The following is a 1,111,383-nucleotide window of genomic DNA, read 5'->3' as shown; positions in this document are numbered from 1 at the left end:
AATCACGCAAGAAAAGTGATCAAACTGTTTTTAGAACTATTAGAGAACACACTGATTTATTTTTGTAATGGGCTTTGAAAATAGATTGGAAAAACCCAATAGCTTATCATTGATCTCTGCTCATAGAGAATAGAATCATTTCCTATCTTAAAGTAGGCTTATTGCCTTAGATTCCTGAGCAACGCAGCAAGTGCTAAATAATCCAGTCAGCTCTGATGTTTATCTTAAAATTTGTGGAGACTTGTTTACCTGTGTTTGTCTCTACAGGTCATCGTGTGACTAGCTGAGGGCAGAGTGTGTGCTGTCAGTGTAGATGGACGTGAGCACATTGCCAGGGGCCTGTGCCCTCTTTAGGAAGGTTTGCTTAACATGGCTTTATAATTCAGTCTGCACAGGATTCTTGTTTTTTTTCATTTCATGTTCTGGCAAGCACCATTCAGTTATGAGAACTTTACCAAAAAGAATAGACTGATCCAAAAGCATATGCAGAGAGTTACCACTTGGCTCAGCCATTTATTTGGAAATACTGATGTTTTCATTTCATGGCCTCCCAGGAAAGGGAACCAGCAACCCAGTTTTCAACAACCCAGACGTAATTCTTCTTCCATATCTATTTTCCATGAGTGCTTTCATTTGTTCTTTTAAATGGAACTTAAAAATTCAGTTAAATGTTTAATTCTCTTGTTATGCCTTTACTTCCTATGAAGTAATCAGTAGATGCCAAGGCTCAGAAGTGGAGGGAATGTTGGAGGTTTCTTTAAGTGACCAATCTAATCACAATCACACGTTCAATATCGTTGTTCAGCCACGTCCAGGTCCAGGCACTTTTTCACATGGATCAAGGCCTTTGGCTCAGACGGGGAATCTACATTTTAGCAAAACTCACTAAGAATTATCCAGCAAGAATGGGAGTCAAATATAGACACTTCTTGGTGCTTTCCCATTTCTACTTGTCATCAATATCTCCTCTTACACTTTAGCCTTCAAGAAATTGTTTCAAAAAAAAAAAAAAAGAAATTGTTTCAAAAATCTTTTCCTCACTATATTTATGCGTGTGACAGAAATGTTTTCAGACCGTGGATTGTTGCTGATATTCTATCTGTGGTTAATCCTTCTCTCAGTTCAGTCTGACCTGATTAGAGTCAGCTAAGCCATTTCAGAGGCTGTGAAGTGTCAGAAGACACGGGGTTTTGTTCTGTCTCTGCCTATAGCTATCTATGGTGGTTCATAATTTAATAAATACTAATTGAGCATCTACTTTCTGAAAGACATGTGTTAACTTCAGTGTCTTCACTGATAAAATAAAGAGGTTGACTAGTTGAGCTGGAAGTTCTTCCTGCCACCGAAAGCTTGGGTTTACAATGCAGTACTCGCTATGTCACACACATCTTCCTTGAATGGATGGTAGCAATAGAGCTTAAAAACATTGCAAGTATAGCTATTCATAAACCAAAGGAAAAAGCATCCTACTCTTCAGTGTTTATGAGTGAGTATGGCATCCTCCATGGTTTAAGTAGTATTTCTATCTTATTGGAAACCCATTAAAAAAGTACCATGAAAAGAAGTTTTTGACACTTCTGGAGTGTGTGTTGACGCCATGAATGAGACACACCTGTTCTAAATAATGAATTAAGTCTTGGTGCCTGAGTTACTATGGTTTCTTCCAGTCATTTTTTGTTCTAGTAGCATAAAGTTAAAGATTCAAAATGAGACAAGGGATGACGTTATTTTTTACTAAATTTTATCAAAAATTTGAAAGCAAAATTATATAATAGAAGTGAGGCAATGTGTGCCTGCCCTATCCTGGTCATAGTGTCTTTCAATAAAGAAAACTTTTCTTTCATTGGTAGATTGAAATGAAATTCTTAATTTAGTTTTTTCTAGAAAGGTATCAACCAAAACCTCTAGCAATGCCCAGTTGTACTTCTCAGTCTTCTTCTATCCTGATGTCTGTTTGTTACCTTTCTTCATTTAAATTGATGCCCACTTGTTACAGATTAAATCCCACAATGGCCAAAAAAAAATTCTCTAAATAATATTTTATCTTTAAGAACAATTGACATGACAAAATTACAACACAATGAAAGAGTTTGAGCAGTAGTTATTTCTCGGTGACCTTGTAACCATCATTTTCTACCATATTGAGCAAATATTATGGTTTAAATGGGAAAATGTTTAGTCCCCCAAAGTAAAGGAAGATTACTTTTCAAGGGGTTGAAGTAGGGGTTGAAATAAATGAGTTAATATTTTAATTAATAAAAATTTACACGAAATAGTTGGAAAATTGAGTGATTATTTCATAATTTGTTAGGTACTAGTATCTATATAGTTACTATATAAACTTTTTATAAATGTCTTGATATTAAAGTGGCATTAATGAGAAGTGAAATTATATTTATAATGCCATTTCCTAAATCATGCCTCTTACTTTTCCTCTCTCTTTCTCTTCCTCTCTCTTTCTCTTCCAACCACCCTCCCACCCCCATTCCTACATATGAGACACACACACACAGTTAGTTAAAAATGAATTTTTTTTCAGTAACTGTTCTCTTGAATTCAAATTCAGGGACTGCTGATGTCGATATAGTATTTTCAAAGTTTTTTGTTGTAACCTGTGTAAATAATATGCAATTTACAGGATTTGGGGTTGTAGAATTTAAACTGGAAGATTGAACTCCCCAGATCTCAGGACTACAATATTCCAGATCAATTTTGACACTTACCTAGCTATATATTAACTGATGATCATTTATTCATTAAGCTAAGATTTTTTTACCTTAACATTTCTGAAAAAAATAAAATAAAACCTTTTTGCCCATTTATTATTTTCATAGACAATCATATGTGTATAATACTATTATCAGTCTGGCTTATAAAAATTTTTTATATAATTTCATTATTCAGTTTAGTCTTTCACTTTTCTCTGTGCTAGCAAGTAAGAAATGTCTGGATATTGACTTGGTTGTATCAAGGCTGGGTTAAAAAATAGTTTTGCACACCTGATGTGGAAGATTGAATATGAGATTAAATACGATACCTTGGGTAAGTCTGACTTCTCTGTATATCTTTTTTCCCTTGAGAATTGTATTTTAATGTAGTTTATAGGTGCTTAAATGATCCCCTTTTCCTAAAAACCAAGCTTTCCCTTCGGCTTTCCACAGTAGTTTCTGTAAATGTTTTAGTTGAGAACTGAATGCTTGTACAGTCGATGGCAATTTTGAAAATATATATTATATATGTATATGGAAAAACTTTAAAGATGCTTTTAATTTATTTAATGACTGTTGCCTTCCTATCTACAATGGTAATAATTTTCATACTTAGATGGTAAGAAAAAGTTCTTTTTACTACAATTATTACATGCAAAATGACATTTGGTTCTTCAGTACATTTGCTGAAGGGGCGTATTGCAGTGAAACTGTGAAGGACGCTTCACTACTGATGTGTAAGCTTTGCTGGCTTTGTATCACTTTCCTCCAGTAATGGAGAGCTTTTCACTATACAGTTTGGAAATAAAATTGCTTAACTGAACGCCTCCCCATTCTCCTCTACTTATCATTGGGAAAGACTGCATTTTCAAAACTTGAAAAAGTTGAAAAACTGTGCTGCATTTGAAAAGAGATAATAAAGTTTGGGCAGAGTTGAACATTTTCAAATGGTATCATGAATGGAGTATCATAACCTACAAACAACATAACATGAAACATAATTAACACTGTGAAACAATATTGAAATATACCCATAAGAAGAAAACTCTTATGTCTTCCAAACTTGAGAAACTCAATTTGAATTGTTTCATATTTTCCTTCTCTTTCTCTCTCTCCCTCTCTCTCTCGGCATTTCTGGTTTAACCACAAACTCCACTTAGAAAAATTTTTTCTGGATGCCTGTTATTTGACAGTAACTTTATTTCATCTGTCATTGTTACCATGTCCTGTCCATTTTAGGATGATAAGCATCTAATTTAATTAATCTGATCATTGTGATATTTCACCATTTTTGTTTAGGCTATACCTTTCTCTTTAAGAAGAAAAATGACCTGAGGTTAAGAAACAAAATATACTTTCATATTATTTTCACTCATTTAATCTATCTCTGTTACATTTATTCAGACTGTGTTGTTTAATTAAAAACCATAGCATTTTGTAACTACTAGGCACTCTAAAGATCATGTTGAACAAGTTCCTTAATCTCTCCATGCCTCACTTATCTAAAATAAACTTCTTGCCGTATAGGATTGTTACAAGGTTTAAAGAGATTATACACGTAAATTATGTTGCCAAGCTCCTGAAGCAGAATTAAGATTTAGTTACCATCAATTATTATTATTATCTAATCCAGTCGTCTCATTTTCCAAATAAGGAAATGTAGACATGCTGTGGTTTACACCTATTTGGTTGTCTACTCATCATGCCCTCTTCTGAAAACTGGCTCCCACCAACAGACATGGGTTCCTTGACACTAACAAAGACGGGCATCTGACAGTTCAGAGAGAGAAGAATGAATCTGGCGCAGATAGAACACTGAGCCTTACAGAGTAAGGAGCATAGCTGCCTTGTTCCTGATGATATTCCAGTTCTGCTCCTGTCTCTCAGAAACTGCACTTTCTGTCCTTGGATGACATGAGATATCCCTGCAGACTCAGTAACGTGTTCACTCTTACATAAGCAGGTTTGAGCCCATGTCTGCAAATTGCAGCCAAAGGAATCTTTTTTTTTTTTTTTTTAATGATAGGGATCCCTATCTTTTTTTTTCCTTTTTTTTAAAGACACCAATTGTACTTGAACATTTGTTACTTTATTTATTTATTTATTTATTTATTTATTTATTTATTTATGGCTGTGTTGGTCTTCATTTCGGTGCGAGGGCTTTCTCTAGTTGTGGCAAGTGGGGGCCACTTTTCATCGCGGTGCGCGGGCCTCTTACTATCGTGGCCTCTCTTGTTGCGGAGCACAGGCTCCAGACGCGCAGGCTCAGTAATTGTGGCTCACGGGCCCAGTTGCTCCGCGGCATGTGGGATCTTCCCAGACCAGGGCTCGAACCCGCATCCCCTGAATTAGCAGGCAGGTTTTCAACCACTGTGCCACCAGGGAAGCCCCAAAAGAATCTTGACTACGCTGTATCGAGTTGTTGAGTATGCTGAGTGTCATCTGACAAACTACTGGGAAAACTGGTATTAGAACCCTTTGTAACATCATGAATGAGAGAGAGCATCATGAGAGAGCAATGACTTTGAGGTCAAAAAAGCTTTACATTAGAATCCTGGCACTGCCAATTACTACCAGGGTGACATGTGCCCTTGAGGAATAATAACCAGGTCATCATGCCATCAGGGTGGTCAGTTCTGTGACTCATGAAGACTTCCAAAAGAGTCGCTGCTGTAATTCATTGACTCAGTTCTCATGCCAGAGGAATTGCCTTGAAATATCTCTTAGGATAAGACTTTGTAGCTATCAGCAGAAGATATGGTGGAGGTAACTAAGGGTTGAGAATAAGACCTCTGAGTACAAATCCATATCATCCTATAAATCACTCAGTACAGGCACACCTCAGAGATGGGGTCAGTTCCAGAGCACCACGATAAAGCAAATACTGCAATAAAGTGAGTCATACAAATTTTTTGGCGTTCCAGTACATATAAAAGTTATGTTTACATTCTACTGTAGTCTATTAAGTGTGCACTGGTATTATTTCTAAAAAAAATGTACAGACCTTAATTAAAAAATACTTTATTGCTAAAAAATGCTAACCATCATCTGAGCCTTCAGCAAATCGTGATCTTTTTGCAGTAGTAACATCAAAGTTGACTGATCACGGATCACTGTAACAAACATAATAAGAATGAAAAACTTTGAAATATTGTTAGAATCACCAAAATGTGACACAGAGACACAGAGTAAACAGAAGCTATTGGGAAAATGGTGCTGACAGACTTTCTTGGTACGGTTGCACAAAATTTCAATTTGTAATAAAACACAGTATCTGCGAAGCGAAAAGACATGGGATGTTTGTATTCCTAAAGACTATTCAGCTTGTACAAAACCCTATCTTAAGCCGCATGAGCTGTTTTTAAATTCTGGAGACTAATCCCTTGGGTGGCAGCCTGGATGGGAGGGGAGTTTGAGGGAGAATGGATACACGTATATGTAGGGCTGAGTTGCTTTGCTGTGCAGCTGAAACTATCACAACATTGTTAATCGGCTATACTCCAATATAAAATAAAAAGTTTTTTAAAAAGGGGGTCACGGAAGAGAAAGAATCAAGTCCACGTGTGGACAACTGCCACACCCAGGGAGGGGCAGTAACACCAGATTACACCTGTGCCAAACGAGAGAGACCTTTCCTTGGCCTTCTTATCTCTTTTTCCTTCCCTTTACCTGACTTTGGAGAGGCCAGAAACGGTCAGTGCAGAAGGAGGCGAAGCAAAACCAGAGCTGAATTGTCCATGCTCCTCCAACTCCCCGATGTAGGTTTTTGAGCCTGGCACAAACCCAAGCTCGGGGAGGGGAGAAATTAGATATTGAATGAGGGTTTGAAACTTTAATATTAGACTGGACTGGGGCTTTCAAAATCTTGAAGTGGTGGGAAAAGCTACAAGAACTCTCTGGGATTTTATCCAGCGACAGAGAAGACTGATTCTTCAGCGTTAGGTTTAAAGGGACCGTGGTGAGTTGGAATAAAGTTACTGTTGGCTTGCTTGCTGCCAAGTCACAAAACCAGTTACCTTTGAAATGTTGCAGGAATCAAACAAGCTAATGGGTGGGAGAGCTCTTTGAACATTGTAAAATGTTATACATATTTGGCAATATTGCTTATTCATTTATATGCATATAGATATAACTGAAAAAATAAAACAGAAAACACCTAGTAAGCATTTATTCAGTGCGAAGAAGGTCCTATGCCAGATGCTTAGAGGATGCAAAAATAAATATGACATTGTCCCTGCAAAAACAAACAAACAAACAACAACAACAAAAAAACCCCTATCTTAGTTAGCAGAGATGTGCTTGATGACATAGAACATCAATGTCTAAGTTGTCCACAGTCTCAGAACTGGAAATTAGGTATATGTAACTATTATCAAATGAATATCAACAAGTAATGCTAAAACATTTCACAGTGGGAAAAACCACAATGCCACAGGGTTATACATTTAGATCCACAACACAAAATTTAAGGATCCACAGGTCTTCTCTTCATGCACTTATGTTCACAAAAAAAGGATCTTCTCATGGTATGAGTTTTCACACTTAAATTGGGTTATAATATTCATTTTTTTAAGTTGTATTTGGTGTAACCCTGGATTCTGGCCCTGGCATTGCTAAGCTCTGGGCTTGTGTGCTTTGTTAGGTTCCTTCACCTCCTGGTGGCCTTAATTTTCTCTTCAATGGTCTTTAAAATCCCCTCCTTCTCAAGTGTACCAGATTCGACGGTCCAGACAGTCTTACTAAGTCACAACTCCCAAGCATTTTTGTCCTGATCATGTCTTAGGAAGAAACAGCCAAAGTACTGATGAAAGGGAGAGTGGGAAGCAGGTGAGAAAGGACTAGGAAAGGGGGTCAACCTGCCCTCAACTTAGGTGATCAGAGATTCTATCGCACTTCTATCATATGATGGTGCTTTTGAGATGCCTCTACCTTTCATGCCTGTATTTAACTTAAAGCACTCATTCTCTCATTTTAATGGGAAAATAATTTTTTAAAACTAGATTCATCTGTCATTAATTAGAGAGGATAGCATGGGAGTTAGGGGCTCAGGCTTGGAGCCAGACTATTTGCATTAGAATCCCAACTCTGTCTCTTATTAGCTGTGTGACCTGGGGCAAGTTATTAACCCTCTCTGTGCTTCATGTCCTCATGTGTAAAACAAGAACAAAACACAGAACCTACCTCACAGAGTTGTGAGGATTACTTTAGTTATTACACATGCAACACTTAGAAATGTTTACAGCACAAAGTAAATGTTCTGGAATATCAGCTTTTTGATTTATTAAATGAATTTTATACGTTTCCATGAATGAGTCTTCATTTGATCCTGAGATGTAGGATTGCAGGGATTATCCTCATTTTACTGACCAAGGAGAATCACTGGTTTAACTGAAGTCAGAACCATGGTAGCTTCAGAGCTGAGATTCAAGCAGTGGTTGACTCACCCTGTCCTTTTCTTTTCTACTTTGCTTCAGATGCTTCTACTTTAAAAAAGCCATCAGAATATGTATTCCCTTGGAGTTCTGACAAATTGGGGGGAAATAAGGGGATTGGGTAGGGAGCAAAAAATAAGTTTTGCTTGACGAGTGTTTGGATCTGAGGCCTTTCCCCTGGAGCTGAACTTCCCTGCCGAACTCCGAGTGGTGTAGAGACTGTCCCATGAGCTGAGATCCTGGAACATGGAAAAATGTGTATTTCGAACAGATAATTCTGAAAAGGGGAAAGTCAGAGAGGGGCTGGACTGTGTACTTTCAGTTTCCATTTCTTCACAACATCAATCAGATCAGTTGCTCCCTTTAAAAAGAAAAGATGGAGACAGGAACTAAAAAGGATGCTCTGACACTGTTCCCTCACAGAGAGGACAAAGGACCCGTCACTCCCTGTGTGGGACACAAGAGGGAGGTGGGGTGTTACTCAGAGCCTCCTTCTCCAATCCCTGTAACGCGGTCACATGGGAAGTGAGACACTTCCTTACACCCCATTCAGCTCAGAGAGCCCAAGAGAACAAGAGCACAGGTGACTGGAATCTTTAATCTTAACATGTCCCCACTGAGAAATAGGGACCAATTGGCGAATGGCCGGTTCTGACTCTGTCACCACTAGGATCGTGGCTCCTCTTCCCCTGGGGAAGACGCTCCTCCCCAGGACGTGTCTTCTGCTATGTTCCCTCTTGCCAAGTGCGGTAGAAGTAAAGCCCCATTTATGGAAAGGTGAGGAATGGGGTAAAGTGCCTCCTCTAACATACATTGTGATCCGAACTGTCTTCTATCACTTTTTAAATGATAATGAACATTTGTCATCAACCTAAAAGGAGTAAACACAATATACAGCAATCATTTCAGGTAGCTGTTAGGATTTGCTGTTTAAGAATTCCCCTGGGGACTTCCCTGGTGGCGCAGTAGTTAAGAATCCGCCTGCCAATACAGGGGACACGGGTTCCAGCCCTGGTCTGGGAAGATCCCACATGCCGCGGAGCAACTAAGCCCGTGCGCCACAATTACTGAGCCTGCCCTCTAGGGCCCGCGTGCCACAACTACTGAGCCTGCGTGCTGCAACTACTGAAGCCCATGTGCCTAGAACCCGTGCTCCGCAACAAGAGAAGCCACCGCAATGAGAAGCCCGCGCACCACAATGAAGAGTAGACGCCGCAACTAGAGAAAGCCGTGCGCAGCAACAAAGACCCAACGCAGCAAAAAAAAAAAAAAAAAAAAAGAATTCCCCTATCCTGTTTATTATGCCGATTTTTTCCAGGCCCATCAGGGAATGTGAAAAGAAAACCCATCTTTGATTTGCCTCAAGGCCAAGGTTGTCTGAGTATTTGAGCTCTAGCCTGTATGGAGAGAGACGTCTGTCCTGTGAGACAATTGGAGGCTGCTGATAATTAACAAGGTGAGAATATGAAGCATACTCCTGCCCCCATCCTTAAGGGTATCAATTTTAGTTTGTGACAACTTGGTTTTCATTTTGTCCTCATTTCCATCTGGAGCATTGAAACACTGCTGTGAGGGCAATAAGAAATCCAGTCCCACAGAAAGTTAAATTGGAGAGTAGCAGGTGTTTTTCCTCCCCCCCATTCCCTTCATCCCAGCCCCTTGCCCAGTATCTTTTGCTCTCACACACACACACACACACACACACACACACACACACACACACAGATGCTAGCTCCACTGCAATGTCGCTGAAGCAGGGAGGGAGGTATGGTTATATTCCAACCCCTTGACTCAAAATGTTAGCCAACTGCATTTTCAGGCTCAAAACACAGGCAAACTGTCATCAGGTTCCAGTCAAAAGCAAGCCCCACCTCATGGGGGCTCAGGCCAGATGTGAATGCAGCAGTTCAGAGGTGAGGCAGTTATGTGCAAGAACCATGTGACAGAGCTTTTCCCCAAATGGACTTACTTAAGAGAAACATTTTGGTGTTTATAGGACTTCAGCTCTCCTTTCTGGAGATTTTTCATCACTATAAACACTGACATACATACATATGAACATGCATGGACTTTTAAAATTGGGTCCAGCATTTGTAATTTCATTAAGACATCTTATTTGTTAGAAATGGGAGAAATTAATGACACAATATCAAAACTTTGGCAGTCGAAAACAGTCACATAGACAAACACTATATGGAAACTGGAGCCCATACTCTGGTGTCAATAACATGCGTTGGGAAACTTGGAGCTGTTGGTAGTGTTTGGAGGAGTTTACAGTGCAGAGGTGGCTAGCCTGCCTGGTGAGGGAACATGCATCAGGAGATAACTGAGCCCTTTGGAGCTGTGCTTTCTGCTTCCTTTGATCTGAAGCTCACTTTGCAACACTTCCAAGGGACAACAACAAATATTACGAAGTTTAAGATTTGATAGATTGGGCTGAGAGCACTTTGAAGTTGCTAAAGTCATCAGTAGTTCCCATTTCTGCTAGCAGAGTGGTATAGGAGTTGTTTTTTGTTTGTTGGTTTGGTTTTTTGTTTTTGTTTTTATTGAAGTGTAGTTGATTTACAATGTTGTGTCAATTTCTGCTGTACAGCAAAGTGATTCAGTTATACATACATATACATTCTTTTTTATATTCTTTTCCATTATGGCTTACCCCAGGATATTGAGTATAGTTCCTTGTGCAGCACAGTACGACTTTGTTGTTTATCCATTCTATATTAGAAGTTTGGGATTAGCAGATGCAAACTATTATGTATAGGAGTTGTTTTAAAATTCTATCCCACTCCAACTAGTTACAGAATTAAGGTCTAGAACTCATCATCGAGATGAGATATTTCCGCCTTGTAGAAGGCAGACCCCTCTACTACATTCTGCTTTGAACTACCTATTAGACATGTAAGAAAATGACCCCATGGTTTGAGAACAAGGGAGAAATCACCCAAACATGAGTATATTAATTTAAATTAAAACGTTGTATTTTATTTATATTTTTAAAAATCTTAAAGAATATTGGACTGTGTTATTATCCTTTCTTAGGTCACTTGCAGCTTTCTGGAATAAAATCTGAATTTGTGAGAAGGCTCAATAGCTCCAAGAACTGTTATCAGGCACATATAGATGATGGTCTACAAACCTGAATTAGGATACACGGAAAAAAATAAGTGCAAAATAGAATGATTGAATCTACACATTCAATATTTACTGATTGAAAGGATTTTGTTTTACGTTTATTGAATTTCTGGGAAAATGACAGCATCAAGTCCTAGACATTTATGACTGATGAAAAATAATTATTTTGCTTATAAAGCCTCTTACTCAAAAAAAGAAAATAAAAATGTCTGTTTTGAACCACTGGGAATTTGAAGAGTGTTACATGACCAATGACAAGCAGTCTTGAGTAGTAATGTATTCATTAATCCATATAAATAGTAGTGGTTGAAAGTGGAGGGACCCTAAATAAGATGCTCTTCAGTAGTTTGAATGATAGGAAACTTAAATTTTAGTTTTGGCTCAGGTTTTAAAGGTCTAGCATCTGATACTAAACCATTCAGAAAAATTCCCTCAGTGGACCAAAGAGTTAGGAGAGCTTGAATCTAAGGCTGCACAAATACGGTGGTCACTAGCCATACAGGGCTGTTTAACTTCAAGTTAATTAAAACTAAATAAAATTAAAAATTCAGTTCCTCAGTCCAACAAACCACATTTCAAGTGCCCAACAGCCACATGTGATTAGTGGCTACTTTATTGAACAGCACAGATACAGAACATTTTCATCATCACAGAGAGTTCTCTTGGATAGCGCTAATGTAAGGGATAAACAGGAAGCAGTTTCACTTTGACTCTTCCGAAAAATGTTGTCTGTTTTATGTCTCTCATTTGGACAAAGTGCACTATCAAAGACAGAGATCCTCGGCCAATATGCAGGCTCTGAAATGCAGTAAAAGATGCAGGGCCCTCCTGGCTAACTAACATTAAAAAACAAAAAACAAAAAACAATTACAATGTGTAGTTTATAACCCGTACTTATTTAAGATTCTATGTTAATCACCCTCTAACCTAAAATCTGCCTCAGGTCATTTCTCCTGGCACTGGATCCAGTTTTTACTCACGTGCTATTTATGATACAGATGTTAATTACCAAACCCAGCTGTGCTACTCTTTCCGGCCTTACACTACTTCCCACAGAAAGCTCCCAATGCCTTTCCCTTCATTCTAAACTTCGTAAGATAACATTAGATCTGTCCCCAGTTATTCAGTCCACTTTTGTGAGAAATTGGTCTTTAGCCCTTTCTGAACATTTGGAATATGTGTGGGTGATAGGTGAATAGATATGTTAAATACTGTTAAATCATTTCACCCTGTTTTTCATCAACAGTTATCTCAATTCCTTTTTGATAGTAACTCTGCTCATTAATTTTTCTCCAAGCAAATGATTTGACAACCATGTAAAATGTTATAGAAAAAAAATCACAGTATTGTTAAAATTATATATTTATATCTTATAAAAAGGTGAAATGGTTCTCCAAATTTCTTGTCTGTCCTCCTTCCTTTGAGACAGATTGATTGCTATTAAAATAAGTAATAAATATTTAAAAATAATTATGTCCTAAAGGTAGCCATTTTCCAGGCTAAAATAGAAAGTTGTGGGTATAAACTAGACAAAAGCAGTCAGTTTCAGACTTGCCAGTTTCTTTTCTGTGTGATGCTGGGTCTTTGCCCAGAGAAGCTGAGGGGAAATCTTCAGTCTCCATAACCCAGAGAGAATATACTTGCTTTCTGTTTTCTGAAAGACTTATGTCCCTCTAAAACCCTTTAAAAATTGTTTTTAACTTTCCAGGGTACACAAGCCTGTGTCAACTGACAGCAAGTGTTAATGTTTCTGGACTGAGAATGGGATAATGTGTGTAAAATATATCTTAGTTATGTTCTCAAAATGTGTGGGTAGCTCTAGGATTTTTTTCTCAGTATCCCATCTACAGAGATGAATGGATAAATGAAAATGAGCACGGAATTTTTTCATTCTTGCTTACAAGTCAGTTTAGAGAAAAAGTTCATAACTGAAGTAAGATTTTTGAAGTGGAAGCTGAGCAATGATAGGTAATCAAGATGATAATATAATAACATGTGGATATAAAGTGTTAAGGTTGAGAAGTGTTCATCAATTCTGATTGAGAAATCCATAAATTAGTATACTTATTTACTTACAAAGCTAAGTAGATTTAAATGAGAGTTTTAGAAAGACTGGAGAGGAAAGAACTTGCTTTGAAATTCTTCCATGGCTCAGAACAAATTTGTTATGCTTCTCTTTATCATAGTCTTTCTCTCATTTCATGCAGGAAGAGCTCTTCCCCTGCCGTTATTCTTTCTCTTTTGTGGTGTGTAGACAGAGTGTGTTTATGCACGCATACGCACCCACACACATACAGTTACAAAAAGTGTTTTTCCAACTACTCTCCCCCACTCAACAAATCTACATTAAACTCTCTCCCGTCTCTCTGATGCACCTGCATTCTGATTTTCTGGCTAGGAAAGAGAGAGTGGAAACTTTCGGAAACTATCAAACGCCTCTTAAATCAGCCAGGTAAATGAGTTACACATGGCTTTTAGTGTTCATGGGAACTCCCAAATAATATGGAGAGGAATAAATGCAATCCACAGTAATTCATGGAAACCTATCAACAGCCCATAGTTTATTCCAGCGTTGTGAATCCTTTTGTTGTGGAATACTTTGTGCACCATAAAATACAATATAACTTTTAGTGGTTATTGGTTTCTATGCATTGTATCTATCAATTCATTCTCAATTCCCAATAACCTAAACCTAATAAATCTTCCTGACTTTCTAAGTGTGAATAAGAATGTTAAGAATACTCTTTTATTTTACAGGTGCTATGTAGATAATAGAAACAAAAGTCACAAAATTCTAAGATCCTCAGGATGAATAATAATATTCATAGTATCTTTCATTTTTTAAGCAATGGACAATACTAATTTCTTTTCATAACATCTAGTTTAATCTTTACAACAGCAGAACCCAAGACTTGGAAAAGGTAAGTAAATGTTAAAGATCTTACAGTTAGGAAAAGGTAGATAGATTCCATTTGAACTCTGATTGAAATCTGAATGCAAAGCTAACAGCATAGCCATTACGACTGACAGACTTGCTCTATTAATAGTGCTTCCAACTTATGACAACTGACAAAGAGGATGCCATTCTGTGAGATATGATTACTCCAATTCTATAAATATTAAAAATGAGACTCAAAGATAATATTTTCTAAATGTATATGGCAAGTTACGGTACTCTTTCCACCTTTTATTTTTTGATTCTCTTACTTTGTAATTATTTCATTATTACCATATTTATTTCTCCATTCCACAGTTATTCAGTGAGCATTGTGCCAGGCACTGTGTCAAAGTTGGGAACACAAGCTTAAACAAGATTATCTTGGTGCTTGCTCTCAAAGTGCTCACAGTCTAGTGGACAGGTGATTCAGCCGGCAAAGCAGAAGGACACGCCAGGATGCCAAGAAGACCAGGTGGTGTCCTACCCCCTCAAAAACTCCCAGCGCATCATATGGAGAGCAGCAGTCAGCAGCCTCTATTCTTGACCTGACAGGCAGTAGAGATGATAGTTGCTGCCTCAGGCCGGCCATCACAGTACAATTATCCAACTGCTAGAAAGCTGGGCTTACAGCCAGGAACCACCCAGAAAATGCAGGAGCCATTTCCTGGCATCTGAGACTAATTGTTCCGGGGCATCTGGTCATAAATTCAATAAACATTTATTGAGCATGTACAATATGCTAGGCACCAGGGATGAAGAGTCACATAATACATCACGGGGACACTGACGTGCAAGCAAATGATAGGAATGCGGCATCCGTGCACCATAGACGTGGACTCAGGGCACCATCGGATTCTCCCAACCCACGTCCCATAAGGAAACCATCCAGATTCGGTGCTGATAATAAAACACCAGCCATTGTGAACGCTGTACAGTTCGAGGGAATCAAATTAAGAACCTTATAACCAGAATGATCATCCATCTTAATTTGCCCAGGTCAGTTCCCAAATTACATCTTGCGTTGGCTTAATTAAGCACCTCCTTTTACTCTCATAAATTATATGGTTGCCCACCTTATGTCTAATGGGGGTTAGTACTTGTTTCATTTTAATACACAGTGAATGGCTTAATTTTCATTTCTGGAACACTGATTATGTGCAATCATAGTTCTTGCAGCTATCTCCACCTAACCCATCACAAGAATTAGATGCAGTGGTATTACCCCTGCTCTCCAGATGAGGAAACTAAAATTTTGGAGAGTTCAGTTACTTGCCCAAGCATCACATAGATATTAAATGGTAATGCCAGGATTTAAACACAAGTGCTGTTGGGCTCATTGTAGCAGCCGATGGAGTAAGTTTGACAACAATATTACGGACTAAAGAGGAAGACTGTATCAGAGAAGCTTAGGTGGGAGACCATCAGGACCTGGCCCATAAGTATAGAGACAGGATGGTCACCACTGCGGTCACCAGTGAGCCCAGGAAAGGCCTGTATCCTCAGTCATCCCCACCACCCTCTTGTCTATGCTCATCTCTCACTGGCCATTTCTTCAGCTCTGACACCTGATTCTGACCACAGCACACACATCACCACGTGGGGGGATGACTGCGGGCAGAAGGGATGTGTCCTGACCATGCAAGCTCTTTGTTACCCTGCCTCCTTCAGAGACCGTCTTTCTGTCTTTGCAAGTTTCCTTTTTACCTCCTTCCATATGGAGCCTTAATATCGTGCCTAAGGGATATGAGAAGAGAGAATTTTTTACCAGTGAAATGGAACTTTTATGGTCTGTGAAAGATACATCTCTCTTGTTAGTTCCTTTATTTAGCTCTGTAGTGCAATAAATTGGAGCAGGAAATTATACATTCAGATTAGGAAACACTGTGGAAGGCGTAGTTAGAGATTTTTGTGGACATTTGCCCCAGTTGCTCAGGCTTTATTCCCATCTTCAATAAAAGTTGCTTAATCTATCTGATAATAGAAGTAATTTATCATACTTGTGAGAAATACAGACAACAGAGAAAGGTATAAAAAGAAAGTGAAGATTGTCTGTAATTTCACCACCAAGCGACAACTACTAGTAGCGTTTTAATTTATATCTTGCTGGATATTTTTCCATGGTAATTCATGTGCATACACAATTCACTATTTTAATAAAATTGTGACATACATATATTCTTTTGTAAGCTAGATGCCCTTAACGTATTATAAATATTTTGTGTTATAAATGTAGATCTATAAAAATTTTCATTATAGTATAACAGTTTAATATGTGGCTCTATCCCAATTATTTAACCATTCCTAAATAGCAAAATATTTAGGGTTGGTTGCTTGTTGCTGGTTCTTTTCTATTTCCTTTGCTATTATACAAAATGCTACAACAAAGATTATTAGAAATACATTTCTGTGTAGCTGTCCATCCAGTTGTTTCTTTTAGATATACTAAAAGTGGAATCTTTTCCTTCTTGATTCATATTGTCAGGCTTTATCCAGATAGATTAGAATACACACTTCCATCATCACTCTATGAAAGCATATTTTCTCCATGGCCCATTCAGTACTAGTGATTACTCTGCTGCTCTAACAAGAATTTTAAAATTTATTGTTATTAATAGTTAACTTTAGTTAACTGCATAATTAAATAGTAATTAAAGCTAATTTCATTACTTATAAGTTGATTTAATTTATCTATTTGCTTGGTAAGCTTAAATGTATTTTTAACGGATTTTTGACTATCTGTAGTTCTTTTCTGAGAATGACCTGTTTATGTACTTTGCTACTCTTGTCTCTAAGGAGGTTTTATTTTTATTGTTATTCATTGGTAAAAATTCTTCATACATTAATGATATAAAATTTGTATCTGTTGTTCATGTTCCAAATGTTTTCCCTGAGTGGTCATCTGTCTTTGGCTGATTGTGAATTTTTAAAATCTACTGTGAGGTATGTGTGTATATATTTATATGTGTATATATTTACATATGTATACACACACACAGAATAGACATGGACAAGGATATAGCCAAGGACAGTCACAGACACAGATGCAGGTTAATATTCATAGCACCTCCTCATTCCTACACCTATGAGTAATTATCTAACCCTCAGACATCTACATGGAACTCTCTTGTGGCCTTCTGCTATGGAATTTATTACCTTCTAGAACGTACTTTCGATATTTACTTTAAACACTTATCTCTTTCTTGAACTTTAAAATTTTTGAGTCCCACAAAGCACTCAGCAGAGGATCTGGCCGGTACTAAATAGACGAGTGGAGAAAAGCTGTGCGTCTCACGCTGTCACCCTAGACTTGCAGAATCTGCCCCACGCACACGGTCTCCTACCTGCAAAAGGAGGGGAGCAGAATGTCTGACACAGAGGCCTAAGGCTTTGTGCTTTGTTGTTGCTGTTGTTTTATTGGGTCATGACAGCCCCCCTCGGACAACAGCAGCAAGTCAGATCTCAAGATCAGGACTTGTCTGCTTGCTTCGGTGTAGTCTCTATCTGGAAGCAGCTAGATCCCGGTTTGTCATTATGACCACTAGATGGAGTCCAGTTATTAGTCTGAACGAGACAACACTGCATGTTGAAGGGCATCCCAGCTTCCATGGTCATCCAGAAGGTGACCCGCCACTGTGCAGAAGACTCTGTGACAGCCCTTGCTTCCGAAAGGGACAATTCGAGATAAGTCTGGAGATCGAAGTGTTTTGTCTTTCTCTTTGTTGTGAATTAATTATCCTTTTGTGAGGCTCTTCAGCAGAATTTCGAGTTTGCATTTAAATGTTCCTAGACTCCCACTTCCTCTCCCTCTCCTCCTCCCTGTCTCTCCTTTATTTTTTATTGTTTTTAAAGAAGAAGAGTATTCTGTGTATCCCTCAGGCAGATATCTGTCCTCTGTCAGATATTTATGCTCCCAAAGCATTCTGAGTTATTAGATTTGCCTGGTGAGAGAATATTACTGCACTGAAAGAAGAAAAAAAAAAATCGAGAAATAGTTTCACCCCTTCATGTAATCTAAAGGATTAAATGCCAAATGATCTGGAATGGAATTCCTCTTGAGCACATGTTCAATTACAACTTTTTCAGGAAATGATACTTAGGAGTGCCTTTTGTCACATTATCGTTTGATCAGTTTTCAGAGAGGACATGGCAAATTTTGCAATTGCCATCCTTTTCTAAGCTTTGAATACTGCTTAAATTTGCAGAATTTTTAACAGCCACCTGCATTTCCCTGACCTATCAAATATAAACACAAATCAGACGTGGCTGAAAGTAGGGCAAACAAAACCCCAAGTGGCAGTTCTAACCCTGAGCGCTCGTGCTTTTTAAAATTCAAAATCATTCCGCTTCATTTGTATAAAAACGGATTGCCCCAGCTTCCCTAGGAGGCTTACCATCAGTTAACTTAATCCTCATTTAGAAATAGAGAAAATAACTTCTTACAGTTTTATACTAATATGTCTAATATTGTTCCCCTCTAAACAGCTCAAGCTGGGTAACAAATGTGACAGAGCCCCCCCCCACCCCCGCATCAACCTTCACATTACTTACCTAGAAAATGATTGAGACATTTAAAAGAGGCTTGGGAAAATAATCAACCATTTAACCAGACAGTAATAAAGCACCATAAGTATGACTTACAAGACAGAGGAAGATTTCAGGTTAAAACAAAACTCCCTGGTATATTTTTGATACTTTAAAAAATATATATTATTTCCTATCTCTGTAGGTTTTCTCTTAATGTACAATATACCGTTCAGGCAGAAAAGTAATCTAATATCTATTTTCTCTCTTCCTAGTTCTCTGACAAACACTAACATTCTCAAGCAAAAATGTATGAGGCTGGATTGGGTCTTGCAGCTTGATGTGAAGGTCAGAATGTTGGATAATGTTGATGGTCCATAAAAATTTAAAGATGACATCCCCCAAATTTACTGTAAATGTTGGCATTTCTGGATAATGTATCAACATCTCATTGCATTCATAAAAATAGAATTTGGCATATTTGTGCAACTTGGTCTAATGTGCTCTTTTATTTAACATACTAATCTGAACATTTTAGGGCCTGTGTTAGGTTATAGCTTTGATTTTTTTAAAAAAGCAGTTAAATTCTAAAAAGAAAACATTTGTGAAATCAACAGATTCAAGTCATGCTTTAAATTCTGAGATTTTTGTGAATGAAAACAAACCCTATTCATTTGGAAGTATTTAAAGGTAACAGACAACCAAACAAATTCAAATTTAATTCAGTATATGAATATCATAGTGGTAAAAGAGTATACTGGAAAAATATATTGGATTAGGGAATCAGAAGACTGAGGCACTAGTAGTTTTGCTAACACCAGTGAAGTTACATAAATCTTCTGGGCTCAGTTACCTCACCCACAATTCATTCATTCATTCATTCATCCAAGAAATGCCTACATATGCCAAACACTATTCTAGACACCAGATAGAGCACAGTCTTCATAAAGTTTATATTCTACTGGAGGAAAAGAGAAAATCAGCAAAATACATAGGTAACTATATTAAATGTAGATTATATTAGAGGATCGTAAGTGCTGTGGAACAAAGTAACAAGAGGAATAGGGATAAAGAGTAGCAAGGCATTTGCAATGCTAAGTAGGGTCATCAAGAAAAAACACACTGAAAGGTGAGATTTGAGTCAAAATCAAAGAAGGCAAATGTGGCGGGGGTTGGGGGGGGTGGGTGGGGGGGGGGCGGGGGGGCGGGGGGAGACATTCCCGGCAGAGGGAGGAGCCAGTGCAAACAGCGCGAGGTGGGAGTGGAACTGCCATGTCTGAGGAAGAGCAAGAAGGCTGGTGGGACTGGAGTGGAGTGAGTGGGAGAAAGAAGTGGGGTAGGAAGTCAGGGAGATTGCAGAGATGGAGGTGGAGTGAGTTAGACTATAGGAAATGAGTGATTTGGGTTCTTCCTCTGAATGTGATGAGAAGTCATCATGGGGTTTTGTAGAGAGAAGTGATATTGTCTGGCTTATATTTGACTGGATCGCTTGGGCTGCCATATTGGGAATTAATAAAATGGGGGCAGAAGTAGAAGCTGTGAGACCAGCAAGGTGACGATTTCAATAATCTATGTAAAAGACAATGGTGGCTTGAAAGGGGAGGGCAGCAGTACCTGCGCTATCGGCATCTCAAATCAAAGTTAATAATTCAGATGACAATGATTTGGAAGTTGTAAATGTCTTCACAAATACATGATAGTAATCATGTTCTTGTTTTTAAAGTTTTTGACTCTTCTTTTTCATATACTATTCCAGATCAACTTCAGAAACATTTTGTCAAGTTCATTAGAAATATATATAGCTTCTTTTACAAAGAGATTTTTCCAAATTTGATCTAAATTTTATCTTTATAAAATGATTTATCAGTATGATTAAATATATTTCCATCAATCTATTTATCTTATAAATTCCATTAATGCATTTCCAAATAGTTAAGAGTTAAACTCTACCTGGTTACAGTGAATGAATCTTGTGATATAGTTTTGGATTTGATTTGCTGATGTTTAAGACTTGGCAACTATTTTTATAAATAGGATTGGTGCACTTTTTTTGTTGTTGTTATATAGTATTGATAGAATTGGATATCATGGTTTTACTAGCTAAGAGAATGAATTTGGAAGTACTTTTCTTTCTTTGTACAGAAAGAGTTTAAGTATCAAAAGAATGGTCTGAACGCTAGTAAAGGATCTGGGCTGATTGCTTTGTGGGCATAGGGAGTTATTTCATTTTGATCAATTCAGATATTATACCTCTACATGAGTTGATTTTTAGTGATTTACATGCTCTTGGAAATTATCCTTTTATCTACATTTGTAATTTATTTTATCATTTAAATTAATCCACATCTGTAGTTTTTCCTTTTCTTATTCCTACCATCATTTATTTATGTTTTCTCTCTTTCCCCCATGTTGATCTTACATATTTTCCCTATTATAATGATCTTTTTAAAAAAAATCAGCTTTTTTCCCCTTTCATTAGGTAGTGTTTTTGTTGTTGTTGTTGTTGTTGTTTTAAATTTTTATTTATTTATGGCTGTGTTGGGTCTTCGTTCCTGTGCAAGGGCTTTCTCTAGTTGTGGCAAGCGGGGGCCACTCTTCATCACGGTGCGCGGGCCTCTCACTATCGCGGCCTCTCTTGTTGCGGACCACAGGCTCCAGATGTGCAGGCTCAGTAATTGTGGCTCATGGGCCCAGTTGCTCCGCGGTATGTGGGAATCTTCCCAGACCAGGGCTCGAACCCGTGTCCCCTGCATTGGCAGGCAGATTCTCAACCACTGCGCCACCAGGGAAGCCCTAGGTAGTGTTTTAATCAACAAGATATTTTCTTCTAATTTCCTTGGATTTATTTATTCATTTTTCTGCCCTCTTATGGGGAATATGGAGTTTACTTATTTTCAATTCTTACAGTGGTTTAGGAAGCTCACATAAGAATAAACATTTTCCTCTGAGTACTATTTAACTATATCTCACAAGTTTTTGAAATGTATTGCTCATGTTCTTATTAATTTCTACCTTGAAATTTTATATTTTAAAGTCACCTTTAAAAGAGTCATTTGGAAAAAAAGTAATTTCCTACTCAATAGTTGTTTGGGAGCTATCCTATTATTGGTTCTAGTTTTATTGCCTTGCATGCTTGGTTGTTTTTTCCAATCTACTTTTGAACACAATAAGTACATCTTTGTTAAATCTAAAGACCCTTTATCTAAAATTTAATTTAACATATAACAATTTTAATTTGGATGAAGTGTTTTTAAGAAAAATGAATTTAGACAAAGTAATTTTCTGTCATTAAATTTGTGCCTTGGAAAAAAATACTCTAACAGAAGTACAAATGGTTACCGATACAGATGTAGAGTGGAAGCAAGGAGAACAATCCTAAAGAGTTCAAATAATCTCAGCAAGAGATGCTGTTAGGCTGAACAGAGATGAGGGATGTAGAATGAGGAGTTATGTTTTGAACTGACTGTGTGATAGCTAGAAAATTTAGGGGATACGATCAGAGTCCTGTTGGCCTGCAGCTCAGCTGTAAGGTCTGGTCTGGAGGTAGGAAATTGGAGTTACAGTTACACAGGTAATAGTAAAAATAAAGTAGGAGGTGGAGCCATTTGTAAGGAGTGATGGGCCAAAGGAATTGAGAAAAGTGTTGAAGGTTTGATTTGATAGAGAGCAGTTGTGAGGAATGAAGAGAAAGTGAATACCAGAGTCCTGAATAGAGGATTAAGTCCAAAGTATTGAATTGATAGTTGTATCTTTATATAGGCTAGTTGGCCTGTATAGGCCACGGAGGCCGAGTTTGACAGCTCTTTGACCCTCTCTTGAGAGATGTGGGAAGAAGAGCAGGATTTGGGGGATGAAAGAAGAGGAATTGTGTTTTAGATATGTTCAGCAACCAGTGCAAAAACTTCTAATATAGTAAATAAATGTCCAGAGTTTGACTAAAGAGTAGAAGTAGCAGTGAGCTTTAATTCAGGTAGTAAAAAAAATTTAAAGATGAATAAAACCTGGCAAGTGGAAGAGGAAGGTGTGGATAGGGTTGTATGACCCAATATTTAGCAAGCATATTAGAACTTTACTCCATGCCTAAAGACATTTCCTTGGGAGGCTACACACTCCAAAAATTTTGGCAATCCCCTGGGTTACAAGAAAGTACATTTCTTCTCTTGATAGCAACACATTATTTTGAACCAAAATGGTATTGCTTATCATTCCTATTAGTCTATATTTTTACACTTGGCTGGCATGGATTTCTGATATGTTTCTGTATATCTTTAGGTTGCCCTTTCCATCTAGAGAGAAGTTGGAGTAAAGGATAAATTGATTCATAGCATGATTCTATAGGTGACTTCCCTGAGTAGCCAAGAATCTTTTGAATATATACTTCTTCCCACTAAAAATAATCTTGTTCCTTATTTTCATACTTGCGTATCATGAATGCAAGTCATAGAAGCAAAAAAAAAAAAAAAAAAAAAAAAATCAAGTCTTATGTGAAAGCTAGAAGATAAATTTGATGGGACAACCCTGCTAGGAATAACCAGAATTGAGCTTGAGTTGGAAAAAAATTAGAAAACTAACCAAGGAGAACTAAGAAAGCTGCATTGGAGTCTGTGGATTGGATCTATTCCATAGAAGAGAGGAATGTAGACTCCTACAAAAGAAAGAAGTGATGAATCCAAGAAGTGAAGAGGATTGTTAGAGCAGCTGGAATCCCAACTCTGCTTCTTTCCAAGAAAAACTAAAAAGATAGTAGAAATTGAACTTAGCATGAAGAGGGATAAAAAGCTAAAACACTCCACCATCTAAAACCACTACAACATTACTTGTATATAATATACATATTTTGACTGACACCCTGGAACAGCATATGCTTGATAGTATTTTTGAGCACTACTGTTATGTCTGGTTTAAATTAGTACATGAAAGGCAAGTCTTTCATTTTAACTAGTTTTGCACCCAGAAAATATACCACACAATGAGTAGGATTTAAGACCTTTTTTTCCCCCTAGTAAATGGTCATAGTAATGGGAATGCTGTTATTTATCCATACTGACCTTCAACTATGAATAAAATGCACACAGAAGTTTCTTTAAAATGTTGGTTGAATACATGTTTGAAGTGTGTAAGTTTCTTTTCCCTCCAGGGTAAAATTTCCTCGTCTATTAAGTAGTAGAAAGTATTACTTCATAAAGTTGAGGCATAAAGTTCAACTGAGATAAAATTTATAATGGACTTAGCACACTGCCTGTCACATAAGTGCTTAAAATGTTAATCTCTTTCCTTTTTTTTTTTTTAACTTGAACAATGTAATCACCAATATCTGGCAACACTACTTGAAAAATAACTGAGACCACAAATGGTTCTTAGAAGAAGAAAGAATATTTTTTTAAAAATTACATATACATATACACATATACTTACATATACATATATACACACATATAGATATATCTGTATACATATATTTACTCACCTGGAGTCTTGAATATCCCAAGAATCATTCTTGTTGCTTCTTCTCGTTATCTCATTCTTTGCATCCAGTCCTTTCACCTGTCACCTCTTTCCAAAACACCACCTCAATATCACTCCTTGTATGTGACCCATTTGATGTTCTAGTCTGAACCAGTTCCCATTAGTTTTCCCCTGAATTAAACACTTCAACTGCCTGCTAACTGATCTGCCTGCTTCCTTTACTCCCCCATCTACGCTCCTTCATAGCACAGTCACTAGTGATCTTTTGAAAACATAGATCAGCTCAAGTCACTCTCTTGCTCTATAGAAAAAAAAAAAAAAAAAAAAGAAGGCTTCACATTTCTCTTGGGATAAAACACTTGCCTGTGGTCCATGAGGTTCTCCTAATCTGGCCCTGCCTACCTTTCTGAGCTGTCACTATTCTGGAAACTTACAATACTTCTGTTTCTCCAACATGCCAAATTCATTAATACCTCCAACAGCTTTTGCATTTAATTTCTTTGCCTGCAACACTTTTTCCTAGACAGTCTCAAGGTTGTTTCCTTTTTACCATTCAAATCTCATCTCAAATGTCACTTACTCAGGAAAGCATTTCCTTACCACTTATTCAAAGCCATTCTCACCTCTCTTCAGCCTCACTCTGTCACATTAACCTACTTAATTGTATTAATAGAGTTTATTGCTATGATGAAAATTTCTTGTTTATTTATTTTTACAAAGAGGGAATAATTCTACTTTTGAATTATTAATGTGATCTTGTTTTTGCCTTCCTGAGAATACATCTTGGTTCTTTTCTAGAATCATCCACCTGCCGATTAGGATTAGTTCCAGTAGAGTAGAACTGAGAAAGTCTTAGGTGACATTATGCTTTTGGAATTCAAGAGCCAAGCTTTGGTCCTGAGAAAGGATTATCTAAATTCCTCTCTCTCCTTTAGCTTATAAAGGATCAGGCTTTGTGGAAGAGACCAGAGAATTTTATGCATGTAAGGCAAGTCCAGACAGAATAGAAAGAGGAGGAAGCCTGCCCTTTTCTAGCCTCAGGGAACTGTGGAAGGAAAGAGGGAGGAGAGGAAGGCACTCCTTCTCATGTTTGGGGCTCATGACAGGCTGCTCTGGAATAAACGTCAGCATAGTAACTTTGGGGACACAGTGTAGCCTGCAGTACGAGACTCTGAGCTATTTCATCCTAAGTCCCCTAGGCTTCTGCATTGTAAAAACAGGACCTATAATTCTGAAGATCTGCTAGGTTGCTCATCAGAGGACATCATCTTAGTAGAGAGTAGGTGGCTTTGCAGTGAGCAGGTCTCAGCTAGAGCTGGAAGGGACCACAGTCAATCCCCAAAGATCTTTAGTGCCAGTAGTAACAACGGGGAAGCTGAGTCATCGAGGGAGGGCTTGGGCCCTGTCTCAGCCCAGAGAGGACAAATGACGAGCTTCTCCAGCCATAAACTTCTGCCAGGAACATCAGTCAAACACACAGCAACCAAGTAGATATCTGGCCTTAGATCTTTGACTCATCCTTCATCTCGCTCAGGGACGTAATTCGATTCTCTCTAAAGGAGAATCTGAGAAATTTTGTCTAAGAGAGACTGAACCTTTCGTATAGCAATGGTTCTCAAACTCTGTGGTTTATCAGAACCTCCTGGGGAGCTTATAAAGCCCACAGTGACCCAGGCTCCTTGAAGTGGAGTGGGGCCCAGGCCTTCATACTTGTATTAGTCCCCATCAAAAGTTGATATCTACCAAAATTTGAGAACTACTGCCCTAAAAGGACTGTTTAAATTATTTCATTGGATTAACTTTAAACTAGATGAGACTTTTCATGTCTCTCCCTCTAACCAGTAGGTGGAAGCCCAAAGGAGATGAGATAAACTACAGATAATTTTTTAAGTTATATTTTATCTATGCACATCCAGATTTTATGTTGAGTTAAATTTTTTAATGCCCTCCATTTGTTTAACAATTTACTGTCATCCTCTTGCAATTAGAATATATGTTTCACGATGGAAGGGGTCTTGTCTATGTTGTTCACTGCTAAACACCAGGTCTGGTACAGAGCAGTCACACAAATATTTGTGGAGGGAATCGATCAATCAGTTGGTTAATTAGCTAGTTAATGAATTTATGCATATGCATGTAGTGGAGAGAATTTGGTGTCAGAAGATACTCTGCCTAGGGATGATGGAGAAGATGGGGAACAAGGCATAGGAGATCTGGCGGAAGCAGAACTAGATATTTTTCAAAAACAGCTAAAAACACCCAGTGAAGTAAATCACCTGTTGCTAACAAGTGAAAGCCTTAATTTGCATCTGTGGAAATAGGTCAGAATTTAGAGGTAAGGAACAAAGAGTCTGTAAAAGTTTGATGCAAAGATTTAAGTAAATAAGAGCTTAATGCTGGAGAGACCTGAGAGGGTATGTCTGTCACCTGCCTTTAAAGTGATTTGATATAGTGAAATCTGTACTTGATGTTCCCCAGTCCTTCTTTTTTTTCCAATAATTTTTCTGGTATCTATCCTATCTCTCTGATGCAAGTATATGTTTTAAAGTGAATGTTCTTTATTATAAGATATAAGTTCAATGTATAAAACTTAGAGATAGAAGAAAATATCCATGATCACACCACCTGGAGATCTCATCACTTAGTCATCCAATAAGTATGAATATATATTAGGACTGTGGTTTTTGTCCTTCTGCTGTATCCTCAGCACTTAGAAGAGTGCCTGGAACAGCGCTCAATTAATAATTGTTGAATGAATCTACTAAGACATGCATTAAATATTTTTCTTCACATTCACTATTCCTTAGGATGATTCCACTTACCCCCTTTGATAAAGAAAAAATATATATATTTTAATATTTTTACTAGCCTTTTTTTACTTTCTTTGGCCTTGACTCATGGATCGAATTTTTAAGTATTTCTAGGCATACCTTAATATTTTAACTCTCCTTGCCCCATTTGCTCCACTTGGTTTCCAGGATTGAGGCATTGCTGGTATTCTTCCTTGATCTCATCATATTTTCTTCTGCTTTTTATTTTCCCAATGCATGTCCACTTGGTTTTTCCTCACTGAGGAAGTTTATAATTGTCAAAACAAATTTCATGTTACTTTTTATTACACCAATTTAAATTTATAACAAACATTAAATAAACAAAAATATCTTGGTTTTGTACTTTCCAAAACTAAAAATGCTCGAGCTCTAACTCAATTTAGAGCTTGCCTGTAGATCACCTGAGACAAATCGATATTGCTGGTTTCAGTTGAGTAATGTGGCCTGTGCTCTATGTGCACTTTGATAAGTGAAAGTGGGTAGAAAGACAGGAAGCAAATCTCATTAGTTAAAAATTCTAAATAAATTACACAAAAATAATGACATATATAGGTTTGAAATTGAGTGACTTGGTACTGTGTCAATTCAGCTAAGCCAGACATATGTTCCCAGATTTTTCTTCTCTGTGTGGTTCTGAGTTTGGCTTTGCCACAAGAGAAATCTGCATAAGACCTGAAATGCCAAAGTGAATAGCAGCCATATTTATACTCCAGACGCCGGCACAAGACCAAGCACAGTTGGAGCTCATGCACATTTTTGTTGATTTGCTGCCTCACCTTGGTGGTGAAGGGCAGCATTCAGGCTTGTGGTTCCTTTAGCTCCAGCCAGATTGCTACTCTGGCATCTGCACATCCCGAACCAGGTACATGTAAAAGGTGTCAGCTTATCCTGCAAGCCACCCATATGGCCAAGGTTGGCAACCATGAAAGACAGACACAGATTCAAAAGTTTGTCTTCTTGGGTTCTGGCTTGCCAGTTTGTTCTCTTGTGTCCATTTGGTTCTTGTTTCCCTTACTTCATGTCCGTCTTTCCTTCCCAACCTAGTAATCTAATTCAACACGCATTTCTTATCTTACAGTTTCTGCAGGTCAGGAATCTGGGAGTTGTTTATCTGGCTCCTCTGGCTCATGGATTCTCACCGGGCTTTGACGAAGTATTGGCTAAGGTTACAGTCTCATCTGGAGGCTCAAGTGAAGGAGGATATACTTCCAAGCTCACTCCTGCGGTTGTTGGCAGGATTCAGTTCATCACAGGTTGTGGGACTGGGGGCCTCATTTCCTCATTGGCTGTTGGCCAGAGGTTTCTTTAGTTATTTGCCACATGAGCCTCTCCATAGAGAAGTTCACATCATGGCAGCTGGCTTCTATCAGAGCAAGCAAATGAGAGAGCAAGAGAAGGTGAACAGGACAGAAGCAGATTCACTTTGTAACATAATCTCAGAAGTGACTTCCCATCACTTTTATTATATTCTATTTGTTAGAAGGAAGTCACTAGATTCAGTCAACACTCAAGAGGAGAGGATTATAAAAGGGCATGGACACCATAAGCAAGGATCATTGGAAGGCATCTTTGAAACTGACTACCAGAGCCTTTCAAAAGGTAAAAGACCTTCCAAGCATCTTAAGCATGTGCTGTACACACCCTCTCTTTTAAGAAAATAAAACTTCTAAGAATCATTATTTCCACAGCATCTTCACAGAAAAGATTTGTGAGTGTAGCGTTTGCCTAATGGAGTGGATCATGAATTCATACATTGGAAATTCACAAAGTTTATAAAAGAAATGTATCAGCTTGCAATGGAGAGAGAGACAAATTTTAAAAAGGCATCTCTACCACCAAACATTTACAGGAAACAGGCTAAGAAGTCTACTCAGTTGCAAATATCAGCCATATCTTATAGAAAAAACAAACAAAAAGGCTAACTCAGAGGCAGAACCCAGATTCTACATGGTGGAGCCAAGAGCTGCAGAGAACAACTCACAGGGAGTAGGACTGAGCCGTAAGCAGTGAAATGGTAACACGCGTCATACCAAATTTCAGAATTCTATGGACCAGTGCTGCTTTGTGTCTCTCATCTTCTCCATCTCAGAATGCAAGAATCCGTTGTGGTTATCCACTGGTCGTCTCGCCATTCAGTGTTGTGAGTGTGGTGATAGATGACTTGTTAACTAAGTTTACAGGCTTTCTGACCTAAAAGAATGTATCCAAGGAATTACACCTGAGGAGTCTTTATCCACACCTGAATTGAACTTAGATGACAAGATCCCGGACCTTGACCCTGAGTCTGATGTAATGAGATGATATTTTTAGGGAGACTCTTGAGAGGGAATGAATTTATTTTGCATATGGCAGTAACATAAGTAGTCTGTGGCCAGAAAGTGGGTTGTGGCAGTTTTAAAACTTGCTTGCAAATTCTTTGAAACTCTCTGCATTAAGAAATGGAGCCTATGTTCCCTCCCCACGAATCTGGGTGGGCTTGTGCTTCCACCCATAGAGTATGGCAGAAGCGAAGTGATGTGATTCCAAGGCTGGTTCATAAAGTTTAGTGCAGCTTCTCCCTGTTGGCTGGAATACTTGCTCTTGAAGTCCCAAGCCACCATGAAAGGAGTCTACTTTAAGGATGCCATAATGTGAGGAATTCAAACCATGTTGAGAATGTGTGTGGGCACACTGAACAGCAGTCCTAATCTTTGAGTTGTCCCAGCCCAGGCTGGGATACATGAGTGAACAAGGCTTCAGGTGATTCTAGCTCCCAGCCATTGAGTCACCCCAGTCTTTGAATCTTCCCACCTGATGCCTCAGATTCTGTGGTGCAGAGACAAGCCATCTTTGCCATGTGCTGCCTGAATTCCTGAGCCACAGAATCCAGAAGAATAAAATGGTGTTCCAAGCAACTAAGTTGTGGGTTAATTTGTTATATTGTTATAGCAACTAGATCTAAGCTATGTAAAACCATCACAGCTAAATTGAGAATGAAAGGCATATTTGAGGCCAATATTTAGCTTTGAAGGCAGTCAATAGTCAGTGTGTTTATAATTATTTTAGAATCTTGTGTGTATGAGATAATGGATGTAAATACTCTTAGTACAATACCTGGCAATAAAAAAAACAAGGATTTATTATTATACCAAAAAAGAAATAGACGTATTTCCAAATGGTTATTATCAATGACCTACAAGTAATAATATTCTGGCTCAGTGTTCCAAAGCTTTATCTGTACCATCTCTAAGTTATAGGTGAATAAAGATGTGGTTTGTTACTCAATATCACACAAACCTGGACAGAGCAAGAATTCAAACCCATAATTGTTGACTCCAAATCTTACATTTCACCACTACATTCTCCTCCCTCCAGACATTTTAATATTTAGAGAACATATTAGGAAACTACCATTGTGAAAAGTTGGCACCACAGAGAAGAGGCTCAAGAATGAAAAATTAACTTTGCACCCAGAAAAGACAGATTAGGAATGACTTAATGATTAGGAATATGATGGGTCTGTACATAGGGGGAAAATTTTCTGTATTTTCTAAGAATATATATATGTACATATACATATACACATATATCCTTAATTTATAAAAAGTTAAAACTTAGAAACTTAGGTGAGCAGTGAACTCTTAATAAAGCACTTCATTTTGGTGAGGGTTAACTCTTCACCACATGCACTAAAATTTGATTAACCATCTTTACTTCATGATTTAAAAGAAAAAGAAAAGATTGATACTGGATTTAACTGGTACAATTGTGCATACAGATACCAATGATACATAAGGTCCAGGACTAAATGGTTATTAAGGCCCCTTTAATTCTAATAGAGATAGTAACAGTAGCTCCCGTCTATGCAGCATTGATTATTTCATTGAAATTGGCAAAGGACTGTCTAGGTATCAATTTACTCCCCAAAACAGGCGCCTAAAGTAGGTATTATTTTACTGTGCTTTTGTCTACAGGTGAGAAAGCTAGTACTCAAAAAAGTGAAGTCATTTTCCCAAAGTCGCCCAGCTACAAAATAGAAATGGGATTGCATTAATGGTTCAGTCTCTCATTTCTCCATCTTTATAAAGTACTCCAAAGGAAACACAATAAAATCACATGTGGAGATTATATATTGACATGGCCAGTCATAGCCAAAATAAACTTGTAGTACCCTAAGTTGGTTTTTATTTGTATATATGTAAGTCTTTTTTGCATTACAACTATTGATCACCTTTGAGAATATCATTGCTAGTATAACTGTACAGTTCTAATATCCACCCAATACATAAATTTCCTACATTTATAGGTGGGTAATTTAAAAATATATACAAGGAAAAACATACAGTGCTTACAAACCAAATGCAAATAAAAATCTTTTAAAAATCTTAGAAATTCATTAAGCGGGTTATGTCGATCCTATTAAAAATGGTTCTTCTATGTACAATACATAAACTTTAAAAATACTACTACAGGAAACAAAAATTCTTTGGTTCAGCAAAAGGATTCTAAATGTGGAAATTTAATTTGTTAAGGATGCACCTTCCTGGGTTGGGCCTCACTTATCTGGTTTAACACTTCAGAAGCAGATAGATGACTCTCTGAATGCTGAAAATATGGGTGGATGTGAATAGCGGATGCTTTTCCTACAGAACATTAGCATATGAAAGTATAGCCAGAAGCTTGAATAATGCAGGAACTTCAACGTTATTTTTACTCTGCCAGATCAAAAAGACAGAGAGAAAATCTGTTTCCCATCCATTTGGGAAGGAGGGTGGGAGAATGATCATGATCGATACATAAAAACATTCTACTAGTAAAGTTCTTAGGTTACTGGTGTCCAATGCTATTGAAACAAATCTATTCATTATTTGGAAGACTGCAGGGAGGAGCCAGGAGGGGGACAGATGCTGGATGTCCCTTTTACTGTCCCATCACTTCTCTAGCGGCTTGCCTGCCTTAACAATCTAAAATTATAAACACTCCCATGACTCAAATGTCTCCTTAAAAAGTTATTAATGCAGCAGTGATTAGGCATGCATCAATATTTGCCAATGGGGTTTCCATTAAAAATTAACTGTGGTTATTTCTATACTCTTGGTTTATTAATAGCAACAATCACGGAACTGGCCAAAATATCTCAGAGTTTCAAAGAGTCAGCATTTATACCTTTTAGAATTTTTTCTCCTCCATATGTAATGGGAAGGAAAAGCCTTCACAATGTAGTTCCTGCGTGTTTTCTAATTTGATTGTGAAAATATTTAATATATAAGATAAAACCTTTCCAAAGGCCCATCAATTAACCACACATTATAACCACCTTTAACAAGACTTTTGAAAAGTCTCTGAGGTATCACAGCTGGTCACAGGAGAATAAAAATATTTTTTGCTTTGTTTATTTTTTCTAAGTTCCCCAATAGAATATAATTACCTGGCTGGATTAATTAACTCATCTATGTTAGAAAGTGATACCAATGACTAATACTCAAATTTGCCTTTCCCCAGACTAGGTTCAGAAGCATATCAATATATTTCTAGGTTGAACACAGGTGAAAATCAAGAACTTCTGTTGACTACCAAGTTTACTGCAAGCCATGACTTCAAGATGCCATAATGCTTACGTGGGATTGTTGAGAACAGGGGAAATCTTCCAAAATTCACCCTTGTTCTTCCTTCTATTTGAATGACTTAGTTGCTCAAGGGCAAGACACTTTTTAAACGTTAAAAGGACTCAAAAGAGACAAATACAATTGGGACGGAGCAACAGATTGCAGAGAAAATGATGTCCCTTTGACAAAAATGGTTCTGACTTTGGAGAGGGGAATAGGATAGCCTTCAACATTGGAGAAAAGCAAAGAACAGAACACATGAATAATTCACAGCAGCTAAATGAGACATTATAATTCAGAACCACCTCCGCACCCACTATTTCCCACCCCCAGCTCATGGGCAGGGATTTCTTTTCTCTAATGGTCTTCTAAAAGATAGTATAATACTCTGAAGAGAAATAATCAGTGTTGGATTGTTGGTCCTTAGAGTCTTCTTGTGTATGTAGGGCAGTAATCATCTTTTCTTCTGTCAGAAGTCTTTATCCCAGCCTGACAGCTCATCAGGAGGCACCCCCTTCTCGGGAGGATACTTGTCAAAGTAGCTGTGATCTGTGGGTCCACTTAGCTAGGAGAAAAAGGATTAAACCAAAGGTGAGGATAATGTTGACGAAGCATGCTAGAACATATGGGGAATGCTTTCTGTACCTGAACACTGATTTTCTACTGCAACCACTTGTAATGTACATATAAGGAAAAGATAACCAGTTATCATTTTTGAGTCACACTCTCAGCCTCATGAGATCTCCCCTTTAGAACAAATGGATTGGGTCCCAGAATTACATTCAGTAGGAGCTACCTGGCTTAAGGAGTTATTTCTGAAAGAAAAGGTGACAGAAATGATGTCTCTTTTTTTTTTTTTTCAAATTGGAAAATATTTTAAAAGGAAATATTTTAAAAAATCAAAATTTGCCAGAATCCTTCTTCCACTTTATAATAAAGTTTCTCACTGATCTTGAATTTTTATAGGGTTAATAGACCCATATAAATTCTCCAGAATGTCAAACAAAGGGACAATTCAAAATATTAGTGACCTTGTTGAAAGAGTGAAATGACTCTGGTATTAAATTACTTTGCAAATCAAGTGGTTTCTGATTCTTTGCTTTCAAACAATCTTCATTAGTACCTAATTGAATTATCAGCTGATAGATCACTAAAAATACTATTTATGATCCATCATAATGAGTTTTTTGGGGGCATAAGGAGACTACTCAGAGGTGCTCAAAGTGACATTGCTATTATAAAATCCTCCACTCTCATTTACTTATTTATGTGAACACAACTCTTAGCACTTTCATCTATAGAAAAATAATTTTAAAAAGAAATAGAATTGATGTGGAATCTGATCCCATTTTTTAATAAATAACACTCATTCACAAGTACATTAAATAATTTCTTTTCAAAACATTTTTGTTTAATAATTATTTTAAAATTTATAATATATGTGTGTTGTTTGATACTGCATGCTACAAAAATGTAATTATAACTGAATCCAGAAGAAATATTTGTGTTGCCAACGAAATTTTTATTCTCACAAAAATTTTTAATTTTATAAAACTAAAATTGAAAGGCACTTAAAGAATGATTAATAGAAGACCATCCAGTATAAAAATCTTTTACATTAGGATGAAATTTTATAGAGAAAATCTAATGGAAATATGAAAATAGGAGTTTAGAGAGAATAAGTAATCGTAATATTTCTGTCTATTTTTTAAATGGCTGATGGGTTTCATATCTCAATGGCATTTAGATTACACTGGATATATTTAAAGGGGCAAAGTAAGAGTAATGTTTTACTGTAAAATGTCAATATTTACAATATACTAGAAATTACATTCTCCACAATGACTTAGACGTGTAATGAAAAACTTCAGATGTCAATCTAAAAAGGTACAAAGAAAAAGATCCTCAAAATTCCTCTACAGAGAACACAACATAACATTTGTAGGGTGTTGACTAGATTATTCCTGAGCCATCCCCCTCCCTCCCCAATTTAGCAGATGTTCTGCTTTCTCTGGAGCTGTGCTGTCCAACGCAATGCATGGGGACTGAGTACTGAAAATGTAGCTAGTTGGAACTGAGATGGCTCAAAGTGGAAAATCCACTTGGGATTTTTGAAAATTTAGTATGAAAAAAATAAATGTAACATCTTTATTAATATATTAATATTTTGTGTTTGTTACATGTTGAAATAATATTTTAATGTATTATGATAATTAAAATTAATTTCACCCATTTCTTTTTACCTTTTTTAATACGGCTACTGGAAAATTTTAAATTACATATAGGTTCATATTATATTTTTAGAACCATCTCTCAGCCTGACCAACACTGGCTACCTTGGGACTTAGATTTACATGTAATCCATTCTTAAGAGCTGAGCTAAGGTCCACTGAATACGTAATACTATTTAGACCATATAGTCACAATCGCAAAGACATTTTCACTTAAATTTAAAAATTGTTAAAAATTTTTTTAATCTATTCTACACACACACACACACACACACCTAAAATCTGTTTACAAAAACAAATACTTAGAAAAAAATCAAGAGAGTAATATAGTAGATACCATACCTCTCTTTGTAAAGGTGATGGAAGGTTCCGTGCTTTCAGTCCTTCCCAATTAAAACCATTTAACCACCTGAGAAATCAGAAAAGTACAGAGAAATATTACTTATCTGATAAACTATTAGCATGTCAAGTTATCTGTCCACCCATTTTGTTGCCTGCTCCCTGCCTGCAACAGTACAGCTGCAAGTGATCAGAGGAAAATACTCAACCATGCCCACACATGTGTCTCTCACATTAAATCCATGCCCACTACCCTCAGGGGGGCCTTTAATGCTGCCCAGCAGTCAGTCTAGATTTCCCCGTTGTTCCCCTCGTCACACTCCCTTAGACTCATAATCCATACTTCGTCCTCTCTCCTCAAACTTTCAGACCTCCTATCCATCTTCCCTCCCAAATGATGGCCTGACTTCCTATTTCACTAAGAAACCAGGAGCAGAAAAGAGAACTTCTACAATTTTCCACCAGCAAACCTGCCTGTGTACCCACATCTGTGTGTTTCCTTTCTCTCCTGTACCATGAATGAACTGCCCTTGCTTCTCGCAAAGGTCAGCTCCTCTGCTGTGTATTTGATCTTGTAGACATTCTCTATTCAGACCTGCTCCTTAAATTCTCCTCTCCCCTGAATCTTTACCATCGTCTCTCCTGGGGCATTCGAATCAGTATGGAAACATTTAAATTCTTCCAACCACAAAGCAATCTCCCTTGACCTGAACTCCCCTCCAACTCTCACTTCATTTCTCTCTTCCCATTGGAGGAAAACTTGAAAGAGTAATCTAATCACCGTATCAACTGCGGACAAAAAACTGTTGCCTGCCATTCTGGTAAACACTAAATGTTGCCTGCCCTGAAGCCGTCAGCCATTGCAGCCACCTGATGGGGAATTCAGGATGGAGAAAAACTGAATACGGGCCCTAGATAGTTAAGATGCGTATCTAAGGGATAATTTCAAGGAGCCCAAACTCTTGCATCTTCCCATATATAGAAAAGCAGTAAAATTGTTGACTTGAGATGTCTTTTATTTGTGATTAGCGGTAAATATTTTTTTCTTTTCCTTTTTAAAATTGAAGTACAGTTGCTGTACAGCAGTATGTAAGTTACAGGTGTACAATATAGTGATGCACAATTTTTAAAACTTACACTCCATTTACAGTTATTACAATATATTGGCTATATTTCCTGTGTTGTATAATATATCCTCATAGCTCATTCTACACCTAATAGTTTGTACCTCTTACTCCCCTACCCCTATATGGCCCCTCCCCGCTTCAGCAGTAATCTCCTGATGTTCTACTACATGTTTTTGTTTTTAAAGCAAAAACTCTTATATATCCTGATTCCTCCTTTACCTCTTTGCAGCAGTTCCTCAGAGCTGAGAGGTTGTCTCCTGGGCTATAGTCCTCAGTAAGGTCTCCGAATAAAACATAACTTGCAACTTTTAGGTTGTGTGTTTTTCTTCAGTCAACACTACCCATTTTCTCCTGGGCACACTGCAATCAGGCTTCACCCTCTCCACTCCAGCGAATTCCCTCAATTCTCAGTTTTCAACTTACTCTTAGCACAGTTCATCACTCACACTTCCCGAAATACTTTCTTCACTTGGCTCCAGAGACATGCCCTTGTCCTGGCTTTCTTCCTACCATCTTGGGTGCTTTCTCTCATTTTCCATTGCTATTTCCATAGGAAGTTGGCAAGCTCTGGGGCTCAGTCCTTGGACCTCTTCTTCTTCCAACTACTCCCACTTTCTAAGAAATCTCATTCATTCTTGTGGCTTTAAATAGCATCTATAAACTGATTACTCCCAAACTGCTATTTCCACCACCACCCCGCCCCCCTCCACACACACACACATAAACAGACACACACACACACTGCTTAACAGGCTGCTAGCTACAAGTGCTATTCACCATCTCCCCACTGGATGTCTAACGGGCATCTAGCTGTATCAGGTCCACATTGAAGCTCCAAATTTTCCCCAACGAACTTCCCTCAACTCTTCCAGTTGCTCAAGCCAAAGACTTTGGAGTTATCCTTTCCCTCACATCCTATCTCAGTCCATATGTAAATCTAGTCTGTTATATTCAAAATATGTTGGTATTCAGAACCTGGCCAATACTCAACACCTCCACTCTACCAGCATGGGCCAAGCCACAGTTATTTCTTGCCTGCATTAGTATAATAACATCCTAACAGGTCCTCCTGCTTTTGTCCATGGGAAACAGCCCAGCAGCAAGGGTGATCATTTAAAATGTAAGTCATTTGGAGGAAATGTTTCCTCCAACATTTTAAGTTTGGAGAAAAACTTAAAAGAGTAATCTAATCGCTGTATCAACTGCGGACAAAAAAAACTGTTGCCTGCCATTCCAGTAAACACTAAATGTCGCCTGCCTGAAGCCATCAGCCATTGCAGCCTTTGTTCACATCATGCCTTTGTTCAAAACTGTCCAATGCTTCCAATTTCACTCAGTGTAAAAGGCGAAGTCATTACCATGTCTTTATTAAAACCCACAGGTCTTATCACCCTTTCCACCACCACCCTTCCCCCACCCTGCCACTGCCCTACTTTTCTCTTTCTCTCTCCCTTGCTCCTTTGTCTCCTCAACATTCTTCCAACAAGCTTGGGATGTTCCCACTTCAAGACCTTTGCACTTGAGCCCCTGTAGCTGAATTGTCCTTTCCCCAGATTTCCACATGGTTTGTTTCCTCAACACCATCAGGTATTTTCTCGAAGGTCATCTTCTTAGAGAGGCCTTCGTTGGCCATCCAGTCTAACATGGCAACCCCTCCCCATCCCCATCCCCACGTACTTCCCATCCTCATTCCATACTTTATTTTCTCTCCTTATAACTTACTGCTTTCTAATATACCTACTATACACTTGACTTAATTATTTTCTTCATTTTCTGTCTCCCCAACTAGAATGCAATCTCCATTAGGGGAGGGGTTTTTGTCTGTTTCCTTTCCTTCTGTGTCCCTAACACTTGCAACAGTACTTGACACAAAACAAGGGCTCCAATAAATGTCTGTTGAATAACTGAATGACTCTACAAGAGAACACCCTTACATAGGACCTCTAACTATCGTGTCTTACAGTATCACACTGCCATGGTGGTGATGCTCTTGGTGAAATGTATATAAGAAGCTCCAAGATAAAAAGTATTTTAATGAGTTATCTGTAATGAGATGAGGCTGATGGCCAGATGAAGTTCTTTCATTTATTGCTTCCAAACTATTAATCTAAAAGGAAGAACTGATCTGGTCTTTAGGATACGTATCAGGCTTGGTGAACTGGAAATGCAGCACCAGAAGTGAGGAGGACTTGCTCCTCTCAGACAGAAACAATGTACTCTGTGTCTCAGAATCTTATAAAGAACATGGAATAATACTGTTTAAATCCACTGATCTTTTCTCTTGGGACACTGAGGTCAGGTCAGCCAGCCAACAAAAATTTATGGAAAGTCAACTTGGTCCCAGGCAACAAAAACAACAAAGACCCTGCTTTTAAGATATTTTTATTTTGGCGGGAGGTGACAAGTAATCAAACAAAAAAGTAAAGAATACGAACATTTACATTAACTTCATATACTAATAAGTACTAGGAAGATAAAAGAATAAAATGGTGAATGATGACTGGGATAGGGGTGGGTTGGGAGGTGCTGCTTTTAGCTAGGGTGCTATCTGAAGAAGTGATATTTGAATTGAGGCCAGAAGGAAGAGAAGGGAGAAGCCATGGGGAGATTTGTGGCAATGACCTTCTGAATGGAAGAAAGTGATAGGAATGAGCTGAAGTGTGGTGAGTGGAGGGGAAACGAGAGAAAAATATGATGTCTGAGAACCAGCCAGAGGCCAGATCCTATAGGGTCTTGTAGAACACAACAAGGAATCAAGATTTTATGCTTATCGGGAAGCCAGTAGAAAGTTGTAAGGAAGTGATGCAATCTAAATATGTCTTCAGAAGACGATTCTGGCTGCTATGTGAAGAATAACCGCAGGGGGGCTTGATAGGTCAGGGTGGTGGTGGGAGGTATGAGAATGAAGGCTGGGAGATTTTAGGAGACCCTCGTATTCATCGGTCTGTCAACCGTATCCAAAGTTACCCTTTTCTACCTTTTTCAATCTCCTGCCTCTCGTGGAGTTGGTTTTGGGTCACTCCTTGACTGGATTTCCCATTCCAAGTCTAAGCTTAGCAAGAGAAAAAGTACTAAAAACAGAGAGGGCGGGCTTTTAGTACATTCCATTTCAGATGCCATTCTTAACCCGAAGTACCATTTTGGTCTACACTGTTGAGTCTTTAAGCAAAGAGTGAGAGTCAGACAGCAATCCTAGATGTATGACTTCCCTTGTCCTTGCTGCAAAACCACAGAAGTCCTCTCCTTGATCCACCCATCACCTTCTTTGCACAGACCGAGGCTCCATTTTTAGGGATTTCTAGGCACACAGTTCTGTGGATTCTTTTCTTTTGCCACCGATGACTGACACAATTCCTTTTCACATATTTTACAATGCTCTCTATCCAGATGCTACTCCATCAATATTAATAAAAATCATTACTGTTACTCTACTGAATCAAAGAGCCTATGCGTTTCTTGCTGAGTACTTGTTACAATTTGACTTATGGCAATATTTACTTAACATGAGTGGTTATTCACTTAACACCTGGCCTTTTTGACACTAACCACATTTTAAGTAATCCAAGTGCCAGCATGCAGCCGTGTGTGAAAAATATTCACTAAAGAAATACTAGCAGCAACTGTACATAAATTGCTTCTTCATTTTTAGAAGAGTAGTAGCTATTCTTGAGAGTAAAATTCTAGAGACTGGAAATACTAAAGGTAACATTAAGAGACCTGAAACAAATTACTCCTCTACCTAGCAGGAAAGATTTAATTGTACCCTACAAATATATTATCCCTCTTTTCAGAGAGGTGTCGGGAGACATGATTGGTACCTAGTTTATAAGTTAACTTATAAATAGGAGAGGGAGGAACTCTATTTTTAAGAAATATGATTTAACACAGACTGGACACACATATAACAATATGCCACGTTTAACTGTATTGTTTTTAAATACAAAATTGAAGTAAATGGTTCTCCAAGGAAAAAAGATGTTTTACTTTAGAGAGGAGTGGGAAAATCTGATGGCAAATTTTAGAAAGAATTTTTTTTTAAAAAAACATTACAAGAATATACTGGGTAGTGAAGCTATATATGCCTTGGAGACTTATGGAAGGTTATAGAACACTCCTATTTGAAAGCAAAGAGAGTTCTATTTTTCAGACCCCCATGCCCCATCTTTGTATGTTAAGAAGCACTATGAAAATCAGATGAAATAATGTTTTTGATCTCCCTGGGCTCACCGGAAGGCACTGTGTAAATTTGGTACATCTTATTAGTGAACTCTGCCCTACACACAGCAGCTTCAGCTGTATGCTTCAGCTACTTGGCAAAGAACACCCTGTCTGTTAAGAAGAGTGGGCAAATTCATCCCTATGGGGAAGGAAATTCAAAATTCTTCATTACCATGCTGAAGTGAGAAAATCCTTTAACATGAATTTGCATGTACATCTAATCACAATTTGACAGCTATATTTAAATAAGCCTCAGGTAAATAAGAAGTAAGAGATAAAACGGGAACCTGTTAACAATTATATCACTTCTATTTCCCAACTACCCCAGAGCAAACATGAAGACGCTTCTTTAATGAGATAAAAGAGGAAATACATTGGAAGGGGGACTTTAATTGACTGGGCACTTGTTTGTTCAATATGAATGGTGTGTTTATGTGTCATTTTATCATGAGAAAAGAAACTGTGATAACAGCACGTAGGAAGAGAGATAAATTGGAATCTAAGGCAAATAATGAGCTTTACACTAATGACAATCCAAAAGATGATAAAGAACAATAAAATACGTATTTTGGTGTCTATAAAATCCACAGATGTGTCTGTCTGTCTCCATCTCTTCCTCCCTCCCTGCTTCCCCATCCCCATCCTGATATATCCTTATGGCAGAGCCCGATATGAATTTACAATGTTGAATACATGGCTTTATTTCAAGAAAGTTCATGAATAGATAGAGCAGGGCTGGCAGCTTGGGGATTTTTTTTTTTCTTTTTTTTTTTGAGCTGCACCACTACTGTTCAGAAAAACGAATAGTGTTTCTATTCAGCAGCATTTCTCCCTTTATTTTCACACTGTGTTGACGTGCCCCTAATTCTTCAGTAAAAACATCCAGAGAGGAATAAAATGTTGAGAGGTGTTTTTCTTTCTGAACGTGAACACAGCAGTGTGCTCAAAGGTTTTCAGTAATGAAATTCTCAAATTTATTTTTTGTACTATCAGTAGGTGATGTTTCACTTCTGTAAATCATAAGCAAAATCAAAACATCTCAAGGGTTGCAGGATTTAGCTAGGCATAGATTTAAAAAAAAAAAAACAACTCCAAGGCCTGAACTTCCACATATGGAACCAAATCAGAGAGTTTATATTATGGAAGTTATTGATGGTTTTAAAGACCAGCTTTAGAAATTCACAGACCTGAAAAAGGTGCTTGTTAGATTATTACATAAGGATAAAACACTGTTTGAGGTTTTGTGGAAATCAATGTACTTTACCCCAGAAGTAAAATACGATAGGAAGCTTCAAAATATGGAGAGCTGGTCAAAGGAAAATTATATTTAAAATAAATATATAATATTAATTAAAACTGAAATAGAATACTATTTAACAGTTGGTTTAGCTGACCCATTCTCTAGAATATTGAGAAAAATAACTATCCTACTTTAATTGTAAATCAAACGTCAACATTAGAACTTGATTCCTTTATAGAATCCAACTTAATATTAAAAAATAATAATGGAGATTGCAGCAGATAAAAAGCTAAGTTGCTATAACTTGAATATGTGATTTTGTAATTTGTTTTATAACTTCATCGCAGCTAGTAAAACACAAATTAAAAATAAAGCACCAAAAAGGAAAACTTGAGCATCTGTGAAGGGATCTTTACAGACTGAGAGAAGCTTCAAGATTACCACACTTTAAAAAATAAATTTCTAGATTTTTCTGGGCAGAGAAGTAACTATGTACCTGTGTTTCTTAATGTCATTGATTCCATTCTTCAGATTTCCTAGTCTTTCTGTTGGATTTTGCCTAAAATAAAAATTTTAAGTCAATTTATAATAATTATGTTTGAGTGAATTTTACATTAAAATTTAACAATTTTTCTTTATTCGTTCATTCATTTTGTCAACAATAGTCATAGACCAGGCACATCTGAGCATAAGGAGATGGAAAACACATGCCCTCTCTGGGGGAGCTACAGTCAAATTACAGTCAGGAATATGAATATATGTATTCAATATCTATATATCCCAGTTCATAGATATAGGTATATACATATGGATATATAGATATAGGTATCTCCCAGTGCTTTAAATGAGCTATGAATAAATGCTTAAAAGAACAGGAGGATGCCACCTTACCAAGTCTGCTAAGGAAACCAGGGAAAGCTTTAGAGAATCATTTATAACAGAGCTGAAATTTTAGAAGCATGCAGAAATTTCTGTGGGCAACTCACAGCCAGGTTTCATGTTCTAAATTTACTAAATTTTAAAGCTTTTTAAAAAGTTCAAGTGTGCAAGAAAACTGTGACAAAATGAAGCTTAAACAAAATTCTAGAAGTCTTCTGTTCTCCAATAAATTATTTTTAGTGGTAAGTAGAAATTTGGAGTAATTTAAAAAAGGAGTACTTTTTTTTTAATGAAGATTGAAAGAGGACATACAGTAACACTTTATCATCGCCATTAATTTTCTCTCAAAATAACAAGGCTGTGAACTACTCCTTTATTAAGCTAAGTTTTGTGGTTCTATTTTCCTCTAACAGACAAAGATGATTCTTAAAGATAACCTGAACAATCTGCATCTCTTTTAAACTATAAGTAGGTACTGTGTATTACATGAAGGAAACTCAAACTTCTAGCACAGAGAGCAAAATAGAAAATGATTTTCATTAAATATAATTTAACTACATAGAAAAGTACAAAAAGTAAATATACACCTAACTTTAAAATGTGTGGCAGCAGAAATGAGAAGCCTTCACATCTTCCCCCAAGAACAAGGGGTTTTTAATAGTCATTCTCACCTGCAAAGCCTCCGAATCAAATCCTCAGGTCGTCTGGTTATCTTTCTGGGAAAATCCATTTTTTCAATTCCTTTGAGAATCAAATTGTAGGTCATCATTTGGTCAATCCCAGAAAAGGGTGGGCTAGAGAAAAGCCAAAATAGGACACTAGGACCAGCATCTGAGACACATTTACAACTAGATTCCTTTTCTTTTTTTCCCTCCCTCCCTCCCTCTCATGAGTTGTTTTATAGCAAATCTGGATATATGCTAGAAAATAATTTCATATCATTTAACAAAATACACACACACACACACACACACATACACACAGTGGTAATCTGTCCAGTGGTGATAATCACTAAAAAGAAAAATAAAGGGGAGGACAGAGAGTGAGAGAGAGGAGGTGTGTTTTTTTTAGACACAGTGGATAGGAAAAGCATCTCTCATATGTTGACAGTTGAGCAGAGGTGGGAGTGAATGAGCCACACAGGCAAGGGATTCCAAGACAGCAAGTACAAAGGCCAGGAGTCAGGAGTGGACATGGGTTGTTCTTGGAACAGAAAGGAGGGCAGTGCTGCTGGTGGAGTGAGTAAGCAGGAGAGAGTATAAGAGGTGAGGGCAGAATGGTCATCTCGATCTAGCGGGCTATAGGAAGGACCTGGGGATACGCTCAGGTCAGGTGATCTAATTTACAGAAGCCAGACTAAGCTTTTTAAAAATGTGTTGAAAATAAACTGTGATGGTACTAGCGGTGGGGGGAAGGCAGGCCTGGTAACCTGGACTCGAACGGTAGTGGTGAAGGTGGTGAGAAATGGTGGGATTCTGGATTATTTCGATGGCATAAAGTCAACAGGATTTGCTACTGGGGTGAATGTGGTACGCAGGAGAAAGAAAAGATTCAGGAATGATGCTGAAGTGTTTTGACCTATGGAACGGAACTACTGTTTACTAAGACTGGTGTGGAGATTAGGCTGGGAGTGCGCAGGTTCAGAGCAGGTTCTGAGGAAGAGAATCGAGTTGCATCTTGAACATCCAAATAGAGATGTTAAGCAGACAGTTGCATTTATGAGTCTGACATTCAGGGAGGAGGTTAGGGCTGGAGGTATGATTCCGGGGAGTCATCAGACAGTATCTACGGGCCTCAGGGCTTGATGTTATCACCCAAGGAGTGAGTGGGTAGGAAAGAGGTCAAGGACTGAAGTGGCCCGATGACCACTGAAGAAGGTCAGGATGACAAGAAGAATCCAGCAACAGACGCTGAGCTGGAGCCTCTAGCATGGGAAGTGAAATGAGAGAAAGGGAGGTCCTAGAAACCACAAAGAGAGAATTTCAAGGCAACTGTTGCTAAGATGAGTAAGAAAGTACTGGAAACTAACCACTGGATTTGGATAACATGTTCATGCATGAACTCTGCTTTTAAAAACACTTTCATACCTATTCTATTGTGTCATTTAATTTTTGAAAATTAAAGATGATTTTCATGAATGAGTCTGTTCTATCTTGGTCACTCTTGAGACCTTTGGATACCGAGAGTTCCCACTCTTGGTAATGAACCTGAAACAAGTTCGGTGCACCAACTTTTCAATAATCTATGTTTCACTTGAAAAGAAAATGAGGTAGAAAACAGAAACCATTGCCACAATTCCTTCAACTTATTTATATATTTACAAGTTGGCTGTGTTTTGTTTTGGTTTGGTTTTTTAGTTCTTTTGTTTTACCTCCTGACTTTAGGGCATTTAAAATGAACTCTTCTCACGCCCTACCCCGAAAGCCTTTAAAACAGCAATTTCGCACCTTCTTCATGACAACTCAAGGCCACTTCAGCAACTACAAGTTATTGAGGATCTTTTTCCCCTTCCTTATTCCCTCACTTTATTTCCCTACTTCTTGTGACAATTTATTCCAGCTGACGAAGTCTGAAATGCATATTCTCCAGTTACCTACAAGAGCCATCATGAATCTCTTAGAAATGCAGCTGACAAATTTTCCAGGGATGAGGAAACAAACTCTTGAAATAGAAATCCTTGTGTCCTGAGACCTTAAGCAACTTTATCTCTGAATGACTACCTGGAAATTTTTCTCTTTTTCACTTCAAAATCTTAAGCAATGAATATTTGAAAATGATTACAGATAATATCAAATAATCTTTCATGTGGACAAGGAAAAAGAATGGAGCCATGGGTAACCCAACTTTGAAATCTGCAGTGTAAAAAGTTCAAGAAGATTCTACAAAGCTCTCCTTTTGTAAAGCAGGTGTTGAGACTGGAATCCCCGTCACTGGGCTTATTCCAGCATTTTTTATGCCATTTCAAATGCAAATCCTCCCTGACATCAAGACTGAGAATATTTGGTTGTAAAGGCTTAAAAGAATGACCAAATCCGTTAATGAGAAATGGAGGTAGAAAACTGGAAAGAAAACTACCTGATCTGAATATTGTGTGTACAGCCATGCATTATATTAAAAACTCTTATGTATAAGGCACACGTGTTTAATGAAAAGTGTGTCATATTTAGAGTCAGAAGACCTGAGATTAAATCCTTGATCTTAGGCAAGTAGCTCTCTGACCCAGTTTTCTAATCTATAAGATTTAAATCATAAAATAATCATAATACAAATGTATATCATAAGATAATAAACAATTCCTGCTTTAACTTCCATACAAGCTTGTGAAAACGAAATTAGATAATACACATGTAAGTGCTTTGTAAGCTGTCAAGGGCTTTACAGATGTGAGGTAATATGTGTGTGTGCATGTGTGTGTATAAGTGTGTATGGGTGTGCAGGCAGGTTGAATATTTGGGATCCTGTATTCATTAATACAGCCCTTTAATCGCTTCAGGAATGGCAATCCAATTTTAACTTGTAAAACCCCTGCTGTGTCTTGTCTCTGTTCATTAGCACCTCTAGAAAGCAGTTGACAAGGGGATTAAAATTTAAATCCAGCAATGTTGCCTTCTTTCAGCATTTCTGGTTAATGATTTATTGGGAAGATGGAAGAACACGGCTAAATTTAATTGATCAATGGATTTAATGGAACTATGATTGCTATTTTCTCGACTACAAAAAAAAATATGAGGAAATAATAACAGCCCACAACTTCAATTTCCTTTCTTATTTTTATGATGGATTCCCTAAACCTTCACACACTTGATATATTATCTATAATAACAGACCTTGCCATTCTAGGTAAACCATAGCAATTTTGTACTCCTTTCCTGCACCTTCCTGAATCTTTTCACCATGTTACAAGCTAGCAAGCATGTTATAGATGACATAATGTGAAGAGGAAAAGGTATCATGCTTAATCAAAAACACTTTCAAAATGTTAAATTCTTAAATCATATATTTTTTTATCATGAGTAAGTTATTTTTGCTCTTCTCTAAAGAAGAGACTAAACACAAGGTACTTACTTGCCTGTGAGGAGCTCATACACTAGAATTCCCAGGGACCAAAAATCCACACTGAAGTCATGTCCTTTGTTGAGAATGACTTCAGGAGCTACGTACTCGGGAGTTCCACAGAACGTCCATGTTTTCTGTCCAGATCCTATTTTCTTAGCAAATCCAAAGTCAACCTGGAAAAGAAGATCACAGAAATTTTCAGAAACCATAAAACTCACGTTCTTCTTTAAGTCTTCCTCTAACTTCTTCAATCTTCCTTCAACACCTCCACCCTCCCCTTCACACCACACACACACACACACACGCTCCACTGACCCTCTCATTTATTCTTTTGCAGGGCCAAGTGTAAATCTCATTACATTGGAGAAAATTTCATCCACACACCTCTACGCCCACGACCCTTAGAGGACGAGAGGGATGGTTTAGCAAGGAGAGACCATTACAACCAAGGTGAAGCTCAGGGCAAGCAGACAAGTAACTTGCAAATCAATAGTGGTATTCATTGGCCAGAAGAGAGAAGGGGGAAGTGATAGAGAAGGGGGAAGTGATAGAGAAGCGGGAAGTGATAGACCCTTGTGCCCTTTGAGCTTCTTCGCTACAGATACAGTGTTGACTAGGAGAAGCTCAGAGTACTGGGAATACTTAAACAGATGTGATTAAAAAACTGCCATGTGAGACAGGATATAGTAGAAGATTATGCAAAGTATAAACTCAAAGAGCCAAAAGACATAGACTTCTGGAACATTAGGGAGAAGATGGTGGGGAAAGACGTCATTAAGAAGTGACATCTGAGCTCAGCACTGACTGAGGATTAGGAACCCTCCCAGCTGATGAATAGATGATACCCTCTTCTGTCTTTTCAGGATAGGCCCTTCCACTTCTCTGAGACTCTATTCAATGAACTCTGTGCACTGAATAAAGACAGGAAAGAAAGCTGGAGCAACAGAAGACCCGCTCATTAAATCGAGGCAGTGTATATGACTGAAGTCCTGCCCTGCAAAACAAACAGTTGGTTTCCTTCCACAAGGGTGATTTAGCATGTACTTTTCATCTCCAATACATAAAGATATTATTTTAGTGAAACCACCCTCCACCTCCCTCAAGTAAACAGACACATAAATTATAGCTGGGCTTCAACATGCACATTTTAATAGATTCATTAAACATGGACTATCTCAATAATATGGCAATAATCCTGGCTAAAAAAATTAAATAAATCAGGTTAACACATCAAAATAGGCCCTCACTTAAAAAAATATGAATCAGTGAACTATAAAATCCAGCCCTCATTTATTTATTCAAATATTAATATTTAAAATATTTGTCATACATTTAAAAATCTCTTGGAAATTTACCTTTTTACTAAGGCTTTTTGGTATTTATCACATAACAGCAAGGATATCCTTATTAGAAAAAAGGGAATTTAAACAATCTAATTTGAAGCGGGCTTTTACTCTTTTCTTTTATCTACACAGAATGACTCGCAAAGATTGTACCTAAGAGATGGCTGGGAATATTATGAAATTAAAATTTGTAACTAGCTGAAATTAGCATATCTACTTATTCCTCAGATAAAGAACCAATATGAAAATCTTAGCTAATTTTATAAAGACTGAAATTTAAGAGACAAGAAAGCAATGCTTATAACTGCATTTGCATCCATGCACGTATGGAAATATTATATTTTGTTGTTCTGTAACAGCCTTTCAACTCATTTTTTTTTTAAAGAGCTCCTGACTTATTTATTTATTTATTTATTTATTTATTTGGCTGTGTTGGGTCTTCGTTTCTGGCAAGCGGGGGCCACTCTTCATCGCGGTGCGCGGGCCTCTCACTATCGCGGCCTCTCTTGCTGCGGAGCACAGGCTCCAGATGCGCAGGCTCAGTAGTTGTGGTTCACGGGCCCAGCCGCTCCGCGGCATGTGGGGTCCTCCCAGACCAGGGCTCGAACCCGTGTCCCCTGCATTGACAGGCAGATTCCCAACCACTGCGCCACCAGGGAAGCCCCCTCAACTCATTTTTTAAACTGCACTTAAGTTTTCCATGTAAGGATGACTGGAAGTTCATTAGATGTTTAGCAGAGCTTTTCTAGTTCTGAAAGTAAGAAATTTTAATTTGAGTACCTGATTTTGCTTTTGTATTTACATATTGACCCAAAGAGATGGCAATAATTATATTAAGATTTTAAGATTTATGAAAACTTACTACTTCCTTTATCTCCTTTGATCTTATCAACTTTAGTCTAATCCATTTGGTTGGAGGAAATTGATGCTCAGACCTATTCAAAGTCATGTGCCAAATATAGAAGGTCCCAGATCTTCTGATGTGAAGTTCTGTGTATTTTCTATAAAAATTCACACTACCTCTCTCTTGTACCAGCATGGATACCATCATGAAGCCTCAATCTTTTCTTTAACCCTTTATCTTCTAGTCAATAGAAATGTAAGTTCTTTCCTTTGTTCATTCAATGAATATTTATTGAAAACAATTATGTACCAAGCACCAGGATACAGACAAAGCCCCCAGTCTTCTTAGAGCTTACATTTAAGAGAAAGAGGAGAACATGCATAAAAAATATAATATCATATAACCAACAAGGACCTACTGTGTAGCACAGGGAACTATACTCGATATTTTGTAATAACCCATAGGGGAAAAGAATCTGAAAAAGAATGTATATATATGTGTGTGTGTGTGTATATATACATGTATACCTATGTATATATATAACTGAATGACTTTGTTGTACACCTGAAAGTAACACAACATTGTAAATCAACTATACTTCAATAAAAAAATCAAAAAATATATCATAGCATATGTAATATTGCCAGATAGTGATATATGCAATGGAGAAACATACAGCAGTTAGGTACTGAGATCAATAGGAATTATACTTTAAATGGGGTGATCAGAAAAGTCTCTCTGAGGAGGTAGCATTTGAGCAGACTGGAGCAGAAATCTGCATGAAATAAGAATGAGAGCTTTGTAAAAATCTGAGCAAGGATGATTCTGACAGATAAAGAGCTAGCACAAAGGCCCTAACATTTGGGAACATGCGAGGTGAAGATCAAGGATTGGCAAGAAGGCCACTGTGTCTGGGCCATAGTGCGTGAGGGGAAGTGGCAGGAAGTGACGGCAGATTGTGGAGTGGTCTAGTAAACCACAGAAAGAGTTTCAGATTTGTTTTCTAGGAGGCCACTGGAGGATGAAGAGAAGGGGTATGCATGGCCTGACTAATGTTTCAAAGGGCTCATTCTAGAAGATAAGAAAATAGACACCTTCCTTTAAAAATGTTTTTTTCCTAGCAGAACTGAGCTTTCAAGGAGAATCTCTGGAGAAGCTGCACACAGGTTTTCCTTTGTCTCTATTAAATTCCCATTATGAAAGACAGCTTACACTATGCTGAAAGCTTAAAAACATTGTCTCCAAAGATTTTAACAAACCAGAAGGTTATAAGATGCTTCTATATCTGAAGCAATGATTGGTTCATTCAGAAAGAAAAATTAGCACTGTGGCTTGCTGGAGCTGGTATCCAGTAAGTATTAGTTTTTTCCCAGAAGTTTCTCTCTGGGTCAGTAAATTTGTCAGCTACTGGTTCTCTTGGTCACATAAAAAAAGGATACAAAATGACCAGTCTAATTAAGCCAGATGATTCACGGAGACATAACATTTCCAAAAAAAAATATTTATGTGGCATTTTTAGGGCCCTTACTTTGCCCAAGTCTAGACAAAGGTAAAGTGGAATCTATTTATCCTATCCACTAACAACTAAGGAGGATTTCATGTCCCTGTGATACTAAGGTCCATCTAGTAAAATGGACAACTGTGGATGGCTTCCACTGGAGGCAAGAGCAAGTGAGAGAGGCAAAGGTATGGGACGGACGAGGCCTTCACAGCCACACCCCATTCTTTAGGTGACTGTGGTGACTCACCTGAAATACTTAGAGTGTTTAGTGGAAAGTGGGAACGATGATGGGGAGCTTTGCGTACACGAGAGCAAACAAAAAAAATCAGATCGTCGGGGGCTCAACTCACAGGCCACCGCCTCCTTGAAGCCTCCCTTGAATTTACAGAACCAATTCCTTTCTCTTATGAGGTTCTTTAACAGTTTCTATTCCACAATGGCCTCCCCTACGGCAGCACTGTCTAGTTGTGTGTGAATAAATCCAGCTCCTGGAGGAGAGGCATTACATCCTATTCATTTTGTACCCCCTACAGCATTTGTAGCACAGCAGATGGTCAACATGTGTTTAATGAAATAATCTGAATGAAGACATAACTGTTAACATCCGTTTCAAGAAGATGTATATGTATAATCTTCACAACAACTTTATGAGTTAGGGACTATATCTCAATGTTAAAGATGACAAAATTAAAGTCTAGCAAGGTCATGGAGACTTAAGATGAGACTGAAACCAGGTTCCAAAGGAACCTTCGCATTATAGGTAAATTCATTGGTAAGTAGATTTTTAAGGGAAAAGGAGCAACAGAAAAAGCATGTTAGGGGGAAAAGTTTAATTGTCACTTAATAAGTACAGCTAATAACGGTCTGTCAAAAAGAATATAGTTAGAGTCAATGATTACTTTTATTTTTCAAGTTAAGAAATACTTGACACATATAAAATAATGTGACATACATGCAAGTTATAAAGTATGAGAATAAAAACACCCCAGTATCCACCACCAGTTTAATAATTAGAACAGAACCAATGCAGAAGCCCTCTGTGCTCCTTCCACACTGTCCTTCTACCCCTTGCCAAGAGGTCACCATTACCCTGACGTTTTGTGTTTATCATTCGCTTGCCTTCATTTCTAATTTTCCCACATATCTAATATCCTTAAATGATATATAGTTCTTTTTTAAATTTTTTAGATAAATCTTATCTATTCTTGGGCAAATTGCCTTTTTTCACTTAAAATCGTATTTTTGAATTTAATCCATTTTGCAGTACATTTACATTGCTGTATCATACACCACTGAAAGAACATGCTGTAATTGGTGTAAAGTTTTTGTCCATTACGCCATTGATGGAAATTTGTCTTATATCCAATAGCGTGTTATCACACAAAAAGCTTCTTTTAACATCATTTCCCATCTTGCCTACTGGACATGTGTAAGAAGGTAGAATTTCTGGGTCAAAGACATGGTATGTTCAACTTCACTGCTTATTGTCAAATTATTTTCCTTAGGTCCTATATCACCAACAGCAGTGGTAAAGAGTTCCTATTGTTCTACATCCTCACCATCCTTTAGTGACATCAACTTTTATTTTTTGCCATCTATAAGTATTAAATCACTGTGGTTTTAATTTGCAACCTCCCATTGGCAATTATTTTGAGCTATAGCATTATAATTAGTTCTGATATCTGAGAGAGTTCCCTCCCATGTTCTTGTTTGCCGTCAGAAATGTCTTGGCTATTCTTGGCCTTTGGTCAGTCTGTATAAACTTTATAATCAGCTTGCCAAGCTTCACGGAAAGATCTGCTGGAATTCCACTGGAAGTGGATCAAATCTGCAGATCATTTTGCAAAGTATCGATACCTTTAGGATGTTGAGTCTTCCTATTTTTAAGCCTAATACATTTTTCTGAGTTAATTAGAGTAATGCTAGATGCTGCAACAAAGATATCCAAGAAAGTATAGAAGTTTACACTCTCCATTAATTTACTTCTTCCTCACATAATGGGTTTTCCCAAGCAGCAGGGAAATCTCCTCCAAGCAGTGGTTCAGGGACGCAGGATCCTTCCATCTTAGGGTTCTGCCGACTTCAAATCGGCTGTGTTCATCGGCCACAAGCCAGAAAGACTGCATAGAAATCAGCTGCACAGATCACCATCAGCCCAGGTCTGACAGTGGTGCAAAGCATGTCACCTCACATTTCACGAGCTAGAACTGTGTCACATGGTCACAACTAGCCACAAAGAAGGCTGGGGTAAGTTTGCTGGCTCTGTGCCCAAAAGAAATGAGAATGAACCTACTAATTTAGGTCTTTTTAATGTCTTTCTATAAATTTGTATAAGTTTCTCAATAAAGCTTTCACATATTTTTGTCAGATTTATTCCTAGATACAATATATTTATATTATATAAATATATAGATTATATTTTTAGGCTTTTTGTAAATAGCAGTTGTATTCCTATTTATCAACTATGTTTCTGGTATTTAACCTTACATCCAGCAACCATACTGAACTCTCTAGTAAATTCTAATAATTTGCTGTTACATTCTGGATTTCTATAGAGTTAATCATATCACATGGGAAAATAGGTTTTGTTGTTTATATTCCAATGTTTCTTTTAATTTTATCTATATCTTTCTGCATTGGGTAGAACCTCCTATAAAATACTGAACCTCCTGCAAACCAGGAAGAGAGCTCTCACCCAAGCCCAACCATTTATATATATAATATACTATATACTACATTATATATAGTAATAGAGTTGCCCAAATACTTTCTAATCATGTAACTCTCTACTGTAGCTGTAGTTGTGTTCACTCATTATAGCATTTATCTGTACTGCTTCTCTTTTTCTTTTGATCAATATTTTCACAGTTTGTTAGCTTTATTAGTTTTTCAAAACATCCTGACTTCATATCCTTTTATATTTTATTAATTCATGTTCTTAACTTTATTTTTTCCTTCTTTTTCTTTGTTTTTTCCCCCTTTTCCATATTCTTAAGTTGAATACTTATTAATTTTTGGCCTTCTTTATTTCCTAGTTGAAACATTAAAAGCTATAAACATTATTCTATCATTTTAGTTGCAACCCACATGTGTTGGTATGTAGTATTCTCTACTGTGCAACTCTGTTTTATAATATTCATTAAAATTTCTTCTTCGTTGATCCTTGAGTTATTGTGAAATATCCTTTAAATTCCAATGAGATGAATTCAAAAATTTTTAGTGATTTCTTCCTGTTTTTTATTTATTTATTTTTTATTTTAAATATTTGAAATTTTATTATGGTAAGAACACTTAACATGAGATCTAGCCTTTTAAATTTTGAAGCAATTTTTAAGTCAGCCGTACTGTTTTTTTTTTTTTTTTTAACATCTTTATTGGAGTCCTGTTTTTTAAATTTTGTTATTGATTTCTACCTTACATACTTTGATGTCACTGAACAAAACCTTTATGTTCCTAAATATTTTGGGAGTGAAGAGGAAGTGACCTCAATGACTTTTTTTTTTTTTAACAAATTGTTTATTCAGTCATTTTATATTTTTTATTTATTTATTTTTTGGCTGTGCTGTGCAGCATATGGGATCTTAGGTCCCCGACCAAGGATCGAACCCGCACCCCCTGCATTGGGGGCACAAAGTTTTATCCACTGGACCACCAGGGAAGTCCCCTCATCGACCTTTCATTCATTCTTCTGTGCTAAGCAGTGTGTTACGTCCAGCAGTAAATACCATAGCACAGTTGCCGCCATTATGGGGCTATCAGCACAGAAGGGCACAGAGATCATAAAGAAGCAGGCAATAATATCAACATTTAATGTATTTTCGTATACAATACTCAATGTAAGATTAAGGTGTTCTGTTATCACATGAGGTGTATTGCTCACATGAATTAATAGCACAGTCATATAGAACATTTATTGATGAGTGACAGCTGAGATTTACTGGATTACAACCAAGTTTTCTCCTGTGCAACCCCAAGAAGGCTAGCTACTATATAAATTCTGCTTGGGTTGAGAACAAGGTCAGTTTTTAACTCTTTAAGTACTGTCCTACATCTTAATATCACCCCAGATTCATTCATGACAACCAGAAGGAGGACTCATAACCATGACTGCCTTCATCAGCTCTCCCTGGCCTTGAAAGTGAAGAAAAATTTAGGAAATTATTGGATGGGCAGATGAGAGATGGTAATGTGAGAATATCCATCATCCTTTAGTAGTATCTGCTAATGCTTCATCTCCACCTAATATGTTTCCTGATGGAGACGGCTTAGACCAGCTGGGCTCCACGTGGGACTGAACCAGTCTGGCACTCTCGATCATGAATCGGGAAAGAAGAGTAGAATCAAGTCTTCATCCCTCACTACAAAAGCATCTTCTGTAATTATCACTAAAGAGCAAACCTCTATAGCCTCTAGAGAGACACTTTCCAAATGCAGACCTTTCTCCTCCTTAGGTCTTTTTTCCAGGCTTTTGCTGGTTATTCTTTGCTGAGGGGAAAAAAGCCTTTCCTTATTGTTGTCCTTAGATATCTGACCTCTCACTGATATTGCCAAGAAATGATAAAGGAAGATGAAAACACCACTTATGAAAATTTGAAGAATGAGACCAAGGTCATCCTTTCAAGGAGTCTTTCATCGTCAAGGACATTCATGTCCAAGTCTGGACCGCCCAGTGTCCATCACCCAGATGTGCACTCCTGATGTGCTGGACCAGGCATCCTCACTGCCCTCACTTCTACTGTGACCCCCTCAGGAACCTTCAAAGGCAGGAGCACTGTTAGGCTGCCAGCTGCCAGGCCAATTCCTATTTTTTTTATATTTGCTGAAACTTGCTTAATGACCTAGTATATGATCAAATTTTGTTCGTGTGCATTCTCTAAATATTGGGAATATCCTACATGCCAATTATAGCAAGTTTATAAATTGTGTTGTACACATCTTCTAAAGTTTTAGTGATTTTTGGTCAGAATGTTCTATCAATTTCTGCAAGAGGTGTATTACAATTTCCAACAGTTGTCCATTTCTCCTTACTAGTTCTGTCAAATTCTGCTTCTTATTTTTGAAGCATTTTGGTAGGTAAATAAAAGATCAGGATTGTTACATTATCTTGGTAAAATGAACCTTCCATCGTCATATAGTAACCCTCTCTATCTTTAGTAATACTTCTTCCCTGATACCAACATAATGAAACCTGCATTTCAATTTGCTGAATATTTCCCAGACACATTCTTTTCTACCCTTTTAATTTCAACCTTTCTGCATCCCCATGTTTTAGGTCTGTCTCTTGTAAACACCATTTTTATTTTCGAAATCTATTTGACAGTGTTTGGCTTTTATCTGAAGAGTTAAGCCTGTTTACATATGTTAAATTTCTCTCTACTTTCAATTTGTGTTTTCTCTTTGATTTTTTTTCTAGGTTTCCTGTTCTCCTCTGCTGCCTTCTTTTAAAATGATTGACATCTTCTTCCACTTTTATTCCAATTACACCTACTCTCAGTTTACCTGCTGCTGTTGTTCAGTTATTTAGCATTTTCTCACTTTTAATACTACATAGTAGAGTGAGAATTATTACTTTATACCATAATTTTGAAAGATTTAACCACATGTTTACCATTTTTCTATAGTCACCACTCCCTGTTGCATCTCAAACCCTTCATCAGGGATTTTTCATCTCCCTTAAGCACATCCTTTTGTAGGTGGTTAACACTCTTTATCTTTGTTTAAAAATGCTTTTATTTCACCCTTCTTGAAAGATAATTTCTCTGCATTTGATTTATAATTCAAGTTTGTTGTTATTTTCTCTCGGAATTTTAAAGCTATTATTCCACTGAATTCTGGTTTCTATGGTTCTGTTGAGATGTCAACTGAAAGCCTAATTTTTACTCCTTTATATGTAAATTGTCCTTTCTCTTTGGTAGCTTTTAAGACTTTGCTTTTGTTCTGCACTTTTGCCACTACAGTAGCCAACATCCAAGAGAGCCTCAATGATTCCCTTGTCCTGGTATTCGGAGGTGTCCTCTCTCAAATCAGGGCTGGCCCCGTTTGGCCGACAGAGTACAGTGGAAGCGCCAGTGTGGGACTCTGAGAGTAAGTCTTAGAAGGCAGTGTAGCTATTCCTCCGTCTCTTGAATGACTCATTCTGAGGGAAGCAGATTATACACATGTAACCACAACCACCATATATAGTCAAGAGACAGATACTTGCATTATCTCAGAAAGTTCCCTCATGCCCCTTTCCAGTCGAATGTTCCTCCCAGAGGCAACCGTTGCATTAATTTCTACCATCTATTCTACAATAGATGTAATCGTAAAGAGGGATAGTCTTCTGTGTCTGTCTTCCTTTTGCTCCACATAGTTTTTAAACTTCATTCATGTTGTTGCCTGTAGTAATTCATTGTTTTATACTGTTGAGGAGAGTTCCATTGATGAATATACTACTATATGTTTATACATTGAATTGATGATGGGTATTTGGGCTCTTTCTGATTTCGGGGCTTTCAGGAAAAAGTTGTTATGAAGATTCTTGTCCAAGAATTTTGAAAACATGTTTTCAATTTTCCTGGATAAATAACAAGGAGTGGAATTTCTACTAAGGAGTGGAATTTCTTGTTGTAGAATAGGGGTATGTTTGACTCTATGAGAAACTGACAAATTATTCTTCAAACAGTTTACAATTTTGCTTTCCCACTCGAAATTTAGGAAAATTTCCTCACCAACACTTGGTATTGCCAATCTTTTAAATTATAGTCACTCTAGTGGGCGTGAAATGTCACACCTTTGTGGTTTTTATTTGTGTTTCCTAATGACTACTGATATTGTCTATTGATCATGCCTATGACTTCTCTTGCACAGTGATTTTTCAAGATCTTTGATCATTTTTGAAAACCGGGTTGTTTGTCTTTTATTATTGAGTTCTTTATATATTTCTGGACACAAGTCCTTTGTCATGTAATGATATATTGCAAATATTTTCTACCAGTTTATGGCATGGCTATTCATTTTCTTAACAGTATATTTTGATGATGAGAATGTTTTAATTTTGATGAAGTCCAATTATTGTGGACTTCATGTTTGTATCTCCCCTCCCCAAATTTATATGTTGAAACCGAAATTCCAGTGTGATGGAATTTGGAGGAAAAGCCTTTGGGAGATAATTAGGTCATGAGGGTGAAACCTCCATGATAGAATTAGTACCCTTATAAGAAGAGATAGTTGAGAGCCCTCTCTGTGTGTGTGTCTCTCTCTGTGTCTCTCTCCCATGTGAAGAAAAGAGGAGACAGCTCTCTATAAGCCAGGAAGTTGGCCCTGACCAGACACCAGATCAGCCAGCACCTTGACCTTGAACTTTCCAGCTTCTAGAACTAAATAAATTGTTGTTTAAGCCACCCAGTCTATAGTATTTTTGCTATAGTAGCCTGAACTTTTCAAGCTTACTACTACTTGTGTTCTAAGAAATCTCTGCCTAGCCCATGTTGTGAAGATATTACTCTATGCTTACTCCTGGGTGCTTTATAGGTCCATGATCCATCTTGAATTAATTTTTTTATATGGTGTGGGGTGGGAGTCATGTTCCTTTTTTTGGCCACATATATCCAATTGTTTCAGCAATACCTGTTGAGAAGACTAGCCTTTCCATTTTTTCTAAAAATCAGTTGACTGTGTATGTCTATTTCTGGACTTTATTCTGTTAGATTAAGTAATTTGTCCTTACACCATTATCACACTGCCTTGATTACTGTAGCTTTATAGTGAGTCTGACATCAGATATTGTAAATTCCTCAATTTTGTTCTTCTTTTTTCAAAGTGGTTATTGACTCTTCTAAACTGCATTTCTGTGTTTATTTTAGAATAAACATCTCAGTTTTTAAAAATGGCTGCTCCAATTTTTATTGCAATGGCCTTAAATCTGTAGATCAACTGGACAAGACTGAACATCTTATGAAATACTGAGTTATATGATTTATGAACATAGTGTATTTTACCATTTAGTCATTTTTCTGTCAACAAAACTTTGTAGTTTTCAAGGTGGAGGTCTTACACATTTTTATACATTTAATTTATTTTATGTTTTGATATTACAAATGGCATTTTAATTTCATTTATAAATATTTACTGCTAGTATATAAAAATTAAAATTTTATTTGTATATTGACTTTGTACCTGTAATCGTGCTTAATTTACTTTTTCTTTCCAGAACTTGTTGGTAGATTCTTCATGCTTTTCTATATAAGCAATCATGTTGTCTGCAAATACAGACAGGTAGCTTCTTCCTTTCTAATCTTTGGTCTTTCATTGCTTTTTTGTGTTCTATTTCTTTTGCTAAGACCTCTGTTACGATGTTGGAAAAAAGTAGTGAAAGAAAATAATCTTGTTCATAATCTAAATGGAAAATATTCAATATTTCACTGTCAGGTATGATGTTAACTAAAGTTTATTCTTCATACCTTCTACAATAAAGAGTGCTTTGAAATGAACAGCTGTATTAAAATGGATTTCACCCAGTGTGGTTCCCTATTTTCAAGGTTTGAATGTCTATTTCTTGTTGCTCTCCAACGCTTTCACACATTTTTATACATATATTATAATTAACCTCAGCAAGATTAGTCCAGTGCAAGCTACTCCACCATTAATGAAAACGTCCATTGAATATTTAATTTCAATTATTATATTCTTAATTTCTTAATAGAAGTTTTATTTTTTTTCTAAACATGTTATATCCTTTTTGAGAGTCTCTGTTCCTTACTCATTTGTTAGTCCCTCTCTTACTTTTAAAAGACTTAGATGTATTTATTTTACATTTTGTATCTGATTACTGCAATATATGAGACTTTTATGTGCCTGCCAAATAATGCTCCTGGCACCTTTTTTCCTCATGCCTATAAACATTATTTTTTAATGTGAGCTTATATTCCCTGGAAGTGTATCTCTGGGAGTTCTCTATATCCTCAGTTGAGAGAACATTCTTCCAGAGAGAATATACATTGATTGGTGGAAACTTGGGCATGCTACCAACATGGATCCATTTTCATTTAAATTTTTTCTTGGGGTTTTCCATCCTTGAAGACTGGGCACCCAAAACCCCATGAAGACCAGCCTGTGGCCAAGTATTCTTAGACTCTTTTGTTCCTCTACCAAGAGCCCAATAATGAGAAAAGCATGTTTTCTTGCATGTACTCTGCCTTTAGACATTAGATTTTTCCCCTGTTTTCTATTTCTCTGTATGATTCCTGGCTCTTGACAATGTTCTCTGATTCAACTTTCCACACTGCCCAGGTCCAAAACTTGGTCTCCGGTTCCCAGAGGGTACAGCAATTAAAATAAAACCTCTAGGCCACCTAGGATTGCTGGGTGCCCACAAGACAGCAGCTTCAATGTTTGAGTTCCACCCTTCACTACTGCCCAAGTTTGGTTCTCGGCCTCAGGGGGCTCCCAATGCTGTCTTATAAAGTCAGCCAGGCATATAATACTGCTTTTCATGTTTCCTCCAGTACTTGAGACATTTTTTAGTAAGAGAATTTCAATATATCTGGTTTGATATATAGCTAGAAATGGAAATACTCAACATTTACTTTTTAATTTCTAAAGGCTTTAGTTATTACTCTTCATTTAGCTGGTTGTCAAATGAGTTAGCTGATGGATAACAATGGCTAACAGAAGAGATGGTTATGGATGTCTATGCCTATAAATACTGAATATACTCCCTGATTTCTTAAAAATAGGTACGAAAAGAGAAAAACAAATATCGTACATTAATGCATATATGTGGAATCTAGACAAATGGTACAGATGAACTTATTTGCAGGGCAGGTATAGAGATGCAGAAGTAGAGAACAGACATATGGACACAGTGGGAAGAGGAGGGTGGGACGAATTGGGAGATTAGGATTGACATATATACACTACCATATGTGAAACAGATAGCTAGTGGAAACCTGCTGTATAGCACAGGGAGCTCAGCTCGGTGCTCTGTGATGACCTAGATGGGTGGGATGGGGGTGGGGTGGGAGGGAGGTCCAAGAGGGAGGGGATATATGTATATATATAGCTGATTCACTTCATTATACAGCAGAAACTAACACAACATTGTAAAGCAACTATACTCCAATAAAAAAAAATAATTGAATAGAAAAAAAAGAATGCATTTAATGGATAATCTACATCCTTCATGATGATTTTACTTTTAGAATATTCTAAAAGGTTTTTCTAAAGAGCTGTAAGAGGCATAGCCAATGAAGGAATTGTGAAGAAGGCAAATGATTAAGGCCTTGTGTTAGTACCTCACCAGTTCCCAAAGCTGTCTTTCATGGATAAAATAAAGCTTGAATGGATCAAAATGTTTCTTGGAAGTTAGCCAGATTTCACATGAAAGGACTTACTTTACTCCTTCACTATGGAGAGAAATCACCTAGCAATTACACACTGTGAATTTAATTCCTAAGGTTAAATTGAACACTATAACATGTGGATGATAAAACCCATCTCATCAATTGTTAAATATATTAACAGCAAAATGTTTATTTAGCACAACTTTACACTTTAAATGGTAGCTATTATTATTTCCATATAAAAAAAGTTCTGTTATTAGAAACTTCTAATACCTTTGTAAATGTTAAGTTCAGAGATGGTTTAATGTCCTTGAGCTCCTGACAAAATGGACTTGGGGAAAATTCATCCTGGGTTCCCCATCCTGATGAGGTTCCCTCCTGAGATCCAAAATGCCCGCTTTCTACTATTATGACTGCCCAGTTCTCTTATAGTTTTGCACCAAAAGCAGTTTACATGACTGGTAGCATTTTTTTCTGTTGTGTGACATGCAAGGGGATTCACGTTAGATATTCTATCCATTACAAAGATGCATGGCAAGGAAAGTCTCTGTCCTCAAGGAAACTACAGTCTTGTGTTCTGATTCTCAACCCTGGTTGTACCTTAGAATCACTCACAAATATTTTTTTTAAACTACCAACATTCATACATGTATCTTTTCCCCCTCTACAGACAGTGGCTGTCTTGGGATAGAAGCCGTACTATCTTCTTTCCTTATTCCTCATAGTTAATCCCTATCTGTAGCAGGAATTTATTAAAACCCACCTGAAATTATACAAAAATGCTAACAAAATCCAATTTTAAAGGCATTCTATTATTTGAATCCTTAGTAGGAGTCACAAATATGGTTGAAACCTTCAATGCCTAGGCCAAAAAGAATGTACTTGTCGCATCGCTCCCTGTGTTTAGTGTGCTGATTTCAAAGGCCATATCTCCCAGAGTGAAAATAACAAATGTACCAAAATTAAAAGAGAATTGCAACTATAACACAGCTTTGTGTTTAGAAATATCTCATACGATACTGTAAGCTGCAGAATTTGTCTTACCAATTTAAGATAGCCCTCAGCATCTAGAATTAAGTTTTCTGGTTTCAGGTCTCTGTAGACAATACCTAGTCGATGCAGGTAATCGAATGCTTCTGTCACACAAGCAACGCAGAACTTGGAGGTGGGTTCATCAAAGCTGCCTCTGCAATGAAATCATTTTCCCTCTTAATACTCTGGACACACATCCTTGTTGTAGATTCTAGGTGTCAATTATTATATAGTAAATTTATGCAATATAAACGTTTTGTACAGCATTAGCACTAAAAAATACTTCATGCTGCCAATGAATTAGACCACTGATTATAAAGAAATTTAGGGGGATACTTAATGCAAACAAGAACCACTTCACTAAAATTAAAGTGTCTACATCCAAACAATTGTTTCTGGCAATCATATATGAACATATAAAATGGAAAGACAAAAAAATAAGACTTTTCAAAGACATCTCTGGCAAACTCTGGGGAAAATGCAACTATTTCAATGAAGCGCTTGAACCAGACTTCTGCAATTGATTGCTTGACTAAAAATGACTCAAGTGATCATTTTCATTTCCTGTTTGTATAGCTCGTAACAATAACCCATGTAGAAACGGGGTCATAACTCTTTCCTATTTAGTGCACCTTGATGATATTAGAGTTGCCCTGTGTCAGCACTGTGTGTAGGTTTACATACTGAATTATTAAAATGTGGTGGTGATTTGCTGCATGGTATAATAGAAGGCTGTGGCTTTGGAACGAGAGATACTGGCTTTGACTCCTGCTTTTCCACTTACTGCGTCCTTAGGCAAGTTGTTTGGCTGTTCTGAGCCTCAGATTCATATCTGTAAAATGGGTTTACTACTGACTTAATAAGGCTGTTTTATGGATCAGGCAAAGCGCCTAACACTAGAGTAGGAACTCCCACCTCTAAATAGATTTATATTTTCTAAAAACATTTGCCTATGGAAGCAAAGATGAAAGACGCAAATGCTTCTGCAGGTATCATACAAGTTTCCTCAACCCTTCCAGGTTTTCCCCATTCAGATCCATCCAACAATATGTCCTTAGTACAACACATGAATCTCTACTCAGATGCTCAAAAGTCTCTTATTACCTAGGTCAGTGATTCTTGACCATGAATGCACATTAGAATTGCCTGAAAGGCAGTTAAAAATCATTTTCTAGACCCATTGCAGCTGAACCAAACCAAAGCCTTTGGCATTAGGGCCCAGCATTTTTACTTTGTAAAAGCTCCCTGTGAGACTGTGACGTGAAGCCAGGGCTGAGAACCACTAAGCCAGGGAATGCTGTCTAAATGTTTGGCCTGGCATTAACGTCCACAGCCTAATGTAAAACCACCTTCCCATCTCCTTTTCTGCTGCCCTTGTCCTCTATTTAAATTCTGCCCTTACTCAGCAAGTAAGACACTTAATCCTATCCTAACTTTCCTGCGGTTTACCTTCCTCTCTGCCTTTCCAAATTTTGTCTGTAGAGTTTAGCTCAAGTCCTTCCTTGACCGTCACATTTTTCTATCTTTCCTCTTCTCCAAGCTCACTATCCACAACACTCACTGGACATTTAGTTACAAACTGCCAACTTCTTTGTCATATTTGGTGTTCACGTTAAATAATGAAATGTTTTAGAATTGCACATTACATTATCTCCCAAAATACAATCTAAACTCATTGGAGGAAAACGTTATACGTTGAGGGGTTAGAAGAGTTTACGTTGTTTAGAAAACTCCCACACTGTCAACTATGGAACCTTGTACGTAGGTGGAGCTTAGTAAATACCTGTGGTTTTGACTGTGTGGAAATCACCCCTTTTGTAAAACTGAATCTTTGCAGACATTTCACTCTGCCTTTCAGTCCAGGCTGCACCACTCTCCACCCCTTTCATCATCTCTCTTCTCAAGATTCAGAATCGGTAACATCTGGGTTTATACTTACTCCGCCTCATACTAACCATGTGACATGGATGGTTCACACTCTAAGCCTGGGCTTCTTTAATCCCTAATATGAGAATGACAATAACTGCTTTACAGGGTGCCTATTACATGATTATAATGTTAGTTCAGAAAATATCACTATTACTACTTGTTTATCAAGTGATAATATGTTCTTAGACTCATTTCTTAATGACTTTCTTCATGCCTCTTTAAATGATCATGAACATAGCATCTTTTAGATGAGACAGGAGGAGACAAAAGTTATTGTTTATTATTCTTTTTCATTACCTGTCTCTTAATATACTCCATAGCTCCCCACCTAAGCAGGCCTCCAGAAGCATGTATACATACTTATTGTCCTTGAAAGTGCGATATAATCTGTGAAGGTAAAGAAAAGCACAGTTATTATTAGAAACCCAGTTTTAAAACGTCTTCCAAGTTGCTTAAGAGCATCATCAATAACACCTTGGAAGATGGTCCTCATCTCCTTCCAAACATCCTCTGGCTACAGCGGGCTGCTCCCTGAACACTCTGAGCTTTCTTCCTCCCTTACTTATGCCCCTGTTGACCCCTTTACTTGGACTCCTCTCCCACTACCCACAGACTGAATTCTTAATCTCAGTTTCACTGTAAAAGTGTTATCCATTCCTCAAGGTCAAGCTCAGGGTCCTCCTTCCTGATAAAGCTGTTCATTAACCCACCTACAAGATACGGCCCTTCCTTCCTCCCCAGACAAAGAGACCTCTGCATAGTCCCCTTTAAGATCTGCCTTGCGTAACACTTATTCATGCCCATGTCTTATGTCCTCTAGTTGGTCTCAGGAAATAGACTCTGAGACAGAAATCTGTAAGCAGTAAGTTTAGTGGGGAATGCTCTTGGGACCAACACCCATGGGGGAGGAAGGAAGCAGACTTGGGCAGAGGGAGAGTTGGGCTATAACCTAATTTTACAAAAGCCTCAGCTTCAAGGAGCTCTGCCGTCACTGGGTGCAGGATGTACCTGGAGAAACAGTATGGTCTTGGGCCATGTGGTTCTCTTCACCTTAGATCAATGGCTGGAGAGGGAATGAGCTAGAGTCCCCAGCTGGCAAGGCCCCCAGAAGCCGGAGGAATGAAAGCTTCAGTGCGGATGTGGGATCTGGGCAGGGTACCATACTTCAACGTTGGATGAAAGCAGTTTCTGCGTCTTACTCAAGAGATGTCCTCATCTCCCTAGCACCACGCCCAGGCTAATGCAGACAGCAGAGCAGTCATATCACATACAGACAGCAGAAGTAATCTAGTAAGTGGTTCAGTATGGGCTCTGGATCCAAGCTGCCTGGGCTTGAATCCCTGATTGGCCGTCTATTAGCTAAGCAACCTCAGTTTTCTCATTGTTTTTGTTCAATGAGGACAATCATAACATTTACCTGTTTTATTATGAGGATCATAACAGATACATATATTCATTTGATTGCATGTTGATTACATATTATTGATTATATGTATTAATTTAATATATTTTATATACAATATAAATATTATAATATAAAATAAATATAAATTATAATATAAATATAAATACAACATATTTTAAATAAATATATTATATTATATATAATATATATAAGATATTTTTAAGTTTTTGCTTAGAAAACTGCCTGGCACATGTTACTTTCTCAACAATAAGTGCTGCCATTAATGTTTATTCTTAATATTATTATTGCCCTACTCTATGCCAGATACTTTGCAAAGAGCTGGAAATGAGAAAATGAATAAAACCTAATCCATGCCCTGAAGCTGCTCATGATAGTTTTTAATGAATTACTGATTAAAAAGTGGGGGGAGGGGCACAAAGTCAGACAAAGATAATTGGATGACTCTATTGCCAGCACTGCCTGGGTTCAGACACTTTTTATCTTGAAAACAAATGGGTCTGAGAATATGGATAGGCAGAAAGACTCTCTCAAGGCATTTTGATCAAAAAGCATAGATTCTACTCATTATAGAGGCACTTTACCTCACCCAGAAATCTCTAAAGCTACACTCCAGGAGCGTTAAGACAGGTAAGAAAAATATATGCCTTAACTGGCCTACACCACTAACCCAGGAATTCACAAGAGAGCCATGGCCTAGAATAATGCATTTCTCTTGCAAACTCTGGTGACAGCTAAAGAAAGAACACTGACTGTAAGGTGGTGGACCTTTTGGCATCTAGGCGCTGCTAGGACCAGCTCCTCAACAGCCTAAATATGTCCAGATGCCACTTCGTGTCGAAATTCAACAGCAGCACATCCCCTGAGGGGTTCGGAATGAATTCTTGCTTCCCAAATTCTGCATTGGGTCTGAATTAAATAAGCAGTTCAAATTATTGCCACAGTAATTTTATATTCACGCACACACACACACACACACACACACACACACACACATACACCCCACACGCTTTCCTGAGATTTATCCAAGAATAAAAAAATCTGAACTCTTGACTTCAGATCTCAAACTCCTAACATTTTAAGTATCATCGCTGTGACTGGGCTGGAGAATTCAGAGCGGGGCTTCCTCTTCCTCCTCTGTCCTCTTGCATGGAAACACTCCAAAGGAGAGCCTAAGATGCTAAGTTCTGGGAGCGAAACGCTCGCTTACTTCACGACGAAGGGGGAGCACAGCTCTTCCAGGATCCTCTTTTCTGCGTAGACGTGCTCCTGCTGCTTCGTGTCAACTATGTGCCTTTTCTTTATACACTTCATTGCAAAAGCAACATTCTCATTTTTTACCTTAACCTAGGGAAGAAGAGAACAAGCCCTCAAAATGAACTTACTAGGAAAGATTTGCAATATCTAGGTAAAACATGTTAACTTATGAGAGTTCGAATTCTTTCATATTTAAATAGCATGTAAGCTTTTAACCACTTATCCCTCCGGGAACTGAATTTTATCCAGGTGTACACACTTCCTTTTCATTGTAATTTCCAAAAGAGTTCATGTATCTGGAACATGGCTCTAGAATGCTTGTATTGAAACAAGAAAAATACTCTAGTTAGAAGATTGAATGTTTAGAAATCTCTTCAGTTTTGAGTATGTGACATGAAAAACTTTGGCCAGAATTGCCAAAAATTGTTCTTTCTTAATAGTCACTTCTTTGAGTTTCAAAACAAAACATATTAAATCAAGATTCATATCTGCACGATCCAATATAATAGCCACTAGTCGCATAAGGTTATTTAATTTTAAATGGATTAAAATTAAAAATTCAGTTCCTCAGTTCCGTGATCCAAAAGCTCTCCAGCCACATATAGCCAGTGGCTACCCTACTGGACACGCAGATACTGAACATTTCCATCAGCACAGAAAGCTCTATTGGAGACCATGCTCTAGGTGGACCAACAGGATTTTCCCTTAAAGGGAAATTTTTAAAATTTAATAAACATTTATTCAAATAGACTTTTAAAACTCCATTAGCAGACTATATTTGACAAGTAATAAAACTGTGCAGAAATGGTTGCATCCCACATTTTGCTCACAGTTGCCATTAGTGCTGCCTATGACTTTTAAATCAATGGTGGAATTATTGTTTCAATTATTATTATCTAACTATATAAAAAAGAAACCTCAGCATTGTTAATTCAATCCTTTTGCCAAGATTTTGATGAAAAATACGGCAGATGGATCTTTCCCTTATCTCTCCATATGGCAGAAGAAACACTACAAATACTCTTTGGCCTATTAAGAAATCGCTTCTTCCCCCCTTACCCAAGCATTGACTGGGTGTAAAGTGTACTATCCAGAGTCTCCTGGCAGCATTTCAGATCTGCTCACACCCAGGCCACCCAGCAGACGGAAGTGCTAGCATAGCTCCCAAGGTTAATGTACAGTGAATTGTTACAAATCTGCTGGACAAAGAAGGGCTTGGTAATTGCCAAGGGTTCAGAGCCATCTCTACCCAGTAGGGTCACAGATCTCCATTCTACCGTTTCCTCAGAGCACTTGATTTGACAGCACAGCTCTGCTACTCTTTGGAAGCTGATTATAAAGCTCAGAGAGGTGGTGATATGGAAGATGCAGCCGAAATCAGACCATAAGTTCCCAGCTGTCCTGACCAGCACTACAGAAGGCTGCTCTTCAAACACCCCCTTGCATTCAGCTTTTTTTTTTTTTGATAGAAAATTTGGCAACCCAAAAATAGAATAATGAAAGCCAAATACAGACATGGCAGGGGAGTTGTTTAAGAAAGGGAGCTATGATATTATTTCATTTCTATGACACTTTCACTGGACACATTCTTCTTTGCTTTAGCATATAGTTAACGCATCGTGAACGTATGTATACATACATTTTGCTGTTAGGAAACACATTTTATGTTTTGTAGCCTTTGGGTATGGTTACTAGTACATTCTCCAATAACTGTCCTCAAGAAAAAAAAAATCATAAAAGGATGTGATGTAAGAGGCTTGAAATAGCAGCTATATTACTATAAGTTACTAGCACAGACCTGCTATTACACAACATAAAGAGTGAAAAGTGTACTTTCTCAATTTCTGTTCAAAGCAACGTTAAGATAGCAATTGACAATGTATATATTCCTCCGACATACACTGGAATACAAAACAAAAAAAAGTCAAAAGGCTTCTCGCAGATGCTTGAAACGTAAACCCCTTACAAGCTCAACTCTTCCGAACCCACCAACGCCCAGTGTTGCGATAATCTCAAGGTTCTGGAATGGGGATGATGAGGAAAATTTGGCCACTTTCTCCTTCAGCTGAATCATCTCCAAAGAGAGTGCTTTGGACAGCTTCCAGCTAGACATGGATCTCCTGTAGGAGATAAGAGAAATTTTACATACGCTCCCTTGGGCAAGCAGGGGTCATGCCACACATAAATTCCACCCTTACAACAGTCTTATTTCTGCCAGTAATTACTGCCCATAGTTACCATAGAGCTTATCTCAACTTTTATAGGATCAGATTCAGTTACATCTGGGGAGAAAAACAATAGACTATACAAATAAAAAAACAGATATACTCACACACAATAAAAAATAGACAAAAGTCAAACTGAATCAATGAGAGGTAAAAACAGGTGAATTGTGTGGTATTTGAAATACATCTCAATAAAGCTGTTTAAAAAACAAAGAATCAGTGAGAGGAAATAAAACCAGAAAAGAGAGCCATTTCCTTTGCTGCACATACAGGAGGATTCCACACTGAGAATCTTTGCCATATTTTGCTATTTTTGTCAGATCTTGAAGATTTCTCTGGCTGAACCAGAATAACTGCTTTGTGAAACATGAAAAATACAGTTCATATTTTATGTCTAAGGTTGTTACTTGGAAATACTCAATTCTCTTTTAATTAGAGTTTACTGCTCTGGGTTACATATTCATAAATTGTTCTCACTACAAAAGGCCTTTGGCATAAGAATTGCAAGTATACTCCCTGCAAGAAAAAACAAAAAACAAAAAAAACTTATGCAGTCCTGATTGAATGCTCTAATTTAACTCAAAGGTCAGTCTTCTAGATCTTTTGACTCTTCAATTTTAATGGTACTATCTGGTGAATATATGCTTAAGTATTCATTCTACAAAATGTTTTAGCAAAGGATTTTCAAATAATTTTAATTTTACAAAGTATTGTTCCTATTAAACAAAAAACCATTTTCATCAGTATTACTACGTTTAGAACCCAACACACAAGACCATGGGCAATAATAGCTCCCTTATATTTTGAAATAACCCAGACTCTAGCCCTAGCTCTTTACCTGGAATCAGAATGAATGGGCTATGCTATGCCTTGGTATTCCTGTTTGATTTCCCTGGGCAAGAGAGCCTTCCTTTCTGAATTGATGTCCTTTTGAACTAAGTCACCAGTCAATGTAAAGAATCCCTTTCCCAAGGTTCCCTATCAGGAAATTTCTTCCTAACATTACTACTAATCACTGAAAATAAGAAACTATTTATTGACAAAATAATAGCCATACTATTATTATCCTGGTAGAGGATACCAGGCAAATGGTATCCTCTTTGTGGAAGAACAATTAAAAGAACTCCCCTAAATTTTCTAATGGCAACACACTAAAAGTTACACCACAGCAAATCACACCCTTCAGTCCTCTTCTTTATCAACTGCCAGAAGTCACATCCGGCTTAGGAAAATATTCCCCCACTTACTTCGCATGTCTTTTTTCATCATCACGGTTCAGGTTTGCCACATACCCTTCAAGGTATTTTTGGAGTTCTTCAAAAGTCCCGACTGTTTGGTTGAATGTTCTAAATGAATAAAATAAGATAAAATAAAAAGCTCAGCGCTGAGAGTTACCATTGCAACTTGCCATTCTTCTTAAGCTCATAAAAGACTATTTGTATGGTTATTCACAGCTTTGCAAATTGTTTTTCAATAACTTACATTACATTAAAATTGCTGTCACCTGTAGAATAGTTATTGGAAGCTATATAATTGATCCTTTGAGTTTCTGAAAGCAAAGAGGCTATCAATGAGAAGAGACACCATTTCTGTAATTTTCCTCCTTGTGGTTCAGGTTTACCAATATTGTTCTTTTTTTTTTTTTTTTTAAAGAAGACAGTGAAAAGGAAATAGGCTACATGATCTGTTTACTGAATCAACAGGTTACATGGGTTCCAGATTTTTCTAACTTTGCTTAACCAAATTAATTAAGCTATTTATTTTTAAAGTCAAGGATACAATTTATCTCTTCTTTGTCCCTAGATAATACTACTCATTTCACATTCCTTCATAATTAAATCCAAATTGTTTACCTTAACTTAGTAGCTCCCTGTCTGAGGCTCAGCCAGCATCTTCCCCTGACCTCCCTCACCCTCATGGATCACAGGTTTGTTACGTGTCCCATCCAATCTGCCTGTCCCCGGTCCCTTGTCTCTGGGAATTCTTACATAGGGCACTGCCCATGAGAAAAAAATAATCCCCTTCCTCACCAAACAAACCTATTTTCTGGATTATCTTTCCAGTGCTTTCCGCACCCCACACTTGACAATCTACCTGGATTCGTGATTTTCAGGGTAGTTCTCTTCCCTACTACAAAACAGTATCCTTCTAGAAACCATGCTTTAATCACCTCAGTAAATCTTAAGCTCCTGGACACAAAAAAATGAAAGGAATGAAAATTTACCTCAAAACACCTAAAACTAATAAACCAGAGTTCACCTCATTAGTGTACTGTTGCCACTTACTGCCTGCCTAGCCCTGAAGACCTCTACCTACATTTAACTGACCACCAACCTACACTTACATTATTAAGTATATCTTATGCACTGTGCTGGGTATTTTCCATTTCCCCCTTCAGATCTACTCTGCACTCTTCTCTGCCCTGCTCTGTGGACCGTCCTTTGCTTACTGTACAGTAGTGAGAAACAAAAGAGTATTGCCACGCAATTTCAAATTCCCAATGGTTGAAATTTTCAAGTAAAAGGAAATACTTCTTGTACTTTGCTTTTTTTTTTTTTTTGGTCTCTTTCATTTTTTTGTGTTTATTTATTTATTTTTGAACATCTTTCTTGGAGTATAATTGCTTTACAATGTTGTGTTAGTTGCTGCTGTATAACAAAGTGAATCAGCTATACGTATACCTATACCCCCATATCCCCTCCCTCTTGCGTCTCCCTCCCACCCTCCCTATCCCGTTGATTTTATTTATTCTACATGTCACCATTATCTTGCTTGCCATGCAACTAATTGAAGTATTGTTGTAAACAAATTTTATTTTTTAAATGTGACACTGGTGTCACAGGTCTATAGAAATTCTCCACAAACTAAAGTTCAAATGGCTACAGCATTCTAGCTGTAACATTCAAGTATGCATTTTTTAAAATGATGAATTAGGAAAGAAGAAATAAGGAGCCATAGGCTTTCAGCCACTATATTTCATTGCAAGGATGGTGCCCTTTATTCAGCCAACATCTGGGCCGCTTCCTGTATGCCAAGGACTACGTCAAACGCTGGCACCGCAACAGCAGCGAACAAAGTGAATGTTTCTGTCCTCATGAAGAAACAGAAGAGTGGGAAGACAGATGTTAAATAAAGCAATCAAATAAAGTGTGAACAATGATGTAAGGGTACTACGGGAGAATTATTACGGGATCTTAATCTAGCTTTATAAGTGATAGCTACGATGATCATATAATTTATCATTCAAACTGAATGTTGTCCAGAGTGAAGGGGAGTGCCAATCATAAACATGTTGGAATAACCAGAACTGTCGCAGGAAATCCAGGATGTAGGTCAACCCAGTCATACCTGATACTCAGTTTCTCTTATGCACAGAATAAATTCATGTAACGTTTAATGTCTCGTTGTGTCTAACAGGACGGTATTCTCTATGTTATAAGAATCTCAACTATGCACATGTAAATTAAGCATTTTAAAATTATAAACTTCCAAATAATTTATAAACTCTATAAAAACCATTGCATCCTTTACATGGATTATGAATACATGAGATATTGTATAAATATTTGGTTATGTGATTATAATAAAGGAAAGGGGGAGGAGTTCTTCCTTTCTATCCTGTTTTTAGTCCTTGCATTTTGGAGCAATTTATAAGATTTTACCACACCGCTAATGCTATTTAGTGCATGCATATATTTTTAAGGAACTCATATACAAAACAATGCATTGTCAGGGCAATACCATATCAATATATTTTCCATTTGAGAGCTGCCACCAAAGATTACCTTCATCTGAACATGCTTTGCACTTCCTAGCCCTATGCCTTTGTTTTTAAGGTTTACTTCACCTGGAGAGACTTCCACATTTCCTCTTTGCCTAGAAAACTCCTGTGAATTTTAAGCCCCATTTCCACACTTAAAAAATAAAGTACAACTTTTCCCACTTCACAGTACTGTGATTGCTTCCCTTCTGAACACATGCTATGGGAACCAAATGGCATGGTGGAAAGACTGCTGAAAGGCACTGGAAGACCTGGGCAGGAGCCCCTGTACCATCACAGATGACACTGTTGGGGCAATTCTTTAACTGACCTGGACTTACTTTTTTTAATCTGTAAGGGAAAGATTAAAGTAACTCAAAGTGATACTAAGAATTATTGTCCTATGTGTGGTGATGGATGCTAACGAGACTTATTGTAGTGATCATTTAGCAATGCATACATATATTGGGTCATTATGTTGTACACCTGACACTAATATAATGTTATGTGTCAATTATGCCTCAATTAAAAAATAACAAAGAAAGAAAGAATTGGTAAGTTTTTAGGCATGTTATGTTATTGTGGTCATGTATTATACATAATACTTAGCTTTTAGAGATGCTACTAAAATTCATAGATGAAATAATTTTATGTTTGGAATTTGCTTGAAAATAGTGTGTAGAAGGCAGGGAGAGGATGGCGAAGTGGTATAGATAAGGCCAATTCTTGATAATTCTTGAGCTTGCATGATGAGGTCCATAATATCATCCTATTTTTTAATATGTTTGAAATTTTCCATAATAAAAAGATTTTGTAAAATATTCCAAAGTCCTTTCCAGCTTTAAATCTCTATGGTTCTATGTTCAATAAATGTTGTATTCAATTAGCAATCATCTACATACTCTTGTGATACCTATTGTCATTTTACTGTTTTTTGTTAATATTTCACACGAGTATGCCCTATTTCTTTTGACTATATGTGGCTTTTGTCAGACAATGGCCTAGTTTTGGTATATTTGAATTTCCTTTTTTATATCTAGATAGTCAATAAATATTCAACTGATTAATGAGAGATCCAAGGAGTCAGATTCAAATTTGATGTGAAGTGAGTTAAGGACACAAAATGAAATATTCTGAAAAATAACCTCAGACATTTAGAGATTAATATTGACACACATCTTTTGCAAACTACTACAAACATTAAATTAAAACTTCTCTGGATATACATCTAGCTAATGAACATTTTACATTTTGAGAGAGAGAGGTTCTCGACGGCTTAGAGCATTTTAGCAAATAAATTATGAAATTGTTCACTACATTGTATGTGGAAAAATCCATGAGGGTACTAATAAGCTTATTTCTCTGTAAGATGCAGAATTTAAAACAGTCTATTGCTGATATTTATGTACAAACTCTGCACACAAAATATTTAGCCTGCCAGCATCTGCCACTGCCACAGACAGATTCAGATCAGAAGGCCCAGTTCCTTCCCATGAATTTTAATAGAATGTACTCGCAGCTGAGGATTGGCCAGCGTTTCCAAGTGGTGATGAAAGGGAAGACAGATGGGCCCTTGTAGTAACAGAAGGCCAAGTCTTCAAAGGTGGCAGTAGCCTGCATTCTCCGACAACATCAGTATACTCACTCACGATCCATAACCAGGCACGCAACATCATTTTCTTCAGCAATAATGTTAGCTGATCTGACATCTTCACTGCAGACAAAAACAGGAAAGTCAATTTTCTAGTGAGAAATTAAATATCCATTTTTATTAGGGAAATCTGCTACTGGTATGAAACACCTTCACTTAAACCTTCCAAAGATTATGCTTTTTTTAAAAAATCATAATTTATACTCTACCCCTTCCCCAAAAAAGGATTTGAAATGTGTCCTAATAAAGGGCATGCACACAAGGAATCCAGAGGACAAGAAGCTAAATGCACTGAGAATGTAAAGGAATCAGTGAGTGCAACTGTGTATGGAATTTCATTCTGCGCTCTGTGTCAGCCCAAATATGATAGCCCTACTCTGATCAAACAGGAATTGCTAATTAATAAGCAGCCAAAATTGAAATGAACTGATCAAGGAAATATACAAGAAAAACATTGAAGTAATTAACTTCTAACAAACCAGTCAGGAATAAAACCTAAAGAAAATGTTTTTAGTGTCATATCACCCAGTGAATTAAAGAAATAGTAAAATCTTTCATTTCATAGTCTAAGATGTACATTTTCCATTAAAATCTCTGAAATCAGAGCATGCCTTACAATTGACGATGAGTCATAGTGTAATTAATAGCACCGTCTTTCTTTCTCAGGGGTACATAATATAATAGTGCATCTTACAATAATCCCCTTAGATACAATGAATTACGGCATATGATCTAATGATGGTAAATTTAATTACCTAATGAATACCAATGGGTCAAGCACCAGGTAAAGTATTTCTTTAGTGACCTTTATTTATGTTAGTTGTCTCCCTCTATTAGTTACAAACTAAAAACCCTGAAAAAAAGGTACATCCAGATGGTACTCAGTGCTCTGAGATTTATTTAAGGTAACTTGGAGCAGCAATCATATTAAGACTGCTCTAAGCAACTTCATCAGAAACAGTATCACAAAAAGTATAGTTCTTTCATCTTCCTTTAGCGATGGGACAGGGAAAACCCTGGCAGCCCATCTCTCATTCCAGAGAGGTCCCCCATCCACACAGCTGGCATCCAGAAACCTTCTAACATAACCCACAGTCCCTCCCAAGTTTACAGGATCCTTGCTAGAAGACACTGGTGAAACATTTCAGCTTGATATGCTTTTGAGTTGGGAGCTGGGTAGTTTACACTCAACTTGTATGTGTGTAGATATCTATATGATATGATCTTGGATATGGGTAAGCTATTTGCTTTGTTAGTTCAAAAAAAAGAGAGGTATGGCATCCCTTTCACTTGTCAGTGTCATGATTTTGACTAGGAATATTCTCTGCAAACAGTGCACAAGTATTAGATGTTTACAAATACACATCTGTTTCTTTCATAATAACTGTGTAAGTGCCATGGATTTATTTTTGCACATAAAATTATGAAAGAACTCCTGGGACTATTTAATGGAAACACATGGAAAATACACAGAATATAAGGAACATTGAGTCACAGTCAGTGGCCCTAAAAAGTGATAGCATAAAAATGCACAAAAATGTAAAAATATTTGTATCCAACTCTCCTCCTCATTGATTTTAGCTTTACATTTTAAATGCTTTGGGGAGTTGTGTCTTTATCAAATATAAATTCCCATGTTTCTCATGGGAAAACACTGTAATTGGCTGGTTGCAACAGAGAGCACAAATTATTTCAGATCCAGCATAACCAGACAGCATATTTCCTTTCCAGAGCTATTTTGAGTCTATAGTGCATTTATAAATAATTCCTCTGCACTTTCAAACTTTAATAGTTTTGCTTGAAGGTATGAGAAAAATAATGTGTTAATGTTAAGAACAAATACATTAAAGTCTTGAATAATGGTATTACATGATTGCATTACATGAACAAATTCATATTCTGTCACAAATAAGCAAACAAAAGAGGACAATTTCCCTGTTATTGAAACAAGTTCATTACCAGCTAGAAAATGGGAAATAAAAATTCAACTTGTCTTTAAATTCAATTTTTATTAAATTGTTTACAAAATAGCTATAACTTAACTTACTAGGATTAAGTAGTTTAATTTTAAGTATTTCTTTAAAAATAAGAGCTTTATGATTTTTAAGGAATCAAATTTGTCTTCAGGTAATATATGAACACTTTTTCTTTGCTCTGTACTTAATGTAATCCTGACATGTAAATCAGCAGAACTAGGGCTTCACAGACAAAAATTAAAAAGGAAGAAAAATGAGCAGACACACTACTCATTTTTATAAGCATAAATATGAAATAAAAAGCATTTAGTAATAACATAAATTTTAAGTGCTTTCTTAATTAATTTCAAGTATTCATTTAAAAACATAATGTAACTCCAAAAAAGAGTGTTGCTCAAAATTCTAACTTGAATTTTTATAAAGTTATTTATATTTAAGAAAAATTTTTTTCAGACTTGAGGTTGTTTTCTGAGTTCCAGGAAGCACATAGTGTCTCCTGAGCAATTTGATTGATCTTTACAAATGTTTCTTCCATAACTTAGATCAACAGTAAATAAACTCATATCTCAAAAGGCCTAAGGTTCAGGCAGAAATGTCAAATACACTATTTTGAGTTGTTTCTAAAGCTTGCAAAATGAGCCAATAAAAATTCTTAAGAAAATATTACCTTTGGCATAATGATTTAAATACACAAATAATACGTAAAGTCATTATTTGATCATTTCTTAAAGGGTAAAACAGGACAATATTTCAAACCTTGAAAATATAAAAACTCACTCTTATGGGAAAATTAAAAATTTCATGTCTTTAATTTCTTTCTCTTTTAAACTAAAAATTCTAAGAGAACACCAATTTTATTTTCACCAACAGACTTAAGACTTTCTAAATTATTTCCTGGGCAAAATTAGTATACTTATTTCCTGCTTAACAATGAATTTTTTAGAATTCAGTTTAAAAATTTTGTTTACTTCCTGGATAATGGCTGCCATTAATTTGGTAGCTCAGTTTGACAACTCTCAATGGGTAGGTGCACATGCAAAACAACCAAAGAATTATTTAAGTATGGAATATAAATTCATGGATTCACCTGATAAGAGCTTTTTCTCCAAAATATTCTCCTTTCTGCAGAGTTTTTATCAGTTGTGGTTGATCATGGCCCTCAGTACTCTGGGTGACTTTTACCTAAATGATGTCAAATAATTTAAGAAAAGAGAGAAAGAGAAGAAAATAAGGAAAATCTGAACACATACCCATTCAACCAGACCCTCCCATTCTGTATAAACTTGACTCAACAAGGAAAAATTAAAGCCTTTGCTTTAACTTTGCAGTAGTTATGACAATCCAACTATAGTCACCTCATTTGGATGGACTAGAAAATCCTGTGATTTAACACAATCCACCTTTTATAAGAGGAAGCTTCTCCATCCAAACCTCACCACTCAAGGTTATAATTTTTTACGTGAATCCAGTTATTCCTTCCTAAGTATGCTCAAAACAAATAATAACGGTCCTGTAGGAACTTTATTTTTTCAAAAAGCCAAATGGAGTTGACAAATCAATCAAGAATAAGACTATCAAGAGTTCTAAATCTCATGTCCATGACTGACTTGTTGATTCCTGTGTACCCTCTAAAACTGAATGCAAAATGTGGATATGGAGGAGGGTCCACAACTTTCATGAGAGTCCCAATGCGATCCACAGCCCAGGAAGGTTCAAGAACCCCCAGAGCAGAGCCAAACACAAACTTCAATATTCCTTTTTGTGGCTAGAATTATTCCAGTTCAACATGGTAAGAAGGACTGCATCATTCTGATTAGAAATTCTGGTTAGCACTTATGGAAATCACAATAAATTTAAAAATTTTTAAATCATAAATGCAATTTGTTTATTAACCAGAATTCTTTCAAAGCATGAGGTCCAGGTTGAGGAGAAATGATAAAAAGTGGTCTGAGTGCTGAAGAGTTTCTGAAACTATTATGTTAAAAAAATTTTTTCCATCACTGGGGGCCCAGTTCAAAGTTCAACCACAAACCAGTTTACAAAGGGCAGTGTCTGATTCTCTGATGATAAACTCTTCCATGGAAGAAAGAGCATTTGTAAAAATCTGACAGTTTACAGACACAGGTGCTCAAGATTTTATCCTTTCCATCAATATTCCACAAATGCTTTTTGTCTCTGAGGAACACTGTAAAGTGTCAAGCTGGGAATAACCGGCAACATGTTATCCACTCAACATCTAGGTAAAAAAAAAAAGATCTGTTGTCTATATTAGCGTAAAATTTTCATCAGCATCTAAATCAACTTGAGCAATTGTGTACGAATTGAAGTTCTGAGCCATATTGTTCTACAGCTTGATGCCTGATCATTCTGTCCTCAATTGTCTAGTTCATTCTCTTCCACCTGTTGTTTGTCCTATCAGTGGGGTGGGGAAATGTTCCAGCCCTTGATCTTAGACCCTTGGGCTGAGAATCACACAGTCATTGGATTATTAGAAATAATCCAGTCATTTTATACACAATGAAACGACATCCAAAGAAAGCCAAGTGACCTGACTAAGGTCACTAAGAAATTACTAAATCAGCTGGAACCCATGACAAGTCTCCTGTGGGCCCAAAGCCAGTGCTCAGACCGCCCCCGCCGCTTCCCCAGGACTCTTCTGAACAGAAGGTCCTTTAACTGCTCACTGCAGACAGAGGACTTAAGCTGCAATGCAGAACACTGCTGCATTTATGGCCAACAGATTTGATACGATTCTTTGATTTACTTTAAGTAAGCTTTAACTAATAGTTACCTTTCCTTTTGCTAAAATGAAAAAGGTACTTCCTTCCTCGCCCTCTCTAATGATGTAATCTCCTTTGTCATAGTATTCCTGTGGGGATGAGAGAAAAAGAAAAAGTTAGATGCAGCGGAGATGTTCGGATGACACAAATGAAATAGAACTCCTGGTGTCTTAGAAATGAGCGTTCCACACCTGTTTCTGTTATTTTTTGCTTATTGTAATTGTAATCTTCTTAAACATTGTAGTCTTAAACCATGAAAAAGTAAGGAGACTTTTGCTTGTTTATCTGCATTTATGTTTATCTTTCATGGCAAAAAAGAATTCACCTGGAATAATGAATTTCAAGCATGGACACTGAAGACACAAAGGGAAACGAGAGCAAGGTAATTATCACCGATCCACAGGTGGGCTTCACCCAAATAATCTAAATATAAACTGTTCAGTGACCTGCATCAGTCTGAAACTGGCGCTAGAGTTTAGAAAAAGGACAAACATTATCTAATAAATTGAAAATATCATCCTCAATGGATATGAGGAATATCAGCCTCAATTCCTAATTTCTTTCAGAGCAATGGTTGGGAAAATTCTACATACACAGTAAGGAGCTCTTTCGTATGGATTCTTTCCAAAGATTTATCATCATGAAAGGTTGACATTAGAATTTTTACATGTAAATTCTGTTTTTCAACAAAGTTTAACCTCATGAAATCCTAAACTGTCACTTATTTCTTCATTTCCCTCATATAGTAGGTGTGTGTAATCAGAGAATTCTTGGCAGGGAGAAGTAATTCATCCATCTGCCAGACCAAAAAAGCAATTCAGTCTCTTAGAAAATAAAAGATGGATTAAACTTTCCATCCCTACTTTGCTTTAATTTGATATTGCCACAAAGTCATAGAACTAAAATGGATCTCTTAATTATTTATACAAACAAAAATGGGCTTGTTTAATTTTCGTAAAAGGCATAAAGAACAACACAATAGCTCTCTCTTATTTTTATTTTAGACTTGAAAATAAAATCCAAACAAAACTACTTTTGTGTCTGCTGTAGTTCAGTATCTTTTTTGGTCATTTACTCTTAAAACATATTTACATTTATGGAATAAACATTACTCCTAATACTAATAAACTTACCTTTTATTTACATAGCACTATGTACATTTTACAAGGCATTCAACATCTCATGGAAGGAAGCAGACTATCTCAGGGGAAAAAGCACTTTGAAACCATAGAAATCTAGATTCAAATCTCAGTTCTGCTTTGAATTTCACTTTCATCAATCCAGAAAATTCAAATAAGGACATTTACACTCAAAGATTGAGAGAAGATAAGCACATTAGTTTTCTATTGCTGCTGTAACAAATAACCACACACACTTAGTGGCTTGAAAGTACCCTCATTTATTATCTGAGTTTCTGTGGGTCAGAGAGTCCAGGCACGGCGTGGTTCACCTGAATTTCTCTGTTCAGGGTCTCTCAAGGCTGAAGTCAAGGTGTCAGTAGGGCTGTGTTCCTTTCTGGAGGCTCCGGGGAAAAAATTGCTTTCAAGTGTAATCAGGTTGTTGGCAGAATTCAGCTCCTTGCGGTTGTAGGATAAGGTCCCATTTCCCTGATGGCTGTGAGCTGGGGGCTGCCCCCTTAGCTCCCAGAGACTTCTCTCCTGTCCTTGCACGGAGCTCCCAATATTTCAGAATCAGTAAGGGCACATGGAATTCTTCATACACTTGGAATCTCTCTGACTTCCACTTCTGCTGCATCTCTCTGATTCCAGCCAGAGAAAATTCTCTGCTTTTAAGGGCCCATGTAATAATACTTGACCCACCTAGATAGTCCAAGATAATCTCCCTTATTTTAAGGTCCCAAACCTTAATTACATCTGCAAAGTTCCTTTTGCCATGTAACATAACGCATTTATGCATTCCAGGATTTAGGATGTGGATACTTTGGAGGGGGTCCATTTTTGCCTATCACCATAAGTCAATTAAAGGCAGTTAATTTTTGATGCATTAAAAGCACCTGAAATGTAGTAAATACTCAGTTAATGACTGCCCTGTTAAGGGGGAGGATGAGAACGGTTTGCTTAGATGTTACTTAAATCTTCTGGACCTCGGTTTCCTATTCTGTAAAATTAAGATGGTATGACCGACCACACCTAACGATGTGTGAGGACTAGGTGAGACAGTCACCTGCTGACTGCTAATTCCTGTGAAAGAGTCTGTGAGCTGGTCAATGTCTTCCACAGGTAAAGTGCATTCCCCAGCCTCCCTGCTGTTAGCTGTGGCCATGTGGTTAACTTCTAGCTAAAAGAGTCTGAGCAGAAGCCATGTATGCCACTTCCATGCCAGGCCCATGAACCATTCCAGACACGTGCCTTCATACTTGTGCCCCAACTGTAACGGCATGTCCCAGAGAAATCTTGGGAGAGGGACCATGTGGAAGATGGCAGAGTAGCCATCAGCTTGGGTTCCTGAAGGTTTCTGAGTAGCCACCTAGGACCATCCTCCCTGGACTGTTATGTGAGCAAAAAAACATGCTTCTGTTCTACTTGGAAAATAATATTTTGAGTTTTTATATCACAAGCTGCTTACTCCAACTCTCTATTTTTTCTCATTATCGCTCTATCACAAACCTTCACTCGATTCAAGTGCGATTTTACCATTGAGATGACTGTGACCCGCAAAGGTTAAGTGAGTGACCGTGACACCGCAGTCCAGGGGTCTTCATGATACAGTTAATGTTCAATTTTCTTTACTAGAACTGCTAGGGTCACGGTAGACGTTCCTGTTTCAGGCGGTCTGCCCCTCAGGCTCTCCTGTTCCTATCTCAATCTCAGTCCCCATTACCCAGACGAAGCAGAAGGAATCTGGAGAATTCTTGGACTGCTTATAGGCTGTTCTTCAGTTATTATACAGCCTCTGGTCTGTGCAGATGTGCAGCTTTAATTTCTGTCGGTCGAATAAGCCAAAAGGCAGAAGCTGGAAAGGGAACACTGAGAAAGAGCTTTGTTGTTTCTTAAGGGTCAAGCTTCCTAGTGGTATTTTTCCCAGGGATGAGTCTTTGTCGCCCAAAACCATGGGAGGAAGATAAATAATACCTCCCAGTGTGTTGACGGTAACTTCATAGATCAGAAAAGGCTGTGGATGTAGATCAGACCAAAAATATATAGTGGTAAGTACTGGTTACGATGCCAGACTAGCCAGTGTTTGTCAGCTGGGGAGTGCAGCCAGTCTAGCCAGGGTGGTCATCAAGACCAAAAAGAGAACTGCAAACAGTGTGGTTTACTGTCCTGTGGTTACATTGCAAAGGGGTCCCTTAGAGGACCAAGAAGCCATAGACCCTACCCTGTGAAGCGATGGTTTTCAAGCAGATTTTACCCTGACCTACAGTAAGAAATATATTTTACATATACACCCACATACACACATGTGAGCGTGCACACACACATTTGTATAAAACTGAAACATATCTGAACAATATTTATGCTTACTACTCTGATATTTTTTTAAAGTGTTCCTCTAAATTGATTTCATGACCTACTAATGAGTTGTGTCCCACAGACTGAAAAAGAAGACATCTAGAAACACTGAGAGTAGGTACTTAGTATGTGGCAAAAAGGAAAGTTAGGAAATCAATTCCAGGGCAGACTGAGAGACAGAGGTTAAAAGTAAACCATACACTGGATAAAAAAGAAGAAGAAGAAAACCATACATCAGCAACTGCTAAAGATGGAAAGAGTTTTTCATGTAAAGAAAATGCTCATTCTGTGATAGCTAGCAAAATGATAGATAGAGCCTGAGTGCTTGTAAATAGAATATATGAAACCAGAATTAAAATCTAAGGTGACGGAGGACAAAGACAAAGAAGCAAGCCTATGATTTCCTTAGTTTCTTTAGTGTGCAGCTAGAAATCTTCATCACAAAGAAGAATTGATGAAACACAGTCAGATGTATGATCACACACACACACACACACACACACACAAACCCTGCATCATGTGACCATGTCCCTAAGTTGATTGTTTAAAAAACTGTATACATTTATTGGGGTTTGTTACCAGCTATTTTTGTTTGTCCAAGTACAGTAGTTAAAACACCTTAGAAATTTTAAAGCAAACACACCTGGATCAGGCGGACCCTATCAACCATTCCGGCATAATTTAGTATCTGATTGCTTATTTCTAAGGAACCGGAGCCTACAAAATGAAAATCAACAGAGATTCCTCCATTTGGGTGAGCCAACTGTATAGAATTTTGTAACTGAAACACTGAGACAGCCCGTAGAGATGTGAGCCAGCACCCTCTTATTTTATAGATGAGATGATGCTCCCCACAATTAACTGACAGCTGCGAGGGACAGAGGCTTGACCATAAACCTTAATCTCCAGACTTTGGACTAGCTAACTTTCTAGGACACCTAGCTGCCACCCCTTTAATGAACAGGTCCATAAACTGGCAAAATCGACAATTATCTCAACTTTTTTATGGTTCTAGATGTAACCATTAAAATGAGAAAAACCCTCTGGCTTCTGCAAGTGTTAGCAGGAACTATAAGAAAGGAAGACTAGACTTTCAAAAAATGATGAAAAATGGAAAACTTGTGACTAAAGAGGCAGACTATGGCAAACCCTAAATATATGTATTCAATTCATAACTTTAAACTTTAAGAATCGTATTGTTAAAATGTTAAAATGTGGATTTCCGGGTCCCTACCCCAGAGTTTCTGATTCAGTAAGTGTGAGGTAGTACCTGGGAATCTGCCTTTTAAGCAGCATCACTGGTGATCTGATTAAGGACAAGGGCATTTCACATTCCCCACCCCAGCCCCACTCCCACTAGAGCTCCAGTTTCATGAACGATGCCATGTCAGAGTGGCAGTGCAGAGGGTCACTGGGTCAAATACCAAATCTTTGTAACAAAGAGTTCGGTAACTTTTCTATCCACCACACAGTCAAATCCCAGGCTTCCCGGATCTCTCACTGAGAGTGGAAACAGAAACTCTTCCCACTCTTGTCTTCCGTACTACACAACTGCCAGGTACAGAAGTCACATTGTCATTTTCACTATCATTAATAGTCACACTGCATTTGGAATCTGTGTCATGCTTCAGGGTGTTCATTAGTTAACTCTTAAAGTGCACCAGTGAATATGTTTCTACTTTTCCCACCCTCTTTTTCCCATTAGACCACGAGAAGAGGTTTAAAGGCAATGTCTGCCTCCAGAACTGAACACTTTGGGTGATTTATGCTAAAGCAAGAAATGCTGTTGGAACACTGCACATTCGGGCCATGTGGTCTAGGACTTCAACAAACAAGTCTTAACAAACACATCAGACCACCTGCTTGGTGATGGGAAATTCTGATACTCCCTCCCCGCCCCCTGCACAAAAACTTAAAACCACCCAAAATCAACTCCTAAATAGCATGCCAGATTCAGCCTGTTTTTCTCAAAGATTAAGGAGCCAGTTTGTGGGACAGCTGGCCCTGGAGCTCAGCAGGTGCTCTGTCATAACTCCAATGCATTAGTGATTGGCTGTGGTCAGGACCCGGTTGATGGGTCATTAGTCCAAGCTATGCTGGTAAATTATGTGCTTTTCTTAGGCGCTAAATAGATCCCATTACTCCCTTGTTAATCACTTTCGAATTTGTGAATTTTCACACATTACAGAGACACATTTGTTTGCCAGGTATGAATAAAGAGCCCTTTATAAACCACGCTGCTGTCTGCAAATGCTAATATATAATAAAGCCTTCTAGGGTGTTTTAAAAGATGAGACTTTCAAATTCGAATTGTGCGTTAGTTAATACTAGGTTGGAGCCCCCATCTATATATTCTGTAGCTATTGCCTGTGGGTACTATAAATATGTCTAATTTACCATTTATTTTTAATGATACTAAATTTTAATATTTTCTGTCAGCATGGAATTCCCCTCTGGTGAGTCTACTCTATTAGTGTTATATTAAAAACAGATTTCCTCGGTTAACAAAAAAATATAGGGCCTCTCCAGCTTTAAAAAAAACACTCAGAAATTAGGATGAATTATTAATTTGTAACATCTGTGATTGGGTTATGTTACACTGAGAAAATCCCAAGAGATGCAGGGCAAGCAGTCCTCTTGAAAATGACTTCATATCTGAACGCTCTGGAGACACAAGGCCAGGCACTGTGTCATCATGGCCTGTCCTTGATAAACTGCTGGATGGGTTCCAAGAATTGTAAATGGAAACATTACTGGTGTCACTTACACTTAAGGATAAAATGGTTGGTGCTCCCTTCTCAACAGGTATTAGTTTACATTGTATATTGAGATTGACAGAGGCATGAATCTGTCAACAATCAGTCTTGCAGGGTATTTTTTGTCTCCCACTGAGAATAGCTTTACAAAATCTTAAAGTCTACATCTGACTCCTTTACTATTCCTTACCTCCTTTAAGTTCCCGAAAAGCAATTTGGTTTCAATGAAATTGACCCACACACACCAAAAAAAAGTTAGACAGAGGTTATTTACTTTGAATATTAATCTCTGAAGAGGTTTTCGTATAATGCATATTATTAGAATCCAAGGTACATGTCATAAAAGCATTATTCACAAAAAGACTTGACTAGTCTTGGACAAGAACCAACCATCTGCATGATGCCTAATATGAATTTTTGAACACGTTCCAATACGCCATTTCCCCCTAGATGTTAAAATAGGTAAAGTGCTTCTTAAGTACAGGGTTTTTTTTGTTTGTTTGTTTGTTTTAATGTCTTTTCATAGCCTAGAATTTTCAAGTATGGAGTGTTTCATAGCTTGATTCAGAAGCCTGTTCACGAAAGTCCCAATATACCCTTTCTCTACTCCATTACCTAATTATGCATCACTGACTCCTTCATACTACGAAAACTCTGTAAGGGATTGTGATGTTAATTGCAGAAAATCAAATGCCTCTTGAGTGAGGCAGATTAGTTTTATAAAATATACTAAAACGATTAAAATATGTAAATCAAATGTCACTTTACACATGCAAATCCGATTTTCTTTTATATATTTCAGAAGAGTGCCCGAACCCCACCCCAGCCCCTTAATTCAGTGTGAGTTTTCACAATAGAAAAAGGCTCCCGGTCTCTGTGGACTGGTGATCACCATCTTTTCCTTTTTAATCATTTACAGTGCTAATAATGACTAGATTATATAATCTTTTAATGAAATATAGTTTTTACTTTAAAATTTCTTACCACTTCCAAGCAGTCAATGATCTTGGTTAATTTATCTTCAGGTAAATTCTTCAGCAAGGATACGCTGCAAAATTAAAAAGAAACCTTTATTTAATTATCATCCTGAATTAAACTATAAATATACACCTCTACATAGATTTATGCATGCATTTAAAAAATATAATGCACTTTAATTTTTCCAAAGTAAACCTCCAAATATATCACACATAAATAACTGAATTTCAGATACAATGAAATTATATAATCACATATAACAGCAGACATTTATCACAGGTAAATAAATACAAATAGTAAGACCCCATGAAAGGAAAAAAATCAAATTTTGTTTCTTTGGAGAAAAAAAAATTACATTTGTTGTTGGCTTTCGAAGTGAATCACATCCAGAAATGTGTTCCACATCTCAATATCTCTTTTATTAGCATGGATGAGGACCTCTGCTTCCAGAGGAGAATCAGATTTTCATCTAAATCCTTGTAATTAAGTAAAGACTGAATCCAGGAGGGAATGTAAGAATTAGCATGGAAATGATCTTGATTATTAGTCATATTGTACTGTCTTTTAAAATTAATGGTAGCCAGAGGCACGTAATAGGAACATTTTTACAGACAATAATAATATACAGAGAATGATAGAATACTGAAATTGTTTGAAAAAAATCAAAAAATTCCACTCAGTATGATTAACCCATCAGTATGATTAAATTGTTCTTTTAGAGAAATTTCTGCTTTACCCATTTTCACTCAGGACTGTTGAAATAATTTCTATAAGATAGATACTTCTTTCTTACCATCTAAAATCTGACACCCCTAAGGTAAAGATGATGCTCTTCCATAAATACATGATTGGATCTGAGTTTTGAAAAGAGAGCTCTAGACTCATTCTTGAACACATGCACCAGGAGGCATGTAGCCAGGAGCTGGGTCTAAGAATGTCTGCATCTGAATCATTTGTAATTGCAAAACACTGGAACATGCCCAATGGGAGAGCAGATAAATGAACTGTGGTCGAGTCAGATAACAGAACTCTACAACAGGAGAAATGACTGCACTAACCAAGTAGATGAACCTTAAAAAATGTATTGAGTGAAAAAACTGACTTGCAAAAATAACACCAATTTTGTAAAGTTCAAAAATAGGCTAAACCAAGCTACAGGCAAAATAATAAAGAGTAGCAAGGTTACGATTACCAAACTTCAGAATACAGACTACTCCAAGGAGAGGAGGTACCCCAAGGAAGGCTAGAAAATGACATAGGGGAGCAAATGAGAATGGCAACAACATTGTTAACTTTCTACTTAGGCTGGGCCATAGCTTGATGGGGCTCACTTTGTTATTATGTTATTATAATTTACATATGTACTATGTATCATTTGATACATGTCAGATACTTCATGATAAAAAGATGTAAATGGAAAAGAGCTTACTGTATATTATGAAACAAAGAGAAATGTATTTCTCTAATATGTCTCCTTATGGATGAAAAGGTAAAAGGGTTAACCAGAACTTTTTTCTATATAGTGGCACACAGAAGAAAAGGGAATACTTGTTATTCCTTTGGTTTAATTGACTAACACATGCCCTTCATGAAAGTTCTACTTCGGGTCCAAACTGGGCGCTGTAGCGTTAGTGAAAATTCTCTCCTGTAAGCCTATCATCTTTGGGGATTGGTGAGGAAATTGATATGAGAAAAAATCTTTTTTCTGTCTCCCCTCTATGAAGGCAGAGATCAGGTTTATCTTGTTCACCACTGAATCCACAATGTTTATGCCTGGCAATAAGTACTCATTGAACGAATGCATGAATGAGATAACAAAAAGAAGAAAAGGAGGGAAGGAACCTGTACTAGTAAATTCTTTGAGCTCCCTCCACTAAGGCAGAACACACTAGACTCCAAGGGAAAACCTAGTGGCTCAGGTTTTATCTCAGACATGATGCAACCCATGGGCACCTGTTTATTTATGCATCCTTTTTTGGCCCTTGCATAAGTGCAGTTTATTAGCTTTAAATACTGACCTGCATAGCTCAGTTGCTGGATTTTGAGATTACCTATACTCAGGTAGACCCCACAACATGATGGCTAAGGCACTGATTGTCATATAGGTAAGGCACCTTCTTGTCATTACTGCAGCTCTCTTCCAGGAGTCATTATTGTTTCCGGGAAAGTAAATCAGCAAGAGTCCATATGAAAAACCTCAATGCCTGCAATGTTCTACTGATTAACAATACCTTCATTCAATATTCACTGAGTCCTCACTATATGCTAGGCACGGCACAGCCCTAAAATCATTGACTTTGCAGGCTAGTTATGCAAGATAAAGTCACTATACTTAAAAAGAACTTAGAATTTATTTTTGGAAACCACAGGATATTTTATTGTTATTACCACTTATCAAAGGTTACATTTCATTACAGTATGTATTGCAGTTTCAGAGACTGTCAAATCTCCCACAAAAGACACAGAAATAGTTTAAATAAGGAACTTATACTTTCCAAAAAAAATGTTTTTAATGTGTAGCTGACCTTTTCAGTTACATAGGTACTTGTTTCTCTGTAATTTGATGCGTCCAAGTTGTTGGGGGTTCAGAACAGTTGACAAAATGTGTATGTTCCAAGGATCCATGTCATGATAGCAAGCATAATAACATTTTTGGCAAGTTAATTTGCTGCAAATAATAGTAATTTGGAAGATTGTGTGGCTATGCCAATGAGAAAAAATGTCTCAGGTAAAGCAAGTAAAGATAGTAAAATAATTTATTTTAATATTATTCTAAGCAAAGCATTATTATCTTTTGTTATCTACTTCCAAATTATAGGACATCTTTCAAAGTCAACTGAGCCACCCAAGTGAATATTTTAGGATTTTATGCACATTATTCTATACTATGTGTAATGACTCCATCAACACAAGGGCAAAATTAGCAAAAGAAATAAATCAGTGAACAAGGCTAATGGGAATGAAACATAATTCTTCATATATATAGTGGCATTTACTGCAAGAGAATACTTTTGTTCCTTTGGCTTAATCATATGGAAAATGTTTAAGTAAGAAAGACTGTAGTAAAATAATTACTCTGATAAAACCAACATATCCACAATATGGCTACACCACCTTCTGCTCTTTCTGCCACCAACGTGTTATTCTTACCTTCTGAGGAAGTTTCTGTACTGTTCATCTCTAGCTTGAGCTGTCCTTCTCATTATATTCTGGAACACCTCTCGATCTAGTGCCCATGTTTTAACATTGGTAATAGCTTTAGAAAAATCAAGAAAATAATAAAATATCATTTAGCTCTTAGATTAAGAAAACATTCCAACATGTTAATCAATAAATTTTTCATGTACTCTCATAAAATGATATTTCTTGGACAATGCATTATTTAAGCATGCAAATGGAAGGAAGTAGTGATGTAAAGAGTAGGTAATTTTACAAAATCATTTTTGGCTTTGAAATAAATGATGATTTGAAAGTGAGCAGCAAAAGATTTCCATTCTAATTATGTTTTGCTTAGGATGATATTAAAATTAGTTTGCAATCCCTAATTACACACTACATCATCAGGAGGTATTTTAGATTTGTGCTGTGATACAAAAGAAAGCCAGCCAGCCTGTAGCTAATCCAGAGAGTGAAGAATTCACAAGCAGATAATTGAAAGTTAAAGATCTCTGCATGTGAGTCTGTTTTTATGTCTTTTTATGTTGTTTAGACACTGTTGCTAACGGGAGCCAATATATTTTAAGAATCTCTATGGTTACTTTTACATAAAATATATAAAATCATTTTCAAAGAGATTATGCAAGACAGTTTTTGGGACAACCTTTTCATAGGAAAGACATTAAAATCAAGAATAAAATCTAAAAAGGAAGAAGAACAGAAGTAGCAGCTCTAAAAAATCTGTATGAAATTATGGTAGTAAGATATTTTTTAAAGGAGTGATGAGAGCCTACAGAAGAGATCAAAATCAAAATCTCTGGTTTACTAAACTTTAGAGTGAATTAGAATTATTTTGACATTCTTGTTAAAAATAGAGATCCCTGGGCCCCATTGTCAGAGATTATTTGGAGTGGAGCCTCAGAATCTGCATTTTTATCAAATACTGCAACAATGCTGACACACATAACCTCGTCCCAAACTCTGAGAAACACCACATCTAAGTAATTCAGAAGAAAACCCGATATTACCATGAATAAAGTCGATAAAAACAAGAACCCTAAGGAGAAGCAATTGAACTAATCCCAAAAGTCACTCATGAAAACTCTCATTAATTAATTCATATCCTTTTTGATATTTATACACTTTTATTGGTTTAATTAAATTTTCTGGTTTGTAATATGGTCAGAACCTCATGGAGAATAGAAAGCAAACATGCTGGATGAGCCAAAGGCAAATGTCTACATAATAAAAAATTGAAGTGGCAACGACAGCAAATACTGGAATCAATTCTGTTTAAAGCCATATTCATATTTTATATACAGGTATCTGACGGAAAGGTCTTTTTAAGCTTGAATCATTTAGACAAGGGCTTCAATATAAATCCTTTTATAAGCATAGCCTTTCTATTAATAAGAGCATATGGGGCACAATGGCAGACAAAAAGACTCAGGATGCAAGAGTGTCTTAGGTTATCTTTAACGTTATGTAACAATTTAAAAAATACAGCATTTCATCTCCTGTTACCTTTCACAGAGGCAGTTCTTGTACAGTTGTATAAAATGGCTAGTTCCCCAAACGTCGTCCACATAGGAATGGATGATAGCCATTTCTCCCCTTGGAACACCTCTAGTCGACCCTCTATCAAGTAGAATGTAAGAAAACACAAGTAATCAAAATCCACCTGGATTCCATAAGTTAAAAAAAACAATCAGAAGGTATACAAAGCATACAGGTAAGATATCTTATGATTCTCATTACAATAAAGTGGTTAAGAATGCAGACTGAAGCCCACTCTCTATTAGCTGATTAGCCTGAAGAGTTACCCACTCAGCCTGGGTTCCTCATCAATAATGGGGATAATATTAATAATATTTACTTCATACAGTTGTGAGAAGTAAATAAGTTACTATAGGTAAGGATCACAGATCCATGGCTAGCACATAGTAGATGCCATGTAAGTGTTAGCTGTTGGGACTTCCCTGGCGGTCCAGTGATTAGGATTCTGTGCTTCCACCGCAGGCGGGCACAGGTTCTATCCCTGGTCGGGGAACTAACATCCCGCCTGCTGTGCAGTGCAGCCAAAAAAACCCCACAAAAAACAAAAACAAAGTCCCATATTATTATTATTATGATTGTTACAAAGCTCTTTCCTGAAGCAGTGGATGGCAAGTGTTTCATTTAAAATTCATTCTACCCCATGAAAAATGTAGCACATGAAACTACTTCTCTTGCACAAGGAACACAACAATCGCTGTATGTCTTGAAAACACAGCACAGGTGTTCACACTGGCGGAAGGACTAACTCGTCATAACTGAGAAGTATGCTGGCCCCGGAGTCAGGCTGCCTGGCTCTGACTAGTCTTTGGCCATGTGACTTTGTGTACGTTACTTCACCATGCCTTGCTTGTTGCCTAACCCCTCATTCATTGAAATGCATTAATAAATGAAGTCACTAAGAAGAGAATTAAAAGACAAGCCACAGACTGAGAGAAAATATTTTTGCAAAAGACACATCTGATAAAGAACCGTTTTACAAAATACACAAAGAGCTCTTAAAGCTCATCAGTAAGAAAACAACCTAATTAAAAAATGGCCAAAGACTTTAACAGAGGCTCACCAAAGAAGATATACAGATGGCAAATAAGCATGTGAAAAGATGCTCCACATCACATTTATTAGGGAAATGCAAATTAGAACAACGAGATACTACTACACACCTAACAGTATGACCAAAATCTGGAACACTGACAACACCACATGGTGGAGAGGATGTGGAGTAACAGGAATCTCATACATTGCTGGTGGGAATGCTAAATGGTACAGCCAATTTGGAACAGTTTGGTGGTTTCTTACAAAATTAAACATACCCTTACCATACAATCCAGCAATTGTGCTCTTTAGTATTTATCCAAAGGTGCTGAAAACTTAGGTCTACACAAAAACCTGCACACAGATGTTTATAGCAGCTTTATTCATAATTGTCAAAACTTGGAAATTACCAAGATGTCCTTCAGTGGGTAAATGGATAAACTGTGATACAACCAGACCATGAAATACTACTCAGTGCTAAAAAGAAATGAGATACTAAGCCATGAAAAGACATGGAGGAATCTTAAATACATATTACTAAGTGAAAGAAGCCAATCTGGAAAGGCTAAATACTATATGATTCCAAGTATGTAACATTCTGGAAAAGGGAAAACGACGGAGAAAATTAAAAGATTAGTGGTTGCCAGCAGTTGGGGAGGAGATGAACAGGCAGAGCACAGAGGATTTTTAGGGCAGTGAAAATACTCTGCTTGATATTATAATGATGGATATATGTCATTATACACTTGTCACAACCTAGAGACTGTACAATACCAAGTATGGACATTGAGTGATTACGATGTGTCAATGTAGGTTCATCCTTGGTTTAAAAACAACTGTACCTTGCTGGTGAGTAACGCTGATAACAGGAGAGGCTGTGGATGTGGGGGGGCAGGGGTATATGGGAAATCTTTGTTCCGCCCTACCAATTTTGCTGTAAACCTAAAACTGCTCTAAAAATTAAAGTCATAGAAAAGAAAAAGATGAGTGCTTGACACCAATCTTTGGCTAAGCAGAGTTTGGGGGAAGGGAGAGGCAACTTCCTCACCATGCTTCTGCCCTGGCAATTCTCTTCTCTTTTTCCTTCAAACTAATGCAAATAAAACCTTAGCTAATCAAAAGCATTTGCAAAAAAGACCTATTCTTAGAGGAAGAAAATGGTGGGGTTATTTCTCTTTCCCTTGAAGAACTGGTCTTTCCTTCTCCTAATTCACCACTAAGTAGCTCTGGGTCATCTCTGTCCACCCACTCATTCAATGCATCTGATATGAATACCTATGCCGTGCCAGGAACTAGCCCAGGTGAAAGAGAGACAGGGTAGACAAAACAGAAAAGATATTTATCCTGTTAGAACTTATATTCTAGTAAGAAAGAAATTCTGTTTTGGGTCCGAATCTTATATATTAGTTATGCAATTTAATAATTTCTCATTATAACTAAATTCTATTCCATCAAATCTACTTAGCTGCACTGTTGAGTTAGTATCATGGAATTTTATGCATTTCAAGTTTTTTTCTAGTTCGTTATGGCACATGGGACTTGAGCAACACTGAACAATTATATGGAACACCAAAAGTCTAAGCTAAATATGCTTTTACTATTTGCTATTCTTGCTATATTCTATAAAGGGGAGATTTTGAATTAACAAACTAATTTGCTCGATCAATTAAATCACACAATTCAATTCTTAGATAACATCATAATTAATTCAAATAAGAAAGCATCCAATTTTCATTTCCATGTGTGCTATAGCCCTGACTTCAATAACTATATTGATACTGACTTGTGTTCAAACCCTTCTCTCCCCAAGCCTTTCATCAGAGTTGCTGGCAAAGAACAAGATGAGCTGATATGAGTTTCTCATCCTTCCTTGCAGGTTTCCTAAATATTGGTTGACTTAATGCCCTATCTTCTTCTCTTGACAGAATGTTCTAGTGTTGCTAAAGTAGAAGTGAAAGAGCCAAGAGAAAAGTTGAAAGAGAGGGAAATTGCTCTGGGTCACCTGTCCCTAAAACTTGAAGGCTGGCTAAATTAAGACTGTAATTCACTTCTTGGGGAGAATAATTACTTGAGGATGACTATAGTTTTAAGGCCGTCTACAAAGACGTACATGGCAAATAATACACTAATAATTATGCAACTGGCATGTTTAAAGAATCAAAATAGAGAAAACAATCTTTTATACACTGTCAATAGATGTGTATTAATTTGTTTGGATAGGCAACTTCTGCTCCACACCTAAGGCCTCAAGGAAATGAGAATAATAAAAGCATTGCTTAACTTTGTCTCTTGGTTTCTGTGATTCTTTTTACCCCTCCTTTCTATACAAGGATTTGTCTAAAGTTGCAGGCCACTTAGCAGAATATAACCTCCCACGGGAATCATGTCTTATTCACTTGTGTCTCTCTCAGAACTCAGCACTGGGCTTTGACCATAGTTGGCCATCAATAAAAAATTATAAAGTTTATAAAGCATTACTTAGATCGTCAGGACCTACAGTGCAAAACAAAAGGCCACAGCACATCCCAGGTTACCACTACCTCTGGGCAAGCCAGTTAACTTTTTTCCCTAAAACTCAAAAATTTGGGGCAATTCAGAATTTGACAGGGCATTCAATAACCGTAAGCCCTGTTCAGATAATTTCTTGCTTCTATATCTAAAAAAAAATTGTTGAATTCCAGTATAAGATTTATGCGTTTGATAAGCATTTGAGAAATAAATCCTTTTCCTATCTAACCATTATAATCTACCCAGCATGGAAGCATGTTCAAGTGATCATGTATGGAGGAAGCCATTTAAATGGTTCTAAAAACACCAGCTTTAACCTTAAGGCATTCCATTTGACTTATCTGTTGGTTAATTGTACCTAAATTGTCTTTTGAAATCATTGGTATATAACGAAAATATTTTACAAAGTCACAAAAATAATTGTTTTCTTTTCCATGGTACAACAATGTGAAAAGGTCAACACAAGCAGCAGTGTTTTGAATACTCTGAAACACCTTCTTGTATATGTTGAGTGAGTGGCACTGTGATTAAAAGTATGGACTCTCTAATCAGACTGTTTAAATTTGCATTCTACTTCCACCACTAATGAGCTGTGTGGCCTTGGGTAAGTTACTTAACCTCTCTGTGACACAGTCCACATAGTAACATGAAGACAGTAGCACTTGCCTAACAGAGTCGGTGAGTCGAAATGAGATCTTTCTATTAAGTACTCAGTAGGATGCTGGACATATAGAAAGCATTCTGTAAATATTAAGTATTAGCAACATGATGATTAGATCAACAAGGTTACTATTTCATGAGCTCAATCTGTTATGTCTTCTACAAATAGAGCAACCAATTTTGCATTTTTATAAATGTTTGCAAAAAATCGTTAAACTATAGGCAAATATTTATTATATGGTGACTGGAAAAATCTGTGAAGCCCACCTGCCAGTACAAAGATATGGTTTCCTGGTTCTCCTTGCTTAATAATGTAACTCCCTTGCTGGTAGTTTCTCCCATACATGCATTCCACCATGTCTTTGATCTGCTGAGGATCCAGTCTCTTCAGAAATTGATTTTTATTAAGGGCATCTGTAATGAGCTTCTTCTCACTGGTATAATGGAAGGAAGATGTTAGTTACAATTAGTGAAAACCATGATTCGCTCTTTCGAGTCACTTCATTTTTATTCTTGATATGACTACCTATGTATTTACAACTTTTCCAGCAAGGAAAAAATTTTTTTCTAGCCCCACCAACACCTGACCCTTAGAACTACCCTACTTTACTTAGAAATCCTTTGAAAACATTTTTGAATATTTTTTTCTGGTAATCATTATTAAATCAATTTTATCATCACTCCTAATTGCCATCATCACAAAGGTAGCATCCTTCAAGGTCCCTAGATGCAATACTAATGGACGTATGATTTTTAGATGGGAAGCCAGTCTGGTTGGTAGGTAGAAGGTGTATCTAAGGGACTGTAACACAGTATTCATTCACTGATGTATACACGCGTGCCTAATTTCTACGGTGCTAGTCATTTTATATCTTATTTAATCCTCACTACTATCCTGTGAGATAATGACTATTCCGACTTTATAGATAAGTAGACTAAAAGCTAAGAAGCAACTTATTCTCCCCTAGGATTTAAATCTAAGTCTGTGAGTCCGAAGTCTGTGCTGCTACCATTCCAACTGTTGCTTCTTCTGACGTGGAGAAGTCGGCTCCCTTGGGACTCATAAGGTTTGATCAGACATAGAGGGTGATGGTGATAGTTCAGGTTTGCCTATGTTTTGACTCTTAGTATGTCTAGACTAGACAGAACCTACATTTCCAATCTCTCAGCTTATTCATTCCCCAAATCAGAAATCCACTTGTTGGTAATCCTAGAACACTTCAGTTTCTTTTGGAAAAGAAGTAGCTCAAAATAATGGCCTAATCTGCATCACCTTAAATTTCTAATGTTCTAATTAGCATACTTTATATGTAGATATCATAGAATTACGAGCTGGAAGAAAAGTTGCCTAAGTCAGAATCTTTGCGCAATATATTTGCTTTCACTCAAATTCAGTGTGATTCTTTTAAAATATGGGTATTTTCCTATATTTTTCATTCAAACTCTCTCCCGTACACAGCTTTGCTGTTTAAAAACTTGTGATCTTTTCTACACAGAAAGTGTTCAAGGGAATTCCCTGGTGGTCCAGTGGTTAGGACTCAGTACTCGGCGCTTTCACTGTTGGGGTCTGGGTTCGACCTCTGGTCAGGGAACTGAGATCCCACAAGCCAGGTGGCGCGGCTAAATTAAAAAAAAAAAAAAAGTTCTCAAACACAAGGTAAAAGTTCACGGAATTAGATACTTTATGATCCTATCTATCAAATCATTAGGCTGCATGAAGGAAACAAAACAAAGTCTTGTACAGAAATTCTTTCTTCCCTACTCCGTCAACCTCAGAGCCATCTGAACTCTCCGGGTTCCTTGAGAACTTCCTTCCTCCTTCATTTAATCTATCACTATGTCTTGTCAATTCTCTTTACAAAATATCACTGTTATCCATTTTAGTTTCCATTTTCAAGGGTCACCACATCCAAGAAAAAATCTTAGGTCTGGATAATTTTAACAGCTTCCTTTTTGGTTTTTCAGCTTCTAGCCTCTTCCCCCTGCAGTCCATCCTATACCACACTATCAGATTCATATTGGTAAATTCATCTTGACTTCACCCTGATCTCATTCTTCCTTCATCCACCAAAACCAACAATTCATTCAATTAAGATATACCAAAAAAATACTTTTGCAAGATATTCTTCTCAAGGGTAGAACTGTGAACAATATCATAAAAGTTCCAGATTTCACGAGTCTTTCATGCTAGTGTAACATTCCAGCAAGAGTTTCCTCAATGCCCACATGTCCCAATTTCCCAAAATATGTTCCAAGAATCACTGTTCCTTTATAATCAAAAGTTTGCTGAGTTTAAACAATTTTGGAAATTCACCATGCACAGTTTAAAAGTTCAAAGAAATCTTGCAGTAAACAAATCTGTTTAAACCAATGTTTCCCAAACCTCAGTGTCTTCTTTATTTATTTCTTTTTTTTGGCTTAATTTCTATTAACATTCCATGGAAGTATTATGAAAACTCTTTTGCCATAGAAGACAATCAACTTCCCACAATCTGGTATTCCCCATTTCCCACCACATGCCTCCACTCTATCCATCTAGCACTTACTCCCTAACACAAATCCTTTGTTACAGATAGACTGGTCTCCTCACTGTCTCCTATGCTTGCCAGCTTTACCTTCAGGCTTGGCACATGTTTTCTCCTTGAATTTAGCTTCTTCTCCCCTCAACCTACCCAAACATTAGACATCTACCAAGAAACCCCTTATGACCTCCTCAACCCTACCTGGATACTGTAGCTCACACAATCCTTCTGTTCTACCCTAAACTCCTAGAGTACTCGTTTTCATGTCCATCCAATTCACCAAATTTATCAAGCAAATACTTAAGACATAAAAATTAGTAAAGCATGGCCCATAGCCTCAAAGAGTTCCCAGATCCTCTTAACTTAGTTTAGTCCATAAACACATTGTAATATTCTATTAGAAAAGAGTTCTTGGTACTTCCCTGGTGGCATAGTGGTTAAGAATCCACCTGCCAGTGCAGGGGACACGGGTTCGAGCCCTGGTCTGGGAAGATCCCACATGCCGTGGAACAACTAAGCCCGTGCACCACAACTACTGAGCCCGCACTCTAGAGCCTGCGAGCCACAACTACTGAGCCCATGAGCCACAACTACTGAGCCCACGTGCCACAACTACTGAAGCCCACGTGCCTAGAGTCTCTCTGCAACAAGAGAAGCCACCACAATGAGAAGCCCGCACACCACAACGACACTTGCCACAACTAGAGAAAAGTTTGTGTGCAGCAATGAAGACCCAACTCAGCCAAATAAATAAATAAATAAATTTATTTTTAAAAAAAAGAAAAGAGTTCTATCTATGAGGTTTTCTCCAAACTAAATCATAAATACTTAGAGGAGTGGTTCTTGTCTGGAATTTTCTGTTTACAAAGCCACATACAGCAGTGATTAAGAGTATGAAGTTTGCAACTTCTCCTATAACTATGATATAGGCCAGCTATTATAAGCACAACTCTCCCTGCTCACACAAAACAAGTACAAAAGTTGATTAAAGTATATATTTACAAATCTGTTTGACAGCATTGGAGACCTATCAACTTAGCAACAGGTTGATGAATGATGATCAACAAGAGAACATGAATTTGACATTCACCTCTGCTTTTTCCTTCAAGGTATTTATTGATTTGTAGGCAGCCTTAAGCAGAGTTTTGGCAGTCTCAAAGGGTTGGGAAGACACAAGTCAGTGTTCAAGACACACCATGAAAGAGGATCCTGGTAAACATCCAGAATTTCAGATGGGACATCTAAAGGGCTGTAAACTAGAAGTAAAGACTAACAAAAAACAGGCAAAAAGAGCCCCAAACCAACTTTGAAACTATTCCTATTTTGGCTAAAATTATTTGCCTCTGCTTAACTGCCTGTGAGAAGCAAAGGTGAATCTTTTCTGTAGGATGTTCACAAAATCTAGGACTCAAATTTTCTCTATAATTTTTCCATAAGGAGTATCTGGCATGATATCAAAAACTACCAGGCATACCAGGAGAAAAGATCAAATGACTGAAGACCAAGAGGAAAAAAAACAATAGAAGCAGACCCACAGTAGATTAAAAAAATTGTATGTATCAAGCACAAACTTTAGTACAACTATAATAGGTTTAAGAAAATCAAGGATAAAATGGAAAATGTCAACAGAGAACATGAACCTTTTTAAAAATCAAGTAGATATTCTAGAATTGAAACATACAATATCTGAAGCTTGGACCTCAACAGATGGGTTTAAAATCTGATAAGACACAGCTGAAAATGATTACAAACTGAATATGGGCAGGTAGAATATATCCAGATAGAAGACTGGAGAAAATCTAGGATAGAAAATAGAACAATAAAAACAAAATCAAAACATAGGAGACATATATGGCATGATAGAGAAGTTGAGCATATATGTAATCTGGACCCCCAAAGAAAGGGAAAGAATTGGCCTGAAACAATACATGAAGGTATCATATTCAAGAATTTTCTTAAATCAATGAAAATGTATCAAGCCATAGACAATAAACTCCAAACAAAATATATACATAAAAAAAAATTTAGTCCCATGATAGTCAAATTATTGAAAACCAAATACAAAAAGAAAAATCTATGAAGCAGCTGGAGAAAACAGACATATTACCTTCAAATGACCAACAACAGGACTGACTTACTCTTCAACAGAAATAATGGAAACCAGAAGACAGTGGAATATCTTCAAAGTGCTTCAGAGTGCCTATTTCAATATCTTTACCCAGTGAAAACAGCCTTCAAAAATGAAAGCAAAATGAATATATTTTCAAAATATTATTCCATTGGCAACAGACTTAACAGAGAAGGAAAATGATCCTGGATGGAAACTAGCAGATGTTGGAAGAAAGGAAGAATGGGAAAAGTAAATATGTGGGTGACTAAAGGAAGCTCATCTTTATAAAAGAGTAATAATAATACCTTGTAGAGTTTGAAATATGTGATAAACAAAATGTATGAAAACAAACAGCCAAAACTGCATGGTCAGTAAATGGAGTTAGTTAACATAATTTAATCTATATTGGAAATTGAACGAGTTAAGGATGCATGTTACAATTTAGGGGAACCCCTACAAGATTAGACAAAGAATGTTTAACTAGAAGAGAAAATGGAATAATAATATGTACTTAATTAATTCAAGAAAATGGAAAGAAAATAGAGAAAAAGAAACCAAAGAAGTGAAACAAATAAGAAACAAATAGTAAGATGTTAACGTTAAACCCAAATATTTTGTATTTACATTAAATATAAATGTAATAAATACCCCAATTAAAAGACCAGATTGTCAGACTGATAAAATAAATAAATAAAAAAGAAAATACCAAGTATATGTTGCTTATAAAAGATATGCCTTAAAGATAATGATATAGAAAAGTTCAAAGTAAAAAGGCAGAAAAAGATATACTATGTAAACAGCAATTACAGCATACCTCAGAGATATTTTGGGTTCAGTTCCAGATCCCAACAATACAGCAAATATTATAATAAAGTGAGTCACACAAATATTTTGGTTTCTCAGAGGCATATAAAAGTTATGTTTACACTATACTGTAGACTATTAAGTGTGCAATAGCATTATGTCTAAAAAGCAATGTACACACCTTAATTAAAAAACACTTTTTTGTTAAAAAATGCTAACCATCGTCTGAGCCTCCAGCAAGTCATAGTAGTAACATCAAAGATCACTGATCACAGATCACCATAACAAATACAGTAAAAGTGGAAAATGTTTAAAATATTGTGAGAATTACAAAAACATGACACAAAGACATGAAGTGAGCAAATGCTGTCAGAAAAATGGGGTACCTATAGGTCTGCTGGACATAGGGTTGCCACAAACCTTCAATTTGTAAAAAATGCAATATCTTAAAGTGCAATAAAGTGAAGCACAATAAAACAAGGTATGCCTGTATAAAGAAAATTTTCCTTGATACAAGAAAGTAGCCTTTAAAGAAAGACATTATTTCTAGAAATGAAGAGGAATATTTTATATTGATATGTTCAGGAAAATACATATATTCTAAATGTGTATCCATCTAGTTAGATACCATCAACTTGACAAAAAAACAACTGACAAAATTAAAAGAAGAAATAGACAAATCCACAATCACTTTGAGAGATTTAAAACATCTAAGAAATAATAGAATAAGCAGACAAAAATTAGTTAGAAGATAGAAGATCTAAACTCTTGATTATCAAACTTTACTTAATCTCTTGACCTAATAGCTATTTTAAAGGTTGTATTCAACCAATTCGGAATACACATTCTTTTCAAGTACACGAAAAACCTTCACGAAAACTGACCTTATGGGGACTGTAAATCAAACCTAACAAATTTCACAGGATTGCATAATACAGAGTATATTCTTTGAAAACAATAGAAGCTAAAAATTTAAGCTAGAAATCAATAACAAAATCAGTAACAAAAATAATCAGAAAATCCTCAAATGTTTGAGAACTGAGTAATATATTTCTGAACAGCTCATTGATCAAAGGACAATTAAATCATAGGGAAGTCAGATAATATTTTGAAATAAATGATAAAAATGTGATTATCAAAACTTGTGGGATGCAGTTAAATCAATACTAAGAGGAAAACTTACAGTATTAAATAGATACATCACAAAAGAAAACAGATTAAAAATGAATGACTAAGTGTCTATCTCAAAGAGCTAGAAAAAGAAAAGCAATTGAGCTCAAAATAGGGAAAAGGAAATAACAAAATAGAAACAGATAATACAGAAAGAAAAAAGTGCAATGAAGAGGATCAAGAGAGCCCAAAATAGGTTATTTGAAAAGTCAAATAGAACTGAAAAATTCATGGCAAATGGGGGGGTGGGGAGAAAGAATAACTACCAATGTTGGAAATGAGAAAAGGGACATCACTATGGATATTACAGATAGGAAAAATGAGTGGACAGTATGAATAACTATTTTAAAAATTTAGATTAAATGAAAATTTCCTAGAAAAATATAGCATACCAAATCTTATATAAGAAAAAAATAGAAAATCGGATTAGCAATAAAGAAATAAAAAATAAAAACTATCCCACAAATAAAATTCTAGACCCAGGTGACATTACCATTAAGTTTTCCAGACATTTAAGGAAAAAAATTATTAATCTTACATAATCTTTTCCAGAAAATAGGAAAAAGAAATTTTTCCCAACTTATTTTATAGTGTCAGAATAGCCTAATAACAAAAACCCATATTACAAGAAAGAAAAATTAAAGGTTAATATTCCTAATGAAGATAGGTACAAAAGTCAAAAATGAACAAGTCTAGACCAGATTGAAAATTAATGTAATTAACCTCATGAAAAGAATAAAGGAGAAAAATACATAGTATGAGGAAAAAGTATTTGATAAAATTAAACACCTGTATATGAGTTTTAAATTTAAAAAAAAACTTAGTAAATTAGAAATAGAAGGGAATTTCCTTAATCTGATAAAAAAAATCTATAAAACAAAACAAAAACAGAAAGTATCATATCACATGTGAAATATTGAAAGCTTTCCTCCAGATATCAGAAATGGGACACTTCAATTCCACCCTGAATAAAAAGTCTGAGCAAACTTAATAAATTGAGAAAAAAAGAAACAAAAGGGAAAAAATATATCAAAGATATAAACACAGTAAAAAAAGAAATAAAATTGTCATGCTTTCCAAAAGACATGGTTATGTAAATTGAAAACTCCAAAGAATGCACAGGGTAAAACCATCAAAATTAATAGGTGATTTCAATAATCTCACTGGATTCAAGGTCAGTAAGCAAATTCAATTGTATTTCTATATCTCAGTATCAAAATGAAAGTGCTAATTTTTAAATGACATCATTTTAAAATGATCAAAAATATCAACTATATAAGATTATATATAACAAAAATGTGTAAAACCTCTATAAACAATATTACAAAATATTAAGAGAAATGAAAGAATAGCTAAATAAATGGAGGCATATAGCAGAGTCATGAATGAGAAGACAATTTTTTAATGATGTCAATTCTATTCAAATTGATCAGGTTCAATGAAGTCTCAATCGACATTCTAAAAAATTTTTTATGAAAATTGACAAGCTAATTCTAAAATTCTTATAATCATAAGAAGGCCCAAGAATAGCCATCACAACACTGAAGAACAATAACAAAACTAGAAGACTTAAGGTAATGGATATCAAGAATTATTATTGGGAATTCCCCGGCGGTCCAGTGGTTAGGAGTCTGTGCTTTCACTGCTGAGGGCCTGGGTTCGATCCCTGGTTGGGGAACTAAGATCCCACAAGCCACACGGCATGGCCCAAAAAAAAAATCATTATTAATCAAAATAATTTAGAGACTATACTCTTGGCACAAGGATGCACAAAAATGACCTTTGGACCTGAACAGAAAGAACTAAAACCCACCTAAACATATATAGATACTTGATTTATGACAACGGTTGTACTACAGAGCTACAGAGGGAAAGCAGACATCAATGGAAAACACATAAATTAAAAAGTGTTCACCCTTGTTAATTATCAAGGAAAAGAAAGTCAAAACCACTATGAGATACCACAACATAAACATACCCACCAGAATGGCTAAAATGAAAACGACTGACAATGCTAAATGCTGGTGAGGATGGAGAGTAGCAATACTCAGACACTGATGGTGGGGGGTATATATTTGTCCAGCCATTTTGGAAAACTATTTGGCAATCTATATTAAATGTGAACTTAGGGACTTCCCTGGTGGCACAGTGGTTGGGAATCTGCCTGCCAATGCAGGGGACATGGGTTCAATCCCTGGTCTGGGAAGATCCCACATGCCTCGGAGCAACTAAGCCCATGCGCCCCAACTATTGAGCCTGTGCTCTAGAGCCCGTGAGCCACAACTACTGAGCCCACGTGCCACAACTACTGAGGCCCACGCGCATAGAGGCCGTGCTCCACAACAAGAGAAGCCACCTCAGTGAGAAGCCCGCTCACCGCAACAAAGAGTAGCCCCCGCTCGCCACAACTAGAGAAAGCCTGTGCGCAGCAACGAAGACCCAACACAGCCAAAAATAAATAAATAAAAAACAAATAAATTTATAGAACAAAAATGTGAACTTAGATAAAATGTACCACCCAGCAATTCCATTCCTAGTTATATACCTATCATAAATCATATATAAATCAAAAGTGCAAAAATGTTCATGGCAGCATTATTCAAAATTGCTAAACACCAGAATCAACCAAATGTCCATCAACAGTAGAACTGATAAGTTGTAGCATAGTCACAACAGACACTATAGAGCAACGATAATTAATGAACCATCGCTACACACAATATCATAAATGACTCTCACCATATAAACTAAAGGAGCCAGAGTCTGTAGAGTCCATACTCTATAATTCCACTATCATAAAGTTCAAAAATAGGCATAGTAATCTATGATAATACTAGTGCAGATAGTGGCTACCTTCGAAGTAGATAATGGATAGGGATTGGAAGGGAGCACAAGGGGCTTCTGAGGTGCTGGTGAGGTTCTATTTCCTGATCTGTTTGGTGGTTACATGGGCGTGTTCACGTTATGATTTGTGCACGTCAATAAAAAATTCATTTAAAAAATAAAATGTGTACATAGCTTTGGAGGCAGAAGATCCTAGGTTCAAATCCCAGCTCTGCCACTTCCTAGCTGTGTGACCTTAACCTTTCTGAACCTCAGATTTCTTCTTTGCGAATAGAGCTTAGTAATCATACCTGCGTCATAAGGATACCATGCACGTGAATTCAGATAAGGTGCTAATAATATGCCTAATAAATGGCAGTGATAGTAGTAGTTGGCAACAGTAGTGGTTATGGTATGCTTCTTGTGGGGAAGGGTGGGATATGAAAAGTTCTGGAAACCACGATGAAAGAAAGAGGCACTGCCAAGACTCTCTGCTCAGTTCAAAGTTCCTCCAGTAGGGCTGGATCTCGAATTTATGTGCCTTAGTGGTAGTGTGCTATAATCCTTTTACACCCCCTACTTACATAATCAGTATTCTTTGAAGCAATAAATTCCTGTCCTCTAAGTTGCTTCAGGAAGTTTAATTTGTCAAAGTCCACTGACAGTTCTTGTTAAGCTGGGCCCTCAATCTTCCTTCTCTGGCCCTGTTTACTAGAAGCCTGTGTTCTCACTGTTTGTTTTTGTCAGGTCAGACAAAGCATGTGTCTTGCAAACTTCTTTGCACAAGGCTCAGTGCCAAGCAGGGACCAGGGGCCTCCACCTACTTTCTTATCTGTCAAGAATTTCTTGTGAGCACAAAGGCCGAGGCAACTTTACGTGTGTGGCATATCATAGCTTAATTATATATACAAATAGAAAGTATATTCGAAGGCATATTTGTCGAGGGCCCAAGATCTAAAGCTGGAATGCCAGGGTCTGATTCCTAATTCTGCCACTTACGAATGGTGGAACTCTGGGCAAGTCACTTAATCTCAAGTTTTCTCAGCTATAAAATGACAATAAACACAGTCCACAGGTCATAGGATTTCTATGAGAATTAAGTTAGTTAACAATACTGAGCACTGAGAACATGGCCTAGCACATAAAATATATTACAGAGGAACAGCTGTACTATTATATGTCAGCAAATTACCAGCAACTTTAAAACCTTCGAGTTAAAATAGCTCTAAAAACTCTATACTTGCGAACCGCCACTATTTATTAAGGAAGACTCCTTCACAATGTGAGTAAAACTCCTGACGATCCAGGTCCCCCGCCTGGCCAGCCTCCCCGTACTCGGGGTACCCCAGGCCCACTGAACTGCTTGCAGGTCCCCAAATGTGCCAGGCCGCTTTGTCTCCCAGCCATCCATTCCTCCTCAAAACCCAGCTCAACGTCAGCTTATCTGTGGAGGTGTCCCTGATCCCACCAAGCCCAGGATGTTCCCTCCCTCCTTTATACACCCATCTCTTAGAATATCAATCACACAAGACTGCAATACATTTTAATTTCCCCAAAGAGGCCGAGATCTTCAAGGGTGACAACACTTTCTTCATCCTCTTACCTAAAATCAGAATTGCACCTGGCACGAAGCAGGGACTCAACAAAATTAATACTAAAGGACATTCAAGTTCCTTCTCCTAGCTTAAAAATCCTGGGTACAGAGACAAGAGTGGAGGTGGGAAATGTCCATCACCCACTAAATAGGCACAGAAAATAAGCAAGATAAACACCTATTTACTTCTCCCCCCAATTTTTTGAGTAATAAACCAGCAAGAAAAAAATAGCTAATAAATGCACACGTTTATAATTTGAGAAAGCAGCACGAAGAGATGAGGTCATTCCATGAATAATCAGAAAATGAGCATGACTTTGTCCTGTCTCTTACCCTATTGCCCACGTAATTAAGTACAGTTGTAACTGAATCATGTTTACTGTTACTTCATGCTTACAACAAACATTTCTCTCTCCCTTTCTTAAATGTGTGCAGATGATCCAATTCCCGGGAGCATCAAAGAACAGAGTTTAATAATGAAATGTTGAAAACCAAAACATATAAGGAAGTTATAAATTTATTTATTTTAATCTGACACACTCAGTGACATGCATAATCATCATTGCGCTGCATGGTAATTAGATAGAAATGGTAAATAGTTCTCTTAGATGTCTGTAATGAGCATTGCTCTTAGAGTGTCAAACTGAATATTTCTAGAGTCAGCTGCAGGGAAGCCTGTTCCTATAACAAAATGGTTCTCAATTGTCACTGCACATTAGAATCATCAAGGGACCTTCTGTAAATCCTGATACCCAGGGCCTTTACCTCAAACCAATTTAATCAGACTCCCTCGGGGTCGTACCAGGACATCAATATTTTTTAATACTTCCCTGGTGATTACAATGTGCACTTAAGCTTAAGAATTACAGCTGTAAACAAGAAAACACAAGGGAGTTTGAAGTTGTTCTTTCCCTCTATTTTCCCACAGCACTGGGAACAAGCCTCCATTGAAGGCTCAACAAGCAATCAATCAATTACTATTAAGTAATTAATGGCTGATTAATTAACAATAATCAATTGATGTTCGTTTGTCACAAGACTTTGCTGTATCTTATTCTCCTTTACAAGATAACCAATAAGAGGAAAAAAACTAAGAAAAGAGAAAATCATCACTCTACCTCCTCCCAGCATCCTATATGGAAACTGAAACAGCCTGGCACTTATAGGCATGCTGTCAAATCAGCCCCAGGACTTTTTTTTTCAATTGTGGTAAAATGCACACCATAAACTGTACCATCTTAACTACTGTTAAGTGTACAGCTCAGTGGCATTAGGTATATTGCCATTATTTTGCACCTATCGCCACCACCCATCTCCAGAACTTTTCTAATCTTCCCAAACTAAAACTCTGTCCCCATTAAACAATAATTCCCCATTCCCTGCTCCTCCCAGCCCCTGGAAACTTCCATTCTACTTGATGTGTCTGGAAATTGGACTGCTCTAGGTACGTAATATAAAGTGGAATAATTTGAGTCTGACTTATTTCACTTAGCATAAAGTCATCAAGATTCATTCACATTGTAGCATGAAAAAGGAAGGGCTTTCCCTCCTTTTTAAGTCTGAATAGTATCTCATTGTATGTATATACTGCATTTTATTTACCCATTCATCCATCAGTGAGTATTTGCGTCTTGTGAATATGCTATGAATATACATGTACAAGACTCTGGGCTTTTTATATATGGCTTTACATGGCTTTTTATATATGGCTTTAGAATGGCCAGATTCTTAGTCAGAGAATCTCATACCAGAGATGCAAAGGGGCCGGTATGGTGTGCAGAATTCTAAGATGGCCCCACTGTCTCTACCCATCTGGTGTCAGGCTCTTATACAATCCCCTCCCCCTGAGTGGAGATGGAACTTGGGACTTGCTCCTTGACAACAGAATATAGCAACTGTGATGGGAGGGTCACCCAGCATATGTTATATAAGACTTCATCTTAGCCAACAGTAAAGAGATTCTCCAGCTGGCCCTGAAGCAGTAAGCAGCCATGTTGTGAGAGGGCCCCTGTCATATGAGGGGGACATATGACAGGGAACTCTGGGCAGACCTCTAGGAGCTGAGAGCAGCCCCTGGCTGACAGTCAGCAAGAAAATGGGGACTTCAGCCCTACCACCACAAGGAACTGAATTCTGCCAACAATCACTTGAGCTTAGAGGAGGACCTCTTCCACTAGAAAGCTCTAGAAAGGAACACAGCTGGGACACCTTGACTGCAGCCTGCTGAAACCCTGAGCCGATGACCTAAATAGCCTCACCCAGACTCCTGACCCACAGAAATGCCGAGATAACAAATATGCATGGTTTCAAGCTGCTAAGTTTGTGGTAACTTGTTATCCAACAATAGAAAACTAACACACCTGGGTTTCCCTGAGTTTCTAGTTCCAAGGACTATCAAGTAGTATCTTCTCCTGCTCACTTTTTACCTCCCTTTTTCTCACCTCATCTGGAGAGAAGAGACTGGAAGCTACAGATCTTTCTTTCCTTCATATTTCTCAGAGCTTGATTTCTAAACCCCAAAAAGACCACGAAAGTTGATGCTTGGAATTTACTAATTCAAATTAATTTGTCATGACAAACAAACCCTCCTGGAAGGATTCAAAGGAAATTGGGGATTCTTGGCCATAGATCTCAAAAACAAAAACAAAAACCTGTCAAACAAGACTGCACTGAAAAATCTACAACTCACCAATGTTTCTAAGGAAAGTCTGCATGGAGGAGAGCAAATTATCTTAAAATGAGACTTTAAAGAACGAAAACAGGTTTAGTTAAAGGATCATTACAACAAATATACCTTTCACACAGAAGGTACTTCCAGCGTCTAAAAACTGAAAAGCTTTTCCTTGGCTTTAGATTTTTTTTCCCCCTCCTTGAGAAGCAGGTTAAACCCTAGAAAAAGTCAGGTGATGAGCTGAGATGCTCAGGCTTTGCAAAGAAAGGGGAGGCCCCCTGGAAACTGACCGCACTGGCAGAGGTCAGGGATGATGCTTCCCTCTGATTGGACAAGCAAGGAGAAAAGGTCGCTGTCTTCTCAACCATACTATTTCTATTACACTCTTTCCTGGGAATCTAGCAAGGAAATGGGCAGCGTCCAGAATGGCATGAAATGTGTGTGAGGGAAAAAATGGGTCAGGAAAGAGTAATCCATTTCAGAGGACACTTAAAAGCCATAAGTAAGGAGAGCTGGAGGCTCTGCCCAGACTCCCAGGTCAGCTGTTCAAAGCCAGCCCTGCTATATTCACCTGGAGTAACTTACTCAGAGGCAAGCAGATCCACAAACTGCTATAAATATCCCATAAAGTAGTAAGAGAGCAGGCAAAATATAATAAGTGTAGGTTTCAGAGTTGTTCCGATTAAGTGGCAGCTGTCTTGGTATCTAGGTGAGGTTGCCCAGCTTTAGGCACTACTGAGGACCACCATGGGCTAGTTACTTACTCTTGGTAAGCCTCATACGATAATATTCACCCGGTAGGTTTGTTATGAAAATAAATGAGATAACTCAGTGTGTCTGGCCTATACTAGGTACTAGAAATTGGTACTGATGGCCCTTGACTAGTCTGATGCTGAGAGAGGAGGAAAATTAGGAGCAAACAAAATAAACATATAAGTGAAAGAAATGGGGGAGAGGAGACAGAAAGAACTACAGACAAGAAAGGAAAGAAAACAAAATTAAAGAATTTAATATTCGATAAACATTTGTTGAACTGAATGCGTTCATCTGAAGGCGTAAAGGGAATGTTTCTAGCCAAGGCTATGGGGTCAAAAATGGCTGTGGTCATTGTGCAGTAGCATAAAAACATCACAGAACATGCGGTAACTCAGGAACGCCGACCACCAGGCAAGGGAAGGGTGGTTCCGAGTCGGCTGGGAACTTAAAATAAGCACTTTGATTTTTGATTTTCACAACGATTAGTCCTTGAGTCCTGAGCGTTTCCGGAGGCTTAATTACACATTTTTCCTAACACCTAGCAACTCACAGACTGGAAGATGTGAGGATACAGTGAGAAGGAACAGAGGGCGACTATAAACCAAGCAGAGAGTAATTTGAGAGGTTGAGAGAGGGCTTAGGTGGGGTGCAGAGTGAAGAGAGCCCAGGCCCTTTGACTTCTAGAAAGAAAGAAGAAAAGGCAGGGGCAGGAAGTCACGGGCGCTGGGTGCCAGGACTCGGAAAATCTGCCAAAATCTATCTCACTTCTCTGAGGCGTCAAGGCAGCTGCCACTGAATTCTAGGCAGGTTCTTCAACTCCTCCGCGCTCCTAACCTCTCCTTTTTCTGAAGTTTAACAGCACTGCCTATCCCCTCCACACCCCTCTCCAACCCCAAGGGGAGACATTCACTTTGCAGGCTGCCCCGGCTCTAAGAGTCGTGCACACAACAGACGTCTAGCAGTTGCCCAAACACTTGGTTTTCTCACCCCATCCCTGAGTAGCCAGCTCTGATCTGGATATCTAAATGCACATTATTGCTATAAAACATTCTGATTTCAAACATCCTGACAACAATAGCAGGGAGCTGTTTGTAACCATAGCAAAAAAAAATTAGAAACGTTATCTATTTCTAATTATTTATTTAATGATTTACAAGGCTTCCCAACTAAAATATGAAGAATCCTCCTCTAATTTTCATTTTGGTATAGTGGGATATTGCAGTTGTTACAACAGACTTTTATTGACGTATACTTGGTTTAAACATTGTGTTAGTTTCAGGTATACAGCAAAGTGATTCAGTTATATATATGTATTCTTTTTCAGATTATTTTCCATTATAGGTTATTACAAGATAATGAATACAGTTCCCTGTGCTATACAGTCAGTCCTTATTTAGAACAGACTTTAGATAGCAGATTTCTTGGTTTTGAATCCCGGTTCCAATATTAAAAGCTGTGTAACCTTAGGCAAAGTTATTTAATTCTGTAAGCCTCAGTTTCTTCATATATAAAATGATACATAATCACATCTGTTATGATTGTGATAGTAATATCTATTTCATGTGTTTGTTGTGAGGATTAAATAATTCAATATTTGTGAGGCACTCAGAGTGGTGCCTGGCAAATCATTAGCGATGTATAAATGTCATTATTCCTATTATCATTATCATTCCAAGCAAACACTTCTGCTCAGTAAAAGAGCCGTATTTCTATAATGCACATTCAAATGCTCGGCACTGCTCTCGAAAGGAAGAACAAATAATAACAAACATACTCTTTCTTCCTGGCTGTTCTTCCACATCTTGTTTAAATAGGTTACTCACTAGCATTTTCCACTTTTACCTATTCTGCTCCTGGGGTGGGAGTGACAAATGAGACTCATTGCCCTTCCTAAAACTAGAGTCAACATCCGAAGTCAGATGGCAAGTCTTTGTTTTACCTCTCCTTTTCAAAGAAGAACAATAGTTTCAGATGATAGTTAAAGCGTTCTCAGTGAAAGGAAGTCATACCAGCGACTTGCCAGATGTCTCTGATTAATTTGCCTGTGTTCCACCAGACATTCTGCACGAGCTCATAATTTTGTTCTGCTGGTGCTGAAGTTTGCTAAACAATGTCTACATCAACAGAAAATTTAATTTCAGTAAAAGGTCTGACCTCTGCAGGCATGGTTGTCTTGGTGCTCAAGGCAGGTCAGACATGGACAGAAATGCAATCTGAGCTCTTTCTCGCCCACCTTTGCCACTGATATTCAGTTCTCAGCCCTGAGAAGCACTGTACTTGTTTCAGAACCCATTCGTGCCCCTCCATATATATCACTCTGTACCATCAGATGGATCAAATCCATTCTCTGTGTCCTTTTCACAGAGGCCTGAGCTCTGAAGATCTAGCACTTGGTGAATATTAATGAAATGGGTAAGCTCTGCTCAACTCTGCTTGGAAGAAGCCAGGAAGCAGCATTGTTTTTCCTACCAATCAATACAGTGTAACAAAATAAAGCAGACTGGTGCCCAAACTAACCTGACTTGAGCCCTTTGATCTTTGTGGGTTAAGAACACTAGTATAGGTAGATAGGGTTGGGGACCCCCAGAGGAAGAGAACCAGACATATCTTTCTTGACGTAAGAGAAGCCATTTTAGGCCTAAGCCATTTTGTGATCTAAGTCTGGCCACAATGCTTGCTCTTGATCAGGCCAGAAAATAACCATATTGGAGACAATAAATCAGTTGTAAAGACTCCCAGTTCTGTTTCAAAGATAAAGATCAGTCTGAAGCACATTCTTGAGCTATTCTGCAGGATCCAAAACCCCCTCAAGCACTCAACCACCACACTAACTGGAACCTAAGGAATGATCATGCTGACCTTTATTGATTTCAATCAACTAGAGCCAGGACTCTGTCAGTCTTTGTCCCATTTCTACACTGAATTCTCCCCCATGAATATGCATACACTGCCCAAGCTCCTTCATAAATATGCATGCACCCTTAGCTTAAAACTTTCCCAATTTTGCTGTTCAGGGACGTACTGTTTTGGGAAATATCTTCGGTATTCTCTTTACTTGCTGCAAGAAATAAATCCTTCCTTCTCCTGCTCTTTGGTTTGGTAGTGTCTTTTGGCTTGATACCTACCCAGAGGCAAATCCAGACTTTGGGCAACCGTTTTTGGGATTGTAGAGGGAAAGAACTGGTTTCAAAGTCAATCTTGGGTTCTAATCTTAGCTCTGCCACTTACCATGGCCTATTCTGCAACTCCCCTGAACCTGTTTCCTCACTTCTCCAATAGGGGAGAAGCCTGAAACAATCTCTAAGGTTCTTCCAGCTCTAAAGTCTTCTGATAGTTACTGTAATAGATTTAAATCAGAGATCAGAGCATTTGATATGCTGGAATGCTCTGACTCATCATGATTTATGATACTTCAGAAAGGCTGAGTACCTATAATAAAACGGGCTACATGCCCACATGGTTGTATGCTTCTGAAGATCTAAAACGGTCAGTGGGCATAAAGCCAAGTCCCTACAAAAGGCTATGATAGGCTGCAGGTTTCATTCAGCTGAAGAGGGATTCCACATTTTGCCCACCTCAATCTGACAGGCTCATTTTCATTTTCTGTGACATTGTCCTAGTACCGAACACAGGTCTTATTTTGTCTGTAAGTTCTCTCAAACTTCACTACGGTCACAATTCCCACCTCAAAAGATAGCGGTTACAGTCAAAATCACATAATCTAGAACTGCAGTATCCAATACAGTGGCCATTAGACACATGTGGCTATTTAATTTAAAAATAACTTGAAATTAAAAATTCAATTCCTCAGTGGCACTAGCCACATTTCCAGGGCTCAACAGCTACATTCTGCTGTTGGCTACCATATCAGACAACACAGATTACAGAACATTTCCATCATTGCAGAAAATTCTCTTGAACAGCACTGAGTTATTCTAGAACCTGGTCTTAAAATGTAGCCCCTTGAATTTGGCAAGAGACAAATTAGAAGAGTTCTCCAATGCCATCAGAGTATATGAGCGCCTCCAAATAAAGCAGGGAGGTGCAACTATACTATTTAAGCTCCCCCTTCCTACCTTACAAGTACACTTGCTGGGTACAAGACAACAAAGATGGCATGAGTGGGCGGCCTGGCAGTTGCTGAGGTTCACTTGCCATTTACAACACATTTGAGCACAGGGGCCTCAGCAAACTCCCAGACCGCGGTGGCATGCGTTTGAGAGTCTCTCATCAATTACCGAATCTGAATCCTCAAATTCGAAATCTATCATCCCCCCCAAATGTTATTCTCTGGCTTCTCTCAGTACTTCATATCTCCCCCACACTGTTGATTGCAGGAGGGCTGGAATCTCCCCCCACTTTCTTGCTCATTGTTAAGTAATCATCAGAGACATCCTGTTCAACAAAAAGACTAAAAAACCATTCAATGACTTTCTGATCCAGTGTGGAGGGGGAACCTGAAACCAAATGTGGTTGACATGTATTAGTAAAAACAAATTTATTCATAAAGTCAGCCAGGAAACTTTATAAAGTTCAACAAATAAATCATGAGAACCTAAAACTAAATGAAGGAGCCATTTGGACTGCTACCTTAAATTCTTTAATATCTAACAGGAACTGCTTGGAAAAGTAGCCAAACCAATGGACATTGTCCATCATCCTTTTATCAGTGAATGGTGCTCTCATCTTTTCTAATGTTCTAACTTCCAGAAAGTTTTTTCTTACAAAAGTTTTGATAGACTGTGTAAAGGATAAATTTGGATAAATTATCCAAACTTTACTTACAGACTTTCTCTAAAACTGGAACTATTTGCCAATGGAAAATGAATTGTAATATTGAGCACTTTCAAAGAACTGGACATTTTTAAATCTCTGAATTTATGTTAGCTCTCTGCGTTTAGCCACTTATTCCAGACTTAAGGGGAAAGACATTTTGTAAGGGAAATTGCAGGGAAAATTCAGGTACAAATGTCTGCAAGGGGAAATAAGACATACACCAGTCAATGAAAAAAGAGTGGTTCCCATATTCTAATTAATTTTTCAATTTAGAACCAAAAGGCTCTATGAAAGCATAAAGGGATTATGAAGGCATAAATAATCTAATTTGGTCTCTTTAGGATTTAATCATTAAGGAATCAGTTATCCCATTTCTTCATCGTATCCTCAACACAAACTTGTACCCACTGGGCCTGCCTTTATGATGAATGAGGGGGAATCATTGCTCATCCTTATTCATCCATCCTTATAAGGGCTATAATGTCTTTCCTCTCCTGTGTCCCACTCACTACAGACAGGTGGTTTGGCCCAAAAACTAACTGTGCTTAGCTATTGATTTCCTTTACCTCATTATAATAGAGCTAATAAAAAATACAGAAGAATGTACTTATCTTGGATTGTTCTGTTACCTAACACCAGGAGAATAGTGTTTTGCCTCAAGATGGGCATAAGTCTTTGGAAAAAATAATTGAAAATACTCTTCATTCAAGAGGAGAAATCTGGTGGAATATGTAGGAAGAGGGTCAAAGAAGATGAATTACTATTAAATTCTCTTGCACTTCTCCTAGATACATAAACACATTGTTATTTGAAAGAAATTTTGTGGGTAAATAATATATTGTCTTACGTATACATATATAGTATGTATAACATATGTATGTGTATAGTACGTATATAGAGAGAATGCATAATATAATTATTAGATGTGCATCTATCTCTTATACATCAAAAGAGAACACTATGATGTTCAATTTTTGAAAAACAAGTGTAAGTTTGTAAGCAACATTTATAATTTCTGAATTCACACCATTAAAAATAAATAATTAGGGCTTCCCTGGTGGTGCAGTGGTTGAGAGTCTGCCTGCTAATGCAGGGGACACGGGTTCGAGCCCTGGTCTGGGAAGATCCCACATGCCACAGAGCAACTGGGCCCATGAGCCACAATTACTGAGCCTGCGCGTCTGGAGCCTGTGCTCTGCAACAAGAGAGGCCGCCATAGCGAGAGGCCCGCGCACCGCGATGAAGAGTGGTCCCCACTTGCCACAACTAGAGAAAGCCCTCACACAGAAATGAAGACCAACACAGCCATAAATAAATAAATAAATAATTTAAATTAAAAAAAAAAGAGTAGTTTGAACAGTACTTTAAAAAAAATAATAAAATAAAATAAATAAATAAATAAATAATTATTATTTTTGCAATGGGAATAGATAAGACCTTTCTAAGCCAACTAATAAATAAACTCTTGGCTTAAAAAAAGTCTTCTGAACTCTAATGTCAATCAGATTCTTTCAACCACAAAGTACTATGCGTTTATAATCCAGCATGACTTGTTTCCTTAACAAACATTTATTGCTCATTCACTATGTGCCAAGCACTGTCAACAAATTGATGAATTAAACCTCCCTTTATAATCCTGTTATCAAAATTAATCATTTATTAAAAATATTAATCATTTATTTAAGTCAGATGTTTTATCTTGATTTATATTATTTATGTGTGTGAATAAATTAAAGTTGTTTTAATTTCACAAATCTTGGATTTTGCAAGAAGGATCCAGGCTCAGCCAAGACATTATCAAGGCAAAAGATCTAATTTCAACTAATAAATATTTACTCATTTAAAAATAGCACAGAAAGGAGACCCTAACTCATAATGTTTCTAATCGATCTTTCCTGGTTAGGAAATTCAAACTTGAGCCAGAAAAGAAACGTACCCATACACACACACACACACACACACACACACACAAGAATACTGTGGGAAATATTTACACGTTCTTTTAAAAATCCTTATTTTTAAAATTAATTCTAGCTTTTAATTGTTCCCTCTGCCTGAAGTAAGTGTCCTTTCTACCTGGTCTGTCCTCCTTTTTCTCCTTTGGGTCTCAGTTAAAGGTCACCTCCTCAACCAGGTCTCCATGACAATCCCAATTCTGTTCCCTCCTTGACCTTCTCTCCCCCTTAATTCCCAGACACCACCCACTATACTGTCAGTTTCATCACACCATTCATCTTAATTAATAATTACACAATGTTTACTTGTTCCTGTGTATACTATTTTCCCACAGGAAATGCTCTGTGTCTATTTATTCACTGATATATACTTAGCATCTAACACAGTGGCTGGGAGAAGGCAGTGCTTAACTAAAACTGTGGGATGAATGAATGAATGCACCCCCCTCTGAGGCATCAGCTGATCCCTTTTTCATGACACTTGCAGACTAAGTGCTGAGAAGTGGCTTTTGCTATACATATTCATAATTCAGTGTGATTTGTGTACACCGTTAAGTCTACTTCTTTGGAAGAGAGAAGGGCAGACTTCCTAAAGCCACCTCTTCACTCCCCTAGGGTTTTCAAGATAACAGAAATGACTTTTGTAAACTCGGCTCCTCAGTTATACAAATCACAAATCAAAGTCCAGGTAAAGCACGAGTCCTCCTTTAAAGAGAAGCTCTACTTAAAGGGAGATCCTGTTGCAAAACAAAACCCTTTTAGAAGGCTCTCTATCCCCAAATCTGAAAGGGTTAATACGCGCTTCTCCATTGAGGAAACTCAATAAATAGCGTTCTAATGTTTCATAATATTTAAGGCCACCTGAGTCCAAAAGCGGGTGGGAACTTACCTGGAGTCCTTTCTGACTCTCGCTTTCTCAAAGGAAAATTCAGGGGGTTTGTTGAGGTCATAGGTTCGGGTGGTGGGCTCAGCAGACACACCAGCCTTCGCTCCCCTCCTGCTATGGAGGGAGACCAATCCCGAGGTCTTGCGGTGGACCTCAAGAGGCACTTTATCTGGAGACGCCTGTGGCGGGCTTCCCCCCTGCATGTGTACCACATCCTGAAGCTTGTTCAGCTGGATGCACTTGTTCTGGAGCTCCTCCGTGAGCTCTGCAATGGCCACAGTCTGCTTGGACAGCTGCTCCCGTAGCTCCTTCAAATGGTACTCCCGCTCCTGGATCTCGGCATCCTTCCTCCTCAGCTCTCTCTCCAGCTCTGTCACCTTGCTCCGGAGGGCGCTGGTAGTGAGGTTCCCGGAGTGGCCATCTGGATTCTTGGAATGTTTGGGTTTCACGGAACCATTTCCCATGTTGCTCAAGGACCTGAGAGAGGGCAGAGAATTGGGGATTCCCTAGTGGAGTTTCACTTCCCAACCGCCACCGCCGCTCCTCTCAATCCGCTCTGTTCCATAAAGAGAAACACAGCGCTCATCGCTGTTTGGTAAGCAATCAATTCCCCCACGCTTCCAGAAGGAAAGCTACGCATTGATTCCCTTTGTCCCTCCATGCGGAGGAGCTGGCACTTGGCTTCGTTCTTCCCCATCCCTTTGCTGGCCCAAGCATCCCACCTAATAAGCGTTTTGCACAAACGGCCTGCGTTACCTGCTCTTCTCCTTGGTCGGTTCCCTCCGGACAGCTGTCAAAAGCATCACAACAAAACTGTGATTCGGATGTCAGCATGGCAAAGATAAAAAACGCCAACGAGCAGCTACCGCAGCAGAGGCTTGTTAATGTCACAACTCTCACAGCTCCCTGAGTGGCTACACTAAGAAACCTCCCCCTGGTTTAGAAAATGACACATCTGCACTTCGGGAGCCTCGAGGAGGCACAGTTGGTGTTGCTGTATTGGCACTTTTCTCCAGCCGTGTGTGCCTGTTAAGTTTGGCTTTTCTGACAACGCTTGCTGTTACAAACTTCTGGATGGCAGTTACCAGAAGGTAAAACAGAGGCATGGGAGTTCTTCTATATCCTTTACTTTATATCCTAAAGCCAAGATTGTCCAAAAAATGACAACCTATGGTACAATGCTGTATTATTTTCCTGTAAAGAATATCCTCAGTGTAGGTCCCAAAGTAGTTACTAATCCAGTGAGTCTCAGGATGTAATAGGCAGACTGGGGATTATGAGGCATGATTTTAGTTGATTCAAAAATGTTTTTTAGGGATTTCCCTGGCGCAGTGGTTAAGAATCTGCCTGCCAATGCAGGGGACACGGGTTTGAGCCCTGGTCTGGGAAGATCCCACATGCCGCGGAGCAACTAAGCCCGTGCGCCACAGCTACTGAGCCTGCACTCTAGAGCCCGCGAGCCACAACTACTGAAGCCTGCGCGCCTAGAGCCCGTGCTCTGCAAGGAGAAGCCACCGCAGTGAGAAGCCCGCGCACCACAATGAAGAGTCGCCCCCCACTCGCCGCAACTAGAGAAGGCCCGCACGCAGCAACAAAGACCCAACGCAGCCAAAAATAAATAAATAAAATTTATTTTTTTAAAAAATGGTTTTTAGTTCAATAGCTACGTATTTATTAACATTCATTAGAAATATAAATAATTGGCACCACAAAATTTTGAGGTTCAGTAAGATAGTTAGATTTACTGAGTCAATTCAGTGAAAATAGAAAAGAAATCATCTGCAGTTAATAAGCACATACGAGCAAAATCAAAAAGAACTTGAAAGGCTGAAGTTTGGAAAATACTGTTTTGATTAATTTTCATAAGGTTTAAGTCTTTTTAAGCTAGCTACTTAAATTTCATACCTTTGCACGTGTAATTTTTTGACAGCCATAACCCAAGAAACTTGTAAACTAAGTTTGAATGACCACTTATTATCTAATAAGAGATAGATGGAAGTTTGAAGTTATAAATCTCACACATTCTTGGCCCTCTCTCTCTCCAAATTTCAAACTCAGAGAGAAATAAAAGCTTAGACTGATTTCACTAGCTCTACCGGAATCATCATGAACGTTTACAACAAAGACAAAGACATAAACAGCCTCTAAGTTTCAAACAGATGCAACCAAATAATCAATGCAGGTCACCTAAGATGGATGGTAGAAACAGAAAATAAATGCACTTATAAAAGTAATCTAGCAATACCCAGACATTCTTCGTAGAATTCAGGTTCAAAGTAGTCATTAATAAACATTAGCCTCCAGGGAACTGCCGTAATATGTTGCAGAGATGTGGCAGGTCTAACCTTTAAGTTTCTGTTGACTCAGCAGCATTTACTATTCTTTTTTTTTTTTTTTTTTTTTTATAGCTTACTTTATTTATTTATTTATTTATTTTTGGCTGTGTTGGGTCTTCAGTTCTTGCGAGGGCTTTCTCTAGTTACGGCAAGCGGGGGCCACTCTTCATCGCGGTGCATGGACCGCTCTTCATCGCGGTGCGCGGGCCTCTCACTATCGCGGCCCCTCCCGTTGCGGGGCACAGGCTCCAGACGCGCAGGCTCAGTAGTTGTGGCTCACGGGCCCAGATGCTCCGTGGCATGTGGGATCTTCCCAGACCAGGGCTCGAACCCGTGTCCCCTGCATTAGCAGGCAGATTCTCAACCACTGCGCCACCAGGGAAGCCCTTACTATTCTTATATATTAGGAATATATAAAAAGGTTAAGGAGACTAGAATTCAAAGAAGTGGCCCAGGACACCGTGGTAACCTGAATAAGCAATTCAGAAGATCTTAGATTGGGACCTGAGAATAAACTTGAATGAGATTCTGAATGACAGGCATGAGAAGGGTACCCCCAAAGGGATCTTAAATTAATGTGTGCACAAGTTTTTAACATGCAGCAATGAGACATCTCCTAGATGTGCTTTTTTGGTTCATGGACAAGCATTCCTAATCCAAGGCAGGATAGAGGGAGGGGAATGGGTGGAAGAAAAGAAATTGCCTTATAAAGAACAAAAGTAAGCACAAACATTTTTAAATCTAATATTAAACTAGCAACTCATTCTTTATTCATAGAACAATTGTTTACTAAGACCAAACTAAGTGTCATGTACTATACCAGGGGCATAGCTCCATGAATTTGCAGTCAAATTCGACACAGAGAAGAGTTCTAGCATTCTAAATATGAAAAGGCTTAGAATCATTTTTGCTCTATGTATGGTAGTCAAAACATTCTGTACCAATCCAATAATTTTACAAACCTGAAACACAATTAGGCAGAGGTGGTTAAATTCTCCCAAAACACCAGCTATTCTCTGGCTTTAATGAAGTCAGTTTGGAAGCTGAATAAATCTTTCGAGCTATTTAGAATTCTAAAGAGGGATGAAATGAGAGTAACCAACCCATCTTTCAAGTCACTAATTTAAGACATGTAAGGACTACTGTATGACTCAATACCTAAGTCTGATTTCTTACTTCGTTCACCCCTTTCAATTCTGGTGTCCCTCAAGCCAAGGCTTCGAGTGTCTGGCTTCATAAAACCTAATTAGACTCCCTCTGTTTCCTGTCTGCATCAGTCACTAAGAGAGACAAGTTATTTCTCAAATACGTATTTCTAGTCACAACTGAACCACAGGATTTTGTTCAATCAATCTAGCAACTATAGGTTCTTAGAATCATTCTTGTAATCAGAGAACAGCATGCAAAGTAATAAGAAATGAGCTTGGAGATAAAGATCAGGGTATTTTTCCTTCCAGTTGTATTGAAATATAATTGACATATAGCACTGTATAAGTTTCAGGTGTACAGCAAAATAATTTGATGTATACACATCATGAAACGATTACAAGTTAGTGAACGTTCATCATCTCATATAGATACAAAATTTAAGAAATAGAAAAAAAATTGTTCCTTGTGATGAGAGCTCAGGATTTACTCTCTTAACAGCTTTCATATATAACACACAGCAGTGTTAATTATATGTATCATATTGTACTTGACATCCCTAATATTTATCTTATAACTGGATATCTGTGCCTTTTGACTGCCTGTATCCAATCCCCCACCACCACCACCTCTGGTAACCACAAATCTGACCTCTTTTTCTATGAGTTTGTTTGTTTGTTTTCAAAGTATAGTGAAGTAATAAGAAATGAGCATGGAGACGAAGGTCAGGATTTGACATAAGCAATGAAGTCAAGCCAGCCAGGGTAGAAAAACAATCTGCCTTTTCCCAGCTGTGTAACCTTCTATAAATTACTTAGAATCCTCGGTTTTCTAATCTAGAAAGTGGATATAATTGTGCCCATCTCATAGATTTATTATGAAGATTATGTTTGTAAGGTATCCTGTGCATTGTCAGGCATGTAGTACACACCAAGTAGCGCTTATAGTATGTGACTAGCAAGGCACTAAGTGACTTGGTATGAGGAAATGCCCAGAGGGCATCATTACTGGGTGGGGAAGAAGTCTAGTAGACTGGATGTCTTCCAGACAAGAGGTCTTTAAAGATGAAAATTATTGGGGGCGGGGGAGAGGGGTATCCTTACTCTGTCTTCATGAAGACAAAAAGTCATTCTGGAACAAACAACCTGGGAAACCCTCCCAGTTAAGGGAAGCCCCACCAAAAGATGAAGACCAGAAAGTTTCATTAAGCAACCCAGCCCAGGTTCCAGGACTGCAAGGACTCCTCCTTTGTAATTCCCTCACGTAGCCTCTATCTATTTACACATATTACACTGAAATCCTTAAACCAAAAGGGCCCACCTAATTATCTTCAAAGGCAACCAAAAAACATGGTTCACTTTGAAGGGGATATTCTTCTGCAGCCAGGGACAGGAGCAAGGAATACAATGAGCAATGGCATCTAGCAAAAGAGAGGAAGATTATATAAAATTATAATTTATTATTACATTAATTTAATCACAATTTAGGAAATGTCATATACAAGAGGTAACTAGAAAAGACACAGGAAAAGCAAAACTGACTGTGGACGCTCTTGCAGGCAGATTAACACCTGACAGCCAATGTGGGAGGAATTAGCCTTTGTTGTCTGTTTTTCCTCCAGCTCTCAAGTAGTTTGAAACCAAAATCTTGGCTCTGATCTAGATAGTATCTATTTTTCTCTCTACCCATCTGGATTCTGATATATATATCTATAAATACAGGAGATGGTATAGTGCTGGCTAATGTTATAGAGCCAGAGTCCCCATCCAAGCACTTTCACTTAGTATTTATAAGCCCTAGGCCTTGACATTGGGCGTGAATGTGAATAATAGAAGAGGTGGATAGACACATAGATAGATTGACAGATAGATAAAATAATGTTGCATATCATTTAGAACTGTTAGGGGGTTAAATGAAATAAACAATGATAAGCATTTAGCACAGGGCTTGACGTATAGTATGTGTTCAATAAATATTAAATATTATTGTTATTACTGTTAACATTATTTAGCCAATAAAACAACTCATTTTAGTGGAAAAACCTATTGATCAAAAAATATGTACTAAAGCAACAGGACATTATAGGAGAAAAAAGTTAGAGTGCTGATACTACCAGACTTCAAGACTTACCATAAAGCTTCAACAATCAAGAAAATGTGGTATTGGTGAAAGTATAGACAAATAGATCAATGGTACAGAATAGAGAGACCAAAAACAGACCAACAAAAATTTAGTCAACTGATCTTTTACAAAGGAGCAAAGACAATTCAATGGGGAAAAGATAGCCTTTTTAATAAATTTTATTGGAACAACTGGAAATCCATATGCAAAGAAAAAAAAAAAGAATCTAGAAACAGACTTTACATCTTTCACAAAAATTAGTTCAAAATGAATCAAAGTCCTAAATGTAAAACACAAACTATAAAACTGCTAGTAGATGATATAGGAAAAAATGGAAGTGATCTTGAGTTTGGTGATGACTTTTTAGATAAAACACTGAAAGCACAATCCATGAAGGGAAAAACTGATGTCAGACTTCAATAAAACTAAAAACTTCTGCTCTGTAAAAGACACTGTTAAGAAAATGAAACAACAAGCCACAGACTGGGAGAAAGAATTTGCAAAACACATGTCTAATAAAGGACTACTATCCAAAATATACAAGGAACTCTTTAATATTCGACAACAAGAAAAAGAACAATCCAGCTGCAAAATGGGCAAAAGATCTAAACAACCACCTCACCAAAAAGATACACACATGGCATATAAGGATATGAAATGATGCTTAATATCCTATGTCATTAGAGAATCTCAAATTAAAACAATGAGATACCATGCTCCTTGGTATTTATCCAACTGATATGAAAACACAGGCCCACACAGAGGTTTACAGCAGTTTTACTCATAATTGCCAACACTTGGAAGCAACTAAGACATCCTTCAGTGGATGGCTGGATAAACAAACTGTGACACATCCAGACAATGGAATATTATTTGGTGATGAGAAGTAATAACTATCAAGACCTGAAAAGACATGGAGGAACTTTAAATGTATATTGCGAAGTGAAAGAAGCCAATCTGTAAAACCTACATCCTTTATGATTCCAACTATATGACATTCTGGAAAAGACAAAACTAGGAGACAGTAAAAAGGTTAGTGGTTTCCAGGAGATTGGGGAGAGGGAGAAAGGAATGAATAGGTGGAGTACAGGGGAATTTGGGGGCAGTGAAGCTATGCTGTATAATACTGTTATGGTGGATACATGTCATTATATATTTGTCCAAGCCCATAGAACTGAACAACAAAAAAAATGATCGCTAATGTAAGCTATGGACTTCAGTTAATAATTTTTTCCGTATTGGCCCATCAATGTATCACATTGATGCAAGATGTTAAGAATAGGGAAGGGGAGGGGAGACTATGGAACCTCTCCATACTTTTCACCTTATTTTTCTGTAAACCTAAAACTGCTCTGAAAAAGAAATTCTATGAATTAAAAACAAAACAAAACATGCACTAGGAGTGAATGCAAGAAAGCTGATGGCATATTTAAGGAACAGGCTGAAATGCATGATGGGTGAAGGAGAGTGATGAGAAGTGAAGCTAAAAAAGTAAGACACTAGAATGAGATACTGAAAAATTTCATTTGCCATTTACAGTATCTGGATTTTAGTGTAGGTCAAGTTTATTTCAAGTTATATGGTCAGATTTGTCCTTTAGAAAAATAAACAACTTTTTTTGGCAATAAATATGGAACGGAGTGAAAAGAGCTTAGAGGAAGAAAGACAAAATAAGAGGCTATAAGAGGCTACTGCACCAATCCAAGTAAGAGAGGATGAGGACAGAGTTAACATCAGAAAGCGTCCCAACCCTATTCTAATATCTTGAACTCAAGAAAAAATGAACCATCTCCATGGTAGCCAAAAGAGAAAAACACTATCATAGGGGATCTGGCAAAAGCTATGGCTATAGGCAACTCTGCAATTTCCTTCCCTTCAATAAATCATGAAAAGTAGAATAGATTCTTTTTCATGATATGGGCAGGTTAGCCTGAAGTCAAATGAATTACACAGCCTTCTCGAGATAGTTTTCTAAGTACACATGAAACCGATGCATCTGGTGTTACTCTTAACTTTGTCTCACCAAATGTCTTTTAGAAAATAATTAACCATCACTGAGTATATAAACCCCTGCTGCTCCTCCCGGAAGCAACCACAAAGAGTTGTCCTTGTGAGAAACAGCTCAATTTCATATTGATTCCACAATTAAAAGCATCTGTCCATCTGACCTTGTGACTGTTGACCTCGGGCTCAGTTTTGAATCTACTGCTTGTTTTCTCTGTCTATGGCATTTTCACTTGTGGAGTAATTCTCTCTTGTCAGGCAGTCATATGAGCTTTTATTGTACCAGAGTTTCAGCTACTCCTGAGGCTATCTCCCTGCAATGGCGCCCTAACACACACACCCCGCAGAATGTTTACAGTGAGTCTTATATCCCATATGTTCACTGCCAAATGTAGTGGCATTCCATTCAGCTATTCTGCGGTGCCACAGTAGCAGATAAGGAGGCAAACACACACAAATGTAATTATGTAGGTGCAGGTCCAGAGATGGTAGCTGATGGAATTTGAGTGACGTTAAGAAGAAAGATAAAGATCTGGAAGTTTCCATTGTGGCAACTGGGTAAGAGAAGATGTCATTAACCAAACTGAGGAGCAGAGTTGAGGGATATGACAGTGAGTTTAATTTTTGGACAGTTTGAGGAAACTGTGGAAAGTTTAAGGTCAAGAAGTTCAGTAGGCAGTAAGAAACAAGGGACTAGAAAATCGAAAAGGGGGAGCTGAAAATACCTAGCAATCATAAGTAAAGGTTGAAGCTGAAGAAGTAGATAAAAGTGCCCAGTAGATTGGCAATGAAGAGAAGAAAAGTGTTTAGGTCTATATGAAGTTTGAGAGAAAAACTAGAGACGGTAAGAAGAAGCTATCGTGTTAGAGAAAGGACGTGGAGGGATTAATTGTATAAGACAAGATGTAATACTGCATGAGGGAGAATCTCTAAATGTGGTAATTAAATGGGTGCACACAAAAGGGGAGTCAAAAAAGATTCCAATGTTTTGATCTTGGCAGGCGGGGAGGAAGGCAGTACTGTGAACTCATTCATTCATTAAAAATGAATAGAGCACCATCGTTGGGTTAGGCACTGTGACACTGACCACAGTCAAGAGGATAAGCAAGCTTTATGGAAAAAGTGATGAGCCTGGATTTATATTTGTTGAGTTTGAGGTGCCTATGAGTCATCAAGGTGGAAATGTCTAACACGTGGTAGCAAAGAAGAAAGGTCAAGGCAAGAGAACACTTCATAGGTAAGAACTGAAGTCCCACTAGTAGATGAGATCACTGAGGGAAAAAAGAAAGGAATGCCTCTATCTCTATGTTTACGTATGTACATTTAGATGGTACCTGTGGATATTATTTATAGGAGAAGAGGAGGAGGAGATGCAAATAACAAAAGCAGAGAAGGAACAGTTGTACAATAAGAGATCTAGAAATACATTGGAAGCCATAAAGATAAGATTTTCAAGAGGTGAGCAAGCTGCAGTTCATCCCAGAGACATATCAAAGCACATGAGGGAAATATATTGAATTTAGCCTTTCACAGAAGAGTTGGGATAGAAACCGGATTACAAAGGATGGTGGGAAGAGCTGACACTGAGAGCAGGGACTTCAACATGGTACCATGGTTCATGCAGTGGATTTTTAGAATAGTGAAAACTTGGGAGTATTTGTAAGCCCAAAATACTGAATCAGTGAATATAGAGAAAATGAAAACATAGGAGAAGAGGGGATAATTGATAGGAAAATAGCCTAGAGGAAGCAAGACAATATGGGCTCAAAAGACTTGGGCAGCAATCCAGGCAACATACGCCTTCACTGTGAGGTGAATTAGCCCTCACTTGTAAGGATTTCAGAGGACTGAAATGGAGCATTTCAGGTAAAAGAGAAAGATCTCTGTGTACCATCTTTTTATGTCGTTTATTCTTAGTTACACAATGTTCCAATGGAGAAGATGGCCTCTAATGCTCCAAAGATAATTCTCCACCATATTAGCGCCTACCCTCCTGCGTAAAACTGAGCAGTAGTACTGGCAACACCTACTGTATGTTATGTAGGTAATCGCCTTCTCCAAGAGTTAAATGGAAACTTGCAAAGAAAAGAGACAATTTCTAAGGCACTGTTCGGGGTGGGGAGCGCAGGCAGGTGTATGTTGCTCTCTGCCTTTATAGAGAAGCCCCTGGGAACTTCAGCGACGAGAGGAAGACCAGAGCGTCACCCTTTCTACCTGTTCATCCTGCCTGCGTTGTGTCTTTGCAGGGTCTCAACTGCTATGCATCCGTACCCTAGTTCTTCTCAAACTTGAACCCCTTGCTTTTTCTCTCATCCCCAAAGTGACGGATTCGTTTTTGTTTGTTTGTTTACTCTTGCTTCTTCACCAGGAAAAACAGAGCGAGAAATGTGAAAGCGCCTCACGGTGCCGAGAGTGACACAGGACACCCACACAAGTTTACAAGTCCTCGTCTCCTAGCAGCTCCCCGGAGCTCGGCGAAGCGAAGCCGGGAGCGCACGCCCTGAGAGCACTGCCAAGCCCCCAGCCCGGAGCAGCAGTCTCCCCGGCGGCCGGGGCTAAAGGAATGAGAACCTGACGTCTCCCCACCCGGGCTGAGCTCGCCCCTCCCGCCCCGAGCCGAGCTTCTGGAAATCCAGTAGCCTCCCCCTGCCTCCCGGAGCTCCCGGCTGGCTGCCACCCCGAGCGAACGCACCGCGTGCACACGTCCACACGCCAGCAGCACGGGCACGAGAGCGGCTGGGTGTGGAAAGGAGGCGCACCGCACGCCCAGCCGACACCAGCGCGGACCCCGGCCGCGGCCCCCCGGCGCCCCTCGGTGCCCGAGCCCCCAGCCCGCGAGTCTCACCAGAGAGCCGGTAACTTTCCAGGTACGCAGCTCGTCCCCTCGGCGCCGCCGCCCCTGCGTCTCCGCGTCCGCTTTCTCGCCGTCCTCCCTCCCCAGCCGCCCGCGGCGCCCCAGCCGGGCGCAGGTCAGTTTAGCGAGGCCGGGCGCGGGGCGCGGGGCGCGTAGCGCGGGCCCGGGGCTGCCGGCGCCGCCGCTCGGGCTACGTGGGACTGTGGGGCACGGGCGAGGGCGTTGCGCGCAGAGGCTGCGGCGGCTCCGGTGCTGCCGCCTGGCTCCTCCGCGGGGGCCGGTGCAGAGGAGACGCGCTGGGAGAGAGGGAGAGAGGCAGGGAGGGAGGGGGGAAGGAGGGAGGATAGGCGAGGACGAAAGGGAGGGGGGCGGGGGTCAGTCGGGGCGATGGCGTGGAAGAACAGGGAGCCGGCTTCCCTAAAGGTGGGGTCACCCGCCCTCGCACCCACACCGGCCCCAGCCTTTACTCCCGAGACACGCGAGCGGCGACAGCATCCCCCGGAGTGAGACAACTTAAGTAGGGAGATAGCGTCGTGGTTGTAAGATTTTTTTTTTTTTCATGTTATTGTTTCTATTTCAAGTGTGTGGGACGAGGCTAGAGGAAAGTTCAGGGAGGTGTTCGTCTTTTCCTTCCCCTCCTTCTCTCCCCCCGCCCCCGCCCCCAGGTCCGTTTTCACAGCAAGCTCTCTCCCACCTCGCCTTCACTCCCAGAGCGCAAACAGGCGCACGTACCCTGGACGTGCTCTCCTCTGTCACACCGGTGCCCTTCTAGAAGACATGTGACCCTGGAGCAGCTTGGCGACGCGCTCTTCCCGGACTCTGGAGCCATAACTTGCATCGAGTTTGCCAGTTCACATGATGCTGGGGGCAGTGGTTTGAACCGAGTTTCAAGGGACCTTCGGAATCTGTAGGTCTTCTGGCAGGGAGCTTTCTTGATCACCCAAGTTGGTAATCCTCTCCCCGTCGCCTTTTGATTACATGTTTTTCCCTGAGGCTCGCATTATGGTTTTCTAAATATATATATACCCCACCGCATTATTTGCTATGCCCTGGAGTTGTGAGATCTCCGTGTGGCTTGTCCCCTTTTCTCCTGCCTCCAGAGGAATTTCACTGGTAAATCCTCGGAAGACAAGGGCAGTTTCTGTGCGGAGGATTGGGAACTACAGTGAGGGTCTATTCACTGTGCCTCTAGAGAATGTTAGAACCCAGCTCCCTTGGGTTTTAAACCACAGGGTGGCAGTGGGACTCATGTAACGCCGGTCTGCACTAGTACATATATAAACTTACATAGAAGTTAGGCCCACGTAAAATATGTTAAATAGGCCCGTTAAATTTCAAAGAAGGGAAAATGTAGTCCTGGTTTTTGTGTGTGTGTGCTAACTGGAAAAAAATCAGCAAAAGTACAAAGTACTTTTTCATGAACACATGAGAGAGTCTTTCCATTTTACGCAGGCCTTCGAAATAACCCAACTAGAGGAGATGGGGATGGAGAAGAATTCCACAGGAAAAGGGAAAATAATTAAGTCATTGTTAAGTCACTGTAATAATGGACATTTAAGTCAATGGCCTGCATTTTTATGAACAGTTAAACAACAAGAAAAAGAGAAAATCAGAGATTTTCAAAGTCCTTACATTTAATTTAGTACATGGGGGTGGTGCTGTGGGTAGCTAATTAATGGGTCCAAAAATTGATGTATTGGGCCAGAACTTGCATTTTTTAAATGAAATAGAATAGGTTAAAAATATCAGAGATATTACACATAGTACAAGTAAATATGCTCTATAAACCTTTCTCTTCGGCTAAATACGTACTGGGTCAACCGTGTAATATGTATTTTCTTACTGTTCCTTGAGGTAAAACTCGAAAGGCACTGATGTAGTGCAGGCTGCTGCCCAGAGTCAGAGTTTGAGGGAGAACTTAGGTTCCTTCCTAGGGATCCTGTGCTCTGTCAACAGTGCAGAGTTATAGAGAACAAGGAGGAGGGTGAGGAAGAGGAGGAGAAAAGTGACCATGTTTGAGCTCTTTATTCATTCTTCCCACAAATGTGCTTGAGCAGCTTCTATGCCTTAGGCCCGGTGCTAAAATCTGGGAATTTAACTGGTGAGCAAAGTCAACATGTGATCTTGGCACTTTAGAATCCCATGGGGGAAACAGAAAGCAATCAAATAAACACAAAAGTAACTATATATGTGATAAATGCTATGAAGGAAAATACGATATGAGAGCAAAAATGATGACGTCATAATTTAGATGAGGGAGGCTACAATTAATAAGTAACCCAATTTAAAATGTCTTCCATGATAAGGAAATTTATTGTTTCATATGGCAAGAAGTCCCAAGGTCAAGAGGCTCTGTCTGGTGAATTCAGCAGCTCAGTGCTGTCAAGGAAGGCCCAGGGCCGGTTCCGTTATTCCCCCTGCCATCTCCAGCATGCCAGCATGGTACTGGGTCTGCCCCACCCATGGTCCCAGGAAGGCGGAGCAGCTCCCGCTAGGACAGACAATCCTGACAGTGCCCCATGGTAGCAGAGTATGTCCTTTTTCCAGAGTGGGAAAATCTTTCTCAGAAGCTTCTAGCAGACTTCTCACCCGTCATCAATCCAAACTAAGTCACATACCCACGCACGTCTAAATGCTGGGAATGGGGGCGGCGGCCGCGGGGAGTTGAGGATTACCGTAATTGGTCAAGGCTCTTCAGGATTTGCCCTTGAACTTTTCAGGATTGCATTCTTTGAGGAGTCGATACCTAAACAGAAAGGAGAAGGTGGCAATGGATGCTGGGTAGCCAATCCAGAGTCTGCTTCAGGAGCTCAGGGATGACGCCTCTGAAAAAAATGACATTTAAACTTAAGATGAGTAACAGTCAGCAAGGAGTGAGGAGGACGCACCTTCAGGCAGAGGGTTTGTGGTCTGACTGTGCCGCCTGTGAAAGGTGTACCTGCAATTCCTCATTTACTACGTCGACCCAAAAAGGTAAGTGTACCTGAGGACGCAAGCTCAAAGGGTTAAATAACATGATCCAGTTTACAGAGCTTATAAGTCACAGAGCCAATCAATCTAATTCCAGAGCCTAAAATCTTGGCTTCTGCCTCTATGGAGATGGTGAGAAGCCAGAATTCACTGGCCTTTCCCGGCCGCTGACTGAGGAACAGAGCGCCACCTCCAGCCCCCTCTGCAAGGTTTCTCTGGGCCCACTGGTAGTGCAGGACCCGTGTTCATGAATAAATCCTCTAGTACTGGGTGTACCTCTGCTCCACTGGGTGTCATGGTCCCCACCAAGCACTGTCACCAGAGCGCTAGCGCTCTCATGGTGTCAAAGCTCAGAGATGGCTTGTGGAGATGTGGAGAGTAAAATGCCCATCTTTGTGTTAACACGCCTAGAAGTTCTTAAGCAGCCTTGGTGTTTTAGAGAAATCTGTTTCTCGTACTTTCTTTCTCACATGGGCATGCATCTAAGGGACTAAGCTGGGAACAGGTTACTTCCCCTGAACTCAGACTCCCAAGGCCCTGCATAACTGAGTTCTGGTTCACGTTCATCTAGATGCAATACTATTCTCCTGGGATAAATGCCCTCACAGGAGACTCTGTAGTTGCCCTTGCACTTGGCCACCCCGTTAGATGAGCCTTTGTGCTCATGACGTTTGAGCCCAGCTCAGAGCACCCCGGGGTGCAAGCTGAGCTCTCTTCTATGTGTCAGCAGAAGAAGCTCTTCTGAGGACACGAGAGGGGCACAGCCACCGTCCTGGTTCCCATTTGTTTCTCCCTGTCTCTTTGGTTCTGCTCCCTTCTTCTTGTCTTCTTTCATTTGTCTGCATGCTTATTTATCTGACCTCGTGAGAAGCCATTTCAATTTCTAAAGCCAGAACCTTAGGTCACTGTGCCCTCCTTTCACTTCAGCTTCGCCAAACCTTAACCCAGGAGAAATACTACCATTTGCTGTTGGCATTCCTGCCGTCCCGGGGCCGGCATCCTCAATATGCTTATGAAACGGGACCAACTGATTCCACCACCGTGTTCCTGCTGTCTAACCTCCCTGCAGCCCACCATCCCTTTCTTCACTTCAAAGCCATTTATTCCTTCCATGAAGTCTCCCTGATTCTGCGGAGTGGTGGTTCTGTGACCCCACAGGAGCGTGCTACCCCAAGTCTCAAAGGCTCATCAGCTTGTCTCCGTCCTTTATTGGACATCAGAGCAGGGACGTTGTTGTCTTAACCCTTATATCTTCAGAACATACATAGCTGAAGTCTTTTCATAATGCGAAAAACAACGCCCCCCAATTCCACTCTTTAATCTACTGTCTCTGTTTTCTTAAAAAACAAACAAAAAGCACAAAAACTATTTGCCAAGATACTAGAGACTTGAGAAAGAAACCTATGGGAGCCCATTACACACATCACACAATCTTCTGGGCATAGTGCTGAGTTCTCCATTCCACTTTTGTCTCTCCAAGGGGACAATGGCTTCTCATTTGCCAGATCCCTCCCTGCTGATTCCTGGTGGGCAGGAGGGTGAGCCCTGTGTGCATTAACTCACAGCTCATTAGGGTAGCCTCCTGGCCCTTCCAGGCAGCAGCTGGAGCCTACAAGTGCCTCCCATTCTGAATTGACCAGTCTCTTGCCCACGTTCTCCTTGAAAGACCTTCCTCCTCTACCCCGCTCCCACTCATTCTAAATTTTCCCAGGATTCTGTCCTTAGCCCCTTCCTTCCTCCTTTCCTCCCTCCCTTACTTTCCTCCCTCTCTCTCTCTCTCTCTCCCCCCCCCCACCACTGCCCCTCTCCTCATAGCTTCAATTATCACTTCTCAGTGTACTTCCTTTTTTCAGAGCTGCACTTTATCTCAGCCCTTCTGGTGGTATTTATCACATTCTACTTTGTATTATTGTTATCTATCTACATTGCTTATCTCCTCTACTTGACCGTAAATACCTGGAGGGCATGGTTCACGTCTGATTCATCTCTGCTGTGTCTCTCACAGCACCCACTGAAGGTCCAAATCCTAGGGATAGAGAGAGTTATGACTTACTACCTAGAAGAATTGTATTTAAGTTTCTGAAATTCTATAGAAAGAATTTGAAATATGTTCTTGATTTTCCTTCTGGAATAAAGACAATTGTTTGGAATAATGACACAATTTAGAAATTAATAATCTGCCTAATTAGCAAGCAGGTAATAGTAAATTTTACTACAAAAAGACCAACATACAAATACATTTTATGTTCTGTTTCTATCCGCACATACTGAGTTTTAGTCCCTAGTGCACTGACGTTCCTAAATAGTGATTTTTTTTTTCTAGTTATGGGTGTAGCCAGTGTGCACTGACTATGCACTAGGCTCACAGGCCCACATCCTGTACTATTTCAAACTCCATGTGGACCATCCATCCAGCACTTTGGCCTCTCAACTCCTTAGACCTTGTATCCAATAATCTTCGTGTCCGCTCAGCTTCAGGCATTCACTGCCACAGTTAGACCTGGAATCTCCTCTAAAATCATGGAGGCTTGTGCACCCCAGAACAGCTTGGCCCTGCCTGCCCCCAAGGCTCTAGCCCTTTGCTTTTCTTCTTAGGCACAGTGGTCTCAGCAGGGCCTCATGCCTTTCCCGTGGTTGTAAAGCCCTGGTGAACGCTGTCACCGACCTCAGCCTCCTCTGGAGTCAGGACCAGACCAGCATGGCCTCCATAACACCCACCAGAGAGGGAACCTCAGTGGTTCCAGCTGCCAGGTCTGACCTGACGGGACCCACAGAAGTTCTGGCTTCCCTAGCTGCTGCCTGGTGGGGCCCAAAACTCACCCTAGAGATGTAGTGGAATCAATGTGCTGTGGAGCTGACTCTGACCATTGAGAACAACAGCCAGGAGGAAGCCAGCAGGTAATTGCTCACCCTTCCTGCCCATCCAGGAGCTGTTCAGAGATGCAATGGTTCTGTACTTCTGGCTACTCAAGCATGACTCAGCAACCAGCTTTATTTTCTAGAGAAGCTGTGACAGATTGGTAATGCAACACCTTGAATCTGCTTTCTCTCCTCTCCATCATTTTCTCTTTCTCCCTCACTCCTGTTTCCTTAGGATAACACCCCCTCATTAAGAATTAGCACGTGAGCTTTGCTTCAGGCTCTGTTTCCTAGAGAACCTAGGCTAAGATAAGCCCTCATACTCTGCGACCACAACTTTCCATCCTTCAAACTTATTTGCTCAGTTATTTTCTCTTCATGTGTGTTTGACCTTAAAGTGACCTCTAGTTCTTTGACCCTCTATTTTCTCCTCCCTGTCTTTACCCTGCTTCTTACTCAGTTTAGTATGCAGTCCATTATTTCACACTCTTGGTATTTCTCCGCAACGATGTATTCTGCAACAGCCAGATGAAGCCCCCATCCTGGAGGAATCCCACTTCTCACCTTCTTTTTCTTCTTCTTTTTTTTTTTTTAATCTTCTTTTTCTTATACTTGGACAGTGAGTGCTACTGGAACAAGGTAAATATAAGCCCTGTTCTCATGGAACTTAAGTTCTGGGTCAGTGGTAGTATATTAGACTGGTAAAGCCATTCTGGAGAGCCATCTTTACTCAAATTAAGATTAGGTACAGCTCACTTGCAATTCTGCTTCTGAGTATACTATATAGCCCAGAAAAATTCTCACACAGGTCCCTATAGGGACACGTACAAGGATGTTTATTGAAGCTTCTTTTGTGTTATTGTGGTTAGGGAAGGTACTTAGGTATCCACCTCCAGGAGAATGGATATGTAAATTGTTCATGGAGATATGCCGTAGAATATTATACAGTACTTAGAACAACAGATTTGATATTCACAAGGAAAAAATGATATACCTTAAATATATAGTATCTAATAGAAAAATGAAAGAAATATGAGATATGTATATATATAACACAATACTCTTTGCATAAATCAAAAATATGCATAAAATAATTTGCAGAAACACATACAAATGAAAAGATACAAAATTAGTACATTGGAACGTTTGCCTCTGTGGGAGAAGGGGAATGGGAGTAGAATATTTGAACAAAGGAAAGAATAAGGCATAAAGAAAAAACTCTGGAGAAGGAGAGATGATAGAATAGAAACAGAGAATTAAGAGACCTATTTTCCAATATTGACAAGTGTTATAAAGACTATAAAACAGAACGTAGGTTGGATTTGGAAGACGACTTCCAAGAGGTGGTGAGAGGAGACATCCCCGAAGAGGGAGCATTTGAGTGAAGCCTAAGTGATGAGATAAAACCTACCGTAGGCTGCTCCAGGGGAAGTGCATGCAGGGCAGAGGGGAGAGCAAGAGCAAAGGCCAGGAGGCCACAAGGAGCTTGGTGAGGTGCAGGGGCAGGAAGAAGGCCACGGTGGCTGGAACACGTGAGCTTGGAGGAGTATGATGCAGGGTGAGTCAGTGGGGGAAAGCTTGGAGTCAGATTACATAGGGCCCTGGAGGCACTAATAAAAAGTTAGGGGTTTTGGCCACTGTAAATTCTTGATACCAACCCCTTCTGGTTGCTAAAGACTACCTAGCAATCCTGCTGAATTTACTTGGTCAGCTCTTTCTCTCTATTATAATAAAAATGGCCAACTTTTTCCTCTTTCTTTAAACCTTCTTCTCACCACTCTTACTCATGGCGGGTGGCCTCACTGACTCTTAGCAGAGAAAAGAGTAATAATAATTGTCATGAAATAAATTGTGTCGTTCCCACCCCCCCCACCCCGCTCCAAATTCATATGTTGAAGTCCTAACTCCCAGTACCTCAGAACATGACCTTATTTGTAAATAGGGTCATTGTAGATGTGGTTAATTAATATGAGGTCTACAGTGTGGGTCCTAATGCAATACGACTGATGTCTTTATAAAAAGGGGAAATTTGGACACAGAGACAGACACACATACAGGGAAGATGATGTAAAGTGACCCAGGGAGATGGCCATCTACAAACCAAAGACAGAAGCCTGAAACAGACCCTTCCCTCACAGCCCTCAGAAGGAACGAACCCTGCCAACACCTTGGTTTCAAATTTCCAGCCTCCAGAACTGGGAGACAGTAAAGCTCCTGGGTGGTTGTTAAGCTACCCGGTTTGTGGTGCTTTGTTAACAGCAGCCCTAGAAAAACGAATATAATAATAATAACTAACAGGTGTGGAACCCATACAATGCATATGAGCACTGCACTTGACGTGTGCTAAGACAGTTAATCCTCATGAAGACCCCGTGAGATACTATTATTATCATTATTACTTATTATTATTATTTTAAATAAGGAAACTGAGGCACGGAGAGAATAAGTACAACTCATCAGTAAGACGCTACCTCAGTATTCCCACATCAACTTTAGAAACCCATCTGCACCAGGATGTATCCTTTCCTCCCTCACTTCCTCTTAAGATGATGTGTCCTTCATCCCCCCCCGTGCTCTTTATCCCTCCCTGCCCCTCTTTGTTCCTCAACCTCGTGATTCTACTTCTGAATCTTTCATCTTCCTGTTCGTCCTGATATCTTTCCATTAGTGTATATATATATATATGCTAATTTATATACATTAGGAATTGAAGTCTCTCTCACCTTGTGGCTTATAAGTTTCTCCCACCTTAAGCAAAGGCTTCTTCTGTTATATCTTACACAGCTCCTCCTCAAATTTCCCAGCGTCCACACTCACTGTCTTCATTTCCTCCGTCTTTCCTTTGACCTTCAGTGTATCAGTTTCTTAACACTGCTGTAACAAACTACCACAAACTTAGTGGCTTAAACCAAGCAACAACACACACTTATTTTCTTACAGTTCTTGAGTTCGGAACTCTGAAATGGGTCTCACTGGGCTAAAATCAAGGTGTCGTCAGGGCCGTGTTCCTTCTGGAGGCCGTGGAAGGGAATCTGTTGCCTGGCCTCTTGCGGCTTCTGGAAGTTTATGTTCCTTGGCTCGTGGTCCCCTCCATCTTCAAGGCCGGCATCTTAGCATCTTCAAAGCTCTCTCTGACTCTGACCCTCCTGGCTCCCTCTTTCACTTATAAGGACCCTTGTCATTACATTCGGCCCACCCAGATAATCCAGGATAATCTCCTCATCTCAAGATCCCTACCTTAATCACATCTGCAGAGTCCTTTTCTGCAAGTGTAATATCTTCACAGGTTCTAGAGATTAGGGCGTGGACTTTGGGGGAGCTGTCCTTTTGCCTACCGCACTCAGTAATCTGGCTTCCCACCACCCTACCGAAGATACTTTCCCAGAGGTCACCAATTTCTAGTTTCCTTAGAAATACGTGTGTCTTAGTTGACCTCTCAGCAGCATTGAATGCAGGTACTTCTCACGGGAGTGGCCTCAGTGACCATGTGTTCTCCCAAGTTTCTTTCCTTCTTCACAACAGTGGACTCGGCCTTCCCAGTCTCCCTTGCCAATGACTCTGTCTCTAACCATAAATGTTGAAGTCCTTGCTCCCCTAAGCAAGGTTGTCTTTCTTCTTTGTCAGTGACCAACCTCTTAAAAGTAGCGCCCCCTTTCAGTTCTGCAGTAAAGACGGAGAAGCGTAGAGAACCCCTCGTTTCCATCCCTATTTGCGTGCTGGTGACTCCCGCATCTCCATTTCCACGTGGCACTTCTCTTCCGTGATCCAGAACAGATTGTTCAGCTACCTTTGTGATATTTCCACTCAGGGACCAAGGTACAAGTCACTCGATATCAACATGTCCAAAAGTAAAGGAACATCTTGTCCCCAAGAACTAATGACTCCTTCAGTATCTCTTATACGAATAAGCTGTTTTCCAGTTAGATTTCTTAGTTTGGAATTTAGGGAGTCATCCCTGTCTCCTTCTCTCCCTCACTCCCCATAAGAAATGTGTCCCAAGGTCCTGAAAATTCTGCCACAATCATCTCTCTAATATTCAGGAGATTCTCTCCGTCACCACCATCAACATCTTCTCTTGCCTGAGCTGCCAGGAGAGTCACCTCATCGTTTCTCAGTGGCCACTCCTGCTCCCACACCAAGCCCTAGCCCATTCCCTACATGCTGTCAAAGTGATCTTTTTAGAACATAAAGCAGACTTTGTCACTCCTCTGCTCAAAGCCCATTAATCTAATGGGCATATAGCCACAGTGCTTAGAGCCATATTTTAGCAAGGACCTGTGGAATTATATGGGACCTGGAAAAAAATCATTGCCCCCCGTGCTACAAAAGAGAAAAATACAAAGTGTTGAATTAAATATCTACAAAGGATGACATTATGCTAACTAGCAATTCAAGTGTACGTGTGAGTATATGTGTATATTTGTATGTATATGCATATATATAATCAATTTTAAAGCAGAAAACAAAAGGAATAATTTAGCCATATAAAAACACAACTTTAAAAGTTATTAATTTTTTTTATTTTTTTCAAAAAAAAAATACGTCTGCATTTTCGTGATGCCAATATATTTGCTTAATATGCTGTGGAAGCGGAGCCTCCAAAAGTCAGCGTGCATAGGGCCTGTAAAAATCCCCAAACATTTCTACCTCCAAGGCCTTCCCACTGCGCTTACTCTAAAGTCTCAAATCTGTAATGTGGCTTTCCAGCACGTCAGGCTGGATTTTGTAGCTTGCCTTGGGAGGTGTCCATATTGAAGGAATACACTGGCCTCCTAGGCAGCCCTAGACCAGTGCACCTGATCACCCAAGGAGTTTGTTCAAATGCAGGTGCCGACTCGGTAGGTCTGGGAGGAGGCTGGGACACTGCGTTGCATTTTTCATAAGCTCCCAGGTGACACCACTGCTACTGGTCCACGAGTCACACTTAGAGTGGAAAGACCCCCGAGGGCAGCCTTGCCTCCTTCTGCTGGCCACTCCAGTCATGCTAAGAGCTCCACAGGGTCTCAACTGGTCCGGAGGTTCAAGGGCTAGGACATGCTTGTCACCTGATGGAAAATTTTTGGGGAAGAAGAAGATGATTTTAAGGATTAGAAGCTGAGAGACCACAACGCTTTCCTGTATGCAGTATTGCAGCTGAATGTGAGGGGAGAGACAGCAGGAGAAGCAAATACACTTACCTTTGTGTGCGCTTGTGCTCTGGGCGCTCACACAGCCCTGGGCCTGCCCCTAAGCCTGTTTCCCTAATGCTAGGATCTGGCTGAGGCTTTGCCTGTGTCACAGCTTCTATCAAGCAGTTTTATAATCCTATGTTTATGTACCGGTTTTAGGATTAAACTGTAAACTCCTCTGCAGCCCAGATGAGTTCTTCTTCGAGGTAATCATTCAGTAGAAGTCCATTAATAAAAGAAGGACGTTAAATCCCCACTCAAGTATAACTTCCAGCCAGAAGGCAACATTGTTCTGGAATGCTAGGAAATAATTCCATCCCACAGGACAACCTTGGGTATGGTAACTAGAGATGTGTTGGCTGTTTTGACATTCAGTTGCCAAATGCCCAACAAATGGAAATAGCACTTAGCAACAGCGCTATAAATGGCAGCCCTAGCTATAAATTTAAAAACAACACCCATGCCTATCTAGTAATATCTAGTGAAATGGAGCAGGACCCTGTGGTCTATGCCCCCCATGTCCCCAGCCTGCCTTTTGTCTGTGGAAAAACTGTAGCCAAAGAATAAGTTTAATCAGAGAAGTGAAAAAATAGAGAAACAAAGGAAAACAGTCAAAGAAGACCAAATAATAATAGTTTAGTCATTAAACGTAGTCAAGGACCTTTAGTTCCTCCTTAAGAGATACAGGTAATATTCTGAGCCATCTCCTGTGAGCTGTCTTAAAGATGCTGAAGCCCGCACCAGGTGGAAGGACTTAACTACATGATGAGCAGGCTGTAGCCATGACATAAGCTGCCACAACTCCGAGAACTGGCCTCAAAGAGATGGAAACAAACCGACCTGAAGATGAACCGTACCTGAAGCCATCAAGATGATGCTGGTCAGACCACCAGTGACCAATTTCAAGATGACTGTCAGAGCCGACTGTGCTGTTTCTGCATACAGCCCCCTCCCTCCGTCTATAAAAGCTCTTGCCCACTGGTTGTAGGAAGTGGGGAGTCGGCCTTTGGACAGGCGTCCACCCTCCCCCCTACCCCCAGGCTGCCGGCATCCAAAATAAAGCAAACTTTCCTTTCCACCAACCTTGCCTCTCTATTGGCTTTTGAGTGACAAGCAGCCAGACCGCACTTTCAGTTACACTGGGATATCATAAACTGTTTGTTAATAGTAGCTGAGTTTTGTTATTGGTGTGTTTCATTTGTTGTTTATGTCGTTGTTATTAATACGTTCATTGTATTAGACATAGTGACAACTTCCAAAGTAATGAAAGATAGATAAAGACAGCTTGAGTGTTATTATTGTTTTTCATTTGGCTCTTTTAGAGTATTGTGCCATGTGGATATGGGCTATTATTTGCTCACCCCGTCGTTTAAACAGCAAAAACCTGGCTTGAACTATATTTATCTTTCCATGTAACTATTCAAGAGGAACTAAAGCCATTAGGACCTCAGTGGAGATTTAAAGTTGTCCTATTTCTCAAACCCAGACTGTCTGTAACTGATGCTTCCTCTCAGAAAGTCCTCCAGACACAAAAGGTTTCATTTAATCAGCCAGCAACAACATTTCCCTGAAAGAAGGGTAACTGAAATCCCTGTTCAGTTTCAGTACTTCAGAGGGTCAAGTTGTTTTTCAGATTTTGCTCAGTCTGTGTAAACAGTGTGCCGCTAAGTGAGCTCATTGGACGCCATAATGCCAGGCAGAATCATCTGCTCAAAGAAAGCAAATAATAAATCATCTCCAGGCCTGTATCAAGCCGGCATGTTGCGTGAAGAAGCCGGTAAAACAAGACTACGTAGTCTTCTGTCTTAGCACACTGTCAGATGTCACTGTTTATTTCATGATCTGGCCAATCGGGATCACCACAGATTAACCTAAGCTACGTGACCCTCTCCTTTTCTCTGACCATGCTCTTCTTTGTTACCGACTTGGCAATTTACATGTCCAGCTTCCCTTTGGAGACCCGAATTGGGAGTAAACCACCAATTTAATTGTCAGTGTGGTCCATTTAAAACAGGTTCCTTCATTTGTTCTGATCTCTATTTCATTTTATAAAGGCCAAGTTTCCATAACTATTTATCAGGGGCTGGCCATAGGATACACAGTATCTTCTCAGCCAGGTATTTGCAAACATTCCCAGTGTCCCTAACACAGAATGGGTGGTCCATCATTATTTCTTGAGTGGATGTATACATGTTGCTAGGCTCCTTCCTGTAAGACCAGAGGAGAACACGACTTTGTTTTCTGGCAATTTAATCAAAGTGAAAATGCTTGAGGATCAATTTCTTTTTTAATTATAGATTTTTATTAGAAATTCTGCAACTGTGATTAAGAGTTATTTTATTTTTCCCCATCACTGAATGGCTCCTTTATTGAGAGAACATTTCAGAAAGTACATAATTAGCATGCTCTCCAGGAGCTGATTGTAATGATTCGCCCCTGAACAGATTTTCTGTAGGAGTTGAGGCTCCCTGGTGCTGGAAGAAGATGGCTTTGAGGGACTTGCAGTAGGGAGAATGGACGTCAGAGTTTGGCCTCAGACCAGGGAGTAAATATCTGGTTCCAGTTGCAGATCCCTGGCGAAGCAGAAATAGCATTGCCCTTGTGGAGAGAGTAGGTTCAGAGGAATGAAGTAGTGAAGGGGGTGGGTGTCCAGATCCTTGTAAATGATTCACCTTCTGCCTTCACACCCCACCTACACACCAGCTAGAAGGAAGCACTCTCTAGGCAATGCTTCCTGAGAGGGCAGTGGGTCTGAAACGTCTTATGAGTCCATGTTTGTCTAAGTCAGTGGTTCTCACATTTTTGGACTCAGATGAGTTTTACAGTCTTAAAATTATCAAGGACCCCAACATACTTTTGTTTATGTGGGTTACATCTATCAACATTTATCATGTTCAAAAGTAAAACTGAGAAAATGTTTGTATTTATCTTAAAATAACTGCTATGCACCATTAAATATTAACATAAATGACATCATTTTATGAGAAATAACTGTTTCCAAAAAACAGTGAAGAGAAGCATTGTCTTATGGTTTTGCAAAGCTTTTTAATGTTTGACTTAATAGAAGATAGCTAGATTTGCATATTGATGTCTACATTCAGTCTGGTGTTATACCGCCTACCATGTAGTGCCTGGGAAAGTCCACTGAATGGGAATTAAAAAGGCAGATAAGAGCTCGGTATTGTCCTAATAATTCTGATCTGTAACTCCCTGAAAAGCTCTTGGGGACTCCCATGGGTCTCCAGGCCACACTTTGAGAACCACTGTTCTAATTTATAAGCCCCATACTCCTGTATATGTCATGGATGGTCCCAAAGGCATCTTACCACAGTGGCTGTCTTTGGGATTCAACCCAATTGGCTTCCCAAGCTCAGGCTTCCAACAATTGGAAAAAAAAAAAAAGAAGGCGGCTGTGAATTACTCAGCTCTCGGGTGCTTTTTCAATTCCCAAGTGTAAGTGAGTAAGTGAATGAATGAATAAATGAATAAAATATGAAACTGTTTCTCAATTTTAGTACTTTCATTTTCTTGATCTTAAAATCAGATTGTAGTCCCCATCATGAAGCTGGATTAGCTGCATTCAATCAGAGATTAGACAAATTTTTGCCTTTTTGTATGATCTTTTATCACTTGCTCCTAAATCTTTTTTTTTTTAAATATTTATTTATTTATTTATTTTTGGCTGCTTTGGGTCTTCATTGCTGTGCGTGGGCTTTCTCTAGCTGTGGCGAGCGGGGGCTACTCTTGGCTGTGATGGCTTCTCTTGTTATGGAGCACGGGCTTCTAGGCGTGCGGGCTTCAGTAGTTGTGGCGTACGGGCTCAGTTGCTCCATGGCATGTGGGATCTTCCTGGACCAGGACTTGAACCCGTGTCCCCTGCGTTGGCAGGCGGATTCTTAACCACTGCACCACCAGGGAAGTCCTGCTCCTAAATCTTATAAAGCACGGAGGGAAAACTGCCACATGCTGGGCTTCTAGTCAGCTATAACCATTCATTCAGCCAAATCATTCATTCTGCCAACAGACTTTTATTCAACTTTGAGGATTCAAAATTTAAAAAGGCAAGGTCTCTGTCTTCTAGAAGTTCACAGTCAAATAGAAGATGCTGTGACTTTATAATCCATGTGTGCATTTATTCAGCATGCTCTAATCCATTCAGCAAATATTTGGGGGGGGGGCATCTGTTATGAGCCATGATTAAAGCAGGTGGGCAAAAAGCCATTTCTTGTCTTGTGGAATTCAACCAACTGGGGCTACAAACACAAATAAGTAATTAAAATATAAACTATTGTGACTTATCACAATAAAAGTAAGTACAAAACTCTCCAGGAACTTGGAGGAGAAAGTGAATATTTGGCTAGGAAAGTTAAGGAAGATTTCTGGCTTGGCAAGAGGCTGAGAAACAGGAACATTGATTCTGTGATCTGAAAGAGCCAAGTTCCAATGCCACCTCCTCGTCACTTCAGCCTCTCTCAGTCTAAATCACAAGGTTGTGAATACGAATGGGATCATGTCTGTGTAGTACCCAGGACAGTGCTGATTATCATAATTAGCGAAGTGATGTCATTCTTTAGTTGGAAATGAATCAGGCATATGTTCTAGGTGAGGAAAATGACACATGCAAAAGCCAGGAGATGTAAAAAAAAGCATAGAGTATCCTGAAAACAAATGAAATAGAACAAAATTGATAAAGTTGGTCAAGTAAAATACAAGGTCCTTATTGAGGTAAGGTCAGGATTTCATTGCTTTTGCTCAAAAATCACTCCCTACACCACCTACAAAGAAAATAAGATATAAAAGCCTTTGATAAAGTAAATCACAATGCTGAAAAAAAGACAAATAGGAGTAGCTTTCTGAGTATAAGCCTAGGTAATATTTTACAGTTTTTATCAAAAAGTGAGTCTGCATGGAAATGGGCTTTCCAGGGAGCAAGAGGCAAAGATATGATTAAGAGATTACTGACGCTCACTGTCTTTTCCCCCCTTGGATGAAGTTGTGGCTTTGTCAACGTTGAATCTGGATCAGGAACCAGTAGAACGCCACATTTGTAAACACTCTCTTGAATAGAAGGCCAGAGTTTGTAAATTCTTCAGGGTTGGTGCTGTAAGTTTACACATAAAAGTGCAGTGGTGGCACTTTTTCCAGATCCAAGGCACCTCTGCCATTCAGGGACAGTGCCGCCAGAGCAGCTGTGCCCACCAGAAATGCTAGAGGCTGAGAGAAGCTAGGCTTTGTGGCCACTCTGCATCCTGTGAAATCTCGTATCTATATTAGCTCCCCAGGGCTGCCTACAAACACTACCACAAACCAGGTCCTTAAAACAACAGAAATATATCATCCCACAGTTTTGGAGACTAGAAGTCTGACACCAAGATGCTGGCAGTCCCATGCTCGCTCTGAAACTGGAAGGGGAGAATCCTTCTTTGCCTCTTTGGTGGCCATCAATCCTTGGCATTCCTCGTCTTGTAGCTACAGGCCCTCCATCATCGCGTAGCATTCTCCCTTTGCGACTGTTGTCCAAACTTCCCCTTTTCATAAGGACATCGGTTATATTGGATTAGAGCCCACCCTAATGGCCTCATCTTAACTTGATCCCATCTGCAAAGACCAGTTTCCACATAGGGTCACATTCCTAGGTACCAGGGATTAGGACTTCAAACATATATTTTCAGTGTAATATAATTCAACCCATAACAGTATCTTTGGTGAATTAATTTTGGAACTGAATCTAACAGTGTGTGTGTGTGTGTGTGTGTGTGTGTGTCCGTGGTGGTGGAGTGAGACAGAGCCCCTCTTTCACCTGTCCAACACCTACCTGAAATAATACAGAGTCATAAAACTAATATATCAAGTGCCTTGACTCACAATGTTTAAAGTCAATTTAGGTATCATTTGTGAAGTGAGGAATAATTTTCTATGTCTAGAAAATAAGTCTGGGCCAAATTATGAGATAACAAGGTATTTGTACATAACCATTTAGGAATTGAGTAGCTATTGATGTTTCTAAGTAGCAAAGTGATATGAGTAGACTTGGTTGCAGAAAGGTTGCTCTGGCAATAGTGTGAGTAATGAGTAATTTTCCAGGGCAAATCTTAGAGGCAGAAATAGCAATTAGAAAATCACTGCGAGAGTCTGGAGAAAGAAACTGACTGGGAAGAGCTGGGGATATAGGTGTATATGGCAGTGGGCACGTATGCTGGACCAAACAGTGACCAGAAAGAGGAGAGGAGGGGAGTGATTAGGAACATTCTGAGTGACATGTTGGATGTGACTAGTAAGAAAGACAGAAGAATTGAGATCAACTCTGAGGTGATGAGCTTGGCTAAGTGGGGAGAATATGTCACCATTAACGGGGATGGAAAGCACAGGAGAAAATGCAGATTTTCTAAAAAGTGAAGTGAATAACAATGCAATATAGAGGGTGCTCTACAGGGATAACAAAGGCATGAATGTTATTAAAAGTATTTGTGAAAAACTGCCTTTGTCTGGGCAGTTATGCAAGGACACTGAGGTGCAGTGTCCTCTACTCTGAAGGTCCGCAGTTACCCCACACTCAAAATGACCCAAAGGATTGATTTGTCCCCTTTACTATCAACTTGCCCCACTCCCCCACAAACAGTCCTGTATTCCCTACCTTGGTAGGTAGCACCATCATTTACCTGTCTCTTAAGCCATGAGTCTGTTACCTTCCTCCATGCCTCCCTCTCCCCAGATCCTCATATCTAGTCATCAAGTCTTGCATCATCTTACACATCTCTTGAATTGACCTGGCCTCTTCATTTCCATGGCCTCTGCTTCACTGAAGGTTCTAGTCCTCTCACATCTGCTTCATTGTCACAGCACCTTACCAAGTCAACCCACCGGTGCACTTGAACTCACTCCAATGACACAGCTGGAGGGCTCTTTGCAGAATGCGAGTCTGATCCTATTGCTGTGAGACTTAGCAATCTCATATTACTGAGACGCAGCTTATCCACACTAAGACCTTTCCCTGCCCCCCTGCCTCACAGCCTGCCAAGCAAGGTCCAAACTCCATAACATGACCTACAAAGCCTTGGATGTTTTTGTTCCTGCTTATCTCTAGACTTTGTCTCCTTCTATATGTGCCACCTTCAGCACATTTTAGCCCATTTAAGAATTGTGGAACTTTATAATCTCTGAATATTTCTTGCTTCTGCTTTGCATGGTGTTTCCTCCACCTGGGTGTCCTTCCCCCGCTGCTCTGCTGGAATCCCCTCCCCTTTCATACTCTCCCTGACACTTACGTGCATAACTCATCTTACTCTCTTCCTCTCTTCTACTTCTGTATCATGACATGCTTCCCCTGTTCCACTTACAACAGCACTGTGTCATTTTTGATGCAGCTGACTCCACAGGTCACCCACAATCTCCCTGAGGGCAGGGCTGTCCAAATTCCATTCCACAAGCAGACTGTGCATCTGTTTTGTTTCATACACTGTCCTTTTGCTCAGGATACAAAGATGAATGGGTTCCTCACTTCAAGTTTCTGAAACCTGTGGACCAAAGAATTGGATAAGTCAAACATTGAAAAGGAGCTTATCGCCTAATAGGAGAGTCAAGGAAAATAAAAATGTAGAAAGAAAAAATAAGTTGGTACAGTCAAAAGTGAATCATTACAGGTCAGAATTTTAATGGGTTTGGTTAAAAGCCACTGCAAGACATACAGGCCAGGGTAGCTACAGTATTATCTTTAAGGCAAACCATACAGATCAAGACAGAACAAAGTGAGAGTGAATTTCCAAGTATAAAAATGATGACATTTTTCAATTCTTTTGAAGAAGAAGTCACTAGACCGATACCTTGCCTCTGACATTTTATTCACACCAACTAAAGTAACTCTCAACTCTGCTTTGCTCCACTCAAAACAGAGAAATGGTATACAAACAAGTGTATTTTAAAAAATAGTAGAGTAGCTAAGGTATTCATTTTCTGATCAGAACTGGCCTCCGGAATTATCTGACCTGACTTTTGACTGACAGAAAACTTTTCCACCACTGCCATCAGCACCTGTAATCTAGCCACACCCATTTCTCCTTGGGGTCAGTGCAGTCAGGTCCAGTCTGAACTCCCCTGCGCCTCCCTTGCTCTCTAATAGCCTTCTTTGTTCTTTTTCCCCCCTTCTAACCAGATTTATTAAACATAACAAAATTCTCTCTACAAAGTGACCTATACCTTCAGAACATGCTAATACCGTACGCTAACACATATATATGGAACCAAAAAAAAAAAATGGTTCTGAAGAACCTAGGGGCAGGACAGGAATAAAGACGCAGACCTACTAGAGAATGGACTTGAGGACACAGGGAGGGGGAAGGGTAAGCCGGGACAAAGTGTGGCATGGACATGTATACACTACCAAATGTAAAATCGATAGCTAGTGGGAAGCAGCCGCATAGCACAGGGAGATCAGCTCGGTGCTTTGTGACCACCTAGAGGGGCGGGATAGGGAGGGTGGGAGGGAGGGAGACGCAAGAGGGAAGAGATATGGGGATATATGTATATGTATAACTGATTCACTTTGTTATAAAGCAGAAACTAACACACCACTGTAAAGCAATTATACTCCAATAAAGATGTTAAAAAAAAAAAAAAAGAAAAGAACAAAGAGAGGGTTTTAGATTTAGAAAGAAATTTCCAAACTCTCATTCATTGGCTGGAGAAATGAAGAGACATAACCAAGGTCATACATGGCTTATTGGTAGCCGTGTGGGACAAGAGCCAAGAATCTCTGATCTCCAGCTCATTGGACCAAAAAAAAAAAAAAAAATGCTATTTTCTTAACTAGTATTTTGCTAAGTCAATCCATAGAATGTCCAAAAGCAGCTTATTCTAAAATTAATGGAAAAGTCTCCAATGCACATTCCTTGACTGGCCTAACTACTGGAACTCTCCTAGTTCTATAAGATAATTAACACAAGGTATGATTGAGTCCCTGTGACAGGCTGCTGGGGAACGGATACGAAATGTCAAGAGACCGTTTTGTGCGCTGCCGTTGTAATGCCATCGTGTTTCTAGATCATGATAATGTTCCCTGATTCTAGACACACCATAGGAATATCAGTGGGGGCCGAGGTCAGCTTAGCTGCTTGCTGGGCTGGAACAAATATCGCCCCAGCATGCTCATCTGACAGGGTTCTGCAGCAGCCCAGATCGAGTGCTTGTGAACCTGTGCACAGGACTCCAACAGTGGATGGATTCTTCACTGTGTCCTCCAGGCACTGCTTCAAGGTCTCCTCCATCCCGCTGTCCGCCCCCGGGCAGGACCCCGAGGTGCGTCACCTTCTCTTTCTTAGTTCTGAAGTTCCAGTTCCCAGTTTAGCTTGCAGGTCACTGCATGGTCTGCAGATCCATCAATAGGAGGCAGCCTACTTTCAGTCAAAAACACTCCAGACACTTTCCCTTCTCAGGGCCTTTGTTACAGGCTAGATTAAACAAAAAGGCTCAGCAGACCTAGATCAGCAAAACTGTCTTGAAATTATTCAATATTTGAAATTTCAAAAGTGAAAACACTAACCTAGTCGTGGTGGAAAAACTGTGAATCAGGTGGAACTTGTTTCCACCTATTTTGTGGTTTAGTCCTGTTTCGCTTTTGAATTACATCGCTATTACATGTGTCTTGGGGAAGAGGAAAACAATAGTCTTTTCAGAATTTAAGTCTTCTTTAGGTCTTAATTTAATCCTGCTTTCACTGTGTGAATGAAGGCGTCTTCTTACCTTCCAGCCGTGGGTCTCACCTTCCATTAACCTTACTTAGGGAAGCCTTCTTGACCCTCCTACTCTACCTCACTCCTGTTAAAATGCCACTTGGTCCTCTATTCCTCCCTTCCGTGGCCCTGGTCTGGGCTGCCATCATCCTTTACCTAGACTACTGTAGCAGCTGCATCACTGGTCTCACTACTCTAACTTCTAATCCTTTCAATCCATTCTCCACACAGCAGCAGACTATTAGAATAGGTCAGATCACTCTCTGCTTAAAATCCTTCAGCAGAGGATTAGAATAAAATCCCACTTCATTAGAATAAAATCATTAGAATAAAATCCCCACTTCTCTCTCTGTCCCATGGAAGCCCCATGATCTGGCTCCTGCCACCCACCCCCCAGCCCCCGACAGCTCTGGTCATTGGATTTCCATAAGGTTCCTGCTCCGGTCATGATCTTTCACCCTCAAGACTTGGCACTTCCTGTTTCCTCTGCCTGGAAATTTTCTACCTCTTCCTAAAATGACAGCTTCTTTCATCTTCAGATCTCAGCTTAAGTATCACCTTCTCTATGGAAATCTTATCAGCTCACAGCCTCTAAAGATGGCCTCACTTTTGTCCCTTTCTTTGTTCGTTTGCTTTCCCATAACGTTTATCACAAGTTATTGTTGCGTCTTTGTTTATTTGTAATTAATTAACTTATTGGTCTTTGGGGCTGAAAGTGAGCTCCATTAAAAAAAAGAGGTGTCTCTGACTCGTTCACATTGGTATTCCCGGTGCCTAGCACATTAACTGGCTCATAATAAGCCACTCAATACATATTTATTGAATGAGTAATCCTTTATTACACACTTTGTGTATATTTATATAAAATTTTACAATTTTAATTGTTTGTATGTGTTCTTTTATTGACTTAATGTCTTCTTCTACTTTACTAAAGTTCTACAAGTCTACTTTGTTCACTGATGTGTTACTGGGACCTTGCAAGTAATAAGGCCCTTGCCGTTATTTATTTCATAAGTAAATGCATTAAATAATTATCAATCAATGGAAGACACTTAAAAAGGTAATACTGAAGAGTCCAGATAGGCCATTGGGTTATAAAACAAAGCAGATGAACTCTGCTTTCAAAAACCTAAACTGGGGAAAGGCAGGTTTCAGCAAGTAATGACTTCCTATAACCCCTTTAATTGCTTAATTCTATCTATAAAAATTAAGATCTAATAATCAGCCTGTTGGACAGAGGTTTAATTTTATTTTTAAATCAGGGATCCAGTCTTGTATTTAGTATCTACTTGAAACGAACTTGGTTTATGGGGATAGGATGTACTTAAAAACATCTATGATGTTTAACAACCTAGTCCTTATTTTTTGGATATTGGTCTCAATATAATCTTGACGGAAAGTTCTGTTCAAGAGGTTTCCAGAATTGATATTGGAGCATAATGTTGGCCTACACTTCTGATCTGTGGGAAAGCTTTTGGGCCATAATGTCAAATGGCTATTGTGGTAAATGGCAAAAATGACAACGAGACCCTGTACCTCCTTCCACCAAGAAGCGGAGTCCATTTCCTAACTGTTGAATCTGTGCTGGCCCTAGAGCTTATTTTGCTCAATAGAATACAGCAAGAGTGATAGTGTGCCAGTTCTAAGTCTCCGTTTCAAAAGGCCTTATAGCTTCATTCTTACTCTCTGAGAAACTTGCAAATGCCATGTGAACAAACTTGGCTAGCCTGCTGGAGAGTGAGAACACAGTGAGAGAGACCCCAGTTCTTTCAGACACCTCAGCGGAAGCCATCCTGGCCAATCCACCAGCTGCCTGCAGATGCATAAGAAAGCCCAGCTGTATTAGTCTGCTAGGACTTATACACACACACACACACACACACACACACACACACAATGGAATATAACTCAGCCATAAAGAAAGAATGAAATCTTGCCATTTGCAACAACAGGAATGGACCTGGAGGGTTTATGTTAAGTAAGTCAGACAGAGAAACACAAATACTGTGTAATTTCACTTATATGTGGAATCTAAAAAAAATGAAACAAACAAAACAGAAACAGATTCATAGATGCAGGGAACAAATTAGTAGTTGCCAGAGGGGACGGAGGTAGGGGGGTTAGGTAAAAATAGGTGAAGGGGATTGAGAGGTACAAATTTCCATTTATAAAATAAATGAATCTTGGGGATATAATATGCAGCAAAAGGAAAATAGTCAATAATATTGTAATAACTCTGTATGGGATTAGACTTGACTTATCATGGTGATCACTTTGTAATGTATTTAAGTGTCAAATCACTACGTTGTACACATGAAACTACCATAATATTGTACATCAACTCTGCTTCAATTTTTTTCTTAAATGCAAAGTACCACAGACTGGGTGGCTTAAACAACAGAAATTTATTTTCTCAAAGTCCTGGAGGCTAAAGGTCTGAGGTCGAAGTTAGCAGGGTTGGTTCCTTTCAAGGGCTCTGAGGGAAGAATCTGTCCCAGGCCTCTCCCCCTGGCTTGTAGACAGCTGTTTTCACGTTGACATAGTGTTCTCCCTGTATCTTCACATCATCTTCCCTCTGTATGCATCCCTGTCCAAATTTTCTCTTCTTACAAGGACACCAGTCATATGCAAATATGCATTTGAGTGGCCACATGGGGGGAATCACACAATTCAGCTTGTAACACTAGCCAAGATTGGTAAAGCAAGGAGAACTGCCCAGCTCAGCCTAGCCCAAACGGTTGACATACAAAATAGAGAGCCAAATAAATAGCTGTTATTTTAAGTTGCTAAATTTTAGAGTAGTTTGTTACCCAGCACAGGTTAACTGACACAGCCATATTTAATTGAATTTCAGTGCATTTACTACTTGTTTTTAAGACTGTAGACTATAGCAGTCTGTTTGAGCTGCTATAACAAAAGACGGGTGGCGTAAACAACAAACATTTATTTCTCATATTTCTGGAGGCTAGGAAGTCCAAGATCAAGGCACTGGCAGTTTTGGTGTCTGATAAGAGCTGTCTTCCTGGTTCATAAGATGGCCATCTTCTCCCTGTATCTTCACATGGAAAAGGGTGAGGGAGCTCTCTAGGGTCTCTTTTATAAAAGAACTGATCCTATTCCTGAGAGCTCCACTCTCTGACCTAATCACCTTCCAAAGGTCCCTCCTCCTGATGCCATCACTTGGGGATTAGGTTTCAACATGTGGATTTGGAGGGAACACAAACATTCAGTCTATGGCAGTTGACTTTCCAGCTATCGCTAAGTGAGTTACAAGAGCTGTGCTGGTTACATGGAAAATTTACTGTGATAAACATTCACTGAAAACATACTTAATCCCTCTAGTACTCCAAGGATGAGCTAGCTGTAATTTACCACAACTAGTTAATTTTTTCTTTCAGGTTATCCTTTGTGAGCTCCAACGGCAGTGATCACTTCAAACTCAGATTTAGTACTTTCCTATCGGTATCTCTGCCAAAAGTATGTTCTTCAAGGTATGTTCTTAACCAAGTTTAACAAGGCCTATTTTCTAAAAAAATCAAATCATCACACCTCATAGCACCCTTACATAGATAGAAAGCATGGTTTATTTATTTTTATGTGTAATGTTCATCTCTAAATACCAATATTTTCACCAAACTTAGTCTTGAGAAGTTAAATTTCATGCATGTAAGAAATGTTTCCCCAACTGAGTAAATATTAAAATGAGCAATTCTCCTTTTTGACAGACAGTGTTAAATGTGTTTGGTCATCAAATTTGACTTAGTATTCCACAGGGTATCCTAATGTTTTTGGCAATATCTCAGAGCTCTTATGAATCTCCCAACCAACTGTTGCTTTGAAGGGCAGTTTCTTCACCTAGCAGGAAGTTTTTCTAGTTTATTCACCTTTACTTAGAGTTCCATATTTTCCTCTTTTAATATTTCCTACATATTTAAGCACAGCTAAAAATGTGACCAAAAAATGTTTTAAAAGTTTTACTTGGTTACGAAGCTTTACTTTTCTCATGCTGGGAAACTGATAATTTGTGATTCTAATTTTAACTGGATTAATCTCACTCAAAAACCCTTCCATGCCTATTGCACATGTTATTGTCCAACTTCATGAAGAATTTAGCAACTACTCTATGTGGAAAATGCTGAGAATTGAGGTGTTTTTGCTGTTGAAGGAACATTACTCATGCTCTAAAATGCAATTTAAACCTAAGTCAATGTTATACGCAAGTTAATTTTTATTTTGAAAATACTTTTGTAAAAGCTTAGTTTCTTTAGGATTCTTGACCAAAAATCATAGACACTCCTACTCTCAAAAGTGCCACTATGTTCCCACCACCACAGTTTCTCACTCTATTGTGGGCTAGCTACCATTCAGCTTCAAAGTGTCAACATTTTCCCCTTGTGGCTATCTGGGGACATGGCTAGGTTTTGCCATTCCTTGAGGGTTACACTGCTTTCCTTTTTGCATTGGCTTTAACTGGGTATCTGCCATTTCCTATGTTCCAGGAAGTCTGCTACTTTCTACCTGGCTCTAATTCAGTTTGTTAGTATACAGCATTTACCTGGCTTATGGACATAGAGTAAAATCCTAGATAATTTCATCTATGCTTGCCAATTGACTATACCAGATAAGAGCCTTACCATCTACATTAGGCTGCCCAGAAATTCTTTTGTGCTTTGACCTTTCATTTTAATAGTCTGTAGCTGGACAGTGTTGGTCTGGCATATAATCATCATTTCTTCGGCTGGGGCCCTCTTTCTGTCTTTCACCTCTGGTAGTGTAATAACCGCTCTACCGTCTTTTTTCTTTTTTAAATTTTCTTTTTATCTTTGCATATTGGAGGGCATGAGAGTTCTCCAATTTTGCTTTGCTTTCTTCCTTACTCTGGAAATGCTCTAGCTCCTTCAGGAGTCTTGATTTTGCCAGAATCAACAAGGAAGCATTTCTTGGTGTCGTCCTTCCTGAGCAGAAAGTCTATGTGCCAGACCATATTAGACAATTTTTTTCTCCAGAACTTTCTAAGTTGAAGTGACATTGGTGTCTGTATTCTTGCAAAAGTCGCCATTGGAATCCCCCTCTTCAAGACTTCCAGCAGCTCCCCCTGTTCAGAAAATACTTCTTTCCCACTCAACAAATTTTCCAGAGATCTGGAGAGAAATGTTTCTCTGTCCAGGAATATCAGTTCGTCTAAAAACAGACAAACAAATAAAATGTGTATCCAGTAACAGCAGCCAGAACTGTACCTTTACCTTCCCCTGATTTACCATTTGAGAAATAGATTTCTGAGTCTGTGGTCACTAGGACTCCAGGGGCCGGGACATAGAACATTAATCTAAATAAATGATTCTGACAGTTTTAATGATAAATATAACTCATGTCAGCTAAACTAATCAGTCATTGTGAGGGTCAGAATAATCTTAAGGCAGGTTTTGTCCTGGGGTCACCCTTTGGGGCATCAGATACCACCTGGGACTGCCTGTATCGCTAGATACACGAAGATCACTAAATATTTGAAAATGGCTTGAAAAGCTTTTTAGGCATCAGATATCCTCAGAAATTCAGATAAATTGGTGGGCTTTGGTTTTCTTTTAAAAAAAAATAGAAGGTAAAAATGCTTAGATAACTGGAATGCATACCAAAAGAAGCAAAAGTGGAAGGAATCAATATTTATTACTCATTTACCCTAGGTGAGACATGTTGCAAAATGATCTCTGTATTCCTCATAATAAACCTTTAAGTAAATTTTACATCTCTATTTTATAAATGAGAAAAGTAAGACTAGAGATGTTAAGCTACCTGCCTGAGGTCATGGGGCACCCTGGCTAGTATGCTGATGTGCTGAAGCCAGGACTGTGACCCCCTTCCAAAGGCCATGCTTATTCCGCTACACTTGTCTGGATTCCTGAGAAGCAGAAGCAAAAAAGAAAAGGCAAGGAGATAGGATTGATTTATTTTGATCATATTTCATACATGATTTATTTTCCATGTATGCTAGAACTTAGGCAAATGATAAGTATGTTGTGTAAGATAGCATCTCGGGATTGAACATGGAGACCTTGAATGTATATGTTTTCTGCAGAGTAAATGATGACTTGAAAAGAATGACAACAAAATTGAAGTTATATTGCTTAGGAGCGAGTAATGTGAATCAAGTAGTCTATGTCCATGCTTTTACTTCCACAGACCATCAGAGAGGCACAGTGTCGTGGTTAAGAACTTGGGCCTCTGGAGCCAGACTGCATGTTCAAGGACCTCTTCTTCCTCTCACCAGCTGTGCAGCTCTGGGCAAGTTACTTAGCCTCTTTTTTTTTTTTTTTTAAACATTCTATTAATTAATTAATTTATTTATTTTTAGCTGTGTTGGGTCTTCATTTCTGTGCGAGGGCTTTCTCTAGTTGCGGCAAGTGGGGGCCACTCTTCATCGCGGTGTGCGGGCCTCTCACTATCGCGGCCTCTCTTGTTGCGGAGCACAGGCTCCAGACGCGCAGGCTCAGTAGTTGTGGCTCACGGGCCTAGTTGTTCCGCGGCATGTGGGATCTTCCCAGACCAGGGCTCGAACCCGTGTCCCCTGCATTGACAGGCAGATTCTCAACCACTGTGCCACCAGGGAAGCCCTACTTAGCCTCTTTTTGCTGCAGTTTCCTCCTTTGTAAAATGGGGATGGCCTTAAAGAACAGCTTACATTGTTGGGTTAAAAGGATTAAATGAGCAATACATAAACATTATTTAGAGCTGTGTCTGGCTTACAGTAAGTACTTAAAGCACGCTGCCTCATTATCTTCTGCTCTGAATCTCAAAAATCCTGTGAATATCTATCTGTTACAAACATAAGTCATAAGAACCTATTGGTAGTATCATTAGACGGTTTCTGGAGTTCTTAAAATAGTTCACAGAGTTCTTGGGAACACAATGTGTATCGTAAGTAGCTGGTAGAGAGGCCTAGACAGCAGGCCATCAAGACCAGTGGTTGAATCCTGATTCTACCACCTATTAGAAATAGAACCAGGGTATCCCAGCTAAGTATTTTTCCATATCTGTAAAATGGGAGAATAGTACCTCAGAGGATTATAGAGGAGATTAATAAAATCATGTTTTGAACAGTATCTAGAGGCTCTCAAGGAATTATTCATGTGTGTATGTATATTTTATATATATATATATATATCATATTATATCATATCAGTTCAGTGCTTTCAAGGCCAGAATATGAATTTCTTTGCTTGGTGTCTTTTGAGCTTACCTACTTAGACCTTATATTGATAATGTCTTAAATCCGTGTGGTATATTTCAGCTTACTCAGTGCTTTACATCCATCATCTCATTTAATCCAGAAAATAACTTTGTGAGACAGGTATCATTATTCTTAGAATGTAGACTCAGGATCACAAAGTTGCTAAGTAATTGAGCTGGAACTTGAACCCAGACCTTCTGAGTAAAGGCGTCTAATGATAGTTTTTCATGTTTCTCTACTTTCTTCTGAATGTTCTCAGGAAAAAAATTTTTAAGAGTATGTAGACCAGGAGTTATACATGTCTCCACCATATATGTTACATTGGCCAAAGTGAAACCAAGAAAGAAAGTCTTTCCTGAAAGCAAGTAGATAGTCTCAGAGTAGAGAAAAGGAGAAAGAAACACAATGATATGCTTCATCTTTTGCAAATATCTTTCCTTTGCAGTTCTCAAGTCAGTAAGAATCATGTGACAGATTAGTTTACAGAGTTCCCATTGAAATCTGTGAACCCAAAAAAGGTAGGCAGGAAAATAAACTGGACAGACAATCAAACTTTTTATATTTTATGTTTTCACTTATTTTTTAAAATATATTCTGTTTTCATACACACACAAATATGAACATTGAGAAACCATTTTAAAACCCGGGAGAAGTATTATTAAATTACAAAAAAGACATAGTTGATAGGGATGTGTAGATAATTACTATGATTTTTTTCCCCATAATCCACTGTCAATAACTTATTCCAGTGGTATAAGCTGACATTTACTTTCTTACCTTTTTTAAACTCCTGGGTTTCGGCTAAAGTTCAGTTTCCAGGAAATCTCTCCCCATTTGGGGTGACTGTGTACCACAGCCTCAAATTCCTCCCAAGTCCCTTGCCCATGTACACAGTCACACAACTCACCGTCTGTTCAGGCTGGTTTGGTCGACAGCGCCCATGTGACAAAATTATATCCCTCGGAAAGGAACTGGAATGAAAGAGAACAGATGTTACCCACTCAAAGACGGGTTTAGTAGGAAACCATGGACGCTGGCTGGCCATGATCACAAGCTTTGCCAGCAGGCTCTGATTTTTGAATTTTGGTCCCTTGTATCTGTCATGCTTCTTTTTAAAGAGTGCTGAGATGAAGAAAATATAAAACCAAGTCTTTTTTATCCAGGAAGGCAGCCCTGCTGATTTTCACACTGAGAAGTTTAAACAGAGAGGTAGAAGATCAGGATATTATAATAACCACTTTCTCCTTGATGGAGAAAAAAACACGGGGGTGTTACAAGTCGAATATAAATATCGATACCTTGACAAGCCAAGAAGGACTAAAGAAATAAGATTGTGAATCAAGCTGTGCTGTGATTCACTTTCGGTTAATGAAACTAACGGACTGACTAAATTTTTTTTGGCCCAAGTGATGCATTTAAATGCCTGGTTATTTGCTATTTCATTCAATATCACACATTCCTTCTCCCACACTGAAGAGAACACTGTCACTTAGAATATCGGGGCTTTCTGTTGTTCCCTGTGACTGTTCTGTGAGCTTGTTTATCAGCTACACAGATGTGCTACAAGGCCTTTAGTTGGTTTGGGACCGCAAGTGAGTGTGTGGTGCAGAAAAGACCTCACCTCACCGTGCAATTTAACAGATCCCAAAAAAAGGAACAAAAATCCTGAGAGAAGGCATTCATAACAGTAAAAATTACGGTTGGTGAAACTTGGCTGAATTGGCTGAGGAATTCTTCATCCTTCTAAAAAGATTTGCCTCATGTATTGGGGTTAAGTTCAGTCCTGAAAGGACCTATTTGAAATGCTGTTCTAGCATGTGGCGGAGGACATACTACCCCAAATTAACCACACACAAATGCCATTTTTAGTCTTTCAACATTTGATTAAAACAAGGGTTCACATCCTTTGAAGCACAATTCTTTATGGTTGCAGTATAGTCGGTAAGCGTTGACCTACATATTATATTCTGATTAAGTGAATATTCTGGTAAGATAAGATGTTACCCATAATCAATTTTTATTTCAATGTTTATTTTTTGAGAATCATGCTAACGTGTTAGACTAGTGTTCTCTGCTTTGAAACTCATAGTATATGGAATATAATTGAATTATTTCTTTAAAAATGGTAACCTAAAAACAGAGTAAGATATTAAATATCTTAAAAAGTAGCCTTTTGAATTTGTAATCACTATGAATGTAGGGCCTTGGAAATAGAACATAAAAAAGGAAATATCTGAATAAGGAATCTGGCCTCCAGAACAATGCTTTTGATACCTTTAAGTATCTTGGCATGCTTTTAGTTTCCCATTATGATTATTAATGTATATATTTTAAGTGATGTTGAAGAAGATGACGACTTGTACCAAGCTAAGGCTATATTCTAAAAGAGCTATTTGTAAAAATTCCATGATTTATGAACACAGCAGTATGATTCATAATAGCTGGAATATGGGAGCAAACCAAGTATCTATTGACAGATAATTGGATAAACAAAATGTGATATATACATACAATGGAATATTATTCACCTTATTCATACAATGGAATATTATCTAGCCTTAAAAAGGAAGGAAATTCTGTCACATGCTGCAATATGGATGAACCATGGGGACATTATCTAAGTAAAATAAGCCAGTCACAAAAAGGCAAATACTGTGTGATTCTACTTACATGAGATACTGAGAGTACATAGTCAATTTTATAGAAAGAGAAAGTAGAATGATGATTGCCAAGAGTAGGGGTAGGGGGTGATGGGGAATTGCTGTTTGATTGGTACAGAGTTTCAGTTTTTTTGTTTTTCCCACATAAAAACACTTTATTACCATATTAAATAACAAGTTTATCTTTCTTTTTCTTTTATCCCAACACCCCCCCACCCTCCCACTTCCCCCCTTGGTGTCCATACGTTTGTTCTCTACATCTGTGTCTCTATTTCTGCCTTGAAAACCAGTTCATCTGCACCATTTTTCTAGATTCCACATATACGCGTTAATATACGATATTTGTTTTTCTCTTTCTGACTTACTTCACTCTGTATAACAGTCTCTAGGTCCATCCACTTCTCTGCAAATGACCCAGTTTCGTTCCTTTTTATGGCTGAGTAATATTCTGTTGTATATATGTACCACTTCTTCTTTATCCATTCATCTGTCGATGGGCATTTAGGTTGCTTCCATGACCTGGCTATTGTAAATAGTGCTGCAATGAACATTGGGGTGCATGTGTCTTTTTGAATTATGGTTTTCTCTGGGTATATGCCCAGTAGCTGGGTCATATGGTTGTTCTATTTTTAGTTTTTTAAAGAACCTCCATACTGTTCTCCATAGTGGCTGTATCAATTTACATTCCCACCAACAGTGCAAGAGGGTTCCCTTTTCTCCACACCCTCTCCAGCATTTGTTGTTTGTAGATTTTCTGATGCTGCCCATTCTAACCAGTATGAGATGATACCTTGTTGTAGTTTTGATTTGCATTTCTCTAATAATTAGTGATGTTGAGCAGCTTTTCATGTGCCTCTTGGCCATCTGTATGTATTCTTTGCAGAAATGTCTATTTAGGTCTTCTGCCCATTTTTTGATTGGGTTGTTTGTTTTTTTGATATTGAGCTGCATGTGCTGTGTATATATTTTGGAGATTAATCATTTGTCCGTTTATTTGTTTGCAAATGTTTTCTCCCATTCTGAGGGTTGTCTTTTCATTTTGTTTATAGTTTCCTTTGCTGTGCAAAAGCTTTTAAGTTTCATTAGGTCCCATTTGTTTATTTTTGTTTTTATTTCCACTACCCTACGAGGTGGGTAAAAAAGATCTTGCTGTGATTTATGTCAAAGAGTGTTCTTCCTATGTTTTCCTCTAAGAGTTTTATAGTGTCCAGTCTTACATTTAGGTCTGTAATCCATTTTGAGTTTATTTTTGTGTATGGTGTTTAGGGAGTGTTCTAATTTCATTCTTTTACATGTAGCTGTCCAGTTTTCTCAGCACCACTTATTGAAGAGACTGTCTTTTCTCCATTGTATATCCTTGCTTCCTTTGTCATAGATTAGTTGACATAGGTACGTGGGTTTACCTCTGGGCTTTCTATCCTGTCACATCGACCTATACTTCTGTTTTTGTGCCAGTACCGCATTGTCTTGATTACTGTAGCTTGGTAGCATAGTCTGAACTCAGGGAGTCTGATTCCTCCAGCTCCGTTTTTCCTTCTCAGTATTGCTTTGGCTATTCGGGGTCTTTGATGTCTCCAAACAAATTTTAATATTTTTTGTTCTAGTTCTGTAAAAATGCCATTGATAATTTGACAGGGATTGCATTGAATCTGTAGATTGCTTTGAGTAGTATTGTCATTTTCACAATATTGATTCTTCCAATCCAAGAACATGGTATTTCTCTCCATCTGTTTGTGTCATCTTTGATTTCTTTCATCAGTGTCTTATAGTTTTCTGAGTACAGGTCTTTTACCTCCTTAGGTAGGTTTATTCCTAGGTATTTTCTACTTTTTGTTGCAATGGTGAATGGGATTGTTTCCTTAATTTCTCTTGCTGATCTTTCATTGTTAGCATATAGGAATGCAAGAGATTTCTATGCATTAATTTTGTATCCTGCAACTTTACCAGATTCATTGATTAGCTCTAGTAGTTTTCTGGTGGCATCTTTAGGATTCTCTATGTATAGCATCATGTCATCTGCAAACAGGGGCAGTTTTACTTCATCTTTTCCAATTTATATTCCTTTTATTTCTTTTGATTCTCTGATTGCCCTGGCTAGGACTTCCAAAACTATGTTGAATAATAGTGGCGAGAGTGGATATCCTTGTCTTGTTTCTGATCTTAGAGTAAATGCTTTCAGTTTTTCACCATTGAGAATGATGTTTGCTGTGGGTTTGTCATATATGGCCTTTATTATGTTGAGGTAGGTTCCCTCTGTGCCCACTTTCCAGAGAGTTTTTATCATAAATGGGTGTTGAATTTTGTCAAAAGCTTTTTCTGCATCTATTGAGATGATCATATGGTTTTTATTCTTCAGTTTGTCAATATGGTGTATCACATTGATTGATTTGCATATATTGAAGAATCCTTGCATCCCTGGGATAAATCCCACTTGATGATGGTGTATGATCCTTTTAATGTTGTTGAATTCTGTTTGCTAGTATTTTGTTGAGGATTTTTGCGTCTATATTCATCAGTGATATTGGTCAGTATTTTTCTTTTTTTGTAGTATCTTTGTCTGGTTTTCATGTCAGGGTGATGGTGGCCTCGTAGAATGAGTTTGGGAGTGTTCCTTCCTCTACAATTTTTCAGAAGAGTTTGAGAAGGATGGGTGTTAGCTCTTCTCTAAATGTTTGATAGAATTCACCTGTGAAGCCATCTGGTCCTGAACTTTTGTTTGTTGGAAGATTTTTAATCATAGTTTCAATTTCATTACTTGTGATTGGTCTGTTCATATTTTCTATCTCTTCCTGGTTCAGTCTTGGAAGCTTATACCTTTCTAAGAATTTGTCCATTTCTTCCAGGTTGTCCATTTTATTGGCATGGAGTGGCTTGTAGTAGTCTCTTATGATGCTTTGTATTTCTGCTGTGTCCCTTGTAACTTCTCCTTTTTCATTTCTAATTTTATTGATTTGAGGCCTCTCCCTCTTTCTCTTGATGAGTTTGGCTAATGGTTTATCAATTTTGTTTATCTTCTCAAAGAACCAGCTTTTAGTTTTATTGAGCTTTGCTATTATTTTCTTTGTTTCTATTTCATTTATTTCTGCTCTGATCTTTATGATTTCTTTCCTTCTACTAACTCTGGGTTTTATTTGTTCTTCTTTCTCTAGTTCCTTTAGGTGTAAGGTTAGAGTGTTTATTTGAGACTTTTCTTGTTTCTTGAGGTAGGCTTGTATTGCTATAAGCTTCCCTCTTAGAAGTGCTTTTGCTGCATCCCATAGGTTTTGGATCATCGTGTTTTCATTGTCATTTGTCTCTAGGTATTTTTTGATTTCCTCTTTGACTTCTCCAGTGATCTCTTGATTATTTAGTAAGATACTGTTTAGCCTCCATGTGTTTGTGTTTTTTTTTTTTTCCACACACACACACTGTATTTTATTTTTACAAGAGATAGATAGACTGACACCAAGCATTGTACATGGATGACCACAACAAAAGCAACAATGATTGCAATTACCAAACATGAAACACACTTATACTATGTCATAATATTGACATTCAGTCCAGTAATCCTCCACTGTAACAGCTCCTTTACTTTGCAGTGAAAATTGATTTGTATATTCTTTTCCTCTGAGTCCTTGTGGGATTTTTTTTTTTTAATTCAGACAGAAAGTCACAAAAATTATACTCATCCTCATCAGTTCACTCAGTCCCATGTAATTTCTTTTTTTTCATCTTGATCTTTTGTTAGCACTTTTATGAGTTCATCAGTTTTTCATTAGAGTTCTGAAAATGCTTATTCATTCAGTTCAGCAGTACAGTCAGTTACCAGAAACCTGTACTTGTCAGAGTCTTTTCCATGAATTTCTTGAAGATGAAACTCTTTTATAGGAACATATTTGCAAAATCATCAGAGTACACCCAGAACTGTCTGTAAATGACAAAAGACTTAAAAATGACCATGGTTAAAGATTTGATGAAAGTTCATAATAATGCAGTTGACAAGAAAATTAGTTATTTCTGAGATATACATTTTAAAGTAATAACTAGGATTATTACTTATAACATTATACCAGAACATATAAGATTTTTAGACGTTTCCTGTAATGTCTGAAACATTTATATTAACATATTTCCATACATATTTCCATACAAATACAAATATAAGATTTTTAGAAATTTCATGTAATGTCTGAAACATTTATATTAACATATTTCCATACATATTTCCATACAAATACAAATATAAGATTTTTAGAAATTTCATGTAATGTCTGAAACATTTATATTAACATATTTCCATACATATTTCCATACAAATACAAATATAAGATTTTTAGAAATTTCATGTAATGTCTGAAACATTTATATTAACATATTTCCATACATATTTCCATACAAATACAAATATAAGATTTTTAGAAATTTCATGTAATGTCTGAAACATTTATATTAAAATATTTCCATACAAATAACCCAATGAAAGTTTAGTATTAGTTGTTTTGTTTGTTTTTTTATACTGCAGGTTCTTATTAGGCATCAGTTTTATACACATCCGTGTATACATGTCAATCCCAATCGCCCAATTCAGCACATCACCATCCCCACCTCATCGCAGTTTTCCCCCCTTGGTGTCCATATGTCCATTCTCTACATCTGTGTCTCAACTTCTGCCCTGCAAACTGGCTCATCTGTACCATTTTTCTACGTTCCACATACATGCATTAACATACGATATTTGTTTTTCTCTTTCTGACTTACTTCACTCTGTATGACAGTCTCTAGATCCATCCACTTCTCAACAAATGACTCAATTTCGTTCCTTTTTATGGCTGAATAATATTCCATCGTATATATGTACCACAACTTCTTTATCCATTCGTCTGTTGATGGGCATTTAGGTTGCTTCCATGACCTGGCTATTGTAAATAGTGCTGCAATGAACATTCGGGTGCACGTGTCTTTTTGAATTACGGTTTTCTCTGGGTATATGCCCAGTAGTGGGATTGCTGGGTCATATGGTAATTCTATTTTTAGTTTTTTAAGGAACCTCCATATTGTTCTCCATAGTGGCTGTATCAATTTACAATCCCACCAACAGTGCAAGAGGGTTCCCTTTTCTCCACACCCTCTCCAGCATTTGTTGTTTGTAGATTTTCTGATGATGCCCATTCTAACAGGAGTGAGGTGATACCTCATTGTAGTTTTGATTTGCATTTCTCTAATAATTAGTGATGTTGAGCATCTTTTCATGTGCTTCGTGGCCGTCTGTATGTCTTCTTTGGAGAAATGTCTATTTAGGTCTTCTACCCATTTTTGGATTGGGGTGTTTGTTTCTTTGATATTGAGCTGAATGAGCTGTTTATATATTTTGGAGATTAATCCTTTGTCCGTTGATTCATTTGCAAATATTTTCTCCCATTCTGAGGGTTGTCTTTTCGTCTTGTTTATGGTTTCCTTTGCTGTGCAAAAGCTTTGAAGTTTCATTAGGTCCCACTTGTTTATTTTTGTTTTTATTTCCATTACTCTAGGAGGTGGATCGAAAAAGATCTTGCTGTGATTTATGTCAAAGAGTGTTCTTCCTATGTTTTCCTCTAAGAGTTTTATAGTGTCCAGTCTTATATTTAGGTCTCTAATCCATTTTGAGTTTATTTTTGTGTATGGTGTTAGGGAGTATTCTAATTTCATTCTTTTACATGTGGCTGTCCAGTTTTCCCAGCACCACTTATTGAAGAGACTGTCTTTTCTCCATTGTATATCTTTGCCTCCTTTGTCATAGATTAGTTGACCATAGGTGCGTGGGTTAATCTCTGGGCTTTCTATCTTGTTCCATTGATCTATGTTTCTGTTTTTGTGCCAGTACCATATTGTCTTGATTACTGTAGCTTTGTAGTATAGTCTGAAGTCAGGGAGTCTGATTCCTCCAGCTCCATTTTTTTGCCTCAAGACTGCTTTGGCTATTCGGGGTCTTTTGTGTCTCCATACAAATTTTAAGATGATTTGTTCTAGCTCCGTAAAAAATGCCATTGGTAATTTGATAGGGATTGCATTGAATCTGTAGATTGCTTTGGGTAGTATACTCATTTTCAAAATGTTGATTCTTCCAATCCAAGAACATGGTATATCTCTCCATCTGTTGGTATCATCTTTAATTTCTTTCATCAGTGTCTTATAGTTTTCTGCATACAGGTCTTTTGTCTCCTTAGGTAGGTTTATTCCTAGGTATTTTATTCTTTTTGTTGCAATGGTAAATGGGAGTGTTTCCATAATTTCTCTTTCAGATTTTTCATCATTAGTGTATAGGAATGCAAGAGATTTCTGTGCATTAATTTTGTAACCTGCAACTTTACCATATTCATTAATTAGCTCTAGCAGTTTTCTGGTGGCAGTTTTAGGATTCTCTATGTATAGTATCATGTCATCCGCAAACAGTGACAGTTTTACTTCTTCTTTTCCAATTTGTATTCCTTTTATTTCTTTTTCTTCTCTGATTGCCGTGGCTAGGACTTCCAGAACTATGTTGAATAATAGTGGTGAGAGTGGACATCCTTGTCTCGTTCCTGATCTTAGAGGAAATGCTTTCAGTTTTTCACCATTGAGAATGATGTTTGCTGTGGGTTTGTCATATATGGCCTTTATTATGTTGAGGTAGGTTCCCTCTATGCCCACTTTCTGGAGAGTTTTTATCATAAATGGGTGTTGAATTTTGTCAAAAGCTTTTTCTGCATCTATTGAGATGATCATATGGTTTTTATTCTTCAATTTGTTAATATGGTGTATCACATTGATTGATTTGCGTATATTGAAGAATCCTTGCATCCCTGGGATAAATCCCACTTGATCGTGGTGTATGATCCTTTTAATGTGTTGTTGGATTCTGTTTGCTAGTATTTTGTTGAGGATTTTTGCATCTATATTCATCAGTGATATTGGTCTGTAATTTTCTTTTTTTGTAGTGTCTTTGTCTGGTTTTGGTATCAGGGTGATGGTGGCCTCATAGAATGAGTTTAGGAGAGTTCCTTCCTCTGCAATTTTTTGGAAGAGTTTGAGAAGGATGGGTGTTAGCTCTTCTCTAAATGTTTGATAGAATTCACCTGTGAAGCCATCTGGTCCTGGACTTTTGTTTGTTGGAAGATTTTTAATCACAGTTTCAATTTCATTACTTGTGATTGGTCTGTTGATATTTTCTGTTTCTTCCTGATTCAGTCTTGGAAGGTTATACCTTTCTAAGAATTTGTCCATTTCTTCCAGGTTGTCCATTTTATTGGCATAAAGTTGCTTGTAGTAGTCTCTTAGGATGTTTTGTATTTCTGCGGTGTCTGTTGTAACTTTTCCTTTTTCATTTCTGATTTTATTGATTTGAGTCCTCTCCCTCTTTTTCTTGATGAGTCTGGCTAATGGCTTATCAATTTTGTTTATCTTCTCAAAGAACCAACTTTTAGTTTTATTGATCTTTGCTATTGTTTTCTTTGTTTCTATTTCGTTTATTTCTGCTCTGATCTTTATGATTTCTTTCCTTCTGCTAACTTTGGGTTTTGTTTGTTCTTCTTTCTCTAGTTTCTTTAGGTGTAAGGTTAGATTGTTTACTTGAGATTTTTCTTGTTTCTTTAGGTAGGCTTGTATAGCTATAAACTTCCCTCTTAGAACCGCTTTTGCTGCATCCCATAGGTTTTGGGTCGTCGTGTTTTCATTGTCATTTGTCTCTAGGTATTTTTTTATTTCCTGTTTGATTTCTTCAGTGATCTCTTGGTTATTTAGTAACGTATTGTTTAGCCTCCATGTGTTTGTCTTTTTTACGTTTTTTTCCCTGTAATTCATTTCTAATCTCATAGCGTTGTGGTCAGAAAAGATGCTTGACATGATTTCAATTTTCTTAAATTTACTGAGGCTTGATTTGTGACCCAAGATGTGATCTATCCTGGAGAATGTTCCGTGTGCACTTGAGAAGAACGTGTAATCTGCCGTTTTTGGATGGAATGTCCTATATATATCAATTAAATCTATCTGGTCTATTGTGTCATTTAAAGCTTCTGTTTCCTTATTTATTTTCATTTTGGATGATCTGTCCATTGGTGTAAGTGAGGTGTTAAAGTCCCCCACTATTATTGTGTTACTGTCGATTTCCTCTTTTATAGCTGTTAGCAGTTGCCTTATGTATTGAGGTGCTCCTATGTTGGGTGCATATATATTTATAATTGTTATATCTTCTTCTTGGATTGATCCCTGGATCATTATGTAGTGCCCTTCCTTGTCTCTTGTAACATTCTTTATTTTAAAGTCTATTTTATCTGATATGAGTATAGCTACTCCAGCTTTCTTTTGATTTCCATTTGCATGGAATATCTTTTTCCATCCCCTCACTTTCAGTCTGTATGTGTCCCTAGGTCTGAAGTGGGTCTCTTGTAGACAGCATATATATGGGTCTTGTTTTTGTATCCATTCAGCCAGTCTATGTCTTTTGGTTGGGGCATTTAATCCATTCACGTTTAAGGTAATTATCGATATGTATGTTCCTATGACCATTTTCTTAATTGTTTTGGGTTTGTTTTTGTAGGTCCTTTTCTTCTCTTGTGTTTCCCAGTTAGAGAAGTTCCTTTAGCATTTGTTGTAGAGCTGGTTTGGTGGTGCTGAATTCTCTTAGCTTTTGCTTGTCTGTAAAGCTTTTGATTTCTCCATCAAATCTAAATGAGATCCTTGCTGGGTAGAGTAATCTTGGTTGTAGGTTCTTCCCTTTCATCACTTTAAGTATTTCATGCCACTCCCTTCTGGCTTGCAGAGTTTCTGCTGAGAAATCAGCTGTTAACCTTATGGGGGTTCCCTTGTATGTTATTTGTCGTTTTTCCCTTGCTGCTTTCAATAATTTTTCTTTGTCTTTAATTTTTGCCACTTTGATTACTATGTGTCTCGGCGTGTTTCTCCTTGGGTTTATTCTGTATGGGACTCTCTGCGCTTCCTGGACTTGGGTGGCTATTTCCTTTCCCATGTTAGGGAAGTTTTCGATTATAATCTCTTCAAATATTTTCTCTGGTCCTTTCTCTCTCTCTTCTCCTTCTGGGACCCCTATAATGCGAATGTTGTTGCGTTTAATGTTGTCCCAGTGGTCTCTTAGGCTGTCTTCATTTCTTTTTATTCTTTTTTCTTTAGTCTGTTCCGCAGCAGTGAATTCCACCATTCTGTCTTCCAGGTCACTTATCCGTTCTTCTGCCTCAGTTATTCTGCTATTGATTCCTTCTAGTGTAGTTTTCATTTCAGTTATTGTATTGGTCATCTCTGTTTGTTTGTTCTTTAATTCTTCTAGGTCTTTGTTAATCATTTCTTGCATCTTCTCAATCTTTGCCTCCATTCTTATTCCGAGGTCCTGGATCATCTTCACTATCATTATTCTGAATTCTTTTTCTGGAAGGTTGCCTATCTCCACCTCATTTAGTTGTTTTTCTGGGGTTTTTTCTTGTTCCTTCATCTGGTACATAGCCCTCTGCCTTTTCATCTTCTCTGTCTTTCTGTAACTGTGGTTTTTGGTCCACAGGCTGCAGGATTGTAGTTTTTCTTGCTTCTGTTGTCTGCCCTCTGGTGGTTGAGGCTATCTAAGAGGCTTGATGGGAGGCTCTGGTGGTGGGTAGAGATGACTGTTGCTGTGGCGGTCAGAGCTCAGTAAAACCTTAATCCACTTGACTGTTGATGGGTGGGGCTGGGTTCCCTCCCTGTTGCTGTGGCGATCAGAGCCCAGTAAAACCTTAATCCACTTGACTGTTGATGGGTGGGGCTGGGTTCCCTCCCTGTTGGTTGTTTTGCCTGAGGCAACCCAACACTGGAGCCTACCCGTGCTCTTTGGTGGGGTTAATGGCAGACTCTGGGAGGGCTCACGCCAAGGAGAACTTCCCAGGACCTCTGCTGCCAGTGTCCTTATCCCCACGGTGAAACAGAGCCACCACTCGCCTCTGCAGGAGACCCCCCAACACCAGCAGGTACGTCTGGTTCAGTCTCCCCCAGGGTCACTGCTCCTTCCCCTGGGTCCCGATGCACACATTACTTTGTGTGTGCCCTCCAAGAGTGGGGTCTCTGTTTCCCCCAGTCCTGTCACAGTCCTGCAATCAATTCCCACTAGACTTCAAAGTCTGATTCTCTAGGAATTCCTCCTCCCTTTGCCGGACCCCCAGGTTGGGAAGCCTGAGGTGGGGCTCAGAACCTTCACTCCAGTGGGTGGACTTCTGTGGTATAAGTGTTCGCCAGTCTGTGAGTCACCCACCCAGCAGTTATGGGATTTGATTTTACTCTGATTGCGCCCCTCCTACCGTCTCACTGTGGCTTCTCCTCTGTCCTTGGACGTGGGGTGTCCTCCTTGGTGAAGTCCAGGGTCTTCCTGTCAATGATTGTCCAGCAGCCAGTTGTGATTCTGGTGCTCTCGCAAGAGGGAGTGAGAGCACGTCCTTCTACTCCGCCATCTTGGTTAATCTCGTGTTTGTGTTTTTTACGTTTTTTTCCCTGTAATTTATTTCTAATCTCAGAGCGTTGTGATTGGAAAAGATGCTTGATATGATTTCAATTTTCTTAAATTTACCGAGGCTTGATTTGTGACCCAAGATGTGGTCTATCCTGGAGAATGTTCCATGTGCACTTGAGAAGAAAGTGTAATCTGCTGTTTTAGGATGGAATGTCCTATAAATATCAATTAAATCTATCTGGTTTATTGTGTCATTTAAAGCTTGTGTTTCCTTATTAATTTTCTGTCTGGATGATTTGTTCATTGGTGTAAGTGAGATGTTAAAGTCCCCCAATATTATAGTGTTACTGTTGATTTCCTCTTGTATACTTACCTCAATACATAAGCATTTGCCTTATGTACTGAGGTGCTCAGATGTTGGGTGCATATATATTTATAATTGTTATATCTTCCTCTTGGATTTATCCCTTGATCATTATGTAGTGTCCTTCCTTGTCTCTTGTAACATTCTTTATTTTAAAGTCTATTTTATCTAATATGAGTATTGCTACTCCAGCTTTCTTTTGATTTCCATTTGCATGGAATATCTTTTTCCATCCCCTCACTTTCAGTCTGTATGTGTCCCTAGGTATGAAGTGGTTCTCTTGTAGACAGCATATATATGGATCTTGTTTTTGTATCCATTCAGCAAGCCTGTGTCTTTTGGTTGGAGCATTTAATCCATTCATGTTTAAGGTAATTATCAATATGTATGTTCCTATGACCATTTTCTTAATTGTTTTGGGTTTGTTTTTGTAGGTCCTTTTCTTCTCTTGTGTTTCCCACTTAGAGAAGTTCCTTTAGCATTTATTGTAGAGCTAGTTTGGTGGTGCTGAATCCTCTTAGCTTTTGCTTGTCTGTAAAGCTTTTGATTTCTCCATCAAATCTGAATGAGATCCTTGCTGGGTAGAGTAATCTTGGTTGTAGGTTCTTCCCTTTCATCACTTTAAATATATCGTGCAAAACCCTTTTGGCTTGTAGAGTTTCTGCTGAGAAATCAGCTGTAAACCTTATGGGAGTTCCCTTTTATGTTATGTGTTGTTTTTCCCTTGTTGCTTTTAATAATTTTTCTTTGTCTTTAATTTTTGTCAACTTGATTATTATGTGTCTCAGTGTGTTTCTCCTTGAGTTTATCCTGCCTGGGACTCTCTGTGCTTCCTGGACTTGGGTGGCTCTTTCCTTTCCCATGTTAGGGAAGTTTTCGACTATAATCTCTTCAAATATTTTCTCGGGTCCTTTCTCTCTTCTCCTTCTGGGACCCCTGTAATGCAAATGTTGGAGCATTTAATGTTGTCCCCGAGGTCTCTTAGGTTGTCTTCATTTCTTTTCATTCTTTTTTCTTTATTATGTTCCGCAGCAGTGAATTCCACCATTCTGTCTTCCAATTCACTTATCCGTTCTTCTGCCTCAGTTATTCTGCTATTGATTCCTTCTAGTGTATTTTCATTTCAGTTATTGTATTGTTCATCTCTGTTTGTTTGTTCTTTAATTCTTCTAAGTGTTTGTTCTTTAACTCTTCTAGGTCTTTGTTAAACATTTCTTGCATCTTCTCGATCTTTGCCTCCATTCTTTTTCCAAAGTCCTGGATCATCTTCACTGTCATTATTCTGAATTCTTGTTCTGGAAGGTTGCCTATCTCCACTTCATTTAGTTGTTTTCTGGGGTTTTATATTGTTCCTTCATCTGGTACATAGTCCTCTGCCTTTTCATTTTGTCTCTCTTTCTGTGAATGTGGTTTTCGTTCCACAAGCTGCAGAAATGTAATTCTTCTTGCTTCTGCTGTCTGCCCTCTGGTGGATGAGGCTATCCAAGAGGCTTGTGCAAGCTTCCTGATGCAAGGGACTGATGGTGGGTAGAGCTGGGTGTTGCTCTGGTGGGCAGAGCTCAGTAAAACTTTAATCCACTTGTCTGCTGATTGGTGGGGCTGGGTTCCCTCCCTATTGGTTGTTTGACCTGAGGCGACCCAGCACTGGAGCTCTTTGGTCGGGCTAATGGCGGACTCTGGGAGGGCTGACCCCAAGGACTACTTCCCAGAACTTCTGCTCCCAGTGTCCTTTTCCCCATGGTGAGCCACAGCTACCCCCCACCCCTGCAACACCAGGAAGTAGGTCTGGTACAGTCTTCCATGGGGTCACTACTTCTTCCCCTGGGTCCTGATGTGCACACTACTTTGTGTGTGCCTTCCAAGAGTGGAGTCTCTGTTTCTCCCAGTCTTGCTGAAGTCCTGCAATCAAATCCCGCTAGGCTTCAAAGTCTGATTCTCTGGGAATTCCTCCTCCCGTTGCTGGACCCTCAGGTCAGGAAGCCTGAGGTGGGGCTCAGAACCCTCACTCCAGTGGGTGGACTTTTGTGGTATGATTGTTCTCCAGTTTGTGAGTCACCCACCCAGTGGCTATGGGATTTGATTTTATTGTGATTGCACCCCTTCTACTGTCTCACTGCAGCTTCTCCTTTGTCTTTGGATGTGGGGTATCTGTTTTGGTGAGTTCCAGTGTCTTCCTGTTGATAATTGTTCAGCAGTTAGTTGTGATTCCGGTGCTCTTGCAAGAGGGAGTCAGCACATGTCCTCCTACTCTGCCATCTTGAACCAATCCCCCAGAGTTTCAGTTTTGCGACATGAAAAATAATGGAGATTGATTGCACAACAATGTAAATGTACTTAACACTATCGAACCATATGTACACCAAAAATGGTCAAGACTGTAAATTTTGCTGTGTATTTTACCACAATTAACTTTTTTAAAGATAAAATGTTCCATGATTTAAGTTTGTAGCCTTGTCATTTTCTCCTCTTATAAATTCATATGTAGAAAAAAATGTAGTTTGAGGAAAGGATGGAATTAAGATTTTTCTATACAGAAAGCTTGAGGAACCACAAGGACTTAGTACAATAGCCTTGGTCTCCATTTTATAGCAGATAGTGATGACAGGAAATACATTCTTTCCAGGAAATTAAGGAAGACTGTTCTCCTAAAACTTTCTTGTTCTCTAACGTTTTCTTATTCCATTAATTATCTCCCCTGTCATTTGTTTCTTTCATTTCTCCATCCCCACTGGCTCTTTTCATGCAGTCTACCCAACATGCTTGGGACTCCTAAATCCATTAACCTAATTTTCCTCAGTCTACCTCTTATCTTTCCTAGTTCTTAATATGTATAATGTGGGCTTTATATACAAATTGGAGCTGACTGGGAAGTAGTTGATAAGAGAGGGAGGAAATTTAAAATGCTAGGTAGGTACTCTAAACTATTGAATCAGGATTTAAGATTCAAGCCGGAGCTGAGAAAGTAGGCAGTGGCACAAGTGATGGAGAAATGGCTGGAGAAGGAGCCAAAGGAAAAGAGAGACCAAAGTAGAGACCAGGTCTTCAGCTAGGGGCACAAAGAGACCCAGCATAAGGCCAGATATGGAGGTGATATAGGATATAGGATCAGTGCTTCCAAAGCTTGTTAAAATTTGAACACAGCCTGTGTTCCAGCCATCTATCTTCATTATGGCCCTATTAAACTATTTGCTCTTCCAAGTTTCCATGATTTTATTCATCCTATTCTCAGTCTAGTTAGAGTACCGTCCAATAGAACTTTTTCTGTTGGCAAAGTGTTCTATATCTGCATGGACTAGTACAGTAGCTACTAGCCACATGTGACTAAAGGCTGATATATTGAATAGCACAGGTCTAGAATGTTCTTCCCTATTTCCAAACCTGTTGAAACTCTACATTTTTCCTTTGAATGTCTAACACAATAGTGTTAGACATTCAATAGTGTTGCTTCTAATAGCCTGTACTTATGACTCTTAAGAGGATAGTCCTGAAATTACCAGAGAGATTGTGCACAAAGGGGAAGAGGTCGGAGAGCTTGGGAGTTTATGCCCTACCTCACCTCCTATCCCCCACTCTCAGGGCATCACTCTGGCTCTCACTGACGAGTCCAGGAGCATGAAAACCCAGCTGTCTGACTCAGGCCAACTCTGAGATAAAACACACTCCTGAGCACCCTGCAGTGTCAAGTTGAAGCTACATTCTGCCAGACTTTGCCTGAAATCTTGCCCTTGTGCTTGGCTTCTTTCTCTCCTTGTCCTGCTTCCCTAGATTCCTTACTAGTTTCTCCTGGGAGCACCTCCTTAATAAACCACTTGCACATAAATCCTCATGCTAAGATATCAGGGTCTTGTCTAGGGAATTCTAAGGCAAACTAAAATGCTAATTCCTCTGTGAAACTTCCCCCAGTCCCCAATCAGTATTAATCTCTAATTCCTCTAAGCAGCCATAGCACTTTATTTATTTGTATCTATAGTACAGCACCAAGTAAGTGTTAGATAATTACATTCATGACTGGGTCCCCAACTAGAATGTGAGCTGTTTGTGAGTAGGGGTCATGTTATATTTATCCTTGTATCCTCTTGCTCAATGTCTGTGTATTATAGATTCTATAAAATATTTGTTGAATTTATTCCAATATAAAGGAAAAGGTGGATACAATGTTTATCATTTTTACTAAAAATATTTAATGATTTAAGCTTATTTAAATTGTACAGAGAGAGTTTTTGCCATTAGGTATTTATTTATTGAACTATAGATTCTTTCCATAGTCAGTGATGATGGCTAGCAGTTCTATAAATTGAAAAACGATTAACATAAAAAAATGGTTCATAACTCACAGAGACAATGACAATAATTCCTGATTTTTAAGGAGTTCTTCAAATTTTAGAGTCTTTAGAAATTCAACTGTGTATGATTCAGATACATTAATTAGGTGAATCAGGGCAGCACACACAGTAGAAAGAAAAGAAGCCATACCTTTCCCATCTTTTGTGGATCATAGTAAAACACGGACAATATTGAATTTCTTGTAGCTCTTTAAAAACATATAATTGAGACAGTAAATCCTTATCAGATGAACAAGTGAATAATGTTTAATGTCAAGGAAAAAATAGATCACAAAGTAGTACATATTTTAAAAACCAAAATATACATAGGAAATAAAAAGAAGAAAAAATTATACCAGAATGATAGAAATGGCTGGCTCTGAATAGTGCCATTTTGGGTGATTTCTACTTTCTTGCTCATGCTTTGTTGAATTTTCCACATTTTCTACGGTGAATATGTACACTTTTTGAAACTAGAAAACAAGTATATTTTTAAAAATTTCTAGCCACATCCACATCTTTTCAGGACTGCCTACTCCAAAAATCAGCAACAATAATCAAACAAAAACTCAAGTCAGCTTTACAAAGAGCAAAATAAAAATAAAAATAACAGAGTTGTTTTACTCATTGAGAAATCATTCACAATTCAATCAATTGTAGAGTAAAGCTTGGTGCTATGAGTCAGGCAGACCCAAGCAATGACTTGTTATGATAGAGATGTAACCCAACACAAACCACAGGGAGCCAATTCAATTGTACGATTCAATTCTTTCCTTACATACTCTCATGTATGTATGTATTTTACACACAAAGCCCATGTCATTGTGCCAAAATGCATTAATTCAACTATTTGAACATTTAGTTAGCAATTCAAATTCATCATTCTTACTTTGAATGATTATGTTAGAAGCTAACAAATTAATTTGGCTAAAAGAACTGAACTATGCCTTATACTGTCATGTAAAGACTTTTTTAATGGACTAAAATTATTAAATTGGAAATAAATCACTCAGAGAATTCCTATTGACCAAACTGTTCAGATTCTTTAAGGAAATATCCTAGGAATCGCCTGGCAGTCCAGTAGTTAGGACTCTGCTCTTCCATTGCAGGGGGCCCGGGATTCAATCCCTGGTCAGGGAACTAAGACCCGCAAGCCACCCGGCAAGGCCAAAAAAAAAAATCCAAATATCCTAACTTCTTTCCCTTTGAAATTCACCTTTGCAATAAAATTGTAAAAAAAGAAACCTGATCTCAACCTCATTGTATGGAGAGGGAAATGGTCTATAAGGCACAAAGTTTTTAGGTAAGCTTAATATTAGATTCCTATCTAAGGAAAACTTTTGTTAAGTGCATAGAAGTATTTCTTTTAAAAATGCGTTCATCTTTATTTCCACATCTTAGGCATATAATAGCACTGAAAACTTCCAAGAACTTCTCCAGAGTGCTTAGCAGAAGTGTTCCACCCCTCTGTGCCAGATGGGGCAACTCAGCACCGCTCACACCACAGCCCTGCACTGTCCGCCGTCTGGGTGGTCTTTAGCGGAAACCCTCAGAGGAGTACTGATTAGGACCAGAATTGCCTTGCCACGCACAGTTTCTAGTGTCAGAACCCAGCCAGCTAAAGCGTAGTAGCTATCCTAAAATAATAAAAACAAATTAATAGAATTGCCGCAAGGGGAAATCAAATTCTACTTATAGACCTAGCGACAGAACAGCTGTTAAAATTCATTAAATTGGAAGTTCCTGTAGTAGCTTCTTGAGGATGTTTTTCAAAGTCTTTGGGCCACTACTATAAAAAACCTGGTTAAACATATTTCATCAGAAAGTATTTTTGCTGGGAGGACATGGAGCGTATTTTGAAATCTTCATAGGATGTAAGACTGTGGCTTGACCATAGGCAAAGTTTACATTACAGTAGGTTTTGACAGATGGGCTCATTGTAGTTTTAAAATTTAAGAAGGGGAGATCAATGGCTGCATTAAAAACCCCAAAAACCTTTCCACTGAGCATGATTTTCTTTATCAAAAAAACTTCTATGTTTATAGATTTTCACAAGTCTGGCTACAAATTCTATAATAAAATTCTTAGCTAATGACAAGAGCAACCTAAAGCCTATGTTACTTTAATTTTTTTTAAGTGCGTTTATCTACCTTTTTCTTCCAAGGATATTTCCATGCTGTTACAATTAGGACTGTGCTATTATATAGATGAAATATTTCAGGAAGAATCCTTATAATGCTAATAAGAAGGGAATGTGTCTGATGAGAAAAGAAATGAGTTTAGCTGTTCTCTGTCCTTCAAATTCTTCATCTCTTAAAAAAAAAAAAAAGATTGAATAAGCTGATCTCTGAGGACTTCTCTGGCTTTTGAGTTCTAGGAAACTAGAATTCCAAGAGTCACCTCTAAATACAGAGTTTAATGCATGCATTCAGCAAGAATTTGGGGATTGTTGACACTGCAAAACAGTGTTCATATGTGTATCATTTACGGTCTTTGATTATAAATACCAGAACTCAACTCTGGCTAATTGCAGGTGAAAGGGAAATCATGATGAGGTCAGGGTGGGGCTCACAGGGGAAACCTGAAGAAGCAGAAGCCTGAAAGGACAAGAAGTAGGGCTTTGGGGAGATCTAAGTGGCAGATCTCCAGGACCCTGCACTGGTTCCAACCGTTTTTCTTCTGTCCTTCAGTCACTAGGCTCAAGAGTCCACATGTGGAGAAGAGTCCATTGCTCACATGATGGATTGATGCTCTCTATTCTCATTTTGCCCTATTCCAGGATCCCTTCACTTATGGTAAAGGCTAGAAAGCTAAAAACCATATTCCCCAGTCTCCCTTGCAGCCAGTGTTCTGGAAGAGAATTATTATTCAGCTAGTCACGTGCATTTCTGTGAGATTGGAAAGGCAGAAGTGAGGTATAGACCACACTCATGCTGCTTCTGCAATTTCAACTCCAGAGCGTGGATATCAAGATGTTTGATTTTTCTGCAACATCTCTAGCCAAGGTTCCAATACCCAGCCACTAGCTTAATAAGTGTTGAGAGGCATGGCATAGCTCCTGCATATTGTTGGTACAGTACCAGCAGATGTCATGGCTCTGGAACCACCAATTCTGGCAGTGAATTCTAACCCCAGGTCACAGGTAAGGTGGCATATTCCTGGAGCCCACGGTTGCAGAGGGCACCAGAAGTTGGCATGGTGGCTTCCTAATTCCTCAGCTTCCTGATGGGAGTCATTCTCTTTGCACACCAATCTTGTACTGCCAGTAATTCCTGGAAGCCTTGTTCTCTGTAATAAATCCCCTTCTGCTTAAATAGCTAGAGAGAGTTCCATTAGAGTCTACTTGGCCATCGTGGTTCATATAGCCACCTTGCAACTAGAGGAAGGCAGGACATGTTCTTTTGGGGAAAAGATCACAAACACGATGGAAGAGAGATAATTCTCCCCCAAAGTAAATAAGGCACCATTAGCAAAAAAAAGAGGAGGTGATGGATTGTGAGTGGCAGAAAACAATAAACAACTATCCTGCAAATGAATACAAAGATAATTCAATCAGTGTTGTTTCAAAAGTGTGTTGCAGGTCCATTACACAAGCCAAAGTTTTCTGAAGTTTTACAGTGTTGCAGTGCATTGTGTAAGCTTAACTATCCTAATGGAAGGAGTTAGAGAAGGCTTCATAATGTGATATCTGATCCAGTAGATATGAAGGGCTTTCAGAGTAGTGGAAAATTAGTAACTTAATTTATAGTGTGTGTGTGAAGTATCTAAATGTAGATTGAAGGGTTGATTAAATAGTAAAAAGAAAAGTTTCATTTTGATTTTTTTCTCAAATAGGTGTAAATTTCATAATTGGAAGGAACCCTAAAAAGGCAACTCAAACAATTGAGACACTATAGACCCCTGTCAGCTAGCAGAAGATTCCAAGGGCCCAACCTCAGTACTTCCAAGCCCTACCCAGAGGGCACATAGAAGCAGGCAGCTTCCTATCTCTGCCCCTTTAATTGCCCTGTGCATCCTAGCTTCCTTAGATAGAAAATGGATTTAATTCCTGAATGCGTCCAAATGCTAAGATTCGTTATCTATGGACTCCCATATCACCTGATTTTTTATGACTTCTCAACATTTTTCCCTAGGCTTAGTTTGCCTCTCAGAGTCATGGTCACTAGCTCATGGATGGCCCCTAGGGATGTAAGATAGTCCTGCTTCCCCCAAGGGAAACTAGACCCCTATTATTTCCTTCTCAACTCCAGCTAAGGCTGCAGTTTTATTTCTATCATGATCCGTACTGCTGTTTTTCTCACTCAGCCATTTCACACATTGAGTTCAACTTTTACCTGCATTGGAAATGCTGCTGAGATAATATTGTCACAATGATGCTTTGACCCAAACTCACGCAATGTGTTTTATGTGCCACCTGGTAGCATCGTCAACAGCAGGAAGGGAAGGAAAACTAATACTAATTGAATTTCCATTATGCATCAGGTATGCATCTAAGACTTCTCCCATGTGTTATTCGTTGAATATAATTTATACAGCGGTTTGCATCCCCAAATACATCCTTCAGCCTGTGTCAGCACTTCCCAGGGACTGGCTATGAGAGAATTCGATTTCGTTAAATATCTCCCTCCCAGCAGTGCCCTTTCTTCCACTCATCCTGCCTATTAATCCAGGTGAACCTCAAGCCCATCTCACCTGCCCTTGCCTTCACCACTGCCGTCCTCCAGAGGTCCTCTCTCTCTTCTTTCTTATTCTTTCCTGACTCTAATCTTTCTACATGCAGCTCTGATCTCATCCCCAAATTCAAGTCAGTTCTAAGTCAAATGCATCCAGTACCTCAGATGCTGATACTGACCACACAGAGAGGGAGAAATTGTGATAAGAACCAACTTTCTAACATTCCTACCATTTTTCTACAACTGTGTCCATCTGTTTCAAATCAGTGGCATACATTAAGTGAATGTGATTCTCCCAACAGGATAAAAATGAGTGGATGTTACGTATCACACGGTTTCTCAAAGCTTTTCTTCTTTACTTGACCTTCCACATTTTCTTTCCAAGTGGCAAGAGGACTACTAAAAGAGAAGTTTCTGAAATATGATAGAGTGTTCCCCAAAAGATTAGAGAGTAAAGATAAAAATCATAGATCAAAACAGTGAATGAACAGTAATACAAGCAGCCCTGAGGAGACTTCTGTGAGCTGCTAAAAAGAGGAAAGTCCTGATTCCTCTATGTACAAGCTTGCACACACACACACACACACACACACACACCCTCACCATTTACTATTCTATCGTAGTGTTTAAAAATCTGTGTTGCATTGCCTCCATTTTTTCACACATTGAGTTTCCAAGCATAAAAGCTGTAAAAAAAACCCCACTATTTTTACAATCAGATTCCTGGTATTAGGTGCTGGATGAGACTTTGGTTTTTTAAACAATTATGGCCCTGGCTGAGAAAAAAGGTGCTAAATTTCTAAGAGAACTATGAGAAGCTGCGTCCAACCACTTCTCCAAGGCTTGAGGTGTCAGGACAAGGCATTTCTATTCCCCCTCTTCTCACCCCTCAACAATATAAGAGGAGAAATGGGAGCCAGAAAGACTTCATCTTTTAGGGGAGCACAGTGTGTGATGAAAAGTAACTATTTCCTCCCTTCAGCTCCCCCTGCTGGGACGAGAGGACTTTTCCTCCCTGAATCCAAAGGAGGGCAGCCCCACAAGAAGTCTGATGATGTTTACGGTGACTGGGAAGTGGAGATGGATGATTCATTTTTTGGTTACATATCTGATTAGGAACTGAGCTGACTCATCTTTGAAATGCCATTCAAGCAAGGAAAATGGGACACTGGAAATCTTGCTGGGAACCCCTGCAGCACAGGGGCAGAGAACTGAGTGGACGAATGACAGCTGATGTTACCAGCTGCACGTCAGAGTGCGGTAAGGACTGAGATATTTCAGCATTTTTGCATCTTACGTCTCAGACTAGGAAGTAATAAAACGTGTATGTGCTTCGTAAACATTTCTCTGGAACTGGTTTCAAGAAGAGGCTTCAAAACTAATTTGAGCAATGACAGCTAAACAGAACAAAATGCATCATTTTTCCTAGTAGGAATTTTGAAAGGAAACACATTTAGATCTCTCTATTTTGTTGTGCTTGTTCAAAAGAACTACTCAGCCCTAATAGTCTCAGTTTACATGGGTTGTTGTATAACTGAAGTAGCTGTAATATTCCCACCATCATGAAGACTTCCAGTGGTGGATTTTTATGATTCACCTTTGTCCTCCTGCTTTCATTTGTGGACCATTAGCCAAGATGCATTGAGAAATGTTTAACAATTGGGCCTCCTGTGGTGGGGAGAGAGGGGAGATATGACTGATTTTTAAAGGTATAATCACACCTGACTCGCCACCGTGGTTAATATCAGGCTACCAACGTGACACCACTAAATGTGGGGTTGGGAAGAGAGGAGCAAGGTCGCTCTCAGAAGCCAGTATAAGCATCTCCAGGACACCACTGAAGTGGTAAGTGTGATAGTAAGAGCCATACAATCTGCACCATGGGTCCAATTAAAATGCTATTGTACTGTTACTTCCTATTTTATATTAAATGTCCTTCCTCCAACAGTTCCAAATTGCATAGAAGGAATAGTTATAGTACTCAAGTACAAGCAAGAATGGGAATGAAAAGGAAATATAGGACATAAAAAGTATCAGCTATTCAGAGAAACCTTCCTAGATGAAGGAGCTAATCGTTCGTAGCATGGTATGTACCAATCCTGTTTTTAAGAAGACCAAACAATAGTCCCACTGGTTTTAGATTCTTGCCATAATGGCCCCTACTGCAGCACATCTTAAAGCACGGGTCTTTTGGTGGATTTGCTGCTGTTGTGTGTAAAGTACCTCAACACTGTGGGGTACTAGCTCGTCAGCCACACTTGGAGGCACAGCTCCTTGTCCTCTGCAAAGGAGAAAAGACCAGAGTCGAAAAGTTAGTAGAGTTCATTTTCTAAAAAAGGAGTTGTTTCCCCCAAGCTGATGGAGGGGTGTCCTAGCAACAAGCCACAGAAGCCCAGGGATTCTTTAGAGCCAGTAATTTCAAAAACAAGATTTCTACCAGGACCTCTGAAGTTGTAGTCTGCGTCCATTCAGATTCTCAGCTGTAGCCCAAGTGGAGATGAAGATGACCATGGCCCAGTTAAGGTGCTCTCTCAGAAAATGAAATCAAAAGATTATGGCTCGCACCACTCTTTCTTAGAAGAAAACACCAAAAAGTCATACTGTTTTCAATCAAAAGCAAGAGAATTAACAGCATGACCTCAATTTCACATCTGCACTAACAATTCAAGGAGAACAATTTTGCAATCATCTGTGAGTAGAAGATTCTATCACTGGCCTGATTCAATTACATGTTGAACCGAGGAGGCCAAGTCTATAAAAAAAAAAAGCATAGCAAAGTGTTTCTGAATTTTCACACAGAACTTTTATAGAAGACTCACTTTGATTTTGAGGTGCTACATTTACACATTACTATTATGCCCTTATAAAGTTCAGTGAGCAGCGTGAGGTCAACCCAATTAAATGGCAACATGAAGACCTTCTTTCACTTCCTGGTCCATCCCTGCCCAATACCAGTCATCCCATTTTATAATAACTGGAAGCTTAGCATGGAGCTGAACTTTAAAGGTCTTACTATTTACCTGCTTTTTTTAATTCGAAGAAAGGGCTGGTGTAATGGTTTCATTTAAAACCCAATCTAGGAATATATAGTATAATTTAGTCCCTCATCACCAAAGGAATAGGTCAGAGGTTCTGGACCATATTTATTTGCATTTTGCCACTTGTCATAATCCATTCTCCTCTTCTTCATAGAAAGATAGGTAGAGAAAGAAAGAAGAGAGACAGAGAGAGAAAGAGAGAGAGAGAGAAAGAGATAAATAAAGCAGATCAAGATAGGCTAAACTGTCTCAGAGGAATATACTCATATTTTAAAGCGTTTCTTCAGTCATGCAAAGGTGGAAGCAATCTCCAAAATGTGTCAGGAAGTTGTCAATCCAATATTGCACAGATTGACAAAGAAGAAACCTGAACAGCCAAGGCTAAGCCCTTTGAGATGGCAGCAGGCAGAGTGTGACTTGAAAGACTAAAGCCCAACTCTGAACGTTTTGAGAGTCGTACCTACCTCAGAAGCCACTTGTTTGAGCATTTCCAGTGGAATTCCCTGTGAACTTATGGACCAGGAAATGGCCTGCCAGGGACTCCAACAATAGAGTGACATTTATCTTGGCATAGCTTTATGAAACTGACCCCATGTGGGAAACAGATGACCACCAGACACTCAAGGAACTTTCATAATTGTGAGTGAAAGTAGGGCAGCCACAAGCAGGATGGGACAAGAGGACTATTTTAAGGATTCCTTGAAGCACAGCTTCAAATGATGAGGCCCAGCTTTGTCACATTGGTCTGATGGGAAAGTAATTTTAAAGACCTTAGGCTGACACATGAAACTCAGAGCGGGCAAAAGGCTCAGATTCTGCAAATAGCAGATGCAACTGCACTTCCAGGAACAGAATGGGTCCTTTCAGCCATTCTGATTCAAACTATCAGTCTCTGTCACTGTCGTCTTGGAACTGAAAAGTCAATGCCTGCAAGTGGTCTGGCCTGCATAGAGAAATTAATTTGGAACAATTTGCCCCAGCAACATAAATGGCAAGCAAAGTGTCAAAATATAAAGAACTGTCACTGATCAACAGGAAAAGAAAAGATGCCCCAATGTTTTGAACTGGGGAAAGAATATGAAAGAACAATTTTTAAAAGTAGAACTACAGTCATCAGTAAACATATTTTTAAAAGTTCAAACTAAACATTGATCAAAGACATAAAAGACACCATCAACAAGATATCAGTTTTTACTTATTTGAAGATTTTTTTCTTAATGATAGTGATAGGTAGATGGCAGGAAAATGGAGACTCATATGCATTAATTTATGTGTTAAAAATTTATTGAACACATTACACATGCCAAGCACTATTGCAGGTGCCAGAAATATAGTAAAGTAACAATCAAATCAAGCAAAATCTTTGTCCTCATGGAGCTTACACTCTGTGAGAAGAAGGAAATTAATAAATTATTAAAATACTTTCAGACGGTGATAATCCTATAGAGCATAAAACAGAATAATTGGATAAGCAGTGACAGGAGAGAGGTCTACTTTAGACTGGTTAGGGAAGGCCTCTCAGAGGCGATGACATTTGAGTCATGATGGCAGTGTGAGCACAATTCTATCTCTAAAAATATATGTTAAGGAAACTATGAATGTCTAAAATATTTAATTGTAAAGATGTTCATTGCAGTCTATTTTATAATTACAGAAAATTGGAAACAACATAGAAGGCACCGAAATGTTCTGCCTTTTCTTTGTCTGTCTTGGATCACTGGTTACGGAGGAAGCCAGATGCCATGTTGTGAGCTGTCCTATGGAAAGGTCCACATGGCAAGAAACTGAGGCCTCCAGCCAACAGCCAAATGCCTAGGCTTGGGAGGGATCCTGTAGCCCCAGTCAAGGCTTCAAATGACAGCAACCTTGTGACTACAATCTTATGAGACCCTGAGCTGTTCACAGGTTCTTGAACCATGTGTTGTTTTAAGATGCTAATTTCCTTACGACAATTTGTTACACAGTAACAGCCAACTAATATACCCGGCCAGAAGGATGCTTTTAGAAATTTGAATTTAAATGCTTTTGGATTGGGAAAATATCTCCCAATTTGCCACAGACTCTCTCTCTACCCACCTCAGGCTTTCACCCAGTTCATAGAGACATCTGAGCTGAAAATACCTGTATGACTTTCATCAGATATTCAGTGGAAGTTGCATATTTCAAAGAATTGACCCAGGCCATATGTTTTTCTAATTCAAGCCAAAAAAAAAAAAAGTTTGGCTATAAAAAAATGTTTGGGAAAGGCAGACATGAGCTAATTCCTACTCCTATTGCATCCTGACATCTTAAAGTCTATAGGGTGTGCTTCATGAAAGAACTCTGTTTAACTTTCTTTAGTCTAATTTTTCGTCTAATCTTGGTCTAATTTTTCCCCAAATTTAGTTAGTTTCTTTCTTTGTTTCTCTCATCCTTCATTGCATGATAGCTCTCACCATACCAGGGAACACTTCAAGAAATGCTGTGCCACTGGCATATCAGAGCTCCTAACATTGTGAGGTTTGCAACATCACCCGTGGTGGACTAACAGAGACATGAATTAGAGTCTTAGCGTTTTTGTCCTAAGTGAATAGCTAGTGCAAAGTGAATAGCTAGAGTCCTGCCTGACCTGGTGTCCTAGGAATTTGCCTTGCCTGCTTTTTTATTATAATCCATTGCCAAACACAGGTGCATAGGGGAGTCATTCTTTAAGCATTAAATTGCTACCATATTTTAAAATCTTGCCTCACTTCCCTCCACTATCTAGCTGACACCTAAAACAGGAATGCATGTTTATTTAGAGGTTAGCTTTAAGAAAACAAAACAAAACAAAAATTAAAATCAAAACAAGAAAATAAGAATGGATATAAACCTGATGTTGTGTTACTGACTACTTGGATGTCGGTAACATAGTTCTTTCCCCATTAATAAGGATTATGGCAAACATAATCAGTTTCCTAAAAGCTTTTATCTGATGGAGATTTCTGAGAATTACCAGAAGGCCTAAAAACTCTACTAAACGTTGTAAATATAGCCCACCTACGAGGACAGGAGAACATCTTGGCCACAATGCAGAGCCATGTCACAATCAAAAAGTCATTCCGTCTAGTGTGGCCTGGCATAAGGATTGACAGCAACAGAACAGATAGACCTGGAGGGGCTAAGGCCTGAAAAGCCCACTGGTGCAGGGTCAGCACTTGGTTACTGGGAGGTTCTGGTCCAATTTTAAATCCTGTAGTGCAATTCGATGAGGCAGCAAGAATCCATTATCTCAAGAGTGCTACGACCACAACCTACTGGTGGAATCTAGGCCAGCAGCTGATGTGAGAAACAACATAGTTCAATGCCTTGCTGCTCAAAGTGTGGCGCCTGGCCTATCAGCATCAGCATCTCCTGGGAGATTGATGGAAATGCAGAATGGCAGGCCCTTTGTGAATGTTATTTGTTAGCTGGCCTATAAAACATATAATAGTGGTCATTCATAAAGATGAGCTAAACTGGGGAATATCTAAACACACACGCACACACATGCACATTTGTTCTCATGGCAACATAAATCCTGTACATCCTGCCTAGTGCCTGCCTGTCACTCAAGGAAGCAGAAACTGGCACTTGGAGTAGATCACCCAGATGGTAGCAGGAACAGGGGCAGCCAGGTGTGGCTTTCCTGGTTGGTGGCAAGGCAGGCAACCTGAAGCATACCTCAGCCGACTAACCACAGAAGGAAGAAGTTGAATGACACCAGAGACCATCAGTCCTTTTTTTCCAATGGGAGAGACTTAGAAGGGCTGCTATAGCTTAGAAGAATTGTGAATGGTATTAATTTGCTCCCATCTGTATCCATAGGTGGCCTTTGTGGAGAGAAAGAAGGAAATGTATGGACATGCCATTTTCCATCTTCTGACAAAGAGTGTCCTCTTCTTCTCCAAGTACTTTGCTGGGTTGAGTTGTCTTAGTTTGGATTCCTCCTGAGGCCGACCCTGAGACAAGAGTCCAGTGTAAGTAGTTTAGCTAGGAGGTGGTGCCAGGAAACCCTGTAGAGCGCAGAGAAGAGAACAAGAGGGAAAAGGAAGCCAGTGAAGAGGAAAGATCAAGCCAGTTACCACCGCAAGCAAGTGGCACTTATCCCCACTGGGAGCTCTAAGAGTCAGTGAGGACTCAGCTCAGAGATTTCCCTGCAGGGAGCTGGGCATTTTGTCCACAAACTCCCATGAGTGATTGGAGGGAAATAACTCCCCTTTCTGAGGGGCAATAATTCCCCTTTACTTCCAGCCTCTCCTGGCAGTCAGAGAGCCTGCAGGCAAGGACCAATGGTGCCAAGAGTTAGAAGTCAGGCCTGGGTGCATGGAAATGGTAAATTGTCTACTACAAAAGTCAATTTCTGTCTTTCCTGATGGCTTCCTCTTTCACTTTCATTTATGCCTGGGCTCTTTCCCTAATCCCTCTAGTTCTTCTAAGTCACTGAGTGCCTCTTTCTAGAAGAGCCAAGGCTCACCTGTCTACCTGATCTTTCAGGCGAACTTACCTGCACTGCTGCGAAGGTCTGGTCAGTCTCCTCCGTGTCCTTTTCTACCCCCGTTGGACTCTGTTAGGAGTCTGGGATGCAATTAGATATCACATGGAGGATAGTTAATAGAAATCTAGTTTCTTCACAAGCATGCATATTTTAATAACTTTTGGTAGCAACCAACCACTTGGAAAACTTGACCGTTGCTAACTGTTGCCCTGATAAGCTATTCAATTTAATTCACTTGGTTGTAGTAACCATTTGGCAATTAATCAAAGAGGAAAAATATTTGAACCACTTAAGTATGTGCAAACATTTTCTCTTCATATTGACTTTAATCACAAATCACTTTCTTTCTGTTAAACATCAGGTAAGCAAATTTTCCAAGTCTGATATGTAAAACCTCTGAATTCCCATTTCTTCATAGTTGACTAAAAGTTGAGACTGTTGCTTCAAATCTTGCTGGGGTTTTTTTTGTTTTTTGTTTTTTTGCTGATGAGATAAATGATTTTATGTGTCCTATGACTTTAGAAAGATCACACTGTTTATTCACATTAACTATTACATTTTGGTTACTAGTTAAAGTAAAAATGTCCACCCAACCTTTCCTCCCTCCAAGACTTTGTTGGGGTTCAAGGCAGGCCACCCCCAAATGCACCTCAATGGCACAGTGATTATTTTGAATTAAAGGAACTTAAGAAATGGCCAACACAAGAGGGACACCTTGACCCTCCTTTCTATCGCCCTGAAACAAGAATTAAATCTCTCATGTGAAAGGTACACTCTTTGCATCTGGAGGTAGAAGGGCACCCTTAATTGCCAGAGACAGGGAATTCAGGCCAAGAAGCTTATATAAACAAACACTGTTACTTCTTTAATCTACTACCTCAAGCCCAAACTCTGTTTAGATTCTTCACTAACTGAGCACTCAAAACCTACCTTTCTTTGTGCTGTCAATTTCTCACAAATTTATATTTTGTCTATCTAAAAAGGATAAAAGCTGCCTGCTTTGGCCACTTCTTAGGTCCCATTTCTATGAGACCTTCATGTGCATGAATTAAAATTTGTTTCTTTTTCCACTGTTACTCAGTCTTGTGTCAATTTTATTATTACTCAAGAGGGAAATTTTCCCCTTCCCAACAACTTCTTCCAGGGAAATGTTAATCAATGAAAACTAAATATGTCTTCCTAGGGAAAGAAACAATTTATGCCTTTTCAGTACCTAAAGGGCATAAAGTTATCTATTGCTTCACTCTGAAATGTCAAGGTGGGGACGGGGGGAAGAGAGAGGGAGAGAGACAGAGCAATAAAACTCTAGCATCCTTGAAGGAGAGAAGAGTTGCCAGTTTAATGACGTAGGCTCAAAGGCCTAAACACAAACATTACTGGAGGCATTTATCTGGAAATTACTGAGAGGGTTTTGAGTTGTTTTTGTTGTATCTTTCGAAGTACTCTAGAAAAATATTGAAAGGAAAACAGTCCAAGATGTCTAATTTACATCTTAAAAAGAAAGTAATTTTTTGACAGTTACTTCTAAAGCACATCAGTTTAAAAAAAATCTCACTGTGTTTTGCTATAATAACCTCAATGCTGCTTCTAAATGTATCCAACAGCCCAGGGAGCAGTTTGCACATTCTGAGATCCCTACTGACTCGAAAAGGAATATTGTAGTTCTCAGATAAAGGGGAGAAAATAACATATAAAGTAAAGGTTGTGTGTTTTCTCCTTTCTGACTCAAATGTTAGGAAGTGAAAAGTCCAGAATACAATGTTAACTCATCTGTTCCTCTGCAATTTGATTTGGACAATGATTGAATTTTCATCTTCAATAAAGCAAACTTGGAGCCTCTGTGACATTACTATGACAATAACCATTGAGCTCAGATTTCTTAAGGCCTATTAGTTTTGAAGTTGCAAGCTTGATATTTTACCAGCATAGTATCTCTCACTCTATTTTTTTTAAAGACTTTAAAGCTAGATTACATACTGTCCTTGGGAGTAGCAAAAGAAAGTACTTTGTTTTCCCCTCCTCACCCCAAATTCTCCCCAACACCTGTATTTAAGATGAGGCCTACCCTCTGGGTTATATCACTTACATGTTTCTGAGTATTTTACATATATTTACTCACTTAATCCTCATGAAGATCCATGAGGTATGCACTATCATCATCTCCAATTTATAGTTGAAGAAACAAAGGCACAGAGAAGGTAAGTAATTTTTCCAGGTAGCACAGTAAGTAAGAGATGGAGCATGGATTTGAACCCATGCCACCTGGTTCTGGAATTCAAGATTCCTAGGAGTTGGCCTTCCCTAGGTTCATCAAGCATCCTAGAAACAACTGTGAAGGAGGCAGGGTGGATTTGTTTTTGTTTTGCTTTGTTTGTTTTGTTCCGAGGGTTTCTTCATTGTTTGGGAAGCACTGATCTCAGTGTCTCCTTACCTTTTCAGGACTCCCTTACCTAGAGTCTAAAGTCTCCTGATTCTTTGTAAGAGTCCTGGTCATTTTCTAACCAATGTTATTAAAATGTTTACCTGCCTCCCTCCCCAAGCACACTCTCTTATTCGTCTTTGCAGTTCTCACAGAATCTAGCACCCTGATTTGTATATAGGTTATCTTATTTATATATTGATATGTGGTTTTATAGTATACTTATATTTAGTTATATAATGCATATACATGCATGTAAATGTATATATGTATATATGTCCATAGAGAGAGTATCTACCATAGCTTAATTCAGTTCAACAACACAATGATCTGACTCTGCTCACTCTGCATGAGAAAACCAAGCTATTTCTCATGCTTGAGTTTGACCATACGGCCACATAAATATGACAGCACCCTCAGTTTATCACACACTGGAAAATCTTTAGACTCTCCGAAGTTCTCATGCTATTTATCAAAACCCAATACTAAATTTAAGTCTTTCACGTACATGTGTTTTCTAATATATCTGCCCCATTTTTGAAACATCTCAGCTGTTGGACATCACATGCCACTTAGAAATAGGAAATGATTCCAATATGTTTTAAAAAGTATGATATGCAGATACATTGTCATATTTCTAGAGTCTTCAAAAACAAATGGTGACAACTCACCAATTCCTGCTGAAGATACATGCATAGGCACACATGATTTTCTCCCCCACGATAATCACCAAATCTAGTTAGTACGAGTAGATTCTTCCAGGCTAGTGAGAGAGGGAAACGAAGTTTCACGATTTCACGAAAAGAATGTAAAGCAAAATAGTTATGATGAAGGAATGGAACTAGTAAATAAAAACTTAAGACTCTCAGGAACATTCTTTGAATCCCCCAAATTATAACTCTTTTCTAAAACTATAAGTTTATAAGAAAAAAAACTGAATATGGCAATTTACAGACATCATGTCCACACGGTTCTTAGGAAATCAAGGAAAGGCAACTTCTTATACTCTTTTAAGAATACGTATGGATCTCAAACCCTTTCATCGGAAATGTTTCAGGTATCGCTGGTGGAAGAATGTTTTACTGGGCAGAGAAAGAACATGGAGGTGTATTCCGAAAATAATCTAAACCTAGAAAGGGGTGATATTGGTGAGAAGCTTGATACAACATGGTGAAACCTGGCCCCTCGTTCTAGTCGAGGTTCTGCTGGGTATGGGCTCTTATCTTTTTACCTTCCTTCTGTAATAATTGTTTCAGCCACCAAAAAGAGGTTGAGCTGGAAGATCTCTTAAGCTCCTTTTCTTCAGGGTTGTTTCAAAAGAATCTGAACTTTGCAGCCCATATTCCAAAAGTGCCTTTAACAATCACAATTTATATGTTTGACTCAAGTGAGATAATAAATAGTACAGTCATGACGACATGTATGTGATCCCAAAAATGAATTTGACTACTCTGATTTTTTCTCATTATATTGGCTAGCTATTTCCCTAAATTGACTAAAACTTGTCTGTTGTTTAGAAAATCATGTAGACATAGTAGTAGTAGTCATGTAGTTATGCAGAGTAGGGGAAGACACCTTTGAGGTGAAGATGGCTTTAGTAAGTTAAAGCCAGGGATCAACAATATTCTTTTTCCTCCTAACATTGCTGGTTTAATGACATTTTATTTTGACTAAATTATAAAGCCAAGGATATGGTGGTATTTAACAACATGATATTAAAAGTTAGCTTGGAATATTATTGTTTTATGCTCAATGAAGGAAATTAGTTTACCTGAAAATGATGATCTGTATCCTAGAGCTAATAGTAGAGTAGATTTGTCTCATCATTTTAGGGACCTTCTAAATTGTTAATGAGATTTTCTGATGACACAATAATAACAGTAGCATTCAGGCTCCCAAAGCTGGCTTTAAACATCTGCTTTTGCTGTTAAAGTTATTGTTCCTTTCATCTTAAAATAGGAATAATACAACACTCAGCTTTTCCAGAAATAGATCTATCACTCGTAAAACAATAAGTGAGAACACTATTCTATAGATAAAGAAAATTTATATTTAACTATTCAATAAATAGAACCCAGTCTTAAGATAAATCACAAAGATAGACCCTACTATGGGCTGAATTCTGGCCACCCAAAATTCATACGTTGAAGCTCAAGCCCTCAATGAAACTGTATTTGGAGATAGGACCTTTATTACTAAAATAATTAAGATTGAATGAGGTCATAAGGGATTTTAGGATTAGAGTCCTTATAAGAAGAGGAAGAGAGACCAGATCTCTCTCTCTCTCTTTGCCATGTGAAGATATAGCAAGAATGTAAGCCAGGAAGAGAGTCCTCACCAGGAACTGAATCAGCCAGCACCTTGATCTTGGACTTCCCAGCCTCCAGAACTGTGAGGTTATTGTTTAAGCCACCCTGTCTATGGTATTTTGTTATGGCAGCCTGAGCTGACTAATGTAGACCCTATCATGGGTGAAGAAAATCAACGTTTTTAAGTTAGGATAAGTAGTAGGTGAATGTGCTTTTTAATGTCTTCTTGCCATTATTGTTCACTTGTTTGTTTTTCAGAAGTGGAGCTCCCCAATATGGCCCGAGAATAGACTATTCAATGAAAGGCAAGAAGCTAGTGTGTAACTGACATACAATTTACAAGATCTCCTGTGTTCTTGAGGAACCCAACCTAAGCTTCTGACCTCTAGATTAGCAGCTAGGCTTATGCCTTTTCTTCACATTATCCAGTGACACCTGTCCTTGTTTCCTTGACCTGGCTCGAATTGCTGTCTATCTCTTTCCAATTTGCCCGCAGGACCTGTTGAAGAAGCTAAGAGTACTATAAATTTACAGATCTCATGAGATTGGTAAATATAAGAAAAATAAGTCCATGTGAACACTGCTGTTGTTTGAGCCCTGATGTCAGATTCATTTTTATCTGCCCAAGTGGGAATACAATAAAAATGTTCCAGAAAAAAAAAGTAGTGTTTGTTTCTTCTCATAAGAGTCATAGCAGACAAAATAGCTGAGTGAGAACTGAAAGAGTCATAGCAGAATTGCAAAGATAGAAATAGATTAAGTAACAAACATATGCTGTGGATAAGATTTCTGGAACACACACTATGTAATGCGCACTCTGGGGGCATAAAGAAGTAGAATCTGACCCTGCATGTGGTGTAAGATGATGTCATGAAACAACACAGAACAAAATCAATCAACTTGTATTTACTCAACCCCAACTATGCTCAAGGCGTCATACTTGATGCTATGGCATATACTCAATTTTTCTATATGCAAGTGCATACATATGCATGCTAGCAATAAAAAATAACAGTAAATTGACTGGAAATTTGTTATACTTACATGGAGACAATAATTCTTCCCTCACAGCCTTTTAGGGGTTAGGGAGTGAGGATTAAATGGAAAGCAAAATACTTAAGTGCTCCAGACAAAGTTGGGTTTGATTCGTTGCTCTGCTGCTTATGAGATAATCTTAGGCAGGTAATTCACCTTTTATTAAGCCTCAATATCCTCATCTGGTAAGAAGGGATAATAATAGTAGCTTCAAATGATTGGTGAGAGGGTTAAATAAGATGATCTGTATAAAAGTGTTTAGCACAATGCCTGGCATTTAGTAAGCACTCAATAAATATTAGCTAATTCATTATATGCATTTAAAGTGCCCAGCACAAGGCCTGATTTATATAGTTGTTAAACACATGTTATGTCTTATTGTTTTTTCCCTAAGTGTCAAAGGAAGAAGATTATTAACAAGAAATAACATGCACAACTGTTATATATAGAGTGGATAAACAGCAAAGTCCTACTGTACAGCCGAGGGAACTATATTCAATATCCTGTGATAAACCATAATGGGAAAGAACATGAAAAAGAATGTATATATATCTATAACTGAATCACTTTGCTGTACAGCAGAAATTAATACAACATTGTAAATCAACTATACTTTAATAAAATCTTTGAAAAAGAAAGAGCATGCACAACAAATGTTTAATTAGAAATAGATGAAGAAGGAGAGAGCAAAGGAATGGGGCTATAGTCTTACCTAATCTGATCTACTGACAGACATACCCAAAGCCAAACAGCACTAGAGGAGTGGTCCCAAAGGATTCCACTCAGGAGTCCTGCAGGGTCTGATGTAATCAAATCCATAGGAAATCCTGTTGGCAGTAACTTCAGAATAGCTCTCACCACTGTCACTGCTACTAGCAGGTCCAGGCCACCTCATCCTGTACCGGATTATCAGAGCAGTCTCCTGACTGCTCTTTCAGCCCCTCTTCTCTCCCGCTTATACTCTATCCCCACGTAGCCAGGGCGATTCTTTTAAAACATAAATCAGACCGTGTCACGCCCCTTTTTAAAACCCTACTGTGGATTCCAATTTCACTCACAGTAAGCGCCCCAATCCTTGTAATATCCTATGGGGCACTCATGATCAGCTTTCCCACTCTGCACCCATTGTTTTTTGGTTCTTGACCTCATCTTCTTTTACTCTCCCCAGGCCCCTCTGTGCCAGCTGCGGTAGCCTCTTTGCTGTTTGTTGAACAGTCCAACTAGCTCTTTGCCTTATGGCCTTCGCACTGGCTGGTCTTACCACCTGGATCTATTGTCCCCCAGGTATTCCCTCTTCTCCTTCAAGACTTGCTCACACTCAACTTTGCGGTGATTCTTGCCTCATTTAAAATTGCCTCTTTCCCCTCAGCATTACTGATTTCCCTTGTCTTGCTCTACTTTTCATTTTTCCGTGGCAGTCATCAACTATTTAATTTACTTATTTATTATGGTTATTGTTCATTTTTTTCCCCCAGTAGAATGGAAACTTCTGCCTTCACAAGGATTCGTGTCTGTTTTGTTAAGTTTGTTTACAGATCTCAAAGAATGTCTGACAAATGAGTATTCAAAAATTATTTACTGAATGACTAATCTATTACTAATATTTATATTTATAGTTTATATATTACTACTGTTTATATTAGTAATAGATTAGTCTTTCAGTAAATATAATATATTCAGTAAAATATATACATTATACATATTTTTTATATTAGTAATATATTACTAATAATTCTAATATGCCTGCTACCTTTAATTCTAACATACTATTTAAAGTTATTAATAATATTAGTAATTACTAAAATTACTAATAATATAGAAGTACTAGTAATTCTTATATGCTATTAATATAAAATGGACAAGTAAGGGTTTGCAGTATCACAGCCCCTTGAGTCTGTTGGACTGTGTATCACTGAAAGAGAGAATCAATCCTTGGACGGCCTGGCTAGAGCGCTTAGAGGTACCAGTAGAAGGAAGCAAAGAAAGGGGAAGGGGTCTCCCTAGCTGTCTCTATGGAGACTACTAATGAAGCCATTTAGGGATGCAGTGGTTATATCTTAATCGTCTGGCTCTTTGAATAGGATTTTTAGGTAGACGACTTAAATCAGGATCATCTAGCAAGTCATTGAAAAATAAATCCATTGATCTGACAGATTATGTGATGGATCATTAATGTCTGGATGTAAACTTTCCAGAAATTTAGCGGCAAATGCACACAGAAATGCTGCATTTACTGAACTCACCAAGAAGCACAGCTCATGGAGTCAACATATCCATCATCATTATGTGTGTCAGTAAATGTCTTTAGAGAGAGATCCAAGGAATGCATCTGACCCTGTGTGCCCATCTTACCCCTCTTACTAAGGGAATTCCTTTGTTTTTGTACTTCCCTCCCCCTACCCCCAATCTGTGGCGTGGACATGCATCCCCTTCTTACTGAAGCAGCAATATCTTTCCCACTTCTTCCCCACACACATTGTTTACCATGTTCACCTTCTACCTAAAGTGTGGAATGTATATTTTCCTCATACAAAGGCCAGGTCCTGTTCCCAACAATTTGTTTCAGCAGGCCACAGGGGAAAATAGGTGTTTTTTCACATAACTAGATGTGGAATATGGAGTTTTTCTTTTGACAGTTTACTGAGTGATATATTTTTTCTCTCCCTCTTCTTTGTTTTTTCTTGTTTCAAATCTCTTATGGTGACCCAAAATCTTGTGAGCAAAGTAAAACGTCTAGAACTTGGCAATGGAATGTACTTGCAGGAAACCTCTTTCTGAATTCTAATACATATATATTTTTTAAATTTCAGTCAAATAGAACACTGAATTCTATTCAGTTTTCTTTGTGTGGTGGAGGATCTCTTTATTTAAACAGAGGAAAGTAATACATTTTCTTTACTATACTCTGGACTAAGTACTATATGAATGTAAATTGGAAAGGCCTGTTTTCTAATAGAAACCATGTCTAAAATAAGAAGAATTTAAAGGAAAGTTCTGAATGCAAAACAACCACAAAGCATTTCAGACTCTGTTAGGGGGATAGTGACTTCTCTGTTTAAAAGTTTTATGTTACTGGGGACTTCCCTGGTTGTCCAGTGGTCAGGACGCCGCGCTTTCACTTCAGGGGGCCCAGGTTCGATCCCTGGTCGGGGAGCTAGGATCCTGCATGCCTTTTATGTTACTGTAGGAGGGTAGCTTATTGAGAAGGACTTCTCATTGGTTTCGGTTGCTACTTAGTGACTAGGAGCATTGTCACCTTGTTCTGTTATTCCAGAATGACGTTCGTTGCAGCACGTACGCCTACATTATTAAAAAAAAAAAAAAAACAAAACTGTGGCCTTTTCCTGAGTTGAGGTGAAGGCAAGCTCTATCAGTTTGGAAAAAAAGGACTATTGCCCATTCCTTTCAGCAGAAGCCACCTTTATAGGGATCTAGAGCATTGCAAAATCATCTCAAAAAACATTTTGTATTAGATGGCATATAAATAATCAATACATTGTTATCAAAAACACCAGGCAGGATGGCTAGCTATGTAACGCAGCACCGGGCTATGGGCAGAACAAGTGAGAAGGAAGAGTCCGGAGAAGTTAAATAGAAACGATGCCTCTTTAGATCACTGAGAACGGGCTGTGAGGCGCTCTCACACCTGGTCTATGAAACGGCCACCAGCCGCTGTGTGGCATGGCTAAATCACACGGGAAAGACGTACGGTCGCACGTGGTGTCAGAGGATCCCATACATAACAGCTGACAAAGCGTTTTGGGCCCCCTGGTTTTGTCGCTGTGCCCAGAGAAGCAGATGCCAAAAGGAATGAACTGTCAACAGCTTAAAGAGCAGAGGGCCCCTTGTCGAAGGGCACACGCAGTAGCAGTCTTCAAAGACCCACAGGTGTTCGAGCCACAGAATCTTGAGTTTGTTCCGATCCCATGCACCTTATAGATTTGCTTTAACTTCTAACAGTGAAATGGATCAAATCATAGATCTTTTTTCACTGACTCTAGAGTTGAAGAAAATGATGCATTTCTTCCAGATTTGGTCTGAGGAAACTTCTTTGAATAAGAGATGAAGTGAGGGAGGTTTCCATTTCACCTTGACAGTAGCTTGGGTTGATTTGTTTACTTTTAAAGGGCTCTGTCAGAGCACGGCTTTGACTATTTCACATCCTACTGCCCTGTATGGTATCGCATACTTGCTTTTAGGCCTGGGATGGGAGGAGACGAGAATCAGCCCTGTTGTTTCACAGGTGCATCCCCCCAAATGCTGGAAGATAGTGACATGTGACCCCAACATTAACAAATAATAGGGAAAATATGCTTCTGTCACCAAGAACAGTATTGCCAGATGGTTGGCACAGGAGGAAAACGCCAAAGAATCATTTTCCTAGTTTGTAATGAAACCTTGTTTTTGAAAAAGAATCTTAAAGGTGAAGGAAACCTTAATGAAAAGGGTTGAGATTGAAGATTTTATTTGCCCTACTTGCTCTACAAATTCACTTTAACTTAAGTCATCCTTAGATCTAACCCCACATCCACCCCAAACACTATAATACTTTGTTATAATGAGTGCCAGAAACAAGTCTCCAGTACGTGCTTTGGTTCCAGTAATAAACATCATCTGTGGAAAGAGAAAATATGGATGGTAATCAATGGCAGAGTCTACATTACACCCAGAATCCTCTCTGAGATAGTAAATAAAGCCTGTCTGACCCGATATGGCTTGCCTTCATGACTTGATTCAGAGTTATTAATTTCACCCTATTAATAGTATGAGGCAGAGAAACAAAGTCACTGGCCTATTCAGTTCATCGCCTATACCAACTTGACTTTAGTTAAAGGACAAAGATCCCCACCTAGGTAGATGAGGGACTGTATCGGGTGTCTGGGAGACTCAGGAGCGTTAAGCCTAGCTGAAGAAAAACTTCCACGGTGGCATTTTGGATCTGCAAGCCCTAGAGCTGTTGCTACGCCAGGTTCAAGTCTATAAAACTCACACCACTTTCCACCTGCTTCATTCCATCCTTCTTCAGTCCTTACTTCTTTCCTTTTAAGTAACGTCCAAAGGCCTCAGGGAGTGTAATGTAAACTCTACTTATATCATGAGCCTGATCTGGCTGGCTGGACTTCCATTCCTAGAACGCTTTCTGCCTATGCAATTCATCTGGCACAGGAACCCTGCAGTGCGGCCTTGCTTTACCATTTAATTGCAACCTATTTATCCATTACCTTCTTCAATAAGTCTGAGAGCCTGTATGGAGCAGATCGTAGACTATGTTAGTACTTTTCCCCTCTTCTTCATCACCCCTCCCACAGTGCCTTATCCTGTGTACAATTTAAGTGAATTGCTTTGAAATAAATCACTTTACTGAGTAAGACCATATTCCTTTATAGGGAAAAATGCCTTACGACAAACTGGTTCTGTGACACTGGAAGTTTATATTCTAGCCCCTTGGGCAAATTTTCCAAAAAAGTTTCCAACTGTAACAAACATTTCTCCTGAGGAGCAATTAAAAACCAAATCTGAATGGACACAACTGTCTTACTAATGGGCTAAAGAAAATAGTGATGTCTTAAAAATTATTTGATTTGGGAATAATATTACTATTTTAGAACTGAACTACTTCATTTTCCACTTCTAATTTTTTGAAGTTTATATCCTCACGTTGGAAAGAGTTGATGAAATGTTTAATAAGTAAAGACTAATTGTAAAAGAGGTTTGCTGGCTCAACTCTGTGTAAACATAGGACCTTAAAAGAAAAGGAATTGTATTTATGAAAGACCCTCTGAGACTGTCCTTTGTACAAGAAAACAATTTGTAAATTGAGCTTACACTACAAACTCTCTGTCTTCTTAGTCTAACGTGCGGTGCCAAGCTTAGCAATCTGTAGACTAGAAAGGCACGCATCACGGCTGGATAGTAATAGCGACACCAAGGTTCTGTTGGTCTGGAAGGCGAGCATTTCATTTTTCTGCCTCACAAGCAAGCGAGTGTTCTATCACAGGATCAAGTATATTTCCCAAACAAGGAGGAAAAGCAAGACAGCATATCTATTCTATGTTGTCTAGAAGTCCTGACTACAGCTGTTAAGGCTCACCTTTTTAAGGATGGAGATAAACTTCATTGCTGCTGTCATACGTACTCTGGCAGCCAGAAACTAGAAGGATGTAATGACAGCAATCCTCCTGTTCTCTAGGGCAGGGTCCCAAGTTCCTAAACAGTCTCCCAGACCTGAAGAAGTGAGTTAATGCAGAGCAGTTACATTCTCATGGTCAACATTGTGATCTTGCTCTAGTTCTCCCCATATTTATAAACCTTTAAACCCAGAGTCCTGATAAACACTCCACCCCCTCCACACACACACACACACCAACCTCTTCCACTACCTACCCTCACACACTGCCCAGCATTTTCTTTTCTCTTGGGAACCAACAGAATCAAGCATACAGAGTCTTGGGGTTGTCTTTTGAAGCAGATCTTCCCTTTATGAAGAGAATTATTAAAATGCATGGATGCTATTTTATGGCATGTTGCCCCAGAGTTCTTCACATTTAGTTGGCATGATTATGTCCAGCAGTTGCAGCTTTCAAAAGTTACCAGCAAGTGTAAAATTTCTGCTAAAATCATTGATACTAAATTCCCTACCATTTCCCATATGAAAGTCCTCCTACAGGCAGGTATAGAAAGCTTTACCAACTGAATGATATGCATTGATTATTGAATGAAACCTCTTGCCATGTTGTATCACGTTATATGAACTAGCGTCAATTGAGCTTATTCTATATGCTAGGTACTATGCCAGCTGCCTTTGCATGTTATTTTATTTAATCCTCCCAACAGTCCTAGGATTTACATATTACTCCAATTTTTGCCAATGAAAAGTAAAGGCTACAGAGGTAATTAGTAGTAATATGAATTCAAAATCAGGTTTTCTAAACCTAACGCCAGATTCTTTTCAACGATATCAAGATGCCTCTCATTTATTTAACTTCTCAAGCTCTGAAACAAAATACCAGCAAATTCAAAGTTAAGAATCATTCAGTAAAGGACCAGGCTCTCTAGACTGAAAAGACAATATGTTTACTTCATCAGTTAAAATCCCAGTATGCCCTCTTTGCTTGGAACCAAAGTTAAATTGGAGTGTATTCAAGTTGTATGCTTAAAATACACAACAATATTGGTGTTCAGTAATTTTTTTTAGAAAAAGAGTTAAACTAATAACTCACTCTCACTGTAAAACGAATGGGAAATGTTCTACTCATTTCCTGTCCTCATTTTATCCTATTTCCCATGACTCAGATAGAGGTCAGGAGAAAAGCATTTCCTTGTGTCCTGCACAAACATCCAGCTCATGCGAGGACACTAGGATCCACTAAGATAGAAACCTGAGGCTGCTACGGGAAGCTGAAAGGAAGGAATTATGCCTTCACTGCGTTTCCCTACAGCAAGCCCTAATCCCACTGCCTCTGAAGAGCAGGTGTTACTTATTAAATCATTTACTTTATATCTCAGTTTTTAATCTTTCACTAATAAGAACACTGGACAAAGTTCATCAAGATTTATTGGGCTGTCCAAATGTTTAGTCAACAGGTCGTATGATGTTACAGTCATCCAGAGTAGCCTGTTTCCATAGATAAAGATAATAAAAATTTATGACCATGCATGCTTTTAGCAAAAGGAAATTGAATTGCATCCTCAAGTCCAAACAAAAGCACTTCTATGTAATTGAATAAAGTAATATGACAGTTAATTATTTTGTTATGATAACTCATTCTTGTCTAAGTATCATCTTCTCTGGGTTATTTTATTGAAACCAATCAGTGCGTCTTACCTATAGACAGAGATTTCTGGTGTTCTTACCTTCACCATCTCCTCGGAAAGCCAACCTTCAGAGATCAGCATGAGAGCCATGGAAAAGGGCATGAGGCTGCTGAAATTTTCAATAATTGTTCAGAGGAAAAGCAAATGAAGAAAGCTTCAATAAGCAACAAAATCTATGAAACCTTTGGAGAAGAATGTTTATATTTGTTCTTTCTTATGACATATAGTGCAACACAAGGAATTTTATTTAGATCAGTGATGCTCAAACTTTGGAAGGCAAAATGAGCCCATGGGGAGCTCGTTCATAATTCAGATACCTGCTCCTCAAACCGTTGAATATTCTGATTCAGTAGATTGGGGTAGAGCCTATAATTTCAATCCCCGTTTCCAGCTCTCCCTGTGACCTTCCCTGCTTTACCTTTCTTCCCAGTACTTATCACCTTCTAAGATCCTAGATAAGTAAATTACCTAGTGTATATATCCTTTCTTTGTCAGTTTCCTCCTACGTGTTTTGTTCACCAGAACAGTTTCTGGTACAGAGTGGTGCTCCAAGGTAAAGAAGGAAGGCAGACAGGGCTATCAGCTATGTGGTCTTCTCAGAGCTCTTTTAGTCTATTGTTAGAACCAGATGGCAATCTCAAGATTGAAATGTCCATTTAAATTCCTAATAAACTGTGTGCCAGGCCTGGCACAGGCTATTGATGATTCCTTTGAGAACTGGCACACACCAACCCCACTCTCCTCACTCTTATCTCCTGGCCAACTCCCCTGCCTCTCACTACTGCTCTTCAGACTATGTCAAATGTCAGGAGAACCAGGAAAAGCTAATGGAAATATTGTCAAGGACTAAGACAGGTTCCTTCTCATCTAAACATGAAGGAAGGAAGGAAGTGTGAAAGAAGGAAATAAGGGATTAAAAAGAGAGAGAGAGAGAGAGATAATTTTCTAGATTGATCCTGGAGCCAATTGAGTGGGACTTTGCCCAGAAACTGCCTAGTTAGTTACAAGTGCTAATCAACTTTCACATAAGAAGCCTTAATAAACTCTACAGAGCATATCGTTTTGGATTCACGAAAAGCCAAATCTGAATCATCTTAGAGCTCTCCTTTCTATAGAGTTTGATATGCATTACATTTAAGGGGAAAATTATGAGAAACTTAGATACACTTGGGCATTAATGAGCTGGGAACTTGGTCGAGGCTCACATGAGACTTAACATCTTGAACTCACTCCACCAGGCTAATTAAAGGGAGTCAGAAAAAAACAAAAGTGGGCTAAACTGGGAAAATCTTAGGTTATACTTTAGGCTGTGTCATTTAACTATTTGAATGCCTGTCTTATTTAAAAGAGATCTAATAATGTGATAAGTATGAAAATCGTGTAATGGATATTTGTTATTGTTTTTTTATAGGCATTGTGTTATTTATAGAACAGATGGGCTCAATTGACTTAGATCATAGAGTAAGTTTCTATAAGGAAAATTTCCCTTACTGACTTCTATTACAAATTGGAGGATTCCCAGAGAAAAATAATAGTATAATACTGAGGACTGCAGCTTCTTTCAAAACTCTATAACCCAAGAAGTGCTTACAACTGTCTTTCTCCTATCCTATAGATCATGTTTGGGTTTTCTGACATATTTGCAACATGTAGTGAACAAATAAAAATTAGTCTGGAGAAAACAAGTTATTTTTTAAAAAGCTATTCTCTGGATAGGTTAATCTTACCACTTAGTCATTCAATAAATAATTTTTATAAAGCCCAATAACACTAAGCACTGGAGGGAATTAAATAAATTTGGTCCCTGACAAGCTCTATATAGTAAATACACTGTAGAATGTCAAACAGACAATATCTATTACATATATAACATAAACTCAGCATTATTCTATAGCTGGGAAGGGTCTAGAGAAATAAAAGATGATTCAGTCCTTAGGTTATGAAATTAACAAACGCCAATACCATGCTGTATTCGTCTATGAGGCTCTGATTTGCAGCTTGAAGAATCCCATCAAGTGCCCAAACAAAATGAATGAAAAGCAAAGAGCGTAACATTAAATAAAAAGGTAAATTTAAGACTGAATATATATGTCATATCAATGAACAAATGGTTAGAAGTCACCTATAATAAGAAAAAGATTCTTAGACTGGATATAGACTACAATCCAATAAATGTTGATATGATACATTTAAAACAAAGTAATTTGGAAACTCATTTCAGAAAACTTAAAAATGCAGTTCTTAAAATTAAAAAAAATAGTAATAACATGGTTGGATGATAAAGTCAAGAAATTCTCTTGTAACAAAACTAAAGGAAAATGAAAGGTGTAATGAATGGTCAGCCCTTTAAATTGAAAATAAACACACAAAGGAATATTATTTTGAAATTTTAGAATGTTAGGAATAAAGAGGAGATCCAAAAACTTCCAGAGAGGAAAAGATCAAACACAAAGGTAAAAGAAAGCAGACATCCCAATAGCAACATGGGCTACTAGACAACAAAGGCGAAGTGTCTTCAAAATTCCAAGAGAAATAATTTCAACATCAAATTCTAGAATCAAATGCAAATCGAGGTGGTTTGTGGAATTTTAAGTGCTCACTGTAGTAAATCTTTGTTTTGTAGATTTGAAGGGACATAGGTTTTCAAGTTTATGAAATCATCATTAGTTATAAATATTAAGTAAAATGAAGTCAATATAAATGATTATTCTCTATTTGAAAAAAAATTTAAGTGAAAATTATTTAATCATTTTGGGGCAGAAAAATACAATATAAGATTGGTATCTTGGTGTCTGAAATCATTTTATGGTATGCATTTTAAGAATATTGTTTCTTATATTGCATGTTGGTCAAAGGGTACAAACTTGCAACTACAAGATGAATGAGTTCTGGAGATCTAGTGCATAGCATGAAGGTTATAGTCAGCAAGACTATGTTGTATACTTCAAAGTTGCTAAGAGACTGGATCGCAAAATGTCCTCACCAAATAAAAATGATAATTATGTGAGGATGGAGGTGTTAGCTAACACCACAGTGGTAACCATATTGTAATACATAAATGTATCAAATCAACAAGTTGTACACCGTAAACTTATACAATCTTATAGGTCAATTATATCTCAATTAAAAATCATTCTGTCGTACATCTTAAATTTAAAATACATTGTTTCTAACTATGAAAATAACCACCAGAAGAAACAGTTAAGAGTTAAAAGCAGTTGCCATGTAGAGTAGGACTGTATCCAATTGGTTTTGTGGTTTTTTTTTTTTTTCCTTTATAAAGCTTCCCCAGATGATTCATTTTTTAAACTCTCATATATATTTAGTCTATTTTAAATGTTTAATAAAATAAAAGATATTTATTACGAAATAAATGAACAACAAACAAATCAACATCTTCTGAGCTCACCATTACTTAAAACACTGACCCCAGCCAATTTTATCCCATAAAGGTACTTTTGCTAGTGTCCAAAGTGTAAATACTCCCACTATGATTGGTTTCAAGCTACCAGCATGACATCACTGAGTGTGGAGTTGGGAAGAGAGGCAAAGCAATTTACCATTATCTAATATTTCTACCATACAGATATCAGAAATTTAAATAACCTTAACAACACAGATAATACTGAAATGTAGTAAAATTATTAGGAAATGACGAGTTTTGAGTACTTATTTACTTTATTTGTAATTCACTGCACTGTAGATTTATATAATTTAATATTTTTTTAAATAGCTGTTTTTATAACATGCAAATTCCTGGAAATTTAACAATTGTCACTCACAAGCCTCTGTGAGCCAGATTCAGCACACAGCTGACAGATGACATTAACATGCCATCACACTCTTGTGAAGTTCAATGAATGTTAGATGGATGGATGGATGGATGGATGGATGGATGAATAGATGGATCAAAACATAACTAACTGAAAACACTAGCCATTCAAGAGGAAATTCTCAAAGATGGGTTTTCTCTTTTGTAATTAACATTTTGAAAATTGAAGGTAATGCATCCACAATGACAGTCATTCTGTGTGGTGGTATAGTCATCTATACAAGCACTGCTGGTTGTTCTTTTATTTAAAGCATCATTGGTTATTTTCTGACAGTTTTGGCTACATTCGTAAAAAATTGGAATGTTTCATCAGGAAGCACTATCTTGAAATCTAAAGAAACTACCAATAGTCATCAGAAACCATAAACCAGGAACCAGAGAGGATATTTGCCTGGATTATCTGATGAGGCTGTGTTAATAGAATTCAGTTCTTCAAGTAAATTACAGGTATTTGAGGGCAGATATTGTACCTGGCTAATTTTTCTAGCCTCAGTAGCACTTGCACAATGTTTAAAACTAGACTGGGATTTACCACTCAAGTATTGCAATAATCTTTTCTTCTAATAAACTGTGCACTCTCCTTGAAAGTGAAGTTTTTATCTTGTCAACTCTATGGGCCAGTGCCTGTTTGCTATTAACCTCTCATTAAATATTAGTTCAGGTAGATTGAAGAGTTATCTAATAAATATTTATTGAATTAAATTAATTAGACTGAAGCAGAGCCTAATTTAATGTCATGTTGGCATAGTCCAAAAAGGGCTATCAAAAAAGAAGGCTTTGTATCATTAGTCAGTATAATATATGCTATTTGGATTCAAATTCTATCTCTGTATCTTACATGCTTCCAGAACTTCATCAAGTACATAATTCCCATAAACCTCGGTTTCTCCATCCTAACATGCAGATAATAACAATACGATCTATTGTTAAGTGTTTAACATAATACTTGGCACACAATAAGCTCTTAATAAATGTTTGCTGCTATATTATTATGGCTTTGTGTCATAGATAAATCTGATATGTGGTCATAAAGCATGATTGGCCTAAAGGGTAACTTACATCTTTAAAACAGTGAAACATACTTCCAATTGCCACCCACAAAGCTTCTCATAAAATTGAACTTTATAATGCTCATCAGGTTGTCACAGTTTCCCTTCAAGATGTAATCTGTGATTCATTAACCTAAATCCAGACTGGATTTTAAGGGACTGTTGAATTTTGATCTTTTTCTGCCTTAGGTTTGCCTTGGAAATAGGGCATGCTAATAAAAGCCACATATTGGTCTTCACATTATTTCGGTGGATCTTCATGTTAACCATGGATGTTAACACATTTTATTAGCCCTGACCGGAAAATGGATCCTTGAAGGCAAAAAGCTCAAGCATATAATACAGGATTTTGACTCATCAGTCCCTTCCACGCAAAGCCCTTTTTAGTACAGAATATTGCCTCTCTTAGATTGCATAAGATCTCATCTCGCTTTTCTCACCAAGTTTTCTATCTTGAGATGTGTGGTCCAGGGAAATCAATTATGTGCATTTACCCCTGATCCTCAGTTGTTAAAGTGAAGTTGCATACTGAGGCAGTTCTTTAAAAAAAGCTGAAAAATTTTTGACACCTTTTCAACTGAGAAATGGGATCTGTGTTTCCTTTCTTGGCATCTGGGTGGGCTTATAACTGCTTTGACCAATAGAGTATGACAGAAGTGACACTATGTTGCTTCTGAGGTTGGTCATAAAAGGGCTCCCATCTTTCACCTTGTTCCCTGGAGTGCTGTTTCTTGTAATCCTAAACTGCCATGGCTGCCTTGTTTAGAGAAGGCCCAACCCGTATGCAGAGGCCAGAAATAGACTTTCTGGTCAACGGTTCCAGGTGAAGCCAAACTTGAATCCCTGCAGCCCAGAAGTCAGATATGTGAGTGAAGAAGCTTCCAGGTGATTCCAGCTCTCAACCATTCAAATCACCACTAGCTGTTCTACTCTTCCCAACTGAGGCCTCAGATTTATGAAGCAGATAAAAGGGTCTCTACTGTGCTCGGTCAAAATTCCCGGCCTCCAGAATCTGTGAGCATGATAAAATGGTTGTTGTTCTATACCACTGAATTAGAGGTGGTTTGTTTTTCAGCAGTAGTAACCGGAACATTTAACATGAGCCACAGGGAAGTCATAGTGGTGGAAATTCACTGCAAAAAAGAAACACGCTGTTTGAGGGTGGGGCATGGAAAGATGATGTCGCCAGGAAACCAGACTCAAGTGCTTACTGTACAGGTATGCAGCATTTCCTATCCTTATCTTTTTAGTACCAGCAAATGTTGTCATCTTCCTCCTAATGCTCTGGCTCTACTTGTTGTCTGATCTCTGATGTTACACTAGATACCTCAAAGATGGCTCCAAGACAATTTCCCTGATTAACTATATGTGAGATATAGCTATAAGTGGGGAGAAATTTTTTAATTGAGAGAAGGAGAAGTCTCTCCTTCTGGGGTAAGAAATGAAAAGAGCATAAGCTTGGGAAAGCTCTTTTTATAAAGGTTACTCTTTTTTTTTCATTTTTAAAAAAATTTTTATTAGATACACAGACACAGAGAACAAACGTATGGATACCAAGGGGGAAAGTGGGGGGGATGAATTGGGAGATTGGGATTGACATACATACACTATTGATACTATGTATAAAATAGATAACTAATGAGAACCTACTGTATTGCACAGGGAACTCTACTCAATGCTCTGTGGTGACCTAAATGAGAAAGAAATCCAGAAAAGGTTACTCTTGAATTCTATTCTTTTGAAATAAATGATAGAGGAGTGAAAGAATAAGGAAACACATATTTTTTAAAAACCTGGTAGAAAAGAAAGATGCTTTATTAATTTGTCTTGCCAAATCATGCATGAAATTTTATGATGCCTACAAGGTCCTGGATATTTAATAGTGTCTGCTATTGTTCTTTGACCTGATGTGTCTTCACAATATAAGTGATGTGACCAAATATTTAAGACTCTGCTACATGTATTGCTGTATTTCTTATTTATATTGCTCAAGCTAAAAAATCAGTTACAAAACTAAAAGCTGGTATAATATTCATGGCTGCAAAATAAGTGTATCTCATACAAATGAAAAGTACAAAAATATTAATTAGTACATTTTAATAAAAAACAATACATTAATTTAAAAAGCTCTCTGTAACTCCCTGTATTTCTTTAGAGACATTATTTGACATAGATCTTGGTAATGAATAACAGCTCCAATTCAATAATAATAATGGCGATTACCCATTTAACGCTTATAACAAACTGCCCTATGAATTGGATATGTTTTCCCCATTTTTACAAGGGAAGACATGAGTAGATTCAGGAAAGTGTCACTAGTAAAGTAGAGCCAGAACATAACAGAGGGTGGTCCATTCTCATAGTGGCCTGTATGCCAGGCTAACTGTTTAAATAGCACTTGATAATTTAGAACATATTTCCGTGTGCATCATTTAACCTCATTGAATCTGGAAAGCAATGCTGTGAGCCAACTTGTGCTTTCTATTTTATAGATAAAGAATCTTCAGCTCAGGGAGGCTGAGCAAATTTCCCTAAGTCAGACCATAACTATGAAATGCTTCTGTACATCATAACTTCTCAATAAATAATACTTGAACTGTGTTCTTCTGTGAGAATGATAAAGAATTTATCAGTTGGAAATATGGTGGCTTGTGAAGGGAGATTTTAGTTTTGTGGGAGACATTAAGAAAAAGAATAAAAGACTGCAATATCAAAATTAGATAACAAAGTGAATATTAGTTCAGAATGAGAAAATAAATCACGACAAATTATAAATTTTAGGAAGCTGAAAAGTACCTAGGACATTGCAAAAATTCAGAAAATAACAAAAAGGTTTTTTTTTTTAATAACTGTTAACATAGTTCTGTAATAGCTTTTCCCTACGTTTTTGGTTGCATGCTCCTTTATCACCTTTTTATATGTTAATTTTAAAAAATAATCTATAGAAAGAACAAAAAGATAATTCATTCTTCTAATAAGACTAATTGAAATCTGTTTTCTTTAATTAATAGCTGAGATGATTAAATTACATGACCCGCCCCTCCCTGCCACAGGCCTTCTCCCTGTTTGTAAAAAACGAGTGCAGCTTTTTGTCCAATAAACACAGATAAATTCTGATAAATTCTATTTCAGCAGCTCCTATTAACAGCATAGTAGGCTGACAATTGTATATGTTGCATTATTGAGTATATTCTGAACATGAGAGAACTTCTATTTTGACTAGGAATCAACGAGAATGAAATCCTCTGTTTAAAATTGTACACATCCAGTGATTGAAATAATTTTCCATAAATTAGCTTTTGAGTCTATATATTTCAAGCCATGTTTCTCCTTAGGACCCACCTGCTTCCTGTGCTAAGTACTGGTGTATCACAATACACCTCCATTCCTGCAACTTTGTGTCGCACACCACACCTGAAAACCACATCACAGAGGAAAAACCAGCTATAATTTAACTGATTGTAAACCCTATAGATAATACCAACCTAAATCTGCTCTCATCTCAAGTCCCCAAAATGTTCACAGACACTCCAAGGCCTCCTGACAGGAGAGTAAATATGACAGAGAGGAGGTCAGAGAAGAATAACTCAGATGTCTGAACAGATTACAGTTAAATATTATATTTTTGTGAAACTTACAAAAACATGTGTCCATAGGAAAACATTGCTTGGGCTGCTTCAGGGCCTTGAAATTGAAGCTTCCTCAGTGTCATGGTGAACTATCTCTGTCTTCATGAAAAGGGTGGTAGAGAAGAGTCTGAAGAAAGATTGAAAAATTATTAGCATCTCAAAAGCTTCCCTTAATTCTTTGACTTGGACTTTCTTGGGCCAATCAGGAGGGAATCGAAATTCTAATTGTCTAAGGATCTGTCCACAGCGCCTTTTTTTTGTAGATGAGCCTCATCTACCCTGGGCTGTAAAGGGACAAACCTGAGCACTTAAAGTATCCAAAGAATTGAAGCTGCAAAACCGTATTATGTAGATCAATTAAAAAGTGTTCTTGGCTAAGTTCATTTGCATATTTATATTAATTCCGCACTTCACTTCAACTGTATGATCTACAGGGCTTCACTTAGTTATAATAACCCTTCATCTATCAACCACAACTCATGCTAACGGTAAGTGTTATCTATCTATTCAGTATAAAGTACATTATAATCCACAAGGAGCAGTCATTTTCAGGCTGGAAAAACTTGAACAAGCATGATGGCAAGGGAATGGAAACCCAGAATAAGTGGAAAGCAGTTGGAAATAAAGCTCTTAGTGGCTTTAAATAAACACAAATCTCCAGACAGAGATGAATTCCTTCCTGAAGAACTGAGAATTGCAAATGTGAATATTGCTCATTTTTGTAACTGTTGCATAATTACAGAAAACAGAGGCAATGTTGAGAATCAAGAAGTAGAAAAGTTGCCATTCCAAAACAGAGGAGATAGACATATTTGGTGTCAATTTCTAACAAAATGCTAAAACAGATTATTATTTTATCAAGTCGGAATTTCACAATTACCAACTCAATAATCAAATTTGATTTCTGTCTACCAGCCACAATTCTAGCTGATAAAGAGAACAATCTACTCGTTTCTAAGCTGAACTTGATGCAACTCAGCTACTTTCTCATTTAGGTTTATGATTCAGAAAGACCCTCTCTCAGGGTTTTTTTCTCTTCCTTTCCTCCTTGAGGTTGATTCTAAGCCCTAGGGGGCACTTTAGAAATTTGCATGTTGTCTCCCTTCCCAGTAGGGAGGAAGCTGATTATATCTGAGTTAGCTCTGTCTGCCTACGTCCTGTGTGATGCTCCTGGTCCATATATAAATCCTTACACAAGGTCCTCGAGGAAGACCATGGACACTGCCCCCTTCAAGAGCAACCTAGTTGGTCCTCGTGGAGTGGGATGGATAGGTTGCCACTGGAGTCTAGAAGAAAACCCCATCAACCTCAGCCGGAGATATGACCAAGGCCCAGGGTCTCCTCTCAGAGAGTTCACAGGAGTCACTAACTTGATTATGTCAGGATAACCTGCTCCATTCCCATGTGTTTTTGTAAAGAGCCTTTAGAGCAAATTGATGCTGCTCTTATGAATTCTGAATGATCCTCCATTTGCAGAAGTGAAAATGATAGCACACAAGCCTAGATGTGTCAAGATGAGGGAAACTTCTGAATTGCCTGAGAAATTGCAGAATTCAGTGGAGCTTTCTTTGATTTTGTAAGATTACATTTGCTCCTAGAGAGCAGAATGGGAATTCAACAATGAAGTGAAGCTTAGTTTTAGAAAACAAATGTTCTGTTTTTGTACAGCTAAGCTGTGGCTTATAAAATTCATACCACTGTCTTTTAAGCACTTAGAAAAAGAAGCATTTATGGCTCAGAGCCCATAGAAGTTTACAAACTATAACTCCTATTAAACTAAACACCATTTCTCAATTAAAAAAAAAAAATCTGAGAAATCAGGGAAATATTGTACACTTGCATCTTTTTTTATTGAAGTATGGTCGATTTACAATGTTGTGTTAATTTCAGGTCTACAGCAAAGTAATTCAGATATATATAGATATATATAGATATAGATCTATATAGATATAGATATATCTATATCTATATAGATATATTCTTTTTCAGATTATTTCCCATACAGATTATTACAATATATTGAGTATAGATCCCTGTGCTATACAGTAGGTTCTTGTTGGTTATCTATTTTATATATAGTAGTGAGTACACATGCATCTTGATTGAAGAAAATTAATATTTTTTAAATAAATACTTTTTTTCATAACATCTCAGAGCCAGAAATGACATGGGAACAGAATTACTTTAAATTCTAATATTTCAGGGACTTCCCTGGTGGTCCAGTGCTTAAGAATCCACCTTCCAAGGCAGGGGATGCCGGTTCAATCCCTGGTCTGGGAACTAAGTTCCCACATGCCACGGGGCAACTGAGCCCACATGCGGCAATTAAGACCTGACACAGCCAAAAATAAATAAAATAAATAAATTTAATTCCAATATTTCAAATGAGGAAAATGAGGTTTAAGTGACATCCTCAAGGACAAACACTCAAACAGTAATAGAGACCGAATTTAGAATCTGGACTCTTGTCTTTCAGACCATTTACAGGCATGCTATGTGTCAGACGCTGTGCTAGAAGTTAAGGACATAAAGATGAACAGTCACAGTCTTAGCTTTAGGAAGCGTGAAGCTAAGGCAGGAACATTAAAATGAACCCCAGGTGGCCCCAATCTCTGGGCTCAAGGGAGTTCCTGGCACTTTTCTTTGCGGGCACGTGCTGCAGCTAGCTCTCAACCAGCTCACATAGCCGAGCGTACGCAGCTCTTCCCAACTGCACGTTCAGTGACGTTATGTCAGTGTATTGAAATTGGCAGTGGTGAGAAAATTCACACCAGGAGAACTGGCAAATCCACAAACGTTACAAATCAGGGCTCTCCCCTACCACCACAGCCAGTTTTAAAACATTTACCAGTTCACCACTGCCTCAGGGATTCTCTTGTTTTTCATCTTCTTATTGTTGCCACCTTCTTCTCCAACCCTGAACTCTGTTCTCCACAAGGCTCCCCAAATTTTCTTGTGCCCCTAAAAAAAAGTTCTTATCATTCTAAGGGAATTGAGGGTAATAAAAAGGTAACAAGAAATCCAATAACATGAGGAAGTTACATCAGCTCCTATAGTTTGCATTTTTCTTACCACCCTGGCCTCTAGTCTTTTTCCTAGTTCAGCTCTGAGTTCATAAACGAATAAGATAATGTATGTAAAGCCCCTAGTACAGCGCTTGGCACATCTGGATAGGTCTTCTGGCTCTTGGAAGGGCACTTAAATGATGAGGCCAGTGAACAAACATTCTGTCTTTGAAATATGATCTGGTGAACACAGGCCCACGCCATGACCTCTGTGCCTGCCTTGTTCATACCTTGCCTCTTCCAGTCCTGGTGCTCTGTGCACACAGCCTGTGGCTATTTCTTTCCATGCAGTTATCTGGCCCTTGAAGTTACCGAGCCTGGTTTTGACATTAAATGAACCATATGCTAATGAAGTGAATTAACCAGTGTTTAGAATTTGGATTGGGAGGGAAACTTGTATTGAATTTTCTCAGCAACTTCTCAATTCTTTATTTAACATTGCTTGAGTAGTAGCAGATAGAGTACCAAGAGTCTTTTTATCCCTTTAACTAGTTAATTAACATCTCAAGTAATAATCCAAGACAGGCTCCAAATGTGGCATGTGAGAGATGAATTCTAGACGTTAAATTGTTCTTAATTTTGTCTGTTCATAAAGATGACTTCCTGACCAGTTCTAGGAAATGCTTAAACAAATGAACTTCATTACATATCAGTTGTCATCTTCTGATGAATGCATATTTTAAATAGCCTGCATTTAAATACATTCTTTAGTGAATGCAAAAGATATTTCTATATTTAAATCCAAATGGCCTTGTCTGCTTCCCTCAGAGATGTAAATAGGTTCATTATCTTCTCAATGAGATTTTGTCCATTAGGGTATATTATTACATTATACACTAAGAATTGGCACAGGATGTAAATCACACTGATTATTTTTCTGAAAAGCATCTGATCTAGATAATACTAACAATTGCCCTCGCATAGGAAGAAGATACTACAAATCCACCCTCAGTTTTTAAACATAATCTCTATCCAAATATGTTTAAAGGTTTAAAGATACATTAAGGAAATGTATTCACTCAATAGAATAAAGAAAGCAGGGTTAATATGGAAGTATAGTTAAACTATTTTTGATAAATCGGGGGAATATTAGAATAAATACATGCATACCCCAAGGTCCCATCCATTTAGTTCTGAATTTTCAACCCAAGAAGAATACAATCAAATGTTACATTCAGAGTGTCCATAAGATAAACAATAACTAGTTGAAGAAAAGTACAGTTCTTACCATATACAAATATTCTTCTCACGGATGCTCAGCTCATAAACAGTAGACCTGTAGTTTAATGAGTTTAACAGGCTTCTCTAGCAATTATAAGAACATGGTTTAATCTATCCTCAGGCTCTGGTGCTATTCTTTCTGGGACCAGTGATACTGGTGATAGAATCTGTGCCAAAGAACAGTGGTGTGAACAGATCCATCTAGTGATTTTTTTCCTCCCTTGAGTAATGGAGAAATGGAAAATTATTTGTAAGAGGTTTTATATATATATATATATGATAGAATACATAGATGAGACAGTTACAGAAAGAGGAAAATAGAATGATTTTTAAAATATATATTTATATATGTTACAAAATATTTGTTATATTTATTTATAGCACTGGAGTTGACCTTCTTATTGAAAAACCCACTTATCTGGGAGAAGGGAACAAGGCAAGCTCCTTCTCAAAATATTCTGAAAAGCAGAATTGATTTCTGAGGTAAAGGTGGGATTTGTTTGCATATTGAAGCAAAGAATTTGGGGGCAAGGAGGGAGGAAGATTGAACTCATGGTTACCTAAGAGTGTAACTTACTTAGAGAAGCCGGTGGGCCAAGTGGGCTTTGACTAGGGTTTACTGACAGCAAAGATGATTAGAGGCTCCCCATTGTTCAAGGAAAGTCAATTCTGATGACCTTCATTCAGCACAAGGTCTTAGGAATGGGGGGAGGACTGGTTCCAACATGGGGGTAACCAAAGCCAGAAATCACTCTGAAGCTTAGCTCAGTGGCTGTGCTTTTGGTAACAGCCACTGGCCATATGCGTATGCGCTAAAAAGAGCCTTAGCCTAGGAAACTAAGCAGAGGTCTCCAGTGAGTCCTTGGACAGACAGCAAGCCACTCCCCAACCATCTGACACCAGATTGTAGTGGCCAGAGACAATGGCAGCCACGGACTGATCCATTTTTCCAATTCTCCTTGTACCTGGCATTTGGAAGCAGGGCTAATCCCAGCCTCCTTCCCCAAACTAATTACACCCTCAAGGTTGTTGGACAATTTAGTGAGAGAAAGCATTAAAAGTGTGATTCTGAAAAAAAAAAAAAAAAAAAAAAAAAGTGTGATTCTGGACTTCTAATGAATAAGAAAAGTGGTCTTCTCAAATGACTGTTGGGAAAAAATGCAAGAGATATGACCATATTTATTCCCCAGCCTTGTGAAACATGTAGTAGCAACTACATGGGACTCGGGTACAGCACAGTGATCCAGCAGGGGGAGCTGGTCAGCCTCACCGTTAGCCCTACACTTGCCAGTTGACTTCTGCTAAGCTATGTACAATGAAGGGAAAGGAATCAGGATGCACATTTACCCAGCGTCTATGTCAGGAAAATAGATAAATGAATGAATGAATGCCACGTCTAAAGGATGGTCAATATAAATCTTAATGCCTAAATAGCTTCCCATAACTGAATGTTTGATGAATTAATTTGGAGAAGCCATTTTTTAAAAAAATATGTGGTGTCCATCCAAAGTGCTTAATTAGTGATTATTAAAACCATAAACATATTGTGCGCTAGTCGTTTCCCTCCTGCACACTGCCACCAAAGACGATGCCCACGATAATATTCAACACTCCTGGGTGAAATATTCTCTACCAGTTAGTGCTAAAGGGAAAAAAACTTACAAATAAAAGGAAATATATTTTCCTTGATATCCTGGCTTTCATTCATTCTCTCTTATTCATTTAAAGTACCAGCTATGTGACAGGCATTTACTGTGCACTGGGCATATAAAGAGGTGTAGAACACAGTTCCTAACCTCTGGAGATGCCCAGTTATAATGGAGGAGGAAGACAGGCACGTACAGTGTTACAGGATGCTAAGGGTGGGGTGGGTGCATAGCAGAGGGAGTGTTGATCCTGGAAGAGGTTGAGAAAGACCTGTGCAGGAGGAGACCTATGAGCTGAGTCTTGAAGAATAAGGGAGAAGCAGGTACCAAGATGAATCTGGGGTTTCAGACTCGACAAGCTCATGAATCATGGTGCCTTTAACCAAGATAGAGAGTGAACAAAGGAGGGCTCATTTCTGGAGGAAGATAAAGAGTTCATCTTTGGCGTTTCACCTTGATACTGCTGCCTTGGTTTTGATCCCAGTGTGTCACAGTTGACAGGCAAGGGCTTTCACTTCAGTTGAACCAGGGTCATATCCTGGCGCTACCATGAACTAATGATATTTACCTTGGGCAAATTTCTTAAACCCTCAGGGCTGTGACTTTCTCATTCATAAAATGGTACTGATGATACATACTTCTTAAATTGCAAGGATTAAAATGTACCATAGTAACTAAATTTGTAATCCTTTTAGTAATTTTTCTACAGACCTCCCTGAGCCCAATCTGAACCCAAACTGAAACCATTTTGCTCCTGCTTGGTCTTTTTTTTTTTTTTTAGTTTAGTTAATGTGGATTTTTTTGTTTTTCTTCTGAGAGTAAGAAAAGGACTGGAATCAGTCCTCCCCCTGTTCCTGAGACTATACTGAAGTACAGTTGATTTACAATGTTTCAGGTGTACAGCAAAATGATTCAGTTATACATATATATCTATTCTTTTTCAGATTCTTTTCCATCATAGGTTATTATAAAATATTGAGTATAGTTCCCTGTGCTATACAGTAGGTCCTTGTTGGTTATCTATTTTATATATAGTAGTGTGTATCTATTAATCCCAATTTCCTAATTTATCCCTCCCCCTCCTTTTGCCTTTGGTAACCATGTTTGTTTTCTATGTCTGTGAGTCTATTTCTGTTTTGCAAATAAGTTCATGTATCATATTTTTAGATTCCACATATAAGTGATATCATATGATATTTGTCCTTCTCTGACTTACTTCACTTAGTTTGATAATCTCCAGGTCCATCCATGTTGCTGCAAATGGCATTATTTCATTCTTGGCCAATGAGTGGTGAACTTCTTTCTATTGCCTACAATCCCATCCTTCATGCCATACAGGCTGGTTTCCTAGTGACCCACCTTCTACCTAGAGCTGAATCCCTTATTCTCACCATGCTTCATAGCCAGTATTGAGAAGTGTACCCTATCTCAATGTTGTCTTTAAGCCTCAGGACAGGGAATGAATAAAAATAAGGATACATACTGTCTCTCCGGTTCAAATCTGTATCACCTGTTGGGACCACACCTTGCTGATGGCTTGGGTGTTTACAACTATGAGTTTTGTCCTAACTTCCTTCGTTCTTCAATCCTCCATCCTCCATGTGGAGTGATGTCCTCCCCCAGTCTTGGGGCGAAGCCAGAATACAGAGTAATGTCACTCTGCTGGACTGCTCACATGCATTGGAGGGTGACAGCTGGACCCCAGACAGCTGTTGTATGGCAGACTGAAGTGGGATAATCACAAGCTGGGAAGGAAAAGGAAATGCTTTCCGGATTCACTGAAGCACAACTTCAAAAACACAGAAAAACTGGAGACAATTAGGAAACTCAGGCTGAAGCAGTCAAAAACAGCAAAATATCTTTCAGATAGCTGCGGCCAGTGGTAATTAAAGAACATTTCCTGTGTGCCCAGTTTAGCAAGGATTGCTAGACCATGGAGGGTATTTTTGGCTAAATGCTCATCCAGATTTCAACACCGCCTCTGTGAGTGGGATGGCCACATGACAGTCTGTTAATCTCCCTGTCTATTTCTCAGGGCATGCAGAAGTAGGGCCTTGCAGCCACTCTTCATTCAGATAAAAGGACTTCAGCAGCCACAAGAGAAAGGATCACAGCACATGAGGTTAGTGAGCGGGGCTATTGGGCCAAACAGTAGACAACCTAACAGGTTGACACCTAGGGACGCAATGTACTTCAGCAAAAAGAGTCAAGAGTAGGTTTAAATCCCAACTCTGCACCAGTGTGAGACATTGCTTCCTGGCCTGTAAAATGAAGAGGAAAATACCTCTAATGGTTTTCTAAAAATTAAATGCAACAGTATGTAGTGTGTTCATAACAGACGGTTTAAAAACAATTAGTCCCCTACTCTTTATATACTGAGGGAAAACAGTCAGGTACAGAAGTGACTTCAGCTGTGCCTTTAGCTATGACATCTGTGACTCCCCCAGTGCTCAGGTTTTGTTTTTTTGGTTAAAGAGTTAAACATGATGTTGTCATAACCTAATTGCGTCATTCCACTTAATAAGTTCACTGGTAAGTAATGCAATTGCTTTATCATCTAGCTCCCTCCCTCTGTGAGGAAGTAAACTTGTGGACTACTCACAGTTATGATACATCTTATAAAAAGAAAAAAGTAACCTCCAAGTCACATTTCCTAGCTTGATATCAGGAAGGGGGAAGGACAGGGAGTAGGCAAGGCTCTGAGACCTTCCTCAATCAAAACATCCTTACTTTGAAATGTTACATACACTGGCTTTCCCATAAGGTCTTTCTATACCCAAAGGATTCTATGACTGAAAAATTAAGTTTGAAAATCACTTTTCTATAACATTTATGTTCATGAGAACACTTGGATAAAAAGGCAACAGTATTTTTACGTCCTAGGTCAATTAACATGGCTACCCCATTCATTCAGTCTATGCAGGGCTGGAAATTGGTATATAACATAGAACGTTCCTGCCAGAAGTGTCTCTGAAATGAACTAGTTCCTGAAATGATATAGGGAAAAGGAAACATTTCAAGGATACTGGGTTAGGGGTTCTCAAGACCATCCACAGTTTTGATGATTCCCTCGGATGACTCACAGGATCAGCACGTAGAAATACTTATGGTTATAATTATTACAGCCAAAAGATACAAAGCAAAATCAATGAAGGAAGAAGACCCATGAAGCAGAGTTTGGAGGAAACCAGGAGCAGACTTTCAAGAGTCCTCTCCCAATGCAGTCACACAGCAACAAGCTGGAACAACATGTGCAAAATGTTCTCTACCAAGAAAGCTCATTAGAGACTCAGTGTCCAGGAGTTTTGTTGGGGGATGGGCACATAGGCATCCTCTGCCTAGCACTTACCAAAATTCTAGACTTCTAGAAGAAAGCAGGTGTTCAGCCTAAACCAAATTGTTTATACAAACAGTTTAGAAACTGTGAGCCACCCTTACCAGTTAGAATAACATGATCCATCCCAAAACATAAGTTCTCAGATGCCAGCCAAGCCATTCATAAGACAGGAGTCAGGTCTGCTATGTTAACTCTTTTTGTGCATAGATATCCATTAAATAGCTTGAAAGTCAATGACGTAAGCATGATATAAACATCAGGATGTGAATGACTTTAAATCATCTGTTACCATATAAATGCCACTATAGGCATTCCTCCAAGAGGAAAGATATATGGGAAAGACTGGAATCAAGTGAGAAGATTCTGTAATTAGTTATAACCAGTGCCATAAAATGTGAACTTTGTGATTCATAGATCAAGGTATGTACATAAATAGGAAAAAAAGGGCAAAGCCATTGCAATGAGATGACTGTAGTTAAAAAATCTTAGATCATAGTTTAATCCTCTTATTTTACAAGTAAGGATAGAGAACCCGAGAGATTATTTGACTGATCCAAGATCACACATTTGCCTATGGGCCAAGCAGAGCGTAGAACCCAGCTGCCAATTCATAGCAACACTCTGTCCCCCTTCACTTCATTGCACTAGCCATATTCTGAGGTCCCTGGGAAAGACAATCTCTAAGTGTAAACATATTGATTAGAAGGTGTTACATCAGGGAAAATACAACGTTGCTGTAGGAATATTACTGCATGCCCCCAAAATTAATCAATCCATAAATTAACAAATACCTTCCAACCCCACTGACGATATTGAGAAATGAGCTCCAAAAACTTTTTCAAACATGTAAAATAGGAGTGTTATTGTGACAAGGTTAATGAAATGAGAACATGGCAGGCCTGGGACAAGTGGTCATTGCCAGTTGGATGTTAGGTTGAATTTCCCAGGGTATGTTCTTGGGGAATTTCCTCTGTCTTCAAATAAGGTTTGATGTTTTTGCGTTTGGTATTCATATAGCTTTTACCTTCACACATTCTACATTGATTTTCACAAATCTCCTTTCTTCAGTGGATTTCAGTCTTTCATTTGGGATTGGCCTGAGTTAAGTCACCATGGGCTGTCTCTAACTGCCAGCCATGGGTGAAGGCTCAGGTACTACAGAGACAGAGGTGGGCTCTGGGAAAGGGGCTGGTGTCAGAATCTGAGCCAAGGGGGAATCGTCCTTCAACTCTTCATTTTGTTCCCTCCCCACCTTCTTGTTTCTCAAAAAAAACACCTTTCAGGGTGAGTATGAAGGGACATTGCCCAAACTCAGACTCACAGAAGCCCTCACTGCCCCCTGGGGGTGAGGGGTTGGGTAGAGTGACAGGCAGAATGGGCGTAGCCCTAGCCAGCTTTATACAAGATGTTAAGAGCTATGAAAATGTTAAACCTTAGAGAAGGAACAAGAGTAAGCAAAACACAGGTCTGGTCCTTGGAGGAGATGGATAATATAATGAATAACTACCAATTGCCCGTTTCACTTATGTTTCTCTATCAATGAAAGTGATGATTATTGGAGCAAAGTCCAAAAGAGGGGAGGAGATTGTAAATGGCTGTGCAAGTTCCCTTAGCCCCCATACATTATGTCCTCCTGCTTGAAAAGAGCATGGAGCACCTACAGGAAAGCAGGTGGTCTTCTAAGAAAAGATAGAAAAGATATGAAATGTCGAGATCAGCAAATGTTGTCCTCATTTTTAAACAGGAGAGAAGGTAGCTATAGCAGATAAAAGACTGTTTATCTTGAGATTCACCCAGAGCAAGATTCTAAAAAAGTAGTAATAAAAAATCGTGGTATTATACTTGCCACATGGCAGACATTGTTCTCAGTCCTTTATGACAGTGGTCCCCAACATTTTTGGCACCAGGGACCGGTTTCGTGGAAGACAATTTTTCCACAGACTGGTCGAGGGGTGGCGGAAATGGTTTGGGGATGATTCAAGCGCATTACATTTATTGTGAATTTTATTTCTATTATTATTACATTGTAATATATAATGAAATAATTATACAACTCACCATAATGCAGAATCAGTGGGAACCCTGAGCTTGTTTTCACTTGCCACTCACTGATAGGGTTTTGATATGAGTCTGTAAGCAATGATTTATTATGGTCTCTGTTCAATCAAACCTCTCTGCTAATGATAATCTGTATTTGCAGCCACTCCCCAGCACTTGCATCACCGCCTCAGCTCCACCTCAGATCATCAGGCATTAGATTCTCATAAGGACCGTGCAACCTAGATCCCTCGCATGCACACTTCACAGTAGGGCTCAAGCTCCTATGAGAATCTAATGCCGCCACTGATGTGACAGGAGGTGGAGCTCAGGCGGTAATGCGAGCGATGGGGAGCGGCTGTAAATAGAGATGAAGCTTCGCTCGCTGGCCTGCCACTCACCTCCTGCTGTGTGGTTCAGTTCCTAACAGACCACAGACCGGTATCAGTCCATGGCCCCAGGGTTGGGAACCCCCACTTTACGAGACTTAACATCTCATGCTCACAGCAGCCCTCTAGGTAGGTAGGGAACAGATCCCCACTGGCAGGTCCTTTGGGATCTCACCTTCTCGAAATGGGCTCATTGAAAATTTTCTCTGAAGATGACATTCTCTGCTAGAAGGAAATTCTGATAAATACAATTTTTTCTACCACATGCTATAGAGGAAAGAATGCAGATGGAGGGAAATAGGCTTCTTTTCTAACTGTTAAAAAAAACTATTAAAATCCTATTCTATGTTCTGAAGGTGCTGCCTTCCCTGGCCCAGATGACCTGAAGTTTGTGGGAGAATCATTGAAGGGCCAGATCAAGTGTCCTAAAGTGGGGGACAGTTCCTCTGCTGTCACTGTCATTTATGGTTCTGGGAAGGTGAGCCTGGTCTGTCCCTTTTCCAAATGTCTGTAGCCTTTCCTCCAACCCCAGCCCAAGAGTGGAGTTAGAGTCTTTTAAATATCTTTGTTGGATGTGTAAGGCACTTAAACCAGGATTAGGGAGCAGTCCCATAAACCTTTGTTTATTCTGAATAGTGGCCTATTTCTTATTGATCTTTCAGGTTCTTGTAACTCCTGGTACAAGCATGTTCCTCCTTTTGCATCTTATTCCTGATTTTATGAAGCCAAGATTTTAGAGAGCATTCTGTACAGCTACATCTCTCCTCATATCTTCACGGACATTTGGAAATCTGAGATCCTAACTGTGCCTTTTGCTGAACTCTGAGGATACATCTGACCATGGACAACCTCCTCTTCTTGGGCAGTCAGATCCTCTTTCTTGTTGATCAGATTTTGATCTAGAACAGTGATTCTCATGGTTTCCTTCATCATCTGAAACTTGATATCGACAAGAAACTAGGATAAGACCTGGGTTTTTTTGTTTATTTGGTTTTGTTTTTGTTTTTAGCAGAACAGGACTTACAAAAGCTATACGAATGGCTGAACTTTAACATTAGTATAATTAATATATTTGGGTGTTTTTGCTCGTTTTACAGTTTATATGTATAATTATGAAAGAGCAAGAGAATAGGGAAAGGGGGATGAGAAAGGAATTTCATTGCTTTTGTTTGGTTGAAAATGATGCTATTTTAATGGACTGTACAGAAAGGCATGCTAAAAAAAAATCTGAAAAACTCAGTCTTTTAGCTCCATTAAGAGCAGAATAGGGCTTCCCTGGTGGCGCAGTGGTTGAGAATCTGCCTGCCAATGCAGGGGACACGGGTTCGAGCCCTGGTCTGGGAAGATCCCACATGCCACGGAGCAACTGGGCCCGTGAGCCACAACTACTGAGCCTGCGCGTCTGGAGCCTGTGCTCCGCAACAAGAGAGGCCACGATAGTGAGAGGCCCGCACACCGCGATGAAGAGTGGCCCCCACTTGCCGCAACTGGAGAAAGCCCTCGCACAGAAACAAAGACCCAACACAGCCAAATTAATTAATTAATTAATTAATTTAAAAAAATAAATTAAAAAAAAAAAGAGCAGAATAAATTAGTGGTTCAGAGCATGAGCTTTGGAGTTATATGGGGCTGCCTTCAGATGCTGGCTCCTTTACTTACCCACTATATGACTTAGTGGCTTTAATTTTTCTAACATACAATTTCCTCATTTATATAATGTAGTTATTAAAAGATCTCATTGTGAGGTAGAAATTATATAATACATAAAATATGATTATTACTTTGCTTGGCACATAGTAAACAGCTAAAACTTGGTAGTTACTATTTTAGAAGGGACTAGATAAGTCCCTGCATTAATTCAGGGTCAGCCTCATGAATAAAAAGCATAGGACTTGTGGTTTAATATAAGTTATGTCCTCATGATTTGCTCGCTTATTCTCCCACTGGCCTTAAGGCAGTAAGGCCCTTGTGTCTAGCTTATTAAATAAGCTGGATTCCATAGGGTACAGGCAAAAGGCAAATTTTTTCTTTCTGCCACTAACTCTTTGAACCCACTCCCTCAACTCGTTCTTTCTCTGACCCTGGATGAATGCTGGGCAGGTCTCACAGCTCTCCTGGTTACTATTAAACGGGAAGTCACTCTTAAATAAGTAAAAAGTTCATCTTATGTGGTAACCACATAACTCCAAACTCACATTCAATTTAAATCTCCGCCATACAAGCTTAAGTCTCCTTTAGGTTTGCAATAATATTGGGAGGTGGAGGAGGGACACTGGCTGCTTCTCTATCTCTCTCTTTGGTCTTCATTAAACATTGTCTGAAAGAAGGAAAGATTAAGTCAGTCCTAGCTTCCAACATCTGCTTATTAAATATGCTCTCAAATCCTGGCTTCCCCATGGCAGCCTCAGCTGGTGTCACAGAATCCCTTTAGCTATGGGTACAGTTGTCCCCATTTAGGCAAGGAGAGAAGTATTTGGAGTCTCATCCCCATCGGTCTGGCTTCCCTCTGCACAGGGTCTTAGGCCGTGCTAGCGAATCAGGGGAAAGAAACCATGAGAGTGAGCCAGGTTGGCTCATGGCCATGTGTCATGGACAAGACAGGCTACACAGTTTGCGGAATCCTGTGCAAAACAAAAACCCAGGATCCTTGTTCAGAAATTATTCAGAATTTCAATATAGTGACAGTAGAGCAGTAAACCAAGAAGGGGGTTCTTCTGAGCACATGGCCATATGTACTTGTCACACACCCATGAAGCCAGCTCTGATCATGGAACAAATCCAAAATGACAGGGTGATGGGAAAACAGAGCTTCTGCTTCCAGGCAAGGGTGGAGACTAAGGACAAAGTCCCAAGAAAGATGAAAGGAGGCCATTCAGAAAGAAAAGGCTGAAGACTTCTCAGAAACAGACTTGAAGGGTGCTGGGCTGGTTAATAAAACCACAAATTCGTGCTATCATAAACCAGTGTGCAGGTGTCTGAGCTGAGCTCTGGGCACCCAGATGCAGAGTGAGGGGTGGCCTTCCTGCAGAGCTTGCCTGGCTTTCCCTGTGGACAGAGGGCTGCTAATCTAAGCCCCAGTGAATTTTATGAGTGGAGGAAAACATTAAATGGGAAATGGAATACTGAAATCTGATGAGGAATGGCAGAAGGAAAAGTCCCCCATCTGCCTTCTCCTAATTGACAATAAGAAAGATGATAATGCATAGGACTTCAGACTTTTCAGAGCAATTCTGCATCCATTGTTTCACAGCCATGGTATCTGTGGCCACAGAATCACAGGGCTGAGTTTCAGTTAAAACACTCACGGGTAGATGGGCACATTCAGAGTCCCCTTCCTGAGAAAACACGTGTGAGGAGACTGGCCATTTGCAGTCATAACTTCACTGAGCCTCAAATCCACTCTGGGCTCACCCCTGCCTGTGGGCAGCCTCACCCCCCTCCTGCTGATGCCATTCCTTAGCAAGACAGGGTAGAGCGTGTGAGCAAGGGAATGGGCACTGATCTGAAGGACCAGCAGTCCCTTTCCCTCAGTGGGAGATTTTATCTCTTTTGCAGAAGTCAAAACACCTTCTTAATCCTAAAATGCTGTGAGCTGCTTCAGTGTACACTCTCCTGCGATGTCACTGTGGCTCAGATTATTTCAAAAGGGTCACCTGATATGGAAAATATCAGAGGCCCTCTCTAAAGTAGTTCAAACACTTGACACTTATAACTGAGAGTGTAAACCATGACAACTCGATTTCTTCTTTACTTTCCTCTGGATTGACACCCTTGTTTAAATCTAATATAGTTTATTTAACTATCCTCACTTTAGATGTTTAACACATCAAAAAGATACTTTAATGTTGAACACTGTGTTGTCACTAATATGTTTTTAAAGCTTATTTTTTAAAAAAGACAGACTTTATGTATATATATTATTATATAATGTTAGTATTAAATAATATAATACAATGAAAATAATATTTTATGTCTGTGTGCATATGTTTATTTCTGGCAGCAGAAGGAGTTAATTTTTTTTTTTAATCAGTTAGATGTGAGAAGAAAAAAAAATCCTAAAGTCACTTTGTTACAAAAATATCCCCAAATCTGGGAAACTGGCCCAAAACCTAGGAAGATTTGAATTTCATATTGAACAAACAAGGTCAACCAGAGAAGAACTTTCTGGTAAACATTTGTGCATAAGAATGCAGTTAGAATTCGTTCAAAGAGAAAAACTGAAAATAAATGGAGAAGGTAAGAAATCATGACCCACACTTGGTTTATTTCAAAGTTACCCTTGAACTTCATTCTTAAGTACAGTGTTTGCTGACTCTTGCTGAGGTTTAAATGCCTTAATGAAGATATGTTTTTCTAAATAACAGTTTAGTTAAAACTTTGATTAAGCACTTAAGCCTTGTTGTTTGAATTCTAGGACCATACTAGTATTCCTGGAGTTTGCAGCTCACCAGCACTTCAAAATTTAACTCTGATGAGTTAATAAACCTAAACCTAGATATAAACGTAGGTACAGAGCAACTATAACCATCATAATGATATATACATACAAAAGCATAGATAAAGAAAGTTTCTCCACTCACTTTTCCTTTCAACACTGAACTGAATATACTTATTTTTTTCTTTACTGTTCCCAGAATTTTCCTTGATGATCTATTATTAAGATGCATTATTAGAGAGTTCTTAGAGTTTATGAAAAAGTGTTTTGAAAGGCAAATTATTTTCTAATGATATCAGCACTTTTTCTTGCAGCAGATTACTGGATATTACAGACGTTACTCATAAAATACCTGTCAACAGACCAGGAAGGAAATCTAATTGTGTCATAGATAGAAGCTACATTATGTTAAATGAGAGTTTCAGAGGAAATTTAAGACTTTTGTATAAACCAAGGTGCTGTTTTAGTAATGATATAGACACAGAAGTAAGTCAGTCTAAAATAAATAGTTAAATCTTATACAAATATATATGGACGACTCATTTGACTTATACTAGTTTTGAAGGCAAATGTACAATACAGCCATGGTTGTTTCCACCTCTAGGAAAACATCTAAGAATCTAAATGTAAAATATATTATTTAAGGGCTATACTTTGCTGATGTAATGTGTTTGTACTACAAAAAAACAGGACAATAAACATTGCTAGAATAAGCTATTGTTGAACTTTCAGTTTCAATATTTATCCCTTACCAAAACTTTTTCTATCCTTCTTTTACTGTTTTCTACCTTCTTTCTTTCTTTAGTTTTCCTTTTCATCACCTTGCCAACTCCATGAAAGCAGATACCTATCCTCTGAAACTGTTCTTTTTTTAATAGCACAGTAACTGTGATACTTAATATCACAGTAACAGTTAACATTATTTAGACATCTAATCAGGTTTTCTTCTTATTCAAAATGATTCATCTATACACCAAAAGCATAAGCAATGAAAGAAAAAATAGATAAATTGGACAACATCAAAATTAAAAACTTTTGTATTGCAAAGGACATCAAGAGAGTGAAAAGGCAACCCACAAAGTGGGAGAGTATTTTTTAAAATCATACATCTCTTAAGGGTCTTGTGTCTAGAATATCTAAAGAACTACTACAACTCAATGATAAAAAGACAACACAATTTAAAAATGGACAAAGGATTTGAATAGACATTTCTCCAAAGAAAATATGCAAATGGTCAATCAGCATATTGAAAAGATGTTCACCATCATTAAACATTAGAGAACTGTTAACCAAAACCACAGTGAGACACCACTGCATACCCACTAGGATAACTCTAATCAAAAAGTCAGGGCTTCCCTGGTGGCGCAGTGGTTGAGGATCTGCCTGCCAATGCAGGGGACACGGGTTCGAGTCCTGGTCTGGGAAGATCCCACATGCCGCGGAGCGACTAGGCCCGTGAGCCACAACTACTGAGCCTGCGCGTCTGGAGCTTGTGCTCCGCAACAAGAGAGGCCGCGACAGTGAGAGACCCACGCACAGCGATGAAGAGTGGCCCCCGCTCGCCGCAACTAGAGAAAGCCCTTGCACAGAAACGAAGACCCAACACACCCAAAAATAAATAAATAAATAAATAAATTTATTTAAAAAAAAAAAGTCAGATAGTAACAAGTGCTGGTGAGGAGGGGGAGAAATTGAAAGCCTCATACGCTGCTAGTAAGAATATAAACTGGTACCACTGTTTTGAAAAGCGTCCGATAGTTTTTCAAATATTAAGACATACAGTTATCATATGATCCAGCAATTCTACTTCTTGTTACATATCCAAGAGAAATGGAAACCTATGTTCACACAAAAACTTGTACACAAGTGTTCATAGCACTATTCAAAACAGTTAAAAAGTGGAAAAAACCTAAATGTCCATCAACTGATAAATATAATAGATAACCAAAATGCAGTAGTACATCTTTACAACGGAATGTTATTTGTCAATAAAAAGGAATGAAGTACTGATGCAACACGGATGAACCTTGAAAACATTATGCTAAGTGAAAGAAGCCAGTCACAAAGGAGCACATAATTGTATGATTCTATTTACGTGGAATGTCAAGGACAGGCAAATCTATAGAGGCAGAAAGTAGATTAGTGGTTTTCTAAGCCTGGAGATGATGGGGAGATCAGGGATGATGACTAAAGAAGCTTAATAAAAAGAGGTTCATCCTCTACCCACCAGCTCTGCTGTAGCAAAAGATCAGTGAGGCTGCAAGTTGTTGGAAACTCCATCTCTCTAGTCTCCACACATTTGTGTACTCACCTGTTCCTTGTAGTGGAGGAGTTCTGCATTTATCATCAGAAGTCCTGGGTTTTGCATCCTGTCTGCCTTTAGCTATATGACCTTGAGAAGTTCACTTAACCTTTTCAAATCTTAATAAAATAGAGATCATAATAACTATCTCACGGACACATTCTGGAAGCTAAATGAGATGACACGGCTTTATTAACTGTAAATTACTGTATGAATGTAAATAGTTGCTATTAGCATTTCTAATAGCAACACCTAGGGCCTTGATACTTAGCCTACCACAGAAGAAGACCTGACACATGTCACCCAACTACATCGCATGCAGGAGCCAGAGTCTTAATTTTACAGTGAGAAATCACACTGCCAAGACGACTGGAGAGTCATGTCAGTTTGTCCACTCATATCCTTCCCAGAAGAGAAATCTATTGGGGGAAACTCAATTACCATCGGAAGGTTGCTTGGAGAATACAGAATCAGAGTTGCAGGAGTTAGATGATCCTGGGAACATTACCATGAAGATAGGGAAAACTAATGAGTTCCCTTCCTTCTCTACAGAAATAGATCTGTCGAGCAGACTAGACATCCTTCCTCCTTTAGTGCAGGAAACTGCTCACAAAGAAGCCCTTTCACCCCTATTTTTGCAGGTGGTCCTCTTTCTACTCAGGGTGTTTGTAACTACCTCAACTTCATCACCCGTCTTCATTTCCCCCATTGTTATAATAAACCAATTCGCAATTTCATACTTTTCTATTTGTTGTATTTTGTATGTAGACTGCTTCCCTGGAGACTATTCGCGACCTACAATTCCCCAGCTCCTCCACAGAAACTTGGATCCAGTCAAGGTTCCCCCCACAATCCACAAAGAAAGCTAATCTAATCTACATGGCATAGCTTCTTTTCTGACCCAGTTAGTTGTCTTCTTCTAGATAATTTATGTCAGGCCTAAAAATAGAGTTCTCTACAAATGTGAATTATTATGATCGCTGTAAGCTCTGCAGATCGATACCTTGATGGTCTGTCATCATGGCATGATTAGAACCTGCTGGTAAAGCACAGGCCTCAGTCTCTCTGGCCTTTCTCCAGCACATTCTTACCACTATATATTTTTTAAATCAGCTTTGCTTTGGAAGAATTTCAAAAGCAGATTAATGAAATAACCTTCAAGTCACTAGACCACCAATATCCATTTTACTCTCATTGTGAGTTTTCTACTACTCTAGGATGAGAAATTAATTATTAATAGATTGATCTGGTCTTTCCAGAAATGCAGATATCATTATGGACGTCACATGGCATAGTAGTGGGAAGAATGTGGACTTCAGGGCCAGGGAGTTGGAGAGTTCTGACCCAGCCTCTTATTAGTAATGTATCTTGGTCCAGTTACTTAACCACTCTGAACCTTACTTTCTTCATCCACTATAAATATCTTCATTGCTGACGTCCTGCAACAGTGAAAAATAATCCAAGATGACAAGGATTGTGACTGGCATGTTGTAGGTACAATGTAAAGGTACCTTTCTAAGCTATTATTATTATTTTCTTAAAATTTTTATTGGAGTAGAGTTGATTTACAATGCTGTGTTAGTTTCAGGTGTACAGCAAAGTGAATGAATCAGTTATACATATACACATGTCCACTCTTTTTTAGATTCTTTTCTCATGTTTATTCTGCCTATATAGGCCATTACAGAGTATTGAGTAGAGTTTCTGTGCTATACAGTAGGTCCTTATTAGTATCTATTTTATATATAGTAGCGTGTGAATTACTACTGAGATCTTTGCATTCTTTAAAAAGACCTCTATCAAACAGACTTGTGGTTGCCAAGGGGAGGGGGGTAGGAGAGGGAAGGAGTGGGAGTTTGGGGTTAGCAGATGAAAACTATTATATATATATAAAATGGATAAACAGCAAGGTCCTACTGAATAGCACAGGGAACTATATTCAATATCCTGTGATAAACCATACTGGAAAAGAGTATTAAAAAAAAGATGTATACATATTTATAACTGAATCACTTTGTTGTACAGCAGAAATTAACACAACACTGTAAATCAACTATACTTCAACTTAAAAAAAAAAAAGATTATTTTCGTTAGTTTAAAATCAGGATTAGTCATGGCTTGCTATGTGGCCTTCCAAAACTCTGGGTCTTTCCATTCATTATTTGGAAAGCGAAGAAAAAAATGACACTTTTAAAAAGTAATAACAGTGTGGTTAAATAAGATTTCCTCAGCACACTGAATTTTTTTCTTATACATTTCCAAAAAGTGGCTCAGTGTATTATAGAACCTTAGTAAGGCTTATAGGGCAGACTCTTAAGAAATTATCTTCTATGTAGAGAAACACAAACAGTATCTGTACAAATTTTCTCATCTGATCTCACCTACTATTTCAGGAGAGAGACAGAGAAGTACCCCACAGCATTACAGGCCTCTGACTTCCAAGCCTCTAAGTTTTTATACTACTGTTTGACTTGGAAAACCCATGGTCAGATGCCTAACCTTTTAAAAAAATCAAACACCATTTAAAAGTCCTGCTAACTGCATTTCCAAGGTTGTATAACCTGATTCTTTTCCAGAAAGGAAAGAATGATCTGCAGAAGGAATATGATGTAATTAAACATTTTTTCTGAGTCAAATGTTTTGATTTCTAAAAATGTTCTAAGTGTTGATGACACTAGTGCAACTCTTCTGCTGAATGAAACAGAAGCGGGAAACAAAGAAAAATTTCAGAAAAAAAGCCTGGTATGGAATACCAGGTGCAACACAGTGCTAAAAAAAGCAAAGGTAGGTTTTCAGATTTCTTCTCTTTAAGAATCCTGTCTGGGTTGTTCATATTCTTGGGATCACCTTTCAGGTTTCTTGAGCCTGTCCTGCCCCAGCCATCACATCTCTCAGTCACTCAAAGAAGAGCTGCCTGCCTGTTTTCCAGTGAACACTTAGGAAAGGAGTATTAGTCTGCTCAGCGTGTCATAACAAAATACCATAGACTGGGTGGTTTAAACGACAGAAATGTATTTTCTCATGGTCTAGCGTCTAGAAGTTCATGATCAGACTGCCAGCGTGTTCTGGTTCTGATGAGAGCTCTCTTCCTGGCTTGTAGATGGCCATTATCATGACCTCTTTTTGCATGGGGAGGGGATTGGGGGGTGGAGTAAAGGAGAGAGAGGAAGCAAGCTCTCTAGTGTTTCTTCTTATAAATCCCATCATGAGAGCCCCACCTTCATGACCTCATCTAAACCTAGTTACCTCCCAAAGGTCCCATCTCCAAATACCAGCACATTGGGTATTAGGACCTCAATATACAAATCTGGCGAGGGGGGCATAATTCAGTCCACAGCACCCTTCTAACCTGCCTTTTACCATATCAATTCACTGAAATTTAATGTCTTCATGGTTTATTCTGCCTTATAGCACGACAATCATTCACAGGTGAAGTGAACTGATATGCTTAGAGAAGTTAAGTTTTTTTTTTTTTTTTTTTTGAGAAGTTAAGTTTTAAAAGTTAAACTCCGCAACAGGTAAAGACACAGACGTAGAGAATGGATTTGAGGACACGGGGAAGGGGAAGGGTAAGCTGGGACGAAGTGAGAGAGTGGCATGGACTTATATACACTACCAAATGTAAAATAGATAGCTAGTGGGAAGCAGCCACATAGCACAGGGAGATCAGCTCGGTGCTTTGTGACCACCTAGAGGGGTGGGATAGTGACGGTGGGAGGGAGATGTAAAAGGGAGGGGATATGGGGACATATGTATACATATAGCTGATTCACTTTGTTATACAGCAGAAACTAACACAACATTGTAAAGCAATTATACTCCAATAAAGATATGAAAGAAAGAAAGAAAGAAAGAAAGAAAGAAAGAAAGAAAGAAAGAAGGAAAGAAAGAAAGAAAGAAGGAAAGAAAGAAAGAAAAAAAGAAAGAAAGAAAGGAAGAAAGGAAGGAAGGAAGGAAGGAAGGAAGGAAGGAAGGAAGAAAGAAAGAAAGAAGGAAAGAAAGAAAGAAAAAGAAAGAAAGAAAGGAAGAAAGGAAGGAAGGAAGGAAGGAAGAAAGGAAGGAAGGAAGGAAGGAAGGAAGGAAGGAAGAAAGAAAGAAAGAAAGAAAGAAAGAAAGAAAGAAAGAAAGAAAGAAAGAAAGAAAGAAAGATACAGGGGATATTAAAGAAAAAAATCTGAATAGAAAAAGGTCAATTGTTTATTGCCCAAAAGACTTCCTGTGATAACTCTACCTTGATGAGTCTGCCAAAATTCAGAGCTTGGTGTTCAGTCTTTCAGACTCAGATGTCAGATTTTTGTAGATGTGGCATTCAAAGTCAATTTCTAATGAAAAAAATTCACATTCACATAAGTCAAGAAACCAATGTATAAATAAGAATGCTAATACATTGGAAGACAATGAAAAACAAAAACTGTCACACACACACCAGCATACTCAAATTGACAGACTCCAAATTCTAAGGGGTTCTTTTTGGAAAGTCAAATGATAATCAGAAAGCTGCTTGCTAACAAAGACCTCAGAAGACGAGAGATTATTTGCATAATTAAAATGTTTAATATCGTGAGGCTAAGTAAACTTGATACATCCAGCCCCACTGTAGAAACAGCCTTAAACCAAAGGAATGATGAAAACCAGAATCTATTGGCAGGATAGATCCTCTCCCTGAAGAGTGCCTGATTTGGCCCTCCCAAGTTGCTCTGATTTTCCACACTTCTGCTGTTAAATAACAGCATGTGCCCTCCAGTTTTGCACAGGCCTGGGAGCCACTGGACCTCTCCAGCCGAGGGATTATAATGAGGGGGTTCAGAACAGAGACTTGGGAGCCAGATGACCTTAGTTCTGCCACTTCTTGACCACATGACCTTGAAGACTTTATTGAAAATACCCTAAACCTCATTCCTCCATTGCAATATTAAGAACATAATCCCATTTAACTTGCAAGGTTGTTGTAAGGGTTATGCTTGTAAAGCTTTTAGCACATTAGCCTTAGTAAATACTAAATAAACCTTACCTATTATTTAGTAGAAATTTGCAAATCTCTGCTTTAATTCATTATCTGATTTTATAGTTTAACTCCCAGGGTACCATCTCATGTCTCTTAAATCCACCTTTCCTACAGCTGAGGTTTGTCTCATGTTGGCCCCTGGAACCTCCCTCCTATCAGGTTGATGGTAGAGACAGTTGGTATAACTCCTTCTAGAGCACACACTGACTTCTTTTCTACCTCGCTAGATTAATTTTAACAGAAGACTTCTGGAGACAATGTTATTTACCACTTTTCTAGGACAAAAGTTCACCATCATTGTGGAAAGCTTGCGATGGTGTTTAAAAGAGGCAGCAGGAGAAGAGGACCACAGAGATAGGAGGCAGAGGTGAACTGCTTATGTTCTCATGGGTTTTTCAAAACCCACAGTTACCCCTTTCCTTTATCTAATTCTTTCTTTATTGCAAAATATAATACATCTACTCAAAAATGCATGTACTGGCTTTATTTGTAATTATTTCCTTGCCTTTATTTATACTTTTACTAACTAAACAGTATTCCCTAACTACTTTATATAAATGTGATCACACAATATTTTGCATTTGATGTCTTTATCTTAATTTTATGTTTTCAACTTTAGTTTTTGCTGTTGGCTATAGTTGGGTTCATTCATTTAACTAGTATATGATATCCCATTCTAGGAATACCATTTATTTACCCATTCACTTTTGATAGAAATTATTTTGGTTTCAGTTTTGGTTATTACAAATAATGCTTTTTTTAAAACATACTTGTACATGGCTTTGGGTGAATCCATTAAAAAAAATCCAGTGGACATTCTAAAATTGAAAAAAAAATGTAACATATGAAAGTAAGAGCTCTACAGACTGGTTTAACAGCCGATGGAACACAATAGAAGATAAAATTCATCAGCTGAAAGATCAAAGCAAAGGACCCCAACTGAAACATAGAGAGAAAAAGGACTGGGGGAAAAAAAAAACAAAATAAAAAGCTCTGATGTTGGATTGTGTGACCTGCCCTAGACCCAACCTGTCAGAGGGTTCGTCTTCCCTTGACCACATGATTGGCTCAAGAATTGGTGTGTAGTTCAGTTTGGTGCAATCAGAGCTAATCTTGGAGCTTGGGCTTCAGCGACCAGCATGAGATATTCTCTTTTCTACTGGGCTTGAACCTGGGCCTCAGATGTTAGTCTGGAGCTTCTGGGCTGGTGTCCAGTCAGGGCCAAGAGAAGAGCGTAACTGAGTCCTGGTAACATCATTTGAGGCCCTGGAGAGAGAGCTAAACCAGTCCTATCCCTGGACTGGTCAGTTCTATGAGCAAATATTTTCCTTCTTGTTTTAGACTAGTGGAGATTTTGTTTTGTCACCTTCACTGAGAGTCCTAACTATAAATGCACCTTCACTCTTATGCATTCTCCAAATGCCCTCATCCGTGCCTTCCACAAGGAAAGGGAGCTCCCATATTATGGAGAACTTTAGACCAATTTTCTATCTATCTCCCAGCTAATATATAATCTTCCTTCTGGACCTTCCCCAATAAAGCAACAGCATTGATCTTGGAACCTTGCTGCACACAGGACATTTGTACTAAGCTCTTCTTCCTCCTTGGATCACAGCTGACCCATATTCATCTAGCAAACCTTTGCATTCTTCTGCCCCTTGTTCATTTTTGGACCCCTAAATTTAATATATTGTTTTAATTAACATTTTAGGAGCGAAACTCTTAGCTCTGATTATTTCTGAGTGGGAGGGTACATGATAACTCTTAGAATGGGATCGTATTCAAAATGAGGAACTGACTGTAAATTTCAATTGCTTCTGCTTTTGAATCTGAGGATGAACGTAACGCTCAAAATGGCCATCAGAAAGCCTGCTTGCTTAAATCTCTATCAATTGACTTCTCTGAGCTTCACAGCCTGCTCCTACTGAGTTCTCTTTCCTCTCCCCTTTCCTTTTCAGATGTAATACTCCAGACCCTGGGCTCTCTGTGCTCTGAAGTCTGGGCAGGACACTGTTCATTGCGTGGCTGATTATTTTACACGTAGTAAGAAACTGCCCCCATTTGAAACTAGATTGAAATCTCGTTTTCTTCCAGTTTTATACTGTTCCTTAGTTCCTCTCCTTCACTGGAATAATATTGTTTTAAACTCACAGATAGGACCTCAGTTCCAATACCTCTTTTTATTCTTTGCTTTGTCCTCTGTGTCCTCCACAGCTCCACACACATAAAATTAACTAAGCCAGAACATACAAACTGCCAGGCTATATGGCTGGCCCACAGGTAAGTGTTGTTTGACATTTATAGTATATTTTTAAATCGTGTCTTTGTTACACACCGTTAATATCGGGAGAGCCTACGTAACAATTCTCACCTCAGGACTCTCTCACAATACCAGGATGTCTGGCACCCCAGCCCATATTCCCTCATGGCAGCAATTAGCTTGAGCAAAGTAACGGCAGCCTCTTTTGTCTTAGAACTGGTCCACTTCCCCGATTTATTCTCTCCTTGAAGCCCGAGGAAGGCGACACGATGCAGAGTAGTGACCAGAGGACTACAAACAGTGTGTTACTGTGCCGTCCTAAGGAGGGACGGATGGAGCTCAGAATCTGGATGCTGAGGGACCTTGTAGTTGGAGTTGGAGACTAGAAACCCAAGCAGTGATCTCTGTTGATGGACATGGGACCAAGGAGGCATCAGTGGATGCTAAAGAGTGACCACATGGTGGCCAAGATCAGAAGTCCCCAGTGCCTCAGCACTGCCAAGGAATGGAATGAGGAAAGGAACAAACTAAGCTGTGTCATCAAATTTTTTCAACGTTATTTCTCCGATACATCTGAATAGATAGACTAAGATTCACGCTCTCCACATTATGGATGGAGGCCTCATATTAAAATATTTTTCCTCTGCATCTCCCTACTGACCACTATTTTCTTTTTTTTTTTTTTTTTTTTTTTTCCACACACACACACTGTATTTTATTTTTACAAGAGATAGATAGACTGACACCAAGCATTGTACATGGATGACCACAACAAAAGCAACAATGATTGCAATTACCTATTTTCTTTTTATTTATTTATTTATTTATTTATTTTTGGCTGTGTTGGGTCTTCGTTTCTGTGCGAGGGCTTTCTCCAGTTGCGGCAAGTGGGGGCCATTCTTCATCGCGGTGCGCGGGCCTCTCACTATCGCGGCCTCTGTTGTTGCGGAGCACAGGCTCCAGACGCGCAGGCTCAGTAGCTGTGGTTCACGGGCCCAGTTGCTCCGCGGCATGTGGGATCTTCCCAGACCAGGGCTCGAACCCGTGTCCCCTGCATTGGCAGGCAGACTCTCCACCACTGCGCCACCAGGGAAGCCCCACTATTTTCTTTAATAGTTTTTAATCCCATTCACTCCTGCATAATCTCCCGACACAGCCGATTACCGGAAAGAGTATTTTTCAAAAGAGGATGAGTAAACCTGGAGAATTTGTCGTTCTGGTTAGTATTGCTGTTTAGCAAACAACAACAATTGTTTCTTAATTTGGGCAGAGCATGGCAGGCTTGGCTTGTCTCTGCTCCACAAAACGTCAGTAGGTACTGCTTAAAGGTGACCCATATCCAGGGACTGAAATCTTCAGAACACGGGCTCGGTCACGTGACTTGGGGGTGTGGCTAGATGTCACCGCTCAACTGGGGGGTCAGCTGGAACACTTATAAAGAGCCTCGCCATACGGCTGCTTGGCTTCCTTACAGCACGGTGGCTGGGTTCAAACAATAAGCATCCCAAGAGGCGGGAAGTAAAAGCTACCGGTTTAAGTCCTGGGTCCTGAAATCAGCACAGCATGCCGTCCACTGTGCTCTATCAGTCAAGTGATGAGGGCGGCCAGAGTCAAGGAGAGGGGACGTGGACCTCAGCCCTCAACGCCAGGAGTGTCAAAGAATATGGGGCCATGTTTTAAAGCTGCTACACTTCTTTAAAAAGCAGATCGTTAGATTTTACCCTACACCCACTGAATCAGTATTTCTGAGGCTTGAGGCTGGGAATCTAGTTTTAATAGACACCTCAAACGTTTCTGAAGCAGATAAATATACACTTTATATATCATCTTGGAACTTCCTATTTTAACATAAAAGTTCCACCTCCCCTATGTTTCTTTAGCCAGGAGTATTTCATGGTATCCACAACCTCATTGCTTCGTGTGATGGGAAGGGACATGCTAAGCGGTCTATTCTAAACTTGAATTCCTCCCACACTGCAAGAAGAGCCTGGCACAAGAAGGTGGAAGGGATTGAGTAAGGGCAGGGCTGGTAACACTAAAGTCTTCATGGATCTGCGGCCAGTTTGCAGCTGCACAGATGACAGGAAACTTCAGCTGATGTTTATCCTGCAGCATCCCTCGTTTTTTAGGAGATGTGCTTCCTTTCCATATAAATGTTAAGGAGAGAGAAATTATTTCAGCAGGGGTGTGTATTAGTCGGGTTTCTCTGAGAAGCAGACCCCAAGATGCGGACTGAATGCACGGTTTATTTGAGAGGTTCAGGGTTAGATGAGACAGAACAAGTAAGGCAGCCAATAGGAGCTCAGAATGAAGCCAGCTACCTCGGGGGCAACCAGAGCCTAATCCAACGAGAGGCTCTGGGAAAAGGCATCAATACACACACACACCTGAGTTATCCTGCCAAGGGGCAGGGGAGCTGGGATATTTGTATTCCCACCCTCGAGTAATTTGTAAGAATGCCCCTAGGGAGTCATTAATTCCTAGGCATTTCAATAGGCAAAGCAGGTTCTAGCAGCCCAGAGTAGGTATTGGCCGCTGTACATGGAAATGGTAAGGGACCCAAGAAGGTATGAGGAGAACATACCCACAACGTGTCAGAAGATCTTACATCCGTGCACAGGCTTAATCAAAACAAGTCGGAGTAAGGATTTTGACATTGGAGAAGTTCCAACTGGTTCTGTTGGAAATTATAATTATTATTATTCTCTGTTCTATTGTTTTAGATTATACCTGGAAACTACTTATTATTCTTGGAGATAAAGAATCTGCCTAACTGGGAAACCTGCACTATTTCATCCTGAAGAAAGTAACATTCTTATCAAAGAAAGAATTAACTTTTGAAGTACTTTTGACATTGTTTCCAGATGTGTGCTTTCCAGATATACACTGGCCAGATCTGGAGGAGCCCAGGCAATGGTACAGAGCAGATGCCTGAAAGCTTTAGGGATGTCTTTGATTCCATGAAGACCCTGGCTTTGCAGACTACTTTGATGTCATCTTTCCCAGTTTACTGTGGTGTATTTTACTTTACAAGCAGGGGGAACGTCTGAGTTATTTCAGCTGGCTTCACTCTTTTAGGTAGTGTTTGGATTGTTGTTTGGCAGGGCTATGCTGGAAATTGCCAGTGATAACATACGTGCTGTCTTTGTACTTCCTAGTACTCTTTCACGTTGCTCCGCCTCATGTCTGAGCCAGCCCCAGTGTTGCCCAGAAGACCGTTCAGATGTTAGTCTCCACATTCATTCTCTTTAGAAGGCGAGGAAATTGCAAGGCAAGAATGAGTATAATTATTCACTCAGGAGGGGCCTTGAGAGGAGATCCCAATTATTTTGGTTATGTTCCTTTGATTTGTAAATCTCTCTGCACATCATTTTCTTCCCCCCACAGGAAGCAATCTTCTTCCCAGGCCATTTCTACTGAGTAGAAACCCAAACTGCAAAACAGATAGAAGAAAACATAAGACATTATCTATGACATCGAAGGAGGGAACGCTTTATTAAGACGTAAAAATCACTCCTCTTTTGCTTTAGAAGCAAATTCAGACTCTAACCTGATCTCCAAAGGCTGACAGGCTGACATGCTGAGCTGACCTCTGATGTCATCTGTCCCCACTCCCTGTCTCCTCCCAGGGGCCTTGGTTCTGTCCCCCAGTGCAACAAGCCCACTTTGGGGCCTTCATCCTGCCTGGCATGCTGTGACCTGTGCCTGGGTGGCTTGTGTTCATCATTTAGGCCTTGGCTTTAATGTCACCTCCTCAGAGAAGCCTTCCCTGACTGCACCATCTTATGCACCTCAACTTTTACCTTGCCTGAGACTTAACCATGACCCAAAATTATCTGACTTTTTGTTTGTTTGTTTACTGTATGTTTTCCCCACTAAAGAGTTTCATTAGAGCAGGCTTCTGACCTCCATTAAGCACTGTATTCCCAATATGTGGAACACAGTCAGTCCTCAATAAATTCTTGTTGGATAGATGAATAAATAAAGGAGATGCTTGTTGGCGGAACAGAGGGTTTGATAAGCTTAGAGCAGGACTGAAAGAAGCAAGAGAGGAAGGAACTAAGGAAAAGAGTTCCCAAGGGTAGTAAGAATAGAAAAAGAGGCAGGGGCTTCCCCCTGGGCTGGGCAGGCTCCTTAACTACTCACCCCATCGCCTTACCCGTCATTGTGGCTTCAAGCTCAGCAGAACATTTTAAAGGCAAAGATACGAGGGGTAGGAATCAGCCACTATCATTCCCTCCAGCCCATCCCTGAGCTGAGCTCCCAGCCTGCTCATTCCTGCAAGGAGCCTGGAGGACACAGCCAGCCAACCAGTGGCCTCAGTATCCTGCCTGCAGCACGGCAGCTTGCCCAAGCCCATGGGAGGACCAGGGTCTTGGCCACAGTGCTGGCCTTGTCGCCTCTGCCTCCTTCTCCTGCTGGCCCCATTTATTCCTGGCTCCTGTATCTCCCTAAGGAGCCTGAATCCAGGATTTAAAAGACTTGGGAAGGGCAAAGTTTATTTCTAACAATGAGCTGTGGGGTGACCTTCATCATAGCCAGAGCCTATATGTATGAGGGCTAACTAGCTGAGTTAATCTCTTCAAATACAAGATTCCATTTAAGCTCACAACCCGTCTGTGAGGTAGCTATTGTTATTATCCCCATTTCTCAGGTGAACAAACTGAAGCTTAGAGAATTAAACACTTTCCAGCAACACAAAGCTCAGCAAATGATAAAAATGACATATAAACCTAGGTGTAAATACGTTAAAATGTCATGTCCCCAAAATGAGTGAAAGTATACTTTAAACTTTCTTCCTGATTTTGGTACCTTTCCCTCAGTTTAACTGAGTAGTCGGTTCCTTCTTCCATTATTGGTATGGGAGATAAATATCTAAATATATTCGTGTATTTTTCTCTAGTGCCACCAGGAATTCCAAAGAAATGTGGCAATCTTTGCACATCTGTTTAATTTTTTACACGAGGTAAAAAATTGTAGGGGTTATTTTTTGATTGTTTGCTTTTTGGGAACTCCCTCCTTGCTTGCCCTAGGCCGCGGAAAGCTTCGCATCCTTTAAATCAGACAAGTGTCTTCTACCTGCCCCTCACTTTCTGTGCGGTGCTGCCCCCTAGTGGCGAAAGTAATTGCAGCTTCGGCTCAAGCAGTAACAGCCGTCTTAGGGGCTCAGAAGCTCTCTTAAGGTGCCCGGAGACATACGAACGTAGGGTCAATCCTACACTCAATGGGTTCTTCAAAATAATTTGCCTGCCTGTATTAAATGGCACATGGGCAAGCACATGCTGTCCCTGCCCAGTAACTCAGGATGGGGGTATGGGTTCAGAAAGACGGAAAGACACTTCCGAAGGAATCATGCTTCACTTCATCAGCTTCGGGTATGGAAGCATTTCTCAGTCTTCCTCCCCCCATTGATCAGAAACTAGGAAAAAGCTGTAAAGTGCACAGAGAAGACAGCGGTGGCAATTAACCTGTGCTCTACAAGCAGGGCCTTCCTTCTACATGTCCCAGAGGGAATGCAAATCAGACGGCACTGTTGTTTTCACAATGAAATATAAATGTGGAATGCAGCCCACTTCTTAGGAATTCTGGCATTTTCATCTGACTCTGAGGGAAGGAGTGGGGCCTTTGCAGGAAGAATGGAGAGGCTGGTAATAATTCTCTAAAAAGCCTCATGTTAGAAGGAAGTACAGGTGAAAGATGTGAGTATATTCAAGATATTGTGTTTGTCTGTTGTGGGCCCTTTCGGAGTTTGTGTATCAGAAAAACAAAAACTCTGGAAGTTGTGTGTACATAAGTTTACGAGATTGACCAGGATGACTGAATTAACCCGTGATTCAGTTAGGCAGGTTTAACTGATTATTTTCTTCCCCGAAACACACCAGTCATTTCGACGATTCATAGAGCAGCAAAACCAGCCCCATGAGTTAGGCCTGACCACAAAGTCTAGTCTAAGTTAGCAAGAATTCAGACTTGGACTCAGTTCAAGGTTGCTTTCACTTAGGTTTTATTACTAAAGCAGCAAAAACAGTGTAAACATTATAGATGACATCAAGGACACAAATGCATAGATTCACTGGTGCCTCCCATTTTCATCCCCGTGGTACAATCCAAAGGTCAGTGGTCAGTGCAGCCCATGTGGGGTGATGGGCCTCCCAGGACAATGGGACCACACGCAGATCTGCCAGGGAGACCTACATATCAGCTAGACATCCTGAGCTTGAAGAGGAATACAGCATCAGGCGGAGAACTTGGGGTTATTCTCTTGGAGAGGCTGGAAATGCATTCAGTATAAAGTGCACTTATGTGAAGAACAGTATGGATGGATGGCAGATTGTCCAAGGAGTACAAGTGGTAAAATACATTTTCCCTACTAAAGGATCCCTGAATCTATAGACAGATATACAACATTCTCTGCAGGTCAGAGTGGTCATGTGACCCAGCCAAAGAGAGGTAGAAGTCCCTGGTGAGGGCAGCCTTCCCCATGTAAAAAGACAAGGCCTCGTTAGTAGGACAGGAGAACATTCAAATTTCTTTCACCCCTTTGCTCACACCTGGAACACAAACAGGAGGCTAGGGGGTGCAGCAGCTATCTTGTGACCATGAGGCAACAAGCATGGAAATGATGGATTATGTGTTAAAGATGTTGGAATGGGTCACTGATGGTACTGCTGAGCCACCACACCTGCCTTGGACTGGCTTCCTTTCCCTGCATTTCTTTGTGTGTCAAAAGAATCCTAATATTTAAGTCCCTTGTTCTGTCCTGTCGGTCCCAGCCTATTAATGGTAATGCTCTGGGCTAGGAAGGCCTGAGGCACTTGCACTGGGCCCTGTCCCTCCTAGCAAGGGCCACAGACATTTCCAAGCCCACACCTGGGCTCAGGGTTGTGTCTAGGCCCACACTTGCCGTGCTTATTATGATCACAGGAGACACTTCAGTAAAAAAAAAAAAAAAAAAAAAATTCAGGGAACTTTAAGGAACAAGATTTATTACTCAGAGATCCTGGAAAGTATACTGCACACCCGAGGGCCACACAGCGAGATCACGAGGAGAGAGTCAGAGACAGAGACAGAGAGAGAGGGAGACAGAGAGAAGGGACCTGGGCTCTGCTTTGGTTAGGGTCTGAGGGTGAGGTGTCTGGGGTTTTGCAGGGTCACTCATTATGGGCTAATATGAAGCATGAGGGGGAATCAGGGCTCAGGAGAGTAGAGGGAGAATCACACATAGGGTCTGTTATCCAGGCGGCACAGGGAACTTCAGGGGTGTGGGTGGCCTAGTTCCTTGCCTGGTTGTTCTGCTAGGGTCATACAGCTGGGGATATGCTTCATCAAAGTAGATGTCTTTTGAAATGGATGCCTCCACAATCACAAGCTTAATGGCAGGCACTTACACTCACCCATTCTCATTGAGTTTTCTGTTGGTTATAGCTGAGTAATACATTCCTAACAGATTATCTCAGTCTGCTCAGGCTACCAAAACAAAATACTGTAGACTTGATGGCTTAAACAAAAGAAATTTATTTCTCACAGTTCTGGAAGCTGGAAGTCCAAGATCAAGGTGCCAAGGATTCCGTGTCTGATAAGAGCCCTCTCCTGGCTTGCAGATGGCCACCTTCTTGCTGTGTCCTCACATGGCTTTTCCTCAGTGCTTGCTAGTGCAGAGAGAATGAGATTTCTCTCTCTTTCTCTTTTTGTAAGGTCACTAATCCCATTATAAGGGGCCCATCCTCATGATACAATCTAGACCTTATCACCTCCCAAAGGTCCCACATCCAAATATGATCAACATATGAATTTTGAGGGAAATGTAAACATTCAGACCATAACACAGATATATTTACAAATAAACATGTAAGTTATAGAAGCTTATCAATATTCCTTTAGTTGCCCTGTGTTTTTACCTGGGATATACAAAGCTGTCCTATAAGTCATAGTATAGAGCAACTCCACTGGCAAGGCTATTCTTGGGGGCAAGAATCAAAGGTTAGCATTTGATCCATTTGAAAATTGGGCATAATTTAGCTTGCTAGGCTATGCCCACTTAAGAGACAGAAAACAGTTTGATAACAAGTATCCATTTAATTATTTGGGTCATAAAATTTCACTTTGTTTTTTGGATTCAGATTGTGAATAACCAAAAAATAATTTATATGTGGCTATCAACTTTAGAGAGGCGTATCAGTTAAAAAAAATACACATAGACATATAGACACTTTTTTCTTTAATTTCATTTTATTTATTTTTTTATACAGCAGGTTCTTATTTGTTATCTATTTTATACATATATACATAGTGTATATATGTCAATCCCAATCATATGGACAATTTTGATCTTTGTTTCAGTTCCCAGCCTGTTTCCAGCACCTCTCTTTTTTTATTGACAGAAACTCCTCCAACATATCATGAGGAGGAATAACCCAGGCTGTGAATAGTTGTAAAATCATCAACATACATTAGACCACTAGGAAATGAGCTATAACCGTGAATTCATAAAAATTTGTAAAGAAATAGATTGGAATAGTACACTTGAGAAAGAAATTTTACAGTAAAATACAAGATGTCTTTGTGTTCATTCAGCAAAAAAGTATCTGGGTATCATTGCAAGAGAACTATTAACATCATGCGTAAATGTGTGCCTAATAGTGACTCACAACTGTAATTTTAGATCATAATTATGCCATGCATTTTTATGTGTTTTCGTGTTTTCTGTTGAGTACTTCTATTAAAGAATCAAAGCAAAAAGAAAAGAAAAAAAAAGCAGCAGTGAGAATATTTTAAAACATTTCATTGGACTCCTGAATTTTTTTCATTCCTAACAGTTACAGAGAGCCCTAAAGATAGAATACGTTTTAAAATTTCACTTTCACATCCATAAATCAGTCAGCATGATATAAGAATCCTCTAGGTTTGTAACTATGGCTTTATATCCCACAAGAGGTTGGGTTTTTCCTTGCTCAGTAAGCTAACACCTTCCTGAAATACCAGCTGGGGTCCTGGCAGGGCTTTGAACACGGTGTCAGGTAATGAAGTGGCAAATATGTCTAGTTTCAGTGTTAGAAATTATGTCCAGGCAGAGAGGTTTGGGTTTTTGTTTTGCATTTTCTTATTCTTTTTAAAAAGATAAAAGATCAATTTTAATCATAATATATTTGGGAAGTGGTTAGATCAAAATGTACCACATAGGTTCTGTAAATGCCACACCCTACGGTCTGTAAACAGTGCTGAGCTTCGGACAATACTTGAGCCATTGGGGATTACAGTCAGAGTTAAGTGACCCCAGAAGCCATGTCCTGCCCTCTGGGGACTCCTAGACCTCTCTTTTGTCCCAGCTTCTTCTCCGAGACACTACAGAGATTATCCAGATTTTCTGTTGATGTCTGAAGTCTATCCTTGGAGTCTAGATCAAACTAGGTTTTCTATGACCACTCTAGAAATACTTAGAGCTCTATGTTGAAAGGAAATAAAACTTCAGTAATGCTTTGGACAAGTAAACAAGCCTGCCCTGAGTAGATGTCATAGGTGATTAAAAACGCCTGGTCCTATTTCTTTCCCCAAGTTTTTTCTCTTCCCTTCCACACATGTCCCCAAGGGGCCAGAGATATTAATACAGACTCAAGAAAGACCTCTCTTCTAGGACTTAGGGACAGAGTAGTGGTTCATTTTTATTATCCATACTGTAGCCTCTTCCTTATAAGGAGTTTAAGTCTGTCCAAATAGAAATTAATAATCTGAAGTTACAAAACAAAATGGAAGGAAGGAAGAAAGGAAGGAAGGAAGGGAAGGAGGGGAGGGAGGGAGGGGCAAGAAACAGAGGGGAGGGGAGGAGAGGGCATAGCAGAATATCCAGCTACAAATGACCTGTTGCATTTCACAATAGAAGATTTGAATTTTGCTGATTTATTTCTTGGTAAGACATATTTTTACATCCCATGACTTACATCGTGTCATGAATCTTTGAGTCTCTACTTGTATCTAAGAAAGCTTTGGCATCAATCCCCCTGAGTTTTCTTCTATCATCATAGCTCTCATTCTAAGCAGTATCTTTGAGGCAAAGGGGCTACTGGAGCTATTACATAACTCAGAAGCTTGAAGACTGGAAGTACTTCCTGGCATTTGCTTTGAAAAGTTCATCACTTTAAACCCTTGAAATTGTGACCTCCTTCACTTTATATCTTGCCTGATTTTTCTCTGAGATGTCAACTATATCTAATAGTAAAATGTCATGTAATGTCCTCTAACTTTCTAGAAAACATGTGAAAATAGCATGGCTTGCAAAATAATACTCTAATCTGGTGAAATGGACCTCTACAACTATGTATTCCATGGTTATAATTGAAACTTCATTTCAAATAATAAATATATTTTAGAATATTTATCCTGTCTCTAACAGAATTTGTTATACAACTTGAAAATAAGAGCAAGTGTATGAAGTCCATTTTGTTGTATGTATGTTTATTTAATAAAATATTTTTACAAGAAATATATGAAATAAGTTGTAGCTATCTGAGTTCACTTCTGTTAAAAATATTTATCTTTGACAATTCAAATCTTTCCCAATTAAATGAGAATCTTTGGGATTCATAGAACCCTGGTATATAGTTTAAGTAGATTTTCTACAAGTATGGCGATGATGACCACTCTTTGGAAGTACTGAGATTACAATTTTTATTCTGTGCTTATGAAATACATTGTACTTAAAACTCTAGAGAGTCAAATCTATAATTTATTCTTTTTAACATCTTAATTGGAGTATAATTGCTTTACAATGGTGTGTTAGTTTCTGCTTTATAACAAAGTGAATCAGTTATACATATACATACATCCCCATATCTCTTCCCTCTTGCCTCTCCCTCCCTCCCACCCTCCCTATCCCACCCCTCTAGGTGGTCACAAAGCCCCGAGCTGATTTCCCTGTGCTATGCGGCTGCTTCCCACTAGCTATCTATTTTACGTTTGGTAGTGTATATATGTCCATGCCACTCTCTTACTTTGTCACAGCTTACCCTTCCCCATTCCTGTGTCCTCAAGTCCATTCTCTAGTAGGTCTGCATCTTTATTCCCATCTTGCGCCTAGGTTCTTCATGACCATTTTTTTGTTTGTTTTTTAGATCCATATATATGTGTTAGCATACTGTATTTGTTTTTCTCTTTCTGACTTACTTCACTCTGTATGACAGACTCTAGGTCCATCCACCTCATTACAAATAACTCAATTTCGTTTCTTTTATGGCTGAGTAATATTCCATTGTATATATGCGCCACATCTTCTTTACCCATTCATCTGTTGATGCACACTTAGCTTGTTTCCACGTCCTGGCTATTGTAAATAGAGCTGCAATGAACATTGTGGGACATGACTCTTTTTGAATTATGGTTTTTTCAGGGTATATGCCCAGTAATGGGATTGCTGGGTCGTATGGTAGTTCTATTTTTAGTTTTTTAAGGAACCTCCATACTGTTCTCCATAGTGGCTGTATCAATTTACATTCCCACCAACAGTGCAAGAGGGTTCCCTTTTCTCCACACCCTCTCCAGCATTTATTGTTTGTAGATTTTTTGATGATGGCCATTCTGACCAGTGTGAGGTGATACCTCATTGTAGTTTTGATTTGCATTTCTCTAATGATTAATGATGTTGAGCATTCTTTCCTGTGTTTGTTGGCAATCTGTATATCTTCTTTGGAGAAATGTCTACTTAGGTCTTCTGCCCATTTTTGGATTGGGTTGTTTGTTTTTTTGATATTGAGTTGCATGAGTTGCTTGTAAATTTTGGATATTAATCTTCTGTCAGTTGCTTCATTTGCAAATATTTTCTCCCATTCTGAGGATTGTCTTTTTGTTGGAGGCAAGAATATATAGTGGAGAAAAGACAGCCTCTTCAATAAGTGGTGCTGGGAAAACTGGACAGCCACATGTAAAAGAATGAAATTAGAACACTCCCTAACACCATACACAAAGATAAACTCAAAATGGATTAAAGACCTAAATGTAAGGCCAGACGCTATCAAACTCTTAGAGGAAAACATAGGCAGAACACTCTATGACATAAATCACAGCAAGTTCCTTTTTGACCCACCTCCTAGAGAAATGGAAATAAAAACAAAAATAAACAAATGGGACCTAATGAAACTTAAAAGCTTTTGCACAGCAAAGGAAACCATAATTTATTCTTATAACTGGTACCACCTGCAAAGTGGAAGCACCACAGCCCCACCCATGGCTCCTTCCTGGGTTTCACCACTAACAAGGATCCTGGGAATTAAGGAATCTTGATTTGCAGCATACAAACGTGTGATTTAATCACAATTAGGAAAGGAACTTTTACCCATTTGTAAAAGTCAGAAATGGTTATAGGGTTTTCCAAGGACAATTTCCTCAAGGTTATGTGTTCATGAGTCCCAAAGTATTGATTCAGGCATCAATCCCGTATCTTATTTCCTCTCCTCTCTTACCTGTGTGTGATGTGTGTGCAGTTGTGCCTGCATGTCTGGATATATACAAATTATTTCATATGCAGTCAGGAGAAAGTTGTTGAAATCAGCATTAAACACTTGTGTTGAAGCAATCATTAACCAGTAAGTGTAGAACCATACAAGGTTAAGCTGTGCATGGACTAACCAGTATTTCTCAAAGTGTGTCCCATCTCCTCAGACCTATTAAATGAGAATCTCTGCCATTGAAGCCTGGGAATCTGTACTAAAATAAGCTCCACAAGTGATTCTTATTCTATTCTAAAATTTAAAGAATGTCTAGGCTTGATCATTTAGTCATTAATATGTTCATTCAACAAACATTTACTGAGTTCCTACAAAATACTGGGGGATGCAAATGAACAAAACAATCACAGACCCTGTCTACATGAAACCTGGAATCCAGCATTTCCTGAACTGTGTCTCACAGGTCCCCAGTGTCCTACAAGAACTTAATAATGGTTGCAAAATGTTGAGCAAACTTTTCTGCTGAACAGGACACAAAGTCAGGAACAATCCTTATTCTAAAGGATAAAGAGAATTGTAAGCAATTGGAGACCAGATTCTTACTATGTCTAGGCTTAGTAAGTGACAGCTGAACTAGTAAGTGGCAGCTGAACTACCTCCAATAACTGCCATCGTCACCAAAGCCCAAACCCATTTTCCATGCATGAAGAATAGGGAGGGAGGAGGGGAAGAAGAGAAGGCATAGGTTCAAGGGCATGAAGTGCCAAAGCTCTCCCCATAGAACTATAGCTCTTCCCTCTCCTCTCTCTGAAAAGAAGGGTTGCTTCCTCACCCCAAAAACCAAGTAAAGAGGGCGCTGGTTGAGACTCCTTTAGAAATTGGCAGATCCTTCTGGAAGGAGGGATAGACATCTAAGTCCCTGGTCAAATGTCCACGTATGCGATGGACTTGCTAGTCTACTATCTGTGGCTGTCTGAGCTAGGTTGCAGAGAGAGAGGAGCCAGGGTGGAGAGAAGGGGCAGTGGAACAACCTGCACTCCCATGAAGATCACTGGACTGGAGCCAGTGCTCCACCTGGGAGGGCAGCCAGTTGATGAGGGGTCCCCAGAAGCAAGAGGCTGTAGGGTCTACCACGCAGGTGGTAACTGAGAAATGTTGGAAGAGATCAATCCAGGAGCTCATCAGTGCATTATGCTGTGAAGATCCACATCTCAGAGGAAGTAAACAAGGGCCCTATGAGAGAAGTAGCATTTGAATATCTGTCTTGCCAAGTCACACATAGGGTTTCACAGTTCAGCAGGTCACCCAAAAGTGACACACAATAGTGTATTAAATTACATTTCCATTTACACATACACAGAAAGAACATTTGCTCTTTGTAACCTTTAATATTTCTTTCCTATCCCAACACAGACAAAATAGAACCCAGAAGTTAGAGAAAAGAGGTGAAAGGGTAAACCAAGCCCCCTCCCTATTTTGAATGCCTGTGCTGAGGGAAGAGAATGGTGTATAGTACCACACTGGAAAGGAGACTGAAGTTTTTAACTGGACTGGATTGGACTAGACTGACTAGAAAGCTATGGGATCTGACCGTATCAATTCGGCACAAGGTATGTAGTTGAAGAAGGTAACTAAAAAAAAAATTATTTCATGTTTATACCACACTGTTATAGACCGAATGTTTGTGTCCCCCCAAAATCCCTATGTTGAAACCTAATCTCCAATGCAATGAGATATAGAGATGGAGCCTTTGGGAGGTGATTAGGTCATGAGGAAGGATCCCTAATGAAGGGGATTAGTGCCCTAATAAAAGACACTGTAGAGAGCTCCCTTGCCGCTTCTTCTATGTGAGGACACAGCAAGAAGACAGTTATCTATGAACCAGGAAACGGGCTCTCATCAGACACCTAATCTGCAGGCACCTTGATCTTGGACTTCCCGGCCTCCAAACTGTGAGAAATAGATTTCTGTGTTTAAGCCTCCCAGTCTACCATATTTTTGCTATAGCAGCCCAAACAGACTAAGATACACACCCCAAATTCAGACCATTTAATAAACCACATAGATGGATATTCTGAGAAAAACAAACAATGAAAAAGTGTTCTTTGGTAAAATAAGATTGGAAAACGATGTAAAATGTAATCCCCACCATCCCCCCGTTAAAGTAGCCACTGCTGCTACCACCACCATGCTGAAATTGACAATCAGTATATTAAAGACTCTGTGAAGTTCTGGCAGGAAAGACTATTTGATTGTATTCATCCCAGCATTTCTCTATCTTGTTTATCAATAGAGAAAGTGGGAGCTGTTACATCTTATGGGATTCTGATGTTCTGTGAAGGACAGCTTGGGAAGTAAATGCTGGAATAAACACAGTTTGTGCTGTGTAGTATAGGATGCAGTGCTATGAGGTGACAGATCAAAGAGATCACCTGATCACTTTTTCATATTTTATTATATGACATCATGGTTAATAAAAGTAACTTTGGACACATTATCATTCATAAAGATAATAATAACTAATCTTTACTGGAAGCTAAATACCTTCTGGAGATTTTCCATGCATTATCATATTTAATCTTCCCAAGAAACCTGAGGCAGGTACTATTCATATCCCCAGGTTATAGTTGAGAAAATGGAGGCCAAGTTTACACAGCTAGGAGAAGGCCTTAACCCAGGTCTGTCAGATCCAAGCCCTTCTCTGGACCACTGGGATACATTGTTCTATATCCCTATTTTTCTCTGCACTCTTATGGGAAATTATCCAGACTGTGATTCTAATATTACTCACCACCACATTGAGCAATCAGTCATAGCAGTGAACTTCGTGGCAATTAAATGATCCTTACGTTTCCAACCAGCGTATTCAGGCTCAACAACAATGTAAGGGTCTGCGTAATAAGTGTAGTAGAGATTTGCAATTGATATGAACTACAAGAGAAAGGCCAAAGGGAGGCCGAGCAGCTGTACACTTCGGAAATGTTAAGGTTCCTCTGGGTGGCATGTTATACGAGTCTCTGTGTGTGCTTGAGGGGGTGGGATGGGTACAGGGATAATATTTATCTTCAATATACACTGAGTATGAGAAAATTGGTTGCAGATGGCTCACAGCTGTGAGGAATACCTTTGTTTCATTTGAAACTTGTTATAAATCTGTTCCTTAAACTACCTGCTCCAATGACTTTTAATTTAGAGGATGTGGGGTAAGTCCCTGGATCTGACCCCCATATATCATCATAAAAGTGGTGGGGTGGCTTGGCCTGTAAACCCCTGGGAGAGGCCTTAGATTTATCGAAGGACTAGGTTACCACCTGTGCTTTGGGGAGTTTAAGTAAAGGCTTTTATTGATTATCAACATTGTAAAGAAGAAATCAATTTTTACCAAGAGGGAGACTGAGGGAGAAAAATCCCCTTTGGCTAATAAATTTTTAAAAAGAAGTTATGTCAAAATTATTCTTTTTTTTTCTCTGAGAGCATTTTGGAAAGTGGAACTATTATTCCATAAGTTAAAGAAGTGTGGACAGAAATGGAAAAGATACAGTTTTTGTGGGTAAGCAGTTTAACTGGTTTCTCTCTAGAAGGGCAGGTAAGATTGAATCAATATCTAGCGGTACATTTTTAGGGGGTCGGGGTGGGGTGATGGGGGGGGAGATAAGTTGATGATAATCAAATGAGTTCTTTGGTTTCATAAAGTCCAAATTAATGGATCTCATGTTTGGAAAGTAAAACTTTTTTTTTCAGCTATGTTTTTGTATCCTACAGCAAATTGTCATTAAATCTTATAAAGTGACCAAAAAAAGTGTCTTAAATGTTGGCAGTTGCTATAATTTCTATATTAAGTTTTTAATTTCAAGGGTCCTTTTACACTAACTCTTTGAAAATCAAAAGCTTTGAATTTAACATTTTCTTCTGACTCCTTGAAAGTTTTGAGAAGACTTTTAGTGAATAGGGGTGTACCCTCTACAGCGGCCTCCCATTCTCCCCATCATAGCCAGCAGATCAGTCTTCTCAGAGAACTGCTCACGAAGTCAGTAGGCAATGGACCTCCCCTAGAGGTGCATCAAAATAGAGATCTAGATCTTAAAAAACCCTATGAACCACTTACAAGTTTTTCTGTCACACACAAGCCATCCAAAGGAAAAACGAAATTCATCTTAATGAGCAACCAAAGAACGGAATGCAGAAGGCCACCACAAGGTAACAAAGGACCCCAGCACTGCCCTGGCATTTCTCATTCAAAGATTTTCTCCAACATTTATATGCATCAAATTTGCAAGAACTTTTTTAAGAGCAATTTCCATAATTTTGAATAAAATTTAGAAGTCTGGAGCAATGAAGAATACCTCTGTTTGCAATACAAACGGTTGCCAGGGATAAAAACCTATATTATGTTCCCAACTTCACTGGATGTGTACTTTAAGATATATCATCAATTCAATCCCTACAGAAATAACCTCAAAAGACAGCAAAAGATGCTTGGTTTTACCAAATAAATATTTTTTTCCTAATAGTCTAAAATTTTTAATTTCTGTTTTATATTATGTTTCTTTATTTTGTGATCAGATTTGCTGCTTTTATGGTAGAAATTTGCTTCCAGGGACAAATCCTTAAGTTTATTATTGCACTGTAGAAAATAAAGGTTTTATTTATTATGGCCCAACTTATGTCTGTCCAGGAACTATTTAGTCATATTTTGGGGAAAGATATCATCCATCAATTCAATTCAAGGTGTTAATACATGTTTTTATTTCCTTCTAATATGACAATTAAAAAAAATTTCTAGTTTGCAGGAAAGATAACCCACATGTTTTAGCACAATACTTCTCAAATTTTAATGTGCCTGTAAACTACCCAGGGATCTTGTTAAAATGCAGATTCTGATTCATTGACTTGGATAGGGCCCGAGATTCTACTTTTCTAACAAGCTAACAAGACGATACTGATGTTGCAAGTTTAGAATCTCTGGTACTTGGATGAGGGGGAGAAAAGGAAATTTCCTAAATAAAGGAAAGAGCACAGCATAAAACACTGAGTACCTTGATGTCTTAGTGTCCACCTATAAATGTCTTTAAAATGAATAAAAATATATAGTTAGAGACATAATGATAATAAATATATTCGGTTAAGGACTGTGTAAAGAATTATAGCAAAAGAGCACCAGATTGGAAATCAAGAGAGTCTGGTTCTAACTTTAGCTCTACCACTAATTATGTGAACTTGGGCAATTCAACCACACAATCTGGTTCTTGGTTTCCTTATCTCTATAATGATGTAGGCATGTCCTCAACTAATTATAGCACCAGAAACAACATGATTTGCACGTTTATGAAAGCATAAAGTGCTGCAGTTAAGAAAGATAAATTGGCATCTTCCTCTACTGCTATTGTATTTTCTGAAAAGCAGATTAACAATCCCTACCTTTCAACAAGAATTCCACCTCTACAAATTAATCCTGAAATATAATCAGAGGTGCACACAAAGAGAGGTAAGCACAGCTTTATCATAACAAAAATTCAGAAAAAAATCTGTGTCCAAAAATGTAACTAAAGTATTAAATGAAGTATGGTTCATCCACATGATGGAATGTCCCCCAACAATTTAAAAAACATTTTTAAGGGTATTGTGATAAGACATTATGTAATAGGTATATGGGAAAAATTCTGGAAGGAAATAGACCAGATTTAAATAAGACTTTGTACTCATCAAATTTTCTTTAGTGTGCATCTAATAGCTTGATAATCATAAATAAGATTTTTTAAGTCTCAATGAAGAATTGGGAAAGCATCATAGATAATAATGTGTCATTTGCTCTCACCCTCAAAAAGTTGAGTGAAATCATTTCTTAGGTCCTTTCCAGCTCTAAAATGCAATTGTTCTATAACTGGGCCTCTTTTTCTAACAAAGCACACTGAAGAATTGAAACAACCATCCAGATAACCATTTAAAAGTCAGAGTTTTTCTTTATATTAAGTTTTCAGTGAGTGAAAAAATCTCCTTATGAAGCTTATGTAATACCCAGCTGATTTACTCACTCATCCATCTATACACTGACCCTTTGGGAATTAAATTTCACAATCCTGTGTGAGCTCCAGAGGTATCTCAGTTTTTTTTCTTTCTCAATCTTGTAGTCACCAAAGTGTTGTTTGACTAATGCACATTTAAATATCTATCAAAAAGCACAAGTATTAAGTGTTAAAAATCTACAGACTGCCACAAATTGCTGGCATTGGGGTATAGGACGAATTAGCCTTGTAGGTCGAGAGTGGTACATATATCAGGCTTTTACTTAGATAGTAATCTATGAAGGCGCGTTTTGGTGAAATGTTTGACTGACAATGTAAAGGAGACCGTGCAATAATGGACTTTGCTATAAGCAAATGTATATTTTCTCAAAAACCAACTGAACTGTAAATGCCTTATAATTAGAACAAAATCCTAAGATGAGTTCTGACTTAACATCTATACATCAATCTATGTTAACCTCTCTCTCCCTATGACCTGAAACAGTCAATGTACAGTGTAATGTCTGCAGCAATTGTTAGTTTGGGGCTCAATGGTCGAGTGCTTGTTCATTCTCCTGAAGTTGGGCGAGCACTCAAAGTCTGCATTCCTCACACTATCAGGGTGCCCAGGGCCTCTTCACACGTTTGCAAGATAGTGTGGATGAGTAGGTGGTGAAATCCCAAATAAATTGATACTGTTAAAAATGTTTTAAATGTCTTAAGTCAAAAATTAATAAAATGCAAATTTAATTAGAACATTTCTTGATAAAAAGATCAATGATAATGTTTAAGATATGAATGTAATATTATAGTGCATATAATTGATACATTTTCTATTGAAGCAGTGAATCTGTTCTTTTGATACTAATATGCAGAAAAGGTGATTTCCTTTTGAAAACTCACTGAAAAACCGCTGACACCACTTCCTAGAATACGGGGCCATCAAGATTCCATTTTGAAGCAAAGTGGTCATGTTTAATATTAGGTTCAAAGGAGTGATGATATGCTTGGTTTCCCTTAATCTTTGTTGTAATTTTGAGTCATACCCCGATTAGCAATTTTTGTGGTCCTTGGTTTAAAAAAAAAAATGCTTAGTATTTTGTAAACTGATTAATAAGACCAAGTTACATGTGTGTGTAATTATATGTGTTTTCTATTATAAGTAAAGCCATTTGTACTTTGAAAAAAAATGTTTTAAATGTGTATATCATTTAGTGTTTGCCTATTAATTGTTTTTATTTCTCACTTGGATAGAAAGAAGCCAAGTGGAAAGTTGCTGGATGTGTGAATCTCAGACCTGTTTTAAAAAGCTTAGAAAATTATTGAGATGATTGACACCATTTGACTTGCTGGTGTTAAGGAATTAGACTTCAGTTTTCACTTTCCAGCTGGTTCAGTCATTTGACTTGGCCTCAGAAATGAAAATGTTTAAAAACTCTCGCAAAGGGAGGGTGAGAGGGAGATGCAAGAGGGAGGAGATATGGGGATATATGTATATGTATAGCTGATTCACTTTGTTATAAAGCAGAAACTAACACACCATTGTGAAGCAATTATACTCCAATAAAGATGTTAAAAAAAAAAAAAAAAACTCTCACAAAGAATTCACCTGGACTTTCCCACTGTCACGTGGAGTCATTGTGTGTAATGAGACTGCATGGCCTCCCTGTAACTTGTGTTCTACGTGACACTTAGGATATCACTTTGCAAGTGACTTTACACCTATAATTTTTTAGAATGATGACTTTGTTTTTATAAAAATGATACACATTCATGACAAAAAAAAAGTTTTAAGCAACAAAGAAAAGTAAAAAAAAAGAAAACCACAGATGATCCCAAGTCTTACCACCTGATAATAAACATTTTTAATATTTGATGAATATTATATCTCTATACATATACAGCTGAGCCTTGAACAATGCAGGTGGTGGGATTGCGGTTAGGGGTGCCAACCCTCCACACTGTCAAAAATCCATGTACAACTTTATTCAGCCCTCCATATCCATGGTTCCACCATACTCAGGGCTCTGCCTCCACAGATTCAACCAACTTCAGATTGTGTAGTACTGTGGTAACTACTTATTGAAAAAAATCCGCGTATAAGTGGACTTGCATCATTCAAACTCATGCTGTTCAAGGGTCAACTGTATAAACAAATGGAGAGAGAGAGAGAACAGAGAGAGGGAGAATGACAGATCATACTGTACAATATTCATGAATTTAAATTTGGGGTTGTCTTTAGGATAAATCCTGATTTTATTTTTTTTATATCTAAGTCCTGTTCCCAAGTTGTCCTAAATACTTTCACATTTTCGTCTCCCACTATTGTTGATCCCTCCATTTTAGAGAAAGTGCTTAACACTTTCTATGAGCTTTTCTGTCTTTTGATATTCACTCTTCCCCATCTCTCCCCTGTGTCCTCCCTGCCCACCCTGAGCGGAAGTGCTCTCCTCCTTTGTCTGGTCTCTAAAACCCACTAATGACCACACCTCTCTTTTGGCACTTACTGTCTGCTTCCTCTCATTGTTAGTTGTCTTTGTGTGACTTAGTATTGTCCCTATTAGACTGTAAACTTCCTCAGAACAAGACCTGTGTATTCTTTTTTTTCTTCTTCTTCTTTTTTTTTTTTTTCCAGTCTCCAGGGCTTTCCACACAGTGTGGAGGGCCATACAGGCAAGTGCTTAACCAATAGCTGTTGAGTGACAATTCCCAGACCATGCAGATGAAAGTCTGCATTTTGCAATCATTGGGTGGTTGTGATGTGCTGCCTGCATGCTTTGCAAGGCAGCTGAAGGGTCTGGAGGTATCACAGAAGTGGTGAGGTGTCACTGGAGGATTCACCAATGTGAACTTCGGGGCAGATGTTTAGAAACGCCTCACCAGGGAGGCTGGGAGCTTAGTTGAGAATCAAGAAACGTGCCTAACAACGGCACTGCCAAATTACATCCCTGAATCGCTTTATACAAACTTTAATTAAATAAGGATGAAGAACTAAGTGTAACATTTTTAAGGAAGTTAATGCATTATGATGCCTTGGATTTTAAAAAGAATGAAGGAAAAAACGTTGCAAAGATGAGAAGTAAACAGGAGAAAATTGCCCTTTGAGAGAGGGCAAAATAAGCAGAACTTCCTCTGGGGGAAATATGGGCAAAGAGAGGGCAAAGTGAGGGCAGGCAAGAAGGTGTAGTTCTTTGTCTAGCTGAGTGTCACAAACCTGCTGAAAAATCCTGCTTACCTGAAAGGGAGCAAAACCTTCGAGGGAGTGAGACCCATAATTGAGACCACATGTAAACCTGTTTTCAGGCTTTTCAGGGACTGAAGAATGAAGAGTATCAAGGCAATCTTAGGAGCCCATTTGCATTGCTGAATAATCCAAAGCAGTTCTACTTTTTCTATGTATGAAGATATATTTCGTTGGACGAGAAAAATATCAGGCTGATTTCTGAATCTTGGTTTCCAGATATCTTTTAAAATTTCTATCTATATAGTTTTTACGTGCTCCTGAAGATATTCATGATTCAGCCAGTCTCTGGGAGTACAGGTAGTTTCTGAAATCAGAAGGTACTATGGATGCCTCAAGCATCACCCAAGTCCATGCCACTCTGGACCAAAGACTCTGCCACTTCCCTTTAAGACAAGTTCCAGGAAAATACTCTTTGTTTTCCTCTGGTTCTGCTCTCAGATGAGAAAGGGGATAAAAGTGGGGAATGGCTAACCTACCATCACAACCCCTGTCATATCAGACAAGTATTCAGTCTACTTTGCCCAAGTATGTTACGGTCTCCCGTCTGAAACAAATTGTTTTCTCTCCAGGAACTGAGAGGAAATAGATGAGAACAGATTTGGGGTCAGATATGCTTGATTTGGGATCTTGACTTTGTGATTGGAGGATGTCATTTAGTCCCTCTGAACCACAGTTACCTCTTCAATAAGGTAGAAATAATAAGAGCTGCCTCGTAGGATTGCTGTTATACTAAGTGGCATAAGCATCATAGACAAGCTTTACATCTCTATTCCACCCCCATAGGATCTAAGAGGCTCACAGGAACTGCACTTGTTCTGTGTGACAGTAGCCCTATCTCCAAGACTGAATAGAAAGTAAGTTATCCAAACAAATCTTTCCACAATCTTGGCCTAGAAATAAGAAACCCTAGGAAATCTAGGTTGGTTACTTGAGCTGAGGAGATAAAATGTGGGTGGTGGTATTTAGCCTTGTGCATTGCCAAAGCAGGAAAAGCTGCCCAAAGAATAAGAGAAAGAGGTAAGGGGACGAAAAAATAAAATGAGAGAACACGTCCCCTGGCTTCTGGATAGCTGTCCAGTTCTTAGTCCCTGTTCTTCATGATATTTTGCTAGCTTCCTGACCTTATATCCAGGAGTTAATTCAATAGGCTCACATTGAATCCCTTTACACGTGAAATAGTTGGAAACAGATTTCCATCACTTAGCATTCAAAACAGATTTGACTAAAACCATATCTTAATGTCCCTAGAATAGCACCTAACACGTGGTGATTAGCTCTTTTGGTAACCGCTTTATGTGCTTGAGTGTGAAGTCCTTAGAAATCTTTAAGACGCTTGTTAGGAAACTCTAGGAAAGAACTGAAACATCATTTTTACTGGTTTGATGTGGGTTTGCCAAAGCAATTGATGGAGATGTATCTTTGGATGATAAAAATACTAAGACAATAAAATCGAGTTTACAATGAGAAATGTTGACTCATCCAATTTGGGGTTTATCCCTTCCTTGTTTTCCAAATTCATGTTTAGCCAAACAATATGGGCAAAATATAATAAGTGAATAATAAAATTATCCAAAAATATTTTTAGTCTGTGAAATTATATCAGATTCTCAAGATGCAGACGATTATAGTACTTCCCTCTCAAGAACATACTTACCTTCTATTAAAGGGTACCATCCATTGTGCCCTACACATAAAAGACATTATCTAGCTCTCTCCAAGAGTTCCAAAAAGGAACGTGGCAAGAGAATCTGGCAGGTTATGAAAAAAGAAATGAAAAGCAGGAGATCAGATGAATGGGGACTTTTCCCAACTTAATTTTACAAAAGTTTTTTTAAGCTGGTACAACATAAAAAGTACTGGTGAATACGTAAAAAGATAGTGAGACTCTGCTCTCTAAGAGATTACAGTTTAATAGGCGAGATAAGACAAGTGTACCAAATAAGAAGTACAAATTCAGTACAAACTAAGAAGTCTGGGAATGCACTACAAGGGAAGTATCGAAGGGTAGCAGGACATGCCACCCCAAAATATGCCGCTCCGGTATATTGATTACCTTGAGCTGAAGGCACTTGAAAAGCAGCACTTGCAGGGAGAGGCTTTCTCTGAACTTCCCTTATCTGCCTAAAGGCAGACCCTCCTCGCCCCTCGCCCCCCCTCCCCCAATACTCAATTGTCACAGATCCCCTGCCAGGGAGTTTCATCAACTGGGGAAGACTGACTCTCATCACAGGAGAGGAGTCTAGAAGTGGACACCACAGCCTGACTAACCTTGTCACAAACTATCACACCTCCCACCTATTCTTCTAAAGGCCCATTCAGCTTTCCTAAAAATCATTTATTCTCCCCTGAGAGTCCTACACCTTCCCTCTGCTTTCCCTATAAGATGCCGTTTGATCCTGAATTAGAGGTCACCTCTGGGAGTTACTCATTTTCCTCTGGGTAGCGCATGAGGTATATAGGTTAGTAAACTTCTGTTTATTTTTCTCTTGTTAACATGTCTTTTATTACAGGGGTCTCAGCTAGGAACTCAGAAGGGTAAAGGGAAAATTATTTTTCCTGCCCTGCAATACCAAGGTCTACAGGAGCACAAAGCAGAGGGCCACCAGGTTGAGGGCGTAAGGGAATTTAAAGCCAAACATAGCATTTGAGCTGAGCTTTTCATAGCAGGTAGGTTCTGGGACAGGAATGGGACAGAAGAGAATGAGAAACAGAATTCAGCTCAGAATACCTTGTTCCCTCTACCTGGAACACCCTCCCCCAACCCCCTTCCCATCCTAACCAGCTCCTACCTTAAGACTTGGCTCACATGTCTCCTCCTCCAGAAAACATTTTATAATCAATTTCTTCTACCTAAGTGCCACTGAGCTACTCAGCTCCGTGCTTCTTCCCATCACAACCTTTATCCATCACATTACAATGGCCATTTATTGGTCTGAGTCCTCCATTAGACCAACACTTCTTACACACTGATATGGATTAATTACTTTTCAGATGTCTCACCAGTTTGTTACTAATAATCATTAAAATTCCAAACTTTACCTTTTTTTTTTTTTTTTTTTTTTGATAGTTTAGAGAATACTCCTGGAATCCCCATGATACCTTCCACAGCACTTATGCCACTTTTACTTGGCCGGGAGAAATAACATGCCTACTTGAGAATTTAAGCCGTTGTTCTAATCTTCCAGCTCCTCACTTATACAGTGGTCCTGATGTTGCTAAACTTGATGTGTCACCGTAATCTGTTTGGCTTCAGCAATACTGTGACATTTACATCATGGCAGGCAAGACATTTCTTAGTGGCGTAGAAAATCGACCCACTTGTGCTGCAATTTGGATAGTGATATTCAAAATATTTAATAGCCCATAGGGTGTGGGCAGTGACCAGTTAGAACACACACAGGTAGTGTTAGAACATGGTCCTAGAGCCTCTTCCCCCCACTACTCTGCACATGATAACCCTTATTTATTAGAATGAGCAGAAGTCTGGACAATCTCAGGGAAGGAGCCAGGATAGCCAGGGCTGCAGGAGATACCTGAGGGCTCAGAGAAGCTGTTATTTACCAACTGATATGTATTTCAAGACATTTAACAACTGGACAAACTATACTGTTGTGTGCCTAGCAAATACCAGTGCTACCAGCTGAAAAAGAGAATTGGAGCAATGAATTCTGAAAAAAGAAAACACTCAGATTTCATGTGTGCTGGGACCCTGGAGAGGATTCCTAGACTGTGTTCCATGAGAAAATGTAGCTCATAAGATATCTCTAGATGTCCCAGAGAAAGGTTTCTACCGGCAAGTAAGATTTGAGTACAAATTATACTCCTCTTGTGTTCTACAGCACATGAGTGAATTACAAGTCCTAGAGTAAAGAAAACTCTTGAACTTTGTTTAGCCCAAGTATTTAATAAACTTACTTCCCCAAGGGAATCCCTTCGCCATGAAATGATTTCACTTTGGAAGGACACGAAGGTTCTACGAAACAACGTTTGGGAAACATAATTCCATATATCCTCTCCACATTTAGATACACCCAGGGTGGTGAGTTCTCACAGACAGCCCACCACTGATGTATACAAAGGCCAGATTTGTCCTGCTGCTGTCATTTTCCAGAGGTTTCTCTTATACTTTATTTCACAGGCTCAAGAGTTTGACCACTTGCTTGCTTGTTTCCAACACCCAGGAAAGTCCTCAAACATTAACCCCTAGTGGTCAGGGGTCAGCAAATGCTCTCCATAAGGAGCCAGAAAATTAGTATCTTCAGTGTTGTGGACCGTCACGCCTTCTCAAGTCTGCGTTATGACAGAGCAGCAATAGACACAAATACATGAGCACGGCTGTGTTCTAAAAAACTTTGTTTACAAACCTAGGCAAAAGGTCAGACTTGTCGTGTGGTCTACAGTTTACCAAGCCCTGATCTAGGCTGAAGAAACAGTAACCTCTCCAGCCTCCCCTCTTTTGGCCTCGGAATGGTCTTTGCTCTCTTTGTGTCCTAGATCTCAGAGATAAGTTAACTTGAGATTCATATATTAATAGAGATAAATGAACTGAACGAGGCCTTGTTACTATTCAAATCTATAAGAAGAAAGGAAGTTGGGCTACAGAGGCAAGAAAATTCCAAATGGCAATACAAACCATGCACCAGGGAGTACAAGTAGAAAAGACCTTTCCCTGAGCTCCCTGAGATATTTAAAATTAGCCTCACTTAAGCTACTTCCAAGAAACATTTGGGGACTGAAAGCCTAATGACAATTGTTTGGCTGAGAATCAGGTAGCTGTCAGTTCAGTAATCCTGCTGTTTGCTACTATTTTTATTTGATAAGCAGAACCTTGGACAATACTTGGGCCTAGATATGAGGCAAGATCATCTGTGATTCATGGTTTAGAGACGAGAGGGCCCCATCTCCAGGTTGACCCGTGTTCTGGTTTCTCTGGTAGAAGTATTATAGGTGTTTTCAATTAGGGGAAAGCAAAACCTCCAGAGAGTATGGCTTTAACCCAAATAAAACCTCCCCTTGAATATAATTTCCCTCTCTCTCTCTGTCTCTGTCTCTCTCTCTCAATCTGTAAATCTGTATGTGTGTGTGGGTGTGTATATGTGTGCAGAACTGTTGAGACGGCTGCATTATACAGGTGGCATCCTAGGCAGTAAATAATATGGCTTTTATAGATGGCTTGAGACACACAGTCTCAGAACAATTAATTTTACTACTACATATTTGACCTCAGAACACTTTTTATCACAGCAGGAATTCCTTATCAAATTCTCAGGTGCAGGTGCCCCATAAACACTTTGGAGGCATACGGACCTCGTGGCTGAGATGACTAGTAACTCAAGAAGAGAGTAAGAGGTGGCCTGGGAAGAAAGAGAAGTATCAAACACTGACCCCAGCTCAAAAAGGCGAACCCGAATAGTCAAAGCCACCCTTCAGTGAAGTTTGTATATTCCTCACCCAGTCATATTATTGGAAAACCTTAACAATTTAGAAGTCAGCCATCATGGGGAAGGATTTGCTTTGTTGTCATAAGGCATGCACAATCGAAGAGTTACAAGGGACAATATTTATATTTCCAAAGAATTGACAAAAATTACCAAATGGAGGACAAGGAAGTCAGTCTGCTTGCATATCGGGGCTCAGGAGTGCTCACCAACAAAGCCAGCCAACAAAACATTTCATAAAACTCATAGCGCTGGAAATATATGCATATATGTATTTAAATATATCTTTAAAAATTTATATACTTAAAGAAACAAAGATATCCATCTGTCTCTGATACTAGTGACAATTAGTTTTATTTATTCATAAATTGTATCTTATCTGCTGAAAACTCCTAGTCCAATTTTCTCTACTTGTATTAACTAAACAAAGATTTACTCAACTGGACACATAATCTATAAATTAGGGATTCCACCAGAATTTATATGTCAGGGTGTTTTACTGCTTGTTCGTTTTTCTATTAAATGGCAGCTGGGGCATGACATTCTTGTTAAAAAAACAAAAACAAGGGCAAAAAAAACTATTACAATTATTTTCAAGACCCATCCAAACCCTGACACTTTTCTAAGTTCAACAAACATTTTCGATGGGCCCGAATGACCGTGAAATGAACAAAAATCACTACAGTGAAAGCAAAGGTGCCGGAAAGCATTTATTCACTGACTGTCTGTGGTCTGTGAGCCTCTCCCGAGACAGAGATCCTCATCTTCTGGGAGAGAGGAGAGAGTTGGAAGGACAGGAAAAGCATTAAATGAGAAAAACCTGACAAAAACTACTCTTCTGAATCTGAGCCCATATGTAAGTTTCATGTAGAATCATAAATTTAGAGATTTAAAATCCCTTTTCTGCTAAAAAATGGTAAAGGGATTATATTATACTTCTTTAGCTCTTACTTAAAATCTTCCTTTTTATTATGCCTTTTATATCCACTATGTCATTATAAATAAAATCGTTTCAGTTCTTTCTGACCAGAGAATCCTGACATTTGATGACTGAGGGCCTGATCTCAGGGGAGGAACTAAGTGACTGATGTGGGACACACATACCATCAACACATAACTAATTAGAAATGATTAGGAAAAAAAATCCCAAAGGCAGCTTTTAACCCACACCTCTTTCTAGGAAAATTTTATTCTTTCTTTAGAGTCTAAAGTGCCTATTTCAAGTACTTACTATTTCATTCTTTTTCTCAAAAGTTTGAAATGTTTGACACCTCATAAGCCTCACAATGATTCCTTCTCTTTTGAAGGGCAAAGCAGAACAGACATCCTCTTTTAAGGAATAACTGCTAATAAGATAAAAATGACATAATATTTTTTTCTTGGATTTAATTGGTACTTGGGCATCTGCCTTTTCCCCACAAATAATGGGGTACATCCATTCAAGAGGACCATAAATATGAGAATCTTCTAATTTATTTGATCTAAAGCCAAAAATACTTGCATGTCCGCCATGTGACTGGAGCTAACTGAACATGCCAGACACACAGATTTACAGCTTAATTCTACACGTGTTAGCTGGAGAAAGAAACCACGCTCCATTGAACTATGACGTCATGAGCACACCCCATACATTTTTTTAATTAAAAAAAATAATGGTGAGATTACAACTCTGTGTCCATTATACTTGAAAAACTGGGAAAGAGAAATAGGTTGAGGACATATCCTGAGGCAGAAGACACATTCCTTTAGCATGGCTTGAGGAAGCCACAAAATCTTCTTCTCTCTGCCCTCTTTATCTTTCTGTCTGCTTGGAGAACTTTCCCAGGTTCCCCTGTGTTTCTTCTATCTCCTGGATTCTCAGAACGACTTCCCCCAGGTGTCCCAGGGGCGTGCTGGAACCAACTCCTGCCTGCTCACGTGTGCTGACCCTGTGAGTCTCTTCCCGACTCCATGTTCAGTGACCACATTGTAGCTTGAAATCTGCCATGGTGGGAGTATTTACACCATGGAAATTGGCAAATGCTACAGATCGGGGTTTTTTTTCTCCCTGGAGATCCAGCCAGTTGTTAAACCTATACCAGCATACCAGTGTCTTGGACACATCTCTCTACTCTTTCTCCCTCCCCATCTCCCATCTCAAATCCTATCCTCAGACGACCACACACTTGAAATACTCCAATAAGTGAATTTACTAAGTTATTAGTGGAGAAAGAGGTATTTAATGCACTACCTCTGTCAAGCACATATTGAACACCATCTAATGATAATGCCTTAACCCAAAGTAAAGAATCTCTGTCTATTAAAGTCTGGGTGTTGCTGAGGGATAGTGCTTTTGTCTAGGACAAACTTCTCAGCATCCTTCAAAGTATGCCATCAAAGCAGCTAGTGACTCCCCCTTAAACCAGTGTTGACAAAGGATATTGAAAGCAGGGTCGGAAAAACTATCTGGATAGACAGCCCCATATTGATTGAAGTACAGAGACAACCTTGTTGAGATAAAAAGGAGAAGCTGATTTTCAAATAAATATCTTGTTACCACAGGAGGAAGAGTAAAGAAATAAGAGTGTTTCTTTGATGCTGTCCATCTTATAATCAATAATTTTTTTTCTTTTGAAAATATATTTTTTCCAACACTACATTGATACCATATTTCATGAAATCTATGATATCATTGGTTGCAAGATATACCATTATATTCTATATCACCAAGAAAGGAGATAACATTGCTACCTATTAAATGATGACGCAAAGTTTTCCGCTCACTTAGAATTTTTCTTTTTATATTTATTGCAAGAGTTTTTTTAGATTGGTTTGGACAGATTTTATTATGCATTGCTCTTGTGCATACCTAAAAAGAAAAATCTATGCAAAATAAGCTGGTTAAAGAATGTCCAAAATTCCCTCTCTTTGAGAATTGACTTTTCTGAGTTACTTTTTGACTGAGAGTCATGGGAGTCCGTGCAACACATGTTATACAACATTTCTTAAAGGACTGCAATACAGTAAGTCCCCTACATACAAATGAGTTCCATTCTGAGAGCACGTTCGTAAGTCCACTTTGTTGCTAAGTCCACAAAGTTAGCCTGGTACCCAACTAACAAATTTGGCTATATAGTTCTGTACTGTAAGAAGTTTATAACACTTTTCACACAAATAATGCATTAAAAAAACAAACACAAAAAATAAAGAAAACATTTTTAATCTTACAGTACAGGACCTTGAAAAGTACAGTGGTACAGTACAACAGCTGGCATCCAGGGGCTGGCATCGAGTGGAAAGAAGAGTTACCGACTGGAGGAGGGAGAGGAGGTGGGAGATGGTGGAGCTGAAGGATCATCAACAATAGGAGACGGAGACGGAGGGCAAGCTCCAATTTCACTCACACCTGACACTGATGGAACTCACGTTTGCATCTTTGAAAGTTGGCAACTTGAAGGTTCGTATATAGGGGACTTACTGTACTGGTCCCAGCATCTTCCTCCAAACTGCTGTCACAGGTGATAATGCACACACTCAGGCAGGCTGAGTACCCAGCCTGGCTGACTACGTCCCAATTTCAGAGACTGTATATATAGATTTGGTAGAGGTGGGCGGAGGCTGAGGGCCTCTTAGAATCAATGAAATATGACCGTTAGGGTCTCTGGTTTAGACACCAGACCTAAGGTCTAGACCCAGAAGAGAAGGCACCTCTGTGGGGTCTTCGCTTGTCTTTAGATCCAACTAAAGCTGACTGTAGGCTAGAATTACCTGGTCAGGGGGAGGTGATTAAATCAGAATTTCTGAACTAAAAAACTAATTTACAGTAACACAATTGGTTGAAGACAATAAATTTAGTTAGCAATTAACATCCTTTAATCACCCTGGAAATATTTAGTTTTATTAGTCCCCAAAGATCCTAAACTACAGGTCTCCCTCAAACTGATTTTCCCCTCCCTTCTTTTTAACAGAATCTTAATTGCTGTTCAAGTGTTCACCCCACTTCTAGCCCTAGAGGGAGACTCTTGATTATTCTCTGTCAATTAATGAATTCTCCGGCTACTCTTATTATTCCAGAGACGGACAGGGGGTACTTAATCAGACTACAGGAAAGGACTCATACACCATCTTTGAAAGTATAAGGTTTCTCATCTCTCTCTCCTGCTGGGTGTGGCAAGGATGCTTGCAGCCTTGATTACCATTGGCCACCGTCTGAGACCACGAGGGGAACCAACTTGAAAATGAAATAGGCACGGAGCAGAGCGGAGGGGTAGAAGGAACCCAGGCCCATGAGGGCACCACTAACCTCAAATTATGAGAGTTAACACATTTCCTGTTTGAGCCACTTTGAGTCAGATTTCTGTTACAGCTAAAAACATCAGACTACATGTCCTTCTCTGGGCATTGTCAAATAGCGGGGTTCCAGCTCTGTTTGAATGCTGATGGGCCAGGGATAGAATGAAACTTTTACTGGTGTCTGACCACTTGATTTTTAGGATATTGGGAGGGCAAAGAGTGGAGGAAGGAGCAGAGACAGAATCTACAGAAAAAAGGCTCAGAGGACCCGGCTTCCTCCTCTCCCTGACTGTGCGTCAAATCCATTCAGCATTTAGAGCGTAGGTTCCTCGTTTAGAGGATAAGTCTGTCATGACATAACCACACTAAACCAGGGATCAACAAACTTTTCTGTTACAGGCCAGATAATAAATATTTTAGGCTCAGTGGACCATACCATCTCTGTCACAACTACTCAGCTCCACCATTGCAGGGCAAGAGCGGTCGTAGATAATCCTTGAAGGAATGAGCTTGGCTGTCTTCCAGTTACGCCTCATTTACAAAAGTGAATGGTAGGTGGGATCTGACCCGTGGGCCGTAGTTTATGACACGAGTTAGATGACATTAAATCACCATCAAAGTAGAGCAGCCAGATATCTTATACCTCCCCATGGTGATGCAACAGAACTACATGGTACCACCTGTAAAGGACTTTTGCACCAAACCCCCAAAAACATTTAACTTCATGTGATTAAAACTAACTTCCAGTTTACAAGAAATACAGGAGCTAAAGAATCAAGTTAAATGATACAATGAGAAAATACACAGAAATATCCAGAATGTGGGACATTCAAGTTGGACTAGGAACTGCTCCTGATTGAAAAGGATTAAAGTTCAATGCAATGGGTACACTTTGTTTGAAACCTGAGTCAAACTAACTGTAAAAAAAAGAAAAAAATTTTAATTTATTTTTATTTATTTATTTGGCCAAGCTTCACAGCATGCAGGGATTGAACCCGTGCCCCCTGCATTGGCAGCACGGAGTCTTAAGCACTGGACCACCAGGGAAGTCCCTAGAACTTTGTATTAAAATTCCGCCACTTCACTTCACTGGAATGTGTCCAGTTAAAAAAAAAATTTGTATTCAATTAAATTCAACACATAATGATTGTATACCTCCAATATTCCAGACACTCAATTAGGTACAAGATAAATAAGTACTATTTCCATTTAGGAGATTTTATTCTGGGCCACTGTCTGTGCTAATGATAATTTTACTTATATTATCTCATCTAATTGTTAAGATGCTTCTACAGTGACTTCTTATCCTCAGTTTGCCATCAAGGGACCTGAGGCAGGGGGATTAAGGGACTTTTTCAAGGCCACACAGCTATAAAAGGGCAGGGTTTCTGCCCAGGTATGTCTGACTCTAAGCCCGTGCTCTTACCTCTTTTTTCATGCTTTCTCCTCTCCTCAGGATACTCGTGTCTAGAAAACTGGTTGAAGAATCTGAAATTTGAACTCAGACTCCTAAGGGCTGAATTTAGATGCAAGCAACTCCTTGTGACCCCTGACCCAGGAAGTGGTCAGGAGTCAGATTATTCAGTCTCCTCTGGCTCATCTTTTCCAACTGATGATACAACACTTGCCTTCACTAATGTTTGACAAAGTGCTCTTGAAAGGTATTAGATGCCCAGCAAGGGACTCCCTTTGACCCGAACCATCAAGACTCCATTTTAATGAAAGCACCCATGTTGGGGGGATAACAAAGCAGTTCCCTTTCTGTGGCTTCACCTCACCTGGGCCCAGCCTCTCAGTTCAACTGAGGAAAGATTAGAATGTTTCTAAAAGAATTTCACTACAAAACAACAGTAGAAGAGCAACCAAAGGTAAGAAAGGAAAACACAAAAGCAGAGAAATGGATGAGTTTCAGAGCATGGGTTCCTGGTGCTAATGAAGCCCAAAGTGGTTTTCAGCTCATATCCTTTCAAGCACAGATTCTGGTTCCTTCTCATCAGCCCATCAGGACCAGGGCTGGGGCATGCTCTCAGCCATGGTCATTTGCATTTGGCCGCCATGCTAGGTGAGGTCTGGGCGGGTCCTCAGACCATTCACAGAGCCACCTTCTCTGGTCCGGCTGCAGGTGTCAGAACTGAAGCAGCCCGGGGTGGGGACCAGGGAGTGGCATATTTGTCCAATGTGGGACCTTCCCAACAAGTGTTTGAAGAAATGTGTTGGCATAACCATTCTTATGTCAATGATGAAAAGATACTACAGAAGTAAAAAGAAGACCTGTGGGCAAAGGGAACCAAAGGACTGTGCCCGTTTTACTTGCCCTCCTCCTCTCCCACCCACAGTGCAGACCCCACCTCAGGCTCGCTCCTCCTCACACAAGGTCTCAGACATCTAGAGCTCTGAGCTCTGCCAGACTTGACTCCTGCATGCTCTGTCCACCCACCTCCCGGCATTGTCCCCCTGTTTATCTCCTGTGTGAGAAAGGCACTTTTTGATCTAAACTACAACGGTCCTGAGTGGCCTGGGAAATCACCTCCTTCACTTCCCATCATGTTGCTCTGACCCGGGTCCACCCCCCCCCCCAACTTCGCTCATGAATCTTTTTGGCTCAGTCCTGCTCATTTGCCTAAAACCACGGGTCTGCAATAGCTAGCTCTACTTTCTGGGAAGGCTCAGATGCTTAATCTGTTCTAAGCGAGTATCCATTTCTAATCCAGCTAAAACCTGTGTTGGCTTCAAGAACATCACTGGGGAGGCAGCATGTACAGGGAAGGCAAGAAGACCAGTTAGATGGTACCCCAATACTTAAAAGGGGAGGCAGGACACCAGGCCAGGGGGCATGGGAGACAATGGCAGCGCCAGGGAGGACGAATCCACCTCGGCCACTGGACCTCAAAGGACCAGATGGGGACTGACATAATCCATTCAGTGCACTTAGAATAATGCCTGTTATATCAGAAGTATGCAATCAATGTTAGCTATTATTTTCATTAGATATCTCAATTTGCCTTTCAGGCTGAATAATGCTCTCTATTATTGGTATTCATTATTCAGTCAGGGAAGCATGTCTTCATTTCCAGAAGAAGTATAAAGTAATTTGCTGTAAAACGTTACTCTCCCACTTTCTGCATCAACTTAATATCATTCCTACAGCAGACCCTAAAATTAATTCATATTCAATGACAGATTAGAGAGACACTTTGCTATATTGGAGCAGAATTTGTAAAACCAAATTTGTTAAGGGTGAGTACATGATGGTCATCTTGGAAATAACTTTCCACATCCCTGGCTTAAAAATTTACCCTAATCCATATCTCTAGTCACCTCTGGCTGGTTATCCCACTCTCGTCTTTGTTATAACATGTTAAAACCACTACACCACACTCCCTGATTTTTCCCTCTGCCTATTTTCTTGAGTTCCTGTCATAGCCTCTGGAAGGTGACAGAATTAGCTACATTTCCTACAGAGGTGAAAGGGAGCACATTGCCATCGCCATGCAATGCTTGACTTCCAACAGTCTTTCATCATTAAGAAAAATAAAAACTGTGGCCTTTGCCCCAGGAACGAGGAAGGGATTTTTTTCTGCGTGTCTGCCTCCTCTCAGCTCTCAGGTCTGCTTTAGTCAGTATTTACCTGTCAGCCTTAATCATGCTGATGTTGAGATCCAGGGAATTGAACCAATCGATTTTTCAACTTCCTTGTCGGACCCTTTGTTAGCTATAGCTTGTGTGAACTGCGTATTTTTTTCTTTTTTTTTTTTTAACATCTTTATTGGAGTATAACTGCTTTACAATGGTGTGTTAGTCTCTGCTTTATAACGAAGTGAATCAGCTATACATATACATATATCCCCCTCTCCCCTCCCTCTTGCGTCTCCCTCCTACCCTCCCTATCCCACCCCTCTAGATGGTCACAAAGCACCGAGCTCATCTCCCTGGGCTATGCGGCTGCTTCCCTCTAGCTATCTATTTCACATTTGGTAGTGTATATATGTCCATGCCACTCTCTCACTTCGTCCCAGCTTACCCTTCCCCCTCCCCTCTAGGTCCATCCACCTCACTACAAATAACTCAATTTCATTCCCTTTTATGGCTGAGTAATATTCCATTGTATATATGTGCCACATCTTCTTTATCCATTCATCTGTCAATGGACACTTAGGTTGCTTCCATGTCCTGGCTATTGTAAATAGAGCTGCAATGAACACTGTGGGACATGACTCTTTTTGAATTATGGTTTTCTCAGGGTATATGCCCAGTAGTGGGATTGCTGGGTCATATGGTAGTTCTATTTTTAGTTTTTTAAGGAACCTCCATACTGTTCTCCATAGGGGCTTTATCAATTTACATTCCCACCAACAGTGCAAGAGGGTTCCCTTTTCTCCACACCCTCTCCAGCATTTATTGTTTGTAGATTTTTTGATGATGTCCATTCTGACCGATGTGAGGTGATACCTCATTGTAGTTTTGATTTTCATTTTTCCAATGATTAGTGATGTTGAGCATTCTTTCATGTGTTTGTTGGCAATCTGTATATCTTCTTTGGAGAAACGTGTATTTAGGTCTTCTGCCCATTTTTGGATTGGGTTGTTTGTTTTTTTGATACTAAGCTGCATGAGCTGCTTGTATATTTTGGAAATTAATCCTTTGTCAGTTGCTTTATTTGCAAATATTTTCTCCAATTCTGAGGGTTGTCTTTTCATATTTTTTTATGGTTTTCTTTGCTGGGCAAAAGCATTTAAGTTTCATTGGGTTCCATTTGTTTATTTTTGTTTTTATTTCCATTACTCTAGGAGGTGGGTCAAAAAGGATCTTTCTGTGACTTATTTTTTCCTCTAATAGTTTCATAGTGTCTGGCCTTCCATTTAGGTCTTTAATCCATTTTGAGTTTATTTTTGTGTATGGTGTTAGGGAGTGTTCTAATTTCATTCTTTTACATGTAGCTGTCCAATTTTCTCAGCACCACTTACTGAAGAGCCTGTCTTTTCTCCATTGTATATTCTTACCTCCTTTATCAAAGATAAGGTGACCATAGGAGCGTGGGTTTTTCCCTGGACTTTCTATCCTGTTCCATTGATCTATATTTCTGTTTTTGTGCCAGTACCATACTGTCTTGATTACTGTAGCTTTGTAGTATAGTCTGAAGTCTGGGAGCCTGATTCCTCCAGCTCCGTTTTTCTTTTTCAAGATTGCTTTGCCTATTCTGGGTCTTTTGTGTTTCTTTACAAATTGTGAAATTTTTGTTCTAGTTCTCTGAAAAATGCCATTGGTAATTTGATAGGGATTGCATTGAATCTGTATTGCTTTGGGTAGTATACTCATTTTCACAATATTGATTCTTCCAATCCAAGAACATGGTATATCTCTACATCTGTTTGTATCATCTTTAATTTCTTTCATCAGTGCCTTATAGTTTTCTGCATACAGGTCTTTTGTCTCCTTAGGTAGGTTTATTCCCAGGTATTTTATTCTTTTTGTTGCAGTGGTAAATGAGAATGTTTCCTTAATTTCTCTTTCAGATTTTTCAGCATTAGTGTATAGGAATGCAAGAGATTTCTGTGCATTAATTTTGTATCCTGCAACTTTACCAAATTCATTGATTAGCTCTAGTAATTTTCTGGTGGCATTTTTAGGATTCTCTATGTATAGTATCCTGTCTTCTGCAAACAGTGACAGCTTTACTTCTTCTTTTCTGATTTGGATTCCTTTGATTTATTTTTCATCTCTGATTGCTGCAGCTAAAACTTCCAAAACTATGTTGAATAATAGTGGTGAGAGTGGGCAGCCTTGTCTTGTTCCTGATCTTAGTGGAAATGGTTTCAATTTTTCACCACTGAGAACGAAGTTGGCTGTGGGTTTGTCATACATAGCCTTTATTATGTTGAGGTAAGTTCCCTCTATGCCTACTTTCTAGAGTTTTTATATAAATTGGTGTTGAATTTTGTCAATAGCTTTTTCTGCATCTATTGAGATTATCATATGGTTCTTATCCTTCAATTTGTTAATATGGTGTATCACAGTGATAGATTTGCATATATTGAAGAATCCTTGCATTCCTGGGATAAACCCCACTTGATCATGGTGTATGATCTTTTTAATGTGTTGCTGGATTCTGTTTGCTGGTATTTTGTTGAGGATTTTTGCATGTATGTTCATCAGTGATATTGACCTGTTATTTTCTTTTTTGTGTGACATCTTTGTCTGGTTTTGGTATCAGGGTACTGGTGGCCTCATAGAATGAGTTTGAGAGTGTTCCTCCCTCTGCTATATTTTGGAAGAGTTTGCAAGGATAGGTGTTAGCTCTTCTGTAACTGTTTGATAGAATTTGTCTGTGAAGCTATCTGGTCCTGAGCTTCTATTTGTTGGAAGAATTTTAATCACAGTTTCAATTTCAGTGCTTGTGAGTGGTCTGTTGATATTTTCTATTTCTTCCTGGTTCAGTCTCAGAAGTTTGTACTTTTCTAAGAATTTGTCCATTTCTTCCAGGTTGTCCATTTTATTGGCATATAGTTGCTTGTAGTAATCTCCCATGATCCTTTGTAATCTGCAGTGTCAGTTGTTACTTCTCCTTTTTCATTTCTAATTCTGTTGATTTGAGTGTTTTCCCTTTTCTTCTTGATAAGTCTGGCTAATGGTTTATCAATTTTCTTTATCTTCTCAAAGAACTAGCTTTTAGTTTTTGATCTTTGTTATCATTTCCTTTATTTCTTTTTCATTTATTTCTGATCTGATCTTTATGATTTCTTCCCTTCCTCTCACTTTGGGGTTTTTTTGTCCTTCTTTCTCTAATTGCTTTAGGTGTAAGATTAGGTTGTTTATTTGACATTTTTTTTGTTTCTTGAGGTAGGATTGTATTGTTATAAACTTCCCTGTTAGAACTGCTTTTGCTGCACCCCATAGATTTTGGGTCATCGTGTTTTCATTGTCATTTGTTTCTAGGTATCTTTTGACTTCCTCTTTGATTTCTTCAGTGACCTCTTGGTTATTAAGTATTGTATTGTTTAGCCTCCATGTGTTTGTATTTTTTACAGATTTTTTCCTGTAATTGATATCTTGTCTCATGCCGTTGTGGTTGGAAAAGATACTTGATACGATTTCAATTTTCTTAAATTTACCAAGGCTTGATTTGTGACCCAAGATATGATCTATCCTGGAGAATGTTCCATGAGCACGTGAGAAGAAAGTGTATTCTTTTGTTTTTGGATGAAATGTCCTATAAATATCAATTAAGTCCATCTTGTTTAATGTGTCATTTAAAGCTTGTGTTTCCTTATTTATTTTCATTTTGGTTGATCTGTCCATTGGTGAAAGTGGGGTGTTAAAGTCCCCTACTATGATTGTTTTACTGTCGATTTCCCCTTTTATGGCTGTTAGCATTTGCCTTATGTATTGAGGTGCTCCTTTGTTGGGTGCATAAACATTTATAATTGTTATATCTTCTTCTTGGATTGATCCCTTGATCATTATGTTGTGTCCTTCTTTGTCTCTTGTCATAGTCTTTATTTTAAAGTCTATTTTGTCTGATATGAGAATTCCATTTGCATGGAATATCGTTTTTCCATCTTCTCACTTTCAGACTCTATGTGTCCCTATGTCTGAAGTGGGTCTCTTGTAGACAGCATATATACGGGTCTTGTCTTTGTATCCATTCAGCCAGTCTATGCCTTTTGGTTGGAGCATTTAATCCATTTACATTTAAGGTAATTATCGATATGTATGTTCTTATTACCATTTTCTTAATTGTTTTGGGTTTGTTATTGTAGGTCTTTTCCTCTTCTCATGTTTCCTGCCTAAAGAAGTTCCTTTAGCATTTGTTGTAAAGCTGGTTTGATGGTGCTGAATTCTCTTAGCTTTTGCTTGTCTGTAAAGGTTTTAATTTCTCCATCGAATCTGAATGAGATCCTTGCTGGATAGAGTAATCTTGGTTGTAGGTTTTTCCCTTTCATCACTTTAAATATGTCCTGCCACTCCCTTCTGGCTTGCAGAGTTTCTGCTGAAAGATCCGCTGTTAACCTTATGGGGATTCCCTTTTATGTAATTCATTGATTTCCCCTTGCTGTGTTTAATATTTTTCTTTGTATTTAATTTTTGATAGTTTGATTAGTATGTGTCTTGGCATGTTTCTCCTTGGATTTATCTGGTATGGGACTCTCTGCACTTCCTGGACTTGATTGACTATTTCCTTTACCTTATTTGGGAAGTTTTCAACTATAATCTCTTCAAATATTTTCTCAGTCCACTTCTTTTTCTCTTCTTCTTCTGGGACTCCTATAATTCGAATGTTGGTGCATTTCATGTTGTCCCAGAGGTCTGTGAGACTGTCCTCAATTCTTTTCATTCTTTTTTCTTTATTCTGCTCTGAGGTAGTTATTTCCACTATTTTATCTTCCAGGTCACTTATCCGTTCTTCTGCCTCAGTTATTCTGCTATTGATCCCTTCTAGAGAATTTTTCATTTCATTTATTGTGTTGTTCATCATTGTTTGTTTGCTCTTTAGTTCTTTTAGGTCCTTGTTAAACGTTTCTTGTATTTTCTCCAATCTATTTCCAAGATTTTGGATCATCTTTACTATCATTACTCTGAATTCTTTTTCAGGTAGACTGCCTATTTACTCTTCACTTGTTTGGTCTGGTGGGTTTTTACCTTGCTCCTTCATCTGCTGTGTGCTTCTTTGTCTTCTCATTTTGCTTAACTTACTGTGTTTGGTGTCTCCTTTTCACAGGCTGCAGGTTTGTAGTTCCCATTGTTTTTGATATCTGCCCCCAGTGGGTAAGGTTGGTTCAGTGGATTGTGTAGGCTTCCTGGTGGAGGGGACTGGTGCCTATGTTCTGGTGGATGAGGCTTGATCTTGTCTTTCTGGTGGGCAGGACCGAGTCCGGTGGTGTGTTTTGGGGTGTCTGTGACCTTATTATGATTTTAGGCACCCTCTCTGCTAATGGCTGGTGTTGTGTTCCTGTCTTGCTAGTTGTTTGGCATGGGGTGTCCAGCACTGGAGCTTGCTGGTCGTTGAGTGGAGCTGGGTCTTTGTGTTGAGATAGAGGTCTCTGGGAGAGCTCTCACTGATTGATATTACATGGAGCTGGGAGGTGTCTGGTGGTCCAATGTCCTGAACTCGGCTCTCCCACCTCTGAAGACTCTGTCAGCCATATGGCTTAGTTTTGTGATCTTGGACCAGGCACTTCTCTGTGCCTCAGATTTCCTTTTGTGCAGCACCTCCTCACTCCAGAGGCCCAGTCAGGTGTGAGCGAAGGGCTGTCACTCACAGGCTGTGGAGGGAGGAAGCCCACAAGGCTGGCGTGGGACCAAACTGTGAACTTAGTATTTTTAAGTGACAGACACAGTAGAAACTCTTTAGGCCACAGACAAAGGAACTGGATTCACACTTAACCTAGGAGCTTAACAATTGTGATCCATTAGGCTATCATCCTCTGTAGCTGCCCTGATTCCAGAAACATCAGACCTACAAGGTATTGAATGCATATAATCAATAGCTGTTATGAGAAGATCCTTCTGTACTTGAAGACAAATAGTGCTTAAAAACAAACACATTTATACAATGGAATATTACTCAGCCGTAAAAAGGAACGAGATTGGGTCGTTTGTAGAGATGTGGATGGACTTAGAGTCTGTTGTACAGAGTGGAGTAAGCCAGGAAGAGAAAAACAAATATCGTATATTAATGCATATATGTGGCATCTAGAAAAATGGTACAGATGAACTTATTTGCAGGGCAGCAATACAGATGTAGACATAGAGAACGGGCAAGTGGACACAGAGGGGGAAAGGGAGGGTGGGACAAACTGGGAGATTAGGATTGACATATATACACTACCATGCGTAAAATAGATAGCTAGCAGGAACCTGCTATAAAGCACAAGAAGCTCAGCTCAGTGCTCTCTGATGACCTACATGGGTGGGATGTGGCGGGTGGGAGGGAGGTCAAAGAGGGAGGGAATATAGGTATACGTATAGCTGATTCACTTCATCGTACAGCAGAAACTAACACAACACTGTAAAGCAATTATACTCCAATAAAAAAATAAATAAAAATTTTAAAAATTAAAAAATAAAAAAAAGTTAACGCAAAAAAATTCATGATGAGCAAACAATCAAAGTTTTAAATAAAAGATAAGACTGGCCTGTAAACAAACAAACAAAAAACACATTAGGCAACCATAAGTACTACATAACCAAACAATTTTATTGTTTTGGCTTGTGGGATTTCTTTCCCCTCCTCCTCCTCTTCGTCTTCGTCTTCTTTTAAATTGAGATGCCGTACGTCTGACTGTAGTGCATTCCCTAGTAATGCATTATATCCTTTAGGCATGAATACGACGATTTTTAAAATATTTATGGTGACTTCAGTTGTCCTGGGGCTTTATCTTTATTTGTCCTCTCTTCCTTGGGGGTCTGAATGATTTTTTTCCAACTTATGAGTGGTTCTCTATGCACTTGCCCTCTGCCTGTCACTACACTCATATAGGAGCTATTTGGAGAACAGAACAAACCAAAACTCACAGTCTCTTTCCAGAACCTTCCCCTCTCAATGTTCCTGAGGGGCACAAAGGAGACCCCTTCCCATCAGTGAACAAAAGTTGCACGCATGCAGAACAGATTTCCTGTAAGACCTCAGCAGGAATATTCAAGGAAATTGATATGGTGAGATATAATCATTTCCAACAATGTAAGAAATTGTATGTAAGAAATTTCCAACGGGCTGATGGAACATCAGTCCGGGCAACACACAGGTGGCCAGAGAGTAGCCTGTGGGATGGACGGCTTGTTTAAGAATGAAAAATAAAGACCAAAAGGAAATTTTGCAGTGGAAAAAAAAAGAAAGTAAGAAGAAAACAAACACAGAGTTTTTGGGGCAAAGGAAACTCTCAGTTCTATCAGTGGTAGTAATCCCAACGAATTGCAAACATGGCCTGCTTTAAAAAACAAAAGCAAACAAATAAGACATATTCCACCTTCATCTTTATAAGATAATCACCACAAAAGTTTCACAGTGGGGTCCTCTAAATGCTTTTTTCCTGGTGCATTTTAAATGATTATTTTGTAAGAATTCAAGTTGGACACCACTTGAGAAACACATAGCATTTGCTTAAGGTAAGGCCCACCCTCTTGCAGTCCAAGATGAGAAACCCACCCAATCTGGAACAAAGGAACCCCCATAACTTCTAAAGTTGTAGCCACAAATCAGGCCATCAGTCAGCACATATGCATGGAGTGCCTGCTGGGCAACAGACACTACCCCTTCTCAGCATTCACAATACAGCAAGAAATAAGAGAGGCAGTGTTCCTAACCTTCACTGACTGCATTACCAACAGAACATTTCATTTCTCAGTTTTGAGTTGCTTCACTGCATTTAGTTTTTCTTCCAAGAACAGTGATGGCTACTTTTCAAGACGAAACTGGTCTACCAATAAAGTATTTCTGCTTTGTTTTAGTTTTGCCCAGAACAAAAGGATAGTATGTCCCAAAGGTAAATCCAACCTGCCATTTCTAATAAGGCAGGAAATACTTGAAATAATTTTAAATGACATTTTTCTTGGTTTCTCCTCAATCAGAGTTTCGGGGGGAAAAAATCAGGTCCAAGTCTCCTGCAGGATACTCTATTATCTTCCCTCTGAAGAAAGAAGAGACAGGATAAAGGAAATGAAAATGAGACAGGTTAGGTGACAAAGGGACCCTTGTTAGAAATACTTTTGGAAATTATGGATTTAGTGTGAACAAAACTATTAAACAAACACTAGATGACACTTGTCTCTTGTCTTTGAAAAGTCCTCCTCCGGGGAGCTGGCCGAGGGGGATAAGAAAACCTGAAGCACCATCAGGGCTCTGCCTTTCCTGGAACCGATTCAGAGAGCTCACCTGGCCACACTTTGTGAAGTCAGCGCCAAGTGGCCTTGCCCAGTTCCTGCTCTGAGGAATAAAGTCACGGAGAGATGCCCTGAAGACACTGTATGTCCGCCCATGCAGCTGGGTCCCACTTGAAGGCACAAGATCATAATTGTAACAGAAGTTCCAGAACCACCTGTTCTGTATTATTGTGCCACATCCATAACGTCTTACCTGTTCCACTGACTAAAAGAAGAAATTTAGAGATAAACATGAACTAAACTGTCATTGCCATTCAAAGCTTCACCTTTTTCCAGATGCATATTAGGTTATTCTCCTTCCTGTGAAAGAACTGTTGTCCCCCAAATCGTGCCCTCAGCAGAGTTCTAGAAATTTCTCTGGGGGAATGCAGGGCAGAGTCAGTCACCCATGAAACCTGCTCTGTGGCAACAGCAGACTCTATCGTACACTCGGTTGGCCACGGGGTCGGGGATAGCTGTTTCCACTTTGGTTGCTGGGTAGATTAAGCCTGGAAGAATGTGATGCGAGCCGGGGGCCCTCTGCCCTCTGCACAGGCCAGATCCCATTTCTGTGGTGTGGAGACATTTAGCAAGGCTTAGGGCTGGAACAAGGGCTTCTTAATCCCCGTGCACTGGCTACAGGTGTTCCAAACCCAGCAGCCTTCTGGGGCTGCAGAACCTGGTGGGTCCGATCCCAAGAATGCCGTACCTAAAAATCAGATGAAGCTGCTTTGGGTGTGACAGGAACAACGGTCATGGGGCTGCACATCTAGCGCGGAATGCCTCTTAGTTGAGAGTTACAGGCAGAATGTGTCTGTCACACAGTTATAAGTTGGCTTGTTTTTATTGGGCCAGATCCTTATTCTCTGAATGCAGTAATAACTCTCTCCTAGAGCTTCAGAGGATAAGAATCTGGAATCCGGCCTGGGGTTTAACCCTTGCTGAGCATGAGTGTTTGGTCCCTTACGGAATGTTGCAGTGGGACTTTCGAAATCCTTCATTCCCACGTTTGAGGAGTGGTGTTCGCTTCACCTTAGGTAGCACGGGCAGGGCGAGCTCAGATCAGCCCCGGTTCCTAGAGGAGCTGGCTACATCACTGTGCTGCAAAGAGGCTTAAATTTTGAACCGTGGGTAGAAAGGGCAGGGTGGAGTCGGGGGAACGCACCAGTGCCTGATCCCCACAGCTGTTGGAACATTTACCACTCCCGGAACATCTTTGACACCAGCATTTGCTGTCATCTATGGCACGGATTTAGCCAGTAATGTCAGAGTATCATCATCGACATCTGTGCGGCTTTTAATTCAGAATGCTAAGGTTCAAGCCGTAACTATGGTAACAACACTACCAATAACAAAGACCCAAACATAACCCTAAGTAATTGTTGCATTTACTATTCTCCCACAGCTGTATGCTTTTTCTGTTATGCAGAACTTAAAACTATTCCTTGAATTGTAGCTATTGTTTATGTACTATCACCCATTCTACACTGAAAGCCCCTTGGGGACAGAGGCCATATTTCAATCATTTTTGTAGCAAATATGGGACAATGAGAAGGACACGCATAGCCTTTGATATTAAATCTACTTGTGTTTGAATGCCAGAGCTTCCAAGGTTGGTGGCCCTTTTATGATTTAATTAGCTTCTCCAAGCCTCAGTTTACTTATGTGTAAAATGGGAATAACACCCTCATCATAGAGTTCTTGGTTTCTTTCTTTGCTTTGCGTGCCCTCCCCTACCCCAGTATCTACTATAGTGTTTTACATGCATGTGGTAGATATATGAAATATTTGAACTACATTCCTTAAAAGAAGCAGTTAATATTTTCCAAAAAGAAAGACACGCTTTGTTTAACAATCCTACATATGAGTGCGTGAAAGAGAGAACTCGAGAAGCCCAATGAACAGTCCGAGGCCATAGGACACATTGGTGGCAGGTCTCAGGTTGAAATCAAAACTCTTGAACCTTAAATAAGCTCTTCAAGGTCAGGTAAAGCGTTCCCTGAAGGTACGATTTCACAGTGGGCAATGGTCCATCAGGAGACAGAAGAGAGCAGACAGATGGCAGGTCTTCTGGAAATCTTTATCAGGTCTCATGCGATTCATGGACACACCACACACCAACATCAGGGCCTCCGTCAAAGGCATTAGGAGAGCAGAGACAGGCTCCACAATGCCTGGAAGGTACATTTTTTTAAAAATTATATTTATTTATTTATTTATTTTTGGCTGTGTTGGGTCTTCGTTTCTGTGCGAGGGCTTCCTGTAGCTGTGGCAAGTGGGGGCCACTCTTAATCGCGGTGCGCGGGCCTCTCACTATCACGGCCTCTCGTTGCGGAGCACAGGCTCCAGACGCGCAGGCTCAGTAGTTGTGGCTCACGGCCCAGTTGCTCCGCGGCATGTGGGATCTTCCCAGACCAGGGCTCGAACCCGTGTCCCCTGCATTGGCAGGCAGACTCTCAACCACTGCGCCACCAGGGAAGCCCTGGAAGGTACATTTTGTTCCCTAGAAGAATGATGTCCACTGTGGCCCACAAGCGAAGAGAAGGGAGTTCAGACAGATGAGAAGAAACCACAGTACAGGTAACTCTCTGTCCCTACCTACTCCTCCATACACTGGCCTTCCATGTCACGCCGCACTGGAAACTATAGAGCAGGAAAACAAGGAGTGCTTCAGACTAATACCACCAACGATATTTTGCAGACATAGTGAAGCGGCTGCTGCCAAAGGATTCCCCTGCGGGGTCCTCTGCTGGTGCAGGGTATGCAGGGGGAGCTCCACCTGGGGGCAGTGCCCCGCTGCCACCTTGTTGTGTTCTCACACAGTTTAGCCCATCCTTCATCATTCCATCAGTAGTCAGTACAGACTAGTACCGGCAGTGCTAGTGTCCTGGCCTCCTGCGCTAACTTAGCTACCCTCGGGGATCTCTAGTCTTCAAGTTTAAAGTCATGGGACCAGCTGATTTCGTTAAACGTATGAGGTGTAACCACGATGGAAAATGTAATGAAGAAATTGGTATGGGTAATTAAACTTAGAGGTAAGAGCCACTATCTACTAAAGATCAGCCAGAGATTCTGATTAAACGTCTCTGAAGTGGGATGCCCACTGCCAATGGGAAAATAGGTTTCCATTCACCAAACCCATTGCAATGACATACAATTTAGGACAAGTCTATTGAACAAAGAGTGGGGCACTGAAGGCCGCACTGTGTGTAAATTTGGCAGGGGCAAGATGACAGCCACTAGCAGGGTCTTGTGGGTTTCTTCACAAATAACATGTGCCACTCCCTCCCCGAGGGACTGACCTTCCCCTCTTCCCATCCCTGAACTGAGCAGGAACTTTGACCCTAGAGAACTTGATAAATGCACTTTTGCCATTAGGAGGGGAACCCTTAGTACTACTCCATCCCCCAGGGCATCTTTCCCCCTCATCTCCTGCTTCCCAGATTTGCAAAAGAGAAAGGGTGACAAGTTGGAACTTGAGCATAACTTAACACTAAAGAAAATCTCCATAAAATGAGTCCACGCGGTGGCACAGCCAATCACATTAGCCTTGAGAAGCTTAACTCAGAGAGTGGAATGCTAAAAATCAATCACACACCCAGCATCCCAGAAAAAGCCTTCAGCAGCCAAGAAACCACAAATGTCTGAGTGTGTGACAGGGTCCAGAAGATGGGAGGCACAGACGGAATCAATGTACCTAAAGTTGTTTCCTCAGTACCTCCGATTTGATCATTTTGCTTTTTTTTTGGTTTGTTTTGAGAGGCAAGACAGTTGGGATAAAACTGGCATCTAAAATGCTCATGTGTGTCAGGTTGTTCCTTTTCTTTTTAAAGGAAACACTAGAAAGGAGATGATATTAATTGACCAGGGGAAGCCCTGGGCCATTTCACCCTACTTAGTGCCTTGCTCAGACGTTCTAGTGGAGAGACGGCATTGTCTCCATTTGTCTCTCCTTGTCTGTGGTTCTTTATTAGGATAGAAGGGGAAAGAGAGCAGAGATGAGCATGAGAGAGAAAGGCAAAGACACCCAGGAGTTTACTGTGGGGAGGGAGAGCCCGTAGCTGGGTGAGTATGGAAGCCAGAGGGAGGGAGAAGAAGAAAGCAAGAGAAGGGAGAAGACAAGAGTTGAATACTCAGATGCCGAAGGCCCCCAGCAGATGACGTGGGGGAGTGATGCGCTGGCCAGGAGGAGAGTCCAGAGTGGGTGGTGGGGACCGCGGTCAAAGGAAGAACACCGGCCTGTCTACTCAGCCCCAGCCCGCGCTGATCAGGAGAGAACGTGGGCTTGGTGTTGCCGGATCTTCTGATTTTTTTCCAAAGCAGTCTGGCATCCAAACTTTTATGTGAATTATTCTACTTCCTAAATATTGGTAAAATACTGTTTATCGTAAAAAATACCTGCAGGGCAGATTTGACCCAAGGCCCACCAGCGTGTAGGCAAATAATGAGTGAGGAAAGGGTCAGACACCCGCCAGATAAGAATGAGTTGATTTTCACAAAACAGAGGGTGGCTGAAGAAGCAGAATAAAGAGAGAGTTGACAAAGAAGCCAAGCGGGATGCCGGATCATCAGTGCGTGGGGTTGGCAGCTGAGGTGTGCATCTTGGAGTCTGGAATACAGGCATATCTCTTTTTATTGCACTTTGCTGTATTGCCCTTTGCAGATAATGCTTTTTTTTTTTTTTTTTTTTTTACAAATTGAAGGTCTGTGGCAACCTTGCGTGGAATGAGTCAATTGGGCCCATTTTTCCAACAACATTTGCTTGCTTCATGTCTCTGTGTCACATGTTGGTAACTCTTGCAGTATTTCAAACTTTTTCTCTATTATTATATTTGTTATGGTGATTGTGATCGGTGATCTTTGATGTTACTATTGCAAAAAGATTACCCTTTGCTGAAAGGCTCAGATGATGGTTAGCATTTTTTTAGCAATAAAGTATTTATTTATTTATTTATTTTTGGCTGTGTTGGGTCTTCGTTTCTGTGCACGGGCTTTCTCTAGCTGTGGCAAGCGGGGGCCACTCTTCATCGCGGTGCGCAGGCCTCTCACTATCGTGGCCTCTCTTGTTGTGGAGCACAGGCTCCAGACACGCAAGCTCAGTAATTGTGACTCACGGGACCAGCTGCTCCGCGGCATGTGGGATCTTCCCAGACCAAGGCTCGAACCCGTGTCCCCTGCATTGGCAGCTGATTCTCAACCACTGCACCACCAGGGAAGCCCTAAAGTATTTTTTAATTAACGTATGTGCATTGTTTTTTTTTTAGACATAACGCTATTGTACACTTAATAAACTACAGTATAGTATAGAGATAACTTTTATAGGCACTAGGAAACCAAAAAAAATCGTGTGACTCACTTTATTGCAATAGTCACTTTATTGCAGTGGTCTGGAACCAAACCCGTAATATCTCCGAAGTTTGCCTGTTCTCACTTGAATGCCAGGTTTTGTTGGGCAAGTTACTTGACCTCTGTGGCCTTCCACTCCCCCATCTGTGAACGGGGGAATGGTAGTGACCTTGCGTGGTTGTTGAGATGATGAGATGAGCCACTCTTTATGGACGTGCCTGGCATAGAGATGATGTTCCGTAGATGTTGGTTGACTTTCATCTTTTCCTTTTAGCAGATGGAATAGTTGGGTCCCAAGAAGGTAACTCACTGGTCTGAAGGACCAGATTGGTATTCTCTGGAAAGCCATTTAACAGGCCATTGAGGAATTATGAGTCCTCCTGAGAATTCTAGGAAATATATGGAATTTCTCTTCAGAAAAAAATACATAGCAAAACACATACAAATACACATCACTTACAATTTCAGGAGGTCACAGATCCTCTGAAACCTATCCATGAACTCCAGGTCAGGATCACTTACTTATAATAATTCTATCCCAAAGCATCAGAAAAGAGGAAGTGTCATGATCATTGGTCCCTGGTGTTGGTGAGGACAGGGTCAGACCCAGACGCAGAGCTTGGGATGGGCGCCTGGAAGGCGGGAGCGCATGAACACGTTTCACGTGCCTGCTGCTGTGGGCTGACTCACCCCCGCCCCTGCATCAAGGAAAAGGAATTGTCCATACCGCCTACCTGACGACCCGCCTCTGATCGAAATGTTTCCAAGGAGCCGAAGGGCTGCAGAGAGATGGAATTGAGTGGGAGGCAAAGTACCTTTGTCACTATTGGAAGGAGATGAGCTAAAGGAATGCTCCCCCGCGGGATTCCTGAGCGACAGGCTGACGGTGAGCTCTGCTGGGCCCACCGGCGGGCACGTCGAGACATTCGGAAACACCTTTCAGAAACAAAGTAGGAACCCAAGGCGATAATGGAAACCAGGTGCCCTCTCCCTGAAGGTAATGCCCTGCACGTGTAGTAACAAAACACTACCAGGTAACAGGTAGCAACCCAGCCACAATACCCACCCATCTTACCTGTGTCTAAACTTTGCAGAGTAATTTTCGGAGACGTTTTGGAAATCCCACCTAAACCCATTCCTCACCCCTCAGCAATTACTACACTTGTCACAGAAATGACTTTATTATGTAATTGCTCCTTCTTCCACATTTACCTAAAACTCAAGGTTGAGGCCTTCTAAGTGTTTCCTAAGAAATATATTTGTAAATAGGGCTGGTCCCTCTGGAGCTGAAGCATCTATGATTCTATTGTTCTTATATTGTAAATTAAAGATAAGCAAAGCTAAGAATCCTGCAGGGAGAAGGATCTGTGGAATGGGAAGGGGCCAAGGAGACCCCAAGCTGAGGCCAAGCCTTCCTCTCAGAGAAAGCCGCAGGCCTCCCCCTGCTGGCCACCGGGAAGGGCAAGATTTCCCCAGAAAATCCAGAGCCCTCAGGATCTGCCACATAAGGTTTGGGAATCTGTGTTTTCCTCAACTACCATACTATTAAAGAAGGCAGGTGGCACTTGGGACCTGCAGGAAATAAGCAAAATGTCTTGGGAAATTTAAGTCATGTAGGAATTTCGCAGGTTTCCGGTTCACAGGTTCCCATCTTTCGAGGTGTTTATTCTGGAAAATGGAAATCAGTGGGCCTGTTTCTTATTCATTGTTTAAAATAATGATTTCCTAAAAAGCATTTTTCCAGTTTTATTATCTGTCTCTCCCTTTACCACTGTAAAGAAACAGGAAGAAAAATAATATATAAGCCAGGGTTCCATGTTCTTAAGTAGATAGGATTTAGGCAACGTCCTTGAACTGTTTTCTGGGAGACCTGTGGCTTGTGAGTCCTGTGGGCTCCCCTGCGCTCAGGATCTGCCGTGTGTGCAGGACCAGGACCAGAGTAAATGATGACTGGCCCAAGGTGACCTGTGGGAGGAAGTGGCCGTGGGGGTTTTAAACAGGGACCCAGTGGACTGAATCATCACTTTGACTGGAATTCTACCGAGTGGAACTCAAAAAGCTAGAAATTGGCAAAGAGAGGGGTGGGGAAGATTCAAGGTCTAGAAGATTATGTTCAGTTGTAAAAATAAAGATTTATTTTTGCACCCCTGCACTTCATGGACTGCCATAACTATAAAAGAGCAGAGCGGTTATGCATACTTTAGGAGAATTAATGTAAACAGGGCGCTTTTTTTCTTTTTGGGGGATAGAAAAAGACAAGAAGCTCTTGTAAGAAAGAAGACAAAAAATAAGGAAAATAATACTTATTGTGTTATATATGTGTCATTGTGTGTGCTTTACAGACAAGGAAAGTGAGGCTAAAAAATTCAGTTACCTATAGCCACACAGAAGTGACCAAACTACAATTCAAAAAATAGTGTATGTCCTTTCCCTGCAAAAAGGAAGACAGAAATGTCAAAGGTTCTTTCTGCCAGCCTCACAATTTTCCCTCTCACAAAGCTAAACCATTTCTTTCTTGCCCTCAGTGCTTCTTTTCACATTGCCCACAAGGTGGCAGCATTTCTCCAACCATACAGTCGTCAGCAACTAAAGCTAGAGGAATCAGCTGATCTAGCTAGAAGTAGAAATCAGAGGACAACTAACACAAAACATATAAAAAGAGGAAAAGCTCCAAAATTGTGATGGTGTGCTAAAGGAATAAAGACTTTCAAACTCTACTTTCAAATTTCATAACTTCCAGCCTCTCTGTGGCTTAAAAAAATTCACAGCCGATTATTTTAGAGCTACCTTGTTCCACCACTTGATGGCGATAAAGACCCGTTCAACATCTAAAGCCCATTTTCTTTTTTGACACTTGGTAATTCTGCACACTACTGTATGTAAAATAGATAAACAACAAGGGCCTACCGTATAGCATAGATATATTCAATATCTTGTAATAACCTATAATGAAAAAGAATCTGGAAAAGAATATATATATGTATCTGAATCCCTTCACTGTACACCTGAAACTAACAACATTGTAAATTAACCATACTTCAATAATGAATTTTTTAAAACTCCTATTGTTCCTGAAGTTATCAGTGGAGTTAAAAAAAAGAAAGTTGGTAGTTCAGTTCCAAAAGTTCAACAGTCTGTGCCTTTATCCATAGCTCCCAGTCTCATTCTGTTCAAGATGCTGTGAGTAGGTTGCCTGACCTTTCACAAGGCCCTCCCCTTCTGTCTGAGCTGCCTCTGGGAGCTAGCACAGGATTCTCAGACTCACACTTTCTCTGTGCTTGGTCTAATACATTATTAATTTTCCCACCTCTAATCCGCATCCCTCCACAATTAACTAAGCTTTCTTGGCTTCTTCCTTCAAACTGTTTCTGAATTTCCAACTCCTTCCTGTCTGGCCCTATGCCATCCACACACCTAACTCCCATGACCCTCCATCACCATCATTCCACACAGCCTTAGACACTGACACTGTGTAATGCAGTTCCTAACTCAGTGTACCTAGTGGTGCACGCAGCCCTCAGACAGCTCCTTGAAGCTGAGACCACGTCTCGGGCATTCCTCGTGAGACCAGCTTTAAGCTTTCAGCAGAAAGCCTAGCGTGATGTCTGCACTCCATGTGGGTTTATTGAATGAACTGGTCATTGTGCAACTGCGATTTCCTTTGCTTCAGTGATGTTCATGATAAATTTCCCCAGAGGAGGCGCACTGTCCGTACGTCTGCTTTGACATGGGTCTTGCACTGGTCCTGGTGATCCATGAAGATGATGATTGTAGGTGTGACTCAATGTCACACGGGACAAGGGGAGAATTTGTTCATGACGGGGAGTACCGAGCAGTGTGCTGATCTGGAGTCCGTGACACAAACCTTGGTGGGCTTTTACAGTGGTGGTGACCCCCCCATGCTGAACCTTCATCCTTCTAGGATGGCATGCTTCCAGGATCAACAGGCAACTTGAATGCAGTGTCAAGCCTTCTGTGGATTTTTTATTTTCCTGAGATGAGTTAAATTATACATCAAGATGCTATTGCTTTGGCCTTTTTAGCAATAATTTCTTGGCCGAACATTGAATAGAGAGGATTCAGGAAGCCACTCAGAAAATGAAGGAAAGGTTAGCAACTGGGACCTCTGAGGTGGGATGGGGAAAGCTGAAGAGGTGTCTAATTCATAGCTCCTTAAGTATTTCAAGTTTGTTAAAGAAAGGAATTAATTAATTAATTAATAGGAGTTGTCCTTAGAGAAAGGAAGTAGTCTTCATGAAATCATGTCAATCTCTACTCTTTTTTTTTTTCTTCTGTGACTGTAATTAAGGATGCTCTATTTTTCTTTTTCTTTTCTTTTTTTTTTTTTTTGTCTACCGTGTTACCGCGCAGACTGTAACTTTGTGCCGAATGAGGCAATGACTTCTTGGCATTCACATCATACACGTGGGTGTTTGTAGACAGTTATCATATCATTAGTCACTGCCTAGTTAGTCCTGCTTTCATGTTTCCACATAAATGAATCCCTCCTACTCCCTCAGTCATGTCTGTCCTTACCCTCTGATCTTCTTCCAGTATTTCCATCTCTTTTGGGCCCCAGAGCACCTCACTGACAATTTATTGTCTCAGGTAAAACTCCACCAGAGTTACCCAGAAGGAAGCTATGGTGTGCAGACTCGGGTTAACCCTTTTCATACCCTTTTCCAAAGTTGGAACCAGGAACAAAGAAACTTCATTATGGGCCACCTTATTTGTACAAAATGTCCAAACTGGTTTTAAAGTGCTTGACTATTGGGGCTTCCCCTGTGGCACAGTGGTTGAGAGTCCGCCTGCCAATGCAGGGGACACCGGTTCGAGCCCTGGTCTGGGAGGATCCCACATGCCACCGAGCGACTGGGCCCGTGCGCCACAATTACTGAGCCTGCGCGTCTGGAGCCTGTGCTCCGCAACAAGAGAGGCCGCGACAGTGAAAGGCCCGCGCACCGCGATGAAGAGTGGCCCCCGCTTGCCGCAACTAGAGAAAGCCCTCGCACAGAAATGAAGACCCAACACAGCCATAAATAAATAAATAAATTTTTTTAAAAAGATAAATGTTATAAGTTTAAAAAAAAAAGTGCTTGACTATTTGCCAGCTGTATTCATAACAGAAATTTTGCAAGTGTGCCTCTATAATATATTATAATAGATTTAATGTCTTTGTCCCCATAATGCTCAAACTTTATAACAGGGACAATCACCTTTTGTAAAAGGAGATAGAGTGAGATTCAAGGAGAGCAGAGAAGATGGGATGGCGATCACAGGTAGAGGTCTTAAGCTTGGGTGGGAAGAGACTGTCCTTGGAGAGCCCTGGCAAATAGTCACACTGGGTGCAAACACAAACGAGTTAAAGAGGAACGTGAGGAGTAGATGGAGGAAGATGGAAGTTGGGTTGATGGTCCCCTGTTGACCTCAATTTTCTTGGTGAATCAGGAGGCAAGATGGTCAGCTGAGAGAGGACAGGAGTGACGATGGAAGGGGTTTTGAAAGCGAAGGCTGCGGGGGCAGGGAAGGGACGGAGTGGGAGTTTGTGATTAGCAGATGCAAGCTATTATATAGAGAACATATAAACAACAAGGTCCTACTGTATAGCACGGGGAACTATATTCAATGTCCTGTGATAAAGCGTAATGGAAAAGACCATTAAAAATCATTTCTTTAAAAAAGTGAAGGCTGGACCGACCACGGGAAGAGGGAATCATTGAGAGCCCAGATAAATCCGGAAAGCCTGACCGGGAAGTGGCTTCAATCTGCACTCCCACAGTTCTCTTTTCCAGCCAATTACATCATCCATGATTGTTCATTCTGTTAAACATTCCTGACCCTGCCCTCTCTTCTCCATCCTAACTGCTGCTCTCTTGGTACAAGATTTCATCACTTTTCACCTGCACCTGATTGTTTCCCATCTCCCATCTCACGCTGCCAGTCTTCTTTCTTGCAGCTGCCACAGTGACATCTCTCACCACCCAATCTGATCATGACTCCCTAGCTTAAAAGACATCCACAGCTCCCTTGGCCATGGGATGGAAACCATGTTCCTTTCCTCTGCACGTGAGATTTTGGTAAATTGAAAAGTGGCAATGAAATTTTCCCTTCCCTGTGTGTATGCACCTTTGCAAACTGACTTTGCAGTTCTTCCCATCAAGAGATGGAGTCTATTTCTCCACTGCTTTAACTTGGGCTTGGGCCTGTGATTTGCTTTGGCTGATGGGACAAGAGCAAAGTTGACACATGACACATGAAAAAGCCCTCTCTTGCTTTCCTTTGAGACCTTTAGACACCCACATGAGCAAGTCAGTGGATGACAGACCACATGGAGGGAGGGTCCAGTCATCCTAGACATTCCAGCCAAGGCCATCATCCACCCGTCAAACCCAGCTGACCACAGACACATGGACAAGCCCAGCCTAGACCAGCAGAAGAACTGCCCAGCTCAGCTCACCCCAGATTACCAACCCACGGGATTGTGAGCCAAACCACTCAGTTTTCGGGTGGCTGAAGATTGGAACTAGGGTCAGGGAAGTGAGCACCCAGGGTGCAAAATGTAAGCAGGGCTTCACTCATATTTCCGCGACCCTGAACATGAGCTTCCTTACATTTTGTACCGAAGGCGCCTTACTCACCTCCCTCACCTCACCCTAGTCCTGGTCCTGCGTAGTTGGTTACACAGCCGTGGATAGTGATACAAGGATCTTCTCCATCTGGCTCCTGGAAGGTTTAGTCTGACCAATCACAGCGCCCGTACCACGGCCACCAGTCCTTTAATTTCCCTGCTGTGTCCTGTGACATGTGTCTGGGTAGCTGTGACCTATGACATATTGCCCTGTACTCCTGGTGACAGCTGCTGGGCACCAGGGTCAGGTACCTCCCCAAAGCTTTACAGCAAATTCAGAAGTGTGCTGATACAAAAAGTTCTGCTCGGACAAGGTTAGTGATGTTTATTTAGGCCAAGAGATTCTCAACCCTGGATTTCTGAACCAGGAAAGTTTGAGAAAATCTGTCAGAGAACTAAAGTACTAATCCATTAACTCCTGCCTGTGAGATCCTCAGGGTATCCTCGAATCTTGAATCGCCTTCCAGAATCAGCCTCCATCACGTGTCCATATACTGCAGTTCTCCTTAGACTTACTTGAGATCCCTGCCTCTCCTGAGCCTGCTGGCATGTTTCCCCCTTGGCACCACAGAAGTCTAACCACACTGTAGCTCTTTAGCCTGTTGTCCCTTATGTTCTATTCACCCTTTATGTTGAGGAACACTGAGTCCATTTTTCTAAGCACACATCATTTTTTACACCTTCGCTCAACTAGTTCTTTTGCTAGAAGGTCCTCCCTTCCATGGCTCTGAGAGAGGACTTTGTTGGTGTGCACCCAGATCCCTGGAACCATATGTGATCCTTTAACGGTACCTGGCACCCTTCCTCTGACGTCTGCCTGCCCTGCAGCAAGTGGCTCCCTCCCGGCACCCAGGACCCTGGAGATGCCCTGCCTATTCCTCAAATGCCTGGGAGTTTCATCCCCTCCCTCCGCTCATTCATCATTGTAGCCCGTTACCAGTGACAGACTGGTGTGGAAGTAGAGAAGCCCAGCTCTCTCACTCCAAGGAGGACAAACACTGAGGTGTCATTGACGCTCCAGAGCTCGGGGTGAATCTGAGACTTCACGTGAAATGGAACTCTTGCTTAGCTTCTTCCCATCCTTATATGATACAGTAAGTCCCCTGCATACGAACCTTCAGTTGTGAACTTTTAAAGATGCAAACGTGCGTTTGCATGCCCAATCACGTAAGTTCACATGTCTGGCGTACAGACATTGTCCCATGCGTCCATCCCCTACAAGTGGTTGTGCTTTTGTGTACTTTACTGTACAGCACTGTATAGAGTACAGTAGTACAGTATCTTTATTTCAAGGCCCGGATGTCTGGAAGCAAGCTTTAAAATCAGCCGTGATGTAGCTGGTACTGCTAAGAAGCACCAGGAATTGGAGGCCCAGAGAAAGGACGAAGAGAGACAGGAGGAAGAAAGAACTGAAGAACCGAAGAGATTCACAACGCAGGGAATGGCGAGGGGATTTTCTTTATTTGAGGAGGCACCGTTAGTTTTTGAGGCACAGGACCGGAATGTAGAATGGTACACGAAGGTTGCAGCAGCCGTTCAGAATGCAATCCAGTGCTACCGTGTCATCTGTGATGAGAATAAAAGAGCTACTACCCAGACATAACTGGGTCATTGTTTTAAGAGGGTAGATAGAATAGAATCCAGCAAGGAACCAGAACCTCTGCCATCAACGTCAGGCATGAGTGAAATTGCAGCTTGCCCTCCATCTCCTATTGCTGACGATCCTTCAGCTCTACCATCTCCCACCTCCTCTCCCTCCTCCAGTCGGTAACTCTTCTTGCCTATTCACTCGATGCCAGCCCCTGGATGCCAGCTGTTGTACTTACTATTGTACTTTTCAAGGTATTGTACTATAAGAGTAAAAGTATTTTCTTTATTTTTTGTGTCTGCTTTTTATGTATTATTTGTGTGAAAAGTATTTTAAACCTATTACAGTACAGTACTATATAGCTGATTGTGTTAGTTGGGTACCTAGGCTAACTTTGTTGGACTTAAAAACAAATTGGACTCATGAACGAGCTCTCAGAATGGAACTTGTTCGTATGTAGGAGACTTACTGTATCCCGAACTCCCTTACTGGCTTCTCCTGGGAACACTTCCCTCGCACGTATTCCCCTGCAAAACTCATACCTGTGCTTCTAAGTTATGCTTAATTATCACTTCTGTGAAGTGTCCCTGACCACCTAGGGAGAGAGAATCAATCACTCCTTCCCCTGTGCCACTGCTGACTTCTCCAGCAACTTCAAAGCTTGTATTTAAGCAAGTCAATGTTTACGAGTCAACGAACTGTCTCTCTTATTGGTCAGTGAGCACTTTGAAGGCAGGGGTATGGTTACATCACTATCCATGAGAATATCTCCTGTAACCATTAGGGACACAGGACATATTTGTTCATTAGAAAATTATTTCCATTGACTTGAAATCTTCTTCCTTGTAATCTTCACTTTTGGACCCTAATTCTTCTCTTTTACACAATAGACTAAAACCTTCTGACAGTGGTTATTTCTCACCAGGTCTTCCCTTCAGGCTCAATAACTCTGGGTCCTGCCAAAGTCTCACCCGGCTTTGATTCCTAAAACTTCACTATCCTTATCACTGTCTTCTTGGTGCTCCGGAGTTTATCAATATCCCTCTAAAAGCTTCAGAACTGAAAACAATAGGATGAAAAAATGTTAGGATGGAATAATACAGATACGGTTTAGCAACCCAGTTGGCCATAGACCCTTAGTCTTCCTCCAACTGGATGCAGGATTTTTCTTAGTGAGACTGAGATGGCTGCTGAAAGCACCTGTGTGATGTCACACTATTGGTCCAGTGAAGAGACAGGTCAATTTAAATCACTAGGGTCCTTTACCTGAACTTTTGTAAGACCCATTTTCTCCACTTGAATTTACAAGAGTGAGTTTTGAACCTAACAGTCTGTCAAGCTTCATCTGATTTGTTTTTATTCCTTATTGCAGCAAAACAAAAATTTTTGAGTATTGAGGCCACATTGGTTTTGTGACCTTTTCAGTCTTCATGCTGGTCAGTGATAGAAACGAGAGCGGACCAGGACAGAGTGAGAATGCTGTCATTTCACTCCAAACCTGTATCCAGGCTACAGTGACACCCATCCACACAGTCTGTGGGCACCGTTGTTCAGCGAGCTCTGAATTCTGTGCTGTGAAAGGTCTGAATTTGTTCACCAATAGAATAAAATGAATATTTATCTTAAAAATTGGCAAAAATCAAGTGTTCTTATGACTTCGAAATTTTCCTAATCTATGGAACGAAATTACAGAGCAATTAAGAACATGAATTTAGAGTCTGACACAGATAAATCTGAGTTGTGGCACTCAGTTTTTGTGACATTAAACAAGTTTCTAACATCTATATGCCACAGCTTCTCTACCCCTTCAGTAAGAATAAGAATGGTTTCTATTGCATAGGATAGTTTTAACTAAATGAATTTATCTCTATCAAGAGTTTAACAGAGAGCCTAACATAACAGCAGTAAGTTCAATACACTTTATTACAAACTAATGGGCACATTGGGGAGGGGCTTGCTGCTTTAGGGGAAGCAATTCTGGTCACAAATTCAGTGTGTGGAGGGGGGTTTCCCACACTTACCAAGCAATTCTCCAACACCAACTGGGGCTCCTACAATTCAGCTGAATTCTGAGTCAGATCCCACAGGCTAAGGGCACAGTCCTACAAGGCTGCCTGCCTTCCCCTCTTCAGATGCCAATCGCAAGTCTGGGCTGTCACCTGTATTTCTGACCTGTTGCCTCTATTTTGAAAATTCCCACAGCCTCCTCCTTGGGTTTGATTAATTTGCTAGAGTGGCTCACAGAACTCAGAGACATATTTACTTACTAGATTACCAGTTTGTTATAAAAGGATATGACTTGGGAACAGCCAGGTGGAAGAAATGCAAAGGGTAAGGTATGGGGAAAGGGCGGGGAGTTTCCATGCCCTCTTTGAGCACGCCACTCTTCCTGAATCTCCATGTGTTCACCAGCCTGGAAGTTCTCTGAAGCCCCTCTTTTGGGTTTTTATGGAGGATTTATTTCATAGGCATGATTGATCAAATCATTGGCCATTGGTGATTGAATCAACTTCTAGGCCCTCTCCCCTTCCCTGGGGTCAAGGGATGGGGGTGGGACTAAAAGATCCAACCCTTTAATCCCATGATTGGTTCATGGTTGATTCTCCTGGCAACCAGCACCCATCCTTAAGTTTGGTCCAAAAGTCACCTCATCAATACAAGGAAAGACACCTTTATCACTCTCTTCACTTAGGAAATCCTAAGAGTTTAGGAGCTGTGTGCCAGAAACAGGGATGAAGACCAAATATGTAGTTCTTACTCTAAAGCACAGTATCACAGGGGAGGATCAATCAGAAGGCCTCACTGAGAAGGAGACATCTGAGCCGAGCTGATGAAGAAGAGGGACTGAGCCATGGGGTTGTCTGGGGAAGAGTGCTCCAGGCCAAGGGAATGGTTAGGACAAGTCTTAGTGTGTATGAGGACTAGCAAGGTGAACGTGACTGGATCCTAATGAACAAGGGGGAAGATGGTGGGGGAGAGGCAGGGTTATGTCTTTCTTACAGGACCTCAGATTTCACTTTGAGTGAAATGTGAAACCACTATAGGAATGTGAATGATGGGATGGGTGGCATAAGGGGACCTGTGCTCTAAACCACCACCCTAGCTGGTATGTGGCATAGAGGCCATAGGAAGGCAAGGGTTTGGGACTCTTGCAATAATCCAGCACCACATGATAGCATCTTGACGGGGGAAATGTTGGAGGTGGAGAGAAGTATTCAGTCTCTAGATGTATTTGACCGTGCCGTCTACAGAACTATTGACATACAGTGAAAGAGAGAGGGGTCCAGGGTGAGGCCAAGTGATTCGTTCTGAGCAACCCAGAAGATTGAATGGTATTTATTGAGTGGAACGATGAGAAGAGGCACAGATTGGGGAAGTGTATCCATCAGGTTATGCTGTGGTAACAAACAGACCCCCAAGTTTCACTCGATTAACCCACAAAATTCTCTCTGTCACTCATAGTGCATGTCTGCTGCCATGGCAGGGAGCTCTTCTCTGATTATTAATTTGCGGACCCAGGGGGACTGAGGCTTCATCCTGACCCTCTTCCTCCATCACCACTGCAGTCGGAAGGGAACCTAGTGAATTGTATTCTGGCTTCTCAAGCTCCTGCTGGGAAGTGAAGTCACTTCCCCTCACATTTCATCAGACAAAGCCACCACAGAGCTCTGCCTAACTTCAAAGAAGATGATGGGAAATGCAACCCTACCACATGCCTAGGAATCCGAGAGGTGGAAATATTTGGTGACTAGTACAAATGACTACCACTGAAGAGAAAATCAGGAGGTTTTTTGTTTTTGGTTTTTGGACACAGCCATCCAAGTGGAGGTGTAGTACACAAGTTTGAGGTCCAGGGGACAGTAAGGGGTGGACCCTAGCTTGTGGAACCAAGAGTTATATAATTCTAGGGGAAGTTTTTCTAAGTTAAAGAATTCAAGGGGGCTGGATAAATTAGGAGCTGGGAATTAATATGTACACTACCAAATGTAAAATGGATGGCTAGTGGGAAGCAGCTGCATAGCACAGGGAGATCAGCTTGATGCTTTGTGACGACCTAAGGGGTGGGATAGGGAGGGTGGGAGGGAGACGTAAAAGGGAGGGGATATGGGGATATATGTATACATATAGCTGATTCACTTTGTTATACAGCAGAAACTAACACAACATTGTAAAGCAATTATACTCCAATAAAGATATAAAAAACATTGTGTCTCCCCCCACAAAAAAAAACCGGATACACAATACTATGTATAAAATAGATTAACAACAAGGACTTACCATATAGCACAGGGAACTATATTCAATAGCTTATAATAACCTATAATGGAAAGGAATCTGAAAAAGAATACGTACATGTGTATAACTGAATCACTTTGCTGTATACCTGAAACTAACACAACATTGTAAATCAACTATACTTCAATTAAAAAAAAAAAAGACAAAGAATTCAAGTCTCAATTCAAAATTAGGTACAGTATCTTAGAAGGGGTTGTACAAGTGAGAGGCCCTAAAGGTTAAGCTATGCAAGCTTCGAAGTGAATCCATCTCTGAGAAGAAGGCGTAGCACTGCAAATGGGGAGTCACCCGCTAACAGTCACCGGGTAACAGAGGATTTTAAAGCAATGGGACTGAATGAAGTCACCGTTGTAGTGATGATAAAGGAGTCTCTGATCCCTGGGGTAATCCAGTGTTTTGAGATTAAGAAGCAATCAGCAAGGGAAACTGAGAAGTAGCCAATGAGATAGATTTGATAACAAAAAATTATTTTCTCTTTACATGGACTTTGTGCTTGCTCCCTTATACGCTGCTATTTATTTTTCATTACATCTCTTTTCTTGAACTACTGCAAAATGGAGAGTCCTGGATCATTTGACTTTTCACACCTGCATTCAAAAACCTGGGGTGGCCTCAGACCAATTCAGTTCAAAGAGAAATTCAGCATTGAACCAGCAGTATAAGGAGAAAGAATAGACTACAGGTCAAGAGATGAAATCTTAACTTCTAGCCCTGTCACCAATTTGTTAAGTCACTAGCTCCGGGTCACATAAATCCTCTGGACCTTAGTATATGCATCTATAAAATGTGGGATATATTATTTTCTCCAGATTCCTTTATGACTCTGCCATTTCGCCCACATATTCCATGTCACCATGGGTTGGAACTCAGGACTGGATCACATCAATTTTCGTAATATGTATTTAATAGCATTCACTGATTTGTGTAAACATTTCAAGTTCCCTATTCATTTTACATTGATTAAGATTGATGCACTTGAAGGTAATAAATAAAGTATGGAACCTTAAAAGGATGTTTGGCAATAAAACGGAATGATTGTAGTTGCAGAGTTCAAGGTAAACTGTAGGAAGTATTACCTAATCCCTTTATAAACCTCCTCTTTATTAGAGGGATTTAATTAACGTCAGACTCCAACTAACACATAATTTAATCATAAAAGAGACAGCCGGTTTTCTAGGGCTGCTGTAGCAAAGTACCACAAACTGAGTGGCTTAAACAGAAATGTGTTATCTCTGGGTCCTAGAGGCCAGAAGTCTGAGACACAGGTGTCAGCAGGGCTATGATCCCTCGGAAGACACAAGGGAAGGCCTCTCTCCTACCTTCTGGTGGTTCCTTGGCTAGTGGCAGTGTAACCCCATCTTTACATGACGTTCTCCCTGTGTATGTCTGTCTTCACATTTCCCCCTTTTGAAGGATACCAGTTGTATTGTTTTAGGGCCCACGCTAATAACCTCACTTTAACTTGATTATCTCTGAGAAGACCCTCTCTCCAAATACGGTCACATTCTGAGGTACTGAGACTAGGAGTAGCACGTAGGTACCAATTCTAGGTGCCAGGATTCCAACACATCTTTTTAGGGGGGACACAATTTGGCCCATAACACAAACAACTGCTGCCCCCAGCCTCAGTTCCTCTTCATCCTCAAGGACACCCACACTGTGTGTCTACTTCTCCCAGGGCTTTTATCTCTGCCTTCTTAACATTTTATGAATCTATTTCCTCCTCTCTATCTTCCCTGTTTCGGCTCAGACCCTCCTAATTTATTGTCTGGTCTAAGACAAGACTTTCCTACCCAGTTCCTCTACGTTATTCTTATGATCACCGCTACCCCTGCCCCAACTCCCCATCCTCCCCACGCCCTCCCCCCAGCACCAGTTCATCCTCTACTGAGCAGCCAGTGTTTTCTTGCTAAAATGCACCTCTGACCTTGTCACCTCACTGCTAAAATCCCTCAGTGGCTTCACATAGACCTTTTGGATACAGTGCAATTTCTCAGCACAGATCTCCCATCTCTCCTCCAGATCCTGACAACCCCTCAAGCCTCAGCTTGAACCCTAACTCAGCCGTAACAAACACGAGGTGGTTCTTTGAATAGTGCATTTTGTTTGTGCCCTATAGGAAGGCTGCTCCCTGCATATCAAGAGTCTCTGTGTCAAGCGGGAAAAGGTACCCCATCGGGGAGGATGAATTACAATAAAGTCCCCCTTCCTCTTCTTGGAGGCTGCCTCCGTATAAGTTCATACGCAGCTTGGGGCTGGATTTCAGGGCCCAGCCTTCCTCCTTCTCCTCCAGTACAGAACAAAATAATATAACCATATATGGCTGCCCGGCCCTGTACACACATGCAGTAGGAATTCCCCAGGCAAACATTCATAAGATCTCAGGTTTGCAACAGCCAGGAAAAGCTCTCTGATCTCCCAAGCCGATTAGCTAAGAATAGAGGATTCTGTGGGAGCATCAAGGCAGGACCGACTTCCAACACCTGTTGCACTGCAAGGTGGTTTCCTCAGTGGAAGGTGAGCTCCTTCAACATAGGTGCTGGGTCTTAGTCACACCCCACTATGTCAGTACTCAGCATAGTGTGTAGCATATTTGGTACATCTCAAATGAGATTTTTCCATTTTTTTTCTTGACAAGTAGAGAATCTATGAATTCAGAAGTGCTGGAACAGCTGAAAACACCACAAGTCGCTGATGGTGTGAACCTGGGCAAAGTCCCACGCAGGCTGGCCTGCTCTGGAGGGAAGCTGCTTAGTGCCAGGGAGCAGTCCTAGATTGTGGGTCTGGTCCCAGGCCATTCACCAATCAGCTTGATGGCTAGAGGAATCAATCACTTGGTAAAACCTTTAAAGCTCTTCTATTTTGTGGTTTTATAAGGTTCTCTTGTCCCCATTTCTCCCCTCACTGCCTAAATTTAAAAATTTTTCTCTACTATACGTCCTAAAACTCCACCAGCTAGAAAGTGAACATGAAATGATTCTCAGTCACACAATCATATGAGTTAGATTGATAAATTTAAACCTTCAAATCGCTAGTTAAAATCAACAGTCCCTGAAGAAATGCACATCTTGATTTGGAGAGAGGAGAGAGGGGAAGCTCCAGGGCACAGACCACATTAAGGTGGAAGGATGGGAGCTGGGACTGTGCCAGCCTTACTGGGAATAGTGTTGTCTGTTATTGACAAGGCTGAGTTTCCTCCATTCATCCCCTATCATCTAGGGCACATGACTGCTGACCTCCTGGGGCCCAGGCCCATTCCAAGCAAGGATAATTGATAGGACTCTTTGTTAAGGCAAAGAAAAGAGACCCTATAGATACTACAGCACCTGGGAATTGTACTGAAAGAGGTGGCCAGTCTTAGCGGTAATAAAACTCTCTTCCTTCATGCCTTCCATGAAGGCAGGGTAAAACTCCCTTCAGGTTCTTTCCAGAGTGACAGAGGACAGGCTGAAAACTTAACGCGAGAAAAACCAAGCACTGTTTGCATCATACTCTGAACTCTCTGAATAGAGGAAGTTCTATTTGTAAGATTATCTTGGTAATAGGCCTGCACCCCCATCTCCTTATAAAATTTAAGGGCAGAGCTAAGGGATCCTATCGCAGCAGGGCTGGATTTATCTGTAAGCCAAGAGAATACTCTGAAGGAAAAAAAAGCATTTTACAAATCCCGAGCCTTTGTGGGGACACCTAAGAACCCTGTGGGTTATCCTTATTTCTCATCTAAGTCTAAACTGGCTGAGAAAGCAAGCCCCCCTGCTAACTCTTCTCTGCCCTGCCCAAAGGCCTTGATCATTTTTGAATACGTGGAGAAGGGTTGGTGATGCCTATTATTTTCCAGCATTTTATGAACTTTATTTTATGGAGTTGGTTCAGGAAAGTACTGTAATTAAAAATAATCCTCCGGGACTTCACTGGTGGCACAGTGGTTAAGAATCTGCCTGCCAATGCTGGGGACACGGGTTCGAGCCCTGGTCCAGGAAGATCCCACATTGCCGCGGAGCAACTAAACCCGTACACCACAACTACTGAGCCTGTGCGCCACAACTACTGAAGCCTGCAGCCCCAGAGCCCATGCTCCGCAACAAGAGAAGCCAATGAGAAGCCTGCACTCCACAATGAATAGTAGCCACCACTCGCCACAACTAGAGAAAGCCTGTGTGCAGCAACAAAGACCTGACACAGCCAAAAATTAATTAATTAATTTAAAAAAATCCTCCTAGTTATCTAGTTCTATCCATTCACCTAATACCTATTTTAACAGCTAATAGTTTGTAGTTTCCCAAGAGAACAGAACTTCTTATTTCATTGTTTTCTTATTAGATCTTAAATGTTTGAGTATTACAGAAGCTCCAACACTGCTAATGTCACACCTCTTCTTAAACTCTCCCGCTTGGCAAAGATTTGTTATTTACATATCCCTCTACAGTTTTCTCCCTCTTCTGAGTTGTTTGCCTTTTTCTTCTCTGATCTTTTCTCTTTTGCGGAGGTCTTCCTGGATTAGGATTCATGGAGCATTTGTAGCCCAAGGAAAGAAGGTATCCAGCCTCACAAGACTGGTGCATGCCCTTGCTGGCTTCCCTCCATGTAGGACTTCCTGTAAAAGGCATGTCAAATTCAAGAGTTTACCACTGTCTGGACAGTCTTCAGAGAAGGTCCCCAATCATTTTCAAGAAATGAAACTTGACAAAATGCAGAAGTGGCCTCTGATCATCACGTGTCTGAGTCTTGATATTTTAAGCCAAATAGTGATTCATTTGTGAATGACTAGGTGTGAACAGGCACTTTATTTATGATTTTATCTACATAAACCAGCATAATTGCAACAGCTGCCATGGCAAAGATGTATTCTACACAACAAAGTATTTTTGTAGTCTTTGGAAACTATGCTTTCTTCATCTAGCACCTTTGAAATCATACAACTGGTTTTGCACAGAGGGTATTTTCTGGTTTCTGGTCTGGTAGCAATTTCTCTTTACTATAAAGTACTCTATCCAGTTGTGTGGCACGGGATTGGAGGGGGTAGCTGAGCCTTTATCACTTCTTTGTCTCCAGTCAAATAGCAATTAGCCTCTTATCCCTTCCCTCTTCAAACACAAGAAACAAAACACAAAATTGCCAGGCAGGACGAAGGGAAGTTTGAAGCACAAATGCAGGATGCTGTATTTACTTGCTAATTCACCTTTCTGTCCAGCAAGCTGAGAAAGTGCTTTCCCAAACCGCAGACTCTCAGATCCGGACCGGCCAGCCCACATCAATTAGTCCAGACCCATTACTTCCTGATGAGGACATTGAGGTCTAAAAGGTGGGGAGACTTCCCCCAAAGCCCCAGAAATCTAGGGAGGGTGAGGTTTAGCCCACAGTCTTCCCATTGCTCATCTAATACCCTTACGGAGTGTATTTCAGACTTATCCCATGACCTTAAACAGTCAGTCCCAGTTTTTCTTTTAATGATGGATTTTTTTGTTAATGTTTCCAAAGAGGAACTTTATTAATTAATTAATTAATTTATTTTTTGGCTGTGTTAGGTCTTCGTTTCTGCGCGAGGGCTTTCTCTAGTTGCGGCAAGCGGGGGCCACTCCTCATCGCGGTGCGCGGGCCTCTCACTGTCGCGGCCTCTCTTGTTGCGGAGCACAGGCTCCAGACGCGCAGGCTCAGTAGTTGTGGCTCACGGGCTTAGTTGCTCCGCGGCATGTGGGATCTTCCCAGACCAGGGCTCGAACCCGTGTCCCCTGCATTGGCAGGCAGGTTCTCAACCACTGTGCCACCAGGGAAGCCCCCTTAATGATGGATTTTTATATTATTTTTAAAGATGGAGTTCTTGTCATGATCATTAGCTGTATACTAATAAACACAGAGGTGTGTTAATCTAATTAATAATCATAATAAAAACAAAGCCCTCAGTGCTTTGAATTTCCTTTGCTGATCTCTGAGGATAGTACCACCCATGAGAATGGATCAGAATCACTTGAATTTCCACGCTCATTTCCAAAGTCCAGGTATTGTAGGGGGACGTGTGAGATTTATTCAACTCCAATAAAGCAAAAACCTGTGAAGCTCCAGTACCAAGACTGATAACCGGCTTGCTCATGGGTTCAGCGTAGATGTACTGAGCACGCATGAACTCCCCACATGGCTCACCTGCACTTACGAGGGTCCATAATCCCATTGCAAGAAAACGAACAATGCCTATGGGTCCTCCAGCTGCTGGGTCTCAACCAAGTTAACAACACACTCTGTTGAACTGACTTTCCCACAGTGATTCATCCAGAGAAAGATGATTTCACGCTAACTTTCATTTTCTCCAAGCCGCGTAGGTGGAAAGAGGGAAGGAAAGCAAACTTGGTTTCATGGTAGAAAACCCAATGGTTTGGCACTCTTCAAGGAACACATACTTTTCTTGCTTATTCTGAGAAATATTAGTTCCCTTCTTTAATTCTCTAAATTGTGTTCCATAAACCATTACCTAGAAGTCCTAAAATGTTGGATGTTGTGCACGTTTAAACTTAAGTACGCTAACAACTAACTATTCTAAGACAGCTGCCTCATGCTGCCTAAAATGTGAGTACACATTGGGATGTTTCATTTCTTATTAGATCGAATCTCAGAGAAATGAAGCAGGGTTTTAGCCTTGTGGAGTGGGATTTAAGCCTGCTGAAGGCTTCTAGCACTAAAGAGGGAATTGGCTACCTGGGAATTTCCTCATTGCATTAAGAAAAAAAAAATGCATCCTTTAAGACGAGTTGATTCTTAAGTACAGAATTAAGGCATATTTTGAATTAGGGTCTATTTTGCATGGCCTTATTTGCTAGTTGTGAATGACAGGTCCTTACTCTGCAAGGTTTGGATACATACACCTCAAACCACAACATCTCTTCTGTTAGCCTTGTGTAGAGTCAAATGATCTTGATTACATGAAGCCGAGAACTGAGGCAATTATCTAACCGTCCAAACCCAGAAAAAAATTTTGGCTTGACTTATCCAGGAAGTGCCCCAATTTTCTATTAAAACTCTGGAAGCCCAGGTCTGACAAAAGTCTTTCCTTTTAAAATGTCTTAAGGGTAAAGTTAATAGAGTCACCATCAGAATCTCTGAGTTTGATATGTTTAGTTAGTTTCCAGGTCACTAAGCACATTTTTCTTCAGGAAGCAAATTCAGGAATTCCTTTGTACCCTTAGCTGCAAAAAAAATTAGCCTAACACTCTTTTCTATCCTCGGTTGTGTGCTCTCCATCAGAATATCAGGACACGTTTGGAATAGAGGCAGAGGCTTTTGTTGAGATGGGCCACAGGGTAAACAGAATGCACTGAAGTGGAAGGCAGAGCATGTCAATCATCTACAGTTGAACATTCCTGTATAGTTTAGCAACTCAGCTTCCAGTGCTGGGCTGTGCTTTCTTGGGATCCTAAGTGCAGGAGGCAGATGGGCGGCAGTTGGAAAAAGGAAGTACAGAAAGAAGCAAAAGTGTGCTAAAGGTACGGGAGGGGTGAGGAAATGGCAGGGGTGTCAGAGCCGGGTCCAGTGGAGAGGGAAAGCTGAAAACCTTCAAAGAGAGAGGCAAGTGAACCCTTTTCCAATGATTTTCTTTGTTAGATGAAAGGCGGGCCACAGCTGGGGAACTCGGGCCTGTGTCCTCAGAAACAAGGGACACTTCAAATTGTGAAAGGAGCTCTCTTCCTTCCCCACCCAACCCAGCTTGTTGTGAGGTTCCCTCCAGCCTCAGCTCAGACCCCGCTGCTTAGGCATTCAGGGCGTACCTGGACAGAACTCTTCCTGAATCCACATCTAGGGGCTGACATCACGTGATGTTGCTTATGCTTGTGTTTGCCCAGGCTTCCACCCGGCCCCAGAAATGATCTACGCGCCTAGACCCAAACCCACAGACGGTGCACAGAGGAGAATGGTGACTGATTTCCACAGGTAAGTTAGTACCTGGTTTAAACCGCTGGCTTATCTGGACATGAAAACAAGAGACAGGTATGAAAATGGTAACTCTTTCTGGGAAGACTTTTTGTTTAAATAGCCTTAGAATCTCTAGGAATCCCTAATTTGTTAAGCCTAATACCACTTTAGGAAAAAGTTTCTCAGTAGCCACATTTATGTTATCTAATGCCTTAATAGAGACCTTTTAGAGCATTTTTGCAAACTCATTGTAATGCTCAGAACAACCAGTTAGAGAGCAGAGGTCAGCAAACTTTCTTTCTGTAAAGGGCAGAGAGAAAATATCTGAGGCTTTGTGGGCCATCCAGTCTCTGTTGCAACTACAAGACTCTGATTTGTAGCAGAAAGCAGCCATGAGAAAGTGTGTAAGCAAATGAATGTGTCTGTGTTCCAAACACTTCATTTATGGACATGGAAATCTGCATTTCATGTAATTTTCATGTATCACGAAATACTCCTTTCCATTTTTTTCAACAATTGTCACCTTGTGGCTCAAACAAAAGGGGTAGACTTGGCCAGCAGCCCATCATTTGAAGACCCCCCAGACATAGAAGGCTGAAAGATGAACATTGTTGCTGTCATGGCAACACACGCAGGGTGCAGAGTTCAGGGAAAGGCGAGGAGGCAGGGACCAGGCGGCAGTGCTGCAGGGAGCCCGGCTCCCAGGATTCCAGGACCAGCACCTTCAGCATCGCCTGGGTCCCACCCCAGACCTACAGAATCCACATCTGCAGGTCAGCGAGATCCCCAGGCTCCTGGCAAGCTTGAAGGTTATACCGAAGTCTCAGAAGGCTTGGCGGTGTGATCTCAAGGCTGGGCTCCGGAATTAAAGGTCTAGTTCAAATCTTTGTGTCTCTCATTAGTTATTCGGCCGCGGACAAGTTATTATTATTATTAATACGCCTGTTTCCACGCCTAAGAAGCGAAGATGATGATCCAGGCCAAACACTTGGAAGTGCCTGGCAAGTGACGCTTATTAACTGTTTACTATGATTGAGTTTCAAAAAGTCAAGGCCCACATACATACACCTAAAGGCCACTTCCCCAAGGACAGACGCATTTTCAGCCAGTCACTTGAGTTGAACGACTGAGACTGCAGCTCCCCCCATACCCCCCATCAACCCCATCCATTAAAGAAAACAAAGACACCACAACTCCTGGCCGCAGAGTGTCAAATATATTGATGGTTGTAAAGGGACAGCTTGGAGACGTTTTAGGTCTGCTGAGATGCCGTGCTGCATACAGACATGCTCTGTTTTTGAAACCATGTCATTAAGTTTGCAAATACATCTCTGTTTTGAACATGATGTCGTTGTTGTTTTTTTTTTCATTAGCACAGTTTACTACTACAGTTTTTCCTAGAGTAAATAAATATAATGGCTGTTTGCAGAGCCACTACAGATTTATTTAGATGTTTAACAAGGTGAACTATTTCACAATTAGTTCGACCTCTGAGTCAACAGCAAGATGTTTTTCATTTGTTTTGTTCACTGCTCTCGTGGGCGGGGGTTATCTTTTCCAATTTGTTCTCTGTTCACATGTTTAGTCGCCAACAGACTACGAAAGGTAGTGAAAAATAAGTCTGTTTAAAAAATTAAACTGTAATTAGGCCATGGGCTTTTTCCCAAGACCCTTAAAGTCAGATAATTTAAATTTACAAGAGGAAAAAAAAATAGGCATCATGGAAAACTAAGTAACAAAAAAACGACTGAAAAACACATCTGTAGAACACAGTGGTCAGTAGTAAAGAAAACAGAAGGTCCTTCTAGAATGTTACACAGTCCAATGACAAACTCTGCTTTTTTTTCTAGTGGCTATTTTCCTACCACAGTGTTAGCTTCATTATTATATTAAATAACTTATATGGGTAAAAAGGAGTTTGCTAACCAGCAGCCAACTCAAAACCTTGTAGGAAGAGGGAGGAGGGGAATTCACAACACAGCCCGCGCTCAGGGAAACAAAGTCCGCAGTTGGCATCCAGCCAGCCTGACCCCTCCCGGCAATGCCGCTGAGCTGCAGTTTGGGATCTAAATGGAGGGCTTGCTTCCCCTCCCTCTTCTCCCTTTTTCTTTTAAGTTAACAAAGAAACATGGGCTTCCTAAGAGCCAGCACTCAGCTGGGCAAGTCCCATTAGCAGCAAATGTTGAACCAAATTAAAACACACACACACACACACACACAAAAGAAAGCTCCATCCAGGTGCAGAGCTGTGATTCACATGGAAATTCCAGGAGATGAATCATTGCAGAGCTGGGATCTTTAGAGGATTCTTTCTCAAGTGTCCTCAGTGAACATTTCAGTCTCGCAACATTTGAGTCAATCTGTCAGCTGTGGGGAATAAGGTCCCCATCTGCTCCCGAGGGAGCGTGCTTGCAGGGACGTCACGATTTTCTGTGGCGCTAGATGCCCGAAAACAAAGGCCAGCCCCTCGATGATCTGCTTGAACGCAGCAGCCAGCATCCCGTGTGTTAAACTCTGCCCAGGAGGCTGGACCTGAGTAATAAAGAAGATAAGATAAGAAGGAAGGTGGCAAATGATCTGAATGAGGATGAAGAGCCTCACCTAATACTAGTTTCATCTTTCCCATGTTTGAAGTTTGATTTTACATAGTTTAAAGTAAGTCAGACAAAGACAAATATCATATGGTATCACTTGTATGTGGAATCTAGAAAAATGACACAAATGAACTGATTTACAAAACGGAAATAGACTCACAGATGTAGAAAACAAACTGATGGTTACCAAAGAGGAAAGGTGGGGGGAAGGATAAATTAGGATTTGGGGAATAACATATACAGACTACTATATATAAAGTAGATAAACAACAAAGAACAATACTCAATATTTTGTAATAACCTATAAGGGAAAAGAATCTGAAAAAGAATATATATATAACTGAATCACTTTGCTGTACACCTGAAATTAAAACACTGTAAATCAACTATACTTTAATAAAAAATAAATTAATTCAAAAAAAATTTTAAAGAAAGACAGAAAAATATTAAGCAGTTTAGTCCTTCAGGTTTTCTGGGAGAACTGCTAGTCACTTAAAATAAATATATATTAGTGGAGATGGCCAAAACTTTGTTTACAGGTAAATCTATACCTTGAGCGGCTTTATATTAACACACACACACACAAACAAAGGTCATTAATGATAAAAAGCTTTTAGAACCATACTGGTCTCATGGCAGATGGGATACTTAGTAAATCTGAATGAGTTCACATTCGGTGCCCACTGAGAGCATTTAAGCGACAAGAAAGGTGTCTCCCCTCACAGGTGTATTTGTCATTGCCACTGCTGAACCCAAGTGTCTGAATGAGTGACTCTTGGACCAGCAGGAGAAGCATCTATGTAAAAATACCTACTGCCTGCAAAGCTAATGTGTGTACACGTTTTCAGGCAGGTACTATCATTCTAGAATGATGAGCCTTAGTATCTACCCACTTAGCATATGTGGATAGATCCTTTTGCAAAGGATCACAGGGTACTTCTTTTTTATCCTCTTTGGGGGTGCTCGGCCTCGGCCAACACCTGCAGTAACCCAACGTCCTTCCTCAACAGCACAGGAGCAGGTCCAGAGCTGCGGCACATGTGAGGGAAGACCCTGTGCTCCCCCTCAAGGGCTCACACAGCGGTAGGGAAAAGAAGAAACATCTCCAATCCTTTGCCTTTCACCGTGACCTGTTGTAAGCATAATAATTCCAATGCCTCTGTACCTCATCCCTCCTCAATGAAAGGTTCAAAGAACACCTAAATTCTCCTTTGAAACAAATAAAATCACACAAAACCAAATACATCTTAGATACCCTGGCTCACGAAACCTAGCCCAAGATCAAGTTAATGAAGGCTCCCAAGTGACTATGGGAAGAAGAGAAAATGGGCTTGTCAACCTGGTACAAAAAGGCACATGGGACTTCCCTGGTGGCACAGTGGATAAGACTCCACGCTCCCAGTGCAGGGGGCCTGGGTTCGATCCCTGGTCAGGGAACTAGATCCCACGTGCATGCTGCAACTAAGAGCTCACATGCCACAACTAAGGAGCCCGCGAGCCACAACTAAGGAGCCGTCCTGCCGCAACTAAGACCCAGTGCAACCAAATAAATAAATAAATATTAAAAAACAAAAAAGAGGCACATGTTCCCAGAGTCTCTTAGTAGAAATACACATATAGCAATTTTGGTTATAGTAATACTATATCCTGGGCTACTTTTGCCCATTAAAGCATCTCAGATGGTTAAAATACAAACTTACCTATCCTAGTTTTGTTTGAAAATACTAATAGATTAACAACATTTTTAAATTTGGAGAGATTCTGTATTACATTTAAAGTCCCAACTCTCTCCCAAACCAAAGAGGGGACCAAGATCTAGTCGATAAGTGACACACTCCAATTTACTGAACCAGCTGGTACTTGGGTCTCTTTGATCTCAGGTGAAATAAGATTTTACTGTTAGAACTATTCAGAAGTACAGTCTGAACTTCTTATCTTTTAGATGAAGAAAATGTGTCAGTGCCCTTTTTAACATACCACAGGGTAATTTCAGTTCCTCATTCCATAAAATAATGGGAGAAAGAAGAACAGAGTCACTATGTATCTGCCAGTACTAAAAAAAAAAAAAAAAAAAAAAATAGACAATAAAACTGAAGGATGGCGATGAAGATTCCAAGCCAGAAAGATTCAGTTAACAGGAGATAAGCTACAGAGAGGACTTGGAACACACAGGCAGGGACTCCCTATGACAAGCACGCGGCTTTCTTCACTTAAGGCCAACGTCTTTATTAGATCTGTACAGCAATGAGAAGCAATGAGACCCACCTTAAGGACTTCCATCTGTCTTTCTCTATATGGTTTTCAGGTCCTTCACTCTCATAGGAAGCCAAGTAGAGAGCTACAATCAACCAAAAGTACGAATGCATTAACGCTGAAGCCTTTTCCTGATACATTACCCACCTCCATCCATCCCCCATTCAACCTGAACCAAACCCTACAGCAAAACACACTCTTTAAAATATCAAATTACAACCGGGGAGCTTTAAGAACACAGAATACCACACTTTGCCCCTGACTGGCCATCTCAACAAAACCCCAAGGGCCTCTTAGGCCAAAAAGGCACTTGGTTAACTAAGACAATTTATGAGGCAAAAAAAGCTTAAAAAGGCAAGCCACAGGATGCGATCATACACTCACATTTATGTTCTTTATAAAGAAGGGGGATGGGAAGGGGAGCCTTTCCTGTTAGCTTTTTAAAAGACATTTTAGCAGGTAAAAACTCAGGTTTTCTAGGCCAATTTCCCACTCTTCTAATGTTTTTCTCTTTAATATTAAGTCAAAAAGAATTCCAAAAATTTAAAAGCTTGTTATTAATCCTGTTTGTAGAGGCTAATAATAATCAAGTCCCCTCTGGAATGGGTCATATTAATTCAAAATGTTCTTTGTCATTATCACAAACACTACCAATCTATTATGAGAAATAGTTAATAATGCTATTGATTTCTATAATATTAGGATATAACAGATTAATATAATCAATCCCCAAGTCTTTGACAAACTTTAAATTTCTGGTCAATTTTTTTTGTACACAATCACTGTTTCTGCCTCAAATTCCCCTAATGTTTTAACAGGTTAAGACTTTCCACTGTTTGTTTTGACAGACAGTAGGGGCTAGCAATTGTTTTGTTTTTCAAATTACCTTGAATGTCAACGTATCATGAAAAACCTTTTTTCTCCATTAAAGCAAGCCTAAACAAGGGCAAATAATCCTTCAATAGCTTTCCATTTGTGCCCAAAGCTCTGCAGATCTAATATTATAAAGAATGTTTAAACACAGAAATGTACTGCTTATTGGTGAATAGTGAGTGCCTGACTCAAATATTTTAGGGATAAATCATACGGTTTTCTGTGCAACAGAAAATTCTTAAGATGGAATAAGTCAGAAGACAGGCCTCATACTACATGAGGAACCAGGCACCAAGCATTTATATGCTGATTTCCTGATCGTAGGGTCTGTGGATGCTGGTGGCGGCCCCGGCTGAACAGGCTACCCACCATCTTCACTAAAGACTGGTATTGTGAGCAGGTACTGTAAGATCTTCCGGTCCCTCTCAAATGGACACTCCACTTGCTTCCACGTCATGAATTCACTCACTTGTTTGGCCAGTTCCCAAAATTTCTAGAAAAGAATAAAATGAAAGTTGAATTTAAAGGCAGTTATCAAAAATCATGAGCTTGGATGAGATCACTCCATTTAATGTTCTCCTCTGGCTTCTAATCCTCTGAACTCCACAATTTTCTTAATTTAATAAAAATTAGCAATAGATATTTGCTAGGTAGAGGTAAAAATTTACTCAAGTACCTCTGGATAATAATTTATAATAATGGTGCAGCTAATTTATTCTAGTCAGCAATGTTATCTTCTTACAAATAAGTAGGGAAAGAGAAAACTTGGCTCGAGAAATTCAGAAGCAGCTTAGATGGCCTGGGCTCTCTACAGTGGCTGGAGAAGCTAGTCCTTCTCTGGGCTCAGATCTTGCAGCCTTACCTCAAAGTTGACATGGCCGTTGGGCAGGCGGTTGGCACACCCCTCATTGAGGAAATAAATATCTTTGATTAAAAGACTGAAGAATGGTATCACAATCTAGAGAAAACAAAAAGCTCTGGTTTGTTTTGGGCAAATACACATTCAGACTCTCATCAAACAATATAAGAAGTTAATGAACAGCATTGACTCTGGATTACAGAGTGGGCTATAATTAATTAAGACAGGTACAGTGTTTTCTTTGCCTCCCATGAGAGCAGTTTCCTTCTTTATATAGTTTTGCATAACATGAAAATGCTGTTATAATAACCAAAATGCAGCAAAGATGGGTGGCACCGGGAGGCGGATTGGCTTCACCTTGTTGCTAGTTTCCCCCATTTTTCTCAGGGCAATAGCATATAATCAAATCTGAGAGTTCTAGCTATAATCAAAGAAAAAAGATCTAAAAACTCTTACTTTTCATTTAGATAGAGCAAAATATTAATAGAATACCTGCCACTGCAGGTACTAAGAGCTTAAGATGTGTGACCCATCTCTCTGTGAGAATCTGTACTGTTTTTATCATTTAGACATCTACATTTTAGATGAACTTTTTCTTAGAGGAACATTTTCTTTTCCCTTGAAGATACTGCTCAAGATAACGTGAGAGCTCAGGGTTTTTGGTAATAGTTGCCACAAACTTCCTGTTGAGTAAACCTGGCCTTCTTGTGACAGAGCAAGTAAGCACCTGTTCTCGTAGGAAATCACCGAAGTGGTACCTTGCACAATATGTTGTGAGGCAGGCCCAGGTGAAGGAGGAATATAAATGTGCAAATTAAAATTAATGGTTGTTTAAAAAACAATGAGCCTTCTTTAGTAAGACTTTCCTGCCTCACATCTTTGGTTTGATATGGTGGTATTTAATTAATTAATCTAAAATAATAATCTGTAAGAGAGTACTCTAAATTCTACAAAGCCCAGAATGAACAAAGAACAAAGCTCTTTGTTCTTCCACTTTGTAACTTCCACTTTCTCTCAAACGCTGACATGCTTTTGAAGATTCTAAATGTGCTACAATGTAAATAATGCTGCAGACACAAACCTTGGACCTATGTTGTTTACCCAAGAGCAGGTTTTTGAAGGTTCCCTAAGCTTATGACTCATGTGGTACACCTATACTAGATGAATGACAGGTCTGGAAAACATACATTTTGGCTCATACGCAAAAACATTAAGTATCAATTTTCACTTCTAGAGGGAAATTCAGATTTTCCACTAAAGTCATTTAAAAAAAAGATAGGGATTTCCCTGGTGGCGCAGTGGTTAAGAATCCATCTGCCAATGCAGGGGACATGGGTTCGAGCCCTGGTCCGGGAAGATCCCACATGCCGCAGAGTAACTAAGCCCGTGCGCCACAACTACTGAGCCTGCGCTCTAGAGCCGGCAAGCCACAACTACTGAGCCCACGCGCTACAACTACTGAAGCCCGCGCACCTAGAGCCCGTGCTCCGCAATGAGAGAAGCCACTGCAATGAGAAGCCTGCGCATCACAACGAAGAGTAGCCCCCGTTCGCCGCAACTAGAGAAAGCCCGCGCGCAGAAATGAAAACCCAACACTGCCAAAAATAAATAAATAATAAAATAAATTAATTAAAAAAAAAAAGATGGGCTTTGATTATTTTTTGTTTCGTTGATCTCTGAAGATAGCCAAAATGAATCTTCAATTTCGACAACCCTTTTGAATATACTTTTAATTATTTGCTATTGTCTGGAAGTCTCTAAACTGAATTCGTAAAGATCCCCTGATTACCTTCTCCTTCAAATATTACTGACTATATATCTCTATTATTTTTCTCTAAACAGCCATGGTAATAGGATAAAAGCACACCCGAACTTCACTTCTTTGCAAGACCACTTGTCACTGGGGGGTGCTGGGCTTTGGCTCTGCTAGACCTCAGTTTAAAACGTGGTTCCACAACTGACTGGACGTACAAGCCAGGAGTCCGCCACCTGTGGCCCGAGGGCCAGCCCACCTCACCGCCTGTTTTGGAATGGCCTAGAAGCCATACATTTTACATCTTTAAATGACTGGGGAAATATCAAAAGAATAATATTTCATGAGCATGAAATTAAATGAAGTTAGAATTCCAGTGTCCAGACAGCTTTACTGGAAAACAGGCATGCTCATCCCCTCCCCTGCGTACCGTCTATGTCTGCTCTTGTGCCACCACACCTGAGCTGAGCAGTTGCAACAGAGACCGTATGGTTGACAATGCCTAAAATATTTAGGATCTGGCCCCTAAGGGAAAGAGTTCGCCAACCCCTGGTATAAGGCTAAGAAAGCCTAGTTTCCTCACCTTAAAGTGGGAACAGTACCTCACTGACTTGTGGTGAGGATTAAATTCAACAACACAGGTTTGACCTCAATTCAGCATTCCCCCAAAACCAATGGGCCCCATACAAGGGGACAAGTATTACTGATGTATCATCATAAGGAAAATGAGGACTGAATTATTATCAAGATGCAATATCTGCCTAGTGTAACAGCTTTTAAGCAAGAACTTTACTTCTGTGCTCTGTTCTGTAGTGCTGGGCTGTGGGATTCATGTGGTGCTGATCACATGAATCATTTTATATACATATATATATACATAATGGAATAAAGAAACTGTAGTATATGTACTTGTATGTATATGTACTATATATATATGTATATATATGTGTCTATATATAAATATACAGACACACACACACACACACACACAATTTCTTCATCCATTCATCCATCAAGGGACATTTAGGTTGTTTCTATATTTGGCTTTGTAAATAATGCTGCAATGAACAAGGGGGTACACGTATCTTTTCTAAATATGTAGTGTTTTTGTTTTCCTCAGATAAATACCCAGAAGTGGGATTGCTGGACTGATCCAGTATTAATTGTCTGAACCACTCTTCCAAGAACACAGTGATAGAAACAATCTCCCTTATGATAATTCCTGCGCTGTTCCTTATGCCCATGTGCCAGACAGAAGTCTCACAGTCTTCCTCAACTTGTCATTTCCTCAGGGATGGCTCCCTTCAGGTGTGCAGCCCCTACATAAATCTACCACTGTAAAAATCAGGAGGGGCTTCCCTGGTGGCGCAGTGGTTGAGAATCTGCCTGCCAATGCAGGGGACACGGGTTCGAGCCCTGGTCTGGGAAGATCCCACATGCCGCGGAGCGACTGGGCCCGTGCGCCACAACTACTGAGCCTGCGCGTCTGGAGCCTGTGCTCCGCAACAAGAGAGGCCGCGACAGTGAGAGGCCCGCGCACCACGATGAAGAGTGGCCCCCGCTCGCCGCAACTAGAGAAAGCCCTCGCACAGAAACGAAGACCCAACACAGCCAAAAATAAATAAATAAATAAATATATTAAAAAAAAAAAATCGGGAGACTATAAGGACTTTGGATTTCCAGAGTGAAGGTGAATGTACAGGCTACGAACAGGGGCAAAAGTTTGGTTTCTGAGAGGTCTTTCAATGAAGGCTCTAGTGGGAGAACGTCTCCAGTAGTAATGTTTTTTTCTAATTCCCTTTCACAATATTCTTGGCAACTACACCTTAAAGGCATTATCAGTTCCACAACTAGAAATGAATGCTGATGAGCAGGAACAAGTTCCCACGATCAGAAATGGAATGGTGAGAGGACTGAAAACCACGTACCCGTACGAGAAGTGGTTAAAAACCAGGAGACACAAGGACTCACAGAAAAAAACAGCTATTTAAAGATCATTTAATGGCCCCGATGTGAAAGACAGATTTTTTTCTATATGGTACCTACAGACGTGCCACATTGGCCACCTCAACATAATTCAAAGAATATCAAAGATTATATTACTTTATTCATGCTGCCAGGAAGACTTTAAAATAGGAACTGACTTAGGAATAAAGAGAGTCTACCCTCACTTCAAAAAAGAAAACAGAATCCCAATTCTCTTGAATAAAAGATGATTTTTTTTTAAAAAATTTATTTATTTATTTATTTATTTATTTATTTATTTATTTATTTTTGGCTGTGTTGGGTCTTCGTTTCTGCGCGAGGGCCCTCTCTAGTTGCGGCGAGCGGGGGCCGCTCTTCATCGCGGTGAACGGGCCTCTCACTATCGTGGTCTCTCTTGTTGCGGAGCACAGGCTCCAGTCGCGCAGGCTCAGTAGTTGTGGCTCACGGGCCCAGTTGCTCCGCGGCATGTGGGATCCTCCCAGACCAGGGCTCGAACCCGCGTCCCCTGCATTGGCAGGCAGATTCTCAACCACTGCGCCACCAGGGAAGCCCAAAAGATGAATTTTTATCCCCAAATGTTTTCATTCATAGCCTTTGAGACCAGTTGTGAAAAAGGAATGGCGTATTTCTTTAAATTGGTGGTGGGATCATTTGACGAACTAGAGAACACAATCCATACGCTCACACGAAACTGGTTAAAAAACAACAAAACTAAAGCAGACAGGGGCTTCCCTGGTGGCGCAGTGGTTGAGAATCTGCCTGCTAATGCAGGAGACACGGGTTCGAGCCCTGGTCTGGGAGGATCCCACATGCCGCGGAGCGGCTGGGCCCGTGAGCCACGGCTGCTGAGCCTGCGCTTCTGGAGCCTGTGCCCCGCGACGGGAGGGGCCGCGATAGTGAAAGGCCCGCGCACCGCGATGAAGAGCGGTCCCCGCACCGCGATGAAGAGTGGCCCCCACTTGCCGCAACTGGAGAAAGCCCTCGCACGAACCAAAGACCCAGCACAGCCAAAAATAAATAAATAAATAAATAAATAAATAAATAAATAAAATTAAAAAAAAAAAAAAACAAAAACTAAAGCAGACAGAATTTAGTAAATGATGGAAAGGGTAAATGCTGGGAAAAGCTATTAGAGTCCCACAAGTACAACACTCAGGGAGATCTTTGTGGGAGGGCTGGACTTCAGAATTACTTTGGCCAGTACTACAGCTCCTGACCAAGAGAGATGATTCTACAGCCTCTTCCTCGCTAAGGCAGAGGCCCTCTAACTCACGGAGGTCCTGCAGAGAAAGCCTCGTATCCAACACGGAGAGGTGAAGAAAAGGCTGCAGACAGCCCCCCACAGGTCTTCACACTTCAGGGTGCTGGGATCCTCCCATGCATGTGATCATTTCCCAAAGCTTGAAAAACTTCTGATTAGATTTTTCTCAAAGTAGTCACAGGAGTACTGGGATGTGGGCAAAAAAAACTTTATTTTTTTCTTTTTCATCTTCCTCATCCTTGTTCTTTCTCAAAGAGCTTTAACCTTCTTTTTATATTTTATTTATATTTTGGCTGCACTGGGTCTTAGTTGTGGCACGCAGGATCTTCCTTTCAGCATGAGGGATTTTTTAGCTGCAGCATGCGAACTCTTAGCTGCGGCCTGCATGCGGGATCTAGTTCCCCAACCAGGGATTGAACCTGGGCCCCCTGCGTTGGGAGCTCGGAGTCTTACTGTTACCCACTGGACCACCAGGTAAGTCCCAGGCAGGTAAACTTTAAAAGCTGGTAAACTCCCTCAGGCTAAATCGAGATAGTTATCTCTGCTTCACCCCTTCTCTGACCTTGATTCTTTATCAAAAAAAAAAAAAAAAAAAAATTAATGTATTTACAATATCTCTCAAACATTATCAGAACTGATATTTTGGATTTTGTTGAGAAGCAATTTAGCATGTTTAAAAGGTGGGGTTTCTTTTTGTGTCTGTTTTTATTTTAGATCATGGTGGCTGAAGCTTTTTGGGGGAAGTGATTGAGAGGCCCTGAAATTTTTTACCCTCCTTTTCTTTTATTTGTTGAAGATATAGTTTCAGTTAGAAGATGGACAGAATCTCAGCAGAAAATAGCTGTCATCAAGCAACCTTCATCAGCCCATTTACTGCAACCAGGTATTTACTTCTCAAATAACATGATCTCCAAATGTCAAAATGACTTCTCCTTCCCATGTATGCAATGTGCCAATGAAGGACCCTCTGAGTCAGAAGTACAGTTGATCCAAGATAATGTGAAATTGTTTAAGGGCACGGCAGATAGGGTGAGGATCATTCCTCTCCAGACATCATCGCTGTACCTTCTCTGCCGCCCACATATCCAATTAGTAGCAGCAGGCCTAATGCTACAGCAACTAACCTACTTTCTGCACATAGATGACTTAACCATGGGAGGTAAGCTAATTCTTTAAGAGAAAAGGTTACATTAAGTCAGCCACCTTGTGCAGAGTGTAAATGTCTGTTTCCCATTAAATCAAATTACTCTCCAACGCTATTAGTCATCTTAACATAGGACTTAATACTTACTGCTTGAAATGCAACTATGACACATCACAAAATAATCATTTAAATAATGCAATAATAACACTTGCAAAGTTCTCCACCAAGTTCCCTTTCCCTCTCCTCCTTCCACCCTTCCTTTAGCGCTCCCCTTCCCTCTGTGGCAAGTGGTAAAAATGTCTACAGCACGCGGCCTTGCTTTCTTAGATCTAAACTAAAAGCAGCTCGGTACGGTAGTTCACATTTCAGTGCAAAACATGGCAACTCTACTATGAATAAAACTCCTTTAAACACATACCTTCTCTCTGCTGCTATGAGCAGTTAAAGACCTTTGTGCCGCCCCACGAAGAGCAGTTCGATAATTGTAGAAATTGCTTGAAGGGTCCATCTGATGCTGCAGACAAAAGAGAGGAGAGTATTAACTACACACTTCTCGCCCGAAGAAAGTTTACGAGACCTTACTTTTAACGCCACATAAAAAATTCCAAATAATTCAGGCGCAAAATGTTACGTAACAGCAAAACAGCAGCTCCACATACCTCAAGAACATCAAACTTGGCTGTCTTCACTTTGGCCCAAGTTTTTTTCAGTCGAGAGACTGGGCTCATATTCATGCCAGCTTCCAATTTAAAATGGAGGGGGAGAAAAAGAAGGTGGAAATTGAGAAATAAGAGAGGTCATTCTAACCTATGTTCTGAAAAAGTGTTCATTACTAAGTGGAAGGAAGTTAACTTTATACAGAAAACCTGCCAAACGATTTTCCAGAGTAGTGGTCCCATCTCATACCACCACCCATGTCTGAGAATTCTACTTGGTCCACATCCTCACGATATTTGGTTCAACTAGTTTTCTTAATTTCAGTCACTCCCATGTGTGAAATGCTATTTCACTGTGATTTTCATTTTAATTTGTATTTCTCTGATGACTAATGATGTAGAGCATCTTTTCATATACTTACTAGCCATCAGTATATCTTCTTTTGTGAAGTGTCCAAGTATTTTGCCCTTTTTTTCACTGGGTTATTTGTCTACTTAGTATTGCTTTGTAGGGTCCTTTATAGATTCTGAGTACAAGTTCTTTTTTAGCTAGATGTATTACAAATACTTTCTCCCGTGAAATGGATTGCCTTGACATTTTCTTAACAGTACAAGAGGGGAATTAAATAATCTTCTATTACCTAGACTGTGGATCTTTCAGGTCTTTGATGTAGATGAACATCTGTTCACTATTTTCATGGAGTAAGCCAGATAGAGACCTGAAGCTTGGCCATTATTTTTATGGGGGAGATAAAAGGGAAAAAGAATCTTTTTAATGGAAAAAAGAATTGGTGAGAGGAGGGATTTATTAGAATCAAAATTATTGAATTAAATTTGGTAGATTCTCTGGCTTCAAACTGACCCTGACTCTGAAGAGTCAGGCAAATATTCAAATATTTACTGAGTACCTAAAATGTGTAGCATAGCCATATCATTTACCATATAAATTAGAATATTTTTTAATGAAAGAGTCATTAACCATAATTGTGGCAAGAAAACAGGTATGAATTGGGACTGCCCTATGTTTATAGAATGAACAGTCACTGGCATTAAAATCCCCATGATATAGAGGAGGAGCAAAGTTTATATGCTAGGCTAATGAGGTCGGCGGATGGTAAGTACTAGTGACTTGGGTAGTCAGAAAATGTTCCAGTTTCTCAGGCTGCCCTCTTGTCTTGCTGATGGAATCATTTGATTTAGTCTCAGATCATGTATTTCTATAATGCTTGATACACAAGCTACACAAACACTTTCTAAAATCCTTAATTTAGGCACATATCTCACGTATAAGCCTTTATACATAAATATTCAGATGAGGATAAACTGACTAAATGTATTCCATGAATTCTTATATACTTAAAAAAGATTATACATACTTGTACCAATTTGGATATTTAAAGCATTCTGGACATTCTGAAACAAGTCTAGATTAAACAATACAGTTTTCATTAACAAAACTGTACTATCTGCAAATTTTCAGTGGATACATTTCACAGGATCTATAAAAATAAAGGACTCATATCTCTCAGAAAACACTCACAGATTATTGCCATCAAGGAATTAAAGTTGCCAATGTTAAAACACTCCCGAGCTACGTCAATGAAATACTCAATCATCCTTGCTCGGTGCTTCTTCTTTACAGGCTGTATAGAAAGAGAAAAAAGAGGGCAGTTATCCAACACGTAGACCCAACAGATGTAAAATAAGTATGAAAAGATAATATAGAGGGCTAGAAGAAAGAGAAAATTCATTTTCTCACCATGCAGATTTCTGTAGCAACCAAGTAGCTGAGACGATTAAACCATTCCACGTAAGCTTCTAAGTTTCGTGTTTTCTTCCGTTCACTGTAGCAACTCTATAGAGAAAGTAAAGTGAGCAGATGAGTTGGAGAAAAAAAGAGTGTATTAGGCTCTCATTTTTTTCAGATGTGGGCCTTTATTCTCAGTGTGTGAATTAGGAAGGCTTTCTAGGATGAGAGCGGGGGTTGGGAGGGGAAAGAGAGAGAGAGAGGACTACTAACATTCTTGACTCTCCTTACAGAAATATCAAATCTCTTAGTATAGCCCAGTGAAAACCCGAAGGTCTAGAAATCTATTCTGCTGCATTCATGACAGTGCCTTCTCTCCCAGGAAGCTAAGTTCCTCTCGGGGGAAACTGTCCTCAGAAGCACAATTCAAAAACAAAAAAAGGGTCTTGGCTGCATTCTAAAACAATCTTGACTAATTAATGGGGTATGAATACCAATTGCTGTCCGCACAGCATGGAGAAGCTGAGAGCGCAGAAGACTAGAAAATTTTCTCTTAAAATTAAGTCTAGGAGAGAATTTTGGAACTTTGTGCAGCAAGAAACTAAATATCTTCCAAGGTAGATAAACGGAAGCCTACATCATCCTGGTCTTTAGTAGGGTGAGTGACATACTGTTCAAAAACAAAAAGAAGTTAAGCTCATCTCGGAGTTCAAGGCCAAACTTGAACAGGTTAATTACACCCCTCTTTCCTTCCTTCCAAATGAAACAAACAAATTTCAAAAAAGTCCACTAGCCTCCTATTGCAAAACCTAATCTTCACTTCCTGTACTGAGCAAAACTATTCTAAGGGCGGAAAACAGCTGCTGCCCCTACTCCCAAAGGGGGGCTTTCATTAGTGGGTGATGCAGTCTTTGCTTAACAATTTGAAATACTTCCTGGAGGTCACTAGGGGAAAAATTTCTTATGTGTGTGTATACCGGTTTTACAGCCCATGCCTAGTGTCAGTTTCTTTCCATATGGGCTGCATCAGGCAACAAACCTGTCATGAGGGATTCACCTTAAAACAAAAAGCAAGGCAGTAAAGACCCATCCTCAGCACACTGGATGTGCATCCTGTCTTTACAGCCCCTGCTATTGTTGAATCATGAGCAGAGCATCCTTTCGTATTTTCCTTCTGACTTAATCTGCTAAAACCATTACCCTTTTATCTCCTACCTTCACCACCACAAATGCCCGCACCTACTTGCTTATTAAATTTCCCAATAAGGAGGAAGAGAGGTTAAAAGTTGGCAGTAGGGTAAGAATATTGTCAAGGCACTTAGAGACCAGGCTCAAGAAAAAAATGCAATGAATCAGATATGGCTAATGAAAAACAAAAAACTTTTTTTTAAAACCTAAAACAAAATTGTTCCAATTTCTGTCTCTTGTACCCACTACCATAGACTAAAGACTCCCATTGCCAATTTCAGGGCTGACCTCTGGGTAGACCAATTACCTTGTCATTGTCCAAAGGGTCCTTCTGCACAAATGCCTGAACAAATTCTTCTGGGCCAATATAATTGAGCCTCTCCTGAAACACAAACCCAGCAGGTCAACAGTATTAAACAAAAGGAGAAGAAATGGTCTTTCCGTTCTGTCTACTGACTTTTAACACTACCCTCATTTTTTAATGTAGCTTGTGAAATAAGCCTTTAACCCTCAAAATTGTCATCATCTTCAAGGTCTGAGCAGAGGCAGTTTTCTGCTTGGGTCAGTGTTACACTAGAGAGTAAAAGGCTGAGCGAGTTATGGAAAAATTAACTAGAGGGGGAACATGAGGCAGGTCAATAAACTCTTTCCTCTTCAGTCTTGCTTAGTACTTATTTTAAAGTGAACTCCCAAAATATCAGAAATAGTCATATTCAAATGTCTAAACAAAACACGTTCCAGCTATTTCATAGATTATTTCCCATTTGGATTATTCTAACCTCTCCCTTGACATTACTGCTGACGAACACACTGTCTGGCTGTCAAAGCGGATCAAGTGTGGGTTATAAAGGACAAGGATGACCATGGTCTTACTAGCTCTATGTGAGTCAGCTGCTGGGCCAACGTGTAAGGGTCACTGCAGACAGTAATAATGTCCCTTTGTATGGACTGTGGCTTGGTCTTGAGAACCGTGAGCCGATCTGTCGACGTGGAGCTGATTTTTGCCAGGACCTCCTCATACTGGCTGAGCGCGGCAAGTTTGCGGATTAGACACTGGATCATCTGCTGGACGTTCTTCCTATATGTCTGCCAGGAAACAAGCAAAGGATTACCTCCTCGCTCTGCCTGTCTATTTTCACCACTACGCAAACTCAGAGACTCTGTACTTCAATGCTTTTACCTTCACGTTGGACAACCACCTTGGTCGAGGGCAGTTAGAGGATTCAGCTTCATGCTAACAGTTTAAAAGAGACACATACACGTAAGGTGTCTTGTCAGACTTGTAAGATTTAGGCCCACAACAGCCCTCATTTAGGCCCACAACAGCTTCTTTTCTCAGGCTGCTCTTGAGAGTACAATTCAAGCTGGGCCATGAAAACACTACAATGATGATTTAGATGAGCTACTGAGGGAATCCAGTATAATAAGAACCACATATAACTAATGTTCTCTGGGCTGGCATAGGAATGTACTGGTTTTCTTTTAGTAGGTTAAAATGTGTTGATCTCAAGTCAGAGCATTCTTTTCCTAATTCTTTTTCTTTAGGGTCCCCTTCTAGATTTTTCTCCTTCTAGCATTCCCAATCTCATTAGTCTAAGGGTACAGACAGCTACTTAACAGAAATACACCATCACTTCCCACTCAGCCCCCAACCACCTTCCTGACTTCCACATATAACGTGAGTTACCACCAAAACAAAGCAGTGGATATTCCTTTTTGGCATCTGACTTCCAGTTGGTTCATGTCCATTTCTTTTGCATTCATGAGTCAGTGCTAATGTTCACCACCAAACTCTTCCACATGGCGATTCTACCCATAATGCTACTACCAGGTGACACCTTGTTTGTTACTACATCATGCTACCACCACAATACTTAAGAGAAATTGGTTTTAAAGCAATGTGTGTATTATAGATAAATGTCAACCTCTTGACTTTTAAAATAGTTGTTAAGTCCAAGAAAGAGCTCCACAATCAACCAATTCCTAAGGTAGAGTTACATGTGTTAAGTTAGGGTATTCTTTTATTCTTCCTTTTTCAGGCAAAAATTGCCAAACTAACACTTATCCTTCTGGGTAAGCTGTGACGACTGTTATCAAAGAAAGGCACACAGGCTGCTTCAATGCTAACGTGGTCCTTAGATTAACAGCTCCAAAGGAGGACAGTCCTAGTGAATTTACAGATGAAAGCCCTATGTCCATGCTTTACTAACTTATCAGCTCCTTTTAAAAAGGTACCACAATATCATTTTCTGAGATTAATTATCTGAAAATTAAATGGCATCTTACCTACAAGTCTAAGAACCATCTTTTTTTTTTTTTTTTTTGAGAATCATCTTTTTTTACAGAAGTAATTTGGTTTACCAGAGCATATTATAAAACTTTAAATGAATAGATATTTGCATACTTAAGCCAAGGAAAATTAAAAACAGGAGGAAATGATCAATTCTCATATAGTCAAGGCAAAAAGGCACACACGACCTTCTTTCTTTTCTTCTTCTCTATTTGTCTGGTGTATATTCCTCTGAGTTCTTTAAACTGGTCCATTAGATGACCTTTTTCCCCTCTACATTCACAGACCACCCTAAAGTCACTAATGAAATACCTAAGTGTTTAAAAAATTGAGCCTTCAAAGAAGCTATCTTCCACACAACATTAAGGTTATCAGTTTAGAAGATGGTATCTATTTGGTAATATGGTTGTCACTCAAAGAAAATGCCTCTTTCTTTGGAATTCGAAGCAGTTAAGGCCAAATTGAGGGCTATTTTAAATCCCTCGCTGGGGGTGAGGAAAATGGGTGAGGAGGGTCTAAAGGTAGAAACTTCCAGGTATAAAATAAGTAAGTCATGGAGATGTAATGTACAAGATGGTGACTATAGTTAATAACATTGTATTGAATATTTGAAAGTTGCTGAGAGATTAGATCTTAAAAGTTCTCATCACAAGAAAAAAACTTTGTTAATTATGTAAGGTGACATGTTAACTAGACTTACTGTGGTGATCATTTTGCAATATACACAAATACTGAATCGTTATGCTGTATACCTAAAACTAATAGAATGTTACATGTCAATTGTACCTCAATAAAAATAAATTAATAAAAATAAAATAAAACCTGCATCCCTATTTCCCTTGCTTCTTCTACATTCATAATCTTGAGTTACATAAAAATCTATGAACTTAAAATGATTTCTTCAGTCTTCTGTCCCAAATGTCATAATAAATGCTCCCCGGGTGATTCTGACATGCAGCAAATCATATCTGGTGAAAGACTCTTATTCTACACTTTAAAAAATGCTTTTTAGGGAAAGAGGTAGAGTAATGTATAGTGGAGGATTCAGCTAGTGAGCAAAACGCAGCAAAATATGAGGAGAACATGTACGCAACAGGGTATAGGGGAAAAGCTATTCAAGTAACAAAGAACGTGAGTGTGTGTGTGTGTGTGTGTGAGTGAGAGAGAGAGAGAGAGAGAGAGAGAAGAATATGTATGTGTGTGACCTCTTTAAAAAGTTTGCTGCTGCCACTTGATTCCATTCGAGAAACCAAAGCTTCGTGTTGCTAAGCATGCTTTTTTACTGAATCATGGATTGCCAAATATGTACTTATTCTTTTTTATAACTTCAAATGCCAGTGACAGTAATTACCTGGCAAATAAAGACAGAATAAAGACAGGCCCCTTAAGGAAGAGAAAATTACATTGTACCCACTATAGTCATTTGTCATGTAATTGAATCATCAGTTTCATTTCGGGTTTCTTGCTGTCAAGTCCTAATAAACCTCTTCATTTTGGGCAAATCCTTAGGGGGGAAACATATTAAGCCATACTATGTGGAACTGTTCTAGCAGATTCAGAAGAACTCAACTAAATTATGTAAAGGGCACACCTGGATCCACTGACTGCCAAAGAAAATCCCTAAAGTCCCAGGCAAGAAGCAGCAAGTCCCAACCCAAGTGCACACTCCTTCCCATGGAGGGAGATAACTTTTCAGCGGAGGGAAATATTTTTTTCCTATTCCAGTAACTGATTAGTTTGTTCACTCACTCGTTCATTCATTCATTCATTCATTCAAACACTCCTGAGTGCCTATTAACTGCCAGATACTGGGCTAGGAGTTAAGGATGCTATCTGAACAAAAGGAGCACAGCACGGAGTCTAGTGAGGAAAAACAAGTCATAAAGAAAGTAATTACTAATCACAGAGTGCTCTGAAAGAAAGGGTGGTGAGAGCCAGTAATGGGGGATGACCATGGCTGGGGAGGCCAGGGAAGGTGTCTGCAAGAAAAGACACTTAAGCACATGGCAGATAAATGGCCTCCCAAGCACAGAACTGAGGAAAAGAGCATCCACCACAAAATTTTAGGGCTGAAAGGGACATTACTACAGGGAGGTTACCTCTATGATTTAGAAATGAAGGAGGAGCAGAGACTTTCGGGGACTTGCCAAAGCACTCAAATCAACCACTGCCAAACGTGGACCCGATTCTGAATACTGTCTAGAAGTGACTGAAAGAATACAATCTCACTGGAAAACCCAACCTGATCATGGCAGGTGACATGTCTCCACTCAAGCCCTAGGCTTATCTTCTCATCTCTTTTCACACTCAAAACCGTCTGAAGATCTCAGGTTTATCAAGGATTTGTTATTAACACAGGACGGTTGATAAGAAGCCCAGGCACAAGACTATCTGGTCCCCATGCTTGGTTCCATCCAATTCTTGAGTGGCTTGATCCTGTTAAAAAGAGATTGGAACCAATCTGGCCAACACAGATAGAAGTGACCCCCCTCATGGATTCCCATGACAAGAAGGACAAAAAGCCATCCATTTGGCATTGTATCTGAAAAAGATTTTTAAGGTGTTCCTTTTGGGAAAAACAAGTTGTCATTTCTACCTTTTAAAAAGGCCACAGGGCTTCCCTGGTGGTGCAGTGGTTGAGAATCTGCCTGCCAATGCAGGGGACACGGGTACGAGCCGTGGTCTGGGAAGATCCCACATGCCGCGGAGCAGTTGGGCCCGTGAGCCACAACTACTGAGCCTGCACGTCTGGAGCTTGTGCTCCGCAGCAAGAGAGGCTGCGACAGTGAGAGGCCCGCGCACCGCGGTGAAGAGTGGCCCCCGCTTGCCACAACTAGAGAAAGCCCTCGCACAGAAACGAAGACCCAACACAGCCAAAAATAAATAAATAAATAAATAAATAAATAAATAAATAAATAAATAAATAAACTGTTTAAAAAAAAAAAAAAAGGCCACAGAAGGAAGGGAAGCTGACTGCCACATCAAGTTAAGTACTGAAATAGAACTTAACTGAAAGGAAGCACCGCCTGACTTAGAGCTCAGCCTCCACACAAGAAAAAGCCCTTATGATGCCACTAATCTTTTGAGCAGCTTGCCATAAACTTAGGTCACGGATCCAGCATTGACCCTGCCAAGCAACACAACAGCTTCCCTTCTAAGAAAAGATTTACTACAAAACTGTGATGCTTAACTTTTGCCTTTGTGAGTGACGGACCTACCAATTCCTACCTTGCTAGAACCTGTTACACGCAAACTAACAAAATGATTAGAATAGTCATAACTTGCAGAAGGACTCAGGGAACCACTCATTCAGCCTTGCAGAAGTAATGGCTCTCTTGAGCACCAGTGTTCAATATAATGTCACAGGGGAAGTGTAAAAGGGTTAATTCCATTTTCATGGAAACATAATGTGGGAAGCAAATGTATATTTTTCAAGTGCTAATCTTATATAATTTGTCTGATTTTTTTTTTTTAAGTTGGGGAAACAGTATTAAAATGTTTTCACCAGAAGTAGACAGACTAGATAGGTGTCTTGTTCCGTGATCTTGACAGCACAGCACTGAAAGAATGATTTCTCCAGGTAGGTTATTCATAATGGGAAAATGCATTTTAAGATGGATGAAACAAGACATCACAGCCTTTGCCAAATGCTTCATCTACCTTTTTCTAACACTGTATCTGTGCCTAAGTACAGAAACTACAAAGATATCCTTGCCCAACAAGCCTCAAAACAGAGTAACAGCCTTCCAGGCCTGTTTCAAAGAGGATAACCTTGAATTTGTCACAGCTAGGTAGCTCAATTGAGGGAAGTGATATTTATGAAAGATTATCTAACAGACTTAACTTTCCATCTCCATCTAAGTCTAGGTGCTAAGCCTTGAATCAACTTCCAGGCACAAGACTTGGATCCTTTTTTCTCTGTCTTCTCCACTCCTAAAGAATTACCTTTAGCTAGTTTATATATTAATCTTATGACCTCAGTTTTTATCAAGGAGCATTTGTTATAAACACTATACAGAGCAGTTTCCATGATCTCATTCACAAAGTCCTTGCAGGAAATTTTTTAAAAATTTCATTTAATTTAATGCTTTGACGGATTACTATGCTTTTTCTTTTCTGACAGTGAAAATTACATAACCAACTGTATTTCCCTTTTACCTGGAGCTTACAGTTAAAATACAGCAATCTTGTCCTACTCTACTGATTCTCAGTATTAGCACATTTGTTTTCTCCCTTCCATGATACAAACTCTCTATTTCTGATTTATTAATATATTACTTATTACCTGTTAATATATAAATATGTTATTTTACATGTATTAGTGTTTATATCTCCTAATGTGATATTTATAATCTAACTTGCTAGGTCAAATCTTTTTGGAAGGAAGAAAGTTATAAATAAAATAAAATGAAAACACACTTGCATCATGAATCCTGTGCTTGAGTTGACATGAACATACCCCCAAATTAATCACATAAAACTCTAGATCACATCCCTTTGAAGTGGGATTGTATAATCATCCCCCTTTGACACACCAAACAGACCAGTATGCTATGGAGAGGACTTGCCCAAAGGCAACAACAGAAAAGAAGCAGCAGAGTTACCGATGCATAATTTAGCACCACTTCTCACCAAGACCCTGCCTGGAAATTCGAGTAATTGTACTAAATTCAGGTTACCAACCTCCTCGCCACTGGCTATTCGGTGAGCCAGATCTTTTAAGTTTCTCATCATTCTTTCATCCCGAAAATCATAAGGAAATGTTTCTGTCCATTCTGTCAGGAGTTGAAGAATCTTGGGTGCAATTTTTCTTATCTGATTCTAGGGAGGAAAAGCAAATCAAATTCAGTGATATCTATCAAATAAATAATTACAAACAGGGCTAATGGTAAACTTCTAGTGCAAAGTCTTTGGGGTTAAAGAAGACTCTAGTCTTTGGGGTTAAAGAAGACTCTAGTCCCCCTTTCCCAAGTCAATGTCAAGTGCTACCAACTTAAGGCAGGACGGAGGGATCTTCCATGGCACTAGATTTATATTTGTTCTTCATACCTTTCCAATTCCCTCTGCATAGCCATGATACCATTTATGGACCTCAGCCTGGGGAGAAGCTATGGTTACTTAAGGAAACCAACTTCACAAAATCGAAGCCATAAAGCTACCAAACTTAATGGAAAAAAACGTTAAGTTCAAATAAGGTATCATTACCTTATCACCACTAGGATCACTTAGTCTCTGGTGCTCAACACATAAGTGGCAAACTTTGGCCATTAGCTCATACGGATGCATAAATAACCGAGAACTCAGTAGGAAGGTAAATATGTACGTTCTCTGTGGCAAGAGAAAAAAAAGTCATCATGGTTATATTCTCTCTGAAACTAGTATCTTTCCTATATATTATACATCATATATCACTAAGTTCTCTTTAGCAAAGTTAAAATGCTACAGTTTCAAAAGTGACGCTTACTAATAGTAAAACAACCTAAGATGGATTTCTCCTTTACCTTGTGATATATATTTTCCCTTAAACCATACTAAAAATAACAGAAGTACAGGGTAAGTTTAGCTACTAAATTATTCACAGTACATTTTTACATCCATCCTCTGGGAGCCAGGATACCAGGACATATAACAGTCTAGTAAAGAAGAATCAAATTCAGCCCAGGGAGATCAATCTAACTTAAATATACCACCCGTACAGAATCTTGTTCTGTGTCCAAATATTATGGTAACTCAATGGAAACCAAAAAATCACCCAACCCACATCAGCTCAAGAAATCTCCAGTGGGTCCAGTATGACACACTGGAGCATTTGTGTGCTTGTGTCAGAACATTCAAAGACAGACTTTCAAGTAATCTATTTACTTGCTCAAAGCCTAAGCAATTTGATAAAACATAATATCACACTGTATGCTTTTCTTTAACCACAATGTCTCCTCAGAAGCCAGTAATGAAGTAAAGCTTATTTGTTACAATAGTTTCATATTCCCAATAAGAAGAAAAATTCCATGGGTTTTTCTTCCCCTTAGGTGCCTTTTGTAGCTCATAAACACTTACAGGGCTGAACAAGGGATGCCTTTTACTTTTGATTAGAAGTTTTCCCTGTATGGCAACATATTTGAAAATGCTACGTAACAAACCACACACACACAGAGATACCTCAGTGAGAAACATTATGGTGAACTACGGTGGCAAGCACAAACTACCCTCTGCACACCAAGGTCATTATTATATTCATAAAAACATTCGAATCTAGTGTCTGGATATTTTCATGAAATCTTTATCAACAAGCAGCTGTTGCATAACAGGGGCAGCCGTAGCACAAGGGAAGGGGGAAGAAACATCACGTGCCCCAGAAACAGAAAACCTGGGTTTGAATGTTGATGCTGGGAGTGAGACCATGTGCAAACTCCTCAACATTCTGAATTTCAATGTCTTCCTCTCTAGCCTCTTGGAATTGCTATAAAGACTGAGAAAATGTAAACGAATTCCTTAAATTAGAAAGGATTATCCATACAAATGTCAGTTATCAAAACATATTCAAAAAAAATAATAAAATAAATAAATAAATAAATAAAACATAAACAAGCGAACCTGTCATCTGATGTCGAATCTATAACGAATTGCGTCTTGAATGTAACTCTTGCTCTCTTTTCTGTGAAGTTTCCCTGTGTAACTTCACTTTTCTCAGCATAGTTTTGGAAACCAAAAAGGCGCTAACCATTCTAGGAGCATCTAGTGTTCTCTGGCATTTCTATGTAAGGACCAAGGTATATGCATGAGTCAAACCTTACAGGTATTTCATTTAGATGGTCTCTGACTGACTACAATGTGATACCAACCCTGAAAGGAAAACTGATACACAGACATATCATATCCAGGCTCAATCTGATCTCAAAGCACTCAATAATCAATATGCAATTTCTTATTAGAAAAATTCTTAGGAACCCAGATAGAATTCTGCAGCATCTAGGGTCCCTGTCTATTCTATTGTAAATTCTGCTGGATACCAAGGACGTGTTTCAGGGGCACATGGATACCTACATCTGGATAGTAATCCACATTAGGTACTAAGTGCTGGATGAGTGCTTCCAGGGATCCGGAAAGGAGGTTGTTGTCATGGTAATACAACCCTCCACAGCTGTCCTCTGCAGACTGATAGAGGTTTCGGTTGTAACCACTGCTGTCAAACATTGCTGAAAAGGGAGGAGTCTGAGGCATGCTTTCCTAAAATGAATAAAAAAGGAAAAAACAGTGTCAGTAATATGCAAAAGAAAAGTAAATTTTAATAGGCATTAGGCTTTCATAATCACGAGGAAACAGGCAATTTTTAAAATAGGTTAGGTTCTGATACAATCTGAGAACCCATCAAGAAGCAAATTGCTCTTTGAATAACACATGTATGCATATTTTTGAGTACCAATGTCATCCAATGAAATACCATAAAACACTTGGATCAAAGGCTCCAATCTGTACTTAAATTCAAGTCTCTGGCTGCGGTGTTTAGATATCATTCCTTCACATTCGGTTATGAAGTCAGGGAGGGGAACTGAGCTTTAAATTGCTTTAATCCCCTGAGTCAAGTATTATCCTAAGGTGGAAATGTGTAGGCCTTCAAAGTTGGATGGGAAGAATTACATAACACTTAAGAAATACCAGACTAGCATTGGGCATATGAGGAGATAACCAAAACAGAAGTTGAAAAAAAAATGAAATTGTAAAAGAGGCCTAGAACTAAAGTGTGTGTGTGTGTGTGTGTGTGTGTTTATAGATGCACGCATATATCAAGAGATTTAATGCTGACTCCCCAGCTTTCACTGGAAGATCGGATGCTATTAATTTTCACCCCTTTGTGTCAAATTCTTTTGGGGTGGAGAGCTCTATAAAGCCTCAGTTCTCAGTAAACACACAGGCTGAGAAAACACCTGATTTGGGGAACAAGGAGCACTGCCTTCATCTGTGTGCTCTGCAGCTCACAAAGCCCTTGTCAGAGGATACTTGGTAGACGCCAAAGGCTGTTAAGTTATTACTTGGATTCCTAGGGACAGAGCTCCCGGCCCCAAAAACAGGCTCCGGTTTCTGGCAGCACGTCTGCACAACGGAGGCATTCCGGAGGTGCAGAGAGTGAGGGCTTCAGAGGCAAACAATGAGGGGAAGCCAAACCCCAGGGCTTGGACTCACAGAGACATGGTGTGCAGAGGCTGCAGGAGGACACAGCCTGGGCTGATCGCTCTTTTCAAGATGCTGAAAGATACCTGCATCCGAAAGGGGGAGGGGCGTGGGGCCTGTCTGAGGAGGTACATCCATTACTCCAAGCGCACCTGTTCCGGTTCCCACTAATGAGGCCCACAGCATCACACTGTGTGCGCATGCCTGGGCAGGGGGGGGCCGGGGTGGGGTGCTGGGAAAAAACAACGTCCATTATAAGGCGACTTGGCAGGTGAAAGTGGCATTTAGGGAAAGAAGCATCAGCAAAGAGAAACAGTAAGAAAAAAAAGCTTCCGTATTTTGTGCTCTGTCCCATCCACAAACCAATGCTGAGGGAGAACATAAAAGGATCCAGCACAGAGGAAGAAAGACACACATCATACGATATCACTTATATGTGGAATCTTAAAAAAATGATACAAATGAATTTATTTATAAAACAGAAACAAAAGACTCACAGAGAGAGAAAACAAAGCTTTGGGTTTACCAACAGGGAAAGTGGCAGCGGAGGCGCGGGGGATAAATTAGGAATTTGGGATTAACAGATACACACTACTATATATAAAATAGATAAACAACAAGGACCTGCTCTATAGCACAGGGAACTATATACAATATCTTGTAATAACCTATAATGGAAAAGAATCCAAAAAAGAATATATATATGTATAACTGAAACATTTTGCTGTACACCTGAAACTAACACAACACTGTAAACCAACTATACCTCAAATAATAGCTACAGGGGCTTCCCTGGCGCCACAGTGGTTAAGTATCCGCCTGCCAATGCAGGGGACACGGGTTCGAGCCCTGGTCTGGGAAGATCCCACATGCCGCGGAGCAATGAAGCCCGCGCGCCACAAGTACTGAGGCCACGTGCCAGACTACTGAAGCCTGCGCGCCTGGAGCCCGTGCTCTGCAACAAGAGAAGCAACCGCAGTGAGATGCCCGCACACCGCATCGAAGAGTAGCCCCCACTCACCACAACTAGAGAAATCCTGCGTGCAGCAACGAAGACCCAACGCAGCCAAAAATAAATAAATAAAAATTAAAAAAAAAAAAAAGCTACAGATGGGAAGAAAGTGAGGACTGAGAATCACTCTGTCTGGGGAGACTTGTCACTACCAGAGTCATCAATGCCATCCCTCTCGCTTGGGCAGGACATGGTCATAATGGCCAAAGGATCAGGAACTGAGAATGTAAATGTTAACACAAATGCTCCCCACTTAGTTGCTAAGACCTCACACATAGGAATCATGGTTAAATGAATAACTCAATGTTAACACTGTATAAGGCAACGGACAAAGTATGTTTCTGTCCTCTTCAAATTGCCAGTTTTCTATGAGTATGTTTCATGTGCAATATCATCTTTGCAAATGGGTTGTCCCTGGTGGGAAGAAAAACAAGAGCCTGTCTACCCTTGCCCTGAGAAACTCAAAATGTCCTTAAACTGGGACGCCAGGACCTGAGACGAGAAACACCTGAAAGTTACTTCTTCCAGCCTGGAAGGAACCTTCCCTCTGGATGTGGTTTTCCTGCCTCTGGCTTAAAAAAAAGCTTTAGGGGCTTCCCTGGTGGCGCAGTGGTTGAGAATCTGCCTGCCAATGCAGGGCACACGGGTTCGAGCCCTGGTCTGGGAAGATCCCACATGCCACGGAGCAACTAAGCCCGTGAGCCGCAACTACTGAGCCTGCGCGTCTGGAGCCTGTGCTCCGCAACGGGAGAGGCCGCGATGGTGAGAGGCCCGCGCACCGCGATGAAGAGCGGCCCCCGCTCGCCACAACTGGAGAGAGCCCTCGCACAGAAACGAAGACCCAACACAGCCAAAAAAATAAATATAAATAATAAATTTAAAGACTGAGTATGAAAAAAAATATTAAAAAAAAAAAAAAAAAAAAGCTTTAGATGGTTAAAACCACACAATATCCTTGGTATCCAGGATGACAAGTGGAACTCACTCTATTCATGCCCTTGAAGTTGTTTTTCTTTTTGTTTTTCTGCCAAGAACCATGAATTTTCCTTGATTTCTCCACTTACTCATTACTACTGAAACCGTCCTAATATTAAGTTGCTTTGGGGAGAAGGTTGGCCAGGATTTGGGAATTTCAGAAAAATCAGAAAATGTTAAAAGTTCAAAAGGACCATAGAAATCAAATGGTCCAAGATGGAAAATAGATCGCATTTCACTTCCTAACTGCAATCAATCCAAAGTGGTTGCCAAAAGGCCGGATGAAGCGTGAGGGCTCAAAGGCTGTAACCGGGTGGGGAACGTGTGCTAAGGGATTAGCAATGACCGCAAAACAGTCACGGAAGAAGCCAAGGCCCAAGCGTCATGACAATCAGGCCCACTCTCCTCTGTCCATCAGTGTGCAAACTGAGACCTTGGGCAGTGAGGTGAAGTGACCAGGCTAGGACCACACAGCCACATGGCTACAGCGCCACGTGAGCCCCACGGCACCCCTCTGAATCTTGCACCCCTGCTGCCTTTGGTTGATTGACAGGAAGCAGTAGCCACAAAAGTCACAAGTCACTCAGAGTTCCCTTGCGAAGAATCAGCACCAAAAGCCACCAAATATTTGTACTTATAATCATTTACTCCCATAAAGGATCTGGACAAGGACCCAGATTTAATGAAGCCCTAATCTAGGGCTTAAGAGCTGTGAAAACTTCGGAAAGTCACTTACACAGCCCCTGCCCCCAGGTATGTTTTTCATCTGGAAAATTATTTCCAATTTTGCTCACTCCTTCCGAAATTCTAGATGACAACAAAACTATCAATTTTCTTTATAGCGAAGTTAGAGCATTTTTAGAGCAATGGCAGGAGGTCTTTGTATTGTTCCTTGGAAATGTGTCACAGGATTTCTCTGAGGAGGCATGAAATATCAACAACCAAAAAAACCCCTCCAACCAGGCACCAAAAGAAAATACTACGAATAGCAATGGACACCAAACTGAGATAAGTTAATTGAGGTTATAGTTTATTATACTTAAAAATCAAATTTAAGAAGAGAATCTATCATAGGTTGTTTTCTGCCTTCTAATTAGCCCAAAGTTCTGTTGCCAATCAGCTGATTGACCACAAACAAACTTGATTGTTGAATTTGCGTAGAGCAACAACCAATGGCTGAGATTTAAGTCACTCCAAGAGACCCAGCCCCTTACTTACATGCACAATGGTCCTATTTTCCCACCTTGCCATATACTGTCAACTCCTTAGGCCTCCACCTTCCTTAGTGTGCATCCTTCTACTATGGGATCCTGTGTGCTGGAAAAGGTCTCCACAGTCCACAGTCCTTTACTTCTCTGATTCCTGCTCAAGGCCGCTCCCCTGAGAAATGCCTAGATGCACGGTGTGCAAGGCTCTGAGAATGTCAGCAGCTCCCGTCCGTGTAAGGTTTACTGCCTACAAATGCCTTTTTAGATATTATATCTACCTTGTTTGGCAGGGATCCTTACTCTGTTTGACTGCATAAGCACGGGTTCAGAAAAACTTCATTACTCAGCTGGGGTTACACATCGGATAAGGGACAAACAGGCAGGGTTTCAAACCTAGCCTTCAGATTCCAGGTTCAAAATTTATTACACTACATCATGTTATACTGCAAATGGTCTTCTTTGAACTTTTAATGTTTAACCATAAAATGAAAAGCCTGTCAGTCTGTCCCAAATTGCAGGCTATTAGAAAAATTTACATGTTTTACATGTTCTACATAAATCCTTGCCCCAAAGATGTACGAATGTCATTAATTACTCTTATTAAAAAGCAACACTATCAACAAAAGTATTTAAGCTACTGACCTTTGCAATCAAAGCACAGTCCTATCTAGACAGAGCCTTCAGAAACTCTAATATACATTTCTTCATATTTTACTTTCTTTGAAACTGGGATGAACATAAATAGTTGAGTGATAAGGAAACCTATTTAACTGACAGTCTTTTTTTAAGCAATATATAAAATAAAAGAGCATCTTACAATGGATGACATCTTAGATTCAACGAAATACAGTAATACTTGCTTGTACGTACTTTACAGATTTCCAGTAAAAAAGATCTGATGAGACAAATGACCAAAAGAGAGATCATGGATCACGGTACATGTAACTAATTTCTGGACAATCTCGAGCAAGTGGCCAGTCTAACCATTTTCCAGAAAGATCAACTGCCTTGTGTAATAGATGCATTTGATAAACAAGGGGAAAGGTCAGCAGAATGGCACAGAAAGTACTGCTTGTGAAGTGGATTTTTAAGCACCTAAGAAGATAAACATAGTAGATTTTTTTTCCTCTCAAGTACCTTTCTTCTTATTACCCACATCAAGAACCACTGTTTGTTCAGCATTACTCAAATTTGACATCCAAGACTTTAGTTCTACCTGCTTCGGTTCTGGAATGATAGAAAGTGAAGTTCAGAATATTAAATATTGGCTTGGTTCTTGTTTAAGAAAACAAATTCATAGAAGATCCAAGTACTGCACATGAGAATCCAGAGGAGCATTTAGCCCCAGATGCTATTAACTCCAGGAACCATTTGCTAGAGCTTCCCCGGTGGAAGAAGGGCTAAGTGTAAGGCGGTTCCTACCCCGCAGCTTCCATTTATTTTCTTTAATCTCAATGTAGCTCTGACTTCTTATCTGCGGCAAACCTTCTCTTTACAGCTCTCACAATTGCTATTTTCTGTCTGTTGGGTTCTGTAAACTCTCAATTTACTCTTCTCTACCCTTTCCAACATAATCTCAACATCAACTTCTCCACTGTCTGCCATCCTTCTTTAGCACAAATTTTGCCCAACCCAATGTACCTGCTATGGGGACCTGCTAACCAAAACTCTGGTTTGGGAAAAACTGACTATTTCCAAAATGAGAATATGTGACAGCATTAAGTACTGGCCTTAATTTGCTGTTAAGTCAAACTTCAAAGTAGCTAACTCCTTTGGAAAAGGTGAGATTTATATGAGATGCTTGAAAAAGCTGCTGACTCTATTCAAATCACTACCAGTAAGATAAGACAGAGGACAGGTTAATCTCACAAGCAATTCTCACCTTGCAAAATTTCATTTGTAAGCCAGTTGCTGGAAACTCAGAATATATTGTTTGGCCAGTAGCTCTTAACTTTTTAGGAAGATCACAAACTTCTCCACACACTGCCCCCAGAGAAATCGACCAACAAGTTTGTATATACTTTCAGGGAGTTCAGACCCCAGATTAGGAAGCACATGTGCTGGCTTGTACAGAACCTGGATCATATTTATCTACTTCCTCAAAGAAGGAGAACATAGTGGTTCTGAAGGGAACCTTGGGTTAACACATTGAAGACTGACTCCTTAGAAATCAACCAATACATGTAAATATTTTCTAGTAGTACTGATCCAATGGCGTTGAAGAGAATGAAAAAGACACTTCTTTTGGTTTGCGTAGAGATATTTAAATAGCCCCTCCCCCCCCCAAATTGAGGGAGCACTTTGGGATAAGGGGGAGGCAATGAGACAATGGGAAACAGATTTTGGTTTTAAAAACAATGACCCAGGCTAAAAGAAAGCTCTGAGCTGCCAAAATTAGCATCTAGATTACAGGTTCTTCTGGAAAACTTCCCAAGGGGAAGTAAAAGATATCCAACCCATGTATACAAGATGAATGTTCTTTCTTAAATTTAATTTGGGAAGCTGAAAAGTTGGTTGACAGACAAAGTATCTTACGGGGGCAGCTAATTCAGTCACAAAGATATATCATGTCCTTCCAAGGACCCTGCAAAAGTTCAGCATGACATTGATCCAGCAGCAAGGAAGCAAGCTCTAGGTGATTTAAGGGATGAATGGATTTGAAAGGCATGCCTAATGGTTTCAAACCAACTAAAGCACCAGATGAAAAGCTGCCTTTTTCGAAACAACAGACTGTGTTTGAATTACTGACTGCTTTTGCACAAGGTTATTTACGAGGAGGCAGGTGCATCAGGCTAAGGTGGTTTCAGGTGACAATTCAAATTGGAAGAGGGCCAGGAAAAGATGGGTGTGGGAACTAAATCAAAAGCCATCCTTCAACATCTGCTTTAGGTGTTTGGTTAATCTCTGCCAGGATGTCAAGTCAGCATTTCCTTTATACTCAGGAGAATGAGATAGCAAAGGTAGGAGTCCAAGAAAAAAAAGGTTTATTTCAGCCCCTATTTCATCATAGAGCGCCTCAGTGAAATATTTAATAAATCCAATGTCTTTATATTGATCGCTATCCTTTCACTTCTGTTCAAATGCTGGGCATGTGTCCAAACGAGGTAGAGGAAGGACTCCCTATCACAGTTGAACTTTGAAAGCATATTTGTTTAGGGAGGAGAGGCTTAATTTAAGATCCGGCAATGACTGGTTCCCAAATTCCCATCTAAATTCCAAAGGAACTTTGCACTTTGGTGAGATGCAGCCTCTTTCCTTTTTTTCATTTGAGGCTCCAGAGATCGGAATGAGAAAGAGTTCACATATTTCAACTTTACTCCAGCTGGGATCTCAAGTACTTTTAGCCTCCTTTTGGCAAGGCTGGATCTCAGAATACAAGTGCTGACTGTACGCTCAGAGAGTGTTTCTCTAACTATGGATTCAAGTTGGGGGAAAGTAAAAGTCAAGTCTCCCACACTGTATAAAACATGCTTATTTTGAGCTTGAAAAAAGTCTCAAAGATTACCTTCTCATTTCTTTCTAGCAGCATCTCTGGACACTAGAAATGCTACACCTCTGCTAACCTCCTTGAAAAAAGAGGTATTGTGTTAAGATTACAAACAAAACAGAGTAGACGACTCAGAATCAACTCACTTCTTTGGCATGTGAACAAAAAGTAAGTAACTCCCAGATAAGTACATTCTTTGGAACTGAGCCCCAAATGCTTTGTAGATTTCACGGTCAAGGGGAAATAATCAGTATTTTTGAGGAAAGAAGGTCCTATTTCTCTCTACAATGATGAAATGGTGGTATTTCCTGATTTATTATAGGATTCCACATTAAAAAATGAATGTGCATTTTGCTTGATTTGTCCTAGATGCTACTTAAATTTTTCTTCACTAATTCCTAATTAATGGAGGAAAGGGATTCCGACTCAAATAATTACCATCTTTGGTTTCCCTGGAAGAAAAACAAAGCTAAAATTTGTCATCTTTTGTCTTGGGAATATCTTGTCAGCAGTTTAAGACACAAAACAACAATTCAGTACGTGGCAACCAGAAATGGGCCTGGAGAATCATTTAAAACTTTTCTATGAGATAAATCTTTACTAATTTTTTTTTGTAGGAACTGATCACAGCACATGTTGACATTCTTCCTGCAATGTTTTTAATCGGCTACAACTTCCATGCAGTTCCTGAGCTTAACAGTAGATGGCTCCACGTGCCTTGTCTTTGAAAGGATTGGTGCTTTCTATCAGGAACAGTAGGTGCTGGTTTAGAAAAGTCAAAGGATAATTAGAGTTCTGGGGGAAAAATGTGAGAAATTGGTGTTTGGGATCGTGGAATATTATTGAACTGTGGAAAGTGGCACTGCTCATGATATACAGTTGAAAACATATAAAGCCAGTCAGTCTTATCTCCTTATGTCTTGGGTGCCTGTCTATGATGAGAATTAATTGTCATCTTCCCAGAGGAATAAAAGTGATCTTCTGGAAAATCAGAATCATCATTATCTAATTATGTGCTGTCAAAACAGAACTTTCTGGAATATTGGAAAGGTTCCTCTTCTGTCCAATACAGCAGCAATTCACCACACGTAGCTATTACTGAACACTTAAATGTGGCTAGGGTAATTTTTGTTTGTTTAATTTAGTTAAACTTAAGCTCATATATCCCCATGTGGCTATTTACTGAACAGCACTGGCCATTACTTTGAACAGCAAAGATATAAGTAGTTGAATCATTTATACGTGATAGATCTCAAGCCAAATTATAGAATATCAAATGGGGAGCATCCTTTACTAAAAGGGTTTATGTTTCTAAATCCAGTTCACCTCAGCATACTTAGTGAGGACATTCAGTAAACAAGTAGAATTTTCTTTTTACAATTCATTGTGGAACATGGTTACCGGGATAATTTTATTTTTTTGGCTGCAAGTTCTTGAAAAATTACCCTTATCCCACACCCCCCTCCATTCTTCCCTTTTAGATAAATAGAAGGATACTAGCATTCTATAAAGTCCTTTCCTTTCTTACAAGACTAATTTGTACTTTCCCTGTGTTAAACTCATTTTCATGCCAGGGCTTACTAATAAAATTTGAATCAATTGAATGACTTCCGGATATAAATGTACCTTGAAATGAAATAATAAACACACAAACCTAAGAAAAAATGATTGGTCAAAAGACTGGTTTTAAAATGACAAAATAGTAACACTGACTTAAAAAGTCCAAAAAATTTTCCTGACTCAACCTTCTTGAAAATAGTATTTTTAAATACACTTGTAGGAGAAAAACAAGAGCAAAAAACAGTTCAAGCAAATAATAAATCTCTATATAATTTTCACCAATAAGAAGAAATTTCACTCTCCTCTCTTCATTTCCACGCACCAAGTAGCTGAACATCTAACTGCAGACCATTCTTCAGCCTTCATTGTTCCACAGCTAATAAAGGGTGCAAATGAATGAGGTGATAGTACAGCAAGATAAATCAGTTAACACAGAGCTAAAAGAGACTCATAAATCATCTAGTCAACACCTCATCAATTTCACAGATACTGCAGGTATAGGGAGAGAGTAAGTGACTTGTTAGGGCTCCAGATTGATTAGAACCCTAGGCTCTATTCCCAAGGCAGAAATCTGCCCACAGCGCTAGGCTACATCTGTCATCCTAGGATAATCAAGGGTTGCACAAATCTAATTTTTATAGATTTAACTGGAAACCCAAAAAGGACAACTAAAGGGGAGGTAACACCTGAATTCAACCACGAAAGACAAAAATCTCATCAATCTTAAGCAGTATTTTCAACAGTACAATTTGTCTCTTTAAGACCTTACAAAATGTTATAATGGTCTTTCCATTTATTATTTGTGGCACCAGAATCAAGATTCTAAGTCCCTGCTTCAGGGATTCCAGATTCTTCTCCCAAGTAAGGGAGGATACCCTCATTTTCTCATCTCCTGTCCAAGCAGGTACTCTCTTTGGGGTCATCCAAATGCTCCTCCAAAGTCGAATTCTTCCAGGCCACCTCTGGAGATTGATAAAGTTGATCCCACCACCTCCAGTGCCATATTAGGTAACTTACCAACATAAACAGTCACCTAGCTTTGCCCCTTCAATTTTCTTACTTTTTCCTAGATAGGTGTTATTCAATTGATTTTTTTTTTTTTGGTCTATTGTAGTTTATTGGCCAGTATTTAGACTGTAAGAACGTAATGTTAGTAATAATATAAGAAATGTGAATTATTACGATAAATAATAAACATTTAAAATATTTAACAATATATGCCTAAGAATAAATTAAATTAAAAAAAACAATAAATATAAATAGTTTATGGTGATTTTCTGTTCCACTAGACAGAATGATCTCAGGAATCAGATTAAATGTCTAGTGGAGCATATAAAATAAAGCAAGACTGAAAATGCACCAGGGGAGAAATCAATTCTAAGAATTTAACACTCCATTAGACCACTGAAAAGTACTACACTTAGTAGCCAGAAATATTGCCACCTCCAGGAAAACAAAGGATTGACCCGCATGTCGTGGAAGAATGCCAACAAGACACTTGCTGATCAGTAGCTGATCTTCTCCACTTTGCCAGAAAACCTGCTTGAAAGGCATAACAGAGCACCACTTGTGAACCCCCTGACTTCTGTCAAGTGCCCTAGGTCCTGCTTGCCCAACCATTGCCCCCCCCAATAAACTAACCATTAATGATAGGACCTAACAAGCTGCCACACTTTTTAATGTTATGAAAATCTCGACAGCCAAGAATTTTTCTTTCCTTTTAGAAGTCAATTCTACATTTGCTCTAAACCTCACCTGACTAGTTGTTTTCCTTCCAAATCTCCAAGCAGTCATATACTCTGGTTAACTGTAACCTTCTTGTTTCTTAGCACAGGCTTATCACCATGGTCCATGTTTTAAACTAAGACACAGCTATCACATGCCAAGCTCTAGCTACTGTTTTCGGGAGGAAAGAAAAATTATTCACCCCATCTGAGAATGACTGTACCAGACATTATTCAAGAGTGCAAAACCCTGATCCCTGAACTCTTCCCCTTTATGAACTCAGTTCAGAGACCCTCCCTCGGCCATTAGAGATCATCCAGGGCTAAATATAGATCTACGCACACCAGCGGTCCTCGGCCATCGTCACATGGTGCTGCTGACGAAGAACTCCTTGGAGACGCCTTCTGCCCAAACACACATACACAAATTTCTGTGCATATTCATCCATACACACTATACCCACCGAATTCGTCGGCGAAGACGGACACATCTACATTCAGAAGAGAAAGTGGCTCCCCAGAGATCCCCTCCTGCGGTTTACTACACTTGTGCCGCCCTCCGCACTGTCAGAGGACCTAGCTACGCTGCTTTCGCCTGAGCTGCGCGGATCAGGTTGGGGTAAGGTGGGAATCAATACTCCAGTGGTTCGCAGACAGACACACACACTTACACTCCAGTCCCCCTGTTCCGCTTGTACAGCACTTAAGTTGTTTCCCCGGTTCCCCTAGAGAGAGGAGCCTCCCCCCGCTAGCAGCCCGAGAGTCTCCCAGGTACCCACAGTTCACGTTATTATCGCCCGGCCAGGTGACCTGAGCTCAGGCAAGAGCAAGGCGACACGTTGTGTCCCAAGTTACCAGGTGAACGGAGAAAGGAAAGAATATCACCTCGTCAGTGGCAAGCACGTGACTTCTGTTCCCTTGTCTCTTCCTGAGAGTCAGACCTTAAATTATAAGGCTCCGTCACCAAAAATAAGCAGGACCCCCACCTGCCCACCCACCCCCCAACACACTCACGAAAACTAGCCAAGAAGTAGAAGGAAACAGCCTAGCTGTGCACAGGAAGGGAAAAAAGGATGAAGAAAGGATGAAAGCGACTAGAACTCAGACAAATCCTCTAAAACTGTACCAAGATCTCGAGACAGAAGGCCTGGCTGCCGGATCGGGGCGAGAGAAGCGAAGATAACCCAAGCCTGTCCCCGCCCGGGCCCCAGCGGCTGGGGCCCGCACCTGCTGGCACCGTGTCCGCTCCCGGGGTGGCCCCAGAAGCCCTCGGCGGCCAGGCAGGAGGACTCCCCACTTCCCCCGCTTTTGCGGGACGCTCTGTACCAGCGAGCGCTCGCTGGCCGGAATCTCCCGCCGCCTCCAGGGGCACCGGCAGCCGGGGAGCAGTCAGAGATCCGGGCTGCTCTGCGCGCAGCTCCCGGGCCGCCTGGGAGAGCGCAGCGCGCAGCAGGGGGGCGCGTTCCCGCTGCCGGGCTCCGGTTTCTCCAGTGAGAACTGCTGACCAGGGAACAACCCACCTGCAGATGGACCCGGGGTCCTCGGCTTCCCGGCTGTTTTCCGCGTGCCCACCAACGCAACCAAAGGAGAGGAAGCAAAAGCGCGCAAAATATTCCGTCCAACCAGTCGGGTGCCTTGTTTATACTGAAACTACTGCCGCCGTTGCCGCCGCCGCCGCCGCCGCCGCGCACACCCCCTTCTCTTCGAGTGCCCGCCCCCGCCGCCAGCCCCGCCCCCTGCCGGCCCCCGCGGACCAATCACGGCGCAGCTCACCGCCCACTCCGCCACCGCCCCCGGCGCCCGCGGCCAGCCCACGCGTCCCCGGGGGCCCGGGACTCCAGTGGCTCGGCTGCGGGTTGTCCTCCCACGCTGCGGAGGCCGGCGGAGCCCGGCGCAGGCATGTTTAACTACGCTGGTTCGGCTCGCTCGGACGGCGTGCGTTTCCTCCTGAGGGCACCTGCTGGGGGCTTGTTTGTGCAGTCATGTGTTTGCCTGTGTGTGTTCATTTACCTGTGTGCTACCTGTAAATACCGGCCCGACTTGTTATACAGTATCTATTAACATAATTATGAGCTAGAGGTTACTACTGTCCGTCTAACTTTCAGAAGAAAGCTGAGAGAAACCACAAGAACATTCGCTCAGCAAATATTTACAGGAAGCCTGAGTGCTAGGCTTTGTGCCAAACGCTGGGGGCACACTCCAGGCTGGTCCCTGCCATTAGGAAGCCTACAGTTAAGTGGTGGACAAACGTTAAGCAAATGGTCACCCAAACAAAATGTAAAATTGCGGCTGTTAACAAGTTCCACAAAGAAAGGAAAACTGCTGTGAAATATGTTTCTGGAGGTAAAGAGGGGAGGTCTGACCTCAGTAAAGGCTGTGCTGTCATGGTAACCGCATGCTCTATCATTGGATACTTGATAACTATTTCAGGAAAAATGGTAAAACTTTTTTTCTAATAAAAATTTGTACGAATAAAAAGAGGCTGGAGGGAAGAAACGATGAAAACAAATAAGGGAAGGAAGAGACGCAAGGAAAGAACAAAATCTTAAATCATCAGGAGCCTCTCCTGCCTGCCATGTGACCTTGAGTAAGTAAAGTAGCTTTTCTGAGCTTCAGTTTTCCCATGTGTAAAACAACACTCTTCATACCTATCCTGTAGGGCTATAATTAGGATTACTGAGATAGAGGGACTCTTTTTGTCCCTGCTCCATCTTCCCTCCCGCCTCCTCCTTGCTGGGTTGGAAACAGCATGAAGTTCACCTTGCCTATTCTTAGCTGATTCCTCCCCTTATTTTCTTCATCTGTGCCTCCTCTCACTTCTCTTTGCCTAATTATACTCCCTTCTTCTCTTCTGTAAATGGGTCTCCTGTGACTCTGTTGTCTACTCTCACCTATCTGAGCTTCTCAGCAGTTTGAAGAAGGAGCCCTAAGACCGAGAAAGCTTGGCGGGTCCAGCTGTTCAGAGTAAAGCACCAAGGCTTGGGTGGCTCGGCCCAGCCCAGCTGTTGTGGTTGTGCTGGTTGGCTAGTCTTTCGAGCTCAGTTTTCCACCCTGGTTCTGCAACAAACAAGCCGTATGAGGTTGGGCAAGTCATTGACAATCTTGAGGTTCCTGGTCCTGTAGCAATAAATTAAGACTTGGACTAAATCATGATTTCTTAATGGAAATATTTGACATATCCTTTGTAACCTCCGGTTACACCCACCAGCCCAGAAGATTTTGCCCAGTTTTACATTCTGAAGTTTTTTTTCCCACCAAAACAAAAGATGTTTATTTTAATTTCTCAAAAATATAAAATGGATACCGTGAGACTGTTCATTCAATGCTTTACCAAACCACATTCCTGCTCCCCATTCTGGCCGATCCCCCAGGACCCCTTCCATCTCCCTATATGAGAGATAATATATATGGAGACAGCTCCAGAGTTAGATGGCTCAAACCCTAACTCTGTCTCTATCACTTAGCCAGCGATCAAACCTTAGAAAATGCACGGACAGATTCTGGGCCCCCGTTTACTCATCTGAGAAACAGCAATCGTGGTTTAGAAAAGCAGATTCTTCACAGAAGAAGATTAAAAGAGATAATACACGAAATGAGTTTGGAACGGTGTCCCTCAGAGAAGCCTTCCCTGACCTTCCTACTTAACAATTGCAATCTCATCATCCCCACTCCATCTCGTCATTCCCTTCCCTGATGCGTTGTTTCCTCCATAGGCCTTATACCACCATTTAGCATACTGTCTCTTTAACTGATCATTCCCTCCCTCCCCTCACTGGAATATAAGCTCCAGAAGAGCCGGGTCTGTTGTCATTGTAGTTGTTGTCTTCCTGCTGTATTTCCAACGTCTAGAACAGTGTCTCACGCACAATAAACATTCAATAAGTACATGTTGGTTGGATTACTTAATTAATTAATTAATGCCTAGCCCATGGTAAGCACTCAGTAAATAATAGCTGTTATGAGTATGTATTAAGTATTCTCTATCATGAAAAGATATTCTGTCTATTCTTTACTTGTCATAGTTTCTTTCTGGTCTTTTGACTCCATTGGCTCAACGCTTGTCTCTGTAAATCTTGGTAAGCTCAGTAATACTGGTCAAATAGATGCAAATAAACCCCTGCTGAGTAAGACCTTACTCCAGTAATAAAAATAGCCACTTGTATTGAGCTTCTGCTATGTGGCCGGCTTTGTGCTGAACATTAGTTTTCTTCTCCTTTCCTCTTGGACCCGAGGTTCACAAAATTAGAACAATTGTTGTGACTGATTCATGTCCAACGTTCTTCCTTTTATTTCACTTTCTTTCATTTCCCATCTAAGATCCTTTTCACCATCCCAAAGGCACTTACTCCTTCACACTGTATTTAGTGTGAGTTTTTCGATCCGCCTTTCATGAATAATGGTGTATTGTTTTATGTGAGCACAAGAGTATACTTATCTAAATGTTATTGTGCAATCTGTCTCATTCTGTTTCTGTTTTCTCTCTAACTTTTTTTTTTTTCTAACTTTTGATTTTGATCATCCACCCATGTTGACATATATTGATGTTGTTCACTCCGTTTACTCACTGTTGAGTATTTCACCATATTTGTGTTACGGTTTTTGCTTACATGTTCTTTCATCGTCACTAAAACTCTGAGATATAGGTACTGTTTTCTCCATTTCTGAGATAAGGGAATAAGGCTTAGGAAGGTAAATAACTGCCAAGGCCATTCAGCTGGAGAAGCCATGAATTAAACCCATATCTCTCTGATTCCAATGTTCCCATCTTGTCACTCTACAAAATGGATTTAATTACTGTAAGATTTTTGAAATAATGTCTGAAAAAAATCCTCTACCTCTTGGTCATTTTATATGTCCAAGATATTGCTGTTAAAACTAGTAGATATGCGTATTTAAATTAAACCAGAGTCTTTTCATTGCTGTTAAAACTAGTAGATATATGTACTTAAACCAGAGATCAGTTCTTGTCATTGCAAAGCAGCGTTTATTATGTCTCAGATGCAAGTTTAATATCATTATTTGTGATTTATGATCTTAAGACACAAGAACTTTATTTTTTTTAAAGAGATTGTTGTAGACTTTTTTTTTAAAGGTCAGTGTGAACTTTTTAATTTAATTAATTAATTAATTAATTAATTAATTGGCTGCATTGGGTCTTCATTGCTGTGCATGGGCTTTTCTCTAGTTGCTGCCAGCGGGGGCTACTCTTCGCTGCGGTGGGCGGGCTTCTCATTGCGGTGGCCTCTCCTGCTGCGGAACTTGGGCTCCAGGGTGCACGGGCTTAGTAGTTGTGGAGTGCCAGCTCAGCAGTTGAAGACACAAGAACTTTAAATGAAAATCTCACAAAGCATAACGACCTTCAAATATTTAAAAACTGTCCTATCAAAGAGGAATGAGGCTTCAGACACCAGATAGGACTAAAGAGGGAAAAGTATAAGGGAATGGATCAAGGCTTCAGGGTAAGAAAAACATTAACGATGCTCCAAGTAGAATAGCAGCTTTTTTTGGTATTGAATTCCTTCTCTCTGGATCATAAAGGGCCTTGTGAAATGGCCAAGTAACTCTCCAAAACACTTCCATGTATTCTCTTTCATTTAGTTTCTTAGTGTCACTCTGAAATATGAAGATGAAGAGTCCAAGGATACTGAATCTTAGCCCCAGTTTATAAATGGCAGGAAATGAAGGCATTGGTCACACTAGTTATCAACAGCCAATCTAGACCTCAGCCTCAAACTTCTCACTTTCAAAGCCAAGGAAGACAAACCCATTTTTTATAAGTATGAAGTATATTGCCTTTCATGTATTCCAATAAAAGATTACAAGAATTTCATAAAGCAAAAATGTGAAGAATGATCAGATGCAATTTTGAGAAAATCATTGAACAATTCCTAAGCAAGGTATGTAAATATAACTTTGTAGCTGGTTAACTTGCCCTTTAGCATCTCTGAACTAATCACAGCTTCTCTGGAACACACAAACCCAATTATTTTTTTTAAACCGGTAAGAAATAAACCCTAAAATACCTAAGTACTGCACAGATACCAAAGTATTTATTTTATGTAAAAGAAAGAAAAAAGCAATTGCTTTTGCACAGAGAATAGATTTAAAGGAAGAGGAAGAAAAAAAAAATGCATGATTTTCCCCCCAGCCCCACCCCTTTCACAGAGGAGGAGGAAATACTGTAGCGGTGTGGCTAGGTAGAGACAAAGATATTTTGGAGCCAGAGGTCTCATTTCTTGCGATCTGGGTTCCATGCCTTGGGATCCTCTCTCTTTGGGCTCTCTCTCCCACGTGGCTGCAATGGTATGATGGGGTGTTAGGTCAGTTAGACCAGCCTGGCTCTAGACCTTAGAGAAAACCCCTTATATTCCCTTGCTTTTTAGCATGATTTTCCCTGACTTCCCTTTCCTCATCATCTGAGAGCCTAGGGTGAAAGGGGGAAGGAAGCTGCTTGGCATGCTTTGGTTTCATGCCCTCTTCCTCATTCTAGCCTGAGTAAAAGGGATTCTGCCCATGGGCCAACCTAGCTTATGAGGGGGCCATGTTGGAATTTCATAGTAATAAAGCCTGTATGTGTTTGACATTGACCTCTATTCATACCTTTCCCTGGAACTTGAAAGAAGGATGATGAATGCCAGACATGAAAATTTAGATATTCAAGATTCCGAGTCCTGGGCCCTTCATAAATACAAAATGAACCCTGCCACTTAGGAGGAATTTTTGTGATGAAACACATGATTGGGTCAGCCTTGGAATGGTCTCCTCAATAATAATTCCTAACAATTGTTATCATTTACCGTGTTCTTTCACATCATTGTCTCATTTAGGGAGAATATTGGGTCTGTGAGGGTCATCAGTTCTAATGGTAGTCATTACAGAGGCATGTATTTTCCTTTCCTGGGATCACTAAAAATATTACAGAGAGCCATTCATTTAGATTTGCTAAGAAGATACCACTAAATAGAAGGGAATCGACTAGAAAAGATAAGTTCAGGGAAGTTTCTTCCACACATCTAGGTGATCCTCTTTCACTGTCACTTTTTGTCTACCAGATCTTAAAGTTGTACAAAAGAATGTAACAACTGCATGGGAAATTCCACAACAGATATAGTAGGTTTTCACCATCCCCTAAGAAGATGTACAAAGTTACCATATGTTCATTTATACTAGACAAGAACTGTTGAACAGCAAATTTATTATTTTTCCTTTATAAGCATCGTTGTTTTGCTCATTTGCCAATTTTTACTTACTCTTACAAAGTAATTAGTTGTAATAAACTCAGGAGGGATATTGATATTGAGAAATAATAGTACTTGGACTGATCATAAGGTTATGAGACAGTCTTATCATCATTGATTATATAATGCATAGTGACTTATTTTTTCTATACAAAGAAATTAATTTCTTTGAAATTAATTAGAAATTAATCAGACTTCATAACTATATTCAAAATATTTCATAACCTTAAACACGTTATTTTGATACAATGTAGCATTCTTTTGAGTGGAAATTCAATTATATTTAACATGACTTTCTTTGGATAAATATTCTTTATCCTGTAAAACCTTTACAGTGAATAGTAAATACACATATATTTCTCTAGTTCTCATTTCTCTTTCTAGCGGTTTTTGTCTGGTTTCTTGTGAGTGAGTTGATCTTATAATGAATTAAGAAAAGGTTTTTCTGTTGCAAATTCTTATAGCCTTCAATGTTAAGTCTGATTATTTTGCTAGAAGGTCCCCTCAGTTTTGACTAATTACCAATCTATGTCCTAGAACACTGAGTGGGAGGGAGAAAATGAATAATAGAATAATAAAATTTTAGAGCTGGGAGAAATATTAATGATCATCTCTTTTCATCTTTCCCCACCCCAATGCCACCAACCAAGGCATTTTTGAGGTGAGGAAATTGAATCCTAGAGAGATTAAATGATCTCTCTAAGGCCATCCAACAAGATAACAGCAAAGTTACACAAGTCAAAGAGCCTGGATGATAAGCCCAAAACTTCAAAAACTATGATTTTGCTTACTAATTATTCCTGCAGGGCTGAAATTTATGGAGCTACTTTGACGTTACAGAAGTACAATTTGTTTTCAAATACTTATGACAAATATTCTCTACTAAATACTTCTTGATGAAATGATAAAGGAGAATTCTTTAGGTGTTGCTAATAGCTTTTATTAGAATTCTCTAAATATTGCTAATATCATTTATTTTATTTAATAGTCAAGATAGTAAAATAGTAAACTCTTGGTTGCTTTATCATTAAAGTAACCATAGTCTAGACTATTAATCAGACTTCATAAACTATATTCAAGAAATTATGTTGATCAAAAACGGTATTTGCTGTTGTCATCATGAAAACATATACCTAAGGTATTTTCTGTTTAATGTAATAAAATGATTGACTTTCATAAGACTGTATCATCTTTCATAAATATTATAGCATTGTTGTGATTTCTAGATAATTCTGTGAAGTTTAATTTTTGTAAAATGTCCAAACACTTTGACTCATGGTTAATCATTGTTTTCATAGTAAAATCAGCATTTCAGTACAATATATGTAAATATTGCTGTGGAAAAACATAATGCTAAGTATATTTTTCTGCACAAAAACAAATGGAGCAGATCACATAGTTTAACTATGTCACTGAATTAGAATGTCCGTCTCTGGGAAGGGGTCGGGGTGGGATTGGGGATGGGAGACAAAGGGGACTCCAACTTTATGTGTAGTGTTTGTTTGTTTCATAAAGAAAGACATAAAGCAGACATGACAAAATGTTCAATATTATCATTTGTGAATGGTGGGTACACACGTGTCAATACTTTTTTTTTTTTTTTTGGGAATTTCTCCAAAAAAAACCAAAAGATTTTTCTGGTCAAAATTGGACGTTGTCATTTAACTATGTTATATAACCTTAAACTTCTATATTTAAAGCTTACATTTTAAGGCAATATATACTGGTAAAGTTATTGTTTTACCTTTTCCTGCTCACTGATTAATCACATTTATAAAGTATGACTGTTCATCAAAAGTCCGGCGAATTTGATTTTGTCCTACTATACAAAAGCATAATATGTGAAAAGTTTGTTAAAAAATGTTATGCATCTCACAGAGTTTATCCAAATTAGCCTCCTCTTGCTTTTTGATGTGATGCTGTGTATACTCTCTCAGACTGTGATGTGTATTATGAGTAAACACACAAAAGAGCTTTGATTTTTTGACTGAAACCTGCTTTAAAGTCAAATCTTGCACAGACTAACACCATTAGTGTATGACTAATATTTCTAGGGCTTGGAATTAACTAGTGATAATTTTGGAATCTACAATTACCCACATAATTATCTCCAATTAGCTATCTCCGAAGGGTAGTCAAGAACTAAAGGAAAGGGCTTTCCTGGTGGCTGGCACAGTGTTTAAGAATCTGCCTGCCAATGCAGGGGACATGGGTTCGAGCCCTGGTCCAGGAAGATCCCATATGCCGTGGAGCAGCTAAGCACATCAGCCACAACTACTGAGCCTGCGCTCTAGAACCCGCAAGCCACAACTACTGAGCCTGCGTGCCACAACTACTGAAGCCCGCACGCCTAGAGCCCGTGCTCCGCAACAAGAGAAGCCACCACAATGAGAAGCCCGCGCACCGCAACAAAGAGTAGCCCCTGCTCGCCGCAACTAGAGAAAGCCCACGCACAGCAACGAAGACCCAACACAGCCAAAAATAAAAACAAATAAATTAATTAATTAAAAAAAATAAAAGAACTAAAGGAAAATGGAGGTTGAATATATGGAAATATATCCCTATTAGTGGAATAGTCCATTTACTTCAGGTCTGTTGAGAGAGTCAGGGTGTATGCTTTTGAGATGTGTTTGGATGAGTAAATGAGGTGGAAAGACATGTCTGTTGCCTGCAGAGGTGAAGTTTGGAAAGAATTGGAAGAAATAGGAATTTTCTGGCCCAGGCTGTGTTGCTCTGTGACTTTAAAGAGATTATCTCTGAAGAAAAAGCATGTAAGGAAATAAGCCTAAGAAAGACCAAGGCCTTCTCTGTGGAGGTATGAATTTAACACCTCTCACAGCAAGAAATTCATAACGGAAGCTCAAATAAAATGTCTTAGTCTGGATAAAGTTTCCCAGATAAATAAAACAATTGTCTTAAGTTAAGAACTCATACAAACTCTCTTTGAAATGCCCTGCCTTCCTAAGTTAAAAGTCAAACACCAGCTGTTACGGAAGGCAGTTGTGAGCCCAAACTTTCTAACTTCCAAGATACTAACAAGCTGTACTTTTCCACCCAAAATAGTTGAACTAGGACATACTGTTTTGAAAATACTTCTAAATAGATGCGATTTTGGTTAGCCCTGCCCCTGCTCTTGCATTAAGGCTAATGGTAGACAATTGTCATTTTTTGATTCAGAACATACAACAAAATAAAAATGAATGTGTATTTTGGACTGTGCCTTTCCATTGGTGAGGAAAAAACCTGTATATATTGCCAGAACCAAGACTTTAAAGTATGTCACAGTGAAATAAAATCCAGGACTATCTAGCCTGATGAGATGCCTATATTAGGCTTCACAAATTTATATCGGAGTTTTTAGACTTTCTTTCCTTTTATTTTCTCTTCTTTTCTTTTTCTTTATTTCTCTCCCCCTGCTCCCTTCCTTCCTTCCTCCTTCCTCTCCCTCCCTCCCTCCCTTCCTCCCCATCCCTCCCTCCCTCTCTCTCTCTCTCTCTCTTTCTTTCTTTCTCTGCAATTTACATAGTGGTGAATTTTTTTACTCTAAATCTCGGAGTAACTAACCCATGATTCAACAAAGAGGTAATGTTTGAACCTGTTAGACAGTTATTTTAGGGACAACCAACCAGTATATTGAAATAAGTCATTTGCAAAAAGGCTAGCAGAACTTGTTCCAGAGCACACAAAATGAGGAAGAAAATGCAAAACAGGACAGCCTGTTGAGAGCAAGCAATGGAAGCGACTCATTTTCTCACCTGTAGAGTGAAAGCAGTGACCATTCTTTCAAAGGGACCCTGGTCAGTGTAGGAACAAATAACAAGGATCCTATAGAACTTGGCTCTCTGTTGGTGAAGTTAACATCTCAGATTCTTAGTTTCCTCAACTGTAAAATGAGGGGATTGGAGATATGATTTCAGACGTGTTTTCTAGCTGGCAAATGCTACTTCATATTAAGACTGTTTTTAATTGTCAGCTTTTAGACTGGTTCCATCTGGATACCTCAGCAGCCGGCCAAGAGGCTTGAGATGGCCCAGAAGTGCTGGACTTGACCCAACTCCACTGACTTGGTTATGGTTATGGTCATGGTTATGGGCTATCTTTCCCTGGAGTTCAATGTCTGTCTTATTATAGTGATTATGATGCTTGAAAGAGTCCCTAGGGATCTGCTTTCACTTTCCCCTAAGGCTCGGCCTACATTACAGGCAATAACTGCAACTAAACATCCCATGGCATAGTGATACCTCTGCTCTGGGTCTGGTTTAATAAGACTTGACATTCAGCTTCAGTGATGGAAGGCCTGTGACGAATTTTGGGGACTAATTTCTTACCCAACGGATATGCATTCCATATCGGGTGACTGACCATCTCAGTTTGCCCGGGACTAACTTGGTTTTAGCCCAGAAAACCCTATGTCTTGGGCAAACCCCCAGCTCCTGGCAAACTGGCATGGTTGCTCACCCTAATTCCACAGATATTTACTGAGGACCTTCTATGGGCCAGGCCCTGGAAAAAGGAAACCCAAAGAAAACAAAACAGATGAGATTCCTATCATCATGGGACTACCATCCATGTGGGCAAGACAGACATTAAACAAGGGAATAAATAATAACCAATCACTACAGATGGTGATCAGTCCTGGGATGGAGAAGAGCTGTGGGGCTCTCCTTAGAGGGGTCAGGGAAGATTCCTCCTAAGTAAGACCTGACGGATTCGGAGTCAGTCATGAGTATTGGCAGGACAGGTAAGTTCTAGGTCATTTCTAAGAATGAAGAGGCACTTCAAGAAAACCTTAGGGGAATATTATCACTCTCTAAAATTATCTTATTTATCCATTTATGTGCTTACTATTAGAATTAGATTTAGAATACAAATGCTAATAGAATAATTAGACTAAAAAATGCACTCGAGCAAAGACCCAATCTATAATGCCAACAGTACTCACAATACTTGGTATTTAGTAGGTGTTCAATGTCTATTGAATAAATAAAGGAGTGAAATATTTCGATCTACTGTGTAGCTCCCTGAAACTTACTTTCCCCCAATTATATCCTTTTTCTCAATCAGACTGTCCATAAAGCAGATGGAGATATAGATCCTATGGAAACACCCATAAGCTTCAGGCTAGGGCTATTCTAAGCCAGTCTGTGCCTACTGGCTCCAGGAGAGACTTTTCAAGCCCTTTCCTTTGCTCTGTGCTGAGGTATCAGCTCATAGGATGTTAGGTGTTTTGCTACCTAAGTTAAGGAGAGATAGGTCTCATAGTTTTAAGGCTTCAGCTTTATGATGACCTGCTTCTATCAGTGGGTGGTGGTGGTACTAATTAAAAGAAAGCAGAAGTCTAGCAAACTCACCCTTTCCATTAGGACATTTCTCACATCCCTTGAAACAGCTCTCCGTTACGACTCTCTCACTTCTGATCATGGTACCTTTATTTTCCCAGTTACTTAGGCCTGAGACCTCAAGGCCAGCTTGGCCTCTTTATCCAGGCTTGTTGCCTATAGCCAGTCAGTGGCTATATCCTCTTGTTTTTGTACCCCCCAAATTTCCCTTGTTTTCCCTTGCCATTTCCAGTCCCATTGCATTCAGAGATTAGAGAAATGACCACCTACTTGACTGCCACCCCTGCATCTGCCCAAGAAGACACATACAGATACAGATACACATACAGTATACTTCTAGATTAGACTAGCCCTGATATGTGGTATCTCAGGAACCTGAGTTGTTCACTTGCTCCAAAACTGACGGTGGTCTGCTATATTGAAGCATGAAGGTTTTCAACCAAACTTTCCAATCTTACCTCTTTTTAAATTTAATTTTATTTATTTTTGTTATATAGCAGGTTCTTATTAGTTATCTATTTTATACATATTAGTGTATATATGTCAATCCAATCTCCCAACAATCTTACCTCTTATTTATGCTTTTATATACATAGGAATCCAATTGAGTTCACTGCCTCTCTCTGGAAAAAAATTTTTCATTTTCCCATTTCTACGATTTTTCTCATACTCTTCCATTTACCTGAAAGTTCCATTTGAACTTTAATAGTCCCAAAATATATTACAAATAACTGTTTCTGCCTGAATTTTAGAAACCCATTGAAAATATCTTAATCTTAAGTTCCTAGACGGAACTTTTAATACCTGACACAACCTTGATAAAGTCACAATGGCTATCATACTGATAATTTAATACTAACAAACACGTTTTGTTTAACACTAGTTGAGTTCTGTTGTAGGTTTTAGGGATTCAAAGCCATGGTCCCTGATGCCAAGTTGATAGGTAATGGATACAATTGCAGGATCCAGCATTGGCAATCACAGAGCATCAGGGGTTTCTCTGTATAAGCAGAAGTCCTTTGTGGCCATCTAAATTAAATTTTTTTAAAGGTGGGGAGAGGGGAGACATTTACTGAGCATTTACTACATGCCAGGACTGTGCTAAGTGTTTTCTCTAGATATTTATTTAATCTGCATAACAATCCTATAAGGCACTTAATATTATGTCCATATTCATAGAAGAGGAAATGAAAACTGAGAGAGATTTTCAAAAATTGCCTAAGAACCAACATCTCATAAATGACAGAGCCAAGATTTGGATCCAGGTGGGCCTGACTCCAAAGATCATGGTCTTTGTATGACAAGGAGGACAGAGTCTATAGAGTAGACACATGAGCATTAGGTGGGTTTGCTTGCATTGTAATAAGTGCTGTAATGGAAGTAGATACAAAGCGTGTGCACTCCCCTTTACCACATAAGTGGTTATGGTGCTGTTTGGGGGCGGAGCAATGCTGCTGCGTAAAGATCAAGATCACCCACAATGGAAACAGGAAGAGCTTGGTTCCAAATCTGGCTCAGTGTGAACTTGAACAAGCTGTTTATTCAACCTTCAGTTTTCTCATTAGTGAAATTAAAGAAATAATGCTTGCTTTAAAAATGAAATAATACCATACGCATAAAGTCATTAGTACAGTATCTAGAAAAGAGAAGTCAAGAAAAAGTAGTTAATTAAATATAATTATCAACACTATTCAGCAGCCTCTTTCATCTGTAACACCTCAGGCTCTTCCACACTTCCTAAAAAAATATGACTGGGGCTTCCCTGGTGGCGCAGTGGTTGAGAATCTGCCTGCCAATGCAGGGGACACGGGTTCGAGCCCTGGTCTGGGAGGATCCCACATGCTGTGGAGCAACTAGGCCCGTGAGCCACAACTACTGAGCCTGAGCGTCTGGAGCTTGTGCTCCGCAACAAGAGAGGCCGCGATAGTGAGAGGCCTGCGCACCGCGATGAAGAGTGGCCCCCGCTTGCCGCAACTAGAGAAAGCCCTCGCACAGAAACGAAGACCCAACACAGCCATAAATAAATGAATAAAAATAAACGAATTCCTTTACAAAAAAAAAAAATGACTATTTTTTTTATCTGTATGGGTGATTCCATTTTGGGTTGTTGAAGAACCATTTGAAAGTTGCTGACACTCTTAAATACTTCAGTATGCATCACTTAAATATAAGGACATTCTTGGCATAAATATTGATATATCTAAACTCCTAAGCAAAATCAGCAATATTAATTAATATCATCTAATTTCTAGTATATAATTTAAATTTCCTAAATTGTCCCTCAGAATTATCCCCAAGAATTCTTTGAACCAGGTTATAATCAAAGTGTTGTATTTGGTTGCTGTTTCTTTATTCTCTTTTAATCTGTACCAGTCTCCATCCCACTCCCAGACCTTTTCTGCTTTTCTTGACCTTGCCTTTTGTGAAGAAACCAATCAATTTGTCTTGGGGAAAGAAGCACTTTCTGGAATTGTCTGATATTTTTCCTCAAGGTGCCATTTAACTTCTTCTATCCTCTAAGTTATCCATAAATTGGAAAGCGGGTCTTAAAGCTTTATTGTTTTTAAGTTACACATGGCAAGAATGCTTCAAAGTCGATGCTATGTAGTTCTTATTACATCACAGCAAAATTTGCATGACCACTTCCTCTTCAAAATATTTTGTGGTTTCGTAGCTACCTCTGGGGGTATGGTTAAACCAGTGGTTTTCAACCCCGGCTTCACTAGCGTCATCTGGGGAATTTTAAGAAATATTTGTTCCTGAGTTGCATCCCTAGAATTTCTTGTCTCAGGCCCAGGCATTGGTATTGTTGTGAAGCTGTTCCAGATGATTCTCATTGTAATCAGGGTAAAGAGAGACGGGTTTAGGGCACCAGCTCTGAGAAGGCAAGGGGCACACCTTCCTTATTTACATATTCGCAGTGTTCAGTGGAAGGCCTGGTGGCTCATAATTACTGCTCAGTAATACATGCTCGGGCTTCCCTGGTGGCGCAGTGGTTGAGAATCCACCTGCCAATGCAAGGCACACGGGTTCGAGCCCTGGTCTGGGAAGATCCCACATGCCGCGGAGCAACTGGGCCCGTGAGCCACAACTACTGAGCCTGCGCGTCTCGAGCCTGTGCTCCGCAACAAGAGAGGCCGCGAGAGTGAAGAGGCCTGCGCACCGCGATGAAGAGTGGCCCCCGCTTGCTGCAACTGGAGAAAGCCCTCGCACAGAAACGAAGACCCAACACAGCCAAAAATGAATAAATAAATAAATAAATAAATAAATAAATAAATAAATAAAAATTGTAAAAAAAAAAAATACATGCTCAATCAATCAATCAATCAGTGAATATTCAGCCTCATAGGCCACCTCATCCTCTCTTACTCCAGCTTTTCCTTGTTTTCTACGTGGTGTACTAGGAAGCCAACAGGTTAATTTTACAGCATGTTTAGAGAAATCAGAACATGCCATTATTTTTCCAAGTTTCTAAAAACTGTATATCGATTGAAAAAACATTGGTTTTCAAACTTCTAAGGGAGGAAAAAAGAGCAAGCAATCGTTTAGTGATAGTGTTAGATTCATTCTGTTGTAGACAGTTCCGTGTTTGCTTTTTTTTTTTCTTTTCACATTTTCAGTTCTTCCAGTTCTTATTGTAAGAACGGGTGAAATGATTTTAAAATGACTTACAGAGGAAGAAAGACTGGGAGTTTGTCTTAGTTGAAATTGTTGTTTCTTTCAAATATACTGAGCAGATTTCAACCATGTGGAGGAATGCAATAGAAAGAGAAGGACTTTGGGGATAATTTTGCTTCTATTTGTTCAAATTCAACTTTGGCCAAATCTTAAAAACAGAAAGAAAAGACGCAGGGTTCGTTAGGGCTTGCTGAAACTAACCACCTATAGCTTCAAATACAAAGGAGGTAAGAATGGCCACCTTCTCCTAATAAAGATGCTTATCCCATAGCAAAGTTAGGAAATAGTGAATATACAGTTATTTAATTGTACTTGTTCTTAATGAAAATCATCATCAGCCCAATAGAAAATCAGCAAAGGATATGAACACACAGTTTGTATCTGAAAAGGCTTTTACACAAATGAAAAATGCTCAGTTTGACTCATATTGACAAAATTAAAACTATACTGAGATATCTTTTTCTTTCACTCCTCAGATTAGCAAAAATCCACTGTCATGGAGGATTACAAGCTCACACAACTTTTGATCCACCCATATGAGCTAAGGAAAATTATCCTATAGATACACTCCACTCAGTATGTGAAGTAACACATGAACAAAGTAATTCATTTCCTCAGGTAAAATATTAGAAGCAACTGACTGTCCATCATTAGAGAACTGGATAAATACGTTTTGATACATTCACAGAATCAAACACTTAGCTAGTATAATAAACAATAGTAAAGAAACTATGTACTGATATGAAATGTTCATATACTATTTAGTGAAAAAAGGTATAGATTATTATGTAGTGTGTGCTATAATGTATATAAAAGAAGGAAACAAGAAGGAATATATATTTGTATTGTATTATTTTTTACATAGAAAAATCTTTGGGCAGATAAACAAGGAACTGATAGTGGTTAGCTATTTGGGGGAAGAGATGGGAACTACATAGGTGGAAGGCAGTGAGAGGGAGAGACAGGAAGGGAACTTCTCAAGACACCTTTTCATACTTCATCATGTTTGAATTGTGTGAATACATGACACATTCAAAATTTTAAATGTTCCTTAAAAGTGCTACCAAAAGTCCTAAGAAAATGTAATTTTTTTAATAGAAAAAAAATCCCAGACATTCTTTTAGTGTTTATTCTTGTTGTGGAGTTTCAAAGTCAATCTATTACTTCTCAGTTTCACTAAAAATGAAACTGAAACTCTGCATACTTTTCATACAACCAGACCTAAAACATGGGCTCAAGAAAAAACTCACAAGAAAATTATCAAGATAATTTCCAACGTTGATTTTTGTTGTGCTACAGAATTTCAAATTACGTATCAAAACATACACTATTTAAAGTCCAAATAGACCATTGTTGAAAGATACCCATCCCAAGGCTAGTGCTTTCCTAAAATTGAAGTAATAATATAAAGTAAAATTAATCTCTTTCTCCCATGGAGCTTTTCATGGAATCCGCCAGAGATAGGGCTATGTCATACAACAATAGGAGAATTCCACCTAAGGAACAGAAGGGATTCTTTCTTCACAGGCTAATCAATAAGATGAAAAGGAATTGTGGTTTACTCATTTGGCTCTTAACATCTATTACCTTAGGATATCCGTTATCTTTGTGTGTGTATTCTATTATAAAAAAGTATGGGACTGTTGTTTTATTGCTAGTGCTTGGCCCAGCGCAATGCATACCATGTACCATAGAAGTCTGACAGACCACAGTCAAATACATCTGTGTTCTAGGGTCTCTGTGACCTTGCCAAGTCATATATCCCCTCCCTGTCTTAGCTCACTTTCCTTATCTGGAAATGGAGTGATAGTGTCCAACTGGAAAACCTCAGAATTTTGATATGGTGACCAAATAATATGAAAGATTCTGGAAAGTGTAAATTGAAAACAGTACTACTATTACTGCTGTTATGACACAGATCTAAACAGATAGGGCAGAGGAAGGAAAAAGCAATTCCAGAATATGCTTCATGGAGAATTAGTCTCATTTTCACAGATGGACAACAGGAAACCTAGAAAAGTTAAATAACTTGCTCAAACCCAAGTAGCCAGTCAGAGCAGACCTGAAGACAAATTCCCATTCAGGCGTTTTCACTGAATGTCTCATTTTTCTTTTCACTACTGTACTTCTGTCACTTTGAGCCTTGAGAGCACATGGAAAATATGAAGAAGGGCCACCTGATGACTCTTGTCCTAGGAAGACTGGGGAAACATTAAGAAGTGATTAGAGAAGGTACAAAAGGATAGCAGAGTATTGGTCCAGGTCCTAGTTGGGATGGTTATGGGAAAATAAGAAGGAAGTAACAGATACACACTACTATATATTGGGTTGGCCAAAAAGTTTGTTTGGGTTTTTCTGTAAAATCTTATGGAAAAACCCAAATGAACTTTTTGGCCAACCCAGTGTAAAATAGATAACCAACAAGGACCTACTGTATAGCACAGGGAACTATAATCAATATTTTGTAATAACCTATAAGGAAAAAGAATCTGAAAAAGAATATATATAGTATATGTAAAATATATATTTTATATTTGTATATATATATATATATAAAATGGAATCACTTTGCTGTACACCTGAAACTAACACAACATTGTAAGTCAACTATACTTCAATAAAAAATTTAAAAAAAAAGAAAAGAAAACTTTTACTAAGCATTTCTGACTTACCAGGGCCTGTAGAACTTTATCTCACATAACCCTCACAACCATCTAGTAAATATCATCTCCACTTTCTAGTTGAGGAAACATGACAAGAAGCAGTTACCAGACTTACACAAGACCAGACCGCTAATCGGTGGCAGGACTGTGATGAAATCTGGGACTGTGGGACTCTGGGTCAGGTCCCTGATCACTCTGCCTCATTCTATGATCATTGATAAAAGATTGTAGAGGATTTGGACCCAGCTGGGAGAGCAATAGATATTTTTAAAGGGATATTTATAATACATGCTCCAATTTTTAAAATAATTTCACTAAGTATTTTCTTTCTGAACTTAAAAGGTGAAAGATTAGTAAAAATCTCAAGATGAACTCATGTTGGGTATTTTCTGTTTGAGATGAAAAACCTGGAAGGACCAAAACAGGGGGTTTGAGCCAATGAATAAACACTATGACACGGGAGTCTTTGAGTGAAATTAGCCTGGCATTTTATTTTTCTGTACTAAGTTCCTGAATAATGATAATATCTAATGTATATACAGAACTTTCTAAGCACCATGCACTGTTCTGCACTGTTCTATGAGCACAATGCACACATTCATTTAATCCTCATAACTGTTTGAGGTGGGTTTTATTACTATGTTCATTTTGCAAATGAGGAAATAGACACAGAGAAGTTAAGTAACTTGTCCAAGATCAAACAGCTAAAAAGTGGTGGAGCTGGGATTCACACCCAGGCCATTGAGCTAGTACTTCTCAATGTGGCATATTATATAGCACTTTGAATATTCTGTCACCTAGGACTTCATTTAGAAAGCAATTTTGCTGCCTAATCTAAAACTCTCAAATTCTGGGGTTAGATAAAGACTCATTTATTCACTAATTAAGTCATTTCATTATTTATTCATTCAGTATGTATTATAATCCTACTATGTACCAGGCTCAGTAATAGCAAAAATAGACATGGCTTCTGCTATCCTAGAATCAGAGTGTAGTGGGGAGAAATACTTTAATCAAATAATTATACAAATAAATGTAAAATTACAAACTCTCATAAGAAGTATGAAGGAAAGGTACAAGATATTATATGATTATAAGAACGTTTAAAGAGGTATATGTCCTAATTGAGGGTGGTTCCCATGGAAATGACCTTGAGCTGGGATTACAAAACCTGAGACCTTGAGCTGTTTAACGTTTCTAAGCTTCAATCCTCACCTGTAACATAGGGGTAATGGATTGTCCTAAAATCTTAGTGAGACAATGTGAAGAGATTAACCCTGTACTTAGTAAGTCCTTAATTAATGACACAGTTGGCCTCGTTATTTTCATTTTTCTCATTACTACCTGACCAGTATCCAGTTAGAGAACAGGATAAAAGGAACAAAGATTTATAGTAATAGGAGTCATAAAAGTAGACAGACGGGAAAAAAAGAAAATATTTTGAAAATGCTATGGATTTTAATTTTTTAAAAATCGAGTGTTTCAGTAAACGAGCAGTATATTGTAAGTAACCAAATGGGAAAATAAATGCATACAGGAAACCCAGTGCTTTGATAATGTTTTACTGACACCTCCAGAATTTTGTCCTAATATTGCTTAGGTCGGCTGATAGCATGTTTTCCTGTATTTTTAAGTATTTCTTTCAGCTTTAGTCCTGGATTGATTGATTGACTGATTGATATGCTCTTTTACCCAGAGCTTAATATTGCAGCATATAGGAGATGGGGTTAGACTGACTTTACTTGGGTGTGTGAAGGTGGAGGGGGTGAGGATAAGGAACCTGTAGCACTAATGAGGAAAGACGTTTCAAAGCTGATATATGGATTACAGAGCATCCATTCTGTTGCTCTCTGCGTCAACTGAGCAAGGAAAGGAAGGAAAGCTGTTGTAAATTCAGCCGATAGAAACTATTACTCTTTCCTGAAATGTGAGGTGTCCCTGGAAGAATGCCTCGGGGGATGGGTTAAGTAATGCCACATTTTTCAGAGAGAAATTTGCAGATGCCCCTTTGGGGAGAGCACGTCAAAGGTTCAGAGGACACTTCCAAAGCCCAGGGGCCTCACCCACCACTAGAGCGTGAAGGTATGCGGTATGTGCCCTGGAAATCCACGAGTACACAGCTGGAGCGGCAGGGGTCGGGGCGCTCCTGAGGGGCTGTGATGATGTGGACCGAGCACATTCTTGTCCAGAATCCAAACTCCACACTGAGTCATCTGAACAGTTGGGACAGGAGGGGAGGCATGGAGGGGCCCACGGGAGCCATTGGGCCACTTCTCTGTCCAGGCTAAGTCTAGACTTCAGCTTTCACCCCATTACACCCAGCCCGTTTCACCCCCATCGAGTCCAGTCCTTGCATCGGCATCTTTCAGGAGCTTAGTCGACTCAGGTACTGTGGGAGGAAGTTCCCTGTCCTTGATTCCTGTATTCCTGGGCACTTTTAACCTTGGAGTATCCATCAATAAAATACTTGCTTTTCTTTAAGTAGTCCAAAGACAACTAACACATGTGATTAACTTCCTCTCTTCTATTCCTCTGGGAGAGTTTCTATTGATAAAATATTAAAGGGAGCTAGGTTACAATAGCAGATATGGGAAGTTAAGCCTAGATAACCCTTAAAAAGCCACCATTAACTACGAATGGAATTGCCATATTCCCTTTAAATGCAATGGTGGTTTTCTCATTATCGGGGATAAACATCAGAGGGGTCTCATGTTTCCAGGGTGTTTCTGCGGGACCCATCCTTTCACTTACAAAAGGTAAGTTTTATAAGCGTGTGTGCATTTCCCCCCTTGTGATTAGACTGTTGTACTGACATCAGTATTTTTGCCCCCTCCTCTTCCAAGCACACACATATACATACACAGAGGGATGGGGTCTTTACTGGTCTTTATAAAGACCAGTAAGACAGGAGCAGAGCTTTACAGGCACAAGGGGGCAATAAATAGAATCAGCATAGCAAATCCGGAACTAAGAGAAGCTTTTAAAGGCAAAATGGCCTTTAAGGCTCTTTCTCCAAAGCTGTATTCCCCAAGTCTCCTCACCACACAGGCAAGAAGACAGGCAGGCGCTGTCAGAGGTACATGGGTGGGATTCTACTTGATTCAAATTCTTATTTATTTATTTATTTATTTATTTTTTGGCTGTGTTGGGTCTTCGTTTCTGTGCGAGGGCTTTCTCCAGTTGCGGCAAGCGGGGGCCACTCTTCATCGCGGTGCGCGGGCCTCTCACTGTCGTGGCCTCTCTTGTTGCGGAGCCCAGGCTCCAGACGCGCAGGCTCAGCAGTTGTGGCTCACGGGCCTAGTAGCTCCGCGGCATGTGGGATCTTCCCAGACCAGGGCTCGAACCCGCATCCCCTGCATTGGCAGGCAGACTCTCAACCACTGCGCCACCAGGGAAGCCCTCAAATTCTTAATTTGAAAACCACACAGCAAAGAGGAAGCCTTTGCCTCCCCAGCATTTCAAGAATGTGTTTTTAGATACATTTCTGTGTACATGGAGTTGTGGGTTACCTACCACGCCTGGCACAGAGCAGGTAGTGAGTAAGTCGTTGCCTAATGAAATATAGAACGTATGGAACACCATATGTGTTTCCTGATGACCAGGGAACTGACTCTTGCGGCCTTCTCGGGCAAGAACTTGAATTATTTGTCATGTGTCAAAATCAAAAGCCCCCAGCCATGCAGCGCTTATCCTTAAGGTCTTCAGAAATAGGAAACAACTGCTTGTTTATTTCTTGACCTATGACTGCTGTATCTGGTGTTTAGCTCTAGAAATAAAAGGCAAATAAAATATCTTGAAACAATTTATATTAAAAAAAAAAAAAAGGACCCTCCCCCAATGCTGTTTGCTGCCACCTTCTTTTTTTCTCTGCTTCCTCGTTTTCAGCTTGACATCCTGCCAAACGCTACCTGACAGACTGCGGCAATCACCCTGTGAATGTAAGTAATTTCCTTATTGACAGCCTCCCATTCTCCCTGACATCTGCAGCACTCCCTGACACTTGAATAAGCATTAAGACATTAACAGTCTGGCACAGGCTTAAGGGCTGGAATAGTAATGCTTGGCAGCCCTGCTGAACAAAGCCACAATTCTAGAGACCCCACTCATTCAACTCTGCCGTCCTTCTGGCTAGAAAATGTGGCAGAGCCCGGCCTAAATGTCGATTATTCGCTCGACTGCTCTGGCATTTTGGTGTTTCCTTTGACAGGCCAGATCGTACATTCAAGGAAAAGGAAAGGAAAACAAGAAAATGCCTGCTTGGGAGACAGTGTAAGTGGAGTGGATGTTCATGAAAAGGCAGGTCTCTGCTCTCTGCAATGAGTTAATATTTTTTAAGAGATTGACTTAGAATGAGAAACAAAGTCAGGCTTCCCTGACTTATACAGAGAACAATTTGCCTCATGCTTTCTTGTGATCATATCAAATTCTTCCCAAATACTAGCTGACAGATGCCACCTTTGTGCAATGGATTTTGGAAGCCAATTTGTCAGATCCTCACACAGAAAATTATTAGAAAAGAACACCACCGTAGACTTTGTTGCCAGAATCTGTTCACTGAGAAATGGCAAAGCTTGATATTAAACTGTTAAGTCAGTCAGAGAGCTGCCTCCATTCTATCCTAAGTAGGACTTGTTTTGGATCAGAAACCTGTAATCTGCACAGGTAATGCTAAAATTAACATCAAAATAGAAGGGGCAGAACTGTGAATGTGACACTTTTTCTTGAGTGAAAAATGACTCAATATAGCTGCACTTGGGAAACAAAAGAAGAGTTGAAATAGATTGTACACAAGTTCAAGGTGTCTAATTAAAGGGTCAGGAGAGATGTTTCCCTTGGGAGCATTCTGTGGCTCAAGACTGACAAAATCTTCTGGGGGCTAAGAGCCTAGATTGTCCCTCTGCCTCCAGTTGGCCACCGGTAGGACAGAAACGTCACAGGGAACAGCCACTATTTACTTTGTGATTCCTTCGGCAAACCACCTTATTTTTCTCTGTTGTTTGATCCGAGCCTGGGGTCATTACCTGATTTGCAAATGAGGGAGAGAGACAGGCCCAAAAAGGATAAGGGACTTTCCCCAAATCACACAGGTAGTAAATAGTGAAGGCCCAAATTGAACCTGGGTCTTGACTTCTTGGGCTAGTATAGTATATTTTCACTGCATTGGCTCCCAGCCCCAAGGAGCTTGGTCAAAATTACTAGAGAAAGATATAGTACCTTTCCAGAGCCAAAAGAGCTGTCAGTGATTGTAAGTATCTGAGTGGAACCACAAAATCTGCTCCAGTCCACAAAAGGTGCTGTTCAGATGGGCAGGGTGGTTCCCTTCATAAGTACAGCAGGAGGGGCTTCCCTGGTGGCGCAGTGGTTAAGAATCCGCCTGCCAATTCAGGGGACACTGGTTCGAGCCCTGGTCCGGGAAGATCCCACATGCCGTGGAGCAACTAAGTCTGTGCGCCACAACTACTGAGCCTGCGCTCTAGAGCCCACGAACCACAACTACTGAGCCTGCATGCTGCAACTACTGAAGCCCGCGTGCCTAGAGCCCATGTTCCGCAAAAAGAGAAGCCACCGCAATGAGAAGCCTGTGCACCACAACGAAGAGTAGCCCCCGCTCGCCGCAACCAGAGAAAGCCCGTGTGCAGCAACAAAGACCCAACACAGCCAAAAATAATAATTAAAAAACAAAAAAAAGCACAGCAGGAGAATCAGGGCCAGCCTCGTGGAGGTGTCTGAGTGTGGGTGGGCAGGGGAGTTAACTGTTCTTAAACTAAATGAAGTGCCACCTCTGGGTTTGCCACTCCAAACTTTGAATGTTTAAGTCAAGGGGACCCAAATTCAAGTTCATCAGCGGTGTAGACTGGGCTAAGTTTAGAAACGAAATCTATTTCTTCATTTTAAAATAGTGATGACAACCATATCTTCCTCACAGGCTTGCTGGGAAACTCATTGAGTTAAAGGTTGTTAAATGTTTAGCACAATAGATGCTCACAAAATAGACATGAATGTACTGTCATTATTAATTTAGGGGCTTGTGTAAGGCCTCCCATCTTTCTGATTGTCCACTCAACACCTCTCTTTGGATGTCCTGCAGTTATTTCAAATGCATACCCCAAGCCAGTTCATCTCCCATGTAACCTTAATAATCACAACAAAAAGTGATTGAGAGCTCAGTCTGTGTTCTGTGCATTATATTTACCATCTTATTTAATCCTGCAAGTTAGGGGTTATATTTTGCTTTTCCAGATGGGGCCATTAAAGCTCAGAGAGGTTAAACAATCTCCCCCGGGCTTCCCTGGTGGCGCAGTGGTTGAGAATCTGCCTGCTAATGCAGGGGACACGGGTTCGAGCCCTGGTCTGGGAAGATCCCACATGCCACGGAGCAGCTGGGCCCGTGAGCCACAATTGCTGAGCCTGCGCGTCTGGAGCCTGTGCCCCGCGACGGGAGGGGCCGCGATAGAGAAAGGCCCGCGCACCGCGATAGAGAAAGGCCCGCGCACCGCGATGAAGAGCGGTCCCCGCACCGCGATGAAGAGTGGCCCCCGCTTGCCGCAACTGGAGAAAGCCCTCGCACGAACCGAAGACCCAACACAGCCAAAAATAAATAAATAAATAAATAAGAAAATCCTTTAAAAAAAAAAAAAACAATCTCCCCAAAACTTCACAGCTATTAAGAGTCAGGCCAGACTTCAAAGCTAGGGTCATCTGGTGCCAAAGCCCATTCTATATACTTCTGGCTTCAACCACCTTGCTCCTAGCAGAGACTAGGCTGTGAACCTCTCTCTTCCTTGTGGAAGACCTTCGATGACACTCCACAGTCTTCAGAAGAAAAACGAGACTAGTCAGCTTGACCATCAAGGTTCGTCTCCTCCATAAATGTACAATCTAGTTTTTTGGTTTTCACTAATCTTTGTGTATTCAGCAGACTGCAGAGTCCATGGGGGCAGAAATTTGTGCCTCTTGTTCACTGCTTCATCCCCAATACCCAGAATCAAGGCTTGTTTATAGTAAGTGTTCATTAAATATTTGTTGGTTGAATGAATGAATGAATGAAAACAATTTTCCCAGCCAAAATTATGTAACTTTCTTTCCACCAGGCTTTTTACTGTAGAGCCTGTTTGGCATTGAAAGATATAAAATCTGCTTTCAATTTTTGAGGCTGTTGTTATATTTTTTTTTGAATGAAGAAAAACCAAAACACAATTTTTAAATGTTTGATTAATTTTAGAAGGGAATGTCTATCAAATTAATGCTTTTCCTGTTTATTAAACACAATGGAATATAATTGTGCCATTCAAAGATAATTACAGGAGTTATAAAAATATTCCTTCTGAGTCACTATAGGCAGTGTGACCCAGTATTGGAACCAGTTTAAAATAGGGTAACAAGGTCTTCTGTACTTTTGCCAGGGTATGCGTTGCTGAGACAGGGCACGGAGTCTTCTGAGGCCCCAGCTGAATGTGTGCCTTGAACTAATGGCTCTGCTGCCCCACTGCATCCCCTCAGGCCCTATCTTCCTGCATCCCGTTCCTTCCCCTCCATCTGCACACCTTCATACTCAACCCCTCCTTCAAAGGCCAAAGTAAATGCCCCTCTCCCATCCTTTTCTAGGCCTCCATCCTCAGAAGAAATCTCTTGTAACTTCCCCATAACAATTAGCAGTAGGTTCATACGTGTTGATGATTTCTTACTTTATTCCATGCATTTTAGTTATATATATCCTGACTAGGTTTCTGAGAACAGGGCCCATAATCTATTTCTGATTTATCTTTGTAAGCACTCTCTGCCTACTGCTTTGTATCATGTCATGTTCACAGATGCTCCATATATATTTTTTGAATAAATAAGTGAATGTGGCAATGCAGGTAAAAATAACAGATGGCTGAAGTCTCTGCGTGGGGCATTAGGCAGACTTTACTAGTTGGTAGAGGGAGAGGGGGAGAGGGGAACCGTGTCAGAGGGTTATCGAATCAAAGGCATCTTAGTATGAAAAGTGGCACAGCCTATTGATTAAGTGTGGGCTCTTGAGCCAGACTGCTTGGATTCAAATATCAGCTTTGTCTCTTAAGTGTTGTATAAACTTTGAATATCAAATGATATTTTTACCTACCTCACAGGTTTTTTATAAAGATTAAAGGAGATAATAAATGTGAAGTGGTGATTCCATTGTGGTAGATTGCAATATTGTTTCAAATACTTTGCTGCCTTTCATGTTAAAAAGGTACACACACACATACACACACACACACACCACACCCATTGTCACATGACTTGCTGTGTTCCTTTCATTGGCATCAGGCTTGGCCTTAAGACTTGCTTTGACAAGTGGAATTTTGATGAAATATGCCATGACTGAGCAGAGGCTTTCAGGGCCATTGTACCCTTTTTCTTCTGCCACAAGGTTGATCCATCTCAAATAAGGTCATCTCATTCATGCTGGATCCTGAATGAAGAAGCCATGTAGAGCAGAACCTCAACCACGACAACCAACATACAACACACAAGAAATAAGCCACTGTGTTATAAGGTCACTGAAATTTGGGGTTGTTATTGGAACATAACCTGGTGAAGTTGACTCACTGCCCAGTGATAGAAGTTCTCCAACCATGTAAAGCACCTAGAACAGTGCCTGGAACATAAGAAGGACTCAGTAGTGATTCTCATTGCCAGTGTGCTCTGACTTTTGACACGACTTCCTAATTTGCCCTTGCTTGTCTTCAATTAAAACCCTCATCTTTGGATCCTTCGAAGTATTTTGTTGTAGACAATCATCTGGCTAAAAGTCAGAAAGTATGGGTTCCAGTCCTAACTTGCTTCTCCTGGGGCTGTTTTCTCATAGATAATTGTCAAGGTTCCTCACAGCTCAAAGAAGTTTCAGAGTCTGCAGACAATCACTGTGGAATTTTACAGACCAGTAAATGAGGCTTGGCTCTGCTAGTTACAAAGCCGGGTGATTTGGGGACCTCCTTTTCCCTTCACAGGGTTTATGTTAGGCTATTGCCCTTGTCAGTTTTCAAGGCAATGGCATTTGCACAGGCTGCTGCATCACAGCACTGTTTGTTTTTTTTTTTTTTGGTTTGGTTTAGTTTGCTTTTCCTGAGATTAAGTTAGGTTGCAAAACTCTTAGCCAGAGAAAAAAGTGATTTCCTAGAAAAGGTGTTATGAAAAATCTTTGGCTAACCAAGTATGTATTTAACTTAAAGAACTTAAAATAAAAAGCAGGGTGCAACTGGAGAAGAAAGCTAGGTTGCTGTGACGGGCAGAGCTCAGGCCTAAAATCTAAAGCTTTGGGTTCCAGCCTTCTTTCTGCCATCCGTCAGCCCAGTGACCTTGGGCAATCATTTATTTTTCTGGGTTTCAATTTCCCTATATGTAACAATCAAGGATCTCCAAATTCCTGGCTAGCACTAATGTTTTATCACTATGATTCCATCAGAATTAATTGACAAGGTAGTTTTTGACAAGCTTTAAGTGGCAGTTCTCTTAATGTGTAGAGGTGGGGAAATACACTAAAGAAGGAAAATGTTTATAAGGGAGCCCAGCCCACACAAATCTTCTGAACTGCTAATAAATTCTGATCCTAAAGGAGAAACAAAAGAAAGAACCTGATTTTTCATCATTTAACAAAACAAGCACTATTTGGTTTGCGAGAAGAACAGGTGGTCTACTATCTTTTCCTGCCCACTCATGGGAGATTTTCTGCTCCAACTAAGGAGAGCTGATCTTTGCCACATTCCTCCAGCTCTATTGAAATGAATCCAGATCCTAAAAGTCTCACCCAGAGGTCTGTCAAGTAGAGTGTGGGTACCAAAGCTGGTCCATGGATTGATGTATTATTGGTTTCAAAAACCAGATCCTGGGCTTCCCTGGTGGCTCAGTGGTTGAGAATCTGCCTGCCAATGCAGGGAACATGGGTTCAAGCCCTGGTCTGGGAAGATCCCCCATGCCGCAGAGCGACTAGGCCCGTAAGCCACAACTACTGAGCCTGCGCGTCTGGAGCCTGTGCTCCACAAGAGAGGCCGCGATAGTGAGAGGCCCGCGCACCACGATGAAGAGTGGCCCCCGCTTGCCGCAGCTAGAGAAAGCCCTCGCACAGAAACGAAGACCCAACACAGCCATAAATAAATAAATAAATAAATAAAATATTTTTTTAAAAAAACAGATCCTCCTCCTATCACTTAGAATGGTAAGTGCCTGCTGTTCCAATGCCACTGGCCTTGGCAGAGTGACAGATAGTCCAGCTTCTGTGCCCCCCTTTCCGCTGATTCCCGCCACCATCCTTCCTCAACCAATCCCATTCTTGCTTGTGGGCAGGGATGGCTGTAAGATTGGCTTTGGTAAATATACAATCTGAGTAAGACCATATATTCTAAGATAAGTCCCTAGGATCTCCCCTTGAAAACATACTGTCCCTCGCATATAGAGATTCTATGATTATCAAAGCTTGTGAAAGCCAGTGGGCTTTCCAGAAGCAGAAGGGCGTTCTAGAAGAACAGGGCATGGAGGTACCCTGCTCAGAAAACCTGTCGTGGAGTGTAGCTGATTGACAGCCTCAGCTGCCAGGTTTGGATCCATTACAGTGTTTACTCTGAAGCCACACTTCCCCAGGGCTGCTCCCAGCCATCGTCTGAGCACAGTGGGGGAGCTAGAGCTGGGTCATTCCTGTCTCAAGGGGGCTTCCTCAAATGGGCAATTTTGGCTTGGGGACTCTCCATCAGGATGACCAAAAGTTTCTCAGAGCTGTGCTGTGGTCTGAAACTCTTCCTACTCAATCCTTCCTTCCTCTTTCCTTTTAAAGATCTCAGACCTGTATCGTGGGCTGAAGGCTACCCCTGGCTACTCCTGCTCCTTCCCACTTTACCCCTCATCCTTCACAGGCACTTCCTTCAGTTAACCTCTTGCACACTTAATTCCGTTTGGCGTCTGCTTCTAGGAGAAGCAAGGCATAACACTTTCCAAAGTGTGTATGCCTGTCCCACTGTTAGTCAGTGTTCTCCAGAGAAATAGGACCAACAGGAGATGTATATTTATTATAAGGAATTGGCTCATGTAATTGTAGGGTCTGAGAAGTCCTAAGGTCTACAGTTGACAAGCTGGAGACTCAGGAGAGCCAATGTGTAGTTCCCTTTGGAAGCTGAAGGCCTGGGAGCTGATAGTTTAAGTTCCACTCTGAAAGCTGGCCGGCTCAAGATCCAAGAAGAACTGATGGTTCGGTCAGAGTCCAAAGAACAGAAAAGACCAAAGTCAAAGTACTCAGGCAGGAGGGGTCCCCTCTTACTCCTGGGGGTGTGGGAGGGTAGGGGGGTTGTGCTGGTGCTGGTGCGATATCAGTTTTTTTTGTTCTAGTTAGGCCTTCAACCAATTGGATGAGGCCAACCCCATCAGGGAGGACAATTTACTGTCTTCAGTCTACTGATTGAAATGTTAATCTCATCCAGGAACACCCTCACAGACACACCCAGAATAATGTTCAACCAAATATCTTTGTACTCCGTGGCCCAGTCAAGCTGACATATAAAACCAACCATCCCACTATGGTGCTCAACAGCTAATCAGTTAAATCTCTTTTGCTAAAGTCATGAATACAAGTCAAATTCTCATAGTATGAGTTGTACTTATGTTTATATCTGTCTCTCCAAAAAGCCTATGAATGCTTTGGAGGTGGAAGCCATGTCTTATTCATTTTCAGATCCTAAGTACATAGTAGTGGGAATTCACTAACTTATATTTATTGAGTTCCTACTATGTGTCATGCATAAGGTGCTAGGGGTATAACCATGAACAGAACAGACCAGGTCCTTGTGCTCAGAGAGTTGATATTTAGGCGAGAGGGCAAACAATATATAAAATTATTGAATATATAATATAATGTGGCAGTGATAAGCATGAAAAGGAAAGAGTAAAGCAGGGCAAGGGGCTAGAGAGGGATGGAGGTGTCATTTTATATAGGTGCCCAGAGATGGCTTGAATGAATAACTGGATGAATGAAGGTATGAAAAATGTTGTATAAGTGTATTGGGGCAAAAGCAAGAATTTAGAGCTACACAGAACAGTAGGAAGCTTCACCTCCACCCAGGGCATCAGCTCAACTAAATTGTTTTTCCCCAGTTCTGGCCTGTAGAGTGTTCTTCTGTGCCTCCTTCATTCCCATTTTTACAACTTTTTTTTTTTTTTTTTTTTTTTTTTTACAGAATGGGCCCCAAATGCTTTTTCTTAAGAGGCTTCCTCACTGGAGTAAGTTTTCAAGTCAACCTCATCACTTGCATTGACCTTCCCCCACATGAGGGCTTGGGGCCCATTTTCACTTCTGAAGAAATTCCTCTAAAAGTGGTACTCTGGAGACACTTCAGAAAATGAAGGTAGACTTGGCAAAGTAATTCCAAGCCTACAGGCAGATAATTAAGAGAGACGTGCAAAGCATAGGGGGAAATCAAAGACCATTATATAGGTACAGTTGGCACTAAACCACTTTTATTACAATTTGAGCTTTGTACAGCTGTGCAGCAATTGAGAGGTGACAATACACAGCCAATAAAAAAATAAAAGCCACATGGATGCCAACCTTCTAGCGGCCTACAGGAGCCACACGTAAGTTTCATAGCTTATGAGGAATTACAACAACTGAAACAGGAAATTTTATTGCGGTTCTAAGAAGGAAATGATTACGTTGCAATTGAGAAAAAAAGTTTAAAATTTTTCTTTCCCTCTTCCACCTCTCTGACTCAATCTTTACTCTCAACAGGGGTGTGGTAATAGGAATGAGATTTTGTATGGAGTCATCTGAAATCTTTGAGAGGTTTAGGGGAGGAGTCTGGACTTTGGAACCAGGCAGGCCTAGAAATGCAATTTAGCCAGTTAAGAGTTGTGTGTCTTTAAAAAACTAAAAATAGAACAACCATACGACCCAGCAATCCCACTACTGGGCATATACCCAGAGAAAACCATAATTCAAAAAGACACATGCACCCCAATGTTCATTGCAGCACTATTTACAATAGCCAGGTCATGGAACAAACCTAAATGTCCATTGACAGACGAATGGATAAAGAAGATGTGGTACATATATACAATGGAATATACTCAGTCACAAAAAGGAACGAAATTGGGTCATTTGTAGAGACGTGGATGGACCTAGAGACTGTCATACAGAGTGAAGTAAGTCAGAAAGAGAAAAACAAATATCGTATATTAACACATATATGTGGCATCTAGAAAAGTGGTACAGATGAACTGGTTTGCAAGGCAGAAATAGAGATAGATGTAGAGAACAAACATATGGACACCAAGGGGGGAGGGGGAGGGTGGGATGAACTGGGATATTGGGATTGACATATATACACTAATAAGTATAAAATAGGTAACTAATGAGAACCTGCTGTATAGCACAGGGAACTCTACTTCACCTCGCTGTACAGTAGAAACTAACACAACATTGTAAAACAACTATACCCTAATTTAAAAAAAATACATAGACATATATATATATATTTTTATATATACATATAGGCAGGTAATTCAAACATTTGTGAACATCACAAAGGCTAAATAAAATACACCTATGGGCCAGACTTAGCCACATGCCACCAGTTTGATCTCTGTGGTGAAATGTTTTTGAAAATTATGTGATTAAAGAATTTTTAATGAAAAAAAAAAGAAGAAAAAAGAGTTGTGTGACCTTAGGCAAGTTATTCAGTCTCTCTGAGCTCCACTTCCCTTGTCTGTAAAATAAGTACTTGATGGAGCTGTTGTAATGACCACATGAGATAGGGTAAGAACAGTTCCTGGCACATGGTAGGCACTTAATGAATGATGGTGCACCTTCTTAGAAAGAAAGCCACTTAAGGAACTCAAAAAAAGCATTTATCAAAGTTTCTCTCTTGTTACTGCTAATTAAGATTATGATATCAAAAAATTCTTTGTCAAGAGCAGTGATCACAAAAGTCTTTGTGTAAATGTCTTTGGTAACCCTACAGTAGGATTTGGTTTGTGATTTGTGGAGCACTGTGGCAAACTAGAGGGCCCATGCTCATCCCAAGGGGGTGACTGGAAGACCCGTGTCCCATTTGGAGGGGCCAGTTAAAGGATTTACGCCTGATATAAGGGGGTCCACCCCCATCTACTGGAGGGGCTGAGCCCCATCTAAAGGGCAGTTGTTACTTCGCTCCTACCTCGAGGTAGTGCAGACCCACTATTGACAGATTATTTTTTAATCCCAGAATCCATTTTTATGTGAAATCTCCGGTTCACATAAAAGGGCTCCGAAGTCACTTAATTAAAAAAACACATAGACCACAAAAAGCATGTCTGCTGGCTGGATGTGGCCTATGGGCCACCAGTGAGCAACTTCTGAAAGAGGAACTTTCCATGATTGCATTCTCACTCCTTGTATAGTAAAATATTTTAGTTTAAAAAAAAAGAAAATTCTTCAAATAATTCCACACAAAGCAAAAAGTTCAACATACAAATAAATCTCTTCCTGCATATTTCTATATCTAGGACACCAAGGGCCAAAAATAACCTTAAAAACCTAAAAACCAAAAATAACCTTAAAAACCTTAAAAATCCTATGAAGGATTTTGTTGTTATTTATTCCTCAGGATTTAGCCGATTGCTGGTGGACAGACTGTTCCAAGTCTATGCGTAGGTAGAGATAAGTTGATGCCTGCTGATAAAGCTGTTTTCTAAGTATGTGCTTATAAAATGTGATATTCACCCACATTTTCCACGGCATCGTAGAGGGGTTAAAGCATTAACAAATAGTCCACAAAATTGTTGCCTTCAGATCTTAAAAGAGAGGGCAGAAAGAGCGTCGAAGAAATTACTGTGTTTGTGAAAGAATCTTTCTATCGGCTCCGGATGAGCTTCACAATAACAAAGAATGTTCCCGAGAGGTGTTGATTGGAAACTATCAGTGGCTGAAAAGTATTAAGCCACCAGTGTTTTAATTAACTTGTTCCACTTCATTTCTGAGCTTACAGAAGAGGATAAAAATGAATCCTATTTCAATATCAAAAGTCAAGGTAAATGTTAAGCTCCATTTTTGATTGACAGTCTCCCACACACTCACACACCCTAAAACTAGCAACTCTAAATTTAGAGCATTTGTAAAACCCAACAGGTTTCTAGAGCATGTGACCATCTAGATATCTCTGCATCACTTATCCACCGAAGCCATCTCCTGTGGGGGAAATGTACTGTGACATCCATTTTGAAAGCTAACAGGCACATTAAAACGGGATTACCTCAGTTAGAACAAGAAGAGAGAAACCTTAGACCAGAAGAGCTACAGGGCATCTCTCAGAAACACACTCAGTTCCCTTTATACATACAGGGATTTGTTCAGAATTGGCTGAGGGGAATTGAATTATCGATACATCTTCCCAAGGTATCTATGTGTTCTGCAGACATATCTTCATGTGGCACATATATACAATGGAATATTGTATATATATTCATTGTATGTATATTCCATATATACAATGGAATATTAAACCAAATAATTGCTCAATCTGTAAATATGCAAAAAGTTACTGGGCACCTGTTGGATCTGAGGTCCAATTGATTCTGGCAACCCTAATTCTGGCATTAGTGACATGCAACACAATGAGTTAATTCTGTATTCTTTGGCTTCTTTTTCCATGTTTCTGATACTAAACTGAAAACAAATTTCCTAAGGAGACTGTGGCCTGAAGATGTTCATGCTTCAGACCATTCTAGGCAGTATAGGATTTCTTTCTCTCTTGAAATATTAGGTTAGGAAACAGCAACAAAGATCCCTAGAAAGGGACAAAAAATTATTCTACCAAAATGATGTTTCAGGGATCTGGTATAAAAAATTAAGGGATTCTCTTTTATTACCGGGAAAAGGCATATTTTTGAAGCTACAAAATTCGGAACCTGAGACAAAATAATAAAAAAGGATACCTTTGGTAAAGTATATTGAGATCTTTGAGAGGCAGGCACTAAAATAAAATACACTATCATAAAGTAGCATATAGAATAGAATTTCTACTTGAAAAACTAATTTTCAGTTACTTCTCTTGGTTCCTACATTCTTTTTTCTTGTAACCCCCCTATCTCTAATACTATAATGACCCGAATAATAAGCATGTTTTGCCTCAGAAATCTACTCATTTGAATATTGAGTATATTTTAATTACGATATTGAATACACCTTAGTGTGAGAAAGGCTTTTTGGAAAAGATGAGTCAAATTCAAGTAGGTGTAAACTGATCCCTTTGCAACCATGTCCCCTAGGATTATGATGTTCCCAAGATATTTCATAATATCAATTGGGTCAGCACTGCAGTTGACTTGAATGGCAGGACTCTAAGGGAAATTGCTATGCTGAGTTTGACACTTAATGACGCTTTAGTTGTGCTTTCCCTTGAGAGAGCGCCCCATTACGGAAATGCAGTTCCCAGAGTGGGATTTAAGGGGGTGGTCAAAACATTGCTTTGCAAGGTCAGTGAAGGTCTGATTGACCATTTGGGTAGAAAACAGGACACAAACTCTAATTGGCATGGCGGTAACATTTCAATGCAGACTTGCATTCTGCTCAAATTCCTGCTGTCATTTCAATTAGAATCAATGGTCTTCTTTCTTACCAATTCCCTCAAATGTATAGTGTTGCTGTGACCTGCCAGCCTGTACTAAGTTTCCTTAATAAAGATAGATACATCACGGCAGTGGGTTAAGTAATAGAGCTAACAGTGAAATCTTGCTTCATTAAGCCAAACCAAATAATTCTCATTTAAATGAAGAAACCCATCCTGCTTCCCAGTAAATATTTGGTATCAGAGCAGCAATGAAAGCTCATGCTATGTAAACCTTACTTTTCTTTGGGGGCTCCTAGGACATTTCCATAAGTACTGCATTGAGAATGATAAACATTCAAAACAAAATGACACTTGTCCAAATAATTGGGTAAAGGAAGCTTTGTGAAAGCTCTTCCTAGAGTTTGTGGTTTTTTTGGTTTTGTTTTTTTTTATAAAGTGTGTCTTCACTCTCGTATTCAATTGTGAAAACACTGTAATTCTCCCTGCCACTCTCAGCCGTTAGTATGGATTAGAAAATCCTACTGAATAATCTCTATAAATCATCCTATAGAAAGTGCCTGGGCTTTTCAGGCTAAGTGCACGTTATGCATATAAATCATGATCACTTTGGGGTTGATTAGAAAAGGACAGGTATTTTGCAGTCTTGGTAATGTGTGTATGCCCGTGGCACCTGATTGGCTATTTCAAATTAATAGCTTAACATTAAAACAAGCCCGAGGTTAGAATAAAAGGAAATGGTTTTTCCTCACAAAGAAAGCTTCAACCGCCTCCAAAAAGCCCCTTCCCTCCCCCTCATCCTTTCCCTTCCTCTTATTATCCAGCCTCAGGATGATATCTGTCAGCTGGAGAACTTCCAGGGGTATGACTTATCACGTGAGTTTCCAGATCTCACTGGAAGGAAAGGTGGTGGGAACAACTAGAAACAATGATGTCCATTAAATATATTTTTCTGCAGTCATTTCACAACGGGGGCTTCAAAGTTTCTCAGGGGGAGTTGCCCAGATGTGAGTCAGGCTGAATCCTTCCTTCTGTCTGCCATATGCCACCCTGCCTGGGTCAGGCAGCTTCTGGAGATACTGTCTGCCTACACCCAGCACAGCCGCCACAGGACACTGGGGTCTGAACCACAAGAGGAAGAAAAAGCCCAGCAGAGGAAACAAACACAAACTCCGTTTCCAGGGTCGGTGGAGGGTCCAGGGGCAGAGAATGGGTAATGTAGCTGAGGTTTATAGGTGGAAAGAGGATCTGGGTTTCAAGAAAGAATTTTACAAGATTTTTTTTTTTTGCCATTTTGCCCTCCTGGCATATTGGGCCTAGATTTTATTTTGGAAAATATTAGAAATTAAACTTGTACTACTATCTTAGTTTGTCTTCTAATGTTAAACAAGAGAGAAAGAAAAAAAAAATTTCTGTCTGTGAAAGACCCTTTTGCAGGCAGTAGAAAATGTACCCCGATATTCTTGATGCCTCTCCAAGAAATTGGGGAGCCTGAAGTTTGTCTGAACTCAGGACGTTTGTGTTAGTTAACTAAGGTGAGCAAGGCTTTATTTCTCTAACTACTGACTTTATTTCCCTAATGATCCCCCCTTGTTTCTGTATTTTATTTGATAAAGAGAAGCTGTCCCTTATGCAATTTTAATTTTAAAAGAAAGATAAGAATGCCACTTTATAGGCAAAACTGATTTTTTCCATCAAATTACCTACTAAGAATGCATACTAACATTTTATACCCTTCAGTCTTAAAGATGGCTACCACATCAGCTACTAGGAAAAGATTAAGTGGAAAGAGAGAGAAAACAAGCTTTGATACCAAGCAGATGTGTTTTCAAATTCCAGTTCTGCCACATACGAAATGAGTGATGTTGGGTGAATTGCTAAATGTCTGTGAACATCTGTGTCTTCATCTCTAAAAGATGGGGCTAATAATACATACTCGGCAGTATTTTGTGAGGATTACCTTAGATAACAAAGAATAAACACCTATCATGTCAGGTATTATATATTCATTTTATTCCTCCCAATTAGGAAATACTTTATGGAGATTCAGTTTAATTGGTATCCTTAGAATGCCTCCTCAGTCCAGCTAGCTCTGTGGTTGGCGTTGTGAGAAATAATAAAGGAGTAGAAGGCCCAGACTATGTCTCAGAAGAACATTCCTTCTGTTTGAGGAGACAAGAGGTATAAATAAATTCCTATTTACAACTGGGAAGCAATGAGGGCACCTATAGACAAGTATTAGATGTTATGGTATAAATAGCCAGTGCCAGGGAAGATTATGGGAAAGACATGGGTTTTATTTAGGCTTTATGACATATAGAATCTTAATTGGCATTAACAAAACAAACCACTTTAAACACAAACAAACCTAGGAGATTATTTTAATGGGAAGAATATGGTTGAAGACTTGAGGGTAGACGTGAACAGAGCATATGTCTTCAGGAAACTGACCGACCCAGAGCAGAGCGCTTTATGGGGGGAAATGGCACAAAAAAAGTAAACTGGGACCAAGTGATAAAGAGCCTTGAGTATTATCCTAATTGATAGAGTATGATCTATGAGGTCTTCAGAAAGAGAGTGAAAGCAGAGTTCTGGAGAAGCTGTGGCTCTTCAGGGTGGGCTGGGGACACGGTGTGGGCCCAGGGCCTCTTGAAGAGTCATGTGAGGGGAGGTAAGTTGTTTGTGCTTCTCAAATGCTTCCTTCTGAAGCGTCTGTTCCAAGCCATAGGCTCAGTGGATCTTGAAACTTGTTACCACCAATTTACCTATAGATGGTTTTATCCATAGCAACTAAACTCAGAAGAGATTTGTTCATAAAAGCCAATGTAAGCATTTAGGAAGCTACACACAATTGTGAAGAGGAATGGCTTGTAGGTACGGTAAGTAATTTAGCTTATCTCATTCCTCTCTAATAGGAAGAGCATTCTGGAAAATTAAATCAGTATCAGAGAGTTTATTGGCCGTTCATTCATCAATTTATCAGATATTGATTTAGCATCTACCAAGTGGCAGGCATTTAGGTGAGAAACAGCATGAGGAAGCTGAGTGGTTTAGGGATGTTGGAAGCACCAATCAGGGGCCTCAGGCTCTGGGCTGCAGAGAGGAAGGCGGAGTCTAGGCCCCAGAGGGCTGTGTACTTACAGAGCTAGGACTTGAATCTCTCTATAATCACAAGCCATTGACATGTTTTAGTAAGTTTAGAAACACTTCTTTTAACTTCTGAGTATGTTATTATTTAATTTGACATAGCATTGGTAAATAGTCAGTATCTTACCCACTACAGAATACATGCGGTTGAAGCAATAATGCTACTGGATTGAAATAGTAGATAAAAAGGACCTGAAAACCAGACGTAACAAGCTCTCAGAAACTATGTTTTGGTTATAAAAATAAACTACTGGGCCTTCCCTGGTGGCGCAGTGGTTACGAATCCGCCTGCCAACGCAGGGGACACGGGTTCGAGCCCTGGTCCAGGAAGATCCCACATGCCGCGGAGCAACTAAGCCCGTGTGCCACAACTACTGAGCCTGCGCTCTAGAGCCCGCGAGCCACAACTACTGAGCCCGCGTGCCACAACTACTGAAGCCCGCGCACCCTAGAGCACGTGCTCCACAATAAGAGAAGCCACCGCAATGAGAAGCCTGCGCACCGCAACAAAGAGTAGCCCCCGCTCACCGCAACTAGAGAAAGCCCGCACGCAGCAATGAAGACCCAACACAGCCAAAAATAAAATAAAAATAAAAATAAATAAAAAAATTAAAAAATAAATAAATAAATAAATAAATAAATAAACTACTGGCTAAGAATCACTATTATGCACAGGAGTTATTTGTATAACAAGGAAATTGGGATACTTACATTTTCAAATCAAGGAATCAATTAATTCCAAAGTAAATAAATAAAACAAAAAGAATAGGATGGAATGAAATCTATATACAGAAGTGAACCCCTATCATAAAACTGAGTACGCTTGTCAGGTAGGGAGGCTCTAAAATGTATAGGTCCCAAATTAAACCTCATTACATATTTTTCATTTAATTTTTGATAGCAAATATATTTACATGGTTGAAAATCAAAACAATATGAAAATAATACGTAGAGAAGCAATGCTCCCACTCCTGTCCCTGTCTGCCCTGTACCCTGCCAAGTCCCTACCAATAACCACTTGTATTCATTCCTGCTGTAATCTTACAGTCTTTCTTTATGTATAACCCACATACATTTTGTAAATACGAAATTTAATTAGAAAAAAAAGGGGAAGAAACTAAACCAACATTTGTTGGGCAGCCATTACTTGCCAGACACTGTTAGTTTTTCCGTGAGTTAGGTTACTGATTCCCTATGACAACTCTGTAAAGCTGATCTTCTTAGCTGCCCCAAGACCAGACCTCATGTCAGGTGGGCAGAAATCTCAACCTTTGGCCTTGTACTTTAGAAGCACTTTCTCATGGCTTTCCAACCTCTAGAGTTTTATGTGGATTGAACACATCTTTTGATTTTATATTTCAACTCATTGCCCTACCTTCATAACATCTTTAAAATACCTACTTTTCAGGGTCTATTTTTTAAAAAACATTTTTTATTTATTTATTTGGCTGCACCAGGTCTTAGTTGCAGCAGGCAGGGTCTTTAGTTGTGGCATGTGGGATCTAGTTCCCTGACCAGGGATCGAACCCGGGTCCCCTGCATTGGAAGCACGGAGTCTTAGCCACTGGACCACCAGGGAAGTCCCTTCAGGGTTGTTTTGAGGATTAAATTGAGTTGCTAATGAAGTATGTGGCATATAGTAAGGGTTGTCAGTGGAAGCTATTATTATAATGTCTCTGGGAGCAATTCCTCAGGCTAAGCTCATTCAAAATGTATTGATTTCTGTTTAACTCATAGAGATGGCCCCCTTTTTGGATTTCATTTATTCTGATGCTGACCTTACCCCTGGGTGAGTAATAACCTTTGTCTACTCCTTATATAAATAGAAACAAATCTGGGTATTAAGTAACCAGATCCTCTCTTGGACACCCAGGTTTAAAGCCTAGGAACAAGAATTACCACATTCACTCTATATCAAGGGTCAGCAAAATTTTATAAAGGGCCAGGTTGTAAATATTTTAGGTTTTTGGGGGTCTTTTTGTTGCAACTTCTCAACAGCATTGTCACACAAAACAGCCGCATAAATAAGTAAGGGTAGCTATGTTCCAATAAAGCTCTGTTATGGACACTGACATTTGAATTTCATATAACTTACATGTCTCACCAAATATTTTTCTTCTTTTGATTTTTTTCAACCATTTAAAAATGTAAAAATTATCCTTAGCTCATGGGCCATACAAAAGCAGGTGGTGGCTGGATTTGGCCTGTAGGACATAGTTTGCCAACTCCTAACCTAAACGACAATGATTTGATAAAACATCTCTTGAACTTGGTCAGTTCTCTCTCTCTCTCTCTTTCTCCTTTTCTTCTACTATAACTACAAGTAGACAAGGAAAACAGAAGGCCCTTTTGGAAGAAATCCTCCTACTTACCCAGGGAGCTACAATTTTATTTCTCTTACAAGCAGCTTAGGGTTTTGTAAATACAATTTAATGATTCACTTACAAATTTAGATACAGATTTGAGTTGATGTCAACTAAACATCATGAGTGATCCTGGAAAAAAAACAATAGTAGACAGTATGTCTAGCTGCTAGGAAATTAAGCTACATCAGCATCTGAGGTGAGTAATTACCTTATTTGAAAACCAAACTTCAGAGGAGAGTAAGGTGGTCTTGCATTTTGCTATCTGTGTCCCTTGCAGGCGGGGTGTGTGCACTGTGGTACCAATCTGGGCAGGGGATTCAGGGAGCTCAGGAACACCCTGGTCTAGCCTTCCTGGGCCTTTATCCTGGCTAAGAGACTATAAGTCAGACTTGTTGAGGACACATAGAGCCACAGCCACCTCTCTGGAATGCCCTGTAGCGGCCTCTGCCCCCTCTTGAGTCTTTACCGTTTCTTCTCTTGCCTCCAATCACCTTCACCCCTCCTTTCACCACCACCATGATTTCCCCAAGAATTTGGTCCTCTAGAAACAAAAGTCATGAAGGCAGGTTGTCTGAGGAAAACTTCTGCTTTCCACAACACACCCTTATCCTGAGGCAAAGGAGCCCCAAAGCCTTGCTAACTGTTGGAAAATGGTTAGGGAAAAATACTTTTATAATCCTATAAATTATCCTGCGACACCAACATCTCTTTATCATCTGGGAAAGTCAATCATTTCAAAGGGGCAAATAGTCAGCAGCTGTCCACTCAGGAAAATTCCAGCTGCTCCCGTGGATTTTTTAGAGTTATGGATTCTTGAGAAGAAGATCTGGAATGCGGGGGTGACCAATGAACACTTTCAGACTTCTTTTTAGAATCTTTGTTGTTAGCACAGAACCTAGCCCATCACAGTACTCAAAAGAAGTCTAAATGTTGCAATTTTGAAGAAGAAATATTTGGGACTGGGGCTTAAAGAATTACAGTTGTCAAGAGATGAGTGAGGAGTAGGGAATGAACAAAAGCATGGGGACATGAAAGCATGAGATGGTTTAAGCTCCAAGAAAGCAAGGACTTCATCCATATTATTCACCTGATGTTCTTCACCACCAGCCTTGGAAGAGGACCTGGCTAGTGAATATTTGCTTAATGAATGAATGAATGAATATGTAGAGAGGAGAGGGGAATAAGACCAGAAAGACAAAGTTTATCAGGTCTCAGCAGGAAACAATTTCCCCCAGATAATTCAAGCTCCACTTTAATGAAGGGGTGACTTCAGGAGGCATGGTTAAGGAGAGGAATAAGGGATGAGACTGGCAACAGGAGGCTGATATCAGCACTGAGGCTGAAAGGACAGGGCTCACCAAATGAGCAGCTATTTGGTGGAAAAGATGCTGTAATTACCAGAGACAAGTACTGAAGTGGGGAGAATGTGAGGAAGAAATACCCCGACCTCTCTCTCCTCCAACACTCCATTCTCCTGCCAGGGCCTCCCATTGGCTGAACCCAACTAGAAGCCAGAGGACATGAGAGCAGGAGAGAGAAGGTTGGAGAATGGAAAATAGAATCACTAGCCCACTGGGTGAATTGAAACTGAAAGCTGTTTCTCTTTTTATTGAGATATAATGGACATATAACATTATATGAGTTTAAGGTATACAACTTAATGATACGGTATTTATATACATTGTGAAATGATCACCACAATAAGTCTCGTTAACATCCATCACCACACAGAGCTACAAAAAAATGTTTTTTCCTTGTAATGAGAACTTTTAAGTTTTAATCTTTTAGCAACTTTCATGAAAACTGAGTTAAAAAAAAAATGTGCCTTCACTTCCCTATGCCTTCGTTCATTCCCTATTCTCCCAAGATATCTCCAAAGAAATATATCATCTCTTATCATTTAGATTGAAAGGCTATTAGCTTCCATTGGAGATTTTGAAGGAGGAAGTGACAAAAAATAAGGCATTGGGAAACCTTATCTATGTTCACATTCCAGCCCTGCCACTCCTTAACTGTAAACGTGGGCTAGTTACTTAAAAATTTCTGTGCCTCAACCTTCTTATCTCGAAAATGAAGGAAATTATGGTAGATATCTCGTATGGTTGTTACGAGGATCAAATGAGATAATCTAAGGGAAGTGCTCGGGTCTAATATTATTGCTTTTTAAAAGCCTATCTTGGATCAGATTTAGGCAAATTTGTCTTATATTGAAGAATTTACTATCAAATCAATGTTAGAGCAAGGTTTTAGTGAATGTGGCAATCATAAGGAAAAGACTAGACTTTTTTTTATGACTTCATGACCATGCAATTTTACTCTGCTTTTGTCTACCCAGGATAAGAAATTCCCTTCCTTAAGCACTGATTTTTCTGCCTTTAAGTAAAATTAGAATGTTACAGAGGCTTTAGGTAACACTAATGAAGTCCACCTACATGTGATCTCAACATACAGCTGTGATTTAGCTACCAATGCATTTCTGAAAATAGCTTCCTTAGCATTTCAGCATTTTATTCGAAAGAACAACTGAAGCAGAAAGAAAATCAAGCAACAACAGGAGGGCTTCATTTTTAAACTCATTAGTTGGCAAGCAAAAAATATGCTCAGATCAGTTGGGGTTTCAGATGTAAGAATTGGCTTCTGATAGGAAAGTCAGTAGCTACAGTTTAAAAGTCTGAAGCACATTTTCTTCCCCTTCCCCCACCCACTTCCTTATTTTTCTAATAAGACTTTCATGTGCCTTCTTAATAGATGAGATGTGTAATCCATGGAGTGAAAGGTACTCCTGTTTATACCACCATTAAAATTTAAACAGACATACACTTTATGGAAAGACTGGCCCTAATTATGATTTTTTTAAATCCCCTTCCCCCATGGCCAATTTTTAGCACTGCTGTGAAAGAAACATTATTTTCACTGAGTTCTTGATGAATATTTGTGGAGCCTTCTAAAATTATAAATGCATTTACAATTCTGATGCACCAATTTAACTTGCCTAGGTTAAATAGCAAGAGGATGTAAATGTGTTTAAATATCATTTTCATACCCAAGACTTCTAGTTATTTCAATATGTAGGTGAGGCTTCATGATGATTCATACAGATAAATTGCTTATTTTTATAATATACACCTCATGTAAGTAAATGAATACTTTCCCAGTGAATTAAGTTTTTCAAAGGTAGTGTAAAAAATGGTATCTTGGGCCATGAAAGCCCTTAAACAATGATTCTCAAGGACTTCCTCTGTCATTGCTTAATAACATTCAAGGCATACAGACAGACTTCAGAATTACATGTTAAAAAGTGTACACACAATATGATTACAGCTATTTTTTTTTTAAAGCAGCAAAACCAGGTGCATAAACTGGTTGAGATGAAAGTAAATTCACCAAACTCTTAACAGTAGTTATATATGGGAGGTAGGATTAAAACAAAGGCTTAACAACAGTGCTAATCCCTTCCCAGGGATTCCTGAGACCCTTTCTGTACCTTCCTTTCAGAATATGGTATCAGAGGCAGTGGCGAAGAGCGTGGGGTCTGGGTTTGAGTCCGGACTCTATCACCTACTACCGTGTGACCTTGTACCAGTACAAACATCTCTGGGCATCAGTTCAATCATCTGTGGAGAAGGATAATAATAACACATACCCCATATAATTGTGAGATTAAGTGAGCGAGTGCATGCAAATCATTTAGAACAGTAACAGGAACTCACTTGGCATGAGTAAATGAGAGCTATTATTTTGTTATTTATATTCATTCTCTTCCAGTAGAATGTGACCTCCTAAGGGCAGTGATAATCCTGTTTTATTTATCTTCTGAATCCCTGGACCTTAATACCATGTCTAGCAAGTAAGAGATGCTCAACAAAGATTTGTGAATACGTGAATGAATGAATTCCACATGGAGTGTAAAGTGACATAGAATGCCACCATTTCATCAGTAACGACTGAATTGTAATTGTTCTGCCCCTAGTCCATAACCTTTTTTTATTTTAGCCTTCACTGGTTAGCATCTGCTCAGAAAGTGTCCCAAGGCTGTTTGTGCAGATCCAGGTCACTAGCAAACGGTTTGCCTCATGATAACACTAGACTAACAGAGGGGACGTAGGAGGGGTGTTACTCTAAGACCTATCAGCCTTCTTAGTCCTAGAAACTTTAGTCACCTTTCAGATTCTCATGTGGGTTTTAAAGATTAAGTCACATCTAAAGGGTAGATTTGATAGAGTCGAAAGGCACTCAGTCCATGTGTAAAGTCAAGGTTTATAAACCAATCTGTTTTTCTCCTTAGTTCCATGCTCCTCTTCAGCACCTGCAGCCCAAAGCTATTGGGCAAAGTTTCCCTTGCCTCAAGAATTTTCCAGGAAGGGTAGGAATATCCATAAATGGCTGAAATACACCCTCATAGAGAATGAGTTTGATTGCCTGAACTTTCTCCAAACCCCGCTGGATTCTTAAAACTGATAGTATTTTACAAAAGTGTAACATGCTTGAAGCCTATTCAGAATTTCTGGTGATGAATCGAAAATGATCAAGTTCAGTTAATATATACTGTCATTACTAATATTTGTCTCTCCTCACAAAGTTAGTCTTCGGTAGGAAACAGTCTCCTCAGCTTCCTTCTGTGTGAATTTCAGTCCTATTTCCTGCCCTCTTGCTTATGCAGAGGCCGAACTTTAAAAGTATTAAACACACATGAACCTGCCACACCTATATCTTCACGTGTTTGAGTAAAGAAGATATGTGTTATTATTACCGCCCTTTAAGATGAGGTGCCCAAGGCACCCAGAAGTAGGAATGAATAAATCCCCTTAGGGAAGCTCCTTACAGATCTTCAAAGGGCTGTACCCTAACATCCTTAAGTGCTCTTTATTAACCCATTATGGGTTATTACTTTATTAAATGAAACTATTAAAATACGCAACGGATGAGGTGGTAGAAATAGATTGGTAGGAATCAGTTGAGAGCCAAGTAAATAAAGTGCAATGGGGGGAATTCAGTACAGGAGAGAAGGGTGAGCGATTAGATCACACAGACTAGTATTTACACAATGTCTAGTTATTTACAGAGTGCTTTTTACATACAGGAGGAGACTAAACAAAAGGAGTGAAGAGGATAGTGAATTAGTATAGGTAGGAAGGCTCCACTAACACACACAATCTTTAGACCTTAAAATGCCTTATTGTGATTTTGTTACACTGAGGTAAGGAAAATATATTGGGACTACAAAGAAATCAAGATATCCCCTTAATTAATTTAAACTGTAACACTGGTAGATCAAAATTTGCCTTACAGTTTTATAAACTTTGATACCCTTACCCCTTCTATTGTACGGAAATTTGTTAATATAACTCTAAATCTTTGGTACATAAAGCAGGTTTCCAAAAGCTTTCATTCATCTGTTTCACAAGGCCCTCTCCTGTGCCCTGGACACGGTACATTCAGGTAGCACATCAGAATTGCAGCACAAGGACAAGAATGTCCCTTGGAGGCCTGAGGTTGACCAAGAAGCAACTTACATTTCTGAGCACTTATTCTGAGGCAGGCTCTCACTCAAGAAGCTGGCTTAAGAAGCAGAGCAGTATTTGTACTGAGAAGACCCAGGCACCCCTTAACTCAGTGACCGCTTGTCTTCTCAAATCTCAGCCCAGAACATGGCCCAAATCTACACCCCCTGCATCCCTGCTCTGAGGTAAAACATTATTCCGTAGAAAACTTTAAATGAAGCAAAGTGAGAAAGTCTGAGAGTCGAGCCTACCCCCCACCCCAGGGGGCTATCAGGTACCATTTTACTGCAATTTCTCTCTGCTTTGTTTTTTCCAAGGATGCATTTAGCTACAGCAAGTAGGAAAAAAAACAAAAACCCTATTCAAGAGAGTGGAGTCATTACCCACACACAAAAGGCCATTTAGGGAAAGAACAGTTCAGTCAGTTCAAGCTGTGGCTGCAAGAGTCCAGACCCATTAGGAAAAAGGTTAGCTGTTTAAGTGGGGCCGTGAAACACAATGTCATAATTAGGGCTAACTGGGTATCCTCCCCCGCTGCCGAGAAAGCTGCCTGGGATCGTAAACTAATTCCCTGAAAGTTCTAAGCTTTGGGGAAAGCAAATCATCAACTCTAAATGACAGTTCAGTGATAACCTTTACCCTGGAGGCTAGGTTTTCATTCTTTCTTTCTTTTTTTTTTTAGGTATGTTTTTTATAGATGTCATTTTTATAGGGTTGGACTGTTCTTTTTCTAGCTCACCGCTGTTGGCATGTTTCAGATCACAGTGGTGTGTGTGTGTGTGTGTGTGTGTGTGTGTGTGTAAAAACCATGAAAAGAAACATGTCACCAAATTAACAGTAGCTATCTTTAGTGATGAACTATGTGGGAGAATAGGGAATTAATTTTTCTTCGTTTCCCTCTCTGTACTTCCTAATTGCTCTTTTATTAACATGTAAGGTAAAAGGGAGAAAAAGAGACATGTAAAATATTCCAGATGAAATGTTCTACCATGTTTCCCTTAAAGGAGAAAAAACGATTAGAGCTTCGACACGATTAATCATGAGGAGATAGGAGGTATATGCCTCAGAGAAGAGGCAGCGTAACGAAGGCAGGAGAACCGACAACGACTGTTAACCCAGCTTCACCTCTCCTTTTCTTCAGCCGTTTAGCGGCATCTGGGTAAAAGTAATTTCAGACTTGGATATTCGCAGTTGTTAGTAATACAGTAAATTTGCAGCATTTAGCATGCTCAGAGGCACGGTGTTTTGATTGATAAAACAATGTGAGAATAAGCACATGCTAGTCATTTAATAGCTACTTCCTGTCAGATTGATTGGTTGGAATATTCTGGTTACCAGAGGGTAACCATGTATACAGGACATGGATAACCAATATTCAGTAAATAAGATGAAGCCTAAAATGTTCTTGAAAATTTAATGCTTAATGATTCAGAAGGCATTTTGGGATCTTTTAGAGCTTTGACTAATTGTTTTGAATATCGATGATGAATATAACACAGAATGGCAGAAGTACAAATTCGTGAGAGGTTTCTTTTGCTAGATTATGTGACAATTTTGCTTTTTATGCAGTATTTCTAAAGTGACTTGCAGATAAAATGGAGAAAATTGCTTAGCAAATAGAAATTAGGCATTTTACTTACCCCTTTATGGACTTTCATTAACACTTGCTTTCATTTTTATTGCCCTCATAACACAATATTTACTGAGTATAGGACATTTAATGCAAAAAAGCATGATTTGTGTGTTCACGTGGCTTAAATAATAATTTAAGAAGTATGTATGGTAAGGGCATTTCCTTTAAATCACATGAGATTTCTTTTAAATTTTTCGCATAGGTAAGGTTTTTGCCTAGGTAGCGGAAAGGGCAAGCGAGAATCATTAAATCTAGAGTTGCCTTTTGGTTTGTGAGAAAAGAGTAGATGTGAATGAAGAGGTGCAGGCCAGTCAAACATTGAGAAAAGGACACTGATTTAATTCATGCAACAAATATTTTTGAAGGCCTACTATGTTCCAGGTGCTGTTGTAGGCACTTGAGATGCAGAGATTTTACTAGAGGAGACAGACAATAAGTAGGCATTATAAAAATATAAATGATGCCAGATGATAATAAAAATTATCAAAATATGGAGCAGGGTATGGGAGACTCGAAGAGAAGGTTGCTTCTGAAATTTTAAACAGTGTGGTTAGGGTAGGCGCCACTGAGGACACGTTTGAGCAAAGCCTTGAAGGAGATGAAGGAGTTAGTCCCATGGATATAAGGGGGTGGGGGCATTCCAAGCTACAAATAAGAGAGAATGGAAAGCAGAAAACTATTTATTGAGAAAAATACAAAGAACAGAATATGAGAAGAAAAAGAAAGGGACAGTCATCGGAGGCAAATAGGCAACCAGGAAATCCCTAAATAATGTGATTTTGAAATGCTTGGCTTTGGAAAGTGTGATTGGGAGAAATAATAAAAATAATCTCTTTGTCCAAAGTATGATTAACACATGGACATGGATCTACAAAATAAACAGGTAAATGTGCTCCACTTTTACACACCTGAAGATTGGCATATTTCTAGTTAGCAGTTAGCATATTGAATGCATTCATTCTTTTATCGTTTATGTTCTGAGAACCACATGTGTCAGCCTCTGTGTTGGGAACTAGGGTATAGTGATAAGCAAATCAGATGTGATTCCTACATTCACGGCAGAGACGTACTTTAATTAAATGATGTATTTGTTATCTTATTATAAGTGCTGTGGAAAATTACATAGAAGTAGGAAAGCATGTTGTAGAGTTACTTGACCTACTTTGGGAGACAAGAAAAGCTTTCACTACAAAGTTGATATTTGAGCTGAGATCTGAGGGATGAGTTGGTGTTGGTGACTAGGGAAAGAGAAAGGTTCGTCTAGGCAGAGGTGGAAGGTAGCATGGAATATTCGGAATCTGAAAGGCCAGGGCTTAAGGAGTGAAGAATGATTCAGTCAGCAGAAACAGGGCACACTCAAATAGGGCCATCGAGGACAGTTTAATAAAGGGACTCTTTGTAATGGTGTCTGAATGGTTAAGGGAAGTCAACAGGGTTGTATGGTACCCAAGAACGGAAAGCTGTCCCTATGCCTGGGATTGAGGTGGAAGGCAGGAGTATTTATCAGAGAAAATAGCTATAGGAAAGATATACCTCACAGTAGCTGTGGCTGTAAGGAGATGCAGTAGTGTGAGACTACACAGCAGGGAGAGATTCAGGGGAATAAATCCTGTGCTGCAATCTCCAGCCACCTCATCATCTCCGACCTTTCTTTACTGGAATGAATTGTAGGTCAGATGATGAGGCAGCCCTGTGATGCAGCCTATAACAAGTCAGCTCCCAGGGCGCAGAGTGGGGTAGAGAAGAATAAAGAGGATCTGGAGGGGCAAATGGAAAATATCCTGCAGAGAAAGAATGGGCCAGGGCATACCAGATCTTATCAGCCAAGGGAAGGACTTGGGTATTTGTCTTTCTGAAAGTGATGGGCAGCAAGGGAAAGATGTAGTCAGATTTGCGTTCGTAAAGGAAGGTCACTTGTGTCCTATGAGCGATTGGGAGCTCCTTTGGGGGTGTCGTGGTGGTCCCAGAGAGAGGTGATGGGAGCTTTTACTGATCTGGGGTTTGTAGCATGTGGGGAGGTGTGGGAAGACTCCGGAGGCAACGAGTTTGTGCTGGTTTGGAAATGGGAGGTGTGGAAGAGGGTACGAGAGGTGTGAGGTCTAGATTTCGGTTTGCGTAAGTGGATGGGTGGTGGCGCCATTCTCCAGCAGGTTTGGGAGCTGGCGAAAATCATGAGCTTGGCTTTGGACATACGGAGTCTTTGCAAACACCAGCTCTAAAGTTCAAGTCAGTACCTCCACTTAAGTCGGTGTTTACCGGCCTACTTTTATCGTGCCCCAGCAAGGTGCTGTGCTAGGCACTTTACGTAAAATATTTTATCCAATCCTCAAAATAAAGTGGATCTGGAGGGTCCAGACATTACTTTTCCCATTTTATTGATGAGAAAACTGAGGCGCAGGGAGGTCAAGTATCCTGCTTACATTTAGTACGTGAAACCCAGACACTTGAAACCCCAAGAGAAGCTCTTTCTCTTTTGTGCTGCTCTATCTGCAGGTCACAGAAGCATCAGAGGAGCCTGTAGAAGAGGCTGAGGAAAAGTGAAAAAAGATTCTGTTAGGAGGCCTTGTTTCATGTGGGGATAATACGGGATTTGTCTCATTGGATTCTAGAGTGGACTCGTGAATTTCAATTAGTCAATCAATCAGCACTCCCTGAGCAATCATTACATGCTTAGGGCTTTGCTGGCCATTATAAAAAAAGATTATGAATAGTATAAAATATGATCCTTGATTTCAAGGGCTTAAAGTTTAGCTGAGGAGGCAAATACACTCAGGAAATAATTTTACATATGATAACATTATATGCTGATAACGAAATGCCAGGTTGTGTAGGGCTGACAGCCTGGGGAAAGGATAATATACATCATGATAAGGTCCTATTTAGGGGAGACTTGCATTATGTGTACAAAAGGAAATTGAAGAAGGAGAGAATACTGTGTGTTGATGGTCTAAGAAATTTCAGCAGTTAAGTATTAGTCTGCAGATTGGATGTCTCCTTCCTAGGAAATTTCTTAAGATACACAATTAATTACAGTTTTACAGTTAGCTAAATGAAGTATGCATGAAATGGTCTGAGAGTTGAAGTTTCTGCGAACCTATCTTATTTAACATTTATTTTTGAAATTCCTGCAACCAAGAGTGCTTTGCTTTTTTTGATAGACAAGGGACAGCAATCTGTTCATATCTTTGTCGAAGGAGAAGCCGAAACTGCAAATATGTTTAAATCTCATACAATCTAAATCCTTATCCCAATAATGAAAAATGCCATCAACAAATCTTAGTCTAAGATCTTTGAGGCACCGTAAAGATTATTCTTTATGGGAAAATCACCTCAAATTTATTTCCAGAAGGAAAGATAAGACTTCTTAAATAATGGCATGCAGAAAATAGACATTTTCCTAATAGTAGGTATTATAATAACTGACGTTTGTATAGTGCCTTATGATTTACAAAGTACTTTATAGACTTTCTCTCACTTGATAACTAAGCAAAGCTAAACTTTCATCAGAAAGTTATGTTAGTTATAGAGTTCCTCAAAGAGAAAAAATGTGTTGGTTTTAACAAATTTGGAAACGAAAAATCAGTCTTAAGTTGCTACGTATAAGAGAGAAATTGTGGGTTACCACATAATATAATAACTATATTATAATGTAGTAAGGACAATAGTTACAAGAATAATATGTATTGAACCTTTGCTATATATCTGGTGCTGGTCTACACACTTTATGTATTAACTTGCTTAAGCCTACAAAAGTCCCATGCAGAAGATATTATTTCCATATTACAGATGGAGAAACTGAGGCACAAGTGTTTAAGTAACTTTCCAAGGTCCTACAACCTGTAGGTGGAAGAGCCAGGCTTTGAACCTGAGAAATCTGGCTCCAGAACACTCACTCTTAACCACTGAAGACTCCTTCTAAAATGTAAATTGTCCCTTATATAAACATTGTTTCTTAAATAAAAACTGTAAAACAACCAATGATTTACAAACAAAAATAAAGGGGAAAAAGGGATAGGCGCTATTTGAAAGCTAATCAAAACTCCTTAATAAAATCCTACAGAAAGGAAGAAAGATCATGAAAAATTAAAACTCTGCTTAAAGATTTAGAAATGGAAATATTTCTAACTTTTTCACTAGTGTCTGAAGAAAGGAAGGTTAAGAAGGAAGAAACTAATTTATGATCCAAGAATAACCCAATGTTATTATCATTATGAAAATATGTTTTTAACTCTTCCTAAAAATATTTTCTGCTTTACTTGGAGAGGACACTAGTAATTCTTCTGACATATAATAATTCCATTCCTAAGCAAGAGAGAGAGGGTCTAGAGACAAAGAGGATATTCTAAAATCTCGGATACCTCGCTGAGGCCCCCAAACTCTTTAACCCGTTCCTCACCCTGGGTGTATGAGGTGCAAAGGGGAAAGTGGCAACAGAATTCATTCTTTTAACTCTGTCCTCGTTGGGTTGAGGATACCTGGCATGCAGATCTACCCAGCTTACCAGAATTCTCTTGTAACAGGAAGGAAATTGTGTCCCTTGAGGTTTGAAGATGTCTGTAATTTGGGGTAAAAATGATAAATTCCTCATCAACTCTGATAAAGTATAAAAAGGAACTCTTGGGGCTGCTTTGCATTTGGGGATAGATGGAAGAGATTCTCCTCCAGCGTCCCCTCAGGAGGCTAAAATATAGAATTTTTCCTAGTGTCTACGTAGTAAGAGGAGTGGGTATAGACCTTAAGATATCAGTATCTCTTGCCAGCCGCTTAGAGTTGGAAACTCACAGGGGACACAATCAAGTACAAGGTCTGTGAGTGCTTAGCTTTCTGACTCCTAATCTGGAAAGCCACATCTTATCTCCTACAGCGAAGGAAAGGAAAAAGTATTTTGCTTTTTCTGATCACAAAATTAAATTTTCTAAAGGGATATGAAAATTTACTTTATGAAAGATTCAATGTCGTGCTGAACATTTTCAAAATTTAGTTTTGATAAAAAGACTCTTCTAGAAATGTTTAAGCCTGTGGAACATTTTAAAATCTCATTAACGGGGCTTTATTGATTAAAAATCTTATAATGATCATAATAAAGAACACTGTGCATGAATGTTATATGGATTTTGCTATATTGCTTTTCCTGACCCCAATAAAATTCATAATATTAAAAATAAGCATGCTATACTTTTGGACCTACTAATTCATTCTTCGCTCCAAGACTTAGAGCAATGTGCTTCAAATTGTGATCTGCAACACAGAGGGAAACAAAATCAGTTTGGTGGGCCTCACCGAAGGCTAGTTAAGTATTAAATAGTAAAAATGAAATAGAATGGATTAGAATAGAAATATTAGAGTACATCACACATGATGAAAATAGTATTATTTCACTAAACTTTTTTTTCAATTATTTATATGTGTATGTGCACTGAGATGCAATAGGAAGTATTTGTTTTTGTTTTTGTTTTGTTTTGTTTTTTAATTTTATTTATTTATTTATGTCTGTGTTGGGTCTTCGTTTCTGTGCGAGGGCTTTCTCTAGTTGCGGCAAGTGGGGGCTACACTTCATCGCTGTGCGCGGGCCTCTCACTGTCGCGGCCTCTCTTGTTGCGGAGCACAGGCTCCAGACGCGCAGGCTCAGTAGTTGTGGCTCACGGGCCCAGTCGCTCCGCGGCATGTGGGATCTTCCCAGACCAGGGCTCGAACCCGTGTCCCCTGCATTGGCAGGCAGACTCTCAGCCACTGCGCCACCAGGGAAGGCCGAAGTATTTGTTTTTGATAAGAGTGAAAAAAAGGTTTTTGAAAGCCTCTGACCTGGAGAGATTTTTGGACAAGCACGTCAGCCCGGTCCTGATGATTGATCCTTTACGCCCAAACCCACAACTCCACTGTCAAGAGCACCTTGCTAAATTTTGATGTAGTCGCACGATAAATATTACACCGCAGTGAAAATGAGTAAACTGCAGCTTTTGTGCAACAATATAAATCTTAGAAACACAACATTGGAATGAAAAACTTAGATGCAAAAAAATACATACAATATGGTACCATTTCAATGAAGCTCTAAAAAAAGGAAAATTAATATTACACTGTCTAATGATACATGCTTATTTAAAACTACTATTCAAATAAAGCCACAGAATAGACAAACATAAAATCCAGGAGCATGGCTACCTCTGTATGGAAGGCAGGGGGGATGTGGAGGAGACTGGGAAAGAACATACCAGAAGTTTCTATGGCATTGTTAATGTTCTAGTTCTTAAGTTGGGGGGTTTATTATGTTTCATAACTTAAATATATTCCTCAATTTGTGTTACATTATTTTTTTTTGCTTGTATGCAACGATAAAAAGTGAACTTGTTAATATAGCTTTATAAGGAAAAAAGTCTATTTTTTTCTTAAATTTTGTCCTTGATAGAAGTCTGATAACTAACCTTATTCCTAAAACACACCACCTTTCCCAACGACGGAGTGGCCAATAATATCCCAGACAACTAAGCTTATCTAAAAATAAGATTAGCTTTCAACCAGCTGCCTGGAAATGACAGAGTAAATGAAGATCATTTTCTCAAAATTTCAGGCTCCCCTCTGTGACCTTGCATAATGTTCTTCTCTTCATTGCTTCAGTTTCTCCAGCTGCAAAAAAAAAAATTATGTGTAACTCTGGATTCCTGCTCCCTCCTTATCCTGCCCTAATCTTCAAAGAATAACAGCAAGTATTTCTAAGCAGTACTTTACAAACTTGCAACTTGATGGACACTCCATCGAAAAAGACTTTTGAATGGCTGCCAAAATACCTAGCCCCAGTCCAGACAGCAAAGATCATTTCATAGTTCAGCTCCTTTGCTGTAAAGGAGCAAAGTGCTTCTTGAATGGTGGAAAAGCAGCTGCCTGCAGCTTCCTGTCTTTAGAGAATTAAATTATGAAAAAAAGTTAAGTGCTCACTCAGCAGTCAGACTTTAGTTTATATATGCAACCCCACTTCCTCAGTGTAAGTACACACAGTCCCCAAATCAAACACAGTCTGCTTTCCAAATTCATTGGAAAGCTGATTATTTGGAATTTCATCTACCTTTTCCAAAGGAGACCATGTTAGAAATGAGGGACAGAGTCTCTCCAGGTCTCTAAAGGAGACAGTGCTGGAAGTTCCCCTGGAGACCCTCTTGCTTTGAAGGCCCCTCGGGGTGAAGGGTTTGGTGGGGAAGACTGTAGAGTCAGCAGAAACATCCAACAAAGGGAAGCTGTTACACCCAGGCTGGGGAGTCCCTGCGGGGCCACCTCTAAGTGGCCCTCCATCCTGGGCAGCTGACAGTGACAGGGGGTGGGATACGCAGGGGAGGGCCCCTCAGTGGAGGATGCCAGTGGCAAAGGAGGCTTTCAAGGGAGGAGGCCAGATGGGACTTCAGTAAGTGTCAGAGGACCCATTTGTAAGTCCTGAAGAAAAGTAACCTTCAGGACTGTTGGAAATTAAAAAGCACGGCTAAACATTTGTCTAGCACACTGTTCAAGGCTCAGAGAAAGGGAAAACTACTGTCTGGACGATGTGTACTTTCCTTGTCCTTTTTTCTTTTGCTCTACTTTAATGAAGGGGCAAAAATCCTGAGTGCTTAAAGCCATAACAACCCCATTCCTGGTGGGATGACAGCCCAAGGCCAATGGAAACACGGCAGTAGCAGAGAAAGAATGATCCTGGCAGGAGGAGACCATGGGAAGACTTTATATATGCATTAAAGACTATTATTTGTTGTCACCAAAATGAAATGATTTCTTTTGAACTAAAGAGTCCCTTCTGTTGACAGAGCTGATGAAGTATGGTCACTGAGTAACAAGACCAGGAGATTCTGGGCATTTATGGAAGCAGTTCCATCCCTCAGAGCTTGCCAATTCCACTTACCATCTGAAAAGGTCCAGGTAAATTTACATCAACAACTGAATCAATGTTAATAAAACACTTTTTACATTTTTTATTTTATATATACTTTACATATATTATATATATTTCTTATATTTCCTGTCACTAATCAAAGTAAAAGTATTATATAAGATAATTTTCAAAATTGACATTGTAAAAATCAAAGAGTTTCATGAAAAAGGGGAAAAAACAAGATATAATCTAGGTCTACCTCAACACAATCATACAAATTAGCAACGTCGCTAAGACTAGGACCTGAAATGTCAGACTACGACTTAAAGAGATACATTTGTAGGAAAGAAAGAATTTTAACACAAATTCACTTTTGTCTCCAGCCTTGGGACAACTTGCAGGCTACGATTTTGAGCTACCAGCTGAGTCGTTTTCTTTTCTTTCTCTCTCTTTCATATAATAATTACTGAGAATTCATACAGTATTTGGGACAATGTAAAGGAATGAAGAGCAACAACAACAAAAGCTATAATCATTTTCTTAAATGGAAAAGAGTAGGTAAGAATTTTGCTGATGATAAAGAGACTTTGCATCTCCAAGTGATCTGACAGCTAAAGGGAACAGTAGAAGTTGTCACTGGATAGTAAGTTCCAAGCTACAACTCCATGTGATTCTTTACAAGTTTTGACATTGAACTGACTATTAATAGCAGAAAAGTTTTAGAGGAAAAAATAAATAGTGTTACAGTTAATAGATCTAGGAGTAAGGATATATTGATTTAATAGCTTACGCTCCAGAAAGTCAATACTTTAATTAACTCAAGACTGTACCATCACTTTGAAACATACCGACATCCTCAGGTAAAGTCATGGCAAAGTACAAGAGATTCAGCAGTAATAATCCACTAAGACAGTTAACAAAGAATTTTATAGGTACCAGGATATTTCTGGGCCTCAAACTCTTCAGTTACTCAAAGTTGAAATCAGCACACTCAAAGTTTTCATTAAATCAGAAGTATAGATGGATTGATTCATTTGTTCCAGAAATGTTCACCTAGTGGCCCTATTTGAGATTCTGTGAAGGATGCAAAGATAAATCAGATACATACCTCATTTTTCTAGGGAGCTTTATGCCTAACAGGTGAGATCAGACATGCACATACAAACTAAAATGTAAGGTCAAAAGTGGTGAATGTCAGAGGAGATGTACAGATGAGAAATCAGAGAAGATCTGGGAAAACTTTAGGAAGGAAAGAGATGCACTGGGCTATGAACAAGACATCTAGGATGGTCAGGAAGCATAGTCCAGATGGAGGAAAAAATACAAAGGCATGGGTTGGGCAATTTCAGGTTGCTCAGTTTAGGTAGCTGGAGAGTAGCATGAACGGGAATGCCAGGAAACGTGGTAGAAAGGACTGAATGAGTTCTTCATGGAATGAAGCAGTAGGAGTGTCAGGTTGAGGAGATACGTTGGACAGCTCAGCTCTCAGCTCACAGGCATCTTGTTTATCTCCCTACAGTGGCACCATCCCAGCCACTGTTTAAAATCTACCATTGAAATAACTTTTTTTTTTTTACAGATTGAGAGTTTAGCACATAAGGAAGTATATCAGGAGATTGTAAACTAACATGTAATTGACTCTTTTACCTACCTTAAACTCACAGATTGATTTTGCTTTTATTTCATGTTTGCCAAGAAACGTCATATAAATATTGTGGAACAAATTGATATAAAGGAATGGATGGGCAGACGGATGGGTGGGTGGGCATGTGGTGAGCATGTGACTGAAAGGATAGGTGGAGATTGGATGTGCAAGTGGATGAGTGTATCGTTAGACAGGCGGATGAATAGGTCAACAGTGGTGGGTGGATGCGTAGGTGGAAGAGGACTGAGTGGCTGGCTTGCTGGATACTTAAAATAGATGATTTTCTGTATGATCCCATGATTTGAACAGCCAACAAAAAATGTCAATAATATAAATCCAAACAATTGTTTGCAAGTAAATTTTAGTCTGGCTGTAAGAGTCAAGTTTATTTTTTAGTATGCTTATAAAGTGAGCACATCTTTCACTGCACACTGGAATAGAACTCAAGAGACACATGTCCTGTTACTTCCTTCATCCCTTCCTGCAATGGTATAAGATTTCAAGTTTTCCCAAGCACAACCCAAGACAAACAAGGCAAAGACACTGAAAAGGTAAAAGTTCATTAGTTAAATTTAGGGTGATTTTAAAAAAATGACATCTATAATGGCATCCTATAAATGAGAGGATTCAGCTATACTAACAGTTTCAAAAATTGTAAATCACTGATGTTTACTTTCAAAACCAACAAACACTAACTAACAAGCCAGCCATCCAATCAATCAAGCAACCAAAAATTTCAAAACACCAACTATGTGTAAGTGGGATACAGTTCACTGGTAAAATAAGGTTTTAAGAAAGACACTCTTGCTATTCAAAGTGTGGTCCTTGAATCAGAAGGATTAGCATCACCAGGAGTTTGTTAGAAATGCAGAATCTTGGGTTTTCCCTGGTGGCGCAGTGGTTAAGAATCTGCCTGCCAATGCAGGCAACATGGGTTCAATCCCTGGTCCGGGAAGATCCCACATGCCACAGAGCAACTAAGCCCGTGTGCCACAACTACTGAGCCCGAGTGCCACAACTACTGAAGCCCACGAGCCTAGAGCCCGTGCTCTGCAACAAGAGAAGCCACTTCAATGGGAAGCCTGCGCACCAAAACGAAGAGTAGCCCCCGCTCGCCCCAACTAGAGAAAGCCTGCGCGCGGCAGCAAAGACCCAACACAGCCACAAATAAATAAATTTATATTAAAAAAAAAAAGAAATGCAGAATCTCAGGCCCCGTTCCAGACTTACTCAATGTGCAATTTTATATACATATTAAAGTTTGAGAAGCACTGATGCATGCTCTTCTTGGAAATCAAAATGCATATAGTGTTATAAGTTAAGTTTTGTTTAACCCAGTGTTTACCGAAGTTATTTGATCATGGATCCCTTTTTCAATGGAACACCCACTCAACATTGCATGGAAATTGTGGAACACAATTTGGATGGTGCTGAGCTCAATGAACACTGAAGTCCTCCGAAATAAAGCATTCTATGTCTCTGTTAATTATATAATTGTATATATACATACATATATATTATGTGTGTATACTATATTTATCTCTCAATCTCTCTATCTATCTAATAGAAAATAGCCATGATTCTATTTATATATTTAATGAAAACAAAAAAAGAAAATGCACTTACTAGATTTGAAAGAAATGGCAGAATGAAATTTGAAGTTCTTGGTGAAGAGAAGGAATTTCATGAAAATGAGCAATGAACCAGTTCAACCAAGAGATCAGCGTCTACGGGGAAATGTGTATGTGGGTCTGAGATTACTCTCCAAGATCTTTTCCAAAATATACATTCTTCATTAATGAGGGCTAATTTTTTAATGTACTTTCTTCCACTTGTTCCTATTCAAAGATTTTATTTTTTGAAGGAATGTTGTTTTAGGGGCTGTTACAATTTCCATAGGCTTTCAGGAATGTTACTAAGAATGTTAGTTTTTAGATGAAATCTTCTTGGGTAAGTACAAATTGCTATGAAAGATTTGGACTTAATTTGATGTTATTGGGACTAATCTGAAAATAAATAATACTTCCTAATGGTGGTGGGTCAATCCTTGAAACAATATTTTAAACAGGAAATTTTACTGGATTTGGCTGCATGTTCTCTTAGTGTCTATTCCAAAGCACATAGATCCTACCCTGAGCCTCTCCATCCTCAAAAAACCAGGATGAACCCAGGGTGATGGCTTTTTTTCTAATACCAGAGACTAAACACTTGAGCCTAGAAAGGGCTTTGTCATTGCAAATCTTACTTCATTCTGATGAAACTTGGGGATAAGCAGGAGTAGGAGGTCTGTAAAGAAGCCAGCATGATACATGAGATGATTTTAGGTGGTATATACAGGAATCTTTTATTTTAGTAGTCATGAAGTTACCTTTATATTAGAAAAAAAATAGAATCAATAAGCAAATGTGCCACTGCCCAGATAATATGTTTAGGATTAGGTTAAGTTTACAAAATGAGGCCACTTTAAAACAGCAAATAACATTACAGGTGTGTTATACAATGAAAACTGTCGCTGTGGTAAAGGATTGCAATGTGGGAAATATTCCTCTAAGTCAATTCTTTTGTTCTCCAGTTTACGGGAGTTAGGGCCTAGGATTTATTACTTCTCAGAATCAAACTCATAGTAATAATAATTAGCCTCAGATAAAAATATCTCAAGTGTATCTGAAAAACCTTTGGGATGTAGTGTTAGTAATCACAGTGAATATACTTCCTTAGATATTGAACAACTGATTATAGACATTCAGTTCATAATTTTCAGGACTCTCCGAAGCATTCAGATGCATTTAAAATAGTAAAGTGAAGTAACCCTTCTCTCAAAATAGGTTGGCTTTATCTTACTTTAGGTGTAAACTGTAAACTGTCATTGAGGCTTGCCTCATACCTGGTACCACCTTTGTGAGGGTTGGTTTTGCCTACCTTTTTCAAATGGAAACTTGAGCAAGTAATGATTCTGTCTCCAATTTCTTTATTATACAAAACATATAGAAAAAGAGTCTTTGCACCATTTAACTTTCTAGTGCCACACATTCCCCATCTGTGAAATATTACTAATTAATTGATCTCTAAGGTAACTTCTAGCCCCAAAGTACTATGGCTTTATAACTATTAAAAAGATGAGTAGTATATTAAATCCATAGAAATAGCTGAGCTTCCAGGAAGAAATGTTACTAGATAATACAACTGGCATTTTTCAGTGCCTACCACGTTACAAGTATTCAACAAACATTGTCTTGTTTCATCTGCCCAGCGCAGATGCATGATTCCTATTTCACGTATGCAGAAACGGAGGTTTAAAGGGGTGCAGTAACTTACTCAAGATCACACAGCTATTATTAGTATGTAGTAGAGCTGAGATTTGAACCCAGGTCTGCTTTTCTCAAAAGTCCACTCCTTTCCTCCACCATATCAAGCCACCTTTCCATGATCTGAGTAGAGCATTATTATTATTACCTTTGAGATAAAGCTATTGGGACAGGATTGCAAAAATCTATTTGTCAATTTACCAACACAGCTGGAAAACATCCCAAGGATTGCCTAATTGTTGAGAATATTGAGAACACATGTCATTTTTTAACTAATCTCTTAAATATATGGCATAGATTAGTGATGTGAAAGTTTATCAAACACAATTTTAGATGCAAGTTTGCCATTTGAAAAACCCAAAATTCTAATACTTGATCCAAGCTACAGAGAATAACTGATACAAAAGTTATTCTTAAAAGGAAAAAGAATAGAAACCATATGAATATTATAATACAAATACAAGTATTTCCGTGGTTTCAGGATTATATTAGTTTCCTTTTTTTTTTTTTTGATTTTGCTTTAGTTTTTTTTTTTTTTTTAATAAATTAATTTATTTATTTTTGACTGTATTGGGTCTTTGTTTCTGTGCGAGGGCTTTCTCTAGTTGCGGCGAGCGGGGGCTACTCTTCATCGCGGTGCGCGGGTCTCTCACTATCGCGGCCTCTCTTGTTGTGGAGCACAGGCTCCAGATGCGCAGGCTCAGTCGTTGTGGCTCGCGGGCTCTAGAGCGCAAGCTCAGTAGTTGTGGCGCATTAGTTGCTCCGCGGCATGTGGGATCTTCCCAGACCAGGGCTCGAACCCATGTCCCCTGCGTTGGCAGGCGGATTCTCAACCGCTGTACCACCAGGGAAGCCTCTGCTTTAGTTTTTTTATTGAGGTATAGTTGGTTTATAATATTAGTTTCAGGTGTACACATAGTGATTTAAAATTTGTATAGATTATACTCTACTTAACGTTATTATAATATTATTGATTATATTCCCTGTGCTATACATTACAATCCTATGACTTGTTTTATAACTGGAGGTTTGTACCTCTTAATCCCCTTCACCTATTTCGCCCATCCCCCTTTGCTTCCATTTCAATGAAAATAGGAAACAAATTTTGCCACTACTTGGAAAAGAATAAGTAATTGTTTATGATAGAAAAAAAGAAAATGTCATAAAATTTGGGAAATGTCTAAAATTACAACCATAATATTGGCAGGTGAAAAAAATGTATTTTAGAGCAAAATAAAATTTTGTGTATGCATGTGCATATATGAATATATTTAGGTGGCAAATCAAATTCAAAAAATGTATTAAGTAGCATCTACTTGTTGGGCCAACTTTCAAACGTAAACTGTAGGCCGATTTGGCATTATCTTTTGAAATAATAAGTTAGCTGAAAGATACTCAATTTGAAACTAAACAGTTTATATCGGCAACATGGTTTTGAGGTAGGAAGAAAAAGAATTTCTTTAGGACATAGAGAATCAGCTTTAGATAATCACACTGGCTTAAAAAAAATTTTTTTTTTAAGGAATAAGCCTTCATTGCTAGTTTGCAGGACTTACTTTTCACCATACTCCAAAGCCAGGGCACATAGAAATGAACAAAAATTTAAAATTCTTGAAATAGCACATTAACACCTTATAACAGTAGCAGCTTTCTTCTTTCAGCTGATAATCCTTTAAACAGCAACATGTGAAATGGTTGGCATTTCAAGTAAATTAATCAGTTCCTATCCCTACGATAATTGCCCATTTTGGACAAGGTGCTCTAGTGAACGAGTGCTCAGAGAGAGAGTAAACTGGGGGGAACCACGATTTTCCCAGCAGCCATCAGGTTGTGACTATGAATGAGATCACCTAAAATCATCATTTAATTTACACTGGCTTCACCTACATGGTGTATGTATACCCTCAATAGCCAGGTAAGACTTCCCCATTCTCAAACATTTCTGGAAGCCACCAGTTGGTACGGTATCTTGTATTCTCACATGTGATCATGAATAGACTCCTGCTGGGCACTTGCAGACCCACCCTCAATGCTCAGCTGCTCCACCAGGCCCAGCAACTCCTGTTCTTCATCAACACTCCATCAGGTCAATCATGCTGCCTTTTCTAGGGTACATGTCACTCCTCTGCCACTACCCTGCAGGGCACAGCCCACTGTTTCCCTGGGCCTTGACAGAGTCAGAGCAATATCTGGGTTGTATGGGAGAGGAAGTTATGATCCACTCTGACTCCCCACCAGATTCCAGTGGAGAAACTACAGACTCTCGGAACTGATAGCTAATTGATGATCACTTGTGGGTTTATTAATGAACCAAATTTATTAATGAACTGGGCAAGTGCCCAAGAGGCTCTGCAAAATCCAAGTAAATGTTGGATTGGAGAATGCAATTTGGACCTAAAGCCAAAGTGTTTCATCCCATCCCCCTCCAAATGCAGAGTTTGGGACCATCGGAGCCTGGGGTGGGCTCAGGGGTGGGGGAGAAAGGAGAAATGAGTCTGCAGCACAAACACACCACCCAGCCAGGTATGCAGGAGGATCACAGGCCTGCCTCTTCAACCCTGTTACTAGCTGACCAGAGAGTGAAGAGGGAAGGATAAGAGGTGAATTCTCTCCCGTACTGCTTTCTCATATAGAAACAAAGAGCTAGAGAGCCTGAGTGCCCACTGTTCCCCTGCAGGTCCTAGAGAGCAGGAAACTTGTGCAGGAGCTGTCACTGTCAACACAGGGATGTTCTCCTGAGTACTGCCCTTCCTCCTTCATGGGGAAGCAAGTATGGGGTTGGGAGAGAAGCTAGATGCCTTCTTTCAAAGCCACGGCTTTGATGAGAAGAAGGGAAGTTCCTTCCTCTGTGAAAACATGAAGATGGGAGATTAAGTACTGTAAAAATATACTCCAGATGTTAGAGAGTTTATTAAGAGTCCTTCTGGCTTTGGCTCATCGTCCTTCTGAGTTCCCTGGGTCTAATGGGCGGGCAGAGACAATCCAAGTGGCGGACCTGCTTGAGCACAGAGCTCCCTTCCCTTCCAAAGTAAGGAAGGATGTGGCCTTGGCTTGGCCTGTCACGCTGAGCTATTTTCCCTTAAAACTAATTCTCTTCCAGAGGATATCACCGTCCCCCAACCTGAAAATCTTCTTTGGAGCAGACTCAAGAATTTGCCAAACATACCCACATGTGTATGGGTAAATAGAGTTGTAAGCAATAAATACAGTTGATCGATTTGTCACCAGGAGTCTCTTCTTTACTCAACACAAAAAGGCAGCTGGTGGTCTGTCCTCCGAGGTAGCCAGAAACTGCCAACCATGCCTGTCCTCCAGCAGGGGACCTGGGCCAGGCCCAAGCTGTCATTCCCCAACCTTTACATAAATCATAATCTAATTTTGTAAGCAGGTATATACTGGGGAGCTGGTTAACTTAGGTAGAATTAAGCTTTGAAGCAATTCAAACATGAAACTAATAAAGATAATAAACAGGAGTTCAGGATTTAATTTAAATGGAAGAGCCCATTAAATCACTTATTCATTCTTTGTTTTACTCAGCATTTATTTAGTACTTCGTAGGCACCAAACACAGTTTCTGGGGATCAAAACATAAACAAAGATTTAGTCCCTGTCCTTAAGGAGCTCACACTCCAGGTATAAAGGCGGCCATGTAAAGAAGCAAATGACACCTGTCATAAATCTTTTACCACGAAAAGGCAGGCACAACAAATTTTATAAAAAAAATAACAGGCACATAAAGTGCTGTGAAGTACAGAGGAGGGAACAAGTATTTTTAAATATAATCATTAGGTGATCTATAAATTGGAAAGATCTGAGAACGTATAAAAGATAAGTACTTAGTCTAAATTTTTTGATACATGACTATTCCCAAGCCTGGATTTCTACCCTAGTTTTTGTTTAATGTGCTTATCTGGGGATTTATTTAGGGCATACTCATAGTAGCAATGACCAGTAATGACCTTCAGCTTATGAAAATAGATCTTTAATAAAATAAACTCATTTACTGGGAAACCATTAGAACATCTTGGTCCTGTGGAAAAACACAGTTATGTGTTTACTGGTAAATTATTCCCTGCTTATGTAACTGACTTGCCACGTTAAAGCGTCATTCAAGCAACATTTGGGAAAATCAAACAAATATCCTTCTCTGAAAAGAAAAGATTGATTTCAAGCTTTTAAATTTGTTTCTTGCTTTTGTTCAGTTATCCAAGATAAAAATTAAAGAGTTAAAAAACACATTAAAAAAAAAAATTCTTTGTGGGCGGTGTTTATTTATTTATTTATTTAGGCTGCACTGCGCAGCTTGTGGGATCTTAGTTCCCCAACCAGGGATCGAACCGGTGCCCCCTGCAGTGGAAGCACGAAGTCCTAACCACTGGGCCACCCGGGAATTCCCAAAAACACATCTTTTAGTTTGAAATTTTTAAATTATTTGGAAGACGCTGTAGCTTATTTGATCTATATTATCTCTCTGAGCTGGTGGGACAAATCGCTAAAATCATTCATAATGTCAGCTCCTAAATGTCAATGGATTCAGAGATTTGGAAGTATGCTCTATTGAGTCAACCATGTTTCCTTTATTTTTACATTATTTCCCTTTCCTTTTCTTTATTCCACCTTACTTTTCAAGGCAATCTCCTGTTTTTAACCTTGTCTGCTCATGCGTTGGACTTCTCAGTGGTTCATTTGAAGGTTGCTCAGCTCTTTGATGGACCTTAGTCTTAGTAAGTGATTCTGTGTGTTCATCTTGAATAGTCTAGTATAGACCTCTCCTTACGGACTATATTAAAGTATAGAATAGATACATTTGGTATAAAGTAGAAATTGATATAGCATAGAGAGTTATTGAATTTAATGCTTATGGTAGTGCACGCTTAATGAGCTAATTGTTTAATATAATTGATAATCATATATGGTGGACATCTGTGGCTTCTCTTGCTAGTAGCACCCTGATTTTTCCTTGGAGACTCACCTATCCCTAACTAAGTCCATTTCACCAAGTAGTCAATTAGAGTGGCGTACCACAGAACCATAGCACTTACATCAGAAGTGGACACGTGACTCAAGAAAGGTTCATTAGAGCCAGCCCTGGGACCTTTGCAGGAACTAATGGGATGAAATTTCTGTTTTGGTGGGAGTAAGCTTTGAGCCATTGGAGCCAATCTGCTGCCTAAGAATGACACTGTCTCAAAGAAAGCAAAGCTGACAGATGGAGAGAGAGAAAGACACCCTGGCCCTAATGATATTGTTGAGCCCCTAGATCTAGCTGGCCCTGAGGCTAGTGTAACATTATATGTTTCAGAAAAAAGAGTCAAAAAATTTCTAAATTTATTATAGCATATTGTCCTTATGCCTAAAGTTCATATTTATCAAATTGAATTCTTATTGTTTCTTACCTATTTTCTCCACTAAACTATAAATGCCTGGAGATGAGAATTCCTTACTACCTGGCAAATAACAGATGCTCAATAAATATTTCTTTGAATGAACAATCCAGAATCTATCCTTAAAACAAAAATCACACAGCTATAGATTTTATAATGATCAAAGTACCATGTTTCTGGGCAGGAAATTTTACAGTACTTAGTTAAAAAATATTTGGGGAACACTTTGCACCAATAAAAATTCTGCTTGTAGAATTGCACAATACATGGAGAGAAAAGATACTTTCTATTATAATTAAAGTTATTGGTCTTATAGGTACATACTACTAGATACTTACATGGAGTTCACAGTCTACTTCCTATTGTGCTGACCCTAATACATCAATTGCAAAGTTATATAATATGAAATAAGCCTGGTATACTGCTTCACTTTACTCTCCTTAACTCTGTTAGGGAAGTGAAACTATAATGGTAGAAATCATCCTTTATTCAAGTAAATATGTATTTAACAATTTGGAATTTCTCCTTATGACCCAGCCTTGAAAAGTCTACAAATAGAAGACTAGGACTATCACTGCCCATCTCTGCTTAGACTGCCTATTGGAGGGGTCTACTTTTCCATGGATTTCTGGATAAATAAGAATTAATAACTAAGAAAGATCAATGACTCACAGAACGTATAATTTACCATTCAAGACAAGCAGTGTTTAGAGTGGCAGGAAAAGGTAGAGGCTAATCACAAAACCTGATTAGAATGAAGAAGTATATAATTAACCTACACTCTACTTCCTCAGTCATGAAAGACTCAGATCTGAAAGAAACAGCCATACAAAACCGAACAAAACTATATCACACCATACTTCTCTGGCATACCCAGTATCTTTCCTGCCCTTGCCCTCAACCAACATAGCTTTTCATCGACAAGGGGGTGAGGCTCACCCCCTAGCAGGTGTGGAATTATTGGATGTGTCGCTCAAGGAGTCTGCCTCTGGGTTTTCTCTCGCTGACTTGGAGGCCTACTTTAACTGAGCTCTACCTGAAAGTTCAAGGTCGAATGGCTTCTTGCCCGCAGAGTTCACCTTCAAGATTGCTTGGCCTCATTTTAATAAAGAGACTCTTTACTACCTCAAGTCTAAACCAAAATTTAAAACACAAAACATTCTTTATTTTACAAATGCCTTTATCCTTCCTGATTTCGGAAGAAGTTGATTTCTGTGAGATTCTGTGGTCTGATGTTTGGCATGCTTTGTTCTTTGGTGGTAAGCAATTATACAGCAATTCTTGGTATTGTTTGTTTCCTGAATTCTAATTACTACAATTTTAACTTTAGAAAGCAAGGAAGGCTTAGTATTTCTTTGAAAATTTCTGCTTCACATGGCCAATCTTAATTTTTATGAATATAAAAATTGTTTGGGTAAAATTCTATTTGTTTAGTTCGTTTTAATCCTCTGGATTTAGAATAAATTCTGCAAGCTTATTACTAGTAAGATAAACCAATTCTTTACCAAGAGGTTTCTGTGCCACGCCCTTGCAATGACAAGCAGACTCTTCTTTTCTTAGCATAGGATCATAGTTTTAACAAATAAGTAACAGTTTATAGCAACTGTTTTTACTGAAATATTGTAGGAAGCATGTTGGTCTCAATGATCCTGGCAAAAGTGCCTTTGAAAATATTTTGCAGAAGATGCTTTTACCCACACAAGTAGGAAACAAATGTAGACATCTATCTTGTTTTCCTGGGCACTGTTGAGCATTCTGACAAGCACTGCAGTTTCTAGGGGCCTCTCAGCCTGGATACTTTCTTTTTTTTCTTTTTTTTTTTTTAAGACATCTTTATTGGAATATAAATGGTTTACAGTGGTGTGTTAGTTTCTGCTTTATAACAAAGTGAATCAGTTATACATACACATATGTTCCCATATCTCTTCCCTCTTGCGTCTGCCTCCCTCCCACCCTCCCTATCCCACCCCTCCAGGCGGTCACAAAGCACCGAGCTGATCTCCCTGTGCTATGCGGCTGCTTCCCACTAGCTATCTATTTTACATTTGGTAGTGTATATTAGTCCATGTCACTCTCTCACTTTGTCCCAGCTTACCCTTCCCCCTCCCCGTGTCCTCAAGTCCATTCTCTAGTAGGTCTGCGTCTTTATTCCCATCCTGCCCCTAGGTTCTTCATGACCTTTTTTTTTTTTTTAGATTCCATATATATGTGTTAGCATACAGTATTTGTTTTTCTCTTTGGATACTTGCAATATAATCCACTCTCCTTTCACTGATATATCAATACTTAAGTGACTTGTTACCAGGTGATAGGAATGGCTATAGAAATCCTTGAACTTCATTCAGATAAATTTTGAACCTCATTCACTTTCTTTTTTATGTGACTTTTATCTTATCACATAAGATGCTTCCTGTTTAAACATTAGAGAGACGCATAAATGAAAGAAAAGTCACCTGCAATCCCACCACTCCCTCTTTACATTCTAATGTCTGTATATCTAGATTTTCTGTATTTTGGAATTTGTCTTTTCACTTAAAACTAAATTGTGAACAACTTTCCAAAATGCCATATTCTTTTAAATAGATTTGTTGCTTACAGAATCTGCCCCACAAACTTGAATCTATGAGCAGAACCTTGAGGTCATCCCTCATGGCCTAAGTAGGCATGCCTAATTTTTTGGAATAAGTCCCTCTTGTTTCTGAGGACTTTCCAAGAGCTGTCTTCCTACATATCATGGACAAAGTAATTTGGAAGCTATCTTTGGATTTGTGAGTTATTTTATGATACTGTCTCTCCAGCTCAGGCTTTTCCTGAATCAATAAAAACTTCCAAAGTAATTGATTCAGCCAAAAGAAACCACCAGAGAGCATTATTATTATTATTTTTTTTAAGAGCCCCTGACTTATTTATTTATTTATTTAATTTTTTTGGCTGTGTTGGGTCTTCGTTTCTGTGCGAGGGCTTTCTCTAGTTGAGGCAAGCGGGGGCCACTCTTCATCGCCGTGCGCGGGTCTCTCACCATCGCGGCCTCTCTTGTTGCGGAGCACAGGCTCCAGACGCGCAGGCTCAGTAATTGTGGCTCACGGGCCCAGTTGCTCCGCGGCATGTGGGATCTTCCCAGACCAGGGCTCGAACCCGTGTCCCCTGCATTGGCAGGCAGATCCTCAACCACTGCGCCACCAGGGAAGCCCCCAGAGAGCATTATTGATATTCGACAGGAACTCTGTCGAATATCAATAATGGTATTCTGGGTTCATGAGTGATTCAACTTTGTAATAATACTCATGCCTGGCACGAGGTAAGCCAGGAATAAATCCTGAATGATAAATAAAAGAAAACAAGTTACATAAGAAATCCTAAACCTACAATGTCAATGCTAGTGCTGACACCCCATAGGCTATTGACTGTTTTTGTTTTTTTCAAATTTAAACCTCTGAAAAACGTGAGATACTAATAAAAAATTATTTAACAAGGTAACAATTTTATATAATAACTTGGAAGTGATGATACTAGTAATAACCAACATTTTAAAGATTTATCTGACATTTAATATATATGAGACTTTACATATACTCTTTTATATACATACATGTTTCATGACAATTCTATGAAGCAGGTGTTTTAAATCCTGTTTTACAGATGAAGTAACTGAGGCATAGAGGGAGAGTAACATCTCCCAGGTAGCAAACGGCAGAGGGGTTAATCAAGCTTTTTGTGACTCAGGTGTTCTTTGCATTATCCTTACAATGTATGTGGCATTCCACAGACGCTGGAATATGGCTACAGAGTCCACTCCATTTCCATTATGCTAAATTTCCTGACGTCTAGCAAAGCAGGAAAGTGAGTAACTCTAATATGACTTATATTTGCGTCCCACCCATTGGTCTGTCCAGAGCTGTCCTTCTTGTGTGGTTCAAAGTAAAGGAAATACCTCTCAGATTATGAATTCCAGAATGCATATTGACTGATATTCAGGTTTTGCACTGAATATTTGAAAATAAACTTTAATTGCCTTCTCATTGCGTAAGAGGATCCTTTCCTGGCTCTGTGAACATTGCCAACGGTGCGGTAACAATAGCAGAGAATAAGGAAACTGAAATGAATTAATAAAACTTTATTAAAGCTAATACATACATAACTAGTTTTAAAGGGTACAGAAAACCATAATTCAAGAGAAATGAGCAAATCAACATAACGTGAGTTATCCAACCCAGACAATATTATGGCAGTAAAATTGCTGCAGCATTAAAGAGAGAAATGGCATTTCTAAGGCTGCCTGATGAGTCATTGAACGGAAGTCCAACTGGCTCTAACCTTTAGACGATAATAGTTTTTTCTAAGATACGGCTAATAAGCTTATATAACTTAATTCCACACCAAAGATGAGCTCTAAAGAACAACCCGACTCTAAGAATAATTTTTAATATCTAGGAGAAATAACTGTGGTTCTGTTTGTTCACTGACCCTAGCAAGAGCCATTCAGTGGTGGGTATAGCATTTCTCTCAAATTTATTTTCTTTTCGTTTTCCTGGGACAATATGAACTCACCACGCATTAGAGTTGCCAGCGCCCTTCTAGGTGCCAAAGCTTCAAAGAGGCTCCCTGGCACCTCTTGTCAAGTACCTGTCAGGCTAGTTGAGAATGGAAACCTGTGAGCAGACAGTTATGATACAATGACAAGTGCTAAGATGGGCCATAGCTGCTCAGGGCTCCATGGATACACAGTGAAGGGGACCATGGACAGAGCGGTGATAAGACAGAATTTCTCTTGAGAGATTTCAGAAAGAACACATGTGACCCAGGTGAAGAAGGAGGCAAGGGGTGCTCTAGGCTAAGAAGATTACCAGTAAGGGCACAGAGGTGTGGCAAAGCATCACTGCAGAGCTGGACAGTTAAGTATGAGTCAAGTATTAAGATGCAGATGGTGAGTGCTGGGAGAAGATATCAGAGGCTCTACTTTAGTCATATATTCTGCACCCTCGGCTGTTCATTAGGTGATGAACTAACCCTTTATGAATGAACATTAATACAGTTTTGCTGTTTTGTTCATATGTTCCTTTCTGTGTCTCGGTGTGGCGTGTGTGTGTGTACCTGAATATTCCTTCCTACTAAGCATCATCTGCAAAGTTATGGGCAACGCAAAAGTGGTACCTTTAAAAGAACACAGCATGTAAAAGTTGAGATCAGTTAGAAAGCACCTTTGGAGAAAATTTCTGAGTAAAAATGAAAGGAATGTAGAATATGTACGTAGGGACCACAAAACATTAATTAAAGAATGTTTTCCAGAGGGGGGTAAATATTGGATTTAAAAGGAAAGATAAACAGGAATTGGTAAGAGGAACATTTGTAAAGTAATGGAAGTGAGAAGCCTCACATCATGCAAGGATGATGGCAGAGGGGTTTACTTAAACAGCAGATTGGGACTTTGTCAGGAATCAGTGAGAATAAGGACAGTGGGACTGGATTAAGTTAACTAGGTGGGAAGGCTGAGATCCAACTAATCCTTATGGGAAATGGGTGGGATATAAATTATAAATATAGACAAATTCGGTTGCTAGTGGAAGATCTTGATGGCCTGACAGAAAATAAATAATCAGATTGAAACCAAGGTAGCTCTTGCATTCTTGAGGAGGGAACAATGTTGCGACTAAAAAGATGTTTGAGGAAGACAGCGTCTGGCAATAATTTATCTCTCTTCACAGAATGGAGATACTGGGTCCAAGAGAAAGAAGGGACCAATGGTCCTCCTTTTAATGACCCTGTTTTTTTTTTAATATAAATTTATTTATTTATATATTTTTGGCCGCATTGGGTCTTTTTTGAGGTGCACGGGCTTCTCAGTGAGGTGGCTTCTCTTGTTGCGGAGCATGGGCTCTAGGCACGTGGGCTCAGTAGTTGTGGTGCATGGGCTTAGTTGCTCCACGGCACGTGGGACCTTCCTAGACCAGGGCTCGAACCCGTGTCCCCGGCATTGGCAGGCGGATTCTTAACCACTGCACCACCAGGGAAGTCCAATGACCTTGTTTTGATATGATCAATTTTGTATCAAACACTGAGGAGATAGACTAAATGAACCAGAGGCTTTTGCTTTCAGCCTTGATTTTCTCTGTCCTACTCTTTCTCCTTTCCAGTCTGACAACCTAGATTTTTTTGTTTGTTGGTGTTAAATTCTTTTTTGTCTCCACTTTGGTATGTTATCTGGGGTAAGTCACATCATCTCCCTGGGTGTCAGATTCTCCAACTGTAACATGAGGAGGAACAGTCCAGATTATCACTGAGAATGCCTTTCAAGTTTAGAATTCTATGAAATTGCATGAGATTCATAAAATACAATCCTAGGTAATTTTCCCCATGGATAAGAAAACCCCTGTTGGTCTCCTCAAGGAAAAAACAAGGGACCTAGAAGACTTGAGAAGAGCGCTCCAAGTGATTAATCCAGTGTTGATTTTAAAATGTACATATATTTTTATATTGTAACATATCTGAAAGAAAGATAGGTCATATATAACTGCTGGCACTTTACAATCATAATTGACAGCATTTTCTCCTTCTTCGCAGTTCATAAAATAACAGTGTGCTATACAACTGAATTTCCTTTTAACTCCTAAATCCAGTTAAGATGAGAGAATATATAAAACCAGATCTTTCAAACAGCTAATGCAGCACTACTTAGATGAATCAGGAATGCAGGTGGGTTGGGGACAAAACCTCCCAAATTGTTGTCAGCTGTTATCTCAAAAATTCTCCTGGACGGGAGGAGAGTTCCTCCACAGCTTCTATGCTAGGTCATTCATAAATAACTCTTATTCTTCTAAATAAGGCTCAGGGTTCTGGTTGATGCTTTTATTGTATTATTATTATTATTATGTACTATTATTATATTTCTTATCATCATTATTATTAATGTAGGCCAATGTTTTTCAAACTGTGGACTGCAATGTATTTATGGGTTTTACAGTCAATATAGTGGGTTGTTATAGCATTTTAATAAATAAAGCAGCATAGACTAAAACAGAAAGTTTCAGAGTGCATCCCATATGGTGAGTGGATCACTTCCTGGGACTTTTTTCAGATTTACTTATACACATACATGCGTACATTCACATATGTGAGAACTGGTTTATGGTTTAAAATGTGTTTCTATTGTGGGCTGTGGTCAAAAAAGGTCTAAAAATGCTATTCCAGACACAGCCTTAGAGGTGGCCATGGCTCTGGAAAACAGCTTGGAGCGTGAGCAACCAAGCAGAGAGATGCTGAATTTGGGGAGTGTCTTTGGCCCTCATTAGGAGCCTGTCCATACCCATACCAAGTCACGTATTTGGCAAAATAAAATGGTACTTTGCAAGGGCTTGAACTAGCCACTCATAAATAAATTTTGGATGAATCTATTCTCTTTAGAAGACATCCCTATCACCAGCCTTGTTCACAAGCTTTTCTATATACTTGATGGCTCCCCAGTTTATTTAATGGTACATCTATAGGCACTTAGAACAAAAAATTCCAGTTGACCTCTGACAGTTGGTGACATTTATTTCTCTTATAAGAAAGTTCCTAGGGAGGTTTTACCTTGAAATTTTTGACTCTTATGTTTAATATCTTTTAGGCAGTACATTCACTTAAAGAAGGTATTAGTTGAGGAAGTGGATACTGTTAAATACCTTTCCTTCCAAACTACTCAGAACAATAAATAGCCGGCATCCCCTTGCAGGCATATAAGTTCACCGGTGTTTCCTATATTGCCTGGAGTTTCTGCTTTCAGCTGCATTTCAAGCATCCTTTCTGTATGTCACAGCAGGGGGTTCCTACAAAGGGGGAAATGAAACCAGCAGCTGAAATAATGAAAGTGGGACAGTCTTGGATTTTCCCCTACAACTTCTATAGGTAGTTGAGTCAGGGTCTTAACTGAAGGATATCCTTAGCTTAGCTTTTCAGATGGATCAAACTTCTAATGCTGACTCTCTTTGAGATTCCACCCAGTTGCAGCATACTGTGATTCTCTGAGATCTGGTCATGCAACCGTTTCATTTTACAAGTGAGAAGACAGAGGCCTAGGCAGGCTAGTGATGAGCCTAAGGTCAGAAAGCCTGTTCCTGGCAGATCTGAGATGCTAAAATGCCCCTCAGCAGATTAGTTATGCTGCTTTGACTTATTGTGTTTAGACTCTTTCTCAAGGATACCTTGAATCTTTGGGAGAGGTGTAATATCCGACTTAAGTATTTTAAATCTATTACTGAGTTTCCAAATGAAAGTTTCTCCTTTTATGGAAATTCATGCTAGACAGTTAATACAATTCTAATAAATGTGATAAGACACATAATCTGATTTTAAATTCCTTGCTATTTTTTTTTCATGTACTTCCAAAGCAGAGAAGTAAAAGCTGTGTTTTCTTTCTCAAGAAATTTGTGAGGAAGATCTATAGCGAGCAGATTTCTCTGCAGCATATACATTCTATAATAGCAATTTTCTTGTTTCATTTGGATGCTGTGAAGTAATATTATCTTCAATTACCAATGGATATATAAACAATACACCTGTTTAAATATAAGTATTGTGTCACTGCTATTTGAAATTGAGTCAAGGATTTTGTTCATAAGTTGGAGAATATGATAGAGGCAGAAAAAGGGTGGCCTTTTAAAAATTATTATTTTGAATAAGAAAAAGAAGACAGTTTAAAATAAACAACAGCAAGAGCAAGAGAGAAAGAAGTTTTTGACATCTGAGTGAGCAAAACAACCTCAGATGTCTTTGATTAGTGTGTTTTCAGAGTCTGCTGTCAACAAAATTTCCATCAAAATGTATTCTATTTTTTAGTTTATATTTGTAAAATATGTTTTGCTAGAAAAATGAATTTACCATTTTGAGTAGTATGGTTAAAACTAACTGACAAATTAAATATTAAGGAATGATATTACAACAATCTGATGAAAGAAAACTTATGTTCAAAATACCAAAATAGATAAATTCATAAAATAAGTGGAAAAATACACCGGGATGTATTAAATATGCACATTAATGTACATCCATTCAATATATTATGCAGTAATTGAACTCAATGGAGATTGTGTAGTAAGGCAAAAAATATTTATGATATATTAAGCAGATAGGCTACAAACTGGTATATACAAAATGACTAGAATTATGTAACTCCTCTGTCTTATTACTCCTTTGTAAAAGAAAACCAGCAGTTATTTAAATGGTGCTTCCTGAAAGATAGTAATATTAATAGTGGGTACCTTTGATAATATTTTTGAGATACTTGTTTTTCCTTTTTCTTTATTTTTGAAGTTGTGTAAAATTACCGTGAATTTGAGTTTTGAGAGTAATAAACATGTTTTGTTTGGGAGTGAGTGGGGGGGTTGGAATCTGCCCTCCCTTTCTACAAATATTATTTTCACTGTCAAGTTTGTGTTTGATAAAGCTTCAACAAGATTTAAAGATTTCCTCAATTTATGCTCAAAGTACTTCATTTTTCCGGAATTTACCTGGCAGTCTCTGTTAACAAGATCATAAATGAGAATATCAAATAAAACCAAAACAGCCATGAGCATCCAAATGGTGTCACAAAGGTCACACAGTAGAACCAACAGACCAACAAATCTGACACGCTGAAGTTCAGGTGTTTTGCTCCTGTCCTGATTTAGAGCTATTTCCTGGTATCTCATCCATAACTTTTGTACACATAGCTATTTGACTTTCAAACCCTCAGTTGATTACAGACAACAAGTTTGAGGCAGGAGGGGGCGGAGCAGCTGCTGACAGCTGGCAACAAGGAAAGTAACAGAAAGCCATAAAAAGAAAATTCAGGAGAAAAACCTTTAAACTTCCATTGATCTAGAAATTGAGCAGAGGGGCAAACAAGTTTATATCCTTCCGAGGGACCCACATCATCACTCTACAATTGTAGAAGAAAATAATTTTAACAACAGTGAGCACTGAGTAATAAAGGAAGGGCAAAAATATAATCAGAATATACTCTTTAGGAAAGAGAAGAATGAATTGTGTTGTTTCATCTGATTTCCACATAAAACAATTACAATAAAAAATATTCTCGTGCTTCGAGAGACAAATTGTCAACTACATTGAATGACTCATCCCCAGATGTTTCAGGATAATTTATTTTTTTGTAATCTTTTAACCTTTTGCTCACTTTTCTCATCACTTGAGAATACTTCCTACTTGGTTAGTGTTAGCCAAGTATGAGGACTGTTACATTAATAGTTCCCCTATAGACAAATACCACGTAGACAAAAGATAACAGCATATAAAGACAAGAGTGTTACTAAATTGTCCCATCCTTGCTTTCTATATATGTTCATCCAGTAGCCATTGTAGGCTAATAAATGTCTTACACTAGCAAATCGGTAAGTTACTCTTGTGCGGCTAGTTCTTTGGTGCCTTGACACAACTAACTGCTTGCAAACAGCAGATCATGGTTAGACTTACTCTGGTTGCAAGAGCTCAGCCTTAAAAGATAAAATCGGGGGACCTAGGATTCAGGAGTTGATAACAACACTGACAAAGTGCTGACCTAGAACCCCCAAATTCTTTATCATCCCAGAATAAATAATATTCCTGAAAAGGAATAATAAGCATATCCTTAAGTCAAAATCCAGTTGGGTGTAGTTTGTTTGATGATACTCTGATCACGTGCTCCCCTTGCTACCTTTGTTCCCCAAGTTAAGTACTCAAGTTTTTCTACTGTGGAAGTTTCACTTTTGCTAATGGTCATCCTCTCTTTCCCCTTTTCTCTCAAAATTTCCATTTCCCTAATATTCTAGTCTAGAGGTTATTATGCTTACTCCCCACCTTCCACAGCTCCTGGCTGCAGCCCAAGGCTGGTGGGCGTACTGCTGTGTGTCAGGGACTGTCTGAGTCAGAAGTGACTGGGCTGACGCTCAGCTGGAGAGACAGAGTCAGGCTCCAGCTGCAAGGCCAGCAGATAAAGGGTTCCCCTCCCTTTCTCCTCCTCCAGGATAAGGGATCACAGAAGTTTCTTTCTCGGTTTCTGCATCCCCTGGCCCCCCAATCACAGTTCAGCATCTCTTTCGCTATGCTGTCAGCCTTCCAGATGGTGAGGGGACCCATCATTTGTGCCTGTAAAGTCTCTACTCAGAATTTATATCTTAAAAAAAAGTCTCATCTAAATCAAAATACTCTAGATCCCCTCCTGTCAAGTGTCATGTCCCACTCCATGTCTCACCTTCCACTGAATTTCTATCTAGTGATTTTCACTCCCTTTTCTCTTGGAGCCAAAGTCAGCCATCCTTCGGTTACTTGCGGACAAGGCTATTTCTTTTCGATTGATTAGTTTTTGTTTTTAACTCAGCTTCCCCTTGTTTGGATTTCTGCTTTTCTTTCCCGTGTCCTCTTATCTCTAAGCACTTGCTCTTTAACCTTGTACTAACTCTGTCTCCTCCTCTCCTGGTTTCTTTCCAGGATGTTCTGGACTCTTTTTCCCAGTTCACTTTCCCTGTCTCATTCCCTTCCCACTGTCATCTATTCCTTTCCTCAGCTTAATCCTTTTCCTTATTCTTTTTAGTAACTTCCTTGTCTTTTCTGTCCTTCATGTCCTATTTGTCTTTCTTCCCCTCTTCCAACAAACTGAATCTACGACGAAGAAAGGACATTTCTTGCCTGTGAAATTTTGCCATTCCACTTTAAGAAAAATAAGCACTGCCAGTGGAATTGCTTAACATTAATGAAAAACAAATATTTGCAGAAAGATAAGAAGCAGGACAAAAAGTACTTATTTGCTATGGTTGAAGTTAACATTTGAAACTGAACTCAAAAGGAGACATTTCTTTTAACAGATAGTGAGCCAAAGTTGGCCAACTCAGCATTAATATACCTAGGGTCTATTTCCAATTCTGTCCTATTAAGTATTTTTGTCTAATATTGAATAATTTATCACCTCCTTGTATGCGTTTTGTTTTTTAAAAAACCATTAAATAGCTTTCTTAATAGCATGCATCCATTGTAAAACAGAATTTTTTTAATACAAAAGGATATACCGTGAAAGTTATTCTTCCATCTACTAAAATCCTAGGTCACTTTCCCAGATGCAACCACAGTTTAGGATATATAAGAACTCGCCATTCACAAATAAAAATACATGTATTTGTATGTATATGTAACTATACTCTTATACATCTTTATTCCCCTATTTTTATACAAATGGAAGAATACTATACATATTCTAATGCAATTCACTTCATTTGCTTAACAATACATAACGGAGTGAATTACAACAAGCACTTACAAATCTCTCCCATTCTTTTCCACTGTTGCAAAGAACTCCATTTTGTTAATATACCATAACTCAGCAGTTCTCAAACTTTTTGGTCTCTGGAACTTTTTTTTTTTTTTTTTTTAATATTTATTTATTTATTTATTTTTGGCTGTGTTGGGTCTTTGTTTCCGCGCGAGGGCTTTCTCTAGTTGCGGCGAGCGGGGGCCGCTCTTCATCGCGGTGCGCGGGCCTCTCACTATCGCAGCCTCTCTTGTTGCGGAGCACAGGCTCCAGACGCGCAGGCTCAGCAGTTGTGGCTCACGGGCCTAGTTGCTCCGCGGCATGTGGGATCCGCCCAGACCAGGGCTCGAACCCGTGTCCCCTGCATTGGCAGGCAGATTCTCAACCACTGCGCCACCAGGGAAGCCCCTGGTCTCTGGAACTTTTACACTCTTAAAAATTACTGAAGTGTCCAAAGATTTCTTCTTATATTGATGCTTATATACAATACTTATTATGCATAGATATCTATGTATTATAAATTAATGCTGAGAAAATCCATCTCAGCATTAGATGGATCTACGGATCACACTTTGAGAACTGCTGTTATGACATATTTAACCGGTCCCACCTTGTTGGACATTTAGATTGTTTCTGGTCTTATGCTAATACAAACTTTTGTACAATTTATATTCTCAAATCAATATTCCTTAATATTCCATTTGCCAAATGATCTAAACTTCAAGAGTATTAAAGAGCTAAAAACTATTTATTTTCTGTCTCTCTTATCATTTGACAGAAAGTATCTATTGACAGAAAGTATGAGATCCTGTTAAAATGAAAGATCAATCAGCTTCTATTGTTAAAATGGCACCCATGGGTATATGAAGATGTGTACATTCTTAGATTCATGGGATGAGAGAGTTTTATTCTATATATCCTATATACAAGGGAAAAATAGAAGAATTTGCCTAGAATTGTGCTATGATCCTCATTATTTTGGTTATTTGGAAATTTTCAGACACAGTAGGAAATGGGAATTGACTTAGAATGGTTTTTATTTAGGAATAATTGGATTAACACAGAAACTAAATCATTTAATTATTCAAAAGTATTTTCTGAGGAACATACCATATTCAGTACATGGTACTAATACTAAGCATTGTGAAGATAGTAAAAATGCACTAAGGACAGAGTCTGACTGCAAGCAGATTACCAACAGTGGTTGAGAAGCTTTCGCCAAGTAAACAACTGCAAAGACCACATCCAATTCTCCCAGTTTAACAATGTAGAATAGATTCGGGTAAGGCAGTATAACTATGTGTTCTTTTATCTTATTAATAATTAGGGTGACTACACAGTTCTGGGTTTACACTGGTTGTCTCAGCATAATTATTAATAGCATCTTTCATTCTCAAAAGTGTCCCAGTTTGGGCAATAGGTTACATAGTCATGTACTAATAGTAGATATAGAGTTCCCCTCAAAGTCTCACTGTTAGATCTTTGATATAACCCACCAAGGACTTTAGGTAGAAAACAAACATTTATTGAGCACCTAGTAAATGTCCCATGTGCTTTCCATACAAATTTCATTCTATATTTAACTATCCCATGAGAGTATTATATCCTCATTTTGCAGATCAGGAAACAGACTCAGAGAGTGTAGTAACTTGCCTCAGGCTACAGATAAGTGGTTAAATTAGGATTTGAAGTCTTCTGTCTGATTTCAAAATCCATATTCTTTCCTCAGCTTTTCAAAATGTGTTTCATGAAACCAGCATCAAAATCATCTGGGTGCTTATTTTGAATGCAGATTACTAAGCCTCACCCCCAAACTACTGAACCAGAATCAATCTCAGTAGGGCCTGGATATCTGCTCTTTTAAGGAGCTCTTTAGGTGATTCTCATGCATTGGAACACTTGAGGACCACTGTTTTAGATTATACCACCTCCAGAGCTCAGCCATCAATTATTTCTTCAAACAAAAAGATACTTTCTTAATATTCAAATGAAGTAGTGAATTGGTGGGGTCCAAACGTAATAGCACAATCCTACTTATAAGTTCCAATTTTCTTTGGTAATAGCCAGGTATATTTGTTGGCTTCTTTGTACAGTTGGTCTCTTCTGATGATTAAATTGACCATTTATTCTCACTGTGAACTGCTTCCCTTTCTGAGAGGTTTTCCTAGGCCTCTCAAAAGGTTAAGTAGAAGCTGTTCTGTGCAAAAGCCATTCTGTATGTTCACACTGCAGTTTCAGCAATGTCAATTGTGGTTACACAGTCTCTCAACTTCAGCAGAGGACCTTGGGATAAATTATTTTTCTGATTATTGATACACTATAATTAGAAACAAATTCATCTGGCACTCATTGCAATAAAATCATTTAAGAGCTATTATTAAATTTTTTTGAGATGTATTGCTCTATACCAGCTGAATACATCCAATTCACATATCTTAATATTAAAGAATAATAAAGATCAACTAATTCCATGTGATGTGACTTTGACAACACACTTCTGGTTTACACTTTAATGGATTTTGAAAGGCATATTTTCTTAAGCTTGCCATGTCCTTGCATCTACAAACAGAATGTTAGTGGTTACCTACTGAAGTCTCTCATCTGTAAGAATGCCTGAAATGCCTTAGATCGCCTATGCTCTTGGAAAGCTCCCTTTACTTTGGGTTATGCAATATACTTCTAAGTCTCATACATGGGTCAGCCAAAGCCATGCTGCAATAGAAGCTTTTGCCTAGGAGAAAAGACTAACCCAGTGCCAAGTCAGGGTCCTTGAAAAAGCTGGGAAGTGTTGTTGGATCAAAACAAGTGTTAAAGGAGGGTGAGGAACCCCAATCTAATCTGGGTCAGATTCAGTGATCAAAGAGAAGACAGACTGAGGGTGTCAGGAAGTTATCTTGTCTGGGTTTCACAGTATTTGGCTCTAGCGGGCCATGGTACGAATATGTAGTTAACCTTGGAAGCCCATGATGAGGTAAATAAAGGTGGCGAGAAACAAAGTCCTGTTCAATGGAAAACGATCATAAAGAAACTGAGTAAGAAAGTTATCTAGGGCTAAAGAATTAAAAGAGGTATCTAGGCACCAGGGACCTAGAAGATGGGCCAGGTACTCAGAGTTGCCATGCTCATAAAGTTTAAGGAGGCTGTGGCTTGACGCTCACAAAGCCGTTAGACTTCAGTTCAAGCAGAGGTACAGAGGAAACACTGCTTCCAGACTCCACTCGCCAATGAGCAGGAATGGGGAGCAGCTCTAACGCAACACCCCTTTGGCTCTCATTGCCCTGAGGCCTTGGTTGGTCTGAGTTTGGAGGTAACACCATCAACAATAGCTATTAATTCATTTGTGCTTTTTAATACAGTATCATGGCTGGTGCCTTTTTCTTAGGCGATTATCAGTGTCCTACTCAGATTCATCATCAAGGATGCTAAACGAGAGTCTTTTGTGAAATGCTTTACTGAAGTTGGAAGAGCTATTATATCCAATGTTGATATCCTGAACCATCTGTAAAGGTGGACCTTAATTTATTGTATGCCAGTTCCAACTGATATTTTGATATTCAAAAGCATCTCTGATTCACCCTGTTATTAGAGTCAGAATGTACATTTAACGTGTAGGAGTTCAGATTGATTCCTATCAAACCAGGAGACACAAGTGCATTCAGAAGCTCTTGAGATAATAGCATGATTTCCTCCCTAGAATTCATTTGTGAGCAAGGCATTTATATTGATGGCTTAGGGACAGTTTTAATTCTTGACACATTCATATTTTATCTTGGCCTCACCATAGCAGAACATCTGCAAACCATTAAAAGAAGGAAAAGTTCTGGCCAGAATCAATGTCTAATGGTCTGAAATAGAATTTGAGAAAAATATCTATGTGCAGGGCCTCAAGGAGAGCCATAGAAAGTGATTAAGAATCCTAAGACAGGGATCTCTACTGATTTTGCAGGACTGTAGAACTTTCTTAATTATGATGCAAAATAGCATCAGCATTTCTTGTTCCTTCCTTCACATTAGCAGTTACAACCCTGTTGGTATGGGAGTGATACTTGGGAATTTCTGGCAATGAATTTTGTAGTTCTCTCAGATGGCTTTCAGAAATGAGTGGCACTGAAACTTACCTGGGTTGATAGTATCATGCTGTATGATACGAACATGAAAGGATGCTGAAAGGATGAAACAGCTTGGTAAGGATACCAGGACTGAACATATTTCATTCCACACTGAAAAAGACAAGCCAGTCTTGAAGACGTATGTACATGGTCTCTCTCTGTCCTGCCTTAGATGAAAACTTATAAAACAAATACAGGTAAAATGGATTCTTTTGAGTCTGCTCTTAATCTTTGCTCATTTTTGACACAACTGTTAAATATTACAAGGAACCATGAGCAGATCAATGTGCGTTCTCGCTACTGTGAGCATGACAGGCCTGTCTTCTACAAGAGCCAGGGTCCAGATACGGCAGCAGGGAGGACTGTGAAAATGCTTTTTCCAGGGTCATCAAGCAAAAGTATTATTAGGAGGAACTCCTCTAAAGTCACCAGGCCTGGCTAGTTCAGCCCCCTCTACCAAAGGATCACAGATCAGTGATTCTTCTCAGAACCCAGCAACTGCTAAAGACATCTGATATTTCTGTTCCAACTAGTATATACAGACACAACTTTGAAAAAGGGTCCTTCCTGCATTTCCTAAGATTGCATTAAGTAGGCAAAAAGGGGGGTATCATATAATGTGATGATTTGTGGTCCACTGTTATTATTATGCTCCATCTGATTTCCTACAGTTGTACTTTTCCTGACTGAGTGTGGGTCTCACCACCAGTGGCTCTGTTTCAGTGCTGACACGTTAAAACCAAAACAGTCGTAGGTTATCATTATTGTTTTAAAATAGTTGTTGGACATTCTGAAGTAAAGTTATCTACACTCAGTGGTGCTGTACTGTCTGTTTAAGAAGATGGGCACTCAGAAAAGTGGATATGAATCTTTCTAAGAACATGACTCCTATGCTTGGGTCCTTAGAACACGGATTCTTAAGATAGCCAAACCGAAATAACAAGAAATGATAAAGAGGCGGTCAGCTTGGTAAGCAGCCTGGCTTTTCCCCGTTGGGAAATTAATCTGCCTGTTCTTCTGTTGAAAAGGATCACATTTCAGTCCAAAAGTACCAGAACAGGCTGGGTCAAGGATCCCCTCCTCCATCCTTCTCATCTGTATACACAGATGGTTTGTGGTGGTTTCAGCAAATAAAAGGCAACTTTAGAGGTTACTTTTTTTAAAAAAAACAACGATGTAATTTGTAAAAAATACAAAGAAAGCAACTAGCTGCAAAGTAGTCAAGGAGCAAATAACACTGGAACTTAATTTGCCAGTTGCCTCTTGGCTAAGCAGAAGTCCAAAGAATTGGTTGGATACCACTAAAGACTTCTGTAAAATTAACCTCCCATTTAACTCTTTTTTGATCTGAATGCTCAATGCAGGCCAACATCTGCTAACACATTAACTGTGGAATACTCCAGATCAAAGGGCCTCTAATTATCAGCGATTTCTTCAGAACTTGAATTTTACCAGCTCAACTTGTAAGATAAAAAGATACCTTAGGTATAAGTACTGAATAAATCCACGAGGTATTCAACGACAGCAGCATAGAGGACAAGGCTTGTATTAAACACACACTTCTTTGTTTTCTATTTCACTTAAATAGAATATAAGAAAACCATTTTCTTAACTTGCATGCATCGAAAGGGTTCAACTGAAAGTTACTATGTTAGGGGTGGCTCGCCAAGGTATACTTGAACAACTTGCATCTAAGGATGTCAAAACATCTAACAAAATGAGGGAGCATTAAATTTAAAAAAAAGCTTAAAGCGAAGTTCATTTCAGCATTAAGAACATAACACCCTGCGCATTATATAGGTTATAACCCCAAATACAACTGCATGCTGGGGAACCATGTCTTTTTCATGTTTGTATCCTAGACCCTGGCACAGTGCCTGCCTAGCACAGGACAGATAGATGCTCAATAAATGTTGGTGGAGAGAATTGTAAGTAAATATTGTAGAGGTCTCATAGCATCCCCATAAGTGTAAGCAAACTCATTACTTAAGGAATGCATGGGGCAACCTTGACTGCTGGTGTTTTGCTGTTAAGTCATTTTCATGTCCTTATTTTCTCAATATCTACCTTGAAGTAACCAGGGCAGGGATACCACTAAGTTAATGCAGAGGACAATATAAAAAGAGAAAAATAGCAAAAAAAAAAAAAAAGAGAAAAATAATTTAAATGACTAAGTTTTCAGTACACAGATTCATATAATTAGTCTTAGGAGAACCCCCATCATAAACTAGTACATTCTTTAGCCTCTGCTTAAATTCTTCTACTATCAGAGTACACAGTCCCTCCCAAGGCAGTTGGGGGATAGCTCTGATCGTTCTAAAGATCTTCCTCATTTTGAACTGAATTTTACCTCCTGTAAATTCAACCCTTTGGTCCTTTATCAAAGACCTCTAACTCCTCGAGGATCCCTCAAGCATTTGAAAACCTTTATTATACATTCCTCCTCCTCTCTCCCCCATACTGAATATCCTTATTCAAGTAAATATTCCTGATTCCTTAAGACATGGTTTACAGACCCTCCTCCTTACTTTGGGCATGTTCCAATCTGCTTGTGACATTTTTCTAACGTGGAATACTAAGACCTAAAAAAAAATTATTTTGGACTTTTTTTTTTTTTCTATTTTCATTGTCTTGGGCATGCTTAACTCATATTAAACTTGAAATTGAGACTTCAAATATTTGTTAATTAATTAACTTTTTAATTGAAGTATAGGTGATTTACAATGTGTTAGTTTCAGGTGTACAGCGAAGTGATTTAGTTACATATATATATATTTTTTGGATTCTTTTCCCATACAGGTTATTACAAAATATTGAGTACAGTTCCCTGTGCTATACAGTAGGTCCTTGTTGGTTAACCATTTTATATATAGTAGTGTGTATATGTTAATCCCAAATTCCTAATTTATCCCCCCCTTTCCCCTTTGGTAACCACAGTTTGTTTTTATGTCAACTTCCATTAGACAACATTGGCCTATCTTTTATTTGTATGGTTCATTTTTGTTTGTTTCTGAGTTTAGGACTTTTTATTTATACATTAATTTTTTAAATTTCATTTTTGGGAGGAATAATTTTTCAAGATATCATTACAGACTATTGAGACTTTTTGAATCTTGAGCCTATCATTCATTTGACATATGTCATATTAGCTCATCCTCCCCTAAGCCAACAGTGAAATAAATATTAAGTGGTCCAGGGGTTTCTACCTGAGTCATATCTCAAGCTTCTCTGAGGTTCGATGCAGGAGGAATTTACACACCGTAAAGCACACTGTAAATGCTTTAGAGCTGGGATTATCTCTGAGCATGTTGATGCCCAGAACTGACTAAATCCCTCAGGGCTTTTGTTTCCTTTAGGTTAATCAGGAGCCAGTTTCAAACTGTGTGGGAACCTTTTCCTGCCAGGAAGGTATTTTATTTCAGCTTGAAGTCCTGTTTTTGAATGAAACCTTAAGAGACATCTAACTTTTCTTTCCTTTTCTCCCTTAGAGTAGATCTGATTTTATGCCCCTCCCAGCCTCTACTTCACTCTCACCCCAAAAGACTTTATACTCTTCTTAAGAGATCACGTTAATCCATCAAGAAAAAACACATTGGAGGGAAGGAAGCCAAAACCACCGGAGTAGAGAGACAGACACAAGCGTAGAGGGAGCTTGTACTTTACGTCTGAAAATTCCCTAATTCCTCCTTTGCTTCTCTGCTGCTGGTACTATTTTAATATAAAGCAGAGCTGACAATTCGGAGTGTGTAGTAGAAGCCCTTAGCAAAATATAGCTCATAGCAAAATGATGGTTTAATGAAACCTGGGGTGTGTTGTTCTGTTTCAAGTCAACTGGGTATTATTTTAACAAACTTGCTCAAGTCCTAAAGATTTAGTGCATGGTTTACAGTTAGATCTCACACTCAGAGATCCGTTACCCACAGGCTTTGACTTGCAACCAGGGGTGTCGATCTCACTTGGTTCAGACAAGGCAGTACCGTGTGGGGCTGAGGTCATTTAGGAATAAGTCAGGAGACTTGGAGCTTAGTCACTCCTTTGCTCTGTGACTTTGGTTAAGTCACTTAATGATGTGGGCCTGTTTCAACTTTTGTAGATTGAAGTGGTGTTGAATTAAATTATCCTGAAATCTTTTTTCTTTTTAAGGTCATCATTCTTAAAAAAAATTTTTTTTTTTTTAGTATTTTGAAGCTTATTAAGTTTGTAATTATAAAATAATATGTATTCACTGAAGAAAAGTTTAAAAAAATGAAAAAGAACTCTGTATTATCACTGCTCAGAGACAACTGCTGTTAATATTTTGGTTTATTTCCCTAATTCTACTTTCTATCCACACGTATATCTACATAGCATTTAAGTACTAGACACATTTATGATGCTTCCTACCTAGGATTCCTTTACGTTAAGCGTAAAGCGAGCTGATCTTTCTGGCCACCAGACTCAAGGGTGGCCCGTTCTTAGACTGACTCAGGACCTGTGAGTTGTCGTCTGGCTCAGAAAGACAAGCTGAGCCAATCAGTTTAGGAATTTGGACTTGGAAGACTGAGAGGTGAAGCCAGTGAGTAATGAAGCTGAGATGAACACATGCAAGATGATAGAATAGAAGCTAACAAAAGCATTTTGAACTATGTGCAAGCTGAATTTATGAGACAGCAAAAAACTATGCTTAAGGAGAGATGGTTGGCTCGGTAGAGAGAGAAAGATGGAGAAGAGGCCACAGGGAAATCCAGTTGCCTGAGAAAGAAACCTTATGCTCAGTGATTTTCCAGATTCAATTTTCAAGAGATCTATCTGTCCTTGATTCCTAAGCTTTGATTGTCATGAGAATTCTGAAACATACTCAAAGCCCCTTTTATCTGAGCTGGGTCAATGTTACAGACAGCCAAAAGACACCTGACTCAAACAATTTAAATTTGAATTGACATTTTTTATTGACTATTTCCCCAAGTTATTACATATGTTTTAAATGCATAGTTTTTAATGGTTAAGTAGTATTCATAGTATGAATACACTGTATAAGAAACCTAAATGACAACAAAGTTGATTACTTTAATGCTATTGAAATTATTACCTGGGCATTAAGAAATCTAAGACCTGTGGTTGCCCAAATGATCCAGGAAGACTTCCAATATTCTTGCATAAATGCTTTTACCTACCAGATATGGCAACACACACAGGCACACACACCAGCTTAGTCAGTAGAATTTAGTGTGGAGAAATCTAGCCTGCCTTCAAAAAATCCCTTGAGTACTATTTTCCTAACTGAACCCATTATAAATATTTTTATGAGGGCTCAGTGGGTGTTTTTCCAGCTTCACCATGCCATTGTAACTCATAATAAGGCAGGCATAGCCCCACCCTAACCTAATCTTAGTCACAGGACAAGAACATCTGGGATAAAGGTCACTGAGAAGTCCAGACGAACAGGTTAGACACACAGAATTAGCACATGCACCTACACCCTAAGTCTACCTATTCTTTCTTTCTTTTTCTTTTTTTTTTTTGTTTAAATTTTTATTGGAGTATAGTTGATTTACAATGTGTTAGTTTCAGGTGTATAGCAAAGTGAATCAGTTATACATATACATATATCCACTCTTTTTTAGATTCCTTTCCCATATAGGTCATTACAGAGTATTGAGTAGAGTTCCCTGTACTATACAGTAGGTCCTTATTAGTTATCTATTCTATTATAGTAGTGTGTATGTGTCAATCCCAGTCTCCCAATTTATCCCTCCCTGCCCTTACCCCCTGGTAACCATAAGTTTGATTTCTGCATCCGTGCTCTATTTCTGTTTCTACATATTCTTTCTAATGGAAAGATTGAAAGAACATAAAATGTCATGATTGCCCTTTGTAAGAAAATGATATCAGCTCATAGACTGGCACCAATGCTTGGTAAAACCTTGGACAAGGTGTGAGGGATCCTGACTCCATTCTCTGTTTCGAAATATAATATCAAATGCTGCTCCTTGTGGGTTTGGAACTTGTTTGGGAAAAAAGTTAATCACCTTCCCTCGTACAAATTTTATCCACATGATAATTTGAAATTTCTCCTGTGTAGTTCTCCTTCCCAACATAAGAAGAAAATTACTCTTTCTAGCTGGGTTTTTCCCAAACCCCTAAACTCACACCAATTTTCTCACAAAATTACACCAATTCAGTATTATCAAATTATATGAGAGAGAAAACCCACAGGTGTAATTAAAGTAGCAGGGGCAACTCTGAATTCGAAGTACCTTTATTTGAGTGTTTTGCCTTATCTTTTTTCAGGGAATGGGTGATACTCTGATGTAGCTAAACCACCTATGAAGTAAGAGACAGGGTTTTAGTGTTTATTTAGTATTACTTAGAAATGATCACGGGCCTACTTTACTCAAAGTTTAGTTCTGAGAAAATGTGAGATGGAGTGTATAAAAGCATGTTATTAAATTTTAAGCGATTAACAAATAAAATTACTTCCTTTTGCTGGAAGGTCAAGTAAGCAAAAAGGTCTAGTGAACAGAAAAGACTGGAATATCACAGACCTGGATTCAAATCCTATCTATTTGACCCTAGGCAAGTTCCTCACCACTCTCTTTTGGTTTCCTTATCTGTAATATGGTAATATTGATGTATATTTCATCAAGGTTAAATGTATTCTGTGTTAATAATGCCTTCTACAATACACTAAATTAGTGAGATTAAATGATGTTTGTAATGTGGTCTTAATGGATATTCCTGTCTTGTTTCTGAATTAAATAGGAACATCTCTGGTGTTTCATAGTGAGCTATGACCTCGCTATTGTTTTTCAATATTATGTAAAAATATTCCTGAAAAAATTTCCAAACAAAATATAAGAAATGGAATTGATTTTATCTCCTTTCTGATATTTTATTTCTAGTTATAGATAATATAAATCTCTGTTTAGAAAACCCCAGGAGAATCAACTAATAAAACATTAGAATTAATTTTTAAAAAAGTTCAGTATGGTGATCAGATTCAAAATAAATATTCCAAATTCAAAAGTTGTTCTATGGGGACTTCCCTGGTGGTGCAGTGATTGGGAGTCCGCCTGCCAATGCAGGGGACAGGGGTTAGGGCCCTGGTCCGGGAAGATCTCACATGCCGCGGAGCAGCTGAGCCCTTGTGCCACAATTGCTCAAGCCCACACACCTAGAGCCCGTGCTCTGGAAAGAGAAGCCACCGCAGTGAGAAGCCCATGCACCGCAACTAGAGAAAGCGCGCATGCGGCAACGAGGACCCAACCCCAACACAGCCAAAAATAAATAAATAAAATTAAAAAAAAAAAAAAAGTTGTTCTATGTATTAGCGACAGCCAGTTAGGAAATATGAAAGGGGAAAATTCTCATTTATAAAAGCAACAGAATATATAAAATAATAACAATAACTTTGATTAAAATTCATGTGGTACCTTACATAAGGAAAAAGTATAATTTTTTCTGATGGAACAGAGAGAATATTGGAACTGGGAGCTATTCTTTATTCTGAACGTGATGAACAAATGTGATAAAGATGTCAATTCTCTGCAAAGTAATTTATAGTTTTAATGTACTTTTGATACAGTTTCAAAAAAATTTTAAAACATTTCCAAAATAACTTAGAAAAAGTGATGAGGGAATATCAAAAGGTACTCTAAATCTACAAAAATCAACATAGTATGCTACCAAAAAAGAAGAGACAAAGTCCACTGGTTCTAATACTTATGAGAACTTGATATGTAAAAAAGTGAGTGACACATACTAACAGGGAAGGAATGAACTCTCCAATGATGACATGAGAACAAACGGGATAATTTAAAAAATAATCAACATAGATATTCATCTCATCCTACAAATTAAAAGTCATTCATCCCATAATTATTTAATATTGATGCCACAGAAAAACTGGAAAAAAAGAAAGGTGATAATGCTGGGTCACTCCAACACACACACAGACTTGTAAACATAATCATATAGAGACAGAGATATACAGCTACAGATATTTACTTAAATGTGGAGAAGTATCATAATAGTACAACTGTATATGAGCAGACTTCCTGGTTGTGACAATTGATTGCCTGGGTTGACCCAAGTGATCTGCTTGGACAGGAGGGGTCCTCTCAAACATCACTATATTGTATGTGTGTCTAATACCACACATTTGGTTAAAAGAAAACATCTTTCCCAGACAGAGGACTGTTTTTCAGTCTCAGTTTTGTAAGTTGCTATTTCCACCTTCCAAATTCTCATACACACAATTAAACAGCCAGTAGGGGAAAATAATTGTTTAAAAATATGACAGGATTATTTGTATTAATTATATAAGTTTAACCTTAATAGTAAACCTGGGCTATCTGACCCTCTCTTAAGACCCATCCTTGCCCAGCGACACATCCAACACAAATCTAATTCCACAACTTTGAAGAGTAATGTATATACTTTATTGAAGATGGTTTTATTTGGTTGAAGGGCAGAGGTGGCAGCAAACACAAGGTTTCACTGCATAAAACACGGCAAAATATACTAAAGACCCTCTTTGCTTATCCTTCCCATCAAAGCCTCATCTCCCTTATCATCCTATCCCCAAAACCGTAGTCCATTCTGGCTATTTTTCTCTTCTCTCTGCTGCCAAGTGTCTCCAAATTCTTGCTATTTTCATAACTCACCCCCTTCCATCAGTTATCTCCATATTTCCACATTTAAAAATATATTTCCATGCCTTTTCTCATCTACATTAATTTAGCCTGTATTCTCCCAACCATGACTCAATCCAATTAGCTGAGATAAAGGCTCATCATTCCTTCTTCTGAGTAGAGAAATGGGGAGTGGAAAAGAGAGAGATGGAAGGATTACAAACTTTCGTGATTTAATATAATTTCCTTTTACCTCTGTCATACATATAAAAAGTCAGTATAAAAATACTAAAGTTCCAATAGAAAATGAATAAAGGATATGAACATACACAATACAGAAGCAGAAATATAAAAAACAAATGGATATAGGAAAAAATCAACCCCACTAGTACACAATGAATGAAAACATACCATGATTTAACTTAGCAAAGATTAAAAATTATAATAGTCAAGCTGATGGAGGTATAGTGAGGTTAATATTCTTATATAATGCTAGTAGAAATACAGACTGAACAATCTTTTTGAAATGCAACTAGGCAGTACACATTGTGAAATTTTAAAAGTTTCCAACCTTTGCCATTTCTAGGAATAGTTATAAAGAAATAATCAGAGAAACACACACAGATCTCTCTATAATTATGTTCATTATTTATTTTAGCATTATTTATGACAAAAGTTAAAAACAACCAGAAGGTTCAGAGTTGGCTTGTTGTAAAGATAATTTAAGCTATAATGATACACTCAAATCTCACTTATTAAAAATCATGATTTAAAAAACCTATGTAATGATGTTGTAAATGCTCACACAATAATATAAAGTTAAAGGTTATTGAATACTGCATATGTTGAATAATCTCAGTTATATAATACAAGTGTATGCATAAGTAGGAAGAAAATACACCAAAATGTTAACTGTGGTTATCTTTGGTTTGTGGAAATCTTTGTTTCCTTCTGACTGTCCCTGAATTTTCCAAATTACCCATAATGAGGAAGAATGAGAGAGTATTACTTCCATAATCAGAAGAGTTTTTTTAAGAACCAAGAAAAGACATCCAAATTCTATTGTTGATAATCAAATGTGATTCCTGTTTGTCATTAATTGATATTTCAAACTCATGGATGAAACTAAAAGATGAAATCCCTTATCCCTGGGAGAGACTTTCTTGAGGACAGAATATAATTGTCAGGTTCCAGGTAACTTGATAAAGTTGGGGAGAATTGGAGAGAGATGTGGAGAGACAGAATTATATTAATAGAGTATAATGTGAGTTGTATGGTTTCAGGAAAAGCCTTAGTGCCTTGTTCTAAATGATAAAGTAGGCAATGAATTATTAGAAGCCATTAAAGGTGAATTATTATTGTATTTACATTTTCCCATTTGTCTGGCACAGTAGGTTTTTTAAAAAGCTCTTTCTAACAGAATACCTCCACAATTTGGCCAACAAACGGTCCCATTTTTCTTTGATATTTTTGGGTTGTTTTTATCATTTATCTTTTTTTTTTTTCCCCTTGCATGACCATGGACAAATCGTTGTTGGGCACCTGATGCTAAGAATAGGATTTGATATTGACCAGATACGACTGCTTAACATACAAGCCTTCCGGCAATTACAAACGGGACACTGCATCTTAAAGCTGAAAGCTAATGTTGGAGAACTAACTCGGTTACTTTTTAAGATCATAGATTAACCAAATCATCCATTCCTTTACCCCTGCCATCTACCTTGCAAACATGCATTAGTCACCTGGAGGAATTAGGTAAGAAGATGAAAATAAGTAACAATAAATCCATCTTCACTGTCAGAAAACCATCTTAGAGTCTGCTCATTCTTAGAAAGTCCAGATGCCAGTATTTTTATGGATAATGTACACAGATTTCTTCTGGTCATTAAACATATCCCATATGGTTGGGATTTTAAAAAGAACAAGAACAATGTCTCAGGGGATTCTTGGGTTTTTCCTACGGTATTCTAACTTTAGGGTAGTTCCAGAGCTGAACACTCCTCCAAGAGCCAACAATGCCTCTGGGGAACCCCTATAGCCAAACATGAGTTCAGAGTGCATCTTGGGAAATAGCTTCTACAATTACAGAACCTCAAGCCCACTCCATTCCAAGGCGGTCATGCTCCCCTTTGCTCAATCAGGGTGATTTCAGAACAACACATAAGGCAACTCAAGTCATGTGAGTGACTACACTTTTTTGGAGTTTACTTTAAAAAAAAACACTTTCATTATAAAATATATTGCATATATTTTTAAAAGGGCATGAAATCTGTATGTACAAATAAGAAATCACTATTAAGCAATAGTTATAAAGGAACATCCGTATGACTATCAAGTGCAGTAAGAACATTGCCAACACCCACAGAAGCACCCCGTGAAGACTTCCTTGTCACAAGCTTCCCCTGAGTTCATTTTTTTCAAGCACTCCCTCTTTGGCCCCAGCAGGGATTCTTGGCCAAAATTTTATCAGCACCGAAGTAGTGTTAGAAAGGCTTTCCAAAAATCATCCTTACTGTACAGTACGTGACACTATTTTGGCATTTAATAAAAAGGCTGCTACTATTTTAAAAGATTTCTCTATTGATCATAGGAAATGACTGTTTTCCAGGACATAAAAGGCATATATGTTCTGGAGAATAGCTTGCTTTAGCAGTTCAAAAAAATTTCATCTTGATTTTTTAATGATTATTTCTAAAGGGATATTTTAAGCAATTTGCATTTCCCCTTTCAAATTCTGTTTATATCATTTAGCTGTTGGACTTTTAGATTTGTCCTATCAGCTTCTATATATGTGTGTATATGAAGATATATATACATACATATATATGTATATATACGCACACACATATGTGCATTTGTATGAAAAAGAATGTTAACTCTGTCTGCCATATTTGTAACAAATATTTTCCCCAGACTGCTGTTTAAGAAGGCACAGAAATTCTTAACTTTGTTTATGTCATAGATTGTATTAACTTTTGCCTTCATGAATTTTCCAACAATTTTAAAATAATTTGAACAGACATTTCCAAACATTCACGAAAGTAAAGGGAATATTATAATGAGTCCAAGGTACTCATTACCCCGCACAATAATTGTCACCATTCTGCAATTCTTGTTTCATCTATTATCTCCCATCCCCTCATTGTTCTTTTGCTGAAGTATTTTAAAGTAAATCTCAGACATAATATTATGTCACATGAGAATACTTCAGAATATATCTCTAGCTGATAAGAGCTTTTCAAATAACAACCAACACACCCATCAATATTGACAATAGTTCCTTAATATCTAATACCCAGTCAGGCTCAGTTTTCTCTAATTTAAAAAAAGTGTCATTTCAGAATAGGATTTTTGAACCCAGATTCAAATAGGGTCCATGTGCCGTATTTGGTTGATATGTCACTGAGGTTTCCCCTCCCTTTTAGATTCCATGCCCTGTATTTGTTGAAGAAACTGGGTCATCTGTCCTAAGGAATATCCCACTTTCTGGATTTGGATGACTGTATTCTTGTGATGTCATTTACCACATTCCTCTATCCCTTGAATTTTCTACCAAGTGTACCAAGCGATAGTTGGATCTACAGATTTGATAAAATTCAGGTTTAATTTTGGGGGACATAAGGTACTGTGAACCTCCTTTTGCATCATGTCATGGGACACATGATGTCTGAATACTATCCCACTTTTAGCGATGTTAAAATTAACTACTAATTGCAGTGACTGTAAGCCTGATATATCCTTTATAGAATTCCTAATCAACATTTGAGCTAACATTTTTAATGGTCATTGATAACTGTTTTCTAGATCCATTAGTGCCCTAGGTCTCTGATGTTCTTAAGCTTAGAAAGCCTTAATCTTTTACAATATCAGATCACTAAATATTTTCTCAGGACTTTATTGTGTGTGTGTATGTGTACTTAAACATTCAAATCTTGAATCAACCTGAAATTCACTTCAGTGTACAAGGGAAATGAGGATTTAAATTGATTTCTTCTAGAAAGGATGTGTTGCAAGAAGGTCTTTGGACAAGTAGTCACCATGTAACTAGCAATGGAATTTCTGACTGGCTACAGTGCTTTCCTAAGGGGGTCCCAAACTGTTTTCCAAACAGTTAATAATTTTTCCAATACTCTTGGTGTCCTGGCATTGGAACGTTGATTAGAGAGAGATTTCATTATTTACAGAGACAGTAGGACTCAGACTAAGAGAGTGTCTGAGAAGGTTGGGATGCTATTACATTTTCTCACAGTAAGTAAGTACTTCTATACCAGACGGAAAACTAAGACTTTTGTGAGTCCTCAGGGTTTTGCTCCATCACTAAGTTTTCAAATTTTGAAAATGTCAGCTTTTTATTTCCATAAACAATCATCTTGCCATTGAGGGAAATAACCTTGAAAAATCTGTACACATGACATAATGACTCAAATCTAAGCAGAAGTTGTTATACTTTCTTTTCTTCTTCTTTAAGAAAAAGAACATAGTCACCTCTTTCCAGATATTGGCACCTCTGCTTCTCCTTAAATTGGCAGGGTAATTATTTAGGTCATTTTTTTTTAAACTAAACTACTGTAGCATAAATGGTATTAGGTACTTGATTTTAATCAGGAATAAAAAAGCTGTAAGGCTTTTCTCAATGATTTCCCTGACTACAAAAATATCCCATTCAAACTAATGCTAGGCTAATTGTGCAAAACTTTTAATCACTTTATCTCTTTGTTCAAGATCCATCCATAGAGCCCAACTGCTTCGAGTCAAATTCAAATTCCAGCTCCTAGTTCCATGTTCTTTCATTACGGATTACCCACCAACTAGCCATCCTTTCCCCTACCACTCATTCTTCAGAGTAACTCTTCAATATTTTCACTCTAGTCTATTCTCTGAGCCTATTGTGCTTTTTCACTTGCTAATCCCTAATCTGAACACTTTTACAATTTCTCTTACCCAGTACAGAGTCTAGCTTTTTTTTTTTTTTTTTTTTTGGCTGCATTAGGTCTTCATTGCTGCGTGTGGGCTTTCTCTAGTTGTGGTGAACGGGGGCTACTCTTCTTTGCAGTGCGCAGGCTTCTCATTGCAGTGGCTTCTCTTGTTGCAGAGCACAGGCTCTAGGCACGTGGGCTTCAGTAGTTGTGGCACGCAGGCTCAGTAGTTGTGGCTCACGGGTTCTAGAGAGCAGGCTCAGTAGTTGTGGTGCACAGGCTTAGTTGTTCCGCAGCATGTAGGATCTTCTCGGACCAGGGGTTGAACCTGTGTTCCCTGCACTGGCAGGTAGATTCTTAACCACTGCACCACCAGGAAAGTCCCAGAGTCTAGCCTTTAGAAAAAAAAATCCATACATAGCAATTTAAATCTCATCTACAAGCATTTGCTTGGTGGTGGCCTTTGTAGATCTCTTTGTTCTTTAAATATGCCTCTTTAGAAACAAAATGGTATAGTTTAGCATGTAAGTTTTTTTCTTTTTCTGTTTACAGTATATTTGTTATATTTGTCTAACTAGATTGTAAGAGCAAAAGTAGTATGCTACATAGGACTTTATTTTTAGATCTTATTAAAATAAAATTCTTAAGAATTTTTAAAGGATCATTTTGATGATGTGCTTATCAAATCCACAAATGGCATAACCGTGAGAGTGTGGTAGATTTTAAAAAATGGACACAATTGTCATGTTTTCTTTTCCTATCTAGACCCTTTGTAAAGTGACTTTTGAAGCTCCTCACATCAAGATATGGGGCCTGTTTCTCCAGCCTTTGAAGGTTTCTGGCCTTAGAATTGTTTTGGCCCACAGAATACAGGGAAAATGATGGCGTCCCTGTTCTGAGCTGAGGACTCATGGGGCCTCTCTTGGTTTCATTTGCTTTCTTGGGACCCCTCTTCTGACATGTGGACAAGAGTAGGTTAGCCTGTTGGAGAAACCATGAGAAACCATGCAGAACAGAGACTAGCCATTTCAGCTGAGGTTCTTCTAGACTCACCAGCCCCCAGCTGACCTAGCAGCTGATTACAGATGCATGAGTAAGCCCAGTCAAGTCCAAGAACCACTAAAGTGAGCCCAGCCTAAGTTCAGACACATAGAATTAGAAGCTAAATTGTTTTTTAATCCACTAACTTTGGGATGGCTTCATACATGGCAACATTAATGAATACAAAGGGTAAAAACTTTTACATGGCAGACTCTTGATCCTAGAAGATTTAGCATTCTACAACCATAAACTACACTATTGAGATAAAATATAACTGACTTAAGTACAAAGCTCTAAATTCAAGTTCAAAAAAACCAGCTGTGTGAATAGAGGATAGCAGAGATATAGCTTACCAACATATATGCAGAACGCTTAGTGGCTTTGGTTGACCACAAGCATATGACTCAACCTTGTGTTTCCACTCTTACAACAAAGCTTATATGATTTGATGCTGTGTTAAATGTATAAGACCCCAGAGTGGGGTTTGTCCAGAGGACAATAATCATGATGCTGAAGGGCCTAGAGACCATCTCACACAAGGAAAAATGGAAAGCAATGCAATTGCGTATCCATTAGAGATACCGAAGGGGTAGAGTGTATAAGATAACTGCCTTCAACTATTTGAAGAGCTAACATGTGGAACAAGACTGGAGATGTTTAGTGTTATCTCATTAAAAATTAGGACTTATGAATAGAAGCTATAAGAAGGCAGATTTCAGGGCATCATAGGGAAGAAGTTGAGTTAGAGAGGCTGCATGTGTATACTGTTTAAGAATGCAAACTACACAGTCAAAGCTGGGTCTTCCACTTGCCAGCTGTGTGATGCTGGGCAGTTGCCCAGTTTCCCCATCACCTGTAAAATGGAAATAATAACAGTACCATTTCATAAAGTTGTGATAAAGATTAAATAGGATTTTTGAATACAAAATGCTTAGCTCAGTGTCTGGCATATAGTAAGCACTCAATAAATTTTATTTATTATCATTAATAATAAGAGCTATTTAAATATGACATGAACTGCCTCAGGAGGTGGAAAGCTCCCTCTAAATGGAGATATTCAGAGGAGATTTGGCAGGTATTTGTATGATAGATTTAAGCATTAGATGAGAAGTTGAGCTAGAGGACATTTAAATTAGCTTCCAGTGCTGAATAAGTCATTCTATATCCCTTAAGACAGGATAACTTCTTTAGTATCTCCCAGAATACTTAGCACTATATTTAATAAACATTTTTGATTATATAAGTGTATATTTTTCTCATAGTAAGAATCGTTCCATGCTAAAATGAAGTTGTGTGAGAATTCTTGATTTTTTTTTCATCTCTTCTCCTCTAAAAGAAGCATACCACTAAATTTTATTTTTATGATGGCCATATTGACTAAAACTAAAGAGTACAAATTTTAGTGCTACAAATTCTCCATTGTGGGACATTTAAATTGGTATATTCAAAGCTCTCATCTTTTCACACTTGGCATTTCCCTATCAGAATGCATAATTTTAAACTGGTCAGATATTTTCAAGGTACAAAAGGCTGAACTTTCTTTGGTAACTGACCTGCCATCCAAAGTCCAAGCTGGAGCCAGTAACCATTTTTCCTTCCCATTGTACAGACAGCATCTGGAAACACTGACCATGATCACTCTTGCCTTCTAAAGGCACTGCGGGCACTTCTAACTCCCACTGCAATTCTATTTAATAAAATAGATCTGGTTGATTTACCTGAACAAGGTCATATGTCTATCTCCTCAGTTATCTCACTGCTACCAGTTGAGAGGAAGGAATTCACATAGGCCAGGGTGCTGTCTTCGTGGTTTCCAAGTGATAAAAATCTCCCCTTTATTATAATGAGCTTCAGCATAGGAATCGGCATTAATCACCCGTGAGTAGTGTTTACTTTCCTCATTAATGAAAGTTTAGAGTCAGGTACACTAGCCAAGAAAATCTTAAAATGTGTAAGTGGGGAGAAGAGTTCTAAATTGTGGGTTTGAATGAGCTCTGAATTCTGGGTTTGCGGTGAAATGGACAAGGTATTCACAGACACCAACAAGATTTCTGGGCCGTCCAATCCTGGCCTGTGCACGCATTGTGCCACACCCGGAAGAATACAAGATAAGAAACATGCTCCATTACCAAGAGGAGGCAGAGGTGCAAGCAATTTCAACAAAGTGAGAGCAGTGCTGTAATAGGAAACATATAAAGTGCAGTTTAACTCAGAATAGAGGTTGTAGGAGGGACAAAAGAGAAGTAGAAGTAAACTGTTAAGACAGATTTTAAAAAAGAGGAGGGGATTAGGCAGGACCACGTAGAAGGAACAGCATGCACAATGGCAGAGTCGTGAAATAGAGTGTCGTGTAGGATTTGGGGGAAATGAGCAATGCGAGCTGAGGCGAGAGGAGGGGGAGTATTTCACACATGCCTCCCCCGACCATTCAGAGAGATGCAGACTAGCTCAGTAGTCAGTGGAAAGCCATTCCACCTTTTAGTCAAGTAAGTAACTTGATCATATTTGCAATTTGAAAGGTTAACTCTGTAGTGATATTGATGAGGTACTGAAAGAAGAGGATGAAAGTGAAGGTAGGGAAACCAGTTAGAGGGTTCCTTTAGAACCAGATGAGAGATGAGGAAAGCCTTAATTACAGCAATCACAATGGGGAAGGAGAGGGTGAGATATTAAGGCTTTAGAACCGTCCCAATTGGATGGCCGACTGAAAGGATGAGGTAGGGGGGAAGAATTATGGATGATACCCAAGAACCTGGCTTGAATTGCTGGGTAGAAGGTAGGAACATTCACTGAGAGAGGAACAGAACATCTGTAGAGCAGGGGAATCAGAAGACCAGAAAGAGGCGCTGACTAGTTTAGTTTCAATCGTGTTGAGCAAATGAAACAAGAAAATAAAGAATATTGCTCAAGGAGAGAGAGTTGATTTTCTTTTTTAAGTGCACCAGGAATGGAACACTGGGGAACACAGAATTGGAGGTATTATTGAGGGAAGATGAAATAGCAAAAGAGACTGAGAAGGTCAGATGAGAATTAGAACAGTCAACTCTCATAAAATCCCTCCAGAGAGGAACAACTTTCGAGAAGAGGTCAACTGAGTCAAGTTCGAGAAGAATTGAAGTGTACTCTGGGTTTAGCAGTTAGGATTTTCCTGTTGACCTTGGCAAGATCACTTTCACTGGTGCAGTGAAGGAAGGAAACAACTTCCATGCCACAAAGCATGAGAACATTTTCTCTCTCTCACTCTCTCTCTTTTTCTATTTTGTTTTAATCTCAGCATGTCTCTTATATCTGATTCTCTTTGAAAGTCCTTAGTGTAAAAATTGCAGTTTCTGCCTTTTGCAAATGAATAGAGCCTTTTAAGAGTTATTCTGTTAGTAAATGTCTTTGAAGGTAAATTTGAATTTTTTCACTAAGCTGTTGGTTAGAGAGGTTTCAGAAGGCATTTAATGAAAAGCAGCCTGAACCCAGGTAATTTGAAAACAGCGATCTCAGATAAACAAAATGAGAATTTCTTTCCCTTTCTTTTTCTACCACTTCCCCCTCCTCAGTAACCAGCTAAGATATGGAAAGAGTTATGCTTGGTGCTCTGGGGACATAAATAATGAATAAGGCACAATTCTGCCCCCTCACAAGGAGATTACAAGCCCCTGCAAAAAGGCAGACACGCAATCAGCCAACCCTAAAGTAAGGTAAGCTGAAAAAAACGTTCATAGCAGTAAAAGCAAAGTTCTATGGGGGCCCAAATGTAATTCCCCATCTCTCATAAAACCCAGGAAATGACCTTTAAAAACATAGACACAATTGGGGAGTTCATCCCACCACTAATTACCTCCCTACTTTTCAGACCATAAACTTTTATGGAATCTGCTCTCTGTTCACTAAAGAGAACAGATGCCTTTATTTTACCAGGCATCCAAACTGCCTACCTGAAAAAGGCATTAGTGGCAAGTGGAGATTTCAGCTCTACCCTTGTCTGTATGGTGATTCTTTTGTTACATTGTACTTTAATAATACCACTTTGACCCTTTTCATTGAGAGTGTTAAAGTTCTTAAAATTAAATGCATTGCCTCATGGATTAGGTGAGTACCAAGCCTCCTTCTTCCAGAGGAGATAAACTGGGACACCCAAATATATGGAATGGCTTCTGAGGAATACTATTTTGATCTGAGTAACCTCATGGTGTTATCTTTGCAGTTCATACCCCCTTTAAAGTCCTTTGTAAAGCAACTGCCTTTACAGGGGCAACCTAACGCTGCATGCTCACACATTATTTCCCACTTGTGCAGGGTTGCTATTTATAATGGGCCTTTTGGAAACTGAAAATCTAAGGTTGGTTAACCGTAGCCAGAGTGACCCATAATATAAACCGGGTCATACTGTTTTTGGAATCCTTCTGCATCCTCTCAGGAAACTTTGATTATATTTCAACTAGGAATAAAAAGGAGATTGTCCAAATAAATTTTTAAAAAAATCTCTCCAGCAGGTGGTTAAGGCATAGGTTCTTAAGTCAAGCATGCTGGTTTTGGATGCCAGCTGTACCATTTGCCAGTCTGTGACCTTGAATAAGTTCTTTACCCTTTCCAGGCTTCATTTGTAAAACGATTTAATGAGAGACTGGATATTAAGAACTCAGGGTAGTGTTGGGCACAGAGTTCTCAAACAATGGAAGCTATTATAATAATGATTATTGCTGTTATTGTTTATACCCAATTGCCCTGAATTACTGTTTATAGCACACGGCCTCACACTTGGAAGACATTCAATGTCTGTTTATTTCTTAATGGAAATAAGCAGCTGGCATAGAATGCTTAGAATGCAATATTTCCAAGAGGAGCTTCCTTTGGCTTTCTCAAGGGTACCCCGAGTACTGAGAAGGTATCAAAACTACATAAATTCTGCTGATAATTCTGTAGTGCTATGTCTCAGAATATAGTGATATTATGTTTTTCTGATCTATGTGAATAGAGTACATGCATACTATGCCAATCCCAGGTCATTTTTTCCCCGTTTCCAGGTGGGACAAATTAAAGTTTCTTTTTTGGTCAATAACAGAACAGGCAGTATTTTTACTTAGCATTTTTCCATCAAAAGTTCCACATGGTATTTTGCAACCAGGTTCTGAGAGAGAAATCAAGGCAGCATTAATGGGGAAGTGTCAGCACATTGAGACAAGGAAAGAATAAACAATAGTTCCATATAATAAAAATATGACTCTGAGACCTTTGATAATGGCGCGGTCCCCAATAGTAAGGGTCTGGTGATTACGTGTGTATGTATGTGCTGTTAACAAAACATTTATCTCACATTTAAATTTAAACATCAAGTACTTTGCAGTTGGGTCATACATATTGTATCATACATTTCAGCCGTTAGAGATAAGCTGTAAAGCAAGATCAGAGAACAAGAATGATTTTTAAGTTTGCTATTTCCCATTTTTATACTGTATAAGCATCTACCTGTTTCTGAATTAATGAATTTTATAAGCCTAATAAAATATATTCGATAGATATTGTTTCACTTATTTCCTGTAGGCTTTGGGATCTGGAATTGAATATGTTTCTGTGCTTACAGGAGGACATAAATTGAACTGCCATTGGTTTAATCATATTTGTTCAACCTTATTCCAACTCTTTGGAGCTTACAAAGTCTGTTTATATAGTCATCTTGCCTGTTAGGAATGTTAGGATGGAAAGACTTCTTGTCCTTGTGAGTCAGGCTGCATTTCTTACCCAGTTGAACTCTTACCAATGGACCTAATGTAGTAAATTTCAGCCTAGGTTTTGCTTGAGTGGTAGTGAGAATCCAGGAATCTAAATTTAGGGGAAATATATTTTCACCTCTAGTTACTTGATACTTATAGGACAGTGCTAATGGTATTGATTAAAATTTTTTCTTGTCTTCTGTAGATATAGTAGCCCACTCACATAGAATACTATTCAACAACCATTGTGAACAAGGATAAGAAGATGAAGATAGCTGGATAACAAACTAAAATTCCATATTCATGTAACCATCAGAGGACAAATACTACCTGCCTACTGTGTGAATGTCATTGTGTCAGGCATTTTGGGGGAAGAGATGATGGGGGAAAATGACACGGACTCTAATGTGGGGTAGCAGTAAGAGTCCTGATGATGTTGATGTTTTAGAGGGTTAATTTACTAAGCCAAAACAATGTGTTATTTTATGTTAATAAAAGGAGAGTTGATCTAGAATGAGGTATGAGATAACAATGCATTTGTCCCATAAAATCCTGTGTAACTTGAGTTAGAGCAAAAGCTGAAACCCAAGATGATTCCCTAGAGCCCCGGGGAATCCATACCTGCTCCAGATGATGAAAGAATAGAATATTATGCCAAATACATGAAGATATTTATACATATTTCCAAACTAATGACAGCTCCTACATACAATAAGTATCAATAGAAATGTTATTTGACCAGATAACGGGTTCCACTACAGCGCTTGAATTTGAGTATTTTCAGTAGAAATTTGTTTCCCTCAGTTCTAAGGAGAGCTTCTCCAAAATTCAGGATATGATAGATATCTAGGTTTACTATGTTAGAGCTCAAAGATGGGGCTCTCTGCTGAGTAGAGTTCTGTTTATCACCTTATCCTCAGAACCAGAAGCTAGCCTCCTTATCTCTTCTTCCTCATCCAGGCTTGATTTGGAAGACAGGTGTCAGCAACTCAGCATTTTCATCCCTTTAACTGATATTTACTGTACCGGGCTCTGCCTTCTACTTTCACTGGATCCTAAGTGACTTCTCATAGGGCATGCAGCCCACTTTCTCCCCTGCTTTAATTGTGTGCTAGGATACCACTGCAGCTGCTGTACCAATGGCCAAACTAGTAGTGGTGTAGACAAGGTGGAGGTTGATTTCTGTCTCAGGCAATAGCAGTCGGAAAACAAGCAGGCAATGGTTCTATGTTGTTTCTCTGCCATCCTCTCTTGGTCTAAGGTGGCTGTTTCAGCTTCTGCTACCATATTTGTATTCCAGCCAGCAAGTGGGGTCTGCCTTTCTTATGAAGGGCATGACTGAGAAATTGTATACATCACCTCCATTCATATCCCACTGGCCACATTCTCATCATATGGCCACATCTAACTGCAAGGGAGGCTGAAAAATGTGCTCTTTAGCTGGGTGGACGTATGCCCAACTAAATCCTCCACAATCTTAGAGGAAGAAGAAAATTGACCCCTTAACTTGAAAGTTTCTTTCGCCTTGTCACAAGAAGGCCTAGAAGAAAAATATTTGGCTTAATGTATTTTGCCTCAGTGACCAGAAGCTAAATGTATAAAGAAAGAGATCCAGTAAAATCAGGGGCACTTACCCTCAAAAAATTATGTTTATCTACAACTGTAGCAATTATAGTGGCTTCCTGAGCTCAAAATTATTATTATCTTCTGATTATTCTATTCCTGACTTCTGGTATTGTTTTTGGAAGCAGCAATAGGCCACAGAGTAGCTTGTGGGTTGGCTTTTCCATCTTCCTGGGTCACTTATAGCCCTAAATATTAAGTCCCAAGCTACTTCTCATAGAATTGGTGCTGTCTATTCAGACCCAGCCATGATATAATTAGTAACGTTCAGTGATTCTCAACGGGCCATGACTTAGAAGACTATTCTTAAAATGGCCCTTGTTGGCTAAGCTAAATTTTCCTTTGGTAAGAAAAATTCTCCAGTGCTAAAAGAAGCTAAAGATCAATCTGCAAAAAGGGACACCTCTGTCTGTTTTCTTCCCATAGATGCCTCCCAATTTTGAAATAAAGCAGCTCTATATTTTGTTGATTCTGAGTTCACCAGTTCCTTTCTTTTTATCTGTTGTTTATCCAGTTACTTCCATCTAGCTCCTCCAGTTTCCCCTTCACTCACCCAGAAATACAGAAGGCCCAGGGAGCCTCGATAACTTTCTTAGCCACCCTTCCATGTAATAACACTGCTATCCTGCAAAGCTGTTTATCTCCCTCCATTTCCTTCTGGTAAAATCAAATAATGCATTAAAGTTACATTTCTTTAGACCGAGGACAAGTTTACCTGTCACTTAAATTCTACTGAGAAAGGTAGGCTGGCACAGCCATGGTCATGGGCAGCTCTTAATTCAAAACAGCTCCCTCTGCTTGTGTATTCTATGCAGCTTTCAGAGGTCAAGGCACTTTATTGGGTCGTTTTGACTTGGCATGAGCTGCGCAATGCTTTACTGAGTTGAACTAATACTTCTCTCAGCCCACTCTCCTGTCTTGTCAGCACCAGTGAGAATTTTGTGGGAGAGCCTGGAAGTTGAATTTTATGTCATCTTCCAATGTTACCTATCTCCCTAAATCCCTGCTTTTGTTTCCATCATTATTCTCTAGTTCCCTTTCAATAGTCCACTTTGAATCTGCCATTAATTTATTGAAATTCTCCAATCCCTTTTGCATTTACTGTTAGCCTGTGCAACCTCTTGGGGGGAATATGTTTACTGTCAAATACATTAAAGTAGTCTGTCTTAATTCATTCTCCAGAGTATCTCTTACAAATTACAAAGAAAGTCCTCTACTTATAACATTGTGGCATTTGGGGAAATAAGTTCATCCTGAGTTTTCACAACAATATTTAGCTGCTGCAAAGTCAAGAAAGAAAAAGCTGCCAGGTCATCCCCAGGAAATCCCAAGACACATATTTTTATCATTTGCATTCTTATTTACATAAATTTGTATGCTCCATTCAAAAGGCTCTGATTCCAATTATGTAAAATAAAACAGGAAACTCTTCTATGTCTGAGAGTGGATAATCACACATCCCAGGCTTGCTTGTTGCCCAGAGTGATTTCCAAGGCTTCTCCCCTGAAAAGAAGGAAGTTTCCCTCCTTTATTCCTATCCTCTAATCATAACCACTAATGAAAAGAGTTATCATTTAATGGTAAGATTGGAGTTGGCCCCGAAATATTCTTTTTTCTATTATGAGCTCACATGGGAATCCTCTGTTTTCCAACTGGTGTTTTCTCAACACCTTTCCTCCCCTCCACCACCCATAGGAAGGAAACACTGGTCCTTGGTTCAGCTTGGTTCACCCTAATGTGGGTGGTAGACATTGCCTCTGGGTCCAGCTTGCAGCTTTTTACCCAACAGAAAGTTTCTTGGCAGTGAGGAAGAGAGTTTGGATTCTGGGCAGATTAACCATAGGTTTTAATTATCCACCCACAATGCTGGCTTCCATTGACCCCTATAATTAAAGCTTGACTTTCTTACATATTTGGAATCATTTTCCCCTCCAGGTGGATGGATCACAGAGCTGATTGCAAAACGAATTCATTAGAGTATTTTACAGAACATGTGTTAAGCCCAGAAGCCAGAGCTATGGGGAGAAAAGAGAGCAAGAGTATCCTTTGGGAGCAGCCCCACTCACCCCAGGACAGTCCTAGTGTCACTGTGCAGAAAGACACCTACATGCTCACTCCGCCCTGGCAGGGAGGGAGACCTGAGGAACACACAGCAAAATATCACTGAACCAAGAATGGTCATACTGCACTTGACTTCCTTCTGCTTTCTGACAAGCATTTCCCAAAGTTACTCTCTACCGTTTCTATACTGCTGTTAGTGTTTCTAATCAGGTCTAGGAAAACATCCAGTAAACTCAGGACTATCTATTGGATTGAAGTGCAATTTAGTCAGAAAAGACCCCTCCAGCGTTCACGGACTTCTGACCTCAGTCTTTGAAACAGCTTCTTTCCATCCCCACAGAGTGGTGTTCTGTTTAGAACCTATATAAAGTCAAAGGAGGCGGGGCTGGAGGGGACCGAGGCCAGGGGAAGGCAGTGAAATGGAGCTGTTGCCAGCACATTTTGTGATGTTCAGGGAGTGTTTTGTTTGTTTGTTGTTTTAATCGTTGGGTCAAAGGATACTCTTCTTACTTGGAACTGAAGTCAGCAGAGGGGAAGTGCAGACCTTACTGAACCCGAAGTACAGAAAGTCAGTCCCTAGAAGCTTGGGTTGCTCCCCTGCTACGCCTGCAAAACCTCAGCGGGCTGACAGCGGGCAGGAGACTTCCTGTTCGACGGGGAGTTTGCACCCTGCAGAAAGCTGTCTTGGCAGGACTTGCCGCCAAGGCAAAATTACCAGGAATTGCTGGGAAAATAGATTCATTTCCTTTTAAAAACTACAAAAGCTTCAGTTCTGCCCACATATATATAAGTTGGAGAGAAAAGCCCTATTGAAAGAACTTTTGTTTGTGTTTGACTTGTCTGCACAGTGAGCATGTCTCATCCGAGTCGTTGGAGCGTGTGTGGTCCAGAGACGCACCACTGTAGCAAAGGATAGGAAGGTGGCTGCTATCCCAGGTAGACTGGCCCTTCAGTTAAGGTGTGCCTGGAAAGTGTCCTTGACAAACTCGCCAGAGTTTTGCCTCCCTTCCTGATGTAACAGGGAAGACCCAATTCTGACTATGTGTTGGATCTGTTTCTTTTTTTTTAATCTTTTCTTTCCGCTGCTTTTGTTCACTGAAAGGATAATGTCTATATGTAATGGCCTGCCTTGGGGAACCCTGCCCCTCTGCCTAAATGTTAAACCAAAGTGCCTTTGTTCAGGGAAGCATCCTGACCCTGTCCACCTGTGGATGGCTGCAAGAAAGAAGAAATTAACACATCCCATCCTGGAGGCTGGCCATTCCTGGGGATATTTGCAAAACTTACGGCCTTTTTTTACTTTACTTCCTCATCTCCTCCCCTCTCTCTGTTCTATAAAAGAAACTGGCATCCAAACCCTGATAAGATGGTTATTTGGAGACATTAGTCTGCCATCTTCTCGGTCTGCCGGCTTTCCGAATAAAGTCGTATTCCTTGACTCAACACCTTGTCTCCCGATTTATTGGCCTGTTGTGAGGTGAGCAGAGCAAGCTTGGACTCGGTAACACTGACATATAACACGCCCCAGCTCCCATTTCTTGGGATGAGCAAATTGAGCACGTGTTTCCTCTAAGTTTACCATGTGTATAGCATTTCATTTATTCATTCATTCAACTCATTTGCATAATTCATTGAGTATTTGGATACACAGTGAACAAAATGGGTTAAAAAAATCCTTGCTCTTGTGAATTTATATTAAATTGTTTAATTCTTTTTTTTTTTTAATAAATTTATTTATTTATTTATTTTTGGCTGAGTTGGGTCTTTGTTGCTGCGTGCGGGCTTTCTCTAGTTGCCGTGAGCGGGGGCTACTCTTCATTGCTGTGCGCAGGCTTCTCATTGCGGTGGCTTCTCTTGTTGCGGACCACGGGCTCTAGGCGCCTGGGCTTCAGTAGTTGTGGCACGTGGGCTCTAGAGCGCAGGCTCAGTAGTTGTGGCGCACGGGCTTAGTTGCTCCACAGCATGTGGGATCTTCCTGGACCAGGGCTCGAACCCACGTCCCCTGCATTGGCACGTGGATTCTTAACCACTGCGCCACCAGGGAAGCCCTAAATTGTTTAATTCTGATGACAGTCCCGTGAGGCAGTATTATTATGAAGTCCTCTTTACAGGTGATTTGCTCAGTCACAGAGCCAGTGAACGGTGGAGCCGGGATTTGAACCCAGGCAGCTGGACGCCATTAAGCCCACACTCTTAATCATCCAGCTCCACACTCCCTAGTGGGACTGATGGGTGTGATTTCAGGTTCAGAACAGTTGCAGTTCAGGCAAATACCTGTAATTCTCTTCTAGAGGCAAAGTCTTTCATTCCAGAGCATAATTTAAATAACAAATATGTTTGAAAGAGATAGTATGGTGGTTGGATTTCACACTAAGACGTTGAAGCAGATCAGAGTTTGCACACCAAAATATGCCACTTCAGCATAAGGATTATCTTGAGCCAAAGGCAATTGAGAAAGAGCAGATGTAGGAAAAGCTCTCTGCCCTCTCCCTTTCTGTCTAAAAGTAGAACATAAATTTCCCTTTGTAAAGGTAACATAAATTTGTAAAGGTGTCTTTCTTTCCCATACCAGGAAGAAGATGACTTTTAATCACTGGAGATGATTCTTATCAATAGAAAAGTTACCAACGTGAGTTTGCATAACAAACCTTATGAAATAACACTTAATCTTCCATTAATTGTCCCCACATATTTACCATCTCACAATTTATGGCCCAGAGAAGCCCAAACCCCTTTTCCTTTCTCTTGTCACTTCTCCACAGTTAATCACTCTTTGTTAAAATGGTATATAAGCCCCAAATACAATTGCTTCTTTGGGTCTTCACTTCTTTTCTATGAAGGCCTCTTTATTCATGATAATAAATCTTTCCTCCTGTTTACCCATTTTTTTTTGTTTTGTTTTGTTTAATTTCCATCACCCCAGGTACTAAGCCTAGAAGAGAAGAGGAAAAAGGATATTTCCCTCTCCTACAATGTAAATGACTAAAAGCCACCTCTTTCTTTCTAATAAGTTCTGATAGGCGGGGAAGGTGGTCAAAGAGCTGAGAAAGCAGGGCACTGAAGGGAGTTGGGGAGGACATCATCAAAATGCAAGTGGGGGCAGAAGCTGAGGCCAGGGAATCTCAGATCAATGTCACTCAGCTCAACATTTTGCCTAGGGCAAATGCAACTAGGGCAAACCAAATAGGTCAAAATTTGGATTTTTATCAGCCACTTTTATGAGATCAATTTGATTATGTCACCCAGGTAGCTCAAAACAAACAGAAAGAAGAGCCAACAGGCTCAAATCATACTGTTCAACAAGAAATGAATTCATTCTTACTTTGCCAATTGGCTTCTCAATTGGAGGGCTTGTAAAGCAGATTGGAGTAATGCTGCTGTACATTGAAGATTTCCATTGCTGTTCCTATGAGAAAGGAAACAGAGAGAGAGAGATTTCAGGGACTTGGCTGGCCTTTCTGCTGCATGAAGCCATTTCCCTGCTTCCCACAGTAGTGCCTCAAGCACTTAACCGTAATGGTTGTCACTTGAAATACCTGAGTCAGCATTTATGCACAGGCATCTTCAGTTTGCAGTCTGTGCAAACTCATTTAACCTTTTACAGGGTTATATTACAAAACCTTTTATGACATTTTGAAGGAATGCTGACAAAAGTGCAGAATATTTTCAGCCTAATCTGTTAAGGCATCTTCCTAGAACATAGATTAGACTATGTGAATCTTTTTTTAAAAAATAACTTTATTAATATCTCATCTCATTGCATAAAAACACTGACCACAGTTAAACTTCTGGTTTTCAAATATCTGATTCTATATGGGATACTGTCCAAAGTTCTCTACCTGCTTTTCAGAACACTCCAAAATGTGGCTCTTTTTCACTTTTTTGCTTTAGTTCCAACTCTGTCTTACAGTTTAACCTAAACCTCAAGCCACATTTGGTTTTTCTTAAATAGACTCCAATCTATGCCTTTGTTTATACTATTCCTAGTTCCTAAAAGATCCTTTCCTCACTGTCTGTCTTATGACTTCCTACCTGTCCTAAAAAGCCCAGCTCAGATTCCCTAAGAAACATTTCTCTATATTCCTCTGCTCTGGTGAGAGTCAGAATACATTTCTCCCTAATACAGGATCCACATACAGCAAGTCCCCTACATATGAACCTTCATGTTGTGAACTTTCAAAGATGCGAACATGTGTTCGCATGTTCAATCACGTAAGTTAGTTCACGTGTCTGGCATACATTGTAATGTGCGTACATCCTCTACAAGTGGTTGTGCTTTTGTGTACTTTACTGTACAGTATTGTATAAAGTACAGTAGTACAGTATCTTTATTTCAAGCCCAGGATGTCTGGAAGCAAATGTAAAAGCAGCGGTATATAGTCGATTGTGTTAGTTGGGTACCTAGGCTAACTTTGTTGGACTTAGGAACAAATTGGACTTATGAACGTGCTCTCGGAACTGAACTCGTTCCTATTTAGGGGACTTACTGTACTATTATTAGAGTACTTGTCACTATTTGCTGGGAAGGTGAGCTACTGAAGACAGGACTCATGTCTTAGTTATCTTTGTATCCTTCACAATCTAACACAGATCTCATGCATTGCTCTGGTCTGAATGTGTCCCTCCAAAATTTATATGTTAAAATCCTAAGCCCCAAAGTGATGGTATTAGGAGGTGGTGCCTTTGGGAAGTGATTTGGGAAGTGAATGGGATTAACGTCCTTGTAAAAGAGGTCCCAGGGTGCTTGCTGGCCCCCTTCCCATGTGAGGATACAAGTAGAAGTCTGCGACCTGGAAGAAGCCCCTCACTCGACCATGCTGACACACTGATCTCAGACTTCCAGCCTCCAGAACTGTGAGAAATAAATATCTGCTGTTTATAAGCCCCCCAGTCTGTGGTATTTTGTTATAGCAGCCTGAAGGAACTAAGACACAGATGTAGGTGCTTTCCATTAGAGCACTCTTCCCTTTCGTCAGCTGAATCTTTTCTTTATGTAGAAACATCCCAGCAGATCCGGCTCTCTCCAGCCCCCAGCTTTGATTCTCACTACACACATTTTTCAGTGTCATTAGAGGAAACATCAAGAGACTTGTTATTGAAAAGAAAACATAACTATAGGTACCAACAACCCCATAAAATAAAAATGACCTTTAAAAATGAATCAGCAAGCATTGACCCATCCCCACCTCCCGCTGTCCATTAATTGGCCATGTTTCTTGAGTGAAAGGAAGATTTTTCAGTGGTCTTAGCAAAGGAATGGAGTATGACCCTCTGGAATCTCTACCCCTGCTGTTACTAATTATCTTACTCTGGGCAAATTACTTGTACTTTCGACCAGGGTGGCCCTGCCTGTAAATGTGGTTTGTGTTATTTACACACATCTCGCAGGGTATTTTGAGACTAACTGTGGAGCTATCTGTGGCCTGGAAATGCAAAGCATAATTCCTGAGGAAGAGGCCCTGCAGTCTACCCCCAGGAGAAGCCATTCAAACCTCTGACTTCTTCCCGTGGTCTGGAAACAGGGGTTATGGTTGGATTCCGAGGGATATGGATTTCCGTCCATTAGGAGTTAAACTGAGACGAGTAACTCATTTCACAGGTCATGTTCCAGCCATCAAAGTTTAATTGCTACCAAACCCACTGGCCTAGGTCCCAACCATGTTAATGCATGCATGAATGAAAGTTCCAAAGGATCCAGTTACCCAATCCCACCTTTCAGAGATAAAAAGACATTGAATGGCACCAGGGAAAAGGCCAAAATACATCAACTGAGACTGCAACTTTTTTTTTTTTTTTAATGAAAATAACAGGCTCAGTGCTGATGATCAGGACACATGATTGAGTTTCAAGGAAGTCAATCTGCAGATGCAGAAGATGAATCTGAAAAACTCTGCCCTTCCCTCTGAGGCTGGTCCGGTTGCTATGGCAACATGTAACTCGTTTTCTTAGGTTGTTGTGGAGCTTGATTTTCTTTAGACCAAAGAGTCCCTTGATACGATTGCACTGGGTATACTTAAGACAAAAACAACCCAAGAGTCACAAAGCATAGACTTCTTACCTAGAAATTATCTGTGTGGTGGGAAAATATGTGATGATTCTGCACCATATATAAAAGGGTATTTCTGAAATAATGGGTTCACACGCAAAATACAGAGTAGTCAGGGGTATATAGTTATTACTAAATATTATTTCCCTTTCCCTATCTCCTTTCCTCATTTCAGGCTTTCCACACAGGGTTTGGGGTTGCTGCTGTTTGGATGGTTGAGTGGCTAGTGGTAAGAGTTGTTCCCCATCTAACTCACCTAAATATGGGGACAGGGCACTGAGGATGGACTTGGACAAAGTGGAACAAGAGAGAATTAGAGAAAAGTTGTTGAAGCCTCAGGCAAGTCGGCCATCCTCTCTAGCTCTCTGCAAAATAAGGGCAAAACTGCCGCTTTATCTTCTTCCCATCATAACTTCAGAGCATTCCTGAGAAGCTACAGAACCACTCAGAGCTCTCCACGTGACAGGTACCTGGGGTCACTTTTCTGAGACTGGATTCCTAAAAGGAGACCAAAGAAGTGGTTAAGGCTGTGAACTGTAATTACAACCTTCAGTGTTTACCCTGGAGTCTGAAGTATAAGGGCAATTCCTGGCGCCAAAGGACAGAAATAATCTAGGATTTTGATGAGGAAGGATGCCGGGATCATCTGGCAACTCAGCTACCTGGCTGAGCAGTGGAATCTGTCCAGGTGGCATCTGCCTAAGGGTGCGTCCCTGGCCAGCTCAAACGACCCTAATAACTCCCAAGGAAAGAACGCGTCTTCCCTCAGAAATCTCGATCTTATACCCTACAGAAAACATGGAAGTGGATATCCATCAACTGTCTGTCCCTTCTCCTCCCACCTCAGGGCTAGGAACAATGTAATCTGTTTTGAGATGGAAGCAGGTTCTACTTTAAAGACTGCCATTCTTCTGTCCAGCCTCAACTTGTCACCCATTCTTTACCTGGAATAAAAACAGCTGCACCTTCCATCTATAGAGTGCTTTCAAAGAACTGCTGACACCGCAGTTTAGTTGCTCCTCACAGAAACCTGAGCTGTTCCTGGGACCTAGGACATTGAGAGAACTGTGATATTTCAAACACTCACTGGGAACCAAGGAAGGAGAAAGTTCCTGAAAAGGGACATGATATAGATATATAGAGAGGAAGGGCCAGACCCCATTGCTCTGACTCCTCTTCTCTCTGGCCCCCCAACCTAATGGTTGAGGCCAATGAACAGGAATTTGGGTTCGCCCCACCCACGCCAGCTGGAGTTCCTTCTTAGCAAGGGTCAAGCACACAGACGCAGAGGTGAGGTGGCCTTGGGAAGGGAGGAGAGCTGGGTGGAGGGCCATTGAATGTTGACTCACTCAGGCTTGACCAGACTTCCTCCCTTTTTCCACATTCCAGTACAATTTTGGTGAACTTAAGTAAACTGTGCACACTGCTAAATGTTCCTACTTCCTTTGGGTTATTATCACAGACCTACACCAGCTCTGGCATATGAAAATCCCCTCCCCTCAAAACGTGTGAGCAGAGAGAGGCTCACAGGGGGAGAAGAGCCTCACAAGCATTCCGGGTTTTAAGTTTCTGGGCAGAATCTTGTTAGAGCCTGACCTGCTTATACATTTTTCAGCACCTCCCTCAATACCCATTTCCCATAAATGCTCCGCTGAATTTTTGCATTTGAATTTCTATTTCTTAGATTTTTACATGTGAATTTTTAAAATGTCCCTTGTGCTTTTTCCTTCCTTTCCTATGTTTTATGCATCGTCAGTACCACCTGTACCTACCACAAGGCTGCCATTACAAGAAACATTAAAACAAGTGCTTTCGAAACACTCAACACCATTAGTGGGACTTTTGAAAGAAAGTGGCACATCTCCTTCACCATACTCTCCTGTCTCCGAGTTTCCAGCCAGCCTCTATCCAGATGCATGTATGTTCAGCTACAATGCCATTTCGCATCACTCTTATACATTTTCCATTTAACGTCACGTTACATATTTTCTGTGTTTTTACATAGTCTTTGGGTTTATAATATTTAGTGACTACATCATGTTCCATCAACAGGATGGGAGTAGAATGTATTTGCTATCTTGATACATATTTCGATTATTTCCATTTTTCTCCCTAATTTTTTTTGAAGTTTTTAGAACAGTTCTATTGATACGATTCACATACCATCCACTCCACACATTTGAAGTGCACAATTCAATGTTTCTTAATACACTCACAGCGTTGCGCAGCCATCACCAGAATGTAATTTTAGAGTATTTGTGTCCTCTGCCAGAAGAAACACTTTACCTAATAGGAGTTCTTCACCATCCCTCCTGTCCCCTCCCCAAGCCCTAGGCAACCACTAGTCAACTTTCTACCTATATTTTTGCCTATTATGGACATTTTATATAAATGAAATCACACTATATGTTGTCTTCTGTGACTTTCATATAGTGTAACGTTTTCAAAGATTACCCACGTTGTAGCATGTATCATCACTTCATCATTGTTCACTGCCAAAAAAACTCCATTGAATGGATATACCACATTTTAGGCATCTGTTTATTCATATGAGTTGTTTCTACTTTGGGGCTATTATGAATAAGGCATTTATGAACATTCATGCACAAGTTTTCATTTCTCTTGTTTATACACCTCGGAGTGGAAATGCCAGATCATAAGACACCTCTATATTTCACATTTTGAGGAACTATCAAACTACTTTTCCCTGTAACTAATACCTATGAAAATATACTTTTTTTGGTCTTTTGAATCATTTCTTTAGAATATTTTTCTGGGAATAGGGTTCCTGTACCCAAGATATGGACATTTTTATGGCTCTTGCTATTTTCTACCTGTACTGCTTTTCAAAAGGATTGGACCAGTTTACACAGCTACCATATATCATATATGTATCATGTATGTATGCATGTATATACACACACACATTTTTCTACACAACAAACTTATGAGGAACATGCCACAGTTAACCTCATATTTATAGATGAAGACACTAAGGGCCACAGAGGTTAAAATGCTTATCTTAAAAGTATATGTCTGTATATACACTACCAAATGTAAAACAGATAGCTAGTGGGAAGCAGCCGCATAGCACAGGGAGATCAGCTGGGTACTTTGTGACCACCTAGAGGGGTGGGATGGGGAGGGTGGGAGGGAGACACAAGAGGGAGGAGATATGGGGATGTACGTATATGTATAGCTGATTCACTTTGTTATAAAGCAGAAACTAACACACCATTGTAAAGCAATTTTACTCCAATAAAGATGTTAAAAAAAAAAAAAACAGTATATGTCTGGCTCGAAGGACCTTATAAACAAGACAATAATGATAAAGTAGAAAGCGCCCTGGCCCCCCATTCCAAAGTCTTGGATTTGAGAACAGCTTTGATACTCACTTGATATATGACCTCTTTGGGGTTCCACATTTCTTTAGCAATAAAAAGTAGAGTATATAATTTGCTATTTTTTAGAAGATCCAATAAGGCAATATATTTGAAAACATTCAAATCAACAATACATAAAAATTGTACATCTTTTTGATACTTCAAAATCAAGATGTGGTAGTGACACCATACAACAGTCCATTCACTTGTATGATACGAACCCTAAATTCTCTAGGAGTTCAGAAAAAATAGGAAGGAAAATGAAAATGCAAAGTCATCATTTATTCAAACATGAGAAAACATCACATAGGAGAAGAAATAGTTCTCCACAGTTCCCATGTATCACTGGAGGTCAACTTCATGTGCAAAATGATCCCAAAGTATGGGCTCTGAGAGGTCCAAATCTAAAATAATTACATGGAGCTTTTCAGGAGTGAGGGAAGGAGCTGGGGATGCTGTAACTTGCCTCTCGGGAGATGGGGGCTGCTTGGAGACCAGCACCAAATTTAGGGAAAGGTATCAGTGGGTAAGTGCAAGTTATAAGTTGATTGCAAAATCATACGTTGAAGTCCTAACTCCCACCACCTCAGAATATGACTGTATTTGGATGTAGCGTCTTTAAAGAGGTGATTAAGCTAAAATGAGATCATCAGTGTGGGCCCCAATTCAAATAACTTGGGTCCTTATAAGAAGAGGACATTTATACACAGATACACACATAAGGAAGATCATGTGAAGACACAAGGAGAAGATGGCCATCTATAAGCCAAGGAGAGAAGTTTCAGAAGAAACCACCTCTGCTGACACCTTCATCTCAGATTTCTAGTCTCCAGAACTCTGAGAAAAGAAATTTCTGTTGTTTACGCCACCCAGTCTGTGGTAGTTGGTTATGGCAACCCTAGAAAACTAACAAAAAGATTCCTAGAAAAAAAAAAAAAGATTCAGTATCAGGAGGAAGGGCCTTTAGAAGAGATGCATTTTGGGAGATTTTAGGCAGTCGGTGTAGGAAAGGTTTCCAAATGAACTGGGGAGAAGATGTTGCAGTGACTGGTGACAAGCAGAGGCAGAAGTCTGAATGGGCAGCGTTCTGTACATCAGCACTGAGCAGGCCCTGGGGATATTCAGGAGAATAAGATGCCGTCTTACTCTCAAGGAGCTCCCCCAAGTCTAGTAGGGGAGAGAGATAAATAAATAGCATTCAAAAGGAGTGGTGCATATTCAGGACATTGGAGAAGATGTCCCTCATATAGAAGATGCAGTGGGAGCAAAGGAGGAACATCTAATTCAGCCAAGAGAGGAGTTCCTATGGTCGGAAGGCTTCTAGATGGAGGCAGTACAGGAGCTGAGGATAGAAGGACAGAACAAAAGTTAGGTAGTCAAAGAAGTGGAGTGGGGCAGGGAGGGGAAGGAGGGCCTGGGGATATGGAAAGAGGTTTATGGTGTTGCAGGAAGAGGAAATGTCATAAGGGCAAGAGGTATGAAATAAAAATAAATGTTGAGTTTTTATGTGAACCACAGATCATTTGGGGCTGTTAGATCTTAAAGAGTGAGACAGACGTGGAGAGAGATGACCCTGGAAAGGCAGGCAGGAAGCCCACGATTCTTTTATAATAGTGTTTGAATGGATTACCTGGCCAGGAGATGGGAGCATGCATTTGAGAGGAGGAAAGACTGTAAGCTTGGTAAACGTTTAGGCTACTGTTATCACAAACCAGGAAAGACAGGCGTCTAGAGAGTGAGGACGTAGAGACAAGGAGCACAGACTTGACAGACTCCAGGAGAAAGGAAGGACATGATGAAGGTGCAGGGTGAGGGGCAGTTCGTTTGCATCAGGTTACGCCCTGGGCACCAAAAGGCGCAAGGAGCGCTCACCACTTCAGAGTCCTGATTTTAAATGCATTATTCTTTGATGTAAATTTTGTACTACATTTTGGCCTTAACTTGCCTTCTTATCTCAACTCAAACTTTTCGCTGCCACCAAATTTTTTGGCTTTCTCCCATGCACACACCCTGGTGTGCAGTGGGTTCACCGTTCTGCTAAGAATGAAATACTCATACGTGCACAAGCTACTAAACATGCATTGTCTGCATACAAGTTAAATACTCTTATACGGACATTTAAAGCTGATATTGTACAATATAGATATAAATGATAAAATTCATACTAATAATTTAATATTTCTTTACTTAGAATGACAACAAGTAGCAAATAAAGAACAGCATGACAAGTTGAGAGAGAGACTGCAGAAGAAAGGAAAACACTTTATATTTTAGTATGTTTAACAGCATTTTTCCTGCTTTTTGAACCAAGGGGCCTGCTGAAAGTCTAAGCATGGCCAGGTACCAAAACAGCAGTAAGACAATCACCAAACCTGTTGGTAACCACTTAAAAAATTGCTAACAAAATTCAATTGCTAACAAAATGCTAACTGTGTTTTTTTTCATGATTGTGACATTAATTTAAGCTTTATTTTTTAATGACACATTGTAACGGACACAACATTAATCAGTTTAGGTGGAAAGGAAAAGTCATTGATATACAACTGCTTTATCTTTAAAGGAATAGTAAGCTACCTCCCTGACCAATTTTTTTATTGAAGTATAGTTAATTTACAATGTTATGTTAGTTTCAAGCATACAGCAAAGTGTTTCAGATTCTCTTCCATTATTGGTTATTATAAGATATTGAGTATAGTTCCCTGTGCTCTACAGTAGGTCCTATTTTACATATAGTAGTGTGTGTATATTAACCCCAAACCCCTACTTTATCTCTCTGCCGCCCCCAACCTCACTATCCCCTTTGGTAACCGTAAGTTTGTTTTCTATGAGTCTATTTCTGTTTTGTAAATAAGTTCAATTGTATCATTTTTTTTAGATTCCACATATAAGTGATATGATATCCACATATGATATTTGTCTTTTATTTGCATTTTAAAAACTGGTTTATCTATATATAACTGCCACAGTGTGCATGGCCTAATTACACTCTTAGGCAAATTTATCTTGATATAATGTTAGAGGACTATGACAAACTGTACTTGATACATTGCAGTGCTTTTTCCAAGTCGGGAGCTCAGGTAAAATACAAGTAACAAAGATAGTCAAATTGGATTCCAAAATCACTAAAAATGATCTGTCTGAAAATACATGAGCTTCATCTGTTCCAAGCACCTGGGAATGCTCTAACTACAGGCTCAAGGTAAGCTTTGGATTCTGAGACTACATAGACAAAATTTCTGTTCTCAAAGATAAAAATCTATTAATATTAATTAAATTTTATGCAATGTTAAAATAATTTTAAAAAGGAAAATATCCATGCATCCTTTATACTCAGATACAACTTCTAAAGAAAAGGGAATAAGCTTTTGTTCTCACATTTCTAAGAAGTGTGTACAGTAATAACATTTTCAAACAATATAGCCCTTAACTAGTCATCCTTAAAATTTCTTGTGTTACTAGAAATTAAGTGAGGTCAGTTGGCAGATCATAAATGGAACCATAACCCATGGGCCTAATTCTCTCAGAGAGCAGATAGGTGATACAATTTCAAGTGCAGAGGTTAAGGAAGCCCACCCTTTGATTATCTGCACCTGAAATTTCTTTTCTAGGAAAAGACATTCATTCTGTAATTAACAGTTAGCAAAAGGTTTAATGTGTGAAATTCCCTGGGAGAGATGGCATGTTGGTTTTAATTCACAATCAGGGGAACATGACTGAGGGAGAATAATCTCTTAAGATCAGGTTTTGATAGAAATAGAGTGAGGAGGAGTAACCAATGACTGCACTTGAGAGAGAAGCAGTGGGGTACCAGATTCCGCATCTGCCCCATCACTGCATCTTGGGGTTCCCTGTCATGTGTTACACGTCACATTGATTTATAAGCCAGAAGCAGTCTTCCCCATTTTAATCTCCAGTTTAATAGGGAAAAAAATCCTAAAATTGTCCACATTGTAGACTCCATACCATGCAATTTGTATTATTTCAGGTATTTAAATGTTATTATGGTTATACTTCTCAGGAACAAGAATGGTGTTTTATGGAAGTAGTTCTTGACTCATCAATAGATGAGCTTTTCCTGATGGCAGGACAGCCCTCTCTGGGCTGGACTTTAGAACAAGAGCAGAGGTGACTCCTACTTGGACTTGCTCAGGGAGGCATCTGGTGTGGGGTTCTTGTCACAGCATCATGTGTAATGTGTTCAATCATTAAATCAGCTGCTTGGTTTTCTTTATTAGAAGTTGTGAACCATTATCCAAATTGCATTCAGGTTGAAGGGCACAGAATTTAGTGTCTGTTTAGAAGATCTGGGTTTGAGCCTTTTTTCTTTTTGATTCCTCAAAAAGAAAGTAAAGACACTGCTACAACTTTTCTCTTACCTGCCCTGCCCACCTCAGAGCTTTGTTATGAATGGCCACTCTGGTCAGCACAGTGACTGAGGTTATGTTTGACATTGTCTTTAATTCCCAAAGCAATACTCCACATGAGACAAAGCCGAAGAGCATGACTTAAAAACTAGAATGCATAGTATCACACAAACGTTAGTTTCTCTCAAGCAAACAAAGAAATGGAATGTACAGTGGTATTTTAGTAGAGAGGATGCATGCCAGTGACATTTTAATCTGAAATTTTATTATGAAAGGTACAAATCTTAAAGCAGATATATTTTAGGACATGGAGTCACCTCTGCCCCTTGTCCCTTAGTGGGTCTGACTCTCCTCTCACATCTCTAATCAAGACCGTCTGTGGCTTCCCAGATCGCTTAGGACAAGGAGGATAGACGTTTTCTCTACCTCCCCTGGGAAAGATGGTCTCCTGCTCAGCAACCTGAGGTCCAATCAAGGTCCCATCCAGGTAGAATCTCCTCCATGCTTCCTCCTGGTCACTCCTCAAAGGAAGCCACTATCCTGATTTCTAACACCACAGTTTCCCACACTTGCCCCTCCCCGCCTTCTTGAATTCCATATGAATAAAATTACCCAGAATATATATTTTTGAATCTCCATTCTTTTCCTTAACATTATTTTTTGGGGGTTCATCATGGCATTGTGCATGGCTATAGTCCATTTACTTTCATTGCTGTGTAGTACCATCCTGTGAATATATCACAATTTATCCATTTCACTGTTAATGGACATTTGTATTATTTCTAGTTTGGAGCTATTATACATAGTACTGCTATGAACATCCTTACCCATGCCTTCTGGTGCACATATGTATATTTTTTCTATGTGGTAGAAGAACTGCTAGATCACAGACTCTGTATATACTCAATTTTAGTAGACAAGGCCAAAGAGTTTTCCAAAGCGGTTGTACCAACATGCACTTCACCAAACTTAGACTTCCTTTAGCAGTGTCTTTTATTTAGTTATTTATTATTGAGGTGACATTGACCTATAACATTATATAACTTTCATTAGAAATGTCTTTTAATACATTTCTTTTTCTGTTTCTATTAGCCAGAGCTGGTTCCTGCTGCTTGCAAATAAGAATTTCACAAGACACGTGGGAAAACCTGGAGGGGAGTGTTACAGGTTAAGAGTAACAAGGAGGGCTTCCCTGGTGGCGCAGTGGTTGAGAATCTGCCTGCCAATGTAGGGGACATGGGTTCGAGCCCTGGTCTGGGAAGATCCCACATGCCGCGGAGCAACTGGGCCCGTGAGCCACAATTACTGAGCCTGCGCGTCTGGAGCCTGTGCTCCGCAACAAGAGAGGCCGCGATAGTGAGAGGCCTGCGCACCGCGATGAAGAGTGGCCCCCGCTCGCCGCAACTAGAGAAAGCCCTCGCACAGAGACGAAGACCCAACACACTCAAAAATAAATAAATAAATAAATTTAAAAAAAAAAAAGAGTAATGAGGAGAAAGACCCTGAGGCCACTATGTAACTACCTTATATTGATTACTTACTAAGCAGATACTGTGCCTAAGTGTTCACACACACACACACACACACACACCTAGATCGATAGCAAGATAGCCAGAGATAACCCTAGTTAATCATTCTCACTCGACAGTGATACACCAGGCACTGGGTTAGGCAAAACCCTGTGAAGTAAGTATGATTAATATTTATGCAGATTGGGAAACTGGCATTTAATAAACTGAAGTAAATTGCTTAGGATCATCTATATACAATGATAAAACAAGAATTTGAACCCAACGTTGTCTGCCTCCAAAATCTATGCTGTTCACCAATATATCACACTGATAACTGCTCTTTTAAAAGCTAAGAAAAGAGTTGATTAATTTAGAAGGACATTTAGAGCAGATCCTGTTAACTCTAAATGACATCAAATAGCAGCAACCATCTTCCTGGATTCTTTATTTTTTCCCAGTGTCCGTTGTAGAGCATCCTAGGCAAGGAGGTAGATGTGTCTGAGGATGAACATTCCAGGGAGTGGTGAGCATATTACAAACTGTTTGCCAATATTCTTCAGTTACTGGCAGATACTGATGCTGCATTCCAGCTCTGCTAAACAGAGTCTTAGGTAATAATGGTAATTAATATTCATAAAATATTTTACACCCTTTCTAAAACATTATAGGTCAGAACACTGCTAGGTCGTAAAGAGTATATGTTTCTTCACCATCTAAAGTGTTTCTTTGAAAGATGCCCTTTTCTTCAGAGTGAGTACAGAGTAGAGAAGGAATATAATTGTTTTCTGTTGTTTCATTTTTTACAGATAAACACTAAATCTGACTCAGTTCAAAATATCGAACTGATTTAACCTGTGAGAATTTTACGATTATGAGACTGATGTGTTTTGGTTTGTTGGTTGGTTGACCTTGTTGCTGTTGTTATGCTGGTGGTAGTTTTTTGATGTTTGATTGCCATAGAGTGTTACTGATACAGGCACAGTTTATTAAAATAAAGAGGATCCCCCTTCGGTGGAATTCCCCTTAATTCTCTTAAGTTTCTACTATTCTAAAACATAGATAACATTAAAGGAAACAATTTAAATTGAATAGATTTGGCATATCATGTAGCTGCTGTTATAAAATCATGTCACATCAAAAGGCAACATTGGAATCCACTTAGAAATTGGTAGTAACAATCAACCCCTAAGAAAAGACTTCTGTCAGCCAAATAGAGAGGGGTAGAGTAGGGCAATAAGAAGAGTTGAAATATTTTTCTCTTGGCTGCTTATTTAATTACATTGTTTCCTAAACCAATTCTGTTTTTGAACTGCTCCTCTCTAAAAATTACTATCCAGCAGACAGTAACCGTATCATCTGCTGCCTGCTGCTTATAATTGACAAGTGATTGCTAGATACAAGTTGTGTCATTAAGTTCAAGCTTACACCAGGTAAGTCTGAACACCTTCATGTACTTCATCCTCAGTCGTATTTATGAGCAGGGAAACGCCTTCCAATTGTTGGGGAAAGGCATCTTCCTCTGGAGAAGGGCAGACATGTAGCAGATGCAAAACCCACTGGGGCATCACCAGGAAAATATAAACCCCACTAATAGTATTCGAGTAACACTCTCCTGACCCTCAATATTCTGGACAGTTTATTCTTCCTGAGTGTCTCCATTTAATTTATAATCATAAATATTATAAAATGACTTCTGAATCATAAAAGTGCACTTGAGAGATAAAGACAGATTGAAGTAGAATTCAGCTCTTGATGGAAAACAATCCATTTAGGATCTGAATTTAAACAAAAATCCATCTAAGAAACTCAGAGGATGAGGCACCACTGCTGGTTTGGAACCTAGTATTTAGGTGTTTCATGTGCCAGCCCGATGTTTTGTTTCTCTGAGTCACCCTCCCTCTAATTCCTTATTCTGCAAGGTATGATTTTAATGGCTTTTCTTTATTTAAAGTCTTAGAGAAAGTTAAAAATACAAATTAAACATGGCAACCCAGCCACTATATTCTTCTTAACCTTCTTTTTTTAACTTCAGGATTTACCGTTTAATATTAGTGTGTGTATACAAATAGCAAAAAGAAAAGAAAAACAGAAGTTGATCTACCTTAATTTATCATTACATTTGGTCTATACTTGGACTCACCTTGACCTGGCATGATAAGAACAAAGAACTTTCTGTTCCTAACCACCAAACAGATGAGAGAGTAATGGAAAACATGACAGAATTCATATGAAGAGTTGTTTTACCAATTTTTATCCAGGAGATTCCCCCTGCTCTCTCTCTTTTTTTTTTTTTTAATTTAGTTTTTGTTGCGTTGGGTCTTAGTTGCTGCACGCAGGCTTTCTCTAGTTGCTTCGAGGGGGGGCTACTCTTCATTGCAGTGCACAGGCCTCCCATTGCAGCGGTCTCTCTCATTGTGGAGCACAGGCTTTTAGGTGCGCGGGCTTCAGTAGTTGTGGCACACAGGCTCAGTAGTTGTGGCACACGGGCTTAGTTGCTCCACGGCATGTGGGACCTTCCCAGACCAGGGCTCGAACCTGTGTCCCCTGCATTGGCAGGCGGATTCTTAACCACTGCACCACCAGGGAAGTCCCTCGCCCTGCTCTTTGACTGAATTTGAACTCTGGTCTCATGAAATCTATTTGTTTTGGCTGAAATTTGTAATCTAGCTAAGGTCAGTGTTAGTCTGAACATTAACTAAGAATTCAGCTTAATATTAAACCTTGTCATGGAGTGAGAGGATGCACTTGCTTGGTTACTTTTTGAAGGTACCATCTACATACTCGAAATGTAGCTCTGAATTGTGTTAATTTAGTGAAAATCATGGGGCAGTTGCAGGTGTTTACCTGCTTTCTGTAATCTTATGTCAGTCCAATGCATGTGTCCTGATTTTGAGGGTCTGAGAATTCTCATACACTCTGACAATGAATTTGATTTGAAAATAGTCTACACTCAAAGCAGCTGTAAACTGCAGCCATGCCCATTTGCTTCAATCTCCAGAAGTGTGTGTGTGTGTGTTTACAAATAAAAATGAAAATCACTAGAAGGAAGCTACAGCAGTCAAGACAGAGTGATACTGGCAAAAGAATGGGGGAAAAATCAATGGAACTGAATAGAGAACCCAGAAACAGACCAGCATAAATATTCTCAACTGGTCTCTGACAAAGGAGCAAAGGGAAAATACAATGGAGCAAAGATAGTCTTTTAAATGGTGCTGTAACAACTGGACATCCACATTCACACCCAAAGTGAACCTAGACACAGACCTAACACCCTCCACAAAAATTAACTCAAAATGGACCCAAATGTAAGATCCAAAACTATAACATTCCCGGAAGATAACATAGGAGAACATCTAGATGACCCTGGGTATGTTGATGACTTTTTAGATATAGCACCAAAGGCACCAATCCATGACAGAAATAATTGATAAGTTGGACTTCAATGAAATTTAAAATTTCTGCTCTGCAAAAGACAATGTCAAGGGAATGAGAAGACAAGTCACAGACTGGGAGACTACATCTGCAAAGAATATACCTGATAAAGGATTGTTATCCAAAATATACAAAGAGCCTTAAAAACCTAAAAATAGAACTACCATATGACACAGCAATCCCACTACTGGGCATATCCCTGAGAAAACCATAATTCAAAAAGAGTCATGTACCACAGTGTTCATTGCAGCACTATTTACAATAGCCAGGACATGGAAGCAACCTAAGTGTCCATCAACAGATGAATGGATAAAGAAGATGTGGCACTTATATACAAGGGAATATTACTCCGCCATAAAAAGAAATGAAATTGAGTTATTTGTAGTGAGGTGAATGGACCTAGAGTCTGTCATACAGAGTGAAGTAAGTCAGAAAGAGAAAAACAAATACCGTATGCTAACACATATATATAGAATCTAAAAAAAAAATGGTTCTGACGAACCTAGGGGCAGGAGAGGAATAAAGACGCAGACGTAGAGAATGGATTTGAGGACACGGGGAGGGGGAAGTGTAAGCTGGGATGAAGTGAGAGAGTAGCATTGACAGATATACACTACCAAATGTAAAATAGATAGCTAGTGGGAAGCAGCTGCATTGCACGGGGAGATCAGCTCACTGCTTTGTGACCACCTAGAGGGGTGGCATAGGGAGGGTGGGAGGGAGACGTAAGAGGGAGGGGATATAGGGATATATGTATACATACAACTGATTCACTTTGTTATACAGCAGAAACTAACACAACATTGTAAAGCAATTATACTCCAATAAAGATGTTAAAAAAAATACATACAAAGAACTCTTAAAACTCAACAATAAGAAAACAACTAGGTTAAAAAATTGGCCAAAGATCTTAACAGACACCTCACCAAAGAAGATATACAGATGGCAAATAAGCATATGAAAAGATGCTTCACATCATATGTCATCAGGGAAATGCAAATTAAAACAACGAGATACCACCACACACTTATTAGAATGACCGAAATCCAGAACACTGACAATACCAAATGCTGGCGAGGGTGTGAAGCAACAGGGGAATGGAAAATGGTACAACCCATTTGGAAGACAGTTTGGCAATTTCTTACAAAACTAAACATACCCTTACCATACAATCCAGCAATCATGCTTCTTGGTATCTACCCAAGGGAGCTGAAAGCTTATGTCCACACAAAAACCTGTATGTGGATGCTAATAGCAGCTTTATGCATAATTGCCAAAACTTGAAAGCAACCAAAATGTTCTTCAGTAGGTGAATGGATAAATAAGTTGTGGTACATCCAGACAATGGAATATCATTCAGTGCTAAAAAGAAATGAGCTATGAAACCATGAAAAGACATGAAGGAAATTTAAATGCATATTACTAATCTGAAAAGGCTACATGCTATATGATTCCAACTCTATGACATTCTGGAAAAGGCAAAGCTATGGAGGCAATAAAAAGTTCAGTGGTTGCCAAGAGGTAGGGGAGAGGATCAACAGCCAGACAACAGAAGATTTCTAGGGCAGTGAAACTACTGTGTAACACTATATGTTGTTGGATACATGTTATCATGTTATTATACACCAAGAATGAGCCCTAAGGTAAACTATGGACTTTGGGTGATTATGATGTGTCAATATAAGTTCATCAGTTGCCTGCTCCTACAACCAGTTTCTGCAAACATCTCCCATGAAGCGTAGGGTGAATTTATGATAACTGAGCTTGTTTAGACTACACACAACTCCTCTTGCCAAGCCTGAGAGTTCAAGGTCAGTGACTGTTCGTATGATGGAATTTCCTTCACAATAAGATAAAAAGCCAGAATCTGTTGTCTTTAGAAGATAGTAAGCACTCGCTTTTCCTGCTTAATGGGGCCTTGGAGGTCAGGTTCAAATAGACATCTCTATTCAGAAAGATGGATTCTGCTGGAGCAATTTCACATTAAGAGCAGATAAAAACAAATTCCCTCTCAGTGAGAGGAAAGGAAATGAGTACTGAGAGAACTGGTTCAGATACAAATTTTCACAACAGGCCAGAGAGTCTTGACCCAATTACTTGAGTGGGTCAGTGACTACTTTTTGGCATCTTTGTGTGATTTTTTTCCTTTAATTAACTGAAAAAATTGCTTCAAGTGTTGTTCATACATATGCAGTAACATTTATGTAATTATCATTATTTATTTCTAGCCCTGTATTTCAAATCTTGTTAAACCAAACAACTTAACCCAAAAAGTCAATTCTGTGTTCTCCAAGGGCTTTTTATGTTAAACATTAGTGATAGTTCCACAGTATTGGTCACTGGCTGTGCTAGAGATGTGTGCTTACTGTAACTGTTCTCCTCTGCCTCCTGGATATGTAGAAAGCCCTCCCAGCCTCCCGTGAGGTCATGTTGGGAAAAGATGTAGTCCTACTAGAGAAAGGAGCAAGCTGTGAGCAAACATGAAGAGCATTGTAAATTATCTTTGTTCTCCTTTTTCTTGCAGCAGCAAACTCTGAAGTACCATTTTGAGGTGCTAGCGTCAAAGAATGGTGGAGACATTGTTAGCCTAGGTTCCTGAGTGACTCTATGGAACAGAACCTCCTGCTACCCAACACTGCGTACATCGTGTTGAGTTAAGCCATTGAGATTTAGGGGCTAATTTGTTATCACAGCATACTGTAGTCTATACTGATTAATATACTGGTAAACATGTTGAGACATATTTATGCCCAATAAGAGAGGAAAATCCTCTAATTAATACAGAAATGTATACATGCCTCATCAATGTTTCCAGGGAACACTCAGATAGTTTCTGACTTACGAATATGATCTCTCTTCTATCCTGCACAAGTAACACAGATAAATTATGGAATTCATTAATTTATTAAGCAAGTTATTTTTCAACAAGGCACTTCCTGGAGCTGAAAATGTAACACTGAAAAAGTAGAGAACATCCCTGCTCTCACAGAGCTTAGACACCATGGATCTCAGGTTCCAGGGAGGAATAAAAAATAAAGAAGTAAGTGGGGCTTCCCTGGTGGTGCAGTGGTTGAGAGTCTGCCTGCCAATGCAGGGGACACGGGTTCGAGCCCTGGTCTGGGAAGATCCCACGTGCCGCAGAGCAGCTGGGCCCGTGAGCCACAATTACTGAGCCTGCGCGTCTGGAGCCTGTGCTCCGCAGCAAAAGAGGCCACGATGGTGAGAGGCCCGCGCACCGCGATGAAGAGTGGCCCCCGCTTGCCGCAACTAGAGAAAGCCCTCGCATGAAACGAAGACCCAACACAGCCAAAAATAAATTTAAAAAAAAAATGTGGTATATGGATACATACAGAGAGAGGGTCTCTCTTTAAAAAAAAAAAAAAAAAAAAAAAGTAAGTGAAATAGGTAGCATTTCAGAAAGTTAAAAGTGGTATTAGCAAAAATAGACCAGGGAAGGGGGATAGGGAGTGTCAATGGTGAGGAAGAGTTGCCATACTCCCAGTATTTATGACAATGCCTGGAACCGAGTACTGAGTTAAGTCTTCAATGAATGAGGGCCATTGGAGCATACTACCTACATTTATATGAACCCTCAGCTTCCCTTCAGCTTTTATCTTGGATCAGCCCGATACATCTCTCTATATGTGTATGACCTTGAGGACTTGCCCTATTTCTTCCATTGCCCAATAAAATAGTAGTGGCAGGTGCTAGCTTGGAAAAGAAATAGATCAGCCTCCATTAGAGCTGCTCCTTTGACTCCTCCTCAGACAGCTCACTGCCTTCTGTTCCTAACTGGACTTTGCTGGACTTTGCTAAATATTGGTTTCATTTTTTCCCTCACAAGCCTACTTTTGACACTTAGCACTTAGGGATGATATTTAAACTCTTGAGTTAACTCTCAATTCCCCCTCAAGGACTCATCTCATTCTCCAAATAAGAGATGTCAATTGATGTCTCCTCACCTACACCATCTTTGGAGGGAAATTTTCCCACCCTCAGCCCCTGATATCTAAGCCACTACATTGTATACACACAATCCCTTTTCTTTATTTCCCTCCTCCTACCATCCAGGCTTCAGGTACTTAAGCTAATGGTGAGAACCTGAGCAAAGCTAAGCCTTTGGTTTGCTGGTGTTAAAAAAAAGATGAGCTGGGGTGACTAAGTTCTCTGTCTCCTAAGTTTGACTTAAGTCATGCAGACAGAGTATACCAGCTGGTGCTATGAATTGAAGCTGAAAAAAGCCATGAAGCATGGTTCATGGCAAGCCAAAGGCACATGCAATTCAAAATTATGAGGCAATAGAAACTATGAGCAAGCAAAAAAAAAAGCCTCATAGCAAAGAAAGCAAAACAAGCGGACACTCGGAGATGGGTCCCAAAAGAGAAGGAGAGACAGAAAGAAGGTGAGTGAGTGTTCTTTATCACCCCCTAGAGTTGTACCATGAGAGCTGTCCAGTTTCAGTTCTAAAGAGAATACTAAAGCAATATATATCCCTACAACAAACACTTCCCCCCAAGTCACCTTGAGAAGGTAAATCAGAAGAGACAAGTCAACGGCCAGACCCTATTGGTCCTGGCAGTTTCTGTGCTTCACCACACTCCATTTGGCAACTTGACCATTATTGGAAGAGGTCATGGAGAGGACCTGACCACTGATTTTTTTCTTTTTTTTGGCTGCATTGGGTCTTCGTTGTTGCACACGGGCTTTCTCTAGTTGTGGCGGGCGGGGGCTAGTCTTTGTTGCGGTGAGCAGGCTTATTGTGGTGGCTTCTCTTGTTGTGGAGCACGGGCTCTAGGCGCACAGGTTTCAGTAATTGCAGCACGTGGGCTCAGTAGTTGCAGCACACACGGGCTCCAGGGCATGCAGGCTTCAGTAGTTGTGGCATGCAGGCTCAGTAGTTGTGGCGCATGGGCTTAGTTGCTCCACAGCATGTGGGATCTTCCTGGTCCAGGGATCAAACCCATGTCCCCTGCATTGGCAGGCGGATTCTTAACCACTGTACCACCAGGGAAGTCCCTGACCACTGATTGATCTGTGAGCTGAACCCCAGCAATCGGAGGCTCCCCACCCCCTCCCCTGTCCTTGGAATGTTCTGCCCACTGTTCTCACAGCCAAAGCTACTTCAAGGACTCAGCCTTAAGAGAGCAGTGTGTTGTTGAGACCATGTGGACTGTGTATGTGGCTGAACCCCATTAAGATGGGCCTCTATATAAACGTTAAGATTCTGGTGGGTAGGCGTGGAGATCTACTCATCTTACGGCCACCCAAGACACAGCTCTATGTTAGTTCTCTTGCTTATTAAAATCACCACCTACCAAAGCGGAGCGGTCTGCCTCTATCTTCAGTCTCTCCCTGCCCTCCCTGTCTGGGGCCAGTTTCTAATCTCATCTGGGAAGCTCCCGGGGTGTGAACCAACAACTACGCCAGAGGAGATGTTTGATGGTAACTGTGCCAGAAACCAGAACAGAAGCGAGATCTTTACTGATTCCCACCTCCAGGAGGCCAGGAAACAAGCCTGTAAACCATTATTTTCAATGAGATGAGATAAATGGCAAAAGAGATTTGCAAAGTGAGTATCCGGGATGACGACTCACATCAGCAGCCACAGCCAGGGGTCAGCCCATTGTCCCTGAGTTCCTTACCCTCAGTGTGTTGAGTCTGTCCCTACAGCTAGGCTTCCAGCCTCAGTTTCCCTGTTTCAGGCCTAGAGACCCCATGGGACTTAACACTCCACAGTGAATCCAGACTACTTCGCTGGTGCTTGATGATACCCTGTCTTGCTTGCCAGTGTCACTGCCCAGGAACTGGACCATGACTTCTATTCTTTCTCCTCCCTCTCAGCTTCCGATGGCTAGAGTTCTACCCTGAAAAGTCTAATTGCTCATATCAGGCCTTGTAAATATTAACTGAGCATTGAAAGACTTGCTACCTTAGAGCTTTGTACTTGCTCTTCCCTCTGCCTGGAACACACTTTTTTCATCCATCCATCCATTCAGCAAGTCATGGACACAAAAGAAACAGAAAAGACTGACCCTGAGGCTCTTCCCCATACTTCTGCGATGTTTACTCCCTTACTTCTTTCAGGTTTCTGCTTAAATGTCACCTGTGACAGAAGCATTATGGGTTGATGGTATATAAAATGACAACTTGCCCATCACTCCCTCTCTCTTATTTTGCTTTATCCTTTTTCATAGGACTATCACCATCTGACAGACTTTATCATTATTTTTGTGTTTTTCCTGTCTCCACCACTGGTGGGTAAGCTCTGCAAGAGGGAGAGAGACATTACCAGATTCAGTACTATATTTCCAGTGCCTGAGATAGTGAATGACACATAGTAGGTGCTCAATAAATATGTGTTGAGTGAATGAATTCAGGGAAAGTCTCCTAGAGGAGATGAAGCCTGTGCCGAATCATAAAGGATTTTCATATAAATACAGATGGGAAAGCCATCCTCAGCACAGGGAACAGCACTAGCTAGAGCTCAGAAGTGAGAAACAAAACAGTGTACAAAGCCATGGAGTATGAACAAATTGGTGCAGACACATATAATGGAGCTGGAGTAAGGTGCAGAGCATAGGGTGACTAGAGGCAAGTCTGGAGAGAAAGGCCAAATTATTAGTGCCTTGTATGCCATACTAAGGAGCATGGGTTTTATTTAATAAATAAAATGAGTGCCCACTGAAAAGTAAGCATATATTTGGACTTTGTAATTCTAAGGTAGTCCCTCAAATTTCCAGCCCAATGTGTACACCTATCTTCTCTCAGCTACTGAATTAAACACTAATTTTGCAGATGTGATTAAGGTCCCAGGTCAGTTGACTTTAAGATAAGGAGATTATCCTAGGTGAGCCTGACCTAATCAGGTGAGCCCTTCAAAGGGACTGTGCTCATCCGAGCAAAAGAGATTCAAAGCATGAGATAAATTTGACGCAAGGGAGACTCTCCACTGCTTGGGGGCCATGTGAGAAGGAGTGGGAATGGTGCACAGGAGCTGAGAGTAGACCCTGGCTGACAGTCAGCAGGGAAATGGGAGCATCAGTCCTGCAACAGAAAGGAACTGAATTCTATCAGCAACCTGAAGGGGCTTGGAACAGGATCTTGAGTTCCAGATGAGAACACAGCCAACCAACACCTTGATTTCAGTCTGGTGAGGTACTGAGCAGAGACACCTTCTACTCCATCCCTCCAGCAATGTGAGCTCACAAGTGGGTGTGGGTTTACGCCACCACGTTCATGGTGATTTGCTCTGCAGCAGCAGAAAACAAACACAGGCTTCTGCTGGACTGTGTGGAAAACAGCTTTGCAAGGATTAAGACTAGAGACGGGGAGACCGTGAGGGGGTTGCAGCAGTTATGCAGATGTGGGCTGAATGCCCAGAATCACAGTGAGGCCTTCCCGGCTGAGCTGAGCTCACCGCTGCTGCCTACGAACTTGGTTCTGTAAAACACCCAGCAACTTGGGAGGAGGCTACTTTCCACAGACTGGCTGCCTTCCCCAGCTTCTCCATCTTCCTGCCAACACGGGGTACTGGGTCCCAACAAGTTTCCTGTCCGAGCCCTTCTGAGTTGTGAAAATTAGTCATACTTCTTACCAGTAGCTTCCTTCTGGAAGCATGTATATATAGCAGCAGTTCTCAGCCCTGACGGCTTATGAAAATGATCTAAGGAGCTTTTACAAATAATGATAGCCAACATAACCCCTCCGAGCCTCTCATTTAACTACGTCTCACTTGTTATTTTTTACTTGTTTTCTCAACTTCCCCAGTGATTCTAATGCACAGCCATGGTTGAAAATAGCTGAAATAAAATAGACCTCAGTTTGAAAGTGTAGGACTTAAGGAATAATAATAAAATATCATTCTCTCATCTATCTTTATTTTTTTTAAATAAATTTACCTATTTATTATTTATTTTTGGTTGCGTTGGGTCTTCGTTGTGGTGCATGTGCTTCTCATTGAGGTGGCCTCTCCTGCCACGGAGCGCGGGCTCCAGGCGCACGGACCTCAGCAGTTGTGGCACATGGGCTCAGTAGTTGCAGCTCGCGGGCTCCAGAGCACAGGGCCCAGCAGCCGTGGCGCACGGACCCAGCCTCTCTGCGGCATGTGGGATCCTCCCAGACCAGGGCTCAAACCCGTGTCCCCTGCACCAGCAGGCGGATTCTCAACCACTGCACCACCACGGAAGTCCATCTCGTCTAACTTTATAATAGCATGATAAACCCTTCTTCCTCCTCTTCTCTTCCTTCTTCATTCAACTTGACCACTAAGGACACTAGCATCATCATCACCACCATCATCATCATATTATTGTTATTATTATTATGTGAAGTTTGATTTGTTAATTTAACACTTTATTATGTAAGTGATTTCAGGTAGTTGATGAGAAAACAAAGGCTAAAAAAAGTTAAACAAATTGCCTTAAAATCACAGAGTCATTGTGGGCTAAGCACAATCTCAAACCCAACTCCATGTCCCAAGTCCTTTGTTTTCCATGAAAACACCGCACTATAAAGAACATATTTACCACTCTTTACATCAGCCACTGTGTGCTGATCACTGCCTATGTTCTAGACTATCGAGAATGTTTCTGATTTCATTTGACCCTTATATTGATGCTATGTGGTGAGAATCAATGCCTCCATGGTGATAGAACTGAATGGTTACAGAACTAGCCCGGGTTCAGACAACAAATAAGTGATTAATTCAGAATAGGTACCAATCTTCTGATTCCAAGTCCAGCGTTCCCAACCATACTCACTTGACCTTAGTGACAGAAGACTCTGGCAAAGGCAGAATATCCTTGAAAAGGATACAGAAAACTTGAGTCCAAATAAAGTAATGGAACCAATCCCTGCTCTTTCTTCAAGTTTCTCTTCCATCACTTGGAGTACTCATATAAATTCTCCAAAAGACTCTGAGCGCTCATTTGCCACATGAACAAGTAGTGGCAGGCTGCACTTCGTGACAAGTCTTGACAGTGCAGTCCGTCCCAGAGCAGTGATCCTGATGAGAGACCAGATGCCAATAAACCACACGAATATACAGACACGCATTTACACATACGCGAATATGAGTGAGAAACACACGACACCCACACCCCCAAAAGTTCATCGTGATTATTCTGGGAGGTGAGTGATCTTTTTAAGTCGTCTTCTTTTCCTATTGCCTATTTCTCTTCTAATTTTATACAAGAAGCATGTAATAATTTTTTTAAAGTTAATGAATGATGGGAAGAAAGAAAATGATAGTCTCTGAAATTTCTTTTTTCCCCTGCCTTATCTCTTCCACTGTCACTCCACTACTCCATGTATTACTTACTATCCAACCCCACTCCTCCAAAGTTTGCTTGGTGTTGGGCCCAAATAGACTCTCTCCTTACTACTGCTGTATTCATCCATTTATGATTACAGCTACACGCTTCTACTGAATGTCTATAAATGCCCCTGGCAATAGAAAAATAAGTAATACTCTTTCTTTGTCCTCAAGAAATTTTTATCTAGGGTACAAATGTAATTCATGGGCTTTTATTTTACAACTTAAGTATTACAATGTAAGGAAGAAGCAACTCCATTCTCCACTTTTCATCTTGAGAATCATGTGTTCATGGCGCCACTTATCTTTAGCCTGAAAGAGTCTACACCTGGCAGCTGCCACATTATGGGAAAGTGGCACAAATCTGTCTAGAAACAGCATGTAATATTTATGGAAGGAAATAGAGATAATGCCAGTGGTGGAAGACTAGACTTACATTTGTGGGTTTTAAGTAGGGTGACCTTAGCATTTACTGTTCAAACCTTTAAGATACTTTTGAGAATGGAAAGAGGTGGCATTAATCGTTATCCTGGGACACTAGACATGAACCTTAAACCTTCCAAGAAAACTGGGACCTATGTTCACCCTCATAAGGAAATAAGGAAGGGAGTCGTGACTTTTTTTCTATTGAGATGACTTCTCAGAAAATCGAGGGTATTTACTCAGACCTTTCTCCTTCCGTTTTGCAACGATGTTGAAATAATTTCCACTCATGTGGGCTTGTACCATTCCACACAGGGACCGACCCCCTGTCTGATGAGTTTGCCACATTGACACCAGGACACTTCCACTAGCTCTGCCTTCCCAGGGGTTCCCAGTTTCTCACCTGCACCCTAGGACATTCCTGCACCCTAGGTGCCCAGGGATTTGCTCCTCTGGATCCTTTGTCTCTGCAGCTACCCTTCCGACAGTACAGCTGCTGGACTGTGTGATGGCAGAGGCAGGCCCAACTGCAGCTGCAGAAACATAGGTAAAGGGCTCCCTGGAGCCGGCTGGTGGGGAAAGTGCAGTGGCTCAGGCTTTGCTGCTAGTCTGGATTCCTCCCGGTTGCTGCAGAATACGATTTAGGGGCGTAATGAGGGAGCCCTGTTGTGTTCACCGCACGCAGGTTCCATCGATGCAGAATTTCGCTCGGCAGATGAACACAGACAGATGCACATTTCCTCCACCAATGAAATATTAAACATGACAGGTGCGTTACCCATCAGGAAAGCTGCATACAAAACGCTTGTGTAACCCACAAGGTCCTCCCCGCTCCGTCTGCCCGCGCTGGGCTGGGTTCTAAGAGGTGATATTCCTCCTGCAACCCTGTTCAGGTATTCAATTCCAAAAGTTATGGCCGACAGTATCCTCGGGAAGATGATGTAAAGGCTTTTGCCGTTAAATTAAGACTCCATTAAGATAATAAAGTGTTTTCTTCGAGTTTATTATTATTCTGCCTAAGGGATCCGTGGGGGAACACAGGGTAAAAACTATGAGGAGAAAGATCTCCGTCACTATGGAAACAGATTCATTTATTTTTATGGGCTGATTTCTAATTCCTCTCCCTCGGCAAAGCTCCCACTAACTTCTGATGCTAGGAGATTATGCTCACTCCGAGGACATTTTGAAGCTTCAGGTGGTATTTATTTCCTGTTTTTTTGGGGAGGGGGGTTGCAGAGAAGGAGGGCTCAATAAAGAGCCAAGGTACATAAGAATATCTTTCCAAGGGGTTGACTCAAATCAGAATAGTCAACTGATTGCAGTGAGGAGGCCATGTTCAGAATTCACTACCAGTGGAGGGAGATACAGTCCCCTAACAGGTACCAGTTTGACATCAACCCTTAAAAACGCAGAACACACACACAGAGGGTTCAAGAAGCATACCTCCTGCATGAAATTCTATCCGTTGGCTATGTTCAGCCTGGAACTTATTGATATAACTATGTGTAGATCTCATCACAAAGGGTAGCATTCTTAAAAAAAAAAACCACAATTTGTTTCACGTCAATTATTTTTCACTTCTTGGGTCTCACTATTTGCAGAGTTTATGTTCTTTAATGGAATGCCAGATTCTATCTCTTATGAGCTATTCCCTATTCCCCTATTAGTAAAATGGCAATAGTGATAAACAGCAACTTCCAGGAACAAAGGAGAGTTGTGATTGATATTTGCTATTATGCTGAACCCTCAGTCTGAAAAACGTTGGGGATATAAATAGCATGCCGATGATTTAACTCAATCTGCTTTCTTGTTTATTCTCATGCCTGGTCATTCAATGTGCTGTGCGATCCCACACACTGTGAGGATGGTCAATCACAGATCTTTGTATCAGGATCTGTTCAAGGTTCTGAAATGCAGACCGAAATAGGAGCAATTCACCCATCAAGTCTGACTGCACATCAACCACTGCCCTTTCCGGCGACTTGGAAGTGAACCTTCAGTCCTGGAAAGCCACTGGACCTAAGCCAGTGGAATCATAATCCAGCAAGTTGAGGTTCAGGTAAAGTTCAATGCAGTGTGTGTGTGTGTGTGTGTGTGTGTGTGTGTGTGTGTGTGTTTGGCTGTGGGTGTGGATGTGGGTGTATGAAGGTCATGGGTGTGCTGAAAGGTTTCCTTGGGTGTGGCAAAATGTTCCCTGTATAACCTTTATTATAGAGATTAGACTATTTTAAGAATTGGTTCTAAAATGTCTGAATGTTGTGGTTTCATATTGCCAAAGCTTTGACATCAGGAGACACCTGGATGTTTGGACGAATTTCTTCATCATTATGTTTGACACGTGCTGTTCTTTGCTTATTTCAGTGCCAATACGCACATAGCCCTTCAGGGGGCTGTTTATCCCCTGTTTACCTGCCTCCCATCCAAGGAACTCTAAATGATACTGAAAGCAGGATGCAGAATTGAATAAGAATACACATAAAAGAAGATCAAATAAGTAAACCTGGGACGAAAGAGTACATGACGTAACACCTCATATTCCAAGGGCACATTTTCCAGAGCAGGGCTGGGGGAAAGCGATGTGTATTTGAGGGCTTTGGCGAAAGCACTGGTATTCTTCTGAATTAGAAATAACAGCTTAGGGATAGACATATAATAGAAATATGGAACAATGACACTAAAATCTTCATTTCACATCAATAACCATATACTGAGAGATATATGCAGGGTTCTGTGCAGAAGGCCCTTGCTCACAATGACTTTATAGCCTAGTGAAGGATGCAAACATAAAAACAATGACTCACTGGAAAGAGGAAGGGGGAAGGAGGTGCCTAAGATGATGCTAAGGTTCTTACTTGAGTGACTAGCGAGAAATACAGGAGGTTGAGCAATTAAATATTTTTCCAAGTATTACAAAAGCAACATATGCTCCGTCCTTCTGGCCGCTGCCCCACCCAGGGAAACAATACTAACAGTCTGCCGAATATCCATCTACTGCTTTCCTCGTGTCCATTCAAGCATGCAAACATATATACACATATAGGGCTTTTCTATATTTACTCTGTACAATAATTACATAGTATTACCTAATATAATAGATAATATTATACTTATTACTTTGCAAGTTGCTTTTTGACTTCAGAATACATCATGGACATCTTTCCACAGCAAATAGCTGCATAATGGCTCTAATTCACTGTCATCCATTCTCCCCGATGGGCATTCAGTTTGTTCCCAAGTTCCCACCATGACACCCAATAAACATCCTTACGTATATACTCCTATATAGAGGTGTGCTTTGATTTCAATAAGAGAACCCAAAAGTGGGATTGCTGGGTTAAAAGGTATATGTACTTTTCACTGTAACTGAGTCTTCCAGATTTCTTTTGGAAGAATGTGAAGCAATGTTTGCTCTACCAGCAATAAAAGGAATCTTGGTGATGATGTGCACTTGTGAGGAGTGGGGGCCTGGGTGGTACAGGGGAAAGAAAGGACCGTAGTTGAGTTCCATTGTTGACTAATTAAGTCTAAGAGGCCTGCTGGGCGTCTGCATGTTGATACCCAGCAGGCAGTGAGATGCTCAGCGCGGACAGGAAAGGACCTAAGTTTGAGTGAGGACATAGGAGTGGATGGAATCGCTCTGGGGAAGAGGATGGAACAGAGAAGGGAGGTGACTATAGATCCTAAGGCAGTTCCCCCATCACAGAGCTGAGTGGAAAAAATTAGGAATAAGCGAAGGAGGTTAAGGATGTGTCAAGAGGTAGTAGAGAGTGCGGGCTAAGGGAAATACGAGGAAGAGACAGTTTCAAGAAGCAGGGTGTGTACTATGGAACCAAATGCTGGGCCAGACCTTTAATCACAGTGACCTGGACATCCTCTTCTTATACCTTAGAGTTGGGGCACAGAAATGGGAGCTCCAACTTCCTGGTTTTCTAAAAAACTCATCTGTGTCAACTCTAATGAACAGAATGATGCAGATACATTAAATATCCTTCCTCCAAAAACCATTCCAAGGCATCACAGCTACTGGCAAATCTGCCAATGAGTTGGAACACAGACGTGTTTCGCTTTCATCTCGTTTCCCCTCCCTCTGCCCTTCTGGTGGAAGAAATGCTCACAATCACAGAATAAAAGGCCCTAAGTCACTCACCGAACAGAAACACAGTGCCTAAATTATCGAAAGCTGATTGCATCGGTGCCGACAGACACAGGCTATAATGCCGTCCTCCTCCTCTCATCAGTTTCTCTCTCTGGACCGTGGAAACAGAGTCCTTACCTGCCTGGCAGGCACAGTGCTCTTGGGGACAAGCTCTAAATATGTCCGTGCAGCACGTCGTGTCATGATCCACGTCACACACCTCCTGACGTTGTCCTATGTTCACAGGGGGCACCCGGGACAGAAAGGGGCTCTGACAAAGGCAGGCACACTTATGTACACACTTAAAATATTTAACCTCCAGAGAACGCGTACAACCCCCACTTCCACCCCCTCATTTCCTGTGTTAAGTGATGACCCACCAGGGGACACTCCAGGCAAGAACAGCCCTTTCACGATACGACGAGGCCCAATCCGTGCTGGCGTCACAAGAATGTGTGCGGAGGAAAGAGAGCTCTTCTCCTCTGACCTCATGGAGTCAGGTGACACCAAGGTATCAAATGCTGTTCCAGATAGGTTTTCAGGAGGATGGTGTTTGCACAACAGTGATAGAGGCACCCCTGGGAATTGCAAATTCGATCTGACTTACAGCAGTCATGTTTGCCTCTGGAGACTGGGAGGATTTGAGCTGCAGGAGGAAAAAAAAAAAAAAGAAAGCCAACTCTTTGCAGAGCCTGGAAATGAGTGTGGATTGACAAAATGAAACGGCACAGGAGACTGGCAGATCAATGCATCATTGCAGTCAGGCAGCCAGGGCTGGTCTAGCCCAGAGGAGAAAATATTTTGATTATGTTCAGGAGGATCTCTTTATGAGTATAGGTTTCCTGGCTGAGTCAGACTGAATATTGTTCCGGATTTAAAAAACAAAATTTGGATAAGACTAAACAAAGTTAGGGAAATTCTTTGATCTGGAGCATTTTCAATCCTTTCTGCTGGATGAAGAGTGGTCCTAAAGGAAAAGAAAGGCTGCCCATTCCTATCACAGATCATTTCCGCCTGCAACTTGGCAGAGGTTTTATCCCATTTTCCGGGAAAGAAAGGCCAGGTTTCCTCCTCTTCACACACCCACCCCGTCATGCCTGAGTCTTCTTTTGCTCATGCTTTCTTGGGCCACATGGCTCACCGCAGGTGACAGAGGACACTGCAAGAATGAGGAAGTGAAAGGGCTGTGGCGCGGAGGGGCTGGTACATAACGAGAGGGGTGATGATTTTGCATGAGGCAACCAGCAACTCATCAGACTTTGTGTTCAGACAGACCTGAGTTCAAATTCCCTTTCAGCCACTTTACAAGGTGCATGACCTTGAGTGAGTTATATAACCTTGTGTAAAATAGGGGACATCATACCCACGTCGTAAGATTGTGGTAAACATTAGAGAGAAAAAGAAACAAACGAATGAACCCACACAGATATATTTAATGTCCCTAGCATATAGTAGGCACCATCATAAGGTAATAACTATGTTGAGGATCTATATAATCCTATAAAAATGTGCCTGAGTTGCTGACTTCTGAGTAATGAACTGGTTTTCTTTCGTGTTAAATGCCAACAGCATTACTCGAGAAATGTCTCTTCTCTACTGTTTTTCTCATAAAACCCATAGTTTTTTTCCCCTATCAAGTCACCTGGAGGTTTTGGGGGGTAGGAACCCCATTGGATCCAGTTTGGATTTTAGTTTAAGGGCACAATACGGTTAGAGGAAATTAGTGGATCAGGAAGCCATTTCTACTTCCTTCTGTGGCCCAGGGAGTCCACATTATGACAGTTTGTCCTATTTGTCCCATAGGTCCTGCTGTGGGACCACAAATTCCCAGCCACCTCTCTCATGAAAACCCCTGCCTTTATATCCATCAGTCCTTGTCTCCCCAACCAAGCTCCGCTCATGCTTCCCGCTTAGAGATGGCCTGGCAGAGCGCCCCAGTCAAGAAGGCTAGTTGTGATCAGAGGGCTGAGGTTGGGGGTAGTACCCACGGAGACACTCGTGGAATGGTAAGAGCTAGAGGGGTGAGGCCAGGCCACCCTCTCCACACCCCACGAACATCCGTGTGGCACCTGGTCTGTGCCAGGCCCAGAGCTAGGCATCAGAGACAGAGTGTCGAACAAGCCATAGTCCCTTAGTGTCTAGTAAGGGGTGTAGACATGTGAACTGCGTTTATAACAGTGCCATTATTGCCCACGATTGGGCAAGTAGAGGGTGCACAGAGATGAGGCCCCTAACCCAAAATGGGGAAAGTCACCAAGGCTTCCCCAAGGAAGTGAGATTGGAAACCAAGTAGGAATCAGCCAGGCAGTGAAGGATGGGATGAGGATGAGGAAGGAAGAAGTCTCCTAACAGAGGGAGCAATATGTAGGGCGAGGAAGGGAGCCGGCAGCGGAGCCAATGCAGGGTCTGTCACCAAGAGACAAAGGCTGGGGAAGCAGCGCAGCAGATCCGAGGGTACGGTTTTGTAAGCGTACAGGTGTGGGAACAAATTCCAGCTCCGCATCTTCTCTGTCCCCTCTGTATGACTGTAAGCAAATTATTTAGCCCCTCAAAACATTTTTGTGAAGGATATTATAATGTCCTCTTGGGATTACTGTGGTAGCAAAAGAAAATAATATATAAAAAATCATCCAGCGTCTGCCCTGATGCCAAGTTAAGCACTCAGTAAATGCTAGTTGTTATTAATATCCTGCTTCAGATGCAGTATTGAGGCTGTGGAGGGAAGACGGTTCGACTGAGTCTGGATCACAGGGGAAGCAGGAACGGGAATAAGCACCATAGACCAGGTGATGCTGTAACTGCATCCGACCTCCCTGTGACTGCTTTTTATGGTTGTTGGTTCAGGATATGCAGACAAGTACCCATCAGCCCACTCGAAAGCCCAGGGATAAGACGCAGCCTCAAGTGAATGGATCCGCTTCTCAGTGCAGGGTGGGAGAGGGGCCTCTTGTTCACATTCTGGGTGGGAGAATTCTTTGTTGTGCAGGACTGTCCCTCAGACAGCAAGACGTTTAGCATCTCTTGACCCATCCACTAAGGTCCAGTTGTCCCCTCAGTCTCTGTGACAACACTTTTCTAAACACCGTCCACAGGTTAGACTGTCCACCATTGACAACCTGCTCATGAGTATTTTGAATTTGAAAGCATCTCTCAACCAAGGAAGACTGGAAACTCTTAGCCTAGAAAAGGTTTAGATCTAGAAAAGGGATCTAGAACTTCAGAGTAAAAAGCTTGACTGAAGGTAAGCGCTTCAGAAGACATCCACGTTACAAATTAAATGGATAAATACACAGTTCTTCAAAGGAAAAACCGAATTAAATAAATGATATTCACGTTACTTGTACCTTTCTATCCTCTATTCACCTACAAAGAAGAAATAACCTAAGTAAGGATAGTAAGTTCTCTTTTCTGATGTAGAGTAGACCAATTCCATGTGTCTGGTGAGCACTCACAGAGAAGAAAGCAGAAGTTGGCACAAATTATGTGAATGGAATAATTATAGTTGTCTTTCAGAATTGTCAGGAAATTAATTTCTCGGGCTATTTTAAAGAGTTATCCAGGCACTAGCTTCCAAGAAAACAAAACCTAGCATTCATTCCTTACCTCATCTCACAAAAATGAAACAAGGCTGATCAGATTTTGTCTGTCTTTTTAGTGCTATTACTGGATGCTTTAAACTTCATTTCCCCATGTGTCCACCTTGCTCCTCCCTACAGGGAAAGATAAAATACCATAGCATATGTCACTAAGGAGATAATCACTGAGAGTCTGGGCCAGGGGAGGGATCGGTAGATACCAAGTTCCATTCCAGAATCACTTTCTACTGTCCATTCTGGGTCCAAATCACCCTCTGCTCTGTTTGTCTGGGGTCCCGATACCACAACCTGGGCAGCTTGAAGATGTGGAAATGGTCTGTGCCCTTGGGGATACGGATTAACTCTGCCCCAAGGCCTGCGGCCACCGTCTGCCTCTCACACACTCTGCAGGCCCATGAAAGGCAGCCCCATGCGCTGTCTTCCCGTCAATGGAGAGCGGCTCTGCCCAGCCAGCCTGGCCGCCCTATTTCAGCTCTGCTCCTCATCCTTTAGCTGAGCAAATGAGGACGAGGCCCAGAGGAAAGACAATCAGTCCTTCTGTTCCTGAACTACTAGCCACGTGAGCTTTGCTGTTAAACAAGGTTGCTGTGTTTTACCTTCAGGGCAGAGAAACAATGCACATTCTCAAAAGGATTTTTGAGATATTTGGGGTAAACAAGACCGCCAGAGGTCTACTGAAAATCCACACTGATGAACATACAGAAAGAATTAAGTATGGTTACCTAGCCACAAATCCTACTGTTGGTCCAGTGGGGTTATCATTAAGGAAAGAATGCCAAGAGAGAGATGTTTGGGGAAATGTGTGACAGACGGTAAGCAGTGTGTGTACCACGGCTGTGACCTCAAGCCAAATCTCCACGGTTTGCTTTTTTTCTTTTCTCTCTTGGAAAAGTGAAAAAAAAAAAAACCTGGTAATAATTTTCTCACCACTAATTTTTCATGTGAAATATAGAATAAAGTCTAAGTCAGATCAATCAAATTTTTAAAAGGCAATGGTAGATCACTGAAAATGTTTCCATGGAATAAAATAAATCTAACAGAAGAGAATGGTAGCAGCAAGTCCTGTAAGATTTCCCAAACTTGTATTATTTTCTCATTCAAAAGATAAGGCAGCATAAGACTAGATATAAATTCTTGACAAGGGTGCCAAAATAATGGCATGGGGAAAGAATGGTCTTTTCAACAAATGGTGCATATCCATTGTAAAAAAATGAAGCTGGACTCCTTCCTTACACTGTAGATAAAAATTAACTCTAAATGGATCACAGACTTAAATGTAAAAACTAAAACTATTAAAACTCTTAGAAGACAACATAGGAGTTAATCTTCACGACCTCGGGTTAAGCAACATCTTCTCAGATACAATATCCCAAGGAACAAAAGTAAAAATAGATAAATTAGGCTTCATCAAAGTTAAAAAAAAAATTGTGCTTCAAAGGACACTGTCAAGAAAGTGAAAAAATGAACCACAGAATGGGAGAAGATATTTGCAAAGTACACATCTGATAAAGGATTTGCATCCATAATGTATAAAGAACTTGTACAACTCAACAATAAAAAGACAAATAACCCAATTTTAAAACAGGCATAGGATTTAAATAGGCAGTTCTCCAAAGAAGATTTACAAATGGCAGTAAGGACATGAAAAAATGCTCAACATTATTAGCTATTAGAAAAATACAAATCAAAACCACAACAAGTTGTGATGAATTGGGTTATTGGGATTGACATGTATACACTGATGTGTATAAAATTGATGACTAATAAGAACCGGCTGTATAAAAAAAAAAATGTGCCTTCTTGATAAAATGTTTAAGATAAGTCAAAAAAAAAAAAAAAGTTGAATACATAGAAGCAGAGAGTAGAACCATGGTTACCAGGGGTGGGAAGGTAGGGGAAACAGGGGAGATGTTGGTTAAATGGTACGAAGTTGCAGTTATGTAAGATGAATAAGTCTAGAGATTTAATGTACAACATGATGACTACAGTTAATAATACTGTATTGTATGCTAGAAATTTGCTAAGAGAGTAGACTTCGGGTGCTTTCGCCATATACAGTACAAAAAAAATGGTAACTTTATGAAGAGATGAATATGTTAATTAGCTTGACTATAGTAACAATTTCACTATGTACATGCATATCAAAACATCATGTTGTACATCTTAAATATATCTAATTTTTATTTTTAAAAAGTAAATAAAAGTAAAGTTTTTACTTTAAAAAAAAAAAAACCACAACAAGATACCACTTCACACCCACTCGGATGGCTATAATAAAAAACACAAATAATGAAAAGTATTGTCAAGGATGTGGAGAAATTGGGACCCTTGTACAGTGATGGTAGTGATGTAAAATAGTATAGGTGCTGTGGAAAACAAAATGTTAAACAGAGTTACCACATGATCTATCAATTCCATTCATAGGTATAGACCCAAGGGAAATGAAAACACATGTCCACACAAAAATCTGTACACAACTGTTCATAGCAGCATTATTCATAAAAGCCCCAAAGTGGAAACAACCCAAATGTCCATCAGCTGAGAAATGGATAAATAAAATACAGCATATTCATTCAATGGAATATTATTACTCAACCATAGAAAGGAAGTAAGTACTGATTTCACAAATGGAAAAATTTAAGTTTAGAGAGATTGTGTCCCTTATCCAAAGTCACTCAACCCTCAAGGGGCTGAGCTAGCTTTAGGTCACGGGTCTGTCTCCAAAGTGGATGCTTTTAACCAGCCAGCTTTCTTATTCCCTATAGGAAAGGTACCATAGATTGCTTTTTTTTGAAGACTCGCTCTATGCCAGGTACTTTGTATACATAATCTCACTGCTCTTCACCACACCTCTGCTAGGTCAGTATTATTATTTCTGTCTCTACAGCAGAGAAATGATACAAAGGAGGAGTTAAAGGCCTCGCCCAGGTCATAATGCTGGAAATTGGGTGGAGCTGCGATTTGAACCCAGGTCCATCCACTCCCAGAATCACCATTCTTTCTGCTAAATCTTGCTGTCCCTGTCATCAGGTTCCCGAGATGATTGTTTGATGTGTCTCTGGGGTCTGCCCTGTTCCTTCCTTTCCCACAGACACAGTGCTTGCCTGATGCTCAGATAGATAACTCACGCCAGGATTTTCTCCATGAATTTCTGGTTGGAGTCATTTCCATGAGCTTCACCCTCTTTCCAATCCACTTTTCGATCACCAGCCTCCTCTTTCTAACAGGTCACTTCTCTTTATTTATTCTATTTCTCCATCACCTAAGAACATGCGATGCCTATGGAGCCAAATCCAAATTCCTCAGCTTGGAATGTGTGGCTCTCCGTACTAAATCTGGATGTACGCTAGAATCATCGGGAGCTTTGCAAAACCCTGTTGCTCAGGACACATCCACACCAATTAAGTCAGAACTCCTGGGCATGGGATCCAGGCATCAATATTTTAAAAACCTCCCTGGGCGATTCCAAGGTGCAGTCAAGATTGAGAAGCACAGAAACAAACCAACTGACTCCCAGCTTGAGCCTGCCTCCTAATTGCTAGGCTAATCTCTTTTTTGTCCTTCATATCTACCACCTTTGCTCCCACAGTCCTACTCATTGGCTCAGGGCAAATGCCTTCTCCTCCCTTCTCTGATAATTCAAGTCTTCACCTGCCAGACCTCGGCCCATCTCCACCCACTCCAGGAAGACTTCCTTGAATATATTGACCTCTGAACATACCCTGTATCTAAATATGCACTTACAGTCCAGGTAATTGAGTTGAGAACATGATAATACAATCCTTTTCTTGCTCTCTAACTGCTTTACAAGTATGTCTATAGTCACTCCAATTGTGTAAAATATTAGTGCCAAGATCTTTCTGTGTGTGTGCTTTGTTATTCCGTGGATGTTCCCTTTTCTGCTCTCAGTACGCTGCATCTTTGGAGACCTAACTTGTGCATTTATTCCCTCCCTCTAAAGTTTTATCTACCCACGCAGTCCTGTTGTCCCGACCTCAGTGCTACCGTTCTTCTTTCCTTCAATAGACCTTGCATTTTCACTCCTCTATGCTCTTTGCCTTTGCCGAGAATTCCTTACCTTCCAACCTGGCAAGATTCTTCTCCGTTCATTTTCAAGGCTTTCTTCCCACTCCACTTGTCTAGGAGTCTTCCCTTGTCAGACAGAACGAATGGTACCTTATTTATTGGTGCTTCACAACACCGTTCCTGCTGCACTTCGTTTATACCAGTCATTAGCACTTAGCACAGTGTATTATAGTTCATAGGCTGCTGCAGATTTTAAATAAGAAAGCATGGCAAATGTGCATGTAACAAAAGAGTGGATTGTTCCAACATAAAACCAAACTTCTGATGCTGTATCCTTATGAGTCTGACAATAAAGTGCTGTTGACTTGAAAGACCATTTTCACGGCTCATAACATTACTGGGATAGGGGTGGTGGGTGGCCTTTGGAAGGCCCTGGCCCAGGACACCTGGTATTTTGTGCGCATGTCCTGTGTGTAGGTGTGAGCTGGCTTCCTTTCAACAGAAGCAGCAAAGAAAGGGAGTGGTGGGGAGGCAAGATGTGCAAAACGTGTCCCTCTCTTTGAAGTCCAGCACTGAGCAGAGATAAAAAGACCTTTGCACTGAGAGGGGGGAGCAAGCTTGAAAGCGTGATGCCTTAAGCAGGCCCACACAGTAACAGGTTATTTTTTAAGTTCAGATTCAAATAATCTTGCAATAATCCATGTTAAAAAGTCACCAAGAGAAACTGTCACAAATAAGAATTCCAGACCCAGGAGGATCTTATCAATAACGGACTCCAAATCCCTCCTCTGAGAAACACTCTTTTTGTAGAGGACTAAGAAGTTAATTACACATTTCAAAATCCCATTGTGCCAGGGTTGCAACTGCTACAAAAGTCTATGAGCTGAGTTTTTAAATTTTGAAATTGCCATTTTCCCATCTCCATACTAATACATTATACCAAGATAATAGGTAGAGAGCATCAGGAATTCAACAGTAAATAAAACGGTGCCCAACCCATCCCGCTTTTGTAACTAAAACTGGTTTTACAGTTTCTTATTCTAAAGTCCCCTTGAAAGACTCCAGATTGAACTCTAAGTTCCTCTCAAGTTCTCTCTTCAACACTGATGAACTAACATGCAGATTTTAGAAGAGATCTCAGATCACATTCCCATCTCAGCACAATGACTTTCCCCTACTTCAGCCAAAGTTCATTCAAACCCAGGTTTTGTCTAAACAATAATTCACACTGTGTGATGCCATGACTTGTCTATAATATTTCTTCGGCTCTAATCAAGTTATCCCAGGGCTCACAAGTCTTCAGTGATAAAGATGCATGCATATGGATTGAGGCAGAGTTCCATTGAAGTAGACCGGGAAGATGAGAAAAGGTGCAGGAATAGGATTCCTGGGAGAGGTGGGCTTCGGAATTTTTTTTTTTTTTTTTGAATGAGTGTCTTTTGGATATCTGGAGAAGAGAAAGTAATTCTGGATAATAAGGATGGAACAAATAAAGGCTCAGGGAGAGGTAGAAAGGAATCTGTCACTGGCAATATGACAGGTACAGCTGCTTGTCTTCTGTTATAGGCTGAATTCTGTCCCCCTCAAAATGCATATGTTGAAGCTCTAACCCTTCCAGCACCTCAGAATGTGACTGTATTTGAAGATAGGGCCTTAAAGAGCTGATTAAGTTAAATGAGGCCGTTAGGATGGGCTCTAATTCAACCTGACTCGTGTCCTTATACAAAGAGGAGGTCTGTACACACAGGGAGGCACCAGAGAGAGGAAAGACCACGTGAGCACAGAGCAAGGAGATAGCCAACCACAAGTCAAGGAGAGGGGTCTCAGAAGAAACCAATCCCGTCAGCACATCGGTCATGAACTTTCAGCCACCACAACGGTGAGAAAATAAGTTTGTGTTGTTTAAGCCAGCCAGCCTTGGTATTTTGTGATGGCAGCCTGAGCAAACTAATCAGCCACTCCTCCCCTCCCATCTTCTACCTGGCAGAGCTCACCTCCAGCATAGGGTCTCCCAACTGCCCTTGGTGCTAAACCATGGACAATTGCACCCATCCTGGTGCAAAAGGGAAAGTCTACTGAGGGATTCTGGGAAAAGTCTTCTTCTATCATGAACAAGGAGAGACAGGTGGGGGGAAAGTCCTGCCCAGCACACTGTTCTTCAATGACATAAGCCCTGGAGTTGTGGTGGCCATCTAGTACCATGAGAAAATTACAGAGAGATTCTGTACCACCCTTGACGATCAACTCTTTAACTGCCTTCCTTAGTTTTCCTGTCGTGTGAGACAATGACTCCTACTGTCTAAGCCCATTTTCATTGGATTTATTACTTGCTGGGTCCAGGGAAGAGAATGACCTGGCTAATGTAAGAGATCACATTAGTGAAACCATGTAGACCAAGGTTTTGGAAAAAGTCCTTTGAAGGTTTTAGAGAAGGAAAAATAGAAATGTGGGGAAGAGAAAGAAGAATTAGAAATAAATTCTGAGTCTCTAGACTGGGAGCCTGTGAGAACGGGACTACCTATAAGGAGTATGGGTTACTTTCTCCTCTGGGAGAACTTGTTCGTTTTCTAGCCCATCTCTCTGAGTATGTGGCTCAGTGAGAGGTCAGCTGGATAGGAGAGACTGTTTTCTAAAAGCGCTGAGAGTGAACCTGGGTCTGGGGTAGCAACTGAAAAGAGATTTGGAAGGGAATCCTGTCAGTGGGCCAAGTGGATGTTAATACCTGCTGTTGAAGTAGGTATACCCACTGTTCACATCAGACCTCAAAGCACAGAAACCCATGCTTGAAGCATATTCCCACGAACGCCTGCTATCTGTTGCCAGTGTGACAATAATTCAAGTAAAATTCTTTTGAGCTGTAAAAACCTTGTGCACTGTGAGTCTGGGGGACCTGAAGCCTGGACCTAAACCTACCACTAACCAAATGACCTCAGACAAGTCACAGCTTCTCTGGATCTCAGTGGCTTCAGCAACAGAACAAGGGGGTTTGATGAGAACAGTGGTCATTTTTTTAGCAGTGGAACTCTTTCTTGACATAAATCATATTCAAACCCCCAATATCTCTACTACTCATAATTCACAATAATTGCATACTTAAACTCTGCCAGGCTTTGTACTAAGCACTCCAGGTAGATGACCTGATTTTTAAAAATTTATTAATTTAATTGGAGTAGAGCTGCTTTACAATGTCGTGTTAGTTTCTGCTGTACAGCAAAGTGAATCAGCTATACGTATACATGTATTCCCTCTTTTTTGGATTTCCTTCCCATTTAGGTCACCAGAGAGCATGTGCTATACAGTAGGTTCTCTATCTTTACATACATAGTTATCTATTTTATACATCGTAGCATATATATGTCAATCCCAATCTCCCAATTCATCCCACCACCACCGCCCCTTGGCATCCATATGTTTGTTCTCTACATCTGTGTCAGACGACCTCATTTAAATTCTCACTCTTAACAGTATAAAATAGGAGATGTAATTATCATTCCTGTTTTATGAATGAGGAAACTGAGGCACAGAGAAGTTAAGAAACTTGCCCAAGATCACACAGCTAGGAAAGAGCAGGGAGTCTGACTCTCCAGTCTTGGTTCTTAACCCCCAGGCTAAATGGAAGTCCTGTTTGGTGTGTGTGTGTATGTTTGTGTGTGTGTGTGTGTCTGTGTTTATGCTATTGGGGAAGGGGGCATGTAAGATTCTTAAGAGTGCAGAAGGGCTTCCCTGGCGGCGCAGTGGTTGAGAGTCTGCCTGCCAATGCAGGGGACACGGGTTCGAGCCCCGGTCTGGGAAGATCCCACATGCCGCGGAGCAACTGGGCCCGTGCGCCACAACTACTGAGCCTGCGCGTCTGGAGCCGGTGCTCCGCAACAAGAGAGGCCGCGACAGTGAGAGGCCCGCGCACCGCGATGAAGAGTGGCCCCCGCTTGCCGCGACTGGAGAAAGCCCTCGCACAGAAACGAAGACCCAACACAGCCATAAATAAATAAATAAAAGAACGTGAATTTCTAAAAAAAAAAAAAAAGAGTGCAGAAAACTTGGCTCTTTCGCTAGTCCCTGAGGTAGCTCTATGGTACCTTCCAGAGAACTGAGGAATCACAGAATAAAAACCCACCAAACCATATGATCTTCAAAGCAATGATGTATTAAACTAACACAGTAGGCAGACCAAGGTTATCTAAATGGGTTTTGTGGGGCAAGGGGAGACGTGATACAACTGGAAAAGAAAGCATCAAATTATCCCATTGTTTTGATTTGTTTTTAGTTACAGTTTTGAATAAATTTCAATTCACATCAATAATCATATGAAGATCACACACTCATATACAAAAAAGAGCAAGGGCTGTAAAAATCTTGAGAACCACTGATTAGACAGCTCTTCAGATCTATGAATTTTAATTTCCCTGGTTCTGCCATCTGCTTAGTTTCTGCTCATTCTCACCACTCCTGGTTCAACTTCCTAATCCTGTGTCAGGTAAGGCAGGTCACACACCCTAATTCAGATGGGCACCCATGTGACAGGCCAATCACTGGCTCCCTGGGTGGGATAATAATCATTATAACAGCTAACATCTATTGTATCCTTAATACGTGCCAGAAACCACAATGAAGATGTGTATGTACATAAACTGGTTTAATCTTCACAGGATTCCAAGTATCTATTACATGCTAAGCAGAATCTCTTCCAGAGGCCTTTTCTAATCTCCTGGCCCGAGAGAAGTGGCCCTTTTGTGAGCTCCCATTACACTTGGCACACAACTCTAACAAAGCACATAGCTAATCATATCAATTCACCCGACACACATCTGCCTTCCTGAATAGAGTATAAGCTCCTGGAGGGAAGAAACTTTGTCTTATACATTCTGTGTCTCTAACACTAGGCACAGAGATTGGCATACAGTAGGCACTCAAGAAATGTTTGCTCAACACTGGCAGACACTTTCACTGAGCTACTGCAAGTGCTTTCCTAGCCCATCCCTCCTTGGTTACCTCCATTCTGGAGACTGGAAAAGCTAGGTAACTTAACCAGTTTTTCAGGAAGATTTTGGGAAAGATATTTCTCTTCCTGACACTATAAAGGCGTCTGACAAGAAAGCTTGTGAGGATAGATGCTTAGAGCTACTGCAGCCATTCTGTGATAATGAGGGAAAGACCAAGAGAATCACAGGAACCCAGAACCAGATCCTTGATGTCTTTGAGCTACTGAACCTTTTCCACAATCACCTCCCTCCAAGACTACCTGTTGTGTTAGAAAAATAAACTCTGTTTGTTAAAAACACTGAGAGTTTCTGTTACTTCAAGCTTAAAGCATTTCTTTTTATACAGGAACACTTTGAAATTGATAAAAACTGGTCCCTAACCTTAAAAAAGACACCTTAAAAAAAGGGTCACCAGAGTAAATACAGGACACCAGATTAAATATAGGACTTATTAAAAACAATGCACAATTTTTCAGTGTAAGTATGTCCATTCAATTTTGGGACATATTTATATTAAAAATACTTGCTGTTTATTAGAAATTCAAATTTAACTGGGTGTCCTGTATTTTTATTTGCTGGATCTGGCAGCTCTTTGTAGATAGTAGTAAACAGCTTCTAAGAGTAGCAGAAGAGATGCTTAAATCAGGGCATCTGATTTAGCAAACAAAACCACTCCCAGGATAACACCAATAGTAACAATGTACATTACATGACCTTTTACAGTTTTCAGAGAACTTTCATAGACATGACTCATTCAGTAACTAGCTGCTGTTTACATTTTATAAAAATACTCTACCCTAGTGGGTTATTTGCCCAAAGTGGCACAGTTGGTAAGTAAAGGAGTCGAGATGTGAACTTGTATCTCCAGATTTCTGGTTCCATGCTGTTTCTTTATACTTGAGGCTCTAAAACTTTAACATGCATCAGAATCACCTGGAGGGCTTGTTAAAATACTGATTGCTGGACCTTCACCTAGTAGTAGGTCTGGGGTAGGGCCAAGAATTTGCATTTGGAAACCACTGCTTTATACTATACCAAGGCAGCTCTTTTCTAGCAGGACAGAATCAACAATCATCTATCCTGTTTCCAAGAAGAGGAAAACCTAGAAGGCATATCAAAGCCAAATGATAACACATTAATTGCAAAGGCCCTCTTTTTCTTTGACTTATATCACCTGGAGCTTGCAAGTTAAATGCATATGTGGGGAAGCACGTGAAAATGAATGTGATGCCTTCTATTCCACTCTCTTGAACGCTGGTTTTTATTCATGGGTATAGATGCTGCCCAAACAAGCTGGAGGTCTTCCTCAAGCGTGGGAGGTGGGAGTGGGGATTGAGTGTGTGCGTGCGTGCCTCTGTGTCTCTGTGTGCCGCATTTCTGGAGGACAGGCTGCAAGAAAATTAAGGGTCGCTACAAAACCGCTCAGGGGCCTGGAAGTGAAAAATCCCTGGTGTCCTCATCCTTAAAATCACGTGCGGGTCAGGGCATGAAACTTGACCCTTTGCATGAGAAACCAAGAGATGTCCTTCCTTTATCCAGAGTTGATTACACTCTCCCTCTTTGTTTTCTCCTTTCCTTGTCTCCTTCATACTCCCACAGCAGGCCACCTACCAGACAGGAAGATAAAACCGAAATGGAGAAGAGCAGCCAACTGTAAAGCAGTCGAGCAGGGCTGCCAAACCACAGACGAGAGGGGGTGAGAAGGGGGGACGCGGAAGAGAAGAGAGAGAGCTCTTTACCCTCTGAGTCTCTGAGTGGTAATTTCACTGTCTACTTATACAGTAGCTGAGAGCATTAAAAACAAATATAATCATACTACAAACACGGTTCATATTCTTGGAGCCTCCCTCCATGGGAGTCTTCTGGGTACCTGCAACACTCTCCAGCCAACCCGGGACCCTCCGGTAGGTAAACCAGGACCCGTCACTGCATTCCAGGTCAGTGACCACCTCTTGTCTGTCCAGATAGTTTCTTCAGCCATGAGACAATGGAGACTAGTCAGTGTCATTTATTCATTTTCAAAAAATTAGTGTTGTATAAAACTACAAAGAATCACGTAACGACAAACCCTCATAGTCCTACTATCCAGACTTAGCAACTGTTACATTTGGTTGTAGCAACTGTTACATTTGGTTGTATCTCTTCCAGGTTTTAATATTTTGTTTTTATGGAATTACATGACAGATACAGTCCAAGAGCTTTAGCCCTACCCTTTTTCCATTACCCTTTCAGGCAACAAATATCATGAGTTTTGATTCCTTTTATTTTGTTAAAAATTTGCATACATAAACATGGATTATAAGACAACCCATAATATTATTATATTTTTGTTTTTATTAAGAATATGTTATTGTTTATTATTATTCATATATTTGTTAATAATATAATATTATTTTTGTCTTTTGTTTATATAAGTGATTCATATTGAGTGTTTTGTTCTTCTCCTTGTTTTCACTCCACATAAAGTTCTTGAGCTCTAACCAGTTGATTTAGATGATCATTTTTACCTGTTCATTATATTTGCCCATGTATTCCTCTACAGTGGAGTGTGAATTGTTTCCAACTTTGTTTACTCTTACAAGCAGTGCTGCAATGCCCACCCTATTACATGACCCTGTGCACATACACCAGAGTTTCTGTTGGATATATACACAGAAGTGGAATTACTGAGACCTAGGTATTATATCTTGAATTTTACTAGATGCTGTCAATATAGCTTGAAAGTGGGTGTATCCCGTTGTATTCCCAAGACTAATGAGGGAGGATACCATTTCTCCCACACCCTGACAACTGTTGAAATTGTCAGACTTGTTAGTTTTTGCTAATGTCAGTCTGCAATGAAAGGTGTCTGCCTCATGCTTGGTTTGATTCACATTTCCTTGTAACGGATTGAGGTTTTTTCTTCTGATTCAATTTCCTTCTCTGTGACTTGTCTGCTTACATCCATTGCCCATTTTTCTATTACTTGTCTTTTGTCTACTGATTTGTAGGAATTCTTTTTTTTTACACATTCAGAACAATAGTAATTTGCGTATTATATATAAATATTGCAAATATCTTCTCCCTGTCCTTGGCTTATGTTTTAACGGTGTTTATGAGTAAATTATTTGATAAAGAAGCCAAAAGGAGCGATCACACGTTGTGGACTTGGCACTGTCACATACAATCCTTCAGTGGGCTGGGAGATAAAGAAACTGAGACTCTAAACCAGAGCTGTAACTGGAGGAATCAACATTCAAAGCCATGTCTAAAAGCCACAGATTCAGTGCTCACTCCATCACAAACCAACATGTTTGCTCATGTGTTCCCTCTTTCAGAAACGTAAAATAAAGCCTTATCATGGTTAAAGTGTGCAATGAGACAATTTATGGTATCAGAAGTATTTGGGGACACTTGTTGAAAGGTCAGATATTTTTCTTCTGTAGGACATGGGTGAGTCCCAGAAATATATACTGCAAACAAGCTCCAGGAGACAAAGATATAGCAGATCGGTGGGCCAGACTTTGAGGACACTCTTGACAGAGTTGAGAAATCAAAGCACTTAGTGAAGCTGGTGGGGGCCCTTGGGAGGTCTGGGCCTCCAGCCACCTGTGTGAATATTTGATGTGCCTCTCTCCTGTGGGTCTATAGGCTCTGCAAGGACAGGGACTTTCCTCTTCTGTTTTCTCCCAGCATCTAGCATCGTGCCTGGCTCAATAAATAATTGTGGAATGAAGAAATGTTCCACGTATCACATTTAGTAGGTAACCACCCATGTCTAAGAAGAGTCTTAGGAAAGCCTGTACTTAGCCTCAAACTCTAAACTTTCCTCTCCTGCTGAAAGGGAGGTAGACAACAATAATTCATTCTATATGCCAAGTGCTCTTGACCTCAGTTAATTCACGTTATTGACCCTCTGCCCTGAGAGTTGTCACCTGAAAGTACATATTACGAAAATAAACATTCCTAGTTATGTGTGTCTATAAAATGACAGTCAATTGAGTGGAGAAGGAAATCTGTCTAAACTCTTTACCGTGTGAAAATCAAACACCCAGTCATTTCTTTGGAAGCTGATGTTCAAAAAGTACTTGTTAGGATACCTGCAATACCTTCTCTTTTCACCTTGTCACAAGACAGAGCAAGTTCCTAAGTCCCTATGCCTCATGCCATGTCTGTGAAGCAAGTATGATTCATCGGGCCTAACCTCTTAGTCCTGACAATTGCCTGCATCCGGTTTAGACCACCTCTGTCTTTGATCAAAACTGTCAGCATTTTCTTGCCTCTATACTTTAGTCATACGCTATTGAGATGATCAGTGGATCTTCTCTCCAAAGCAGGCCAGCTAATGACACCTTCCAGCTAGGCAAGAATTTTCGCTGTTAGATCTGGGTGTGATGCAATGGTTCAGAGACGTTTAGCAGGGAAGAAAAAAAGGTAAGCATTTCTGAGAGCTTTGTCACCTCCACCTATTTCTGATTCCTCAAAGGGACAGGTATCTCTGAATAGCCTCAAAAGACGTAACGAAAAGAGGCCCTGAGAAGTACATTTGAGCAACAGGTATGACAGAGCCACTGGGGAATGTGGTTTAGGGAGGTTCTTATTTCTCTTAGATGTTTCTATTTTTAGAAGTAACATTAAAACTTTTATAAGAAATACAAAGATGTTAAAACTCCTTATATGTTTAATCAAGAAACCCACGGAGATGTTACTGGTTTGAAGATAGAGACCGTGAATTTGTCTTCTCTTAGAGCTAGGGGAGATGATAGTCTTATAGTCTTATACCGAAGACTGTGGTGAGACTGACACACAGTTGACATAGAACAGAGGTGAGTAGAGTATCTTCTCTGGAGGAGAGTCTGGAATTCATTCTGTCTACCTCCCCCAGGCCAACAGCCAAGCTCACCACTCTTCTGATCTTCAGAGCAATTGCCTTCTCTTCACTTCTTCCCTGGAAGAACCAGACCGAAGGTGGATCTATACAGAACTGTTGTCTGGGCCTTCACACACCATGTGTGGTGCCAGGGTGGGAGGCACTCACAAACACAATGCATAGGGAGTATAGGAATTTGTCAGCTGGTTTTGTCCACTGACAGAGTTTTCATAGCTTGGGTGAATCGAATCCAAGGGGTTTTTTGCCTATAAACTTATATATAGCCTCTGAAGATATTTTAAGCTATACAGTTCTGACGAATTAGCACTTGACTCCTAAAAACATTTTTTTCCTATGGGCCTAATATTGTGTGATAATTCTTTTCTGATCTTTTTAAAGCTCTTGGCTTTGGAAACGGGAAGTGGGAAAATAAACCAGAAAATCAAAACATTCTGATTTCAGGCAAAATCTGAGTGGCACTAGTTCTGGCACAATGTATTTTCTGATCCTGACATCACAAATAATATCAGTCCCACAACAGCTGTGAAGAAAATAAAGACTAGATTTAAAACAAAATGTCTGTGGGAGAAAAAAAAAATCTTATCCCAATTGTTTCTTTAACCTTTTATAAATTGGTGTTTGAGAAGAAGCAGCAAAATGGAAGAGTAACTCTTGGTCTTCTTATGAAAGTTTGATTCATACGCCTCATATCTCAAATGCTCCAAGCTTCGCAAGCCTTATTCCCATGGTTCAATCTTTCCCACCCATTTGCTTCTCCTCTCTTCCCATGAGTACAAGTATATGAGTATGCGTGTGTGTGTACGTGTGTGTGTGTACTTTGCTCTTGCATCTTGTTTCAATGCTCCAGAAGCCAAGACATGGTGGAAACCCTTCTGGGACCAGTAGCTTTCTCATTTCCCTGGCCACCCTTCATGCCCCTACATGAGACATCAGCTCATGATCACCTGCCATTTCTTCAATGCCTTCTATGTCCCAGATACTGGCACCTTTACATTTATCTCATTTAATCATCAAAATAGGCCTGTGGTGTACAGAGTACATCTCCAATATACAGCTGAACAACCTGAGGCTCGGAGTACAGAAGCCACACAGCTGGGGAGCTGTGATTTCAAGATTCAGACTCAAGTCTCACTGATTCCAAAGCACAAACTTTTTCCTCTACATCATGCCTTCAGGAATAGACAAAGGCCTGAGAGTGTAATGAATCTAAGGCACATTTCATCTAATTTTTTTCAACAAATCATCCCTAACGGCAGAGAAGAGTGAAGGTATGTGGATAAGTGGGTGTGAGCACATGTTGGAGGGAAGGAGATAACGGTGTGCTTTTGAGGATGTCAGTCTGAAGCATTCGGCTGCATGCACATAATTTTTTTGAAGTCTTTTATTTACCTAAAAAATTCACTCTAACTTTGCATTCTATTCCATAATGTATTCATGCTTGCTGTAATGTTAAAGAAAGGGGTTTAAAAAACTTGCTGTTGGCTAAATTAATGCTCTAGGAAGATGTACCATATTTATCTTGCAGGTCTATGGGTCCCAGGCACCTTGCCATTGCCCTTGGAATTACTGTAACCCAGGGTAAAAAGTAGAAAAAATAAATCCATTTCCACTACTGAAGATACAACTGAGAGGTCCCTTCCTTCCAGAGAGTGCACCAATAGCATATTATTTGCACCTAAAAAGCAGCAGGTTACTACTAATGATCACAAGGTGGATTTCGAATGCTTAGGAGTACGACGAGGCTGATACATAAGAACAATAAAGGGCAATTTTTGATAACTGGGAATTATTTCTGCCACCCAAACCAACCAGTTTTTAAAAATCTAGCACAGGGAATCAGTTAAATGCCAAATTCCTATTAGGGCACAAGTAATTATGTGTGAGACACAGAGGCAACATCATAGAGTGAGAAGAGCTTTGGACTGAGACTCTAGACATGGGTTCTAGATTCAGCTCTGCTATCAACAAGTTTCGACAAGAGTTTTGATAGGTGCTTAATCCCTGTGTTTGCATCTGCAAAATAGAGTGTCTGGTAGTGGACTCAGTGATTTCTGATATTCCATCCATGAACACTCTATGAATCTATGGCATCTGTCTAATGAAGAGTGAACAGTGAGTAGAATATAGGCATTGGGATCAGACAGATCAGACCTGAATCCCAGTGGAGGCATTTAACAGCTTTGGGAGCTTCTACTTTTCTATGTGTGACCTGAGACATAACTCATAGGGTCATTGAGAAGGTCAAACGAGAAAACATTTGTAAAATGTGCTAAGAGTGATAGTTGGCACTCAATAATGTTAGCTATTATTTTGATGATATTTGTTACATAGATAAAAAAGAGATGGAGGAGAAGCACTCAGGTTGTTCTGCCAGAGTTATCAGTTTCATTACCAATATAAGTGTTACATCCTGCTTTGTATTAGATACTCTTGTCACTCCCAGCACCGTGTAACTTTTCTTCATGGCATTTACCACAAATTATAATTATGTACTTATTTTTGTGATTCTAGGATTATTTATTTGAAATCTTGCTTCTCATGCTGATCTAAGTTCCATGAGGGCAGAGACCACATCAGTTTTGCTCACATCTATATTCCCAGAATCCAGCGTAGTGCCTGAGACAAAGTAAGCACCCAATAATTATCTGCCAAATGGATGAATGAATGAGTGAATGAATGAATAGTCCTACGAAATCTTGCCCTTATCTCACCTAATCTACAGACATCATGAGGAAACTTACTTGTTCAGTTCCACCTGGATTATTGAATCTGACTCTTCTACATAGGCCATTTCATGCACAGTGTATAATGTTCAATTGTAGGCCATTCTGCTGTTGATTCACAGATCTACCAATTTTTAGAACTTACATCAAACTCCCATCCATCATGGCTCAGATTCTGTCACACACACTCACCTACATGGCTGCCCAATAAATATACTTTTATGAACTCACAGCAGTAATGAGGAAGGCTCTTATTGCAACGTGTTTAAAGAAAAATGACAGGGTATTTCTTGCATTTTGTTTCTTAATGTTTCAAATTGATGGTCTTTAGTCTGTAAAGTACATCAATGTCACCTGGGAACTTGCTAAATATGCAGATTCCTAGGTCCCGTCCTCGGATATTCTGCATCACAGTATCTAGTATCAGGCCTAGGGATCTGCATTTTAAACAAGCTCTCCAAGATGCAGGAACACTGGTCCACATTTTGAGAAACAGTGCTTCAAAAGACTGCATTGAAAATAATTACTGTATATTTTCTTAATGACATTCATACAGATAAAATATTTTGAACCAATACTCCTGAGATGTAATCGGATATAAACTCTTCTGAACTTTTGGGTGGTGTCCTAAAGGGTTGATGGGGACAAAGTTCTACATTAAGCACATTCGGACTCTTTTTGATCCTTTAAAAAAGTTGAATATAAATCTCTTTTGGAACCTCCAGGTTTTAAATTACTGCCAGTTACAAAAGTTGCTACTTAATTCAACAAAGAGAAAGGAGACCATTAAAAAATACCCAGAGCTGAAAAAATGGCCATTTCCAATGGCAAAGGAGATAACCTCAGTGCCGAAGGCTTGTTCACTTTGCTCTGGAAGTCTCTGAAGGAGTAATGAGGGTACCTGAGACTCTCGTTCCTGGTAGAGGTAATAAGGTCAAGCAGAAAAAGTGTAGGTAAGTACTGATAATCTCACCCATGCCAACAGGACATTCCACATGCTAAGGTCACAAAGGAATAAAAGTTCTTCTCAGTGTTGACAGATGGTCATCAGTTGTGCCTAAATGGCTTTGAGAAAATCCATGTTTACCCTAGTGGGCTGCAGGAAGTAAATCTCTGAAAAGTCAAAGTTCAGAGCATCTCTGCCTATTAAAAATAATGCCTGTGACGCACCTCCCAACTTAAACAGCACCAGTCTAACAGGGGCTAAAGCTATTTTACTTCCAGACATCTCCCACACACCTGAGAATAAAATATCAAGCTACAGAATGTAATTCTACCTCTAATTCAGAACCTGAATTTCATGTCTTTGGAGGTGTGTAAAAGGCTTATGTCAACCTTTAGCTTTCTGCAAAGATAATAACTTAGGCTATCACCAGACACTTGTCTCACCTATAATATTTTCCTTACTCCATTTTATTTTGTCTCCATGAATATGCAGAGAGCAGTGTTTGCCAGAGTGCTGAAGAGAAATACAGAAGAGCATGCATTTAATTATTCAGGTAGAGGTAAAGAGAGAAGTGACACAGGCGCTCAAAGGTGGCGAGTCCCTCCCATTGGAACCTACTGTTCATTTCACCCCAGGTAATTACAGACCATCTCTTATACTTGGTACAGTAAGCAAGGAGTTCCAGAAGGCAATCAGGGGAAAGAGGTAAAAGGATGTTAATGGGAGATGGGAGAATAACAGGGACTGGCATGAGGAAAGGCAACAGAAGGTATGTTCATTGAAGGAAAATTCATAATTGACTTTGTTCTACTCATTTATTCAGAGAGGGTGGTACCAGCAGGATTATCATCCAGCAATATAGGTGTTACTATGTGTCGTAAGCAATGGGAAGCCTCCCAGGTTCCTTTGGGTTCTATCTCCTTTATGGGCCTTGATTCATTTATTTTACTCGTGCAGAGAAAGTCTTTGTCGAACACCCATTACACAATCAGGATTTGCTCTCAGCACTTAGGATACAATAGAATGAGATACATTTCCATCTGTAAGCAGTTTTAAGTCTATTGGGAGAGACATACCAATAAACACAGAATGCCAACTCATTGTGTCTTCCAGCCAGGACTTGGGGGTCAAGGAAGGCTTCCTGGAACTGATACTCAAGCTGCAATTCCAAGAACAGCAGAAGTTGGGAGGAGACAGTGAGGGAGACAAGGCAAGAAAGAGACTTCCAAGTAAACGCTTGGCAAGAGGAGAGAAGGCAGAATCAACAGGATTTGGAGAGTGTGTGGCTTGGAGGCAGTTTCTGGAGGAAGAGAAGAAAGATATGTAGACTATAAGACCATTTTCACTTTCTTCTCCCACTATTGCTAGACACAGTAGAGTTCATGTTCCCTCCTGGAACCTTGAGCTATTCTAACCAAGCAGCCAAGCTTTGAAGACTGACTTACGGTGGTCTCAGATCCATTCACTTCCATCCAAAGCAGATACAAATTATATTTTCTTAATCTACCTACACACATCAGACTCTAAGGCTCTGTTTCCTTTTGGCCTGTCTTCTTTACTTCCTTCACTTCATACACAATGAACAATGATATCTACAGTGCTGCCTTCCCAGACAGATTTAATACTATCTCTGTGTTTATATTGTCTAGATTAAACTAACTTTAAAAAATCTCTCTCTCCAAGTTCTTCTGGTTTCATGTTCAGTTGTGTTTATATTCCTTTCAAAATTTTAAAGAGTCTTTTTGATGTTTTTAGGAGTGGCCTATCTGGCAAGCCTGGTGTCCCCACTCTTTGCTATTGATATGATCTATGCATTAAATGCACAAATGCCAGGGCTTTGTACTGGCACCAAATAAAGCACGTTAAGTGGATACATCCCTGCTCTTTCCTGCTCTTTAATTTACTTTGCTTAGGATGGGAGTTTAGAATCACTTACATTTCCCTGCCCAGTTTTTCAAGCATTCCCAGGGAATTAATAAACTTCAGTCTCTAAGTAACTGATTTGTACTGGTGTGCTGGAACCAATCCACGCCAGCTCATAAGAACCAACTTACATTTTCAGGAGATTGGTGAGCCGGTTGTTAAACATGGCTGTTATTAAAAATTAAATTATATGCACTAACAAATAAATTATGTTTAAAACAAGGGTAATATATACTAAAAACATCACTTCCTAATTATTTTACTACATTTTACTATTATCTATGCTCTCAGGTTCATTTACATCTATTGTTTTTGGGTGGTGGTAATACTATACAATGGTATCTACCGTGCATCTCTTCCCAATTCTGTGTTCAGTGATGCCATATTGGTAACACAAAAATGGCCATGCCGGGAGTATTCACACCACAAAATTGGCAAGTGCTACAGATCATGATTCTTTTTTTTTTTCTTCAGAGATCCAGTTTTTAAGCCTTGACTCACGCACCACTACTCATATGGAATAAAGAATGGGGAGAGTGGTTGGGAAGGAGAAAAAATGGATATTGGCAGCAAAACAGTCAATCAGTGTAATAATATGTAGAAAATCCACTAAAATTATAGTCTAGGAGAGGACCAGTGAAATAAAATCATATTCTCTGAAGATGTATGCGTCTGTCCTCTCGAAGTTAATAGATTTTTAAGGAAAATGAAGCCATGACACATTACTCCTGTTCCTTTTCGCCTTTAACAGAAAAAACGAACATAACAGAAGAGACTACAAGAGTCTGGAGGGTATAAAACCTGCTTAGGACATCTGCCAACACACCCTTATGCCCTGGTAGCAGCTTTTGTTGCATAAATTCTCCCAGACATTTGAGAAATCACAAAGTAGATGAACTTGTTTCGTGCATTAAGATAAAAACTGTAGTAGTACTTCCCAGTCAAAATGATTTCTTCTGAGCCTCTATAGTTTCTGGGTGATGTAAATGGCATCACTCTGCTCGGGAGAACACGCAGGGCTGTTGAAGATGAAGGCACAGATTAGGTAACAACAATGGTAATGGCATGAGTGACTCTCACCAGAGAGCCTCAATGGACCTCCTGGAACTTCTTTGATTCCTTGAATATCTTTGAGGTCAAGGGGCAAAAGCAAATATCCAATTGTTTGGAGAGGGAAGCAGACAGACTGTGCTTCAACAATTTTCCTAAATTTAGGAATAGATCTAGTTAAAAACAAAAAAACAAAAAAACAAAGGACCAGAAGCCCCAAACCCTGACTCTTAGTCAAATATTAAGTACACAGTCAAGTGGTATGAATGGTGATTCCAAAGCCTCAGCTTTAATTCAAGCAAATTAGTCTAATGGATAGATAAACAGTGGTCCAAATCTCCTTCAAATTTCTGAGATTTTTAGGAAGTAGTAAAATTAAACAAACAAACTAACAAAAGACAGACTTGTGTATTTGAAGCTACTCAGGGCACTTACCATGAATTCCAAAGTGTAGAAGTCAACATTACACTTATATGGCAAACTTTCTCCTAAAGCTTGTGTAGAATTAAATAATTTTATGATTTCTGCCTGATTTAAAGACCTCTCAAAGTTGATCCCATCAAATGAAAATTATATAAATTCTAGTTTACAACTAACTCTAAACACTTCATACTAATATATTATGAGTTCGTTGACTGGTAAGCAAAGTAAACCTTCCAAGTCCTGCCTAATCAGCGTGAGTGAGGAAGGAATTTCTGGGTGCTTCCATTTATTCCCCAGGCAGGGTGCATCATCTGGCCATTTGTTCCAACTAGTTATTAATAGTCAGAAGGAAACTATGAAATGCTGGACCAAGGAATTAGGAAGAATTGTCTCTGAAAACTTGTCTTGTTCAAGAGGATTTTCTACTTCTGATTCTGAAAATTATAAAATAATCTTGCTGCTTCTGAAATGTTTCTACCTTCTCTCAGATAGAGATGAAATGCACCTTAGAGTGCATTTCTGGTTGTGGTTAACACATACGAGGCATTCCTGCCATTACCTGTACAGGACAGACATAGCTTATCTATTAGGATAAGCCTGAGTCTGAATCAGTCAATAAGGATACTCATTCCCACTGTGCCTGGACACAGACTTACAATTGTTCTCAACATTCTCCAGCATACTACTACCAATGAATTTGAATTAGCACTTGAGACAAGCCCAGATCTGATCTAACATTTGTGTTTCATTAAAAGTGAGGTCCAGAAAGGTTAAATAACTTGCTTAAAGTCACAGAACTAGTTAGTGGCAAAACCAGAATTTGAAAGTATGTTTCTAGTGCTCTTTCTGCTATGATGGACTGCCTTACTTAGACCACAGAGGGTTCCGAGCTGATGCAACCTGAATTCTCACCCATAAGTGTAAGAATACTGTTGATGGGGCTTCCCTGGTGGCGCACTGGTTGAGAGTCTGCCTGCCAATGCAGGGGACACGGGTTCGAGCCCTGGTCTGGGAAGATCCCATATGCCGCGGAGCAACTAGGCCCGTGAGCCACAATTACTGAGCCTGCGCGTCTGGAGCCTGTGCTCCGCGACAAGAGAGACAGCAATAGTGAGAGGCCCGCGCACCGCGATGAAGAGTGGCCCCCACAGGCCGCAACTAGAGAAAGCCCTCGCACAGAAACGAAGACCCAACACAGCCATAAATAAATAAATAAATAAAAATTAAAAAAAAAAAAAGAATACTGTTGATGGGTACCATCAGGGCAGACTCTTTCTGAAAGGCATCTGCAGACATTTGGTAGATGGCGCTATTATGGGTTGCTGCTCAGCAAAAAAACATTAGTCCTTTTCTTTCCGTACATGAATTATCAGTATTTATGGTATTAAAGTCAAGTAAAGAAATCTAATTGGCCAAAGAAAGAGCGCTAGGATTAAGGAACTCTGCAATTATTTATCAGTTCATTTACTTAAGCAGAGTTATGAACTGAATTACAAATAAACGAATCATTTTCATCTTAAAGGGCTCCATCCTTGCCTTACAAACTGTGGAGACACAAGGTAGATGTATGGGGAATGTGGAGGTGAGATAGAAACACAGACTAGTAAAAAGGGAAAATTGACCTAGATTTCCTTGGAAGTAGTCTCTCTGTTCATTTTTGGGTGGGCATCAGTCAAGACCAAGTCTCTGTTATTCTGATATTCTTCTTTCTTTTTTTTTTTTTTTTCTTTCTAATAATTAATTTATTAATTTATTTATTTATGGCTGAGTTGGGCCTTTGTTTCTGTGCGAGGGCTTTCTCTAGTTGTGGCAAGCGGGGGCCACTCCTCATCGCGGTGCGCGGGCCTCTCACCATTGCGGCCTCTCCTGCTGCGGAGCACAGGCTCCAGATGCGCAGGCTCAGTAATTGTGGCTCACGGGCCCAGCTGCTCTGCGGCATGTGGGATCCTCCCAGACCAGGGCCCGAACCCGTGTCCCCTGCATTAGCAGGCAGATTCTCAACCACTGCGCCACCAGGGAAGCCCTATTCTGATATTCTTAACCTACAATGCCAGTTTTGATCCTGCTATGTGAGTAAACATTTTCAGCGTTATCAATTGTTGGAAACACTTGGTGAGAGGTTTCCATTTCTGCTTCTCCTAACCATGCTTTTTAGTCGTTTTGGCTCTTGATGACTGTGTGCAGCAAAACCAAGAGCAAGAATTTGTAGATGCCATCGAAAAGGGCTTGCATGCAACTACGCAGTTGGGATAGAGAAAAGGAGTCAGTAGCGCAGGCAGAGCACATTCTGCTATCTCTCAGAGGATTCCAAATGCAACAGCTGCTCACACACGTGAATAATATCCTGCCCTGGCCTCAAGGACACTGACATTTTTCTACCTCAGCCCTTGGCAGCAGACGTTTCACGGATATGCCACTTTGGTTTGAAATTCGCTTATGCTAGTTAGTATGACTCAGGAATTTCATATTTCCAAAGCCCAGTTAAAATTCAGACATTTAAGAGGAAGAAGAATCCAAAAGTGTTGGGTTCTCTGCATATACCTCCATTTTCATGTTGATGACATGACTCTTTTTTGCCTAAAAGGTGCCTTGCACAACTGCATCAACATAAATAAGACTCCAGGTGAAAACTATCAGTGCAGATAGTGGAATCTCATGTTCCCAGAATGTGATCCCATTTACCAGAAGTATAGCATTCAGTTGGTATTTTTATCAAAGGCATTCTTGTGAATTGAACAAACCAACTACAGTTCTAATACTACTTAGCAGGGCTATTTACAGACTTTGTCCCTTAAAAAAACCCACATCTTGTTCAGAGAGTATCTTGCTAAAAGAAAAGTCTTAGGTGTTTTTTATTTGATGCCAAACTACACAAATTATTTTGAGCTAAGAAAAATGAAGACACAAAGATCAGTGAAGAGAGTCCTAAATCAGTATGTAGAAGATTGAGGTTTAGACTAGTACATTTCCTCAATGTCTTAGAACTCCTATTCCTCCAGCCCTAAAACTGTCCGTGGTCCCTGGAGATGCATGTGAAGAATGGTGAACTCATGTTTAAGAATATTTGGAAGTGACCCTTGCAGCATGGAACATCATTTTGGCTCAGGAGATAATGAGAGGAACAGTGAGGGTGGCCCACATTTTTCACAGCTAAGATATAAAATGTTTATGAGAGATAAAGGCAGACACTCTATTTTTATTTTAAGCTTCTCACAAATTCTCTTCTCACGAGATTTTATGTTTCAATTGATAATGGCCTCATTCCTAGTCACACAAAGTCCTTCCAGATCAGGTTCTTCCCAGAGCAGTTTCAGCTCTAATTTGCTGTTTTGTACTAATTTGCTGTTACTACCTCCATAATAATAGAAATTGACGGAAAGCCCACTGTCAAAAAGGCCAAAAGTAAACCAATCCAAAGGGCTGTCTATATGTGGGCATCAGGTCTTCAGTCTGAGGCTGGCAGCCCACAGAGCACAGTCAGTGGTGAAGCAAGGGCAGTGATTAAGAGTGGAGGTCAAGAACACAAAAGAAGAGGAAGGAGAGTCCTAAGGTTCAGACACACAGGATTAAAATAGAGTGGTTGAAAGCAGACAGAGAGGGAAGGAGGTGTGTAGGCACACCTACAGGTATTTCTACCAACCTTGGCTTTGCAAATGAACTCCTACATTCTTAATCCCATGTAAGGAATGTGAATGTGGTCTTGATTCTTGATATTAGCTTCAACAGCAGACAACCCAATTCAAAGTTTCCCAAAGTTTAGTGCTACCACTAGTGTTACACGGGATGATTTTAAGTGACACACATATTTAAAAATTTAATTTTAGCTGTCATGGGTTTCTTTTTATATGTGTTAGGAAATTAGAACATAAAACCTATAATTTCTTAGATATTCCTCAGGACAGAGTTATATTTTTTTAAAAGTGCATCAATTTAAAGCAAAAAAAAAAAAACCTATGAAGTTATAAGAGAAGTGATACAGACAAGGGAAAAATCATGACAGTCTTTGAATAACTTAAGTTTGGGAAAAGCTGATCTAGTCTGGTTCATGTTAACAAAGGTTTGTTTTCTTGCTCTTCTTTGTCTCCCTGATAGGGGGTGATGTTCTTTGAGATCTTAACCTTATTTTACCCAAGACACAGTGTCACACTATGTATAAAATAGATAACTAATGAGAACCTACTGTATAGCACAGGGAACTCTACTCAGTGCTCTGTGGTGACCTAAATGGAAATCCAAAAAAGAGGGGATATATGTATATGTATAGCTGACTCACTTTGCTGTACAGTAGAAGCTAACACAATATTGTAAAGCAACTATACTCCAGTAAAAATTTTTTAAAAATAAAAAATAGAAATTTATTTAGCTTTTTATGCCAATAGAAAAAAGGGAAACAATTATAAAAGAAATAAAAATAATGAAAATGTAAAAAGAAAAAAAGAAAGTGTCACAAAGTAGCAAAAAGGAATGTTAAGAAGGGTGCCCTAGAAAGGGCACCAAAGCAAGTCTAAATTCATTCTTCTGACAGCAGAGCAAGAGTGTCAATATTTAATGAAATTTTACAAAACCTCTTTCCCAACAGTTGGAAACAGTAGTGTTTTTGGAGCTGGTGTAGGTGCTTGAATTGCAGTAAAGGAACATTCTATCCTGAGCAATGGAAATGGTACACAGCTGAGGATCAACACACGGTAATAAATGTGCCCAAAGTGAACATCCGTGGTTCCTGTTCTTGGCAAGGTGCCCTCTGCCGCCCGATCTGCAGCCCACATTGAAGAATGTACCCTCTGCTTTATAACCCCGTAACTGTCAGAGTACATCTCGGAATCACAGAGTCACCGTTTTAACCACCCCTTCTAAATTCTCACTTTTAGAAGGAGTCTCTCCTAAAATGCTGCACTGATTGAAAAAAAATGTTAAAAAGAAAAAAGGAAAAGAAACATATTCCAGCAAAGAAGAGGTTGAGAAAAGGAAAAGACACAGGACCAGAGTTTAATGCACTGCATCCTCATACATTAGAACGTTAATGTCAAGGCAGGATTTTTTTTTTTAATATTTAAAAACTATTTTAGTGATTTATTCTGCAATCACTCACCTTCATTCCAGCAGTGAAAATAAACATTATCTTGCTCCAAAATGGCTTTTGAAAGGGTGATGCCTTTTTTCAAAAGAGCAATGGAATTTATTTAACTTGAGGAACTTATCGGGATAAGCCTGAAAATATGCCCTACAAGTTTTCCCCCTGCATGCCAGGCTTGGTGGTCAAGTCCAACAAGGCAGTCCACCTTTTCCTCATGAGCTGACAATGTGAGAATCACATAAAGGAAGAGGCTGAGGTGGAGCTCTCAGGAAAGAGAGAGACACCAAACCACAAACTTCTTAAAAAAGAGTTTGTCTTTAAAATAATGTTTTGGGTCCGTAACTCTCTCATCTGTGACAAGATATCACAAAATGTCCCAATGCAGTGTCCCTTCTGATTAGCTGTCTTGTCATCAGAGAAGTCTATCAGGATCGATCTTGGCCAAAGCAGAGGAATGGCCAACAGGTCTAAGTGATCCGACGCCCAACTTGTAAGATTCCTGTTCTGTGTTTAGTCTCTATTCTTCCTTGTAGAATAACTGACAAAGCAGGTGACAGGCAGTAAGACAGAGAGATGGGTACAAGGCTGCAACAAATATTTATTAATTACTGTTATGTGCAAAGTACAGAGGAAGAGCTGTGTGGAATACAGATTTGTAAAAGTGGAAGGAACTGATAAAACATTTATTGTGCAACTACAATGAGTCAAGCATAATATTAAATAATTTACATATAATAACTTATTGGATGCTGACAACATGTGTGAGGTAGGCATTATATAGACAAGGCAAATAAGATGCAGAGGTGCTAAGTAACTTGCCTAAAGCCATGCAGTGCAATGGAGGAGGAGGGGTTGGTGACGGAGGCGGGTGTGTCAGATCTCAAGCCTGTCTGAGTCCCTAGAGTTTTCTGTTTACATGTTATTTGTCTGTTGTTTTTCCTATTATTTATTGAGCGCTTATTATGTATCAGGCATTATACTAAATGCTTTCATGGATTATCAGAGTAAATCTTCAGAACAACCCTATTAGGTAGGTAATGTTCGTTTCGAAACTTGATAGGTGATGAAACTGAGGCACAGTAAAGCTAAGTTAGCTGTTTGAGATTATACAGCTACCCAGTGGTGAATCTAGGACTTGAACCTAGGCAGTTTGATTGCAGAGCCCAGACTCTATTACAACAGTATATGGCCTCATTGCACTGTTGTGTTTCCAAAATCAGACACAGATACAAGACACACTGAGACCGAATTGAGTACTGGTGCTAAGAACACACACACACACACACACAGTGTGAACCGAGTTATCCCGATGATAGGTATTGCAGGAATTCAGGAGATAATAACTGGTTGCAGTACAAAGTGGCTAAGGAATGCTCAGAATCTCCTTGCCCCCATTAAAATGATTTTAAAGTGAAAGTCATTTGATTCAATTGACCCTAATATTCAGTATGATTAGGATGTCTTAATTCGGTGAGACCTATTATTTTGGATTTGTAGGTCAGACAAATTAGACAAGGAAAATATGGGCAGGTGTCTTAGAATTACCAGTTTTTAAAATTTTGCTACATAACTTAAAAACAATCGTTAGCATCCACTGTCAATATCATTTCATAAAAAAGAAACACCATATAAATTTAAATTTGTGAAAAACTAGCTACACTGTAATTATTTTACACTGTTTATCACAGAATGGTAAAATGGTGTCAAAGATCATGCTGATTCACAAACTGGCATTTGGTAACCATTTTTCTAATTGCAAATCATAGCTTATGTTTATTGAGCATCTATTATATGCCAGGAGCTTTGTAGACATTATCTCGATTCCTTATAGTAACTCTACGAAGTATATATCATTACCCCCATTTAAGAGATTAGGAATTTGAGTTTCAGACAATGTAATTGTCATGCCCAGAATCACCCAGCTAGTAAGGGGTACTATACAAATACAGGTCCTTCCAACTTCAAAGTTTATATTCTTTCTCTTGCATGGGTTGCCAATCAAAAATTTGCTTCTGTAGAGAGTTACCCCCTATACTATCACTGGGTTTATAATTTTCACATAATGAGAACAAACATATTTTGCATTGTCCTGAATTTTTGGTGAAATTTTCAAAAACAAAAGAAAATATTAAACATGTAACCTATGAACTGATTACAGAGACCCTAATCCTTTTCTGAAAAGCCATGGTGTAGTCAGGACACCAACATTCTCTGTTTAGTGATCACCAATCAGTACCTCAACACCTGCTGTCTTGCCTCTTGTCCGGTAGCTGAGTTGCCGTCTGACACAAGCCAAGCCTGTGGGAAGAGGTGGTGTGAGAGATGCAGACTTTGAGATGCCTAGAAAACTGGAAGCATGTGATGAGACCCAGCTGAATCTATTTGAATCCCTGTTGACGTATTCTATTTTAAAATATTCTGTCTACAGACTCCAGAATATTCACGTAGGATGGAAAGGATCTTAGAGTCCAGTCAAGCACACTACTTTTTATAGAGGACAAACCTGGGACCCAAAGGGATTCAGTGACAGCCCCAAACCTCCCAGCCAATCAGAGCAGTTACAGGACTAGAATCCATTCAAGGATTCTGTGCACAATTCCATGCTGGGAACACTGGTCCTTGTAGAGGGTAAGCACTGGGGAACTTTTAGGTCCTATAATAGAAAGGAATATTGAAGGAATATTGTAAAAGACAGGCTTCCCAGAGACTGGGAAGGAAATACCTGTTTAAATTATAGTACTCACAGCATAGTCTCCAACTCCAGAAAGCTACTCTTAGAAAAGAGGGTCCCTTTCAAGCCACTAACATCTGAGGTTAAGTGTATAATATTTAGACTAGAATATGTTTCTTGCATTTGAAGTCGCTTGGAAACTGTCTTTTAAGATGATGTTATAAACATGAGAACTCTAATTAATATAATTAATATAATTTAATTACTCTTTTATGATTTAGATGTTTAGGATCTCATCATTTAACTTAATCATTTAATGAGGTCATCATTAAAAACAGCAGTTACAGATCTGGAGGTTCTATTTAACGTACGGAGGTTCTGGTTAATGAAGTTTGGCTAGTAATCGAACGTGTGCTCACAATAATCTGATTTTCTATGTGCTGTCTAGTCTTTAAAATGAAAGCACCTGCTGCAATGTCTGGCACACAGGAAATGTAAGACATTTGGGTTTCTCTCCTCCCTTTCCTTTAGGTGCACACATGGGTATTTGGGACGTGGATGGCAGCACTCGTGCACACGTGCGTGTGTGTGTGCGTATGCGCCTGTTGATAAGAACTTGAGGAAGTGGCTGCCACAAGAGCCCAGGCCCTAAAGGACCTGCACTGTGGCAACCTTGTCAATGGTGGGAACAGAATGGTAACCACAATTCCCACGAGACACTTTGCTATCTGCGCAGGGTTGTCCTATGCTGTTACCTGCAGTAACACTTTTCTCCCCACCCACAGAACAGCCCCGGTTCTGACTACAGCAGACTACAGAAGGAGCCTGGGACGGCTATTCTCTGATGACCCCTTTTCCCTTTAGAGTGGTGATTCTGCTCTAGAGGGAAAGACCTATTAGACTCTTCTAGGACAGTGCTTCTCAAACTTATTATGCATATAAAATCCCTGAGGATCTTGTGAAAAGGTAGATTCTCATTCTTTAGGTCTGGGACAGAGCCTGAGATTCTGCATTTCTAACAGACTCCCAGGTAATGCCAAATGCTGCTGGTTCACAAACCACACTCTGAGTAGCAAGGATCTAAGGAGTTACTTCAAACTCCACATCGGTGTGCAAGCCACCTCCATTTATGGTGACAGTGAGTTCTCACACTGGTAGAGTGTGAGAAGAAAAAACTCCTTCTGGTGAGTGAGAGAAGAAAATTGTTTATAATCAGAAAGCATGGGAGTGAGAATAAAAACAAAAGCAAGAGAGAGATGAAGAAAGAGGGAGGGAGAGGGAGAGAGGGAGGGAGGGACGGAGGAAAAGAAAAGGGGAGGAAAAGTGGGAGATTTTAGGTCTTTGACATTCTCCGAATATTCAATCTGTGTTTGGCAACATCCATTTTGCAGTTTTCTTCCCCCCAGAGTACTTTTCAAATCCTTACATTTTATTATTTGATTTTCACAACTAAATGCATTTCTAAAGTTCTGTATCTAAGTATCTGCCATATAATGTACAATTATGTAGGGCCCTCTCCCTCGAACCCCAGACAATAAGAAAACCAGTAATCACCAACTTGTATTCTGGAACCCAGTATGAACATATCTGTGTGGGGGAAGGGAAGTGTAGCATCGCCTATTTCATTTGGTTACTAGCAGTAATGAGCAACTGTAACAAAGCTTACCTTGCTTTTACTGTATATGAACATAGTCTGTGGATGATTTTAATTTGGTAAACTGCTAGAAAAGTGGAAAGTGCATGGATTTTGAGCCTAACATTCCTGAATTCCTATCCTTAAAACCTTTGCAACTTGGGGAAAATTACTGATGTTCTTCAAGCTTCTGTTTCTGCATCTATAAGATATGGATAATTATGTCCATCTTTTGGGTTCTAAAAGGAAATAAATGAGATAACAAATGAAAGCATCTATTATAATGCTTAGTGCGTGGTAGACTCAATAAATAGAAGCTAATATTACTCTGCTCATTCTGAAAAAGAATATTATCTTTTTTTCAAAGTCTGATAAATAATGGTGACTTAAAAATTACATTAACATTTTGTTATTATTATGAATTAGTCATTTTAAGGCTATATTTAAAAAGAAACAGAATAAATCTTAAACATCTTCATCCACGCCATGATCCATTTCAAGCCCTCAGAATCGACCTGTGGTAGGTTGACTAGAGAACATCTTTGAACCCACCAAAATAGTATTTCAATTCTAGAGAACATCTTTGAACCCATCAAAATAGTATTTTAATTCTAGAAGATCTGGAGGAAATAGAAAGGAAGAAAAGTTAACATTAGCAATTTTGGTTTTTACAAAGTGTCCTATTATTTAGGGAGAAAGATACAGCCTCCCTTTAAGAGTTAAGAACATTAATAATTCAGCCCAACCTCAAGCTGAATATATAGGTGCTGTAATTATTTAAATATTATGTTAATTGGGTACAGACAATCCTATGTCATTCCACTTAATTCCTAGCCATACTATCTGAACATGAGGGCTACTCACTTTTAACTTTACAGAGAAATTTCTCTCTTGCAGAAAAAGATTGACTTTTAGACCATCTGGATATCATCAGAAATGAAGATCAGAAAGAATAATTTACTGACTGAACAGACACTGAAACAGCCAGTGTGGTGTATGACAAGAAGCCCATGTTTTTGTTTTTTTAAAAAACATTTTTGTCATTTGGCTCGCATGCATTTCACATTTTGAAATATTTTGGGACAAGCACTGAAACTGTGAGATTGAATTTCATCATTCTAGAGAAAGAAGCAGTCATAATGGAAGCTATTGCCAAGTCACCCCGACGTCTGACCCTTCCTCCAACCTTGCTGTGGGTCTCAGAAGGAAAACTCGGGTCAGAAGATACAAGGAGAAGGAGACAGCCCACATGGCAAACTGGGAGGTAATCTCGCCTAATCGATTGGAAGCGCTAAGAGTTGAGTTCTGTCTGCCTCCGCTTCCATCCCCATGCTGCCGTGGGCAGACTCTTTCACCTCCCAAACCTTTCTCAGTCTTTTCTGCTGCCAAATGTAAAAAGAAACTGTTTTAGCTCTCAGATTGCTTACCGGGCAGGGGTCGTTAGAAGTAAGAGGAGGGATTATAATTAGTGAACACTTGTCAACTACACGTATAACCTGGGGCCACAAATCATTCCCACTGGACCTAGTGATGCTGATGGAGAAGGGAGCAGCAATGACAAAAAGGCTGCCATGAAGACAGCTGTTGGCCTGCACAGCCCAACTACCCTCTCCTCTCTTAGCAGCCAGCAAGTAGAACTGAAGAATAGAGTCCCCGGCTGCAAGGAAGAAAAAGCGAACGTCTTAAGCATCTAATGCGGAATGGCTCCAGGAGGATCGCGTTAAGTTACATTCTGCTATGGAAACCACTCCTTTTGGAGTGATGTCGAAAGCAGATTGGGTCTCGTCTGGGAAATAGCAGGCTACTGAGTTTTCCAAGATTTTTCTTCCCTTCCTCCCCATATTTATGTTGTAGTCTGTGGCTGCCTCAGAACCTCAGCTTCCTCGACAAGGGAAAAGAAGGAAACCTACACCCAACCATTAGTAAGTAAAACAAACATTCAAGTGCATTTGTACCTAATTAGGGTTTTTCATCAAGATCCTTCAAATGGGGACCCCATACCCTGAGGCAATTCAAAGATGCTGTCTGGAGAGTTTGGTGGGTGAAAATAGGGCCACAATAAGTGATGAAGGTCATCTCATGTCATGTACAGTAGTATATTCTCTTTCTAGTAAGCAGACCACATACAAGGCACATAGAGACAGAAAAGCATAATGGTTATAACGGTTGTTCTCAACTCTGCCTGTCTTGCATCTTTGTGGTTCAGAAAATCTGGGATGGGCCCTGACATTAATGTTTGTTTTGTTTTCATCTCCACATATAAGAGTTACAGAGTTGAGTACTTGGCTCTGGAATCAAAACAACTTCTGTTCAAATCCTGATTCAATTGCTAACAAACTATGTGACAACCGCTGACACGCTACTACCCCCCCCAAAGATGCACACGTTACTTAATCTCTTTACACTACCAAATGTAAAATACATAGCTAGTGGGAAGCAGCCACACAGCACAGGGAGATCAGCTCGGTGCTTTGTGACCACCTAGAGGGGTGGGATAGGGAGGGTGGGAGGGAGACGCAAGAGGGAGGGGATATGGGGATATATGTATACATATAGCTGATTCACTTTGTTATAAAGCAGAAACTAACACACCATTGTAAAGCAATTATACTCCAATAAAGGTGTTTAAAAAATGGATAATATTGTATCTGTGTCAAAAGGTTATGGCAAAGATTAAGTGAATAACCTTAGGGTTGGCACATAATACACATTAAATAAACTATTAACTCATTTATCACCATTTTTTTCTTCTTATGACTAACGTAGCTGCAGTTAAATTCTTCCAGAAGGTTATCAGAAGACAGCACCACTGTTCTACAATATTTGGCTTGTATCAAGATTTACTCTGGGTTCTTGGTTAAGAAAATAAGCTCTGACCCACTGTGTAACAAAAGCCTTGTAATAGTGAGCTGCTTTTCTGAATATTGTATGTGGTGCCTGATCTCTTTATGATGACTAGAAATCCCAAGTCATAGGAAAGCATAACTTACATTTTGATACATGTTGCCAAACTACCTTCCAAAATACTGTACCAACACCAAACACAGCAGTTTTTCTAACTGAGCACCTACTGTGTGCTAGGCACTGTGCTGTTTCTTACTTAATCCTCAATACAGTTATACAACACAGATTTTTATCTTCATATACCACATGATGAAAATGAAGCTCAGGTTTGTCAAATAATGTGCTGAAATCATACAGGTAGTTAGTGATAGAGAAGGATCTGAACCAGATCTAAATTTAGATGGACCAGATACTTTCAAATTGCACTATGGGAAAATATAACCCAGGATAAAAATGAATCTGAGATGTCGAAATACACTCATCAGTCTGTCAGATTTGTAACTGAATGACATCTAATCCCTGCATTTGTTTACACATCTGTAAAATGAAGAGGTCAACTTAAGTGGTGCCTAAGATTGCTCTAACTCAATGAGTCTGTGTGCAGTGGGGAAGGTTGCTCTCGGGAACGAGTCCTGATGGATGATGAGATGTCTACATGTATTATTTTAAGATGATGAGAATATTAGTTTGTTCTCCATGTTTACAAAGTACCAACAAGAAGAAATGGACCCTAAGTAAAGCCGAAAGGTTTTCGAGTTGAAAGACCGCCTTAGAGTATCTGATTGTCTCAGTGATAAACCCCAGATATATTAATGGGTTCTCTGCCCTTAAACATCTCCAGCAAGAAAACAGACCATTGGCAGCCCTATGTGGTTTGGGTATAAATATGCCTGAAGCATAAAGCTTAATCAAACGGTCTTTTAAGGTCCTTTTATCTTTGTGTTCGTATGACTCCTTATTTCAAGGTTAAAGCCAACAGAGTGGCCTTGCTGACGAAGACATGCATGAATTGTAATCTGTGCTCCCCAAAGTCAGCCTTATGTATGCCGTGTCAGTTCCTAAACCTGTAATGTCTAGGAACTAGGCTGATAGTTTTCAAACGTTGGGCTCTCGTTAAAGACATAGTTCCCTAGGCCTCATCCACCAGAGATTTTAATTCCAGAGTTTCTGATGGGAGCAGGAATCTGTGCTTGTAGTTAAAACCCCAGGTGATTCTGAATGAAATGTTTTGTGTGCTCCACTCTGAGGAACTAACACTGCACCTGCTGATGTAGCAAAGGAAAGAGGCATTGTCTCTGAGCTTGCAGATGGCCTTGATGTAGACGCTCAGTATATGGAGAAGAGAAGTAGTTAAGAAGATAGAAAAGGTAGGAAAAGGGGCTCCTTTAAGGTATATTTTGCTGTTGCATGTTATCCCTGAGATATCAGAGACCATATACATGTATTTTGTTGTTGTTTAAATTATACTGTGAATTCCTATCTATTGCTAACAAAATAAATCAGGAAAAGTGGTCAAAACAAGTAGCAGCATAAAACCATTATAATTCCTTTTGAAGGGTTTTCTATATTTCACAAATAACACTGACAATTTCTGTCCCTGTTTTAAAATATTATTTCAACATTTATGAAGACATAAAAATGTGTCCACTCTTTCCTCCGGAGATATAAACAACCTAATCTTATCCTATAGAAATACATGACTCATCAATCAATAATACTTATTGAGCAATTAGCAATGAAGACACATAATTAAACAAAGTAGACAGAATCCCTGCTCTCATAAAACTTATAGACTAATAGGGAAAGTAACATTAAATGCAAAATTCTAAGTATGAACATTATCATAAATATAAGTAGAAAGTGCTATGAAAGTATACAAAGGAAGGACCCAATAGTTTAATGCATGGAATCATGGGATGATTTCCCAAAGAAATGTGTTAAATCTGAGACCTGATGAATTAGCAGGAGTTTGCTAGAAAAAGAGAGGGTACAGAGAAAAGCATGTGAAGGAAGAACACACAACATTCAGGGACCAGAAAGAAGGCCTGTGTGGCTGTAACATAAATCTCTGGGGCTGGGCAGCAGAGAAGGGTCATTCTTTAGGCTAAGTTAAGGATTATGAACTTTACCCTAAATTCAGTGTGAAACTATTTAAGGGTTTGAAGCAGAAGACAGGACTGATCTCTTTGTTGTTTTAAAAGATCACTTCTAGCAGTAACGTAGGGATAGAATTGTGAAAGGGCAAAAATGGATGCTGGGAGGTTAGGTATAAGGCACCTGAAGTGCTCCAGGTGGGAGATACTGGCAGACTAGACTGTGGTCATGGCAATGGGACAGGGAGAAGTGGGTAGATTCACGAGATATTTAGGAGGTAGAATTGGCAAGAATTGTTGGATTGGTTGGGTCTGGGTAGAATGAGGAGTCAAGAACACTCAGGCTCTAGCTTCAGCAACTGGGTACCATTTCTTCAGATGGGAAAAGGTAGAACAGGACAAGGTAGTGATTCAGACAAATGACTCTCCAGTGGAAATTCAAGAATATATGAAATGAATTTAATTTAATTGGCAGCCAGTCACATGAGTATCAGGCACAAAAAAATATCCACCTCTCTCATTCAGTTCACTCCAACTATTATCATTTCTAAAATATCATTTAACATGAGACTCCTTGATCTAGGAGCCAACACATGCAAAGTTGCATAATAATTCTCTGCCCAAGTTTCCACTTCCACAGAATCCTGAGCTTAGAGTCAACAATCTTCCAACCTAAACCATACATTAAAATCAAGCTGTTTACAGAGTATGTCTGTAATGATACTTGGCCTGCTCTTTTATTACATCTATGATAAACTCTTTCAAGGAGGCCAAGATTGAATTAATTGACCACTGTATATTCAACATGAATATATCTCACAAAGAAATATAGAAATCCTTAATGTTGGCGGCCCCTTTAGCTTGGAGGTCTCTTTGAATATAGATGTTTCTACATTCACTGTACAGTTATTTATTGAATTTCTCAAATAATCATTCTTAGTAATCCAAAACTATAACCCAGTTCAGTCAGACTACAATTTGGTAGGATTTAGAGTCATATTGGGTCAGAAAATATCTAATAATATATGCGATTCACTGAGTTCCTACTTCATGATATGTATTAATATTTTAACTTCATACCTTTCAACAAGCCTAGAGAACATTTGATGGTTAAGGAAAGTGGAGTTGAGTGAGGCTGAGCTGGCCAAGGTCACATGGTTAGTAAGTGGTGGCGATCGAGTTCACACCCAGGTCTACCTGGTATCTGAGCTCTTTGAACGTCTCTAAGATGCCTCTTGTGAACTCAACAAACGAATAAAGGCAGGTGACATTTTCAGGTTTAGAGAAAAAGTTTAATTATCCCCACCCTGCAATTGGGAAACAGGTTCTTAAGACTCTCATTTCTCTTTATGTGAATAACATCTGGCAACTCCTTAGTACACATCATTCATTTATCACAATGCATTCATGGTAAATCATGTGAAAAGGATACTTTTGATTTATCTCAACCTAATTGAAGAAGAGCCTGTACAGAAGCATACCTTTAAAAGAATACTTAAATTGCCCCAAACTAGAAACCACCAATTGTTCATCAACAGTAGGATAAAGAAATTGTGGTTGTTTTTTTTTTTAATATCTTTATTGGAGTATAACTGCTTTACAATGGTGTGTTAGTTTCTGCTTTATAACAAAGTGAATCAGCTATACATATACATATGTCCCCACATCTCCTCCCTCTTGCATCTTCCTCCCACCCTCCCTATCCCATCCCTCTAGGTGGTCACAAAACACCCAGCTGACCTCCCTGTGCTATGTGGCTGCTTCCCACTAGCTATCTATTTTACATTTGGTAGTGTATATATGTTCATGCCACTCTCTTACTTCATCCCAGCTTACACTTCCCCCTCCCCGTGTCCTCAAGTCCATTCTCCAGGTGTGAGTCTTTATTCCTGTCTTGCCCCTAGGTTCTCCAGAACCATTTTTTTTTTTTTTTGAGATTCCACATATATGTGTTAGCATACAGTATTTGTTTTTATCTTTCTGACTTACTTCACTCTGTATGACAGACTCTAGGTCCATCCACCTCACTAGAAATAACTCAGTTTTGTTTCTTTTTATGGCTGAGTAATATTCCATTGGATATATGTGCCACATCTTCTTTATGCATTCATCTGTTGATGGACATTTAGGTTGCTTCCATGTCCTGGCTATTGTAAGTAGAGCTGCAATGAACATTGTGGTACATGACTCTTTTTTTTTAATTTATTTTTTTTATTTTTGGCTGTGTTGGGTCTTTGTTTCTGTGCGAGGGCTTTCTCTAGTTGTGGCAAGCGGGGGCCACTCTTCATCGCGGTGCGCGGGCCTCTCACTATCACGGGCTCTCTCGTTGTGGAGCACAGGCTCCAGACGCGCAGGCTCAGTAGTTGTGGCTCACGGGCCCAGTCGCTCCGCGGCATGTGGGATCCTCCCAGACCAGGGCCCGAACTCGTGTCCCCTGCACTGGCAGGCAGACTCCCAACCACTGCGCCACCAGGTAAGCCCCATGACTCTTTTTGAATTATGGTTTTCTCAGGGTATATGCCCAGTAGTGGGATTGCTGGGTGGTATAGTAGTTCTATTTTTAGTTTTTTAAGGAACCTCCATACTGTTCTCCATAGTGGCTGTATCATTTACATTCCCACCAACAGTGCAAGAGGGTTCCCTTTTCTCCACACCCTCTCCAGAATTTATTGTTTGTAGATTTTTTGATGATGGCCATTCTGACTGGTGTGAGGTGATACCTCATCATAGTTTTGATTTGCATTTCTCTAAGGATAGTGATGTTGAGCATCCTTTCATGTGTTTGTTGGCAATCTGTATATCTTCTTTGGAGAAATGTCTATTTAGGTCTCTGCCCATTTTTGGATTGGGTTGTTTGTCTTTTTCATATTGAGCTACATGAGCTGCTTGTAAATTTTGAGGATTAATCCTTTGTCAGTTGCTTCATTTGCAAATATTTTCTCCCATTCTGAGGGTTGTCTTTTCATCTTGTTTATGTTTTCCTTTGCTGTGCAACAGCTTTTAAGTTTCACTAGGTCCCATTTGTTTATTTTTGTTTTTATTTCCATTTCTCTATGAGTGGGTCAAAAAGGATCTTGCTGTGATTTATGTCATAGAGTGTTCTACCTATATTTTCCTCTAAGAGTTTTATAGTGTCTGGCCTAACATGTAGGTCTTTAATCCATTTTGAGTTTATCTTTGTGTACAGTGTTAGGAAGTGTTCTAATTTCATTCTTTTACATGTAGCTGTCCAGTTTTCCCAGTACCACTTATTGAAGATGCTATCTTTTCTCCATTGTATATTCTTGCCTCCTTATTCAAAAATAAGGTGACCATATGTGCCATGGGCTTATCTCTAGGCTTTCTATACTGTTCCATTGATCTATATTTCTGTTTTTGTGCCAGTACCATACTGTCTTGATTACTGTAGCTTTGTAGTATAGTCTGAAGTCTGGGAGCCTGATTCCTCCAGCTCCGTTTTACTTCCTCAAGATTGCTTTGGCTATTCGGGGTCTTTTGTGTTTCCATACAAATTGTGAAATTTTTTGGTCTAGTACTGTGAAAAATGCCATTGGTAGTTTGATAGGGATTGCACTGAATCTGTAGATTGCTTTGGGTAGTATAGTCATTTTCACAATGTTGATTCTTCCAATCCAAGAACATGGTATATCTCTCCATCTGTTTGCTTCATCTTTAATTTCTTTCATCAGTGTCTTATAGTTTTCTGCATGTAGGTCTTTTGTCTCCTTAGGTAGGTTTATTCCTAGTTATTTTATTCTTTTTGTTGCAATGGTAAATGGGAGTGTTTCCTTAATTTCTCTTTCAGATTTTTCATCATTAGTGTATAGGACTGCAAGAGATTTCTGTGCACTAATTTTGTATCCTGCTACTTTAGCAAATTCATTGATTAGCTCTAGTAGTTTTCTGGTAGCATCTTTAGGATTCTCTATGTATAGTATCATGTCATCTGCAAACAGTGACAGCTTTACTTCTTCTTTTCTGATTTGGATTCCTTTTATCTCTTTTTCTTCTCTGATTGCTGTGGCTAAAACTTCCAAAACTATGTTGAATAATAGTGGTGAGAGGGGACAACCTTGTCTTCTTCCTGATCTAAGAGGAAATGGTTTCAGGTTTTCAGCATTGAGAATGATGTTGGCTATGGGTTTGTCATATATGACCTTTATTATGTTGAGGTAAGTTCCCTCTATGCCTACTTTCTGGAGGGTTTTTATCATAAATGGGTGTTGAATTTTGTTCAACAAAACAAATTGTGAAAGCTTTTTCGGCATCTGTTGGGATGATCATATGGTTTTTCTCCTTCAGTTTGTTAATAGGGTTTATCACATTGATTGATTTGTGTATATTGAAGAGTCCTTGCATTCCTGGGATAAACCCCACTTGATCATGATGTATGATCCTTTTAACGTGCTGTTGGATTCTGTTTGCTAGTATTTTGTTAAGGATTTTTGCATCTATGTTGAGCAGTGATATTGGACTGTAGTTTTCTTTTTTTATGACATCTTTGTCTGGTTTTGGTACCAGGGTGATGGTGGCCTCGTAGAATGAGTTTGGGAGTGTTCCTCCCTCTGCTATGTTTTGGAAGAGTTTGAGAAGGACAGGTGTTAACTCTTCTCTAAATGTTTGATAGAATTCGCCTGTGAAGCTACCTGGTCCTGGGCTTTTGTTTGTTGGAAGATTTTTAATCACAGTTTCAATTTCAGTGCTTGTGATTGGTCTGTTCATAGTTTCTATTTCTTCCTGGTTCAGTCTCAGAAGGTTGTGCATTTCTAAGAATTTGTCCATTTCCTCCATGTTGTCCATTTTATTGGCATATAGTTGCCTGTAGTAATCTCTCATGATCCTTTGCATTTCTTCAGTGTCAGTTGTTACTTCTCCTTCTTCATTTCTAATTCTACTGATTTGAGTCTTCTCCCCTTTTTTCTTCATGAGTCTGGCTAATGGTTCATCAATTTTGTTTATCTTCTCAAAGAACCAGCTTTTAGTTTTATTGATCTTTGCTATTGTTTCCTTCATTTCTTTTTCATTTATTTCTGATCTGATCTTTATGATTTCTTTACTGTGGCTAACTTTGGGGTTTTTTGTTCTTTCTCTAATTGCTTTAGGTGTAAGTTTAGGTTGTTTATTTGAGATGTTTCTTGTTTCTTGAGGTAGGATTGTATTGCTATAAACTTCCCTCCTAGAACTGCTTTTGCTGCATCCCATAGATTTTGGATCGTCGTGTTTTCATTGTCATTTGTTTCTAGGTATTTTTTGACTTCCTCTTTGATTTCTTCAGTGATCTCTTGGTTATTAAGTATTGTATTGTTTAGCCTCCATGTGTTTATATTTTTTACAGATTTTTTCCTGTAATTGATATCTAGTCTTATAGCGTTGTGGTCAGAAAAGATACTTGATACGATTTCAATTTTCTTAAATTTACCAGGGCTTGATTTGTGACCCAAGATATGATCTATCCTGGAGAATGTTCCATGAGCACTTGAGAAGAAAGTGTATTCTGTTGTTTTTGGATGGAATGTCCTATAAATATCAATTAAGTCCATCTTGTGTAATGTATCATTTAAAGTTTGTGTTTCCTTATTCATTTTCATTTTCGTTGATCTGTCCATTGGTGAAAGTGGGGTGTTAAAGTCCCCTACTATGATTGTGTTACTGTCAATTTCCCCTTTTATGGCTGTTAGCATTTGCCTTATGTATTGATGTGCTCCTATGTTGGGTGCAAAAATATTTACAATTGTTATATCTGCTTCTTGGATTGATCCCTTGATTATTATTTAGTGTCCTTCTTTGTCTCTTGTAATAGTCTTTATTTTAAAGTCTTTATTTAAATAGTATTTATTTTATTTTATTTTGTCTGATATGAGAATTGCTACTCCAGCTCTCTTTGGATTTCCATTTGTGTGGAATATCTTTTTCTATCCCCTCACTTTCAGTCTGTATGTGTCCCTAGGTCTGAAGTGGGTCTCTTTTAAACAGCATATATACAGGTCTTGTTTTTGTATGCATTCAGACAGTCTACGTCTTTTGGTGGGAGCATTTAATCCATTTACATTTAAGGTAGTTATCGATATGCATGTTCCTATTACCATTTTCTTAATTGTTTTGGTTTGTTATTGTAGGTCTTTTCCTTCTCTTGTGTTTCCTGCCTAGAGAAGTTCCTTTAGCATTTGTTTTAAAGCTGGTTTGGTGGTGCTGAATTCTCTTAGCTTTTCCTTGTCTGTAAAGGTTTTAATTTCTGTATCGAATCTCAATGAGATCCTTGTTGGGTAGAGTAACCTTTGTAGTAGTTTTTCCCTTTCATCACTTTAAATATGTCCTACCACTTCCTTCTGGCTTTCAGAGTTTCTGCTGAAAGATCAGTTGTTAAATTTATGGGGATTCCCTTGTATGTTATTTGTTGTTTTCCTCTTGCTGCTTTTAATGTTTTTCTTTCTATTTAATTTTTGATAGTTTGATTAATATGTGTCTTGGTGTGTTTCTCCTTGGATTTATCCTATATGGGACTCTCTGCACTTCCTGGACTTGATTGACTATTTCCTTTCCCACATTAGGGAAGTTTTCAACTATAATCTGGTCAAATATTTTCTCAGTCCCTTTCTTTTTCTCTTCTCCTTCTGGGACCCCTATAATTCGAATGTTGGTGCGTTTAATGTTGTCCCAGAGGTCTTGAGACTGTCCTCAATTCTTTTCATTATTTTTTCTTTATTCTGCTCTGCAGTAGTTATTTCCACTCTTTTATCTTCCAGGTCACTTATCCATTCTTCTGCCTCAGTTATTCTGCTATTTATTCCTTCTAGAGAATTTTTAATTTCATTTATTGTGTTGTTCATCATTGTTTGTTTGCTCTTTAGTTCTTGTAGATCCTTGTTATACATTTCTTTTATTTTCTCCATTCTATTTCCACGATTTTGGATCACCTTTACTATCATTACTCTGAATTCTTTTTCAGGTAGACTGCCTATTTCCTTTTGATTTTTTTTTTGGTCTGGTGGTTTTTTACCTTGCTCCTTCATCTGCTCTGTGTTTCTCTGTGTTCTCATTTTGCTTAACTTACTGTGTTTGGGGTCTCCTTTTCACAGGCTGTGGATTTATAGTTCCCGTTGTTTTTGGTGTCTGTGCCCAGTGGCTAAGGTTGGTTCATTGGATTGTATAGGCTTCCTGATGGAGAGGACTGGTGTCTGTGTTCTGGTGGATGAGGCTGGATCTTGTCTTTCTGGTGGGCAGGACCACGTCCTGTGGTGTGTTTTGGGGTGTCTGTGACCTTATTATGATTTTAGGCAGCCTCTCTGCTGCTGGGTGGGGTTGTGTTCCTGTCTTGCTAGTTGTTTGGCATAGGGTGTCCAGCACTGTAGCTTGCTGGTCGTTGAGTGGAGCCGGGTCTTAGCGTTGAGATGGAGATCTCTGGGAGAGCTTTCGCCATTTGATATTACATGGAGCCGGGAGGTCTCTGGTGGACCAATGTCCTGAACTCGGCTCTCCCACCTCAGAGACAGAGGCCTGACACCCGGCTGGAGCACGAAAACCTTGTCAGCCACATAGCTCAGAAGAAAAGGGAGAAAAATAGAAGAAAGAAAGAAAAAGGAAAGAAAGGAAAAATAATATTAAATTAAAACGTTATTAAACTAAAAAATAAAAAAAATTATTAAAAATTAAAAAGTAATTAAAAAAAAGAGAGAGAAAGCAACTAAACCAAAAAAACAAATCCACCAATGATAAAAGCACTAAAAACTATACAAAAAAAAAAAAAAAAAAAAAGGACAGACAGAACCCTAGGACAAATGGTAAAAGCAAAGCTATACAGACAAAATCACACAAAGAAGCACACACATACACACTCACAAAAAGAGAAAACGAAAAAAATATATATATCTTTTGGGAAGTCTGTGGTCTTCTGCCAGCGTTCAGTAGGTGTTCTGTAGGAGTTGTTCCACATGTAGATGTACTTCTGATGCATTTTTGGGGAGGAGGATGATCTCCATGTCTTACTCCTCCACCATCTTGAAGGTCTCTCCTGAAATTCATCAATCAATGTAGAAGGAGGGGGCAGCTTGCCAACTCTGTTTCCTGTCCTCTGAGGATCGGACAGTGTCCAAAACAATGGAAGGTCACGGTTCTTACTCACACTAGGATGTGGGTCAGAGAGTGGCCACAGCCACCACCGCCTGCTTTGATCACTTAGTTCCTGTCCATTTCTTTCTTCTGAGGACTTTCATTTACTTTTCTCTCTTTTACTTCTTCCTAGTTATTCTGCCTCTCTCAAGGTTGTACAGTCTGTTCTCCAGGAGGAGGATGGAGACAATTGTGGTGTTTTAAACAGTTGAATACTCTATAGCAATGAGAATGAACTTAATATAACTGTCGGTAACAACATGGGTGAATCTCGCAGACATAATGCTTAATGAAAGAAGGCAGAGACAAACAACTACCTACAGTGTGATTTCATGCATCTAAAGTACAAAAACAGGCACAAGTAATTTATGCTGTTAGCACACAGGCTATTGGTTACCTTTGGGAAGGCGGTGACTGGGAGGGGGCACCCAGGGCAAGGGGGTCTGGGTGCTGTGAACACTCTGTGCTGGTACACAGATGTATTCACTTTGTGACAATTCATCAAGCCTTATATTTCTGATTTTTGCACTGTTCCTGTATCTATGTATTACTTCAATATAGTTCCATAAAAAGTTTACTAAAAGATATTTTCATGACTTTCAGGTTCAGATGAGACCCTAGATATTTAGAGTACTCTAACCAATAAAAATATTAAAAAGTTCCCTATCATTAAGCTCATACTTAAAATTTATAATATATATAATGAAAAGGATTCACAAAAGCATAGATTTTTTAAAAAACACTGAATATTAATAACAATAAACAGTCGAAAATACTTTTCACAAAAGATTATTAATACATTTCAGAGACTATCTAACTAAAGGATAAGACCACAGAGAGACTTCACCCATATGGAACCTTGAGCGACAATTCCCATTGTAATCATGGATAAGTTACTAAATTCTTCAGTTTCCATGTCACCAACATCTAAGAGAAGGATAATTCTTACCTTCCTCACAGAGGTGTTTCGCTGCTTAATTAATGTTGGTAAAGCACTTTCTGTTCCCTGGGTGAAAGGTATCATGAAAGAGCAAAGCATAATTATGTTTTAATTGCAGGGCTGATTTTGAAGATGCAAAACAAAAGCGCTATGAATTGCGGTTTAATCAGATCACTCCATTAGAATCAGTCATGATTTACGCCTTCTGGTTTCTGCTGTACTCGGGAAAATAGATTTTTTTTATTTTTTAAAGTCTTTCTGGCTCAGCTTCTCTGTCTGTAAAATGGAATAACATGCTTTCCATGATCTGCAAGTATTTCTTTACTCTTTGTAAAGTCCTCCAGCGATCCTTAGATGAAAAGAAGGAACATATTGCTATGGAAAGAAGAAATGCAACCTCCTGCTCCTGGGATGAATAGAATTGCTTTTCTCTGGGGGAAACCAGAGTACCAGATGTCTTTCATAAAGGCCACCTAGAGACTGGCCCCACAGAAGGAGTCTGAAAACAACCAGTCTGCAGGAAGCCAGGATGCCAGATGAGAATTTTGGGAATTTGTTTGTTGGCATTCAGGGTGGTTACGTTCCATTCTTTCAAATGGACAGTTGATTCTACTGTCTCTTTTGTTGAGGACATCTTCATTCCTGCTCTTAATCAAAGGGTTTATACTTACACAAAGCCAGTCATTAGAAATCCATTGATAGGTATGACTCAAACTAGGACCTTTCCTGTAATATGAGATGACCAATCAAATTGAGCTGTGTGATCTTGCTTTCTGGGTCTTTCATGGATCTTGACTTGAGGAGATCAAATAATTATGTCATTATGGATTAAGTGTTTTAGAAAAAGAAATTCTAACTATATTTTTCATTTCTCCTTGTTAACAGGCTAAGTAAAACATAAAGAGACTCACAAAAAGGTTTTTGATTCCTTGATGAAAATAAAAGAACTTCAAATTATACATAAACAAAATAGAGTTTTTTGGCATTTATTTCCCCCAACATGTGGAACTTCAGTTATCTGTGTCTTATATGTCTTCTATTTAACTAATATATAGAAATATTCCTTATCACCTCTCCTTTAGTAAAGAACATAAATGTCTGGTCAGACCACACATTACTCCCAGCTGCTGGTCACATTTTTTGGCAATATACTTTTATTTTTGTATGAACACTCAATAATTAACCTTCTCTCTACTAAGATAAATCATACAGAGGAACTTTAAAAATAAAAAGCAGTATAAATCTTGATGACAGTAGCTGTGACTTTTCAGCAGCTAAAATTCCCCTGAAAGATGAAGATGTCTGTTTGAATACCTCTACACCACCAACATCTTTCAGGGAACAATACTGATGAATTCCCTTAGGAAAATATAAAGCAGTCAAGTGCACTGACTTAGTGATTAAAAGTCCTGAGAGTTTTCTGAAATCATACTTGGTTATTTGATGATCCAATTTTAAATGCTCAACAAGCTATTTACTACCACTATACAAACATACTTGGGGAATGTCTGTGTACATTTTATGGAATTTTAAAGGAATACACTAAATTGTCAACACCATTCAAATCATGCCATGTCCAAAAAGCATATGTGCTGAAAGTCATATTGAGGGTGAGATGAGAGAGAGAGCAATGAAGGGCCAAAGTAATGGTTTTATATATTTTTTCTTTTTGGAAGAAAACAAAAGCTCCAGTCCTTCTGCTGTGTTGTCACAATGGGAATGCTTTGAATGCTTTGGGTTAGAAATCCTTTAAAAGCTCACTAGGCTCAGTTGGCCAAAGGGCAACTCCTACTGGACAAACAGGGCCCACTTCCTCAAAGTTCATGTCCAAGCATGTGGTCTTTGATTCCCTGGCTGTCAACATGACTGGTCATGTGAATTTTTATCAGTCATTTCTTTCTAAAGTTCAATTTAAGGTGGACTGATTCAAACTCCTTCTGCAGTATCCATAAATTGAAAGAGATTCTCTAGAAGTGAATGTCCTAGTCCACTGAGCTATCTACCAAACGTTTCCAACTCGCTGACTTCTGGGCATGGTAGGATTGCATGAAGCATAATCTTCGTAGTAGTTAGACCTGGCCACATGACATTTGGCCAATGAAAGGTGAGCAGAAATAACATGTGTTATTGCCAAGGGGGAGTTTGAAGAGCCAGGGAGCAACTTGCCATAGTTCTCTTTCCCTCTGTCCCAGCTGTTGGCACTGTTGCTGGTGGTGCGTGCTTTGTCAGTTGAGATGCTGAAGTGATGCTGGCACAAAGCAGAGCCTGCAGTTCCCACACAATGGACATGTGTGGCGCAAGGAAGAAATTAAACCCACTGCCTTAAGACACTGAGATTTGAGGGCCATTTGTTTCCATAGCGTCACCAAGCCTCTCTGGCTGACTCAGCTTTTCACCAGGTTAAAGCCCTCCTCAGGACTTGTGGGAGGACGACAGAGGGATGCATGTAGTACTCCTACAATTTCCCCCTCCCCTCAGTCTCATTCAGCCTGGGCCTGCGCTGTGATACCTGTTTCCTTTGGGCTCTGTTATCCCTTGGGAGACTCTCAGCATCACTTCCCCAATGTCCACAGGAGGGTCACCCCTTCAAATCACTACAGGGGCAGGCAGGTGACCTAAATGAGTAAAAGGCCGATGCATTCGTATCAGAGGTTTACTAACGCCTCACTTTTCCCTCAGGAAAACTCTTTTCTTGACACACAAAGTGCTCGCGGCCTGCCTCTCTATTCAAAGGAGTGGTACAAGTGTGATGATGGATTGCAACCACAACTCTATGACAGCATTGGGAAATAACAGGGGCCAGAGGCAGCAACGTGCCCCCTTGCCTTACACCGGTAGCTGGGGCATGCTGGAATGCGTACCGAATATTTTCAGGTTTTTTTAGAAGATAGAATTCTAGATTTTTTTTCTAACTTTCCCAATTTTCTTAAGACACTACTCAGGCCAAAAAAAACACAAGTGGGTTGCACTCATGGCTTAGGCCCACTGTCTGCATACCCCAGGCACCTGCAGGGGAACCTTGTTCTGTGCCTTTGTGGGGAAAATGACTGTTCTCCACTTTCAAAAAGCCCCAGATTGTTGAGCCCAAACCCAGGCCAGGACCAAGCTCAAGTTGGGGGAAAAGTGTTCGATTCCACTACCTTTCTTATGGAAGAAATTTCCTTATCTTGCTAGCAAAAACTGCACTAACCAAACCCAAGTCCAGGGCAGTGCCCTAATTGGACCTCTCTGTTGGTCTTGCTGACAAGCTAGCTCTTGAATACTCTGCCTCTCTTTTTTCCTGATTATTAAAGTACTACATCATCATGACAGAAACACAGCAAAGTATTAATTAAGAGAGCAAGAGGCACTTAAGTCTGAGACCCAGAGATAATCAGGGTTGCCATATTAGCATAATCCTTCTGGAAACAATGTTTAAAATATATTTATGTTTAGAACTTTGTATTTTTACCTGTTCTGTATTCTAATTTTTTTCTTATTAGTTTTTCACTTCTTCCTAGATTAGCCAAGTTTTAGATTTTGACTTTCTTTTTTCACTTTCCAGAAAGAGAAGTATGCTCTTAGAATATTCTTTCTCAAGGTGCTTCATTGATTCTTGCAGCAATTCTATGGCAGAGCTTATTCCTAGAGAGGTAGTGGGAAGTGTCAACAGTTTTGTCATGAATAACTTGTCGAGGAATGAATAGTTTAATAATTATTTACTTTATAAATTTTAGTAAGTATACTTTTTCATTAAAGAGTAATTCATATTAATTACAGACAATTTGATAAATACTAAAACATGAAGAAAAGAAAAGGTATCCCTAATCCTACAACCAAAAGATAACTAGTATTATTATTTTGGTTTATTTTCTTTCAGTCTCCTTTTCTTTATACATAGGGTTTAAATATGTGTGTGTGTGTGCATATGTGCATGTGTGTGTGTTATATAGTGATATATATATCACATTTGATGATATAACTGTATATTTAATTATATATACGCATATAGAGAGAGAGAAAAAGAGAGAGGGCACTATATATAATACACAGATGTTATATATACAATTACAATCACATATTTTTGCTATGGGCTTTTTTCACTTATTACATAAATGTTAGCTGCAGAACACAACTATGCTATTCATATTTCACTTGAAGGGGAAAGTGCTCCCTTATAGGGAAAATGTAGGAGAAACACGTGCAGTCTCACTGTCTATGTGCGGAAGTGATGGATCTGATTCGTGAGCTGGTGAATCTGACGTCCATTGTGCCACTGGTCCACATAAAACTCCCCTTGGGTGGAGTTAATGGGGTAAAAACCTCAACACACAAGTTCTCTACCTCCAGGATCTGTATGATTGCATAAGCATATATCCTGGTTCTTCTTATCCTGAGGCAACATGGCTTATAATTCTGGGTGAAAGAGTTTAATTCAGGAAGGGAATTGATAGAAAGCTTGATTGTGGCCATAAGTCGAGTTGCTTCCTCCATTTTAGCTTAACCAGTAATGTAGCTAAATTTCCATGCTATGACATATCTTTGTAAATAAACAGCTTTTTTGATAGGTGGATAAGACCAATGAGAGGGTTTATCCAGCCATTTCTCTATTGTTGACATTAAATGAGTACTTTAGTATTCATACCCAAGCCTCTTTAACATTTGGTAACTAAAAAGAATTCTGTATAGTATTTGTTGATTGGGTAGGTTTGATTTTTTTTTAAATGGCAGATTTTATTTTCCAAAGATGACCACAACAATAACTCCCATCCCACGTTTTTTATACCATGTGAGAGTACCACTCGCCATCAAGTAGTACTCTCCTTGAATTTAGGCAGGCCTGTGACACATTGGTATCCACCAATAGAGTATGGTGGATATGATGTTGTGTGATGTCTGAGTCTGAGCAATAAAAGGAGATGCAGCTTCTGCTCTATTCATTAGAACTCTTGTGCTTGGAGCCCTGAGCCAGCAGGTAAGAAGCCTGATTACCCTGTAGCTGTGAGGCTCAAACCACAAAGAAAACCCATAAATAGGTGCTCTAGGTGGCATTGTCAAGTCAGCTCTGCCCAGGCACAAGGTATCCGAGTCAAGAAGTCCCAACCGTCAAGTCATTCCAAGCCTTCAAATCTCTTCAGCCAAGATTCTGCACATGTGGGGCAAACACAAACCATCTCTGCTGTGCTTTGTTCAAATTTCTGAGCCACAGAATCCGTGAATAACAAAATGGTTGTTGTTTTCAGTGACTACATTTTGGAGTCACTTATTGTGCAATATTAGTAGCTAGAACAGCACCTATTTTACAGGTGTAGCATCTCACTTTCATTTCCATAGACATTCACTGAGTATTTACTATTCACCAGGAAATGAGCGAGGTTCCTAAGGTTCATAGATAAATCAGACAAAATTCCTTCCCTTAAAATGCTCACTGTGGTGGGAGAGACATAATCAGAGTTGCCCTTTAGAAAAATGAATCCAACAGCATTGGTGTGAGGGAGACTAGAGGCTCTCTCTGCTGGAGGCCAGCTGGGCAAAGGATGCTGCCAAAGAGATGGCAGCCACGGATTAATACATGTGTAGGCTGACTTCTCTCTGTTCCATGGCCACAGTGTCACAGTTTTTGCTCATAAATGGAACTGAGGTTAGTGTACTTCCTAAAACGTAATAGGTTCTCATAAATAGTTACCATTGGAATTAAATTAAAGCACATATCTTACAAATTAGTCATTGTTATGGGCTGAATTGACTCCCCGCATTCATATATTGAAGTTCCAACCCTCAGTAATCCAGAATGTGACTATATTTGGAGATAGTCTTTAAAGAGGTGATAAAAGTAAAATGAGGTCATTAGGATGGGCCCTAATCTGATTGGTGTCCTTAGAAGAAGAGGGGAGATTTAGATACAGACAGGTGGGCACATAGAGAAAAGCCATGTGAAGACAGAAGCAGAAGATGGCCATCTACATGCCAAAGAGAGAGGCCTCAGAATGAAACCAGCCCTGCTGACACCTTCGTCTTGGGCATTCGGACTCCAGAACTGTGAGGAAATTAGTTTCTGTTATTTAAGCCACCTGGTCTCTGATGTTTGTTATAGCAGATCTAGCAAACTAACACAGCTATCGTAGGGTTACTTTCATGTGTCATAGCTGAACGCCACAAGAGGTAACGGGAGAAGTGGCGCACACAGTGGTGGTAACAGCAGCTGTAGGGGCGGCGAGGCTGTGGGGAGACGGGGCCACACTCTTCCCTTCTGCTGCCATCTTTCCTTAGAAGAAAAGTTAAGACAACCGGCTATCGATGAAGAGGCCAAACTAATTTTTACTTACATAGTACCGTTGGCCTCCTTGTCTTTAACTTACACTGTAGTTAACCTTCTCTGCTGCATTATTTAATTTATAATCTTACATTATCACTTTCCACCCGAATCACTGATATAAACATTGCTTGAACTTTAGCCCTGATAAGATTAGCCAAGAATGTTTGTAGAAGGAACATTTTCATGACATTTGAAGAAACTGCATGTCTAATAATGGATTACCCAAGAAGTACACAAGAATTGAAATCTCTCTGAACAATTCTAAAGGGCAATTTGAATAAGGACCCAACCTGAAATTAAATAATGGGGAAAAAATACCAGAATGTATCCCTAGCACTTATTAAATACTGAATGTTTGCTGAATCAATCAATAAATGAGTAAATAAATGGATGGCTGAATGAATGAATGATGTTTATGTCAAGGGTCAGCAAACTTTTCTATAAAAGGTCACAAAGAGTAAATAGCTAAGGCTTTGTGAGCCATACAGCGTCTCTGTCACAACTATTCAACTCTCCCACGTAGCTGAAAGGCAGCCGTAGACAATACATAAACAGGCATGGCTGTGTTCCAATAAAATACGACGGCAGACTGGATCTGGCCCACTGGCAGAAGTTTGCTGATCTCTCGTTTAAAATATTCACTCCCCTCTCAAAATTTTTTTCTCACACCCTATCCTACCAGTTCCAGAGCAAACTATCCATTTGGGATTCAATCTCCTCCACAGCATGAACCCCCGCTACCTCCCCTGCCTTATCTCCCATTACTCTGAAATACATAATCTCCATTCTGAAAAAGCTAGACTATTATTTCTCCACATTTCCCACTTCCTCACCTTGTTCACACAGTTCCCCTATCTATTAAAATTGCATTTATCCTTCAATGCCATTCTCAAATTCTACGTACTAAAAGCTTTTTTGAAACAAAACACTAATTCCAAAAGATACATGCACCCCAATGTTCATAGTAGCATTATTTACAATAGTCAAGATATGGAAGCAACCTAAGTGTCCGTCAACAGATGAATGGATAAAGAAGATGTGGTATATGCATACAATGGAATATCACTCAGCCATTAAAAAGAACGAAATTCTGCCATTTGCAGCAACATGGATAGATTTGGAGGGCATTATGCTAAGTGAAATAAGTCAGACAGAGAGAGACAAATACTGTATGATATCACCTATATGTGGAATCCAAAAAACACAACAAACTAATGAATATAACAAAAAAGAATCAGAATCACAGATATAGAGAAGAAACTTGCAGTACCAGTGGGGAGGGAGGGAGAGGGGTAATATAAGAGTAGGGGAGTGAGAAGCACAAACTATTGGGTGTAAGATAGGCTACAAGGGTGTATTGTATTACAACGTGGGGAATGTAGCCAACATTTTGTAATAACTATAAATGGAAAGTAACCTTTAAAAATTGCATAAAACTAAAACTAAAATAAAATAAAAGCTTTTTTGAATTCGTCCAGTCACATATGAGCTTTCTCTCCTCTGAATCCCATAACTGTTATTTTCTCACTTGCTAATTGCAATTATTAAACTCAGCCTTGCATTGGAGTCATATAAGCGATTTCTTATAAACTTCTATAAAGCCACTAGCTCCTAAGAGCAGAGGCTGTGTTTTCCTCATCTTTGTATGTCCTGCCATACCTTGAACATACCATGGGCTCAATAAATCTTTGAAGAATACACTGAAATGATACCATTTTAGATTTTCTGCCACAACAGGATAAAAAAGAGCTCTGACCGGTCTCTGTTTTCAATGGATTCCAAGACACGCTATCTCTGGACTATCTGTAGAGGCAGCTTCTCTGTGGGGTCATTAATCTGGCAGGAATTGAAATAACCTTATCTGCAACAGAACTTTAAAAATGCATTAGGGAACTAGAATTCTTGGAGCCAACTGTCCTTTTAATCAACTTCAGCCTGGGAGCAAGGAGTTAACGGCTTCCTCAATGGCTAATCTTCTAAAGAGGTTAATAGGAATTGAGATTTTACCTGTTGTATTCCTAAGGACCTGCTTACAGATTGCTTCCTGCAAGTGAAAACTTTTGTTCAACTCAGACATTTCTCCAGTGCCTGCCTGCAATGCAGAGGGTCCTGAGAGAAACGGAAAGATAAATAAGACATGAGCTGTCCTGATACCCAGGAGTTAACAGTCTGGTCAGGGAGACAGACACAGATCCAAGGTCTGAAACATAAAGCGGGCTGTGATGAGGGTTAAAATAGAACACGGTGAGATGATATTGCAAAGACAGACATTAATTTTGATGGAGACAGGGGACAAAGAGACCTCAGAGCGTGGATGGGGTTTGAGCAGGAACTTGGTAGGAAAACAGTGATAAAGATGTGGATATTGTGATATCTTGGTATGTTAGAGCTGCAATGACCTCAGACAACCCTCTCCTATATAGATGAGGAATGTGAGACCCAGAGAGGAACTGTGACCTCAGGAAACCTACTTGCTCCCCTTTAGAACCATCTATGTGCAACTTCGAATTCACAGGCAGGGTAGAAAAAAGAATCTTAGACTAAAATATCTTCATTCCTAAGCATCTGTGACAAATGTCAGAGGCAGCAATTGGTAGTCTGACCACACAACAAGCCCAAGGCCAGGGCAGCCTCTGCTGGAAGCCATTGCCTTTGGTAGTTATCAAGGGACCAGATTTAGCTGCTAACAAAATCGCACCTGGGTCTTGTAACTGACGGTTATAGAACCCTGGCAATAGAATAAAAGCTTGCAGTGAATCGGGGAAAGATCAGAGGGAGCTTTAAACTCTGGGTAGGAAATCTTGTGGAAGAGTCCAACTTTGATTCAAAAGAACAGGTCTCAAAAGTAACCAAAAGAAAGATGATTTTGCCCTAGAATTACAGGGTACGCTGTATCACAGGGCCAGGCAGGGGTTTGCATTCTCACAGGGCGTGCGTTTCCCTGATTGAGTCTGGGAAGATAAGTGCAAGTGTCCCAAGCCCCCTCCTGCCCCACGCCCCACCGCCTCCCCACCACTTAAGTTTTCCCGCTGTCAAGGGCAACATGACCATCATCGTTGGGCTGATGCCAAAGACGAAAGCAAACTTCTCAGGGTGAGTCAGAGAAGCAGCTAAGGCCCAGAAGAATGTCCTGTGACAGTTTAATTTAAATAGACTATTCAGTTCCCTTCACTCTCATGACTAACATGGATTATGTAACTGAATAATTAAACAACAAATCCTTATTTATTTATTTTAGATTCACAGGAGCAGCTGCGTCTTTTTTCCTTTCGAAAGGAAACACAGACTTAATAGGGTCCATTGTGTTCCTACCTAGTTCTGTCTCCTCTGTATTTCTTTCAACCCTACATACCAACCTCATTCCCCATTCCCACCATGGAAATATGATGTGCCCATATTAGTCTACTGAAAAAAACCGAAGATATACTGCCCCCAGATAGCAGATGCAGTAAAACGGTCTGATTGAATGCTGAGGCTTTATCTCTTTTGAAAAAAGTTACACTAATTTTCTATACATAAAACATCCAAGTTAAAAGAGACATGAGAGTAACATCACACAAATAATCCATTCAAGTAGATTTATTTTCCAGTAATGGAAAAAAGTGTGCTTTTGAAGCATCTTTTACTAATACTATCATCTTAATACAGTTTATATCAGTTTACTGCAGCCTGAGGGTATAGAAGGTACCACTTTTTCCTAACAAAAATTGTACAATATTTTATAACAGAATGCTATAGCTAGGGGAAAGGGCAGAAATTACAAGCAACCTCTAGACAAACCATTCACTTTACAGATGGGGAAACTGAGGTACAGAGAAACCAAAGGATTTGCCCAGAGTCAGACAACCAGGACAAAGCCTCCCAGTAGGTTAGGGAGATTCCAACCTAGAAATCCTCTGTTCAAGGTCTCTTTTCACTGCTTCACTACATCCTGTCTCTGTTTTTTTAATAGTAGCCTCTGGCATATATATTTATATGCATGAGATACATACGATATGACATATATATATATATATCAGGGAAGGCTCATACTTGCTGAAAGGAATCTAGTATTGAGAAGTCTCAGTAGCATATGATACTAATTCACTAAGGAACTCTTGTCCCAGCATTGTCCAAATCCCAAACCAAATGGCATCCCACTGGGAGTGTTACTTAGCTTTCTATCAAGGTTTCCATAGAGACAAAGAGCCAGACTCTGTTAACATTGAGGAGATTTTTTGCACGGGAACTAGCACAGGGCATACAGTAGGTTTTCAGGAAATTCTCATCACCTTGCTGTAAAGAACCTGGAATACACTTTTAGGACACAATATGTAATAGCTTCCAGAGTAGGAAGTCCATATGGACAGCCTAGCAAAGTTAGGAGAATGCAGGAGCCAGCCATTGGATGGAGGAGAAAGAGTGTGTGGAGAAGGAAGAGGAAGAAAGAGATCTCAGCTTCTCTTCTGCCCCAGATACTGGAAGGTCATCGGTCACATTCCATTTTCTAAATTTTCTCATTTCAGATCAAAGAGTCTGCATCTGGAAGCCACTGATTACAGCTACGGATCTTCCTCCACTTACAATGGGATTACATCCCCATAAACGCATCATGTAAGTCAAACATTTCTCTAAGTTGAAAATGCATTTAATATACCTAAACTACCAAACATCATAGCTAAGCCAAGCCAACCTTAAACACGCTCAGAACACTTACATTAGCCTACAGTTGGGCAAAATCATCTAACAAAAATCCTATTTTATAAAGGTGTATCGGTCATTTACCCTCAGGATGGCATGGCTGACTGGGAGTTGCAGCTCACTGCTGCTGCCCAGCGTAATGACAGCATATCGTACCGAGCGTCCTCAGCCTGGGAAAAGATCCAAAAAGTTCGAGGTATGGTTGCTACTGAATGCACATCACTTTCACACTGTTGTACAGTCGAAAAATCTAAGTCAAACCATCGTTAAGTCAGGGAGTGTCTGTATTGGCTCAAGGTCTCAGGCACTCAAAAAAGATTTGGAACGAAAGGACTTAAAAACTCCTATTACCTTTTTGCTTTGTTGCCTCATTCAAGAGACTCAGGTAAATTAAAAAGCCATTTAAAAATCCTGATCTTCTGTGTCCATGGAAGAAGCCTAATGTCGCCTCCTCACCATTATTCACCAAAAGCTGTGAAATGTGGTTATAGAATATTTCCCTTATACAACATTTCTCATTATTGAAATGAGGGAAACTCTGGAACCTGAGAATATAATTATTCTATGAGCCACTAATTATACTGAAATCTGCTCAGGACACCCTTGTATTCAAAGGCCTCTGTTATTACTGACTTGTTCAAATGCCCACATTACTAAAATAGCAGTAATGTGTTTTAAAGGTGCATTCAGAAGCTGTGCTACTCAGTAGAAGCCAGAGAAATACAAATTGTCATAATAGTTATATCTACTTTTCTTCAAGGAGAATGAAAACTTTACAAATCTTCACAAATAAAAACCTTGTTATTAAATAATTCTAGTCTCTATCTGTCTCAGGTTGCGGCTTGAAGAAATACCATCTCCAAAGAAGGCAGAAAACTGGATAAAGTAGTTTAGTGTTATTGTTCTTGTAACAGTTATTGTTATTGTTTCTCATTAACAGTGGAAATACCATTTTAATAAAATAATAATAATAATAGTTATTCCTCCCTATCTCTTATTTGATAGCTTCCCTCATCAAATCAACTTAGTGACTATAAACAAGCCAGAAAACTCCTGCTATGTGACTACTCTCCACCCCTGTGTTCCTCTAGCACCAGAAATGCTTTCAGGGAATTGCTTCATTGCCTGAGAATTCAAGGAGACAGTTCTGTGTCAGCTGAATTGCCATTCTTCTTGTCCCCAGTCTCAAAACCAAATCACCTTTTATTCTCCCCTTCTTTGTCAGCAACCATGTCCATTTCATTACTAAGACCTCCATGTTTTTCTTTTGATATTTCCTTCATTTGGTTCTTCTCCTCTCTATCCTACATCATCCTTCCATCCACATTTAAGTCTGGTGTATCATACATGGGCTATCACAACATTATTTAGCCAACCTCTACAAATCAACTTCTCCCCGTTCCAATTCAACCTGTATACCTATACCAGGCATCATTTTTAATACTCATATTCCTGCCTAAAACTTTTCAAAAAAAATCAAAGACATCTAATTTAGTTCCAAAGGCTCTATCCTACTTCTGAAATCATATTCTCTGCAAATCACTTTGTAGAATCCTCTAATCCAGGTAGGCGAATCTCCTCACTGAGTCATCAGCTTGTGAGTTTATTCCTGTCTATGTCCTTACTCATGGGGCTCTGCTTGACAAGATATTTATTTAAAATCTCTGAACCTCAGTTTCTTTAGCTGAAGGTGGGGACTATAATACTAGACAGGGTTTTGGTGAAGCTCAAATAAGAATAATTTATTTACAAGTTCTTTCTAAATTGTTAGGCTCTAGAAAAGTTGTTATTTATTAATCTTGAACTGCATTCACACTTGTACCCCAACATTTGGTACCTAATCATCACACACTGAAACAATTCCATTATTGGTACAACATGTTTCTCTACCAAACCTGACCATAATCTGTTTGAAAGCAGCACTTCATTTAGTTACTAATCATCTTGAGTTTTTTTCCTGAACAGAAGGATCTGGTGGGATGAGATTCATTAGCCAGTCTTCTTGGTCCTTTTCAAGATCCAGCACAAAGTAGACAACAGTACACATTTGTCGATTGCTTTAGTTAGAATTGAAAATTAATAAGGGAGAACAGCAGAATCTCATCCCACCAGACAAACCTTCCTATTAAAAAACAGCAACAAAAATACATGGTGATTGGTGAGAAAATATCTGTGAAGTGCTAGAACTTGTTTGAGAAGCATCTGCCACAAATAGCAACTTCCTACTCTGGGGGCTTCAAAATGATTTTTCCAAATGGTGATTTGAAATCCAAACTTTGCGTTTTGCATTGTATGCACTCAGGAAAGGCAGACAGCTAGAGAAACAACCAAATGCCATGAAAGACAGGGACACTCAAAGAGTCCCAGTGAGTGTTCAGAGTGTTCTAATTTAAAGGCAGTCCAGGGGCTTCCCTGGTGGTGCAGTGGTTAAGAATCCGCCTGCCAATGCAGGGGACATGGGTTCGAGCCCTGGTCCAGGAAGATCCCACATGCCGTGGAGCAACTAAGCCCGTGCGCCACAACTACTGAGCCTGTGCTCTAGAGCCCGCGAGCCACAACTACTGAAGCCTACGCACCTAGAGCCCACGCTCCGCAACAGGAGAAGCCACCGCAATGAGAAGCCCGCGCACCACAACGAAGAGTAGCCCCCGCTTGCCGCAACTAGAGAAAGCCCCGCGAGCAGCAACGAAGACCCAACGCAGCCAAAAATAAATATAAATAAACAAATAAATGTATTAATAAGTAAATAAATAAATAAAGGCAGTCCAGATTCCCAAGGTTTTTGCTGTGTCTTTCCCTCCTTTCCAATCCCCTGCCTTTACCTAGAGGATTATACATATAATTTTTTTTTTAAGCTGCCAAAGAAAGCAGGCCCTTAGTTATACTCTCTAACAGTCCTTTGGTTATAAAACTATGATTTATGGTTAGCAAATTTCGGTGAGTTAATCTTTCCCCAGATTACCTAACTTACCCTTAATCAAACATCTTCTTTCCTTTCTTTTCTCCCTGGGGTCTCCAGCTGCCATCTCTCTTACACAGTTATTCCTCCTACACAAAGATGACACTGCCCACATTATTTATAACTATCCATTTTTGAAGCACAACTGTGCACCTTGTAAATGGGAATAACGCTCAAGGTAGCCAAGAAATATAGGACTATCAGAACATTTAAAGTCATCTATAATAGACTTCTAGCCCAGTTAAAACCTTTACAGAGAGACGAACACTCTTGGTCAGTTTAGAGATTTCCTGAAGAGGTAAGGACACTGTATAAAAATTCTGTAACAGCCTATCACCTAGAAAATTAGCAGGGATTTATTTTTTAATTGTCAACACTCACTCCTGGAAATGATGGGACAAAAATGGCCCCTTTTGTACGTTACAGGAGAGAGTATAAATTTGAAAAACTCTTTTGGAAAAAAAATGAGCAAAATGTACCAAGAACCTCAAACTGTTCTTATCCTTTGATTCAGTAATTCTAGAACAGGCTTAAGGATATAAAGCTGAAATACTGGAAAATGTCTAATCCCTCAAATATTTATTAATTATAATTGTAAAAAAGGGAAAAACTTAAATGTCCAACATCATGGCATTGTGTACGCAAATTAAGATATTACATCAAACAAATGGAAATTGCAGTCACATCCCTCATCATGGAAGAGAGAGGGAGAAAAGTGAGTTACAAAATAGATTTACTGCCATAGCTGATGAAGCATCCACCAGAAATCCCAAAGGAAACTCAACAGCTTTGTTTGTTCATTTCTGGGTCTAATGATACAAAGATCTGGTAGGAGGAGATTCGTCCCATTTCTCTTGTCTTTCCTCAAGCCTATTATAAATTAGACACCAAATACAAGTTTGCTCATTGTGGTCCCGGTGAATTTAAGGTTCTTGCTTTGTCACAAAAGAATTCGGAGATGAAGTGATAGGTAAAAAGTGGGTTTTTAATTAGAGAGAAAAGTACTTAACAGACAGAGCGTGGGCCATCTCAGAAGGTGAGAGAGCTCCTAAACCTGGCGTGATTCGTTTTTATGGGCTGGGTAATTTCACAGGCTAATGAGTGGGAGGATTATTCCAATTATTTGGAGGAAGGGGTGGGGATTTCCAGGAATTGGGCCACCGCCCACTTTTTGGCCTTTTATGGTTAGCCTTAGAACTGTCATGGTGCTGGTGGGTGTGTTATTTAGCTAATGGATTCCCATGAGCGTATAATGAGGCTCAAGGTCTACTGGAAGTCAAATCTTCCATCATCTTGGACCTAGTTTGTTCTAAGCAGTCTTTGTTATGTCCTATGGCTATGTCATTCTTTTAAAGGTTGTACCCTGTCCCTTTCCCTCCTGTTTCAATTGTTTTAGTTGGTCATTGAAAATGAAAAAGGCAGATAAGTAGAACCTCACCAGAGAAACACTATTGTTAAGGAAAACAACACACGATGAGTGATAAAGCATACACTGAGTGGTAGCGAGTCAAGATGAGCACTCGTTATCTATTCATTTCATCTCCAGTTCAATTCCTACAAGAACTTAACTCTAGACCCTGTGGCATCACACTGAAAAATATTACATCTTATCAAAAAACTGTGAAGGTTAACTTTCTGCTAACATTCTTTACTTTTATTATATTAAGGGATTGCCCTTCTCTTCCCAGTATTCATTGACATTACAGCAGGCTCCCTCCTTTTTAGTTTAGTCTAAGAGTCCCAGACTCTAGGAATGGGGACATGGAAGTGGAGGGGCAACTCATCCCACTATAGATTGTTACGTAATCATTAAACTAAGAGGGGGAAAGGCAAAATAAAATTATAAATGGGAGCATGGACGACTTGCTACCACTTTTTGTTTCTACTTTTCATTATGTTCCCTAAATTTTCTACAAGAAGTAAGTGGTATTTTACAATTTAAAATTTTAAAGAATTCTAAAGATAAGATATTTTACTAATAATTTCATTCTTAGTGGCAAAAGTTTAACCCGGGGTACCTTCCTTGATTCAACAAACTGTTAACTGCTACCTTTGCCAGGCAGTGTGTTGGATAAAAAGCTGAGGAAGTCATGGCCCATGATCTCAAGGAGGTCACAGGCATCTGAAGGAGAAAGAGAATGCTATGGATTCAAGTGGTGGTCACAGGGGGTAAGTCTTGCAACCTAAGAATGTGGAGAGCACAGCAGGCGCACAAGAGTTATGAGTTCTGCCTGGATTAGGAGTGTGGGCTTCACAGGAAAAGGAACATTCAATTGAGCTTGGAAAAAAGTTTCACTTCCCTATCTGGGGGTAAATGATGGAAGAAAATTCCAAGCAGAGAGAATAAAATGAAGAAACATGATCAGGCTGGGAACTCATGAAGGTACACGATAATCAAGAAAAGGACGATGAAGCTGTAAGCACATGGCAGCTCAGAGAGAATGGCAGGCAGGGAGGACTTGAATGACCAGCCAGAGGTAAAATCATAGGATTTAGGGATGGATTAGCCATGGGAGGTAAAGGATAAGGACTGGAAAGTGACTCCAAATTCTGTAGTTTAGGCAAGACTAACTAAACCTAACCTTAGGGTGAGTTAGGGGGATAGTGAGGCCATGAACTAAGTCAAGAAAATAGAAGAGAGGAACTGGTTTGGCAGAGAGGGGAAATAGAAGATAGGAACTTATTCTGGACATCTGGAGTTTGAGCTGCCTCTACAACTGACACCCATGAAATTCAGGAAAAGAAATGTGCTGCTAGAACCCAGGACAAAGAATACAGGTTAGAGGCTGACATTTGGGAGTAGAGGTTATTGTCAAAATGATGGGTAAATGTAGGAGAACAGAAAGAGCCTCCTGACCATTCTCCCCTGTTCCAGATCAGCCTTCCCCACTCCCATCCTAATCTGTTCTCCATATTGTAGCCCCGGTGAGCTTCCAAAGCAGAAATCTTACTATTTGACGCCGCAGCTTAGAAGCTTTCAATGCACCCAATCTCAATGGTAGTCAGAGAAACGTCAATGAAAAGGACAATGAGATTCTATTTTTTGCCTGGTGGACTGGAAAAAATTAAAGATTGATAATATCCACTGCTGGTAAGCACATGGGGAAATGAGCACTCATATATTTCTGGTAGGAGTGCAAATTGCTATGATATTTTGGGACGTTTTTTACCATTTTAAAATCTCATGACTTTCAGTCCAGAATTCTCACTTTTAAGAATCTCTTAGAAACAAAAGCAAAGTACAAAAGGATAGATGTACAAAGGTCTTTATTACTGCCTTGTTTGTAAGAGTAAAGACTTAGAAACAACCAAATGCCTATTAAAAACTGTAATGTTCAAACAAATAATTGGCAATTCATATTAAATAGTAGTACGCAGCTGTTAAAAATTGATAATAATATCTATATATGTTTGGATTTGGATCTAGAAAGATACTTGTAAGAGATTAAGTGAAAAAAAAAAGGGTTGCTAAGTTCTATACGATGATTCTATTTAAGAGAAAACAAAGGAAAAAAAGTGAAGTGACATCTCATAATATGAATAGAGTGCTTACTTTTTTACCAGGTTTTATTTTAAGTGCATCACGTGTTCCTCATTTAATACTCACAACAATCTCATAAGGTAGGATAGTTATCTCCCCCATTTTACCGATAAGGAAACTGAGGCCAAAACAGATTAACTCGTGCTGGTCACACAGCTAGCAAGTGGCAGGCAGGCTTTACACCAGATTGTCTGGCTGAGAGCCTATACTCTTGACTCTGCACTATTCTATGATACAAGTTATTACAGAAGGATAGGGTTGGAAATTGTTAATTTTTAAAATACCATTGTATTCTTGGACTTATTAAGAAATATGTTATATCTGTAATTTTAAAAAAAAGTTCAGTAGAAACATATGAGGAAACAGACTCCGAAGACTACCGATTGTCCTGACAGCAAAAGTTCATACTTCTTACCTCGGCTTCTTCTTACAAGCAGTATCCTATAGGCCCATTTGTCTAAAACACTGGGTAACTACAGGCTGAGAGCTAGCCAGCTGGGGATCAAACTGCTTGCACATCTCAGACATTCATTTTATACAAGGCAATGGCAATCCACGTTCGTAAGAGTCTTTAAAACTTCCGAGGACCTGGCCTTGTAGAGGGAGAAGTGGGGAGAGAGGAGCTGGGCTTAGCCAGTTCACTGTTAATGCTTCAGAACCGGATGGCGCCTCAGAAAGCAAATCCATCATTAGCGAGCACAAAGGGGGCTGCCTTGTCGGGCTGACAGGGAGCAGACTGAGAGTAACAAAGCTCTGGCGCCTTATTTACGTGGCTGCTCACAGCTGCTGAGGATGGGTCTCCTGTTCGCCCAGAGCCGGCCAGCCCCTCAGGAGGTCGTTCTCAGGCCCTCAGGCCCGCTGAGCTGTGGTCACCTGCAGCCAGGGATGCAAGGAAGGGACCCAAAATGAACACCCAGAATGCTCTTCCTCGGAGACCACAGGACTAGCTGCCTCCTCGCAGTCAGGTCAAACCTCAGTTCCACCTTCTCAGAAAATTGCCCACATCAGAAAGAGCAGTCTCTCGTGCTCTCCTGCCCCTCACTCTGCCCCATCCTTCCTCAGAGCTTATTCTACCTGACCCAGCAGACTCGTTCACTTCCCTCACCAACGCCGCCCCCTCCCAGGGCCTCCATGTAGCTTCTGTAAATAGCACCCACTTGAGTCGTGTAACAGGGCAACTGGGCCCCCTCAGCTGAGAGCAGAGGTCCATTTAGATGGGACTTGCTTTGCTCCAAGGCACAAAGTAGGTGTGCACTGCATACCCGTTAAACAGACCAATGTGCTGACTTCTACCACCGCTCCTCTGGGGACTCCAGCAGAAGTCTCTCCCAGCCTTTTCTGTGTCCAATCCAAGCTTTCTCAGTTTGGGATATCGAGACATATATGGACAGACTGCATTACAACAAAGTTTTCTTTTTCACTAACAATTACTGATAAGTAATAACTGAAATGATAATGCCAGTCTCACTCATGGGCATTCCGATATGCTTAACTTAAGCGAGTAAGGGGTAGAATTTTATAATGTTCATAACACACACACACACACACACACACACACACACACACAAATACACACAATTTAAGAATACATACATTTATTGAGAATCTTTACTCAAGTATTTTTTCTGTAGGTAGGGGAAGACAGGAAGAGATATGGAGATATATGTATATGTATAGCTGATTCACTTTGTTATATGGCAGAAACTAACACACCATTGTAAAGCAATTATACTCCAATAAAGATGTTAAAAAAAAAATTAAAGACTTGTAGCTTAAAGAGAGAAGGGAGAATAATGCTAAATTCCTTTCAGAAAAAACATGGGTTTCTCTCAGAGGTAAATCCCTTAGCAACAGCTATCCTGGCGACATAGAGATGAGAAGGAGTAGCCCTTTAGGCAATTCCTATTAGAGAGAAAGAGAGGCATGTCCTGGGGCACCTGTCATCCTGCTTATTCAGAAATCTGCAGGCACAGCTTTTCTTCAGAGTGAATTTCCACCGCTTAATGTATTGGTTGCTTAACATATTGGTGTCTTTCTCTTGGTAATTTTCTGTCCATTTTCTGACTCGTAATGTCCCTGGGGTTCTGAGTTCTGGTGTAGAGCAGTACTGTCTACCACCCTGCCCCTCGGAAAGATGGAGAGAAGTTTTGTGAGTTTACGGGAATGACTTCCTGCCACAGGGTGCCACCACTGACCTAATGCCAAGACCTGTGGTTTTACACCACTCATCACCTAAGATCCCCATGAAACTGATTCCCTGATAGGCATTCAACAAAGGTCAGAAAACGGGGACCTATTCTGATCTGGGGTTGGAGAGGGTGCACTTGCAGCCCTTGAAGGACAGTTTCCTGTGGGCAACAGTTGCATGTGGGCAGCCCCTTTTGTTGAACGGGGAACAAAGAACTGCATGGGCATGAGGCTAATTTACCTTCCCCACAATATAGAATGTTCCATCCGTTTTGGAAGTAGATTTATTGACTAGATAAGCCTTGAAACATGATTGTCACAGGCTAGTAAAAATGTCAACAGCATCCCCTCTCTTGGTACTGCTGTCCGGTCAGCCCCTTTGGTGGGTATGTGGTGCCAGGGGGCCAGATGCCCTGCATCTGATGTCTCTATATGTTGATTAGTTCCGTGGACACAAACTCTACCAATGATGCCGGCCATGCATATAGCCAGTTTTGTATAAATGCCAGGGATTGGGATATCTGGTGACTCTGGATATCAGCAGGTCAAAATACAAGGTCAAATTTTCAAGAATTATTTAATATATTTTTTTCAAGTATTATTAAAAATATTTGGTTTCCTGCTATGTGTGTTTTTTGTTTGTTTGTTTTTGTTTGTTCAGATCTAGCTCAAGTTATTTGAGGCTCAGATTTCTCTCCTGAATTCCAGAACCGTACGCCATCCACTCATCGAACATCTCCATCTGCAGGTCCCAAAGGTGCTTCATTCTCAAATTGTCCCAGACCACACTCTTTCCTGGCCTCCTGAATCTGCTCTTCCTGCGTGTTCCCCACCGCGGTGAGGACATCATGGGGAGTGGTTTCTAAGCCAGAAACCTTGTGTCAACCTTGGGCCCTCTCTTCAACGCACTTCTTGCATCCAATCAGTCAAGTATAGTGAAGCACAGAGTGGAGGTTAAGAGTTCAAAACCTGCCTCTACCACTTCCTAGCTGTGGATCCCTGAGAGAGTAACTTAGCAACTCCATGCCTCAGTTTCCTCCTCTGAAAAACACCATCATCATAATAATATCAACCACATAGAGCTGTTGTAAAGACTCAAGGAAATAACGAATGTAGTGTTGAGAACAGTGCCTGACAAATGGTGAGCACTCAATAAACATTAGTTATTTATCAATCTTGATGACCTCTTTACACACGGCACGTCTATCATACCCAGGCTTTTCTCTGAAACGTCACAACCACTCCTCCACGGCCCCCAAACCAGTCCTGTTTTTTTCAGACTTCAACTTCACTCTCCTGCCGTTCTCACACTGCTGCCACAGGGATCCTTGTGGGCCCATCCTTGGGTAGGGAAACTGACCATTGCCCGGGTTCACGCTTGGGGAACAGAGGGTAAGGCTAAGAGTGAGCCACAGAAGCTTCATCTCTCTCATTTGTTTTCCTGAATATCATTAAAATTCAATTTTGACAGCTCCACCTTAAACTATGTCCCAAGGGGCCCACAAAATATGCCAACAGCACAGCCTTCTTTCAAGTGCACATACCTCTGGCAGCCCCTGTACTGGTAGACTTACCCCCTTCCTACAACCCCTTAATCTTCTGGGGGCTGCCAGGTACTAAATAATGAACTAATTGAGAGCAGAGTCTGTATCATTTATCTTTGTACCACCCCCCCCCCCCAGTATAGTTTAATGCCTGGCCATAGCAGGTCTTCAAAAGGTGCTTGTCGAATGGCTAGTTGGATGGCCGTTATTGTGTAGGTCCAGGCTAACTCACTATTATTTGACAGTAGAGCAAGTCAGGGCTCTAGGACAAAGGTGAAACCAGAGGCATTCTGGTTCCTAAATCCTCAGTACACTAGCCTTTCACACACGTATCTATGGAAGGAAGATAATAATGGTACCTGCCGTGTAAACAATAGGTCACACAACCCCACCTGTGTTTTAACATCCTAACCAGGAAGACTAGAGGAGGGTTTGCTACAGTCTAGCAGGAAAATGATTCTGGAAGTTGAAGAGAGCAGCCAACGCATTTATCCATCCAGCAAATATTGGTTGAGTACCTACTATGTGCCTGGCACTGCCCTCATGGGGCCCCAGGACTTCTGAGCTATACAACTCATGGGCTGCTGTTTATGCCCCAGGGGAAGGTATGGGTTAAGGCCCAGTCTAGTGCATATATAGCATCACAAAGTATTTGGAAACTCTGATTCCTCTCGATAAAGAAATCAGTTTTCTTCGAAGGAAATTTTTCATGATTATATCTTCTGACACTTTGTTGATGATAATATGTCCCTTTCAGTTCACACAATGTTTCATATTTGAACAGTCTGACTTTTCTCTTTTAGTCCCACAAAGACACACTCCGATCTTCTTGAGCACCACAACTAAGTAATTAAGAAAAATGGAGTGTCAGACACCACAGAAAAAGTATTCATCTTTGAGGAGAAACCAGCTTGCTTTCTGTCCTGGAAAATTGGGTGTTCAAGTGAATAAAGCTCCAGTTAATGTTCTAGGTCCTAAGCTGTCATTGACTCATGTGACCTTTGGTGGGTTGAGTGTCTCCTCTGGGCCTCAAGTCCCTTCTTCTTAATAGGTAATTGATATTCCCACCCCTGGGCTACGATAAACAAGGGGCCACCTGCCCTTTTATGACTGACTACCAGCAGCAGAGAGAAGATTCAGGCCTTGGTTTAGAAATGCCTAGGGGTTTGAAAGGACCTAAAGATTGTGGAAGAAAAAATGGCTTTTATTTATTTATTTTTAAATTAATTTTTATTGGAGTATAGTCGATTTACAATGTTGTGTTAGTTTCAGGTGTACAGCAAAGTGAATCAGTTATGCATATACATATATCCACTCTTTTTTCAGATTCTTTTCCCATATAGGTCATTACAGAGTATTGAGTGGAGTTCCCTGTGCTGTACAGTAGGTCCTTATTAGATCTATTTTACATATAGTAGTGTATATATGTCAATCCCAAAATGAGTTTTTTTTAAAGATCTCTTGGTTTTCTGTAGGGAAGGAAGGGTTCTCCTCTTCTCTTCTTGCATACATCTTTCTTGTCCTAAATTCTAAGTATTTTATTTAAAATGCTCTGAGTAAACCCTCCTCCACACCCACATACATTCAATTACTATTCATAAACTGCTTTGAGTATTTTGCAGTGGAACCAGTAGTACCCATGGAACTCCCATACTCCACAGAGGTTCACTGGCTATTTCACAGCAGTATTGAAGAGCTGTCACACTTGATGATGAATTTCATAGTCCTCTTTTCAAGAATACATGTCCAAATTTTCTGTTTTCTGTCATACAAGAGATTGCTAACCCTGGTAGGTATCCAGAAGATATTCTTTCAAAACAATAAATCCACCAATTAACTTTCCAAAGATTTAATTCTCTTTATTCTTTTCAATCTCCCCCTCCATGAGAGAGGAGTATTTCAGCGATGAATTTAAAAATTGCTTTTTAAAAAAGAGAACATTTTGAAAACAGATGTCTAGAAATATTTCCATGATTACGTGGTCTTGTTGTCTGAAAACACTATGTCTCACTTAAAATATTCTCTTATCTGCTCTTTTTAAAGATTTGCATCTATTTTCAAATCTTCCAAATAAAGACATTCAGTAGGGTTTGAACCTATTTGTTAGGCGAGTGTGAGATGAACCTATTTGTTGAAAGTTTAGGACCTTGACATCAGCTGGTTAGTTTAGAAGAGCAACTGATTGACAAGGTTAAGGTGGAAATGCATTATCTGAATGAGATTATAAACTCATCTGCAAAATTAGTAAATGGGATTGGAAAATAAAAGAATGTCCTAATTCCATAAGCATAGTCAAGGATGCACTTCTTTCTTTTGGATCTGCATATCCTTGTGAGGTATTTTTTTCAGCTACAATAGCCATTAGAATAAAATATCTAAATAAACTCAACTTTGAACCTGATCTTTAACAAAGTGTTAACAAAGATCTTTAACAAAGTGTTAAAGCAAAAATTTTAAACTAATGAAGCATATTCAATCACATTGCTTTCACTAAAATAGAATAATTCTTAGTAGGAATAAAATATTTTTATATCATTAGTAATATAAATTACTTATAATTTATTTCCCTTCTTAACAGTTAATTTTTGTTTCTTATTTTGTGTATCATATAATGTATATAATATATTGTCATAGTGTTATGTGTAAATATTTATGAGTAAACATATTTTGTATGATATGCTCAAAACATTTTGCTGATACAAAAACAAAAAATTTGGAGAATGCTGCTTGTATTAATTTTCTGTGGCTTTCTAACAAATTACCACAAGCTTGGTGACATAAACAACAGAAATTTATTCTCATAGTTTTGGAGGCCAGAAGTCCAAAATCAGCATCACCAGACCGAAATCAAGGTATCAACTGGGATTTTATGGGACATCTGGTGAAACTGAAGAAATGCCATTATTATGGATAAATCAAAGAAATGTCCAATTCTAGAAAAGGTTCTCAATGTATTTTTCTTAAACTCAAAGTAAAACCAAGGACAGATTAAACATGATTGAGAACAGTGAACAATAATGAAGTACCCACTATATACACACACACACACACACACACACATAAAATATATATGATTGTTAGGATCTTCCCATTTCAGTTTAGTAAAGGAGTGGTTGTCAGACTTTAGCATGTATCAGCACCCTGGAGGGCTTTTTAGAACATAAATTGCAGAGCTCTACCACAGTAGGTGTATGGTCAGCCTGAGAATTTGCATTTTTAACAGGTTTCCATGAAATGCTAATGTTCCTGGTTCAGGGCCAAACTTCGAGAACCACTGCAGAGCATTTATTGAAGGCCTACAGCGTCAGATACAACGAACCAGGAGCTAAGGGCACAATATGAATAAAATAAGTCCCAGGGCTCAAGGAGTCAGTGGGCCAAAAACACATAACATAGATCATTTTACTATATAGCAGATGTCTGATAATCCAGTATTTAGTAACCCAGATACCCCGATGGTTCAACTTTAGTCAAAGGTAGAGTAATACAGAACGTCTTTACCTCCCGTGATCTTGGTAGTCACAAGGTGATTGTTAGGATGGATTTCCTTAACTGGCCAAGTGAATCTACCATTAACTCAAAAATCTCTCGAGAAATAGAAAAGAAGAAATTCCTAAGTACAATAGCCTATCCTCAACTACTGTTTATAATGTTTATTCAATGTTGTGAGCCAGTCAACAAAATATGAGCTAAACTGATCTCCATCAGAAGCATACGTCAAAACATCATAAAGAAGGCATCCAACGTTCTCCTACAACATCTGTATCTGCTACTGCTTCGACTCCAGGTGCCCCTGAGTCACCTCTGGATGGAGATGCTGCTGGAGATAATGCCGATGAGTGTGCATTCGACATCGTCATTCGACAAATATTTACTCTGCACAATCTGATCTTGTAGTTAATGTTGTTCCAGTGGCATGTGTAGCTACTACCAAATTTACAGCATTGATAGCGGTTTAAAGCCATCTTTTAAAAAGTTTACGTAGTGCCTTATATTAGGCTATGTTTTGAACCTCCCTCATACTCGGGTGTGGTTGTGTGATCAAATTCTAGTCAACAAAATTAAGTGGATGTATTGTGGACTCCTCCAGGTCTGACCCATCAACAGCTCCAGTGCATAATACTAACCCTCTTCTCATCACCAGCTGAATGGACAAGTCACTGAGGCTCTAGAAGAGCCACAGGATGGAAGGACCCTGAGTTTCTGAATGGCTGAGTAGAACATCTCCTCACCCCTCCCATCTGAATAAGAAACACACATTTTATTGTATTAAGCTATTGAAGTGTGGGTTTTTTTTCATACAGCAGTAAGCCTGCCCTTACTGGTGAGTATTACTACTACTATTCATAAAGTGAAAGTCTTAGAGAAAGCAAGGGATATGAGTTCAATTACATGTATAAGTTTGTTTTAAGTTTCATACTGATAAAAATAAGATACTCGGAGATGTCAACAGAATAATGTCTATTGGACCGGAAAATCAAGCATGGTCCCCTCTGCATTGCTGCTTCAGCAGAGATAAGCACTGGTTGCTAGGGCAAGGGAGAGGAAAGAAACCCAAATCTGAGACCCCAGGGTGACATTAAATTAACATATGATGTGATAAATACAATTTTTAGGAGAATCATAATATACTGGAAAAGCATCTTAAACAGTGATTCACTTAACCACACCTGAAAGAAATCTAGCTATTCAGACCATAAAAATCATAATTCAGAAGCAATTATTTGCTTGATCATTGACCATGATTACAAGACCACCACACACTGGAGGAGACAGAACAGCTTCTAAACCTCTAGCCTAGAAAGTCCGAGCCTAGAAAGTCACAGATGTCTCCCTTTCACTCACACTCTCCCACCTATTCTTGCGTGAGAAAACAGAGAACTCAATACCACAAGGTGACAAGTCACTGCGGTAAACACAGACCAAAGCTGACTGCGCTGACAACAGGAAGAGGGGAAATCTGTAGCTGACATCTTAGCAGTATCACAAAGCATCAGGCGTTGTCATGACCCTGATGCTGTGTGATGATTCCCTCGAAGCTCTTCAGGGCACTGGGAGAGGGGAGAAATCAATGGTCAGGTCCTCATCCAGGATCAGCCCTAGTTCCTTCCTCATGTCAAAGTCACTTGGCTGATGAATCATCCAGAGCCAAATGCCCAGTCTGTGTTTCTGGGAATGAAAATCAATACTCTTGTTAAGGAGTTTATTGTCTTGCCAGGGTTGGGGAACATGGGTATTTCCAGTGCTTCTCACGGCTTCATTGCCTCTTGCCTTCCCAACCTCCACACAACTGTTTTTCTTTGTTTCTGTCAAATACAAAGAGAAAGAAGCTACTTCTTAATTTCAGCTTCTATTATGTGAACATCTGTGAGCAAATAAACTGTGAATGTGGTTTCCGTCCCTTTCCCTGCTTGGGACCCCACATTTCACTTCCAACCCATTGAGGCCCAATGCACCTGGCAGAGATGAGTTGGTGCTCAGTGGGGTGGCTTTAAATCCATAAATGATTCAAAGGCAATAAACAAAGTAAGGATTTCAACTCTTTCACTGAGGGAGGAGACTGTATTTAGGAGATTATCACCTTAGGCCACAATTTAGGCAATTCGTTTTTGATCTCAAAAGAGCTGATAATGCAGGGATGACATAAATTTTTCCTTAGAACAATTCCTGTCATTTTCTATTTTGAGTCCATGTTAGTTATCATTAATAGTGCTCTAGGAACTTAACCAAAATGCCATACTGAAAATTCTGGTAAGCACTGTAAATATAGACAAATATAAAGTTTAAGACAAAATAGCATCTTCGTCCAAGAAAATACATTTCAAATAACCTATACAACTTGGATGCTTGGGGGCAGTTATTCTCCATGCTTGGGGGGAGGTAGGCTCCCAGGGCCTTCCTGCACAAACTGACGAGCAACAGAGGTACTGGGGACACCCTGGTCTGTTGGGGTCTTGTCATCTTTTCTTTATTTTAAGATAAACGGTTAAACCAAAAAATAAGTCACCCTAAATGCTTGTAGATTTAGTGGGACTCACTCCCTTGCTTCTCAGGATGCTAAAGCAGACCTGAAAGAGAGACACTGGGCTTTAGATAAGATAGTACAAATAACCCATTTCTGAAGATGGTCAGCATCAGGTAGCAGCCTTAGGGGTTAGATCCCAGTTACCCACTCCCATTGATTTTAAAGCTTCCCTTAAAAACAGATACTTTATTTAAAGAGCTATGAGTAAGAATGTCCCAAATTCAGGAGTGAGAATCTCCCAATTCATTCTTATTTGTACTTAGAGCGTCCGAAGGCAGTCTGGCCATCTCGGGCTTGGAAAGATGCAGGATTCAGCAGGAGGAGTCTGGCAGCAGAAAAGCACTGGGACCCTTGAACACCATCTCTGCTCTCAAGCAGTGCTCTTCTAGTAAGAGCTGTCTTTCTCTTGGTTCCTTCTGGTTGGTCTGTTCACAAATGTGGGGGGTCACACTCTCCACTTGGGTACACACAAAAGTTACAAACCCTTGGTAGAATCTTTACACATAATTCTTTTTGGGTAATGACTGTAAGAAAAGCTCTGGGACTGTTCATTTGTTTTTTCAAGCATTCATTTATTAAACGCATAGACTTATTAAACACATAAGACATACGGCTCCAAGCCAAGACTACTCTTTGTGCTGAAGATAGATCTGTGAACAGACGAGAGCCCTGCTCTTACGATGCCTGCATTCTAATAAGAGAAATAGAGAACGCAAAATGAGTCGATAAAGTATTGCTGACTGCGATATATACTATAAAGAAATTAAACAGAATGCAGAGATAGAAAGTAACAGGGAAGACTTACTTCAGATGGAGCATTCAAGGAAAGGTCTCTCTGACATTTAAGGTGACATTTAAGCATTTAAGACTTGAGGCAAGAGAAGGAGCCAGATATGCAAAAGCCAGGAGAGGAGCATTCCAGACAGAGCGACAGCAAGCTCCAAGGCCCTGAGGCAGCAGAGCACTGAGCAAAGGCCAGCAGCCCTGGAGCAAGGCTGGAGAAGAGACAAGAGCCCAGACCTGCAGGGGGCGAGGACCCCCAACCAGGCGTGCACACTGTATTTCAAGGCAGTGGGGAGACTGAAAAGTTTTAAGCAAGAAAGTGACACAGTCTGATTTATGTTTTCAAAAGCTCTCTTAGGCTGCTGTGTGGAAAATGGATTGGACAGGGTAAGAGCAGAAGGATGTTACGCTAAGATGCAAAATAAGTTAAAACGTGGTCTGTGCGACCAAAGAGTTCACATCTGATGTGAGTCAAAGGCAGGTGAGTGAATGACTGCAGCGGGGTATGCGTGCCCAAGGCACCAAGGAGGAAAGGTTGCGTTTGATCCCGTCACTTATCGAATTAAGCCATGTTAAAATAAAGTCAAATGGATGTAGAAGACATTACTTTGTAGAATTAAGACACTGAGTTTATGCAAAAGTTAGTACAACTTGGAAACCACTGAGCATTTCCTCAGAAACTGAAGACTCTATATACGGAGGCACAGGAGATGGGGCTAGTGATTCCCGACTCAGAAAGAGCTTGTTTCAATAGTTTATTTGGAAATCTTTGGTTTGGAACAGTCTCTCTTCTGAGAAACTGTAGCATCAAGTTTTTTTCTGAGTGTAGTAAACTTTCAACGGAATCCCTGCATCGGTGATGACTATCGAAAGACAGCTCAGTACACAGAAGGATTCATCCCTCAGATCTGTCAGGCCCAGGAGTCTAGTAAAGATGACTAAAATCATTTTCTATTTTTTTCCCTCTGGAGTTTGTTTTTCTGTCTTTATTAAAGTTGCGGGGGTGGGTGTTTGGTTTTGTTGCCGCTGTTTTTGTTTAAGACAAGACACCAGGCGGGTGGCACAGCGCCGGCCGCTGAGCAGGCACTTTGGTGCCCGGAGGCGCAGGTGGCACGTGGTGACCTAGAGCCTGTCCTCCCGCTTCCCCACTACGGAGGAAGAAATCTAAAGTGATTTTTCTATCTTCGGGAGTAAACAGCGGTGGAGCCCCTCGTAGGTCCAACTGAGCAGTGAGGCTCTGCGTGGCATGAGAGCAGAGATGGGAGGTGGGAGGGGAGCTGTGGGAACTGGGAGAAAGTTACAAAATGAGAAAGTAGGAGGGGAGGATGCCCACTTTCTTCCCCTCCCCCCCTTCCCCTCCTACAGAGAGGAGACGACTCTGGGTATGGTAAAAGGACCTGGCAGCAAAGCAGAGGAGGGAGGGGGCTGGAACCTAGGTGGCAGGATGAAGTCTTCCCCTTCCTTCCTTCCCTATCCTTACCTCCTGGTGTTGGACACGCATTGTGGAAGCCGCATTCTGGGCATCGCTGCCTGTGCACAAAGCCAGTTTGGCTACTTACTCACTGGATAGCCTCCGCTTAGCAACTTCTCTGATCTTTAGTTCCCTCACCATCAAGTGAGGACAGCACTCCTTCTTTGGATGGTTTCGAAGATCAAACAGGAGGTGAGCTGACTCTACATCTACTCTCCCTTATCTTCCTTACCCCACTTGAGAATCCGTACTGGTCTCCAGGGCCCGGAAACTGATCCTCACAACGGGGGGTTGGGGGGGGGGAAACATGGTTGCAAAAGGAAAGGCCGTGTGTGCTGCCTGCTGGGTGGACAGCGGTGACATAGAAGGGAGAAACACGTTTAAATTAGATGCTCCTAAGTCAAAGATTGCCCCTCGTGCTCAAAAACCACAGATCTGCTCCCAGCTCTCCAATCATTGTTCTGACATTAGCATCTGTCATTTCAGTTCCCCCCAAAGCAATTTCTGCCACCTCGTTATCTTACGTCTGATAAAGGATGAACAGATATTCATGCCTCTGCCGACTTCCTTTCACCTTGCAGTGACATTCTAAAAATTCCTCACTATTGATAGTTTTTAGAATGGGCACCAATATAAATCCTACTTCAAGAACTCTCTTCTTGTGAGTTCATTGGATTAACCATCATTCTTTTCATATTCGTTCTGCCAGTGTCTGCAGTAATTTACAAAGAAACATAGCACATGATTGGAATCCTGTAACCGGAAGAAATTTTCCACCTATAGTACAATGAAGCATGTATCTTTCAGAGGTTCCCAGGGACCTCAGAGTATTTCCATGTATCTTTAGCCTCAGTTCTCCTGGGGTGCATTATCCTCAATTAACTGTTCAATCTCACTGAAGTCATGTTCTAACCTGGTAACGCTTATTCCCTTTTCTCTGTTAGCAGCACAGACTAATGCAGTGGTTAAGAGGGTGGGGCTGAGAACTGGACTGTAGGAGTTTGAATTTTGGTGCCACCACTTACCAATGATCCCGGGCAGGTTACTAGCTCTGTGAAATGAAGACAATATTAACATCTACTTCATACGGGTTGTTACGAATTAAAAAATTAATTAATACATGTAAAATGTTTAAAATGATGCCTTGGCACCTGCTAAGTTCCCAATAAATGCTAGCTATTCTTATTAGACAATAAGGTGAAAAGCTTTGCATCCCCTCCCAAATATGGACAGCTGCATAAAGCACAAGAAAACACTGTCTACGGTCCCCTGCCAAAAACCTCAAATGATAAATGATGCTTATTTTGAATGCTTGATTCAAAATGAAATTTAAATGTAGGTTTGTAAGTATCCCAGACAAGGATCTAAGCAACCGTGCGCTCTGGAAACAGCTAGCCAGGACGGCCCAGCTTGGGACTCTCACCTTCTGCCCTCGCTACAAGAGATGAGAACGGCAGGCCAAGGTGAGCTGGGAGTGCTTCCTCCCTGAGTGACAGCTGGTGCTGTCAGAAGTCGTTACTGCTGGTGCGCACAGACCTTCTGGTAAAGCCGGGCAGAACAGAAGAACTGCAGTCTCCCTGCCCACCTGTCAGCCTCGTCTGGGAACAGCAGAGAATCTGCTCTTTTCTTCCTTCAAAGGCTCCAGTAAGCCCCAGCGCCTTCATTAATGCTGTCTCCTCAATCCCAGCCGGCCTCCTCACCCTCCCCGAACACATATCCTCCAACCTATTCTTCCAAGAAGGGGATTAGTCCAATTAATCTCTGGACAAATGTCAAGGAGTCTGGGGGAGGGGCCACCTTTCAAGTGTCGCCTCCCCAACAGCAAATAAGACCAGACGTGGACCGATGCCGCGTGGCGCACGGGTGAGGCTGAGCAGCTGCCAGCACAATGGTACCGAGGTCCCCTTAATCTCAGGCTGGGCTGCCGAGGGGCTCGCTTTCGCGCCAGCCCGTCCTGACAGACCACAGCTCTCCTCCCACCATCTGGGATGTGAGCTGTGACAAGAAGGAACTGTGGGATGAGAAGCCATTTGTGAGGCAAGCACTGCCCTCCTCTCATCTCCTGTGTCTCTGCATCACAGGCTTCTGTCGTCCTTGTCCTTTTCCCTCCCACTTCCCCACCCTCATGTCAGTACTCACGTCCAAAGCGTCCAAAGCGTCCAAAGCGTGGTCGGAAAACAGAAAGTCCTAGGTTCAAAGTAAGGACATGGAGAAGGCAAAAAAAGCCATTGTGAAGGTAGCTGGCAGGATGGGAGTGGATTATTTTCCTCCCAAACCATAGATTTCATTGGCCTAATTCACAGAATTTGGGGGGAAAGTCCTGGGAAAGAAAAGTCTTTTCTTTGCTCTAATCCCCAGAAAGACCTCATGAATATCCAAGGAAGTTATGTTCTTGTAAGGATTCTCTGGAATAGAGGCTTGCCAATCACTCCGTAAGGTCATTCCAACATTTTAATTTATAAGACATTCTCCCTCTCTTTCTCTCTCTTTCTCCCTCTCCCTCCTCCCTCCCTCCTTTCATTCTCTTTCTCTTCCTCCATAGCCAGCAAAAGCTGGCTTAACCAGCAGGCTATTAAACAGCACTTCCACATGCTCCAGTCCAATGATTCGGTAATTAATTTTCATAATGACGATCTGGAAGGATTTCTAGAGCCCCCTGGAAGATCCCAGAATTATCTCTACCCTACTGGTTTTGCATATGCTTTGGGCGGAAGAGACAGCCTTGTGTCCAGTCCTGGCGGCGCCACTTCCTAGCCATGTGACCTTGGGCAAGTAACTTAACCTCTCTGCCTGTCACCGCCTCCTCCTGGGGACACAAAGTTTATTAAGGAAGGTAACAGTTAACACTCTAGTTCCGGAATGTGTCCTGTAAACCAGATACTGTGCCAACATGACTTACCTGAATTATCGTATTTAACCCTCACAACAACTGCTGAGTCGGTACTAGGTTTATTTCATTATAGTCTAATTTATTCGATATAGTAATGCATGTATGGCACCTATATTGACTATATCTGGTTAACATAAAAGCCTCACTTCCTGACCGTCAGATTATAGAGCCGGTCTACTTCAGGGTTACAATTACTATCCAAAACTCTTCTGTTCAGATTTGCTTCTGAAATCAGAATTTTTTTTTGGACGTTTAGAAAGGTAAGATAGCTCATATAACAAAGATGACACACTGGTTTGGGGCATCCTGTAATTGAATATGTTAAAATTTCTGTAATAAAATATATGAATATTCTCCCTAAAGAGGACGATAAAGAGTTTCACATCATCTCAAAACAGGTTTTGTTGCCAAAGTAGTTCAGGACAGGTAATGTTTTGCCACCAAGTAAGTTAGGGAAAGAAAAATAGACTTCTGTTGTTTTTGTTTGGATTTCAGAATTTCAGATAAGGAAGGGATTGTGAACTTTACTACACAACAACACTTGATAAAGAAGCAAAATTCTAGTCCTGGTTCTGACAGTAAGTACTGTGTGATCTTGGGCAGATCACCAAAACTTTCTGGTTTCAGATTCTTCATCTACAGAATGGGGGACTGCTACTGCCTCCTAAGTTATGTAGAAGTAGCTATAAAGGTGAAGTGAGACAGGATTTGCCAAAGCATGTTGAGTAAGTGAAGTATGTAGCAAATTCAAGCTGGTTATTACCTTTACAAATTATTTTAAAGAATATTATAGTTTTGGATTTTTTTTAAACATCTTTATTGGAGTATAATTGCTTCACAATGGTGTGTTAGTTTCTGCTTTATAACAAAGTGAATCAGCTATACATATACATATATCCCCATACCTCCTCCCTCTTGCGTCTCCCTCCCACCCTCCCTATCCCACCCCTCTAGGTGGTCACAAAACACCGAGCTGATCTCCCTGTGCTATGCGGCTGCTTCCTACTAGCTATCTATTTTACATTTGGTAGTATATATTAGTCCATGTCACTCTCTCACTTCGTCCCAGCTTACCCTTCCCCCCAACCCATATCCTCAAGTCCATTCTCTACATCTGTGTCTTTATTATTCCTGCCCTGTCCGTAGGTTCTTCATAACCATTTTTTTTTCAGATTCCATATATATGTGTTAACATACGGTATTTGTTTTTTCTCTTTCTGACTTACTTCACTCTGTATGACAGTCTCTAGGTCCATCCACCTCACTACAAATAACCCAGTTTCGTTTCTTTTTATGGCAGAGTAATATTCCATTGTATATATGTGCCACATCTTCTTTATCCATTCATCTGTCGATGGACACTTAGGTTGCTTCCATGTCCTGGCTATTGTAAATAGAGCTGCAATGAACATTGCGGTACATGACTATTTTGAATTATGGTTTTCTCAGGGTACATGCCCAGTAGTGGGATTGCTGGGTCATATGGTAGTTCTATTTTTAGTTTTTTAAGGACCCTCCATACTGTTCTCCATAGTGGCTGTATCAATTTGCATTCCCACCAACAGGGCAAGGGGGTTCCCTTTTCTCCACACCCCCTCCAGCATTTATTGTTTGTAGCTTTTTTGATGATGGCCATTCTGACTGGTGTGAGGTGATACCTCATTGTAGTTTTGATTTGCATTTCTCTAAGGATTAGTGATGTTGAGCATCCTTTCATGTGGTTGTTGGCTATCTGTATGTCTTCTTTGAAGAAATGTCTATTTAGTCTTAAATTATGCACTACTGCTTCCTGTTTGAAGGGCATAGTGTTGCTTCTACAGGAAGGGATCCCACTTAAATCTCTTTCTTGCATGCATCATGGTCGTTGCTTCTTATACATCAATAAAGATCAGCACATGCATGATGACTGCACTACCACAATATTTTTCTGACTTAATCTACAAGAATCACCTCCAGGAAATAATGACAAGCTGCTGTGTCAAATCACTGCAGTCACTGAACACCCCAAAGACCTTCTGTGCTTTGAAGAAGCAAGAGTCAGGTTGTTCCTAACCTGATTTCACAACTTCTTAAAAATCTGCCTATGTCTCCCTTTCTCTAGGGTCTATGGAGAAGGCACCAGCCTGAGAGTCTGACCACCCAGTTGTTAGTCCCACCTGGCCTCTAACATTCTGTGTGATCTAGGACAAGTCACAGCACCTCTCTGATGTGCTCCAAGTCAGCTGAGCCTGGTTGGATTTTAGACACAAAGAGAGGGCTCGCTGCTGCTATTTGGTGTCGCCCAACAGATTTTCTTCTCACAGGCTCAAACCCTGGTTGTCCCTGCCACACACCCTCGGCTGGCTGGTGCTGTCTTTGCACTAATGTCAATCACATGCTGCAGATGTCAGCCCAGCTGTGACAGCTGAGTCCAACGCCGCCCACAGCCAACCCAGTGCATCACAGCTGCCTGCTTTCTCCTGGCCGTGAACCTCCTCAGAATCCCGGGGCAGAGTCCATGACCTGCTTCCCTCTTTACACCTCTTTATGCCCTTTCAGCTTGAGGAGTCTCCATGGCCGGGCGATTTGTCCCATTAGCCATGGTTCTACGAAATTAACCGTGCATGTTCTCCAGTGTCCATGGCAACCTTTCCTCCAGGGAGCAATTCTAACTATAAGCAATCCTCTTTTGATGTTAACTTCTGGAAACAGAGCCTCCCCGTCCACTAAAATGCAGTTGGGGAGGGTGTCTCATAAGAAAGCAAATGTCCTAAACATTCCCTTCCATAGAGAAGGAGGACACACCGAGTAACCTTGACTGTGTGATAAAACTAGTAATTCTCCTCAATGATTGAAGGGCATTCTGTGGTTTAAAACTCCCAGGTCTATGGCATGTATGAAAATCGCAATGTAACACAGAGAAAAAAGCACTGGACTTGGAAACGGAACTTTCTCTATCCTCAAGGAAGCTGCACTCTAATAGAGGAGACAGATAGATGAAACAGATTATTATATTGCATTACTACATTTACCACGTAAGATAGTATGTAAAAGCTAGGATAGTCACAGGTTGCTATGGGAGACATAATGGTGCCTACCCCATCCTGAAGGTCCAGGGAAGGCTTCTTGGAGGAGGCAATATATTAATGTTAAGTTACTTAAACTCTCTAGATCTAAGTTTTCTCATTTTTAGTGGAATTTAGAATACTACACCTATACTAATGGTGAAAACTTCAACATGTACATACAACTTGCTATAACATTCCAGACTCAAGAAATGATAGCTACTGGTCTCTCATACTGATATCAAAGCTAATGAATGTCCTTTTCTTAAAATTTAATTTAATTTTTATTTTATATTGGAGTATAGTTGATTTACAATGCTGTGTTTGTTTCAGGTGTACAGAAAAGTGATTCAGTTATACATATACGTTTTTCAGGTTCTTTTCCCATACAGGTTATTACAGAATATTGAGTTAGAGTTTCCTGTGCTATACAGTAGTCTTCCGCTAATGAATGTTCTTAAAGCAGAAAACCCTTTTTACCCAAATGTTCCACCAAGAATATCTTGGCTTATGTCATTTCCTATTGGGTTGTTGTTTTAAGACATCCCAGAGTCTGAAGATGGACTGATAATTGTTCTGAGCAGCTCTGCTTTTCAGTAACTTCTGGCAAACAAGTTCTCCCAGGTCAAAGAACAAGCTGTGTTTCTAAATGCATTTTTCTTTCTTTCTCCCTCCCTCCTCACTACCCTGTCTGGAGCTCTTTATGTTCTGGAGGAAATATTTGAGTGTTCAGAACTCGTACTGTGTGGTAGCAGCCCAATAGCTCAAGAAGAAAGCAATAGGTAGCTAAGCAGATCAGGAGCTAGGAGCTAGGGCAGACTGGGGAAATTTTTCACACTAAATCAATTACTCAACAAGTATTCACTCTATACTAGGTGTTGTGAAGGATGATAAAGAGTAAGAAATAGTCCTCCCCTCAAGGAGTTTGCGAGATACTTGAAAGACAAGACTAACACAGTTGGAAAAATGAAAGGGTAATAAAATGCAATGTATAGTGAAGTACAAAATAACGTGAAATACACACAACTTAATAGTTTAAAGGAAAGCAAAGTATTGAGGAGGACACTGGGCAGCAGGAGGCTTTCAGGCTCTGAGGAGGGAGGATATGAATGGTGGTGAGAAGTAGGTCCTGCAGGTGAGGGGATCGGCAAGGACGGCGGTGAGAAGACACGACCTGTCCTCAGGCCGTGCATAGACCAGCGCGACTGGAGTGCAGGCCTGTGCTAGGTAAGAGAACCACCCTGCAAGGCTTACTTCCGACTCCACGTGAATCTGAGGTAGGTAATTACCTCATCCTTTGTCTGACTCTGTACAAAATTCTTTCCCAGAGATCTTTAGATCTTACCTAGAGATCTAAAAATAGCTAGTGGGAAGCAGCCGCATAGCACAGGGAGATCAGCTCGGTGCTTTGTGACCACCTAGAGGGGTGGGATAGGGAGGGTGGGAGGGAGACGCAAAAGGGAGGAGATATGGGGATATATGTATACGTACAGCTGATTCACTTTGTTATAAAGCAGAAACTAACACACCACTGTAAAGCAATTATACTCCAATAAAGATATTAAAAAAAAATAAAAATACTGTGAAGCCCCTTGATTTTTAGTGGCTCTCTGTGTGATGAGTAGATGCAAGGTGCCCCATTTACTTTACATCCATGGTCTCAGTACATGGTCAGCAGTACTGATGACTTCAGAATCTCCAAGTTGCTCTCTCTCTGCCTCAGATGGAAATGCAGCTGTGCTAAAGCCACTTGGTAGGTTTCTCTGTTCTAATCAAAGAAGAATGACTATCAACCAGTTTCCAGTTGTAGTATGAAAGTTTCACAACAGGATGCAAAGTTATTTGAGTTGGATATTATATGAAAAAAGAAAAAATAGAGTCATAAAGATGCCAAACCTCAGAACAACCCTCAAGTTTTCTCTCCTCCCTCACCTCTTACCCCGTCAATGATCAAATCTTATCAATTCTACTTCCACATCACCCTCACGCATCCACCTGTAGCTTCCATTTCAAAGTCACTCAGTTCAAGTCTTCATCTTTCTTCTTAACTACCATACAGTATAATGATACATAGATTTGCTATGAATACAATCTATAGTAGTGTTATAATAGTACTCTCTATCCAGACCCTCTTCCCCATCTCTAAGTTCAACCAACACAATTTTACCTGTTTTCCTAAACACATAGTTAAATCACTCACTGCTTTGATGGCTTTACACTGTACCCGCCTCCCTACACACACACACACACACACACACACACACACACACACACTCGTTAACCAAGAGTTCATCACTCTCCACTACTTGGTCCTATTTACCTATTCTTACTATTTAACATACAGGGAGAATTCAGAGGTTGTTTTTCTACTGCTGGTTTAGTGTTTTATTTGTCCTTTTTAGAATGCCAACTTCTTCATAAGAAGAGTCTCTATATGTAAATCAGTGGTAACCTAAGATTCCCTCAGTGTTTTCAGACCACAGACATTTTAGCCTAGGATTTACTCCTATGAAAAGAGTCTAAAAATTAAGCCTAAAATTATGGTAAAGTCCAAAGTCTTTGATCTTATGTGGGATTAACGATAATTTTAGAGTATTCCTATCCTGATTCTGAGTAAATTCAAGGTGAAGAATAAAGATCTCAATTTTCTACTTGAATTGAAATGAAGGGAATCTATCACCTGGCCTGGAAGAGTGGCCAGAACTTGATGGCTCTATGGATCTGTATAGAATTTCCCAAGGAACCCAGCTTCGGTGTATTGATACATCCAAGTGGTCATCTTTCTGATCTGCTGCATGAGGGTCTAATAACTCTGTCTTTGGAGAGATGTAAGACGTTGACCCTCAAACTCATCCTGCAGTAAGTCATCGATCCAACTGAACTAAAATGAGATTATAGTAAAACTCTTCCTGATTCTGATGACCCAAGAGGGGGCTATCCCCTATAAAAACAGATTTCCCCTTTCTAGAAAGTCATGAAGTCACCAGAGTATAATAGTAGAAGAAGTATATATGAACTTAGGAGTGCAACAACTTTGATTTAATTGGTAGATTTGTGATGAGGGGCTTAATATTGTGACATGTAGCCTGTATGGTCCTCAGTTTCCTCATAGATTGAAAAAAAGAAAACCAGGTATAATTATACCGAACTCTATCAGTTATGGCCTAAATAAGAAAAAAAACAAATTACTTCAGTTATTTTTAATGGAAGGAGTTTAATGCAGGGAACTGGTTATACAGGTGATGGAGACTGTAAGCCAAAGAGCAGACAGTGGGGTAATCCAGAGATGAACAAGAGCAGAAAGTTCTACCAACCCGTGGCTGGAGGGACCAAAGGAGGAGAGAGTGTTACTGGAGCCTAGGGGTGGATCCACCAGGTGGAAGCTAGAACTGTGGTCTGCCAGACCCATGGGAACTGGAGCCATAGAGAAGATGCAGCCCAAGGCAGAGAGAGATGGGAGAAATACAACTTCTCTCTCCACCTCACCCTACACCTCCACCAGTGCCTCCCAGTGCCCAGTTCCAGCCAGGAACTAGTGGACAGGAGAGGCTAGGAAATGCAGCTCTAAGATCCAGGCCCCTGCAATACAGAGCAAAGCAGAGGAAGGGCAATTCAGGCTCCAAGACTCCATATAATTACTGTGAGGATTAAATGAAGCATCATATAAAAGCATCCAGGGCTTCCCTGGTGGCGCAGTGGTTGAGAGTCTGCCTGCCAATGCAGGGGAAACGGGTTCGAGCCCTGGTCTGGGAAGATCCCACATGCCGTGGAGCAACTAAGCCCGTGAGCCACAACTACTGAGCCTGCGCTCCGCAACAGGAGAGGCCGCGATAGTGAGAGGCCCGCGCACCGCGATGAAGAGTGGCCCCCGCTCGCCGCAACTGGAGAAAGCCCTCGCGCAGAAACAAACACAGCCAAAAAAAAAAAAAAAAAAGCATCCATCAGAAGGCCTCATACATAGTGAGCTTTCAATAAAAGTTTGTTTGTTCAGTACTATACCACTGTGCACACAGAGGACTTGATGACTTACAATGTTACCAAATCTATAGGTACAAAGTAACACTGCTTGTTATTTTTATTTTTCAAAAATAGTTACCAAAATAAAAGGAAAAACTTCAGCAAAAGTGCATTACCATCTACCAAAGGAGAAGCTGCAGGTGGTATTTATGATTTTCAAAGAGGCGTCTCAGTTAAATTAATTTACTTGCCTATTAAATTCTTAAGCTTCCAGCTCTTTCTTCTAATGTGATCACTTCAAGCAGAAACCAATAGTCAATTAAATCAGAACAAATGACCAACTGATCTCCAAGGTTGCTTCCGGCTCTACCTTTCTGATTGCTCAATTCCATCAGTTGATAAAATGATGCAAGAATTTGAGGTACGTTCTGCCCTTAGTCAGTTCTGAGCATCAGCTGAATCATTAACAAGAATGCAATTTCTTCCCCAAATTTCAAATACACATGGAGCAAAGTATAAGGCATTTAATTCTCTCGGCTCTGAAAAGGCACTTTTCCAAGATGATTTACTTGAGAAATGCATTTTTCCATACCATAAGTGGACATTAAAGAGACCTACAGTTTGTCTTAGGTTTTATCTGTCTGTGATATAGACATTTATGTGTTCTGGATATAATTCAGTGTGGATTTCTTATTTATAAACTGATTGGGGAATATCTGGTGAATAAGAATGCTCTCTACCATACAGAGTAATAATAACAGGACTTATTTATGTGGCGCTTATAATTAGTGTCTGGTATTGTTCTAAACACTTTATATACATAAACTCATTTAATTTTCCTAACAAATTTATGAGGTAGGAACTATTATATTCAGCATTTTACAGATTTAAAAACTGAGGCACAGAGAGGTTAAGTAACAGGCTTATGGTCACACAGCTTGTAAGTGGGAGAGCAGGGATCTGACCTAGGCAGTCTGGCTCCAGAATCCACGTTCTTAAACAGTACTGTGCTGAGGACAAAAAGACATTCTAACAAGAAAAATGACAAGTCAGACTCCTCTCACTTTTATGCGGATGTCTTTCCTGACTGGTTCCCACCTACCCCTCCAACCTTAATTTGTCCACCAATCCCTCTCGTAATCCTCCAACCACATATGGCTTTCATTCACCCTCATCCTCACCAAGCTCCCTCCCACAGGATCCTTGCATGTGCTGTTCCCTCTACCTCGTATGCACTCTTGTCTCCCTTTTACCTAGTCAAGCTCTTCCATCCCTCAGATCTCCAAACAAGCTCTCCCTGGCTATTAAGCTTGGATCATAGGCTCTCGTGGTACAGAACACCTCCCTTTCCTAGCCTTCTTCAGAGTTATAATCTGACATTTGCTTTACATGATTTGTGTCTGCTTAGATTCCTGGAATATCCCCAGTGTCTGGAACATAATGGATGTTCAATAAATACTTACTGACTGACTTATAGGTTGATTAATATTTGTCTGCTCCCTGGATTGGGCGCTACATGAAGGAGGAAACCACGTGTGTTTATGCTTCTGCTACATCCTCAGCACCTAGCTAACTGCCTGACACAAAGTTGATACCTACTGAGCAAACACGTAAACCAGAGCACAGTTTTATTATCTCTACAGCCATTATGGAAGTTTCCTATGACCCTTTTTAAAAAGTAAACCTCCGATCCTGCTAATTTCCAAACAAAAACTTCAATATTATCAGAAGACAGGGATTTCACCACTCTGCCCATGTGGCCCTCAGATCTCACGGAGCAGGCAGAGGCTAGATTTCTGAGGCAGGCTGCAGGGCTCACCTGTCTCCTCCAAGGGTGGCCCACCTCCCCGAACAGGAGCTTGGGCACCACATCAATGCAGGTGAGTTCGCATCCTCCAACTTGCCATCCTCTGACCCCTCACCCCTCCAAGGTCCACCTTAGACTATCCACATATTGCTAACAACTGTAATTCTGGAAGAAAGAAAAGCAATGACCAAAAAGGTAATCACTTCCCCAGGCAACTTCTGACAACTTACTTTTTTCTTCAGGTGAAAGGAGTGGTAAAGAAGCTCCCTCCTTCTTGGATGGCCCATGGGATGGTGCTCTACGCCTTTGGGACCTGTCACCATTGTCACATCTTCTCCTGAAAGCTATAACCACCTGCTGTCACTGGGCTCAACCTTTCCTCTACAACTGAGAGAAATCAAAGCTGTCTTTCCACCTCAGTTTGCAGGAGAGCAATCTGCCTTCCCCACATCAGCAGGAGGCAGAACTTGGTCACTCAGGGTTTGAAACCATCCTTGACCTCTGACCCAAAGGAAGCCCAGGGCTTGGAACTCTGACATCCCAGTTTAGGAAGGTTGCTAACCTCTGGCCTAGAAAGCATGCAGCCACTTCAACCCATTGCCAGAGTCAGTGATTAGACAGATTCATCCCTCCCTCTTCTTTGAGCAAAGGCTGTCTTAGAAATAGCTAGACAGATATCGGGGTTGCTAGCAAAAACTAGAATGCAATCTTTTTTTTAAAAGGGGGGAGCTTTAAATAAGCTATACACAAAAGGACAAATACTGCAGAATTCCACTTATATGATGTATCTAGAGAAGTCAAAGTCATAGAGACAGAAAGTAGAACGGTGGTTGCTGGGGATTAGGGAAGGGGGAGCAGGGAGTTATTGTTAATGGGTACAGGGTTTCAGTTTGTGATGATGAAAAAGTTCTGTAGATGGATGGTGGTGATGGTTGTATAACAGTGTGAATGTACTTAATGTCATGGAACAGTTCATGTAAAAATGGTTAAAATGGCAAACTTTACTACAACTTTTTTTAAAAGCAGAAGCTTTATAGGGCTTGGCCTGGGCATTTTAATATCTTTTCAATCTTTTCCCACACTTGCTGGCCAGCAGTTCCTAAGGTTAAAACAAACAAACAAATTTCCAAGTCTTTCCTCTCAAGCAATTTCCTTTGTCATATTTCTATTACCCCTCAATATGGGAGCTTTAATATGTTGATTTTCTTGTCAATCAGACTATGTTGTCAATCCAAATAACCCCATAACTCAGTAGTTTCAAATAACAAAAGAAGAAAAAGTATTTCTTGTTCTCTCTATGTGTCCACAGTGAGTCTATAAGAAGATTTCTTTTCAATTCCATCCTGTCCTTGAGCTCAGAAGTTAGAGGATCTCACAGCATCAAAGGACACGTCATTACATGCTTTATTTGGGGAGGTAAAAAAATTTGGTCATGTCCTCAGAGGAGTAAAACCTTTCAGACGGAATAAGCCGATCTTTGAGATTTATTTATTCTAGACTATCTGGCCTCAGAAGACTCTGACAAGTTGCAACAGATTTTAAAGGTGCTAGAGACTCCATAAATCCACATGCACGGCCTTCACCCACTGACATGGTGAGTTCAAGTGCAGAGCCCCAGGCAAGACCCCCTGACCACTTTATAACAGCCAGATAAACATCCCTGTCAGAGAAGAGCCACTCCATCTAGGCCCTAGGAAGGACAGGGCAAGCTCAGACAGTAGTTAAGGCCAAGCTATTCACTCAGCACACACCGCTTCTCAGAGGCTGGGCATACATTCAATGTGCGGGACAGAAGTTAGTAGAAGACGTGTACGTGGGGACCCCTTTATATACATACATTCGAATGCAAATTAACAAAACCTTCATTCGCGGTCCTCCTTTCCTTTCTGTTTACTTTGTAGCAATACATCAATGTTAGAAAACTCAGGTATCATCGTGCCTTGTATATTCATACAATACACCCACCTACCGGTAGGCAGAGAAGTGCTGGCTGGCCCTGTCCTGCATTACTTGCTAATGATAGCTTTGGGAAGATTTTCAAGTACCTCCGGCAGACTGAGCAAAATGTTATAACGATCATTAGCTAAAACAGAAAAGGAGCGGTATAAAGTATAAAATCCAATTTTCAGTGCTGACAAAATAGCAGCACCGGTGGTATGAGTGAACACATGAGCCTATTCAGCCACTATTTAAATTTTTATTGCTATTGCCTCCTTCTTGTGATTAATCGGATTGCATAAAGACATCTCAATCCCCAGTTGTAAAGTCAGCTTTTGCTTGAAGTTCACGTATGCATTGGCAAACTCTTTGAGAAAGACTCATTTTTAAAGAAATCAACCACAAAAAAAATCCACATCATTATAATGACTCGGGTTCAGATTCTAGGAAGGGATAAACCAAGAGACTGAAAAAGAAGCAGAAGTGAATTGTTTTTTCCTGGAAGTCTATAAACCAGAGGCAGTGGCTCAGGGATAGAACCTTGGATTTTAAAGTCACAGATCCAGATCAAACCATTGCTCTATCATCTACTATCTACAAAATAATGCCCATGTCACAAAGCCACAGTAAGTCTCAATTTCCTCACCTATAAAATGAGGAAAACAGCATCTACTTCCTGTTCAGGATGCAACAATGAAATGAGACAATCCATATAAAGCCCTTAGCAGAACGCCTGGAATATACACAGCAGTGATAGTATTTGATAGAATTGTAAGGAAGGGAATTCCCTGACTAAATTCAAGTCATATCTTAAAAGTTGCCTGGGTGTCCAAGATGCAGAAAGACCTCGTGAATCTGACTGACATTGTCTTGTCCAAACCCTCAGCGGCATAATTTTCTGGTTTCACAGGTTACTCACCTGGACATCAGGGGTGACAGACCAAACAGCTTGGCTTTGGTGTCTATCTTGATGTGCACTGAAAGCAGTGGGGTTTGTTTGTAGTGATTATTCTGTTGTTAAACTCCAGGGAGAGCCAGTGGACACTTTGCTAATAAAGCTGTGCCTTTGGTCTCCAGGCTCCCTAAGCATCTCTTAGTGTTTAAGAGAGGGGGACAGTAACACACCTTAATGCCAACAGATTGACGACAAGAAGGAAACTTGGAAGAGATCAAGTGTTTTCTGTGGCCTCCCCTATGGACTCAGAGCTGTTGTTGCTGCTGTTTTGTAAACAGACAGGTCTGCATTTAGATATTTACTTCCAATGTCTTTTCCTCCTTTTGACTAATGGTGTCACTATAACATGTCCTTTCGTCTGGCCCAGTAGCCTGAGGAGTCCTCCTCAGTTTCTCATTAGAAAGTAACTCTACACCTTCGGTACTTAGCCTCTTCTTTGAATTAGAATCATCTGGAAGGCTTTTAAAAGTCCTGACACACAGGTCACACCCAGACCAATTGAATCTGACTCTCCCACGCATCAGGGTATTTTAAAGCTCCCCAGGTAATGGCAATGTACAGCCAATGTTGACAACTGCTGTTGGACTAAACGATGTAGATATGCCTGAGTATAACAATACATTGAGAAAGCAAAGACGCCGACATAGAGGTCTGTAATCAGTTAATTCTGAAGATTTACCTGATAAATTGACCAGATAGATGTTGCTGGCAATCAGTTGATATGCACACACGCACACGCACACACACACACACACACACACACGCCCTTCTGCTTGCCCCAGTTTGCTATGATTTCTAACTGAGAGAGGTATTTCTGCCCCTCTCTCCTCTCAGGAAGTCTACTGTTTGTGCCCATCTCATTCCCTCAACATCATGGTTCAGGAGATTAGGTAACTCCTCACAAAAGAGATAGTGACCTTTGAGATACTAAAAAAAAAAAAAAAAAAAAAAATGGCAGGGAGGAGATTTTCTCCTTATACAGCAGACGAGGGATGGAGTGGCCAGGAATCGGGTGCTCCCAAAGTCACACGAGAGCAGAGAGGAAATTAGAAGGAGCGAGAACCCTTCCATATTTGCTATGTGAAGCCTTCAGATAAGCAACATTAGGCATCTTACAAAACGAGAGAAGAGAGATTTTAATCTAAACTTGTGTTTTGAGGACTCCAGTGTGATGAAGTTTGCTGTATTCTGGTTTTATTTTTCAGTTTTCAGGCTTCACAAAGATACTCAAAGCCAAGGATTCCCTACATTTCTACTTCAGAGCCACAAGCACATGGATTCCCCAATTCTCTCCCTCTGCTCCAGCTCAGAAGCGAAGACTCTGGATTTGCCTCGCACCTCCCTTCAAACCAGTTTGTTTGCTTAGTTTTTGCCTGGTGGAAAAATGTCTTTGTATTTTCACTGGCCTAGTTCTTGGCAACAGTGTCTCTTGTGACTGGAGATAAGAATCCCGAGGCAGAGAGAGCCCTTGAACATGGACCAGTTGAGTCTATAGGACTTGGCGTTGGTGGGCCTGCTTCAAAGGCAACAATGGAAGCTGGGGTGGGGGCCCAGCAAGTGTGGTGACTGGGACAGACATCAGCTAGGAATGGCCCGGTACCCCAAGTGGTTGGTTGGCTGATTCAGCTCACATACGCGTAAGTGAAAAACAGCTACTCATAGAAGACAAGGTCACAGTTTGAACCTATGTGTAACAACAGCCTGTCGGGCCGGAGGAGGTGGGGCGGGTGGGGTGAATTCCCTCCGAGGACCCCAAAGAAGATGTGAGAATTTTCATGGTTGGAAGCCAAAGCCCTGAGGGCTTGCAGGCCACAACAGATGGGCATCCCCGCCAGTCAACAGCACGACTCTGCATCCTCTTGCATCCCTGCATCTGCTGTCCCTTCCCCCTCTCTGTCACTTCCTTTTATTCTCAGTGCTTTTTCAAGGTTTGTACTCATTAGGCTGAGTTGAGGAAACAGACCAAATGTGTTTTATTTTCAAGGTTTAGAGATGGTCCTCTAGCTCTAAATTCCCTTTAATAAGTAAATATTGGTCTAATTTTATATACTGTAGACGTATTTCTTACTTTTCTTCTTTTAAGACTAGTATTTCGCCCTCTTAAAAAGGCTGTTCCTCTAGTCTCATTTCTTGCCCATTTCTCCCATCTGCCAGCTCTCAGTCACTGTAACCAGCTGCTTATTTTAACAATGGTGGGACTACATTTTCTTACCCTATTGGGTGCTAGGTGCTCTTTTGTTCTTTAGTCAATTCCCTCTCTGTGACTCAGTTTCCTCATCTGTAAAAAGGGGTAATAAAAGTATCATCTTAGAGGGCTACTATGAGGATGAACAAGTTAATTTATGTAAAACACTTAGAACAGGGTCAAACAATGCTAGTTATTGTTATTTACAGTATGTTGTTGGCTTGGAAATGTAAGTGGGGTCAGAGGAGAGTGGAGGGGGTAGACAAAAGGGAGACCACAGTAATACTTGAAACTTCTTCTTTATAAATACCATCATTGCTCAGTATCTGAGGGGGATTGGTTCCTGGGCCCCTGCAGATACCATAATCCATGCATGCTCAAGCCCTTCATATAAAATGGCATACTATTTGCATATAACGTGTGCACATCCTCTTTTATTCTTTAAATCGTCTCTAGATTACTTATAATACCTAATGCAAAGTAAATGCTATGTAAATAGTTGTAAATACGATGTAAATGCTATATAAATAGTTGCCAGCATGAGGCAAATTCAAGTTATGCTTTTTGGAACTTTCTGGAAGTTTAAAAAAATATATATTTTCCATCCCTGGTTGGTTGAATATGCAGATGCAGAACCACAGATACGGAGAGCCTGCTATACAATCCATAATTTTACTGGATGAGAAGTTCAAAATCCAAGATGGATATTTTGGATTACTTCCCCATAAGGCCATTAATCACATGGTATTTGTCTCAATTTTAGTAGTTTTCAATCTCCTGCATTCAACCTGGAGAGGCTTGCCTTGTAATTTAGAACCCTGAGTTTAGTGGTTCATTTGCTGGAGGTGCTTAGTGACATCAGAGCCGGCATTGAAGTAAGTTTCTCCAGCTCTTGAAGGCTGTGCGTGTCTTCTGACCCACCAACGCCGGAAGGGTCAACTGACTCCCTAGCTTACTGCCTCTGCTGATTAAAGAGACCTTTTATGAGACCCTAGCACCTTCTAAAATGTGCTCCTTTAATCCTTTTTTATCCTCATAATTTATGGTCTGTCCATAGCCTCCTCCACACTGGGTGTTTTCCTAGCCCCTCTCTTAGGCTCACGCCTCATTTTTTAGAAGATGTTTTTTCCATCTACTCTGATGACCAGCTTCCCTCTGCCAGCTGGCCCCAGAGGGCTGTTATCCAAACACCTGGCTGTTTTGATCTGCACACATTTTTCCAGGACTTGTAATAAAGCATTTAAAAAAATACTGGTCAGATGTTCCTTTTCATTTTCTCTTCTCAATGGCTAAGCCAATTGCCCCTTTTTGAGTCCTTTAGGAAAATCAAATCTACAAAGAACCACCCTCAACCTCAAAGAAGAGTAGACTATTGATCAGACTCAGGGCATCCAACTTTCCGAACTTTTTTTCCCATCTTAATTTAAGTGAGCCTACAATATTCTTTTCCTGCCTATAATCTTCTATTAAATGAGTATCACATTTTATCAGCAGCCAAATGTGCCAGCAATCCTTCATGCTATGTCTATATGGAGTTTCCCTTATGTTCCAAGCATGGTGCTAGGAGCTGGGGACAAACCAGACCTAGAGTCTGCTCACCTAGAGCTTATAACACCACCCTTGGCCTCCAGATAACTTTGAGAAAAACAGAGAAATTGTTTTCTATTTTTAATGTCAAAGGATGTGTGACTTTACATCTTAGTTCTGCCACTTCCTATTTGACTTTTGTAGCTTCATTAACTTCTCTGATGCTTTTCTAAAAATGTCCTCTCTCTCTAAAAGGGGTAGTACCATCTACCTCACAGGGTTGTTATATATATCTGATATTAATGTATTTCAGATACGGTGCCTTGGCAATGAGCAATAAATAGATGGTAGGTAATAACTGATTGTTGCCTTCATTACAATGTGTGGTAAAGTGTAATCTTAATGAAAAGTACATCTGAATCCCACACGTTCTGAGGGTGGTGTACAGGACCGATTCACTTAACTAGTGAATAAACTTAGTTACCAGACTACCAGCTCTGCTGAGTTGCTACTTCTCGTTAGTGACTCTTAAAGTGGCAAAATCTTTGTTTCTTTGTTAAGAAAAAAAATGTCCATCGCATGATAAAGATAAATGCTTGTGTCTTTCAGTGAAAATATAATTTGGGAGAAAGTCAATGAGCTGTTTAAATACTTCTATATTGGTCATTTTAGGGAATATTTGAAGATCTTAAACATATTCCCTGTAGATACCAATGTTTTGTGATACTCTATAAATCACACGTTATTGTTTTACGATTCTTGTAACATAGAGAGGTTAGCTTTTGCTAAGTGAAAAAGTGAGACATAATTTCCAACGGAAGGAAGTGATAAGACCAGGAATCAGTTGGCAAAATGAGAAAAATAGTGGCTCCCACTTCCTCTTCTTTCTCAGAACTTGATGGTTAGGGGAGGAATCAAGGGATCCACAAACAAACAGGAACTTCTTCCACACACAACTCCTTAAACCTCAAGAAAATGAGCCACTACTCCAGGAAAATGAAATGGAGTTCTAATCTTCTAGCTGCTAAGACACCTTCGGTGGCTTTGTGAATTGTCAGCTTTGGTAGCACAATCATTCCTAGTTGATCAATAGAGGATCAGCTGAGATATTTCCAGAGAATATTTGTCATGGCTGCCATGGAAGTGTGCACTCAGATCCTCACCGAGGATTTAGTTGACTTGTGGCTTCCAGCTCCAAGGCCGTGCTTCCCCGCAGCCAGTTACTGAACATGGTAAGGGGAACAGGAATGAGAGCCAGCCCATTCCTGCCCATGGCGGGATTCTTCTAAGATACCTTTGCTTAGGAAACCCATCATCCTGGCTGAGACTTTCTTAGAACTGGGCTATATTCAGAAGCCCTACCTATCCAATCCTTCCTTCCTTTCACCAGTGGCAAAGCTGCACTGTAGTCTGAAGACCCTCCCTTTCTGCAACGGCTCCCCTTCTCCCTTCCCCTTTATCTTCATGGGCATTTCCCCCAATAAAGCCCTTGTAGGTCTTATCCCATCTTGGCTGCTTCTCAGAGGATCTGAAAAGACACACAGTTCTGTCCACCAGGTGAGATTCACAAAATAATTGGGTATATTAGCTTCTGGATGACAAATCAATTAGTACTGGTTGCCTGGCTCACCACCTCATGAGGGTTTCTGACACTAATTCTGAGCCCCAAGGAAGGTGTGCTACGATCGATTATCAATGTCTGCAATGGGCACAGAGTGGGATGGGAAGGCACATATTTCATGTATTTGTCCGTCATGATCAGAGGGCTAGTCCAGGATTTTAAACAGCCCTACACAGGAAATTCAATGCTGTAATATTGAAAAAGTTGCAAAATTGCAGTTAAAATGCAGAACTCTGACTAAATATCGGGCCCTCCGAACTTAACATATTCTCCTCTGAATGGCAAACTAAAAGAGAAGCAAGGTACCTATTTTTAAGCCTCAGTTTCTTCATTTATAAAATAGGACTTAAATATTTCCTGCCTCCTGAAATGATTATGAAGTTTCAATGAGATTATACTAGGAAATTTTATAGGATACTATTTTGTAAGAATTCAATAAATGCTAATGTACCACTTGGGACATTAAACCATAATTTTAAGGCGCATATCTTTTTACTTTCATACTGATTAATAGCTTGTTCAAGGCAGCCCGGCATGGCTTGCTCATGCATTTAACTAAGGGATATGACAAACTCAACCAAAGTAATAACATGGTTGGATTCTTCCCTTTCCTTTTGTAATGTGAGAGGGTGACATGCGTCACACTGTTATTAAGTGTTCAGGTCATTTACATAGTGTATAAATGATGGTGAGACAAATAGCATTCTTTGAATTATTCAAGGATAGCCCTTTAAAAATATTTTTTCCTCACTGATAGTCTCTCAGGCATAATATCATAAGCCAATAATGACCTTACAGCACTCCCTATGTACTCAATAAAAAGTTCTCATCTAAATAAATAAACTCTTAGAATTCATAAGGGGCACTAACCTTAAACTGATAGGACTTCCTTTTCTAAGAAAAGAATAATGTGCTTCTGGTCAGCTCCCTCTCTCAGGTCTTAAATGGGACCTTCATTCCTCTTCACGAGCGTACCCCCTGGCTTGTCCAAACCACTCCCTACACACACACACACACACACACACACACACACACACAAGTTCATAAACAGGAACTTCTAGCTTGCCCACTATTTCACTGAGAAAATTAAGCTATCAATCCTCAACTCTCTAAAATGTCCTCCCCATCCCTATAAATGTGTCTACATCCACACCCATCCCCAATCCCTTCCGGGCCCTCTTCCAGCAAGATTAATCCTCCTTCAGGAAGCTTGATCTCTTCCTGTAAGCCAGAATCGGATTCAGTTCTCATTCTTCCTCCTTTAGTTTAGGTTCCTCATTATACCAGCCTCTTACTCACAACTCAGCATCTCTTATTTTGAAGAGCTTTCTTTTGAACCCACGTCTCCTTCCATCCTGTCTATCCTAGGCCAGTTCCTCATAGCTTCAGGCTCTACTTTCACCTGCCAAGTGTTCTTCAAACACTGCAATCTGATTTCCACTGTTACGGCTCAGCCCTCTGAAACCATCCTGGCGAAGGGCACCACCGACCTCATTATCAAATCCTATGGACATTTTCAGTCTTTATCTTACATGATTGCCAGGAAGCTTTTGACACTACTGACCACTCCCTTCTAGAATGTCCTTCACTGGTTTCCATGCCATCACTCCTTCCTTGTACTCTTTCTATTTCTAATATGATGCTTTCTTAGTCCTCCTTGACAACTCTTCCTCCTCTGACCATTCCTTCATAATTCAGCCAACAATTAGTTATCGAGCACCTGCTATGTGTCAGGCGCTCTGCCAGGGACTGGTGTGAAATGTTGAACCAGACACAGGCCATACCAGCAGGACCTAAGCATAAAGGAAACAGAGAAGCAAAAAGTCCATTTTACTTAATGTAGTTACCCTAGGAAAGCACATGGAAGGGGCACTTTACCTGGGGAGAGGATTACTTTGGAGGTGGGTCTTAAGGGACCAATAGGAGTTTGCTAGACACAGAGAGTTGAGCAAGAGAATGAGGGAGGGGACAATCCTGACAGAGGGAACAGCATGTGCAAAGGCCTCAAGGTTAAGATAGCATGTGTGTTCAGAGAACCTCAAGTGGTTTAGTTTGACTGGTATGTAGATTGCTGAGAGCAAGTGGTGTGAGATGAGGTCGGAGAGATAAACCGTGCCCTGATAATAAAGGCCCACTAAACCACGTGCTTGGATCTCTTTGCAATTTCATCCATTCCTGCTGCTACAGCTAACCTGTGATGTTCATGACCCCTAAATCCATAGCATTGGTCAGAACCTCATTCTTCAGCACTGAGGTCACATGTCCAAAAGCCAACCGTACACCTTCATCTGGATGTCTTACAGGCACTCTCATATATGGGAAACAAAACTCATTATAATTTAGCCCTTTCACTGCCAAAACAAACAAACAAACAAACAAACAATAAATAAAGCAAAAAGCCTTATACTCTTCCTTTACTCCTATCTCAATGCATAGCATCACCCTATTAATAAAGCAAGAAACCCGGGGGTCACCCCTGAATTGTCCTTTTCCCTCACACAGTAAACAGGTGGTGACTAAGGTTCCATAAAGTAAACTTTAATATTTCTATTCTTTGTCTCTTCCTCTTTTTTCTCCAGTTCTGGTGTAGTTCAGACCCTGCCATCATTCCTCACCTGAGCAATGGCTCTTCACGCATTCATCTCCCTGCTTCTAACTGGAGAGTGTCCAGCCTATCCTTTACAAAGTGCGTAGAGTGATCTATCTAAAACAGTGCTTCTCCAGCTTAATGTTACCAAAATATCATCTACAGAGTTTACCAAAACATGAACTGCTGACTCTGAGACTCTGATTCAGTAGCTTTGGGTGGGGCCTGAGAATTGACATTTCTAATAAAGCTCTCAGGTGATGGTAACGCAGCAAGTACACAGCCCACACACGGAGTCAGACTGATCTAAAACGAACCTGATATGGTTACTCCACTGCTGACATGCCTTGATGCCTCTCCATTGCCTACAGCACAATCTACAGACGCTCCACTTTGGGATTTAAGACCCTCATGATCTAGCCCCTGCCATCCTTGGCCACCTTCTTTTTCATCCCACCCCTCCCCACCACACATGCCATTCACAGCTATTCTGAGCTACTTACAGCTTCCTGAATTTACTCTGCCTTTGTTCGTTCTCATAAGCCAGCCCGGAATCCCTCTCACCAGCACCCCTGGCCTCACTGTCCTCTCCCTGGCCAACACTTAATCACCTTTTAAAACTCATCTGTGATGGAGCAACCACCATGGATCCTCTATAAGCCACCTTCCAGCTTGTTCCAAAGGAACTGACAACCATCTCTTCTCTGACTCCACTCTTTCCGTACTTATATTTATCATTAATCCATAGACACTTCACTTTATACATTTATGTAACTGTCTGTTATTTGTCTACTTCACTATGTTCTTCAAGGGTGGGGCCTAGGACTCATTCATATTTACATCCACACATAAAACACAGTACCCACTGCCTCGCAGTTGCTCGATAAATGTTTGCTGAATAACCAAAAATCATAACAATTACAATTTATTAGGTTCTTACGATATGAAAATCACTGTGCTATGCACCATACACACACACACACACACACACACACACACACACACATACAAATTAATTTAATCCTCACAAGCTTATGAGATAGGTATATAATAATCCCCATGTTACAGACAAGGAAACCAAGGCTTATAGAATTTAAGTAGTTTTCTCAAGGTTACAGATCCAGTAAGTCACATATCTAATAAGTGATAGAACCATAAACTGAACCCATGTCTTATTCCAGACTCCAACCACTCACTCCTCTGCCTTCCTGAAGTGTAACTATGTCATCAAATCAGCATGTTGCCAGCGATTCCATCTCAACATCACATTATCCTATAGTTAAGAAACTTGAACATTAAATTAAGAAGGAATAACCTAAATATGAAAGACTCCACTAAATAAATGCACAAAACACCTCACATGGCTTATAAAGGTTTTTATTGCTTTTATTTTCAGCATTTTCACTTTAAATTTTAAAATAAGAAATGAAGAATACTAGCAATAAATAGCTAAGCTATCACCCTATACTTTTTAAGAGAAAGCAGAAAGTCCTCTCTAGTAATAATAATTATTATAATGGCATTATTCTACCCTAGCATTTCTCAAAGAAGATTAGCTCTTGAACATGCTCCAGGAAAAATAAACGGTCAAATAAATTTAGAAACTCTGCGCCACAGTCTGCCTCCTGAAGATTCACAATGAATGTATGTTAAGAACTTTCAGAAATCCCACAGTTTAGGTTTAAAAAAAAGTTAAATATATTCCTTGAGTGTCCCACACATATTTGCACATAGAATCCTTTAAGAACTAATGCCCTATGGAATACACTGCAGGGAACACTGACTCTAGCCAAGTCTTTTTTTTTTTTTTTAACATCTTTATTGGAGTATAATTGCTTTACAATGGTGTGTTAGTTTCTTTTTGACTTAAATAAATGACATGAAGCTGAATGGCAGACATTCTTTGCAACGTACGTATGCTTTAAACTGAGCCAGGCCCACTCCTGGGCTCCTTCGTGTGGGCTCATTACTTTCATTTTCTTTAAGCATCAGAGCTGTATTTTTACTACTTTACTTGCAGACTCTTACGATTGCATATCATTTCTTCAGATTAGAGAGAAATTTTTTGTAGTCACATAAAATCACATTTTTATTGTTTATGCCAATTTTGTTATTATGTCAATCACAAAAGGATATAAAATTCTTGAAGGAGCTGACATAAGGTAAAACGGAAGGGAATATAATAAAGCTAAGGGTAAATTAGCATTATACTATTTACAGCTATGCCCCAAATTTAGCTCTAACTTTCTAATGGCTAAAACAAAGAGATTTAGCCATATATATATATGAGAGAGAGAGAGAGATACTCTTTTTCAGATTCTTTTCCATTATAGGTTATTACAAGATATTGGGTATAGTTCCTTGTGCTATACAGTAGGTCCTTGCTAGTTATCTATTTTATACACAGTAGTGTGTATATGTTAATCCCAAACTATAGTTTACCTCTCCCCCGCCCCACAATACCCCTGCCCCTGCACTATCCCCTTTGGCAACCATGAGTTTGTTTTCTATCTGTGAGTCTATTTCTGTTTTGTAAATAAGTTCATTCATATCATTTTTTTAGATTCCATATATAAGTGATACCATATGGTATTTGTCTTTCTTTCTTTGACTTACTTCATTTAATATGATAATCTCTAGGTCCATCCATGTTGCTGCAAACGGCATTATTTCATTCTTTTTAATGGTTGAGTAATATTCCATCGTGTATATATACCACTTCTTTATGCATTCATTTGTCAATGGACATTTAGGTTGCTTCCATGTCTTGGCTACTGTAAATAATGCTGCAATGAATGTTGGTGCATGTATCTTTTTGAATTATAGTTTTGTCTGGATATATGCCCAGGAGTGGGATTGCTGGATCATATGGTAGTTCTATTTTTAGTTTTTTAAGGACCCTCCATACTGTTCTCCATAGTGACTGTGTCAATTTACATTCCCACCAACAGTGCTAGAGGGTTCCCTTTTCTCCACATCCTCTCCAGCATTTATTATTTGTAGACTTTTTAATTATGGCCATTCTGACCAGTGTGAGGTGATGCCTCATTGTAGTTTTGATTTGCATTTCTCTAATAATTAGTGATATTGAGTATATTTTCATGTGCTTGTTGGCCATCTGTATGTCTTCTTTGGAGAAATGTCTGTTTAGGTCTTCTGCCCCTTTTTGGACTGGGTTGTTGTTGTTTTTTTTTATGTTAAGCTGTATGAGCTATTTGTATATTTTGGAAATTAATCCCTTGTTGGTCTCATCGCTTGCAAATATTTTCTCCCAGTCTGTAGGTTGTCTTTTCACTTTGTTTATGGTTTCCTTTGCTGTGCCAAAGAGAGAAGTTCAGATTCTGAAGTGCAATCCGGCTAAAGCACTTCAACAAAGGCTGGTAATAAAGGTGGAGGTAGACGGCCTTCTTCATCCAAGGGAAAAGCGTTTTATATCTGGAGCAGTGGGTGGATTGTAACATCCGCAAATGTTCCGTTATAATTACGATTTCTTGCAACCAAACTTTTGGTAGGGATTAGACCAGAAAAAGATCAGGCACTCAAGGTTAGACAATCTGTGTTGTTGATTCAAAGCAGATCTATATGCTTTGACACTGAACAGTGGCCTGGGGCACATGAGAATAACAGCCAGCTTCAGGAAATATCAGTATGGATATAAGGAACATGAGTCCATTTGAAAAGATTCAAGACCCCCAGATACCTGGGGGAGGTGCAGGCAGGGAGGTTCCACTTAGCTTGCAGAATCTGTGCTGGGTGAACATGTCCCCTGGGCAGCCCATGAGTCAACTGAACAATCTTGCTTGCTGCGCACCCCTCATCTCTGGCTCTGTCCAATAACATTTCAGTGGCTCTCCAGTGTTCCTTCGGCCCACACTCTTTGACTAAACTCTTTGATCCAGACCAGCACAATTAACTTTCTGACGACAGCATCACCGACAATGTATAACATGAAACCACACAGAAGAAAACAAGAGCAGGTTATTTTCTGGCCCTTTAAAATTAAGCCTGAGAAATGCATGTTTCATTAGCACCCTGACCCTCTCAATGCCTCACCAGCTGACAGAGGCCATGCTCAGGTAAATTTGCTTTGGTTTTTTCTATGCAGCAGTTTAAGACAGCTCTGAAGATGAAAACTGCACCATAAGTAATTTGGAATGCTCCTGATGGACAATTTACAGAGCACAGCCTGGACCTGATATGTTTAAGAAATCACTTAAAAGTGAGAAAATCAAGTCTCGGGAACTAATTCGAAAACAGACATGCACCCCTATGTTCATAGCAGCACTATTTACAATAGCCAAGACATGGAAGCAACCTAAATGTCCATCAACAGAGGAATGGATAAAGAAGATGTGGTATATATATATATACAATGGACTATTACTTAGCTGTAAAAAAGAATTAAATAATGTCATTTGCAGCAACATGGATGGACCTAGAGATTATCATATTAAATGAAGTAACTCAAGACAATGACAAATATTATATGATATCACTTATATGCGGAATCTTTAAAAATGATATAAGTGAACTTATTTACAAAACAGAAATAGACTCACAGACATAGAAAACAAACTTACCATTACCAAAGGGGATAATAGGTGGGGGAAAGGGAATAAATTAGGAGCTTGGGATTAACATATACACATTACTATATATAAAATAAATAAACAACAAGGACCTACTGTATAGCACAGGGAACTGTATTCAATATCTTGTAATAACCTATAATGGAAAAGAATCTGAAAAAGAATATGTATATATATATATATATTTACATATATATTTGAATATAATATATATATATAACTGAATCACTTTGCTGTATACCTAAAACTAACACAATATTGTAAATAAACTATACTTCAATAAAAAATGGTTAAAAAAAAGTCACACAAAAAATAAAAATTAAAAAAGGGAGAGAATTGAGTCTTAGAAACCAAATAGATCGGTCTCATAGACTTTTCTTAACCTAAATAAGCATTTTTCAAGTTATCTCACCTCTTTTCTCTGTCTCTATCAACTTCCTTCTCAAGACAAGCAAACAGAAAATAGTATAAAACATAAAGGCTAACACTGAGCTAGTTAGGTAATAGCAGTTCACTAAGAGAATTTTATAGCGATTTAAAATTCTCCATGACAACTGTCATTCAAGATTTCAATTTGTTTCAGCCATCAATCCTGCTTTTAGTGGATTTGGTGCTTGTAGAACTGGGAGGTAGAGCCTTCTACTTTCTTCTCTCACTTGCTGAAAGGAAAACTCTCCAAGTCCGTTTATATTTATATAATATTTATGAGGGATTTGAATATAAAGCTTTGATGAACTCAAAATGGATCCTATGGCATGTGTGAAAAGGTTAATGAAAGGCCGGCTGTATCAGCAAACAGAAGTTTACTATGTCACTGGGAATGTCTTAATGTCACATTTTCATTAAAGAAATAATCATGAGTGTATCATGACTCATTTGCAATTTGGTGGCATTAAGGGAGAATTCATTATTTAGAGCAGGAATCACATCTGTGTTGCTTTTTCTCCAGCTCCTAGGGATTTATTTGACATTAGAAATGGAAAAACCAGACTGTCTATTCCTTTTATTTAAATAAGCATGCACAAAAATAAATAAGTAAGCAAACGCCTTTTCCTCAGGGGAAAAATCTCTCATAATTAATCATCATTAAGTACATCTTCTGCAATCCCAGCCCTGACTGGTCTCTTCTCATGGATATTTCACCTTGTTTTATTTCTCATGGTAAATTGTGATAAAAATGAACCTCTTCTGGGGATATATGTATAGGTATAGCTGATTCACTTTGTTATAAAGCAGAAAATAACACACCATTGTAAAGCAATTATACTCCAATAAAGATGTTAAAAAAAAAAATGAACCTCTTCCTTTTTTTTTTCAATGACTTTTAACCACACTTTACTTGAATAATCCTTTCTGCCACCGTAATCTTTTCTTCATCTGGTACTGTTCCATCTCCAAAATATTATACTCCAAAATGTCACATTCTGACCACAAAATACTATCCCACCAGCCCTCAAATCCCTAACTCTGAATACCTTTGTATTTAGACTTCATTCCAATTTCATATGGATTGACTTCTCACTTTTCTCCTCCTAGCTTCATTTCCTGCTCCCAGGATTGACTCAACAAGCCGTGATTACTTCAACTCCTCACTGACTACCATCTATAATTCCTTCACCCACTGAAACTTTTTCCTTGCACCTGCCCTTCAAATTCCTTAATTCACAGACCATCTGCTCTCTGTGTTCCTCTCCCCAGACCATGGATCACTTTTGGAAAAGATTACACCATAATATCAACCAGTACAGCTTATGGTTCCAAGCTTTGCAGACTGTAGGACCACCCAGCAATTCCTTGGCCTGAGCTAGTGAACTTTCTCTTGCACTTCACCCAATATTTCAATATTTCATCCTTATAGTAGAACTCCTGATCCCATCCCTTACTTGCTGCTCTCAGAAGATGAGCTTTAGTCTTACTTCACAGGAAAAGAGGCCACCAAGCATGAATCCCCTCAATGTCCTCCTCTTCCTCACCATCACCAGAACTATCCATAGTTATGCTTCTCCCAACCTCATTCCCTGTCATGGTTGAGGACTATACGTTCCCCTTTCTGTGCATCAGTTTTATCTTTTCCAACATTCTTTGGGCCTCCCCACGCCTTTTCCTCCCATATTTTAAGCTTTTTTTCAATAGCCCCTTCCTCTCAATCTACAAAATCTTCTCACCCCTTTCCAATTAATAAAAACCATCCTTTAAGTCAGTGTCTTCCTCTAGCCAGTTCCCCCATTCTCTCGTCTTCTTCTGGCCAATCTCTACAAAGAATAATCTACAGACACTATCTCCATTTCTTTACTGCACATCCATTTCCCCAACCACTTAAAACCCTTCCAGCCCTTTAGCCACTTTCCTGAGACTCTTCTTATTCACATCCACCAAGGGCATCTTTATTGACCAGTCTAGTGACATTTCTCAGTCCTAATCTCACTGGCCTTGCTGCACCCACTGTCACAGCAGTTAGCAGCTCCTCCCTTCCTAACCTCACCCCTGGATTCCGTAACAATACTCTCTCCTCATTCTCCTATAATTTGATGCTCCTTTTGGGTTTCCTTCTCTTCTGCCTGACCTGTTGGTGCCCCCAAGGTTCTGTATTAGCCTTCTTATTTTGTACTGTGTCTACTCTCTTGGCCTGTGACGCTCATTCTCAGAGTCACCTTCTACTCTCACTTGTACACAGTTGATTTCCGGATCTGTCCCCCCAGGACAGAGCTCCTGACAGAGACCCAGACTTATTATCTGACTGCCTATTACATGTCTCAACTTGGATATTTTTGTTCAACAGATTTGAAACGTATGATGCCTTCCTACCTCTTTTCTGCCTCCTAAATGTCTGAGTTTAGTTAATGACCTCACCATCTACCCAATTCCAAAAATTAGAAAACTGAAGGAGTTAACTATGACCCTCGAATGGATCCCCCACTCCAATTGGTCCCTATATTTTTGTAATTCTACATCACAAGTATCTCTGAAATTCTTTTCTCTCTATCATTACTTAGTTCATCAGATACTAAACGACCTCCTGATTAACTGATTCTGATTGGCCTCCCTTCCTTGAATCCCTTGCCCCACATTCCCACTCACACGTAACATGGTGACCTTTGTAGCTCGACCCTGTGCTGCTCCTCTAAGCTCCATTTTCATATATCCAGATGCCGACTCCACGTCACCATGTGAATGTTTCAAATGCATCTCAAAGTCAAGATGTCCAGATGGAATTTATGATTTGGGTCCAATAATCTTGTCTGCTACATCAGTGAGTAACACCACTTTTTAGCCATGATGCAAGTCAGAAACCTAGAAGCTGTCCTTGATACTCCTCTATCACCCCATATCCAACCCATGACCTGGTGATTTCCATCTTACCTCCTAATTGTTTTTGGTTTTTTTTCAGATGAATTTTTATTGTGGTAAAATACACATAACATAAAATTTACTACCTTAACCATTTTAAAGTTCAATAGTAAGTACATTCACATTCCTATGCAACCAATCTCCAGAACTTTTTCATGCAAAACTGAAACTCCATACCCATTAAACAATAACTCTCCATTCCCTATTCCCCCCAGCCACTGGAAACCACCATTCCATTTTCTGTCTCTATGACTTTGACAACCCTAGGTACCTCATATAAGTGAAATTATACAGTATCTGTCCTTTTGTGACTGTCTTATTTTACTTAGCCTAATGTCCTCAAGGTTCATCCATACTGTAGCATGTGTCAGAATTATTTTTCTTTTTCAGACTGAATAATATTCCATTGTATGTATATACCATATTTTGTTTATCCATTTATCTGTTGATGGGTGCTTGGGTTGCTCCCACCTTTGGGTACTGAGAATAATGCTGCTATGAACATGGGTGCACAAATATCTCTTTGAGTCCTAGTTTTCAATTCTTTTGCACACATACCTAGAAATGGAATTGTTGGATCATGTAATAATTATATTTTTAACTTTTTTTTATAAATTGCTACACTCTTTTTCCATAGTGGCTGCACCATTTAACATTCCCACTAGCAGTGCACAGGGTTCCAATTTCTTCACATCCTTAAACAACATTTATGATTCTCTGGTTCTTTGGCAGTAGCCATCCTAATGGGTGTTAAGTGAACCTCTTAATTCTGGAATCCATTTTTTCCATCTCCACTGCCACAAGCCTGGCTTGTAGCAATCCCACAGAAATGCATACACCTGGATCTACTCTATGCATCCTTTAATCCACTGTCCACACCACAGATAGAGTGATCCTTTCAAATACAAATTTGATTATGTTACCTGCTGAATTAAGAGTCCCTCAATGGTTTTCTGTGGCTGTCAGGATTAAGATACAAATTCTTGCCCTAGTCTACACTCATCTATTCCCTGCCCACGTCTCCAACCTTGTTGCATGTCAGTCTCCGTTGCTCTCAGCTCTCCAGCCACACAGGCCTCCTTCAGTTCTCCAGTGAATGTGGACTATTCCCTCCCACCCAGATGATGTGGGTAGAGGGATGAAGGGAAGGGAGAAGAATGGGAAAGGAGGAGGGAGAGGGAAGTGTTCAGAGGACTAGCTGACGGATCATAGTCTAGCTGCTCTTCTTTACTGAGAATAATACTCTTCTGGCTAATATTCCTTGATCTGCTTCTTTGCTTTGCTGGATGGACTGAAAGAATACATTCTAATCATATTTTCTTTTACATATGGGGTGAAGGAAGACTTTGGGCTAAGATTTGTAGCCCATTTCATATCACTCTCAACTGAATTGGTAGGTGTACCAGTTTGCTAGGGCTGCCTTACCAAGACACCATATACCATACACTGGGTGGCTTAAACAACAGAAAATTATTTTCTCACAGTGCTGAAGGCTAGGAGTCCAAGATCAAGGAGTCGGCCGTGTTGGCTTCTTGAGACTCCTCCCACTGATGGCGATCATCTCTTTCTGTCTTCACATGGCCTTTCCTCTGTACACATCTGTGTCCAAATTTCCTCTTCTTATAAGGACACCACTCACATAGGATTAGGCCCCCCACCAATAACTTCACTTTGACTTAATTACCTCTTTAAAGACCTTGTCTCCAAATACAGTCATTTGTAAGGTGCTGGATGTGAAGACTTCAACATCTGACTTTGGGGGTGGACACAATCAGCCCACAACAGAAGGTGAATGTATAGAGCTGTGTGCTAGGAATCAGCAGGGTCCACCCTTTCCCTTCTCTTGAGATGTGTCTTCATTTGCATTCCTCACAATGATGCCTGAAGAATTTCAAGCGAGCTAGTTTCTAAAGCTTGGAGTCTTAATTTAACATTACACAAAGTCCTAAAGTTTTCAAAAACACCATGGAGTGTTTTACACACTTACTGGAAAAAAAGAGATAACTATGTGGATGTCATTTTCTTGGCAATCTCATTCATAAATTTATTTCATTTGTGAATGTATTAATAGTACATCTGTTTTCATGGAGGACTTGAGAGTCTACATCATCTAGTCATTCCTGTGGATTGAGCTCCAGGGAAGAGTTGCCAGAAGGGGTCCACCCAGAAATCATGGCCGGAGCTCCTTTGCTTTGTGCATGAAGCCTGCCCTTCTGCAACCACCAGACCCACTGCCAGCGGGGGGTACATTTCACAGCTCTTCTCACCTTGCCCAGCAGCAGCCTCTTTGGCAAGAAGCCCCTTTGGCTTCTGAGCAGCATATTTGAGGCAATCCCTTGCCTGCTGCCACTGTAACAACAGTGGTGAGAACCACATCTCACAGCTGCAAAGCCCCAAAGTCCTTTCCCTACTCCTCTGATCCACTTGGCACTTGGACCCAAGACCTTCTCCATTCCAGCAGCTTTCTGTGACCTCTACATACACACATACACACACACCCTTCAGACAGGGAAGGATGCTCAGCCAGTATCTTCCCCTCAAAGAACAGACACTGCAATTTCTCTGGGACTTTAAAAACATCCCCCCTCTAATTTTTGAATGGAGTCGATTGAGGCACCAGTCACCATGTTATCAGGAATAAGCGCCTACTTCATCTTCACCAATGAACCGTCCAGGGGTCCAAGGTCTAGAAGTAGGAGAGGGGGCAGAACACCTCATGCTCTCCTCATCTTAGAGCTGAAAGAACTCAGTGGACTATTAGGAGTCAAAAGAGAGACTGACAGTAAAGGCTCAGGCAGAGCTGGTACCCACCTCCTGCACTGAATTCTTGCCATTGACTTGGGATGGCTTGTCCAAAGGGCTGTCTTCCAGCCCTGCAAAAGGAGACATCAGTGGAATGAGAACTTTCTCAAATGTTAGGGAAGATATTAGCAATATTAACTGCACTTCCTCTATAAGAGAAAATATAAAAGTATTGACATGAGAAAACAAAGTGACAGAATCAACAGAAACCCATTTTTCCTGCACAATAACTTACTTTAATTTCATGAAACTATTAGGCGATATAGAAATGCACCAGCTTCTGGAAATACGGAGTGACATTAAAGTGAAATGTCTGAAGGCTATCCCTCTGAATATCTGTGAACTTTGTCCTAGGCTGTAGATTTCTATTTCTCATTTCCGATCCACTTGTCCTTTACATGAATTTGAGGAAAAGCTATTTTATTCAGTGCTATCCTAAACAATCATACTTGGAACCATCTAAGCATAGATTCTTTTTATACAAGTTCCCTTTCCCCAGCCAAGGGCATTTTACAGGAATGAGTTGTTGGGGTCTGGGTAATGGGGACCCCTTAGACTGACATGAAGATTGCTAACAGCAATGTAAAGGTGGGTATGCACAGAAAACATAAGACGGAAGGACAACCTTTGCCAGATATCATTTGCATGAGCAGCTCCTTGGGAGAAGGCAGGTCCTTTAAAATAGGCAGAAAGAGCAAGCTGGTTTTTTACCCTAAGGAAGAGAGGTGCAGCAGCCCAGACATGTGACAAGGCAGCCGGCTAGGGGAGGACCCTTTCTGTCCCAAGTCCAGCAGCTTTTCCCAAAGGCATTGCCCTTCTCCCACTGCACACACACACACACCAAGGGCAACAGATTCCCTGGACCAGCTCAGCCTTATGAAGGGCAGTGGGGTTCAACTAAGCCCTGACAGAGCTCACCCTAGTAAAGGAGATGACAAAAAATACAGTGAGAAGGATGTGTGTAAAGATCGTGTTCAAGAGCTCATGCTCTGCAGAAAGACAAGCCTTTGCAAGAAAAGGAAAGAGAAACGTTACCCGGAGCGCTTCTGTGCTTACTATTTTTAGTGGCACAGAAAAATATTTACTGTGTTCAATCACCAAGTCTATTGAAGGCAATTTATGTGCATTAAAAAATAAGCTCATCATTTAAAATTGTAATGAGAGACACTGCAACCACGCACGCAGATGTGATTGCACAGAAGCCTGCAAGATTTGGAAGAATCCAAATACTCCCTGCCTTATCCTGGGGAGCTCCCTACTATTTACAGCTGTGTAGTCTTTATTCAGCATCCTTTAGCTTGTCAGACACCACCTGCTGTTCATTTCCAAATGGGAGACTCGAGTGGACACAGCAGCATTGTGGCATGTTTAAGTGCTATGCCATTTGAGTACAGCACAGGGAGTGGGGAGCACATTTCATTAAACAATTTAATCATTGTTTAATCTGTTGTGTACTCGAGGTGTCTTGATTAGGTCCTCCTGTAAAGAATGATGAAGTCTCTATCCAGAGAAACAATATAAGCAGGTGAAGCTCAACTTCTTTACAGCCAAGGTGTCTGAAAATCCCAGATAAACATACCACGTGGAATATTTTTAAAAGCTCCACAGAGCCATGGAATCTAGGATTGGTTCTGCTCCTCTCCAGATATCATTACTAAAGGCTCTACTCTACAAGGAAACAGGAAACAAATGCACAGTTTACTATGCAGAAAACGGTACCAGATGTCTTCAGATGTTTCCAAATATGCCTCGGGGAGCAAAATCGCCCCTAGTTGAACCACTGGCTTAATAGGGTTGATGGGGCCTTTTAGGAAACTTTTTATTTCTTAACATGGGGGTTCTTTTGTTAGGTTTCACAACACAACTAATGGCTTCACACAAAGATGCAAAACTATTGGTTTCCTTTATGTAACTTCAGTCCTATGCCAACCCATCGCATTCCATCCAACCTTCCTCCTGACATTTACTTAACATTATTACAGACATGGCACTCTATTTAAGTCCTGAAAATACAAAAATAAATAAAATACAGTCCTTTCCCTAAAGGAGTTAAAAATTTCGAGGAAGAAACAGACTTTTAAACAAATAGACACAAAGAAGTCCAAACGCCCTGCAAAACTTGCTATATTATCATTCTTCCATATTCCCTTTCCTTTTGGGCCCTCACCTCATCTATAAGGCTTATGACTTTGTCTTGCCTTGGGCTTGATTAAGAAATTTTGAACATGCAGCATTTTAGTATTCCATCCATCATAGTGCATCCATCAATCCATCCATCATTATCCATCCATCCATCCCCGATTTTATCTCACAGCATAAGAGAACATGGAATTGTCACTGACATCCATGAAAATTTCAAATGTGTAGTCACAAGGAATTTTGATGAACCTGCCTTCGCACAGCTGTGGTCTACTCAGGCACTTACGAATAAAAAAGAATGTATAGAAATCCAGGAAGAAGGATAAAGAAATCAGATTTTTAAATGTTCATATTCATTTTGCTTTTTAATTCCAGCATATGGTGTGATAAAGGATCACAAACCTGCATATCAATGTGTGAAACCTGATCCTTAGTCTCTATAAAGGTCTGAAAAAGAGCCATTTTTACCTGCATAACAAGACCAGTTATGGACAACTACTCTTCCAAGTGACTAACAATTCACAGTTACTAAATGGAGAAAAGAACCATAAACTCTTACCACTCCTTACCTTTCCTCCAGAGAGAATAACTCATCAATAGTGGAGTTTATGAACGTGGAGTTAGTACCCTGCTTCCAGCCCCAACCCAATAGAGAGCGAATGTCCTACAGTTTGATGGCCTCATCGGACACTAATAAAATGCAAAGATCACTTTTCTGCCTCATTTTATTTTCCCTGAGCAGCATTTTGTACAGTTCCACACACTTTCTTCTTTCAACCTTTGTGCCATGGCACTCTCCTGGTATTCTTATTCCCTCACTGCCCTCTGCTATTCGGTCTACTTTACCATCTCCTCCTACTTACTCCTCAGGTTGGTCTCTAAATACTAGAATTCCATGCCTGGATTCTCTTCCATCCGCTATCTCTACATTTCCCCTATGTGATCACATGGGTTTAAACAGTGGACATTGAGGTTGACTCCCCAGATTGGCTTCACTCCAGGTGCTTTGTCTAGGTCAGTAGTAGAAACCCCAGGACTGTTGCCAGTGACCGGTTCAGGGATGGGCAAGTCTAAGCCAGTTTGGACCTTTAAGGTGTGAGCAAAGGTTTGCTGGGAGCTCCTGGGCAAGAAGTCTTTTTTATTCTTAAGAGAGAGCCATAGTTAGCCAGTCAGTGTTTGTCTGTCTGTCTCTACGTTTGTCTATCTCTTCCCTTTCACATAGGAATGAGGAAACCCATAGTTCTGATGTCAATCATACAAAACCAACTTTGGGAAACAGAAAACACTGGTGCAGAGCAATAAAGCGACAGAAACATTTGGGTCTTTGAAGACATCACTGAAGTGTTGAATAAACCAAACCAGAAGCCTGACCTATGTCTGGGCTTCCTCTTGAAACAGAGCAGGACCCTATGGGGTCTTCCCAGGACAGACCCCCACCTGCACTATGTCCTCTACCTGCCTCTTGTCTGTAGAAAAACTTTAGCCAAAGAATAAATTTAATCAGAGAAGTGAGAAAATGCAGAAGCAAAGGAAAGTAGTCAGACAAGACCAAATAATGATAGTTTAGTCATTAAGCAAGCTCAAGGACCTTTAGCTCCTCCTCAAGGGCTTTACATAATATTCTGAGCTTTGATCTGTTTTGTAGCTGTTTTGAGCTGTTTTGTAGATACTGAAACTCCCACCAGGTGGAAGAAGTTAACTACATGATGGCCAGACTGCAGCCATGACATAAGCTGCTCTATCTTGCACAATTACAAGAATTGGCCTCAAAGAAATGGGAACAAACCGACACTGGAACTGAAGACTAACTGTACTTAAAACAATCAAGATGCAGCCGATCAGACCACCACAGGACCAATTTCAAGATGACTGTCAGAGCTGACTGTACCGCTCTGTATATAGCCCCCTCCCCCTGCCTCTATATCCATGAAAATCTCCCCTTTAAAAGCTCTTGCCCCCTGATCAGCAGGGGGAGTTGGCTTTTGGGGACAAGCCCACCTTCTCCCCAGTTGCCAGCCTCTGGAATAAAGCAAACTTTCCTTTCTTACCAACATTTGCCTCTCAAGTATTTGCTTTTGAGCCATGAGTAGCCAGACCTGAGTTCAGTAACACTCTTATGTGTCATTATCATTTGACCTCCTTGGATCTGGGTTTCCTGTTACATGCAGCAGGAAATACTGTAATTGATACAATCACCTACATGCAGATAACTCTGAAATTATCCACATCCTCTCTATAATACACATTCATATATATAGCTGCCTACCTGACATCCCTACCTGGATATGTAATAGTCATTCAAAAGCTTGTTCAAAATAGAGCTCCTGGCCACTTCTTTCCCTCCCAAATCTGCTCTCACCTGGGCTTTCCCACCTCTGTAAATGTCACCTTGTGCTCAGGCCAAACCCGAAGGAATTGTCTGGGATTACCTTTTTCCCAGACCCCATATCTAATCTAGTCACCATTTCTGTCTACCTTGCCTACAAAAGTAAAATCCCAAAACTTTATTTATTTTTCTCCTCTCCACTTCTAACCCCTAAGCCAAACAACTACCTCTTCTCACTTGGACTCATGCATTGGCCTCCTAACTGCCCTCCTCCTGCCTCTCTATTCCCTTCCATAATCTCCTCAGAGAAGCCAGAGTAATTATGTCAAACAGAAAATCACATCACTCACTTTCCTATTCCAAATCCTCAACGACTCCTCACCAAACCTAGAATAAGACTTAAATTCTCCATCTTTGCCTAAAAGGCCCTCTATGTGCCGTCCCTTGACTAACTCTCCGACCTCCCTCACACGGCTTGTCTGTAACACCCTTTCTGCACCCTTCTATGCATCCCTCGAGCCAAGCTCATTCCCACCTCAGGGCATTGCACTTGATTTTCTCTCTGCCAGGAACTCTCATTCTCCCAAATCTTCACGTGGCCAGTTTCCCTCATGATTTGCGCCTCAAATCAAATAATACCCCGCAGAGAGGCCTTTACTGGCCAACCCAGGCACTATCACCTCAACCAGGCTTATTGTCTTCACTTTCTGGCTCACCGGCTTATCCGTGTGGCTCTGCGTGCCTCACAACAAGCCTTAAGGACAGAAATTCTCTCAGTCTTGTTCACTGATATGTCTCCACAGCCTAGAACAGGCCTACTGCATGGGAGGCAGTAAAGAAATATTTGTTAACTTGGTTGAATGAATGGATGGGTGGATCTAAGGGTGGACAAAAGGCGGACACACTTTTGCTTTATTAACTATCTAATTTTCCTCAAAAGACAGTTACAAAAACCATCTTAGGAGAATGTACACAGTAGAGCCAGGCTCTTGTCCTACTCCCTGAGGGTGCTGGGCAAGACAAAGAAACTTGTGTCTGTTTTCTCAGATGTGAAATGAGTCAATAATAGTATCTACTTCAGATGATTATTATGAGGACAAAATGGAATAATATCTGAAAAGGGCTTACAGCAAGGTCTGGAACATAATAAATACCGTATGCGTTTGCCTATCATTTGGTATCGTTGTAATAGTTATAATAGTTATTCCAGAGCACCTCTCCAGAGAAGGAGCAGGCAAACCATGGCCCAGGTGTCAAATTCAGCCCTCCACCTGTTTTAGAAATAAAGCATTATTGGAACCCAGCCACACCCATTCATTTTCATACTGTCTATGGCTGTTTATGCTCTATAATTGCAGAGTTGATTAGTTCCAACAGAAAGGCAACAGTGCCCACAAAGCTTAAAAATGTACTATCTGCCTCTTTACAGAAAGTTTGCCAGCCCTTATTTTAGAGCAAGGGTTTAGATAAATGTGCACAAGAGAGTAATGATGACTGTTTATAGTTATGTTTTGCTGAATTAAAAACAAAATCAAAGAACAGCCCTTAACATCTGGACCCTGGTTTGATCTCTTGAATCTCCAGTTGTCTGATGCGATGTAAAAGCAAAAGGCAAAGCTGTAAGTACCCAAGGGCAAGGCCAGCTTCTCTGCCTACAAGAGACTGAGTAGGAAGTCACGTGACCAGAGAAAAACACTGCTAATGGTTGGGCTAAATTTCCCAGTAATCCCCTTTTTAATCGATAGACAGAATCTCAGTAATTACTTATGGTTCACTGTGGAACAACCCATAAAGAAGGGTTTATAAAGAATTTCTTAAGATTAAAAATGAAATGGCTGTGCAGATATTGATTAATCAAAGCTTTCAACATCAGCATCCAAGCTATGCCTCCAATTTCTTGCGACAAGCACTGTAGGCTTTGGCTTATGCAAAACCCAACTCAGTCTTAACCCCATTCTCCTTTGCTGGCCTCTGCTATAGAGATCGGAAAACAAAACGAAACAAAATAATTCCCCAGCATCTCTTTCAATGAGAGATATTTATAGATCACACCTCTGGACAAAAAGATGTAAATGGAAATTGGTTGGTACCACCTTTCCAATTTTTGTCTTTTTGCCTTGATTACGAACATGGCATCTGAAACTGCCACAACAATCTTGTGATCATGAGGGAGCAGAGACATCAGTTAGAATAGTTTTGAGCTTTTAATCTAAACCAACATTGGCAGTACCTACCTCTGCTCTGAACTTGTGAGAAGAATAAGCCACTCTTTATGTAAACCACAATTATTGTGTTTTCTGTTACTTCTAACAAAACGAAACAAAACAAACCCTTCCTAAATGAAGTATTTCCCAAACTGAAAACTGAGGGACTAATGAAGGCAAGATGTTATAAGAGAAAAGGTATAGGAGTCCAAAGAACTGGACTCAAATTCTGACCATTCCATTTATTAACGAAAGGACTAAACGGCACTAGGAACATTTGTCTCCTCCGTAGTTTCAACTGTGTACCTACCTCTTACAAGGGTTTAAGGCTCGAGCCAGGAAACACATGTGAACATGCTTACAGATAAACTATAAAGCTTATGTAACAATATGATTAAAGACATACCGCCAAGGAAAATGATTTCAAATTTTAATCACACAAATTCAATACCCCAATGCTGGGGAATATACGTTTAATTTATTTGATATTCTCTCCCTTGGGAGTTTACTTGGGTCATCAACAGAAGTAGCTGGTCAGAGAAACTAAATGCCCCTGTTAGTTGAAACAAAAGAAGTGAATGTTTAAATGGGGTTAATTATGCTTGGTTAGTGTTTCAAATAAAGCTTTGCCGCTTTGAATCAGACTATGGTCCTGACTACCTAGTGCTGAATCTGCTTCAACATTTTTACAGATAAAATGTTAGGTTTTTTTTTTTTTTAACGTGTGGAAAGAAAAAGCACATTAATAAATATAGCATTACTGTGGCCATGAGAAATTAGGTAGAATTCTCCCAGCTCTCGCAGAAAATATATGCTTAAATTAAAAACGAAAACACCATTCAAGACTTAAGGCTGTAGTTAAAGAAAACACTATTTTCTAGCACTCATTTAATCAAGAATATACATTCCCAATTAATTACCAGATGAGACAATGTAGGGGAAAAAATTCTGTTCTTAACCTATCTTCTATGTATTAATTCATGACATATACTTTATCTATACAAACTTTAACATGTCATGAACTTTTATATTTGAATATCTAAATACCCATGCTGTAACAAACCAGCTTAAGAAATAGAACAAAAGGCCTTTAAATTCCCCTGTGTACTCTTTCCCAACTAAATCTCCTGTCCTCCCCACTAGAGGTAAACTCCATCGTGAATATTTGTTAATCACCCCCTTGCTTTTCCTCACGGCTTTATCACAAACGTGTGTGTGCTATGCGCATGTGCATCTGTGTGTGTCTATCCCTAAAAGAAACCATTTAGTTTCACTTGTTTTTGAACTTTACTTATGCAGAAGCATACTGTATATATGCTTAACATTGTTTCTTTGATAGTCATTCATGTTGCTAGACATAGCTGCATTTCATCCACTTCTACTGCTATATACTATTTCATTTATTAATACATCTGTTTTTTACATTGTTAATTGAAATACAGTTGACGTACAGTATTGTTAGTTTCAGATGTACTACACAAGGGATTTAACATTTGCATACATTATGAAATGATTACCACGATAAGTCTAGTAACCATCTGTTCCCTTACAAAGTTATTACAATATTTTTGACCCTATTCCTTATGCTGTATATTACATCCCGTGGCTCATTTATTTTATAACTGGAGGTTTGTACCTCTTAATCCTCCTCACCTATTTCACCCAACTCCCTTGCCCCATACCCTTTGGCAACCACTCATTTGTTCTCTGTATCTATGAGTGTGCATTGCTTTGTTTTGTTTATTTGTTTTGTTTCTTAGATTCCACATATAAGAGAGATCATACGGTATTTGTCTTTCTCTATCTGACTTATTTCACTCAGCTTAATACCCTCTGGATCTGTTCATGTTGTCACAAATGTGAAGATTTCACTCTTTTTTATGGCTGAGTAATATTCCTTTATATATATATATATATATATATATATATACATACACACACACATATATATCTATATATACACACACACACATACATACATACATACACATACACATATATACATATACATACATACATACCATACATACATACATACCATACATACATATGTATATATACATCTTCTTTAACCTATCCCTAGGTTGCTTCCATATCTTGGCTATTGTAAATAATGCTGCAAAGAACATAGGGGTACATATATCTTTTTGAATTACTGTCTTTGTTTTCTGCAGAAAAATATCCAGAAGTGGAATTGATGGATCATATGGAAGGTTTAGTTTTAATTTTCTGAAGACCCTCCATACTGTTTTCCACAGAGGCTACACCAATTTGCATTCCCACCAACAGTGCATGAGGGTTCCCAGTTCTCCACATCCTCATCAACACTTATTTGTTGTCTTTTTGATGATAGCCATTCTGATAGGTGTGAGGTGATATCTCATTGTGGTTTTGATTTGCATTTCCCTGATGGTTAGTGATGTTGAGCATTGTTTCATGTGCCTGTTGGCCATTGTATGTCTTCTTTGGAAAAATGTCTCTATTCAGGTCCTCTGCGCATTTTTAAATCAGGTTGTTTGTTTTTTTAATGTTGAGTTGTATGAGTTCTTTGTATATTTTGGATATTAACCCCTTATTGAACATATTGTTTGCAAATACCTTCTCCCATTCAGTAGGCTGCCTTTTTGTTTTGTTAATAGCTTCTTTCACTGTGCAAAAGCTTTTTAGTTTGATGTAGTCCAGTTTGTTCATTTTTGCTTCTGCTTCCCTTGCCTGAGGAGATAGATCCAAAAAATATTGCTAAGACCAAGGTCACAGGGAGTACTGCCAATCTTTTCTTCTAGGAATTTTATGGTTTCAGGTATACATTTAAGTCTTTAATTTATTCATTAATTCTCCTGTTGGAGAATTAATGTCCATTCTCCTGATGGACATTGTGTTGTTTGTTTCCAATTTTTTGCTGCTATGAATTTTGCCATGTTGCCATGAATATTCTAATACTTCTCTCCTAATAATCAGGTACCGGTTTCTTTGTGAGTATACCTAAGAATGGAATTGCTAAGTCACAGGACATAGGCATCTTCGATCTTACTTGGAAATGACTAAATATTTCCCAAAGTGTTTATCGCAATTTATATCCCTCCCACCAGCAGTATATGAGTTCTCATTTCTCCACATCCTTGCCAAAAACTGATATCCTCAGACTTGTTAGTTATTGATGATATCATGGAGATGAAATGGTATTTTGTTGCTTTTTCTGGAACACTCCAGACACCCCCTGACATATGTATAGTCTGTTTCTTCACATCCTTGAGATATTTGCTTGTGTCACCTTCTCAGCAAGACTTTCCCTGACAACCCAATTTAAAATTGCAGCCTCTAGATGTTGCCAGCCACTTTCCCCACCTGATTTTTCCCTATTGCATTTTTTTCACCCTTGTACATTGGTATAAGCTGAATTACATCCCCCCCCTCCCAAATTCACATACTGAAGTCCTAACCCTCTCACGTCAGAATGTGACTGTATTTGGAGATACAGTCTTTAAAGAGATAATCAAATGAAGTCATTAGAATGGGCCCTACTCCAATATAAGTGGTATCCTTATAAAAAGAGAAAATTTGGACACAGAGATAAATAGAGGGAAGACCATGTAAAGACACAGGGTGAAGACGGCTGTCTACAAGCCAAGGAGAGAGGTCTTGATCCTGGACTTCAGGCTTTTAGAAATGTGAGGAAATGAATTTCTGTTTTTTAAGCCCCCGAGTCTGTGGTACTTTGTTACGGCAGCCCTAGCAGATTAATACAGATATATTTTACGCTTATTTGTTTACAAGTCCGAAAAACACCAACATAGGGACTTCCCTGGTGGCGCAGTGGTTAAGAATCTGCCTGCCAATTCAGCGGACATGGATTCGAGCCCTGGTCCAGGAAGATTCCATATGCCACGGAACAGCTAAGCCCGTGCACCACAACTACTGAGCCTGCACTTTAGAGCCCACAAGCCACAACTACTAAAGCCCACGTGCCTAGAGCCCGAGCTCCGCAACAAGAGAAGCCACTGCAATGAGAAGCCCGCGCACCACAACGAAGAGTAGCCCCCGCTCTCCGCAACTAGAGAAAGCCCGTGCACAGCAACAAAGACCCAACGCAGCCAAAATAAATTAATTAATTAAATAAATAAGAAAAACACCAACGTAAACCACAGTTCATTGATTGCATTCCTGCCCCGGTGGAGAACATAGATCAACAACAGTGGGCATCTTCTTATTCTTGATCGTAAAATGAATACCTTCTATTTTCTATTACATATTATACTTGATATTTGATCATTCCAATGCCTGTAGTGTTTGCCTATCTGCCTCTTCAGTTCTTTGCTACTGGTATTTCTCACTTACAGTGGCTTATTTCCTCATGTCTATAGGGATTTTTTACGTTATGAGTTCATTTGACTTGGAACACCACCCATGCGATTTCCTGAGGCCCTGTCTAAAGTGCATACCTTCAGGGAGGTTTTGTCTGGCTTCTACTTGCCACCTGGAGGCCACACCAGCCAGGGCCATCTCACATTCAATACACTGCTGGGAGTGTTTGGGCGCCTACAAGATAGTGTGAATTCAAGCCACAATCCTGCATGAGTGTGAGCTTGTGCTCAGGGGTTATCAGAGGAGGCAATTTTCTTTATTTATTTGTTTCACCCAGGACCAAAGCTAAAACACATGCATACCCACATCACTTCGGGGGCAGACAATTTTTGGGCATACCCTGAGCATATTGTCTTTGGAGAGTTCTGGGTTCGCGTGCAAACTCTGATCTGACTTCCCATATGCTTGGGACCCTAGACTTTGTTTCCTCCTGCAGCACACATGTGGACTATTAAAACCCAGGCTGTGGACCACCCGCAATCAGCAGAGACCCCAGGTCATGCCAGGGCTGGCACTTTGCTTCATTCTGTTGAGTCAAGCTTCCTTATCACATTTGAACCCAAAGAATTCCATTATTCTGCTTCTAACTCAACTACTGATTAAATGTGTGTGTGGTTATTTCCTCACAGTTTTAAAGACCTGAAGTCCAAGATGTCTCTCTCTCTCTCTCTCTCTCTCTCCTGGCTCTCCCTCTCTCTCCCTCTCTCTGTCACTTTCTCTGTCATTGTTTTACCAAGAGCAATACATAGATATTTTTAATTTTAACTATCTTACTGTGCATTTTTAAATGAATATCAGGAAAGGTTTCTCCAATCATCTAATCCTTTCTCCCACCAGAAATAAAAAAACTTTTAATATGCACACAGAATTGGGCCTCACCAAGATCAACTGAGTCATAGTTTCAAGAGTGTGGCCCCAAAATCAATATTTTAGCAAGTTCTCCAGCTCATTCTCAGGCAGCTGATTCGCCAACTGTTGGTTTAGAATCACTGCCTGAGTTGGGTGTCTTTTATTCAGGGTGAACTTCCAATTTAAGGGAAAAATTTAGCCATGCCTTTTTTATAGAGTAAGTATGATGTAGTGGAGTCGAAACCTGTTTTGAAGGCATTAAATGCCTTTGCATTTCTGTTATCTTTTGCTCAACATCACTACTTTTTTTAAAAAAATAAATTTATTTATTTATTTTTGGCTGCGTTGGGTCTTTGTTGCTGCCCGTGGGCCTTCTCTAGTTGCGGCGAGCGGGGGGCTACTCTTCGTTGTGGTGCGCGGGCTTCTCATTGCGGTGGCTTCTCTTGTTGCGGAGGACGGGCTCTAGGCGTGCAGGCTTCAGTAGTTGTGGCTCGCAGGCTCTACAGCGCAGGCTCAGTAGTTGTGGCGCATGGGCTTCGTTGCTCCAAAGCATGTGGGATCATCCCGGACTGGGGCTCTAACCCGTGTCCCCTGCATTGGCAGGCGGATTCTTAACCACTGCGCCACCAGGGAAGTCCCAACATCACTAATTTTAAAGCAAAGTTACTGTGCTCATAATTAATTAGTACCCTGATAAATCCTCTTTCCATCCTCTTATACGTCATAAAGTGGTTATATGAGTAATCTGTACAGGGTGATTTGGGTTTGTTTTTTTTTTAACATCTTTATTGGAGTATAATTGCTTTACAATGGTGTGTTAGTTTCTGCTTTATAACAAAGTGAATCAGTTATACATATACATATGTTCCCATATCTCTTCCCTCTTGCATCTCCCTCCTTCCCACCCTCCCTATCCCACCCCTCTAGGTGATCACAAAGCAATATCTTTCCAGTAAATACAATGATGAATGCAATACGGACTTTTTTAGACATCTCACAATACAAGGGCTTGTCCCCAAAGAGCAATTCAGTAAAGCAATGGGGGCAGGGGTGGGCGATAAGAGCAGCAAATGGTGAGGTCCAGGCACTGAAATCAGTGGATTAATACAGAAATTGATTTTAGCATGTTTAGAGGAGTAGAAAGGCCACAAATCCTTCAGCCAATCCCCACAAATGCTGTTTTATGAGCTCTGATAAGAAGTAAGGGCTGTGTTCAAAATTCTATTCTCTGATCAGGACCAAGAATATAATTATTTGATGCTGCCAGATCCAGATGAGTAAGGAATCATATGCAGGAACCCATACAAAATAAAACTGTAGAGCCCCCTGTTCAAAATTATTAGGAATTTCAAGATGGCTGTAGTAGAATATTAAACCAAGCACAAGGCCTTTCTGAAGGAGGGGCCCTGTGTAATTGTATAAGGTCACACACCTGTGAAGCCAACTCTGACCACATGCTCTAACAACTAGTCAGATTATTCTAAGATATGCCCTTGAGTGGCCTGGAAAGAATACTCTCCTTCCCATGAAGCTTCCCTCTTATCAAAATTATCCCAGTCTAACTCACAGATGAATCAACAATCATGACATCCAGAGCTCAAGGACACAAACATGGCAACATTTTAAGCCTGGACAATTACAAAATTAGATATCATAAAATGTCTAGCTTGACCATTAAAAATATATATATATACACACATATGTAAAGCACCTGTAAAACATTTGCCCTTGAGCAATGAAAATTCCTTGTACACATTCTAAAATGAACTGCTTACAAAATGTGTCCTGGGTAACCAGATAAGGTGCTTTCCTGAATACAGTTCATTATAATCCAGTTAATATTTAGAAGATGTCTAAGCTATCATGATGACTCTCTTTTTGAGGTGCTTCCTTCTGGCAAGCAATAGATAGCAGGGCTCATTGCTTATTGGAACCCTTCTTAGGTTGTGATTAGAGCCACTGCATCTGTAAGTAAAAGGATGTAGGATCTTTTATCTCTTATTCTCTTTAAAGAGAGAGGGGGCATGTATCCAGCACACTCAAAACAGGATTCAAGTCATTAAGGCAGAGGTTAAAAAGAAGAACTGCAGTGAATCTCTGGTTTACCCATGTAGAAGCAATACCTCTCAATTTCTTTCTTCTCAAGCTTTCTTAAAGAATACAATCCACCCATAGGAGCAGCCCTACCAGCTCCCACTGGCCAAGTGGTGTTTGTTAGAATTACTATCATCATCATCATTATTATTATTATGTTTTATTATTACCCTAGGATGCATTATACATCCTAGGATACAGGGTACATCATATGTTTCTTAAACAAGGAAAGAATATTTTTACCTCTCTAATTACAGGAAGTCCAGTGGAAGGGCGCACTCTGGGTTGATTCACCGACTCAAAGATTTCATCAAAGACTCAGGATTTTTCATTCTCTCTGCTCTGCCCTTCTTGTGTTGCCCTCATTCTCAGAACACTAGCAAGACGGCTTCCATAGTTCCAGGCAACACAAGTAGACACAACAGTATGCAGAGGACACTGTCTCTCATTCTGAGGATTTATGAACCAGTCCCAAAAGTCCTCCAGAAGATTCCCCTCAGTTCTCACTGACCAGAATTGGGAACATATCCATTCCTAAGCCAACCACAGGTAAAGGGAACAGAATGACCATGGTCAGCTGGGGTGATGGGTGCTGGGCAGTCAGTTGCAATGATTACTACTTGGGCCCTGGGCAGCTGCTAAGCAGACCAGGTTTGGACACAAGACCAAAGAGTAACCAATTCATAGGCATAATTGAGTCACTGAAATTCTTGTTCTCAAAAATTTGAACTAAGAAGCATAGAGCCTAAGGGAGTTGGGAGCTAGCTCATATTAATGGCAGAACACTACATTAAAATCCTTAATGTAATTAATCCTTAACTTAAGCTGCTGAGGTCCTCAGAGCCACCTGAGTCTCACCTCTCCTGGACCCTGGTTGCTCAGTTTTTCTTTATTTCCATAAGCCTCCATATAATAAACCCTCTTTACTTAAGCTAATAAATAGGTATAATTTCCTTGCAAATAAAATGCTGTGTTTTTATGCATTATGTGAAACTGAGATCCTAGAGTCCAAGCCACCTTATGGTCCTATTATGACACAGCTTCTATCTGAGCTTCAAATTCAGTATGACCAACCATGCTAGTGTGCCTGAGAGGGACGGTTTCCTGGACCCAGGACTTTCAGTGCTAAAAACTGGTTCCATTGGTCACCCCAAATTCAATAACAGGGTCTATACCAAGTTCATTAAGCCCCTCCCATATCCAGTATTTCTTCTTAGGATCAGAGTGTGAGAGAAGACCAACAAAAACTATAGACCTACAAACTACCTTATATTCTTACTTTCAGACTTCACTACAGTTTTAAGATACAAAATATTGCAGTTACGTTCAGTCCAGGTCCCAACATGGCATAAAAATCACAATGGCGGTTCAAAAGGCATTGAGAATATAAGTACAAAACGAGAGCCATTATCCCTAATACAGGGGAGCAGCTTTCCTAAATAAAATGTACCATTATGTTAAAGTCAAAAACATTCTCTGAGATGAAAAGGAACTTCCCTAAAGAGACCCATGACCTGAAAACCTCCCTTTACACAGGAGGAGTTATCCTTGGGGTGATCCAGGCTCTGCTGAGGCAGTGTTGACTTATGAATAAAATAATCGTTAATAATTGATTGCCAACTACTGGTAATATACCGTGAGAAAACCATAATTCAAAAAGAGTCATGTACCAAAATGTTCATTGCAGCTCTATTTACAATAGCCAGGACATGGAAGCAACCTAAGTGTCCATCGACAGATGAATGGATAAAGAAGATGTGGCACATATATACAATGGAATATTACTCAGCCATAAAAAGAAACGAAATTGAGTTATTTGTAGTGAGGTGGATGGACCTAGAGTCTATCATACAGAGTGAAGTAAGTCAGAAAGAGAAAAACAAATACCGTATGCTAACACATATATATGGAATCTAAAAAAAAAAAAAAAAAAATGAGTCTGAAGAACCTAGGAGCAGGACAGGAATAAAGACGCAGACATAGAGAATGGACTTGAGGACATGGAGAGGAGGAAGGGTAAGCTGGGAAGAAATGAGAGAGTGGCACTGACATGTACACACTACCAAATGTAAAACAGATAGCTAGTGGGAAGCAGCTGCATCACACGGGGAGATCAGCTCAGTGCTTTGTGACCACCTAGAGGGGTGGGATAGGGAGGGTGGGAGGGAGACGAAAGAGGGAGGGGATATGGGGATATATGTATACATATAGCTGATTCACTCTGTTACACAGCAGAAACTAACACAACATTGTAAAGCAACTATACTGCAATAAAGATGTTAAAAAAATAATTGATTGCATTTCCTCATTATATAGGATAAAAGGCCTCTTGTTGCTATAAACAACCATGGGGATGAAAATATGACAACGTTAAGCAAGGATAGGTAAGTTTTCCTGAGAAATATCCTAGAAGTGTAGTACACTGTGACAAGAAAACGGGATTAAACAATCAGGGGCTCTTAAGCCATATTTTCTCCCTGTCTTTAAGAGTATAGTCAGGGCTTCCCTGGTGGCGCAGTGGTTGAGAATCTGCCTGCCAATGCAGGGGACACGGGTTCGAGCCCTGGCCTGGGAGGATCCCACATGCCGCAGAGCAACTGGGCCCGTGAGCCACAACTACTGAGCCTGCGCATCTGGAGCTTGTGCTCCGCAACAAGAGAGGCCGCGATAGTGAGAGGCCCGCGCACCGCAACTAGAGAAAGCCCTCGCACAGAAACTAAGACCCAACACAGCCATAAATAAATAAATAAATAAATAAAAACTAAAAAAAAAAAAAAATGGGTATAATATCTTTTTTTTTTAAAAAAAAAGAGTATAGTCAGGGATGTGACAAAACAAAATTCATTCTCTTTCTTCGCAGATATGAAAGGGCATCTTATTTGTAGCTACTGTAGAAAAGGCACCAAGATAATGAACAGAAAAACCAATTTCACCTGAGGCTGTGGGCAAACTAGTGGAATCCCATTAGATTCAGTAATAATGTCAGGAAAAAAACCCAGGCCTTACTCCTACCTGTCATTTTACATCAGAAGTAGCATGGTATTCAAATTTCAAATTTTTTTATGGAAAGCCACTCTGATCTCATTAGGCCTGTTCTTCCTCTCAAGATTCCATATCCCCCAGCAGCACATATGGCTCACTGATGACAATTTGATTCATTTTCAGAGTCTTCCCCACCTAAAAATCCAGCATATTAGGCACCAAGAAATATTTGTTGGACAAATGTATGAAGGAAATGTAAAAAGGGGAAAGAGAGCAGTAGTTGGATTAAAGAAGTTGCTAATATCAGAACTTAAACTTGGGTGTCAAACTTTTAAATAAAAATTAATACAAAAATATTTATGCATGAAGATATATATATATATGCATACACACATGTTTATATAATATATATATAAATATATATATTTCTGCCTCCCCATTTCCCAAAAGGATATGAGGAACTTGGTAAAAGGAAGAAAAAAATAAATTAATAAACTAAGATTTTTAATGGGAAACAGGAGGAAAAAAGTAAAGATTCAAAATATAACGAGTCTAGTGGTTGAGATTGTGTGAAAAGACCAACTGTAATCTTCCTGACAAACAAGACTAAGAGGAACATGTGATAAATCACATAAGTCATTTTGACCTGAGAAGAGGAAACTCACTACTTTCCCAAGGGAGACAGAGCTTTTCCTAGAACCAAACTCTGATAGAAATTTCCTATGTAAGGAGGGAGCAGGGATCACTTGGTGATGTAATACACAATTATTATCTTTACAATTTCAGGGCAAATGCAGAAACATCTGAAAAGATGGAAGCTGATGAGGTTTAAGTAACAGTTAAACTAGTCACCTTACTTACCAAGAAAAAATTTTAGGTTCACATAGCTGGGTCCATAAATAAGCATACAGAATCAGAAATCAATAAAGGGGACACACAATCTTGTACAGATTTTGACAGATTTTTCCCTATAATATTTAAAATGTATAATAATAGTAAAAAGTAACAACAATAAACAAACACACACGCACATTTACTATATATCTGATTTTGGGGTAAGTCCTTTATCAATATTATCTCATTAGCATTTGCAACACTACCTAATAAGTATTTCTGATGTTTAATAAGAAGACAATCAAGACTCAAAAAGGTAAAGAACTTTGTCCAAGAAACTTGTCACACAGCTAAGTCAAAATAAAAACTCAGGATTCCCTGACTCAAATTGTAACAATTGTAACCTCTGTACCTTCCTGCTTCCCTCAGTAACATAGTTATGTCTGAAACCTACTTGTTTTTTCATGTAAAATACTGGACCAACAGACTCAAATATGCACTTTTTTTTAGAAGAAAGATGGAATAAAGCTTTGAAAGTGTATTTAGAAAAGTGATGATTCTACAGCTTTGATATGTTATAATTTAGTTTCTAAATTACACTCAAGTCATTTAGAGGACATCATACTTGAGAAATTATTTGAAGCAACTTGTCCTGGATCAGAGCTCCCTAGTTAGAATGAGACTTGAAACAATTGTGGAAATAAGAAATATTCACCTAGCGCTCCAGGCAGCTTATCAATTGAATGGCTATGCAAAGCACTGATTACAAAGCCCTTGAGAAAAGGACCCAGTGTCTATACAATTTTAATCATTTCCCCAATAAGAAATAGACTTTTCAACAGAAACAAGTACACTCCACAATGCATAAAGGAAATAAAATGTTATTTTTAAGAAAACAGAAAGTAAAAACTTTTTAAACACCAAAAAAAAAAAGAGAAAGAAATAGACTTTTCTGATGTCCTCCACATCATCTCTAACCAATGCCATGTCATAAAGCAATGGTGGTCTCCTGATTTCATCACCATTGGCCCTAAAAGCCAAATCTCCCACTGGGATTTGCTATACTCAAGTTTGGGGATTTCTCCACATCTCTAACGTAATGAAAGTATGCATAGTAAGATATAAACTCTATATTCATGATTAACTTCTTCTGACTTTTTCCCAGCTTTATTGAGATATAATTGACATATAATATTGCATAGGTTTAAAGTGTACAATGTATTGATTTGATTTGATACGTTTATCTATTGTGAAATGGTTACCATAGTAGGGTTAGCCAACACCTCCATCACCTCGCATGATTACCATTTCTTTTTTTGTGGTGAGCACATTGAAGATCTACTTTCTTAGCAACTTTCAAGTATGTAATACAGTATCATTAACTATAACCACCAGGCATGCTGTACATTAGATTCCCAGACCTTATTTATCTTATAACTGGAAGTTTGTACTCTTTGACCAATATCTCCCCATTTCCCCCCATCCTCCAGCCCCTGGCACCCACCATTCTACTCTCTGTTTCTATGAGCCTGGCTTTTTTTGATTCCACATATAAGTGATATCATATAGTATTTGTTTTTCTCTGTTGGACTTCACTTGGCATAATGTCCTCAAAGCCCATCCATGTTGCTGCAAATGACAGGATTTCCTTCTTTCTCATGGCTGAGTAATATTCCGTTCACTATGTAAACCACACTTTCTTTATCCATTCATCCAAAAACAGATGCTTAGGATGTTATCTTGGCTATTGTGAATAATGATGCAATAAACGAGGCGGGCGGTGGGGGGTACAGGTATCTCTTCAAGATCCTCATTTAATTTCCTTTGGATATATACCCAGAAGTGGGATTGCTGGATCATACTGTAGTTCTAGTTTTAACTTTTTGAGAAGCCTCCATACTGTTTTCCAAAGTGGCTGCATCAATTTGCATTCTCATCCACGGTGGACAAGGATTTTCTTCTCTCTGCATCCTTGCCAACGCTTACCTCTTGTCTTTTTGATAATAGCTATTCCAACAGGTGTGAAGTGATAGATACCTCACTGTGGTTTTGATTTGCATTTCCACGATGATTAGTGATTAGTATTTGATTTGCATTTCCATGGTGATCAGTGATGTCTTCATGTACCTGTTGGCCATCTGTATGTCTATGTATGATCACTAGCCATCTGCCAAAGCTCACTGTCGCCACCGTCAGGAGCATGCACAGAGAGCCGGCCACAGCGTGAGGGGGTGTGGGGTGAGGCACACCCAGCACCCAGGATGCTCACGGGCCAGCTGCAGGGATCCATGGGCAAGGGGTGCCAGCAGCGCATGGGCACGATTCTCGATGGACCCCGGACACCGTTAATAGGATCCACATCCCATTAATGCCCTCTGAGAATCTCCCAGCCTCTTCCCACCCCCAGTCATTCAGCTCACTGATTCAGTACTCTGAATGGAGGGAGAGAGAAATGGGTTTCTTTGGCAGCACCCTGCACAGCTGAAGAAGCCAAGCACTCCACTTTCACCCGAGAAAGAAATCACGGTCGAGAAGATCTCTCTTGGCACTGAAATGTGCTGTCTTGGCGGGGAGGGGACACTGGGAAAATCAAATTGCATCTCTTACCCTCCGCAGTGCATCCAAACTTGTAATTTTTGCTCTAACAGAAGTTGCTGGAATTTCTGTGCTGGAAACCTGGGCTTCCAAAAAGGCTCTCTCATCTGTAGGTGACTGTCTAAGATGGTGTTTTCCAGGGGCTGCCAGAACACAGCCAAGAGGGGCTAGGGTCAATTCATGGGCCACTGCAGGGTCCACAGCACAGACCGAGGTTGGGCAGCCTGTACCAGGGGTGACACCCCTCCCGGGATGCCTTAGTGTATGGTGCTGGATCCCAGAGCTCACACAACGCTACTTTTATCCATTGACAGATGCCAAATTGTTGTTGCTGAAGAGAGGATACGCGCAAGGGGCGTCTTATTCAGTCATGTTGCTGACGTCACTTTAACTTCTGACCTTCATTTGATGGGCCAACCGGGTAACTTAATAAGCCTATTTTTGTTTTGTTTTGGTTCCTCAACAATCTTTATTAATTGAAGGGTTGGGAGGACAAAGACTTTCTAAAAATTAAAAAGTCCTGGCTTTGAAAATTCTCAATACTTTATTATAAAATACTTTATTATAAAATATGAGAGAAAATGAGATTTAAGAAGTCTTTTATTAATGAAAGATACCTGGAAAACCTAGTGCCAAAACTCCATCTTAATCCTTTGCCTCAGTCCACTTGTATCTAAGCATATATACAAGTATGTATACACGCGTATATATACAAGTATATATACCAACATTTATACAAGTGTATATATACAAACATATATACAAGTATATATATACAAGCGTATATAGTGTTACATTCAGGGTAAGCATGAAAGGGAAATGATGGCTTTTGATGCCATTTATAGAGACTACAAAAGCTGTAGTTTTTTCATTTCCAAAATGCTGTGCGTCATGCTTAATTTGATTTCCCTGGAAGAACTTTATTGGGGTTGCCTATCCTGAAATCCCTCCAATCACCAGCCCCGTACACAGAAGTGGGCAGATGAACCAAGCCACGCCAGTCACAGCACTACATCCTCTAGGACCAATGATTAGCCATGAAACTGGCACATGACCCTCAAAATGGCAACAGGAGTCCTCCTTGGACTATTTTAATAATGGACATTAGGAAAAAGACTGTCTTTATCCCACTGGACAGAGAAGTATAACCCAATGAGCTGAGAGTTTCCAGGAACCATTTTTTTTGTTATGTAGAAAAAAAGGCAAGTACGAAGTAGCAAAGGATTATATCAACATGCAAGCAAAATGGAACAGAAATAAGAACATAAAGATAGCACTGTTTGATCCCTTGATTTAGCCATCTACCTATGTCTGTAGTCACCACTGGACTTCCCTGACAGATGAGTCAATAATTCCCTCCTTTAATGTGAGTGGATTTGGGGTTATTCTCTCTTACAATATTGATTACATGAATGAGCCAAAAGAGGGTTAACTCCAAAGTAATCTAAATTACAAACCCCTATGTTTTAGTGATATTTCCTCCTGATTTGTCTCACAACATGATTTCAAATAAATGTTTATAAACTGATGAAAACTTTACTTATATACTTGCTGGAGTCATACTATCTACATAAAATATAGAAATCAGATACTACAGGTGATAATACACATGTATGGTTACCCCTGGGTGTTACATTCATCTCTTCACTCTTTCGCTCATTTCTTCTGTGTGAGAGGAGTCATAGCTCAGAAATCTGGGCTCTCTTGATTATAGAATTTGAAGCCTCTACGAGATTTAAACCCTGAACTACAAGCCTGGATGTTTTCAATTATCAGAGTACTGGCTATTAGATCTATTCAACTTTGTGCGTTGTCAGATGTGAAATTGTAGCTGCAACTGTGGTGGTTAAATACATGTGTCAGATAGACCTGCAGAGAGCATCCTCTGTGGATAATGGAAATGACTGGAGGACTGAGGGTGACAGTAAGTTCCACTTGACTTCATTATTAACTGTAGAACAAAAAGCAACGCAAATTTAAAATTCTCTTCCTATTCTGTATGGCTAAAATGGCTGTCAACTGCCACTATAGCTAACAAATATTATTCTTATTAACATAGATATTTTCAAATGCTGAAAAGCATATAGAACAAAACTTCTACCCCCAGATAAACCTTAATATTTTTAAATGATAAAATCATTACACACATATAGTAAAAAATTCATGTAGTTTAGGAAAATATAAGATGAGATGTAAAATTCTCTCTCCTCCAAACCTTGTCTCTAAATCTAGCTATTAACAATAGTTTTTTATGCATCCTTTCAAAACAAAAAGTTATAATTGGCTAGCATATGTGTGTCTGTGTATATATCCTTTTATTTATATAAATGAAATCATTCACACTGTTTAGTATTTTTTCTTTTTACTTAATTTTACATCTTGGAGAACATTCATAGCAGCTGATAGAGATTTACTTCATTCCTTTCTTTTCCCCAGTTTTATTGAGAAATAATTGATATACCTTACTGTATAAGTTTAAGGCATACAGCATAATGGTTTGATTTACATATTTTTTGTGTGTGAAATGATTACTGTAGTAGGTTCAGCTAACATCCACCATCTCCTATATACACAACATTAAAAAAAGGAAAGGAGAAAAAAATGTTTTCTTTGTGATGAGAATTCTCAGGATTTGCTCTCTTAACAGCTTTCCTAAATATCATAAAGCAGTGTTGACTATAGCCATCGTGTTGTACATTACATCTCTAGTATCCATTTATCTTATAACTGGAAGTTTGTACCTTTTGACCACTTTCCTCCAAACTTCATTCTTTTTAAAGGTTCTTCAAAGAACCATGATTTATTTAGCCCATTTCCTATTGACACGTATTTAAGTTGTTTGATCCTCGGGTTTTCTGCTATTGCAAATAATGTTGAAGTATGTATGTATGATATATATGTACATATGTAGGCACACGTACATATATATCACAAATACATATATATCACAACATACACATATATCACAAATAGACACTTACAGATATTATAATGATGTTTATCCCCTGTGGTAAAATCTGCTCTGCTACTTAACTCACAGGGCAAAGTACAATTAATAAGGTCAACATGTGCTCATTACCCATGGAATGGAGGTAGTACATTCTGCGAACATAAAGAATCACATTAATTTCTTATCCTTAAAGACGTAATGGTTTCTTTTTATTTGAGAAGAGTAGTAGCTGAGTTTTGTTCTAAAGAGTGAAGTACAGAAAGCCCTTTCCTCTACACCCTATTTCATGCTTTCATCTATATTCTTAGATTTAATTATTGGCTTGTCAAGCTTTCCTATTTTGCAGAAAAAAAATTAACAGCAAGAATAGAAACAATACTCACTCCATTTCCACAGCGAAACAATTAGCACCTTGTGATGTGTTTATGTACGTAAGTGGGAAAGGACAGGTCTTTCTTAGAATTTTTTATCAGGGGATCCAGTCCTTCCATGAAAGCAGCACTCCATCTCTACACTCAGGGCATGTTTATCTATAAATCCTATTTGTGCATGCATGCTTATCTCAATCAATATGCACACAGAATACACAATCTATTTTTTCATAAGCCTGGTTCCTGACTCTTTCTTGAAGCAAAAGTCACTTAGTAATCACCAAAACTGCACCTCTAAGAGTGAGAAAACACACGCTTTTGATAAGCACTCATTTAGCTTTTGCATAGGCACTTAGAAGCCCCCAGGCCTTCTAAGGCAGTTACGCAGCCTTGAAACTGAACTTCAGAAGCTGACAACTAGGTTCCATCCACCAGTATCATATCTCACAGTGCATTCATTATGACATTCCACATGCGCTCCTTGTGAATTATGAAAATAGGGAAAAGGGAAATCATTTCCACAAGGTTTCCTCACCAAGAAAATATTAAGCACACCTCCAAGTTAGTTTGCCCCTCTCACACAGTGCTTAGTTGCCATGGGTTACCACTTTCTCTGATGCATTTATCCCTGGAGGAAGAATGTTAAGATAGCAATGAAGGGAACTACCACTGACTACAAAAGAATAATAAATGCAAATAGATTCCAGGATAAAGTCATTTTTAAACCATAGCAAAGGCTCTAAACTTGTACTCCATTCCTTTTTCTTTTTTCTTTTTGAGGGCAAAGTTTTGCTATTCCAACTTTAGCTGCTCTAACCAGAAAAAAATGTTTTTACTGAATCTTTAAAATAATGTATTCAGCCACTGTAAGTCCTTTCAAAGAAAAGAAATTGTTGGTTAAACACGAGGACGTTCCACATGAAATTATCTGCTCCAGAAAAAGAGAAGTTGAAAACAGATAATAATATTTTTGTTACTAATACTGAATTGTCCTTTTGGGTATGTGTGTGTACAATTATAAGAGAAACAGAAATATTTGATCAGAAGGTACATAAAAGCACTTAGAGCTCTGGATCTGTTTAATCTAAAGGAAACCTAAAAATAGGGCTCTAAACTTGCAAAACAAAATGCCGGCTGCCTATCCACATACCAAAAGGCTTCCCTCTGTAGCTCCTTAAACAACAGCCACTGAAGTGGCACTGAACTAGGGGCATATTTTCCTCACGACATCATGTAAGTTGGTATGTTTGTGTTTTTATCAGGTTCTTATGAAGATTCTAAAATGACGGTGGGGAATTTTAAGAGAAGAGTTTTTGTTTGTTTCTTTTTAAAAGCATTTGAAGTACCGTATCTCAGAAGTAAACACTGTTAATATTCATTGTATTTATATTCATTGATTAAAGCTGGATGACAAATTTTCAAACTCTTGATACGTATTGCCAAATTGCCCTTTAAAAAGGCTACACTCTCACCACCAATGTATCAAAATGTCCACTTAACTGAACCACTGGGGATAGTATAGGATATGTTCAGACTGAGGAGTTAACATTTCTTTTATTTTGCCAAATCCTTTGCTCCAATTCAGGGGTCACCAAACATTTTCTGTACAGGGCCAGATAGTGAATATTTTAGGCTTCTTGGGCCATACAGTCTACAGCAAGTAACCAACTCTGTTGTTGTAGCTCAAAAGAAGCTATAGCCAATTTGTAAACAAATGGGCAGGCTGTGTTCCAATAAAACTTTATTTACAAAAACAGGCAGCTGGACAGATTTTGTCTGTGGGCCATAGTTTGCCAACCCCTCTCAAAACTCTTAGTCGTGATTTTTAAAACCAATCTTTTGATAATTCTTATAAAGAAATCTATAAGGAATCATGTGGTGTGTGTCTGTATTCTTATTGTAATACCTATAAACAAGTTCATTCATTAAGAAAACAAAAAAAGGAAAGAACAACTTAAAGTTGACAGTGTAGAAGCTCTCTAACTTCCAAAAATCATAGCAATCATCATGACAACAGCTAAAGCTCTTAGAGCACTTTACAGCTTACAAAGCCATTTCTCATTCATCAACTTATTTGATCTTCAAACACTATGAAGTAGCTATGATTATTCCAATTTTACATGTGGGGAAATTGAGGTTCAGTTTATTAGCTGAGAGACTCAAGGCCAGAGGCGAACCTGTGACTGCAATTGCTGTTCAAGTTGTACCAACCGGAAAGTCAGCACTGAAAATTCCTGACAGAACACACCCAGCCAGGTGAAATTACACACATAGACTGCCTCTGCTTTTCAGGTAAATTATTTATTTTCTCTTTAAGACCTGAAGACTTTGTCAGTGGGAATGGGTGGTAATTAGTAAGATAAGAGATTGATCTTATATTCTAGTCTGCTAATGTTTGTTTTGTGCCAGAATTGTCCCTGTGGCACTGAGCCAGAAAGAACGAAGCAACTATAAATGTCTAGGCAAAAGCCTAAAAAATAAATTCACAAGAAAGAAAATCTATAATTAAGGAAATTGTGAACTAAATCTGAAGACACATTCACAAACTCTGTGAATTTATACAGTAGTGAAGACAGATTCGGATAACCCATGGCAAAAAAGAACTGCAATTTTTTTTTTCCTTCCAAGAATAAAAGATACCAGCAAAGGTGCTAAAACATACTGAAGCAAAGAGGTGGATAATTTTTCCTTAATTAGAGAGTCAGTGCATTCTGTAACCACAAAGAAGGTTCTGCTGATTTTGACAATTTTTTTCTTCCAATCTGTGCGTCTGGGCTGTATGCACAGTCCTCTGGCAGACACAAAGCGGAACTAGGCCCAGCCCTTGCACTCCAGGGCGTCTTCTCGGAGACCAACCGTCTGTCTGCACCTTCGCTGTTAAAGGACTCATCCATCCATAGTCGGTAACAGCGAGGCTGGTCTATGGCCACATATTTCCCACTTAGTCCCTGTTTTTCTCCAGCGCTTGATGCAGGACCTTAAGAAGTCCCTCACCAATGTTTTGTCTCTCATTTTCCACAGTTTCTGAATTCAGCTTGCTACACAACAGCTACAGAGGTATGCTGATGTTGTCTCTTCTTTGAATGGACTAGGCCAGTGAGGTGGTCTTGTAAACAGCTGGCTGCTTGATGCCACATTTCTAGCTCTGTTGCACACAGATGGCTTTGATTTCAAAGTACACTTGCTTTATGGGCCGTTTGCAAAGTCAGCACTGTATTTTGGGACATGAACAAGCTCAGAAACAGATGAGACCATTCACCAGAGTGCAGCAGGGAACTGTTAAGATTTTCTTTGAAAACACAGCCTTGAAAATGTTTACAGAGTCCCGTGACATGAGCAACTCAGGGTCCTGTGGGGAGCTAATACACAAAATGGGTTAGAAGGAAATTGGAAGAGGAAGAGCGAAGTGCAAGAAAGCTGGAAATTGATCTCTCAGTGGTAAAGAAACAGTGCTCAGAGTGATTTAAAGTTCCAGGTCCTTCCATTAAATTATGTAACCTCAGCAAGTGAGTTCAGCTGTCTGGGCTGCATCTTCTCCATTGTAAATATGGGAAAGACAATGTATTTTATGATGTTTGCGTGAAAATGAAAGGAGAATGAGTTTTCTAGATTGTCAAGTGCTACCCAAATGTAAGGTACCGTTACACAGTTCCAGATCTTGCCCTACTAGGGATCACTAGGGATGTCATAAATTATTCTTGTGCAGATTTATCAATAACACCTAAGAGACACACTGAACATCAACTGGCACTCCAATAGCATCTATATGAATGCCTGGCACACAGCCAGGCCACTTGCATGGAATGCACCTTAGGTGGAAACTAATTAAGGGGGAAAAGAATTTGTATCTGTGATTTTGGGAGTGTTGCAGTATACTCAAAAAAGAGCTGAAATTTCAAGATTTGATGAAAAATACTTAAAAGAATAATCATCCTGCCCAAGTTTATGTATTCTTCCCATAAGGTATTTGATTACCTTCATCTTACGCTCACCTTACTGGTTCTAAAAAAATAAACAAACAAAACAAAAAACTGATTCTAAACTATATGGGAGGGACTCCCCTGGTGGCACAGTGATTAAGAATCTGCCTGCCAATGCACGGGATACGGGTTCAATCCCTGGTCCAGGAAGATCCCACATGCCACAGAGCAACTAAGCCCGTGCACCACAACTACTGAGCCTGTGCTCTAGAGCCCGCGAGCCACAACTACAGAGCCTGCATGCCACAACTACTGAAGCCCACATGCCTAGAGCCTGTGCTCCGCAATGAGAGAAGCCACCACAATGAGAAGCCCGCACACCACAACGAAGAGTAGACCCTGCTCACCGCAACTAGAGAAAGCCTGCGCACAGCAACGAAGACCCAATGCAGCCAAAAATAAATAAATAAACAAATAAAACTATAAGGGAAAAAAATCGAGAAATGCACTTTTCTGGCCTTTATCATATAAGAATATAATATACTTCTATTGGATTGAACCATATGTAATTGCTTTCTTTTTTAATAGGTCAGAAACACTCAAATATCAGCAATTTCATATGGTTCAGTACAATAGATCAGAGATTGAACTTGATATGATGTAAATGACCTTGTCTTCCATGAGTTCACAATCTAATAATTGTTAAAATATATCCCCACATAATCTACTTCTTATTGCAGCTTTTGTTCCAATTCATTAAGTGCTTGCTTAAATAAAGCACCTTTTAAATGATTTATAAACTTACATTCAAGAGGCAGTGTTTTAAAGGAAGTAATAGGGTCTATACCATTTAAAGAAATTCTTAAGGGGAGCTACTCTTAAAGGGAGCTGCTTTGTTTTTCATTTTCTCTCTCCTTTTTTTTTCCCTTTAAATAATAGAACTCAACCTCTGCGTTAGTCTTGGAAACACAACCAACAGGAGGTGCGTGTGTGTCTGTGTGTGTGTGTGTGTGTGTGTGTGTGTGTGTGTGTGAGAAAGGGAGACAGAGAGAGACAGAGAGAGAGAGAGACGGAGATTTACTTTAAGGAATTAAATGAATCCAACATCTGCAGGGGGTGCCTGTAGGCTAGAGACCCAGGGAAGAGCCAGTGGTGCAGTTCAAGTTCACAGGTCTTCTGCTGACAGAATGCCCTCTTGCTCAGGGGAGGTCAGTCTTCTGTTCTATTCAGGCCTTCAAATGATTGGGTGAGGCCCACCCACACTATGGAGGGCAATCTGCTTTACTCAAAGTCCACCAATTTAAATGTTAATCTCATCCAAAAAGACCCTCACAGAGACGTCCAGAATAACATCTGACCACATATCTGGGCACTGTGGCCCAACCAAGTTGACACATAAAATATCATAAAGTTGACACATGAAATATCATAACCTCAGACAGAATATTCTATGTTCTACACTGGGTACAACTGTAGACAAGAGCAAAAATACTGTATTTCCTATTACCATTAAATTTAATTTTATATTTACTTTATTATAATAAACTTGTGGCTGTTTCCCAGTGAGTCCTTACAATACGAGTTGCTTCCTTCACACCCTTAGAAGGTGACTGCAGTTAGAGCTGTCTCCCTTTCTGGTACTATTTCTGAGGGAGACTCCATTCCATCTCCTTAAAAGCATGATGTGACAGGTTTGCTTTCAAAACTCAAATTTAGCTTCAAGAAATTTATTACACTCTGAGATTTTTTTTGTTTTTTTTTTTACAAAACCAAACTTCTGAAACTACGGATATGCTGAAAAATTACTCAGCCCCTTCCTATCAAAAACTAATCGAGATTTTACTCTGTTGAACTATTTATAAAGGAAGGTGAAAATGATCCAGAGGATATTAAATTATTTTTAAACCTATTGATCATCTTTCCCCACAAACCTCTAAATTCATTCACTTAAATTTCATCTGTTTACTGATCTTTATAGGGTCCATTAAGAGATAAGCAGTAATCGTTAACCAGGAAAAACTCACTTTGAAGTTCACCTGCCTTTCACCCAGGACCCCGCAAGTGCTTCAGAGGCAAGAGCGCAGGCTCTGAGAGCAGCTGCAAAGCCCTCTGGGAGGAGGCAGTGGAGCCATGATAAAGGCAAAATTAACCCTCCAGCAATTTCCCGCTTTGAGGACTTAAGTCAGAGTTTAATCTCATTGGGATGTGGGTTTTTTTCTGTTAGCTTTTTAGCTACTTCTTTTTTTTTTTTTTTTTTTTTTTTTAAAGTTTTACTTGATTTTATTTATTTATTTATTTATTTTTGGCTGTGTTGGGTCTTCGGTTCGTGCGAGGGCTTTCTCCAGTTGCGGCAAGCGGGGGCCACTCTTCATCGCGGTGCGGGGACCGCTCTTCATCGCGGTGCGCGGGCCTTTCTCTATCGCGGCCCCTCCCGTCGCGGGGCACAGGCTCCAGACGCGCAGGCTCAGCAATTGTGGCTCACGGGCCCAGCTGCTCCGCGGCATGTGGGATCCTCCCAGACCAGGGCTCGAACCCGTGTCCCCTGCATTAGCAGGCAGATTCCCAACCACTGCGCCACCAGGGAAGCCCCTGTTAGCTTTTTAAAATTAAATTTGTCAAATGCAGTTCACCTAATCTTATATGTAGTATTCTTATTAGGATATTACCACGTAAAATATATTATCATTATAAGACTATTACGAGGGCTAAAGCTCAGAAAAATAGAGCAATTACCATCACTTATAGATCTATGGAGAGGCAGTATGGCGTAATGGGGAGAGAAGTCTAATACATTTGATTTCAAAAACCACTAGGCAGGCTCAGAAATATTTCCACACACACGTTCACCTTCTCCCCAGCCAGGCATTTCTCGGAGTTTCTGCCCCAATCTCACCAGGCTTTCTCCTCTCCCAGAGGAGGGTGGAAACACAGGGTGAGCCTTTTCTCTCCCTGTCCCCAGAAGACTGACCACAGGTACACATGAGGCCCAGGGAAAAGAGTTCCCCAAATATTTTATTCCTCTAGTACTTTCTGATATTATATATATTATATTAATATGTTGTATTAGAATATTAATCTGGTATAATAAGGCTTATTCTCAATCGTCCCTTTTATTCTTTTCAGTAGATAATAATAAGTCTTTTTTATTTTTTGCAAGATCCATGTCTTATGCTTCCTCTGTATTCCTGATATTGATCTCCACAATGCTAAACACATGGGAGGAGACGTAATGATCCATTGAGTTTTTGTTTTTTAATTCCTGGGGTAGGTGGACTAAAGTGAAAGAGAAGCCAAAAGGGTGGCTATTTAGTTCAGTGTGTTATCATGGTTTTACTAAAATGGAAAAACAAATGAAGCACATTGGCTGTTGTTTCCTAAAGATTTCACTCTATATCTTAGGCATCATAGTTCTCTAGGGCTACGAAAATAAGGCCCACCCATAGGTCAGGATAAAAAAAAGAATAAAGATAGGAATCAAGAACTTCACAGGAGGGACTGAAAGTGTATAACGTGCTCCACGTCTCCCTTTTTCTGTGAGCTTCTCTGGAGACATCTAACTAGCCCATGACCTATCTCTCCCCCTACATCTCTCCCTCTCTGGCCCCCGTCCTGGGCCATATCTGACTGAATGGGGCAGCTACCTTATCCAAAACAGGACAATCAGATTTAGAATTGGGAAAGTCTCTGCTCATGGCTGCAGCTGTAATTGTTAACTCTGGAGCAAACAGTCCACGAAGTGGCAGATATTCTACCATGGGGATTGGAGACCAAAGACCTCTGGTTCCCAGGGAGGAAGAAGCCAATGAGCAGATAGGAGACAAGCAGAGTGAGGGTGAAAATACCAGACACCCACCCTCCAGTCTGAGATCTGGCTACCTTCCCACTCTTGGTTCTAGGATCTATTCCTGCATTCTTACCAATAATCATTTTTTTGTTTGGCCTGCTTGAATTGATTTCTGTTCCTTGCAATCAAGAGTCCAAGTTAATACAGTGGAGATCTATTTTGGAAGACAGGAGGAAAAGGAGCAAACATAACTTGGTGCCTTTGGGGACAGATAAATTCACTATAAACCTTACTTCTTTCCAGTGGAGTCTTCTCAGCCAACTCAAGCACTTGGTATTTCAGTTACCCATACACTCAACCATCATCCTTATCTTCTGGCTTCTTAAAGTTGAAATTCAGTAACCCTGAAGTGTGAAAAAATTCTATACAGCACATTCTTTTCCTTCTAGCCTAGCAGATGCACAGCTGCCCTCTGAGATTGTGCTACTTTTCCACAGGCCATAAAAGGATCTTCTTTACTGTTGGTGGGATCACACATATTCTTGGTGTATTGGTGGAGGAACCACACATCATGAATGTGTAAGAGAAAAATTAGCATAAGAAATGTTACCCTCCCGTGCCTGCTAACTTTTTACTTCCTCTATTGTCAGTGCCATTTTCTTTATTCAGCCTTTATCACATACACCAAGAATTCTCACTGGCCTATCACCTATTTCTACACCTCAATACAAGTTCATATCCATTTATCTACCATCCTCATTGGTCTTCCTTGCTGTTCCCATAGCATATACACGCTTCGACAATATTGTTCTAAAATACGCATTTTATAAATGCCTTTTTACTTCCCTGTCTCTCCCACCAGGCTGGGAGCTCTTCATTGGAGGAGGTTGTGTCTTATTGTTATAACCTCCATGTCTCATACATTAGCTAACAAATGTGTGATTAATGGCCAATGCGTGAGTGAGTGAATGATTAAGTGAGTGAATTAATGACTTTTGCTCCCTCTGGTATTTCTCAAATTCTAGTCATATACTTTAAATGCATTCTCTCTTTCTTTTATTGTCACAATAAATGAACAGCATGCTCCTTGGCTGAGCTCCTATAATTATATCCCTTTTCATTTAACACCTCATTCTTACCAAATTTCCCTAAGAGAGTTTGATAGTCTTTTTTTTTTCAATTGTTCAAATTTCTATTTTGATATGCAGTAAGAGAAATGAACTCTTAAATCAACTGAATTTTATGGAAAATGAAACAGCAAATAAATCAGACCCATGTTAAAATAGAAGGTCTGTTAAATGTCCAAACTTAAGGATATAACAGCCACAGATAAACTTCAATTCTATAGTCTTCTTTCAGGAGATTGAAGTCTTTCCAACACAACTTTACTATGAACTGGTCCAGAGCTCAACAGCATATGGGATTGCTTAACAGGGATGGTTTTTGATGTGTCAATCTGACAGCTACAATTCCAGTCATTTGATCAAACACTAATCTAGCTATTGTGAAGGTATTTTGTAGATGTGATTAAAGTCCATAATCAGTTGACTCTTTAAGTAAGGGAGCTCATCCTAGATAACCTGAGTGGGTCTGATTCAATCAGTTGAAAGGCCTTAAGAGCAGACATAAGGCTTCCAGAAGGAGAGGAAATTCCACCTGTGGGCAGCAGCTTCAGCCCGTGCCTGAGAGTTCAATCCTTCCTGTCCTGAGCTCACCCTATGGATTTCAGACTTGCCTAGCCAGCCCACAGCTGTGCAACCAATTCCTTAAAATAAATTTACTGATATATGTCTCCTCCTGGTCCTGCTTCTCTCAGTGAAATCTGGGTGAATACAGAGATTATCAATAGACTATACATAGAATAAAGCCATGTGTTGGCTGCCATGTTTCACTGCCCTCATGCTTTCATTTCCTCCCCCTTCTATTCAATAATTTCAAAAATGGTCACATGGGCTGGTTACATGGGCTGAGGGTAACTTAAAGACCTTTCAACCTGCATGTTTTTACCATCACATATGCTATATTACAAAACCCTGTGACATGCCCTTTGTTAATCTAGCCAACCACAGCACGTAGTCCTGCAAGTAAAATCTGCTGTAATAAATTTTCAGTAATGGTGGTGGCCTACAGTTTCTAAAATCTTTCCTAGTCTTTGACGTTCATTATTTATTTCTCCTTCATCCTATTTGCCAAAGGTCCTCAAAAAGCTTCATATAGTGCAACAGCAAATCCACAAGCATGGGAATGCTTATATTCTTCAAAACTCAATTGTGCTATTCACATCCTAAGCTACCATGCCTGCTATTAAATATTTTGTTTCTTCTTCATTTTGGGGGGCCTTAGATTTGTTTGTCCTCTTCCCATTTTTAATCACTTTTCACGCCCATGTGATAGTTCCCCAATCAAATTTTCTAGTTTCACAGCTTTTCTTCAGTGTCACCTGACTTTGTCCACTTTCATATAATAAGCTGAGTACCCTTCTCTTCATTGTTCTAATAGGAATTCTAATAGCTTCAAGTTTTTACCCGTCAACTTTCTCCAGCTTTTTAGGAAAAAAAAAAAAAAAATCAGTTGTTGCTATAGCTGGAGTTTCAAAAAGTATTTTATTCACTTTACATTTTGTATCTATTGTTATTGGTTGTGATATATAATTATTGTTGATTTCATTAATCAGCTTCCTCATTTTATGTCCATATTGTAAACTCCATTTGAATGTTGTGCTTCAATGCCATATTCTGATCAAGTTATTCTAAGCATCTGGCTTCATATATCAAGCATTGGTTGCTTTGGGCTCCACCATTTTTTCTCAAGATGTAAATTAATGTCTTCCCCCAAACTGTCATTTTTATAGTGCAGAAAGGTGTATACCTTTTTTTTTTTTTTTTTTAGGTGTATACCTTTAAATAAATTTTCCATTTTACATATCTTTTGAAGAAGTCATGCATTAAGAAGTCTCTTATTTTTCATGAACTACATCTTCCAATTCAGATTCCATGCAAGAGAAATCTCACCTTGGTATAGCTCTCCTGTCTTCCTTTAGGAACAATGACTTCCCCCTTTGTATTCAGCTTGATTGTTGGAACTAAAATCACATCAAGTTTCTCTTCTCTCCAGTCACATAATCTGCATTGTTAGTCTCCCTCACTTGATGCTTTTTGTGTCATATGGGCTACTCTAACTTGCAATTAATTTTCCCCAGCAATTTTATGTTTTACCCACTTCTGTCTCTCCTTGTCCCAAGTGAAAGCCCACCTTCCTATTATTCCCCCCACTTTCTTGGTCCCCTTTTGCTGCCTACTTCTCTAAGGGTTCCAGACTTATTTACATCCATTGTGCCGATCCAGCTTGCTTTCTTGGCTTAATTTTAAAAACACTGATTGAGCGACCAGTATATGGAAGGCAGAACGAAGAGGTAGAAAATGAGTATCCTGTGAATTAAAGAGCTAAGAGTCAGGTAATAAGGAAAGGCTTCAGCTAACACACTAGCATTTGCTTCTAGACCTAATGAGGTCTAAAGCATCTTACACACTGCATTTAGAAAGGGAGATTTTTCTAAAATGCACATCAGATCATTTTCCTGCTTAAAATTGTTCAGTGAATCCTCACAGTCTGCAGGATGAAATCCAAACTACTTGGGAGGCCATTTGTCATCTGATCCCTGAATATAGACCTATATCTCTGTGTGCATTCCTATGAATACACATGCATATGTGTGCATACCTGTGCATGTATATTCAGGTACAGGTGGGCAGTGGTGCAATGGACAAAATGTTTGCTTCCCCCCAAAATTCAGATGTTGAAATCCTAATGTGATGGTATTAGGAGGTGAGACTTTGGGGAACTAATTAGGTCATGAGGATGGAGCTCTCATGAATAGGATTAGTGCCCTTATAAAAAGGACACCAGAGAGCTCTTTCGCCCTATTTCTACTATGTGATGACACAGCAAGAAGATATCCATGAATCAGGAATGTGCCCTCACCAGACCTCGAATCTGCCAGCACCTAGATCTTGGACTTTCCAGTCTCTAGAACTGTGAGAAATAAATATTTCTTGTTTAAATCACCCTTCAATGATATTTGGTTACAGCAGTCAGAATAGACAAAGATAAGTGCGGTGAGTGAGCTAAGCCAGAAGACCTAAAGGAGACTAGAAGTCCACAATCCTGGTGGGAAAGGTAGAAAGCATGACAAATATGGAAAAGTGTACAGGTGGTTGTTGAAATCAGATATGAGGCAGATTTTAGAGACAGAGTGAGGGCAAGGGGGTCAGAATCAAAGAGGAACATGTAGTGGAAGTTCTGAACACAACCAGCTAGCCTTTGCAGCTTTTGTTCATAGTTGGCTCCATTTTAAAAGGCTAGATAAGGTAAACGTTGTACATGCCCTTCTCTCATGCCCTGTCCCTGGGCAGTGGGTCTTGAGGCTGCCCCAGATTTGTCAGATGGCACACACTAAGGAACTGTTGAGATGAGTGGTGGGCTGAGGCCCATACCAATCCCTGCAGCAGGTGTTGGAAGTTGTCATTGCTCTCTGTGGTGGCCAACTCCACTCACACATATTCTGTTTCTCTACCTTAGGCTCTGAGGGGTAGATTGAGAATCAGGGTGGGAACAGAGTTTCTGAGGGGCAGATGGGACAGGGAGCAGTGAAAGCCAGGGTGGGTCCACAGGCACAGGATAGTAGGAAATGGAATGCCATCACTGTTCTTGATCCTAAATAGTTCCAAAGAGTGGGCCCCTAGAAAAATAAGGTTTCTTCCATTCAGACTGTTGTCCTGATGCCCACAGCCTGTAAGAATTAGAACTGAAGGGCTTCTTGACATAGAAAATGGTGTTTATAGGTCTTCTTAAGTAACTGGTAGCTTTTCCAGGTACCTGCCAGATGCTGGGGTTGTGGTAGTACTGGGGTGCAGAAAAATATAAGAGAAACTGTAGGGTTTTCTGTATGGAGAGATGCTGTAAATCATTATACGTAGATTTAGCAGGGTTGAGATCCATGGCATGTCAGATTCTATGTAGAAGGGGCCACAATATGGTCCATTAGACCATTCATGTGGGGATGAGCCTCAGAGGGCAGATGGTTCTGGACAAGCAGGATTTGGAACCATGCCTTCTAGATTCATGATATAAATACCTGGAATCAAAGGTCAGGTTTTATATTAATTGCAGAGAAGGAAGTCCCCTAAGGAACAGAGTACAACTAACTGTTATGTGTTCTGTGTTCTGCCATCTTGGTGAGGGTATCAACCCTCATTGTAGCCATGGGAAGGGAGCAGGTCCATGATGAAATTCATCATAATGATAGTCTATCAGCCCTTGTGAATTAAGAGCAAATTTATTCTCCCCTTCGGAATTCTGGGTGTGTCTGGCCCAGGCACGTGTATCTCGATGGTTGCTGTGCAGAAATGGGATTTGCCAGCTAGGGCTACCAGAAGTCCCTATAGCCATGCTTCGGGGTCTTGAATGGCTTTTAAAGGCCAGCTAGTTTGGTAATATGGCAATTCGGCAGAGCTACAGTATTTGAGTTGCCTGTTTATATAAATAACTAACAGACAAATAATCCATTAGACAAGACTCTACCATCTCTGTATTTAATACCTTTTGGAAGCCATCCCTAGGTCAGTCTGAATTCCAGCAAGTATTCAGCATCTGCAGGTTGACTCCACCAGATTTCCTCTGAAAATCTGCTGAATGGCATATTTTACAGCTGCTAAATGGATTCAAGAACACTAAATGCATCCTTGATCTTTGGTACATCTTTCAGAGCACAGAGTTTCTGTCACCCCCTGATATTCTGGCTCATGAGAAAAAGTTGTTGATCATTCATGTGCCAGATGTATAGTGGATATAAAGCTCCATATTGGAAGACTGAGGCCTTTCTGACCCAGCTTTAGTCAAGGTACCTGTTTGCCCTGCTGCTCCAGGCTCTGTTCGTGTCCCTGGCTAGTCATAGGAGACGGTCTTCTCCTAGGTAGTGCTTCCAAACCATGGGGAAGTTAACTTGGAACTAACATTTCTTTGGGGACAAAACTGTTGCCACTGCATTGTTGGAGACATGCATTTCAATGGAAACAGTCAAGATCAGGCAGAAGTTGTACATCATTTAGGAACAGAGGTTAATTTTTCTGTAGTATAACAGTCTGAGATGAGTGTTTCAGGTTGGCTGGTCCCTCAGGGTCCCGGGCTGACAACAGTTCTGCCACCTTGCACATGTGGCTTCCAAGGTTGCTCAGATCAGCCAGCAGGAAAAGTGTAGAGAGACAATAGGGAAGGCTGCTCACTGCTCACTGTATTAAGAGCCCCAGCCCAGAAGAAGCAAACATCACTTCTACTCAATTTCCATTAGTGAGCAGTCTCCTGGACCACAACTAACTGCAAGAGAGGCTGGGAAATGTCATTCCTATCTGGATAGCCATGTGCCCTGATTACTATGGAAGAAGGGATGAATAGGTTTGGTGGGCTGCTAACCTAGCAGTTTCCATCCTAAGTGGATACACTTTTCAGGTCGGGAGTTCAAATACATACTGGTCTCTTTCAGGTAATGTTCAAATCATGTTGGTTCCAACAAATGCACCTTTAGCAGAGGATTTCAATCAGAGACTGGACGATTAGAGTCATTTGGGACGTTTTTTCTAACCATATATGTACAAATCCTATCTGGATCTACTCACAGACCCAATATTCTGCTTGGATGGGTTGGTCAGGATGGGTATATATATTTAGACAAATTCCCCCAGGTGGCTCTGACATACGTCTCTGTTGAGAAGCACTATGTGAAAAGATAGCGAGGCATTGCACAAAGAGAATGGCAGCACCCATTCAGGAATTTCCAAGCATCTAGATAGGTGCTTTCCAGTTGTCACCCTCTGAAGTCCAAATGAGGTGGGCCTTAGAGAGACCCCTCAGGACTTGAGCTTTAAGGAGCAGATCTAAGGAATCCAAGGTGAATTCAAACAACCCCAGACAGAGACAGCAGTGAGGTCCCATTAGGGGTGATGTCAAGCAAAGGCCAATGAGGGAAGTATCAGGGCTTTCCATTCCCCAGCAGTGCGGATCTGGGAGCAGTGCCTGTGGCATGAGGGAGACCAGGTTGGGTAGCAAGCTGGGTCCACTTCACCACAGCCAGTTCATCCGAAAATGGACTTAGACATGGGAACCCAATCTCTCCTTTAACTCAGTGGTTCTCAACTCTGGCTGCACAGTAGAATCCTCCAGAGAGCTTTTAAATTTGTCAGTGTCCAGGCCTCCTGCCGAGACAATTGAATCAGAGTGTCAGGGAGGGAAGGCGAACACAGGGGTCTCTGGTTTTGTTCATTCTCCTCAGGTGCTGCTGAAGCAGAGTGAGGACCTATGACCTCCGCCTTAGCTCCTGACCTCAGGAGCGGGGATGCACACCACTCTGCCTCCCGAATTTCTCTCTTCAGCCTCTGTGCCCATCAGCACAGCCATCTGCCGCCCTCTGTGCCCAAGTTATGCTCTTCTCACCCGGGCCTGTGTTTCCCAGGCGCAGGCAGTAAAAAAAAATGGCAGTAGTAGCTCCATGTTGGCGGGTGATAGAAAGCCAGCCTCCCAGGAGGTATATGGTACCGGCCGAGGAGCCAGGCAGAGGCGGCTACCTGCAGTGCTTGGGCTTAAGGTGAGTGAGTCCACCTGGAAGAGACAAGGGCCAGATGAGAAAGGGAAACCAGTAGGAGGGTCAGGAAGCAGGGACCACCTGAGGGGGGTCCCAGAGGTGAGTCTCTATCTCAGTGGAGATGCAGAGTCAGGAATTTAGAATCAGGATGACAAGAATGAGCAGTAAAGCGAGCAGGTCTGGATCCCACGTGGATGTGAGCGGGATGGGGTTGGCCAGGGCCCCATGCGGTTTTCTTTACCGTCACCTAGCATGTGTGTTTACATTACAGGCACATGGATTTAAAGTGCAGGAGATGAGGTTGACAGTTACAAACTGAACTACTGACAATGCTAGAAATGCACCCACAAGGCGCCTCTAGCCTCCCCACACGTACCGAAGCTGTTCTCTCCATCTGAAATGCTCGCTATGCCCTACTCCGCACCAAGCTGCCTTCCACAGCACATCTTCTGCACCCTGTTTCTAATTACTCTACTGCAAATGTTATTTCCTTTACTGGATTCTGAGCCCCTTGCAGGCAACAATTTTGTCTTGTTCATCACACTGCCTGGCACTATGTAGGTGCTCAATGAGAGTATGTGAATGCCTGCTGTCAAAGCAAATGTCCAGTGTGCTGGGGAACAAAGAATAGGAAGCAGCCTGGAGCATCACAAAAGGCTCTGACAGAGAAGTAACAGGTGAGCAGGGTCCTAATGGACAGCTTTCCTGGCAGAGTGAGAGGGAAACATAGAAGGAACAGCCTACTAAGGACTCAGAGGTTTAAGACAGCTCAGCTAATTCAAGTGGCTTGGCATTACCAGTATCGGAGCTCCTCTTTCTCTTTCATTCTGAGCCTCTAAAGCTAGGTAGGCTTTTAGTATTTGTCTCTACCCTAGGATGGCAAACTCTTGTCAATTTGCATAGTTGACCCAAGAAATTCAACTGTTCTCATTCTTTACCCCTAAAACACATCTCGTGACTGCATATTCTTACTCAAATGATTTCCTGAGTCATATCTATATCCGCTTACCTTGGCTGTTCCTTATACTGGCTAAAATTCTTTGTTCTTAAATAAAATATGTAGGCCTGAAGATAACCTCATTTTCCCATTCTGTTTAGCCAAGTGCTAAACAGATCTGTGAATGGAGCTGTTTAAATATCACAGCCTTCCATCTACTCAATCCACTATTTGCCCAGTCTCTCTAGGAGTTAATGTCTTGGTAAGTTAACAGAAGAACAGAAGATTCTAGAAGTTCTGATCCAACTTCGCTTGACTTAGTCATTCATGCAACAAATGTAAACACAGCTTCAACAATGGACAAAGAAAGCCCTGGTGAGTTTACAGTTCTTTAAAGTCTACATTTTTGGCAAATGCCTCAAGGTGAGACTTTTCAATACTTGAACACAGCTTTGAGCCAATCTACAAATTCACCCAATTTTACAGGGACTGCTGGTCCTTTCCAGCACACATTTTGCATATCACTGTGGTCACTGGGGTTTTACAAATAGTCCTGGGTTTTGGAAGAAAAACCTTCAGGATGAAAGTACAAAAGAGATTCCTTTATCACTTGGACGTCCCCAAACTGTGTTTATACAGTCACTTCCTCTAACGTGAACAAATTCCTAACCACCCTGAACTGCAGCAAGTGTTAAAAGCAGTCTCCCTGATGTTTTACTGGTATTTTGCACTTTCCCTGTTTTGTACCCACCTATTTGTATACTTCACAGTCTTCAAATCAACCTCATTGCACAATCATCAGATATGAGTTGTGCATTCACTTATTCATTCATGCAACAAGCATTCATCTGGAGATTGCTCTGTACCCTCATGTGGTTAAGCGATACCCAAACGTTTTCATTCATTGCTGCATTGTTCAGTGTGCATCTATTGGAAAACTGTTCTGTTCCAGCACCTGGTCTGGATGGGCTGCGAGGACAGAAATGACAACACTGTGGTTCTTGCTTGGAGGAGCCAGTAGTGCGTAGGGCTCTCCACATTTTGCTTCATAAGGAAGGGCACTGGCCCAGCCTCTCTCATTAGGAAGGCATGAAACGCCCGAACAAACTTCCCCTAATCAGATCTTTCTGCTTTATTCCTTCCTTCATAGAAACTGCAACAGTTTTTAAAATCTTCCCCATCTGTGCTCCCACGGACCTTAAAGAAAGCAAAACCGGTCTCCTTTCTGCACCCTCCCTTGTCTCCTCTTCTTCACCTTCTTCACCTTCACCTTCACGAACCATATTCGTGCCATTCTGGCAGGTACACAGTTAATCCTCACAATCACTTGGTGTATTGGGCCTAAATCCTTTGTTGAATGAGGAAACAGATGCTAAAATTAAGATACTGTGCCCAAAACACACAAAAAAATACTGTGATGAAACCAGATCTAAGATCTGGGTCTTTACACTACCTGTGCTAACTCCAACATAATCTCCCCTGAATCAATTGATATTATTTTCCCAGAGCACACATGGCTAATTTTCATAGAATTGATCTAATTTCAGTTTTCCTTTACTCCTGGAGATATGTCTATTCCTTCATCTAAAAAAATTTTTTTAACTTCACAGTAAGAAATGGCAATAAAATGACATTAAGTTGAAGCCAAACTAACAGGTTTTCCCAGCCAGGTCATGGCTTTATCTGGTACTTGCTGATTCCACTAGAAATTGTTTGGAGACAAAAGGCAACTTTTAAAATGCTGAGATAGCAAACTTGGTTCTAAGGATGTCGAAGGAGTTGTTCAATAAGAGCTCTAGCTTCCTTTCCTTATGAGTGGAGGTCAAGATAAGAATCTACAGATACTCTGGCTTTCTCAATCCTGTAAATCCAGACACTGCTGAAAGGCACATTACAGAGATAAAGAGCATTAGAAACATAAACATGGATTTCCTCTAGCAACTGACTGGTGTCTGGAGGAACAAAAAGACCAACATTTTGTGTAATTAACTCGAACACTTTTCTGGGACTAGAAGTCTTCTGAGCCCAGACTTTGGGCTACTCACCAGCTTGGAGAAGCCAATTATCAGAGCATCCTAGCTGTCTAGATTAGAATGCTAAGGTTCCCTGTTCATGGAATTGGGCTGGTGACCATCTAAGCACATATGTTTATGGACAAAGATATCCGGGAGCTGTTTCTAGATGAAGGGGCAGGAATTTTGGAGCAAGAGTGTTCAGGAGAAAGGGAAGATATAGACAAGGAGGGGTAGATGAGCTTAATGGAGGGGAATGCTGTGGCATAGACCTTTCCTCTTAGATTTAGGAACCTGTCTTGAGCCCAGTGGGGACCGTAGTTAAGGCCAGAAGATAAAGGCGTTGCGTTCAGAAAAGGCTGTGAAACTCTGAGAACGAACAATGCTGTTCTGAGACCTAAGGGCCCCAATTCTTCCCAGAGCTGGGAAGAGGGATGTTCTCCCCTTTCATTGCTGAAGCACAGCAGCAGCCTGCAGGTTCTGGAGTAGAGAGAGCTACCTGGGACTGGTGCCCACCACCCTCCAGACTGACAGGTAAGCAGGGTTTTCATGGAGAGCTGACAGCCGAGGCAGTGACAAGCTTCCCTCAGGTGACTTTAGTTAGCAGACTTCCATAAAGAAATCTGAGAAATCCATGTGAAAAACTCTTGGGAACTTTCAGAAACACACAGTGAGAGAAACTTGGCCAAGAATTGAGTCTCAGCCATAAAAAGGAACAAAATTGAGTCATTTGTTGAGACGTGGATGGATCTAGAGACTGTCATACAGAGTGAAGTAAGTCAGAAAGAGAAAAACAAATATCGTATATTAACGCATGTATGTGGGACCTAGAAAAATGGTACAGATGAACCGGTTTGCAGGGCAGAAGTTGAGACACAGATGTAGAGAACAAACGTAGGGACACCAAGGGGGAAAAACTGCGGTGGGGTAGGGATGATGGTGTGCTGAATTGGGCGATTGGGATTGACATGTATAAAGTGATGTGTATAAAATTGATGACTGATTAAAATAAATAAATAAATAAAAACTAAAATGTAAAAGGTTGTAGGATGGAATAAATAAAGTAGCTAGCATCAACAATTTTTAGAGAAAATCCTCTGTATAAGAAAAACAGTGTCCACTTTTCTTTAAGGAAAATTTATACATGCAAATTGATAAAGTTTAAAAGGTAAAAAAAATTTTTAAAAAAAAGAATTGAGTTTCTTACGTCAACAGGTGGGTGCTAGGAGCTGGCAAAATATAGTATTCAATGTTGATGTTTGTATTTACAGCCTGGTGAAAGCTGGGACATTTGGGTAGAAGACGTTGGATAAAGCAAGGAATTCTATAGTTGCTCGTTTTAAAATCTAATAGGAAGAATTCAAGTGAAATAAAAGGATAGTGAGCTACAGGAAGAAATGTAGTCCAGCTTAACAGCATAAAGATCTAGGTTCTGACCTTCCTCTCAAGCAGGCTGCCTTTTGGGAATTATAGGTCACTCCCTAGAATTTCCTCAGGCACATTTGTCCACCCCTTCTGCCTTTAAGTCTGATGAGCCCAATCATATCACACAAAAGTGAAGCTCCATTTTTTTAAAAGCCCCAGGTCGACTAAACTCCAGCAGACGTCACCTGGCGGACTAGCACGGTCCTCTCCTTCCCCTCATCCGCTTCTATCCCCAGGACTCCCAGACCCTGGGCACAGGCCTGGAGGCCAGAATCCTGGCCAGTTCCTCAGACTCTTTGACCTTGGAGCTAAATTCAATCCTTTCAGTACTCACGAGAATAAACCGGAGGCTGGATGCTCTGATAGTCTCTAGTCAGTACGTCCTTCAGCAAGGAAATATTCAAAAGGTAAGAAGGATGAGATGAGGCTCCAGTTGCTCAGCCTGGGCGAAGTCAGGGCTGCTGGCCTCCCTAAACCCCCTAAACATCAGGAAACAAGCCCCAAAGATGAGAGAACACAGTGTCCTTCCGCCCCCGACAGAGTCTCTGAACAAAGGGGCAGCTGATCTATAAATAGCATTCTTTTTTTCTTCTTTCTTTTTTTAAATTTATTTATTTATTTTTGGCTGCGTTGGGTCTTCATTGTTGCGAGCGGGCTTTCTCTAGTTGCGGCGAGTGGAGGCTACTCTTCGTTGCGGTGCGCAGGCTTCTCACTGCGGTGGCTTCTCTTGCTGCGGAGCGCGGGCTCTAAGGCGCGCGGACTTCAGTAGTTGTGGCACATGGGCTATAAATAGCATTCTTATGGAAGTTCTAGAATCATTGTTCACTTAGGAGAGTGACTCCCAGCCTCTCACCAATAATGCCTGGGATGGAAGGAGAACTGGCGGTTTTTTGAGGGTTGAGGGAAAACGCCAGTCCAAGAGGTAGAAGATGGCCCTTGAGGAGGTGCAGCTTAATTGAGACCCCCAAAAAGGGGACCAGGGAGCCAACATACTTCCTGGAACCCTCAACAGACCCCACCTTCCCATTCCTCGAATGGAGGGGAGCATACCAGGATTTGAAGTAGCTCATGCCAGCAAGGGGCTCTGGTCAAAAACATTCCTCATCCAGGTTCTGTGAACAACACTGGAGAATGGGGCAAGACCTATTATAAGTGGTGTAGAGTTTGCAGCCTCACGGAGCTTTAGGTCAGTGTAATTTATCCCTTACTGACTATGAAAAGGAGTGACACACCACTGAAGAAATGATTAGGAAGTCCCTGCTAAAGTTACACATACATATGTATGCCTTATGACCCAGAAATCCCACTCCTGTGTGTAGGCCCAGGTGAAAGAGTGTTTGTGGCCACCAAAAAAAAAAAAAAACCAGGTACAAAAATAATCGTAGTAGTGTTACTCACAATAGCCTAAAACTTGAAGCAACTCAAAAGTGTACCAACGGTGGAGTAGATTAATAAATTGTGGTGTATCTTACAATGGAATATGAAGCAGTATTGGAAAGAAAAAGAACTACTGCTACATGCAATACCACAGATGACTCTCCTAGACATCATGTTGGACAGAAGAAGCCAGAAGCAGAAGAGTAAATATTCAATGATTCCATTTATATATAGTTCAAAAACAAATAAAACTGATCAACAGTCAGAGAGAGAAATCTGAAGAGTGGTAACTTTACCAGGGGGCATGAAAGTTCTGGGTGCTGGAAAATTCTATCTCCCAATATGGGTAGTGAGAATATACAAAATGCTTGCGCTGGTATACTGTAAATATGTGCCTTTTCTATATGTAAGTTATACTTCAATAAAAAGAAAAAAAGGCAGGGGATATAAATTAACATAAATACATACAAGAATTGTAGGCATGCCTACGCGCACATACAGCTGACTGGGAATCAGACAAGAAAAAGCCTACTAAGTTTTCTAGTGAGTTATAGAGCCTGGGACGAAAAGGAACTGTGGCTATTCAACAAGCAGGGAGAAGGCTTAGAAAGTATCTCCTCCCCCAAGGAGGGCATAGTCCCTAATGCCATTTTCACATGTGATCAAGGAGGACACTAGTAAAAGAAAACCCTCTGAGAGGGAGAGCCACAGGCCTGGGAAATTTTCTCCTGGAAACAGAAGTGAGGCTTACCCAAGAGTCAGCGCCTACACAGATGTTAGGATTGTAGCCGCAGCAGCTGCTACGTGCGTCTGGATTCCCCCTTTCTGCAAGGAGGACTGCATGTGGTTATCTCGTTTCTGTTCCACCACTGCCTGTTGCGTGGTGGGGGGCGGAGTAGATGATTTGCCGTGGAGGGGGTGGGTAGATCTGTCTCTAGATCCAGAGAAGCTAGATCTGGAAATGATGTAGAGACTCTCACAAGGTCCTGGACTTTGGGCTTGAGGTCATCGCTGGATAGTAACCCTATGAGCTGGGTACTGTCATTACTTCCATCTTAAGAATGAAGAGATGCCACACCCAAATCCATTCATACTGAAATGTTCTCTTTGCATGTGTGCTGTTTCTTCTGCTCAAGGTTAGTTTCTGCACTTACCCTCTGGCTCCCATGATCAATACCCTTTCCTCTCCACCTCTACGACATTCCTGCATCAATGGATTTCCTTTTTTTCTCTGCTTCTTCAAACTCTCTGGCCCTCTCTACAGGCTTGAGAGCTTTGTCTCCATTTTGGTCCATTGCTTTCTTTGACCCCTAAATAGTGATGTTCCCCAACTTCTCCTTTCACCTTGATTTGCACCTTGGTATTTTCAGTATGTCTGAGGGCTTACATTTACTTTCAAAGCTTTAATAACTATATCCTTAGTTGCTCACTCCCAAACTGAAATCATTAGTAATACTAAAGTATCTTAGAATGTTGATTTTAAGAAGAGATAGTAAGGAAAACACACAAAAATCCATATATTGCCAAGCTTTATTTTCTCCTTTGGACCAAAACAATTTGCTAACTCAGGCACTCAGTAACAGAATATTTTAATCTTGCATTTATGTCTTTTTTCAAATTTGAAAACAAAGCACACATTAACTCTGGATTTCAATCTGACATCGTAGGTTGCATAAAATGCTTTTTGAACTGTTCTTGAGGACAGTATGGAAGTCTGCTACTGAGTTGTGCAATATAAATGAGACAGACCTTTCTAAATTATTAAAGTACAGATGGTTTCTCGAAAAAAGAAGAAGAAGGTGGGGGAGAAGGAGGGGAGGAGAAATGGAGGCACAGAGAGGTTTCAGTAACGATGAGCATCACAGAGCAAATGAGTGCTAAGGTACCATTTTATTAGAGTAGTTTGGCTCCAGAGTCATTAGTAGTTACATAGAAACTGGACAATATATCACCAAATGCTGTAAATATTCTACACATGGGGGGACCTTCAAGATGGTGGAGGACTAAGACAGAGATTACCTTCCTCCCCACAAATACATGAAAAATACATCTACATGAGGAACAACTCCTACAGAACACCTACTGAACGCTGGCAGAAGACCTCAGACTTCCCAAAAGGCAAGAAACTTCCCACGTGCCTGGGTAGGGCAAAAGAAAAGAGAAAAAACAGAGACAAAATAATAGGGATGGGACCTGCACCTAAGGAGGAAAAGTTTCCACACACTAGGAAGCCCCTTCACTGGTGAAGACAGGGGGTGGACGGGGGGAAAGCTTCAGAGCCACAGAGGAGAGCGTAGCAACAGGGGTGCAGAGGGTAAAGCAGAGAGATTCCTGCACAGAGGATCGGTGCCGACCAGCACTCACCAGCCCAAGAGGCTTGTCTGCTCACCCGCCAGGGCAGGTGGGGGCTGGAAGCTGAGGCTCGGGCTTCGGAGGTCGGATCCCAGGGAGAGGACTGGGGTTGGCTGCGTGAACACAGCCTGAAGGGGGCTAGTGCACCACAGCTAGCCGGGAGGGAGTCCGGGAAAAAGTCTGGACCTGCCGAAGAGGCAAGAGACCATTGTTTCCCGGTGCACAAGGAGAGGAGATTAAGAGCGCCACCTAAACGAGCTCCAGAGATGGGCGTGAGCCGCGGCTATAAGCGCAGACCCCAGAGATGCGCATGAGATGCTAAGGCTGCTGGTGCCGCCACCAAGAAGCCTGTGTGCAAGTACAGGTCACTCTCCACACCTCCGCTCCTGGGAGCCTGTGCAGCCCGCCACGGCCAGGGTCCTGTGATCCAGGGACAACTTCCCCGGGAGGACACATGGTGTGCCTCAGGCTGCTGCAACGTCACGCCAGCCTCTGCTGCCACAGGCTCACCCTACATTCCGTACCCCTCCCTCCCCCCAGCCTGAGTGAGCCAGAGCCCCCGAATCAGCTGCTCCTTTAACCCCATCCTGTCTGGAGAGGGAACAGACGCCCTCAGGTGACCTACATTCAGAGGTGGGGCCAAATCCAAAGCTGAACCCCAGGAGCTGTGCGAACAAAGAAGAGAAAGGGAAATCTCTCCCAGCAGCCTCAGGAGCAGTGGATTAAATCTCCACAATCAACTTGATGTACCCTGCATCTGTGGAATACATGCATAGACAACAAACCATCCCCAAATTGAAGTGGTGGACTTTGAGAACAACTACAGACTTGGGGTTTGATTTCTGCATCTAATTTATTTCTGGTTTTATGTTTATCTTAGTTTAGTATTTAGAGCTTATTATCATTGGTAGATTTGTTTATTGATTTGGTTGCTCTCTTCCTTTTTTTTTTCCTTATATATATATATATTTTTCCTTTTTCTCTTTTTGTGAGTGTGTATGTGTACGCTTCTTTGTCTGATTTTGTCTGTATAGCTTAGCTTATGCCATTCGTCCTAGGGTTCTGACTGTCCGTTTTTTGTTTTTTCGTTTTGTACAGTTTTTATGCTTGTTATCACTGGTGGATTTCTTTTTTGGTTTGGTTGCTCTCTTCTTTCTTTCTCTCTTTCTTTTTTTAATTACTTTTTAATTTTTTTATTTTAAATAATTTTTTTCTATTTTAATAACTTTATTTTATTTTATTTTACTTGTTTTCTTCCTTTCTTTCTGTTTTTTCCTCCCTTATCTTCTGAGGCATGTGGCTGACAGGGTCTTGGGACTCCAGCTAGGTGTCAGGCCTGAGCCTCTAAGGTGGGAGAGCCGAGTTCAGGACATTGGTCCACCAGAGACTTCCCGGCCCCACATAATATCAAACAGTGAAAGCTCTCCCAGAGATCTCCATCTCAACGTTAAGACCCAGCTAACCTCAACAACCAGCAAGCTACAGTGCTGAACACCCTATGCCAAACAATTAGCAAGAGAGGAATACAACCCAACCCATTAGCAGAGTGGCTGCCTAAAATCATACTAAGTTCACAGATATCCCAAAACACACCATCGGACGTGGTCCTGCCCACCAGAAAGACAAGATCCAGCCTCATCCACCAGAACACAGGCACCAGTCCCCTCCACCAGGAAGCCTGCACAACCCACTGAACCAACCTTACCCACTGGGAGCAGGTACCAAAAAAATGGGAACTACAAACATGCAGCCTGCAAAAAGGAGACCCCAAACACAGTAAGTTAAGCAAAACAAGAAGACAGAGAAATACACAGCAGATGAAGGAGTAACGTAAAAACCCACCAGACCAAACAAATGAAGAGGAAATAGGCAGTCTACCAGAAAAAGAATTCAGAATAATGATAGTAAAGATGATCCAAAATCTTGGAAAAAGAATGGAGAAAATACAAGAAATGTTTAACAAGGACCTAGAAGAACTAAAGAGCAAACAAACTGATTAACAACACAATAAATGATATTAAAAATTCTCTAGAAGGAATCAATAGCAGAATAACTGAGGCAGAAGAATGGATAAGTGACCTGGAAGAAAAAATAGTGGAAATAACTATCGCAGAGCAGAATAAAGAAAAAAGAATGAAAAGAATTGAGGGCAGTCTCAGAGACCTCTGGGACAACATTAAATACACCAATATTTGAATTATACGGGTCCCAGAAGAAGAAGAGAAAAAGAAAGGGACTGAGAAAATATTTGAAGAGATTATAGTTGAAAACTTCCCTCATATGGGAAAGGAAATGGTCAATCAATTCCAGGAAGTGCAGAGAGTCCCATACAGGATAAATCCAATGAGAAACATGCCAAGACACATATTAATCAAACTATCAAAAATTAAATACAAAGAAAAAATATTAAAAGCAAGGGAAAGGCAACAAATAAGGTACAAGGGAATCCCCATAAGGTTAACAGCTGATCGTTCAGCAGAAACTCTGCAAGCCAGAAGGGAGTGGCAGGACATATTTAAGTGAAGAAAGGGAAGAAACTACTACCAAGATTACTCTACCCAGCAAGGATCTCATTCTGATTTGATGGAGAAATTATAAACTTTACAGACAAGCAAAAGTTAAGAGAATTCAGCACCACCAAACCAGTTTTAAAACAAATGCTAAAGGAACCTCTCTAGGCAGGAAACACAAGAGAAGGAAAAGACCTACAGTAACAAACCCAAAATAATTAAGAAAATGGTAATAGTAACATATATATCGATAATTACCTTAAATGTAAATGGATTAAATGTTCCAACCAAAAGACATAGACTGGCTGAATGGATACAAAAACAAGACCCGTATATATGCTGTCTACAAGAGACCCACTTCAGACTGAGGGACACATACTGACTGAAAGTGAGGGGATGGAAAAAGATATTCCATGCAATTGGAAATCAAAAGAAAGCTGGAGTAGCAGTTCTCATATCAGACAAAGCAGACTTTAAAATAAAGACTATTACAAGAGACAAAGAAGGACACTACATAATGATCAAGGGATCAATCCAAGAAGAAGATATAACAATTATAAAAATTTATGCACCCAACAAGGAGCACCTCTGTACATAAGGTAAATGCTAGCAGCCATATAAGGGGAAATCGACAGTAACACAATCATAGTAGGAGACTTTAACACCCTACTTTCACCAATGGACAGATCAACCAAAATGAAAATAAATAAGGAAACACAAGCTTTAAATGACACATTAAACAAGATGGACTTCATTGATATTTATAGGACATTCCATCCAAAAACAACAGAATACACTTTCTTCTCAAGTGCTCATGGAACATTCTACTGCATAGATCATAACTTGGGTCACAAATCAAGCCTCGGTGAAATTAAGAAAACTGAAATCATATCAAGTATCTGTTCTGACCACAATGCTATAAGACTAGATATCAATTAGAGGAAAAAAACTGTAAAACATACAAACACATGGAGGCTAAACAATACACTACTAAATAACCAAGAGATCACTGAAGAAATCAAAGAGGAAATCAAAACATACCTAAAAACAAATGACAATGAAAACACAATGGCCCAAAACCTATGGGATGCAGCAAAAGCAGTTCTGAGAGGAAAGTTTATAGCAATACAATCTTACCTCAAGCAACAAGAAACATCTCAAATAAACAACCTAACCTTACACGTAAAGCAATTAGAGAAAGAAGAACAAAAAAACCCCAAAGTTAAGCCGCAGGAAAGAAATCATAAAGATCAGATCAGAAATAAATGAAAAAGAAATGAAGGAAACAATAGCAACAATCAATAAAACTAAAAGATGGTTCCTTCAGAAGATAAACAAAATTGATAAACCATTAGCCAGAGTCATCAAGAAAAAAAGGGGAGAAGACACAGATCAATATAATTAGAAATGAAAAAGGAGAAGTAACAACTGACACTGCAGAAATACAAAGGACCATGAGGGATTACTACAAGCAACTATATGCCAATAAAATGGACAACCTGGAAGAAATGGACAAATTCTTAGAAAAGCAGAACCTTCTTAGACTGAACCAGGAAGAAATGGAAAATATAAACAGACCAATCACAAGCACTGAAATTGAAACTGTGATTAAAAATCTTCCAACAAACAAAAGCCCAGGACCAGATGGCTTCCCAGGCAAATTCTATCAAACTTTTAGAGAAGAGCTAACACCTATCCTTCTCAGACTCTTCCAAAATATAGAAGAGGGAGGAACACTCCCAAACTCATTCTACTAGGCCACCATCACCTTGATACCAAAACCAGACAAAGATGTCATAAAAAAAGAAAACTACAGGCCAATATCACTGATGAACATACATGAAAAATCCTCAACAAAATACTAGCAAACAGAATCCAACAGCACATTAAAAGGATCATACACCATGATCAAGTGAGGTTTATCCCAGGAATGCAAGGACTCTTCAATATACACAAATTAATCAGTGTGATAAACCCTATTAGCAAATTGAAAGAGAAAATCCATATGATCATCTCAATAGATGCAGAAAAAGCTTTCAACAAAATTCAACACACATTTATGATAAAAACCCACCAGAAAGTAGGCATAGAGGGAACCTACCTCAACGTAATAAAAGGCATATATGACAAACCCACAGCCAACATCGTTCTCAATGGTGAAAAATTGAAAGCATTTCCTCTAAGATCAGGAACAAGACAAGGTTGCCCACTCTCACCACTATTATTCAACATAGTTTTGGAAGTTTTAGCCACAGCAATCAGAGAAGAAAAAGAAATTAAAGGAATCCAAATCGGAAAAGAAGAAGTAAAGCTGTCACTGTTTGCAGATGACATGATACTATACATAGAGAATCCTAAAGATGCTACCAGAAAACTACTAGAGCTAATCAATGAATTTGGTAAAGTAGCAGGATACAAAATTAATGCACAGAAATCTCTTGCATTCCTATACACTAATGATGAAAAATCTGAAAGAGAAATTAAGGAAACACTCCCATTTACCATTGCAACAAAAAGAATAAAATACCTAGGAATAAACCTACCGAAGGAGACAAAAGACCTGTCTGCAGAAAACTATAAGACACTGATGAAAGAAATTAAAGATGATACGAACAGATGGAGAGATATACCATGTTCTTGGATTGGAAGAATCAACACTGTGAAAATGACCATACTACCCAAAGCAATCTACAGATTCAATGCAATCCCTATCAAACTACCACTGGCATTTTTCACAGAACTAGAACAAACAATTTCACAATTTGTATGGAAACACAAAAGACCCCGAATAACCAAAGCAATCTTGAGAAAGAAAAACGGAGCTGGAGGAACCAGGCTCCCGGACTTCAGACTACACTACAAAGCTACAGTAATCAAGAGAGTATGACACTGGCACAAAAACAGAAATATAGATCAATGGAACAAGATAGAAAGCCCAGAGATAAACCCATGCACATATGGTCACCTTATCTTTGATAAAGGAGGCAAGAATGTACAATGGAGAAAAGACAGCCTCTTCAGCAAGTTGTGCTGGGAAAACTGGACAGCCACATGTAAAACAATGAAATTAGAAGACTCCCTAACACCATACACAAAAATAAAAATAATCAAAATGGATTAAAGACCTAAATGTAAGTCCAGATACTATAAAACACTTAGAGGAAAACAGAGGCAGAACACCCCATGACATAAAGCACAGCAAGATCCTTTTTGACCCACCACTTAGAGAAATGGAAATAAAAACAAGAATAAACAAATGGGACTTAATGAAACTTAAAAGCTTTTGCACAGCAAAGGAAACCATAAACAAGATGAAAAGACAGCCCTCAGAACGGGAGAAAATATTTGCAAACGAAGTAACTGACAAACGATTCATCTCCAAAATATCCAAGTAGCTCATGCAGTTCAATATCAAAAAAACAAACAACCCAATCCAAAAATGGGCAGAAGACCTAAACAGACATTTCTGCAAAGAAGATATACAGATTGCCAACAAACACATGAAAGGATGCTCAACATCACTAATCATTAGAGAAATGCAACTCAAAACTACAATGATATATCACCTCACACCAGTCAGAATGGCCATCATCAAAAAAACTACAAACAATAAATGCTGGAGAGGGTGTGGAGAAAAGGGAACCCTCTTGCACCTCTGGTGGGAATGTAAGTTGGTGCAGCCACTATGGAGAACAGTATGGAGGTTCCTTAAAAAACTAAAAATAGAACTACCATATGACCCAGCAATCCCACTACTGGGCATATACCCTGAGAAAACCATAATTCAAAAAAGACACATGCCCCTTAATGTTCATTGCAGCTCTATTTACAATAGCCAGGACATGGAAGCAACCTAAGTGTCCATCGACAGATGAATGGAGAAAGAAGATGTGGCACATATATACAATGGAATATTTCTCAGCCATAAAAAGAAACAAAACTGAGTTTTTTGTAGTGAGGTGGATGGATCCAGAGTCTGTCACACAAAGTGAAGTAAGTCAGAAAGAGAAAAACAAATACCGTATGCTAACACATATATATGGAATCTAAAAAAAATAAAAAGTTTCTGAAGAACCTATGGGCAGGACAGGAATAAAGACTTAGACGTTGAGAATGGACTTGAGGACACGGGGAGGGGGAAGGGTAAGGTGGGATGAAGTGAGAGAGTAGCAGTGACATATATACACTACCAAATGTAAAATAGATAGCTGGTGGGAAGCAGCTGCATAGCACAGTAAGATCAGCTCAGTGCTTTGTGACCACCTAGAGGGGTGGGAGAGGGAGGGTGGGTGGGAGATGCAAGAGGGAGGAGATATGGGGATGTATGTATATGTATAGCTGATTCAGTGTGTTATACAGCAGAAACTAACACACCATTGTAAAGAAATTATACTCCAATAAAGATGTTTTAAAAATAAATATTCTACATATTACGTAGCCTATGTGACAAGTAAATCTATAATAACTCTATTTGTTGTGTGAAAGTAAATTATCGTGTTCTTTAGAGGCTTAAAAGATTTCTAGAAATACTTTAGAGAGCTGAGAGGAGCACTGAGGAAATGGTCACAGAAAGCATTGCCCCCACCAAGATTAAAAATGGCCCAGGAATCAAACGATAGGAAGGGAGCCAGATGCTCTGGGCGGATCAGGACCCGAAGGTGTATCACTGATCTTCGTTACAATCATATGACTTCTACCTCAGCACGTCTCTGCAAGGTGAGGTGAGCACAGCTCTGTCCTCCAGCACATCTCTCGCTTCTCTAAGTAAACAGAAACCCATCTTCAAAAGGGCATCCCCTGTAGCAACAGAAGCAGAAGGTACTGCATGCAAGCAAAACAAGGGCGTGTGCTTCCACTGAGACACCTGGCAATGCTGCTTTTGACAACTGAGTCCCCAAGTCCCTTAAGAGATCACAGGGGTCGTGCCTCAAAATGCCAGATCACTCACTGACACTAAAGAGCCTCAAGACTTCACCCTACTTAAATAACCTTGGGATTTCCAGAGTTAATGCAAGATGTTGAGCTCTGATTCAGCTAGAAGTGCAACCTTTCCCTGGACATCTTCTGCTTGCTCCAGATATTGACCTTTGTGGCTCTCCACACTTGGAGAACAGCAATTTCCTTTTCATCTTTTTCCCACCTCTAGAACTACATGAGAGGAAAGACTTTGCCAGAAACCTCTCTCCAAAGAACGTGAAGGGGAAACAGGTCCCTCATCAGGAGGACACGACACCTGTCTTTCCCATGGAGACGGGTGGACGCTCCTGGGGGACCAACAAGTCACTGGCAGGGGCCCTCTGCACTTCTTTTCACAGGCAAACGTGGTCAGGCACTTTTGTGGCAAGCTGCTAGCTCACGGCTCTAATTAATTAAAACACTCTTCTTGCCAGGGATATTGGCCATTTTGACACCTCAGTTGGAGACGAGCTCATGAAGGTTCAGCTTTGGAAGAGCAGCTCTGCTTTTATCACGTTTGATCTCTCCAGTGGGAAAAGCCAAGTGTCTGGAGTTGCAATAATCATGTTAAGTGTCAGTTTCCATTGCCAAAAACCCATACACTCTTTTCTTTACCCTTCCCTTGGGGAAAACTCCCACTGAGTCATTTACTAGGTTCTCTGCTTATCTTACAGTTCCACACCAGCAGCACCATTTTCTCTTCCAACATATCTAGGCAGTCCCACAAGCCTTTATGGTCTGTGGTTTTAAAGATCATTAAATTTAGGCTCAACCCCAGAGCAAGACAGAGTGCATGATCTCCCAAGACAATAGTTAAAGTGCTATCCACTTTAAACTGGAGAATTATCCTGCTCATTTCATGGCGCAGGCAAGTCTTTGAGAAGACCATCCTACAGCCCCTGACCCAGGACATGACTCAGTAGTCTCTGCCTTGACAAAAGGAGGAGCTGCACTAGAGATGATCTCTGATCGCTTCCAGTTCTAAAACTCTATGGCCATTACTTGCTATGACTAAGGATAGTGGTGGTGGTAATAGTAGTCCTAGTAATTCATTTAACATGTATTTTTGAGGAGCTACTATGTTCAAGTCTCAGTTCATATCCATGAATAAAGCAGATCCAAATATCCCTGTCATCTTGTAGTTTATTCTATTGTCAGGAGACGGGTAATAAACAATACAGGAAAAATGAATTACATAGTATCTTAGAACGTGAAGTGAAAACATAGGTGACTCAGAAATTCTTGGGGCAGGAGCAGGTTGCAATTTTGAATAGGGTGGTCACTGAGAAGATGCTGATACGCTGATACAGCTGAATCATTGTTGAACACGGGGGAGAAGCGGAGCCCATCCACCCTCCCTCGCTCTCCTCCTCTCCCCTTCCTCTCACTGCCCAGCAAAGAAAGAGCTCTTAGCATTCATTTGCAATATTCGGTTCCGGATTCCATGCACTCTCCTTTCAGCTCTTATTGGTTGGTTTGGGTTTTTTATTGTTGCATTTTCCCATCCCTACTCTCCTGAGAGGCAGTATGGTGTAGGGTTAAGAGCACAGACTCTGGAGACCAGTGTCTGTGACGAGTCCCAGCTCCACCACCCTTGAGTTCTACAACTTTGCCCAAGTCACTCAGCCTCTCTGTGCCTCACTTGTCTCACATATAAAACGAGATAAATAATGGTATCAAGTTATATAATATTTTTAAATATTTATTTTATTTATTGTCATTTATTTTTGGCTGCATTGGGTCTTCGTTGCTGTGCACGGGCTTTCTCTAGTTGTGGCGAGCGGGGGCTACTCTACATTGTGGTGCGCGGGCTTCTCATTGCTGTGGCTTCTCTTGTTGCAGAGCACGGGCTCTAGGTGCACGGGCTTCAGCAGTTGTGGCGCACAGGCTCAGTAGTTGTGGCTCGCAGGCTGTAGAGTGCAGGCTCAGTAGTTGTGGCGCACGGGCTTAGTTGCTCCACGGCATGTGGGGATCTTCCCGGACCAGGGCTCAAACCCGTGTCCCCTGCATTGGCAGGAGGATTCTTAGCCACTGTGCCACCAGGGAAGCCCAATAATGGTATCAATTTATAGAACTGAGGTAAGGATTGAATAGGTGGATCCACATAAAATCCTTAGAGCAGTGTCTCAGGGCTGGTTCTGGACCTCACAATGCAGCCACCACACTGGTTCCCTGTCTGAGCACTCTGCTCTCATCACAGCTGTCTTATTTAGTGGTTGGCTTGAGCAGCGGCTTCAGAAGATTATAGCAATCCTCTAAGTGTGGAATTAAAACAATTAAGGGAAACAATCAACATGGGGGGGGAAGGATTATTTGGGCTGTACAGATCATTTATGAAAACAAAGGCAAAGCACAGAGCTAAGCCGCTAAATCAGAGGTTACAATTAGCTTGATTGTAGAGTGACTTGGTCCCATTCTGAGCAGCAATAGCGAGAATGATCAGTCTTAATTGAGGCAAATTAAGTACTCTGACTACTCCACTTTTCTAAAAAGAGTTGTAAGCCAGTGTAGAGATCCAATTTACAGAAACTCTGCTCCATTCTTCTTACTGATTCATCTTTCTTTTTTTCTGCTTCTTTTCACATCCAGCACACTGTGCTGTAGACTCAGAAAACAAGGTAAATATCTCTATGAAAGCTCATCTCTCAGAGCATATTATGTAAAATTAAATGTGTATATGTGTGTGTAAGCACACAGTCCTGTTTAAATAACTATAGTCCAATCCTGATTATGTAAGAGTCTGGAAAATCCAAAAACAAAATGGGTAAAAAGAAGAAAGAGAGAAAGCTGTCATAGTGCCCTTGAGACTCAGCAATACAGCAGCCCAAAAGGAAACTCTCTAGAATGAAAAGGGAAACACAATTTACAGCCAAAAGCTCACCTTAATATCTTTAGTACTTGATAAAGAGACTAGTGAAATCAAGCTAGTGATGACAGAGCTGAACAGTGTGGGTTTTTTTTGACATTTATCCCCTCCCCACAAAAAATGCATACACATATATATATACACACTCACACACATACATATAAAACAACGCATATATATACACACACACACATACATATAAAACAATGCATATATATATACACACACACACAAAACAATGCATATATATACACACACACACATACATATAAAACAATGCATATATATATATACACACATACATATAAAACAATTCACATATATATATACACACATACATATAAAACAATGCATATATATATATACACTCACACACATACATATAAACAATGTATATATATATATACACACACATACATATAAAACAATGCATATATATATATACACACATACATATAAAACAATTCTTAAATGCCCTTTTGCATGTATAATTTGCAAGATGAGTCAACATCCCTTTATTTTTGCCACCCCATTAAACGAATTGGAATTGCTGTGACAAAAATTCACAGTTTTTTTTGGAAGCTCAAAATAGTTTTTTTCAGGTGTAGGTGTGTGTGGTGGGGAGGGTGCTGTTAGTTATTACTGTTTCAAATATATCCTAAAATGTATATCACATGAGCAGTTATGCATGAACCACAGACGCCGAAGGTCATATTCTTGAAACTTGTTCAAATGCAGATACAGAGGGATAATTAGAGCTCAAAAGGGATTAGACCAACATAATTCATGACATTTGTCCTTAACTACCTTCCTTCCTATTAGCAGTGTTACTGTTGCAGACAATGACTATATTATACAATCTATGGATCTAAATGTGCTGTTTATTCTGAAAGGATGGTGACAATTACAGCAGCTGCTGGGAGAGAATAATGCGTGTGCTCTGGCATCATCGGTGCTGTCCTTAGCAGTAAGGCTCAATTCATGAAAATGCCCACACCCCAAAAGGCATAAGGTAATGCTACTGATGGGATTCTGTTTTTAAATTTAAAAAAATAATAGTTATATCATTAAACTGTAAACTTATCAGTACGTTTTATTTGCTGTAAATTATACCTCATCCAAAAAATGATTATAATTTATTCTTTGATTCTTGCTTAAGGTAGGACATACACAAAAACAGGCAATGAATTTCATCTGGTCCTAAGACTATTTTCCACAACCAATTTTAATCCCAAACCAAGTGACCTATGACTACTTGGTCTGACCGTGGGAATATGTGTCTTTCTTTGAAAATTTCAAGATCATAAGGTCAAGAACAAAAAATTCCTAGGCTAGGGATATAAAATGATAATATTATGGAGGAATCACCAATGTTCACTCTATTCAATTATCTCCATGGCTACTACACTGAAAGCAAGGAAGTCCAACATTTCCACAGCACTTTTTCGTAATCACCAACCCAAACCCTTTCAATGAAGAGAAAAGCCACAAGCCCGTCTACAAAGAGTAGACTCTTCCTCTTCCTTTCTTTTCCATTTCAAGCCTTCTCCTGGAGGCTTTGGGAAGCATAATACCAAGCCGAGCTTATGAATTAACAAGCATTATTAAATGTCTACTATGTGCTCAAAATTGTGTCAGGTGCTAGAGATACAGAAAAGTATATTCACTGTACAATTAAGAAGGCTTTATCTTTCATTTATTAAGAAGTTATTTGCTTCTACGGAGCTGGAACTCATAACAATATTGAACTTGAGTGCATTCTAATTAAGAATTAGAGTAAATAAGAATTAGAGGCCCATATGAGGGTACTTCTCCAATGTAATTACTGTTTACATTTTTTCCAAATGCTGATGTTAGCCCAAGTCTATTGATGTACTTTCCTTAATATTGTTGGTCTTTTAGAGCAAAAAGATTAAGTGGAATTCAAAATACCAAAGCTCAAATTATTCTCTGCAAGCACAGGGATGGAATAATAATGAACATCTCTTACTGAGACACTGTTCTAAGAATTTATGTGGATCCACCTATTCAATCCTTACCTCAATTCCATAGGTTGATACCATTATTTGTCTCATTTTATACATGACACAAGTGAGGCACAGAGAGGCTGAGTGACTTGGGCAAAGTTGTAGAGCTCATGGGTGGTGGAGCTGGGACTCCAGTCACAGACATTGGTCTCCAGAGTCTGTGCTCTTAACCCTGCACCACACTGCCTCTCAGGAGAGTAGGATGGGAAAATGCAACAATAAGAACCAAAACCAACCAATAAGAGTTGAGAGGAGAGTATATGGAATCCAGAATCACCCATCCTTATCCCAAATATTGCAAATGAACACTGAGCCCATTCTTCGCTGGGGGAGTGAGAGGAGAAGTGGGAGGAAGGTGGGGAGGGGCTGGCTGCAATGGTGCCCCTCTGTTTAAAGCAATACAACTTTCCTTCCTATAAATTGATGGCCTGTGTTGGCACATACGATAAAACGGATAGAACTTTGCAAATATGTATGTATCATCCTTTATCCAGCAGAGAGCCCTACGGCAAGTCAGCAAAACAGTACTCTGCCAAAAACGAACCTTCGTAGCTTCCAAAACAACTATTTAAAAAGTAAACAGCATTTAAATGTACTTGAAATGATACCCTTCACTGTGACTGCCCCAGAACATGGGATGCTGTCTTTCTCAGGGGGAACTGAAAATTTTCCTCGATGCTGACAGGGTTGATTTGGTCTTTGTGCCCTTTCTCAGGGCATGGGAAGAAGCAACCGTGACCTACCAGCCTGGAAATTCTGCCAAGAGGCCAAGAGTCATGGGAATCTGCCCAGCCGGCTGTGGAGGTCAGTGAACGCCGTCTAGACATTAAGTCTTGGTCTTTAAAAGAGGAAGCCAGATATAATATAGTCTCAAAGGCTGAGGAACCAACTGTAAGTAAACATCTTAACCACTGATATTACAATCTTGGGCTGTGTTTACACAGAGACCCATTCATCAACATGGATGAAAAACTTCCAAAAGCCCATTACATTGTCTATTTTAATCACCTCTTCCTGAAGGAAAATTACCTTGCCTATGTGAGTGAAGCACAGCCTATGTCTATTAAAAATAAAAACATCAACCAGTGGGTTAAGCAATTACATAAGCACGTGTTCTGCATACTTATACATCACTGGTAACAGTGGAGAGACCGAGTCAAAGCAAACGGTCAGATGGAAGGGAAGGACAGTCAACACAGTCACAAATACTCCCACAAATTACCACCATCAACAGATGGATCTCCTCTAGGTTCGCACATATTCCCCAAACCAATACCTTTTAACATGATAAGGATACATTTCCTAAATGTACTATTTTTTTAAAGGTTGTCATTTATATGGGTTAAGATATCAGAAGTCCAAGGAGAGAGGACAGAGAGGGACAGACAGAGAGAGAAATGGAGTCCACCACACACACACACACAAGGTACAATAAACCATCAAATGACAGCTGAATTTTTAAAATAAACTCTCCAACCTGAGAAACCTATTTATATGACTACTATTATATGGTTGGGAGTCTAGGTTACCATATGTAGATGGAATTTACAGCAGGATAAGGTAGGGCATTTTGATGTCAAACTGGAAAACCACTGCTTTTCATTTCCAAGTAATTTGTGAAATGGAAATTTCTAACCTTTGACCCATCTCTGGGATTCACCTTATCCCTGACCTTCACCCCATCCATCACCCTCACCTATCTGTCACCCCTTGCCTATCTCTGACCTGTGCCCCAGGGGTGGGGGGCAGGGTCAGAGTGAGGAGTCTTGGAGAAGGGGTAAGGATATCTGTTTTACATATAACTTCCAATTAAAATGCTGGAAGTTCAATTGTGCTAGGTCAGAATGTCCCCACACAAAACCTGTTGAGTCAAACACATCTGGGTCCAAGTATCTTGCACTGAGAGACGGAAAAGAATCAAGACACAAAAATATAAATATCCATGAACATAAAACAGGTGGCAGGAGACATCATGAAGCACACTTGAGGATCATTCCCTGTAGCTCGCCCACCCAATACATACCCTCCATGTGTCAACTCTAGTTAAAAACTGTGGGGTGAAGTGGTTTTAGAGAGAGAAAATCAGAAGATCTGAATTAGGCCGTTCCTCTAAGAGTCTGCCTTGAGTTTAACATGTGCCCTAGAGCAAGTCATCTCATGTCTTGGCATATTCGTTTTTCCTCTATAACATGTTAACAATAACAACTGCTTTGCAATAGGAGGTACTCAATAAATACTTATGAATGAATGAATGAATTTATGTATATTACCTAGATGTTTTTAGGTTTTCCAAATTATGGAGTGAATTGGTCTTTGGCTGAAAATAAGAATAGGGTTCTTACAACTGTATAAGGTAGGAAGTAAGCCTTAGAATATTTGCTATCTTTGGCTAAGCTAAACATTTCAATCCTCACCAGCTATCCATTAACAACTTATTTTAATGTAGAAATTACCTTTATAGTGAACACTGAATATAAAATATTCTTTTCTCAACTCCTATGAAAAGGAAAAAAAACAAACACTTTTTAGAACAAAATGGCCTCATAATAATATTATGCTAAGGGACAACCATGTATGTAGCAAATCCAGTCATTAAATAGACCTTTATTGAGATCTTACTACCTGTGGGGTATTTTTTATTATTCCTAACAGAATCAGTCATGTTCCTCCCCTCTAAGAGCTGATAGTTTAGGGGGAAGCTGGACCCATAAATAAGGATTTAGAATCCAATAGCAGAGGAGGTGACAAACACTAAAAGCAATGACTCTGAGGTCAGAGAACCTGGATTCACATCCTGGCTGCAACAACTTCTACTGGAGTTTCCTCCAACAAGTGCTTAACCTGTCAATGGCAGTAATACTATTACCTACCTGTGAGGGCCGTTATAAAAATCAAATGAGATAATCCATGCAAAGCACTTCTCACAGGGCTGCGAACATGGTAAACATTTGACAAGTTGTGTGGTTGTTGTTAGGTTATACTTGGAGTCGGTACAAAATGTTATGAACCCAGCAAGGAGGTAAAACCACTCATCTTTCCTGGAGAAACCAAGAAAGTCTTTTAAAAATGCTTGAAAAGAAAGTGACAAAGGGAGGGGTCCCTCCACAGAAGAGTAAGTTTTCCAAGCAGATGAGAGGGCAGAAGGGCATTCTAGCAGTCTGCTCCAGGCCTCCAGACCCCAGCACCTAGAAGAACATCAGGGGATGCGGCTAAAGATAATGGGAATGACTGACCAAGTGATGCAGAGTTTGGGGGCTATTTTGAAGAAAAACTGAAATCCCTTAGATGTTCTTAAGTAAGGGTTTGACACACATGGCTGTGTTTCTTGCTTGTCTTCTGGAAAGTAACCCTGGCAGTGTTTTGGAAAGTGGAGTGGAGAAGGGAAAACTTGGTATAAGGAAAGAGCGAGCAGGGAGTTGTTACAACCTTTCAAAGGATGGATGAGGAAGCAAGGAAAGAGATGATGGAGAGATTCTAGAAACATTTCAAGATGGAGTTGATGGGATTTGATAGCTAGGTGGATGTGGGAAGGAAAGGAAAGGGAGGAGTCCTGGATAACACCAAGGTTTCTAGTTTGGAATGGTGAAGCCATTAACTGAAGTGGTGAATATAAGAGAAGAAAAACAAAGGTCAGGATGGGAGAGAATATGTGGACAAGATCTGCTTACTAGTTAGTCAGCAACACAGATCTAGGCCTCAGAAGAGATCATGAATACTTGGGACAGACTTGAGAGTGATTTTCTTTAAAAAGACCTTATTTGTACAGGCAAGATTGCCCGGAGATTGCTGATCATGTGAATGGCAATATCTAAGCAAAATATGAGGGGGAATATCGGTAGATTCCATCCTGTTGAAATAGTATAGCTGTGCAGACTCAAAGCTGGTTGAATAATCATCCCACCTCCCCATACAAAAACAGAAAATAAAGTAGATGAATTGACCAGAGTCATGTAGTGGCATGTCCCCATTCTGGCTCCCTGCTCCCATAATTCTTACCTACGTGAGCTCTATCCTTTCTTCCTTCCCTCCTGTTAGAGAGCAAGACGTGTCCCTCCATCAGCCTAAGGTTAATTCTGTGCTTTAGAATTCAAAGACTTCAATCTTCTCAAAAACCTCACTCAACAGATTGCCCCCTCTCTTTTCTAAGAACCTTACTCCTTACCTTTCCATTGTCTTCTTTCTAACAGCATTTAAACACGCTCTCTCAAATCTATCCTAAGGGACCCTCCCTCAACCTTATAGCCCCCTTCCAACTACTCATCCCTCTCCTTCCTTTTGCAACAAATTCCTTTAAAGAAGACTCTATGTTACCATTTTATTTCCTTCTTCACTCAAGCCTAAATCTACTGCAACCTGGCTTCTACACCCATCACTTTGCTCTCGCTAAAACCAACACAACCTATGATATTGATAAACCTAATGGATGCTTTTCAGTCCTTATTTTACTTAACCTTTCAGCAACAGGTTTTTTTTTTTCCCAGCAAAAGTTTTGATATTAATTACTGCCTCATTTTTAATGACAACTTTTTAAAATTTATTTGACTTCTGTGACATCACATTCTTCTGGTTTCTTTCAACCTCCATGGCTCTGTCTTAGTTTCTTTCACAGGTCCATAGTCTTCTCCCAGCCCTTATATATCAATGCTCCTCAAGAGTCTTATAAACCCTCCTCCTTCTCACTCTCCACACCCTCCCTGGGCAATCTCATCCATTCCCACTCTTTCAATCATTCTCTACATGCATATTCCTCCCATATTCATATCTCCAGCCCAGAAAGCTTTCCTGAATTATAAATCTACATGCCCACATGCCTGCTGGCCATCCTTACTAGGAGAGCTCTCAAGTTTGACATATACCAATCTGAACTCATTTGACATATACCAATCAATACTCATCTGAACTCATCTGAACTATACCAACTTCCTCCCTAACCCTATTCCTGTCTTAGAAAATAGCACCACAATTCTGCCCATTGCCCATGTCAGAAATCAGGGAATCATCCTTAGCTAGTTCTTCTCCCATGTATCCAAACTATTATTATATGCTGTTGATTTTATCACCCAAATATCTCTTGATTCCTCACTGCCATTTTTCTGATTCTGGCCACTACCATCTTGCCTAGATTATAGCCTCTCACCTAGACTTCATAACTAAAATTTTGCTTCTTCTGTGTTCAGTAGCCAAGTGATCTCAAAATAAAAATCATATCACATCATACATACTTACCCTCCCAAGTTCAAAGTCCTTTAAAAATTTCTTGTTACCCTCACAATAAATCTAAACTCTTCCTGTGGTTTTACAAGGCCCTTCATGACCAGGCTGCCTTTTATCTCACTGTTCCCATCCTCGATTTCAAGTTGTAATTTCCAGACACTCTGAACATTTTATAATTCTCTACCTCTCACTTCCAGACTTTCACACTTGCTGTTTTTCTGCCTCTACCTTGTCTTCGCACAGCCAAATCCCATTCATTTACTGTGTGTGAAAGTCACTTCTTCAGGAAAGTTTTCCCTGACCCTGATTAGGTTAGCTTCTCCTGGTATATGATCTCTAACCTCCCAACTTAAAAAAATCATATCATCCATCACAATTTTGCTATCACAATATATTATCCATGACAATTTTACTTATTTAATGACCATCTACTAGATCTATGAGGGTGAAGATCAGATGTGACTTGTTTACCACATATTCCAGTTCATGTCCCATAGCAGATGCTCAGTGAACCCTTATTCACTAGATGAATGGACAACATGGATGAATGGATGAATTAAAGTGAAATCATAGAGACCAACTATGCTACTCTAATTTGTACATGACGTAGAACTTGGAGAGGTAGTAAAAAGTTGGATAACAGGCCTGGGTTTATAAATTATCTTAATTTTTTTAGTTGTTTTTTAAAATTTATTTTATTTATTTATTTTTGGCTGCGTTGGGTCTTCGTTGCTGCACGTGGGCTTTCTCTAGTTGCAGCGAGCGGGGGCTACTCTTCACTGTGGTGCATGGGCTTCTTACTGCGGTGGCTTCTCTTGTTGCAGAGCATGGGCTCTAGGGCTGTGGGCTTCAGTAGTTGTGGCATGCAGGCTCAGTAGTTGTGGCGCACAGGCTTAGTTGCTCCGCAGCATGTGGGATCTTCCTGGACCAGGGCTCGAACCTGTGTCCCCTGCATTATCAGGTGGATTCTTAACCACTGGGCCACCAGGGAAGCCCTAAATTATCTTAATTGATCAAAAATTTTTAAATGAATAAAAATAAACATAATGGTCTGCGTCCATACTAAAAGAATCATTTACATAAATATAAAAAAGATTCATGTTTTAATACCAGCTCATGTAAAAATGTCTTAAGGGCTCATGGAAGGACATTAAGCTTCACGTGGTCAACGGAAGGATATGGCTTTTAAATAGAAACTTGCGCCATCTTACAGTGTATTAGTAGAATGTTAGTGCTGCACTCAAGAATGCCTACAGCTTATCCTTTCATCATAGACCATGTCTTCTGCTGTGCCTGCCATACAGAAAGTTTGTAAACACAGCTTGCTGAATGAAGAGTAAAAAGCACAATTCTTGACATTGGTTATAAAAACTATGTCCCCCCAAAAAAGGATAACCTGGTCTAGAAGCCATAATAATAATAGCTAATATAGCACTTCTATGTGTTGGGCACTGTTCTAAGCACTTTATGTATGTTAACTCATCTATATCATGAGGTATGTACAACTATTATCTCCATTCTACAGATGATAAAAGTGAGGCACAAATAGGTTATGTCACCAACCCAAAGTCACATAAGTAACAAGTGGCAGAGCCATTTTTTGAAACCACACAGCCAGCTCCCAGCAGCCATGCTTTTGGAAATCAATCATTATCAATGTTTGATTAGAAATAAAGAAGAAAAATAAATAGCCCTGCAATGGGGTGGGGAGAAGATTCAGAAGAAAGCATATTAACTGGCTTCACACTTAAATCGGTAGGCAGAAATCAAAAGGAGGCAGATACTGGCTCAGTAAAATGAAGAACTAACTCTCTAATCCTTTGTCTCACTAGCGAACAGGTAGGGTCATTAAGTTCCCCATCAGTAGAATATTCAAGTGGAGGCTAGAGGTCCATTTATAAATTATATCGATGGCAGTCCCGCTGTGGGAAAAGGGGGAGACTAGAGAACCCCTAAAGTCCTTTTGTTCTCTAAGCTCTATAATTTTAAGAATTCCACATGGACTTTGCTCTCAGGGAGCTGAGAGCAAGACAAACACAGCACAACTCAATCAAGATGGAGACTTAATAGGCAATAAAAAATACGATCAAGATAATGAAACGATGGCATTCAGAACAGTGGGCCCTCACACCACCTTTAAAGATGAAGTTCCCCACTACCTATTTCCATATCAAGCAAATTCAGCAATGGAAACAGCCCAGCAAACAATGTCATGGTATCAAATCCTTAGAAATGCCAAGTAACTAATACACCAGGCACAGGTCAACTCCTAATGCACCTGGTTTTCCATATCAATAGATAGCGTCAAAGAATTTATTTGAGCTTTCAGACTGTGAAATCGCTTCTTTCCCCTCCAGAAGGAGAAGATCTAGTTAAACCTGAGATTAAAGAGGCAGATAAAAGTGCCCCCTGGACTGCGAAGGCCAGGAATTAGACACGCTGCTGCTGCTCTAGCAGGCAGCCCTCAGACATGATCCATTACAGGACGGCTTCCATCAGATGCCAGCGAGGCTAATCCTTTTGCAAAGCATGACAGCTTCTCAAACTTGACTCTGGTGAATCCAAACCAGATTTTTATGCTATATGATCAGCTTTCCAAATATGAAATCATTTTTATATTGTATTGGGTTTAGGTTTATTAGATTTACATTTGCAAACAAAGATAGAGACGCCTGCAATGCAGCTTGCCCTGAACTCCCTTGATGCTCACCTTGCAGAATAAAATATCACATAATAGCGAGATAGAAATATATGGAAACAGAGCTTCTTTAGAAGAAGAGGCTGTCAAACAATAACAGAGTTTTCCACAGCCTTAAAGAGAACCATTCAAATTTCCATCTCTGAGGAAAGAGGACTACAATATGTCAGCAGAACATTCTCATTGATACCACAGCCTTTTCAACCGAATGTCATCAATTCTGAAGCTTTTTATTACTCTGACAGCAGGCTGCAATTCCTGGAGGCTGACTTACCTTTTTGCAGTCAGATAAGGACTTCTCACTAGCCAATGTGCTGAGAATGGTGGTCTGCAAAACAAGAAGGTAGGAGACACATTAGAACTGGCAAAGTGTAATGATATTGACCCTGCCCCATGCATCTCCAGTCCAAGGTGGGTACCACCTCCTTTGACCCCACTGATTTCTCTGGATTTTAAAGTATCTGCCCTTCACTGCTCCCACTGCCACCCCCTCCAAGTCAGAACATTCACTATGGGCCAATGATGATCCAGTGAAGTAAAGACTCTTATTTATCTTTATTTCACAAATAAAGGACCACAGCACAATTAGGTTAATTGTCATACCTAGGAAATAGTTAGATCGGGAATGAAAGTGAAGCAGTCTGACTCAAAAACCCACCTTATCAACCACACACGGCACTCTCTTTATCTTGAAGAGATATGTGCAAATTGTCAAATGCCAAAATCTTTCAAATGACACCTGTGAATAGCCTGAGTGATGGAGCGGAGCTTCTCCCCATCCATGAGATGTGTGAGTCTGAACAGCAGTATCAGGGCTCTTGCCGTCTCATCCCCACTCTCCTTAGCTCACTCGTTCTCCCTGTGATTGACTTTTTACAGTTGTGTCAATATTTTCTTAGCCTCATGAGCCACTAAAAAGGCACTCTGGCATTCAAGGCCCGTTGGAATTTACACGTAAGTTTGTTCCTTTTGGACTATCCTATGAAGAGTTCAATGGACATAATGGTATTAAATTTTTTTCCAGTAAAATTTTCTACTTTTTCTTTAATTACAAAACTAATATATATTCTTAATGAGCCAATCCCCTTTCTAACCTATTCTTCTGAGGTAACCGGTAGTAAAAATTTGTATTCATCCTTCCACACTTTCTCTATTTTTATGCAAATGCATGTATTACATGTTAATTGTGTGTTTTATATTACACATGTACATAGAGAAGTTTCTTCTTTCTTGAGACCATACCATCCTACTAAGGCTATATTATCAACATCTTTCCAGTCAGTTCACATAGATTGACTCATTCTTCTTAATAGCTCTATAACATTCCATAATATGGATATACCATACTTTATGTATGCTTTCCTTTATTGGTGGATATTTGATGGTTTCCAGGATTTTATTCTTTTGTTTTTGCTTTGCAATAAATATTCTTTTATATATATGCCATATATGTATACATATGTATTATGTATATGTGTGTATGTATGCATGTACATATGTGTGGTATGTACATATATGTGTGTATATATATATACATACAGTGTGTATGTATATATATGTGTATATATATATATATACATACCACTGATAATTTTATTTTGGTTGAATAGAGTCAAAAGAACTAAAAGAAATGTATAACAGAGACTTTGGTATGGCTCAAAGATCTAATGTATATAATCTTCCTCCCATTGTCTCCTCATATAACATAAAAATATTTGTCAACCCATCTAGGGTTTTGATTTGTTTTCGGACAAGCAGTAAAAAAAGTTAAGAATCTGGGCCAGCACATATTCTGGCCCAAAATAATACACAGTATTAAAGGACAGAAAACACAGACATGGATAAACATACAAAAAAAGTATCTTTAATGAAGAAAAATTAAGTTTAAGGTTTACGTTGGGTGTGGTCTTTAAATTTGGATCGCTGGCGTTTTTATTTGTGTTTTTATTTTGTTTGTGAAGGAAGGGGTACATATTCAGAAAGTTTGAATTAAAAGGGGAAAATAGAAAGGAGGAGAGAATTTTGGTGATGAGAAAAAAAGAGGAAAAGCCAAAGTCAAGATTGAGCCAGTAAGGAGACAGAGAACAGCCAAAGAAGCAAACAGCTCACACAAGTTACACTGAAATACCCCACCTACAATCTTCCCCGCCAAACGTCCTCCTCGTGACCTTTTGTCATCGTTATGCGTTTGTAACCTTTTGTCATTTTTTTTTTATTGCTATTTTTTTTTTTTAATTTTATTTATTTATTTATTTATTTATTTATTTTTGGCTGTGCTGGGTCTTCGGTTCGTGCGAGGGCTTTCTCTAGTTGCGGCAAGCGGGGGCCACTCTTCATCGCGGTGCGGGGACCGCTCTTCATCGCGGTGCGCGGGCCTCTCACTATCGCGGCCCCTCCCGCTGCGGGGGACAGGCTCCAGACGCGCAGGCTCAGCAGCTGTGGCTCACGGGCCCAGCTGCTCCGTGGCATGTGGGATCCTCCCAGACCAGGGCTCGAACCCGTGTCTCCTGCATTAGCAGGCAGACTCTCAACCACTGCGCCACCAGGGAAGCCCACCTTTTGTCATTTTTATGTGTTTGTACGCTGAGCCCTGTATCATGAGATTGACCTCAATGTTCACTCTCAGATTTCTGCTCCAGGGAGGGAAAGACCCAACAAGACTTGGACATTGCTGTAGCCCCATTACCTAGCCCAGTGCCTGGCACAAAAAAAAAGGGTATCCACTAAATATGCCCTCGATGGGAAAATGCAACAACAACAGAAAAAAATGACTGCAGCCCTTATCCCAAAACACTGTTTTGGAAGCAGAGTGCTGGAAAAGCAGACTCACGTGTCATAGCATTACAAAGCGAAGCCAAGGGAGAGACACAAAAGGCTCCTGAATAGTAGTAAAATACATTTTCTCTCTCTTTAGCATATATCTATTGTCTAGTATCCACTTGGTTTGGCTAAATCAATTTTTCAGCGTTGGGCCTATGAACACTTTGGACTGGATAATTCTTGTTGTGGTACTGAGCACCCTAGAATGTTTTGCAGCATTCCTGGCCTCTACCCACCAGAGGCCAGTAGCACACCTCCCTCCCCACGTCAGTCACAACAACCAAAAATGTCTCCAGACATTGCCAAATGTCCCCTGGGAGGTGGGGGGCTGGCAGAATCACCCCCAGTTGAGAACAACAGGTCTAAACTCTAAAGGAGCTAGTTATGGAAATGATTCTGATTCCCTGACTAGTGCAACTAAATTTTTTCCAGGAAACAGAAGTCTAACGGTGGGAATTTCTCTTCCTGCTCCTGATTTCAAGTCTCACTCTCTGTCCTAAATGGCAGTATAATAAAACACTAGGGGAGAAACAAATCCCAGCTACTGAAGACTGCGTGTGGTCGCCCACGTGGGCGCAACTTGAGCGATTCTAATTGCATTTTTAACTAAGCTTAAGATACATCACTGGGGAGAGTAAATTAATGAACACGTCTAAGAATTCAGACATTAGCCCCAGGGGAAATGATCTTCGAAATTAAACAATACCATTCAACCTTCAAAAACAGTCTCAGGTAACCTGAGAAACAGGTTTGGAGGAGAAATGAGAGTCAGAGATGGGTGAAATTGGCTTCACTAAAAAAAATTAATACAGGTAGCTCTAAATGTTACATTTGTAGCAAGGAACCACTTGAGCCAAAGGACAAACATACAGTGAAATCTCAGGACATGGAATGAGTGTGAAAGAGGTATGGCAAAGGTCAAAGAGAGTCCATATCCTTAATTTGGCCATTTTCTAAGGGGACAATACTTATACGCTTGGTCAGTCTCATTTCGTTCCGTCGAAAGTCTTTCGCTGGCATTCCACTTTCCTAATTGCAGCTACTGTGAATGACTTTGGGCTTTCTAAACCTTCCGATAATGTGTTCACTTTAATTACGGAAAATGAAAGACTCAAAACATGGTGACTTACCCATGCTGTGACCTTCTTGATTGTTGCATCAATAGTTTTCTACTAAAGAGGTAACTCCTAATGGGTCCCCTCCACCAAAGGTTGCCTGATGCTGCGTTTGTCACAATGAAGCACAATGACTTTTTTAGAGCACTGACTGCTAAGGCTGTTAGCAGGGCGACCAGCATGGGGTGTACGGTATTACATATGGACAGTTATAGCAATTTCCCAAAATGAATCTAGAAAGGTGAGGCCCCACTGTTATCCATTTTTATACTGATGCCTGAAATTTCACTTATTAGAGCTCTGTTTTTAGCATAAGGCTTTGAATCATAATAGACAAACCCTCGAGGGATACTAGGGTGTAAGAGTCACCGCAAACGGGAAAGTTGGAAATTTCAAGTATTATAGTCATTGGTCTGTTACACCTTAGAGAGAATGAATTTATCCATTCCCTTTCCTACAAGCAGAATCTTCTTGTCTTTTATTAATTTCAAAAGCAGATTTTGATAGGAGAAAAATGAAGACTTAGATCATGAAGACACTCAATGCGATGGAAAAGATCACATAGGTCGCAGGGTGGTCTCCCTAAAAAGCAGTCTGTGAGATGGAGATTAGCAGGCAGGATGTTTATTAGGCCATGCTCTGGGATCTCCACTTGGAGAGGGGAAGGGAAGGGTGCAGGACTGAGCAGAGGGAGAGTTGGGCTGTGGTGCAAGTTCAACAAAGGTCTCAGCAAACCCACTGGGGAACTCTGAAGCTGGGTAGACCCTAGGCATGATGCCTTTGTTCAGCCAAGGGCAATTTCCCGAAAGGGCTGACAGCTGAGGGCAGCGTGCTAGAAGGTCTGTGTGAAGCACTGCTCTGTCCACTACAATACACTTTAATTTGACACAGTTTTGCCAAGGGCAGATACTGGCTATGGCTGATGTGCTCTAGTTGAATGTGACCCCTTATTAGAGCTTATATGTTTGCTGGTCTTTTATGACAGACTCGTTGGACAGTTAGACAAATGGACTACTTGCTCAGGAATCTAGGCATTTAACGCTTGTCTCTTCTTAATAAGAGACAAGCTTATTAACTTTGTGAGCTTAAGACAGATTGCTGGCCTGGCGGTCTTGAATTCTTCATTATGAAATGAGGAAACCCCTATTCATTTCCTTTTAGGTCATGAGAACCCTGGCTAATTTGAAGAAAATGGGCTGGATCTTATCAGGCACATTGTTTGGAAATCAGTGAGTATAGTGCCTACTTCTTTCCTCCATCCTCTGAGGATAGAACATCTGGCTGAATAACATGGTCAGCTCTTGATTATCTACAGAGGCAGAGAGAGTTCTTCAGGGAATTCACAAAAGCATAACTTATAAAATGTCTTTATATTCAACTTTGAGACAGATATAAATTAAATATTGACAGATATATATCAAATATTTATATTTATATATTATATATTGAATATATTTATATATTATATATTTTTTAAGATATATATCTTATATATATCTACGTATATATAAAATAATGATTCATTTAGAAGACTGAGGTGCTTAAACATGTCTTCCTTAAATTAACATTAAGAATCGTTTGCAGAAATATTCCAAGTGGGCAAAAAGGCCAAAGCAACCCAGAAGGAAGAGTGACTTGGGACAAACAACTGAGACTGATAAGGCCTTGGTAAGACAACCTAGACACAAGACCAGTGGTCAATGGTTCATCCAGTCTAGCCTACAAAAAGAGACTTCTGGAAGGGCAGCTGCTTACTTGATTCTCACTGGTGGGTGTGTTTTGCAAAGTGATTGAGCACTGAAAAGAGACTTCATATGTTCTATACTCCTTTTTAAGGGAGAGTTTACCTCTGAGAGTTATTACAATGTTGTTTCATTCCCACTAAATTAGGTTTAGAAAAAGAACAGAAATAGATATACTCTGCCTCTACTGAGCCAACTTCTGCCATGCAATGTCTATAACTAAGATTTATGTTTTTAAAACAGCAAACATATGACACTTACTCGATTAAATTGGAACAAAGTTGGGGGCAAGCAAAGAGTATTGCTTAAGTATTGGATTATAAAAATTAAGGAATTCAGAAACTGAATTTCTGAGATAGTTGGTAATTTTGTGAAATTTTATTTCAAGTATCAGTTGTGTGTGTGTGTGTGTGTGTGTGTGTGTGTGTGTGTGTGTGTGTGTGTGACTCTCAACCAAATATCACCAGAGGCCAGCTAGGTTTGATAAATGGTCAAATGCAGTTGAAAGCTAAGAACCATTTAAAGGAATAATGCCTGCATAAAGCATCTCCATTTGATACCTGAAATTTGCACCCCACAGAAAACTGGATGATTTCTTATTCATTGGTAGATGTCAAGACCAGACCCACACATATTACTAACAATTTGGAAGTCTCTTACACTTGAATCAATGGGTCCCCAAAGTGCATAATACTTGGATGCTTTCTTATTCATTGGTAGATGTCAAGACCAGACCCACACATATTACTAACAATTTGGAAGTCTCTTACACTTGAATCAATGGGTCCCCAAAGTGCATACTACTTGGATGCTTTCTTAGACATTTTAGTTGGTCAATTTTAGGATTTCTGGACAAAGTATGACTTTCCATTTGGTCTTCATGCTTTAGTAGACTAGCATTGACACATGTGCACTGAAAATAGTGATATCCCCTCCAGGAAAAGTGTGGCATTCATATTTATTTTTTTTTAACTGCATAATTATAAAATACAACCTGCTAAAGGAAAAAAATTATACCCCTGAATAAATGATAAAATTACAGTGTTTTCTTGTAGTCCATGAATACTGAAAATTTCAATTAACCAAGTGAAAAGCCATTGAATGTGCCAGCAGGATTTACATCCCAGACTAATGACCATCATCTGCATCCTATTTAGCTAATGAAGGTTTGGAACACTTGTGGATAATTAAGGGAAAGCTGATGGGAGGAAATTCGAACCACAGAAAGACCAAATCTATTTATGTCTGCATTTAAAACTAAACATATCTAATAGTTCACTCAATCAAGGCATAATGTCTGTTCATTTGGAATAAGATAGATGCTCGTAAGTTAAGTAGGCAGGATAGCTCCCAAAACACAAAATTCCATCCTCATTCATTCATTCCGTAAGTAGCTATTGTACACCTACCATGCACCTCTGCCCTTGTGGATCAACCCGACAGCACCATGGTTTCCCTAATGTTTTCCTACCACTTTCCTTCTTCCATCTTAATTACCTTTAGAGCTCTGGTTTTCACTTTAAAATAACTACCGTCCATCTGTCTGTCAGGACAGCCATGGCATAGCTGCAATCCAGGGGTATGACGGGAAAGCACAGGGTGTGCAGTGGGGCACCTGGCTATTTCTAAGACCTGTCAGAGCACTTAGGAGTGGGCCCCAGACTCATTAATAGGTGGAGGGTTCGTTTGAGGAAGACCAAAGACTATTAGAGGGAAGGAGACACCTGATGTTCACGGGTAGCCAGAATAGGAATTAAGCTCAGTGCAGCTCTACTGAATTTCACCAAATAGTTCATCAGTCATCTCATTCAACTGTTATTATCCCACTTAAGTAGGAGAAGGCTCTCTGGACCCTCAGCATATCTCCAGCAAGTGTGTGTTTAACCAAGGGGGTGCTTTAAGGACCTGCGCTCCTAGGATCTATGTCAATGCTAAAAACGGCACACCTAGCTGGCAGGCATGTTCTGGGAAGTCAACTGTTGGTTCCAACTCAGTCTTAGGTACACACATTTTGTCTTTCAGAATCTCTTCCATGTCTGAAAGAAAAGCCAGGTTAAAAGAACATCAGCAAAGTCAGAGCCTACACACACACAGTTGGGTATAACTCTAAACCAGTGGGTCTCAAACGTTAGTGTCAGGAGAATCTCCTTGGAGGTCCTGTTAAAACACAGGTTGGGTTGGCTGGGCCCCAACCCCAGGGGTTCTGATTCAGGAGGTCTGAGGTGGGGCCCAAGAATTTGCATTTCTAACACAAGGTGGATGTTCCTGGTCTGGGAACCATACCTTGAGAACCAGTGGTCTAAGAAATACTCAAAGCAAATTAATGGCAATGATAACTATGTCTTTTATGATCTCACAAAAGAAGAAAAAGTATATCTGACTGGAATTGCCATAGCCTAATTGTAATTAGGACAATAGGGATAATACCTTGTGACATTTATATAAAACGTCCAATTTCTAAAGCCCCTTGACACACATTGTTTCACTTGAACTTCCAAACAACCCTATAGAGTATCTGTTTCACCCATTGTAGGACAATAAGAAAACAGAGAGGTTAAGTAATTTGTCCAAGTTTTCTTAACTAGTAAGTGGTTAAACCAAGATTCAGGTCACTGGCCTTCAGAAGTATTTCTGGGGTAGACTGTGCCACGAGAATCGTACTCTGGGAGCATTAGGGTAAAATGTGAAATTCACTTAAAATTAACAAAGCAAGGTCACTCTAGTCTCATATCAATGTCAAAGGTTCTTTACCAATAGGTAAATATTAATTTCTTTTTACTCAGCACGATTTATAAAAGCTGAAGAGTCTTTGCATACAAAGTGAATTTTATAAAAAAGCTCCCTTAAAAGGGCTAAGTATGGGGGACCTTCAAGATGGTGGAGGAGTAAGACGTGGAAATCACCTTCCTCCCCACAAATACATCAAAAATACATCTCCATGTGGAACAACTCCTACAGAACACCTACTGAACGCTGGCAGAAGACCTCAGACTTCCCAAAACGCAAGAAACTCCCCATGTACTTGGGTAGCGCAAAAGAAAAAAGAAAAAACAGAGACAAAAGAACAGGGTGGGACCTGCACCTAAGGAGGAGAAGTTTCCACACACTAGGAAGCCCCTTCACTGGCGGAGATGGGGTGGGGGGGGCGGTGGCAGGGGGAAGCTTCGGAGCCACGGAGGACAGCACAGCAACAGGGGTGCAGAGGGCAAAGTGGAGAGATTCCCGCACAGAGGATCGGTGCCAACCAGCACTCACCAGCCTGAGAGGCTTGTCTGCTCACCCACTGGGACGGGTGGGGGCTGGGAGCTGAGGCTCGGGCTTCGGAAGTCAGATCCCAGGGAGAGGACTGGGGTTGGCTGTGTGAAGACAGCCTGAAGGGGGCTAGTGTGCCACAGCTAGCCAGGAGGGAGTCTGGGAAAAAGTCTGGAACTGCCTAAGAGGCAAGAGACCATTGTTTAGGGGTGCGCGAGGAGAGGGGATTCCTTCCCTGTCTGCCCATGGAGGGCAGAGCACTGCCTAAACAAGCTCCAGAGATGGGCGCGAGTTGTGGATATCAGCTCAGACACCAGAAACGGGCATGAAATGCTAACACTGCTGCTGCAGCTACCAAGAATCCTGTGTGCAAGAACAGGTCACTATCCACACCCCCCGGGAGCCTGTGCAGCCCGCCACTGCCAGGGTCTTATGATCCAGAGACAAGTTCCCCAGGAGAACACACGGCGTGTCTCAGGCTGTTGTAACGTCACGCTAGCCTCTGCCACTGCAGGTTCACCCTGCATTCCAATTATAACTACTGTACCCCTCCCTTCCCCCCAGCCTGAATAAGCCAGAGCCCCCTAATCAGCCGCTGCTTTAACCCCATCCTGTCTGGGCAGTAACAGATGCCTCAGGGCGACCTACATGCAGAGGCGGGTCCAAATCCAAAGCTGAACCCCAGGAGCTGTGCGAACAAAGAAGAGAAAGGGAAATCTCTCCCAGCAGCCTCAGGAGCAGTGGATTAAATCTCCACAGTCAACTTGATGTACCCTGCATCTGTGGAATACCTGAATAGACAACAAATCAACCCAAACCTGAGGGGATGGACTTTGGGAGCAACTGTAGACTTGGGGTTTGCTGTCTGCAGCTAACTTGTTTCTGATTTTCATGTTCATTTTAGTATAGTTTTTAGCGCTTGTTATCATTGGTAGATTTGTTATTTGGTTTGGTTACTCTCTTCTTTTTTTTATTATTACTTTTTAATTTTTTTACTTTAATAATTTTTTAATTTTTAATTTTAATAATTTTATTATTTTTTATTTATTATCTTTTTTTCTTTTTTCTCCCTTTTCTTCTGAGTCATGTGGCTGACAGGGTCATGGTGCTCTGGCCTGGTGTCAGGCCTGAGCCTCTGAGGTGGGAGAGCCAAGTTGAAGACACTGGACCACCAGAGACCTCCCGGTTCCACATAATATCAATTGGCGAGAGCTCTCCCAGAGATCTCCATCTCAATGCTAAGGCCCAGCTCCCCACAACGGCCAGCAAGTTCCAGTGCTGGATGCCCCATGCCAAACAATTAGCAAGACAGGAACACACCCCACCCATTAGTAGAGAGGTTGCCTAAAATCATACTAAGTGCACAAACACCCCAAAACACACCACTGGACACAGCCCTGCACACCAGAAAGACAAGATCTAGCCCCAACCGCCAGAACACAGGCACCAGTCCCCTCCACCAGGAAGCCTACACAACCCACTGAACCAGCCTTACTCACTGGGGGCAGACACCAAAAACAATGGGAAGTACGAACCTGCAGCCTGCAAAAAGGAGATCCCAAACACAGTAAGTTAAGCAAACTGAGAAGACAGAGAAATACACAGCAGATGAAGGAGCAAGGTAAAATAAAAACCCACCAGATGAAACAAATGAAGAGAAATAGGCAGTCTACCTCAAAAAGAATTCAGAGTAATGATAGTAAAGATGACCAAAAATCTTGGAAATAGAATGGAGAAAATACAAGAAATGATTAACAAGGACATAGAAGAACTAAAGAGCAAACAAACAATGATGAACAACACAATAAATGAAATTAAAAATTCTCTAGAAGGAATCTATAGCAGAATAACTGAGGCAGAAGAATGGATAAGTGACCTGGAAGATGAAAGAGTGGAAATAACTACCGCAGAGCAGAATAAAGAAAAAAGAATGAAAAGAATTAAGGACAGTCTCAGAGACCTTGGAGATAACATTAAACACAACAACATTCAAATTATAGGGGCCCCAGAAGAAGAAGAGAAAAAGAAAGGGTCTGAGAAAGTATTTGAAGAGAATATAGTTGAAAACTTCCCTAACATGGGAAAGGAAACAGTCAATCAAATCCAGGAAGCACAGATAGTTCCATACAGGATAAATCCAAGGAGAAACACACCAAGACACATTTTAATCAAACTATCAAAAATTAAATTCAAAGAAAAAATATTAAAAGCAGAAAGGGAAAAGCAACAAATAACACACAAGGGAATCCCCATAAGGTTAAAGCCGATCTTTCAGCAGAAACTCTGCAAGCCAGAAGGGAGTGGCAGGACATATTTAGAGTGATGAAAGGGAAAAACCTACAACCAATATTACTCTACCCAGCAAGGATCTCATTCAGATTTGACAGAGAAATTAAAACCTTTACAGACAAGCAAAAGCTAAGAGAATTCAGCACCACCAAACCAGCTTTACAACAAATTCTAAAGGAACTTCTCTAGGCAGGAAACACAAGAGAAGGAAAAGACCTACAATAACAAACCCAGAACAATTAAGAAAATGGTAATAGAAAAATACATATCGATAATTACCTTAAATGTAAATGGATTAAATGCTCCAATCAAAAGACACAGACTGGCTGAATGGATACAAAAACAAGACCCATATATATGCTGTCTACAAGAGACCCACTTCAGATCTAGGGACACATACCGACTGAAAGTGAGGGCATGGAAAAAGATATTCCATGCAAATGGAAATCAAAAGAAAGCTGGAGGAGCAATTCTCACATCAGACAAAATAGACTTTAAATAAAGACTATTACAGGAGACAAACAAGGACACACATGATGATCAAGGGATCAATCCAAGAAGAAGATGTAACAATTGTAAATATTTAGGCACCCAAGATACGAGCACCTCAATAAATAAGGCAGATGCTAACAGCCATTAAAGGGGATATCAACAGTAACACAATCATAGTAGGGGACTTTAACACCCCACTTTCACCAATGGACAGACCATCGACAATGAAAATAAATAAGGAAACACAAGCTATAAATGACACGTTAAACAAGACGGACTTCATTGATATTTATAGGACATTCCATCCAAAAACAACAGAATACACTTTCTTCTCAAGTGCTCATGGAACACTCTCCGGGATAGATCATAACTTGGGTCACAAATCAAGCCTTGGGACATTGGAGAAAATTGAAATCATATCAAGTATCTTTTCCAAACACAATGCTATGAGACTACATATCAAGTATAGAAAAAAAACTTTAAAAAATGCAAATACATGGAGGCTAAACAATACACTATTAAATAACCAAGAGATCACTGCAGAAATCAAAGAGGATATCAAAAAATACCTAGAAACAAATGACAATGGAAACACGATGACCCAAAACCTATGGGATGCAGCAAGAGTAGTTCTAAGAGGGAAGTTTATAGCAATACAATCCTACCTCAAGAAACAAGAAACAGCTCAAATAAACAACTTAACCTTACACCTAAAGCAATTACAGAAAGAAGAGCAACAACAACAAAACCCGCAAAGTTAGCAGAAAGAAAGAAATCATAAAGATCAGATCAGAAATAAATAAAAAAGAAATGAAGGAAACAATAGCAAAGATTAATAAAACTAAATGCTGGTTCTTTCAGAAGATAAACAAAATTGATAAGCCACTAGCCAGATTCATCAAGAAAAAAGGGAGAAGACTCAAATCAACAGAATTAGAAATGAAAAAGAAGTAACAACTGACACTGTAGAAATACAAAGGATCATGAGAGATTACTACAAGCAACTATATGCCAATAAAATGGACAAGCAGGAAGAAATGGACAAATTCTTAGAAAAGCACAACCTTCTGAGACTGAACCAGGAAGAAGTAGAAAATATAAACAGACCAATCACAGACCAAATTGAAACTGTGATTAAAAATCTTCCAACAAACAAAAGCCCATGACCAGATGGCTTCACAGGTAAACTCTATCAAACATTTAGAGAAGAGCTAATACCTATCCTTCTCAAACTCTTCCAAAATATAGCAGAGAGAGGAACACTCCCAAACTCATTCTAAGAGGCCACCATCACCTTGATACCAAAACCAGATAAAGATGTCACAAAGAAAACTACAGGCCAATATCACTGATGAACATACATGCAAAAATCCTCAACAACATATTAGCAAACAGAATCCAACAGCACATTAAAAGGATCATACACCATGATCAAGTGGGGTTTATCCCAGAAATGCAAGCATTCTTCAATGTATGAAAATCAATCAATGTGACACACCATATTAAAAAACTGAAGGATGAAAACCATGTGATAATCTCAATAGATGCAGAAAAAGCGTTTGGCTAAATTCAACACCCATTTATGAAAAAAACTCTCCAGAAACTAGGCATACTAGGAATTTACCTCAACATAATAAAGGCCATATATGACAAACCTACAGCCAACATCATTCTCAATGGTGAAAAACTGAAACCATTTCCTCTAAAATCAGGAACAAGACAAGGATGCCCACTCTCACCACTCTTATTCAACATAGTTTTGGAAGTTTTAGCCACAGCAATCAGAGAAGAAAAAGAAATAAAAGGAATCCAAATCGGAAAAGAAGAAGTAAAACTGTCACTGTTCACAGATGATATGATACTATACATAGAGAATCCAAAGATGCTACCAGAAAACTACTAGAGCTAATCAATGAATCTGGTAAATTAGCAGGATACAAAATTAATACACAGAAATCTCTTGCATTCTTATACACTAACAACAAAAAATCTGAAAGAGAAATTAAGGAAAATTACCATTTACCATTGCAACAAAAAGAATAAAATACCTAAGAATAAACCTACCTAAGGAGACAAAAGACCTGTATGCAGAAAACTATAAGACACTAACAAAAGAAATTAAAGATGATAGAAACAGATGGAGAGATATACCATGTTCTTGGATTGGAAGAATCAATACTGTGAAAATAACTATACTATCCAAAGCAATCTACAGATTCAGTGCAATCTTTATCAAACTACCAATGGCATTTTTCACAGAACTGGAACAAAAAATTTCACAATTTATATGGAAACACAAAAGACACTGAATAGCCAAAGCAATCTTGAGAAAGAAAAATGGAGCTGGAGGAATCAGGCTCCTGGACTTCAGACTATACTACAAAGCTACAGTAATCAAGACAGTATGGTACTGGCACAAAAACAGAAATATAGATCAATGGAACAGGACAGAAAGCCCAGAGATAAACCCACACACATATGGTTACCTTATCTTTGATAAAGGAGGCAAGCATATACAGTGGAGAAAAGAAAGCCTCTTCAATAAGTGGTGCTGGGAAAACTGGACAGCTACATGTAAAAGAATGACATTAGAACACTCCCTAACACCATACACAAAAATAAACTCAAAATGGATTAAAGACCTAACTGGAAGGCCAGACACTATAAAACTCTAAGAGGAAAATATAGGCAGAACACTCTGACGTAAATCACAGCAAGATCCTTTCTGACCCACCTCCTAGAGAAATGGAAATAAAAACAAAAATAAATAAATGGGACCTAATGAAACTTAAAAGCTTTTGCACAGCAATGGAAACCATAAACAAGATGAAAAGACAACCCTGAGGATGGGAGAAAATATTTGCAAATGAAGCAACTGACAAAGGATTAATCTCCAAAATATACAAGCAGCTCATGAAGCTCAATATCAGAAAAACAAACAACCCAATCCAAAAATGGGCAGAAGACCTAAATAGACATTTCTCCAAAGAAGATATACAGATTGCCAACAAACACATGAAAGGATGCTCAACATCACTAATTATTAGAGAAATGCAAATCAAAACTACAATGAGGTATCACCTCACACCAGTCAGAATGGCAATCATCAAAAAATCTACAAACAATAAATGCTGGAGAGGGTGTGGAGAAAAGGGAACCCTCTTGCACTGTTAGTGGGAATGTAAATGATACAGCCACTATGGAGAACAGTATGGAGGTTCCTTAAAAATCTAAAAATTGAAGTACCATATGACCCAGCAATCCCACTACTGGGCATATACTGTGAGAAAACCATAATTCAAAAAGAGTCATGTACCACAATGTTCATTGCAGCTGTATTTACAATAACCAGGACATGGAAGCAACCTAAGATTCCATCGACAGATGAGTGGATAAAGAAGATGTGGCACATATATACAATGGAATATTACTCAGCCATAAAAAGAAACGAAATTGAGTTATTTGAAGTGAGGTGGATGGACCTAGAGTCTGTCAAACAAAGTGAAGTAAGTCAGAAAGAGAAAGACAAATACCATATGCTAACACATATATATGGAATCTAAAAAAAAAGGTTTTGATGAATGTAGGGGCAGGACAGGAATAAAGACACAGGTGTAGAGAATGGACTTGAGGACATGGGGAGGGGGAAGGGTAAGCTGGGATGAAGTGAGAGAGTGGCATGGACATATATACACTACCAAATGTAAAATAGATAGCTAGTGGGAAGCAGCTGCATCACACGGGGAGATCAGCTCAGTGCTTTGTGACCACCTAGAGGGGTGGGATAGGGCGGCTGGGAGGGAGATGCAAGAGGGAAGAGATATGGGGATATATGTATATGTATAACTGATTCACTTTGTTATACAGCAGAAACTAACACACCATTTTAAAGCAATTATACTCCAATAAAGATGTTAAAAAAGAAGGGGCTAAGTAGAACAGAGACTGAGAAATATATATATAAAGTCCAGGTACAAAGTTAAGGTCAGCAGCAACTATGAACCCTAGGAAGAGAACGCCATTGGGAGAAGAGGTGTTACTTTTTAGCACCAGTTCCCCTGTTCCCGCACGGAGTGGATCTTTGATGTTTTCACCAGGTCAGCATCTTTGGGGTTGATAACCAGTAGGAAGCTCTGAATCTGCAGGGAGCAGAAGTAACTCCATGGTTTACAAACTGCACAGAGATAAATCGATAGGACCCAAGGATGCGGTCCACAAAGAGTCCCCTCCAGAACACCCGCAGAGAGGATGAACCTCCTCCCTTGCTGCGCCCTCACACCCCTGACCCAGGAGGATCCTGCGAGACCAGCGAGACACTGAGCTCTGGGGCAAGGGGAGGAGAAACTGTCAGAACACATTTCATGCACTTCACAACTATATTTGAATGTAACCAATTAGTGCCAGGAGGAGACAGCAGAGTAACAAAGAGCCTCAAAGAAGACACAACAAAATGCAACTTATAGGGACAAAACGCACTGAGTTCTGTCGAGCTTCACCCCACAAAGCTGCAGACAAAGTCTCCCTAAAAGCCATCAACTTAATCTAACGAGGTTAGAGCCCCCTCCTCAGGGTCATCCCACTGTTTTTTCCAAGAGCAGAGAATCCTAACCTGACATGGTAAGTGCTAAAGGGAAGAGAGATTGAGGGAATTAAGGCAAATAAGAGGGCCAGAATATTTCTGTACATTATGACTTTAATAGAATAGTGAGGAACCTCTACCCTACAATTCCATGTATATTAGCATCTGTAATTTTTGAGTCAATAGCTGTGGTACCTTAAATAAGACCACATCGATTATTTTAAAAGATTATGACTCAATATTTGGGAATTTAGATCCCTAAGATCCCTCTAAATCTCTACTGTACCTTACACAAACCCCTCTGATCACTGATGGTTGCTTTTCCACATTGCACAGTTGAGGCCAGAAACCAAGTCTTAATCACTTTTGTGCAGGTTACTTTAGCGCAGTGATGAGCATAGGGACAAGGGCACAGTAGGACCTTCATAAATGTTTGTTGAATGTATAGTGAATGAGGTGAGGGAGGCAAGAGAGTGCAGAAAGGAAGAAGCAGGGAAGGAGGTACAAAGGGAGGGGGCAAGGAAAGAAAGAAGAATGATGATGATGTCAGGATAACATCTTCTACGGGGAAAAGTGTTACGAGTTATATTGTGTCCCCCCGAAAAGAGATGTTGATGTCCTAACCCCTGGTACATGTAAATGTCACCTTGTTTGGAAATAGGGTTTTTTGCAGATGATCCAGTTAAGATGAAGTCATTAGGGGGAGTCCTAATCCAATATATCTGGTATCCTTATAAAAATGCAGAAATCTGGACACAGACACACACAGAGGGATGAGGAGGTGAGGACAGCCAAGTGACGATGGAGGCAGAGACTGGACAGAGGCAGATGCAAACAAAGGAACACCAAGGATTGTGGGCCACCACCAGAAGCTAGGAAGAGGCAAGGAAGGATTCTACTCAGACTCTTAGAGAGAGCAGGGCTCTGCAGACACCTTGATTTTGGACTTCTAGCCTCCAGCACTGTGAGATGGTAAATTTCTGTTTTTTGAATCCACCCAGTTTGTGGTACTTTTTATGTAGCCTTAGCAAACTAGTACAGAGAGACTGTACCATGGGTCTCTATTTATTGATCATTATTACAGCGGTTGACAAACTTTTCCAGATAAAAAACATTTTAGGCTCTGTGGGCCATAAGGTCTCTGTCACAACAACTCAACTGTCACTGTAGCATAAAAGGAGTCATAGACAATGCATAAGTGAATAAGTGTGTCTGTGTTCCAATACAAGTTTATTTTATAGACACCGAAATTTGAATTACATATAGTGTTTTCGTATCATGAAATATTGTTCTTCTTTTGGTTTTTTCCAACTATTTAAAAATGTGAAAACTACTCTTAGCTTGCAGGCTGTACAGAAACAGACAGTGGCCAGATTTGGCCTATAAGCTATAGGTTGTCTACCCCAGGGTACGGATCTAGGAATCAGAAACACCTGGCTCTAGTCCTGATTCCACTGATTATTATTCTTGTAACTTTGATTAAATCACTGACTTTCATCTTCAAAAGAGCAAAATAAACCTTTCCTTACCCACCTGGAAGGTTATGAGGATGAGATAAAAATCATATACTTTAAAATACTTTTTATATGGTTAACACTACTGATACTTTGATATATTTAGCTCTGACTTATTCTTCAGAAATAAATATTAACAGTAAGGTCAGGGTGATGATCAAGTGACTCTGAGTCATGCAACCAGGGCAGAGTGGAAACAAAGACATAAGCCTCTTCAATCACCCACATCTTCAGATGGATCAGGCAAGAGGGCAGGAAGATGTGGGCAGATGAAGGACTTTCTGGGATAAACAGCAACTCCAAGGCAAATGTTCATTGTCTTTGGTCACATTTGACCCGGGGCTACGGCTGAACCAAGAATTTCTTTTGGGGACTGTTCTGCTGAGAGGCTGTACTGTAACTCAGTTCCCTAGGTCATCATTCTAAACAAACATTCATCATCCACTAAAGCTCCTTTGGCCATCTTGAGCTCCTTTCTATGGTGCCAACAGCTGACGAAGCCATAAATATTACCCTGCACGCAGCACTGTCTTGACACTTGCCACCGTATGGAATTGGAACCCTGCCACTGGGCTCTGCAGGGGCTGGACTAAAGCTGACAGTTCCAGATTTTCAGGTCTGGCACAAGGTAAAGCCAAAGAAAGCATTGAGGAATAAAGAAAATAGTACACAGGAGGAAATATCATTTTGCTCACACTGCATAGGACTGTGGATCTCCCTGGAACTAAGTTATGCCCTTGAGGAGATGAGAGAAGACCCTTCCAAATTAGTAGCACAACCGGTCATGGTCATAAGTCCTTAGAAAATAGGGATTTTACTCCAAATTAATTATTCCGATTCTCCTTCATCCCTAAGACTGTGCATTTCCTTGATGTAGAAACAAGTGTTGTCACTAAACGTATCCTCGGTTCCTGACTCCCCGTACTCATGTTTGAATAGGAGAGAATCCACATCTTTTGCTGATTCCTGGCTGCCACCAATGTCTGGAGTCTCATCCTCTTTGTTGCCTTCTTCTCCAATCCCACCTCCACCCTGACACATCACCCCCCTTCAAAAGAACAGAGAAGAAAGCCATGGTGACTGAGTATCTCTTAGCAACGTGATGCCCTTCTTCTCAAAGATGCCCACAGAAAAGTATGGCGGGGCCAAAGGTATCCCTCTTGGAAGCAGGGTGCTTAATGGAAAGGGCATGGGCTCAAATTCTGGCTCTGCCCATGTTATGTGGCTAGGGCTCATCACTTAAATTCTGAGCCTCAATCCCTTATCTGTAAAATGGGAACCAGACCCTTTACCTTAGAGTAATTTGTAAGAATTTAAGAGGACGTGCGCTCAAAAAATAGTAGCTATTATGATTATTTCAGAGCATTCTGGACTTCTTCTCCAGCTTTGTGTTCAGCCACATGTACTCAGCAGACTTCACAAATGCCTATTTAGTGGCACAGATACACCTGTGCCACTAAAACCCATAATGGTGCATGAGGAAGCAAGGAAGAAGCTACAAGGTTACTTGAAGCCTGGGCTCTACAAGAGCAAGTGGCTGGGGGCAGGGAGGAGGGATTGGCCTTCTCCTCCCTCGAATGATCTCCAGGTTATTATATGCTGGCAAATTTTCATGCTCCTGGTCGAACCGGGTGGATAATGACTTATACTGTGAATACTGTGCAGTACCTGAGAGGAAAGAAAAGTGATATGAATGATCGCTTTCAATACACGCATACGGTTATGCTTGCAGGTCTGAATTATTGAGAAAATATTTCAGGAGCTTCTATAGCTCATCCTCTAGAAAAGCAGGATCTTTCCAGCAGCTAGAGAGAGAATATGATCAGGAAAACAAATTTAACTTGGAAAAGCTACATGTCAGCCAGATAAAACAATGAAAAACATTACACCATATTTAGTTATTTTGGAGGGGGTGGGTAGTTAAAAAGCACTGTTAGTCTCAAGCCTAGTTGTAGGTGCTTGATGATAAGATTCCCTCCTTCAAACGTCTCAGGTAAGATGTTAATGAAACCGATGGCCAGCCTTGGGCAATGAAGTTGAGGCACTCAGCCCCTGGAGGGATTCTTACTGGTAGAGTGGTAGGAATATCTTTTATCATGAGGCTTTCACACAGTGTCTTTCTTTCTCTTTTTCTTTTTCATAGGAACTCTGTGTACTAATATATACCTAACTAGATCTGTCTTTAAAAAAAACAGTATGTTAATTTGTAATCCAACTTGATGAAATACTAACCTGTAAATTCAGTGGGTGGGGAGGAGAGGAGGGAGAAGGTCAAGAAAGAAAGACATTTTCATAATTACTAGCTATTACAAATCACTTAAATGGATGCACAACAAGAATGGAGGTTGCAAGACTCAATGTGATGGTTCCTGTTTAAAAGACCAGCACTGTCATTAATCAATGAATGGTGATGTGGCATTCTCAGGCACTCTCAGTGATGGTTTGACAGGAAATCGACGGCTACACAATTTTGCTGCACACCAGAAATAAAAGGTCTAGCTTGCCATAAGCATATTTCATAATTAGAGTACTGACAGATGCATTCCTTATCCTAGTTCTAAACTGCTGCATCTTCATTTCTTCAGAGAGTTTATTTTGAGCTCCACCTGCATCAGCTCTCCATGTGAAAGGCTAATAAGAGATGATTAAAGTGTTCCCCAGGGCTTGGGAAAATCCCAAGCTTCATTTTTTTTTTTTTTCATGTCTTTCCAACTGCCCTGGGCCCGTTTACTCAACAAACATTACTGAGCACTTATGTTGCAAGCATTAGGTTGGGTTCTGCTGGGAGTATATTGATAAATGAGATATGACATGTACCTTGAAGAAATAACAAGCAAATCTATGAAGCTTCTCATATTCTTTGAAGAAGTTCTACTGAGTTCTGATCCTGGGTTTCCTCTCTTCTGTGTCTTCCATCCTGCCCATGTGATCTCTTTTCCTTTGTGCCACTTCTGTACCTTGTACACATTTCTATAATAACCTTTTTCACAACATATTGTATTTATTTGATTATGCCCCTTGCCCCAGAGAACTCTGCAAGCAGATGGCCATGCCATACTAATATTCCTATTCACAATGTGAATTCACAGTTCACACATTCCCATATTCACAATGGCTAGTATATAGATTTTTTTTTTAATTTTGTGGAATATGAACATAATCCATCCACTTCTATGGCTTCAACTACTAGCTATATGATGTTCATTCTTTCTTTTTAATTTATTTTATTGAAGTATAGTTGATGTACAATGTTAATTTCTGCTGTATAGCAAAGTGATTCAGTTTTATATATATATATTCTTTTTCATATTCTTTTCCATTATGGTTTATCACAGGATATTGAATATAGTTCCCTGTACTATACGGTAGGACCTTGTTGTTTATCCATTCTGTATATAATAGTTTGCATCTGTTAATCACAAACTCCCAATTCATCCCTCTCCCTCCCCTCGTCCCCCTTGGCAACCACAAGTCTGTTCTCTATGTCTGTGAGTCTGCTTCTGTTTCATAGATAAGTTCATTTGTGTCATATTTTAGATTCCACATGTGAGTGATATCACATGGTATTTGTCTTTCTCTTTCTGACTTGCTTCACTTAGTATGATAATCTCTAGGTCCATCCATGTTACTGCAAATGGCATTATTTAATTCTTCTTATGGCTGAGTAGTATTCCATTGTATATATGTACCACATCTTCTTTATATGATGTTCATTCTTAATGTGTATATTCATCCCTGATCCCCTCCCAAGCTTCAAATTCTGTATTTCCAATTGCCTATTAAATACCTCCAGTGGAATGTCCCACAGGCATCTATAACTTGACTTTTCCAAAACTGAACGCACTGTATTCTCCTACTGCAAATCTGTCTCCAGTTGTTCATATCTTGGTTAACAGTGAGACCATCTATTCCCTCTTTCAACCACAAATTTCAGTGTCTTCTTTGATTCTTTTCTTTTCCTTACCTACCACATCTTATTGATTTGACCTTGGAAAACTCTCAAGTCATAAAGCTTTCTTTCCTCATTGCTTTGCCACTGCCTTAGTTCAGATCCTTGTCACCTCTTATTTAATTTCCTACCAGATCTCCATGCCACCACCAGCCTCTACAATGCCACCAGATATTGCAGAATCTGATTCTGCAGGTTGACAGTTGAGAGACCTCTCCTGGCTCCCTAATGCCTAAAAGAAAATGTCTTTGTTTCTGAGCATGGTACCTATTGACAATCTGACTGCAGTTTGTTTCATCGGGCTAGATTCTGATGTTTTCCACTACACATCCTATAATCTAGTCACACTAAATGTTTGATTGTTCTCTGGACAAGCCAAGGAGACCTCCATGTCCTTGCACATACTATTACATTCCCTCTGCCTGAAATTTCTTCTCCTAAATCACCTAGCCAATTCCTCCTTCCCTCTGCAAAGATTTCTGACGCTACCAGGAGCAGTTAGTGGTTTCCCTTCCTGTGTTGCTAAAGTTTTTAATTCTCAAGTGTTTTGTAGTTTCGTAATGTAGTTCTTGCTAGTGAGACTGAAAACTCAGTGAGTGTTAAGAAGTCAACTTCATCTCTGTTACCCTGGGCAAAGTCTGGTATGTGGTAGATAGTCAATGAATGTTTGCTAAAGCAATGAATGAGTCACTAATTTAACAGTCTAAGGTTAGTTAAAGATATAGTTAGGCACCAACTGTGTATAAGGGTAGTTGAAGCCATGGTTATGATTTTAAGTACCTAGAAAATGTATAATTATAAGAAATAAGGCATTGAGACAAAACCCTAGGGAGCATTGATATTTATTAGGATGAAAAGAAAGAAGAACCAGCTAAGGAAATTAAGAAAAGCTGTCAGAGGAGTGGAAGAGCCATAGTATTGTCACAGAATAGCACTTCCTGAAAGAAACCTAGGATAGTACTTCCTCCGAGAAGCTCTCCCTGATTTCTCAAATCAGGATTAGAATCCTCTTTATATGTGCTCTCACCTCACTCCATACTAAACCCTGTCAGAGGGCTTATCACAGTGACTTTGTCTACTTGTCTGCAACCCTCATAGAATATTAGCTCCCCAAAGACAGGGACTATGTCTTACTGACAGCATATGGTACACATCTACTGGTCAATAAATATTTGTTGGAACAGTTGAAGAGATGAATAATTAAATACATGAGTGAAATGCAGTCAAGAAATCACATAAGATGAGAATGAAAGATGCCCCCTGATTCTAGTATTCAGGAAGATACTACGTGACTTCTATTCTTAGGTGTTACCACATATACCCACAAACCCTCCTGAGTTTCACATTGGAAGTTTCAAGAGTTTTAGAGTCATTACCTCCCTTAAGAGATGGAAAGTTAAACACATCATGTCAAAATTACTTCCGCAAATAGTACTCTCTTTAAGCCAAGGAACTTTAAATAATTATAATCAACTCATTGCTTAGTGACCTTGAATTTTTGACTATTATATCCTGTACATGTTATAATCATATGCCCTGTGTCTGAGGAATCCTTGCAAAGAAGAACCACAGATTATTTATCATCATAAGACCCCAAGTTGCTGATATAAAAGGAATATTTTGATGATAAATCCCTAGACAAATGAATGGAACAGAACCTCTGACAGATTGCTAATGTTTTGTCTTCAGATTTACAAATGAGAACTTGAAATAAAAGGGACTGGAGGGCTTCCCTGGTGGCGCAGTGGTTGAGAATCTGCCTGCCAATGCAGGGCACACGGGTTCGAGCCCTGGTCTGGGAAGATCCCACATGCCGCGGAGCAACTGGGCCCGTGAGCCACAACTACTGAGCCTGCGCGTCTGGAGCCTGTGCTCCGCAACAAGAGAGGCCGCGATAGTGAGAGGCCCGCGCACCGCGATGAAGAGTGGCCCCCGCTTGCCGCAACTGGAGAAAGTCCTCGCACAGAAACGAAGACCCAACACAGCCAAAAATAAATAAATAAATAAATAAATAAAATTTAAAAAGGGACTGGAAATGGAAAACATAAGTACAGCCTGTAGACAACAAATGCCCTTCAGGACATGAGGTAGGGAATGTATTTCGTCAATGGAATGTATTTCAGCAATTTCTGAGAGTTGCTGAGAACTGAAAATTCAGCTCTCCTGGGCCAGTGCAAACACAATGATGATCATGATGTAAACTGCCTTCCACCCTCTCGTCCTTCCCGACTACCAGTGGGTGCCATCTGCATACCGGGGACTCTCAAAGCAAAGATGTGTGAAAGGAATGTGCTGTTGTTTCTCAGCCTTGCCCCTCGGAAGGTTAAGCGAGAGGGACCAAATCCTCCCTGCCAACTACATCTTGCATACAGCTTGGGTCTCCAGGACACCGTGGACCCTGATGGGAACCATGTTCTAAAATTGATAAACCGGGGACTTCCCTGATGGTCCAGTGGTAAAGAAGGCTGTCAGAAAACAATTGTGCACTATTCAAAGAGGGCTAAGTTCTATGGAATACATCAAAAAAACCTGATGTTAAAGAGAAGTGCTGTGCCCTAAAGTATCCATGTAATATGGCACAAAAAGTGTAAGATGTGTAGTCAAAATACATAAATACACCGTTTTCAGCAGTGACCCACACTAGCAGCATGACTGTACAAGTCACTGAACCCTACGGTCCTCAGTTTCCTCTACTGTAAAATGGAAACAAAAAACCCACTTCATAGTATGATAAGGATCAAATACAATCATCTATGCATAGCCCACAGCTCAGACACTGGTGGACATTCAATAAATATTGCTCTCTCTTCCCGTTTGAGCTCCTTAAAAAATTAGACTGGAAAAGGAAGTCTATCTGTCAAAACACTTTTAACAGAGCACTGACTGCTAATAAATTAAGATGGATATACCATAATACCAGATACAATACTTTATCACATAAAAGACATCATGGATTATAAGACATCACTAAAAAAGAAAAAGTGCTGCTAATCATATGTTTCCATTGACTCTATGAAGCATCACAATTTCAGAAAAGTTAAAATATGAAAATATGTGTGTATTTTCATAAAATCAATGAAATACACTAAGTGTCTAAGATTCCAGAAAAGCTTAGAGATACAACAGAAGCAAGAACTGGAATACAAAGAATCCCATACTTGCCTTCTGCAGCTTAATCTATTTATCTTGAGGGGAAAAAAATCATGAAGGTGTAGGCCAAACAGTCAAGCAACTGCTCAATTGGGAATTCCTTTAAATACCAGTTTACCCAGTTTACACCAGTAACTAGATATGTAGAAACAGCATTTGAGGGAACAAGCAAATGGAAGAATTTGGAAGGAATTACCATCTTCTTTTTAAAATGATAGTTAATTTCCATCTAAGTGTTTTTGATGTTTAAGTATTTAAAGTGTGTAGTTCTAAATCTGTAAGGAGACCACATGATAGTTCTGAGGCTTGGAGAAGGACACTTAAGAATGCCTCCTGACCACCTAGTTATGTAACCTATAGCGACATTTAGTGGTGGCTCCCTCAAATTACAACCAGTTGCCCCAGAGGGGTGGGACAATTGCTCCAATCAAATGACTAAGCAAAATTCTCATTTATCACAGTGTAAGTGATGTCCCCATACTCTTGCCGGACAGAGGTTATTAAGAGGTCTTCCGGACGTGGTGTTAGAAGTGGTGGCAGCTAATATCACTGCAATCTTAATATGTTTGCTATTTTCTGCATAGCCTTCATTTCATTAACAGAATCACAGAACTGGAGTGGCCCTAGGGATTATCTAATCCAATTCTCTTATTTGCAGATTATAAAACTGCAATTCAACTATGCTAGCCCAAGGTCATACAGCTAGGTAGGAGCCAATCTAGGCCTCGAACCAGGCCTCCCAATTCCAAACGCGTTGTTCTCTCAAACTGTTTTGCTGTTCATGAGTAATGGGTATGTATATTTTTCAGCACTTATTGACTGAGCACTTAATATGTGATGAAGTGTATTGAAAGCATATTTACAGTTCTGTTAGGAAGTTTGAAATGATTTAGGGATTGGTATATAAAAAAATAAAGTCAATGAAAACTAACAATTAACATCTATATAGCTCTGACTGCCTTATAAGGCAGGTCCAGTTATTATCTCCATTTTACTGTTGAAGAAATTGAGGCATAGAGAGTTTCTGGTAATTACTAACTCCAAAAACCCCCTAAAAGTTACATAGAAAAGTAAATGCAATCATAACATACTACATGGCTCAGCTGTAAATGACAGTAACATAGGCTCAATAATATAAACCACAACTTTAGAACATAACCATATTTGAAAGAGATCAGGGGAAGTATGTATTGAAGAATGGGGCAAGGGAGACAGAGATAGGGGATATAAGAAAACTAAATCATCAGTTTCTATAGTAGACATCAAGAGAAAACATCAAAACTGAAAAATTAAGACAAAAATAACAACATAAACATAGAGATGTTTATACAGATGTAAATCCAGGTGACAAAGAGAAAAGAGAGTTGAAGTGGTTGCCTATGGAGAGACAATCAAAGGTGGGAGGTAGGTGGGATGGAGCACTGCTGTTTTTAATTATAAGGCTTATAGAACTACTTGATACTTTAATATATATGTGCATTTACACTATGACAAAATATAAAATCAAATTTTAAAACCAAGACATACAAAGGCAAATCACTAAAAATATTGCCTTCAAACTTATGTGTAAAAAGGATAACAATGATTCACAAGTATTGAAATAGGACGTTTTACACAATGATCTTCTATGTCATTTGCCAAAAGATGTAGAACATCAATCAGAGAGTTCTTGCTCAAAGAAAGGCCTTGTTTCTATATTGAAAAGATTGGCAAATAAACACACATTTATACATTTTAAGTTGAAATAAAGTATTCTGTTGATGTATGTATTGCTTTTTACTATTCTCCTCTTTAACTGAGTTTTTAAACTAATCAACCATTATCCCCATCGTGTTGGCATAGCATCAGTGGACGCTGTGCTGTGCCACATAGACCCCCTCTTTGGAACTGAGCCACCCAACCCCATCGCCCACATCCAAGCAGCTCATGGCTCTCAGCTGAGTCATTCTCCAGAGCTGAAAGGTGCCACCTGGCCCAAGGTCACAACACTTTTCCAGTAATGGTCAACTGGTGGTATAAAAACTTGGCCCTCTTGACGTGAGACAGAATAACTCTGAAGTGACATCCAGCTACAGGATCTCCGGGGGATGTGCTGAGGACTATGCCAGAACCTCCCAGTCCTGCTTCCTGCTTCCTCCCACCCATAGGTATTGGTTTCACACTGGTGGTGGTCTCCCCAGTAAATTTCTTATACACAAATCTCCACGTCAGAGTGTGCCTCCAGGAACTCTGACATGAGGGTCAAATAGGAGCCCTTTTACTGTTCTACTAGATACACTACTAACATTATTTTTATTTAAGTGACTTTAAAAACAAAGGCCTAGCACCACTTATTGAAGAGGCTGTCTCTTCTTCATTGTATATTCTTGCCTCCTTTATCAAAAATAAGGTGACCATATGTGCGTGGGTTTATCTCTGGGCTTTCTATCCTGTTCCATTAATCTATATTTCTGTTTTTGTGCCACTGCCATACTGTCTTGATTACTGTAGCTTTGTAGTATAGTCTGAAGTCCGGGAGTCTGATTCCTCCAGCTCCGTTTTTATTTCTCAAGATTGCTTTGGCTATTCGGTGTCTTTTGTGTTTCCATACAAATTGTAAAATTGTTTGTTCTAGTTCTGTGAAAAATGCCAGTGGTAGTGTGATAGGGATTGCATTGAATCTGTAGATTGCTTTGGGTAGTAGAGTCATTTTCACAATGTTGATTCTTCAAATCCAAGAACATGGTATATCTCTCCATCTGTTTGTATCATCTTTAATTTCTTTCATCAGTGTCTTATAGTTTTCTGCATACAGGCCTTTTGTCTCCCTAGGTAGGTTTATTCCTAAGTATTTTATTCCTTTTGTTGCAATGGTAAATGGGAGTGTTTCCTTAATTTCACTTTCAGATATTTCATCATTAGTGTATAGGAATGCAAGAGATTTCTGTGCATTAATTTTGTATCCTGCTACTTTACCAAATTCATTGATTAGCTCTAGTAGTTTTCTGGTAGCATCTTTAGGATTCTCTATGTATAGTACCATGTTATCTGCAAACAGTGACAGCTTTACTTCCTTTCCGATTTGGATTCCTTTTATTTCTTTTTCTTCTGATTTCTGTGGCTAAAACTTCACAGTTACATGTGAAAGAATGAAATTAGAACACTCCCTAACAGCATACACAAAAATAAACTCAAAATGGATTAAAGACCTAAATGTAAGGCCAGACACTATCAAACTCTTAGAGGAAAACATAGGCAGAACACTCTATGACATAAATCACAGCAAGATCCTTTTTGACCCACCTCCTAGAGAAATGGAAATAAAAACAGAAATAAACAAATGGGACCTAATGAAACTTAAAAACTTTTGCACAGCAAAGGAAACCATAAACAAGATGAAAAGACAGCCCTCAGAATGGGAGAAAATATTTGCAAATGAAGCAATTGACAAAGGATTAATCTCCAAAATATACAAGCAGCTCATGCAGCTCAATATCAAAAACACAAACAACCCAATCCAAAAATGGGCAGAAGACCTAAACAGACATTTCTCCAAAGAAGATATACAGATTGCCAACAAACACATGAAAGAATGCTCAACATCATTAATCATTAGAGAAATGCAAATCAAAACTATAATGAGATATCATCACATACCGGTCAGAATGGCCATCATCAAAAAATCTACAAACAACAAATGCTGGAGAGGGTGTGGAGAAAAGGGAACCCTTTTGCACTGTTGGTGGGAATGTAAATTGATACAGCCACTATGGAGAACAGTATGGAGATTCCTTAAAAATCTAAAAATTAAAGTACCATACGAGCCAGCAATCCCACTACTGGGCATATACCGTGAGAAAACCATAATTCAAAAAGAGTCATGTACCACAATGTTCACTGAAGCTCTATTTACAATAACCAGGACATGGAAGCAACCTAAGATTCCATTGACAGATGAGTGGATAAAGAAGATGTGGCACATATATACAATGGAATATTACTCAGCCATAAAAAGAAATGAAATTGAGGGCTTCCCTGGTGGAGCAGTGGTTGAGAATCTGCCTGCTAATGCAGGGGACACGGGTTCGAGCCCTGGTCTGGGAAGATCCCACATGCCGTGGAGCGACTGGGCCTGTGAGCCACAACTACTGAGCCTGCGTGTCTGGAGTCTGTGCTCTGCAACAAGAGAGGCCACAATAGTGAGAGGCTTGTGCACCACGATGAAGAGTGGCCCCCGCTTGCCACAAATAGAGAAAGCCCTCACACAGAAACGAAGACCCAACACAGCCAAATAAATAAATAAATAAATAAATAAATAAATAAATAATAAACGAAATTGAGTTATTTGTAGTGAGGTGGATGGACCTAGAGTCTGTCATACAGAGTGAAGTAAGTCAGAAAGAGAAAAACAAATACCATATGCTAACACATATATATGGAATCTAAAAAAAAAAATGGTCATGAAGAACCTAGGGGCAAGACGGGAATAAAGACACAGACCTACTAGAGAATGGACTTGAGGACATGGGGAGGGGGAAGGGTAAGCTGGGACAAAGTGAGAGAGTGGCATGGACTTATATACACTACCAAATGTAGAACCGATAGCTAGTGGGAAGCAGCCACATAGCACAGAGAGATCAGCTCAGTGCTTTGTGACCACCTAGAGGGGTGGGATAGGGAGGATGGGAGGGAGGGAGACGCAAGATGGAAGAGATATGGGGATATATGTATACGTATAGCTGATTCACTGTTATAAAGCAGAAACTAACACACCATTTTAAAGAAATTATACTCCAATAAAGATGTTAAGAAAAAAAAGGCCCTTGGTTCTTTTACCTTCTTTGATTTAACTTCCCATTTCAGAGAGTTTTAAATGGTGCATTCCATGTGCTTTGACCTTATTTCATTTAATAATGAAATTTATCTTCAGGATAATTTAATATTTGTCTGAATATCTACTTTATACAAAGTACAGTGGAAAGGGAGGAGGGAGAGGGCAGAGGAGAATGCACAATGAAAAGTGAATGACAAAGGCTGGGTGTTTTTTTCCTTGATGAGTTTGAAATTTGGTAGAGAAATTACAATATACAACAACTGCTGTAAAAACTAGAACGTAACAAAGAAGTGAAAAGTGCTACAGAAGTTCAGCGAGAAGATGATTTTGTTAGTTTTGCGTTTGGTTGGTGGTAGGACAGTAGAAAGAAAGAGGAGCAGGCAGGTGAAACGTTGCTACAACTTCCCGCTTAACCTACTCAAGATCAACCGGCCTTTCTATACTGGCTTGGAGTTAGGCAGATGAAAAAGGTAGGTAAGTAATTTCAGACAGATGTAACAGCTAAGAGCAAAGGCTCAGAGATATAAAGGGTGGTGGCAGTGTTTGGGGAAAAGCTGCCAATCTAGTTTGACTAGCGCATTGGATGTACATCACACATCTTTGGATATGTCATAAGGAAGGCTGGTGACTTCCCTTCAGCCTCCAGGCCAGCTGGGCAGCCACGAGGCCCCTACCCAGTACAGAGGCATTTGCTTTTCCGCTGATCTACTACAGACGTCCCAGAAGGATTCTCAGTCAAACCTCTTCCAAAGAGTTACTGTGAATACACTATTGCACTATAGTTTAAAAAAACTATAGGGCTTCCCTGGTGGCGCAGTGGTTGAGAATCTGCCTGCCAATGCAGGAGACACGGGTTCGTGCCCTGGTCTGGGAAGATCCCACATGCCGCAGAGCAACTGGGCCCGTGAGCCGCAATTACTGAGCCTGCGCGTCTGGAGCCTGTGCTCCGCAACAAGAGAGGCCGCGATAGTGAGAGGCCCGCGCACCGCGATGAAGAGTGGCCCCCGCTTGCCACAACTACAGAAAGCCCTCGCACAGAAACGAAGACCCAACACAGCCATAAATAAATAAAAATAAAAATTAAAATTAAAAAAAAAAAACTTAAAAAAAAAAAAACAAAAAACTATAGACTCTCCAGGGGGGAAAATGCTTGAAACTTTTTCATCAGCTAAATTTCTACAGTTATCTTGTAGTATTTCTATATTATTTTGCTATAAGAAGATGATTTTTTTCATAGAGAGTATTTTGATGCTTGGTTATATATATTTCTAAGTTATTAAGTCATTGATCTCTGCTATAACAGGAGAAATAATTAAATAAGACATATATGAGTCATGTTTTCATATAATGAAATACTATGAAAACCTGCAATAAACAAGGCAAAATGAAGACCTAGAGAAAGAGAGCCAAATGTGAATGAATGATTAAATACATATGCACTCAAGAGGGACACTAATCTATTCAAAACATGGAACAAGTGGCAAAAAGATTGGACCAGGTTGGTCCGGGTGATGGAGCTGTCTAGCTTCCAGCACACCACGCCAACACTGCAGACTTTGCTCTCCTGCTGGAAACCTCCCCATTGTCATCAAGGACTTTTAATTGATGACTTAAGTGAAGGAAGCAACCTGTTGCTGTTCAAACTCTCCATGTTTACAGAGACGTTCACTACAAGGGGCACGAAACTTATTATAAGATGATACATTTGGTCATTAATTTTATATTTTCACATGCAGTTATTCCTAACAGACTCTTTACTCCTAAGCACTTAGGTAGAGATTTCCAAACCCCATCATCAGAAGTGTATGGAACCTCCAAAACTGTCCAAAGATACAGAATTCAACTTCTTAAACTTAACTGAAAACAAAGGGAACACCATACCAATTCTCTCTTTAGAAATAACTGACAATTTCACTTAGAAAGTATTACAGAAGAGCAGATAGCTGAATTCAAATGTAGTTATTAATATAAAAATTTATAGAGAAAAAATTATCATTCAGTTATTAACTATAATATTTATAGAGAAATGAATTATGGAAAGAAATAAAAATAAGATGAGCAAAAACAGGACTTCACACGTTCTTCAATAGATGCACCTTAGTCTTGGATTACTGTCAACTCTCAATGTCAGACTCTAGGCCAGTTTGTTCATGGGGGCTGGCCAAGAAAGCCTTCTATGGTGCCAAGATTTTCTGGCCAAATATCAGCATGGGGACACCCTTGTGTTGGTAATCTCTAGCTAATTTACTAGCAGTCCAGAAACTCATGTCAGAATGGCTCATATCTTCTCTCAACCAACAGAAAGCCACAAATTTACCATCTCAGCTATGTACTGGCAGGTCTTCAATGTAAAGTTCTATATATTAGTGACCATGACCTATATCCTCAGAGGGTCCACAGGTCCGCAGTCCAAGAAAAGTTTTGGGTTTATTCCACAGTTCAGCATATGTCTGTCTGACTGCACAGCGGGACAGAAATCTTGCCAAATAACCTGGCACTCTTCAACCTGGCTATCAGAAGACTAAAAACCATCCAGCCATTTTAAGCAACCCGCCAAGGCAATAAATTGGTACATCTCCCATACAATTTCTTAACTTAGAATGAAAATAGACTTGTTTAATTTCCTAATCTATAGTAATTCAATACAATATATTAATAAAATCTTTTAAAATATATAGAAGCAAAGGACTCTAATATCTCACAGGCTGATGATATAGAAACCACCCACCCACATTTTATATAACACTTGTTCATAAGGAAGATTAAATATATCAGAGTAATTGAGAGTATTTTTCATTCCATATAAATCCAGAGATAAAAATCAAAATTTCAGTTTCTCTTCTCAGTCTCTCTTTCTCACTCGTCATATATTTGTACAACAGGGTCTCGAAAAACGCCAGCACAAATAAGTACTCAATAAATAGTAATATGTGTTGAACAAACAAATAAACAAATGTTGATCTCTAGAAGGAGCCCACAGCTCCTCCCTTGTTTTCCTACTTCTGCTTCTAAGGAGAGCATGTTATGGGGGTGGTGGAGGAAAGGACAGTATATTGGGTCCCAGAGGGTGAAGTGTTGGGTATAACATGGGCTAAAGGTCTGCCTTCTGGTGATTTAGAATCCTGACTTCTTTTAGGATTCTCTCTCCTGCCCTCTTCCTGTTGGATCCCCAACTCCTGCCCAACAGTAGGGGTGCCATTCTTCTCCCCATCCTTTTTCTCCTCTTCCTTCACTGCCTCCACACATCCCCTCTTTAGAAGGGCAAACAGACACTGGTGTTAGACCCAGGATAAATGAGTTCTGTAGAAGCTGCCTCAGCCCTTCTGTGCTAGGCCACCAGAGACATGTCTTCCTTTTCCTTTTTCCTTTAGTACGTCTTCCAAGATGTACATAATGGTACAGAGTGAAACTTCAGGAAGAAAGCTGAGGAAGTAGCAGGTGCACGTCTTCAGTTGGAGCCTCAGACCTACTCTGGGGGAAGTGGCATACACACTGCCGTCCAGAAGACCTGGAGACTGCAGGATGGTTTGTGACCTCAAACCTCAGTAATAAGGAGAATGCATCTGCCTAATCTTTATTGTGTGTGTGTGTGTATGTGTGTGCATGTGTGTGTATCTTTACAGCTCCTTAGTTTTGGGTAAATGGCCAGTTAAGGATTTAAAGTGTTTAATCATGATCAAAATCATCTTGATATAATTAATAATTAACACATAAGTATATAGATCAGCAATGGGATTAAACCATTACTGCTCCAAAAGACTTCAGATGGTGAATACAACATAACGTCTATGGGGCACCATTGTATGGAATGAAGTAAGGGAGAGGGTAGAAACCAGTCCCTCATGAAGGTCTGAGGACAAAACAACTTGTACAGTCTCTGAACAGGCAGGAGTATCAATATAAAGTTCATTAACATTCTCATAAGATAACGATCAGGAACCCACGGTCACCTATGACCCAAGTGAATTTCACTGTAAGTAGGAGCAGAACCTAGAAGCAGTCCTCAGAAAGCCCCAATCTCATCTCTTGTTATAGTCACTTTCAGACCTGCCTTGGACCATCACCTTTCCTCCTATATTGGGACACATTAACATTCACTATGGACAGTTAATCTCTAATGTCTTCATTATATTACTGCTGGCAACTTATTTTGCCCATGAAGCACTTTTATAGGCACCAAATGATTTAACCTACTCCCTCCTTTAGAGAAGTCTTAAAAAACGTCAAGGTTTATATGAGCCTAAGAGTGGCTACTTTCTACCAGGGGCTAAGTTGTACAAGAAATTAGGCAGAGCAGCTGGAAAAGAAGATATTCGGACACCTAATCCAGTTCTTATGCTGTTCTTCATTATTTTACTTGAAAAGAATTCCGAAAACAGCAAAGTCATTTTCAAATGTGATTATAAAAGCGATCAATTACACTATTTTCCATCATTTTAATTTTAATTTTCTCATCCTAGAGTTTATTATCACTCAGGACAGGTGACATGTGAAACCTTTTTGAAGATTTTTTGCAAAGTTTTGAAAAGCTATCAGCCAGGATCATGGTGTAATAAGACATAACACGTTTCCTTTAAAAATATTTAAGTGCATGTGTAAAGTTAAGAAGCTGTTATATATTTATGATTTAATAAAATAATTCTAAAGGAAAAAATACTTCTAAAATCCTAAACTGTAACATAACAATCTATGACCACAATCATTTGCCCATCCATCTTTATTATTCCATTTCTCCAAACAACTCCTGTTCTTTAAATTGTTCAAAACTCCCAAATCTATATTTCCATTCATAGACTTACTACTATTCCAAACCATACACAATCCTCTTAGATCTCTTCACCTTGGTGATTTACAGACATACAAACTCAGCACATCTAAACTAAATTTATCAAATTTCCCTGCCCTCCCTTTGAGCCCTGCGCTTTACACAAGCCAAACTCCTCATCGTTCACTGAATGGGCTCTTCTGAAAGTCTCCTGACTCTATGTATTTGCTCATATCTTCACCTGAACTGATCTTATGTTCCCTCATTTCTACCCAATCCCTTCCTAACTCTCCCCCAGCAAACTGCCTATTCAACACTCACTCATCTCTCAATATACGTTTGAATTATTACCTCTTCTCAAATCCCTTCCCGTCAGGTAGACGGCCATTCCTCCTGTGAGTTCCCACTGACCCTCTATGCTCCAAACACTTCAGCAATGAAGCAGAGATGATTATTACAACCATATGAGAAAAAAGGCTGTAGGAAAACATAAGCTATTTTCAACTCCAAAATAAATCTCAGGAAACCTGAGACCTGCCACTGTGCTAATATAGTGAGTCATGCTCTCTATCAAGAGTAGATTGAGGGGGAGGGGGTATATGCTCTCTAATTTGGTGAGGTCTAAGAAAGGGGATTACAGACAAGTGGTAACGGGCTCAGATAAATCAGGTTGGAAGGTGAGTACTGGATTGAAAACATGCTTCTGCAGATATACTTGTGAAACCATTTGTAAAACAAAATTAATGTAGTCATAACTTTTCCCCTTCCTCTACTTTACCAGGGAAATGGGTCTTTGTGGCTAGGATGGCTGCCAGGCCTGGGTCTTTCACTGCATTGATCTGAGGTACAGGATGAATTAGAGAACAGAAAGAGTCAGAACAGCTAACGTGATTTGTATCAAGAGAGGAAAGAGAGGAGGGGAGAGGGGAGAAGAGGCAAAATGGGATCCAGAAATGCAAGGAAGACAACGAGAGAGACGAAAACCAATGCAGATTGTTTGTAGCAGAGTCCTTTGAGGAAAGAAGTCTTGGGAGCAACTGCTATGCCACGTGAGACATCCTATTTCATTGCATCTGAGATGCTACTATTCACAAAGTACATCATTATTGTATGCACTGATGAAATATACACTTGAAAGAAAAAGAGATTGGGAAAGGGTTTTTATTTCCTTCTTTGCACTGTATAAAGAGGTTATCTGAGACACAAAATTACAATTTATTTTTAGCATTTTTTTAATGCACTATTAGAAAGGTGTTTGGGGTTTTATTTTTGGTTTTGCTTTGTTTTGGGGGGTTTTTTTTTTGGCTTGTTCTTAAGTGACAGAGGGCAGAGATTAACTTAAAGGCAGCTCAGCTTTATATAGTTACATTTAACTGTGCAGAGCCCTTCTTAACATTAAAAAATAGAAACTTTTCAGATCCCTTTTCCCATAACCCTTTCTGGTACCAAGTTGAAAAGGAATGAGCAGCATTATAGATTACTGTGGCACAGAGGATTATGTATGTGTTTGGAATAGTAATAAGTCTAATTATTATTATTATGAAATAATGATTATAGCAAATATTTTTTAACACAGATCTAAGCTTTTAAATGAATGCACTCATTTAGTTTTCATAACAAACTCTCTAAGATAGATATAGTTTATTATCTCTATTGAGGCACAGAGAGCTTAAATAATTGCCCAAGCTTATACAACCAATAAATGACAGAGCCGGGGTTCACATCCAGCCAGTTGGGATCTGGTACCCATGCTGTTATCTGTCACATCCTACTGCCTCATGCTGTTAACATACAGTACATGTTTTCCCTAAATGGAAGTCATTTATTACTCTTCCAAGTGAATGAAGCCAATCACAAAATGTCCTTATGTAGTATACTTCAGTCAGCAAATATATACCCAAAAACCTGCGATAATGAGGAAGCCAGTCAATCTTAAGCCAAATGATCCACTGAAACTTGCACAGATAAAAAGAATACTATTAGATGAAGTGAAGATTGGATTTCCTCCAGCTACAGGTTATTTTATCCTAGAAACTAAAAAGCAAGTAAATATAATCAAGAAACACGGTTTAAGTTATTTAGAGGAAAAAGTAAGACTAAAAGACACTGGTGAGAAAGCTGCAAAGATTGAAGAAGACTGTATATTTTGACATTAAATTATGTAAATCATATGCAAACTATGCAAATCTGCATGAAGCTAGGGAAAGAGAAGCTGTGGTTGTTTTTCCTTTCTTTAAGCCTTACATAAACACCTTCTGAAATGAGCGGTGAGGGACTAAGTGTGAATTTCACAATAATATGATTTTCTAGGTACTTTAGCTCATAGAAAACTGAATTAGTCACATATTCAAAAAATGTAAATTAATGCTACAGAAAAATGTTGTAATCTTTGTAACACTATGGTCATGTTACAATGGTTTTTAAGTGTCTTCTAGGACTCTATTTCCAGATCTCCACCTTCATATGGTATATCATCTCCCTTTAGCACGTGTACTGAGAGGCCAAAGTATCACTTACATGAAAAGTTAAGTATGTCACATTACGTAAAGGTGAAAAGACTCAGTCTGACCACGAGTATATCCTAACTCATATACAAACGAACTAGAAGGCAGTAAACTGTATTTGATTCTCTGAGGTCATTTGCATTGGCTAACTCCTTTACTTAGGAACAGCTAGTTAGACACTGTATCATTTTGACTTTGGACGAAGACCATTACATGAAAAAGCCTACTCTCCATTCAACCCATTCCAGTAACACAGAACAGCTATTTCACTGCCTTTTCTGTTGAATCTATAACCCTTGAGATAAACAAAAAGGAATACCTCAAACTAAGAGGAAATAGAAGAGTGGATGCATAGAAAATATGATGAGCACCGAGAAAGACCATTAAAAAAAAGATTAAAAAAAGGGCCCAAAAAGATTTCTGCAAGTTACATCTTTAGAAAGAAAATTCACTATAGGATAGTGGAGACAGATAAATAAAACATGATTTCTGCCTTTAATCGTCTCAGACTTTTTAACGTTTAGCCGGAACCCAGGATATGAAATTTCAGATTTATCCAAGCACAACAATCCTGAAGGAGGCCCAGCAATTGTCTGCTAATCAAAATAAACTATCCTATTATGAGGGAATGTAACATGTCCTATCCTATACTGGTAGCACAGGGCCACAGACATTCACTCTTCTTTGCCACTTAAGCTCTCTTAAAAGGTATGGCGAGGAACGATGTCATCCACTGGGTGACATCCACGAAGTTAATTCTGCAGGAGACTTCAGAGAATGTGTTCAGTTGCATCATTGGTCAGATGATGAGGAAACAGAAGGAAACCAAGGCCAAGAGACATTAAATAACTTTCTCAAAGTCACAGTTACTTAGTGTCAATGGAATGGGACCCAGCCTGATATCTATTTTTTACTTATTATGCCAAATAATTTTCAAGCAAGGATTTCAATTATTTATGCTTTCCTAGACCCATATTGTCATAAGCAGTCAGCTGCTGACTACATGGTCCATTAAAATTAGCAAATAACATCTACTTTGCTTCCAGAGGATCTTACCAAATTCAATGTTAATCACGTCATTCCCTTGCTTTAAAAATCGTTTTATCCCCTAAAAATAAAATTCAACCCAGGTAGAACATAGGTTCTTTCACAACATAATCCCCCAGCCTAGACTTCCAGATCTCCCACCTCAGACCTTACATTCCAGAAACATCAAACTGCTTGTAGTTCTCAAAAGGAGAAAGATTGTTGGACACTGCTTTGGTTTGCATAGGCTCCTTCCTCCACCCAATAGGCTATTCTCCCACTTGTTTTGGGGAAGAATTCCTACTCACCCCTTAAAACACATTTCTTTCCTAAAGACTACTGTTCAAGATGGAATTAGTCAAAGCCACCCCTCTATTTCCAACATTCCTTTGTTGTTGAGCTAACCACATAGCTTAGCAATTATTCCTCCCTCTATCTCTCTCTCTCTCTCTCTACTGACCTGTGACACCTCAAGGGGAAAGTCCTTACCTTACAGCTTTACATCCCCAGCTGCGAGCACATAAGAAGTACGCCGTTAATATTTATTGAATAAATGAATGGGATGGGGGCTAAAATAGATGCCATTATTTCTGTTTCTTTTATTTTATATCAGAGAAATCTAGCTCAAAACACAACTGATAACAATCAAGGAATTGTGGTAAAGCTAAAGATTAACATTTGCAATTATTACCCATTTTAAATTAGCATAAAAATATTTAAAACCTGACTACGGAAAAGGGGTTGCAGCAAAGAGAACAACCCATACACAATGTGCATTGATTTAAGCAGGGTTTTGTGGGGGTTTTTTTCATTTTAAAGAAAAGCTTTCTTGGAACAGGTGACCTTTATTACCACTTTGCTCTAATTGCAAATACTTTAGTACCTGATGCCTATTAATTTGTCTGCCCTGCCAGAAGGAAAGCCAAGAAACCACAACAAAAGAAAAATAAAGCTTTAAATGCAAGCAATAAAGAACTGGCTCTGAGTAATAATTACCTTGGGTAATGCAGGAACACTAAGTAGCCAGTACAGTTCACTAAATAAATTTCATTCTCAATTTTGGAAAATAAGGAGGGCAAAATTTAAAACTTCATCATTCATTGGACATTAAAGGACTCCAAAGGGAAGTACAGATTACTTCGTTTTATTTTATAGAGTAGAACAGTTCAGCTTCACTGAGGCAATCTCACCCAGCAGAAAGGACCTTGCCTGTATATTCATAGCCATCTGTGTGCTATCAAGGGGCAGAGGATCCAGATATTAACTGCCAAGGACTGTCTCTCCAGCCATTGTAGAGGTCACTCCAACAATAGCAAGTTGATGGAACTGACGAAATATTTACCTAGTGTCTAATTCTTCCTGAAAATTTACTGGATACTAAACTTGGCATCAATGAAATATTTGGAGTACCCATAATGCTTTGATGTTTCAGTAGACCAGAAGATAAATATTCTAGGAATGAATGCAGTTATTTTCCTGGAAGTGAAAGTTCTTATGAGTTCTCGACTTTGGTGATTTCAAATCCACTGACTGGCATGGGATCAATTACCCACTTCTGGAGCTAAAAGCAAGGGGAGTGGAAGGAGAAAGTGTTCAATCCCATCCAACTAAATAGCTCAGGTAGGAAAGAGGGGGGTTCCCTAAAGAAAGATCGGAGGGTTGTTACCAGAAGAAGTGAGAATGAAGGAATGGGTGTTGGGCAGGTGAAAACATATAGTGTACATTTCAGAATCTGAGAAAGTTAAGGACGGCTAAAGGTAGACCAAGGAATAAAGCTCTAACAACAAGCACCTCAAGTACTTCAAGTCTGCTGAAACAATATGTAGGTTTATCCCATGTGTATCAGGAAAACAGAACTAGGACCAAACAGTAGAACTTTAAAGAGGCAGCTTTAACTTGAAATAAGGAAGACCTTTATCATGAGAGGAGGTATTTAAAAATCAAGGGACAAGCAGATTCTTCCTCCACCGTTCCTGTCTTGGACCCATCTCTCTCATTTTAGAGGAAAACCTGCTCTGCCTTCTTTACTCACCCTTCTGTGCTCCTCTTCCCCACGGGAGGAGAAGACACTTGATGGTCACGTTTAGCCAAGGCTCTCTCCAGACTCTCCCTTTCAGAGCCTCTCTACATGGTTCACATCTTCTCTGCAATCCTGTCTCCTCTTTGTGTGACTGCTCGCAGGACAGATCGTGACCCAGTGGGGCTGGGGAGAATGCCAGTCATCCAGCTGTATAGTCTGCACCTGGGTGAGAGACTCCATCCAGGTGATAAGACAAAGAAGCCACTTTGACCACATAATTCTGAACCACCTTCGCCAGCCTTAGAGTCAATGTCTGATTCTCATCTAACTTCCATATATATTCTAAGTGGCTCAGAATTTAAAAGGAAGAGGAGCGTGGTTACTTGGCTCCCTTAGGCTCTAACATTTTTCAGAAGAGATTCAAACACGGACTGGAAATAGTGTTTGGAGTGGGGATGTTGTTTGGAACAGTCCACTATTCTACTTCCTTCCAACCTGTGATACTAGTGATGCAAGGTAATAAAGGTCACTGAAAATAACCAATAATTATTTGTACATGTTTATTCTTCAGAAACAGTCAGAGACGTTTACCTGATGGCAGAGCAGTAGAAAATCTAGTATCCTTCTTTTATCGCACTGCCTCAGGCAGTGTGATCTAATGGCATTCACTGTCTCTAAAGGCAGAAAACCTGATTCCTACCTCACTGAATTGCCATATAGCAATTATCAACTAACCCCTCTGCCCCAGTTATTCTTTGCATGAAATAATGTAATAATGACAACATTTTACTACAGCGTTGGAGAATTGCTGATTGGGTGTGGAGTATTTATAAAATATTCATAATATGCTAAATGCTAAAAAGGAAATTTTAACTGCTTAAAGTGGAAAGGTTATTGTAAAAAATGATTTGCTATGTTCTCAGACTGAAATTAGTGGAAAATATAGGGGAAATGTGTGCACTGGATCTAGAATATCCAAAGCAATCTTGAAAAAAAAAGAATAAAGTTGGAGGACTTATATTACTTGACTTCAAGACTAACTATTAAGCTACAGCAATCAAGATAATATGTTACTGGCATAATAATCAACAAACAAATCAAGGTAACAGAATAGAGAGACAAGAAATAGAAACACTCCTTTAATTTTTGACAACACAAAATGTCACAGCAAATGTTGCTATAATAACTGGATATCTATATGCAATAAAATGAATGTTGACTTGTACTTCATACCAAATACAAATTAATTTGGAATAGATTACACAGAGCAGTGGTGACCAGAGACTGGGGTGACAGGAATGAGGAATGACTGCTTATGGGGGGGTGGGATTATCTCTTGTGTTGATGAAAATGGTCTAAAATTGGTTCTGGTGTTGGTTGCACAAGTCTGTGAATATACTAAAAACCACTGAATTGTGTACTTTAAATGGGAGAATTGTGTGATATATTATCTCAATAAAGTGGTTTATAAAAAAAAGAAATAGATTACAAACTTATCATAAAAGTCAAATAATAAAGCTTTTACAAGAAAAGGTAGGGAATATCTTCCACCCTTGGAAGAAGGTAAATGTTTCTTAGATGGATTTTTCCAGTAAAAAATGGATAAGATTTCAGCAGATCCTTCATTAAAGCAGTTATATGAAAGGCCAATAAGCAAATTTGCATTCTCATTAGAGAAATTCAAATTAAAAATACCCCAGTGAGATACCAGTAATATCCACCAAGATGGCTAAAACTAAAACGACCAACACCACCAAATGATGACAAGGATGTGGAGCAACTGAAACTCTCCTGTATCGTTAGTGGGAATATAAAACAGTACAACCAGTGGTGTGCAGGAGCTAGTCTGCACTGGTTCACAAAAGCCAATCCTGCATATCTGTTCCCATGTTAGCTCTCAATGACTTCACACTGGTGGCCTGAAATTGGCCACAATGGGAGCATTTACCTCATGAAACCGACAACTTTGCACTTGCTGTTATGAGTGGTCTGCATCATCGTTGTCTTCTCCATCTCTTCCCCTTCCTCCTTCTTCTTCTTTTTGTTTCTCCTCCTTCTTATTTTTCCCTTCCCCTCCTCTTTTTGTCCTTCTCCTCCTCCTCTTCCTATTTCTCCTTTTCCTCCTCCTTGTTTGTTTGTTTGTTGTTTCTGTTTTTTTTTTTTTTTTTGCAGAGTCAATTGATAAACATTTACCAACACCCCACTGGGTACAGCAACTTTGGGATAATTTATGTCCATTTCTTATAAAATGAAATATATACCTACTCCCTGACCTAGAAATTCCACAAAAAAATTTTCTACAGGAGTGTTCATAGCAGCTTTATTCATAATAGCCAAAACCTGAAAACAGCCCGAGTGTCCATTAATATCAGATGGAAAAACAAACTGTAGTATAATCATATATTAAATAGTTCTCAGCAAGAAAAGCAAATAAACACTACCATGGATGAATCTCAAAAACACTATGCTGAGTGGAAGAAGCCTTACACAAGAGTATATACTGTATGTTTACATTTATATAAAGTTATAGGACAGGCAAAACTAATAAGGTTTTTAAAAAAACAGAACAATGGTTGCCTCTGGGGGTGGACAGTGGGGCAGGGATTGACTGGGAAGGAGCATGAGAGTGCTTTCTGGGGTAATGGTAAAGTTCTATAACAATAGGGATTTGGGTTAAACAAGTACAAGCATTGGTCAAAACTAGTGACTATACACAAGATCTGGGTGTTTCACTCTACGAATATTACCTCAAAAGAAAAAATGTAAACAAATATTGAACTCTAGTTAATGATTTACTTGGCTGAAATATTTAGATGTGTACTCATGTCTGCAACTTCGAAATAGATCACAAAAATAAGATGGATTGGTGGATGGATAGAGAGATGGATAGATGGATGGATATACGATACAGTAAATTAGTAAAATGTTAATGGTAGAATCTAGGACATGGGTATGGGTGCTCACTATAAAATTCTTTAACTTTTTTGTATATTTGAAAATTTTCATAATAAAATGTTGGAGAATATCAGTAAAAGATAAACTGTATAGTTCTTTCTTAACGAGTGCTTACCATTGCCAGGTACTATGCTAGATGTTTTATAAGCATTGTCTAATTTAATCCTCACAACCATCCTATGTTAAATGCCATTATCCTTCCCATTTTCCAAGTAATTAAACTAGGCTTAGAGAAATGAAATTACTTGTCTGAGGTCACACAGCAAGTAAATGAGAAATGACCTCAACCCAGTCTGTCTCATCTATACATTGTATAAATCTCCTCTCTGTATGGAAGAAACAGAAGGAGAAAAGCAGAACAAAAGTCAAAAAGAAGTCAACTGGTAATAAGAAGTGGGAATACTTGGTCAGAGTCCCTGCTTTACCATCTTTTAAGACTAAACTACAAACAAAACTGGCTACATAATTTGTGGAGCTTAGTGACAAATAAACATGAAGGATTTCCTGCTCAAAAATTAAGAATTTCAAGAAGGTGACAGCAGGGCATCAAACCAAGCACACGGCCCTTCTGAAAGCCAGCCCCGTGCAACTGTGTGGGCTGCACACCTTGAAGCGGACCCTGCGTACAAGAATAGAAAGCTTGATATCATTAGGATTACTACAATTTCTCAATTAAATGACTCCTTCTGTGATTAACTTTTTTCCTGTCTCCCATTCCCGGAGTCAGAGTTTTTATACCCAAGGAGCAGAAAAGGCAAGCTTAAACCTTGGTGGCCATGACATCTGAATACTGAAGCTGTAGTAAGTCTCCATAAAAGACTTCTGTGTTCTTGCCAAAATTTAGGCATATTAGTCATAAAAGGCACTGATCTTCCTCTCAAAGTGATCATCAGGGACACAACTGGGAAGTGTTGATGGATCATCCTGAAAAAGTAAACTGGTTTCAAAGAGGCAGCTTTGTCACTAGTGGAATGAATGGGTGATCCATCATTCCCCTCCAACTCCAAAACTGACCGGGCAGTCAGAGAATGTCTCCTCCATTTATGGGGCTGCCTTTTACCATCAGGGTTTCTAAGCAAGGAGCTCATTTGTACTTTAGAAAATGGAGACTCTGGCACCAATTGAAACTACTTTAAAAAATAAAGCTCCCATACATTTCCAGGCCCCAGGACAATTCAGCAGCAGCTCAGTTGCTTCCCGCCTGGGCTGTAACAATCAGTAATTCTCAGACAGACATAAAACACAGTAGTTTTGCTATGGATAATAGGCTGTTCATCCACTGAAAAGACTTCTATATTTTTTCATGTACTGTACAAAAAAAATGCTTCATTTCGACTAGAATCAAAACGACAAATCCTTTTACCTCAGTTTCACTAGCTGCCTCGGGAGGCTAAAAATACTGTTACTAGAGAATAACCCAGAGGATTTTGAGAAGCCCCGATGGGGAAAAGGAGCCAAGACATGATTGGCCTCCCTTTTTCATTCTGCACCAGACACTGCAAGGGTGATTCAACTTATTTAGAATGATCGCTCTGTAAGCTCTGATAACTCTACGTTCAAAAATAATTTCCCAAATTACTACATTTAAGATTCCTCTATAAGAAAGGCCACAGGAAGATGCAGCATAGAAATGGGTTGTTTTGAGGACTTCCAGGAAGTCCTTGGTTTTAAAGGGAAGAAACCGCTTAAACTGGGAATGGGGGAAATGTGCTGATTCCCTAGCAATTTCTGGGGCTGCTACCTCATGAAAGGCATTTTACGAAATGCAGAAAGCCCGCATGCCTCCACAGTGACTGAGAAGCTCGGCTCCCTTCCTTCTAGCACATGAAAACTACTGTGCATTTTCAGTAAAAAGAGATTCTCCTCTCCTTTGCAGACTTTGCTTTATCAACATACCTGGAAATATGTCAAGAAATCTCACCTTATAGGGATGGCTGGGCTGACCTGTTGGATCAAAGTCTCCTATGCTGTGGTAGGAGCTAAGAACAAGGATAGGTAAAATCAGCATGGTTTTTCTTTTCTTTTTTTTTAACATCTTTATTGGAGTATAATTGCTTTACAATGGTGTGTTAGTTTCTGCTGTATAACAAAGTGAATCAGCTATACATATGCATATATCCCCATAACTCCTCCCTCTTGCGTCTCCCTCCCACCCTCCCTATCCCACCCCTCTAGGTGGTCACAAAGCCCCGAGCTGATCTCCCTGTGCTATGTGGCTGCTTTCCACTAGCTATCTATTTTACATTTGGTAGTGTATATATATCCATGCCACTCCCAGCTTACCCTATCCCCTCCCTGTGTCCTCAGTCTACATCTGTGTCTTTATTCCTGTCCTGCCCCTAGGTTCTTCAGAACCATTTTTTTTTTCTTTTAGATTCCATATATATGTGTTAGCATATGGCATTTGTTTTTCACTTTCTGACTGACTTCACTCTGCATGAAAGACTCTAGGTCCATCCACCTCACTACAAATAACTCAATTTCATTTCTTTTTATGGCTGAGTAATATTCTATTGTATATATGTGCCACATCTTCTTTATCCATTCATCTGTCGATGGACACTTAGGTTGCTTCCATGTCCTGGCTATTGTAAACAGAGCTGCAGTGTATATTGTGGTACATGACTCTTTTTGAATTATGGTTTTCTCAGGGTATATGCCCAGTAGTGGAATTGCTGGGTCGTATAGTAGTTCTATTTTTAGTTTTTAAGGAACCTCCATATTGTTCTCCATAATGACTGTATCAATTTACATTCCCACCAACAGTGCAAGAGGGTTCCCTTTTCTCCACACCCTCTCCAGCATTTATTGTTTGTAGATTTTTTGATGATGGCCATTCTGACCGGTGTGAGGTGATACCTCATTGTAGTTTTGATTTTCAGCATGGGTTTTTAATTTGGAGAACTCACCAGCATTAGGGCAACTGCATCCAACAAAGCAAATCACTAGAATGAAGACTTGGGGTGGATATCCTGCCAGGCGTGTGTGCAGCACAGATCAATGCACACCGGCCATGGAGTGCCCTGCTAAGAAGGTGGCTGGAGACATACGTGTGTATTTATAGCTTCAAGTACCTCCAAGCACAGCCAACCTCCCCCGCAAATAAAGTGAACAAATGGATAATTTACCAGGACTGGAGATGTAATAGCTAATGTGTCTGACTACAGGTAAACCAGTTGTTCGCTACTCTTGTTTTTAGTCAATCAATCAGTGATGTCTTTGGAAAACATTCATCTTTTTTTTTTAATTTACTTATATTACTGTTGTCAACTAATCTGAGCTGGGAGGCAATGAGAATAGCATCATTTTACCAGGATGGGGAGATATCTTTTTTTTAAATAAATATGTTGACATGAAGTCCATATTTCTAATATTTTAAACATATTCACCATATGCACCTCCCAATGTTTCTCCAAAGTGCTAAATTAGGAAGAGGATAAGCTTTGAGATCAAGTGAACCTGGCTTGAATCCTGCCTCCATCAGTTAGGAGTTTGTTGTAAGATTCAGGGCAAGTACTTAATGGTTCCAAACCTTGGTTACCCTCTTTTGTAAACTGGAGGAGATGATACTACCTCACTGGTGTGTTGTGAAGATTAAACAAGATAATGCACGTAAGACACCTAGCACAGGTGTGGAACAAACTTCTTGGGTTCCTTCTCACTCTGCCCCCTTCCCCTCACCAAGTCGCCATGGAATTTGCTGTGGAATTGCCATTGTGCTACCTCTCCTTGCAGGTTCAGGATTGCCTGAAGGTGGCTAGAGCAACTTTAAGAATCTCAAGTCATTCTGCTTGTTCATAGTTACAGTAAGGGAACTATGTTCAATATCCTGTGATAAAACATCATGGAAAAGAATACGAAAAAGAATGTGTATATATGTATAACTGAATCACTTTGCTGTACAGCAGAAATTAACACAACATTGTAAATAAACTATACTTCAATAAAAATAATAAGAATAAATATATTCGATGTATTCATCATGCTGGAGAGTTTTTGCATTGGAAAATCACATCAGCAGCTTTGCATATCAAAAGGTTTAAATACGAGCCTCAAAAGAAATAAAGCTTGATCACTCAGCTAAAGATTCAGCATTTCATACTTTCAGTCTCACTGAAGAAACTACAATTGCCTTTGACCAACGTTTCATCCATACTTCTGTCTAACAGATATTGGTAAATTTGCAAGATTCTCCCTCAGAAACAGTGAAGCGCTCAGGTCTGGGGGCCAGTCCACTTAGCAACTGTGTGAACTTGACAGAGTACTGACTCCTTTCAGGCCTTGGTTTCCACAACTTTAAATGAGGACGACAATAGCACCAGTTTCATCTTACCAAGATGTTGTTAGGATTATGTAAGCTTATGATGTAAAGCACATAGATAGTGCCTGAGACACAGTAAGAGCTCAAATAGTAATTTTTTCAGTCTAATTAACACATCAGCTGAGATTCTTTCTGGGGACAAGCACATTTGACTGCTCTCTTCAAATAGAATATGGTCACCATTTTCCCCAGAAAGTCAATTTCTCCATCTATGGCTCTACATATCACTAGAAGGATAGAAGTAGGAAACTGGGAGGGGAAAGTAGAACTGACAGATCTGCTCTGACTAGGGCCTGAAAGGCACACACCAAACATAAACACACACACACACACACATTTAGACCAACCGCCTCCTCTTAGAGACAAAGAACCTGAGGACAGAGAGATTAAGTGACCAATTCAAAATACATCTGTTCTCAACTTAAAGAGAAAAAATAAGACTATAGAGTACTTAAAATGGCCCCTTTAATAATGATGATTTCCAAAACGAAGTTAAGTGACCAAATTCTAAAAGATATCTTCTGATTTTTAGGTCAAAGTCAGGCGACTTAAGAGCTGAACTTCTCAATCTTTAATTATACATAGGAATCACCTGCATTAAATGCAGATTCAGATTTAGGAGGCTGGGTGGGCCTTGAGATCCTGCATTTCTAACGAGCTCAGGGTGATGCCACTGCTGCTGGTGGGCAGACCATGCTTTGAGAAGCAAGGATTCAGAGACGCGCTCCAATACAGTCTGTTAGTCACACTGGCAAATGTCTCTTTCCTAAGCGAAAACAACCCAATATCCAAAGAAAACTGTCCGGTACAAATCTGTGGCTAGAAGAATTGCTTACTTTGGGCTTTCAAATCTCCATGGCAACCAGCTCAGTTGGTAAGCATATGCTGCTAATGGCGGTCGAGAGCTCGAACTTAACTTCACCAGCCATTAACCATCATAGTTCAGTTTTTAAAATACTGATTGAATGACTCCTCTGTGTGCGACACCATTCTAGGAACTCAGGATACAAGCAGTGATCAAAACCAAGTCCTACAGAAAACACAAAGTCCTTGCTCTCACAGAGCTTACATTCTAGTGAAGGAGGCAATAAACAAGTAACCAAGTAAATAAACAGCATGCCAAGGGGTGATGACACTACAGAGAAAAACAATGCAGAGCAAAAGAGATAGTTCCATGGTGGGATATTTACTTCACAAGAGGTGGTCAGGAAAGGCTTCAGTGAGCAGACATGTGTACAGAAACCTTAAGGAAATGAAGGATGGAGCTATGTGGGAATTGGGAAGAGTTCAACACAGAGGAAACAGCAAGTTCAAAAACCGAGGCTGGAAACAGGAAAGCCAGGGTCCTGAAGAGAGCAAGAGACAGAGCAGGAGATGAGGTAACATTCTGAGTTGCGCTGCTGTATTACTCTGAGTTAAAAATCTTGCCAAAGTAAAAATAGGAACAAAACAATACACTAATAATTTTCTAACTTATGATGACAATGAATTTTTGCTAAGGGGAACACTTATTATCAGTGGGCTTTAGTTAGAACTCAATGGTGGGCCACCCTCTCTACTGGAAAAACAGGTAAATCAGTGGTACAAGAGAGAAAGTAATAAGGTCTTTAACATGAAAATGATAATTGCAAACAGTTAAGTAATTACTGAGGTGCTTTGGAGTATGGGAAAGTGAGTGCTTCTGTCATTCGATGAATGGGGTATCACAAATGACTTTGTCAAAATTATCCTTCCTGGGGGAGGAGTTTCAAGATGGCGGAAGAATAAGACACGGAGATCACCTTCCTCCCCACAAATACATCAGAAATACATCTACATGTGGAACAACTCCTAGAGAACACCTACTGAACGCTGGCAGAAGACGTCAGACCTCCCCAAAGGCAAGAAACTCCCCACGTACCTGGGTAGGGCAAAAGAAAAAAGAAAAACAGAGACAAAAGAATAGGGATGGGACCTGAACCAGTGGGAGGGAGCTGTGAAGGAGGAAAGGTTTCCACACACTAGGAAGCCCCTTCGCGGGCGGAGACTGCGGGTGGCGGAGGGGGGAAGCTTCAGAGCCGCGGAGGAGAGCGCAGCCACAGGGGTGCGGAGGGCAAAGCAGAGAGACTCCCGCACGGAGGATCGGTGCCAAGTAGCACTCACCAGCCCGAGAGGCTTCTCTGCTCACACGCCGGGGCGGGCGGGGGCTGGGAGCTGAGGCTCGGGCTTCGGTCGGATCCCAGGGAGAGGACTGGGGTTGGCGGCGTGAACACAGCCTGAAGGGCTTAGCACCACAGCTAGCTGGGAGGGAGTCCGGGAAAAGGTCTGGACCTGCCGAAGAGGCGAGAGACTTTTACTTGCCTCTTTGTTTCCTGGTGCGCGAGGAGAGGGGATTCAGAGCACCGCCTAAACGAGCTCCAGAGACGGGCGCGAGCCATGGCTATCAGCGCGGACCCCAGAGACGGGCACGAGACGCTAAGGCTGCTGCTGCCACCACCAAGAAGCCTGTGTGCAAGCACAGGTCACTCTCCACACCGCCCCTCCCAGGAGCCTGTGCAGCCCGCCACTGCCAGGGTCCCGTGATCCAGGGACAACTTCCCTGGGAGAACGCACGGCACACCTCAGGCTGCTGCAACGTCACGACGCCTCTGCCGCTGCAGGCTCACCCCGCCTCCTCCGTACCGCTCCCTCCCCCGGCCTGAGTGAGCCACAGCCCCCGAAGCAGCTGCTCCTTTAACCCAGTTCTGTGTAAGCGAAGAACAGACGCCCTCAGGTGACCTACACGCAGAGGCGGGTCCAAATCCAAAGCTGAACCCCGGGAGATGTGCGAACAAAGAAGAGAAAGGGAAATCTCTCCCAGCAGCCTCAGAAGCAGCGGATTAAATCTCCACAGTCAACTTGATGTACCTGCATCTGTGGAATACCTGAATAGACAACGAATCATCCCAAATTGAGGAGCTGGACTTTGGGAGCAATGATATATATATTTTTTTCCCTTTTTCTCTTTTTGTGAGTGTGTATGTGTATGCTTCTCTGTGTGGTTTTGTCTGTATAGCTTTGCTTTCACCATTTGTCCTGGGGTTCTGTCTGTCCGTTTTTTGTTTTTTTTTTATTACTTAAAAAATTTTTTTTTGTAATAATTATTTTTTATTTTAATAATGTTATTTTATTTTATTTTACTTTATTATATTTTATATTATTTTATCTTCTTCTTTCTTTCTCTCTTTTTTTCCTCCCTTTTATTCTGAGCCATGTGGAGGACAGGCTCTTGGTGCTCCAGCCAGGCGTCAGGGCTGTGCTACTGAGGTGGGAGAGCCACGTTCAGGACACTGGTCCACAAGAGACCTCCCAGCTCCACGTAATATCAAACGGCAAAAATCTCCCAGAGATCTCCATCTCAACGCCAAGACCCAGCTCCACTCAACAACCAGCAAGCTACAGTGCTGGACACCCTATGCCAAACAACTAGCAAGACAGGACCAAAACCCCATCCATTAGCACAGAGGCTGCCTAAAATCATAATAAGGTCACAGGCACCCCAAAACACACCACCAGACATGGACCTGCCCACCAGAAAGACAAGATCCAGCCTCATCCACCAGAACACAGGCACTAGTCCCCTCCCCCAGGAAGCAGACACAACCCACTGAATCAACCTTACCCACTGGGGACAGACACCAAAAACAACAGGAACTACGAACCTGCAGCCTGCGAAAAGGAGACCCCAAACACAGTAAATTAAGCAAAATGAGAAGACAGAAAAACACACAGCAGATGAAGGAGCAAGGTAAAAACACACCAGACCTAACAAATGAAGAGGAAATAGGCAGCCTACTGGAAAAAGAATTCAGAATAATGATAGGAAAGATGATCCAAAATCCTGGAAATAGAATGGAGAAAATACAAGAAACGTTTAACAAGGACTTAGAAGAACTAAAGAACAAACAAACAGTGATGGACAACACAATAAATGAAATGAAAAATTCTCTAGAAGGGATCAATAGCAGAATAACTGAGGCAGAAGAGTGGATAAGTGACCTGGAAGATAAAATAGTGGAAATAAGTACTGCAGAACAGAATAAAGAAAAAAGAATGATAACAATTGAGGACAGTCTCAGAGACCTCTGGGACAACATTAAACACAACAACATTTGAATTATAGGGGTCCCAGAAGAAGAAGAGAAAAAGAAAGGGACTGAGAAAATATTTGAAGAGATTATAGTTGAAAACTTCCCTCATATGGGAAAGGAAATAGTTAATCAAGTCCAGGAAGCACAGAGAGTCCCATACAGGATAAATCCAAGGAGAAACACGCCAAGACACATTTTAATCAAACTATCAAAAATTAAATACAAAGAACAAATTTTAAAAGCAGCAAGGGAAAAACAACAAACAACATATAAGGGAATATTCATAAGGTTAACAGCTGGTCTTTCAGCAAAAACTCTGCAAGCCAGCAGGGAGTGGCAGGACATATTTAAAGTGATGAAAGAGAAAAACCTACAACCAAGATTACTCTAACCAGCAAGGATCTCATTCAGATTTGACAGAGAAATTAAAACCTTTACAGACAAGCAAAAGCTAAGAGAATTCAGCACCACCAAACCAGCTTTACAACAAATCTAAAGGAACTTCTCTAGGCAGGAGACACAAGAGAAAGAAAAGACCTACAATAATAAACCCAAAACAAGAAAATGGTAAAAGGAACATACATATCGATAATTACCTTACATGTAAATGGATTAAATGCTCCAATGAAATGACATAGATTGGCTGAATGGATACAAAAACAAGACCTGTATACATGCTGTCTACAAGAGACCCACTTCAGACCTAGGGACACATACAGACTGAAAGTGAGGGGATAGAAAAAGATATTCCATGCAAATGGAAACCAAAAGAACGCTGGAGTAGCAATTCTGATATCAGACAAAATAGACTTTAAAACAAAGACTATTACAAGAGACAAAGAAGGACACTACATAATGATCAAGGGATCAATCCAAGAAGAAGATATAACAATTGTAAATATTTATGCACCCAACATAGGAGCGCCTCAATACATAAGGCAAATACTAACAGCCATAAAAGGGGAAATTGACAGTCACACAATCATAGTAGGGGACTTTAACACCCCACTTTCACCAATGGACAAATCATCCAAAATGAAAATAAATAAGGAAACACAAGCTTTGAATGATACATTAAACAAGATGGACTTAATTGATATTTATAGGACATTCCATCCAAAAACAACAGAATACACATTCTTCTCAAGTGCTCATGGAACATTCTCCAGGATAGATCATATCTTGGGTCACAAATCAAGACTTGGTAAATTTAAGAAAATTGAAATCATATCAAGTATCTTTTCTGACCACAATGGCATGAGACAAGATATCAATTACAGGAAAAAATCTGTAAGAAATACAAACACATCGAGGCTAAACAACACACTGCTTAATAACCAAGAGATCACTGAAGAAATCAAAGAGGAAATCAAAAAATACCTAGAAACAAATGACAATGAAAACACAATGACCCAAAACCTATGGGATGCATCAAAAGCAGTTCTAAGAGGGAAGTTTAAAGCAATACAATCCTACCTTAAGAAACAAGCAACATCTCAAATAAACAACCTAAACTTACACCTAAAGCAATTAGAGAAAGAAGAACAAAAAAACCCCAAAGTGAGCAGTAGGAAAGAAATCATAAAGATCAGGTCAGAAATAAATGAAAAAGAAATGAAGGAAACAATAGCAAAGATCAATAAAACTAAAAGCTGGTTCTTTGAGAAGATAAACAAAACTGATAAACCATCAGCCAGACTTATCAACAAAAAAAGGGAGAAGACTCAAATCAATAAAATTAGAAGTGAAAAAGGAGAAATAACAACTAACACTGAAGAAATACAAAGGATCATGAGAGATTACTACAAGCAACTATATGCCAATAAAATGGACAACGTGGAAGAAATGGGCAAATTCTTAGAAAATCACAACCTTCTTAGACTGAACCAGGAAGAAAGAGAAAATATAAACAGACCAGTCACAAGCACTGAAATTGAAACTGTGATTAAAAATCTTCCACCAAACAAAAGCCCAGGACCAGATGGCTTCACAGGCGAATTGTATCAAACATTCAGAGAAGAGCTAACACCTATACTTCTCAAACCCTTCCAAAGTATAGCAGAGGGAGGAACACTCCCAAACTCATTCTGTGAGGCCACCATCACCCAGATACCAAAACCAGACAAAGATGTCACAAAGAAAGAAAACTACAGCCCAATATCATTGATGAACATAGATGCAAAAATCCTCAACAAAATGCTAGCAAACAGAATCCAACAGCACATTAAAAGGATCATACATTATGATCAAGTGGGGTTTATCTCAGGAATGCAAGGCTTCTTCCATATACACAAATCAATCAATGTGATACCCCATATTAACAAATTGAAGGAGAAAAACCATATGATCATCTCAATAGATGCAGAGAAAGCTTGTGACAAAATTCAACACCCATTTATGATAAAAACCCTCCAGAAAGTAGGCATAGAGGGAACTTTCCTCTACATAATAAAGGCCATATATGACAAACCCACAGCCAACATCATTCTCAATGGTGAAAAACTGAAACCATTTCCACTAAGATCAGGAACAAGACAAGGTTGCCCACTCTCACCACTATTATTCAACATAGTTTTGGAAGTTTTAGCCACAGCAATCAGAGAAGAAAAAGAAATAAAAGGAATCCAAATCAGAAAAGAAGAAGTAAAGCTGTCACTGTTTGCAGATGACATGATACTATACATAGAGAATCCTAAAGATGCTACCAGAAAACTCCTAGAGCTAATCAATGAATTTGGTAAAGTAACAGGATACAAAATTAATGCACAGAAATCTCTTGCATTCCTATACACTAATGATGAAAAATCTGAAAGTGAAATTAAGAAAACACTCCCATTTACCACTGCAACAAAAAGAATAAAATATCTAGGAATAAACCTACCTAAGGTGACAAAAGACCTGTATGCAGAAAATTATAAGACACTGATGAAAGAAATTAAAGATGATACAAATAGATGCAGAGATATACCATGTTCTTGGATTGGAAGAATCAACATTGTGAAAATGACTCTATTACCCAAAACAATCTACAGATTCAATGCAATCCCTATCAAACTACCACTGGCATTTTTACAGAACTAGAATAAAAAATTTCACAATTTGTATGGAAACACAAAAGACCCCGAATACCCAAAGCAATCTTGAGAACGAAAAATGAAGCTGGAGGAATCAGGCTCCTGGACTTCAGACTATACTACAAAGCTGCAGTAATCAAGACAGTATGGTACTGGCACAGAAACAGAAATATAGATCAATGGAACAGGATAGAAAGCCCAGAGATAAACCCACGCACATATGGTCACCTTATCTTTGATAAAGGAGGGAAGAATATACAGTGGAGAAAAGATAGCCTCTTCAATAAGTGGTGTTGGGAAAACTGGACAGCTACATGTAAAAGAATGAAATTAGAACACTCCCTAACACCATATACAAAAATAAACTCAAAATGGATTAATGACCTAAAGGTAAGGCCAGACACCATCAAACTCTTAGAAGAAAACGTAGGTAGAACACTCTATGACATAAATCACAGCAAGATCTTTTTTGACCCACCTCCTAGGGAGGGAAATGTAAATAAAAACAAAAATAAACAAATGGGACCTAATGAAACTTAAAAGCTTTTGCACAGCAAAGGAAACCATAAACAAGACGAAAAGACAACCCTCAGAATGGGACAAAATATTTGCAAATGAAGCAACTGACAAAGGATTAATTTCCAAAATTTACAAGCAGCTCATATACCTCAATATTAAAAAAACAAACAACCCAATCCAAAAATGGGCAGAAGACCTAAATAGACATTTCTCCAAAGAAAATATACAGATTGCCAACAGACACATGAAAGAATGCTCAACATCATTAATCATTAGAGAAATGCAAATCAAAACTATAATGAGATATCATCTCACACCAGTCCGAATGGCCATCATCAAAAAATCTACAAACAATAAATGCTGGAGAGGGTGTGGAGAAAAGGGAACCCTCTTGCACTGTTGGTGGGAATGTAAATTGATACAGCCACTATGGAGAACAGTATGGAGCTTCCTTAAAAAACTAAAAATAGAACTACCATACGACCCAGCAATCCCACTACTGGGCATATACCCTGAGAAAACCAAAATTCAAAAAGAGTCTTGTACCGCAATGTTCATTGCAGCTGTATTTATAATAGCCAGGACATGGAAGCAACTGAAGTGTCCATCAACAGATGAATGGATAAAGAAGATGTGGCACATATATACAATGGAATATTACTCAGCCATAAAAAGGAACGAAACTGAGTTATTTTTAGTGAGGTGGATGGACCTAGAGTCTGTCATACAGACACCCAAGTTTCTGACCAACATATGAAATACTTAAAAAGCAAGTAAAGATTTAGTTAGCATACTTATTATCTAATCTATTAGTTTAACTAAAAAACAAGTCGACAACTAACATATAAAACAAACCCCATTCGTACTTGTGGTTTCGCTATTTGCAAGTGACCCCTACAGGGCCCCGACATACCGGTCAGCTCGTTAAGGATGAACTTGGTGAGTGAACCCAGCAATAGCCTAGCATGCACGTCGCACTGCAGTTTTATTGTTCTCTATGCATAATCACACCCAGAAAAAGCGTTACAAGGTGTCTAAAAGAGATTCATTTAATTTTTCAGTCATACTTTACTGCCCTGTGATCAAATGTAAATGTTACCTGAGTAATAGCATATTGTGAGATTCACAAAAGTATGGATATGTTTCCTTGATTGATGCCAAGGTGTACCTCCCCTGTTTACACCCAGTGAAAGCAGCCTTCGCCTTCATGGAGACCCCCCAGTGCCAGGCGGCTTCCTCCCCTCCCAGCTCTCGGTCTCCACCTGGCTTCACCATCTCAACGCATATTTGAGTCCTGGCTCCTGCCCTCCTCCCTTCCCCCCTCACACCCCACCCTTCCCACCGAACCTATTCTCCCACTCATCAAGCCTGACAACACTCAGCCATCTCTTTCTTGACTTCCTAGCTCAACCTGTGGGTCTGGTGGGATACTGTATCCATTTAGGTCCAGTTGCGGACAACATACACTGCCATACCTGGTTTAAGCAAAAAATATATTTTACTGCTGGGTTTTAGGTGCTTAACACAATCATTAAAGGAGACAAAGGAACAGACTATGTCAAGCTTCCAAGAAGAGCTCCCATGATCGTTCAGCCTCTGTTGTGATCTAAAAAGCTCCTGCATCCTGGCTGAAATAGCCCATCAGGGAGCTGCTGATGGAAGCAAGCCTCCTCCACCAGGATGGAGAGAGCCCTGCAGCTGCAGAAGCCAATGAATCAGGAAAGTAGGACCTCACACCTTGCCTCCTGCTCCTTTTATACATCAGGTCTCTTACTAGTGGCCCCATAGGAGGAATCCAAATCATGCTGGGAAGAGACTCTCAGAAGATTTTTAACCTTCCAGCCCGTCCTTTAGTGTAGCGTGTACTAGAGGGACCTTGGGACAGAGGGTCCAGCATAGCAGTGCACAGCGAGTACCACAGCATGCCTGCCAGGGATTACACCTGTGTGCTGCTGCTGCTTCTTGTAATTACTGGGGTTTTTATGTTTGTTTGGTTGTTTTTTTGTGTGTGGGTCTTTTGTTGTTGTTGTTGTGTTTGTTAATTTTTTTTTCCATGAGAACCCTTGAATCTCTGAAAAGAAAATCAGAGTAGTCACCAGTAGAAAAACAGGCCGTTAGCACTGATGTCTGGTATTGGACATGTAACGAATGTTAATAGGTCAAAGAAGAGAAGGGTTAGGGATCACTTGAAGACCCTCCTTGCAGCAGCTTCCCTTTGATAAGGGGGGCAAGCGGAATGTTCTATTCCCTGAGATGGGATATGGTAAACCCTTTATGTCTAAGGGTCAAAGAATTGGAGGTGCCAGACTGTCTGGGAAAGAAGGGGGACTTTGGGTGGTGGATTCCTCGCCCTAATGCAAGAAATGGCAAACTCAAGGAAGCTGCTACTTTGATGTCAGCACTCACCATCCTACCCACAGCAAGAGAAGCCATGCATCAATTCCTGATGGGGAAGGGGCTGATGAGGATCATCGCATCAGGAGACAGGGATCAGTACTGATGTCCCATAACATGAAAAATGCCTATACCCACAGTAGGGAAGGGCACTCAGGTGCACAGTAGGCTGAGAGAAGAGGAAAGTGGACACTCTTATTTAAGCAGTGAAATTCACATAATTATGCTAATTGAGACCACAGTATCTACTCTATTCCTGGTTCCACGGTGGCCCTAAAATTTTCCTGGTATATTTCCTAGAAGATTCTTCAGAGAACTTCCCTGGAATGATTTCTATTCCCCTTAAAACCTTGTTCCCCTACTACTGACGCTGTCTTCTCTTAACAAAGCCTTTCTCACATGAACTACTGCAACTTCCCTTGCCTCCTCTTCTCCCACCTTCTTTGGGGAAGAAGTTTCCTACAGCTTTTCAAGCTAGTGCCAGTCTCCCTCCCCTTCTACATCTTACAGAGCATGGGTCAGGGCCTGTTTTTATAAGCCAAGTTTTACTGGAACACAGCCTTTCTTTGACTTATTGTAGATGGCTGCTCTCACAGTGTGATGGCAGAACTGGGTAACAGAGACCATCTGGCCCACAAAGTCTAAAATATTTTCTATTCAGGCCTTTACAGAAAAGTTTGCCAATCCTTATTCTGGAGGATCTAACCCTTTGTACCTTCTGAAATTTCCTCTTATCAATATCCCCTTCTCTCTGTTACCTTCAAACTCTTCATTTCTGTGGTTTCCTTCCCGTCAACCTATCACATTTATGTCATCATTCAATCCCTCCTCAACAAACCCCAACTGAGCACCTACTAAGTGCCAGGGGTGGGGGATACAAATACTAATAAAACACAATCCCTGCCCTCACACTGTTTATGGTCTGGAAAGGGAAGGCAAACATGTAAGCAGCTAAGTTTTCTCTAGTATTTCGGAGGCCAAGAAGAAAGTTCAAGCAATGCTCATCTCTACTTGGGGAATGTAGGGGGGTCAAATATATCACAGAAGTCCAGAAGAGCATACAAATAACAAATAGTTCATAGGGGTGGTGACACTCAAATCTTCACCATCCCACCTTCCCTTAACCATCCTTCATCCTCTCTCTACCATACCACACTCTCCCTTTCTCTTTATCACTAATATTCTTTTTTTTTTAACATATATTTGTATTTCCAAATAAAGTCCTTCAATCAGCTCTTTATTTATTTATGGCTGTGTTGGGTCTTCGTTTCTGTGCGAGGGCTTTCTCTAGTTGCGGCAAGCGGGGTCCACTCTTCATCGCGGTGCGCGGACCTCTCACTATCACGGCCTCTCTTGTTGCGGAGCACAGGCTCCAGACGCGCAGGCTCAGTAATTGTGGCTCACGGGCCTAGTCGCTCCGCGGCATGTGGGATCTTCCCAGACCAGGGCTCGAACCCGTGTCCCCTGCATTAGCAGGCAGACTCTCAACCACTGCGCCACCAGGGAAGCCCTATTGCTAATATTCTTGACCTTCAACCTACTCTGTCATTCTTTGCAGCCTGGTTCCATAGAGGTCACCAGGGCCCGTGACTGACCTGTCTGCAGCCACACCTCAATTCTCATCTCACTCACCCTCCACGCAGTATTTGACCGTCGCCCACTCTTAACGCTCACTCTGCTGCCTAAAAGCCTTCCATGGCGCCACCTGTCTGAGCTTCAAATCCCCTAGACTCTCTTACAAAGCTTACAATCTCTAGGTGCCTTCTTGCCCACAGAACACTTGTCAAATCCACAAGTATATCCCATTGTGTTGTATCTCCTCACCTCTTCATGCTTTGCCCCTTGTCTGGGGTGGTCTTCACTACCTTTCCCCATCTTCCAAACTCCTAATTATTCTTCAAAACCTAGTTCAAGTGCCATTCCCACTGTGACAGGATCCCATGGTGACTCGGTCAGCTCTTCCCTCCTCCTTTCTCTCTACTCTCAGAGCACTTGGTAGAAGCTCTGCTGAGGGTTCTGGACTCCAAGTACTTGCTCCCATATACGGTCCCCTCATTTCACTGAATCATTTAATCCTCTTTAAATCCCAAGTATTTGGACTAAATCCACATAAAGCTATACTATATAAATGACTAGGGTAGCAGCCAAGCTTGGCAGTTCCAACCAGGAAAAAAAAAAACCTCTAAATTCCTAAATATATCAAGACAAGTTATTTCTCAGGCACACATCTCTTAAAATTCAGTAAACTTTCAGAATATGCAAATGACAGTAAAACTACCCTCCAGCACATTAGAGTGACAGTTACAAGAAAATGACATAAAATGGCTCCCTAAGGAACCATCTCAAGGTAGCATTAAACACTCAGGCTTGTCACTAGGAAGGGCACCAACTAAGTCATGTTTTTTTCAGCTTTTATAACAAAGATGGCACAGTTATCAGTATATTTTCATCATCATCATCATCTCTGTCTTTAGAACTACGGGCAGAAAAGTACTTACTGTGAATGTTAAGTACGTGACAGTAGAGGACTAATGGGTTTGGGGCAAATAAGTACGAGAGACGTGGATTTATGTTCCAGTAGGGCCCCACCTTCTCCAGGATAGCAATGGAGACGCTCCATCCTTGAGTTTTTCCCTGTGAGCACCAGCCCTATCCCAGTTCCGGAATACAGAATGAGTCACTTGTCCAAGATCTAGTCAGTGTCTGTCCCAAATGCTGGCGCCCATCAGAGCTTTTGGAGCCCATGAGAACCCTGAGGCAGGAGGAAGAAGGCAGGACACTTCCCCACAATTAATATTCTTGGAGTACATACACACAGGCACATAGTAAAGTAGGGAAGTTAAACAGTCATGTCACTCTGCACACTTCCAGGAACAACTCTGGGTCACATTAAGGCCCAAGCAAAGCCCATTGCCGATTCTGTGGGGACAGAAAAGCATTCATCATCTCCTGTAAAAAATTTTCCACTTTCTGGCTCCTGCATGTATTCAGCTAGTCAAGTGTCAGCACAGAGCCTGGAACTCATATGCTTTGTGGCTTTCACTGTGACAACTGCATTTCCAAGCCTGTCGTTGCAGGCAAGACATTTGTTATTGTCTTGTTGGCTGAGGGTAAAACAAATACACATTTAGATCACAACAGATAAAGGCTTCCTCTGAATTAATCACACATGGGAGGCCAGAAAATACAGTTCTATCAGGGAAATTGAATCTCACAGTGGCAAACCCACCCACAAAGAAAAGGGAACCTCTTGAAATAAAGGGAAATTTCACAGTATTTACAGTATCCTTGAAGTGGGAGCTCTTGTGAAACAAGTCTCCAAAAAAGGCATCAAACAGGTAAAGGTGAGAATGCCTAAAAGTGAATGACCTCAGAAGGTCAGGTTTCCAGGAAATCCCCTTCACCCCCAGTCAGGGAGATCATACATATTACAGACTCTGTGCAGTTCATTTTAAAATGCACTTTTTGCAGGCCCACTGTGTGTTTGGCACAGAAGGTCATGAAACCCACTTCCATACCCTCCTGGCAGCGGAGAGAGGCAGCATAAGCCCTCTCAGTGAAAGCCCCTCACCACAGATGCCAGAAATAGACTTTTTCCCTTTTCTTCCAACACATGAATTTGGAAGGTACATTGTTGTTGTTCAGAGCAGAACTGGATGAGTTAGACTATGTTTAGTGGGGAGTAGGAGGGAGAGAGAAAACAGATTCTGTAAAAAGTCAATTCTTTATAAAGATTTACTATATGACACCAGTACTGGCCATTGATAGTGGACGGTAAGTGTAACAATCCATTATTGAACAAACTCACCGTTAGCTGGGCAAGTGTATTGAGAGAATCCAGAAGAATGCACAAAGAGCCCCTTACTTCAAGTTGGAATCATACTGCCTAATGACACTGAGTTTTCCCGGAGGTAAACAGGAAGGAATCCCCTCATTTTGATGTCTCTGGGGACTGCAGCATATGACAATCCATAAGGAAAAAAGCCCTCTCCTGTGGGTCCTCTCCCCTTCCTTTTGCCTTCTCCCCTTCCCCTTCTCTTCCATTCTTTTTCCTTCTCTACTCTCACAGGTCCAGTTCCTCAGGACACAGACTCTGAGATGCAGAGCCCTGTGCAGGAACTTTCCTGGGAACTGCGTTGGGAACCACAGTTGTGAAGGGATGAGAGGGCAGAACTGAGAAGAAGGAGAAGTTGAACTCAGTTGCCACTGAGGCCTCAGCCAACGCCACCAGGAACTGCAAAGCTGGGATGGCCCTCAGAGATGCCCACCATGGGTCTTAGTAGTGCCACCTCGACTAGGGGGATTTGTAACCTTGGGCGAGGCAGCTCCCTTCAACCAAGGACAGTTTCTGGGAGAGGACTCAGCCAGCATTCTCAGCAGCCGACACGCTCCCGGCAGCTGGGGAATGAGTAATTCAGTCCTGAAAGGGAGAGCCAGGGGGCCAGGCGCTGCTCCCCTTCCCTTCCTCTCTTTACCCTTCCCTTCTCTTCTCTTCCCATGGCCCTGAGTCCTTACACGCCTTTGTTCTCCTTTCCCCAGGGTCCTGCCTCTTATTCTCTTTGTTCCCTGGGACAAGTCTGTAATAATTCCATTCCATCTACCTCCACTAGGTTGGGGTGGTATCTACAAGCCAATCACTGACAGTACACACCCACTCTTAGCAGATTTGCAGTAAATTTTCAAGAGAAAATTCACCTTTTCATCTAAAGTTCACACTACCAAACAGGTACCACATGTTACCCTAACCTCAGTACGTGCCATGGCCCCAGTAGGATGTCTTAATTTAGAAGTCTCTACCTATTCTTCTACCTTCGTACGTAAGAGTACGTGGTCTCCTTGGGTTGCCCTAGTTTTGTATGTGCCGTGATCGTGGCTGAAGAAAAATAAATGTTAACCCAAGAAATATCTTAATTGAACTGGAACATGAAAAGTAACAATATTATAATAGCTCTCCTATATAAGCAAATGCTCATCAGCACTACCGCTCGCTACTTCAAATACCTGTGTCATTCAATATTTACAACAACCTTACGGGACCCCCATTTTCAAGGAAGGAACTGACACCTGGAGAGGCTATGAACTTGCCTAAGAGCACACAGCTAGGAAGTGCTGAAAGCCAGATGTGGCAGAGATGGCCAACTGTCCACTAAAATCCATACTTCTCCATGATGTTGAGTGTCTCTCTGAATCACCAAGTAGAGGAAAGCCACCCATCAACGTTAGACTATCATGAGTGATAGCTACAGTTTTGTTGCACAAAACTGAAATTGAGGGGCTTACTTGTCATGGCAGCTAGCACCACCCTAATTAGCACAGGAGATGAAAGCTGTTCTTGCTCTTACATATTCACTTATCCATTCAACTAAATGAATGGTAGAGGTCACTTGAGTAACCTCTACCAGCTAGGTACATACTTGACACTGGGATGCACATGACATGGTCTCTTCCTTCTAGGAGCTCATGGTACAGTGAGGAAGAGAGATTATTCACACCATGGAAATACTGAGGGGGAAAGACTGGCTCTGCCTGGCCTCATTTATGGAGTTTTTCCCCTGGGGAGGCACTGATATTTACGTGGCAATCTTATTTTTACTTACGTTTTTCAAATTTATAACATTAATACAAATTCTTTCCATGTGGATTCTCTGATAGAGACCTGTTCTGAAAAAAAAAAAAAAAAATCCCTGAAACCAATTAGGGAAGGGGAAGTTGTTAGAATTTAAAATCAGATAATATATTCAGTGATTACTAATAACTCTCCTAAAAATAATTTTTTGGGTATTTGGCACTTCTGTCCTCTGCCTTTGAAAACTAGTTAGTACAATGGATAGATTAAGAAATACAGGGACTTCCCTGGCGGTCCAGTGGTTAAAACTCTGTGCTTCCACTGCAGGGGACATGGGTTCGATCCCTGGCTGGGGAACTAAGATCCCGCATGCCACGTGGCACAGCCAAAATAAATAAATAAATAAACTACAACTTCGATTTCTTTAAAAAAAAAAGAAAGAAATACAATAAGCATAGGTGCAAGAAAAAGTGGCTTTTTTCTTTCTCAGTCTCACTTTAAATTATGCTTTCTGGTGAGAGGAAAAAAACCAAGCAAAGCAAAAGAGATCAAAGAAATGTATATCTGGTGGCGCAGTGGTTGAGAATCTTCCTGCCAATGCAGGGGATACGGGTTCGAGCCCTGGTCTGAGAAGATCCCACATGCCGCGGAGCAACTAGGCCCGTGAGCCACAATTGCTGAGCCTGCGCGTCTGGAGCCTGTGCTCCGCAACGAAAGAGGCCGCGACAGTGAGAGGCCCGCGCACCGCGATGAAGAGTGGCCCCCACTTGCCGCAACTAGAGAAAGCCCTCGCACAGAAACGAAGACCCAAAACAGCCAAAAATATAAATTAATTAATTAATTAATTAAAAAATAAAAGAAATGTATATCTACACACACATACCTCACTCCCTCTACCAATACATCATGACCCCAAACTCCTAGGCTGGCTCAGAACCTTCCCTTTCCTGTTCTAATTCTGTGTTTCCATTGGTAGAAAACCCTTTTCTTGCCTTCCTATGTCTCATCCATCTTCCATCCCCACCCACCCCTCCATATCCACTCACATACCACCCTCTCCATTCCCGAAGAATTCCAGCCTGTGCCATCTCTTTCCCTTTTCTGAGCAACTCTACGCTTACCATTTAGCTGTAATTAAGAACGTAATTGTTCTTTAAATATTCTGTTTACATACTCATCTTCCAATGAGACTGAAAACTCATTAGAGACATAAAACCCGACCTTTCTCCACGTGCCTAGCAGTGTACTGAGCACTTACATAATCAAAAAAGAAACGCCTAGTGAGTTACTGATCTTCCTGGATGATCTCCCAGGGCCTCGTGACAACAGGCCTTTTAAACCTTGAGGAGTTATTGGCTTTAGCAACTCAGCGTGGTGCTGAGGAAAGAGCCCAGGATTATAAGCAAGTCAACCTTAGTTCCTCTTCCATTTCAACCCCGAGTGGCCCTGGGTACAGCCCTTACATAAACATCTCTAAGCTTCAGTTTCCTCATCTTTTGAAAGAGAATAATAATACCTTCCTCTTGGAATCAAAACAGGTTAAGTAGAAGAAAGCCCTTCAAAAACTACTTTATGGGATTTCCTTTTGTACTGAATTAGTGGGTAACAGAATCCAGTCCCTCTTGTCGAAAGTAATTTAATGAGCGTCCTAATACTGACCAAGGAAGGATTCCATCTGAGATCAAGACAGCCCTCCCTTCTAAACCTATGCTTCTCACCAAAGCAGATGACTAAATAAATGAAAGATGTGATGCAGTTAACGCTGTACCCTTTGCTTTTACAACCTAATTCTACAAACTGCTGAGAAGGCACTTCTCCTCAGTGGAACCCGGAGGGCAACGGCAAATTGTCTGGTCACAAGCCCAAGCTCTGAACAATATGGAGAGGTGTCTGCTGTCACTGCACTGCTCATTAATTGTCCCATATAAGGCCAGTCACAGGGGGAGAGCGCGGTCTTCCAAGATGCAGCAGGAAACAGCTACGGAGTTGGGGGAGCCCAACGGCAGGGGTCTCTTGCTGCTCTGTCAACAAGTTCAGGCCTGGCTGGGGGCGCAGGGCTCCTGCTGAGAGCTTTATTTTTCTGTCAGCTGTGACTCCCCCTCCTCTCATTAATGCATGTCCTGGGGTCTTCTTTTCAGAAGCCAAGGCAGCATTCTTCATTCTTCAAGACGGCTCTCCTAATTGGTGGAGGGGTGCTGGCACGTGCGCATTCAAGCAGAAGCAAATGTTTATGCAGTTCCTTTCCTCACCCCCTCTTCTCAGCGATACTCACAAGACCCCTGGGGTACAGTTTCCTTGAATGGTGTCAGGACAGGCCGCCTCTCTTGTCCTTTGTCCGGCATTGCTGCTTCCCTTTTTATACTCATTATCTCCACGGCTCTTCATCACCACAGAACAGGTTAGTAGCAGAGGCTCCAGGATCAGACTGCCAGCGATTGAATCCTGGTTGTGCGGAAACTGGGGCAAGTCACTTCATTCTCTGCTTCCTAACCTGTGAAACAGAGGTAACGGTACTTTCCGCATCATCTGACCACCAAGAACCTAGCTCCTGTCTCTCAGGAAGCACCTTAACATACTTCCCTCAACCCAATCCAGCCATTTGGCTCTGTTACTTTAAATATGATGCATCAGTTTAGATGATGTCAGAATACTGACCACTCTTCTCACAGGTTAAGACTGTACTTGGGACTTCTGTGCAAAAATGCAGGGTACTATGGACCGCCTAAAAATTCACAGTTTCCTTCCACTGTATTCTAACTTTGGTGTGATCTGAAAGTATGAATTTGTATGAAAAGCAGGGAAGAAATCGCCATCCCATCAATGATGGGAAAAAAGGCTGCAATGTGATTTTCAGCCATAATCAATTGCTTTCAGTTTCCCCATCTACCCTCACAAATTTAAGAAAAAGATATTTTTTCATAATATCAGTGTTCCAGCTTTCAACAGAAGGGGAATTTAAGAAGAAAAAAGTCTTTCCATACAACAACTAATTTAGTCCATCATTCTCCATTATAATTAAAGTGATGATTACTGGATTTTCAGTTTCAAGACGGTAGACATTTTCCAACCTCTCTCATCTTAAAAATCACCCTAATACTCAAGGAAGTAAGAATCAGAAATAGAATTCAATCTTTGATCAGTCTAGGAGACAATTTTAATTCTGAACTAAATTATAAGATGGCAGAAAGCATTAGAGAAGAAAATGACTTGCTAGAGAGAAGGAAGAATAAATCTAAGTGCTTGCAAAGGAACGTAATGATGAGAGGCAAGTCAAAAATACCTACAGAATCCAGACAGGCTAGGAGCACAAGTACCACAGAAGGTGGGGTAAAGCTGGGTCTGACTATTCCTCCCACACCCCTGCAGGAGAAAGTTAGGGGCCAGACTCAGAGACAAGAAGTAAAAGGGAGAGTGGAGGTGAGGCACACAAATGAAAACAGGGAGATTAAATGAAAGTCTGCAGACTGAACAGAGAGAAGTTGCAGAAGATTGAAGGAATCTTCTCTAGAAAAACTGAACCCCCCACTGACAAAATACTACAAATTCTGACATTTGAAGGTCTCTGATGAAAAAGCTGTATCATCCTAATGACCCTACAGTGAAAGCCACCAGTCGAAAAGTCCAATGAATAGACACAGAACTTCCAATCAGCTTTCTAAAGATTCACTCAGAAACAGGAATGGACAGCCAAGGGCTCTAGGCACTTGAGGAAAGTCAGCAATATTAAGGTGAGACAAGCAAACAAATAATGAGAAACTAAAAGGAACTCAGAAAAAACAGAGACAATGCAGGAAGAAATGGAAAACTACAAAGACACTCTATTCAACGTCCTCAGGAGTTCTGAAGCTGTTCTCCCAGCATGTTAAGGGATATGACATCATCCCTAAGAGGCGCAGTAGTTCCTTCCTCCCCTCCAAAGGGACATATTAGCTCTCTATTGACAGAGGAAGAGAAATAGGCAATTTAAACAATGTTTTAAACTACACCCATGCAATAAAAACACATTATAAAAATAAATGTTAAAAAAGAAAATTCTTTTATATATTAAAAGTATTGCTAAAACTTAAAAATAAGAAACAGTAAAAGGACAGCAAGGTTAGGTCAAGGATTTCACCTAGAAAGTAGGACAAAAGGACAAAGAGATAGAAAATAGGACAAAAAAACTTAAGAAGGTTAGAGGTTCAGTTCAACCAATAGGAGTGCCAGAAAGAGAACAGAGAAAGCACTGATAAAGAAGTTCTCAAAGAAACAGTTCAAGGAAACTTACCAGCACTGAAGGATATAAATTTCTTGCTTAAAAGACAGCAAAATAAATGAAAAGGAATTCATATTGAGGATAGCAGTGTAAAAGTTGAGCGTACCAGAGATAAAGAGATCTTAAAGTTTTCCGGCAAGGAGAAACCGGTCACAGGCAAAGACTCAGAAATAAGAAAAGCGATAGTCTTCTCAAAAGCAACATTATAACCTAGAAATCAATGTAGGAAGAGCTCCAAAATTCTGAAAGAAAATAATTTGCCACCAAAGATCCTAGATTTAACTAAACAATCAAGTGCAAAAGCAACATTATAACCTAGAAGTCAATGTAGGAAGAGCTCCAAAATTCTGAAAGAAAATAATTTGCCACCAAAGATCCTAGATTTAACCAAACAATCAAGTGTAAAAGTAGAATAAATACTCTTTTTCAAATATATAAAGTCTCAGGAAATTTACCTCCCATGGCTTCTCAGGAAACTGAGGAGGAGGAAGAAATAAACTAAGAGAGAAAATGACATGAATCCCGGCACAAGAGAGAGAAGCAAAGTGAATTGGGCACAGGACAGCAGTTCTGCAGCAGGAAGCAACCAACCTAGGTTGGAACAGAGTCCTGAGGGCGACAGAATATATGTCTCGAAAAATAAAAATAAAAAGGAAGACGGGCTATGATTGTTCGATAGCTTTGGCTCTAAGAAAAACTTTAAGAAAGGCAGCTTACAAAGCTGTTGGAGGGTATGGGGAAAGAGTTGGGCCAGAAATTTGAAGGCAGTGAAGCAAATAAAAACAATGGATGAGGCAATTATTAATTTCAGAAAAACTAAAAATAAAGCAAATGTAATTATCGCCTACTATTTGGCTCAGAAAAAATAATATTTTCCTAGTAAAAATATTAAAAACCGTGCCCAAAATTGTGAAATAACTATATTGAAAGGACACAGGAGGTGAGAAGATAGGGCATGAGACTAAAAATTCTGGCTTCATAAAATAGGAAGTCATAGAACAAATAAAGAGTTCGGAGCAGTTAATTGCCTCTGGAGAATGGCATTAAGTGAGGGAGGGAATGACTACTATTTTATATTTATATATACACATATATGGGTTTGTGTATATATATATATATATATGTATATATATATATACACACACACACACATTTAGCATCATTTGACTTCTAAAACCAAGTGCATGTATTTGTGTGTTAAATTTTAAAAATATATGTTAAGTTTAAAAAGTTGGATGAAATTACAGTACAGTTAACGCTGTGCCCTTTCTTTTTACAACTTAAATATGTCTAAAATACACTGGGGAAATAAAAACCTTTTTCATTCCTGGAACTAAGCTGCACATTTGTACTAAACATTTTATTTAAAAGATTTGGTAGTAAATTATTAATCCCTCCCCCTCATCCACCCTATGGCTCACCAATTACCAAAATGCAAAGCCCTCTGCAGTCATCTTTCTTTTTCATATCGTTAGTATTCAAACTGTAGGTGTTTAAAATGACTCAGAACACTGCGGGTGCCTTTATGACAGAGTATCGCAATAAACACATATGAAACCTCCTCCCTCTTACTCCATTCTCCATCGCTAAAACACGAAAGAAATGGGGACATTTGTCCTGAACTGTCTACCTTCAGAGCCTAAGACTTTTAGCAGTGATATTCATCATTTTTATCATGCTATCATTAATTCGAATTAATTATAAACTATAAGGGCTATAATACACAAACAAGTACGGGAGCTAGCAGTTTTCTGATATCATGAAGAACATGAAATTAGACAGGATTCTCCCCAGAATCTATCAGAGAGATAAGGGAAAAGCAAGGGTTAGATCAGGGGTTCTGAACCTCTTTTCTCCCCACCACGCCTAGGAGACAGGGCTTACTCTGCTGTGACTCGCTAGTCAGCTCCCCTCTGCCACAGGGGGGCGTGATTAGCATTTCTGCTCATGGAGGAAGAACGGTGGGTCGTGTGAAGAAATCCCCAAGGTAATTTGGGCAGGCACCTGTGTCCTGCTACCCCCCTCACAGGTGTGTTTCCTCCTCTCCCTCTCCCTCCCCCCTCTGCTCCTCTCATCCAACAGAGATAACTAGTTTAGGGATCAAATTAAGAAGATGTCACCACAGGGCAAAAGATAAGGACTCAGAGCAACTGAGACACAGTATTTACAACTTGCCTCCACCACCTCCAGTTCCACATCATTTGCTGATTCTCCAAGCTTACTGCTGAGACTGCGGAATAATTTCACATGCCGGGAATGTAGCACATCAGAGACAACTTCTGACAACTTTCCCACCACTAGGGACTCCCACTTCCCTTCCCCAGGCCCATCCAAGCAGGGACTCAGCATATTTCTCCCTCACTTTCCCCCTTACCTGCTTCCAAAACGTACTTGTTTGAGTACTTGGGTTAATTAAAATTTAAAAAAAAGAAGGATACCCAACACTGATTGGACGCTCACTACCACTCAACATTTTATGAAATAAAATTTCACGCATGTCATTTGAGATTCTGAAGACTACAACACAACATTTTGGTACCTGAAGAATATAACCAGAATATAAGGCGAAAGGGTTTCAGACTCTCAAAGATTCATGTTCTAGCCTAAGAGGAGTCACACAGGATTTCATGGGACTTTTTCTTTTTTCCCCTGGTAAACAAAGAAAGCAAAGGGACATTCAGATAGGTCTCGGGGGCCCTTCCCGTCCAACTCCCTTTCCCCCACTGCGTACACTGCTTCAATCAGAGCAGCTCTGACTGCATCAGACCATGTTGACTTCCACCGTAGGATTCATTTGAAACACATCTGAGAATGGAGGCCCCTCCAAGCTGCACCGTCTGTCAGTGCTGCGGCACAGGCTCTGAAACCCTCACTCCAACACTGCCTTGTCCACCCGTGCACATCCAATGTATCGTTTCCATTATGCTGACCACATGGCCTATACACATACCTGGAGATACCTGTCTGGTCCAAATTCCTTAAATTATAATACAGGGCCTTTCAATTTGGCCTGGTTCGGCCTTTCCTTCTTCCTCACATTCTACCCTCTCCCATCTCCCACACGACCAGCAACACACACGCTTTACTTAGTCCCTAAACCTCCTTGTCAACCCTAGCCTTGCTACGTTCCTTCGCATCTCAATGCCTTTGCCAATGCTGTTTTATCCACCCAGCCTGCATTCTATCTACCAAGGTCTAGTTTGGAAATTTATTCACCGTTTAATGGTCTACTCAAATATCACCTCCTCACTGAAGCCTTCCCAGACTTTTCCATGAAGAATTAATTACTCTCTTTTTGGTGCTCTCTATATTTAAAATATCAATTACAAAATATAGTTCACTATTTACATATCTATTCCTTGTGCTAGGTGGTGAGTTCCCAAAGAATAGAAACTTAACTCATATTTGCATCCCTAACACAGAACCTGGCACGTAAGAGTTACCTGCTATTTCCTCAGTGATATGTGAATGGGATAGAAGACCAAAGGGGGCAGAACCAGTGCTTCCCGGAGCACTTCGTGAGTACAGTCCCTAGCCCAGCATCACACACAAGGAGGAATCTCACCAAAGATCTGTGAGAGTGACTATAGTAGACACACATGGGTGCCCCGACTGACATTCTTTGGGGTTCACCTCTGCTTTCAGCCATGGTTGAGGTGGACATTTGTGTGAGTTAGACTCACCTTATAATGACCACCTCACCTAGAGATGATGCAACAGTGGATGTACTGGGTTGGCCAAAAAGTTCATTCGGATTTTTCCATAACATCATAAGGAAAGGCCTGAACGAACTTTTTGGCCAACCCAATATGACGCCAGGCTCCACTGGTCCTATCACATATCACATCACCCAGAAGGACCCTGCCTAGTAGGATATTAGATTGGCCTCATGTTGGCCTAGCTGTGGCACCACTCATGCCTACACCTGCAGGGTTGGGATGCTGTTCTCCAGGATGCATTCTGTGCATTGAAACAATAGCCACTACATGGTGCTGTGTACCCCAAAGCTAGAGAACAAAGGTCTGGGCACCAAGGGGTGCACGCATGGCTTGGCTCTTCTCATCATCACTCCCCATAACACAATTGCTTAACTTGGACTGCTTGTTCCCACACCTTTAAACTTTGCTAGAATAGAGGTCCTGGCTCTTAGAGGGCGTCTCTCCACGGGACACTGAGCCAGAAGCTGCGACTCCACAATATCACTCAGGCTCTTCATGCCCATGGACCACGGGCAAAGAATGGAGTTTCTATATTGGCAGAGAAAATGACTGTGATAATCTGAGGAGATAGGGTCGCTGCTACACAATGGGAAAAAAAGAAGTGAAAGTCCGGATCTCGAGGGATTCCCTGGGGCATCTCTTGGTGTTTTGTACCCACTGACCACAGGGAACAGGAGATTGCAGAAAACTCAATCAACCCAGTCTCAGACCCCTCCAGGGTGAGGGTCTGGGTCACCTACTGACTCAACAACCTCAGAACTGAGGGTGAGGGTGAGGGCATAAGGGAGGATGACAGATTTTAATTGTGGCCCCAGAATCCACCGCAGGAAGGAGGACTGCGGCTTGTTACACTGCTAAATCTCTCCTTCAAGGCACGGGTCAGCCTAGTCCTTGAAGAACAGTGACAGTGGAATTAATGAAGAGCATCACTGGATCGGAGCAGTGTCAACAGCACGGCGTGGCAGACAGGACACTTCTGGTGTGCTGGGCGAACAGTGACAGGCAGGCCTTGACCCGCTTCCTGCTGACGGCAGCTCAGTGTGTGACCAACCCACAGCCCCGCAGGCCCCCATGGTGCACCTGTAGGTTGGCTGTTCCTCTGTCCCCGGCTCACCCTCCCCAGCCCCTCGGTCCTGCCTGCTAGGGTCGCCTGCAAAGTAAACTACCTCCTTGTTTCAGACTATGTTTTCAGGAATCCAAGGGAAGACTGCGATCGCGTTTTAACTGGAATTTTCAAGTTAACTTTACAAACTTACATTTCCTCTCCCCCGGAAGGCTAGCTACTCAGGGAGACAACACTTCCACAGCACTTTACTTCTTTCAAATAAAGAAATAGCACACTTATGAGTGATAAGGAAAGCGATAGGGTGGTTGTTATTACCAACTCCCAGTCTTTTTCATTTTTAAACAAATAAGGAAGCTGAGGCTTGGAGAGGTTATGTGTCTCCTCCAGCACCAAAGGGTTTGTACAAGGCGGGGACAGGGTGCCCTGTGTCCTGATATTGACAGTTGATGCTGTGGGTGCCCCACACATACCTCCTTTATCAGGTCAGTGTCTCCATTTCTCAGCTGCTGTAGGTGCTGCTGTTAAGAGCTCATAGCTACACCTCTCCCCGGAGCTTGCCCTCCTCGGACAGATATGCCTGGGAGGGTATGTACTTCTGCCCCTCTCTAGGGCTTCCTGCAGTGAATGACTGATAAAGAGCTAGCAAAGCCCAGCCTCCCTGCCCAAGGTAGGACTTCTCTTTGGTGTCATTCACACTCCCAAGTTCCCCATGTGATCGGGCCAAGGCTAGATTTCACCTTTGTTCATCTTCTTCCCCTTCCCTGTCCTGTCCTCTCACTTCCTTACTGGTCCTTCACTCAATTAATCATTTGCACATCCCTGTTTCTCGGGAACCCAACCTAAGATAAGATCTATGTTTTATGATTCCTGGTCTGGTGGTTTCCCCACTGCCGAACGTCACGTAGTTAAAGAAATGTAGAAGACACTACATACTATCCCCTTACTTATTAATACCGGTCACTCATCCAGGACAGACGTTTTTCCTCTGTCTCAGAAAAATCACGTAAACTTATGTCTCAGTATATCTTATAGTAATACTACTAAGAAGTGTCCCTGCCCCAAATAAGGGCAAAGATATGGTGCTTTCAGGTATAAACTTTTTTTTAATGTTTCAAAATGTTTATACAATTTTTAAAGGTTTCTTTCCATTTACAGTTACTACAAAATATTGATTATATTCCCCATGTTGTACAATAGGTATAAGCTTTTAAATATTCCAGTTAATATACTTTAGCAGCATGCTTTATATCCTTCACTAATTACAAAGTGTTACAAATCCAAGAGGGACAATAAAGAAACTCACAGGTCGATGTAATTAACATGTCTCATTTGATAGCAGTATATAAAATAATTCATCAGCTCAGAAGTACGTGCCTACAAAATGATAAAGTTATTTTCTCGGTTTTCCCATGTTATCTTGTTCCTTGAGGTCTAAAATGAAGTAAATTTTATAAACTTTAATTTTCTGAGAATTCTCACAAAGACAGTGGTTCATTCTGCTGACACTCATCCCTGACAACTGATACCTGTATCAATCAAGGTCTAAAGGAAATCAGAAACTACTTTACACACCTAAAACAGGGACTTTAGTAGCCGGTGAGTGGTGGCACAGGCGATGGAAGAGCTGTTGAGAAACCAAATAGGAAAGTGAGGCAGCCCAGAGACTAATAGCAGCAGAAAGCCACGACCAGCCCTAGGCGAGAGGGATGAAGGAAGGAGGCAGCAGCTGGGGTGGCCTGGAGGAGCTGGTGCCCTGCCCTCTTCCCACCTTCAGGTCCCCCCCCACTGGTGGACCCCTACCAAAGACCAACTGACAAGAAGCAGCCTGGGAATCAATCTAGCCTGCCAGGTTCGATCCCCGTCACAGGGAGCAGAGCAGAGGAAGGGCAAGGAAGGCACACACAGGCAAACGAGACACAGCACATCGACATACTAAACGTTGCAACAAAGATCTGAGACGATCAAAGGTCCCCCACGCGAGAAGCAGCACGTCAAGGTCATTGCCAGGAATTCTAAAACCAGAGAATAAAACAAGGGCGAATCTAGTCTTTGATTGTGCAGCTAATGAAATTATAAATCAAAACCACAGGGAAAGCCTTTCGACTCAGGTTTGTAGCAGCACTTAAATGTTATTTCAGAAAAGTTTCTCACTAGCATCCTTAGGAACAGCTTTGGGAACAGACTAGGCAGCTTTGCAAAAAAAAATGTATTTCCAATCAGGTCGAAGAAAGATGTATCTGGTTTGTTGTTCTTGTAGTCACCTAACCTCCAAGCCTTTCTATAAAATGTAAGAAATGTTGCTGCCTAGGTTTAAGCTTAAGGGATTACTGAATTTAAAAATATGTTTCTACAATTTTGGGTGAAAATCATAGTGGGAACACTAGGTATTATAATTAATGCTTGCAATGATACTCATGATCAAAATAAAAGAAAAAGTTTATTCAAGCATGAGTCTTTGAAGCACAAACAATTTAGCAGAGAAAAGTCTATTGTGCAAACTGAACAAGCACTCCTTAATGTAATGAATCCAATGATTTGTTTGAATCATTACAGTATTTTTTCCTTTTTTAAAATTTCAATGGTAATAGAATCAGAAACTGAAGCACAATCAGAAACTGTGTTACGAGCAATTGGGATTTGTGGAAAACAGACAACTTGGAAAATAGCCAAAATGTCATAATTCCACTAGCCCAAATACTGGCAGCATATTGGTATTCCAGCCACAAACCATTTATTGAGAGCCCAGAATGGGAACCATTGTTGAGAGTTCTGTGCTAGACGATGGATAGTCTCAATCTGATCATAAGTCTAAATCAAGATGGCAACTCCTACTTCACAGCACAGGAGAGCAATGGGGGAGAGAAGCAGGGAAAAGAATGCATTTGCTACCCTTCCCACCATCCCGTAGCAACACAGTCCAAGGAATGCTACCACCTCTTAGGATGCCATAAACGGTAAATCAATGGTCTGGATTCCCAACAGAGTTTGCTATCCCCAATTAGAACTGCATTTCTAAACATATAAATCACCTCCTAAGAGGAGGAAGTCCCTACAGGAGTGAGAACTAAAGTTGCATGAAACAACTTTTTTTCCACCTCTGGTTTCAGTCTACTGCCTTGTCCTTAAAAATGTTTGAATCTAGCAAAATTAGACTTTCAGTTCTGAAGACGCAAGACCCAAAGGGGACCCCCAAAACCTAGAATCTGTGTCACACAGTTTAGCACCAAATAACTCTATACTGTTTTACCACTTGATATTTTTATGTGTGCTGTTCTCAATTCCCATCGAGGTTGTAAATGAGGCGGCCAAGGTCAGATCTCGTATTTCCTTGTTATCCAACAGCCCACCAAGCACCTAGTACATGCTCAATAAGTACTTTTGACATGATTAACTCTGATTTTAAAATAAAACCGAAACTATTGCATAAAAATTACAAATTACTTTCTGGAACACATTTGACCAGATAGTCACAAGGCTTTCTCCCTCATTTCATTCAGGCAGATGCTCACATAACAGCCCCTTGGAGAGGTCTTCTTTGACTATAAAATGAGAACTCCCTACCACTTTCTATCACCTTATCCTGCTTTCTTTCTCTTCTTAGTATATGGTACTGGATGTATTGTTGAATATATTCCCCACTAAAATGTGAGTTCCCTGGTCTTTCTTGTTCACTGCCACATCCTCAGTGCCTGGAACAGAAACTGGTTCAGAGTAACACTCAGTAAGTAAGTATGGAACAAATCAATACATGAGTGAATTAAATTTGTACCTACATATGAAAAATTATACATAAACACAAGTAATTGGCCTAGAAAAGGTTTAAACTACCATAATTTTATCTTTAAAAAATTTTTTATTTAGAAGTTATACACAAAAGACAAATAAATTTGACTTCACTAATTGACCACTGTAAAAAGTTCAAATGATGCAAATGCATAAAGTAAACCATTCACCCACTCTAAAAACAGGCATCCAGAAGCATCTGGGGCACAGTCTGGAAACTTTTCTCTATGTACATATAAGCATAATAAATGATTACTAATGAGTAGAAGTTATAAACATTTCATGCTTTTTAATGTAATCCATTGAAATTTAATCTTTCAGGAACATAAAGAATTCTAAGAGCAAGAATTCTTTTTTTTTTTAATCTTTAGATTTTAAACGTTTACTCTTGGAGTCTCAGTTTCCCCATGTGTAAAATGGGAATAAATAATAACTAACCCATAGGACTGGTACATGATATAAATGACAAAGTATATCTGAAGTGCTTAGCACAGTGTCTGCACATAGAAAAAACAAAAATAGGTGATAAAGGTAAGTAAGTTCAGGGACCAATGAAAACCCAAGAGGAGGACTACCAGTAACAGTGAAGATCAAAGAAGCTGCTTGGAAATGAGGGCTCTTGAGTTTTGGAAGGATCCACCAGGCATCTATCACACCTAGGGAAGGTCATTTTGAAGGTCATTTTAGGCTAGAGGAAGAGTGTGCTCCTGGAACAAGAATATTAACAGTTGGCAGCCTTTTAGAGGGAACGGTGTTTGTGGAAAACATCTTGAAAAGCTACCCTGAAAAGGGAAGGTGAAGCCACAAAGCAAGGAGACCTCACAACAAGACAGAAGTTAAACGAAACATAAATCCAAAACTGGAATTGAGTGAGAGAAGAGAAGGGAGAGGATAAAAGAGTGAGAAAATAGAAGACCTGGGAACACAGTGAAAACTACGTTTATACTTATTTCAGTCTAGAATTGAGCTCCATTTTACATATAATCACAAAGTATTTTTTGCACACTTTGACTATGCAATAAATTTTCCAGAAAGGAAACTATCATACAAGTTTTATAATGATTGAACTTCGAGAGTTTGGAATTTTCTAAGAATTGGTCAGTGTATTAGTTTCTTTTTGCTGCTGTAAGACATTACCACAAACTTAGTGGCTTAAGACAAAACATAAGTATTATCTGACGATTTTATGGCCATCAAGGCTGTGTTCCTTCTGAAGGTTCTGGCAGGATCCATTCTCTTCCCTTTTTCATCTACAGAGGCTACCCACATTCCTTGGCTCATGGCCCTGCACCACTCCAACCTCTTCTTCCATTGTTACATCTTCTCTGACTCTGACATGAGGAGTCATGTCAGAGACATGTCAGAGTCTCCATGTCAGAGTCCTGTCTCTCTCATGAAGACCCTCGTGATGACCTTGACCCCACTGGGATAATCCAGTATAATCTCTGCAGCTCAAGATCCTTAACCTAATCATATCTCCAAAGCACCTTACGCCACATAAGGTAACATATTCAGTTTCCAGAAATTGGCATATGAGCCTCCTCGGTGAGGCCATTATTCTGCTTACCACAGCTACCACTTGGGGAAATCATGTCACTGACTGTCACACCGCTCGTGGGTTTTGAGTCGCTAATATAAAACACCTGCATCAATCTGCATTATTCACAGTCTCCTCAGTGCCTCTGAAAAAGAGCTGAAAATATCTGACAACATTATATGTCTCTAGTATAGTCCTGCCCAAGAATTTACATTTACTTTATTTTTTTTACTTAATTTACTTTCTTTTCATTTTTTTGTACAGTTAGGGCATTGTTTAAAAGTATGTGTAAACAGGTTATATTAGTCACACACATAATACCGGAATCATTACAAAATGTCTGTTAAGCATTTATTTCCAAAAGGCATCATTGGATCTGATAGGACAGAGGACCACTCAGTTAGACGGTTAGTTATTATTTTTAGTGAGCTGAGTGGTACTGGAAAATCTATCCTATGTATATGAAATCTGGTTGTAGCAGTAGCAGCAACTGTGAAGTTGAAGGTAAATATTCTATGGGAAATATGCTAATAAAGTAGGCATGGGCTTCCCTGGTGGCGCAGTGGTTGAGAGTCTGCCTGCCAATGCAGGGGACACGGGTTCGAGCCCTGGTCTGGGAAGATCCCACATGCCGCGGAACAACTAGGCCCGTGAACCACAACTGCTGAGCCTGCGCATCTGGAGCCTGTGCTCCGCAACAAGAGAGGCCACGATAGTGAGAGGCCCACGCACCGCGATGAAGAGTGGCCCCCGCTTGCCGCAACTAGAGAAAGCCCTCGCACAGAAACGAAGACCCAATGCAACCATAGATAAATAAATAAAATTTAAAAAAAAAAGAGTCCCATCTCTTAAAAAAAATAAAATAAAATAAAATAAAGTAGGCAGATGTGCTTACAGGGTACTGCTAATTTAACTGAACTTCTTTCTTACCTCTCCATGCATTCCTTCTCAGACACGACTCCCTTCCTGGCCAGTCCTCTCAGCTGCTTACCCTCTGCTTCCAGCCCTGTGGGCGTGGAGAAACTGACAGATACTGAAGCACCTGGAGAGTCAGCTGAAGAATCACAGACAACTGGGCCATCAAGAAAGAAAAAACCAGTGTCACTCCACTGATGAATGCTCTTCCATCAAAGTGCAGTGACAGCTAGACGAGGCGGGATGGCCAGGAAAAGAGGGAAGGCAGTGAAAGGAGAGTAAGACAGGACAATTTAGACTGGGAGGACAGTACTGGGAAATTGGGAATGAGGGCCCATTGGGCTATTTCAGGTCGTGGTGAACACTTCAAGCTGTCTATTATGATGAGGATGTGCAGAGAAGGAGCGGGGAAGAACACACAGTAAGGAAGCCAGGAAACAGGTTTGAGTGAACTCAGGCATACTCGCAGAGACTGGAGCATCATTTCACTACGGCTCTAAGGCTGAGTTACTTGGGTTCCCTTCAGCTGCAGGGTTCCCTTGTTCTCCATGCTGGGCTTGAACTTTATGGTGAAACTGCCTCTTCCTCTTTGCTCTTGCCTCTCCCAGCAGCAGGTATTTACTCATTGTCTTATCCTCACTGTCTTTAGGTTTCTGTGTGCGTGTGTGTTTCCGGATTCTCTCTCTCCCCCTACACATGGTTGCTCTGAGGTCATGAGCCTATCCTCGATCCAGGAGGAACGCCAGGACAGTGGAGGCACGTCAGCATGACAGAACTTGATGACCTGGGGGCTGAGCCATCCCCACAGAGGTGCATAGTGCCGTGGACATGAGCAGTTGCTAGAGTCAAGCTGCCTGGATCCTGGCCCCGTCAGTTATTAGCTCTAACCTGAGCAAGCTACTCAACATCTGTAAGCCTCAGTTTTCTCCACTATAAAATGTGGCGAAAGATAGGAAATAATAGAACTTATCTCATGGAGCTGTTCTGTATATTAAGTTTTGTAAAGCACGAAAAATGTTTAGTGCCATACCTGGCATTGGGTGAGTAACTCCTAAATGCTGGCCAAATTTCAGCCTGTGGGCCAACAAGACCATTTATCCATCATGGGTTTTTTGCATTAATTTCGATGTATAAAATAGTGCATTAACATTTTAAAATATTACATTAAAGTATCGTGACTACTAAGTTTCTTCGCACCCTCTTAAATATTGTGCCTGCCTCACTCACCTCATTCTAGATCTGGACCTGGTTATGGCAGTGATGCTGTGCTTCTGGAACCATCGGTTCAGGCAGGAGTCTTCGAGAATCCCGTCATTTGCATTTTAATGTCTAGATTTCCCTTGCTACTCCTTCCTTTTGTGGACTACCTTATTTCTCTGTCCTATTTTATCCCTATCTTGGTTGTTGTGTAATTGAGTTATTGAGGTTTGAGAATATTTTTGTTTGCAAAATTTGTATCTGGGATAATGTCTGGGCTTGGACTAATGTCATTATGTAGGAAGCTAGCATATTCATGTATTAGACACCTGTCCTTAGTTTCATTTTAAAGGACATTTATTCTTAGCTTAAATAGAATGCAGAACTGCTGTTCTTAAGTCAAGTGCCTGATAGGAAATGGAAGAGTTATGAAACTGAATTACCTTTTACCAAAAAAGTCTAAATGTCATTAATACTTTAGAAGAAAATAAGTTTAAACCAAAGAATGTTTAAAGTAACTCTTTGCTGAAGCCTAACTCGTTGCTAAGAAAACTTGAACCCTAATTAATGAATTTGCTAAATAGAATGTGTTTGCAAAACAGCCCGGGGTTGATCTCAGTTAAAATATCTATTGATATATATAAGGACTTAGAACTCTCAAAGGAAAGAAGTAGCATAATATCTCCTAGAATACAGGTCAAAACCTCAAATGCCTCTCGAGGTCGGGAAAGCAGTGAAAGGCATGAGTTGGAGGGCGTGGGAAGATGGGAGGGGATGGAAAATGAGGCACATGGTGAAGTGGAGGTGCCGTGCGCTGTTCAGAGGGCGCAGTGGCCCCTTAGCTCCAGTAGATTATTGTCATTTGGACATCTATACTAAGCTGCCAGATATTCCAATTTTTCAGGACAAGCCCGAAATGCAGATATTTATGTGAAAACACTCACCTTTTAAAATATTGGCTCAGTACTTTTAAAAAATCACTCAGATGGGCAAAACAAGACACGACTAAGCTGTGAATTTCCAACCTCCGCAAAGAGAGTCATCTTTGTTATAAAGAAAAGGGAGAAAAGGATACATTTTTATTCATTCCTTCTGAAATCCTATCTAGAGCATTTCTGAAGCGTGGAAGATTTTAATATTTGCAAATCAAAACACCTTCTTTGCTTTAGTGAACCTGAAAGAAAAGGCCACTTAGAGGAAACTGCGCACACAAACTCAAAGTTTTGACTTCAGAACAGCCTGACACAAGGGTATTTGAGCAACTTTTCTGAGTTGAAGTGCCGTGAATTTTTCCGAGCTAACGTTCCCTTCGGTGAAGAGAAGCGATTACATTGCATTTCGATTGCTTTATAGATCCTTCGTGTCGAGTCCCAGAAAAACTCACCTAGTCTCTACCTCTTATTAGGTTTAAGCTCATTGGTTCTTCTTGTAGAATGACTCTCATTCCAGAACAATGGGTGTAACTCACAGGCTAGAAAAGCCCATTAGACCTACCAAAACTCAGAGAACCACAGGGGAGTTGGGCCGTGACCTTATTTAATACTTAACAAAGAGAGCTACACTCGGAGGCATTATTATTTTTCCTTTGCTCCAGAAATACAAGGTGGATGTTTTGAGCAATTCCACTCAGGCCTCACCTCCCACAGGATTTATACGAATACATTTGCTCTTTGATGAAAGGGATTCTTAAAACCATTGGCGTACACCACCCTTGAAGCTGACTCTTTTGAGTTTGAGATGCTAAGCTGTAACCAAAGCAAGCCTGAGCATGCATTCTATCTCTGGAATGTCTCGGGGTACTGGAGAATTAAGGACGAGAAGACAGGACTGAAGGGAACCCTTGATCAGGACCACGGGGGAATGAGACATGGAGGGATACAAGCTTTGGTAAGACAGGCTGCTCTCCACCAAGGTGAGAGAAAAGAAAAGGAAGAAGTGAAAAGTGAAATGATTCCAATATCCACTTAACAGATACCACATTAAAAATCCATGATAGGGGCTTCCCTGGTGGCGCAGTGGTTGAGAGTCTGCCTGCCAATTCAGGGGACACGGGTTCGAGCCCTGGTCTGGGAAGATCCCACATGCCGCGGAACAACTGGGCCCGTGAGCCACAATTGCTGAGCCTGCGCGTCTGGAGCCTGTGCTCCGCAACAAGAGAGGCCACGATAGTGAGAGGCCCGCGCACCGCGATGAAGAGTGGCCCCCGCTTGCCTCAACTAGAGAAAGCCCTTGCACAGAAACGAAGACCCAGCACAGCCAAAAATAAATAAATAAATTAATTAATTTTTTAAAAATCCATGATATTCTCCCAAAGCCTCAGCCCAAAGCTCATATTTGCCAAATACTATTCAATATAATACAAGTTCAAGAGGAAGAAAGGCACTGGACAGCCAGTTCCCTGGAGCACATGGCAATAGAATTTGACCTACACTGCTGAAATGCCCAGTTTGTTCGTCTGAGTCTTCTATGGTTAAAATTCAGAAATGAGATGACTGTAAAAGTTAGTGTCAGTGTGTCTGATACACATAGCCTTTCGTCCTTTAAACAATATTTGTCTCAAAAACTTCCCTCTTTCTAGAAAAATGAAATAGTATTTTTAAAAAACTGAAATATAAAAATGTTAATTCAGGTTGATTTGTTTGTTTTACTGGGGAAAAAAAAATAGTAGGCTCTCCTAAAATCCCTATTGTTGTGAGCCTGTAGAGATGATCTCCATCTCTTTTAAATTCATCTTGCTGGTTTTGTCATTTTTTATTCAGGCTGCATCTTCCAGAAAGCCACTGGGCATCTTTCACAGCCACGAAAAGATAACATGGATGAAAGATAATATGGACTCCACTTCAGGGAGCCTGATTTCCTTTCCATCGCCTGTCAGGACTTTCAAGGGGAATTGTCGCTACCAGAAAGCAGTGACTTTTAATTTCCCTTAAGCTAGATTTGGCATTCAGATCCTCACAGCGATGTAAAAGGCCCAAATGACTCTTTCTGATGCCAGTAAGAACTGCATGAGCAGACAGAATTTAACTCTTGGGTGCTATAAACTCAGCTTATGGCTTCTTCTTCTTAAGTTGCCCAAATCTAGCTGCTACATTAAAACCTTCTTGTGCTATTTTCTCATAGGGTTTCTCTCTTTCCTTATATTCCTCCAAGTGGGGCACAGATCATTCTTGGGGATGCCAGAGGCTCAATTCAGGAAATACCCAGCCAAGAATAGGAAGCACAAGTGGGAAAACACACAAGTTGGGGCAGACACTTGAGGACAATCAAGCAAAGGCTGAGAGTAATTCGCGAGAAGAAAATTATAAATAAAAATGGATGCAGCAATCGTACCCCTTGGTATTTATCCAAATGAGTTGAAAACATATCCACTCACAAATGTGTGCGTGGATGTTTATAGCAGCTTTATTCATAATTGTCAAAACTTAGAAGCAATCAAGTTTTATCCATTCAGTAGGTGAATGGATAAACAAACTGTGGTACATCCAGACAATGGAATATTGTTCAGTGCTAAAAAGAAATGAGCTATCAAGCCATGAAAAGACAGAGGAACATTAAATTGCTAAGTGAAAGAAGCTAATCTGAAAAGGTTATATATACTGTATTATTCCAACTACATGACGTTCTGAAAAAGGTAAAACAGTGGAGACTAAAAAGATCAGTGGCTGCCAGAGGTTGGGGGTGGAGACATGAACAGGCAAAGCACAAAGGGCTTTCAGGGCAGTGAAACTATTCTGTGTGAAACTACAATGGTGAATACATGTCATACATTTGTCCAAACCCATAGAATGAACAACACCAAGAGCGAACCCCAAGATAAACTATGGACTTTGAGTGTTAATGAGGCATCAGTGTAGGTTCATCAATCATGACAAATGGACCACTGTGGTGTGGGATACTGAGAGCTGGGGAGGCCGTCCCTGCGGTGGGGTTTGGGGGGGCGGGGAGCTGAATGGAGGAATCAGAAGGACAAGAGAACACCGCTCGTGGAGCGTGAAGATAGAATTAGCAAGTGAAAACAATACCACGGAAAACGTTCAAGAGCCTTTTTTCTTCTGTAGCAGGAAAAGCTAGAAGCTACTACTGCAGGGACCTGAGACTAACACTGAGCTCCATTACTGGCCATGGCATGGATTGCTCAGGTGTAAATGGGGCACGGGGTGTTTTTCAGTATGCTTATCAACATTTAGGCAGCTCTCAGAAACTAGGCGCCAGAGAGAAGGGGGTAGAGGAAAGGTACAAATATTAAGAAAACACAATTTGTGTTTGGAGGAGAGCTTACAGTTCCGTGGGAAAGAGGGACATTACACTCATTAACAATGAGGTTGGTGGGGAATGCGATGGGAGGAAGAGATGATCGTGGGCTGAACAGACTAGGGCCGGCCTCTGTGCTCCAAACTGGAGCACTGACTCCCTACCAACTATACACATCTGTGACCCTAGGTCATCTAACCAGTTAATGTTTCCTTCTGAATCAGTCTTATAAGTAAACGATGTAATTTTAGGAGCAAGGATAAGATCTTTCTACCAACGAAAAATTGTTCCCTGTTTGCTAATGCCATGAATTCCACCCCTTCAACTCGATTTCATTAGCTCTGTCACCTATTAAAATGCAAATACCCTTAGGAGAGATTATACTTTAAGCCATACAATTCAAGTGTAACTTACTGTGAATTTATTTTTCAGATCTGAGGAGATGGCTTTGATGGAAGCAAGGATATAGTAAACTTGAGATCACTGAACGCCACAGAAATGTTTGGGCAGGAGACTGAGAATATTTAAAATAATCTGTTAACTGTAGGCTTTGGCAGTTCAATTTTCTTTTTGATTAAAATCTAAGGAAAACAGTGCTACCACTGAGTGTTTGCAAAGCAACCAGAACGTTGATTGCATGTTATTTTTACCATTAATATTGTTATTAATCTTGAAAATACACTTGGGGAGCAGAAAGTTTTGTGGGAACGAGACAAAAGAGTCTTCTATTTATTTTAGCAAAGCTCACTGAGGTTCTACATTGGGGTAATAGAATATTCATTTGCCTGTCTATGCCCTCTAAGCATTTATTTTCCTCTGATTCCCTTGAGCTGAGGGGGTCAAGAACAGGTTTTGGCATTCCCATGTCCTACAAAACATATCTCAATATAACCTAACCTCCTTAATCTTCACCAGAATTTCTAGAAAGATCAACAAGACCTAGTATGACCTTGAATACATGACCACGACCTTGGGGTTCTCTCACGAGCATCCTGAATGCCTTTACTACCATGCTAGCCTCCAAGGCCAGCTTCCCCTTAAAGTTCTGGCCAAAGCACACATATAAAGCCCTTCCCTTAGTTCCCTTAGGGATGCTAAGATATTTTGCACTTATAAACAAAAAGAAAATAAACATAGAGGGGAAATAAAGCAAAAAAAGAGGAGAGGCTCCCGATCCCACCAATTAGCTACTTCCAGGGCTCTAAGGCCCTGCCCATTCCAGGCTCTCTCTAGAACACTCTAGAGAAAAAGGGCCCATATTGCATCACAGTACACACCCTGGAGTCCTTAACTCTCATACCCCTGCACACAAACATCTTATGACCTACCACCAGGGACCAAAGAACTCTCCAGTGCTGCTGCCTCCCAGACCCTCCCACTCAGTCCCTGTGTCTGGTCTGAGACTTGCCTCTCCCCTGGTTAATGAGTGACTTTGTCCTTCAGGACAGGCCTTCCCCTCACACCTCTACCCCCATACAATCTCCCTTGGATACTGGTTGACTCCATAGTAGGCCCAATAGATATTTTATGCACATGATGGCATTATATCTACGTAACAAGAAACATACATACATGCACACCTATTAAAGCCAAGGAGGAGTGAGGGAAAATGAGTACTTGAATTTTTGCATCACTCTTCCACCTGGACTGTAAGAAATAGCCTTTAGGGCAGGGTCTGTATGTCTGTTTATATCACCCCCATGCCTAGCACAGTGTCTGCTGCAATTAAGTACACAATAAATAATTGTTGCATTAAGGAATGAATGAATGCATTCAATGATTTCCCCCACCACTTAACATCCAAAGAGAAAGACTAACTCAGTGCTCTGATACAGGCCCTGATAAACTCTGATTTTAAGGACATCATTAATAAAGCCTCCACTGATCAAGCTCCAGCACTAAATTCTCTCTGCTGTTCACTTTCCAATGTAAACACCCAACTATGCTAAGCTGGAGAGATAATCAACTAAATAAACAACCCATCTGAGATGGGATCACCCCAAGGCAAAGGCAATACTTTCAAAACTACACATATATTCACTGAGGCAAAACGAATACTCGGAGAAGGAAAAATCCCATATATAGTAAGCTATGTGCCAGGAAATGTGATACGTACATCATTTACATTGTTTATTTAATCCTTAGAACAACCTTACAAGTTAGAAATTATCATCCTCATTTTGAAGATTTTAAAAGTAAACTTTAGAGAAGTGTTTTTACCCATGGTCACTTGTTCAAGAGGTTGAAAAGCATGAACTTTCGAGCCAAGCTGCCTAGGTTTAAATTCTGACCCTGCCTCTTCCTAGATGGGCGTCTTAGTCCATTCCTATAACAAAATGCCACGGACTGGGTGGCTTATAAACAACAGGAATTTATTTCTTACATTTCTGGAGGCTGGAAGCCCAAGATCAGGGTACCAGCGTGGTCAGGTGAGGGTTGCAGACTTCTCGCTGTGTCTTTACATGGTGAAAGGGTCTCTTCTATAAAAGCATTAATTCCCCTCATGAGAGCTCCACCCTCATGACCTAAGCACTTCCTAAAGGCCCCACCTCCTAATAACATCACCTTTGGAGGGTAGGATCTGAATTTGGAGGGAGGATACAAACATTCACACTACAGCACTGGGTAAACACAGCTTAACACACGTGGAGCTAGTAAGTGTACCAGTCTCTCATGGCCAAACCCATCTTTCTGTGACCAGATCTGTGATGCTAGACCAGGGACTCTGCAAAACACATTCCTTCTTAGTCAGCTGGCTTCGTGTTAGCTCTGTCAGTAGAGGGCGCTAGAGAGGGCTGCCAAGCTGGAAGAGGAAGAAGGTACTTGCTCCTTCCTAGGTGTTTCCTCTGAGCCTCACTCAGTGGCCCCACCCTTCTCTCCTTCCTGCAGAGCCACTGAATCCAGTTTATACTGTTCTTGTAGAATCAGCCTTAGAGTCTGCTGGCCAGCACCCTCTCCTCAGAGGACTGCATTTCAGCTCAGTGGGGCCCTTCCTCTAAGTATCTAAGAAGTTTTAGTAATCCCTACTCTTTCCTTTGTTCCCTCAGCCCTGGGGGTAGTAGCTGCTTCCTGGAACTGCTACCCCTACCCTATACCTTAGAGCTCTCTTTTCACTCTTTCTATTACTTGGTTCACAACTTTATAACCACTTAACAGTTCTTCATATCAAATTCACTCTGTTCAAATTATTGGCATGATTTTACTCTCCTGGCTGAACCTGAGGGACACAAGAACACCTACCTGACAGTATTAAATGAGTTTGTCCTTGTAAAGTGCTCATAACTGTACCTGGAGCACAGGATTGGCCATATCAAGGTCAGCTATTACTTTCAAAGTGTTGAAGCTGGGTTAGAGCCCACGTCTGTCCACCTTCTTCCAGTCAACATGATGTTTCTCTAATAAAAATAGCTACAACCTACTTAGGGATTAGGCTTAGTGCGTTCACAGATGTTACCTGTTTTAATCTTCTTAAACACCTCTTAAGTGTTTTCTCCTCTATCAACTGACATCAAGAAAGGTATTCTGAGTTAAGGTATCCATTATTCTGAGAGGTTAGTCAAGGTCTCCAGAGTTCAAACATCAACACCAGAAGAATAATTTTTTAGCACAAACTTCTCCAAATCCTAAAAACCTATTTACATCATTGCCCTATGTGTCACCAGCAATTAACATGATTTAAGCATAATGTGTGTGAGCAAAAGCAAGAAGAACTGCAATACTGCAGCCTGTGGAATGAAAACCACATACACAGAAACATAGACAAAATGACAAGGCAGAGGGCTATGTACCAGATGAAGAAACAAGATAAAACTCCAGAAAAGCAACTAAATGAAGTGGAGATAGGCAACTTTCCAGACAAAGAATTCAGAATAATGATAGTGAAGATGATCCAGGACCTCAGAAAAAGAATGGAGGCAAAGATCGAGAAGATGCAAGAAATGTTTAACAAAGACCTAGAAGAATTAAAGAAAAAACACCTAGAAGAATTAAAGAACAAACAAACAGAGATGACCAATACAATAACTGAAATGAAAAAATATACTAGAAGGAATCAATAGCAGAATAACTGAAGCAGAAAAACGGATAAGTGACCTGGAAGACAGAATGGTAGAATTCACTGCCACAGAACAGAATAAAGAAAAAAGAATGAAGAGAAATGAAAACAGCCTAAGAGACCTCTGGGACAACATTAAATGCAACAGCATTCACATTATAGGGGTCCCAGAAGGAGAAGAGAGAGAGAAAGGACCCAAGAAAATATCTGAAGAGATTATAGTCGAAAACTTCCCTAATGTTGGAAAAGAAATAGCCACCAAAGTCCAGGAAGTGCAGAGAGTCCCAGGCAGGATAAACCCAAGGAGAAACACGCCAAGACACATAGTAATCAAGCTGACAAAAATGAAAGACAAAGAAAAATTATTAAAAGCAACAAGGGAAAAATGACAAATACCATAGAAGGGAACTCCCATAGGGTAACAGCTTATTTCTCAGCAGAAACTCTACAAGCCAGAAGGGAGTTGCACGATATATTTAAGGTGATGAAAGGTAAGAACCTACAATAAAGATTACTCTACTCGGCAAGGATCTCATTCAGATTCGACAGAGAAATCAAAAGCTTTACAGACAAGCAAGAGCTAAGAGAATTCAGCACCACCAAACCAGCTTTACAACAAATGCTAAAGGAACTTCTCTAAGTGGGAAACACAAGAGAAGAAAAGGAACTACAGGGCTTCCCTGGTGATGCAGTGGTTAAAAATCCACCTGCCAATGCAGGGGGCATGGGTTCAAGCCCTGGTCCAGGAAAATCCCACATGCCACGGAGCAACTAAGCCTGTGTGCCAGAACTACTGAGCCTGCACTCTAGAGCTCGTGAGCCACAACTACTGAGCCCACGTGCCGCATCTACTGAATCCCATGCACCCTAGAGCCCATGCTCTGCAACAAGAGAAGCCACCGCAGTGAGAAGCCTGCGCACTGCAAACGATGAGTAGCCCCCGCTCACCAAAACTAGAGAAAGCATGCACGCAGCAACAAAGACCCAACACAGCCAAAAATCATAAACAAAATAAATCAATTTATTAAAAAAAAAAGAAAAGGACTTATAAAAAAAAACCCAAACAATTAAGAAAATGGTAATAGGAACATACATATCGATAATTACCTTAAATGTGAATGGATTAAATGCTCCAACGAAAAGAAACAGACTTGCTGAATGGATACAAAAACAAAATCCATATACATGCTGTCTACAAGAGACCCACTTCAGACCTAGGAACACATACAGACTGAAAGTGAGGGGATGGAAAAAGATATTCCATGCAAATGGAAATCAAAAGAAAGCTGGAGTAGCAATACTTATATCAGATAAAATAGACTTTAAAATAAAGTATGTTACAAGAGACAAGGAAGGACGCTATATAATGATCAAGGGATCAATCCAAGAAGAAGATATGACAATTGTAAATATATGCACCCAATATAGGAGCACCTCAATACATAAGGCAAATGCTAACAGCTATAAAAGAGGAAATTGACAGTAACACAATAATAGTGGGGGACTTTAACACCTCACTTACGCCAATGGACAGATCCTCCAGACAGAAAATAAATAAGGAAACACAAGCTTTAAATGACACAATAGACCAGATAGATATAATTGATATTTATAGGACATTCCATGCAAAAACAGCAGATTACAGTTTCTTCTCAATTGTACATGGAACATTCTCCCAGACAGATCATATCTAGGGTCACAAATCAAGCCTCAGTAAATTTAAGAAAATTGAAATCATATCAAGCATCTTTTCCGACCACTATGCTATGAGATTAGAAATAACTTACAGGGAAAAAAAATGTAAAAAACACAAACACATGGAGGCTAAACGTTACTAAATGACCAAGAGATCACTGAAGAAATCAAAGAGGAAATAAAAAAATACCTAGAGATAAATGGCAATGAAAACACGACGATCCAAAACCCAACCTACGGGATGGAGCAAAAGCAGTTCTAAGTGGGAAGTTTATAGCAATACAATCCTACCTCAAGAAACAAGAAATATCTCAAATAAACTATCTAACCTTACACCTAAAGGAACTAGAGAAAGAAGAACAAACAAAAACCAAACTTAGTAGAAGGAAAGAAATCATAAAGATCAGAGCAGAAATAAATGAAATAGAAACAAAGAAAACAATAGCAAAGATCCATAAACTAAAAGCTGGTTCTTTGAGAAGATAAACAAAATTGATAAACCATTAGCCAGACTCATCAAGAAAAAGAGGGAGAGGACTCAAATCGATAAAATAAGAAATGAAAAGGAGAAGATACAACAGAAACGGCAGAAATACAAAGCATCATAAGAGACTACTACAAGCAAATCTATGCCAATAAAATGGGCAACCTGGAAGAAATGGACAGATTCTTAGAAGGTATAACCTTCCAAGACTGAACCAGGAAGAAATAGAAATATGAACAGACCCATCACAAGTAATGAAATTGAAACTGTGATTTAAAATCTTCCAAGAAACAAAAGTCCAGGACCAGATGGCTTCACAGTGAATTCTATCAAACATTTAGAGAAGAGCTAACACCCATCCTTCTCAAACTCTTGCAAAAAATTGCAGAGGAAGGAACACTCCCAAACTCATTCTACAAGGCCACTATCACCCTGATAACAAAACCAGACAAAGATACTACAAAAAAAAAATTACAGACCAATATCACTGAAGAATATTGATGCAAAAATACTCACAAACAGAATCCAACAACACATTAAAAGGATCATACACCGTGATCAAGTTAGATTTATCCCAGGGATGCAAGTATTCTTCAATATACGCAAATCAATCAGTGTGATACAGCATATTAACAAATTGAAGAATAAAAACCATATGATCATCTCAATAGATGTAGAAAAAGCTTTTGACAAAATTCAACACCCGTTTATGATAAAAACTCTCTGGAAAGTGGGCATAGAGGGAACCTACCTCAACATAATAAATGCCAAAAATGACAACCCACAGTCAACATCATTCTCAATGGTGAAAATCTGAAAGCATTTCCTCTAACATCAGGAACAAGACAAGGATGACCACTCATGCCACTCTTATTCAACAAAGTTTTGGAAGTCCTAGCGACAGCAATCAGAGAAGAAAAAGAAATAAAAGGAATCCAAATTGGAAAAGAAGAAGTAAAACTGTCACTGTTTGCAGATGACATGATACTATACATAGAGAATCCTAAAGATGCCACCAGAAAACTACTAGAGCTAATCAATGAATGTGGTAAAGTGGCAGGATACAAAATTAATGCACAAAAATCACTTGCATTCCTATACACTAACAATGAAAGATCAGAAAGAGAAATTAAAGAAACAATCCCATTTACCATTGGAACAAAAAGAATAAAATATCTAGGAATAAACCTACCTAAGGAGGTAAAAGACCTGTACTCAGAAAACTATAAGACACTGATGAAAGAAATCAAAGATGACACAAACAGATGGAGAGATATACCATGTTCTTGGATTGGAAGAATCAATATTGTGAAAATGATTATTCTACCCAAAGCAGTCTACAGATTCAATGTACTCCCTCTCAAATTACCAATGGCATTTTTTACAGAACGAGAACAAAAAATCTTAAAATTTGTATGGAGACACAAAAGACCCTGAATAGGCAAAGCAATCTTGAGTGAAAAAATGGAGCTGGAGGAATCAAACTCTCTGACTTCAGCCTATACTACAAACCTACAGTAATCAAGACAATATGGTACTGGCACAAAAACAGAAATATAGATCAATGGAACAGGATAGAAAGCCCAGAGATAAACCCACGCACCTATGGTCAACTAATCTATGACAAAGGAGGCAAGGATATACAATGGAGAAAAGACAGTCTCTTCAATAAGTGGTGCTGGGAAAACTGGACAGCTACATGTAAAAGAATGAAATTAGAACCCTCCCTAAACACCATACACAAAAATAAACTCAAAATGGATTAAAGACCTAAATGTAAGACCGGACACTATAAAACTCTTAGAGGAAAACATAGGAAGAACACTCTTTGGCATAAATCACAGCAAGATCTTTTTTGACCCACCTCCTAGAGTAATGGAAAGAAAAACAAAAATAAACAAATGGGACTTAATGAAACTTAAAAATTTTTGCACAGCAAAGGAAACCATAAACAAGATGAAAAGACAACCCTCAGAATAGGAGAAAATATTTGCAAACGAATCAACGGACAAAGGATTAATCTCCAAAATATATAAACAGCTCATGCAGCTCAATATTAAAAAAACAAACAACCCAATCAAAAACTGGGCAGAAGATCTAAATAGACATTTCTCCAAAGAAGACATACAGATGGCCAAGAGGCACATGAAAAGCTGCTCAAAATCACTAATTATTAGAGAAATGCAAATCAAAACTACAATGAGGTATCACCTCACACCAGTTAGAATGGGTATCATCAGAAAATCTACAAACAACAAATGCTGGAGAGGGTGTGGAGAAAAGGGAACCCTCTTTCACTGTTGGTGGGAATGTAAATCGATACAGTCACTATGGAGAGTAGTATGGAAGTTCCTTAAAAAACTAAAAATAGAACTACCATATGACCCAGCAATCCCACTACTGGGCATATACCCAGAGAAAACCATAATTCAAAGACACATGCATCCCAATGTTCATTGCAGCGCTATTTATAATAGCCAGGTCATGGAAGCAACCTAAATGTCCATAGACAGACGAATGGATAAAGAATATGAGGTACATATATACAATGGAATATTACTCAGCCATAAAAAGGAACGAATTGGGTCATTTGTAGAGACATGGATGGATATAGAAACTGTCATACAGAGTGCAGTAAGTCAGAAAAAGAAAAACAAATATCGTATATTAACACATATATGTTAAATCTAGAAAAATGGTACAGATGAACCAGTTTGCAAGGCAGAAATAGAGACACAGATGTAGAGAACTAACATATGGACACCAAGGGGGGAAAGTTGTGGGGGGCGGGGGGGATCAGTTGGGAGATTGGAATTGACATGTATACACTAATATGTATAAAATAGATAACAAATAAGAACCTGCTGTATAAAAAATTTAAATTAAATTTAAAAATAAAAAGAAGAAGGAGTGGCAGTCTGCTAGCCTCAGACCAAGAGCCCAACTCCATCTCTAAAAAAAAAAAAAAAAAAAGTGTGCATCTAAGGATTAAAATTTTAGAATTTCAAATTTTCTATTGTTTTGTACATCTAAAATATCAATGAAATATTATAGAATTTAAAAAATTACTAAGTGCTTATTTTGTGCTAGGCACTGGGTTATAAGCGCTTTCACATACATTATATCATTTTATCCTTAAAATATACTACATTAAGAGATGCAATCATCTTCATACAAATATATCCAAGGTCACATAGCTAGTAAAGTGACAGAATCAGGAATTGAAGCCAATTCTTTCTGACTCACGGAGCTCATGATTTAGCCAATTCACCACAGGTCATAGGTGAGGGTCATTCTCCACAGCAGATGCTGAGAGAATGAAGTTTAGTAAAAATATGAACTGAGACAGGAACAAATCCCTTCACTGTGAAGGGCTAAGAAAATAAAAGAGCTGAATCTGGGAGAGTACCTTCTGACCTTGCTTTCAGAATTGTCTGTAAGCCATGGCAATTCCAAGGTTCTGTCACTGGGCTGCTAGATTCCATTTCAATTCAAGGATCTCTCTCCAATTTCATTTTTGCAATTATGCAGGCAAAGTAAATGAAAACCAAAAACACTTTGTTTCTGGGTAATCCTTGCCTTCCAAAAACAAGTCATTCTTTTCAGGAAAAAACATAAGCACTCACCAAACTAATTATTTTTTTAAAGGAGCAATGCAGAGGGGGAAAATAGCATACCTTTTGCTTGGTGCTTGATTTCAGGCCAACTCGGGAGTGACTTTTGGACTAGAGGAAAAATGAGAAAGAAATTTATGAAGAACATAATATAATGGTAGAACTTATTCTGAAGTCATTTCTTCTAGAAGGTATAAGTTTTCATTTAATAGCCAAAAGAAAACTAATTAATTAATTTTTTAAAATCCTTTCCCCTAACCTTCCTTCACAGCCTCTGGAAATCTAAGAATAGAAGCAGAGCATAGACTCCAGTGTTGAGTTTTACATACTGAATGGAAGACTGTTTAAGTCCTGGAGCTGAGACAGCAAAGATGCACCTACACTTTGTCAATGCCTGGCTCATATTTACCGACTCAGCATCTTTCTTAGAGGACACCAGCAGAAACTGAAAACTGCAACGCATGAGCAAATAACTTCCAGCTATAATAAGGCAAAGGGAAAGGAGGGGAAATGAATAAAAGAAGAGGAAAGGAAGAAAGAAGAGAAGGAGAGAAAAGAAAAAAAATACTCTATATATTGGAAAAAGAGAAAATAGAGGCAGAATGAAGAGAAGGGCACGTTTATGGCAAGATTTCCAAGTGCATTTCAATAGAGAAGATTTTAATCTCTGCTAATTTAAATGTATTTTCAGTAGGTGGAAACGAAGCTCTCAAAAACATTAGTGCTTGTAGAGGGCTTTTTATTTTCCAACTTGTTCAAGATTATCTAATCTTATTTGGAATTAGGAAAGGTAAAACAAGCATTAATTAAGAATATTTTGGTATAGGTACCATTATGATTTTTCTCCCAGTGAGAAAAAAGCAAAATCAAGCTTACTATGTTTAGCATTCAGATAGTGAATATATTTGGCATTAAGTGTACCATGAATCAAAGTTAACTCTAAATGAATTACTACACTGTACATAGAAAAAAGCCTAGTCTGTAGTCCTCAAATTGTTCGATCCCAGGATTACTTTACACTCTTAAATATTATAGGGGTCCCCAAAGAGTTTTTGTTAATGTGGGTTATATCCATTGACAATCACTGTCCTAGCAACTGGAAATGAGAATTTTTTAAAATATGCATTTATTAATGCATTTTAAGATAGCAATAATAAACCCACTACATGTTAAATAACATATTTTTATGTATTTTATGTATATTCCTAAACAGAAAAAATTAGTGAGAAGATGGTATATTTTTCATGTTTTTGCAAATCTCTGATGTTTAGCTTAAATAGAAGACAGATCCTCATACCAGTTTCTGCATTTAATCTATTTTGATATGATATGTTTTTGGCTGAAGTAAATGAAAAGAGTTCAGCCTCGCTCAGTTATGTAGTTGGAAAAGGAAAAAATATTTGTAATAATCTTTTCAAATAATTGTGAATATTCTTCTCTGATATGACCTCAAAACTTGACAATTGGTAGTTTCTTAAAGGTTAGTTACTATGTAGAATAAATCATACCAATGAACTTTTTTATACTCTGTTACATAAAAACTGGTTGGTCTATCTTGCACTTTGAATAGATTTTTCACCCACACATGTTTGTAGCAGCATGCATTGGATCATCTGGAAAACAGTGGTTCAGTGAGTTATGCTGATTTCCCAACCACTGACACATTTCATTACATAATATGGAAAAAACTCACGTTTGTTCATCACCAGCCTCACCAGAAAAATCTTCAACTCTTGGTAAACTATCAAGCTCACAGTAACAGATACAAGTTTTCCAAACTTCTAATTTTCTCTTGAAAGCTTTGAATTTTATTATGGGTAACAAATACTGTCAGTTGCTTTTCTTGAAGCGACGGGCTCACTTCACTCATTTCTGCGAACACGTCTGCCAGCTACATGAGTCTGAATAAGACCCTGGTTAAGAGTTCACCTATCACTTGTCCTTTGAAGTTAAAATGGTGTTTCATGAAAACAAAGGCTAGTTTGGCTCACAATTCAGTCAAAGTGCTTTTCTTCAAAACAGCCACTGAATGTTTATATGCAGTAGAAGCGCGTTATGCATACTTCCCATTTTGTCACATAAAATACTAAAAAGATGATACGAAAATTTCAAAGACTGAAATTTAGTAAACTTAATTTTTCCTACTTCATCAAGGGCATTTTAAAGTGAAACTGCTATTGTATTTCCTGCAATACAAATGCACCGTGGTGAAATTATGACTACTAGTACAACTTGGTGCTACTGCCTTAATCCATGCTAAAGCATCAACAGTCTTAGCCACCATTGCTCTTGCACAATCAGTGCAGATGTTACCTAGTAAAAAAAGCAAAGAACATCTTCTTAATATAAATTATGAAGAGAGTTTTGGCTTCTCATATTTCCTTTGAGAACTGCTGCTCTTAGTCATTTAAAGCAGTTGAGCCAATAGTAATTAGACTATCAAAGTAATTAGACATTCAAAGAAATGGAGCTTAGGAGGAGCAAAGCCAATGAAAAGCAAGTTGTAATCGTCCCTACCTCCTTCCTGCTGCCTTAGAAGAGAGACCAAGAGACCAATCAGGAGTACACTTCCTTCTGTTACGGGCTGAATTGTTTCCCCCCAAAATTAATATGTTGAATTCCTAACTCCCAATATCTTACAATGTGACCATATTCAGAGATAGGTCTTTTGAAGAGGTAAATAAGGTAAAATGAGGTTCTATGGATAGGTCTAATCCAATATGACTGGCGTCCTTATAAAATGAAGAGGAAAAACCAAGTGAAGACAAAGAAGACACCATCTACAAGCCAAAGAAAGAGATCTCACCAGAAACCAACTCTGCTGATACCTTGATCTTGGGCTTCCAGCCTCCAGAGCTGTGAGAGAATAAATTTCTGTTGTTTAAGCCACCCAGTCTGTAACATTTTATTATGTAACCCTAGCAAACTGATATTACATAGACCCTGACAAATCTATCCCAAAGAAGTCAAGAATCCAAAAATGGGGGCTTCCCTGGTGGCACGATGGTTAAGAATCCACCTGCCAATGCAGGGTACACGGGTTCGAGCCCTGGTCCGGGAAGATCCCACATGCTGCGGAGCAACTAAGCCCATGCGCCACAACTACTGAGCCTGCGCTCTAGAGCCTGCGAGCCACAACTACTGAGCCCACGCATCTAGAGCCTGTGCGCTGCAACAAGAGAAGCCACTGCAATGAGAAGCCCGCGCACTGCAACAAAGAGTAGCCCCCGCTCGCCACAACTAGAGAAAGCCTGCATGCAGCAACAAAGACACAACACAGCCAAAAATAAATAAATAAATTTTAAAAAAGAATCCAAAAATGGAAGCCCAGCAAAACCAAGTCATGAATCAAAAGGGGCCATTATCATCACATTCATTGTCAACCACATACATCCTAAGGAGGGATGTCTGGATCAGTGGTTCTTAAACTTTAGAGTTCACAAAGATCATTTAGGGGGCTCTTAACCATGTAATTTGCTGAAACTCAATTCCAGAAATTCCAAGTCAGGAGGTCTGGGGTGGCTCCCAGGAATGTGCATGCTAAGAAGCATCTAAGGAAATTCAAATAGATACATGGTCCACTAACTACAACTTGAGGACCACTTGCCTGCCAAGAATGGTGGTAACTTGGGATGAGAAGAAGGAAAATATGGAAAATGGCCTTAATGTCCTCTCTCTCTCTTTCTCTTTGAAGAATACAAATAAATGAACCTCTTTTCCCTTTCTCTTTTAAATGCCTGGTGTTAAAATTCTTAATCTGATTGAACCAGTGGGTAGCACAGGATAACTGAAAGAGGCTGAATGTTGGTAAAGTACTCAAACTACTCCAAAAGCAGATCTGCAACGGTTCTTTAACCTCTCCAGTTTAAAAACATAAGCTCACATATTCTGTGTTTATGTATATCTTTAGAAATTTAGCTGGGTTTCTATACCATATTAAATGCCATAAACATCTGTGAATATGGCTTTTATACTCAACTCAAAGTCATAATAGCAAACATGACCTAAAAGACAAGACTTCCATTTATAAAAGGGATTAAAAGCTGTGATGGTTAATTTTATGTCAACTTGACTGGGCTAAGGGATGCTCAGATATCTGGTGAAACATTATTTCTGGGTATATCTGTGAGGATGTTTCTGGAAGAGATTAACATTTGATTCAGCAGACTGAGAAAAGAGGTCCAGCCCCACCAGTATGGGTGGGCACCATCCAAACTGTTGGGGCCTCAAATGGGAGCAAAGGCTAAGGAAGAACAAATTCCCTATCTTCTTGAATTGGGAGGTCCGTCTTTTCCTGCCCTTGAAGAAATATAGAGAGAGAGAGAGAAAGAGAGAGAAATATATACATATATAGAAATATATACATATATAGAAATATATATATAGAAATATATTTCTACTGGTTCTGTTTGTCTGGAGAACCCTGATTAATACAAAAGCCAATCCAGTTCCAGAGAAATAACATTTTCATTTGACATTAAATGAGTTCTTTGATATCTTCTGGTAAATGTCTTATCTAGACAGAATGGAGGTTGGGCCTGGTAAAATACCACCTGCATTGTACATATCATGCTATACATTAAGTCCACAGTTACAAAAGTGTGGCCTTTTAAAAATTTCTTTCATTAGTTAGGTGTTAAGGACTTAGAGCTTATTTCCACGTAGAAGTAATTTTACAGGCTACAACACAAGGCCCTACTTAACCTCTGATATAAGCAAAATGCTCTGCAAGTTCAATAAAAAAAAAAGTATACTATCACAGTACTAACACCTATACAAAGCATAAAAATACTAAAAATCAATTAAGAAACCATTTTGCTTTTTCTATACATCTTGAAAAATAAAAAAGCATGTGTAATTTGAAGAAGACGGAGACTACGGTAGAAACTCTGGAATTCTGAAGTGGCCTTACTAGAAATTTCAGGACAATGGTATTCACTGCTAATGAATGATGGCTCATGTCTGATGCTCCCCCAGCACCTCTCCTCCCAAGCAGATGGTTTTGCTTTTCTTGATTCAAGTGCAACCCAGCATTACTCTGCTCTGTAGCAGCTATGAACAGGGTCACTTAGGACTACTAAGGGGTGAAGAAAAGCAGGAAAACAAAGCGGTCATTAAGCATCTCCCTGTGGCAGGGCACACTGTGCCCAGGCCAGCCCTCCCTGGGGACTGACTATTGCCCATTGTCACCTGTGGTCCAACACAGAATCAGGGGAGACAATCAAAAGGGGGAAAAAGTTTGTTTTCCTCCAATAAATAAGATTGAAAAGAGAGGAAAGATGGGGAAGGAAGAAAGATAAAGAAACTAAAATTAAAATAATAAACAACATCAGCAACTCACCTTTTCTGAGCACTTACAATGTGTTCCCAGCACACCATCCAACTTACATCTTTTACAGGACCCACATAACATGGCTAAGAGATAAGTATAATTGTATTATTATTTCAATTTTATAGAGGGGAAGACTGAGGCATAGGAAGCAAAATAATTTGCCCAAACTCATACTGCTGTTAAGTGGCAGAACCAAGACTTGAACTAGTTGGTCTGATTCAAAGCCCATGGTCTTAAAAACTACTACACTATTTATATGGGAATAACTGCCCAGGGAAGAATTTAGCAGAGTCTAGAGTAGTGAAAATCAGAGAATACCCAGAAACTGTGTTGCACAAACAATCGTTAGAAAGGAAGTTGTAGGGAAAAGGTAGTAGATCAGAAATGTACCCAAGTCAGACTTGAGCTGGCATCAGTGGCCAAGGACCCCAAGATGTTCTCTAGAGGCAGCAAATGGCAGAAGGGAAGGAGAGCAGAGCGGCTTTGTGGTGAGGCAGGAAGGGGAAGGGTTATTAATTAACTAGCACCACATCTGCAACAAACATCCACAAATCAGGTGCACCTAATCTGGGGAATGCCTGCATGGTATTTTATTGTAGTCTTCAAGACATTTAAATAAAAATAGCCTACCTCATAAGGCTAACCCTCCACCCCACATACACACAGCGTACATAAAAAAGTGGCAGCAGCAGCTGAAGGAAACATTATAAAAGAAATCCTTGATTTTCTTCTACAGTCAAATTATACCAAGCTGTCCTGGAATTCTGACTTGAACTCTTGTTAAGTCAGTGTTAATTAAAACAGTGGGTTCTGTAAAGTTACTCCAAAGTTGAAAACAGCAAGAGATGAATGTGCTTCTGTTTCCCAGACTTATTTATGAAAACGAGCACTCTGACATCTAAGTCTCCAGTCGTGATTGAGTACATAGCAAGCAGGACTTGAATGGAAACCAAAAGGGAATGTAAGTGACCTCTCCCAGCAAATACCACCCCTTCTCCCCACGCGGGATCCTGCCCACATCGGAAAAGGCACCCCAGTATATGATTTCTCTGCTACTTTTAGCAGAATTGGACATGTTTCAGTTTTCCCTACCAACAGTAAGAATTCAATTTAAACCCCCTGGATGAAACTGACAAGGGAGCCCTCTTAAATACGGTCTCTGGTCTGAGTTCCCTTAATTGGAGCTGCAGGCTAATTTAATGGGCTCACTCTCAAATGGGGTGATTAGCAACCCAATAAGTCATGTGAGCCCTAGCCGGCTCTCTTAGCAGGCTGTATTCAGAAGTGTCACCCCATGTTCAGAGGTTGGAACAAGGGACACCTCTGAATTGATGTGACATTAAAACTCCTCCCACTTCACGTCCTTGTCTGTGCTTGCCTTCCAGAACACAAAAGAAGAAATGGCTGAAACAGAAAGGTTCCAGAAACAAGAGCGTCTGCCACTTAACGATTTGCCAGGTGATAACAGTGCAGTCAAGACTGCACGGTATTGAAAGAAGATACTCCCCTGCCCTGTGGATTGTTTCTTAATCGGATCCTCTTTGGAAGAAATCATAAAGACAGTTGAATTCAAAAGTCCTATGATGTTCTGAACTGCAATTCTTTATAATGTAGGGCCCCACCTCCTTAACTGAGGGAGAGGGAAAGTATCTCACTCTCCAACAGAAGTTTAAGGAGTCCTTCCTTTCCGGTATAAATGACTGGGACAAAATTCCTCTCTGGTCACTGAGCTGCTGTCAGGTCCTTCTAGATTCCCTTTCTCTGATTTTATTCTCTTCTCACACCTTGGGTCACTGGACCCAGCCCCATCCGAAGGGAGATGACTGGATGGTCTAACCTGGGAGCAGTGGTGAGTCACCATCGTTGCTGCTGAACATCTGTCTGCCCTTCTCTCTGGTTGTACCAGTCAGGCTCCCGGCAAGAAACAGAGGGCACTCTAGCGAGAGTTGAATGGAGGGATGTTGCACGGAGGTGTAGACAGGATCAAGGGAAACCAGCAAGGGGTGGTGGGGACGCACCCCAAGCTAACATCAGTGGTCAGTAATTATCACCGCTGACCGAAGGGAGAGCTGTAGCCTAGGAGAGCGCACTATGGGGAACGCTGCAGCTTCCACACCGCAACCCAGCTGGCAAAGAGGCAGAGAAGTCTACCCCTCACCCTCCCAGCACCTGCCGCCACAGCCCATCGGCCAAACGTGGGTGGAAGCCAGAGGACGAGGGACTTAAGAGTCTGTAGAAGTCAGCCTCCCGGTGCAACGGGACATCTCCAGCACCAGCACTTCAGCCTTTCTTTAGGACTCGCCACCTCCCCCTGCCTTTTCCCTTCGTAATGAATAAGCATTTTGTGGAGAGACTATGAATGGGTCTGTTCTTCATAGTTCTTCATCAACGTTCAATCTGTGTCAGTTTGAACTCATGGTTCCCTGTTTTATTCAGTGGGTATTAACCTCTTAGTGTCGTTATTTATTTTTGAAGCTCGAATTGTCCCAGATGTGGCGTGTGGAGCCCTTCAAACTGCTCCTGAGTCCTTTGGACATGCCTCTCTCACTCTCTGAGTGCTTCCTTACTTTCATGCACAAAATGTTGCAGGTTCATCTTTTGCCTTCCCTGCCCAACCCTTCAATTAGCCATTTCACCAAGAATCCCTGGCTCCTTTCAGTGGAGAATGGAATTTAGAAACCATAGGATATTTATATTTAAAAAGCAATATCTACTGCAGAGACACACATTTACATTTATTTTGATCCTTTACTCTACATCTCTATCTTTCCATCTATATATCCATCCATCCATCCATCCATCCACAACCAGAAACTCACAAATTCACACCAATACCTCCAATTCTAATCCAGTATCACAGGGTTGATTTTATTTTTCTCCCTTTCCATATTTGCACCACGTTTCTCTCACAGCAGGAATCCGGCCCCTCCTCTCCCTGCCTGGGCTCGGACCCTCTCCGGGAGCTGCCTGCCCGCACAGGGAGAGCCTTGTCACTCTTCTCAGGCGCTGACACCTCACTCTGGGCCACCTTTGTCCACAGATACCCTCCTCATCCCGCCTGGGCTCCAACACTCCATGCCAGGCCATCCTCTGCTCTGGACCCCCTCTCCATCCTGCCTGATCTCCAGCACCTGCACTGGATGGACACCTCCTCACCCCACTCAGGCTTTCACACAATACACTGAGCAGCCGTCCTACTGGGCGCTCTTGTTATCCCCCCTGGAACAGGACACCCTCCCTCTGGGATGCCCTCCTCACCCCCATTGGGTCCAACACCCTACTCTGTGCCACCTCGGCTTTCCACCCCTGCCCCCAGCAGACTCTTAGCTTGCTCAGCCCCACTTAATGGCTTTTACGTGGAATGGTTCAGAAAGGGAAAGGAAAAGACTGGAAGAAGAAAAGAAACAGAAAGAGGAAGAACAGGAGTGTTGATTTTATAGAATATAAACCAAGGGCATTAGTGGCCATGTTACCGCCATCACAAAGAACTGCCTAAGAAAAATGCATGAACACCTGGGTCCAGCCATGCCTGAAGCCAGGTATACAACCAGATGTTCACTATGTAAAGCAGTAAATTAAATTATGTGCTCAAGCTAGTTTCAACTGGGATTTACGGCACTAGGAATCGGCAAAATCTTAATAAATAGCATCACCTTTGTTTTTAATCTAACTTTTATCTTGTGGTATAATTCTAATAACTGACTGGGGTTCTGCAATATATCTCAGTCCTTATTAGGTATCATAATTCATATAACTGGATTTTCCCTTTAATAACTTGACAATACACCCACCATACTGTGAGCAGGATTATATTATTGCCTTTCTACACTTTGAGCAGAACCCAGCCCCTAGCATGTACTCCATAAATATTTGTTGACTCTGGCATGAGGTCACACCTTGTTCTTTATAGGCCCCACTAAGAACTGAAGTCATATCCCTCAATCTGAGCCTGGTATCTGGGACCCTATGCCCTTAGAATGCTGACAGACATCCTAAAGAAAACTGCCTGCTTGTACGCTTAAAAGTTCACATATTATTCTGATAATCATCATGAAAACTAACACTGTTGTGTTCTTCTAAGTGCCACGGGCTTTACATATAGTATCTCATTTAATTCTCACAACAAATCCTATAGTATGGGTATTATTATTGTCAGTCCCATTTGAAAAAGGAAACCAAAGCTCAGAGAGGTTATCTGATTTGCCCAAAGGCACCCATCTAGTCAGTGTCTGTGTCAGGACTTGAACTCAGGCAGCCTGTCTTCAAAGCCGCCTTCCTTTTTTCCTTTTAGATCATCTCTGATTTTTTTCAATTTGTAAATGTGGTAAAATACACCTAAAATTTACCATAGTACCCATTTTTAAGTGTACGGTTCAGTAATATTAAGTGCATTCACATTGTTGTGCAACTGAGCTCCTGAACTTTTTCATCTTGCGAAACTGAAACTCTACACCTGTTAAATAACGCCTCCTTCCCCAGTTCCCCCAGCCCCTGGAAACCACTACTAGTCTACTTTCTCTATCTATGAATTTGACTAATCTAGGAACCTCATGTAAGTGGAATAATACATACAGTGTTTTTTTGTGTGTGACTGATTTATTTCACTTAGCATAATGTCCTCAAAGATCATCCATATTGTAGCGTATGTCAGGACCGCTTTCCTTTTTAAGGCTGAATAATATTCCATTGCGTGTATATACCACGTTTTGCCCATTCATCTGTCGATGGACATTTGTGTTGCTTCTAAAAGCTACCCTTCCTAACCACTGCATGTCATCAACTCCCATATGCCCCGCTGCCTGCTCTCTGCATTCACACCCTCCTCCGGGATTGCCCCGGCTTGGGTGCCGTGGTCTGCCTACCTGCCTGTTCTTTCTTCCCACTGTCAGCCGGTGCCTCTTACTGGCGCTCTCCTAGCACCTGTCTACCCGGGGAGGGGCGGGGAGGAGGGCTTCAGTTCTAAGGTCCAGTTTCCCCCTGTCTACCCTGGGGGCCGTGGTTCACCCTCTATGCCAGCCCTATCGGGAACCACGTCAGCTACAAAGGACAGGGTTTCTAGGGAGTGGCGCTCCCCAGCACACACATTACTTGGGAGATGAATCCCTCCTATCTCTTTTGAACGTCCCCCTCAGGCACGCCACTGACTGAAGCCGGGAAGCTCCTACTACTATTAATAACGCAACAGACAAGAGGGAAAGAAGGAGCCGTGTTCAAAAATAAAACAATGATGAACGCAGCACACGAGCAAGGCCAAGACAAATGACTACAATGTATTCTGCATTCATACGCTTCCAAGGCTAATTAATGTGCCGAAGTCTAACACTGAGCATTCTCTGAAAACACAATGCCACAAGGAAAATACTAATAAAGACCAGTTACTTTCACATGATAAACTCCAAAGCAAGGGTTATGTCTGTCTTCTTCTCTCTAGCTCTCTGAAGGCACAAAGTTAAGCACTTATTCATGAAACTAACAAAAATCCGGACGAAGGAATGCCTTTTTCGACTCGCCCAGCTCTATTAGTTATTTTAGCAAGAAAAGGGGACATGAGCGTTTTACTTACCACAACAAAAAGAAGAGGATTCAGATTAAAGAGTATTTAGGGACTTCCCTGGTGGCACAGTGGTTAAGAATCCGCCTGCCAATGCAGGAGACACGAGTTTGAGCCCTGGTCCAGGAAGATCCAACATGCCGCGGAGCAACTAAGCCCGTGTGCCACAACTACTGAGCCTGCGCTCTGGAGCCCGCGAGCCACAAGTACTGAAGCCTGTGCACCTAGAGCCCGTGCTCCGCAGCCAGAGAAGCCACCGCAATGAGAAGCCCGTGCACCGCAACGAAGAGTAGCCCCGGCTCGCCGCAACTAAAGAAAGCCCGCGCACAGCAACGAAGACCCAAACACAGCCAAAAATAAATAAATAAATAAATTTATATAAAAAAAAAAAGAATAAAGAGTATTTAGAAATTCACCTCATCCACCAATCCACTCCCTCCCCATCCTACATCCTTGAAAGAGCTTTATATTTTTATCTTTTGATTCCAAGATCTCATCCTCCTCTGCCTTCTTCCCATAGAATATGAAGACTAGCACAGCCCTGAAGGGTCAGAAGTGATGCGTGATGGCCCCATGAGGTCTTTCCGCCTCCTCTCTCCAGGGTTCAAAAGGAGTCAAAACAGGCACCCAGAGAACTCTCACAGCTCATAACACTGCAGGGTGTACACACTCGCTCAGACATCCACGTGTCCCCACTTTCTACAAGCAGTTACTGAACCACTTTGTTCCAGGTGCTCTTAGGGACACGGTGCCGGATAGTCAGGACAACTACTATAGATCTTTACATGCTACAAGGTCATCATTAAGCCATTCTAAACCCCAAACACGTAAAATACACCCCCCCTCTAAAGTTTGATAAATTTTCAGGTTATTTTCTTCATGCTAGACTGTGGTCTGATTTTTTTATATTTACTTTTTTTTTCTTTTTGTACTTTCTATTTGGTACTTATTTTACTAGATAGCTTAAATTAATCCCCCCAAATTGCTAAGTAGTCACCTCAACAATATTTTTAAGAAAAAATCTGCCCTTTGCCACTGTTTTATGTTATCTCTTGACTCATATAACTAAATTTTCATGGGAAAGGGACATGGATTTTTGAAATACTTCCCAATACCTTTTCTTGGATAATCCGCTTCCTTCCCCTGCTGTCCCTAGGAAGGGGAAAGGAAAAAGCATATTAAGGTTTTTTCCACTATTGCTCCAGTGAAGATGGAGAGCAAGATGAGACCAGTTACACGCATTTTTTACATATGCATTATAGTATAATATGAAACATACGTACAACAAAAGACTGATGTATTTTCAATCTGTGGATGAGTACAAAAATATTTTAACTACTATAACTTTTTGTGCTTTAAGATCTAATAGGGACAGCCTTTCAAAAATAGAAATTCTTTTGTAAATTCTGGCTATTCTTTCAGATAAACTCTTCTCTCCAACTCAATCAGATTTTAACTGCTATTGTATTATGTCTATAAATCACTGCAAATTGGAAACATCTCTACATGATCTAGTCTTCCCATCTGGGAGATATTTAGTTTTAATGAACATGGACAATTATGCTTCTGAAAGTCACCCTTCAATTCCAGAACCCCTGACCATGGCCAGCCTGAAACGCCTCTGTAAGAATCACACTCAGCTGAATCCAGTAGCAAAATCACAAAGCCTCACCATGGAAAAGTCCCCTGAGTCCTCTCAATCACTGGTCAACATTTATTAAGGCACTTCCTAAAGTTAGGAGCTGAAGATACAGTTCCTGCCCTCGAGAGTCTTATAACTTAGTTGAATAGGTACGTAATAGTCCCAGAATGAAAATTAAACATAAAAGATAGTTTATATTAAATATCAAATACACAGGACCTATAGGAAGTGATAAAGTGATAAAGAGGGCAGTGGTTAGAAGATCAAGTGTGAATAGGACTTGAGGTGACCTGGAATGGCAGGGTCCTATTTAGACAGGTGAAGATAAGAGCCGAGCACAACGTCAGACATATAGGTAGTCAATAACTCCTAGATAAACAAGAAGACGGGCTTGCCAGGCAGGGATAACACCACGGACAAGGGCATGGCAGGAAGGAATAAATGTACATGGTGTCCCTGGAGAATAACAAGTTGACCAATTTCTCCATACGGCTGTGAAGAACAGATGGAAGAGGTAGGCAAAGTAGGTCAGTTTCAAACTGGTAAGGGCTCATGGGATAATCTCACCTAAATTTTCTATTAGGGACTCACAGCTACTGGATTTGTTGTTATTGTTCAATTCAATTCCACAATCATGTACTGAGCACCTACACATCCCAGGCATTGTGCGCTCAGAATGTGAAAATGAGTAAGACATTCTCTCTGAACTCAAGGATCTCCTAGTCAAATAGTTAAACATATAAGCAAACAACTTCCAATCAATGTGGCAGGTATTATACAGAGATATGCAACCTCCTAGAAAGACAGCACAAAGGGAAAAGGTACGGGAAGGCCTCCGGGAGGCGGTGGTGCTTCGGCTGAGTTTGGTCGATGACCAGGCATTGGTAAGCACTGGGAGGGGCAGGGAGATCCCAGAAAGGGATAGAGAAAAGGTGTGAGAACGTTGAGTCTGGAACTGCCCACAGGTAAGTGTGTCTGAAAGGCAGAGCTCAAGGAGCAGGAAGTGGGCCCAAAGCACCAGAGAAATGGGTAGGCGTTTATTATCCAAAGGAATCTGGACTTCATCCCATAGGCAGTGGGAAGCCACTGAAGAATTTTATACAGAAGGAATAACACAGACAGATTTGTTTTGGAAAGAAAACTCTGGCAGTATTAAAGAGGCCTAGAGAGGAGTTAGGAGAGTTAATAGGATTGTACCCATGTTGCTTTTTTATTGCTAGCATCAGTAGGAATGTGGGTTTCACCCTATAGCAAGTACCCTAAACTCAATTCTTTCTCCAGCTCTGGCATGAAACAGCTAGGCACTTGGACACATCATTTCTCCTCTGTGGCCCTCAGTTTCCTCGTTGCAAAATGGGGAAGCTGTATGAAATGATCCCTAAGCTCCAGATGGTGACAATTCTTCAGACCCTCTCAATTATCCTCAAAGAAAGGCTGAATATGTAGAAGGGGAGGCGGGGTTTCAGTCAATAGTCTTTACCTTGATTTCCATGGAAGGTAAACTAATTTAAATGAGCCAGCTATCAAAAATTTTTAATAGTTTTTATCTTTATTGATGTTCTTTGTTTGGTGAGACTTCATGTTTGTTTGTTTGTTTTTCTCACGCTGTGCAACTGGTGTGTGGGATCTTAGTTCCCCGACCAGAGATCGAACCTGGGCCCTTAGCAGTGGAAGCGTAGTCTTAACCACTGGACTGCCAGGGAAAAACCCATGCTATCAAATTTATCGAACATTTTCTTTTTACATTTTATCTAAGTTATACAGAGGCTTAAAATTCCCAGAAAATTCTGTTTATGTACTATGCATATTTGCATGGACTTTAAATTAAACTGTATTTATGAAAACCCCGTGAGCTCTTTGGATTAAATAGTATATTTCAGTCCTAAGAATTATGCCCGTGCACAGAGTGCACCCAGAGGAATGTTCACTCTCAGATAGCTTATGCAACCTCCCAGTCCTAGCCCAGCCCAGTTTCATTAAAATCTCTATTAGTGTAACTCAGTTGTGATTAAATATTCTTCCTACTTTTTCAAGAAGAAAAAAATGCAGCTAACTCTTGATAGCTTGTGTCAACTAGGGACATGGGTCACAGGGATGAATTAAATCCATAAATAATCCAGAACCTTCATTTAAGCCAAGAACTTCAATCTCCTTCCTCAACAAACCTTTTCCAAGAGCTGCTAAAAAAGTATTCAAACTGACTTAAATGAGACTCCTTTGTGCAGGGTCAGCTCCAGGCAAAACTGGGAGGTGACTACCTGCTACCCTCTATCCCCAGAATCCCCACTGCCTCTTCGCTCTATGTCTCACTCATAATAAACTTCCTAAATGCCAAATTGCAGTCTTCATCTTATCTCATCATTCTGCAGCTCCTGACACTGCTGACTACTCCTACTTTCCTGAATCTCTTCCCAGGGCCTCTACCTCTACTCTCCCCTGGTTCTCTCCTACTTTGTCAATATGCTATTTGTGATATCTTTCATGTCAGTGTCTCCTCCACCACCACCCCCAGTTCATTTTTTCTTTGCATGCTCTTCCTGGAAGATATCATCCACACCCGTGTGTTTAAATATGATGTCATATAAATGTAGCTCTCTTCTGAGCTCTTTTTTGACACATATTAGATGTTTAGTAAACACCTATTGTTAGTTTAATAAGCACCTATTGCTTCACCATGACCTGTAGTTGGATTCCACCCGTTTTCCAGCCCATATCTTAGTAGAACTCCTGTTCCATGTACTTCACACATCAGACAGAGCTGTTGTCTAACAAGCTGTGACTTACAGCTCTACACTTTGCTAATAACTTCATCCCCTTCTCAACTCCAACTCATCTTTCAAAACCCGCTTGCAATGTCAGGTCTTCTGTGAAGTCCTATCCTGCTCTCTCTTTCTGCTCCTGCAGAATTATTAACCTTCACCACTGGACTCTGAAAACACACTTTAGTTATACCAATCTGTAATACCATTGAGCACACTAAAAAATAGTTGATGGTATACTGGACCATCCCCTTAACCATACTGCAAACTCCTTGAAAGTAGGGACCATATTCTATTCAATTTTGTATCTCAAGTGACTAGTACAGTGCCTATCACATAGGGATCATAACCACCTTATCTAGGTAAAGGGCTCTAAGTGAACGAAGAGGGTGGGTTACAAAGGTGGGTACTTATGGGTCATGTTGGGCAGGTTTTAGGTTGAGGGCTTGGAATGGATGCTTAGGCCAGAGTAAGGGAGCCGGTAGGTTGGAAAGAGGGCATTATGAATTGAGACATGGTACTGGAGATGTAGATCTTTCCTGCCCATGCATATTCCTTTCTAAGGGAGTGTGAACAACTCACAACACCTGCTGCCTCTATGACCATGTTCGCATCACATGGCCTCACATCTTACCTCAGGCACAGATGATTGGTCCAAGGATGGACAAGTAACCCAATGGGAAGCCAACAAATAGGCTAGAAAGCAGCCTATAGCCTGGCTCAGAAAGATGAAGAGGACCAATAAGATCTCTCGCTCTCTCTGTCTCTGTCTCTGTCTCTGTCTCTGTCTCTCTCTCTCTCTCTCAGAAGGCAGTCTGAAGTAGTTAGTACATAATTGGAACTAAAGCTTAAGAGTTACAGTATAAAAGGATCCCAGAAAGTGTTGGCCGTGATGACTTTTTAAAAACCCAAGTTATAAGTAAGCGTAGTAAACAAGACAGCAGAGAATAGAACATATGACCGAGAATAGCTGGGGCCCCAAGAGACAGAGAGAGAGAGAGACAGGGAGAAAGAGAGAAACTGAGCTTTTTCTCAATGGCTTCCCAGTTCTTCTTTCTCTGAGATCTAGTTCCTTCCTTGGTTGCCCATTATATAACCTCCTTTTTTTTGGCCTTTGATGAATAGATCTCTGTCCCTTAAAACAGTCAATATAAAATAAAGAAGGCTGCAGGGAAGGAATTATAAAGATGCTGAAGACAAACTTTATCAGTTTAATAATTTGCCTATAGCTAAATCTGTATATAAGAAAATAAAATTGGACCCCTATCTTATACCACACACAAAAATTAACTCAGAATGGATCAAAGATTTGAACATAAGACCTGAAACCATATAAATCCTAGAAGAAAGTAAGCTCCTTGACATCAGCCTTGGTGATGATTTTTTGGATTTGACACCAACAGCAAAGGCAACAAAAACAAAAATAAACAACTGGGCCTATATCAAACTAAAAAGCTTCTGCACAGCAAAAGAAACCATCAACAAAATGAAAAGGCAACCTACTGGGTGGAAGAAAATATTTGCAAATCATCCAAAATATATTAGAATCTCATACAACTCAGTAGCAAAAAACCCAAATAATCCAATTAAAAATGGACAATAGACATTTTTCCAAAGAAGACATACAAATGGCCAATGGGTACATGAAAAGGTGCTCAATATCACTAATCACCAGGGAGATGCAAATCAAAACCACAATGAATTATCACCTCACACCTGTTAAAATGGATATCATCAAAAAGATAAGAGAAAATAACTGCTAGCAAGGATGTGGGGAAAAGGGAACCCTTGTATACCGTTGGTGGGAATGTAAATTGCTGCAGCCACTGTGGAAAACAGTATGGAGGTCCCTCAAAAACTAAAAAGAGAACTACCATACGATCCAGGAATTCCACTCCTAGATACGTATCTGAAGAAAGCAAAAAAAAAACTGGCTCGAAAAGATACACACACACCCAAGTTCGTTGCAGCATTACTTACAATAGCCAAGATATGGAAGCAACCTAAATGTCCATCGATAAGTGAATGGATAAAGAAGGTGTGGTGTGTGTGTGTGTGTGTGTGTGTGTGTGTGTGTGTAATATTACATTTTATATATATAATGTAATATTATTCGACCATAAAAAAGAAGGAAATCTTGCCATTTGTGACAACATAGATGGATCTTAAAGGTATTATGCTAAGCGAAAAAAGTCAAACAGAGAAGGACAGATACTGTGTGATCCCACTTATATGTGGAATCTGAAAAAGACAAGAACAAAAATAGAAAATGAGCTCAAGGGTACAAAGAACGGATGGGTGATTGCCAGAGGCAGGGGTGGGAGAGGATGATATGGGTGAAGGGGGTTAAAAAGTATAAACCTCCAGTTATAAAATTAGTACATCGTGGAGATGTAATGTACAGCATGGTGACTAGAGTTAACAATACGTATTGTATATTTGAAAGTTGCTGAGAGAGCAAATCTGAAAAATTTTCATCACAAGAAAAAAGAAAGAAAATGAGAGCAAATTATCCTTCTCCTTTTCTTGAGCCTCACTTCATAGCCCCAGTTCTCAGAACCCATAACTCAAGCTGCTAATCCTAGAGCCATGGATAAATTACATCTTTGAAATAAATAGGCTTTTATGAGGTGCCTGAGAAATGAACTATGATTTTTAACATTTCTGTGGGACAGTGAATTCCAAGATGATTCACTCAACAAATATTTACTGGTTACCTACTGTGTGCGAGACACTAAGCAAGGAACTTGTTCAAGAGGAATAGACTTTGTTCTTGTGGAATTTACATACTGGTTGGGAAGTGAGAAATACATAAACAAGCAGACAAAAAAAAATTACAAACATGTTATGTGCTATAAATGAAACAACAAGAAACTGAGAAAGAGAGTAAAAGAGAAAACTATAAGGCAATGTCTCTCTGAAGAGCTGACACTTGAGCCAAGACCTACAGGATGGAACGCAGTGAGCCACGTGTACACTGGGTGTGTGATGTGGGGATGCAGCAGAGCCCTAAGGCAGAGAGCCCATGATGTGTTCAAGATACTTGACAGGGTTGGCTGAAGACTAGAAAGTGAGTGGTTGAGGAGAAGAGCCATATCATGTAAGAGTTTGTAGCCCCTTAAAAGGATTTTGGATTTTAGTCCAAGTACAATGGGAAGCTATTAGTGAATTATAGCCAGGGGAATAAAATGGGCTGGTAAATATCTTTGGAAAATCATTCCTCTCTGTGGGTGGATAATTGATGGGAGGAGCCAAGAGTGGAAGAAGGGAGGCCAGTGAGTACACTAATGTAATAGTACAGGTGAACAATAAGAATGTCTTAGACTAAGAAAATGGCAATGTCCATGGATCAAGTTTATGGAGTCAAGACATTTCAGAATCAGCAGGACTTGCTCATAGATTGTATGTGAGGTGTATCAGAAACAGTTACATGAACAGTTGGGTGGATGTGTGTGCCATTTGTGGAAATGGAAAACTGGAGATAAGGGGATGGGTTTGGAGGAGAAAATAGAGTTCCATTTAGGATATGCTGCTTTTGAGATGTTTGTGAGGCATCTCAGGGGAGAAGTCAAACAGGCAGATTACCTTTTGAACATAATGTCTGGCATATCAATGACTGCTGCCTTAATGTTTAGTTATTTCACTTGCTTTTTTAAATGGTTAAGGTTATTCCAGTTTTTATTTTTCATGTCTTCCCTTGTGACAATAAACAAAGGGGGTTCAAAAGTGTAGGGACTAATTCCATTTCTCCTTCAAATGTATATTATAATGGTCTAAGTAGGAATAATGGTAATAAAAAGAAATAAGGTCATGGATAGCCTCTGTATTATTTATGTGACGAATTATCAGTCTTTGTATTATTTATAAATGACTAACATGTAGGAAATACAAAGTTCCAACCACAACACTGAACTCGTCTGTAGAGAATCCTAGGTAGAAATTTCATAAATATAGATTGTAGATAGGTAGGGCACCATTATTTTTCTACTCCATAGGCTGTCAGCACTGAGTGCTGACTTGAAATTATAAAAACAGATGACAGATCTATGATTATCTTAGGGGCAGTCTCCTTACCCAAGAAGGGGATCCTTAATGTACTGTTACTGAAAGCTGATTTCCCATTCCTGACTATAATAGTTTGTGGAATCAACCACAAAAACACACCAAGACAAAGAAAGGTACTCAGCAACAGCATTACACAAAACCAGCACAAGTATGCTTGATAAGCTATGTGAAAAGAATTTTTGTAAATCAAATCTGGTTTTCCTATTGACACACATTTTGCCCTAAGAGAAACTTATCTTTGTTTATAACTGATCTCCAATTGATAATAGCTCCTATAGCTTCACATTTAGGTTCCTTTTCTCCTTAGTCACTTTGAATCAATTAATGCTCTATAAATGTATACTTGAATGCCCAAGGAATAACTCTGTGTAAAAAAAAAACCCTACAGTAAATCTTTTCTTTAAAGCACAGGATCCTTTGAAATGTAGATACTGATCTTCCAATTTTCCTGTTTAATTAGTTGGAGAATTTAATGTGAGTACCAAATAATAAAACCTATGTTTTCTTAAAAGGATAGACGACAGTATGCTATGGCCAGTATTTCCATGCTCTCACGACTGGGGCTCCCTCTTCCAACACTCAAGAGGATGGAAAGAAATACACACGAAGTCTAGATTCCGAAAGTATCCAATAGAAGCATCTCGTGTTCTTCACAAGGGGTTCTTTTCCTACATCAGAGTAGTCCCCACAAATTTCACAAGAAGGGCTCAGGGACCCCAAAAGTAGAATAAATTCCTGGTATTCTGAAGTATATCCATTCCTCTGCTACCTACTCTATAATAAAACTTCAATTTGGATTTCTCCAATCATAAATCTCAGTATCAGACTTCCACTCCCACCTATACGGCAATTTCTTAGGACTGATGTATGTCCACCACTTCCTACGAATTCTGCTTGTTGGTCTATTCCAATGGTGTAAAAGATGATTCTACTTTTTCTGGATTCAAACACTTTGATTTGGCTTTGGGGTCACAGCTCTCCTTCATCCAACCCCGTTTAGACATCAGTTCTGTAAAGGACTCCCAGAGGAATTTTAGCCACTAAACATAAATTCCCCAGTTATTTACCTAAAACCTCCCTTTTGCCAGAAAGCCCCCTTGGTACTTCTATGACACCACTGCAGACATGCTATGAGTTTAGGGATCCTGCTAATTATGCCAAGTTATTGAGATTCACTTTCAGATCTCACAGGGGCCCAAATACCATCACTTGGATGCTCAAATTGGATTTTATTAATACATTTTGCCAAGCCAGAGAGACCTGTCCTCAAACACGAGCTCTACCATATTTCTGCTTGTATGTTCTTGACTATGTTACTTAAGCTTTCTAGGCCTTGATTTCTGCAACTGTAAAATGAAAGTACTAATAATAGCCACTTCATACGATTGCTATAGGGTTAAATGAGAAAACACCATAAAGCCCTTAGCACGTTTCCTGGCATAGAGCAAGCAGACAAGAGATGATAGTTGTTAAGGCAGTGGTGGTGGTAATAGTATTGTTAGCTAAGGTGTAATCTGCATGTGCCTTCATGATATTTCTTCAGCCCACTCTTGAATACACAAGTTCTCTAGCTGTAACTCAGCCCAAGATACTTTCCTTTAAGAACACATCAAAATATAGCAAGACACTTTGATGTGGCTCATGAGATTGCTTCACACGGGCTACGTCCTAAAAGACAGGAATGCTGTCCCAAGACCTCAGTTTCTTTCCATGATTTAATGCTGCGTTGTGAAAACATCTTCCACCTTTCTGTGTTCTTCATTTGATCTCTTTTTTCCCTCCGCAGTTGTCAATTCCCTTTCCCAAATAATTATCAACACATATTTGAAAATACATACAGCTTCAAGAGCACAGACCCACATAAGTACACTGCAGGATTCTGAAGTACTTGGGCAGCCATGGGAACACAAAGAGGGCTGGGACAGGAGCGTGTATCAGGGTCACAATAGCAGCAGAAGGGGCTGCACTACGTGCAGGGTTCACTAGCTATGCTACTTATTTCCAGTATGATAAAAAAGGAAAAAGAAGGTCTTGGACAATTATTTTTGCAACATATGCAATGCCTGACATATTTCAAAAAGTCCCAAATTAATTGAAAGCATAAGTGAATTCTCAGGGGAAAAAATTACTTCATTTTCTGAGAAATATTCACCACTAGGACAGGTAGTTGTGGTTTATTAAGTTGGTGTGTATTTGAAAGTTGTCTCCCTTTCACAGATTTTACAAGTATGACACTTTTTTCTCTTCTTTTTGCTTCACACCTACCTAATGATCTCAATATAACAAATTTTCATTGTGTGATGCTAAACTCTACCTAAGTGGCACCAAAATGTTACAATATTATTTCATAACTCTATAGGAGTATTTGGGCCAAAAGTAGATCATTGTGTAGCCCCTAATGACTGGTCCTATACTTGTGGAAGATAAGCTACTGACAACTACCCAGGAACTGAACAGGAACTTCTTACTGTAGTAAACTAATGCTTGCTTTCAGGATTGTCCCTGATGTCACCCAGGGCCCATTCTAACCCATCAAGTTTGTACTCTAAGAAAAAGGAGAAAAACTGAACCCCAATATGAGAACTAAAATCATAACTTCTCAGGGAAATTCTTGATTGCCTTCTCCTTTTCTCAAACCTCTTCACATCGTGATTTACAAGAGTCCAGGAAAGTAAGAAGAATCCTAGATGCCATGGTTCAGAGACTCACAGGTAAGTTAGACAATGAGACCAACAGTAGAGAACAAATTGGACAGACAGTGGTTCAGAACAGGACTCCCTGAGATATAATATTGGCCTTTTGAGGGGGACATGTGCTGTTACAGGGGAAGAAGTTTGTACTTACATCCTTACAGACTTCTCTTGGATCTTTAATAGCACTAAAAAAGATCCAGGAAGCAAAGGACATTTGATAATGGAGATAATAACCCCATATCTGGTTCTGTGGGCTCTTCACATTTGGTATGGGACCTAATCTCTTGGATTAATCTGGGCACTCTGGACTTCTGACTGAGAAGCAGACTACAGATTCTGACCACAAGTCTTCTTCTAGTATTTGTGTCACAGTGTTCAGATGTGTGATCTCCAGGGTCTTAAATGCTGCTTTGCAGCCTCTGCCTCATGACCTAACAAGCGATCATTGAGCAAAAAGAGTGGGAAAACTTGATACTTACAGAGGTAGAAACAACCACCTCCAGATACTTGATATGCAAATGTGATACCTCAAACACTGGTGAAGACCTAGATTGATCACACGCCCAGATATAATTGACCTATCTTTCAGTTCAGGCTGAAGAATGGCCACGAGGGGGACAAAAGAACCCTAAACCACCTACAACAGTCCCCCCCTTATCTGCAGTTTCAGTTACCCAAGGTCTTCCGCAGTCTGAAAATATTAAATGGAAAATTCCAGAAATAAACAATTCTAAGTTTTAAATTGCATGCAGTTCTAAGTAGCATGATGAAATCTCACACGTCCTGCCTGGGACATGACTTCTCCCTTGGTCCAGCATATCCTGCACCTTAATCACTTAGTAGCCATCTGGGTTATCAGGTAAACTGTCACAGTATCACAGTACCTGTGTTCAAGCAACCCTTACTTTACTTAATAGTGGCCCCGACGTGCAAGAGTATTGATGCTGGCAATTTGGATGTGCCAAAGAAAAGCCATAAAGTACTTCCTTTAAGTGAAAAGGTGAAAGTTCTCAACTTAATGAGGAAAGAAAAAAATCATATGCTAAGATCTACAGTAAGAACAAATCTTCTCTCTGTGAAATTGTGAAAAAAAAGAAATTCATGCTAGTTTTGCTGTCGCACATCAAAGGGTAAAAGTTAAGACCACAGTGCATGATAAGTGGTTACTTAAGATGGAAAAGGTATTTTGAGAGAGACCTCATTGACACAACTTTTATTACAGTATACTGTTATAATCATTCTATTTTATTATTAGTTACTGTTGTTAATCTCTGACTGTACCTAATTTATAAATTAAACTTTATCATAGGCATGCATCTATAAGAAAAAACATTGTATAATACAGGGTTCGGTACTATTCATGGTTTCAGGCTTTCACCGCAGCTTCTGGACCATATCTCCCACAGATAAGTGGGAATAACTGTACCTCCAATGCACAACTTGGACACTAAAGAAATGTCTTGGAATTACCTACTTTCACACACACACACACAGCTGTCTACACTTAACATGACTTGTCTAGTCCACTGTCCTCATTAGCATTACTTTACTATCCCAGAGGACACTTGCTGAGGCTACAAGTACCTTGATTGTTCATCACAAGAATCTCCCAAAAGACCATCACTTCTTCAATAAGTATCAACACTCTTGGACCCCCTCACCTTGCTGTTTTCACCAATCCTAAACTATTATACTGCCATCCTTACTCAATCGTAATCAAGTGCCCTCATTGAAAGACCCACCTTAAACCACAGTTCCAATTCTCAATAAAATCCCAGCCATGGCAAGGTTGAAGGGGACACGGCCAAGGCTCTGTTGAGATGGTATTCTTCACTGTGGTAAGCTATAAACTCAGGTCTGTCTGATCAGTTGGGGGGGTTGGTGATACTTCGTGAGTCAGTGTTAGACAATCAGAAAGAGATCCAAACTTGGTAGTCAGAAAACTTGTTAGGATTCTGGCTTTAACATCTACTAGCTGTAAAAATGAACAATGAGTTTCCTTGTTTGTATTTAAATGATAAAAACTTAACTTCCTCACAAGGTTGAAGATTAGATCAAATACTGTATGCATGTGAAAGTACCTTGTAAGCTTTAAAGCTGTATACAAATATTAGTTATTACTAATATTAAGCAGGATATTCACCAAACTGGCAGTCTACCAGTGCCACCAGAAGCCATGTTAAGTTCTGTGACTACCATACACCCCAAGACCAGATGTAGACTGCTGGGTAACCAGGGGCGCCCCACTTCCTACAAAGAATAGCTTGCTCTGGTCAAAACATCATCATAATACCACCCCTTTTTAACATATAAAATCTTCATCGTACTTTTTTCAACAATAAAAAAATAAAAATCAAGATCAGGGGCTTCCCTGGTGGCGCAGTGGTTGAGAATCTGCCTGCTAATGCAGGGGACACGGGTTCGAGCCCTGGTCTGGGAAGATCCCACATGCCACGGAGCAGCTGGGCCCGTGAGCCACAACTACTGAGCCTGCGCGTCTGGAGCCTGTGCCCCGCAATGGGAGGGGCCGCGATAGTGAAAGGCCCGCGCACCGCGATGAAGAGCGGTCCCCGCACCGCGATGAAGAGTGGCCCCCGCTTGCCGCAACTAGAGAAAGCCCTCGCACGAACCGAAGACCCAACACAGCCAAAAATAAATAAATAAATAAATAAATAAAGTAGAAAAAAAAAAAATGTTTAAAAAAAAAAAAAAAAATCAAGATCATTGTAACTAATCAACATATAAAACATATAAAATCTTCATTACACTTTTTTCAACAATAAAAAAATAAAAATCAAGATCATTGTAACTAATTAGATCTAATATAGTTCTAAAATGAATCTTGTAGCAGGGAATATAAAAATGGAAAGCTGAATTTATTAAACTAATCTGTATTAATTTTTTAAAGAAAAACATGAAGTATTTTAGTAGAAATTAGCAGTTTATTATACCATTGCCAAATATAATTCAAATAGACTTCGGAAAACACAACTGTCTAAATAATCCTTATGAATCAGGTATCTATGGGAATAACTACAATACAAAAATGGATAATCGTTTATCTGGATTATTTTTTCCAGACAATTTAGCTTTTTGACACATACATTAAAGGCAATTTCTTATCTTTTTTAGAAACAAACACTTTCTTGACACTGCAAAATACTCCCAAATCTACCTGGCTTATAGATCACTTTAAGATAAGAACTTATTTCCTCTCAACTAAAATAATTATTAGGAATGAGCTTCCAAAAATAAAAGAATACTGCACAAAGGGATGAAGAAGTAACAAAACACATAGTCATTGAAAGCCAAAGATAAACCTGAACTTCATGCAACCCAGGGAAAGAAGGACAAAGTGTTCTTTGTAATACTAGAATGGAAGCTCAGTAAAATTTTAAGTGAAAAATAAAGAAAAAATTTATGATGTTTGGGGTGGCTAAGACATTTCTATGGAATTTTTTAAATCCTAGATTCATTCTGAAGGTGAACTGAAGGTGTCTGCCATGAGGCAGTGGTTAAAAGCACCGGTCCTGGAATTAGACCACACTCCATCCTACTCTGTATTCCAGGAGGCTGAGTCATAGGGACTGACTGCATCAGTGGGGTCTTTTGCCCTCTGGCTCCAGTGGGATTCAGTCAATGGAAGGCACCAGCAGGATATCCAAGGGCAGAAGGAGAGCAAGGTTGTATATTTATTGCCCCAGCTCCCTTCCTGAAAAATCTCTCCCAAAATCCACAGATCCTGTCAGGTAGTCCTCTCTATATAGCTTTGGATCCAGGAACTGTTCCTTCCCCCATCCCCTCAATCCTAGGAGCAGAAATGACCCCGATGTTGCTAACTTTGTGTTGGTTTCCCTAAACCCCGCCAATACTCTTGTAAATAATCCTTTTACTGCACTCTCCTCTAATTACCCAACTTGACTGTGTTTCTTGCCAGAACCTTAACTGACACACTTAGGTAAGTTATCTAATGCTTCTGTGCTTCAATGTCTGCATCTGTAAAACCAGTCTAGTAAGAGTATCTGTCTTACAAGACTGTTGCCAGTGCCTGGCTCACAGGAAACTCTCAATTCCTGTTAATTACAAGTACATTGCATATCCTATAGTTATTTAAATAGCGTGGATTCTTTTTTCAAGACCAAAACTACCCTTTACTTTGCATAATAATAATATTTTACAAAATTCCCATGGTCCTTCTCTCCTTAAAAATGAGGTTTTATTGTTACTGACTTCTATAGTCTTACTCTCTTGGTAGCCCCTTAAGGTTCCTCTTCTATCTCCTGCTTTAGCAGTAAATAAGCTAGTCTTCTTAATTCAAATACAAGATATCAACAGAAAGCAACATGAAATAAAACAAGGCTCAACATTAAATAATCAATCTCTTAAAGGGACTTTAGGGAGAGAAAAGAAAGAAAGCAGATTCTAACAATGCCTAAACATGTTTCCTGGGGGACACATGCCCACCATTTGAAAGGTTTTATTGGCAGCGTGAAAGTTTCATCCATGAAAAATAATGATCATTAGCTTTTCCATGACAACTGTGGTTCGCCTATGATATCCATCATGCTCCTAGGGTTCATAGCTTTTTCACAATTCTGATCCCTTGGTGCAAGATATTAGTAGGTATTGATGCTATTTTAATTGCTTCTCACATAAAGTCCATTGCTACTTGTCACAAAGTCCACATACCCTAAAGATCATTACTGAACTTTGGGGAGCTCTGTATGTGTGAAGCAATTCTGAACTTGCCCTGCAATTTTAACCAAGGTCAGGCAGTGAAAGCCTTGGCAATTTGGTTTCATTAACAGGGTCAATTTCAGTGACACCTTGGATCAAATATGATTTTACAAAGTGGCAGATTTGTACTAAAATGTCTGGAAAAACCATGATAGCATAAAGACATCACAGAGCATGTATTTCATATGAATAACCAAATAGCTATTATTTGAGTTATAATTTTCTTTGTTAACTAGAGATCCTCAATCTCATAGGTCAAAATGAATATTTACTTTTGAAGCCTAAAATAGATTAAGCCCTAGGAACATGACAGTGGGACTCTGTTTCAATCATTCCCAATATTTAAAATAAGCTAAAAATATCACTAGTGGTCTCCTATTCTAGCTCTAGAGAATCAGAGGAAACACATTTTTCTGCACATTCTGCATAGAGTATCTGTAGCCTTCTAGACAGAATCTGGTCTTCAACATATAGAGACATACAGCTTTTAATATTGCCTATACATCCAAGTGGGTATCTATAAATATATATATATATTAATTTATTTATGTATCCACTGATATGTATATGTACACGAAAACACACAATGTATTTCAAAAATTCTAAAATGCACATTTTTTCACATGTTAACATCTCTGAAACTGGGATGTATCTTACAATCTAATAATGTGACATTATTATAACTTAATAATATAATTATTATAGTGCAGCATTTTTTTTTTCAATTTTAGCAGTACATACCTTAATGATACATTTTACAATCAAAGCATCTTAAATTGTATATGTATGTCTGTGTGTGTGTCTCACCCCTACTGTCTTCTTTTGTTGTTGTTGTTTTAGCACTTTTATCCTTTATGTGCTTCCTGGGGAAATTTCAGTCTTAGAGTCACAGGTCTGTAAATCTGGTAAATAAACCTTAGTTACTAGGAGAAAACAAGCGAAGGCAATGATGAAACATGTTGTCAACACTTACTATACAGAAATTAAGCCCTGCATTTGTTGAGCTGATTATAGCATAACCAAACTTCAGGAACAAAGTTCCAAGAGGAAACAAAGCCAATGAGCCACACCATCTCCACATCAGAAAATAATGACCCATGAAACTAACTGAAGGTTATCAGGCTCAAACTTCATGGCTACATTATCATACTTACAAATGATTAAAATGACTTTCAATGCATGAATGCAAGGAACTAAATTTTCTATAACATTAAGACACACAGGCAGCGCATAGTTTCAAATCCATGTTATTAAAACCACAAATGCTAAAACTAATTTCATCTTCTCTATACTTTATGCTAATAGAGTCAGTCAGTTCCAATCAGTCTCATTAATCTTACTTTCCATTTCCTAGATGTTTAGCCCTTACAATCTGCTGTTTTCCTGATTTTCCCTTCTCTTTTCTCCCCTTTATTTAAGTCAAATTTGGGCTATACTAAAGTTGAAGTCACAGTTTTCAAAATCACTTCATCTTATCATTATTTCCTTGACTTTTCGTTTACAGAATCTTTCACCTGGTAAGAAAACTTCATCCAAAACATTCAAAAGAAATTCACTGGCAAGACAGTGGTGTGGGAAGACACAGAGTTAGCACCTCCCCACGACTAAGGGGCCTGCCAGCTGCAGTTGGGTGACTCTGATCCCCAAGGAGACGGGAGGAACCCCACAGTGAACCAGTGGGATGCAGGGGTACCGAGCGGGGAGGAGAAGTGGAGGCCAGACAAGATCAGTGCCCCTGAGGCCAGGGAGATCAGAAGAGGCAGGTGGGAGGGGCCCTCCCAGACCCCAGACCGGAGGAGCAGGAAAGGAGAAGAGGGTGTTTGCCCCGTCCACTCAAGCCCAGTAAGCCTGCTGGGCTCCCAGGTGAGGGGCCCTGCCCTCTGAGACTAGGGTGGGGGGCACGCCTGGGCCCCTTCAGTTCCTTGAGCCTAAGCCCCACCCCCCACATCCCCCAGGGCCTTTTCCAGCCCTGTGGGTCCTGAGCATTGGCCCTGCCCACTGTCCAAACCTGACCCTTGCTTAGGCCCAGCTCTCCACAGTGAAGGCCTTTCCCCCCCCCCTTTTTTTTTCTTTTCCCTCCTCCTCTTTTTTACTATTGTGGTACTGATGTACCTTCCAGTTGTTGATTCATATATATTTTAATTTTTATATTCTTTCTAACATATCTGTTAGTTTCCCAGTCTAATTTTATTTTTTACTTTTTTATTGTTCTTTTTTTTTTTTTGCCACCCCACGCAGCTTGTGGGGGTGTTGACCCACGAACCTGGGGTCGGGCAGAAGCTCCTGCGGTGGGAGCTCTGAGTCCAAACCACTGGCCTAACAGAGAACCTCAGACCCCAGGGAATATTCATCTGAGTGAGGTCTCACAGAGTTCCTCCTCTCAGCACCAAGACCCACCTCTACCCAATACCCTACAAACTCCAGTGTTGGAAGCCTCAGGCCAAACAACCAGTAAAACAGGAACACAATCTCACTCATTAAAAAAAAAAAAAAAAAAAAAAAGACAGCAAAAAATTATGTCACAGATGAAGGAGCAAGGTAAAAACCTACAAGACCAAAAAATGAAGAGGAAATAATCAATCTACCTGAAAAAGAATTCAGAGTAATGATAGTAAAGATGATCTAGAATCTCAGAAATAGAATGGAAGCACGGATTGAGAAAATACAAGAAATGTTTAACAAAGATCTAGAAGAACTAAAGAACAAAGAAACAGAGATGAACAACACAATAACTGAAATGAAAAGTATACTAGAAGGAATCAATAACGGAATAACGGAGGCAGAAGAACGAATAAGTGAGCTGGAAGACAGAATGGCAGAAGTAACTGCCGAGGAGCAGAATAAAGAAAAAAGAATGAAAAGAATTGAAAACAATCTCAGAGACCCTTGGGACAACACTAAATGCACAAACATTCGCATTATAGGGATCCCAGAAGAAAAAGAGAAAAAGAAAGGGTCTGAGAAAATATTTGAAGAGATTATAGTGGAAAACTTCCCTAACATGGGAAAGGAAATAGTCACACAAGTCCAGGAAGCACAGAGAGTCCCATACAGGATAAACCCTAGGAAAAACACACCGAGAAACATATTAATCAAACTACCAAAAATTAAATTCAAAGAAAAAATATTAAAAGCAGCAAGGGAAAAACAAAAAATAACATACAAAAGAATCCCCATAATGTTATCAACTGATTTTTCAGTGGAAACTCTGCAGGCCAGAAGGGAGTGGCAGGATATACTTAAAGTGATGAAAGACAAAAACCTACAACCAAGATTACTCTACCCAGCAAGCATCTCATTCAGATTCAATGGAGAAGTCAAAAGCTTTTCAGACACACAAAAGCTAAGAGAATACAGCACCACCAAACCAGCTTTACAACAAATGTTAAAGAAACTCCTCTAGGTGGGAAACACAAGAGAAGAAAAAGACCCACAAAAACAAACCCAAAACAATTAAGAAAATGGTAATAGGAACATACATATCGGTAATAACCTTGAATGTAAATGGATTAAATGCCCCAACCAAAAGACAGAGACTGGCTAAATGGATACAAAAACAAGACCCATATATATGCTGTCTACAAGAGACCCACTTCAGACCTAGGGACACATACAGACTGAAAGTGAAGGGATGGAAAAAGATATTCCATGCAAATGGAAATCAAAAGAAAGCTGGAGTAGCAATACTCATATCACATAAAATAGACTTTAAAATAAAGACTGTTATAAGAGATAAGGAGGGACACTACATAATGATCAAAGGATCAATCCAAGAAGATAAAACAATTATAAATATTTATGCACCCAACATAGGAGCACCTCAATACATAAGGCAAATGCTAACAACCATGAAAGGAGAAATTGACAGTAACACAATAATAGTAGGGGACTTCAACACCCCACTTACACCAATGGACAGATCATTCAAACTGAAAATAAATAAGGAAACACAAGCTTTAAATGACACAATAGACCAGATAGATATAATTGATATTTATAGAACATTCCACCCAAAAGTGGCAGAATGCACTTTCTTCTCAAGTGCACATGGAACATTCTCCGGGATAGATCACATCTTGGGTCACCAATCAAGCCTCGGAAAATTTATGAAAATTGAAATCATATCAGACATCTTTTCTGACCACAACGTCATGAGATTGGAAATCAATTACAGGAAAAAAACTATAAAAAACACAAATACATGGAGGCTAAACAGTGAGCTACTAAATAACCAAGAGATCACTGAAGAAATCAAGAAAAAATTTTAAAAATACATAGGAACAAATGACGATGAAAACACAATGACCCAAAACCTAGGGAATGCAACAAAACCAGTTCTAAGAGGGAAGTTTATAGCAATTCAATCTCACCTCAAGAAACAAGAAAAATCTCAAATAAACAATCTAACCCTACCATTAAAACCACTAGAGAAAGAACAAAGAAAACCCAAAGTCAGTAGAAGGAAAGAAATCATAAAGATCAGAGCAGAAATAAATGAAATAGAAACAAAGAAAACAATAGCAAAGATCAATAAAACTAAAAGGTGCTTCTTTGAGAAGATAAACAAAATTGATAACCCTTAGCCAGACTCATCAAGAAAAAAAGGGAGAGGATGCAAATCAATAAAATTAGAAATCAAAAAGGAGAAATCACAACTGACACTGCAGAAATACAAAGGATTATAAGAAAATAGTAACACAATTTAAACAACTATATGCCAATAAAATGGCAGAAAATAGTAACACAATTTAAACAACTATATGCCAATAAAATGGACAACCACAAAGAAATGGACAAATTCTTGGAAAGGTACAATTTTCCAAGAGTGAACCAGGAAGAATTAGAAAATATAGAAGACCTATCACAAGTAATGAAATTGAAACCGTAATTAAAAATCTTCCAACAAACAAAAGTCCAGGACCAGATGGCTTCACAGTGAATTCTATCAAATATTTAGAGAAGAGCTAACACCCATCCTTCTCGCACTCTTCCAAAAAATTGTGGAGGAAGGAAGACTCCCAAACTCATTCTATGAGGCCACCATCACCCTGATACCAAAACCAGACAAAGATACTACAAAAAAAGAAAATTACAGACCAATATCACTGATGAACATAGATGCAAAAATCCTGAACAAAATACTAACAGACAGAATCCAACAGCACATTAAAAGGATCATACACCATGATCAAGTGGGGTTTATTCCAGGAATGCAAGGATTCTTCAATATAAGCAAATCAATCAATGTGATAAACCATATTAACAAATTGAAGGAGAAAAACCATACGATCATCTCAGTAGATGCAGAAAAAGGTTTTGACAAAATTCAACAGTGATTTATGATAAAAACCCTCCAGAAAGTAGGCATAGAGGGAACTTACCTCAACATAATAAAGGCCATATATGACAAACCCACAGACAACATCATTCTCAATGGTGAAAAACTGAAACCATTTCCTGTAAGATCAGGAGCAAGACAAGGTTGTCCACTCTCACCACTATCATTCAACACAGTTTTGGAAGTTTTAGCCACAGCAATCAGAGAAGAAAAAGAAATAAAAGGAATACAAATTGGAGAAGAGGAAGTAAAACTGTCACTATTTGCCAATGACATGATACTATACATAGAAAATCCTAAAGATGTCACCAGAAAACTACTAGAACAAATCAATGAATTTGGTAAGGTTGCAGGATACAAAATTAATGCACAGAAATCTCTGGCATTCCTATATACCAGCTACAAAAGATCAGAAAGAGAAATTAAGGAAACACTCCCATTTACCATTGCAAAAAAAAGAATAAAATACCTAGGAATAAACCTGCCTAAGGAGGAGAAAGACTTGTACTCAGGAAACTATAAAACACTGATGAAAAAAATCAAAGATGACATAAACAGATGGAGAAATATACCATGTTCTTGGATTGAAGGATCAATATTGTGAAAATGATTATACTACCCAAAGCAATCTACAGATTCAGTGCAATCCCTATCAAACTGTCAATGGCATTCTTCACAGAATTAGAACAAAAAAATCTTACAATTCATATGGAAACACAAAAGACCCCAAATAGCTAAAGCAATCTTGAGAAAGAAAAACGGAGTTGGAGAAATCAGGCTCCCCGATTTCAAGCTATATCACAAAGCTACAATAATCAAGACAGTATGGTACTGGCACAAAAACAGAAATATAGGTCAATGGTACAGGATAGAATGCCCAGAGATAAACCCACGCACATACGGGCACCTAATTTATGACAAAGGAGGCAAGAAAATACAATGGAGAAAATACAGTCTCTTCAATAAGTGGTGCTGGAAAACTGGACAGCTACATGTAAAAGAATGAAATTAGGATACTCCCTAACACCATACACAAGAATAAACTCCAAATGGATTAAAGACTTAAATGTAAGACCTGACACTATAAAACTTTTAGAGGAAAACATAGGCAAAACACTCTTTGACATAAACCACAGCAAGATCTTTTTTGACCCACATCCTAGAGTAACAGAAATAAAAACAAAAAGAAACAAATGGGACTTAATTAAACTTAAAAGCTTTTGCACAGCAAAGGAAACCATAGACAAGATAAAAAGACAACCCTCAGAATGGGAGAAAATATTTGCAAATGGAACAACAGACAAAGGATTAATCTCCAAAATACACAAACAGCTCATGGAGCTCAATATCAAAAAAACAAACAATCCAGTTAAAAAATGGGTGGAAGACCTAAATAGACATTTCACCAAGGAAGACATACAGATGGCCAAGAAGCACATGAAAAGATGCTCAACATTATTAATTATTAGAGAAATGCAAATCAAAACTACAATGAGGTATCACCTCACACCGGTCATAATGGCCATTATCAAAAAATCTAGAAACAATAAAAGCTGGAAAGGCTGTGGTGAAAAGGGAACCCTCCTACACTGTTGGTGGGAATGTAAATTGATACAATGACTATGGAAAACAGTACGGAAGTTCCTTAAAAAACTAAAAATAGAACTACCATATGACCCAGCAATCCCACTACTGGGCATATACCGTGACAAAACCATAACTCAAAAAGAGACATGCACCACAATGTTCATTGCAGCACTATTTACAATAGCCAGGACATGGAACAAACCTAAATGTTCATCGACAGATGAATGGATAAAGAAGATGTGGCACATGTATACAATGGAATATTACTCAGCCATAAAAAGAAACGAAACTGAGTTATTTGTAGTGAGTTGGATGGACCTAGAGTCTGTCATACAAAGTGAAGTAAGTCAGAAAGAGAAAAACAAATACCGTATGCTAACACATATATATGGAATCTGAAAAAAAAATGGTACTGATGAACCTAGTTGCAGGGCAGGAATAAAGAGGTAGACATAGAGAATGGACTTGATGACATGGGGTGGGAGGACAAAGTTGGAAGTGAGAGTAGCATAGACATATATACACTACCGAATGTAAAATAGTTGGCTGGTGGGTAGCAGAAGCATAGCACAGGGAGATGGGCTCGGTGCTTTGTGATGGCCTAGAGGGGTGGGATAGGGAGGATGGGAGGGAGGCTCAAGAGGGAGGGGATATGGGGACATGTGTATGCATATGGCTGATTCACTTTGTTGTGCAACAGAAATTAACACGGTATTGTGAAGCAATTATACTCCAATAAAGATCTGTTTTAAAAAAAAAGAAAAGAAAAAGAAATTCACTGGGTGCCCTCTGTATGAGAGACCAAGGGTAAAAAGGTGAATGAGACAGTCTTGTCTTTGCTTCTCAAAATATGGTCCACTGACTGGGAGCATTGGTGTCTCCTGGAAACTTGTTAGAAATGCAGAATCTCAGACCCCACCCAGATCCACTGTATTAGTCAGAGTTCTCCAGAGAAATAGAATAGGAGATTGATAAATATATACAGACACACACACACACACATGCCCACAAAGAGACTTATTATAAGGAATTGGCTCACACAGTTATGGAGGCTGACAAGTCCCAAGATCTATAGAGTGAGTAGGCAAGCTGGAGACACAGGAGAGCCAATGGTGTAGCTCCAGTCCAAGGATGGCAGGCTTGAGACCCAGGAAGAGCTGATGTTTCAAGTTGAGTCCAAGGGCAGGAAGATGCCAATGTCCAATTTCAAAGGCAATCAGACAGGAGGAATTCTCTCTTACTTGGGGAAGAGTCAACCTTTTTGTTCTATTCTGGGCTTCAACGGATTGGGTGAGGCCCATCCACGTTAGGGAGGGCAATCTGCTTTACTCAGTCTACCAATTTAAATATTAACCTCATACAAAAACACCCTCACAGACACACCTCACAGAAATAACGTTTGACCATATATCTGGGCACCCAGTCAAGGTGACACCTAATATTAACCATCACACCTACTGAATCAGAATCTGCATTTTAACAAGATTCCCCGGATGATTCATAGGCACACTGAAGTTTGAGAAGCACTAGTGTAGTCTATGTGCACAAGGATCTCACAGAAACATGAAGAAATAACTACAATACGGCACAGCTCCAATTGCAATCCAGTCAGTCCAAGATAGAGTGGTGACGGCCATAGAAAGCAGTGAACAACCTCTTGAACAGATCAGGAAAGACCTCACAGAAACCTTCACAGAAGTGGGGCCCCTTGATTAGGCATTAAAGGTGGATAGGAGTTTCCCAGGCATGGCCTCTGCAGTCAGACTGACTGGATTTGAAGCAATAACTCTGCCACTTACTAGGTATGTGACCTGAGATGAGTAATTTAACCTCACTCTGCCTCAATTTCCCTATCTATAAAATAGGAAAAATGATAATACCTACTCAAAAGGTCATTGTGATAATTATATAAGCTAATATATGCGAAGTTAAAACAATGCCTAACACTTATTATGCACTATAAAACATAAACTATCATCATCATGTTTTTAGATCTTCTAATCCACAAGGTAGCTAGTGTTTGTAGTTCATTTTATTTAATATTAGGTTTGCCTCTGTGCCATTAACAATGGCATCACGCTTCATATATAAGCTTCCTGGATTCTCCTGACACTGAGGTGAAAGAACCAAATATAAATGCAAAGGTCCTTAGAAATCCTAGGCTAAACCACAACAACAAGGACCCTCAATAATCATAAGAAATGACATTTATTGTATGCTTACTTCAAGCCAGAAACCACCATAAGCACTAAGCTGTACTAATTCATTTAATCCTCGTAACAGCCATTTGAGGTAGGCAGTGTTGTTATCCCTACTTTGCAGATGAAGAGACAGAGACACAGAAAGCTTAAGCAACTTACCCAAGTTCACAGAGATAGTAAGCAACAGAGGCAGTATTTACACCCAGGCATGCTGGCTCCGTAGCCTACACACTTAACCACTAGGTCACACTGTCTCTCAACAGGCTAAAATTTCAGGAGAATTTAGGACGATGATTTATAAATCTGGGAAGTGCCAATTTTTTAATCATACGTCTGTAGATCTGACAAGCACAGAAGATGTAGACTAGTCTTCTCTTTCCACTGTAAGTTCAAAATGACAAAGGATTTCAAAGACTCAATAAATATAGGGTAGCAAGATCAGAGGTCTACCCAAGGGAATCTATTTCCTATAATAGGGTAATGCTAGTAGGTATACCAAATAGACCTACAGAAGTACAAAATCTCAAACACAATAAAAATTTATTTCTTGTTCAGGTAGGAATAAAAGGTAGATGCTCCCAGCTGACAGGTGGCGCTGCTCCTCACAATTGTTCCATCCTGCGGCTCCGCCGTGCCCAGGTGGAGTCATCTGCATCCAGCCACGAGAGCAGGAAAGACGGAACATGGAGGAAGCATCCCCACTTCTCAAACGTTAAGGCCAGGAAGTGACACACATCATCCCCATTCACATTCTATTAGTGAGAAATAGCTACATGGCCATGCTTAGGTGCAAAAAGGGCTGGGACATAAAAAGAAACGAAACTGAGTTATTTGCAGTGATGTGGATGGACCTAGAGACTGTCATACAGAGTGAAGTAAGTCAGAAAGAGAAAAACAAATACCGTATGCTAACATATATATGGAATCTAAAAAAAAAAAAAAAAAAAATGGTCATGAAGAACCTAGGGGCAGGATGGGAATAAAGACGCAGACCTACCAGAGAATGGACTTGAGGACACGTGGAAGGGGAAGGGGAAGCTGGGACAAAGTGAGAGAGTGGCATGGACATATATACACTACCAAATGTAAAACAGATAGCTAGTGGGAAGCAGCCGCATAGCACAGGGAGATCAGCTCAGTGCTTTGTGACCACCTAGAGGGGTGGGATAGGGAGGGTGGGAGGGAGGGAGATGCAAGAGGGAAGAGATATGGGGATATATGTATATGTATAGTTGATTCACTTTGTTATAAAGCAGAAACTAACACACCATTGTAAAGCAATTATACTCCAATAAAGATGTTAAAAAAAAAAAAGGGGTGGGAAATTTCACCTCAGCTGGATAGCTACTTAGCAGGGACAACTACATACTATAGAAAGAGAAGCATGAATCTGGGGGTACAGCTAGCCCCTCTGCCACATTCTTCCCATGGGGACCAGGTGGGCTCTCCATCACTTGGGGATGTATGGTAGTCTGTGCCTGTGGGAGATGCTCCCTGGGGAATCTGATGGGAAAACAACAGACCCCGTTTCTACAGCACATCTTAGTCACTGATGATTGGGAGGACAATGCTGTTTGAAAGTACTAGATACATAGATAAACCACAGTCTCCTAAACCTGACTGTAAAGCCAAGATTGAGGCTCTTGTGATCCTCACCCATCCCCTAGTATTAAAAAAAAAAAAAAAAAATCTGTGCAGTTACTTAATACTTGCTGATTAACATAGCTGATGAAAAATATTTCTGGCATCAGCACACAAATATTCTCAGTCATTTTAGATGAAGAAAATGATCTGAAAGGTTAAACTCCCAAGTAAGTGATTAATATGTAGTAAACTGGGACTTCCCTGGTGGTCCAGTGGTTAAGACTCTGCACTCCCAATGCAGGGGGCCCAGGTTCGAACCCTGGTCAGGGAACTAGATCTCGCATGCCGCAACTAAAAGATCCCACATGTTGCAAATAAAGATCCCACATGCTGCAACTAAAGATCCCACATGCTGCAATAAAGATCCTGCATGCCACAACGAAGACCCGGCACAGCCAAATAAATAAATAAATATTTTGTAAAAAATACAGTAAACTGAATGAATGGTGTGAATTTCAGTTCCTTAAAACCAGCACTTCTCTAAACACTGAGTTCCCACTGACTCTCAGAATAGCAAAAAAAGGGTCTGATGTATTCAGTGCCAGCGTACTTCCTTATAAATATTTCCCAAATCATAATTCTAATAGTAACTATGGCTAAATGTGTGGCCAGCACAGAGAAAACATAATTTTAAAGCTCTCTGATCTAGAGAATCTATTTCAAAAAAACACAAAATAAAAATGCAACTTTAGTCATGCATTTTGCCCCTTCTAGGGAAGCTCATTACCATGTTATAACCACATATCCAGGCAGACCTGAGGAAGCCTAGGAAATACTTTTCTTGCCTACTAGATTGTTTTGCAAAGTTAGATTTAAATGTCAAGTTTGTCAAGCCTAGAGCCTTCTCCATCTTATTTATATCATTAAATAATAAAATTAGAGCTGCATTAAACATTTCAAGCTTCAGGTTGGTAGAAACTATATTAACTTCAATCAAATCAAAATTTTGCTGAACAAATGCATATATTCCAGAAGAGAAACTATTCCAGAAAGGAAAGACTGGAAAGTCCACCTTTTTTTCTTTTAATTTACATATTCATATCGTGAATCCGAAGTTCTGCACTAAGTGAGAAACCAAAAACCAGGGACTTGACAAGGAGGATCTTCAATGACTGTGAAGTCTCCGTACCAGCCCTGGACTGTCTATATTCACACGGGAAAGAAGTATGCCTCCAACCAAGAGTCTCCAACCAAGAGCCCACCAAGGCTGTGTGGTCCCTACCGTGGCAGATGCTCCTGTTCTATAGACCCCAGACCCCCTCTGCTTCCTGCCCTTCCGCAGCCTGGGTCTCAAGCCTCCACAGGTTCTGTGAGCAGCCCAGCACCTTCCAAATAGGCCTCTTCTGCTTAAACTGGTGAGAGCTAGTTTCTGCTCCTTGCAGACAAAGGCCACTAACAGAAATACCCATGCTCACACCTGAGGACACTGAGGCTCGGAGTGATTCTATAAATTGGCAAACGTTACACAATTGGTTGGTAGAACAGCAAAGAAAGGACGCCTAGGCCAGTGCTCTTCCTGCTTTCCTGAGTGGAGTCCTGTTAAGGATTCTCACTTAGAGACTTATTTCTGACTGTCAAATGAACTCGAACTAATCTGGCATGTTTCCTCAGAGGCGATGTTCTCACTTCATCCCTTTGCCCTCATCGCCTGCATCTCACAAAGGAGCCTGGGCATTGCACTGTGGAAGCATGCAGCGCCCCCATATCTTAGGGCTCCCTTGATCACAGACATGATTCCTCAAAGCCCCATTCTGTGAGACCCACAAAGCAGGAAGTTTGTCTTTGGTTTTGATTTGGGCTGAATATTCATAACGTCTAGGGTAGTCGGGAGGATACAGCTGAACATGATTAGAACAATCTTTTCTTTACAGATGTTCAGCCATGACTGAGAATTACGTTTCTAAATTTGTGTACTGGAAATGTCACAAATAAGTCCCACCAAGTGGCTCTTCCTAAGCAAGAATATTGCCAACCCCCTTCTCCCCTCACAACAGAGAGGGCCCAGTATCGTGGAGCAGAGGCTTTGCCGCAGGGGCATGACCAGAAATGCAGTTGACTGAGACGGCCCACTCAACAAAGGGGCATTGTCTAAAGGGAAGAAAAAGGCCAGTCCGTTTCAGACATCTCAGTCCTTCTCTCCCCAGTATTCCTTGCACCAAATAGAAACTAATACTGTTTAGCATTTCCTGTTTAGTAAGTAGAGGTCAGAATTAAGAGGTAGTCTAGAAAACAGGGTAACAGAGCAGAAAAGCACAAGTGTGCTCCCTCATATATCGGAAAGCAAAGAGTTCGCTTAAAATGAAGAAATGCTGTATCCGAGAGGGGAAGATGTACTTCAGATCTCTAATAGGTAAATGATCTTCCCTAAAGTAAAGCTTCTAACAAAGTTTGATTTGTCTGCCTAGAAAATTGTTTCTCTGCAAAATGATTCACAGAAATTATGATGAGCTAAGTCTCTGAAAATCTGCTGTTCTCCGCCTGTGTAATTAACAGGTTATACTATAAAGAAACACATCAGCCCTGACCCCAAGTGGAAACAAGGTATTCCCCAAGGGGCTGTTCTTGCCTGAATTTACACTCCTGAACTTGGGGACATTCCAGGAAAGTGGTACTTTTTTTTTTTTCAAACAACAAAAATTTATTATCTCACAATTTCTGTACATTAGAAGTCTAGACACAGTCTAACTTGGTCCTCTGCTCAGGGTCTCACCAGGTCTCAAGGTGTCAGCTGGGGCTGTGGTCTTATCAGGAGCTGGGGTCTTCTTCAAGCTCATTCAGGTCGTTAGCAGAATTCACTTCCTTGTGGTTGTAGGACTGAGCCTGGTTTCTTGTTAGCTGTCAGCCAGAGGTCTCCCTCAGCTGACCTCACCCTAGGGGAGCTGTCTCAGGTCTTAGCCATGTAAGTCTCTCACAACATACAGGCTTACTTCTTTAAAGCCAGCAGGAGAATCTCTTTCCCTTTGAATCTCAGTCCCTTCTGAATCAGTCTCACCCGATTAAGTCAGGTCCATCCCAGATAATCTCCCTTTTGACTCACTCAGAATCAACTGATCTGAGATTATATCTGCAAAATGTCTTCATCTTTGTCATGTAATGTAACTTCATCATGGGAGTGAAATTGGTCATATACACAGACCTGTCCATACTCAGGGGGAAGAGCATTATAAAGAATGTGTGCAAAAGGGGGCAATAATCTTGGGGGCATCTCAGTATTCTGCCATGTCCTTTCAGAAGGAGTTTCTATTTTCAGCACTGGTTCAGGATCAAAGTGCAGAGCTGATGGTGTATCAGTGAGTGCTGTGACTAGAGACCTTATGAGTCCATACCTACAATAACCCTGTGGCTACCATCTGCCATTATTACCCGGCAGCCAGTGGGGTAAAATTCTTGTTGGTCCAGAAAGCAATCTTTCTGTTTCTGTGGAACTACCAGAACATTTGCCTTCCTGAAAACTCAACGTAATCAACTTCTACAGAAAATCTTCCCTGTGAAAAATCAACTCTGCCTTCTTACTCTCCTCCTGCTTATTTCATTCTATCCTCCACATTAACCAGCTTTGTGATGTGGGACAAGTCACTTTGCCTCTCTGGGTCTTAGTTCCCTCATTTGTAAAATTCTCAAGAGGTTGTCTTAAGTGATCTTGAATCTCTTGCCCAGGTCTATCATTCCATTAGTCTAGGTAACTGGCCTGGGGAATCAGGTAGAATGAAATGTGATTATCGTTTAAGGGGAGATGGTGTAATTGAAGGAATCCAAAAGGAAAAGAAGATTCAGGAAGCGTGGTGATTAAAATGATGCATTTTAAGAATAATCACAAACACAAAAATACTATCTAAACAGAAAAGCAGAACCATTTTAAAAGTCACTAAATTGAATGTTGGTACAAAGTCACTGTCCTGGGACATCATCAAAGTTCAGAATGGACAGACCCAGAGGCACACCATACGACATGGTCCCACAACCATCCCTCTGGGTGGTGGCAGTCACTGAACTCTCCATTTCAAACATCTCCATTCATTATTCTCATTATTCTCCAGTCATCATTCTCCATTCAAACAGCTCGTCTCAAGGTGACTGTCACAGGCGTAACAGTCACCTTATGAATTGTACTTTGGACTTTTTCCAGCACTAACCTAGCTTTTAGTCCTGGCTCCCTCATTTCCCTTAGTTCTTCCACCTGTAAAATGGAGATAACCACAGCTATCTTTCTGAGGAGTTAGTACGAAAAGCAAATAAGAGCACATATTTAACAGTACTTGATACATTGTGAAAAACGTTCTGCAAATTAGGACGTTAATTTCAGTATTGTCATCAGTAATAATAATTTAGAAGCACACCCTGATAAAGTTCTGTTGCTTCTCCTTCTGGGTCACTCAAAAGCGACCTATCTTGGATAAGTGCAACATAAAATGCACCAAGAAAGGCAAATGCCTTTTTATGCATAACAAAAATCCAAGAGACACAGAGATGTGTGCCTTCACCCTCGAGAACTCTGGACCAAAATGTGTCCTTTCAAACTTCTTGGAACCCTGAGAGGCTGGACTGAACATGACTAAGGCATTCCATCCCACTTCTCTCTCCTGATATTTTTTTGTTTCCCAACATTAAATTCACATCCCATCTCATTAAGGTCACTCAGACATTAACCGTATGTCATAATCTACTCCTCCTTCCCTTATCATAACTTTTACAAAATACATGGACATCACACCTTACTAACTAAATCTATTTCTTCAAAAGGTTTCCTCTTCACCAGAGTTAAACATGCCCATTCTCCATGTACATCCTGGGTGTACATGGCAGCACAAGTAGCATAGCTCATGATTCAACTGAACTCTAGATTATTTCCGTTTCTATTTCAGCTATTCGTTCTGGACTTCAGTTTCATGTGTTTTAATAGAAAATTCATTCACATAGTACAAAATTCAAAAGGTACCAAAGAGAATAAAATATAAGAAATTCTCCTTCATTCCATCCCCAAGCCACTGGGCTTCCCACCCAGCTATAACCAAGATTAGCAGATTCTACTCACAGTGCTGTTACAGTGATATTTTTAAAATTCGATTATGCAGCAAGCATAGAGTATCCACGATGTGCACTGCTTTAGTGATTAACTAATAATAATTGTTCCCAATTATTGAGCACTTACCGTGGGCCAGGCGCTAGGTACTAAGCTAAACATTTTACATGCCTACCTCTCTTAATCGTCACGATAACCCTTTCCATTGGTTCTATTAATGTCCTAATTTAACAATGAGGAAACTGAGAATGATTAAATAATTTGTCTAAATACAGACATTAGGAAAATAGACAAAAGACTTACACAGACACTTCATAAACAAGGATATCCAAATGGCCAATACCTGGGTAAAAATGTATTTAGTCACCGGGAAAAAAAAACCACAAAGAGCTACCAATACACGACTACCAGAATGACAGAAATGAAAAAGACAGAGAATGCAAAACCGTCCAGATCCTCATTAACAGCAGAACGGGTAAATTATGGTATATTCACACAATAGGATGCCATGCAGCAAGGAGAATGAATAATCTACAGCTACATGGAATGATGTGGATGAATCTCACAAGTATGACATTGAGAGAAAGAAGCCAGACACACAAAAAAGTATATAGTATATTATTCTATTTATAAAAAGAACAAAAACCGGCAAAGCTACTCTATGTTGCTAGAAATCAGAACAGTAGTTATCCTTAGGGGAGGTGGCGTGTCAGGAAGGCGACCTGAGGGAGGCTTCTGGGGTGCTGATAATGAGCCAGGTTCTGCCTACACCGGTGTGTTCAGTTCATGAAAATTCATTACGCCACACGGTGGATAAATTTTACATTTATATTTATGTGTATATAATACTGCAATAACCAGTTTTTAAAATTTTATGTCCTCATGAAGTTTACATTCTAGTGGACCCGAGGATATAGTATTTAACAGAAGTAGATCGCGACCAGAGGGTTGAGCAGATGCATCATTTCTTAGCATGGATTTTCCAGGGCCCTGGATCCTGCTCCTGTTAAGAAGGGGGATTCTGGCTACACTGCTGCCCTCTCATCCTCAGGCTTCCATCACCACTCCGCTAGAACTTAACATCCCTCCACTTATAGTTAAAGCAAGTGTTCTCAACCTGGGGCCTTCAGACCCCTCAGGAGCCCTTGGACAGAATTCAGGGTCTGTGAACTTAGATGTGCACTGCTTTAGTGGTTAATTAATAATAATTGCTCCAAATTATTGAGCACTTACCATGCACCAGGCACTAGGCACTAGGCTAAACATTATATACTGAATATATTATATAAATACAATTTATAGTTATATATATTGATCTATATCGCTAAGTTCTACTCAACTGAAATTTAGCATTTTCCTCAACTATGAAGGTAGGCAACAAAGCACGGTAGTATTAAAAGTGCCTAAGACTTTATCACCAATTAAAACACCACATATTTTCATATTCATTTCAGCTGTTGCAGATATCTTGAAATATAATTCACACTTATCATGACTTAGAAAGCTTGGTAACTGTTAGTTCTGCCCCTAGATTTTGTAGTCCATGTGTTAATAAACAAGCATTATATATTACTGTGTCACAATTTTGTATTTTTAGTATTTTGATAACTGTATTTAAGTATAATTGGTTTCCTCTGTAATCCTATGTATTCTATTTTTTGCATTTAGAAACATTATTTTGAAAAAGGATCTGTTCGCGTTCCAGATCGCCAAAGGGGTTCATAGAAGAAAAGGTATGTTCATATGCTGGCTATTTCACGTTCCCCATCACCACGACCACCTCTCCCCTGCATCCCTGCCCCGCGTGCCCTGCACTCTCCACTCTCCCCTGCCTTGCTCTGTGTTCCACAGGTGTGACCCTCTATGGACTCACCACCCAGGCTTCCTTTACTACTCCCCCTCCCCAACTTGGAGGATATATGAATTTCCGCCTACTCCCTCCCTGCCTCACTAGGCTTCCAGGGGAGATTTAACTTCTCTGCAGCCACAGGTCCTACCATTCAACGCTCTTCCACAGCTCCATCCCTCTCAAGGCTCCAATAGCTTTATTCCTGAGCCTTGTCCCTTCCTCCTGTCACCAGTCCCTGAGCTTTTTACCCCTTGTTGGTTCCTTAATTCACCCACACTGCTGGAAACTCCCTTCACTAAACTTTGCTCAGCTTAAGCCTTTTGAGAACAATTTCCATTTCTTGCCATCCTGATAACATTTACAGACCCTAGGCTCACGATTTGTAGACTAAAGCAAGGCTATGACCCCATTCTCATTGGGGGGCAGAGTGCAAAAGTGTGTGTGTGTCTGTCTATCTGTCTGTCTGTCTGTCTGTACTGCATCCCTGTGTTGGGAGTGGGGAAAGATGCTCAAGGACCCTGAACAATAACACTTTCTCCACCTTCCCATTTCCCTGGAAAAACTTTTGGCACAGTCTGAGATGGGAAACCAGACAAGCGATGCTGAGAAAAGGTCATGCCTGAGCTGAATATGTAATATCCAGCAGGAGTTATCCAGGGGAAGTCGGGAGTAAGGGGGAGACAAGATTCTTAACAGAGGGAGTAGAATTTTCCAAGGCACAAGTGGAGGAGAGCTGCTGCCAGGGGTTCTCCTGCAACTGTCACATGTTAGCAAATAAGTCCAAGCAGCACAGAGAAGCAGAAGGAAGCCATTCTTTGAAAAGGCAGAAGAACAGGGAGGGTCTGCTGAAAGGAGATCACTGCTGGAGAGAAGCACAGTTCTAAATTCCTTACACCTGCCAGATACTCTCCTAGGCATCTCTGATTTCCCAAGGCTGAACCGACAGGAAAAAAGAAACTAGATCAAGTCCTGCTTGCAAAGAAGATCATTTCTCCTAAGATATTTCGAGGCACTTGCCCTATCCTCTCATTGCCCAGGACAACGCTGGCTGACAGCTCTCTGATATAGAAGAGTGAACGGAGGAGACTGGCCAGGCAGGGAAGGAAGAAAAGAAGGAAGCCTGCCAGGAGCTCACCTCCGTATATCAGTGTGCGTGCAAAATAAATAATCCAAGCCAACCCAGGCAGCTATCAAACCAAAGGACATGTTGCAGGTAGCAAGATAAATCGTCATTGTCAAGGATGTCTTTGTTTGCTCCCGACAGACTCTTACTGTATCTCCCTCTCCTGACAAAGCAGCCCCAGGAACAGGTTTCTAACACGCACTGCCCTCCGGAAATGATAGTGCTCTTAGGGAGAGAAAAATGAGCGTGAGCTCCTGGGTCCAGAAGCCAGTAGACCATTGGCTGTGGGGACTACTCACTAAATACAGGTTAGAAGAAAAATCTATTGGAAACAATAGCTACATGCTGTTTTCACCAAAAGTCATTTCTGTCAATCCAGCAAATCTGAATCACCAGCGCTCCTTCAACAGGCTCATACCGTGAATCTTATCCACACTGGCCTTTCAGTGATTCCTCCTGACTCTGTCGTAGGCATTACACTCACTGGCAAACGCAACACGTCAGAAGAGCTCCATGGGGAAAAGTTTATAAGAGAAATTGGCCGTCATTTTTTAAAATTTAAACATAGAAATTGTTTTAGTATCGTTCTAGAAATGTCAGAAATAGGCAAATTCTTTATTTCTGGGTAATAATTACAACTATCTGTTAGAACTTTGCAAATACGTCCGTCAAGATTTTGTCTAGGTAATTTGGGGGAAGGAAACCTCAAATTATCTCTGAACCCGACTCTGCTCACCACCATTTCAGACACTTTAAAATTATTTGGGTAGTGGTTGCCAGGGGCTGGGGGAGAAAGAAATGGAGAGTTGTTGTGCAATGGATATAAAGTTTCAGTCATGCAAGATGAATAAGTTTTAGAAATTTGCTGTCCAACGATGTACCTACAATTAACAATACTGTACTGTACACACAAAAATTTGTTAGAGGGGTGGATCTCATGTTAAGTGCTCTTACCATGATACAACAACAAAAAGAAAAAATCATTCGGAGATTCTGATTGCTCCTGAAGCAATGTAGAGCAGAAGGGACAGTCCAGACCTGGATTTGGGCACACAGGAGCACGCTCTGGCAGGAATCACTTTCTGGGGATGAACAAAGAGTCTGGCTGAATACTCAAAACGCTGAGCTAGAATTTCCCCCATTTATATAGCCAGTCTCCTCTCTCTCTGCTTATTCCTCCTTTTCACACAAACAACAGCAAAAGTCAGAAAAGGTTAAGAAGAGCCTTTTCCTCTTTAAATGCAACAGGAAGTAGGTTACTGTATTATCACAAAGTATCAAGAAAAAACAAAGTATCTATTTGTTTTGGTAGAGGAAACCTCCTTACCCTGTATAAAGATAGCCTCTAGGAGTCCAGGTATAACTATGCCTTTCCTGCCTTGAAAGACCAAGTCTCTGATCATCTATTTTGCTCATCCACAAGAGTTAGCATGGTGATGGGATTAAGAAAATGGGCCCTGCAGCCGGGCTGCTCGGATTTGGATCCTGGCTCTACCTACCACTTATTACATGACCTTGGGTAAGTTATTTAACTTCTTTGTGCCTTGGTTTCCCATCTGTAAAATGGTAATAATAGTTTTGCTATGAGGATGAATTTATAAAGCACATAGAAGAATACCCAACTCATATTAAGTGCTAATAAGCATTTGTCGAATAAACAAATAAAAAATAGATCTAGCTCCCCCTTTTCCCACGTCCAGCTCTATTCTTCTGTTGCCAGCCTCTCTCATTCTGGAGTGTTTCTCTGTGGTTGGCTGTGCCCATCTTTGCCACTTTCTGTCCTCTCTGATGATGAGGACTCTGGGGGATACAGATCCTCAAACAAACATTTCTTTACTTCATGACTAATGCCTACTCGTCCTTCAAGTCTCCTCTTACATAGCTTTACCTCCTGAAGTCTTCTCTGAGGAATTAAGTCTCCCTCTTACATGCCCCATAGCACAATGTTTTTTCTCCACTCATTCATTGATTGAATCAAGAGAAAATTATCATGTAAGGCCCTGTGCTGGGTATTGGGAGCTTACATTCTAGAGAGAAACACATAGCAGGCCTGGAAAACTTTTTGATAAATGGATGAATATACAAATGACTCACTTATGTATCTGATCCTTACCACTTTCTCCCCACGGGAACAGACAAGAAACTGTCCCAATTACTCAGTAATTCTCTGACATCAGCCTATGACAAAGGGATTTGAGGGGTTTAGCCCCATCCCCCTCAGGACCCGGCTGACAGGGAGTCCCCTTCAAACTGCTGCATTTCTGCAGCCAGTGCAACCGCGCAGCACACAGCAGCAGCCTTGACTGTTGCTGGACCCGTTCGGGGCTCTTCAGGATTCATGCAAGTGCACTGTTAGGAAGACAGAGACACTGGGAGTTACAGTGGATGGAGCCGTGCCCAGAGAAGAGGAAAGGCAAGAGTGAAATTAAAACCAGGCCGAAAGTCAAGCTAAACTAAGTTTTGCAAAACTAAAGTTTCACTGTGTAAAGAAACATTCTCCCATGTACTCTTTTGCTACAGTCACCTGAACAACTCGGCAAATTTTCATTCATTACCTAAAACACACACGTGGGCACTGTGGTACTCTGAGTCTTTCTCATAGATGGCAGAGCTACCAGCTCTGAATTTACCTTCATCTTAAAATGATCCTTTTCAAGTTACTCAGCATAAGCCCTAAAGATTAGTCAATATAGCCATCATCCAATTCTTTAATGAGATACAGGATATAGACAGTGAATTTATAGACTTGAGAAATTGCAAGACAAGAAATTTCACATGTAAAAGAAACAACTTTTTTAAGAATTAAAACTCTTTGTAAAGCAAGGAGAATGAAAGCAGATCCTGAAGACTACAAGCAAAGGAACTGAGGTTGTCATTATGCCAAAGCCAGCATTTGGGGAAAGCATGGTAATCAGCAGAGACGGACAAATGCAGGTCAGAGGAGAGGGACAGGCTGGTACTATGGAGAAAGCATTGGGTTTTAAGTCAGAAAACATGGATTTGAGTCCTGATTTGCCTTTTATCAGCTGAATGACTTTGAGAATCACTTAGTCTCTCTAGCCTCAGTTTCCACATACATCAAATGGCAATAATCTTTGTTTCTGCTTTAGGTAGCTCATGGGCTTGACACTAGCTAAGATCAAGTCGGTAATCGGTACGTAAACTCCCAGCAGAGGGCCTGATGTACAATGAGGCTCAATAAATATTCTTTTTTTTTTACATTTTTTAATTAGAACGAAATAAATCTCTAACCCAAATGATCAGCTTATATGTTTCAAACTTGGCTCATGTTGAAATATATCAGTCATAAGAGTTTACCATGACTTTTTAAAAGAATAATGATGATGATAGCTAACACTTTTTGAACATTTTTAATGGATATGCCAGGCACTATGCTAAGAGCTTTACACACACTCATTTATTCCTCACATTATTCCTGATGTAAGTTTATCATTACAGAGGGGGAAATCGGCACAGGGAGATTAGGCCACATCCCTAATTACAGTAAATAAGTGATGAAGCATTTGTTAAAATTTACTTAAAAAGCAAAGTGGAAAATTTGATTGAGAGGGGAAAGATATGAAAAAAATATGCAAATAAATTTGAGGACATATATCCATCATATCTCTCATCATATTTCCTACCAAACAGAAGAATGCGTCTCTCAGGGCTCTCTCTCCCCCTTCCATTCCTGCTAGCTTAAGGCTTCTCCTACTGCCAAAGGGTCCTGACTTCCGGATGCCAGCCTTGCCAGTGCTTGGCAGGTCAGCCAGAACCCTGAGAAAGATGCTCAATCTTTACTTTGCCTTTTAGATCATAAAGAGATTTCTCAAAAACAATATAGTTTTATGAAGAAGACGTTGTGCCTGTGACTCAAGTTAACACATTTTTTGTTTGTTTTTCAATGTTCAGAGAATGAGTTAGTGCTCTAACACCACACAGGGGTTAAAAGCATACGTCATGTGATCTGGAGCCAGGAGTGCCTGCCTGCCTTCCAGGGCTGGCTCCTCTACTTTTTTTTTTTTTTTAATTTTTTTAACATCTTTATTGAAGTATAATTGCCTTACAATGGTGTGTTAGTTTCTGCTTTAAAACAAAGTGAATCAGTTATACATATACATATGTTCCCATATCTCTTCCCTCTTGCATTTCCCTCTCTCCCACCCTCCCTATCCCACCCCTCTAGGTGGTCACAAAGCACCGAGCTGATCTCCCTGTGCTATGCGGCTGCTTCCCACTAGCTATCTATTTTACATTCGGTAGTGTATATATGTCCATGACACTCTCTCACCCTGTCACATCTCACCCCTCCCCCTCCCCATATCCTCAAGTCCATTCTTTAGTAGGTCTGTGTCTTTATTCCCATCTTGCCACTAGGTTCTTCATGACCTTTTTTTTTTTCCTTAGATTCCATGTATATGTGTTAGCATACTGTATTTGTTTTTCTCTTTCTGACTTACTTCACTCTGTATGACAGACTCTAACTCCATCCACCTCATTACAAATACCTCCATTTCATTTCTCAAACTCTTAGAGGAAAACATAGGCAGAACACTCTATGACATAAATCACAGCAAGATCCTTTTTGATCCACCTCTTAGAGAAATGGAAATAAAAACACAAATAAACAAATGGGACCTAATGAAACTTAAAAGCTTTTGCACAGCAAAGGAAACCATAAACAAGACCAAAAGACAACCATCAGAATGGGAGAAAATGTTTGCAAATGAAGCAACTGACAAAGGATTAATCTCCAAGATTTACAAGCAGCTCATGCAGCTCAATAACAAAAAAACAAACAACCCAATCCAAAAATGGGCAGAAGACCTAAATAGACATTTCTCCAAAGAAGATATACAGATGGCCTACAGACACATGAAAGAATGCTCAACATCATTAATCATTAGAGAAATGCAAATCAAAACTACAATGAGATATCATCTCACACCGGTCAGAATGGCCATCATCAAAAAATCTAGAAACAATAAATGCTGGAGAGGGTGTGGAGAAAAGGGAACACTCTTGCACTGTTGGTGGGAATGTAAATTGATACAGCCACTATGGAGAACAGTATGGAGGTTCCTTAAAAAACTAAAAATAGAACTAACATACGACCCAGCAATCCCACTAGTGGGCATATACCCTGAGAAAACCATAATTCAAAAAGAGTCATGTACCAAAATGTTCATTGCAGCTCTATTTACAACAGCCAGGACATGGAAGCAACCAAAGTGTCCATCATCGGATGAATGGATAAAGAAGATGTGGCACATATATACAATGGAATATTACTCAGCCATAAAAAGAAATGAAATGGAGCTCCTCTACTTTTGAGCTATGTGAGGTTGGTGGACAGCTCACTTCCACCAATTGGAATGTTGAATGAAAGAGATAGCCATGAAATGTAGCCTGGAAAGAGCAAGCAGTGGAGATCAGAGTGCTGACAAGTCCAGGAGGAAAATCCAGAGCATAGCCATCTCAGTGAGAGCATAGCCATCTCAGTGAGATCAAAGGGCCAGTACGTGAGATTTAAGAGCGACGCAAAGAGAGTGGGTAAGAGCGACAAGTGCAGTGTCTGGGCCTCAGAGATGGACCAGTCCTCGCTAAAGCCTGTGCCCACGGAAGAACCATGGAAGTAAGATGCACTTCTCACAGTCCGGGAACGTCTTCACTGCTGTACAAGAGCACGGAGAAGACAAGTGCACATTAACGTGGATACAGTATGCTCAAAGATGATTTCTACTGAGACATGATCTGTAGAAGGCTTAGAAATTAGTGAATATGAATTTGGACACACTGCAGAGATCGCCCCTTGAGGTCGGGTTTCTTTGTGATTTGGGGAATAATCATTGAACCATGGCAAGTTGACAGCAAGAGCCAACGAGCCTTAGAAATAATGGCACAAACCTGTCCTCCATGACCCAAAGCCATAACATTTTTCCAAGCTCTTGGAGCAGGAGCCATCAGCGTAAGAGGTCCCCCCAGCAGAAGTCCCTCACTCAGTCTGCTCAATCTGACTTTCCCACACACCCTGCCAAGAACACCTCCCACCCGCCTCTCTAAAACTCCGATCATGTCACCTTTCCTCCCAGCACCTCCGAGGAAGAAACGCTTGCAGTAATCAGGAAATGAACAGAGAACTTCATCAAGGTCAAGCACATGGCTAAACTGTACAGGATGCCCTATATGTGACAGAACACAAACAAAAAGCAAATGGAAATTAGCCTGGGCGTATTATACTCACAATTCAGTGCAAAGTACAGCCCTGTGAGTCTTCTGGCTCTGTCTAGAAAGAGAACTTTATTATACATATCTTTGTTGTTATCCAGGGCACCTGCCACAAAGATACTACAAAATACAAAATAACAGCTTATTCCCGGGTTCATAAAAGCTCTCGGAGAAGAACAATTAAAGCTATCTATGCCTCTGGGGACATCCCATTTTACATCAACAAATGTTGTGTCATCTGTAACCTTGCCAATTTCCATTCAAGAACTTCCAATTATTCATATTGCTAGGGGATGAATTCTGGTTTTCTTGCTGATAATTCCATTACCTCTTCTCCATCCCCCTCCCCCCAAAAAAACAGATTATAGGCTTTTCTTGGGGAAAAAAATTATAAACAAACTGCAAGTTCAACCTTCCAGGGCTACAAAGCTGGGTGCTATTTTCTGATGTCCCAAATGGCCTCTTAAAACCACATGAAATAAACCTATTTCATTTTCACACACATCATTGTGTCCCTGTGGGTTGTAGAAAAGCATTTTCAGTCAGTCACTAACTGTTCTACGTGGATGCAAAGTTTTCCTTATTGTCCTACTACCGGGGCATCTCAGATTTTTTCCCCCTGTAGGGCATCCTACAGGGGGAAGGTAGGAAGAACTCGTGGGGGAGCACGGGGGGCACAAAGGAAGTTAGGAAGGAGGGCCTGGTCTGCTAATCCCAGTGATGGCCACAGCAGTGGAAGGGTTTGCCCCTGACTGGAGCCCAAAGGTTAGAGAGCGGCAGCTACGTGGGCCTGAGAATCAGACAGATTATAGAACTCACTTCCAGGCTGCTGATGGTGATGAGCATAAATTAACATTTCAGGCTTCCCTGGTGGCGCAGTGGTTGAGAATCTGCCTGCCAATGCAGGGGACGCAGGTTCGAGCCCTGGTCTGGGAAGATCCCACATGCCGCGGAGCAACTAGGCCCGTGAGCCACAATTACTGAGCCTGCGCGTCTGGAGCCTGTGCTCCACAACAAGAGCAAGAGAGGCCGCGATAGTGAGTGGCCCCCGCTTGCCGCAGCTAGAGAAAGCCCTCGCACAGAAACGAAGACCCAACACAGCCATAAATAAATAAATAAATAAATAAATAAATAAACCCAAAGTTTAAAAAAAAAAAAGAAAGAAATTAACATTTCACTCCCCCCAGTCACTGCAGTGGCTGGAAGACATGATTGATCTAACGTTTGGCCTCCCTACAAGGGATGTGCTCATGCTTTCTCCCAGCACTCTCCACTTCCTTATGAGCTCAGCTTTTCATCACCAGACAAATATGTGGGCTTGAGTCTTGGGACCATCAAGCAGCAGGCAACCTGTTGGGGTAGTTACATCTCCACACCCTGTCTGCGCAGCAACACTTAACTGAACAGCAAAAGCTAGTGATCTGGACTTCCCTGGTGGCGCAGTGGTTAAGAATCTGCTTGCCAGTGCAGGGGACGTGGGTTCGAGCCCTGGTCCGGGAAGATCCCACATGCCGCAGAGCAACTAAGCCCGTGCGCCACAACTACTGAAGCCCGTGCGCCTAGAGCCCGTGCTCCGCAACAAGAGAAGCCACCACAATGAGAAGCCCGCACACCGCAATGAAGAGTAGCCCCCGCTGGGCGCAACTAGAGAAAGCCCGTGCTCAGCAACAAAGACCCAACGCAGCCAAAAATAAATAAATGAATAAATAAATTTATAAAAAAAAAAAAGCAGTGATCCTGTAGGCAGTGGGGCTCAATAGCATCAGGACCCATAGCAGGTCCCCTTTCAGGTTACAAGCCTTCCCCATCCTTCAGGGCTCTGTTAACACTTTTCTGTGTAAAAATGCGCACATCTGAGCAAAGTGGACTGGATTTGCAGGCATCGCTAAACGTAAAGGAATTCGTGTGGTTCATTCCCCTTAAAGTAATTATTAGCATTTGGTCTGTTTCTTTTCATAACATCACCCTTTAACCAACAAATGTTTCCAAGAGCTTTTTCTATTATCAGTCATCTGGTTTACTGGCTTGTCTGAGAGTTGAGCCCACAAGGTGCCTGATGGAGAAGGAAGTGGGGTTGCCAGAATACTGGGGTGGGGACTTTTCTCTGAGGCACCAGAGGGGCCCCTTTTACTGCTTTGCACAAAGACCTCCCTGACGCCAGCAGCAACCTGAGTAACACCAGCCATTGCCGTAAAATCTATGCCACGTCCTCCAGAGGTCATATGAGGGCTCTGTAGTGTGGGCACAGCTCAGACCCAGTACATGTTAGCTGGCCATTGAGGGAATTCTGTATATGTTCAATGCAAACTGTTTTCCTTTTTTCGAAGAGTAGGTGGAGGACAGGAGGGCTTGAAATAACGCTTGCTGTGTTTTTGGCTTATCAGAAAGGATGGATCAGTTACTGAGAGACTGAAGAATTTGGAAGCAAAGGTTGTATTTTCATCTTTTCTGAGGACTGAGACTTGGAAAGAGAATGATATGGGAGGTACTAAAGAAAATGAGTTTTTCTAGACTAAGGTTTACAGTATAGATAAATATGCTTCATGATTGGCTAGACTAAGCTTATCCATTTAGCAATTATATATTAAGCCCTTGTTACGTCTCAGGCACTGAAGGAATGTATTTCAGGAAAACGGTGAAGAATGGGTTTGCCTGTAGCCACCACTTAAGACGGGTGCAAGCCAGGCAGAAGGAGTGACCTTGTCTGGGAGAGAGTGGATTAGCTTAACGAACTGGGGGTGGGAGCACCTAGAGGGTTGAGGGAGAGGCAATGACAACTGTGTTCAAATGTGTGAAGAGCGGGGCTTCCCTGGTGGCGCAGTGGTTGAGAATCTGCCTGCCAATGCAGGGGACACGGGTTCGAGCCCTGGTCTGAGAAGATCCCACATGCCACGGAGCAACTGGGCCCGTGAGCCACAATTACTGAGCCTGCGTGTCTGGAGCCTGTGCTCCGCAACAAGAGAGGCCGCGATGGTGAGAGGCCCGTGCACCGCAATGAAGAGTGGTCCCCACTTGCCACAACTAGAGAAAGCCCTCGCAGAGAAACGAAGACCCAACACAGTCATAAATAAATAAATAAAAGAACGTGAATTTCTAAAAAAAAAAAAAAAAAATGTGTGAAGAGCTATTATAAGCAATTAGATTAGTTCTGTCCAGCCCTTAACTGTTAGACTCATGGATAAAAGGGTTGAGCAGGCAGAGTTTGGGTCTCACTGGAAATAAGAACCTTCAAACCATTATTACTGAAGCCTTGAGTACTAATGATTTTTTCATCACAGAAGATATTCAAGCAGAAGTTGAACGACTACTTGTCCTGGATGCTAAAGTGGGAATTCAAGCAGCACAACAGAATGAATGAATGAATGAATGAATGAATTTAAAGTGCTTTCTGATCCTTAGATTCCATGAGATTCTTAAGGAAGAGAGCCTTATGCTTTTCATGTCAGTTCTGGGGCACCAACTCCTTCCCTGTCTTCTATTAGACTTGTTAAATTTGAATAACACACATGTTGTAATAAGATCATAAAATGTGTTTTATTTTTGTTGCACCCTAACATTTATGAATTGATTTGATTCATACCTTCTGTTTATCTCATTTTGTAAATAAGAAAACAGAAAACATTTGAGTTCAATACAACAGCAGTCAAGAAAGGGTTCACTGTGGAATACTACTCAGTCATAAAAAAGAAGGAAATAATGCCATTTGCAGCAACATGGATGGACCTAGAGATTATCATACTAAGTGAAGTAAGTCAGAAAGAGAGAGACAAGTACCATACGCTATCACTTATATGTGCAATCTAAAATATGACACATATGAACCTATCTATGAAACAGAAACAGAATCACAGACATAGAGAACAGACTGGTGGTTGCCAAGGGGAAGGGGGTTGGGGGAGGGATGCAGTGGGAGGATGGGGTTAGCAGATGTAAGCTTTTATATATAGAATGGATAAACAAGGTCCTACTGTAGAGCACAGAGAACTATATTCAATATCCTATGATAAACCATAATGGAAAAGAATATAAAAAAAGAATGTATATATATATATATATGTATATATATATATATATATATATATATGTATAACTGAATCACTTTGCTGTACAGCAGTAATTAACACAACACTATAAATCAACTATAGTTCAATTAAAAAAAAGGGTTCATTGTACTAATGTTCTGTTTCTTGAGCTGGATGGTGAATATAGAAACTTATTCCACCTGTCTGTCTGTCTATCTATCTACCTTCCTATTTGTCTAACTGGAATGCTGCAACTGAATTATTAAGACAGAAAAATAGCTAACATTAGAATGCCTACACTCTTTCTACTTTACAGCCTATAACTTAAACTATCCCTATGTAAGATTAATAAAATATACCCTTAAGGTAAAGATTTTTTTATTTGGCTTGTACATATTTGACCTCATAAAAACCTCACAATGACTACTCAAATTGCATTGCCTCTCTCTTGGCTTTGTGATTATATCAACTTCTCCCTTGAATTCCCCAAGCCGCTCAGGATATTACAAAATGAAAACAAACAACTGTCAAAACTCAAATATAATCAAACGTACCATCCTTCTCAGGATGTCCTCTTTTTGTCTTTCTCTCCCCCTCACATGGCCTACCCAACCCCCTTCAATATGCGCACGCACACACACACACATACACGTACCTGCACACATGCACACACATACTCCTCTGAAAAATTCATTGCCTGATTCCTGGCGGCTCTGAACACCGGCAAATTGCACAGCATCGGAAAATCCATATATATTCTAGCAGGCTGTGAAAAAGAATTTCCCCTGGAATTTGATGAGATGACCACCCAGAATCAGAATAACACTTATTCAAGACATTTAAAACAGACTGGACAAAGCACTAGAGATTATGATGTAAAGATCAATTCTCCCCTAGCAAAGAAATAGACTAGGTGATTTAATGTACTTTTCCCATTGTTAATTTCTATGATCTTGAGATTAATTTGAATGCAAACTGAATCCATTTGAATAATAGCTCAAGAAAAGAACTTGGTTGCTAATTTAATAGGTGCCGGGGCATGAAAATTTATTGTCGTGATTATAGTAACTGAAACTAAGCTTGTAAAAATATTTTTGCAGAATATTAAACAGTTCTATAGTGACTAGGGCCACACACATATACATACAACATAGCAGGCTCTCTTTTATCATGAGTTTATATTCTTCTTTAAGTGAAAAAGCTGTACCAAGATGCTGTTGGGTTAGAATTGCCTTAGTATGTCTCACTCTGATTTGTCGTGGTTGCCTAAGAGATATGAGAGACAGCTCCTAAATAAGAAGATCGCTTAGGACAGAAAGATGGCTGAAAGCTAGAACAAATACTCAAAACTGTAATTTTAAAGGAAGAACATGGCAGAGATGGGGGTGTGGTAGGGAGACATCTTCAGCAATTTGCATTTTGGGATTCACGTTTGCTTCTTTCAGCAGCATCCGTAGATCAAAGGTACATCTTGCCCTTGTCTTTCTACTGTGAATTCCCTAATGGTTTGTATAAAATGCTCTAACTATAAGCATATAGGTAAATGTTTGCATTTGCACATACATTATGGTACATGTTGCCTGAGAGATAAAAGAATAAATGACAAATACTTCCATATCCAATTAATAAAGGGAACAAAAATGTATCACAATGACTTTGTATTTTGTTTGTTGATTTGGTTTTTGGATAAAGGAAAAGTCAGAAAAGAATCAAAACAGATGAGAAGGGGTTCATCTCCTAATTGCCAAAAACCAATCAAAAGTTCAGTAATAACACCCACATTTTATTGGACATCCACTACATGCACAGTTTGTATCATTCTCTTAAATCCTGATAAAAATTGTGCATGCAGGCATTGTTATCCTCATTTTAGAGACAAAGAAACCAAGAATCAGAGAGGTTGGGCTTCCCTGGTGGTGCAGTGGTTGAGAATCTGCCTGCCAATGCAGGGAACACGGGTTCGAGCCCTGGTCTGGGAAGATCCCACATGCCGCGGAGCAACTATGCCCGTGAGCCACAACTACTGAGCCTGCGCGTCTGGAGCCTGTGCTCCGCAACAAGAGAGGCCGCGATAGTGAGAGGCCCGCGCACGGCGATGAAGAGTAGCCCCCACTTGCCACAACTAGAGAAAGCCCTCGCACAGAAACGAAGACCCAACACAGCCAAAAATAAATAAATAAATTAAAAAGAAGAAAAAAAAGAAACAGCAGCTTAGGAAGTTTGAAAGGTTAAGCAAATGTTTAAAAAAAAAAAAAAAAAAGAATCAGAGAGGTTAATTACCCTGCCCAAATAAGTAAATGGCAAAGTAAAACTACCAACTAAGACCAAAGCCCCTGTTATTTCACCTGCATGTCTCAGTACCCACCATGGATACCTAAAGGGAGATGGTCCAGATTGAGGAATGGTGACTGGGCCTGTCTTTTAGGGTTATTTTTAATTTAGACACAAGTATCCTCTCAAATAATTTTGCCACACCTGACAGCCCTAACAGAAAGAGTAATAAAATCTTGATTTTGCAAAACAGAGGACTGATACTGGTTTAATTTAAATCTTCAGACGTTGACTGTATTTTAACATATACGCTCATGGATTTGACTCAAAGATGCAAGTAAGCAGTATGGGAATTTCAGACAACACAAAAGATACACTGAGGTTAAGAGGGGGTGTGGAGGACATATCCTGGGACACATGAAGTCCCAGCTTAGAGAGGTGGTAAGAATTCTATACTGTTTCCTTTCATGACTCTTGTAGTTTTCAGCCCAGACACTTCCTTACATAGAAGGTTAGTGTGGAGAGCGTCCATTGGGTGGATTCTGTCCAATCACTTATGACATATTTAGATCTGGACTTTACTTCTTCCTGTTGTTACCTGCTCATTCAATGACTTCATAAGATAGTGGTGCAAGGACAATCAGGATTTGGTCTCAGAGACACAATCCCCAGAAATAGGTTTCTTCTAATGCAGATGTCGCATGTACCAGGATACAGCAATCATTTAACAAATATTTACCGAGTGCCTAAAGCAAGTAGGACACTGAGGAGAATACAAAGAAGCATTCCCTCAAGTGCTTAAAATCCAGCTGGGGATTTCAAAAGACAAGTAATGAGTGTAGGTGGCAAGTGATGGCTCTGGCCTGGCACGAGGCTCTGCAGCTTGGCCTGGATCCAGCCCAGGAATAAATCTACTCTTAGGCAGAAGGGATTACAGAAGCTGCCTGTGAAATCAGATCAGGTCTGTAAAGGACCAGACGGTCCCTGGCACACAGCAGGAACCCAATGAAGATGGTTTTTTTCTCTCTCCCCTTTCTCTCCCATTACTCCAGGGAATAGCACCAAGCTCTCCTTGCAGTCAACCAGCTTCAGTGTTGCTCCCCGGTCCCGATAACAGGACTTTTCTTTCTCCTTGAGCCCTTGGCTCCACTAGTTCAAGAACTCTGTCCTGTTCCCCAGCTTGGTTACCTGCCCACATCCCAGACCCTTAACAATTGAGGGCTCCATGCCTTGCTTTTGCTTGTCACTCTCCAAAGGACTGGCATTCCAAGCCACTTAGTGACAGGAGCCTGCTCCAAAAATGCCTATGGCCTGTTTGCCTGCTGCTTCAGATATTGCCTGCTCTGTAGTTTCTTATGTCCCACATGGGTCATCCAATTAGACCACAAATATCAATTCATTCCAGTGTACTTGCTGCCTAGAATACTTTGTTGGAAAGAAGTCCAAGGCCTTGTCTAGGTTCCAGAAAATAGGACGTCATGATCAATTAGTGATAGCTGTTCTTGGCATGGAAGGATAGGGCTGGTGGGTACAAGGGCTGTATCCTTCCTAACCCTGTTTCACAGACTATTATCTTTTCATTACCCTCCTCACTCGGTACCATGTTTAACTTACCACACTTACCTACTTCCCAGCACTTGCAGTTGGATCTGTCCCTCTGACCCTACTTCAAAGACTCAGAATTGATACAGATCCAAATCCAAGTCTCCTCCCTGGCTTCACTAACCTATTGTCGAAGAAATCCTAAACTTAGCACGATAAAAATTATATAGTTCAGATTGGAGAGGCCAGGGTGAGAACAAGAATAAAACAGTACAGGCTAGAGGAAATATATTCAAAGATGTGGCATCTACAAAGTGCAGAATTATTCCAAGAATAAGCAGTCCACCATGATCGATAGTAACCCATTCATTCACATCTGTCTTTAAAATAACGTACATCATAATCTGAACCCTGTTCTCTAGGACACGAGTATCAACAAAATCATTAACTCATATCCAAATCCTCCCAAAGAACTTGACATAAGGTTTTTATCATTGAGTTGTTAGAGATCCTAACTAGGGAAATTAATTTGCTATCTACCTTGAACAATGTAAAAATTCAGATGTGTTTGCAAACCTAATTTTCAAGTGGCCTTTCATAAACTTGTTTTTCATGGCCCTTGGCTAATTAAGAACCCTAGTTTCCATGACTATTTTACTTTTCAGGTTGGTTAGGAAGGTTTATCGTCTATTCCCTTTATTTGTCTTTTTCTCCTTAATGGGACAAGCCATCAGTTTGTCTGAACTGGCACACAAAATTACCAAGAAAAAAACAGACTTAATGGTGGTCAGAGTTTCAAGTTGCTATGCATTTATTTGGTCTGCAAATTGTGAGCAATATTTACCACAAAAAAAAAAAAAAAATGAGAAAGAAGGAACCACATCGAGGTTTCTGGGGATTTATTTTCTGCATTTTTCTAGTATTTCTTTTACTACATACTGTAAGGAGACCAAGTTTACATGCCAGAAAAGTAGATACCTATCCCTTTAGAAAGTTCTACAATTTCATCCATTACAATGGCTGCAAATGTATTTCTATCAAACCAGACTGTCTCCATTCACGTCTATTTACAAGAGTGCACTCTGCTCTTCTTTGTTTGCACCACTGAGAAAGGAAAGTGGTCACTTTTCTCTGTAGTCTAGGAGACATTCTTTGGAAGGGAGGAGTAAGGATGCCCAGTGATTAGAAAGAACATTCAAAATACTTGAACATCTTGGGACAAGGGGTATTCCCCTCACAACTCCTATTTGTTTATAGCATGGTATTGTATCATCGTTAGCTTAAACTACAATCTAACTACAGTTGCCCTAATTAGAAACTCATACTCCAGGGGTAGTCAGTCACCATTGAATCAGAGGCAACTTCTACAAGCCTTCAGCTATTCTTTTTTTTTTTTTTTTAATTTTTTTTATTTATTTATTTTTGGCTGCGCTGGGTCTTCGTTTCTGTGCAAGGGCTTTCTCTAGCTGCGGCAAGCGGGGGCCACCCCTCAACGCGGTGCGCGGGCCTCTCACCATCGTGGCCTCTCTTGTTGCGGAGCACAGGCTCCAGACGTGCAGGCTCAGTAGCTGTGGCTCACGGGCCCAGTTGCTCCGCGGCATGTGGGATCTTCCCAGACCAGGGCTCGAATCCTCGTCCCCCGCATTAGCAGGCAGATTCTCAACCACTGCGCCACCAGGGAAGCCCCCTTCAGCTATTCTTATCGCTGATCAACACCAGAGGTTTTGACAACTGGCTTAACAAGTATTGAAAAGGGTTTTCATTGGTGAAATTAATGGCTTGTTAATTAGCAAAACAGGTGCTAGAAATGGGTTACCATTGGTGAAATTAGAATTATTCAGAACAGATGATTTGGGACACACACCTAGATACACATGAAAACAATACAGTAATATAATAAGTCCTGTAGTTGCTGCCTAATCTCTAAACATCCTGTGCCCAGCCAGTGGGTCAGAGGACTTTTGGTTTCCCCACAGTTCACTGAATCCTGACACTGCAATAGTGCCACACTTGCCTCAGGTAAACCTTTCTTGCAAAAGGTAAGAAAGGTAAATCTTTCAGGTGACCAAAAAGGATAGAACTGGAGCTTCATCTACCTGCAGAACAATTTGTACGACTGTGCTTGCTAATAAACACCTTCATGTGGGGAAGAATTCAGTATAATTCATTATAACCTGGCATCAAGAGTCTGTGTGTGTTGGAGGGGAGAGGTGGCTAATCATCATGCCCTTCTGACTAGCAGGGGCTACTGATATCTACCCCAAAGCATATCCAAGTTGGCTTAGACCTGTTCACAAAAGGAACCCACCCTCCAAACATACCTGGACACACTGCTTCTTGCCAGACAATTCTATAATCTATATTCTAGCAAACACACCTTTATGCTAATGGATTGATTTAAAGGATAAAACCAATATTGAGATAAGAAAACACAAATAAGACTGAGCCCCTGAGGGACAGAACAGATTGTGTAGTTAGACAATCACACTAAGCAATGATTTTACCTGCCATATCGTGACTACTTATTCTACAGCCAAACTGCATTTGAGCAAATTCTAGAATTATATTTGTTCCATGTGAAAAAGGAAAATCAAATTAAATGTTACCAGAACCAAAGTGGGCGAGCCAGTTCTACTCAGGGGGGTGGAGGGTAGGGGATGGGGGGATACATGGGTGCATATTTCATACCAGTGGGGATCTATTCTGCCCTGTTTCTTCTCTATTAAAGATGACTAGAGAAGCAAGAAAGGTCAGAGTATACTAATGGGTCTTCAGTTTGCAGAGAGAAGCCTGGAGCTGACTTTGAAGGGGGTAGGTAGAGAAAACCACACAATGAAATAGGAGAACTTTTAAGAGTAGCTGAGCCAGTAAAGAAAAATTGAGAAACAGAAAACCAAGAAAATGGAAGAAAACTAGAGTTCAGGCAAGAGTGGGACAGCACATGTGAAACAGTGAGCAGCTGATTTACAAACAGAACTAGAAGCCAGAGGTGACCAGGAAACAACTTCCCTTGAGGGACATCTGGATTTTACCAGCGTGAGTGTATAGACTTTGAATGTCAAAAACAGTAATTATGATCGGTAATAATTTTCTTTTTTACAGACCCTTTTGCCTAAATCAGAGAAAAAGGCTCTGTGATGTTGTGATATAATAAGAAATACTGCTTGGTCTTCGTCCCCCATTCCTGGCACAGACCTCCGAAAACCCTTGGAATGTCCTGAGTGATAGCACTGAGAGGAGTGTATTTTGTTATTCGTAACAAGCTCTTTTCAGCCGTACCTGAGTTTCTGCTAATGAGGTGACTCTTGGAGGATGGAACCAATAGGAACCAACAAGGAGATTCAAGGGTTGGGATTTTCAGCTCACGCCCCCAAGCTTCAGGGAGGAAAGGGAGACTGAAGATTGAGTTAATCATCAATGGCCAATGATTTAATCAGTCATGCCTACATAATGCACCTACATAAAAACTCTAAAGGCAGGAGTCTGGAGTGCTGCCAGGTCTGTGGACACATACAGGTGCAGGGAGGGTGGTGCATCCAAAGGGGCTGTAGAAGCTCCATGTACCCTCACCCCATACCTTGCCCAACCATCTATCCATTTGGCTGCTCATGAGCTGTATCCTTAATAATAAGCCAGTAATAATAAGTAAAACACTTTCCTGAGTTCCATGAGCTGCTCTAGCAAACTATCAGACCTGAGGAGGGGGTTGTGGGAGCCCCCAATTTACAGCCAGTTAGTCGCAACCAAAGTGGGGGCCTCAGTCTTGTGGGACTGAGTCCTTAGCCTGTCTTTAGCTAATTCCGGGCAGTTAGTGTCAAAATTGAGTGAAACTGTAGGATACCCAGTTGGTGTCTGCTGAAAATTGGAGAACTGCATGGTGCAGGGGAAAAAAAAAAAAAAAACTATTTGGTGTCAGAAGTCTTGTGAGCACAGAAAGAGTGTTTTCTTTCAGGCTCCTTTAAAAAAAAAAAAAAAAATCCTACATACATAACTACACCCATAGAAGAAAACTGCAACATCAAGGAGCCAAAGAGGGGTTACTAAGGGAGCATATTAGCTTTTCTTAGAGTTCATGGCTCAAGTAATGGAGACACTCTCACTTACGGTATGTTGAGTCCAAGCTGCTCTCTGAAGCTCACTGGCAGGTGAGCAGACAAGCAGAAGCATTCCTCTAGGAAATCCAGGTAGAAGCGCTCCGTGAAGCTCTTCCAGTTTGGTGGCATTTGACTCACAGCCAGGAGCCTGGGCTGTCTGTCTCTGCTCACAGAACCTTACCTCCTGTCGTCACCATCCATCCACAGGGTCTCCCCATCCTCCACCTTTCTACTCACACGCTCTGTCTTGAGATGGTTTTTACTTACTTTTAGAGGCTTTTCCCCATGTGAGCACTAACTAGCCCCCAAATGATGGCCCCTCATAACCACTACCTAAAGTAATTTTTCAGAGATGAACTTACACAGGTATGAATGTATAGATTAATACAAATATTTTCTACTTTATAGGTTTCACACTCAACCACCTCATATTCCTAAACAGTACTTCCACGAAATTCCTGAACTGAAGGCAAAACCACCACAAAGACTGCAGGTGATACGGCACTGTGGTTAAGAGCACAGGTTCTGGAGCCATATTGCTTGTGTGCAGATCCTAGCTGTCCTACATGCTAGCTGTGTAACGTGGGTAAGTCAATTCACCTCTCAGGGCTTCAGTGTTCTCAACTTTGAAACGAGGCTGTTACAGTACCCAAATCATAGACTTGTTGTGAGAGTTAGCATGTTTTGTAAAACATTTAGCCGGGGGTGTGCTGGACTTGACTCCTTTTAGCTCACAAAAGCCTTTGGGCAGCATCTCTTCCCACGTCTCCCTTCAGTGACATCACACATATGGCCTGGCACTGGTCGTGGTGGGAGTATTCACACCACAGAAACTGGCAGATGCTACAAATTAGAACTTTTTTTTTTTTTTATTGAGAGCTGATTGTTTAACATTTACCAGTGGACCCATGCATTTAGTGCAAGGGCTAGTACATAGTTAGCTCTCAAGAAATATGAGCTATTCTTAACAGGAAAGATGATAAAGGGGACTGTCTGGAAAGTTAAAGAATTTCCCCCCAACTTTTTCTCATCTTTGCAGTTATACAAAGAAAACTAAGTCAAACTATTCTTTGGTGATAGGGAAACTTCAAGCTAAACATATACCAAACGTCTCCAGCCCCAGCTAGCAACAATCTATATGTTCTTGACCGGAATCACCTTGCCCATTTCAATCTATGACATGGCACTAAGGTGCCTTATAAAAGATATATTGTACATAACATGTGAACACTTTTCCAGTGGTCCTGCCAAACTCAAGGACATGTGGGTTACATACTTCTACTGAAGTCTGTGAGTGAGTTCCTGCTTGGGAATCAGTTCAAGGACAAAACTCATAAGTACTTCATGAACAACACAGATATCTCAAAGATACAATTTTAAAGAAATGACTAATGGACTCCCTCATCACCCCAACCAAGAAAAAAAATCAGTGGAATAGAATCTTGTCAGAGTTTCCAGTTTGTTTGTAAAGGAGATGGATGCAGAATGAAAGAAATCAATCAAAAATGGTTTTTTTTTTCTTTCTCATGTTTACTGATAGAATTTAAAATCAAGATAAGTTTCCTAGAGTACTTACTGTGTAGTCTCTTTGGGCAGTGTGGAAATGAAGAAAATGGATTTTTAGTGTTTTATTTTATTTATTTTACTTTTTAGTATAAACAGGAAAAATGAATAAATCTACAAAGGCCAATGGACCATAGAAGTACAAATGGACCAGAGTTCAAGCAATAAGATCCTGCTTTGGGAAATCCTAAGTATTTCAGGAACACTATCAATAATGTTCTAAAATCTCCTTTTGCCACCCCTCTGTAATTAAGAATTTCATGATGTAACTCAGGCCCATAGCATACAACAGACCAGTAAATTACCGCTGGATTTCATAAGTCTCAGCCAAGTATTTAGTCATTGTCACACTACAAGCTTAGGATCTTGCCCATAATTCTGGGTGAGATGTTTATTATTCTAATCAGGTATCCACATAAGTGGGAAAGAAGAAAACTAGTTACTATAAATATACCAGCACATTATCCTTGAGCTATAACACTTGAAAGTTTCTGTTGAATCAAAAAGCAAATTCTGTTCACATGCTACAGTCAACCTGGTGACTACTCCTAGTGCACTGCTATAGGCAGATGGGATCTGAATGACTGATTGTCTTAATATTTAGTTTAGTGGTGACAGGGGCGGTGTGGCACACACAGCACTCCCAGCGAAAAAAGTAAGACAAGGTTTATGGCATTATCAACCCAGAAGAAAGTAAAGGAAAACATTCTGTTCCAGAGACAAAGATGGTCAGGAAACCATAGGTCCTCAAAAACAGTCATGCAAGGGCAAAGCTATCCACTCCCCAAGAAAGAAAAATAGAATACACACTTTCTTTTCTCTCTCCTCCATCAACAACAGAGAAGCCCTATTAACCGGGGACCATAAGAGTTCTTAGCACTGCAGGCTGCAACGCACTCCTCTCCCGCCAGCTTCCTGGCCTGAGGAAAGGGAGGAGGGTAGGGAAGAGGTGTCCTAGGAGAGAAGAGGCCTTTGGAGGCCAGCAGCGGAAAACAGATCCTTGTCTAAGAAAAGTAGGTCAAAAAACTACTGAACTCAACTGCTGACACACCTGAACGTCACTGCCCCAGGGCTGCCACCCAAAGCCAAATCAAGACTTTCCCAAGTCCAAGTCCTACAGCATACAGGAAAGTTAGAAAAGTTAACTCTGTAGCCTGCCCAGCTTCTAACTTCTCTCCACATAGAGTAGGGTTAGGAGGACAGATGCCTATATTAAAAATGCAAATTACTTTTCTCTCACCTTCCTTCCACCTTTTCAGAGAGCTCCATGTCCAACTATGCTCTTTCCTGTACCCACCTCTACCAAAGACCCACGTGACCTTGCTCATTTCGTGCAGATGCATTTCATCTCACACTCACGCCCATTCTTCACTACTGCCAAGACTAGAACAAAGTGCTTGGCTTTGGAGTGAAGGGACTCAGGCTTTGGAGTGAAGGGACATGAATGCTGTTTTCACTACTTACTATCTCTTTAACCTTGGATGAATTACCCTCTCTGAGAGATAGTTTCTGCATCTAGAAATGAGAATAAATCCTATTCCCCAGGTTTGTTGTGGATTAAATGGGATAACATATATAAAATGACTGGCACATGACAAGCTATGAACCTCTTGAATGGGATTAAGTATGGGATTTAATATACATAATTTAAATAAATATAGAAGAGGACCTCAAGAAGCCTGAGATCCAGGGCCAGATTTAGTGTAAGAGGAGGAGGAATGGGGTAGAAGAAAGGATGACAGAGGATAAAGGAAATACTATGGCTGTTTTAAATCCAAGATCTTGTCTTTGGATGACAGTATGGTGGAGTCAGTATATAAAGAGAGGATTAAACTATACAAAACATCTAGAAAAACTGTTTACAAAGTTAAAGGGAATACTTCTTCTCTACTCCTGATGAAGGGAACTCATTCAGTGTAATTCCCATGATCTCTCTGGGAGTAACCTATCTGATTGATAAATTTGAAGGAATAAACTGGACATGCTCAGTTCAGCTCTTCCTTTATACCTCTTGGTTCCTTTGTGTTCCTCCAGGGTAGCCCCAAGTCATGCCCTGACATCCCTTCTCCTCCATCCCTGCCCCACCCACAGAGACTCGGCCATGGTTCAGCACAGCCCATAACCAGGTGGGAAAGTAGGATTAAATCTATCCTCCAACTGAGCCTTTATGAGTACCTAAAGATGAGCTCTCATCTATCTTACTCTGTTGTCTTAATTCTTACTTTTCTTAGCACTCAGGCAGGACAAAGGGTTTTATTTAATGGGCTCCCTTCAAGGATCCCAACAAACGTTAATGCTATTTATGGATATTGGAAAACTAACAAAGCAAAGAGAACACCCAAAACTGGTCTGGCTATGTCAAAATAATACTAATTAGAATAAATGGCAAAAAAATTCCACTATGACTAACTGTCATATGTATAATAACTACTAAAAATACCATTCATGTGGGTCATCTGATTTTTCTTTGAAATGTAATGTGTTAAATTTAATACATGTATTTCCATATATTTAGGCTTCCTCTGTTCTTCTAGCACTCAAACATTACAAAAATGGCAACCACTTGAGTGGATACAGTCTAAGCAACCTGATTAAACCCTAGTCCTTGCCCCCAGCTAGACCCTGACCTGTGGGCTTTCCTGAACTGACCTGCAGGAGGTCGATTCACTGCTTACAGTAAGTTTTGTATGCACCAAGGGATCCACACCTTCCACCGTAGGGAGGTAGTTACTTAGAGAGAAAGCAGTTAAAATGTGAAGTTCATCATCAGTGGAAGCTCACAGGATGACCCAGAGGGCCTACTTCTTGGAGAGAAAGTAGGATTTTAACTGACAGATTCGATCCTAGGTTCCTCTCTAGGACCTCCCAATAGAGGTCATGAACTGTGATGTAACTGCACGGTTTCAAACCACTTTCAGTTCAGTTCACACCAGGCCCCCATGGAAGGCATTTCAGGCTTCCACCTCTCTCTGCATGCCAGTCTCAATCACCCCGTCCCGCTCCCGGCCACCCTATGTTTATGACTTTAGTATGAGAGGTTTAAACTGCGTCTGTCTCTGTTACTGACTGTTCACCTTTCATCCACAATACTTGAGTCCTTCCCTAAATCGCTCCCTTTGAGATAAGTGAGTGGGTTCTTCATGCTCCTGTACAAGTAGCTTTCTTGACCCAATTATAATCAGACTGAGACTCTAACAAGTTTTTACCCTTGAAACTAACCAAGGATCCTGAAGCTTGGGGGCTCTGTTCTCCTATGGGTGGTAAGATCCTTAAAGTTTGGGGCTATGTTTTGTTCACTTCTGAATTCCCCAGTGCTTCAAAGAGCAGCTCTCATGAGTAGCTGTCGAATAAATCCTTGCAAATGAATAATGAAGCACTTACACTCTAACAGGAAAACTCAAAAGCTTTAGGAAATGCTCCATAAATCAACAAGATGATGAGCAAGAAGGATGACTCAAGAGAACTGCTTATAATGGTATAAGAGACTAGGACCCCAACTCAGCCAGATTTCACGACCTAGGAGAAGAATTTCTTCTTTTACACCCTCAGTCGTGCTGGGCTGTTTCCATTTTTGCTGGGTTTGGCCGCTCAGAACCCTCCTCTCCCCCATGCAGCTTCAGTACTTTTTCTATCCTATATTTCATCGGGCAACTTTTTAGGAAAAAGCTGAACACACACACACACACACACACACACACACACACAGTGGTTCTTGGTGACCTCTAATTGGTATAAACTGATCAACACATTGCTCTGCCTTGGCCACTGTGATTGCTTCAGGGATGTCACAAGAAGGTGAGATTCCACCCCAGACAATGAGATATGGAGAACTCCTTCTTGGAGGAGGTTTCTAAGAAACATAGTTCTTTGCTCTCTTGTGACTGCTACTGAAAGTTGTGCTGTCTACCCCTGCAGGACATAAGCAAGGAAGTACAGAGCCGCCAGAAGCTGCTAGCAGCCATCTTGTGGCAAACCACACAAGGCATAAGGAAAACAGAGAAGAGGAAGGAAGAGACAAAATGATGGACTCAATGAACCACTGGCTCCAGCCTGACCTGAAGCCTGACCTACCTCTGTGAGTTCTCAGTTACGTGAGCTGATAAATGCCTCATTGTTTTAGCCAATTTGAGACCAGTTTTCTGTTACCTGCACATGGCTAAAGCCAAATTCAATTAATTGATCAAGGCAGCTCTTAATAAGTTGCTATGTCCTCAATGAGTTGAAAAGTTTAAACACATCAAGGTCAAGGGACCCACTAGGGGGACTTTCAATGCAGCAAAAAAAGGGAGAGAATGCAAAAGCCTCAGCACTTCCCAGCCTATGCCCTCACCTCTGGCCATTTCAGCCTCTTTGGATTCCCTTCAGCCATTTATCTGCATTCATTACATGCTAATTATGTTCAAGCCAGTGCCTAGAGAATGAACAAAAACACTGTCTCTACTTTCTAGAAGCTCATAAATAACTATAGAATGTGTGTAGGTAAAGACTTATAAGTATTAAGAAACTAAAATGAAGTTTTAAAAAGTGGATTTCCCCCTAAATTCCCTTTAATTTTAAGCCATATTTTTTTACAGTTTCAACTTGGATTAAAAATAACTTCACAATAAACTACAAATGTATTAACAGTAAGCGCCAGAGCAGTGGAAAATCTAACAAAATAATATCTGTGAAACCTTTTGTGCAGCACAATGTACCATGCACCCATGTACTGTTTCATAAACAATAACGGCCAAGAATTATTGGACATCTACTGTATGCCATGTGCTAGTAATGCTGAACATTCTGTATACATTATCTCAATCTCTACCACAAATTGTTATTCCCGTTTGATAGATGAGAATGCCAAGGCACAGAGAATGTAATTGATTTGCCCCAGACCACACAGTGAGAAAGCAGTGGGCTAGGACTTGAACTCAGGCAATCTGACTTCAAATCCTGGATCTCTCACTACTGTGTTATTCTGTTAAAAGATTTCATAACATACGGTGGGCAGAATAATGGTCCCCCAAAGACATCCATGTTCTACTCCCCTGACTATGACTATGTCAGGCTACATAGCAAGGGGGAATTAAGGGTGCTGATGGCATTAAGGTTGTTAGTCAGTTGACCTTGAGCTGTGAAGATTATCCTGGATTATCCGCTTGGACCCAACGTAATCACAGCAATGACAAAAGCAGAAGTCAGACTGATACAGCAATGACAAAAGCAGAAGTCAGACCGATACAACGTGAGAAAGACTCAACCGGCCATTGCTGGCTTTGAAGAGGAAGGAAGGGGCCATGAGCCAAGAAGTGAGGGCAGCTTCTAGAAGCTGGAAAAGGTGAGAAAGCACATTCTCCCTTACAGCCTCCAGATAGGATCGCAAGCCTGTCAGCACCTTGATTTTAGCCCAGTAAGATCCATTTTTGGACTCTGACCTCCAGAACTGAAAAATAATAATTTTGTTTTGTTTAAAGCCACTAAGTTTTTGGCAATTAGTTACAGCAGCAACAGGAAACTAACATACAAAGTATGTATACATTTTCACACCATATAGGTAAAAAGATGCATAAGATAACAATGGTCCCCAAGATATTATTTTTAAAAAGTGAGTCAAAATCCAACCCTATGGGAAAAGAAGCACTGGCCTTGGAGATACCAGAGTTCGGTTCATACTGACAAGTAACTAAATGACCTTGGGCAAGTTACCAAGCTCTCTGAGTGAGTTTCCTTCTCTGTAAATCAGGGATTACTCTTCTCATAGGGCTGGAGTAAGGACTAAGAGAGTTTTTAGAAACAAGCTAACACAATGCTGGGCACTCACCTGCCCCCTTCTTCTTATAAACCCCCAAAGGAACACTGAGAAAAAAACACAATCATCTTAGGAAAAAGCTGTATTTTATTAATATTCAGGATATCAAACAATTTAAACATCAATGTAATTTGCTATATGGAAATGGTGTGAATTCTAAAAAAGAGATCAACATACCCCAAATTTTAAGGCAAGAAGTTTCTCATCCTAGGGGTCATGCTAGAGCTTTGGTCTCTCTCTTCTCTCTGTTTCTGTCTGTCTGTCTGTCCGTCTCACTCTCTCTCCAGGGATCAAGTTAAAGTAAGATAGTAGTCCAACAAAAAGAAAGATGTAAACACATTGATTTATGTCCATTTTGCTGTGCAAATAACTAGCACTGTTTTCGTTACATAGGCTGCTTCTCAAGAGGAATATATATTTTTAAAACGGCCTTCTCTGGGGCTTCGACTGAGATCTGCATATCAAGGTTTTACCCTTTCCCCCAGTGACCCATTTGTCTGAGGGAGGCATTCAATTAGACTGCCTGAGCAAATTGATTCAGTATTGACCAGGAAAGGCTTCTCGCTTGAAAGACATATTACACCAAGGTGGAGGTGTCACTGCCACCAGTCAATACCCAAGTGCAAAGGCCCAGATGATTCAGGAATAGGAAATGAGGAAAGGTCCTCCCCAGGCATTTGGAGCAGAAAAGCCTCCTCTTTCTCTCACAGAAGAGGTAGCATGGGAGTGAGAAGCCCAATAAATTGGGGTTTCATAAAGGTAGGAAACTGATTCCCAGTCTCTGCTAGCATTAAATGGGAATAAGGAAAATGGAAATTCAGGAATGAGGCAAAAGTTACTTTACCTCACAATCCAAAACTGGGATTTGAGGTTTCAGTAATCTTATCTCTCAAGGTCATTGCTCTTTAGAGAAATACCCCTGCTCTTTTCAGATACCCTGGCCTCTCCTCCCTCTGCAGGTGCAGCCCTGAAGCCCAGGTCTGACAAATTTATCAAAACTCTCTCTTTACGACCTTCACACATTGTGTTTATCAACAAAAGATAGACACTCAGTTGTTTTAGACAAGAAATTGGGTCCCTTTACATCCAGACCATCAAAAAGCACTGTATACCCAGTGAGACAGAAATAAATGCTAATCGATGATAAGCACGCTTTATTTAATATAAAACTGGTACTCAGATTAAAGGGCAGGAAGGACCCAAGTTTGCGGTGTCTGATGTTGGCTTTTAATCTTTATTATTTCTCAAATGATGGCTTTGATTTGTTGAAATGTTTTATAGCCTTGAATATCTGACAGAATAAATTAAACCCTTTCTAAGAGCTTTCCCTTGATTATCCCAAGTACCCACTATAGATAAGATTGTCCTTTACATCCCTCTTGAAAAATCATAAAATTGGTTCCATTAAAATAATTAGGACCCCCACCTTCATTTTAAGATTTAGCCTCTACATGTTTACAGCACTGCTATTTTATTTACATTTTCACATCCTTGGAACAGGGTGACCATTTTCATTGCGTGGCACACATATTATTAAAGACTTGTAGTTTCCAAATGTCACTGGTGAAAGCTGAAATCCATTATCATTTACTCTCAGAAATGAAGCCCATCATGCTGTGCACTTGCAGAAAAGAATAAAGAGGTTTAAACCAGAATCTGCATAATCCCAGGTAGAGGCAGAAGCAGCAGTAGTGGGAGAAAAAAAAGGCATCATCTCTGATATGCAAACTCAGGGGAAAAAATGGCATATATTACAAATCAGGCCATGTGAATGCACAGTACCCAAGAATATGCTTAAATAAGTACACACGTTGTGATGAATCTATTCAAGGCATTGATGATCATTTTCTAAGCTATTTCATAAAGTTCCTCAGACACACATATATGCACAATTCTGTAGTGAAAATACAGCTGCCATTCCTTCTATTTTCATTTGGAAGCCAATGGCAGATAAAATGAAAAACCCTGTCTTCAACCCTATCCAAAAAGATCCTCCTCAGAGAATACTTTCATTTATTATTTCTTTCCAAATAAATTTCTAATATTATTCATATGCCTGATTGAAAAAATATTTCCAGTATTAAGTTAAAGGGGAATAAGGAAATGGGTGAGCACATGCCCAAAGCAGAGAGGAAAATGTCCTATATACTCCAGAACCTTGCTCAAACTAAAAGGATAGAAGGGGACACATTTCTCAAAGAATCCATTTCTTTTAACAATAACTCAATTTCAAATAATGGTGTTAGCCACTAAAATAATAACTATGAAGATTATGTATAAAACATGAAAAAGAGTTTATAAAATGTAAATGCAAAAGAAAACATGGAATTGTGTCTATACTATTACTGCAACCTTGAGAAATTATTTATATAGGTATATTTATACCTATAGAGAAAAGGTCATAAAAATATACACAGATATGATGATAGTAATTATTTTTGTGTAGGAGAGTGGTGGCAGTTAAGGATGGATATTTTCCTTATTCTCTTTATCTGTCATTTCTAATATTTTTACAATGAAAATATATTGCTTTTTAATTTAATTTAAATTTTTTAAAATCTTTAATTTTAAAGATACAAGAGGCTAAAGACTCTAAACCCCATCTCCAACTTTTTTGTAGGGAAAATTATGTTCTCAAAGCATTGAATTCACAAGGCTAGGGGAAAATATTACCATTTGCGGCTCACTATATCTGCTACTTATTCATTATGAATTTCTTAAATTGGAGAAGGCCATACCTGCTGGGAGAACTTGGGAAGGATGAGTAAGGAAACCCAAGGAAAGTATCAAGTACAATTGAAGTTACTGAGTTTCCTGGATGTTTATTCACAACATTGATGGTGTTCAGGATAACCTACCCCAAGATAGGGCACCTTGGCATAAAGTGAAAGAAATTTAAGAAATGTCACATGCAGGAAGGACTTTCTGAACTTCCCCTGAAGTAGGTCACAAAACCCTTATGGGAGAGGGGCCCTCCCTATGCAGGGAGGAAAGGAACATCCTTATTTCCAAGGTGGAAGGATGTTGAAAGGAATCTGAACAGGCCTTGCTCTTTTCCCGTGTACTACCCTTAGCTCATACTCTGTTATCCTATCGCATTTTTCCACGACTTTCCACTCTTCATCAAACCTAGCGTGAAAACGCTCTGGCTTAATCGCTTCTTCAAGTCTTTGCTTCCTTATTAAGGCTCTCATGTCATGTAAAAGTTATATTAAATACATTTGTATGCTTTTTTCTTGTTAATCTGTCTTGTTATAGGGGCCCCAGCCAAGAACTTAGAAGGGCAGAAGGAAAAGATTTTTCCTCCCCTATAGCATCATGAAGAAAAACTATATTAGCACACCATGTTAAGTCCAAATCATTTCAGAAAAATATTTAAGTAATGGGTAGAAAGGGCTCTTCCCTTCCCTCACCACAGCACCCCTCAGCCTCGGTCTACACCAGCTTAAGGTTAGCTCCTTTCCTTCCAATAAAGTGTTCACACGCAGGGAGAGGCAGGAGGTAATACTGGAGGCTTTATTAACATGTGAAGAACTGTGAGTGAATGTGCTACTCACAAAACTGAAAAATTAGTAACCATGGATTTAGACTAGGCCTCACAGGATACCAAGCTCAGCTCCTCTTATGAAGTTCTATCGGTGTTCATATCCTTTGCACTATTCCCTTGATAACAAAGACGAGACTCTTTCTTCAACAGAGACTGTCAGCTGTGACAAAATCAGGGAAGATTTCTCACTTGGCGAGTGTCTTAGAAAATAATCATGGGGTGGCATAGAGGGAGCTATGGCTAAACATCACCCGGACTTGATCTTTTGCCTCAAGCAGGCTCGTGTTGCCATTGGAAGACTGTGTGAAATATGTGATGGCAAGTGTGTGATCTGTGACTCCTATGTGTGTCCCTGCACCCTGGTGCGCATGTGTGATGAATGTAACTACGGCTCTTACCAGGGACACTGTGTGATCCGTGGAGGCCCCGGAGTTTCAGATGCCTATTTTTGTAAGGAGTGCACCATCCAGGAGAAAGACAGAGATGGTTGCCCAAAGATTGTCAGTTTTGGGAGCTCTAAGACAGATCTCTTCTATGAACGCAAAAAATAGGGCTTCAAGAAGAGGTGATTGGTGGGCTGTCTCTTCCTCCCCCCATCAAGCTGCTGCAGCTGCCAAAAGAGATGCCTACAGAAAGGAAATGGAACACACAGCATCACCGGAATTGCCTATTAGTACACTGGCACCTTTCCACCCTTTCCTCTCCTCTCACCCAGACATGGTAGGAATGGAAAAAAAAGATTCTTCGCAGAGCACTCTGGCAGACTGTATCACAGAAAAATGGATAGATTGGTTCATGGCGTTCCTTAAATTCAAGAAGCAAGACTGTGTTATCCACATCGAGAAGTTCTGTACACCAAAAGCTTCTAAAACAGGAATGATCTATCAGTTCAGTCTTCTGTTTGAGGAGCTGTGAAGCTAGCTGCAGGGAGAAGCATGTTCTTGCAGCAGCTCTGATGGCAGTTGTCCTTGATGAAACATCTGCAGGGTGGTAGTGGGCTCTCAGAACAATAAGTGTGGGCATTTCATCTGTAACACCCACCAGGTGGTGCTGGTTCATGTTATTTTTCTTCTAAAAATTGGAAACCTTTTCTGTTGCTATTGTATTAATAAAGCAGGTGCTTATTTTCTGGTAGTCAGCCTATTTTCTGGTAGTCAGCCCCTTCCCAATTTAATCTTAACTCTAGGAATTTTAGTCACCCAGGAATTTGTGATTCAGAATAAAGGTATTGGGATTCATGCAAAAAAGAAAATAATCATGGTAAGAGAAAGCACTTGTGATGTTTAGGAAAAAAATGTAGAGTTCTTGTTTAAGTATCTACACATAAATTAACCAGTCACAAAGAATAAGTAACACTGAAAGGAACAATACTGATATGTAAGCAAGATGCCAAAAAGCAAGAAATCTAATAACCAGACTCTCAACTCTGTGTGTCTACAGCATCAATTGAATATTTAAAAACCTGAACATGTAACGGTAAAAAGAACAGACACTCTAAGAATGAGCTAAGCAAAGCCAATTCATACTTTCCCATTGCTAATTTGCAGAATGGGAAAAGTGCTTTTGGAGGAAGGTAAAAACACATAGCTTGTTATTTATGTATTTACCAAAATTAAAATGAAGGACAATCAACATACTAAACTACATAATACTGATTTTGGCTCTACAGTTTCAGCAGAGACAGGAAGTCTCACCAAACATTCCGTCAGCTCCTCAACGTAAGAAAGAAGCAGCCACGTCACTGGGTCACTACTTGAAGGACAGGGTCTCGAACCACAGCAGCCTTTGCGTGAGCCACTGTTGTGTTAAACCAACTAGGCTTTGGGGATCGAGTGATCCCACAGCTTGACCTAGCCTACCCTGACTACAATAGTCAACTCTAACTTTTCTTTGCCTTAATCAACATTAACTTTTCTTCTGCCTTGCCATAAAATTGATAATTCAAAAAGAGTTGGGCTTCCCTGGTGGCGCAGTGGTTAAGAATCCGCCTGCCAGTGCAGGGGACACGGGTTCGAGCCCTGGTCCAGGAAGATCCCTCATGCTGTGGAGCAACTAAGCCAGTGCACCACAACTACTGAGCCTGCGCTCCAGAGCCCACGAGCCACAACTACTGAAGCCCGTGTACCTAGAGCCCATGCTCCGCAACAAGAGAAGCCACCGCAATGAGAAGCCCGTGCACTGCAATGAAGAGTAGCCCACGCTCACCGCAACTAAAGAAAGCCCGTGCACAGCAACGAAGACCCAATGCAGTCAAAAATTAATAAATTTTAAAAATAAATTTTAAAAAAACAAAAAAACAAAGAGTGAATATGCTAATTTATATACATACATATATATATATATATATATATATATATATATATATATATATGAGAAGCAGCAAGGGCTATCTTAAATATTTAAGAGTTTTAATACACATTATATCAATTGACATTAATTGGTGTCCCATGGGGAGAAAAAGGGTTTCATAGTCAAGTAATCCTTAAATCCTAGAGATTTAAAATGTAAAGTCAAATATTAAAGGTTCTGAAAAGTCCTACACCAAAGAATAGGTGTAACTGCCCAATCCAGCATTTTTCAAGTAAACTAACAATATTTCAGTGAAAAAGAGCTTGGGAAATGCTAATTCTATTCCCCCCAGTCCCCCCAAAAACTCATTTGCATGCTAATAAAATCTGTATCCAGCTACTATTGAAATTTATTTGCATTCCCTAAGCAAATTTATTTGCATTCCCTAAGCATCACCTGGTAAATGAAGAGCGTGATAGTCAAGATACTTAACCTCAATATATCCCAGACATCTGTCAGTCAGAATGGACTCTAGGCCATGAAAACCCCCTACTGTGCCAGGCTGTAATTCTTTAATTACTGGATTGTAGGAAGGTCCAGGATGCAGAGGGCAGAGAGAGAGGTAGGTCCTCAGAACAGTGGCTATGCACCAACTGGTATAGTTGATATTTTACATCCAATACTAACTAAATATCAATTGCGCCTAAGGGTAAGTGATAGATAACGTATTTACTTTAAGATTATGATTTGAACATTTCTTCATCTTCACTTGCCTAAAAGGCCTAAGTCTTGCTTAATAATTTATTTCTGAAGACCTTTTATTTTTCAGTGGGTAGTCAACAAATTTAACAGGTATGGAAGTCCAGAAAATGTTTAATAGGCACCTATCATATGACAGGCACTGTGGTAGATGTTTTCATAAAATTAAACAAGAAAACATGTTTTTCTGTAACCCAGGGCATGTTAAGACATTTAATTGATACATACTTGCAGATTGAAATATTGACAAGGCAATAGTTTAACTGGATATTTGACAAATGTATTTCAAAAAAATGTTTAAGTCTGTTTCATCGTATTGAAACTAAAGACACAGCATGAACATACCTAGTATACATTTCCTTGTATGGAAAACTATTCGGCTTTGTTGAAAGAGTATCTGAATGTAAGTTTGATTTTACAGGTAAAAGATTCTCCTCACCGCCTGGAATCAACTTATTGAACTCTGTTTTCAATAAGAAGCATTTTTTAAAATTTGGAAATGTTCTGGAACATTATAACGTGTTCAGAATGGAGTGAAGCAGGAGTTAATTCAACTAATCTTCTGCATCTCCTTAACAGCCAAAAATTCGTATCTATCTACCAACAAGATATTTTAAGCCCTGTTTTGGATCTAAACATCCAAGGAAATGAAACATTCATATGATGTTTCAGGACCCTATTTTAAACAGGGTCCTTTTAGTGGCTGAGCTGATCAATAATGACCTAAAATATTTCTTAAAAATCTCAGCCACTATCAAATTTAATTTATGTAAATGAAGAACATGATAAGATTGATCCAAGAATCATTCTTGGCTTTGAGAAAATGCTGCCATCAGTGTTTTCTTCTATATCCTTTAAAACGAAGGCAGGGATTTGAGGCATTATTCCAGAGAAAAATGAGTCCTGGATTTTAGCAAATAGGAACTCACTATATTCCTCCATGTTTACTCTTCATTCTTCTTTACTTTACTCCTTAAATTATACTCAAATGCCCTTGACAAACAAGGGAAATATCCAATCTTAATGGCTGAATAGTTCCATCATCATTTATTAATTCTAAGTTTGTTTGGGCGCTTTACTCCACTTGGGTTGGCCTTAAGTATCCCAGTTTGTGACTCCTTGGTCCAAAATACAAGGCCAGACTCTGCCATCATAAAAGATGATGAAAAAGTTCTTAATCAGTTCTTGTGGGATAAGCTACTCAGATCTGTTGTTTTGCCAGTGTTTGTAATCTTTTCTGTTTAAATTACAACTCAGAGTTCAGGAAGTGCTTTCAGATTAAACAGAATGAGATTTAAAATTCTAACTCGGGGGCATACCCCTGACATAATTAGCAGTTAAAATCAATATGGACCCCTATTGTTAGGTGATTACTGAGATAATCCTCAACTCTAATGCAATATGCTGGATGAGGCAGTGTAAATTTATGTAATTTATACTCTATTGTGAATTATTTGCCTTGGATTGGATTTATTTAATATGGTACTTCTTTACATCCTTTACAAAGTGTCAAGGAAATACAGTGTGTCTATTTACATAATATCTCAATCATTCCATCACCATTTATTAATTCTGTGTTTGTTGGGAGGAACTGGGATGTTAAGGTAAATTGAATATCTTATTGACTGAGAGGAAACCAGAAGATAATTAGCTAATATCTTGAAACCTTTCTAAAATGTACATCTACTTCCAGTTAAACATGATGCATTGAACACTTTCTGATACTCCAATTTTAGGAAAGACAAAGAAAAGTTAGGAGAAGACAGAAACAGAATATTGGAGGATGGAGAGCAGATTGACAAGTGATCCTGACTTAGCAGACCTGAGAAAACTTAATCCTAAAGCAGCACCGAAAGAAACCAAAAGCAAACCAATTATTTCCTCAGAATGATTAAAAGACATAGAAGACTAGTAATATACCTCCAAAAGAGTAGGAAATTGAGCAGGGTGAAAAACAGGAAGATTGATTGGGAGTCTGCACAAGACTGCTCTAGATATCCTCCCCAAACTACAGAGGACTCTAGATTCACTCTCTGGAGATGGAGAATGGAAGGGATTATGGGCTAGAGGACACCAGGGACACAGAGAATAAGGAATATCACACTAAAGATAGGATGATCATATAAAAGCCACATATTGAAAGGTAAGATTCCCAGTTTCTTACCCACCCTTGCATCCAGAACTCACATAGCTAGGCTTTTAGTTCTTTCCCAACAGGCAGGAGTTTGGGAAACTTCTCTCTGGAAAAACTTGCCAGCCCCAGAGAATGGGGCATTGATGGGGGATTGCAGGAAGAGGCAGAGGCAACTGAAATGGCCTAGCCTAATCATCCTACACTGAAGCCTTTCAGTCAACAAGTCACACACAGAACTTCCAATAAGAACTTCAGTGCCCGCTTCTTAAATATGAAAAACAGAAGAAAAAAATTTTTTTCAAATAAACCTAAAAGCCCACCACTAATGTTCTCTGATTGATAAGAGAAGATCCTGAACTGAAAGAAATAAGGGAAAGAGTCTATATGAAAGAAGCATTGTCAAAGAGAAATTGCACTGGATAGTTAAACAGGCGAGGAAGACTTTATTCGGGATTATTGCAACAGGGATCAAGACTATTTGCAGTAGGGAAGAGAGACTGAACTCAACTCCAGATACAATAGGGACAGCTGGGGATTTAGAGCCCATAGGCAGGATGAGGGAGTCGGCAGATGGGAAATCACTAAGAAGAAATTTGTTAGGTATCAAAGGTTGGGGGGATGAGGAATTTGATCGGATACCAAGGGCGGGGGGCGGGGTGGGGGGGAATTCTTACTAAACTAGCTTAGCAGGATTCTTGCTAAAACTGGGCTGGCAGGCCATGGAGAGGCAGAGTCAAGAAAGGGGCTCAGTGAAGCCTTGTCATCACCCAGAAATTAAAAATTAGTTCTTGGGAATTAAAAATATGATAGCAAATGCAAAGATTTTAATATGAGAATTGGGAGATAGGGCTTCCCTGGTGGTGCAGTGGTTGAGAATCCGCCTGCCAATGCAGGGGACACGGGTTCGAGCCCTGGTCTGGGAAGATCCCACATGCCGCGGAGCAACTGGGCCCGTGCGCCACAACTACTGAGCCTGCGCGTCTGGAGCCGTGCTTCGCAACGGGAGAGGCTGCGATAGTGAGAGGCCCGCGCACCGCGATGAAGAGTGGCCCCTGCTCGCCGCAGCTAGAGGAAGCCCTCGCACAGAAATGAAGACCCAGCACAGCCAAAAATAAATAAATAAATAAATAAATTTATTTATTTTAAAAAAAAGAGAGAATTGGGAGATAATAAGAAAAACAAAAAATACTATAGAAAATGGAAAATATAAGCAAAATAATCAGATAGGTACTCCTGCTCCTCGCCTAGCCTCCATAACCAGCATAGCAATGGGCTGACAGGTTCCCAGAGACACAAAGGAACAGGGTCTTTATGGAGATATCATCTCTCAGAGGGCTGGCCTGCCACTCACTGAAGGTCATCTACATTCTGGGCAGTCAAGATGTGGCTTAGGATGGGTCCAAGAGCCTGCCACACATTCCCAGTTCTCGCTCTCTGTGTGTAATGAGCTCCTGTACCAACCCCATAATTACAGTATCAAAAAGTCCCGACAGCACCCACCAAAGCTCCTAAGGAATGAATTAAATTTTCAAACATTCCGACATGACAATTACAGCCTTTGCGTACTTCAAGGTTTGCAGGGTAAATGACCCCAGTTAAAGTATGGATTTATTACTTGAAATCTCCCTCCCCTCATTTCTTTTAACCTTGTGTATCAGCTTTCTATTGTGGCTGTTACAAATTACCAGCAACTTAGTGGCTTAAAATAATATAAATTTATTATCTTACATATCTGTAGGTTAGAAGTCCAACACGGTCTCACTGGGCTAAATCAAGGTGTCAGCAGGGCTGTGTTCCTTCCCCGAAGCTTTAGGAGAGAACACATTTCCTTGTCTTTTCCAGCTTCTAGAGGGAGTTCATCCCTCAGCTCATGGCCCCTTTCCATCTACAAAGCCAACAGATCTAGTCCTTCTCAGATCACGGTGTGCCAGGGACTTCCCTGGTGGTCCAGTGGGTAAGACTTGGCACTCCCAATGCAGGGGCCCCGGGTTCGATCCCTGGTCAGGGAACTAGATTCCGCATGCATGCCACAACTAAGAGTCCGCATGCCACAATGAAGATCCCGTGTGACGCAACTAAGACCCGATGAAGCCAAAATACATAAATAAATAAAAATAAATCTTTAAAAATAATGCAGAATCCCAAATGCCACGACCACAGATTGTGATTCAGTAGGTCTAATGGGGGCCTAAGGAATCTATATTTTTAATACATATAACAGGATGTTAAAAATGGCAGCATCTCTATGTCAGTTTCAACTAAGGTGTCATATCAAATAGGATCCCAGCAGGAAGCAGACAGCACACTGAAGCTGGGTAACATGAAGAAAGTTCAATAAAGGGAGTATTCACAAAAGATGTGGGCAGATTATAGGGAAACTACAAGGGATGATGCAGTGCCCCTGGTCTAGTAACACCATGGTAACTGCCAACATCCCTAGACCCAAAAACACAAGGGAAGAGAGTTGTTACCAAAATCAGAGGAGAGGATAGGGCTGCTTGACAAAAAAGCCTTGGTTGAGGGATGCTGGCAGCCCAAGAGAACCCAGTAGGAAGGGAGCCAGGGAATTAAGAACCCAACCTCACTCTCCTCCCTTCTTCCTGGTTTCTCCCCAGACTCCCTGTTGACCAAACCCCACATGAAGCCAGAAGGCAAGGGAGTCCACTGGTGAAGTCCAAATAGGTCAGTGTCTTGGGCCACACAAGAGGATGGATAGGGATGGAGAGCAGGTCTGGAGGGACAAAATAAAGGTATTCTGCATAAGCACCAATACAACAGATACCAAGCGAGTGAAAAACACACCTACTCACCCACCCCTTCTATACACAGAATTTACAAAAGAAAAATTTCAAAACAGTTCCATGACATTGAATGCCTCACCTGTATAAGGAAGTAAAATAGAGTCAGAGTATGAAAAGAGAGAGGGGGCTCTCATGAGATCACTCCCAGAACTTGCAATGTATTCCTGGTCATTGAAAGACAGATGGCTCCACTTACCTCTGAAAAAGTCAAAGTGCCCTGAAGCCACAGAATCTAGTCGGCTGGGGGCTACGATCTGTCTGTACTCTCAGAATTTACAGGCGCAAGAGATGCATGTGTGTTTCCTTTAGAACAGGTGAGCCACACGGGAGAGAGAGCAGGCCTTTCACCGTTTTAGGTCCTGCCCAAGAAGACCTCCTAAAGCAAGATTCAATGTAAAGTGGACCTCTGAACACAACCAGGATAGTGGGAGAAAAAACTTAGGCTGCACTTAGATTACATCATGCTTAGTGAGTGAATCGGTCCTACAATATAGTGTCTCTGATTCACATTGTCTGGAAAGTTTTCATAAAACACTGCTCTGGACTATTTTAATCTGCCTGGGTATTATAAAATGGACAGGAAAAAAGATGATTCACCATGGTGTTCTTTTTCTTCGCATTAAGATTTGAATGGACTGGTTAAAAACATAAGTTCTAGATGCAGATTGATTATAATGAAACCACATCTCTGCCATTTAGTACCTGGGTGATCTTGGGCAGGTTATCTAGCTTCTTTAAGCACCAACATCACCACCTGCATGTAAAATGACTATAATAATAAACATACCTCCAAGTATGGGAAGGATAAGACAAGATAATCCAGGTTCCTAAACAGAATGCCTGGTACATAGTAATACATAGCAGCTATTTTTATCATCCGAAAAGCATATATAGAGTCATTACTATATGTTATACTTAAATGTTGGCATGCAAATGGCCAAATTCTAGTATAAAACCCAATTCATCTAAACTCATCCACCTTTTGTTTTCATTGAACATTTGTTTTACCCTCAAACACTCAAAACAATAAATACAGACTTTTGATACATGAGGCTTACTTACCGGTTTTCCTACAAGGAAAGGTAATAGGTTACTTGGTTAATAATCATATATTAAGAGCTCAGTTTGGACTAAAAGCTATATTACATGCAGTGAGAAGCATTATTATTCAAATCAAAAATATATGTGCTGAAGGGATGTTGCCCCAATGGTACTTCAGAGGGAATAAATAGCATTTAATAGAAGACTTCCTGTAGGAACTGAGTTTTGAACTAGATAAGAATGGAGAGATTAACTCTTATTAACAAAGCTGATGTTAGGAGGATTTTCAGGCAGCGGACAATAGCTTGGCAAGGGTGGTGAACTGGGAATTAAACAGTCATGAACTGGGTACCGCACACAGCAAGACTCAAGAGAGGAGCACATGGGCTGTACTGGGAGCAAAGCAGTGAAATCAGATAAAGAGAAAACCTCTCCTTGCTATAAATCATCCAAGTACCTCGAAGTTCACTGGTGCACAAAAATGTGTGTGGTCAGTAGTAATTTCTATGGCTTCCAAAATGAGAGCTTTCTGAATCCCTCTGAAAATTAAGTGAAAATTGTTATTGTAAGAGAGAGTATAGGTCATTGATGATTACTACTGATAAAAGTTCAGCTATTTCTGTGGCAGAACATAGAACACAAGGAAGACATTTGGGAATTAATTATATCTTCCTGGACTTTTAAGAATTTCTCAGATTCCTATTTTTCTCTCCTGTGAATCAGGGAAAATTGCTAATACACTTGCCTTCCATGGTGAGGTCTAACAATACACTCATAATAATGATGCTACAGAAAATGCCCTTGGAGTGTGATAGATTTCGGGAGATAATTAATTCTGCTCCCTTCCTTTCTCACTCACCCCACACCACTACCAGTACTTCTAATCAATTTTAAACTTGAACAAAAATCTATAAGGTTTCAAATGACCAGAAGACATGTTTATTTCTACAGTGATTAATTTCCTCAAAAAAAAAAAAAAGGAAAAATTCCATAAGTAATTGGATTGGTTTAATTGACACTCTCTAGGTTTGAAGCCAATGAAAACCCTAAAAAGCTTTTTACCTCCTACATTTCCAACCTGAATGATCTTTAAGACCAAGAAAAACAAGAGGTCAGCAAGAGAAAAGAAAGCAACCCCAGCTCAACAAGAAGACTAAAAAAAAAGTGCTCAAAGTGGTAAAAACTGTAAAAATCCCTTTACAATTCTGGTGATAGGGAATAAAAGCAATACCTGAATTTTAAGCTAATGGTGCTGTATCAGAAATTTTTGAGTAATTCTCATGTTTACAGAGCAGGAGAGCAGAAATTGACTCTTGGCATATCTAAAATGCATAAAAATGATATATACACTGTCATCATGTTTGCAAATTAAATAATAAGGAAGTAATGTATTCCTAAGCCACAGAAAGACACATCCAGAAAAATTAAATGGTTGCATTAAAATAATCCCACTAGCCAGCCACCTCCAGCTAGGCTAGTTTCTTTTATCACAGTCTAGTTTCCATTTCATTAACCTTTGGGTCAGAGCTTCCAGAAAACTGTTGGCTACGTCTCAAATGGAGAGATAAATGTGAAAAACATTCTGATCAGGGAGGGATTCTGGGAACAAGACTGCAGCCACAATATAGTTTTTAAATCTCCCCAAATTCCCCCATAAAAACAGACAGAGCAACTAGGATACCAAACCCAAAAACTTATAAACAATATTTACATCAAATAGTGACAATTAAGTGATAAGATTTCCCCAGGAACCTGAATATATGAGCAGACTGGGATAAGCCACCAGCAGCCACAAGACCCGTATGGTATTCCCTGCCATGTAGGAGGAAAGAGAAAGAAGCAAAGAGTATCTGATGGATCTGAGAACAGGAAAACCCAAAAATGGCCAACAAGTGCTCACTGGAAAACACAGTGGGCCGATGTGAAGGCAGTGGCTGAAACTCAGATGAACTCAGTACATTTCCATTTGTAGTGCGGTAGGTTCTCAGTAACGGGAGAACTGAGGGGCTGGGGGAGCTTGGTTTCTACAAAGCCTCAAAACTAATCAGACAGAGCTCCCTTCCAGAACGAAACCTACAAAAGATAAACTGCAGGGAGGAGATGCCAACTTCAGCAGGACAGGGATAACAGAGATGAAAAAAGAAAAGATCAGATAAAAAGTTGAGGTGGGAAACAGACATAAATACAGTTAATTCAGGTAAGGTCATCTGGTCAATCCATGACCATTAAAATGAACCCAGTCATCCAAATCTAATACTTTTTCATTTTTTATCCAGATGTTTGTTATCATGTGGGCAAAGACTAAGAATACTAAGTAAAATGAAGCTTAAGAAATGAATAGAAGAATATTACACTTGAATATAGTTTTTTTTGGCTATAAGAGTCTATGAGAAAAACAAATGGATAGTTTTATGTCAGAAAGCTAAATGCCACAAAATATTTTAATGCAACTGCCGTTCCACCTTCATGGTATAACATATAAGGGCAACCAACATTTATGGAGGATTCAATCCGTTCCAGGCTCTGTTCCAAGTACTTTACAGGAATGACCTCACTTAATCCTGATAACAACCTTCATTATTCCCATTTTAAAGATGAGGAAACTGAAACTAAGATAAGTGACTAGTCTAAGGAAACACAGCGAATAAATGACAAAGCCAGTTCAAATACAGATCTGCTTGATTCCAAAACCCGTTTATTTAACATTTGTTTATTATTTACAATAAAAACTCATATTGTAAAATAACTTGATAATGAAAAATTAAAACCTGGTATTAACAAATAACCTATTCCCAAATGGCTAAAATTTACATTTCACTGTATCTCTTAACAGTTTCCATTGAAAAGACATGGATAAGCAAAAAGAATTCCTTGAAGTAAACATGTACAGTGGTTCCTTTTTTTTTTGTGGCATGTGGGATCTTAGTTCCCCGACCAAGGATTCGGCCCATGCACCCTGCAGCAGAAGTGCAGAGTCTTAACCACTGGACCGCTAGGGAAGTCCCTAGACTGGTTCCTTAAAATAGTCAACAGCAAAAGTTTTGCTCATTCATGTCTCCATAGTTCTTTTGTGATAAGAGGACTATTTCTGACTAAAGGGATGTGATACTTCCACTGTATATATCCAAATCCTACTTAACCTTCAAATATGAGTTCATTCTCTTCTTTCATGTATCCTTCTCCTATCACTCTGGAAATTACTTCTATTTCTACTTAATTCCTACAGTTATACTTATTGTATCTAGCACATGGTTTAGCATATAATTATCCCCCAGTAATAACAAGAGTATTTGAAGTAAGAGAGACCAGATTTACCCTTCTGCCTGAAACCACCAAAAAACCAAACAAAATATATCAAACAATGATTTTCATGACACTGGACAGCAGGCAACGAAGAACAGTGACCCTTGAGAGATAAGAAACAAATAAGGAGACACCTACATTTGTGCCAGTATACTGCCTTGAGAGAATTTCCAGGCTGCAGCCCAAGGAGAGGGAATCCAGCGGGGGAAGTCAGCTGACTCCCTGGGTTGAAAAGACAGAGTGAGAGCCTGGGAAGACCAAAGTAGCTAGAATGTACACAACAGAAAACCAGTAAAGAGACTTTCACAGAGAGAGAACTCCAGAGATCTGTAGAGAATCTCTAAAAATTGAGCAAGGTACTGATTTGCACATAAATGTGAGGAAATCATCTGAGGCTGGGGAAAGAACCGCCTGAAAGGATTAGAAAGAACCATACCTAGAGTTCACCTAAGTCTGAGAATAGTGCCTCTTCCCTCAAGGCAGACAGGGAAACATCACACTGCACCGGTCACTGGGTAGGGTACTCAAGAGTGTTGCCTCAGAAGTGGGGAATAATTACCCTAGACTAACACACTTCTAGGTGAGCTGAACAAATCTTTAAAATAAGACCAGGTAAGAATAAACTGTTTCCAAATAACTGCATTCCAAAATAAAGCACAAAAATACTTACAGGAATACAAAATGTCTGGCAACCAATTAAAAATTACCAAGCATGCAAAGAAGCAGGAAAATATAAATCTTAACGAGAAAAAAAAAATCAATCAATTAAAACTGACCCAGAACTGATACAAAGGTTAGAATTAACAGACAAGGACATTATAATATTTGTTACAACTATATTTCATATTTTCAAAAACTTAATAGAGACAGGGAAGATATTAAAAAAAAAAAACCCAAATCAACTTCTAGAGATGAAAACTACGATGTCTAAAAGGAGAAATACACTGGAAGGGACTAATGTCGGGTTAGATGTTGTAGAAGAAAATATTAACTTGAAGGCATATTAATAGAAACTTTCCAAAATGAAACACAGAGAGAAAAAAAGAATTTTAAAAATGAATGGGGACTCAGTGAGCTGTGGGACAACTTTGAGAGGTCTAATATGCTTGTGCCGGAATCCCAAAGAAGAGGAGATAGGGGGTGAAAATTTTTTAATGAATAATTGATGAAAATTTTACAGATTTAATTGAAATTAACCCACAGAACCAAGAAGCTCACTTACCTCAAGAAACAGGAGAAAATGACACCAAAGCACATCATAATAAAATTACTCAAAGCAGTGATAAAAAGAAAAAACTTTAAAACAGTCAGGGAAACAGACATATTATATACACAAGAGCAAATATAAGGATGACAGCAGATTTCTCATGGGCAACAGGGTACAGAAAAAGACATGGAGCAACATCTTTAAAGTAATAAAAGAAAAATATGTCAATATGGTTGCCTATGTAGAAAATATGATGGAATCTACAGAAAAGCAACTAGAACTAAGAAGTGAGGTTTGCAATTCTGCAGGATCAAAAATCAATATACAAAAACCAATTGTATTTTTATATACAATCAGTGAGTAATCAGAAATTAAAATTCAAAAAACAATGCAATTTACAACAACATTAAAAATACAAATACTGGGGCTTCCCTGGTGGCGCAGTGGTTGAGAATCTGCCTGCCAATGCAGGGGACACGGGTTCGAGCCCTGGTCTGGGAAGATCCCACATGCCACGGAGCAACTGGGCCCGTGAGCCACAGTTACTGAGCCTGCGCGTCTGGAGCCTGTGCTCCGCAACAAGAGAGGCCGCGATGGTGAGAGGCCCGCGCACCGCGATGAAGAGTGGTCCCCGCTTGCCACAACTAGAGAAAGCCCTCGCACAGAAACGAAGACCCAACACAGTGATAAATAAATAAATAAATAAAAGACGGTGAATTTCAAAAAAAAAAAATACAAATACTTAGGGATAAATCTGACAAAAGATATACAATGCAAAGATGCAAAAGATGTAAAACTTATACACGGAAAACTATAAAATGTTGCTGACAAAGATGTTAAAAGACCTAAATGAATGGAGAGATACATCATGCTTATAGGTCAGAATATACAATACTGTTGTGAGATCAATTATCCCCAAATTGATCTATAGATCCAAAAAAAATCCCAGGATGCTATTTTGTAAAAATTGTTAAGTTGATTCTAAAATTCATATGGCAATTCAAGGAACCTAGAACAGGCAAAACAACTTTGAGAAAAAATAGCCAGGGGCTTGCCGGTGGCGCAGTGGTTAAGAATCTGCCTGCCAATGCAGGGGACATGGGTTCGAGTCCTGGTCCGGGAAGATCCCACATGCCGCATAGCAACTAAGCCCATGCGCCACAAATACTGAGCCTGCGTTTTAGAGCCCGCAAGCCACAACTACTGAAGCTTGCAAGCCACAACTACTGAAGCCCGTGCACCTACAGCCCGTGCTCCGCAACAAGAGAAAACACCGCAATGAGAAGCCCACGCACCACAACAAAAAACAGTCCCCAATCTCAGCAACTAGAGAAAACCTGTGTGCAGCAGCAAAGACCCAATGCAGCCAAAAATTAAATAAATGAATAAAATAAAATAAGTTTTAAAAAAACAGCCAAGTGAGAGGATCTGATTTTTTAAATTATCATAAAGCTACTGTATTCAAGATAGTTTGGTATTTGCACAAAGGTACACAAATAAATCAATGGAACACAGTAGAGAGTTCAGCAATAAAATTACATTATGTGAACAACTGATTTTTGTTTGCTTTTGCCACTTCCAGTAAGCAGACTTACCAGTGAGGAGAGGGGAGGTGGGAGGGGGAATATAGGGGTAGGGGATTAAGAGGTCCAAACTATTATGTATAAAATAAGCTACAAGGGTATATTGTACAACACAGGGAATATAACCAATATTTTATAATAGCTATAAATGGAGTATAACCTTTAAAAATTGTGAATCACTATATTGTACACCTGTAACATAAAATATTGTACATCAAGTATACTCCAATTTTTTTTGAGGGGGGCCACGCCATGTGGCTTGTGGGATCTTAGTTCCCCAACCAGGGATTGAATTCGGGCCCTCACCAGTGAAAGCACTGAGTCCTAACCACTGAACCACCAGGGAATTCCCTACTCCAATTTTTTTAAAAAGAATATTACAACCAAAAATAATAGAAAAAAAAGAGTAAATAGTATGCACTTGCATAATACAATAAATACATAAGTTTAACTTAAGGGATGTTTTTGCTATTTTCCCTATAGATACATTTGGAAGACAAAATGTCTGACTTGTTCTAAAAATTTCCCCATATTCTAAATAAAATACAAGTAATCTTATTAATTTTTCAAAGGAGGTACCAAAACCGATTTCAAATGTTTCCAAATGACAGTCAAACCAAGATAAAAATAAAGAGAAAAATAAAATTAGCAATCCAATGTGCAAGAACAAACTAAGTAGCATCTCAAACTATTAGGAAGGGAAATAAAACCTGTACCAGATAAAATTCTTCTAAGCATCATTTATAAGGATGGCTCATATTTTATCTCAGAATTTTTACCTAGACACCTCAGGATTTATTCTTCTATACCTTGTTACCTTTCCCAAATGTTTTTTTAAAACCATGAGTGGACACTGAATTTAAATAGTTAGTCCTAAGATAATGAGGTAGTTGTTCATATTTGGAAAGTATTCCAAAGTCACTCAGAATTTTAAGAAGGCTTTCAAAATACTCAAATGTGAGAAATGATTCAAAAGTTTTTAAAATTTCTTTTTCCAAAAGGATTTATAGCCCTCACCAATAGAGTTGTTACAAGCTGATGAAATCTCATCACTGCACCCCCAACAAGGAAAAAAAAATCTCCATATAATTTCCTGTGTCCAAAGGGTTAATGAAGACTCATAATTAAGAAACTGCTTTTTCAAACTGAACCCTAGAGTTTTGTGCATTTAACACTACTGGGGTCCTCTAGGTTTGAAGCCAGGTTTGCCAACCTGGCATAGTAGAAAAAAAACACATGGATTCTTGTCCTGATCAGCCATTACAAATGATAACAGATTAGGTAAGTGAGTTTGCTCCTCTATAATTCTGCATTGAAAATGGGGGCATTAGTCTGGAAATTTCTCATGTTGCCATAATTTTATGACTATATCTAAGACAGTAGGATTTCAGCACCATGGACAGTCACAAGGAGGAAAAGGACACTGACTCAAGCAGAAAAACCAAGTGTTGTTTTAGAAGCCATTGTAGCAAAAGTTCACAGTTTTACTACTTCAGGTTAATGTGGTACTTATGATAATAAGAAAATTTTTCCATTTTCATTTTTTGTAACCACCTTTCAAAAATTATGAACATCTTGGAATATAACACAATTTGTGAAGAAAATCTCTGTATCTATGAAGTGTTCCAATGAATAATAATTGAAGATTTATACAGGAAATGCCTCAAAAGATGTAAATATACACACAAAAATTAACAAAAAAGTAAATTAAAAGTACATTAAATTTTCTGCTCTTCAACTGAATATTGGTAACTTGAAAATAATGAACAGTTTCAACTGTATCAACTAAACAGGTCAGACACATACAAATATTGTTAATCAACTTAAACAGTGTTAAAGTTGTTATCATAACATGTCTTAGAATTTACCATCAAAGTCATCCTAAAATATTTTAGGGTCCAGTGCCTTCCCCAAAGATGGCAAAATCACATTCTAACATTGCTTTCTATCCACCTCAATATTTAAAAGCAAATGAAGTCAGGTTAAAAGAAAGTCAAATCTTTGAGCTTTCAAGGCCAAAGCGAAAGGAGAAAGGAGTTCATCAGAAAAGTATCTTATATCCTTAAGTATGTACATTCATAGAGTCTAATATTTTTCAAGTTTCCTTGGTGATGGGGAAAGAGGAAGGTCTGTGGAAAAGGTATGGTGTGGTTTTATGAATTTATTCATTTGTTCATTAATTCTACAAGTCTACACTAGGAAATACTGCCATGTGATGGGAATCTAACAGTGAAGAAATAAACACGGTTCTTCTCTCTGTCTAGTATTGGGCTTCTTGCTAGGACAGCAACTCCACATTTGTTGCAGTGTGGAATGAAGAGAGTGAATCTGGAGATAGCAAGAAAGCCTGCTGTACCTCTTCTAAGGAACAGCTTCCTACTCTCACTGTACAAAAGAGAAAGACAGAAAAAGAGGGAAAAGGGGGGGAGTTAACTGTGCATTTTCACAAGTGGAAGTTCTTACCATTTTAGAAAGAAGAAAGGAAGAAGGAAAAAGAGACAGATATGCATACGGAAACTCCCCCAACTCACAGATATAGCCCGATCTGAGGCCTGCAACCTGTCAGATTCACATTCCTCCACCTTGGGGTCAAATGAGGAAGAGAAGTAATTTGATAGGATGAGCAATAAGGTAACATTGAATACTCACCCCAGACGACTATGGCGTAACTTTCTATTTAACTTTCTTTTTGGAGGAAATGTCATTATCAAAATACAATTTTTACATATGGATAAGCGTACAGATGACTGTCATCTTTTCAACAGATCTGTTTCTCTGAAGCCTCCACCATTCAAAAGATAATTAAGCCAACCATTTTTTTAAAAAAAGGACCCATTTATGATGTTTTAAAGGGAATGGCATATATTTGCATCACACGGGGCAAAACTGGTAGTTCAAAATTCTAAACTATGCATGTAATATGGTTATGTGCAGCATTATCCAAAAAAGCAGAATTAAAGCAAAGACCATCCCAGCACATAACAAAGGTACAAGGAAAAATAACACATCTAGTTGATGTGAGTCACTGTTTTTATGGATCAAAGCCCAAAAACTGAAGCCAACAAACCGCTTATATTTATTAATTTTCAAGGTTTTATATATAAGAAAATTGATGGTGTTTCATAGTAAAATTGATTTAAATCAACCTATTATTGATTTGTTTACCTAAACAGTTTCATCCTTTAATTTTTTAAAAAGATAATATTGAATTAACAATCCAATTTTTCTATATGCAAACCTAAATAGAAAAAAAAAAAAACCATACTCACACACAATGTATAGCAAAGTAATACTCCCACTGTGTGAGCCATCTAGCCTAGCAATTATGAACTGGATAAAAAAATAGACTAGACTGAACTCCCTTTCTTATTCCTGAAATACTACAAAAACATCTATCATGATTTCATTTATTTATTTACCAAATATTTACTAAGTAATTATCATTTTCCTTGCCCACTATGCAAAGAGGTAGAAGAGGCTATGAAAGAAATATAAGTTTTCACCCTTGATATCAGGGGCTTACACTTTAATTGAAGGGGTTATCTTGCAGGTCTTCCTAACAGTTGACTTAAGCAGGAATTTTATCCTGTTTGTTTTCCAGTTGGGACATAATCTCTATCCCATGTAACAGCATTAGGCTGTTATTATCTTAAGGGCAGAAACATTGATACCTTCCATATAACAACTACACCAATTCTCAGGGTACACACACCACATACACAATAGAAAATCAAACATTTTTCTATTGTATGACAGTGTATGAGAGACCAGTTCCCCCCAAACTCTTTTAATAATGAACTACATTCAGAGATTAGGATTGTTTTCTGAGCGTTTTTATAATCCATCACTCAACACAAGTATAAATTATAGTTTCTGAAACTAAAAGTACTATACAGCAAAAAAATTCCTTTATGAATAGACCAATTCTAAAACAATATTAACATCTTCATAACATTGTTCTATTTAGCTAAACTGATATGACAGATGAATTATTGCAAACTGAAATTCTTCACTTGCACTTAATTTCCTGTTTAAAAACAAATCAAAACCCACAACACTATGCTCAAGTACACTTCTAGTTCATTACAAGCTGACCAATTAACGTCAAATCCATGTATTCTGCTTAATGGAAACTAAATTTAACTGTTTTCCACAATTTGGAGCAGTAAAACAACCACTAGCCTTACAGTCACAAAGGATGGTTCAAGACCCAGCTTTGCCACATACTAATCAGCTAATCTAGGGCAACTCATCTAACTTCTTGTCACTTCAGATTTCTCACCTGCAAGTTGAGAAGTTGCGATGCAATGCATTCAGCTTCCCACTCCATCTCTAAAGGCTCTGCTCTTTTAAGACTCTGGCATTTACTGAAGCTCTAGTAACATCTCATTCGAACCAAATGACATTCCATATAACTACAGTCACACCAACACAAGCCACGTCTTTATTTGTCATTCTTGTGAATTCACCCACTTTCACCTGAATATGTAGAAAGCTACAGAGCATTTTTATGAATTGGCAGAATGTTTTACAAACCAGTAATTCAGACCGTCACTTTGACCTTTCAAGAGGAAGTTGCTATTGTTCCTCTATCATTCAGGGTTCTTGTAGGAAACAGATGACATACTCAAATTGAGTAATTTAAGGAGAGTTAAGTAAAATTCAGAGATGCAAGAACGGTGTAAGAAAAACCACAAGGCATGGTACAATGTCTTGGGACTAGTAACATACCCAGTTACCCCCCTTAAAGTAGTAAGAAAAGGGAGAGTTGCAGGAAGCTAGAGACAGGGTATGTGGAGAGGACCATCTTACAGGAGCTGTGATCTTAGGTACAGGGACAACCAGCTCAAGGTGACCTTGCAACTGGAGAGTCAGGGTAATAAACATCTTGCCCTCACAATGTCCACTCCCTCTAATTTGTAACCGATGCTCCCCACTGGCCAAACTCAATTAGATGCTGAGACCAAGAGAACTCTGTGGTTGTATTTCATACAGGTTGACTTCCTGGAGTACACAGTGGAGAAAGATGAAGAACTAAACATGCAAAGGGAAATAGATGTAACACAATCCTCTTTCCTCTAAGAAGGCTAGATTCTTAGAGAGTTACACTAGTCCCATCTTTGCCTGAAGCTTCTGTAGTGGTGTCATGAGTACAAACTACTGTCTAGTGATTGCAAGAAATGTGCTGGATCCCTTCCAAATCCCAACATGTATTTAACATTCAGATAATCTTTGTTCTATTTTTTTTAACGTCTTTATTGGAGTATAATTGCTTTACAATGGTGTGTTTCTGCTGTATAACAAAGTGAATCAGCTATACATGTATATACATCCCTATATCTCCTCCCTTTTGCGTCTCCCTCCCACCCTCCCTATCCCACCCCTCTAGGTGGACAAAAAGCACTGAGCTGATCTCCCTGTGCTACGCGGCTGCTTCCAACTAGCTACCTATTCTACGTTTGGTAGTGTATATATGTTCATGCCACTCTCTCACTTCATCCCAGCTTCCCCTTCCCCCTCCCTGTGTCAAGTCCATGCTCTATGCCTGTATCTTTATTCCTGTCCTGCCCCTACGTTCGTCGGAACCAATATTTTTTTTTTTTAGATTCCATATATATGTGTTAGAATACGGTATTTGTTTTTCTCTTTCTGACTTACTTCTCTCTGTATGACAGTCTCTAGGTCCATCCACCTCACTACAAATAACTCAATTTCATTTCTTTTTATGGCTGAGTAATATTCCATTGTATATATGTGCCACATCTTCTTTATCCATTCGTCTGTCAATGGACACTTAGGTTGCTTCCATGTCCTGGCTATTGTAAATAGAGCTGCAATGAACATTGTGGTACATGACTCTTTTTGAATTATGATTTTCTCAGGGTATATGTCCAGTAGTGGGATTGCTGGGTCGTATGGTAGTTCTATTTTTAATTTTTTGAGGAACCTCCATACTGTTCTCCGTAGTGACTGTATCAATTTACATTCCCACCAACAGTGCAAGAGGGTTCCCTTTTCTCCACACCCTCTCCAGCATTTATTGTTTGTAGATTTTTTGATGATGGCCGTTCTGACTCATGGGAGGTGATACCTCATTGTAGCTTTGATTTGCATTTCTCTAATGATTAGTGATGCTGAGCATCCTTTCATGTGTTTGCTGGCAATCTGTATATCTTCTTTGGAGAAAAGACTATTTAGGTCTTCTGCCCATTTTTGGATTGGGTTGTTTGTTTTTTGATATTGAGCCGCATGAGCTGCTTGTAAATTTCAGAGATTAATCCTTTGTCAGTTGATTCATTTGCAAATATTTTCTCCCATTCTGACGGTTGTCTTTTCGTCTTGTTCATGGTTTCCTGTGCTATGCAAAAGCTTTTAAGTTTCATTAGGTCCCATTTCTTTATTTTTCTTTTTCCATTTCTCTAGGAAGTGGGTCAAAAAGGATCTTGCTGTGATATATGTCATGGAGTGTTCTGCCTATGTTTTCCTCTAAGAGATTGATAGTGTCTGGCCTTACATTTAGGTCTCTAATCCATTTGGAGGTTTTTTTGTGTGTATGGTGTTACAGAGTGTTCTAATTTCATTCATTTACATGTAGCTGTCCAGTTTTCCTAGCACCACTTATTGAAGAGGATCTGCTTTCTCCATTGTATATTCTTGCCTCCTTTATCAAAGATAAGGTGACCATATGTGCATGGGTTTATCTCTGGGCTTTCTATCCTGTTCCATTGATCTATATTTCTGTTTTTGTGCCAGTACCATACTGTCTTGACTACTGTAGCTTTGTAGTATAGTCTGAAGTCAGGGAGTGTGATTCCTCCAGCTCCATTTTTCTTTCTCAAGATTGCTTTGGCTATTCGGGGTCTTTTGTGTCTCCATACAAATTTTAAGATTTTTTTGTTCTAGTTCCATAAAAAATGCCATTGGTCGTTTGATAGGGATTGCATTGAATCTGTACATTGCTTTGGGTAGTATAGTCACTTTCACAATGTTGATTCTTCCAATCCAAGAACATGGTATATCTCTCCATCTGTTTGTATCATCTTTAATTTCTTTCATCAGTGTCTTATAGTTTTCTGCGTACAGGTCTTTTGTCTCCTTAGGTAGGTTTATTCCTAGGTATTTTATTCTTTTTGTTGAAATGGTAAATGGGAGTGTTTCCATAATTTCTCTTTCAGATTTTTCATCATTAGTGTATGGGAATGCAAGAGATTTCTGTGCATTAATTTTGTATCTTGTTACTTTACCAAATTCATTGATTAGCTCTAGTAGTTTTCTGGTAGCATCTTTAGGATTCTCTATGTATAGTATCATGTCACCTGCAAACAGTGACAGCTTTACTTCTTCTTTTCCGATTTGGATTCCTTTTATTTCATTTTCTTCTCTGATTGCTGTGGCAAAAACTTCCAAAACTATGTTGAATAATAGTGGTGAGAGTGGGCAACCTTGTCTTGTTCCTGATCTTAGTGGAAATGGTTTCAGTTTTTCACCATTGAGAACAATGTTGGCTGTGGGTTTGTCATATATGGCCTTTATTATGTAGACGAAAGTTCCCTCTATGCCTACTTTCTGCAGGGTTTTTATCATAAATGGGTGTTGAATTTTGTCGAAAGCTGTCTCTGCATCGATTGAGATGATCATATGGTTTTTCTCCTTCAATTTGTTAATATGGTGTATCACATTGATTGATTTGAGTATACTGAAGAATTCTTGCATTCCTGGAATAAACCCCACTTGATCATGGTGTACGATCCTTTTAATGTGCTGTTGGACTCTGTTTGCTAATATTTTGTTGAGGATTTTTGCATCTATGTTCATCAGTGATATTGGCCTGTAGTTTTCTTTCTTTGTGACATCTTTGTCTGGTTTTGGTATCAGGATGATGGTGGCCTCGTAGAATGAGCTGGGGAGTGTTCCTCCCTCTGCAATATTTTGGAAGAGTTTGGGAAGGATAGGTGTTAACTCTTCTCTAAATGTTTCATAGAATTCACCTGTGAAGCCATCTGGTCCTGGGCTTCTGTTTGTTGGAACATTTTTAATCACAGTCTCAATTTCAGTGCTTGTGATTGGTCTGTTTATATTTTCTATTTCTTCCTGGTTCAGTCTCAGAAGGTTGTGCTTTTCTAAGAATTTGTCCATTTCTTCCAGGTTATCCATTTTATTGATATATAGTTGCTTGTAGTAATCTGTCATGATCCTTTGTATTTCTGCAGTGTCAGTTGTTACTTCTCCTTTTTCATTTCTAATTCTATTGATTTGAGTCTTCTCCCTTTTTTTCTTGATGAGTCTGGCTAATGGTTTATCAATTTTGTTTATCTTCTCAAAGAACCAGCTTTTAGTTTTATTGATCTTTGCTATTGTTTTCTTCATTTCTTTTTCATTTATTTCTGATCTGATCTTTATGATTTCTTTCTTTCTGCTAACTTTGGGAGTTTTTTGTTCTTCTTTCTCTAATTGCTTTAGGTGTAAGTTCAGGTTGTTTATTTGAGATGTTGCTTGTTTCTTGAGGTAGGAATGTATTGCTATGAACTTCCCTCTTAGAACTGCTTTTGCTGCATCCCATAGGTTTTGGGTCGATGTGTATTCATTGTCATTTGTTTCTAGGTATTTTTTGATGTCCTCTTTGATTTCTTCAATGATCTCTTGGTTATTTAGTAGTGTATTGTTTAGCCTCCATATGTTTGTGTTTTTTACAGATTTTTTCCTGTAATTGATATCTACTCTCATAGCATTGTGGTCAGAAAAGATACTTGATATGACTTCAATTTTCTTAAATTAACAAGGCTTGATTTGTGACCCAAGATATGATCTATCCTGTAGAAAGTTCCATGAGCACTTGAGAAGAAAGTGTATTGTGTTGCTTTTGGATGGAATGTCCTATAAATATCAATTAAGTCCATCTTGTTTATTGTATCATTTAAAGCTTGTGTTTCCTTATTTATTTTCATTTTGGATGATCTGTCCATTGGTGAAAGTGGAGTGTTAAAGTCCCCTACTATGATCGTGTGACTGTCAATTTCCGCTTTTATGGCTGTTTTAGCACTTGCCTTATGTATTGAGGTGCTCCTATGTTGGGTGCATAAATATTTACAATTGTTATATCTTCTTCTTGGATTGATCCCTTGATCATTATGTAGTGTCCTTCTTTGTCTCTTGTAATAGTCTTTTTGTTTTAAAATCTATGTTGTTTGATATGAGAATTGCTACTCCAGCTTTCTTTTGATTTCCATTTGCATGGAATGTCTTTTTCCATCCCCTCACTTTCAGTCTGTATGTGTCCCTAGGTCTGAAGTGGGTGTCTTGTAGACAGCATATATACAGGTCTTGTTTTTGTATCCATTCAGGCAGACTATGGCTTTTGGTTGGAGCATTTAACCCATTTACATTTAAGGTAGTTATCAATATGTATGTTCCCATTACCATTTTCTTAATTGTTTTGGGTTTGTTATTGTAGGTCTTTTCCTTCTCTTGTGTTTCCTCCCTGGAGAAGTTCCTTTAGCATTTGTTGTAGAGCTGGCTTGGTGGTGCTGAATTCTCTTAGCTTTTGCTTGTCTGTAAACGTTTTCATTTCTCTGTCAAATCTGAATGAGATCCTCGCTGGGTAGAGTAATCTTGGTTGTAGGTTTTTCCCTTTCATCACTTTAAATATGTCCTGCCACTCCCTTCTGGCTTGCAGAGTTTCTGTTGAAAGATCAGCTGTTAACCTTATGGGGATTCCCTTGTATGTTAATTGTTGTTTCTCCCTTGCTGCTTTTAATATTTTTTCTTTGTATTTAATTTTTGATAGTTTGATTAATATGTGTCTTGCCGTGTTTGTCCTTGGATTTATCCTGTATGGGACTCTCTGCACTTCCTGGACTTGATTATTTCCTTACCCATATTAGGGAAGTTTTCAACTATAATCTCTTCAAATATTTTCTCAGTCCCTTTTTTTTCTATTCTTCTTCTGGGACCCCTATAATTCGAATGTTGGTGCATTTAATGTTGTCCCAGAAGTCTCTGAGATTGTCCTAAATTCTTTTCATTCTTTTTTCCTTATTCTGCTCTGTGGTAGTTATTTTCACTATTTTATCTTCCAGGTCACTTATCCGTTCTTCTGCCTCAGTTATTCTGCTATTGATTCCTTCTAGAGAATTTTAAATTTTATTTATTTTGTTTTTCATCATTGTTTGTTTGCTCTTTAGTTCTTCTAGGTCCTTGTTAAACGTTTCTTGTATTTTCTCCATTCTATTTCCAAGATTTTGAATCATCTTTACTATCATTACTCTGAATTCTTTTTGAGGTAGACTGCCTATTTCCTCTTCATCTGTTTGGTCTGGTGGGTTTTTACCTTGCTCCTTCATCTGCTGTATGTTTCTCTGTCTTCTCATTTTGCTTAACTTACTATGTTTGGGGTCTCCTTTGTGCAGGCTGCAGGTTTGTAGTCCCTGTTGTTTTTAGTGTCTGCCCCCAGTGGCTAAGGGTGGTTCAGTGTGTTGTGTAGGCTTCCTGGTGGAGGGGACTGGTGCCTGTGTTCTGGTGGATGAGGCTGGATCTTGTCTTTCTGGTGGGCAGGACCGTATCTGGTGGAGTGTTTGGGGGTTTCCGTGACCTTATTATGATTTTAGGCAGCCTTTCTGCTAATGCGTGGGGTTGTACTCCTGTGCTGCTAGTTGTTTGGCCTAGGGTGTCCAGCACTGGAGCTTGCTTGTCATTGAGTGGAGCTGGGTCTTATCGTTGAGATGAAGATATCTGGGAGAGCTCTCGCTGATTGATATTACTTGGGGCCAGGAGGTCTCTGGTGGACCAATGTCCTGAACTCGGCTCTCCCACCTCAGAGGCACACACCTGACCCCTGGCGAGAGCACCAAGTCCCTGTCAGCCACACGGCTCAGAGGAAAAGGGAGAAAAAGACGAAAGAAAAAATAAAAATAAATAAAATAAAAGTTATTAAAATAAAAATTTTTAAATATATTATTAAAATTAAAAGCAAAAAAAAGGAAGAGAGCAACGAAACTAATAAACAAATCCACCAATGATAACAAGCGCTAAAAACTATACTAAGATAAACACAAAAATCAGAAAGTAGTCAGTCACATACAGCAAACCCCAAGTATACATTTGCTCCCAAAGTCCACCTCCTCAATTTGGGATGATTTGTTGTCTATTCAGGTATTCCACAGATGCAGGGTGCATCAAGTTGACTGTGGAGATTTAATCCGCTGCTCCTGAGGCTGCTGGGAGAAATTTCCCTTTCTCTTCTTTGTTCGCACAGCTCCCAGCGTTCAGCTTTGGATTTGGACCCGCCTCTGCGTGTAGGTCGCCTGAGGGCATCTGTTCTTCGCTCACACAGGACGGGGTTAAAGGAGCAGCTGATTCGGGGGCTCTGGCTCACTCAGGCCGGGGGGAGGGAGGGGTACGGATGCAGGGCGAGCCTGCGGCGGCAGAGGCCGGCATGATGTTGCACCAGCCTGATGCGCGCCGTGCGTTCTCCCGGGGAAGTTGTCCCTGGATCACGGGACGCTGGCAGTGGCAGGCTGCACAGGCTCCTGGGAGGGGCAGTGTGGAGAGTGCCCTGGGCTTGCACACAGGCTTCTTGGTGGCGGCAGCAGCAGCCTTAGCGTCTCATGCCCGTCTCTGGGGTCCGCGCTGATAGCTGAGGCTCGCGCCTGTCTCTGGAGCTCGTTTAAACGGCACTCTGAATCCCCTCTCTTCGTGCACCAGGAAACAAAGAGGCAAGAAAAAGTCTCTTGCCCGTTCGGCGGCTCCAGACTTTTTCCCGGACTCCCTCCCGGCCAGCTGTGGCGCACAAGCCCCCTTCAGGCTGTGTTCACACAGCCAACTCCAGTCCTCTCCCTGCGATCCGACCTCCGAAGCCCGAGCCTCAGCTCCCAGCCCCCGCCCGACCCAGCGGGGGAGCAGACAAGCCTCTCGGGCTGGTGAGTGCTGCTCGGCGCCGAGCCTCTGTGCGGGAATCTCTCCGCTTTGCCCTCCGCACCCCTGTGGCTGTGCTCTCCTCCGTGGCTCCGAAGCTCTCCCCTCCGCCACCCACAGTCTCCACCCGCGAAGGGGCTTCCTAGTGTGTGGAAACCTTTCCTCCTTCACAGCTCCCTCCCACTGGTGCGGGTTCCATCCCTATTCTTTTGTCTCTGTTTTTTCTTTTTTCTTTTGCCCTACCCAAGTACGTGGGGAGTTTCTTGCCTTTTGGGAGGTCTGAGGTCTTCTGCCAGCGTTCAGTAGGTGTTCTGTAGGAGTTGTTCCACATGTAGATGTATTTTTGATGTATTTGTGGGGAGGAACGTGATCTCCACGTCTTACTCCTCCGCCATCTTGAAGGTCCTCCTGTTTTGGTGAATTCTAAAGAACTGTTATTATTGTCTATGATCCATCAACTCTGCTAAGTGAGGGAATATTTCTTAGTCATTCTAACCCACAGCAATTCCAAATCAAAGATGTAACTCAAGGTAAGCCAAGAGAAGTCTATTTATGCAGGAAGTATTCACACATAAGGGAAGTCCACACATGTGCAGAGAGTGGGAGCTGCGTTAGCTAGGAACCCCAGAGTTTCCACCCAGCTGCTTGGACATCCAAACCTGGCACTGAGCAAATGGACTCCTAAAAATCACAGGAGGCATCGGGGTACTCACTCAGCCATCTGACTCACTCATAGCATCTGGGCACAAGAAAATTCTATTTCCCAAATCCCTCTTCCCTGCCTCCATCTTCCCCAGCCACACATACGAACAATCTGGACAGTCCATAAGGTAGAGGATAATTTTAGGGGCTTCCCTAGGGCCTCGCTGGATGCTTTCCAATCATTTCTTTCTGGCTTGTGAAATCAGATGCACTATTTCTTTATACATGAGCAAAAATGAAATCAGTTTCTATTTGCAGAGTGAGATGGAAAAAATGAAAATTGCACACAGCTATGTCACAGATTCTCAGAAAGGACTTCCCTAAGCCTGAGGAGAGAAAGGAGGCAAAAGAGAAACTCAAAAGGAGAGGAAGTTCAGTTTGTTAACCCCTGAGAAGTGTCCCATGAGCTTGGCCTCACGTATATAAGCACATTTAAGGTTTTGGAGCAAAGTTGGTAAATAAAATCAGAGACATTTCTGGATTCATTTTAACCACTGATCATGATGCTGTTTAATCATCTTCGCCATTCCAGGAGCAAATAAATCACTGTGTGTCTGTGTCTCTCTGTCTGTGTGTGGCTCTGTATGTGCATCTGACCTCTCTCACACCACTCCACTTTCTCTTAACAGACACACAATACATGTTAACACATATGAAATTTGGTTAAAATAAACATCAAGAATAAGCTTGTTGGGCCAAAATATAATGGCTTGGGGGATTAGATTTCGCAAAAGGCCTACCCTGATTCAAGAATGAAATAGGAAAGAAGGAAATTGACAAGATTATTTGGGCCCGTTTTATGTACCCAAATGTGGTTACAAATGAAGTCACCCTATCACTTACACCCAAATTTTGCTAGCCACGTAACCCCACCCCCACCCTGAGCACGTCAGATTCTCTTGCAAGGATCCCTTCATCCTTTGGTATCGGTAGGTGTCCTCTGGGGGAAATTACATCATGTGAGCTCTCAAACCAGTCCAGGCAGCCATTGGACCATGCTGGCTCCAGGTTGCCTGTATGTCTGTACTGCTCCTGCCACAAACTACTCACTGCCCCTCTGCCAGACTATCAGTGCTCCCCTTGCATTGAAAAGGATCCTTCCTCTGAATTCTGCTCTCTGAATTGGCCCAACAGCAAGACTGCTTAGGTCATCGTATGTCAGGCTCTTTTTTCTGGCACAGGGTAGCTAGACCCAGGGGACAAAAGGAGTAGGGGGTGAGTTCAAACAGCAGCCACTGTGTTTCTTCCATCTGTAGTCCTATACTCTCAGACCCTCTTTCTGAGTCTGGTCCAACAGTCCCTCCTTGCAATTTGCCTTCTGTCACTGATATCTACATTCCTCCCCCTATGTTGATAGAATTTCGTTCATAAACCTAGTTCAAGTTTACTTCTCAAAAAGTGCATTATTCTGGAAGTAAATCTCTGGATACAAAGAGATTCCAGGAGCTATTGCACAAGGGTTAAAGCTCTAGTTGTAAATTATGACTGCTTCATATTTCTTTCTCGACCTTTCAGACAGAAGCATTTCTATTCTTTACCATTCATACCATCCCCAACAGTCCACTTGCCAGCAGGTTCCTGCATGCCCAGCATGCCAAGTATACACCTTATGTTTCCGTCCTCTTTGTTACAGTACCGGTGATGGCAATTCACATTTGTATAATGCTTGACATTTCATAAAGGACTTTCACATCTATTACCACACTAGAGCCTCACATCATTTCTGTGAATAAAGCAAATCGAATATTGATACTTGCATTTTAGAGCTATGAAAACTGACAGTCAGAGAGGTAAGGAGATTTCCTCCAGTTGCACTCAGCCAGTGAGGAGATGAGCCAGCCTCGGAATCCAGATCTTAAGACTCCGGGTGCAGGTTCTTTGCAATTCATAAAGCTGCCATTCTTTAGTTCTCAGCCCCATGTGCCTCTCTGTAGGTACCCTCACTTGACTTTCAACCAAATTCAAATAATCTCCACGAAAGTAAATTCCCATGCTTTCAGCCATCCAACAGAGTTTTCCAGGGAAGCAGGGAGTCATTACTCCCTCTTTCCCACTGGAAATATGATGAGGAAGCCCACTGGGTAAGTGTCCTTTGGAGCACATTAATTTTGGAATAATCTAACCTGACTTTAAGCCAGAATTCTCCACCAACAGCATGGAACATAAAAGTCTGATGAATAAAATCTTGACTTACGGCATGGTTTTGCTTCACTTGACCTATTTTGAGGATACATGTTTTGCAAACCAAGTGAAAACTTAAAATTACCCTGTGTTTAATTACATTGCAATCTATGGTTGAATTTCATTTAAATGGCATTTACAATTGGCACATTTTTCAAGTACTGCTTCTGCCACAGTTGCATGTAAAAATACATGATCATCATTCATACAACTGCAGCCTAAGTTAGCATCAACACACATCCCATAGATTGGGGGACAAAGTCACTAAAGGACAATGGCTGTCACATTTCCATGAAATACAATTAAACATATCCAGAAATAAATTGGTTCCCAGATTTTGATAAAACAGCATGTGGCATGTTTTCAAAATTGCTAAGCATTGATTGAGCACCTATGTTGTGCTCAGCACTGTGGAGAATTCAGAAAAGCATAAGATGTGTTGTAAGATAGTCAAAGAAGAGGGAATACTCAGGGTATGGGGATCAAGGTGAGAATATATGTTATAATAACTATTATTATTATTATTATTATTATTTACTATGTGTCAATTACTGCATGCCAGATACTATGCTAAGTATTTTATTTGAATTATCTTATTTAATCCTCATAACCATTCAATAAGATAGGTACTATTATTATTTTAATTTTACAGAAAATAAAAGTGAGACACAAGGAAGTAATTTACTTATTAAGGTCACATACACAATGGAATATTACTCATCCATAAAAAAGAATGAAATAATGCCATTTGCAGCAACATGGCTGGGCCTAGAGATGATCATACTTAGTGAAGTAGGTCAGACAAAGACAAATATTATATAATATCGCTTATATGTGGAATCTAAAAAAAATGACACAAATGAACTTATTTACAAAACAGAAATAGACTCACAGACATAGAAACAAACCAATGGTTATCAAAGGGGAAAGAGGGGGAGGGATAAATTAGGAGTTTGGGATTAAAATATACAGACCACTATGTATAAAATAGATAACCAACAAGGACCAACTGTACAGCACAAGGAAATATACTCAATATCTTGTAATACCCTATAATGGAAAAGAATCTTAAAAGAATATATATATTCTTATATGTGTGTCACGGAATCACTGAATCACTTTGCTGTACACCTGAAACTAACTCAACATTGTAAATCAACTATATTTCAATAAAAAATTTTTTTAAAAAGGTCACAAAGTTAAGAAGCGGGGGAACCAGGATTGGAAGTCAAGTATTTGATTTCCCAGCCTGTGTACGGTTAGCCTCTTTGCTTTATTTGGTTAAGGCTCCATGAAGGACTGGGTCTTTACTATGGCTCGGAAAATTAGATAGTGTTTAGGTAGGAAGAATGGAAAGAATGAGGATAGGTCATCATATTGCAGGATAGACAAAGAGCATAAACAAAGGCACAGGGTAAGAATTTGTATTTGACATGTGAGGATCCCTGAAGGAAATCAATGGCAGGAAGTAAAGCTGGATAGGCAGAGTGAGACACTTAACTGAATACCTTACATATAACCTAGGCGGAATTTAGAGACTTGAGCCTTTGGAAGTAGAAGGTCATGTAGACTCTTCTGTAGGAAAGAGACAATGAAAAGGCACCATGGTATACCAGCTGCATATTCAGGAAAAGTGGAGAGGAGGGAGACTTCAGGGGAGCAAACCAATTAGTGGCTTATCTTGAAATCCCCTACAGGGACTTCCCTGGTGGTCCAGTGGTTAAGACTCCACACTGCCAATGCAGGGGGCCCGGGTTCGATCCCTTGCCAGGGAACTAGATCCCACATCAGGCAACTAGATCCCACATGCTGCAACTAAGCCCGCATGCCGCAACTAAAAGATCCCACATGCCGCAACTAAAAAGATCTTGCACGTGGCAACGAAGATCTCGCATGCCACAACTAAGACCCAGAGCAGCGAAATAAATAAATATATATTAAAGAAAAAAAAATCCCCTACAGACCCCACTAGTCCTTGGTCACAGCATATACTCAATAAATGTCAGATCAGTGGCTGACGACTAGTAGGGATAAAAAGAAAGGTACAAATCTAAGACGAAATCTGCAGGAGTCACTGACAGACTGTTCACAAAGGAAAAAGAAAAGAGATTAAGCAAGGTGACACCAAAGTGCTACGCTGGGTAAGAAGAAGACATGGGGTGCTTTTGGCTGACGACGGAGTTGGAAAGGAAAAGTGGGTTTCAGGTGGGCAGCAGGGAGGATGATAAGTCCTCCATTTTGGTTTGAAAATGTAGAGGTTTGAAAGGGACATTAGAATACTGTTAATAAACTATAGATACTTGGAGAAATAGGCCTAGAACACATTTAAGACTCTCCAAGGGTGGGAAGCACAGTCTGTACCCATCACAAAATTCAAATTAAAGTTATGCTTTTATTTATTGGCCACTTCAATAAGCAAATCCAAGCAGGTAGAACTTCCTTAATATAAACATCACTACTAGACCTATTGTATCTTATCAAAGATTCAGAAAGTAGAAATACATAATATATAAGAACATCGTGACAAATTGAAAAGACCTAAGCAAAAGGAAGTAAACCAAAGAGTTAAGCTCCTAGCCATGCTCCCTATGACATGCAACCAGCACTGGTAATTTAACAGATGTGAAACACCAGCCTTTCCTTATCAAAATACAAAAAGGAAAAAAAATCATGTAACGGTTTCTCAGCAAGAAGCCATTAGACAGATGTAATCATAATGGGACCAAATGTTCCTATAAATGAAATGCGTGCATTTTGGACCACATGCAGAGTTTAAAAGCAGCTAACACAAAAGGTAAGTAGAGTTGTCTGTGTGTATACAATGGCTCAGATGTGGTACAGCCATCCAATTGGCCCTCAAAGCAACTGAATGGTGAATTTACAGGACAAACTCAGTATGCATTAGCTTAAAATTCAAATGACCCTCATAGAAATCACAGCTGTGGCAACAGGAGCTATTATTCTCAAAGTAAACTTCTCCTTTATGATCATCTACCAACCTCCAATCACTGAAGCTATAGCCACACTCATACGAGCCATTGGCCTTCAAAACAGCCGGACCACATGGTTCTTCCTTTAGATGCTTGAAGCGATCAGAATGACCAAGTGGGTGAGAGTGTGCAAGATTCATTTAAACGGGCAAAGGAGCTCATTGTAATGGATGAAATCAAGGTCTTCACCAGGCAAATTAGAGGGAAAAAAACTGCTTCAAAGTACAACTTCCTTCAAGAGAGAAGGGATGGAGTCAATTAAAATATATAACTAGAAAGATCCAAAAAATGTAGCCTGGGGGGTCAATCCAACCAGTGGAGCACATTTGCTGTTAGCGGATGCAAAGAGAGAAATAAATTAAAATTTGAGTACAGTGTTCAAAATAAAAAACCATGTCGTAAAATATGATCAGGTAACATACCAAACCTTTCACCGAATTTAGAGGCAGGATATTCATCAAAAGTCATTCGGTAAGTTAACTGTTTGAAACTCAGAAAACATTTTCTCCCCAAAAATAATGTTATGCATGGTGACTGGCTTCCCAAGATAGGCCACAAAAATCTCCTAATGTATAGTGTAATAAGGTGTGAGTATAGTACTGGGATAATGAAGTAATACTAATTGTTCTATAAAAATAGAATCTTACCATCCTCCATAGCAGTGCTTTTCAAATTATGAGTCACAACGCATGAACTCGATACAGTGAGTCTTTCCCAGTTTAATTCTTAATAGAATGAATGTAATAAATGTAATGGAAAGGAAAGAACAAAATTGTAAAGATCAGAGTACATCCCTGTCATAAGGAAAAGTATTATTCTTGAAATTTAACTTCAGTGTTATAGGTATAAATAGCTTTGTGCATTCAGGATTGCTATGTAAAATATACTTCTGACTGTGGGTCGCAGTCAAAACAGTTTGAGTGTCTCTTAGCAAGGCTTCCACGGGGCATCCAGCACAAAGCTGGCATTTCACAACATTTGTTAAAGGAATGAATGATTGAATGGCCCAGTGAACACATGAAGAATGAATAAACAGAATGCCAGTAATAGACCTCTCTCAGTCACAGCCCTGGCACTTGCAGTAGAAAGCTTCCTCACTCCAACATTTCCATGCTAGGGAGGCAGTGGGGACAGACAGTTGCCCAGCTGGAATTCTATATAGGTGGTACTGTTGGTCTGGGACAGGATCTCTGACACAGAAGGGGCTTTAAAGAGGGAAGGATGGGGAAAAGGCTTCCACAATTGAATGGGATTGGACTCTAGACAGGGTTGCCAGATTTAGCAAATAAAAACTCAGGATGCTGGTTAAATCTGAACTTCAGATAATCAACAAATAATTTAAGGGCAAAGAAAATCATGAACCTTCAAGGTTAAAAGATCAATTCAACCCATCAGACATGTATCTGATGCAAAACTGTGTGCAAAATCCTCTGCTAGGTGCTGTGGAAGGAAAAAGTACTTAGTTCTAAAGGCTGAAGAGGTCAGAGACACCCAGGCAAGAACCTCAGCAAGTACCATATATTGAGCATTATTCTAAGTACTTTCCAGGCATTAACTCATTTGACCCTCACCGCCCTGCATTCAGCACTGCTGTTAGCCCCACTGAAGATAGAAAACTGAAAGAAGCTACAAGAGGAAGTTGTCCAAGGTCTCACAGATACAAGCACAAATAACATTCAGTGGGCTCGTGTAGAGGGCTGGATGTTGTCCAAGAGGTGGATCTGGAGTGAGATTTGAGCTGAACCTTGAAGAAAGGGGAAACATCAATAGGTGGATATTAAGGGAAGAATATTCCAGGCAGAGGAACAGCTTGGAGGTGAGAGGATATGGTCAAGAAATGGGAATAGACTAAATTTGTTGGAATGGTAGAAGGATAATAGGAAGAAGGTATGACTGAACAAGGAAATTAGGTAGGAACACACTATCGAGGGGAATTGCATACCCTGACGAATCTGCTTGCAGATCCATCAAAGAATTTGGGGTATATAAATGGGCACTGTGCTGAGTTGGGCTATTAAGGAAGATGACTTTGGCAATAGCCCAAAAGACAAAGTGGATGAGACAGAGATCAGAGGCCAGGAAAAGATTAGGTAAACCAGTACAGCTGGCTGGCAAAGCATGTGGAATCAGAATCCAGGATTTACCTCCCAGATTAGACCCTCAGTAGGTAAGTGACCTTGGACAATTCATGTAATGACTCTGAGATTTGGCTTCGTCACTTCTGAAACAGGGGAGACAACACGACTTCCCTCGTGATATTATAGGGGAATAAGACAGGACAACATACAGGAAATGCTCCATAAATGGATGCTATCTGTAAAGTGTCACAGCGATTGAACTTGAATCTTTCCCTTAACAATTCTTCTGAGTTCAATCAGCCTTGGATTGAACATTTCCAGGAGTAAGGTACTCATGCCGTCCCAATGGTAACATAATGGGAGTAAAAGAATGAAAGAATGAAAGAAAGAATGTGGAGGAATGAGGGTTTGCCTTTCCTACTTCTAAAGAGAAAGAGTATATCTAGAAATGAAGCCGAGGTAGAAAATAAAAAATAAAACAAAGCAAAAAAACTAAGTACTGAGTAACTATAGTTGAAGGAGGGAGGGGAACCTTGAGCTCCTCACTCTAGCACATATTACTAGAGTGACCTGAAGCAAATTACGTAAACTCTCTAAACCTTAATTTTCTCATCTGTAAAACGTGGTTGTTAACACCTAAACTGTGAAGCTATTGAGAGGAGAGCTGATATCACGTATATTATGGCCTTAGAACAATGTCTGGCCCAGAGTAGGCAATAAATGATAGTTATTATGTATTATGTAAAAATTTAAATAAAACTATAGTTACAGTTAGGCAGCAGTGCTGGTGGAGACAGAAAAGAGAATGTGGAAATAAGTAGAATGTACACGAGGTGTGACAATTCTAGAGACCACATCCATGACAGTGGCATGGAACTGACAGCCCTTTTCTGTGGAGCCAGATGTGTTCTGCCCAACAGATGTGCCTCCTGAAAGGTGCCCCACTAGGTTAGATGGTGTAGGATGGCAGGATTAAAGATGCATGTTTGCAGACTGAGGGAAGAGGGCTCTGGGAGGAGAGAAAGCCATCACCTCTGACTATCTGATTCTCCTGCCACTTCCTATCCTGGAACCAACCCCCATCACTGACTAGCACTGAGGCACAAAGCAAAGCAACACTGAGGCTGGAGGTGGGTGGCAGGTTCATAGGTCAGAACTTAAAGGGGAAGGAATGGATGCCAGGGCCAGACATCCATCCATCCAAGCATACAGGACGCATATAAGTAGGAACTGCTGGGTCTGAAACCACCTACCCGTGTGCTTAGCATGTCCTACCTTTCTAGACGTCAGAATACACAGCAAGCCCACTCTTTCTGCGGGACCTCTGCCTTGGTGCAGTGCAAACATTATTCCAAACAACTAGCCCAGTACTCAGGATGCTGCTGTGGCTGGGGGTAAACTTATCATCCTTTGCTTTTTTCTTGAAATTTTAAAATTGTTTCTCAGGGGCTTCCCTGGTGGCGCAGTGGTTAAGAATCTGCCTGCCAATGCAGGGGACACGGGTTTGAGCCCTGGTCCGGGAAGATCCCACATGCCGCGGAGCAACTAAGCCCGTGCGCCACAGCTACTGAGCCTGCGCTCTAGAACCCATGAGCCACAACTACTGAGCCTGCGTGCCACAACTACTGAAGCCCGCGCGCCTACAGTCCATGCTCCGCAACAAGAGAAGCCACCGCAATAAGAAGCCTACGCACCTCAACGAAGAGTAGCCCCCACTCACCACAACTAGAGAAAGCCTGCACGCACCAACGAAGACCCAATGCAGCCAAAAATAATTAAATAAAATAAATACATTTATTAAAAAAAAAATTGTTTCTCAAAGACTTGGTTTGTAAACTTAAACACTAATAAAAAGGTTAACAAAATGATCATGGAGACACTCTGTTTCAAATGCACACCATCTGTCCTTAGCCTCTGAAGATGACACAGCAGGATACGCACTGGCATTGTTTTTCAACCACAGTGACTTTTTGCTCCCATGTTCTCCATAGCCTGTCACCCATTCTCCCTTGTCAGACAACTGCAAACACACCGGAGGTCCTGTCGGGACTCAGTCCTCTTTCAGGCAGAATCTCCTCTGTGCAAACCTACGTGGCCTGTGTAGGAAGAAACTGCATTCTGGCCACCCCCTAACCAAAATGAAAACAAAGGCCATGCATCATGAAAACATCCATCTCTACTCTTGATCTCCCTGAAACTAAAGGTAACCTCCAAAGTTAGGATCAGAGCATTCGGTGGAAATGAAAAGCTGCCTAAAATTTTCTCATATCCTAGCACTACTTTCACTTTTAGAAAAGGAATATTTAGAAAGGCTTAAGAATCTCTTTCTTACACATTTCTCTCCCTCCCAGATGTCAAGAGCTCTCAACCACTGCCTCTTCATTTATGACTAAGAGTGTGCTGAAGGGGTTGTTGCCTGAGACGAAAGCATCCTTGAAACACATTCCTGACTTAGTTATTCATCTCTTTGGGGGCACAGATTTTCCGCCAAAGGTAGGAAAGGGATGATCACTTAACTCCTCCAGCAGCACTGATCAAAAGTGATACTGGGGTGAAGTGTTTGGGGTTAATTCAGCCAGCACTGCATCAATCACCTGTGGAAAGCAGAGAACAGATGCTACAGTAGCTCCTGCCTCTAGATGGTTAGAAAATAACACACAGCAAGAAACAAGGAGTTACCAAGGACTGAGGGAATTCCCTCTCCCTAGAGCTCTTCAAAGACAAAACAGCCACTCATTTTCTTAACTATCTAAATAGGTCTCTGACTAGTTTTTGAGGCCCCTTCCTCCCAGCCATGATTGGGAGTCAATTATTCTAAGAAATCAAGGTGGGGCATCTATTGGCTGGAGGATACAACAGGGAGGAATATACAGCCAAAGGCATCCCATAGAACTGAAATCACTTGGCATGGGTTCTGGTAATTTCAGAACAAAAATCCAAATACAAGTGAAGAGAAAAGCAATGTAAAAGGAGGACATCCGGTCTCCAGAACGACCCCCAAATGCTGCCTAACATTTATGTCACAGAGAAGCAAGTGGGCAGAGATGCCACATGCCGAAGGAGACAGTTAATTTTAGCTGCAGGCCTGGAAAACTTTACTTCTCCGGGCTCTTCATTATTTTTGAGATTTCAGGCTACCAAGTACCCAGGTATTTCAGTCTCGTTTCTGCCAGTCTGCTCTCATTTTCCCAGCTCCTCTTCATCACCTACTATTGGGACCTCCCTGTTTCAAAACTGTCTTGTCACACAGCACAGATTCTGGCTTGAACAACCTGAGCTCCAAAGTCAAAGGAAGGTGACCAAAGGACCTCAGAAGGTAAGAATACCTAGAGCTGCCAGAGGCGAGAATAGAGTCAGGAGCAGCCAGGAAAGAGACTAAGAGCTTGAATCTGGAAGAGTTGGCTTGTTGAAGGACAAGCTCCTGCATCACGAGAGAAGAGACCGAATTCTGCTTCTCTCTGGCCAGTCAGGAAACTGAGGCCAGAGGGCTGCAGCAGCTCCCAAGCAGCCTGAGGCTGGCAGGGAAAGTTGTCGGGGCCTCGAACGCAGCGAGGAGAGGCCACACAGGCACACGCTGCAGCGCTCGCCAGCCTGGCCGCAGCCAACTTCCCCTGGCCCAGGCCTAGCTGTCCGGCAGCCTGTTGGGGGAGGGCAGGAGTAGACGGAGACAAAGGACACACACTGTTCCCACTGTAGAGGTGGGGGGGGGGGGGTGGGGGAGGGGGTAGGCGGGGGGCTGTGCACAGTGTGACGCAGGTCCCTACTGAGCGGCCGCTATAGGTTTCCTGTAAAACAGTTTATGCCACCACTGGCCCCAGGAGGAGAGGCAAGCCGGCCTTCCCATAAACGACTCCTTGCAGACATGCTTACAGCAGCGTCACTGCCTCTTCAGACAGGTGAGCAGTTAGATGTACCTGCCTTCAGAACTGCGATTTGTTCACCTGATTTGGTAAATCCCATTTTAACCCTTCTCGTCCCCAGTGGATCTCACTCCCGAAGGAAGAAATGAGTTAAGTTCAGTGGAGTTTGCGGTGAGCTGGCGGCTGGGGGAGGGGAGTAGAGGAGGCGGCAAGGTGGAAGCCTTCTGACCTGAAGATTGCACGTACTGGGTTTGTTTTGTTTTGTTTTGCTTTTGTTTTTTGTTGTTGTTGTTGTTTTTCAGACGAAAAGGAAAAAGAAAGAAACAAAGTAGGCAGCGAAGAGGGACTGCAGGATCCCGCTCATTTTCAGACATTCCTGGCCTTTTAGGTAAAGAGCAACTCGCAAAACTCGATTGACAGAAAACGTGTTCGCCTGTCAACTAGGGAAGGGAAAAAAAAAAAGATTCACTGAGGTCCAGAGGAGCTAGATTTCAGGCTCCCGGGTTTCCGGCCTCCCCCTGGCCATCCTCCCCGCCCCACCCCAGACCTGCAGGTGGAAACCGGGCAAGTGAGACGGTCCAGGGCCCCCGGTCAGGGCTCGCCCGCCGCCGCCGCCGCCGACTACCGTCGCAGCGGGGACACACCCTCCACCTACCTCACACATGGGAGAGGCGCCCTTGCTCGGCAACGTGCAGCCCAGGAGCTTGGCGAGAAACTTTGCCATATACGAGCAGTGAGGCAGGGGCTCTCCCGAGGCGCCGGATCCGTCCTTTCCCGGCGCGAGAGCCCAGGCGCCGAGGTCTCGCCCGCAGCCGGCCGGCCAGCGCGCCCCGGGGCTGGGGGCTGCCGGCAGCCGAGCCGGGCGGGGGCGAGCTCGCCTGCTGCCCTGCCGCCGCCGCCCGGAGCGCGGGCTGCGAGCGCGCGCGGCCGGGTCCGCCTCTCCAGCCTCCCGCGCCGCGGGAGCGGGGCGCTGCCGTCTGCGCTAGCCTTTCCCGCTGAATGTCACTGTCACCAGAGTAAAGGGAAGGGCCCCGCCGAGGGGGTGACGGGAGGGCCAACGCGCCGCAGGACTGGCGTCGCGCGCGGGCAAGGCCACCGGATGGCAGAGCGCCGAGGCGCGGGCACTGGCGGCCCGGCCCCGGACACCGCCGCTCCAGCCACAGCGCTCGGCTGCAGCCGAGGCCTGACGCTCCGCGGGAAAGCGGGAGGCGAGCGCCGGGGAGCGTCTGCTTACGGGGCTGGCCGGGGTGCCCCACTTCCCCAGTTTCCCCTCTCCGCGCCGGAGGAGGTGGAAAAGGCTGTCTCAGGTCGCGGCTGACCCGGCGGGTTACGGCTGCAAGGCGCGAGCTGCCCGCAGGGGTCCCCCGGCGGCCTGCGCCAGCCCCACCCTGCCTCAGGGAAAGGGAAAAGCCTCCCAAAGCCTGGGAGGGGGACCTCCAGCTCACGTCCACTTTGACCCCTCTTAATGAACGGGCTAGGCACAGGTAAGCCCCAGAAGAGGAAAGGTGACTGTCGGCACAGGGTCTGGGCCAGATATGCTCCAGAATCACAGCCTTGGCTGGGATGGGGGTGGGGTAGGGGATGGATGAGCCTGGCCAGGAGGCTGATACAGAAAGGTATGGCCCTGTTTTTCTCTCCAAACCTATAACGTTTGTCTTTTAATAAGGAAGATATTTTTAGGACACAGGACCTATGTTATGTATTTATTTTGCATCCATATAGCTGTACATCTCAAACTTAAAGTGTGCATGAGAATAACCCAGAGAGCTTGTTTAAAACCAGAAGTCCTGGTCCCCAACTCCCAATGTTTCTGATTCAGAAGATTTGGGGAAACCTCAGGATCTGCTTTTTTTTTATTAAGCACCCAGGAGATTCTGCTGCAGGTGGTACCCAGGCTGGACTTTGAGAAACATTACCCTACCTTGTCAGATCCGGAGGTCAGCACATACAAGAACTGTAAAAGCATTCGATTGGTAATAGACAGAGAAAGTTTTGTCATATCACCTAGTTTTAAATGCAAGGAAGCAGAACTAGAAGAGTTTGTATTACTTCATCAAGTCACATTGTCTTAGAGACACTCCAGGCATATAGGCGCACTCTACAAATTATTGTCTGACTCCATGAATAGAGGATGGCTGGTTGGATGGATAGTGATGAATAACTGGGTCCAGATTTCCTGATTCTCTTTCCAGAATTCTAGCTGGTACAGCAAACCCACTGTGAATTTAGGGAATAATATAAGAAGAAAAGGTGTAAATTAGTTTGAATATATCAGCTCAGTGCTTCTCAAACTTTTTTCAATCAAGTATTTTTCGTAGTAAAGAGATCATCAAAAACAAAGTTTCTTTGACATCTCTGGTTTTATCTTTTGCATTCTAGCCTATGAAATATTCAGGTTTGTTATGATATAAAAAGACCTACTCCCACAAGGAAGACTAATGCTCCAAGTATACTATCTTTATCCCAAGCCCACCGCCGAAGCACCAGATGCCCCAACGGCAGCAAACTCGAGAACTGTGGCAGCTAGGTGCCCTCTATGCTACACTAAAAAGAGAAAGAAAACTAATACACAATGAGTACCTACACATGTCTCAGGCACTGTGTCGCCATGTTAGGCTGTGGGCTCTGGGGACAGACTACCTCAATTTAAATCCCACTTCTGATATTTAATAGCTGTGAAACTTCAGGCAAGTGACTACTTCTCTGTGCTCCAGTTTCCTCATCTGCAAAACGAGCATAAGAATAAAGGTAGCTACTGCGTGCGGTCTGTATTCTTTTTCTATTGCTGTCACAACTTAGCATCTTAAAACAACACCCATTTATTATCTCGCAGTTCTGTGGGTTAGAAGTTTGGGGAGGTTCTCTGCTTAGGATCTCACAAGGCCGAAACCAAGATAGAGCCAGCTGGGCTTTCATCTGGAGGCTCTGAGAAGAATCCACTTTCAAACACAAGTCGTTGACAGAATCCAGTTCCTTGCAGCTATAGGTCTGAGGTCCCTGTTTCCTTGTTAGTTGTCAGCAGGGTGCCCACCCTTCTCTTGGAGAGGTTGCCCAGACTCCTTCTCAAGTGACCTCTTCCATCTTCTAAGCAACAATTGCCTTGAGTCTGTCTCATGCTTCAAATCTCTCTGACTTCTTTTCTTGCCAACAGCCAGAGAAAATTTTTGCTTTAAAGAGGCTCATGTGATTACATGATTATAATATCCAGGCCCACCTACATAATCTTCCTATCTTAAGGTCAACTGATTAGTCCCTTAATCACATCTTCAAAGTCCCTTTTGCCACATAATGTAACATAATCACAGAAGGAACAGCAGGGGTGAAAGCCATAGAGCTATCTAGAATCCAGCTTACCATGTGATTATTCTGAGGAATAAGTACATGTATGCATTTTAAACACTTAGAAGAGTGTCTTATTTTGTGATACTTATAATAAGAACTCAATACAGCTTAGCTGTTATTTTTTTCTGCTCATGGCACTTCATTTGATTGTCATTACAACTCTGTATTATTTTAAAAGGAAGAAACTGAGAATTTAAAAGATTGTCCAACACCACACAGCAGGTTAGCGGCAGAGCCAGGAATTAAGCCTAGTTCAGCTGCCAATCAAGTCTGTGTTTTTGCTATTACATGATACTACATCACAGAAAGCTGGCAAAGAACAGGTAATGTCCATTTGGGGGAGTGGAACGTAAGAAGAAGTATGGAATTTAAGAAACAGAAAGAATATTTACAGATAGTCACTTGCCATATGTGAGTAATTTATGGTTTAGGTGCAAGAAAGGCTATACTGGGCTTCCCTGGTGGTGCAGTGGTTGAGAATCTGTCTGCCAATGCAGGGGACACCGGTTCGAGCCCTGGTCTGGGAAGATCCCACATGCCGCGGAGCAACTGGGCCCGTGAGCCACAATTACTGAGCCTGCGCGTCTGGAGCCTGTGCTCCGCAACAAGAGAGGCCGCGCTAGTAAGAGGCCCGCGCACCGCGATGAAGAGTGGCCCCCCGCTTGCCACAACTAGAGAAAGCCCTCGCACAGAAACGAAGACCCAACACAGCCATAAATAAATAAATAAATAAATAAATAAATAAAAAAGAAAGGCTATACTAAATACTAATTGAAATAAGAAAGTCTTTAACTGAACTCGTGATTTTTAGTGAGTAGAGGCGTTTTCTTGTGATGATATTCATTTTAAGGGGCTGTACGTTCACTTGTGATCTAGACTCATTTCTTTGATGAGCTCTTCCTCTCCATGCTGCCTGTCCTCTGCCATCTTGCATCTTCTGGTGTCAAGAGAAACATTTCTGAAGGGCAGCCAGCCACCCACTGACTCTGCCTTGATAGGAAGAGCATTGCCCAGACCTTCTCCGGGGCCTGCCCAGGCCTGAATCATTACTACACCTATTTCCTGCTGTCTACCTTGCTGGTAGAGCAACAACAGAGAGCCAGGATGGATGCATGCATGGATGGATGGATAGATAGATAGATAGATAGATAGATAGATAGATAGATAGATAGATACATAATCTTGTCATCCTTGGTCCTCCCCCATTTAGGACCTTAACCACAGTATTATTCACTAGGATTATTCATAACCTTTGACTCAGCATTTCTGTTTCTAGACTTTATCCTAAGAAAATACTCAGAGAATCAAATCAAAAAATCAGATAATCAAAATAACTCAAAGAGTATTACATTTAAAATTATTTCATGTCCACAGGGGCAGGGGAGTATCTTTTTTACTGACATAGTAGCCACTGTGGTTAAAAGAGCAGGACTGGGGTCAGGCAGCCTGGGTTTAAATTCTGGCTCTTCCAAGTACCAACTGAGTGATTTTTGGACAAGTCACTTCAATTATGTAAGCCTCTGTTTCCTTATCTGGAAAATAGGGATGATAATAATACCTACCTCATAAGGATTTAATTAGTTAATACTATTATACTAGCTTATTAGAATATTATGATACTAATACATATTCATATAATTAATATACTAGTACTAATAATGTTCCCGGTCCATAGTTAGTAATGGTAATAAATGTTAACTACCTGCATTAGGAGGATTATGATTAATGATATAGCCTCAACTACTGATCCAGAGCCTGGCACATAGTACTTAGTAAAAATTGATTGAATGAATAAATGGATGGGCAAACGAATGAGGAAAGATACTTGTTGAAGCATTATAAAGCCAAAATTTGTAAACCACCTAAAGTCTAACAACAGGAGATTGGATTGATAAATTCTGATTCATAAAAATGGTCAGCATTAAATATGTTTTTAAAGAATATTTACTGACCTAGAAAATGTCCCTTACATAATGTTGGTGGGGGACAGCGTACAGTACATGTAGTATATGCTAACTTTGTAAAATGTTTACCTGTATACATAGGAAGAAAATGGAAGGAAACATACCAAAAGGCAATCATAGTTCTCTCTGGGTGATAGAATAATGGATTGTTTTTTATTTTCTTCTTACATATTCCTGAATTTTTCTATTCTTTGCAGTGAACCTGAGCACAACACCAATTCTAATACTTTTTTTTTTAACATGTTAATTTCTTTTTTATTTATTTATTTTTGGCTGTGTTGGGTCTTCGTTTCTGTGCGAGGGCTTTCTCTAGCTGCGGCAAGCGGGGACCACTCCTCACAGCGGGGCGCGGGCCTCTCACCATCGCGGCCTCTCTCGTTGCGGAGCACAGGCTCCAGACGCGCAGGCTCAGCAATTGTGGCTCACAGGCCCAGTTGCTCCGCGGCATGTGGGATCTTCCCAGACCAGGGCTCGAACCCGTGTGCCCTGCATCGGCAGGCAGATTCCCAACCACTGCGCCACCAGGGAAGCCCCTCTAATACTTTTTTTTTTAAGATCCCATCATTAAGAACTTGGAGATTAAAAAAAAAAGTTATCAAGTTAATCGTAATTGATTTAAGATCTTATCCCTTTAGTATCACATTTAGAATGGACCAATTAATGCAATGAAATCTACTGCACTGATACTCCCCTTAAGGAATCTTTGTAAAGAGGCTCTACTAAATATCATACAAAATTCAGTTTCAGAGACACTCACCTTTACTGTTAGAGCTAACAGTCTAGTTATTAGCAATGACCCTAGGGATCGCAAAGCCATAAGAAGCAAATACAGTCTATTTTTATAATTTTCCTATTTTCTCTTCTCATCTATTTTAGAAGTTAATGTAGAAGCTCAAGAATAAGTTCTGGAAATGATCATTTGCCCAGAATGAGTAATAATGTATGCCTGCCAAGTCTAGAGAATACTACTGTCTCCATCAACAGATGAATGGATAAAGAAAATATCTTATATATGTGTGTGTATCTATAATGGAATATTATTTAGCTATAAAAAAAGAATAAAATCCTGCCATTTGTGACAACATGGATGGACCTTGAGGACATTATGCTAAGTGAAAGAAGTCCGATAGAGAAAGACAAATACCATACGATCTCACTTGTATGTGAAATCTTAAAAAAAAAAAACAAAAAACCAAGTTCATAGATACAGAGACCAGACTGGTGGTTGCCAAAGACAGGGATTGGGGGTGGGGTGGGGGCTGAAATGGGTGAAGAGGGTCATAAGGTACAAACTCCCAGCTATAAAGTAAATAAGTCATGAGGATGTAATGTACAGCATGGCAACTACAGTTAATAATACTGTGTTGCATATTTGAAAGCTGCTAAGAGTAAATCTTAAAATTTCTTATCACAAGAAAAAATATTCTATAACTATGTTTGATGACAGATGTTAACTAGACTTATTGTGGTGATCATTTCACAATATATAAATATTGAATCATTATGTTGTACACCTGAAACTAATATAATATTGTATGTCAATTATACCTCAATTAAAACATAATAAAGATAAAATAAAGAATACTACTTTCAAACCCTGCCTCCTTTCTGGCTCTCAGGGAGAGCCAGTGTTGCAGTTACTGTAAATACTGTACTTCAGTATGGTCAGAAAATAGAGCAGTCTGATTAATCAACTATTCCAACTAATTATCAGCTATGCAACACTTGAATTACCACTTTTCAAAAAATTAGGCTGTCATAAATTGCAATTAACACCGAAACTCTACTGAAGGTTTCATAATTCTTTGATGATTCAGAAGGTACTTCAGTGTCTCTTGGGGCGTCAGGTTCAGCAGCATAAAATCATTTATCCCGGTAGGAAGGATGAGGGGACACGCTGGCTGATAGGAAATTTCAGTTGACAGAAATGCAAGCGAGCCAGGTTTTACTATGTTTACAAGGCTGAATGGATGTCTATTGAGCTCTTTAAGCACCTCCTGAGAAAGGCGCTCTATTTGGCTGAGATGATATAATTATAATTCCACAGGAATACAATGGTAACATTCTATTTTACAACAAAGAAAATTAGATTACAAGTTATCTGACAACCCTCCCTTCCTCCCAGCTAAGATCACACACCGTATAGAGTTACAATGGTGCCAATTACAACATATTTTCATGCGCTGTATGTTCCTTTGACTTTTGATGATCTGAATGGATTTCATACCAAATAGCAGCTACTGGCAGCAATCAAAACAGTTTGGGGGAAAATAGTTCCATTTTCTGTGCTCAAGTAATACTATTGATTTAAACTTAATATCTGCCTCACTTCTTTCTTAGTACAACAAGCAAGCACGTAGCTTCTGTCTGGGCCCCCGTTCTGCCTTACCGAGAGGGTGGGTAGGAAAGTCTAGTGCATACTAGGCCTTTTCCATCACTAGTTGCTAAAAGCCCATTTCCATCAACAAGGGAATGTTTTTAAGAATTTAGTCCAATCTACCACTTCCTCCTCCCCCAACCCCACTTGACAGAATAAGAGGCACAGAGAGATTCAGGTTTTTGCCCAAGTTTACACAGCTAGTATATTAGCAGTAGTGGGGCCCAGAGTCTAAACCTCCTGATAATCTGCACTATTTCCACTGAGTTACTTCCTCAGCGCCCCTGCACATCTTCACTAAATCATGGCAGGGCTGATTTAGCCCCCAAAAAACTTTTCTTTGAGCTAGGTGCAAAACAAAAGAAAAAAAACGAGAAAGGGGAGGGAGAGAAGGAGAGGAATGGAGGGAGAGAGAGAGAGAAAGAGGGGAGGAGGGAGATGGAGAAGGACCCAGTATCTTGTCCTGTAGGTACCACTCCCGCTTTACAGCCAAGCTTACTCCTTTGATGCAGGAATTTGGGCTTTCAGTCCTGGTACAGGGAACTGCCATGGTTTATTTATTTGAAAAGCTATAATGGGGCTCCCTGGAAGAATCTTTGCAAGATATTTGAAGCTGATGGCCAGAGGCTCTTTAATGAGCAAAGCGGTACACCTGATCCTCCCAGCCCTGCTCTGGCTGTCTGGGATGGGAAGGAGAAATATGGGAAAGATTCACGGTTTAGGCCAATATAATTGGCTGACAGTCAGCACAAAAGGAAGTTGGGCTATCTAAGGGGTTAAGTCATTCCTTCTAACCCAACTCTGGAGGGAACTTACATTTTGACTCACAAGAGAGGTGCAGTCTGGAGACACTGAATCAATAAATGGAAAAGTTGCAGTATTACAGGTGTGATAAGAGACTAAGAGAATAAGTTACACCTCCCCCAGTTTGGGGCTTAATGTAAGTGTCATTATACTTGTGGGAAAGGGCCTGGTTCATCATGGTAATGGTGGGAGTGCCTAGGTTAGAACCAATGACAATGAGGGGACTAATACTGCATAATGACAGCAAAACCCACAGTGGCATCAAGGCTAGGCCACACCCTGCGGAAACACGGCTCAAGGGTGGAGAGCCAAAGTGCACTTGGGACGGAAGTGGGGCTTCGATATGAAACCCTTGGAGCCAAGTGCACCAATGGGCAGCAGCAGGCAGGAGTGTAGCTAAGACCAGGCAAAGGAACATCAAGGCCAGGGCCATGGCACCATCGCGTGAGCCACACAAGCAATGGAGCAGAGAGAGGGAGACAGCACGAAAGAGCAGAGCTGCTGCAGGGATAGACCTGAACACTTGAGGAGAGATCCTACGGGAGCCAGAGAGCTAAAGATCCAAAAGATGCGGGGTGAGGGGGAGAAGAGGCTTGAGGCAAACACCATTTTTGTTTGTATTTCATTGCTTCAAATCCCTCCTTTGACTGGTCCATCCTAATTGGTGTGGCCGATGTCCTTAAAAAGTCCACATGAAAGACAGCTGGGACAGTGAATGGACAGGCTCTTGGCTCTGGCCCAAATCACACCATTCCCCTAATAAGGCTGGTTCAGTTCTAACTATCCACAGAGGCCCAGATCTGCTCTGCCTTAGACACTCAGTGAGATTAAAGGGTTCTGGACAAGCTCGCCCCTAGGCCTCCATCAGTCTCACAACCAAAACAAAAATGACTCAAATTCAGACCAAATCTAAACACCTGGAGGTTGAGAGGAGGAGAGGGCAAGGAGAAGCCGGCACCAACCTGAAAGGAAGGAGAGGATGGTTCCCATCCAACCACACACCTCCATGAGCCACATATTTAAACCAAAGCTTTTTTTTTAAAAAAAATACTATTTCTATGTCCTTTGTTCCTTCCCCTGTCAGCCCTGACCTCTCAATTCTCCACGGGCAGAGGGGTGTCTCAGACGACATCTTCCACAGCCAAACAGCACAAGTCATGATGGGGAATCCACACTCCCAATTTTCTCCAGCCTTCATCTCTATGGTAATGACAGTAACAATACCCAACACAGTGCTATGTGGAAGGCACTGTGCTAAGCGCTTTACAGATATTATCATGCATTATTATATTTGATCATTTCATCAACTCCTTTGAGTTGACACTATCATAACCCCTACTTTACGACTGAGGAAAATACAGCACGAAGATGTTTATTTCCTTCCCAAGGTCACGTAGCTAGAAAGACATGGAGGCTGGCCAGGCATGCAGGCAGTCCTCCAGAGCCCACATACTTCCCCTACACTCCATCAACGTAGACTAGAAGAGCAGCAAGGGATGGGGCTCTTTTAGCCTTCCCCTGTAGGAAGAATTGAATGTGAAATGCATTTAAAGAGGAAGCAGTTTTTAAATATACACTGTCTAATGCAAAACAACGCAAATTTTGCTGACTAAATAAAAATGAGCAAAACTGAAGAATTTTGACCCCTATGCCCTGAGGCCTTTACAAGAGAATATTACAAGTTCACTTTCCACTAGTCACTCCCTGCCTAACACCTGCTTGCTGAATAATGCTAGGAGAGCTCTAATTGTGTTCCCACCCAACTTTCACGTAAAGAGCTTCCCAGATCTCCTGCTAAATTTCTCTAAGTTAAGTAAAATTTTAAGTTAAGAACCTGTTTGATTGGCTTTTAACTTATTTTCATCTCTTTCAGAGCTTAAGATCCCCCATGTGTCAATTACCTTAACTGACACAAGGGTTCCAGGACAAAGACACTCAACACCCAAATAACTTTAGTCCTTCAATGAGCTATAGCTACTAGGACAGTCCCATCAACAGTCACAAGATTTCCCTTTAAAGAAGGGAAAAAGTTAAAGTTTCATCACTCAGGAGAACAACATTTAGATTTAGCCTGGGAAGAATTTTCAGACGTCCAGGGTCTAATCTGTACCCATTGGGAATGCCTGCAGTTCAATCCCAACCACCTCATAGGTGCATCACAAGATTTCATAGATATGCACCAATTTCAAGGATACAGTTCTGTAGTGGATACATGGAAATTGGGAAAGGGAAACCCATTTATTCAAATATGCCAGAGGAATCAGAAAACAAAATGAAAGTAAATATAATTGTAGAGAGGGTGACCCTAGTGACCTACCCCAAAAGACAAGGAAAAGACAAATGAACGAAACTAAAAGCCTTTGAATAAAGGAAAAAGAAAAAAAAAAACAACAGATTCTTTGTGTTTGATTTCTGGAAACATGTATTATGTTCACACTGAGAGCTGGCGGGCAGATGGTTGAAGCTCATACAAGGAATATTAAATGTATTTGGAGCCCTCTTGCCCTCCTGATACAACACAATTCATGCCTAGAGGGCAAGACAATCAGTACACAAATGCCTACAAATCACTCAGATTCTGTCACTAACTGGGGAATCCTCACTGCATCCCTGAGCACAGGGAGTTTGAATGGTTTGGTCCAGCACTCACAACAGATCAGACAGAGGGTCAGAAGAGAAAGCCGAGCCCTCCCCCCTTCCCTCTCTCTCGCTTTCAATCTCTCATACACTCGCGCAGACAGACAGACACACACACACACACACACACACACACACAAGCACACACAGCAGATCTCTTTGTATTCAGACTGGTTTCTGCCATTAGAGCCAGATCTGAAATGAAATGGCACACGGAAAGCACCCGGCATAGAGCCTGCTCACGGGGCTCATTGTGTTTCTGCAATCCCTTCAGAGGAATAAGAATAGATAATTAGATCTTAAAGGCCAAGAGAAATGGAGAGTCAACAAACTTTTACCTTGCCCAAAAAGGGAGGGTAGCAGGGATGAAGAGAGAGGAGAAGACAGGGTCCAGATGCTTGGTGCCAAGGCTCTGAGCTTAGGGTGACATCCCAGTTTGAGTTCATCCAAAAGCAGAACCTGAGGGGAGGATTAGGGTGCAAAAGGCTTATTTGGGAAGTAATCCAGGAAGCTTGAAGACAAGGTAGCAAGGCAAGTGAATAGGAGGGTCACTAATGAGTGCTGTGAGCAATTAGGGCTCAATCTTGAAGGGGATCCTCTGGGAGACTGCATGAAACATGCCTCAGAACATTCCCACTGAGGGGCAGAGACGCCAGACATGCATCTACTAATTCTCACCCCTCCTTGTTGGAGAGGTGAAATGTAATACATGTTCTTGCCTGTAATAACATGCCTGTATTAGTTTCCTGTGGCTGCTATAACAAATCACCACAAGTTTAGTGGCTTAAAACAGTACAGATTTGTTATCTTATAGTTCTGGAGGTGGAAGTTTAAAATGGCTGGCAGAGCTACAATCCTTCTGAAGGCTCTAGGGGAGAATCCATTTCCTTGCCTTTCCAGTTTCTAGAGGCTGCCTTCCTTGGCCTGTGGTCCTGTATCACTCCACTTCTGCTACCATCATAAAATCTCCTTCTCTGACTCTGACCATCTTACCTCCCTCTTATAAAGACCCTTGTGATTACATTGGGCCAAAATGAAAAACCCAGGATAATCTCTCTATCTTAAAATCATTAACTGAATCACATCTGCAAAGTCCCTCTTACCATGTAAGGTGACATATTCACAAGTCCCAGGAATTAGAACATGGACACCTTTGGTAGGGAGGGCATTCTGTCTACCACAATGTCCTTGATTCTAAGGCACATTTAATTATAAGATGTATATCGATTTAGTTGCAGCTTTGATGGGTGATAACCATCACCTAATTAAATCTGTATTTTTAATGTGTATCCTGATTTCAGAAATGTGAAAATGTGAAAAACCGCACATCTCGGAATAGCACATCTAAGATATTGCAACAGGCAGAGCAGAGCAGCATTTTTATAGAGACTCAGTTTCTACACACAGAGCCTAAGGTGAGAAATGAATACGTTAATTCGATAAATATTTTTTGAACCTCTACCAGGTACCAGACCCTGAGCGTACAGCAGTAAGACACAGTGCCTACCCTCAGGGAGCTTACTTTCTGGTGGGAGAAGCAGTTTCCCGGAGAGCAATGAGCACCACGGAGCAGAAAGCACTGTGAGGTGGCTGAGGAGACTGTGGGCCAGGCAGGGAGACTCTAGCTCAGATGGAGCAGGTCAGGGAGAGCAGGCAAGCAGGGACTGTCTAAGCAGAGACCTCAGTGAAGGCAAAGACAAGGATCTTAGTCAAAGGGCAGCCCAGGCACGAGAACTGTGAGGCAGAAAGAAGCTTGACACTGGAACCTTCATCACTTCCCCAGGAAAGATATTTCCCACCTACCACTATCCCTATTCTGAAGCATAATGCTGCTCAGGTAACATTAACTATAAACCTCTACAGAAAATTCCATTTTTTTCTCTTTCTCTTAAGGTTGGGTGGGAGGTGTAATGGAAAAAGAAGGGGAACATAGTTGGACGTGAGAAAATTATTAGCTTTTAAAGTTAATAGCAGAAACTCTCATTTTGTTCCTAATCTAAACTTATGTTAAGTCCCTAGCCTGTGAGTAGTACAGAGACAGGACCAAAGGAAAGAGAATGCCCTCATCTTCCTACTTCCTGTTCCCTTCACAACCGGTTTAGTTATTTCAAAAATTCACTTGGACATTTCTTTCTTTCTTTTTCCTTCAAAGGTATACTTGCAACACCCCCATACTTCCAACCCCTCCATTCTAATATACCCGATTCCTACCCTCCCGAAGCCTTGTCCTTTTATCAGAAAGCCAAAGCTCTGATAAGCATGTGAGTCTGTCCTAGGGAACACAAGACACAGGCCTGTCCCCAGACCAAAGATGAGCCAACAGAGTCTTGTCACTACTATGGGTCAAGGGTCATGACCAATGTCTGCTTGATTAAAACCCCATCAAAGGGAATAAGTGTAAGTCTTAGTCCTTCTAGAGAGAAAGGGAAAAGCCATCTGGAAAGTCTCCAGCGTCATTATGACAGCTACAAATTGCCAATTATTAATGGCTCCTAATCTAACAGTCACACTGCAATAGGGACTTGACTTGTTAAGAAAATGCTGATGAGGACCAGTTCCCCAAACAAAAGGGCAGACACACAGGTACAAAGACCCACCCTCGACCCCTAGCACTTCAAAGTTTCAAAATCTTGGAGCTTTAGAGGAAAATTCATTAGTGGTGGGAGGCTGAGGCCTCAAGCTGTGGCTCATGACTAAATCATATAACCGAACACCTTCTTATTAACCTTGAATGACACATCTCAACAATGTTTCCTGACATTAAGTTTGCAATCAAAGTAGATGCAATTAACATAAACACTATTCAGAGTTATGTAGGAAATGGAAATAATGATTTTTTTGGAGGTTCCTTGGGTTTTTCATGAAAGAACTTAAAAAATTGCCCACCCACATGCCTGTGAATCTGAAGGTTATTTTACAAATCATTACAATGACAAAAATATACAGTCCGGCAACTCAATTGTCATGGATGTTTAACTTAAACCTCTAGCTTTCAGAAGTAAATTTATATGATTCCATTATTGTTAGAACACTCATTTTAAAGTCATATCAGCCCATATATAAAGTATTTTGAACTAAGTCCTACAGGAAACGAGGAGGGCTTGGAAATCTACAATTGTATTTGACCTGAACATGAATCTATAACTATAAGAAACCAGGAAATTTTCAGTAACAACCTGGACTAAGCTGGATACTTTCCAAACCATAAATCATAGATTTGTTGGACACCCTTACTGGTTAAATGAAGCAAACAATTTTAGTGCAGGCTGGTGTGATGCCCACCAAAATGAAATGTGAACCAATACCTACAGGGAGGTGTTCAGCCTGATCCGTGAAGATTTAACCAGAAGTCACTCATTAGTGTTAATGGAGCATGGCTCTCAAATTCCAGATGACACCTTAGAATTTTAATGCCTGTAAAAAAAAAGGTAGATCAAGGCAGCAGCTGTGATTTGGGAAAATTGAAGATAAAGTGTTTTCACCAATTAGAGGGAACTACAGGCTCAGTCTCTTTTACTAAACTGCTAACTCAGCATATTTTATATAGAAATTCATCTGGCATTCATCATCAAAAAGTACATTCTACTATGGCTATTCTCTCCCCTATGTAACTAAACTGCCTAAACAGGCATGGAGAGGAACAATTCTGTTGTGCTTTTGGCTCTCTCAAAATTTAGCTTAGTATTTTGACCATAATAGATGCTCAGTAAATAATTCTTGATGAGAATGAAAAAGGAAAAGAAGGAAGAGAAAAATATAAATGATCCTCAATTGTAATTTTGAACAGGGAGAGTAATTATAGGTAATAAACAGATCCCAAATGAAGGAACAACTTTAGTTTTTCTCTTGTGATTTCAGGTAAGAATGCCCAACACCCCTAATTAAACTCAGGTCCAAGTTTAAAAGGTTCCATTTTGTCACTCAAAATTAGCTGTTCCTCAGCTTAGATGGAGTTCTTCTTGGCCTTCTTGTCACTCATTCAATGGAGGTTAGCGTAATACATTTAACCTTAATGGTGTTTACCTTACACTTGTTCAGCTAACAGCAAGACATAACAACTGGATTTTTATTTAAGTGTTCTCTTGGATGGCATCCTAGTGAGATAGGATAGAGCAAAAAGAAATAATGTCTGCAGGCACATTACTAATGAGGGGTAAAGTTAATCGTTGTGTGGGCAACAGTTCTGATTCCATGCTTGGAGGACCACTCAGTGGCATTAACAAGACTCTACACCCCAATAGTGCTTTGTAATACATCCTGTATTACAAAAGTTCATAACTTCCTGTCAGAGTTGACAATTATTCTCGAGAAAGGTTGATTTTCCTAAATCAGGTAGTCAGGAATATTAACTTACATGAGGACTTTTCCACCCATAGGCATCTTTCTCCTGTTCCAACAATAGCCACATGTGCCAAGCAAAATGGTAAACATTTTGTGCATATTACCTACTCAAAACAACCTTGAAAGGTAGAAATTACCTTCTACATTTCACAAATTAGGAAGCTCAGAGAGGTTAAATAATTTATCAAAGGTTACACAGCTACCTAGTGAAAGAACTAGAAGCTGAAACCAGTTCTTAGATTCAAAAGCCCATATCCTTATTGGGTACATGACTTATGGCCTGAAACTTCATCCCATACTCATGAAGCCAGGGCCAAACTCTTTCTCTCATTTCATTTGGAACCGTTTACCAAGTTCCTCCATGGTAAGTGGGGAGTGGGATTGGGAATTATATTGACAGGGGGAAATCTGATTTCCCTCAAAACTCCCCCATTTATATGATTCAGCACTTTGTAAAAGCATTATTTATTATTATTATTATTATTGATGTTATACTAAATACAAGGCAGCACTACATTTTCAAGGGTAGACTAAATTAAAAACATTAAGTTGAGTACTCCGTTGTCCAATATAAAATTATATAAAATTAATATAAAATTATCAAACTAATTCAGAAAGGACCTGATGAGTTAATGTTCTAAAGAAATAAATGTTCTTGGCAAATTTCTTTCTAAAGAAAGAAATAAGTGAAACACCAATTCATGAAACAAAATAAGCCAAAGGATGCCTCCACTGTAAATGTGCATGGGTTGTTTGAAAGAAGGTTGAGACCTGCCTTTGAAAGAAAAGTCCCATCTATGGCAGAAATCTCAACCATTAAAAGCATTTAGCACTTGCTGTTATTGTAGTTTTCTAAATCTCCCATATGCTAAATCTGAGATTTAGAAATATAGAAAAAATGTAAACAAGTAAACAAAGACCTCATGATCTCGGTGCCCAGAGAGAACCCGTATTAGCATTTTGTATAATTTCCTTCTGTCTATTTTCTGTGCAGTTTTTATTTAGTTGATTTCATATCACAGATACAGCTTTTAATTCCTGAGCAGACTTGGGAAAGCACATGGGGACTCAGTTTTAACCTTAGCATATTAAAATAATAAACACTGGTCAGAATTTCTTATGAAAGTTTGACTTCCAGAACACCTATCAGTTTAAATTCATTGATTTTGAGAAGTTGACCCAAAGGAACCTAAATTTATTCAAATAGTACTGTTACTGTATAGAATTTCTTCAGGTTTCCTGAGTTGTATAACTTCATAAATTGCCCTAATGACAGTAAAAACCCCAGTGAGTATTACAGAATTCTGCAAAGTCAGGAGTAAGCAAAAAGGAAATTAAAAATTGTGAGGAAAAGAACATTAAAGACTTTTTTCACTTGTTTTAATTAGTATAGCTGAATTTTAATTATCACAATTCTTCACCAGACACTGGTAAATGTGCTGAAACCACCTTGTAAAATTAACAAAGCTTTAACACTACAAAGCCTTATTTAAGTTTTTTCTATTCCACATTTGCAAAATAAAAAGTGACAAGCAAAAAAGGTAGGGCATTTGGAGCAGGCAAGTAGAATAGAAGTTCTGCATCACTTAATTCATTTGACTATTATCTCCCTGAAGACAAGGATGTATCTACCATATTTATTGTTACAGACATGGTCTCTAGCATAGTGAGTAAGTGAATGTAAAAATGAATGCACGATTGTATCTTGCCTCCACAAAAGGGCTATAAAATTCCCAAAGGCAGGGATTGTAACTTTTATTTCTTCTTCAGACACAAAACACCAGTAGAGGATTGAGTAATTAGGAATCAGTTAATAGATACTCCTTAGCAGACACATTTTCTGGGGAGGAACAGCTTTCACCATCCCCAATGTGAAGGACAGAACAGTCCAGACACTAAACCCACAACACAACCCAGCTAAATTAATGTGATCCCTGGAGACACAGAACTCTGCAGCTTCTCCCCTCACTCCCGGAGGAAAAAACTGTTTTAAAAATTGCACAACCATCTATTGACTGTCAGAGAAATGTCTTATTATTCTCTTATGGTTAGCAAAGGGGAAAGGTTGGCGTGAGGGTTAAATTAGGAATTTGGGAGTAACATATACACACTACTATATACAAAGTAGATAAACAACAAGGACCTACTGTATAGCACAGGGAACTCTACTCAATATTCTGTAATAACCTATATGGGAAAAGAATCTGAAAAAGAATATATATATATATATATGTGTGTGTGTGTCTATATCTATATAGATATAGATATAGATATCTGAATCACTTTGCTGTATACCTGAAACTAACACAACATTGTAAATCAACTATACCTCAATGAAAAAATTAAAGAGACAAAAAATAAAAATTGCAGAACGGTCCATTAACTGTCAGAGAAATGTCTTGTTATTCTCTACGGTAATATCTTCATGCAGTTAACACCAGGGACTATAAATGCAACTGGGGTCAAGCCCTGTACTCCCTATTCCATCAAAGTGCTTCCACTTGCCTCTTCCTATATACGTTTGAGTAGGTTTCTCCCTGTCATGGGGATTATTTTATCTAAAGATATGAAAGTTTTGGAAAATGAGGTAGAAAACTGCCTTATCTAGGAGGGCCTCCTGATTCCAGGAGAATCTGGAATCTGTACCATCTGACTTCTGATTCGTTTCATTTCAGCTCTCATTGACCACCATCAGACTAGATCCTGGATTAGGCTACTGGCCTGACTCCCTGACTTTTATCGTCACTTGATTCTTTTTTTTTTTTAACATCTTTATTGGAGTATAATTGCTTTACAATGGTGTGGTATTTTCTGCTGTATAACAAAGTGAATCAGCTATACATATGCATACATCCCCATACCTCCTCTCTCTTGTGTCTCCCTCCCACCCCCCCTATTCCACCCCTCTAGGTGGACACAGAGCACAGAGCTGATCTCCTGTATGATCACTTGATTCTTTTTTTTTTTTAATAAATTTATTTACTAATTTTTGGCTGCATTGGGTCTTCGTCGCTGCGCGCGGGCTTTCTCTAGTTGCAGCGAGCGGGGGCTACTCTTTGTTGCGGTGCGCAGGCTTCTCATTGCGGTGGCTTCTCTTGTTGTGGAGCATGGGCTCTAGGCGCAAGGGCTTCAGTAGTTGTGGCACGTGGGCTCAGCAGTTGTGGCTCGCGGCCCCTAGAGCGCAGGCTCAGTAGTTGTGGTGCACGGGCTTAGTTGCTCCGCAGCATGTGGGATCTTCCCCGACCAGGGCTTGAACTCGTGTCCCCTGCATTGGCAGGCGGATTCTTAACCACTGCGCCACCAGGGAAGCCCCACTTGATTCTTAATAAGTTCACTTAATTCAACCCATTACTTGGCTGAATTTGCTGCTAGGTTTGCTCTGACAGGCGTGTTAGTTTCAGATCCCATCCTCACTCTGATTCCCTACCATCTCCCTAACCTGCCACCTAGACCTGTGGTTGCCCCTTCCTGCCCATTTACCCACAAGTGTACCCCTGACAGCCACCTCTCATCACTCAGAGACACAACCACAAATGTTAGGTTCTGCACAGAAGTAAATTTACATTCCTGAAATTGAAAGGCTTTGAATTATTATGAAAGCAACACACACACACACACACACACATACACACACACATACTTTAACAAAATTTATACAACACAGAAAACCACAAAATAGGATGCAAAGCTTCCTTATAATCAGACACCCAAGGAACAATCACAAGTACATCTTATTGTGCATTGTAAGTTCCTTCCTAATTTAACATCTTGGTTTTGGCAGAAGAATCTTGTTTCATCCGTGTTAGCCATCAATTTGGATTGAGAGTTACAAGAAGAAGAAACCATGTGAGCACATGGCATAGTTGATAAATAGCTTTTGGCACTAAAATAGAGTAAATCAATTGCCAAGAACAAAAGTATTGCAGGATCTGTCACAATTCCACACCTGTTTTTTTTCCCCTGGTTGAATGCTTTGACTTCAATAACATTTTCACTGAGAATGTTTACTAGTGACACCTGAAGAATATAAAGAGAGACACAATAATAGTTTGGCTAATGGTTCAAATTGAGTTTTGCTTTGCTCCAATCAATTTTTTCAACCTACTGGGCTTCCTTCCTAACAATGCAGATTTAATTCTTTCTATAACCTACTTGAATTAGAGGCCTCGGTTTTTGTAAGTCAAGTACTATATGGATTCTAAATCTTACATAACTATGGCTACATCTGAAGTCAGATTAGCCTTTACAGTACAAAAAACAGATTTAAGAGAATCTCTGCTATCCAAGTGCTTGCACAAGCAAGGTTGAATTTTACATGTATGAATACCCATAAGTCTTACAGAAGTCAGATATAACCAACAGTTTTATTTTACCTCTGTATATGCACCTCTAATCAGTTAATACCTTGTTAGATTAATAATTAATGATAAAAACAAAAGGGGAGAAAGAAACTATAAACAGAGATAGGTGTTAGCCTTTCTTGCTAGAAACGAAAGAACAGCATTCAGTCTTTTGTGTATGTACCTAGATGTCTAGGGATGTGTACTGGGATGTGTTATATACATTTATATGTGTTATATGTAACATTCAAGGAAAATAAATACCCCCCAATCTAAAATCAATGTATATTAGAAGGTCTGGAGTGTAATCAGCTTACCACCCCCTTTCAGGAAATCACTGCAGGCTGTAAGATAAAAGCACAAAGCTGTAACATTTTGCCTTTTTCTTTCAGGAACTAAATTTGCATTATCCTTCTGCCATATGTTCAGGTAGCTTTCCATGGTACCTCATGCAGCTGTGTCATTGAATTCCCCAATCTTAATGAATGAACTAATTACAGACTGAAATGAACTCTTGCAGATTAGCTATCTCCTGCCATAGATCAAGAAGAGAACTTTATTCCCACAACTGCCTACTAATTCACAGTGGCCATAAAAAGTGCACCAGAGCATCCTTCCCTACTCCAGCTGGGCGACCACAGCAACATTAATAGAATACTATGTCACTGGTATTAATTCTTCACAGTTCAAGTTTGCAGTAGTAAATTTGCTACTGCCGCAATGATTCTTGACTACAGATGCAACTAGCAAGCTATTGATTTACTTGCGTTGGATAGCAGCTTTGCTGTAACTGTTAGTTTCACTACATTAAATTTTACACTCGGGCACTATTATTCATTTGGGTCTTGGAGTTCTGTTTATTTACAGGAGATTTCCCCCAAAAAAAGTCAAAAATAAAGGTTTGACCATTTGAAGCATTTAAAGTAGAAAGAGTCACTTTATCAAACACAAATATAGCTGAGTTGATGGCAAAAACTATCAGGAAAAGCAGCTAGGGAGAGACCCTAGATGTAAATCAGCCTTCCTTCTCTGAATTCAACAGCTATCCTCCGCTCCAGAGCTACAGATAGGGAGCCTGCTGTAACAGTCAATTACAGGACTGGGTTGGATTCCAGCTACATGGTTCTCAGATGAATATAACTTTATGGTGGCTTTGTTGCCAAATTAACTCTTTCTCACCAGCAGCAAGTCACGAAATTTTAAAAGACTAACTACAGAGGGACCCAGGCTTTTTGGTTTCATTCTCCCTCAACTCGTTTGCACATTTTCCCATTAGAGTTGTAGGATTCCAGAGTGAAAATGGGGACAATCTATCATAAAAGTGAAAGTTAGGAGGCTTGGATTATGGCCCCAGTTTTCCTAGCTCTGGGACCCAGAGTCAAACAGCTTCTACTTCCTTTTCTGCCAGGTGGGGTATAATGAAGTGCTGTGGAGAACATGTGTAGGTGTGGACACTGTATGCCTTTGAGGCCCACCTGCATTTAAGATGGCAGTCGGGCAATTTTTACTGGACCCTCTCTACCTAGGTCAGACTTCCTATTGCTTATCCAGAACATTCAAAAATTATCATCATCATCAAAATGTGATCGTTAGAATATAGTTCATATTTCCTTTCGAGAGCTATATCATCTTTCCTGAATTATGTCCTATATCTCACAGAAGCACAAGGTTGTAAGGTAACCTAGGAGATCATAAAGTCCTTGCAGCAAATGAAATTAAACTTAAGCCATCTTGATCAAAAAATGGCCCTCAAGTGTTTCCTTAAAAGAATTAAATTGAAGTTGGAAAGTAGGACTAGACAGAGTATCCTAATAATGGTATAATATTGAAAAGTAGGATTACTATTATAATACCTTTCATTTATATAGGATGCCATAGTTTGCAAAATGTTTCACATGTATTTGTTTCCTACTCAACGCATATTATAGTCATCTGCATATTCTAATATCATGTGATGAAATGAATGGGTGTTTCATTTTATACAATACCTTTATTTTATTAATAATATAAATCCAGATCTTTCTTTCCATACTTAAGCTTATACAATTTGTTTTCCTTCCCAGATTTGTAATGCCCTAAACATACATTCCTGAAATATCTTGCATTTACGGCTCAATTTTTTTTCTAATTTTATTTCACCTCTAACAAAATAAAATTTACAAGCTAATGTAGGATGACCAAGACTCAGAGGCACTGGATTAAGCTTGGTTAATTTGCCCAGTACCATGCTAGACTACATTCTCTTACAGCCCTAGGAACCCTCAAGGACTTACACACAAGCACAGAGCTATTCTCTTCTCCAATATAACATCTAAAAGCCAGCAGAAGAACTCTGATGATTTAAGACAATCTACTCTCTCCTCCAAAAAAACAAAAAATGAAAAAAATTTCAATATTCTTGCAACACATATGACCTAAGGAAGCACCAACTCTCTCAGGAAGTTTGCATTTTCCTTCTGTAGGTTTCCCAGGTTAGCATCTCCCACTGTGTCCTAAATCTTGCTGCACCGACAAGAGACTTGACAAGGGTGTGGGCGGGGCTTAAGGTTTAGGGCAACCAGGAAGGGATAGAACCATACAAAGGCAAGGACAGGGCATGGGTTACCAGAACCCAGGGAGAAGAGCTCTATGGAAAAGTCCATGCCTAACTCTGGAGCTGTGACCTTCAAGCAAGGGCTGCAGCCGAGCTGTGATGACCCAGGAGGGAGGAAGCCAGGACTCCAGTCACCTCCCCCTCTGAGATGTCCTGTCAGTTCACTCTATTGGTCAAATGCAACCAGAAACCAGAAGGCAAGGGCAGCTCCGTAAGGCAGTCCTTACAGGCCAGCTTCCTCGGCCTGGACAAGAACAAAGAGAGGCTCTGGAGGGCCAAGCAGGCAGAGACCCAGCAAAGCAGATTAGCCAACAGAATTTGTTCAATAGCAGGTGGCAAGTTTTCTCTAATGTCACTAAGAAATAGTCAAATTTCTTTATACCTTGAAGTATTCTGCATTAGTATTAGACCATACAATTTCCCATGTAAACTGTTTTCTTGTTTTACACACAATAAGTAAGCATTTTAGAAGTTGGAGCATCATGTAAATAAATAGGTTCTTACAGAATATGTGCTTGAAGGTAACTCAGAGCATGTGACTTAAGTCCTTACCTGTAGCAAACTCCACAGTCAAACCAACCCAGAGAAGAGGTGGTCAATAGTGCTATCAAAAATGGCCCATTAAAGCTGAAACTTCTAAAATAAATTAAAATGGCCCAGTTGTCCAATCCAATGGCATCATCTCTGCCCACATATTATTTGACATCATTGATCTACCCATTGTGCCTTGGTTTTCATAATATTGCTCTTTACTGCTTCTCCTTACACTCTGCTGCCCTTTCTTATTCTCTTTTTCTGGCTTCTCTAATTCTGCTCCCAAATTAAATTTCAGCATTCCCCAGGATGTGATTATACCCTCTTCTCTCCTTGTTCTGCACACTTTCCTGAGCAAACCCACCCACCTACATGACTCACCCACATCTCCAAGCCACAGCTTTCTTTTCCAAATGAATGACCCATGGATGATGTGTCCCATGGATGAATGGAGACTCTTTTCCTCCCCAATCTATCTGCCTCTCTGCTACTAGAGTTATTTTTTTAAACACATATCTGATCATGTCACTTCTCTATTTAAAAACCTTCGCTGGCTCCCAGTTGTCTAGGGTAAGGTTTTGGAGTATAGCATTGAAGTCCTTCAGGTCATATCCACATCCCACTCTCCAATTCTATCACCCACTACTAGGTAGAGCACATATACCTTACATTTTTTAAATATGATTCCACCATGCACTTTTATAAATCCTTGCCTTTTCTCATGTTGTTTCCTTTCTACCCATTGTTTTGTTTCCCTGATGAACTCCTATTCATCTTGCAAGACCCAGTTCAAATATTCAGCACTCTGTGATGCTTTCCCCAAACCTCCTAGGAAGAGCCAACAGCTCATAGTTCAGCAAAGCTATTATTGTATTGCAGTACAATTCGCTTTTTACATAACCATCTCATCTACTGGGATGTGAACTCTTTTAGGGTCAAAACCACATCTCACCAATCTTTGACACATCACTGAACATGGAATAAATTAAAAGTACGTATTTGCCAACTTATATATTCTCATTATCATAGACAGCAGTGCTACCTCTAGAAAGAATAATCTTCTTGAACAGTCTAGATTTTAAAAGGAATTGGGGGGTGAGCAAGGAGAGGGATTCAGAGTGCCGCCTAAAAGAGCTTCAGAGATGGGCGCGAGCCGTGGCTAACAGCGCGGACACCAGAGACAGGCATGAAATGCTAAGGATGCTGCTGCATCCACCAATAAGCCTGTGTGCAAGCACAGGTCACTAGCTACGCCTCCCCTCCCAGGAGCCTTTGCAGCCCACCACTGCCAGGGTCCCGTGATCCAGGGACAACTTCCCCGGGAGAACACACGGTGTGCCTCAGGCTAGTGCAATGTCACATCAGCGTCTGCCACCGCAGGCTCGCCCCGAATTCTGTACCCCTCCCTCCCCCCGGCCTGAGTGAGCCAGAGCCCCCGAATCAGCTGCTGCTTTAACCCCATCCTGTCTGAGTGAAGAACAGATGCCCTCAGGTGACCTATTGCAGAGGTGGGGCCAAATCCAAAGCTGAAACCCAGGAGCTGTGCGAACAAAGAAGAGAAAAGGAAATCTCTCCCAGAAGCCTCAGGAGCAGCGGATTAAATCTCCACAGTCAACTTGATGTACCCCGCATCTCTGGAATACCTGGATAGACAACAAATCATCCCAAAATTGAGGCGGTGGACTTGGGAGCAAATGTAGATGTGGGGTTTCCTTTCTGCATCTAATTTGTTTCTGGTTTTATGTTTACCTTAGTTTAGTATTTAGAGTTTATTATCACTGGTAGATTTGTTTATTGATTTGGTTGTTCTCTTCCTTTTTTTATATACATATAGATATATACAATATTTTCTTTTTTCTCTTTTTGAGAGTGTGTATGAGTATGCTTCTTTGCATGATTTTGTCTGTATAGCTTTGCTTTTACCATTTGTCCTAGGATTCTGTCTGTCTGTTTTTTTTCTTTGTCGCAGAATAGTTTTTAGCACTTGTTATCATTGGTGGATTTGTTTTTTGTTTGGTTGCTCTCTTCTTTATTTTTTTCCGTACGTTGTAATTTTTTAAATTTTAAATAATTTTTTTAATTTTTATTTTAATAACTTTATTTTATTTTATTTTATTTTTCTTTCTTTCTTTCTTTTTTTCTCTCTTTTCTTCTGAGCCGTGTGGATGACAGTGTCTTGGTGCTCTGGCCAGGTGTCACACCTGTGCCTCTGAGGTGGAAGAGCTCAGTTCAGGACATTGCTCCACCAGAGAACTACCGGCCTCATGTAATATCAAATGGTGAAAGCTCTCCCAGAGATCTCCAGCTCAATGCTAAGACCCAGCTCCACTCAAGGACCAGCAAGCTACAGTGCTGGACACCTTGTGCCAAACAACTAGCAAGACAGAAACACAACCCCACCCACTGGCAGAGAGGCTTCCTAAAATCATAATAGGGTCTGAAACACCCCAAAACACACCACTGGACATGCTCCTGCCCACCAGAAAGACAAGATCCAGCATCATCCACCAGAACACAGGCACCAGTTCCCTCCACCAGCAAGCCTACACAACACACTGAACCAACCTTAGCCACTGGGGGCAGACACCAAAAACAACAGGAACTACAAACCTGCAGCCTGCACAAAGGAGACCCCAAACATAGTAAGTTAAGCAAAATGAGAAGACAGAGAAACACACAGCAGATGAAGGAGCAAGGTAAAAACCCACCAGACCAAACAAATGAAGAGGAAATAGGCAGTCTGCCTCAAAAAGAATTCAGAGTAATGATAGTAAAGATGATCCAAAATCTTGGAAATAGAATGGAGAAAATACAAGAAACGTTTAACAAGGACCTAGAAGAACTAAAGAGCATACAAACAAAGATGAAAAACAAAATAAATAAAATTTAAAATTCTCTAGAAGAAATCAATAGCAGAATAACTGAGGCAGAAGAACGGATAAGTGACCTGGAAGATAAAATAGTGGAAATAACTACCGCAGAGCAGAATAAGAAAAAAGAATGAAAAGAAATGAGGACAGTCTCACAGACCTCTGGGACAACATGAAACGCACCAACATTCAAATTATAGGGGTCCAGAAGAGGAAGAGAAAAAGAAAGGGACTGAGAAAATATTTGAAGAGATTATAGTTGAAAACTTCCCTAATATGGGAAAAGAAATAGTCAATCAAGTCCAGGAAGTGCAGAGAGTCCCACAACAGATAAATCCAAGGAGAACATGCCAAGACACATATTAACCAACTATCAAAAATTAAATACAAGGAAAAATATTAAAAGCAGCAAGGGGAAAGCAACAAATTACATACAGGGGAAACCCCATAAGGTTAACAGCTGATCTTTCAGCAGAAACTCTGCAAGCCAGAAGGGAGTGGCAGGACATATTTAAAGTGATGAAAGGGAAATACCTACAACCAAGATTACTCTACCCAGCAAGGATTTCATTCAGATTCAACAGAGAAATTAAAACGTTTACAGACAAGCAAAAGCTAAGAGAATTCAGCAACATCAAACCAGCTTTACAACAAATGCTAAAGGAACTTTTCTAGGCAGAAAACATGAGAGAAGGAAAAGACCTACAATAACAAATCCAAAACAATTAAGAAAATGGTAATAAGAACATACATATAGATAATTACCTTAAATGTAAATGGATTGAATGCTCCCACCAAAAGACATAGACTGGCTGAATGGATACACAAACAAGACCCATATATATGCTGTCTACAAGAGACCCACTTCAGACCTAGGGACACATACAGACTGAAAGTGAGGGGATGGAAAAAGATATTCCATGCAAATGGAAATCAAAAGAAAGCTGGAGGAGCAATTCTCATATCAGACAAAATAGACTTCAAAATAAAGACTACTGCAGGAGAAAAAGAAGGACACTACGTAATGATCAAGGGATCAATCCAAGAAGAAGATATAATTGTAAATATTTATGCACCCAACAAAGGAGCACCTCAGTAGGTAAGGCAAATGCTAGCAGCCATAAAAGGGGAAACTGACAGTCACACAATCATAGTAGGGGACTTTAACACCCCACTTTCACCAATGGACAGATCATCCAAAATGAAAATAAATAAGGAAACACAAGCTTTAAATGATACGTTAAACAAGATGGACTTAATTGAAATTTACAGGACAGTCCATCCAAAAACAACAGAATACACTTTCCTCTCAAGTGCTCATGGAAAATTCCCCAGGATAGATCATATCATGGGTCGCAAATCAACCTTTGGTAAATTTAAGAAAATTGAAAGGTATCGAGTATCTTTTCCAACCACAGCGCTATAGACTAGATATCAATTACAGAGAAAAATCTGTAAAAAATACAAACACATTGAGTCTAAACAATATGTTACTAAATAACCAAGAGATCACTGAAGAAATCAAAGAGGAAATCACAAATTACCTAGAAACAAATGACCTTGAAAACACAATGACCCAAAACCTATGGGATGCAGCAAAAGCAGTTCTAAGAGGGAAGTTTATAGCAATACAATCCTACCTCAAGAAACAAGAAACATCTCAAATAGACAGCCTAACTTTACAGCTAAAGCAGTTAGAGAAAGAAGAACAAAAAACCCCAAAGTTAGCAGAAGGAAAGAAATCATAAAGATCAGATCAGAAATAAGTGAAAAAGAAATGAAGGAAGCAATAGCAAAGATCAATAAAACTAAAAGCTGGTTCTTCGAGAAAATAAACGAAATTGATAAACCATTAGCCAGACTCATCAAGAAAAAAAGGGTGAAGACTCAAATCAATAGCATTAGAAAAGAAAACACTGCAGAAATACAAAGGATCATGAGAGATTACTATAAGCAACTATATGCCAATATAATGGATAACCTGGAAAAAATGGACACATTCTTAGAAAAGCACAACCCTCCAAGACTGAACCAGGAAGAAATAGAAAATAAAAACAGACCAATCACAAGCACCAGAATTGAGACTGTGATTACAAATCTTCCAACAAACAAAAGTCCAGGACCAGATGGCTTCACAGGTGAATTGTATCAAACATTTAGAGAAGAGCTAACACCTATACTTCTCAAACTCTTCCAAATTATAGCAGAGGGAGGAACACTCTCAAACTCATTCTATGAGGCCACCATCACCCTGATACCAAAACCAGACAAAGATGTCACAAAAAAAGAAAACTACAGGCCAATATCTCTGATGAACATAGATGCAAAAATCCTCAACAAAATACTAGCAAACAGAATCCAACAGCACATTAGAAGGATCATACACCATCCTCAAGTGGGGTTTATCCCAGGAATGCAAGGATTCTTCAATATATGCAAATCAATCAATGTGATAAACAATATTAACAAATTGAAGGAGAAAAACCATATGATCATCTCAATAGATGCAGAAAAAGGTTTTGACAAAATTCAACACCCATATATGATAAAAACCCTCCAGAGCGTAGGCATAGAGGGAACTTACCTCAACATAATAAAGACCATATATGACAAACCCACAGCCAACATCATTCTCAATGGTGAAAAACTGAAAGCATTTACTCTAAGATCAGGTACAAGACAAGGTTGTCCACTCTCACCACTATTATTCAACATACTTTTGGAAGTTTTAGCCACAGCAATCAGAGAAGAAAAAGAAATAAAAGGAATCCAAATTGGAAAAGAAGACGTAAAACTGTCACTGTTTGCAGATGACATGATATTATACATAGAGAATTCTAAAGATGCTACCAGAAAACTACTAGAGCTAATCAATGAATTTGGTAAAGTAGCAGGATACAAAATCAATGCACAGAAATCTCTTGTATCCCTATACACTAATGATGAAAAATTTGAAGGAGAAATCAAGGAAACACTCTCATTTACCATTGCAACAAAAAGAAAAAAGTACCTAGGAATAAACCTACCTAAGGAGACAAAAGACCTGTATTCAGAAAACTATAAGACACTGATGAAAGAAATTAAAGATGATACAAACAGATGGAGAGATATACCATGTTCTTGGATTTGAAGAATCAACATTGTGAAAATGACTCTACTACCCAAAGCAATCTACAGATTCAATGCCATCCCTATCAAAATACCACTGGCATTTTTCACAGAACTAGAACAAAAAATGTCACAATTTGTATAGAAACACAAAAAATCCTGAATAGCCAAAGCAATCTTGAGAAATAAAAACGGAGCTGGAGGAATCAGGCTCCCGGACTTCAGACTATACTACAAAGCTACAGTAATCAAGACAGTATGGTACTGGCACAAAAACAGAAATATAGATGAATGGAATAGGTTAGAAAGCCCAGAAATAAACCCACGCACATATGGTCACCTTATTTTTGATAAAGGAGGCAAGAATATACAATGGAGAAAAGACAGCCTCTTCAATAAGTGGTGCTGGGAAAACTGGACAGCTACATGTAAAAGAATGATATTAGAACACTCCCTAACACCATACACAAAAATAAACTCAAAATGGATTAAAGACCTAAGTGTAAGGCCAGACACTATCAAACTCTTAGAGGAAAACACAGGCAGAACACTCTATGACATAAATCACAGCAAGATCCTTTTTGATCCACCTCCTAGAGAAATGGAAATAAAAACAAAAATAAACAAATGGGACCTAATGAAACTTAAAAGCTTTTGCATAGCAAAGGAAACAATAAACAAGACAAAAAGACAACCCTCAGAATGGGAGAAAATATTTTCAAATGAAACAACTGACAAAGGATTAATCTCCAAAATTTACAAGTAGCTCATGCAGCTCAATAAGAAAAAAACAAACAACCCAATCCAAAAATGGGCAGAAGACCTAAATAGACATTTCTCCAAAGAAGATACACAGATTGCCAACAAACACATGAAAGAATGCTCAACATCACTAATCATTAGAGAAATGCAAATCAAAACTACAGTGAGGTATCACCTCACACTGGTCAGAATGGCCATCATCAAAAAATCTACAAACAATAAATGCTGGAGAGGGTGTGGAGAAAAGGGAACCCTCTTGCACTGTTGGTGGGAATGTAAATTCATATAGCCACTATGGAGAACAGTATGGAAATTCCTTTAAAAACTAAAAATAGAATTACCATACTACCCAGCAATCCCACTACTGGGCATATACCCTGAGAAAACTGTAATTCAAAAAGACACATGCACCCCAATGTTCATTGCAGCTCTATTTACAATAGCCAGGTCGTGGAAGCAACCTAAGTGTCCACTGACAAATGAATGGATAAAGAAGATGTGGCACATGTATACAATGGAATATTACTCAGCCATAAAAAGAAACGAAATTGAGTTACTTGTAGTGAGGTGGATGGACCTAGAGTCTGTCATACAGAGGGAAGTAAGTCAGAAAGAGAAAATCAAATACTGTATGCTAACACATATATATGGAATCTAAAAAAAAAGAAAAAAGGTTCTGAAGAACCTAGGGGCAGGACAGGAATAAAGACGCAGATATAGAGAAGGGACTTGAGGACACAGGGAGGGGGAAGGGTAAGCTGGGACGAAGTGAGTGAGTGGCATTGACATATATACACTACCAAATGTAAAATAGATAGCTAGTGGGAAGCAGCCACGTAGCACAGGGAGATCAGCTCAGTGCTTTGTGACCACCTAGAGCGGTTGGATAGGGAGGGTGGGAGGGAGACGCAAGAGGGAGGAGATATGAGGATATATGTATATGTATAGCTGATTCACTTTGTTATAACACAGAAACTAACACAGCATTGTAAAGCAATTATAGTCCAATAAAGATGTTAAAAAAAAAAAAAAAGGAATTGACCTGAGACCTGCAAGTCAACACTGATCAGTTAAGCTTGGGTTTTAGGCAGACTTAGCATAAAGGTTAAAAACATAGTCTCTAAAGCTAGACGATTTAGGTTTAGATATGCCAGATAAAATACAGGGCATTCATTTAAATTTGAATTTCAGATAAATAATGAATAACTTTTTAGTTTAAGTATGTCCCAAATATTGCAAAAAAGGAGGCAAGTATTGATGGCGCTTTGTGTTGGGGTGTGTGTGTGTGTGTGTGTGTGTGTGTGTGTGTGTGTGTTTCCCCTGAATCTGGCAATTCTACCAAAGTTCAAACCTCAGTTCTGTGGCTTCCTGGCTGTGTGAACTCAGATAAGTTAATTTACCTCTCTGTCCTTTGGTTTCTTGTTTTTAAAATTAGGATAATAAATATCTGCCTCATAGGATTCTTGAGAACACTGAGTTCATACACACATAAAACACTTAGAACATCGACTGTCATATATATAAGTTCTCAGTATTAACCACTGTTGCTACATAATGGCCATTATTATTATTATTAGAAGTTTTATCCTTATCTTAGGGCTCATCTCATTAAGATAGGTTTTATGCTCATCTTAAGCCTCCTCAATGATAGTAAACGTTAGAAATGTCTGTCTTCTTCATTATTAACAAAAGATATATCCATACGTACAGGGCCATACAAATACCTCTTCTACTGCTAATTTGTTTTACCACCAGAATGGCTCAAATCTTTTTAAAAAAATGATAAGTATGTGGAGCGATAGACGTGTTCATTAACTTGATTGTGGTAATCATTTCACAAAATATATGTATATTAAATTACATTGTACACCATTAAAAAATATTGCACAGGGCAGAAGTTGAGACACAGATGTAGAGAACAGACATATGGACACCAAGGGGGGAAAACTGCAGTGAGGTGGGGATGGTGGTGTGCTGAACTGGGCAATTGGGATTGACATGTATACACTGATGTGTATAAAATTGATGACTAATAAGAACCTGCAGTATAAAAAAACAAACAAACAAAACAACTAATATTAAACTTTCATTGGGTTATCTGTATGGAAATATGTTAATATAAATGTTTCAGACATTACGTGAAATTTCTAAAAATCTTATATGTTCTGGTATAATGTTATAAGTCATAATTCTAGTTATTACTTTAAAATGTATATCTCAGAAATAACTAGATTTCCTTGTCAATTGTACTATTATGAGCTTTCATCAAATCTTTAACTGTGGTCATTTTTAAGTCTTTTGTCATTTACAGACAGTTCTGGGTGTACTCTGATGCTTTTGCAAATATGTTCCTATAAAAGGGTTTCATCTTCAAGGAATTCATGGAAAAGACTCTGACAAGTACAGGTTTCTGGTAACTGTACTGCTGAACTGAATGAATAAGCATTTTCATAACTCTAATGAAAAACTGATGAACTCATAAAAGTGCTAACAAAAGATCAAGATGAAAAAAAAATTAATTACATGGGACTGAGTGAACTGATGAGGATGATTATAATTTTTGTGACTTTCTGTTTGAATTAAAAAAAAAAAATCCCACAAGGACTCAGAGGCAAAGAATATACAAATCAATTTTCACTGCAAAGTAAAGGAGCTGTTACAATGGAGGATTACTGGACTGAATGTCAATATTATGACATAGTATGAGTGTGTTTCATGTTTGGTAATTGCAATCATTGTTGCTTTTGTTGTGGTCATCCATTTACGATGCTTGGTGTCAGTCTATTTATCTCTTGTAAAAATAAAATACAGTGTGTGTGTAAAAAAAAAACAAAACTCACAGGTAGACCTATAGACTAACCATCGTATATATCTTAAAAGGTATATTTTGTTATTTACACCACTTAAGATTAATGTTAGCAATTTAGCATTGACCACTAATCATACAAGAAGCCCCCAGATTCCTAAGATCCCAAGACCTGAACAATTAAGAGCATAGATTTGAAATCAAACAGATCTGGCTGAACTGTGAACTAACAGAGTGACCTTGGTTAAGTTATTTAACCTCTCCGAGAAGTTTCCACAGCTTAAAGTGAGTTAAAATTAAATGAGACAATACCCTTAATAAAGTGTAGCCATTAGAGATTGTTACATTAAAAAAAAAAAAAGAACTTAGAAAATAAAGAGCAAAATAAACTCCAAGTAAGTAGAAGAAAGGCGATAATAAAGATAATAGCAGAAATAAATAAAATTGAAAACAGAAAGACAGTAGAGAAAATCAATGACAAAAGATTTCAGGTTTTTTTCAAAAATCAGTAAAATTGACAAACCTCTAGCAAGACTTACAAAGAAAAAAAAGAGAAAAGACTGAATTACCAGGATCAGGAATGTAACTGGATATATTACTACAGGTTCTGCAGACCTCAAAAAGATAATAAGGCAAAACTACAAACAACTCTATACATACATTTGACAACTTAGGTGAAATGAACCAATACCTCAGAAAAAAAGCACAAACCATCATAGCTTATGCAGAATAAGTAAATATGTGAACAGTCCTAGAATCATTAAGAAATTTGAGTTCGTAATTTGAAAAACTTCCAAAAAATGAATCTCCAGGCCCAGACGGTTCCACAAATATTTAAAGGAGAAGTAACAAGAATTCCACACAATCTCTTCCAGAATAATGCAAGACAAGGAAACACTTCCCAATTCATTTTATGAGTATAGTATTAGCCTCATACCAAAGCTAGAAAAAGACAATAAAAAAAAGAAACTAAAATCCAATGTCCGTGATGAATACAGACACAAAAATACTTAACAAAGTGTTACCAAATAGAGCTGAAACTGAGCCGGACCCTGTGGAGTTCCAAAAGCCTTTCTGTGTCCCGCATTTGTTGATTAGAGGAAACAGGATTCATTCAGCCTCCATGACCTTCCCTGAGTTCCAATGGGCAATTTCAAACAGTTGTTAATTAGGGAAGTGAGGGGAGTGGAGTGGATGCGATGCAGAGATAAGGGAGGAACAGACAAAAAACAATAGTGCAGCCTTCGGGCAGGGTTCTGGCTCCCCCTCAAGGGATACACATAACAATATCTTTCAGCTGTTTTGCAGATACCGAAACCCCCAGCAGGTGGGAGAAGTTAACTGTGTGCTGCCCACAAGCATGTAGACCCCAGACAGGTTGGAACCAGAAGATTGATAATGCTCCCACTTACCTCACCACCAACCGATCAGAAGAATGTCCATGAGCTGATCACACCCTGCTTGAACCATTACTGTAAAACTCCTCACTACCCCCTCCAGGTAGGGACACACAGTTTTGAGGGCATTAGCCCACTGTAGCCCCCTTTGCCTGGCAAAGCAATAAAGCTATTCTTTTCTACTTCAAAAAAAAAATATATTGCACAACCTAAGTGTGTATAATTTTTACTTGTCAATAATACATCAATAAATCTGAAAAAATTAAGTTGGTTATAAATAAATATATTTTGAATGAATTCATGAAAAAACTGGTTCAAATCTAACTGAAGTACTAAGAAATACCCTAAAGATCTTCATTTAAACAGAGAGATACTAGCTGAGGACAATGATTACTAATAAGACAAGTCAAGCAGTTCTGCCTTAAATAATCTTACATATTTGTAACAGTTCATTTTTCCAAGTCTCTGAAATATAAGTCAAAAACTAAATTCAACCATATACAATATAGTTTAAAATTCTAGTGATAGAAAAAAAGAGCTAATGATAGAAAGATTATGCTCTAATGTCAGGGAATGAGAATCTCATTTTCAGTCATGAAAAAGAAAAAGAATTTTAAAAATTAATCATTTCCACCCATATGTAAATTTATCGGCTCCATTACAGCAACACCTTAGGGTTATTATGCTGACCTTCAAACCCGCCCTGTTGGTGATTACTAAAAATCACACCATAGGCTCATTAGCCAAGTGTGATATGTACAGATCGTTAGAGCATGTGTATACTTCTACACTATTGCTATTGTTTTGTCATTCTTTATCCAGTCAAACATCGTCTGAGTCCCCTTAACTAAAAGCACAGACAAATGGAGAGAAATATGTCAAGTAAGAAACAGCTCCACAAGCTCATATGAATATGCTCTAGTGGGAAATACTGCCTCATGCATTACTATTAAAAACGTGTGTGTGCCCACACACACATACACACATACACACACACACCCAGGCACATCTCAAAGCAATAAAGGGCCTGCAGAGAAGGAAGGTAAAATATGCTTGCTGAGCCATCATTATCGAACAGGGGGGAAGCCTGAAATCAACAAAGGACATTTCATGGGAAATTTATAAGTTAATATCGGTCACACCTGCAAATTACTACAGTGAGACCCCTGACCAAATCCAGAATAGCATTTAAATGGATTTGGTGAGATATCTATACATCCCTTGGAGTCATTGAAGTGTTCTGAATCTAAATTTATCAGTTATCCCAATTAAGTGCAGTGGAAGTAATATCCATCACACTGCAGATGAAGCCAACTTAACTGCACCACTTGAGAACAGGGTTTTTCCTGGGAATCTGTAATGCATTTATTCACACAGCTTCCGATTCAGGATATAAATTTATTGTTTGTATTTAATGACCAATCAGGATTTTTTCTCATTGCTTAAAAATAACAAGACTGTCAAATGTCTTAGAAAACCCCAAACAAAACATTCCACTGGTGCCTTCTGGGAGTTTAGCAAAGCATGTATTCCAAGCCGTTAGCCAAAATAACCCCACTTGAGTGAAATTTACACACGTCACATCTTTTCATCTCCCTTGTTTTCGTGGAAAAGGTCAAAGCCATCAAGCCGACATGCTTAGCCAGAGTCAGGGAGAGTCATCATTTCACAACCGTGAAGTGGAACTCACACAGCAAATGAGGCTAATCATTCAGCAAGTACAAGGAAAAGATATTATGAGATGATAATTTTCTCACCAATTGAGAACCACTGTGCATAAATATAGAAATTAATAGGAAAAAATTCAGAATACTTACCAAGAAAATAAGAGCACTAAATAAAATGATCTCTCATCTGGGAAATGACTTTCCATTTCAAGCAAAGCAGAAAGCTCTCAGATATACAAAAGATAAGAGAGCAAACCCTTCTGAAAACAATTTAACTCTGTTGCTTTATTCTCAAGATATGATTTATGACACAGAATGCCCTGAGTGGCCTTGCAGATGTCACTCACCTGGGGTCAGTAGCACTCTTTTTGCTGGCAAGTGGGAAATAATTCTGCTTGCATTTATTTGGCTACAAATAGAGATGCTCTAGTCCCAAACATGTCAGCAGAAGCGCTGTAAAGACTGATGAGGTTAACTAATGGGAGCGCACTGATGTGCACCTGCCTGTTAAAACCTTATAAAAATCCTGCTTAACTTTTTCCAGATGAGATTCTCCCAACAAAAAGGATTCTTTAATGATGTAGAGAGAAAAGATTCTTTCTCAGCTCTTGAGCATTCAGGAGAACCTAGACAGAATTAATTTTTCCACGGAAGAAATACATAATAGATCTTAGGAAAATTCTGTTTAATCCCCAAACTGTACTCTAAGGAGGATGGATTCTGTTAAAGAAAAGACTGGATGGCCCTTTTGCTCAGTCAAGTGCCTTGGCTGGTGTTGGATATGCAAAGGTGGTACTGGGGATGAGTTTGGGTGTGAAGGGCATGAGAGGGTCGACATTTTCTGAATAAAAGAGTGAGAAGAATTTGGAGTTGGGAGAGCAAGCCGGGAAAGGTAGCCAAGGCAAAGGAGACAGAGGGGCCAGCAAGATGGAGAGAGGCCAGATGTGGCATGAAGTGGCTGGGCCAGTGAGACACACCCCTGTGAGGGTGTAGCCAAAGATACCTTCAAGGACAAGGATGTTCAAACAAATGCTGGAGAGGGTGTGGAGAAAAAGGAACCCTCTTGCACTGTTGGTGGGAATGTCAATTGATACAGCCACTATGGAGAACAGTATGGAGGTTCCTTAAAAAACTAAAGATAGAACTACCATGTGACCCAGCAATCCCACTACTGGGCATATACCCAGAGAAAACCATAATTCAAAAACAGTCATGTACCAAAATGTTCATTGCAGGTCTATTTACAATAGCCAGGACATGGAAGCAACCTAAATGCCCATCGATAGACGAATGGATAAAGAAGATGTGGTACGTATATACAATGGAATATTACTCAGCCATAAAAAGGAACAAAATTGGGTCATTTGTAGAGCCGTGGATGGACCTAGAGATGGTCATACAGAGTGAAGTGAGTCAGAAGAGAAAAACAAATATCATATATTAACGCATATATATGGAATCTAGAAAAATGGTACAGATGAACCGGTTAGCAAGGCAGAAATAGAGACACAGATGTAGAGAACAGACGTATGGACACCAAGCAGGGAAAGCCGCGGGGGCGTGGGGATGGTGGTGTGATGAATTGGGAGATTGGGATTGACATGTATACACTGATGTGTATAAAACTGATGACTAATAAAAACCTGCTGTATTAAAAAAAAAAAAAAGGACAAGGATGTTTAATACAGGACTGTTAAGTCGTAATCTGTGATGTGGCAGAGTGACTCCTGCCCTGTGGCAGAGTGATTCCTCCATCCTCTGTGAAGATTCTTATTAATGAAACAGCTCTTTGTTGCTGGAGGAATCAAAAAGAAGGGGCCTTCTATACCGGACAAAGATAAAGGACCATCATAAGATGCACAGTAGAAAAAAAAGGATCCCCCAGAAGTAATCCTGGGAAAGTAAGTCCTCCAGGATTTGCAGAAATCTTGGAAAGAGTACTGGACACTCCAAGGGATGTAGAAAAGGGTTTAAGCCATCTTTTCTGAAGCTCAAGTGTCAGAGTAATCAGCTGACATCTGAGTACAGATGTTTAAACTATTTTTGCAGCTTCACCTTCTATCTGAATATCCACTGTGTGCTTTAATTCCTCAGCTCCATATCTTAGAACTTAATTAACCTGAATACCCAGAGCCATAATCTGCTCACCGGTTGTTAGCTTTACACCTCTAAAATGTGACTGTCATCCAGACCGCTGATTTCACACACAGGCAAGCCCCAACGTACCCACACACTAAATTCCAAAGGTACACTTTGAAGCCGACTGGCTGGAAGCAAGAGTCCATTTTTCCCATAGAAGTGATGTTATAAATCAAATGTTCTCAAACTTTAATGCACAAATGAATAGCATAGGAGGCTTGTTAAAAATAGACTCCAGAGCTCTGCCACCAGAGATTCCGATTCTGGGAAGCACTCCAACAAGCGGCATTTTGATGAAACAGCCAGTTGTTTCTGATGCAACCACACTTTGGAAAATATCATTATTAGTAGCGATAAGATTTTCTTTATACACCCACAAAAGCCAATTTCATCCTTAATGTAACTGAAATAGGAGTAATGATCATTTACCCCACCCCCTCCTCCTACTCTCAGATCCTTAGGCTAAAAGCCCCGCAGCTCTGAGCAGGGAGATAGCTGGCGTGAGGTCTGATGAACCCCAGGAGGCAGCCGCTCTACTGGGGCAGGGTAAGCCAAGCGAGACAACAGCAACTGTCATAAGGAAGGGCTGCCCATAATTCACGGTTTCTTCCTCTGAACTTGTCACCTCATACAGAATCCTAATTAACATCCTAGTGGCTTCTATTTTAAATTTAATATAGATAAGCAACAACGACCTACTGGAGAGCACAGGGAACTCTGCTCAATATTCTGTAATAACCTAAATGGGAAAAGAATTTGAAAAAGAATAGATACATGTATATGGATAACTGAATCACTTTGCTGTACACCCGAAACTAACACAACATTGTTAATCAGCTATACTCCAATATGAAATTAAAATTAAAAAGAAAAAGATCCTAGTGGCTTAAAAGAATTAAGACAGCTCCCTAACTTCCTTAGCTTATAACCAAGTAATTAAAATTGAGAAAATCTAGCTCCATTCATTTCTGTATGATGATAATATGTCCAGAAGAGCACAGCTTATTTAGGGATTTTTTTCCCATGGAAATTAATTGAAAGTAATATTCAATTACAGAGCCCAAGACCCAAAACAAAGACTGAATTGAATGCTGTTTTCCTTGTGAGTAGGAAAATCTACGAAACGGCTTAAGATACGGAGGCTCTCTCTAGCAGTGTCCAAAGTGATAAAGAAAAAAATACAAAGGACACGAATTGTTCTAAGTGGCAGAAAGATTTCAGAGATCCTTTGAATGATGGCCTGCCAAAATCTTAGGCCAGCAAAGCTCACTTACAGACCCTAGACATAAACAGGCAATTTTTAACTTTAAAAAAAAAACCATCAAGCTTATAGCAGAGTAACTTCTAGACCTTGAATGACACAATATGACAATTTTATTGACTGACCTTTCAAAAGTGAGAAGATCTAATTAGGCACTCTGATGTGCAGGTTCTGAATTATGATAAGCAAGCAGGGGTCTCTAATCCCCACACTGTTGGAGCTAAACATTTGGGAATAATATTGCTAATTAAAATGCAGCATTCCAACCTGAAAGCCTAGCTCTCATCTCTAGTCCGTATTGGTAGAGCCTGCTGTTTTGGCTTCCTCTCCCCAATACACACTACCTACTATTTTCCACCATAGAGATTCTCCTTACTACAATTTTCAGTGTATTTCTATACCAGATGCAACGTGTTTACTCAGGTGCCTGGAGACTGAATCTCTTCAGGTGAGGAATCATTTGAATGAGGAAAGTCAAGAAATCGCTGTAATCCCCACCTCATCTCCAGCACAAAATAAATTCCATGTGGATTAAAGATTTTAAACTAAAAAATAAATCTGCAAAACACTAGGAGAACAAATGAGCATGTTTGCCACAGAGTTTATAACAGTAAAAACTTGGGAAAAAAAATTTTAAACCTGACTATCCATCAATAAGGGAATATGCAAAGGTAAATTATGGTTTATTCATGCAGTGGAATAATAATGTACTTACTAAAACAGCTGTTTAAAAGGAAGAGGTGGTGGGACTTCCCTGGTGGTCCAGTGGTTAAGAATCTGCCTTCCAATGCAGGGGATGTGGGTTCGAACTAAGATCCCACGTGCCATGGGGCAACTAAGCCTGCGTGCCACAACTACTGAGCCCATGCACTCTAGAGCCTGCACGCCACAACTAGAGAGCCCAGGCACCGCAACAAAAGACCCCGCATGCTGCAACTAAGACCCGAAGCAGCCAAATAAATTAATTTTTTAAAATAAAATAAAATGAAAAATAAAAGGAAGAGGTGAAATTCTGTATTCTGACAGCAAGGGGTCTTATGACGCTGATGAGTGAAAGAGGAAATTGAGTAAAGTACAGTCAAACAAAAACAAAATATGTGTGCAAGTGCGTGCATAAAAGAAATCCTGGGGGAAAATTCACAAGCCATTAACATTTGTTCTATCTGAGGATGAGAACATGGGACATCACCGCTTTGTATATTTTATGCCTTTCAGTATACTTTGAATTTTTGCTACAGCAAGAAAGCACAACCGAGTCACATCATTACAAACACTAAATTGGTAAATTCCACTCCATCCAAAGTGAAAAGAAGGAGAGAAAAATCATTTAAATAGTGCAGTCGTGGTTAAAAGTATAGAGCAAAGCAGGTGAGAGAAAGAGCACTAGAGCCAGACTGCCTGAGCTCAGATTCCAGCTCTGCCGCTTTTTAACTGTGCAAGTCACTTGACCTCCTTGTGCTTCAGTCTTACTTTTCCCAAAAATGGATATAATAACAACAAACACTTTCTGGGACTGTTGTAAGAATTAAATGAGTTAATACATGTAAAGTGCTTAAAAGAGTGCCTAACCACATAAGTCTTCAATAAATATTAATTTATTAATCTTATGCTGTGAGGAGTGGATACATCACATTTTTCCCTTAGTTGGCTTTGGTTTGTAATGCCTCCCATAGGCATTAAAACATCTTACTGGTTCCACAATACTGTGATACCTAGAGATCTGCATTTCTGATACAACATGGCTCCTATACCCAAGTCAAGTACGTTTAGCAGTCAGTCAAAGAAACAATGGTTTGTTTCAATGCCAGTGGAAAAACCAGCTGTGTTAGATTCATCAAAAGATGGCCTGTCACTCTTCATTGTGGCATGTAAATATGGCCATGGATACTTAGTCTATGAGCAGTTGAAGGGGATTTCAAGACTACTTTGTCTACTTTCCTTTTTATTTTTTTACAGCCTGGCTTTAGAATTTAGCCACAGTATAGAATACAATTACTCCTTAAAACTGAAGAGGCAATAAACTCCCCAAGTTTGGTATATTACAATTATAATATACCAGCAATTATAAAGACTACCAGACCTTTCACATTGTCAAAACTGACCTCTTCCTAACATTTCTCTTGTACATTGTTATTCTACAAAGGTTTCTGACTCTTCTTCCATCTTGAGTTATTTTGTACTTCAGCTTAGTTAAGGAAGGAAGGGTGGCTGGTGAGAAGAAAAACAACACAGTTATAATCTCTGAGACAAGGCACCCGGTGTGGGCACAGGCAGCTCTGTGGCCTGGGAGCCAGCACCCCTGGTACAGATTGCAGGGCCCCACCATCGGGCATTGGCATCCGGGCGTCCTGGGAACGGGTATTGGCTGGCATCAGCAACACAGGCACTAGCTTTGGCAGTGCCTTCAGTGGACATCAGCCACATAGGAGTCACTCTCGGGACATGCAGCAAAAGGAACACTGCCACAGTGGCCAGCGTAGCTGACATAGGATGGACAAGGTACCATCTTGTAGCATCAGAGTAAATGCTGCAAGACGAATGAAAGATACCTACCACTTGGAGCATAATTTGAAATTCCCTGGGGGTTCCTTAGAGGAATTGGAATGAGTTTCCAGGGGAATTTTGGATACATTAAAGGATAGAATGTTAAATTTAGCAATGAACTTGGATCTAGGACTTGAAAGAGTCCACAATATGCAGTATATGAAAATGGGGGAGGGGTATCCTAAAACTATTTCAGTGACTGCTCCAGCCAGTGGAAAGAATACCCATTTTGTGCAGGAATAATATGTTACAGAGGTGTTCGCAAATCTGGGGAGTCTTGAATATCTCCAGAGATGGTCTTCAGAAATGTTGAGTCCTCTGTAAGCTCAGAGAACCTTGATGCTCAGCCCTTTGATTATCCAACAGATACTTATGCCAATAATTATTAAAATATACTGAAATGATTCTGGAAGAAGCTCCCCTGGGGATGCCACAGAGAACCTGGAGAAGTAGGTGCTGTGATCAGAAAAGACCCGGACATTCAAAAGTCTGGTCAGCAGATCCAGACTGCCTGTGAACTTCACTCTCACCCACAACCTTCCTCCAGACCCTCAAAAGGTGCATTTATTTTATCTACACGGGAAAGCCCTTATGAGGATGTAAGCAAACTTTAATTTTGAGTTTTATTTTTAAGTATTATTTTGAGTTTTATTGAATTACTGAAGCAAAAGAGAGCACCACACAAATTCTGAAATAGTGTTTCATTAGGGAAAGTGAATGTCCATTTTTTTATAGCGTATAGGTTGGTCTTAGAGTTCTTAGTTAGGATATCAAAAGCAGGTGCATCTTTGGATTGGTTGATTTCTTAAGTTGAGGGTCAATGCAAGCAAAGGAAAGGTTCTGAGCAAGAAGCAAGGCATTCTGAGACTGTCACTGCAGAAGTGGTGAGATAGTTGTTCCATTTCTCACTCTTGAAAATAACAGCAATTAAAAATAATAACGTCTGTGCATTGTAGACAAGAACTAGAACAGTCACTCCCATCAATTATTCTACACTTTATACTTCTTCTTAGATTTTAAGTATCCAGAAGACAGGTCTGGAACTCTTTCTTGGTACATTGCCTAGAAAACTACCATGTGCAATTATATATTTACCAGGGCTTTTAAATGTAGTTTGCAATGAATGTAGTTAGAAAAAGCCCTGCCAAAGTCTCTTTGTTTGTATGGAGACACCATCCATTTCTGGGGGAAATCTTTCAAAGGAGAAGGCAAGAAGTTCTAGACTCAGTTCCTTCTTTAGGACCCACCTAACTTTAAGGATTTGTAGTAAAACATGGTACAACCTACAGCTGTGCTCTATGTGCATAAAATTAAGAACCTCCCCTGCAAACCTACCAGCGAAGGTAATCATGGGAGCCAGGAATGGAGGTTCTGAATTCACTGTGGCTCAGAGAAGCAGAGGAAAAAAGGGTGAAGAGGCACGTGGCAAGTCAGCACCGATGGGGAGGCCCATGGCGCTTGTCCATCATCGGTGTGGACTCCTTCTGCCGTAGCCACCGGGGTTTGGGTTTTGCTCTCCCTGCCCGCATCTCAGCTGACTAGTTACATCTTCAGGATGTTTTGCCCATCTCTTTCTTTCTTCCAGTTTTTATTTCTTCCACATAAAAATATTTGGGAAGTAGCCGGATATGAGTTTGACCGTGGGACATCTAGACCATGGAATCTGTATAATCTTCTTTTTTTAATGAAGTCTTGTAAGAACCTCAGACATCTCCATCCTATTCGACTGGATCTTAAATCCTAGATAGAAAGTTTTCCAAATCAATAAATAGCAGGTTGCTTATTCAGCGTGTAGTTAAAAAGAAAAATGTAATGATCCACTTCCCCGGCTCGCCAGTGCGGCAAAGTCATCTGTCTCCAACGATGAGGTCGGGACACAAGACAGAAGGCCTGGCGGGAGTAAATGATTAGACACTAAGCCAATTCTAAGTCATCTAAAAAGAAAATGGGCCATGTTTTTCATGCTTTCCATGTTAATCACTTCTCAAGGCTAGAGAGGTGGACCCGTTCCACAGCAGTACCATAGGGTTACCCTTAAATAGTTCAGGGTTTTAAGCCCATAAAAACCAATTTGCTAGATGTCACACAGTACAGTGAAGAAAATGCTTACTCCTCTTGCAAGAGGAAAAATATACAAATATGCCAAGGAACCAGTATCATTGCTTCTATGGAAGGAAGTCAATAGTCAAGGACCCTGTAGCAGACCTGGTTAATTACCTTCAAAATGTCCATTTCCCTTCTTGCTTCCTTTTTTTGTTTGTTTGGTTTTTGGCTTTTTGTTGTTGTTGTTGGGTTCTTTTGGTCGCACCGTGCGTGGCTTGTGGGATCTTAGTTCCCCAACCAGGGACTGAGCCCGGGCCCTCGGCAGTGAGAGCACAGAGTCCTAACAATTGGACCGCCGGGGAGTTCCCTCCCTTCTTGCTTCCTTGCTAACAACTCCAATCTTGTGCAAAGGGCACTCTGCCCAGACATAGGCAGTGGATCAGGATTGGTCCTGGTCAGTCTTGACAATCCTGTACCGTGCTTTCTCAGCTTCCTTTGCAGCTGGGGGACAGGGTACCATTTGACTCAGGACTAAACAATGAAGCTTAAGAAGAAATTATTAGGAGGTGTGTTTCCAAAAAGGTTTGAACTTCTTTGATGGAAAGGACGGGTGCATATGGTGCCGCTCCTTCCCCAAAAACAAACAAACAGAGAGATATTAGCTCCAACCACCGTGTCACGGAACCAACCCCAGCAGTGGTCACCTCCAGATATTTTGGAGTGTGAGAAAAATAAGCCATTATTTGCTTAAGCCATAGTATTCTGTAATTTGCAGCCAAACACATTCTTAACTGATACAGTTCCTCTTCTCCTTCAAACTAAATGGTTCCAAACAATGATAAGTGGAAAAGGCTCACTTCCTCTGAAGGAGGACAGCCAAACCTCAGCTCCTGATCCCCCACCACTTTCCTCCCTACACCCAGCTCCTCCCACAGTGCTCCCCAGGCTCAAGATGAGGGTGGGCCAGTGCAAAATGTAAAGGGGTGCCAACAAGTAGTCAAGATAAGTACTATTTTAATGCAATAGTGTTTTTTCACATTTATTTTACCATGGTAAAATACACATAACATAAAATCAGCCATCTTAACCACGTTTAAGTGTACAGTTCAGTGGCATCAAATAACGTTCATAATGTTGTACAACCATCACCAGCATCCATCTCCAGAATACTTTTCAACTTCCCAAACTAAAGCTCTATACCCATTAAACACTAACTCCCCAATGTGCTCTCCCCCAGCCCCTGGCAGCCACCATTCTACTTTCTGTCTCTATGATTTTGACTGCTCTAAGTATTTCATGCAAGTGGAATCATACAGTTACCTGTCTTTTTGTGACTTAGCCTCAAGGTTCATCCATGTCGTTGCATGTGTCAGAATTGCCTTCCTTTTTAAGCCTGGATAATTTTAATGTAACAGTTTTAAAAATCAAAAAGATAGGATCCATATTACTGATTCTTCCTTTTGTTTCAGCACAGACTGTGACTGACCCTGTCTTTATTTACAATTTCGGTATTTTGTTCATCATGTATATTTTTGTGTTCATTTTGATTTTTTTTTAATTAACATGCTATTGAACTTGACTACTGAGTTCTTTGGCACCCACCCCCTTACACTTTGTGCCCAAGGTGAATGCCTCGTTCACCGAACCATAGTCTCCACCCTGGCACTGCTTTGCAAACAAATAAACATGCAGTATAATGTCAAGTGGTGCTCCTATTAAGTGTGCCTTTTATTCTGATGTTTTCATCACCCCTCCAAGGGCTAGCCAATTCCTAGAGATAGTAAACAACTCACCTTTCCAGCAAGTCTTTCATATGCAAACCAACCAATGCAAGCCCATACCCCAACCACTTCACTCAGGTCACTAGCTTCTGATCACTAATCACCCAGGGGCAGGTACCAGACAACAAGGCATGGCCCTTACGCCCAAGGGCCCATCAAAATTATTCAAACTAGCCAATCTTAAGTCTGCTTATCATGCCTCCTGCCTCACCTGTTCCTTCCCATGGAAACCACAGTAAATCTCTAGCCTATGTTTCTACCCTCCCTCTGCCTCCTGACTGGCCCTGGTGCTTCCCCCATGTGGCCCTGCATAGTGTGGCATGTACCCTCCTCAGAAACTGTGAATAACAAACTATTACACCTTTTCAATGGCAATCACCTCCTGATCCTCACTATACCTGAATAATAATAAAGCCTACATTTTGAAACAGTGCTCAGGGAAGGTGGCATGGAGTGACGAAGGGTGCTACTTTACGTAGGTGGTCTGGGAAAGCATCTCTGAAGAGATGTCTTTTGAGCAGAAACCTGAAGGCAGGGAGGAAGAGGAATGTCTGGAGAAAGAAAAATAATATACTTCCTGACTAGATAATTTGCTCATTTCTGAACCACCTCTCCCTTTTCTTCTCTCATGATTTCGACAGCACCATTTTCTTTTGTTTTTCTCTTGCCTTTGTGACCATGCTGTCCATGGTCCTCACTGCCTCATGGGGTTTCCAGAGCCTCCTCGCCTCCAATTCTCCAAGGTCTCTGATGTCAGTCATGTTTTAGGTGCTGATTCCTCCCCACCGGCCTTCCTACAGACTGTCCCACGGACACTACAAATGCATCCTGTCTAAAATCAAACTCATTATCTTCTCTCCAACTACCCATACATGAGAACTTTCAGCACTTCTCCACCTGGATTATAAAGGTGTCACAATTGGTCCTTCCCCTCCAGCCTCTCCTGCAGCCAGCTGTTCATGCTCTACTGTATTGCCAGAGAATCCTTAACACAGACCTCCTGACTAATAATTTCAATGGTTTCTCATGGTCTACCACATAAAGTCCAAAGTTCCTAAACTATCATTCCAGCTTCATTTCCAGTGATGCCTCCCACAGTCTCAAGCCTTTGCCTCACCACGTGAACAACTGTCCCCACGGCCCAGAGTTCACTGACCTCTTTGACTACATTCATCTCCAACTCCAAGGTAGCCACGGACTCTGATAACCATTCCCTGAATATTTTAGAAAATTCCAATTACAAAATAAAGACAAGTTTGTTACAGAAAATTTAGAAAGTAAAGAAAAACCTAATGAATAAAATTGAAATCACTATCTATAATCCTACCACTCATTCTATCCATTTATAAGTATTAATTGATATCTACTATGTGCAAAGAATAAGATAGAGCTAGATATAGAGGAAGTAGAGACTCTTAAAGATGTTTGAATGAAACAGAGAGAGAGAAGGAGAGCCTTTTCATATGCTCTTCCCTCTGTCTGAAATGTCCTTCACCCCTTTATTATGGGACAGACTTCTCTTACCCTTTAAAGGCTCTCTTCCTTTATGAATCGTCCCTGATTTCCCCCAGGTTCAGATAATTACCCCCTGATTTCGTCACTCTGTACCTTGTATATTCATCCATCTTAGCCTCTCTGACATACTATCAAAGGGTTTTCACTGTCTGTATATCTGTCTCCTCTTCTAGTCTATAGGCCTTGGAGGCTGGGAACCATGGTGACCAATGCAACCCCGACACACAGCAGGCCCTGAGAAAACAAATGTTATGAATCGTGCTTCGTACGACTTCCCTTGAGTCAGAAAATCCCGAGTGGTTTCAGTACCTGCAACTCCATTTGACAAAAGCTTTGTATATCCTCCAAACACCTCTCTTTGTCTTAAAGCATTTCCCCAAGTCATGTTTTAAATGCAGTAACATATATAACTCATTTTAATGGGACATGTTATACAATAAGCAAGTTCTACTACATACCAAAGCAAATTGGAAGGGCCGTTTGGTACACTTTGTACTCCCATCAAGCCTGCAAAAATTATTTAGCCTATCCTTCTCACTAAACTCTCTGCCAGTTTCAAAGCATTTAAAATAATCAATTAGCTAATCCTTGCAACACTTCTCTGGGCTTAGCCAGTACTCTCAGAACAGTTTAGAGATATTGTTTAAAGAAGGTAGAAACAAAAAAACCAGCTCTGCTGTAAAGCAATGGGATCACCCAGTGATGCCTAGCACCTGTGCAGAAAAGCAGCCAACGCTTAGGGTTAAAACATAAGCAAAAAACTTTCACTTCACCAGGGACCCCTGTGTCTAGCACTCACCCTTTGAAGAAGAGTCATGTGAAAATTCCACAGACTTGAGGGAAGATTACCAGAGCAGCCAGGACCACCTGTGGGAAGCAAACTACCATTAAGATAAGCAGGAATTTGTGGGGCACAAGGGAAGAGGAGGTCTGCGGAACTTGAAACACAAAGATCAGCAGCACGAGGTGGAGAGGAATCAAAAATGACTGCTTTGTAATTGCTCAGGCATTACCAGTAAGGAAGTGATTCAGTATACATTGAGGGGAAACTAAAACATTATATATAATGTTATTATAGATAATACAATATTGTTATATGCTATTATACAATATTTTATGTTATAATATATAGTATTATATATTTCTCTAATGTTATTGTATATTATTATATATAATAGTTAACATTTTTGAGTATTCATACATATTCTTGTAACAATTCTGTGAAGTAGGTAATACTAATCCCCACTTTAAAGTAGAGAAAGCTAAGGCTCAGAGTCGTTAAATAATCTCCACCCTGAGTTAGCAAGTGATGGGGATGTGTTCAAGCCTAGATCCATCGGATGTCACATGGAAGACAACCGTTATGCCATACTACCTCCCAGTAATATAAGCACTCATTGAATTATTCTATCCGTCGGGGCTCCAGCAAGAAACAGATGGCACATTCCAAATTAACACCATGAGGAAAGTTTAATATGGGGCCTGTCTACAGTGGGGTGTGCAGGGTGTAGAGAACCTCAAGAGACAATGAAGAGTTGGTATCAGTGGTCCCTGTTAACACCCATAAGCCTGAAGGGGCAAGGTGGCTGCTGGAATTTGAAAACAAAGAGGCTGTGTGGGGAGAGACATTTTACAGAAAATAGAAGGGAGTCCAGAATGAGCCAATGCACTGGCCGCTGCAAAGAGAGGGGAGGGGTGATGAACACACAGGCCTCTGTCTCCTCTCTCGCTCTAATTCCTGCCAACACTCCCACTGGCCAAACCAACCTGGAGCCAGAGTGTGAGGTAGTCTGGTGAAGTCGTCCAACCACCGGGGCACAGAACAAGGTGGAAGAGTGTACCTAAAAAAAAGAAATAGATTGACCAAACATGAATTTGAGTGAGGATCATGGTGTCATGAGATTTCTTCAGGGTCAGCAAGAAGAGGCAAAGAAAGTTTGATTATTCCAAAAGATGAGGGTGGGAGGTAGAGAGAGATAGAGCTTGGCTTAAAATATAATAAATAATTACACTTAATAAGACTATTAAAAAATAATATTATATCCTTAAATTTGTACTTTCTGATAAAGAGTAACCAAAATATGACTGTAAGTGTGGTTGGTTTTTTCTTTGCTTGACCTGATAGCTTGATGACTTAAAGAAAAAGTGAAGATTTGAACTAAACTATCCAGGGGGAAAAAATGAGCTGAAAAAGCAACAGTTTCTGCCAATCCTCTTTCCCCATATTTTCTGGGGGATAGTAGGCTCATGAGCTAAGCTGCCCCCTTTGGAAGATGAGCAAAAGCATGACAACTGAAGACGAGAGAACAGAGAGAAAAACACCAGGTAGAATACAGCCACAAACGAACAAACGAAGAAGTCCTTTCATTAGAATACCAGCCACGGGAGCTGCACATTCCTTGAATTGAATTCAGTCAACAGGCAACATATATTGAATAAATACTGATATCTATAAATTCTTTTTCAAGTTTCAGTCTATTTAATTTCTCTGTGAGGACGAATAACTCTACCATTAAAGACTAAATGGAGGAGGCTGAGGAAGATGGCGGAAGAGTAAGACGCGGAGATCACCTTCCTCCCCACAGATACATCAGAAATACACCTACACCTGGAACAACTCCTACAGAACACCTACTGAACGCTGGCAGAAGACCTCAGACCTCCCAAAAGGCAAGAAACTCCCCACGTACCTGGGTAGGGCAAAAGAAAAAAGAAAAAACAGAGGCAAAGAATAGGGACGGGACCTGCACCAGTGGGAGGGAGCCGTGAAGGAGGAAAGGTTTCCACACACTAGGAAGGCCCTTTGCGGGCAGAGACTGCAGGTGGCAGAGGGGGAAGCTTCGGAGCCACGGAGGAGAGCGCAGCCACAGGGGTGCGGAGGGCAAAGCGGAGAGATTCCTGCACAGAGGATCAGTGCCGACCAGCACTCACCAGCCCGAGAAGCTTGTCTGCTCACCCGCCGGGGCGGGCGGGGGCTGGGAGCTAAGGCTTGGGCCTCGGAGGTCGGATCGCAGGGAGAAGACTGGGGTTGGCGGCGTGAACACAGCCTGAAGGGGTTAGCGCACCACAGTTAGCTGGGAGGGAGTCCGTGAAAAGTCTGCAGCTGCCGAAGAGGCGAGAGACTTTTTCTTGCCTCTTTGTTTCCTGGTGCGTGAGGAGAGGGGATTCAGAGCGCCGCCTAAACGAGCTCCAGAGACGGGCGCGAGCCTTGGCTATCAGCGCGGACCCCAGAGACGGGCATGGGACGCTAAGGCTGCTGCTGCCGCCACCAAAAAGCCTGTGTATGAGCACAGGTCACTCTCCACACCGCCCCTCCCGGGAGCCTGTGCAGCCCACCACTGCCAGCGTCCTGTGATCCGGGGACAACTTCCCCGGGAGAACACACAGCGCGCCTCAGGCTGCTGCAACGTCACGCTGGCCTCTGCTGCCACAGGCTCGCCCCGCCTCCTCTGTACCGCTCCCTCCCCCCGGCCTGAGTGAGCCAGAGCCCCCGAAGCAGCTGCTCCTTTAACCCCGTTCTGTCTGGGCGGGGAACAGACGCCCTCAGGCGACCTACACGCAAAGGTGGGTCCAAATCCAAACCTGAACCCAGGAGCTGTTTGAACAAGGAAGAGAAAGTGAAATCTCTCCCAGCAGCCTCAGGAGCAGCGGATTAAAGCTCCACAATCAACTTGATGTACCTGCATCTGTGGAATACCTGAATAGACAACGAATCATCCCAAATTGAGGAGGTGGACTTTGGGAGCAAGATATATTGTTTTTTCCCCTTTTCCTCTTTTTGTGAGTGTGTATGTGTATTCTTCTTTGTGAGATTTTTGTCTGTATAGCTTTGCTTTCACCATTTGTCCTATGGTTCTGTCCGTCTGTTTTGTTGTTTTTTTTACTTTTAAAAAATATTTTTCTTAATTATTTTTTATTTTAATAACTTTATTTTATTTTATCTTACTTTACTTTATTTTATTTTATCCTCTTCCTTTCTTTCTTTCCATTTTTTCTCCCTTTTATTCTGAGCTGTGTGGATGAAAGGCTCTTGGTGCTCCAGCCAGGCATCAGGGCTGTGCCTCTGAGGTGGGAGAGCCAACTTCAGGACACTGGCCCACAAAAGACCTCCCAGCTCCACGTAATATCAAATGGCGAAAATCTCCCAGAGATCTCCATCTCAACACCAATACCCAGCTTCACTCAACGACCAGCAAGCTACAGTGCTGGACACCCTATGCCAAACAACTAGCAAGACAGGAACACAGCCCCATCCATTAGCAGAGAGGCTGCCTAAAATCATAATAAGGCCACAGACACCCCAAAACACACCACCAGACGTGGACCTGCCCACCAGAAAGACAAGATCAAGCCTCATCCACCAGAACACAGGCACTAGTCCCCTCCACCAGGAAGCCTACACAACCCACTGAAGCAACCTTAGCCACTGGGGACAGACACCAAAAACAACAGAAACTATGAACCTGCAGCCTGCGAAAAGGAGACCCAAAACACAGTAAGATAAGCAAAATGAGAAGACAGAAAAACACACAGCAGATGAAGGAGCAAGGTAAAAACACACCAGACCTAACAAATGAAGAGGAAATAGGCAGTCTACCTGAAAAATAATTCAGAATAATGACAGTAAAGATGATCCAAAATCATGACAATAGAATAGACATAAATGAAAGAAACATTTAAAAAGGACCTAAAAGAACTAAAGAGGAAACAAGCAACGATGAACAACACTATAAATGAAATTAAAAATACTCTAGAAGGGATCAATAGCAGAATAACTGAGGCAGAAGAACGGATAAGTGACCTGGAAGATACAATAGTGGAAATAACTACTGCAGAACAGAATAAAGAAAAAAGAATGAAAAGAACTGAGGACAGTCTCAGAGACTTCTGGGACAACATGAAACGCACAAACATTCAAATTATAGGGGTCCAGAAGAGGAAGAGAAAAAGAAAGGGACTGAGAAAATATTTGAAGAGATTATAGTTGAAAACTTCCCTAATATGGGAAAGGAAATAGTTAGTCAAGTACTGGAAGCACAGAGAGTCCCATACAGGATAAGTCCAAGGAGAAACACGCCAAGACACATATTAATCAAACTATCAAAAATTAAATATAAAGAAAACATATTAAAAGCAGCAAGGGAAAAACAACAAATAACACACAAGGGAATCCCCATAAGGTTAACAGCTGATCTTTCAACACAAACTCTGCAAGCCAGAAGGGAGTGGCAGGACATATTTAAAGTGATGAAGGAGAAAAACCTACAACCAAGATTACTCTACCCAGCAAGGATCTCATTCAGATTTCATGGTGAAATTAAAATCTTTACAGACAAGCAAAAGCTGAGAGAGTTCAGCACCACCAAACCAGGTTTACAACAAATGTTAAAGGAACTTCTCTAAGTGGGAAACACAAGAGAAGGAAAACACCTACAATAACAAACCCAAAACATTTAAGAAAATAGGAATAGGAACATACATATCAATAATTACCTTAAATGTAAATGGATTAAATGCTCCCAGCAAAAGACACAGACTGGCTGAATGGATACAAAAACAAGACCCATATACATGCTGTCTACAAGAGACCCACTTCAGACCTAGGGACACATACAGACTGAAAGTGAGGGGATGGAAAAAGATATTCCATGCAAATGGAAATCAAAAGAAAGATGGAAGAGCAATTCTCATATCAGACAAAATAGACTTTAAAACAAAGACTATTACAAGAGGCAAAGAAGGACACTACATAATGATCAATGGATCAATCCAAGAAGAAGATATAACAATTGTAAATATTTATGCACCCAACATAGGAGCACCTCAATACATAAGGCAAATGCTAACAGCCATAAAAGGGGTAATCAACAGCAACACAATCATAGTAGGGGACTTTAACACCCTACTTTCACCAATGGACAGATCATCCAAAATGAAAATAAACAAGGAAACACAAGCTCTAAATGATACATTAAACAAGATGGACTTAATTGATATTTATAGGACATTCCACCCAAAAACAACAGAATACACATTTTTCTCAAGTGCTCATGGAACATTCTCCAGGATAGATCATATCTTGGGTCACAAATCAAGCCTTGGTAAATTTAAGAAAATTGAAATCGTATCAAGTATCTTTTCTGACCACAACACTATGAGACTAGATATCAATTACAGGAAAAGATCTGTAAAAAATACAAACACATGGAGGCTAAACAATACACTACTTAATACCGAAGTGATCACTGAAGAAATCAAAGGGGAAATCAAAAAATACTTAGAAACAAATGACAATGGAGACACGATGACCCAAAACCTATGGATGCAGCAAAAGCAGTTCTAAGAGGGAAGTTTATAGCAATACGATCCTACCTTAAGAAACAGGAAACATCTCAAATAAACAACCTAACCTTGCACCTAAAGCAATTAGAGAAAGAAGAACAAAAAAACCCCAAAGTTAGCAGAAGGAAAGAATTCATAAAGATCAGATCAGAAATAAATGAAAAAGAAATGAAGGAAACAATAGCAAAGATCAGTAAAACTAAAAGCTGGTTCTTTGAGAAGAGAAACAAAACTGATATACCATTAGCCAGATTCATCAAGAAAAAAAGGGAGAAGACTCAAATCAATAGAATTAGAAATGAAAAAGGAGAAGTAAAAACTGACACTGCAGGGCTTCCCTGGTGGCGCAGTGGTTGAGAATCTGCCTGCCAATGCAGGGGACACGGGTTCGAGCCCTGGGCTGGGAAGATCCCACATGCCGCGGAGCAACTGGGCCCGTGAGCCACAACTACTGAGCCTGAGCGTCTGGAGCCTCTGCTCCGCAACAAGAGAGGCCGCGATAGTGAGAGGCCCACGCACCGCGATGAAGAGTGGCCCCCACTCGCCACAACTGGAGAAAGCCTTCACACAGAAACGAAGAACCAACACAGCCAAAAATAATAATAATAATAATAATAATAATAAATAAATAAATAATAAAAATTTTAAAAAAAACTGACACTGCAGAAATACAAACGATCATGAGAGATTACTACAAGCAACTCTATGCCAATAAAATGGACAACCTGGAAGAAATGGACAAATTCTTAGAAATGCACAACCTGCTGAGACTGAACCAGGAAGAAACAGAAAATATGAACAGACCAATCACAAGCACTGAAATTGAAACTGTGATTAAAAATCTTCCAACAAACAAAAGCCCAGGACCAGGTGGCTTCACAGGCGAATTCTATCAAACATTTAGAGAAGAGCTAACACCTATCCTTCTCAAACTCTTCCAAAATATTGCAGAGGGAGGAACACTCCCAAACTCATTCTATGAGGCCACCATCACCCTGATACCAAAACCAGACAAAGATGTCACAAAGAAAGAAAACTACAGTCCAATATCACTGATGAACATAGATGCAAAAATCCTCAACAAAATACTAGCAAACAGAATCCAACAGCACATTAAAAGGATCATACACCATGATCAAGTGGGGTTTATTCCAGGAATGCAAGGATTCTTCAATATATGCAAATCAATCAATGTGATACACCATATTAACAAATTGAAGGAGAAAAACCATATGATCATCTCAATAGATGCAGAGAAAGCTTTTGACAAGATTCGACACCCATTTATGATAAAAGCCCTGAAGAAAGTAGGCATAGAGGGAACTTTCCTCAACATAATAAAGGCCATATATGACAAACCCACAGCCATCATCATCCTCAATGGTGAAAAACTGAAACCATTTCCACTAAGATCAGGAACAAGACAAGGTTGCCCACTCTCACCATTGTTACTCAACATAGTTTTGGAAGTGCTAGCCACAGCAATCAGAGAAGAAAAAGAAATAAAAGGAATCTAAATTGGAAAAGAAGAAGTAAAGCTGTCACTGCTTGCAGGTGACATGATACTATACATAGATCCTAGGTAGAATCCTAAAGATGCTACCAGAAAACTACTAGAGCTAATCAATGAATTTGGTAAAGTAACAGGATACAAAATTAATGCACAGAAATCTCTTGCATTCCTATACACTAATGATGAAAAATCTGAAAGTGAAATTAAGAAAACACTCCCATTTACCATTGCAACAAAAAGAATAAAATATCTAGGAATAAACCTACTTAAGGAGACAAAAGACCTGTATGCAGAAAATATAAGACACTGATGAAAGAAATTAAAGATGATACAAATAGATGGAGAGATATACCATGTTCTTGGATTTGAAGAATCAACATTGTGAAAATGACTCTACTACCCAAAGCAATCTACAGATTCAATGCAATCCCTATCAAACTACCACTGGCATTTTTCACAGAACTAGAACAAAAAATTTCACAATTTGTATGGAAACACAAAAGACCCCCAATAGCCAAAGCAATCTTGAGAACGAAAAATGAAGCTGGAGGAATCAGACTCCCTGACTTCAGACTATACTACAAAGCTACAGCAATCAAGACAGTATGGTACTGGCACAAAAACAGAAATATAGATCAATGGAACAGGATAGAGAGCTCACAGAAAAACCCACGCACATATGGTCACTTTGTCTTTGATAAGGGAGGCAAGAATATACCATGGAGAAAAGACAGCCTCTTCAATAAGTGGTGCTGGGAAAATTGGACAGCTACATGTAAAAGTATGAAATTAGAACACTCCCTAACACCATACACAAAAATAAACTCAAAATGGATTAAAGACCTAAATGTAAGGCCAGACACTATCAAACTCTTAGAGGAAAACATAGGCAGAACACTCTATGACGTAAATCACAGCAAGATCCTTTTTGACCCAGCTCCTACAGAAATGGAAAAAAAACAAAAATAAACAAATGGGACCTAATGAAACTTAAAAGCTTTTGCACAGCAAAGGAAACCATAAACAAGACCAAAAGACAACCCTCAGAATGGGAGAAAATATTTGCAAATGAAGCAACTGACAAAGGATTAATCTCCAAAATTTACAAGCAGCTCATGCAGCTCAATAACAAAAAAACAAACAACCCAATCCAAAAATGGGCAGAAGACCTAAATAGACATTTCTTCAAAGAAGATATACAGATTGCCAACAAACACATGAAAGAATGCTCAACATCATTAATCATTAGAGAAATGCAAATCAAAACTACAATGAGATATCATCTCACACAAGTCAGAATGGCCATCATCAAAAAATCTACAAACAATAAATGCTGGAGAGGGTGTGGAGAAAAGGGAACCCTCTTGCACTGTTGGTGGGAATGTAAATTGATACAGCCACTATGGAGAACAATATGGAGGTTCCTTAAAAAACTAAAAATAGAACTACCATACGACCCAGCAATTCCACTACTGGGCATATACCCTGAGAAAACCATAATTCAAAAAGAGTCATGTACCAAAATGTTCACTGCAGCTCTATTTACAATAGCCAGGACGTGGAAGCAACCTAAGTGTCCATCATCGGATGAATGGATAAAGAAGATGTGGCACATATATACAATGGAATATTACTCAGCCATAAAAAGAAATGAAATGGAGGTATTTGTAATGAGGTGGATGGAGTTAGAGTCTGTCATACAGAGTGAAGTAAGTCAGAAAGAGAAAAACAAATACAGTATGCTAACACATATATATGGAATCTAAGGGGGGAAAAAAAGAGGTCATGAAGAACCTAGTGGCAAGACGAGAATAAAGACACAGACCTACTAGAGAATGGACTTGAGGATATGGGGAGGGGGAGGGGGAAGATGTGACAAAGTGAGAGAGTGGCATGGACATATATACACTACCCAACATAAAATAGATAGCTAGCGGGAAGCAAACGCATAGCACAGTGAGATTAGCTCGGTGCTTTATGACCACCTAGAGGGGTGGGATAGGGAGGGTGGGAGGGAGGGAGATGCAAGAGGGAATAGATATGGGAACATATGTATATGTATAACTGATTCACTTTGTTATAAAGCAGAAACTAACACACCATTGTAAAGCAATTATACTCCAATAAAGATGTTAAAAAAAAAAAAAGACTAAATGGGCATTGAGTTCATTGCAGCACTATTTACAATAGCCAGAACATGGAAGCAACCAAAGTGTTCATCGACAGATGAATGGAGAAAGAAGATGTGGCACATATGTGCAATGGAATGTTACTCAGCCATAAAAAGAAACGAAATTGAGTTATTTATAGTGAGGTGGATGGACCTAGAGTCTGTCATACAGAGTGAAGTAAGTCAGAAAGAGAAAAACAAATACCATATGCTAACACATATATATGGAATCTAAAAAAAAAAAGGTTCTGAAGAACCTAGGGACAGGACAGGAATAAAGAGGCAGACGTAGAGAATGGACCTGAGGACACAGGGAGGGGGAAGGGTAAGCTGGGACGAAGTAAGAGAGTAGCACTGACATATATACACTACCAAATGTAAAATAGATAGCTAGTGGGAAGCAGCCGCATAGCACAGGGAGATCAGCTCGGTGCTTTGTGTCCACCTAGAGGGGTGGGATAAGGAGGATGGGAGGGAGCCGCAAGAGGGAGGGGATATATGTTTATGTATAGCTGATTCACTTTGTTATATGGCAGAAACTAATACAACAGTGTAAGGCAATTATACTCCAATAAAGATGTTTTAAAAAAAAGACTAAATGGACATTGAAACAAAAGCCTATTATAAAATAATATTTAAATTGAAATTAAACACAGACATCAACTCCAGCCCATTATTCCTTCAAAGACAACGCTGGATATTCAGAGGCAAAGGGTCTTTGCTGTCTTGGAAAAAATTATGCAACCTGCTGAGGGACCAGAACTCAGTTTAAAGGCAAAGATGGGAAGATGTGCTACACTCTTCATGTTTATTTGATCAATGACTGCGTCAAAACTGAAGGCAGACAGTTGAATCCCATGGATTCCCCTTTTGATATACTTCCTGGTCTAAAGGATGGCTCACCTATGGCAGATTCTTAGCACCATCACCAGACTCATCCGTTAGTCATGGCAGGAACATAGCCAGCTGGATTATCAGATAGTGATGTCTGGAGTCCTCTATTTCACCACCACAAGGGGAAAGACCCACACCCAAGGCAGCAAGCCCTCCATGGATTTGCCTCACAGGCTGCTGCAGCCTGAGCCTAAGGTGTAACTGCTAGGACAGACATCTCAGATTATCAGAGCTCACAGGGACAGAGTAGCTATTCTGGTCCAAATTCCTCACTTTACAGGTGAAAGGAAGCAGAGCCCCAGAAGAGGTGGAAGGCACTCATTTCACACCAAAGGGAAACTTGTCATTTTTTTTTTCCTCCTTTGGCAGAGCTTTAAATCGTTCAGGTGAAAACTTATTGCATTTAGCACAATGGCAGTAGTAAATAAAGTAACCTAAATGATCACTCAAAACAGTAAGCGTGGGCTTCCCTGGTGGCGCAGTGGTTGAGAGTCTGCCTGCTGATGCAGGCGACACGGGTTCGAGCCCTGGTCTGGGAAGATCCCACATGCCGCGGAGCAACTGGGCCCGTGAGCCACAACTACTGAGCCTGCGCGTCTGGAGCCTCTGCTCCACAACAAGAGAGGCCACGATAGTGAGAGGCCCGCGCACCGCGGTGAGGAGTGGACCCCGCTTGCCGCAACTAGAGAAAGCCCTAGCACAGAAACGAAGACCCAACATAGCAATCAATCAATCAATCAATAAATAAATCTTTAAAAAAAAAAACAAAAAACAGTAAGCATACTTTTTAATATACTTATGTATAAAGAGGGAAGTGTCATCATGCATGAATCTGGGGCAGGAGCTGAGCTAGAAATGAGAATAATATGTGGCCAAAGGCAAATCTGAATGAATACAGAAAGAAATAAGATGGAGAGTAGCTTAGTTCAAGGGCTTGTGTAGGTCCATCACAGATAAATGTCCACAATTTACTTTAAAATCTTCAGCATAGACCATGGGAGCCAATAATGTGTTAGCTGGTTTCAGCTTTACTCAAGGGGCAGCCAGATGTCCTAATCAGGAACCCACGTTCATGGGGTAAAAGCCCACACACCAGAGTGACTGCTGCTACTTGCACTTCGGGTATTCATTTCTTGGTCCTCACCTGTGCTTTTGCTAATGAGTATAAAGAATTTCAGAAATTGAGTTCCTTTGGTGAAATCAGCAGCATCTTCGCACCGTGGATGTAGAAACAGGCTCTTGCTGGTGAAAACAGTGGTATTAAAGATAACGTGGGTTGGTTAAAATATCTGTCACATTTCCCACCCTTGCATGAACAGAGTAAAGAATGGATTGAGGCCTGCATCCTGTATGCTTAAGGGTGAGGCTTCTGATTTAAATGCTCCTGAGTAAACAGACACACTAACACTTCAGGACAGAGATGATGTGATGTTTTGCTTTTGAAAGCAGAAGTTCTTACATATGTAATCATTAATTTTTAAGGTCTTGAATACATTTCTTTCAAACATAGACTGTATAGAGTAACAACTGGTTACCCTAAAGCTTACATTGTACCAAAGAAAAAAATTTTAAGGAGATCACATGCTTATCTACCCCTACCCACCACCTCACACAAAAATACAAAAGTACTATCCAGCCACAGACACAAGATCTCCCAATTTATGCTATGATTTTCCCCGCTGCGTTTCACTGGATAATTTAACTTAAAATAACCAAATGTGTTTTACTGTCCAATTTTCATGTAGTAGCACACCATAGCAATCTGTTGATAAATACCTACCCTGCAGAGCTTCTAGACTAAATTTTTAAAACACACCTCTTGAGATTTTTAACCATTTCCTTTTAAATAATTTTCAGGTTTTTGCAAAACCCCACTTTTAAGCATCTCCAACATGTGGGGTTTGGTCTAACACCTTACCTCAAATATCTTCATAAATTATTTTAGTATTAAATTATATGTCCACTTTTCATATGGTATGTTCGTTTTTCATAAGATACTCAGATACTTTTCCAAACTCTATACTGAACAACTATGAAGAAGACATTACAAATTGACAGACAGTAACGTTGGCGACTGCTGGGGCTCCTGCCATGTGAAATACCGAAGATGAAGCAGCCAATTGTACAGACCCAAACTGAGGTTTCTTTGCATAGTCCTTTAATGAAATGAGACTGCTGAATTAGGAGAAGCTGGGCACCCCTGACCCAGATTCTTAAAGTAAGTGTAGCTGCCCTAGATGTCTGTCAAGATTAGGTATTCTTAATCAGTGAGCAATCAAAACAAATATTTCACTCCGCTTCATAAACCTATGCTGTGTGATTGCATCTGACACATCTAGGAGAAGATAATCCCTTACAGTTCACTTCCTCCTGTTTCTAAATGTAAGCTGCATTGACTTAAACAGGCCTCTCCACTCTGCCCTGTACTAGAGAGATATGTGGAGGGTTCAGAGGAACTGGTGAAACAAAAATTCCTAACTGGTAATTGGAATATGAATTATGATAACCAGGACCCACTGCCTAAGCAGGACTGAGGCTGCCAGAGTTGGTGGTGTTCTCCCAAATGAGGCACGGGAAGAAATTAACGTGGGGCTCTTTCAACAGAAAAAAAGAGTATCGGTATGTATTTCAGTGTTGTTTATTTCAACACGGTTGGCAGTAGCAAGATAAAAAGAGGAAAACAAGAAATCACCTCAATCTCCATCAACAGCAAAACGCTTGAATAAATTATAGTCCATTCATTCATGGACTATTATGCAATTATAGAAGTGATAAAACTTGAAGGTTAAAAGTGTGGAGTGTAAAGTCAGACTGTCTGGGTTTCTCACTCCACCACTTCCTGATCTGTGTGAGTCTCACAAATTACTCAGTTTATCTAGGCCTCAGTTTTCTCAAATGGCAAAAGCGGATAATAACAGTACCTACCTCACAGGGTTCACAAAGGCATTAAATAAAGTATTTTCAAGAGCGATTTGGACATAGTAAGCACTCAGTAAAAGAAATTATTAATGATTAAAAGAATTAATCGTCTAGTTAAGGCTAACAAATGAATTGCACAGATGTCCTTGGCAGGGTAATGTTCACGGTAGGATGATATTAAAAAATGACCCTATGTATCTATATATATTTGCCTAGAACGTAAAAAGCTGTAGAAGGATACATACCACTGGAAGGAGAGAGAGGAAGAGAGAATAAACTTTTTCTTTATATACTTTGTGTTGTTTAATTTATTATAGTAAGCAGGAATTACTTACATAATTTGTTAAATCCAATAAAGAAAGAAAAATGTGCATTAATATCCAAGCATGTGTTTGGATAGGTGAAGGCAGAAGACATCTGGCCTTGGGCCTAGATATGGAAACCAATGCTGGGGTGGAGGAGAGAGTATAGCATTGCAGCAGGCCAGACCTGACTTCTTAACTATTTATCTGTTTAGCTGGACTGCAAACCCCTAGAGGACACTGTTTGTTGCTCATTGTGTCAGTGCCCACAGATGTTACATTAATGGATGGCTCCATCCCAGAGGGCACTGATTTTGCATGCGTCAGTGAAGATAGACTAGGTGATACTGCAGAGGTTGCAACAACAAAGGTTTCTTTCTCAGTCACATTACATCTCCAGCGCTGATCAGCCACAGCTCCACGCCAGGCTTCACTGGGCATCCAAGCTGATGGATCCCAGCCTTCATGTGCAGCACTGCTGAGCTCATGGCAGAAGAAGAAAAAGAATGCAGAGCTACACGTTGGCTCTTAAAGCTTTGCCTGGAAATGACTCATCTCGTCTCTTCTGCTCACATTTTATTTTCCGGAGAAAATCAATCACATGAGCGTACGTGAGTTCAACAGGATGGAGATGTGTAATCTTCTCTCAGGGAGGGCATCAATGTGGGTGAAAGGTCCTGCAGCCGACTGCTTGTGTTTCTCCATTACTCTGTGTTACTCACACATCTCCCTTCTCTTCTTGAGAAGAGCTTTGCAGTCCCTTCTCTGAACCACTTGGGCTAAATGCATTCAGAATTCAGAATTTTGCAGGTGTTATTGTGCAACCATATTTGAGGTAATACACTAAGCAGGATCTTGGCGGCACTTTGTATTAATAGTTCTGCAGCAAAATACATAAATATCCACATTAAATGGGATAAAGACCAGAAACAGTCTCATTTCAGTTTAGACCTTGTATTTCCACCAAATAAGTCTGCACCAAAATTATGGGGGGAAAATTAGGATTTTCAAAGCCTTTTGGAATTCATAATTGCAGGTAATGGTTTGTGAACAAGTATAATCAAGAATTAGCTATAGAATAATTCTGCTTTAATGTCTCTTCCTCCCACAGAAAAGAAGCACAAGTCATAATTAATGAGGAATTTAAAGGAAAACCATATATTTCGGCAGTTCCATGAGGCTTCCATTCTATTTCCTGTCAGGAACAGTATGATTTATGATTTATGATTTATGATTTATTTATTTTTATTTATTTATTTAAACCCAACATCCCAGGTCTAAAGCAGCCAAAGAAGGAAATCCGAACCCCTTGAACATGCTTCAAATTTCTCTTTATCGTAGCTTGACTTATGCTTATATCAAAGATATTAGTTTATTTGAATTAATTACAGGAAGGTAAAGTTCCAATATTTATTCAGGAATTTGGACCTAATAAGCAACAGTATGCTAGGGAAATCGTCTTGAAAAAATATTCAGAGAAGAAACTCAAAACAAAACTGGATGAAAAGCAAATATCTCACACCAACCCCAGTCTTCAGGCAATCCACGGCAAAGGAGACTGGTTGGCCTGCTCTTCGCTCTAGAAGAATGTATAGCTGTCACTATTCCAGGAGTTGGTGTGTGGAAAGGAAGAAAAATTATGGTCAAATGATCTAGGTTTGATTTTCAACTCTGCCACTTATTTTCTGAGTGAGACTTAGCAACATTCTGAGCATCAATTTCTTATTTAGAAGACAAGGTTAGTGAACCATCTTGCCTATCCAACTACATCGCAAGATTGCTGAGAGACTCAGCGAAGGAAACATGGGCAGACCTACAGCTCTGTACCAGTGCTAATCGCTACTGTGATGCTGGCCCCTTAGAGCTGTGCTTAGGTCAGATATGAGAACCCCTTTTCCAACCATCTTTCCTCCTCATGAACACACAGCAGAGACCAATTTAAGAGTTCACTGGGCTCTTCCCATCTTGTGGTACATTCTGTTCTTTTAAATTCTATGTAAAAACATATGTTCTTATCCAGAGCTTGGCTTTGTCTTAAGGATCTGTGTGTTTATCTAGTTCCTACTATTTAGGAAAAATAAAATTTTCTAAGAGAACAGTCTATGTAAATTTTTCATAGTGATATCAGCCCCAGGAGTTCATTTGACAAGCTGCAATGACTACCAAGAAGGCAATGACCACCAAGGCAATGACCACCAAGAAGGCAAGCCAAGTCAGAGATTAAAAAATAAATAAATAGGAAGATGAATTGGCACCATGCTGGTTCAGCCTGGGCTTTAATTCAGACAAGACTCTAATACTCCAGTTTAAGGGAACATAGAGGCAAGCAGTTGATTTAAGTAACGCAGTAAGATCATAAGTGATTTTTCTTACTATTTTACAGCAAGTAAGAATTGAGAAAAAATATGTATTTATTGACTATTCTGGTTCAACACCATGTATCAAGAATTTCTGGTGGAAAAGTTGGCTCATATGACATGTGAGTTTAAGCAGGGGGAGGGGTGGAGAAGAAGAAAAGTATTTGTTTCAGAGTCAGGAGTAGTAATTACAGTGGGCTTTTGTAAATTTTAGGCTCCAGAACTGTTCAGTTTAAGTCCCTGATTTGGAGAGGTTGTTTGCCCTTCTTCTACGAACAGTTCATATTACAGGGAGGAAATCCTATTAGGTCAGTATCTTGGAACAGCAAATCAATTTTTACCTGTTATTCCTAAGAGCTGAAACAAATATGGGAAATATCTCTTGATAACAGAGGGGACCACAGGAATTACCGTGAACAGGAGAAAGAGAATCACAGCTTTCGTGTTCTTTATTCAAATAATTTTCCTTCTAGGTTGCCAAGCCTATAATTTATACTCACTTTTTAAAATGTGAAAGGCTTTATACAGCCTCATTCAACATTCGGCCAGCATTAATTGAGTAACTGCTACAGGAAATAAAGAGCAAATCGACATAATGCCCACCCATATAGAGCTTAAGTCAAGGTGTGGATAAGTTCTAGGTTCTGGTGGAAACAGGATCCAGACAGCCAAGAGGGGTCAGTATACTAGAGGCCTGCTTTGCCAGGTGGGGATCTGACAGATACTATCAGTAAGAGATGCAGGGCAAGTGAATGAGGCTGAAAGAATCAGTCTTACAAGAGGTGCATCCCAGAGAGGTCAGCTAAACCTGGGAGGCACTGGTAGGTACCATAGCTCAAGACAGATAAGGTCCAGAGTCTGGAAGGTCAGAGATAAAAGCAAGAAGCCAGGAACAAATGGGCAAGACTATCAGAGGCCCTGATTAGAGGTCCTTTGCTCTCTGCCTTACTTTATCCTCCCTCCCAGCTAAGCATGGGCAGCCCTGCTGGAGCCTACAAAAGTGTGTTACAAGCATGACAATCTTGAGTCTGCAGGAAGGTTCTAACCTAGACAGGTGCAGGAGCAGAGCTGCTGGGTTCTGTGAGGTCAGAATGGCGGCATGTTCAAGTCCTCGAGTGTTCAAAGCCCAAACAAGCGATCCAACAACGATGAATCTGGTCGGGTGTACAATAGGGAAACAACCACTTTTAGAATTAGTTCTGAATGTTCACACACGCCCCAATGCTAGAGTAACATGACAATTTCTTGGAACAAATCCAATATCCTTTTCAAAGACATCATGTGAGTATATCACAGACAGTAATGCTTCTAATAAATCAAATAGGGGGTGCATTTTCAATGACATACTTTATTAGGAATTACATTGATGGGGCAGAAAGATATAGTGATGCTCTTGGTTATCAGAAGAGGGAGTGGATCAGAGAACGAAAATATGTTTAAATACTTCTGGGATACCATCAAATGGGTTGAATGCCATGAAGAGGGATCATGATATGACTTTCTGTTGCATGCACTAAGATATGGCAGGCCAGCTGTTCATGCATCTGGTTCCGAAGCTTTACTGCAGACCTGCTTCCCTGCAGTGGCAGAAGAGCTGGCTAGCTGAAGGCTCAGGAGATGCACAGAGCAACAGATAAATTTGGCTGTGGCTTGGATACAATTCACAGCCTACAAAACAGACTGCTTCCCTGTGTGGTTTTATTCAAGGTCAGGATTACACTCTGGAAAAAAACCTCCCATGCATGAGTCAGGCAGCCAAACACTATTGTGGTTAAGACCCTCTGGCAGGGGCCCCTCCAGGGTCATGGAAACTGTTCAAGCCACTGCTTTGTCATCTCAGTAGGGAAGGGTTTCCCACAGCCACCCAGGAGCCCTTGCCCGTCACTAGGTCACCGGATTTGTCATCTGTGTGACACAAATGATATTATCTACAATTCTGACTCCAATAATTTCTGACAACAAACCACATCTTCCAGCCAACCTGATTTAGAGCTGACATGATGCTTCATCACTTCAGTCCATGCTAGTTGCACACTAAGCATCACTTTCATAACACACAGTCAGCAGGCTCTATTTGGGTGTGCTGCAGAAAATGGGCCCTGGTGGCTTTAAAGCCAACTGCAGAACCCCAGCACCCCCTTTCTGGTATTCTGATCTTGTAGATCTGAGTGGGGAGGCGAAAGAATCTGGACCAAAGCAAGCACCCAGGTTTTTCTAATGCAGGTCAAAGGCCCATGTTGTGAGAAACCATGAGTAAAGAGGCTGAAATGATGCCCTGGCCTGTGGATATATTTTAAACTAAATACAGAAAACAACTCCTTCAAGCATAAACACCATATATTCAACAGCATGAAAATTCTGCTGTGGTTTAATTCTAGCACTGGTGGTTTTACCTATGATGCAAATGCCCTGAAGTTTAGTATTAGTCTTTAGCTTCGCAAACTATTTGCGAGAAGTCATAAATTTTTTATGCAAATTCTGATCCACAAATGACCAAAGAAACTCAATAGCTTATGCATGATTGTGTCAATCATGCATAAGAGGGAGATTAAGCATTATGCCACATCACCTAACACCATGTATTTTCCTATTTGGGTTCATAACCCAGCATCTTGGACTTGTACTCTATTTTAGCAGCAATAATGTGACTAGATTTATGCACCAAGGCAATATGCCTCACATAATGCAAGTGCTTGATTTACAATTGATTTTAAAGCTCGTGATGCACAACTTAATGACAGAACCACTTTACTTGTCATCTCTTTAATTTCAACCCTCCCTTAAGCCCAAATTTATTTTGCACTTCTACAGATTTTTCTCTACCTTTTTTCTCTATACCACTACTAGTAAATGGTTATTTGGGACATAAAACGTAATATGTCGCCAAAACTAAAGGAAAGAGGCAGAGGAAGGTGAAAAAAGAGAAATGAAAAGGAAAGTGAAGGAAAGAGAAGAGTGGGAAAGGAAGAAGATGAAGAGAAAGAGGAAGAAGATGAAGAGAAGGAGGAAGAAAATGGCTCCACATTGGTCCCTTCCAAGCAAAATGTGCTACTGTTCTTGTGCACTCCTGAAATGCTCAGCAACCTCTTGTTCCACCACCACTTCCATCTTTCCCTTCCACTCGTCCAATGACATGAAGTTCCCACTATCTCTCCCAACTCCAGTGATTTAGCCTATGTGAGCCCAAGAGGCTCTCAGAGATTCGGCAAAGACTAAAAACATACTTGGTGCCCAGCCTTCTGCCTCATTCTTAGAGAGGAGACCACTGCAGGTGACACCGCTGTGCTGAAGATGCCCCAGCTCATCCCACTGATGCTCTATCCAGCAACCCGTAGTCCACAGACTGCTAGGTCTGGTCACCCACCTGGTGTTCTGAATTCAACCTCTTTCCCAGCTGCACTGAGCTGGCACTCAACAAACATTCAGAAGCATATATAAAGTGTGAGTACTGTGTTTGATGCTGGGATGCAGAGTTTAAAGGATTGGGAGTTTATACCAGAGTATAAGGGGCAGACATAAAAACAGATATTCAGCCCTGCTGGAAGAAATTGTAGAAGATTTTCTCAAGGAGAAGACTCTAAGGTCGAGTCTCAAAGTATGAGTGGGAGTTTGCCAACTGAAGGAGTAGAAGCAAGGATTGATTTAGTTCAAGAAAAGGAAGAGGCATGACCAAAGGCATGGAAGTGTGAAGTATTTGGTGTGGGTGTATCCAATCAGTTGGGCATCACTGGATCCTGAAGTATGAAGCCCAGCGTGGTGCTGCATGAAACTGAAGGCCAGAGGCCAGGATGTGGAGAGCTTGAATGCCTCATGGAGTACCTTGAATTTATTTATTGAATTACTATTTATTGCATTTATTGAGCAATGGGGAACTGCTAAGAATTTTTCCTTTTTAAGAATGATATGCCAGATTTGCAATTTAGGAAGACTTCGCTTGTGGTGGTGTGAATCTTGCTTCTGAGGTGGGGTGAGGCAGATTGTAGGGGAAGCAAGGTTAAAGGTATCAAGACCAGTTAGGAGACTTCCGTAACAGTCCAACTCAGAACTGATGAGATTCCAATAAGGACTGGAGAAGCAAGCATAAAGAGGAAGGGATGGGGACTTCCCTGGTGGTCCAGGGGGGTAAGACTCCGTGCTCCCAATGCAGGGGGCCCGGGTTCAATCCCTGGTGTGGGAACTAGATCCCGCATGCAGGTCGCAACTAAGAAGCCTGCATGCTCCAACTAAAAGATCCCGTGTGCCACAACTAAAGATCCTGCATGCCACAACGAAGATCCCACGTGCTGCAACTAAGACCTGAGCAGCCTAAATAAATAAATAAATAAGTTTTTAAAAAAAGAGGAAGGAATGGATCTGAACGATTCTTTAGAAGGCTAAAGCAATTGGGTGTGTCAGATAAGGACAATTCTAGGGAGGTTTCCAGGTCTCTGACTCATGTGATTTGCCAGTAAGTTTACTGAAACAGGAAATGAGAAGGAAAAACTCGTTTGGGAAATGACGAGTTAATTATGAATTCATCATGAATTCCAAACCCCTTTACACAAGCCATTCAATGTCTGCAGATTCAGAAGACTTTTTAAATGCTACTGGCTGTATTATAAAAAGAGGTATTTTCCCAAAGAGTTTGTTCTCTGCAGTTGCACTGCCTAGATTTCAGTTTGTATCTTCCTGACTCCATTACGGTAAATGTCCACATACAGGGAAGACGTGTTTTACCCTCAACACTTATTTCATCACCCTGCTCATTCAATGCTGTCCTGTCCACATTTACCCTTTTGGTGTTTTTGGTGTCAAAGATGGGCCGCTGTGTGTCTAGTGATTCAGCCAAGCACTGAGAGCAGGCAGGATGAGCTCTGCGGTATTGTTAAGAGAAAATCCTAAGTGCTCTGTCTGTACCTTTTTATTTCATATTTTAAAAGATCAAATATGACAATTTATTAACATATTAATTCTGTGTAATAGATATATGGATATTTGTTACATCATTTTATTTTTTATATTTTTTTAATCCTCAGATTTAATTTCCATAAAATCACCTCATAATTATCTTTCATCTCTTTATTCCCAGCAATCATCCTTCCCTTTTTCTCAAACACAGAACTTGGGGAATAGCTGCAAACGATGTGACCAACAGGGATTAATATCAAAAATATACAAACAGCTCATACAACTCAATATCGAAAAAACAAACAACCCAATCAAAAAATGGGCAGAAGACCTAAATAGACATTTCTCCAAAGAAGACATACAGATGGCCAACAGGCACATGAAAAGATGCTCGATATCACTAGTTATTAGAGAAATGCAAATCAAAACTACCATAAGGTATCACCTCACACCAGTCAGAATGGCCATCATCAAAAAAATCTACAAACAATAAATGCTGGAGAGGGTGTGGAGAAAAGGGAACCCTCCTACACTGTTGGTGGGAATGTAAATTGATACAGCCACTATGGAGAACAGTATGGAGGTTCCTTAAAAAACTAAAAATAGAACTACCATACGACCCAGCAATCCCACTACTGGGCATATAACCTAAGAAAACCGTAATTCAAAAAGACACATGCACCCCAATGTTCATTGCAGCAGTATTTACAATAGCCAGGTCATGGAAGCAACCTGTGTCCATCGACAGATGAATGGATAAAGAAGATGTGGCACATATATACAATGGAATATTACTCAGCCATAAAAAGAAACGAAATTGAGTTATTTGTAGTGAGGTGGATGGACCTAGAGTCTGTCATACAGAGTGAAGTAAGTCAGAAAGAGAAAAACAAATGCCATATGGTAACACATATATATGGAATCTAAAAAAAAAAAAAAGTTCTGAAGAACCTAGGGGCAAGACAGGAATAAAGACGCAGACGTAGAGAAGGGACTTGAGGACACGGGGAGGGGATAGGGTAAGCTGGGATGAAGTGAGAGAGTGGCATGGACATATATACACTACCAAATCTAAAATAGATAGCTAGTGGGAAGCAGCCGCATAGCACAGGGAGATCAGCTCGGTGCTTTGTGACCACCTAGAGGAGTGGGACAGGGGTGGGATATATGGGGATATGTATATATGTATAGCCGATTCACTTTGTTATAAGGCAGAAATTAACACACCATTGTAGAGAAATTATGCTCCAATAAAGATGTTAGAAAATAAATTAATTAATTTAATTAAATGTAAAAAAAGAGAGACAACTGGCTTAAGAAGATGTGGTATATATATACAATGGAATATTAGCCGTATAAAAGAATGAAATAATGCCATTTGCAGTAGCATGGATAGACCTAGAGAATATTATACTTAGTGAAGTAAGTCAGACAGAGAAAGACAAATATTATATATCACTTATATATGGAATCTAAAAAATAATACAAATGAATCTATATACAAAACAGAAACAGATTCACAGACATAGAAAATGGTTTCCAAAGGGAAAAGGGAGGGGGGAAGGATAAATTAGGAGTATGGGATTAACAAATACAAACTACTATACATAAAATAGATAAGCAACAAGAATTATGGATAGCAGAGGGAATTACATTCAGCATCTTGTAATAACCTATAATAGAAAATAATCTGAAAAAAATATATATATATATAACTGAATCACTTTGCTGTACAGCTGAAACTAACACTAACATTGTAGATCAACTATACTTCAATAAAAAATGATACATCTTTTCCAAATTAAAGTCCTTATTGAGATGCTGCAATATTACCAGAAATATGTGTGTACTAGTATACATGTTATATACAATTATTAATACAATATATTAGTATACATATATTCCAACCTGAGTTAACACAGCCACTTTGAATACCTCTGCTTACTCTCTAAGAAAATTTACAAAGAGAATATTAAAAATAAGACCTCAGTTCAAACTTCATGGTACACATTTCTTTGAAAGACTCAATGATCCAAAATATCCCCCAAAGGTTTGTTTAACGTCACAGTTCAGTTTCCTGAGAAGCAAACTCTGAAATGGAGTTTGCATGCGGGGTATTTATAAGAAAGTGCTCTCAGGATCAATACCTGGAGGGAAGGGAAGGAAGCAGCATTGGCAGAGGGAGAAACTAGGCCACAATGCACGACCTAGGCCTCAGCTGATCCTACGGGCCCTTCAGAACCCTGAACCTCTCAACTGGGGCCGGGAGGGAGGGGGCGGGCACCAGGCCTTTATTCCTCTGCATCAGCCAGGCAGCCCATTCATCACATGGGAGCTGCCCTTGGGCAAAGAGGCTTTCTGCAGCCCAGGGCAAGTCCCGGGAGAGAAACAGCTGGGAGCTGCCCACTGCCAATATTCCTAGTAGTTGGGGTAATAAGGGCTTCAGTCCTGAAGGGAGATTCTCATAAGCACACTACACGATCTACCTACATCTCAGAAAGGAGGCAAAACTGTCATTAATTACATGTTGAATTAATGTCAGCATGGTGACCTTCAGCAGGTCACTTGAGGCGGTGGGACCTACTTTCCTTATCCGACACACAAGGCAAGATAGACCTTTCTCAAGTTCCTTAGCCCTAAAGATCTAGACGTGGGCTAACTTTATCATGCTGTGGAACTGTGTTCTTACAGTATTTCTACTTTGTATGTATACTTGGGGCCCTTTGAATAAACAATACATGCCATCCATTTATGCTCACTTTATATGACCTGAATTAGTGGAAGCACTTTGAATGTCTCTGATAGCTCTAAGGAAGATTTAGAAAGATGTTTCTCTGTTTTAATGTCATATTATTTGCCATACTTATGACTTATGTGATTCTAAGTTAATTGGTAGGAACATGCAGGTTTTCAATTGTGGTGTTATTCTCGTCAGAAAATGTGATTTTTAAAAATCTGCTTGAGGACACAGTCTCCAAGAATGTGTTGGGGCAAAAAAGCCAGGATTGTCTGCAGTATATCACCAAGAGAGAGGATACACCCAGAATAACAATGAGAAAAAAATGATATAATGCTCTTTGTCCGTGCAACAAGAACTAAAGAAATGTCCTGGGGAAATATAGGCTACTTCAGGAAATACACTGCTATGATCATCTAACGTCTCACAAAACAATCAAAAGAAGGCATAGATCTATATTTTGAGGGTGTGGCTATTGGCTTGATTTGTTAGAGAGATATTTCCATAGATTCCACTAATCAGGACCATGAACAGCAGAGAGGGAGTAAAACAGAGCATCCTGAACATCTTAGAACTCTGGGTGTCAAATGAAATTGGCAAACCAATAGTGACGCTCTTTGTGTCTTGAGTTCTCTGGAGTTGGTGTCAGTGCCTGGACACTCTGTCCTAAAACTCCAAGAGAAGGCACTCTCTTTCCACTCCCTTTTATCAACATTTGTCCCTACACTGTCAACCCACTTTCCTGAGCAGTCAGGCTGACCTGTAATAAAATAGACCTTCCTAGACATATTTCCAAAAATAGCATTTAAAAATAATATAATATTCATATGTATCAAGATGTCCATGACAGTTTCTAATAGTCAAAAGAGGATGTTGTCTACATTTCCAACAATAAAGGACTTTTAAAATAAAGTATAGAATATCCATATATGCCATGAGGATTATCACTAAAACTCATATGGTAAAGGGATATTTGTTAGTGTAGGAAGATCACACTATCTTTTAAGCGAACAAGCAGGCTATAAAACAGTACCTATGTTATGATCCTATGCGGTACAATATTTATAGTAGTGTGTTTTTCTTCCTTTTCCAAGTTTTCTGCTTTAAACATGTATTAGCTTTTGTATTTACCAAAAGTACCACTTTTTAAAATGGCTATATTCAGGGACGCATGGAAGATAGGTTAAGAATGGATTACACCACAAAGGAAGGCGCTCCACCTCCTCTCTAGTGGCAGCTAAGCCTTGGATTAGATGCGGGGGACGCAGCTGGGAACACAGACAAATACTTCACTCTGGTACTGCTCTGAGGCCACACTTGGATCCTGAGTTATTAAAGCCACTTAATCATTCCCAGGAAACACCTTCAGAGAGCCCAGGGCTGGGAGGTGGGAAAAAAAATGGCTCACCTAAAGTGTCAGACTGAGTCACTTACCTGAGGAGTCCACATGAGACATGATGTATCCTGCATATTACACTGTGGGAAACATTCCCATCTTCTTCCCAGGGAGGATAATACAAAGGACAACATACATTGAAAGATGGACACCTAACAATGACCTGGCTTATTGAATGAAAATGTTACTAGGTTTAAAAAACCTCCCACTTCAGGGCTTCCCTGGTGGCGCAGTGGTTGAGAATCTGCCTGCCAATGCAGGGGACACGGGTTCGAGCCCTGGTCTGGGAAGATCCCACATGCCGCGGAGCAACTGGGCCCGTGAGCCACAAGTACTGAGCCTGCGCGCCTGGAGCCTGTGCTCCACAACAAGAGAGGCCGCGATAATGAGAGGCCCGCGCACCGCGATGAAGAGTGGCCCTCACTTGCCGCAATTAGAGAAAGCCCTCGCACAGAAACGAAGACCTAACACAGCCATAAATAAATAAATAAATAGATAAAAATTAAAAAAAAAAAAAAAAACCTCCCACTTTAACAAAGTGAACAACCACCTGGGAAGGATGGATAAAGAATGCGAGTTACGTGTGAGATGGGAAAGGTTCCTCTGCATTCTGGGAGCCCGTCATGTCTTTTTGGCAAAGGTCAAGAAAATCTTTCTGCTGAGGAATAACCAGCAAGAAGATGCAGCCACACTGAAGCACAGACTGAGGTCACCAAAGACCCAGGTGCGTGGAGGGGTCTGGCCAGGTATACTGAGCTGAGCCACCAGTCTCAGCTGGCTTCCGGCCTGGTGGTTCATCCATAGGCCTCTCTCTGCCTGCAAGAGAGACTGAGGCTGGAACTCTGAATTCTTTGACAAGTGGGCCCAATACAAGAATTAAGAAATGTGTTAGAAAAGCCACCTCACAACCATTAGGATGATTACTAGCAAAAAAAAAAAAGGAAGAAGAAGAAGAAAATAACAAATGTTGGCAAGGATGTGGAGAAATTGAACCCTTGTGTACTGTTGAATGTAAAATGGTGTAGGCACAATGGAAAACAGTATGGCAATTCTGCAAAAATTTTAAAATAGAACTACCATATGATCCAGCAATTCCATTTTGGGGTATGTATCCAAAAGAATTGACAGCAGAAACACAAACAGATATTAGTACACCTATATTCATAGCAGCATTATTCACCACAGCCAAAATGTGGAAGAAACTCAAGTGCCCACCAATGGGCGGATGAATAAACAAAATGCTGTATATACATACAACGGAATGTTATTCTGCCTTAAAAGCAAAAGCAGTTCTGACACATGCCACAACATGAATGAAGCTTGAAGACATTATACTAAGTGAAACAAGCCTATCACAAAAAGATAAATACAGTATCATGCCACTTATATGAGGTCCCTAGAGTAGTCAAACTCGTAGACACAGAAAGTAGAACAGAGGTTGCCAGGAAGATGAAAAGAATTCTGGAGATTGGTTTCACAATCATGTAAATGTACTTAATACCGCTAAACTGTACACTTAGAAATGATTAAGATGGTCAATCTTATGTTATATGTATTTGACCACAATTTTTAAAAATCATTACTTCATGAAAAAAAGAAAGAAAGAAAGAAAAGAAATGCTAACTGATTCAGAGCTAAGTTTTGCCACATTCCCTCATTGCTGGCTGGAGTTGGTGGTTAGGAGCCAGCACTGCACTGAGCCCCCAGGGACTTTGTGCAAATCAGTAGGAACCCTGGGGAGTCCGTACCAGCCCCAGCGAGGCAGGACAGCCTAGTGATGGAGATGACAGCTGATCAAGTTAGACAGTCGGGGTTATCCCAGCTCCTCCACACTGCTATGTTGCCCTGAGCAAGTTACTCAGCTAGAGCTTAATTCTAATTGTAAAATAGGGTAATAACAGCTCATTCCACATAGGACTGCTGTGAGGATTAAGTAAAGACAACACATGAAGCAAAGAACAATGTCTAATATGTTCCTACTTGGCCATGAAACATGGGGGAACCATATATGTTTATATTCATATTTTCTTATTTATGCATAACATCTCAGAGAGGAGACACAATAAATGGATAACAGTTATTATTTATTTCTTTGGGAGGTGGTAACGCAGTGGAGGGGAGAGGGAAAATTTTTACTAAATATCTCTTATAATTTTGCATTGTGATGTATTACCCGTTAAAAAATTAAAATGTCAAAAGACAAAGTTTACAGAGTGTGCATCAGTCAATGTATGTTAATCATTATAATGATAACTATCTTCAGAACCATTACCTTTACATCTAAGCTTCTCAGCCAGGTAGCACTCCTGGGCTCATCTAACAAAAAGTCAAACCCCTGGAAGGAACCCTGGAATCTTCCCAGAATCTTTAAGATTCAAGACTTTCCATGGCTGGTCCAGAACTCCCCAGATGCCTTCCAGATCTAAAATTCTATTATGCTGAGGCATGACCCTGCTATTCTCAAAGTTGATATCTAAGCAAAACAATACTGGTGCCAACCACTAAAACAAAAATGCAAAATCAGGACAAGTGGGCAAGGGGAAAGACAAGGATAGGGAAAGAAGGAAGAAGGGAGGAGAATGAGACCCAGTGAAAGGAAAGGGCAGGAAGTATCCTTTAAATATAAATGTGAGTATGACCCCCTTTCCCATTTTTCTCACCTAACTCCATCTTCCCTTCCCCCACCTGCTTCTGGCTAAACACCTGTACTATCTACTTTTGGCTGCCAACAATCTAGACCGTACAGACTAAGATTAAAAAGCCTCCACCAAAAAAGCAAAATCACACAACACCAGGCCCAGAGACAGACTGTCTCCCAGCAGCAAGTCTCCTGCTTCTCCAGCTGCCCAACCCCTCAAGGGCAAAAGAGCAGACCCTGTATCTAGACAGTAGTAGCATACTGGATTGTCCTCTGGGGTGGGCCAGCTCTGCTCCAACCCACAAGCTCACCATCGGAGAACACGAACACCTGATAAAAGGCGCTCTTTCCATGCCTTTGATTTCAAGATCTTGCCAGAATCCACTATCTGGCCTCAATGTCGCCGCCAGCACAAAAAGATGCAAAAGGTGCTAAATGGCATCCCAGTCATAACCCAGAGGGCAATACGAGGCAGGCAGCTACTTGCGGCATATTCTCGTGTATGACACAGACTGCCTTGTTGGGCAGTAAGTTATTTAAGTTATCTGCATTTTTATATCTTATCCCGTGCAGAAACAATTGGTTCCACTTGGGTGCACGGAATATAGAAAAAAAAAGAAAAAGAAGGAACCACATCGTGATGTTAGTATTGGGAGCATTCAGACGATACAGGATGAATCAATAGAGACACTATATTGGATGCAAAATTGTTCCCTCACTGCCAAGTTGTTGCTCATGGTGTTTTTTAGTCCATATATCGTGCTAATCTATTATTAATTCTCAAAGATTTTTTTTAATTATGGATGATCAAGCTTTTCAAAAATAATTAATTACAAAAGCTACTTAATATTCAGAGGTGTCATGCAAGCATATAACTGGCATTCCCCATTGGTGGTTTAATTAGAAAAGGAAATGCAAAAAGCTGTCACTTGAGGGTGGGTGGCTGCAGGGGAGGGAAGCCCTGGTACGCACGAACAGCACTAGCCAGTGGTACGCACTACCATTTGGCCATCTGTACCAGACACAAAAGCACGGCTCTTCAACTGGCCTCCCTCAGAGGAAGCACCCCATTTTTACCATCTCATCCATCGGCAATTCCTTTCTGCAGTGCAGAGCTGGAAGACAGAAGATATTCAGGAACTATCATTTCAAATTGGATGTTTCATGGATATGGAAAAACAATTAACCACGTGGTGCCTCAGTTTCTCCATCTGAAAATCACCATGTTCATAAATGTCATCCATCCATTAAGCCTCCCAGAGCAACTGCTGCTGGACGTTTTCTTACAAATGGCCAGAAACATGCCAAGTAACAAAACTGGCCCCATGTTACACATGTTCATGTAAACATGCTGGCAAGAAATAGAAAAGCTTCTTAATTTTACTCAACAATCAATTGCTGCTTATTTTTGAGTGGGTTTTTCAAGTTGTGGCTTTTCTATGCCATTCCTCCTCCCCCATTTTTAAAAATCATCTTTGACCATCTGCTCTCTAGATAATTCTCTATTCTTTAGTATTGTCAATAGATGGTAAGTAACAATAATACTGACAGTCATTACTACAGTTCAGTGTATAGTCACATTTAGTCCTTACAACTCAGTGAGATAGGTATTACTGTCATTATTATTTCTATATTACAGATGAAGAAGCTGAAGTTTAGAGAGTTTAGATGACTTGACCAACACCCCAAAATTAAGTGGAAAAATTAGGATTAAAACTCAGGATTAAAAGCCAAAAGATCAGGAACAAGACAAGGATGTCCCTTCTCACCACTTTTATTCAACATAGAATTGCAAGCCCTAGCTGCAGCAATCAGACAAGAAAAAGAAATAAAAGAAATCCAAATTGGAAAAGAAGAAATAAAAGTAATCCAAATTGGAAAGGAAGAAATAAAACTGTCATTGACATTATACTACACGTTGAAAATCCTCAAGACACCACCAAAGAGGCACTAGAGCTTATCAATGAATTCTATAAAGTTGCAGGATACAAAATTAATAGAGAAATCTGTTGCAATTCTATGCACTAACAACGAACTATCAGAAAGAGAAATTAAGGAAACAATCCCATTTACAGTCACATCGAAAAGAATAAAAAACCTAGGAATAAATCTAAGGAGGCAAAAAACGTCTACTCAGAAAACTGTAAGACACTGATGAAAGACACTGAAGATGACACAAACTAATGGAAAGATATACTGTGTTCATGGATTGGAAGAATTAATAATGTTAAAATGTCCATATTACCCAAGGCAATCTACATATTCAATGCAAGCCCTATCAAAATACCAAGGGCATTTTTCACAGAACTAGAACAAATAATTTTAAAATTTGTATGGAACCATAAAAGATCCTGAATAGCCAAAACAATCTTGAGAAAGAAGAACAGAGCTGGAGGAATCACGCTCCCTGATTTCAGGCTATACTACAACACTATAGTAATCAAAACAGTATGGTACTGGCACAAAAACAGATCCATAGATCAATAGAACAGAATAGAGAGCCCAGAAATAAACCCAAGTACTTATGGTCAATTAATCTATGACAAAGAAGTAAGAATATACAATGGAGAAAAGACAGTCTCTTCAATAAATGGTGCTGGGAAAACTGGACAGCTACATGTAAAAGAGTGAAACTAGAACATTATCTCATACCATATACAAAAATAAACTCAAAATGGATTAAAGACCTAAATGTAAGACAGGAAATCATGAAACTCCTAGAGGAAAATATAGGCAAAACATTCTCTGACATAAATCATAGCAATATATTTTGGATATGTTTCCTAAGGCAAAGGAAACAAAAGCAAAAATAAACAAATGGGACCTAATTAAACTTAAAAGGTTTTGCATGGCAAAGGAAACCATCAGCAAAACAAAAAGAAAACCTACTGTACCAAAGGGAATAGTGAGGGGGCGGGGAGAGATAAATTGGAAGTTTCAGATTAACATATACATACTACTATATATAAAATAGGTAAACAGCAAGGATTTACTGCATAGCACATGGAAATATACTCAATATCTTGTAATAACCTATAATGGAAAAGAATCTGAAAAAGAATACATATATATGTATAACTATACATTTGAAACTAACACCACATTGTAATTTAACTATACCTAAATTTTTAAAAATGAAATGGGATTCCCTGGAGGTCCAGTGGTTAGGACTCCACACTTTCACTGTCAAGGGCACGGGTTCAATTGCTGGTGCAGGAACTAAGATCCCTCAAGAAGAAAGAAAAAGAAAGGAAGGAAGGGAGGGAGGGAGGGAAGGAGAGAAGGAGGGAGGAAGGAAGGAAGAAGATATTTAAAAAGACAGCCTACTGAATGGGATAAAATATTTGCAAATGATAAGACTGATAAGGAGTTAATATTCAAAATATATAAACAGCTCATACAACTCAATATCAAAAAAAACCTGATTTAATAATAGGCAGAAGACTTGAATAGACGTTTTTCCAAAGAAGACATACAAATGGCCAACAGACACATGAAAAGATGCTCAGCATCGCTAATTATTAGAGATGCAAATCAAAACCACAATGAGATATCACCTCAGAACTGTTAGAAGGGCTATCAGCAAAAAGAACAAAAATAACAAATGCTGGTGAGGATGTGGAGAAAACCCTCAGACACTGTTGATGATAATGTAAATTGGCACAGCCACTCTGCAAAACAGTATGGAGGTTCCTCAAAAAACTAAAAGTAGAGTTACCATATGACCAAGCAATTTCACTCCTGGGTATATATCCAGAAAAAAACAAAACCACTAATTCGAAAAGATACATGCACCCCAATGTTCATAGCAGCATTATTTACAATTGCCAACATATGAAAGCAACCTAAGTGTCCATTAACAGATGAATGGATAAAGAATATGTGGTACACACACACACACACACACACACACACACACACACCAGAATACTACTCAGCCATAAAAAAATGATAATTTTGGGCTCCCCTCGTGGCACAGTGGTTAAGAATCCACCTGCCAATGCAGGGGACACGGGTTCGAGCCCAACTGTCGCGGAGCAACTAAGCCCGTGCACCACAACTACTGAGCCTGCGCTCTAGAGCCCGCAAGCCACAACTACTGAGCCTGCATGCCACAACTACTGAAGTCCACGAGCCTAGAGCCTGTGCTCCACCATAAGAGAGCCACTGCAATGAAAAGCCCACACACCACAACAAAGAGTAGCCCCCGCTCGCTTCAACTAAAGAAAGCCCACGTGCAGCAACAAAGACACAATGCAGCCAAACAAATTTTTTTAAATAATGATAATAATAAAAATTTTGCCATTTGCAACAGCATGGATGGACCTGGAGGGTATCATGCTTAGTGAAATAAGTCAGACAGAGAAAGACAAATACTGTATGATATCACTTATATGTGGAATCTAAAAAACAGAACAAATAAATGAATATAACAAAACAGAAACAGAAACAGACTCACAGAGAACAAACTAGTGGTTACCGGTGAGAAGAGGGAAGAGGGGAGAAGCAAGACAGGGTAGGGGATTAAGAGGTACAAATTACTATGTATAAAATAAATAAGCCACAAGGACATACTGTACAGCACAGGAAATATAGCTAATATATTTTAATAACTTTAAATGGAATATAATCTATAAAAATTTTGAATCACTTTGTTGTACACCTGAAACTAATACATATTGTAAATCAACTATACCTCAAATAAAAAAGGACAAAGAAAATAAAATACACTCCCACAAAACAAAAGATACATTAAAAATTTATAATTTAATTAAAGAATTTCTCGTAGATTAGCAAGCTTTTTCCTTCACTATATTTTTTGGCTATGTACAGAATTTTTTTTAATTAATTAATTAATTTTGGCTGTGTTGGGTCTTCGTTTCTGTGCAAGGGCTTTCTCTAGTTGCGGCAAGCGGGGACCACTCTTCATCGCGGTGCGCGGGCCTCTCACTATCGCGGCCTCTCTTGCTGCGGAGCACAGGCTCCAGACGCGCAGGCTCAGTAGTTGTGGCTCACGGGCCTAGTTGCTCTGCGGCATATGGGATCCTCCCAGACCAGGGCTCGAAGCCATGTCCCCTGCATTGGCAGGCAAATTCTCAACCACTGCGCCACCAGGGAAGCCCTATGTACAGAATTTTGATGTAGCTATATAATGTGGAATTATGAGATTTCCAGTTTCACTGTATTATTGAATAAGCATTTTAAATTTCATTTTGACAATGGACTTAAATCAAATCTAAATGAACTGTAAAACAAAAGCTGGAAAGAACCACATGTTTCAGAACCCTGAAACAAATTGAACCCAAATATCAATTCTTTCCTGATTCGTAAACCTTGCCAAAGTGCTCTGCCAACAACACAAAAACCAGTAACTGGCTTCAGATGGACACATTTATATAACGTACCAGAAAAAAGCAGGGTCGTCAAAATTTTCTCTGCACCAGGTCTAAACATTCATTCAAGTCCATACATTCTATGGGAAGCGCCATACAGTCGGTATAGGGCCCATCTCGAGCTCTTTTCTATAAATGCTGGCTCAGATTTTTCCCTTGTCTTTATTTACAAGCAAAAACAAGGGCTTCCCTGGTGGCGCAGTGGTTGAGAATCTGCCTGCTAATGCAGGGGACACAGGTTCGAGCCCTGGTCTGGGAAGATCCCACATGCCACGGAGCAGCTGGGCCCGTGAGCCACAACTACTGAGCCTGCGCGTCTGGAGCCTGTGCCCCGCAACGGGAGGGGCCGCGATAGTGAGAGGCCCGCGCACCGCGATGAAGAGCGGTCCCTGCACCGCGATGAAGAGTGGCCCCCACTTGCCGTAACTAGAGAAAGCCCTCGCGCGAACCGAAGACCCAACACAGCCAAAAATAAAGAAATAAATAAAGTAGCTAAAAAAAAAAAAAAAAAAAAAAGAACCTCTGCCTGAGAGGATGCTTGAATTTAAAAAAATAAATTAAAAAAAAAAAAAAAAAAAAAACAATGCTAAAGGTATCTAATCCTGCTCACATTGAGGGACTGGTTAGAGGCCCAGCCCTTGGAAATCTGACTCAGCCTCAAGTAATATTGAGTTCCCCTTGAGCCTCGAGCCCCAAAGGACTTCAGGTTTTAGATGGAAGAAGGTCTCGGTTGGAAATCAACCTAATTAGCCTATTATCCTCCGATCCACCGATTAGCCAAAGCCAGACAAACCTCCAAGGGAGCTCCAGATGTAGCCAGGTGTGGCCTCATGTCATTCTTACGAGGCCCAAACCCAGGGACTGCCTGAGACCAGGCCTGGCATCCCTCACCATTTATGTGTGCTTAAAATCTGGCATCAAAAGACATCTTTGGAAACCAAGACAACTGCTCCAGTCATTCAGGAGAGTTGCTGGCATGCACTTGGAGTTTGATTTTGCTAGGGTGAGGATGCCTTTTACAGAGCTACTCTCAATTCCTTGAATTGTCAAGTTCATAGCCAATGGACTATAAACATTTAGGTGAAAGATCTAAAATTGTCATTTACTACTAGCTAACCTTGCTAAGTTTTGTGACTTACAAACAACCAGTCTGAGGGATTTGATCAGTGAATTCCCTGACTTTGTGGTTTTAATAGCATCAGGACCAGGGGATCTAGACCTTAGGGATCCACAGACAGGGTGAGGAAGCAGGGTCCAGGGCATGTCTGTAAACTCCCTGATGTGAAATTCACTATACATGTGCATTTCTCTGGGTAGAATTCCCCTACTTTTCATTCTGAATAGTCCCTAACTCAAAAGCAGCTAAGTACCACTATATATGAGCCATGTGTGGTTATGGAACCAAAGAGCATCTGAATCAATAGGCATGTTTTTCAGATGCTCTTATGGACTGAATTGCACCCCTCCAAACATTCATATGCTGAAGTCCTAACCCCCAGTATCTCAGAATGTGACTGCATATCAAGATAGGATCTCTACAGAGGTAATTAAGTTAAAGTGAGATCATTAGGGTGGGTCCTAATCCAATATGACTAGTGTCCTTATAAGAAGAGGAAATTTGGACGTGGACACCAACAGAGGGAAGACTACGTGAAGACACATGGAGAAGACAGCCCTCAGAGGGAACCAACTCCCCCAACACCTTGATCTCAGACTTCTAGCTCCCAGAATTGTGAGAAAATAAATTTGCTGTTTAAACCACCCAGTCAACGTATACATTATGGCAGCCCTAGCAAACTAATGCAGATGCTTAGTGTATTCATTTCGGAGTGCATATTCTTGTGGTCAGGAAAAACCAAAAAGAGTATTTGCAAGTAGAAAGTCTCCAGCGCTCGCATTTCTTTTTCATATAGAAGGTCATAAATACTGAAAAATTAAATATGTTCACCTGCTTAAATAATGCATTCCTAGAAAGAGTGAAGAACATAAGGATTAGTTTTGTTCATCTCCCTTAAGAACAAGTGAAGGAAAAGAATTGCAAACCATGAACTACAACCTTATGCTCCGCAGTCCCTTCTTTATCTCTCTTTTCATGGATCTCTGAGCTCTGCTGAAAAATAAACTGTTTTAAATGTTATTTTTTTTAAACAAAGCAATATGTGGTTATTATAAATAAAATTTTAAATATAGATAAGCAAAAGGAGAAAAACAGAACTTCCCATAACCCAGACATAACAACTGTTAATAATATTTGTTACCATATTTTTATTGCTGCTAGATCTCATCATAATATTTTCCATGAAACTATGAAATCATGTTGTCTTCTCCAAATAAACAAGTTTATTATACAGATTACTCAATAATATATGAAATGTAAAGCTGTCAGAATTATTTTGAAAAATTTTTAATGAATGGCCATCAGTGAAGAATGTGAGCAATAATTAATTACTTACAGAGATTATATTTTATTAAACAAAAGAGTTACACTAAATCACATCTAAAGGTACGTTATTATTTACATTCATGACAAAAATAACCAAATCACATTAGGTCTTATAAATAATTATCATTTCAATAACTAATCTTACACATGCATAAGGCTTTACTAACCAAGGAAGATACTGAGACATTTCAAGATAATATCAAGCAGCACTATCATTTTACTAATGCGGGCACATATGATATAGGCATGACGGCAGATTCACACAAGAAATAATTAAGGAGTATGTAAGAAATGGAGAACACAAAATAACTTTTAAAAGGAAATGGGGGCTTCCCTGGTGGCGCAGTGATTGAGAATCTGCCTGCCAATGCAGACTTCCCAGCTGAGGCATCAAACACATGAGTAAAGAAGCCATCTTAAATACTCCAGTTCAGCAGTTGCCACGTGGAGAAGAACCACCCTGCTAAGCCCAACCTAAATTGCAGAACTTTAAGAAGTAATAGCTTGGGCTTCCCTGGTGGCGCAGTGGTTGAGAATCTGCCTGCCAATGCAGGGGACACGGGTTCGAGCCCTGGTCCGGAAGGATCCCACATGCCGCGGAGCAACTAGGCCCATGAGCCACAATTACTGAGCCTGCGCGTCTGGAGCCTGTGCTCCGCAACAAGAGAGGCCGCGATAGTGAGAGGCCCGCGCACCGTGATGAAGAGTGGCCCCCGCTTGCCGCAACTAGAGAAAGCCCTTGCACAGAAACGAAGACCCAACACAGCCATAAATAAATAAATAAATAAATAAATAAATAAATAAATAAACAAAATGTAGCATTTCAGTTAGCTAATCTATGAAAACACCTTTAAAAAAAAAAAGGAAATGGGAGAAATTATTCAACATGATTAAATGGAATTAAATCAAGAAAAACAGAGGTAAATTAGAGTCAGATAAATGAATAACAAAACGTTCCAAATATTAAGAATGATTGAAATATTAGAAACAATCTCCTAAGGAAAACTATGAAAGAGCTACAACTCAAAAATGGAAATCTTATATAATTATTGTCTACTAATGCTGTTTTTTGAAATAATTCTAATTTTTCAGTCTTTTTTTTAAACTAAATTTTATTTATTTATTTATTTATTTATTTATTTATTTATTTATTTATTTATTTTTGGCTGCATTGGGTCTCCGTTGCTGTGCACGGACTCTCTCCAGTTGCGGTGAGCAGGGGCTACTCTTCCTTGCGGTGTGCGGGCTTCTCATTGCAGTGGCTTCTCTTGTTGCGGAGCATGGGCTCTAGGCGCACGGGCTTCAGTAGTTGTGGCACGCAGGCTCAGTAGTTGTAGTGCACGGGCTTAGTTGCTCCACGGCATGTGGGATCTTCCCAGACCAGGGCTGGAAGCCGTGTCCCCTGCATTGGCAGGCGGATTCTTAACCACTGTGCTACCAGGGAAGCCCCCTAGTCATTTTTGAATTATTCCCTCATATAACTTGGCTTCTAAAAGCCTAGTATAACACTCTAGTTTGAAACTGCATAAATCTGATCTATTTGGTGAGCAAATTTTTAATGAAATATACATTTTAAATTACCCTGTAAATTTTTTCTTTTGTATAGTTTTTCAGATTTTTATTTTGAACACTCTCACATCTATAGAAAAGTTGCAAATGTAGTAAAATAACTTTTTTTCTGAACCATTTTAGAAATTGCCAAAATGATGCCCATCACCCCCATCATCACTAAATATACCTTACTGTATATTTTCTACAAACAAGATAATTAGCCTATATAACCTCCCAAACACCTATCAAAACCAGGAAATTAACATTAATACATCACTATCATCTAATCCACAGACCCCTTTCAAGTTTTACCAATTTTTCCAGTATGTCATTTATAGGCAGAACATCCAGTATGGAACCATGTGCTGCATTTATTTGTCATGACTCTTTAGTTTCTATCAGTATGGAATGATGCCTCAGTCTCTCTTTGACTTTAAAGACCTTGACACTTTATTTATTTATTTATTTATTTATTCACTATGAACAAGTAGGATTTATTCCAGGGATGCAAGAATGGATCAACATCCACAAATCAATCAATACAACATACCACATGAAAAAAATGAAAGATAAAAATAATATGATCATCTCAATAGATGCACAAAAAGCATTTGACAAAATTCAACAGCCATTCACAAATGCTCAACAAAGTGAGTAGAGTGAACATACCTCAACACAACAAAGGCCCTAACTGACAAGCCCACAACCAACATCACACTTCTCAGTAAAAGACTGAAGGATTTTTTTTTTCATACCTACCAACCTCATTTATTATTAAAATTTTGCTTTTGTATTTCCTTTTTTTATTTTTATTTTAATAAGACCTTGACACTTTTAAAGATTATAAGCCAAGTGTTTTGTTTTGTTTTGTTTTAAGAATGTCCCTTAATTTGTTTTGTCTGATGTTTCCTCATGATTAGATTCCGGTCATGCATCTCAGCTGGTATATTTTTATACACTACTGGTAAGGAAATAAATTGGTTCTTGGCAATATCTATCAAAATTTTAAATGCACATTCCTTCTACTGAAAGAATTTACTTCTGAAATTTTATCCACAAATATTTTGAACAATCCACATAAATATAAATACAAGAATGCACACTGCAGCATTTTTTCTTAGAACAAAACCCTGGAAACAACCAAATGAGCATCAAAAGCAACTAGTAAAATAAATTATGGCATATGTACATAGCATACTACTGTGTATAATATAGAGTAACAGACATATACAGTGATGTAAAAAGAGGTCTGAGATTTCATGTTAATTGACAGAGCAAGATGTAGAACATCACATTCAGTATTATCCTGTGTGGGAGGTGGAGTGGGGAGGGTATTTTAAGGGATATTCTATATTTTACTGTATACATGGAAACTTTCTGAAGGATACAGAAGACATTTGTTAAGAGTAGTCAACTCTGGAAGTGGGATTGTCTTCTGTGTACTTTTAGTTTTTTACCAAAAGCATATATGACTTCTATAAGTAAAAAATCTACATCTAGTTTAATCTTTTTAACTTCCCAAAGGTTGGGAACATTCCTTCGACTGCACTTGATCAGTGATCTCCAAATACTTCACATGTGGCCTAAACTAGACCCCAGTTGCCAAGCTTGCATTTGCCTGTAGCTTTATCCTTAATTTTGTCATTCCCTGGGCAGAGCCTTCATATAGAACTATGAGTTTTATGAAACTGAAGATTCTTATTGTAAAAATATTCCATATTATCTACACAGGCTACATGATACATGTGGGAAAAATGTAGGGAATGATGGGGGTGGGGGAGTTTTAGATAACTCACTTTCATTTAACTCAAAATCCAAGAAAATACTTTTTGTAGCTAATTTATATCTATAATACACAAGGAGACTTCTTATGATCAATAAAAGCTCTATGGACTTAATTATAAGACATGACACCATAAAACTCCTAGAAGAGAATATAGGCAAAACATTCTCTGACATAAATCATACCAATGTTTTCTTAGGTCAGTCTCCCAGAGCAATAGAAATAAAAGCAAAAATAAAGAAATGGGACCTAATGAAACTTCAAAGCTTTTGCACAGCAAAGGAAACCATAAACAAAACGAAAAGACAACTTATGGAATGGGAGAAAATATTTGCAAACAAGGTGACTGACAAGGGCTTAATTTCCAAAATATACAAACAGCTCATACAACTAACAACAACAACAATAAAAAAAACCCAATTGAAAAATGGGCAGAAGACCTAAGTAGACATTCCTCCAAAGAAGACATACAGATGGGTAACAGGAACATGAAAAGACATTCAACATCACTAATTATTAGAGAAATGCAAATCAAAACTACAGTGAGATACCACCTCACACCGGTCAGAATGGCCATCATTAAAAAGTCTATAAATAACAAATGATGGAGAGGGTGTGAAGAAAAAGGAACCCTCCTACACTGTTGATGGGAATGTAAGTTGATGCAGCCACTATGGAAAACGCTGTGGAGGTTCCACAAAAAACTAAAAATAGAGCTGCCACATGATCCAGCAATCCCACTCCTGGGCATATATCCAGACAAAACTGTAATTCAAAAAGATACATGCACCCTTATGTTCATAGCAGTACTGTTCACATGGAAACAACCTAAATGTCCATTGACAGATGAATGGATAAAGAAGATGTGGTACATATGTACAATGGACTATTACTCAGCCATAAAAAAGAATGAAATAATGCCATTTGCAGCAACATGATGGACCTAGAGATTATCATACTAAGTGAAGTCAGAAAGAGAAAGATAAATACTTATGATATCACTTATATGTGGAATCTAAAATATGACACAAATGAACTTATCTATGAAATAGAAACAGACTCACATACATAGAGAACAGACTTGTGGTTGCCAAGGGGGAGGGAGGTGGGGGAGGGATGAAGTGGGAGTTTGGGGTTAGCAGATGCAGACTATTATATACAGAATGGATAAACAACAAGGTCCTACTGTACAGCACAAGGAACTCTATTCAATATCCTGTGATATATGTATAACTGAATCACTTTGCTGTACAACTGAAACTAACACAACATTGTAAGTCAACTATACTCTAATATAAAATAAAGAAATTTTTAAAGAAATTTTAAAAAATAAAAAGATTAGAAACCCCAGGAAAAAAAATCCTGTGATAAATGATAATGGAAAAGAATACAAAAAAGAATGTATATTTATACATATATATGTATAACTGAATCACTTTACTGTACAGTAGAAATTAACACAACATTGTAAATCAACTATAACTTCAATTAAAAAAAAGAAATGAGCATCTAAAACTAAAAGCTCTATGGTTTAAATGGCATATAATAAATATATATTTGTATACTTCATATGCCATTTTTAAAATAATAAATAAAAAAGGAGTCTGGGAAAAGAAAAGAAAAGCAATTGGGCAAAGGGGGGTAAGGGAAGAGAAGGGAAGTGCCTCTGGTGGGCCCTTGCCTGCTGAGATGACTCAGATATACATCCTTGTGGGATCTGAGCCTCTTGTTATGATGCCCTTCTCAGATCATGGCTGCTATATTTGTTGTCCATTTACCTTTTTCTTTTTTTTTTTAAATTTTTTTTTAATTTTTGAATTTTATTCTATTTATTTTTTTATACAGCAGGTTCTTATTAGTTATCCATTTTATACATATTAGTGTATACATCTCAATCCCAATCTCCCAATTCATCACACCACCACCACCACCCCCCAGCCGCTTTCCCACCTTGGTGTCCATACATTTGTTCCCTACATCTGTGTCTCTATTTCTGCCCTGCAAATCGGTTCATCTGTACCATTTTTCTAGGTTCTACATATATGCGTTAATGTACAATATTTGTTTTTCTCTTTCTGACTTACTTCACTCTGTAGGACAGTCTCTAGATCCATCCACGTCGCTACAAATGATCCAATTTCATTCCTTTCTATGGCTGAGTAATATTCCATTGTATGTATGTACCACATATTCTTTATCCATTTGTCTGTCGATGGGCATTTAGGTTGCTTCCATGACCCGGCTATTGTATATAGAGCTGCAATGCACATTGGGGTGCATGTGTCTTTTTGAATTATGATTTGCTCTGGGTATATGCCCAGTAGTGGGATTGATGGATCATATGGTAATTCTATTTTTAGTTTTTTAAGGAACCTCCATACTGTTCTCCATAGTGGCTGTATCAATTTACATTCCCACCAACGGTGCAAGAGGGTTCCCTTTTCTCCACACCCTCTCCAGCATTTGTTGTTTGTAGATTTTCTGATGATGCCCATTCTAACTGGTGTGAGGTGATACCTCATAGTAGTTTTCATTCGCATTTCTCTAATAATTAGTGATGTTGAGCAGCTTTTCATGTGCCTCTTGGCCATCTGTATGTCTTCTTTGGAGAAATGTCTATTTAGGTCTTCTGCCCATTTTTGGATTGGGTTGTTTGTATTTTTAATATTGAGCTGCATGAGTTGTTTATATATTTTGGAGATTAATCCTTTGTCCATTGATTCGTTTGCAAATATTTTCTCCCATTCTGAGGGCTGTCTTTTCGTCTTGTTTATAGTTTCCTTTGTTATGCAAAAGCTTTGAAGTTTCATTAGGTCCCATTTGTTTATTTTTGCTTTTATTTCCATTACTCTAGGAGGTGGATCATAAAAGATCTTGCTGTGATTTATGTCAAAGAGTGTTCTTCCTATGTTTTCCTCTAAGAGTTTTATAGTGTCCAGTCTTACATTTAGGTCTCTAATCCATTTTGAGTTTATTTTTGTGTATGGTGTTATGGAGTGTTCTAATTTCATTCTTTAACATGTAGCTGTCCAGTTTTCCCAGCACCACCTATTGAAGAGACTGTCTTTTCTCCATTATATATCTTTGCCTCTTTTGTCATAGATTAGCTGACCAAAGGTGCGTGGGTTTGTCTCTGGGTTTTCTATCCTGTTCCATTGATCTATATTTCTGTTTTTGTGCCAGTACCATATTGTCTTGATTACTGTAGCTTTGTGGTATAGTCTGAAGTCAGGGAGTCTAATTCCTCCAGCTCGGTTTTTTTCCATCAAGACTGCTTTGGCTATTCGGGGTCTTTATTGTCTCCATACAAATTTCAAGATTTTTTATTCTAGTTTTGTAAAAATATGCCATTGGTAGTTTGATAGGGATTGCATTGAATCTGTAGATTGCTTTGGGTAGTATAGTCATTTTCACAATATTGATTCTTCCAATCCAAGAACATGGTATATCTCTCCATCTGTTTGTATCATCTTTAATTTCTTTCATCAGTGTCTTATAGTTTTCTGCATACAGGTCTTTTGTCTCCCTAGGTAGGTTTATTCCTAGGTATTTTATTCTTTTTGTTGCAATGGTAAATGGGAGTGTTTCCTTAATTTCACTTTCAGATATTTCATCATTAGTGTATAGGAATGCAAGAGATTTCTATGCATTAATTTTGTATCCTGCTACTTTACCAAATTCATTGATTAGCTCTAGTAGTTTTCTGGTGGCATCTTTAGGATTCTCTATGTATAGTATCATGTCATCTGCAAACAGTGACAGTTTTACTTCTTCTTCTCCAATTTGTATTCCTTTTATTTTATTTTTTCTTCTCTGATTGCCGTGGCTAGGACTTCCAAAACTATGTTGAATAATAGTGGCAAGAGTGGACATCCTTGTCTTCTCCCTGATCTTAGAGGAAATGCTTTCAGTTTTTCACCATTGAGAATGATGTTTGCTGTGGGTTTGTCATATATGGCCTTTATTATGTTGAGGACTTTCTGGAGAGTTTTTGTCATAAGTGGGTGTTGAATTTTGTCAAAAGCTTTTTCTGCATCTATTGAGATGATCATATGGCTTTTCTTCAGTTTGTTAATATGGTGTATCACACTGATTGATTTGTGTATATTGAAGAATACTTGCATCCCTAGGATAAATCCCACTTGAGCATGGTGTATGATCCTTTCAATGTGTTGTTGGATTCTGTTTGCTAGTATTTTGTTGAGGATGTTTGCATCTGTATTCATCAGTGATATTGGTCTGTAATTTTCTTTTTTTGCAGTATCTTTGTCTGGTTTTGGTATCAGGGTGATGGTGGCCTCATAGAATGAGTTTGGGAGTGTTCCTTCCTCTGCAATTTTTTGGAAGAGTCTGAGAAGGATGGGTGTTAGCTCTTCTCTAAATGTTTGATAGAATTCACCTGTGAAACCATCTGGTCCTGGACTTTTGTTTCTTGGAAGATTTTTAACCACAGTTTCAATTTCATTACTTGTGATTGGTCTGTTCATATTTTCTATTTCTTCCTGGTTCAGTCTTGGAAGGCTATATCTTTCTAAGGATTTGTCCATTTCTTCCAGGTCGTCCATTTTACTGGCATAGAGTTGCTTGTAGTAGTCTCTTAGGATGCTTTGTATTTCTGCCCTTTCTGTTGTATCTTCTCCTTTTCATTTCTTATTTTATGGATTTGAGTCCTCTCCTTTTCTTGATGAGTCTGGCTAATGGTTTATCATTTTTGTTTATCTTCTCAAAGAACCGGCTTTTAGTTTTATTGGTCTTTGCTATTGTTTTCTTTGTTTCTATTTCATTTATTTCTGCTCTGATCTTTGTGATTTCTTTCCTTCTAATAACTTTGGGTTTTGTTTGTTCTTCTTTCTCTAGTTCCTTTAGGTGTAAGGTTAGATTGTTTATTTGAGATGTTTGTTGTTTCTTGAGGTAGCCTTGTATTGCTATAAACTTCCCTCTTGGAGCTGCTTTTCCTGCATCCCATAGGTTTTGGATCATCGTGTTTTCATTGTCATTTGTCTCTAGGTATTTTTTGATTTCCTCTTTGATTTCTTCTGTGATCTCTTGGTTATTTGGTAATGTATTGTTTAGCCTCCACGTGTTTGTTTTTTTACATTTTTCTCCCTGTATTTGATTTCTAATCTCATAGCATTCTGGTCAGAAAAGATGCTTGATTTGATTTCAATTTTCTTAAATTTACTGAGGCTTGATTTGTGACCCAAGATGTGATCTATCCTGGAGAATGTTCCATGTGCACTTGAGAAGAAAGTGTAATCTGCTGTTTTGGGATGGAATGTCCTATAAATATCAATTAAATCTATCTGGTCTATTGTGTCATTTAAAGCTTCTGTTTCCTTATTTATTTTCTGTTTGGATGATCTGTCCATTGGTGTAAGTGAGGTGTTAAAGTCCCCCACTATTATTGTGTTACTGTCAATTTCCTCTTTTATAGCTGTTAGCAGTTGCCTTATGTATTGAGGTGCTCCTATGTTGGGTGCATATATATTTATAATTGTTATGTCTTCTTCTTGGATTGATCCCTTGATCATTATGTAGTGTCCTTCCTTGTCTCTTGTAACATTCTTTATTTTAAAGTCTATTTTATCTGACATGAGTATAGCTACTCCAGCTTTCTTTTGATTTCCATTTGCATGGAATATCTTTTTCCATAGCCTCACTTTCAGTCTGTAAGTGTCCCTAGGTGTGAAGTGGGTTTCTCGTAGAAAGTATATATATGGGTCTTGTTTTTGTATCCATTCAGCGAGCCTGTCTCTTTTGGTTGGAGCATTTAGTCCATTCACGTGTAAGGTAATCATCAATATGTATGTTCCTATTAGCATTTTCTTAATTGTTATGGGTTTGTTTCTGTAGGTCCTTTTCTTCTCTTGTGTTTCCCACTTAGAGAAGTTCCTTTAGTGTTTGTTGTAGAGCTGGGTTGGTGGTGCTGAATTCTCTTAGCTTTTGCTTGTCTGTAAAGCTTTTGATTTTTCCATCAAATGTGAATGATATCCTTGCTGGGTAGAGTAATCTTGGTTGTAGGTTTTTCCCTTTCATCACTTTAAATATATCATGCCACTCCCTTCTGGCTTGTAGAGTTTCTGCTGAGAAATCAGCTGTTAACCTTATGGGAGTTCCTTTGTATGTTATTTGTCATTTTTCCCTTGCTGCTTTCAATAATTTTTCTTTGTCTTTAATTTTTGTCAAATTGATTACTATGTGTCTCGGCATGTTTCTCCTTGAATTTATCCTGCCTGGGACTCTCTGCACTTCCTGGACTTGGGTAGCTATTTCCTTTCCTATATTAGGGAAGTTTTCGACTATACTCTCTTCAAGTATTTTCTCGGGTCCTTTCTCTCTCTCTTCTCCTTCTGGGACCCCTATAATGCGAATATTGTTGTGTTTAATGTTGTCCCAGAGGTCTCTTAGGCTGCCTTCATTTCTTTTCATTCTTTTCTCTTTATTCTGTTCCACGGCAGTGAATTCCACCATTCTGTCTTCCAAGTCACTTATCTGTTCTTCTGCCTCAGTTGTGCTGCTACTGATTGCTTCTACTGTATTTTTCATTTCAGTTATTGTATTGTTCATCTCTGTTTGTTTGTCCTTTAATTCTTCTTGGTGTTTGTTTGTTCTTTAATTCTTCTAGGTCTTTGTTAAACATTTCTTGCATCTTCTCTATCTTTGCCTCCATTCTTTTTCCGAGGTCCTGTATCATCTTCACTATCTTTATTCTGAATTCTTTTTCTGGAAGGTTGCCTATCTCCACTTCATTTAGTTGTTTTTCTGGGGTTTTGTCTTGTTCCTTCATCTGGTAATAGGAACATATTACCAGATGTAATATATTACAAATAGCCCTCTGCCTTTTCATCTTGTCTATCTTTCTGTGAATGTGGTTTTTGTTTCACAGGCTGCAGGACTGTAGTTCTTCTTGCTTCCACTGTCTGTCCTCTGGTGGATGAGGCTATCTAAGAGGCTTGTGCAAGTTTCCTGATGGGAGGGACTGGTGGTGGGTAGTGTTGGTTGTTGCCCAGGTGGGCAGAGCTAAGTAAAACTTTAATCCACTTGTATGCTGATGGGTGGGGCTGGGTTCCCTCCCTGTTGGTTATTTGGCCTGAGGTGACCCAATCCTGGAGGCTAACTGGCTCTTTGGTGGGGCTAATGGCGGACTCTGGGAGGGCTCACGCCAAGGAGTACTTCCCAGAACTTCTGCTGCCACTGTCCTTGTCCCCACAGTGAGCCACAGCCACCCCACGCCTCAGCAGGAGACCCTCCAACACTAGCTAGTAGGTCTGGTTCCATCCCCTATGGGGTCACTTCTCCTTCCCTTGGGTCCCAATGCACACACTACTTTGTGTGTGCCCTCCAAGAGTGGAGTCTCTGTTTCCCCCAGTCCTGTCAAAGTCCTGCAATCAAATCTTGCTATCTTTCAAAGTCTGATTCTCTAGGAATTCCTCCTCCCGTTGCCAGACTCCAGGTTGGGAAGCCTGACATGGCGCTCAGAACCTTCACTCCAGTGGGTGGGCTTCCATGTTATAAGTGTTCTCCAGTTTGTGAGTCACCCACCCAACAGTTACGGGATTTGATTTTGTTGTGATTGCACCCCTCCTGCCGTCTCATTGTGGCTTCTCCTTTGTCTTTGGATGTGGGGTATCTTTTTTGGTGAGTTCCAGTGTCTTCCTGTTGATGATTGTTCAGCAGTTAGTTGTGATTCCAGTGCTCTTGCAAGAGGAAGTGAGCACACGTCCTTCTACTCCATCATCTTGAACCAATCTCTCGCTGTCCATTTACCTTTGAAACTGGGATGGAAGCCTCAAAAGATGTCCCAATGGAACAGTTAAGAGCAAAATATTCTTTCTTGCTCCCAGGGTGTAACAGCAGCCCTATCACATCCTGATGATCAGATGTCAGGGTGGTGATACCTTTCCTTGCTTGCTAGTCATAGTGATTTGAAAAGAAGATTAATGAATTGTTCTACCAGATAGTCAAATGTTTTCTGAAGCTACAGTAACTGAAGCAGTGTTGAGTTTACTGCTTCACTATGAATAGGTAATGTAGGCAGTCATGTAATGGGAAGTCAATAGTAAACTTCAGAAAGAGATTCTAATTTTAAGAATATTTAACATAGGATAAAGAAGTCATTTTAAATCAATGAGGAAAATATGTAATATGTGTTTGCCCAACAGCTGATCACTTGGGAAAAAAAAATCAATTTCATCCAGGGCTGATATTCAGCAAAAACTACCAATCTGACCATACCCAGTTTCCATGACTGGCATTCATTCTGATTGGTCAGCACCCAAGGCATACTGGTTGTTAAATATTTTGAACATCATCCCTGGCTTCATCTTTCCATGATAATGAAAGAAATTCCTAATGGAATTAAAGTGTAAAAATTTTAAATCAAACTCTAAAAGCATGGAAATATATACTTGAATATTTACATAATATTGGATGAAAGACTTTCAAAGCATGGCCTCAAGAGCAGATACCACTTTTAAAAGGATTGAAATTTTGATGAAATAAAAAATGTGAACTCTTTAGAAAATAAAACGTTGTAATGTAAAAAGGCAAACAGCAATTTGAGAAAAATATTTCCAACATGTACAAGAAGTAAGTGATTTTATTCTTAATACATAAAAAGCTACTGAAGTCAATTTTTATAGAAGTCTAACAACCCAGTAGAAAAAATAAGCTAAAAGTATAATTTCATTAGGAAAATAAATATAAATAGAAAATAACATACAAACGAATGTTCAACCTCTCTAACAATCAAGGAATATCAAATTAAGACAATTAAATACCATTTTTAACTATCAGGTTAGCAAAGCTTTTTTAAATATGGTAAGGTCAGTGTTGGTGAGAGTTCAGGGAACTGGGAGCTCTTATTTACAACTGGTAAGAGATTTAGAGTGTCCTAATCTTTCCAGAAGCTTTAAAAATCTTTTAAAAATGCATCATTTTAGGCACTAAAAATCCACTTCTAGTAATTTATTCAAGGGTATTGCTTATTCTAGGATGCATGTATCGGAGTATTTATATCAACACTGGTAAATAAAGCAAAAAATAAAAACTGTAACGAAGTAGAGTTCTAATAAAAGGAGACAGATTAAACAAATATATTTACCTGTATAAATATACGTTAAAATATTTTGTTTTCCCTATTTTTTGCAATAAATATGTATTAATTGGGTATGTTTTTTAATTTTTTGGATAAAAATTAATACTTTTCATTGAGCTTGTTTTCTAGTGGTAAAACTTTCTAAATAAGGCATGGAGAGAGAGAAAATTTAATTAATGGAAGCTTATGCTTTAGCAAGATTCTTATGAATTAAGATTTTACAATAATTTAAAATACAATCAATAATAAGTCATTAATATCTGTCCAGCAAAATCAAATCCAGGAACTGCAAGTGCAGTGAGACTTCATGGCTCAGAGGTTTGGTAATGAGATGTGGAGACCTCCACTTCCGGCAAGACTCCACGTATCCACCCCTAGTTGGTAAATTTGAGGAAGAGGCCATAGCCACATCTGTAGAGTGACACAAACTTTACTTTCCAAGTGGATCCTGTTTAGCAAGTTAAACAAGTAAATCTTGCAAGAGTGCAATCTCATGTTTAGGTTTCAACAATGAGATTGCACTCCTGCAAGAGTTTGGAGGTAGAAGAGAGGATGCATTCTTTCTTCTTCCTCTGGCAGCACTGGTAGATGGATATGTGAGTTTCCCACATATGTCTTTAAAACAGGCCTCTTTGTTTCCCTGTCATTTCAGCCACTAGAGCTGGCGGAAGCTCTGAGGCCACCAGCCACATTCCCTACAGTTTCCTGATTCAAGGTGGTAGCAGCTCTTCACTTCTTTGTGGTAGTGAACCTGAACCTAGTGGTAGTCTCCATGATTTTCACTCTTCTGGACTTTCCCATGGTTTTGTAAGTACCTCAATCCCTGTACTAAACCTCTTCAGGTTTAAAATACCTACAGTGGTTTTGTTTTCCTGAATGAACCCTGCTGATACAGCCTGGTTATGGCTGAGAGACTAATGTTATTTCTTCACATGAGAGGCAACTATCACTGAGGTCTTGAAATGAAAGGAATGATCTCAGAATTTTATTTAAGATGCCTTTAGAGATTCTTTCTTAGGAGGCTCCATCAAAATTCTCTATTTGATTCAGAAGGAACTTGGGACAAAGAGGCTCACAGGAAATCACTCCCAGAGAAGGAAAATGGGCACATAAACACGAACAGAATAGATTTTTCTTAGACTTCCTAACCCTGGAAGTAGAATGTATGTTCAATTAGATAAGACCAGTGCAGGCTCCATCCAGAAAAGAGCAACATGAAGTCAAAGCCGATACATGATTACAGTATTTTTGGTTAATCATCTATGCAGGGAAATGCTCCTAAAATACCAGCTTCCTCCTGACCCACTAAATCTCACATTTTCCCTCTCTTTCATGGCCCTATTCCAAATGATTTTTACCTTCCCCAGTCAATCCAAAACCCACTGCCTCCTTGTATTCCTTTCCCATCCACTCATCTTAATTTCTTAGTCCTCAATTTAAATGTTCCAAGTGTTATAAGGAATTCACATACCAAAAACCCCATCCAGCACTGTGAAAAAAGAACATATGCCATATACATAAATGTTCTAATAAACTAGAATGGCAATTTTTCCAGTTTTATTGAGATATAATTCATGTGAAAGTTTAAGGCGTACATGTGATGATTTGATATATGAGACAAATTTGATATATGTGATGATTTGAGACAAAAGTAATCAGCAGGGCAAACATACCCTACAGGGCAGCAGTGGTTTTCAAAGTGTGGTCCTGGACCAGTGGCATCAGCAGCAAGTGGGAACGTGAGGGAGGGAGACGCAAGAGGGAGGAGATATGGGGACATATGTGTATGTATAACTGATTCACTTTGTTATAAAGCAGAGACTGACACACCATTGTGAAGCAATTATACTCCAATAAAGATGTTAAAAAAAAAAAAAAAGGCAGATCTGGCGGCCCCATCACAAATCTACTGAATCAGAAATTCTAGAGGGGGGGGTCCAACCATCTGTGTTTTAACAAATGCTCCAGGTGAACCTTTTTTTATTGAAGTATAGTTGATTTACAATATTGTGTTAGTTTCAGGTGTATAGCAAAGCAAAGTGATTCAGTTATACACGTAAAGATTCTGATGCACGCTGCCACATGGATTTTGTGTTGACTTAATGTAATGTTACACATAATGTAAAGAATTGTGTTTTTAAAAAAAGAAAAGCTATGCAAATTTGAGCGAGTAGCATTATGATCATCAATTATGGTGCTATTTAATGCAGTACCGCTCTCAAAGGTTAGAGTAGCCCTTGTCGTTGTTTTCTCCTAAACTAAATGGCTCAGATCATTGTGCTGAAGAACTAGGGAGAATTCAAAAGAAATTATTCCGCTCTCGAGAGCTCTTCTGTCTCCTCCGTCTGCTGTCAGCTATCAGTTCTCACGAAGACAGTGAGTCCTGCTGTGATCATCTGCTGCGTTATATACACAGTTGTTCTGAGCAACTGCCTGAGGGCAATTCTGTCTTTCCTGCAGAATAAAGTCTTCAGCATTTTGCAGCTTCAAGCCTCTCTCATTGCCTCTTTCCAATTTATGTTCTGAGTGGTTGAGGCTGCCATCAGTCTGACCTCTGGATAAGAGGTGATATTATAGGATAATAAACACAGAGAAATATCTTTTATAGAGACATATTCGTATATCTATAGCACCAAAGCAGTGCCAGCTACCTAGTGGGTGCATAATAAAAATTTTTAGTTGAATAAATGCATGCATGTATGCATATTTCACAGCAGTGTGAGTATTTAGACAATACATAGTTTCACTCTGACACCTCTAACTCCTGGAGGTTACTAGGAGATCAAAAAGTGTGGTTTAGTCAACCCAAGTCCATAAACACTTCTGGAAAAACAACACCAAAGACAGAGTTAATGGGAAGCCATTGGCATCGTCTTCCTAGGGAAAGGGCATCACTTTATACATGTGCAGTGAAAGAGGAGAAAGCACTCTGAAGTATTAGAAGCACTAAATAAATGAAGGTGCTATTATTACTAATATGATTCTGTCCCTGCTGTGTACAGCCTTTGCTTATAGAAGATGAAGACAGTTTGCTCCAGACACTGAATCTCTTTGACCCTGATGACAGGGTCCCATTAAGATGAAGGACAGCTCCTTACTGGCTTGACTCCAGGGATGTCTTGTGCTGCCCTTTGAAAAAGGTGGCCCTGCACCTCACACGCTGTCATCACAACCCACTCCCCAGAGAAACGCTGGCTAATTGCCTCTAATCTTGGCCTAACTCCTGCCCCACCATCTGCTCAGTTTCCACGGTTTTCAACCAAGGCTTTCAGACTACAGACTGCCTCTTCTCCCTCTGTTGGCCACGGCACCAAACTTCACTGCCTGTTCTCCAGTAAAGGATCCCGACTTCATGCCTGCTCCTTACCTCGGTTTCCCTGTGACGAGTCTCCCCTGGTGAACCAGCACTCCCAGTCCCGCACCCGCCATGGGAGCTCAGCACTCACCAGCCCACCTTCCTCAAATCTATAAATTGGCCAGTCAGCCAGGCCCCCATCCCCAGAGCAGGGCCAGGCCTAACCCGGCACCGCCAGCCTGGAACAGCTTATCACTTGCTCTTCCGCTTACATCTACCTCTGCTGCATAGTGCTTAGTAGACAGTGGGTGCTCAATTAATGTTGCTGTGTGAAATTTCAAAAGTTCAGAATGCTGATTCTCAACTAAAATTAGAACCCTGCTTGGGGAAAGCAAGTCAACCCTGACTTGAAATAGTGATGCAATCAGCAGAAATTTCCACAATATTAATCACAAGGGTTCACAGCACGTAGTCAGCGAACCGAGTAATGTGACCTTCGGACCCCCTCCCACTCCTGCCCCACTCCACATTCTTGTTAGCTGCTGTTGACTGATGGCTTCCTGGAAAGATGATCCATCACTGTTCAGATGAGCGAAGCTTCCACGACGGCTTGCAGGTTATTCCAGCATTTTATAAAAATGAGACAAAATATAAAGTTAAAAAAAATGCCAACTCATGGGAAAAAGGAAAAGCTCGAAAGAGCATGGTATTGCCAGGAACCAATGAAATTAACATAGACAGAAGATGGATGGATTTATTTTTTTAAATATATGTGTAATGTATGGACGCCTAGGTTTCAAACACATGCAGAAGGCCAGTGATACGGTTTTCAATCCATACTGGAAATTGTCCATGACCAGGACAGACTGAGATGATTTAGTGCCCACAAGTATCAGCTACCACTGAAAATGAGTTCTTTCTAATGCCAGGTACTGTGCTAGCTGCTCTACATGCAGTTCTTCTCCTACCTCCCAAATTTTGAGAAAGGTAGAATCAGGGTTCAATGATCATAGCTACAAAAGTAAGAGGATGAGTCTCAAAACACGTATGTGCTTGGAAGTTGTGTGTGAAATGGGAGAGGGACAGCGTTACTCCTCACACTGTATGATAGCCAAAGTGTTTATAGACTATAAAATACCCCTGAAAGACACAGAATTTGGCTTGGACAAATGGAAAGACATATTACATTTTTAGATAGGAAAACTCAACATCATGAAAATGTCAGTTCTCCCTAAGTGATTTTATGAATTTAACATAATCTCAATAAAAATATATACTGTGTTTTCTCCAGAGCTAGATAAGTTGATTATAAATTTTATTTGAAAAAACATACAACCAAGAATATCCAGGGAGGGACTTCCCTGGTGGCGCAGTGGCTAAAAATCCTCCTGCCAATGCAGGGGACACAGGTTCGAGCCTTGGTCTGGGAAGATCCCACATGCCGCAAAGCAACTAAGCCCGTTCACCACAACTACTGAGCCTGTGCTCTAGAGCCCACGAGCCACAACTACTGAGCCCCCATGCCACAACTACTGAAGCCTGCGCACCTAGAGCCTGTGCTCCACAGCAAGAGAAGCCACCGCAGTGAGAAGCCCGTGCACCTCAACAAAGAGTAGCCCCTCGCTCGCCGCAACTAGAGAAAGCCTGCGCGCAGCAACGAAGACCAAACACAGCCAATAAATAAATTAATTAATTAATTAAATTAAAAAAAAAAAGAATATCCAGGGAAACACTAAAAACAAAACAATGGAGCAGGGAGGACAGCCTTACTAGATATTAAAACATATTATAAAATCTTCAGTGTAGGCACATGAATTGATACAGCAATAGAAAAAGAAATGAAAATTCAAAAACACACCAAACTGAACATGGAAGTTTAGGATGTTACAAAAGCAGAATTTCTAATCAGTACAGTAAAAAAATGAACTAACAGAAAGCTGTCCAGTTATATAGAAAAATACATAAATGAAACTATTTCTCACACTGTATGCCAGAATAAATTCTAAATGGATCTAAATGTTAAATGCATACATACATACATACAGATATTAGGAGAAAACATGGGTGATTCTTTTATAACTTGGAAATGGGGAAAACTTTTTTTTGATGTAAAATCCAGAAGCAATAAAGGAAAAGGGATAAATCTGACCACAGAAAAACAGCAACTTTTGCATGAAAAAAATAACATAAACAAAATCCAAAGATAAACACAAACTGAGGGGGGGAATGCAGCTTATATCACTCCTAAAGTGTTAATATCTCTAATATACAAAGAGATTTTAATGATTCTAGAGGGTGGAAATACCTATAGAAAAATGAGTAAATGATATAATTCACAGAAAATGAAAAGCAAATGCCTCTTAAATATAGAGACAAAATTCCAAATATTTAACAACATGCTCTATGATGAGACTATGGAAAAACATGCACTCTCATACCTTGCTGTAGGAAATGAAAAATAGAACAATCCCCAGGGAGGGGAATTTGGTCAATATCTGGATAAATTATATATGCATTCACCTATTGACCCAGCAATCCCACTTCTAGGAATCCTGCCAAAGAAACACTAGCAAAAATACAAAATGATGTGGGCATGACACCATTCACTGTAGCACTTTTTGTAATAGTAAAAGACTGGATGCCCAACCATAGGGAACTGCTTGAATAAACTATGGTACATTCACAAAATGGAGTATAATGCTGTCATAAAAAGAAAGGAGAAAGCTCTCAGTGTCGTTATAAGGCACTGGTTCTCAGCTAGGGGTGACTTTTCCTCCCAGGAGATATTTGGCAATGTCTGGAGACATTTTTGATTGTCTAATGGCAGATAGAAGTGCTACTGGCATCTAGTGGGTAGAGGCCAGGGATACTGCTAAATATCCTACAGTACACAGGACAGTTGCCCAAAACAAAAAATTGTCTGGTCCACAGTAGTGGACAATCCCTACTATAGAGCGTTTTCTTAGATATATTAAGTGAAAAAAGCAATGAAGAACATATATTGCTGAGATGACTCCTGTTTTGGAACCTGACAAGACTGAATGAAGTTCTGCAAATCTGAGTGGCCTCTCCCTGGGAGACATTTTCATCCAGTACGATGATGGACTGGATAATCATTAATGACTGAATGGATTCCAGTAATGTGCCAGTATCTTTGGATATTTATAGTCATTTTACTGTACGGGATCTGTATCAAAAACCAGAGGGGACTGTGATGTTGTGACATAATAAGAAATATTTGGTCTTCACCCCAGTTCCTGGCACAGAGCTCCTAAAACCCTTGTCATTTCCTGAGTGATGGGGTGAAAGGAGTGCATTTTGTTATTCATAATAAGCCCCTTTCAACCACACCTGAGTTTATGCTAACGAGGTAGCTCTTGGAGGGTGGGGGGCTGGTTGCCAGAGGAACCAACCACCTGATTAGAGGACTGGAAGTTCCAGCTCCAACCCCCAACCTCCAAGGGGAGAGGGGTAGGGGACTGAGTTCAATCACAAATGGTCAATGATTTAATCAGTCATGCCTATGTGACACAACCTCCATAAACACCCTAAGCAACAGAGTTTGAGAGATCCCAGGTAGGTGAGCAGGTAGATATACCAGATATATGGAAGCTTGGCACCCTTCCCCATACCTTGCCCTATGCATCTCTTCCATTTGGCTGTTCCTGAGTTGTACGCCTTATAATAAACTCGTGATCTAGTAAGTAAAGTGTTTCCCTGAATTCTGTGAGCCATTCTAGGCTCAAGAATGAACCTAAGGAACGGATCATGGGAACCCCCAATTTAGAGCCAGCTGGCCAGAAGTACAAGTGACAACCTGGGACTTACAACTGGCATCTGAAGTGGGGGGCAGTCTTGTGAGACTGAGCCCTACAGTGTTATGAGTAGAGGAACACAGTATTTCCTCATTTACAGTGTAATCAAATTGTTGATGAGGGAACACTCTTCTTTATGGAAGAGTCCCAGCTAATAAATGTAGAAATATTGATAAAATTACAAAATCCCTATTCTGTAATCCCTAATAAAACAAGGGATATAGGCGATGATCATCAATAGCTATTAAAATCCTTGGGTGAAAGGTAAATGAGAAACTGTAGCGTGGACAAATCAGGTAAACAATACTTGGACCCACTAATCAAAAACCAATCGTTTTGTGCTTTTTAATTGTGAGGCAATAAAAAAAAATACAATACCAACTGTGAAATATTTTTGCTAAAATATGAAACATGAATGTTAGACCAACTATTCTCAACTAGGGCAATTTTGCCCCTAGGGGACAGTAGGCAACATTTTTGGTTTTCACACAGGGAAGGTGGTGCTATTGGCATCTAGTAGGTAGAGACCAGGGATGTTGCTAAATATCCTACAGTGACATGACAACCCCCCATGGCAAATAATTATCCAGTCCAAATTGTCAATAGTGCTGAGATTAGGAAACCCAGTTCTGAGCCAACCTCAAGAAATACAGGACCCAAGGTGCATATCAACCAAATGCAATCTATGAACCTTGTTTGAATCCAGAATCAAACAAAGCAATTATAAATAGATATTTATGATTCAAAGAAACCTGAACACTGACTGGATATTGAGGAACTATTTATTTTTTAGGTGTATTAATAGTGTTATGCTTATGCTAATAGAAAAATCCTTACCTGTTGCTAGAAATAAACACCAAAGTATTTACAGGTGAAATTACATACCTGGGATTTACTTTAATGCAGCTGGGAGGGAAGTTGAGGAGAGGTGTAGAGATTGTTGGTCATAACTGATAATCACTGAAGCTGGGTGATGGGAATAGCTTCTACTTCTGTGTATGCTCAAAAATAGAAAATAAAAACAATTAAATATTAAAAAAATTTTTAAACTATGGTCTTTTTATATGTACATGAAACTTAGTTCTGGAAACCTGATAGCTGGGAATGTTGCTGTTTCCAAAAGTAATGAATCCACAAAGCTTAATTCCAAAGTCCTAATTTCTTATACTCTGGTGAAAGCATCTCAAATTCCTCCACCAAAGCACTCTTTAAGGCACATGTTATGGTATCTATACTTTATTTTAATATTCTTTAGTGCAGACAGTGTATGTCAGTTACAATTACACTCTTGGGGCAGAATGTTGCCCTAGCCAGAAACCCACATTCTGGGGATGATTAGCTAAGCATTATTAGAAAAGTCATACACTAGAGGTAATGACTAAAAGGTCTTCAGTCATCGTTTTCTCCCTTCAATACAAGAGCATTCCTAATCAGCATAATGTCAGTAGTTGGTTTTCATTGGTGGAATTAGTGGCTTTTTAATTGATAAAAATGAAGGTTTCACTTGGGAAATTAGTGGCAGTGGAGAAATGTGAATTGGCTATAATAATTTACAGATACTCTCTGTGCTTGCAAGAACAGGAGGTAAGACTCTAGTGAGCCCTGGAATCTTTATCCTTAGGAACAGAGCCCTAGGTGATATCCCTAAATGATGTTTGCAGAAGTGGTTTATGATTGTTTTGTGCCTGTTTGCAGAAACGTCTATATGAATAGCAGGATTTGGTCTGAGACTTGCTTTCCTAATAATCTGATACAAGGTTATGAGAGAGCAATTAACCCTCATTACTGTCAACCATTAAAACTCCCAAGATATACTAAAAAGAACCTAATAGTTGTGCACAGCAAGCTGGTTTGGGTCAGTTCTCAGCAGCAGGAAAAAAGTAAATGCATTATCCACAGTGGATGAGTCCTGGCCCACCATAAAACTAATTGTCTTGAAATCACCTGTTTCATCTTTAAAATTCATGTAAATTTGGCATATTACTCCATACTGTTAGGTTGGCAAACTTCAATGAATCAGGTCTTCAGTATTCAAGCCCTTTCCACATTGAGTCTGTACTGGGCCATGTGGCTGACTTTGGCCAGTGGAACATTAGCAAGTGTGATGCAAACAGAAGAAGCTAGAGGAGGGATTTCACCATAGGGCTTGTCCTCTTGAAATGCTTTCTCTTGGTGCCCTGAGCCACCATGTAAAAAAGTCCAGCAACACTAATCAAGAGACTGTGTGGAAAGAGAGAGAGAGATGCCTAGCTAGCCATCAGTTCATGAAGACTTCCCAGCTGAGGCATCAAACACATGAGTAAAGAAGCCATCTTAAATACTCCAGTTCAGCAGTTGCCACGTGGAGAAGAACCACCCTGCTAAGCCCAACCTAAATTGCAGAACTTTAAGAAGTAATAGCTTGGGCTTCCCTGGTGGCGCAGTGGTTGAGAATCTGCCTGCCAATGCAGGGGACACGGGTTCGAGCCCTGGTCCGGAAGGATCCCACATGCCGCGGAGCAACTAGGCCCATGAGCCACAATTACTGAGCCTGCGCGTCTGGAGCCTGTGCTCCGCAACAAGAGAGGCCGCGATAATGAGAGGCCTGAGCACCGCGATGAAGAGTGGCCCCCACTTGCCGCAACTAGAGAAAGCCCTCGCACAGAAATGAAGACCCAACACAGCCATAAATTAATTAATTAATTAATTATTTTTTAAAAAAAAAGATTCAGAAACAAAATCTCTGTTTAAAAAAAAAAAAAGAAGTAATAGCTTGACCTCTGGGGAACTGTACCAATGTGTCTTACGGTTTTATATATTTCTTGGAACACGTTAAACATCTTCCCCAAATACTCTAGATGGGATCAATAGTAGAATAACTGAGGCAGAAGAAAGGATAAGTGACCTGGAAGATAAAATGGTGGAAATAACTACTACAGAGCAGGATAAAGAAAAAAGAATGAAAAGAACTGAGGACAGTCTCAGGGACCTCTGGGACAACATTAAACGTGCCAACATTCGAATTATAGGGGTACCAGAAGAAGAAGAGAAAAAGAAAGGGACTGAGAAAATTTTGGAAGAGATTATAGTTGAAAACTTCCCTAATATGGGAAAGGAAATAGTTAATCAAGTCCTGGAAGCACAGAGAGTCCCATACAGGATAAACCCAAGGAGGAACACGCCAAGACACATATTAATCAAACTGTCAAAAATTAAATATAAGGAAAACATATTAAAGGCAGCAAGGGAAAAAAAACAAATAACACACAAGGGAATCCCCATAAGGTTAACATCTGATCTCTCAGCAGAAACTCTGCAAGCCAGAAGGGAGTGGCAGGATATACTTAAAGTCATGAAGGAGAAAAACCTACAACCAAGATTACTCTACCCAACAAGGATCTCATTCAGATTCGATGGAGAAATTAAAACCTTTACAGACAAGCAAAAGCTGAGAGAGTTCAGCACCACCAAACCAGCTTTACAACAAATGCTAAAGGAACTTCTCTAGGCAAGAAACACAAGAGAAGGAAAACACCTACAATAACAAACCCAATACATTTAAGAAAATGGGAATAGGAACATACATATCGATAATTACCTTGAATGTAAATGGATTAAATGCTCCCACCAAAAGACACAGGCTGGCTGAATGGATACAAAAACAAGACCCATACATATGCTGTCTACAAGAGACCCACTTCAGACCTAGGGACACATACAGACTGAAAGTGAGGGGATGGAAAAAGATATTCCATGCAAATGGAAATCAAAAGAAAGCTGGAGTAGCAATTCTCATATCAGACAAAATAGACTTTAAAATAAAGACTATTACAAGAGACAAAGAAGGACACTATATAATGATCAAGGGATCGATCCAAGAGGAAGGTATAACAATTGTAAATATTTATGCACCCAACATAGGAGCACCTCAATACATAAGGCAAATACTAACAGCCATGAAAGGGGAAATTGACAGCAACACAATCATAGTAGGGGACTTTAACACCTCACTTTCACCAATGGACAGATCATCCAAAATGAAGATAAATAAGGAAACACAAGCTTTAAATGATACATTAAACAATATGGACTTAATTGATATTTATAGGACATTCCACCCAAAAACAACAGAATACACATTTTTCTCAAGTGCTCATGGAACATTCTCCAGGATAGATCATATCTTGGGTCACAAATCAAGCCTAGGTCAATTTAAGAAAATTGAAATCGTATCAAGTATCTTTTCCGACCACAACGCTATGAGACTAGATATCAATTACAGGAAAAGATCTGTAAAAAATACAAACACATGGAGGCTACACAATACAATACTTAATAACGAAGTGATTACTGAAGAAATCAAAGGGGAAATCAAAAAATACCTAGAAACAAATGACAATGGAGACACGACGACCCAAAACCTATGGGACACAGCAAAAGCAGTGCTAAGAGGGAAGTTTATAGCAATACAAGCCTACCTCAAGAAACAGGAAACATCTCGAATAAACAACCTAACCTTGCACCTAAAGCAATTAGAGAAAGAAGAACAAAAAAACCCCAAAGCCAGCAGAAGGAAAGAAATTATAAAGATCAGGTCAGAAATAAATGAAAAAGAAATGAAGGAAACAATAGCAAAAATCAATGAAACTAAAAGCTGGTTCTTTGAGAAGATAAACAAAATTGATAAACCATTAGCCAGACTCATCAAGAGAAAAAGGGAGAAGACTCAGATCAATAGAATTAGAAATGAAAAAGGAGAAGTAACCACTGACACTGCAGAAATACAAAAGATCATGAGAGATTACTACAAGCAACTATATGCCAATAAAATGGACAACCTGGAAGAAATGGACAGATTCTTAGAAATGCACAAACTGCCGAGACTGAACCAGGAAGAAATAGAAAATATGAACACACCAATCACAAGCACTGAAATTGAAACTGTGATTAAAAACCTTCCAACAAACAAAAGCCCAGGACCAGATGGCTTCACAGGCGAATTCTATCAAACATTTAGAGAAGAGCTAACACCTATCCTTCTCAAACTCTTCCAAAATATTGCAGAGGGAGGAACACTCCCAAACTCATTCTACGAGGCCACCATCACCCTGATACCAAAACCAGACAAAGATGTCACAAAGAAAGAAAACTACAGGCCAATATCACTGATGAACATAGATGCAAAAATCCTCAACAAAATACTAGCAAACAGAATCCAACAGCACATTAAAAGGATCATACACCATGATCAAGTGGGGTTTATCCCAGGAATGCAAGGATTCTTCAATATACGCAAATCAATCAATGTGATACACCATATTAACAAATTGAAGGAGAAAAACCATATGATCATCTCAATCGATGCAGAGAAAGCTTTTGACAAAATTCAACACCCATTTATGATAAAAGCCCTGCAGAAAGTAGGCATAGAGGGAACTTTCCTCAACATAATAAAGGCCATATATGACAAACCCACAGCCAACATTGTCCTCAATGGTGAAAAACTGAAACCATGTCCACTAAGATCAGGAACAAGACAAGGTTGCGCACTCTCACCACTATTATTCAACATAGTTTTGGAAGTGTTAGCCACAGCAATCAGAGAAGACAAAGAAATAAAAGGAATCCAAATCGGAAAAGAAGAAGTAAAGCTGTCACTATTTGCAGACGACATGATACTATACATAGAGAATCCTAAAGAGGCTACCAGAAAACTCCTAGAGCTAATCAATGAATTTGGTAAAGTAGCAGGATACAAAATTAATGCACAGAAATCTCTTGCATTTCTATACACTAATGACGAAAAATCTGAAAGTGAAATTAAGAAAACACTCCCATTTACCATTGCAACAAAAAGAATAAAATATCTAGGAATAAACCTACCTAAGGAGACAAAAGACCTGTATGCAGAAAATTATAAGACACTGATGAAAGAAATTAAAGATGATACAAATAGATGGAGAGATATACCATGTTCCTGGATTGGAAGAATCAACATTGTGAAAATGTCTCTACTACCCAAAGCAATCTACAGATTCAATGCAATCCCTATCAAACTACCACTGGCATTTTTCACAGAACTAGAACAAAAAATTTCACAATTTGTATGGAAACACAAAAGACCCCGAATAGCCAAAGCAATCTTGAGAACGAAAAATGGAGCTGGGGGAATCAGGCTCCCTGACTTCAGACTATATTACAAAGCTTCAGTAATCAAGACAGTTTGGTATTGGCACAAAAACAGAAATATAGATCAATGGAACAGGATAGAAAGCCCAGAGATAAACCCACACACATATGGGCAACTTATCTTTGATAAAGGAGGCAAGCATATACAGTGGAGAAAAGACAGCCTCTTCAATAAGTGGTGCTGGGAAAATTGGACAGGAACATGTAAAAGTATGAAATTAGAACACTCCCTGACACCATGCACAAAAATAAACTCAAAATGGATTAAAGACCTAAGTGTAAGGGCAGACACTATCAAACTCTTAGAGGAAAACATAGGCAGAACACTCTATGACATACATCACAGCAAGATTCTTTTTGACCCAGCTCCCAGAGAAATGGAAATAAGAACACAAATAAACAAATGGGACCTAATGAAACTGAAAAGCTTTTGCACAGCAAAGGAAACCATAAACAAGACCAAAAGACAACCCTCAGAATGGGAGAAAATATTTGCAAATGAAGCAACTGACAAAGGATTAATCTCCAAGATTTACAAGCAGCTCATGCAGCTCAATAACAAAAAAACGAACAACCCAATCCAAAAATGGGCAGAAGATCTAAATAGACATTTCTCCAAAGAAGATATACAGATGGCCTACAGACACATGAAAGAATGCTCAACATCATTAATCATTAGAGAAATGCAAATCAAAACTACAATGAGATATCATCTCACACCGGTCAGAATGGCCATCATCAAAAAATCTAGAAACAGTAAATGCTGGAGAGGGTGTGGAGGAAAGGGAACACTCTTGCACTGCTGGTGGGAATGTAAATTGATACAGCCACTATGGAGAACAGTATGGAGGTTCCTTAAAAAACTACAAATAGAACTACCATACGACCCAGCAATCCCACTACTGGGCATATACCCTGAGAAAACCATAGGTCAAAAAGAGTCATGTACCAAAATGTTCATTGCAGCTCTATTTACAATAGCCAGGACATGGAAGCAACCTAAGTGTCCATCGACAGATGAATGGATAAAGAAGATGTGGCACATATATACAATGGAATATTACTCAGCCATAAAAAGAAATGAAATGTAGGTATTTGTAATGAGGTGGATGGAGTTAGAGTCTGTCATACAGAGTGAAGTAAGTCAGAAAGAGAAAAACAAATACAGTATGCTAACACATATATATGGAATCTAAGGGAAAAAAAAAAAAAAAAGGCCATGAAGAACCTAGTGGCAAGACAGGAATAAAGACACAGACCTACTGGAGAATGGACTTGGGGATGTGGGGAGGGGGTGGGGTGGGATGTGACGGGGTAGGAGAGTGTCATGGACATGTATACACTGCCAAATGTGGAATGGATGGCTGGTGGGAGGCGGCCGCATGGCACGGGGAGATCAGCTCGGTGCTTTGTGACCACCTGGAGGGGTGGGATGGGGAGGGTGGGAGGGAGGGAGATGCAAGAGGGAAGAGAAATGGGAACATATTGTATATGTATAACTGATTCACTTTGTTATAAAGCAGATGCTAACACACTATTGTAAGGCAATTATACTTCAATAAAGATGTTTGAGGAAAAAAAAACATCTTCCCCATACACCAGTGCCAACCACCGAAAGCATCATGGATCCATTACTCTCACACTGTGGAGAACTTCAGAAGCTGAGGAAAAGTTAAGAGGAGATGGTGATGGGACTTCCTTGGTGGCACAGTGGTTAAGAATCCGCCTGCCAATGCAGGGGACACAGGTTTGAACCCTGGTCCGGGAAGATCCCACATGCCACGGAGCAACTAAGCCCATGCGCCACAACTACTGAGCCTGCACTCTAGAGCCCGCGAGCCACAACTACTGAAGCCTGTGCGCCTAGAGCCCGTGCTCCGCAACAAGAAAAGCCACCGCAATGAGAAGCCCGCGCACAGCAACGAAGACCCAAAGCAGCCAAAAATAAATAAATAAAATTAACAAATTTATTTTTTTTAAAAAAAGAGGAGATGGTGAGCATAAGGCGCAAGTTGTCTCCCTAGGTATAAGGAAGACTACAAGAATTCAGAGAGTGTGAATATGTTAGGCCAAACCAGGAAAATTTCCCCATGCGCTCTAGAGATATTCTTTACTACTTTCTGGACAACTGTATTTCTCCTTATTTTTACATCCAGGCAAATTAAGTCTCTTGAAAGTGGGGCTGGAGACCAAGCGAGAACATGTGGAAAAGCGGTCACAAAGAGGGCAATATGCTAGTATTAGGATGAATCATATAAAAGGAATAATCATCTTGATAAATACTGTATCTGTATTAAAGCATGCAGACCCCTAAAGCAAACTCTGCTGACAACCCAAGCATTACTCCAAGCATCCTGGATACAGAACCTATCACTGGACCAGTAGTTCTATACCTACCAGTTCATGAGCCTAAGTCTACCATTATAAAGCCCCTCCATTATACTTTTCTAAAGCCTTGCTCAGGATTGATCAAGGACTGACTTAGGAATTGGAGAGACTGAACCTACAAGTTGAAGATATCAATACCAATAGTGAAATGGGCTGGAGAAGATAAAGGTTCAACTACCCCACAGCCTACTCCGTAGCAGATATTTCTGGAGAAAAAAAAAAAATGCTGCAGTAAGATATTTTCATACTTAGAGAAATAAATTTGCAATTTGAATTAAAAAAAAATTTTCATACTTTAAAAAAACAAAATCCATTTAAAAAACAGAATACTCTAATTCTGTTGGAGAATTCATGAATGGTTCATTGACATTTTCATCTGACACAAGAAATATCAGCCAAAATTTATATTAAGTTACTTATTTCTCCTTTGGGTTTTTGACAGTAGATTTTTATATGGTATGGTCCAGTAGTTTTCCAGATAAACAGGCTATCTTGATTATGCTCCCTATCTTTTTGTATGTTAATAAATCTTTTACTCACCTGAGGGACAATAGGATAAGGCAAGTATACTAGGCTTTAAAGTTCAGGAATATAGGACTAGAAAAATAGATGGAATCTGACCTCTGAAAGGTCAAGCACCTCTAGGAATGATCACCAATGTTTTCAAAAGTGCTAAGTATGTATTACGTGAGATAACAGAATGTGACCTCCCTAACCTCCAAGAATGGTGAGTTGGGCAAATGATCCTATATAGGCGTGCACACCTGCATAGCAATGTCCACAAATTAACTGCATTTGTTTCAATCTATATCTCTCCAGACTAAGCTACTCTAAGTCTCACTGGGGAAACTGAGGCAACCGAACAAACTTCTATCATTATTTCAGTACTCTGATTTTCTCGCAGGAAATTCTTGTTACCACCTATTTTCAAAGTACTGCATATCTATTAAAGGATAGATTTCTTAATAGCAGGAGACAACAAATGGTGGTTAAAATCATTAAAATGTAACAAAACAAAGAATAATATCAACAGTCTTCATACTGCTGAAATTGTTTGCCAATAAAAATACATAACACTAAAAGCACACGTAAATAAAGAAAATAGTAAGAGAAACATAGGTACAGACTAACTAATATTTTATTAGTAGACTAAATATTTGCTGTTGATAAATGATGCTCCTAACAGGAAAAATCATGCAAAGAACAGGTTCTGATAATTATGTATATCTAGAAAAGGAATTTAAACAACTGTGGAACTCGAGAAGTAACATAGTCTCTTGAGATATTTGAAGAATGTGTATGGTCTAATCAATGGATAAACAGTGGTGCTAACACAAGCACCGGAACATACAAAAACACAGTAACGTCCTGTTCTTTTCCAATATTGGGCCCATGGGGGAAGACAAATTATTCTAACTATAGTCAAAGAAAAAAAGACAGTGATCTAGTTGAGAGTACACATCAGGCTCTTGTGCATTCCCAGAGGGTTTTCATTGACAGGGAAACAGCATGACTTTCACACAATGAAGGCGTCACATGAATAAAGATCTATGCATAAGAAAACAAATGAAATTAGAAGGCATATAAGTCAGAGTCACAGTCTACTCCTAGATTGGCTTTCATCAATTTTTTGTTTATCTTAGAAAATCCTCCGGTTCTCTTATATGTCTGAGGAGAATCGTTGGTACAGTTATTTTCAGTTATTCTCTACAACAAAAATGTAAGCCATTACGTGCATCTTTTCCGTGAACAAGTGTCATAATGGATTCAAATGTTCAACTGAATTAGTTTTGATCTTCCTCTGATGAGCTTAGAAACCAAATGAATAAGTAAACAAGCCGGAAACATAGGCAAGATGCAAGAAATATGCTGAGGGGAGAGATGACGTGTGAATTGCGCAGGTAAAGATAAACCGAGCGGGGTTTTGTACATTGTTTTAAGAAAACAGCCACAAAAGTCCATGAATCACATTCACACTAACAGACATGACTAGAAAGTGGGAATATGAGCAAGTGGGCTATTCTCAAATATGTACTATTAGTTTCCAGAACCATTCAAATTAGATTGAATTGTTATGGATTTTTCATGAGGCAGCATTAGATTGCTGCTAAAGCTGCCATCTAATAAAATCAGTGATTTGCAACACAGGAATACTTCACACCAAAGGAGGTGTCTGCTAATTTATCACACCAGTAAGCTCATTGTTTTACTTGAGAGAAAACCTTTATGGAATACTAAGGTAGCTCACAGATAAAAACGTACATTTTGCTGTCCCAAATTTTTTAACACAATGTAAAAGCTTTTTTTCTATTTGTCTAATTTATTTTTTGGTGTTTGTACAACCACGTGGTTTGTCCATGTGCTTGTTTGTGCCACTGTTGTTTGTTACTTATGGGGGTGGAAAGGCCAAAGTCTCAGGCAAGACTTACATGCCTTTGGTGGATCCAAACATAACCTAATGATTTGGCTGATTTGCTGTGGTCTAAATACCATCTTTGGGAGAGAAGAATCCCAGAAATACTAATTCCTCTACTCACAGGCACTCTCAGTAAACCTTGATGCATTAAGGTACACAACCTCCCAGCCATGTTTAATTCTCCTACAGGCATTTCGATATGACCACTTTGCTTTGTGTAATGCACAGCTTAATAACACATGATAAATAATATTCAGAAATGTTATTTTGATGATGATGATCTAATTTGCCAAAGTCCCTAAGTTACCTCTTCCTGAGTTTTTACTTCCAAGCCAGATGTGCCTGCATAAAACAAATGTCCAAATTTTCTTCCCTGCTATTATACTCTTAAAATGTTTGCATTTCCATTTAGAAATAAATTTCCTCCCCAACCTTGAGGATACACTCTAGGGGTTCCCATGAATGATTTTAAAACCGTACATATTCCCATGTTGGGTACAGAAAAGTCTCCAGTTAAAAACCACACTAAAAAATTTTAACAAGAATAATTGGAGCTATGGGTTATGTATCTATACCTTTGGCTGCCTGCAGATTTGACCCCAGAGGAAAAATTCAAAATTAGAAATTGTGGAAATGTAACTTGAAAGAATTTTCGGTCTGGTCAATCCTTGATAAACACCATTAATATAAGGGAAAGAGGTGTGCCTATATACAAATAATGTATAATCAAAATTCACTTATATTTTTCTTATTGATAAACGTTTTAAATACACTAGGACTCAGAGTTTTCAAGAATAATAATCATATCTGCTGTGTGTTGGAAAGGGCAGGAGGTGGGATGGGAGTGAGCATTAGATGAAAAGTCAAAAGACAGAGCAGATAAGTGAGAGCTAAACATTGGCTTGCATATGCTAAAAATATGCTAAACTTGGGTTTAGAATTGCAGGGGAAAAGTTCAGAGCAGGTGCGATGTAATTCAACAGTCATACATGTTTTTAAAACACTCTGGAAGAGTTGTTGACTACTCAGTGAGTCATCCGTGCCCTTTGGCAGATCTAAGTCTGCATTAACTGAAGCATGGAGTCCAAAGCAAAAGCATCTTCCTCGATTATGGTCCTAAGGTTGCAACTTCCTCCTGAGACCTGAACCCAGTTGCCGGGAAGAGGTAGGCTTTGGACTGGGGTTCCATGTGTGCAGACCCAGTTAGCAAGGAGGCTCCTTGCAGAAGCTGGGGTTAGAATAAGCACTCTGATCTCTTGTTTGCATTTTCTCTTCCACCCGCTATTGAGCCTTCTCTGATTTAGCAGTTCATGCTCGCATTACAACAAAAGCATTTGTCTAATTATCATCTTTACTTGTGATTCTTTTTTTTCTTTCTTTCTTCTTAAAGGTTTCTCTGGTGCTCATGAACCCAGGATCCCAGCTTCTTATGTGTCTGTGTCTTCTTCCTCCTCTTCATCCACCATCTCTTCTTCCTTCTTCCAACTCCTAGCTCCTCTCCCTGCCTATGGAGGCCTTCCTGTGTGCCAGACACTAGGTGTGTTATCTTACATTTGCCTCAGAATAACCTTGCCCCACCCCGCTACATCCCAGTCTAGGGCATCTCCCTTGGTTATAACATGCTCCTTCCCTCTGCCTTATAATTCTTAATCTTGACTCACTATAGGCTAAGGATTAGCTAGAAAGATGGTGGAGAGCTAATCTGCCCCTTGGAGATCATAGTGTCAAAGAATGTGAGGGCAGTACCTGGTTCAAGCGGGCACTAATTTAATGTTGTTTAAAACTGAATAAACAACGCAGAGACCATGTTTCCAATGCCACTCAGTGAACAAAACAGAGAAAAGTCCCTCTCTTCATGAAGCTTACGTTACAGTGGGAGACAGATGATAAAAAGTAAAATATACAGTCCAGTAAAGAGGAACAAGTTCTCCAGCAGATGTTACCAGTGGCCTTCTCAGATTCCCTGCACTCCATTCCCACCCAACTTGACCCCAGGGCTCCTATTGTGAGCCTCAGAAGGCTTCCTCAGGCAGCTGGAGGACACATGCCCAAGCGCAGTGATGGAAAATGCTGGGAAGTTAAAGTCCCAGCTCCACACCCCCATCCCCAGGGCAGCTCTCAACCATGGATTGATGAGAATTGGTGGATAAATACCCCACTTCCTTATGCCTCAGACATACTTCAAGGCATGCCCGTGCAGTCTCCCCGAGTTCCCCGGCGGGACTGAGTCCCAGTTGCCCACAGTAGTAACCTCTGATTGCCATACCCTGAATTGGCTTCCTACCCCTCCTGGTCTCACTCTCCTACTAACTCTAACCCTAACCCTAACCCTAACCTGACTTGCCTTCCTGGGATCACCATGTAAACCACTTGCACTCAAACCCTTGTCTAAGATCTTGCTTCTGGGCGAGACAAGTGTTAAGGAAAACATGAGGCAGAGAAAGAGGGAATGAAGTATTGAGTAGGGTGAAATTTCAGATTGCATGATAGAGAAAGGCTTCACTGAGGTAATTTTGAAAAAAGACTTGAATGGAAGGAGGAATTAGGTCACTGTAGTTCTAAAACAGGGTCATTGCTAAGTCTATCACCCCATGTTACATCCAGAGCCATAGTGAAGCATTTGTTCAACTTGGGGTGTTTTCCCCCTCTCTGGTGTTTGAAAATAAAGTGTTCATCCCTAGTAATTTGGTGAGGTTTGGATTTTCACTGCCAGAAGCAAAATACTGATTTTCCTTCACAGCATTTTGATATAAATGCATGTGAAACCCTTAGGGCATCTTGCCCTCTTATTATAAGATGTCTCGTCAACTGTCTCAGCTCAAGGCCACAAAACTGACTCAATACTAAGACGTTCTCCCTCAGAGGAATTCTCAACAAAATTTCATGTGTACTGATATGAACGTGGTGAGGATTCATGTCACTTTCACTTAGAGCCTCCAAAGAATAAAATGTCATTCCTTACAGTCACCCGAAGCTTACTGCATGACACACTGGCCCTATGTTTGTAGTGACCTGCAATATATGCACTGAATACGGAGAGAGAGAGAGAAAGAAAGACAAAAATTTCACAGAATCACTGGCTTCTAAAATTAGAAGCTACCTCAATAGGTAAATCTCTTACTCAAGACAGGAATCCCTACCCCATCATTCCTGATCAGTGGGTCACCAGTTCCTGCTCAAACACTTCTACTAAAGGGGTTCTCGCTCCAAACAAGCCAACCTATTCCATTTTTTAACATCTTGTAAAATAATTCTTCATATTGACTGGTGTTTCTTTGTACTTCCTCATTATTCTTTCTGGAAACATAAAAACAAAACTAAATTCCCCTTCCACTTGGCAAATACATGCCCCATAAATAACTTCTCTATATGTGAAAGCACTTGCCACTCTGCTTTGACATGGTTTCAGGATTTTCTCGCCATCCTGATGGTCTTCCTCCTGACATACTGTGCTTATCGATGTCCGTGTAAAAGGCTGGGGCTCAGAATTGAGCACTGTATTCTGCTGGTTACAGTGGTCTGAACAATAAATCAATCTTTAGGACTCCACTTTCCTTGGTCTAAAACAATAGTTCTCAGATTTTGTCCTTTTTTTCCTGGTTTTCTCCCAGGTGTCCTAAGATGACAGTACCTCCCCTGGGGTTCTGTTGTTAGCCCTCTAATGCCCTCAGTGTGTAAGCTTTCCTGGGATATGCTCAGAAAAACTCATGGGCTCCGCAGCCATCTATAAACTGACAACTTCCAAATCCATATCTCTAGCTCTGACCCCCAGACTTATCTAAGTCAAATGCCAAATGAACATTTCAAGTAGACATCCCATAGGTCTTCAAACTCGACATATCCAAAACTAATCTCAATATTTTACCTTCTAAACTAGATCTGTCTATATTCTGTACTCTGGATAACAACCTCATTTCTTCTCCATCCAGAAATTACCAAAACATATCTCAAAGCTTTCAACTTATTTCTGTCTCCTTTTGCCACCATCCTAGTCCAAACCACCAACATTTCTTTCCTAGACAATCCTATTCTTAATTATTTCCCTACTACCTCTCCTCCTCCCCACCCCAGCAAAAGCCCAATCCATTCTCCAAACTCTGATTATTCAGAGTAATCCTTCTAAAATGCAAATATGATCACACCACTTCTCTGCTTAAGTTCCTTTTGTGGCAGAAGTGTGCCACGTCTGTGGGGCTGTCATGGGAAATGATGTTGAACAGGTGGATGTTGGTCAGATCAAAACTGATGCTAAAAGGAACAAAAATAATAAATAAATGAGACTTTTAAAATAATGCTAAGGAGAATTCCTTCCTCACATGCGAAATTCCTGGGCCTCTTTGTGCAGATCTAAGTAATGGGTGACAGAGAGATATAAGAGAATCCTAGATTGGCTTGATTCATTTTTACAGGAAAGGGAAAATTTTACTCTAGAAGAGAAGAAAATATACCAGAAGATAAGAGAGTAGGGACAAAAGGATAAAGGCCAGCACGGGCTATTTTTGAAGTTCTGAAAACTGGGGGGAGAATAAGAGAGCTTAGGGCCACATACCACACCATGATAAGTGAGATTTTGAGAAGATAAATGGGTAAATGACTTTTTAAAGTTTTGCAGTGTTTTATGAATGTCATCTCCACTTCGCACTGTCCAAGAGACTATAGTAAAATTTTAAATTGCTTTGCAATTATTTTTACATGTTAGACTGGTGTTTCTGTGCCTGGAATAATGAATAGAGACAGGCTCTAAGGTAAGAACAAAAAGGTCCAGCATCACTGGGGTTATAGACATAAGAGTCAAATTTTCTGCCTCCAAAATCTGCCTTGTGTTTAGAATGGTAATAAATACAGCATTGCTTTAAGGTGTTGTATCTAAAGTACCATGACTTCCAAATGCTCTACCCCTCACCCCACCACAACTCCCAACCAAGTGTGAAAACCACTGGTCTTGACTTAGTTTTATTTACACAAAAGTACAAAACTTGCCCATATGATTGCAGGCTCACAATATTATACACCATGCACACCACAGATCCCTCACTGTAAAAGTTTATCTGTATTATATAGTAGCTCCACAATAGGTATCTTACTCTTGGAATGCAATCCATCTATTCTTACTGGGGTTAGAGATCACTTAGGATGCCAGCTTTATTATCACAACTGACCAAAGCCTTCCCATTCCCAAATTGTCTCTATCACAATAGCTTCCACTTTTAGCTGATAAGCGTTCAATAGGCTTTCCCAAAACTGATTGTGTGCCTAGACCAAAATTACTGTAAAAATCAAAGTTGCGTGGAAAATTAGAGAAGCCAGGAATGAGTCTGAATGAGAATGCATCTCCCACAGAAAGGTCTTCTCATTAGACTTTGTGTTGGAGATGATGGACTACCAGAAAGAAGAACCCTTTGATCTGTTTTCCACAGGCTGGAGGTAACTGTGGCAGGCATTTCTGGACCCAAGGCTGGGGACCTGGATCAGACTGCATCTAAAGGATCCATTCCAGCAGCCTTTGAAGGAGTGCTCTAGGCTTATAAACTAGAGAACTTTGAAGAGCATGACCACAAAAGGTTGTGAAATTTTAAAGTTGGTACAGAGCAGAGGAAAGCATCTTTATGACCCTCCCATTAGATCAAATTGGCTAAGGGATCCCTGAGATAGACCTTGAGGGTGATCCTCTGGATTAGGAGCAATTTGGGCTTGAAGTGGACCACCTTTCTCTACCAGTAGAAATAATCTTGGCTGCAAGAAACAGTCCACTTAAATTTGCATGATTAATTAAAGAAATGTATTAACTCAGAGCTCTTAAAAGCAGTGGTCAGATATGATTTGATCAGGATTCTGGCTCATTTCTCTTCGATTCTCTTTCTCCTCTTTCCAGGTGTCTGCTTCAAGTTGGCTGCAGTAGTCTCAGGACTAACATCATAAGTATGTCCAGAGGACAGAAGGCATCCTCATGCCTGGTGGCTCTCTCACAAAACCAAAGAAAACACTCTACCCAAGGTCCCTAGCAAGCATCTGTTATTGTGACACATGTCTATTCCACAATCAATCACTGTTGCACTGGAGAACTACCCTGGAACTGGGGGTGGGCTCAGTTTCCCTTGGGGTCACTAAGCTGTGGTGGCAAATGTTAGATTCCTTAAAGAGAGGTACTTTTGGAAAGGGGGAGAAGAATGGATACTGGGAGAAAACTAACAATATCCTCTGCATTTCATGGAGCAGCTTTGTGCTCTCCAGCCTTTCCCTTTTCTCGATCCACATTCCTGGGGTCCAAGAAGCAATAACAATAACCAGAGCAACAGTCCAGAGGAGTCTTGGATTCTGGTATGCATTTTAGCCAAGGCTCTGGGCTTGTCCCATGCAGTTTATATAGAACTGAAAATCATTGACCCATTTCATTTCCTCCAGTGATGTGCCCAATTGTCAGTTCTATATTCTGACAGAGGCTTTTAAAAGCTCTATGCTCAATTCTTTGGAATTGAGAATACTGAGTGATACCAATAATGAAGTCATATCTTTACAACACCTATCTTCATTTTTCACTGTCATTAAGCCGGAAAATTCAACTATTCAGTATGATGATCATTTCCAGCCTTTGATAAGATTTTTCCATTTTCTCTCTATTTTAATGCTTTTAAATTGTAATAAAGCTTTAAAGACTGAGCTACCAATAGTTTCATTTGTCTGTCTTTCAACTCTAATGAATACAGATGGGCATAGAAGAAAAGGAATCCAGGATTTGGTCTAATCCTATAATCTTTCTCATTTGCTTGTGAAAGGTTGAATAATTCCAGATGAATACCTTGTAATGCCAGTGTTTTCTCATACCAATGATTTATTTTCTCATTGACACTAAAGAAATATTCAATATAATGTGCATATATAAACTACAAAATGATAATAACCCACATACGAAAAGCCATAAGTAACCAGTGTAATCAGAAGTAATGTGTAAGTCTGCATGTATTACTAAATGAAAAAAAAGTACTGAGAGCATTTTCTGCCCCGTAAAATAAGAAATCATCTTGTTTTCTCTCTGACAATATTTGTCCAAATATCATAGTTGATCTATCCATATTGTGATAAGCTGTGACATTAAAATTCTTCCATTGGACTCCACATTGAAAATTTTATTTTATTTCTCTGCTATTTACCTAGTCATTTGTCAGTCTAGTTATGTGAAAAAAAAGAAAAAAGAATTAACTTCTGGCTTGCTCATATGTCTCTGGAGAATTGATGTTTTCTACATAAATTGTATTGTTTCCCCAGTCGAAAAAAAATCAAACCCCAAGTGTTCTAGGTTCATCGAAGCAAGAAGAATATTAATCAGCTCAATTTCCCTTGGTTTGGTGGTACGTGTGGTACATTGCATAGCTAGGATAATACAGCTAATAAGTGATGATGATACAGTAATATGATATAGATAATAGTAATTAATGATCTTATGATCCACAGTGAGCTCTGTCTACTAAATAAGAGAAATTGCATGAAATGACAAACCTTTACAATGATGGAGCAAAAAGCATCTCTGGAAGGAAAATCTCTGAGTGAGGAGAGGTAGATTGGTAGGAAGCTTGTTTATTTCCTCTTCAGTTTCATCTGCTCTTGTGAAAGAGTCTCTTTCTCCAATTCCATCTTGTTATCAACATTCCCACTTTCAGGGGGATGCTCTTTAATATTATGACTCAAATGTGCATAAAACCAAAATCCATTTCATTTGTCCCCATATCAGAGAAGCTAGAGTTAATTTCCAAATGAGATGAAAAAATCCAGAGAACTTAAGGTTTAAACTTACAAAGCGTAGTTTCCAGGTCCCAGCTCACTCAGTTCATAAGCCCTGTTTCATTTAACATCCTATTTCAAATGTGTTAAAAGGAACTAAACAAAGGTATTTTAGGTCATTTTCCCTATGTTTGGGATCAGTCTGAAAGAGAACCGGGGACATTAAAAGATGATATGGTTCCTGAAGAAAAAAAAAAGATGATATGTAGTTCAATCATGAAAATTTATTATTTTATATACAGGTATCTCTTTTTATTCAAATTCAAGCAAATTTAAATTAATAATATCATCTTAACTTAAAGCATTCACTTGTATTTCCTCCAGAAATTCTTGAGTAGCAAAAATACAGTCCTTTGGGTATTAAAAGCATATTCTAAATGGTTTTTGCTTTCATCAATGAAGACTGGGTGATTCAGACCAAACCTACTGCTGAGAATGACTTGAAAAGCTGAACAAACATTTTTTAAATGTTTGAAGGCACAGAGAAATAATAAGGCAATGACAAATAACATAGCCAAGGTCCAGAAGAATAAGAATACTCAAAAAGCGAGCCTGGAATTTGGAGCCACTTTTCTACCAGAGAACTGTGCCAGTGTTCCAGCAGAAGCAGTTGAGAGGCTGAGAAACTGATCAGAGTTTTTAACAGACTCACAAGGCTAGGAGGACAAAATTTGGAATTCACGGATTACTGGGAAGTAGATAGGGTTGATAAATCCACCACCCTCCCCCCATCTCCCAAGGCATAGGGTTGACATCCTCAAGGACCCGTCTATTATGAGTAAGGCTGAACTGAAAACAGATCAGCCCGCACAGAGCTGGAAACTCAACTTCCTTTCATTTCAAATATTGATTAAATTAAGAAGGTCTGAGATTACTAGTATTACCTAGCCTGCATAAATGCAAATACAAGTTTTCCTTGAGGGTAAGATAACATCCAGAGCTACAAATTATCTCCAGTTCCTCATAATCTTTGGCACTCAATCAAAATATCAAGGAACATGAGATGACAAGACAATATGAATAAAGATAAAAGTAAACAACAGCAATCAAATACAGACCTATTGGAGATAAAGAAATGGAGTTAACAGACCCAAATATTAATATAACTATGCTTAACATGTTCAAGGATACAAAAAACAAGATTTTTAATTTGGGAAGAAAATCAGAAACTATAAAAGAGAACTAAAGGAGAATTATAAAATTTTTTAATAAAATAATTGAAATTAAAGATTTCCTATATGTGTTAAACAGCACTCAAGACCCAGTCAAAGTGAGAATTAATGAGTTGGAAGATAAGTCAAAAACTGTCCAAACTGAATGAAAAAGAAACAAGAAGACTGATAGGATAAAAAAATAGGTAAGACATATAGGGGATATAATGAAAGGGTAATTTAAATATAAAAGGAAGAAGACAAAAGAAATGGAGAGTTAATGGCTGAGAAGGCTTCCCAAACTGGTGAAAGATATCAAGCCAAAGCTCTGAAATGACCTATAAACCTCAAGCAAGATAAATGCAAAGTAAAATACACTTAAACAAACCATAGTAAAACTGCTGAAACAGAAAGACAGAGAAAAATGTTGAAAGCAGCTCCCCCAAAATAAATATCGCCTTCTAAAAAGAAAATATCACTTTTCAACAGAAACAATGGAAGCCAAAAAACAATGTATAATGTCTTCAAAGTGCTTCAAAAGGAAAAAAACTGCCAAACTATACCCAGTGAAAATGCCCTTTAAGAATGCTAGTAAAAGATGCAAACTGGTGCATACAGAATGGATAAACAACAAGGTCCTACTGTATAGCACAGGGAACTATATTCAATATCCTGTGATAAACCATAATGGAAAAGATTATGAAAAAGAATGTATATACATGTATAACTGAGTCACTTTGCTGTACAGCAGTAATTAACACAACATTGTAAATCAACTATACTTCAATAAAAAATTTTTTTAAAAAAGAATGCTAGTAAAATAACATTTTCAGGCAAACAAAAAAACAAGAAAGCCACTTCTGGACCCACACAAAAGGAAATATCAAAAGGTGTCCTACAGGCAAAAGGAAAAAAAATCCCAGGTAGAATATTAAAAATTTAAGAAATAAAGGAATTAAGAGAGAAAAAAGTAGAAAATAAATATTGATTGTATAAAACAATAACACTAATATTTGCAGGGCTTAAAATACAGATAAAATTAAATATGCAGATAGAATTAAATATACAGCAATAATAGGTCAGGATGAGTATAAATGGAGTTAAAGAATTCTTGGATTTTCTTGAAAGGTTCTTGAATTTTCTTGGAAAAGGTGAAAGTACTTATTTATATTAAACTTCGTTAAGTCAAGGACAGATTGTAATCTGTGATCAAGAATAAACATTAGAAGCACAGTAAAATATTTTTTTTTTTAAACAACAATTTTTTTTAGTAGCAGCCTTTTATTTATTTATTTATTTTTTAAGTTTTATTTATTTATTTATTTTTGGCTGTGCTGGGTCTTCGGTTCGTGCGAGGGCTTTCTCTAGTTGCGGCAAGTGGGGGCCACTCTTCATCGCGGTGCGGGGACCGCTCTTCATCGCGGTGCGCGGGCCTTTCACTATCGCGGCCCCTACCATTGCGGGGCACAGGCTCCAGACGCGCAGGCTCAGCAGCTGTGGCTCACGGGCCCAGCTCCTCCGTGGCATGTGGGATCTTCCCAGACCAGGGCTTGAACCCGTGTCCCCTGCATTAGCAGGCAGATTCTCAACCACTGCGCCACCAGGGAAGCCCCCATTTCCTTTTAAAATATTTTATAATTAACCAATTAATAGAGAAAAATGAATAATAAAAATACTTTAATTCAAAAGAAAGCAAGAAGAAAGAAGTTGAAAACAAGTAGGAAGATCAAAGATTTATAACAAACTATTTCAGTAATTACATTAAATGTAAGCATCTAAATGTTCCATGTAAAAGCTAACAAATTAACGGAACCCAAGGAGGGAGACGTTGGAACGCCCAATCTATAGCTGGTAGGTCAGAAGCACAGGTGACAACCTGGGCTTCCGACTGGCATCTGAAGTGGGGGGTGGAGGGAGCACAGTCGTAAGACTGTGCCCTTGCCAACTGTGAGCTCGTAACCTATGGAATCTACGCTATCTCTAGGAAGATAGTATCAGAATTAAGCTGAATTGTAGGACAGACAGCTGGAGTCTGGGAACTGCTTGGTGGCATGGGGGAAATGCCTCATCCCACATGGAAGTTGGATCCAAGAACCCAATAAAGTGTTGGAGAAAATGTAGAGCAACTAGAACTCTCATATACTGCTGCTGGGAATGTAAAATGGTACAACTACTTTGGAAAACAGTTTGTCACTTACAGTTAAACATATACCTAAGGTATAACCCAGCCATTCTACTCCGAGGTATTTACCAGAGAGAAAGGAAAGCATATGTTCACACAAAAACTCATACACAAATGTCTGCAGGAAGAAGGGAGCTGTCTAAGAGGGGCTTTGGAGGTGTTGGTTATGTTTTATTTTTTGACCTGGGTGGAGGATACATGGGTGTGTTCATTTTGTGATAATTCTTTAGGCTGTACACTTAGAATTTGTTCACTTTTCTGTATGTTTGTTATTTAAAACAATGTAAAAGTTTTTTCAAGCCTATAAAAAAAATCCCTAAAATATCACTAAATCAAAATATTTGTTGCTCCTTTAAGTATATAATACAAAAATATCATCACCATATACCTAGTGGTGACATTTAAATTGAGGGCTAGCAACTGAGGAAAGAGTAATTTATATGAAGGAAGCAGTTTAAAAAAAATTTAGGTTTACGTTCTTGCCTGAAAATATGAAGAGTAAAACCTTGCTTTTCTCAGTTGCATGGCAAAGTGCATCCATTCCATTACTGTGAGGTATTTCCAATAGGAGCAAAATAAACATGGTTTGCAATAACAACAGCAAAAGTGTGTGTGTATCCACATCTGAAGTTGACTTAAAATTTGAATTTAAAGAAAGTGACAAAAAAAGCAGGGACAATAAATACCTTGCACATAGTTTTAAAAGTTAGTTGCAGAAGAAATAGTTCTTAGTAGAAATTTAAAACAAGTGATATGGAGGGGGGAAGGTCTTATTTCTTGATATTTATTTATAGCCTCCAATGTTAAAAAAAGATTTAAAGTGACTTAACAGGGAAGAATAAGTGTACATTAAAAAAGTTCATAAAATAGGAATGAAAAAAGGAAAGCAGTGATTTTTTTTAAAGTAGAAATGAATATGCTAACCAAAAGACTGCCAAAAATATGTTTCCAATTCAGATTTTTCTCCTGAGCCCCAGCCTTACATAATCCTATTTCCTGTTGGACTTGAATTATGATATGTTTGTATTTTAAAGTGCTTCAGGGCTTCCCTGGTGGTGCAGTGGTTGAGAATCCGCCTGCCAATGCAGGGGACACGGGTTCGAGCCCTGGTCTGGGAAGATCCCACATGCCACGGAGCAACTAGGCCCGTGAGCCACAACTACTGAGCCTGCGCTTCTGGAGCCTGTGCTCCGCAACAAGAGAGGCCGCGACAGTGAGAGGCCCGCGCACCGCAATGAAGAGTGGCCCCCGCTCGCCGCAACTAGAGAAAGCCCTCGCACAGAAACGAAGACCCAACACAGCCAAAAATAAATAAATAAATAAATTTATTTTTATAAATAAATAAAGTGCTTCAACATAGACAATGTTCTATGTATATTTGTGTTGGTAAATTTAAGCTGCACTTTAGGTGTTATCAGTTAACCTAATCAGGAATCTATATCCTAGGGGTGGTCAGCTAGTGCTCTAATCAAGAATTCCATCTCCAAGGGCAGAAAGAGAGACACAGATGCAGAGAACAAACGTATGGACACCAAGTGGGGAAAGTGGCGGGGGGGGGGGGGCAGGGCGGGGGGTGGTGGTGTGATGAATTGGGAGACTGCGATTGACATGTATACACTAATATGTATAAAACGTATAACTAATAAGAACCTGCTGTATAAAAAAAAAAATTCAAAAAAAAAAAGAGCTCCAGCTGCAACTATTACACGTGCTTCTGTTATCTTTATCTCTCTGATCAACACTAGAGGTTGACTAATTAGCATAATGAATGCTAAAAAACAAGTTTTCACTGGTAAATGAATAGCCCAGAGGATATTAGAAATGAGCTCTCGATGGAGAAATTAGTGGTATTTCACTGATATTTATTGAATAAAATACTTTTGAGACACTCTCCTCCCTCATAAGAATAGCGAATGAGAAGATAGCAGAGCCCATAGTCTGTTTCTTTATGGACAATGCTTGAGATTTGATACTTAAATAGTCCAATAGTCCTCTACTTAGTGCAACCACTGGGACTGAGGACTCTAGTTGCCCCACGTACCTGCTCCAGGTGAACCTTTTATGAAGATGTCATTGTGACAGGTAATAAGACAGAGTCCTAAGACTCTATCAACGTTACACAACAACAGTTTATATGACTTATTTTGTGCCTGCTTGCTGATAAATTCTTAACTTAAACATAAAAGTCTGTGTGTATGGCAGAAATTGATCTAAGACTTGCCATCAATGTAACCTGATATCAGTCTATAGAAAAATAGTTGACCCTCAGCCACCTTAGATTTTTGAGTCCTTACTATCATTAACCAAAAAGAACCTAATAGTTAATGCAAAAACAAATTGGCTTAGGTCAGTTCACAGCTTGCAACTGATGTCCTCTCAAATGCAGAAAGCCAAAACTAAACTCAGGCTACCCTACCCCCAGCATGATATTCCTTCTGTTTTCTTTTTTCCTAAATTAATAGGCCTACCATTTATCGTGTCTTCCAAGCCAAAATCTGGCATCATCCTGATTTCATCCCTGCCTCACCCAATATAATTTCCTATGTGCCAATACTGCTCTAACTTGGTTTTTTAATGTATTAAGTAACTGAAGCTTTACCATAGGATATGATGAAGAAATGAAAGCATCAAGCCTAAGAAGTACCCTTAGGTCACACAGCTACTAAGAGGGAGAACCAAGATTCAAACCTAGGCAACCTGGCTCCAGAACATGCACTCACCCAAAACTCCTCTCAGTTTTACCTTCTTAAATATATTCATCTATATAGCCTCATCTCCAAGCCCACAACCACCCCTTATTTCAGGCATCATTTCTTGCCTAAATAATTATGAGAGCCTCTGGTCTGAGACCTCTCTGATTCATTTGTACTATATGTATAAAGTGCAAATTATATCATGGTATTCACCTACTTTAACCCTTCAAAGGTTTTGCCATCACCACAGTATGATGGCTGAACTCCTTGGCAAAGTTCATAGGGCCCTTATGATCTGGTTGGCCCAACTTTCCCCTCTCAGATCTGCCCCTCCCCACATAGCACTCCAGACCTGAGCTACCTTTTGCAACCTTTCTAAAGGCCCAAGAAGTCTCTCCTAGTCCTTGATACTAATAATGCTCTTGCTGTTGCCTCTATTTGGACTGCCTTCCCCTCCTTATCTACTTGAAGAAATGGTGTCCATCCTTCAAGACGCAAACCCTCTGTGAAAGCTTACGTATACCTCCACAGAATTAGTCAGCCTTTCCACTGCATTCCAACAGAACTCCTAGACTTGGTTTTATTATAGCATGTGTACTCACGTTTCTTCTATTAGCATTCCTAAAGGGCAGGTGCCACACCTTACTCATCTTTGTAACACTGGTACCTGGACTCTAGCAGCCATGCAAATAAATATGTATTCAATAATATAAATGGGTGATTGACGGAGCTACCATATTCAGGTGAAAGATTTGGCTCTGGGCTTCCAGGCAGCCATGGCAAAAGAAATGGGGGAGGGAGAGGAGGAAGAAGAAGAAGAAGAAAGAGGAGGAGGAGGAAGAAGGAGGGGAGGAGTGGGAGGAGGAGGGGGGGAAAGCAAGAAGTGGGAAGAAGAGGAGGGAGTGAAGGAAGGAAAGGAAAAGAAATACACAGTATTATATTACTTCCAATTAAAGGTTACTATAAAAAAAAGACATAAATTCTGCATTTGCTGTGCTGCTTTTGAACTGCAGTGAAAGTAGAGTCAGAAAAACTGAAACTGTCATCAGAATGTGTTGTTAGCATCTGAGATTTCACAGAATAGTCTGGAAGGTGACAGTGAGTCCAGGACTGAGAATGGCTGCAGTGCTGTTGAAGCTTCTTCCAGTCTCTGTGCTGAATCCAGGTAATACCTCGATGAGCAAAACCAAACAAAGCCCCTGCCCTCTCAGAGTTTTCTTGCTAACTGGGGGAGGAAGAAGGGATCAGTCAAAATCTAATCAGGAAAACAAAAACCACCTCTGCCCAACCTCTGCTTCGTTCCCTTCCCAGGTGATGATCTCAAAAAACAGTCCCTAACTAACATGCCAATCTCCATCTCAGAGGCTGCTCCCCAGGAGCTCAGCCTGTGACACTAGCACGTAATTCATTCAGAACACAATGAGGCCTGAGAAGTCTCCCTGAGGCCCAATGTGTTCACTGCTTTTGGACTTCACTCGGGGTTGCAGATGCAAACAAGTAACAGCCAGCATTTACTGAGTATTTACATGTGTCAAACAATTTACAAGTTAACTCATTTAATATTTACAGCTTCATTTGACAGATGAGGAAACTGAGGAACAGAAAGATTCAGAAACTTGATAAAGATCATACATCTGGTATGTAGTGGTGCCAAGTTACAAACCCAGACACTCTGCTTAGGCAGCCCTTTTCCTTATCTCATCACTATACTTCCTCTCGTGCATGTGGTTGTGGTGAATGGTTGTTTTCCTGTGTTGGTGAATGTCCATCCCCAGGTAGATATACCCACATTCTCTCGGTGGAAGCAGATTTTTGGAAGAAAATTGTACATGCTTTCTATGAATAGATTTCTCTTTCTTACTGTGTTCTGCTTATACTAATACCAATATTACCTTGCACTAATTAGAGACACGGCCGAGAAGGGATGAAACAGACAGACCTAGAACTAAATATCTGTTGGAATGTAGGATCCAAGTAGACTATCAACAGGCAAATGTATAGGTACATTAAAAATTATTCTTGGGGCTTCCCTGGTGGCGCAGTGGTTGAGAATCCGCCTGCTAATGCAGGGGACACGGGTTCGAGCCCTGGTCTGGGAAGATCCCACATGCCACGGAGCAGCTGGGCCCGTGAGCCACAATTGCTGAGCCTGCGCGTCTGGAGCCTGTGCCCCGTGACGGGAGGGGCCGCGATAGAGAAAGGCCCGCGCACCGCGATGAAGAGCGGTCCCCGCACCGCGATGAAGAGTGGCCCCCGCTTGCCGCAACTGGAGAAAGCCCTCGCACGAACCGAAGACCCAACACAGCCAAAAATAAATAAATAAATAAATAAATAAATAAAAAAAAAAAAAAAAAAAAAAAATTATTCTTAACCCTTTTTAAATTTGATTTAAAAAATTTTTCGGTTTTATAAAGTTATAATTGACATATAGGAATTGTTTATATTTAAGGTGTACAACTTGTTTTGATATCAAAACATTGTATACATTGTGAAATTATCACCACAATCAAGCTAATTAACATATCCATGACCTCATTTAATTACTATTTTTCTTTCTTTCTCTCTTGCTTTTTCTTTCTTTCTTTTGATAGTGAGAACGCTTAAGATCTACCTTCTTAGTGAACTTCAGGTACACAATACAGTATTGTTAACTGTAGTCACCATGCTGTTCCAATGAAACAACACCTCTCGCCTGTTAGGATGGCCATTATCTAAAAGACAGGGATAACAAGTGTTGGTGAGGGTGTGGAGAAAAGGGAACCCTTGCGCGCTGTTGGTGGGAATGGAAATTGGTGCAGTCACTATGGAGAACAGTATGGAGGTTCCTCAAAAACTTAAAAATTAAATTGCCCTATGCAATCCCACTTCTGGATATGTATCTGAAAGAAATAAAATGACTATCTCAGCGAGGTATCTGCACTCCCACGTTCATTGCAGCATTATTCACAATAGCCAAGAGACGGAAACAACCTTAATATCTGTCAGTGGTAAATCGATAAAGAAAATATGGTGTATATATAACAATGAAATGTTATTCAGCCTTTAAAAAGAAGGAAATCCTGCCATTTGCAACAATGTGAACGAAACTGGAAGATATTATATTAAAGGTAACAAAGCAGACACAGAAAGACAAATATTGCATGGATCTCATTTTTATGTGGAATCTAAAATAGTCAAACTCACAGAAGCAGAGAGTAGAATGGTAGTTGCCAGGGGTGAAGGAGAGAGGGAAATGGGAGATGTTGGTCAAATGGTACAGTTTCAATTATGCAAGATGAATGAGTTCTGGAGACCTAATATATTCTTAACTTTTAAATTGCAATAATAGGTAAAAGTGTATCCTTTGTCAGACTCGTGGCTAAAGGATGTGGTATTCCATAGAGTATATTCCAAAGGCCAAGGAACGGATGGTTTGCAATTACCATGACTTGTCTATTTCCTGTTTCCACTTCTGGAAAAATATAGATTTGATAGAATTCAATAAAAAACTAGTATGTGAGAAAAAACAATAAAGCAAACCTACTAAAAAGGTCTAACTGGCTTGGTCTTTCAGGTCCAGTTTCCTTTTGAGGCTGGGACAGGGTCCTAAATACATTCTTTTGTTGTTGTTGTTGTTTTGTTTTGTTTTGTTTTGTTTTTCTAAATACATTCTTGATCGTGTTATTACTCATATAATTAAATGACAACAAAATAAGTTCTTTATATGTGTTTTCTTTTTCAGCCTCTATGGCATGAAATAAACATGAAGCTGTCAAAGGGAATAAACTGAGACAGGCTAAACTAATTTGCCACTGATGATAGTCATTATAAACAATCTGAATACTGTTCCACCTCACTGGGATTTAAATAATCTGTCAAAAAGCAACTATATTTTAAAATCTGCATATGGAATCATGGGACATGAGGAAGAAATGAAGGTACAGTTAGTGAAGTCAACAGAAATATCCTCAATCCTGACACCAAGTCAAAAAAGCCACATTGGGATTAATTTCTTTAAGCTCCTCTCCTCTCTCCCTCCTTCAAATTCCATCCCCATGCAAGCAACTATTGCTAGCCCATTCCTTCCTCAATATTTAGGAATATTTCTCAGTGTTTTTAGAAAATTGTGTCTTTTTAGGACCAGCTAGAGGCAAAATTATTAAATAGGATGAGCTATTCTTTCATTTTAAAAATGAGAGTACCCAGTGCCCATGAAGATCTGCACTTAAATGTAAAGTCTTAAATATCCCTGGTGAGAATGTACAATTCTTTTGAAAATCAAGTTATTAATAATTATACTCCATTTCTGAGAAGATACTCTAGTATAATCATCCTAAAGATGGAAAAAAAACTTTATGCACAAAAACGTTCATTATGGTGATGCTATTTCTAATAGGAAAACATGGAAATAAACTAAATGTCCAGCAGTATGGGAATGGCTAAATAAAATATGATGCAGCACACAGGGAAATAGTATGAGCTATCGTAAATAAAATTTGACAAAAGTTTTATAACACACACACATGCGCGCACACACACACACACACACATATAAACAAAGGTGGTATTGACAAACTATAGAAATGATCCCTGAAAGTATAGTCTTCAAAGGTGGTATTGAAACCAAGCAGGACCGGGTGGGTCCTTCCCGGGGACAGACCGCCACATCTCCCCTGCCTGTCTCTTGTTTGTAGAAAAGCTTTAGCCTCCTAGGCCTTCCCCGAGTTCCAAAGAGCAAATTGAATCAGAGGAGAAAATGCAGAAACAAAGGAAAACAGTCAAGCAAGGAAAAGTAATAATAGGTTAGCCATAAAACAAAGTCAAGGACTTTAGTTCCTCCTCGAGGGCGATAGATAATATCCTGAGCAATGTCCTTCAGCTGTTTTGCAGATACTAAAACCCTCACCAGTCAAAGAAGTTAACTGCATGCTGACCACCAGCACGTAGACCCCAGATGGGTTGGGGCCAAAAAACTGATAACTGAAATTTCTGAAAGACCACCCTGTTACCTTGCCACCGACCAATGAGAAGGATGTGCACAAGCTGATCACACACCCTGTGATCTTCTTCCTCACCTTGCCTTTAAAAAGCTTCCCTGAAAACCTTTGGGGAGATCCAGTTTTTTGAGCATGAGCTGCCTGTTCTCCTTGCCTAGCCCCATGTTGGACACCTTGCAATAAATGCTATACTTTCCTTCACCACGACCCAGTGTCAGTAGATTGGATTTACTGTGCACAGAGGAGCGGACCCAAATTTGACTCAGTAAATGTTATTCAGCCTTTAAAAAGAAGGAAATCCTGCCAACTGCAACAAAGTGAACGAACCTGGAAGATATTATGCTAAATGTAACAAGGCAAACACAGAAAGAAATATTGCATGGATCTCATTTTTAATAATTAAATTAAATAATGCTAAAACAATGGACTCCAAATGGAAATTTATATATAATTTAGATCCCTACTTTATATTGTATACAAAAACTAAAAACCACATGGATTAAAAGATGTAAACATGAAGAAAAATCTGAAACTTTTGCAGGGAGATATAGTAGTATATCATTATGATCTGAAGTTAGGAAAGGATTTCTCAAATAAGATAGAAAAAAAGCCGAACTATAAAGAAAAAGATTGATAAATTCAATTACATTAAAATTTAAAAACCCATATGGCAAAAAATAAAGTGAAAAACCACAGACTGAGAGAAGACATTTCCTTTTTTCCCCCAGCTTTATTGAGATATAATTGACATATACAGTTGTATACAAGTTTAAGGTATACAACATGATAATCTGACATAAATATATTGAAAAATAATTGCCACAATAAGATTAGTTAACACCTCACATAGTTACCTTTTTTTTGTGTGTGGTGAAAACTTTTAAAATCTACTCAGTGGGCTTCCCTGGTGGCGCAGTGGTTAGGAATCCGCCTGCCAGCGCAGGGGACAAGGGTTTGAGCCCTGGTCCGGGAAGATCCCACATGCCGCACAGCAACTAAGCCCGTGTGCCACAACTACTGAGCCTGCGCTCTAGAGCCCGCGAGCCACAATTACTGAAGCCCGCGCGCCTAGAGCCCGTGCTCCACAACAAGAGAAGCCACTGCAATGAGAAGCCTGCACACTGCGACGAAGGCCTAACGCAGTCAAAAAAATTAATTAATTAAATTAAATAATTAATTTTAAAAAAAAGAATTATAGAATCTACTCAGTTAGCAACTTTCAGGTACACGATACAGTACTGCTAACTACAGCCATCATGATGTATATTTGATCCTCAGAACTTATGCATATTATAACTGGAAGTTTGTGCCTTTTGACCACCTTCACCCACTTCTCCCACCCCACCCCTGCCCCTGGCAACCACCAATTTACCGTTTCCATGAGTTTTGGGGTTTTTTTAGATTCCACATATAAGGGAGATCATAGTATTTATCTCTGCCTGACTTATTTCACTTAGCATAATGCCCTCAAAATACTACCTTGAGGGCAGTATTTTGTTTCTTTTTTTTTTGGGCTGCGCCATGCGGTACATGGGATCTTAGCTCCCCAATCAGGTATCGAAGCCACAACCCCTGCAGTGAAAACACGGAGTCTTAACCACTGGACTGCCAGGGAAGTCCCTTCTTTTTTATGGTTAAACTCTCTCTATATATGTCACATTTTCTTTATTCATATATCCTTTGATGGACACTTAGGTTACTTCCATGTCTTGGCTATTGTAAATAATGCTGCTATGAACATGAGAGTGCAGATATCTCTATGTGATTTCATTTTCCTTGTATATATACCCAGGAGTGGGATTGCTGGATCATATGGTAGTTCTATTTTTAGCTTTCTGAAAAACCTCCATATTGTTTTCCACAGTGGCTATACCAATATATGTTTCCACCAATGGTACACAAGTGTCCTTTTCTCCACATTCCTGCCAGAACTTGTTATCTCTTGTCTTTTTGATAATAGCCATTCTAATAGGTGTGAGGTGATATCTCATTGTGGTTTTGATTTGCATTTCCCTGACGATTAGTGATGTTGAGCATCTTTTCATGTACCTGTTGGCCATTTGTTTTTCTTCTTTGGAAAAATGTCTATTCAGGTCGTTTGCCCATTTCTTAATTGGATTATTTGGAGGTTTTGTTATTGAGTTGTATGAGATCCTTATATATCTTGGATATTAACCCTTTATCAGATATATGATTTGCAAATATTTTCTCTCATTCCATAGTTTGCCTTTTCATTTTGTTGATTGTTTCTTTGGCGGTGCAGAAGCTTTTTAGTGTGATGTAGTTCCACTTGTTTATTTTTGTTTTTATTGCTTGTGGTTTTGGCATCATATCCAAAATCTCATTGCCAAGACCAATATCAAGGAGTTTACCTCCTATGTTTTCTTCTAGAAGTCTTACAATTTCAGGTCTTACATTTATGTCTTTAATCCATTTTGAGTTAATTTTTGTGAGTGGTAAAAGATAGGGGGGCAGTTTAATTCTTTTGCATGTGGATATCCAGTTTTCCCAACACTATTTATTGAAGAGACTATCTTTTCCCCATTGAGTATTCTTGGCTCCCTTGTCAAATATTTGTTGACTGTACATGTGTGGGTTTGTTTCTGAGCTCTTTATTCTGTTCCACTGGTCTATGTATCTGTTTTTTTTGCCAGTATCATACTGTTTGCTTGATAGCTTTGTAGGAGAGTTTGAAATCAGGAAGTCTGAGGCCTCCAGCTTTGTTCTTCTTCCTCAGGATTGCTTTGGCTATTCAGGGTCTTTTGTAGTTTCATTTGTGTGTTCACGCAGGGCTTCTGGGTGGGCTCCCTGGTGGGGCAGGGCTGCTGGCTGTGTTCCGTGGTCAGGTGGGGCCACTAGCCGGGCTCCACAGTCACCTCTAGTCAGGTGGGGCTGCAGGCTGTGCTTGCTGGCAGTGTAGTGTCACTGGTTGGGTGCCACAATTGGGCAGGGCTGGGGGGGGGGCCATGCACCACAACCTCTCCTGACTGGGTGGGGGCTTAGGCTGTGCCATTGGCTGGATTCTGGAGTTCAGGAGGAGCTGCAGGCCCCCAGTGATCCCTGTGAAGTAAGACCCCAGTGAGCCTCCCAGGAAGCATCTCATAATGCTGGGGAAGCTGAAGGTCCACCTTGGGTTCTCTTTTTCCCACTGGAGAAACCATGGGGCCCTCTTGGTGTGACAGGCACTGTGCTGGCCTGGGGGAGGGGCAATGCAGTCAAAGTGTAGTTGCTCCTTTCACCCTTCAGATGCCATCTGTCTCGGTCTCTACTGTCCAAGGGAGTGCTTTAGCTTCACTCCCATGTTCTAGGACCTTCACAGTGGCATTTTATCTGTGGGCAGTTGCTAATTGGTCTTCTTGTGATGGGAGCGGGGAAGGGGGGCTCTGAAGTCAGGAACACCCACGTCACCATCTTAATAAAATCACTCCTAAGATAATTCAACATCAGTTTGTATCTTGAACATATAAATTAATATGAGAAACCTAAATTGCACAAATAGAAAAGGAACAAGCGCTGTTAACAGGTAGTTTGTAGAAGAAAAAATTCAAATGGCTGATAAGCCGACGAGAAGATGCTTAACCTCACGAATAACGAAGGAAATGCAAATTAAAACCAGAGTAAGATACTATTTCCTATTTGAAAATCTGGCAAAAGATTAAAATGTCTAATCTTTTTAATCAGCTGAGATGTTAAGAGAAAGAAACTCTCATGTATTGCTAATGTGTTCTGGGTGAGGGCTCTAGGAGAAGACAGTCCAACTAAGTCTCCATTTTGCTTTCCAGAAAACCAGATTTCTAGAGACAACACCTCCCTTTCTGTAGTATAATAAGCTCTTGTTAATGGTGAGAATGTCAAGTCAAGGAGAAAGGGGAGTTAGTACAATTGTATGCTGGTAAGAAGGTTAAGAAGTCTTCAAGGCAAGAGACATTTTAGCCCTCCCCTAAATCTCACCAATGATCAACTGCCAGCCTCCAAGCAAACCAGACCTTTCCCTTCCTGTGCCTATCATGAGACTAATTCTTCTCTCCCAGCCCCCCTGAACTGAATCCCACAGGTCTAGTCAACTGAATGAACTGGAAAAATAGGTCACTCACCTCCCTTCTGCCAGACAGAAATGAGAAGAAAACTTTGAGTCCTTATCAAGGCAGTTTCCTCAGTGTTTATCTTCGGGTAATAAGGGGACAGCCATGAAGAGCCAAACGGTCCAGCACCAGACCCTCTGCTTGTTCCCAGCAGACCCCAACAGGGAACAATTAGGAAGGGAGGATGAAGGAAATGAACCGATACCACTTGGCATAATAGTGTAGCAGACTGACTCCGTGGAGAACACCACGCCTTACAAATTATGAGGCAGTTAGGGATATTATTTTTCCTTCTCCTTATGGGTCTAGGAGGGAATTCATATTTGTCCATAAAAGAAATGTGTGTGCTCCTGGGCACATATCCAGAGAAAACTCTAATTTGAAAAGATATATGCACCCCAGTGTTCACTGCAGCACTATTTACAATAGCCAAGACATGGAAGCCACTTAAATGTCCATCAACAGACGAATGGATAAAGAAGATGTGGCACATATATACAATGGAATATTACTCAGCCATAAAAAGAAATGAAATTGGGTCATTTGTAGAGACGTGGATGGACCTAGAGACTGTCATACAGAGTGAAGTAAGTCAGAAAGAGGAAAAGCAAACATCATATATTAACGCATATATGTGGAATCTAGAAAAATGGTACAGATGAACCGGCTTGCAAGGCAGAAATAGAGACACAGATGTAGAGAACAAACATATGGACACCAACGGGAGAAAGGCAGGGGTGGGATGAATTGGGAGATTGGGATTGACATACATACACTAATATATGTAAAATAGATAACTAGGGCTTCCCTGGTAGCACAGTGGTTAAGAATCCACCTGCCAATGCAGGGGAAACAGGTTTGAGCCCTGGTCCAGGAAGATCCCACCTGCCGCGGAGCAACTAAGTCCATGAGCCACAACTAGTGAGCCCACATGCCACAACTACTGAAGCCCACATGCCTAGAGCCCGTGCTCCACAACAAGAGAAGCCACCGCAATGAGAAGCCTGCGCACCACAACGAAGAGTAGACCCCGCTCGCCGCAACTAAAGAAAGCCCGTGTGCAGCAACGAAGACCCAACACAGCCAAAAATAAATAAATAAATAAATAAATTTATAAAATAGATAACTAATGAGAACCTGCTGTATAGCACAGGGAACATCTACTTCACCTCGCTGTACAGTAGAAACTAACACAACATTATAAAACAACTATACCCCAGTAAAAAAAAGTCATTCGAAAATTAAATTAAAAAAAAAAGATCCCACAAGTTGCAATGAAGATCCCGGCACAGCCAAATAAATAAATAATTAATTAATTTTTTTTAAAGAAAAGAAAAAAAAAGAAGTGTGTGTGTGCATAAGTTTGGGAGAGGAAACAGGAGTAACTCAACTCATAACTGGTTTTAAGATCTCTTTTGATGAAGACACAAAAGGGAGAACCCCACCCACTCCGGACCACAGTGTGAGACTTGGATTACCAAAATTCCTCCTCCATCTAGACAGTTCTACTGTGTTCAGATCTACTATCTCATCTCCCCTGGGGCAGGGGAGGCGGGTGCTGCCATTACTTTAGGCCCAACCACTCAGACTAGAGAAAATAGATTCCCAAGAGGGAAAGAGGGAAGAGGAATGGTTCCTAGGATGAGATCAATTCCTATGGATAGGTGTAAGGTTTCCCAAACAGCATTTGGAGATTCTCATGGGGAGGTAAATTAGAAGAAGAAAGTATATGAAACAGGAATAATTCTGAGGACAGGGGTATACCCATAAAAGGATTCTATCAGTTTCCTTGCCTCTTCCAGCTTCTGGTGGCTGTTAACATTCCTCCTTAAGGTCACATCACTCCAGTCTCTGCCACCACCTTCACGTTTTCTTCTCATATAAGTGTATAATCTCCTTTTGGCCTCTCTCTTATAAAGACACTTGTGAACAGATTTAAGGTCTACTAAATAATCCAGGATAATCTTCTTGTGTCAAGATCCTTAGTCCAATCACGTCTGCAGAGAGTTTTTCTTTATAAGGTGACATTTACAGGTTCCAGGGATTAGGATCTGATATCTTTGTGTGGCTATTATTCAGCTTACTATAGGCACTCTCCTGTGAAGGATTTAATTTCTTGAATGTTTTCCTCTTAGATCCTCTAAAAGGTCATATTTATCAAACAGATTTAAAATTTCAAGTCCTACCTTTTAATTTCCTTTAATTGTTCCACAACTTTTCAGCAAAGAAAGTCAAATACACTCCTACCGCCCTGTGTGAGGTGTGGGTAATAGAGTGGAGAATAAATAAATATGACAGGAGATGAGAAGGACGCCTTGTCCATATCAAACTCTCTGCTTGTCCCTTTCCAGAGAAGAAGCAGTCTGCCAATGGGATGTGTCTGAGAGTTCCCGGAAGTGATCAGCGGTCACAGGGTGAGTGGGGGGGAGTGGTCATGGCAGAGTTAAAGCAAAGGAGAAAAGCATGAGATGCTAAAGATCATGTTCCAAATTGATAACCGAATAGGGGTTGCAAATAAAAGCTTCCAACTTTCCACCTTATGTTGGAGCAAGCTGTCCCTCGAAAGGGAGTACAGGTAAATTCATATGTTGCATGAGTCTCCTAAATGGAATAAAAACTTTACCCCAGGACTTAAACGCTTTAATAATAATCTTGCTTCTATCCCCTTTCACCCTTTCCTAGTCTCACACCCTCTCTCTCTTTCTCTGTCTTTCTCTTTGTCTCTGTCTCTCTGTCTCTGTGTGTGTCACACAGACACACAGATACACACATACACACACATACACACAGCCCCTTGTCTCCTGGCAACAACAGTTAACCCAAACAAGGCTGTCCAAAATCATTATCTACTTCTGCCTTTCTCACCACCACCATTACAAACATCACTCAAAACCAAAAGAAAAAAAAATAGCTTGATTCCACACAATGCATGACCATGGAAAATGACAGACTGAGATATAGTGCATTGCGTGTGCTGAGAGTGGTGATATGGTTATAGTGAATTCATCATCCTGACATGTTCATAATACTCTGACAGTGCTGTCTTATCACGCCCCGTGCTGCCTAAGCTGTGCAGCTCAGAGCAGCAACAGCCCTTACACCTCCCCTAAATGCTCTGCCACGCGCTCGTGTGTGTTCAACACTGCCTGGGTGAGGAAAAGGAAGTGCATGAGGACGAGGGCAAAGGGGTGTTGGTACCTGATTGAAATGGAAGCTAAATGGCTTTTCTCATCTGGGCTTTTCTGAGGAGGGGCTCCTGAGCAAGGCCATTGACATCAGCTTTGCTAACACTGATGAATAGGCTGGTCATACAGGACTCTATTTGAAACAGAAGAGATTTTCCTGAATGATGCAATTACTAGGAGATGAGAAGAACTCTCACCCCCTCAATACTGATGAGTTAACAGTCCACAGCGTGCCAGGGAAATCAAGTGTCAACAGAAACCCATACATCCTTATCCCTGCCCCTCCACCCCCCACTCCTCCCAACCTTTGCCAAAAACAAAAAAACAAATCCAGCAGTTCCTTAGTGATGACCGCAAGACACTAGTGTCCACTCTGGAATGAGCAAAACCTATTGTCTTCGTTTGGATTCCCTAGAAGCAGACCCTATGGCAACCTTTCAAGTGCAAGTTCGGGAGGCGCGGGAAGCACTGATTGCCTCCAGCAGGTGACTGGGAAGTGAGAGAGGGAAGGGAAGGAAGGCAATGAAAGTGTGATGGCAAGCTACCTACCACCACTGGGGGTGACTGGCATCTAATCCCATGGGGAAACTGGGAAACAGTAAAAAACACACATTCCCAGGCCACCCCACTAGAGAGGCAAGGGGGTGGGGGATTTGTCCCCAAACTCCCGTCAGCCACTGGTTGAGGGCTGCTCCCTGGAGGGATGAATTCCTGGGTATTTCTGGTCCAGCACTTCTGGTCATCTTTGGACAGGTCACTAATCCCAGCCTGCTAGGCAAGGGACAGCATTACCCCACAACCAGCCCCAGAGAAACTGCTGATTAAGTTAATGATGTCAACAGCCACTAACATCAAACCCTAAATATGGTTTTAGCCACACCACTGAAAAAAAAAGTCTGGCCACACACAAAAACAAGTACTATGCTAAGACTCAACGTCCAAAAGAGGGCTTCCCTACTGTCCTAGGATTACAGTTCTAGGTAGCGTGCTATGCACTTTGGGCACCAGAGTAAACACTCATAATGACTTGGACCCATCGCTTTTCATTTTGCACAAGAACAACTGTACAGGTTTTTTCCCGTGTCGCTCAGGCAGCTCCATTCTCAGCCAGCCAAGCTGGGGCTGACTGCAAGGAAAATTGTGAAGGAGCTGAAGTTTGCTTTAGTCTTCTCAGCCTCCTCCTTCTGGGGCCCCTTCCTACCCAAACCCCTTCAAAACCCTTTCAAAATCACCGAAGGTTCTGATATTAGTCATTTAAACCTAAGCGTAAGTGTAACTTCCACTCACTCCACAAATACTTAATAATCACCTTACTTTAGGTCTGACACTGGGCTGGATGCTGGGAACATAGAAATATAACCCACAGTCCTGGTCTATACACTGTGCTAAGGACTAGGATTAAAGCATACAGAACGAAAGGAGAGCCTCGGGGAGTGGCTACTAGGAAGTGTTCCTCCAATTAGTGATTCAAAGTCCTTGTCCCTTGTTATATATATTTCAAGCATCAGTGAGTAGCCAGAAAGGATTGGGGAGTGGAAGGAAGCCCCTTGCCTCAAATTCCTAAATCCCATGTTGTTGCTGTAGAGATTTCAGGCATTTGGGCGGTTTCCTATTCCACTTACATATAGAACTGGCCTGTTGCCATGGCCTTCAAATTGAAAACTGAGCAACAGTGCACACATCTGTTCTGAAATCCGGCTGTGCATAAAGGATGATTTTTAATTTGCTTGCATATTCCAGAAAAAAATAGATTTCCTATTTATAGATGAATTTGGCATTTGGATAATAATACTCTCTTGGCTTATTATTCAGTGTGGGGATTTCCTCTGTGTTTCTGGCTCCACCTGTTTGGGTCCCTTTTCCCTGCACCTCACTTTAAGGAATCGGAGCCAGAGTCCAAGGAAAAGTCTCTGTGCCTCGCATTTCTTCATCTGTAAAAGGAAGCTAATAATACCTCGCAGAGAAGCTGGGAGGATTAAATGAAATAATGCAACACACTTAGAGACCAATGTCTGACACTGGGAAGGCAATCAGTAATGTGGGGAGTTTAGGAAAACAGATTGGGAAAGTTCATTTCTCCCAACAAGCTCCAAGCTTGTCTGAGAGATTATAATCAAATCTTAGGCTGTACTCCGTAAGAATAGTTATCAAATGCTTACTGATTTCTTAGGAATGAAATAAGTAGGCCTTTGAAAATATAGATGTGCATGGGAAGAGGTTAACCTAACTCCTAACCTCCTGAGGGCAGCTAAACTCAAGTAGGCTGGTGGCCGGTCAATAAGCAGGACACCATCAGCCCTATGGGGCTGCCATATTGGGTTACACTCAAACACCATTAAGCAGGGGATCCTAGACTTTTGGCTTACACACACACACACACACACACACACACACACACACACCAAACACAATGATATCCCTCCAACAAACACATCTAATTCAATTAAGTTTATATGTTATAAACAAATATGAGTGCAGTACTTTTCTTTGGTGAAAGTTGAAATGCCAGAATTATCTTCCAAATCAGGGGTCAGTAAACTTGCTATACAGGTCCAGATAGCAAACATTTTTAGGCTTTATGAACCAAGAAGCAATGTCCTTAATTCTTAGATAATTGTTCTAGTAAAAAGGGTAACACTCTTAAATTTTGCATTTAAAAATGTAAAAACCATTCATAGCTCAAAGACTGGATCTGGCCCCAGGGTCTAGAATTTGCCAACCCCTGTTCTAAAAAGATGAAACTGAGTTTCATTTGCATGAATGAGTCTGCAGTTCCTACCTAACACATTTTCACCGAACAGACCAGGAGCTACACGGCACAATCACTCACCTATAAGAAACAGGCTGTGCGAATCCTAATGTGACCCCAAGCCCCAAAACATACCCATTTCCACCTGAAATTACCCATCTACTATGGCCTGAAATTCTTGCATTCAAACTTCATTTTTTTTGCACTGAGTAGATTCAGTTTTTAAGAAACCATTTAGAGGGGTAGTAAATTAAGTCACTAAAACTTTAACAATAATTTTATTATTTTCTCAAATGACTTCTTCACATGGGAACCTTAAACAACGTATGAAAAATGAAAGAATACCAAAAGAAATGTGAGTAAACAAGGGTGGTCCTCAAAAAAATTGGAATGTTCCCTAATTCCATATCAATTTTTAGAAAAAGATTAGAGTTGGGATAGTGTTATTCTGATGCATCTGCATTTTTCACCTAGTTTCCCTACTCAAAACAGAATAAGATAGTGGTAACGCATGCAGACTCTGGAGACTGAGTGTAGTGAGGCTAGTTCTCACCAGCTGTATAACCTTGGGCAAGTTATTTAACTGAGGGAACCTCACATTCTCTGAAAAATGAGAATGATGTTAGGATCTACCTCAGAGTGTTGATGTAAGGATTTAATGAGTTAGATATATGAAGAACACATAGAATAGTTTTGGCACATAGAAGATTCTCAAAAGGTGTTAACAATGATTGTATTCACAGTTCTCAAATTTTAGTGCAAAGAATAAATGCAGAATTTGTTAAGAATTCATACTCCCAGGACTTCCCTGGTGGTGCAGTGGTTAAGAATCCACCTGCCAATGCAGGGGACAAAGGTTCGATCCCCGGTCCAGGAAAATCCCACATGCCATGGAGCAACTAAGCCCGTGCGCCACAACTACTGACCTTGTGCTCTAGAGCCCGCGAGCCACAACTACTGAGCCCGCGTGGCACAACTACTGAAGCCCGCGTGCCTAGAGCCCGTACTCCACAACAAGAGAAGCCACCGCAATGAGAAGCACGTGCACCGCAAGGAAGAGTAGCCCCCGCTCGCCGCAACTAGAGAAAGCCCGCGCAGCAACGAAGACCCAACACAGCCAAAAATAAATAAATTTATTTTAAAAAAAATTTATCAAGATACACATTTGTAACTTATCTACCTTTTTGTATGTAAGTTTTTTCTTCAATAGCAAAGTAAAAATCAAACACCAAAAACAAAAACAAACAACAAAACAAAACCAGTGCCCTAGGTCAGTAGTTCTCATCCCTGATTGAATATTAAACTCACTTGGGGAATCTTTAACAAACATCAGTGCCTTGGCCCCAATTCTCAGAAATTCTGACTTACCTGATGTAGGGTAGGGCCCAGCCACCAGTACGTTTCTAGAAGCTCCTCAGATGAGCTTGTCCTTTACAGCCATGGTTGAGAACTCACGCCCTAGAACAGTGTTCCCAACCTTACCATGCTTCAGACTCACCTGGAGGGCTTGTAAAACACCAATGATTGGGCCTCTCTTCCAGAGTTTCTGACTCAATGGGATCTAGGGTAGGGCCGGAGAATTTGCATTTCTAAGTTTTCAGGTAATGATGCCGCTGCTGGTCTACAGAACACAGACCATACTCTGAGAATCATTGATCTATGGTGACTTCCTTATAAGGTTAAACATGTAGCATCAAACCCCTCTTGTCCTCATTCATCTAATATTCTTCTGTCGATAAAGAGTTAATGTTCCTCAGCTATTAAAAATCTGTAACCCGGAAACTGGACTGTATCTATAGTAACAGATACAGGTATTTCTGACATCACAACTTCTGATCAAATTAGCAAACATATTCTTTCATGGAAATGTCCATACATTCTTTTAGCAAACATTTCCTGAGCCCTACAATGTACCATTCACTGAGTGGTGTGCAGAGCTTGCTTTCAAGAAGTCTTCAAACCAGAGTAGAACTCCTGAGTCTCCTACATAAAGGGATTCGTGCTGATTTTTTACTGCAAGATGCCTTCTGGATTAATATTTGGAATGGCAATCCCCTTCTGTAAGTGGACACAGCATGGGGCACTAGAAGAATCTGGAGGTCCTTGGGAAAAGACGATGACGCTCTCAAAAAAAGGATGCACACGCTTCAGTGTAAATTTAAGGGATTTTTTTCTTGTATATATTTTAAGTGCTCCCAACCCATTTGCCCTGGAGGCTCTGGTTAGAACTTTACCTTTTACCAGAGAGGGATTCCACTGTAACAAATTTAATGGCAATCTTAAAGACCATTTTACAGTTATAGCCTCAGATAATGCAATGCAGAATAACCCTCAAAAGCATCACAAGCATAACCCTTGGATCACCACTCAAAACTGATTTATTCCTAAGGACTTTGCTCTGCACATTTCCATTCCCCCATGCCCCTTTTTTGTTGTTTACACTACTTAAATTCTATTGGTAAGAAAGGCCTTGGTATTGGATTGCAGTGCCTAGGTAAAATATCTAGGTTATTGCATTTGTCAGCTCTCAAGTCGGGTAGAATAACTGAAGTCCATTTGCAAAGCTTTCTACAGTTCACTAGCAGGAATATAAACTAACAACTTCAATAAGAAAATCAGGAAGAAAAAGCCTTATGAAATTATATTCACCACGACATTTCCCACATTTCTAAAAACTTTTTTGTAAAACAGAAAGCTTTGGTTTAGTGTCAGTTAATACTATGGCAATAAAACACATCATCCATTGTTCTTGATGGCTACAATCTTACTCTCAGTTTTACAGAAACATCTTTTCAACCTTATACCTTGCATCTTACTATCTCTTTGAACAGCATCAATGCTACTTGAAATCCTATGTGATCTGTACCCCAACCTTATGAAATGATTGGCATCTCAGGCAAAATTAAATTGGACAATATGTAAAAAGAGTAAAATTCCATGGTCAAATGGAGTTTGTCCCAGAAATGAAAGGTTTAACATTAGAAAACCAATGTAATTCACGATATTAACAGAAAAGGGATAAATGCAATGACTGTCTCATAAAATGCAGAAAAAACATTTGACAAAAATCGAAATCCATTCATGTTTAAAACTCTCAGCAAACTAGGAATAGAACAGAACTTCTTCAACTGATACATGAAAAACCTACAGTTATAACACAAAATGGTGGAAGACTGAATACTTTTTCCCTAAAATTAGAAACAAGAATTCCTTCTCTCACCACTCTTATTCGACATTTTGCGTGAAGTCCTAGCCAATGTAACAGGTAAAAAAGGAAATAACAGGACTTCCCTGGTGGTCCAGTGGGTAAGACTCCGCACTCTGAATGCAGGGGGCCCGGGTTAGATCCCGCATGCCGCAACTAAGATCCAACGCAGCCTAAAAATAAATAAATAAAAATGTTTTTAAAGAAAAGGAAATAAAAGACATACAGATTGGAAAAAAGAAATAAAATTGTCTTTATTAGTGGACATGACATGCTCATGTACATAGAAAAACCTGAGGAATCTAGACAAAAACTACTAGAAATGATAAGTGTAATAGGAAGGTAGCAAGATGCAAGGGCAATACTCAAAAATCAACTGTATTCCTAAATTGTAGAAATAAGCAATTAGAAATTGAAGTTAAAAAACAATATCATTTATAATAGGATCAAAAAATATTAAATACTTCAGACAATTTTTTAATGTGTGCAAGCTCTTACACTGAAAACAACAAAACATTGCTGAAACAAAATAAATACCTAAATAAATGGAGACATATAACCTATATCATGGTCAGAAAGCTCAATACGATAAGACGTCAATTCTCAACAAATTAGTCTATAGAGTCTTCATAATATTAATCAAAATCCCAGCAGACTTTACTGTAGAAATTGACAGGCTGATTCTAAAATGTATATGGAAATGCAAAGAACCTACACTAGCCAAAACAATTTTGAAAAAGAAAAACAAAGAACCCACACTTCCTTGTTTAAAGACAATATAATGTTACTGTAATCAAAACGGAGTGGTTTTGGCACACACACACACACAAAAGACATATAGGTCAATGGAATAGAATATAAAAGATACCCATTCATATATGGTTAATCTGTATGTTCAATAAAAAATGGTAATAAAACTATTGTATATCTACACAGGGATAAAATGGACCTTGATCCTTTCCTCACTATTCACAAAAATTAATTTGAAAACAATCATAAGCCTAAACATAAAAACCAAACTATAAAACTTCTAGAAGAAAATATTCAAAGTACATATATCCATCTGACACAAATAACTTGTATCCAGAATTTATAAGAACTCTTATAACTCAGTAAAAAGAAGACAAATAATCCAGTTAAAATGGGCAAAATATCTGAACAGAAATTTCACAAAAGGTGATGTATGGAATGCCAAAGAGCATATGTTAAGATGCTCCACATCTTTATTCATAAAGAAAATGCAACTAAAACCACAGTGAGATACCACTACTTCCTTCCTCAAATGGCTAAAATTTAAAAGACTGACAATATCAAATATTAGTAAGGATGTGGATCAATTGGAACTCTCAGACATTGCTGGTGAAAATGTAAAACAATATAACCACTTTGACAAACTATCTGACAGCTCTCTAGAAAGTTCAACATGCATTCACCATGTGACTCAGGAATATTCCTCCCCCCAAGTATCTCTTCAAAACATGTCGTTTTTTAAAAATTGTTATATAAGGGACTTCCCTGGCGGTCCAGTGGTTGAGACTTCGCCTTCCAATGCAAGGAGTGCGGGTTCAATCTCTGGTCTGGGAGCTAAGATCCCACATGCTTCGCCGCCAAAAGAAAAAACCAAAACATAAAACATAAGCAGTATTGTAACAAATTCAATAAAGACTTTAAAAACAGTCCACGTGAAAAAAAATTCTTTCAAAATAAGTTGTTACATGGATGTTTATAGCAGCTTTATTCATAATAGCCAAAAACTGAAAACACCTAGTTGCAATTTAAAAAAAAAAAAATGCTTCATGCAACAATGTAGTTGAATCTCTAAATCACCATGCTGAGTGGGAAAAAAACAGAATGCAAAAGAGCATCTACTGCATAGTTCCATTCTCGTGAAACTCTATGAAAGACAAATTTGTAATGATAGAATGCTGACCAGTGGTTGCCTAGAACTGGAGTTGGGAGATGGGGATTGACTGGGAAGGAACACATAGAATCCATTTGGGCAGATGGAAATGTACTGTATTTGATTGTGTATGCATTTGTCAAAACTTATGGAAGTATTTTACTGTATGTAAATATTGGGAAAATTAATAAAGTAGTCTTGCTCAGGCTCCAGAGGCAGAAGCAGGCCTCTGACCGACCTGTGACCCTGCCTGGACTGCGTGCCTGCTTGCACACCTAACAATTGCTGCTAGCAAGTCAAGCGGCACTTACTACAAGACAGGGAGTGGGTCTTGGAATATCTTGAGCCCTGGGGACTTAGCCAGTCCCCAGGGGTCTGGAAAATCTTGTAATCCACATGGTGAAAGCAACAGCATTGTTAAAGTAAATCCAGAGCTGCATTTCTGCATGCAAACTGATGATATCAGTTTGCGGCCTGGAATATAAATGGAAGCCCCCAGAGCTCCAATCGGAAGTCTCACCCGTGGGGTAGACGTACCGCCCAGGACCCTTCCCAATTGGGGCTCCAGGCTGCTGTCACTCAGGACCCCAGCTGCTGTTTGGATCTGAAATAGGTGTCGGCCCAATTCGGTGATGTATACCCTGTTACGTCTCTCTAATATTCTTATTCCTTTGCTTCTAATGATTGTTTATTAAAATTAAGTTAAATCACCTTTCATTAAAGAAGTCATTAAAGCTGTTTGTTTGTGTGAAACGAGTGGTTATTTTGCCAGGGAATCCAACGAACCTTAAAACTGAAAGCAGGCTTTCAGCAAAACAGTAAATTATACTTCAATAAAGCTAATATTTAAAATAAAAATGTTAACCTTTTTTACATACCTGAATACATTTTGACATTGTCGGTGTAATAAAAAAAGAGGCAATGAATGTGAAGCATCAAGAAGAGCTACCATTATTAAGTGTTTACAGTGTGCCAGAATCTATGCTCAGCATTTTAAAAGCATTTTCTCATAAAACCAATGGCTTAAGTTTTATTGCTGATCCCATTTTACAGATGAAAAAAATGAGACTTAGAACAGGCAACCATTAATAAGCAGTGTGGTTGCTCCAAAGTAGCCCAAGCTCTCAGGACTGCACCATACTGTCTCTCAAAGGAGAAAGACATTGTGCCCTCTGGGAAAGCCCCGAGAGTCATTACAATGAAATGATCTCAAATAGATGACAACAAAGAAGAAAAAAAGTAGGTTTGTTGCCTGGGCATAACAGAAACATAATAATAAACCACCAAAAAGCTTTTCAGGGACCACTAATGTCAAGAGACCATCAAGTCTAAACTGATGGAGCAGCAAATGTAATTATTGCAGCAGGAAAATTCCAGTTTAAAATATAGATTAATCACAAAAGGACAGAGGTCCTTGTTATTATTCTTATTTGAGAGAGGAAATTAACTTATAAAGAATGGCAGACATTTGCAAGGAATAAAAATATGTATACTATCTTCCCACACTTTTTCTTGTCTTATTTACAGGAATGCTTGTATTCCTAGCTCACATTCTTTTACAAGCGAAGTCTCTCAAAATTTTAGGAACAGAGAGTGTTATATTAAATAAATGGGGGACTTCCCTGGTGGTGCAGTGGTTAAGAATCCGCTTGCCAATGCAGGGGACACAGGTTTGAGCCCTGGTCCGGGAAGATCCCACATGCCGCAGAGCAACAAAGCCTATGCGCCACAACTACTGAGCCTGCGCTCTAGAGCCTGTGAGCCACAACTACTGAGCCCACATGCCACAACTACTGAAGCTCATGTGCCTAGAGCCTATGCTCTGCAACAAGAGAAGCCACCGCAGTGAGAAGCCCGCGCACTGCAACGAAGAGTAGTGCCTGCTCACCACAACTACAGGAAGCCTGCGTGCAGCAACAAAGACCCAAAGCAGCCAAAAATTGATTAATTAATTAATTAAATAATAATAATATATTAAATGAATGGACCCAGCTGTAGAACATAAAGAAGAAATGGAAAACAACCTTATTAGTTCTAGAAAAGCAACTATAGCCCTAATACCAAAACCTCATGAAGACAGTACAAAAAAATTTTTTAAGAAGAGGAAAGGAAAGGGAGGGAAGAAGAGAGACTTTAGAAATTTTTCACTTAAGAATATGAGTGAAATTATAAATAAAATATTAGCAGATATAATTCAACAAAATATCATCTAAGGTAACAAAATAGAATTAAACAGGGAAAGTAAGAATGGCCCAGTGGTGAGAAATTTAGTAATAAAATATGCTATAATAAAAAGCCAAACAAGAAAATCCATAAGATAATTCTCCATTTAATCATTTGCCCCAACTTTTCATCTATTTTTTTATCCTGCAATCTTAATACGTGGAAGTTACTGAAATCCTTTTTTGAATAAGGATGGATATCAATTTATACAAAGGATCAAATATGCATTCATAACATCATTACATCTGTAAATAAAATCCCCCAGATGCCAAAAAGGTATTTGATGAAATTAACCTCCATTCCTGATTTTGTTAATAGCTTTAAAATAGGACAAAGAAGAGGAAAAACTCTGAAATTAAACAGACCCAGGGTCAAGTAACACCACTGTTAACCTCATGTACACATAACACAGTGCCAGGTACATGATATGTACCCAATAAATAGAAGTTATTTTTAATATCAAACCAACAACTGGCCTCACAGTTAATAAAGAAATTCTACAGGTATAATATTAAAATTAAGCACAAAACAATGATACTTTCTACTACCTATATTTCACACTGTTTATATGAAAAAATAAAAGTTATGAATGCTGCAAAGGAAATGATAAAATTATCATTATTTGAAGATAATATTCAAATAGAGAATTCTAAAATCTAGTAGAACTAAGAAAATAGTTTAGAAAAATAGCCAGATATAAATATTTCTTTAAGTCAATAGTATTCCTATATAGTAGTCCAGTTAGATAATATAATTTTAAAATATATTTTATTTACTAGAGAAATAACAAAACCTTAAAAGGGAAAATTTCCATGAGAAATATGCATATTATGAAAAATGATAAGTATTTATAGAATAAGATTTAAGTAACAAGAATGGTAAAATTATTGTAAAAATGTCAAAACTTCCAAAGTTTATATTTGCATTTAAAATTCCAACAGAATTGTGGAGGAGACTTTATTTTTATTTTTATTTTTTTTAAAGATGGAATCAGATTTGTCCTCAGCCTTGCAGACAAGCCATTCTTTTTTTTTTTTTTAATTTTATTTTATGCTATTTATTTATTTATTTTTTGGCTGTGTTGGGTCTTCGTTTCTGTGCAAGGGCTTTCTCTAGTTGTGGCAAGCGGGGGCCACTCTTCATCGCGGTGCGCAGGCCTCTCACTATCGCAGCCTCTCTTGTTGCGGACCACAGGCTCCAGACGCGCAGGCTCAGTAGTTGTGGCTCACAGGCCTAGTTGCTCCACGGCATGTAGGATCTTCCCAGACCAGGGCTCGAACTCGCGTCCCCTGCATTGGCAGGCAGATTCTCAACCACTGCGCCACCAGGGAAGCCCAAGGAGACTTTAAATATTCTAAAATTCATCCTAGAGAGTAAGCAGGTAAGAATATCAAATAAAAATGTGTAAAAGAGGGACTTCCCTGGTGGCCCAGGGGCTAAGACTCCACGCTCCCAGTGCAGGGGGCCCAGGTTCAATTCCTGGTCAGGGAACCAGATCCTACATGCCGCAACTAAAACATCGCATGCCACAACTAAAGATCCTGCATACAGCAATTAAGACCCAGTGCAGCCAAATAAATAAATTTTTTTTAATGTACAAAAGATATGTTTTTACTAAGTTACTGAGCTTGATACATATGAAGTCTCAATAAATATGTCCTGAGTCAACTATAAAATCAGGTAGTTAAAATCATGTAATACATAAGTAAATAAACAAAAGGCACACATGCCTAGATTCACATAAATAACTCAGAATTAGACCCTGTCTAATTTTGGTGCCAACTGTTGGTACCTAAAAGTTTTTTAATGATATTGGAGTCATCATAAACCAGTAGAGAGGGGAAGAATTATTTAATACATGATGTTGAGAAAATGAGATGAAAATTTCAAAACAAACCAATAGAGAGTTGCCTTTCTTGTCATAACTAAACTCCAGATGGATCAAAGACGTAAGCAGTTACATTCAGAGCATACAAAAACTATAAATCCTCTAGAGGGAGAAGGAATTCCTAAGTTCAAAAGCAATAGAAGAAGGACTTCCCTGGTGGAGCAGTGGTTAAGAACCTGCCTGCCAATGCAGGGGATATGGGTTCAATCCCTGGTCCAGGAAGATCCCACATGCTGTGGAGCAACTAAGCCCATGTGCCACAACTACTGAGCCTGTGCTCTAGAGCCTGTGAGCCACAACTACTGAGCCCACGCACCGCAGCTACTGAAGCCCGCATGCTCTAGGGCCCACGTGCTGCAACTACTGAGCCCACATGCTGCAACTACTGAAGCCGCATGCCTAGAGCCCGTGCTCCGCAACAAGAGAAGCCACCGCAATGAGAAGCCCGCGCTCGCCACAACTAGAGAAAGTCCGCGCACAGCAACGAAGACCCAATGCAGCCAAAAATAATAAAATAAAAGGATAAAAAATAAAACACTTAAAAAAAAAAGCAATAGAAGAAACAAAAGATCAATAGCCTTACTACCTAAAACATGGAAACTTCTCCAAGTTAAAAAAAAATCAAATTAAAAGGCAACTGAGAATTACATAGTAGACAAATTATTGTTCTTGTTACAACTTATAGGGTTCGTATATACAACAAGGGGAAACCCACAACTCAGATAACTTAATAATATAAATAGACAATCCACAAAAGAAAATACAACAAGTAAACAAACATGGAGAAATGTTCCAGTAGAAATTAAAGAAATACAAAGTAAAACCACAGTAAAGTGCTATTTTCCTTATGAAATCAGGAAGTGCTTTGTTGAATGATAATGTTCTATACAGACCCCGTGTTGTGAAACTGGTATTTTTATGCCAGGTTTCAACCTTTTAACATTGTTGAAAATTTAAATTGGCACAACCATTTTGAAAGCAATTTGGAAATATTTTTCAAAGGTCTTTAAGTTCATTCATAGCTTTTGACACAATAATTCCATTTTTAAAATTTTATCTTAAAGAAATAAATATAGGAAAAGCTTTATGTGCAAAGATATTCATTAGAGTATCATTTTTAATAGCAAAAATTGGAAGAAAAATCTTAAATATCCAATAGTAATGAAAAACCTAAGTAAACAACTTAGGTAAGTAAACCCACTGAATGGAATCATAAGTAGCTATTTCAAATGATGGATAAAACTGTTAAACACTTTTTCTTTGGGAAGTGAAGTTATAAAGAATTTTCATTTTGCACTTGATGCATTTCTAAAGGTTTGAATTTGTTATTTCTTTCCTGTTATAACAAGAAAAAAGATAGGACGATACTTCCATTTTGAAAAAAAATGTTGAAATGATGGTTACAAAGATTATAATAATAACATGTGGAAACATTCTCATTATCCTTTGGGAAAAAAAGATCCAGAATAAAATACCCATAAATGCTAACCGTGGATGTGTTTATTGATGAGAATATGAATGATTTTTTGCCTGCTTTCCAAATCATTGAATTCAACAATCACTTATTGAGATCCTAAGTTAAAGGCCCTGAACTAGGACAAAGATGTATAAGATGCATAAGATGCCATGTTGCTTATTAATGCACATGAGTCATTTTTATAATATTCAGGGCAGTTATTTTCTCCCTGCAAAAGAGGTACAAAACAATCCACTCAGAGTTTATTATTACACAAATTTTTGTGGTGTAAAACTCTAATATACATTCTCAAACATATATAAGAATATACTAATAAGATTAACAATTTTGGTCTATAATAACAACTTCCAAACTTTCAAAAATCCAACCACTCTAACAAACATGAGAAAAGAAAGGTGGAAATTTATTTTCTGATTCTTCAGATCCCTGAGATTATTTAAACACCTGCTGCAAGCACAGAAATTGAGAGTAAAATTTTTATAATGCTGAGTAGCTGCATTTAGTAAATATTTCCTACTAACCTCAAAAGTGAGTTTGACCATGTTCAGAAATTTCAATAAAATATGGACTAAATTAATGTCTGCCAATTCAGAAGCATTTTCTTCTGTTATCTTTCATAGCATTCATTTATTTGTTAAATTAAATGAGTTAATACATAGAAAGCACTTAAAATAGTACCCAGCATACAGTAAGCACTCCACAAAAGTTAAATATTATTTTTAACTATTTAACAAATATTTTTAAGCAACTAATATGTGCCTGGCCTGATACTAACCATAATTAAATAAAGCATAGATACATCACTGCAGAAGAACAGCTCTAAAGTATGGGAATGCTTTTCCCATCAGCATCTTTCTTGAGTCCACATTAGAGCTCCTTGACCAATAACAAAATGGAGGCAGAATGTCCACATTGGGGGTAGAATGAGAACCATCCAATCAACCAAACCACTGTTTTAAGCTACTATGATTTTGGAGTTGTTTTGGAGTTCTTTGTTACACAGCAAAAGCTAACTGATACAAGACCAAATTGATTTAAGAATACACATGCAGGGCTTCCCTGGTGGCACAGTGGTTGAGAATCTGCCTGCCAATGCAGGGGACACGGGTTCGAGCCCTGGTCTGGGAAGATCCCACATGCCGCGGAGCAACTAGGCCCGTGAGCCACAACTACTGAGCCTGCGTGTCTGGAGCTTGTGCTCCGCAACAAGAGAGGCCGTGACAGTGAGAGGCCCGTGCACCATGATGAAGAGTGGCTCCCGCTCGCCACAACTAGAGAAAGCCCTCGCACAGAAACGAAGACCCAACACAGCCAAAAATAAATAGATAAATAAATTAAATTAAATTTAAAAAAAAGAATACACATGCAAAAATTAAGCAAAATATCAAATTATTCCCAACATTAAAAAATACATTATAAAGAAAATGAATCCAATAATATGATGATTTTATTTCTACGTAAATGTTATCATCTTTCAAGTCACATTCTGAAACCTGATATTTTTACTCAACAAAAAATTGTAGATGATCATGTTTGTATATGTAGATTTACTCCATTTTTTCTAAAAAAATTCACACACAGTATTTCAGCGTATGGATAAATTGGTTTATTTAATTGTCCCCCAATAATGGATATTGAAATTATTTATAATTTTGTGCTATGACAAATAATTCTTACCTTTATCTCCTTGAGGGGAAAAAAACTGGGGGAAGAATGTCTTTCCTTTGTATATCCTGAAGAGTAGGTTCTTGTTGGAGTTATTACCTGTCCACAATTGGAGCAAAAAAGGTAGCCAGGTAACAAATATATAAACGCCAAGGTGGGAACAGAGAAGGATGGTGAAGTCTCTGGAAATAATATGGGGAGTTCACTGGATGAAATGTAAGAGACAATGGTGACAGAGTTGACATTGTGTCAGCATGGACCCTCCTCCCTTTGAATCCCCTCTTGAACTCTCCTAAGACTGTCTCCTCAATGACACATCCTAATGGCTGAGTGACATCTCACAGTAGGGAGAGAGCATTCTCCAAGACTCATAGAAGAAAAGGAGTATAAAGAAATCACTTAGAAACAGTTACTGGAATTGAGCAAACGGCAGCTTTGCTAATGAAAACTATGTCAAATATCATCAAAGAATAGACACAAGTCATAGTTAGAATCTATTTTCTGGGACAAAGCAGATCTAGAGTCAAGTTCAACATTTTAACCATTGATAAATAAATAGCTACCACCTCTCTTCAAAAAAAATCTTCTAATAAGGTAAATATAAAAGTGCTTAATTGATAAATAAGAAAAGCAAACATTATGCTAAGCACCACTGGAGGTAGATTTGTGTTTTGACAGGCAATAGGAATAGAATCCAAAACTCTAATCAGGACTACTAAGAATACTTGAACAATTTTTGTCAATTTCATGATTTCCTTGCTTTATTCCTACATTGCAAGTTGATTGGGGACTATTATATGTTTTTTAACAATGAAATTCTAGATATTTAATTTCAGTTAAACACATATTCTCCAGTATGTAATCTAATTAGGGTGGGGTGGGGGAAGGTATAGAAATGAGACCATTTCTTGAGCAGCCTGGAAAGTGAGGTAGGCCCAAAGCACCCCGGAGGTGTTCCTAAGCCTCCTTGGGCTACAACAATGAACAGTGTCCTTCCCAGAAAAGGGAGGGATCATCTCTCTTTAATTCTTCAGGCAGATTTCTGAAGCAACAGAAATCTCTGCATTTTCTCTAGCTAATATTATAAATAATACATTAATCCTTATTAACCCTGCCTGAAAAAAGAATGCTCTGCTAAAGTCCAATCCATATTTTTCTGGGACAAATTCAGAAGTTTTTACTCTTGAGGAAAATGTTTTGTTCCTTTTACTAAGGTTTTTCTGACTCAGGTAAAACCCCCAAAGGATCTTCAAGGTTGGAAAATACCTTGAATATCTTGAACACCACAGTCAAACACTTGAGCAAAATAAACCTTGTCTTCAGCTGCCAACCAAAATACCTTCCTGGATTATTTGGCTTGTGTGTGTGCCTTAGCTTCCTTCTGAGTAATAGAAAGATGCAAATGTTTAACAACTTCTTTAACTAAAGATTACTTCAACACACAGGCCCCAAAGTTCTACCAATTCCTATCCAAACCCAGGCATTCGCTACCAGGCAAAGGGTATCCCTTAGGAGATATTCATAAATTATCTGCCCAGCTTTCCATGCATCCAGTAAGTGAAACTATTCTCAGATAATCATGGAGAAACACCAGAGACCACTAGGGACTTGGGACCAATTTACCCAACAATTTGGACCTTGGCACTGACTAGTTCTATCTATTATTGATAAAGAAATTGCTCGCTATTACAGCCCCTCCGGGTGACATTATTCTTTGCACAGCAAAAATCATTAGGCGGTGTCAGAAAGGGTTGATATGTCTGAAATTACACTGCACATTTGCCCACTAATAGCATGTAGTGGTCACACATTTTTTATTAGGAATGTAAAATGACGAGCATGCATAAAGAATTATACGGAGTGAGTCATTTTTGAATCAGCTTCACCAGCCTCCAAAGATACAAGATGACTTACACTCACATAATACCCTTCTCGAGTTTTCTTCAGGGCAACAGAATTCAAATCCCATGTCCTGGAGCAGGAAGTTCCCCTAACTCATTTAGTATTATTTTAACCTCTTCTGAATTGGTGACTCAGAAAAGACAAAAACTAAAATGATAGATTAGGCAGAAAAACATAACCACAAACAAAAGGTTTTCAAATTTCTAGTTCAGCAACAAAGAATAATTATTACAATTTACTTTAGTATAGTGGTTTACTAAGAACTTTTTTTTTTAATTATTATTATTTTTAAATTTTATTTATTTATTTATGGCTGTGTTGGGTCTTCGTTTCTGCGCGAGGGCTCTCCCCAGTCGTGGCAAGCGGGGGCCACTCTTCATCGCGGTGCGCGGGCCTCTCACTATCGCGGTCTCTCCTGTTGCGGAGCACAGGCTCCAGACACGCAGGCTCAGCAGTCGTGGCTCACGGGCCCAGTTGCTCTGCGGCATGTGGGATCTTCCCAGACCAGGGCTCGAACCCGTGTCCCCCGCATTGGCAGGCAGACTCTCAACCACTGCGCCACCAGGGGAGCCCAGAACTTTTAAGTATAGTATTCTACATTCAATATTCTGATTCTCACAACAGCCTACCTAAAATAATACTAGAGCACACTATAACAACAATGAACTATTATGCAGCCAGGCAAAAAATTGATGTTGTAGAACTAATGGCGTGGAAATATTGAATCCAAAATGCTGGTTTCAAAAGAGATTGGATTATTTGGTCCTGCTTTTTGTAAAAAGATATATATACATGCTTATGTACACACACACACATATAGAAAAGAGCCTGGAAAGGTATCAACCAACTGTGGTCTCTGCATTGTGATTACTGACTCTCTTTTCCCTTGTTTATTTTATTTTCTGATATATCTGCAATGAACATGTATTACATGTATGATCAGGAAAAGATAATCATATATGATGAAAGGAGTGATGACCTTATATTTTTAATAAGACTTTTTCAGTAAACTTCAATAATCACAGCTTAATACCAAGGAGAAATGGGACCTTAGCTTGAGCTGCTTTTAGAAAAGACATTTTTGGAAATAACAGAATTCACTAAGTCTTATAATCATCCATAGTCATAAAGTCTGCTAGTTCAGAACAATTCAGCACAAAATACACATTGAGTGATGTCTTAGCCCAAATCCTCCAGGAAGCAGAACTTTCAGTAAGGATTAAAGTGCTGGTACTTTACTTGAAAGGTGCAAGCCAATGACCACCTCACAACATTCTGCAGAGACACAATGGGTCACTCAGCCAAGTGTTCACTTAGTACTTGGAGTTTCTCAGTAATTGATTACAAGAAGTAAGCACCCTGGAACAGTCCAGGCAGGGAAAAAGGAGAGCTTATTCGCCCAGTTCGCTATCTTCAATGCTCCTTGATCAAGGCCTCTCTGAGTCCACCATCCAGCCCCTCAGTACCCACTCAGGAGGCTGGATCCCATGCCCTGAGTGCCCAAATGCAGAAGTACAGGGCTAATTTCATACAGGTGGGGCTCAGCATTTGGGCTGTGAATGCCAGACAGATCCAGCGCCTCAACTCAGACTCCAGAAAGGAAGGCAACCAGCAGAGGTGACAGCATCAGAAAGGAGGCGGCTCATTCATAAGAAGGAGGTGACTCAAGGACTCTGAGAAGGGGTATAAAGACTTACGTCCAATATAAATGACTTGCTATATCTTGGAAATAGCCATTTTATTACATCAAATTCCATTAACAGCATTAATAAAACATTTTCTCCCACATCTGTAAACATGCAATAGACAACAAAGGACCTTGTTTTATTCATCTGCTTCACTGACATCTGGCAAAACATTCACATGCACATGAAATGGACATGCTCAGATTACTGAATGTATAGGTTATACTTCATTCTTGGCACATGAAATACACTTCCACCCTTTACTTTTCCACTCAGGAAAGCATACTAGAATGCAAAGAGATGAAGCTGATATTATTAAAGAAATTATGTTAAATCTACTCTATTTTTTTAAAGTAAACCATTTACAAACTTTAGTACCTTTGAGTTTTTAAAAAATTACTCATAATTTACTTCATAACTGATCACTACACCTTGTATGTAGAAATGCTGATTAAGATACTTCACACCCATTAGGATGGCTATTATTAAAAATAATAATAACAACAAGTGTTAATGAGGATGTGGAGAAATTAGGATTCTTGTGCTTTGCTGGTAGGAATGTAAAATGGTGTAGCTGCTGTGGAAGCAGTATGGTGGTTCCTTAAAAAATTAAAACTAAAACTGCCATATGATCCAGCAATTCTACTTCTAGGTATATACCCAAAAGAACTGGAGGCAGGGACTCAAACAAATGTTCACAGCAGCATTATTCACAGTAGCCAAAAGGGAAAAGCAACTCAACTGTCCATCAAGAGATGAATGGATAAACAAAATGCAGTTTATACATACAATGAAATATTTTTTACGCATGTATCTTTAAGCAGTGCTTTCTTTTCTTCCAGGTTTATTGAGGTATAATTGACAAATAAAACTGTATGTATTTAAAGTGTACAGGGACTTCCCTGGTGGCGCAGTGGTTAAGAATCTGCTTGCCAACGCAGGGGACACGGGTTCAAGCCCTGGTCCAGGAAGATCCCACATGCCTCAGAGCAACTAAGCCCGTGCGCCACGACTACTGACCCTGCACTCTAGAGCCCGCGAGCCACAACTACTGGAGCCCGCGCACCTAGAGCCCGTGCTCCGCAGCAAGAGAAGCCACCGCAAAGAGAAGCCCACGCACCTCGACAAAGAGTAGCTCCCGCTCGCCGCAACTAGAGAAAGCAGTCACACAGCAACAAAGACCCAATGCAGCAAATAAATAAATAAATAAATTTTAAAAATAAAAAAATAAAGTGTACAATGTGATGATTTGATATATGTATATACATTGTGAAGTGACTACTGCAATCAAGTTAATTAACACACCCCTCACTCACATAGTTACCTTTTTGTTTTTGTGGTAAAACTATAGAATATTATTCAGCCCTGAAAAGGAAGGAATTATGACATATGCTACAACACAAATGAACCTTAAAGACATAATGCTAAGTAAAATGAGCCAGTCACACACACACACAAAAATATTGTATGATCCCACTTACATGAGGTACCCAGAATAGCCAAAATCATAGAGACAGAAGTAGCATGGAGGTTGCCAGGGGCTGGGGGAAGAGGGACATGGGGAGTCATTGTTAATAGATACAGAATATCAGTTTGAGATGATGAAAAAGTCCTGGAGATGGATGGTAATGATCTGTGCACAGCATTGTAAATGTACTTAATGCCACTGAACTGTACACTTAAAAATGGTTAAAATGGTAAATTTTATGTTATGTATATTTTACCATAATAACAATAAACTTAAAATTTAATGCTAATCAGAAACTACTCTTGAACATAGTAAATAATCAATGAATGCTTATTGATACAAAATACACAAGCGGAGCATCTGCACTGGTGCTAGTGTAATAAGTTGCTCAAAACTATAAAACTATGAAAACCCACGTTAGGCCTAATTTTTCCAAAGTATGAAATGAAAATAAAATACACCCCCCAAAAAATACTTAGAAGAAATTATTTGCAATGCTCATAGCCATTAAAAAATTAATACATTCCTTAATACACAAAGAACTCCTACAAAGTAATAAAGAGAAAGGCAAACAATCTCATAGAAAAAAATGTGCAAAGAATGTGAAAAAGCAGGTCACAAAATAACTATAAATGGTCAGTAAATATTTTAAAATAAGCTCAACTGCATCAGTAGCCAGGAAAATGTAACCAAAACAATGTGATGCTTTTTTGACTATTGGTTTGACAACATTTTTTAAATCAACTATTGTATATGGGGATAAGTGGGAGTAAAAATTAATATAATTTTTGTGCAAATAAATTGCCCAGAATCCTTTAAAATATAAAAACATACAAATCCTTTGACACCTTGTAAAAAAATCCTTTGATGCACCTGTAAAAATGCATCCTAGAAGATACTTGCACTGTTGTGAAAGGATTTCTTGCAAGAAAGTTCACTGCAGTATTGTCTATAGTCAGAGAAATAGGAAAATAATCTCAATGTCCATCAAGAGAAATGATTAAACAAATTTTTGGTAAAACCATTCCATGAAATATTAAGCATCAGTTAAAAAGAATTAGGTAGATCTACACGTGCTAAAATAGATATTCAAAATGTATTGTTAAGATGCATAAAAATACATAAAGTAGGATGTCATTTATGTTTAAATATAAATTACCTATGTGTATATATGCATTGTATGTGTGTATCTCACAAATATAAATATAAGTATCTTGGAAAACACATATTAAATTAACCCTGGGCAACTCTGGAATGGAGGCATGTATGTGAGTGCAGGAGAATGAGGCACTTATAGACCCAATTAGTCAGAAGTCTGTTGATCCTAAGCGAGAGAAACATAGCTAAAAATCACGCAGGGCAAAGAAGGAAATGTTATAAATCTGGAGCTCCTGGCTTTAGACAAGGCTGCAACCAGGAACTCAAAGGATGCATCAGGCCTGTCTTACTCTCCTGGGCTGTCACTCCTTAGTTTTGTTCTTCAAATAAACCCTTTCCCCAGGGTAGCTGAAGCGGCCCCTTGGAAGCCCAGACTCCCATCCATCCAACGGAGCAACCCCAGAGAAAGAAGAGGCTGTCATCCCCTTCACCTCCCAAAGAAAAGTCTGAGGGGGAACTGATAGCTCCAGGTTGAATTAGTCAGGGTTTGCATTTAGAGGCAAGTGACAGAAAACCCAATTAATATTAGTTTCAACACATAAGAGTTTGGGGCCTTTCCCCCAAACCACGATAAGTCCCCAGAGTAGGCAGCTGCTGGCCTCCGTTCACAGCCACGCAGTTCTCTCCACCTTCCTTGTGGTCCCAAGGTGGCAACTGTTGCTCAAGCTAACGCATCTCTGGGGACAGGCTGAGAAGAAAGAAGGAGCATCTGCAACAGGGAAACAAAGGCTTCCCCCAAACCATATGCAGGTTTCTTGTTTCCTTCTTACTGGCTGAATGGTGTCATGCGCTCACAGCCACTGCGAAGGTATCTGGGAAATTTTAGCATTCCAAACTCAACAGCAAAGGGGAGCAACGGAAGCAGGTGTTGAAAGGTTGTCGAGTGAATCAACCAAGATAATATCCTACAAATGCCTGTTCCTGACTAATCAATCCCTACAGCCAGCCAGGCTCAGGTCTCAATTTTCACCCCTGTATCAGGGGTGAGCAGTGCTCTGTGACCAACCCCAAGGACCACATGGAATAGAAGAAGTGCCATCTCTAAAAACACTGATCTTGCCAAAGAAAGGGTATAGAAAAGCATCCCAGATAGAAAGAATTAGAGTTACCATGGTTGATTACAATGATAAGTAAAATACATACACACACACACACACACACATACGCACACACACATGCACACATACACAGAAAAATAAGTATGCACACACACAGATACCAGGCTAGAAAAGTTGAAAAAAAATTTTTTTTTAAACCCACACTATTAACTGTGTTTATCTTGTGGAGTAGGGGTTCAGAGAACACGATAACTTTCCTTTCTTTTTTTATGTAGCTCCCCAAAATAGTTGAGGAATTGAAGGTGATTCTTCCTTATTTTGGCTTTTTTTGGGGGTTTTTTTTTTTTTCAGTATCTTTCAACTAACAAAGAAATTTTTTAATCATTAATAATAATATGATAACAAACCACATTTTACTAAAGGAGGAAATGAGACTAACCAGTTTGTTTTCATTATGATCCTGGAAAAATGATCCTGGAAATGATCATCACGGGGCAATATTTATTAAGAAGGGCATCAAAGAAAAAACACTGGGTAAAGATAGAATCATGAATAATGAAAACTAATCTCTCCCATTTAATTTTCCCTACATTTGTCTAGATGAAATTACACCTACTAAATATTGACTTTGCTTCTAAGGACCTGAAGGCATGTGACATATTTTATTTGACATAGATCACTACATTTAACCTTTGGGTAAAGATGGAGCCCGCATATCTCATTCAGTGACACAGAAGAAAGAGATGCATAAAGAGGTGAAGTGATGAATCTGGGCTCAGTTGTCACACAGTAATTGCCTTATGGATCTCTCTGCCACCTATGAGGAGGCCTGGGTGACTGGGTTTGTAGTGACTGCTTTACAGCCAGTTTGTCCCCCTACCCAAAGAGAAGGGGTTCTTCACCAACGCACTGTGAACTTGGGTTGGAAATAATCACGTTTTTTTCCCCCACAAACCTCTAACTTGGGTTTCCTTCTATTATAATATAGAGCACAAACCACAGTAATTAGAAACATCTAGGAATTTGCCACCAACAGAAATCCCAGATGTTTCCTAGCATATCACATTGTTGCTGACTTTTTGCCATATTATTTGTACACATCACTACTTCAAAATTACAGCAGTTACTAGAGCTACTACCTTGTGATTACTAGATTTCAATAAAAATTGTTACATATATATGTAATCCTATATATTTCATTTTATGCATTCAGAGACATTCTTCTAAATGCCGAAAGGATCCACGGTACAAAAACAAAACAAAATCACACACACACACACACACACACACACACACGGAGAACAGATTAAGAGCCTCTGCATAGAGTATCTCAAGCACCGGGGCAGATATAAGAGCCTCCAAACACCTTCCTAAGACTTTCCCATGATAAGAAAAAACATCCTTGTTCCCACAATAAGAAAAAACAGCCCTGAGATACAACGACAAAATATCAGGCCCATTGTTTGGGGCACATGTTTGTCTCATGTTACGACATAACCATAGGACTAATCAAGTCTCAAACCCCATTGGGTGCTTTTCTCCTCCCAGGGGCTTCTCAAGAGACCCCTCTAATTTCACTGCCATCGAGGAGCATCACATACTGCCTGGGTCACTCACGCACGAAGCAATTGCCATTTCTCCAGCATAATCAACACTGCAGCAGTATAATAGTTCACAGTCAACACTTAAAGGCACAATCAATAAAACTAGAAACCATGTAAAAAGGTTAAAACCTATCAATGTTTCCTCTTTAGCTGTCAAAACACTCCCTAGCAAGGGAGAAAATTATGAGTATCGCTTCCACTACATCAATTAGCTGTCACTTTTGGTGTTTTCTTATGGGCATTGAAGCCAAGCATAAGTAGTTTGGAATCCCAGCTCTTCTATCTACTGTGAGTGACCTCTGGCTAAAATCCTACCTGAGCTTTGGATTTTTTAGCTGAACAACCCTCAATGGGTTGTTCATTCATTCATTCAATCATTCATGCACTCAATTAACAAATGCTTTTTGCATGTGCTATAAGTTCTCTCTACCACAGTTCTGAAAAGGTAATGCAGAAGTGGAAGGAACTTTGGGAGACTCAATATGTCAAGACAAAAACCCACCAATGGTTCAGAAACAATGGGCCCATCTTTTTATGTCTCAGAACTCAGTATCAGACAGATGGAGTTTCCCAGCAGGAAGGAAGGGGGTTAAGGATACTGCAGATATGCCTCAGAACCAGGTTAGGACAGTTGCCTGAAACAGACCCAGTCAGCAAAGGAACATGGGCTGGGCACAATGGAATGAACATCAGTGGCTGAAACAAAGTTCCACCAAGGAAGTGCAAGAGAAGATTGCGGGAGCCTTGGCAAGAACAAGACAAATTAACAGGCACCAAAGCTGACAGCCAGAGCAGGTCGCTGCACACACAGGATGGAGAAGAAGAGAGTGTTGGAGCCCGGTAGTCACTGAAGCATGAAACCCCGGCTGGCAACAAAAGAGAACCAGGGAGGGGGCCAGGGGCCTCCAAGAGTACTCACGTCTCAGGTTTAGGAAAATGACTATTGCTAAGCAGAGAGTAAGGGACCTGACACGGTGCACGTCCTGCCTCAGTGAGGCCTGGCTCTGCACCTGGGCCAGGATGGGGTGGATATATAAGCGGCTTCAGTGGCACCAGCTTTGAGGCACCAGAAAAGGTGAAGCAAAGGAAGCGAATGATAGGAGAGGGTTGATACAACCAATGGTTCAACTTTAAAATGTGGCCAAGAAGAGATGCAGACAGGCTCCCCTATCACTCCGCCACCACTTTATCAAGGCCCTTCCGATCTTGGAAATACCCTAGCATCGAACACTGGATCAGGATTTGCCAAGAAAATACATTACTCTGATTACAAAGTGAAAGCTGTCAGAGAAACAATGCTAGCGACTACTAGAGGTTGCCTAAAAATACACTGTGAAAAATTAACATACCAGAGATTAATCCATTTCAAAAAGCAGTTCCTCCTACTCCAAATTAGCACTAAAAATCATGGGAAATACAATAATTCCTTATATCTAGACTTAAGTTTGTGGGGTGAAACATCTGTAAATCTGAATCACAAGTTTGCACTTAAGACACTCAGTATGCAACCCTCCCCAAGGACAACCAAAGACCCTGACATGACAAATCAACCTTATTTATCATGTCAAACAATTTATTAACATTTTTTACTGTAATCTTTTCCATAACAGGCCCAAGCAGGAGATGTCTTTTAAAGTTGGGTGGCCTTTAGTTTCAAAGAAGGAAATATTTTCATTTACAAAAACTATGCTTTACTTTTCATAGGGAAACACTAACCTTAAAATGGTATGTCACTGTATTACAAAAGGAGTGGAAAGTCACAGAAACGAACATATTTGTATAAGTTCTCTGAGATTAGGGTAATTTTTTTCAAATATTTCTTTAATGTTGTCATATCATCTTTCCAAAAATAAACATATTCAAATGCCCTTCTTTCCTTGACTTATTCTGAATTAGAAAACTGAACTGGTCTAGCCTTTGATTAACTATCCCCTGTGTTGTTAATATCATAACTTAAACCCAAGTGTTATTTGGCCACCTCTGCCGCTGGTCCGGCCTCTCCTTTACAACCTGGCTGTCACTAAGAAGTTGCTCTGACTTTGTCGTTGTGTGAAGACTCCTCCAAAGCACTTTAAGATAAAAATGCTCTACATGTTTTGAAAGTAAAAGTTTCTGAAGGCTTTATAACATCTCCCTCTCCTTTTCTGGGACAATTGTACTAAAAGTCATGTGGATATGAGGGGTCCCTCTGGGACTGCAGAAAGAGTCTTCACTTGACTATCACACCTGAAAGTCCACAGCAATAACTCGTATTTTCCTTTAAAAAAACATTTCACCTTATGTTCAGGGCAATATAAACTTCTGCAGTCCCCAGAGCTTCCTCCTTCTAACATCAAGTTTGGGTTGCAGGCCAAAGGTATAAGGCTAAATTCAAGGATCCCACATAAAAATTTCTGTTTGTTCTTTTAAAAATGAAAATCTTTCCAATGGAGAACAACTGAATAGGAGCTGATTGCCCAATCAGTATCTGTACTTGGAATTAGCAAATAATAAAATGAGTACAGTTAAAGTTACTTTCCAATTTTTTATATATCATCAAAGATATTCAGTGATCATATTTGTTGTAGGTTGAATCGTGTCCCCCAAAAAGATATGTTTAAGTCCTAACCCCCAGTACATGTGAATGTGACTATTTGGAAACAGGGTCTTTACAGATGTAATCAGATTAAGATGAGGTCATTAGGGTGGGTCTTAACCCAATATGACTGGTGTCCTTATAAAAGGAAAATGCCATGTGAAGACAGAGACACACAGGGGAATGCCAGGTGACAACAGAGGCAGAGATCAAGTGCTGCAGCTGCAAACCAAGGAATGCCAAGGATTACTGGCAAACCTCCAGAAGCGAGGAAGAGGCAGGAAGGGGTCCCCTACTGATTTCAGAGGGAACATGGCCCTGCTGATTTCAGACTGCCAGTCTCCAGAACTGCGGGACAACAAATTTCTGTTATTTTGAGCCACCAGTCTGTGGTATTTTGTCATGGCAGCCCTTTGGAAACTAATACAATGCCTCTGCTTCTCATTGCTAATTTTCACATCAATGTGAGATTCTTGGTGGACTTTTCCTTGAAAGTACCTTGTTCATTTGGCTAGTGTAATAGGAATGATAAAGAACCAGCCCTGTACAATGCGTGCAACGGGTTTAGTATTTCAATATGTGTAACAAAAGGTCCCGCTTGCCAGCGTTGCCAGATAAAATGCAGGATGCCTCATTAAATTTGAATTTCAGATAAACAGTGAATAATTTTTCAGTGAAGTATGCCCTATGCATTATGTGGGACATACCCTAAAATTATTCATTGTCTATCTGAAACTCAAACTTAAGTGGGTGTCCTATATTTTTATTTGTTAAATCTGGCAGCCTCATAGATTAGTTAATATTCCACTTCATAGATGCAAGGCATATTCCATCATTTGCTGTTTGTTTCTACTCCTTGAGCCAACAAGACAAACTGCCATATATTGAATACTATATAGCCTGTTCTTCCTCTTCAGTTTCAAGTCGCTCCAGTTTAATTTGTAGAACTATTAACAATTATAGATGGATGATGATTGCTGCAGTGAGTTTGCTTTGGGTAAGCACCATGACATCCATACAGCTTTTATTAAACGCTACACAATCAATAAAAAGAAATTAGAACCATCCATTCTACGTGTGAAGATGTAATCAGCTTTCAGGGGCATTCTAAATTCTTTATTTCAGTGTTGTGACCGACATAAGAATCTAGGAAAGAACACAAAAGGCATCATTTTTTTTGCTTTTCACCCACACTAAATTAATTATTTCTTACAAAAATGTAATATATCCCTTTATGGATAAGCTCTTATTAGGAGACTTTGTAATCTGCTACTTCAATCTTATTTCTTATTCTCCCGGGACCTCTGCTTCTTCATCTGTAAAATTAAGGAGGTAGAAGACGCACTTCCAGAGCCTTTGTCAGAATTGTGGAGTTAACCACAGGCTTAATCAGCCTTTCTGTCTACTCCCTTTTGCCTCCCCGCCACAGAAGACTCACCTCCCGTCAAAGTTCCTCTTCCCTGGGGCTGGGGAAGGCCTTCCCATGCATAACGAAAACCACAAAAGAAACAATTATTAAATTTGACTGAATACATCAAAAGACTCTACGAACAAAAGTAAAACACAAATGACAAACTGGAAAAGATATTTGCATTACACAATATACAAAACTTTCAACATGCCAAGAAAAATTTGGACAAAGGACATAATAGGCAATTTACACACTTATACACACACACTTGCATACTATATGTGTATGTGTGTGTCTACATACGCATATACATATGCACACACAGAGATAATAAACATGAAAATACATTCATCCATTGGTAATTAAAGAAATACGAGTTAAGAAAGAAAGCATCATTTTGCTTACCAAATTTTCAAAATTCTTTTAAGAAAACCACCCAACAATAATCATCAACAGGAGGACACTGGAACTCACCAAAAAAGATACCCCACATCCAAAGGCAAAGGAGAAGCCACAGTGAGATGGTAGGAGGGGCACAATCACAATAAAATCAAATCCCATAACTGCTGGGTGGGTGACTCACAAACTGGAAAACACTTATACCACAGAAGTCCACCCACTGGAGTGAAGGTTCTGAGCTCCACGTCAGGCTTCCCAACCTGGAGGTCCGGCAACGGGAGGAGGAATTCATAGAGAATCAGACTTTGAAGGCTAGCGAGATTTGATTGCAGGACTCTGACAGGACTGGGGGAAACAGAGACTCCACTCTTGGAGAGCACACACAAAGTAGTGTGTGCATCGGGATCCAGGGAAGGAACAGTGACCCCATAGGAGACTGAACCAGACCTACCTGTTAGTGTTGGAGGGTCTCCTGCAGAGGCGGGGGGGGGGTGCCTGTGGCTCACCATGGGGACAAGGACACTGGCAGCAGAAGATCTGGGAAGTACTCCTTGGGGTGACCCTTCCCAGGGTCTGCCATTAGCCCCACCAAAGAGCCGGGTAGGCTACAGTGTTGTGTTGCCTCAGGCTAAATAACCAACAGGGAGTGAACCCAGCCCCACCCATCAGCAGAAAAGCAGATTAAAGTTTTACTGAGCTCTGCCCACCAGAGCAACACCCAGCTCTACCCACCACCAGTCCCTCCCATCAGGAAACTTGCTCAAGCCTCTTAGATAGCCTCATCCACCAGAGGGCAGACAGCAGAAGCAAGAAGAACTACAATCCTGCAGCCTGTGGAACAAAAACCATATTCACAGAAAGACAGACAAGATGAAAAGGCAGAGGGCTATGTACCAGATAAAGGAACAAGATAAAACCCCAGAAAAACAACTAAATGAAGTGGAGATATGCAACCTTCCAGAAAAAGAATTCAGAATAATGATAGTGAAGATGATCCAGGACCTCGGAAAAAGAATGGAGGCAAAGATCAAGAAGATGCAAGAAATGTTTAACAAAGACTTAGAAAAATTAAAGAACAAACAAACAGAGATGAACAATACAATAGCTGAAGTGAAAACTACACTAGAGGGATCAGTAGCAGAATAACTGAGGCAGAAGAACGGATAAGTGACCTGGAAGACAGAATGGTGGAATTCACTGCTGCAGAACAGAATAAAGCAAAAGGAATGAAAAGAAATGAAGACAGCCTAAGAGACCTCTGGGACAACAATAAACACAACAACATTCGCATTATATGGGGTCCCAGAAGGAGAAGAGTGAGAGAAAGGACCCAAGAAAATATTTGAAAAGATTAGAGTCGAAAACTTCCCTAACATGGGAAAGGAAATAGCCACCCAAGTCCAGGAAGCGCAGAGAGTCCCATACAGGATAAACCCAAGGAGAAACACACCAAGACACATAGTAATCAAATTGGCAAAAATTAAAGACAAAGAAAAATTATTGAAAGCAGCAAGGGAAAAACGACAAATAACATACAAGGGAACTCACATAAGGTTAACAGCTGATTTCTCAGCAGAAACTCTACAAGTCAGAAGGGAGTGGCACGATATACTTAAAGTGATGAAAGGGAAGAACCTACAATCAAGATTACTCTACCCGGCAAGGATCTCATTCAGATTCGAAGGAGAAATCAAAAACTTCACAGACAAGCAAAAGCTAAGAGGATTCAGCACCACCAAACCAGCTCTACAACAAATGCTAAAGGAACTTCTCTAAGTGGGAAACACAAGAGAAGAAAAGGACCTACAAAAACAAACCCAAAACAATTAAGAAAATGGTCATAGGAACATACATATCGAAAATTACCTTAAACATGAATGGATTAAATGCTCCAACCAAAGACACAGGCTTGCTGAATGGATACAAAAATAGGACCCATAAATATGCTGTTTACAAGAGACCCACTTCAGACCAGGGACACATACAGACTGAAAGTGAGGCGATGGAAAAAGATATTCCATGCAAACGGAAATCAAAAGAAAGCTGGAGTAGCAATACTCATATCAGATAAAATAGACTTTAAAATAAAGAATGCTACAAGAGACAAGGAAGGACACTACATAATGATCAAGGGATCAATCCAAGAAGAAGATACAACAATTATAAGTATATATGCACCCAACATAGGAGCACCTCAATACATAAGGCAACTGCTAACAGCTATAAAAGAGGAAATCGACAGTAACACAAAAATAGTGGGGGACTTTAACACCTCACTTACACCAATGGACAGATCATCCAAAATGAAAATTAATAAGGAAACAGAAGCTTTAAATGACACAATAGACCAGATAGATTTAGTTGATATTTATAGGACATTCCATCCAAAAACAGCAGATTACACTTTCTTCTCAAGTGAGCATGGTACATTCTCCAGGATAGATCACATCTCGGGTCACAAATCAAGCCTCAGTAAATTTAAGAAAATTGAAATCATATCAAGCATATTTTCTGACCACAACACTATGAGATTAGAAATGAATTACAGAGAAAAAAAACATAAAAACACAAACACATGGAGGCTAAACAATACGTTACTAAATAACCAGGAGATCACTGAAGAAATCAAAGAGGAAATCAAAACATACCTAGAGACAAATGACAATGAAAACACGACGATCCAAAACCTACGGGATGCAGCAAAAGCAGTTCTAAGAGGGAAGTTTATAGCTTTACAAGTCTACCTCAAGAAATAAGAAAAATCTCAAGTAAACAATCTAAGCTTACACCTAAAGGAACTAGAGAAAGAAGAACAAACAAAATACAAAGTTAGCAAAAGGAAAGGAATCATAAAGATCAGAGCAGAAATAAGTGAAAAAGAAACAAAGAAAACAATAGCAGAGATCAATAAAACTAAAAGCTGGTTCTTTGAGAACATAAAACAAAATTGATAAACCATTAGCCAGGCTCATCAAGAAAAAGAGGGAGAGGACTCAAATCAATAAAATTAGAAATGAAAAAAGAAAAGTTACAACGGATGCCGCAGAAATACAAAGCATCCTAAGAGACTACTACAAGCAACTCTATGCCAGTAAAATGGACAACCTGGAAGAAACGGACGAATTCTTAGAAATGCACAACCTGCTGAGACTGAACCAGGAAGAAATAGAAAATATGAACAGACCAATCACAACCACTGAAATTGAAACTGTGATTAAAAATCTTCCAACAAACAAAAGTCCAGGACCAGATGGCTTCACAGGCGAATTCTATCAAACATTTAGAGAAGAGCTAACACCCATCCTTCTCAAACTCTTCCAAAAAATTGCAGATGAAGAAACACTCCCAAACTCATTCTACAAGGCCACTATCACCCTGATACCAAAACCAGACAAAGATACCACAAAAAAGAAAATTACAGACCAGTATCACTGAAGAATATTGATGCAAAAATCCTCAACAAAATACTAGCAAACAGAATCCAACAACACATTAAAAGGATCATAAACCATGATCAAGTTAGATTTATCCCAGGGATGCAAGTATTCTTCAATATACGCAAATCAATCAGTGTGATACAGCATATTAACAAATTGAAGAATAAAAACCATATGATCATCTCAATAGATGCAGAAAAAGCTTTTGACAAAATTCAACACCCGTTTATGATAAAAACTCTCTGGAAACTGGTCATAGAGGGAACCTACCTCAACATAATAAAGGCCATATATGACAACCCACAGCCAACATCATTCTCAATGGTGAAAATCTGAAAGCATTTCCACTAAGATCAGGAACAAGACAAGGATGACCACTCACGCCACTCTTATTCAACAAAGTTTTGGAAGTCCTAGCGACAGCAATCAGAGAAGAAAAAGAAATAAAAGGAATCCAAATTGGAAAAGAAGAAGTAAAACTGTCACTGTTTGCAGATGACATGATACTATACATAGAGAATCCTAAAGATGCCACCAGAAAACTACTAAAGCTAATCAATGAATTTGGTAAAGTTGCAGGATACAAAATTAATGCACAGAAATCTCTTGCATTCCTATACACTAACAATGAAAGATCAGAAAGAGAAATTAAAGAAACAATCCCATTTACCATTGGAACAAAAAGAATAAAATATCTAGGAATAAACCTACCTAAGGAGGTAAAAGACCTGTACTCAGAAAACTATAAGACACTGATGAAAGAAATCAAAGATGACACAAACAGATGGAGAGATATACCATGTTCTTGGATTGGAAGAATCAATATTGTGAAAATGATTATTCTACCCAAAGCAGTCTACAGATTCAATGTACTCCCTCTCAAATTACCAATGGCATTTTTTACAGAACTAGAACAAAAAATCTTAAAATTTGTACGGAGACACAAAAGACCCCGAATAGCCAAAGCAATCTTGAGTGAAAAAATGGAGCTGGAGGAATCAAACTCCCTGACTTCAGACTATACTACAAACCTACAGTAATCAAGACAATATGGTACTGGCACAAAAACAGAAATATAGATCAATGGAACAGGATAGAAAGCCCAGAGATAAACCCACGCACCTATGGTCAACTAATCTATGACAAAGGAGGCAAGGATATACAATGGAGAAAAGACAGTCTCTTCAATAAGTGGTGCTGGGAAAACTGGACAGCTACATGTAAAAGAATGAAATTAGAACCCTCCCTAAACACCATACACAAAAATAAACTCAAAATGGATTAAAGACCTAAACGTAAGACCGGACACTATAAAACTCTTAGAGGAAAACATAGGGAGAACACTCTTTGGCATAAATCACAGCAAGATCTTTTCTGACCCACCTCCTAGAGTAATGGAAAGAAAAACAAAAATAAACAAATGGGACTTAATGAAACTTAAAAGCTTTTGCACAGCAAAGGAAACTATAAACGAGATGAAACGACAACCCTCAGAATAGGAGAAAATATTTGCAAACGAATCAACGGACAAAGGATTAATCTCCAAAATATATAAACAGCTTGTGCAGCTCAATATTAAAAAAAACAAACAACCCAATCCAAAATTGGGCAGAAGACCTAAACAGACATTTCTCCAAAGAAGACATACAGATGGCCAAGAAGCACATGAAAAGCTGCTCAACATCACTAATTATTAGAGAAATGCGAATCAAAACTACAATGAGGTATCACCTCACACCAGTTAGAATGGGCATCATCAGAAAATCTACAAACAACAAATGCTGGAGAGGGTGTGGAGAAAAGGGAACCCTCTTGCACTATTGGTGGGAATGTAAATCTATACCGCCACTATGGAGAACAGTATGGAGGTTCCTTAAAAAACTAAAAATAGAATTACCATATGATGCAGCAATCCCACTACTGGGCATATACCCAGAGCAAATCATAATTCAAAAAGACACATGCACCCCAATGTTCATTGCAGCACTATTTACAATAGTCAGGTCATGGAAGCAACCTAAATGCCCATCGACAGACGAATGGATAAAGAAGATGTGGTACATATCTACAATGGAATATTACTCAGCCATAAAAAGGAACGAAATTGGGTCATTTGTGGAGACGTGGATAGATCTAGAGACTGTCATACAGAGTGAAGTAAGTCAGAAAGAGAAAAACAAATATCGTATATTAACGCATATATGTGGAACCTAGAAAAATGGTATAGATGAACCAGTTTGCAGGGCAGAAATTGAGACACAGATGTAGAGAACAAACGTATGGACAACAAGGGGGGAAAGCAGCACGGGGTAGGGATGGTGGTGTGATGAATTGGGCAATTGGGATTGACATGTATACACTGATGTGTATAAAATTGATGACTAATAAGAACCTGCTGTATAAAAAAATAAATTAAAAAAAATAAAAAATAAAAAAATAAAGAAAACCACCCAGTATTAGAAAAATTCAATCTCATACCCCGCTGGCAACTGCATAAGGTAATACAATCATTTTAGAAATCAATTTAGTAATTCATATCAAAGGCCTTAAAATCTACCATTGTTTTAATTCAGCAATCATACTTCTGGGAATTGTGTTCAAATTTTTACCTTAAGATCTCATTCACTATATCACTAATGACAGCAATAATTTGGAAACAACCTAAATTTAGGTTTGAGTCAATAAATTATGATACAACCATACAGTGGAGTAGTACATAGCTATTTAAAAGTACATGGTAGCGAGAGAGAGGGAGGGAGGGAGAAATTAGTAGTACGGGATTAACAGATACAAACTACTATGCATAAAATAGGTAAGCAACAAGGATTTACTGTATAGCACAGGGAATTATATTCGATATCTTGTAATAACCTATAATAGAATATAATCTGAAAAAAATAACTGAATCACTGCTGTACACTTGAAACTAACACAATACTGTAAATCAACTATAATTTTAAAAAATAAATAAATAAAAACAAAAGAACATGGTAGAAGAGTACTTAATGACATGCAATATGTTCATAATATATTAAAGCTATTTTAAAGCAATTGACCAACAGTATGATCCCACTGTTCGCAAAGAAAATATGTATACATAAACATATAACCCTAGATAAAACACTAGAAGGATATACAAAAATTAATAATCAACAGTAATAGTAATTACTTCCCTGATGGTTCTCAAGGAATATCCCGAAGCAAAGGTCTGTTCGAGAACAACAAGCTTTGGCGGCGCGAGAAACTTCCCTCGCTCGTTGGTACTCTCTGTCCCTAACACCGTGGGTTACCCGGTGCAGACCTGCTGCTGCCTTCTACTTCACTTTCTGCCAAGTGATGCAGAGTCTCTTCCTTCTGCCTCTATTCGGGGCAGATGATCCCAGCCCCAGATTAGGGCCAGTGCTCTATGCTGCCCTGGAGAAATAAGGAAAACGATAGGAGTGGCTCAGACAGTACAGCGGTCCTGAGAAAGTCAAGGCCAGAGCTTTTCTGTACGTTACCCCTGCATTCGCTTCTGGTTGGCATCATGGCCCCAGGCCTTCCACTTTGTCTGACCAGACTGGTCCTCGTGTCTGCTTACTGCCCCTGTGAAGGGTTCAGTGAATGCTATTTCCCTCTCCCTTGACTTTACAAGCAGATAATTTGTACTCCTCTCTCCTTCCTTAGACATGGGAAAGGATCGCTTTAGTCAGAAAGAAACCGATGTAAACAGTCATCTTATAAATTGTATTTATAACTTAGTCCAGGGCAAGGGCAGATATCTGTGGGTCCCATCAGGCCCTGTCATGGAGTGAACTGAATCCTTAAGGATGGCTTGGGCTGACACAGCCTCTTCCCAGTGGACCAGTAGGTCAGACCCACCTCAACCCCTTGGGGTTCAGGTAGAACTGGACCCATCTTGGGATGGCAATGAACTAAAAGAGCATTTGGTTCACTGTAACTCTTCCACCATGAGCCTTGGCCATCAGGCCTAGGGATCAGATCTTGATCGACTGGATCCCTGCACAGTTCATCACAGAGGCCTCCAGTTACCCTGTGACCCAAACATGCCCCCCCACCCCCAGCCCCTTATCCTCACACTGAATGTCTCCTCAACAGCAGATTGTGCTGGAACTTAGAGCCGCGTGCCTCTATTTATTCTCTGAATTGTACTGTAGAAACAAGTGATTATGAGGAATAAACAAATCACCAGAACTGCCCCCCAAAAATAAATAAATATAGGTAGAAGTGTGTAAATAAAAACTAGCTGTGTAAATTCCATTAAATGGATAAACCACAATTTACGGTACCATTCCCCCCACCCTTTCACTTTATTTTATTTATTTATTTTTGGCTGCATTGGGTCTTCGTTGCTGCGCGCGGGCTTTCTCTAGTTGCGGCGAGTGGGGGCTACTCTTCGTTGTGGTGCGCAGGCTTCTCATTACAGTGGCTTCTCCTGTTGTGGAGCACGGGCTCTAGGCGTGCAGGCTTCAGTAGTTGTGGCGCATGAGCTCAGTAGTTGTGGCTCACAGGCTCTAGAGCACAGGCTCAGTAGTTGTGGCACACGGGCTTAGGAGCTCCGTGGCTTCCAGGATCTTCCAGGACTAGGGCTCGAATCCGTGTGCTCTTCATTGGCAGGCAGATTCTTAACCACTGCGCCACCAGGGAAGCACCCCCCTCACCCTTTTAAGTTGGAATTTCTTTCCAGTTGTTGCCATTACAAATTACGTAATGATAACACTTTCCAAGTTTTGTAATTTTTTTAACAGAGTCACAGAATCAGGATCCAAGGACTTGTTATCTACTCTTCCCAGCTTCCACAGTTCTGTGGAAGAGTTCCTCTCCTCCTGGCAGAATGGCCAACAGGATCAGGAAACCACCTTTGTGCCTCAGTCTTAATGCCTGGTCATTGCCTTCCCTTACTCTCCAAGCTAAAATCTTCATACTCAGTAGAGGGGAGAGAGAAGGAGGGAGCCCCTTCCCAGGGGGGCCTGTACTCTTATTTAGTCATTCAACAAACTTTTAAGAGAAACTACTGAATATTGTGCTCTGACAGTGTCTCTTTGACCACAAAACATTAGCACTCTTCTGAAAGGTATATAGGATTTCATGGCACACCTCTTGTGGGTTAACATCAGTCCTCATCCCGTCTTTCTTTCCTACCCTTTTTTATGTTTTTATGTTGCATCATTTTTTACCTATTTCAAATTTCTTTAATCACACTATATCGTGGGTGCCTTAAATTCTTCCTGGGACAAAGAAGAGAAAAGGTGAATTAAGAATACTTCCGGGGGCTTCCCTGGTGGCGCAGTGGTTGAGAATCTGCCTGCTAATGCAGGGGACACGGGTTCGAGCCCTGGTCTGGGAAGATCCCACATGCCGCGGAGCGACTGGGCCCGTGAGCCACAACTACTGAGCCTGCGCGTCTGGAGCCTGTGCTCCACAACATGAGAGGCCGCGATAGTGAGAGGCCCGCGCACCGCGATGAAGAGTGGCCCCCGCTTGCCGCAACTAGAGAAAGCCCTCGCACGAAACGAAGACCCAACACAGCCAAAATAAATAAATAAATAAATAAAGTAGCTATAAACCCATTGCTAAAAAAAAAAAAAAAGAATACTTCCATAGGACTTCCCTGGTGGTGCAGTGGTTAAGAATCCGCCTGCCAATGCAGGGGACACGGGTTCTAGCCCTGGCCTGGGAAGATCCCACATGCCGCGGAGCAACTAAGCCCGTGTGCCACAACTGCTGAGCCTGCGCTCTAGAGCCCACGAGCCACAACTACTGAAGCCCATGTGCCACAACTGCTGAAGCCCGTGCACCTAGAGCCTGTGTTCCACAACAAGAGAAGCCACTGCAATGAGAAGCCCGTGCACCGCAATGAAGAGTAGCCCCCGCTCACTGCAACTAGAGAAAGCCCGTGCGCAGCAACGAAGACCCAACACAGCCAAAAATAAAATAAATAGATAAATAAATTTTAAAAAAAAGAAAAAAAGAATATTTCTGTATACTTATGACTGCAGTTAACAGAATGCCCAACTTAGAGTGATTTGAACTCTAAAGACACACATAATCCTCTCAAGTAATAAGTCTGAAGACATACAGTTCAAGAATTGGTCCAGCAGTTCAGTGACCATGCAGGTCACAGGCTCTTTCCATCCTTGTGCTCTGATATTCTCAACACATTGGATTTTCATCCTCTGGTTGGTTGTCTCACAGTATTAAGACGGCTAAAACAACTCCAAATATCATGTCCTCACACCATAGTGCACAACACCAGAAGAGGAAAAAAATGACCTCATACAAATCTCTCTAACAGGGAGAAATCTTTCCCAGCTGCATCCCAACAGACTTCTCTTACATCTCATTGACCAGAACTGGGTCATACCTGTACCATTAGCTGCAAACACATTAAGAAAATGAGAATCTGGCATTTTTAGCTTCATTCAGGAGAGGTGGGCTTTTCTAGATGGGAAGAGGTGGTAGAAAATATGTATTGAGTAGACAACCAAGTGACAGCTATAGATACAGGATGTATGGATGGGGCTGGTGGTGGGTAGAGGGGTTGCATACATGTTTACATATCTGCATAAAGATAAAGCCTTTTTTTAAAAACTTTGAGGCCCTAAGTTTTGCCTTCAAGGCCCACGTGTCACAACATATGGCTCACGACACTCTCACACATTCTCTCTCCCTTGCCATGCTCACTCCCCTGTCTCCTCACATGCAAGAAGCCTCCAACCAACCTCCTGCAACATACTTTCTAATATTTTCATTTCAACACTGTCAGTGATGCAATACCTAATCGTTTCTTGTTTGGAATGGTTGACATTACCCAGACATATTTACATTTCCTCTCTAGGTGACAGACTCTTCTGCTTAATAACAACCAAACTTGTCTGGAAGTCTAAGGAGTCACTGTGAATAAGTTACTATATGTAATTCAGTAATTCAGGAAAAAAACTCCAATAAGAACCTTATATTCAAATAGAATTATAAAATACCTATTTATTCATATATAATACTCCACCATCTACTAAACATTCTCATATTCATTATCTTATTAATCCTTACTGTGACCCTGTAAGATTAATATCATTATTAACATTTTACAGATGAAGAAACAACTACTCATTAGAATTAAGTGATCTTGGCCAGTCACACACAATAAGTGACAGGCTAGGACTTTAAGTCACTTCAGGAGACATTATACCAGTTACTTTTAGGTTCTACAAAGCAGGAAAGAACCCAGTGATTTCTCATATTTTACTATATGACTATATTTTTTAAGGATTATGAGACTTTAGGCATGTCACTTAAACTCTCTGTGTCCTTAGTATTTTGGTCTATAAAGTTAGGGCCTTAAATAGATTAAAGTCCCCAGACACCACTGTAACAACAAGAAAAGATGATCTAGTAAATCTCTGAGCCTTACCTAAGTAATATCTGAACAATTATCACTGCCACAATCCCTTTTCTTCCAAGCCTTATCCCCAACATGATTTTACTCATTCATACATTCACTCAGGAAACATTTATGAAGCAACTGCCATGAGCCAGAAAATTTCAGGAGAAAAGATAAAGCAACAGAAACAGCGTTCTTCCCTAATGCCTGGGTTTTCACTGTCAATAACTTTATACCCCTGCCTAGGATCATCAAAATTTTATGGAAAGATTAAAAGCGGTCAACTTCTGAGGTTTCTTTGTGTTCTGAGAGGCTGTGAATCTATGACTTCAGACATGAGACATCAAATTAAGAGAGTGATTATAAGAGAAAAGAACCTCTAGGGAGAGAAATAATCAGTGAAAGGAAAAGATGAGACATAACAGCTTGGTCTTTTCCCATTAACATTTCCTCAAATAAAACATAGCATTTGGGTGGGGTCCAGATAGAACCAGCACTTCCAGAGACCCAAACATGGCCCCCCCATGTCAGCCACATCTCCCCACGGGCGCACTGTTTCTTGCTGCTCACGAGATTAATTCCAGAGCTTGATGATCAGATCACAGTTGGTATTGCAGTACCTACCTGGGACGCTGGGCGTAGCTCTTCCCTGTGCTTTTGAAATCCCAGATTTCCTAGTGGCAAAGATGGGTGGTGATGGATGTTTCTGACTCCAGAGGGCCACTGTGAAGATTAATGACTTATGTTTTGCAAAGTGTCTTTAAATCCCTAGATGAGAAGTGTTCATACAGCTGGCTGCTGCATGATTAGCATTTGCTTGCTTTAAATTGGTTACTGCCTCCATATTTCAAGACCCCAAAAAGACCCAGATTAAAGACAATGCCCAGGAGTCCACTGACGGCTTTTAGATTGCACTTCCCCAGAGGCTGATGAGCTGACAGAGATAGAACGCTCCCGTTCAGCACCACCTTTACAGAGACACGTTGCATCTTTACTTTCAGATGTGGGATCAAGAGCATAAAAGTCACATTTGAACCAACATCTGATGTCTCCCTTGAGGCCATGCTGCAGACTGCCACCACACTGTTCTGTTTTTGGAACATTTCCAGGCTAATAGCAAAATGATTTCTTATGGGACTATCAGAGGCGCGGAAGACTGAGTGCAGATTTATCTTGCTATTTAGAAAAATAATTAGTAAATAAGTTTGAGTGATAATCACAGAAAGTCCAAACTGGTTTAATATGTGTGGCTTCTAATGATGTGCAAACTGATTAGAAACTATATTTACAATCTGATTATCCTTAGAAAAACTAGAGCAAAGGCCAGTTTTGGAATTGTTGTTTCATTTCAGGACTGATTTTTTGGGGGGTTCAGCAATTTGAGCAACTTAGGTTTTAAAAGATAAAAATAAATTGCATTGATCTAATAAAGAGAAAATAAAATTCCTATATTGGTTTTCCCCTGTGAAGCATTTTCCCTGGCCTTTCAAGGTTTTTTTGAAGAACATTAAAAGCATCAAATCAAAATGAGCAAAAGGTATAATTTGTAATTACATGACCCATACAAGACTCTAAAAGGTTTCCATAATACCACTAGAAAAGATTTGGAAGCCAACGTTGAAGTAGTTACAAGTGCAGTGAAAATCTATATTTGAAAAGTTCTAATGGCTTGTAGAGTCAGTTTTCACAAAAATAGACAGAGTAAACCCTTGTCCTACGATAAATTAGATTTTAGATGAATAGCTAGTAATAATGCATGAAGCAGTCACATGAATATTATCAGACATTATCGACTGTATATACCAAGTGCAGAGGGACATTGGGAAAAATGGGGACTTCATCATGGTTTATTTTGAATTTTCAATGTTCTAACTCGGTTACAGATGAGAAAATCAAAGTTCAAAAAATTAAGTCATTTGCCCAAGTTCATGTAAGTTAGTGCAGTGCAGAAAAAGTATAGTTCAAACACAGCTACTCTGACATCCAAGTCCATGTGCCAGATTTCCTCACAAACCCAGTTAACCTGAATTACAGAGCTACAAACACATCTTTATGCATCCTATGTATTTAAATACTTGGCTCTGTGTTATGTGCACAATCTTCAGAAACAAAAACAGAAATCATATAAAATGGTAACCATATATTACACAGTACATATTGAGAGCTCTCATCTGAGAAATTATTTTTGTGTCACTTTCCAAGTGTGATAATCTGCATGACACAACATAGAAGATCAAGAATAATATGACTAAACCAATCATGGGCAAAGGATGCTGGATCATCATGACTGGCTTAGATCAGTGATTCTCAAAGCATGGTCCTTGGACCATCAGCATCAGTATCACCTCAAAACTTGTTAGGAATGCCCCACCCCAGACCTACTGAATCAGATACTGGAGGGTGTAGCTCAGCGATCAGTGTTCTAATAAGCCCCCCAGATGAAGGTGATCATGCTAAAGTTGGAGAACACTGGCTTAGGCTTTGACAAATTCTGATTCGACCTCTGAAGCTAGAGCATGATTATACCCTTGAGGTCACAGGAGGGAAAGTAAACACCTAAACAAATCTGGGGCTCTGACAGCAAGAAAGATGTCTGCCAAAGCCTCTGTGTAAAATGCTTCAGGGGATCAGAGGAGGGTTAGAGGCCTCAAGGGAAGTGACATGTGACTCGGTCGGCAGGATGGGAGGGTTTCATAGGGCCAAAAAGGGCATTTTAAAAAGTGGAAACAAAATGAACGAAGGAAGTTGCTATAGTTCCCTTAGCCCAGAGCCACTTAACTGATTGGGATTCATTTGTTGAAGATGAAGTAAAAATTCATTTCCCCAAATGCCAATCTAATACATATGAAAACCCCCAACTCCTTCTTTTTCAATTATAGATATGCCTAAAGGGGAATTGTAATTTTAAAGGACCTCAATGTGAACAAAGAAACTAATTCCCTTGAGGTTACTTTTCATATTTAGATGAACTTCGTGAGACCTTGTTATTACCCACATCATAGTTCCTCTGTACACTTAAATTATTATCACTACTTTTTTCAAATGGCCAGTACAAATTTTAACAACAATATCTTGGGTCATATTTTTTAACTACTGCTTTGGGGTTTTCTAATATGAACAAGAAATGTGGCAAATAAATAAGTTAAAGACAAATAATAGACTAGGGGGATATTTCTAACACATAGAATAGGAAAGAAGTTAATATTCATAATACATAAAAACACTCCTACCAATAAAATAGAAAACGCAGTCGAAAAATGAGCAAAGAAAGCAAACATGTCATTCATTCATTCATTCATTCAATAACTATTCACTTTTATTTTTAGTTTCAGTATCATTCACATCCTGGCTTCACCCTTTCTAGTTGTGTGACCTTGAGCAGTTTATTTAATCTTTCTAAGATTCAGTTTTCCCACCAACCATGGGCAGATGATAATAGTATCTACTTCATAGGGTCTTTGTAAGTATTAAAATATATATGTAAAGTACAAGAAAGCTCAGAAAATGCTGTATGTTGCTAGTATTATGTTATGTATTCTAAGACAAGCACTCTACTAGGCACTAGTAATTCTCAAAAGAAGAAAACTAAATGGCAACAAATTAATAAAAGATGCTTACTATCGACGATATTCACAGGTTTGTGGGGAATTGGCATTCTCATAGTTTGTCAGTGTAAACTGCAGACAAAGATTGTGAGGCAGGTGGATAGTATCAACTTTAAATGCAATACCCTTTGATGTCAGAATTCCACCACTAGGAATTTACCTGAGGGTACCCACAAAAGTATGAAAATGTTCACCACAACATTCTTGTAATGGAAAAGTGGAAATATCCTGAATATCCGTATATGGAGACTGATTTAAAGAAATATGATACATTCAAATAATGAAAAATCCATTAAAAAGAATAAGATAGAGGGCTTCCCTGGTGGCACAGTGGTTAAGAATCCACCTGCCAATGCAGGGGACACGGGTTCGATTCCTGGTCCAGGAAGATCCCACATGCCGTGGAGCAACTAAGCCCCAGAGCTACAACTACTGAAGCCCCGGGCCTAGAGCCCGTGCTCTGCAACAAGAGAAGCCACTGAAATGAGAAGCCTGCGCACTGCAACGAAGAGTAGCCCCCACTCGCCGCAACTAGAGAAAGCCCGCGTGCAGCAACAAAGACCCAACGCGGCCATAAATAAATAAATTTATAAAAAAAAAGAAAAGAATAAGATAGATGTGTATGTACTGATAGGAAGGCATCTTCAAGATATACTAAGTTTTTCAAGAGTGTAATACGATTTTTTAATGAACATCTTAAAAGGATTTTAAGATGAAAATTGCATATGCATGCAAATATTGTGGAAGAGTAACTTGGTCACCTTGGGATGAAGAACTAAAGATCAGGGTGACTGATGCTAACCAGACTTATTGTGGCAATCATTTCACAATAGATAGATACATATATCAAATCATTTTGTTGCATACCTTGGATATGTCAATTATATCTCAATAAAACTGGGGGGGGAAGGTAGAGATCAGGGAAGAGAGAAAGATTTTTAATTTTTTCTTTCTACGCTGTTGGAATAGATATTATCCTTTTTCATGAGATTGTGGATTGTCTTTTTTTTCTTCATTTTTCAGTACTTCTTTAAAACCTAACTTTTTTTAAAAAAGAGCAAGTATTTATTATCTCAGTTTCTGAGGGTTAGAAATGCAAGAATAGCTTATTGAGGTGGTTCTAGCTCAGGGTCTCTCAGGAGGTTGCAGTCAAGATGTGGGCTTGGGCTAAAGGATCTGCTCGCAAGGTCACTGACATGTCTCTTGGCCAGAGGCCTCAATTCTTCCCTCTATGGACCTCTTCATAGTTCTGCTCACAGTATGGCAGCTGGCTTCCCCAAAGCAGGTGATTTAAGAGAGAGAACAAGAGAACAAGCAGGAGGTTGCAGTCCCCTTTTTTTTTAAAATCAGTTTCTTCTTTTTTTCCTTTTTTTAAAATATTTATTTATTTATTTATTTATTTATGTATTTGGCTGTGCCGGGTTTTAGTTGTGGCACACAGGATCTTTGTTGCCACGTGCGGGATCTTTATTTTATTTTATTTTTTTTAATGTGTCAAACCAACACATTGTATACCTTAAACTTATACAATGTTATATTAATATGTCAATTATATCTCAATTTGAAATTTTTTTTAAATTTTTTACCTTGGCTGTGTTGGGTCTTTGTTGCTGCACGCGGGCTTCCTCTAGTTGGGGCAAGCAGGGGCTACTCTTCGCTGCAGTGCGTGGGCTTCTCATTTCAGTGGCTTCTCTTGTTGTGGAACACGGGCTCTAGGTGAGCGGGCTTCCATAGTTGCAGCACGCAGGCTCAGTAGTTGTGGCACACGGGCTTAGTTGCTCCGCGGCATGTGGGATCCTCCTGAACTAGGGATGGAACCCATGTTCCCTGTATTGGCAGGTGGATTCTTAACCACTGCACCAACAGGGAAGTCTGAGTGCGGGATCTTTAGCTGCAGCATGTGGGATTACAGTCCCTTTTATGGCATGGCCTCTGAAATCACACACTATCACTCTGCTTTATTCTAATTCATTAGAAGTAAACCAGTCCATATTCACGGGGAGGGAGATGAAGCTCCCCTTCTTAAAAAGAGGAGTATTAATGAATTTGTAGACATTTCAAAGTCACAACAGAATGGGGAATAATTCAGAGGCAAATTTAGGTGGAGAGTGAAACAGGAATCAGCATATTGAAGTAGATATATGGAAAGAACACTGGCCTTGAACCAGAAGAACTGGGGTTTATTTCCTGACATACAGCCAGCACATAATAAATGTTTTTTAAATGAATGCACGAATAACAACTTTTCTGAGATTGTTTTCAAGTCTTTGCTCACGGGCATAAGAGCAATCGCCACATTGCAGGGCCCTCCTGAGGGTTGAGTGGAAAAATGGGTATCAGAGCTCTTTGTAAAAGGAACACTTGTAGCCAATCATGCCTGGAGGGGACCATGGCTTGGGACAAGGGGAGGGGCCTCCAGCATACCAGAGTCCTTGCCCATGCCAGGTACCTTTTCTACCTGTCTGGGTCCTGGGGCAGTACTCTGATTCCAGCTCTCCATCTCAGCTCTCTATCTCAGCCCCAGTCCAGACTCCTTGCCATGTCTTACCTCCAGTCTGTGTTAACAACCTGACACATTTTATTTTATGAAACACCACCAAGCTCCTCCATATTCCCCATCTCAATAAATAGCAACTCCATTCCTCCCATTGTTCAGACCAAAAACTTAGAGCCATTCTCAACATCTCTGTCTCTCTCACTCCTCACATCCAAATCAAAAGCAAATCCTTCTAACTATATCCAGAATCCAGCTGCTTCTCACCACTTCTATCACTACTACCCCCCACCAAACATGTCACCTAATACACCAACACGATTTCTTTATATGATTGCAAAAACCTTTCCCAACAAGCCAGTTGCCTGGATCTAACATCCAACTCTGGATACAGTTTCTTGCTCTGCCCCCAGCATCATTTTGCAACATTTTCCACAGGTTATATAATACAATATTACATAATGACTAGGCATGATGCATGCCTAGTGGCACTATATTGCAATCAAGTCATGATGGCCAGTCTGTGATCATCATTTGTCTCCTGCAACACAAGGCACGTGCCTGACCAAGGTCTACCATGACATGTGACATCTAGAACTACTAAGCTATTCATGACAAGGAGGGGAGACACTGCCAAACACTGAGAAAAATAAAGCATACATGGTCCTCTATGATATTGCTGTAACATTGAATTAACCAGTCCTTGAAATGCCAGGCTTGTCATGTCAGATAATAAAGCCCTTATTGCTTAAACCATCCTAAAATGATTTCAGAAACCCAGTAGAGGAATAGGATAGAGGATGCTACCAAAAATCTGAGATCAGGTAGACATTAGCATTAAATTTAAAGTTCCTAACTACAAAAAAAAAGAAGAAGAAAAAGCACACGATTTTTAAAATTTTTTATTGGAGTACAGTTGATTTACAATGCTGTGTTAGTTTCTGCTGTACAGCAAAGTGAATCAGTTATACACATACATATATGCACTCTTTTTTAGATTCTTTTGTCATATAGGTCATTACAGAGTTTTGAGAAGAGTTCCCTGTGCTATACAATAGGTCTTTATTTGTTAACTGTTTTATATATAGTAGTGTGTGTATGTCAATCCCAATCTCCCAATTCATCCCTCTCCTCTGTTTCCCCTGGTAACCGCAAGTTTGTTTTCTACATCTGTGACTCTATTTCTGTTTTGTAAATAAGTTCATTTGTACCATTTTTTTAGATTCCACATATAAGTGATATCATATGATATTTGTCTTTCTCTGTCTGACTTAATTCACTTAGTATGATCATCTCCAGGTCCATCCATGTTGCTGCAAATGGCATTATTTCATTCTTTTTTACAGCTGAATAATATTCCATTGTATATATGTACCACATCTTCTTTATCCATTCCTCTGTTGATGGACATTTAGGTTGCTTCAATATCTTGACTATTGTAAACAGTGCTGCAATGAACACGGGGGTGCATGTATCCTTTCAGATTATGGTTTTCTCCGGATTTATGCCCAGGAGTGGAATTGCTGGAGCATATGGTATTTTTATTTTAGTTTTTTAAGGAACCTCCATACTATTCTCCATAGTGGCTGTACCAATTTACATTCCCACCAACAGTGTAGGAAGGTTCCCTTTTCTCTACACTTTCTCTAGCATTTATTGTTTGTAGACTTTTTGATGATGTCCATTCTGACTGGTGTGAGGTGATACCTCACTGTAGTTTTAATTTTCATTTCTCTGATAATTAGTGATGTTGAGCATCTTTTCATGTGCTTTTTGGCCATCTGTACGTTTTCTTTGGAGCAATGTCCATTTAGATCTTCTGCCCATTTTCTGATTGGGTTGTTTTTGTTTTGTTTTGTTTTGTTTTGTTTTGTCTTGTTTTGTTTTGACATAGAGCTGCATTAACTGTTTGTATATTTTGGAGATTAATCCCTTGTCGGTCGCTTCATTTGCAAATATTGTCTCCCATTCTGTGGGTTGTCTTTTCATTTTGTTTATGGTTTGCTTTGCTTCTTTCCTTTGCAGAAGCTTTTTAGTTTAATTAGGTCCCATTTGTTTATTTTTGTTTTTTTTTTTCATTACTCTAGGAGGTAAAGCACACTCTTCAGAAAAGGAAAACTTTTTCCTGATACTAATTCTATGAGAAATTTACCATGAGAAGATAAAGGACACAGAATAACATAATGGAGGCAATATGTCAATGGCAAGATTGCTAATGCCCCCCAAAATTCCATGTGCTCCTCACCATTTCCCAGCTCCCATGAAGCCTACTGGTATCATGTCACTAATTCTTAACAACAGAATGTGAGTTAAAGTGATGTGTCACTTATTTTTATATAAATTTATTTATTTATTTTATTTCTTTTTGGCTGCATTGGGTCTTCATTGCTGTCCACAGGCTTTCTCTAGTTGCGGCGAGCAGGGGCTACTCTTCGTTGTGGTGCGCGGGCTTCTCATTGCGGTGGCTTCTCTTGTTGCAGAGCACCGGCTCTAGGCATGCAGGCTTCAGTAGTTGTAGTATGCAGGCTCAGTAGTTGTGGCACACAGGCTTAGTTGCTCCGCGGCATGTGGGATCTTCTCGGACCAGGGCTCGAACCCGTGTCCCCTGCATTGACAGGCAGATTCTTAACCACTGCACCACCAGGGAAGCCCCCTGATGTGTCACTTCTAATCTGAGAAGGATGTACCTTATCCATACCCTCTCTCTCTCTCGTCCATGCAGCTGGAAACAAAGTACTATATGACAGCAGAATTGCAAGATAAAAGCAACTTGAATCCCTGAGTCACCACTTGGAGGAGAGTCAAGCAGGGGAGCCACCCAATCTACATCAGACTATGACAGAAAAGAGAAATAAACCTTTGTTGTGTTAAGCCACTGAGATTTTCAGCTAGTTAGCCTAGCCTGACTGCTACATCTCCACCAGTGATTTTACACTCTACTTCAAGATTTTGGAACCAAGAATGTCATTTAAAATAGATAGGGAGGGCTTCCCTGGTGGCACAGTGGTTAAGAATCCGCCTGCCAATGCAGGGGACGCGGGTTCAAGCCCTGGTCTGGGAAGATTCCACATGCCGTGGAGCAACTAAGTCCGTGCGCCACAACTACTGAGCCCACGTGCCACAACTACTGAAGCCCATGCGCCTAGAGCCTGTGCTCCGCAACAAGAGAAGACACCGCAGTGAGAAGCCCGCGCACTGCAAAGAAGAGTAGCCCCCGCTCGCCGCAGCTAGAGAAAGCCCGTGTGCAGCAACGAAGACCCAACGCAGCCATAAATAAATAAATAAATAAATAAATTTTATTTAAAAAAATAAAATAAAATAGATAGGGAATTCCCTGGTGGTCCAGTGGTTAGTAGTCTGTGTTTCCACCGCAGGGGGCACAGGTTCAGTCCCTGGTCTGGGAACTAAGATCCCTCAAGCCATGCGGCCCAGCCAAAAAATAAACTAATTAATTAATTAATTAAATAGATAGATGGTTGAGGTTTAATTCTTCTAAGTTGATCACATTCTTCCCTTTACCTAACTATCCTCAGCCCATCTCCCAAACACACACAGAAATACACACTACTATTTGGTATCATTTCTTGAGTCCACTAGGCCTCCTATCTCTCTAATAGATGCTCCTTTCTCAGGGAAGTCTTGTTCACATCCATTCTATTTCATCCATTCTCTGCAGCATTTAGGAAGCTGAAAACAGAGAAGGAAGATGAGGATAAGTTTAAAACACAAATTTAAATGATGACAAGAAAGAGAACATCACCAGAAGGTTTTATCCATATTGGGAGAGTCCTCTTCCTCAGCATTAAAAAAATCATATCATATCAAACATACCACTTCAAATGTTCTAAGAATTCAATCATCTATTGCCATACAAAAAGTATGCCAAACCAAAAATACTTGAGATCTTCAAACAAACACTTTCTTGACTAACAACTCCTAGACACATACATTATTTCAACTGTATAGAAATACATTTTGAAAGAGTAAAACACTGAGGGGAAAAAAGGGTAGATGTGCAATGAAACACTGTTGGATTTCATCATTTCAGGTGCCAATCTGTACACTTTTCCTACCTCTCTCTTCCTGTGTATAATGCATGCACTGAGCTGAACTTGAGCTACTCCAGCCCTTGACCTGGAGATGCTTAACACTGAGTCATCCTTCCTGGTAGACTGCCTAGGGAGGGAGTCACTGGGACCTCCAATTCTAACCTGAGCCCCCTTTACTGCCACTCAGACTCAGGATGCTATCTCCCAAAATGACCATTAATTTCCTTTGTGGACCCTGAATCTCTTTCCCCCTTAAGGTCCTATTATTAAGTTTCTGCTTGTGGGTTTATAGAAATTATTCTTTGGTCCCTATTACAACTTATTGTTCCTAAAATTATTCTTATTAGTCCTGTACCCCCCTCCCCCCAAAAAAACCCTACTCCCTAAGGTTGGGACCTACAACCGAGGAAGGTTAATAATACTGAGTATTTATCAGGCCATATGCTAGTCGGTTTTCCTACAGAATCTTTAAATCCCCACAACTACACTTGAAGGTAGGTACTATTATTAGCCCCACTCTGAAGAGGTTCAGTCACTTGCCCAGAGTGTCCAGGCTAGGAAGTGGCAAAGTCACTGCTGTCTGACACTATTTAAGAAATTCAATGTACTGTGGTATAATGGATTTCAGTAAATTAAGGAACTATCCACAGACTAGCCAGTGAGAGTGATTATTGGGCTGAAGGCCACATGACATTCCTATACTGTCTAGGGACTCCCAGGCCTAGTTGGATGGGACAGCACCTGCTCAAGAGAGACCTGAGTGTGTGCATGTGTTTGTGATGGTGACAGGTTGGGGAAGGGAATCAGCCCAGTCAGGAAGGTATTACCCAAGTCTGTCCATAAATGGGCAGCTCAGAAACAAAAGCTGAGCTCAGGTTAATTTTTCTATCAGTAAATCAAAAAACACAAATGTATATTTTATAACTTTTGGTGTTAGCCAAAAATTTAGGCAAGCTAATCCAAACACTGAGGGCCTGCACATACACAGGGAACCCTATTTATGTGATGTCTGCATTGCTAGGTCTGGGTTGAGGGAAGAGGGTCAAAGGGCTCTTTAAAAAAGTTTCACTAGTTGCTGACCATCTTCTCAGTGCTGAACCAATCCAGCCTCTTTTCCCCCCTCCACACTCTCCCTCTGGAGTCAGAGTTAAATCAATCCAATCTTTGGAATGTTCCTTATTGTTTTAAATCTACACTGTGTTATATTCAAAGTAAGGGGAAAAAACAAGATTCCAGTTCTTTGTATAGATAAAAAAAGAAAAGTGAAACTGAACCGAAATACTCTATTTGGTCCAAGATAAACATACTCACACTCACACTCATTTATTTAAGCCATATTTATTTAAGCCATGTGTGAACTTATAAGTGAAATTTAACATCAGGTTTCAAACCATGCATTGAATAAGAGCACCCTCATGAGGCCACAACTAATGTACTGAGTTATATTAATGGTGCTAAACTGCCGCTCAGCTTCCAAGATGGGAAAGTTGTGCAAGAATAAGCAAAGTTTGCAGAAGCATATGCTAGCCATCCTATAATTGCCCCCCCAGAGTCATCTTACCCAAATTATCATTTAACAAAGGCAATTTCTGGGCAATGTTTAATGTGTAGGTGGGGAAAAGAACACTAAAGTCAAAATGTTTTAGTTCAAGCTCTACAATTAACCACATGACCTTGAGAAGGTTAATGAACCTCTCTTAGCCCCTATCTCTAAGATGGGTATAATCCTTACTAAGTCTGTGCCACTAGGCTCAAATAAGATACATCTCAAAGTACTTGTTAAATATAAAGCAATTATAAATGTCAAGTATTATCAGTATTATCTTTACTGAAATGATATAGCATGAGGCATCACTTCATTTTGGGAAGATCAAGAAGGTAATACTTGACTTAAATAACAAAAGACATGTGTTATTTCTGTGTGATAGTTATCCATTTTTTAAAAAAGTGAATGTAATCTTTAATTATGAAAAAAAAGAAAGCAAAAAAAAAGCACTAGCTTTGCACAGGATCTTTACTACACAGAAAGATGTGCACTTCAGACTCACATCTTAGATGATCTACTTTTTAGCTCCTTTTAGAGGTTTTGAATCATTTAAAATAGAGGTCAACATCAACAAAGATCATTAAGTAGCAGAGGTAGGGCACTGTGCTAGGAATTCAGAGCCCAGAGAAAGGCACCAAATTTGTATTTCAATCTCAGATGCTAGGAGGCACCTCGAGGTCATCTAATGAACCCAGTAAGTTTCTCCTATAGCTCCTGCATCAGAGAAAGATCTCAGGACAAAAATCTGGCAAGTATAGTTACCTCTAAAAGTGTGGTTCTAGGTAGGACCATCACATCTGTATTGTTTTGAAAGTTTTAAATAATAAATACATCTTGCTTTGTCATGGAAGGAATCAAACAAAAATGATCTGTAGAAGTTAGTAAACTTTTTAAAAGAGTGAAGCCAAAAAACATGGTCCTTAGATTCAAAGGACATTCTACAGATAATGATGCCCAGCCTAAAGCAGGACGCCAGACTCCTTTGCTTGCCTCTCACCTATAAGAGTTGTTTTTTTTTTTTTTTTTTTTTTGGCTGTGTTGGGTCTTTGTTTCTGTGCGAGGGCTTTCTTTAGTTGCGGCGAGCGGGGGCCACTCTTCATCGCGGTGCGCGGGCCTCTCACTGTCGCGGCCTCTCTTGTTGCGGAGCACAGGCTCCAGATGCACAGGCTCAGTAGTTGTGGCTCACGGGCCTAGTTGCTCCGTGGCATGTGGGATCTTCCCAGACCAGGGCTCGAACCCGTGTCCCCTGCATTGGCAGGCAGATTCTCAACCACTGTGCCACCAGGGAAGCCCCCCTATAAGAGTTTTGAAGGCTATTTATCTTGTATAGTATTTTAAGTGAAACATCTAAATTGTTTTCATCATAAATAGAAGTACTTTCAAAAGATATAGTTCTTGGTATGCTGTAAATATTGTATACAATTGATTCTAAATATCATAGCAATTTGACACCCATTATCACACATTAATAAACAAGCTCCTCTTTAACAGTTGAAAATGCCACATCATTCATCTTTCTCCTTTAACTCTGACTGAACCAAGGTTCAGTACAAGAAACAGAAACCGCTCAAGGCATTTTAAGCAGAAAGGAATGTAAAACAGAGAATTAGGTTCATACAGAATCACCATAACGGGGACTTTCCTGGTGGTCCAGTGGTTAAGACTCCACGCTCCCAATGCAGGGGGCCCAGGTTGGATCCCTGGTCAGGGAACTAGATCCCGCAAGCCGCAACTAAGAGCCCGCATGCCGCAACTAAGAAAAGATCCCGCACGCCACAACTAAGACCCTGCACAGCCAAATAAATAAATAAATAAAACTGTAAAAAAAAAAAAAAAAAAACCGCACCATAACGAGCTCTTAAATAAGCTTCCAAAAGTCCAGCCTAGGCAAATCTACAGAGATAGAAAGTAAATATGTAGTTTCCTAGGAATGGGGTGGGGGGGCGGGGAATAGGGAGTGACAACTAATAGGGTAAGTAATTTTATTGGAACACAGCCTTGTCCACTCCTGTACTGTGTATGGTTGCTCTTCCACTACAAGGGGGAGTTGAATACTTGTGACAGAGACCGTATGACTATTTACTATCTAGCCCTTTAAGAAAAAGTTTGCCAATCCCTGCTTTTATTCAAAGAGGAGACTTTTCACCTTCTCTTCCTTGAAATGAAGGTTATAAATAAGAACCCAGGGCACAGAATGAGACACTGGTGAAAGCAACTCCTCACCAGGCTGTTTATCACTAATAAGAATTGTAAAACTACAGAGTGGTCCACCTTGCAGATTGAAATTTCCCAGCACACATTTTACAAACTTTATTCTAAATCTAAGATAAACAATAGTTTTGTTTTTAATGGTAATATTTATAGTACACCAGAAATTGCAGCCTTTGCAACTATTTAAGTTTATGATGAAAAATTTTAGATGTCACCTTAAAAATGTATGTGGAGTACATGGCAGTTTTTGTTTGTTTTTTGTTTGTTTACTTGTTTTCAAAATTCCCAGGGAGGGCATAGTGCAAGCAAAAATGTTTAAAGATCACTGGCCTAAAGATGAAAAGTCATCTTTGATTTTAGCAAGAGCCCTAGATGGATGTATAACATCCCCCTCCCTAATTAGAATTATCAGAATTACCTTAAAAGTTAGCTATCTTGGGACTTCCCTGGCAGTCCAGTAGTTAAGACTCTGAGCTTCCAATGCAGGGGGTGCAGTTTCGATCCCTGGTCAGGGAACTAAGATCCTACATGCCACGTGGTGCGACTAAAAAAAAAGTTAGCTATCATTTTTTCTAATTATTAAGACACATAGTGTCTCTGTTCATTCAGTATATCACATTATAGAGGTTTCCAGAAGAAAAGATCTATACATAAGTTAGTCTGAGTATGGATACATAAGTGAAGGGAAACTAGCATTGATAGAGCATCCACTGTTTGCCAGATTCTCTACATAAATTATCTTATTAAATCCACATAATTACACTTCGAGCCATGTATCATTATGTTAATCCCATTTTTCAGCTAAAAAGCAAAACTGATACCAAGTGAGTTTAGGCAATATACTTTAGACCCATACAGCTAGTAGGCAACAGGACTAGGATACAAACCCAAGATTGTTTGACATGAAAGCCCATGTACTTTCTACTCCCTGCACCACTTGGTTCAGCTTTCTTATACCTCAGGTCTGTATTTGCATGTGTCTGAGTCTATGACATGCAAATATTCTGGAACCTACAGTGATAATACTAGCTCCTAACAGTCCCTGACACTTAGTTCCCCTGAAATCATCAGCTGACAGTAGTCAAAGTATATAACAACCAATGGGGCATCAGCACCAGCCACTCTAAACCGATGCCAGCATGAAGATGGGTACAGGGCTACCTGGGTTTACCAACTGAATCTCAACCCTGACTGCACCTAAAACCAAACCATTTTTCAGATAAAGAAGCTAAAGACTAAGAGATTAATGTCCTGCCAAATGTTGTACCATCAGTTACCGGTTGGACCAGAATAGAACTCCAGTCTCCAGAATCTCCTGTATTTTAGTGATTGATTGATAAGTGTGTGAATGACTGACATAACTCTGTTTTCTTTCTTTTACAATCTAAAAGAACTCAGGATGGCTTCATGTATACAGTCTCCAGCACCGGAGCATGGGCATTACAGGATGGTTTCAAATAAGCAACTAAAGGTTCAGGATAAATCTGTGAATATCTGTTAAATGATTCCAGTCCTGATACCTGCCCTACTTCTCTTCCTTTCGTACCTCATCATCCACTGCTTGCATTCTACCAATGGAGAATGGTGCAACTCACAGTGCATGCAGAAAACCTAAGGATTTTGTTAAATTGCAGTCTAATTCAGTAGATCTGGGGTGAGGGCCAAGATTCTGCATTTTTAACAAGCTCCCAAACGATGCCCGTGTTGCTGATCAGGAAACCATGCTTTAAGGAGGAAGGACTTAGACCACATTGTATGAGGAGTGTTACTTTACACAAGGATTTTCTAAATTAAAATAATAATAAAGATTAAATGATGTTTAGGATTACCCAAATTGACAGTCTCTAAAATCTATATTTCTGAGCACTGAACTCTAACCAGTAAGCAAGCTGCTTCATCTGATGTGTTGGGAAATGGAATTATCACAACTCCTTAGCAAAAAAAACAAAAAAACTATTATATGAACATACCTACCCTGGATTACATTATCTTTTATACTTTAATAAAAGTCATGATGCTGCCTAGAAGAATACCTACTAAAAGTGTATGCTCCATTTTTCTCATGGCTAGAAATTCATGAGATTCTATTTCCCTTTTACTTGGCTCGTTACTCTTCGCACTGCTTTCTAAAAACAACTCTACCACCAAGTGGACAATAAAAAAATCGGTTTATACGATACAACATTCAGGCTTTTTCCAAATCCATCCTCCAACTTCACAGGTTAATGAAGGGTTATTAATTCTGGGCTAATAAATAGAACCCCAGTAGAACTCACTACTTTAAGATGGACAATCTCAAAATAAGCCATATTAATGAATCATTTTCCAGTACCATTTAAACGATGACATCTGAACAGAACCGACACTGCTGATCAGAGAATGTGTAACAACAGGTTAAATATTTTCCTCCATGGACACCAATGATTAGAATACATGATTAAAGCAGTTTTCTAACTTTTGAACTCATACTCAGTAGTAATTCACAACCACAGATCTTGAACAATGAAAGCAACATGGTTTTCACTGCTTTTATCTTGCATTTTTATAATTCTATGCCTACTTCAAAAGCAGGGAAATGGAAACAAGCAACATTACAGAGAAGTATAATTCAGTGAAGAGCACCAGGGCCCTTCCACTGTGGGGAGTGTGCTGTGCCCCTCCCCTTCACTCTGGCTCAGGCACGTAATTTATTTTGGCCAACAGGATATTAGTAGATGTAACACAAGCAGAGCCTTGGAAAGAGCTTGCTTGATTGAGTTTATCTGTACTTGCTCCTCTGCTATCACCATGAGAACATGCCTTCTGTATTTATTTGTTTATAGAATTTGTATTTAGGATTTTTATTTCTATAAATTTCCCTCTAAGGACTGTTTTAGCTCCATCCTATATTTTGGCATGTTGTGTTTTCATTTTCATTCATGTCAAAGTATGAGGGAATATCTCTGGTGATTTCTTCTTTGGCCCATTGGTTATTTTAGGAGTATGTTATTTTTCACATATTTTGAGTTTTGCAAAATTTCTTCTGTAATTGGTTTCTAATTTTATTGAATTGTGATTAGAGAATATATTTTGTAATTATTTCAATACTTTTAAATTTATTGAGGCTTATTTTATGGCCCAATATATGGTCTATCCTGTAGAATGTTCCATGTGCACTTGAGAAGAATGTACATTCTGCTGTTTTAGGGTGGAGTATTCTACAGTTGTCTATTAGTCTAGTTGGGGTAGAGTGTTATACAATTCTTCAATTTCCTTGTTGATTTTCTGCCTATTTGTTCTACCTATTATTGAAAAGTGGGGCATTGAAGTCCCAACCTTTTTTTTTTTTTTTTTTGGCCGCACCTCACGGCTTGCAGTATCTTAGTTCCCTGACCAGGGATTGAACGCATGCCCCCTGCAGTGGAAGCATGGAGTCCTAACCACTGGACAGCCAGGGAATTCCCCCAATCTCTACCTTTTAATTGGAGAGTATAATCCATTTATATTTAATTACTGATAAGGTAGGATTTACATCTGCCATTTTGCTATTCGTTTTCTACATATCTGATGCTTTCTTGTTTCTCGATTCCTCTAATACCGCCTTCTTTTGTGTTGAATAGATATTTTCTGCTGTTCCATTTTAGTTCCCTTGTCAATTCTTTTATTATGTATTTTTGAGTTATTTTCTTACTGGTTGCCCTGGTGGTTACAATTAATATCTTAATTTATAACTACCTGGTTCTGATTAACACTTAATTTCAGTAGTATGTAAAAAAATTGCTCTAAACAGCTCCATTCCCCACCACTCTTCTATGCTGTTATTATCATAAATTACATCTGTATACATTGTGTACTCATCAGCATATATTTATAGTTATCTTTATACAGTTGTCTTAGATCAGAGAGGGGAAAAGAGTAACAAACAAAAGCTACATTTTTATTATCTGTCATATTTACCTATGTTTACCCACTTTACCAGTGTTCTTTATGTCTTCATGTGGATTTGGGTTACTGTATAGTGTCCTTACTGTTTAGTTTTTCATACAGGGCAGATCTGCTAGAAATGAACTCTCTCAGTTCCTGTTTATCTAGCAATGTCTTAATTTCTCCTTGTCAGATATAGAATTCTTTGTTGGTAGTTTTTTTTTTCTTTCAGCACTTTAAATATGTCATCTAACTGTCTTCTGGTTTCCATGGCTTTTGATGAGAAATCAGCTGTTAATGTTATTGAGGTTCCCATATGTGTGATGAGTCCCTTCTCTCTTGCTATTTTCAAGATTCTATCCTTGCCTTTGGCTTTCAATGGTTTGATTATGTTGTGTCTCGGTGTGGATCTCTGAGTTTACCCTATGTGGAGTTTTTGAACACCTTGGGTGTGTAGATGAATGTTTTCCATCAAATTTATGAAATTTTCAGCCATTATTTCTTCAGTTATTTTTTTTCTGCCCTTTTCTCACCCTCATTTCCTCTAGAACTTCCATTATGCTTATGCTAGTACATTTGTTGGTGTCCCATTGGTTTGTGAGGCTTTGTTCATTTTTCTTCATTCCTTTCCCCAGACTGGATACTATCAATATATTCATCTTCAAGTTCCCTGATTCTTTTTCCTGCCTGTTCAGATCTGATGTTGAGCTCCACTAGTGATTTCTTTCATTTCAGTTTTTGTACTTAAGCTCCAGAGTTTCCATTCTTTTCTTTTCATAATTTCTGTCTCTTCATTGATATTCTCTATTTGGTGAGATGTTGTTATCACACATAAATTCTTTAGATATGGTTTGTTTTAGCTGTTTGGAATAATTAATATAGTTGATTTAAAGCCTTTGTCTTGTAAGTTCAACATCTGGGTTTCCTTAGGTACAATTTCTACTGACTGCATTTTTTCCATGCACACAGCATATTTTCTTTTTTCTGTTTTTAAAATTATGCCTCGTATTTTTTTAATGTTTTTAAATTATGTCTCACAATTTTTTGTTAAAAACTAAACATTTAAAATAATATAAAGTAACAACTCTGGCAATCAGATTTGCTCACACTACCTACATGGCTTCTTGTTGCTACCACTTGTTACAGTTGTTGCTATTTGTTTAGTGACTTTCCTGAACTAATTCTGTAAAATCTACATTCTTTGTCATGTTAGTGTCTCTACTTGGTTAACTCATTAGTGAGCTAATGATTAGACAGAAATTTCCTTAAACCCCTGGAACCAATCAATCTCCCAGATTTTGCTATGAGTGGCTCTGTGTGGATACTGGAGCATGCCTTTAAAACTCAGTTTATAACTCCACCTTAGCCTTCACTTCCTGCTTGCATAGAACCTCGTGGTCAGTTAGGAACGAGAGCTTAGGGCCTTCTCAGGTCTTTTCTAAGCATGCTCACAGCTCTTCCATGTACCTGCCTTTCTAAATTACCAAGAATATTTCAGAGCTTTTCAAAGCCCCTATGAACAGTGCATTCACCATAATGTAGTCTACCATTTCCCCCAACTGCTATCCATCTTAGGCACCTGCAAAGTTAAAATCTTTGCCTTTAATTGTTCTTGATAATGCCCCCTGTGGGAGGAGAAGGTTTTTAGCATTGAGTGAGCCCTGAGCTAGCCTCGTAAGTGAAGCCTCCCAGGGAACCACCAGACAAACCAGATAATAACAATTCTATAAGAATGAGGCTTTGAATAAATCCATATACATTTTGCCCTCTCTGGTGGCTGCCAAGCTGCCCAGAAATGTGGGCTGTTAGTTTTTAAGGCTATTACATAGCTGGAGAGTGGGGGAGGGGTGGACTATGGCAAGATAAAATGCCACAGAGCTCACTGTTCATACCAAGATTCAGCCATTTTTCTTGAATAAACAATTCCTGGGTTACTACAAGCCTTTGGTTAATTTCTAGAGTTCTAAAAAAGTTGATTCTGAAATTTTTTGACAGTTTTTTCATTGCTCTTAAGGAGGGGAAAATCTTTGGAGGTCCTTTTTTCTGCCATTTTTGCTGACATTCTCCCATAACCTTTTTTAAGCCAAAAATGATCCAAACCACAGCTAAATACAAAAGCACTAGTAGCCAGACCCCAGCATCATAGGAATGAAGAGTTAGGAGTTGTGAAGTAATGAAGACATAACAAAGAGCCTATGTCTTCTGCGAAATTGTCCCATAAGGCCCATGCAGAATACCCACTAATTTCCAACACCTCTTCATCTCCTTTTAATTAAATCAGCACTAAGATAAATGAGAGTAAGCTAATTCAATCTTATTAATTCCCTGTTTTGTTTAATCACTAGAGATTGTTTTCTACTCTTTCTATTTCAAATACACCTTCTTGACTCAGTTACAATATTTCTGCAGAGGAATGTGCTCTACATTCCAAACAATCACTTTATAAACTTTTTAAATCCAACAGATTTGTTAACAAAAAATTAGCTGTCTGCAATTAATGGTTGAAACCAATATTGTAAAAAATAAGTGGTGTAGGCTGGTAGATAACTGGAGCCCTCTGAAGGAAGTAACACTTAAGCTGGATTTTGAAGGATGGAAGAGGAATTAGGAGAATGTGGGGAAAGATTATATGTCCAAGAGCTTCCAGCCCGGAATCAGCATAATATGATGTCAGATCAGTGAGCAGACTATAGTGGTAAATAATGTGGGAAGGAGAAGAAGGTTAAACTTAGGGAGATACTGGGGTTTAAGAAGACAACAGAAAACCTTAAACAACAGGCAGAGAATTTTGGACTCCACTTGTAGGACAACAGTTCACAACCATTTTCTCTCTTCCAATGCACTTGAGAGATGCAATTGCTCCCAGTGCCAGCAATGGCACACAATTCAAGAGATCCTCAAATATGGGAATGAGGTAGTGAGGATGATATCAGGATATCTGAGGAGGAAGGGTGGTAATAAGGGACATGAGAAATTTCAAAAAACCCACTTGAAATTCTGATATTCCTTCCTTCAGCACTCCACTCATCCCTGCACACCTCCCTCAATAGGAATGGGAAGCCACAAGAGACTTTTGAAGAAAACACTGTCCTTTTTAAAGTGCTTCATGGCTAGGTGTTAAAGTATTTCATGGAGTAACTGCCTAATTTCCTAAACACTAGACAAGTCTATTTCTGCACTTTCCAAAGGTAATTCATAGAATACTCATCCCATAGATATCATTTGTTAAAAAGGTTCAGTCCACATAAGTTTGGGAAATCTCACATCACATCCCTTTCTGTCAGAGATTCACAAACCATATTAATTAGCCTACCAAAGGATCTAAGGACTCCCACAGTAGAGAAACCGGTTCAGTTTTTTTAACCCAGAGTTTCCACACACTTATTTGATCACAGATTTTATTCCCACATAACACCTGTTAATATCCAAGCATTCCACAGAAGAAGTGGAGAAACTCTGGCCTATGTTAGTTTGTACATGGTTGGAGCATGTCACGTGTGGCTCTGTACCCACCACAGACCTTCTTATGCGAGACAATAAAGCATTTTGTCCCCACTCCCCATAACCTTTCCTGTCTGCTCTCATTTGCCTCTTCAGTTCCTCATGCAGAGAAGAACCCAACTCCAGCCCTCATTTCTACCCTGTAAGTACCCCCCCAAATGGCTTTATTCAGTGGGGATGGTGAAGTGAGGCTTCTGGGCTCGTCAGTGTTTTTCTGGGACCCTCACCAATGTCCATCCCCCAAATCTGAGCTAAGTAACCGACCTGACTAAAAGAGAAAACAGCCTGGAGAACCTGAGGGCACTTGTGGGTCTGCCTGTGTAATTAACTAGAAGAACGGGAAGGGTTGTGAAAAGCTGCTGAGCAAGGGCCAAAGAAAAGAGGAGAACAGACCTGTCTGGACCTGAATGCGTTACAAAAGCAGACGAGAATGAAAACGAGGAACGGCCTTCTTCCTAGCTCTCATTTCCTTCTTCTGCAAATGCCCTGAGCGGCCTTTTTCATTCTTCCCCAGCACAGCTGTAGTCAGCTTTCTCCTTCAACGCTGTGCTCTGTGCGCCCTCTGCTGGCCCTGACCAGCAGTTAGATTTAAAACCAACTGCCCCATAAAAGTTACATTTGGGTGGCCTACAGAGATCTTTGCCATCTGCATATCCTCTCTTAAACTTAGCTACACTTCCTAGCAAAGATGAGAGTTCAACTTCTTTTGTATCAGCAACAACAAAAAGTTGGGGGGGATGATAAAAAGGGAACTATAAAATAATTATATTCATATTATGAAATGCAGCCCACCTATATTGTGTCCACAATTGTGCGAGGCACTGAAGATTTAAAAATTAATAATACTCGGCCCCTACTCTCAGGAAACTTACAGGTTAGAGAGAGGAGACCAACATACAGCACATTTCTCAAAGGGAAGAATTTTAGAAAATTTCTGTAACATGTGCCTTGAATGATGATTCCAATATGTTCACTGAATCTATAAAGAATCAATTCAATATACCAAACCATGCCTTCTTAAAGGTGCCTCTTATTGGATAGATTTGGTTACATGACAATATGGACTCATAATGATCATGGAACACCTGCTGGGGGCCAGTCGCGAAATGCTTTATATGTTAGCTCATTTTGTGAATTAGGTTCAGAGGTGAGCCTAAGGAAGAAACTGAGGTTCAGAGATGCCAAGATTACACAACCAGCACGTGGCAAAGTCAGCATGCAAGTCCAGGCCTGCTTGACTCCAAGGTCCCTTCAATCTCTCCCCACTATCTCGATCACGATCCAGTTTCCACAAATATCATTGCTACCTGAGGTTCCCCTCCACTTGGTCATTGAGTATAATGGAAAAGCCTAATAAGATGGTCAACAATAGTATCTCACGTCATGTTCATATTGAGCAAAGCATTATGTGAGGGCCCTGGCCTTAAGGAGTTTACAATATAATGGAGCAGGAGCTACATGCAAAATAAATTAAATGCAGCCAACAGATTTTCCACACGCCAGAAACAGCTAGCTTGAAAACATAATGGAAAACAAATTCCACTAACAAGAGCACCCAAAGTACCCCAGAATAAACATTTAAAAATTTGTCAAGCTGGGCTTCCCTGGTGGCGCAGTGGTTAAGAATCCGCCTGCCAATGCAGGGGACACGGGTTCAAGCCCTGGTCGGGGAAGATCCCACATGCCATGGAGCAACTAAGCCCGTGCGCCACAACTACTGAGCCTGCACTCTAGAGCCCACGAACCACTACTGAGCCTGTGTGCCACAACCACTGAAGCCCACGCGCCTAGAGCCGATGCTCCACAACAAGAGAAGCCACCACAATGAGAAGCCCGCGCACCGCAACGAAGAGTAGCCCCCGCTCGCCGCAACTAGAGAAAGCACGTGTGCAGCAACGAAGATCCAACACAGCCAAAAATTAATTAACTAATTAATTAATTTAAAAAAAATTTGTCAAGCCTTTATGAAGAAACTTACAGAGCTTTTATAGGAAGATATAATATAGAACAAATAGAAAGTCAACCGATGTTCCTGGCTGAAAAGACTCAATATTGCAAATATATTAATTCTCTCCAATTTGTTAAATTTAAAAAATAAACTTGCTTTATTGAATCACTGTGATATCAGCACAGAAATAGACCTATACATCAACTCTAAAATCTAATTAACAATGTACATGTGGGAGTTTAGTCTGTGGTAAAAGCGGCATTTCAAACTAATGAGGAGGGACTTCCCTGGTGGTCCAGTGGTAAAGACTCCAAGTTCCCAAAGCAGGGGGCCCAGGTTAGATCCCTCGTCAGGGAACTAGATCCTGCATGCATGCCACAACTAAAGATCCCGTGTGCTGCAACTAAGACCTGGTGCCGCCAAATAAATTTAAAAAAAAAAAAAAGAAAACTAGTGGGGAAAGTAGTCAGTAAGTGGTACAAAACAGCTGGCTGTACATTTGGGAAAACACAAATTCCTATCTTGCAAGAGACAAAAAAACGAATTCCAGGTGGATTAAAGATTTAAACAGTAAAACAAGCAAAAGAAACAGAAAAAAAATAAGGCAATATTTTTATACGGAGATAGAAAAGGAAGCCTTGCACAACATGCCACCAAGGTCCAAGATCATAATTAAAAAATACTGACATGTTTGACGAGGTAAGAAACAAAAATGTCTGGAAAAGAATAGACACCAAAAAGAAAAAGAAAATGGTAAACTTCAGAAGAAAATATTTGAGATATATATAATAGTCAAAGAACAATGTATTATTAATTTTAAAAACAAAACAGGGCTTCCCTGCTGGCTCAGTGGTTAAGAATCCACCTGCCAATGCAGGGGAGACGGGTTCGAGCCCTGGTCCGAGAAGATCCCACATGCCGCGGAGCAACTAAGCCCGTGCGCCACACTACTGAGCCTGCGCTCTAGAGCCCGCAAGCCACAACTACTGAGCCCGCATGCCACAACTACTGAAGCCCATGCGCCTAGAGCCCGTGCTCTGCAACAAGAAAAGCCACCGCAATGAGAAGCCCACGCACTGCAGTGAAGAGTAGCCCCTACTCGCTGCAATTAGAGAAAGCCTGCGAGCAGCAACAAAGACCCAACGCAGCCAAAAATAAATAAATTAAATAAATAAATCAAAACAAAATAGGGACTTCCCTGGTGGTCCAGTGGTTAAAGACTCCGTGCTTCCACTGCAGGGGGCACGGGTTTGATCCCTGGCCGGGAACTAAGATCCTGCATACAGCACCTCACGGTCAAAAAAAAAAAAATAGAGTTCAGAAAAAATATGTTATTCATTAATGTTAAATATAAAATGCATAAAAAAGAAAAGACAAATATAAATTAGATCACTGCAATGGTTATTTTCATGGGATGGTAAGGAGATTTTTACTGCTGTATTGTTTGAATTTCAACAGTGATCACACACTACAAGAAAAAAAACTATAAAAATATTTCCATTTCTGAAAAACAACAATAAGTAAAAGAAGAGTCCTTTACAGGAGAACTTAATACTTTACAAGAAGCATCTTGAATTAGTGAGTGCTTGAAAGTCTCCAGCTTGTGGAATATTCGGAAACTCTCTAGTGACCTAAGAAATTGGATGATTCAAAATTAGTGACTTTTCCTTCTGAGATGCTAGTCTCTAAAAAGCAATGACAGGCTTCCCTGGTGGCGCAGTGGTTGAGAGTCTGCCTGCCAGTGCGGGGGACACGGGTTCGAGCCCTGGTCTGGGAAGATCCCACATGTCGCGGAGTGGCTAGGCCCGTGAGCCACAACTACTGAGCCTGCGCCTCTGGAGCCTGTGCTCCGCAGCAAGAGAGGCCGCGATAGTGAGAGGCCCGCGCACCGCGATGAAGAGTGGCCCCCACTTGCCACAACTAGAGAAAGCCCTCGCACAGAAACGAAGACCCAACACAGCCATAAATAAATAAATAAATAAATAAATAAATAAATAAATAAATAATTAAAAGGTGCTAATAATTAAAAAAAAAAAAAAAACAATGACCGTAGATTTGCTGGTCCATGAAAGTAGTCATGAGGTCTAAAAGCTTGTTTTAAAAGAAATGGACGCAAGTGAAATGTCCCCCTTCTCCTTTCCAGGGGTCCATCTTCTCTTTCTGCTCCACCCTCAAGATTTTGCCAAACGATCAAGGGAAAGACAGAAATACCTGCGCTGTTTTATATTACCTGCTGTGGTTTTTATTCTCAATGATTCCTTTTGCATAAAAATAGAAAACAGAGAAAATGGAGGAGGAGGTGGAGGAGGAACAGAGGATGAAGAGCGGGGAGAGCAGGCAAAGACTCTCAGCTCTAAATCTTTCAGAATAGATTCTGGAAACTCCCCGAAGAGAGAGTCCGTGGAAAGAAAAGGTTGGCAACAGCAGAAGCCAACAGTAATGCCACAAGTTGGGAAGAATGCCTGAAGGGTGGGCAGCTCCCCACCTGGACCTGCTGGAGTCTCCCCAGGCTGGAGGAGGGCAGAGGGTCCATAGGAAGCAATCCAGCCACAGAGCCCCAGCTGGGAGATGAGGGGTGATGGAGTGTGGGATGTGAAGACTCTCAGCCAACTGGGGATCCAAGGGCTTGCTTCCCAGGTGAGGTGAAGTCTGAGAGCTGCTCCCCCATGACAACAGTCTGACAGCATGACAGGAGGGATGGCAGCATGCTATGTTGGCCAGAGCCCTGAGACAGCCTCTTGAACCTCCCAAAGCCTCAGAATGGCATGAGGGAGCAGCAGAAAGTGTCCTTTGCCCCTAAGAGGGCCACAAAAGCGGTTGAGAGAGAACCAGAGTGCATGAGGGAGCCTGCAGTTTCCAAGTAGAGCGTGTGAACTGATGACCACAGACAGAAAACAAACATTAGCAGCAGATGCCACCTTAGAGAGACGAAGATCATGACTCAGGAAATCTCCCCTCCACCAAGTTCCTCACACACACACAGATGTCCCCCCCCCCACCATGTAGAAAGCAGGGAAGGGGGAAATTCTGAGTTCACTGAGGACACCGCGCACTGACTAGATTAAGCTCAGATATCGGGTAACATGAGGCTCACGAGAAAGGTCGAGTTGTGTTATAAATTATGTTTTACGTTGCTGTAGGCTGGAATTTGTGGGCTGTGCAAAGTTGACCCACCGCACTAGCTTCACAGGATTGTTTTAATATGACAAGGTGAGCCCAAGAGGGGGACAGTCCCACATACACCTCTCCAATTATCAGATGCTTGTTGTTGTTACTACAGCTCATGATTTCATTGCCCAGTGGCTTCCAGCTCCACTATTTACTAAACAGAAGGAGCAACGCAATGTGGCCAAGTTTATTAAGCTTATTTTTACAGTAAGCAAGAATATACCAATGCATTACCTCAGAGTTAACATATTTCATTTTCCCACATATAAGTAATGTGACCAGTGCTTGTAATTCACTCAACCCACCTGTAACATGAGATCTTATCCCTAAGTTGATAAGACACATTGATTCAATATTTCCTTTATATAAAATGATTCAACAAGGCATTTTTCTCAGGCGCTACGGTCCAGACCAGTTTTGCTGCTTGCTTGTCAAATACAATTTGATTGTGCTGGGTTAAAATAAACTCAGTCAACTACCTGTCTTCACTTCCTGCCAGGCACCCCAGAAGGACATCGACTGTTTTTCCTTTAAAGTTACACCATTGGAAGCAAGAAAGTAGTTGTCATTAATGTATTTATCATACTAAAGATTGCAACTACATATCTATGGTATGCTAAGTATTTTGCATAATTACTTAATTTAAACTTGAGAACTATCCCTATTTTATAAATTAGCAAACCGAGTCTCAGAGAGTTAAGTTACGATAAAGGCACAGAGTAAATGGCAATGCCTATATTTTGGATCCAAGTGTGTCTGGCTTCTTCCAACTCTACCACAATGTCTTGCTAATGAAAATATCTAAGCTTATGCACAGGGAGATCAGCTCGGTGCTTTGTGTCCACCTAGAGGGGTGGGATAGGGAGGGTGGGAGGGAGACGCAAGAGGGAGGAGATATGGGGATGTACATATACTTATAGCTGATTCACTTTGTTATACAGCAGAAACTAACACACCATTGTAAAGCAATTATACTCCAATAAAGATGTTAAAAAAAAAAAGAAAATATCTAAGCTTATCTGAAGCACTTTTAAAAATTCTTGTCAAGAAACTCGAGGTCTAGGATAACAAGTCATTCTACCACTCCTACCCTTCTCATCTCCTACCCACTCCACCACACACCCTTCCTCTGCCACACACTCACATCCATTCCCTGAACCCGCCTGCCTTCTTCCAAGCCTTCACAGAGCTGTTCGCTCAGCTTAGACTGTCCTACCTTTCCTCCCCACTTAAGAGAATTCCAACCCACCCTCTCCATCGGACAGTGACTTTGAAAGCTTTGCTCCCTCTCCCAGGGAGAATTAGCTGCCTCCACTCCAGCTTGTGCGATTAGTTTATCTTTCAATCATAGCGCACACCTATCACTTGAGATTGGCACTTGTCTACATGTGCCTCTGCGACCACTACTAGAACATGAACTCCTAAAAGTCAGGGTCTGGAACCTATCTTTTTGCATACCTGTTAGTCCAAGCACGTAGGGAGCGCACAGTGGGAGTTCAACAAGTACTTGCTGAATTCATGAATGAATCGCATTTTAAATCAAGGTCTATATTTTACATGCCCTAGATTGCGAATGAATCCTACGTAGGTAAACACTGTGAAGTAACTGGCTCATAAATGATTTTAAGGATGACCACGAAGAAAGGCTTCACTTTACCAAAGCCAGTTTTTCCAGAGACTTCGCCAGGTCTCATCACAGTTTCAGCCCAGGCAAGGGAGGGCCCCTGCCTCCCTCCCCCTTCCCTGCCAATCAATCAATCGCTCCTCGCGCCTGCGCAGACACCGCCCCTCCCGGAGCCACGCCCCAGTCAGCGCCCCGAGACTGTCGCGGGCGGTTAGGTCCGGCGGGAACCTGTACTTCACTAGCTCGCCCACTATGACGATCACCTACAGCTGCATTGCAAATGGCCGAGCCGTGCTAGCGGAGCTGGCCCTAACCGGCGGCTCTTATCAGGTACCCCTGGGGCGTCACCTCGACCTTCGCAGGTTCCGCTTTTCGAGGGTGGCGCCCACTGCACCCGCGCCTCAGGACGGAGCGCCGAGGGGCTGCCCGGAGCGGGCTGTTGAGGCGTGAGGCCCCGCGCCCGCGTACGGCCTAGCCTGCGAGATGGTGAATCCCTGGCGGGAGCCTCTCGCGCTCCCGGCCGGCCGAGTCGCAAGTGCGCCGCCCAGGGGTTAGGGTTGGTGCTGCACGCGACATACTTGTGATTTGCAGTCCCGTTTAATTCCGGAGACCCTTAAAGATTTTCTCTCCCCCGCGGAGGAATGGCCTGGAGTTCAACACACATTTATTGAACGTGTTTTAGTTGCAAAATCCCGGAGTAAAGGTGTAGGGGATGCAACAACGAAGAGAAGACGGCGCCTGGAGTTGTCCCTTGACGAGCACATTGTCCTTTTATACCCAAGGGCTGCATTCGTTCTCCTCCAGTGTAAAAAGTATTGCAATGGCGGGAGATGGAGATTGCTCCTGTAGCACTCAGGACGGGTGACTGCCAACCACAGAGGAGGTGCTTGGCTTAAAAGTATTACAAGAGTGAGCGCTAGCCTTCCACAGGAAAGGGGAATGGGGACTCCATGCAGAGGGAACAGAATGGCGTGTCTGGGGGAACCGCGAGAACCTCAGTGTGGCTAGAGCACAGGATCACAGTATATAGGAGCTACAGCTGAGGTCAGAAGAGTGGACAGAGAATAGTTAATGAAAGGTCCTATATTCAGTTTGTTCTCTTATCCGAGGGAAACCAGGGAGCGGTTAAAGATTTATAAATGGAGGAATAGCAAGATCTGATCCATTTTCTGGAAATTTTGGTCTGGTTACAATACAGAAGGGGGATTGGAGGGAAGAGAACCAGTTTGGATGGTGGTGTTACAGTTTATCTAGGCGATCTAAAGGCCTGAGCTAAGACAATGACAGTGAAGAAGGAGAGGAGTGGGCAGATCCTAAAGAGACTTAGCAAACTAATCCTCAGGAGTTAATGACTGGTTGGATATGTAGGATAGGGGACAGGGCCATGCCTAGGATGATTCTCAGTTTTCTTTTTTTTTTTAATCTTTTTTCCCCAGCTTTATTGAGATATAATTGGCACATAACATTTTGTAAGTTGAAGGTGTACAATGTGAAGATTTGTCAAATTTTTTTCTTAGGTGGCATTAAACAAGATAGAAACTACAGATGGAGGAGCAGGATTCTGGGGAAGTCAGAGGAAATGCAAGGGCGGAAAGTACAATTTGGGACAGGTTGAATTTTGTTGCCGGTTGGAAATAGCCAGTCTACTTGTGTGTTTATTCCTCCACCTTATTCCCAAAAGATTTAAGTCATTAAAAGTTCCAGTAGGTAGCAGTCAGAGGGTCAGGGCTAACAGTTAAAGATGGTAGAAGTGGGTAAGATTGCCCAAGTGAGAAGAAAGGAGTACCAAAAGGCAGAACACTGTTAAGAATAGAATAGAGAGGCTGGTCACCAAATGAGAGCAGTGGTATTCTGAAAGCTGAGAGAAGAAAATTACAAGAATGTCTCATGACCCAAAGAAGTTGAACAAGATCCAAGAGGTGTTTATTGGACTGACAGTTAGGAAATGGTAAGTGATCCTGCTGTTAGTGGTAGAAGTAGAGGCGGAAGCCAGATGGCTTTAGGCCAAGTGAATGGGAGACCAGGAAGTAGAGAGAGTGAAGTTAGACTGTTCTTTCAAGAATTTAGAAAGGGAATGAGAGAGGGTGAAAGCTAGAAGAAGTATGGTCCAGCAAAGGGCCTCATTTTTTAATACAGGGAAAACATATAGGCTAATGGAGAGGAGAAGAAGTTGAAGATACAAGGGGCAGTGACTATTGGTTAGCGCAAGACCTGAAGGAGCACAAAGGGATGGAATCCAATGTGGCAGTAGAGATGTGAGCCTTGGTTTAGAGGAATGCTGTCTTTCTCTTGGGGAAAGGAGGGGGTGTGGATATAGACATGGAATTTAGTCTCTTTCTGAGGCTCTCCTCTGTGCCAGTCCCTTGAATGCCATGTTCTTCAGGGTTCTAACTGTAGTCCTCTTTTAACTTGACACATTTGTTCACACCAATGGACACCTTTATTTTGATCACTGCCAAATCTGCTTCCAAGGTAATCCCTCTCCACGAATAGATTGCCTAATAGAAGAAGTTCAAGCATATCATGTCCAGCACTAAATTAATTCTTTCCTAGCGGATTCCTCCTCGTGTATTTCTAATCTTGCCGCATAGCTCTACTAAGCCATTCAAGCTGGAAACTGGGAGTCATCTTTCATTTTTCCCTCTTCTGCACCCTCAAATGTGTTCTTTGCCACCAAGTTTTATCAGTTCCTTCTCCTGAGTATATCTTGAATCCATCTCCTTGTTTTTGAACCACATCTTCATCAAGGCCCTTATTACTTCTCACCAGGGTTATTGAAGATGCCTCCTAACTCATCTCCCAGACCTCAGCCTTGCCCCTCTCAAAACCAGCCTCCACACTGCTGCTCAGAGGATTGTTCCTAAAAGCAAATATGATCCTGTCACTCCCCTGCTTAAAATCATTGGGTGGCACCTGATTACTTTCATTGTAAAGTTCATAGTCCTTAGCCTGGCATTCACAGCCCTCCCTGGTAGGGCTTTTCCATGATTACCTCCTTCTCTTCCCCAGCTGTCCCTGTGCTCCAGCCATCCTGAACTTCACGCTGCTCTCCAGTCTCGCCAAGGTCTCCCTTCCAATCTCCTGTTCCCTCTCCCTGAACCCACTTGTCTCCATTTTTTAGCAGTGTCACCTCTTCTGTGCTCTGAGATGTTTCTCAATTCCTCCTTGAAGCCTTCTCTATGCCCAGGCTAATTTATATCCCTTTACCAAACTACTTGCCAGGTTGAACTGGAATCTTCTTTTACTTATCTGTCTCTGACATCGGACTCCTTCAGGAGAGGGACTGTTTTCAGTCCTTACAGTGGACAATGCCTGGACATAGTATGTTCTCAATAACTACTTCATTAATTATGAAGGGAGAGAGTCAGAAGGTTGAAGAAGTTTATAAGCCCATTGGCCTCTCATTATGAAGCATGCAGGGAGGTAAGAAAGTGGAAGGTGGTGGAGCAGTATGCAGTTGGGGGACAGGATTAAAGGTCTGCAATGACTGCTGTGTGGAAGGCTGACCAGGGAGAAGGAGCTTTAAGGCACAGTTCTATCATATCTTCCTTCAGTGCTAAATATTAATGTCATATTTTATACTCGTTAGAAAATATTAGTACCTACCAAAGCTTAATCATGAAATCAAATGGAACTGGACAGGACTGTAGAGATCATCTTACCCAATCCTTTCATTCTTCACACAAGGAAACAGACCCAGACAAGTCATTTTCTTAGGTTGTGCAGCACTTCAACTCCAGAAATGGCACTACAGTCCAGTGTGTCGATTATTTTACTGCCTCATGTTGCCATTTGCTTTGTTTCACATTTTTCTATGATTTCATAGTTTATATACTGTAAAAGAGACACTTTGGGAAGGCTAGGGGAATATGTTCCAGTGATGAGAATAGAGTAACTGAAAGATTATGTATTCTCTTAATTCCCTTAATGTTTCTTAGGAAATCCTTTCCTAGAGAATATTGCCTGGATTTTTCTGGTAATACCAAGAATTTCAAGTTTTACTCTCTACCATTAATAACAAGCTTTTCTCTCCCAAAAAGTTTTTATTTCAAGTGTCATTTTTTGAAAATGAAAAGTTAATCAGGAGTTTGGCTATTCAAGTCTTCTTAGGTAACTTTCAGGTTCCTTTCACACTTCTAAAGTCAATTAATGGGATTCCGTATAATTAACTGTATTTAAGGTATTCTGGATAATCATAATACCTTGCAAATTTTCTCCCAAAGAATGAGCCTTATAAGAAACAAGTAGGGACTTCCCTGGTGGTGCAGTGGTTAAGAATCCTCCTGCCAATGCAGGGGACACGGGTTCAATCCCTGGTCCGGGAAGATCCCACATGCCACGGAGCAGCTAAGCCCATGTGCCACAACTGCTGAGCCTGTGCTCTAGAGCCTGCAAGCCACAACTACTGAGCCCATGTGCCTGGAGCCCGCACGCCGCAACTACTGAAGCCCACGCGCTGTAGGGCCCGCGTGCTGCAACTGCTAAGCCTGAGTGCTGCAACTACTGAAGCCTGCATGCCTAGAGCCCATGCTCTGCAACAAGAGAAGCCACCGCAACAAGAAGCCCACGCACCACAACGAAGAGTAACCTCCCACTCGCCGCAACTAGACAAAGCCCGTGCGCAGCAACGAAGACCCAACGCAGCCAAACAAACAAAAAAAAGAAATAAGTAGAAGGGATCTTAGCAATTATTTGTTTAATAGGAAGATGTCAGTGAATAATAATGAGTAAAAATTTTATCTTAATCAAAAAAAAAGATAGAAGACTGCGTAGGTTATTCAGAGACTAAAAGCTGAATACTTTCAATCCATTAACATTTTATGTATAGCTTCGTAGAAGTCACTGAAAAGATATTTGATTAGATAGTCAAATATCTTACCAGTCATATTAATAATGTGCTGTGAAAAGGACTAATTAGTGCAACTTATATTTGCACACTTATATGTATATACACAAAGTATATGTATATTTATGTAATTTTAATATTTTCCTTCATATTCATATGAACATTTCTTGATAACTTGCCTCTTACCATGCATTATGAATAACCACCCATTAGTTCTCCTAGTGAACAGTTGTTCCTTAATAAACTAAACAGAACATTGGTAAATTAAGCAGATGAGTAATGAAAGACTACGATCTTCTAAAAAGTAAATGCTGACAATTTATTTTTAGGAAACAGCGGCAACAGTGCTTAAACTAGTGCTTCTTAGAGCTGAACCAAAGACCATAATTCAAATGGGAAGGTAAGGTATATTCTAATAAAAGTCTATTTTTTAATCATTACCAGCTGATAATTACAATGATAATGACATGGGGAAAAATATTTCTTATACAGACTCTTGACTGAACCCTCAGAAAGGAGAACTTCTATATGTAAAAGTATAAAATCATGAATGGGAATGATGAACATTAAATTCAAGATAGTGGTTACCTCTGCAAAAGAGAAGGGAGGAGAAGTTGAGGAAGGGTATACAGGGGACATTAATTGTATCTGTAACACTTTGACTGAATGGTAGGTCTACAAGTGTTCTTGTTATCTTATTCTCCATACCTTTTTAGTTATCCCCAAAATATTTCATTAATAAAAAAGGAAACTTCCACTTGAAAATATCTTTAATAACATCACTCTACTTTCCTTGGGACATCACATGGTATGGCTTAAACCATGTAATGTTCCAAGTAAACATTTTGCTAGTAAAACAGGTGGGGAATAAGAGAGCTTCTATTATTTTTAGACTCATCATTGTGTTTTTAAAAGGAGGTTTGTTTTAACCTTTATATTGTAAAATAAAACAAAATACAAAAGCCACATCAAGCAAATGTATAGTTTTATGAAGTTTCTCAAAGGACCTCCCCCAACCAACTGCAACTACCATCTAAGCCAAAAAATAGAACGCTGCCAGGTATCCCCAAAGCTCCCTACCACGTATCCTGCCCCATTCACAGTTTCCTCCCTCCCCCCCAAATCAACCATCATTCCAAATTCTGTAGCAGTCACTTATCCTGTTTCTTCATTGCCTCAGCACCTAAATAAGCATCCTCAGGCACGAGAGCCCAATCCTGCCCATTTTTTAATTTGGTGTCTTTTAAGTCTCTTTAATCCACATATTCCCCCTCCACCCCTTTCCTTTCCTTACAATTTATTGTTGAAGAACCTATAGAGTTTCCCTCAGTCTGGTTTTGCTGATTGCATATTCAAAATGCAGTTCACCATGGTCCAAGCAGCTGGATCCAGTGGCCTAATCCCTTTGGCAAGACTGTAGGTGTTTTTTCATCAGACAGTATATAATACCTGCTTATATCTCCTTTTGGCATGCTAGTAGCCATTGGTATTCATTGCCTACACCCTAGAGCCATTAATTTATTGGGGGTTGCATAATGGTGATATTCTAGTTTTGTTTTCACTTATTAGCTGGAATGATTTCAAAAAGAGATTCTTTCCTCCTCTACTCTTAGCTTACCTATATTGAACATTCTAATTTGAATCTTTTGAGGACCTCTTCCCTGAACTCCAGACTTGTATATCCAACTGCTCATTCCACATATCTGTTGGATGTCTGATGGGCATCTCAAACTTCTGTCCAAAGCCAAACCTCCTCCTGCAGTCTTCTACATTATCACCTTTCCAGTTCCTCAGGCCTAAAACCTTTGTGATCCTTGACTTCTGTCTCTTTTACTTCCAAACCCAGCCCATCAGCAAATCCTGTTGTCTTTACCTTCCAAATATATTCAGAATCTGACCACCTCCACCACCATCTCTTGCTTGGGTTACTTGATATAAAGTTAAGTTCTTGTTTTTTATTATTTTGTTTTTGATTTTTAAGGATTGCACTCTTTAAAGTTTGATTTAATAACATTTTATAATTATGTAAAACATTTATATGGCTCCAAAGTCAAATCTGCAAAATGAGTTTCCTTCACAAAGTCTAATTTTCATTGCTTTCTTCACATTACTCTCTCTCCCTCTATGTAGGTAACCATTTTGAATAAGTTCTTAGTTTATCATTTTCCTTTTCTTTTTTTTCTATAAGAGACACATACATATATTTGTACTTCCCTTATGTTAGGAAATGAGACTGATACATAATTACAGTACATCATACACACTTTTCTCCATCTTGCATTTGTCAGTTAACAATATACCCTAGTCATCAGGTATTCAAGATTTTTAATTTTTAAGGATGGTTTCTGAGTGTTACCAATAACACACTAAGCATAAATTTAAAGTCACGTCCAGTATCAATTTAGATCACATATATAACTTTTGGAGAGATGACAGAATTAGCAACTCTTTTCCTGTGAAGACTCCTCCCTATTTAAAAATAAAAATATTTTCCTAGTGGATATTATGCATGTCAATATCATCATTAAAAATATTTGTAGCATATTGTATTCATGATATGATATCAAGGATTTATATTGAAGGGGCACATATCTTAAATTTTCTGCCCCTGGGATTATCTTTTCTACCTATTTTTGAGATTCCTCATTCTCATATCTATCCAGTTTAGCATTTGAACAGGTCTGTTGCCGGTTAACCATTTGGATATAGGGTGCTCAAAAATGACTAGATTAAAGCCTAGGCACCAAGCAACTATTTTGGTTGCCATATTCCTAAATTTTCTGGATTGTTGGGTAGTAAAGATGGAGGCACTTTCCAAGAGTCTTCTAGCCTCCTAATAAGTGAGTCTGAGAAGGCACAAAAGGTCTAGAAGTTGGAGTGGTCAGGAAAAGCTACACTTTGGATTACTATAGGGGAGTTTAATTCCCCCTCCCGAACTCATCCTGTTCTCTAGAATATTTGGTCTTGGGAATTTACAACTTTCAAATTCTAATCTATCATAATAGAAAGCCAAGAAGTGCCAAAATTAAATATGTCTACCTAAAAATATAAGGATAGTAAAAATCAGTGAACATAGTATTTTCTCTTTGATCAGAATCTAGATTCAGTCTTGGAATGAGAGTGACCTCCATCAAAGGCATTTGAAATATACATATATATGATTAGATTATTAGAATTTTCTCTATTGTAATTTATTGATGCAATTTTAAATGCATACTCACATTTTAGAGAGTTTTTATTTAACATAGTTTAATTTTTCAAATGTGTGAAAGATTTCTAATTATTCTGATTATAAAGTTATCTACATAGTTTTTATACTATTAATGAGAGCTTGAAAACGAAATTAAATTCTCTGTATCAGTACTTAATTTCTTTAATATTATCATGTAACTGAATGTATTCTTTTCAAAGCTTTGTCTACCATACTGTCTTTATTGACGGAATCACTTACCTATGTGCCTCAGACAATGCCTTAGATACTGTAACACCATCTGCATTTCTTAAAAATGTAAGTAATTTCTTTTACTGCTTTGACTTTTTCAGTTATTGAAATTATGAGGTCTGTTTTATAGTTTATTGGTAATAATGTCCCTAACCAAAAGCAGATCTGTCTATATAGCAGAGCCATTAATGACCTTCAGAGATTTCTTACCTTCATCCCTCATCTGTCTTCTGCTTCTACAATTCCCCTAACGCTAAAGCAAGATCTACGAAGATGATTAACCCAGATCATCTTTGGAATCTCTCGTATTTATTTTGTTCTTTAAAAATAAGAAAAATTAAGTTTTACTAATATTTAATATACCTTCTCAATAGCATATGTATTTAATTTTCAAATAATTATAGATAAGACACTTCTAGCAGAAAATATGAATCAATTATGAGTTAAATGAAAAAAATTTTTTTAAATCAAGATATACTACTTTTAGAGAACGTTTTACCTGAAAGTTGCCAACAAATATGAAATATGATAAATAGAGTACTTATGTATATGTACTTATATAGATACATGAGATTTTATAAATTTCTTAAAGGCTAATTAACCTTCTCAATAGATATAATCTACTGCTATCACCCAGTGTCTAACTTCCAACTAGAATAAGACTGTGAAAGGCAGTCTCAGAGACAGACTAGGGCTAAACCATTATTCTGGTAATTTTATGATCCAAATAGTATGTTTTTTTCTTATTTTAAAAAGTAAATAATACTAATCTTCAATTTCATTCACAAATATATAATTTAGGAAAAATATTTTAACAAAAAATATTAATGGAAAAATCGGTCAGCTGTACTATAGTTATTAATAGTTATTCTCCAGTCACATTCATGAATTATGCATATATTTCATTTGTTTAGTGTACCAACTTGTTTTAACACAACTCAAACTGTAACCATATATAGAATCAAGGATTATAAGGCCTAATATTGTAATTCACTCTACATTTATGCCTAGACAATTGTTAGCATCTACATGATAAACATTGTTAGCCATTTAACTGACTATACTCTAATTTTTTTTTCCCTCTCTGCCATTATGGAAAAACATCCCAACTTTTCCAACTCTCCAAAACCAGATGACACAAAATTACTAACTGCATGATTTTTACCACTACTTTTGGGTTGATACAACATTAAGTACAAACAGTTGTCAGAATTCCTTCTTAAAACTTTGAAATATCATATAACAACCCTATAGGGTTTGGAAGATAGTCTCATGACATTTAGTTGGGATTGTTTTGTTATCATTGAATGGATTTTGAGGGTAAGAGCAGGAGGGGAAAATGAAAAGCACTTACTTAGAGGATATCAGTGACTCCTATCCTTCCTTGTCTGCCAGAGGTGAACATCTGCGAGTCCCCTCAAGTCTTCAGAAATACCAGTACCAAAGAATCAAGGTAGCACCTGCAATCTCACGATACGAGATATGAGATATGAGCACAATTTTCATTAATACTGCATCTTTAAAATAGAAAAGATACCCTGCCACCAAAAATCTAGAACTGTTCTGGTTTCTTTTATTGCAAGTTTCTGCCAGACTTTGCTTCAAAGAAACACTTGCTATGTAATTCTCCAGTTGAAATTATCTGTATAAATTAAATATTTCCATTAATTTCCCCAGGTTAGTGAGACTTTTCTGAGAAATCCTTTGATGTCACAAGAACATTTTTCTCCGTCAAATGCAGTTGCTACAGATTTTCAACAAGTATTAGGAAAGTATATGGTATGTAACCTCCAAGTGTGGTCCTAAACATTGTCAGTATTACATCTGACAAATCAGTTAGGAATTATGAGTTAAGAGCTGTTAAGGTGAATGAGAACTAAGAACTTCTATCTCTATATAATGATAAGGAATGATATCCATGAAATATTGATAAGTGAATAAAGCAAGACAGAGAAAATATATACGGTATACTGTTATTTACTTACCATCCTTATATGCAACCATTTAAGAAAGAGGGAATAAATACAAATATGTTTGCTTATAGCAAAAAAAAGGGGGATGGGGGGACAAAGGAAGGATAAACCAAAAACATTTCAGTGGTTGCCTGTGTATGGATGAGGACAGGAATAGAAACTAGACCTCTCTGAATGAAGCTTGTCATGCAAATTTGACTTGGCACTGTGTAAATATTTTACACAATTTTAAAAATTATAATAATCATAATCATTGTGTAAATATTTTACACAAATATTAAATTAAATATTTTAAAGATAGTCCCTCAGCAGAAATTAACATTGTAAATCAACTATACTTCAATAAATTTTTTTTAAAAGAGTAGTCCCTATTAAGTGAAATAAGACAGTCACAAGAGGACAAATACTGTGTGATTCCACTTATATGAGATACATAGAGTGGTCAGATTTATAGAGACAGAAAGTAGAAAGGTGGTTGCCAGAGCCTGGGTGGAAGGGAGGAGGAGGAGTTATTGTTTAGTGGGTACAGAGTTTCAGCTTGGGAAAATAAAAAGGTTCTGGAGATAGATGGTGGTGATATACTTAATGTGAACATACTTAATGCCACTGAACTATACAGCTAAAAATGGTTAAAATTGTACATTTTAGGATATGTATGTTTTACCATAATAAAAGTACAGTTGCTGTACAATATAAGTTACAGGTGTACAAATACAGTGATTCACAATTTTTAAAGGTTGTACTCCATTTATAGTTATTATAAAATATTGGCTATATTCCCTATGTTTTACAATATATCCTTGTAGCTTATTTTTTTCCTAATAGTTTGTACCTCTTAATCCCCTACACCTACCTCACCCCTCTCCCCTTTCCTGACCCCACTGGTAACCACTAGTTTGTTCTCTATATCTGTCAGTCTGCTTCTTTTTTGTTATATGCCTTAGTTTTTTGTATTTATTAAATTCCACATATAAGTGATATCATACAGGATTTGTCTTTCTCTGTCTGACTTATTTCACTTAGCATAATGCCCTCCAAGTCCATCCGTGCTGCTGCAAATGGCAATATTTCATTGTTTTTTACAGCAGGGTAGTATTCCATTGTATATATGTATACCACATCTTCTTTTTGTTTTGTTTTTTTGTTTTTACTACATCTTCTTAATCCATTCACCTGTTGATGGACACTTAGGTTGCTTCCATATCTTGGCTATTGTAAATAATGCTGCTATGAACATTGGGGTGCATGTATCTTTTCAAATTAGTGTTTTTGGGTTTTTTTCAGATATATACCAGGGAGTAGAATTGCTGGGTCATATGGTAGTTCTATTTTTCGTTTTTTGAGAAAGCTCCATACTGTTTTCCACAGTGGTTGTACCAATTTACATTCCCATCATCAGTGTATAAGGGACAAACCAAATATTTGATTATACTAAGGAATTATTTTAGATGTGATCATGATGTCGTGGTTTTGTTTTTAAGAAAAACAAGGCCATATCTTTTAGAGATACAGACTGAAGCATTTACAGATTAAAATAATAGACTGTCTAGGATTTGCTTTAAAATAATACATTTGGGGAAGGAGTAATCAGTAGTAGTATAGATGAAATAAGATTGGCCATGTGTTGATAACTGCTGAAAGTAGGTGATGGGTACTCTAAACAATTCACTCTGCTTCTGTATATGTTTGAACTTTTCCATAATAAAATATTTTAAGTATACCTGCATTAGTTTTCTATTTATGGTAACAAATTTGTATGGTAACAAATTACCACAAATCAGCAGCCTAAAACAACACACATTTATTATCTCACAGTTTTTATGAGTCAGGAATCAAGGCATGGTTTAACTGGGTTTTCTGCTCAGGGTCTCACAAGGCTGCAGTGAGTGTGTCAGCCAGACTATGTTCTCATCTGGAAACTCTGGGGAAGAATCTGCTTCCAGCCTCATTCAGATTGTTGCAGAATTTATCTCCTAAGAGCTGTGCGAGGGTTGCAACTTTTTGCTGGCTGTTGGCTGGAGGACACCCTCGGTCCTAAAGACTGATAGCAGTTCTTTGCCACAAGGGCGTCCTCAGCACAGCTGCTTGCTTCTTCAAGGCCAGCAGAGGAATCTCTCACTCCAGTCTGCTAAATATTATATAATATGAGGTAATCACAGGAGTGACATCCATCCCCTTTGCTTCCATTCGTTAGGTGCAGATCACACTGAAGGGGAGGGAATTTTATAAAGATGTGACTCAGTGGGGGTCCCCATAGGGTGAGTCCACCACAATGCCTGAAGAAATAACTAAGGATAGATATATTAAATTTTTATATTCTCTTATGGAGAATTCTGCAATACTCAACACAGCTAAAATATATAATTAACATAGCTCCCTGAAAACCATGCGAAAATATGCACATTTTAAGCAGTTAACACATCTGACATCAAAGAAATTTGTTTAACATGTATAAACTAACCTGGTGAGCTTCAAATCTGTAGAAAATTTTATAAAAGGTGTTGACTTTTTTATACTATAATTAGCAAAGTGCACACAGCAAAAAAAAAGTAGTTTTGAGAGAGTTTTAAATATATTTATATATATAAATGTACCAAATGCCATTGAATGGACTATGAATACATTATCTTAACAAAACTTAGATGAGTCTCTTAATCTTAAAAGATTAAGCATTTTTTAAAAGGAGAGAAAAAGAGAAATGGAATAAAAAGAAAAATCAAAGATTCACCATTTATCTTAACTTGATTATGTCTTTTTTTAATTAATTTTTATTGGACTGTAGTTGCTTTACAGTGTTGTGTTAGTTTCTGCTGTACAGCAAAGTGAATCAGTTATACATATACATATATCCACTCTTTTTTGGATTTCCTTCCCATTTAGGTCACCACAGAGCACTGAGTAGAGTTCCCTGTGCTATATCTTAACTTGATTATGTCTTAATAAAAAAATTTTAACCCATGAGCCATAGAGGCATCCACTAAACATTTCTTAACACAAGCCACCAAAACCTTATTTCCAAATAAGGTCACATTCACAAGTATCCAGAATTAGGACTTCAAAGAATCTTTTTGGGGGGACACAGTTCAACTAGGAATTCCCTCTTTTCTACATCCAACTAGTGAACTCCTCACAGAACATCAATTGTAAGTTGCATGGTCCAGTGACCAAGATCAGAGTTCTGTTTAAGGTGGATTTGATCACTTGCTAAAGAGCAGGGGATTTTAATATCATTTTTATATTTAAAAAATAATGCTCATTAGTAAAGTGAGATAATACAAAAGTATATAAAGTGAAATATAAATATCTCCTACAATCTCAATCAAACCCCCCTGAGGCGAACACTCTGAACAGTTTGGTGTGTAAGCTTCCAGAATTTTATATATATATATAAATTCACAAAACTGGGATCATTAGTACAATAGGTAAAGGCTTAATCTCTAGAGCTTCTTAGTCTGAATCGTTGTTTTGCCTCTAGCTGTGTAACATTGGGCAATATATTAACTTCTCTCAGTCTGAGTTTTCTTATTTAGAAAATAAAAGATGAAAAGAGTAGTACTTTATATAATGGTTTGGGAATTAAATGAACTAATACTTGTGAAGTGCTTAAAACAGTGCCTGGCACATACTAAGTGCTTGATAAGTTATTTAATACTCTTCTGCAGCTGCAGCTTACTTTTTAAATATAACACTATATCTTAGAGATCATTTTTTATTGAAGTATAGTTGATTTACAATGCCATGTTAGTTTCAGGTGTACAGCACAGTGATTCAGTTATATATATATTCTCTTTCAGATTCTTTTCCCTTACAGGTTATTACAAAGTATTGAGTACTTTGAGTATCATTGAATATAGTTGACTGTAGTTCCCTGTGCTATACAGTAGGTCTTTGTTGATTATCTATTTTATAAGTAGTAGTGTATATATCCCAAACTCTTAATTTATCCCTCCCCACACTGTCCCCCTTGGTAACCATAAGTTTGTTTTCTATGTCTGTGAGTCTCTTTCTGTTTTGCAAATGAGTTCATTTGTGTCTTTTTTTTTTTTAGATTGCACATATAAGCAATATAATATGATATTTGTCTTTGTCTGTCTTACTTCACTTAGTATGGTAATCTCTAGATCTATCCATGTTGCTGCAAATGGCATTATTTCATTCTTTTTTATGGCTGAGTAATATTCCATTGTATATATATACCACATCTTCTTTATCCATTCCTCTGTCAATGGACATTTAGGTTGCTTCCATGTCTTGGCTATTGTAAATAGTGCTGCAGTAAACATTGGGGTGCATGTATCTTTTCAAATTACGGTTTTCTCCAGATGTAGAGGTCATTTTTAATATGGATAGAGTGGAAGACAAAAATAGCAACAAAGAACAAGAGCAATGAATAGAAAATGGTAACAAATATGGTAGATATTAATCCAACTATATCAATAATCACTTTAAAAGTTAATGGCCTAGGACTTCCCTGGTGGTGCACTGGTTAAGAATCTGCCTGCCAATGCAGGGGACACAGTTCAAGCCCTGGTCCAGGAGGATCCCACATGCCATGGAGCAACTAAGGCCATGTGCCACAACTACTGAGCCTGCACTCTAGAGCCCACGAGCCACAACTACTGAGCCCACGTGCTGCAGCTACTGAAGTCCGCGTGCCTAGAGCCCGTGCTCCGCAACAAAGAGAAGCCACCGCAATGAGAAGGCCGCGCACCGCAACAAAGAGTAGCCCCTGCTCACCGCAACTAGAGGAAGCCTGCACGCAGCAACGAAGACCCAACTCAGCCAAAAATAAATAAATAAATAAATAAATTAATTAATTAAAATTAAATTAAAAAGTTAATGGTCTAAATACACCAATTAAAAGACAGAGATTGTCAAACTGGATCAAGAAGCTGTCATGAGAATGAGAAGACAAGCCACAGACTGGGAGAAAATATTTGCAAAAGGCAAATCTGATAAAGGACTGTAACCCAAAATATACAAAGTACTCCTAAAACTCAACAGTAAGAAAACAAACAACCCAATTTTTAAAATGGGCCAAATATTTGAATAGATACCTCACCAAAGAAGATATACAGATGGCAAATAAGCATATGAAAAGGCTCAACATCGTATGTCATTAGGGAATTGCAAATTATAGCAACAATGAAATACCCCTAACACACCTCTTAGAATGGCCAAAATTCAAAACACTGACAACACCAAATGCTGGCAAGGATGTGGAGCAATAGGAACTCTTATTCACTGCTGATGGGAATGCAAAATGGTATAGTCACTTTGGAAGACAATTTGGCAGTTACTTACAAAACTAACATACTCTTACCATATGATCCAGCAATAGTGCTCCTCGGTATTTACCCAAAGGAGTTGAAAATTATATCCACACAAAACCCTGTATATGGATATTACAGCAGCTTTATCCATAATTGCAAAGACATGGCAGCAATCAAGATGTCTTTCCATAGGTGAATGGATAAATAAACTACAGTACATCCAAACAATGGACTCTTATTCAGCACTAAAAAGAAATGAGCTATTAAACCATGAGCAGACATGGAGGAAACTTAAATGCATATTGCTAAGTGAAAGAAGCCAATCTGAAAACACTGCATACTGTATGACTCTAACTATATGATATTCTGGAAAAGACAAAACTATGGAGACAGTAAAAAGACCAGTTTTTGCGAGGGCTTAGGGGAAAAGGGAGTATGAATAGGTGGAGCACAGAGGATTTTAAGGGCAGTGAAACTGTTCTGTATGATACTGTAATGATGAATACATGTCATTAGACATTTGTCAAAATCCACTGAATGTACAATATTAACAGTGAACCCTAATGGAAACTATGGACTTTGGATGATAATGATGCATCAATATAGGGTCATCCATTGTGACAAATGGACCACTCAAGCGCAGCATGTTGATAGTGAGGGTGGCCGTGCATGTATGGGGGGTAAGGAGCATGCAGGAACTCTGTAATTTCCACTCAATTTTACCATGAACCTAAAACTGCTCTTTTAAAAAGTCTATTCAAATAAATACACAATTTAAATTCTTTAAAAATCCACTGCTGATTGAATACGTTGATATATTCCCTCTCCCGCCACCCCTCATTTTTTCTGCAAGATTATGGTAGGACAATTTGAGGCTTAGTTGATTCCTTATGCTGAAATACAAGTGAGATATGCCTTTGACACCTTTGTTCTAATTTGTACAATATATTACAATAGATCTCATTTATAGAAAATAAAATGTATATTATATTTCACTTCTATGTAGATGAAATACAATAAAAATCAAGAGGACAGCTTGATATCCGCACTGAAGAGTCAAGTAACTGATGTAAAAAATGTTATGACCCAAAATATCGATAAAATTTTGGAAAGAGAAGAAAGATTGAATATCTTCACTGATAGAACAGATGATCTGCAAACAACTGTGAGTGTTACACAGCTGTCTTAATACCCAAACAGTGCTCTAAGTCATAGGATCATTGCCCTTGAGACAAACTGCCAAAAGCAAAAACATACTGGGACACTTGGTGAGATAATCCTATGTCACCAAACTATGGCTTTATCAAAAATTATTGAAATGCAACTAAAATATTAAAAGAATAATTATAAAACAATCCAAATTTTAAAGCCCATTAAAGTAGAAAGTGGTTATTTGTGTAACAGAATGGTTTCTTACATTAAGAAACACACAGGTTAGTCAACAAATAAATTGCAAGGGAAAAAAAGGAGAGGGAAACTTACCAATAAAAGGACTTAAAAGGTATATCAATTGCAATGTGTGGTTCTTATTTGGATTTTGATTCAAACAAACTATAAAAATGAAAATTTACAACTTCATGAGACAAATAGATATTTGAACTCTAGCTGGATATTAGATGAGGTTTAGGAATATAATTAATTTTTAGGTGTGATAATGGCATTGTGGTTATGTTTTTAAAAGAGTCATTACTTATTAGAGATACATACTAAAATATTTACGAATGAAATTATGTAACATCTGAGATTTGCTTCAAAATAGTTCGAGTGGAGGAGTAGAATGGTGTATAAATTAAACAAAATTGGCCATAAATTGACAATGGTTAAATCTGGATGCTGAGTATACAAGGGTTCATTATACCATCCTGTCAACTTTTGTATGTGTCTGAAATTCTCTATTAGAAAATAGTTTTAAAACAATCACCAAGTGTTCAACAGTTCCTTTTGAGCATTTTTTTTTTTTTTTTGGCTGCATCTCGAGACCTGTGGGATCTTAGTTCCCCAACCAGGGATCGAACCTGTGCCTCCTGCAGTGGAAGCTCGGAGTCCTAACCACTGGACTGCCAGGGAATTCCCCCGCTTCGAGCATTTTAAATTTTATTTTTACAGATCTTTTCTAGGAACACAGCCACCATATAAAGCAAAGTATACACACTACTTTTTACTCATCAAGTTCTATTGATTCAACTTCCTAAATCTTTTTTGTTCTAAGCCTCGTTTTTTTCACCTTTCAAAACAATTTACCAAGGTATTATTCACATATATTCACCCAGTTTAAGTGTGGAGTTTGACAAATTGTGGTAATTGTGTACAATTGTGTGACCACAATCAAGTTGTGGACTAGCTCTTCCATCCTAAAATCTGCCCTCCTTTGTAGTTGACTCTTCACCAACCCTGACCCCAACCAACCACTAATCTGTTTTCTGTCACTATAGTGTTGTCTTTTCTACAACGTCGTATGAATAGAATCATACAATACAGTCTTTTGTGTTTGACATCTTTTACTTAATATAATGTGTTTTATATTCATGTTGTTGTGTGTTAATATGTTACTCCTTATCATTGCTAAATAATATTCCACAGATAGCTAAATCTCTTTTGAACACACCTTCTGCCCATCCCAATGCCACTCACTGTCTCACTCCAAGATCAATTATCTCTTGTCTGACTGTGGTAATTCCCAGATTTAATTGTTCTCCCTATTTTTGGTTCTACTCTGCTCCAGTCATCCTCCACACCGACACTAGAGTATTCTTTTAAAATGCAAGGGCTTCCCTGGTGGCGCAGTGGTTGGGAGTCTGCCTGCTAATGCAGGGGACACGGGTTCGAGCCCTGGTCTGGGAAGATCCCACATGCCGCGGAGCAACTGGGCCCGTGAGCCACAATTACTGAGCCTGCGCATCTGGAGCCTGTGCTCCGCAACAAGAGAGGCCGCGATAGTGAGAGGCCTGCGCGCCGTGATGAAGAGTGGCCCCCGCTTGCCACAACTAGAGAAAGCCCTCGCACAGAAACGAAGACCCAACACAGCCAAAAATAAATAAAATAAATAAATTTAAAAAAAAAAAAAAAAAAAAAAAAAAAAAATGCAAGTATGAGCGTTATCTGTAGCCTTTTTAAAACCCTCTAGTGGTGCCCCTTTGTCCAAGCAGGGTAGAGTCCAACCTCCCTAACTTAATGAGCTTTCTTCTGACTATATTGCCAGTCATATCACCCAGAGGTCATGTCTTGTAGTTTATAAATCTCAAAAAATATCCAACTATTTGTAGTTCTCCAAAATACCTGTTGCATTATTTCACACCTTTATGCATACTGTTCCCTCTTTTTCCTTGCCCTGGAAAACTTCTACTCATCCATCAAAACCCAACTCAAGAATCATCTCCTCATCCACTGCCCAGGCTGAGTTTATGCCTCTCTCATCTATGCCATCCCTGTACCTTGTATTTATTGATCAATTAAACAAATATCTTTTGAAGATCTACTGTCTAGCAGGCTCTATAATAGACACTAAGAATAATAAGGATGAATATGATAGCCACAACCCCAGCAAACAAGCACTCAATGTTAGTTAAATTAAACACTACTTACTTAAACAAAGCAATCCTCTACATTGTTTTTATAGCAGGAAAAAGATGAGGTCACATCAGTTTATATAATCTACAAAGAAGAATTAATAAAGTAAATCATTGTCTAGCATTGCAGTTGTTGTCTTTATGAGAGTTATAACACAAGAGTTCAGATAAAACTGTCCAAGCCATTTAGATTCATTCATTGTTCATTAATAAACATTCTTTGGGGGCCTGTTATATACAGGATATTATGCTTGTCATCTTCAGGGATAAAAGAATGGAATAAGATACTTGCCACAGTTTAATCTACTGCAGGAGACATATTTGTATAAACCTAACTGCAATATAAAGTATGTGTTAAGTGTCATAATAGACGGATAAAGCATAACAGCCAAATAACAGCCAAATAGTGGATATCTGATAGTACCTACATTTTTACAACGCATTTTGAAATTACAGTCAGAAAATTCCACAATCAATATTACCTCATTCAACATTTATTTCAAGTATATGAAAAGGGTTTTTTAAAATATTTATTTATTTATTTATTGGCTGCCTTGGGTCTTAGTTGCAGCACACGGGATCTTCTGTTGCGGCGTGCAGGCTCTTTGTTGCGGTGCACAGGCCTTTCTCTAGTTGTGGCGTGTGGGCTCCAGAGCGAGCAGGCTCAGTAGCTGTGGCGCGGGCTTAGTTGCCCTGCGGCATGTGGGATCTTAGTTCCCAGACCAGGGATTGAACCACCATCCTGTGCATTGCTAGACGGATTCTTAACCACTGGACCACCAGGGAAGTCCCTATGAAAAAGTTCTGAGAATAATATATCTAATACCCTTGTAATCATCAGCCAGCTTTATCTGGACTTAATATTTTGCCACATTTGGTTTGGGCCTTTGTTTCTTAAAGAAATAAAATTATACATATAATTAAAGTCCCCTGTGTACCTTTCCCAAACCCATTCCACTCCCTCACCAGAAGAACCACTGTCGTGAATTTGACTTGAATCATTTGTATGCATGTTTTGATTCCTCTGCTATATATGTGTAGCTATATATGTATCTGTAGTATTGGTTTGCATTTTTAAACTTTGTATTTATGACATTATAATGAACCTATCCTTCTGAAACCTGAGTTTTTAGTTCAACATTATGTTTTTGAAATGTATTCATTTTGATACACTTAGCTCTAATTTATCAATTTAGCTTCTGACAGCATATCATTACTATTTTAAGAAATACAGAAATAACTTATCCTTTCCCCTTTTAATAAATATTAATGTAGATTCCAACTTCTTTATTATGAACACTACACTGAACACCCTTGTACATGTCTTTTAGTACACATTTACAAAATGTTTCTAAGACAATGGTCTATAGAGTTTTTTGATCATATATACTTATTCATAAAATATTCTTGAGAATGCATTTAAATATATATAAATTATATATATTCTTCTATAATAATGTTATATATTAAAACATACTAAGTAGAAATTAAAAGAATGAGACAAAGATGAAATAAAATATTAAATAACTTTTCTTAAGAAAATTAAAACTATGTCTCTCTGATTAAGAAAAATTTTAATAATGTATTTTAATGATAGTGTGATTAAAAGTCAGATTTGATTACAAATGACTATTTTTTAAGTCTCTAAATATGGCAGGTAGAGTGTTCAAACTAGAAGCAGAGATATATCCTCTTTGTCATTTTCTTGTTTATCTTTGCCTTGTTAGTATAATTAAGCCACATGTCTACTTTAGCTTAGTTAAAACTAAATAATATTACCCATGTATTACCCATAATTCACTTACCCATATAAATTGTAGGTATTGCAATACACTACAAGAGAGTGGACAAAGGGGTCTGCAGTGGGCTTCCCTGGTGGCACAGTGGTTAAGAATCCGCCTGCCAATGCAGGGCACACGGGTTCGAGCCCTGCTCCGGGAAGATCCCACATGCCGCGGAGCAACTAAGCCCGTGCGCCATAACTACTGAGCCTGCGCTCTAGAGCCCACGAGCCACAACTACTGAAGCCCGCGCACCGAGAGCCCGTGCTCTGCAACAAGAGAAGCCACTGCAATGAGAAGCCCGCGCACCGCAACGAAGAGTAGCCCCCACTCGCTGCAACTAGAGAAACGCCCACGCGCAGCAACAAAGACTCAACTCAGCCAAAAATAAATAAATAAATTTATTTAAAAAAAAAAAAAAAAAAAAAAGGGGTCTGCAGTGGCCAACTCTGCATCACTGTGGCATTTCCTCTCTACCCTCAAAACATCTTAACTTTCATGATTTACCATTTTACATCATACCTAGGGAAGATATCAGTGCCTATCCATATGTTAAATTTTAAATATTTTCATTTCCTTCTTGTTTCTTAGATTAAAATGAACAAATAGATATGGTTCTAATATTATTTTCCTGCTCTCCAGTGGGTCATCTTTTACAACCCCCTGGGATGCTAGATCCCATTTTTGACCCACCGTTCTATAATATATACATAGAAATGGAATTGCTGGATCTTAAAATATGTGCACCTTTGAATTAGCCAAATGTTTCAAAATTGCTTTCCAAAGTGTTGTGCCAGTTTATACTCCCATCGGCGCTGTACGAGATGCCCCGTCGCTCCACACTGTCTTTCCAAAACCTGAGATTATTAGATTATAACTTTTAACAGTCTGGTAGGGGAAAGAAAGTAACTATTGTCTTGATTTGCATTTCCCTAATTTGGGATGACAGAGAGCAATTTTTGTTTATTAACCATTAGAGTTTCTTCTGTGAGTGGCCTGTTGATATCCTTTGCCCATTTTGCTAATGGGGTGCTTATCTTTTTTAATAATTTAGTATATATATAAAATACTAATTTTATAACTATTAGAATAATGAATGAGTATATAATTCTTCATCCTAATACCTAGTTGTAGAAAGTGTAAATATGTTCTCCCTGTATGTGGCTTGATTTTAACTTTGTGTATAGTGTCTTTTTTAGGACAGAAGTCTTTTCTCTTTACTATTTTTTTTTATTAAAGTGTAGTTGATTTACACTATTGTGTTAATTTCTGCTATAGAGCAAAGTGATTCAGTTATACATATATAACAATATATATACATTCTTTATGTTCTTTTCCATTATGATTTATCATAGGATATTGAATATAGTTCTCTGTGCTGTACAGTAGGACCTTGTTGTTTATCCATTCTATATATAAAAGGTTACATCTGCTAACCCCATCCTCCAATCCATCCCTTCCCAACCCCCTCCCCCTTGGCAACCACCAGTCTTCTCTCTATGCCCGTGAGTCTGTTTCTGTTTCATAGATAGGTTCCTTTGTGTCATATTTTAGATTCCATATATAATGATATCATATGGTATTTGTCTTCCTCTTTCTGACTTACTTAGTATGATAATCTCTAGCTGCATCCATGTTGCTGCAGATGGCACTATTTCATTTTTTTATGGCTGAGTAGTATTCCATTGTATATATGTACCACTTCTTCTTTATCCATTTATCAGGACAGACGTCTTTAACTTTCATGTAGGCAAATGTATCAGTCTTGCCCTTTATGCTTTCTGTGTCTTAAGAACACCTTCCTTTCCCCAGGTTATAAAGATGCTCTTATGTTGTCTCCTAAAAGTTTTTATTCCTGCTTCTTAAACATGAATCTTTAAAACATCTGGAATTTTATTTTTGCATAAAATATGAGGTAGGAATCAAATTTTATTATTTTCTGTATAAATAACCAGTTGCCCAAATGACCATTTATTAAATAGCTCAGCCTTTCCCATTTGGTTTGTAATGCCAACCTTGCCACGTATAATGTTTTCATATGTAAACAATTTTCGTTCTTTTGATTCGTATGTATTATATTCTTCTGATCTATTTCTATTTCCTTGGGCCAGTACTACACCATTTTAGTTACTGTGGTTTTATGAGAAGTCTTAATATCTTATAGGGCAAGTTCGTCTACTTTCTCTTTTTTGGAAATTATGTTGGCAAGGCTTGCTTCTTTCTCTTTCGGGGAACTTTAGATTCTACATCTCAAGTTACACACACACACACACACACACACACACAAATTGTTGGGGTATTAGTTGGAATTACATTAATATGGGGAGAACTGACACCTTTAAAATACTGTTTTCCCTTCTCTGAACATGCTATGTCTCTTCATTTTTCTAAGTCTCTTTCAAAATCTTTCAGTAGAGTTTTATAATTTTTCCCCTAAGGGTCTTGTACAACTTTTCTGAGATTTATTTCTTGATATCTTACAGTTTTCGTGGCTATTGTATATGATATTTTTTAAACTACATTTTCAAAAAATTTTTGGTTAATAGGAACACAGTCAATTTTTGCATACTGATTTTGTATCCCAAGTCTTGCTGAACTCTTTTATGGTAATATTGTTTGTCTGTGGATTTATTTGCATTTTCTACATAGAAATTCCATCATATATGAAAAATGACTGGATTTTTTTTTATCCTTTCCAATATGTATTTTCTTTGCTTCCTTGCTCATGCCTCCCTCTCAAGTTAAAGGCAACTACCTTGAGACCATTAGGCTTGGTTGGATAGGAAACTTATACCCTTAATCTGATCTCTAATGCAGGGCACAATCTTTTTGTAATTGAGGTAAAATTCACGTAACAAAAAATTAACATTTTAAAGTATACAATTCAGTGGCAATTGGTACATTCACAATGTTGTGTACCCACCACCTCTATCTAGTCCCAAAACATTTTATCACCCCAAAAAGAAACTTCATGCCCATTAAGCAATTACTCCCCAGCCCCTAACAACCAATAATCTACTTTCTGTCTCTATGGATTTACCAATTCTGAGTATTTCATATAAATGGAATTATACAATCTGTTATCTTTTGTGTCTGGCTTCTTTCACTTAGCATGATGTTTTCGAGGGTCATCCATGTTGTAGCATGTATCAGTACTTCATTCCTTTTTGGCTGAATAATATTCCATTGTATGGATTTACCACAACTTGTTTATCCATTCATCAACTGATGGACATTTGTGTTGTTTCTGCCTTTTGGCTACTGTGAATAATGCTGCTATGAACATTTGTGTACAAGTTTTTGTTTGAATAGTTGTTTTCAATTCTTTTATGTATATACATAGGAATGCAATTGCTGGATTATATGGTAATTCTATTTTAACTTTTTGAGGAATTTCCAAACTATTTTCCACAGTGGTTGAACCATTTTACCTTCCCACCAGTAATGTAAGAGGGTTCCAATTTCTCCACATCCTGTTCAACACTTGTTATTTTTCCTTCTTTTTTTTTATTATAGCCATCCTACCAGGTGTGAAGTGGTATCTTACTTTGATTTGCATTTCAAGTCATTGCCCATTTTTAATAGGTTTGGGGGGGTTTGTAATTGAGGAAGGGTAGAATCTTAGTGGGCATCTGTCATTAAAAGGCCTTTTCAATCTAATGTCTTATTATTTGGGCCCAAAAACCATCAGCTTATCCAATCTTCCAATGTTCCACATTTCTGCAGTCTCTCTATTCCTTTTCATTTCTTCTTGCAAACCAGCCAGTTGTTGCCTTGCTAAATGTAGCCAGTAACAAGAACTCACACTACTACCTTTCTATTTTCCAACCTTTTCTTCTAAAAGGACAGACTCAGTAGTATTTTGTCTGCCTTCCAAATTATCACAGGCAATAGTTTTAGCAAATATTTTACCCTGCAGAGCATTGGTCTCTATCTTTCCAGACTCTAATATCAGTTTCTTCTGTGCCTACCACCTGATGGCTAAGCCAGTGCTACATGTTTTAGAGTTCTGTATTGATAATAACAACATCTCATCCTACTACAATTTCACTATTAGAGAAACATTAGCTATACCAACATACCTCAAGTTTTCAGTGTTTTAACTCAACAGAGGTTAATTTCTCGGTATATAACAGTATAAGGCAGGCTTTCAGTGAGCAGACTTCCACAGGGTAATCCAGAAACCCAAGTTTTTTCCATTTTGTGACTCTGTCATTGCCTTTGGCCCCTCAGAATCTTTCAATTTCAGGTGGCAGCTCGTTAAACAGGGAGTGGAAGAAGCACATTTGCTTTGAGCCAGTTCAGCCCGAAAGTGACACCCATCATTTCTACTCACAATCTATTGGTAGGAATTAGTCTTATAGCTTTGCATAGGTACATGGGGTAGAGAGGGGACACAGCAAGGGGTGGGGTGAAAGGCCTGAGAAATGTGGTCTGTGATTGGACAGTCTCTTGCCAGCAACAACTGTACATTATGGAAGGGGAACTAAAGTCTTCAGTGGATAGCTGGCTGTCTTTATCACATCTGGAAGTTTATCACTAAAGGAAATTCTAAAGGAACTATAGATAGTGGTAAAGGTGTAGGTAACACTAAATGAATATTGACTGCAATATAGGTGACGAGAAGTGGTTGGATTCTGGATATATTTTTAAGGTGGAGCGAATTAGAGTTGCTGACAGATTGGCCATGAGGTGAGAGAGTCAAGAAAGACTCCAAAGCTTTGAGCCTAGTTAACAGGAAGGATGGAAATTGAGTAGTTTCATTGCTTTCCTCACGTGAGCCCAAGGGTTAGCCCGCTGTGAGCACTAAATCCTAAGCCCTGCCTGCATGGCAGAGGCCAACATCATCACCTTCCCAAATCCAGAGGAGCTGCACCATCAGAGCAACTTCTCACTGCTTTCCTAGGTTCCTGCACTTGGCCTTACTCTTACTTTCTTCCAAATCAGTTATGCATTTTAAAAGTTTGCTTCTTATATTTTATCTAGCATTTCTGAGTAGTAATAGTGGCAGGGTTATAGGGTTACATAATCTACTATATCACTGGATCTATTACTTTTTTATTAGATTATATCATGTTTCTTTCTTATCAGAAAAGAGGCAACATCTAAATCCCAGAAAGTTATAGCAAAAAAATTAAGAGATTTTTTTTTTCACTTTACTGCCTTCCAAACAAATCCCACTTTTATGTATACATTGTATTTTCATGATTACATGGGAAAAAATGACTTCTTCTTTGAAGCCAGTTGAGTAGAAGCAGCTCAATAAAAGATTAAATTTGGGACTTCCCTGGTGGTTCAGTGGTTAAGACTCCCCACTTCCACTGCAGGGGCTGCCGGTTTGATTCCTGGTCGGGAAACTAAGATCCCACATGCCATGCGCAGTGCAGCCAAAAAAAAAAAAAAAAAAAAAAATAGGAAAAAAAAATAAAGATGAAATTTGACTGAAATATTTTACTATTGTTCTCAGATTATTTTCACACAGATATCACATAATCATTCTCACTAAACCCTCTATTTTTGCCTAGCTAAATTAATTTTCTCTATCTTTTTGTAAAAGACCCAACTATTCTTAAAAAGCAGATTTGGCTTTTTAACAAAAAGTAGGCCAATAGGCTTTTTGTCTGTCTGCCTACAGATAAATATAGGTCATGGATTTTAACTTGCAGATTAAACATATACATTTATTTTGGTATCCTCTCAAAACTCCAATAAAATGATAGGTAAAACAACAATTAGAGATTTTAATGTATAAACCACTAGGATTTTTTAGAAAAAGAACAAGAGAAAAGAAATTTCAAAATTTTGGAAGCTAGGAAAATGGGTTCTGAGTACTTAATAGCCTCATTAGAGCAGTAAAAGCTCGAAAAACAAGCTTATAGCAGAAGATATTAAGATGCCAAATGATCCCGGCCATAGAACCTTGGAAAGGATCAGAAATTGGACACACATCATACTTCTAAAAGTAGACACACGGTACTTCTAAAAGCAGTATGGGTCTAGAAAGAAGAGACTGGGTATAAAGTCTTTAAAAGGAACATTTTACCTGTAGAGCCCCTTCCCGACTTTTTACAGCCACAGTTTCCTCTCCTTACCCCTGACAAAGGATAATAAATTGTATTATCTAAAGACAACAGACCTAAGAGATTCTAAACTCATTTACCAGGTGCAGTTAAGGCCAGAGTGATCATCATATTAAAATTAGGTGGACTAAGTAAAACTCTGCATCCTGAATAGGGTGACCATTCCCCAAGCTCTCTCCCAGTCAGCTTCACCCAGGCAGGAGATTAGAGGATTCCTCCCTAAGAAAACTCACGAGGCCAAGGAAAAAAGACCTACAGATACTGACCGACAGATATTGAGGCATTCCCCCAGTGAAATAGTCAGGTTCATACCAGATTATCCTATAGTGAAGCCCACCAAATGATAGCCCTCACTCACTCATATGGAGTTTCCAATCATCATTTTAGATCATGAGATATTTGAGAAAAATCTCTATGATAAAAAAAAAATCAAAGTAAACAGAAAAAAGGAACTCAGACAAAACAGATAATGCAGAAGCAAAAGAAAGCTTCATTTAAAAAAAAAAATCTCTCTGGGGGGAAGGATAAATTAGAAGTTTGGGATCAACATAAACACACTACTATGTATAAAATAGATAACCAATAAGGACCTACTGTATAGCACAGGGAACTATACTCAATATTTTGTAATAACCTATAGTGGAAAAGAATCTGAAAAGGAATATATATATATATATATATATATATATATATATATATATATATACACACACACACACATATACATATGTATGTATATCTGAATCACTGTGTTGTGCACCTGAAACTAACACAGTATTGTAAATTATACTTCACTTAAAAGAAGCAAACAGGGCTTCCCTGGTGATGCAGTGGTTAAGAATCTGCCTGCCAATGCAGGGGACATGGGTTCGAGCCTCATTAGAGCAGTAAAAGCTGCTGGTCCGGGAAGATCCCACATGCGCGGAGCAACTAAGCCCATGTGCCACAACTACTGAGCCTGAGCTCTAGAGCCTGCGAGCCACAACTGCTGAGCCTGTGTGCCTACAGCCCATGCTCCGCAACAAGAGAAGCCACCATAACAAAGAGTAGCCCCCACCCACCACAACTAGAGAAAGCCCACAGACAGCAACAAAGACCCAACACAGACAAAAATAAATAAATTTATTTAAAAAAAAAAAAGACCTCTCTAATGTCTTGGGAGAAATAATAGAAGATAATATTGTACAACCCTGAAACAAGAATGGAAAGCTACATAACAGCTTATTCATAGAACAAAAAGATCTTTTGGAATTTAAAACAACAGTAAAATTTTTAAATTAAATAGAATGATTGTAATATAAAGTTGAGATATTCTCTCAGAGAGCAGAGCAGAAAGAGAGAGAAAAGACAGAGAATCAGTCTAAGAGATCCAACATATGAATAACAGGATTTTCAGAAAAAGAAAATGAAGGAACCAGAGGGGAGATAATCAGATTAATACAAGAAAAAATCCTACAACTAAATAACATGAATTTACAGATTCAATGAACAACAAAAGAGGATCATAGCAGGGCATGTAATCTTGAAATTATAGAACGTTAAAAAGGAAGAGAAGATTCTGAAGGTTTTTAGAGAGAGAGAAAAAACAAAGACTTGGCAATTAGAATAACAGATTTTGCAAAAGCAATATATGGTGCTAAACAAAAATAAAGGAATGCTTTTAAACTTCTGAAGGAAAATGATTTCCACACTAGACTTCTATACCCAAATTACCAAGGGTAGAATAAAGACATTTCTAGGCATGTAAATTCTCAGAAACATATCTCCCACTCACCCTTTCTAAGCAGTTTTCAGCAGAAATTTTTCACCAACAGAAGGAAATAAATCAAGAAAGGGAATGAAATGAGACTGAAAAAACAAAAGGCCCAGCACAAGAGAAGGGCATTCCCAGGATACTGGTGCAGAAAGATCTGAAGATTAAAGCTATAGGTATAGCAAACCTAGACCCCAACCAAACCACATTGGAGTAGATCAAAAGGCTCTGTGAGGAACTTCAAGATAAAGCAGAAGGTTCCAACATTGGAGCCATCAAAGGAAGGATATTTTCCAGCTCCTTTGGAGAGTTTAGGAATGAATTACTGGTTGGTAGATTAAAAACTAATAAATGAAAACATTTTAACTACCTACCTATTATTAGCTCTAGAGAAACCAAAAAGCTATACATTAAAGTCAATGTAGTCAAACATGCTCCATGTCTCAGGGAATAGTTACAAAGCTTTAATTAAACAAAAAGAATAGGAAAGAAAGGAAAGGTGTGTGTTTGGGGAAGGGGGGGTTTGGAGGTATGGTAGGAGTTATACCCCCTTTTCTATAGTTGGAAACAGGAAAAATCAAGAAAAATATATATATATATATATGTTTTCTAGCAATACAGAGGAAAACAAACAGCAGGAAAAAATAAACAGCTAAATGAGGTGCATTCAACAAGTATTTACTGAGCACCCACTATATGTCAGACACTGTTCTAGGTCAGGGTTTCTCAACCGTGGCACACTCTGGACTGTCCTGTGCATTGTAGGATATTCAACAGCATTCCTGGCTTCTATCCATTAGATGCCCAGTAGCACCCCTACAGTCATGACAGTCAAAAATGTCTCCTGATATCGCCAAAAGTCCTCTGGAGGGCAAAATTATCCCCGGGTGAGAACCACTGTTCCAGGAAATAGAGATACAGCAATGAACAAAACACACAAAAAAGAGCTGAAAGTGATTACCTCTGAAAAATAGGATCAGGTTGAGAAGGAGCAGAGCAGGAAAATGCAGTTTTTACTCATAAGCCTTACAGAATTCTGACTTTTCAAACTCTATATACACACTACATTAATAAAAGAGAATAAATAATCTAAGAGAAAGATATAAAGTCCATTTATACCTTAATTCACTGTTTCTACACGAGGCAGTATAGAGTCATACAATTCTAGATTTGAATTCCAGCTCCACCACTTACTCTAAATCTGAGGCAAGTAACTTAAACCTTTCTGAGCCTCATTTTCTTCAACACTATAGAACAGGAATATTCACCTAAGGTTATTATAAGTATTGCATATTATTATGCAAAAATACATATAATGCATGTCCTATAGTACCTGCATTTTAAGCATTCAATAAATTATAACATCTTGGAAAGTATATGTAGTCACTAGCTTCCATACGCCAGATCCTTGAGAATAACCACCAGCATCTTGGATATATAAACCTGGGGCTCCCATAACTTGTCATATACTAGAGTCATGAGGCCATCTGAGTGGCATACCAGGACTCATGCCACTTATAGCATGCACTGTAATCATGTACATACCTTGATTTTGTTCTTGGGAAATCACCATATATACTGAGAGTAAAAAAGCAGATCTGATGCACGAAGAAAGATAACTGAAATATGTTAGAGTTTTACTTATCCAGGTGGCAGATAGCAGAAATCCATGTAACCATCAAGCAATTTATTTGTATCACGACTATATGAAAAGCAGTTACATATATTTTAAAAATAAAAAGGAGTAGACCAAATGAAAACAATAAAGCTTACTTCAGGGGGTGGGGGGAAGGATTTCACAATTTCGTGTGACCATGTTTCATTTCTCTCCACTGCTCCTTGGATTCTTTCAATAATCTTAATAAAATTTAATAAAAGTGAGCTATTTTGTTTAGGTTAATTAGGTTAAGATATGAAACTTTTTGTATCATACTTAACGAAGTCCATCTCATTATTCATCAGAATATTAATTAATTATAATAATGGCATAATTTATTCTTATATCCAGTCTCGATATACTATATTCACTATCTCAGTTAATCCTCACAATCTGGGCTACTATGTGGCAGATGCTATTATCCTCATTTAATAGATTTAGTCATTCATTTTTTCAACAAATACTATTATAATTGAACACCTGCTCTATGTTGTTCGCTGTTGGGAATATAGCAGTGAATGAAACAGACAAAAAATCCCTGCCTTCATAGAACTTACGTTCTCAACAAACAACAATTAAGTAAAATGTACATATTGTTAGATAAGAGATAAGTACTTTGGAGAAAAATAATGTATTGAAGAGGAATAGGGCTTCTGGAATGGAGATGGGGTAGCAATTTTAAATAGGGTTGTAGGGGATAGTGGAATTTAAGTAAAATCATGATGTAAAGATGAGGAAACTGAAGTTCAGAGAGTTAGTAACTTATTCAAGGTCACAAAATTAATAAAGCCAATAAAAGTATAGCTGAACACAATAAAGAATCTTGGTGCATCATTTTATAATAGCTGCTCAGACCTATTGAGACTTTCTGTGATTGGTCAAACACAAATTAAATCTGTTCCTCTAAATCATTCTAATAAGTATTGTAGTGTGCACATTAATCCAGAAATGGAAAGAAAACATTAAATTTGTGTTTATTTTCATTTCAGGCCAAAGAATCCCAAAAAACAAGAAAGATTCTTGGGAGGATATGGTGGAAACACTTCAAAAAGATTATAGTCATCACCATGGCCATTCTCCTTTCAGTCATCATCATTCTTTTAAGTACAAATGTAATACCAACTTGACCCTTCTCCCCATCCCTAGCAGGTACCAATAAATTGTTATATGTAATTATAGAGTTCTACAACCAACGATTACAAAAGCCTTCTCTAGTGGTAGGAGGAATGGAGGAAAAGGGGGTTGGAAGTATTTCCTTGTCCCTTTAGTGTTCCTTGACTCTTGTCTTTGTACCTCTCCCATTTCTGTAATCCCATTTGTTTTTTTTTAACCACTGCTCCACTACTCTTCTCTTTGTTAATACTACAAGCACATACCCTGAAATCAGACTGCCAAGCTTCAACTCTCCACTCTGCCACATACCATATAGATGACTTTGGACAAGTTGGTTAACCTTTGACCCTGTTTCCTCATCTTTAAAATGGAGCTAATAATCATAATATCGCATAGAGTTGTTGTCTACCACATAGAAAATGCTATTTAAGTGTTAACTATTACTTAATAGGAAAGATGATTGCATTTATGGCATTGATTAAATCCCCATCATCTTACTCCTTACTCAGAAATGACCTTAAAATTCCCTTAGAAATAAGAATCCTTACACGAGTACAGTCCAGATACACAGTCACCTCTTCTACATATTCTTTCATTTGAAATGAAAATTCAAACCATTGTGTTTTATACTAGGCATTTCTTTGGGTAAAGATTAAAAAATTAGGAAACTTTATCATTTCTCTAATAAATCACAGGTCATGTCTTCTATTTTACCACCCTAACAGCTTTTTTTTCTTTTTAACTGATACACTTCATCCAATAACCTTGAATCACTAAGATGTCTAAAACCCAAAACGTTCAACTTCACTTCGCAGTTGGTTACAAAGTTTCATGAATTCTATTTCCTAAGTGGGATCTTGAGGTCTAAAGTAGGTTTTAAAAATCATAAAAATCATAGTGATTCATGGGGAAGAATAAAAAGATTAGAACAGGGGTTCCTGACTACCAGAGAACTCATTTTAATTCTGATAATGATCAAATATCAGCATTTTAAATAGGTCCCAATTCCTCCAGCACAATATCACCTTTGCATTCACAAAATATTTTTTAAAGCATTTTAAATGTTAGAAACTTTTGGAGTTTCTGTAATTTATACCCAGGAAAAAAAATATAGTCTGACATATGTACTAAGTGCTTTGGGGGAGAGGTGTCTCATTAAATTTTACAATGACATGAAGAGGTAAAAACTATTAAGATAGTATAATGTAAAGCACATAAAACTGGCTGGCATGTAAGTGCTATGTAATGTTAGTTCATATTATTTTTATTTTGCATATGAGAAAATAGCAATGTTAAATGGCATGTTCAAGATCACACAGCTAGAAGGCTGAGATTTTACTGATTCAAGTACTGACTGAGGTATATAGTCACGAAACCCACATGTTTAACTCAGAGTATATTATCTGACCCCTTAAATTAATTGTGGGCCAGACAACACACATCAGTACTATTTTGCTTTGGACCAGGTTAGTAGGTTGTTTTGGGGGGGTAGAGATAGGAATCTGAAGGAATATTGAGAGGAGATATTGTCATGCATTTTGCTGCCATTATTTTTGTAGCCCTATAAAATTTGCCTCCAATTATTTCTATAATTTATAATTATGTACAAAACAATGTATTTGTATCCTGATTGCCAGCGAATACTAGCATATTTATTGCCAAAAGACATCAAATTTAACACCTAATCTAGCCACCACACCACCCCCAATTTTACATTTTAGGATGCCAAGACCCAGAAGCCTAAAAAATAAATAAAATGCCTTTGCAACCTCCCTCCACTTGCAGCGTGTTTAAAGCACAGGCTATCACCCTGGTTCCAGGCAGCACGGCCCATGTAATACCTGTTTTCCTAGGCAGTCTTAAATAGAGTTTAAGAGTTTTCCAGATGACTTCTATTTTTATGAACTGTTGAAAGCTGCTAGGAAGAAGTAAGCAAAGCACTCATTTAGTAAAGTGTTTCCCTGCTATTTGTGCAACATCTAGCAGAATGTACCTGAGTAGAAAGAAACAAATATTAAGACAACCTTAGATTTTTCATTTATGCATTCAAATATTGTTGAGTTCCTCCTCTGCACCAAAACAGTCCTAAATCATTAGGATTTATTCTAAGTTACCACATTGATAGAGATAACAGATGTTTGAGAAATTAACGGCTGTATATAGAAGTATAAGAAATGGTCCTGATCCTAAGGGAAGCGTACATTCCAGTTGAGGAGGCAAGACCAACAAAGATCATAAACACGTTAAAATAACATCTACTAAGTGATGCATTGTGTGGCAGGGAAAAAATACAAGAAAGATAATGATCAACACTGGCTCCAGTCACTGAGGAAGATCTGCACGCTTATAAGTGGGATGGGAATTGGACCTTATTAGAAATCAAATTTATCTCAATAGGTAAAGGCAGTCCAGTTAATATTGTTACTGAGCACTGATATGCCAGTAGCTGTTGAAGTACTTTATTTTTATTTAATCCTCACAACAACCCTGAGGTAGGTACTATTATTATTTCCATTTTACAGATAAGAAAACTGAAGCACAAGTTAGGTCACTTGCCAGAGTCCACTGGGCTAACATAGTAAGAGGAAAAAAGATGAACAAATGAAGACACTGCTTGCTGTGTGGGTGGAGAAAGTGGACTAGACCTTGGGAGTTCAGTCGTGCATTCATTCATTCACTCAGATGGACTGCAGCAGAGGTCAGCTTTCCGTTCTCTTATTTTTCCACACTCTCCAGGGTGCTTTTATTCACTCCCATGGCATTGCCTTCTCCAGCAATAACCTTCCTTCTGAATTCCAAACCATTTTCTCTACTGGAGACATCCACTTGGATAACGTGCGAACACCTGAAATATTAAATCCTACAACTCGTATATATTCTTCTTCCTTTCCGCACAAAACTGCTACTGGACCTTATCTCCTGTGTCTATACAGGGGATCACAGCTATTCTGTGATCTAGAACTTAGTCTACTGTGACTCCTCCCTTCTGCTTATCTCCTTTTCCCAAGTTACCAAAATCACAGAGCTTCCACATGAACTCTCCTGAAGACTCACAGCAGGGAAGCCCAGGAGAGAGACAGAAGCAAAAGTAGGGAGTCCCTGCAGGTGCCCAGGCAAGCTTCAAAAAGGGCACTCATCCCCATCATGGTGGACAACTATGTGTGTCTACTCCCCTCCAGCCTTTTTTGTATTCGGACTGCCTAGCACATATAGACAGACATTAACATTTGACACTTTTTCATATGCATGATTTCCGTAGCTCTTAAACATGATCACAGCAATAAATATGAAGCTTTGGTTTTCAACGCTCAGCATCAGAATCACCTGGGGATCCTAATAAGACAGTGTAGGCTGTCTGGGCTCCAAGCCTGAAGATTCTGCTTAAGGTTGGGATGGTGCCTCAAAGTGTGTGTGTTTAACCCCATTCAGTGTATGAAGCTGAGAACGACTAACATCAAAGCACTTTTCACATACCTATCATTTAATGTCCATACGTAAAGAACATCTAATTTTACGGTTGGAAAAACTGATGCTTGTTGGAGAAGTTCAATTTTATTTGCCCAACATCACAGGGCAAATGACAGAGTGGGACCTCTGAACCATTCACTTGAAATATCTATTCCATTCAACATATTAAACAAGAATTTTTAAAATATCTACAAAATAGAATGTCCCACACATTCTAATAAATATGAAAGAATTATTTTAACTTGTTTTGAAAATCCGTTATCTCATTATAGTCTTCGCAGAAGCTAGAACAAAATGCATTATTTAATTCCGGCCCGAATTTTAGACAAATCACAGGCTGGTTACAGGAAAACAGGTCGTTTGAGGTGAAGCCCCTGCTCAGCACCACACCATGACCCACCATGATGGGAACCTCTCTTGGCAAGCCAGCACTGAGTGACCCACATTCCTTAAAGAGTTCTCAGAGGAACGTAGGAAATGTAATAATGAAATGATACTGTTAGTTTCTTTCTGTATTTACGTTGAGTATGGGTACCTTGGTTAACATTATTGCTATTGTACACATCTAATTCGATTTGCCATTTTTTGAAAAATTTGTCTGCATAGAGAGTAAATGCATTCCCAGCCCTTTTAGTGGTTTCACTACAATTTGACAGCAAGCCCAGTAGAGGCTAAAGACTGAACATCCCCATATAAAATATTCCTACTCTTGGTATCCTTTCTCATGAACATTCTGGAGAAAACTGGAAATTGCTCTTTTCTTCCATCAAAATCTCAACCTGTAATACTGTTTAACCAATTATGCATCGCTAACTTTAAAAAGAATCCCATCATTGAACATTGTCATTTTAAACATGACAGTAGTTGCCTTACCTTCCCAAGTAAGAAAATAAGACCTACGTTATTTCAAGAAATTCTACGTTATTTCAAGAAATTCATCCAAGAGGGGAAACCTTAAAAAAAAAAAAAAAAAAAAAAGACAGTGCAAAAAATGCATGACTGCTGTTAAGAGTTTAATTTTAAGACAAAAGCACTACATTATAATTTAAACAATCTTTCAGAAAAGATAGTGCAAATCAAAACCCCATTAAATCCCGCTATAAACTTCACATGAAGATTCTAGAAGTAGGCTTCTAGAACTGGAAACACTTGGTTCCAACAAAATCTGCTTAGGGAGAATATGTCTTGAAAATGTCAAATGGTACAGAGAACATTATGTTGGTTTAGAATCAAGTCAACCAGGTTCTAAAAAAAGACATGCTGATAGGTCTTAATACATATAATTAGTTGTAGCATGCTTTATTTATCAATTATTGTAGAAGCAGTTTACAACAAATTTCTGAGTATTTCGAAGTTTTCTTTATTGCCTTAGCCAATCTCTTAACTACACTGCAATAATTATATAGCCATCTTCCAATTTCTACTTTTAAAAGGGTTCCACTTCATCAGTCTGAGATTGGCAAATGTTCTCTAAAAATGTGATAAAGCCCTGTGTAACCCAAGGCCATCCATACAACAAAGGGGCAATTATATAAATTCCTTTTCTCAAGTATTTATTCAAAGCATAGCTTTCCATGACATGTTAAATGTCACATTTAGGTACTGGCATTAACACAACTGTTAAGTGTCTTCCAATATTTTAAAGAAAAATTTCAAAAAGCCCGGAAAGTAACCTTGCTTTCAAATTCTAAAATACAAACAGAATATAGCCTACACAAATAAAATGTGTATCAACTAACCTTGAAATAAACTATCTTTCCCAACACCGAGCAACTTAGGTAATTTTCTCAAAATAGAATCCAATAACCCTAATATCAATGTTTAACAAATTCGGACCTATCTGTACTTTCTCTGAAGACTTTAAAGAATTCCTCCCATGACAACTGATTTGGACTGCTGAAACAAGGAACACCTTGTTCTTACTTAGGATTTCATTCCTACAAAGTATCTCACCCTTTTAAAGTAGTAAAATAATTTTGTAAAGTCCTTTTTTCATGCCCTTTAAGCACCTGTCCCCCCAAATTATCCACCTCTACAGAGCTTACTGGAGAAAATTAACATTTAGCAGTTACCCCTCTGCTCTGTCTTCCTAAATTATATATTCCCTTGGATCCTGCAGTCTTTACCCAAAGCTACTATACTATAGCCACTTATAAAGGGAAGCTGTTGGAATTATCTCCTTCATGAGAATCTAAAAGATGCTTATGGACAATAGGGCAATATATAACTAGCCCAACTCAAGACAACAGAAAAAGTCAGTTTCAAACAGAGTTGCTGATTACCAATTAATAATAATGGAATGAATGAATGAAGTCAGTGACAAACCAAAGGGGGCAATATGCAGGCAACAGGGGAATGTACTGCCTCTGAAGAGTTGAATACCAACCACCTGCCCCCACCACCTCCCTTCCAGCGTGGTAAGCTGCTGCTCGTTGTACTCCCATTAGAATGCTAAGTCTGTATTTTTTTTCTTTCAAGCTAGACTTAGGGTCCGTGATTAAAATGCTTGAGTGGTATAAGTTTTATGAAACATGCACCTTTATTTGTCTTTACACGAGATAAAAGTAAAAACAGAAAAAAAATCCTTATGAAACAGCAAGCTTAACTCTAACCACCTTAAAACAACAGTCCTTACAACTTCAGTGTAGGTAAGATCACTTGTTTTGTGTGAAATACAGAATCCCAGGGAACACCTCCAAACAGTACTGATTCTGATATAAATAGCCTGCAGATCTCTTTGAAATACCAACCAGATTATAATCAACCCTCCCCCAACTTTCCAGATTATAGGCAATTGACAGCAATATACAGCCCAACCCAACTTACACAACTGGATCTTGCTAGAATCATGTTACACATGCAAAATTTCAGACTAGACTCCTAATTATAGCCAGTAGTGAAGAAAGGATAAAGTATGCATTCTTCTCAACTTTTCAAAAGTAGGTAGTAACAGTCAGTCTTCATGAAGTCTGGGGTCATCCGTAAGTATTAGTACACTGATAAATTGCACTATTAAGTAAACTGCATCCAAAGAAATTTATTGAGGTGTGCGTCCATTATGCATGGATCTAGATTTTTACATTTCAGGTTAATCTGACTCCAAACCAAATAAACTCATTATACATTTCAGGACCAACACAAATACTGTGATGGACAGTGGGATCAGTCCTTGTTTTAAAATTCCCAATACCTCAAGGCCATAAACATAAAGTACTTTTGAAGTACAAGACAACTTCAAAGAACTTTCCCAAGCAGTAAAACAAAGCACATAAAGTATAGAATACAAAGACCTAATAATCAAATCCTAATGTTATTGAGACTACCTTTCAAAACTATCTCGGCATGAATGGCACCTGGATAGGTGTCCACGCACTATATTCTAACTTGTATACAACAAAGAACAGTGAAGCAATTGCCATCCCAATGTGGAAAGAGTAATGTGGTAACAGGAAACCTGTTACAATACATATCTGAAGGTTAGAAAAGGAGTAAGAGGAAACCCAGAACCCCAGGAAGAGAGATTAACTCACCTGGTAGCAAACATCTAGTAAACCAAAAGGTATCAAAATTTGACTTAGGGGCTTCCCTGGTGGCGCAGTGGTTGAGAATCTGCCTGCTAATGCAGGGGACACGGGTTCGAGCCCTGGTCTGGGAAGATCCCACATGCCACGGAGCAGCTGGGCCCGTGAGCCACAACTACTGAGCCTGCGCGTCTGGAGCCTGTGCCCCGCAACGGGAGGGGCCGCGATAGTGAAAGGCCCGCGCACCGCGATGAAGAGCGGTCCCCGCACCGCGATGAAGAGTGGCCCCCACTTGCCGTAACCAGAGAAAGCCCTCGCACGAACCGAAGACCCAACACAGCCAAAAATAAATAAATTAATTAATTAAAAGAAAAAAAAAAAAAAAAAAATTTGACTTAGGACAACGGACCTAGAAAGGGGGGTTCATAGCTCTAACAGGGTCTACAAAACTGATGGGAGAACTGAAATCACAGCTTCCTAACACCGTCCAATAGGTAAATGAGATTTGTTCTATAATAAACTAGCAAACTACTTGTAAACTACTTTGCTGGCCAAATTTTAGAAGGGTACTGGACTACTTACATTTTGTCTCCCCAAATCTGTCATTACTGCTCACAAAAAGGGTGCTAAAAGTAAACAATACCACTTCTGGTCTCCTCTGAAAACCTACTAAAACCCATTACTTAAAAAAAAAGAGGGGGGCAACATAAAAAATATGTAAGGTCAAAGAAAATGGGAGAGGGAATTCCCTGGCGGTCCAGTGGTCTTAGACTGTGCTTTCATTGCCATGGGCGCAGGTTCAATCCCTGGACTGGGAACAAAGATCCCACAAGCCATGCAGCCAAAAAACAAACAAAAAAAAGAAAATGGGAGAGGAAACAACTACAAAATTTTGGAAGCTGCAAACCTTTGAATAAATGGCAACTAAGGAGACAAGAAAACTGAATATTCTGTCAGCAGTGAGGATATTTCAGATTGTACCACAGAACCCCCAAAGGCTTATTAGCAATCAGCAGCCCAGGTATCTCTGTAAACAGAGGTGAAAGGGACTAAAAGAGGATTGGTTGAAAGTCTGTTTGACAAGCAGTTAAAAACCTCCAGATCCCCTCTGTACTGCTGGACAACTGAACTCTTCCATCCTGGCAGAAACTTGTCTGAAGCAGGTAAGAGGGTGGTCTTCGGACTCAATAGGCATACAATGATGAAAATAAAGGAGTTCAAGTAGTTTACTTGTTCAGATCCCTCAGGTTTCTCCCCTCACTGGGATCTCAGAACACTGGCAGCCAGGTTTTTTACCCTCCAGGCAGCAGAGTAGAAAAAGACTTCTCTGATGAACCTGATCAGCTCAAAGAAGGAAAAAAAAAATGTATCAAGAGGTTCCTCAATAAAATGACACAGTCCAATCACCCAGTAGTGAACCCCATGGTTGACAAGTACCCATCCCTCAGCCCCACACACAAATTCACAACATCCAAGCTGCTTTAAAAATGCTGCACTCCTAAATATGAGACAAGGATCACCAAACATCTGAGGAAGATTACAGGCAGAGGCCAAAGCAACAGGAAAGAAAAGCATCTTGGAGGAAACAAACTCTGAAAGTTAACTTTAGACTTGAATAAAAGATAATGCACACCCATGTAAGAACAGGTTACTACTTATAACACAGGTTGGAGGAAGAGGTCTTAGATATTAGATGACTGAAATTAAAAACCTTAAAAAAAGTTGAAAGATTAAGTTGTAAAAATCGCTCAAAGGGTAACAGCCTGCAATGGAAAATAGGAAAACCAGGTGCGCAGGGCTCACACCCAAAAAACAATTCTGGAGGAAAGACTGGGGTGGTGAAGGACATGAGGAAACATCAGCTCCAGTAACATTTGCCAGGATTGAAGAGCATGTTTATACAGTGACAGGACCCACTGAGTGCTCAGCACAATGGATGAAACAAACCCAAGACAGTCATGAAATTGGAGAACACTGATGATAGTGGTTAAAACCCTAAGCATTTCACATGAATGATGAAAAATCAAAACAGCATCAAATCTCTTCACTAAACCTTGAATTCTCTATTGAGCCAAACTAGTAATTCAGTTACGAGGATGGAAGAGACCTTTATAGATGGGAAGGCCTCAGAAGCAGGAAGATGGGCTATACAAAAGCCAGCCCTGGGATTCAAGAAATAAAGGACCTAAGTTGACAGGCACAAGGGAACGCCCCAGAATGACGGCAAAGCCCCAACTCAAGTTATTCAACAATTCTGAAGGGCAAGGAGTTCAGATTGAAATATAGAAGACCTAAGAAAAACATGAAGCTGATAAATGGATTTGTATAAGAGGAGAGTTTTTTAATTCCGTGCAAGTCTGAAAGTAAATTACAGCCCAGTACACAGAAAAATATTCATCTAGGTCAAGAAATAACACCTGAAATGGATCTAGGAATAGCACTTTAAATGTGACATCGAATATATGGAAACAAATAGTATAAAAATCAAGGTTAAAAACTGTTTTTCCCTAACTCTGTGTGCAAGTGTAACTTTTATAGAAAGTCGTAAGTAGGAATAAATCACCCCCTAAAATTAAAACATTAAACTGCTGGGGGCAAAGAATTAAACCTGAGTACATCTTTACTTGCACCTTTCTAATTAAATCTAAAAATCACGGGGCACAACATTTTGACATAATCAAAATTAATTTGATAGCTTTACATTTATCCAATGCAAACAAACCTCATTTTTTAAAACCTACTCCAACCAGCTTTAACTTTAAAAAAAAGGTTTTGATGTGGAACATTTGCAAACAAACCTCACTTTCTGAAATCTAGCTTTTAATTCAATCAGTTTTAACCCCCCTTTTTAAAAAGGTTTTGAAGTGGAACATTTACATAAAATAAACATAGTACTGCTTAACAATCCCAAAACAAAATTCACTAAGTTAGATCAGGGGTCTGCAAACTTTTTCTGTAAGGGTCAGATAGTAAATATTTCAGGCCATAGCTGTGTTGCAGTACTGTTAACAAAAACAGGCTGCAGGCCCCCAATTTAGATGTCTATCATGTAAGTTTAACTTACTTCAGTAACACTAACTTCTGTTCACTAAAATGCTTGCCTAGTTGGAGCTCAATTCTTAACATCAGACAATTCAACGCCACAAAAGGGAAAAGAAAAAAAAAAAAGGGCTGTATAAAAATCACTTCACTCTACTATAGAATTATCAGACCATT

At 39.8% G+C, this 1,111,383-nt stretch overlaps 5 protein-coding genes and 1 non-coding gene across 13 annotated transcripts; 3 read left to right on the top strand and 3 right to left on the bottom strand.

The window, feature by feature from the left end:
* Window positions 1-33,063: 33,063 nt before the first annotated feature.
* PRKG2 (protein kinase cGMP-dependent 2) lies at window positions 33,064-127,481 on the bottom strand. The gene is made up of 19 exons (XM_057547033.1): window positions 127,386-127,481; window positions 116,937-117,410; window positions 95,134-95,300; window positions 90,634-90,747; window positions 89,104-89,209; window positions 85,960-86,023; window positions 78,758-78,835; window positions 77,054-77,148; window positions 73,985-74,053; window positions 69,827-69,925; window positions 68,321-68,474; window positions 66,308-66,444; window positions 63,972-64,061; window positions 61,758-61,899; window positions 46,713-46,876; window positions 43,319-43,441; window positions 42,265-42,327; window positions 35,187-35,253; window positions 33,064-33,178 (listed from the first exon to the last, which is right to left on the bottom strand). The coding sequence occupies exons 2-19, from the start codon at window positions 117,395-117,397 to the stop codon at window positions 33,083-33,085; spliced, it is 2,289 nt and encodes a 762-aa protein (XP_057403016.1). The 5' UTR covers window positions 117,398-117,410; window positions 127,386-127,481; the 3' UTR covers window positions 33,064-33,082.
* A 19,942-nt stretch (window positions 127,482-147,423) lies between these two features.
* Window positions 147,424-147,651, bottom strand: LOC130708283 (ragulator complex protein LAMTOR5-like). The gene has a single exon (XM_057547419.1). It carries the CDS (start codon window positions 147,649-147,651, stop codon window positions 147,424-147,426), a length of 228 nt encoding a protein of 75 aa, XP_057403402.1.
* Window positions 147,652-303,455: 155,804 nt separating this feature from the next.
* On the bottom strand, window positions 303,456-863,817 carry RASGEF1B (RasGEF domain family member 1B). 6 transcript variants are annotated; one of them, XM_057547295.1, is made up of 17 exons: window positions 863,742-863,817; window positions 749,713-749,760; window positions 656,386-656,439; window positions 448,778-448,861; window positions 327,747-327,929; window positions 325,911-326,033; window positions 325,389-325,526; window positions 319,289-319,501; window positions 318,723-318,797; window positions 317,240-317,335; window positions 317,021-317,123; window positions 315,484-315,563; window positions 315,243-315,338; window positions 308,684-308,779; window positions 308,191-308,314; window positions 306,961-307,033; window positions 303,456-304,633 (listed from the first exon to the last, which is right to left on the bottom strand). In XM_057547295.1, exons 1-17 carry the CDS (start codon window positions 863,808-863,810, stop codon window positions 304,609-304,611), a joined length of 1,680 nt encoding a protein of 559 aa, XP_057403278.1. In that variant the 5' UTR covers window positions 863,811-863,817; the 3' UTR covers window positions 303,456-304,608. The 6 variants fall into 6 exon arrangements, with proteins under 6 accessions (XP_057403278.1, XP_057403279.1, XP_007165676.1 ...); XM_057547296.1 differs by lacking the exon at window positions 448,778-448,861; XM_007165614.2 differs by lacking the exons at window positions 448,778-448,861; window positions 656,386-656,439; window positions 749,713-749,760; window positions 863,742-863,817 and adding an exon at window positions 340,358-340,492.
* TRNAG-CCC (transfer RNA glycine (anticodon CCC)) lies at window positions 787,397-787,469 on the top strand. The gene has a single exon. It is a non-coding gene; the product is annotated as a tRNA-Gly (tRNA).
* LOC103015606 (PHD finger-like domain-containing protein 5A) lies at window positions 824,481-824,799 on the top strand. The gene has a single exon (XM_057547298.1). It carries the CDS (start codon window positions 824,485-824,487, stop codon window positions 824,797-824,799), a length of 315 nt encoding a protein of 104 aa, XP_057403281.1. The 5' UTR covers window positions 824,481-824,484.
* A 206,076-nt stretch (window positions 863,818-1,069,893) lies between the features above and the next one.
* LOC103016173 (uncharacterized) lies at window positions 1,069,894-1,101,815 on the top strand. Of its 3 annotated transcripts, XM_007165617.2 has the most exons (6): window positions 1,069,894-1,070,024; window positions 1,074,870-1,074,940; window positions 1,077,952-1,078,048; window positions 1,079,660-1,079,761; window positions 1,086,235-1,086,393; window positions 1,101,055-1,101,815. In XM_007165617.2, the coding sequence occupies exons 1-6, from the start codon at window positions 1,069,947-1,069,949 to the stop codon at window positions 1,101,190-1,101,192; spliced, it is 645 nt and encodes a 214-aa protein (XP_007165679.1). In that variant the 5' UTR covers window positions 1,069,894-1,069,946; the 3' UTR covers window positions 1,101,193-1,101,815. The 3 variants fall into 3 exon arrangements, with proteins under 3 accessions (XP_007165679.1, XP_007165681.1, XP_028022117.1); XM_007165619.2 differs by lacking the exon at window positions 1,079,660-1,079,761; XM_028166316.2 differs by lacking the exon at window positions 1,086,235-1,086,393.
* Window positions 1,101,816-1,111,383: the final 9,568 nt, after the last annotated feature.

This window comes from Balaenoptera acutorostrata, chromosome 5, assembly GCF_949987535.1.
Source record: "Balaenoptera acutorostrata chromosome 5, mBalAcu1.1, whole genome shotgun sequence".
In the NCBI taxonomy this organism is placed as follows: Eukaryota; Metazoa; Chordata; class Mammalia; order Artiodactyla; family Balaenopteridae; genus Balaenoptera; species Balaenoptera acutorostrata.
Note: the sequence above shows the minus strand (reverse complement) of the source record. Positions and strands in the feature narration are given on the sequence as shown.

Excerpts from the sequence above, each read along its gene's own strand:
- LOC130708283 (XM_057547419.1), bottom strand. The coding sequence starts at position 147,651 with ATGGAGGAGACCTTGAAGCAGTGCCTGGAGGACACAGTGAAGAATCCA.
- LOC103016173 (XM_007165617.2), top strand. The coding sequence starts at position 1,069,947 with ATGACGATCACCTACAGCTGCATTGCAAATGGCCGAGCCGTGCTAGCG. Across the intron at positions 1,070,025-1,074,869 it reads TAACCGGCGGCTCTTATCAG|GAAACAGCGGCAACAGTGCT; the intron begins GTACCCCTGGGG and ends ATTTATTTTTAG. Across the intron at positions 1,074,941-1,077,951 it reads ACCATAATTCAAATGGGAAG|CTTTGTCTACCATACTGTCT; the intron begins GTAAGGTATATT and ends TTCTTTTCAAAG.
- RASGEF1B (XM_057547295.1), bottom strand. The coding sequence starts at position 863,810 with ATGGCAAAGTTTCTCGCCAAGCTCCTGGGCTGCACGTTGCCGAGCAAG. Across the intron at positions 325,527-325,910 it reads GTGATCCTAGTGGTGATAAG|AATCAGATAAGAAAAATTGC; the intron begins GTAATGATACCT and ends TTTCCTCCCTAG. Across the intron at positions 307,034-308,190 it reads ACCAGTCTTTAGTGAAGATG|CTCTCTACTTGGCTTCCTAT; the intron begins GTGGGTAGCCTG and ends GGTTGATTGTAG.
- LOC103015606 (XM_057547298.1), top strand. The coding sequence starts at position 824,485 with ATGGCTAAACATCACCCGGACTTGATCTTTTGCCTCAAGCAGGCTCGT.
- PRKG2 (XM_057547033.1), bottom strand. The coding sequence starts at position 117,397 with ATGGGAAATGGTTCCGTGAAACCCAAACATTCCAAGAATCCAGATGGC. Across the intron at positions 78,836-85,959 it reads TCATTGACTGCTTGGAAGTG|GAATACTATGACAAAGGAGA; the intron begins GTAAGAAATTTT and ends TCATCCCCACAG. Across the intron at positions 61,900-63,971 it reads TGGAGTATATTAAGAGACAG|AGGCAGCTTTGATGAACCCA; the intron begins GTAATGAAAAAG and ends ATTTCATTGCAG.